The sequence below is a fragment of the Abramis brama genome, assembly GCF_963993115.1.
Source record: "Abramis brama genome assembly, chromosome: 10".
Taxonomy (NCBI): domain Eukaryota; kingdom Metazoa; phylum Chordata; class Actinopteri; order Cypriniformes; family Leuciscidae; genus Abramis; species Abramis brama.
Window position 1 is genome coordinate 7495662 of NC_139972.1, and position 1153433 is coordinate 8649094.

At 39.2% G+C, this 1153433-nt stretch overlaps 40 protein-coding genes, 7 long non-coding RNA genes and 1 pseudogene across 84 annotated transcripts in view; 12 read left to right on the forward strand and 36 right to left on the reverse strand.

The window, feature by feature from the left end:
- Nucleotides 1-1716: 1716 nt before the first annotated feature.
- LOC311090816 (alpha-2-macroglobulin-like) lies at nt 1717-22496 on the reverse strand. 2 transcript variants are annotated; one of them, XR_014607955.1, is made up of 35 exons: nt 22353-22496; nt 21789-21969; nt 21526-21682; nt 20262-20314; nt 20129-20149; nt 17852-18017; nt 13776-13860; nt 13447-13582; nt 13201-13354; nt 12977-13086; nt 12712-12882; nt 12393-12629; nt 12073-12285; nt 11836-11985; nt 11478-11591; nt 11254-11311; nt 10724-10844; nt 10309-10534; nt 10112-10238; nt 9211-9332; nt 9080-9131; nt 8576-8659; nt 8313-8489; nt 7284-7359; nt 6943-7099; nt 6728-6802; nt 6120-6282; nt 4944-5137; nt 4653-4865; nt 4421-4539; nt 4195-4273; nt 2943-3024; nt 2774-2857; nt 2568-2673; nt 1717-2451 (listed from the first exon to the last, which is right to left on the reverse strand). XR_014607955.1 is itself a non-coding variant. In XM_084126363.1 (34 exons), exons 1-34 carry the CDS (start codon nt 22436-22438, stop codon nt 2411-2413), a joined length of 4311 nt encoding a protein of 1436 aa, XP_083982489.1. In that variant the 5' UTR covers nt 22439-22496; the 3' UTR covers nt 1717-2410. The 2 variants fall into 2 exon arrangements, 1 of the variants encoding a protein (XP_083982489.1); XM_084126363.1 differs by lacking the exon at nt 4195-4273.
- LOC311090833 (uncharacterized protein) lies at nt 22400-49471 on the reverse strand. Of its 3 annotated transcripts, XM_084126390.1 has the most exons (4): nt 49336-49471; nt 43404-43602; nt 38295-39508; nt 22400-22514 (listed from the first exon to the last, which is right to left on the reverse strand). In XM_084126390.1, the coding sequence occupies exons 2-3, from the start codon at nt 43486-43488 to the stop codon at nt 38325-38327; spliced, it is 1269 nt and encodes a 422-aa protein (XP_083982516.1). In that variant the 5' UTR covers nt 43489-43602; nt 49336-49471; the 3' UTR covers nt 22400-22514; nt 38295-38324. The 3 variants fall into 3 exon arrangements, with proteins under 3 accessions (XP_083982516.1, XP_083982515.1, XP_083982517.1); XM_084126389.1 differs by lacking the exon at nt 22400-22514 and having other exon boundaries at nt 37950-39508; XM_084126391.1 differs by lacking the exons at nt 22400-22514; nt 43404-43602; nt 49336-49471 and adding an exon at nt 39712-39761 and having other exon boundaries at nt 37950-39508.
- A 1038-nt stretch (nt 49472-50509) lies between these two features.
- On the reverse strand, nt 50510-61380 carry LOC311090845 (uncharacterized protein). Of its 2 annotated transcripts, XM_084126418.1 has the most exons (3): nt 61244-61380; nt 53259-53504; nt 50510-52817 (listed from the first exon to the last, which is right to left on the reverse strand). In XM_084126418.1, the coding sequence occupies exons 2-3, from the start codon at nt 53341-53343 to the stop codon at nt 51799-51801; spliced, it is 1104 nt and encodes a 367-aa protein (XP_083982544.1). In that variant the 5' UTR covers nt 53344-53504; nt 61244-61380; the 3' UTR covers nt 50510-51798. The 2 variants fall into 2 exon arrangements, with proteins under 2 accessions (XP_083982544.1, XP_083982545.1); XM_084126419.1 differs by lacking the exons at nt 53259-53504; nt 61244-61380 and adding an exon at nt 52907-52991.
- A 5896-nt stretch (nt 61381-67276) lies between these two features.
- LOC311090841 (uncharacterized protein) lies at nt 67277-83616 on the reverse strand. Its single transcript, XM_084126411.1, has 3 exons — nt 83468-83616; nt 69713-69936; nt 67277-69225 (listed from the first exon to the last, which is right to left on the reverse strand). Exons 2-3 carry the CDS (start codon nt 69795-69797, stop codon nt 68144-68146), a joined length of 1167 nt encoding a protein of 388 aa, XP_083982537.1. The 5' UTR covers nt 69798-69936; nt 83468-83616; the 3' UTR covers nt 67277-68143.
- Nucleotides 83617-89003: 5387 nt separating this feature from the next.
- LOC311090859 lies at nt 89004-94890 on the reverse strand. Its single transcript, XR_014607960.1, has 3 exons — nt 94749-94890; nt 92137-92335; nt 89004-92052 (listed from the first exon to the last, which is right to left on the reverse strand). It is a non-coding gene; the product is annotated as an uncharacterized lncRNA (long non-coding RNA).
- Nucleotides 94891-97802: 2912 nt separating this feature from the next.
- Nucleotides 97803-120659, reverse strand: LOC311090857. Of its 2 annotated transcripts, XR_014607957.1 has the most exons (8): nt 120516-120659; nt 120154-120309; nt 119857-120051; nt 112949-115002; nt 112628-112780; nt 112327-112525; nt 99747-99995; nt 97803-99249 (listed from the first exon to the last, which is right to left on the reverse strand). It is a non-coding gene; the product is annotated as an uncharacterized lncRNA (long non-coding RNA). The 2 variants fall into 2 exon arrangements; XR_014607958.1 differs by lacking the exons at nt 97803-99249; nt 99747-99995 and adding an exon at nt 103536-105040.
- A 495-nt stretch (nt 120660-121154) lies between these two features.
- On the reverse strand, nt 121155-131087 carry LOC311090861. Its single transcript, XR_014607963.1, has 3 exons — nt 130658-131087; nt 130037-130235; nt 121155-124554 (listed from the first exon to the last, which is right to left on the reverse strand). It is a non-coding gene; the product is annotated as an uncharacterized lncRNA (long non-coding RNA).
- Nucleotides 131088-139079: 7992 nt separating this feature from the next.
- Nucleotides 139080-141836, reverse strand: LOC311090844 (uncharacterized protein). 4 transcript variants are annotated; one of them, XM_084126414.1, is made up of 4 exons: nt 141508-141836; nt 141305-141422; nt 140766-140964; nt 139080-140513 (listed from the first exon to the last, which is right to left on the reverse strand). In XM_084126414.1, exons 3-4 carry the CDS (start codon nt 140848-140850, stop codon nt 139495-139497), a joined length of 1104 nt encoding a protein of 367 aa, XP_083982540.1. In that variant the 5' UTR covers nt 140851-140964; nt 141305-141422; nt 141508-141836; the 3' UTR covers nt 139080-139494. The 4 variants fall into 4 exon arrangements, with proteins under 4 accessions (XP_083982540.1, XP_083982542.1, XP_083982541.1 ...); XM_084126416.1 differs by lacking the exon at nt 141305-141422 and having other exon boundaries at nt 141636-141836; XM_084126415.1 differs by lacking the exon at nt 141305-141422.
- A 2333-nt stretch (nt 141837-144169) lies between these two features.
- On the reverse strand, nt 144170-148369 carry LOC311090835 (uncharacterized protein). Its single transcript, XM_084126394.1, has 3 exons — nt 148070-148369; nt 147447-147619; nt 144170-145698 (listed from the first exon to the last, which is right to left on the reverse strand). The coding sequence occupies exons 2-3, from the start codon at nt 147529-147531 to the stop codon at nt 144587-144589; spliced, it is 1197 nt and encodes a 398-aa protein (XP_083982520.1). The 5' UTR covers nt 147532-147619; nt 148070-148369; the 3' UTR covers nt 144170-144586.
- Nucleotides 148370-158167: 9798 nt separating this feature from the next.
- LOC311090839 (uncharacterized protein) lies at nt 158168-162032 on the reverse strand. Of its 2 annotated transcripts, none has more exons than XM_084126407.1 (4): nt 161787-162032; nt 161170-161331; nt 160754-160846; nt 158168-159737 (listed from the first exon to the last, which is right to left on the reverse strand). In XM_084126407.1, the coding sequence occupies exons 2-4, from the start codon at nt 161252-161254 to the stop codon at nt 158740-158742; spliced, it is 1176 nt and encodes a 391-aa protein (XP_083982533.1). In that variant the 5' UTR covers nt 161255-161331; nt 161787-162032; the 3' UTR covers nt 158168-158739. The 2 variants fall into 2 exon arrangements, with proteins under 2 accessions (XP_083982533.1, XP_083982534.1); XM_084126408.1 differs by having other exon boundaries at nt 161170-161316; nt 161787-162019.
- Nucleotides 162033-165321: 3289 nt separating this feature from the next.
- On the reverse strand, nt 165322-177801 carry LOC311090852 (uncharacterized protein). 2 transcript variants are annotated; one of them, XM_084126432.1, is made up of 3 exons: nt 177665-177801; nt 166813-167061; nt 165322-166357 (listed from the first exon to the last, which is right to left on the reverse strand). In XM_084126432.1, the coding sequence occupies exons 2-3, from the start codon at nt 166895-166897 to the stop codon at nt 165423-165425; spliced, it is 1020 nt and encodes a 339-aa protein (XP_083982558.1). In that variant the 5' UTR covers nt 166898-167061; nt 177665-177801; the 3' UTR covers nt 165322-165422. The 2 variants fall into 2 exon arrangements, with proteins under 2 accessions (XP_083982558.1, XP_083982557.1); XM_084126431.1 differs by having other exon boundaries at nt 177488-177769.
- Nucleotides 177802-180140: 2339 nt separating this feature from the next.
- On the reverse strand, nt 180141-182831 carry LOC311090849 (uncharacterized protein). Of its 2 annotated transcripts, none has more exons than XM_084126428.1 (3): nt 182362-182831; nt 181732-182161; nt 180141-181376 (listed from the first exon to the last, which is right to left on the reverse strand). In XM_084126428.1, exons 2-3 carry the CDS (start codon nt 181814-181816, stop codon nt 180415-180417), a joined length of 1047 nt encoding a protein of 348 aa, XP_083982554.1. In that variant the 5' UTR covers nt 181817-182161; nt 182362-182831; the 3' UTR covers nt 180141-180414. The 2 variants fall into 2 exon arrangements, with proteins under 2 accessions (XP_083982554.1, XP_083982553.1); XM_084126427.1 differs by having other exon boundaries at nt 181732-181930; nt 182362-182825.
- Nucleotides 182832-184305: 1474 nt separating this feature from the next.
- LOC311090842 (uncharacterized protein) lies at nt 184306-192274 on the reverse strand. Its single transcript, XM_084126412.1, has 3 exons — nt 191975-192274; nt 190303-190545; nt 184306-186111 (listed from the first exon to the last, which is right to left on the reverse strand). The coding sequence occupies exons 2-3, from the start codon at nt 190382-190384 to the stop codon at nt 185039-185041; spliced, it is 1155 nt and encodes a 384-aa protein (XP_083982538.1). The 5' UTR covers nt 190385-190545; nt 191975-192274; the 3' UTR covers nt 184306-185038.
- A 1241-nt stretch (nt 192275-193515) lies between these two features.
- Nucleotides 193516-205952, reverse strand: LOC311090834 (uncharacterized protein). Of its 2 annotated transcripts, none has more exons than XM_084126392.1 (3): nt 205683-205952; nt 202739-202967; nt 193516-198617 (listed from the first exon to the last, which is right to left on the reverse strand). In XM_084126392.1, the coding sequence occupies exons 2-3, from the start codon at nt 202821-202823 to the stop codon at nt 197440-197442; spliced, it is 1263 nt and encodes a 420-aa protein (XP_083982518.1). In that variant the 5' UTR covers nt 202824-202967; nt 205683-205952; the 3' UTR covers nt 193516-197439. The 2 variants fall into 2 exon arrangements, with proteins under 2 accessions (XP_083982518.1, XP_083982519.1); XM_084126393.1 differs by lacking the exon at nt 205683-205952 and adding an exon at nt 205181-205250.
- Nucleotides 205953-208761: 2809 nt separating this feature from the next.
- Nucleotides 208762-218987, reverse strand: LOC311090840 (uncharacterized protein). 2 transcript variants are annotated; one of them, XM_084126409.1, is made up of 3 exons: nt 218749-218987; nt 213785-214005; nt 208762-213054 (listed from the first exon to the last, which is right to left on the reverse strand). In XM_084126409.1, the coding sequence occupies exons 2-3, from the start codon at nt 213867-213869 to the stop codon at nt 211967-211969; spliced, it is 1173 nt and encodes a 390-aa protein (XP_083982535.1). In that variant the 5' UTR covers nt 213870-214005; nt 218749-218987; the 3' UTR covers nt 208762-211966. The 2 variants fall into 2 exon arrangements, with proteins under 2 accessions (XP_083982535.1, XP_083982536.1); XM_084126410.1 differs by having other exon boundaries at nt 218726-218987.
- A 7535-nt stretch (nt 218988-226522) lies between these two features.
- LOC311091266 (uncharacterized protein) lies at nt 226523-227867 on the reverse strand (the record flags this gene model as incomplete). Its single annotated transcript, XM_084127084.1, has 1 exon — nt 226523-227867. A coding segment is annotated over one exon (1188 nt), but the record flags the coding sequence as incomplete, so codon positions are not given.
- Nucleotides 227868-229750: 1883 nt separating this feature from the next.
- LOC311090851 (uncharacterized protein) lies at nt 229751-234666 on the reverse strand. Its single transcript, XM_084126430.1, has 3 exons — nt 234528-234666; nt 233937-234185; nt 229751-231397 (listed from the first exon to the last, which is right to left on the reverse strand). The coding sequence occupies exons 2-3, from the start codon at nt 234019-234021 to the stop codon at nt 230463-230465; spliced, it is 1020 nt and encodes a 339-aa protein (XP_083982556.1). The 5' UTR covers nt 234022-234185; nt 234528-234666; the 3' UTR covers nt 229751-230462.
- A 5166-nt stretch (nt 234667-239832) lies between these two features.
- LOC311090836 (uncharacterized protein) lies at nt 239833-245713 on the reverse strand. Of its 2 annotated transcripts, XM_084126396.1 has the most exons (4): nt 245448-245708; nt 244929-244988; nt 241464-241714; nt 239833-240971 (listed from the first exon to the last, which is right to left on the reverse strand). In XM_084126396.1, the coding sequence occupies exons 3-4, from the start codon at nt 241546-241548 to the stop codon at nt 239878-239880; spliced, it is 1179 nt and encodes a 392-aa protein (XP_083982522.1). In that variant the 5' UTR covers nt 241549-241714; nt 244929-244988; nt 245448-245708; the 3' UTR covers nt 239833-239877. The 2 variants fall into 2 exon arrangements, with proteins under 2 accessions (XP_083982522.1, XP_083982521.1); XM_084126395.1 differs by lacking the exon at nt 244929-244988 and having other exon boundaries at nt 245448-245713.
- Nucleotides 245714-251292: 5579 nt separating this feature from the next.
- LOC311090848 (uncharacterized protein) lies at nt 251293-259533 on the reverse strand. The gene is made up of 3 exons (XM_084126426.1): nt 257869-259533; nt 252815-253064; nt 251293-252614 (listed from the first exon to the last, which is right to left on the reverse strand). Exons 2-3 carry the CDS (start codon nt 252897-252899, stop codon nt 251635-251637), a joined length of 1065 nt encoding a protein of 354 aa, XP_083982552.1. The 5' UTR covers nt 252900-253064; nt 257869-259533; the 3' UTR covers nt 251293-251634.
- Nucleotides 259534-259677: 144 nt separating this feature from the next.
- LOC311090837 (uncharacterized protein) lies at nt 259678-341595 on the reverse strand. 9 transcript variants are annotated; one of them, XM_084126401.1, is made up of 5 exons: nt 319352-319617; nt 310430-310642; nt 309444-310223; nt 305012-305260; nt 303319-304757 (listed from the first exon to the last, which is right to left on the reverse strand). In XM_084126401.1, exons 4-5 carry the CDS (start codon nt 305094-305096, stop codon nt 303673-303675), a joined length of 1170 nt encoding a protein of 389 aa, XP_083982527.1. In that variant the 5' UTR covers nt 305097-305260; nt 309444-310223; nt 310430-310642; nt 319352-319617; the 3' UTR covers nt 303319-303672. The 9 variants fall into 9 exon arrangements, with proteins under 9 accessions (XP_083982524.1, XP_083982525.1, XP_083982530.1 ...); XM_084126400.1 differs by having other exon boundaries at nt 309386-310223; XM_084126398.1 differs by lacking the exons at nt 303319-304757; nt 305012-305260; nt 309444-310223; nt 310430-310642; nt 319352-319617 and adding exons at nt 259678-263870; nt 324496-324740; nt 324997-325245; nt 326081-326315.
- LOC311090860 lies at nt 268794-273710 on the reverse strand. 2 transcript variants are annotated; one of them, XR_014607962.1, is made up of 5 exons: nt 273198-273710; nt 272163-272187; nt 271594-271686; nt 269296-269436; nt 268794-269197 (listed from the first exon to the last, which is right to left on the reverse strand). It is a non-coding gene; the product is annotated as an uncharacterized lncRNA (long non-coding RNA). The 2 variants fall into 2 exon arrangements; XR_014607961.1 differs by lacking the exon at nt 272163-272187.
- A 10861-nt stretch (nt 341596-352456) lies between the features above and the next one.
- On the reverse strand, nt 352457-366714 carry LOC311090853 (uncharacterized protein). Of its 3 annotated transcripts, XM_084126434.1 has the most exons (4): nt 366475-366696; nt 362162-362330; nt 355973-356221; nt 352457-353523 (listed from the first exon to the last, which is right to left on the reverse strand). In XM_084126434.1, the coding sequence occupies exons 3-4, from the start codon at nt 356055-356057 to the stop codon at nt 352664-352666; spliced, it is 945 nt and encodes a 314-aa protein (XP_083982560.1). In that variant the 5' UTR covers nt 356058-356221; nt 362162-362330; nt 366475-366696; the 3' UTR covers nt 352457-352663. The 3 variants fall into 3 exon arrangements, with proteins under 3 accessions (XP_083982560.1, XP_083982559.1, XP_083982561.1); XM_084126433.1 differs by lacking the exon at nt 362162-362330 and having other exon boundaries at nt 366475-366714; XM_084126435.1 differs by lacking the exon at nt 362162-362330 and having other exon boundaries at nt 355973-356168.
- On the reverse strand, nt 359058-361004 carry LOC311091267 (E3 SUMO-protein ligase ZBED1-like; the record flags this gene model as incomplete). The annotated part of the gene is made up of 2 exons (XM_084127085.1): nt 359462-361004; nt 359058-359150 (listed from the first exon to the last, which is right to left on the reverse strand). The coding sequence occupies exons 1-2, from the start codon at nt 360530-360532 to the stop codon at nt 359058-359060; spliced, it is 1164 nt and encodes a 387-aa protein (XP_083983211.1). The 5' UTR covers nt 360533-361004.
- Nucleotides 366715-369182: 2468 nt separating the features above from the next.
- On the reverse strand, nt 369183-399788 carry LOC311090823 (NLR family CARD domain-containing protein 3-like). 4 transcript variants are annotated; one of them, XM_084126374.1, is made up of 11 exons: nt 399623-399788; nt 399021-399140; nt 398621-398734; nt 390734-390820; nt 390355-390450; nt 388423-390150; nt 377376-377447; nt 376739-376912; nt 371505-371678; nt 370853-370892; nt 369183-369547 (listed from the first exon to the last, which is right to left on the reverse strand). In XM_084126374.1, the coding sequence occupies exons 2-10, from the start codon at nt 399131-399133 to the stop codon at nt 370886-370888; spliced, it is 2565 nt and encodes an 854-aa protein (XP_083982500.1). In that variant the 5' UTR covers nt 399134-399140; nt 399623-399788; the 3' UTR covers nt 369183-369547; nt 370853-370885. The 4 variants fall into 4 exon arrangements, 3 of the variants coding, with proteins under 3 accessions (XP_083982500.1, XP_083982501.1, XP_083982499.1); XR_014607956.1 differs by lacking the exon at nt 369183-369547 and adding an exon at nt 370344-370694 and having other exon boundaries at nt 370743-370892; XM_084126375.1 differs by lacking the exon at nt 369183-369547 and having other exon boundaries at nt 370035-370892; nt 399021-399117.
- On the reverse strand, nt 381411-385092 carry LOC311090858. Its single transcript, XR_014607959.1, has 3 exons — nt 384631-385092; nt 383385-383542; nt 381411-381993 (listed from the first exon to the last, which is right to left on the reverse strand). It is a non-coding gene; the product is annotated as an uncharacterized lncRNA (long non-coding RNA).
- Nucleotides 399789-404432: 4644 nt separating the features above from the next.
- On the forward strand, nt 404433-834708 carry LOC311090821 (NACHT, LRR and PYD domains-containing protein 3-like). The gene is made up of 15 exons (XM_084126371.1): nt 404433-405376; nt 792292-792686; nt 792788-792901; nt 793201-793314; nt 800496-800609; nt 800902-800997; nt 801073-802878; nt 804446-804616; nt 805819-805989; nt 811417-811587; nt 814018-814188; nt 829573-829743; nt 829973-830151; nt 833171-834538; nt 834650-834708. Coding segments are annotated over exons 2-14 (3330 nt in total). The 5' UTR covers nt 404433-405376; nt 792292-792636; the 3' UTR covers nt 833173-834538; nt 834650-834708.
- Nucleotides 425760-428803, reverse strand: LOC311090862. The gene is made up of 3 exons (XR_014607964.1): nt 428509-428803; nt 427406-427654; nt 425760-427149 (listed from the first exon to the last, which is right to left on the reverse strand). It is a non-coding gene; the product is annotated as an uncharacterized lncRNA (long non-coding RNA).
- LOC311090843 (uncharacterized protein) lies at nt 435986-442150 on the reverse strand. Its single transcript, XM_084126413.1, has 4 exons — nt 441998-442150; nt 439933-441011; nt 439011-439259; nt 435986-437606 (listed from the first exon to the last, which is right to left on the reverse strand). The coding sequence occupies exons 3-4, from the start codon at nt 439093-439095 to the stop codon at nt 436585-436587; spliced, it is 1107 nt and encodes a 368-aa protein (XP_083982539.1). The 5' UTR covers nt 439096-439259; nt 439933-441011; nt 441998-442150; the 3' UTR covers nt 435986-436584.
- lamtor1 (late endosomal/lysosomal adaptor, MAPK and MTOR activator 1) lies at nt 444537-451457 on the forward strand. Of its 2 annotated transcripts, none has more exons than XM_084126438.1 (5): nt 444537-444753; nt 447090-447235; nt 447694-447771; nt 448875-448998; nt 449528-451457. In XM_084126438.1, the coding sequence occupies exons 1-5, from the start codon at nt 444712-444714 to the stop codon at nt 449618-449620; spliced, it is 483 nt and encodes a 160-aa protein (XP_083982564.1). In that variant the 5' UTR covers nt 444537-444711; the 3' UTR covers nt 449621-451457. The 2 variants fall into 2 exon arrangements, with proteins under 2 accessions (XP_083982564.1, XP_083982565.1); XM_084126439.1 differs by having other exon boundaries at nt 444565-444753; nt 447093-447235.
- Nucleotides 451563-458843, reverse strand: lrrc51 (leucine rich repeat containing 51). The gene is made up of 4 exons (XM_084126437.1): nt 458586-458843; nt 455522-455727; nt 455071-455219; nt 451563-451946 (listed from the first exon to the last, which is right to left on the reverse strand). Exons 1-4 carry the CDS (start codon nt 458635-458637, stop codon nt 451808-451810), a joined length of 546 nt encoding a protein of 181 aa, XP_083982563.1. The 5' UTR covers nt 458638-458843; the 3' UTR covers nt 451563-451807.
- Nucleotides 459027-479688, forward strand: numa1 (nuclear mitotic apparatus protein 1). The gene is made up of 23 exons (XM_084126356.1): nt 459027-459117; nt 459593-459642; nt 460092-460177; nt 460272-460351; nt 460789-460874; nt 463834-463905; nt 464092-464182; nt 464826-464973; nt 465706-465842; nt 465924-466035; nt 467358-467475; nt 467559-467699; nt 467809-467922; nt 468422-472861; nt 473006-473215; nt 473320-473483; nt 473560-473842; nt 474363-474558; nt 475534-475670; nt 475747-476088; nt 476199-476285; nt 477472-477702; nt 479535-479688. The coding sequence occupies exons 2-23, from the start codon at nt 459601-459603 to the stop codon at nt 479556-479558; spliced, it is 7341 nt and encodes a 2446-aa protein (XP_083982482.1). The 5' UTR covers nt 459027-459117; nt 459593-459600; the 3' UTR covers nt 479559-479688.
- On the forward strand, nt 486859-498697 carry LOC311090829 (uncharacterized protein). Its single transcript, XM_084126384.1, has 11 exons — nt 486859-486989; nt 487067-487178; nt 490768-490885; nt 490968-491108; nt 491218-491331; nt 492192-492935; nt 493019-493102; nt 493349-493396; nt 495957-496028; nt 496530-496712; nt 498645-498697. The coding sequence occupies exons 1-11, from the start codon at nt 486875-486877 to the stop codon at nt 498654-498656; spliced, it is 1743 nt and encodes a 580-aa protein (XP_083982510.1). The 5' UTR covers nt 486859-486874; the 3' UTR covers nt 498657-498697.
- Nucleotides 500188-511616, forward strand: nlrc3l (NLR family, CARD domain containing 3-like). Of its 3 annotated transcripts, none has more exons than XM_084126378.1 (7): nt 500188-500377; nt 500457-500561; nt 501593-501703; nt 503346-503486; nt 503567-503858; nt 506456-506702; nt 508421-511616. In XM_084126378.1, the coding sequence occupies exons 2-7, from the start codon at nt 500530-500532 to the stop codon at nt 510010-510012; spliced, it is 2415 nt and encodes an 804-aa protein (XP_083982504.1). In that variant the 5' UTR covers nt 500188-500377; nt 500457-500529; the 3' UTR covers nt 510013-511616. The 3 variants fall into 3 exon arrangements, with proteins under 3 accessions (XP_083982504.1, XP_083982505.1, XP_083982506.1); XM_084126379.1 differs by having other exon boundaries at nt 500197-500377; nt 500482-500561; XM_084126380.1 differs by having other exon boundaries at nt 500212-500377; nt 500485-500561.
- LOC311090850 (cysteine and histidine-rich domain-containing protein 1-like) lies at nt 512629-520032 on the forward strand. The gene is made up of 11 exons (XM_084126429.1): nt 512629-512974; nt 514312-514361; nt 515265-515321; nt 515595-515755; nt 515864-515967; nt 516079-516137; nt 516924-516994; nt 517076-517178; nt 517267-517386; nt 517503-517565; nt 518693-520032. Exons 1-11 carry the CDS (start codon nt 512911-512913, stop codon nt 518858-518860), a joined length of 1020 nt encoding a protein of 339 aa, XP_083982555.1. The 5' UTR covers nt 512629-512910; the 3' UTR covers nt 518861-520032.
- LOC311090822 (NACHT, LRR and PYD domains-containing protein 3-like) lies at nt 528813-558423 on the forward strand. Its single transcript, XM_084126372.1, has 11 exons — nt 528813-529017; nt 529269-529404; nt 529593-529706; nt 529994-530107; nt 530409-530522; nt 530599-532401; nt 533492-533662; nt 549986-550156; nt 555693-555863; nt 557389-557552; nt 558253-558423. Exons 2-10 carry the CDS (start codon nt 529355-529357, stop codon nt 557549-557551), a joined length of 2871 nt encoding a protein of 956 aa, XP_083982498.1. The 5' UTR covers nt 528813-529017; nt 529269-529354; the 3' UTR covers nt 557552; nt 558253-558423.
- LOC311090863 lies at nt 543334-544371 on the reverse strand. Its single transcript, XR_014607965.1, has 3 exons — nt 544084-544371; nt 543869-543988; nt 543334-543412 (listed from the first exon to the last, which is right to left on the reverse strand). It is a non-coding gene; the product is annotated as an uncharacterized lncRNA (long non-coding RNA).
- On the forward strand, nt 557797-565426 carry LOC311091268 (ribonuclease inhibitor-like; the record flags this gene model as incomplete). Its single annotated transcript, XM_084127086.1, has 5 exons — nt 557797-557825; nt 558253-558423; nt 562149-562319; nt 563772-563950; nt 564933-565426. Coding segments are annotated over 5 exons (552 nt in total). The 3' UTR covers nt 564935-565426.
- On the reverse strand, nt 624572-703181 carry LOC311090817 (NACHT, LRR and PYD domains-containing protein 3-like; the record flags this gene model as incomplete). Its single annotated transcript, XM_084126364.1, has 16 exons — nt 624572-625065; nt 626031-626209; nt 627662-627832; nt 632451-632621; nt 634145-634315; nt 639856-640026; nt 656341-656511; nt 675223-675393; nt 685240-685410; nt 686095-686265; nt 696493-696663; nt 697347-697517; nt 698621-700423; nt 700500-700607; nt 700914-701027; nt 703114-703181. Coding segments are annotated over 16 exons (3984 nt in total). The 3' UTR covers nt 624572-625063.
- Nucleotides 667385-672050, reverse strand: LOC311091230 (cysteine and histidine-rich domain-containing protein 1-like; the record flags this gene model as incomplete). The annotated part of the gene is made up of 10 exons (XM_084127051.1): nt 667385-667685; nt 668670-668732; nt 668861-668980; nt 669071-669173; nt 669255-669325; nt 670201-670259; nt 670371-670474; nt 670586-670746; nt 671029-671085; nt 671994-672050. Coding segments are annotated over 10 exons (963 nt in total), but the record flags the coding sequence as incomplete, so codon positions are not given.
- Nucleotides 719192-753561, reverse strand: LOC311090819 (NACHT, LRR and PYD domains-containing protein 3-like). The gene is made up of 14 exons (XM_084126366.1): nt 753143-753561; nt 752757-752852; nt 752458-752571; nt 752044-752157; nt 748107-748220; nt 747705-747818; nt 745802-747625; nt 744061-744231; nt 742617-742787; nt 735223-735393; nt 734349-734519; nt 721757-721927; nt 720988-721166; nt 719192-719917 (listed from the first exon to the last, which is right to left on the reverse strand). Coding segments are annotated over exons 2-14 (3366 nt in total). The 5' UTR covers nt 752807-752852; nt 753143-753561; the 3' UTR covers nt 719192-719915.
- Nucleotides 755368-790216, reverse strand: LOC311090818 (NACHT, LRR and PYD domains-containing protein 12-like). The gene is made up of 15 exons (XM_084126365.1): nt 790127-790216; nt 789754-789889; nt 789449-789562; nt 789034-789147; nt 787219-787332; nt 786829-786927; nt 784929-786752; nt 783654-783824; nt 782212-782382; nt 774817-774987; nt 773939-774109; nt 766740-766910; nt 763434-763612; nt 759152-759214; nt 755368-758080 (listed from the first exon to the last, which is right to left on the reverse strand). Exons 2-14 carry the CDS (start codon nt 789801-789803, stop codon nt 759192-759194), a joined length of 3372 nt encoding a protein of 1123 aa, XP_083982491.1. The 5' UTR covers nt 789804-789889; nt 790127-790216; the 3' UTR covers nt 755368-758080; nt 759152-759191.
- Nucleotides 834709-835232: 524 nt separating the features above from the next.
- LOC311090815 (NACHT, LRR and PYD domains-containing protein 3-like) lies at nt 835233-960122 on the forward strand. 5 transcript variants are annotated; one of them, XM_084126358.1, is made up of 20 exons: nt 835233-835326; nt 847364-847459; nt 847639-847743; nt 848010-848117; nt 850634-850747; nt 850823-852628; nt 853960-854130; nt 857597-857767; nt 858442-858612; nt 859299-859469; nt 860141-860311; nt 861637-861807; nt 868321-868491; nt 870548-870718; nt 887289-887459; nt 937844-938014; nt 944202-944372; nt 945794-945964; nt 948858-949036; nt 959611-960122. In XM_084126358.1, coding segments are annotated over exons 2-20 (4416 nt in total). In that variant the 5' UTR covers nt 835233-835326; nt 847364-847409; the 3' UTR covers nt 959613-960122. The 5 variants fall into 5 exon arrangements, with proteins under 5 accessions (XP_083982484.1, XP_083982485.1, XP_083982486.1 ...); XM_084126359.1 differs by lacking the exons at nt 835233-835326; nt 944202-944372 and adding an exon at nt 846860-847075 and having other exon boundaries at nt 959611-960121; XM_084126360.1 differs by lacking the exons at nt 835233-835326; nt 944202-944372; nt 945794-945964 and adding an exon at nt 846860-847075 and having other exon boundaries at nt 959611-959937.
- On the reverse strand, nt 908826-915792 carry LOC311091231 (putative N-acetylated-alpha-linked acidic dipeptidase; the record flags this gene model as incomplete). The annotated part of the gene is made up of 12 exons (XM_084127052.1): nt 908826-909635; nt 909960-910052; nt 910237-910318; nt 911845-912109; nt 912222-912312; nt 912421-912509; nt 912698-912793; nt 912882-912902; nt 913411-913493; nt 913601-913720; nt 913825-913912; nt 915328-915792. 12 exons carry the CDS (start codon nt 915790-915792, stop codon nt 909428-909430), a joined length of 1701 nt encoding a protein of 566 aa, XP_083983178.1. The 3' UTR covers nt 908826-909427.
- On the forward strand, nt 917915-923713 carry chordc1a (cysteine and histidine-rich domain (CHORD) containing 1a; the record flags this gene model as incomplete). The annotated part of the gene is given in 6 exon segments (XM_084127053.1): nt 917915-918114; nt 918220-918336; nt 918338-918407; nt 918411-918578; nt 918667-918786; nt 923530-923713. Coding segments are annotated over 6 exon segments (843 nt in total). The 3' UTR covers nt 923698-923713.
- A 29127-nt stretch (nt 960123-989249) lies between the features above and the next one.
- On the reverse strand, nt 989250-1002473 carry LOC311090827 (glutamate carboxypeptidase 2-like). Its single transcript, XM_084126382.1, has 19 exons — nt 1002353-1002473; nt 1001226-1001331; nt 1000861-1001047; nt 999751-999852; nt 999050-999175; nt 998377-998563; nt 997871-997964; nt 996609-996704; nt 994792-994877; nt 994571-994690; nt 994380-994462; nt 993966-994029; nt 993772-993839; nt 993527-993615; nt 993328-993418; nt 992946-993210; nt 991083-991164; nt 990806-990898; nt 989250-990481 (listed from the first exon to the last, which is right to left on the reverse strand). The coding sequence occupies exons 2-19, from the start codon at nt 1001255-1001257 to the stop codon at nt 990274-990276; spliced, it is 2073 nt and encodes a 690-aa protein (XP_083982508.1). The 5' UTR covers nt 1001258-1001331; nt 1002353-1002473; the 3' UTR covers nt 989250-990273.
- Nucleotides 1002474-1003185: 712 nt separating this feature from the next.
- On the forward strand, nt 1003186-1020556 carry LOC311090824 (NACHT, LRR and PYD domains-containing protein 3-like). 2 transcript variants are annotated; one of them, XM_084126377.1, is made up of 12 exons: nt 1003186-1003330; nt 1003609-1003704; nt 1003915-1004028; nt 1008740-1008853; nt 1009155-1009268; nt 1009345-1011153; nt 1011653-1011823; nt 1012842-1013012; nt 1016235-1016405; nt 1018206-1018376; nt 1019095-1019273; nt 1020313-1020556. In XM_084126377.1, coding segments are annotated over exons 2-12 (3066 nt in total). In that variant the 5' UTR covers nt 1003186-1003330; nt 1003609-1003654; the 3' UTR covers nt 1020315-1020556. The 2 variants fall into 2 exon arrangements, with proteins under 2 accessions (XP_083982503.1, XP_083982502.1); XM_084126376.1 differs by lacking the exons at nt 1003186-1003330; nt 1003609-1003704; nt 1003915-1004028; ... (1 more) ...; nt 1016235-1016405; nt 1018206-1018376 and adding an exon at nt 1004731-1004838 and having other exon boundaries at nt 1020313-1020555.
- A 5517-nt stretch (nt 1020557-1026073) lies between these two features.
- Nucleotides 1026074-1042540, reverse strand: LOC311091270 (glutamate carboxypeptidase 2-like; annotated as a pseudogene). The gene is made up of 19 exons (XR_014609621.1): nt 1042506-1042540; nt 1038120-1038245; nt 1037595-1037781; nt 1036188-1036289; nt 1035489-1035614; nt 1035152-1035338; nt 1034658-1034751; nt 1033406-1033499; nt 1030515-1030602; nt 1030294-1030413; nt 1030104-1030186; nt 1029655-1029718; nt 1029426-1029491; nt 1029181-1029269; nt 1028982-1029072; nt 1028608-1028872; nt 1027377-1027458; nt 1027100-1027192; nt 1026074-1026775 (listed from the first exon to the last, which is right to left on the reverse strand). The product of XR_014609621.1 is annotated as a glutamate carboxypeptidase 2-like (transcript).
- An 11101-nt stretch (nt 1042541-1053641) lies between these two features.
- Nucleotides 1053642-1153433, forward strand: part of LOC311090814 (uncharacterized protein) — a 189835-nt gene continuing 90043 nt past the window's right edge. Inside the window, exons 1-14 of the mRNA XM_084126357.1 lie at nt 1053642-1053848; nt 1055085-1055220; nt 1055393-1055506; nt 1056009-1056122; nt 1056424-1056534; nt 1058126-1058239; nt 1058542-1058655; nt 1058732-1060528; nt 1066520-1066690; nt 1076562-1076732; nt 1078048-1078218; nt 1097556-1097726; nt 1101025-1101195; nt 1107257-1107427. Coding sequence (XP_083982483.1) covers nt 1055171-1055220; nt 1055393-1055506; nt 1056009-1056122; nt 1056424-1056534; nt 1058126-1058239; nt 1058542-1058655; nt 1058732-1060528; nt 1066520-1066690; nt 1076562-1076732; nt 1078048-1078218; nt 1097556-1097726; nt 1101025-1101195; nt 1107257-1107427 — 3440 coding nt within the window. The 5' untranslated portion in view covers nt 1053642-1053848; nt 1055085-1055170. The remainder of the gene's footprint in view (nt 1053849-1055084; nt 1055221-1055392; nt 1055507-1056008; nt 1056123-1056423; nt 1056535-1058125; nt 1058240-1058541; nt 1058656-1058731; nt 1060529-1066519; nt 1066691-1076561; nt 1076733-1078047; nt 1078219-1097555; nt 1097727-1101024; nt 1101196-1107256; nt 1107428-1153433) is intronic.

The window sequence follows — 1153433 nt, forward strand, 5'->3', positions numbered from 1 at the left end:
ATCTAAAGAAAGCTTGAAATGTGTACTTTTAAACAAAATAATTCAAAACGAAAGAAAACAGACTGCTCTCTGCTAATGTAATCCGTATGAAATGTGCATTTCTCTCTGGCGCGTTCACAAATATCGAGCCAGCTTCGCCAACTTCATCTTTGACACAGAAAACACTTGATTATTAATAAACAATTGAAACGTCTCCTTGATATATTTAACATATTCATAATCATTACTTTTGCCGGTTCTTTGTGAAAGCTTTAAGGTGTGCTTTAGGTCCCTTAAGCTAGGTTTATACTTGACGCGTCCGCACAAGCGCGAAGGTGCGCGTGGCAAAAATGACGTCATTGGGGTGTGGGCAAGACCCCATTTCGCTTGGGTGTGCATTGCTTTTTTTGTAAAGCCTTGTTTATACTTTCGCCTGGCATTCAAACACGATTGAATGAGTACAAGTTATTTTATGTGAAATGATGATAAAGCCTAATTTGATATGGTCTGTACAGTGGAAATGCGGTTAATGATTTCTGACTGACATATAAATGAACAAATCAAACGAGTGCAAACAGGTAAAAGTGAAGCCCCTACCGGACAGAGTCAGTCTAGACCAATGGAGAGTCCGGCTGTGTTCAAAACACACATGATTTCTCTCATGGTCTGTATTTTCTGGTGCTGTTTAGAGTCCAGCAGTGAAAAACTCTTCTCATAAACACATATTAGACTTCTCATCTGCATAAATCTTAAGGTGTGTGATGGATGTCTGAGGCTGGGATCGAACTCTGGTCTTCTAGTGTTTCTCAACCTTTTTTCAGTCACAGCACCATTTGAAAATGTAAAAAAAATGTTTAGGTGAACTATCCCTTTAATACTACTGTTTTCATTTGGAGTGGACTGTTTATTGTAAAGTCTGCTTTTTTATTTATTGGTGAGTGTTTCTACTGTTTTTCCTTTTTAAAATTGTGCAATTTGCTTGATTTATGAAATGTCCTGTTTAATGCCTTACTTTTTTACTTTCTTGCTTTTATCTGGCACAATGTATAAAGGCAATAAACACTTAAATCTTATTCTGGGATTCTCTTTGTATGTTTGTTTAAAATGGGGTCATAAAGAACATTTTCATGAATGGCTCTACAAAAAATCTTATAAAGTGACAGTACAAAAAAGTTCTTGCAGTACCAAAAAAAGGCTCTTTATGTCACGAAGAAAAAAAAAAGTTATTCTCACTATGAAAACCCCGCTTTGGTTATTTCTGGCACCTTTATTTAGCTGAGATTAGATATCAAAAAATAAAAATATCATGATAATAATCTTGTCTGATTCTGAAATGTTGCCATAGCATGTAGCTACTACACATTCAACAGTTCAACCAGCTCACCATAACTTGTTTTCAACATTGTATTAATCATATGCATTGTAAATTGATAAATCATGATCTCAAGAGACGTAGCCAAAAACTGATTAGGATTTGGTGGTTTGTCCAAATTTGGGCTGATGGATTGGAAATAATTTTGTCCAGGATAAAGAATAAACATTATAATATTAATAGTGCTGTCAAACGATTAAAATATTTAATCGTGATTAATCGCATTAATGTCATAGTTAGCTCACGATTAATCGCAGTTAATCGCACATTTTTATCTATTCTAAATGTCTCTTAATTTCTTTTTGTCCAATTATTTTTTTCTCATTTTAATGCTCTTATCAACATGGAAAAGTGGATCGGCTTGCTTTGTGCAAATGTTTTTTATTGAAAACAACATTTACATATACTGTAGTGTTCAATTTCACACTAACATTCTCACTTTGAGCAAATAATCTCTCACACAATGTAACACTGTCCATCAATAAAAGGGTGAAAGAAATACTGACGAGGTCCTGATATATTGACGAGGGGCGGAGAATTCTCATCAGCTGTGCGTGTGCTTGGCCATCAAGTGGTATTTCAGACTGGACGTGCTGCGATGATAGCTCAGTTCACAACGACAAAACACACAGATCACTTGGTCTTGTCAATTGAACCATTTGGCCACTTTTTTAAAATTAAACTTTCCATTCTGAATCTTATTGGCATCCATTTAGGCGTCTTGCACTCATCATTCATCCACTCAAAATGTAACGTTAAAGGGGGTCACACACTGGACGAGAAGCGAAGCATGCGGCGTGCCTGTTGTTTTGTTTCCAGTCTAGCTAGATCCGGTGGTGTTGTAGTTTTACTAACGTTACTAGTTGTTGCAAAAGCATGTGAAAAAAAAACGACAAAGTTTGCTAGGCGTTAATCGCGCGATAAAAAAAATTGACGCCGTTAAAATGGGTTTGTGTTAATGCCGTTAATAACGCGTTTAACTGACAGCCCTAAATATTAAACATTAGAGAGTTCCAACATCTTTATCCAAGTTGAACTATAAGGTGACGCTCTTCAGCTTCATCCACAGTGGAAGAAGTACTCGGCCTCTGACTGATCACCTGAAGGAAAAGGAAGATGTTCATGATTCGTACAACAATGGAAACCTGTATTAAATCTGAATAAACAATGTGCATCACTTGATCAAAGCATTCAACACTGGCATATTAAATCTTACTTGTTTGGTAGTAATCGTACACTTTAATCACAGCTGGCTTGAGATTCTTCACTTGAAGAACCTGTTTCGTTTGTATCTGGTAATTTACTGGAATATTTTGTGGGATCTACAGGAGGAAACAAACTCATCAGTCATGGACATTATGGATAAAACGTTTATGAATCAACATAAGACATAAAATCATATGAATGTTGCTGTTTTCTCACCTCCTTCAAATACACAATGACACGATCATCTTTAGAATCAACCCGTTCCACAGGTTTTCTGTACATTCCGGAAGAATTTTTAAGCTGTGGGGAAAAAGTGCTGGTTAATTTCTAAAAAGAGAAACTCTAGAAATGTGTACACATTTTGTGATGAATCACTCAAACGCACCATTGATGTATCAGCTGTGAATCCAGATAAGAGTTTAATATCCACAATGACCATGTTAGTCCTTTCCTGTAGACCATCATATCTGGAAAACAGCAAATGAAAAGGTTCTTATATGCCTCACTTAAAGTCCTCCTGTGGTGAAAATCAAGCTTTTAATGTTGTTAATATGTGTATGTGGTGTTTTTAATATGCTTTAAGACAAACCACGTGAGAATTCACAACTCAACACCATTTCTGAATATTTTCTCCTTAAAACAGCAGTGAATCAAAGACAGTCTCAAAAACACGGTTTGAAATCGCTGGTGTTTCTGACGTCACAAACTACCTTGCAACCAATCAGATCAACGTGTGATCGTCAACAAGTGGATCTCTGAGCTACTATGAGTGAGTGGAGATGTAAGAACTGATTTTCCCGTTAAGACAAAAGCTGAGATAAAAACTCACCCTTGCAATAAAGCAACAAAGCAATAAAACGCACCCTGGACAGAAGATCGCGCAGGACATTGTCCTGTCCAAACTTTTCTCCTTCCTTATCTCTGCATCCCCCTCTCCCTCCTCCCTTCCTCTCCCCCTGGGTCAAGTCACCAAAAGTTCACTAAGAATGTCTATATATCATATATGATGTATCTTGTGAATCTATTGTTTTTCCTATTCATGTTTGGTGTCATTTGAAATGTCTCAGTGCGATTGGTAAAATGGTCTTAATTTCATTGCAGTCATTGGTTTAATGAGAAAGATTGAGAACTTAGGAGACCTGTTCTCCTCTTTGGGTGATGTCTCCTCAAGATATCTCCTCTCTCCCCCGAAACCAGGTGTTACACCCTGGGGTACATGAAGTGACCCAAAATAACCCTAAAAAATATTGATACAACCCTTTTGTTCTGGTCTGGGTATTTAAGGCTAGGTGACAGAGCAGTCTTTGAGAACCTGTAACCAGGGAAAAAACCCATGTATTGCTGTGTCAGTGTTTTCTCAAGTCTTACACTTGGAAAACACTCACACCACTGTGTGTCTCTGTCAGGAATGCATTGCTTACTTTTAGAGTCATCTTTGAGTAACTGATATCATGTCTTCATAATCAATATTTATGATTATTTTCTAATAAGAAACACGATCTAAATTTGATTATCATTTGAAATTGGAGTCAGATTAAGCGTAGAGCTACAGTAATATTGAAACTAAATTCCAATAAATTAAGTGAACTTCACTGGAGCGCTGAAAAGACATACATGCATTATCCCTTCGCCCTTACCGTTGGATTTCCGTCGTTGGGCCAATGGGTGGTCTTTATAGAGGCGGGGCTCATTTACATATTCATAGAACCGCGTATACTAAACGAGGCAAAGGTGTAGAGTTACATTCAAGCTCTTTTCAGGCATGAAGGAAAAAACGTTTAAATGTCATTTTGGTGATCAAAGATGAGTTTTAAGGGATACAATTATTGACTACAGGGGGACTTTAAATACAAATTCTCTTACTTGACAGTGAAGTTCAAAATGAAATTTTGTCCCAATGTTTTGCAATCTCCCTCAATCTTAGCATCAATGCTCAATGTTTTAGCTTCAGTTGGAGTGGGAATGTTGTAGAACTGAGACATCTGAGAGAGTCAACACAAAGAAAAACACATTCATAAATCATCTCACAGCAGAATAACCAAAATGCCAAGAGAGAAAGTGAGTGTGAGTAAATGAAGCTGAACACACTACAGACCTGCACAGACACACAGGCTGAGCCCTTCACTTCAATGCTGTATGTGGCTGGAAGTTTCTGCAGCTGCTTCTCCTGGTACAGTAACATGTTGTCCTGATTGACATTAAAGTGGAGAGTGTCTCCTGCTGACCGTACCGTCACTGTGCTGGAGCCGTCAGAGCTGAACACTTTGGTGGCGTACAAAGACAGAGCCTGAAGAGCCACCACTGTGTCCTGGGAAATAAATGTGGTATGCCACTTTTACTCATTCACACCAGCAATAATGTGTTTGATTGAAGAGGTTTGAATAACCTGTGTGGAGGAGAATCCTCCATAAGCATTCTGCTGTTTCACAAGCCAGCTAACAATCCTGTTAGCATAGCGCAGATCAGCTGTAGTGACTGAATCTGCCGTGAGAACAGCAAGCAGCACATATGAGCTGATCTCCACTGCCAGAGAATCAGAGTCATCAGCAGAGCCAGACTGAGACCAGTGGAGAGAAGAGCCTTAAGGACAAAAGACACACGCGTGACTCAAGGAGCATGATTAAAACAAAAAGGTAACACTTTAGAAAACTGTTCCATCATTAATGAATAACTTCACAGAAACAAATGAGTAACACACTATTAACATTCTAGTTACTATTATTATTATATCTGTGGAATACTTGATTCTGATTGGTCAATAGCACCATCCAGTGGTGTGTTATTGCTCGATAACAACCGTTGAAAACACAGGCTCAACGGGCTTTCTTCATGGAAGTTTTGCTTTTGGTGAACTAATAAAATATTAAAACTCAGTTGAATCAATATTTTGTGTGCGGTTATTTAATTATGCCAAATTATTGATTTGAGATGATTATAATTAATTAAAATTAATTATTTATGTGGTGAAATGCTGTATAATAAGTGGCATGACTGTATACCGTATCTCTTAAATGTCCGTCTAGTTTAAACTTGTTGGTCTAGCAATAGTTCTCAACGCGGAACCTTTGCCTTTAAAAAGCTAAAATTTTGAATCAGATCAATATTTCATGTCTAATTATTTACTTATGTGACAAGTAGTCGTGTAATAAGTGGCATAATGCACATCCAGCCGGTTGTTATCTCAGAATAAACCCCTTCTGGCTCTACTACTACTTTTTTTATAACTCACAGAGGACTACAAAGAACTACTGTATACAGGTTCATAATTAATGTTAATAATCCATAATGTATAATATAAGATAATGGTAATCCACTAGTAATGACTCAAGTGTTACTACATCCTTCTAAAGGAACTACTAATAATTTGGATCAGTATTTTAAAGTGAAGATCATGGGAACACACTAGTAATGACTAGAATGTAGTTACACAAACGTTAATAGTGTGTAACTCATTTGTTCCTGCGTAGTTATTCATTAATGATGGAACAGTTTTCTACAGTGTTACTAAAAACATTAGTAGTCACAAAAAACAACAGAAAGTCATCAGAAACAAACCTCTTACCATCTGAAATAGCAACATCTTCCAGTTTCTTGAAAAGCTGCTGTCGAGTGTCCGTGTCTCTAGCCAGACTGAAAGTGTAGGCGAGCAGGGCAGTGGTGTAAGTGTTATTGACATCCTCAATGATGGACCTCAAGCATGACAAACCTTTACTGACGACAGGATCCTGTGACAAAAAAACACAGAGGAATAGACGCTGTGAGTGTCATTTTTTACAGTTTTACACTGTAAAAGGTGTTCAGTTCACTTAATTTTTTTTAGCAAACCCGTTGCCTTAGAATTATTAAGTAAATAAACTCAATTCTTAACTGTAAAAATTAAGTTATGTGAACTTGATAATTCCACATTACTTAATTTTTCGATTAAGCATAAGCTTAATACTTACTTAATTTTGAGGCAACAGGTTTCCTCAATTTTTTTAAAAGTTAAAGTTAAAATCAAAATGACCCCATGATTTAAAGTGGAGAAAGAAGAAAGAAGAAAGTCATATACACCTAGGATACGTTGAAGGTGTGTAAATCATGGGGTAATTTTCATTTTAAAGTGAACTGCTCCTTTAAGTCAACTGATCACTTTTAACAGTGTACCATGTTTCCTACAGATGAACTTACTGTGACTGGAGTTTCCAGTTCAAGCAATGATGCAGAAATGTAGGCAGTCATGGTCACATCATCATTCACCCCACCCTAGAATTTATTAGAAATAAAGGATAAATAAAGCAACACACTCAAACCACTGAAGGAAAGTTCATCTAGACAAACTGTGATGTTGGCTTGAGAAAGTCTGAATAAAGACGATAGATAGAGATAGATAGAAGATGACAGACCTTCATTCTGTTGTTGAACAGTGTTCCCTGTTGGATAAAACAGCCGTCTGAATCCCGTCTGCTTATTAACCAGTTCTTTGCACTCGGAATAATTTTTGGATCAATAAATATGTATTTCTGTGCTTTGCCAAAGGACCTCAGCACAAAGGCAGTCAACCTGATGGTGTGGAAGATATAGTTAAAAAATGTCCTCAGGTGTTTCAATGAATTCCATCCATCATAAATCTCAAAACAAGTCATTTGAACTGAGACAAATTTTTAAATGTGTTAATTGGGTTTATTTTTGTAGATTACCTTGATAGTATTTCTGTTAACAATAGTAATAGTGAAAATACATTTACCATGTATTCCCATCACCATAACCAAATGTGCTGTATGATCCATCCAAATGCTTGTAGTTCATTTGTCTCTGGTATCCTGTTTAGTGTGATAATGGTTAACACTTCAACAGTTTGTTTGGGTGACTCAATAGCCGCGTTTCCACTGTTGGGCGTGCTAGTGTTAGTGCGTACCAGGGCCAGCCGCGTTTCCACTGTCACTTCCGGGGCTTGATCGGGCCTCGGCTAGGCTTCCTCTGGGCCAACGGCCAGGGTTTTTTGGCCCGCCAAATACCTTGGTCCAAAGTGGGCCAGCTCAGGCTAAAGGAGTTGTTATGAACAGAGGCGGAGTTTACCTGAGTCTAGAGACGGCAGCGCCATGGATGATTTCACATACCAACTATCTATCTATCTATCTATCTATCTATCTATCTATCTATATACACACACATATATAACTACATATAACTGTATTGGGACTGTCAATGGAGAGAGGTCTAAAGCTTCTCAGGTCTAAATTTGGTGTAAAAAAATACAGACAAACAGAAACAGATGTGACTGTCCCCTTTCTTTTGTAAAATAATGGTAAATACCACTTTATTGCAGTGTGACTACGGTAATGTGCAATCTTGACATTTAAATGTATCCCTTATTATTGTAAAACTGCGGTAAAACATTGATGCTTGGGTTATAAATCTTTCAGTAAACAACATAAATTCCAACAAACGGCTGATTTTATCATGCTCGTTCTGCGATATCGCTAGTTCCAGTAATTTCTTTCCGATTAGTTTTCTGATAAAACTTCCATTTGTTGGTGAACTGATGGGTTAGTGAAGCGCTACAGAGCTTCTGGTCCGACAGTGGAAACCAACATTGTTTTGGGCTCGGTGTTACAGGTCCGAAGCTAGTAGCCCAGCCCGGCTCGTTTAAAGCACTGGCTCGCACTGGCCCGACAGTGGAATAACAGCTAATGTGACATTCAGGTGTGTTGAATAATGTATAATTTGGTATCAAACCATCTCAGTATTTTCTTGACATGATTTTGTCTCTCACCGCTCTGCAGGAAGCCTGTGGCTCTCTCTCGGATGGCCGAGGTGAGCTGCTCCGTGTTCTCCAGATACTCCAGAATGTAAATATTGGGAGAAAGAACAGCCATGTTTTGCTCTCCACAGCCGTACGGCATCCGTAATAATCCATGAATGTTCCTCAGTGCACGACCCAATATGTCGCCTGTAAACCATACACAAATGACACTCACTACATTTTATAAGTCTAAAGCCAATCTCCTCATTTCTGCTCATGTTTGTAAATGTTACCAATGACTGAAACAGAGGATCTGGCTGATCCCTCTATCACATCTTTAGGAAGAGTCAGAGCCACTTCCTCTGAGAGACTGTCACCTATGAACCAGACAGACAGAAACACATCAGTGATCAGCAGAGTAACGCTATAAACATTTTAATACCACATGTGAAGTCCCAATAATAATAATATAATCAAAAACATGAATTATTGTGATTCAAGCACTTTGGAAAAGGGGAGAAAATAGCCACAATTTCAAAATTTGGCACAGCTGAACAACTAAACTACAGTTGTCAGGAAAGGCTGACAAATTTCAACTTTCTCAATTAAAATGTCTGATACATATGAGTATATTTTGGCTCCCTCTATTGGTCCTCAAATTTGGTGTGTCCTCAAAATGTCCTCTATGCAATGTGTACTTATTTTCATGAAGTTGGAGTTTGTGTTTAGAAGACAAAGAGGGTTGCAGCATTATCAGCGCTTGTACACCAAAACATATGAAATATCTGCAGACTAACCCTTTGGACACAGTAACCAGCTGCGAGTCTCTGTCTTTTCAGTTCCTTCCGCCTGCAGCAGAAATCAATCACATCAACACATCATACATAAGCAGCATTAAGATCATGAGTAAATGATGACGTGTGCTGACCTGTACGAGCAGACTTCGTGTGACCGTGTCAATGCGTCCTCTCTCCGGGACACTCACAATCTCATTGTCACACACAGTCTGGGACGCCTCTGCCTCTGCACTGACTGTAATATTCAAGACTCCTACAACACAAGACATACGTGAATATACAACTGAGAAACAGTCGCGTTTCCATTACCCTTCAAATTGAGCAAATTAAAAAATACAAATTAAGTTTCCCCTTTGTAAACCATTTCAGAAAAAGAAAAAAAAATGTATGCTTTTCAGTTCGAAAAAGGAATATTTCGCAAACTACAATGGAAACATAATTTTTTCATCTTGCGAGAAGCCAAAATTATGGCGACGGATGTTGGTAGGTTTACGTATATCGCAGTCACCGCACTAGTCATTATTTTTAATCGAAGGAGACGTAGGCATGTTATCCAAGCTTTAATGGCAAGGAAAGTGCCTTTACTTAGGAGCGAAATATTTAGCAAAATATTCCCTTTTCGAACAGCCTGAAAAAACCCCCTCATGCGAGCATAAAAACATTGTATTTTCAATGGAAGTTTTTGCGAAATTGACGTCTTTCCAATGGGTGTATTTTCAATTCGTGCAATTTGAAGGGTAATGGAAACGCGGTGAAATTGCATGTTTAACATTTACATTAACATCTTCCCTTGCCAATAATGCTTGGATAACACGTCTACGTCTCCTTCGATTAAAAACAATGGCTAGTGCGGTGATTTTTGGAATGACTTATCGCGAGAGGGAAAAATAACGTTTTAGTTGCATAACATCGGTTAATGGAAACGCCATCATTTTGCAATAGTTTTTTTATCAACATTTAAAAAAACATTGCAAAAGTTTTGTGCAAATCTGTAATGAAAAGGCAGCTACTGATTCAGACTGGAAAACTCACCAAGAACAGAGGGAGTGAGGATCCATTTAAAGGTTTTTCTTCCATTAGCACATAGACAGGATGAATACTGATCATCAGAGGAGGCTTTGAGAGTGTAGTCTGAGGAAGGAGCTGGAGTCACTTTAACCTGTCAATCAAACACACATGATTAGTGGCATATTTGATATGATTTGATTAGAGTGCGTCTGAAATCTCACCATGATGCACTTGGACAGATAGTTGAAGACAGTGGCCTTCAGCTCAAAGATCTCCCCGCGGATGATGGAGTAAGGCAGAGAGAGCTCTAGGAAGAAGGGCTGGAAAACTGTCAGCTGAGCAGGAGGAGCCAGACCCAGACCTTCAGAGGACAGGCAGAAGGCCTCCGTCTCCCAAGAGGTGATGGTGTCAGGAACCGTGACAGGAACCTGAGCTGATCCAGAGTCCCTGTGGAGGAATTACAACAATAGGCATATTTGATTCTGACTCAGCCATTTTTCCTGTAATAAATGACAACATTCAGCACACAGATGATGCAAAAAACTGGATTAAGAATCTGCAAAGCAGGCAAGGTATTAATAAGAATAAGTAATAGGATAAATATGATGTTAAATGTACTGATTATGCTTTAAATACCCCACTTCAGCAAGTTCCCAGATCCAAGTTTCTGGAAAGACAGTTCGAACTGGAGAATCAGGTGTTTCAAATAGATATTCATTCCTAGAATCTGAGAGAACATCTGACCAATAACAAGAGCCTGGAAAAAAAGAGTACGTCAAAATGATCAATTCTATATCCAGTCATAAGTGAATAGAAAATGGAAAGCAGATCATTATTTTAATACACATATTTTAAACGTTTCAGTTTATTTCGTTTTCATTTTAGTTTTAGTATTTTAAGGCTGCAAATGTGTTAATTTTATTTTACAAAATTTATATAGTTTTATAGATTAGTTTGTCCTACCAATATTAACACTGATTCAAAGTTCACTAATAACCCTAGAAATTTTTTTGTCTTTTCCTACTACATCCTTATAATTGTGGAATTGTGCAAGTTTCACAATTTCACAAATTGAACATATTTAATTTTTTGAAATATATTTCATAACAAGCACCAACATATTAAAACATTACAGCTTGGATTGTAATAACAGTAAATGTACCTACCAAAATTACACACAGGGAGTTCCACAAACAAATTTGTTGCCATCTTCAATCCCACTTTCTGCCAAATGGCAATGATGAACCACAATAAAAGTCAAGAAAATACAAATTACTTTTAAATGTCAGTATAATCATAAAGGCTTTTTATACATTTACTTACACATGTGCAGTATATACTCTTCCAATCATTATCTACTGCACTGCCACACATATAATCCAACTGTTACCTTTAAGGATTCATAAGTGAATGTGTAACTCGAAAAACGCGGACACGGACACTCGTCATCTTCAACAGTCCAAGGGTAATTTGACCACGATTGCACTGGCAGCAGGCTGAAGATCTGTGACGGGACCATGTTCACACACTATCAGTATGATTTCTAAATAATACATGTATTTCCAACGAAAATGTATTTCCAATTTGGTGAGAAAGAATGAAGATTAATGCTAAATTTCCTGAGATCAAAATGTCAGCTGATGGATCAAAGCAGCAATAAGTAAAGTCTGTTATCATTAGATTCACACTGTAGATTCCCACTATGAAGACACACATTTAATCAACACTGAATCTTAAAGCATCTAGACCTTGTCAGCATCCAGACGTTCTCCTGACTTCAGGATCAGGACGCTCTGATCTACAGCACTGAGGCCACACAGTGAACCAGGCTGAGCTGAGAGCTGGAGAGTGTTTTTCTCACCGGGAACTGCTTTAGCAGGAGAAAACTGCAGAGATACCTGTGACATACAGGGAATAGGATTTATTTTAGCAATGAGTCAGTAATACAGTTTAAAAAGGTTAATTTCTAAAGCTACAATGCATACCTTGTTTTTGAAACACTTTTCAATGTTGAAATCTTTGCTACTGGCCACAACAATTTCTCTGGGCGGAAAAACACAGTACGCCAGAATCTGCATTACAGGAGACAGATCTGCACTAATAGACAGTTTGAACGACATTGAGCCCCTTGCTCCATCAGAAATCTTCACTTCAATCTTCTCATATCTATGATGAACAATCACTCCTCTGGACAAGACCTGAAACAGACAGATGACACTCTGATAACAAACTGACTAGTGCAGCCAAATAATACTGTTAAACAAAAACATCTCTGTGATAATGTACATACTGCACATGTTCTCACCATATAGACAATGTCAGTTTTGAAGTTTTTAATTGTCTCTCCAACAAAATAATACTTGATGGTGACGGTAAATTCAGAGTCACACTTTAATGGTTGTTCAGTATTCTCTATAATCAATTCACTTCGTGATGGGGTGTATAGAGAGTCAGGTTGGATGATATGGACTGTTTTTTTATCAGCAACGATGTAAGGCTTGTTGTCATGGTTGTAATAATGGACCTTTTGATGAACACTTGCCTAGATTACAAAAAAACTGAAATAACTCATGTAACTCTTCAGGCAATACAAAAGAAAACTAAGTGAACACAAAATATCTTACTATTAGAAAAATATGACTTTTAGAATGACTGGATGTATTAAGAGAGAAGTTGGCCAGTCCATCGCTGTCTGTAGTGAGATTTAGGAGCAGTTTTGTGGACCAAGTTTGACCCTCCATAAGATAAACCTTTTTGTTTTGAATTGGTGCACCTTTGAAATTTGAGAGTTTTATCTGTTGAAAATTTGAAGATTTGAAGGAATAAATTAATAAATAATTCTGTACATATCAATGATGTTAAACTGAGACAAACAGATTTTAGACGTACTTTTCCTTCAATAACTGATCCGTGTTCATATGTTTTGAGCAGGTCAGTAAATGTGACTTTACCAATTTCATAAGTGAGAGATACAGATTCAAATTTTGTCATGGTGATCTCTGTAAATAGTCAAAACACCTACATAAATACTTGTTCAAATAAAAGTAAAAGGTCAAAAATGTGAAATTCAAGACGTGTATGTAACAGAGATCTGACCAAATTAAACAGCTCACCTGTTCCTTCTTCTGTAACCATTGCCTCAACATGAAGAGAATTCTGCATCACATGCCGTGGATACCTGTGAAACCTACGACCATTTACCAGTGTGAAGACGTCAAAAAAATATGATGGATCTAAGGTATGGATGGCACAGCCTGTCTGTTTTATCTAATTATGAACACAAACATAACTATTAACTGAAGAGTGGTTTAATGAGATAAATGGAGGAAAGATAATGTACTGCGTTTCAACTCACATACCTCAATGGTTTCCTCTAAACACCCTGGATTGATGGGAAGGGAAATATCAGGATCTGTGTATATGGCATTGAAGGGCCAATTATTACGGCACACTTTCACCCGTGATTTACCAGGTACAGGCTGTCCGTAAGTGTATCTGTGAGAAAGGTACAAGCAACTGATCTACAGCCCAGGGTTGAGTTAAGCAACTAATATATTAGGATGGGGGGTTAAAGTAAGAAACTGACCCAAGAGTTAAATAAATAATAATACAATTAACAATTAAATGAAAGTGTGAATGGAAGAGCACTTTGCTTTATTAATGCAGGAAATAAAAAGAAACCACTCACTTTCCGCAAACCTCAATTATCAGTTCTTCTTCTTCAACACTTACTTTATTTGGGCTTTTTACAGTAACTTCAAACTTAGGCAAAACTAGAAGTCAGAAGGCAGAAATCAGAGTTATTAGTACTCAATTTATATATTAAAAATTAAAATACAAACATATTATTGAAACTCTTCCCATGCAAAACTGCAAATTGTCTGTTCCCTTTCAAGAGAACTTGTGCTGTGTCAAAAGTTACGACACTATAGGTACACCTCTGCGTGATTGCGTCTTGAAGCACGTGTGAAATCAGTCCAATGGTGTGGCAGAACGTCATAGGCGGGAGACATCATGACCTGGAAGGTATAAAGCACCCCTGAACCAAACAATGTCAGCTTCTGTTTCTTCAGCAAGCGGTCTGTGTTACTCTATCTGTCATATGTGAGGTTGTGTGTCTATATATCAATATATATTTCCTCTCTCAGGATCAGGAAGCACACTCTGCGTTTTCTTCCGCCCTGAGTGAGTTAGTGTCTCACTCAGTAGTATCGAGTCAGTGGATATCACACAAGCAATGTGCATACTTTGCTCTACAGTTATGGTGGTGAAGAAGTCTGAAACCTCAGTCAATTATTCACTAAAGAAAGTGAAAGCAAAAACATCTGACACTGCATTAACGGTTCATATTCTTTCAGAGATGATGAGAGCTGAATCTACTTCAATGTGCTGATAATGGTATATAGGCCTAGGCTAATTGTCTTATTTTATTTGCTTAATATTTCTCTTGTGGCCCATATGTAGTGGAAAAATTAGAGTTGCTAATCTAAGCAATCTAATCTAACTAATCTTTTATTTTCCTCACAGCTCTTTGGTAATATAAAATTATTGTGTGGAAATCCTCTTCTGATCATCGTCTATCGGCGCATAAACGCACTGCATCTATCAACTGAGCATCGTCTATCGGCACAACCTGGTACGGGGGTTTTCGTGGGGCACTTCAAAAAAGCAGGTGGTGGCATTCCAGCAGGTCTTCCCTTGTCGATCAAAGGTCTCAACCTCGAAAGAGGTTATTAGAGCGGTCAGTTCAGCCGTTTCCTACCTGGAATCTGCTTCAGGATGCCAAACTGACTTCTCAAAATACACCAGATACCAGTCTCAAAAGACTGGTTTCCTTAGTAGACCAGACTTAGTAGAAAGGTTGCTGTCAGCATGGGACTTTCTGCCATTGGGTTATACAATAAAGAAAGAGTACAGAATTCAGTTTTGTTCTCGTCCTCACTTTCACTGGGTTCTGCCCACCAAGGTGGATCCAGAGCAGGCTCTGGTTATGGAACAAGATGTGAAAACTTTCTTGGAGAAGGGGGCCATAGAACGTGTTCCCCACCAGAATTCGGATTTTACAGCCGGTATTTCATTGTTCCAAAAAAGAATGTCCGATTTATTTGCACCATGTAAATCGTGCGGCCAAAAGCTAAAATTAAAAATGTTAACTTTAAAGCAAATCATGACTCCAATCAGGTCAGAGGACTGGTTTGTCATGATAGACCTCAAAGATGCATACTTCCACATATCCATCCTTAAACACCAAAGGAATTACCTCAGGTTTGCTTTAGGCGGCAAAACATACCAGTACAGGGTTCTTCCTTTTTGCCTAGCACTGTCAGCTCGCACTTTTCATGAAATGCCTGGATGCTGCACCGGCTCCTGTGCGACTCCAAGGCATTCGCGTGTTGAATTACATCGGTGATTGGTTGATATTAGCTCATTCAGAGCACATGGTGGTTCAACATCAAAATGTTGTCCTCGCTCATATGAAAGAGCAGGGGTTGAGGCAGAACGCAAACAAGAGTGTTCTTTCTCCAGTACAGAGATCCACCTTTCTGGGCGTTATGTAGCAGTTTGTGATGATGCAGGCACGTTTCTTTTTTGCACGCTTAGATGTCATCCTCTCAGCATTAATAGATCTGAAGCTAGGCCAGTCACTGCACTGTCAAACAGTTTTAAAAGATCCATTCCAATCCATTCCACACGATCAAGGTTACAATAAGATGTCTTCGTTACTTGACAATGTTGAGGAAACCATGGTTCATGTCCCAAGGCCCAGTGTTATGACTTCCTTGTCATCACGTGATGTTAATGACGGATGCTTCTCTCGTGGGTTGTGCTCATGCCCACTTTACAAACTGTCGCAACAGATCCTCACGTGGGCCCATGGAAAGTTATTGTCACTGAGAGCGGCATATTTTACTGGACGTCTGAATCAGGCAGCAGACGTCCTGTCGAGACAAGGGCTGAGGCCTGGGGAATGGAGACTTTACCCCGAGGTGGTGGGTGTGGAGAAGAGGTTCGGCCAAGTGGAAGAGGACATATTAGTGTCTCAAGAAACGACACACTGTCCGCTTTGGTTCTCTCTGACTCATCCAGCCCCACTGGTGTTGAATGCGATGGTACAGACATGGCCGATGCTACGCCTGTATGCAGTTCCCCCTTTCGCTCTGCTCCCGGGAATTCTCTAGAGAGTTTGCTGGGAGGGTGCCCATCTACTGTTGGTGGTTCCTCATTGGCCAACTCGCATCTGGTTTTTGGACTTGAAATCACACCTCTACGGCTCCTCTTGGGAGATTCTGATCAGGAGGGACCTTCTGTGTCAGGTTGGGGCTCAATATTTAACCCCCACAAGTTATGAAAGTTGTGGGACCAATTCATAGAGGCTGGTCTCACAATGGAGGTTTAGACCCAGTTAACTGCCCGGTTGGGACAGTGCTAGAGTCTCCGCAAGATTGTTTCTCTACACGATTAATCACCTTTTACACTCAAGGTTTATTTGGCCTCCATAGCTGTTTACCACACTCCTTTGAGCGGTGTATCCTTGAAAAGAGACCCATTAGTATCTCGTTTCCTCCGTGGAACCTTGAGGATTAGGCCTGCAGCTCACAAAAGGGTGCCAGCATGGGATTTGGCCTTGGCACTGGAGGGCCATTCGGCTGCTCCCTTTGAGCCTGTAAAGGAGGTTTCAGGAATATTTCTGACCTTGAAAGTGTCAGGAAGAACAGAGGACCCAAGAGCGAATGCAGGTAGTTTTAATATAAAAGAAAACAAAGGCAGTCAGCCGCCAGGCGGGCACAGAACTGGTTAACACAAATATTCTTGACTTGGCTTAATGAAACAGAAACAGCAGGGATCCGAGCTGGATAGCAGCGGCCAGCGAGGGTAACTCAGTCTTAGACTAGTAGTTGCTGGACGGTAGGTTGAGGAGTAGTCAAAGGCCACGAGCAGCAGGATGGCTGGGCAGAGCACAGTGTAAGCAGACAAGTAGACGAGACAGGATAAGACAAGACAAGGCAGGTATCCAGTAGAGGAATGGCTGAGTAGATGATAACGGTAGATAACACAGGAATGAGCCTTACAAAGCAACAATAATCTGCCACTGAAACAGGTCACCCAGAAAGGCGTACCCAGCATCCAAGCAGAGAATTAGTAAGTGAGTAGTCGAGGTTATCTCTCTTGCTTATGAATTGGCCGGTCAGCCTTCTCCCTTAGCTGTCTGGGCCCATTCTACTAGGAGTGTGGCGGCTTCTAAAGCCTTGCTCTCTGCGGCCTCTCTTCATGATGTTTGTGTTGCAGCAGGCTGGTCCTCTCCGCACACATTCGTCAGGTTCTATGATCTTGAGTTGTGCTCCAGACATTATTCACACTAGACAGGCACTGGCCAGTATGGCATAGTAGGCATTAACATTCCCATATTATTGTAACTTGATCAAATATTCCCTTGAAAGGGAATGCCTCAGTTACGACTGTAACCTCGGTTCCCTGAAGAGGGAACGAGATGCTGCATTGCGATGCTGCATTGCTCCACCATAACTTACTTCATGACTTCAGCCTATCAGAAGCTGACAATGTTTGGTTTAGGGGTGCTTTATACCTTCCTGGTTGTGACGTCACCCCCCATGATGTTCCGCCACACCATTGGACTGATTTCACACGTGCTTCAAGACGCAATCACGCAGACGTTCCCATAGTGTCGTAACTTATGACATAGCATATCATTCCCTCTTCAGGGAACCAAGGTTACAGTCATAATGAGTCTTTTTTATGACTTACCATATGGTTTCACTTCAAAATCATGTGAGATCTTCTTGTCACCAATAAAAGCCTTCAGTTTGTACATGCCTTGACAGGCCTCTGGGCTTAATTCATAAGAACGCTGCAAAATCCAACTTGTTGACGAAACATTTGTCCATTGGCCAATCTGGTTCGTTTTATTGTCCTGTTTAATAGCAAAGACACAGTGTAGATATTTTGTGACAGTCAGCTACACATATCCTGACTATCAATGAAGAAATATATAATTATTAGGGCTGTCACGTTTTATTCGATATTCGAATATGCATTCGAACATGATGAGAAATATCAGTAATCGAACTATAAATAAACTATTTTAAAATGCCATTTGTAGCACATTTTTTACAGTCTATGATTAGACTGTTTGTTTTTTATTTTATTGTTTGCCATCTCATCCAGTAGCAAGCGCTCTAAACGTATTGTAGCGTAGGCCCATGACCAAATCAAGTGAATAATAGCCAACAGCCACCCTGTTTTGAAAATGGAAGATAACCCACAGCACGGCCAGCCTGAGCGGACAATAGGTTGGTTTCACGTGACGTCACGCTGCTGCATAGCGAGAGCGTGAAATTCAGATGGAGGGCAGGAAGTGAAATAGCTGAGGATCTGCCGTCTGAAAAATGCCAATGTTTTGTGTAGTTTACGGCTGCTCCAATCGTTCTAATCTAGAAAAGGGAAAGGGTTTTTATAGAGTACCGAAGATTGTCACTCATAAAGGTGAGAAATGTAAAAAGCTCACAGAACAACGCCGTAAAAAGTGGATTTTTAACGTAAGTTACGCCTGCGGTCGGGAGGAGCAGAGTCTGTTAATGCCCGTGTCTGCAGCGACCACTTCGTCGGAGGTATGTTAGCTAGCCAACGTGTTTTTTGTGTCTGTGTTTATATAGCATTAGGTTGTCGTTAAATGCTCATTTACTTAGGTCTCATTTACACTGTCAGTGAAATGTGACCCAATCCCGATTTTTTGCTCATATATGAGACAGATCCGATGTGTTCTATGACAGTGTAAACAGGAAAAAAACTCATGCATTCGGATATTTCGAGATCGGTTTCAGGCCTCATTCATATGTGGAAATAAATTGGATATGTGCCAATGCGACTGTCATGTAAACAGGCAGATCGGATTTTCTGAGGCATTAGGCAACGTCTCCGCGGTTAAAGCCAATATTTAAACAATATGCTCCCACCAGTCCTGAGATCTCTCTCACACACAATAACTGAAGCATATGTGCAATGATGGCACTTTTCGTCCTCCTCCGCCTCATAATCATGGTGATGTTTGGCGAACTTCGCATACATCGCAGAGCTAGGATCAAGCATATTTCGCGTTCGCCCATCTGTGCAAGATAATTTAACCCTTTAAGCATGTGCGATGTTTCAGATAGTATGGCAAGTGTAAACACATGAATCGGATATGGGTCAGAGTTGAAAGAACGTGTAAACGGACGGTCAAAAAAATCGGATAAAGGTACAATATGGACACTCCGCAACGGTTTCCTCCATAGACGTATTCTCCGTGTTTACTTCCTGCCCTCCATCTGAAATCACCCCACCTTCGCGCGTCATCATAATCACGTGACTGAAACCCAGCTATTATGACCCCAACTCATCTAAAAAGTACTGTCTGGAAATATTTTGGGTTCTACACCGTAGATGGTAAAGTAACCATTAATGATAAGGTAGTTTGCCGAATTTACTTACTTGGGTATTTACTTAGGTTTACTTATGCATCCTCGACATCCAATCTTCGCGCTCACCTGTCGAGTTACCATCCAAATGCCGGAGTCAGAGACACAGCAGATGGCCAGAACATCGCCAGGCGTCCAACATCGTATGACTGCATACTTTCCTGCACAACCGGTCGGCACATTTTTTTCCATGTAGCCTAATTTTGTGATTGGCTATGCACTGTGGCACTTCATATAGATTAAGTTGATAACCTGCTGTTTCAAACATTAAGTAAAACATTTTTTTTTTTAGACAGGCTGAGTCCTGTTTATGACTGTCAGACTGTTAATGAATTTGTGATTGAATCTCCGTTACGGTGTTTTTTTTTTTTTTTGTACATATTCGAATATATTCTAATACATTGCTTGATATTTGATATCCGTTCGAATTTTATTTTTCTTAAAAGTGACAGCCCTAATAATTACCCTACTGAAAATACAATAATTGCAAATATAACTGAATTTCTAGTTTTAATCAGATTTAAAAGGTGTGTTTGTTATGACTGCACAGAAGGTTTTGTGTTCTTACCTCAAGAACCACTGTACTATACTGTGAAAGAGCAAATAGAAATTTAAGATTAAAAGCCAAAAATGTGTTTATTTATTAAACGTGTATTCAACAATGCAAGAGAAAATAAAGATGCCAGATAAACACATCAGACCTGCTGATCAAGGGGTGCAAAGTTTGTATCCATTGTAACAACTCTGAAGTTCACTGTAAAATAGAAATGTGTATTAAAAAACTTCACTTTTGATGTCTTCAGCTCTTATGTAAGGGACAATTGCTTACAGTCATATTTCTCTCCTGTAAATTACCAAACTGTGTGTGAACTGTATTAAGTGTCAAATACAGGACTGACAACTGTATTCTGCTGCTGGGTGAATGTGCCTTTTGAGCCAAATTTAACTAGCTGCCTGTTTTAGCCATAATGTTTGTTACAGCCCTGCCCCTCTTTTTTTTAACTTTAGTTTTTTTGTGAGAATTCTAGGACCGACTACTCCTTGGTGGGCGGGATTGCCCTAATGAAAACCAGCTGCACCTGTGGCAACCTATTTAAGAAGCTCCTGGATTTTGTCTAGCTCTCTCTCATTTTTTTTTTGTGTCTTTGTTACATATTTGTGTTAGGGCTGTATTTTATTACATTATCAGGTTAGAAAAGTTATAATATATTGTTATTATTAATTATAGTAGCTATATTATAGTCTTGTTATATTAATTAGTTAAGATTATTTGGATTGCTTTGGATTTTTGGATCTGGACTGGACTGCTTTTTGATTTGGATTGCCCTTTTGGATTTGTTTGCTTTTTGTGACCTCTTCCTTTTTCCTGGTAATGGAGCCAGCACTGGTTCAGAATGAATGAATTTGTCTGCTATTCCTTTGCAAGACAATAACGACAATGACAATGATAGTTATCAAACTCTCTGACTCTTGTGAAGTGTCCTCTTTATGTTATGACTTTGAGCCGGGTCGTAACATGTTACAAAAATGTCTGACAATTTGCTCCAGCTGACCAGTTAGAATCAAGTAGGCCTATCCCAGACAGCTATGAGGTTTATTACATGTAACGATTTATAGCAGGGGTGTCAAACTCCTGGAGGGCTTCAGAGTTTAGTCCAAACCCTGCTTCAACACATGTACCTGTAGTTTCAAGGTAGTTTTTGGGTAGCTTTTCTTATCTTTTCCTCTGCTCCTCTTTTCGGTTTACAAGTTTGTAAATCCATTGAACTGTATACTTCATACTCTTTTACCATCTACTGGTTTGTGCAACATTTGTTATCTTTGACCTGTGCTGCTACATCAGCTTGTTGCCTGATCATAGTGTGCTTTACTTATATGTGTTACATCAGCTGTGATCAGGGTTTAGATGTCAGTGACACCAGCATTATTTACTGAGCTTTAGCCTTTGAGACATTCACAGCTCACCTGTCTGTCCTGGAGTATAGATGGGTTTATCAGTCTGGATAAAAGTCAGAGTATGGTAAGGCTTGAACATGACTTTTCTCTCTTCAGTCGTCCTGAAAGTCTCTCCCTGAAGTTCAACCTTCATTTTCTGCACTGATTCTGCCTTGACCAGAGGAGCCTGATAAGAAATAATTTCCTGTATTCACAACCTGCCACAAAAACTAGATGCATTATGATGAAACATATTTGATAATATTCATTATGTGCATGTTTTGATGGCAAACCTTGAAGTTAAAGCAGCGATGAAACTCTTCCTCAGCTTTCTCCTGCAGCAGTAATGTGCTCTGGACACCATGAACCAGATGAATGTTCATGACAAGGCTTTCATTGGGCTTGAGAAGACTTGCACACAGTTTGGCCTCAGATCCCGAGTTTATCACTGCGGGAAACGTCACTATGAAATATCTGTCCAGAGAAAATGATCATACAATATTGCCTGAGTGGTTAGATGTAATAAGAAAAATAAAACATAAACTGAGAGGGAAAAAAATACAGTTAATTTACTATTTCTCAATTATATAAAAAGTGTGAATAAAAGAGCAAACTGCGTAATGAAGTCTGGTGACTTAATTCTTTATTTTTGTATGTTTATTCAGAGCAATATTGCTCTTAAAAATACACTGTCAGTAATTATAAATAATCGTGTGCCTTAAGTTGTCTTTCAAACAGTAAACCTCTACTGTGCAACACAGATCGGTTAAAAAAATACAGGAGAAATCATCAAGACTTACAAAATGACTATTGGTATATTAATAATTTATCCTCAGCAAAAACTGTTATAAACTTACGGTCCTGATGTTTGTCCATTGACACAGATCAGGAGGAAAGAGAGCAGAAGGAGCCCTTTCCAACAGCAGCCAATATTCAGAGTCATGATGACGAGCGATCATCCATGGCATGAGATGAACTGGACCGTCTCTTTTAAAGGGACTCTCATGCTAAAGGAGGTCCTTCAAAACATGTGTATTGATCATCTGATTAATGATTCAACCATGTAGGCACTGCAGTTCAAAAACATGTGCTAAATTAGATCTACTAAAGCCTTAGAAATACATTTGCGACAAATATTAAAAATAGAAGTCTGGCATGCAGTAAAAGTCAAGTCAAGTCAAGTCAAGTCACCTTTATTTATATAGCTCATTTTACAATACAGTTTGTTTCAAAGCAGCTTTACAGTCATAACAGGAAAATAATGCAACAAAGTTTGTTTTGGCTGAACTCCAATAGAGTTAAGAATGTCTCTAAATGCATCTTTTTCATTATCTACATGGATTTTAAAATGACCAACAATTAGGACTTTATCTGCAGCCAGTACTAACTCCGATATAAAATCAGTCATTTTTTTTGATAAAGTCTGTATGTTGGCCTGTATACAGTAGCCAGCACAAATGTAAAATGGGATTTATCACTTACACTAGATAATGTTACATAAAGCACCAACATTTCAAAATAATTATGTTTAAAAACTGAACCACAGGTTTCTGTCAAACACAACTCAACTAGATTATGATCTCTAATCATATCATTTACAATAAGTGCTTTTGAAGAAAGGGATTGAATATTCATCAACCCGAGCTTTATCATTTGTTCATCTGTATTATATCCGTTTTTTATTTGTTGAAAATCAATTACATTTTTATCCTTAAATTGGTTTGGGAGTTTCTTGTATTTAATAATTCAGGGAACAGACCCAGTCTCTATGTGATGATATCTACGTGAAAGAGGCTCTATGTGATGGGATCTGACTTCAGTGACGTGAGACAGCTAGAAGATGGACGGTTTAGCCCCAGATTGTCATGTTTGAGCTCTAAGATTTTGTGCCATATTACTAGAGAGAAGAGCAGCACCATCCCAGGAGGGATGAACACAATCTCTTTTTAACAGGTCAGATCTGCCCAAAAATTGTCTATGAAACCTATATTATTCTGCGGACACCACTAAGACAGCCAGCTATTGAGTGAGGACAGTCTGCTAAGTATCTCATCACTCCGGCGAACAGGAAGGGGGCCAGAGAATATTACCGTGTTTGACATCATACTTCTACTTTGTGGTTCTCGCATCCAAAGCAGTATCTAAAGCCCTTGCATTCTTACTATCCTTGAAATGCAAACGTGTTGTGCTGGCGATAGGGATTTAGATTAAAGGTCCCGTATTATGCCCCTTTTCACAAGATGTAAAATAAGTCTCTGATGTCCCCAGAGTGTGTATGTGAAGTTTCAGCTCAAAATACCCAACAGATCATTTTTTACAGCATGTTTAAATTTTAAATTTAAATTTTTAAATTTTCATTTTTTGGGGCACAGAAAAACATGCTGTTTTAGTGTGTGCCCTTTAAATGCAAATAAGCTGCTGCTGGACGACCCAGGGGGCGGAGCTTCATGAGCTCGCGCTCAGTCTCTCAGGACAATTTCATCTCACGGAATGATGATAATATCAGAAACTCTCAGTAACGGTGTTCATTTCGAGTCGGACAATAATGCCTACAGAGTCAGAGTGCAGCATAGAGATGAAACAGGTATAGTTTAGTAGTTTAATTATGGTTATTATAACGTATTTGTCATCTGCTTGTATGTATCCATTATTTATTAATAGCCTACAAGTCTGCTGTCTGAATGATGATCAAACATATACTGATGAGTTTAATAAAGTTTATTGTACATCACACAAAAGATGAAGCGTCAGTTTTACTTCAGAAAATCACCGTAAGAGCTGAGTAAACACAGTAAGTTATAAGAAGTGCGCAAGTACATAAACGAATTTCGGTAGAGTTGAGGGAGCATTCCTGTGGGCGGAGGTTAGTCAAAAAACGGTTCTAGTGACGTCATTAAAGAAGGAAGTAGAGGGATGTAGTCCAAACGGGCCGTTCGATGTAGGCGACTTCTGTTAAATAAAATATCTCGCTTGGCATTGAACTTTGAGCTTTATAATTTTACAGATATTATTTATGCTCTAACAGCAACATTACACACTAACTAAAGTTTGAAACATGGGATCACGAAGAACGGGACCTTTAAAGCTAGCGATGTCAGATCAATGTGAAAGACAATATTAGATCATTTCAGATATGTGACCCTGGATCACAAAACCAGTCACATGGGTACATTTTCTGAAACTGAGATTTATACAACATTTGAAAGCTGAATAAATAAGCTTTATATTGATGTATGGTTTGTTAGGATATGATAATATTTGGCCGAGATACAACTATTTGAATATCTGGAATCTGAGGGTGCAAAAAAATCGAAACATGGAGAAAATTGCCTTTAAAGTTGTCCATTTATGTTTGCGATTGTGCTGCATTCACTCACAAAAATAAATGTTTTATATATTTACGGTAGGAAATTTACAAAATGTCTTCATGGAACATGATCTTTACTTAATATCCTAAATCGATAATTTTGACCCATACGTATTGTTGACTATTGCCACAAATATACCCGTGCGACTTGTGACTGGTTTTGTGATCCAGGGTCACACACACACACACACATATATATATATATAGCAAAATATACATCATATCATCTGAACAAACTATACACACACACAAAAAAAAACTGAAAACCTGTTTTGTGAAAACAAACAACACAAATCAAGGGTCAACAATCCCCAACACCCACTCAATGAGAGTGAGAGAGTTCCAGTAAATGTTTGTTTATATTTGCAAATCGCTTGACCCCTTCCTATTATGGTGTCTGAAAAGATTTTATCATTAAAATAATTAAGTCAAGTAAATCTGGTAAAAGATTCATGTTCATGCAGTTCAATTAATAATAAATATTATACAGCATGAGGACCTACAATGTAAGAATAAGTCAGGAGCTGACTATTTCAACACGACAACTCAACACTTAACCATGGGAAAACATAGTCCAATATGTGAACTTGCAACAGAATACATTCTATATTATTTTACATTTATTTATTTACTTTTATTTCTAAAGAACTCTTCAGGATATGTTGGTGTGCTTTAAGCAGTCATTCAGTAATCACTTTTTTGACAATTCTACAGTTGTTACCTGGATGGGATGATTTTTTTTTATTAATTTACTTAAATTAGGACTATATTAGTGTGAAATTATTTGTAACATTTTTTATCTAAATATATATTTTTCAAATGTCATAAACTGTATATGTCAGGATTATTTATTATATATGACTCATATACATGATAAATTAATAATAACATTAATTAGGCTATGTAAGGGTGGATTTTCTGCAGTGGTTCAAGCTGCAAGACTGCCGAATGACTAAAGTCAAGACAAGTCAAGTCAAGTCATCTTCATTTATATAGCGCTTTTAACAATGTAGATTGTTCCAAAGCAGCTTTACATTGATAGGAAATTAAAGTAAAGTGTTCTGGCTTTATAGCAGCTCTAGAATAAAGTTATTGTCCAGCTAAAGTTAGTTTGATTGATTCACTTCCGTTGCAACGATCATTAGTTGTTAACTTAGGGGCCGCTAACACGACACCGATTTAACAGAAAACTCTTAAGTTCTTTCTGTGCAAACTTCAAAAACGCGAACCTGTGAGAACGCCGATGGTGTGCACAGAGAAGGACGGGAGAGGGTTATTGGCTGTGGACGGGGTCGGTCTGGGTTCCTGTGTGTGTGGAGCTGAGAATTGACTGCTGATACATTAGTTGTTGTCAGATAGTTGATCTAGAAAAGTAGGCGTTTCATTCAGGCAGCAGACTGTCAGTTGGCGGGGCGAGGTTAAGGACGTTTAGCCGAAGCCCAATCTGTCAAACTGACATCAGAGAAGGGCCGTCATTGCAGAGGGGAGGAGCATTTTCAGATTTTGATCAAAGATTACAAAGCCAAAAAATTGTTTGTATGGATTGACTTGCATGGATGAATTGTTCACCACAAAACTAATAATTTGCGCTAATAAAGTAAATATGATCAATTTTGATTTCACGTGTACTTTAAGTAAGTCACTTTTCGTCATACGTAGCAAATACACTATCGTCATACTTATGACTTTGACAGTCTAGTCGCCTGAACTGGGTTAATCAACCGTTATCAATACCAACAAAAATGTATCTTTTCGTGCACTGACTTCTGCCGTCGAATCAGCCCTTCAGCGGAACTGCTTCAGCGCCTGGCACTTCCTCGCCGTCAGCTGATAGCCGTTTCCCTGTGGCATCCGATGAGTATATCCTTTACAAAGCTTCTTTCTAAAAGAGCAGAGCGCGTTGTTGCAAATGCCGCTCCCCATCTGTGAGACCTGCAGGATTCCCCTGCATGTGTCTGACAGACACACTCGGTGTGCTGTCTGCCTCGGCCCTGAGCAGAAGTGTCAGATCCTGGTGTGGGCGAGGCACGCGGGGACTGGCCCGGCGTACACGTGCTTGAATCACCGCGTGCCTCGCCCACACCAGGATCTGACACTCCCATGCTGTTCGTCAAGAGCGATCAACGGCCCTCTCTCGAAGAGGCTGGACTCGTCTCTTTCGGTGGATTGGTGGAGGAGTTTGATGACGCAGTTTCCGTGGCGGCATCTGAGGGGGAGGATTGGTCTGTCTCCGCGGACCCCGCCCCTCCCTCTCAGTCTGAACGAGACGAGACCAGAGCAAACATTGACGCCGAGCTTCTCCGTGTCATTATTCGCACTGGAGCTGGGTCTTGACTGGCTTCCACTAGAAGCCGCCTCAACGCCCCTCGCCAGCGTGCCGCTCCATTCTTCCCAGAGGTCCACGATGAGCTCACGAAATCCTGGCATGCACCATTTTCAGAGCGAACGTGCTCTACTGCCTCTTCCACGCTCTCATCCGTTGACAGTGCTGAGGAAAAAGATTACGTGAAGCTCCCACCACTGGAGGAAGCGGTCACCGCCCATTTGTGTCCTCCCACTGCAGGCGGTTGGAGAGCAAAGGCCACGCACCCATCCAAGCCGTGCAGAACTTCTTCTGCACTTGCTGACCATGCGTACGCCGCCGCCGGCCAGGCCGCCTCTGTACTACACACCATGGCAATTCTTCAGGTGTTCCAAGCAAAGCTCCTCTGTGCTATGGATGAGTCGGGACCTGATCCAGACGCGATCCAGGCGCCACAGACCTGGCCCTGCGGGTGACTAAGACCACCGCTCAGGCCATTGGCCGTAACATGGCCAGCTTGGTGGTGCTGGAGCGCCATTTGTGGCTTAACCTGACAGAGATCAGGACAGGACTGCCTTCCTCGACTCGCCAGTCTCCACTACAGGTCTCTTCGGCCCTTCCGTTAAGGGATTCGCGGAACGTTTCACCGAAGCCCAGAAGGCATTTAGAGCTATGAAGCACTTCCTTCCAAAGCGCTCCAGCCCTGCTTCACGGCGCCCTAAGAGCACGCCGCAGCCAGCGAAACCAGCGCCTCAGGTCCACCAGCCCCGCCCAACGACTGAGACCAGCCAACACTTCAAGCCACAAAACGTTACCCGCTCCCCAAGCGCCAGGGCTCTTGGCCAAAGCTCACGCTGGATCACGAGCCTAAAAAGCCGTCCTAGCCGGCGGAAAGAGGGGGCCATGTCCCGCTGCGGCCGGACCACCCCCGAAGATCGCTCGAGTGCCTCTCACAGCCCCCTCTTCAGTTCAGGCGGCTGGAGTTGTGTTAACTGCAGATCATGGGCCCGTCATTTGTCATGCACCCCTGCACCCAAATGCTGTTTTAACAGAGACCCACACAGAGCACGAATCGAGCAAATATCTTCACAGAAACATCTGTCAGGTCGGGCCCCCGGGTCTGGGCACTCCACCTTCAGATACAATCCAGCCACTGGCTTATCGGGCTCTGGCTTGGCAAGCCATCCCCGAAGTGTCAGATTGGGTGATGAATATCATAAAGCAGGGTTACTTGCTTCAGTTTGCCCACAGACCTCCGCGCTTTCGCGCTATAATTTACACCATGGTAAGGAGCACTGTTTCTCATGTCCTCCACTCCGAAGTGTCGAGTCTGCTGGCAAAAGGGGCTATTGAGAAAGTTCCCGTGTCACAAAGCGAGTCGGGCTTCTACAGCCGTTATTTTCTCGTTCCGAAGAAAGACGGCGACCTGAGACCCATTTTAGATCTCAGACACCTGAAAAAGGCCCTCATGGTACGGCCATTCAGGATGCTCACGACCAGACACATGCTGGCGCAGATTCGGCTGGGAGACTGGTTCTTCTCAGTAGATCTGAAAGATGCTTACTTTCACATCCAAGTGAACCCCCGTCACAGGTCATTCTTGAGATTCGCCTTCGAGGGGCAAGCATATCAATACACAGCCCTACCATTCGGACTGTCTCTAGCGCCTCATCCATTCACAAAGTGCATGGATGCGACTCTCTCCCCCCTGAGACAGCGGGGAATGCGTATCCTGAACTACCTCGACGACTGGCTCATACTGACTCAGTCGAGGGCGGAGTCCCATACTCACAAAGCCTGGCTCCTCGGCCATCTAGACCGCCTTGGGCTCAGAATAAACTTTTCTAAGAGTATACTGTCCCCCAGCCAACAAACCACGTTCCTGGGAACAGTTCTCGACTCCGTGCATATGAGAACATGGCCCACGCCAGACCAAGCTCTCTCAATTCAGCAGCTCGCCGCGTCGTTCAAAGTGGGCTCCCACACGCCCCTCAGAACGTTTCAAAGGGTTTTGGGCCTTATGGCCTCTGCATCGTCAGTACTCCAACTAGGCCTACTGCGTATGCACCCCCTTCAGCTATGGCTAAAGCTTCAGCCCATGCGTGGCGCTCGGGCCTCTTATGCATCAGGGTAAACCAGCGCTGTACCAAAGCCCTGCCCCCCTGGAAAGACACCAGCTGGTACCAGCAGGGTGTGAGCATGGGTCTGGTTTCGAAAAGGAAGGCTATCTCAACAGACACTTCCAACTGGTCGAGCTCGGAGAAACGCCTACACATCAACTGCCTCGAACTAAGAGCAGTTTTTCTAGCCCTAAAAGCCTTCCTTCCACACCTGGCGGGACACCACGTCTTAGTCCGAATGGACAACATGGCGGTGGTGTCCTACATAAATTGCCAGGGTGGCCTCATGTCTCGCAACCTGTTCACCATGGCCAAACAGCTCCTGTTATGGGCTCACACCAACCTGCGCTCACTCAGGGCAGCTCACGTGCCGGGCACGATGAACCTAGGGGCAGACATGCTATCTCGGGGCAACGTTCCCCCAGAGGAATGGTCTCTCCACCCCCAGACGGTTCTCTTGTTGTGGGAAGTCTTCGGCGAGGCAGAGGTTGACCTCTTCGCCTCAAAAGACAACTCTCACTGCCCAATCTTCTTTTCGAAGAACAGGGATGCGCTAGCCCACGAATGGCCCAGCCTTCCCCTTTATGCGTTCCCCCCGGTCTCGATGCTCCCTCAGATCATCGAACGGATCAGGGACTCCAAGTGCGCAGTCCTCCTTGTAGCCCCCCTCTGGCGAACCCAGATTTGGTTCCCAGAGCTGATGCAGCTGTCTACAACAGCTCCGTGGCCGATCCCGCTGATCTTCATACGCAGGCGAACAGGACAATCTGGCACCCCTGTCACGACTTATGGGCCCTCCATACATGGTCCCTCAATGGGTACCCCAGGACCTCCCAGGGAGTCTGAAATACCATAATGAAGGCTAGAGCTCTGTCCACTAGACGCCTCTACCACCTCAAATGGTCAGTGTTCTCCAGCTGGTGTCTGGCTCGGAACCTAGACCCACATAACTGCGAAGTACCAATGGTACTTACATTTCTTCAAGAGCTTTTGGATGCGGGTCGCTCCCCCTCCATGCTCAAAGTGTACGTGGCAGCCATAGCGGCTTTTCACTCACCGGTGGCTGGCTCCTCTCTGGGTTAAAGCGACCTAATCGTTCGCTTCCTAAAAGGAGCCACCTTCAGTGCCAGCTTGGGACCTATCTACGGTCCTGTGGTGCCTCAAGGGACCTCCCAGGTCAGCCGCTCCAGTCGGCTGACCTAAAGCCCCTCTCTCTCTTAAAACCGCTCTGCTGTTAGCACTAGCGTCAGTCAAAAGAGTTTGGGACCTACAAGTGCTCTCTACGAGCACTTCCTGTCTTGAGTTCGGGCCCAATGACTCGAATATGTACCGAAGGTGCTCTCAACCCCGTTCAGAGCCCAGGTTATTTCCCTATCGGCTCTTCCCCCATCGGAAGATGGTAGTGACGCATATATGCTCTGCCCAGTTAGGGCTTTGATAATTTATCTGGAGCGTTCTGCCTCATTCAGACAGTCAGAACAGCTCTTTGTCTGTTTCGGGGGCCGCACCAAAGGGTCTCCGGTCTCGAAACTCAGACTATCTAGATGGATAGTAGACGCTATCTCTCTGGCCTACACTTCTACGGGCCTTCCGTGCCCCATAGGTGTAAGAGCCCACTCCACAAGAGGTATGGCTTCCTCTTGGGCATGGTCCAGTGGAGTCCCCATAGAGGACATTTGTGCAGCGGCCGGCTGGTCTGCTCCATCCACATTTGCAAGATTTTATAACTTAGAGGTTCCCGCCTTACAGGCACGAGTCCTCTCCATCTAGGAACCTGGCTCTTGTGACCCAGACCTTTATATACCCGAGGTTCCCCTCGTGGTGGTCCTCTGCGCTTCACTTTATGCAGTGCATATCATTCTAAGGCCAGACACTTCTGATCTATTTTATAACTTAGAGGTTCCTGCCTTACAGGCACGAGTCCTCTCCATCTAGGATCCTGGCTCTTGTGACCCAGACCTATATATACCCGAGGCTCCCCCCGTGGTGGCCCTCTGCACTCCGCTATATGCAGTGCATATTACTCTAAGATCAACACTTCTGGTCTATTTTATTACTTAGGGGTTCCCGCCTTACAGGCATGAGTCCTCTCCATCCAGGACCCTGGCTCTTGTGACCCAGACCTATATATGACCAGGGCTCCCCCTGTGGTGGCCCTCTGTACTTGCTATTGCAGTGCATGTCATTATGAGGCCCGACACTTCCGGTCTATTATGATTAGACTACTCATTAATAAGTCCCGGGGCTCCCTGGACACCTCCAGAGCAGTCACTGGCGAATAGCACAGTGCGTTTTAAAACTAGCACGGGTTCCCATAGCGTTTGCAACGCAATACGAGAGAACTGTTCTCGTAAGGGAACGTACTCGGTTACTTACATAACCTCGGTTCCCTTAGAGATAAGGGAACGAGTATTGCGTTGCCAGCCGTGCTATTTTGCTTATATCAGGTGCTTCGCTTCAGTCGATTTTAACCTATCCTATGGCGAATTTTCTCTGAATTTATACCCTTCAGCCACGCCCATTTTTGCGTGATCGAGGCTAGCAAGGCGGGTCTGATTGGATCACACGTCATTGTTGATTCACCATAGGTCTGTGCAGTTGCCGCAGCACAGCCAATCAGCACGCTTTAGCCAGCTATGATGTGCTTGCTGTGCAGCTGCACTGCGTTTTAAAATAAAGGCTTCAATATTCTCGAGAAAAGGAGTTTTCCCATAGCGTTTCCAACGCAATACTCGTTCCCTTATCTCTAAAGGAACCGAGGTTACGTAAGTAACCGAGTACGTTTATGGAGCCGTTACAAACAACACTTTTGCTTGTATATTTTGCTTGATTTTGTGAGGCATGCTTGGATTGATCCTACATCATATAATTATTTAAAAAAAACTCTAATTTTAACTCTAATTTTTACTCTAAATAAATTTTTCACTACAGCAGTGAAAAACTCTTTCCACAAACACATATTAGACTTCTCATCTGCATAAACCTTCAGGTTTTTTTCAGAATCGATGTTGAAGTAAAGTTTTTACCATACTGATCAAAGATATGGTTTTGTTCATTAGATCGGTGTATTCTTCATAATTGCATGTACTATCAAAACACAATGTGGGAACTACAATAAGTAAATTATATGAATATATCTAATTCAAGAAAGATCTACTCAGGACACAACCTTTTGCAAACTTACCACTAAGAAAGAAACAGATCATTATTTACACTGCAAGAATTATTTTCTGAAGCTTCAAACACTCTTTTAGTTCCCTGATCAAACTACAAACAAGTCTTTATAGTTCTATAAGAATTTCACCAAATTCACAAAGTTAAAAAAGATGATATTGTGCTTTTGGGAGCAACTCCATATTTTGTTAAATTCACAACCTTTACTTGACAGTATTATACATGAAAACCACATGTTGCTCACTGTGACGACTTATGCAGGTTTTGAAATGAACTTTTTCACTCACCGGCCAGTTTGGCTACTAATTTTTTCAAGTTAAAAGTAAAAAGTTACCGGCCATTCATAACTTCCACTAGCCAAAAAAAATACAAATAAAAAAGCCAGCCTAACTACATCATAGCTTATATACACTCACCTAAAGGATTATTAGGAACACCATACTAATACTGTGTTTGACTCCCTTTCGCCTTCAGAACTGCCTTAATTCTACGTGGCATTGATTCAACAAGGTGCTGAAAGCATTCTTTAGAAATGTTGGCCCATATTGATAGGATAGCATCTTGCAGTTGATGGAGATTTGTGGGATGCACATCCAGGGCACGAAGCTCCCGTTCCACCACATCCCAAAGATGCTCTATTGGGTTGAGATCTGGTGACTGTGGGGGCCATTTTAGTACAGTGAACTCATTGTCATGTTCAAGAAACCAATTTGAAATGATTCGAGCTTTGTGACATGGTGCATTATCCTGCTGGAAGTAGCCATCAGAGGATGGGTACATGGTGGTCATAAAGGGATGGACATGGTCAGAAACAATGCTCAGGTAGGCCGTGGCATTTAAACGATGCCCAGTTGGCACTAAGGGGCCTAAAGTGTGCCAAGAAAACATCCCCCACACCATTACACCACCACCACCAGCCTGCACAGTGGTAACAAGGCATGATGGATCCATGTTCTCATTCTGTTTACGCCAAATTCTGACTCTACCATCTGAATGTCTCAACAGAAATCGAGACTCATCAGACCAGGCAACATTTTTCCAGTCTTCAAGTGTCCAATTTTGGTGAGCTCGTGCAAATTGTAGCCTCTTTTTCCTATTTGTAGTGGAGATGAGTGGTACCCGGTGGGGTCTTCTGCTGTTGTAGCCCATCCGCTTCAAGGTTGTGCGTGTTGTGGCTTCACAAATGCTTTGCTGCATACCTCGGTTGTAACGAGTGGTTATTTCAGTCAAAGTTGCTCTTCAATCAGCTTGAATCAGTCGGCCCATTCTCCTCTGACCTCTAGCATCAACAAGGCATTTTCGCCCACAGGACTGCCGCATACTGGATGTTTTTCCCTTTTCACACCATTCTTTGTAAATCCTAGAAATGGTTGTGCATGAAAATCCCAGTAACTGAGCAGATTGTGAAATACTCAGACCGGCCCATCTGGCACCAACAACCATGCCACGCTCAAAATTGCTTAAATCACCTTTCTTTCCCATTCTGACATTCAGTTTGGAGTTCAGGAGATTGTCTTGACCAGGACCACACCCCTAAATGCATTGAAGCAACTGCCATGTGATTGGTTGATTAGATAATTGCATTAATGAGAAATTGAACAGGTGTTCCTAATAATCCTTTAGGTGAGTGTATATATATATATATATATATATATATATATATATATATATATATATATATATATATATATATTATGGCAAGCCATTCAGGAAATAATTATATTTATAATATGAAGTCTGAATATATAGAATGAAAGTCTGAATATATATATATATATATAGAATGAATGTCTGAATATATAAAACGAATGTCTGAATATATATGGAATGAAAGTCTGAATATATATAGAATGAAAGTCTGAATATATATAGAATGAAAATCTGAATATATAGAATGAAAGTCTGAATATATATAGAATGAATGTCTGAATATATAAAATGAAAGTCTGAATATATATAGAATGAATGTCTGAATCTATAGAATGAAAGTCTGAATATATATATAGAATTAAAGTCTGAATATATATATATATATATATATATATAGAATGAATGTCTGAATATATAAAATGAAAGTCTGAATATATAAAACGAATGTCTGAATATATGGAATGAAAGTCTGAATATACAGTGCAATGCATAAGTGAATACACCCATGCTAAAGTTGACTAAAAAGAGGAATAAAAAATCATATTTTGGAAATTGAACTTAATGCCTTAATTAAAAAATTTTGGAAAAATCCAACCTTTAAGGACACCAATTTTCTTTGTGAATGAATAATGTATCGTAAATAAATAAATGTTCTTCCTTAAAATACATGGTGCATAAGTGAGTACACCCCTATGTTAAATTCCCATAGAGGCAGGCAGATTTTTATTTTTAAGTATTTAAAAAAAAAAAAAATTAGGATACTATGCATCCTGATAAAGTTCCCTTGGCCTTTGGAATTAAAATAGCCCCACATCATCACATATCCTTCACCATACCTAGAGATTGGCATGGGGTACTTTCCATAAGATCATCTCTCAATGCAAATCAAACTAGCTTTTAGGCTAACTGAAATAAAATCATGCCAATCTCTAGGTATGGTGAAGGCTATGTGATGATGTGGGGCTATTTTAATTCCAAAGGCCAAGGGAACTTTATCAGGATGCATAGTATTCTAAAAAAAATAAAAATAAAAATACTTAAAAATAAAAATCTGCCTGCCTCTATGGGAATTTAACATAGGGGTGTACTCACTTATGCACCATGTATTTTAAGGAAGAACATTTATTTATTTACGATACATTATTCATTCACAAAGAAAATTGGTGTCCTTAAAGGTTGGATTTTTCCTAATTTTTTAAATTAAGGTATTAAGTTCAATTTCCAAAATATGATTTTTTATTCCTCTTTTTAGTCAACTTTAGCATGGGTGTATTCACTTATGCATTGCACTGTATATATATAGAATGAAAGTCTGAATATATATAGAATGAAAGTCTGAATATATATATATATATATAGAATGAAAGTCTGAATATATATAGAATGAAAGTCTGAATATCTAAAACGAATGTCTGAATATATAGAATGGAAATCTGATGTTATCAGCGCCATCTTGTGTTATTCATCTACCATTTTTTATACACATTTTGAACAATGAGTCCGCACGAAATTTAGTAGCAGCAATTTTAAGTAACGATCATCTAATGAACACCCTGGCAAATGCGTGTAAGGGACAAAATACTGGCAACCGTACTCAACATCGTTCTACTGATGAAGAAACTAATTCGCTATTTCATCGCGGAAGAGCGAATGCGGTGAATTCATAAGATTCATAAATTCCTTCGAGAATGATGCATTATGCATAATGTTCTTTCAGCAACATTTTGTTGAACATGACTGCCCATAAGCGCTAAGAATGTTGCAAGAATGGAAATTTGATCCTCGAGATGACGTGATGTAGACTCCAAATTGTTTATGTTGTTTGGAGTATGACCAACTAGGGCTGGACGATTTTGGCTAAAATCATAATCGCAATTAATCAAACAAGTTACCTCGATTACGATTATTGAACGATTATTTAAAAAAAAAATTCCTATGTCACTGGCAAGGCTTATACTGTAAATACGTTCACGGTTATTTTTTCTAATGAAAGATTTAGGGATGTCCCGATACCACTTTTTCACTTCCGATACGATACCGATACCGCAGCTTTGGCTATTTGCCGATACCGATATCAATCCGATATCTTTATTTTATTCTTGAACTAATACTATTAGTAATAAAATATATGGAAGCACTTTGCTCAATTAGCCACATAAAAACATCTCACTCAAATGGAGAACAAATACTTCTCCAGTATATAATCCACAACGACAGTTGGATAATGAAAGACTGCCACCCTTTATTCAAAAGACCTTGAGATATGTTTGGTAACCTGAATGAATTTAAAATTAATTAGCTATATTTCAGATCAATATATTTGTTTCCTTAAAATTTAAATTAACTTTAACTTCTCATCTGAATTATAAATAATTTATTTCTGTATAAAATAATACTATCATTAAAAACACATTTGATTTTATTTTTTAATCAATGTAGAATGTGTTACTTAAAAATAAAAAGATTAGTGCTCTGTTTTAGGACAAGAAATGAAAACCAATGCAATATGATGAATGTCCAAAAGATGAGATCATTTGATATTTTTATAAAAAAAAATGTACACAGGGTGTGTGTGATTTTGGTTGGGTGACAGTTGTTACAGTTTGACAAGAGTTTACAGTTTGACAAAAGCACTATGTTTTACACAAATATAAGTAGGCTAAACACTTTGCAGTTTTAATGATGTCCTGTATGAACAAATTGACGTTGATGTTATAATGACGAATGATGTTTTTATGTTTCCACTGTTAGATCGCGTCCGTGCCTCTCTCTCTCTCTGACACACACACACACACACATTCAAATTCGCGTCTAGTTCTACGCTTAAACATTTTGAATCCATTCGCGCGTCCAAAGCGAGTTTGAAGCGAAATAGACGCGCGTTCAGAGCTAAGGGACGGGGCGGAGTCACGTGACTACACACGCGGTAATATGTTTTAAGGGGAAAGTACATTAACACACAGTGGGCGGAAATATTAATAGGATTAAAAAACCGAAATAACCGACTTGGTAAAATTACGTCGGTTATAGGCTCTGAATTTCGGTTTCGATTACTTTTCGATTAATCATCCAGCCCTATGACCAACTGTTGCAAAAAAGTCTTGTAGCTCACCAAAGTATTGGAAAATTTCAGGGAATGACATTTTTAAATGAATCACAATTCAAAAGGCTAAAACAAGCTACACATTATTCAGTGAGAATTGTCAAATGTACACTTTCTTTTCACATATTCACACTTTCACATACATTTAGACTTTCATTATATATATATTCAGACTTTCATTCTATATATTCAGACTTTCATTCTATATATATTCAGACTTTCATTCTATATATATTCAGACTTTCATTCTATATATATATTCAGACTTTCATTCTATATATTCAGACATTCATTCTATATATATTCAGACTTTCATTTTATATATTCAGACATTCATTCTATATATTCAGACTTTCATTCTATATATAGTCAGACATTCATTCTATATATAGTCAGACTTTCATTTTATATATTCAGACATTCATTCTATATATATTCAGACTTTCATTCTATATATTCAGACATTCATTCTATATATATTCAGACTTTCATTTTATATATTCAGACTTTCATTCTATATCTTTCATTCTATATATATTCAGACTTTCATTCATTTTATATATTCAGACTTTCATTCTATATATTCAGACTTCATATTATAAATATAATTATTTCCTGAACGGCTTGCCATAATATATATATATATATATATATATATATATATATTTATTTATTATTTCAACATAATACTCAACCCATCCTCATCCTTTTCACCAAAAATGTGTTTTAGGTGGACAGATCAATACAGTACAAAGAACATCATAAAAATGTAGGATGTTGGAAAATAGCAATGTGTCTTCTGTTAACCAAACGCTTTTTAATATTTGCTATTGCTTCAATGCAAATTAACAAGCACGCTGTTATTTGTTGCGTAGTGACGTGTGTGTTCAAGTAAGCCAAATATGAGCAGATTCTGCGCAATACGCTGCATTTAATATATCTTGATGACTCACTAGTTGAGTATTTGCGCTAAATCTGTTGAGATTTGGCTTACACAAACTTCCCCAGCAAAGTGAGTAAACATAAAAATCCGCCAAATTGGCTAGTGATCTGACAGCGTTACCCACCACAGGTTATTTTTACCTGCATTTGGGGAGTTGGCGAGTGTTAATTTCAAACCCTGGACTTATGATATTTCTTCATGTGACTGAGAAAACTACATGAATGTCTAAAACTCTCTCCACACTGAGTGCAGTAGTACGGCTTCTCTCCAGTATGAAGTCGCTCATGTACTTTCAGTGTTCCCAACTGAGCAAAACTCTTGTCACAATATGAGCACTTGTAAGGTTTTTCTCCAGTATGAATTCTTTGGTGCCGTTTCAGATGGCCAGCTGTAATAAAGCTCTTCCCACAGTCACAACACACATGATCTCTCACGTCATTATGTGTTTTCTGGTGCAGTTTAAAATGATCCAGCCTTGAAAAACTCTTTCCACAGAAACACACATAAGGCCTCTCATCTGAATGAACTTTTAGGTGTTGTTTTAGATCTGATGATGCATGAAAATCTTTACCACACTGATCACAGTTAAACGTTTTTTCTCCGGAATGAATACGCAGATGATGACTGAGAGTTGATGCTTGAGAATAGCTCTTCTCACACACAGAACAGTAGTACGGCTTCTCTCCAGTATGATGTCGCTCATGTACTTTCAGGTTTCCAGAATGAGTGAAACTCTTGTCACAATATGAGCACTTGTAAGGTCTTTCTCCAGTATGAATTCTTTGGTGCCGTTTCAGATTGTCAGCTCCAGTAAAGCTCTTTCCACACTCACAACACACATGATCTCTCACTCCATTATGTGTTTTCTGGTGCTGTTTAAAACTGTTCAGTCGTGAAAATCTCTTTCCACAGAAACACACATAAGGCTTCTCGTCTGAATGAACATTCAGATGTCGTTTTAGATCTGATGATGAAATAAAACCTTTACCACATTGATCACAGTTAAATGGTTTTTCTCCGGAATGAATACGCAGATGAACACTGAGACCTGATGCTTGAGAAAAACTTTTTCCACACTGAGTGCATGTATACAGTTTCTCTCCAGCGTGAATTCTTATGTGTATGTTAAGGTTTCCTTTTTGACTGAAACTCTTTCCACATTTAAAGCATGTATATGGTTTTTCTCCAGTGTGAATTCTCATGTGTATGTTAAGGTTTACTTTTTGACAGAAACTCTTTCCACACTGAGAGCAGGAGTGCCGCTTTTTGGCTTTTGTTTCTTGAATTTTAAAGTTGTGATGTTCCTCCTTAAATTCCTCCAGTTCTTGTCTTTGCTCTTTCACTTCCATTCGATCTAAAATAAACAAAATTAGAATCAGTTAAAGTGAACCCTGATTTAACCCCTTAAACCCGAAGTGTACCGCCGGCGGTAATTCATAAAATTCATAAAGTAATTCATAATTTCTAAAATAATTCACCGGCAGTGAGAATGTCCAAATGTAATGTAATGTAATGTATATTTTCAAAAAATGTATAAAGTGTTCTATCAAACGATACCTTTTGACTCTCCTTGCTATAGTTTTGGAGTTATGAGTCTTTAGTTTTGTTTATGTCTCTCAGAAAAAACAACTCTAAAACGCCCTCAGGGCTTACGGGTTAATAGCAGAAAGCAACAGAGATTAAGTATCAGACCTTTGATGTGCCAAAGTTTAGTTCTGGGGCCGGTTTCACAAAGCTATTTTAGACCGGTCTATTAGTGTTAGACAAGTCTAAAATTTGTTCATAGACTAGTCTAATGCAAGTTAGACTGTTTCACAAAAATAAAGACTGACATAGACACCTTACCCCCAGGCTAACTTAGGTCTAAACGGGGACGCACACCGGACGAGAAGCGCAGTGCTGTGTCTAAGACAACTCGAGGTATCGCATACCGGACGCGCATTTTCTCAGTTTATGGCCAGCAATATTATGTTTAAAGTCCGCGTGAACCGGAAGTTGCAAATGACTTTTCTCTAGTGCTGTGACGTATTTCCCAGTGAAACGGAATATTGAACAGAGGGCAGGGTTTTACTCTAGCGCTCCTCCTCTCCATCTCTCACTCAAAGCAGACTAACGGTTTGAGGGGAGTTGTTAAGCATTTCCAAACCCAAGCCATCAAACCTACGTCATCAGAGAAGGGACGCCATTCCAGTCCGGAAGTAACTTTTCAGACTTTGATTAAAGATTACGACGGCAAACAATTTTTTTCTGTGTTTTAACTTGCACGGATTAATTGTTCACCACAAGACTAGTTATATGCGCTAACAAAGTAAATAGGGTCAATTTTGATTTCAGTTGGACTTTAAGGACATTATGGAATTAAGATAATATCTGTACTATGTTATGATTGTACTGTACAATTAAATTAGTGGTGGGCATAGATTATTTTTTTTAATCTAGATTAATCTCACTGTAATCTTGGAATTAATCTAGATTAACCTATATTAAAATGGCTCATTTGAATTTTGCCAAAGGCATTCAGAATATGTGTGCTACCCAAATAATGACTAAAGGGCACGTGTTTCTTGTGAAGAAATGCCAAAGATTATTATTATTTTTTTTTTAAATAACATAATAATGTATGATTTTTTATTTTTTATTTTTTTTACTTTGAGCAATGATGGAGCTATAATAGACTCTTCTTATAAGCATATAAAACAAAACAGCTCCTTGGAAAAAATGAAATGTAGCCTAATATTGTAGTAGTTATAAACAAAGGTCTATTTTTAGTTCAGATTAACATTTGAGGGCAGCAATTTTAATCATAAAATTGTCAAAATAAAACCGACGTAATGTTACTTGAAAGCATTATAGCCTACTATTCCTGCCAAACTTCCATTGTTGCAGTTAGTGTTACTACAGTAAATCCATGGTAAATGTTGCAGATCTGTGGACACTGGATTCATTCATGGCACAATGTTTCTTCCTGGCTTCCACGCGCTGTTTGATCCGAAAAGTGAATGTTTCTCACTAGATCTCGCAGCAATGTTATTACTTAAGTAGCGAATTCAAATGATTTCTTTACTGGATCTCTTAGCGCTGTGTAGTAACAGTAGTGACTACATTTACATGCAGCCAATAACCCGTTCAAAACCGGAATATTAGCAATAACCCGGTCGCGCACGGCCATGTAAACACCGGCAAAAACCCGGATATGCTCATATCCCGGTTTTTAAAAACCGGGATATTATACCTGGGGTACCCCTTTTCTAACCCGAATATTTGGTCATGTAAACGCGTATCGGCATATCCCCATCAAAAGGAACATTGATTTGTGTTCTGCGCATGTTCTATTCGCAAGGAATCTTGGTCTTTTGAGGAGAGACAGCGCATACAAAAACCCGCATGCAGTATACCGGAAGTAAACAAGAAGTAGAAGTAAACATGGCGAGACGCAGCACAGCACCACACTTTTGGAGCGAGGAGGAAAGCGCAAACAAAGGCGATCGCTATCTGCCCCGAACTATTCATTATCCGCGTGCTGCTGCTGTTGTTGTTGTCTTTGGATACAGGAAGAAGAATCGGAAATGACGCATATTGCATATTGGGTTAAGGTTGTCCGTACGTCCAGACGCTAACCGTGCGTCGCCGTTTACATCGGGATATTGCCAATTGATTACAAATTCCATGTATACAGGAGTAACTCTCTCTGCTCACGCATGTAAACGGGTTATTCCGAATGTTTCAGAAACCCAAATAGTGACCTTAACCCGACCATAACCCGAATTTTAACAGCTTGTAAACGTAGTCAGTGTCGCTTGATCAAGATCGGCTCGCGCTGCTTTGGTCCAAACTGATAAACAACGGTCCGTCAACCACACAATAACGAGTAGCTCAGTTTCGTTCCGCTTACATTACGTTTGCCATTTGATGTCGAGAATGTTGACCCGCCTACATTTGAAATAACGAAATTTTGGTCGGCAGGAACAATGGTCCAACGAACCGTTCGGTTTGAAAATGCGTACTGAACACCGAACCGAATTCGGCTAGGTAGGCTATACATCCGCGCTAAAATATCAAGGTGAAAGTCATCATAGCTTGCGTAGTATAGACCCAGCTCCCAACCCAACTTTGAGAATAGATTAACGGGTCGGCGATATATTTTTTATCGCCCGATAAGAGTCTCACGTTAACGCAGCACGTTAACGCCGATAACGGCCCACCACTAAATTAAATACAATCGTTGCAAACTAAAGTCCACAGTCTGAACACTTGAACACACCTCAGAGCGTCCGTTAACTGAATGAATTGAGAATATCACCTGAAAATCCGATAACATCAGCAATTTTCATCCATGCAGCTGATTTCTGTAAATGAATGTAAACTAAACTAAATGTATATTGCAGGACAGGGTGAAGTCAGTATACATTAACGACGATTTGAGACAAATATGAGACAAAAATGTAAATGGTGCTCTGTGGCGCGGCAGGATTTTGAACAAGGTCCTGAGCCGTTGCTGGGCGGCGCTGACAGACGCCGAATGGCGCTGCCGGTTTGCACTGCGTTGAGATTTTATGCAACAGGAACTTTTCTGAATGCTGTTGGTGACACAGTGGGTCTCAGCAAAGCTTCTGTGTCACGGGTGGTAGTATACAGGGTATCTTGTACGATGTTTTTGTATCTTTTCTGTACGTCTTTAACGCTCCGCTCAACGATCGGATTAACGCTGTTAATTGCCGTAGCAATCTTTTTCCAAATTAAACATTTCTTCTTGTTACTTCATTCTCCGCTAAATTTCCCAAGTAAAATGGCCTTTTAACTGTTATACTCCTCCAACAAACACTTATTTTCCGCTGGGGTAAACTGCACTGAGCGGCTGAATACGCTTACTCGATCCACCATGTTTTATGTTTTGAAAAGTGTCTTATTTTACCCAGAATGCATTGCAGTGTAGTCCTACTTAAGATAGTCAGAGTCTTAAGTGCTTTGTGCAACGGTCTGATTTAGATGTCTATTTGAAGTCTGACTATCTACTATATCTAAGCCATAGTCAGTCTATCTTTGTGAAACTGGCCCCTGCCATTCTCTTGTTAATATGATCAAAATGAGTTTGATATCTGTTATAGCCTACAAGATTATGATTAAAAGTACATAAAAGATGACGATTAAAATTATATAAGCATTTCTATAGAATTTTTCATTCATATACTGCTTATTATTTCACAGCTACCAAAGCAGTCAACAATGAAGAATCAAGAATGGACACCAACCTATTTGTTCCTCGATATCTTCATGTTTTATTCTGTATGGTTCTGGATAACTCATGTCTTCAATCTCCTCTTTAATAAACTCCATCTTTAACAGTCACACAGATTTCAGCTGCTACTCCTGGAGTTTGTCCTTCTCTTGTAGGATGATGGGAATATTCCCAGTATTTATTGGTGAATTGTTGTGGGATGGACACCAGATCTGCCAAATTCAAAGAGAAGTTACTGAATTACTTTACTTACATTTAAATTAATCGAACATGTCTTTTTCTGATATAAATATAAGTCCAAAGTCTGAGAGAAATAACAAGACCACCATGTTTAACTGAGCTGCTGAAAATCCCCTGTCTCCATCCCCTTTAAATTAACAGTGTTGTGTATTATGTTAAACTTAACATGTAAATAAAATGTTAAAATTATCTATCATAATTTACAAACTATAAATAACAGTGATTGACCAATCAGAACTCAATATTGTAACGCGCTGCACACGGTTACGCCAGAGCTCTGATTCAAACAATCTTTTGCAATTTTTCATGCTTGTTCAAAATGGTCAGGAGAACATTTCAAGCGCATCTATTGACATTCTTTTAAAAGAGAACAGAAAGTGTGATATTTCTTTGATTAGTGTTTAAGCGCACTATAGCAGCTTGAGTGCTTATGTCGATCAGTCTTTGTTAGCTTTGGCTTGAATGGATGGTTTATGCACATTTAAACAGAACTCATAGTTTTTATTTTGTTTGTTTTTTATTAAAATAAATGAACACACATGCGTTTAGCTCACATATTTGCATGTGTTCATTATAACCTCTGTTGCTACATTCACTTAAAATAATTCACTTTGACAACGATCCCTTACAGAATTAACGCACTTTAGCTGTGTTCGTTATTATTTCTAATGTGTCAGGGGAATGCACACTCTAAAAAATGCTATGTTGGCTTTAATTAACTTTTTTATGTCAACAGGTTCCACGTAACTAGGTTACGGTGGATTTATGTAACATTATTTATTTCAATTAACTTAAGTTAATTACATAAGGTTAATCCCAATGCCGTTTAGTTGAATAAGGTTAACAGTCTTAATTTTGTCCAAAAAAAAATGAATACATGTAGGTGCCAGACATGATGAACAATTTTAGATTTTTGATATTTAATAAAATAAACTGTCAAATCATGTGTAGGCCAACGTATTGCTATTTTTTCAGTACCACATGAGCTCATATTTATTTTCATATCAACCAATCTAAAAAGTGTGCATCATGACACCTACATGAACACTTTACAGTTGGTTGTATGACTGTAAGTCATTCTCTTCAAATCCTATTGAAGTTAGAAACGTGTGTACCAATATGTACCTTTAGAGACGTTCCCTAAATGTGCGAATATCCAGTGTCAGGCGAACTTATGCCAGTATATCACTGGGAATCGCTTAGCGTGAAACTTCATATTCGCGTTACGTTCATATTCTGGTCCATCTGCTTGCCTGTAGCCTATTAATATAGCCTACATCCCCAATAAGGTGGGAGTTTGGTCTTTTATATCTCTGTATTTTGTCCATTGAGTTACTTTGAGTGTCCTGAGACCGCAGAAAACTAAACAACCGAGAAAAATATATGTCTACTACCTCAGATTTAAAGTTTGATCTGTACATCAGCATCGGGGAATAACATAATCTCGGTCACGACAGAGAAAGCTGTGCAAAAACTTACATGTACAAAAGTAACAGTGAAGACTTCAATGTAAACACAGTTTTTGTGTCTTTGTCAGCTTTTCCATATGATAATCATCACAATTCATCGCCCTGATAATAATCACAAATAACCCACTGCTTGCTCCATTTCTGTAATTCAACTAATGAATGAGTCTCTCACCCGTTGCTCTATATAGTTTTCTTCTCAACAGCCGCGGGCACCCCCTGCTGGTGAGACCGAGTAACAGCTATGGAGATCATTAAAGGGATACTCCACTTTAAAATGAAAATTCTGTCATCATATAAGCCTACTCACCCTCATGTTGTTTCAAACCTGTATGAATTTCTTTCTTCTGCTGAACAGAAAGGAAGATATTAAGAAGAATGTCAGTAACCAGACAGTTTCTGGGTCTCATTGACTTCCATAGTAGGAAAAAAATATACTATGGAAGTCAATGAGACCAGAAACTGTCTGGTTACTGACATTCTTCTAAATATCTTCCTTTCTGTTCAGCAGAAGAAAGAATATATGATGTAAGAGTATATGATGACAGAATTTTCATTTTAAAGTGGAGTATCCCTTTAATCGGCAATCTACTGATATTCCTGCCGTTCCCGGATGTCAAATGTTGAATTTTCTGTCGAATTTAAACCACTGAATTTGTGGAAGCGAAATAAAATGGACCGAAAATTGCCTGTTGAATATTATAGGTTGTATTTTTAAACAGAATGAACATTTTGGAAGTGAAATCTGAAAGGTGAATATGGATTATTGAATTTTTGTGTGTGAAATGTTTTGAATTGAAATATTCACAGCTTAAATATACAACCATGTTGAATTTCAGCCCATAAAAATGCAAGCCCTGAAAATAAGCTTTAAAATGCAAACAGAGATTTGGTCCCTAATGAATGAACTAGGCTAAGCTAAGTGCTATCAAAGTGTCGCCGCGCGCCAGAGCGATTGAGTGCACGCACTGAGATGAGATATGTATCAACTTGTCATAGTTAAGAGAATAACATAGATACAAAAACGGTGGAGTGTTCCTTTAAGTAAGATTATTTTCATCCTACCAAGAGAAATGATGTGAAATTGATATTTTAGTCACTGGCTTGATTTACTGATGCATAAACAGTATTGAAAGACTTTGAGAGAAAGATCTTGAACAATTACACATCAGACATTCACATAACCCACTGGTTCTTCAGAGGCTCGGATGAAGGAACTAAAAAAAATACTTTTGTGTTCATTTGTACATCCAAACACTGAGCAACTGCCATGCTTTGCTCGTTTGCAAGCCATGATGTCTCTCGAGGAAAAACCAATATCGCGCTCGCACAGAGAAAGAACAGAAGCATGTTTGTCGTCGAGGCTGAGAGGACTCTAACATTAGTACCTCAAGCGGTTAAAGCAATGTGACAAAAACACACGCAAACCTGTTTACCATCTGTTTCCATTAGTTTATATCCAGCTGGTCACTTTCATGCATTCATTAGCAGGCGAAGTTTAATATTTAAAGCTAGTGACGTGATTACTTTCTCAACATTGATATATTCATGCAGCCGACAGAAAAAACAAAACAGTAACACATTTGATTTAGTTTTAGCTTAGTTTTTTATCACTACAATACTGTTATTTTGATTAGATAATCATCAAGTGTTCTAAAATATAAGCGAGAGACTATACATGTAATATAGGTCTACATTTATGTAATTTTAATGGCCATCTTTAAGCATGACTCTTTGAATTTATATGAAATGGTAACACTTCACAGTAAGATTAAATTTTTAGCATTAACTACGGTTAATACATTATTGTTAGTTTGTTAATTTCAAAATTTACTAATACATTTTATTGAGTTTTAATTTGAATTTTATCTGTTATTACCTTAAAGCAGAACTATGCAGCTTTGCCGATTTCTTCGCTTTTTGCTCACGGGTTTCTCTATAGAGCTCCCCCTACAGCTTCAGAATAGATATTTGACAACACTGTCGTCAAAACTCGTTGGCGACTCTCCCCCCTCCCATCTTCTCCCGCTCGTCATGTGCATTTGTTTTCAAAGAACCCGGCGAACGCACGGAGCCATGTATGATACACAGTATGTATGATGTATGATATGTATGATATGATACACAGAAGGCAAGCATATAAATGTTTAGATAGTGTATGTGTGCAGTGCCGTGAAGCAATTCTTTACATCGCGAGACCTGATATCACGCAATACTTCCTGACGCTGAGGCCGGCGGCCCACCGGCCCAAAGTTGTAAGGGTGGTTTTTCGGCTCACAGGCGCTCGGGGGGTGCGAGACGACCACCATTCAACCCGAAAAAAGTCATATAACTATTCCAATGACTCCGAAGCTGTTCGGTTAAGGTAAAAAAGTTACCTAGTTCACCTTTAATGTATTATGAACTAACATGAATGATAAAGATACAGTTGTATTGCTCAAATCTTAAAACATGCAGTAAAAACGTATATTGCATAATGCATATAGTTCATGAAAGCTAGCTAATACATCCTTGTTAACAAATGGCACTTGCAAAGTGTTACCTATGAAATATACATATATGTTTCTAGGTTATAGCTAAAGAAACACACATTTGTAATATTACCTGTAATATTTTAATGTTTAAATTATTTTCTTAATTATTATTCTGTAAAATCCACTATCGGTCGACCTCTAATTTTAAAGTACTCGTACTCGCGTCTCGCCTCCCTCTGCCATTGTATGCTCTGCGAGGCATCGTATCTCACGGAGGAGCTTCAGAAGCATAAAAGGACGAGCGACAACAGTGAAGGACGAGAGAACCGGCCTGGACTTTTATGTTATGTTTAGTTTATGTGTGTGTATTTAAAATTAGAGGTCGACCGACAGTGGAAATTTAACCGATACCGATATTTAGGTTTGACCGTATGCCGATAACGATTATTCAACCGGTATTTTTTAAAATGGATACTGGTTTAAAGATGGAGCCACGACAGTGAGGAACAAGTGAGGACCAGGCCTGGACTTTCATGTTATGCCGGGTCCCGTCTCCTCCTTCCCATAACAACATACTTCGTTGCTGCCGAAACCCGGGCAGTCGTTGAGCCAGTGACTCTGTGACTGTGACACAGTGACTCCAGTCATCCATAAGGGGCTGCCACCTTTACTTTTGTTTATTGTTTGTTTTATTATTAAAGTGTTTGAATGTTCGCCGGTTCCTGAATCCTTCTTCATCCCGGGTTTCGGCAGCAACGAAGTATGTTGCTGTCAGGCTCATTGACAATGCCAAAATCTCCCTCTCCAGATAGCTAACCTATATAAAGAACATAGCTAGCCTATATAAAGCATAAACAACATAAAGCTCATTAAAACATATTATGTTCAACAATGGGGCAGGAACGTCTAAGTGGTCTTGCTGTCATCAGCATCAATGGTGAAGTGGCTCAGAAGCTGTCATGATGACCTAATTAGTGATTTTGCAGCGAGGAAATGCAGACGTGTGCCTCTATAGAGCCTCCCAAAACTGGTGGAAATGCTTGATCCATATAAAGAATAGCATTATGGCTCTCTCAAAATGTATGTCTTTGCTTTATTTTGATAACATTTGGTCCTAGAAGATTTTGCACTTAACTTGAATGTGTGTTTTAGCTGTTCTACATAGCCTACTGCGCTTACAAAGTAAGTAATGTTGTGACTTTTCGTCCTCTAAATCTTTGTTTTATTTAAGAAGATTGACTATTCTTGTTTGTACTTATTGATGATTATTTAATGTAATTTGTTCAAAGTGACATTGAATTTGGGAAAAACATCTCTGGTTTATTTTGATACAATTCTGTTTACTGAAGAAAAGTTTGCACTTTCAAACGTGTAGTGTGTGTAGGCTATTCTATATAATATGTTTACAAAGTCAGCAAAGCTGTGAAGATTTTGCTTTCTCTCTTTATTGTTCTTAAGTAGCCTATTGGGTACTGTGATGCTGCGTTTGTGTTATTGGTATTGAGTTATGTTTGGTAATAAAAAGTTAAACTGGCAAAAACAAACGTTTTTTTTTCTTTTTTTCTTGGGTCTACAACAGCGTTACTAGTAAAAACTGTTAGTCTGGAGCCCTAAACAGAGTCTGTGAAAACACTCTACCAACATATATTACACTCTAATAATAATAAACCAAGTCACACAACGCATTTCATTACATTGGCACATAAACACACAAACTCGAGGAGCTGGTTAATGTTAAACTCTGTAATCTTGTAACATCTCTCACCTGCAGACTGGAAATATACGGCATCCGAAGAAAATATTCCACATTTGACCTTCATTCACGATCGTTAACAGCGTCACTTTCAGCCTCAACTGGTGAAAGTTTCAGCTCGTCTCTCCTCTCGCGCGCTTCTGTCTTCTGCGCATCCTCAGTGCGCAGACTCAAGAGTGTCATATTTCTTAAAGGGGCCGCATATTCTGAAAGTCCCCGTGAACCCAGGGGGGCAGGGTTTCATATTATTTAGAAGTTTCCCCGGGCGCCGCCATTGGCTAGCAGACCATCACCTGCTGTTAGCATCCCATTGACTCCCATTCATTTTGGCGTCACTTTGACAGCGAATAACTTTACATCCGAGGCGTTTAAAGACTCCATTTGTCCATTATTTATTTCTAAAGAAACACAAAAATGTATAAAAGGCGCCATTACCTTATATCTTACGTTATGGCCACATAGATGCAGTTTTTGTAAAAATAGGCTAACGATTGCGTCATAACCACGCGACTCTCTGTCGCACAGTAGAGAGATTACCGTATGGACAGGAGGAGAAGCTCGTGGGCAATCGGGGGGACGTGGAGGCAAAATGACAAAATAATTAATCAGAATACTTAGCAAAAGTTTCTTCTGCTCCTAGCTCATGGACACCTCCTACTCTCACTCTCCGTCTCTGCAAGTTTCGGAAGGGAATGATTCAGATTTCTCTTGGCACAGCTACTAGAAGACAGACGGGTCGCTCACGTCACATCTACGTCGTCAAGCTCAGTTTGAGTCTGCGCAGTACACTCGACCATCAGGAAGTGAGAGCTTCTAATTGACTTCACTTGTCTCCGTTGAATCCAATGGGGTCGCTGTGTCCAGTTTATATACTGTCTATACGTGAACCGGAAGTTGCAACCGACTTTATTTCAGTGTTGTGACGTATTTCCGAGAGAAACGGAATGGGTCATTCCACCGAATGGTTGACATTTGCTTGTTGTAACTCTTCAAAATTAAACTTTATTTTTTTATCTTTTCTCAACATTGAATATAATACCACATATATTTAACCAGGGGCGGTTCTAAGGTCAGTGGATATTCAGGGCTTTAGCCCAAACTAAAATTGGGTATTTTTATTTAAAGGAATTAATTCATTATAAAAGCAATTTAAGGGAATAAAGAAAAAGAAAACCTTATTGTATTAGTGAAATAATATTTTATTTTTTAATTATGCATGCATTCTCTCTAAATGAATCAAGGAAATTATTGCATATTTTCAATTCAAAAAGGAAAATTTGATAAATAAAAAAGTTGAGTAATTTGCGTCACTGGATACTGTTAGTAGTTGAACATTTCTATTGTAAAACAGTCAAATATTAAATGTTTATCTACTTACATTTTACCAGGCATTCATTCACTTCTTTAATCATTTTGACATTAATGAGCTAGACCACTGAACTTGTAGTCATCCTAACAAGGGACTGAGTGGAAACCCGGGGACATGAGTAAAATGTGCATTTTATCTAAAATATTAGATTGTATAAGTCACACAACAATGCAAAAAAAAAAAAAAAAGATTTCTGAAGGATTTTAATCATATTTCACGTTAAAGTTTAGAGATAGCGAGTGGGGAAATGCAGAAAATACTTTTTGTGTGTGTGTTCTATGTAGTTTTCATTAATGTTTTTAATTATAAATTTGTAGTTGGCTTAATGTGCATTTATACGTACATGTACAATTATTTTATATTTACAAATTTATTTTGTATGGATGGATTGACTTGCATGGTTGCATTGTTCACCACAAAACTAACAATTTGCGCTAATAAAGTAAATGGTCAATTTTGATTTCATGTGTACTTTAAATCACTTTTCGTCCCTGATACGAAGCAAATACATTATCTAAATACATAATTTCCTGTCATCCAGCCATCTTCTCCCTTCTGCTGTAATCCTTGATTGAAATCGTTATTTCAAACTATTAAAAAGAAACAAATGAAATATCAAACGAGTAAGAAATAGACAAAAAAATTATACAACAAAATAAACAAAACAATATTTCAACATAATACTCAACCCATCCTCATCCTTTTCACCAAAAATGTGTTTTAGATGGACAGATCAATACAGTACAAAGAACATCAAAAAAATGTAGGATGCTGGAAAATATCAATGTGTCTTCTGTTAACCAAACGCTTTTTAATTTTCGCTATTGCTTCAATGCAAATTAACAAGCACGCTGTTATTTGTTGCGTAGTGACGTGTGTGTTCAAGTAAGCCAAATATGAGCAGATTCTGTGCAATACTTTGTATTTAATATATCATGATGACTCACGAGTTGAGTATTTGCGCTAAATCTGTGCAGATTTGGCTTACACAAACTTCCCCAGCAAAGTGAGTAAACACAAAAATCCGCCAAATTGGCTAGTGATTTGTCAGCGTTACCCGCCACAGGTTATTTTTACCTGCATTGGTGAGTTGGCGGATGTTGATTTCAAACCCTGGACTTATGATATTTCTTCATGTGACTGAGAAAACTACATGAATGTCTAAAACTCTCTCCACACTGAGTGCACTGGTACGGCTTCTCTCCAGTATGAAGTCGCTCATGTACTTTCAGTGTTCCCAACTGAGTGAAACTCTTGTCACAATATGAGCACTTGTAAGGTTTTTCTCCAGAATGAATTCTTTGGTGCCGTTTCAGTTGGCCAACTGTAGTAAAGCTCTTCCCACAGTCACAACACACATGATCTCTCACGTCATTATGTGTTTTCTGGTGCAGTTTAAAACTGTTCAGTCGTGAAAAACTCTTTCCACAGAGAGAACACACATAAGGCCTCTCATCTGAATGAACTTTCAGGTGTTGTTTTAGATCTGATGATGCAATAAAATCTTTACCACACTGATCACAGTTAAATGGTTTTTCTCCGGAATGAATACGCAGATGAATACTGAGAGTTGATGCTTGAGAAAAACTCTTCTCACACTGAGTGCAGTGGTATGGCTTCTCTCCAGTATGAAATCGCTCATGTTCTTTCAGGTTTCCAGAATGAGTGAAACTCTTGTCACAATATGAGCACTTGTAAGGTTTTTCTCCAGTATGAATTCTTTGGTGCAGTTTCAGATTTTGAGATGTAGTAAAGCCTTTCCCACACTCAAAGCACACATGATCTTTCACTTCATTGTGTGTTTTCTGGTGCAGTTTAAAACTGTTCAGTCTTGAAAATCTCTTTCCACAGAAACACACATAAGGCTTCTCATCTGAATGAACTTTCAGGTGTTGTTTTAGACCTGATGCTTGAGAAAAACTCTTTCCACACTGAGTGCATGTATACGGTTTCTCTCCAGTGTGAATTCTCATGTGAGTCTTAAGGTCTCCTTTTTGACCGAAACTCTTTCCACACTGAGAGCAGGAGTGCCGCTTTTTGGCTTTTGTTTCTTGAATTTTAAAGTTGTGATGTTCCTCCTTAAATTCCTCCAGTTCTTGTCTTTGCTCTTTCACTTCCATTCGATCTAAAATAAACATAAAATTAGAATCAGTTAAAGTGAACCCTGATTTAACCCCTAAAAATGTATAAAGTGTTCTATCAAACGATACCTACCTTTTGACTCTCCTTGCTATAGTTTTGGAGATATGAGTCTTTAGTTTTGTGTATGTAACTCAGAAAAACAACAACTCTAAAACGCCCTCAGGGCTTACGGGTTAATAGCAGAAAGCAACAGAGATTAAGTATCAGACCTTTGATGTGTCAAAGTTTAGTTCTCTTTAGTCATTCTCTTGTTAATATGATCAAAATGAATTTGACAACTGTTATAGCCTACAAGATTATGATTAAAAGTACATGATGATTAAAATTATATAAGCATTTCTATAGAATTTTTCATTCATATACTGATTATTATTTCAGAGCTACCAAAGCAAACAACAATGAAGAATCAAGAATGGACACCAACCTATTTGCTCCTCAGTATCTTCATGTTTTATTCCGGATGGTTCTGGATCCCTCATGTCTTCAATCTCCTCTTTAATAAACTCCATCTTTAACGGTCACACAGATTTCAGCTGCTACTCCTGGAGTTTGTCCTCTTGTAGGATGATGGGAATATTCCCAGTATTTACTGGTGAATTGTTGTGTGAGGGGCTTCACTGCAGGTGTGAACTGTGATCACTGTTTGATACTGACACTCACAGGACTTGATCTGGAAAAATCAAAGATAAGTTACTGAATTTATTCTGGATGACTTAAACAGCAAACACATATGGTGCTTCAAATATATTTAGTTCAAATATAGAGCATTTTAAGTTGCATATTGGTAGTGTATAAAACAGCTCTAGGTTGCTTATTTGTATGTAACCCAGAATACTATATAAGGATGAAACAGGGCACAGGTTATATTTTTATCTAAACTAATCAGAAATCTAACATAAGGCGACAGAAATCCACTTAATATGGAATATGCAGACTAAAAAGAGGAGGGTTGAAGTAGAAGTAATATAAATAATAATATTCGGTAGCAAAGTTGTTTTGAAACAATGCCAATGTCTGGTACGTTCTAAACTGTACAATGACAATTAAAATACAATTTAAACAACTTTACCGTTCAAATAATGTAGTTTTGACAAAACAAAAATTATTATAAAATGATAAACCTCAGATTTGAGCCTAATTAATGATTATGTAAGTAAAGTTCCCTTTCAAAAGCTACAATCGATGCTGCGCTGCTTAGCGCATTGAGAATGTCTTTAATCGTGACCTGCTGTGAATATAGTGTGTAAACACGTCGATGGAATCGACCGGAAGTAATATAGCCTCGGTCAATGACGTCGCCCCCGATGACGCACCCGCAACACAAGGCTATAAATAGATGAGCCACAGGTGCATTCACGTATTTTGTCTTCAGAGACCTCTCTGTGTTTGGTGTGCAAGCATCTATTTTCTCTCTCTGCTACAGATCTTGGTTAGGAGTTATTTAGCTTTACCTGGTAGCGTGCAGATTTTCTCTCTTCCTCATGTCTTAACGATCTTAAAAGAGTTTCAAAAAGTCAAAAAGAGAAATGAGTCAGCAAGCTAAGCGTTGTGTCCCTCCATGTTCTCATCCTATGTCAGAACTGGATACACACGCTTACTGCTTTGTGTGTTGGGGGGAGGAGCATGCGGCCGCTGCATTGGAGTCAGGAGAGTGCGAGCACTGTGAACTGTTCACAATGCGCTCGTCTTGGCTACTTTCAGTCCGCACCCGCATTATCATCGTGGGGCTCCCGAATGGATTTGGTTGACGAGCAAGAGACGGGTCCGTCCCTTTCGCTTGCTTGTTCACCAGATCCACACGTTCCCTCGCGTGATCCCGGTGCTTCTTCGGCTCACGCAGGGGACGATAATGAATCTCTTGGGTCTACAGACTTTGAGCAGCCAACCTCTGAGTGTTCCTCGTGCGAAGATAAATCTGTCGAGGAACTACTCGAGTTGGTTACTGGCGCAGTGGCCAAATTGCAGCTTGACTGGCCTCGCGAACAAGAGACCCCCAAACGCAGTAGGATAGGCTTGAGGATAGGTTTTTGTCCGGTGGCAGGGGGAGGGACCTCAACATCAGTCTCTCCCCTTCTTTGAGGACCTCCATGATCTAAGTCATGGAGAAAAACCATATACCTCTTGTGTCTTTGTGCCCTCGACGTCAACTTTTTTGACTATCGTGGGTGCGAAGGCGCGAGGGTATGGGGAGATGCCCCGGGTTGAAGAGACGCTCGCGAGCCATCTCTCGCCTGGGTCTGCATCTTCGCTTAAAAAACCTACCCTCCCCTCAAAGCCATGTAAAATAACATCTTCGCTCGTGGGTAAAGCTTACCAAGCTGCAGATCAGGCTGGTGCTGTGCTGCACACAATAGCTGTGTTACAGGCGTACCAGGCTGACCTCTTGAAGGATCTGAGTGCGGGTACTACGATAGACGAGGAAGCGTTCTTTGAACTGCGCTGAGCCACGGACCTGTCTCTCCTTGCCACTAAGCAAACGGCCCGTGCCATCGGCCGTTCTATGTCTGCTTTGGTTAGCACGGAGAGGCATCTGTGGCTCAACCTCACGGGGATAAAGGATAAGGACCGTGTCTTTCTTTTGGACTCCCCGGTTTCTCCCTCTGGCCTGTTTGGCGACTCAGTCAACACAGTCGTCATCAGGTTCAGGGAGGTTAAAAAACATGATCTTGAAGGACCAGCATTCCAGGAGGCGTTTGTTCAGTTCTTTCCTCGCCGCACTCAAGGGGAGGGGCCATCGGCCACCCAACCACTCCCCGTTCTTCAAGATCTAGGGAGGTGAAAAAGCAGTAATATTCTTGGGTTTGCATGCTGCAACCGCCTTCTTCAAATCCCACCAGAGATTTTCTATGGGGTTCAAGCCAGGTGACTGTGATGACCACTAAAGAATCTTCCAGGACTTCTCCTACAACCAAGCCTTGGGGGAATTCGAGGTATTATTGGGATTATTGTCCAGTTGGAAGGTCCAATGACGCCCAGGCTTCAGCTTCCTCACCGATGGCATGATGTGACCACCGCCTGCTATGCCTTCACTCTCCCAACAGAGTCAGACTGTATTTTATTCAATCCAACTCAGAAGAAAACTGCAACCTTACCATCACTGAATGGGCAACGATCAACTCTTCCGACTTCCTCACTCCTTGGTTGCCTGCGTGGCCTCTCCGGCCCAGGGCCGGAAGGTCACAATCTGCACGTGCTCATGGAGAGAGAGAAAACCTTCAACCAGACCAGAGTCAAACAAACCACTCAAGTTCACCATATCTTCTTCATCCAGCGGAGAAGAAAACGATTGCAACTTCCAAGTTTGACACTCACCAAACCATCAACATCCTTTTCCAAGAACAAAACACAACACATCTAAAACGGGAAAGAGCTTTGCGATTGACTGTACATCTAGATTTGACAAGAAATCTGAGGATTTTGTTTTACAGACTGCCGAAAGATACAGAACAGAGAAGCAAATGGATCGCTACAACTCACAGAAACAATTAGACTTGCACTTATAATTTGCATGTCAATATGCTGAATTTAGGGGTAAAAAGATACCCTATATTATGGCGCTTTTCCACTACACAGTACCAGCTCGCTTGGCTCGGCTCGACTCGACTCGGCTTTGTTTGGTTTTCCACTGTGTAAAAGTTGTACCTGTACCTGCTTCCAGGTACTTTTTTTCTCCGGCGAGGTTCTAAGCGAGCTGAGGCGATACTAAAATGTGACGTGAAAACACGGCAGACTGCTGATTGGTCAGAGAGAATCGTCACTATTCATTGCGTCATCATTGCACGCGCCAGATGGAGTATCCTGAATAAAAAACAGCAAAAACAAAAACATCCAAAAACAGCATACACTTGATTTCCTCCATTGTCCTGTGTGTATGGGTAGCGGGTGTGTCTCGCGTAGAAGATTAAGTCACGGCAGTTTCCTGCGGCGTCGCTATGACGACCAGATACTATTGTGGAGGTACTATCTGCAATGGAAAACGGAGCGAAAAGCGAGCCGAGTCGAGTTGAGCTGGTACTGGTAATGGAAAAGCGCCATTAGTGTTGTCAAAAGTACCAGTACATTTTTAAAATGTGACGATAACAGCATTTCTGTAGAACCGGTAGTACCGAGTACCGGGTATATCCAGTACCCACTAATAGGCAGCTGCTTTCAGTCGCTTCTAGGGGTGTAAATCGGACAGTTAATCACGATACGATACGATATCGATTCTCTCAGGCAGCGATACAATTTTTGCCGATACCTCAAAAAATTCTACGATACGATTACGATTCGATTCGATTCAGGGCTATATCGATCGATTAATCGATATTTAGATATTATGTGCCAAGTGTACACAACCAGTTACGTTTATTAACTCACACTAATACATGCAAAAATATATAACATGAAAGTTTAATTAAACTCTTTGAAAATTGCACACCCTCTCCCAATTGGGACATTTACAAGTTGTTTGTTACAAGTTTAAAAAAAAAAACATGATATATGAAAATGAACAAGAACGGAGTTATCTGTTTTTGCAAATTAACTCTATAACAGAAGAGTTCATTTGCAAAAACGGATAACTCCGTTCTTGTTCATTTTCATATATCATGTTTTTTTTTTTAAACTTGTAACAAACAACTTGTAAATGTCCCAATTGGGAGAGGGTGTGCAATTTTCAAAGAGTTTAATTAAACTTTCATGTTATATATTTTTGCATGTATCTCTCAGGCAGCGAATTGTATCGCTGCCTGAGAGAATCGTTCAAAAGCAGATAACTCCACATTTCATGTTTCATTTCAAGTTAAATAAAGCCAAATAATTGCTATGATACATAAAACTTGGTTAATCTTTGTAACGTTAATCTTCTCAGCTGACATAGACGCCTGTCAAACTTTGTTGTTGTGATTAACGTACATGCAATACAGAGAGCTTTTCCCTCACCACTAACGTGCTGTTTTAGCAAGATTCCATGAAAAAGTTTTAGCTTTTATTTTCCTTTTACGCCCCGAAGAAGATATCACGGGTTCATCAAGTTCGCTGAAATCCATCCTCGATCACTTTTAGTCAGCTTTGATGAAACTCGTCTCAGCTAGCGCGTCTTTTCAAAGTGACAAGCAAGCAGCCTTGTCACCTGACCTGAATACTGCGCACTGATTCGCTAAAACAGACTTTTCGGGGCTTGTCGTTTCTGCTGTAAAACATGAACTCGCGATGCCTTGACAGTGGAAAATACCGGCTTTTGTGACAAAGGGTTCAGTCAATCTTGTCAGGCGTCTATTTCAGCGGAGAAAAGTTACGTGAGGATGTGGAGTGTGTCAAAATAAAGGTACCGTATATCGATATTTTATGTGTTGTATCGATGCATCATATCGTTAGACTTTTGATCGATGCATCGATTCATATCGATGTATTGTTACACCCCTAGTCGCTTCCGTGTTTATCTATAAGCGCGGGGCTCCAGACTAACTTTTTTACTAGGAGCACTGTAGCCGATATACAGTGGGGAGAACAAGTATTTGATACACTGCCGATTTTGCAGGTTTTCCTACTTACAAAGCATGTAGAGGTCTGTAATTTTTATCATAGGTACACTTCAACAGTGAGAGACGGAATGTAAAACAAAAATCCAGAAAATCACATTATATGATTTTTAAATAATTAATTAGCATTTTATTGCATGACATAAGTATTTGATCACCTACCAACCAATAAGAATTCCAGCTCTCACAGACCTGTTAGTTTTTCTTTAAGAAGCCCTCCTGTTCTCCACTCATTACCTGTATTAACTGCACCAGTTTGAACTCGTTACCTGTATAAAAGACACCTGTCCACACACTCACTCAATCAAACAGACTCCAACCTCTCCACAATGGCCAAGACCAGAGTGCTGTGTAAGGACATCAGGGATAAAATGGTAGACCTGCACAAGGCTGGGATGGGCTACAGGACAATAGGCAAGCAGCTTGGTGAGAAGGCATCAACTGTTGGCGCAATTATTTGAAAATGGAAGAAGTTCAAGCTGACGGTCAATCTCCCTCGGTCTGGGGTACCATACAAGATCTCACCTCGTGGGGCAACAATGATCATGAGGAAGGTGAGGGATCAGCCCAGAACTACACGGCAGGACCTGGTCAATGACCTGAAGAGAGCTGGGACCACAGTCTCAAAGAAAACCATTAGTAACACACTACGCCGTCATGGATTAAAATCCTGCAGCACACGCAAGGTCCCCCTGCTCAAGCCAGCGCATGTCCAGGCCCATCTGAAGTATGCCAATGACCATCTGGATGATCCAGAGGAGGAATGGGAGAAAGTCATGTGGTCTGATGAGACAAAAATATAGCTTTTTGGTCTAAACTCCACTCGCCGTGTTTGGAGAAAGAAGAAGGATGAGTACAACCCCAAGAACACCATCCCAACCGTGACACATGGAGGTGGAAACATCATTCTTTGGGGATGCTTTTCTGCAACGGGAGCAGGAAAACTGCACCGTATTGAGGGGAGGATGGATGGGGCCATGTATCGCGAGATCTTGGCCAACAACCTCCTTCCCTCAGTAAGAGCACTGAAGATGGGTCGTGGCTGGGTCTTCCAGCATGATAACAACCCAAAAGACACAGCCAGGGCAACTAAGGAGTGGCTCCGTAAGAAGCATCTCAAGGTCCTGGAGTGGCCTAGCCAGTCTCCAGACCTGAACCCAATAGAAAATCTTTGGAGGGAGCTGAAAGCCCGTATTGCCCAGCGACAGCCCCGAAACCTGAAGGATCTGGAGAAGGTCTTTATGGAGGAGTGGGCCAAAATCCCTGCTGCAGTGTGTGCAAACCTGGTCAAGAACTACAGGAAACGTATGATCTCTGTAATTGCAAACAAAGGTTTCTGAACCAAATATTAAGTTCTGCTTCTCTGCTGTATCAAATACTTATGTCATGCAATAAAATGCAAATTAATTACTTAAAAATCATACAATGTGATTTTCTGGATTTCTGTTTTAGATTCCGTCACTCACAGTTGAAGTGTACCTATGATAAAAATTACAGACCTCTACATGCTTTGTAAGTGGGAAAACCTGCAAAATCGGCAGTGTATCAAATACTTGTTCACCCCACTGTATAACACGATATATATATAGTGAATGTGTACTAAACCGCAAAAAGACAATTTGAATATTAACCCTGAATGTTCTGCTTGTCTCTGTGTGAATTAATGGCGCAGACGCAGGGTTTCATTTACTTCACACACTGAAGCACGAGTGACACTCGCACTGTTTTCAGTCTTTGCTGCCAGAGCCGCTCTGAGAGTCACTTCATGAGCATTTTACCGTTTCATTTGAGAAAAACTATCTTCATATCATACACACACAGAAACTCAAAGGTCTTCACGGCAACCCGTCAAAATAAAAGTTTGGTTTAACTTGAAGAAATTGACAGAAATAATTATATTAGGCTACTGTACAATAGATTTAGCTACGTCTCCATGTATTAAAAATACTACTACTACTACTACTAATAATAATAATGTGTGCATAGGTTGCTTATTTTTCTATAAGCAATATTTACGTTTAAACAGCATGTAGCTTTCAATGCTTATATGTATTATTTACTCATGATTACCGTCATAAATAATAAAGTAATTGAATTTAATTTAATATTTTTTTCAAATATTTAAATAAAATAGAAAAATAGTTCCAACAGATTTTGCTGTGGTACCGAAATTTTATCATCAAAAAAATTATAAAAGTTTTACGGCTGGTCGATTTGATTAGGGTTGGTTACCGAAACCGGAGATTTTGCACTTAACTTGAATGTGTGTTTTAGCTGTTCTACATAGCCTACTGTGCTTACAAAGTAAGTAAAGTTGTGACTTTCGTCCTCTAAATCTTTGTTTTTATTTAAGAAGATTGACTAGGCTATTCTTGTTTGTACTTATTGATGATTATTTAATGTAATTTGTTCAAAGTGACATTGAATTTGGGAAAAACATCTCTGGTTTATTTTGATACAATTCTGTTTACTGAAGAAAAGTTTGCACTTTCAAACGTGTAGTGTGTGTAGGCTATTCTATATAATATGTTTACAAAGTCAGCAAAGCTGTGAAGATTTTACTTTCTCTCTTTATTGTTCTTAAGTAGCCTATTGGGTACTGTGATGCTGCGTTTGTGTTATTGCGTTATGTTTGGTAATAAAAAGTTAAACTGGCAAAATAAACTTCTTTTTTTTTCTTGGGGTCTACAACAGCGTTACTAGTAAAAACTGTTAGTCTGGAGCCCTAAACAGAGTCTGTCAAAACACTCTAACGTTACCAACATAACGTTACACTCTAATAATAATAAACCAGGACACACAACGCATTTCATTACATTGGCACATAAACACACAAACTCGAGGAGCTGGTTAATGTTAAACTCTGTAATCTTGTAACATCTCTCACCTGCAGACTGGAAATATACGGCATCCGAAGAAAATATTCCACATTTGTCCTTCATTCACGATCATTAACAGCGTCACTTTCAGCCTCAACTGTTGAAAGTTTCATCTCGTCTCTTCCGGTCTCTTCTTGTCTCTCGCGCGCTTCTGTCTTCTGCGCATCCTCAGTGCGAAGACTCAGAGTGTCATATTTCTTAAAGGGGCCGCATATTCTTTCTTTTTTTTATTCTTTTTTTTTATTAGACAATAGACATAACATACAACAATTACAACAATAACATGACATCCAAAAAGATAGCAATCAACAATATTGATTTTACAATAAGTGAATATGAAACAAAATAGACTTAAAAAAAAAAAAAACTAAGAATATGGGCTATCTATTGTGTATAATAATAATAATTAAGATAACATTAGAAACCATACTACTTAAAGAAAGAAACAGCATATATAAATTCACTTTTCAATTAGCTTCAATTCTTTAGCAAATACAATTGTATCACTACATTTTTTGTTATCGATACATTGGAGAGCCTAAATATACAACTGAAAATCAGCCAAAAAAACCTTTAGACAAGTTTTGGAATTATTTATTTTACTCTTGTGAATATGAAATTTACCTAATAAAATCATAAGATTCATCATAAAATTAACAGAAGCAATTTTCAAATACAAAATAAGTGATAACAACTTTGGATGTTAATTCACAGTTATAACCAGATTTCTGTTGAAAATGTATAGATAGATCTTCCCAAAATTTTTTTGAATGACAACATTCAAATAAAAGGTGTAGAATTTTTTCTGGCTGATCAGAACAAAAAGAACAATTTATCATCAATATCCATAAATTTTGATAAAGTATAGTTACTAACATAAATATTATGTAGTATTTTCAAATGTATTTCTCGATGTTTGTTAAATATACAAAACTGAAAGGGAAGCAACCAAGCCTTTTTCCAGATAATCTCTGGAAAGCAAACATTCCAGAAAAATTTCCCTCTAGGCTGAAAAGATCTATTTTTATAAAAAAATATTCTTAATAAATTTATTGGTGCACTTTTTACTGTTAATGTCCACTCCATTTAAATAAAGTATGGGTTCAATTCTACAAATGCTAAGGGACAATATATGGCTTTTCATTAACATCATTAGACCTGTGGGAATGGCTTTTATCACAGAATGATACTCTCTATGTTTAATAGGAAATGCCCACTTATTCATGAAATTTTCATAAGAAAGAAACTGAACTGACTGATCTAAAAGGTCAGATAAAAAGTAAATTCCTTTATCTTTCCAACTCTGTAAATAAAGAGATTTCCGGTTTACAGTAATATAAGCATTATTCCACAAGATTGCTTTATGTGAGGAAAAGTTATGTATGTAACATAACTTCCAGGCCTTAAGAGCTTGTTGGTAGAAGTTGGATAATGTCACAGGCAGTTTGCTAATAGAATAATCACATAAAAACAAAAAATTTAAACCTCTAATCTTTTTAAAAATATTATATGGAATAAAAAACCAAATCGAGTCTGATTTAAGAAGACAGTTTCGGAGCCATTTTACTTTAAAAGTATAATTTAAATCGAAAAAATCCAAAAGCTCAAAACCACCTTCATTTCTTGGACCCTGAAGAACCTCCTTTCTTAAATGATGATGTTTATTTCTCCAAACAAATTTTGTAAATAACTCATTGATTTGTTTACAAATCGAATCTTGAACAGAAAGAGATAAAGCTGGATAAACAAATCTATACCCCTTCTGCTTTGGTTAATAGGACTCTGCCTATAATAGTCAAGTCTCTTTGAAGCCAGTTATTAAAGATGTTTTGAGTTTTTTTAAGTTTGGGGGAAAAATGTAATTCTTGTCTCTCCGCTATATCTTTTGTTACACTTATTCCTAAATACTTAATCTTATTTTTTACTGGGATATTACATAAAAGTTTTTCTTTTGATTCATAAAGGCACATTATTTCACATTTATTTATATTTAGCATTAATCCCGAGGCATCAGAAAATGCACATACTAACTGCAGTACTGCGGGCAACTGTTCTTCATCTTTCAAAAAAAGAACAGTATCGTCCACAAGCTGAGTTAATCTAAGCTGTTTGTTGAAGATGGTAAGTCCTTGAATATTTGGAGAATTCAAGACTTTTAAGGAGAGAAACTCAACTACAATGAGGAACAAGAAAAGGGCTAAAGGAAAACCTTGACGCACTCCTCTGGGGAATCGTTTAGAAGTGTTTGGAGGTAAATTAATAGAGCTATTAATACCTTTATGAAACATTTCAATTATAGAAATAAATATTTACCCAAAACCAAAGGATTTAAAAGCCCTATACATAAACTGATGCTCAATCGTATCAAACGCTTTGTGGAAGTCTAAGAAAACAATTAAAGCCTCTGAAACTACTAGATTTGAATAGTCTAACAAGTCCAAAATTAGTCTAATGTTCCAACTTATATGCCGGCCAGCCATAAATCCAGTTTGACACTCATTGATAATTTCATCTAGACCCTTTTTCAAGCGAACTGCATAAACAAGAGATAACAATTTATAATCTACGTTTAATAATGTTATAGGACGCCGGGTTTCGGAAGGAGGGTTATTAATCCCTGTTTCATCGAAGTCGATAATTCGTTCGAATCAATGCATTCCAATACATTTTCACAATATCCCAGAAGCAGAGATAAAATTCAACTGAAAGACCATCTGTGCCTGGCGATTTTTTTTTTTTTTTTTTTTTTTCATTGAACGAATAGCTGTAACCATCTCTTGTTTTCTTCATCACAAAGGTCACGAAATTGAATAGAAATAGGTGAGACAAATTGCTTAACAGACTCAAAAAAGTCGGAACATTTATCAATTTCAAATAGAGATTCATATAACTTAGAGTAGAAAGATTCCACATAATTTGTAATCAATTTCGGGTTTGAAGTGAGAACATCATTAATTTTAAGAGAGGAGATCATTTGTCTTTTCTAATTTCATTTTCTAGTGAAAAAAAATAACTTGTATTCTTTTCCCCCTTTTCTAACCGCTTGGCTCTAGAACGAATGAATGCCCCTTTTGCTGTATTAATATACAGGGTGGGCCATTTATATGGATACACCGTAATAACATGGGAATGGTTGGTGATATTAAAGTCCTGTTTGTGGCACATTAGTATATATTAGTACACACCACCCATCTTGAGGAGTTTGCCCCCTCACATATACTAATGTGCCACAAACAGGACTTTAATATCACCAACCATTCCCATGTTATTATGGTGTATCCATATAAATGGCCCACCCTGTATATCTGATCAATTTGAGTTTTTATTGTCTCCAATCTGACTTTTTCATCTTCTGTAAGATTAACTTTTTTCAAAAGAAATTCTAATTCTGTCATAAGTGCCTTTTCCTTATTCAAATTATTATTTTGTACTTGCTTACTAAAGTAAACAGCCGACTGCCTAACTTTAAACTTAAATAATTCCCATTTTTTAACATGCGACATTTGCTTATTTCCAAAAATAATTTGTGCTACTTCTCGAACCTGGGTTACAAACCCTTCATTACTAAGCAAATTATTTAATTTCCAATAGCCTCGCATACTATTATTTTTAATAACGGATCCAGAAAGTGTTAAAACAATCATTTTATGATCTGAAAGAGGTGCATGGCAGTATGTAACATCAATAACATATATTGGACAGATCCCGGGTTGATTAACCATAGATCAATCCTTGATTGTAAAGACCTAGAGGAGTTACTCCAAGAATAACAGTTTTCATTAAAATTCAAGAATCTCCAAATATCCACTAAAGAAAGATGGGTACATAAAGCAGTAGTAAATTTAAATTTTGAAGTAGAATCAAAAAGGCACCTTGATATTTTCCCATCAGTACTGATATAGAATGAATGGCCTCCGTAGACATATTTTTGGCTTGGACTGCAGAATTATGACCATAAAAATTTCCTAAAACAAATACAGAGTTATCCAATTTAACAACTGTATGTAACCATCTACCTTCTTTTGAGCTAACGGATTCCAGTACGCCACCTTTAAATTTATTTAGAAGAGTAGCGACACCTGCCGAATGAGAACCATGACAAAAGAAAATTTGATCGCCCCACTGAGAACGGCATCATTTAACATCAGATTTGCACGAATGAGTCTCTTGTAAAAAAATTATATTTGCATTTGTACGCCTAACAAAAATGAACATAGACTTCCTTTTAGTGCTGTCTCGTAAATCCCTTACATTAAGAGAAACAATCTTTAAACAACTAAAAACAAAATCAGACATAGAAAAATCTTATTTGGATGCCAGAACAATGTTATAAAGAACCCTGAAACAACGGAATTCACAAACCAGTCGGTATTGATCCACTCCAAACTCAGAGTCGCCGCATCACCTTGACGAATGCAATTTGGTCTGCAGACTGAGCACAAGCTTTCAGCTCAAACTGTCTACCCAGCATAGTCAACGCCTCCCTCTCAGTTAATATTCATCTTGATAGTCATCAACAGACAGTTTTTCTCCATCAATAAAGGCATCTGCTCCACGAAAGTAAGCTCTCTTCCCCTCTTCTCTCGCCACCTTTACCCTTGGCCATAGCAGCTTCCTCTGTTGTCTTTCTGCAAATGTCAGGTCCTCAGCCAGACGAACCCCTCTTTCCTTGAGTGGAGGATGATCCCGTGCAGCTTTCCAGACTTTCTCTCTGTAGGACCTGAGCGTGAACTGGATGATGACTGGCCTAGGACGGTTACTTCCAGAACCAGGACGTCCAATCCTATGGATTGTGTCGACATAAAAACGGATGTCATCTACCTCGTCCGGAGTAAGCATTTTTAGGATTTCGAGCACTTTGATTCTTATATTTTCTCCATCTGTTTCTCTCGTTATTTAGCCTCAAATTCCATCTCCTACTGTAGATCTCGGCTTGATCGCACTTGCAGTGCACAATGCAGAAAATGCTTTTTTTTGTATGTGTGTTCTATGTAGTTTTCATTATTTTTAATTATAAATTTGTAGTTGGCTTAATGTGCATTTTATACGTACATGTACAATTATTTTATATGTACGAATTTATTTTGTATGGATGGATTGACTTGCATGGTTCCATTGTTCACCACAAAACTAACCATTTGCGCTAATAAAGTAAATGGTCAATTTTGATTTCATGTGTACTTTAAGTCACTTTTCGTCCCTGATACGAAGCAAATACACTATCTAAATACATAACTTCTACTAGCCAAAAAAAGAAAAAGAAAAGAAGTCAAACTGACTACGTCACAACTTGTATATAAAATAAAGTTTGGATTTATACATTAATTTCTTATTCAAATAAAATCCTGTCATCCAGCCATCTTCTCCCTTCCGCTGTAATCCTTGATTGAAATCGTTATTATTTCGAACTATAAAAAAGAAACACAAATGAAATATTAAAACGAGTAAGAAATAAACGAAAAAATTATACAACAAAATAAACAAAACAATATTTCAACATAATACTCAACCCATCCTCATCCTTTTCACCAAAAATGTGTTTTAGGTGGACAGATCAATACAGTACAAAGAACATCAAAAAAATGTAGGATGCTGGAAAATATCAATGTGTCTTCTGTTAAACAAACACTTTTTAATCTTCGCTATTGCTTCAATGCAAATTAACAAGCACAGCGTTATTTGTTGCATAGTGACGTGTGTGTTCAAGTAAGCCAAATATGAGCAGATTCTGTGCAATACTTTGTATTTAATATATCTTGATGACTCGAGTTGAGTATTTGCGCTAAATCTGTGCAGATTTGGCTTACACAAACTTCCCCAGCAAAGTGAGTAAACACAAAAATCTGCCAAATTGGCTAGTGAGAAAGTATAATGAGAAAGAACCAAATCGCTTACCACAGCTATGCAGACGACACACAGCTCTACTTAGCCCTATCGCCTAACGATTACAGCCCCATTGACTCCCTGTGCCAATGCATTGATGAAGTCAACAGTTGGATGTGTCAAAACTTTCTTCAGTTAAACAAAGACAAAACGCGTTTGGAAACAAAGATGAAGTTCTCAAGGTGAACGCATACCTTCACTCTAGGGGTCAAACAACTAAAAATCAAGTCAGGAATCTTGGTGTGACACTAGAGTCAGACCTTAGTTTCAGTAGTCATGTCAAAGCAATAACTAAATCAGCATACTATCATCTGAAAAATATTGCAAGAATTAGATGCTTTGTTTCCAGACAAGACTTAGAGAAACTTGTTCATGCTTTCATCACCAGCAGGGTGGATTATTGTAATGGACTCCTCACTGGCCTTCCCAAAAAGACCATAAGACAGTTGCAGCTCATACAGAACGCTGCCGCCAGGATTCTGAGCAGAGCCAGAAAATATGAACATATCACACCAGTCCTCAGGTCTTTACACTGGCTCCCAGTTAAATTTAGGATTGATTTTAAAGTATTATTACTGGTATATAAATCATTCAATGGCCTAGGACCTCAATACATTGCAGATATGCTCACTGAATATAAACCCAACAGATCACTCAGATCACTAGGATCATATCAGCTAGAAATACCAAGGGTTCACTCAAAGCATGGCGAGTCTGCTTTTAGCTATTATGCCAGCCGCAGCTGGAACCAGCTTCCAGAGGAGATCAGATGTGCTCCTACTGTAGTCACATTCAAATCTAGACTCAAAACACATCTTTTTAGCTATGCATTTACTGAATGAGCACTGTGCCAATGTTCGTCCGACTGTTTGTACTGTACTGTATTTTATTTTTTTATTTTTTCTTAACTGTTTTAATTATTCTTATTTCTTTTTATTATTTTAATTTCTTTTATGTAAAGCACTTTGAATTGCCATTGTGTATGAAATGTGCTATATAAATAAACTTGCCTTGCCTTGCCTTGCCTAGTGATTTGACAGCGTTACCCGCCACAGGTTATTTTTACCTGCATTGGTGAGTTGGCGGATGTTAATTAAACCCTTATGATATTTCTTCATGTGACTGAGAAAACTACATGAATGTCTAAAACTCTTCTCACACTGAGTGCAGTGGTACGGCTTCTCTCCAGTATGAAGTCGCTCATGTACTTTCAGTGTTCCCAACTGAGTGAAACTCTTGTCACAATATGAGCACTTGAAAGGTTTTTCTCCAGTATGAATTCTTTGGTGCCGTTTCAGTTGGGCGACTGTAGTAAAGCTCTTCCCACAGTCACAACACACATGATCTCTCACGTCATTATGTGTTTTCCGGTGCAGTTTAAAACTGTCCAGCCTTGAAAAACTCTTTCCACAGAGAGAACACACATAAGGCCTCTCATCTGAATGAACTTTCAGGTGTTGTTTTAGATCTGATGATGCAATAAAATCTTTACCACACTGATCACAGTTAAATGGTTTTTCTCCGGAATGAATACGCAGATGAATACTGAGAGTTGATGCTTGAGAAAAACTCTTCTCACACTGAGTGCAGTGGTACGGCTTCTCTCCAGTATGAAATCGCTCATGTTCTTTCAGGTTTCCAGACTGAGTGAAACTCTTGTCACAATATGAGCACTTGTAAGGTCTTTCTCCAGTATGAATTCTTTGGTGTAGTTTCAGACTGTGAGATGTAGTAAAGCCTTTCCCACACTCAAAGCACACATGATCTCTCACTTCATTATGTGTTTTCTGGTGCACTTTAAAATAGTTCAGTCTTGAAAATCTCTTTCCACAGAAACACACATAAGGCTTCTCATCTGAATGAACTTTCAGGTGTTGTTTTAGATGTGATGCTTGAGAAAAACTCTTTCCACACTGAGTGCATGTATACGGTTTCTCTCCAGTGTGAATTCTCATGTGAGTCTTAAGGTCTCCTTTTCGACCGAAACTATTTCCACACTGAGAGCAGGAGTGCCGCTTTTTGGCTTTTGTTTCTTGAATTTTAATGTTGTGATGTTCCTCCTTAATTTTCTCCAGTTCTTGTCTTTCCTCTTTCACTTCCATTCGATCTAAAATAAACATAAGATTAGAATCAGTTTAAGTGAACCCTGATTTAACCCCTTAAACCCGAAGTGTATTGCCGGCGGTGAGAATGTCCAAATGTAATGTAATGTATATTTTCTAAAAATGTATAAAGTGTTCTATCAAACAATTCCTACCTTTTGACTCTACTTGCTATAGTTTTGGAGTTATGAGTCTTTAGTTTTGTGTATGTGTAACTCTAAAACGCCCTCTGGGCTTACGGGTTAATAGCAGAAAGCAACAGAGATCTAATATCAGACCTTTGATGTGCCAAAGTTTAGTTCTGTCATTCTCTTGTTAATATGATCAAAATGAGTTTGACAACTGTTATATCCTACAAGATTATGGTTAAAAGTACATAGATGGCGATTAAAATTGTATAAGCATTTCTATAGAATTTTTCATCCATATACTGATTATTATTTCACAGCTACCAAAGCAAACAACAATGAAGAATCAAGAATGGACACCAACCTATTTGTTCCTCAGTATCTTCATGTTTTATTCTGGATGGTTCTGGATCACTCGTGTCTTCAATCTCCTCTTTAATAAACTCCATCTTTAACAGTCACACAGATTTCAGCTGCTACTCCTGGAGTTTGTCCTTCTCTTGTAGGATGATGGGAATATTCCCAGTATTTATTGGTGAATTGTTGTGGGAGGGGCTTCACTGCAGGTGTGAAGTGTGATCACCATATCTGGAAAAATCAAAGATAAGTTACTGAATTTATTCTGGATTACTTAAACAGCAAACACATATGATGCTTCAAATATATTTAGTTCAAATATAGAGCATTTTAAGTTGCATATTGGTAGTATATAAAACAGCTCTAGGTTGCTTATTTTTATGTAACCCAGAATATTATAAGGATGAAACAGGGCACAGGTTATATTTTTATCTAAACTAATCAGAAATCTAACATAAGGCGACAGAAATCCACTTAATATGGAATATGCAGACTGAATAGAGGAGGGTTGAAGTATAAGTAATATAAATAATAATATTCAGTAGCAAAGTTGTTTTGAAACAATGCCAATGTCTGGTAACGTTCTAAACTGTACAATGACAATAAAAATACAATTTAAACAACTTTACCGTTCAAATAATATAGGTTTGACGAAACAAAAATTATTATAAAATGATAATCCGCTACAATTGATGCAGCGCTGCTTAACGCATTGGGAACGTCTTTAATTGTGACCTGCTGTGAATATAGTGTCTTAGTGATCTTAAAAGAGTTTCAAAAAGTCAAAAAGAGAAATGAGTCAGCAAGTTAAGCATGGTGTCCCTCCATGTTCTCATCCTATGTCAGAACTGGATACACACTCTTACTGCTTTGTGTGTTTGGGGGAGGAGCATGCAGCCGCTGCATTGGAGTCAGGAGAGTGCGAGCATTGTGAACTGTTCACAGTTAAAATGCTTCACGCTCATCTTGGCTACTTTCAGTCCGCACCCGCATTATCATCGTGGGGCTCCCTAATGGATTTGGCTGACGAGCAAGAGACGGGTCCGTCCCTTTCACTTGCTTGTTCACCAGATCCACGCGTTCCCTCGTGTGATCCAAAGTGCACCCCGGTGCGTCTTCGGCTCACGCAGGGGACGATAATGAATCTCTTGGGTCTACGGACTTCGAGCAGCCAACCTCTGAGCATTCCTCGCGCGAAGAAAAATCTGCAGTGGCCAGATTGCAGCTTGACTGGCCTCGAGAACAAGAGACCCCCAAACGCAGTAAGCTTGAGGATAGGTTTTTGTCCGGTGGCAGGGGGTCGGGACCTCAACATCCGTCTCTCCCCTTCTTCTAGGACCTCCATGATGAGCTATCTAAGTCATAGAGAAAACCATATACCTCTCTTGTCTTTGTACCCTCGATGTCGACTTTGTCTATCATGTGTGCGAAGGCGCGAGGGTATGCGGAGATACCCCAGGTTGAAGAGACGTTCACGAGCTATCTCTCGCCTGGGTCTGCATCTTTGCTTAAAAAACCTACCCTCCCCTCAAAGCCATGTAAAATAACATCTTCGCTCGTGGGTAAAGCTACCAAGCTGCAGGTCAGGCTGGTGCTGTGCTGCACACAATGGCTGTGCTACAGGCATACCAGGCTGACCTCTTGAAAGACCTGAGTGCGGGTACTACGATAGACGAGGAAGCATTCTCTGAACAGCGCTGAGCCATGGACCTGTCTCTCCATGCCACTAAGCAAACGGCCCATGCCATCGGCCGTTCTATGTCCGCTTTGGTTAGCACGGAGAGGCATCTGTGGCTCAACCTCATAGGAATAAAGGATAAGGGCCGTGTCTTTATTTTGGACTCAACAGTTTCTCCCTCTGGCCTGTTTGGCGACTTGGTCAACACAGTCGTCACCAGGTTCAGGGAGGTTAAAAAACACGAGGCAGAGTTTGTTCAGTTTCTTCCTCGCCGCACTCAAGGGGAGTGGCCAGCCTCTCCCTGGTCCTTCAAGATCTAGGGAGGTGAAAAAGCAGAGCGTGGCGAGCCGCGCTCCCCCTGATAAAAATTGGAGACAGGCTCGTCAGACTCAGCAACCTCCCAAGCCAGACCTCAGGACTATCCTCAACAGAAAGAAGAAGTCCTGATGATCTGGCGCCCAGTCTGGTGGGGGTAGCCCCCCGTGGGACAGGGTGCGTATTTTATCTGACCGCCCCTCCTCGTTAACCCCACAAAACCTCTCCATCCCCGCCACCTCTGGTGCTTCGGGGGGCAGTGGTTTCCAGCGAAATGTTAGATGTTCCATTGCTTCCTGATGTCATCCAGGACACAGAACATCTAACATCCCCTCAAAAGGAAATGTTAAAATTGATACCACTCTCAGAGAGTCTGGCAGCGTGGAAACTTCTGCCAGGCATTTCTGCGTGGGTATTAAGCACAGTACAGATAGGATACAGAATCCAATTTATTAATTGTCCTCCGCGTTTCAACAGCGTGGTCTCCACTTCCATGAGACCGGAGCTGATGCATGTACTGTCGCAAGAGCTTCAAACTCTTGTAAGCAAAGAGGCCATAGAACATGTTCCTCTTCCAGAGAGGCAGTCAGGTTATTACAGCAGATACTTCTTGGTTCCCAAGAAGGATGGGGGGTTGCGTCCAATCTTAGATCTTCGAGGCTTAAACCGTACAGTCATAGCGCTCAAGTTCAAGATGTTAACCATCAAGACGTTGTGTCGCAAATTCAACATGACGATTGGTTCGTCAAGATCGATCTGAAGGACGCATATTTTCACATACAAATATTGCCACAACACAGGAAGTTCCTGAGGTTCGCTTTCGGGGACGAAGCATACCAATTTCGGGTTCATCCATTCGGCCTAGCCTTGTCACCCCGCACATACACAAAATGCATGGATGCAGCACTGGCTCCATTAAGACTCCAGGGCATTTGCATTTTGAATTATATAGACGACTGGCTATTACTAGCACAATCGCAAAAGGTGGCGCTTCAACACAGAGACATTGTGTTAGCTCATCTAGTTTCTCTAGGGTTGAGACTCAACACCAAGAAAAGTGTTCTTTCTCCTGCCCAGAGAACGACTTATCTCAGCAAATAAGAGTGACGCGCCGAGGGCTTTGTATACTATCTCTGTGGCTCAGACCCCGGTTCCTCGCCTTGGGTCCCACTGCTGTAACTCTGTCTGACGCACCAACCGCTAGCCTAGCTTAGCACAAAGACTGGAGGTAAACGGCTCAAGCTAGCATACTGCTCCCAATAAGTGACAAAATAATGCCAACATTTTCCTATTTACATGTTGTGATTTGTATAGTCAGCATGTACAAATAACAAGGTCACATGAGACACAGACATCTTCTAACCATATACATACTGGGAACAATATTCTCAGAAGGCGAAGCACTGCTACTTGGGAGGAGTGATTTGCTCGCAGCGCCTGAGAAGCCCTGTGGTGAGGAGCAGAGTTCGCTCAGAGTTGGAGTAAATCACTCTGCAGAAGTAGCAGTGCGTCGCCTTCTGAGAATATACAGTGAGGAAAATAAGTATTTGAACACCCTGCTATTTTGCAAGTTCTCCTACTTAGAAATCATGGAGGGGTCTGAAATTGTCATCGTAGGTGCATGTCCACTGTGAGAGACAATCTAAAAAAAAAAAATCCAGAAATCACAATGTATGATTTTTTAACTATTTATTTGTATGATACAGCTGCAAATAAGTATTTGAACACCTGAGAAAATCAATGTTAATATTTGGTACAGTAGCCTTTGTTTGCAATTACAGAGGTCAAACGTTTCCTGTAGTTTTTCACCAGGTTTGCACACACTGCAGGAGGGATTTTGGCCCACTCCTCCACACAGATCTTTTCTAGATCAGTCAGGTTTCTGGGCTGTCGCTGAGAAACACGGAGTTTGAGCTCCCTCCAAAGATTCTCTATTGGGTTTAGGTCTGGAGACTGGCTAGGCAACGCCAGAACCTTGATATGCTTCTTACAGAGCCACTCCTTGGTTATCCTGGCTGTGTGCTTCGGGTCATTGTCATGTTGGAAGACCCAGCCTCGACTCATCTTCAATGCTCTAACTGAGGGAAGGAGGTTTTCCCCAAAATCTTGCAATACATGGCCCCGGTCATCCTCTCCTTAACCCTCTGAGGTCTGAGCTGTTTTCTGGGCCCTGGAGGTGTTCTGACATGCTCTGACATTTCTGGTTATTTCTGTTACTTGTGACATTTTCATGGCTAAAGTCTAATTACACTGTATTCAGCACAAACTCTGCTACAATAATATATCAACAGCATGTATGTAAAAGTTTGTAGTTTTGAGATAATGACATTTATGCGTGGTTTTTGAAAATACAAAAAAAAATTCTCACTGAAATAAGGCCATGAAACCCATACTGATTATTTCTTCACAAGACTTTTGAAAATTGTATGACGTAGCCTAGAATATTTGCTGCAAAACTATGTGAAAATCACCCTGACTGCTCATTCAGATAAGACAATATATTGATTTAAAATTTTTACGACGTGTTTTGTGTGAAAAAGCCTTATGCGAGAGCTCATTAATATGTAAGCTTTTCTCACCTGAGAAAGACAAAGAACCTCCCCTAACGGCCCTATTAGGAGCTATCAGGCCCCTATCATTCTGAGCAACCTTGCACAATACTGTAAATGAGGAGATTTAAAAAAGAATGGCTTTTAAATTGTTTGGATTTATTTACAACACAACATAATCCAAAGATACACAACAAATGCCAAAAAAGCACTTCAAAGACAGAGACCTTTGTGCCATTCCTAAAAACACTGTACATACCTTTCATTTCCAAGATTTTCACTTTACCATGTTCACGTACTGAGACTCATGTGAATGTTGAAGTCCTCAGTGGCATCTGGGACCTGAAAAAAAAAAGTGAACATACTGATATCAAGAGAAAGGCCTGCACGATTTTGGAAATAAATATTAGATTTTTCTGGTTAAAATTGCTTTTTAAAATTCCTTTTTAAAATTCACAGAATACACACACACACACACACACACACGTTTCCAACGATATATAATATAATGAACACCAGGTTTGTTGTGCCTTGTAGGCATAAGGTATATGCGCAGTGCGGATAAAATAATAATAACAATAAATAACCTATAGCAGCCTATAAATCTTCCAAAAGATTAGAGAAAAATATATTGATTATCATGTTACTTCAAATGTTTCCATCCGTTATGATGATATGAAATGAGATAATAATAAAAACATGAAGCCGTTTGGTGCGTTTTGCTTTCATCCAAAATATGATACATTCAAACGCGATCGCTTGCAAAATATGATACATTCAAACGCGATCACGCTCACATATAAAACATTATGGTTACCATAAACATATCTATGTTTGAGCAGATATCCACAAACACAGTAAACACGGGTCTAAATATTATAATATTCCCCATATATCTAGCAACAGTTCAACTGCAACGTGACATTTATGCAACAATAACAAACTAGGCTATGTAAGAATTTCTTACCTTATCTTTCTTGTCTTCAAATCGCGTTCTTCTTCTTCTGAGGTAGCCTAAATCCAATGTAAGCTCAGGCACGTCTTTCAAACTCGACGAAAAGTGAAGTGAAGTGTTTTGTTGTTGAGGTAACGAGCGCGTTCGCGTTCCATGTGGAGATTTGCATGTGAATATCTTTTGCGCGAGTAGGCGTGGCCAAATTAACTGTAATGAGCAAGCGTTTGAGAAGCTGGACATCTTGTTGGTTTTATACAAATTACGTAAACAGAGAATATTTGTTTTCGTTTTGAATCCGATTATTTAAAAGTACACACTTAAATGTTTATAAAGGTATATGGCTCATAAATGTGTGACAAGTATTCGCTGAGTTTTGTTTCAGTTTATAGACGTGCTCAAGAAAAAAAAGTTCACCGCGACGGAGAGGCAGAACGCACACCCTGTTTATTTTCTTTATTTTACAAAAGCACAATGTTTTGATTTGATTGTAAGTGGACACATACAAAAGGAGAAATATCACAGATTCTTTTTTTATATTTCTTTTTTCTGTATGACCATAAATGATGGAGTAATTTAAGTTTATAGTGCTACAATGTGGAGAAAATCCGGCAAAACGCGCCCGCGCGTTTGCCGACCTCAGAGGGTTAATACAGTGCAGTCGCCCTGTCCCATATGCAGAAAAACACCCCTAAAGCAATGCTTCACAGTAGGGATGGTGTTCTTGGTTTAGTGGAATTATGACCAAAAAGTTCTATTTTGGTCTCATCTGACCACATGACTTTCTCCCATGACTCCTCTGGATCATCCAAATGGTCATTGGCAAACTTAAGACGGGCCTTGACATGTGCTGGTTTAAGCAGGGAAACCTTCCGTGCCATGCATGATTTCAAACCATGACGTCTTAGTGTATTACCAACAGTAACCTTGGAAACGGTGGTCCCAGCTCTTTTCAGGTCATTGACCAGCTCCTCCCGTGTAGTTCTGGGCTGATTTCTCACCTTTCTTAGGATCATTGAGACCCCACGAGGTGAGATCTTGCATAGAGCCCCAGTCTGAGGGAGATTGACAGTCATGTTTAGCTTCTTCCATTTTCTAATGATTGCTCCAACAGTGGACCTTTTTTCACCAAGCTGCTTGGCAATTTCCCCGTAGCCCTTTCCAGCCTTGTGGAGGTGTACAATTTTGTCTGTAGTAGGGCTGTGACAGTATGGGATTTTTTCTTACCGCGGGGAAGAAGCAACAAATCTGGCGGTTTTGCGGTTAACCGACAACCCGACAAAATAAAAACGGACACGCCACGCAGCCAGTGTGTCGCCGACCTAAGGTAGGTGTGCTGCACTTAAGTCCAGCAAACGCCACAGGATGGTTAATTTTTCTAAGATGTGGTCTTAAGTTAGTGGTATTTCCTCGCGAGATACTTTTGTGCGACAAATATGGCATATTGCCTTCACCGGCTTCCCCTTAATTGTCACCTGCCTCAAAGGCGAGACAGTATTTAGCTTAGACACTAGATTCGTGGCTATTTTTTGAATAATGTCATTCGGCTAGCGCCGTCAAATGTTATTGCACTAGAGATCGCTACTTGCAATTAAAATCTAACTCCAACTGTTTACGTTATGCTTGTCTTTTATGCCTGTGTTTGTTTGTATTTAATTGAACATTATCTGTAAACATCACAAGTACTGAAACCTAGCAGTTAATTAATAATAATCAGACACACACAAAAAATAAATCCCACGTTTAACGGACTGTCCCTCCCTTGCGCAGGAAGCGATTTTTTTCTCCAGAAGCCCTTGAACATGGGACTCGCAGAATACAGTAAATTATACGCAAATATTAATGTGTTCATAGTTCATATCACACACCATATGCACTCCTGTATCTTTCAGAAAAAAAAAGAAAAAAAAAAAGTGCGGTGATGACCTCACACCGCGGTAGGCATCTCATTAACGCGATATTGCGGTGATGCGGTTATCGTCACACCCCTAGTCTGTAGTGTCTTTGGACAGCTCTTTGGTCTTGGCCATGTTAGTAGTTGGATTCTTACTGATTGTATGGGGTGGACAGGTGTCTTTATGCAGCTAACGACCTCAAACAGGTGCATCTAATTTAGGATAATAAATGGAGTGGAGGTGGACATTTTAAAGGCAGACTAACAGGTCTTTGAGGGTCAGAATTCTAGCTGATAGACAGGTGTTCAAATACTTATTTGCAGCTGTATCATACAAATAAATAGTTAAAAAATAATATATTGTGATTTCTGGATTTTTTTTTTAGATTATGTCTCTCACAGTGGACATGCACCTACGATGACAATTTCAGACCCGTCCATGATTTCCAAGTGGGAGAACTTGCAAAATAGCAGGGTGTTCAAATACTTATTTTCCTCACTGTAGTTCCCAGTATGTATACGGTTAGAGGATGTCTGTGTCTCATGAGTAAAGTTACTTGACATCAAAAAAAGTTAGGAATACCGAGGCAGATTTTTCTCTGGGCCCAGGAAAAGTTCCTGTCACTCAGGGCAATTTACATTCTGGGGTATCTGAATGTGGGAGCGGATTTACTGTCCAGACAGAAACTACAGACGGGGGAATGGAAACTCCACCCAGAAGTAGTAAAACAGATCTGGACCATATTTTACGAAGCGGAGGTGGACCTCTTCGCCTCCCAACAGACAGCGCAATGTCCCCTCTACTTCTCTCCGAGGCACCCAGCCCCCCTAGGTCTGGACGCGATGGCACACACATGGCCCAAAATGCACCTGTATGCATTTCCTCCAGTATCTCTGCTCCTGGGAGTTCTAGCCAGAGTTCGCCAACAAGGGTCTTGCCTCTTACTCATAGAGCTGCGTTGGCCGAACAAAGTATGGTTCTCGGAGATTATCTCTGTACTCGATGGCTCACCATGGGCGATTCCGGAGAGGAGGGACCTTCTGTCCCAGGCGGAGGGCACAATATTCCATCCTAGGCCCGACCTGTGGAACCTTCATGTTTGGCCCCTGATGGGTAAACTGAGGGACACTGGGCTTTCACCTGCCGTTATTGAGACCATTCTAAGTGCTAGGGCCTCCTCCACTAGAAAAAGTTATGCCAACAAATGGGGTGTCTTTGAAAGGTGGTGCGTCATAAATAATGCAGATCCGGTCAACTGCCAGGTTGCTTCAGTTCTGGAATTCCTGCAGGAAAAATTATCAACAGGCACATGCCCCGCCACTCTAAAGGTTTATGTGGCCACTCTTTCGGCTTGCCACGCCTTGGTTGACAGGGTGCCACTCGGGAGACATCCGCTGCTCGCTCGTTTCATTTGTGGGACCAGACGACTGAGGCCTCCCGTAAAAACCAAGATCCCATCATGGGACTTAGCAATAGTCCAAGAGGGTCTGGTTGAGACTCCTTTTGAACCTCTAGAATCAGCGCCTGACAAACTTCTGACTCTAAAGATGGTTTTTCTTATGGCAATAACTTCTTTGAAAAGAATCGGGGATATGCAGGCTCTGTCAATCTCGCCATCCTGCTTAGACTTTGCCCCAGGAATGGTAAGGACCATCCATACTAATACTAGACTTTGCCCTGCCTAAGGTACCATTTTCGTCTGTACATCCGGTCACTCTAGAGGCCTTCTGCCCTCCACCGTTCACAACGCAGGAGCAGGAGAGATCTCACAGACTGTGTCCAGTCCGTGCTCTTCAGGCCTACGTCCACCGCAGTAGCCAGTGGCGTAAGTCAGAGCAACTATTTGTTTGTTATGGGGGCAGCAATAGAGGTGTTGCCGCCACCAAACAGACCATGTCACAATGGGTCAGGGATGCTATTACTCTTGCCTATGAGGATCGCTGATCAATTGCTCCTGTCTGCCTCGCTGCCTACTGTGTGTGTTTGCTCGTATTTCTTTGTTTTGAACCATCATTTACTACAATTTCTAGTTGTTTATACTACTACTAAATACAGACCCAACATCTCAGATTAACCTGACATCGCTAGCTTCCGTTACTACTAGCACAACACGCTAGTAATTCGCTAGCCTGTTAACGCGCCACCCGTGCGCTCAGCTATTTTTATTTATTTATTTTTCTCTCGCGCACCCGCGTCTTTGAGTTCATAAAAGCTCAGGTGAGTAAGAATTAGGGTTGCAAAATTCCGGGAATTTTCAAAGATGGAAACTTTCCATGGGAATTAATGGGAATTTAAGGGAATTAACGGGAATTTATGGGAATAAACGGGAATAAACTGGGAATTTTAAAATTTGAAGCTTGGCTCTTCATAGGGAACTTAAATATAGTTGAGGAAAGTATATTTTAGCATAATCTTGACTAAAACAAACAGATGCCATTCAAATACACTTGAATATCCATGCCATTCCTCAATCACATGCACATAGCACACTGCTTACTGCATGGCTATTGAGACCACACCCCCTACTGGCACTGTGCATGCCTCCATCACATGTATAGAAGCCCAAAGCACAAGACTATTGAAGGCACACATTTGAGCCTGGGGACCAAACAAAGTGAAGTAAGTTTTGATGATATTATGGGGAAATATATTTATTAAATGTTTAAATTGCAAAAATCACATACAAATGTATTCATCTAGTAGAAAGCAAGCTGATAAGTTAGATGCTAAATAAGCTAGCATAACTATTTACCACATAAATAGGGCTGGGCGGTATGACGGTATATCAGAAAATATATAAGAAAATGTCAACCGTAACAGATTTTTTTTATTCACAGAAGTCAACTAGAGCAGTGCAGCACACTGAAAGTTTAGAGAGCCTTTGATCTTGCTCGCAACGGGGCTTACTTGACAACAAGGTCATATATCAATATTCTAACGAATAGAAATAACCTTAAATAATGTATCTATCCGTCTCTTATGTGTACAGTTACTTTCAGAGTGGACGCAAGCGGTTGCCGTGGTAATGAATATTTCCAAAATTCCCCAGCTTAACTTCCCATGGAAATTTACCGTAAACTTTCTGGAAATTAACTGGAAATTTTCCACCCCTTTGCAACCCTAGTAAGAATCAGTCAACAAACACGGTGAGTAATGTCTTGTCCTGTTATTGTCACCTGCACTTCATGTCACATGTTTAACATAGCCTTCTCTGTTGGTAATATAGGACTTATATGTGATAAATGCAAGGAGTCAGTTAGGCTGACAGAGAAGATTTCAGAACTAGAGACACGCATCCAAACTTTAATTGAGGATAGTAAGAGTGCTAGAGCTTTAGATACTATTTTGGATGCGCCTAGCATAGTGAACTCTTTAGATGATTCGGTTCCAGCTGAATTAGTGCCTGTGCAGCAAGGCAAATGGGTGACAGTGAGGGATCGCTCTAGTCGCGGATCAAAAAAACGCTCTTCCGTTCCGATTACCATAACAAATCGATTTGCCCCACTCAGTGAAACACCCACTTAGAATTCTGTTGATTGTGCCCTAGTAATTGGTGATTCGATCACACGGAACGTGAAAATAGAGACACCAGCCACCATAGTCGCATTTTTGCCGGGAGCCAGAGCGCCTGACATCAAAGCAAATATAAAAGTGCTGGCTAATGCTAATCGTAAATTCTCTAAGATTATTATTCACGTTGGCACTAATGATGTTCGACTCCGCCAGTCGGAGATCACCAAAATTAATATTAAAGAGGTGTGTGAACTCGCAAGTACGATGCTCTGGCCCCCTTCCTGTTCGCAGGAGTGATGAGATAGTTAGTAGATTTCGGCGGGAAAGTGACATCAATGCATACCTTCTATTCGACCTCTGCTTATTCATTATGGTCTTCTGTAATTTAACACCATAAATATACCAGACTGCAAACAAATAATTGCATTTTACGACCATTTTTTCTGCTGGTGCGACCAAAATTTGATATAGTCATGCTGGCGCAACTACAACGTTGCCCAGCATTAGCCTACATCTAAAACGAAATAAAAAAGCGGAACAAAACTGCGCTACTCATTTGAACTTCACGGACCAAGTAGCGCAGCGTCGCAAGCTACTCGATCACGTGACACAGTTACTACACAGCGCTGGGAGATCCAGTGAAGAAATCCATTGAATTCGCCACATAATTAATAACATCGCAGAGAGATCCAGTGAGAAGCATTCAGATTTGGCACAGAGTTCTCTGTTATAAACCATAGATATCAGATCAAACCGCGCTGACGTGGAAACCAGGATGAACGTACAAGTTATAGAAGGCTTTAAGTTCACAAATCAGCAACACTAACTGTAACTATGGTATTGTGACAGACAATAGTCAGATGCTTACGAGTACTACACATCTTTTTGTGCACTTCAAAACTATAATATCTAGGGTTGGGAACCGAGAATCGGTTCTTATCCAGAACCAGTAGTGTTTTTGAAAAAATACCAGAACTGTGCGAAATTCATAAGTTTCGGTTCCGAAAACAGTTTTGGTGCGCTGTGTGGGCGAAGTGCTGTGAGCTTATCCTTTAATAGCGACGTCTCATCTCATATTAAAATAATAATGAATGCACTGAAAAGCCCTCGTGCTACTCAAAAACGTTTTGCATCAGATATCAACGCAGAGCGCGAGAGAGAGAGAGTAGAGTTACACGATTCAAACACCCGCACTATCTTATTCATAAATGACAAAAACCTCACCCCTGAACATTCAAATCTGTTTGCGCTGTTGCTGACCCAGAGAGAGCAGTTGTCAATATGAAACAGCTTTACAATCACACAGTATCGATATTTCTATTACAAATATTCAAATGATCACAGAAGTACTGAGATAAAAGTTTATAATTCGAGTATAAACTGACGTCTACGGTAGCAACCAAAATAGAGTAAATCACCTGGCTTTTGAAAGTCGCTGCCTTCAAATAACGAGTGTATCGATTAGTCTACATCTGAAGCTTCAAAACATTCATAAAGACGCAGTCTGTAACTTTTTTGTGTTCACAATTTACAAAATGTATACAATGAACGAGTGCATCATGAATGCCTTTTTTTCAAACCGTGTTTTTGTCTTATCCAGAATTACTACTAATTAATTATTAATTAGTACTATTAATTAATTAATTATATTAAGCCTGCAATAAGCGTTTTTACTCGGACTATACTTTAGACTGGCGGATTAGCCCAGTACCTGCGTGGCTAAATAGAGAGAAGTAGCTCCGGCAACAATGTTCTTCCGCAAGACATTCAGTTCTGTTTATTAACCGCTAAAGCGCTGATTTATCCAGTAATGAAACAAGTAAAGTCTTTATGAATCAATCATTCAAAACGATTTTAAAACGATTCTCCACTGCTGGAGATACAATAAGCTAGGAGAGGTCCCAAATTATTCTATAGAATGCAGAAATTTTTATTTTCCTTCAGAAAAACTAATTATTATTTTTATTTTTTGCAAAAATTGCTTAACAATATGTTGAATTTGTTGACAGTACCAGTCTGTTAAACTCATTTGACAAGTATAAGAAATAAACACAAAAAGGATTGTGGATTTGTCCCTTACTACTATTTTTTATATTTGTTCTAATATTTTTTTTATTGAATGGGAACCGGAACCGGAAAATTTCTTACGATTCCCAACCCTAATAATATCATATTTAAATGTTTTTTTTTTTGTTGTTGTTGTTGTTTTTGTTCATCCTTAAAGACAGTCCCCATTTACAAAACTAAAAGTTTCAAGATTTAGGAAAACTGACTTTTTAAAAATAAAAAAAAGATTAAATTACCATTGTAACCAGTAGGTGGTTGCTGAGGACCACTTTAATAGCTATTTTCACTCCCTAATATCTATTTTTTTTCCCTCGTTTATGTTTATACAATGTAGAGACCTGTGTGCCCCGTCCAACTGATCCTGCTCTTTGGCCGTCACAGGTTTTAGACGCGAATTGTGTTGAAATAGTACAAAAGAGGCCCATTTAAAGTCCCATCAGATTTTAATTTTCCAAGGGGACTAGATGGCAGGGCGTTTCATAGTAGCCTACAATTCAAAACGCTCTCAAATGGAGAGAAAACCATGAGAAGCCGGCTTGTTTACTCGCAACAGAACATTGCTGTGTTCTGTTTTGGCTAGCAGCGGCACTGGTTATGGGCTACAACAGCGTTCCTAGTAAAAACTGTTAGTCTGGAGCCCTAAACAGAGCCTGTGAAAACACTCTACCAACATATTATTACACTCTAATAATAATAAACCAAGTCACACAACGCATTTCATTACATTGGCACATAAACACAAACTCGAGGAGCTGGTTAATGTTAAACTCTGTAATCTTGTAACATCTCTCACCTGCAGACTGGAAATATACGGCATCCGAAGAAAATATTCCACATTTGTCCTTCATTCACGATCGTTAACAGCATCACTTTCAGCCTCAACTGGTGAAAGTTTCAGCTCGGCTCTTCTCGTCTCTCGCGCGCTTCTGTCCTCTGTGCATCATTTCTTAAAGGGGCCGCATATTCTGAAAGTCCCCGTGAACCGGAAGTTGCAACCGACTTTATTTCAGTGTTGTGACGTATTTCCGAGAGAAACGGAATGGGCCATTCCACCGAATTGGTGACATTTGCTTGTTGTAACTCTTCAAAATTAAACTTTATTTTTTTTTATCTTTTTTCAACATTGAATCAAATACTACATATATTTAACCATCTAAGGTAAGTGGATATTCAGGGCTTTAGCCCAACCTAAAATTGAGTATTTTTATTTAAAGGAATTAATTAATTATAAAAGCGATTTAAGGGAATAAAGAAAAAGAAAACCTTATTGTATTAGTGAAATAATTGTAACTATTTGCAAATAAAATTTTATTTTTAATTATGCGTGCATTCTCTTTAAATGAATCAAGGAAATTATTGCATATTTTCAATTCAAAAAGGAAAATTTTATAAATAAATTAAAAAAGTTGAGTAATTTGCATCACCGGATACTGTCGGTAGTTGAACATTTCTATTGTAAAACAGTCAAATATTAAATGTTTATCTACTTACATTTTACCAGGCATTCGTTCACTTCTTTAATCATTTTGATATTGATGAGCTAGACCGCTGAAATCCTCATCCTAACAAGGGACTGTCAAACTGACATCAGAGAAGGGCCGTCATTGCAGAGGGGAGGAGCATTTTCAGATTTTGATCAAAGATTACGAAGCCAAAAATTTATTTTGTATGGATGGATTGACTTGCATGGTTGAATTGTTCACCACAAAACGAACAATTTGCGCTAATAAAGTAAATGGTCAATTTTGATTTCATGTGTACTTTAAGTCACTTTTCGTCCCTGATACGAAGCAAATACACTATCTAAATACATAACTTCTACTAGCCAAAAAAAGAAAAAGAAAAGAAGAGCCAAACTAACTACGTCACAGCTTATATATAAAATAAAATTTGGATTTTATACATTAATTTCTTATTCAAATAAAATCCTGTTATCCAGCCATCTTCTCCCTTCCGCTGTCATTCTTGATTGAAATCTTTATTTTGAACTATTAAAAAGAAACATGAAATAAAATGAAATATCAAACGAGTAAGAAATAGATGAAAAAATTATACAACAAAATAAACAAAACAATATTTCAACATAATACTAAACCCATCCTCATCCTTTTCACCAAAAATGTGTTTTAGGTGGACAGATCAATACAGTACAAAGAACATCAAAAAAATGTAGGATGTTGGAAAATATCAATGTGTCTTCTGTTAACCAAACGCTTTTTAATCTTCGCTATTGCTTCAATGCAAATTAACAAGCACACTGTTATTTGTTGCGTAGTGACGTGTGTGTTCAAGTAAGCCAAATATGAGCAGATTCTGTGCAATACGCTGTATTTAATATATCATGATGACTCACGAGTTGAGTCTTTGCGCTAAATCTGTGCAGATTTGGCTTACACAAACTTCCCCAGCAAAGTGAGTAAACATAATAACCCGCCAAATTGGCTAGTGATTTGACAGCGTTACCCGCCACAGGTTATTTTTACCTGCATTGGTGAGTTGGCGGATGTTAATTAAACCCTTGACTTATGATATTTCTTCATGTGACTGAGAAAACTACATAAATGTCTAAAACTCTGGTTTAATAAAATGTGTTTGGTTAAAAATATTGAACATTTATTATTACTATACTGTAAAATGTACTAATATTCTATCAAACTATAGCCCATTAGGTAGGGGTGTAACGATTCATCAACTACATCGATCTGTTCTCGGCAAATTGGCCTTCCGGATGACATATATCGACCTAACATTGTTTTAAAAGGTAATCAATCGATTGTAGTGATACTAGGAAACAACGCATTGGATTTAAGCACGTCAGACTTATATGGATGTTTTTTCTTAGCACTTTTAGTTTTAATGATAAAGGTGTTAAACGTTACTCGATTCAGTCTGCCAATCTGTGACGTCATCGCCACGCGCCAGCAACAGCACAAAGGCAAAACATAGCATGGCGGATGGCAGAGGAGAAACCGACGAGCGAAAAATGATCAAGCCACCATTGCGGTCCAGTGTGTGGAAGCACTTTGGCTCTTGCAAAGACGGAGATTTTCTAAATAAGTCACTCGCTGTTTGTAGGATATGTAAAGGTCAAGTAAAGTACAACGGCAACACGACGAATCTCTCCAACCACCTACTAAGGCGCCATGGGATTTCACACAACACCGACCGTCCAGGCACCTCTTGCAGCGTTCACGCAGCAGCAGCACAAGGTAAAGTCAACTCTGCAGAAGTCTCAGGCCTCGCCTGCATGTTTAGTCAGAAACTAGGCCAAAACTCAGCTCGGGCAAAAAACATCACAGCAACAATTGCCAAGTTTATCTGCAAAGATATGCGACCCGACAGTGTGGTTGAAAATCCGGGGTTCCGTGAAATGATTCAAACATTGGAGCCAAGGTACACGATACCAAGCCAACCACACTTCTCAGAAAAGGTTATTCCTGCATTGTACGAAAGTACTAAGAATTATGTGAAGCTGTCGCTTTCTCAAGCTGAACGAGTAGCGATAACGACGGATGGCTGGACGTCATGCTCAAATCAAGGGTATGTGACAATTACCTCTCATCACATTGATCCGGAGTGGAAAATGAAGACCTTTGTTCTGCAAACCAGAGTTTTAAATGAAGCCCATTCTGGTAAAAATATTTATTGAATATATTTATCCTTTAATATATATATTTATATTCTGGTAAAATATTTATTGCGCGTTACTGCATGAAGCCTGCATGGAGTGGAAAATCTCCGACAAGAATCCTGCCATCGTCACAGATAACGCCAGGAACATGATTGTGGCCGGTGCAGAAGTCCAGTTCAGTCCACACATTACCTGCTTCGCACATACACTCAACCTTGCCTCGCAAAAGGGTTTGGGGGTGGACCGTGCTTCCAGGTTGTTGAGGAAAGTGCGAAAAATTGTTGGATATTTTCACCGCAGCCCGATTGCATGTCACGCCCTACAGGAAAAACAAACTCTGATGGATTTACCAAAACATAAACTGATCCAAGACATAATCACCAGATGGAACAGTTCATTCGAAATGCTTGAACGGTTTTCGGAACAACAGCCAGCTATAATGGCAACTCTGATGTCCAAGGATCTACGAAAGGGGATCACAGAGTGAGAGTGATATTGCCAACATGGATGACATTGTTCAGTTGATGAGTCCTGTCAAAATGGCAACCACTGTAATGTGTGAAGAAGACCAGCCAACTCTCTCTGCACTGTAAAAAATTTCTAACCCTCCTAAATCAAAAATTTCAAGTGACCGATAACATCTAAATTTTTCAATTGACCCAAGTGAAATTCTTGTTGCAATAGTCTGTTAACATTGGCTCAATGAGAAATAATACGTCAGACTAATTGAAAAATGTAGATGTTATCGGTCACTTGAAATTTTTTACTTGGGGATGTAATTTTTTTTTTTACAGTGTGCAATTGATCCTCTTCAAGCAAAACTGCTGAAACACCTACAGCCATGCGAAGACGACTCAACCCTGGTTGCAGAGATTAAGAGGGTGATGGCCAATGACCTCTCCACACGCTACAGAGGGACCCAAGATGCTCTCAACATGTAAGGGATAATCCACGGCTAGCCATGCATTAAAGGATTTTAATTAGGGTTGTTCCGATTCCGATACTAGTATCGGAAATGCCGCTGATACCAATAAAAATTCTGGCATCGGTATCGGCGAGTACATCTACCCATGTACCGATCCGATACCATTTTATTAAACAATACCTAGTTATGCACGCTAGCTTTGCTTTACGCTGCAAATCGGAGATCAATTCTTCTTCGCTGCTCTAAACAGTGGTTGCTTGTGGCAACACAGGAAGTTGTGCTGTTGCCACAAGCAACCACTGTTTAGAGCAGCGAAGAAGAAATGAAAACGCAAATTTTCAAATGCAGGCGCGCGGCAAGCGCATAATGTAAGAGACGCTGGCGCAACATCAAATGGCAAACGTAATGAAAACGGAACAAAACTGCGCTACTTGTTATTTTGTGCTTCACGGACCATTAAACAGTTTGGAACAATGCAGCGCGAGCCGATCTTGATCAAGCTAACTGTTACACTGTTGCTACACAGCGCTAAGAGATCCAGTGAAGAAAGCATTTGAATTCGCCACTGAAGTAATAACATCGCTGCGAGATCTACGTTAGTGAGAAGCATTCACATTCTCCGTTATTAACGGATCAAACAGCGCTGACGTGGAAATCAGGAACATTGTGCTTTCAAGTAACGTTACGTTGGTTTTATTTTGACATTATGAATAAAATTGCTGCCCTCAAATGTTAATCTGAAATAAAATAAACCTTTGTTTATAACTTAACTACTACAATATTACATTTCATTTTTTTTATAAGGAGCTGTTTTTGTTTTATATGTCAATTATAGCTCCATCATTTCTCAAAGTAAAAAATGATCATACTTTATGATGTTAATAAAAAAATAAAAAATGTAAATCAAGGAAATTTCTCTGGCATTTCTTTCTTTTTGCTGTATTGAAAACGTACCGAACCGTGACACCAGTGTATGGTATCGAACCGAACCGTGAATTCTGTGGACCGTTACACCCCTATTATTCATATATAATTTTTTTGATTCCTAGATTTATTTGTTGCACTTTTTTATACAGTTATATTGTAAAACTAAAATACCTTTTATAAAATAATTCTATCAATTCATACAGGGCTAGTATGAATTGCAGCTGTATACACACCCAGGTATCGGATTAGTACTCGGTATCGGCCGATACCCTGAGTCCAGGTATCGGAATCGGGGAGGAAAAAAGGGTATCGGAACATCTCTAATTTTAATGCACGACGTAGAGGCGAAGAACCACCCGACGCGAAGCGGAGGAGCCTCTACGAAGTGCATTAAAATTCTTTAATGCATGGCTAGCCGTGGATTATCCCGCTTATACCTTGGTTATTTGCCAAGTTAAAAACAAGTTAAAGCTGTAACTGATGTTTACAGTGTAATTTTTTAACAGACGTGTAAAAATGACGGTTATTTTCTTAAGTTACGGCTAGTTAGTTCTTGCACTCCGTCCGCTTTAAATAAAGTAGAGCCATCGGATTGCTTTTATTTGAATTAATTATCACATTTATTTAAATTCATTATTAAAAGAGAGAGACAGAGAACTGAAAGAGAAGGAACAGAGAGAGAGAGAGAGAGATGCGTGCGCGAGTTACCTGTGTGCGTCTCTTCTTTAAAGTCTAGCAGCTACAGTCCCCTCGTTGCTTAAGCATATCGCTAACTTAATGATTCTTTAATGGATTTATTACAATTATTTATGAATGACAGGCAGCACTGACAGTGACAAGGCAATCTTTATTTGAACTAATCATGTCATTTATTTATTGTTAATTCTTTGTGCCGCTTTTTGTCATTCAACGTCTTCTCCAAGTCTTCTATTTCGTCTTGTGCCTGGGCCCATTTCTCAGAGTTGCCATATTCACCATACAAATTAAACGATATGCAAAAATCATCCATTTAGCCTACCTAAATAAACGTTTTCATATGTGTCTCTCACTCTGCTCGCAAGTGTAACTGTGTTACTATGGTTACTAATGTTTATAGTAGCGGATTAATTTTGAACTGTAATCAAACTGACTGGAACTACCTGTGCATTAAACGGTTTTACTGCACACCTTCCAGCCAATCAGAATCGAGTATTTAAACAGCCCATGGTATAAATACAATTAATTTGGTGTCTTAATTAAAATCAACTTGGTTAATATTTTAGGTTATTAGACTGTATGAATTTGTAAAATGCCACACCTTTGTGTTTTCAAGTTTGAATTTGAGTTGAGTTTTTTTCATATGGAAAAGTAAACGATATCTGCAATAAAATTCTTAGTTCATGGTGGCTTTACATCATCACTGTGCCACATTTCTTTTAAACATACTAAAGTTTAATCCTCTGATTATTTTGTGTACGAGGAGGTGGTCATCACTTGCAATGTCAGGTCAACTTAATTTAATAATGCAATGAATGCATTATTCTTGTTCTTTAAACAGCAACAGCGCTGGACCCGCGATTTAAAGAACTGCCCTATACCTGGAAAAAGAGGAGAGAAAAAAGGTCTACGCAAAACTGGCTTTTGAGGCAGAAGTGTCACACCAGGTAACTCTTCTCTCCTCTTTCCTCTCTCCTCCCCTCCTCTTTCCTCTGCTCTTTTCTCTTCTCCCCTTTCATTTGTCCTCTCTCAAATCTCATCTGTTCTTTATCTTCCTCTACATTTCTGTGTGCAGTCTTACAGAGCAAAAATTTGAACAGTTCACACATTCTTACATCAATAGATGCAAGCAATGGGAAATCAGGAGGAAGACGAGGGAAGCTCAAGCACAAAGCTGTCAGGATTCAATGAAGAGACCATTTTCATGTTTCATGTGATACCAACAGAAGATTGTTGTTGATTTGTATTAATGAGAAACATGACTATATTTTGAAATACATTTCTTATATTTCAGCTCCAAATGAGTCACCTCCTTGTAAGAAGAAAGCCTTAGATGCTCTGTTTGGCGATTCCTTCACCCAAAGAGAAAGAGAATCCACAAGCGAGACAGCCAGAGCAGAGGTGATAAGGTACCGAGCAAAAGATGCGTTGCCTTTGACTGAAAATGACATGAAGTGGTGGAGATCTCAGGAGAAAGAGCTACCTGTACTTTCAACCCTTGCTAAACGGTATCTGTGCATTCCAGACACCAGTGTGCCAGCAGAGCGAGTTTTTACTACTCCTGGCGACATAGTGAACGCACAGAGAAGTGTTCTGCGGCCAGATCATGTTGATCAGTTGATATTTTTGGAAAAAAATCTGTAGTCATTGAAGAGTAGTTGGTTACACTTGATCTTTTGTTAAATATTGTTTGTTTATTAAAATGAGAATAGTAGCAGGTTCAGCTACTGCTCATTCAACCTGAAGAAATGTTGTTTGCACTTTATTTTTTATATTAATACTGTATTTGTATTATTTTTATGTTGAAAAACAACAGCAAAAGTAGCAGGTAAACCTACTGTTAATTCAACCTGAAGAGATGTTGGTTGCACTTTATTTTTTATATTAATATTGTAATTTTTTTTTGTTGAAAAACAAAAGCAGAAGTAGCAGGTAAAACTACTGTTGAAATGTTGGTTGCACTTACTGTACTTTTATTGAAAATGTACTGAATATTGAAAATGAGAGCAGAAAAGGTTAACTTCCTGTTAATTCAACCTAAAATGTTGGTTGCACTTTATTCAAATAAAATTTGAATGCATTTGCCATTAATTGTTGTTTACTTGTTTGTTTATATCCATAATTAATTGATACCTGATTCCCTTACAAGAAACAACAGGAATCTAGGAAACTTCACCTGCACTGTCCAGTATCCAGGTATTTATTTCAGTCACACTGGTTGAATTTTTGGCTAAAAAGTAACTGAATCGATTTCAAGTCACTGAATCGTTTCGGATCGTATCGTTCTAAATGAACCAATATCGTCCTTGAATCGTATCGACAACCACAAGTCGTGATACGAATCGAATCGTTGTTAAAACGAATCGTTACACCCATACCATTAGGTAATGGTAACATGCTCTTTTTGTGAAAATATAAGATTTTTGATGAAATTGCTCACAGTTTAAAGGTTTGCGCTCAGAATTTTTTTTATTTGCTCAGCACAGTAAAAAATTAGAGGGAACATTGGTTGGCGGGTGTTAATTTCAAACCCTGGACTTATGATATTTCTTCATGTGACTGCGAAAACTACATGAATGTTTAAAACTCTTCTCACACTGAGTGCACTGGTACGGCTTCTCTCCAGTATGAAATCGCTCATGTACTTTCAGGTTTCCAGAATGAATGAATCTCTTGTCACAATATGAGCACTTGTAAGGTTTTTCTCCAGTATGAGTTCTTTGGTGCATTTTCAGATATTCAGCTCTAGTAAAGCTCTTCCCACAGTCACAACACACATGATCTCTCACTCCATTATGTGTTTTCTGGTGCAGTTTCAGATATTCAGCTCTAGTAAAACTCTTTCCACAGAGAGAACACACATAAGGCCTCTCATCTGAATGAACTTTCAGGTGTTGTTTTAGATCTGATGATGAAATAAAATCTTTACCACACTGATCACAGTTGAATGTTTTTTCTCCAGAGTGAATACGCAGATGAACACTGAGAGTTGATGCTTGAGTAAAACTCTTTCCACACTGAGTGCATGGATACGGTTTCTCTCCAGTGTGAATTCTCATGTGTCTTTTACAGTTTTCTTTGCGACTGAAACTCTTTCCACACTGAGAGCAGGAGTGCAGCTTTTTTGCTTTTGTTCCTTCGGTTTTGAAGTCACAGTGTTTCTTTACTTCATTTAGTTTGTGTCTCACTTCCATCTGCTCTGAAATAAGCATTAATCAGAATCAGTTCAAGGAGGATAAATATGAAAATTTAATGAAGAATCAATAATGTAGGCTACACCAACCTATTTGTTCCTCAGTATCTTCATGTTTTATTCTGGTTGGTTCTGGATCACTCATGTCTTCAATCTCCTCTTTAATAAACTCCATCTTTAACAGTCACACAGATTTCAGCTGCTACTCCTGGAGTTTGTCCTTCTCTTGTAGGATGATGGGAATATTCCCAGTATTTACTGGTGAATTGTTGTGGGATGGACACCAGATCTGCCAAATTCAAAGAGAAGTTATTGAATTACTTTACTTATATTTAAATTAATTGAACATCTCTTTTTTTTCTGATAGAAATATATGGATGCAGTTGCATTTAAAAGAAGGTTTGTTTAATGCTTGTCCAAAGTCTGAGAGAAATAACAAGACCACCATGTTTAACTGAGCTGCTGAAAAGCCTCTTTGTCTCCAATAGTTCCCTGTTTCACCTCATTCACAGGGCTTGATTTGAGAGGGGAGGCAGAAAACATTGTTGGAAAAAATAAAATAAAAAGCACCCCCTCTGTAAAACCACCATCCTTTAGATTAAAAGTGTTGTGTATTATGTTAAACTTAACATGTAAATAAAATGTTAAAATGATCTAAATGATAATTAACAACTATAAATAACAGTGACTGACCAATCAGAACTCAATATTGTAACGCGCTGCGCACAGTTACACCAGAGCTCTGATTAAAGCAATCTTTCGTCATTTTTCGCACTTGTTCAAAATGGTCAGAATAAAAAACTATGAGTTCTGTTCATACGCCACTGATAAATCTGCATTTCCATTCATGCCAAAGCTAACAAAGACTGTACCGCTAATTGTTCGACATAAGCACTCAAGCTGCTATAGTTCGACTGGCCGCTAGAGACAGGCTGCAAAAGCGAGTCAATCCCATATACCCCCCCCATGTAGGGATGTCACGTGTGTGATATGAAGATAGTTTTTCTCAAATGAAACGGTAAAATGCTCATGAAGTGACTCTCAAAGTGGCTCTGGAGATGAATTTCATCATGTCATGTCCTTCACTGTCGTCGCCAGTAGCGTTTTTTGGCATGGGCGAACCGGGCAGGCATTTTTTCATGTCACATGGGGGGCGGCACAAGCAGTTAAATAAAAAAAAATCCTCTGCGCCGCGAAGCGTTTTTCTATTATCTATCATTTCACTGTGTGGGGAATTGGCAAATTGGCGCCCCTGCTTGCTGAGAAGGTGCTGTGCACCGAAGCTGTGTGAATAGGGGAAAGGGGAGGTGGACAGTTCAGCTCTAGATCTCTCCCAAATGGAACGGACAAGGGGGAACAACAGGGGATCCACTGTATAGAGCAAGGGTCTCCAACACGTCGCTCGCGAGCTGCCAGTAGCTCGTGGCCTGATTGGAGGTAGCTCTCCAAGGTGCATGGGAAGCGCGCTCATAATTGAAGCGACGCGCTAATTTTTTCCAGAGGCAGCGAGATGAAAAATCTCAACTTTTCAGTATGGGGGTGCACCCAAACACTACGGCCACTACATGGCCTCTCTCACGGTTCGGTTCGATTACGATTATCATGTCATCGATTCAGTTCAATTCGATATCACGTTGCATCACGATGCACTGCATCCTCAATTTTCAATTTTACTTCAAAAGTGATGTGCGCACGTGTGTGCGTGTGCTCGCCTGTTCGGGAAGTCGCAGTGAGAGAAACAGTGACATTCCAGTTAAAGTTTCAAGGGAGTAAAGCTTATTTATGCCATTTAGAAAAGGAAAATCTGTCAAATAAATTTTGTTTTAAAGAAATGTTCATTTAAAAGCAGCGCTCATGGGGCGGTACTTCTGCCTACGTCCAGCATGACCTTTCCAACGTGATTACATAATGCCTGGCGCGTCGCAGACCAGCACAAGACGAACAATTGTGGTTAAAAAGTATATAAATTTCTTTCTTTTTTTTCGAAAATGACCGATCGTTTCGCTAGATAAGACCCTATTCCTCAGAAGGGATCATGCAGAGCCCTTTGAAACTGCATTGATTTGGACTTCAACTATTTGGTTACCGTTGAAGTCCATTGTGTGGAGAAAAATCCTGAAATGTTTTCCTCAAAAAACTTAATTTCTTTTCCACTGAAGAAAGAAAGACATGAACATCTTAGATAGCATTGGGGTGAGTAAATTATAAGGAAATTTTCATTTTGAGGTGAACTAATCCTCTAAAGTTAATTTTATCTACACCTCAAATTAAGTTCAGTGCTTTATTGTCAGCTCAACAGTATTACCACTTTCTGTAGAACTCAGTGGCTCTGGTGCTGCTGCCCTAAAATGTTAGTCTGGAGCCCTGTGAACTTAAAATGAAACTGCACATTGTAATTTATGGACGTTATGTCTATTTTTTTACCAAGGCATGTGTAAGTAATACAGTCAAAATAGGGGGAAATGTAAATTTTCAGCCTGTGCTCCTAAAAAATATCAGTTATGGGCTACAACAGCATTACTAGTAAAAAGTGTCAGTCTGGAGCCGTAAACAGAGTCTGTGAAAACACTCTACCAACATATTATTACACTCTAATAATAATAAACCAGGACACACAAAGCATTTCATTACATTGACACATAAACACACAAACTCGAGGAGCTGGTTAATGTTAAACTCTGTAATCTTGCAACATCTCTCACCTGCAGACTGGAAATATACGGCATCCGAAGAAAATATTCCACATTTGACCTTCATTCACGATCGTTAACAGCGTCACTTTCAGCCTCAACTGTTGAAAGTTTCAGCTCGTCTCTTCTCCTCTCGCGCGCTTCTGTCTTCTGCGCATCCTCAGTGCGCAGACTCAGAGTGTCATGTTTCTTAAAGGGGCCGCACATTCTGAAAGTCCCCGTGAACCGGAAGTTGCAACCGACTTTATTTCAGTGTTGTGGCGTATTTCCGAGAGAAACTGAATGGGCCGTTACACCGAATGGGTGACATTTGCTTGTATCTCTTCAAAATTAAACTTTATTTTTTCTTTTTTCAACATTGAATCTAATACTACATATATTTAACTATTCAAAATGTGTATTGGTCAATCTCAGGGAACTTTATTTAATTTTTTACAAGGTTTATAAGCAGAAGATGGACACATGTTTTCTCAGTCCTGTTACCGAAACTCATGTGCCATTAAAAAGCATCTTTAAAAGCATGTCAATTAATTCCTTTGTTTTCCCCACAAGAAAGTGTTTATTTTAAAGAAAATAATTTATATTTGTGACAAAAACGTCACTACATATTAAGGCAAGGTGTATTTTAATAAAAAAAAAAAACACAAAGCCATTTTTTTCATTTTAAAGAAGACCGAAGCCTAATGTTTATAACTTCTTTTATAATTTAATTTATTAAACAGTTGTATAAAAGATGGACCAAACAAAACTGACAAAAACAGTGGTTTAACTTTATTTTTAGAAGTAACAGGAATGAGTGTCCATATGTGTGTGTATGAGAGAGAGTGTATATGACTGTGTGTGCATAAGATTTCTGTGTTGAAGTGATGTACTATGTGCTAGTAGTAGGGGAGTGCGGGGCACAACCTAACGCGGGGTTAAATGTAACACAGACCTTTTACATAGTCAAGGGTCAAGAAGATTTGTGTTTCCGCTCTTTTTCTCTCGCTGCCAGAAGACAGAAAGTTTTGATTTGTGGAAAGTTTTGATAAGATTTCGTGAAAATACTGGACAAAGGACTGTGTGAAACCCAGGGACATGACTAAAATGTGTATTTTATCTAAAATATTAGATAAAATATTTTTTTCTCATGAAAAAAAACAAAATTTCAAAGCATAGATTGGATATAAAGTCACACAACAATGCAAAAATGCTATTTTTTAGTGTGTTACAACCCTGGCTAGGGATGCAACATAAAGGACACAAAAACAGAAATCAAAAGAAAGTTTATTAAATATAAAAAGCAAAAGGGGACTGTAGAGACAAAAAAACTGCTACTGCAGTGCTGGCTGCAAGACGAGAGAGAGCGAGAGATCAGCAAACTGCCAAATGACCCTGTAGCCCAAAACTGGTTCCCCACTGAAGCTAAGCAGGGCTGAGCCTGGTTGGTACCTGGATGGGAGAGCTCCTGAGAAAACCAGGTTGCTGCTGGAAGAGGTGTGAGTGAGGCCAGCAGGGGGCGCTCACCCTGTGGTCTGTGTGGGTCCTAACGCCCCAGTGTAGTGACGGGGACACCATACTGTCAAAAGCGCACCGTCCTTCGGATGAGACGTTAAACTGAGGTCCTGACTCTCCGTGGTCATTAAAAATCCCAAGATGTCCTTGGAAAAAGAGTAGGGGTGTAACCCCAGCATCCTGGCCAAATTTGCCCATTGGCCCCTGTCCATCATGGCCTCCTAATCATCCCCATATACTGATTGGCTTCATCACTGTCTCCTCTCCACCAGTAAGCTGGTGTGTGGTGGGCGTTCTGGCGCAATATGGCTGCCGTCGCATCATCCAAGTGGATGCTGCACATTGGTGGTGGTTGAGGAGATTCCCCCCTTCCGTATGTGAAGCGCTTTGAGGACCCAGAAATAGCACTATATAAATGTAACAAATTATTATTATTATTATTATCATGTGTCCTAGATTTAAAATGGCTCCCTTCAGGTGACACCAATTAACCGGTTGATTGCAGGTGAGCTACCAGGGAAACTGCAATGAAACACACATTAGAACACTCCCACATAACAAGTGTTCTATGTAGTTTTTATTGTTTCTAATTATAAATTAGTAGTGAGCTTAATGTGCAGGACATTTTGCTTAATAATAAAATGTATTTTAGAGGTTAATTCTCATGCATTTTTATACATATAATGTCCTGGGGACAGAAATGTCACCCCATAAACTTTTTTATGGAGCTGTTACAAACAACACTTTTGCTTGTATATGTTGCTTAATTTTGTGACACATGCTTGTATTGATCCTACATCATATAATTATTAAAAAAGCTCCAGCAGTGAAAAACTTATTCCACAAACACACATTAGACTTCTCATCTGCATAAACCTTCAGGTGTTTTTCAGAATCGATGTTAAAGTAAAGTTTTTACCATACTGATCAAAGATATGGTTTTGTTCATTAGATCGGTTTATTCTTCATAACTGCATGTACTATCAAAACACAATGTGGGAACTACAATAAGTAAATTATATGAATATATCTAATTCAAGAAAGATCTACTCGGGACACAACCTTTTGCAAACTTACCACTAAGAAAGAAACAGATCATTATTTACACTGCAAGAATTATTTTCTGAAGCTTCAAACACTCTTTTAGTTCCCTGATCAAACTACAAACAAGTCTTTATAGTTCTATAAGAATTTCACCAAATTCACAAAGTTAAAAAAGATGATATTGTGCTTTTGGGAGCAACTCCATATTTTGTTCAATTCACAACCTTTACTTGACAGTATTATACATGAAAACCACATGTTGCTCACTGTGACGACTTATGCAGGTTTGAAATTAACTTTTGACTCACCGGCCAATTTGGCTACTAATGTTTTTAAGTTAAAAGTAAAAAGTTACCGGCCATTCATAACTTCTACTAGCTATAAAAAGAAAAGGAAAAAGAAAAGAGCCAGCCTAACTACGTCACAGCTATATATATATATATATATATATGGATTTTATATATTAATTTCTTATTCAAACTAAATGCTGTCATCCAGCCATCTTCTCCCTTCCTCTGTCATCCTTTTGATTGTTTGAAAACTTTATTTCGAACTATTAAAAAGAAAGAAACACATAAATGAAATATACAAACGAGTAAGGAAAAAAATTATAAAACAAAATAAACAAAACAATATTTAAACATAATACTCAACCCATCCTCATCCTTTTCACCAAAAATGTGTTTTAGATGGACAGATCAATACAGTACAAAGAACATCAAAAAAATGTAGGATGTTGGAAAATAGCAATGTGTCTTCTGTTAACCAAACGCTTTTTAATCTTCGCTATTGCTTCAATGCAAATTAACAAGCGCACCGTTACTTGTTGTGTAGTGACGTGTGTGTTCAAGTAAGCCAAATATGAGCAGATTCTGTGCAATACGCTGTATTTAATATATCATGATGACTCACGAGTTGAGTATTTATGCTAAATCTGTTGAGATTTGGCTTACACAAACTTCTGCAGCAAAGTGAGTAAACCTAAAAACCCGCCAAATTGGCTAGTGATCTGACAGCGTTACCCGCCACAGGTTATTTATATCTGCATTTGGTGAGTTGGCGGGTGTTAATTTCAAACCCTGGACTTATGATATTTCTTCACTCTTCTCACACTGAGTGCAGTGGTACGGCTTCTCTCTGGTATGAAGTCGCTCGTACTTTCAGTGTTCCCAACTGAGTGAAACTCTTGTCACAATATGAGCACTTTCACAGATTTTTCTCCAGTATGAATTCTTTGGTGCCGTTTCAGATATTCAGCTCTAGTAAAGCTCTTCCCACAGTCACAACACACATGATCTCTCACGTCATTGTGTTTTCTGGTGCCGTTTAAAATTCTTCAGTCTTGAAAAACTCTTTCCACAGAGAGAACACACATAAGGCCTCTCATCTGAATGAACTTTCATGTGTTTTTTTAGTTGTGATGATGAAATAAAATCTTTACCACACTGATCACAGTTAAATGGTTTTTCTCCGGAATGAATACGCAGATGATCACTGAGAGTTGATGCTTGAGTAAAACTCTTCTCACACTGAGTGCAGTGGTACGGCTTCTCTCCAGTATGAACTCGCTCATGTACTTTCAGTGTTCCCAACTGAGTGAAACTCTTGTCACAATATGAGCACTTGAAAGGTTTTTCTCCAGTATGAATTCTTTGGTGCAGTTTCAGATTTTGAGATGTAGTAAAGCTCTTCCCACAGTCACAACACACATGATCTCTCACTTCATCATGTGTTTTCTGGTGCCGTTTAAAATTGTTCAGTCTTGAAAAACTCTTTCCACAGAGAGAACACACATAAGGCCTCTCATCTGAATGAACTTTCAGGTGTTGTTTTAGATGTGATGCTTGAGAAAAACTCTTTCCACACTGAGAGCAGGAGTGACGCTTTTTGGCTTTTGATTCTTGAATTTTAATGTTGTGATGTTCCTCCTTAAATTCCTCCAGTTCTTGTCTTTGCTCTTTCACTTCCATTCGATCTAAAATAAATATAAAATTAGAATCAGTTTAAGTGAACCCTGATTTAACCCGAAGTGTACCGCCGGCGATGAGAATGTGAGAATGTCCAAATGTAATGTAATGTATATTTTCTAAAAATGTATAAAATGTTTTATCAAACGATACCTTTTGACTCTCCTTGCTATAGTTTTGGAGATATGAGTCTTTAGTTTTGTGTATGTCACTCAGAAAAAACAACTCTAAAACGCCCTCAGGGCTTACGGGTTAATAGCAGAAAGCAACAGAGATCAAGTATCAGACCTTTGATGTGCCAAAGTTAAGTTCTGTCATTCTCTTGTTAATATGATCAAAATGAGTTTGACAACTGTTATAGCCTACAAGATTATGATTAAAAGTACATAAAAGATGACGATCAAAATTATATAAGCATTTCTATAGAATTTTTCATTCATATACTGATTATTATTTCACAGCTACCAAAGCAAACAACAATGAAGAATCAAGAATGGACACCAACCTATTTGTTCCTCAGTATCTTCATGTTTTATTCTGGATGGTTCTGGATCACTCATGTCTTCAATCTCCTCTTTAATAAACTCCATCTTTAACAGTCACACAGATTTCAGCTGCTACTCCTGGAGTTTGTCCTTCTCTTGTAGGATGATGGGAATATTCCCAGTATTTATTGGTGAATTGTTGTGGGAGGGGCTTCACTGCAGGTGTGAACTGTGATCACTGTGTGATACTGACGCCCACAGGACCAGATCTGGAAAAATCAAAGAATAGATACTGGATTACCTTAACAGCAAAACACAAGTGGTGCTTCAAATATATTTAGTTCAAATATAGAGCATTTTGACTGTTACATATTAGTAGTGTATAAAACTGCTCTAGGTTGCTAATTTTTATGTAACCCAGAATATTATAAGGATACAGGTTACAGGGCAGAAGTTATATTATTATCTAAACTAATCAGAAATCTAACACAAGACGACAGAAATCCACTTAATATGCAATATTCAGACTGAATAGAGGAGGTTTGTAGTATAAGTAACAATTCTTTTAAAAATGTATTTTTTCATGTTGCTTCGCCAGCAAAGTTGTTTTGAAACAAGTTTACCAGCCGCAGAAATACAGCGGTTACTCCTGAACACAAGCAGCGCTGCGCTTATAAACACTACTTTATTAGGCATAGTGAAGAAAGATAAAAGAAGATGCCATTGAAACTTTTATGAAGACAGTCATTTCTCTTCAGATATACATTCAAATAAAAACTCCTCAGATCTGCACTAATCATGTGAATGACCGATTTCAGAGTCAGAAAGAGAGTTTGCAGGTGTGGTTTCTGTAGCCTTTAATAGTATTTTTAGTCATGCACTTTAACCTGAGGGGTAAAACATTAAAAACACTTTCAATAAGGTCAATCAACATTTATTTATTAAGCACATTTAAAAACTACACAAGTTGGCCAAAGTGCTGTACGTGTCTAAAAAATTACTCAATAAAACACTCAACAAACATTACTCAACACAAAACAATGGCTCAATATACAACACTGATCAGTGTCCCAAAACCTAGGGGCAATTATATGCCACAGCGTAGAGGTGTGTGTTCAGCGTAGAGGTGTGTGTTCAGCGTAAAGGTGTGTTATCAGTGTGTTTTCAGCGAAGAGGTGTGTTTTCAGCGTAGAGGTGTGTTTTCAGCATAGAGGTGTGTTTTCAGCGTAGAGGTGTGTGTTCAGCGTAGAGGTGTGTTTTCAGCGTAGAGGTGTGTGTTCAGCTTAGAGGTGTGTTTTCAGCGTAGAGGTGTGTGTTCAGCTTAGAGGTGTGTTTTCAGCGTAGAGGTGTGTGTTCAGCGTAGAGGTGTGTTTTCAGCGTAGAGGTGTGTTTTCAGCTTAGAGGTGTGTTTTCAGCGTAGAGGTGTGTTTTCAGCGTAGAGGTGTGTTTTCAGCTTAGAGGTGTGTTTTCAGCGTAGAGGTGTGTGTTCAGCGTAGAGGTGTGTTTTCAGCAAACTCTGGGATGATCTTATGTAGGGTTTCTCAAACTCAGTCCTGGAGGGCCACTGTCCTGCACAGTTCAGCTCCAACCCTGATCAAACACACCTGAGCAAGCTTATTAATGTCTTCAGGATCACTAGAAACTCACAGCTAGGTGTGTTTGATCAGGGTTGGAGCTAAACTGTGCAGGACAGTGGCCCTCCAGGACCGAGTTTGAGAAACCCTGATCTTAGGGGTCGAGCGGAACAATGATGCTGTAACAAACGTGCTATACACTCTGGAGCAAGACCATGCAAATCTTTAAAAACCATGGCCAAAACTTTATATTGGTCTCTAAAATCAACAGGAAGCCAGTGCACAGAGGCCAGCACCGGAGAAACTCTAGATCGTTTCCCTGTGCCTGTGAACAGTCTGGCTGCTGCATTTTCTAGACAGATTCTAGACAATCCCAAATATAACGAGTTGCAATAATCCAATCTGGATTAAATAAAAGCATGAATGACAGTTTCCATGTCCTTAAAAGACATAATTCTCTTAAATTTGGCAATGCTCTAGCCTGGCAAGCCAGACCTACATCAAGATGTTAGCCATTGGCACGGCTCAATCCGAGGGGCGGGATAAACGGTTGTCTCTCAAAATCCCTCTGCACGCAATAGGACAGCGCTTCAACCAATCAGAGCAACGAAGAAGGCTAGTTGGTATATTAAACTTTTGCCGTATCCAGTCCTTCTTCCTTTTTTAAAAATAACTTAAGTGCTGTTCTTTGCTCTTTTCTCAAAGAAAAGCTTAACTCCAAGTCCTCCAGAGTCGCGGCCAAAGCCGGTTCGAAAGACTGCTGTTCAGCAGCCATTCTTTGTTTTCAAGTAGCAGGGAACCGTCGCAACTCTGTCGTCATTATGTTAAGCCCGCCCCGCCTACTCTATACACGATGTGATTGGCCTGACCTGAGTTTGGTTTTTCCAGCTCGAAAGTCAACGGAGTTGTTAGACCACACTGGCTGCAAAATAAATTTTGCTGCCGCTAGGGTGCGTCTAGATTTCTAGGCTAGCAATGCTCGGCAATTTATAGAAACTACTTTTAACCCACGGCATTGTCTTGTTTGTCCAATTTCAGCTCAGAATCAAAAATTACACCAAGGTTCCTCACTTGGGTGTTGACATTAGTGACTAAGGGGTCAAGATGTAAAGAAAGCTGTTTGATAGGATACTTTGATAGGTGATTAACACATAAAGTGATGATCCTGTAGTTTGTCTGACACTAATGATGTGCCAATTTACAGTAGATCTCAGACATCACCATAACGAATGAGGTGAAAACAGGGACTATTGAACGAGATGATGCTTTTCAGCAGCTCAGTGTTTGTTAGACTGTTAATTTGCTAATTGACATTCACAGTTTTGTTTTTCTTTAGACTGTTTTACATTAGGGCCTCTTCTCAATTGTTAAAAGATCATTCAAGAGTACATTCATCCAGTAATGAAACAAGTAAAAGATGTGTTCGACTTGAAGCGATGCTGCACAGATTGATCGATGCATGACATGTACAGCCGCTCTCTAATCGCTCTCTCTGTACTTTGATACTGTTGGAGAATTTAATTTGTCTCATGTAAAAGTCTAAATGCGGTAATACCAAGCAGAAAATAGGCCACAAGGATAAGAGAATGGAAAAGTACCCAAAAACCTGTAGGAGGGATGCAGGTGTTGGGAAGCACTGCAAGAAAAGTGTGTTATATGAGATGTTTTGAGACTTCCACCAATAGAAGAAGGTCTAGGGGAAGATGTTTGTAATGGTGGCGAGGACACGAGTGGCAAAAAAGAAGAAATAGATATAAGGGTGCGATAAGAAAAAGGTATAAGACATGAGGACTGGCAATGGTAACTTTAGATGGCCAGCTGGCATCTCACTTTGTTGAATTGCTCAAAGTTAATTCTTCTGAGACCTGGAACTTCGACTCTGAAAGATTTCTTTGAGACCCGAACCAAAAAGACTTTGAATTTGCCACAACAATACATACATTTCTCATACACTGATCGGTATGCGCAGCGCCACTTCAAGTCGAACACACCTCAAGTCTTTATGAGAGAGTCATTGAATCATTCATTCAAACATTGAGCAATAAAGCCGGAGATAAAGAGTACAACGTCATATCCTTTGTGTAGATTCTTAAATGTTACATCCCTCGACCCGTCTAAGGGAAGTAATAAAGAAAAAAAGCATAAACGAAACAAAAACAAAAGTAAAAAGGGATAAAAAAAAAAGCGAGAACACACTTTAATCCTCTGTCCCAGGCAGAAAATGATGACACCAGATTAGATATAAACGAAATGGGTTTTATTTTCAAACTGTGGGCCTGGTTTCACAGACAGTGAAATGTGACCAATGCATTTAATCAAAAAATGTACTTAAACTTAAAGCCTGTTTTTACATGAAACAAATCAGTTACACTTTTTTCCAAAACAAACTTTTTTTCTGTTTATTTCTAATAATTGCATATTCTTTCAGAACACAGTATACTTAGTAAATAAGTAAATTACATGAAGATATCAAATTTCAAATAAGACCCATTTAGCACACAACTCACCCTGACAGTTTTTTGCAAACTAACCACTTGGAAAGAAACAAATAATTATTTACACTTTTTTTTCCCCTGAAGTTTCAAACACTCTTTTAGTTCCCTGATCAAACAAACAAGTCTTTCTAGTTCTCTAATCGTTTCACCAAATTCTCAAAGTTAAACTAGATATTGTTCTTTTGGGAGCAACTCCATATTTTGTTCATCTCACAATATTTACATGACTGTATTTGACATGAAAATGAAACGTTGCTCACTGCAACAACTTTAGAAAAGAAAATAATATTTCTTCATGTGCCTGAGAAAACTACACGAATATCTAAAACTCTTCTCACACTCAGGACAGCAGTACGGCTTCTCTCCAGTATGAGGTTACTTACAATATCAAATGTAGACTTTTTCTTGAGTCTCCTGCTTCTCACCTGCACCTAGACATATATTTTATCCCAGATAATTTACTTTAATGTATTTAACATCAAAAGACGAATACTGCTCATTTGCAACATTTTTTCAAATGAGTGTGAAGGCTTGATAAATGTCTAAAACTCTTCTCACACTGAATACAGTCGTACGGCTTCTCTCCAGTATGAAGTTGCTCGTGTGATTTCAGGTGTGCAGACTGAGTAAAACTCTTGTCACAATATGAGCACTTGTAAGGTTTTTCTCCAGTATGAACTCTTTGGTGCAGTTTTAGATGCTCATCTCTAGTAAAGCTCTTCCCACAGTCACAACACACATGATCTCTCACATTACTATGTATTTTTTGGTGCTGTTTAAAACTGTTCAGCCATGAAAAACTCTTTCCACAGAGAGAACACACATAAGGCCTCTCATCTGAATGAACTTTCAGGTGTTGTTTTAGATTTGATGATGAAATAAAATCTTTACCACACTGATCACAGTTGAATGGTTTTTCTCCAGAGTGATGGAGCAGATGAACATTGAGACTTAATGCTTGATAAAAACTCTTTCCACACTGAGTGCATGTATATGTTTTTTCACCAGTGTGAAGTCTCATGTGTCTGTTAAGGTTTCCTTTTTGTGTAAAACTCTTTCCACACTGATCACAGTTAAATGGTTTTTCTCCAGAGTGAACACACAGATGAATTCTGAGTCCAGATGTATATAGGAAACTCTTTCCACACAGAGAGCAGGAGTGCAGCTTTTTGGGTTTTGTTCCTTGAGTTTTGAAGTCACAGTGTTTCTTTACTTCATTTAGTTTTTGTCTCACTTCCATCTGGTCTGAAATAAACAGATTAAGTAGTCAATAATCAGTTCAAGGAGGATAAGTGTGAAAATTAAAGGGAATATTTAACAGAAAACAAAACCGGTTTCTGTCTGAGTATAAAGCATCAGATCTTTGATGTTCAAAGGTCAGTTCTGTCATTCCCTTGTTAAAGGCACAAACATTTTCACAGTAATTTTCACCACTAGAGGTCACTTATTAAAAACAAGAACAAAGATGTAGCTTGATGACGGGTGAATGAGCGTGTAATCATGGGGGTTGTTGCCTTCCCCTCCACAGCTGATGGAAACCATGTTTGTGGTGAGCAGGACAAGGCAGAGGGCCGTGAGAGAGTGGCACGAGGCCGGTTGTCGCTCTCTCATGGCCCTCGGTCTCGTCCTGCTCGCCACAATGTTCATGGGTGAGCTAATCTAGTTTTATTAAAGGGGTCATATAATGCCATTTTTGTACAAGCTAATATGATTCTTTAGGGTTTAAATTAAAAGTTTGTAATATACTTTAAAAATTCTCATTAGTATTGTAAGAAAACACTCATTTTACCTGGTCAAAAACAGCTCTGTTTTCAGCACGCCGTTTAAGTGCATGCGTCTTTAAATGATAATGAGCTTTGCTCACCCCGTCCCTCTGTTCTGTGCGTACACCGTTTGTAACACAATAACCATAACGCGTTGTTCATTATAAACGTGGGATTATGAATTATATTGAGAACGTCGTACATATGTACATATGATTGACAGCTCGCTCACGAGCGAGGGCGGGGCTGTGTTGAAACGCTACTGTTAATCAACAATCATGTGACGTCACAAAATCGAACAGCTTGATTTGAGTTGGGGGGAAACATAAAAGAAGAAAAAACACTGGATGGTTTTTTATCATTTTATGATGGTTGTGTATAGGCACTGCCAACACACATTTCAGTACAATCAACTTGTAAAAGTGCACGTACCATTATATGACCCCTTTAACATTACGGTGTGTAGGAGCTGAGGCGGAATCAAACAGCAGTGAATCTTTCAGACTGATCAAGAAGAAGAATCCCATAGAAAGCCCAAATCAACAATCTAGGACAATAAACAAAGTGGGCACCAGCCAGTCTGAGCAAACTAACGAACCCCCCAGCTAAGTACTTTATGGCCATGTAAGCTTGAAAGAGATGAGCCTTGCTAAAGGAAGAACTTTGTCATCGTTAGGCAGCTTGTATAAGACGGATTGGTTTGGAGATGGCTAGGGGTGTGACGGTTAGTATATAACCGTGAGACCGACGGTTATAGTTGAACACCGTCATTAGAACTCTATAACCGCCAAAACCGTGTTATTAAAATATTTTTTACAAACATTTTTTATCATAAAGAATGTTTAAAAACGAATTAAAAACAATTGTTAACAGTCTGTGTTATTAATGGTCTACGTCGTTTCCAACTGTATTTGATTCTTTGCCAAGTACCCCTTGACCGACCGCCAATCATTTGAAATATATAAAAGCTATGATATAGTGATGTGCCATCATTATGAGATTTATTAAACAAATGAAAAACATTTGCAATAATAAACATTAGCAATGAACATTTGCAATCGGGAGAAATGGTTTTTACCACTTAATGAAGTTTTGTTTTGTAAATCGTCAGACATGATTTTTACCACTTCATTAAGTTTTGCTTTGTAGAAAGCCTTTCTTTAAAGCGAATTTCGTTTTGTACAAATTGTATCTTAATTTTAATAAATGTTTCATCAACCAATTGCATGTATTAAATAAAAAAGCAAATATAGGAGACAATATAATAACCGTGACATCGAGGCTCCGATGCGCCGCGTTCACTTGCATTGCATTGTGAAGTTGAACTAGAGCGCATCTCATCGTAAATGAATGAAACTCAGCGTAGGCCTATGCCTCATACATTAGCATTAAATATCTTTGCTGCATCCTTTCTAGAACAGACAAGGGCTTTCTTGCGGCTCGCATCAGCAGAGCATCGCATCGTCCATAGACCGCAAAACAATCAGCGGATGGCGGGCGGGTGCGGCTTTGAAATCTGGTCAAAAAACGTTGGTGCGGATGATGAGTTTTGTGATGCGGTTGCGGATGAACTATACCCCATCCACGTATCTCTACTATTGATAACAACATTGATTGAACACTACACAAATATTAATTTTATTCAAACTAAGTTGTCCTATAACAGACGAACGTCGCAACGTCGCATCACCAATTCTCATCACCAATTCTGAAACCGGCACACCCCTAGAGATGGCAACGCCTGAGCCCCACAAGGAAAACACCAAAGAGGTTGTTTGATCCTACGACAGATAAACAAATCATACTACCTTCTCAGTTTGACCTGAGCTCTGAAAAACAGATCGAAATCTCTTAAACCACAGAGACTGAGGGCCCTATTTTCACAATCTAAGCGTGTGGTCTAAAGTGCACTTAGGCCGTGTCCGAATCCACTTTTGCTAGTTTATCAATGGGAAAAATTTTCGGACTTTACGTGCAATAAACCAATCAGAGTCTCATTTTACTATCCCCTTTAAAAGCCAGTTGCGCTCGCGCCATGGCGGATTGCCATTTGCACGGCGGAATTCGGTAGTTGAAAGACTGAATGCGTCTCCAGAGAGGAGACGGATCCGCTCCTGCGCGAGATTAAAGCCGTGTGTGTGTGTGTGCGCGAGGTTAAAGCTCAAGCAGACCATCTACGGGACAAGCCGGATTCCACCATATCTTTATGTACACAATAATAATCTTTTATATTTTAATACTTTTATTTTTAATATTTTGCATGTTTGTGTTGCTGCACGTCCCCATGTGTGTGAGAAGCAGAGTGTACGTGCGTATTGGACCCGCCTATAGGTGCATATTACTAATGCGCTCTTTAAATAACAAAAAAAATATTGTGCTATTGACTTTAGACCAGGTTTCAGTTAATGGCGAAAACTATTTCAGTTGCCTCAAAATGGCAATGTGCAACAATGCGCCTGAACACACCTCGTTTTCAGACCAGCAGCCCGGGGGCGCACAAATGAGCGCAAATGTATTTGCCATTTAAACAACGTGGCACAGGACGTGAAAATGAAAACTACGTCGGGCTGAAACTAGCAAAAAACACTTGCGTTGTGTCTGGCACTGCATTGTGCCGGGAGTATGATAGGGCCTTCAGACTTTACATATTAACCCTTATGTGCTGTTGGGGATGTTTTCATCCACTACGGGGTATTTTTTAGTCTAAATTTGGCCATAACTTTCTCTGTGTTTCAGCAAATGGAATGAATTTTGGTGACAAATCTTATTTTGACACATATTTTGGGAAAATGCTTTGAAATTTTTCAAAAACTCAAAAGTACACTGTGGGCAAATTTACTACCCTTTCGTTATGTTTGTGGCTGAAAACAGCCACTACTTTAAACTGCTGTAAAAATATAGCAGATAAATATTTTTTTCAATTTTTTTTGCATAAATCTATTAATCAACCTCAGTCCTGCTCAAAAATACTAAATGTTTAAAAAAAAATCAGGATTTTAACTCTTTAATTGCCAAATTCGTAAATGATGTCACTGATTTGGGAAAAAAAACACACAAAATGACTCATTTTCAATATAAAATGTGATTGTGGACTGGATTTTTTTTTACCTTTTATCACAGTCTTGGACATGTCAAAGATTAGAAACAACATTGGTTTTGATGCATTGTTAGTTTTTGTGCAGCATCAGATTTTAACTTTTTCTCCCTCATTTACTGTTCGTGGCTGTTTTTGCCCCATTGACTTCCATTATAACCACATTTTTTGATTGCAAAGCCATGACACCATATAATTATGCATTTTTGATTGTTGGTGGTTTTCCCTGTTGGGAAGAGGTAAAATTTGTAATTTTTACTGTTGATAACCAGGTGGCACCATTAACCCTTTAGATAGGCCTGTGCAAAAAAAAGCTTAGTTTCTGGCTTTTACATGGAGTTATATGCAGTTTATATGGATTATAATAGCATAATAAAGTGTGTGTGTGTGTGTGTGTGTGTACTCACCTTGATGCGTCTGAGATAATCAAAATATGCACCTCAGCTCTCAGAACTACATGGAGTAAACAAAAACAATGTAAGTGTATTTGTGCATCTGCTGCCTTTTGATGGTGAGAAATGCAGACTAAACAAACACAAAGCATGTGGATTTAAATGCGTGCATGCAAGCCTGCTGGTCATTTGATGGTGAGAAGAGCAGCAAGCAACATGAGAAAGGGCTTGACTTGTAGTGAAGTTTCAGAGATGATTATGCAGCCTGACCCCTCCAGCGAGCTGCAGGATGTATCGTCTTCTCCCTCTGACACCACAGACTCAGGAGAGTCAGATCCTGATTTGGATGTGGCACCCTCATCATCCTCTCTAGCTTCCACTGAAGGCGAGGAGGATTCGGAGGATCCTGGATCTGGGTGGATTGGGAGAAACGGCGAAGTGTGGTTTTCCACTAACGCGGAGACAACTCTCTTTCTTCAGCCTGCCAGAGGCGGGACTCCAGGGCCGACGCGCTATGCCATCACAAGGGTCCAGAACATGGATTCCGTGTTCAATCTGTTTTTTACGGAGGAGATGATTGACCTCATTGTCAGCATGATTTGCGTCAACACATACATGTTTGTACAGTCATACAAACATGTATGACTATGCCTTGTGATGGCATAGCGCGTCGGCCCTGGAGTCACGCCTCTGGCAGGCTGAAGAAAGGGAGTTGTCTCCGCGTTAGTGGAAAACCACACTTCGCCGTTTCTCCCAATCCACCCAGATCCAGGATCCTCCGAATCCTCCTCGCCTTCAGTGGAAGCTAGAGAGGATGATGAGGGTGCCACATCCAAATCAGGATCTGACTCTCCTGAGTCTGTGGTGTCAGAGGGAGAAGACAATACATCCTGCTGGAGGGGTCAGGCTGCATAATCATCTCTGAAACTTCACTACAAGTCAAGCCCTTTCTCATGTTGCTTGCTGCTCTTCTCACCATCAAATGACCAGCAGGCTTGCATGCACGCGTTTAAATCCACATGCTTTGTGTTTGTTTAGTCTGCATTTCTCACCATCAAAAGGCAGCAGATGCATAAATACACTTACTTTGTTTTTGTTTACTCCATGTAGTTCTGAGAGCTGAGGTGCATATTTTGATTATCTCAGACGCATCAAGGTGAGTTCACACAAACACACACACACACTTTATTATGCTATTATAATCCATATAAACTGCATATAACTCCATGTAAAAGCCAGAAACTAAGCTTTTTTTTGCACAGGCCTATCTAAAGGGTTAATGGTGCCACCTGGTTATCAACAGTAAAAATTACAAATTTTACCTCTTCCCAACAGGGAAAACCACCAACAATCAAAAATGCATGATTATATGGTGTCATGGCTTTGCAATCAAAAAATGTGGTTATAATGGAAGTCAATGGGGCAAAAACAGCCACGAACAGTAAATGAGGGAGAAAAAGTTAAAATCTGATGCTGCACAAAAACTAACAATGCATCAAAACCAGTGTTGTTTCTAATCTTTGACATGTCCAAGACTGTGATAAAAGGTTAAAAAAAATCCAGTCTACAATCACATTTTATATTGAAAATTAGTCATTTTGTGTTTGTTTTTTTCCAAATCAGTGACATCATTTACAAATTTGGCAATTAAAGAGTTAAAATCCTGATTTTTTTTTTAAACATTTAGTATTTTTGAGCAGGACTGAGGTTGATTAATAGATTTATGCAAAAAAAAATTTGGAAAAAAATATTTATCTGATACATTTTTACAGCAGTTTAAAGTAGTGGCTGTTTTCAGCCACAAACATAACGAAAGGTTGTAAATTTAAACAATGCACAAGGGTTAAAATGCATCCGATTATTCCAAAACCATACTAGACGGACTTATAATCAAACATCGCTCAAATGCATAAATCTCTATCGTTTCTACAACCTATATTTGACTATTACCCTTAGATCACATATAATTAATGCAATTGTTATAAATATTGAATGGTTGATTGAAAGTGAGCCTTGCATGGTACCAGTGTGTGTTTCTGTTCATAACTCATAAAATGACTTGAAAGAAATCTGTGTAAAATGTTTTATGTATTTTTTATTTTGTCCAAATTGTACTCTACTAGAGCGGGAAAGTTAAGAGACCACAGATAACGTGTAATTTATTAATTTTAGAGGAGGAGAAACAGCCACCTCTGAACTAAAGACAGGAGAGGCTTTCGCACCGGAGGAACCTTTTCATAGTTCCTAGAACTATTGGCTAAGTACCCGAGTTTTGGCACGTTCGCACCGCAGAAACTAGGAATGATTTTAGTTCTGAGAACTCCTTTTGGTGGAACAAATTTAGCTCCTACTTCAGAGTCGGTCTAAACCAGCACTATGGTTAGTGTACGCTGATTGGCTGAACGCACGCGAAACACCAGCACCTTCCATTTTAAAAAAAGCTTTGTAAACATGCCGAGGAGAAAATCCAATGCAGCTTGGAGGGGACCAAGCGAAACATGATTATAAATGTATTTCTGCTCAGCTGGTGACACTCGACATCAACCACAAGACATACGCTAATAACTTTTCATATACTGTCTACTCTCCATGTAAAACATTTATATCTAATAATGTATTAGACAGGATTGTTAGACAGACACCAGGGGCGCGGGAAGTGCTGCAGCGCAACGCAAATGTTTGTTCATTAACATTTAGTCATTTATTTGTAATAAACACTTTAAGTGGGCTATTTAGAGCATTTAGCGCAGTGTGTTACGTAATATTGTGTGTACGCAGAAAGAATTCATTCACAGCAGCTCAAAAAAAAAACTCCAAGTCCACCGTATAGCACTAGGCAGGTTTTTTGTGTTAATTTCTATTTCCTGTCGCTGTGCAGACTCCTTTATTGTATATGACACTGTAAACAGCCCAATAACCCTTTTCTTTAAAGGCTTAATATATGTCCCGTTGACCAGTCCGTTGCATTACGATTAAAAGCAGTATCAATAAAGTAAACAATGTGATGTGCAGTCAGGTTCGAGTGTGTGCGAAGTTTAACCGAGTGTTCTCACTGATACGCTTGTTGTTATTCACAGAGTTTTGACGAGTTTTATAGTCTTGATATTGTTTCTTATTCAACAGTGGTGAAACCCCCCGGTTTTTGGATGTTTTAATCTAACAATCGTACATATTGTGCCTTTGATACAATTAAAACTGCTATATACAAGGTTATGAACGTTTAGATGCATTTCTCTATCATTTATCATCCAAATTATTGAAGAATCAAGAATGGACACCAACCTATTTGTTCCTCAGTATCTTCATGTTTTATTCTGGATGGTTCTGGATCACTCATGTCTTCAATCTCCTCTTTAATAAACTCCATCTTTAACAGTCACACAGATTTCAGCTGCTACTCCTGGAGTTTGTCCTTCTCTTGTAGGATGATGGGAATATTCCCAGTATTTATTGGTGAATTGTTGTGGGATGGACACCAGATCTGCAAAAATTCAAAGAGAAGTTATTACTTTACTTACATTTAAATTAACTGAACATGTCTGTATTCTGATAGAAATATAGATAATTCAATGCAGTTACATACCAGTTGCATTTAAGGTTTGTTTAATTCTTGTCGAAAGACAACAGGTCAACAGGAAACAACAGGACCTTCATGTTTAGCTGAGCTGCTGAAAAGCCTTAGTCTCCAATAGTTCCCTGTTTTCACCTCATTCATTACGGTGATGTCTGAGATCTTCTGTAAAGTGGAACATTAAGCACATTTTATTGGTGTCAATAGGCTGAAACAGAGTCTGTGAAAAACTCTGCAAACATATTATTACACTAAGAAATCTGGAAACGCAACGCATTTCTTTGTTGAGCAGTTGTTTTATGTTAAACTCTGAAAAATGAGAACATTTCTCACCTGCAGACTGGAAATATACGGCATACGAAGAAAATATTCCACATTTGTCCTTCATTCACGATCGTTAACAGCGTCACTTTCAGCCTCAACTGGTTAGTTTCAGCTCGTCTCTCTCGTGCCTGCCTCTCTGTTCTGCGCATCCTCAGTGCGCAGAGTGTCACGTTTCTTAAAGGGGCCGCATATTCTTAAAATCAACTTTCGTCACTGATACGGAGCAAATACACTATCGTCAGACTTTTGACTTCCGACAGTCTAGTCACCTGAACTGGGTTAATCAAACCTTATCAATACCAACAAAAAAATATATCTTTTCGTAGAAATACTTGTGTCTAAAATTAAAGTTATCCAATAATAACTTATAAATAATAACTTATTTATGGAGCTGTTAAAATCAATTTCATAATGCGGGTAAACAGCACTTTTGCTTGTAAATGTTGCTTGATTTCATGATACTTGCTTGTATTGACCCTACATCATATAATTACAAAAAATAACTTTTTTTTTGGTCCCTAAATCTTAGCGGTAACAGTAACAGGATAGTGAGACAGGAGAGAGATAAATTACACTAAATTGCTTTGGTGGAAACTAAATAGAATTGATTCTCAAGTAAAATAAGTGACAAACATTAATTTATAAAAAACATTTTTCTAAATGTTCTCTTTTGAACTAAAAGCCTGAAAGAGTTGTTTTGTTCAGTCTTGTGACACCAAATAAACAAGAGCAAACAATATTGAATAAGTACATGTTCTTTTATGTGAAACAACGATAAAGCCTAATTTGAAATGGTCTGTTAATAGCCCTTGTGGCCCGACTGATAAACCTTAAGGTGTTTTTCAGAATAAATTCTGAAGTAAAGTTTTTGCCATACTGATCACATATAAATGGTTTTGTTCATTAGATGGACCAAGACATTGTTTTATTCCTCACAATTAGATATATTCATATCATTCACTTGTAGTTCCCATATTTTATTTTGATAGTACATGTAGTATCAAAACAAAATATGGGAACTGCAAGTGAATGATGAATATATCTAACTCTAGATAGACCTATTTAGCACACGACCCATCCTGCGAGATTTTGCAAACTTACCACTAAGAAACAGATCATTAGTTACACTGCAAGAATTATTATCTGAAGCTTCAAACACTATTTTAGTTCCCTGATCAAACTACAAACAAGTCTTTCTAGTTCTATAAGAATATCACCAAATTCAGAAAGTTTAAAAGAGAAATATTTTGTTCAACTCACTACATTTAATTGACAGCATTTGACATGAAAATGAAATTTTGCTCATTGTGATGAATTGTGATATGTCTTCATGTGACTGAGAAAACAATTTCTAAAACTCTTCGCACACGGAGTACAGTACTACTGCTTCTCTCCAATATGAAATCGCTCATGTGATTTCAGAGATGCTGACCATGTGAAACTCTTGTAACAAACTGAGCACTTGTAAGGTTTTTCTCCAGTATGAATTCTTTGGTGCTGTTTCAGATAGTCAGTTCTAGTAAAGCTCTTCCCACAGTCCAAACACACATGATCTCTCACTTTATTGTGTGTTTTCTGGTGCTGTTTAAAATGGTTCAGTCTTGAAAAACTCTTTCCACAAAGAGAACACACATAAGGCCTCTCACCTGAATGAACTTTCAGGTGTTGTTTTAGATTTGATGATGAATTAAAATCTTTACCACACTGATCACAGTTAAATGGTTTTTCTCCAGAATGAATGCGCAGATGAACACTGAGATCTGATGCTTGACAAAAACTCTTCTCACACTGAGTGCAGTGGTACGGCTTCTCTCCAGTATGAACTCGCTCATGTAGTTTCAGGTTTCCAGACTGAGTGAAACTCTTGTCACAATATGAGCACTTGAAAGGTTTCTCTCCAGTGTGAATTATCATGTGTCTGTTAAGGTTTCGATCATTTTTGGAAACTCTTTCCACACTGAGAGCAGGAGTGCAGCTTTTTGGCTTTTTTTCCTTGAGGTTTGAAGCCATGTTTCTCCTCCATTTCACGCAGTTTGTGTTTTTGCTCCATCACTCCATCTGGTCTAAAATAAACATATACAGTTCAAGGGGAGTAAATGTGAAAATTTAAGTTAACATTACTAACTAAAAGACAACAAGAGATCAGAGGTGTATTCCAGAAAGCAGGTTATGTGACATACCTGGGTATGTTTAAGGGCAAGTAAGCGGATAACTTTTCAACTTTCGGTTCCAAAAAAAATGGAGGTAACTTTTACCGTAAATAGCCATAGTACCTTACTCTCTGAACATAACCTGATGAGGCTCCAGTGGGCGTGACAGATTGCGCACACTATCATAGTTATATCGATATATCAGGAAAACTATTAAAACAATGTTATGTTTATTTTATCCAAGTTAATGGTTATTATATATACACAGCTCTGGAAAAAGTCCACTGCAAAATAGTAGTTTCATATGTATTTGTTTGAGTAAAACGAACATTTCTGATTTATTCTAAAAACTAATGACAACATTTCTTCCAAATTACAAATAAAAATATTGTAATTTTGAGCATTTATTTGCAGAAAATGACAACTGGTCAAAAACAAGAAAAAAGATGCCATGTTTTCAGATCTTGAATAATGCAAAGAAAACAAGTTTATATTCATTTTTAAATAACGCGATACTTGTGTTTTTAACTTAGGTAGAGTTCAGAAATCCATATTTGGTGGAATAACCCTGATTTCCAATCACAGCTTCAGATTCATTTGGTCACATTGCTGTTGGGCGACTTTATATTTAAGCCACTCCTGGTGAAAAAAATAAAGCATCTTAGATTTATGTAATGGCTGGTGACCCTCCATCTTCCACTTGATCACATTCCAGAGGTTTTCAGTGGGGTTCAAGTCTGGAGATTGTGATGGCCATGACAGGGTCTTGATCTGGTGGTCTTGTCAATGTTCGGGAACATTCTCAGAGCAGATGGAAGCATGTTTTCTTCCAGGATAACCTTGTACGTGGCCTGAATCACACGTCCTTCACAAAGACAGATCTGCCTGATTCTGATCTTCTCTGATGAGTCCAGTTTTCAGATTTGCCAAACACCTGGGGCCTCATTTATCAATCTTGCATACGCACAAAAACTTTGCGTACGCCAGCTTTCACGCTCACAGTCGTATGTACTAACAGTGAAATTAACGCGAGAATGTGCGTTCCTCCACGCCAATTTCATGTCTGGCGTACGTACATTTCTCATTGTTTTTGTCCGTTGGCGACTCTTACAGGCAATGAAGTGAAGTTGCAAACATTACACAACGAATTGTTCTACAATTGTATCGCACCACCAACCGTGGGAAGCATTGCTATTAATTTGCAATTTATAAAATAAATGACATATATTGTCACACAAGCCTTATGGAAATATTCTATCAATTATGCAATTAAGTAAGAACATATAAAAGCATATGCAAATTGATACAACCCTTAGTCTATGGCAGTGACAGCTTTGGTTTAATGTCCACCTTTATATCAGACCATTTCTTTTTAATGTAATTTAGGGTAGACTGTGTACAGTTGAGACATGTGTACAGTTGAGACACCTTAAATAACTTGCGTTCGCAGCAAGCACAAGTTGTGATTTTTGCTGTGCACGTGCATATTAGTGTCCTCTTTGATCGTGGGAAATTTGAACAACGGACGCATCTCCGATCCGAAGATATCGGGAAAAGTTTTTTTTTCTAAGATATGACGTTCACTTCACCATGCATTCTCCACAATTAATAGCTTATTATCCTTATGTGACTGTTAAACGTAACTGGTATCACCACAAACGTTATTCTGTGCCCTAAAAACTGGCATATTTCATGGTATTGTGTCATGCAAGGTAATTGCAAAATCTAGAGAAATGTGCGATGTGGCCAGCGGGGGATAGTTGAGACACATACTGTACCCCCGATAGAGTTCTATTAGGAAACACACTGTTTAGTTGTTCAGCGTTATGATAACAGGTTAAACGTCGTAATAAGCCAGCATAGGACGCAAATGAAAATAAAATTTGATATTTGTGATATTTAAACTATGTATTATTAATAAATATTGTTACATATCTTGTTCCTGCTTTATACATTTTAACCAGTGCTAATTTAAATAAAATGAATGAATATAAATGGATGAATAAACAAAAATGCTGCCCAATTGTTATTTTCTTTATTTGTCTTTATTTTTTATATTTACAATGAATGGTTAGTTACCTTCACATCATTAGAAATGGGTGTCTCAACTGTACCATGCACTGTCTCAACTGTACCACATATTGGTACAGTTGAGACAAAGTTGAGACAAAAAGCACCTTATTTTTATGAGCTAATTGTGGAAAATATAAACTAGGGTATTATTGATTGATAATATCTTAGTCTACAAGCTAATGAAATGTCATGTGGAGTGTCATGTGGAAATTCACTTCTTTTCAGTGTCTATTTTTGTGTGAAAAATCAAATCTCAACTGTACTCAGTCTACTCTACAGTGCGACTTTCAGATCCCACCGCATTGACAGCATCAGCCAAACTCTCCCACTCATATTTTTTCCTTTTGTTATTAATTCCGGAGGACAAAGTTTCAAATAATTTTTTTTTTTTTCGTTTCTACCTCCGATAGTAGCACCTCCAATTCACTTTCTGTAAAGTTTCGTTTCTTGCCGCCATTTTCTTACTGCTTTCTTTTGCCAAAGTGGACTCATTACCATATTTAAATTAATTTAATTAAGGGAGGAGACTGGGTGGGGCGTTGTGCTCGTGCATGTGCGCTCAATTTTACGTTAACTGGGATGTACAAAGAGAATATGCGTGGGATCCTTCGTACGCAGATATTCATACATCTGGGGTTTTTTGTGCGTACGCACATTTACAGCTTTGTCCGTACGCAATGTTTTAGTATGAATTCAACGCAAGTCTTTGTACATGAGGCCCCTGGTCCTCTGATGGTTAGACAGAGACCTGGAGAGGCGTACATCCCCCCTCGTACCCACTGTGTAATTTGGTGGAGGATTGGTGATGATCTGGTGGTTCTTCAGTAAGGCTAGAATTAGGCAGATACGTCTTTGCGAAGGATGCATAACTCTAGCCATGTACAAGATTATCCTGAAAGAAAAATTGCTTCAATCTGCTTTGACAATGTTCCCCAACTCTAAAGGCCCGTTCACACCAAGAACGATAAAGATATAGTTCTAAAAATCGTTCTAAATATAAAAGAATAGCAGAATCCACACCACAGCTATAACGATAACGATATAGAGGAACGATATCGTTGGGATCAGTTTCAGAACGACTTTTTCCCAGCTGTTGAACCTTAAAACACTGACAGCTAATCAGAATCCATTCAAATATGAGAGCTCGTGCATTCAAAATGGCAGATGGCATTGTGGAAAAATTGATTGCTAAAGTCCAGAAAAATCCATCAGTGTTTGACAATTCAAACTTTAAGGATACTTTAAAGAAAATGGATATATGGAAAACAATCGGCGCTAGTTTCAACAACATTGTCTTGCTTCCTTTGAAGTTGCAATGAAAATGACTGAATGGGTCATAAGGATTGTTTTTTCCCACAGGACAATGCTCCAATCCACACAGCCAGGCCAATGAAAGTGTGGATGGAGGTCCACCAGATCAAGACCCTGTCATGACCATCACAATCTCAGACCTGAACCCCACTGAAAACCTCTGGAATGTAATCAAGAGGAAGATGGAGGGTCACCAGCCATTAAATAAAGACAAGCTGCTTTAATTTTTTCACCAGGAGTGGCTTAAAGTCTGAACACTTCCCAAGTTAAAACATAAGTATTGCGATTTTTAAAAATGAATATAAACTAGGTCTGAAATTATGGTATTGTTTTCGTTATTCTGAACAGTTGTCATTTTCTGCAAATAAAACTTTTACAGCCATGTTATCTTTGCAAGCACAGACTAGCCTATTTAGTTTAACAAGTCTTTCTTATTATTATAGAATTAGCATCAAATAAACAATATATTTCTTATTCACATTGATTAAAGAATATTAAATGAAAAGATTGAAAATGAATTGTGCAACCACTAAATAGGTGGTGATGTGCACAAAGTATGTATATAGCCATTAAACAAAATAAGTATAAAGAAGTAGTATGGCACACTTTTGCTTAGCGTCAGTTTCATTGTGACTCGTCAATTCGTCACTCTGTTGAGAATGTCTTGTGTGTTGTTAACCCTGAACATACTCTAGATTGGCTGAACTTACTCCCGGACGCGTTTTTGTAACCAGCATTCTTCGAATAAGCAAGATTTGGGTTAATCGACAAAGAGTTTATAGTATCTTTGATGGTAAGATAACCTTGCTTTCTGGAAAACCCCCCAGGTAACTTAGTATACAAGATCAGATCTTTAGGGGATAGTTCACCCATTAAATTACCCCATGATTTACTCACGGGTAAAGACATTGTTGGTATGACTTTCTTCTTTCAGAAGAATACAATCGGAGTTATATTAAAAATGTCATCACCTTTATTAACACAGCAGAGCCGTGTGGATTACTTTTATCATGAATGGATGCACTTTGATGGACTTCACAACAAACGGCCATTCACTGCCATTATAAAGCTTGGAAGAGCCAGGACATTTTTTTTTTTATATAACTCTGATTGTATTCGTCTGAAAAAAGAAAGTCATATACACCTAAGATGGCTTGAGAGTGAGTAAATCATGGGGTAATTTTCACTTTTGAGTGAACGATCCCTTTAATGTGAAAAAGGTTAGTTCTGTCATTCACTTGTTAATATGATTAAAATATAGATGAAAAATGCTAGAAACAAGGTAATGATTTAGATGTATTCTTGTATCATGTATCATCCATATACTGCTTTTTATTTCACAGCAACTAAAGCAGTCAACAATGAAGAATCAAGAATGGACACCTATTTGTTCCTCAGTATCTTCATGTTTTATTCTGGATGGTTCTGGATCACTCATGTCTTCAATCTCCTCTTTAATAAACTCCAACTTTTACAGTCACACATATTTCAGCTGTTTGTCCTTCTCTTGTAGGATGATTATTGTAGGATATTCCAAGTATTTCTTGGTGAATTGTTGTAGGGGGAGGGACATTAGATCTGCCAAATTTAAAGAGAAGTTACTGAAGAACTTTACCTAAATTTAAATTGAACATGTCAGTTTTCTGACAGAAATATAGAGAATTGAATGCAGTTGCATACCAGTTGCGTTTAAAAAATGTTTGTTTAATTCTTGTGGAAAGTCAGAGAAACAACAGGACCATCATGTTTAACTGAGCTGCTGAAAAAAAGCCTCTTTGTCTCCAATAGTCCCTGTTTTCACCTCATTCATTACGGTGATGTGATGTCTGAGATCTTCTGTTAAGTGGCACATTAAGCACATTTTATTTGTGTCAATAGACTAAAACAGAGTCTGTGGAAAAACTCTCTGCCAAGTTACATATTACACTCTAATTAATAATAAACCAGGACACAAAACACATTCAATCATCACATCAGTAACGCTACTTCAACACGTACATTCTGGAGCTGTTTAAACTCTGTAATCTTGTAACATCTCTCACCTGCAGACTGAAAATATACGGCATCCGAAGAAAATATTCCTTCATTCAGGATCGTTAACAGCGTCACTTTCAGCCTCGACTGGTTAAAGTTTCAGCTCGTCTCGAGTCTCTCCTGCCTGCTTCTGTCTTCTGCGCATCCTCAGTGCGCAGAGTGTCACGTTTCTTAAAGGGGCCGCATATTCTTAAGTAAATCATTTTTCGTCACTGATACGGAGCAAATACACTATCGTCATACTTATGACTTCAACAGTCTAGTCACCTGAACTGGGTTAATCAAACCACGTTATCAATACCAATTGTCATGTATTACAGTTTTTTTTTCCAATTACACAATTTTGCAAACGAGGCTGGTTTTATCAAAATACTTAACACAATTCACAAAACCACACACCCAAACTGCAAAATACCTAATATATCCAGCAAAATTAAGCAACCAAAACTACATATAGCATTATCAATATCAAACTTTTGCACAAAATGGAAATACCAGATTTTTGTCTAACCAACTACACACTGTTGGGCATAATGAAAAGCACTCTCATCTTTAGTATGCTTTGCCATGATGCTAAAATAGTTCAAATTGTAGAAAATTCTTCAGATTGTTCACATGCACAGAAATATTTCCAGATACACACATGAAACATTTTTATTTTTTTATTTTTCACCAAACAAGTCAGTGCAACATATGCACAGCATATATATTTACATTGGACTGAACAAAAATATGCTCACAAAAAACAGTAAACTGAAAATGATTGAAGTGTTAACAATTAAGGGAATCTCAGAGAAGTCGGAAAAATTAAAGTGTACCACTTTTGAATAAGAAACAATATCAAGACTATAAAACTCGTCAAAAAACGCGCACACACTCAAACCACCTGACTGCACATCACATTATTGACTTTATTGATTCTGCTTTTATTCGTAATGCAATGGACCGGTCAACGGGACATAAATTAATCCTTAAAGGATGGGACTTTATGGGACATTTGCACAAAAAGAATAAACTTACCGTAGCCTATTTTATAAGTCGCTCCGGAGTCGCATATCAGTCAAAAAATGTGCCACGAGTAAGAAAAAAACCTATAGCCTCGCACTGGATTAAGTCGCATTTTAAAAAAAAAATTATTTCACACAAAAAAAAGAAGAAAAGTTACAGACAGTTCTCCGTTACGGACGTGAGCGCTCTAAAAGCGGCAATAAAAGAATGTTTTAAAACTTTCACAGAGACCTCAAACTGAAAGCACAAAGCCTGTCTTTAAATTTAATTTCGTTTTGTATTAATTGTATCTTAATTTTAATCGATGTTTCATCCAACACATTTTCTGGATTTAATAAATAAGAAGTAAATATAGGCTATTAGAAAATAGATAATCAGGACACGGAGGCGCTGGCGAACCTGGAGCTCGTCTCATAAATGAACTGAAACTCAGCGTAGGCCGATAAGGTAGCCTATTGCCTCACAGACCTGAGACATATAGATAGCTTGAAATGTCTACTTTTATCCAGAACAATTCAAAACGAAAGAAAACAGACTGCGCTGCTCATGTAATTCGTATGAAATGTGCATTTCTCTCTGATGGCGCTGCGAAGATCGCGAGTTGTCAACTTCATCTGTCTAGCCGACACTGACATAAAAAAATAACTGTTTTATTAGTAAACAATTAAAATGTCTCCTGCTATATTTAACATATTTGCCTGTTCCTTACAAAACACTGACAGTGGGGTTTTTGACTGGGTTTTTTTTTTTTTTTTTGAGCAGCTGCGGACAAATTCTTTCGACACACACACACACAATATTACATAACACTCTGCGCTTATGTTTAAAAAGATAATTTAACATATAAATAACCATTTTTAAATAGCCCACTTAAAGTGTTTATTACAAATAAATGACTAAATGCTAAAAATTAATACATTTTAATGAACAAACATATGCGTTGCATTTACAATTCTGTGAAAACAGGGGTGCTACACCCCACTTCCCGCGGCCCTGGATCCCACCCACCCTTCGGGTAGAAAGCTGCGGGTTGCCATCTTGTAATTACGGCTACAACATGGCGTGAGGCGTGGCATCAGACCGAATGCAGTGACTGGATGAACATTTTTGCTCCTGGGACTTCCACAGAAGATATATGTACATGTTTTCATATTTAGAGCACTTCTATTATTGATTGCCATCAGGATCTGAACAGAGTTTCAACCAGTAAAACAGAACAATTGCCTACCCTACCTTTAATCTAGATCAGGGATGGGGAACATCGGTCCTGGAGGGATGCTGTCCTGCAGAGTTTAGTTCCAGAAAAATAGAATAGGAAAAGATGTTTGCATGTCATTTTGACATGAATACATATTAATAAATGACATTTTGATGTTTGAAAGCTTAGGTTTTTAAATAAATGCAGATATAAATGTAATAAAAAAAAAATATTATCGATTTTCAAATATTGCACCTGTCAATACAGATTGAAATATTCTGTAGCCTATTTTGCCGTCAATACTGCCGACGTCGTCTTTGCTGCTATATATTTATGTTTAACATGAAGTATAGGTCTTCCACAACTCTCTCCCCATATGTCGAATATATCACCAATGAGGCTTATCATATGTCACCTATCAGCAGCAGCGCCGCGTCAGACACGTTTCTGGTGTGCAAAGACATAGAAAACGCCACGCAACAGAAACGCCACGTTCACGCCACGCAGCCAGTGTGTCGCCGACCTAACGTTATTTTGAGTGGACGCGGAAATGGATGCCAATAAGATTCTCAATGGAAAGTTTACTTTTAAAAGTTGCCAAATGGTTCCATTGACAAGACCAAAGTGATCTGTGTGTTTTGTCGTTGTGAACTGAGCTATCATCGCAGCACGTCAAGTCTGAAATACCACTTGATGGCCAAGCACACACACAGCTGATGCGATTATTCGCTCCAAGTGAGAATGTTAGTGTGAAATTGAACACTACAGTATGCCAATGTTGTTTTCAATAAAAAAAAAACATTTGCACAAAGCAAGCCGATCCACTTTTCCATGTTGATAAGAGCATTAAAATGAGAAAAAAAATAATGGGACAAAATGAAATCAAGAGACATTTAGAATAGATAAAAATGTGCGATTAATTGCGAGTTAACTATGACATTAATGCGATTAATCGCGATTAAATATTTTAATCGTTTGACAGCACTAGTTTTTAGTTAAAAATGGTGTCGTGTAAACAGCCCTAGGCAACAGACAAACGAGGGAGTTTTTTTCAGGGTCTGAGCTAAACTCTGAAGGTCAGCGGCCCTCCTGGACGGGCATTCCCCACCCCTGTGCTTTTAGGACAAAGTGTATTTTATCTCATAGAATTTACTTTAATGTATTTTTTTTATATATATATTTTTTCAAATGAGCGTGAAGGCTTGATAAATGTCTAAAACTCTTCTCACACTGAGTACAGTCGTACGGCTTCTCTCCAGTATGAAGTCGCTCGTGTGATCTCAGGTTTCCAGATAGAGTGAAACTCTTGTCACAATATGAGCACTTATAAGGTTTTTCTCCAGTATGAATTCTTTGGTGCTGTTTCAGATTGTCAGGTGTTGTAAAGCCCTTCCCACAGTCACAACACACATGATCTTTCACTTCACTGTGTGCTTTCTGGTGCAGTTTAAAATGATCCAGCCTTGAATAACCCTTTCCACAGAGAGAACACACATAAGACTTCTCATCTGAATGAAGTTTCAGGTGTGTTTTTAAATTTGATGATGAAATAAAATATTTTCCACACTGATCACAGTTAAATGGTTTTTCTCCAGAGTGAATGCGTAGATGATATTTGAGACCTGATTCACCAGCATAACTCTTTCCACACTGAGTGCATGTATACGGTTTCTCTCCAGTGTGAATTATCATGTGTCTGTTAAGGTTTCGATCATTTTGGAAACTCTTTCCACACTGAGAGCAGGAGTGCAGCTTTTTGGCTTTTTTTCCTTGAGGTTTGAAGCCATGTTTCTCCTCCATTTCCCGCAGTTTGTGTTTTTGTTCCATCACTTCTATCTGGTCTAAAATAAACATATACAGTTCAAGGAGAGAAAATATGAAAATTTAAGTTAACATTACTAACTAAAAGACAACAAGAGATCAGAGGTGTATTCCAGAAAGCAGATTATGTGACATACCTGGGTATGTTTAAGGGCAAGTAAGCGGATAACCTTTCAACTTTCGGTTCCAAAAACAGAGGTAACTTTTACCGTAAATAGCCATAGTACCTTACTCTCTGAACATAACCTGATGAGGCTCCAGTGGGCGTGACAGACTGCGCACACTATCATAGTTATATCGATATATAAAACACTATTAAAACAATGTTATGTTTATTTTATCCAAGTTAATGTTTATTATATATACACAGCTCTGGAAAAAGTTCACTGCAAAATAGTAGTTTCTCTGGATGTATTACTTACATGTATTTGTTTGAGTAAAATGAACATTTCTGATTTATTCTAAAAACTAATGACAACATTTCTTCCAAATTACAAATAAAAATATTGTAATTTTGAGCATTTATTTGCTTTTATTTGCTTTTATTAAAACAGGAAAAAAGATGCCATGTTTTCAGATCTTGAATAATGCAAAGAAAACAAGTTTATATTCATTTTTAAATAACGCGATACTTGTGTTTTTAACTTAGGTAGAGTTCAGAAATCCATATTTGGTGGAATAACCCTGATTTCCAATCACAGCTTCAGATTCATTTGGTCACATTGCTGTTGGGCGACTTTATATTTAAGCCACTCCTGGTGAAAAAAATAAAGCATCTTAGATGTATGTAATGGCTGGTGACCCTCCATCTTCCACTTGATCACATTCCAGAGGTTTTCAGTGGGGTTCAAGTCTGGAGATTGTGATGGCCATGACAGGGTCTTGATCTGGTGGTCTTGTCAATGTTCGGGAACATTCTCAGAGCAGATGGAAGCATGTTTTCTTCCAGGATAACCTTGTACACGTCCTTCACAAAGACAGATCTGCCTGATTCTGATCTTCTCTGATGAGTCCAGTTTTCAGATTTGCCAAACACCTGGTCCTCTAATGGTTAGACAGAGACATGGAGAGGCGTACATCCCCTCTCGTACCCACTGTGTAATTTGGTGGAGGATTGGTGATGATCTTCAGTAAGGCTAGAATCAGGCAGATACGTCTTTGCGAAGGATGCATAACTCTAGCCATGTACAAGATTATCCTGAAAGAAAAATTGCTTCAATCTGCTTTGACAATGTTCCACAACTCTAAATGCCCGTTCACACCAAGAACGATAAAGATATAGTTCTAAAAATTATTCTAAATATAAAAGAATGGCAGAGTCCACACCCCAGTCCTACCATGTCAAGTATGACCATATTAGCCCAGTTCTGTCAACACTGTCATGGCTCCCTATTAAACATCATATACATTTTTAAATATTGCTGATTACTTACAAAAGCACTAAATGGTTTAGCTCCGCAGTACTTGAGCGAGCTCTTAACGCATTATAGTCTTTCACGTCTATTGCGATCTCAAAATTCCGGCCAGTTGATAATACCTAGAATATCAAAATCGACTGCTGGTGGTAGATCCTTTTCCTATTTAGCACCAAAACTTTGGAACAGTCTTCCTAACATTGTCCGGGAAGCAGACACACTCTGTCAGTTCAAATCTAGACTAAAAACACACCTCTTTGACCTAGCATTCACATAACACATTATAGACTTCTATAATTCAATGTTAGGCTGCATAGATTAGGTCAGCCGGAACCGGAAACACTTCCCATAAATCCTGATGTACTCGTTACATCATAAGAAGGATAGTGTCTACGCTAATATTAGTCTCTCTGTTTATCCCGAGGTTTACCACAGTCCGCTGGATCCAGGACGTATCCAGATCTGATGAAGGACCTGCGCCTGGACCCGACGACAGCGCAGTCCTGAAGTGTCAACTAGTCTGTGGGGATGCAGACTAACTTTTTTTTTTTGCTACATGCCATGGGATTAATCAATGCATGCTGATGAATAGTGGTCTTAATCTGCATACCGTAGTTTTGCACTGATGTAAAAAGACTGACAGTGACACAATAAGACCTCATGTTAGCAAAATGTTTTAATCTTTTAACTCTAAAAAAAAAAAAACTATTAAAAAAAACATGTATGTTCTTTAATGTTTGATTATAATTTTACTGTCTTCACATAGGGATGGGAATTGATAAGATTTTATCAATAATAATGCCACTGACGATTCTGATTATCGATCCGATTCTTTAATGATTCTCTTATCGATTCTTGATAACACTGTGTGGAAAAATGTAGTCATATGCTTTTAAAAAAAAAACAAGTGTTTTATTTATTTTAAAGTTTAAGCTTGAGTTAGCAAACTGTACTTTTTATATAATTTATGTAATAAATAGAACCTTATTGTAAAGTGTTACTGATTAGTTATACACCGATTCAGACGTCTCCTGAGTTCACTGCTGGAAAGATCAGTTGTTTTAACCATTCATTAAAATGAATCGGTTCAAATGAGTCATTAGTTCGCAAATTGGACGTGTCGTGCGCGTTGTGATTATCCCAGCAGTTAGGACATGGACATCCAAGATTTGTGTCAACATAGAAAACATTTCATCACTGTATAGTTTTTTTTTTTTTCGTTTAATTAAAGTGTTGTTTTATGTCAGCTGAATGTCCGGAACGCTTTTCAGAGAAGATAAGGCAACTTATTTAGCACAATTCACACCCAGCAGTAATTCAGGGGAAAAAAAATCTCCGAATGCTCCACATGAAACTTTGGTCTTCCGACCTTTTACCACCGTGTCGATTTATTTTGATTAATATGTGCGACTCGCGAGGGAGAGAGAGCAACACAGCGCCTAGTTTGGAGACGGTGAAGTCGTTTACACAGAGATTGCGCGCGCGCGACCGGCTCTCTCTCTCTCTGCTCGTTCTTTCAGTTAAACATGCGCCCTCTCACAAACGCAGCCGTTCATCTACATTACTCACCGATCAAATAAGACTTTGGCGGGACAAAAATTCACTTTGGCGGGCGCTAAAACTAATTCAATGCAGGAAAATTCATGCACGGTAGCCAGGCGTCTCATCCAATTGCGAGCCGAGCTCAGTTGACACTGTGTGCTTCAAGATTCTGACGCAAGTGCTAAGATTCCAATTGGCCAAGAGAAAAAGTGCTAAGATTCCGATTGGCCCAGAGAAATGTCAATTATAAGAATTATCCAATAATGTTTCGCAATTCTAGCCTGCATGGCAGTTACTGTGAGTAACAATACACCCCCCCCCCCCCCAAAAACACTCTCCGGTTCTACGCGATTCGCGTAAATGACCCAATTGACCAAGAAAACGGCGATTGTCGCCGAAAAGCGACAAGTTTGCAGGTCTGCTATAGACTAAACACGTAATACGCATGTGCACGTCGTCAGCAGTTTCACAGGTTTGCGTTTTTGAGAATGTCTTGTGTGTTAACCCTGAACATACTCTAGATCGGCTGAACTTACTCCCGGACACATTTTTATAACCAGCATACTTCGAGTAAGCAAGATTTGGGTTAATCGACCGAGAGTTCAGGGTATCTTTGACGGTAAGATAACCTTGCTTTCTGGAAAACCCCCCAGGTAACTGTTAGTATACAATATCAGATCTTTAGGGGATAGTTCACCCAAAAATTTAAATTACCCCAGGATTTACTCACTCTCAAGTCATCCTAGGTGTATATGACATTCTTCTTTCAGATGAATTCAATCGGAGTTATATTAAAAAATGTCCTGGCTCTTCCAAGCTTTATGATGACAATGAATGGCCGTTTCTGTTGTGAAGTAGGGATGGGAATCTCTAGGCACCTCACAATTCGATTCGACGGTGTCAGGGTTCGTACACTTTTTCCAAGGTCAAATTCAAGCACTTTTCAAGCACTTTCCAGGTCCATTTTAAAACTTTTTCCAGCACCTTACACTACCGTAAATTACATACCAATACATAGTTAAAATTATTATTTAGTGTTTTTAATCACATCAAAAGAGATAAACAGCCAAATGTTTCATAATAGCAGAGGGCTGCACGATATTGAAGAAAAATGAGGTATGCGATAATAACTAAGTCATTAAATAATGCGATATTCAATATGCGATACGATAATGCTTAAAGTGTGTCAAATTAACTTAAATTATCTTTAAAATATCTTTAAAATGATATAACCTACACATACGTGTTTCACATTCTTTTTGTGATAAGAAAATATCCCTACAACTTCAAGACAGTGAACATCAGTGTTCTGTAGCATAAGAAAGTGTTATGGGCCAAGAAGACATAATGTTAGCTAATACATTTACTGGAATAGAGCAGTGTAAATATTGCATAGGGCCATCCTAAACCTTACAGTAACAGTATACTTATTATGACACTGACTGATTTCAGTTCAGCAATCAACGACTGTTGTTAGGCTAACGTTTGCAGGTTAATTTGCACGTTACAGTTCTGTAATTTTGGCAATGTTCACTGCATATTCCACAAATGAACGTGACATAACGGACATGCAATACTTACATTACATTATCACACCAAGTAGGCTACTCTCAGTCACTAATGGCCCTTTCAGATAGGACGCGGACCGCTCTGCGCTATGAAATGAAACCGATATATTTCAATGGCTTGCGCCGCGCAACTCGGACCAAAGCGGAGCTCAGCGAGCTCGCGCGCACGCCGCGGTCAAAGTTTAAAATAGTTCAACTGTTGCCGCTGCGTGACCAATAAAAACGGTGCATCCAAACAACCGCGGAAATCAAAATGAAAACTCCGCCTACTTTTGCTCTGGCCAGCGTTACGCAAATCAATCTGTATCTGATTCTGAAGGGCTAAAATTTTTTTCTCCATTTAATAAAGAACTATTTCGTCAGAAAGATATTTCTTGCGAAAGAATGTCACAAATTCAAGCATTTTCAAGCATTTTATCCAAAATTCAAGCACTTTTCAAACCTTGAAAACACAACATAAAAATTCAAGCACTTTCAAGGATTTCAAGCACCCGTACGAACCCTGCGGTGTGCGACCCCCTTAAGACTTAGCTTTAGCTTCTGCCGGAAGCAAGTTATTTTAGTCAATAAAGTTTTAAAAATGGATATTTTTCTTACACGAATGCATCGCTTCCCTTCAGAAGGCCTTTATTAACACTGCAGAGCCGTGTGGAGCACTTATAATGGATGGATGCACAACAAACGGCCATTCACTGCCATTATCAAGCTTGGAAGAGCCAGGGCATTTTTTAATAACTCCGATTGTATTCGTCTGGAAGAAAAATGTCACACCTAGGATGGCTTGAGGGTGAGTAAATCATGGGGTAATTTTAATTTTTGGATGAACTATACCTTTAATGTGAAAAAGGTTAGTTCTGGCATTCACTTGTTAATGATTAAAATTTAGATAAAAAAAATGCTAGAAACAAGGTTATGATTTAGATCTATTCACAGCTACTAAAGCAGTCAACAATGAAGAATCAAGAATGGACACCAACCTATTTGTTCCTCAGTATCTTCATGTTTTATTCTGGATGGTTCTGGATCACTCATGTCTTCCATCTCCTCTTTAATAAACTCCATCTTTAACAGTCACACAGATTTCAGCTGCTACTCCTGGAGTTTGTCCTTCTCTTGTAGGATGATGGGAATATTCCCAGTATTTACTGGTGAATTGTTGTGGGAGGGTCATCAGATCTGCCCAATTCAAAAAGAAGTTACTGAATTTATACTGAAATACTTGTTTTAACACCCCCTCCCCCAACACTAATGGCAGAGTTCTTGAACTGATTTTTTTTTTTCAGCTCAACAATAAAACATAAGCTATGTGAACTCGAAACAGAACATTTTATTTTATGTTATTTTACATTAGATTTTTGTTTATTTCTAAAGAACCCCTGTTCTGTCTGTGCGCATTTAGTCACTCTGTAAATCAACTCTTTTTTTAAACTCCTTTTAAAAAAGTCACAAATTGCATATGACTAGGATTATAATGAATACAAATAAGCTAATAACATTGTAATTATTAATTAATTATCAGTCTTATCGTCTTTTATTATCTGTATACCAAGCTCTGCTATACGAAATATTATTATACAAATTAAAAACCAATATCATACCGGCTTCTGGTGATGTCTGGGGTATTTGCTTATATATTCATCATTACTACCTGGAAAGAACCACTAATAACTTTTTTCCCATTCAGCCATATATTAGGAGAGCCTCTTGCGTTTAACTACACGACGCGGCGCGTACGTGTTTGCAGCGCTTTATCTCACACTCCGTCGCTAGGGAAACAAAGACGCTAAAACGCAAACGCACGCAAATAAACTTCTCTTCTCTCTCTCTTTTTTTTTTAATGTAGCCAGAATAGCTCCTCGTCAAAAAAAAACGTCATTAAAAGTCGCAGCAGAAATGAAAAAATTGCCAAATGTGGTGACAAAATCCCAAGTTGGCAACACTTTAAGCTTCAACTATTGAAAGTTTCAGCCAGAGAGCAACAACAGACCATGGTTTTTCGGCACTCGACTCATCTCGTCTCTCGCGTTTCTCTCTTCTGCGCATCCTCAGTGCGCACGGTGTCATATGTCTTAAAGGGGCCGCATATTCTTAAATAAATCACATATCCGCACTGTAACGAAACAAATAGGCCTATACTATCATCAAACATGTCTTCGAAAGTCTAGTCATCTGATTGTTGTTTTATCAATATCTCGAAAAAGATATTTTTTCAGACTTTTACTCTGGTTAAAATTAAAGTTACACATAACTTGTTTTTTTAAACCGTTTCACATTTCAAATTCACATTTGCGCCCATATGCAGGAAAACAACACTCTTGTTTGTATGTTGCTTGATCATAATATACTTGCCCATATTGATCCTACATAATAAAAGAAACAGAGGAAAAACTCATTACAGAGATTTTTTTATTTTTGCACCTATATCTTGAATTTCTGGGGGCATTTTGATATTTTATGGCATTTCTGCCCTAGTGTGACAGGAAACAGTAACAGTATAGTGAGATCGAGATAGTGGGAGAGAGATCTATTACACTAAATTAATTATTTTAGTGGAAACTTAATAGAAATGACTGTGAATTCTCACTAAAAATGTATCAATATTTTTTTAAAGGTGCGCTGTTTTCAACTAAAAGACTGAAAGAGAGTTGTTTTGCGCAGTCCTGTGACCAGAAATAAAAAGGGACCAAATGCAAATGAAGAAGTACATGACATGTTTTATATTTTAGTTTATTTTTATGTGAACTAAGATATAACCTAATTTGATGTGGTAATAAGAGCCCTTGTGACTTGAGAGTGGACATGCGGCTAATAATATCTGACTGGCATTTAAAATCAAACAAATGTAAACTGGTTAATGTGGCTTCCGGGCTGTGTTCAAAACACCTATGATTTCTTTCACATTCTGTATTTTCTGGTGCTGTTTAGAGTCCAGCAGAAATAATTCTCATCTGCATATCTGCATAAACTTTCAGGTGTTTTTTCAGAATTTGCAGAATTTTTTTTTTTTTTTTTACCACACTGAATACAGATTGAATTGAGACTGTTTGCTCATTTGAAACTCTTTTAATTCAAGGAAAAGAAAAGGATATACTACCCGGCCAATTTTGATATTCTAGGTATTATCAAGTGGCCATCATTTTGAGATTTCAGTGGACGTTATGGACTATAATTAGATGAGACCTTGCTTAAGTAATGAGGAGCTAAACCATTCAGGGCTTTATAAGTAATCAGCAAGATTTTAAAAAGTATAGGGAGCTAATGCAGTGTTGACAGAACCGGGCTAATATACTTCCTGGTTCTAGTAAGAACTCTAGCCGCTGCGTTGGACCAACTGGAGTTTGTTTATTAAGCGTGCAGGGCAACCACCTAGTAGAGCATTACAATAATTTAGCCTAGCCTGCATTTTGACATTGAGAGCATATGTCATAATTTAGACATATTTTTAGGATGGAAAAATGCAGTTTTACAAATGCTAGAAATGTGCCTTTCAAATGAAAGATTGCTACCAAAGAGCACAGCCAGGATCCTAACCGAAGACAAAAACTTGACAGAGCAGCCATCAAGTGTTAAATAGTATTTTAGGTTATTAAGTGCTGACATTTTTGGTGCAGTAATTAAAACCTCTGTTTTGGTAAACCTCAGAATTAAGTAGTAGGAAATTACACGTCATCCATTTTTTTATATTAACTATGCATTCCATAAGTTTTGTGAATTTGTAAGTTTCGTCAGGCTGTGAAGAAATATAGAGCTGACTATCATCAGTTTAACACTGAAAGCTAACGCCAAAATTCCTAATGATATCTCCAAAGGGTTGCATATACAGGGTGAAAACTATTATTATTGTTTATTCTATTTATTTATGTTCCCATTTAAATGCCTGTTCTAATGTCATATATGTATGTATGTACCAAGAGCTCCTGTAAAAACCACAAAAAATTCCTTGTGTGTTTGTGCACACTTGGCGAATAAAGCTCATTCTGATTCTGATTCTGAAAAACAACGGTCCTAGTACTGAGCCTTGCGGTATTCCATACTGAACTTGTGATCTATATGACACCTCTTTGTTTACTGCTTTAAATTAATGACGGTCAGATAATTACGTGATAGTTTAAGTATAGTGATAAGCATCAGATACGTATTTGAACCATGCCAATGCAACTGCAAACATAATTTTCGAGCCTATTCAAAAGAATGTTGTTGTCGACTATATCAAAAGCAACGCTTGGGTCCAGTAATACTAATAGAGAGATGCAACCACGATTGGATGACAAGAGTCATTTGTAGCTCTAATGAGAGCAGTCTCAGTACATGATGTAGTCTAAATCCTGACTAGAAAATCCTTGCAGAGACCATTTCTTTCTAAGAAGGAACATAGTTGTGAGGATAATGCCTAGTATTCTAGTATTTTTGACAGAAAAGGGATATTTGAAACTGGATTGTAGATAACTAATTCAAGTTGTGCTTTTAAAAGAAGAGGATCTTTGACTTCTGGAAGAAGCACACTGTAAAAAATGATTTTATGTCAAAGTAAATAAAACAGGAAAAATCATGTATCTTTTGCTAAGAATAATTTTGTAAAAATGAAAACTTTAGTATATTAAGTAAATCCTAATTATATACTAATTTTTTACTTGTAAATATTAGACATCCAACAGACAAGTGAAATTGACTTCTGACTCTCTGGCATATTTACATGCATTAATTAAGTACTTGAAGCAAATTTAAAAAAATCAAGTAAAATTTAGTCCTTGAAGAAAGGAATCTGCGCATGCGCAGAAAGAAGAAAACACGCGATGATTGAGGGATTTCGAATCTCCACTCCAACGGCTCTCGACAGGTAAGCAACAGTAAAAAACTGCATTATATTACGGATTTATAATGATTTTTTGATTAATTCAACGATTGTCTTGTCATCACTTCATGCTATACATTTGAAAAGTTTAGTGTTTTTAAGTTTAGAGACGTGCTCCAGAAAAAAGTTAAGGGAGAGGCAGAGGCAGAAAGCACCCTGTTTATTTTCTTTATTTTACAAAAGCACAATGTTTTATTTCGATTGAAAGTGGAAAAAGTAGACATTTAACAGTTTATTTTTTCATATTTCTTAAGTCTGTAATCTTTATGACCAAAAATGACGGAGTATAAGTCTAATTTGCTGCTACGCGCGGGCGCTTTTGCCGACTCAAGAGGGTTAATGACGAGTTAACTTTGTAGACGTTAGCCATATTTTTTTCTCAGTTTTAAACTTTACGTTTTACACGATTTATCAGTAATTACGCCTAAAAACCATGAATATGTCACTTAAATCATGATCTTTTTGTTTAATATTTATTTTGTGTGCAATTTTCTTTATAGATGACAAATATTGGCCACGAATTAACAATAGGCCTAAGTGAGAAGGTTCTCGTTCCCTCATCGTGCACAATATAATTCATTTCCTCATTCATTTGCTAAATCGTGCATACTATCTATTAAATGGTCCCTGCTTTTACTAAATCGTAACCACGTTGTAAATGACAATAATTCGTACTCCCAAATTCCTAATTCGTAGCCTTGATATCTGCTGTGTGTCACATGTTAGCATTAATGTGTGTAAATTGACTATGAGAGTAAGGTCATGCAGGATGTTTTTAATGATTTGGTTTAAATGAAATGAATAATGTGAATGCAAATTAATTAACTTTTAATTTAAAAGTATTAGCTGTTTACTGATTATTGTTTTTTTCTCTCTCTCTTTTCTTAATTTCAGGATATTTCTCAAATGCATTCAGCCCTTTGTGCCTCCGTTGCTGTAAACCGGTTGAGAGGGACAAAGAGAGAGACCGAACACACTGAATTGTTATTATTGTCATTATAGGTTTCTGTATATGCTTATTTCTTAATAAATTACTCTTAACTGCACATTGTCACAGTATTATTTTGTCACATTATAAGAGTAACATTTAATTTAATTTAAAATAATTACCAGCACTGCATAAAACAAGTAAAATGTATTTAAAATATCAAGTGGTTTTACTTAATTATATTAATTATATCAGATTTGTAAGTAAAAATTACTCAATATAATTTAACAGGCCAAGTTATATGTACTTATTCACTTTGTGAATTTTACTCGGCTTAGTTAAGTAGATTTACTTAATTTCCATCAATGTGAAATTTACTTGAAAAAAATTTGTGCAAAAACTTGCCTTATAAAAATTGAGTAAATTCTACTTATTGTTTTTCTCAGTGCATCTCTTTTAGTAGCTTAGTCGGTATAGAGTCTAACATAGTACAAGTTGCTGATTTAGATGATTTAACAAGTTTAGACAGTTCTTCCTCGCCTATAGCAAAGAATTAATGTGTTTTTCTAGGTTTTTAATGAAATTCTAATGTTTGTCCTGTAAATCCTTATATTTGTACAGCTTACTGCAGTGGTAAGACCTGATAATTTGGTTGACAATACAACTGTATGCCAAACATATTTATCACAGTATTAAGATAGAATTTTTAAACTCATTAATGTGATTAAAACTATATTCTCTGTGTTCATTAAACAGATTGCTCAAGACAAGTTGTTTCTTTTTTTTCTCTCATAATTACTATCAGAAAATAATATAGTACACATAAATGGACGTTAATGCAATGAATATAGTAAATGGACATTTCCACTGCATGGTATGGCTCACCTTTGGGGGGGGGGTTTCCACTGTGTACAGTACCAAGTGCCTGGTACTTTTTAGTACCACTTTTTAGTACCTTTTTAGTACCACCCTTGAGGTTCCAGGCGAGCCATACCGATACTAAAATGTGATGTGTAAACACTGCAAATCACTGTTTGGTCAGAGAATCATCACTACCGTCGCTGGTCAATACCGACCGAGTTGGATTTGCGACACGAGACACCAAACCCGCTTTAAATAGTCAGCAACAGCCATCGCAGTATCATTTGTTAGCATGACTTTTTAAGCGACTTCCGTTAAAGGGCTGTCGTACGCAACTTGAAAAAAGAAATGTCTGTATTGTGGTCAGCAGACGAGGTGGCTGCACAACTATACTGATCAGTCTATAATCACATCCACTTTTAAGCGGTAATAATCAGTGAATAAGCAAAACGAGCCAAAGTAAAGCAAGCCGAGCCGTACCATGCAGTGGAAAAGCGCCTCAAGTAAAGGTATTGAACATATCTAATTCAAGTAAGACCTGCTAGGCACACAATCCATCCAGACCGGAAAAAACTACAACAACGACTTTATTTACACTGTAAAAGTTGTTGTCTGGTGAAGCTTCAAATCTTAAATCTTTCTACTTTTCAAAGCTTTTCACCAAATTCACAAAATTAGCTTTTAGTATGAACACATTTTATCTCAGAGAATTTACTTGATTGTATTTGACATGAAAATGAAAGTTGCTCACTTGCAACAATTTTTCACATGAGTGTAAAGGCCTGATGAACGTCTAAAACTCTTCTCACACTGAGTACAGTGGTACGGCTTCTCTCCAGTATGAATTTGCTCGTGTGATTTCAGGTGTGGAGACTGAGTGAAACTCTTGTCACAATATGAGCACTTGTAAGGTTTTTCTCCAGTGTGAATTCTTTGGTGCCGTTTCAGTTCAGTAGCTCCAGTAAAGCTCTTCCCACAGTCACAACACACATGATCTCTCACTTCATCATGTGTTTTCTGGTGCTGTTTAAAACAGTCCAGTCGTGAAAAACTTTTTCCACAGAGAGAACACACATAAGGCCTCTCATCTGAATGAACTTTCAGATGTTTATTTAGTTGTGATGATGAAATAAAATTTTTACCACACTGATCACAGTTAAATGTTTTTTCTCCAGAGTGAGTGTGCAGATGATATTTGAGACCTGATTCACTAGCATAACTCTTTCCACACTGAGGGCATGTATACGGTTTCTCTCCAGTGTGAATTCTCATGTGCTGGTCAAGGTATACTTTGCGACTTGAACTCTTTCCACACTGAGAGCAGGAGTGCAGCTTTTTGGCTTTTGTTCCTTCCGTTTTGAAGTCACAGTGTTTCTTTAGGTCATTTAGTTTGTGTCTCACTTCCATTTGCTCTGAAATAAACATATTAAGTAAGTCAGAATTTGTTCATGGAGGATAAATGTGAAAATTCAAGTGAACATTTAACAGAAATCAAGACGTTCATGATGTTCAAAGATCAGTTCATACCCTTGTTAATATAATTAAAACTGCTATATAAAAAGTTTGTGAACATTTATATGCAATTCTCTATTATTTACCATCCATCATTAATTCACAGAATTATTGAACAATCAAGCATGGACACCAACCTATTTGTTCCTCAGTCTCTTCATGTTTTATTCTGGATGGTTCTGGATCACTCATGTCTTCAATCTCCTCTTTAATAAACTCCATCTTTAACAGTCACACAGATTTCAGCTGCTACTCCTGGAGTTTGTCCTTCTCTTGTAGGATGATGGGAATATTCCCAGTATTTATTGGTGAATTGTTGTGGGAGGGGCTTCACTGCAGGTGTGAACTGTGATCACAGGACCAAATCTGGAAAAATCAAAGATAAGTTACTGAATTTATTCTGGATTATTTAACATCAAAACACAAGTGGAGCTTCAAATATATTTAGTTCAAATATAGAGCATTTTTATTGTTACATATTAGTAGTGTGTATAAAACTGCTCTAGGTTGCTAATTTTTATGTACCCCAGAATATTATAAGGATACAGGTTACAGGGCAGAAGTTTTTTATCTAAACTACCGGTAATCAGAAATCTAACATAATGTGACAGAAATCCATTTAATATGCAATATGCAGACTGAATAGAGGAGGGTTGTAGTATAAGTAACAATTTTTAAAAAATGAAATTCCTCACGTTGCTTCGGTAGCAAAGTTGTTTTGAAACTGTACAATGACAATAAAAATACTATTTAAACAACTTTACCGTTCAGTTTTGACAAAAAAATATTATAAAGAGCATAAATAATGATTACGTAAGTAAAGTTATATGAACAAACTTAAAAGACAGAAGGTGGCGCTTGTGGAAAAGCAGAAATACAGCGGTTACTCCTGAACACAAGCAGCGCTGCTCTTATAAACACTACTTTATTAGACATCATACTGAGGAAAAATAAAAGAAGATGCCATCAAAACTTTTATGAAGACAGTCATTTCTCTTCAGATACACATTCAAATAAAAAAACTCCCCAGATCGGCACAAATCACTTGAATGGTCTTTTTCAGTGTCAGAAAGAGAGTAGATGTGGTTTCTGTAGCCTTTAATAGTATTTTTAGTCATGTACTTTAACCTGAGGGGTAAAACATTCAAACAAATTGATAGGTGATTATCACATAAAGTGACGATCCTGTAGTTTGCCTGACACTAATGACGTGCCAATTTACGGAAGATCTCAGACATCAGCATAATGGATGAGGTGAAAACAGGGACTAGCCTATTATTATGTAAAAAATGTAAATCACTGATTGGTCACAACATTCAATCTCCATTTACATTTTCCACTACATCTAAGGTGCACTTGCGCCACCTACTGGAGTGCGGAGCACTGCGTACAGAAAAATTTAATAAATTCCCAAATCCTGTTATTCTGGCCTGCTGATTTTGGTTTAATTTTGAAGCGCATTGTTTACCCTTTTATGCATTATGTAGGAGAACCCAAAGCAGGGGAGTCACCACACTTTTAATATAAATAACAATTTAAATGATATGAATGTGTGCCACTCAACTGTGGCAAATGTACATTTATGCATTTAGCAGACGCTTTTATCCAAAGTGATATTTACATTCATATCAGTTCTGTGATGTAGGCCTATCTGGAAGTAAGTCATGTTAATACAGCCCTCCTCATTGGGACAATCATGTTATTTCAAGTTTATTTTTTATAATGAAGTGAAAATTTGGAGATAATAAAAATCAAATGAAACTAAAATAATCAATTATTATGTCCTGTACATTTATATCTGTACACAACTTAAATGCAGATGTTATACTGGATTCTTTTAAACCATCTGTAAATAAAACAAAGTTGATTGAATTGGCTTCTTTATTGTTAAATAGTTTTCAGCTCCTTTTACTTTGGTAAACTGAAGCTGTTACCACATTGTTTGTCATCAGTATAATAAAGATATGACACTGGACAACAACCTGTTTGTACAAGATACAAGACCTGATCATTATCCTACAGTATTACTGTTTAAACCCACTTATGTGATAAAACCAAATTCTGTCTCAATCAATCATAGAGCAATCCAGACAAGAGATTATATTTACTCATAATTTCATACAGAGCACATAAAAAATGTTTTATTTACATTATTAGAGTTGTTGACTGATAATGCTTTAACTCTTAAGCATTTAAAAAAATCATGTCATTAAACTAAATGACATTGTGCTTTTTTAAACAACATATTTTGTTTATGTATTTGACATGAAAATAAATTATGTTCACTGGGATGACTTCTGACATTTTTTCAAATGTGTATGAAAGCTTGATAAATGTCTAAAACTCTCTCCACAATCAGTACAGTAGTACGGCTTCTCTCCAGTATGAAGTCGCTCGTGTGATTTCAGGTGCTCCATCCGAGTGAAACTCTTGTCACAATATGAGCACTTGTAAGGTCTTTCTCCAGTATGAATTCTTTGGTGCTGTTTCAAATGTACAGATGCAATATAACTCTTCCCACAATCCAAACACACATGATCTCTCACACCGGTGTGTGTTTTCTGGTGCTGTCTATAATGAGTCATATGTAAAAAACTTTTTCCACAAAAAGAACACACATAAGGCCTTTCATTTGTATGAATTTTTAGATGTTTTTGAAGACTTGATGACAAATGAAAATTTTTCCCACACTGGTCACAGTTAAATGGCTTTTCTCCAGTGTGAACACGCAGATGGTTTCTGAACCCTGGCGAATGTTTAAAGCTCTTCTCACACTGAGTACACTGGTACGGCTTCTCTCCAGTATGAACTCGCTCGTGTGATTTCAGTTGTCCCAACTGAGCGAAACTCTTGTCACAAACTGAGCACTTGTAAGGTTTTTCTCCAGTATGAATTCGTTGATGTTGTTTCAGATGACTAGCTGTAGTAAAGCTCTTCCCACAGTCACAACACACATGCTCTCTCACTTCATCATGTGTTTTCTGGTGCTGTTTAAAACTGTTCAGCCGTGAAAATCTCTTTCCACAGAGAGAACACAAGTGAGGCTTCTCGTCTGAATGAACTTTCCGGTGATGATTTAGATGTGATGATGAAATAAACTTTTTACCACACTGATCACAGTTGAATGGCTTTTCTCCAGAGTGAACGCGGAGATGATAACTGAGACTTGATGAATGAAAAAAACTCTTTCCACACTGAGAGCAGGTGTGCAGCTTTTTGCGTTTTTCTCTTTGAGTTTTTAGGTTACAATGTTCCTCCTCAATGTCATTCAGTTCATGTCCTTGCTTTACTTCCATCCAGCCTAAAATAAAATAGTATGTGGTTAAAATCAGTTCCAGTGAACTAGATGTAATAGCAGTAGAGATGTCTGTAATATCAATTATCAGATCTTTGATGGGCCAACGGTTAGTTTAATCACTCATATTAATAAAATCAAAATGTGGATGACAACATACAAGATCATGATCATGCACATCTGTATCATAAATCTGCTGAACTTACGTTTTAATGTTTCTCAGCAATCAACAATGAAGAATCAAGAATGGACACCAACCTATTTGTTCCTCAGTCTCTTCATGTTTTATTCTGGATGGTTCTGGATCACTCATGTCTTCAATCTCCTCTTTAATAAACTCCATCTTTAACAGTCACACAGATTTCAGCTGCTACTCCTGGAGTTTGTCCTTCTCTTGTAGGATGATGGGAATATTCACAGTATTTATTGGTGAGTTGCTTTGGAAGGAACATCAGATCTGCCAAATGCAAAATTCATACTTTAATTATTTTGGTTGGATTATTATTTCAATTATTATATAATTAATTATTTCAAGTTTCTTTGTCTCCAAAAGTTCCGTTTTCACCTCATTCATTATAGTGATGTCTAAGATCTTCTGTAAAGAGGCACATTAAGCACATTTTATTGCTGTCAACAACAGACTGAAACAGAGTCTGTGAAAAACTCTCTGCCAACATATTATTACTCTAAGTAATTATAAACCAGGACACACATTTCATTTCATTACATTAGTACTTAAACACGTAAACTCTGGAGCTGGTTAATGTTAAACTCTGTAATCTGGTAACATCTCTCACCTGCAGACTGGAGATATTCGGCATCTTAAGAAAATATTCCACATTTGTCCTTCATTAACGATCGTTAACAGCATCAGTTTCAGATTTAACTGGTTAAAGTTTCAGCCATTGTTGCCAACTATTTTCAATGGAAAGTAACAAACATTTGCAAAATGTCGCTGAATAGCATCAAATGCTAATTGGCATATCGATTGCGTCATTACCTTGCATTTGCATGCTGCCGACTGTCAGCTCTTCAAAATAAACTTGTTTTCATCTCTATATTTTTGTTTCAGTTGTCAGACAACGGGAATAATATGAAATAGTGTCTGAAACGAGACCCATAACTTACATCTTAACCAGCAGTCAAGCAGCTGCTCTTCACTAAAATCCTGATTTATAATCGAGACGTTGTCTGACAAAATCGCCATAGACATAAGATAAAGACAGTTGCTTTGATTTCTGCTATATTTGAACAAAATTATCGCTCAGATAAAAAGCAACATAATATCTCATTTCTTTCTTCTGACAGCCTCGACCTCATCTCTTCTGCGCATGCTCACTACGCGCGGTCATTCTTCTTAAAGGGGCCGCATATTATTAGGGCGTCGTGAACATAATTTTTTTTTTTTTTTACATTCTCTGAGACCCACTTAAAATGTTATCAAGAGAACCCTAATTTATATTCTGTTTTTAACCCTCTCTTTCAAACACACGTTTAATAGGGCGTTCACGACTACTGCGATTGGGTAACAGTTTTGCGTATTCAAATATTTTCAAAATCCAGGCCATTACACATGTGGAATTGTTTTGAAAAATATCATAAAATAGTTTAAACATTTGGCAACAATGTGAAACATTTATTACATATTTGAGTACTGAGCTAACACAGTTGGCAGGATAACTTGTGTAAACAGAATATGAATGAATGTTTAATCGTTTGTCGCACTGTCAGTCTTATAGGCTATTCATCATTCATCTTTTCAATACAGTGAAACACATATACATTATCATTTGCAGTGTTGTGTTTAAATAGTGCTGTCAATCGATTATAGAAAATAAGTTTTTAATATATTTTTTAATATAATAATAATCTCCAAATGAATGTAGAAACAACATAAAGACTGTATATTTTAAAAACTTTTAATGAATGAAGGCCAGTATCACTACTGATGTCTCAATGAAAATCCCCCCTCCCCCCTTAATTTTAAACATTAATTATAGCGATTCAATATTACAGTTCAGTTGAAATATATCAATGTTTTTTTTTCTAAATAATTTTATTATAATTTCTAACAGCTATCATTTTTAAAAAAAACATTTATTAGGCTTAAAAAATATAACTTTCAATTCAATTGAACTTTAAGCAATCTTCACATAAACCCAAAACAAATGTCATATTTACCTGTGCCCTGTGAAATATAATGAACTAAAACAAAAAAGTAAAATGAAGCAAACAAACAAACAGTGTCTTACTGACACTGAATCAACATACACCGATGCTAAATTTTCTATAAATCCTAATTGTCTGTTAACAATGTGTATTCATTACTTCAGTGAGCTCATTGTTAAAATTAAACAATAAATTAAATTAATACATTATTAGCTAACTGTATGATTTGTACATTTCTGAAATACATAACTTGGAGACAAGTCACCTCTGATAACAAATCACTCTAAAATGTAATGTAAACACATGCATTTTCTGTAAAAAAATGCTTTGAAACTATATGTATTTATATTATACTATATAAATAAATGTGTTGAGAGGTTGAGTTGTGTGTCATCAGCATAACAGTGATAGGAAAAAACATGTTTCTGAATGACAGATCCTAGTGATGACATGTAGATGGAGAAGAAAAGCGGTCCAAGCACTGAGCCCTGAGGCACTCCAAAGGCTGGATTTTGTGACTTAGACTGAGAAGTAAGACTTGAATCATTGGATTGCAGTTTCTGAGATGCTATTCATCAAGAGGGTTGAAAGGGGGATCAATGACCTCTTATATGTCAAAAGATCAAGAAAGTTGACCATTCTTAGGACCTTTAGCTTTAAAACATAGACAGTTAACAGGCCGCTCTGTTGTTGTAAGTCATCGTCTTAACATTTTCATGCCCTAAACATGGCGCTGTACAAAACAAATGTTATTAGTTGCTTTTGCATGTCAGTCAGGCGGCCTCTGGTTGGTCCTTGGCCAATGAAAGCTGCTAATAGAGTCCAGATACATGTGACTTCGGTAGTTACCTGAAGTTGTTTAATCAAATGTCATCAATATAAAAGAAAATCTCTTTTCGTTGACAGACATTTATTGTCTAAAACTACAGTTATACATAAATAACTTGTTTATGAAACTGTTTCACATGTTCACATTTCAATTACATGCCAAATTCAATTTAGGAAAACAACACTTTTTTGTATTGGTCCTACATCATATAAATATAGAAAAACAAGAAAAAGTCATTACATGGCTTTTTTTTTTTTTTACCTTAAATCTTGAATTATGATGGCATGTTTGGTATTTTTATGATATTTCTGCCCCTGTGTGACAGGAAACGGTAAGAGTAGCGAGACAGGAGATGAATTACACTATTTTAGTGGAAACTTAATAGAAATTATCAATCTTACTGAAGAAATGTGACATAAACACAAAATGTATAAATATTTTTCTAAATGCTTTTGAACTAAAAGCCTGAAAGAGTTGTTTTGTGCAGTCCTGTGACCACAAATAAAAGAGAGGCTTCGAGTTAGTACATGTTATTTTATGTGAAACAATAAAATCTCATTTGATATCTGTTAATAGTCCTCGCTCCCACATGACTGACAGTGGAAATGTGGCTAATAATTTCTGACTGACATGTAAATGAACAAATCAAACTAAAGCAAATGGGTAAATATGAAGCTCTGGTACTTTATTGTTCTTCAGCAGTCAATAATGAAGAATAAAAATGAACTCCAGCCTCTTTGTATGATACAAGATCTGATAATTTGATTGACAATAATACTGTACATCCCAAACATATCAAATCAAAACAACATTTTGTTTCTGTTTTATTTCTTATAATTAAACAAACTATCAGAACACAATATATTAAATAATTAAATTACATAAATATATCTAATTCAAATAAGCCCTATTTATCACACAATCCACCCTGACAGAAATAAACTAAAATGATTTTATTTACACTGTAAGAGTTGTTGACTGGTGAAGCTTCAACTCTTAAGTCTTTCTAGTTTTCCAACCCTTGCACCAAATTCACAAAATTACACAAGTTTAACTTTTAGCAAAAACACCATATTTTATCTCACACCGTTTCAATCTGAGGCATTTGACATGAAAACAAATGGTGCTCGCAACATTTTTTCAAATGTTTGAGAAGGCTTGGTAAATGTCTGAAACTCTTCTCACACTGAGTACAGTAGTATGGCTTCTCTCCAGTATGAACTCGCTCGTGATTTTTCAGGTTTCCAGACTGAGTGAAACTCTTGTCACAATATGAGCACTTGTAAAGTTTTTCTCCAGAATGAATTCTTTGGTGCCGTTTTAGTTCACCAGATGTTGTAAAACTCTTCCCACAGTCACAACACACATGATCTCTCACTTCATTATGTGTTTTCTGGTGCCGTTTACAACTTTCCAGCCTTGAAAAACTCTTTCCACAGAGAGAACACATGTGAGGCTTCTCATCTGAATGAACTTTCAGGTGTTTTTTGAGATACGATGATGAATTAAAATCTTTCCCACAGAGAGGACACATGTAAGGCTTCTCATCTGAATGAACTTTCAGGTGTTTTTTGAGATATGATGATGAATTAAAATATTTACCGCACTGATCACAGTTAAATGGTTTTTCTCCAGAGTGAATGGGCAGATGATTCCTGAGACTTGATGCATCTTTGAAACTCTTCTCACACTGAGTACAGCGGTACGGCTTCTCTCCAGTATGAACTCGCTCGTGCACTTTCAGGTGTGCAGACTGACTGAAACTCTTGTCACAATATGAGCACTTGAAGGGTTTTTCTCCAGAATGAATTCTTTGGTGCAGTTTCAGATATTCAGATGTAGTAAAGCTCTTCCCACAGTCACACACATGATCTCTCACTTTATTATGTGTTTTCTGATGCAGTTTAAAATGATCCAGCCTTGAAAATCTCTTTTCACAGACAGAACACATGTGAGGTCTTTCATCTGAATGAACTTTCAGGTGCTTTTTGAGATTTGATGTCGAATTAAAACCTTTACCACACTGATCACAGTTGAATGGTTTTTCTCCAGAGTGAACGTGCAGATGATTCCCGAGACTTGATGCTTGAGAAAAACTAATTCCACTGCAGATGTTCTGCGTTTTGGCTTTTTCTATTAGAGTTTTGAAATCACAATGTTCTAGTTTATGTTCTTGCTTCACTTCCATCCAGTCTAAAACAAAATATTACGTTGTTAAGATCAGTTCAATTGAACATTTTAATAGTAGAAGGCAATAGAGATCAGGACATCAGGTATCTATATAAAGTGTCATTTTCCATTAGGCAAAGGTTACTTCTGTCATTCTTATGTGTATTAATACAATCAAAATGTGCATGACAAAAGCTATGCAAGATCATTATCATTTAGATACACTTCTATATCTTAAATCTGTTAAACTTAAGTTTTAATGTTTCTCAGCAGTCAACAATGAAGAAATCACAACACAGGCTCATTGGAAAAACCTGGGGCAACATTTCTGCAAAACATGTTCCAATACATATCGCTGCAGTTTCCAACAAAAATGAACACTAGATGCAGTAAAACAGCAAACACTTTTAATACTTTAAAAAAAAATAAGATTGGGGCAAATTATGCATTAAAGGTACAATATGTAATTTTTTTGCCGCTAGGGGTCGCTAATCTCTTACAATAACAAAGGCGTAGGTTGATGACGCAAAATTTCCTGCAGAAAATGATGGATCTAATAATGTTTATGGATGAGTGAATACATTGATGTTTTTATCATGACTGTGGTATGAAGCAGGGCGCGATTGCTAATAAGAGACAGGTATCAGGTACCTCGTGGATATAAAGGAATAAGGACATTTCATTTTTACCAAACTACCCGCAAATGCTTACCCTAATTAATACTCACACAGGTCAGTTTGTTAGACAAATTAAACTTGTGAGGTAACGCAGCGCTGTTTCTACACTATCACACTAAACTGCATTTGAGTGTGTTGAAAGTTATAATGTTATTCTATGTGTTAGTTTGTTGGCTGTATGAGACTAGCAGTACGCTAGATCAACATTAGAATAACATACAGATCATATTCTAACATTTCATCATGTTGAGCTATATAACTTTGATTAGTTTTATGTACATTTGCTCACCTGTCTAATAAAGTACATGTAAAAGCTCTGTCAAGTCGAAGTTAGTTGCGGACGTGGAGCTCTCGGCATCTCGAAAACGCCACGCTGATATTGATCCTTGTTTTAGTTCTCCTTTTTTCCCAAAGTCTGCTTGCCATGATCCATAATGTTTGAACGAAACAACAAAAGCGTGAGCGTGCCGCTAAACATAACGCTGTTACAATGGCAGTAAGAGCGGAAACCAGGGATAACGCGGATATTACGTCAGTGACAGGCGACAAGTGAACAGGGATTCCAGGACAGCCAATTATTTAAAATTGGAATTTCTCTGAAATTAAAAATCGTTGGGAACTTTTGGGATATTGTAAGTACACAACTGCAGGAAATATATCACACTGTGGAAGTGATTTTTGGATATTTTATTAAAAAAAAATCTTACATATTGTACCTATAATGAAGACTTAATTTCACACGGCTCTTTGCAAAATATTATTTTATGACCTCAAAACACTTTTTACCGCAGTGCATAAATTGTCAACGAATACATTTTGGAGTTTGCATCACATAACCAGCTCCTTGTGTTTGACTTTTCCTGAGATACTAAGCTTTAACATTAACCTTTTACTGCCACTCACCGGACATTCAATTCAAAACTGCTGTGATACGTACAAACACTAACGTAATAAAACGTTGCAAGAATAGCGCTAATCTCTTTCGGATAACGATGACGATGTAACGTAATATAATTTTGCAGAAATGTTTTTTTTTTTTACACAGATACGTTTTCCCAATTAGCCTGGGCTGAAGAATCAAGAATGGACACCAACCTGTTTGTTGCTCAGTATCTTCATGTTTTATTCCGGATGGTTCTGGATCACTCATGTCTTCAATCTCCTCTTTAATAAACTCCATCTTTAACAGTCACACAGATTTCAGCTGCTACTCCTGGAGTTTGTCCTTCTCTTGTAGGATGATGGGAATATTCCCAGTAACATCAGATCTACCAAATTAAAAAAGAAGTTACTAAATATACTGAAATACTAATTATATTTAAATTAAGTGATCATGTGTTTTGTGTTGGAATTATGAAGTATTTTGATGCAGTTAGATATTAATTGCATTTAAAACAAGGATTTTTTAATTGTCGTCCAACGTTTGAGCCAACTGAACTGCTGAAAAGCCTCTTATCTCCAATAGTTCCCTGTTCAGTCCCTGTTTTCAGCTCATTCATTACGGTGATGTCTGAGATCTTCTGTAAAGTGCCACATTTTATATGTGTGGCTGTCAACAAGCTAAAACAGAGTTTGTGAAAAACTCTCTGCCAACATACACTCTAATTAATAATAACCCAGGACACACAACACATTTCATCACATTAGTAACACTACTTAAACACGTAAAGTCTGGAACTCTTTAATGTTAAACTCTGTAATCTGATAACTTCTCTCACCTGTAGACTGGAAAAACGGCATCCGAAGAAAATATTCCACTTTTGTCCTTCATTCACGATCGCTTTAACATATCGCTTACATAGTATTTGAATTCTGCCGACTGAAATTCCAATAAACTTGTTTTCATCTATATTTTTCTGTTTCTGTTGTCAGACAACGGGACGAATATGAAACAGTGACTGAAACGAGACCCATACATGTTAACCAGCCAGTAATAATCGCTCATGTAAATAACAACAGATTATCTATTTTCTTTCTTCTTCTGACAGCCTCGACTAGACCAGAGCCCGTCTACTAGACTCAGCCTACACTCTCTTCTGCGCATGCTCAGTAAGCCCGGTCATTCTTCTTAAAGGGGCCGCATAGTATTAGGGTGCCATGAACTGCATTCTCTGAGGTCCACTTGTAATGTTATCAAATATTTTCCATAAAAAAAAAAAAAATTCTTAATAGTAAAATTTTCTATTACATTTTTAAACCTCTCTTTCAAACCACGTTTTGATGGGTGTGTGGCACGCCGCGTTCCACATTCAAGACTTGGAAGTAAATGATTGGGTAACAGTTTTGCATATTAAAATATGTTCAACATCCATGCCATAACACATGTGGACTTTATTTGAAAACTTCAATGTTGAAAAATATCTTGTTACATAGTTGAAACATTTGCAAACAATGTGAAAAATGTATGCGTATTACATATTGTTAAATAAATAAAGTTAAAGTACTGAGTTACCACAGTTATAGTTGACAGGATAACGTAAACAGAATATGAATGAATGTTCAATCGTTTGTCGCACTATCATTCTTATAGGCTATTCATCATTTCGAAAAAATGTATACACTGTCATTTGAAGTGTTGTCTTAAATAGTACTGTCAATTGGTTATAAAAAAATAACTGGATAAATCACACTCTTTTTTGTGTGATTAATCGCAAATAAAAACACAGACTTTTATAAAAATATATTATATTATGTAATAATAATCTCCAAATGATGAAACAACATAAAGACAGTATATTGTAAATACTTAAATGGCATCTTTTATGAATGAAGGCCAGTATCACTGATACTAATACAGCTACTGATGTCTCAATAAAAATCCATTTTAAACATCAATTATAGCCATTCGACATTAGAGTGTAACTGAAATCTAACATTTGTTAGACTTCAAAATATAACAACTTTTAATTTAAGTGAACTTAAATCAATCTTCACATAAACCCTTAATACATGTCATATTTACCTGTGCCCTGTGAAATAAACAGACATTGAATAAAGTAATCAAATAGTCTGCACTGCATAAATTATAAATTAAATATAGATTAATCCTTATTAAAGCTACAAAAGTTCTTTAGTCAAGAGCAGTGAGTAATTTTCTCTTTTAACTTTTGTTTTGATTAACATTAATGACAGACCGCATTAGTGGCTGCTGTCACTTTAAGACACGAATCTGACGGGCGTCTCATTTTCACACAACTCTTTACATTCATTTAAGACTTTATTTAAAAAAATTTAGACTGCTCATATGAGGATACTCGACAAAACGGTCATTTTGGCCTAATTGTGTGTTCTCTTACGAGAGGTTCTCTCGTATTGCGTAAGTAAGCTTACGCTACAGGTAAAGTCATCTTTTCTCGAGATATGAAGCCAAAAAATTATTCTTAATTTTGTATTTATTGTCAACGCAGTGCAGCAGCTAGCAGAGCTAGAGCGGGCTATCTTTGACGCGCCCTCACGCGTCACAGCCCGCCAGAATGAGAGGTGGCTTAGCGTATATAAGGAAGGCTCGGAGGCTAAATCTCTGATTTCCGACTCTTCAGCGAAGCTCTTCGCATCGCTGCACTCTGAGAGAAGCCGCCGCCGTTGAATCCAGTGCCAGCAAGCTTAGGACAGCGCCTGAGGAAGCCGGACGAATCTTCGCCGCCTTCAGCCTGCCGTGCCTGCTTCGCTATCCGGCGACTATATCCTTTCATTGCTTCTTGGTGTGTTTGTGTGTATTCGCTTCGCGACACTTACTAAAAGAGCAGAGGCGTTTGTTGCAAAATGCCTCGTATTTCCTGCGGCTCGTGCCGCTCTCATCTCAGCGACAGAGACCGCCACGTGATCTGCGCTCTCTGCCTGGGATGTGACCATGCAGCCACCGCCTTGTCTTCGGGCGGCTGCGAATTCTGCGAGGAACTGCCGATGTCGACCCTGCGGGCTCGACTCGCCTTGTTCAACGTAGACACCGCTCCTTCTGTCTCTGGGCCGCGGAAGAAGAAACGCTGCTCGCAGAGACCACCGGAGCCCGAGACACAAGCCAGGTTTTCGCCGGAGCCTCTCCCGCGAACCTCGCTCTCTCCCTCTCTGCCCCCGCTTCCCGACACGCAGCCGCCGGCTCCCGTCCGCGATGCCGTCGCCTCAGGGGATGAAGCGGATGAGGATGCCATCCTGGACAGCTGTTCTCTACTGGCGTCAGACAGTGAAGAGTGGTCCGGTTCTCTCCGCTCCGCCTCTTCGTCGACGCGGGAGTCTGGCAGGACCCACGCCAGTGTGGACGCCGAGCTTCTCCGCCTCCTCACCATGGCCGTCGAACACCTGGGCCTCGAATGGTCACCGCCTAAGGTGCCCACACCGAACAGGCTCGACGGGTTTTTTCTGCCCAGTCGCCGTCAAGCGCCAGCGTCCAGGCCAGCACCCTTTCTGCCCGAGCTCCACGCCGAACTTTCCAAGTCGTGGAACGCTCCTGTCTCCGCCAGACTCCGCTCCCCGGTCTCGTCGACTCTTTCTCACGTGGACGGAGCCGCGGAGAAGGGATATAACCATATCCCCCCGGTAGAACAGGCGGTCGCAGCGCACCTTTGCCCCCCATCCGCGAGATGGCGCTCAAAGTCTGCTCTCCCGTCTAAAGCCTGCAGGACTACTTCAGCTTTCGTCAGCCGCGCCTTCTCCGCCGCTGGACAAGCTGCTTCCGCCCTGCACACAATGGCGGTTCTCCAGATTCTCCAGGCCGATCTCCTCCGCTAGCTGGACGAGAAACCGCTTTGACAGACCTGCGCAGCGCGACGGATCTCTCCCTTCGCGCTACCAAGATCGCAGCTCAAGCTATCGGACGATCCATGGCCTCGCTTACGGTTACCGAGCGCCACCTGTGGCTAACGCTTGCCGACATGGGTGAATCTGAGCGGTCCGTCTTCCTCAACGCCCCGCTCTCCCCCACCGGCCTCTTCGGCCCAGCTGTGAGTGGCCTCGTGGATCGTTTCTCGGAGGTACAGAAAGCATCGCAGGCCATGAATCTCTTCCTGCCTCGCCGCTCGAGTTCCGCTCCAGGCCGCTCTCACACACAGCCTCCTGCACGCAGCTCTACTCAGCGCTCTTCTCGTCCTTCGCAGCAGCGTCAGCGTGGCCGCCCCAGGTCGCGCTCATCCAGCCAGCACAGGCCGCTTCCAACGCGGGGCCCCCGGCCTAAAGTCTCGTTGAAACCCGAGCCTGTGAAGTCCTCCTAGCACGCGCAGGGAGGAAAAGACGGCTGAGTCCCGCTGCTGCCGGACCACCGTCAAAGCACACTTGTTTTCCACTGCCAGTCCCCTTAGAAAAGGCTACTGCAGTAGTGTTCACCGCAGCCAACGAGTCAGTTATTCAACTCGCTCGCCTGCACTCAAACGCCGTTTTTACGGCGACCCAGAGAAATCTCAAAAAGAGCATTAAGTCTGGTTATACGGCTCACGCCGACAGTGTTATGAGTGTAGTAAACATGCCCACACCCCAGTGTTCATTTCTACACACAAGCACGATCTCTCCTGTGTATCCCACAGAGCACACTCACATAAAGCGCGCACACGCCGCTCGAGTGTTAGATGTAGGAAATGTGCCCACTTCCCAGTGCCCACGCCTACACATTGCCCGCTCTGTCTCACATATTTCGGGGATTAGATCTCATAAGACCCCCTGCCACCGGCCATGTTGTGAAAAAGAGTCCCGTGCCCGCTAGTAAACACTTTCACGCCCACGCCGCCTTCGCGCCACGGGCTACTCATGACGAAACGCGCTCAGTCCCGAGGGACCGTGTTATCGAGCGCTGTTCAGCCGGTTGTCGCTATCAGCGAGCCCCCGTTCCCCAGCATCGACAGCGCGCGCACCGCGCTTACGCCGCTACAAGTCCCCTGTCCCGCGCAGTTCAGCGAACGGGACCGAGAGGCTATTCGACCCCTAGCCATGAGTGCAAGAGCATGGGAGGCTATCCCGGGCGTGTCGAAATGGGTGCTGGATACTGTAATACGGGGCTATTCGCTGCAGTTCGCTCGCCGTCCTCCGCGCTTTCGGGCTCGTACCGAGACGAAAGTGAATACAGAAGCAGCCCATCTGCTGCATACAGAGATAGCGAAACTGTTACGCAAAGGGGCGATAGAACGAGTTCACCCTTCCTTGACCGAGACAGGCTTTTACAGCCGTTATTTCCTCGTTCCCAAGAAGGACGGAGCTCTCAGACCTATATTAGATCTGAGATATTTGAACAAAGCTCTCATGAGACGGCCGTTCAAAATGCTCACGACCAGACAAATCCTCGCGCAAATTCGCCCGAGGGACTGGTTAATTTCTCTCGATCTGAAAGACGCATACTTTCAGATTCAGATTATACCCCATCACAGGCCATTCTTGAGATTTGCCTTCGACGGCCAAGTATATCAATACACCGTCCTTCCGTTTGGCCTGTCTCTAGCACCCCGTACATTTACGAAGTGCATGGACTCGGCCCTCGCTCCCCTGAGAACACAGGGGATGCGAATTCTGAACTATTTGGACGATTGGCTCATTCTAGCGCAATCAGAGGAGGAACTCATCTCCCACAGACTAGCGCTTCTCAGTCATCTGGAAAGCCTGGGTCTTTCGTGGAACTGGGCCAAGAGCTCATTAATCCCCAGCCAGTCAATCTCCTTCCTGGGAATAGAACTGGACTCGGTGGCTATGACGGCCAGACTGTCAACACAGCGCGCGCGCCGTGTTCGACACCTCGCCGCGTCCTTTCAGAAAGGCAGGTGCTTCCCCCTGAAAGCATTTCAGAGGTTGTTGGGCCACATGGCTTCAGCTGCAGCAGTTCTGCAGCTGGGCTTACTGCGAATGCGCCCACTCCAGAGCTGGCTGAGAGCGAGAATGCCCCGCGGAGCGTGGATTGCCGGCTGCTCGCGAGTCAGTGTGACTCAGGGCTGTGTCTCAGCCCTGCAGCCCTGGCTGGCAGCCGAGTGGTACCAACGGGGAGTTACGATGGGAGTCATCTCACACCGGAAAGCGATCTCGACGGACGCCTCCAACCTGGGTTGGGGGGTGCTTTACAAGGGCAGACCGGTCTATGGCCTTTGGTCAGATCAGGAGAAAAGCCTTCATATAAACTGTCTGGAGATGCTTGCGGTCGAAAATGCATTGAAACATTTTCTCCCATACCTGCAAGGACACCACGTGCTAGTCCGTACGGACAACATGTCAGTGGTGGCTTATGTGAACCATCAGGGCGGAATCAGATCCAGAATCCTCTGCACTCTGGCAGAACGCCTCCTGGTCTGGGCGCAGGGTTCACTGCGCTCGCTGAGAGCCGCGCATGTGCCCGGCCGCCTGAACGACGGCCCGGACAGACTGTCCAGGGACAACGTTCCCCCCGGGGAATGGGTTCTACACCGCCAATCAGTCCAGCTGCTGTGGCGCCGTTTTGGCAGAGCAGAAGTCTACCTCTTCGCCACGAGCGACAACGCTCAGTGCCAGAGGTTCTTCTCGAAAAACGAGGACGCGCTGGCCCGAGTCTGGCCCAGCGCCCCGTTGTACGCTTTTCCCCCGGTCTTGATGCTACCACAGGTGATAGCGAAGATCAGGGAGACGCGCCGCGCAGTGCTCCTCATAGCCCCGCACTGGGAAAATCAGTCTTGGTTCCCGGAGCTGATGCGGCTGGCAGACACAGCCCCATGGCCAATCCCGGTGAGGAGAGACCTTCTCTCCCAAGCCCGAGGTTCAATTCTGCATCCCCATCCGGAGCGCTCGTCTCTGCATGCGTGGGAAATCAACGGATACTCGTTGATTTGCCAGAAGGGGTCGTTAACACGATAGCGCAGTCCAGAGCCCCCTCTACGAGGCGGCTCTACGCATCTAAATGGTCTGTGTTTAACAAATGGTGCGCGGGGAAAAATCTAAACCCTCAGTCATGTGGGGTCCCGCGGGTTTTGGGCTTCCTTCAGGAGCTACTGGACGCGGGCAGGTCCCCCTCCACGCTCAAGGTCTATGTTGCGGCTATTGCAGCGTTCGCCGATTCGGCACGCGGCCGCGCATTAGGAAGGAATGAACTCATTACCCGCTTCCTCCGAGGAGCCAGGAGGTTAAATCCTCCGCGGCCCCCCTCGGTCCCTATCTGGGATTTGTCTTTGGTCCTAGAGGCCCTAAAAGCTTATCCCTTTGAACCTTTGAACTCTGTGGAGCTGAAATACCTCACGTTCAAAACCGTTTTTCTGATAGCTCTGGCTTCAGTGAAACGCGTGGGTGACTTACACGCGCTATCAGTTAGCGCAGCGTGTCTTGAGTTTGGACCTAATGACTCCTTAGTCATTCTCAAACCGAAGCACGGTTACGTCCCCAAGGTATTGGGCACTCCTTTCAGAGCACAGGTCATTTCCCTCTCAGCCCTGCCGACCTCTGGCAGCGAGGCTGATAGTAACCTCCTTTGCCCTGTTAGGGCTTTGAGGTGTTACGTCACGCGCTCCGCCGCTTTCAGGCGCTCGGAGCAGCTTTTTGTTTCATTTGGAGGGCGCACCAAGGGTCTCGCCGCCTCGAAACACAGTCTGTCCAGATGGATAGTGGACGCTATTGCAGCAGCTTATGCGTCCAAAAACCTGCAGTGCCCTTTGGGCATCCGGGCTCATTCCACCAGAGGCATGGCCTCATCGTGGGCGTGGTCCAGTGGAATTTCCATTCACGACATTTGTACAGCGGCGGGACCTCCCCGTCTACATTTGTCAGGTTCTATAACCTGGAAGTTCCCGCCCTGCAGGCTAAACTTCTATCAGTCTAAGTCGTGTTTATGCCCTGCTCAGACTTCTGCGCGCAGGCCAGTTACACGATTTAGCTCTCCTGGTTGAGCTGCACCAGCAAGGGTTGTGTCAGTAGATGTGTAGACCGGCAGTGCCGCTCTACTCCCCTTATGTGTGCTTATGAACATGTGTTGGCCACCTATTTTCCCACCTTTCAGTGCTCCCCGGGCTTCCCCGGTGGTTATGTGTGGATGCTAGGCGCGCACGGCGTGGACAAAGAGTTCCCGTAGCGTAAGCTTACTTACGCAATACGAGAGAACCTCTCGTAAGAGAACGTTACTGGTTACTGAACGTAACCTCGGTTCTCTCTAGAAGAGTGAACGAGTATTGCGTAACCTGCCGTGCTCGCGCCACGAGCTCATGTCGCTTCAGTCGACGGAAACCAGAGATTTAGCCTCCGAGCCTTCCTTATATACGCTAAGCCACCTCCCATTCTGGCGGGCTGTGACGCGTGAGGGCGCGCGCGCCCTCATTGGGCGTGACGTCACGCTGAGGCTCACTGGTAGGCTAAAGCAGTTGCCGCGCAGCAACCAATGAGCGCGCAAGATAGCCCGCTCTAGCTCTGCTAGCTGCTGCACTGCGTTGACAATAAATACAAAATTAAGGATAATTTTTTGGCTTCATATCTCGAGAAAAGATGACTTTACCCGTAGCGTAAGCTTACTTACGCAATACTCGTTCCCTCTTCTAGAGAGAACCGAGGTTACGTTCAGTAACCAGTAACGTTATTGTTTGTTCATACGTGAAAGAGAACTCGATACTGGCGCACGTTTTTCTGTGCGTTGTGTGTGTGTCACACACAGGACATTCACAGGCAGCGCGTTCTCTTTTGTCTTGTCGCACTTGAATGGTTTAAAATCATTTGCATTAATAAGAGTGCTGCGTTTATTGCGTAAAATGTATTTTTTACCGCGTTAAACTGAAGAAATTAATCGAATGCATTAATGTGTTAACATTGACAGCACTAGTTTGAAATAAAATAAAACATATTGTAATGTCTTATTGATGACAAAACAGAAGATGTCGCTCACTGAAGCTTTTATTCAGGTTAACAATGAATGGCTTCCATCAAAATAATAAAAAAGCAGTGTTCTCTACATGCTTTATTTTGTTTCTGGAAATCCCTGTATTAACCCATTAAATGCTCAAGCAAAGGAAAGAACCGCAAATCACAACTATTCACAGTTCGACTGTGGCACGCATAGAAACTCTGTACATGTCAAAAGATATGTAACAGACAAAGCAATAAGAGACACATGGTAAAAACAATGTTTTACGTGTGTGTTGCCACACTGTGGTCGGATCAAATATAGTCGGCACCGCATCATATTTTATTTTCAGTCTCTGAAAAGCGTGCGTCAAACTGTGTTATTTAAAACTTAATCCAAAGTTAAATGAAGCAAACAAACGAACAGTGTCTTACTGACACTGAATCAACATACACTGATGCTACATTTTCTATAAATCCTACTAGTTTGCAAAACGTTTGTACAGCAAAACGTCTTGTAATCCTCAGATAAAGTTGAAGGTGGTCCATCATCCAGCAAGAAATGTCTGTCAGGCAGGCTGATATACGAGCATCTACTGTTGGATCCTCTGGCTGGAATGAGAGGTAGAGTTGTGTGAGGCACCCCAGAGGCTAGATTTTGTGACATAGACTGAGAAGTAAGACTTGAATCATTGAAGTGCAGTTTCTGAAATGCAATTCATCTTGAGCGTTGAAAGGGGGGATCAATGACCTCTTATATGTCAAAAGATTTGGCTTCACAGTAAAGAAACTTTACATGCCATTCTGTTACTGTAAGACAGGGGTGTCAAACTCAGTTCCTGGAGGGCCACAGCCCTGCAGAGTTTAGCTTCAACCCTAATTAAACACACCTGATCAGCTAATCAAGGCCTTCAGGTTTATTTGAAAACTGCAGGTGTGTGTGTGTTGAAGCAGGGTTTGAACAAAACTCTGTAGGGCTGTGGCCCTCCAGGAACTGAGTTTGCCACCTGTGCTGTAAGACATCGTCTTTACATTTTCATGCCCTAAACATAAGATGACAAGAGATAAATTACACTATATTAGTGGAAACTTAATAATAGACATGGGCTGGATTTCCCGATAACATTGTGTCTTAGCGCAACGAAGACTCTAAAGTATAACTTAACTAAAGGTTTACCATTTATAGCCGCGTTCTCTGAACTATACCTTAGGAGGTTGCTTAAGATATACCTTCTTACGTGTTACGTTACCAGGTTCTGTCCGTGGCGGTGCTGCTGAATTGGTCGATATCGATGGCTCAAGAATCAATCATTTACTCATGCATTTTCAAATGTTTTACTGCTTTCTTCTTTCTCCTTTTTGTTCGCTGAGGTTGAGATGCGGATGGCACTAAAATCACAGACTAACCCCTCTAAATGTTGAAAATACCGTACGACCCCTTGAGAAACAATTACCGTCCGAATAGGGCTTAACTGGCAGTATGCTTTCACTGGCCTTCGAAAGAGCCCCGCAGACGGCGCCGTCTTTGATTTAGCACAAATATTTGCTGTATCGCTGCCATATTTTAAGCAAACTCTCCTCCACAATCATTCCTTTTAAATAGACTCCTATAAGCCTTTGCTGCCTAATGGTTTGCATGAAAACACTTGGATTAGTCTAATTGAACACTGTCTGGGTGTATTAACTTCATAATTATATCCGTACAGACTGAGATGTAAAGAAGTTTTTGCAGTGTTGGCCACCTGTTAACAGTGATAAGGTAAAGCTAAGTGTTGTCCAGACCAACCTTACGAATGTATGACTTACATCAGGTATACTTGGGTAGAAGTACGTTTCGGGAAACACGTATTAACGATAAGGTACAGCTTAAGGTATAACTTAAGAACGACGAAGCATTAAGGTTTCTGGAAATCCAGCCCTGATCAATCTCAGAATCTCAGAAATGTGACAAACATCTTAAAATATATCAATATTTTTCTAAATATTCACTCTTTTGAACTAAAAGCCTGAAAGAGTTGTTTTGTGCAGTCCAGTGACCACAAATAAAAGGGAGGCTTAGGGTTAGTACATGTTATTTTATGTGAAACAAAATCTCATTTGATATCTGTTAATAGTCATTGCTCACACATGACTGACAGTGGAAATGTGGAACATTTCTGACTGACATATAAATGAACAAATCAAACTAAAGCAAACGGGTAAATATGGAGCCCTACATCAAAATTGGGAAAAACAGAAGCTTTGGTACTTTATTGTTCTTCAGCAGTCAATAATGAAGAATAAAAATGACTCCAGCCTCTTTGTATGATACAAGATCTGATCATTTGATTGACAATAATCTTGTACATCCCAAACATATTTATCACAGTATTAAGATAGAATGATGAAAAACTCTTTAATGAGATTAAAACTTTAAAACTTATTTCTAATAATTACATGAACTATCAGAAAACAATATATTAAACAGTTAAATTATATTAATATATCTAATTCAAATAAGACCTATTTATCACACAATCCACCCTGACAGAAATAAACTAAAATGATTTTATTTACACTGTAAGAGTTGTCGACTGGTGAAGCTTCAACTCTTAAGTCTTTCTAGTTTTGACCAAACTCACAAAATTACATGAGTTTAACTTAAATGTTGCTCGCAACATTTTTTCATATGTGTGAGAAAGTTTGGTAAATGTCTGAAACTTTTCTCACACTGAGTGCACTGGTACGGCTTCTCTCCAGTATGAACTCGCTCATGTGATTTCAGTGTTCCAGACTGAGTGAAACTCTTGTCACAATATGAGCACTTGTAAGGTTTTTCTCCAGAATGAATTCTTTGGTGTCGTTTCAGTTCACCAGATGTAGTAAATCTCTTCCCACAGTCACAACACAAATGATCTCTCACTTCATTATGTGTTTTCTGGTGCCGTTTACAACTTTCCAGTCTTGAAAAACTCTTTCCACAGAGAGAACACATGTGAGGCTTCTCATCTGAATGAACTTTCAGGTGTTTTTTGAGATATGATGATGAATTAAAATCTTTACCGCACTGATCACAGTTGAATGGTTTTTCTCCAGAGTGAATGGGCAGATGAACACTGAGACCTGATGCATCTTTGAAACTCTTCTCACACTGAGTACAGCGGTACGGCTTCTCTCCAGTATGAACTCGCTCGTGCACTTTCAGGTGTGCAGACTGACTGAAACTCTTGTCGCAATATGAGCACTTGAAGGGTTTTTCTCCAGAATGAATTCTTTGGTGCAGTTTCAGATATTCAGATGTAGTAAAGGTCTTCCCACAGTCACACACATGATCTCTCACTTTATTATGTGTTTTCTGATGCAGTTTAAAATGATCCAGCCTTGAAAATCTCTTTTCACAGACAGAACACATGTGAGGTCTTTCATCTGAATGAACTTTCAGGTGCTTTTTGAGATTTGATGTCGAATTAAAACCTTTACCACACTGATCACAGTTGAATGGTTTTTCTCCAGAGTGAACGTGCAGATGATTCCCGAGACTTGATGCTTGAGAAAAACTCTTTCCACTGCAGATGTTCTTCGTTTTGGCTTTTTCTATTATAGTTTTGAAATCACAATGTTCTAGTTTATGTTCTTGCTTCACTTCCATCCAGTCTAAAACAAAATATTATGCGATTAAGATCAGTTCAATTGAATATGATTTAATAGTAGAAGGCAATAGAGATCAGGACATCAGGTATCTGTATAAAGTGTCATTTTCCATTAGGCAAAGGTTACTTCTGTCATTCTTATGTGTATTAATACAATCAAAATGTGCATGACAAAAGCTATGTAAGATCATTATCATTTAGATACACTTCTATATCTTAAATCTGTTTAACTTCAGTTTTAATGTTTCTCAGCAGTCAACAATGAAGAAATCACAACACAGGCTCATTGGAAAAACCTGGGGCAACATTTCTGCAAAACATGTTCCAATACATATCGCTGCAGTTTCGAACAGAAATGAACACTAGAGGCGGTAAAGCAGCAAACACTTTTATTATAAAATATGATTATGGCCAAATTATGCATTAATAAAGACTTATTTTCACACGGCTCCTTGCAAAATATTATATCATGACCTTAAAAACACTATTTACCGCAGTGCATAATTTGTATACGAATACATTTTGGAGTTTGCATTACATAACCAGCTCTTTGTGTTTTACTTTTCTGAGATACTAAGCTTTTTCAGAGGCTCAACTGATTTGTACTTGTGATCCTGAGATCTTGAGTACGAACAAAAAAGAGCTCAAAGACACCTAGAAAGAAGCTAAAATGGCATGTTTGCTTCAGCAACTGCATTTTTATGTCAACTTTGATTTTGTTAACACTATCAGGTAGGTTTAGGGTTTAGTAGGTGTATGCTATTTTAAAACATGATGGACATTAACCTTTTAGAGCCACTTACCGGACATTTCAATTCTGTACTGTGGCGATACGTACAAAAACCAACGTAATAAAACATTGCCAGAATCACGTTAATCTGTTTCGTATAAAACTGAACACGCTTTTAGCGCCACTCAATGGAACATGCACGATGCAACGGAATATCATTTTGCATAAATGTTACCACAGATACGTTTTCCCAATGAGCCTGGGCTGAAGAATCAAGAATGGACACCAACCTGTTTGTTGCTCAACATCTTCATGTTTTATTCTGGATGGTTCTGGATCACTCATGTCTTCAATCTCCTCTTTAATAAACTGACAAAGACAGTCTAAAACAAAATATTATGTGGTTAAGATCAGTTCAAGTGAACATGATTTAATAGTAGATTAATAAAGCATTAATAAAGACTTATTTTCATACGGCTCCTTGCAAAATATTATATCATGACCTTAAAAACACTATTTGCTTAGTTGGGGACATTTAACATTCAACATTATTATTGATCTGCCTTACTTAGGGTGGACGATGACACAATGTTCTTCAAGAAACATACTTTGTTGTATTATTTCATCAGTATCATTTTGCATAAATGTTACCACAGATACGGTTTCCCAATGATCCTGTGCTGAAGAATCAAGAATGGACACCAACCAGTTTGTTGCTCAGCATCTTCATATTTTATTCTGGATGGTTCTGGATCACTCATGTCTTCAATCTCCTCTTTAATAAACTCCATCTTTAACAGTCACACAGATTTCAGCTGCTACTCCTGGAGTTTGTAGGATGATGGGAATATTCCTAGTTACAACAGATCTGCCATATTAAAAAAAAGTAGTTACTAAATATATACCGAAATACTAATTATATGTAAATTAAGTGAACATGTGTTTTCTGTTGGAAATATGAAGTAGAAAGTTAGAAATTAGTTATATTTAAACCAAGGTTTAATTGTTGTCCAAAGTCTGACAGAAATAACAGAGCCATCAAGCATCTTTGTCTATAAAAGTTCCCTGTTTTCAGCTCATTCATTATAGTGATGTCTGAGATCTTCTGTAAAGTGGCACATGATTAAGCATATTTTATTGCTGTCGTCAACAACAGACTGAAACAGAGTCTGTGAAAAACTCTCTGCCAACATATTATCACACTCTAATTAATAGCCTAACCAGGACAAAAAACACATTTCATTACATTAACGTTAGTACTTAAACACGTAAACTCTGTAGCTGTTTAATGTTAAACTCTGTAATCCGCGAAACATCTCTCACCTTAAAACTGGAAATAGGCTAACTTATTTATCCGAAGAAAATAATCCACGTGTGTCCTTCATTCACGATCGCAAGATAACGTCATACACTAAAAAGCATATCAATGACTTCAGCTAAAAAAAAACACACATAAAAAGATCGCTCAGGTAAGAAGCAACCGAATCTTTATTTTCTTTCTTCTAACAAAACAGAATCGATAGCTCCTCTCAGCCACTCGCCGCCCTACATTCTTCTGCGCATGCTCACTACGCTCCGTGTCATTCTTCTTAAAGGGGCCGCATATTCCTCCGTAAATCACATAGGCTGCATCCGAAATCGGATGATTCCCTTCAATATATAGTAGAAAAACAGTATGTGAAAAAGAAGTATGTCTGAATCCACAGTACTCATAAAAGAGTAGGCAAATAAAGTACCCGGATGACCTATTACTTCTGGTGAGATTCAAAAGTGTGCATATGATGGACACTTTACTATTCCATGAGGCCATGCGATTGCGAGAGGATTTGTGAATGACAGTGAAGTGACATTATAATGACAACATGGGAAATGTAGTATGTCCAGATTACATGCATACTACACACATTCATACTCTATAGAACCTACTTTTTATAGCAGTCAAGGAGTAATTACTAATTACTTACTTATTCAAAATAAGAACTACTCAAGAGAGTATGCAATTTCGTACGCAGCCATACAGTGCCGGTGTGGTGACGAATCTGGTCCTCTTCGAAATCGGGTCTCCATTAGGACCCCAAGCGATCCAATTAGGTTAGGTGTGTTTGACATCGGCTGCAGCTGGATGAAACCGATCAGCGAGGGGGGCTAAAAATAGAGACCCGATTTCGAGGAGGACCCAATTTGTCACCACACCGGCACTGTATGGCTGACGTGAAGTTGGACTAGTGTTGTCAAAAGTGTCAAGTCGGTACCGCTGTTGAGCGGAATCGTAAACACCTCTGAATGGCCGTTGTGCTCATGCACTCATCAGATATGTCTGTGATTGGCTACAAGGATCAGCGCTTCAAAAACATGTTGTATATACATCAATGAAGCTCTTCACCGAGCGCAACTCACGGGGGCATTTGAAAGCAGGCGTCAAGTGGCGTAGGCGCTGTCTCAAGTCGAACAAAATTTCTAACCGGCAGGCACTTTATTAAATTTATTAAACTCACTTACATTAAATTACTTTTAATAGGCACTCTCCTACAGAATCATAATTATGTTATGATAATCATGTGATCATATACCATTGACATCTGTCAGCTTACAGTTAGCTTATGTACTACTAGAATAGCATACAAATACCTGATTAGCCTGATCACTTAGGTTATATGCACATTTGCACTTATCCTGCATTAATTCACAATCATCTTCAATGTAATTACGTGTTAAATTAAGTGTTAAATATCCAAATATTTCAGTTATAAAAAGAATGTAATGATGTTTGTTTATTCACTTAATAGGCTATTATTATTATTATTTAATTAATGAGCAACACTTGATCAATGCTTAAAAAACTTGTTGTCTTCACCAAGTGCTTACACAGATGCACACGGGGGCATTTGAAAGCAGGCCCGGATAAATTAGGGATCCGCTGATAGACAACGCTCCCGTGTGCATCTGTGTAAGCGCTCGGTGAAGACAACATGTTTTTGAAGCTTTGATCATTGTAGCTAGCCTGGGTGCCAGCCCGAACCCCGCCCACATTATTTTTTGGTCGGGAAGTTCGGTCTGGACTCGATCCGTTGAGGAGTAATTATACTCGGCTCCCAGAAGGCCGAGCCAATCAAATTGCCGGCAGGGCGGGCTTTAATCGATGATGGACAGATGAGCAACGGTAACATAATCAACCACGTCATCAAAGAGCGCTTGGGTTGAATTTGTTTACAACAAAGATGCATAGACAGTAAAAGAAAAGATGACTGCCTCTGGAGAATTTAGATATCACACTTATAAATAAGTCAGATAGAATAAATGCATATTTGGCGTGCTCTCCGAGGAGAGGGCGGGCTCGGTATTCGGCCCGAACCCAGGGTACTCCCCCCGTATTCCAGGGAGGCTGTGGAAGAACAAGCCGAGAGTGAGTGGAGGGATGCTGAAAACTGTCAAGGAATGTTAGGTGAGTTGACAGAGTGAATAAATATATGCTTCCTCTCATGCTGGTAACGTTAGGCATGGCAATCGTTTGATGACAAGTTGATTGGATTGATTATTTGAACGTGCTCCTCCCGAACTTTGTTTACGAAACATCATGTGTAGATTCCGCCATCGCGTCTGTTATAGAAGATATCGACAGCGCATTCATTTTAAAAGAGGAACAGAGAACCGCGATCAAGGCATTTGTCGATCGGAAACATGAATGAAAAACATACGTCACTTACTCCGTTGCTCTGATTGGTTGAAGGTCTATCCAATTGAGTGCAGAGGCATTTTCTTTCCTGGTTCGGTTGAAACACGCCCCATAATCAAAACTCAATGGAGCAGTATCAGACTCACATTCTGACTAGAATCTGAGTATGACGACGTCAGGCTACATTGTAGCCAATCAGAGACATGAACGCGTGAACGCAATGGCCAATCAGAGACATATATGTTGAGCGCGTAAACACAATGGCCAATCAGAGATATATATATTGAATGTGTGAACACAATGGCCAATCAGAGACATATATGTTGAGCGTGTGAACGCAATGGCCAATAAGAGACATATATGTTAAGCGAGTGAACACAATGGCCAATCAGAGTCATATATGTTGAGCGCATGAACACAATAGCCAATCAGAGACAGATATGTTGAGCGCAGGAACACAATGGCAAGTCAGAGACATATATGTTGAGCAGGTGAACTCAATAGCCAATCAGAGACATATATGTTGAGCGCGTGAACACAATGGCCAGTCAGAGGTGTTTAAGAATCCATTCAACAGCGCTTAAAATGCTAGAGGGAAATGCTGGTATCGTCACACTTTTAAAAATTTCAGTACCAGTATAGTTCCATACATAGTATTTTTTCCCCTACTATAGAAGTCAATGGGTACCGTCAACTGTCTGGTTACCAACGTTCTTTAAAATATCTTCTTTTGTGTTAAACAGAACTAAGAAACTCACACAGGTTTGGAACAGCATGAAGGAAAGTAAATGTTAACATTTTAATTTTTGGGTGAACTGTCCCTTTAAGTGTTCCTTAAAGTTCTTTTAACATTTAAAATTCTTTCCACACTGATGACATGTGAAAGAGTTTTTGGCTTCTGTTCTAGTTGTATATCAACTGTTTGTTTATTGTTTCATAATTTACAGCTTCTATAATTGTCTATCTACATCCACCAGATCTGGTGAACTGAAGATTTGTTACTTTATTGATCTTAAGCAATCAATAATGAAGGATAAAAATTAACTCCAACCTCTTTGTATGATACAAGACCTAATCATTTGATTGACAATAATACTGTACATCCCAAACATATTTATCACAGTACTGACAAAAAAACTAAAACTCATTTAAAAAAACTCATTAATGTGATTAAAACAATCAAGACAAGATATTTCTGTTTTATTTCTCATAATTGCATGTACTATCAGAAGACAATTTAGTACACTTAGTAAATAATAACAACTCTTCCCACACTGAGTACAGTATTACAGCTTTTCTCCAGTATGAAGTTGCACATGTGATTTCAGAGATTCTGACCTAGTGAAACTCTTGTCACAATATGAGCACTTGTAAGGTTTTTCTCCAGTATGAGTTCTTTGATGCCGTTTCAGACAGTCATCTCTAGTAAAGCTCATCCCACAGTCCAGACACACATGATCTCTCACTTCATTATGTGTTTTCTGGTGCACTTTAAAACTCTTCAGCCGTGACAAACTCTTTCCACAGAGGGAACATACATAAGGCTTCTCATCTGAATGAACTTTCTGGTGGTCTTTTAGATCTGATGACAAGGTAAAATATTTACCACACTGATCACAGTTAAATGGTTTTTCTCCAGAATGACGTAGCAGATGAACACTGAGACCTGATGCTTGAGAAAAACTCTTTCCACACTGAGTGCATGGATACGGTTTCTCTCCAGTGTGAATTCTTTGGTGCCGTTTCAGATGACTAGGTGTAGTAAAGCTCTTCCCACAGTCACAACACACATGATCTCTCACACCGGTATGCATTTTCTGGTGCAGTTTAAAACTGTCCAGCCTCGGAAAACTCTTTCCACAGAGAGAACACACATGAGGCTTCTCATCTGAATGAACTTTCAGGTGTTTTTTTAGATCTGATGACAAATTAAAATCTTTACCACACTGATCACAGTTAAATGGTTTTTCTCCAGAGTGAAGGCGGAGATGTTTACTGAGACCTGATGCTCGAGAAAAACTCTTTCCACACTGAGTGCATGTATACGGTTTCTCTCCAGTGTGAATTCTCATGTGTCTGTTAAGGTTTCCTTTTTTTGGGAAACTCTTTCCACACTGAGAGCAGGAGTGCAGCTTTTTGGCTTTTGTTCCTTGAGTTTTGAAGTCACAGTGTTTCGTTACGTAATTTAGTTTGTGTCGTTGCTCTTCCACTTTCTTCAGCTCTAAAATAAATGTATTAAGCAGTTAGAATCAGTTCAATGAGGTAAAATCTGAAAATGAAGAACACTTATTAGACAAAAACACTTAGTTAACATTAGTTAACTAATTTAGTTAACATGATCTAACAATAAACATGACTTCTACAGCAATAATTATATATTTTATTAACCAACATTAAAAAAGATACATTTATAAATAAATACTGTAATAAATGTATTGCTCATTGTTAGTTCATGTTAGTTAAATACATTAGCTAATGTTAACACATAAGACCTTGTTGTAAAATGTTACCAGAGTATCTTTAATGTGCAAAGGTCAGTTCTGCCATTTACTTGTTAATACGATTAAAACTGGGTTATGATCATTTAGATGCATTTTTCTATCATGTATCATCCACTGCTATTATTTCACAGCCACCAAAGCAGTCAACAATGAAGAATCAAGAATGGAAACCAACCTATTTGTTCCTCAGTATCTTCATGTTTTATTCTGGATGGTTCTGGATCACTCATGTCTTCAATCTCCACTTTAATAAACTCCATCTTTAACAGTCACACAGATTTCAGCTGCTACTCCTGGAGTTTGTCCCTCTCTTGTAGGATGATGGGAATATTCCCAGTATTTATTGGTGAATTGTTGTGGGAGGGGCTTCACTGCAGGTGTGAACTGTGATCACTGTGTGATACTGACGCCCACAGGACCAGATCTGGAAAAATCAAAGATAAGTTACTGAATTTATACTGGATTACTTTAACAGCAAACACATATGTTACCTTTAATGTAGTTCAAATATACAGTATTCTGATGGTCACATATTAGTAGCATATAAAACTTCTCGGTTATGTATGTAACCCTCGTTCCCCGCGGGAGGCAACAGAGACGACACTTTGGACTGACCGATGAATAGGAATCTCGCTAGAGAGGTTAGTCTCCTTCGAGTGTAACTAAACGAGCCAATGCACATTGGTATGCGATATTTGCATCTGCCGCTCCTCCTCGCAGCGCGGGTATAAATGAGCAGCAGGTGCATCGCATATCACGTTTTTCACTGAGGAGCCGAGCTAGTGACCTGGGTAGGGTTGCACCAGCCATTCGTAACTTCTTTCTTAAATTGGAATGTAAAGTCCACACTAGAGGCTTAGTAACTACTAGCTAGTTTGTAACTAACTCTGTACTTTATTCAGTTGCACTATTTGTTCGTAAGGCAGACCGTATCTAATAGGTCGTAAGCTCTCCGGAAAGTAATACGTAGTCGCATAATATGACGTTTACCCTAGATGATCCAATAGCAGCCTTCAGATACGTGAGCAGAAGTTTTGTTCATTCATTCTCACTTCTTTTACCAAACGTAATTAACGATAAAAATACATTTCCAACGCAAAAATATTTAGTAGTGCGTAAGTTGTAACTTAGTGCCCATTTACGTCAAAACTAGGCTAAGTTGTAACTTACGCACAGCTGATGCAACCGTCCCCTGGCTCCCCAGCGGTGGTACAGCAACTGTGGTGACGGGACGTACATACGTACATAATCGTGACGTTCCCTTTCAGTCAGTCACGTTCGACACCACGTCTTCATAGACAGAATTTTCAACTCCACTAACGGCAGAGGTTGAAAGTGGGACCTCTGCAATGCCATAAGCACCAGAGATAAATCCCAAGAGGGTACAGAATGAGGGCAAGGCAGATTTACCCTCTTCGCACCCCTCAGGAACCTGATGACCAGCTCGTGCTTTCCTAAGGACTTACCGTCAACTGCATTGTGATGTGCGGCAATAGCAGCAACATACATTCTGTGGGTGGAGGGAAACAGTCTTTGCTCCAACTCATCTTGGAGGAAGGAAAGCACAACACTGATCAGGCACTTTAGGGGATGTTCCAGTTGGGAAGAACACCACTCAACGACTATCACTGCTTAGGGTAGTCCACTTAAACCTCCACGTCCCGTTCAGAGACCAGAGGTCTGAATGCAGGTGCCGACTCTGAGAAAGCAGATCCTTCCTCAGAGGAATGCACCAGGGAGGGGCTGTCGTGAGGAGCATGAATTTAGGGAGCCAGGTCCGGTTGGGCCAATAGGGCGCAACTAGCAAGACCTGCTCCTCGTCCTCCCTGACTTTGCACAGTGTCTGTGTGAGAAGGCTCACCAGTGTGCCAGTGTATCCGTGCCGAGGGTCCCCTCGGTCCGGGAGTAAAACAACTTGCAATTTGTTGTGTCCGGAGAAGCAAACAGGTCCACCTGTGCTAGGGCTGCTCGATTATGGAAAAAAATCATAATCACGATTATTTTGGTCAGTATTGAAATCACGATTATGTAACACGATTATTTCACATGACTTTGGGAACGTGTTGCATTTATTAAAAAGACACGGTAACACTTTACAATAAGGTTAATTAGTTAACATTATTTAATGTATTAACTAACATGAACTAACAATGAGAAATACATTTGTTACAGTATTTATTAATCTTTTTTAATGTTAGTTAATAAAAATACAGCTGTTCATTGTTCATGTTAGTTCACAGTGCATTAACTAAATTAATGTTAAAAAATACAACCTTTCATTTTAATAACATATTAGTAAATGGTGAAATTAATATTATGAATAAATGCTGTAGAAGTATTGTTCATTATTATTTAATGTTAACTAAGGTAGTTAACTAATGCTAATTAATGAACCTTATTGTAAAGTGTTACCAAAGACACCTTTCAAGAATTCTTAAAAAAATCGAAATTTGAACATGATTGTACTTTTTGAACTATTAAAATAAATAATATATAACAGATAATACTTCAATGAGTATTTTAATAATTCCCGCAGGTCTACCACTTATAATGCGGATAATTCCCCCGCAAACATTGATTCACTTTAGCATGTAGATTGTATGAGTAGCCTAAATGAATCCACACAGATTATAAAATCAAATCATTTTAAAACTTTCTCCAAGATGCAATTTCACAAACCGCGTGAGTGTTCAGCGGTGCTGCATCTTCTCTCTCTCCGTCTCTCAAAATGGGTTGGACAAGGCAACCGTCGAAACTACACTCTCGCGTTTAGGAGTCGGGACTCGGGACATGATGGAATAGTCACTTGTACAATCGGGCCAGCATTGCATCGTAACTAAAGTTTATCATTTTCACTTCTTTTTAAGTTTTATCAGTTTAAACATTCAAGCTGAGAGAGTTTATGGCATCGGGAGGGGCGGATGTGCGCGTGCGCACGTCATTCAGAACACAAGACAAAATAAGAGTGTTCTTTCAAAACAGAACATGGCAAAATAATCGTTTTTACTCGATTATACTATTTTGGTGATCGTTGGGAGCAAAAATCGAAATCGAAATCGAAATTCAATTAATTGCACAGCCCTAACCTGTGCGGCTCCGAAGCGTCTCAAAATCAGCTGGACTGACTGAGGATGTTTTCGCCACTCTCCCAGAAGCACATGCTGTCGTGAGAGCTCATCGGAGAGCTCATTGCACGATTGAGCATGTCTGGGATGTGAATGGCCCGAAGCAACCTCAGATACTTCTGACTCCAAAGGAGGAGATAGCGGGCGAGTTGCCACATGTGGCGGGAGCATAGACCACCCTGAGGGTTGATGTACGCAACGGTCGTAGTGCTGTCCGTACGAACCAGTACGTGCTTGCCATGTAGCCGCACTTTGAAGCAGCCCAGCACAAGACGTACTGCTAGCAACTCGAGGCAGTTGATGTGCCAATGCAGTTGAGGACTCATCCAAATACTCGAAATTGCATGCCCGTAGTACATACGTGACCCCCCAGCCGCTGGCAGAGGCAGTCGGAAACTATTCAAGCAGTTCAACACTGACTGAGCACATTCCCCTGTGAGGCGTGCTGTCTGGTTGACCGAGTCCAGCTCCATACCGAAAAAAGGGATCCTATGCACAGAGTTTGCTCTTTTCCCAGTTGACCCGAAGTCCCAACTGGCTAAGCATGTCGTACAATTGCTCTTGCGACTGAGCCAGTATGAGCCAGTCGTCGAGGTAGTTGAGAATACGAATACTGCGTGCTCTCAGGGTAACAATGGTGGCCTCCGCGACTTTCATGAAGATGCGTTGGACTTTGTACCGATATGCCCGCCCCTTGAACGCAAAGCATAGGAACGATCTGTGTCGAGGGAGAATCAACACATGAAAGTATGTGTCCTTCAGGTCGATCGCTACAAACCAATCTTGGGGACGGATGCACCTGAAGATGCATTTCTGGGTTAGAATTTTAAACAGGAACTTGTGCAGGGCCTGATTCAAAACTGCTTTTCTTGGGTACAATTAAGTTAGGGCTGTAAAACCCTGACTTTATATTGGCTGGAGGAACCAGCTCTATCGCGTCCTTCGCCAGTAGGACTGTGATCTCCGCCAGTAAGACAGGAGCATCGCTGGCCAGCAAGGAGGTCAACTGGATGCCCCTGAAGACCGGGGGATGCCAGGCGAACTGAATCACATAGCCAAGTCTGATGGTATGGATGAGTCAGTGAGACAGTCTGATGAGCGCTTGCCAGGCTCCCAGAGACCGTGCAAGCAGGACCAACGGGACCACTTACGTACCCACAGTGGGGTAGCAAGGTGGAACGCAGGGACCTGACTTGGGAGGCACTGAGGCGGACAGAAGGCAGAGGGTGTGTGAGAAGGCTTGGTAGTGTCCTCAGGCCGCATGCTGCTGCCTGCTTGCTATAGAAGAGGGGGACGAGAGTGGCATGGCATAGCATCATACACTGTCATCCGCAAACTTTTGAGACCCAGAGATAGAGGAAGCTGCTCTTTTACTGAGAATTTGGGTAACACTGGCTGAGACGCATTAGATTCAACAAAAGATTCTCCACTTGACCCTCCTCCGGGGGAAGAGCAGCTGCGTCCAACTCCGGGTCACCCATCTCAAGAGTGGTGTTTCTCTGACCGGTTGGAGGATTTGACGGTGGCTGAAACGGGTGGCGCCGTCTTCCTGCGAAGATTTGATGTCACAGTAGACCTGGCTGTGGTGGAGTTTTGTTTTTGGTGACAAACAAACTGACGGGCAGCTCACGAGTGACTTTGGTAGCACGTCGGGGCAAGCTCTTGATTTGCCTAAGCCTGCTTCTGAACCGCGGAAAACTGCTGGGCACAGTTTTCTACAGATTTTGGCACTTTTGGAGTTCAAATTGGTGCCAACATGCTCCCATACTGCCAGTTTTTCCATGCACATCCAGGGAAAGGGGCATGAGGGCAGGGCAAGGTGTTTTGAGCTGCGCCCCCAGAGCAGCCCGGGAAAGTATGGCTGTCAAGTCTATGAACCTGATTCAGCATGATAACACACACCATTACAGTGAGAAGCTCAGCATCATCTTCATTTCCAGAACGCAACAGCCCTCTCCGATGCAGCGATCGACATTTGATCCTCCGCCGGAGACCCGAATGAAATGCTAGGTCCCCCCATGAGAAGGATCAGCAATCACATCCGGAAGCTGCCAGGTAGGGGAGACAGTGACTCAACGGCACCCGGCATGCTGAGCGCTCAACCCCTTACGAGAAAGATCATGAACCACCCACGAACGCAATAGTACTCTATATAGAGCATATAGTGCTCTATATCTCTCTGTGGTCAAATTTTAATATGAATTTGTATGTATAATGAGTGTGTTGCAGATCTCAATGGGGGTTTCATGAGAATTTAATGAAATGGGGTGCTGGAGTTTATGATTTAAAAAATCATCAGGTGGCACTGTGTATCGGGGAATATGAATTAATTCAAATCTGCTTCTTCAATTCACTTTTCTCTTTTCTTATGGGGAGGGGGGTATCAGGATGTAGTTAACCCGGCTGCTTGCTTAACGTTGGGTAGCATGGACCCACAGCTTTGAGGGGGATCTACCATTTCTTGCAGCAGCCTTTCCTTTGTTTGTTATTTTTGACTAAGCTGTCTATGTATATTTCAGGCCTGGTGCCAATAAATGCTGGTTGAAGTTTAACCACATCGAGGGCCTTTCTCAATACCAACCAGCAAACTTCGGACTTGCGGTTACTTAGTCCGGTAATTCTGCAAATGGAACAGCACTGTTCTTGTTCGCGTCACTCAGCTCGCTCTGGCTACTGCGGTTATCTTCTAAGACTGGAAAAACTGGAAGAACTGGAAGAGAGGGCAACTCTCTGAGATAACAAAGGAAATTAACATTTGAACTCTCGCTTGTGAAGTTAGCATCACCATTTGAGACGCAAGTCTCACCTCAATACATCTTCTCTTCCCACACTCCTTCTCTCTCATCCTGAGATCACCAACATTCACCCAAAAATCTATATGGTTTAATGTTAATAATTATCATACAGAATTATGTTTGGGATCATTTGAAATGTCTCATTTCCAAAGAAGTAAACCAAAAGGTAATAAAGTTCTTAAGAGTTTAGAGATATCTTGCACACAGAGGAGGGTGTGTCTTCCAGGCAAATGGCATCCGTCTCCCAAAAGGTGTAAACTCTGAATGCAAATTCCCATTGTTAGTAAATGTTTCCATGTGAAAGAAGCTTATGTCTATATAAAGAAATGCAACAAGAGGCTTAGGGCGATTCTGTACCTCAGATCAGCCCATAATGTTGAAGGACCTCAAAGACTTCAGCATTATGTATTTTCTAAATGTCGGGTTTAGCCTACATCTTTTACTCTTTATCTCTGAGCATTCATTGTTATTGTATTGATTATCTTTGAACTGATTATGAAATTGGCATGATAAATGTACCTGATATAATAAATTGTTACATTTGATTTTATTCTGAATTACTCTGAAATTATTTTCTCAAGTAGATTAAGTGAAGTCTTATGTTTCCGCAAATCTGTGTACAGGGTTACATCTAGTACATACTAGATCCCAGTTTAAATGGAGCGTGAGGCACATCTGGTGCGATTCTAGATTCCTGGCTAACTGTGTGATTTTAACTAAGTTGTTATGCAGTTGCAAATAGGGGGCTAGATAAAAACTATTAAGGTAATAGCAAGCGTTAAAGCAGCATTAATCTTAATGTACTAGTCATTAGGCTTGGCGCGATAGTCGGTGTTACCGGTGTTACACGGTGTTCAGTCGCAACACCGGTTTCATCACTTGCCCACCGCAGCACCGCAAAAAAAATTTTTTAAAGCAATTACGCAGTATCCGTATTTTCTGTCACCCGTTGACTAGCGTTGTATGACAAAACGTGCGTTTTGTCAAACAAGCGTGACAAAACAAGAGACCGCGCTGTAAGTCCTGCCTATTACACACACACACACACACGAAAAAGACGCGCGTCAGTATCGAGTTCTCTTTTCGGCCTTGAACAAGGATTGGTATACCGGTAGCCTAATAATCATGAATGCACTCTCTTGTGTGCATGAATGAATCTTTTAACACATCTCCGGCGAACTTTTCACACAAAAGAAAAACTCTTCATAAAGCGCAGTGTAATTCATGTGGCGTTTCCTGTTGGAACGAGGTTGTTCGTTAAAGGAGAAGTTCACTTTCAAAAAAACTTTTGCTGATAATTTACTCACCCCCATGTCATCCAAGATGTCCATGTCTTTCTTTCTTCAGTCGCAAAGAAATTAAGGTTTTTGATGAAAACATTCCAGGATTTCCCCCCATGTAATGGATTCTATTGGGACCCAAACGGTAGAAGGTCCAAATGACAGTTTAAGTGCAGCTTCAAAGGGCTTTAAACGATACCAGATGATGAATAAGGGTCTTATCTAGCGAAACGATCGGTCATTTCCAAAATAAATAAAAAAGTTTAAGTTTTATAAGCACAAATGTTCGCCTTGCTCTGTTCTGTGATGCGCGTTCGTGACGTCACGTAATACGCAATTACGTTGAAAAGGTCACGCTTGAAAAATTTCTGTCCTGAAGAAAATGTTCTTTTTGGCTTTTTAATATTAAAACACCCAGGATACGCACACGAAATGGGCATTTTAAACGATAAACTGACACAAATACATTTGAAAATGTGTATATGGTCCTCCTTCTGCACATTTGTAAACACGTCAAGCGTGACCTTTTCAACGTAATTGCGTATTACGTGACGTCACGAACGCGCATCACAGAACAGAGCAAGGCGAGCGTTTGTGCTTATAAAACTTAAACTTTTTTATTTATTTTGGAAATGACCGATCGTTTCGCTAGATAAGACCCTTATTCATCGTCTGGTATCGTTTAAAGCCCTTTGAAGCTGCACTTAAACTGTCATTTGGACCTTCTACCGTTTGGGTCCCAATAGAATCCATTACATGGGGGGAAATCCTGGAATGTTTTCATCAAAAACCTTAATTTCTTTGCGACTGAAGAAAGAAAGACATGGACATCTTGGATGACATGGGGGTGAGTAAATTATCAGCAAAAGTTTTTTTGAAAGTGAACTTCTCCTTTAAATTCACACGAGCTCTAAACGAATGCGAGACTGCAGCGATTAGTCAAAATTTATTAATGAAACAAAATCAGAGGGAATAGTTTCTTTAATGTATTTTTTCTTTTATGTTTTAACGGTTGGCCGGTCACACGGCTTTCATAGTTTACAGTTAGGCTAGTGCGGAGACCAGGGCCGGGTTTCCCGATAACGATGTATCTAAGCTCTTAAGAGCGTTCTCTATGTGCAAGGTTACGCTCGTCACACACCGCAATTCCACGCGCGTTTCCCAAAAATGCACGAGAACGCGTACCTGCTACTTAAAGAGTCGCTGTCCATTCGCGAAGTGCTGAAACGTAACCTTACATGGTGTATTCTTATTCTTTTTAATAAACGTTTTATGTTTAATATAAGCGTTTGCGTTTTTCAAGAATAATAACGAACCCACCATTCAAACACTATGGTTGGATCCAAAATCGCGCCCTATACCCTTAAATAGGGCGTTATTGTTCTCAACATGATCTCAAGCAGTGAAAAATAGAGGACACTGACAACGCGCTGAAAGACAGGACCAAGCAGGTAATATTTAATATGAAACAAAGTCTCAACTTTCAAATTTGGTCAGTCAAACAAATATAAAATAGGCCTACCATTTTTTGGCTCTTTAATGTGTTGTGACAGATTGCCTCAGTTAAAGCCAAGTTCAAATCCACCGAAGTTAATCAATAACTCTTCTGACTGCTTTGTCGCACAAAAATGGTGGAATTTGATTGGTCAGATCGCATGTCAATCAAACTCAATACGAATGATGAATTGACGCCATGTAAAAAAAAAATTACATCACTCTATACCCCCCACCCCCACGATGAAACCGGTAATACCGGTGTTGTCACAAGTCGATTAACCGGTGGGAGAATATTATCACCGTCACATCTCTACTAGTCATAACCTCTGGTTATTGTTTGGGCTTTAACTAAGTTGTTATATGGGCGACTGTAGGGGGCTACTTGGGTACTTTTTGACAATAGCAAGCGTATGCAGCATTATTGAATCACTTTAGCCATAATCTCTGGTTATCTATCAGACTGGTGAGTTTGTGACCGCGAGATCCGCGCAAATGGCCGGCGCGAGACTCTCTGGGCGACATAGCTTCCTAATGAACGAGTAAAATATAAAGTAAAGAGTAAAATAAAACACTCTAACCTAAATTTGAGGTTGTGATAAAATTGAGTCAGATAAAAGCTTAAATGGAATTAAGTAGACCTTCACCTGTTCTATCGGAAACCTCCATTTGGCCGATTTAGATGGGCTTACAATCTCTTTATGTAAATTAATGTATATATATATTTATCAACAATAAAACAAAATATGTTATAACACACCACTCTGTCTCTTTTCATTTTCATTTTAAAAATATTAAACATATTAATATGTGCTTCAGGCAATATGTGCACATGAACTCCTGATGATTTTCACTGTAATAAAATGAAATATGACATAGAAACACAACCCTGTCTCTTTTTGTTAAATATCAGTTTTAATGAATAGCCATTATGAAAGTATACAATAAGATATACAATAAGAAATAAAGACAAGCAAACAAGTCAGCGCTCTAATAGGCCACAACGGCCTATTAAATAGCCTAAATATATAAAGTTATGAAACTTCACTTTACCCTCAGCCAAAATGATTTGCCAGGGAACAAATTATAGATTTATGAGACCAAAGACCACTCATTAAATACACACAAGATGAATTATATCTCATGTTTAACCACTAGACTAGAGACAATAGAGCCAGCAGCAGACGTCAGAAGGACTAGCCGAGGAAAGGCTTTTCTCTGCGGGTACCTGAACGCCCAGTGATCAACTGGATCTCACAACTCCGAAAAACTCAGATCAAATTTTCAAATAGGCACTATAAATAAACCACAGATTTGAGCTTTAAACAACTAGCCTACCTTCTCGACTGAAAAAATCTTAAAACTACATTTCGTGAAAAAATAGCAGTAGTATTTTTTTCTACTGTTCAAAACTACTAGCATTAATTACGCGGGTTTACTCCGACGCTATTGACGCTTGCTGGTTGGAGCGAGATGCATTCTGGGATACCTGGCTGTCTCAAGTCCACTCGACACAGGTCACCTCTCGATGCATCCTCTGTAAAAGGGTCGGATCAGGAACACATCCGGGGATTTGAACAGTACTTGGCTAGATGTGAACTTTGAATTGGAACTGTACTTGGGCAGCGACTGATGACGTTTCACAAGTCCACAAGAACACAAGCACAGACAAGAACGCATATTGAGAAGCAGCCCGAGAGTTGTCATGACTAAACTGAAGCTTTCTTTTTGGTGAATTGTTGTGAGGGATACCAGATCTGCCAAATTCAAGGTTACTGAGTTTATATTGCAATACTTAAATAATTACGCTTCTTAAATTAAATGACCATATAATGCTTTATTTTAGAAATATAGAGCATTTTGATATGGTTATAAGTAGCATTTAAAATGGCTCTATAGGAAGGTTGTTCATTTTTATAACAATACAGATTTTATAAGAGTGAAATAAGACACAGTTTAAATTCTTCAATTAATATATGAATTTAACAGAAATCTAACAAAGATAACAGATATCATGCACGATGTACAGACTGAATAGTGGCTTATCAAAATTAATGACTATATTTTAATTATCTGTATGTTACACTACAAACAATGTAGCTACATTTAGGCAAGGCAAACGTAAATTCTTACATTATAAATGGAACATCTCTGACCTGCAGACTGGAAATATACGGCATCCGGAAAAAATATTTCACATTTTGCTCTTCATTCACGGTCGTTAACAGCGTCACTTTTAGCTTTAACTGGTAAAGTTTCAGCGCTCGTCTCGTCTCAGGCGCTTCTCTCTTTTTTATTGCATTAACAATAACATTAACATAACATGCACTTACAGGGGATCACAGTGTATTCGACTGTTGCGATCTTAATAGCGTCAAAGGAAACAACAAAAAGAAGAAAAAAGAGAGAGATGAAACAAAACAAAACTCTAGCGCTTCTCTCTTCTGCGCATGCTCATTGCGCGCGGTGTAATGTTTCTTAAAGGGGCCGCATTCAGTATCAGTAAATCTCCGCACTGTTATGAAGCAAATACACTATCATAATAATTAATAATACACAATAATAAATATAATATATGGATTCAACATTCTGTTTCCTTCACTCCATAACAGTTACAGTATTATTTTTCTACATCATGTCTCCCTTGCATAAGCCTAAATATAGGGTCTTCTTTTGAATACATGCATAGATATCTACAGCAGTGGCGAGGCCAGAAACTTTAAAGTGAGCAGATCGAATCTTGGTAAAATAGGTTGGACCTCAATGTTAAATGTGATTTATTATCAGCCAACAGTTTCATGAAAACAACAAAATCCATTTATAAATAAAATAGCCAGTGAACCGAATAAGAACAAACACGAAGGTAAATAATCATAGGAGGTGTGTGTGTAAGGCTGGACAAGACTTCTCACTCAAACCACTGCCTGCTGAAGCTTTTGATTGCTTTTAGAGAGAAAAACTGCTCATAACTGCTGGTCTAGGATCAGTTTTCTCCATAATAATAGCATTCTGGCGATTGTCTCAGCCTGTTGACACTAATGACCTCACCATAATTAATGAGGTGTAAACAGGGAACTAGACCGTATTCAGAGCAGCGCCATGACAGGTATGAAAGCGAGGCTATGAGGGATGGACTGTGTTTTAGACAGTTTTTTCAATGGAGTCCGCTGTAAAAAGCTTTATAAAGCTCCTAGATCACTTATAATTTTCCACAGCTTATATTGTCTGGAGTTTTTTGTCTACTGAAATCATTTGGAAAGATATATTCGCAGTGTTTTGTCAACAGAACGATCCAAAAACACATTATATAACAGCGCACTGAAGAGATGCATGTCTATCCCTCACAGCCTCGCTTTCATTCCTGTTAAAAAAAACATGGTGCTGATGTGAATAAGATCTAATATGCTTTTTCAAATATTACCTTTCAGACAATGTGTTATAGTTGTTTGTGAATGTAAAAGGTAAAAGATCGACGTGTCATTGATAATAAAGATATTGTCTTCTTAAATAATTAAGAAGAATCTTAAAGAATTTTGAACTGCCATAACGAGTCGTCAGCAATTCCAGTCTGAAATATATATTAAATTATATATTAAATATATATTGCAAAATAATTACGAAATAACGTTATTTAGTCATACTATTCAACTGGTAATCATGTTAGCACCTATTAAAAAAAAATCTAAATTGTATTTAGTATGAAACGCGTGCGACTTGAGGCTGAGCTCTAATTGGCTTGTTTCAGATTGTCCTTGGGGTGCACATTTGATTTTAGTAAATCAATATTATTTTCATATATTTTGGCTTCATGTGATTCGACTTTTAAGTAGGCGTAAGTTTAAGTTTTTAGTAAGTTAAGTTTATCTTTTGAGATGAAAGTAAACTCGGTTTTATCTTTACAAAAAAAAAAAAAAATAATTCACAAGGCGTTCAAATGAAGAAAACAGTAAGGATCATGGAGCTTGGACGGAGTTTGCTAGCTGGATGCGATGTAAGTCATGCCTTTTATTGTTCTTCCTGTTTGCTATTTCAAAGTCCTGTCACCAAAGCAGTGTGGACACCAACACAGAAGGTAAATGAAACAATCCACCAAGATGATCATCGGGGTTCAAGCACAATGGCTTGTGTAGGCTAGATGATATAGTTATACAATGGACATGTCTCTTTCCAACTATTAAATATGAGTCTTCAAGTGTCTCTTTATGGAAGTATTAATTTATGTAGGCTACTATATTAAAATAGAAAAATAATATGAAAGGAGATACATTTAACTATTTTTGTGTAAACTTTTAGAAATTATAATTTTTACTGAAGAAATGTGACAAACTCATAACATGAGTTTTTTTTCTATATGTGCACTTTTTTTCCAACTAAAAGCCTGAAAGAGTTGTTTTGTGCAGTCCTGTGACCACAAATAAAAGGGATGCTTAGGGTTAGTACGTTATTTTATGTGAAACAACAATAAAATCTCTTTGATATCTGTCAATAGTCCTCGCTCCCACATGACTGACAGTGGAAATGTGGCTAATAATTTCTGACTGACATATAAATGAACAAATCAAACTAAAGCAAATGGGTAAATATGGAGCTTTGGTACTTTTTTGTTCTTCAGCAGTCAATAATGAAGAATAAAAATGAACTCCAGCCTCTTTGTATGATACAAGATCTGATCATTTGATTGACAATAATCTTGTACACCCCAAACATATTTATCACAGTATTAAGATAGAATGATGAAAAATTCTTTAATGTGATTAAAACTATATAACTAATTATCTGTGTTCATTAAATAGATCAATCAACACAAGATGTTGTTTCTGTTTTATTTCTCATATTACATGAACTATCCGAACACAATCTAGTACACTTAGTAAATATGAAAATGACATGAATCTAAATCAAGAAAGACCCATTTAGCACACAATTCACCCTGACAGAAAAAAACTAAAATTATTTTATTTAAACTGTAAGAGTTGTTGACTGGTGAAGCTTCAACTCTTAAGTCTTTCTAGTTTTTCAACCTCACATTTTCTCACATTGTACTTCTGAGGTATTTGACATGCTCGCATTTTTTTTTTTTTTTTCATATGTGTGAGAGAGTTTGGTAAATGTTTAAAACTCTCTTCTCACACTCAGTACAGTAGTACGTCTTCTCTCCAGTATGAACTCCATCATGTAATTTCAGGTTTCCAGACTGAGTGAAACTCTTGTCACAATATGAGCACTTGAGAGGTTCTTCTCCAGTGTGTGTTCTTTGATGCTGTTTCAGTTCACCAGATGTAGTAAAGCTCTTCCCACAGTCACAACACACATGATCTCTCACTTCATTATGTGTTTTCTGGTGCCGTTTGCAATTTTCCCTTCTTGAAAAACTCTTTCCACAAACAGAACACACAAAAGGCCTCTCGTCTAAATGAACTTTCAGGTGTTTTTTAAGATTTGATGATGAATGAAAATCTTTCCCACATTGAACACAGTTAAATGGTTTTTCTCCAGAATGAATGAAGAGATGATTGCTAAGACCTGTTGCATTTTTGAAACTCTCTCCACACAGAGTACACTGGTGTGGCTTTTCTCCAGTGTGAACTCGCTCATGCACTTTCAGGTGTCCAGACTGAGTGAAACTCTTGTCACAATATGAGCACTTGTAAGGTTTTTCTCCAGTATGAGTTCTTTGGTGCCTTATCAGATAGTCATCTCTAGTAAAGCTCTTCCCACACTCACAACACACATGATCTCTCACTTCATCATGTATTTTCTGGTGCTGTTTAAAATGATCCAGCCGTGAAAAACTCTTTCCACAGAGAGAACACAAGTGAGGCTTCTCATCTGAATGAACTCTCAGGTGTTTTTTTAGATGTGATGATGAATTAAACTTTTTACCACACTGATCACAGTTGAATGGTTTTTCTTCATGAACACACAAATGATTACTGAGAGTTGATGTTTGAGAAAAACTCTTTCCACACTGAGAACAGATGTACTCTGTACAATGTTCCTCCTCACCTTCATCCAGTTCATGTCCTAGCTTCACTTCCACCCAGTCTAAAATAAATAAAAACATGTGGTTTAAGAACAGTTCAAGTGAACATTTTTAGATGACAACAGCTATTCAAGATCATTATCATTTAGACCAGGGTTTCTCAAACTCGGTCCACTGTCCTGCACAGTTTAGCTCCAACCCTGATCAAACACACCTAGCTGTGAGTTTCTAGTGATCCTGAAGACATTAATTAGCTTGCTCAGGTGTGTTTGATCAGGGTTGGAGCCAAACTGTGCAGGACAGTGGCCCTCCAGGACCGAGTTTGAGAAACCATGATTTAGATGCACTTCTATATCTTAAATCTGTTCAATTTGTTTCTCAACAGTCAAGAATTTAGAATCAAGAATGGACACCAACCTGTTTGTTCCTCAGTATCTTCATGTATTATTCCGGATGGTTCTGGATCACTCATGTCTTCAATCTCCTCTTTAATAAACTCCATCTTTAACAGTCACACAGATTTCAGCTGCTACTCCTGGAGTTTGTCCTTCTCTTGTAGGATGATGGGAATATTCCCAGTATTTACTGGTGAATTGTTGTGGGATGGACACCAGATCTGCCAAATTCAAAGAGAAGTTACTAAATTACTTTACTATCATTAAAATGAATTGAACATGTCTGATGGAAATATAGAGAATTTGGATTAAGCTAGATATTAATTGAACATAAAACAAGGTCTGTTTAATTGTTCTCCAAAGTCTGACAGAAATAGCAGAGCCATCAAGCTGCTTAGTCTCCAATAGTTCCCTGTTTTCACCTCATTCATTATAGTGATGTCTGAGATCTTCTGGAAAGTGGAACATTAAGCACATTTTATTGGTGTCAACAACAGACTGAAACAGAGTCTGTGAAAAACTCTGCCAACATATTATTACTCTAAGTAATTATAAACCAGGAACCACAATGCATTTAATTACATTAGTACTTAAACACGTAAACTCTGGAGCTGGTTAATGTTAAACTCTGTAATCTGGTAACATCTCTCACCTGCAGACTGGAAATATACGGCATCCGAAAAAAATAATCCACGTTTGTCCTTCATTCACGATCGCTAGATAACATATGCAAAATCAGCATATCGACGACGCCATTATACGTCGTATTTGCATTCTGCTGGCTGTCAGCCCTTTAAAATAAACTGGTTTTTATCTTTATATTTTTATGTTTCTGTTGTCAGACAACGGGAAGAATATGAAATAGTGACTGAAACGAGACCCATTCATGTTTACCAGCAGTCACTTCCAAGCAGCTGCTTTACACAAAAATCCTGAATATAATCGAGATGTCTACTGATAAAATCACCATACACATAAGATAAAGACATGTAGTTGCTTTGGCTTTGTATATATTTACACATAAAAAGATCGCTCAGGTAAGAGGCAATCGAATACCCATTTTCTTTCTTCTAACAAAACAGCGTCGAACTCAATGCGCTACCCCTCTCAGCAACCCACCCTACATTCTTCTGCGCATGCTCACTACGCGCGGTGTCATTTTTCTTAAAGGGGCCGCATTCCTGCATAACTACATTACATACAGAGCCGTCGGTAGAGTGGAGAAAGTTAAAGGGGTGTTTTTTTTTTAACTCTAGTTAGTGTGTAATGTTACTGTTTGAGCATAAAAACATCTGCAAAGTTACAATGCTCAAAGTTCAAAGCAAAGGGAGATATTTTCTTTTACATAAATCGCTTTTTAAGGACTACAACAAACGACTGATTGGGACTACACGAGCATCCTCCCGAGTTAGTGACATCACATACCCTAACCTTTACATAAACCCCGCCCCATGTTGAGAATAGGAAGAGTTGTTGTAGTAGAGTACATTTGTGAGTCTGTTCAAGCTGTCACATCCATCTTTTCACATTTATTACAATACAGTCCGTAACACAAATGCAATAGCATGGCATCTTACAACAGTTCCCACATGAGCGATATATAGATTATCATGACAGAATATGCTAATTAATGACTTGAAGATAGTTAACTCCACATCACCTACATAAATTCATCAACTAACCATTCAGAAACGTCCTGTTGCATTTTACACATTGTCACTTCTTCTTGGATCTCTCCATCATTGTCCAACTCCAGTTTAAACATAAAAGGCAGAACCGTTTCTGACATTTCAGTGCGTGTCTGCAAGCTACTAACACACACACACACACACACACACACACACACACACACACACACAAGCTGTTGTAGCTCCGCCCTCTTCTTGTAAGGGTGCAGCAGCTCATTTGCCAGGGGTCTCTAACCTTTTTTCATTTGAGAGCTACTTTGAAAGTGGCAGAGATGAAAGTGAAAGTGGCTACTCATGTAATACAGTACTTAAATCTCTTATAGGGATACTCCACTTTACTCCACTCCACTCCACTCCACCCATGTGCAAAGATATTTAGAAGAATGTCAGTAACCAGACAGTTTCTGGGTCCCATTGACTTCCATAGTAGGAAAAAATATATACTATGGAAGTCAATGAGACCAGAAATTGTCTGGCTACTGACATTCTTCTAAATATCTTCCTTTGTGTTCAGCAGAAGAAAGAAATTCATACAGGTTTGAAACAACATGAGGGTGAGTATATGATGACAGAATTTTCATTTTAAAGTGGAGTATCCCTTTAAATAATGTCTCATAACTCTCATATTAACAACTATTCAAACTGTTTTAGACCTAAAAGGGTTTTTGTAGGCCTATATGTCACCCTTAAATGTCAGAGAAAAGAACAGAATCAGAGATTAATTTTATAGAAAATTGTACTTTGCATATTATACTGCAAAAACACATAATTATAGTTTTAGTTGATCATAGTTGATCATAACTAGAGATGAAATGGCATGGACATTTCATTTCATGATTATAGTGACAAAAATGATCACGGTTATCACAGAATCCTGTTCAAAATGTACTAATACTACACAAAGAAATCAATTCACCAAGTTTTATGTCGAAAACCAGCAAATAACAAATAAAATTTGCATCAATATGCACTTTTTGTTTACATAAACATTAAAATAATAACATTAAAAATTATGCAATTAATATCTTGCAACGTTATCTACTAACATCGCCCTCCAAACACACAAGATAGACACCAATTTGTCTAGTTTTAAATCTTTTTGCAAATTATTCCATGCCCAGGGTCCATGATAGGAAAATGCAGTTTTCTCCAGTTCTGTAAAAACTCTAGGTACATTTAAAAGCAAACACTTTGAAGATACTGTACTGGGATGTACAATAATACTGTACATCCCAAACATATTTATCACAGTATAAATATTGAATGTTTAAACTCATGAATGTGATTAAAACTATAACTTCTTGTCTGTGTTCATTAAATCAATCAAGAAGAGATGTTGTTTCTGTTTTATTTTTTGCATGTACTATCAGAAGACTATTTAGTAAACTTAGTAAACAATTAAATTACATGAATATATCCAATTCAATAAAGACATACTGTATTTAGCACACAATAATTCCTGACAGAAATAAACTACCAATGATTTTATTTACACTGTAAGAGTTGTTGACTGGTGAAGTTTCAAATCTTCACAAAAAGTTTTTTTAGTTTTCTAAATTACGACATTTTTTTTTTATCTCAAACAGTTTACTTGTGAAGTATTTGACATGAAAACAATTGCTACTCATGCGCAACATTTTTTCATATGAGTGAGAAGGCTTGATAAATGTTTGAAACTTTTTGCACGCTGAAAACTGTGTACGGCTTCTCTCCAGTATGAAGTCGCTCGTGTGAATTTAGGTTTCCAGAATGTGTGAAACTCTTGTCACAATATGAACACTTGTAAGGTCTTTCTCCAGTATGAATTCTTTGGTGCTGTTTCAAATGGCAATTTGTAGTAAAGCTCTTGCCACAATCACAACACACATGATCTCTCACTTCATCATGTGTTTTCTGATGCACTTTCAAATGATCCAACCGTGAAAAACTCTTGCCACAGAGAGAACACACATAAGGCTTCTCATCTGAATGAACTTTCAGGTGTTGTTTTAGATTTGATGATGAAATAAAACCTTTACCACACTGGTCGCAGTTAAATGGTTTTTCTCCAGAGTGAATTTGCAGATGATTACTGAGAGTTGATGCTCGAGAAAAACTCTTTCCACACTGAGTGCATGTAAACGGTTTCTCTCCAGTGTGAATTCTTGTGTGTTTGTTAAGGTATCCTTTATTTGTGAAACTCTTTCCACACTGAGTACAGTGGTACGGTCTTTCTCCAGTATGAATTCTTTGGTGCTGTTTCAATTGGCCAGTTGTAGTAAAACTCTTCCCACAGTCACAACACACATGATCTCTCACTTCATTATGCGTTTTCTGGTGCACTTTAAAACAGTCCAGTCGTGAAAAACTCTTTCCACAAAAAGAACACACATAAGGCCTCTCACCTGAATGAACTTTCAGGTGTTGTTTTAGATTTGATGATGAAATAAAACCTTTACCACACTGATCACAGTTAAATGTTTTTTCTCCAGAGTGACGGAGCAGATGAACACTGAGATCTGATGCTTGAGAAAAACTCTTTCCACACTGAGTGCATGTATATGGTTTCTCTCCCGTATGAATTCTCATGTGTCTGTTAAGCTTTGCTTTAATTTGGAAACTCTTTCCACACTGTGAGCAGGAGTGCAGCTCTTTGGCTTTTGTTCCTTGAGTTTTGAAGTCACCGTGTGTCTTCATGTCATTTAGTTTCAGTCTTTGCTCCACTTTTATCTGGTCTAAAAGAAGGTATTAAGCAGTTAGAATCAGTTCAATGAGGTTAAATGTTCAAATTAAAAACATTTATCAGAAAACAAGACACCTGTCTGTATAAATGTACACTAAACAAAATGATAAACGCAACACTTTTGTTTTTGCCCCCATTTTTCATGAGCTGAACTCAAAGATCTAAGACCTTTTCTATGTACACAAAAGGCCTATTTCTCTCAAATATTGTTCACAAATCTGTCTAAATCTGTGTTAGTGAGCACTTCTCCTTTGCAGAGATAATCCATCCACCTCACAGGTGTGGCATATCAAGATGCTGATTAGACAGCATGATTATTGCACAGGTGTGCCTTAGGCTGGCCACAATAAAAGGCCACTCTAAAATGTGCAGTTTTATCACACAGCACAATGCCACAGATGTCGCAAGTTTTGAGGGAGCATGCAATTGGCATGCTGACTGCAGGAATGTTCACCAGAGCTATTGCCGTGAATTGAATGTTAATTTCTCTACCATAAACCGTCTCCCAAGGCGTTTCAGAGAATTTGGCAGTACATCCAACCGGCCTCACAACCGCAGACCACGTGTAACCACACCAGCCCAGGACCTCTACATCCAGCATCTTCACCTCCAAGATCATCTGAGACCAGCCTCCCGGACTGCTGCTGCAACAATCGGTTTGCATAACCAAAGAATTTCTACACAAACTGTCAGAAACCGTCTCAGGGAAGCTCATCTGCATGCTCGTGGTCCTCATCGGGGTTTCGACCTGACTGCAGTTCGTCGTCGTAACCGACTTGAGTGGGCAAATGCTCTCATTCCATGGCATCTGGCGCTTTGGAGAGGTGTTCTCTTCACGGATGAATCCCGGTTTTCACTGTACAAGGCAGATGGCAGACAGCATGAATGGCGTTCTGTGGGTGAGCGGTTTGCTGATGTCAACGTTGTGGATCGAGTGGCCCATGGTGGCGGTGGAGTTATGGTATGGGCAAGTGTATGTTATGGACAACGAACACAGGTGCATTTTATTGATGGCATTTTGAATGCACAGAGATACCGTGACGAGATCCTGAGGCCCATTGTTGTGCCATTCATCCACGACCATCACCTCATGTTGCAAGGATCTGTACACAATTCCTGGAAGCTGAAAACATCCCAGTTCTTGCATGGCCAGCATACTCACCGGACATGTCACCCATTGAGCATGTTTGCGATGCTCTGGATCGGTGTATACGACAGCGTGTTCCAGGTCCTTCCAATATCCAGCAACTTCGCACAGCCATTGAAGAGGAGTGGACCAACATTCCACAGGCCACAATCAACAACCTGATCAACTCTATGCGAAGGAGATGTGTTGCACTGCATGAGGCAAATGGTGGTCACACCAGATACTGACTGGTTTTCGGACCCCCCGGATCCTGCTAATACAGAAAAACTGCACATTTTAGAGTGGCCTTTAATTGTGGCCAGCCTAAGGCACACCTGTGCAATAATCATGCTGTCTAATCAGCATCTTGCAGGGTTCCCGCGGGGTCTTAAAAAGTCTTAAAATGTCTTAAATTCTGAACTTTAAATTTAAGGCCTTAAAACATCTTAAAAACAGCCAGATTTTCATCCGCGGTCTTAAATTTCATTTAGTCAGGTCTTAAAAAAGATTTTATCCTCGTTCATTTCCAGAAACGCTGGCCGCATTAAGTTATTACAAAGTAGCAAAAAAGTATCGAAGTCGCTCGCCAAGAGGCAGTTCACAGTCTTTTTCGCGCTCAAGTTCATTCAAATGTAGGCGCGCGGTAAGCGCACTTATAATTGAAGCGACGCGCTCGTTTTTTTTCCAGGCGCAGCAACATGAAAAAAGACATGAAGGATGCGGGTGCACCCAAACACTACGGGTGTTTTTCCCTTCTCCGTAAATAAATCTTGTAACAGAGCTACAGCAAGCGTTTTTTTGGCGGTGGAAATCCATTAGCCACTAAAACTTTTTTGTCATTGTGGAGTTGCATAGCAACGACAGACGCCACGGGAAAATCGGACCGAATTTTACTATTAATAATAAAAGATAAGCTAAAGTGTATTGTAAATGTCACTAAATCATTTTTTATAAAAAGAATGAGTCAAAAAAGATAAATTAAAGTCTGAAATATGTGAGGTTTATCTTTTTATAAAAACCTTTTTTTTTCAACTTTATTTGAACTTGTACATGTTAGTATATAACATGTTGCAAGACACTTTTAAAATCTGGCTATCATTTTTAATCGTATTATTTTAATGTTTATGTTAGTGCGTATTGATGCTAATTTTATTTGTTATTTGCTGTTTTTCGACATTAAAACTTGGTGAATTGATTTCATTGTGTAGTATTAGTACTTTTTGAACAGGATTCTGTGATAAGTGATAATTTTTGGCACTATAATAATTAAATGAAATGTTCATGCCATTTCATCTCTAGTTATGATCAACTTTGATCAACTAAAATCAACTAATTATGTGTTTTTTACAGTAGGCCTATAATATGCAAAGTACAATTTTCTATAAAAAAAATTATATCTGATTCTGTTCTTTTCTCTGACACGCGTTGTTGGGTCTGGAAGGTTACTAATGTGATTGCTTTATCTGTAAATTAAGTTAATGCTTTTTCAATTACTGAATTCATTGAAATAAAATGAATTCTTTGATTTGAATATTTTTTGGCAATGCGTCGTGTAGGTCTTAAATTACAATCTTTATGGTCTTAAAATGTCTTAAAAAGGTCTTAAATTTGACTAACTGAAACCTGCAGGAACCCTGTCTTGATATGCCACACCTGTGATGGATTATCTGGCCAAAGGAGAAGTGCTCACTAACACAGATTTAGACAGATTTGTGAACAATATTTGAGAAAAATAGGCCTTTTGTGTACATAGAAAAAGTATTAGATCTTTGAGTTCAGCTCATGAAAAATGGGGGCAAAAACAAAAGTGTTGCGTTTATAATTTTGTTCAGAGTATATTTGATGTACAAAGGTCAGCTTTGTGATTCACTTGTTAATACAATTAAAACTGGGTTATGATCAGTGGTGGACAGCAACAGTACTTAAGTACACTTGTCAAGTATTTGTACTTTTATTTTAAGAAACTTTTACTTTACTACATTCTAAAGCATAATATCATACTTTTTACCCCACTACAATTCCTAAAAAACATCTCGTTCCTCGTTCCTTTGAACTGAAGAAATCTTCACATGCTCCAAGACGCGACAGCGGTGTCCGATTTGTGAACAAGCTGATTATTTTCAATAAGTCTGTTAAATCAGTTCGCAAATCACACCGTACTATTCATTTGCGAATTAGACTGATCTGATCGCAGCTGTTCTCGAGTCAACAACTCACCGAATGATCCGTTTAGAGCGAGTCTCCAGTTAACTTAATTCACAAGTCTGACTGAATATTAGCCAAGAACCGAGAGATACACTTGAGTGATAGACTTGAATACAAGCACGACCGATGGGGTGAAAAGTAAGCTACAAATGCCGAATTTTAGAATTGATTATTATAAATCATATTTAGGTCACGACTGTCAGTTGTTTGTGAACAAAATCTGTTGTAAAAAGGTGAGCTGTTTAAGGCAGCCCACTGTAATGCTTGAATGCAGAAAAGTCCACATCACCATCTCAACGGGGTAGGTTTTAGTTAAAAAAACATCTTTAAACAACATAACATTAAAATAACAGAAATTAATGCCCATGCATCTTCCACAAATTATATAAAACTAGTATCTTTGCATATTGTTCTTCTTAAAATCTTGTGCATTTAGCCCTATGTGACATCTGTTTTTATATTCTTTGTCAACCCGAAGGGGCTGTTGTCCCTATTGTATCCGTTAGTTTTCCGCACTATTATTTTTCTTCTCGAATGGGAGTCTATGGGAGCCCTATGAACTTAACATGAGAAAATTATGAAATTTGGCACAATTGTAGAGATGGTAATTATTAGAGATTAGTGAGTCTCTAGGACCCATTTAGAACACTTTGTTCTAGAAAATTTTAATTTAGTTCACCTGAATCAGTTGAACTAAATTAAGTTCAATGTCAAGTATTGATTTGTTTACTTTGTCCACCACTGGTTATGATCATTCAGATGCATTTCTCTATCATTTATCATCATTTTACTGCTTATTATTTCACAGCCACCAAAACAGTCAACAATGAAGAATCAAGAATGAACACCAACCTATTTGTTCCTCAGTATCTTCATGTTTTATGGTTGGTTCTGGATCACACATGTCTTCAATCTCCTCTTTAATAAACTCCATCTTTAACAGTCACACAGATTTCAACTGCTACTCCTGGAGTTTGTCCTTCTCTTGTAGGATGATGGGAATATTCCCAGTATTTATTTGTGAATTGTTGTGTGAGGGGCTTCACTGCAGGTGTGAACTGTGATCACTTTGTGATGACACCCACAGGACCAGATCTGGAAAAATCAAAGACAAGTTACTGAACTGATACAGGATTACTTTAACAGGAAACACATATGGTGCTTAAAATATGTTTAGGTCAAATATAGAGCATTTTGAAAGTTACATATTATGTAACACCCTTTCATGGAAACAGTATTCCCTGGTGGCTGTGGCCTCTTTCAGCAGGATAATGCACCCTGCCATTAAGCAAAAATGGTTCAGGAATGGTTTGAGGAGCACAACAACGAGTTTGAGATGTTGACTTATCCTCCAAATTCCCCAGATCTCAATCCAATCGAGCATCTGTGGGATGTGCTGAACAATCAAGTCAGATCCATGGAGGCCCCATCTCGCAACTTAAAGACTTAAAGGATCTGCTGCTAACATCTTGGTGCCAGATACCACAGTATACCTTCAGGGGTCTAGTGGAGTACATACATTGATGGGCAGCAAACGGGGGGCCAACACAATATTAAGAAGGTGAAGTGAATGTTTAAGTAGTACTGCAAAATTAAAGAAGTGTAACACTTTAGAAAATCGAGTTTTGAAATTTCGCTACAATTTTGAAGAATCGATGCAAATCGGTAATAGATAGAATCATTTTTCATATATGAATAGTTTTTTTTTTTTGTATAGAATAAGGTCTAGTATTCTATACAGTGATAAAGGCTATGTCGATTAGCATTGCATTAAAATATACTTTATCCTTACGAAAATAACCAAAATGGCTTGAAGTACACGTGATAGTTTAGAATTCTATAATGCTCACATCACCCTATTTTGGGTAAAAATACAACAAAAATATTCCTTTCTAAAGATATTTGAAGTAAATATGCTAATCAATAAGTTTTTATCTGAATGAGGTACGGCTTCTCTTCAGTATGAAGTCGCTCATGTGATTTCAGTGCAGAGAAACCTTTGTCACAATATGAGCATATGGTTTTTCTATGAATTTTGAAAGAGTGACGGTGCAGATGATTATTGAGATCTGTATGTGAAACTCTTTCCACACGGAGAGAATATGTGCAACTTTGAAGTTCAGATGATCCCAGATCTGCCAAATTTAAGGTTACTGAGATTATATTGAAATACTTTAATAATTACGCTTCTAAAATTAAATGACCATATCATACGTATAAATTTGATTTTTTTGAAAATATAGAGCATTTTGATATGGTTATCAATTAGTAGCATTTAAAACAGCTCTAAGGTTGTTCATTTTTATGGGAATCCAGATTTAATAAGGATGAAATGAGTCACAGGTTAAATGTTTCAAATAATAAGTTATATGACTTAAACAGAAATCTAACAAAGATAACAAAATCATACACAGTAAGTACAGAGACTGAATAGAGGCTGATCAAATTTAATGACTATATTTAATTCTCTGTACGTTCCACTACGAACAATCTACATTTAGGCAACACAAACATCAATTCTTACATTACAAATATACGACATCCGAAGAAAATATTCCACATTTGTTCTTCATCCACGATCGTTAACAGCGTCACTTTAAGCTTCAACTGGTTAAAGTTTCAACATGAACATTAACATAACAATAACATACACTTACAGGTGATCATAATGTAATCGACTAGTACATAACGTCAAAGGAAACAACAACAACAAAAAAGAGAGACGAAATAAAACATATAAAGGGCTCTCGCGCATCCTCTTCTGCGCATGCTCAGTGCGCGCGTTGCTATGTTTCTTAAAGGGGCCGCATTCAGTAAATCTCCGCACTGTTATGAAATACACTAATAATCAAATCATAATTAATAATACACAATAATTATAATATAATATAATATAATAAATATAATATAATATAATATAATATAATATAATATAATATAATATAATATAATAGATGGACTAGAGAGAGAGAGAGAGAGATCCTCAAACGGTACAATCATTAATAATAGCTGCAGCTGAAGGCTGATGGGTATATTTACAGACCAGATGATCATATAGTAAGTTGGTTTAACCTTTTCTAGACTCTGATGACCTGTGCAGAAAATATTAACAGTTAAAACCTAGTGTACAATAGGTATTAAACATGTGCCTTCTATGTAAAAAAAAGAAGAAAAAAAGAAGAAGAAGAAAAAAATAAACAATATTTATACTGTTTATTGTGTTAATTTTAAAGGAGGCACATGTCTCATAGATCTATGAGATTTTACTTTTCTTATTTCTACAAAGTTTCAATTTCAATTCCTAGTAAAAATAAAGTAAAAAAAAAAGAAAAAAGTTTTTGATAAAACAAAAGAATAATGTTGACAAATATGTTTGCTACACTGTTTTTAAGAAATAGGGATTACCCTACTCCAAACAGTTCCTCACACATTGACACCATTAAGGAAGGTCAACAGTTCAGGTCAACTCCCCAACAGAGTGTGTGAATGGTACAGGTCAGATGGTCAGATGGTCTGCCGCTGTCCATAGGTGAAAACACTACATATGTTTTTTAATTTTCCAACTTTTTCCCCAAAATCAAATATTGTACGTTTTGTATTACACGTTTTCAAAGCATAATCTTGTTTTAAATTTTGAAAAAAAGTTACCAAATGTATCTTCATATTGTGTTCTGACACAATGTCATTAATTGAGACAATCAAGTTTTTCTGAAACATATTGTTTTACCGCGGTTTCATTTTTAACATCACCACATCTTTTCCGTGTGAAATTGTGATTATGTGGATGTTTGTTTTCCTTTGTTGCTTTCACTTTCCACTTTGTCTGGAAAACTATGTTTCCTACATTTAGCTGTAATGCTAGAGAGCTGTTGAAGTTCTCAGAATCTCTTTGTTCGTATACAGCATTTGGTTGATCTAATAAAATGATGCATCACGTGAGTCATTTACATTATACTAGTATACTATCCTGGTTTATATACTACCATGAATATGTTTTTGGAAGCAGAATTCAGCACAAGGACCTATGAAACGTTTTAACATTTAATAATTTAGCAGACGCTTTTATCCATAGTGACTACAAATGAGGAGAGCAATCAAACCATCAATAGGGCAACAATTGAAAAATGCAATTGCTGACTAGTCCCAGTTAGTCTAGCACAGTACACATAGCAAGGTTTTTTTTATTTACTTATTAAATAGATATAGATTAGTAAGTGTTAGTATTAATGGGTCAAGTACTGATGAAAAAGATGAAAATGTCATTTCACCAGCCTGGAACAGTCCAGGTAAAGGTCTGTGAAAGTGATTTTATGCCTCTTTAAGATGATGGCACCAAAAGACACAGTTAATTTGCAGAACACAAGCTTTATCTTGTAAAACATCTATATAGCATTTTGAATAATTTAAGATCATTTAAATGTTTTATTGCCCAAAGAAACAGGGTTAGAAGCTGTGTCATACGATTTTATAATGAGCTCAGACAAGGCCATACAATAATAACAAGTTTAGTGATTCAGCCTTTTATTTCAACTACTGTATATATTGTTGAATATATATTCATGCATTGAAGAAGTGAAAAAAATTATAAAAATGGCATTACATACATAAAGTAAATATTACAGGTGGTCTAGCCAGAAAAGAAAATATATGCATATTTTGGTCTTGGGTGTAGTTATGTGTATATTAAGGTCTCCTTTTTATCTGAAACTCTGGTGTGAAGCTTTTTGACTTATGTTCATTGAGTTTTTAAGTCACAGTGTTTATTTACATCACTTAGTTCGTGTCTTTGCTCCTTCACTTCCATCTGGTATAAAAAATAAACTTATTAAGTTGTTAGAAACATGTCAAGGAGGATACATTTGAAAATTAAAACAAACAAACAAGACATCAAGTATCTGTCTGAGTATAATGTATCTTTGATGTGCAAAGGTCAGTTCTGTCACTTGAATCACTTGTTGATATGATTAAAACAGTTATATTATGATGATTTATACAATGTTATCTGCATATACTGTTATATACAAGGTTATGATAATTTACATGCATTTCTCTATCACTTATTATTAGGGGTGTGACGAGACACGTATCTCTTGAGACGAGACGAGACACGAGATTGGGCTCACGAGACAAGACAAGATTTTTTTTTAGAAATCCTGAATGAGAAAATTTGTGACTGGAAAAAAAATCTGCAGGTGCAATTTGAAAGGTTTTAACTAATAATCTTGTAATGAATGTCATTTCAGTTCTACTTTATGAGTATGACTTATCAAATGCATTGAAAGACAACAATATACAAGCACTGTAAAATGTTTTGCCACAAACTCTGGCTTTTCTCCTGTATGATTTAACATGAGTCTCTTTGGACCTTACTTTACATGAATTATGAGCTTCCAGAACTTCTGATTGAGGCTATGTGTGACCTCCAAATTGAACTCCTTTCCACAAATTGAACATAGAAATAAAAACAGTATACATACCAAAAATAAATTCTTATTATTAAGTGCAAGTGCAACCATAATCAAAGTACTTTCTCAATATCCAAAGTGCAAACAGAGACCAAAACAGAGACCAGAGCCACAACTAAACAGTCCAGAGATAGGTTTGATATTGGGAGACAGGCTATTGTATGCAGACTAATTTGGGCGCATCAGGGAGCTTGTGTTTTACTTTCACTTTCCAATTCAAGATCGCGAGTTCTCCATGAATAGTGCTGCAGTGCTGAGCGCGCATTCTACAAGATAACACATTTATCAGACGCTGAAGGGGGTCGCAAACCAGACGAGAAGCGATGTGTCGCGTTGTGTCTAGGACAACTCGAGGTATCGCACCGGACGGGTACTTTCTCAGTTTATGGCCAGCAATATTATTATGTTTAAGGACATTATGGAATTAAGATAATGTCTGTACTATGTTATGATTGTACTGTACAAATAAATACAATCATTGCTGAGTCTGCAGTCTGAACACTTTACCTCAGGTCGTACGTTAAAAGTGCATTGTGTAATTTAGGAGGATCTCTTGACAGAAATGCAATATCATATAAATAACTTTCATTTTTTTTCAGTTTTCATTGGTGTATAAAGACCTTACTTAATGAACCGTTATGTTTTTTATTACCTTAGAGCGAGCCATTTCTATTACATACACCGCGGGTCCCTTTACATTGAAATGCGGCGACATGTTTCTACAGTGGCCCTAAACGGACAAACGCGTTTCGTCAATATGTTGTTCTTCGTGCAAAGAAGCTAGCTAAAGTCAGCGAATAAAACAGACACAATAGCCCCTTTCACACAGAGATTCCAGAAAATACACGGATAATGTGTCCCGGGATTTGTCCCGGGATCGTTTGATTTTGGTTCATTCACACTACCAGTGATTTTCCGGAATCTGTGAGTGCGTTCACACACATCCTGTAAAGACATGTGACGTCAGGATGTGACGTGTAACGTAAGCATCGAAAACATGTACACTAACGCATCGCGTACCGTTCCACAGCTGGCGAACGATCTCAGCTTCAGCGTGGAGAGTTTTTTTCGTTCTTTCTTTGTTGATGACAAACTTTCTTCTAAGAGCAACAGAAGCGCGTGCGTCATTACTACGACACACCCCTTACGGCATGGGTCCTGGCTTTTGTTCACACAGGGTGCGTTCCGGGACTGAACCCGGCAATGTTACTAGGTCCCCATCCCGGCATTGATCCCGACATCAATCCCGGGACGTGTTTGCGTTCACACAGAAGGCACTCTAGCAATTTTACGGCAATTTCCCAGGATCAACACGCTGTGTGAAAGGAGCTATAGATGAACAAGTAACAATAATATTTGCAATAACATATCGTTTTACTGAATAATTAAGTAAACCTAATTTCTTAATTTATCTTTGTAAAAAAACCTCATTGCTTAACTGGCTATTATCTGCTGTCTCAGACGACGATATCTTTTCCTGTCGGCCACTGTAACTTCTGTTGGTTGCAATTCACAATCTCACCACAAGATACCGCTAAAAATTACACAGTCCACCTTTAACTGATTGAATTGAGAATCTTGCATGAAAATCCAATAACATCAACTTCAAATTAAATATAAAACTATCTAAATGGTGCTCTGTGGCGCAGCAGTATTTTGAACAAGCTCCTGAGCCGTAGCTGGGTGCCGCGGACAGACTCTGAATGGCGTCGCCAGTCTGTATACACTAATAGAAAATCATTTTTTGAATTTTAAAGACTTGGCACTGTGCGACGCGGCACTGCACTTTGTGTCCAGTGTGCGATCCCCTTTAGGCTCTGTTGCGCAACGAATCCTCCTAGCGGTGGCATATTCTATGCTAATTTAACCCTCATGCTCCGTAATGTCAATATTGCGAGACAGCTTTTCACTTAAGCTTCTCGACACACCCCTATTTATTATCCATATACTGATTATTAATTCATAGAATTATTGAAGAATCAAGAACATACACCAACCTAAAATTATGAGAATTTTTTTTTTTTTTTTTTTTGGTAAGGCATGAAATTATTCGAGACTCGACTCAAACAAGAACAAAGGACAAGAGAAAGAACAAAGGACTGAGTGATAAAGACTTCAGACTTGGCTCAGACTCCAGTGATGAAGACTTCAGACTTGGCTCAGACTCCAGTGATAAAGACTTCAGACTTGACTCGCACTGTAGTGATAAAGACTTCAGGCTTGACTCGGACTCCAGTGATGAAGACTTCAGACTTGGCTCAGACTCCAGTGATAAAGACTTCAGACTTGACTCGCACTGTAGTGATAAAGACTTCAGACTTGACTCGCACTGTAGTGATAAAGACTTCAGGCTTGACTCGGACTCCAGATACAAGACTTGTGAACATCTCTACACTAGTGAAGCTTCAAATCTCAAGTCTTTCTAGATTTCCATGTTTTTCACTAAATTAACAAAATTTATCAAGATACATTTTTATCTCACACAGTTAACTTGTGAAGTATTTGAAATGAAGATGATTGTTGCTCACTTGCAACATTTTTTCTTATGATTGCGAAGGCTTGATAAATGTTTGAAACTCTTCTCACACTGAGTACAGTAGTACGGCTTCTCTCCAGTATGAAGTCGCTCGTGTGATTTCAGGTTTCCAGAATGAGTGAAACTCTTGTCACAATATGAGCACTTGTAAGGTCTTTCTCCAGTATGAGTTCTTTGGTGCTGTGTCAGATGATCATCTCTAGTAAAGCTCTTCCCACAGTCACAGCACACATGATCTCTCACTTCATCATGTGTTTTCTGGTGATGTTTAAAACTGCCCAGCCTTAAAAAACTCTTGCCACAGAGAGAACACACATAAGGCTTCTCATCTGAATGAACTTTCTGGTGTTGTTTTAGACTTGATGACGAATTAAAATCTTTACCACACTGATCACAGATGAATGGTTTTTCTCCAGAGTGAATGTTCAGATGATTATTGAGAGTTGATGCTCGAGAAAAACTCTTTCCACACTGAGTGCATGTATACGGTTTCTCTCCAGTGTGAATTCTTGTGTGTTTGTTAAGGTCTCCTTTATTTGTGAAACTCTTTCCACACTGAGTACAGTGGTACGGTCTTTCTCCTGTATGAATTCTTTGGTGCTCATTCAGATGACCAGTTGTAGTAAAGCTCTTTCCACAGTCACAACACACATGATCTCGCACTTCATCATGCATTTTCTGGTGCTGTTTAAAACAGTCCAGTCGTGAAAAACTCTTTCCACAAAAAGAACACACATAAGGCCTCTCATCTGAATGAACTTTCAGGTGTTGTTTTAGATTTGATGATGAAATAAAATCTTTACCACACTGATCACAGTTAAATGGTTTTTCTCCAGAGTGACGGAGCCGATGAACACTGAGACCTGATGCTTGAGAAAAACTCCTTCCACACTGAGAGCATGTATACGGTTTCTCTCCAGTGTGAACTCTTATGTGTTTGTTAAGGTCTCCTTTTTGTGTGAAACTCTTTCCACACTGAGGGCATGTATACGGTTTCTCTCCCGTATGAATTCTCATGTGTCTGTTAAGCTTTGCTTTATTTTGGAAACTCTTTCCACACTGAGAGCAGGAGTGCAGCTTTTTGGCTTCTCTTCCTTGAATTTTGAAGTTGCAGTATTTCTTCATGTCATTTAGTTTCGGTCTTTGCTCCTTCACTTTCATCTGGTCTAAAATAAACGTATTAAGCAGTTAGAATCAGTTCAATGAGGTTAAATGTTAAAATCAAAATCACTTAGCAGAAAAGAAGACACCTGTCTGTATAAAGTATCTTTGATGTGCAACGATCAGTTTTGTGATTCACTTGTTAATACGATTAAAACTGGGTTATGATCAGTGGTGGACAGCAACAAAGTATTTTTACTTCGTTACAGTACTTAAGTACATTTGTCAAGTATTTGTACTTTACTAGAGCATTTTTATTTCAAGAAACTTTTACTTTACTACATTCTAAAGCATAATATCATACTTTTTACTCCACTACAATTCCTAAAAAACATCTCATTCCTCCTTACTTTGAACTGAAGAAATCGTCACATGCTCCAAGAACCGACAGCAGTGACCGATTTGTGAACAAGCTGATTCTTTAAATTAGTCTGTTAAATTAGTTTGCAAATCACACCAAACTATTCATTTGCGTATTAGACTGAACCTATCGCAGCTGTTCTCGAGTCAACAACTTACCGAATGATCCGTTTAGAGCGAGTCTCCAGTTAACTGAATTCACAAGTTTGACTGAAAATTAGCCAAGAACCGAGAGATCCTCGAAACTTGCGTACAAGCACGACTGATGGGGTGAAAAGTAAGCTACAAATGCCGAATTTTAGGATTGATTATTCTAAATGAAAATCATATTTAGGTCACGACTGTCAGTTTGTGAACAAAATCTGCTGTAAAAGGGGTGAGCTGTTTAAGGCAGCCCACTGTAATGCTTGAATGCAGAAATGTCCACATTACCGTCTCAACGGGGTAGGTTTTAGTTAAACAAGTAATAAAAACTCGTTGAGTGTTTTAGCGCAATTTTCTGACCTCATGGGATCACAACACTAAGAGATAGTAAATCTTTTCCTGGATTTTTTTTGTGCGTTCCCGAGATTAGACCTTCCTTAACATAATGCCGAAAACCCGAAGTCTCTAGGTGGTCTGGTTGAGGAGTAGATAGAAGTGCAAGATTGGTGCGCACAGACAGAACAGAAATCATGAGTTAACAATCGCAATTTTGTCCGGTGGAAAATTGCGCTAAAAACATCCATAAACATAACATTAAAATAACAGAAATGAATGCCCATGCATCTTCCCCAAATTATATAAAACTAGTATGTTTGCATATTGCTCTTCTTAAAATCTTGTGCATTTAGCCCTATGTGACATCTGTTTTTATATTCTTTGTTAACCCGAAGGGGCTGTTGTCCCTATTGTATCCATTAGTTTTTCGCACTATTATTTTTTTTTACTACTTTTTCTTCTTCCTCTATGGCAGCCCTATGAATGGAACATGAGAAAATGATCAAATTTGGCACAATTGTAGAGATGGTAATTATTAGTGATTTGACCAATTTTGGAGTCTCTAGGACCAACTCTATAGTGCCACCACAAGTTCAAAAATTCACTTTTCTAAAAGTTATAATTTCAGAACCTTTGTTCTAGAATTTTTTTATTTAGTTCACCTGAATCCGCTCTTCATGCAGATCACATTCAACATCTTAAGACTCTGCCCATTTTGAAAAGTACAGTATACCGTTTATTCACTACTCCTCCTTCAAAATTTGTTAAATTTTGTACAAAATCTGATTAGATGATCTTTGGACTGAGACACATAGAAATGAAACAAGCTTGACCCAAAATGGGTTCAGAGGCAGGATCTCAGCCAAACTTTTATCAATCGAAACGAAAATTGGTACGCTTTATCGGAACCATGATCTGAGGGTCCATGTCAAATTTGGGAACAGTGCCAACAACAGGTCATGAGATCTTTTTTTTTTTTTTAATTTGTCCTGAAGGGACCTGAGAAGTTTGAACACCTTGCCACCTAGTGTTCCCGAGGGTTAGGCCATCCTTAAAAATATTTTGGGTTGCAGTAACAGCAAAAAAAAAGAAAAAAAGGGTCGGTAGGTAGGTATATATTTTTTTATATATAAAAAAAATAATATAAAAAAGTATACATTTTTGTCTGCTGTTTTGGGGCTGTTTACACCAGGCCACTTCATGCGTTTTCTCAGATCGGATAGCAATCTGATTTATCAAAACGATTCCATTTACACCTGGTTACATAGGCTAAATGTGTGTGTTTTTTGCGGATATAAACCCGATCTTTCAATGTTGATGCTCAGCTTCATCTGCGGCGATACGTGTTGCAGTAGCGTCGTCATATCTGACAATAACATGACATATAGCCTATAACACGCTCTCACATGTTTATTTTTTAATAAACCATATTCAACAACATATAAAAATGAAATAATCTTTAGAGTAAAGCCGCAGCCATCATTACCAAGCGCGAACCATTGACAGTGAATGAAACGAAGCGAACTTAGCCTACAGGCCGTATGTGATGCGTAAACCAATGGTGTAAACATAATCATAGATGACGCGCCACGGGTTTTTATTTAAAAGAAAGAACGTAGCTTATGTTTGTATGTAGGTCTAGGCAATTTATATTCACAATACTTAATAACTATTATTTTATTGCATTTGTATTAGTTGTTTGAAGAGTTAAAAAAAAATCGGTCGGTCTTAACGCAAGTTTACAACCGGCAAGTCGGTCGGACTAAAAGGGAAAATAAATAAATAATTGGGTCGGTGCTAAATTGACAGGGTCGGTCGGGTTACGGCAAACAAGAATATTTTTAAGGATGGCCTTAAGGTTTTTTTTTCAAAAACCAGGGCCTGAATTTCATTTTGGAAAATGGGGGGAAATCCCCCCTTAGGTGATTCTTATGGGGGGGGGGATTTTTAATTTGGGGAGTTTAGACTTTTTTTTTAAAATTACATTTATCTCGCCTAAATGTATGCTCACTCATTGCATTTTTACAATGGGGTAATTTTGTTCTTAAGAATTTACACAACACAAGGAAGCTTGATTTCAATCTTTGAATTAAATTGAAAAAAGTAGCACAAATAAATACAATAGAATAAAGATACCAATAAAGAGAAATAAAGAGAAAAGTTTTTGCTTAGGTCTAACACTAGTATTCAGAAATACTACAGAAACTGAATAAAGTAATCAAATGTAAAATAACACTGGGTAGTATTTTAGTCCTGACTAAAAGTAGTCCTACTTTTTTACAACACAAGTCCATGCCAAATTTGGGAACAGCGCCACCTACAGGCCATGAGAACTGATATCTTGTCTTGTGTTAGGTTAGCTTAGCATGCTAATTGATTATTTGTAAAAGTTACTTCTGTTCCAGACACTGAGTCTTTCTGAGAATTATCTAATCTAATTTGAATTTATTTAAATATAACATGCGGTGCATTTATATACTTAATCTTCATTTTGAGTTGGTTCTCTATTGAACTAAGGAAGTTCTGCATCTGTGTGAACACATGTCTACCGAGTGGCGCAATGAGTTCCTCCAGGATTAGAAATAAGTTTATTTTTGTTAATTCTGTGTTCATTCTCATCTGAACTACAGTTCATTTTGAGTTCATCCTACATGTACATTTGAACCTTTCTGTTCATCATGTACATTCTATTTCTGCTGTTTTTGTTCTTCTGGCTCTGCATTACGCTTCCAGCCCCGCATCGCTGCTTGCAGCTATATTTTTCCTTATTTTTAAATACTATGCTATACCCCTCCCCCTCCCATCTATCAGTAAGCTAAATATATATATATATATATATATATATATATATATATATATATAAAATAAAATGTTAATTTTCTTACTTGCAGATCAATATATGTATATTGATCAATATATATGAAGCGTCAAAGTGGTAGTTGCGTAGCTGTCAATGGAGTGACAGAAATCACTCAGATTTCATCAAAAAGATCTTCATTTGTGTTCCGAAGATGAACGAAAGTCTTACGGGTTTGGAACGACATGAGGGTGAATAATTAATGACAGAATTTTCATCTTTGGGTGAACTAACCCTTTTATACTTTTACTGGAGTAATATTTTAATAGAGTATCTGTACTTTTAGTCAAGTACTTGATTTGTGTACTTTGTCCACCACTGGTTATGATCATTTAGACGCATTTCTCTGTCATTTTACATCCATATACTACTTATTATTTCACAGCCACCAAAGCAGTCAACAATGAAGAATCAAGAATGGACACCAACCTATTTGTTCCTCAGTATCTTCTTGTTTTATTCTGGATGTTTCTGGATCACTCATGTCTTCAATCTCCACTTTAATAAACTCCATCTTTAACAGTCACACAGATTTCAGCTGCTACTCCTGGAGTTTGTCCTTCTCTTGTAGGATGATGGGAATATTCCCAGTATTTATTGGTGAATTTTTAAGGGAGGGGCTTCACTGCAGGTGTGAACTGTGATCACTGGACCAGATCTGGAAAAATCAAAGACAAGTTACTAAATTGATACTGGATTACTTTAACAGCAAACACATATGGTGCCTTTAATTTAGTTCAAATATAGAGCATTTGATGGTAACATATTAGTATCATATAAAACAGTTCTAGGTTACTAATTTTTTGTAGCCTGTGGCAGAACAGATATGTTCTGTTCCACCCCTCTGTTCACTTTCTCTATCTCCTCCTCCCAACTATACAACATCAGGATTGGGAGAGAGGACCATTTAAGGGGGAATAGTACACAAATATAGGGGCGAGGTTTAGAGACTGGGGAGGCATGTTCATCTGACCAGAAACATTCTGCTACGTACGTAATTTTCCACTATACTTCCAAAATTGGTGGCTTGGTGTACCCTAGTCAATCTTAGCCAAACGTGCTGACAACTTGGTCAGTGTCGCTATATTCTCAGACACACATTCCATTCCTACACACACACACACACACCACTCATTGCTGCATATTTTAATGAGTGCTGATTTTTTTTACTCTTTTGAAGTTTGAATTTTTGCTGCTTAGTGATTTAAAACTTGTGACTCTTATAGGGTCATTCCATGTCAAATAAAACAAATTTCAGAAACATCCCTGACTCAAATTTTTGATTTTGTTAATATTGTATATTTCTAAAGAAAGGCAAAGATAAATAGTGATGAAGGACAAAATATTATATGAGATGGGTGTATATTTACTGTGTAATTCACTGTTTTGTAGAGGGGCATCAAAATGACAAAACACAAAAAAGTACTTTTTCCTTTTTTTGAACTGTCACTACTGTCATATAATCCAACAAATATTGCTAAAGTCAACAGATTTTACCATTAGACCTGCCAGTCTCTATGTAAAAATAAAATAATGATGCTGCCATCTTGCTAAAGTCATTTTTGCACCCCTGTAATTTGGCTCCGAATCTCAGAAGAAAAAAAAATAGTGAATTACTCAGTAAATATACATCCATGACATTCAAAATTTTAGCCGCCTTCTTTATTTATGTATTTCCATCACCAGAAGAAAAATAAAATAATTTAGCCAGGGACCTCTGGTTGAGTTGACACAGAATTACCCGTACTTCATTAAAAGACAAAGAAAGTATATCATATAATTTCTTATGTAGTTTTGTTTTCCTTTATTCTATCCTTTTTTGTATGTAATGGGTGGGTTTTATTTAGCTATCTGGGATGATTATATAAATCTCTGTGGCAGGTGTATACCTGTCTGGCACCCAATTTGCAATGATTTTTTTCTTTGGGACGGAGAGTCGACTTAAGACTGAGGAAGAATCAATGATAAAATTCTGAGATTTATGGAACATTTTTAAGTCCATGCTATGCGATTTAATTTAGAAGAGACTAAAAGGCTAAGCGTTTTTAGCTTAGCACATCTTCAAAATACATTTATGAGAATAAATAATATTTAACTCCAATATTTTACTCCAATATCACGTTATAGAGCCAGTCGAGTGATTGAAATAACTTCCTTCTGTGAACTGATGTGGCTTCTTATCACAGAATGAGCTAGAAATCATATTATTTTATAGTATTCTATACAGTGATAAAGGCTATGCCGATTAGCATTGCATTAAAAATATACATTATCCTTACCAAAATAACCAAGATTGCTTGAAGTACACAGATAAATAATAATAATGTCACAATGGTGTGTTCATTCTCTTCATATTTATTCAGTTAGAACATCTCTATCTGCATTTTTTATTTTTTATTTAGCTAAAGCAATAGCTGGATGTCTTTTTCCATATTAGGGATTTCCTGGAATGTCAAAAGTTTAATATGGGTCTCACTTGTGGAGTTTCTGCACAAGGGTGCCCTCCGGTTTCGAGTATAAATGAAACAAATTACATCTGAGAGTTTAGCGTTCCATGATGCTCATATCGCCCAGTTTTGGGTAAAATACAACAAAAAAATTATCTCTAAAGATATAAGTAAACATATGATAATCCATAAGTTTTTGGAGGTCTGGCTTCTCTCCAGTATGAAGTCGCTCATGTGATTTCAGTGCAGAGAAACCTTTATCAAAAAAGAGCACGTGTAAGTTTTTTTTAATGAATGTTTTGGTGCTGTTTCAGTTGTTTGGCTGCAGTAAAACAGCCAACATTCACAACACACATGATTTTTCATGTCAGTATGTTTGCAGGTGACCTTTTAGATTTGATAGTAAAAAAAAAAAACTTTTTACCACACTGATCACAGTTGAATGGCTTTTCTCCAGAGTGACGGTGTAGATGATTATTGAGATCTGTATGTGAAATTCTTTCCACACGGAGAGAACATGTGCAACTTTGAAGTTCAGATGATCCCAGATCTGCCAAATTCAAAGTTACTGAGTGTATACTAAAACACTTTAGTAATTAGGCTACATTTCTTAAATAAATGCATGCATGTGTTTGATTTTGAAAATATGAGCATTGATATATTAGTAGCATTTTAAACGGCTCTATGGGAAGGTTGTTCATTTTTATGGGAATCCAGATTTAATAAGGATGAAACAAGTCACAGGTTAAATTCTTAAAATAATATATGAGTTAAACAGAAATCTAACAACAGAAATCATACACAATACAGACTGAAAAGAGGCTGATCAAATGAATGACTATATTCTCTGTACGTTCCACTACGTACAATGTACATTTAGACAACACAAACATCAATTCTTACATTATAAATATAACATCTCTGACCTGCAGACTGGAAATATACGGCATCTGAAGAAAATATTCCACATTTGTTCTTCTTCATTCACGATCGTTAACAGCGTCACTTTCAGCTTCAACTGGTGAAAGTTTCAACAAGAATATTAACATAACAATAACATACACTTACAGGGGATCATAATGTAATCGACTATTGCATAACGTCAAAGGAAACAACAAAAAGGAAAAAGAGAGACGAAATAAAACAAATAAAGGGCTCTCGCGCATCCTCTTCTGCGCATGCTTAGTGCGCTCGGTGTCATATTTCTTAAAGGGGCCGCATTCAGTAAATCTCCGCACTGTTATGAAGCAAAAACACTATCAAATTAATCAAATCATAATTAATAATACACAATAAATATACATATATAATATTTGTGTATATATATTTACCTTTACTCAATTACAGTTAAAGTATTGTTTTTTCTGCTGTACATGTCAAAAGTCACATGAGAGGAGACAATGCCTCCATTGTGCTATGATTGGATATGATATCATAAATGATAAGTTTGTGCAATTAATCCTGCCTTTTGTTTTCGTGTGCGTTCTCATCGGCCTGAATGAAGACAATGATGTCGTTATTGGACAGACTGCTTAAAAAGTAAACAACTCGACCACTTAGATATCACCGCTTGGTGTCACGTCAAAATAAAACTTGAAATGGGCTGCAAACACGATGACAGTGGGAAGTTTTAAGCAATAAGCTTGGGGAAACTAAAGGTACATTGTGTCTGTGACCAGTGTATACAAGCTTGATGACTGGTTAAAATATGTTGAATATTAAAAGGAAGTGGAGTGTATTAAAGTTTTATTATCATCATGATGGTATGAAGCAGGCTGGACCAAGAGCCGTGGGAGCAAATGCAGTAAGTTAGATCGATATTAGAGTATCATTAATAAAAGCTGGATGACTAAATGGCATTTGCTTAAATGACATGCAATACATTTTAGAATGTATGATGGAGAAAACTCTCTTTGATTATGCTATGTTAGCCACCTGACAAAACAGTGTTGTCACGGTAAATAAAGAAAACCAGCAAATTTAACAATAAGACTAACCACGTTGAGCTATATAACAATGATTAGTTTGGCTCACCTGTCTAATTAAACACATAATACATTAAAGCATCTTTGTTGTTTCCATGGTTTTTATGAAAGTCAAACTAGAAAAAACAGGGTAGAGCGGATATGACGTCAGTGACAGGTGATGCAATGACACACTCCATAACACTGGTTAAAATTATGGATTTCTCGGATGCCCACTGGACCAGATCTGGAAAAATCAAAATGTTACAGAATTTATATTGAATTACTTTAGGTACATTTAAATTAAGTGAAAATATATTCTCTGTCAGGAATATGTATTATTAAAATTTTAACTGCATGTAAAATAAGGTTTTTGTTCAGTTCTTGTCCAAATTCTGAAAGAAATAACACAGGCATCATGTTTAACTGAACTGCAGTTTTCACCTCATTCATTATGGTGATGTCTGTGTCACAGCGATGTGTAGATGATCAACATGAACAAGTTGATAAAGAGAAACGCAAGTCTTTAATCCAAAGGCATATATCAAAACCAGAGAGAGCTATACACACACGTAACATAGACAATACTTGACCAACTAAAGAGTGAAAGACATGAACTTAAATACTGATGATAAAGAGGTGCGCCCAGCTGAACAGAATGACAATCAAATCAACAACCATGACAACAAACGAACTCAGGAAAAAGGAGGAAACTGAAAACTAAGTCCAACCAGTGTGTGTGACAGTACGCCCCCTGGAAAGGTGCGACCTCGCACCGACAGATGGATAGAGGAGGTTTTGGTGGAGGGCGGAAATCCAGGAGAGGGATGAACGAACAGAGAGTCCAGGGTGGAGCAGGTGGTGGAAATAACCAGGGGATGGCATTGAACAGGGGTGTGTGGATGGAGACCCAGGCCACAGCCAGGAATACACTCCATGGCGGCATCGCAGGAGGGAGGAGACATGGTGTAAGGAAGTGCAACGTCACCTTGGGGACGGCTGGAGGCGACGACGTGGATGGAGGTGAAGCCCACCGCACAGATTGACAGCCGATGGAGTGGAGAGAGACCGAAAACCTAAGCGGCCACGACGGATCCGCAGCGACGACCACCTGAGGTGGAAGTGGGGATCTGGAAAGCAGAGCTGGAGCTGGAGCAATCGAGGGTGGAGGCAGAGCCTGAGGGAGGGTGGAGCTTGCCGGAGCTAAAGGGGTGGAGGGCCGGAGAGTTGCGAACGGCCCGCAAGTCTGCAGTGGAGGCGTGGCGATTTCTGACCCAGGTGGAACCTACGTACCAAGGGATCCCAGCGAGGCCAAATGACCGATGATGCCAGGTAGAGCCTATGTACCGAGGGAGCCAGCTAGGCCATATGGCCGATGGTCCCAGGTGGAGCCGACGTAGAGAGGTAGCCCAGCTAGGCCAAATGGCCGATGGTCCCCGCTGGAGTCGAGGGAGAAAGGAGTGTAGGCACAGGAGCCAGGGTGACGGGTCGAGCGGAGCCCTCAGAGGCAGGAGGCGGAGCCACAGGCTTCGGACATCCAGGCGGTGATGGCTCACAGAGGGTCCGAGGGGTAGCTGTACCACTGAGAGGAGGCTGAGGTGGTGAGTAGGTCGCCTCACACACCTGGTCAGACGGGGTCTCCTCAGGCTCAGGTATGATGTCAGGCTCAATCGCTCCTTCTGGCATGGGCTCTGACATCGCGACATGTTCTCCCCGTCTGCGATGGGCACGAACTGTCATTCCTCGCAGCCGGGTGGTACTGCCCAAACGCGGCAAAGCTCCCTCGAGCCACCTCCCCTCCTACGCTCATGTGGTGCGGTTGAGACCGGCGAGCAGGAACGAGCACAGGCAGTCGTCCGGGAAGGTCATTTGATGGGCGAGATCCAAATAATTTGTTAAATGTTCCTTGAGGGAGCTATTTCCCTGTTCAAGGCACAGCAGTTGAACAGCGGGAATGTCCATGGTGCAAAACAGGGAATAAGAAAATAAAAACACGCAGCAATCACTTTGTTGGTCGGGTATTATGACATGTACTGTCATAGCACTGTGTAGATGATCAACACCAACAAGATGATGAAGAGAAACATCAGTCTTTTATTAATCCAAAGGCATATATACAAAACAGAGAGAGCTATACACACACATAACGTAGACAATACCTGACCAACTAAAAAGTGAAATACTGATGATAAAGAGGTGCGCACAGATGAACAGAATGACAATAAAATCAAAAACCAAAACAACAACAAACAAACTCAGGGAAAAGGAGCAAACTGAAAACTAAGTCCAACCAGTGTGTGTGACAGTCTGAGATCTTCTGTAAAGTGGCAAATTAAGCACGTTTATTAGTGTCAACAGGCTGAAAGAGAGTCTGTGAAAGACACTCTACCAACATATTATTACAGTCTAATAATAAACAAGGAAACACACCGCAAACTCGGGACCTGTTTAATGTTTAAGTGTAATCTGGGAACATCTCAATGTATAAAAAGATCAAGAAAGTTGGTGACGATTCTTGGTACCTCCGGCTTCACGGCATAGACACTTTTTACAATATTTACAATATTTACATGCTGTCTGTTATTGTAAGACATCGTCTTTATATTTTCAGGCCCTTAAACATGGCGATGTACAAAACAAACTGTGATTAGTTGCTTTATTTGTCAGTCAGGCGGCTTCGGATTCAGCCATTGTCTTTACATTTTCATGTCAGTCAGGCGGCATCTGGGCGGTCCATGGCCAATGAAAGCTGCTGATGGAGTCCAGATACATCTGACTTCCGTAGTTACTTGAAGTTGTTTAAACAAATGTCATAAATATAAAAGAAAATCTCTTAACGTTGACAGACATTTATTTTGTCTAAAATTAAAGTTACCCATAAATAACTTGTTTATGGAACTGTTTCACATTTTCACATTTCAATTTCACATTTGCGATCATGCTCATATTTGGGACAACCACACACTTTCTTGTATTAATCCTACATCATATAAATATAATTTAAAAAAAAACAGAGAAAAAACTCTACGGCCTGGTTTCAAAGACAGGGCTTAGATTAAGCTAGGATTAGGCCTTAGTTCAATTAGCTTTTTATAAACATGCTTAAAAAATGAATATGAAACTTGTATGAAATTCATTTGATATCTGTTAATAGTCCTCTCTCGCACAGGACTGACAGTGGAAATGTGGCTAATCATTTCTAACTGGCATATAAATGAACAAATTCTTCTTAGAATTCGTTTTTATTATTATTATTCTTTATAGAATTTTTAAACTCATTCATGTAGTTAAAACTATATAACTCATTATCTGTGTTCATTTAAATATATCTTCAATACAATATGTTGTTTCTGTTTATATTTCTTATAAGTATACAGTGAGGAGAACAAGTATTTGATACACTGCTGATTTTGCAGATTTTCCCACTTACAAAGCATGTAGAAGTCTGTAATTTTTATCATAGGTACTCTTCAACTGTGAGTGGCGGAATCTAAAACAAAAATCCAGAAAATCACATTGTATGATTTTTAAGTAATTCATTTGCATTTTATTGTATGACATAAGTATTTGATACATCAAAAAAGCAGAACTTAATATTTGGTACAGAAACCTTTGTTTACAATTACAGAGATCATACGTTTCCTGTAGTTCTTGACCAGGTTTGCACACACTGCAGCAGGGATTTTGGCCCACTCCTCCATAAAGACCTTCTCCAAATCCTTCAGGTTTCGGGGCTATCGCTGGGCAATACGGACTTTCAGCTCCCTCCAAAGATTTTCTATTGGGTTCAGGTCTGGAGACTGGCTAGGCCACTCCAGGACCTTGAGATGCTTCTTATGGAGCCACTCCTTAGTTGCCCTGGCTGTGTGTTTCGGGTCGTTGTCATGCTGGAAGACCCAGCCACGACCCATCTTCAATGTTCTTACTGAGGGAAGGAGGTTGTTGGCCAAGATCTCGCGATACATGGCCCCATCCATCCTCCCCTCAATACGGTGCAGTCGTCCTGTCCCCTTTGCAGAAAAGCATCCCCAAAGAATGATGTTTCCACCTCCATGCTTCACGGTTGGGATGGTGTTCTTGGGGTTATACTCATCCTTCTTCTTCCTCCAAACACGGCGAGTGGAGTTTAGACCAAAAAGCTCTATTTTTGTCTCATCAGACCACATGACCCTCTCCCATTCCTCCTCTGGATCATCCAGATGGTCACTGGCAAACTTCAGATGGGCCTGGACATGCGCTGGCTTGAGCACGGGGACCTTGTATGCGTTGCAGGATTTTAATCCATGACGGCGTAGTGTGTTACTAATGGTTTTCTTTGAGACTGTGGTACCAGCTCTATTCAGGTCATTGACCAGGTCCTGCCGTGTAGTTTTGGGCTGATCCCTCACCTTCCTCATGATCATTGATGCCCCACAAGGTGAGATCTTGTATGGTGCCCCAGACCAAGGGAGATTGATCGTCATCTTGAACTTCTTCCATTTTCTAATAATTGCGCCAACAGTTGTTGCCTTCTCACCAAGCTGCTTGCCTATTGTCCTGTAGCTCATCCCAGCCTTGTGCAGGTCTACAATTTTATCCCTGATGTCCTTACACAGCTCTCTGGTCTTGGCCATTGTGGAGAGGTTGGAGTCTGTTTGATTGAGTGTGTGGACAGGTGTCTTTTATACAGGTAACGAGTTCAAACAGGTGCAGTTAATACAGGTAATGAGTGGAGAACAGGAAGGCTTCTTAAAGAAAAACTAGCAGGTCTGTGAGAGCCGGAATTCTTACTGGTTGGTAGGTGATCAAATACTTATGTCATGCAATAAAATGCAAATTAATTACTTAAAAATCATACAATATGATTTTCTGAATTTTTGTTTTAGATTCCGTCTCTCACAGTACAAAGTGTACCTATGATAAAAATTACAGACCTCTACATGCTTTGTAAGTGGGAAAACCTGCAAAATCGGCAGTGTATCAAATACTTGTTCTCCCCACTGTATGTACTATAAGAAGACAATTTTGTACATTTAGTAAATAAGAAAATAACATGAATATATCCATTTCAATAAAGACATATTTAGCACACAATAAAATAAATAAATACAAAATAAATCCTGACAGAAATAAAATAATTTTATTTACACTGTAAGAGTTGTTGACTAGTGAAGCTTTAAATCTCAAGCCTTTCTAGTTTCCCAAGCTTTTCACTTTTTTATCTCACAGTTTACTTGTAAAGTATTTGGCATTAAAACGATTGTTGCTCATGTGCAACATTTTTTCCTATGATTGTAAAGGCTTGATAAATGTTTAAAACTCTTCTCACACTGAGTACAGTGATACGGCTTCTCTCCAGTATGAAGTCGCTCATGTGATTTCAGGTTTCCAGAATGAGCGAAACTCTTGTCACAATATGAGCACTTGTAAGGTTTTTCTCCAGTATGAATTCTTTGGTGCAGTTTCAGATTGTCATCTCTAGTAAAGCTCTTCCCACAGTCACAACACACATGATCTCTCACTTCATCATGTGTTTTCTGATGATGTTTACAATTGTCCAGCCTTAAAAAACTCTTTCCACAGAGAGAACACACATAAGGCCTCTCATCTGAATGAACTTTCAGGTGTTGTTTTAGATTTGATGACGAATTAAAATCTTTACCACACTGATCACAGTTGAATGGTTTTTCTCCAGAGTGAACATGCAGATGATTTCTGAGAGTTGATGCTCGAGAAAAACTCTTTTCACACTGAGTGCATGTATACGGTTTCTCTCCAGTGTGAATTCTTACATGTTTGTTAAGGTCTCCTTTATTTGTGAAACTCTTTACACAATGAGTGCATGTATACGGTTTCTCTCCAGTGTGAATTCTTATATGTTTGTTAAGGTCTCCTTTATTTGTGAAACTCTTTCCACATTGAGTACAGTGGTTTTCTCCTGTATGAATTCTTTGGTGCCGTTTCACTTGGGTAGATGTCGTAAAGCTCTTCCCACAGTCAACACACACATGATCTCTCACTTCATCATGTGTTTTCTGATGATGTTTACAATTGTCCAGCCTTAAAAAACTCTTTCCACAGAGAGAACACACATAAGGCCTCTCATCTGAATGAACTTTCAGGTGTTGTTTTAGTTTTGATGATGACTTAAAATCTTTCCCACACTGATCACAGTTAAATGTTTTTTCTCCAGAGTGACGGAGCCGATGAACACTGAGAGTTGATGCTTGAGAAAAACTCCTTCCAAACTGAGAGCAGGAGTGCAGCTTTTTGGCTTTTGTTCCTTGAGGTTTGAAGTCACAGTGTTTATTGACGTCATTTAGATTCGGTCTTTGCTCCTTCACTTTCATCTTGTCTAAAATAAACATATTAATCAGTTAGAATCTGTTCAATGAGGTTAAATGTTAAAATCAAAAACACTTAGCAGAAAAGAAGACACCTCTCAGTATAAACTATCGTTGATGTGCAAAGATCAGATTTCTGATTCACTTGTTAATACAATTAAAACTTGATTATGATCAGTGGTGGAGAGCAAAAAAGTATTTTACTTCGTTACAGTACTGTCAAGTATTTGTACTTTACTAGAGTATTTTTATTTTTTCAATTTGATATTATGTTAAATCGCTCATCGAATATCGAATTTTATAAAATTGTGTGATGTTGTGCCATTTCAATTCCTTTTTTACCCAGGTAAGCATTGTACTAATCTTTCTTTCTCCAGAATTAGAAATCCTGGAGAATACAAGTGTATTTTTGTTCATTCTATGTTCGTATTCATCTGAACTACAGTTCATTTTGAGTTCATCCTACATATACATCTGAACCTTTCTGCTCTTCATGTACATTCTATTTCTGCTGTTTTTGTTCTTCTGGCTCTGCATTGCGCTTCCAGCCCTGCATCGCTGCTTGCAGCTATATTTTTCCTTATTTTTAAATACTACGCTATATTTGTGATTTGTGTACTTTGTCCACCACTGGTTATGATCATTCAGATGCATTTCTCTATCATTTTACATCCATATACTACTTATTATTTCACAGCCACCAAAACAGTCAACAATGAAGAATCAAGAATGGACACCAACCTATTTGTTCCTCAGTATCTTCATGCTTAATTCTGGATGGTTCTGGATCACTCATGTCTTCAATCTCCTCTTTAATAAACTCCATCTTTAACAGTCACACAGATTTCAGCTGCTACTCCTGGAGTTTGTCCTTCTCTTGTAGGATGATGGGAATAATATTCCCAGTATTTATTGGTGAATTGTTGTGGGAGGGGCTGATACTGGCACTCACAGAACCAGATCTGGAAAAATCAAAGAGAAGTTAATGAATTTATACTGGATTACTTTAACAGCAAACACATATGGTGCCTTAAAAACAGCTCTAAGTTGCTATTTTTTTATTTAGCCTGTTGCAGTACAAATATTTTCTTTTCCACCTCTTTGTTTACTTTCACTTTCTCTCTCTCCTTCTCAGGGGCGTTTCTAGGTTTTAAAAACATCAGGGGCTAAGCCCGAAACATCAGGGGCTGGGGGTGGTTAACAAGATAACATGATTCGATATAGAGAATAATGTATATTGAAGGCCTACAGTATATGCAGGGGGCAGACTGGTTCATAAATTCAGCCCTGTTTGTAAAATTTGGATTTCTCAGACCTACATATGTGCATTTTAAGGTGTTTGAAAGTGCAATAGCTTTATAACAATAGCTTTAAAACCATGTCAGTAAGCAGTAGCATAAATTATTTGTCAAGCAGATAACAGATTCTTAAACATGAGAATGAGGATAAATGCTGAAACGAATGATACACACTACAAAATGGAAATGCATAATGTTTCTGCTTATTGTTGACAATACACAATCACATATTCCAAACAGGAATGACCTTACATGAGAAATCTTTCAAGGATTATTTTGCATAGATGTTACATTTCAATCAAACTGCAGTGCAATCTTTTTGTGTCCAGAGGCAAATGAGCAATTTATATATTAGCATTAAAGATTGGTTTCAGCAACTTGTTTCTTTCTTGAGTTAATCAATGTTTTTGTACTAATCAGTTAAAATAAAGTGCAATTGTTCATTAATAAAGACAGTCAATTGTCGCCACCTACTGGCTTAATGATGCAAGTTGCCAAACACAGAAAAGCGGAGTGATACAAAAACGGTGAAAAGGCTGATACTGGTGAAATATTCCAACACCTCAAATGTGTTGGAATATTTATATACTTATACATTTTAAATATAGCAGGTGTAATGATATGAGGCAGCGCCTGAAAATCTTAGTACATGATGTAACTACAGAAGAGTCAAGTTTTAAATAGGAAAAACATGAAACTCTTTGGTCATTTTTTTGAGAGAAATGATCTATGCTAAGCTATGCTAAATGTGGTACTGCCAGACCCAGAGTTCGGCTGAATGGATTCGAAAACAGTAAAACTCAACTGTTTAACTCTGGGGGAGTTGTAAAATGAGCCTATTTCGTAAAAAAAAAAGTGGAGTATTCCTTTAAGATCTCCATATCTCTTGGATTGAACAATATTGGGCCATTAAAATGGAGATACCATAAGAAACGATAGTTAATATGAATCTAAAAGGATATTAAACGGCACCTATTATGCCCCTTTTCACAAGATGTAAAATAAGTCTTTGATGTCCCCAGAGTGTGTATGTGAAGTTTTAGCTCAAAATACCCAACTGATTATTTTTTACAGCATGTCACTTTTTGGGGCTGAGAAAAATGGAGTAGTATGAAGCTGCAGACTCGGAGCCTGTATCTACAGTCCCGCACCCAGAGTCCCGCATTCTCAGACCCCTCGTTTTTCGAGACAGCGCCTCCTATCAATCAGATAAACATTTGAAGAACTTAAGCCGAAACGCGAGTATCGTCAATTTTATTTAGCGAATCATACTCATTCGATTTCTTTTTTAATCAAACTACTTTATAGCTCATCGATACACCAACATATGAATAGTCCATTTAATATTTGTAAAGATAGTTTGTAACAAAATTTGAGCCGTTAATGTATGTTTTTTCGCCTTTTTTCCCCGAAAATATTTTGATAGCTGTTAGCCTTTAACCTTGGACTTTTTGTAGACAAGCCATTGTAAAAATTGTATTAAAATGAGTTTACATTAAAGTAGACCAATTAAATACATTAAGTGTGTTAATATCAAAGAATGTCATCATTAATTATTTAATCAGATTTACCTTTTGACCTTTTTTTAATTACCGGACCTTTTCTCCAAAAACTATAAATTGAATTAAGTAATGCCGGAGTAATTATTTTACTTTATATAATTTATGTAGACTAGGCCTACTTAAATTAGTTCTTATAAAACGTAAGTATTAAAATTAATCAATATTAATTTAACTGTGATATGAAGTTGTTGCCAGCCATTTACAACTCATACAATTGCCTAATAATCAAATTTACTATGCCTTCACTATGTATTAACCAGTCTATATTAACATGTGAGCTAGAATGTGTCATTTGGCCTTTTGTTTGGGTTCCTTCTTTTAATTTGTATTGACTGAAATGTTTTATATATTAATTTATTTATTTATATGGACAGGCCATCATTCATGGCCTATGTGAGATGCAGGCATTATTCTGGCAGGAGGCTGAGGAGGTGTTCCTCTGTGGCCCTACTTATCACCCTAGGTATGCTTGTAATTTGCATTTGCAAAAAAAATATATATATATATATTATTACACAATATTTTTGACAATGGCATTCATCTTTTATTTTAGTGAAGTCGAGGAATTTGACAGAGCGATTGCAAAAAGAATGAAAAAAGAAGAAACATTCGCCTACCAGAAAGTAATTATTTTAGCTTATGCATTTACATTACATTTTACATTTATTCATTTAGCAGACGCTTTTATCCAAAGCGACTTATAAATGAGGAGTTTTTTTTAATGCAATTGAAGATGAAAAGTAAAGTCACTAACACAATTCTTTCTTCCTTTTTTCTTTGCTTTGTCCTGTTTACAGCAAGATGATGTTTAGGTGTTCGTTAAATAAAGTACAGAATTGTTTATTATTGGTGTTTTGTCTACTCTTATTTGAGTTTTGCTTTGCATTTAAAATATCAAAAAACAGGTTTTGTAATGTTAGCATGGTATAATGTTAATTAGACCATTTGAACTGAAAGAAAATTGGAATTTGAATAAAAAAAACATTGTAGCAATATAATATCACAATATTTTTCAGAAGATAGTTCAATCTGTAATTGTATCCCTTCCATCAGTAATTTTCTTTCAATTACACCCATGCTCAAAAAATAACTACTGGGTAATTTGTTAGTCAGAGAACACAATGAGTTTTTCTGGCACATGCATTAAGCAGGGAACGCAAATATTTATTTGGATCACTTTAAATAAAACAAGACCATAATATTGCATCCTATTGTTTTCAATGGCATTTAAGGGTGTTATACGATCTTCGAAACAGTAGGAGGCGCTGTCTCGAAAAACGAGGGGTCTGAGAATGCGGGACTCTGGGTGCGGGACTGTAGATGCAGGCTCCGAGTCTGCAGCTTCATAATGTTGGAAAAATGCACCGTTTTAGTGTGTGTCCCTTTAAATGCAAATTAGCTGCTGCTGCCAGCACAGAGGGCGGAGCCTCACAAGCTCACTCTCAGTGTCAGGACAAACTCATTTCATGGAATGATAAATAATATAAAATCAGAAACTCCCAGTAGTTAATTTCGACCCGGAGTCCGGAGTATGATTTATGGGGATTTTAAAGAAAAGCACTGGGTGGATTTTTATCATTATAGGGTAGTTGTGTACACACACAGCAAACACACATTTATGTTCAAACACCGTGTAAAAGTGAATTTTGCATAATAGGTGCCCTTTAAGCTATATTTAATAATTCTTGAGTTAACGGCATGCAAACTGGGCAAAAAGCACAAGATGTGTTTTTTCCCATTTTTGAACTGTCACCTTTGTCATATAACCACCCAACAAAGATTTCTAAAGTCAATAGAGTTTAGTAATAGACCTACCAATCTCTGTATAAAAATCAAATAATGATGCTGCCATCTTTCTAAAGTAATTTTTATACCCCCATAATTTGTCTCCAAATCTCAGGTAAAAAAATTAATTGTCATTTTGACCCCCCCTTTACAAAATAGTGAATTATTCTCTAAATATACATCCATGACATTTAAGTATGAATGAAACAAATTACATGCGAGAGTTTAAGATATCGTTCCATAATTCTTAATTCATAATTTTGGGTAAAAATACAATCAGAACATTTCTCTCTAAAGATATTTGAAGTAAACATGCTAGTTTTTATAAGCACATTTTTGGAGGTACGGCCTCTCTCCAGTATGAAGTCGCTCATGTGATTTTCAGTGCAGAGAAACCTTTGTCACAATATGAGCATATGGTTTTTCTATGAATTTTTTGGTGCTGTTTCAGTTGTTTAGCTGCAGTAAAGATCCTCCCACATTCACAACACACATGATTTTTCACGTCAGTATGTTTTCAGGTGACATTTTAGATTTAATGATTAAACAAAAAATAAAAAATGAACACACTGATCACAGTTGAATGGCTTTTCTCCAGAGTGATGGTGCAGATGATTATTGAGATCTGTATGTGAAACTCTTTCCAAAATGAGATAATCTGCACAGCTCTGAAGTTAAGAATCAGATGATCCCAGATCTGCCAAATTCAGGGTTAGTGAATTTATACTGAAATACTTAAAAATGTTCTTCTTAAATTAAATGAGTTTTATTTTGATATGGTTATAGTTGTTAGTTGCAGTTTAAATGGCTCTATAGGAAGGTTGTTCATTTTTATGGGAATCCAGATTTAATAAGGATGAAACAAGTCACCGGTTAAATTTTTCAAATAATATATGACTTTAACAGAAATCATACACAATATGTAGCCTACTGACTGAATAATAGAGGCTGTAAGATTAATGACAGGCTATATTTAATTCTCTGTACGTTTCACTACGAACAATGTACATTTAGGCAACACAAACATCAATTCTTACATTATAAATATAACATCTCTGACCTGCAGACTGGAAATATACGACATCCGAAGAAAATATTCCACATTTGTGATTTGTCCTTCATTCACGATCGTTATACAGCGTCACTTTCAGCTTCAACTGATTAAAGTTTCAACAAGAATATTAACATAATAACATAAACTTAAAGGGGATCATAATATAATCAACTATTAAATAACGTCAAAGGAAACAACAAAAAGAAAAAAGAGAGACGAAATAAAATAGCCTAGAGGGCTCAGGCGCATCCTCTTCTGCGCATGCTCAGTGCGCGCGGTGTCATATTTCTTAAAGGGGCCGCATTCAGTAAATCTCCGCACTGTTATTAAAGGGATAGTTCACCCAAAAATGAAAATTTTGACAGTAATTACTCACCCTCAGTGCCGGCCCGAGCCTTTTGGGGGCCCAAAGCAGAATTTGATTTGGGGGCCCCCTCCCACCACGCGGAGTCACCTGTTTGACGATTATTGACACAAATGTCACGCTATAATGTTACATTATAAATTAATACAATGAGGTAATGTATTAATACAAAATAAATACTTAATAAAAAAATAGATAGGCCTACTTAAATAACAAGTTGTAACTTTTTCTTTACTCTTTTACTAACTCTTTGAAACTTCTGAAAACAAACTGTCACAAAACACATTAAATAAATGGTCTCTGAGAATATACGCAGCATTAATGCAGCATCAGATTCAGAAAGATTTTTACTTTCACTTTCTAGTGAATAATTGACTGTGGTTTGAGACCACTTCATCAGCATAACTCTCGCGCTAAGTTTGCACGTTGATCGTGTGATGTCCACTGACTCGCCTTCATGGTTTAAAACGGAAAAATGACCAAGGCTGAAGTTCCCGAATCCTTCTTAACGCTACATCGTTCTTAAGTTATACCTTATCGTTAATATGTGTTTCCTGAAACGTTCTTAGTTAAGACAGTTCGATTGCATACAGAAAGGCCTTAAAAGCTGCTAGATCTGCTTATTTTTCAAACCTATTAGAAGCAAATAAACAAAACCCTAGGTATTTATTTGAAATTGTGGCTAAACTATCGAAAATAAATCTTCAACCCCAGAAGTTTCCAAGCAGCACAGCAGTAATGACTTTATGAACTTCTTCACTTATAAGATTGATAATATCAGAGACAAAATTATAACTATGCAACCATCTACTACAGTATCGCATCAGACAGTTCATTGTAGTCTTCTTGAAGAAAAATTTGATTCATTCGTTGCTATAGGAGAGGAAGAATTTACGAAACTCATTAAATCATCTAAATTGACAATATGTATGTTAGACCCTATACCGACTAAGCTACTGAAAATGATGCTTCCAAAGGTCATAGATCCTCTTCTTAATATCATTAATTCATCTTTGTCACTAGGATATGTACCAAAAACTTTTAAGCTGGCTATGATTAAACCGCTTGTTAAAAAAACATATATTGTATATATTCACCACACTTCTTAGGTCTGTTTCTAGTCTGTTCTTGTTTTGTTTCTTGTTTATTTGTGTTTGGATTGATTATATGGACTTTGACCCCTGCCTGGATGACTACGATTTTGGATTACACTTTAAATAAAACCTACTGCTATTGGATCTACTGTTTCACGTGTGTGTCCGTGACAATTTGAAACTATCGACCATAACATTCTTTTAAATAGACTCGAAAATTATATTGCCATTAGTGGAATTGCACTAGCATGGTTTAAATCATACTTATCTGACCGTTACCAGTTTGTAACAATAAATGAAGAGATGTCTTATCGATCACAAGTTCAGTATGGCGTACCACAAGGCTCAGTACTAGGACCGTTGCTGTTCACTCTTTACATGCTACCCTTAGGAGATATCATTAGGAAGCATGACATTAGTTTTCACTGTTATGCTGATGATACTCAGCTCTATATTTCTTCACGCCCCGACGAAACTTACCAATTCACAAAATTAACGGAATGCATAACTGATATAAAAAATTGGATGACTAGTAATTTCCTGCTACTTAACTCTGAAAAAACAGAGATTCTAATTATTGGACAAAAAACGTCCTCACGTAATAACCTAGAATACTGTCTAACACTTGATGGCTGCTCTGTCAAGTCTTCGTCGTCGGTTAGGAACCTGGGTGTGCTTTTTGATACCAATCTTTCATTTGAAAGTCACTTGTCTAGTATCTGTAAAACCGCATTTTTCCATCTTAAAAATATATACAAATTACGCCATATGCTCTCATTGACAAATGCGGAACAATTAGTTAATGCGTTCATGACCTCAAGGCTAGATTATTGTAATGCTCTACTGGGTGGTTGCCCTGCACGCTTAATAAACAAACTACAGCTAGTTCAAAACGCAGCAGCTCGAGTTCATACCAGAACCAGAAAGTCTGACCATATTAACCCTGTTCTGTCAACACTGCATTGGCTGCCTATTAAACATTGCATAAATTTAAAAATATAGCTGATTACTTACAAAGCACTAAATGGTTTAGCTCCGCAGTACTTGAGCGAGCTCTTAACGCATTATAGTCCTTCACGTCTATTGCGATCTCAAAATTCCGGCCAGTTGATAATACCTAGAATATCAAAATCGACCGCTGGCGGTAGATCCTTCTCCTATTTAGCACCAAAACTCTGGAACAGTCTTCCAACCATTGTCTGGGAAGCAGACACACTCTGTCAGTTCAAAGCCAGATTAAAGACACATCTCTTTGACCTAGCATTCACATAATACATTATAGACTTCCATAATCCAATGTTAGGCTGCATAGATTAGGTCAGCTGGAAATGGGAACTTCCCATAAATCCTGATGTACTCGTTACATCATGAGAAGAATGGCATCTACGCTAATTTTAGTGTCTTTGTTTATCCCGAGGTTTTCCTGTAGCCTGCCGGATCCAGGCCGTATCCAGATCTGACGTAGGACCTTTGCCTGGACCCAATGACAACGCAGTGTTGTAGTGCCAACTAGTCTCTCCCTATGGAGGATCCCTTTACCACTCTACAGATAAAGCATTGTGGGGAAAATTCGTTTCGCGTACCTACCCTGAAGTGACAAAATAAAATAAAATTCTGTATCAAAATTTATAAGGAAAGACCAGTACTTTGTTTAGGCTTGGTCTGTAGGGAATTCCAAACCTGCGCACATATATTCAAACGCACATAACTATAGAACCAATTCTTAAAGGGTCACGACACCCCCCTCTTTCAGCTCAAGTCTAGCTCACAATCTTTTTGAAAAATGCAACTTAATTGGGCGTGGTGGCTGTGAGAAGAAGGGAGGGGAGAGGGTGTGGTATGGCACGGCAGGGGAGAGGGGGGAAACTGTCATCGACTGTCACTAAAACTCAGTGGTAAAACGTGAGGAAATGCTAGATTTTTTTATAGCTGGCAAAGTTATAGTCTAATGAAATACACTGACACCTTATAATTGTATTTAAAACATATAAAAGCACATGTATATGTATAATTATGTCATTATAAAATATATATTTGTTTATATACACACTATAAATGCATATATTTGAAAATAAATAAAAAAATCGCTTACAAAAAAAAACCGTTCAGTAGCCTACATATCCTAGATCTACGCGCCCCCTAAACCCACATAATAAAGATGTACAGTGACATAGAAATTTGCACAAATTAAGCATACGTTCCATACAATTGAGGTATTATCGAAATATCTAAATTTTAATAACGAGTGATTTAACAGAAGGCAAGTAAAACGGTAAGGGTTACATTTTAGACACACACACACACACACTCTGAAGCGATAGAAAAGTCCTCGGGACCGCATCACTCGCAAGATGAAACCTGCATTGGTGTACAAGGTCGAAGTCCACCATTCTCCCGTTGAATGGTTGCTACACACACACATAGTTTAGATGTGTCCGTGGTTGATGGCCAACCAGCCGCCCGCAGTCAGAGTCCATCCCGGGCAGCATCGCGGGGAAAGATGCACTGGAACTTTTGCACCACGAAAACAAATGCGCGTCCCATCATTACCTCTCTCATCTACTACGCGATATCATAGTTTGACATGTCTGTCATTGGAAAGTTCCACGTGGTGTCATGAATAATTAAGAGAAAGTGTCTTCTCATTGGATAAAAAACTCAGTCTCATTAATAATTATGAGACACCGATGAGTCATCAAAGTACTATAGTGCTCTGCCACGTCACAGCCTGTGACGTGGACACAATGAAGATTTTAAACCCGGAAGACGAAAATAGCATATAAAAACTAAAATTTAACCATTTTCCCCCTACTATTAAATCTAACAGATGCTAACATTGTCTTCAATGGTGTTCAACACACATACCTCTGTTAAAATCTCAGAAATTTTGGTTTAGGGTTTCATGACCCTTTAATGTGCATGTGAATGCCATCAGCATTTATCACAGGTTCGCGTTTAAATTCTATGTAGAGAGAATGGTGTCATCTTAGCAGCCCCTAATTTAATAACAAATGATCGTTGCGACGGAAGCAAATCAATCAAAACTAACTTTAGCTGGAAAATAACTTTATTAAAGGCCACCGTTTTTTCATATTAAACTATGTTATTCCCTCATCTAAGACGAGTTGATACATACCTCTCTCATCTCAGTGCGTGCACTTAATCGCTCTAGCGCGCGGTGACACTTTGAAAGCACTTAGCTTACCCCAGTATATTCAATGGTATCTAACAGCAATGAATTTAGAAGTGACCAAACACATCAACGTTTTCCCTATTTAAAAACAGTTACACGAGTAGTTATACGACCAAGTATGGTGACACAAAATAAAACGTGGCGCTTTTCTAAGCAGGTTAAAAAGGATAACTATAATGTATGGCGGAATAGCACTTTTGGAAGTACTTAGACTCGGTGCAGTAAAAAGTCACGCCTGATCCTCTTCCCACTATTGACAGAAGTGAGAGGAAGAGGATCAGACGTGACTTTTTTACTGCCGCCTGCACTGTCTTATCCTCCCTGGCCATCTGCTCAGCCTGAACCACCCTGGTCTCTCGAACTGCTGGCAAACAGGACCTAGGTGACAGGTCAGACTAAGAGCAGTTCAGAAACCTCTTATGATGACGATAAATTCAAGGACCGTGATGTCGCCCGGCAGGGCCCCACCCTGGAGCCAGGCCCGGGGTTGGGGCTCGTATGCGAGCTCCTGGTGGCTGGGCCTCCCCCCATGGGGTCCAGCCGGACTCAGCCCGAAGGAGTGACGTGGGGCCGCCCTCCCGCGGGCTCACCACCTACAGGAGGGACCGTAAGGGGCCGGTGCGTAGTGGATCGGGCGGCAGTCGAAGAAGGGGGTCTCGACAACCCAATCCCTGGACACGGAAACTAGCTCTAGGGACGTGGAATGTCACCTCTCTGGCTGGGAAGGAGCCTGAGATTGTGCGGGAGGTTGAGAGCTACCAACTAGAGATAGTCGGGATCATCTCCATGCATGGCTTGGGCTCTGGAACTACACTCCTTGAGAGAGGATGGACTCTTTACCACTCTGGAGTTGCCCATGGTGAGAGGCGGCGGGCTGGTGTGGGTTTGCTTATAGCCCCCCAGCTCAGCCGCCATGTGTTGGAGTTCACCCCAGTGAACGAGAGGGTCGCTTCCCTGCGCCTTCGGGTCGGGGATAGGTCTCTCACTGTCGTGTGCGCCTATGGGCCAAATGGCAGTGTAGAGTACCTGGCCTTCTCTGGGTCTTTGGGAGGGGTGCTGGAAAGTGCTCCGACTGGGGACTCTGTCGTTCTACTGGGGGACTTCAACGCCCACATGGGCAGCGACATTGACACCTGGAGGGGCTTGATTGGCAGGAACATCCATCACCCAAGCTGAAGTCACCTAGGTAGTCAAGAAACTCCTCGGTGGCAAGGCACCGGGGGTGGATGAGATCCGCCCCGAGTACCTCAAGTCTCTGGATGTTGTGGGGCTGTCTTGGCTGACATGCCTCTGCAACATCGCGTGGCGGTCGGGGACAGTCCCTTTGGAAGACCCCAGACCAGGGTGGTGGTCACTCTTTTTAAGAAGGGAGACCGGAGGGTGTGCTCCAACTATAGGGGGATTACACTTCTCAGCCTCCCCGGAAAAGTCTATGCCAGGGTACTGGAGAGGAGAACATGGCCGATAGTAGAACCTCGGATCCAGGAGGAACAGTGCGGTTTTCGTCCCGGTCGTGGAACACTGGATCAGCGCTATACCCTCTCCAGGGTGCTGGAGGGTTCATGGGAGTTTGCCCAACCAATCCACATGTGCTTTGTGGACTTGGAGAAGGCATTCGACTGTGTCCCTCGCGGCATCCTGTGGAGGGTGCTCTGGGAGTATGGGGTCTGGGGTCACTCGGGAGGAGCTCAGAGTAGAGCTGCTGCTCCTCTACATCGAGAGGGGCCAGCTGAGGTGGCTCGGGCATCTTTTCCGGATGCCTCCTGGTCGCCTAGGACACGCTGGATGGACTATGTCTCACGGCTGGCCTGGGAATGCCTCGGTGTCCCCCCGGAAGAGCTGGAAGAAGTGTCTAGGGAGAGGGAGGTCTGGGCATCCCTGCTTAGACTGCTGCCCCCGCGACCCGGCCCCGGATAAGTGGAAGAAGCCACTTGGATGGATGGATGGATGGATGGATGGATGGATGGATGTTTTTCTATATTCTGCTTCAGCTTTTCTTCCTTTGCTAAATTGTATCCATGTATAGCCACTTTCACACAGAAATTATGGAAAATACACTGACAATGTGTCCTGGGATTTGTCGGTTGGTTGGATTTGTCTCGGGGTTTGATTTTGGTAAAATACTTTCACACTGCCGGTGATTTTCTGGAATCTGTGCGTGTTCACACGCATCCCGTAAAAACACATGACAAGTTTGTCACATTTTTCGTCCTTCTTTTGTTCCTTGATGAACACAAACTTTCTTCTTTGTTAATGTGCAACATGAACGTTGATCTGCATCAAAGAACATCATCACTAAGTGTTTTGTAGTTAATAAAGTCTTGTTCGTGTCACATAAAGTTTATGCTTATATTCTGGAGTCCCTAATCATTTTGGCTACATGCCCTGAGTAGTACTGTACAGTTAGAAGGTTATTTCTCTTTCCAAAATTAACATTTATAAAAATAAAAAAAATAATACTGAGCGTTCGCTGGGCAAACAGACTTGTTGATTGTTGTATTAATTCTGTTACATCAAGTTAATTCTATTTACTGATCCAAATATTTATCATTAATTATAAGTTATGATTAAAATTAATAATTCCCTTGAGCTAATTTGCTACAAATTGATCATTTAGGTTGATTTTACAATAATACTGTAAATCGCAAACATATTTATCACTGTATTTAAATAGAATGTTTAAACTCAATGCGATTAAAACTATATAAATTGTCTGTTCATTAAATAGATCGATCGAGACAAGATGTTTATCTTTTATCACAATAAAATACACTTAGTAAATAAGTAAATTATTTGAATTTATTATTCGGGTAAGACATGTTTAGCACACAATCCATCCTGACAGAAAATAAACTGCAACAATGACATTATTTACACTGTAAGAGTTGTTGACTGGTGAAGCTTCAACTCTAAATTCTTTCTAGTTTTCAAAGCTTTTTTACCAAATTCACCACATTAATCTAGATGATATTGTGCTTTTAGGAAAAACTCCATATTGTATCTCACACAGTTTACTTAAATGTATTTGACATGAAAACAAATGTTGCTCACATTCAACATTTTATCATGTTAGTGCGTGTGTGTGTGAAACGGCGGCTGTTTCAGTAAAGACAGGGCATTGGATCCAGATTCAGTTTGAAATTTATTATTAAACAAAACGATCAGAAAGTAAATCCAGGCAGAGCATAACAAGAAACTAGGCAAAGAACACACATGCTTATCACCTGAATGAACTTTCAGGTGTTTCTTTAGATTTGATGACAAATTAAAATCTTTACCACACTGATCACAGTTGAATGGTTTTTTCTCCAGAGTGAATGCGTAGATGATATATCAAACCTTTTGAATTTCTGAAACTCTTCTCACACTGAGTACAGTAGTACGGCTTCTCTCCAGTATGAACTCGCTCGTGTTCTTTCAGGTTTCCAGACCGAGTAAAACTCTTGCCACAATATGAGCACTTGTAAGGTCTTTCTCCAGTATGAATTCTTTGGTGCTTTTTCAGATCACCAGATGTAGTAAAGCTCTTCCCACAGTCACTACACACATGATCTTTCACTTCATTATGTGTTTTCTGGTGCTGTTTAAAATTGTTAAGCCGTGAAAAACTCTTTCCACAGAGAGAACACACATAAGGCTTCTCATCTGAATGAACTATCAGGTGTTCTTTTAGACTTGATGATGAAATAAAATCTTTACCACACTGATCACAGTTGAATGGTTTTTCTCCAGAGTGAATGTGCAGATGATATATCAAACCTTTTGAATTTCTGAAACTCTTCTCACACTGAGTACAGTAGTACGGCTTCTCTCCAGTATGAATTCGCTTGTGTGATTTCAGGTTTCCAGACCGAGTAAAACTCTTGCCACAGTATGAGCACTTGTAAGGTTTTTCTCCAGTATGAATTCTTTGGTGCTGTTTCAGATCACCAGATGTAGTAAAGCTTTTCCCACAGTCAAAACACACATGATCTTTCACTCCATCATGTGTTTTCTGGTGCACTTTAAAACTGGTAAGCCGTGAAAAACTCTTTCCACAGAGAGAACACACATAAGGCTTCTCATCTGAATGAACTATCAGGTGTTGTTTTAGACTTGATAATGAAATAAAACCTTTACTGGAGTGGAGTCGACACTGGATTGTGTTCAGGAGCTGGAGCAGACACTGGACTGTGTTCAGGGACTGGAGTCGACACTGGATTGTGTTTAGGAGCTGGATCAGACACTGGACTGTGTTCAGGGACTGGAGTCGACACTGGACTGTGCTCAGGAGCTGGAGTCGACACTGGACTGTGTTCAGGGGCTGGAGTCGACACTGGACTGTGCTCAGGAGCTGGAGTCGACACTGGACTGTGCTCAGGGACTGGAGTCGACACTGGATTGTGTTCAGGAGCTGGAGCAGACACTGGACTGTGTTCAGGAGCTGGAGCAGACACTGGACTGTGTTCAGGAGCTGGAGCAGACACTGGATTGTGTTCAGGGACCGAAGTCAACACTGGAATTGGTTCAGGGACTGGAGTCGACATTGGATTGTGTTCAGGAGCTGGAGCAGACACTGGACTGTGTTCAGGAGCTGGAGCAGACAATGGACTGTGTTCAGGGACCGGAGTCGACACTGGACTGTGTTCAGGAGCTGGAGCAGACACTGGACTGCCTTGAGTGGCTGGAGTCGATACTGGACTGTGTTCAGGGACTGGAGTCGACACTGGACTGTGTTCAGGAGCTGGAGCAGACACTGGACTTTGTTCAGGGACCGGAGTTGACACTGGACTGTGTTCAGGAGCTGGAGCAGACACTGGACTGTGTTCAGGGAACAGAGTCAACAATGGACTGTGTTCAGGGACCGGAGTTGACACTGGACTGTGTTCAGGAGCTGGAGCAGACACTGGACTTTGTTCAGGGAACAGAGTCAACAATGGACTGTGTTCAGGGACCGGAGTTGACACTGGACTGTGTTCAGGAGCTGGAGTCGACACTGGACTGTTTTCAGGATCTGGAGCAGACACTGGACTTTGTTCAGGGGCCGGAGTCGACATTGGACTGTGTTCAGGGACCGGAGTCGACACTGGACTGTGTTCATGAGCTGGAGTCGACACTGGACTGTGTTCAGGGACCAGAGTCAACAATGGACTGTGTTCAGGGACCGCAGTTGATACTGGACTGTGTTCAGGGACCGGAGTCAACACTGGACTGTGTTCAGGGACCAGAGTCAACAATGGACTGTGTTCAGGGACCGCAGTTGATACTGGACTGTGTTCAGGGACCGGAGTCGACACTGGACTGTGTTCAGGGACAAGAGTCGACACTGGACTTTGTTCAGGGACTGGAGTCGACACTGGACTGTGTTCAGGATCTGGAGCAGATACTGGACTTTGTTCAGGGACCGGAGTCAACACTGGACTGTGTTCAGGGACCAGAGTCAACAATGGACTGTGTTCAGGGACCGCAGTTGATACTGGACTGTGTTCAGGGACCGGAGTCGACACTGGACTGTGTTCAGGGACAAGAGTCGACACTGGACTTTGCTCAGGGACCGGAGTCGACACTGGACTGTGTTCAGGAGCTAGAGTCGACACTGGACTGTGTTCAGGGACCGAAGTCGACACTGGACTGTGTTCAGGAGCTGGAGCAGACACTGGACTGTATTCAGGGACCGGAGTCGACACTGGACTGTGTTCAGGAGCTGCCTTGAGTGGCTGGAGTCTACACTGGACTGTGTTCAGGAGCTGGAGTCGACACTGGACTGTGTTCAGGATCTGGAGCAGACACTGGATTGTATTCAGGGACCGGAGTCAACAATGGACTGTGTTCAGGGACCGAGGTCGACACTGGACTGTGTTCAGGAGCTGGAGTCGACACTGGACTGTGTTCAGGAGCTGGAGTCGACACTGGATTGTGTTCAGGGACCGGAGTCAACACTGGACAGTCTTCAGGGACTGGAGTCAACAATGGACTGTGTTCAGGGACCGGAGTCGACACTGGACTGTGTTCAGGGACAAGAGTCGACACTGGACTGTGTTTGGAGAATGGAGTCAACACTGGACTGTGTTCAGAGACCGGAGTCAACACTGGATATTTAAAAAACTAACTCCAGCCTCTTTGTATGATACAAGAACTGCATGATCATTTGGTTGACAATACTGTATATCTCAAACATATTTATAACAGTATTACAATAAAATGATAAAAAAAAAGATAGAATGATAAAAAAAAAATCAATATTAAAACTATGTAATTCCTACTTTGTCAATTTAATAGATCAATCAAAACAAAAAGATGTTGTTTCTGTTCTATTTCTCGTAATTGCATGTACAATCAGAAGACAATATAGTACACTTAGTCAATTTGAAAATTACATTAATATATCTACTTAAAAAAAATACCTGTTTAGCACACAATAAATCCTAACAGAAAATAAACTACAATAATTACTTTATTTACACGGTTAGAGTTGTTGACTTTTGTAAAAAATAAATTCACAATTCAATTCACATTTATTTGTATAGCGTTTTCACAATATGCTTTACAGAAAATGCATTTGTTTATATTACAATTTATAGTGAGCTGTTATCAGAGGTGACTGGCCAAGTTATGCATTTCAGAAATGTACATATTCAAATAATGCAGTTTGCAAACAATGTATCAATTTAAGGCAGAAACAATGAGCTCACTTAAGTAATTATTACAAGTTGTCAACATAATGATTACAATATAGAAAATATGAGCACTGCAAGTACTTGGAAGGTTTTTCTCCAGTATAATTTCTTTGGTGCCGTTTCAGATGGACAGCTCTAGTAAAGCTCTTCCCACAGTCACAACACACATGATCTCTCACTCCATTATGTGTCTGGTGATGTTTAAAACTGCTCAGTCATGAAAAACTCTTTCCACAGAGAGAACACACATAAGGCTTCTCATCTGAATTAACTTTCAGGTGTTGTTTTAGATGTGATGAAATAATCTCTTTACCACACTGATCACAGTTAAATTACTTTTCTTCAGAGTGAATAAACAGATGTTATCTGAAATCTGTTGCATCTCTGAAACTCTTCCCACGCTGAGTACAGTATTACGGCTTCTCTCTGGTATGAAGTCGCTCATGTGATTTCAGGCGTCCCAACCGAGTGAAACTTTTGTCACAATATGAGCACTTGTAAGGTCTTTCTCCAGTATGAATTATTTGGTGCCGATTCAGTTGGCCAACTCTAGTAAAACTCTTCCCACAGTCACAACACACATGATCTCTCACTTCATTATGTGTTTTCTGGTGCAGTTTAAAACTCTTCAGTCTTGAAAAACTCTTTCCACAGAGAGAACACACATAAGGCTTCTCATCTGAATGAACTTTCAGGTGTTCTTTTAGATCTGATGACAAAATAAAATCTTTACCACACTGATCACAGTTAAATGTTTTTTTTCCAGAGTGACGGAGCAGATGAACACTGAGAGTTGATGCTTGAGAAAAACTCTTTCCACACTGAGTGCATGTATACGGTTTTTCTCCAGTGTGAATTCTTTGGTGCCGTTTCAGTTCACAGGATGCAGTAAAGCTCTTCCCACAGTCACAACACACATGATCTCTGACACCAGTATGTATTTTCTGGTGCAGTTTAAAATTGTCCAGTCGTGAAAAACTCTTTCCACAGAGAGAACACACATAAGGCCTCTCACCTGTATGAACTTTGAGGTGTTGTTTTAGATATGATGATGAATTCAATTTTTTCCCACACTGATCACAGTTAAATGGTTTTTCTCCAGAGTGAATGTGCAGATGTTTACTGAGACCTGATGCTTGAGTAAAACTCTTTCCACACTGAGTGCATGTATACGGTTTCTCTCCAGTGTGAATTCTCATGTGTCTGTTAAGGTTTCCTTTATTCTGGAAACTCTTTCCACACTGAGAGCAGGAGTGCAGCTTTTTGGCTTTTGTTCCTTGAGTTTTGAAGTCACAGTGTTTCTTTACGTCGATTAGTTTCTGTCTTTGCTCCGTCACTTCCAGCTGGTCTAAAATAAAATGTATTAAGCTGTTAGAATCAGTTCAATGAGGTTAAATGTGAAAAAAAAGAAAGAAAAAAAACATGGCAGAAAACAAGACACCTGTCTGTGTCAGTATAAAAAAAATCCGTAACACTTTACAATAAGGTTTCATTCGATAACATTAGTTAACTAATTTAGTTAACATGAACTAATAATGAACTGAATTTCTACAGCATTTATTACTCTTAGTTAATGTTAATTTCAACATTTTCTAATACATTATTAAAATAATACATTATTAAAATAAAAAGTTATTTGTTAACATTTTTGAATAACATGAACAAACAATGAACAGCTGGATTTTTATTAACATTAACAAAGATTAATAAATTACTGTAATAAATGTATTGCTCCTGGTTAGTTCATGTTAGTTAATAATTGTAAAGTGTTACTAAAGTATCTCTTTCAAAGGTCAGTTGTGTCATTCACTTGTTAAAGGCACAATATGTAATTTTCTCCACTAGAGGTCTCTTAATCAAAACAAAGGCGTAGCTTGATGACGCTGGTGTATTAAAGTTTTATTATCATTATGATGATATGAAGAATTCTGGACCGAGAGCTGTAGGAGCAAGTACAGTAAATTTAGGGTACGTTTACACGACAATGATAAGCTTAAAGCTGAGAATAGAAATTTTCCGCGTAGAGAAGACACCACTGTCAAAACGATCTCCGTTAACATGGAACCATGAAAATGACTAAAAACGCTGTATTCTGCTGCCAGGCCATTAGATGGCGATGAAACACTATAGACTAAACACGTTATACACATGTGCATGAGATCATCGTCTTCAGAGGTTAGCATTTTTGTTGTTTAGGCTACACGGATACCGTTTTCAAAAACTTGCACTTTGAAACCCGTTTTAAATTTTTTCGTTTTCAGGCACCCAAAACGCTGTTGTTACGTAAACAGACCCTAAATCGATATTAGAATATCATATTAATAAAAGTTGGATGAATACATTAATTTTGCTTAATGACATGTAATTAATTTTAGAATGTATAATGGAGAAAGCTCTCTCTGATTAAGCTATGTTAGCCACTTGACAAAATAGTGTTGTCTTTAAAGCATGGTAAAACCAAACATGGTACTCGAACTCGGACTCGAGTCCAATTTTGAACAAACTCGGACTTGTCACGCACTCGGATGAATTTGTACTCGGACTTGACACAGACTCGAACATTTTAGACTCAGAAAAATGTCCGAGTACAGTCGAGCCCGGGCACTGGAGGACACAATATTATTCAAAAACGAAACGAAACTACTTGTGTTGTGTCAGCGTTGAGCATTATAGCCAATCACAGACAATAAGCGCATGAAGGCAGTGGCAAATCAGAGGTGTTTTAGAGTCACCATGCGGAGAATTCGCCTAAAATGTATGTTCAGAATCAGCACAAGCTTTATTCTTTCGCAAATCCCCTCATAAACAACAAAGTCTAGACACGATATAAATAAGAGATTCACTGTGCAGTGCGGACAACTTCAGTTCATGACTAGAGTTTTAGGGAGAGTGCTGAACGCGGTAAGTAAGTGATGGCATAAAGGGAGCGCTATTGACAAGCTAATAGTTTTGTTTTGAGGACCAGTGGTTCCATTCACTATAAAGAGTGATAACTGCATTTAAATGTGGGAGTGAATCCGCTAAATTTAACTCCTGTGAGTCATGAAATTGCGATGATTGACATAGTAACCATAGCAACATGAGAATGTGATAACCATAGCAACATTTCCGCGTCTAATAATGTTATTACACTCACACTTTAGTCATAAGTTTACATACACCTTGCAGAATCTCCAAAATGTTTTTATTTATTTTTTTAATAAGAAGGGTCATAAAAACATTGTTTCTATTTAGTACTGCCCTGAAAAAGCTTTTTCACATAACAGATGTTTAATAGCCTAGTCCACAAGACAAATCCTCCAGCTCCTGCACATTTGTTCTGCTTTCCCAGCATCTTCTGCATATTTGACTCCTTACTAGCAATGACTATCATTGTGAGATCCATCTTTTCACACTGGTGACAACTGAGGGACTCATACACAACTATTACAAACCCTGCAAACATTTAGTGATGCTCAAGAAGGAAGCATCCATTAAGAGCCAGGGGGTGTAAACTTTTGAACTGGATCATTGGTGTAAATTGTTCTTATTTTGTTTTAAAAATTTGTCCTGCCCTTCAGAGGCTAAATAAGATATTAGCATGTAAAACAAAATAAGATTTAAAATATTAATTTAAGAGCTCAGTGTTGAGACCTTTCGCCGGGATTTGATTGACAGGTGATCTGACAAATGCAAGTACACAAGTCAAGAAAATATGTAAAATTTGAGTTCTAGTTGTTTTTGGATATATTCATCTAAAAACCGTAGCTACATATTGTGCCTTTAATACAATTAAAACTGGGTTATGATCATTTAGATGGATTTCTGTCATTTATCATCCATATACTGATTATTATTCCACAGCTACTAAAGCAGTCAACAAGTAAGAATCAAGAATGGACACCAACCTATTTGTTCCTCAGTATCTTCATGTTTTATTCTGGATGGTTCTGGATCACTCATGTCTTCAATCTCCTCTTTAATAAACTCCATCTTTAACAGTCACACAGATTTCAGCTGCTACTCCTGGAGTTTGTCCTTCTCTTGTAGGTTGATGGGAATATTCCCAGTATTTATTGGTGAATTGTTGTGTGAGGGGCTTCACTGCAGGTGTGAACTGTGATCACTGTGTGATACTGACGCCCACAGGACCTGATCTGGAAAAATCAAAGATAAGTTGTTTTCCATTATTGTCCAAAGTCTGAGAGAAAATAACAGAGCCATCATTTAACTGAGCTGCTGATAAGCCTCTTTGTCTCCAATAGTCCCTGTTTTCACCTCATTCATTATAGTGATGTCTGAGATCTTCTGTAAAGTGGCACATTAAGCACATTTTATTGGTGTCAACAACAGACTGAAACAGAGTCTGTGAAAAACTCTCTGCCAACATATTATTACACTCTAATAATAAACACAACGCATTTAATTACATTAGCCCTTAAACACGTAAACTCTGGAGCTGTTTATGTTAAACTCTGTAATCCGAGAACATATCTCACCTGCATATTTGAAATCTACAGCCCCAGGAGAAAATATTACACATCTGTCCTTCATTCACGATTTTTATCAGAGTCGCTTTCAGCTTCAACTGGTGAAAGTTTCGGCTCGTCTCGTTTCTCACCATTCTCTCTTCCGCGCATCCACTCCTGCGCATCCTCAGTGCGCGTCATTTTTCTTAAAGGGGACGCATATTCTTAAACAGGACCGGTTCCAGAATAAAAAAGGGGGCTTCTGAAAATACGGTGGGTGCTCTAGTAAAGTGCAGATGTATGCTAAGCCACGGCTCCATCATAGCAGCGTACAGTGATACAGTTAGGATTATTATTTAAAAAATATTTTGCAACGAATATTTTTCTATTAGTCTGCCTTTACATTGCTTTAATGTGTTACCATTTTAATGTCACATTTCTGTTCCTTGCAGAGTAAATCCAACATGTATATGTAGATGTGTCACTCTCAAAACTTTGTTTGCAGCATGCAATTGGCCCTCGGTCATCTTAGCCAGTGGAGCACCGGGAGTTTTGACCCTGAGCACTCATCAGTGTAAAAACAAAAAAAATCTCAGAAACAAAACAGCAATATTTGCCACAACTGTTTACGATAAAAAGTTAAATGACCAAAATTCATTTCCAGGGATGCAAACTACTACTAACCTTTTTTAATTTCTTGGATTTTAATGCAATTTATGTTATTCATAACACAATGCACAAAGAAACAATAACGTAGCAGTTTTCAGCATATTAGACAGAAGATAAAAGTTCATGTTTGTATCTGTTTCCAGGCTTTCTTCAGTAATATCATTTGTCTAATTCATAAAACTCATATCATTCTCAAACTTGTACTGGAACATGGTAAATCTGAACTTTTACTTTCAAGTCCATAAATAGGAAAGTGTTGGACTGGAAGCTTACGCTGCTATTTTGAACCAATAATCAGAACAAAAAGCAGTTGAAGGATGACGTGCATAATTCAGTTATTTATCTGACTCCAATATAATAAATCTGACTCCATTAAAGTTGTTGTTATTCTTTAACCTATTTTTCTTTAAAGGTAAAGGGCTTTCTTAGAACTGATTGGAAAATTTAGGATTTAACCTGAACGTTTAGATAACTAAAGTTATAATCACTTTAGCTTTTAGCATCATCAGTGATAAAAGGAAAGATTCTCGCTTCGAATTTGCATGCTGCAAATCCTGCAAATGATTATAACTTTAGTTATCTAAACATTCAGGTTTGATTGCTTGATTGCTTTAAAGCAGGCAAAGTTATTTATTAAGTTACATGTTTATACCGATAGTAGAATGGAACAACATACTGTATAGAAAAGTTGTAACAAATAATGCACTTCTTTGCAAGAGGCCGTAAAAGCCTTTCTCTAGTATGAGGTTACGCGGGGTTAAAGCTTTTCTCCCAGAACAACAGTTACCTTTCCTTCTTATACCCTGAGCAAAGCATTGATAAACATGAGTGGAATACCAACACCGAAACTGACCGACAGGAAACCAAAAGATGAGGCAAATGGGAGGCAAAACATTAACATATTCTCCTAAATGCATGTTTAAGCAATAGTACCTAGATTGTACATTAGGATACTTTAATATCTCTATTAAGTTCACCACCATTCAGTTCAGTTCATAAGCTTTCGAATGAGACCAAACATGACATAGTTACATGTTAGAACAAACAGTAGTTGAAAGCATACGTCCTGTGAAGCAAATGGTACAGATGTGTAATTGAAGTGCAAACGACTCTGGAGTGTCGCAACAGTCCTCAATCAGCATATTGATGAATCCCTTGCACTATAGGCATTAGCACACTGTGATGATGAAGGCCTTTAAACCTTTAAAAGGATCACTGAAGTACTAGGGCAGTTAAGAGTTTGCTCAGCCCTACAGTGTTCGCTCAGCCCATCAATCAGCAGATTTAATACAATAAATGAAACAAATACAAAATTAATGTAAAGACAGCAAAAAAAGTTGCAGGAAAATCAGGGTAAGACCGTTCACCCGGAGAGGCTCACCCGGAGATAGAGCCAGCAAAGTTGCACAGAAGAAAGACTAAAACAAGGCAAGAAGCCGGAGACTAGAGATAAGACTCGGACAAAAATAAAAAGGCTAGAGGTAAGACTAAGATTACACGTTTAATCTGAAAACAACCTGACAAATGTTTTGAGGTGTGGTAACCGTAGTATAAGCAGAATATTTTGACTCCGGTCCATTGACTTATTAGAAAATAATACACATCCGAGGTGTAACATTACCAACTCAGGTGTGCATTGTTTTCCAATAATTCAAAGGCCTGTCGTCAATTATTCCTTACTTATACAGATACGTATCACCACTGCCCCACATCTTTTATTATCTGTCTTGAATGAAATCTGAGAGCTTTCTGTCCCTCCATTAACAGCTATGCAGTAACCACTTTGCTACTTCAAAAAAGCTCATAAAGAGGTCGTAAAAATAATCCATATGAATCCAGCGGTTCAGTCAAACATTTTCTGAGGAGACACAGTCGCTTTATATGATGAACAGATTGAAATTAGGCTCTCAGATTTCATCAAGAAATAGATCTTAATTTGTGTTCCGAAGATGAACGAAAGTCTTACAGGTTTGGAACATCATCAGGGTGAGTAATTAATGACAGAATTTTCATTTTTGGGTGAACTAACCCTTTAAAACCCTATTCGGATGTGACTAGTTTAACATGGAGAGGTCGGGTAAAGTAATAATTATCAGAGCTTCTCAGTGATTTTAGTCCCGTCCGAATGTGCCATCTCAGTAATCATTGTGTCAGTAAAGATTAGCGACTTTTACCTTCTGTAAAAACTTCCGGAAAAATTACCTCAGGTAATTAGCCTGGATGCCAGCTGAACTTAGCCCCGCCCACAACATTTTTAGGTCAGGAAGTTTGGTCTAGACTTGATCAGTTGTGGAGCAATTATGCTAGAACCAGAGCTGTTCGGACAAATCAAATTGTTAGGGCAGGCTTTATACGATGATGGGCAGATGATCAACAATATCCACGTCACTTCACAAAGAGTGCTTGGGTTGAATTTTTTTATAACAAAGATGACTGCCACTGGAGAATTGAAATTTCACGAGTTCACACTTACAAATAAGTCAGATAGAATAAAGGCATATTTGGTGTGCTGTCCGAGGACAGGCTCCGGGCTCGGTATTCGGCCCGAACCCAAAGTACTCCCCCCGTATTCCTGGCTGTGGAAGAACAAGCCGAGAGTGATTGGAGGGATGCTGAAAACTGTCAAGGAATGTTAGGTGAGTTGACAGAGTGAATAAATATATGCTTCCTCTAATGCTGATACTGGTAGACATGGTAATTGTTTGATGACAAGTTGATTGGATTGATTATTTGAATGTGCTCCTCCTGAACTTTGTTTATGAAACATCATGTGTAGAGTCTGTTATAGAAGATATCGACAGCGCATTAATTTTAAAAGAGGAACAGAGAACCGCGATCAAGGCCTTTGTCGATCGGAAACATGAATGAAAAACATACGTCACTTACTCCGTTGCTCTGATTGGTTGTAGGTCTATCCAATTGAGTGCAGAGGCATTTTCTTTCCTGGTTCGGTTGAAACACGCCCCATAATCACAGCCCAATGGAGCAGTATCAGACTCACATTCTGACTAGAATCTGAGTATGATGACGTCAGGCTATCAGGTAATACTAATCCCGTGCAAATAGACCCGCTGTAAAAATGTACGTAAATATTCCATCATTTCCTGTTTAAAAGTTTTTTTTTTCTGCGGTATTTCAAGTATGGAGGCGCTTGAAAAAACATTCGGTTGCGTTCTAGGTAGTGGGACAAGTCTGTGGCAAAAGTGTATTCCACATACCATTCAGATCAAAAAGACTATTCAAAGCACTTGTAAAGCCCGGAACACACCAAGCCGACGCCGACGAACTAGCACTGATGAAAGCCGACTGTGTTGTCACCTTGTGTCGCCTGGGTATGGGAAAAAAGCTGCACTTGAACACACCAAAAGAACTTCAGCTGACTGTCAGCTAGAATATGTGTTCTGCGCCTGCGTGTAAATCATACCCGTCAACATTTGGTTTTCAAAATCCGAGAGATTTGTGCGGGGCCAGTTCGGCGTGATGGGGAATAGCAAGAGACAGGCTCATGCTGTTAAGTGTACTGCACGTGTTAAGTGTATTATTTTTACAACTGTACTTCGGTTTCTTTGTGGGGACACCACCTTCACCTGCCATGTCTATCGGCTCGCTTTCGGGTTAAACCTTCCGCGACTGCACAACTGGGTTATAGGTTGCCAGGTTGAGGTGACAAACGGGTTGAAATTGCACATGGTGTGTGGATTGTGTGAATATAATGCATTTAATACAGGATCTGGCAACTGGTCAACATTAGACAAACATATTGGTCCGATTATTCATAAAGGAGTTTGGGCCATGCAAATTACAATAACAAACCAGGAGGGGTCCGGGAGATTGGGCTAAAAACGGGAGAAACCCGGGAAAAACTGAGTGTTGACAGGTATGGTGTAAATGAGACAACTGTCTATTTCTGCAGGAATATTCTTCTATATTTGTCCTTCAAAAATGGGAAACGCAGACAGCTGCAGATACACAAACCATAGCACCGTTTTGAATATCAATCCTGCAAAACACTTTCTTTATTCCACTCCGCTCAGGTTAATATTGAAATATTCGCCAAGGAACACTCAGGAAAGATGACGTAACATTAGAACAGCCTTCTATCTGTACCGTTTCTTTGCTCGCTGTTTTGCTATTATTCTCGTGCAATGACTCGTTCACTAAGCCGAACAGCCAATAAGAGTTCCCTCTTTCACCGACAGCCCGACGCCATTTAACCTTTCGAATCGGCCGAAAAAAGCAGACGAGGACCAAATTCAGCCGACGGTGCGGAACGAACTGAGAAAACTTAGTCTAAAACTTTAAACTTGGCTTTAGAGGCATAAAACATATTTTAGCGTTAGGTAAGTGCCTATTACCAACATAATCCAATCTGGAGTTAATTAATACATCGTTCGACCAGGCATAACTGTTTTATATACATAAATATAGGTTACATGTGTTTGCGCACGTGATATTAGTATTTACAAGATTTCTTATCCAGTGCAAAATGGCCATTATTATTACAGACATTTTTTTTATCTGTGGTAAAAATTACATTACTCCATCTACCCTTGTAAACTTAATCCCGTCCGAATAGGGCTCAAGTCTTTCTATTTAACCAAGCATTTCACCACATTAATAAAATTAATCTAGATGATATAGTGCTTTAATGAAAAACTCCATATTTGATCTCAGATTACTTTATTGCATTTGACATGAAAATGAATGTTGATCACTTGAAACATTTTTTCATATGCTTGAGAAGGCTTGATAAATATTTAAAACTCTTCTCACACTTAATACAGTAGTACGGCTTCTCTCCAGTGTGAACTCGCTCATGTTGTTTCAGGTTTCCAGACTGAGTGAAACTCTTGTCACAATATGAGCACTTGTAAGGTTTTTCTCCAGTATGAATTCTTTGGTGCCGATTCAGATTGCCAGATGTAGTAAAGCTCTTCCCACATTTAAAGCACACAGGATTTTTTTCTTGAACATGTTTTTTCTGGTGCCGTTTAAAATTGTTCAGTCGGGAAAAACTCTTTCCACAGAGAGAACACACATAAGGCTTCTCATCTGAATGAACTTTCAGGTGTTGTTTTAGATTTGAATACGAATTAAAACCTTTACCACACTGATCACAGTTGAATGGTTTTTCTACAGAGTGACGGAGCAGATGATCTTTAACACTTTTTGCATCTTTGAAACTCTTCTCACACTGAGTACAGTGGTACAGCTTATCTCCAGTATGAACTCGCTCGTGTGATTTCAGGTTTCCAGACTGAGTGAAACTCTTGTCACAATATGAGCACTTGTAAGGTTTTTCTCCAGTATGAATTCTTTGGTGCAGTTTCAGATCACCAGATGTAGTAAAGCTCTTCCCACAGTCAAAACACACATGATCTTTCACTCCATTATGTGTTTTCTGGTGCAGTTTGAAATTGTCCAGCCTTGAAAAACTCTTTCCACAGAGAGAACACACAAAAGGCCTCTCATCTGAATGAATTACCAGGTGTTGTTTTAGATTTGATGACGAATTAAAACCTTTACCACACTGATCACAGTTATATGGTTTTTCTACAGAATGACCGTGCAGATGATAACTGAGACCTGATGCTTGAGTAAAACTCTTTCCACACTGAGTGCATGTATACGGTTTCTCTCCAGTGTGAATTCTCATGTGTATATTAATGTTTACTTTTTGACAGAAACTCTTTCCACACTGAGAGCAGGAGTGCAGCTTTTTGTCTTTTGTTCCTTGAGTTTTGAAGTCGCAGTGTATCTTTATGTCATTTAGTTTCTGTCTTTGCTCCGTCACTTCCATCTGGTCTAAAATAAACATATTAATCAGTTAGAATCAGTTCAATGAGGTTAAATGTGAGAATTAAAAACACTTAGCAAGCAGAAAACAAGACACCTGTCTGTATAAAGACAGAACCGAACTTTGCACATTAAAGATACTTTATACCAGAGGTCTTCAATCCTGCTCCTGGAGGGCCACTGTCCTGCAAAGTTTAGTTCCAACCCTAATCAAACACACCTGAATCAATCAAGCACTCATCAAGCACTCCAGAATCGCTTGAGTATTCAAAGGCAGGTGTGCTAAAGTAGGTTGGAACTAAACTCTGCAGGACAGTGGCCCTCCAGGAGCAGGATTGAAGACCTCTGGTATAAAGTATCTTTAATGTGCAAAGTTCGGTTCTGTCATTCACTTGTTAATGCGATTAAAACTGGGTTATGATCATTTTAGATGCATTTCTATATCATTAGTTAAGAGCTACTAAAGCAGTCAACAATGAAGAATCAAGAATGGACACCAACCTATTTGTTCCTCAGTCTCTTCATGTTTTATTCTGGATGGTTCTGGATCACTCATGTCTTCAATCTCCTCTTTAATAAACTCCATCTTTAACAGTCTCACAGATTTCAGCTGCTACTCCTGGAGTTTGTCCTTCTCTTGATGGGAATGATGGGAATATTCCCAGTATTTATTGGTGAATTGTTGTGTGAGGGGCTTCACTGCAGGCGTGAACTGTGGTCACTGTGTGATACTGACGCCCACAGGACCAGATCTGGAAAAATCAAAGATAAATTTTTTTTCCATTATTGTCCAAAGTAGTGTTGTCACGATACCAAAATTATTGATGTCGATACTTTTTCGATACTTTTCCTGAAAAGGGAGAAACACTCTCAAATATCATTGCTGTGCTTTATTTTAAAACCGGGACAACAATCTAATCATATAACACACTAATAAATGAACATATGAACAGCAGATATATTAAACATTTGAACAAAATATGAAATATCAAAATATAAAAAATAAATTAGAGCGATGACATTCAAGGAATTTTTTTTTTTAGAAATTTAGTAGCATTATCTCATTTATCATAAGAAACATAAGAGCTTTATCTTGATTCTGAACTTTGAATAAAAATATGAACAGCGATTATATTAAACAATGTTTAATATTGGTAACATATGATAAGCCTCATTGGTGATATATTTGACATGTGGGGAGAGAGTTGTGGAAGGCCTATACTTCATGTTAAACATAAATATATAGCAGCAAAGACAACGTCGGCAGTGTTGACGGCAAAATAGGCTACAGAATAATTCGTTCTGTATTGAGAGGTGCAATATTTGAAAATCGATAATATTTTTTTTAATTACATTTATATTGTATTTATGTCAAAACTTTCAAACATCAAAATGTAATTTATTAATATGTATTCGTGTCAAAATGACATAGAAACATCTTTTCCTATTCTATTTTGCCTGGAAACGCTTCCAACACGCTTGCGTGTCGCGTGAAAAATAGGCGTTGGTTCTATTTCTAGCACGCGTTTTCCGTGTCTCGAGCTGCACCCAGACGCGTGTGTCACGCAGGCAGTTAACATGGGAGCTGAAATAAAAACGGACACGACACGCAGCCAGTGTGTCGCCGGCCTTACAAATCTGGAACGCGGTCATTCTTAGAAGTATCGATACTAATAAATTAAGGAATCGTGACGTTTTTAATTTCTGGTTTACTTTTGAAGTATCGTGCACCGTGCAACAGAGCAAGGTAGGCAACGTACTTCCATATGTCACTGGACCACTTGTGCTCGCACATGCAGCCATCTCGCTGTAGTGTTTTGTCACATGACACTGTCAGCGGCAGGTTCTTTGCTGCGTGCGTCAGGAAAAAAACACAGACGTCCATAGGGAGGCGTTTTTTTTGTTGTTTTTTTTTAAAATATCGATACTGATAAATTTAGGTATCGTGACGTTTTTAATTTCCGAGTATAGCGATACTTTTGAAGTATCGGTACACCGTGCAACACTAGTCCAAAGTCTGAGAGAAATAACAGAGCCATAATTTTTAAAGGATTAGTTCACTTTCAAATAAAAAATTCCTGATAATTTACTCACCCCCATATCATCCAAGATGTCCATGAAAAGAAATTAAGGTTTCTGAGGAAAACATTCCAGGATTTGTCTCCATATAATGGACTTCAGTGGCAACTAATGTCAGTCCAAATGTCAGTCTCAATGCAGCTTCAAAGGCTCAACACGATCCCAGTCGAGAAAAAAAGGGTCTTAACTAGCGAAACTATCGGGCATTTTCTAAAAATAAATAAAATTTATAAACTTTTTAACCACAAAAGCCCGTCTTGTTCCATCTCTGAGATGCGCCACGCATTACATCGGAAAGGTCACGCGTGACATCGTTAAACATCCGGGATATGCACACATAAGGACCATTTTAAACAATAAACTGACACAAATACATATAAATATGTGTCATTCAACATTCAATAACTTTGAATGGTCCTCCTACTCCAAACTTCTACTCCTACTACAAACTTATAAACACTGGGTCGGTACTTCCGACTACATCACGCGTGACCTTTCCAACGTGATGACGTAATGCGTGGCACATGTCAGAGATAGTACAAGATGGGCATTTATTGTTAAAAGTACATAAATTATTTTTTTTTTAGAAAATGACTGATTGTTTAGCTCATTTCGATCATTTCTTTTCGACTGAAGAAAGACAGACATCATCTTGGATGACATGGGGATGAGTAAATTATCAGGAAATTTTTATTTGAAAGTGAACTACTCCTTTAACTGAGCTGCTGATAAACCTCTTAGTCTCCAATAGTCCCTGTTTTCACCTCATTCATTACGGTGATGTCTGAGATCTTCTGTAAAATGGCACATCAAGCACATTTTATTGGTGTCAACAGGCTGAAACAGAGTCTGTGAAAAACTTTCTGCCAACATATTATTACACTCTAATCAGTGGCACAAAAAGTGGGTATGCGCTATATGTGGCGCATAGGGGTGGCAAAGCGATGGTATGGTACAAATTAAAAAAAAATGTTTTTGCCATTTTCTATATTTTGCTGCTGTTGTGCGTTTCTAAGTCATTTCTACATTCTCTTAATGTTATATAACATTTTAGAGGACTATGCGCCCTCAGGGTGTGTGTGTGTGTTCATCTGAGCCTCATTGGTCTGTCACTGCTCATCAATGTCAGAATATTTGAGATGACCAATCAAATCAAAGTAGGTGGGCTTTATGTTCACAGAAGCTGCTGAGCACGAATTTTAGCAGAGCGACTCGAAGCTTCAGTTTATGGTCAAGTGCGAGATAAGATGTAAGTAGCTAAACTAAACACTTCTTATTTGACAGTTTTTTTAGGTCATAAATGTTAAACGAATGACACAAATAATCAGGCAAACTAATACACTTTTGTCTAATTTCACTATTTTGAACTGAAAATAGGCCTATGTAACGTGACACATGTAATGTAATAATTAGTTTACAGTGCGTGCAGAATTATTAGGCACGTTGATTTTCTTTTTTTTCCAGGCACATTTTACCAATCCCAAAACACTTTAATCTTAATAACTAAAATTAATTTTGTATTTAATCATTTACAAGTGATATATAATTGTTCATGAAGGCTGGAAATGAAAAACGCCTTATATTCAGGTGTGCAGAATTATTAGGCACGTTTTCCTTTACAGATAAAATAAGCCAAAAAAGAGATTTAAATTATTAAATCTCTATGAGAAGGATGCAATACTAATGCAATACTAGAGATTGCAGTTAAGGCATGACCATTGGAAAGTAAAATATTCATTGGGTCAGCAGTCAGTCAGACAAAAACAGGTGGAGAAGAAAAGACACGTTAACTGCAAAATAATTAAGAATTAAGGTGAATAATTAAGTCTGAAACCATCAGGAACCCTTAAGTCTCCAGTGCCACCATTTTCCAGAACTGCAACCTACCTGGAGTCTCCAGAAGAGCAAGGTGTCAGGGTCTCAGAGACTTGGGTTAGGTAAAGAATCCTAAAAAATGACCCCTACTTAATAAGAATCACAAGCTGAAGTGTAGTAAAATACATGAAGACTGTTAATTTATAGGCTTTATAGACAGACAGATTGAGATTGACTCTTGAAGGACCAGCACCAAATCTTCTACCACAATTTGAAGAATTGTGCAAAGGACCCCAGGTTGATTTTACTAACCAACCCTTCAATATAAGTAGCATTTAAAGTGACTCTATATGAAGGTTGTTCATTTTTATGTTTCTCCAGATTTTATAAGGATGAAACAAGTCACAGGTTAAATGATTCAATTCATATATGAATTAAACAGGAATCTAACAAAGATAACAGAAATCATACACAATATGCCTATGAATAGAGGTTGATCAAAATGATTTAATTATCTATACGTTACACTAATTACAATGTACATTTAGGCAACACAAACATTAATTATATGATAAATATAACATCTCTGACCTGCAGTCTGGTAAGTTAAATATACGAAATCCGGAGAAAATATTCCACTTTGTCCTTCATTCACGATCGTTAACAGCGTCACTTTCAGCTTCAACTGGTGAAAGTTTCAGCTCGTCTCGTCTCTCGCACTTCTCTCTTTTTACGTGTTCGACTGTTACATTCATTTTAGCGTCAAAAGAGACAACAAAAAGAAAAAGAGAGAAGAAAACAAAACTATAGAGAGGCTCTCGCACTTCTCTCTTCTGCGCATGCTCGGTGCGCGCGGTGTCATGATTTTTCTTAAAGGGGCTGTATTCAGTAAATCACATCTCCGCTCTGTTATGGACCAAACCCACTATTATAATAATTATTAATAATGCACAATTATATTATATATATATATACAGACACACAACAATATATTGTTGAATGAATATATATATATATATATATATATATATATATATATATATATATTCAACAATATATTCACCTTCACTCGATTACAGTATTGCTTTTTTACATGTGTCCCATTATGTAATTGCAGCCTAATTATAGGGATATAATAGATAATAATCATAGATATACAGCAGTGGCGAGGCTGAAACTTTAAAGTGAGCGGATAAATTGGTAAATTAGGTTGGACCTCAATGTTAAATGTGATTTATTGTCAGCCAACAGTTTCATGAAAACAACAAAATCCATTTATAAAAAAAATAGCCAGTGAACAGAATATGAACAAAACACGACGGTAAATAATCATAGGTGATATGTGTGTGTAAGGCTGGACAAGACTTCTCACTCAAACCTCTGCCTGCTGAAGCTTTTGATTGCTTTTAGAGAGAAAAGCTGCTCATAACTGCTGGTCTAGGATCAGTTTTCTCCATAATAATAGCATATTGGTGGTTGCCTCAACCTGTTGACACTAATGACCCCACCATAATGGGTGAATGTATCAACAAATACTTGACATATGCATTCACAACCTTGTAATTATTGTACTTTAATACATAAAGTAAAACATCCTTTCCATTCAACATTTGGTCTGCATCAATAAAATAATAGTTTAGCTTTGAACACCTTTTACATGACACTGTTTCTATTCATGGCCATAGGTTAAAATAAAATAAAAATCTACTACACTATTTCAGTAAAAAATAAATTCAGTCCTCCTGATGTTCTCTTGTACACTTTCCTCATGTGGGCTTCTAGGTCGCTAGCATCTTTATTTGTGCCACTGTTGACAAGCAAGCGCTGCTCTGTCTATTGGCTGCTGTTGCCATGGTGCTGCTGAGGGTAAAGATTCATAGACAGTATAAGAAGTGGACAGAGCCATCTCATTGGATCTCAATTGAAACAAGTGAAGCCCATTTTTAGCGATTTCTTAGCACTTCCTTTCCTGACGCGCAGACTCAAACCGAGCAAAGCGTTACACGGACCACGTGAGCAACCCGTCTGTCTTCTAGTAGCTGTGCCAAGAGAAATCTGAATCATTCCCTTCCGAATCTTGCAGAGACGGAGAGTGTGAGTAGGAGCTGTCCATGAGCTTGAAGCAGGAGCAACTTTTGCTAGGTATTCTGATTAATTATATTGTCATTTTGCCTCCACGTCCCCCCGATTGCCCGCGAGCTTCTCCTCCCGTCCATACGGTAATCTCTCTACTGTGCGACAGAGAGTCGCGTGGTTATGACGCAATCGTTAGCCTACTTTTACAAAAACTGCTTCTACGGGGCCATAACATAAGCTACAAGGTAATGAAGCCTTTTATACATTGTCGTGTTTCTTTAGAAATAAATAATGGACAAATGGAGTCTTCAAACGCCTCAGATGTAAAGTTATTCGCTGTCAAAGTGACGCCAAAATGAATGGGAGTCAATGGGATGCTAACTGCAGGTGAAGTTCTGCTACAAGATGGCGGCACGCGGCCGGCTTCAACTTCCGGTCGACTTCCTTCCCGCCTGTAAAGATTGAGATGTAGTTTGACCATGTTACGCACATGACCGACCGACCAATGGTGGCATGCGAGAAGGCAGGACCTAAAGTAACGCAAAAACAGCGACTGTGGAAAGCAAAAGCCGAATCCTGGACATTTTGGGCGATCTAGAAATCCCAGCCGGATGCATTTCTGTAGGTCCAACAAGAGGACATGCCCGGGAAAAAGAGGACGTATAGTCACCCTACTGTAACCAAGAATACTAACACACACACACACAGCTTCTTCAAGGTTGGATTTGGTCGGGCTCTAACTATAAACAGGAGACTCTTCTCAAAACATCAAGACAACATGTTCTTTCTCTCAGGAAGAGGACACTTTATTTCTAACTGTAAAGTAAATGCTTTAACTAAGAAATGGTCACTCAAACTAAAGATTTCAGTGACCCCCTGTGACCATAGCTGTCAGGGTACCCTAGAAAAGCAGATGTATGTATTGACAAATGAGTCCATAATTCGTTTGTACATCCCATAATAAAAGCCGAGCTAAATGAGCAAACACTGCACCTCTCAGATATTTCATACAGATGGTTAAAGAATACATGAAAGAATACTTTCGATAATCACACTCATATAATAAAGAGGAAAAATATTGATCATTCTTTAATAACTTGATAAGTAAACCATATTATGTAAATCACTCATCAAATCACTCAAAAGGATATACTAAAGACTAAGAGACAAGGGATTCCAGATTTTCCCCTTCAAAGCAATGGTGTTGGCTTATAAGCATATTAAAAACACCATATACTGTACACTATATTTAAACTACATTCAAAGTTTAATTTTCACCACAGGGGGACTATAAGAGTTCCTTAAAGTTCTTTTAACGTTTAAAATTCTTTCCACACTGATGACATGTGAAAGAGCTTTTGGCCTCTGTTTTATGTTTTGAGACATTCTGTTAGCTTTTTTCAATAATTACCTTTTTTCTAAAGTTATTAAATCCTGATGATTGCCCTGTAAATCCATTATATTTGTTCACGCTTACTGCCGTACTGGCATAATTAAAACAATCTGTAAATAATGCAAGTGGTCAAGAGTTTGTCTATTGTTTCATATTTTACAGTTTCTATATTATTTTCTAACTATATTCACAAAATCTGGTGAACTGAAGCTTTGTTACTTTATTGTTCTTAAACAGTCAGTAATGAAGGATAAAAATGAACTCGATTGAATAGATCAATCAAGACAAGATGTTGTTTCTGTTTTATTTCTCATAATAACATGTATGATCAGAACAATTTATTATACTTAGTAAATATGAAAATGACGAATATATTTATTTCTAAAAAGAACTAATTAGCACACAAGGAAAATAAATAAAGAAAACATATTTATTTACACTGTAATGCTGCGTTCACACCGAAAGCGAATTGAGCGTCTGGAGCGAGTGATTTCCATGTTAAGTCAATGTAAAGACGCGTTGACGCGCATCTGGAGGTCCTGCAGTGCGATAGACAAGTTTAGTGCGGCGCGATGGACGCGATTTCGCCTCATTCGCGCGTCCGAAAGAGGCGAATTGAGCGTCTGGCGCGAGTGATTTTATTTGGTGCTTTTTGTGCATTCACGCGTTTAAAGCGAATTCGTGTCTGACGCCTGAGTTGAAAAATCTGAACTTTGGCGTCTGTTCACGCCGCGTCAACCAATCCCGAGCCTGCTTGCTGCTGTCACGTGGTGAAGTGACGCACCTGTAGTTGGTGTCCTGGAGGGTGATCATCGCTCCGATGCAGGACAATAGGTCATCAAACTGGGAGCGGGACAGGCGGAAGTACTGCTGAAAGTGGCCGTCATCCAGGCGCAGCTCCTGAAGCAAGTGGTGAAACTCGCAAAACTGGGTACACCTCCGGAGAGTCTGGTGGACCCAAGTACGGCGGCGATGACCCCTACGTCGGTGTTCTGCTCTCCAGAGCAAATACAGAGCGGTGACTCTCTCAGGAACTTCTCTCACTGGAACGGACTCGGGGATCTGCTCTCACTGGAACAGACTCGGGAACTACTCTCACTGGAAGAGATTCGGGGATCTTCTCTCACTGGAACAGACTCATGTGTCCGCTCATGCATACATGCGTCACTGGTTACTCTAGTGGCGTAAGATGAGAAATTGACCCTGACCGTAAGTTCTATGGCCGCTGTTTCCAGTTTTTTTCTTCAGGAGGCCAATGTAGGCACGGACTGCGACTCCGCGCTGCTTGAGGCAGGGCGAGTGACACAGTATTGAGTGTATGAGGAGGAAACGGCCCTTTGTGTGGAGGGATATGTGCTCTTATTGTGGGGCTCACAAAAACAGCACACAAACATTGCAAATGTCACCTACATGATGCAGAACACAGCGCTTGGGGCGAACACCCAACGAACACTCTCCTCCTTTTGGATGGTCCGTTTATAGGACGAAGGCTTGGCAGCCACGGACGGCTGGCGGAGCCGAACAGCTGCTCAGCCGATCTTAGGCAGGACGAGGTGCCGACGAGGATAGAGACCTCAACGATGGCTGGAGCGAGAAATTCATGACTCATAGCCTTCGCGCTTCTGCGCCTCAGAGAAATGTTCAGTAACTGACTCCACAGCGTCACCAAAGAGGCCGGAGGGAGTGATTGGAGTCTTTCTTTTCCAGCCAGGTGAGCCGTGAGCCAAACGGACGGGCACAGACGCGCGGCGACAGTCTCCTAGACAGAGCCCTGGGCTTCCACCTCGTCCCTTTAGACCATGTGCTCGTGGACGATGTGGGAGAACGGAGTTCTCCTCCTTGAAGAAGCCGGCTCGACTGGAGATACCAGACTTACTTCCTTTTTACCGGAGCCTTTCGTGTTAAGTCCAGCGTGTCCACGAAAAGGACCGTTGCTTGAAGATGGCAGAGGACTATGGCCCCAGGCTTCGTCATCACCGTCGTTTCTGGGTGGGGGAGGGCCCACCAGCGGCTTGCTGGCGGCAGTGGGCCTCGACCCCGTAATAGATCCAAGAACCCTCTCGAGTGCACACCGGCAGGTCGGCGCAGTGTACGCACGTGGAGTCCGAGAAGGCCGCCTCGGCGTGGGCCAGGCAGGCGGTGCAGTACTCGTAGGTGTGGGGCGGGTCGATGGGGCCCGCACAAATCCTGCAAAGGTTAGCCATCGGATGTGAGGAAGAAAAGGTTAACTAGTCCTCAGGTGCAACTTCAACGATGACAGCGTGAAGAAAGAGATTCTGATGTAATTGCATTGCCCATGCATTTTATATTGCCTGCGAACCTGTCAGTATTTGCATGCTTCGCGTTAATTGTCCAGCTGTCCCCAGCTGGCATTAGCCCATAAGACTTCAGCAAAAGTGGAGAAGGGAGGAGTTCCCATATACGTCACGCTGACGTAATGTTGAAGTTACCGCCTCAAAAGGGAACCACACTTAACATTAACGAGAAGTTTCTGAACACAAATCCTCTTATCTCGCTGAAATCTTGACGGATTTACAAACGGTTTGGTTTCTTACAAACGTTATTAAAGTGGCTATAATTCTTTCATATGGAAGTCCATTGTTATAATTATTCATATGTATGCAGTGTCATAACTACATCTCTGACGTTTATAACAAACCAAACCGTTTGAAAATCGGTAGAAAACTGTGCAAGTTATGGTTATTTAAAAGAACATGCACCATGTTACGATTGAGCGAGTACCCTGTGGTAAGATGGCCACCGTGTGTGGACGTCGACCTCCATTGGCCAGCAGCGCGCACAAGACATCTAGCCTTTATTATATGATATCTATGCACAGAACTAAACCAAAAACACTATGAAACATGAGAGACAGATCATACATGTAACACCAGCGGTTTAGTCAAACATTTTCTGAAAAGACACAGTAGCTTTATACGATGAACAGAATGAAATTAGGCTCTCAGATTTAATTAAAAAAATATATATTTTTATTTGTGTTTTGAAGAAGTCTTACAGGTTTGGAACGACATGAGGGTGAGTAATTAATGACATAATTTTTGGCTGAACTATCCCTTTAAGTCTTTCTAGTTAACCAAGCTTTTCACCAAATTAACAAAATTAATCTGATATAGTGCTTTTATGAAAACTCCATATTTGATCTCAGTTTACTTTAATGTATTTGACAAGAAATTGAATGAAAATAAATTGATCACATTAAAAAAAAAATTATATGAGTGTGAAGGCTTGATAAATGTTTAAAACTCTTCTCACACTGAGCACAGTATTACGGCTTTTCTCCATGTAGTTTCAGGTGTTCAGACTGAGTGAAACTCTTGTCACAATATGAGCACTTGTAAGGTTTTTTCCAGTATGAGTTATTTGGTGCCGTTTCAGATTGCCAACTCTAGTAAACCTTTTCCCACAGTCACAACACACATGATCTTTCACACCATTATGTGTTTTCCGGTGCAGTTTAAATCCTTTCATCCGTGAAAAACTCTTTCCACAGAGAAAACACACATAAGGCCTCTCATCTGAATGAACTATCAGGTGACTTTTCAGATGTTTTGACAATAGGAACTTTGCTCCACACTGATCACAGTTAAATGACTTTTCTCCAGAGTGAACGCGCAGATGATCTTTTAAACTTTTTGAATCTCTGAAACTCCTCTCACACTGAGTACAGTGGTAGGGCTTTTCTCCAGTATGAACTCGCTCATGTAGTTTCAGGTTTTCAGACCGAGCAAAACTCTTGTCACAATATGAGCAATTGTAAGGTTTTTCTCCAGTATGAATTCTTTGGTGCATTTTCAGATAACTAGATGCAATAAAGCTCTTCCCACAGTCACAACACACATGATCTTTCACTTCATCATGTGTTTTCTGATGCTGTTTAAAATTGCCCTGACTTGAAAAACTCTTTCCACAGAAAGAACACACATAAGGCTTCTCATCTGAATGACCTTTGAGGTGTGTTTTTAGATTTGATGACGATTTAAAACCTTTACCACACTGATCACACTTGAATGGTTTTTCTACAGAGTGACTGCGCCGATGATGACTGAGACCTGATGCTTGAGTAAAACTCTTTCCACACTGAGTGCATGTATACGGTTTCTCTCCAGTGTGAATTCTCATGTGTTTTTTAAGGTCTCCATTATTTTGGAAACTATTTCCACACTGAGAGCAGGAGTGCAGCTTTTTGGCTTTTGTTCCTTGAGTTTTGAAGTCGCAGTGTTTCTTCGTGTCATTTAGTTTCTGTCTTTGCTCCGTCACTTCCATCTGGACTAAAATAAACATATTAAGCAGTTAGAATCAGTTCAATGAAGTTAAATGTGAAAATTAACACTTAGCAAGCAGGAAAAAAGACACCTGTCTGTATAAAGTACATTTAATGATCATTTAGATGCATTTCTCTATCATTTGTCATCCATATTTCAGAGCTACGAAAGCAGTCAACAATGAAGAATCAAGAATGGACACCAACCTATTTGTTCCTCGATATCTTCATGTTTTATTCTGGATGTTTCTGGATCACTCATGTCTTCAATCTCCTCTTTAATAAACTCCATCTTTAACAAGTCACACAGATTTCAGCTGCTACTCCTGGAGTTTGTCCTTCTCTTGTAGGATGATGGGAATAATCCCAGTATTTATTGGTGAATTGTTGTGGGAGGGGCTTCACTGCAGGTGTGAACTGTGATCACTGTGTGATACTGACGCCCACAGGACCAGATCTGGAAAAATCAAAGATAAGTTACTGAATTTATACAGTAAACACATATGGTGTCTTTAATGTAGTTAAAATATAGAGCATTTTGATGGTTACATATTAGTAGGTAGGATATAAAACAACTCTAGGTTTATAATTTTTAAGTAACCCAGGATATAATAAGAATGAAACGGGGCACAGGTTATATTATTCAATTAATATCTAAACTAATCAGAAATATAACATAAGACGACAGAAATCAACCATCAATTAATTGATGCACAAAAGGAAATAATCTAACACTTGACTATTAAAATGTGGATAAGTACTATACAAGATTATGATCATTTAAATGTATTCCAGAATAATTTATCATAACTTGCCATTAACAGTTGAACTAAAGCTTTCTTATTTGGTGAATTGTTGTGAGGGACACCAGATCTGCCAAATTCGAGGTTACTGAGTTTATACTGAAATACTGTAATAATTACGGTTCTTAAATTAAATGACCATGTGTGCTTGATTTTAGAAATATAGATAATTCTGATATGGTTATATATTAGTAGCATTTAAAACGGCTCTATATAGATGGTTTCAACGGCAACAACATAAACAACCGCTACTGCGCATGTGCGCGTTTATGGCCCAAACTTAACTTCTGGTATGCTTCCACAAACAATCAATAACAATAGAGGCAGGCTTTGTTATCTTTCGTATGCGTTATCATCTTTCATTTTAATTGTGCAACAGTATCTGAATGAGGACATTGTCATCGATGCCGGTGTAAATCAGTAGTGAGATCTTAATGAAGAGCTGCGCGCTGCTCAAGCGACCTAACGTTATACTGCCAGAGGAATAATCAGAATACACTATGAATTTTATTTGTAATGTTCTATGTTTCTATTGATTCAGAATGTTTATTACAATCTCCCATTTCTGTCTACAATAGGGCAGAGTGGGGGAAAACATTAATGCTTGTTCGGGACAAGTGGATTTTTTGAAGGGGCAAGTGAAAGTAAATTTTAATTGCCCGACAAGACAATTAACCAGATTAAAACGTCAATAACAAAAAATAACTAGGGAATCACCAAAACGCAATGATTCTGCATTCATTAGTATAAGTAGTGAATGATAGTGAATATGTACTGCCAGTAACGCTGTGTTGAGGCTCGCACAGCCTCCTGAGGAGAAATCAAACAAATGAGCAAAGCACAAACACAGAAACTCAGTTAAAATACTGCGCTAAAAAAATTCATGTTGAGTTTTTGTATTTATAACATATGATACAGTTTAGCATTACACATCACACGAGCAAGATTTCTGAACACCATCACGATTCAAAATGTGACACTGATTTCAGTTAGGGTAAGATTAACTAACTTACATTTTAGACACAAGACACAGCGAAAATAGTTCCAAACAGAGATCACAGCAGAACCATAACGCATCTCACAGGAACACTCAAACGTGTTTTCATTACTGAATGATTCAGTGTTTTAAAGTCGATTGAATAGATAACTCACTCATTAAAACGTTCACCTGCCGCCACCTACTGGTGGTTTAGTTTCATGTTAAAAAATATCATTCTTTCCAACATTTCTTATTTGTAATTCAAAAAAATATTTAAAACAATCTCATAACATTATTTAATGCAGTTGTATTTTTTCAGTGTAAATTATTTAATTTGACAGGTAACAGTCTTATAGTGTCTTATTATTCTAATTTTATTTATTTATCAAATAAAAAAAAATTAAATGAAAGATGAAGCATATATTTAAAACGATTAGGGAAAAATGCCATTTATAAAGGTTAAAATATCCTCAATATGCCGATTTAAATATATCAAGCTGACTGAACACTGATGAGAATATTGCTTCAGAATAAATTAGTCTAGAGTAGATTTTCTGGTAACAAGCAAACCAAATTACAAGTAGCCTACATTACATTAGAAGACACGATATATATATATATATATATATATATATATATTAGGGCTTGCATAGACTAGTCGAGTAGTCGAGTAGTCAAGAGATCGACTACTTCAACCACTAGTCGACACAGTCGGACACAATTGACTACTCGAGCGTGCGTTAACCATAAATTAATTTAAAATGGCGAACGTCACCAACAGACACCACACATCAGATCTGTGGAGGTATTTCATCAAGAATGACAAAAATATTGTAATTTGCCAACTCTGTAAGACTACTTTAAAATACAACAGCAGTACGACAGCTATGCACAACCACCTACGACTGAAACATCCAACAACGAAGGCAAATGTTAGTGAGATGCACACCACGAAGCAAACAAGCATGGGTGAATTCTGTAAACGCCCGATTACAGAGAGGAGAAGACAGGTAATAACAGATTTACTCGTGGATTTTATAGTGAAGGATAAAAGACCACTCTCTGCAGTTTTAGGAGAGGGATTCAGGGGAATTATCATCTTATTTGAACCCAGTTACACCGTTCCATCGAATGCTTCACTCTGGAAAGTAATTGGCCACAAATGGAACTCTCTAAAAGCGGACATTGCGTCTGAAATGAAAGGCAAGAACGTCTCCCTCACTACTGATCTCTGGACTTCTTGCACCATGGATCCATATATAACAATAACGGCTCACTACATCAAAGAACTATGGGAGTTGAAATCAAGGGTGTTAGGCACCACTATCATGCCAGGGAGACACACTGCTGTCAACATTACGCAGAAGCTCACGGAAACCAATAATGAGTGGGAGTTAACGCATATTCTGCACAGTTCATGACAACGCAAACAACATGAACTTGGCCATGAAAATCTGTGAGGTCTTGCCCCACCACATTGGTTGCAGCGTTGATGCTGCCAGGCGTGTCGTCAGTCACTTCCGTCACTCTTCAGTGGCGACTCGCGCATTGAAAGCACGTCAGGAGCAGCTATCCATCAGAGGGAGAAAACTCCAAAGTGATTGAGCTACTAGATGGAATTTCACATTCGACATGTTGGATTGGTTTTACGAGCAGAGAATCCCAGTGCAAGCTGTACTCGCTGACGAAGCGGTGACTGATGTCCAGTATCGAAAAACTCTGGCAATAAAGTCATCTTTCTGGGATCTGATTGAACAGCTGCTTCCCATACTGAGTCCGCTGGATAAGGCAACAACAATCATGTGTCGGCCTGTCCTTTCTATATCCAGTGCTTATCAATCTGACAGAAAACACTCTTCGGCCCAGCGCGGGGGATCTCACAGCCACTCAGGCATTCAAAGAGACGTTCGGAAACAGCTGGTTATGCGGTTTAAACTGGACTCTGAAACCGTAGCCAAATCTCTACCTATTAGTGGGTGCATGTTGGATCCACGGTTTAAGCGTTTGCCGTTTCTACCAGAGAAAGCCAGAGAGGATGCCAAAGCTCATCTCGCCGAATTATTGCACGACAGCGAGACAAATCATTCAGAAACTTCAGGTGAACTAATAATCCATATTAAATGTTTTTTATTGTATTTTTTTAAACCACTTCTTGATGCATATTTCACTGTCACAACAGGTGAACAGGAGGTTGCCGCCAGTGGCGTAACTTTGTTTTAAAAAGTGGGTGGGACATTGCTAACACAATGCTAAATCATAAATCAGATGCATGTACAATAACATTACGATGTCCAGCAATCGATTTAAATTGTACATTGGGTTTAATTTGTCGTTTAATGAGGTCTAATATATGTTGTTAGTGGCGAGAATTTTCACGTGAATAAATACATGTCCCACCCGTAAATTACACCTATGGTTGCCACGGGCTTCAGCGGGACAACCAATGCATTGCCCAATGAGCATAAAAAAAACAAGACTCGAGGATGATCTCGAGGAGCTCTTTGGATGTAACTACAAAAGCCGCAATCCTACGACAAAGCAGCCAACTACCAGTGAAGATGAGATTCAAGATTTTTTTCAGATGCCTGACATTCCCACCATGGGGAATCCTCTCGAATGGTGGGCATGTAATGAACACGGGTTTCCTCGGCTATCCAAGCTGGCTAAATCTTATTTTGCTGTCCCTGCCAAGTGAAAGAATTTTTTCCTTGGCCGGCGAAACCGTCACAAGGCAAAGATCAAGCCTGCATCCCTCTCACGTCAATGCGCTTGTATTTCTAAATGCAACCAGCAATCCACAAGCTCGACCAAAGACTGCGTGTGGCGAGAGGACAATAGCGATGCTGACTTGTGTTAGTCTATAAACTTTCAAGCCAATTGAAGTAAGATACTTCTTGTTATTATTGTTGAAAACTTGGTAAAATGATTAAATGAAATGTACTCATGTTGTAACTGTTTTACTAATGTTTTAATTCGTTTTATCATTACAGTTTACTATCAATACAGTTTTGCGACTATGTGAATTTTAGGATCACAACATTGCGTGCCGTTACTTTCTATGACTTTATGTTACACGTAAAATTTAAATATGTAATGTCATACTTATAATGTTTTGAGAGTTTACTTATGTAATTGTTGCATTAAGCTATGAATTAATAAACATTTATTGATAAGAACTATGTCATGTCTTTTCATTTACAGTAGAGACTAGCAGAAATCAGTAGTCGTGCAACCGCTAATAAATATATGAAAATGTGTGCGTGTGTGTTATTTGTAAAGAATTTTTTTTTTTTGAGGAAGCAACTGGATTGTGGTCAGTTTTTACCCTTGACGGCTCTGTGTTGTGTAATTTGATCTGGTCACGTGAAACACATGATCAGCGTGAAACTAAACACTGAGTTATCTGTACGTTACACTAACATTGTACATTTAGGCAACACAAACATCATTTCTTACATGATAAATATAACATCTCTGACCTGCAGACTGGAAATATACGACATCCGGAGAAAATATTCCACATTTGTTCTTCATTCAATATCGTTAACAGCGTCACTTTCAGCTTGAACTGGTGAAAGTTTCAGCGCTCGTCTCGTCTCTCGCGCGATTCTCTCTTTTCATGTGTTCGACTGTTATATTCATTTTAGCAGACAACAAAAAGAAAAAGAGAGAAGAGAGAAAACAAAACTATTAGAGAGGCTCTCGCACTTCTCTCTTCTGCGCATGCTCAGTGTGCGCGGTGTCATGATTTTTCTTAAAGGGGACGCATTCAGTAAATCACATCTCCGCTCTGTTAAACCAAATCCACTAATAATGAATAATACACAATAATAATAATAATAATAATTATAATTATATATATATATATATATATATATATTCAACAATATATTCACCTTCACCCGATTACAGTTACTGTATTGTTTTTCTACATGTCTCCCTTATTATGTAATTGCAGTCTAATTATAGGGTTTCTTCTTTTGAATACATGCAGATATACAGCAGTGGCGAGGCCAGAAACTTTAAGTGAGCGGATCTTGGTGAATTAAGTTGGACCTCAATGTTAAATTTGATTTATTGTCAGCCAACAGTTTCATGAAAACAACAAAATCCATTTATAAATAAAATAGCCAGTGAACCGAATAAGAACAAACACAAAGGTAAATAATCATAGGTGATATGTGTGTGTAAGGCTGGACAAGACTTCTCACTTAAACCACTGCCAGCTGAAGCTTTTGATTGCTTTTAGAGAGAAAAGCTGCTCATAACTGCTGGTCTAGGATCAGTTTTCTCCATAATAATAGCATATTGACGGTTGCCTTAACCTGTTGACACTAATGACCTCACCATAATTAATGAGTTGAAAACATGGTACTAGACCGTATTCAGAGCAGCGCCATGACAGATATGAAAGCGAGGCTGTGAAGGATAGACTTACCGTGTTTTAAATGGAATCCGATGTAAAAAGCTTGATAAAACTCCTAGATTACTGTAAGGGGATAATACAGTTAAAGACCCAGAACCAGATATGATGAATGAAGACCATGAGTCAAGAGTGCAGTCAATTAAAGAATGCATCAACAAAATACTTACTTTAATACATAAAGTAAAACATCCTTTCCATTTTTTTATTTGGGCGATCTAGAAATCCCGGCCGGACGCATTTTTGTAGGTCCAAAAAGAGGACATGTCCGGGAAAAAGAGAACGTATGGTCACCCTACTGTAACCAAGAATACTAACACACACACAGACACACAGCTTCTTCAAGGTTGGATTTGGTCAGGCTCTAACTATAAACAGGAGACTCTTCTCAAAACATCAAGATAACACATTCTTTCTCTCAAGGAGAGGACACTTTATACCTATCTGTAAAGTAAAGGTTTTAACTAAGAAATGGTCATTCAAACTAAAGATTTCAGCGACCTCTGTGACCATAGCTGTCAGCGACCCCTGTGACCATAGCTGTCAGGGTACCCTAGAAAAGCAGATATACTGTATGTATTGACAAATTAGTCCATAATTTATTTCTAGAAGCCGAGCTAAATGAGCAAGCACTGCACCTCTCAGATATTTCCTACAGAAGTTTAAAGAATACATGAAAGAATATTTTTGATAATCACACTCATATAATATAGAGGAAAAATATTGAGTATTCATTAATAACTTGATTGTAAACCATATATGTAAATCACTCAAAAGGATATAGCTATACTAAAGAGACAAGAGATTCCAGATTTTCCACTTAAAAGCAATGGTGTTGGCTTATGAATAATAATTATAATAATAATAATAATAATAATATGTTTTATTTATATAGCACCTTTTCAGGGCTCAAGGACGCTTTACAATGAACAATCAACAATAATGGCAAAGGACAATGATAACAAACAAAACAACAGTAGGTAGATGAGAGTAAAAGTACAGTAAAGGAGAATTATGTAGACTGTGCAACATACTGTACAGCAGAATACAATCGGACACAACAAAATGTAATACAACTTAAGAATGATAACATTCAGAAAATAGGTGAGTTTTGAACATAGTTTTAAATTCAGAAATAGTATTAACACAACAGAGTAATCGGGGGGAAGAGAGTTTGGGTGCAACAACAGTGAATGATCTGCCCCACAACGAGGACAACGAGAAGGCTAGAGTCAGAGGATCGTAAAGAGCGAGTCGGGGAGTAGGAGTGGAGCAGGGTATAAAGATACAGGGGAGCCAAGCTGTGCAGAGATTTAAAAGAGAGCAGGATGATTTTGAATTTAATATGATAAGCTACTGGAAGCCAGTGAAGATCGTACAAAATTGGGGTGATATGAGCAGAACGCTTGGTGTGGGTAAGTATTCTAGCAGCGGAGTTTCGAATGTATTGCAATCTGGAAATAATATGAGCCTGGAAAGAGAGAGATGAGTCAAAGATTACACCAAGATTTTTAACAGTACTAGATGGTTTGATGTGAAAGCCAGCAATCTCACAGGTGAAATTGGTAGGAATTTTGCTAGTGAGTGACGGAGGTCCAGTAAAAATAATCTCAGTTTTGTCCATGAGATTTTTAAGTTTTAGAAAATCTGAATGAAGCCAATCTTTTATTTCATGCACACAAGCAGAGATTTTGTCAGTTGTGATAGATAGAGCAGGTGTACAGATGGTATATAATTGGATGTCATCAGCGTAAACATGATAATTAAAACCATGACAGTGAAAGATCTGACAAAGAGGTATTATGTAAATTATGAATAATAATGGCCCGAGAACGGATCCCTGGGGTGCACCTTGCTTCATGGGGACAGTGTGTGAGCAAAAATCTTGTACTGAAATGTAAAAGTGTCTGTTAGAAAGATAGGAAGAGAACCAAGAAAGAGCAGCACCAGAAATACCCACATCCGAAAGGCGAGAAATGAGTAGCAGCAGGAGCAGCAGGAGTATAGACAGAGAACCAGAGGGCTCAAATTAGGCTTTCATCAAAAAGATCTTCATTTGTGTTTTGAAGATGAACGAAAACCTTACAGGTTTGGAACGTCATGAGGTTGAGTAATTAATGACAGAATTCATTTTTTGGTGAACTAACCCTTTAAAGGTGCTATAAGCAATGCCGGGAGTCGTAACTTCTTGTTGACATTCGAATTGTTGTCAAACAAAACGGAGGCTAGCTCAAGCGGGAAGGAAGTCGACCGGAAGTTGAAGTCTGCTACCCATCTTGTAGCAGAACTTCACTTGCGTTAGCATTCCATTGACTCCCATTCATTTTGGCGTCACTTTGACAGCGAATAACTTTACATCTGAGGCGTTTGAAGACTCCGTTTGTCCATTATTTATTTCTAAAGAAACACGACAATGTATAAAATGCTCCATTATCTTGTAGCTTATGTTATGGCCCCGTAGAAGCAGTTTTTGCAAAAGTAGGCCAACGATTGCGTCATAACCATGCGACTCTCTGTCGCACACTAGAGAGATTACCTTATGGACGGGAGGAGAAGCTCGCGGGCAATCGGGGGGACGTGGAGGCAAAATTACAAAATAATTAATCAGAATACCTAGCAAAAGTTTCTCCTGCTCCAGCTTGGACAGCTCCTACTCTCACTCTCCGTCTCTGCAAGATTCGGAAGGGAATGATTTAGATTTCTCATGCCACAGCCTCTAGAAGACAGACGGGTTGCTCACGTCACATCTACGTCGTCAAGCTCTGTTTGAGTCTGCGCGTCAGGAACGGAAGTCCTAAAAAAATCGCTAAAAATGGGCTTCACTTGTCTCAATTGAGTTCCAGTGAGATGACTCTGTCCACTTCTTATACTGTCTATGGGCTAGCTAGACCCTAGTTCCTCCTCCTCATCCCATCTCCTCCCTCCTCCCCTCCCTTCCGGCATAAAGGAAAGTCAAAGTAGTCACTAGTACAAACAAAGTTAAGTTTTACTGATACTTCATTCAATGTGTAATGTCGCCAAGTTAGATAAAGGGTTTTATATATTGCAGAAAAAGAGAAACATTATCTTAAAATCATTTCGCCACCTGAGGTTATAACTATAGCTCCCATACAAGGACGCAATAATAACAAGATAACGTTAGCTTCGCGTTTCCCAGTGAGCATAAACAACGGCGTTGTCGTAAACAAATTTAGTCAAAGTTGTCAATAGCCTATAAATGAACATTCAAATTCATAACAGTGGATGAAAACAATCATTCACACAAATTGTCGCCCTACTGTGAATTTGCTTGATCATTTACAATAGAGATCGATCGCTAACGTTAGCTGCTAGAAACATATGTTGTATGTATTCACCAAAGTTAACGCTGACTGCATAGTTCTAGCTAATTACATCCTTGTGTTGGTTTGGTGAACATGAACGTCAGTTTAGAAAGAAAAATGGATTTACCTGTTCAGCAAAAACAGAGCAACTGAATGTCGGACTGAAAGCCCTTCTGCCGGCGGAGTTCTCGCCACCTTTTGAAGGTTTTTCTGATGTAAATTCGGTATTTTGCGCGTTCCTTATCCTCATCCCTCTTCTTTGCAATTTGTTCATCAGAACATCGTCTCTTTGGTCGTGTGTCGGCCATAATTCAAACTTCCCTCTTCATGCTTCTCTCTCCTCCACACCCACTTCATGTGCACGCGCACTAACCCCCAAACCCCACCCTCAAATACTTCTTGTCGGTGATTGGCTGGAGCACTGTTTGCTGTGTTTCATGGTACGGGTGAGACCAGTTTGTTTTTCTTGCTTTTTGTGGAGCCTGTGGTGTCTAGAGAGACCGCATTTTTTTACAGTGTGTTCAGGGGACAGGCAGCTAGCGGATAGTGAGGAGATGTTTGCTGTATGTGACAAAAAATGTTTTGGCCTAAAAAACGCGTGGCATCACTTAGAGCACCTTTAAGTCTTTCTAGTTAACCAAGATTTTCACCAAATTAACAAAATTAATCTAGATGATATAGTGCTTTTATGAAAAACTCCATATTTTATCTCAGTTTACTTTAATGTATTTTACATGAAAACAAATGTTGATCTCTTTAAATATTTTTTCATATGAGGGTGAAGGTTGACAAACGTTTGAAACTCTTCTCACACTGAGTACAGTATTACGGCTTTTCTCCAGTATGAATTCGCTTGTGTGATTTCAGATTTCCAGACAGAGCGAAACTCTTTTCACAATATTTCTCTTTTCATACTTTCTCCAGTATGAGTTCTTTGGTGCCGTTTCAGATGGTCAGCTCTAGTAAAGCTCTTCCCACATTTAAAGCACACATGATCTTTCACTCCATTATGTGTTTTCTGGTGCAGTTTAAAACCTTTCAGCCGTGAAAAACTCTTTTCACAGAGAGAACACACATAAGGCTTCTCATCTGAATGAACTATCAGGTGACTTTTCAGATGTTTTGACAAAATAAACTTTGCTCCACACTGATCACAGTTAAATGGCTTTTCCCCAGAGTGAACACGCAGATGTTCTTTTAAACTTTTTGCATCTTTGAAACTCTTCTCACACTGAGTACAGTGGTACGGCTTTTCTCCAGTATGAACTCGCTCATGTAGTTTCAGGTATCCAGACCGAGCAAAGCTCTTGTCACAAACTGAGCACTTGTAAGGTTTTTCTCCAGTATGAATTCTTTGGTGCTGTTTTAGATGACTAGATAAAGCAAAGCTCTTTCCACAGTCAAAGCACACATGATCTTTCACTTCATCATGTGTTTTCTGGTGTAGTTTGAAACTGTTCAGTCTTGAAAAACTCTTTCCACAGAGAGAACACACATGAGGCCTCTCATCTGAATGAACTATCAGGTGTTGCGAAAGATTTGATGACGAATTAAAACCTTTACCACACTGATCACAGTTAAATGTTTTTTCTCCAGAGTGAATGTGCAGATGAACACTGAGATTTGATGCTTGAGAAAAACTCTTTCCACAATAAGGGCATGTATACAGTTTCTCTCCAGTGTGAATACTCATGTGTGTCTTAAGGCTTCCTTTTTGTCTGAAACTCTTTCCACACTGAATGCATGTATACGGTTTCTCTCCAGTGTGAATTATTTTGTGTTTTTTAAGGTCTCCATTATTTTGGAAACTCTTTCCACACTGAGAGCAGGAGTGCAGCTTTTTAACTTTTGTTCCTTGAGTTTGTAAGTCACAGTGTTTCTTTACATCATTTAGTTTCTGTCTTTGCTCCGTCACTTCCATCTGGTCTAAAATAAACATATTAATCAGTTAGAATCAGTTCAATGAGGTTAAATGTGAGAATTTAAAACACTTAGCAAGCAGAAAACAAGACACCTGTCTGTATACTGTACCTTTGAAAGTTCGGCTCTGTCATTCACTTGTCATTGCAATTAAAACTGGGTTATGATCATTTAGGTGCATTTCTCTATCATTTGTCATCAGTATTTCAGAGCTACGAAAGCAGTCAACAATGAAGAATCAAGAATGGACACCAACCTATTTGTTCCTCAGTATCTTCATGTTTTATTCTGAATGGTTCTGGATAACTCATGTCTTCAATCTCCTCTTTAATAAACTCCACCTTTAACAGTCACACAGATTTCAGCTGCTACTCCTGGAGTTTGTCCTTCTCTTCATGGGAATGATGGGAATATTTCCAGTATTTATTGGTGAATTGTTGTGTGAGGGGCTTCACTGCAGGTGTGAACTGTGATCACTGTGTGATACTGACGCCCACAGGACCAGATCTGGAAAAATCAAAGATAAGTTACTGAACTTATATTGGATTACTTTAACAGTAAACACATATGGTGTCTTTAATGTAGTTCAAGTATAGAGCATTTTGATGGTTACATATTAGTAGCATATAAAACAACTGTAGGTTGATCATTTTTAAGTAACCCAGCATATAACAAGGATGAAATGTGGCACAGGTTATATTATTATATTAATATCTAAACTAATCAGAAATATAACATAAGACGACAGAAATCAACCATCAATTAAGGGACTGAGAATGATTCACAAAAGGAAATAATATAACACTTGACCATCAAAATGTACTACACAATATTATGATAATTTAAATGTTTTTTCAGAATAATTTATCATAATTATATTGCTTATTATTTCATTTAATTTATCATATATTGCAATTATCGGTTGAACTAAAGCTTTCTTAATTGGACAATAATTGTGAGGGACACCAGATCTGCCAAATTCAAGGTTACTGAGTTTATACTGAAATACATTAATAATTACACTTCTTAAATTAAATGACCATGTGCTTGATTTAAAGGGGTCATAGACTGGATTATTTTAGTATTTTATAATGTTTCCTGTGGTGCCCTTTTAATGTTAGTATGATTTTAACATCAAAAATTGCCATAATTTATAAATAAAAGGCATTTTTCCAAGCCTGATTTTAGCCTCTGATTTGAACGCTCTGTTTTAAGGGGCGTGTCTGCTGAGACTTCAGTGTAAACGCCCACTGCTGTGATTGGCTGACATGTTTGCAAATGAAATAGCTAGTATTACATGTGGAACTCTCTCTAATAAACGGTGCTAATTAGCAAATCCAGGTGATTGGAACAATAGCTACAGAGGAGGACTTTTACTTTCTGAACCTGGACTTTACACCTCTGGCTTTCACCAAATAACAATGCAAACACGATGTAAATACAGTAAGAGCTTCGTTGTACTGTACATTGTAACAGCGTCATGATTTTGTGATGATTGATTTCAACGAGTTTTGGCAAGTGTCCAGATAAACTCGCGCTGTTTGATTGACAGCTTGGGCAATTGTAAAGGGAGGGTTCTTTGATCACTTTCTTTCTTTAATTTAATTAAAGTTTAAGTAAGATTATTTTCATCCTACTAAGAGAAACGATGTGAAGTTGAAAATTTAAAAAGTCTTTTTGCGTGTAACTTACAGACACTATTGCGATTAGAACAAAGCAAATAGAACTGACCTATTTCTCAGCTGGATCCGTTGCTCCTCGAAATAATACTTCCAAGCACTTCTGAGGTAAATTTTCCAGGATTATTATTACTTAGATAATAATTAGATACTCACAGCGTTGTTAAGTACATGAGTCTGAAAGTGAACTCGCGGTGTGTGTTATCCAGCTGATTGTGGGCGTTCACAGGTTTGCGTGGATCGCCTCAGATTATTTGCGTTTGAATAGCGCGCGCTCTCCGTAATTAAGATCAAAGTCAACAGAGTATTTTGAATCTCTTTTGCACTTAAGAAAAAAAGCAAGCCTATCGCGCCAGCGCGATTGTCGATCCCAGGGGGTTAAAAAATAGATTTTCGCCAAAAATCCTCTTTGGCTCCACAGCTGCCATGGTAAACAACATTAGCCTACCGGTGACTGAAGTCTCACGTGCGAGTCAAGAGCGAAGTGATTGACATGACCAGGCTACCGTAGCAATGGCTTGGATTCATTAGCTAACATTGCCCCCCTGTGGTATTTGCATGTTACTATCACAAGCATAATGTTGTGGCCTGCCCAGAAAAACGTTGGTTCTAATAATAGCCCCGGCCACTATTAGAGACCGGCCTTTATTTACCTCAGCCGACAGCGAGACCGGCCAATGTTAGAGACCCGGCCGCTAATGGAATACAGGCCAATATTAGAGGACTTACGGTACACCAAATACAAACAAATAATGCACTGCTGAGACATTCACATTGTTGGGGAAAAACCCCCCCACTATCCTAGCATTAGGATCGTTTGGAAGGTAATGGTATTGATCCTGTATCTCTCTTTTCTCATCTCATGTCACTGTTCAATAATGGCGCTTTTCCACTGCATGGTACGGCTCGGTTCGGCTCGGTACAGTTCGACTCGGTGCGGAACGGTTCGGCTCGCTTTTCCACTGCGTGGTACGACTCGACTTGGTAAGGCATGGTTCGGTTCGCTTTAGCTCGGTTGCTTTTCCACTGCAGTTAGTACCACTTCAAAGTGGGTGGGACTGATCGTTATAGTTGCTGCCTCTACTCCGCTCCTCGGCAAACAACGAGAGGAATGTCTGCACCTCGTCCACTGACCATGATTCAGCCATTTCTTTTTTTGAAGTTTTTTAAAAAAACAGGTGCTACAGCGTTGGCTGTTGTCTACTGGCTATTTATTGGGTTTAGTGTCTCATGTCGCAAATTCTGTCTGACCAATCAGTGATCTGCAGTGTTTTCACGTCACATTTTAGTATCGGTACGGTACGCTTGGAACCTCAACAGAGGTGGTACCATTTAAAGCGAGCCAAAGTGAGCCGTACCATGCAGTGGATATGCGCCATAAGTGAGCCATACCGAACCGAGCCGTACCATACCATGGAGTGGAAAAGCGCCAAAGCATGCTGTACCGAACCAAGCCGTACTGTACCATGCAGTGGAAAAGCGCCATAACGCTCCAGTGGGCGGGGCCAAAGCTGCCCTGTGACATCACACGTCTCCACTTTTTATATCCTGTCATTTGCTGGCTTTGGTTTTAATAAAAGCAGTTTTTGGAATAACAAGAAAGTTTTGAGTTTTGAAACTTGCAGGGTATTTTTATAGTATAACGAACTCTGTCAAAGCATCAAGGAACATTTTAATTCTCAGTCTATGACCCCTTTAAAAAATATAGATCATTTTGATATGGTTATAGTAGCATTTTAAACAGCTCTATATGAAGGTTGTTCATTTTTATGTGACTCCAGATTTTATAAGGATGAAACAAGTCACATGTTAAATTTTTTTAATTCATATATGAATTAAACAGGAATCTAACAAAGATAACTGAAAACATACACATATAGAGTACAGACTGAATAGAGGCTGATCAAACTAATGATTTAATTATCTGTACGTTACACTACGAACAATGTACATTTAGGCAACACAAACATTAATTCTAACATGATAAATATAACATCTGACCTGCAGACTGGAAATATACGACATCCGGAGAAAATATTACACATTTGTCCTTCATTCACGATCGTTAACAGCGTCACTTTCAGCTTCAACTGGTGAAAGTTTTCAGCGCTCGTCTCGTCTCTCGCACTTCTCTCGTTTTACGTGTTCGACTGTTGCATTCATTTTAGCGTCAAAGGAGACAACAAAAATAAAGAGAAGAAAGAAAACAAAACCATAGAGGCTCTCGCACTTCTCTCTTCTGCGCATGCTCAGTGCGCGCGGTGTCATTTTTCTTAAAGGGGACGCATTCAGTAAATCAAATCTCTGCTCTGTTATGAACCAAATCCACTATTATAATAATGAATAATGCATTATATATATATATATATATATATATGGATTCACCTTTACTCGATTACAGTTACAGTATTGCTTTACAGCTACATGTCTCCCTTATGATGTAATTGCAGCCTAATTATAGGGTCTTCTTTTGATATGAATAAGATATACAGTAGTGGCGAGGCCAGAAACTTTAAAGTGAGCGGATCTTGGTGAATTAGGTTGGACCTCAGTTTTAAATGTGATTTTGTCAGCCAACCGTTTCATGAAAACAACTAAATCCATTCATAAATAAAATAGCCAGTTAACAGAATATGAACAAAACACAAAGGTAAATAATCATAGGAGGTGTGTGTAAGGCTGGACAAGACTTCTCACTTAAACCACTGCCAGCTGAAGCTTTTGATTGCTTTTAGAGAGAAAAGCTGCTCATACCTGCTGGTCTAGGGTATTATTTCTCCATAATAATAGCATATTGGCGGTCGCCTCAATCTGTTGACACTAATGACCTCACCATATTTAATTAGGTGAAAACAGGGAACTAGACCATATTCAGAGCAGCGCCATGACAGATATGAAAACGAGGCTGTAAAGGATAGACTTACCGACGTTACCGTGTTTTAAATGGCATCCACTGTAAAAAGCTTTATAAAACTCCTAGATTCTGTAAGGGGATAATACAGTTAAAGACCTAGAACCAGTTATAATGATGAATGAAGACCAGGAGTCAAGAGTACAGTCAAATGAAGAAAAGTTTTAATGAAGATATCTTGTAGTTTCATCAGGCAGAAGGAGTTCATAGGCCGCTCTGTTACAGTTACAAAAATCACAGCAATTATACCCTTCACAAAGGTCTAAGCTACATCCTTGCTTCAGGTTAAATGATTCTGATTGGCTAAGAAATAGATAAACATAGTACATTTCCACATAAGGACTGATAGACTGAAGCATTTCTCCATCCATTATGCAGCTGACAGTCGGACCCTGAATTTAGGCACGTCGTGGCCATCCAAGTCACAGATCTGCGTTGCTGGCGCCAACATGTCATTACCAAATACTCCTTGAAGAAAGAGTCTAGATCATCATTGAGGTAGATGATCAGGCCTTTCAGGATGCACTCTCTCCTGATGTTTATGTTGTCACACTACAGCAGGGGGAAAAATCAAGACTGAAATTAGCCAAATGCAGAAAGCTGTACAATAACTAGACAAAACAGAATACGTTGCATGCATTTCTACTAACAGAGTCTGTGATCGACATGGCGATCTTCACTCCTCCTTTGCTCTTGAAGATCTGCATCAGTTTATCTGAAAAGTGGTCCAGCTGTGATAGGAACGTTGATTGCAGTGGCTTAGTAGTGATCCGCATGAACTCTGCGTTCACCTTAAAAAACAACAACACAGAAATGTGTTTTGTTTACTCTTCTTACTACGAAAATAACATAATGACTAAAATAAAACACTACATAACATGTTTACTTGCTTCACTCTGCATACACTCACCTAAAGGATTATTAGGAACACCTGTTCAATTTCTCATTAATGCAATTATCTAATCAACCAATCACATGGCAGTTGCTTCAATGCATTTAGGGGTGTGGTCCTGGTCAAGACAATCTCCTGAACTCTAAACTGAATGTCAGAATGGGAAAGAAAGGTGATTTAAGCAATTTTGAGCGTGGCATGGTTGTTGGTGCCAGACGGGCCGGTCTGAGTATTTCACAATCTGCTCAGTTACTGGGATTTTCACGCACAACCATTTCTAGGGTTTACAAAGAATGGTGTGAAAAGGGAAAAACATCCAGTATGCGGCAGTCCTGTGGGCGAAAATGCCTTGTTGATGCTAGAGGTCAGAGGAGAATGGGCCGACTGATTCAAGCTGATAGAAGAGCAACTTTGACTGAAATAACCACTCGTTACAACCGAGGTATGCAGCAAAGCATTTGTGAAGCCACAACACACACAACCTTGAGGCGGATGGGCTACAACAGAAGAAGACCCCACCGGGTACCACTCATCTCCACTACAAATAGGAAAAAGAGGCTACAATTTGCACAAGCTCACCAAGATTGGACAGTTGAAGACTGGAAAAATGTTGCCTGGTCTGATGAGTCTCGATTTCTGTTGAGACATTCAGATGGTAGAGTCAGAATTTGGCGTAAACAGAATGAGAACATGGATCCATCATGCCTTGTTACCACTGTGCAGGCTGGTGGTGGTGGTGTAATGGTGTGGGGGATGTTTTCTTGGCACACTTTAGGCCCCTTAGTGCCAATTGGGCATCGTTTAAATGCCACGGCCTACCTGAGCATTGTTTCTGACCATGTCCATACCTTTATGACCACCATGTACCCATCCTCTGATGGCTACTTCCAGCAGGATAATGCACCATGTCACAAAGCTCGAATCATTTCAAATTGGTTTCTTGAACATGACAATGAGTTCACTGTACTAAAATGGCCCCCACAGTCACCAGATCTCAACCCAATAGAGCATCTTTGGGATGTGGTGGAACGGGAGCTTCGTGCCCACAAATCTCCATCAACTGCAAGATGCTATCCTATAAATATGGGCCGACATTTCTAAAGAATGCTTTCAGCACCTTGTTGAATCAATGCCACGTAGAATTAAGGCAGTTCTGAAGGCGAAAGGGGGTCAAACACAGTATTAGTATGGTGTTCCTAATAATCCTTTAGGTGAGTGTATATTGAAACGTCCAGTTCTTCTCTAATTCTAGAATGTACTCAACTGGCTCTAAAACACCAAAATGAGAGGTGTAGTGCAATCACTGGTTTACATTTAAATGCAGTAGCAAGAGGGCCCTCCTTAGAAATAGCTCTGCCCAATGGATTAGATGTGCATCTAATTGAATATTGTGACCTTGGAATGGATCAGATACAACTGCTTTTGTGACGGGTATAGATGCTGTACATAATATATAGTGAAGTTCATAAAGGACCTCATCAGCAGCTGACTTTGGAACGTGAACAATATTTTCCAACTTCAATAAAAATGCGAGCAACCTTTTCTTCAATAGACTTTGGCTGGTCTACTCCAGTATCATCACCACTTAAGAGTTTCAAATTCATAATCTGTATCCACAGACTCTGCTGGCCCATCTACAGAATATTCTGACTGATGCAACTGACCACTTGAACTGACGACAATGGGTTTGAAGTCTTTTAATGAATGTGGATTGTGTTTCCGGTATCGGTGGGTGTTAAATGTGCTGTAAATATTATTTTCAAATGCACATCCTACAAACATACACTGAACTGTTTCATTATGCCTGAGATGTCCATGTATGTGTTGAAAATAATCTCTTTCTGTTGCAAGCTCCTTGCATGAGCACACATGACACTGGAATGTTGTTAATTCTTCTGGCTTTGGAGTTTCCTGTTTAGCATGTCTTTTGTACGTGTGATTAAGAAGCTTACTCCTTGTACTAAACATGCATGGGCAATATGTGTATGGATATGGATAGCGAAAACTGCCCCTAAAGCACACATGAGTCTGCCTAAAATGCTGCAGCAACAAATACCTGCTAGGTAGTTTCGATGGACATTCTTTGCACAGCCACATTCACAATCCTAAAAAGGCTCTCACTTCTCCTCACTCGGTCATGTTCATCAAACTGTGAAAGAGAAGATGTTGATTAGGAGTGGGAACCAGTACTCATATGAAAATATGGTTTTATTTTACCCAACTCGTTCACTTAATATGACACACTTTACAATTATCTCAAGTAATTAAATTGATTTTAAAAAGAATTTAAAATGTTTACTTGGTACAATTGTCTGTACCATAAATATTCAACCTAGTCGCATGAAAATGCATATCTATAGCACACGTTGTGTTTTATCGTGCAATTGATACGCAAAAATGACTTTTTACGTGCATATGTACGCACTGTAAACCCCTTGGGTAGGTTTAGTGGTGTGGGGTACGTGCATATTATACGCCGTCAAAGTGTGTATCATATGCACAAAACAATTTTTTATTTTTTTTGCTTTTTACGTCTCATGTTTTAATATATTTTATGTTGTCATATGATTAAACATTTAGAATTTTGAATACTTTTAATATTTTTTAAGAGATTAACTACTTAACTGTGGTTGTGAATGTTGATGACCAACTATAAAAAAGAAAAATACAATATTTAGATCTGGGTTATCATGAACTTCATCAGTGAAGTTTGACTGAAATTAACTGGGGTACTATACAGTAAAAAGTACTACACTAGGCACAAACAAGCACCAGAATGTTTTTGTGCATTACTTTGCATGCATTTAGGGAACAGCTTAACATAGACTTGAACACAGGGTCCTGGGCAAATTGGTTTAGTGTTTAAATATCTCATGTATCACATTAAGAAAATATAAAGTTGGAAAGCAAGACCGGTCAACAAATTAATGTGGCTATAGAGACACTGTTTTTCCACAATGTTTCCAAAACTCATTTGTTTGACCTTCGTAAGCCTGACGAACTTAGAGTGGTTAAAATTTACAGAATACATAGATTGATAATTTCAACAAATGTGCATTTTATAGCATTTATCAAATAGCGTGTTCACTGCAAAAACAGACGACTATTATCCATTCTGTCACATTTTTCCCCTGTCTGTCACTTGCTTTGATTAAAGGATGGGCAGCTCAGCTGCGATGTTACCGTGTTCCCCTCTGTCCCACGCACATGCATACAGCATGCTGTAAATAGGTAGTTTACAGGATAAAAGTAATCTTAAAATGGGATGTACGTTAGGTTACATGGGATGTACATGGGATGTACATTTTGATCAAGAACAATGAACTGTGGCCAATTCAGCATGAGCGACGCAGCAAAAATAGACTAGGTGCCAAAGCGATCGCAAGCCGCCAATTCATTTTATGACTGGTATATCAATCCAGCTAGCAAGCCAATTAGCAAAGAACCAATTTGCACAGTTACAGTCAAATTCTGAATCGTTAGACTGGTCTAATACAGAATTTGCACGTTGCTGAGTAAGCGATCGAAGGGACACTTAGAACAATTGACCTCGCATAACTTTCATCTCTGTTGCATATTTCACTCAAAATTATGATATACACATTTTCTTACAGTGAGGTGAATTCTTTACTACAAAAACTCAAACAAACTAATACTTACCAATAATAATTACTCGGGGAATGGACTCGGGGATCTTCTCTCACTGGAATGGACTCGGGAACTTCTCTCACTAGAACAGATTCGGGGATCTTCTCTCACTGGAACGGACTCGGGGATTTGCTCTCACTGGAACAGATTCAGGGATCTTCTCTCACTGGAACGGACTCGGGGATCTTGCAGCAATCTGGGCCAGTTTTGGCAAGGATGTGGGACCGTAATCACTGGCGAATCTGAATGTGAACCTAAAGTGGCCCACACATGGCATAGCAAATATGGCCCAAATAAATTATACCCAATTTGGACCCCATTTGGCAAATGCACACTCAGCACTGGCTAACCAAGCTGTCTTGGATGCAGCACCTTTGAAACTGGTTAATTTAGATACATAGCTAAAAAATATCTAAGGAGCTGTTTGCTCCTTGCTCCCTAAAACAATTTTGAAACTAATATTAGCACACGTTTTGCCTCAAACCACCTGACAAATGAAGCCACGCAATAGTGACGAAGGAGTTAAGTTTAAGTTTATAAGAAAGAAAAACTTGGCTTTTAACTGTGCATTTGGCGTCGCTTTTGAATCAGGGTAGCCTTCATCGCGCCGCTGTGACGCAATCGGCCTTTAAATGCGGCCTTCGGAGGATGCAGCCTTCACATTGGGACACAGCTAATGAAACATGAGACAGATCATACATGTAACACCAGCGGTTCAGTCAAACATTTTCTGAAAAGACACGGTCGCTTTATATGATGAACAGATTGAAATTAGGCTCTCAGATTTAATTAAAAAGACATTTTTTTTTATTATGTTTTGAATATGAACGAAAGTCTTACAGGTTTGGAACGACATTAGGGCGATTAATTAATGACAGAATTTTTGGCTGAACTAACCCATTAAGTCTTACTAGTAAACCAAGCTTTTCACCAAACTAAATTAATCTAGATGATATAGTGCTTTTATGAAAACTCCATATTTTATCTCAGTTTACTTTAATGTATTTGACTTTAAAAAAATGTTCATGTGAGTGAGAAGGCTTGATAAACGTTTGAAACTCTTCTCACACGGAGTACAGTATTACGGCTTTTCTCCAGTATGAAGTCGCTCGTGTGATTTCAGGTTTCCAGACTGAGTGAAACTCTTGTCACAATATGAGCACTTGTAAGGTCTTTCTCCAGTATGAGTTCTTTGGTGCTGTGTCAGATGATCATCTCTAGTAAAGCTCTTCCCACAGTCACAACACACATTATCTTTCACTTCATCATGTGTTTCCTGGTGCTGTTTAAAACTGCCCGGTCTTGAAAAACTCTTTCCACAGAGAGAACACACATAAGGCCTCTCATCTGAATGAACTATCATGTGACATTTCAGATGTTTTGACAATAGGAACTTCGTTCCACACTGATCAGTTAAATGGCTTTTCCCCAGAGTGAACATGCAGATGATCTTTTAAACTTTTTGCATCTTTGAAACTCTTCTCACACTGAGTACAGTAGTACGGCTTCTCTCCAGTGTGAACTCGCTCATGTGATTTCAGGTTTCCAGAATGAGTGAAACTCTTGTCACAATATGAGCACTTGTAAGGTTTTTCTCCAGTATGAGTTCTTTGGTGCACTTTCAGATGGTCAGCTCTAGTAAAGCTCTTCCCACAGTCACAACACACATTATCTTTCACTTCATGTGTTTTCTGGTGCTGTTTAAAATTGCCCTGTCGTGAAAAACTCTTTCCACAGAGAGAACACACATAAGGCCTCTCATCTGAATGAACTATCAGGTGTTGTTTTAGATTTGATGACAAATTAAAACCTTTCCCACACTGATCACAGTTGAATGGTTTTTCTGCAGAGTGAATGCGCCGATGATTACGGAGAGTTGATGCTCGAGAAAAACTCTTTCCACACTGAGTGCATGTATACGGTTTCTCTCCAGTGTGAATTCTTGTGTGTTTTTTAAGGTCTCCGTTATTTTGGAAACTCTTTCCACACTGAGTGCATGTATACGGTTTCTCTCCAGTGTGAATTCTTGTGTGCTTATTAAGGTTTCCTTTAATCTGGAAACTCTTTCCACACTGAGAGCAGGAGTGCAGCTTTTTGGCTTTTGTTCCTTGAGTTTGTAAGTCACAGTGTTTCTTCACGTCATTTAGTTTCTGTCTTTGTTCCATCACTTCCAGCTGGTCTAAAATAAACGTATTAATCAGTTAGAATCAGTTCAATGAGGTTAAATGTGAAAATTAACACTTAGCAAGCAGGAAACAAGACACCTGTCTGTATAAAGTATCTTTAACGTGCAAAGGTTGGTTCTGTCATTCACTTGTTAATGCGATTAAAACTGGGTTATGATCATTTAGATGCATTTCTCTATCATTTGTCATCAATATCTCAGAGCTACTAAAGCAGTCAACAATGAAGAATCAAGAATGGACACCAACCTATTTGTTCCTCAATATCTTCATGTTTTATTCTGGATGGTTCTGGATCACTCATGTCTTCAATCTCCTCTTTAATAAACTCCATCTTTAACAGTCACACAGATTTCAGCTGCTACTCCTGGAGTTTGACCTTCTCTTGTAGGATGATGGGAATATTCCCAGTATTTATTGGTGAATTGTTGTGTGAGGGGCTTCACTGCAGGTGTAAACTGTGATCACTGTGTGATCACTGACCACAGGACCAGATCTGGAAAAATCAAAGATAAGTTACTGAATTTATACTGGATTACTTTAACAGTAAACACAAGTGGTGTCTTTGATTTAGTTCAAATATAGAGCATTTTGATGGTTACATATTAGTAGCATATAAAACAACTGTAGGTTGATATTTTTATGTAACCCTGGATATAAGGATGAAACAGGGCACAGGTTCTATTATTCAATTAATATCCCAACTAATCAGAAATATAACATAAGACAACAGAAATCAACCATTTATTAAGGGACTGAGAATGATGCACAAAAGGAAATAATCTAACATTTGACCATCAAAATGTGGATAACAAACTACTATACAATATGATGATAATTTAAAGGTATTTTCAGAATAATTAATTAATCATATATTGCTCATTTTATTTAATTGATCATATATTGCCATAATGGTTTAACTAAAAGCTTTCTTATTTGGTGAATTGTTGTGAGGGACACCAGATCTGCCAAATTCAAAGTTACTGAGTTTATACTGAAATACTGTAATCTTTACACTTCTTAATTTAAATGACCATGTGTGCTTGATTTTATATAGCCAAAATATAGAGCATTTTGATATGGTTATATATTACTAGCATTTAAAATGGCTCTATGGGAAAGTTGTTCATTTTTAAATGACTCCAGATTTTATAAGGATGTGTTGTACTACAAATTTATAAAATAAATGTGAAAGAGGTTTCTGTCTATCTAGCAAATTAGCATGTGATTGCTGAGAGTGACCAAGACTCTCTGCATCATGTGTTTTCTAATGTCAAGTTTAACCTATAACTTTTACTCTTTATCTCTGAGCATTTGATTTTATTGTATTTACTATCTTCGAACTGATTATGAAATTGACATGATACATTTATCTGACATAATAATAAATTGTAAACATCTGATTTTATTCTTACTGGCTTTGACATTATTTTCAGTAAAGAGCTAAAAAGAATAGTAAAACATTCGCTCACATTTAATGATGCACATTTATCATTAAAACCTTTTCATTTATGGAGTCAGATAAAATAACGAGTTAATACATGAGAGAATGTATTTCATTGAATCAAATTACTTTGCCACGAGGAAAGACAGCAGAGACCTTCCCCTGCTGATTGGATGCCTCCATTGGGCCGATCGAGCCGGGCCTTACAAATTAATCTATGAATTAAACAGGAATCTACCAAAGATAACAGAAATCATACACAATATGTAGCCTACAGACTGAATAGTGCTGATTAGAATAATGACTATATTAATTATCTGTAGGCAACACAAATATCAATTCTTACATTATAAATATAACTTAAATAAATAAAATAAAAAATATATAATATAATTATAAATATAACATCTATAACATCTATAACATCTCTGACCTGCAGACTGGAAATATACGACATCCGAAGAAAATATTCCACATTTGTCCTTCATTCACGACCGTTAACAGCGTCACTTTCAGCTTCATCTGGTTAAAGTTTCAGCGCTCGTCTCGTGTCTCTCGCGCTTCTCTCTTTTTTATTGCATTAACAATAACGTTAATATAATGTATAAATATAAACAAACATGGAATTACGACGTGTTAGACTGTTGCATTCATAATAGCGTCAAAGGAAAATACAAGAGAGAGAGAGAGAGAGAGAGAGAGAGAGAGAGAGAGAGAGAGAGAGAGAGAGAGAGAGAGAACAAAACGTCTCTCTTCTGCGCATGCTCAATGCGCGTGGTCACGGTGTCATTTCTTAAAGGGGCCGCATTCAGTAAATCACATGGACTTGTTCTATGATATTCTATGATTAGAATATTAGATTTCTATGTATTAGACTACATAGCCATAAAAGATCATGAATTTCAAACCTGAACCAAACATATTTTTATTCAAAGATCAACAGTCTGTCATTAGTCTTTAGTCTACCACAAAAAAAACAACCTTAAAATCATGAACTCAAATGTTATTGTGAAAAAAACAACAACAATGACTGTTGTAACAGTGCGTAAATCAGACCTTTCAGGCTATAGACTAACGTTAATAAGCCTTATGCGAAAATAATTATTACGATACAATTGTTGGTCATTAAATAAGTAAACTAAATAATTGTGTCGATGATTTGCTTTGTGTAACCCGACATTAGACATTAGGCCGAAGTATTTTTTTGCACACAGTGCCGCGACCAATCAATCACCCCTTTACGACTGGCTGCCTGCACATTCACAGTCCTCGCGGCTGTGGCAACTTGTGCTCGCTTATGGTATCTTTGTGATAATTACTGACAGAATTTTCATTTTTGGGTGAACTAACCCTTTAAATATTTGATAAAATATCAGATTTAACTGTATCATACTTTTCATACCTTTCAAACTCCTTTCATTCCTAAATTCCGTTTTTATACCTGCATTCCACAATTCCATCCACATTTTCCACATCATGGAAATCAATAGGGCCCTACATCTTCTGGTCTTGTCCCTTTCCCCCCTCTTTTCATCCCTGAATTACTTTTTTCATTCTTTGCTCTCTGTAAAAAATTGAGAATGTTTGGTTCAGGAAATGTGCTACCAGGATGGTGAGTCCATTAAAACACAGGGGTCCAGTACTCAGTCCATACTCATGTATAACAGATCAGCCATAGAGTGGAATGGGAATCAGATAAACAAATAAACAACAAACAGAATCTTAAATATAATTAACACCATAACACCAACTTCAACTAATAAGTCACATAATCCAATTCTAAACAATTCAACATCAAAATAGTAAGAACACTGAAACATAATCACATAGAACATTTCAGAATTAGACCCAAACAAATCTCAAGAACTAACATCAAGAAACAAATCAAAAGAGCACAAACTTACATTGTCAGGAACACATCAACTCTACAAAGGCTCTCATTAGGAGAGAAAGAAAGGACAGTCTGCTTCCACTGCATATGGCACACACCAACACACCAAACAATAGTGATTTATCAATCATTAAGTGCACCTGAGGAGACTTAGCTCCTCCCATGACTGGCTACGTCATGTGATCCATAGGAATTCTCAACACTCTCCTTCCTTTCCTTCTGTCAGTGACTTTCTTTCCAAGTATATACTCAAGAGCAGAAGGCAAAATGTTTTTTGTTTTTTTTTAAATGAAACAGCATTGACCTGAAGAGAGAAGTGGTGATTAAAGGCCTGTGTGAATACCTCAAGGAGGACTATGGGAGTGCTTGGTAAGATATGTGAATTTCTGTTTGGACAGTGGGTGGTAGGATGTACATCAGTGGTTTTAAAAACTTTTTTTAAGGGTGACCCTGGAGTAATAATGCTGAAAATTCATAAAAATTGGAGCTCTATTCCATAAAATCAAAGATGTCAAGCTCCTGAAAGGACAAATACTATAATCTCAAGAATGGACCAAGTCGTCTAGACCATAAAAAAGCATTGTGTTATATGGACTGGCTGATGTACTGAACTTTAGTGATATTAAACTGTCCCTCTATGTAAAAGAGCAGTGTAAAAATTCTTTAAAGTTATTTACTATTTGCCATGTACAACAGCTTAGCACCCTTTAACATTCCCATAGAACTGGGCCTGTTCTTAAAGCGCCCCTAAATGGTATACTGTCTGAAGCCACTCCATTCTTGAATGGTGTTTCCCAGGGCTCTGTCCTAGGTCCACTTTTGTTTTTACTGTACATTAGCCCTCTTGGAAAAATTTTGAGCCATTTTAACAATGCGTCATACCACTTTTATGCTGATGACATACAGTTGTATTGCTTGTTCAATGATTCTGAGTTCCACAAACTAACGGATTTATTGGATTGTATTTCTTGTGTAAAATCGTGGCTTGCTAGTAACTGTATCCAATTAAGAAAAAGACTGAAACCCTAATTGTTGCCCCAGACAACAAAATCCCATCAATCCTTCAACACCTTGGTTCTCTGAGCTCCTCTGTCCAGTCGAGCCTCAGAAATCTTGGTGTCTGGTTTGACCAGTCAATGTTTTTGGACTGCCATTCTAGACTTTTGGTCAGAAATTGTATTTATCATCTAAGAAATATTGCAAAATTGAGGGAAATTTTATCGGACTCTGATCTTTAGATGGCTATCCATACTTTTATTTCCTCACGTTTAGATTATTGTAACTCTCTTTTTACTTTTTTCAACAAATCTGCTCTGAATCGTCTTCAAATGGTTCAAAATGCTGTGGCAAGGCTTTTAACAGGATCTGGCAGAAGGACACACATCACAACCATTTTATCCTCCTTACACTGGCTACCCATCAAATTTCGTATTGATCTTAAAATATTAGTTTTAACTTTTAGAGCTGTAAATGGTCAGGCCCCACAATACATTGCTGATTTGTTGTGCCCCCACTCCCCAGACCGTGCCCTCCGATCCTCAGGCCAGAGTCTTTTAATGGTCCCAAAGGCTCGTTATAAAACCTGGGGAGAATAAAAAAGATCATCAAAGCTTTTTCTAGCTTTGAACTTACGGAATTTTGAGATCGCAATAGACGTGAAGGACTATAATGCGTTAAGAGCTCGCTCAAGTACTGCGGAGCTAAACCATTTAGTGCTTTGTAAGTAATCAGCAATATTTTAAAATGTATACAATGTTTAATAGGCAGCCAATGCAGTGTTGACAGAACCGGGCTAATATGGTCATACTTCCTGGTTCTGCTAAGAACTCAAGCTGCTGCGTTTTGGACCAGCTGTAGTTTGTTTATTAAGTGTGCAGGGCAACCACCCAGTAGAGCATTACAATAATCTAGCCTTGAGGTCATGAACGCATGAACTAATTGTTCCGCATTTGTCAATGAGAGCATATGACGTAATTTAGATATATTTTTAAGATGGAAAAATGCGGTTTTACAGATTCTAGACACGTGACTTTCAAATGAAAGATTAGTATCAAAGAGCACACCCAGGTTCCTAACCGACGATGAAGACTTGACAGAGCAGCCATCAAGTGTTAGACAGTATTCTAGGTTATAACACGTGAGGACGTTTTTTGTCCAATAATTAGAATCATTAGGATAACAATATGCAAGATTAGGACAACAATATGTAAGTGCTATGACCCTTCCCAATTTAATCTAATGCGGTACCTGTTTTTTTTTTTTTTTGATGATGATAGATATAGAATAGAAGATAAAGTGTTAATATTAATGGATCAAGTGTTGTCGAAAAAGATGCATCTTGAGCCGTTTCTTGAAAATGGACACGGACTCAGCCACTCAGGTTGAGTTGGGCAGGTCATTCCACCAGCAGGGAACAGACCAGGAAAAGGTCAGAGAAAGAGATTTAGTGCCTCTTTGAGATGAGGCAACACAAGACGGTGTTCACTTGCAGAGCACAAGTTTCTGGATGGCACATAAGTCTGAAGTAATGAGTTTAGGTGAAAGGGAGCAGAGCCAGTGGTTGTTCTGAAGGCAAAAGTCAGTGACTTGAATTTGATGCGAGCAGCAACTGGCAACCAGTGCAATTTTGTGAGGTGACCTGTGCTCTCTTTGGCTCGTTAAAGACCACTCTAGCTGCAGAATTTTGGATCAGTTGCAGAGGTTTGACAGAGCAAGCTGGAAGACCAGCCAGGAGAGCATTACCATAGATCAGTCTGGATAGAACAAGTGCTTGGACAAGGAGTTGTGTAGCATGCTCTGATAGGAAGGATCCTCCTGATGTTGTATAAGACAAATCTACAGGACCGGGCAGTTCTAGCAACGTGGTCTGTAAAGTTCAATTGATCATCAATCAAAAGTATAAGCAGAATATTTGACTCTAGTCCACTGAATTATTAGAAAATAATGCACATCCGAGGTGTAACATTACCAGCTTAGGTGTGCATTATTTTCTAATAATTCAAAGGCCTGTTGTCAATTATTCCTTACTTATACAGATACTTATCACCACTGCCCCACAACTTTTATTATCCTGCTTGAATGAAATCTGAGAGCTTTCTGTCCCTCCATTAACAGCTATGCAATAACCACTTTGCTGATTCAAAAAAGTTAATAAAGAGATTGTAAAACTAATCCATATGAATCCAGCGGTTCAGTCCAACATTTTCTGAAGAGACACGGTCGCTTTATTTGATGAACAGATTGAAATTAGGCTCTTAGATTTCATCAAAAAGATCTTCATTTGTGTTTTGAAGATGAACGAAAGTCGTACAGGTTTGGAACGTCATGAGGGTGAGTAATTAATGACAGAATTTTCATTTTTGGGGGAACTATCCCTTTAAGTCTTTCTAGTCAACCAAGCTTTTCACCACATTAACAAAATTAATCTAGATGATTATAGTGCTTTTATGAAAAACTCTTTTATCTCAGTTTACTTTAATGTATTTGACATGAAAACTAATGTTGATCATGTGGTAGATTTTTCTTACGTACCTGGAACCTAATTACCTGGGGCGTCTCCAATCGACACCCAAGCATCTACAGTCGACACTTAATAATCTTTATACTCTAGCTTTGCGTCTACAGTCGTCAACTGGCTTTGAGTTTCCTAACCATAACTTGCTGCGCAGCAATAATAACCGACAGACTCCAGACAATGCCTTTGAATATGCTTTAATCACGGCCGGAGGATCTGAGACAAATTTTAAGAGAGAATCCCACCCGCAAAAGGAATGCAACAGTTTTTATAGAAAAGGAGCATGGTGAAAATGGCATGATACATTACATAATTTCCCTACAATTTGACTGGTTCTTCATAGGCAAACCCTTCTTTTACTAGGTAGAAGCAAACTCTGTTTTCTTGATTACTTCATAATCACAAGTTTTCAAACCTAGACATCTGTCTAGTTTCATTTTCCCTTTTTGTTATTTATACACTCACACACTCAGAGTCACAAGTTTTTCAACCAAAGGTTTTAAAAACATTTAAGATTCAAAAGCATATAAATGTTGTTCCTGCAAGAAAAATAAATGTTAGTTATTTTTAATTAAAAAATCCATCACAATCACTTGAAACATTTTTTCATACGAGTGTGAAGGCTTGATAAAGGTTTAAAACTCCTCTCACACTGAGTACAGTATTACAGCTTTTCTCCAGTATGTCGCTCATGTAGTTTCAGGTTTCCAGACTGAGTGAAACTCTTGTCACAATATGAGCACTTGTAAGGTTTTTCTCCAGTATGAATTCTTTGTGAAAAACTCTTTCCACAGAGAGAACACAAATAAGGCTTCTCATCTGAATGAACTTTCAGGTGTCGTTTTAGATTTGATGACGAATTAAAATATTTACCACACTGATCACAGTTGAATGGTTTTTCTACAGAGTGATGGAGCAGATGATTATTGAGACCTGATGCATCTTTGAAGCTCTTCACACACTGTGTACAGTAGTACGGCTTCTCTCCAGTATGAACTCGCTCGTGTGATTTCAGGTTTCCAGAATGAGCGAAAATCTTGTCACAAAATGAACACTTGTAAGGTTTTTCTCCAGTATGAATTCTTTGGTGCAGTTTCAGATTAGTAAATGTAGTAAAGCTCTTCCCACAGTCACAACACACATGATCTTTCACTCCATTATGTGTTTTCTGGTGCAGTTTAAAACTGTGCAGTCGTGAAAAACTCTTTCCACAGAGAGAACACACATGAGGCTTCTCATCTAAATGAACTTTCAGGTGTTGTTTTAGATTTGATGACGAATTAAAACCTTTACCGCACTGATCACAGTTGAATGGTTTTTCTACAGAGTGACGGAGCAGATGATCTCTGAGATGTGATGCTTGAGAAAAACTCTTTCCACACTGAGTGCATGTATACGGTTTCTCTCCAGTGTGAATTTTCATGTGTGTATTAAGGTTTCCTTTCTTTTGGAAACTCTTTCCACACTGAGTGCATGTATACGGTTTCTCTCCAGTGTGAATTATCATGTGTGTATTAAGGTTTCCTTTATTCTGGAAACTCTTTCCACACTGAGAGCAGGAGTGCAGCTTTTTGGCTTTTGTTCCTTGAGTTTTGAAGTCACAGTGTTTCTTTACGTCGATTAGTTTCTGTCTTTGCACCGTCACTTCCAGCTGGTCTAAAATAAAATGTATTAAGCTGTTAGAATCAGTTCAATGAAGTTAAATGTGAGAATTAAAAAGTATCTTTAAAGTCTCTTTAATGTGCAAAGTTCAGTTCTGTCATTCACTTGTTAATGCAATTAAAACTGGGTTATGATCATTTTAGATGCATTTATATAGCATTTGTCATCCATATTTCAGAGCTACTAAAGCAGTCAACAATGAAGAATCAAGAATGGACACCAACCTATTTGTTCCTCAGTATCTTCATGTTTTATTCTGGATGGTTCTGGATCCCTCATGTCTTCAATCTCCTCTTTAATAAACTCCATCTTTAACAGTCACACAGATTTCAGCTGCTACTCCTGGAGTTTGTCCTTCTCTTGTAGGATGATGGGAATATTCCCAGAAAGGAAATAATCTAAATGTGGAAGGAAGTGTAAAGGAAGACCATCAAAATGTGGATAACAAGTACTGTACAAGATTATGATCATTTAAATGTATTCCAGAATAATTTATCATAAATTGCCATTAACAGTTGAACTAAAGTTTTCTTATTTGATGAATTGTTGTGAGGGACACCAGATCTGCCAAATTCGAGGTTACTGAGTTTATACTGAAATACTGTAATAATTACAGTTCTTAAAGGGGTGGTATAATGCCCTTTTCACAAGATGTAAAATGTGTCTTTGATGTCCCCAGAGTGTGTATGTGAAGTTTTAGCTCAAAATACCCCACAAATATTTTTATATAGCATGTTAAATTTGTCACTTTTTGAGGGTGAGCAAAAACGCACCGTATTTGTGTCTGTTCCTTTAAATGCAAATGAGCTGCTGCTCCCGGGACAGAGGGCGGAGCTTCAACAGCTTGTGTCCTTTTACCTCACAGACATGCACTGAAAAAAAATAATAATAATTGTGTTCAAACCGGAGTCAGATGATGTCAACGGAGTCAATGATGGAGAGACTCAAGAAGAAGTGACAACATGTAGAAGCAACAAGACGTTTCTGAATGGTTAATTGATGAATTTGTGTAGCTTAGCCTATGTGTAATTATCTTCTGGTCATTGATTAGCATATTCTGTCTTGATAATCTATAAATCGTGTTCCGGGGGCGGGGTTTATGCAAAAATAGTTCCAAACAAAGATCACAGCAGAACCATAACGCATCTCACAGGAACAATCAAACTTGTTTTCATTACTGAATGATTCAGAGTTTTGAACGAATCGGTTGAATAAATAACTCACTCATTAAAACGTTCACCTGCCGCCACCTACTGGTGGTTTAGTTTCATGTTAAAAGGGTCCATGACGTATAAGGATTTTCGACAGGCCAATTTTAAAATACAAAAGAAAAAAAAACCTGTTGCAATTGTTCAAACATTAAGGATGTTGTGTAAACCTAAATTCGTTTAAAAAATGTAAGTGATTTTAGTGCTTCTTCTTCTAGATGAATTATACGTAGCCTTAAAAAAATGTAATGTGGTGCGACCGTGATTTATCCTAAAATTAATTAATTTCTTTAACATGCTTACATTATTTTTTTACAAGTTATCAGTAATTAAAATGTTTAAAAAAAACAAGTATTTGCATTTCTTTTGAGTTTTTGTAAATAATGATCTCATTTTTTGTTCTATAATTTCTGAGTTGCGTTCTTAAATCTAGTTAACAGACTTATTTTTTCTGTAAATCATATAAAACTGATACAAATGTTTTTAAAATATCATTTACTAAAGCATACTGTATCAGTGATTCATATTTCAGCCACAGAAACAAGATATTTTATTTTAAATTTAATACAGTGATTGCTTTTATTGGTCGCACCACATGATGAGTGGTCGCTCCAAATGACACGAAGACCTTATTTAGTTAAAAATCTATTTAAAGAGATCAATGAACAATACATTTTATACAAAAGTAGATTCAAACCAGATTTTATGCAAATTTCACAGAATTTTCCTGAACATAAACATTTTATAAACTTTTTTAAAAAATAAAAATCACATCACAAACACAAGTGCACCATTTCATTTAACTTGACTTAGAATTTCTTTCTAACAGATAATAATGTTATAGATATAAATTATTTCAATATTTTCAATTAATATTTTTTATTAATTGACACATTCACTCTTTTTAGTCAACTTTAGCATGGGTGTCTAAACTTATGCATAGCACTGTATTTGTGGCAATAGCCAACAATACATTGTATGGGTCAAAATTATCGATTTTTATTTTATTCCAAAAATCATTAGGATATTAAATAAAGATCATGTTTCATATTTTGTAAATGTCCTACCATAAATATATAAAACATTTATTTTTGTTTTATATATTTATTTTCTTTCGATTTTGTTTCGATTTTTTGCACCCTCAGATTCCAGATTTTCAGTTGTATCGGCCAAATATTGTTCCATCTTAACAAATCATACATCAATGGACAGCTTTTTTATTCAGCTTTCATATGATGTATAAATCTCAATTTCAAAAAATGTATCCATTTGACTGGTTTTGTGGTCCAGGGTTACATATTAGAATGATTTCTGAAGGATCATGTTACACTGAAGGCTGGATTAATGATGCTGAAAATTCAGCTTTGATCACAGGAATAAATTACTGTTTACTATATATTCACATAGAAAATAGATATTTTATACTGTAATAATATTTCACTCTTCTCCTACCAAGGTACTGCATGCACTCTTGCTGCAGGGTCAGAATTTTTTCGCTTAGCAGTGGCATCTGGTAAAATATATTAAAATAGTTTTAAATAAATAAATAAGCAATAATAAATACACTGCTAATAAATGCATAATTACTAATTTTTTTGTTGCATTTTTCTTATATTGTACAAAGAGTAAACATAAACGGTCTGAAATATATATATAAAAAAATATCCCAAATTGCATAAAAATCTATTCCAAATGATACTAAATTAAAATACTTTTTGTATATAAACCATCAATTGAATATAAAAGCATAAAACTGCCAATCTAGGACATCTATCATGGAAAACAGTCTGCAGTGGTCAGACCACATGATATTTTCAAATTCAGTCAAAATTTACAGGCACAGAATTGGCCACCTAAAAAAAACAAGCTAGCTTCACAAAAAAGGTCACTATGAAATTTATAATAAAAATATATATTTGTAGAAATAACTAAAAAAAAAAATTTTTTTTTTTTTTTTTTTTTGAGGTCATAACACATGACATCCAAATGTGGCAACTACATATGGCGCTTTTCCACTACACAGTACCAGCTCGGCTCGGCTCTCTTTGGTTTTCCACTGTGTAAAAGTTGTACCTGACCTGAGGGTTGTTCCATAAAACAAGATTAGAATACAAGCCAGGCTTCTTTTGGTAAGTCAGACTTATTGTTGGTGGATTCTGTTTCATAAAGCAAACTTAAAATAGTTCAAACTCAGTTACCCTGGCAACTTATGCTGGGGAACAAGCCTGGTCCAGGGCAGGCTAACTGTCAGGCTAAGCCTCAGCTGTTACACAGATCATCTAACACTGACCAATAGGAACACAATGATATTACCACTGACACTCTCTCATACCATTATTGGACTTTATTAACCACTATTAGTCCAAAAATAAATACACAGTATACAGAAAATAAACTTAAATAAGGCTACAATGATAAATTAGACTATAATCTAAAAAAAGTTAAAATTAAAAATAAATAATTACAAAACCACAGTATAAATTTTAACTGGTAAGATGAATCTGAGCTTAGTAATTGACAGTATATTAGCCTACATTTGATTTACCCCATTACAATAGTCCCTTTACAGTTATTGCTACAGTTATTACAGTTAATGTCCAAATATATATATATATATATATATATATATTATGTACTTTATTGTGGCTTTCAATTCAAACACATTTAACACAATTATACAAATGGACAGTTCCTTTAAAGACATCATATTTTCCCCCAATAAATATTCATTTATTATTTATTTTTCCTTCTACTTTTTTTTTCTTTTGTGATAATACCCACCAACACATAGCCTAAAAAACACATGATTAGAACAATAACCAAAAAGTACATAGTTAGACACTTTTACATATGATTTAAGGGGGAAAAGACAAAAAAACTATAAATAAATATTAATAAAAATGTAACATTCACATATTTATATCAAACTCTTATAATGACACATAATTCCTAATAGTTATTCAAGTAATATTATTTGAATATCAAATATTCAATATTAAATAAGTCAATAAATAAAATAACAAATAACTAGAAATAAAAGGGAGGGAGGGTTATATAAAAATGTAGTTAATGTAGGCTAATACATATTCCTTTATTTTATGGAATATTCTTTGATTTTAGAGTTGCACATATCTTTTCAAAATGTATACATTTGCTCTTAATTTCATGTTATCCTCTCCATAGTGTACTTTAGAAATTACATCTACTCATTTAAAACTGGGGATTCTTGCTTTCTCCAAAAAAATATTGCATTAAAAGCTGTAATTCTCAGCATTCTAAATAAGTATACATCATCTTTATTAAGTAGCATAGGTCCTATACCCAAAACTATATTTTGTATCTTTATATGTTTAGTTTCTTAAAATAAACTTCCCTGAATTAGGCTACTTCTGTTCACTGAAGTACTTCTGTTCGCTAGAAGTTCACTGCAACTTATCCAACATCCTAAAGATAAATTATTATAATTAGAAGATATTTCTAGTGTTATAAAATATCGCGTATTAATTTTCCAAGCAAAATGTATATTTCAGTCAGAATTATTGCGCTCCTATTTGGCGCGCATGCGCGCAGCAGCGCTCGTTCAATATGAAGATTAGCAGCAAAATGGATACATTTGCATGACTTTCTAACATTTACAAATGGAGGATATAACTGTAAAATGTAAGTTTTGCACTGAGGGGGAAAAACACATATCACAAACGCATAAAACAGCACAAAATATACGCTGTTTGATGGTGGATCGATTTGATCCACGATCGACCTCTAGGGCTGCTTCAAAAACGCGTGCACACGCAATTATCTAGACTTGATAAACCTGGATCAAATTAGTGAGATTGCGTGAACTTAAATTACCTTTTATGGAACCACTTTAGCCCCAACTTATTTGTTAGGCTCATTCAAGTCTGGTTTTGGAGTTTAATCCCCGCTTTTCTAAGCGTCTTTTATGGAACAACCCTGTACCTGCTTCCAGGTACTTTTTTCGTACCACCTCCGGCGAGGTTCTAAGCGAGCTGAGGCGATACTAAAATGTGACGTGAAAACACGGCAGACTGCTGATTGGTCAGAGAGAATCGACACTATTCACTGCGTCATCATTGCACGCGCCAGACGGCGTATCCTGAAAAACAACAAAAACATCCAAAAACAGCATACACTCGATTTCCTCCGTCCCGTGTGTGTGGGTAGCGGGTGTGTCTCGCGTAAAAGATTAAGTCACGGCAGTTTCCTGCGGCGTCGCTATGACGACCAGGTACTATTGTGGAGGAAAACGGAGCGAAAAGCGAGGCGAGTCGAGTTGAGCTGGTACTGGTAATGGAAAAGCGCCATTACTAACCATTACAAAGTTGTTGTTGTTTTTTTTTTCAATTTGAGAGAATTACAAACCTGCTTGCTGCTTCCATGGGTCCTTGGTAAATTGGTATATGATATAACTTCCTGTGTTTGAATAGTTTTCAACATAAAAGTCCCAAAATGGTATTTCCTTGATGGTCGCACCACATGATATTTCATAAAATGGACATCATCGGGCAAGTTTGCTTGTATATTATGATGGAAATATAAATACAAATGCTTTAATTTTTTTTAAAGGATTACAAAACATTTTGGAAATCATGCCAAATAATAGTGCAGAAAATAAATTTGAATAAATTTAGAGGCATTTCAAAGACGTTTTCAAAACAGAAGTTATGGCTGGATGGTCGCACCACATGATGTTTTGACAATTTAAATAACAAAAACATAACAAACAAGTAAAGGTTTTTGAAAAGTTAAAGTGAGTACATACATGGGAGAGGTACTACAAATATACAGTATATTTTTTTGCATTTAAACCCGTTTTTGCCTGAAAAAAATGCAATCGGACAGAAAATGTAGGCGTCACGTCATTGACCCAAAATATCATTCTTTCCGACATTTCTTATTTGTAATGCAAAAAATATTTAAAACAATCTCATAACATTGGGCTATTTAATGCAGCTGTATTTTTTCAGTGTAAAACTTTAATTTGACAGGTAACAGTCCTACAGTGTCTTAGGCCTACTATTCTAATTTTATTTATTTATCAAATACAAAAATGAAAGATGAAGCATAGCCTATATTTAAAACGATTAGGAAAAAAAGCCATTTATAAAGGTTAAAATATCCTAAATATGCCGATTTAAATATATCAAGATGACTGAACACTGATGAGAATATTGCTTCAGAATAAATTATAGGCTATTTACAACACACACACAAATTTCCGGACAAGCAGTTTTTGTCTGTGACAAGTGAAATGACCGATTTACTTGTCCAAAGCCTTTTCAAAGCACATGAAAAGGCTTAATGTCCAGCCCTGCCCTTAAGGACTGTACCGTTTTCTGCAGCTTATTGCGCGCTCTCCTTTCAATCGTGCAATCATACAGAATAACATTTTTCTTAGGTTTTTTAAGAATTTAACAGTTTTTCTCACATTTCATATCAGGTTAATGTTGGGAAACTTAAACTCATATATACCCTATTTAAGATTGATTGTATCTGTCTGATAAACCACAAACATCCCGTGCAATATGGACACTGCCATTGACAGAAGATGAAGCAAGAGTTGTTTTACACTCCGTGATAAAGGCCTATTACAGACCTAATTTCAATAATTTGTGGGAAACAGAAATCCAAACAGTTATCCAGATACAGAGACCACTTGAACAATGTAAACGTGCCGTGTCCTGATTGACTGACGGTCCCTCCTGGGGCCCGTTCTTCGTACGTTGCTTATTACATCCGAGATCAAATGACACATCCAAGATGATATCATCGTGCTAATCATGATCCGGCTAATTGGGTTCTTCGAACACACCTGTTGTTTATGATTAGTATCGCTGGATTGAGTTATCTGAGATAACTGCGCGTTCATGCGCTGGCTTAAAAGGGGATATGTATCGATAGTAGAAACATTGATCAGCAACGCTGCTATTGGCTGCTCAGCGTGGCCAAAGAGCGGGCACAGTTTTTCTCCTCAGCAGAGCAAGATAGTCGAAGTTTATTCGGAATTTTAATGTTTAATCAAAACGTCAGGGAACACCTCAAAGTCTGCAAAAGCCAGGAGAGAGGGCTGGCAAAAAGTAGCAGACAATTTAAATCCGTTAGAAGTGGCCATGTTAGATGTTTTTATCACTTATTAGCCTATATTTTTGTATTTTAATAATTGCATAATTACTTTGTTCATTGTAATGTCAGAGTCACCACACTAGAACATGGGAACAAATAAAAGTGAAGTACAAAAATATTCTACATAATGGTAATTTTTAGTTATATTATAGTCTCTTCTATAAAAGGCACTGTTAAATAAATGGTTGTCTGTTTATAAAAGCAACCAAGAAAAAGGCTGAAAAAAAAGAAAAGATCTTAGTAGCCTACACTGTAAAATATTTTTTGCTGCATTAAATTAAGGCCGTATAGTCATTTCAACTGTTAAATCTTGAGTAATGATGAATTGCTTTGACTTGTGAAAGTGAAAACTGATAAACTTATGTTAATGTATACACATTTTGATCACATTTTTCCTGAGTGTAGTTCATTGTAATGACATTGTGTTTTCCTCTTTTGTGCACTTTTACATAATACACCAACACTTGTATCTGTTCCCAAGAAAGTGGTGGCTGAAATATGTGCAGTAAGTGGACATTTTCTAACTTTCCAAAGGAAAGAAAGTATAAGACTTTGTAATGTCCATTTGTTTCCATTGCACTGGACAGTGAATAAACCCTCTCAGATAACTGTCATATGGAGGAACTAGCCTACCTGAAAGTGCATAAATAACTTTACTTAAAGGCAGGGTAGGTAGGAATGGTCTAAAAAACTTCTTTTTCAAATTTGTTTAAACTTTATGTACATATCAATACATAATTAAAATGTAAGTACTCTGAAAAAGAAAGTATAAAAATCGAGTGTCTGTAGACCTCTCACGACTGTTTTAAAGACAGTTCATTATTTCCATTCACTCCACCCCCTCCCTTCTGGGCTCCTTCCAAAGCCACGCCCCCAAAACACATGAACGCGCGACTCCAACCGCTGAGCTGAAGACGCATTATTTACCTGAGACAAGCAGAGAGGAAGGAGCACAGTGCATGTAGTGACATCATGTCAGAATCACATGAAATAAAAAAATCTAACGCTAATTGCTTATGAATATAAACAAATAAGATGTATTTTAGTACTCACTATCAAGCTTGCATATTGATATTGGTAAATTTAAAATATATATTTTTTGATTCGCTAACGAGCTAGTTATATAAGCTAAAAACAGGTTGCATTGATACACTTTTTTACATTACCATCAGTTATATTGTGATGAAGATGAATTTCGTGTAAGATTCATAACATATATGGTGTTCTGCATGTAGGGGTGGGAGATATTGACAAAAATGAATATCTCGATATTTTTTTCCAATATCTAGATATCGATATTCAGGCGATATTTTTGCCATCCTTCAAAGAAATGTGAGCAAACTGGCAAAGAAGGTCCAGTTGGTCTTTTGACTTGCTGCATTTGACCTATATTATTCTAGGCTATAGAAAAAAACAATAAAGGAGCTAACTAAACATAATCTGTGGCAGCCCCTACTTTTTCCACTTAAAAAAAAAAAAAAAAAAACTTAACTAGGCACTTCTTGCAACAGTGATTATTAAATCAAACAACAATATTGTTGATGATCAATTCAAAGTAAAAAAAAAATAACATTTTCAAAACGGTATAAATCCATTCATTTTTCCCCCAAAACGCTATAAATCCATCTTTTTTTTTTTTTTTTTTCTAAATTTATGGTTTGTCTTTTTAAAAAAGTTTTTGACAGTTCTCCATTATGGACGCGAGCGCTCTGAAAGCTGCACTAAGACTTTCAAACTTTAACAGAGACCTCAAAACAGAAAGCACAAAGCCTTTCTTTAAAACGAATTTCGTTTTGTATTAATTGTATCTTAATTTTAATATATTTTTTTTTCATTAATTCATTAATATTTTCATTCCTGGATTAAATACATAAAGTAAATATAGGCTATCAATCACAACATAAGGTGCTTGAACTGGAGATTATATCATCGTGAACCGAACCGTAGCCTCGCCTCACAGGCCTAAAAAATGTGGAATATATTTACAGAAATCTGGTTCTAAACAAAACCATCCAAAACAAAATAAAACTATGTAGCCTAAATGTGCATTTCTCCGGTGCATGCGTTCACTAGCCTACTGCGAAGATCGCGAGTCAAATATCGTCAACTTCATCTTTGCAGCCGACACAGAAATTAATAAACAATTAAAATGTCTTATTGCAATATTTTACACATTCATAATCATTACTTTTGCTGGTTCTTTGAGGCAGCTTTTTAGGTTTATGGCGTTTTGGAAAAGAGCTCTTCACGTACGTACAAACACCGTTTCACCAAGGCACAGCAGCCCTTCAGCACATAAGAACAAAAAGAGAAAAAGCACGGACTTACTAATTACGAAACTTTGATGTGGTTGAACAGCTGAAACAGTCACAAATTCCTCTGCAACTCAAACATTCTCAGTACGAGTTATGAAGGAAGAGAACAGCATTACAGTTTTCAGCGCGTCCTCCTTTGATTGCTGTGTTGTGACTGGAAAAGTGCATGCAGGAGCACATGCGCAAAATGTAGGTTTGTAAAATGTCCTTTTGTAAAATAAAAATAATTTTAGGGCGAAGCAGAGGAGGTCGTGCAAGAGGCCGTGGCGTGCAACTAGGGTCCGAGGAAGTAGAGGCTGAGGACGGGGTGGTCGCTGGAAAGCCACGATGATATTGACACGCGTTTTATTTCTTTGTTTATCCAAAGACTTTTTGTTCATTACCTTTTCTTGTACTGTCTTCTTTTTTTGCCTTGTTTGCCTTCACTAACTGCATGCCGGTAATGTGAATTTTGATTGCTCTTTCTCTGCCATTGTTTTGCTATTCCTAGGTTCCGTGCCTCTCGAATTCCTCAAATCAAACGTGCGCGCGCAAGTGGGCAGATCCCGTGGCAAAAGGGTGGTTGCCATGGTTGCGAGAGAGAGTGACAGTCGCCTAAGCCAATCCTTTGATTCGTCCCGAATCGAAATAATGAGCTGTGTTTAATACAGATTAAACGGTCTAGAGTCACTTGATTTTTATACTCTTTTTTTCAGAGTACTTACATTTTAATTATGTATTGATATATATAGAAAGTTTTAACAAATTTGGATCTTTTATTTTTATATAGTCCTACCTACCCTGCCTTTAATTTATACTTGTATGCTTTATGGCTGCAATATAAATTGCAAGATTCCACATCTACAGAAAGGCCTACAGAAGAGTCTGCACACACAGAGGAGACACAGGCCTATACAGGTGGGCAGTGTATAGCCAACTTTTCCTTTGTATTTGTTGCATGAGGCATGTGTCTAATATCTCTTGTTGCAGGCACTTGACCACTGGCTTTTCTTTACAAAGAACAATTGAAATAAAACTCAAGGAACTAAGCATATTTATCTTTTATTAAACATTTAATGAAAAGTGTTTTTTTTTTTTTTTTGGCAATGTTGTGTAATATGGCACATGCAACAATGTCACAGGCCCTGTCAGGTGTGCAACCCTCAGACTTCTCAGACACTGAAATCTTCCCTTTAGTTAGCCAAAGTTCATTTCATTGTGTGCCCTTGTCCTGGCCAGAGCTGCATTGTAACTGGTTTGGGTCAGGGAATGGGGTCATAAAACACCTGTCTGCAGGAACATGTCATAATCACCTATGAAAAAATGCAGTTCTGTTAGGATCAGCATAAGTGTGTGTAATACAGTGAGCTTGATATTTAATTGTGGAACTTTTCTTACCACTTTCAAATAATGTGCATAAATGTGAATCTCTGAAAATTCTTAAGTCATGCACAGATCCTGGCCATTTTGCTTTCACATTTGTGATATGGAAGATTTTAGTCAACTGCCTTTTTTTAATTTGATATAATATTAATAATCTGGAATATTAAGAATCCCAATAGTAACTGGGCTGCACATTTACATTGTGAACCCCCTTTCTGTTCACATAACCCCCTTCATTGAGGCCTTGATGGCAGCCTATAGTCTATGGTACCAATCACGTTAGTGAAGCCTGAGTGACACATAGCCTACTGTAATCGGCATGGTCATGATTGCATGATCTTCATAAAAAATTATGCTAGCCTAAAAAAAAAAAAAAACTGCTTTAAAAAAAACTGTTTTACAACATTAGGTCTTCAGTGGCTTGGAAATGCCACAAACCCCTCATAACTGCTGATCTAGGATCAGTTTTCTCCATTATAATAGCATATTGGCGGTCACCTCAACCTGTTGACACTAATGACCTCACCATAATTAATGAGGCGAAAACATGGTACTATATCAGTGTTAATTTTGACAGCAAATTTTGATTTACTTTTACTTTTGACTAAAATGCCATTTAGCTTTAGTCATATTTTAGTCAGCTGAATTGCTTTAGTTTTAGTCTAGTTTTAGTCAATGAAATAAAATAAGATTTTAGTCGACTAAATTTATAGTAAAATATAATGGGTTTAATTGAATTGTAATGCATTCATTTAGAATTTCTCTAAAATTTCCAAACCCTTATACTCCCGGAGAATACATCTATTAACCTGTTAATGATTTTAAAGTTTGAACATGCCATACAGATACAGATTTAACTACTGTGACTTAAAAAAATATCTTAAAATTAAATAAAACTCCTTTTTCTAAAGTAGAACACAGTCTTCTTTTCAATGAATGATATATGCATTCTTTATAACTACTTGCATACACCATTCTTTATTCTTTTAAGTAAACATATTTATTTGTATGAATAAAATAGAAGTAATCCATTAAACCTATTAACAAGCAGTGAATGCTTTTCTCTTTTTCTTTTGTTGCTTGATCAATATTAAGGACACAGGACACATTAGGTTTATTACCCACTGTCACTTTAAGACATCGGATCATGTCCAATGACATGCGGATCCAATTGCACTGATGCACATCCGATACACCCACAACTGATTAAGACATAACTGACATAGTTTACGTGAATACTCTACAAAACGGACATTTAGACATGTGTGTATTTGTAGCCTGGTCCTACCAGACTCTCATACATTTCATTTGTACAGAGAGTCTGGCCACTCTCCATTGACAAGCATTAAAGGAACACTCCGACTTTTTGGGACTTTAGCTTATTCACAGTATCCCCCAGAGTTAGATAAGTCCATACATACCTTTTTCATTTCTGTGCGTTCTGTAAGTGTTATTTGACGCACCCACCGCTAGCCTAGCTTAGCACAAAGACTGTAAATGGATAATGGTAGCATACTAATCCCAATAAGTGACAAAATAATGCAAACATTTTCCTATTTACATGTTGTGATCTGTATAGTCACAGCGTGTACAAATAACAAGGCTATATGAGACAGAGACCATTTTTAATCTTATTTATACTGGGAACTATATTCTCACTAGGCGTAGGAGCACAGCTAACATTACTTGGGCGGAGTGATTAGCGCAGCACATGAGACGCCCTGTGGTGAGGAGCAGAGAGTTCGCTCAGAGTTGGAGTAATAGAGTCAGCAATTACTAGATAGTGAATTTATAGTTTACAATCATGGGTGTTTGCTGTATTGTAAAGAGCTGCGACAATAAACAGGGGAGACCAGGTAATACTATGATGTTTCATAGAATTCCAACCAAAAACGCTGACCTGATGAATCGATGGCTACTAAACACACCTGTAAACAGCATCACAAAGTATTTCGTTTGCTCTGAACATTTTACTATAGACGACTATTTTGTAAAAATGCAAGTTGCCACACGGACCATGAAACGCGTGCTAAAGGATACAGCCATCCCATCGATAATAAAGACAGGACAAATTGGGTCACCTGTTGCTGCGGTCAGTGTTCCGTTATGTTTTGAGATGACTAACATTAGCCATACTGTAACAGTGCCATGCTAATGTAATGTAACCTTAGTAGTGAGTGACACTATTACGTGAATAGGGGCTCCATGTATCCCCTTTATTGTTATTATTGTGTTGTCATGACCACACTATATGCAATGGCTATACTACAATTTCATTGAACTATGAATGATCATTACAACAAAATCACTTACTTGGTGGACAGCTGACCATTAGGTCATGTTCGTTCTGATTCTCCCTTCGACATCAATCTGTTCGGCATCTTGTCTTACAGCTTCCAAAGTTTGTAACTCCTCGTCTGTGTATTCTGGCTCAAAACTATATGGTTCTGGATCTTGGTTTGATACACAGTAAAATTCCTCTGACAATTCCTCAAAATCAGCCATGATCACGAGTCACGTCTAGCTAGTTAGTCACGTTTGTTTTGTTTACGGAACCATCAACAGGGCGTCTCGTGTGCGGCGCTAATCACTCCGCCCAAGTAACGTTAGCTGTGCTCCTACGCCTAGTGAGAATATAGTTCCCAGTATTTATACGATTAAAAATGGTCTCTGTCTCATATAGCCTTGTTATTTGTACACGCTGTGACTATACAGATCACAACATGTAAATAGGAAAATGTTTGCATTATTTTGTCACTTATTGGGATTAGTATGCTACCATTATCCATTTACATCCAGTCTTTGTGCTAAGCTAGGCTAGCGGTGGGTGCGTCAAATAACACTTACAGAACGCACAGAAATGAAAAAGGTATGTATGGACTTATCTAACTCTTTATTCTTTTAAGTAAACATATTTATTTGTATGAATAAAATAGAAGTAATCCATTAAACCTATTAACAAGCAGTGAATGCTTTTCTCTTTTTCTTTTGTTGCTTGATCAATATTAAGGACACAGGACACATTAGGTTTATTACCCACTGTCACTTTAAGACATCGGATCATGTCCAATGACATGCGGATCCAATTGCACTGATGCACATCCGATACACCCACAACTGATTAAGACATAACTGACATAGTTTACGTGAATACTCTACAAAACGGACATTTAGACATGTGTGTATTTGTAGCCTGGTCCTACCAGACTCTCATACATTTCATTTGTACAGAGAGTCTGGCCACTCTCCATTGACAAGCATTAAAGGAACACTCCGACTTTTTGGGACTTTAGCTTATTCACAGTATCCCCCAGAGTTAGATAAGTCCATACATACCTTTTTCATTTCTGTGCGTTCTGTAAGTGTTATTTGACGCACCCACCGCTAGCCTAGCTTAGCACAAAGACTGTAAATGGATAATGGTAGCATACTAATCCCAATAAGTGACAAAATAATGCAAACATTTTCCTATTTACATGTTGTGATCTGTATAGTCACAGCGTGTACAAATAACAAGGCTATATGAGACAGAGACCATTTTTAATCTTATTTATACTGGGAACTATATTCTCACTAGGCGTAGGAGCACAGCTAACATTACTTGGGCGGAGTGATTAGCGCAGCACATGAGACGCCCTGTGGTGAGGAGCAGAGAGTTCGCTCAGAGTTGGAGTAATAGAGTCAGCAATTACTAGATAGTGAATTTATAGTTTACAATCATGGGTGTTTGCTGTATTGTAAAGAGCTGCGACAATAAACAGGGGAGACCAGGTAATACTATGATGTTTCATAGAATTCCAACCAAAAACGCTGACCTGATGAATCGATGGCTACTAAACACACCTGTAAACAGCATCACAAAGTATTTCGTTTGCTCTGAACATTTTACTATAGACGACTATTTTGTAAAAATGCAAGTTGCCACACGGACCATGAAACGCGTGCTAAAGGATACAGCCATCCCATCGATAATAAAGACAGGACAAATTGGGTCACCTGTTGCTGCGGTCAGTGTTCCGTTATGTTTTGAGATGACTAACATTAGCCATACTGTAACAGTGCCATGCTAATGTAATGTAACCTTAGTAGTGAGTGACACTATTACGTGAATAGGGGCTCCATGTATCCCCTTTATTGTTATTATTGTGTTGTCATGACCACACTATATGCAATGGCTATACTACAATTTCATTGAACTATGAATGATCATTACAACAAAATCACTTACTTGGTGGACAGCTGACCATTAGGTCATGTTCGTTCTGATTCTCCCTTCGACATCAATCTGTTCGGCATCTTGTCTTACAGCTTCCAAAGTTTGTAACTCCTCGTCTGTGTATTCTGGCTCAAAACTATATGGTTCTGGATCTTGGTTTGATACACAGTAAAATTCCTCTGACAATTCCTCAAAATCAGCCATGATCACGAGTCACGTCTAGCTAGTTAGTCACGTTTGTTTTGTTTACGGAACCATCAACAGGGCGTCTCGTGTGCGGCGCTAATCACTCCGCCCAAGTAACGTTAGCTGTGCTCCTACGCCTAGTGAGAATATAGTTCCCAGTATTTATACGATTAAAAATGGTCTCTGTCTCATATAGCCTTGTTATTTGTACACGCTGTGACTATACAGATCACAACATGTAAATAGGAAAATGTTTGCATTATTTTGTCACTTATTGGGATTAGTATGCTACCATTATCCATTTACATCCAGTCTTTGTGCTAAGCTAGGCTAGCGGTGGGTGCGTCAAATAACACTTACAGAACGCACAGAAATGAAAAAGGTATGTATGGACTTATCTAACTCTGGGGGATACTGTGAATAAGCTAAAGTCCCAAAAAGTCGGAGTGTTCCTTTAACTTTCTTGAAGGCGGGTACTCTGTTGATGTTTAATACTATTGGATCTGCCCAGAGCCACTCTGGATCTGCCATAACCAAATGCTAACGTTTGGTCGTGGCGTATGTCTGCAACTCAAACTAGCGCACCAGCCAGGGCGGAGCCAGGCTAGTGTATTTTTCCATTCAGACACGAAAGAGAGCTCAATTCAGTACTCACGCGCTGTATAGGTGTCTATGTGAATGGCTGCACGCTTCAGGTCGGGTGTGTGCGCACAGAAAACCGTACCGAATAGAGCTCTTTTTTGCATCATCACTCTTATTCAGATCTATATGTCTGCTCTACTCATTCTCCCAGACGTTTGCATTTTTTTACGTTTTATGAGACATGCAGCGCATGCCAACTGTGTCCCGCTGGGTAGATCAGCACTTTACAGTACAAATGTGCACATCTACCACAAACGCAGGACATCAGTTCTGACTGGATCGCTTCCCAAATCGTCACTATCTAACATTTTCGTCTAGTTTTTATTAGTTGATGAAAATCTCAATAGATTTTCGTCATAGTTTTTGTCATTAAAAAATAATTTTTATTTAGTTATCACCTCGTTTTCATCTGTGAAAAAATGTCGTTGACGAAAATTATTCATCAATGAAATTAACACTGCATATAACCCTTCCCACCCTTTTCTTGGGAGGAGCTATGGCGTTGTGAACTGGAACGGGCTTATGGGCTGGAGCGCAGACACACATAAATGCAAAAGCCATTATGGTCGGTGCTGCACTCTCTGGGCTAAGGTCAGGAACTTCTCTCACTGGAACGGACTCTGGGAATTTCTCTCACTGGAACGGATTCGGGGATCTGCTCTCACTGGAACAGATTCAGGGATCTTCTCTCAATGGAACGGACTCTGGGAATTTCTCTCACTGGAACAGACTCTGGGAATTTCTTTCACTGGAACGGACTCTGGGATCTGCTGTCACTGGAACAGACTCAGGAATTGGATTGGATTCTGGGACTTGCTTGAAGAGTGATGATGGCGAAGGACTTGGGAAGAGTTTTGTGGTGTGTGGTGGCTCGATGGAAAAAAGCCACCAGTGTTACAAGGGCTGGAGTGGACTGGGGTGACAGCAGCTGAGTGGAGCTGGCATCTTCAAACTCGCTAACAGTAAGGGATGAACCACTTAGCCAAAGCTCATTATCTATATATCATACCAGATGTCATACATGTTGTAACACTCACTGATACCTGACGAAACATATGGTTGTCCAATCCACTCCAGAAGACCATCTTCACTGTGTCATCATTCCATGGCACCAAGTGGGAGAGCTCTAGGAACTCATCCACATAGTCTTCAATCAGGCGGCCATCTTGTGTCATGGAAAGAAGCAGAGTAGCTGGGTCGAATAAAATGTCACTCATGGTTATTGTCTGTTTGGTCTTGTCTTCTGTCAGGGAACAAGCAGACTCAAAGGGGGACGGTGAGTAACAGTAAAGTAATACAGTGTTTGATTGTGAAATGCGCTAAAAATATGAAACAGAACAACCGCTTTCAACATTGATAATAATCAGAAATGTTTCTTGAGCGTCTAATCAGCATATTAGAATGATTTCTGCACACTGTACATTGAAGACTGAAGTAATGATGCTGAAAATTCAGCTTTGATCACAGGAATAAAAATTGAAGCTCTATTCCATAAAATGAAAGATGTCAAGCTCCTGAAAGGACAAATACTATAACCTCAAGAATGGACCATGTCTTCTTTAGGCCATGAAAGAGCATTGTGTTATATGGACTGATGTACTGAACTTTAGTGATAGTGATTTGCCATGAACAACAGGAAAGACAAATTATAATGTAAAGAAGTATGCTAGTCATTCATTCATGTTAATGATAAGCATTTTAATTCAAACATTTATATTTCTGTATTGTGCTAGAGTTTTAAGTTAGTTAATAATTGCTTTGTGCAAAAGTACTGGTGGATTTATGGTGTGGAGTGTTGCAGACCGGGTGTGATGGCTCTTTTTTAGCCCCAGTCTGCCTCTGATTTTAACAGCATGAAAAACAATAGTGTTATTCAAGGGATTATACAAGCTGTAGCCTCGAAAGTGAGGCAAGACCACTCCCTTTAAAATCACTAAAACGCTGACGCTTTGTCAGTTCATCGCAATCTCACAAATTTCCGTTAATCAATGAAGCTGCCAACAAATGCATAATAAATCTCTTACTTACATTGTGTCTATACTTTGTTTGTAAATGTGAGGTTTCGCAAGCCTGCTGCATAACTCAGCACTGAATTAAAAACTCTGGCGTTGTGAGTGGTGAGCTAATTCTGACTAACTTAAACACCTCTGATTGGCCATTTCATTCAAGAGATCAACAACTATGTCTGCGATTGGCTACATTGCTCAACTGAGGATGCACTTGCTTACTTAGCACCCTTTATCATCCCCTTTGAATTGGGCTTGTTCTTAAAGCACCCCTATTGTGCTTTTTTCGAATATTACCTTTCAGGCAGTGTGTTATTTAGCTGTTAAGTTTTAAAGATTTACACTCACAACAAATAAAGATATTGCCTCCTAAAATAAAGAATCGATTTCGAACTGCCGTAACGAGTCATCAGCAATTCCAGTCTCACTTTCTGTTACATAATGTAACAAATTTGCATAATGCAAGCCAATGGTCTTCATTGGCTGCCTTTGACAATGTGAATAAACTGAATAAACCAGATAGCATAAGGTAGGTAATGATGGCAATTATGCAGCACTGCAGGCCTTCTTATGGACAAAATGCAGCATGGTAAATATGGCTCAAACATTTTAAATCACACACAGGCCTTTTTAGGCAAAGATGTGGCGCTCACGGCTATGTGTAATCTGAATGTAAGCTCATATGATAAAAATGTATATGGCCCAAATATAAAAAAAAACAAATGTGGCACAATAGATAAAGGCTAATCTGGGTGTACACCAAATGTGGCCCACATATGTTGCAGCAATCTGGGCAAGTTTTGGCAAGATGTGGGACCGTAATCACTGGCGAATCTGAATGTGAACCTAAAGTGGCCCACACATGGCATAGCAAATATGGCCCAAATAAATTACACCCAATTTGGATCCCATTTGGCAAATGTACATCACAGTCAGCACTGGCTAACCAAGCTGTCTTGGATGCAGCACCTTTGAAACTGGTTAATTTAGATATATAGCTAAAAAATATCTAAGGAGCTGTCTGCTCCTTGCTCCCTGAAACAATTTTTAAACTAATATTAGCACAAGTTTTGCCTCAAACCACCTGACAAATGAAGCCACGCAATAGTGACGAAGGAGTTAAGTTTAAGTTTATAAGATAAAAAAACTTGTGGCTTTTAACTGTGCATTTGGCGTCACTTTTGAATCAGGGTAGCCTTCATCGCGCCGCTGTGACGCAATCGGCCTTTAAATGCGGCCTTCGGAGGATGCAGCCTTCACATTGGGACACAGCTAATGAAACATGAGAGACAGATCATACATGTAACACCAGCGGTTCAGCCAAACATTTTCTGAAAAGACACGGTCGCTTTATATGATGAACAGATTGAAATTAGGCTCTCAGATTTAATTTAAAAAAAAAAAATGCATTTGTGTTTTGAAGATGAACGAAAGTCTTACAGGTTTGGAATAACATTAGGGCGATTAATTAATGACAGAATTTTTGGCTGAACTAACCCATTAAGTCTTACTAGTAAACCAAGCTTTTCACCAAATTAACAAAATGAATCTAGATGATATAGTGTTTTTATGAAAAACTCCATATTTTATCTCAATTTACTTTAATGTATTTGACATGAAAACGAATGAAAATAAATTGATCACTTTGAAACATTTTTCATAAATGTGTGAAGGCTTGATAATGTTTGAAACTCTTCTCACACTGAGTACAGAATTACGGCTTTTCTCCAGTATGAAGTCGCTCGTGTGATTTCAGGTTTCCAGACTGAGCGAAACTCTTGTCACAATATGAGCACTTGTAAGGTCTTTCTCCAGTATGAGTTCTTTGGTGCCGTTTCAGATGGTCAGCTCTAGTAAAGCTCATCCCACAGTCACAACACACACGATCTTTTACTCCATCGTGTGTTTTCTGGTGCTTTTTAAAACTGCCCTGTCTTGAAAAACTTTTTCCACATAGAGAACACAAATAAGGCCTCTCACCTGAATGAACTATCATGTGACATTTCAGATGTTTTGACAAAAGGAACTTTGCTCCACAGTGTTCACAGTTAAATGGCTTTTCCCCAGAGTGAATGCGCAGATGATTTTTTAAACTTCCTGCATCTTTGAAACTCTTCTCACACTGAGTACAGTCGTACGGCTTATCTCCAGTATGAACTCGCTTGTGAACTTTTAGGTATCCAGAATGAGTGAAACTCTTGTCACAAACTGAGCACTTGTAAGGTCTTTCTCCAGTATGAGTTCTTTGATGCAGTTTCAGATAGGCAGCTGTAGTAAAGCTCTTCCCACAGTCACAACACACATGATCTCTTACTTCATTGTGTGTTTGCTGATGCTGTTTGCATTGATTCAGCTGTGTAAAACTCTTTCCACAGAGAGAACACACATAAGGCCTCTCACCTGAATGAACTTTCATGTGTTGCGAAAGATGTGATGATGAATTCAAACCTTTACCACACTGATCACACGTGAATGGTTTTTCTACAGAGTGAATGTTCAGATGATCACTGAGAGTTGATGCTCGAGAAAAACTCTTTCCACACTGAGAGCATGTATACGGTTTCTCTCCAGTGTGAATACTCATGTGTGTCTTAAGGTTTCCTTTCTTTTGGAAACTCTTTCCACACTGAGTGCATGTATACGGTTTCTCTCCAGTGTGAATACTCATGTGTGTCTTAAGGTCTCCTTTCTTTTGGAAACTCTTTCCACACTGAGAGTAGGAGTGCAGCTTTTTGACAAAGTCACAGTGTTTCTTCACGTCATTTAGTTTCTGTCTTTGCTCCATCTCTTCCAGCTGGTCTAAAATAAACATATTAATCAGTTAGAATCAGTTCAATGAGGTTAACTGTGAGAATTAAATACACTTAGCAAGCAGGAAACAAGACACCTGTCTGTATAAAGTATCTTTAATGTAAAGTTCGGCTCTGTCATTCACTTGTTAATGCGATTAAAACTGGGTTATGATCATTTAGATGCATTTCTCTATCATTTGTCATTCATATTTCAGAGCTACTAAAGCAGTCAACAATGAAGAATCAAGAATGGACACCAACCTATTTGTTCCTCAAAATCTTCATGTTTTATTCTGGATGGTTCTGGATCACTCATGTCTTCAATCTCCTCTTTAATAAACTCCATCTTTAACAGTCACACAGATTTCAGCTGCTACTCCTGGAGTTTGTCCTTCTCTTGTAGGATGATGGGAATATTCCCAGTATTTATTGGTGAATTGTTGTGGGAGGGGCTTCACTGCAGGTGTGAACTGTGATCACTGTGTGATACTGACGCCCACAGGACCAGATCTGGAAAAAGCAAAGATAAGTTACTTAATTTATACTGGATTACTTTAACAGCAAAACGCATAATGGTGCCTTTAATGTAGTTCAAATATAGAGCATTTTAGTTGTTACATAGTAGTATATAAAAAAAACAGTAGGTTGATTATTTTTATGTAACCTAGAATGTAATAAGGATGAAACGGGGCACAGGTTATATTATTCAATTAATATCTAAACTAATCAGAAATATAACACAAGACAACAGAAATGTCTATGTTAGACCTATGAATCTAGAATCTATATTTCTGATTAGTTTAGATATTAATTGAATCCCTTAAGGGACTGAGAATGATGCACAAAAGGAAATAATCTAACACTTGACCATTAAAATGTGGATAATAAGTACTATTCAAGATTATGATCATTTAAATGTATTACATCATATATTGCTCATAATTTAATTTAATTTATCATATATTGCCATTAACAGTTGAACTAAAGCTTTCTTATTTGGTGAATTGTTGTTAGGGACACCAGATCTGCCAAATTCAAGGTTACAGAGTTTATACTGAAATACTGTAATAATTACAGTTCTTAAATTAAATGACCATGTGTGCTTGATTTTAGAAATATAGAGCATTTTGATATGGTTATATATTAGTAGCATGTTAAACGGCTCTATATGAAGGTTGTTCATTTTTATGTGACTCCAGATTTTATAAGGATGAAACAAGTCACAGGTTAAATTATTCGAATCATATATGAATTAAACAGGAATTTAACAAAGATAACAGGAAAAAAAATGCACAATATGCCTATATACAGACTGAATAGTGGCTGGTCAAAACTAATGATTTAATTATCTGTACGTTACACTAAGAACAATGTACATTTTGGCAACACAAATATAAATTCTAACATGATAAATATAACATCTCTGACCTGCAGACTGGAAATATACGACATCCAGAGAAAATATTCCACATTTGTTCTTCATTCACGATCGTTAACAGCGTCACTTTCCGTTTCAAATGGCTAAAGTTTCACGCTCGTATTTCGTTTCTCGCGCTTCTCTCTTTTCACGTGTTCGACTGTTACATTCATTTTAGCGTAAAAAAAAGAAGAGTGAAGAGAGAGAACAAAAAGGCTCTCGCGCTTCCCTTCTGCGCATGCTCAGCGTGCGCGGTGTCATATTTCTTAAAGGGGACGCATTCAGTAAATCACATCTCCGCTCTGTTATGGACCAAATCCACTATTATAATAATTACGCTCAGTAATTATAAATATAATATATCGATTCAACAATATATTCCCCTTCACTCAATTACAGTTATAGTATTGTTTTTCTACATGTCTCTCTTATTATGCAATTGCAGCTTAATTATAGGGTCTTCTTTTGAATACATGCAGATATACAGCAGTGGCGACGTCATCATCATCAAAGTTAAGACATACAAATATATATATATATATATATATATATATATATATATATATATATAACATACATTTAGTTTTTTTTTTAGCATTTAAGACCAGCTTCAAGGCCCAAAACCTATTTTGGATTATATCGAAAGCAGATTGCTGCTTAGAGGAAGCTGAACAATATATAATAGTATTTCTAACTACTGCCACAACACAGTGGTCACTGATATCATTTGCGAATACAGAAACTGAAGAGTATTTATATGGGACATTTGTAATGACAAGATCTTAGGGCTGGGCGATATGGCCAAAAAAAAATATCACAATATATTTTTTTATATCAGTCGATATCGATAATTATCACGATAAAAGTCAAATCTTTATTTCTTTCAAGTTTAAAGGCAGATTTTTGCTCCTAAGTGAAAGTTGTAGAAACCAGAGCGTTAATTGTGGTTTTAAACTACTCTTTATTGTCAGAACATATCATGACAAAAACACTTGCCAAACAGGTGAACATTTCACAAACCTGAGGTAGAACATTCAAACATTTGTCATTTTTCCTTAACAAAATAAATATCTTTATTGGAGAATTAATTTCTTAGTTTCTGCATGTGCTAATTTTTATTTGGTAAAATGTAATATTCTGACTGTTTGAGTTTTATTAAACTTAACCATTGGTCATCCAGTATCATGCATTTAGAGATCATGATAACCTCACTATCATGGCAAAATGTAACTTTATGGTTTCTATGGTATTTGTATGAAAAACAGTAGCCTAAATACATTATTAAATACTGTAATTATATTCCATCAGTCCTTTAATACATCGTCTACATTAATAATATAATACAATTCAATATATATCTCACATTTCATGGTGCAGTTAATATTACTAGGCTAACTTCACAGTAAACAGTAAATCCATGGTAAATGATGGTAATTTGTATAAGGAAAAGCCTTCTGACTGTATAGTTACGCACAGTGTTTCTCCTGTTTGTCAGTGCCGTTTCATCTGCCTTTAAACTGGTTTAAATCACTGAGACATTGTGTTCTTCGCTGAATTCAAGCGCTTCTCATTGGATCTCGTGACGAGAGCAATCAGAGTAAACGCATCGGCTGTGCTGCCGTTTGGACTTTGAGCCGAGCGGATAAATGGTCCGTGTGGCGCGCGGTTCAAATGAGTTTCGTTCCGCTTTTGGCGCAAACATTATCAAACATTTATCGAACTCTTGATATCGTTTTATCGAGAAAAATTATATCGCGATAATTATCGTTATCGTTTTATAGCCCAGCCCTACAAGATCTATTAAAGTAGATTTTTCCAGAGATTTCGAGTCAGGCCTAGTGGGTGAGTCTACCAATTGAAAAAGATTTAGGCCCCTATTTTAACGATCTGAAACGCAAGTATCAAGCGCGAAACGCAATTAACTTTGTGGGCGGGTTTTGGGCGCTGTTGCTATTATACCGACGGGATAAATGACTCTTGCGCCCAACCAATCAGAGTGTCATCTCACATTCCCTTTAAGAGCAGGCGTGCTTGTTCCATGGCGGATTGCTATTATAACGGCGGATTAACCAGGCGCGCGCCAGGAGCGGTTCACAGCCGAGGAGACCAATGTTCTCGTCAGGGCCGTAAAAGACAGAGAAGTGACAGTTTTTGCATCTTTCACACTGGGCTCGTTTGCTGTGGTCCGAGCCCGAGTAAACTGCCCGTGTGAAAGCACCCTTAAAGGAATAGTTCACCCAAAAATGAAAATTATCCAATGATTTACTCACCCTCAAGTCATCCTAGGTTTATATGACATTCTTCTTATAGACGAATACAATCAGAATTATAATGGCAATGAATGGATGTTTATGTTTTGAAGTCCATAAAAGTGCATCTATCCATAATAAAAGTGATCCACACTGCTCCGGGGGGGTAAATAAAGGCCTTCTGAAGCGATGAGTTTGTGTTAGAAAAATATTAATAATTAACATGTTAATAAGTAAAATTCTAGCTTCATGCCATACGGCCATACGCAGTATGCGCAACTTATAACGTCAGAAGTAGCGTAGTACGTCATGGCGTAGCAAAAATATCAGCAGTACGTCGCATTACTCGCATAAGTTGTGCTTTACATTTAAGTGGAATCTGTATGTTCGTTTAGCCGGAAGCTAGCTATTTTACTTTCTAAAGTCTTAAATATGGATATTTCTCTTACACAAACGCATCGCTGTGCTTCAGAAGGCCTTTATTAACCCCCGGAGATGCATGGAGCACTTTCATCATGGATAGATGGACTTTTATGGACTTCAAAAGAGAAACAGCCATTCACTGCCATTATAAAGCTATTAACAGCTATGCAATAACCACTTTGCTACTTCAAAAAAGTTCATAAAGAGGTCGTAAATATAATCCATTTGAATCCAGCGGTTTAGTCAAACATTTTCTGAAGAGACACGGACGCTTTATATGATGAACAGATTGAAATTAGGCTCTCAGATTTAATCAAAATGATCTTCATTTTTTGTTTTGAAGATGAACGAAAGTCTTACAGGTTTGGAACTACAATAAGGTTGAGTAATTATGACAGAATTTTTTTTTTTGGGTGAACTAACCTATCCCTTTAAGTCTTTCTAGGTAACCAAGCTTTTCGCCAAATTAACCAAATGAATTTAGATGATATAGTGCTTTTATCAATTTACTTTAAGGTATTTGACATGAAAACGAATGTTGCTCACTTAAAACATTTTTTCATATGTGCGTGAAGGCTTGATAAATGTTTAAAACTCTTTTTACACTGAGTACAGTAGTACGGCTTCTCTCCAGTATGAACTCGCTCGTGAACTTTCAGGTATCCAGACTGAGTGAAACTCTTGTCACAATATGAGCACTTGTAAGGTCTTTCTCCAGTATGAATTCTTTGGTGCCGTTTCAGATAGGCAGCTCTAGTAAAACTCTTCCCACAGTCACAACACACACGATCTTTCACTCCATCATGTGTTTTCTGGTGCAGTTTAAAACTGTTCAGCCGTGAAAAACTTTTTCCACAGAGAGAACACACATAAGGCTTCTCATCTGAATGAACTTTCATGTGACATTTCAGATGTTTTGACAAAATGAACTTTGTTCCACACTGATCACAGTTAAATGACTTTTCTCCAGAGTGAACGCGCAGATGATCTTTTAAACTGCTTGAATCTCTGAAAATCTTCTCACATTGAGTACAGTGGTATGGCTTCTCTCCAGTATGAACTCGCTCGTGTTCTTTCAGGTGTCCAGACCGAGCAAAGCTCTTGTCACAAACTGAGCACTTGTAAGGTCTTTCTCCAGTATGAATTCTTTGGTGCTGTTTCAGATTGCCAGCTGTAGTAAAGCTCTTCCCACAGTCACAACACACATGGTCTTTCACTTCATCATGTGTTTTCTGGTGCTGTTTAAAACTGTTCAGCCGTGAAAAACTCTTTCCACACTGAGAGCAGGAGTGCAGCTTATTGGCTTTTGTTCCTTGAGTTTGTAAGTCAAAGTGTTTCTTTACGTCATTTAGTTTCTGTCTTTGCTCCGTCACTTCCATCTGGTCTAAAATAAACATATTAATCAGTTACAATCAGTTCAATGAGGTTAAATGTGAGAATTAAAAAACACAAAGTTCGGTTCTGTCATTCACTTGTTAATGCGATTAAAACTGGGTTATGATCATTTAGATGCATTTCTCTATCATTTGTCATCCATATTTCAGAGCTACGAAAGCAGTCAACAATGAAGAATCAAGAATGGACACCAACCTATTTGTTCCTCGATATCTTCATGTTTTATTCTGGATGGTTCTGGATAACTCATGTCTTCAATCTCCTCTTTAATAAACTCCATCTTTAACAGTCACACAGATTTCAGTTGCTACTCCTGCTACTGCTTTATTGGTGAATTGTTGTGTGAGGGGCTTCACTGCAGGTGTGAACTGTGATCACTGTGTGATACTGACGCCCACAGGACAAGATCTGGAAAAATCAAAGATAAGTTACTGAACTTATACTGGATTACTTTAACAGCAAACACAGATGGTGTCTTTAATGTAGTTCAAATATAGAGCATTTTGATGGTTATATTAGTAGCATATAAAATATCATTTTTATGTAACCTAGAATATAATAAAGGCCTGTTCACACCGGGACGAATTTCGCGCACGATTTTCGCCGACGTTTAGCGCCTCGTGACTAAACAAAGGGTGCCAATGTGAGTGTGCACACCGACGCGAAAAACGGCACGCGTAAAAGCGTCACTTTTTAAAAAACGCCTCGGGTTCGTTTTTTTGGTTTGACGCGCCGCGTCAAAAACTATCCGACCAATGAGATTGGCGCTTTTGCTCACGTGTCCGGAGCTTCTGAAGTTACAGTAAAACACAACTTGGGGGCGCTCAAACACAAAACGGTCTTGCCGAGCACACATACATAACGGCGAAGAAGATATACGCCAAGTAGTGTCTACACCTCTACACTGCCGCCGGGAAGAAATAAGACGAGGAAGATGCAAGGCAAGATGAATGTAGAGCTGCTGGTCTCGTTGGTGTCGGAACATAAATAACTATATGACAAACGCGACAGTGACTACAAAAATCTTGATAAAAGAGAACTGTTATGGAGTGGTATTGCAGAGCAAATGGGAATTTGATGGTTAGTTTCATTTCACTTAATTGTCTTTCATGTACATAGGCTATAACTTTTTCCCACAAACGTTTGACAATCGCCACCGGGGTATTTCTGTTTTACATTAAGCGCCATCTAATGTCAGGGAATGAATTTGCATGTTCACTCGGCTCATCGTCAGCGAAAATCGCTTGGGTGTGAACACAAAAAAACCAGACAAGGACAAGAGTGGCAGTGGTCACCTGAAGCAGAAAATGCATTTAAAAGACTGAAAAAAGAATTAACTAGTGAGCCAGGCCTAGCATACTTCAACTAGGGGTGTGCGATATGACGATATTTAATCGTGAATGATTAAAATGTCTCCACGATTCACTTTTTCAGAAATATCGTTGAATCGCGCTACAGTGCACGTTCTATCAGATGCAGATCTATGGCTTTTTTTCAGCTACGTAACAACATGCGATGCGCGGCGCACTAGATGTCGGCGTGTTGACAGGATCATAAACTACTTGCTCGTGAGATTTAGCAACGCAGGGACGATGGATGAAAACACAGAGGAGTTGATCCCTAAAAAAAATTCAACATCGGTAATATGGAAATGGTTTGGATTTTCCATAACAGACACAGCGCAAACAACAGTTATTTGCAAATGTTGCAATGATAAGATTCGCACGTCAGACGGCAACACAAATAATCTTTTTAACCACCTCAAAAGAAAACACCCTAAATAATATGCTGACAGTCAAACTGTGAAGGGACCCCCCGAGAGTGCATCAGGTAGGCCTACATCCGCGCAGCAGCCAGAGGCTAACGTTACACGGCTTAAACAAATAACTCTAACGAAGGAGGTATTTGAGAAGGGAACTCCGTATGACAGGACAAGTAAGCGCTGGAAAGATGTAACTGATGCAGTGACATTTTACCTGGCCAAGGATATGATCCCCATAAAAACTGTGGAAAACGAGGGCTTCAAAAGACTGCTCAAAGTCGTAGATCCACGTTACGAGATTCCCAGCCGCAAATATTTTTCTGCCACGGCCATTCCACGGCTGTATTCAGAAAGCCGCAACAAGATGGAACACAAAGTTCAAAATGTTAATTTTTTTTGCCACAACAGCTGATTTATGGTCTAGTCGCACTTCAGAACCATATTTAAGTCTGACAATTCATTTCATTGATGACTGGAAGTTGTGCAGTGCGTGTCTAGAAACAACATACTTCCCACAAGACCACACGGGAGAGTTCATAGCACAAGGCCTTAGGGAAGCGCTTGAATGTTGGGGACTGAAAGAAGTGAACATGACCTGCATGACCACTGACAGTGGGGCTAACATGGTGAGGGCCTTGGAGCTCAACAGTTGGACACATCTGCAGTGCTTTGGGCACAGACTTCACCTAGCTATTGGTGAGTGAAACTAAAAATAAAATATTGTCACTGGAATTTAGAAGTTTGTTTGTAATACTAAATATTTACTAATAAAGGTACATTAGGAACACTGAACAGAGTAAAATGATGCGACTAGTTTACTATATAAATTGGATTATTATTTAAATGTTTTGTATATGAAAAAATATGGTATTGTTGTAGCACAATTTGTTTGGTTTCAATAAAATATTACAATTGAAAAAATATAAACCTTTGTGCATAAAAATGTAAATAAATCTAATCAATGAATTTTATTTTATTTTTTTTCGAAAAAAGTGCCAAAGACCCTCGTGTTGAACGCATAACATCTATCTGCAAGAAAGTCGTCAGTACATTCTCTTTCAATTGGAAGAAAAAGAGGGAATTAAATAAAGCTCAAACTGAGCTGAAACTACCTAAACAGAAACTCATCACTGAATCCCCTACACGATGGGGTTCCAGACTCAGCATGATTGAGAGAGTGCTTGACCAGGAAAAGGCCATTTCGCAGGTCCTGAAGGTAGACCGGAAGGCGAGGCATTTGGTCCCATCATGGCAAGACATTGACGTGATGGAGTCTGTGAAAAAGGCGAGTCCACTGAGAGACTTCACTGATGCACTCTCTGGTGAGGACTATGTGAGTGTGTCCTACGTAAAGCCAGTGCTTTCCCTGTTGAAAGTCAACATCTTGAGCCTGAATGATGATGACACTGAACTAACAAAAACAATGAAGCAAACAATTCTCAATTACCTCACTGACAAATATCAGGATCCCACCACTGATGACCTGTTGGATATGGCTTTGCTTCTTGATCCCAGGTTCAAAACCCAATACATTGACAGCGTCAAGATAGAGGGAATACAAGCCAGAGCTGTATCTGAGCTGGAGTCTTTGCTGACCGTACAGTATCCAGATGCATCGGTTCAACAGCCTACATCTGCCTCCCCATCACAGAGCCCTGACGCATAACAAACCCCACACAAGAAAGTAAAGAAATCACTTGCCAGCTTTTTGAAAACCTCAGGTGGTGCTTGTTGTGCATCTGAAATTTCAGGATCAAACTCCTTTTCTCTAAAAGAGGCAATAGAAGGGGAATTGAAGGGATACGTGTCCATACCAAATGCAGAAAGTGAGGTGAATCCCTTGGAATGGTGGAAAGTCCATGAGGCAAAACTTTCCAAGAGTTAGCCAACTTGCTAGAAAGTACTTGTGCATTCCAGCCACAAGTGCTCCCTCAGAAAGAGCTTTTAGCACTGGTGGCAATATTGTCACATGCCAGAGGGCAACTCTCAAGCCAGATAGAGTCAATCAACTGGTTTTCCTCTCTAAAAATTTGTGATTGGGATCAGTCATACTTTACGTTCTTAGGATATATACTTTACACGAATGTGAAAGGTTTGTTCTAAAGCTGCTAAGTTTAAAAGAGTCAGGATTCATGTTTGCACCTTTGGTTGATTGTTTGGTTCTGAATCACATTGCACTTTATCTTATCTTATCTAAAGTATTTTTTTCACTTCAAAAAAAATACTTAAGAGATAAAAGGTAGTTTACATTTTGTATTTTACTTTTCTTTATTAAGCTATTTATTGTGTTGTGTTTTACCTTTTGAAGCAAATGCTATAGTCTCTGACTGTACTTACATTTATAACTAGTTAAATTTTATTTAAACATTTTTATTTAACCTTTTTAAAATAAGCTTACATTTTTTTAATTGTTTTTGATGCATCTGTTTATCTATATTTTTTATGCTAGATGCTACCTCAAAAAAAATAGAAAGAGAAAAACATGCTGACAAGGGTTTTGCTCAGGGTTTGTCTACTGACTGTTACAGCTGTTGCCAATGTTTGATTTTTTTTAAAACAATGTTCATTTTGTGATGAGAAGTCTTTGATTGTAATGCAAGTCCTGTTGAATGTTCTTACTTTGCACAATTGCACTTCCATTAAATATACACTTGATTAAAATATGCTACTTTGTCATTTTTTTTCCTTTTTATGTTTTGTTACCTTGTATGGCTATATTTTTTAAATGGGGATATTAGTTTGCTTGTATTGCGGCTCAGTAATTTGCAAAATAGTCTTAAAAAGCAACATGAAAAAGAATTGTGATAAAATCGTGAATCGTGATTTTTCCTGAAAAAATCGTGATATGATATTTTTTCCATATCGCCCACCCCTAACTTCAACATAAATGCTCCAACAGTTGTGATCAGTGATGCAAGTCCAGTCGGACTTGGAGCAGTTTTGCTTCAGACACAAGAAAATGGAGCTAAGAAACCTGTAGCATATGCGAGCCGCTCTCTAACACCCACAGAAAGACGTTACTCTCAGATAGAGCGGGAAGCCCTAGGGTGCGTTTGGGCGGTGGAACACTTCAGAGCGTATTTGTGGGGAGGCAGATTTACTCTTCAAACGGATCATCGACCTCTCATTTATATGCTCAATCCAGAGAAGTCAAAGCTTCTGCCTCCTAGAATACAAAGACTTGGACTGAGACTGTATCCATATGACTACAAGATTGAACACATTGCAGGTAAAGACAATGTTTCAGACTCACTTTCTAGACTTCCTTTACCGGAAACTGAAGACAACAGTTACGTGGACACGTATATGGACAGAGTGTTGTCTGTAAATATGATGGATGTACCAGCCTTGACTCTTGAGGAACTTAAAAGAGCTACAATGAACGATACTACCTTGACACAACTGATTTCCATAGTGGAGACAGGACAGTGGCCTACTACAATTCCTGAAAGCCTACGTTCATACAAACGCTGCTCGGACGAGTTGTCAACCCATGATGGTCTTTTGCTGTGGGGACACAGGATAGTTCTTCCTTCTGCACTGGTCCAGCAAGCTTTGAAAATTGCACACGAGACACATCAAGGCGTAATTCGCACAAAGCAATTCTTGAGAAGCAAATTCTATTGGCCTAATATGGACATGGAAGTTGAAAGAATGATCAAAAACTGTAATGCATGTGTTCTCAATCAACCTTTGCATGAAGATCAACCACTGCATCCATTAGAACTACCACCTAGACCGTGGACCAAGATTGGTGTTGATTTGGTGGGTCCTATTCAGAATGTCTATATACTTACTGTCATAGACTATTACACATCATACCCTGAAGCAGTAGTCATTGCTGATATCACTTCCAAGACCGTTACCAAGGAAATTATGAAAATATTTGCCCGATTTGGGTATCCCTTGGAAGTAGTGACTGACAACGGGAAGCAGTTTGTAGGAAACGTCTTCGAGGCATTTCTGAGAACTAGTGGAGTTGAGCACATCAAGGCCTCACCTTACTACCCCAAAAGTAATGGTAAAATAGAAAGATTTCATTGTTACTTGAAGAAAGCCTTTAAAGCAGCTAAAAGTGAGGGAAGGAATTGGAGTGAAGATCTCTCAAAGATTCTTCTTGCCTATCGATCTACACCACATAGAGCATCGGGGGAGACACCAGCTTATCCGATGTTTGGACGAGATGTGCGTACGAAGTTGCCTAGTCTCATCACAGACAAAAGAGAAACAAAAGACATTGAAAGTCATCACAAAAGATACAATGAGAAAATGAAACAGTACGCAGACATGACAAGACGAGCCAAGGAACACAACTTTAAGTTGGGAGACATTGTATATGTGGCGAGTATGGAAGATGGTAAGCTGGACTCTAAGTATAGAGATACTCGTTTTGTGCTGCTGAAGCACACATCGGACAATTCCTTTGAAATGGTCAGTGTAGAGGATGGCTCTAGGATTGTGAGAAATGTGAAGCACATTTATCATGTTCCCATTCAGTTGGAGATGAGCATACCAGAACCAGCAGAAAAACAAAGCAATCAAGGAACTCAAGAGACAGTGGTCCAGTCAGATTTCTCAATAGAGCCACACAGTTCTTCTGTTACAGTACCAGACACCTGTAGCAAGCCTTTGACTACCCGGAGTGGTAGAGTGGTTAAGAAACCTGCTTGTTTCAAGGACATGATTATGTAAGTGTTTGAATATATTTGTTGACAGGTTAGTCAGTTCGAAACAATATAGCAGTATTCAGAATAACGGTAACAATGCTGTTAAAAACTAAGGGTAATGTGTTATTTTGTAGTATTTAAGTTCTCTAATACTAACAAAGGGAGGGATGTAGCAGTGGCGTAGCCACGGGTGTGCCAGGGTGTGCCGGTGCCACCCACAGTGGCAGCTGGCACTCCTAAAAATGGATGCAGAATTAATAGTCTCAATAAAAAATGTTTTACTAAACTTGGCCTATTGTTGTTTATCTAGAATATATATATTTTTTAAATCAACCCTTTCATGCGTAAGTTAAAAATATTTTAACCTGATCCCTTGTTTCCATGGCGTCACGATTGTCACGATTCCATGGCGTCATGATTGTCACGTGACAGACACACCGCAGCCACAATAACTAACAGATGTATCGCTATTCGTTTTATTTCGTTTTTCCTTTAAAAATATTCACAAACTTGCTTACCATGCCAACTATCTGATATTCCGATTCTTCGTTTAAAAAACTTTATAAATGATCTTGATCTACAACGATGAGCGCTGCAGTTCAGAGTCCTGTCAGCCGGATTTACAGCACCTGAATTCCCCAGTTTCTCCCGAAATACATGAAAGTAAGTGGCTGTTGAACGGAGAAGAATAGAGTAAACTTTATAGTTCCGCTATGTTTGTCTGATATATGAATAAAACACGTCGGCAAAGCATAGGTTGGAAGGGGTGTGTGTCACGATTCTGCCTTCTCAGCCCAGATGAAAAAAAAGTAACGCAAATGTAATGTAACGCATTACTTTTCTAAAAAGTAACTTAAGGGGATAACACAATATTGTAATGCATTACTTTTTTAAAGTAACTTTCCCCAACACTGACCGCGACACAGGTTCGTAGCCCTGAGTGTCGCGATTTCAGTTTCATTTCGCATATAGCCTACAGCCCTTATAATCATTGATGACACCACAGGTTTTTATTTAAAATAAAGAGCGTATTACGTTTGTATGTAGGCCTATGGGCAATTTCCATTCACAATACTTACTAAAATATAATTAATATAACTTTATTGCATTTGTATTAGTTGTTTTAAGAGTAAAAAAAAAAAATCGGTCGGTCTTAACGCAAGTTTACAACGGACTAAAAGGGGGGGGGGGTTGTTGGGTCGGTCCTAAATTAACAGGGTCGGTCGGGTTACGGCAAACAAGAATATTTATAAGGCTGGCATAATCTGACAATAAATGTGGCACACCCAGATTATCAGATGCACACCCAGAGTCTCTTTTCTGGCTACGCTACTGGGATGTAGTGTAGTGATATCACGAGAACGGGGTTGGGGAAGACAGAAGAGATCGCGAAAATGAGAGAGAGCGATTATGTAGTTGAGAGAGTTGTTAATAAAGTGAATAGGCTTGTTTGAGATGAGCAAAATCTGTGCAGAACCGATCACCGGTGATCAGCGCGAAATGCATGCCGGTTAGAAATGTGTCCGAGTGCGGTCCGCCTTGCTCTGATGTCATGCTGACGCATGTCAAAAATCTCTCGCGAGCGCAAGGCGCACGTGTCGGATTCTGCAGGCGAGCGCAGTTGCTCTCTACCGACTGCGCTGATCAAAAGCACGATGGGAAACGACTTGCTGACGACACAGCTTAATGCTCATTGGTTTAAACAACTATGATGTATTGTTCTCTTTTAAAATGTTTGATTTTAAAACTCTAATATCATGTTTTATGTGTATATGTTATGTGTGAATATTCCCAAACTATCTGACAGTGATTCATGCAATGTACTTCATCTCTTTGGGTTATGCAATGTAATTTTTATGAAAAAATAAAATAAATAAAAACACATATGTTTTATTATTATCATATAAATAATAATAACATATTTTCATATAAAGGCAACAGAACTTGAATTGCATCCAGATTATTAGCAACACTGTGCACAAGCGTGAATCCCGCGATATCAATCTTTGATCTCGCAGGTGTCAGATCCACTATGAGAAGAGAGATCTGTCCGGCTTGCCTGCGCTTTTTTCACTCCTCCTCTCACTGCAGCGCCTACTCTCGACTACATTTCAGGCGAGGCAAGGCGCATCTCAAACAAGCCTAATATTACAGCAATAAAGGTTATTGAGGCCAACAACACAACACAACACAACACAAGATTATGATCATTTAAATGTATTTCAGAATAATTCACTGTCATTAACAGTTGAACTAAAGCTTTCTTATTTGGTGAATTGTTGTTAGGGACACCAGATCTACCAAATTCGAGTTTACTGAGTTTATACTAAAATAGGCCTACTGTAATAATTACAGTTCTTAAATTAAATGACCATGTGTGCTTGATTTAAGAAATATAGAGCATTTTGATATGGCTATAGCATTTAAAACGGCTCTATATGAAAGGTTGTTCATTTTTATGTGACTCCAGATTTTATACGAATGAAACAAGTCACAGGTTAAATTATTCGAATCAAATGAAACAGGAATTTAACAAAGATAACAGAAATCATACACGTACAGAGTAACGTTACAGACTGAATAGAGGCTGGTCAAAACTAATGATTTATCTGTACGTTACACTAAGAACAATGTACATTTAGGCGACACAAATATAAATTCTAACATGATAAATATAACATCTCTGACCTGCAGTCTGGAAATATACGACATCCAGAGAAAATATTCCACATTTGTTCTTCATTCACGATCGTTAACAGCGTCACTTTCAGCTTCAACTGGTTAGTTTCACGCTCGTCTTTTGTTTCTCGCGCTTCTCTCTTTTCACGTGTTCGACTGTAACATTCATTTTAGCGTCAAAAGAGATAACAAAAAGAATAAGAGAAAAGAGAGAAAACAAAACTATAGAGAGGCTCTCGCGCTTCTCTCTACTGCGCATGCTCAGTGCGCGCGGTGTCAGATTTCTTAAAGGGGACGCATTCAGTAAATCACATCTCCGCTCTCTTATGGACCAAATCCACTATTATAATAATTAATAATGCTCAGTAATAATATATATAATATATCGATTCAACAATATATTCACCTTCACTCAATTACAGTTACAGTATTTTTTTTCTACATGTCTCTCTTATTATGTAATTGTAGTATAATTATAGGGTCTTCTTTTGAATACATGCAGATATACAGCAGTGGCGAGGCCAGAAACTTTAAAGTGAGTGTATCTCGGTGAATTAGATTAGACCTCAATGTTAAACGTGATTTATTGTCAGCCAACAGTTTCATGAAAACAACAAAATCCATTAAAACTTTATTTAACCAGGAAAGAAAACTCACTGAGATTAAAAGTTATTTTACAGCAGTTCCCTGGCCAAGATAGGCAACTGAGTTTAAATAGACATTTATACATCAAAGTTAAGACATAAAAAAAAATATAACATAAAACATCCAACTAGTTAAAACATTTACACACCATTTTATTAAGTGGATTATTACTTAATAAAAATTTAAATTGACTACAAGACACCAAATTTTTTAACTTCATCTCAGTCTGGAGAAGATTTCATTCTGAGGCTGTGGCATATTGCGGCAAGTTTTACCAAGCTCGGTTCTGGTAAAAAGTGTTTTTGCACAAATAAGTGTTATCGATAATAATACCTAGGTATTTGTACTCTGATACTGATGTAATCAGACTCCCCTGAGAAGTAAAAAAAAAGACTGGAATTTTACTGGAAATTTTTGAGTTTGAAAATAACATACATTTAGTTTTTTTTAGCATTTAAGACCAGCTTCAAGGCCCAAAACCTATTTTGGATTATATCGAAAGCAGATTGTAAAAAAGCCACAGATTGCTGCTTAGAGGAAGCTGAACAATATATAATAGTATCATCTGCATAAAAATTAAACCTTGTATTATCAATATTACAATCCAGACAATTTATATAGATGCTGATATATTATATATATATTTATATGTATACCTTAGCCCATGCGGCATCCCGCTCTTGAATGAGAACACATAAGGCGGTCGAAAACCATGGATTATCACATCATTTAACTCTATATTTTCTCATGGGTGCGTGTTTATTTATAATTAACATAAAACTATCATACAAATATTCCCATGCGCAATCAACATCCGGTATTTTGTCCCAATCAATTTGAGCAAGATCGTATAAGACTGCTTGTTCATTCAAATATTTCATGAAACAACTAGTAATAATTTTGGGATTTTGCTGAGGGCTACTTTTCACACCACACAATTTTTGACTAACACTTTCCAGACCTCTGATTTTCCCACTCCTGTAGTAGCGACGGTGAATTCACCTGCGGCAAGTTTACTTTCACCAACTCCATCTTCTTCTCCAGACTAAAGTCTGCCCCCGCCCCTCTCCATGATGCACGTTGCACGCAGCAGCCAGACTTTCTTTATGATGAACAGCAGGGATGATTAATAAATGTTTTTTTTTTTTACTGAGCAGAAAAGATTAAGCCCGAGGTCCGACCCGACCCTAGTCATTTGCTTATATTTTCGACCCGAACCCGCAGGTCCCGTCGGGTTTGTCGGGCCGACCCGACCCGTTGAGAACTGTAAGGCCTAGTGGGTGAGTCTACCAAGTGAAAAAGATTTAGGGCCCTATTTTAACGATCTGTAACGCAAGTATCAAGCGCGAAACGCAAGTAACTTTGTGGGCGGGTCTCGCAAATCTAAAATGGGTTGGTCTGAAGTAGCTTCATTATTCATACAGGGTTCTTGCAGGTTTCAGTAAGTCAAATTTAAGACCTTTTTAATACATTTTAAGACCATAAAGATTGAAATTTAAGACCTACACGACGCATTACCAAATAAATGGATTCAAATCAAAGAATTAGGCTAATTTTATTTCAATGAATTCAGTAATTGAAAAAGCATTAATTTAATTTACAGATAAATCACATTAGTAACCTTCCACACCCAACAACGCGTGTCAGAGAAAAGAACAGAATCAATTTTTTTTTTTTTATAGAAAATTGTACTTTGCATATTATACTGTAAAAAACACATAATTAGTTGATTTTAGTTGATCATAACTAGAGATGAAATGGCATGAACATTTAATTTCATGATTATAGTGACAAAAATGATCATGGTTATCACAGAATCCTGTTCAAAAAGTACAAATACTACACAATGAAATCAATTCACCATGTTTTATGTCGAAAACCAGCAAATAACAAATAAATTTCCATTAAAAATGAATATTTGTGTCTTGCATGTTATATACTAACATGTACAAGTTAAAATAAAGGTTTGACAAAAAAGGTTTTATAAAAAGATAAACCTCACATATTTCAGACTTTAAATATTTTTTTTTATAAAAAGAATGAGTCCAAAAAGATAAATTACTGACATTTACAATGCACTTTAGCTTATCTTTTATTATTAATAGTAAAATTAGGTCCGATTTTCCCGTGGCGTCTGTCGTTGCTATGCAACCATGCCCTGCGTCTCCACAACGACAAAGAAGTTTTAGTGGCTAATGGATTTCCCACCACCGAGAAACGCTTGCTGTAGCTCTGCTACAAGATTTATTTACGGAGAAGAGAACACCACCCGTAGTGTTTGGGTGCACCCCCATCATTCCTGTTGACTGAGCTTTCAGACAGCGCCTGGAAAAAACGAGCGCGTCGCTTCTATTATGAGCACGCTTACCGCGCGCCTACATTTGAATGAACTTGAGCGCGCAAAAGACGCGATATGTGAACGGCCTCTTGGCGAGCGACCTCCAATCAGGCCGCGAGCGACGTGTTGGAGACCCTGCACTAGAGCTCCGCTTTGTAGGCTACGACTCGATACTTTTTTGCTACTTTGTAATAACTTTCTGCGGCCAGCGTTTCTGGAAATAAACGAGGGTAAACCCTTTTTAAGACCTGACTAAATGAAATTTAAGACCGCGGATGAAAATCTGGCCGTTTTTAAGACTTTTTAAGGCCTTAAATTTGAAGTTCAGAATTTTAGACTTTTTAAGACCCCGCGGGAACCCTGTTCATAGGTGTGGTTTGGGCGTAACGTGAAATAAACCAATCAGAGCATCATCTCACATTCCCTTTAAGAGCAGGCGTGCTTGTTCCATGGCGGATTGCTATTATAACGGTGGATTTGCCAGGCGCGCGCCAGGAGCGGTTCACAGCCGAGGAGACCGACGTTCTCGTCAGGGCCGTAAAAGACAGAGAAGTGACACTGGGTTACAGAGAAGTTACCGTTTTTGCATCTTTCACACTGGGCTCGTTTGCTGTGGTCCGAGCCCGAGTAAACTGCCCGTGTGAAAGCACCCTTGAAGGAATAGTTCACCCAAAAATGAAAATTATCCAATGATTTACTCACCCTCAAGTCATCCTAGGTTTATATGACATTCTTCTTATAGACGAATGCAATCAGAATTATAATGGCAATGAATGGTTGTTTATGTTTTGAAGTCCATAAAAGTGCATCTATCATCTATATAATAAAAGTGATCCACACTGCCCCGGGGGGTAAATAAAGGCCTTCTGAAGCAAAGTGATGAGTTTGTGTCAGAAAAATATTAATAATTAACATGTTAATAAGTAAAATTCTAGCTTCAGGCCAAACGGCCATACGCAGTATGCGCAACTTATAACGTCAGAAATAGCGTAGTACGTCATTGCGTAGCAAAAATATCAGCAGTACGTCGCATTACTCGCATTTAAGTGGAATCCGTATGTTCGTTTAGCCGGAAGCTAGTTATTTTACTTTATAAAGTCTTAAATATGGAAATTTTTCTTACACAAACGCATCGCTGTGCTTCAGAAGGCCTTTATTAACCCCCAGAGATGCATGGAGCACTTTCATCATGGATAGATGCACTTTTATGGACTTCAAAAGAGAAACAGCCATTCACTGCCATTATAAAGCTTGGAAGAGCCAGGACATTTTTTAATATAATTCAGATTGTGTTCGTCTGAAAGAAGAATGTCTCTTTCTAGGTAACCAAGCTTTTCACCAAATTAACCAAATGAATCTAGATGATTTAGTGCTTTTTTATCTCAATTTACTTTAATGTATTTTACATGAAAACAAATGTTGCTCACATAAAACATTTTTTCATATGTGCGTGAAAGCTTGATAAATGTTTAAAACTCTTCTCACACTGAGTACAGTAGTACGGATTTTCTCCAGTATGAATTCGCTCGTGAACATTCAGGTGTGCAGACCGAGCAAAACTCTTGTCACAATATGAGCACTTGTAAGGTTTTTCTCCAGTATGAATTCTTTGGTGCAGTTTCAGATGGCCAGCTGTAGTAAAACTCTTCCCACAGTCACAACACAAATGATCTTTCACACCATTATGTGTTTTCTGGTGCAGTTTAAAAGTGTTCAGCCGTGAAAAACTCTTTCCACAGAGAGAACACACATGAGGCCTCTCATCTGAATGAACGATCATGTGACTTTTCAGATATTTTAATAAAATGAACTTTGCTCCACACTGATCACAGTTAAATGGCTTTTCCCCAGAGTGAACATGCAGATGATCTTTTAAACTGTTTGAATCTCTGAAACTCTTCTCACACTGAGTACAGTGGTACGGCTTCTCTCCCGTATGAACTCGCTCATGTAGTTTCAGGTGTGCAGACCGAGCAAAGCTCTTGTCACAAACTGAGCACTTGTAAGGTTTTTCTCCAGTATGAATTCTTTGGTGCTGATTCAGATAGTCAACTCTAGTAAAGCTCTTCCCACAGTCACAACACACATGATCTCTCACTTCATCATGTGTTTTCTGGTGCTGTTTAAAATTGTTCAGCCGTGAAAAACTCTTTCCACAGAGAGAACACACATGAGGGCATGTATACAGTTTCTCTCCAGTGTGAATTCTCATGTGTGTCTTAAGGCTTCCTTTTTGTCTGAAACTCTTTCCACACTGAGGGCATGTATACGGTTTCTCTCCAGTGTGAATTATTTCGTGTTTTTTAACCTGAGAGCAGGAGTGCAGCTTATTGGCTTTTGTTCCTTGAGTTTGTAAGTCAAAGTGTTTCTTCACGTCATTTAGTTTCTTTCTTTGCTCCGTCACTTCCATCTGGTCTAAAATAAACATATTAATCAGTTATAATCAGTTCAATGAGGTTAAATGTGAGAATTAAAAACACTTAGCAAGCAAAAAACAAGACACCTGTCTGTATAAAGTCTCTTTAATGTGCAAAGTTCGGTTCTGTCATTTACTTGTTAATGCGATTAAAACTGGGTTATGATCATTTAGATGCATTTCTCTATCATTTGTCATCAATATATTAGAGCTACGAAAGCAGTCAACAATGAAGAATCAAGAATGGACACCAACCTATTTGTTCCTCAGCATCTTCATGTTTTATTCTGGATGGTTCTGGATCACTCATGTCTTCAATCTCCTCTTTAATAAACTCCATCTTTAACAGTCACACAGATTTCAGCTGCTACTCCTGGAGTTTGTCCTTCTCTTGTAGGATGATGGGAATAATCCCAGTATTTATTGGTGAATTGTTGTGTGAGGGGCTTCACTGCAGGTGTGAACTGTGGTCAGTGTGTGATACTGACGCCCACAGGACCTGATCTGGAAAAATCAAAGATCAGTTACTGAACTTATACTGGATTACTTTAACAGTAAACACATATGGTGTCTTTGATTTGGTTCAAATATAGAGCATTTTGATGGTTATATTAGCAGCATATAAAACAACTGTAGGTTGATTATTTTAATGTAACCTAGAATATAATAAGGATGAAACAGGTTCTATTATTCAATTAATATCTAAACTAATCAGAAATATAACATAAGACGACAGAAATCAACCTTCGATTAAGGGACTGAGAATGATGCACAAAAGGACACTTGACCATCAAAACACTTGACCATCAAAATGTGGATAAAAAGTACTATACAATATTATGATCATTTAAATGTATTACATATTGCTCATAATTTAATTCAATTTATCATATATTGTCATTGACAGTTGAACTAAAAGCTTTCTTATTTGGTGAATTGTTGTGAGGGACACCAGATCTGCCAAATTCAAGGTTACTGAGTTTATACTGAAATACTGTAATAATTACAGTTTTTAAATTAAATGATCATGTGTGCTTGATTTTAGAAATATAGAACATGTTGATATGGTTATATATTACTAGCATTTTAAACGGCTCTATATGAAGGTTGTTCATTTTTATGTGACTCAGATTTTATAAGGATGTAACAAGTCACAGGTTAAATTATTCGAATTTCTATATGAATTAAACAGGAATTTAACAAAGATAACAGAAATCATACACATATGTACAGCGTACGGCTGATCAAAACTAATGATTTAATTACGTTACACTAAGAACAATGTACATTTAGGCAACACAAATATAAATTCTTACATGATAAATATAACATCTCTGACCTGCAGACTGGAAATATACGACATCCAGAGAAAATATTCCACATTTGTCCTTCATTCACGATCGTTAACAGCGTCAGCTTCAAATGGTGAAAGTTTCACGCTCGTCTTTTGGTTCTCGTGCTTCTCTCTTTTCACGTGTTCGACTGTTACATTAATTTTAGCGTCAAAAGAGACAACAAAAAGAAAAGGAGAGGAGAGAAAACAAAAAGGCTCTCGCGCTTCTCTCTTCTGCGCATGCTCAGTGCGCGCGGTGTCATGTTTCTTAAAGGGGACGCATTCAGTAAATCACATCTCCGCTCTGTTATGGACCAAATCCACTATTATAATAATTAATAATGCTCAGTAATTATAATATAATATATCGATTCAACAATATATTCACCTTCATTCAATTACAGTTACAGTATTGTTTTTCTACATGTCTCTCTTATTATCATAGGCGTAATTTGCGGGTGGGACATGTCCCCACCACTTTTTCCCAGGGTCGATATTGTCCCCACCACTTTTTAAAACATCTCACAGCACGAATGTACCAATTCTACAAATAAATAAAACATCTTCAGTTAACTGGCAGAGCATTAATTTCGTTTGTTTTTTAAATAAGAGACAATCTAGCGCTGAAATGTGTTTTTTAAATCAAGTGATCAAAATGCTCGTTGCCGCTGCGATCAGTGGCGCGGATACAGTGTTTTCTCGTGTGGCTCGCACACACGCCGCACTGTCTTCACTCGGACGCACGCTTCAATCCGTGGATCAAGGGCGGTCACAGTGCTAGATCACCAACAGGGGAGCTGTCCAATTATAGACTATATAAAATATTCAATATTCAATTATTTTTGTTGATCACAAAGTTTTAATTTTATTAAATGATATGTATTATTAATAATAATGTTATTTAAACATAATATCTCATTATTTCGACATAACGTGTGTGTGCAACAAGCAAGATGTGCATTTGTAAATCCGGTGACGCATGCATTGTTTTATTAATAAATGAGTGTTTTCTGACAGTGTCAGCTGCAAAGATGAAGTTGACGATTGCCATATTCGTAGTGAACGCGCCTATAGAGAGAAATGCACATGGATTACATAATCAGAGAGTAGCCTTTTTCTTTTCGTTTTGAATTATTTCGTTTCAAGCTTTGTGTATTTGATGTATTTCTCATGTCTGTGTGAGGCATACACTGAGTTTCGTTAAGTTAGGATGAGTTAACGTGCAATGCAAGTGACTGCGCGGGCGCCTCCATGATTAGATTGTCTGTTATATTTTCTTCTTATTTATTAAATCCAGGCAATTGGTTGATGAAAAATTGATTAAAATTAAGATACAATTTATACAAAATGAAATTCACGTAAAAGAAAGGTTTTCTACAAAACAAAACTTAATGAAGTGGTCAAAATCATGTCTGACCCACTCCATGTCTCTCGATATATTGTGCATCCTATCTTACTCGTGCTGTTCACTTTTCATAAATCAACATAAATGGAAAAAATAACATTATAATATTTTAACAAATATGAAACTAAATGCGCTTTTTTTAATGACTACAACTACAGTATAGTAGGCCTACAGACTCTATTTGTACAAATTGCTGCACATTCATTTAATTCTGAATTTTGCACACACAAGTTGAAAGGCATTTGTTCAAATCAAGTTCACGGATAATTGTGCGTGCATTTATTAATCATTATGTTACTAAAATCATAACAAAGTAGGCTATGCTATGTACAAAAAATCAGATGAGCCCAGAATATGAACGCAACTTTTAATTACACGTTAAACATTTTCCTCCCATAGAAAACCATTATAAGAACGCTTAATGTGGCTTAATGCAGATTAGAATGTCCCCTTATTATGTTGAAATAACGAGATATTATGTTGAAATGACGACTTAATATCTCGAAATAACAAGATAAGTTTTCTTTTTTTTTTCTTCAAAATGCAGTTCAGGGCTTCCATAGAATAAAGCCTGAAAATAATTGCTTCCAGAAATTATTTTTGGGGGTGCTATCGTGGTGCTTTGGTATTTCTTGGGGGTGCTGAAGCACCTGCTAGCCCCTCCCTAGCGCCGCCCATTCCGTGGATACTCTCTATTCGTTCTGGTGAAATCACAAAACATAATGCACACAAACGTGTCCCTGCTTGATATACAACCACTGATGAATATAATCGGTATAAAAAATGAAAAAAAAACTATATGAGAAAAAAAAAAAAACGACACGAGTGCGGATTAGAACCAAGCGGCAACATTCTGATCTGAAAAATGAAGCCTACCCGGAAGTGCGAAAAACTGCAATACATCGAAAATCCGCTAGGGCGAGGTCCCAAAAGGGAGCAAATGTCCATAGCCACCATTTTAAAATGTCTGTTTTCACAGCATAAATTCATGTTTTTACAGGTTGGTCCCATGGACTTTTATTGTATTTTTCGATAGGTTCCGAGTGCCTGACAACCATGAGGGCTGTGAATTTTTTTCTAACTCGTTAGTTTAGATCGTATTTAGATATAAAATGTACGACAATAAGGGCGTGGTTAACTTTGATTGACAGCTTGATTGACAGCTGACAAGGCAGCGCCACGGAGAATGACAACATAAGAAGCGCCATTTTTTAATACAGTTGACATATAATACTACTGTTTCTGTATCATGAAATGTAGTTTTAAGAGTTTTTCAGGCGAGAATGTAGTTGTTTAAAGCTCAAATCTGTGGTTTATTTATAAAGATTTATGAAAATTGTATCCAGTTGTGAGATCCAGCGATGACCGGGCGCTCGGCGCTCATGTACCCCGCCTGGAACAGCCTTTCCTCGGCTAGTCGTTCTGAGGTTTGCCGCTGACTCTGGCGTCTCTGTAGTGGTTAAACATGAGATATAATTCGTCTTGTGTATATCTAACGGGCGATTTTTGGTCTTGTAAATCTATAATTTGTTCCCTGGCCAATCGTTTTGGCTGAGGGCTAAGTGAAGTTTCATAACTTTATAAGCTATTTAACTTTACCGTTGTATGGTTAGACTAGAGCGCTGACTTTGTATGTTTGACTGAATTGTTTGCTTTATTTGTATAGCTTCTTGTACCTTTTACTTATACTTTTATAATAGCTAATATTGATAAAACTGAAATTTAACAAAAAGAGACTGGGTTGAGTTTTGTCATTTTAAATTTTAATACAACGAATATGATCTGTAATGTTGTTTACTGCAACATCTGTTGTTTAGTACAATTGCACATATTGCCTGGACCATATTAAAATGTTTAATATTTTTATATTATATTTAAAACGAAAAGAGGCAGGTTTGTGTTTTATATTTTGTTTTTTTATAAATAGGCAAACGTTATGTGCAGTGAATATAATCAATACGCGTTGCCTGAACCACATGTGTGTGGCTATAATGTTTAAGATTTCTTTAAATGAAAACGAAAAGAGTTAGTATGGTGTTTTATAACATATTTCGTTGCCTAAAATATACAGAGATAACCGGAGTAGCAGAGCGAGCTGAGTGACGCGCGCTGCGTCAGAAGGTGGGCGGGGTTAGGATTTCCCAAGATTTTCCAAGATGGCGCCGCCCATACCCCCCATAAACGGCTTCAAACCCGTTCTTCCGAAAGTCTATGGGTGACGTCACAGATGCTTTGTCCATATTTTTTACAGTCTATGATTAGAACCCAGAACCTCTGACACGGTTGGCGAAATTCTACCACCGGACCCTTAAGATACACGTTGGTCAAATAGGCAGATCTATGCATTTATTTACAACATATATTAGGCTACATCTCATAAAACTATGATAACCCCATGTAGCCTACTATTTAAATCGATTGCTGGACATCGTAATGTTATTGTACATATGATTTATCATTGTATTAGCAACCCCCACCCCACCTGTCCCACTCCACCTGTCCCACACACTTTTTAAAACAAAGTTACGCCATGCTAGACAGTCTCACTTCCTGCTTAGCTACTGTTCGGACGCTCTTGCTTACTGCTCCGCGCTTTGCTCTATCGCTTTTACATTTTATCTCCTATATTTTTATATTTTATTTCCTTTTATCACCTAATTTTAACTTCAGCAAATCAGCACAGTGCTCATACGACAAAGTTTGGATTACTACAAAAACGCAGAATTCTTTTACCCGACCAGATTACATTCCGGGAAAGGAAAACACAACTGCCTACACGGATAAGAGAAAATGCCTCTTCTGGTTCAAGAATATACTTGCTGCACTAACTGCCACAGACTTTTACAAAGGATTGCAGTTCTTAAAAAAAAAATTACTTATGGGTCCACCAAACCAGACGGAGCACACAACAGAGCCTTGTCATGGACACCCTCAGCATACAGCCGGTGAGTCCCATGAAACTAGTGCTCCACGACAAGCCATACTTGAGTGTGGAGAAACAAGCTGATCGACTTACAAATCGATGGCACAAACAGGGAGCGAGACTCAAAGGCACTCGAGACATCAGATTGTCACGAGCATCACATATTGCCGCAGTAGCATCCTCTACCCCAGATACAGCTCTGACAAGGATTGCAAACACTGGTCTCCTACCACCGCCTATACATCTTGAGAACAGATTTGAAGTACTAATGAATGTAAATGAGGAATCCCCAAATGTGATGAATGTGATCGAACACAGACTGAATGAGCCAGTAGCTAACACTGATGCTAACTGGCGCTCAAGGTCGAGCAGACAGCGGCACTCAGCTCAGAGTGCAGCCGAGCCCAGGACTCTTATAGTAGGGGACTCGATAATCAGAAACATTAGTAGCAGGGATACAACTATGTGCTGCCTTCCACAAGCAACAACTTCTAATATAAACAGGGAACTTCAGAACATTCTGATGAAACATACGACTGCAAATCGACTCATCATACATGTGGGGAAGAATGATATTCATAAAGAGCAGTCAGAACTCCTTAAGAAGGATTTCAATGAACTTTTTGAAACACTTAAAAGACTGAAAGTTCAGACATTCATCAGTGGAACACTCCCAGCAAGAAGAACAAACAGGTTTTCACGGTTGCTTGAGCTAAATACATGGCTGCAAAAAACCTGCAATATAAAGTGGAGTGAAGTGGACTTCATTGACAATTTCAATCTTTTCTGGAGTCAGAGACAACTGTTTCATCGGGATGGCCATCACCCAAACAAACTTGGTTCAAGAGTGTTAAAGGACAATATCTACTTCTCCCTCAATCATCCTTCTGCAGTGTGTGCCAATCCACTCAATCTGAACAGCACACACACCTGGACATAGTATGAATGACCACGGGACTTCACTTCAGCAGTAAATTGGACATGCGGTTGACAAATCACACAAGGACAATGCTAACACCACTCCGCCACAACAACCTCTGCTCATGGACACAATCTCAGCTGAGCCCTGCCCACAGAGCTCACCACAGACAGACATATTAGAACTGCTCCAAGATTCAGCACCTAAGGACGACTTCCTGGAAAACAGCTAGGACAGCATATCACAGCCTCCGATAACACCAGAGCAACAGCCCCTTTCACCAGACACTTTTTCCCTCTCTCCAGCATCGCCACTTCTGTGCTTCTCATAGAAAATGGAAGAACTGGTGTATGCTGGAACCAAACTATCCCAGTCTGCAAGCCCCTAGATACCAACCAAAAAACGGCAGGCACCGCTACCACCAAAGCCTGTGGGCCCAGCTCGCCCTCCCCCTCCTCCTGTGAGAGCTCTTCGGCCTCTGCCACAATGCCAGGGCCCACACCCTCCTCCATCTGCTCGAGGTGAACCAAAAACAACTGATACCAGCTCTCAGTGATATGTGTTGGGTCCCTGCTATGATAACAGTAACTTTCTCAAATGTTTACAGAACAAGTGGGAACCCAGTGTGCCTGTATCTTTCTCTATTGCTGTTCTATTACAAGATAGAAAGTCTAAGGCTTCCAATAGCCGTACAGCAAACCCAACTAATCTGGTGCCTATTACATGTCAAACTAAGATTGATGTGGGGACAAAAAGTAAGACTGTTAAGTTAGCATTTTTAAACATTCGCTCATTTAAAAATAAATCACTTCTAGTCAACGACTTAATAACCACAAACAACCTGGACTTTATGTTTCTAAATGAAACCTGGCTAGAAGACAGCTGCAGTGCAACAGTCCTCAATGAAACATCCCCTCCTAACTTTTATTTTATGAGTGTCTGCAGAGCTGTTAAGAGAGGTGGGAGTCTAACTGTTTTTAAAAAAAAAATATCTATCAATTTAAGCAAATATCATTTGGGAATTACCCTTCTTTTGAATATCTGGGTATTGTGTTAAAAGGTGCTCCACGCATTTTACTTATCATTATTTACAGGCCTCCAAAATACTCTCCAGCCCAGGCACGTGCACACATAGACATCAAAGGGGGCTTGAGCACCTGCCCTTTTTATTCCTGGAGAGAAAATGCCCTTTTTTCTGGGGTGCTTTTTTATTTATTTTTGAAAAATAATATATATTTCTGTTTGCGCACAGCTTCCCTGTCAAACAAATATATTTTTTGAAGAATAGTATATCTAAATATCAGGTCAGGAGTTCTGAAGCGCTCCCTCTCCCTCTCCCCCGATTGTTAAACCCGATTGTATTGCTTCCGCTAAAGAAAATAGTACGCTCCGTCTCTACGGTTAGAATCCTGTGAGTCCATAGCAACGCTCTGTTTTTCATGGCAACGGTCTGTTATACTCCGCACAGCGGTCTGTTATCAAGAAATAACAGACCGCATTCTACATTGGAATTCAACCAAGCCATGTAATAAAATAAGCTAATAAAATAAGCATATATCACCACCAGGTGATATGCTTTAGTTATTTTGTTTATCCTATTTACCTGCATTGCCCTGTTAATTAGATGCAAATGTGCGCATTTTAACTAGTTGACGCCTAATTTGCATACAGAACGTCCCCAGTTAATGACTTACATCAAGAGTCTTTCCCCCTGAAATTTAGACATCTAAATTGGTGAATTTAGAAGAAATCTACAGATGCAAACAGATGGAGGATACACTCTAAAAAATGTAGTAAATCTGAGTAACTGCATCTGGTACATTAATAAATAAAACTGAGTAGAAATAAGTAAACATTAAACATTCAAAATAACAATATTTATAAATTAACTTTTTATTTATGAGTAATTTAACTTTTTTTATTTCCTCTAAACCTTTATAAAATAGTATTCCATACAACCACAAATACATACTTGACATGGGCTTTTATTGAATTTTTACTCAATTATTTTGGGAAGTTTAATGTTAAAGTGTTATGTATTCCAAAATAATTAAAACGATGTAGTGCCTTGTGCAAAAATAAACAAATTATTAGTAAAACACGCCCCTCTGCTTGATGCAATTATTTAGGTTATTCTAAATATGAAGAGTTCAGATGAAAAAGCCTCTAAGTGCCATCTGAAATTTCCTTATAATGATCATTTTTATCAAGCTTGTATGTTTATGTTCACTTATTTCACATTACTGGCAATGAAAATTACCTATTAATTGTCATTTAAGTTAAATTACTGAACTTGAAAAAAAATGCTCATTTTAGAAGAAAATTTCAGATGGCACTTATGGCGCGTTTCCACCGAGCGGTACGGTACGGGTCGGTACCCTTTTATTTGCGTTTCCACTGCCAAAAGTTGAGAATGGTACCAAAAAGCCGAACCGTACCGTACCACTTTTTGGGTACCCTTCCGTTGGGGTACCTAGCACAGTGGTACGGTACTAAAAGGTGGAGCTAGACTCACTGCAGGACGTTGATTGGTTGACAGAGAATCGTCACTTGCGCGTGCTACGAGGGGAATGACAACATAAGAAGCGCCATTTTTTTATATACAGTTTAATATAATATACTGTTACTGTGTCACGAAATGTAATTTTAAGAGTTTTTCAGGCGAGAATGTAGTTGTTTAAAGCTCTAATCTGTGGTTTATTTATAAAGATGATTTGTTTTTCCCCGGTTGTGAGATCCATGCGATCAGCGGGCGCTCGGCGCTCATGTTTCCCGGCTGGATGAGCCTTTCCTCGGCTAAGTTAGTTCTTCTGACGTTCGCCGATGACTCCGACGGTAGTGGTTAAACATGAGATATAATTCGTCTTGTGCAGACCTAACGGGCGATCTTTGGTCTCGTGAATATATAATTCGTTCCCTGTCAATCGTTTTGACTGAGGGCTAAGTTTAGTTTCATATTATAGGCTATTTGTATTTAACTTTACTGTTGTAATGTTAGACTAGCGCAGCATTTGGACATTTGACTGAATTGTTTGCTTTATTTCTTATTGTATAGCTTCTTGTACCTTTTACTTAAACTTTTATATTGGCTATTATTGATAAAACTGAAATTTTACAAAAAGAAATATGGTTTCTTGTCATTTTCTTTTTACAAGATTATCACTGATGTTTATTGCAACATTTGTACAAATGCATATATTGCCTGTAATGTGTAATTTTTTTTATTATTTAAACGAAAAGAGGTAACGTTAGGGTTGTGTTTTAAATCGTTTTGTTATAAATAGAATAACGTATAACGTGCAGTGAATAATCAATATGCGTTGCGCATGAACCACATTTGTGTCCCTATAATGTTTAATTTATTTAAATGAAAACGAAAAGAGGCAGAGTAGTGTTTTATAACATATTTCGTTTTATTGTTGCTTAAATTTGTACATACAGAGTAACAGAGATAACCGGAGTAGCAGAGCGAGCTGAGTGACGCTTTTAAGAACGCGCTGTACCATGTGCATGTAGGAGTGAGTCGCACATGGCAAGTACAAACTTTGCGTACTTAATATTGAGAAAAGCCTAATGTCGGCGCTTGTCTTCTTGTGACAAACATGTCGAGGAGCAAGAACAAGATCTGCTGTATGTCATCCATTGTAGTTTACTATGTTCTTCTTCGCGCGAAAATTACGTCGATCGAAACACCACGCCTATCAAGTAAGGGTACTGTTGGCAGTGGAAACGCTAGCCAGATCATGGTTAACAGACCCGAACCGTACCGTACTGTACCGTACCGTACTGTACTGCTCAGTGGAAACGAGCCATTAGAGGCTTTTGCATCTGAACTCTTCATATATACTTGAAACTTGTAGCATAGAAAATGTTTTCAAAACATGCACATTGTGGAATGGTTTGCTTTGCTGCTCTATAAACCTAGTGAATACTAAGGAGACCATGGTTTCTGTGTGAACGGATTATTTTGTAGACATCTTTTGAAAATGAAACAATTGCGTGAGTTTGAGGAAGATAAAATTAATTAACTTTTTAAATTATTTTTTTTAAAAGGAAGTCAGAGTTGCGTTAATATATATACTTTTTTGTTTAAAAAAAGAACAAAAAAACGTAATTATGAGAAGTGCCCTTTATTTCACTTGAGCCCCTGCCCCTCAAAATGTCTGTGCACGTCCCTGAGCATAGTCTCTCAAAATAGATGGCTTTAGTCTGGACATCAATGCTTTGGCTAATACTAGGTAAGCATAGTTTACTTCTCCATGGCTATCTTGTTCAACAATTATGATTTGTGAGAGATAATATTTTGTGTACTATTCACACCCTACCATCTTGTTGTCTTATTATGTTTATTTACTTATGTATTCTTTTTTACTTCAGAGCTTGCAGGTAGAGACCACAAGTGCAGAGTCATTACTCAATAAGCCACAGACACAGAGTTGTGGAAGAGGAAAGGGTAGAGGCAGGGGACGAGGCAGAGGTCATGGCAGTGGACAGAGCAGAGGTCGTGGCAGTGGACAGAGCAGAGGTCATGGCAGTGGACAGAGCAGAGGACATGGCAGGGGCTTGATGATCGACCTGACACAAGAGGATATTGACAGAGTTGTACAGCTTCAAATCTAGCGAACCACACTTGAACGGGTATTTAAAACAGTTGCCAATCTTATGTTATTAGTATTAAAATTAAAATGAACAATGTATGGCTTCCAACTAACAGCAACATTTATCTTTTTCTTTTCAGGCCAGAATTCTACAGTTAAATTTGGAACAGTCACACGAGTTGCTGTGTGACTGTTCAGTACCTAAATAGGGAACCGAGCATGATGTTCGACTTAGACCGCATCATCTCAGGAACACCTTCAGCTGACAGACCCACTTCGCCTACCCAAGAGCAACTCACTTGGTGTCTTTGCACCCACTGCCGGGATATGCCAACAGATGCAGAACGAAAATGCTGTGGGTAGACCCCAGACAACTGCACATCCTTGCTGCCACACATGGATCTGTTTGTCCTGCAGGAAGGTGTCCTGCGCTTGGCCAGACGTATATGGAACGATGTTCGGGCTGAGGAAGATGCTGCTGAACATGGGGAAGCCAATAAACAATTTAGATATGCAGCCTACAGACAGTATGTAGTTGGGCAACACGGCGCTTTGGGAGAAGGACGAAGGGTGGTCATTCCCAGCTGTTGTGTCTGGAGGGTTCGGGACAAATACCTCTCAACTCTCTGTCTCTCGTTCACGAGCTTTGAGTATGCGCGCGAAGGGGTGACGCGCTAGGGGGAGGGGGGGTATAGTACGACCGTTTGATTGACGTACTTACTGTCCAATGATTCTAGGTGGTCTTGGAAATGATTAGCTGGAGTTTTTCGTGTCCTGCCCGTTCCACAGATGATTAAATTAATAAATTTTAATTTCAGTGCTTATAACTCAGTGGCTGTAAGTGGGTTAGGAATAGGATTTCAAGTGATTTTGAAAAAATGGTCAAAAAAGAGAATTACATACCTCACCTTTAAATAAAATGTAATCACTTGTTTCTAAAATAAAATCTTAATTTTTTCTTGAGTTTTTGCCTCAGATATTCGATATGTGTTATCGATAATAATACATTGGTATTTGTACTCTGATACTGATGTAATCAGACTCCCCTTAGAAGTAAAAAATAAAAAGATTGAAATTTCACTGGAAATTTTTGAGTTTGAAAATAACATACATTTAGGTTTTTTTAGCATTTAAGACCAGCTTCAAGGCCCAAAACCTATTTTGGATTATATCGAAATTGTAAAAAAGCCACAGATTGCTGCTAAGAGGAAGCTGAACAATATATAATAGTATTTCTAACTACTGCCACAACACAGTGGTCACTGATATAATTTGTGAAAACAAAAATGGAAGAGTATTTATATGGGACATTTGTAATGACAAGATCTATTAAAGTAGATTTTTCCAGAGATTTCGAGTCAGGCCTAGTGGGTGAGTCTACCAATTGAAAAAGATTTAGGCCCCTATTTTAACGATCTGAAACGCAAGTATCAAGCGCGAAACGCAAGTAACTTTGTGGGCGGGTCTGGGGCGCTGTTGCTATTATACCGACGGGATAAATGACTCTTGCGCCCGACCAATCAGAGCGTCATCTCACATTCTCTTTAAGAGCAGGCGTGCTTGTTCCATGGCAGATTGCTATTATAACGGCGGATTTGCCAGGCGCGCGCCAGGAGCGGTTCACAGCCGAGGAGACCAATGTTCTCGTCAGGGCCGTAAAAGACAGAGAAGTGACATTGGGTTACAGAGAAGTTACCATTTTTGCATCTTTCACACTGGGCTCGTTTGCTGTGGTCCGAGCCCGAGTAAACTGCCCGTGTGAAAGCACCCTTGAAGGAATAGTTCACCCAAAAATGAATCAAGTCATCCTAGGTTTATGACATTCTTCTTATAGACGAATACAATCAGAATTATAATGGCAATGAATGGATGTTTATGTTTTGAAGTCCATAAAAGTGCATCTATCATCTATATAATAAAAGTGATCCACACTGCTCCGGGGGATAAATAAAGGCCTTCTGAAGCAAAGTGATGAGTTTGTGTTAGAAAAATATTAATAATTAACATGTTAATAAGTAAAATTCTAGCTTCAGGCCAAGCGGCCATACGCAGTATGCGCAACTTATAACGTCAGAAGTAGCGTAGTACGTCATGGCGTAGCAAAAATATCAGCAGTACGTCGCATTACTCGCATAAGATGCGCTTTACATTTAAGTGGAATCCGTATGTTCGTTTAGCCGGAAGCTAGTTATTTTACTTTATAAAGTCTTAAATATAGATATTTTTCTTACACAAACGCATCGCTGTGCTTCAGAAGGCCTTTATTAACCCCCAGAGATGCATGGAGCACTTTTATCATGGATAGATGCACTTTTATGGACTTCAAAACAGAAACAGCCATTCACTGCCATTATAAAGCTTGGAAGAGCCAGGACATTTTTTAATATAATTCAGATTGTGTTCGTCTGAAAGAAGAATGTCATATACACCTAGGATGACTTGAGGGTGAGTAAATCATGGGCTAATTTTCATTTTTGGGTGAACTATCCCTTTAACTGAAAACAACCTGACAAAATGTCTTGAGGTCTGGTAACCGTAGTATAACCGTGGACATCCAAGGTGAAACATTACCAGCTCAGCTGTGCATTACTTTCTAAAAATTAATAGGCTGGTCATCAATTATTCCTTACTTATACAGATAAGTATCACCAGATGCCCCACATCTTTTATTATCTGTCTTGGATGAAATCTGAGAGCTTTCTGTCCCTCCATTAACAGCTATGCAGTAACCACTTTACTACTTCAAAAAAGCTCATAAAGAGATCGTAAAAATTATCCAAGTGAATCCAGCGGTTCAGTCAAACATTTTCTGAAGAGACACGGTCGCTTTATTTGATGAAAAGATTGAAATTAGGCTCTCAGATTTCATCAAAAAGATCTTCATTTGTGCTTTAAAAATGAACGAAAGTCTTACAGGTTTGGAACTACAATGAGGTTGAGTAATTAATAACCGAATTTTTATTTTTGGCTGAACTATACCTTTAAGTCTTTCTAGGTAACCAAGCTTTTCACCAAATTAACAAAATCTAGATGATATAGTGCTTTTATGAAAAACTCCATATTTTATCTCAATTTACTTTAATGTATATTACATGAAAACAAATGTTGCTCACATAAAACATTTTTTCATATGTGCGTGAAGGCTTGATAAATGTTTAAAAGTCTTCTCACACTGAGTACAGTAGTACGGATTTTCTCCAGTATGAACTCGCTCGTGAACTTTCAGTGTTCCAGACAAAGTGAAACTCTTGTCACAATATGAGCACTTGTAAGGTTTTTCTCCAGTATGAATTCTTTGGTGCCGTTTCAGACATTCAGCTCTAGTAAAGCTCTTCCCACAGTCACAACACACATGATCTCTCACTTCATCATGTGTTTTCTGGTGCTGTTTAAAACCGATTAGTCGTGAAAAACTCTTTCCACAGAGAGAACACACATGAGGCCTCTCATCTGAATGAACTATCAGGTGACTTTTCAGATGTTTTGATAAAATGAACTTTGCTCCACACTGATCACAGTTAAATGGCTTTTCCCCAGAATGAACATGCAGATGATCTTTTAAATTTGTTGCATCTTTAAAAGTCTTCTCACACTGAGTACAGTGGTACGGCTTTTCTCCAGTATGAACTCGCTCATGTACTTTCAGGTGTACAGACCGAGCAAAGCTCTTGTCACAATATGAGCACTTGTAAGGTTTTTCTCCAGTATGAATTCTTTGGTGCAGTTTCAGATAGTCAACTCTAGTAAAGCTCTTCCCACAGTCACAACACACATGATCTCTCACTTCATTATGTGTTTTCTGGTGCTGTTTAAAATTGTTCAGCCGTGAAAAACTCTTTCCACAGAGAGAACACACATAAGGCTTCTCATCTGAATGAACTATCAGGTGTCGTTTTAGACTTGATGATGAAATAAAATCTTTCCCACACTGATCACAGTTGAATGGTTTTTCTCCAGAGTGACGGAGCAGATGAATACTGAGACTTGATGCTTGAGAAAAACTCTTTCCACACTGAGTGCATGTATACGGTTTCTCTCCAGTGTGAATTCTCCTGTGTTTTTCAAGGTCTCCTTTATTCTGGAAACTCTTTCCACACTGAGAGCAGGAGTGCATCTTTTTGGCTTTTGTTCCTTGAGTTTGTAAGTCACAGTGTTTCTTTACGTCATTTAGTTTCTGTCTTTGCTCCGTCACTTCCATCTGGTCTAAAATAAATATATTAATCAGTTAGAATCAGTTCAATGAGGTTAAATGTGAGAATTAAAAACACTTAGCAAGTAGAAAACAAGACACCTGTCTGTATAAAGTCTCTTTAATGTGCAAAGTTCGGTTCTGTCATTCACTTGTTAATGCGATTAAACTGGGTTATGATCATTTAGATGCATTTCTCTATCATTTGTCATTCATATTTCAGAGCTACTAAAGCAGTCAACAATGAAGAATCAAGAATGGACACCAACCTATTTGTTCCTCAGTATCTTCATGTTTTATTCTGGATGGTTCTGGATCACTCATGTCTTCAATCTCCTCTTTAATAAACTCCATCTTTAACAGTCACACAGATTTCAGCTGCTACTCCTGGAGTTTGTCCTTCTCTTGTAGGATGATGGGAATATTCCAGTATTTATTGGTGAATTGTTGTGTGAGGGGCTTCACTGCAGGTGTGAACTGTGATCACTGTGTGATACTGACGCCCACAGGACAAGATCTGGAAAAATCAAAGATAAGTTAATGAACTTATACTGGATTACTTTAACAGTAAACACATATGGTGTCTTTGATTTGGTTAAAATAGAGCATTTTGATGGTTATATTAGTAGCATATAAAACAACAGTAGGTTGATTATTTTAATGTAACCTAGAATATAATAAGGATGAAACAGGTTCTATTATTCAATTAATATCTAAACTAATCAGAAATATAACATAAGACGACGGAAATCAACCATCAATTAAGGGACTGAGAATGATGCACAAAAGGAAATAATCTAACACTTGACCATCAAAATGTGGATAACAAGTACTATACAATATTATGATCATTTAAATGTATTACATATTGCTCATAAATTAATTTAATTTATCATATATTGTAATTAACAGTTGAACTAAAGCTTTCTTATTTGGTGAATTGTCGAGGGACACCATATCTGGTATGATAAGCTTAGTTTATACTGAAATACTGTAATAACGGCTCTATATGAATGTTGTTCCTTTTTATGTGACTCCAGATTTTATGAGGATGAAACAAGTCACAGGTTAAATTATTCGAATCATATATGAATTAAACAGGAATTTAACAAAGATAACAGAAATAATACACATATGTACAGAGTACAGACAGACTGAATAGTGGCTGATCAAAACTAATAATTTAATTATCTGTACGTTACACTAAGAACAATGTACATTTAGGCAACACAAATTTAAATTCTAACATGATAAATATAACATCTCTGACCTGCAGTCTGGAAATATACGACATCCAGAGACAATATTCCACATTTGTTCTTCATTCACGATCGTTAACAGCGTCACTTTCAGCTTCAACTGGTTACAGTTTCACGCTCGTCTTTTGTTTCTCGCGCTTCTCTCTTTTCACGTGTTCGACTGTTACATTAATTTTAGCGTCAAAAGAGACAACAAAAAGAAGAAGAGAGAAAACAAAAAGGCTCTCGCGCTTCTCTCTTCTGCGCATGCTCAGTGCGCACGGTGTCATATTTGTTAAAGGGGACGCATTCAGTAAATCACATCTCCGCTCTGTTATGGACCTAATCCTCTATAATAATTAATTACGCTCAATAATAATAAATATAATCAACAATATATTCACCTTCACTCAATTACAGTTACGGTATTGTTTTTCTACATGTCTCTCTTATTATGCAGTTGCAGCCTAATTATATGATCTTCTTTTGAATACATGCAGATATACAGCAGTGGCAAGGCCAGAAACTTTAAAGTGAGTGGATCTTGGTGAATTAGATTAGACCTCAATGTTAAACGTGATTTATTGTCAGCCAACCGTTTCATGAAAACAACCAAATCAATTTTATTTATTTAACCAGGAAAGAAAACTCACTGAGATTAAAAGCTCTTTTACAGCTGTGCCCTGGCCAAGATAGGCAGTTATACATCAAAGTTAAGACATACAATAAATAAATAAATAAATATAAACATAAAACATCCAACTGGTTAAAACATTTACACACCATTAATTTACTTACTAAAAATTTTAATTGAATACAAGACACCAAATTTTGTAACTTCATCTCAGTCTGGAGAAGATTCCATTCCGAGGCTGCGGCATTTTGCGGCAAGAAGTTTTACCAAGCTCGGTTCTGGCAAAAGGCACACACAATAAAACTTTAATGCAGACACAGGTCCATATAACACATCATACAGTACAAAAAGGAGATACAAAATATTGTATCCCTTTTCCCCTTTAAGAATATGTTCATGAGAGTTTGGGGGTGGGTTAATGCGTGTCTTTCTGATGCATTAGTTCAATAAAAAATACAACTGTTGTTGTTCTGACACTGCAATCCTGCCTCCGTGTATTTTTGATAGCACAAAAGCTACAATATACATAAAAAATTCCATATTAGCCTATAGGATATACAGGCTATTGCACCAATGTCGTCTTAACCTAGAAGTGTATCTATAACAGCTTTTCAGAGGACTGACTAGGGCTTCAATTATATGGTTCACTGACTTGTCCAGACGACACATAAAACTAAACATCAGTTGTCTTAAAGGAACACTTCGACTTTTTGGGACTTTAGCTTATTCACCTTATCCCCCAGAGTTAGATAAGTCCATACATACCTTTTTCATCTCCGTGCGTGCTGTAACTCTGTCTGATGCACCCACCGCTAGCCTAGCTTAGCACAAAGACTGGAGGTAAACGGCTCCAGCTAGCATACTGCTCCCAATAAGTGACAAAATAACGCCAACATTTTCCTATTTACATGTTGTGATTTGTATAGTCACAGCGTGTACAAATAACAAGGTCACATGAGACACAACCATCTTTTAACCGTATACATACTGGGAACTATATTCTCAGAAGACGAAGCACTGCTACTTCTGCAAGAGTGATTTACTCCAATTCTGAGCGAACTCTGCTCCTCACCACGGGGCTTCTCAAGTGCTGCGAGCAAATCACTCCGATTAATTCTAATTCAATACGATTAATTCTATCAAATGCCTTTGACGCATCAATGAAACACAAGAATATAGATGTATTCAGGCTTGTGTACCTGAACACAATCTCTTTTAGAGCATAGATACACAGGTCAGTTCCATGCTTTCTTTTGAACCCAAATTGATTGTCAGTAATAAGGACATACATTTCTAGCTTTGTTAACAGTATTCTCTCCAGTACTTTAGACAAGATACTGGCTAATGCAATAGGTCGATAATTGTCAATACTGTTGATCTTACCAGCTTTGTCTTTTAGCACAGGCAGTAACATTACAGACATAATAGCATTAGGCAGGACACCATGAACCAGACAATTATTAAAGCACATGGAAAGCAAAGGACAGAGCTTATGGCTGGCATATTTTAGATGTTCTGCAGTAATGCAGTCCATACCGCAGGCTTTGTTGTTCTCCAACATATTGATGGCACCATGAGCATCTACTGCCATAACTATTGTTGTGAACTTTTTCCTTCATCGAAGCAAGACCAGGAGACGTTGGAATCACGTTCAAACAGAAGTTATTCTTTATTGAGAACTTCGTGTTGCGTTGCTGCAGTTCTTCCAACAGTCTTAATCTAATACAGTATGCATTGTAGTTATATACATTCCAAGGGGGAGGGATTACATAGAGGCAGAGACTCTGAACAAAGCATGCAAATGAAGTAGGAACACACCCTACTCTGAGAGCGCTACCAGTACAATTGAATCTGCGTAACTATTCAAATGCTGATACTGGCCAGGAACTCCGGTTCCAAGAGCCATCCCAGAGCCATTTAAGACAAAAGGTGAAAGTCTCCCCTACAGCTAATCCAATCAACCTAACAATTCAACGTATGGGCCAGGGGCTCCGAAAGCCATTTGGGCTCCGAAAGGTGAGAATCTGTGATCTGACTCATTTAAAACACAATAGAGAAAACAGGACTGGCCGGAATCTTTAGCTAGAAACTGACCCTACTTAAAATCAAAGTCTTAACTTTTAATGTTGAAACCTAAATTAACCCTTGTATGGTGTTCGGGTCTGTTGGACCTGTTTTAATTTTTTATCAAAAGAAAAATGATACAATTAATTATTTTTTCAAACTGAGACTCATTGGCCTTGGCTCATTTTCTGTGAGGAATATATATCAGAACACATTTTCAATGAAAACACACTGTACACCCCCCCTACACATTTATATTACACACAGGATGTTCGGGTCCACTGGACCCGGGGCTAATAAAAGTGTGGAAATTGTAGGTCCTGTGTACCTTTACTCTGTCCTCCTCCTGTCAGGGCCTGTTGTTAGTGTGTGTATGTTCTTGTATATGGTTTATGAGGACACAAATGTGTATAAAGACATGGGTATTACAACGTAAACATGGTTTATGACGACATCTGTGTCCTCATACTAAAACATACTAAATGGTGTTTTTTGAAATTCAAAAAATGCCAAAAGTTTTCTGTGATTGGTAGGTTTAGGGGTAGGGTTAGTGTAGCTGTAGGGGGATAGATTATACAGTTTGTACATTAGAAAAACCATTATGCCTATGGAGAGTGACCATACACCACATATCCAAGTGTGTGTGTGTGTGTGTGTGTGTGTGCGTGTGCATGTGTATGTGTGTGTGTGTTTTGTGGGTGTGTGTGTATGTGTGTGCATGAGTGTGTGTGTGCGTGCGTGTGAGAGAGAGATTGTGTGTAAGTGTGAAAGAGTGCAAGAGTGAGTTTTTTGTTTCTACTCCTGCCGTTTCCACACGAGGTTGCAATTCTTAAATGTGATCTAACAAAGGTAAAGAGAAAATATTAACCATATATGCTGTTTATATTGCTTGTAATTGGGATGAAGTAAACATCTGTTGAGTATTTTAACATAACATTTTTGATTGTGTTGAATTAAAAACCCAAAAATGCAGTGGGTCCACCAGACCCACGAACACTGGCTGAGTTACAAAAATATGAACACCACACAAGGGTTAAACATTTAATAAATTTGTAATACAACACTATCATATCTGCTGAGAAATTAATATGTTCATGATCAATTCTAACTGGGTTTCTTTTAACACAATTAAACAGGTCACGATAGTGCTCACACCAAAGCTCAGCTATTTTTTCTAGCCGGTAATGATGTTTTATTGGTATTCATTACTTTGACCTCTTGCCAAAAGTCAGTAAGGTTGTTGTTCTGTAGCTTTCTGGCTAGCGAGTCTGCTCTCATTGTGTTTTAATTTTTCTTAATAAAACGGAGTGCATACTTAAATCTAGCATTTGTCAGTTTTTTCATATCTAGCAATACCCCATGTCTAGGCTTACCTGCCTCTGACCAAAGTCTAAATGCCTCTCTGGCTTCAGCATACTTCTCAGTCACTGTCACAGTGTCTGGTTGGTGTTCCCTGGGTGTCCACTAGAGGTCTTTACCCCACACTGTTACATCCACTCATGAACAGCATTTCCCATCATCCTTGTCTGTCTTATCATTGACCATTGCACTCAGCTTTTCCCACTCACCTTGTTAGTGAGACACTTAACTGAGACTGCCCTGCTCTCAGTAATTGAAGCTCTGAGACTGGCAAGAGCAGCTTCCAAATCCTCAGTTCTCATCCTGCTGGATCTGTCTGCTGCCTTTGACACAGTTAACCACCAGATCCTCCTGTCAATCCTAAAGATGAAATGCATCTCGGGAACCGCACTCTAATGGTTCAAGTCTTACCTCTCAGGTAGGTCCTTTAGGGTTTCATGGAGGGGCGTGGTGTCTAAGACCCACCATATAGCTACTGGAGTGCCTCATGGCTCAGTGCTTGGACCACTTCTCTTCTCCATCTACATGACATCACTAAGATCTGTGATTCAGAAACATGGCTTCTCCTATCACTGCTACGCTGATGACACACAAGTCTACCTCTCATTCCAGCCTGACGATCCGACGGTAGCTGACGGTATCTCAGCCTGCCTGACAGACATTTCTGGTTGGATGAAGGACCACCACCTTCAACTAAACCCATGAACTGCCCGGTCATGTAGATTTGCCTACAACATTAGGAGGATCAGGCCCTTCCTATCAGAACATGCTACTCAACTCCTTGTCCAAGAGCTTGTTTTATCCAGACTTGACTATTGTAACGCTCTCCTGGCTGGTCTTCCAGCTTGCACAGTCAAACCTCTGCAACTGATCCAGAACGCTGCAGCTAGAGTGGTCTTTAACGAGGAGGGGGCACGTCACTCCCCTCCTCACAAAATTGCACTGGTTGCCAGTTGCCGCTCGCATCAAATTCAAGTCACTGACGTTTGCCTACAGAACAACCACTGGTTCTGCTCCCTTTTACTTTAACTCTTTACTTCAGACTTACGTGCCATCCAGAAACTTGCGCTCTGCAAGTGAACAACGTCTTGTGGACTTTGATCTTTTGCCTGCCTGGATTAAGATTACAGATTACCTTTAATAAACTGCACTTGGATCTTACCTGTTTGTGTGCATCTCGTGACAGCCACAAACTCATTCCACCCAGGTCTGATGTTAAGTACCTTACATTTGCTTTTACAAAAGGGCTCACTAGAAGCATTAAGACATTTCACAATACAATCATACATGGCACAGATTTTTTCAACATGTTGCACATCCTTACAATTCATATCTGTGCATATTAAAGCCTCATGAGGCAGAGCAATATTATTTACAAGATTTTCTGTTTGCAATGAATATTCAGCCACCACCTCTTTACTCAGTTTTGACCAGTCCAGTTTACTTAGGGAAGCAGCATTATTATTTTTGGACAGCAGGGGGACATATAATACCACGATAGACCGGGGAAGCTCGTGTTGCCCAGGCCGCTTTGGCACGGATATCCTGTGCGCACACTCAATGCAAAGCTCTGCGGTGACACCAAGTTGTTCCTGAATCAGATTTTACACTAAATTAATCATATTATTTCCCTCACTTTTCTCGGGCACTGAGTAAATCCTGATGTTGTTCCTTCTTGAGCGCCTTTCCAGATCTTCACATTTTTCTTTGAGTAAAGTTTGTTGCTGTAACATGTGAATCATTACTCGCATAATGTTCCTCTCATTGGGTCTCATTCATGAAACATTCGTAAATATACGAGTAAATATGTGAGTGATTTGTGTTATGTGTGAATGTGTGTGTGTGTTAATGAATTACAATCAGTCGTAAATGGGACGCGCGTGCACGCTCATTCTCTCAATTACCATAAATCCCGCCCATTAAAACCGACTGACAACTATATATGGGCATCATATTATGACACCAAACAAAGGATTTCAACATGTCTTCTCAAAAGCGAATGAAGAAGAGAAATTTCTCAGATGCAGAAATTGAAGTTTTATTATCAGAAGTTCATTCAAAACGCCACATTTTATTTTCAAGCGTACATAGTGGCGTATCGGGTCCTAAAAAAAAAAAGATTTTTTAGGTAATAATGCTTTTACCTAAATGCTTTAGGTAAAAATGCTTGGCAGCATATTACAGATACAGTTAATGGAGTTTCATCTGTTAATCGAACAGTCCCAGAAGTGAAAAGAAAATGGTTCGACATGAAGCTTGACTGCAACACTTGTGACTTGTGGACTTGTAAAAAATAAATAAAAAATAAATAAATAAATAAACAGTTTGAATATAAAAAAAATATAAAAAAAAGACTTGCGGACTTGTGTTCCGTTTGCAGATGCTATTCTGGCTCTCATAATAAAAGTAAAAAGAAAAACCGTATGTAATTACTATATATAATATTTTTTCAAAATGCTGTGTAAATATGTACCCGATTAAGGTGAATTAAAATGCAGCCTTATTAATGAGCAAAACGTTCGGATGTTAAACGCACTATTTACGTGTGGCTGGGAGCAAGTGTAGATTTATTTTCTTGCCAACTAACATTTGGAAAATACGAACATTTTAATGAATCCGAAAATTTACGCCAGAACCACTTTACACACAAATTTACACAGATTTACACAAAAATTCGTTCTGCTCGTGTTTCATGAATGAGACCCATTGTCCTCGCTATCAGACAGCCTCTGCTCAGCAGCGTCCATTCTTTTTTTAATATCTCCAAGTTTATTTCGTAAATCTCTTATTTCATTAAGTATTTCAGCCATACCAAACGCGGCTGCGTTGCTTTCCTCAGTCCCATTGAGTCAATTTGTTTGGTTTTACTTTTTGGCTTTGTCATTCTCAGTTTTTCAGATCAAAGCCCTTTAGTGGGATGTTGGATGTGGGATTTTTCCCAAAGAGAACAGTTATAGTCGCAGTAGTCACTTCAGTTTAAGCAGAGTCATTTACCAGCCGTATACTCTGGCGGCCATCTTGGGTTCTTGGTGAAGTCTGTTTGGATGTTCTTAGAACAGCGTTCATGGAACGTCCTTGTGATGTATTATATATTAAACTTTATTTCTGATTGTATCTGAACGTTCAAAAAATATTTTAAAGTATTAAGAATTAAGAAGTATTATGTTTAATACTATAGTATTAAGAAGTATTATGTTTTTTTCTTTGTTTATGTTAACGTTAGAGGAACATTCCATTCTATAATTTTGTAAAGTGTCCATTTCATTATAATATTCAGATTTATCATAAATAATTGAACATGCACATGTATTTTAAGTTCCGTTAAAGAGGGGTGGAGGTGGTGTCACATTTGAGCATTTAAAAATTTACTTGAAAGTAACCCAATAGTTATTTTCTGAAGTAACTAGTTACTTTTATAATTTGTAACTGAGTAACTAATTAAGTTACTTTTTGGAAGAAGTAACTAGTTACTGTAACTAATTACTTACTGCCCAACACTGGACAGCACACAAGTCAAATCAAGTGGAAAACAACACAATAGAAAAAGAAAACATCTCAAAATTCTGTTCTGTGTAAATGAATCGTTTCATATGGAGTTTCAAACATTGTCATTTGTGCATACAGTGATGCTTCAGGCTGAAGAGAGACCTTAGAGTGTAACGGTTGTCTGCAGATGCTGGATATATGGTTTAAATTTGCCGTGGAATGGAGCGCATGAGCAGAGTTGTGAGTAATAGGAAGACAATGAGAGAATTTAGTTCAGAATTAAATTAAAAATACTGTTACTGAAGGGGAAGTCAAAGTCCTGATTGATTAGTGTAATTCATTCGGTTCAATCCCATCTAACAAGTAACCCAACAAACAGAACGTTCCCATATGGTTCCCATTTGGTCATTTTTTGGGAACCAAATAAGAACGTTCTCCGTAGGTTTTTTATAACCTAAAGAGAACGTTGCCAGGACGTTCCCAGCAAGTTAGTTTTAGGTTTTATTTTATAAACTAAAGAGAACCTTCCCAGAACGTTCACTAACTTTCTCGTTTTTTACGTTCACTTAAGTTCTGTAAATGTTAGGACAAAACGTTCTTTAAAACATTTAAAAAAACATTCATATATAACGTTTTCATAACATTTAAAAAAATTATAGAATAGAACATTTATTAAAACGTTATAATTAATGAATGGAATGTTCCTTTAACGTTCACGTTAAGCAAGAAAAAAACGTTCTTAATACATTTAAAAAACATTCAGAAATAACGTTTTAAAGGTCCCATTGCATGGATTATTTTATTATTTTAGAATGTTTCCTGGGGTGCCCTTGTAATGTTAATGTTATAATTTAGAAATAAAAGCCATATTTCCTAGCCTGATTTTAGCCTCTGATTTGAACGCTCTGTTTGAAAGGGGAGTGTCTGCTGTGAGACTTCAGTGTAAACACCCACTGCTGTGATTGGCTGACATGCTTGCATTTGAAATATCTAGCATTACATGTGGAACTCTCTCGAAAACTACTTGGTTTCTCAGTTCCCTGAGATCTCTCGTTTAGCATCTAGCTAGGCTAAGGCTAGCTCACGCTATGGGAAAACTCCTTTTCTCGAGAATACTGAAGACAACTTTTTAAAACGCAGTGCAGCTGCACAGCAAAGCACATTTATAAAGACAGTACATTACGCGTTTATAGGCAGGCGTCATCTTGGAAAACAGTCTCGACTAGTCGAGCCACGAACGCCGTGCTCGTTCGAGACTCTAGTCGAGACTGTTTTCCAAGATGACGCCTGCCTCCATGTTCTCCATGCTTCGTTTTGCATGTAGGGACCCTCATTATGCTACCGTGTTAGTATACAACACTGTAGTCAAAACTCGTTGGCGACTCTCCACCCTCCCATCTTCTCCCGCTCGTCATGTGCGCATTTGTTTTCAAAGAACCCGGCGAACGCATGTCCACTGAGGTATGTATGATACACAGAAGGCTAGCATATAAATGTTTAGTGTATGTGTGCTAAAGCAATTGGTTACATCGTGAGACCTGATATCACGCGATACTTCCTGACGCTGAGGCCGGCGGCCCAAAGTTGCAAGTGTGGTTTTTCGGCTCACAGGCGCTCGGGGGGTGCGAGACGACCACCATTCAACCCCAAAAAAAGTCATATAACTATTACGCCGGTTAAGGTAAAAAGTTAATTAGTTCACCTTTAAGGTTAAAAAAACCTCATAAAGTGAAATGTTCATGCAATGGGACCTTTAATAACATTTTCAAAAGGAGTGAATGGAATGTTCCTGTAATGTTCACATTAACCAAGAAAAAAAACGTTCTTAATACATAAAAAACTGGATGTTTTCAACATTTAAAAAACATTCAGAAATAACGTTTTAATAACATTTTCAAAATGAATGAATGGAATGTTCCTTTAACTTTCACCAAGGTTTTAATAACATTTTCAAAATGAATAACATATCTATCACAGTATTAATATAGATAATATATAGATATATAGATAAGGATATATTAATATAAAATAATGTATGTGATTAAAACTATAGAACTCATTCTGTGTTCATTAAATAGATCAAACAAGACAAGATGTTGTTTCTGTTTTATTTCTCATAATATGTATTATCAGAACAATTTAGTACACTTAGTAAATATGAAAATGACATTAATATATCTAATTCTAGAAAGAACTAATTAGCACACAATTCACACCGACAAAAAGAAAAATCTTTATTTACACTGTAACGCCATGTACTAACCAGAAATGATGCAAATAATTTGTCTGTCCAAACCATAGACTGTAAAAAAAGATGGACGACGCCCCTTCGCTCTCTTCCATTGATGAGAACTGAAGCCGCCAGCGTCCCGATATGGCGCTGACATATTGGAACTTGAGTCTGTGCAGTAGCGATCTCGGGACCAGACCTGCGCAGTCGTGAGCAGGAAGAAAAGCCGTGAAATCAACGCTCCGCCCTCACTCTCGCAAAATGCACTCAGGGAGAGCGGATTCTTCATACTTTTTTAAAAAATGATTGCAGTACGACAAGAGGCTTGTTAAAATAAAGTAAATACAATCTCCTCAGTCCTCCGAAGGTCCCGAAAAAAAATGTCCGTTGGTGCTTCAGTGACTACTTCGCTCAGAGAAGCTGTCAATCACAGCTGTCAATCATGACGTTACACCACCGCATCACGTAACTAACTAAAAAACAACTTATTTTTGAAACAGACACTTGAACTTACATCAGCGTGATAAAAACGACAGCAAATGAAAGAAACCACCTTTGGAAAAAAGATATTTGAAGTGTAATTTAATTGTTTAGTTGGTCTCACGTCCCGTTGAATAACACGGGGAGGCGGGGCTTATAACCTATACTAGGACCAGTCACCGGGGGGCGATCGTTTTGGCTTCACTTTTCAGGGCTTGTGCGGCACGCTTGGTCCAAACTAGACGCGATGCCACTGCGAGATGCGTCAAAATCAATCAAAACCCACAGCCAATCAGAACAGCATGTGGGCGGAATTTCACGGCGAGTGCACAGCACCAGAGAGTCATCTTGACGGCACTCGCAAGAAAATGGATAAGCTACATAATCAAATTCACAAATATTACACATTATTCAAATACATAGGCTACTGAGTTACTAAAACAATATTTGTCAAATAATACACTTGTTTGTTCACAGTTTGAACGTTTTTGTTTCCATTTGTTTAATTTCAAGATCTGAGGTGAATTATCCACTGTTGCTACAAAGCTGGAGCACTAAATGATATTCCAAGTCACATTACACGCTTTTAAATAAAGCACATAAACAGTAGCCTACCTGAGATTATTATTGCCATACTTTGTATTTGTTGTTCTAGCGGCGATGTCGCAGAAATATAGAAAACATTTCTAAATTTAGTCGCATGTCGCTGTTTAGGACAAAAACTCTGATTAACATGGAAAAGATACCTTTTAACGCGCGTTGTGTGTAGTTAGGACACGGTGTAAGAGTTATTGACTGTTGAGTGGAAAAACTCCATATTTTATATCACAGTGTTTACTATTTGACATGAAAACAAATGTCGCTCACAACATTTTTTAATAAAACACTTCTCACACTGAGTACAGTCGTACGGCTTTTCTCCAGTATGAAGTCGCTTGTGTGATTTCAGGTGTCCAGACTGAGTGAAACTCTTGTCACAACATGAGCACTTGTAAGGTTTTTCTCCAGTGTGAATTATTTGGTGCCGTTTCAGATTGCCAGATGTAGTAAAGCTCTTCCCACAGTCAAAGCACACGATCTCTCACTTTATTGTGTGTTTTCTGGTGCAGATTAAAACTGTTAAGACATAAAAAACTCTTTCCACAGAGAGAACACGCATAAGGCCTCTCACCTGAATGAATTTTCAGGTGTAATTTTAGCTGTGATGATGAATTAAAATCTTTACCACACTGATCACAGTTAAATTGTTTTTCTCCAGAGTAAAAACAGAGATGCATTTTTAAACCTGTTGCATCTCTGAAACTCTTCTCACACTGAGTACAGTCGTACGGCTTCTCTCCAGTATGAATTCGCTCATGCTTTTTCAGGTTTCCAGACTGAGCGAAACTCTTGTCACAATATGAGCACTTGTAAGGTCTTTCTCCAGTATGAATTCTTCGGTGCAGTTTCAGATGGTCAGGTCTAGTAAAGCTCTTCCCACAGTCACAACACACATGTTCTTTCACTTCATAATGTATTTTCTGGTGCCGTTTAAAACTCTTTATCCGTGGAAAACTCTTTCCACAGAGAGAACACACATAAGGCTTCTCATCTGAATGAACATTGAGGTGTTCTATTAGACCTGATGATGAATTAAAACCTCTACCACACTGATTACACTTGAATGGTTTTTCTCCGGAGTGAATGTGCAGATGAATTTTTAAAACTGTTGCATCTCTGAAACTCTTTCCACACTGAGTGCATGTATACGGTTTCTCTCCAGTGTGAATTTTTATGTGTTTATTAAGGTTTCCTTTATTCTGGAAACTCTTTCCACACTGAGAGCAGGAGTGCAGCTTATTGGCTTTTGTTCCTTGAGTTTGTAGGTCACAGTGTTTCTTCAAGTCATTTAGTTTCTGTCTTTGCTCCGTCACTTCCATCTGGACTAAAATAAATGTATTAATCAGTCAGAATCAGTTCAATGAGGTTAAAAGTGAAAATTAAAAACACATAGCAGAAAACAAGACACCTGTCTGTGTATTAAGCATCAGTGACACTTTACAATAAGGTTTCCTTAGCTAACTCATGTAGTTAACATGAACTAACAATGAATACTTCTGCAGCATTTATTAATCGTAGTTGTTGTAATTTCAACATTTACTAATACATTATTAAAATCAAAAGTTGTATTTGTTAAAGGGGTGGTATAATGGCACTTTTTACAAGATGTAAAATAAGTCTCTGTTGTCCCCAGAGTGTGTATGTGAAGTTTTAGCTCAAAATACCCCACAGATAAGTTTTATAGCATGTTAAAATTGTCCCTTTTTGAGGGTAAGCAAAAAAAACGTTGTTTTGTGTGTGTCCTTTTAAATGCAAATGAGCTGCTGCGCCCGGCGCAGAGGGCGGAGCTTCAACAGCTTGTGTGTGTTGGCAGCTCCAATTACTTCACACAGACGCGCACTGAAATGTCAGAAATTGTTCTGCCTTTTATGTTTAAAAACTGGAGTGGGACAATAATGGAGAGATTTAAGAAGAAGTGACAACGTAAAATGCAACAGGACGTTTCTGAATGGTTAGTTGATGAATTTATGTAGCTGATGTGGAGTTAACTATCTTCAAGTCATTAATTAGCATATTCTGTCATGATAATCTATAAATCGCTCATGTGGGAACTGTTGTAAAATGCCATGCTATTGCATTTGTGTTACAGACTGTATTGTAATAAATGTAAAAAGACGGATGTGACAGCTTGAACAGACTCACAAACAGGCCCGGAGTGGGTAATCGGGAGAATTGGGAGAATTCCCGGTGGGCCGCTTCACTTTTGGGCCGGTCGAGGATTTTTTTTTTTTTTTTACATTTCAATGTCACGTTAGTTACATTATAGGCTACACACGTTCCGCATTCTGACACCGCAGCGCGCAACCTCTGCATGGGTTGTACCATGTGAGGGAGTTCTTCCCCTACCCTACCCTCCCATAGAGTTGGTTGGGTCCATAGCCCGTCTATTCCAAAACGTTTTCTCAGGTAGGCTACCGCGGCACCGCCGGCGCCTACCGATAGCTGGGCCGGCCCTACCGTAACGGTACGCATCAGGGAGGATGGATGGGAGGAAGAGGCCAGGAGGTATGGAAGCTTGTTTCCGCCACAGAATAAAACATTTTAAAAGATTATTGCGACTTTTTATCTCACAATTTCGAGTTTACATATCAGAGTTTACAGTCAGAACTGCGTGAAATAAAGTCGCAATTGCGTGCTATTAAGTCAGAATTGCGAGATATAAAGTCAGAATTGCGTGAAATAAAGTCGCAATTGCGTGTTATAAAGTCAGAATTGCGAGATATAGTCAGAATTTGCGTGATATAAAGTCGCAATTGGGTGTTATAAAGTCAAAATTGCGAGATATAAAGTCATAATTGTGTGAAATAAGTCGCAATTGCTTCTTATAAAGTCAGAATTGCAAGATATAAAGTCAGAACTGCGTTAAATAAAGTCGCAATTGCTTTTAAAGTCAGAACTGCAAGATATAGAGTCAGAATTGTGTGATATAAAGTCGCAATTGCGAGAAATAAAGTCAGAATTGCAAAATATAAAGTCAGAATTGTGTGAAATAAAGTCGCAATTGCTTCTTATAAAGTGAATTATTATTTAACCTTTACATTATTTGTTAACCCATGGTATTAATATAAACTACACAATAGTACGAGCTGAACTGTTGCTTCATTTATCCGATTTAGAAAAAGTGCTAATTTGGAATTCCACCATGGAAAAAGTGGGCCGGTCTTGGGCCTGAAACTCCCGGGCTGAAAAGTGGCCCCACTCCGGCCCTGCTCACAAATGTACTCTACTACAACAACTCTTCCTCTTCTCAACATGGACTGCATGTTCCTGGGGGCGGAGTTTATGTAAATGTTAGGGTTTGTGATGTCACTAACCCGGGAGGAAGCTCGTGTAGTCCCAATCAGTCGTTTGTTGTGGTCCTTAAAAAGCGATTTCTGTAAAGGAAAAAATCTCCCTTTGCTTTGAACTTTGAGCGTTTTAACTTTGCAGATGTTGTTTATGCTCAAACAGCAACATTACACACTAACTAAAGTTAGAAAAGTGAAATAATAATCAACCACCCCTTAACATTTGTTAAGTAACATAAACAAACAATGAACAGCTGGATTTTTACATTTACATTAGTTAATACATTAATTAATGTTAACAAATGAGACCTTATTGTAAAGTGTTGCCAAACTATCTTTGATGTGCAAAGGTCAGTTCTGTCATTCAATTGTTAATACGATTACAAATGGGTTATGATTATTTAGATGCATTTCTCTATCATTTGTCATCCATATTTCAGAGCTACTAAAGCAGTCAACAATGAAGAATCAAGAATGGACACCAACCTATTTGTTCCTCAATATCTTCATGTTTTATTCTGGATGGTTCTGGATCACTCATGTCTTCAATCTCCTCTTTAATAAACTCCATCTTTAACAGTCACACAGATTTCAGCTGCTACTCCTGGAGTCTGTCCTTCTCTTGTAGGATGATGGGAATATTCCCAGTTTTTTTTGGTGAATTGTTGTGGGAGGGGCTTCACTGCAGGTGTGAACTGTGATCACTGTGTGATACTGACGCCCACAGGACCAGATCTGGAAAAATCAAAGATAAGTTACTGAACTTATACTGGATTACTTTAACAGCAAAACACATATTGTGCTTCAAATATATTTAGTTCAAATACAAACCATTTTGATTGTTACATATTAGTAGTGTACTAAACAGCTCTAGGTTGCTCGTTTTTATGTAATACAGGATATTATAAGCATGAAATAAGCATAAGTAACAATTCTTCAAAAAACTGTGCAATAATTTCAAAAATGTTCTGATATTAGAACAAACATGTTTAGGTCACAAAGTTGTTTTGAATCAACGTCAATGTCTGGTAACATCATAAACTGTCAAATAACAATAGACAATTTAAAAAATGTTACAGTTGTTACCAAATAAAAAGTTATTAAAAATAGTAAACCTCACATTTGGGCCTAATAAATTACTATGTATGTAATGTTAATTAACTTAAAGGCAGACAGGCAAATTCTCTCTCTGACAGAAGGTGGCGCTTGTGGAAAAGCAGAAATACAGCGGTTACTCCTGAACACAAGCAGCGCTGCGCTTATAAACACTACTTCATTAGACATACTGAGGAAAGATAAAAGAAGATGCCATCTAAACTAGGGCTGGGAATCACTGGGTACTTCACGATACGATACGATACGCGATACATTGCTCACAATACCGATAATATCACGATATGGCGATACTGCGATAATCGATATATTATCAGTAATAACTCACAATATATCATGTTTTAAGAAATAAAAAGATTTTTCTTTTTAATTAGTAAAATGAGTCTCCATTTATTTATTTTTGGATGAAACAATAACAAAAACAACTTGTGACTTAGTTGCAACAAAACAGTCACAGACACTATTTTAGTGTAACATTGCTGCAATCAGTAGTAATACTATGTCTTCGACAAACGGTGACACCATTTGGGTGCAAAATAGCTGTAAGGCTGAGGACAGATTCAGTGTAAACAATACTATATGATTGTCCTTCATAAACATGAACAGTGACACTATTAAGTGCAATAAACATAAACCTTTGGGCTACTGCTTTCAAATAAAAAATAAAATAAATATATCAGGGATAAAGTACATCTAAAATGTACCTAACTTAAAGTGCATCCAAAATTAAACATTTTTCAGAACAAAATAGAAAACAGCTTCATGTGATGTGTTTTATATGTTCATATTTTTCTTGAGAAAGAGGAGTTGGTCAGCATGTTCAGGAGTGAGTGAACTTCTTTGGACACTGATTATATCTCCTGCAGTTGAAAAGACCCTCTCAGCTGCTACAGTGGTCCCAGGAATACACAAATGTATATGGGCCAGCTTGGAGAGGAGAGGGAACACATGTTGCTGAGATTTCCACCACAACAGTGGATCTTCAGTGAGAGGCAGAGAAGGAGCATCTTGATATTGTTTTATCTCCTTCTCTGCAATTGAGGTTGCTGATGTAGAGACATAAGAGGTCCTCTTGAAGGTCTGACCAAGAAGATCAACAAGTGCAGACATTCTTTTCTTTGCTGTGCAGGTCTCCTCTTCCTCTAAATCCCCCTGAACATCACCACAAGGCACTGGATCATCCTCTTTTAAAGCTGCAGCTTTTGACTGTAGTTTTGCATAAGTGTCTTGCACTTCTTCAGGTGACAGAAATAAAAGGGATTTAAATCTAGGGTCCAGGGCTGAGGACATGCGTAGGAGATCTTTTTCCACCTCTGATTGATATCTCTTTGAAAGGTCTTGATTGATGGCTCCCTTAATCTCTCGAACCAGAGGGGAATCTTCTGCAGTGCTGGTTGTGTCTCGCAGCAGTTGGGCATGAAGAGGAGCAACCACTGAAATGGTGGGATTCTTTTCCTCACACATGATATTTGTTGCCACAAGCATTGGTCTAAGTGCTTCCACCATCTCTTCAGAATCAGAATCAGAATCAGAATCAGAAAGAGCTTTATTGCCAAGTGTGCTTGCACCCACAAGGAATTTTTCTTGGTACTGAAGCTTCCAGTGCACATATACAAATACAAATACAACAAGAACATAGTAATACAAATTCTAAGAATGAAAATATATAAAAAATAAATAAAAATAGTATAAAAGTAAAAAAGTAGGGTCACAGTTGGGTTTAGTCTGAATAAACATTTACAGATTATGAACATATTTACAGTATTTTGAGTAGTATGAATAATATAAATATCACCTGAATTAGAGAATATTACACTAGACAGTGGGAGTCTAGCGCATGTTACAGATTATAAACATATTTACAGTATTTTGAGTAGTATGAATAATATAGATATAAATATCACCTGAGTTTATTGCACTAGACAGTGGGAGTATTGCACTTACAGGCATATGCTTTGGGGGGCATGTTAAGTGTTCAGAAGGGAAATGGCCTGTGGAAAGAAACTGTTCCTGTGCCTGGAAGTTCTTGTGGCCAGTGATCTGTGTCGCCGTCCTGACGGTAACAGTTCAAACAGGGGGTGTCCAGGGTGAGTGGAGTCTGTGATGATTTTACCTGCTCTCTTCCTCACTCTGGAAGAGTACAGGTCCTGGAGGGTTGGCAGGGGGGCACCAATAATCCTCTCTGCAGTCCGGACTGTCCGTTGTAGTCTCCTGATGTCCGATTTGGTAGCTGAACCAAACCAGACAGTGATGGAAGTGCTTAAGACAGACTCAATGACGGCTGAGTAGAACTGGATCAGCAGCTCCTGTGGCAGATTGAACTTCTTCAGCTGGCGAAGGAAGTACAGTCTCTGCTGGGCCTTTTTCACAATGGAGTCAATGTGATTTGCCCACTTCAGGTCCTGGGAGATGGTAGAGCCCAGGAACCTGAATGACTCCACTGCTTCCACAGTGCTGTTCATGATGGTGAGAGGGGGGAGTGCTGGGGTGTTTCTTCAGCACTTGAGATGTCATTCTCTGTCAGAGCACAGTCAGTCACATTCTTTCTCACCTTAAAAAAAAAAAAAAAAAAAAAGGCAAAATACAATTTATTAATAAAATGTATATAATTATTGTTCTTTATTTTAAAGCAAATAAAGCATACACTGTATGATGTAATCTAATGTTTTTATTTGGAGTTTATATACAGTATATACATTTTTAATATGTATAAAGTATTTATTCATTGTTTATTCATTGTATCAAGTAAGTTTATATCATATGAATTAGTATTTATTAACAAACTTATTAATTGTATACGATAAATTATTCACATTTATTACACATATAGATTACAACTTCTACATTGCAAACTTTTCTTACCTCTGGTGATAAGAGGGCAGCACAGACAGCTGGCTGTTGCTCAAGAAACCTGGAGATCATCTCATAGGCACTATTCCAACGAACAGGCATGTCCGTGATGAGCTTGTGAAGGGGGAGGCCAAGGAGTTTCTGGTTTCTTTTCAGTGCTTCTGCTCCAGTTGTGCTTCGATGAAAGAATGTTGAGATCCTCCTAACTTTGACAAGTACCTTGGTAACAGCAGCTATTTTCAGCGCACGTTGGGATGCAAGATTTAAAACATGAGCAAAACATCTAACATGTTGGTATCCTGTTAAGTCCATTGCTACACGCATGTTTGATGCATTGTCGGTGACAACCACTGGCTTCTTAGCGTCAAGATTCCACTCCCCCACTGCGGCTTTCAGTACATCGGCAATGTGTGTCCCAGTGTGCGTTTCGTGCATTACTCGGGTTTGCAGGACATATGACTTAATTTCCCAGTCTTCGTTTATAAAATGTACAGTGAACGTTATGTAGGACTCTGTGGCTCTCGATGTCCACCCGTCACACGTGAGCCCCACTCTTTCTGCCGACTCGAGTGCCGACTCAACTTTAGCCCTGGTCTGGTCATAAAGTGCAGGAATCATTTTTTCAGCAAAATATTTCCGAGAGGGAATATCAAAGCGTGGCTCTAAGATATTCATTAAAAAGCAGAACCCTTCGTTCTCCACCTCGCTGTACGGACCGAGCCCTTTACACATGTAAACAGCGATCCCATTTGTGATTGACTTTGCCCTAGCAGAACAAGGTGGTAGCTTTGCCTGGAAAAGGGTGTTTACGCCGGGGTGTGTCGGCTTTGAGCCAGCACCAACCACGGCTTTCTCACAGAGCTCCGGGTGATGCCGCGTGAGGTGGCTGTGCATGTTGGTCGTGTTTCCCGTGTAGCGGACTTTTGCAAAGCAGTTCTTGCATATTGCGTAGTCCTTTTCTAGCTTTGCCCCATCCGCACTGCTATAAAATCCAAAGTAAGTCCACACTTTGGATTTAAATGTTGCTGGAGCGTCCTTTAACTTCTTGCTCTCACTTCTACTTTCCTCGCTTGACTCCGCCATTTCAAGTGTGTGTACGTTTTCTTTTACGCTCACAACACAACAGCCAAACTCGCAACGCACGCCCCTATCTACTTCTGGAGAAGGGTCAAGGGATAATGAATACTAATAGAGCGTTTTATAACGGCTTTTAAGATCAATACTTGGCAAGAGCGCATCGAGAATCGATCGCGGGAGAAAATATTGCGATATATCGTCATATCGATATTTTGGCGCACCCCTAATCTAAACTATTACGAAGACAGTAATTTCCCTTCAGATACATTTAAATAAAAACTCCTCAGATCTGCACTAATCACAGAATGGCCGATTTCAGTGTCAGAAAGAGAGTTTGCAGGTGTGGTTTCTGTAGTCTTTAATAGTACTTTTAGTCATGTACTTTAACCTGAGGGGTAAAACATTAAAAACACACGGATAGGTGATTATCACATAAAGTGATGATCCTGTAATTTGTCTGACACTAATGACGTGCTTGATGTGCCAATTTACAGAAGATCTCAGACATTACCATAATGAATGAGGTGAAAACAGGGACTATTGAATGAGAAATGATGCTTTTCAACAGCTCAGTTAAACGTTATTACTTTCATAAATTACTTTGACAATACATATTTACAAATATTTGTCTTCAAATATTAAAATATCAAATATTTGAATGGATAGACATTGCTCATTCAAACTCTATCCACATTAGTACAGTAGTAACGTTAGCCTACGGCTAATCTGTTGAACTGAATTAAGCTTTCTTATTTGCTGAATTGTTGTGAGGGACAACAGATCTGCCAAATTCAAGGTTACTGAGTTTATACTGAAATACTTTAATAATTACACTTCTTAAATTATCATATGATTTTAGGCTTGGTTTTTGAAACAGAGCATTTTGATATGGTTTATTAAAGGAATTCGGTCTAACACCGAACTACTGAGGTGCCTGAGCCCGGGGAAGGCATGGCTGACACGCTAGATGTTACGAGTGCTACGCTCACTTGATTGCCCTGTACTAAACAAACGCATGTAGACAATGTTGACGTTGAAATCCAAAGTGGTCCATTTATTCCAATACAGCACATTGCCCACAGCAGTTCCCATCAGCGTTACAATACAAGGCACCGCACGCAAGCAGTCAAAAACCCTTTGCCCTTCCGGGTCAAACACCTGCCAACAACATTGTATTTGCTACCTTTATACCTGAGGCCCATTTACAGACATGCGCCACCCAGTTTTAGACCAAAGAAATTACAACCTGAACACAAAGCAGCATTTGGCTCTTACATGGTTATTTACTTCTTATTTATTAAATCCAGGCAAATGGTTGATGAAACATTTATTAAAATTAAAATACAAATTAATGCAAAACGAAATTCACTTTAAAGAAAGACTTTGTGCTTTCTGTTTGAAGTCTCTGTGTCTCTGCTCTGATCAATTTAAAACTTCAAGTCACTGGAGGCTCACCTGCAGTTCACAAATGGATGGGTGCAAGATCTGCAGATCTACAAAGTAAATGCGGGGGAAACAATCGTTCGCACTAAGGTAACGTTAACCAAGCATCAGTGGTGACACACACTTGTCAGATTCTGTGAGTAATGAAGCTTGTCTATGCGGGTTTGTTACACTTCAGGAGTAATTACTCACCTATCATACGTGCAATAATCCACTGTTTTCGTCTGGTAGTATAATATTGACGACCAGCGGCGACCAAAGCCATCCGACGCCTCTTTGTGATTTCAGACACCAAGTCTCCTTGTGTTTTTTCCAAGTAGGAAAATGGTGAAAACTAATATGATTCATAAAGGCGTTTGTCCTGTCGATCGTGAGACCGATAACAGCAGTTCACAATACAGCAATGCTGAACCATTTTCCTTAAAATAACCTAAATTAAACCTAATATTATCAAATGACCAACGTTACAGTTTTAATTACCTACTACAGTACATCTACTTCCGTACCGTGATTCCCACAATGCATTGTGATGTGACGTAACGATACCAAACTCTATGGCTGACAGGTAACATCTGGTCACATTGTAAAGGTTTACAGGAAGGACAAGTTTCAACTTCCTTTAAAAGAGGAGATCGGTAATGATGAAGCCTCTGTCTGCATTACTTCATTGCCTGGACAAAGTTATTAAGTGCACGATATTGAAGAAAAAATGCGATATGCGATAACTCATTAAACAATGCGATATGAGATACGATAATCCTTAAAGTGTATAAAATTAACTTAAATTAGATTTAAAATTATATAACCTACATATGTGTTTCACATTCTTTTTGTGACAAGAAAACAAAAAATATTCGGATCTCAGAGGACCTGACGCAGAGGACGAAGGAAGCACGGAACAAGCTGTGGCCTTTGGTGGAGAAAGCACGAAAGGAGGGTCGCCGTGCTGGCTTCAGGGGGCCAAATGCTATCGTGGATGGAAGGAGGATTTCTGCGGACGATGTCTGATTTTTTTAGGACGCTGGAGGTCGAAATCAAATGCCAGGGTTGTTCAATGCCAATTTGACTGAAGTACTTTTGATTGGCGAAATAATTATTGACATTCGCAAAAAACTGACAAATATGTAAGAGCATTAATATTTTAAGGTAAGCAAATGAGGGTACATAACAGATAGCCTAAACTGTTACTGTTATTGAGTTTCAAGTTTTGCACTTTAATTGTATTCTGTATTACATTTCATAACTTTGTTACCATTGTAGTTGTATAGTACTTTTTATTTTCTTTTTCTTGTTTTGTTACTGTTCATATGCCGGTTAAACTGTCTTGTTTTTCTCTTAATGTACGGGGGATTCATGATTTATCTAAACGCAAGGCTTTATTTTTATTTTGTACGTCACAGAAAAGGGATGTTTATTTTTTTCAAGAAACGCATTCTTGTTATGAAGATGAAACCTTTTGGCGCAATCAGTGGAGAAGTAAGGTTTTATTTTGTCATGGTACTAATCACCACGCTGGAGTTTTGATTTTATTTGACCGTATTTTAGTGGCTTGATTCTGCAGTCCTTTTCTTCTGCCGAGGGTAGATGGATTATTGCTGTCATTCTTCTAGGGGATTTTTTCTTTATTTTTGTTAATGTTTATGGTTAATAATCATACACAAAATAGCTTATTTTTTCAGGATCTGTCTTCTAAAATTCTTGATTTAAAATGTAAATATCCATCTGCTGCAGTAATAGTTGGAGGAGATTTTAATGAAGCCCCTGACCTATGTCTGGATAGATTTCCCACAAAACGAGAGTCATGCAGATGTAACACTATTATTAATGATTTTTGTAGTAACCTTTCTCTTTTGGATGGCTTGTTTTAGATATTTTAGATTAAAATTAATTGATCAACGATAGTGCAATCATTTTATTTTTAGACTTTTATAAGGCCTTTGACACGGTCGAGCATGAGTTTATGTTTGAATCTTTGTGCAAATTTGGTTTTGGCTCTTCCTTTATTAGAATAGTTCAGACTTTTTACAAAAATATTAACAGCAATGTATCTTTGGTGAATGGTGTTTTTCTCCCCGGTTTACAATTAGCAGGGGCATCAGACAAGGGTGTCCTTTTTCACCATTTTTGTTTTTATTAGTCACAGAGTTTCTTAATATTTGTATTACTCGCTGTGTAGATGTTCAGGGTATTGTTGTAGCTGAACACACTTTTCTAATTAGTCAACTGGCGGATGACACCTGTCTGTTTTTAAAAGATGAGAAACAGGTTCCTGTTATTTTGGAAGCTTTAAAAACATTTTCTAATGCTTCTGGTCTCACTGTTAATCGAAATAAAAGTGAAATTATACCTATTCACAGTCTTGAAAAAGGTCGTATAGAAGGTATTGAGGTCAAAAGTTCTGTTAGATATTTAGGCATTTTAATAAGTAAATCACCCAAAGATAAAATTTTAGATAATTTTTCACAACGGACAAAAAAAATAAAGAATGTCTTCAATTGCTGGCTACAAAGAAATTTCAATAGAAATCTATTGGCGCTTTTCCACTGCATGGTACGGCTCGGTACGGTTCGGCTCGCTTCGCTTTTCCACTGTGTGGTACGACTCGACTCGCTACGGCACGGTTCGGTTCGCTTTAGCTCGGTTGCTTTTCCACTGCAGTTAGTACCGCTTCAAAGTGGGTGGGACTGATCGTTATAGTTGCGCCGCCTCTACTGCCATGACATCATCGTAAACACGCCACATTTCAAACGCACAACACAGGAACAATGGAGCCTATCGAGGGGATGGTGTTCCTGATTTTTTCAAACAAGTACTTTAAAAACAGGTGCTACAGCGTTGGCTGTTGTCTACTGGCTATTTAAATCTAGCGGGTTTAGTGTCTCGTGTCGCAAGTACAATGACGCTGGTAGTGACGATTCTGTCTGACCAATCAGTGATCTGCAGTGTTTTCACGTCACATTTTAGTATCGGTACGGTACGCTTGTAACCTCAACAGACCAGGTACCATTTAAAGCGAGCCGTACCGTACCGTACCATGCAGTGGAAAAACGCCAAAGCGTGCCGAACCGAACCGAGCTGTACCATGCAGTGGAAAAGCGCCATATGGTTGTGTCTTGATATCTAAAGCTGAAGGCATTTCTAGGATTGTTTACCCAGCTTTGTCCATATATGTCAACCCGGAAACTTGCTCATCTATTGACTCTATACTATTTAAATTCTTGTGGAAAAATAAAACTGAGTATGTTAAAAGGAAGACTCTGATAAGAAATACTTTGGAGGGAGGTGTGAATGCTTAGACTTCAGTACTCTCAATCAGATTTTCAAGATCGGCTGGATTTAACGCTGCCTGAATGCTGATCCTAATTTGTTATGGTTTTTCACATACCTAAATTTATCTTTGAAAAATGTGGGGGGTTACATTTTTTATTGTCTTGCGATTTTAAATGCAACAAACTTCTGTTCAAGCTTGCTAATTTTCATAAGCAAGCCTTGGAGGCCTGTAAGCTTGCCTTTTGCCACATTTTTTATTATATGGAACATCAGAATGTGCTGCATGGAAAAAATCTATCTTTATTAAGGATTGGGTTGACAAAGGTGTTATTTTTGTTTTGGATTTGTTGAAGAAGGATGGCAGCTTTTATTCCTACAATGAATTTATCAACCTTTTTGGAGTGGATTCCTCACCTAAAGTTTATAACTGGGTTATTAATTCTATTTCACCTAAACCTTTGCATATGGTTAGGTCATACTCTAGCTACAGAGTATCCGTTTGTGAAATGCCCCAGTTATCTATTGGACGATTGGAGCTTTCTAATGTAAAATGTAACAATTTTTGGATTAGGAGATTTCTTATTAGGAAAATCAGCTGTCATCCCAAAGCTTTTTTCAAATGGAAATTAAATTATCCTTCTCTTTCTACCATTAATATATGGACTGGCATTAATAAGTTTCTGTTACCTAACACGTGGAAAAAGCTTCACTTTAAAATTCTACATAATTACTATCCTACTATACTATTACTATATAACTCTCTTCTTTCTAAGTTTAAGTTAGACATCTCTTCACACTGCGCGTTCTGTAATTCTAATCTTGAAACAATACCACATTTGTTTTTTTGAATGTGATTATGCAAAGGAGTTCTGGAAAGAAGTAGCCTGGCTTATTTTTTCTGCTTATTACAAACTCTTTACTTTTGAGGTTGTGAGAATGTGCTGTTTTTGATTTGGGACTCCGGATCAAAGGAGATGGATGACAGATTAAAACTGCTTACTTTATGTGGCGAGTTTCATCTTCATACATGTAAAGTAACTGATTCTAAGTGTTGATTTAAAATTATTATATGACTCTCTTTGTTTATCAGCTAATAAGAAAGAAAGCTGCTAAAACAGACTGAATAGAGGCTGATCAAAACTAATGATTTAATTATCTGTACGTTACACTAAGAACAATGTACATTTAGGCAACACAAATATAAATTCTAACATGATAAATATAACATCTCTGACCTGCAGACTGGAAATATACGACATCCAGAGAAAATATTCCACATTTGTCCTTCATTCACGATCGTTAACAGCGTCACTTTCAGCTTCAACTGGCGTTACTTTCGCGCTTCTCACTTTTCACGTGTTCGACTGATACATTCATTTTAGCGTCAAAGGAGACAACAAAGAGAAAAAGAGAGAAGAGAGAAAACCATGGAGAAAACAAAACTATAGAGAGGCTCTCGCGCTTCTCTCTTCTGCGCATGCTCAGTGCGCGCGGTGTCATGTTTCTTAAAGAGGCCGCATTCAGTAAATCACATCTCCGCTCTGTTATGGACCAAATCCACTATTATTATAATAATTAATAATGCTCAATAATAATATATTTAATATATCGATTCAACAATATATTCACCTTCACTCAATTACAGAGTGTTTGTGGTGGAAATACTGACGTGATAACCTGCTGTGTACAACCCACGCTGAGCATCGATCACCTGAATCTGTGCCCTTCATACTAAGTAACACTAGTGAGAGCTGAAATAGTAACGTTCAAAGTAATATTGTTGTTAAGTGAGTTATAAACAGTTAAGTGTATTGTAAGTCTACAGTCGTAATAATGCTATACAGCAGAATTATAGATTGGTCAGCTTAAGGTATATTTGAAAGGCTGGATGAAACACTAAGAGATTAATGCATTACTGAAGTGACAGTTAAAATGTGTCTATACATTGTGGAGGTGTATGTGGTCGTGTCCACTTGTCATTGCAGGAGGTTCTGGGGGTCCCACCAGCAAGCCTAAAGACAAGACACCTCTCAACATGATCAAATCTACAAGTGTAGATGATTCTAATTATGTCACAGTTGTATGGAAGTAAAAGATATTGATTGATTTGTTAAGCTGTGAGAAAGCATGTACATTACACTGTTATTGGAACTTACATTTTAAATATTTACCCAGCATGTTTTGTAACTTTATTTTTATTTTTTTAGTGGGGGAGGGTGTAATGACCTTAAATAATCATTTAATTAGTTTCATGTCTTTGTTTATTGTAGATAATTTGCACTAATATAATGTAAAGGGGATAAATATAGAAAGCCTCAGAGAATATGTACACTTGTTGGGGGCGCTGTGAGAAGAAAAGACTGGCGAGTAAAAAGAGTGAGAAGAAGCGCAGTTAACGCATGTTGTTGTTCATGTTAAAACTTTCAGCCACAAAATCTGTGTCAGAAAACAAAAGAGAAAAACAACCAGGGCAAATAAATCTACAGGAAAGAAAAGGTTGTCGTTGTAATTGTCCAAGGGGGAAACATAAGCATAAACTAAAACATCTGCACTTTTGCTATCAAAAATAAATAAATGACGGTGTAAATGCACATACATGTACCCTGTAATTTTCAAAAGCCTATACAGTATGTATTGATACACTATTATTACAAAAAGGCACACAGTGTATGTTTTCGCTAAATTGCTCCCATTGTAAGATTGTTGTATCATAATAGTAGAATAAGTACCCCAGTTATAATATACTTACAGTGTAAATAATTAGTTAATTCACATGGTTGTTTGCCCTTTATTCCAAAAAACAGTAAGAGTCTCGTTCTCGTGAACCCAATATCGTGTCTCGTCTCGTTAGATCAGTGTATCGACACACTCCTAGAAGACACTAAATCTCATCTCAGCATTTCAGCATTTACTCTCAACATCAACATTTGAGAGTTTTATAACATTGGAACAGTTTTGATAAAGTTGGTGGTGAGATGTTCACTCATTAATTAAAAATAATTCAGAATAATAATAATTCCATGAATTAATTAATGCATAGAATTGTTATTTGGTCATTAACTTGTTCTAATATTAGTAACCTATTAATGTTATGTTAAAATGCTTTTTTTGTTAAATAATGAACCAAAAATGTATTTATTAGACATTATTGCCGCTTTATATTATACGGTACACTCTATAAACTTCAGATGACAGTCGGGACAAGATTCTCCTGAGAGTGTCTGAATTTACATGTTTTTGTTAGTGACTTTATTATAACAATATTAAGGCACATTATTCAGGATCTATGATCTAATGTTTGAGAATAAAAACATTGTCTTGTAACATATTGCAATGATAACTATCAGAGAATAAACTTCCATTGTTTGTTATCCAAAAGTGAGCTTGAAGTGTTTTTTTCCCCTCATAATTATGAAAAATGAATTTTTCATTAGTCTTTGTCTCCCTCTGCTGGTTCAACACAAACACAAACACATTCAGGCTCTAGATTTACTCTAAAACTCCAACCTTTTTGAGTTTATAGTGTGTTTATACAAATAAAATGGTTAATCTATGAATGAGAAACTGTAATTTGCTGTGAAATAAAAGGTGTTTCACTGCCGCCTCATCAGGTCTGTCAGAGGATCGTTGAAATCTAAATGAAGTCTTAATTTATAACAGTGAAGTCACTGTATCTTCAGTCTCTGTTGATTCTGTTGACTGTGAGTCTCTGTAGTGGATCCTGTTTTACGGTGTTCAATTTAATTCTCTTTATGGTTCTTAAATATACACACCTTCTACCTTATTTTAATTATTCTCAGGTTAAGGTAAAGTAAGTCGAATTCGTTCTAAATAATAAGTATTTAAATGTCCATACTCACAACTTAGAAGAAAGACTTCTCCGTGGTTTAGTTCAGCTCAACTCTTTTATAAAGCAGAGACTTGTGGCAAGTTGGTTCTTTTTATATCAATTATTAGTATTTTATTATATAACAATTGTTTTACATACAATATCAAAAATCAAAATAAAGTTCAAAAGTTGTCAGGTCACAAGCTTCGTCAGCAGGTGTCAGGCTTGGACCATCAAACAAGGGAGAGGCTGTCTTCCTTCACAGCATCTGCCTCTCATATGTCTCACTGTACTTTTTATAATTCATTTCATCACACCCCTTCATTACATATTCAATCACATATAGACAATTTATCCAATCCCAGATCTGGAACTATTGTCAACTCCTTCAGTCTTTTTACAACTTCCATATAAGACGCCTTCCTTTGCCTTGTTTTCCTCTTACGAGCTCGGACCCTCAGCCGTCTTCTCCTCTTGGTCTAATACAACAACCAGGTAATACTTTTTTCCATTTTACTGAATACATGCTTTCTAATACATAGTATTATTTCTATCTATACTATTTCTTCCTTTAATAAATGCTTAAAACACAGGATACATTTCAGTCATTTCAGTATTGTATTACTTCAATAAATGATTTTTCCACAAATGGTTTACAGTGTCTTTTTTCTTTAACCAATCAAATTTATCAATAAAACAATTTTATAAAAACATGTCTCAGTGTCTTTTCTATAAACCAATAATAAAGGTTTTCCTTATAAAAAAACTATTGCAGTGTTTTCCTTTACATGAAGGTTTTCCTTAAAAAAAAACTATTGCAGTGTTTTCCTTTACATGAAGGTTTTCCTTTAAAAAACTATTGCAGTGTTTTCCTTTACATGAAGGTTTTCCTTTAAAAAACTATTGCAGTGTTTTCCTTTACATGAAGGTTTTCCTTATAAAAAAACTATTGCAGTGTTTTCCTTTACATGAAGGTTTTCCTTATAAAAAACCTATTGCAGTGTTTTCCTTTACATGAAGGTTTTCCTTTAAAAAACTATTGCAGTGTTTTCCTTTACATGAAGGTTTTCCTTATAAAAAACCTATTGCAGTGTTTTCCTTTACATGAAGGTTTTCCTTATAAAAAAACTATTGCAGTGTTTTCCTTTAAATAAAAGGTTTTCCTTATAAAAAAACCTATTACAGTGTTTTCCTTTACATGAAGGTTTTCCTTATAAAAAAACTATTGCAGTGTTTTCCTTTACATGAAGGTTTTCCTTATAAAAAACTATTGCAGTGTTTTCCTTTACATGAAGGTTTTCCTTATAAAAAACTATTGCAGTGTTTTCCTTTACATGAAGGTTTTCCTTAAAAAAACTATTGCAGTGTTTTCCTTTACATGAAGGTTTTCCTTTAAAAAACTATTGCAGTGTTTTCCTTTACATGAAGGTTTTCCTTAAAAAAACTATTGCAGTGTTTTCCTTTACATGAAGGTTTTCCTTATAAAAAACCTATTGCAGTGTTTTCCTTTACATGAAGGTTTTCCTTTAAAAAACTATTGCAGTGTTTTCCTTTACATGAAGGTTTTCCTTATAAAAAACCTATTGCAGTGTTTTCCTTTACATGAAGGTTTTCCTTATAAAAAAACTATTGCAGTGTTTTCCTTTAAATAAAAGGTTTTCCTTATAAAAAAACCTATTACAGTGTTTTCCTTTACATGAAGGTATTATTTTAGGCAATATAAGCCTGTTTATATGAGTCATAACAGAATCAATTGCATGTTTCACCCAACAATCCTTATTCACCATCAGATGATCATCAGAAGATCAGACTGTCCTCTAATACCTAAAATAAAACACACACACAGTCACATGTAGTATGAGATATTACATCTGTCACATCTTTTCATAAGAAAACTAACTAGATAATCTATATTAATTCATTATCAAACATGATAATATAGCTTCTATCTGATGCTCAAAGTCACTTTACAAAATCAAAAGCACATGAAAGGTCACTTTCACACAACGTACAGCTGATACAGAACCAGCAGAAATCATCTTTACACTCACTACAGATTTAATATCAGTTAATAACAAACAACACAAATCTCAGATTATCACACACATAGAGACAGTTAAAGGGGAAAAGCTGAAAATAACATTAATATTATTTTCACAATCAGTCACAACAGTATGAGCAGAATTAAACTCATATTAAACACAGTTTAGATTTCAGAGACCTACAGAAACTGAAACTGAATTTAAGACTCATTATCTGATGATCTCAGACAAAATATTCACACACACACACACACACACACACACACACACACACACACGGTGTCACTGAACCTGAACCTTTATTATTATTATACTATTATTTCTAGCGAGTAAATCAGCCATTTAAACTTTAAATGAAAATATGATGATGAAAATCTTTAAAAACTATTCTTACCATAGGTTCTCCAGTTTATAATGTGGATCATCCTTCAGATCCTCCAGCAGCTTCACTCCTGAGTCTCCTAGTTTATTCCTAGACAAATGCAGATCTCTCAGGTGTGAGGGGTTTGATCTCAGAGCTGAAGTCAGAGCAGCACAACCTTCATCTGTGACACCACACTCATTCAACCTGTAGAGAACAATGACACACATTAAGCCTTTATCCAGAGATAAACATAACACTTAAAACAAATAAAATAATAACATAATGCTGGCATGCTTATTTTACAAGTTTTTTTTTTTTGTGGATGCACGATCTACCGCCAGATTCACACTACTGCGTGAGCACGCATGTTTCATTTCAACGCCCATATTTCACTAGTGTGTCCACTGGCACGGAGCAGAGCAAGCGTTTTCAACTAATTCCAATGGAAGTTGAGCTTTAAGCTAGCGGGTTAGCGTGAAGCTAAACTTCTATATGAACTGAAAAAGCTCGCTCTGCTCCGCGCTAGGCTAGAGGAAACGCACCATACGGATTCTGGGAGTGTGCTGTGCGGTTTCGCGTGTTTTGCGTCCTTTCAATTGAAATGAAACTGACTCGCAACGCTCATGCATGTGTGAATCCACTACAGAGCATCAGCCTTGCACTTTCACATTGTACTTTACAAAAAGGTTGCAGAAAGAGGCAGCTCTAGGTGTCTAGAGACACTCTAGGTGTCAGTGCCGAAAGCTGGGTTGACGACAGAAGGTCAGACTGATGTCAACATCCGATGTCGTACAGACAGATTTTGGTTGGAAATTAAAGTTGTAATAATAATAATACTATTAATAATAATAACTGAATGTATTATTATGGGGGGCATTCTAGGTGTCAGTGCCCAGGGGCACCAAAGAGTCTTAATCCGCCACTGGCAACATTTTAAATCTGTGTTGGCGCTGCCGCTGACCCAGAGAGAGTTGTCATGAAACAGCTTCACAGAAGGTCTTTTCAACCTCATAATAGTATCATTATTTCTGTGATACAATAGTTCATATTATCATAGAAGTACTGGGATAAAAGTTTAAAGTTCAAATATAAACACTGATGTCTATGGAAGCGATCAAAATAGAGTAAATCATCTTTAAGTGGAGCAGGACAACGGCCCACCAGTCCTGGTTTCAGACTCATCCACAGACGACTGGTTTTGGCGCGGGGAGGAGCGCTTTTACTGTGTGATTAATACAAACAGCACGGCACAACCATTTATATGTTCATAGTCTCCAAATTATGACCAAAAATAGATAAATATTAAGTCTGCTGTTTAAAACAAATAAAGAACCAGTGTAGGATAATGGTTATTAAGCGCAAACAGCGGGAAACTCTGTATATTTGTGCAGTGTGCGAATGACAAAAAAATTATTCCGATTTGAAGCTTGTGACATAAAAACACACATCAACCCGATCACTTGTTTAGCGTTAATGTAAACTAGCCTACAATACATTCAGATTCAGGAATGAATTCAGTCCAATTGAAACAAAAGTTGTGCATGTAAACATAGCCAGTTATGGCGGTCTTTCCAGCTCTTAACGCCGAATGTGCTCTTGATGGTTACATACATGATGGGCTAATGTAGAAAAACAATAACTCAAGGTCATTAAATATATTGTGGAAATCGTGAATTTTTGTCATTAAGGGAAATCATCTGGTCTCAGTTACAAATTTGTAAATCATAAAGAATGTTTTTTTCTGTCCTTTTTGAATTTATTGCATTGCATATTGTATGTTCAGGGATGACAGATTGATTTGCAGACATGGTATTTATGACTGGATCTAACTTTTGATACTTTGCAGTAAAATTGGCTCCACTACTGACTTTGTCCTATCAGTGTGGCTCTCATGAAAAAAACTTTGAATACCACTAGTGTTGTTTTTGGCGGCCTGTTTTAATTTTAGTTTTAGTCTAGTCTTTGTGTCAGGCTGTCATTTTAGTTTTTATTAGTTTTAGTCACATTCATACTCTTTTTAGTCTAGTCAAGTTTTAGTCGACGAAAACTGATGACATTTTAGTCTAGTTTTAGTCAACGAAAACTGATGACATTTTAGTCTAGTTTTAGTCGACGAAAACTGATGACATTTTAGTCTAGTTTTAGTCAATGAAAATTGTATTTTAGTCTCTTTTTAGTAATGCGATTCTATTTAACCCAGTCAATATATAATTTCAAACAAGGCTATCTTATTATAGGCTATTTAGTAGGCCTATATTTAGGGCTGTGACGGTGGCAGGTTTTTTTACCACCGCGGTAATGGACCAACTACCGGCGGTGGTTGGGGGGTTATTAAAAAAAAAAACTCGTTTTATATTTCCACACAAAGACGCGTGATACACTCTGCGCTTTGAGAGGGATGTGGGACAAGAGCAGGAAAGCACGAAGATATCGATCTCTTTATGATATCTTCGTGTTTTCTACTTGATGTAAATTGGTTTGAAGAGCGAATTTTATCCTCCACAAGGGCGAGATATTTAGGCTGTGTTTGAGATTGCGCTGCCAGAGAAAGTGAAACTAAAGATCACCCACACGTGTCAAACGCGCTTTACAACTAAACTCGCGCCCAATGTCTAATATAACAAGCACAAACTGTGTTAAAAAGAATTTGACATGCAAGTACAAATGTAGGCTATCTGTCCTACAGCGTTTTTCTACTTTACCACAGTAAAGAATACGAATATAATAGGCCTAATTAAAAGCGAACCAAGAAACGTTTATAATACCTTTAGAAAATGGGTGAGACGTGACGTGAGTGAAGATTTGGGAAAAGAAACAAGAGATTCCATGCAGGGATGAGTCACGATTTTTGGATATTCGATTAGTTTATTTAATTATAAAATATCGAATAGGTTGTGCGATTATATCTACTCTAAAATAAAATCTCCATGTTCTGGCGCTGATGCGGTGACGTGTTCATGTAACAAGAGACGCTGCCAATAACGCACATAACAGCTGTCACAAAGAACCAGCAAAAGTAATGATTATGAATGTGTCAAATATATCAATGAGACATTTTAATAGAATAACTAATGGAGTAATATATGGTTAAATTCGCTGATAATCGGGTGACCAGATCGCAATCCAGAATTTAAAGCCGACAAAGCTATGGGTTCACGCACAACTCTCTCATTCGTCGTGACGTTACATTTCGTCTCGTCTCGTTTTGGTCAACGAAAATGAAGAGACATTTTAGCATAGTTTTTATTTTTTAAACCACATTTAGTCTCGTTTTTATTCGTCAACGATATTGCATTATACATGTATTTTAGTCATCGTCACATGACCATGCATTTACGTCTAGTCTCTTTTCGTCAGGTGATAACGGTTCGTTGACGACAATATTTCGTCATAATTTTCGTTGACGAAAGCAACACTAAATACCACTAGTGTGTGTGTGTGTGTGTGTGTGTGAGTGATATACACTCTTTAATAGACGTATTCACGTTTAAACACAATTTAAACGTAATATTCAATGCATTACTTCTATATAGATTATATATTAAGTTCAATATGGTAACATATTGAACCATGTACTTATTAAAACATTTTAAATTAAAACTTAAAATTGACAAAAACAGCAGACTCATACCTTTTCTTTTGCATAATTTAAATCTTTATACAATAATTCTTGCATCACAAAGAACTTGTTTTTCCACCTCCACGAATGAGACGAGTGTCGTTCATTATGTCGCCTTGTTGAAGTAAATTCTAGTTTTCCTTGCTTTACCTCGGTCTTAAAGTAAAAAGATGACTGTGAAAAATAGTAGTATAAAATTAAATGCATTTATGGTGAGATTACTACATTTTATTTAATTGAATGCATTTATGATGAAATTACTACATTTTCATGTCAATTTTTGTTCATTTTGACCACGAAACATGCGCTGTCACTTTAATTCAGCGTTTGCAGCACAGCAAAAATAGACTCGGTGCGGAAACGATCTCTGCACTGCTGTATACGCACCGCAACTGGAACGGATCGCCGGACCGCAACCGCGTGCAGTGTAAAAGCTCTAACCTGTTAACATGGGTACCGGAAAAAAATACGCACCGCATACGCACTGCAAACGGAGTATATGTGAAACGGGCGTTAGTCTCTGAGTATGTGTTTCTGTGAGTGTGTGTGAACGTGTGTGTTGTGTGAGTGTGCGTGTGTGAGTCAGTGTTTTTGTGTGTGTGTGTGTGTGTGTGAACGTGTGTGTTGTGTGAGTGTGCGTGTGTGAGTCTCTGTGTTTGTGTGAGTGTGTGTGTCTCTGTGTGTGTGTTTGTGTGAGTGTGTGTTCTTGATGTATTTGTAAACATTTTAAGGAACTCTTAATACTAATGTAATTAATGTCCAATAAAGGCTGTATTAAAGCACTTAATGACATTTTCTGATTTTCAGTGACCTAATCTAAAGTGAGAACTATTTATGGTTAATATGTTGATAACAAAGCATTATCTAACTCTTTACATAAGAGCTAATTAAACAATAACACTTTGTTAATTACAGTGACAGTGTGTGACACTGACTATATTTGTATATAGTCTCTTAATATATTAACTACAGCTTATATACTATTATATACATTAAATGATTTATAAGTGCTGTGTTACTGTATACTTGTGATAAAGTGTTACCATTATTTCAAACTGGTCGCATTAAGTGTAATTGTTCCTTTTGTATGTGATGGAGTGATTCTTCTTTTTCAAAAATAGCACAAAATAAACAAAGTAAAGATGAATTTGACTGATAGCATTATTATTATTATTTTTTAAGATTTCTATAGATATGGTGATATATTGTTATCGTGTGTTATTTTGGCCATGATAATCATGTAGTGATAAATCTGATATGGTGTCAGTCCTGGTTCAGGTGAAACACACACCACTTCCCTCTTTTCAGCTGCACACACACATTTTGAGTAAATGCTCACGCTTTTACAAGGGTCTGTTTGCACAAGCATTACAAGGCAAGTTGATTTACACCAAACATTTGTGCTTTAAAAACCCTCTTCACTGTATCCTGCATCTGCTGTCTGGTTTGTAGTGCGTCCGGTTTATTTAACTGTTAGTTTTACTTTCTTTTGGGGGATAATAATATAGTAAGATGTAAATGTTAATGTCAAGCAGGAATATGTCGCTGAACCACCGGATCGGGCTTACGCCAAAGATATATTGTATACACTATCTACATATTAATCCTTATTCACTCCGAGTCTTTATGGTAGAGATGATCTTACCACAGTATCTCCAGTTTACAGTGAGGATTCGCCAGTACAGCAGAAAACAGTTTCACTACTGAGTCTCCTAGTTTATTATTAGACAGATCCAGTTTTCTCAGGTGTGAGGGGTTTGATCTCAGAGCTGAAGCCAGAGCAGCACAACCTTCATCTGTGACATCACAATCATACAACCTGTAGAGAACAATGACACACATTAAGCCTATATCCAATGTTTTTCTTAATTGTGTTTATAATTTGTGCAATATCTCTTTTTTTAAACAAAGAATTCAATAACTGTTATTCTAGAGATTATGTCTCTATGTGAGGGAGAAAGATTATATAAAACTGATGAAATGGAACACATTGAATACATCTGTTTTTCGGTATCTGTTAACATTTAATTTAAATTAAAATAAAAAAGTCTAAATATAAATGTTTATATACATACATTATAAATGCATATATTTGAAAATAAATTTCTCACACAAATATCATAAAAAAACGGTTAAGTAGATCACAAATCAGGTCAGATAGGTGGAGGGTTTAAAAGCTGAAGTGTGACACTCATATTATTTGTTAAACAATTAATTTATAATGTTTAAGTAAGAACTGTTATAATGTTTTAACAGTGATGCTTGTTCTCAGTGTTACTTACACAGCGTATCTAGTTTCTGTAACCACAGGCATCAGCTTCTGAAGAAATTCATCTCCAGTGTTTTGTGTGAAACTAATTGAAAATAAAAAATAAAAAAGTTAATTATTAATGCTAACAATAATAATTCATAACATAAGTAAATAATACATTATACATTCTTAAATACCCTCAACTATTTTAATTAAAGGGGTCATATAATGGTACATGCACTTTTACAAGTTGATTGTACTGAAATGTGTGTTGGCAGTGCCTGTACACAACCATCATAAAATGATAAAAATCCATCCAGTGTTTTTTTTTTTATCTTCTTATATGTTTCCTCCTGTCTCAAATCAAGCTGTTCGATATTGTGACGTCACAATATCGACGCCCCTCCCACGATGCCTGATTGACAGCAGCGTTTCAAACACAGACCCGCCCTCGTGAGCGAGCTGTCAATCATAGCACGCGCCGACGCGCGTTCATTGTTGATAGCTGGAGCACTGAGTAGAATGGCGTCGGTCTAAGAGATTGTGGTGCTCTGTTCTTGGGTGTAATAACGAACACAGCAGTCATATTGATGATGTCCCTAAATCCGAACCGCTGAAGACGCAGTGGCTGAGTTTGTTTTCGAAGGGAATATTCCCCACGATCAACGTCAATGCTGTCATGTTTGCGTGAATCTTTTCACCAGACTCGAGACTGCTTTACAAACGAGGGTCAGTATAAAGCTGGTTATTTGCTAAGAAGCTGCTCCTGAAAAAAAGGATCAGTACCAACTATTTGTGTTCCTGCTGAACCTCCAGAAGAACAAGTGAGTGTAACGTTTTATTGACCTTTATATTAATCTTTATATTAATCTTTGTAAATAGCTTGCACGCTTCACGATGAATGTGGCTATTTTTACACTCAGGGTACATTATGGCATGTTTTCTATGTACGACGTTCTCAATATAATTCATAATCCCACGTTTATAATGAACGACACGTTATGTTTATAGTGTTATTGTGTTACAAACGGTGTGCACAGAACAGAGGGGCGGGGTGAGCAAAGCTCATTATCATTTAAAGACACATGCACTTAAACGGCGTGCTGAAAACAGAGCTGTTTTTGACCAGGTAAAATGAGTGTTTTCTTACAATACTAATGAGAATTTTTAATTAAAGTATATTACAAACTTTTAATTTAGACCCTAAAGAATCATATTAGCTTGTACAAAAATGACATTATATGACCCCTTTAAACACTGCTTTATAAAGGACGTGTGAAAAAGTTGTTTAAGTATCTATAACTGTAGAAGCCTCGTATTCAGCCAACACAGATTTGTTTTTTCTTTATCTTGTCAATGTTGCTTGTCAAGGTCTATTAGTCTACATTTACACTACAACACTATTTTGACATATCAGATTTTTTTTGTCCTGTCAAATGCGTATATTTTCATTAATCAAGAAGTATTTTGTGTTAAAGGGGCTATATGTAGTTTTCAGCGGCCTCTAGCGGTGATGTTTCAGATTGCAACCAATACGCTTCAGCAGATTTCAGCAACTTTTTTTTGTTTTTTATCATTATGTGGAGTTTGTGTTGGAGTCTGTGTTGTGCTGGGAGCAGGTCGTTTCTTAGTGTTAGCAGACTCCATGTCATAAGTTATGAAATATCTCGGAGTTAATATACCTAGAAACCATAAGGATATATATAAGCTTAATTATTTAACAATGCTCGAAAACCTAAAGGACAATATAAAATGCTGGAGGACCTTACCACTATCAATGATGAAGCGTGTGAATTCTATAATGATGGTGACGTTACCCAGATTCTTGTATCTTTTCCAGAATTTGCCCATTTATTTACCCAAAAAAGTTCTTCAAAACTTTAGATTCTATTGTGCTGCCTTTTGTCTGGGGCTTCAAAGCACATAAAATATCTAAAATATACGTGTGTAAGCCTAGGTCGCTTGAGGGTTTGGGTTTGACAAATTTTCAACATTACTACTGGGCTGCCAATTGTAGAGCCTTAACTTATTGACAGGACCCGCGCCCCGACAGTCCCTCAACTGACATCCCTTCATGGCTTATGATTGAGCAAGGTGCCTCAAATTCGTCACTCTCCTCATTACTTTTTGCTGTCCCAGCGACTTTTAAAGCTGCAGTAGGATCCCATTTTATGATTAATAACTCTCTTAGGATATGGCTTCAGATTGGTAAGGCATTTAAATTGCCAAATACCTCTTTTCTTGCTCCTGTCTGTCGTAACCATGCCTTTAAACCTTCACTATTGGACCCAGTGTTCACAGGTTGGGCTAGAAAAGGAATCCTTACCTTGAGAGATTTATATATTGACAATAATTTTGATAATGAATTACATACATTGCTTACTTGCGTTCCCAACACTCCAAAGTTAGTTACAAAATTTGTTGACTTCTTCACAAGTCAGTTAGATTTTTCCACTATTCATCTGAAAAACGTTTGGGAAGAGGAACTAGATGTTCAGCTCTCTGAGGAGGACTGGGAAAAATGTCTTAAAAATATATACACCTGTTCTATTAATGCTTATTCAGTATAAGATAACAGATTACATTACTCAAGGGTTAAACTTAATTCTTTCTATCCTACTATCTCCCCTCTCTGCAATAAGTGTGAATCTGCGGAGGGCTCTCTTGGTCATCTTTTCTGGGCATGCCCAAAACTGGGTGAATTCTGGTCAGAAGTTTTTCAGTTTCTTTCTGAAGCTTATGCTTGTGAGCTTCCCTTAGATCCTGCGACTGCCGTTCTTGGCTGATCGGCCTCCTTGCTGCGCCTTAATAATGTTACCCGATTGCCTATACAGTATGGTTTGATGATTGCTAAAAAATCTATACTCTGCATGTGGAAGAAAAATTCGAAGCCACTATTCAAGATTTGGTTGTCAGAACTTTCCTCCACTCTTCATGTGGAAAGACTCAGATATAGTATTTCTGGGCCCGGTTCCCCGATAACGCTCACTCTTAGCGCGCTAAGAAGACTCGAAATATGTATCTTACCAAAGTTGTTTATATTCCTAAGTGTGTTCCCCGAACCATACCTTAGGAAGCTGCTTAAGATATACCTTCTTACGTGCAACGTTACCCGGTGCTGTCCGTGGCAATGGTGCTGAATTGGTTGATATCGATGGCTCGAGAATCAATTATTCTCTCGTGCAGGGGCTGTTTATGTGAGAAAGCGGTGTTCTTTATAAAAGAAGCACTTCAGAAATAGTTGAAATTGCATTTATTAGGACTCATGGGATATTATAAAAAAAAATCCAAACTATAATAGCCTATAATAGCCTAGCCTACATATTTTTAAATTGTATCATATATTGCTGCCATAATGACCATTTCAAATTTGTACGTGCTTTCTTCTCTTTCCCATTTTTGTTCGCTGAGGTGGAGCTGCAATGAAATATTGTTCTTGGAAATACTTTCCAGCATTTCAGTAATAAAAGTGTAGGCCTACATCTCGGTGCTCGGCAGTGATCAAAAAGGGTTTAAACAGTGGATTTTGAATCTCTTCTTCAGGGTTCGTACACATTTTTACCATTAAATTTCCATGACTTTTCCATGACTTTTCCATGACTTAAAGGTAAATATTCATGACATAATGTTCCATAAAACGTCTGTGTATACCTGTTAATGAACTCCTTGCAGGCGGGTAACGTAGCGGATGAAAAATGTGCTTGAAGAGCTCTTTTCCAAAACACGATAAATGCCATTAAAAAACAAAACAACCCAGTCAGCAAATTACCTTTGGCAAAGATGTGGGCCAGATAAACAGCTGAGCTGTGGCCCAGATTAGTTTGTGTTTGCCGGCCCAGATATGGCCCACATCTCCTTTGCCAGAACTGAACCAAAGGACTGCCATAACTCCACCAAGCATGAGCCAAATACTACAATTTCATGTGGCCCATATGTGGGCCTGGTATGCAACTTTAGTATGGTTGAGTTCTGTTAAAATCTAACGGCCCTTATGTGGCCCACATGCAGCTGACAGTATTTAAAGTCTTATTAACTCACAGGTAAATTAAACACTCAACAACAAATGTACTCAAAACTATTTATTTTGACAAGCATTTAAATAATTACAGCTAAAGTGTTGTACTTAATTACAGCAGTATTCAGTTGAAAACATTTCATAAAAATAAATATAATTACAGCAAGAGTTGAATAATAACAGTAGTATTCAGTTGAAAACATTTATCAAAATAAATATAATTACAGCAACAGAGTTGAATTTAATAATTACAGTAGTATTCAGTTGAAAACATTTAAGAATACATAATTACAGCTACTCAGTTGTACTTATTTTAAGTAGAATTCAGTTGAAAACATTTAAGAATACAAATTAATAATATAAATAGCATTCAAAGCTAATTTTTTACACCAAAGTTCAAAACACTCGATCAAAGCGTGTATTAATGTTATGTTTAATTAGTCTAATGAGAGTAATACAAATAAATCACAGTTGGTAAAGAGAACTTTAAAGAGAAATTGAGAAAGTTAAAGCAAACTTGAAAGGTAAAGAGTTGTTGATGAGAAGTGTGTTGATGTGCAGAGAAGTCTCCAATGAGGGTCGGCATCGGCAATGTGTTGACCTTTTCCAGTAAGGGGATTCTGCCTGACTGCACCTGCAATAAAGAAGAATTTAAATAATGTTAGCAGCAATACAACCTGGAAGATAGAGCTGCAGTAGAATGAAGAAAAAAATCGTTAATGTAAATATCCTTTAATATTTTAATTGCAATTATTAACAAATTAAACACCTCTGAATTACCAGTGTATGAAAGTTTTTTTCCAGTAAATTTTCAAAAGGAATTGCAAATTGTATTTTTCAATATGTGGGCAAGAATTATACCGTAATTCCTTATGACAAATTATTTCAATTTTTAGAATACTTTTGCACCAACAACCGGTTAAAATTTACAGCACTGCATGCATTCTGCTTCTTTTTTTAAAAAAAGACATGCACACTCTAATGTAAAAACACACCAACACAGATAGCATTAATGTCATGTTATAGTCCAAAAACAGAGTCTAAAATAAGTGTTTTTACTAACACAAAATAAACTCAAGATAATCTGCAATGAATGCGAGACAATTTGGAAGCAGAAACACACAAACAATAATGGGCCAAGTACTGAATGCAAGGAGGAACATAAAGGGTTAGTTCACCCAAAAATGAAAATTCTATCTGTAATTACCCTCAAGTTTTTCCAACTTCTGGGTTGTACGTCAGAGCGTAGACTCACTATTGGCCGACGCTGGTCATGTGTGGGATGCTGGCCAATCGTGAGCCTACGTTCTGACGTACAACACAGAAGCGCTGTGCTGTTACACTACGTTGAATAAAGTCTTTATTTTAGCTTATTTTGCGCACAAAAAACCCATAAGAAAATTTTTAAATAAATAATTTATTTTCGACACTTGATAAACTTAAGGTTCAGCCATTGTATTCTTGGACTATTTTAACAATGTCTTTACTAACTTTCTGGGCTGGCAAGTTTCAATAACAGAGAAGCCTATGGAGGAGTGAGGCAGCTCTCAGATTTCATCATATAAATTTTAATTTGTGTTCCGAAGATGAACGAAGGTCTTACGGGGGTTGGAACAACATGGGTGAGTAATTACTGACAGAATTTTCATTTTTGGGTAAACTAACCTTTTAAATACACAGTGATAATGAACTAAATACAGATAGTTGTAGGCATGCGCTGGTATGAGACTTTGACAGAATGATAATCTTATATTGTGATTACAGCTTTAAAATGTATAATTGAAACGATATGATTCGCAATATATAAAAAATAACTTTCTTTAAAAACAAAACATAAAACTTCTAAATAAAAAATGCAGTCACTTAAATGAGCCACGGATGTGATCAGGTAATGACAAAAAAAAGTTGTTTGGTTCGATACTGAGATAACAGAAATAAAAATACAATGTTCTAAAGCGGTTTTGAAAAGTTGTGTATTGTGCAAAGTGCTATACAAATAAAAGTGACTTCTAAAAAAGGTCTCACCAATGACAACTTCCTTTACGACCAGGCGTTGGACACCAATCTTCCCATTGACTTCTCTCCAATTCATAACGTGCTGCAGCAGTTGTAAAAGTGGCTTTCAGCACTCTCCACACGGTGTTATTCAGGTCAAAGCCACCAACCAGACCCAGACAGGTAATCTGATAGGAAAAAAAAACATTGTGTAAGTGGTTGAAATATGCATTTAAATAGACCACCCTAAAATGAAAGTGCTTTTATATTAAAAAATGAACTATAAACTATTACTTACTCCATCTGAAACCATATTTTCTATTTTAATATGGAAATTATTGTCATTGCCCCACCCATACCGCACATTAGGGCTGGGCGGTATGACAGTATACCATAGCATGGTATATAATCTCTATCGTTAGAAATCAGAGTAATTATAAAAATGTCCTGCCTCTTCCAAGCTTTATAATGGCAGTGAATGGCTGCTCAATTAATTGATAGTTAACAGAAATACAGCAATTCATTGTTTGTTCATGTTAGTTCACAGTGCATACTAAAGTTAACAAGTACAATTTTTTTATATTGAATGTGTTAGTAAATGTTGAAATTAACATTAACACATATTAATAAATGCAGTAGAAGTGCAGTTCATTATTAGTTCATGTTAATGTTCAGGTTTTGTATCGAAAGTCATAATTTTGGTATTGTGACTTGACACTAATTATAGCCTAACGTTAACATTAAAACTTTAATTTTAAAGAGGGAAAAGTCATGAGAAAAAGTCTTGGTTGAATATCATTTCAGAGTTAAATAAAGATACATACAATAATGCACACATATTAATGTGTTTATTCTTGGCATTTTTATATTATTATGATTAGTTGAATGATTGTGAACACAAATTAGGATTTAGGTTTTTTGACAAACAGTAACACCGACATTGGACCGCGTCACCTGCACGTTAATTCACAAATAGGCTACTACACAATGACAAACTACGGTATACTATTTTATTGTGTACGACAGTGAGCTGTTGATTTATAAACAAAAACATCTTAATTTAAAACGACAAACCAGCGAACTGCTTTAGCCTAAGTTAACGGTTAAGTTACATTAAACTTTATTGTAAGTTATAGCAGTAAACTGAGGAAAATATTAGCTAGTTCAACCCCTTCCTCGATGGAACGAATAACTAAACGCATAATAACATGCAATATTGACAAATAATGCTGCATATTTCATTTATATGACTTTAAAATGCCAAAACATCACTTACCTAACCTGAATGTACACAGTCGTGAGGAAAGCAGAGTAAATGGCGTCAGCTGCCCAGCGTCTCAGTCAAACTCGCGCCGTAGTAAAAAAAAAAAAAACTCGCGCCGTAGTCTCTCCACCAATAGGAGGGAAGATGCAGAGCAACCTGAGGTGTGGAACGGCGGATGTTTGCCGCACTTGATTTCAGGATTCCTGTGTTTTTCCACGTATAAGCCAAATGTTTACCACAAGTCGGTGTTTCTCACTGTGTGCCATAGCTCAACCACATATGGTCCTCATGTGTTCGTTGTTATCTGGGCCATATACCTCAAAATAAGTTGTGAACCAAGACAGCATTTCCCGCAGATTTTAAAGTTATGGCAAAACAAATATGGCTACGATTTGGCCCATATCTGTTCAGCCATGCCACATCTAGGCCATATGTGCCAGATAATACCCACATGTGGCCCAAATGTAATTGCTATCTGGGAAACAAAAAAAACAAAACAAAAAAAAACAACGAGATTGTTAACAGATCATTAGAAGTCCTCAAAATTAGTCAAACTAATCTTATATTCTCTCTCTCTCAAAGACGAAGTTGACTGACTCGCGATCTTCTTAGTAGTGAACACGCCGGAGAGAAATGCACATTTCATACGGATTAGGCTACATCGTTTTATTTTGTTTTGAATGGTTCTGTTTAAAAGTAGAGATTTCTGTAGATAATAGATATAGGCCTATTTCAGTTTTGTTTAGGTCTGTGAGGCGAGTAGGCTACCTTTTACGCTGAGTTTCGGTTCATGGATGATAGCTGAAGCTCCAGTTCACTCCGGCGCGTCTGTGTCATGATTATCTATTTTCTGCTATTTACTTTTTTATTTATTAAGCAATTGGTTAATGAAACATATTTTAAAATCAAGATACAATTAATACAAAACGAAATTCGTTTAGAAAGGCTTTGTGCTTTCTGTTTGAGGTCTCTGTGTAAGTTTTAAAGTCTTTTAGTGCCGCTTTCAGAGCACTCATTACCGTAATGGAGAACAGTCACGTAACATTGTTTTTTCCTCATAAATGCGAACACGGAAAATAAAAGACCAAAGACATTTTTTTAAAGAAAAAAATCATCCATATTAATTTGTATATATTTTAAATGTTTAACAAAGAGGCAAAAAGTCAAACAAAAATCTGAAAATTCGTTGATATTTTTTCTTTTTCGCGCAGCATTTGGTGTAGCCTACAGTTCAAATTTAAATGTTGGCGTTCAACTTTGCGTTTTAAAAATAGCCTACTTACAACAACCCTTCATTTTTAGTTTTTCATTTGGGGGTTAAAGGAAAAACGAGTGGACACAAAAGAACACGGACCTTTTGGACAGAAAGAATACATGACAGCCAGGGTTCTTTATTAAATTCATAAAAGAAACAATTATTACAGGGATAGCCTACTCTCAAAGAAATGCCACAATCAAGGGAGAAACATGTAGAAACTTAGCCTATATATGTGCCGTTCGCATAAGGGTCTTTCCCTGACATTAATGCTACACGTCTCCTTCCATTAATAATAATAATAATTTGTAGGGTGGTGGCTGAGATATAAACCTACTAACATCCTCCGTTGCCATGATTTTTGGAATAACTGATCGCGAGAGGAAAAAAAAAGTTTTAGTCGGTTAATGGAAACGCCGTCATTTTGCAATAGTTATTTATCGATATTTAGAAGAAAAAAAAGTTTTGCTCAAATCTGTAATGGAAAGGCGCATACAGATGGTAGCTATAGCTAATATGAAAACGCAAAGCAGCTTATTTTCATTTGAAGCACTGAGCTAAGGACAGCGACACAAGAGCCACACAGGTATGGCTACTTAGTCGCTGTCCTCAGTGCCGCAGAAAAGCGCTGAATGGGTTCCCCTTCATGTCCGTTTCAGCGCTTTTCTGCGGCACTGAGGACAGCGACTAAAACTAGATGGGCCAAAAGAAATGGGTCCCCCTTCATGTCCGTTTTAGCGCTTTTAGTTAATGGAACGCCTCATTTTGCCTCTGACGCGCGTAAATTTCTAGACGTGGCAGGCGCGAATTTGACGCGCTATTTGCGTCCGGTGTGAACGCACAGTAAAACGAAAAAAGTATTGCAATTTGTTTCACCAATATTATTAATTAAACAAATTCAAGTACACGGATATTTTGAAAAACAAATTTCCATGACTTTTCCAAAACTTTATGAGTTTATTCATTTTCCAAAACTTTTCCAGGCCTGGAAATTGCCATTTTAAAATTCCATGACTTTTCCAGGTTTTTCATGACCGTACGAACCCTGTAAACTCAGAGATGTGGATTCAGACGGCAATTAAATTACCACACGACCTGTTTGTCAAAAAACAGTAGGTACTAATTTGGCCAGGGATTTTTACGCGGGTTGGTTGAGAAAAAACACTGATATTATGGATTCGGACGGCACTAAAATCACCGACTTACCCCTATAAATGTTTAAAATACCATACAAGCCCATGAGAAACAATATTAGCGTCCGAATAGGACTTAACTGACAGTAGCCTATGCTTTCACTGGCCTTTAAAAGCATTTTTTAATTAATTTAATAATATTGTATAATAATATAATTAAAAATCTAACAACAATCAGTGTAATGACAATTTTATTCTTTGCATGAAAACACTTGAATTAGCCTAATTGAACACTGTCTGGGTGTATTAAAACGTCAGAATTATATTTGTATAGACCTGCATCAGTGATAAGGTAAAGCTAAGAGTGGTCCAGACCAACCTTACGAAAGTGTGACTTACAGAAGATATACTTAGCGTACGAACGTGTCGGGAATCGTGCCATAACGTTAAGAGAGAGGTTAAGGAATAGGTTAAGAACTACTTAGCGATAAGAACGTTTTGGGGAAGCGGGCCCTGGAAATATAGATAAATTTGAAGCCTCTTGGAGGCCTCTTTTCAATCACTTGTTAAAAATCAATAATGATGAAGCTATTTAAAATGTATTTCTATTCATTTATTTTTTTATTGTTTTTTATTAGGATTTTATTGTTATTTACGTTGACCTCTGTCTTCAATGTAAAGATACCTATGTATATCTCATGTGGTCCAGTTGTACAATCTCACCTGGTCTATAATGTCACACTAGGCAAAAATCTGTTTCGACCTTCATTGCCTGTGCCTGGTGATGTGGTTATCTGCAAACTTGAATCTAACTGAAAGAGTTTTTTTTATTTTTTTTTAGTTGTGTTTGGTCCTGTCCTGTGATTGTATTGTCTATTTGTCTGAAAATCTGAAAATGCTATTATATAATAAAAAAATAAAAAAATAAAAACTTCACTGCCACACGTGAATGATGCGTGACGTCTGCGTCACACATTAAATGGAATAAATAGCAGAAAAAAAAAAATTAAGACGTTGAGAGAGACGTTCATTGAGACGAGTGCATGTTGCAAAGTTATATTAAAGAGCCAATTGGAACGCCATAACACACACACACCTCATTCATCCACGTCTCGTTCCTCCCTGCCATTGCCGCTATCATTGGAGCGCGTGCACACGAGATGCTGATAGCACATGGACATTCACCCATTTCTCCACTCTCCCTTCCATATCCCGGTCATTTCAAACACTTACACTGCACTGTCTCGTTGTTTCGTCCCTCTGTGTGTGTGTGTGGGCGGTTTGAGACACACCCGCAAATTATGTACAATATCCCAGAAATCAATCTGTGCCCCGTGATTTAAACACCTCTGATCTCTGAGTTTCTCTTTGTTCATAATGTTTTAGACTGTAATGATTGCACTCAGTGTTACCTACCGATCATTTCTGTCTCCAATTAATCTCCTCAGGTGAAACTCCTGCAGTGTCTCCTCTGAGGACAACAACACAAACACTAAAGCTGACCACTGAGACGAGGAGAGTTTCACAGCACATAATCCTCCATAGCTCGTATGAGGTTCAGCTGCGTTCACTAGAGAAAGATCACCCAGTTCATTCAGACAGTGAAACAGATTGATGTATTTATCTGGAGAGGGATTCTCACTGATCTTTTCTTTAATATAGTCAATTGTTCTCTCATTGTTGTGAGAGCTGTTTGCTGTCTGTGTCTTTAGTTCTTGTAAGAGACTCTGATTAGACTTCACTGACAGACCCAGAAGGAAACGAAGGAAAAGGTCCAGATGCCCATTTTTACTGTCTAAAGCCTCATCCACAGCTCTCTGATGGAGATCAGATAGTGAAACTTTGTCTCCATTAGTTGGTTTGGTAATCCGGTCAAACACATTGATGTTAGAGTTGATAAAGGAGAGATGCACATATAGAGCCGCTAGATGTTCCTGAACACTCAGATGAACAAAGCAGAAGACTTTCCCCTGATACCAGCCAAACTCCTCTCTGAAGATCTGAGTGCACAATCCTGAGTAAACTGATGCTTCTGTCACATCAATGCCACAGTCTCTCAGGTCTTCCTCATAGAAGATCACATTGCCTTTCACAAGCTGCTGAAAAGCCAGTTTCCCCAGTTTGAGGATCATGTCTTCATCTGTCACGTTCTTCTCATAGTCCTTCTCATGTTTGATGTTGGTCTGAAGGATCAGGAAGTGTGTGTACATCTGAGTGAGAGTCTTGGGAATCTCTCCAGTCTCTGCTTCGCTCAACATCTTCTCCAGAACAGCGGCTGAGATCCAGCAGAACACTGGGATGTGGCACATGATGTAGAGGCTCCTTGATGACTTCAGGTGTGTGATGATTGTATTGGCCAGACTCTGATCACTGATTCTCTTCCTGAAGTATTCCTCCTTCTGTGGATCACTGAAGCCTCGTACCTCTGTCACTCGATGGACACACTCAGAGGGGACGAGATCGGCTGCTGCTGGTCTGGAGGTGATCCAGATGAGAGCAGAGGGAAGCAGATTCCCCACAATGAGGTTCGTCAGCAGCACGTCCACTGAGGCTGATTCACTTACATCACACAACCTCACATCGCTCTGAAAATCCAGAGACAGACGACACTCGTCCAGACCATCAAAGATGAACAGCACTTTATACTCATCACTGGATATTTCCATTTCTTTAGTTTCAGGGAAAAAGACATGAAGAAGATCTGAAAGACTGAGTGTTTTGTCCTTCATCAGATTGATCTCTCTGAAAGGAAGAGGAAATATGAGCTGGACGTCCTGATTCTCTTTCTCTTCAGCCCAGTCCAGGATGAACTTCTGCACAGAGACTGTTTTTCCAATGCCAGCGACTCCCTTTGTCAGCACAGTTCTGATGGGTTTGTCTTGTCCAGGTAAAGGTCTAAGGATGTCATTGCATTTGATCGGTGTGTCCTCTGTTGCTGCTCTCCTGGATTGTGTCTCAATCTGTCTCACCTCATGTTCATTACTGATCTCTCCACTCTCACTCTCTGTGATGTAGAGCTCTGTGTAAATCTCATTCAGGAGTGTTGGGTTTCCCTGCTTTGATATTCCCTCATACAAACACTCAAACTTCTGTCTCAGATTTGATCTCAATGTGTTGAGGACTTCAGCAGGTTTAGAGTCATGGCTGTAAGATTAAAATACAACATTATTACAGTCATTGGGTTAGAGAAGTAAATAGCCATAAATTAAAACATTTTCTGTTTGCTGCATTATGGGACACAGAACATCATTAGGTTTCTGAAATGTTTAAATCATTAATCATGTGTTTGAGTGATGTGAATTGTAGCACCTAAAATTAAACAACAACAACAAAAGTCCTACATTTTACCTGAAACCAGGACACATGCTTTCATTAAAGTCTTGTGGTTGAATCACAGGCTTGTACACAGTTTTGTTTTTAACTGGTCTGGATAGAGAATTTGACCTTAAATCAGAATGAAGAGGGTAAAGAATCAGGCACACTGATATTGATGTAATTGTGTCATTAACTGAGTAACAGACCAACAGCTTTTACAGTGTGTGAATGTATTAACAATACAATACATAGAGCTTTACACAAGAGCACAATGATAATCATTAATAGACTGAAACTTGCAGGATTGTAACTCATTAAACTGGTGTATATTTACAATTTCATAAAAATCAAATACTATAAGCATAACTTTTATATAAATTATGTACCTGAGATCAGGCCGTTTGATACATACCGTTTTACTTTCTTATAGTATCCATCCATAGACACACAGCTGGACTCTGGGTTTGAGCTCTTCTGATTAACTGAACTGGTTTTCAAACTAAGTAAAATAAAAAGCAGACAGATTTATAAATGACAATTTTACTTTAACGTCTGTAACTCAGTGGTGTGTTGCACTCAAACTTTGATTATAATTATTCTGAGAAATATCATTACTGGTTTGTAAATGTTAAGCATGATTCAAAAAATTTACCAAAGCGACTGAGAAAAATGGTAATATTGGGAATTAGGAATTCAAAACAAACAAATTGAAAACAACTATAGAATTATAGAATGATTAAACTCAGGTGAACATCAGCCACGATCACATTACTCTTTTCAAAGGCACAATGGAGGACGAAGGCTCAACCGACTAAAGAGACCAATGTGTTGCTGAGCTTTAAAGATAAACCACCTTACTGTACTCTAGTAACAGTACTCTTGCTGTGAAACATCACTGTTCTGACCAGACACTGTGAAGCTTTCAACAAATCTGAACCAGCGGTTAGAAAAATCTGCTCAATTTTACACCTACTCCATTATATAAAGTACGGGTGTGCGATATCAAGATTTTTGATAGTGGACGATCTCCACGATCTGCTTTTGAAGAAATATCGTAGTATCGTGCTGCAGTGCATTCTATCAGTTCAGTTCTGGTGCCTCCGTCTCAACATACTGTACAACGCGACGTACATTCACGTCACATGTTAATTAAGGCGGAGGTAGAGTTGAACTCACGAGACACTGTAATTCACAGTAGTTCATTATTTGCATGTGCTTTAAAGCCTTGCCGGTTAAACATTTGCGTGCTGATGCGCTGTTCTAACATGCGCTTTTCTGAGTGTACACACCCGAAGCGCACTGTCAAACAGCGACTGGATACTAGACTAAGTTATCTTTACAGGGCTCTCAAGTTTTGAAGACAGACAAGAGTGACATATTGTGTAGCTCCTTTTTTTTTTTTTTTTTGATTGGCTGATAAGTGGCAGGCTCAACTAAGAACTCCAGGGGAGAAGCGCTTGATTCCTGCCGGTTCCATAGTGAGAGTGGCGCGGCCAGAGAAATGTTGGCCGTTGCGGCATATTAAATATATTATATATAGTTTTTTCTGTGTGAGAAATACAACGTGTGGCGGGAGTGCGTGACAAAAGACCGAAATGAGTTACTGTCACGCTCAATGCGTGACACTTGAGAGCCCTGTCTTTATCTTATAAAGTCTTATTGGGCTAAAACTGTCAAATACACACAAGGTTTACTAATGTTGTTCCAAACCTGTATTTATTTCTTTCTTGTGCTTTATGTGTCATTACAAGTGCACAGCCAATGTGAGTGATTCCTTCAGAGTGAACACGGGTGAATCTGACTGCAATAAATGTGAAAGATATGAATAAAAATGATGTTATTTCAGCCAGCGCACATACCTGTATTTACATCCTGTTTTCGGTCGAAGTCCACAGTAGTCGATTGTCGAGTTGCTTAGTTACCTATGATCACGCGCGTGAACTCGACAATCGACTAATATGGACTTCGACCGAAAACAGGATGTAAATACAGGTATGTGCGCTGGCTGAATAAACATCATTTTTATTCATATCTTTCACATCTATTGCAGTCAGATTCACCGTGTTCACTCTGAAGGAATCACTCACATTGGCTGTGCACTTGTAATGACACATCAAGGATGTTAAAGAGGCTTTAAGCAGGTTTAAAACTTGCCCCATTGAAGTCAACAGGGTGCAAATTTTAAAAAGAGGATAACATGGTGTAGGCAACACCGATTTTTGTCGTTGTTCTCTGTATTGACAGCACTCCAAATTTACAAAAAAATGAGCTCAATGTTAAAATTGACCGGAGTTCTCCTTTAAGGCTCAAAAATAAAGAAGTTGATAACAGTTGCAGTGTGTGTAAATCTTTAAAAAAATATATTTTTCTTTGTGCATTTCGAACACTTTTTCATCACAAACACACAAATTTTGCTCTCTTTTCTGCTGTCTTTTTTGCGGGTCTAATTCTTTTGCTTGTAAGGTAATAAGTTTTGCTTGTGAATGAAGCTGTGTCTCAGTGGGCGGTCTCTATCAACCAGGATGAAACGCCCTTTTCTATTGGTCACCCTGGATTGAACTGACAGGTTGACCACGCCCACTACGGTTTCACGCTGCTGCCGCGCAGTGTGTCTGTGAGAGAAGAGCGAGCGCGTGCACTTGTAACATGACGAGCAATAGGTCATTTGCTGAGTAAGATAACTGATTTAATATCATAAACTCAGTGACAAGTGAGCTGAATTATTCTCTTTTTATGCTCTCCCATTTAAATACTTAACACAAAGAGAAAATCTTTCACTGCTCTTGACTGAGAACTTAATTAGTAGCTTTAATTAGCCTGGTTAAAACCAGACCATTCTCAGTAGTAACTGAGTTATGGTCTGGCAAAGCTTCATTAATAACTCATTTCCAAAGGGGCGTCACCAACGGACGTCGCTCAAATGCCTCTGGGCGCAATTGGATAGACCTAAAACCAATCAGAGCGATCGTCATCGTGTAAAGCCATATGCTGCGTCCCAATTCGCCTGAGTTACACTACGCCATAAAAGTATGTACTCTTTTTGTGAAGAAAAGGTATTTACTTTTGAATGTGTAGCAAAAAAGTAGGCAAGCTTTGGGACATACCACTTGTCATCTTTATCGGACGGGTCTGTTGCATGCATCCTGTCACGTAAACTGCCCTGTCAATCATCTTGTCACAGTTAAAATCCTCTATTAAATCTAATTTAATTTCCTACCGTTTCAGAGAGAAATGTAGTAGCACGTTCATCTGCCAGTGGGTCTTTCATGGAGACTGTCCTCATGTGTTTGCAATTTGAATATAATAATGCATTAAACGTTGGTGCGCTTAACGGACGTCGCTCAAATGCCTCTGGGCGCAATTGGATAGACCTAAAACCAATCAGAGTGATCGTCATCGTGTAAAGCCCGCCTCAACGTTTCTGATTGGTGCCGCGATTTCGACGGATTAGAAATGGGCTTGAATGAGCTCTTTGCCAGACTACTTGCAGAGCAAATCTAAATTTGCCGGAAGTTGTCTGGGTTTTCCCAGGCTAAGCTTTAATAAGAATCAGTGTATCATTTTTACAGTGAAGTCTGTAAGTGTCCACTGGAGGCCGCTAGAGGTAATGCATTCACAGTCAGGTCATTCATGTGACTGGGTTTGAGGCTGTGAGTCCAGTAGGGCTGCAGCTATCGATTCTTTTTGTAATCCATTAATCTAGCACTTAATCGATCGATTAATCGAGTAATCGGATAAAAAAAAATAGTGTGTTTTTAAACAACCAAAACAAATAATGCATAACGAAAATGATGTGGCTGTAAAATGATCAAGCATTTGGCTTTTATTTCTCAAAAAAACAAAAAAACTAAAAACAGAGGTATTTATTCCAACTCCAACATTTGGCTCCAAAACTAAGCCTATTTATTGCAATTTTTACCCATTTAGTGTTTATAAGTGCCAGTGCCAACAATAATATAACAATACAGTTAAGTCAACTTACTGTAAAACATGTATAACATTTAAAACTATGAACACAAACTTAAATAGTAAAGGCCATTTTGCCTTAGTTTTGTCTTCTTAATACAACATTACAAAAAAAGGATTGCACCTTCTGCAAATTACCCACCGGAGAACAAAAATAAATGAAATGAATATAAAATATCAAGCCAAACAGGTACACAATGTATACAATTTATAAAAAAAATAAGTGTAGCTTTGAAAAGGGGAATGTTTTATTGCAAATATTTTGTTAAATAGAAAAAGAACAGCATTTTGTTTTTCACTTAGGCTAGTTGAAGTATATTAGCACGTTTTGTAGTATTATATTTTTTTGTTAATTGAAAATGTTCTATGCTCAATTACTTTGGTAGCCGATTATGTCTTCCCCAAAAGTACGAGTGGATATGGAGAAGCAGGCTGGGGAGTTTCATTTTTTGTTGTTGTCTGTAACTATTTGGCAGACGTGACATAGCCTACAAACAAGGTCTCGCAAAAACTGCAATACAATATTTGTTCCTCCATCACGTCCCGGTGTATACAGTGAATGCATGCTGAAATTATTGTTGCGTGGCTACATAAAGTTTAAGCATATATGCATTGCCTCAATTGGTCCGACCGACGCGTGAGAGAGACGAGGGTTTCATTTCATTTCATTTCATAACACTTTATTTGTCCCCAAGGGGCAATTATTGAGGCCATGTAGAGTCACGTAAACAATATACATAAAAACATCATACATTAAATAAATAATAACAGTGTGCACAGAGTACATATTAATAAAAATCCACTTCAAGTGGATACCTAAAAACACAACTAGTCCATACCATATATAAGAATAAATAAATACGTAATTCTATATACAGTGGGTACGGAAAGTATTCATACCCCCGGTAAATATGATCAAAAATGGCTGTAAAAAATAAATCTTTCATTCAAAAAATTTGATCTTTCGTTCCAAAAATTGGCAAAATTCTAACCTTTCATTGAAGTAAAAGAATTCAAATTGGGGGGGAAAATCACATTATGAAATAAATGTTTTTCTCCAAAACACACTGGCCACAATTATTCAGGCTTTTATGGAACTCTTTTTAGGTATTGGAATAACTGTTGAATGTTTCCATAGATGAGGGACTACACCACTGGCCATGGAGTTCTGAAACAAGGTCTGAAACAAGGTCTGAAACAAGGTCTGAAATTCTGGTGTAAAAAGAATTGAGGTCATTGGCAAGAGATGTTGAACTGCTACCTGCAACCTGAATGTGCTTACGGGCAGTGGGAGCAATATTAACTGCCGCCATATTCTTAAGACCCTGCCAGGCTGTATGGAGGTTCCCCTGAGTAAATGTTTGCTCAATCTTGTTCTTATATCTCAGTTTAGTAGATTTAATAGCACGTTTAACCTCTCTGTTAACTTCCTTATTTTCATACTCGGAGCCAGTGTAAAAAACTCTCTTTTTCTTATTTAACATTTCCTTGAGTTTTTTGGTTACCCAGGGCTTGTTATTGGGAAAGATGGTAACCGTCTTGGTGGGAATGATGTTATCCACACAAAAGGAGATGTATGATGTCACTATGTCCCCTTGCTCATTAATATCACTTGATGGAACTATGAGCATATTCCAATCAGTTATTTCAAAGCATCCCTTTAATCTATCAATGCTATCATTAGTCCATTGTTTAATAACCTTTACAACCTTCTCTGTCCTCCTAATAACTGGTAAATAGGCTGGTGCAAGTAATACAGAGTAATAATCAAAAGAGCCAAGTGGTGGGAGAGCAATAGATCTATATGCACCTAAAATTGAGCCATAGCATTTATCTAATATTTTCCCCAGACGAGTAGTACATGTAACATACTGTTGGAAACCTTTCAAGGGTTTTTCTACCTCACAGTGATTAAAATCACCCAGAATGAATTTGGGAGAATCTGGAGATATTAATTCCAGTCTGTCTAAGGTGTTCTTAATATGCTCTATGGCTGTGGCAGCATTTGCTCTCGGGTGTATTTAAACCAATATGAAAAAAAGCTGTGGAAATTCCCTGGGCAAATAAAAAGGGCGTAAAGATACAGCCAAAAGTTCAATGTCAGGGGTACACAACTTCTCCCTTACAACAATCGTTGAGCACCAGCATGCATTCACATAAAAACAAACACCGCCGCCAAGCTGTTTACCCGTAGACTCACTGTCCCGGTCAAGTCTCAAGGGAGTTCCAAAGTTACCTTCTTGTTTTGAGAAGAATCCCTCTGGGTAGACCTCTTACATGTTATTTCCTCTGGAATTCTTTCTGTAACAATAGCCTGGTGAGGGTGGAATTGCAGCTGCAGCAGAAGGGTGAGTGCGTGCGTGCGTGCGTGCGTGCGTGTGTGTGTGTGTGTGTGTGTGTGTGTGAAGGGGTTCTTTTTTTAGGCTATACTCTCTTGCAATTGAACGTGAATACGTTTACTACTTAAAAACATCAAAGCTAAACATCATATCTAGTCAAACCGCATCACGACATCACTACAAATACAGTATGGGATTAAAATCAGCGAACATCAATAGGCTTAGGCACGGGCGGAAATATTGGCGCTGGGTCAAAAAAAATGCGGGGGACAGAATCGTTGTTTCAGCGACGCTGAAAGGAAGCGATCCCAAACTTTAGACATTCTCTGCCGTTTATGGACATCTGTACTCTCCGCCATCATGCCAACTAAATTCAAAATGTATCACGCACTATATGGTGTGCTAACTGAACACTGAACAACGGTCCGTGTGAAATCAGATCCCTGCGTGTATAGTGCACGTCATAGGAATTTAACGAGGCTTCGAGGCAGAGTTTTTGCCTTGAGGAATTTTTGTAATCAAGTTAATCGAGTAACTCGATGAATCATTTCAGCCCTAGAGTCCAGGAACCTGTACAGCTGATCAACAGTTTGCTCTTGCCTGATTTCTCTCATCTCAGAAGCTCAGGGACATATGCAAGTTAACTCAGGTTGTGGAATCCTGCTGCTGTTCACTCTGCAACATTATTTAGTTATGTAATTCTGTTTTCATGATGTTTTCATGAAGTTACTTTGTCTTATGTCCACACATTTGTGTGCTGTTTTAGTTCAGAGATCTTCAAGCTAGCGGCTAATTCAGAAAAGCAGCGAGTCTAAAGTTTAGGCGAGAGCGGAGCGAGGTGTGTATTATTTGTATAAGAGATGGAAAGGCTTTAAGGATGTAAAATGTCTATATTGACTGTTACTGGAAATTGTTTTGTTGTGTATCTTGTACCGGGAAAGCTGCATGCGTTAAGTGAGCAAATTATTGTTTTATGTGTTGTTATTTTAAATAACTTTAAAGGTCATTTGATGTGCATTGCACATATACACATGCATGATGATGCACTATAAAAGAGGTGACTCGGATTTATTTGTAAATTTGCCAAAGGTTCATAACCAGCTATTTGTGTGTTTACTTCTAGTTTTCACAGTGCTCATGCTGATTCTAGAAGAATAAAAAACGATTGCACCCGTTAGAGACTCTCTGCCATTATTAAAGAGCCAAGGGCTGCTACAAAGTCTATGTAGTGTTTTACGTTTATATTTGTTCATTTAATTTCTTTCTTGCTACTGTTAAATACATCTACTGTAGCTGAAAAAATAGAGCACTGTCTATTTCATTTGTATATTATGTTGTGTATATAATGTGTACCTTTGTTCTTATTTTTTAACAACAAAAAAATATTTTAAAAAAATAGGCCACTTTGGCCTAAATGTTTGCCATTCTTTTTATTTTATATTTAGTTACATTGTAAGGCTTTGTTAAAAAAAAAGAAGGAACATTAGTTTGGCTGTAATGCTCAGTCACTTCAAAATGGTAAATCCAACAAGAAAAATAATCGTGATAAAATCGAAAAATTTCCCTGAAAAAAATCGTGATATGATATTTTTGGCATATCGCCCACCCCTAATATAAAGGTGAAACAATGATAAGTAGTTATTAATTTAGGGGCCGCTTACACGACACCGTTCTAACAGAAAACCCTTAATGAGCAAACCCTGAAATAGGTTCCAATCTGCAAGCGTTAAAAAAAAAAAAAAAAAACATCATCTCCATGTGAACTTCAAAAACATGAATCTGTGCAAACACTGACGGCGTGCACATGCGTATTACATGTCTAGTCTGTGGGTATGTGTGTTTGAATACACATGTGCGCAGGCGTGTGTCTTTCTATACAAACTGACCTCAACAAATTACTTGTCATTGATAGAATTAGACTGACTGACTGATAAATTATGCTTCTAATTCAAAAGTGTCATACTATAAGCATATCTTTTATAGAAATGATATACCTGAGATTAGGCCGTTTGTCTCCACTCTTAAACATTATTGGCGGATCCATAGACTGGTTACTCTTCATAGACACACAGCTGGACTCTGGGTTTGAGCTCTTCTGATGGACTGAACTGGAACAGAGAACAGATTCAGTTTAATCCTTTAAATTACTGCGTTAATTCTTTATGATAGGAACCATATTAATATAAACACATTCATTTTTCATCAAAAAGCACTTTGAAGAAACTTTATGATCTTTTTATTTAATATTTCATGTTAGTTTCAAAACAAAAACACAGGCAAAATTAGGCAAACAAAATATTTTTTTCTGTAAACTTTCTTTGATATGTGTGTCTGTGGGGTGGGTAACTCTTTTTCTGTGATAACACAATATTTAACAGTGTTTGTTGAAAGTACCTGCATACTGGAGAAAAATCTCCATCTCTGGATCCTTGTGAATCAGCCATGATGAAGCTGCAGGAGAATCTGATGAGTTTGATCTCCTCCACTGACTCTGAATGAAGAAACATTCACACACTATATTAAATAATTAAATTAAACAACCTTCATAATTTAGCTGATCATATCTGGAGTGTGGAGAAGAAGGATCATGTAACTTCGTTAACTCAAGTTCATTGGGCCTTTTCACACACACACACACACACACACACACACACACACACACACACACAAGTCGACCGTTTGATTTAGAATTTTATGAAAAATAACGGACACCGAAAAACGCTGATTGAACATGTTCGAGAGAAAGAAAACAAACCCGACCCGACCCACATCGACAGACACTGATCCGATAAATAAACGTTTTTCTGTGAGGTGTGATTCGGCCTATATTTACACATATGCTGTTAAACTCCTGAAGAATCACAAACATCACGGAACAAAAAATAAACCTTGAAGTGAAAGAAACCCTTTATTAAAGATTGTATATCAAACAAACGATCACGTAAAATGTCCTCCAGATTCATATTAATATAAGAAAGTCACACATGAACACTCACCTTGATCAAACTTTTACAAGATACAGGATCTCAAATCCTCCAGCTTTAACATTATAAAGATACACGGAAATTCCTTCTTAAACGCTGATAAACTTCGATGCTCTGTTTTCCCCTCGTATTCGTATTCTTCCAGCTCAAAATGGCAACAGGAAAACGTCTCAGGTTACGACTGTAACCTATGTTCCCTGAGAACAGGGAACGAGACACTACGTCAGAATGACGCTATGGGGAACGCCTCAGGCGTGACAGGTGTCTGAAATAAATATCAACTCACGTCAATTATGTTGACCGGCGACAGCCCGTGAATCATCAGCTTGATTGATTAACGCGCAACCTGGATGTATAAAGGGAAGCCTTGCATACATGACAACATCCTATCGTCTGAAGGGACTGTTGCAGGCAGGCCCCGAGGCATGGCAGGAAGACGTAGTGTCTCGTTCCCTGTTCTCAGGGAACATAGGTTACAGTCGTAACCTGAGACGTTCCCTTTCGAAAGGGAACTCACACTACGTCAGAATGACGCTATGGGGAACGATATACCAACGCCACCATGCTGAGGGGAGTGCATGCCCAAAGGCAGTGACAACTGTCCAAACCAGTAATTCAGAAAACACTGGAACCACTCACCCTTAGGTCACATCGGGCTGTCAGTGACAGCACTCCCTACCGGTCATCACCCAAGCTAATGAACCAAGAAACCGCCAGAACATAGTTAATGGGGGGTATATCTGGGCCAGCTCAAAGGCTTAGGACCACAGCTTCCAAAAGAAGGGGTCCCTTCTAGGGAGTGTGGCTAGGGGGCCCAAGGGACTCCCAGCCAGTCACTATTCAGGGGAGCGTGCCACCTGAAATACCACCAGGCAGGCCTGACCTGGTGTCACTACATAAGACACTAGAGTCTGGCCACTTCCTGTCTGTCTGAAGACAGAGCCTCTGGACACTTGCCTTAAGAAGGCATCCAACCCGAGGGACTGCAAAACAGGCAGTGAACCACTCAGCCCGGATCTCAGAGACGGGAAACCCTGGAGAGTATGACTCAGCATAGTGCTTTACAACCCTTGCCAGCGAGGGGAGTCTCTCTACTCGATCCATGGATCTACCCAGTGTTTGTGTCTCAAAACACTGAGGAGGCCTGTGAGGGCCTAAAGGGAGCTACCTCCAGGAAGGCCTGGTAGGACCTCTAACCTGGCGACCACAACATGGGGGAGCTTGTATTCAACCACAATATGTGGGAGCTTACCTTCAGGAAGGCCGGTGAGGCCTCTGACCTGGCAACCACAACATGTGGGAGCTCATATTAGGAAGGCCAGTGAGGCTTCTAACCTGGCGACCACAGCATGTGGGAGCTCCTATCAGGAAGGCCGGTGAGGCCTCTAACCTGGCGACCACAACATGTGGGAGCTCATATCAGGAAGGCCGGTGAGGCCTCTAACCTGGTGACCACAGCATGTGGGAGCTCCTATCAGGAAGGCCGGTGAGGCCCGAAACCTGACATGTGAAAACTCCTAACCAAGAAGGCCTGGTGAGGCCTATAACCTGGCGACTACAGTATGTGGGAGCTCATGTACAACCACAGTATGAGGGAGCTCACATTCAGGAAGGCCGGCGAGGCCCGAAACCTGACATGTGAAAAACTCCTAACCAAGAAGGCCTGGTGAGGCCTATAACCTGGCGACTACAGTATGTGGGAGCTCATAACCAGGAAGGCCGGATGAGGCCTGTAACCTGATGACCACAGTATGTGGGAGCTCACATTCAGGAAGGCCGGGTGAGGCCTGCAACCTGACATGTAGAAGCCCATCACCAGGAAGGCCGGTGAGGCCTGTAACCTGGCGCCACAGTATGTGGGAGCTCATAACCAGGAAGGCCTGGCGAGGCCTGTAACGTGGCGACCACCGTGTATGGGAGCTCATATTCAGGAAGGCCTAGAAAGGCCTGTAACCTGATATCCTAGTATGTGGGAGCTCATAACCAGGAAGGCCGGATGAGGCCTGTAACCTGGCGACCACAGTATGTGGGAGCTCATAACTAGAAAGGCCTGATGAGGCCTGTAACCTGATTACCACAGTATGTGGGAGCTCACATTCAGGAAGGCCGGTGAGGCCTGTAACCTGACATGTGGAAGCTCATAACCAGGAAGGCCTGGTGAGGCCTATAACCTGGCAACTACAGTATGTGGGAGCTCATTTTCAAGAAGGCCTGGTGAGGCCTCTGACCTGATAACCACAGTATGTGGGAGCTCATATTCAACCACAGTATGTGGGAGCTCAAACTCAGGAAGGCCTGGTGAGGCCTATGACCTGATAACCACAGTATGTGGGAGCTCATATTCAAGAAGGCTTGGTGAAGCCTATAACTTGATAACCACAGAATGTGGGAGCTCATATCACAGTATGTGGGAGCTCATATTCAAGAAGGCCTGGTGAGGCCTATAACTTGATAACCACAGAATGTGGGAGCTCATATTCAACCACAGTATGTGGGAGCTCATTTTCAGGAAGGCCTAGTGAGGCCTATGACCTGATAACCACATTATATGGGAGCTATATTCAAGAAGGCCTGGAGCGGCCTATAACTTGATAACCACAGTATGTGGGAGCTCATATTCAGGAAGGCCTAGTGAGGCCTACGACCTGATAACCATAATATGTGGGAGCTCATTTAACCATAGTATGTGGAAGCTCATATTCAGGAAGGCCTAGTGAGGCCTATAACCTGATAACCACATTACTCCTTGACAGTCAATTCCTGGGAGCTCACCTCAGGGAGGCCCAAGCACTGTCCGGTTGCAAAATGGGGACTGTCTGGTCAAGGAGGCCTGTTAAGACCTACTACCTGACCATCGAAAAAATCTTTAGATTTACTCCCATAACATTTTGCCCCAGACTCTAAAACAGGAGATGTGGTCTGAAAAGAAACAGAAATATGTTAATTTCACATTTTACAAAAAGACCAGAATTACACCTGCTCTTTTTGTTCACTGCTCATTTTTCAATTAAAATGCAGCCAAAAACACTGGGTAACGCGATCTGGATGATAGGCTGAATTACTAAATATCTAACTTCTTAAAAGTCAGATAATATTCCATCATTTTAATTCATAGAATTAAATGCAGCCATACTCACCAGACAATACTGTTTTAACATTTATACGTTCTCGTAATCTACACACTGCCTCGGCAAGCGCGAGAAAAGAGCCGTTAAAAAATATTTGGCTTTCATCCCTCGAGAAGAAAGTCAACAGTTGCGAGGTTGAAACATCCGACAGCGCACGGATTTTTTCTTTCTCACGCGCGCCGAGATATTTCTTAATGAACACTGCCAGCACCCTCAGGAACTGACTGTGAACGCCTCGTACCCAAACAGTATTGTTTCACAGATCGCACGCACCACAGCTCAGATGCTGAACCCTCCTCCCTCGAGAAAAGGGTCCGCGAAAGCGGAGCATTTTTAAATAAAAAACGCTCACAGTTTGCACAAGAGGCTCTCTCGAGAGCCTCCCGCGCGCTTCAGCGATATTCTCAATACAGACAAACAGTCCCTGAAGACGAAAAGATGTTGTTATGTATGCAAGGCTTCCCTTTATACATCCAGGTTGCGCGTTAATCAATCAAGCTGATGATTCACGGGCTGTCGCCGGTCAACATAATTGACGTGAGTTGATATTTATTTCAGACACCTGTCACGCCTGAGGCGTTCCCCATAGCGTCATTCTGACGTAGTGTAGAGTTCCCTTTCGAAAGGGAACGTACTTTCACTTTCCATGTGTGACAAGAGAGAGAGAAACAGACGCGCGTTCACGAGAGCACCACGGCGCATGCGTGTGAGAGCATATTAACGCTTAAAGGTGCCTTGTGTCAAAAAAAATAAATTCATACTCCACATTCCATACCAGATGGGGGCAGTATACCTCCAGAAAGTGAGTTGGTCTACTCTAGAGTATGAATATGACATCTTCAAGCTACTCCCCTTCACCTTTACCAGTGAATATGTTCATATTCGTTTTGTTCATATTACATTTTTATTGTTAGTTTGAATTACATTCATTTGACAGACAGCATTCGCTGATGTTGACCAAGCTAGCGCCAACGTAACCAGAGCTGCCAACTCTCACGCATTCACCGTGAGACACACGCAATTGACACTTTTCACACGCTCTCGCGCCACACATCAATTTTCTCACGCACAGAAAAATCGCGAAGCAAAGAGGACACGGATACCGACATGTCATGATTCTGCCTTCATGTCCTAGATCTTTCTTGTTTTGAGGCAGGATCATGACAGACCCATGTTTTGTGTACAAGCACATGGCCATTTGTTTGGGCCATGTGCTTGTGTTGTCTCGTTCTCTGCCCCGCCCCCTTGTTATCCTCGTTTTGTCTTGATTGCTTTACCCATCATCACCTGTGTTCCTGATTAGTTTGCTCCCTATTTAATCCCCTCATGTTTTCTGTCCTGTGTCGGTACATTATCTAACTTAGCCTGTTATTCCTTGTGAGATGTTGCTTGTTTAAGACTGTGAGTACTTTGTCAGTGACCTGTTAAATCAGTTTTGTGAGTTCGTTTCCCGTCATCGTCTAGTCAGAGTTTAGTCATTGTTTGTTATCTTGTCTTAGTCAGAGTTACCTGTCCTCAGTTCTGTTTTGCCCCCTCGTGGGTTTTGTTTTCTGTTTTTGTGTTTAAATAAACCTTGAGTGTCTGCACCTCGTCTGCTTTTGGGTTCATCTCCTCCACATCCCATGACACCGACAGACTAGACAGAGCAGGTTAGTTATGATATAAAACAAGTAATAAAAACTCAGTGAGTGTTTTAGCGCAATTTTCTGACGTCATGGGATCACAACACTAAGAGATAGTAAATATTTGTATGTTTTTTTTTTTTTTTTTTTTTTTGTGCGTTCCCGAGATTAGACCTTCCTTAACATAATGCCGAAAACCCGAAGTCTCTAGGTGGTCTGGTTGAGGAGGAGATAGAAGTGCAAGATTGGTGCGCACAGACAGAACAGAAATCATGAGTTAACAATCGCAATTTTGTCCGTTGGAAAATTGCGCTAAAAATCTCAGCTCTCAGATTCTGTCAATTTTATTACGCAATTCAAACAATAAATACCGTTTTGGCGCTTGTAAATGTTACACGACAGATCCCTAGCGCACGTGAACCGATCATCTCTACTAATAGTAAAAAAACACGAACACTGTTGAAAGATACAGTAGGCTACAACTTACCAAAATGTATTCCTCATACATAATATCGACCAATCAGTGTTTTTTATCAGTGAAGAGGTCAATAACACAGTTGGAGAACAATTATGTCAGATTTACCTCAGGAAAGCCATTTAATAAACATAATATAGGTCACGTAGTTGGCAAGAAAAAAAAGAGCTATAGAGATTGTGCTATATATGTGTACTATTACAATACTATATTTATGTACGTTATATATACGTTTATCGAACAGCCTTCGATACATTTCTATGTTATAACTTCCCGAAAAAACTACACAAACATATAAAACAAACTTCTAACGAAATACTAACAGCATCTTACTTACCAATCCAAAAGAAATGTTGCAAGTTCGGAGTCGAACCTCATTTCTTTCATGTCCATTAGTTGTCTCCAGCGATGGAAAGCAGTGCCAATGTTTACTCTGGTTCTGTTCCTTTTTTTATCAGATTTTATTTGAATGTAGTAGTGGGCAGTAGGCTACTTTCCACACGATTGACATCAGGTTCAAGTACGCCCACAAGCCGTGCGAGTTATTCGTGTATTGCATGTTTGACTGGTGGTTATGTTGCCCGCATACCGCCTCCCATGGCCGAAACTGGTATTACGACACCTGTTGGGCCGTGGCTAGTAATGCTAATGCTAATTCAGGTTGATATCTCTGCAGCACTATAACTTGTCATTTTTTTAATGACATCATCGCCCTTATTTCTTCTCATTCTTTTGATGCATATAGCTCATTTTTTTGATATTTTTACCTCAATTCTGACACATGGCACCTTTAAAGGTGCTATAAGCGATCTCGGTCAATAATAACCAACTGCAGAACCGCAGAACCATACGTCATAGCAGTGTGAGGACGACAGCGCCAGCCTAACAGTCTGATGCCGGAAGTGGGCGGGGTAAAAGCATCTAAGGGGTGGAGATGGGTAGGTTTAGGGGTAGGTTTAGGGATCAGGGGGTGGAGATGGGTAGGTTTAGGTATGGTATATGTAAGGTGGATATGTATGGTATCCACTTCCGGCACCAGACTGTTGGGCTGGCGCTGTCGTCCTCACACTGCTATGACGTATGGTTCTGCGGTTCTGCAGTCAGACCTATCTCATCTCGGTTGGCGTAACCTCTTGTTGATGTTTGAAATATTATGAAACAAAATGGAGGCTAGCTTGACCCTCCCTCCTCCTCATCCGCGCACTAACCCCCCAAACCCCAAACCCACATCATTCTTGTCGGTTATTGGCTGGAACAGTTTGTTATGTTTCGTGCTGCGGGTCGCTCTGTTTGCTGCTCAGTTTGTTTTTGCTGCAGTTTGTGGAGCCTGGGCTGTCTGCAGAGACTGTTTTTTTTTACAGTGTGTTCAGGGGACAGGCAGCTAGCGGATAGTGAGGAGATGTTTGCGGTATGTGAAAAAAAAATGTTTTGGCCTAAAAAACGTGTGAGATCGCTTATAGCACCTTTAATATTTGGTAAATAAAGTGGTTATTTTTATTAATATTTTTTTTGCAAAAGCACTCGCGTCGCTTTTTTTGGTCTTTTTATTATTTTTTGTGCTTTTGTTTATTCTTCAATTTGGTCATTCTTTTGGTCTTCTGTATTTATTTATTTTTGTTAGTTTTTTGACCATTCTTGAATTTATTCTGGTCTTTTTCAGTTTGTTTTTATCTGTGTAATTTATCATGTTTTTTTGTTTTATTTGTTAATCCTTGCCTTCATTTGTTCAGTTTTGTCTTTCATTTATCTTTCTGCAGAACGCAGAGTTCCTGATAATAAATCATAAAGAGGACTTTGTTTGATCACATGATATGAAATAAGTTGGAAATCATCCAATCATGTTTATAATTACATTTAGTCATTTAGCAGATGATTTTTTCAAAGTGATCTACAACAATGCAATGTGACATAAACCTGAAAGAATCAGATCAATTAAAACCATACAGTAAAAACATTGTACATTTTTTAACATTTTTAATATAAAAAAATGTATGCACTGATAACTTATTTTAATTTCCCAGATAGCAAGGAATCATTGAAACAATGTTGAGTCGATGTTGATTCATCAACACTAACTGCATTGAATTAAAGTTACAAAGTTATGTTGGTTCAATATCACTTTTGCACCCCCAATTAATGTCGAAACAATGGTGAGATTTCAACACAAAATCAACGGTAAAGCCATTAAATCAACATTACACTGTGTGTGATTCTTCCAGCCGAGTTTATCTCCAGCTCTAATTAAACACACTGAAGCTGCTAATCAAGATCATTAGGATCAATGTTGGAGATAAACTCTGCATGAAGAGGAATAAACACCATTACTATAAACTATATATCAGCTCATTTCCAGGACAATAGCATTCAAGTGACACGTTTATCTTGGAGAATAAAAGATCTTCGGTTTTTTCAGTGGATATTTCTTTAAAGCTGCAGATTCACCTTATGTAGAGCTTAATATCTTTAAATCACAGAATAGCCGTGCCAGTCACTTTCTCATAAACACAAGATGTAGTTTGTTGTGAGTGTGTTTCAGCAGGAACAGCTGAACTGAATGGAGATCAGTCACATTCATCACATGTAATAGTGATTGAGGAATATGAATGATTGGCTGATAAAGCACAGGATAGCATCAAATCCCAGCTCAGATGATCATGCTGTCGACTACAACTCAATGTAGAACCAATGTGAAAGTGAAAAAAGTGAAAGTGACACGTGATGGCCAAGTATGGTAACCCATACTTGGAATTTGACCTCTGCATTTAACCCATCCAAGTAAGTGCACACACATTAGGAGCAGAGTAGTGAGCAGAGGTGGACAGAGTACACAGAAGTACTTGTTTTTAAAAGTACTTGAGTATCAAGAGTACATTTTCTAAATATTGCATTACTACTGCCACAGTGCTTACATTTATGTACAGAAACGTCCTACATGGAGTTATGAAAAATGTTAATACCTTGGAGAATGTAAAAGGAATTGAAAGTAAAATCAAGTCACTTTCATCTTTTTACCATGTTGCTTTATTTAACATTTCTCACTTGCCCACAAGGCAATAGCACAATGGCAACGCTCTGACAAACCTCTGCTAGAGTTTTAATGGATTTTTTGCACCCACATTTGAACCTGACTGTGTTAAACACACCGCATACTCAAGAACAAAGCAAATGCTCAGCTTACATTAATGTGTAATATCAGAAAAGAACATTCAGCTAACAATTGTGTGTACATGTGAGTTTCTCTGTTTTTTCATCAATCAAATCAATAAACCTAAACCAGCAAAGAAGGCAATATAGCAATGTTCTGACACACCCCTGAACCTGACCGTGTTATACATGCAGCATATAGCAAAGAAGAGAAAATAATAATGATTAAAGAAAATCTAAATAAAAATGATTAAAGTGTTTAGGTCAGCGTACAAAGGAAAAATAAAATTCAGCTCATTTGAGTGACAGCCCCTTCCTCTCACATTGACATATAGGCAAAGGCAGGAAAAAATACTTTCAGCTGAATAACACCATTCTCACACACAATCTGTGTGTGTGTGTGTGTGTGTGTGTGTGTGTGTGTGTGTGTGTGTGTGTGTGTGTGTGTGTGTGGTACTTCAATTCAGTCAAATGTCATGAAGTCCTTGTTCAACTTGAGAAGTTGGTTCTCAAAATTCTGTAAATGAATTGATCCCCTTCTTGGGGTGAAAAGCAAACCTGTTATGCTAAAAAGCCTTTCACACGCTGCTGAAGCTGGCAGGGCTGCGTTGAGCTTTAGTGAGAGGTTACGCACAGCTGGATAGGGGGCCAGTGTATTCACTCCTTCAGCTGTAGCAGCTAGGTATCCATCAAGTTGCTTATCTCATGGGAATGCATCTACTTGACATTGGAGAAGAAGTCATCTTCATCAGAAGAGGTTGATGTGGTATCAGGAGACCGAAGACCTTCGTGTTCTGGCAGATGTTCCTTGATGTAACTAAGACCTTGATTAGAAACACAGAATCACACCAACAAACACATATTTTTGTTATTATTACTCTGTAAGTAAACAACTGCATAGAATCATTGTTGGATGTAAAGGTTTTTGGGAAAAAAAACAAAAAACATTTTCCTTACCAAGCTGTAGGACTGTGTCATTGCTGGTCCAGGAGGTTTTGAACCTTGGAACGAGAATGGCTGCTGCAATTAGCTCTGGCTCTGACATCATGCTCTCAAACCACTTCCTCAAACCTTCAAGAAGAGCATCAACAAGTGGCTTGCAAAATCTGAGTGACGGTCTGGACTTTTCAAGCTTGGTTGTGAGGGTGGTGATTGTCGGGAGCAGCCAGCCCATCTGAACGTTGACTTCTTGTAGTATGTTCAAGGACTTCGCAACTGGACTCATGGTGGTGACATATATTCCCCTAAAAAGGCTATTGTCAGCCGGACTGTACCTAATAGAAACAGAAGAAAATAAACAAACACATATTTCAACAAAATGTATACAGAACCACTGTGCAATGCTGGACATTTACTTATTTGTTTATGTACCTACAGCAGATAATGTGGTAAGCATTACTCTAACAAAATAAGAACACAATTATACATTAACATAAGCTACTTACATTGGAACATTGAGTGCAGCACAGACCGTTCTCACAGACCCCTCTCCTTGGTCTCTAATGATTCTGACCACACGTTCCACGGCCATGAAAGAGGAGTTCCATCGAGTTGAATTAGGCTGTACCAAGTGAAGCTTACAGTGTTCCTCTATAAGCTCTGCATTTTGAGGAGACCTTGATGCTTTATTCCAGAGTGCCTGACATTTAGAAAAGGCTGATCTGGACAATTTCTTGTAAGCTTCTGTCTTATTAGCCCGATCAACATCGACTGTGGAAACAAAATTTAGTAAGTGGCATGCACACGATGATGTTTCGGCAGCTGATACTGAAGCCCATCATCTTCCTCCAGAATGGCTTCCACATCCATGAATTCCACCTCCTCTTCACCATCAGATGCATCACAATCTTCTCCTACTTCTTCAATTGTGCCTTCTGCAACTAACTCTTCATTGTTATTTTCGTCCTGCTGACCAAAGACACAGAACGTTTTGACAAAATTCGACCCGTTGTCTGTTGTAGTTCTAACAACCTTTAGACTTATTTCATACTCTGCATGAATGTAGGTCAAAACAGCTGGCAAGGCATTGAATGTGTGGGAGCCCCTTAGTTGACGGCAAGCAAGGGCAGCTGAACGGCGTTCAAAACTGCAAGGATCGAGCCAGTGGGCTGTTACACCTATAAAGCTCCTTCTCCTGGCCATCCAACATTCAGTAGTGGTGGCAATGTATGGTACCTTTTTCATTTCGTTCTTGAGACGTTCTTTCATTTTAGAAATAGCTGAATCAATCTTGCGCCGCACAGTTGTGCAGGACATGACGGCACTACTCGGTTGTAATTCTACAATAAGGTCTTGGAAGGATGGTTTCTCAACCAGGGAGAAGGACTGGAGACCTTGAACGATAAAGCGGAGGATAGCCTGATCAACCGTCTTCTGAGACACCTGCTTTGTCACGGAACCACACACGGGAAACAGGAATAGATCCAAAAGCAGTAATTTATTATTCAGGGTAATCCAAAATCATAATCATCCAGGCAGGGGTCAAAATCCATAATGACCTGACCAGACCAGACCAGACCAGACCAGACCAGACCAGACCAGACCAGGAAACAGACCTCAGAAGTGGTGTGACGAATAACAACGACTCCGTGACAAACACTAACCAGACAGGGTATATATACACAGAAACTAACAATGTGATAGGGAACAGCTGAGTGCAATGAACAGTGATGAGTCCAGACAGGGATTGTGGGAAATGCAGTTCCAGAAGAATGGTGACAGGAAGGGAAAGAGACCTCTAGTGGACACCCGGGGAAACACAAACCAGACACTGTGGCCATGTCCACACTAATACGTTTTCGTTTGAAAACGCATCTTTTCTCTCCGTTTTGGCCTTCCGTCTACACTGAGACAGCGTTTTTGTTAATGAAAACGAAGCTTTTTGTAAAACGCACTCCAAAGCGGATACATTTGAAAACGCCGTTTTCGTGTTGTATTGTGGACTGTGAAACCGGAGGGATTTAAAACCGATGACGTACATTTAGTCATGTGACGCATATTGTACCAATAGATATTCATGTTTATACCAGTATTGTGCCTGTTATGTGCTATTCACTTTCACACTGTTGCTAAAAATATTCTACATTCTACTCTTCATATCACAGTCCTGCAAAGATGACAGAATGTAGGCTACTCACATTTGCTGTCCTGCGGTAATACATGAGAGCAGTCGCGTTTTAGACCAAACATATGGTGTCTGCGTGCGACCTGGACGCATCAGTGAATGGTGAGATATTTTACTGAATAAAATTATCTTGTCAGAGGATATCTTCATTAGGCCTATTTATTTTTCCATCTGAATCATATCAGTGATGTTTGGTGGGGTTTTACACATGCGCAGTAAAGGTGAATTTAGTGTTTTCAGGCGTTTTTCAAAAGTTTCTCATCCACACTGAAACGTCCGAAAACGCCTGAAAATGCTAGTGTGGACGGAGAGCGTTTATAAACGAAAACACCGTTTTCAAATGTATCCGGATTAATGTAGACGTTGACATGCCTGTCATAAGCCTGTGACATGCTTGGTCTCCATCAGCTTCAGTTGCTTCGCCTTGAAGCCTGTTTCACCTTCTGATGGCCTCTTGCAGGCTGTTGAAGTCAGTTGACAGTATTCCTCCAGATGTGTCTCATGCCTTCTCTGTAAAACACAGTATAATATTTCAGTTTACACTATAATAAACTAATAAATATTAGAAAAGATACCCATCATGTAGTCTACATAGCAGTATTATTAATTATGAAGTGCTGGTTGTTCATAATTTTCCAATGGCTCCAGACTAACTTTTTAAATTGGTTTAACTGGTGCAACTAACTTTAATTTACATGGACCAGCAAAGTATTTAGGTCCTTCTGACATTCTAACAAGTGCTGCAATATTAGGTCAGGCAAATACAAGACTTTGGGTAGCATATCTCTCATGTATTTAAATACAATTGTAGGCTACAGCAATTTTTTATGGTATAACAAGACAGGTATAAGTACACTCAAGAGTGTTCCCCCACTTGAATAGGCATTTAAGCCTTACAGTTCAACAAACACTATTGTAATCCTGTCTAGGCCAGCTGAACTGTTATTTAAAAAAAAAAGCCAAATAGCCTCTGTAGGGCTAACTCTAGTTATTCGCTCTGGTGAAATAAGTGAGCTGAAATGCCCTGCTTGCAACTAGCATAGCCTACGACTGAACTAATTAGGCTTTTACATTTTTTGTATGGTAAAAAAGACGTTTCGTACTCGAGCTCAGACTAGAAAAGATACATTGTATGCTCTCTCTATTTGTCAGGGGCATGACAAAACGTGAATCTTAAAGGACTTCAGTTGATTATCTATGTTACACGATTAGCTTGCCTCGGCTTATGCTAACTATTGTCAGGCCAAAGTTAGCCATCTGAATGGCTAGCTACAGCTGGCAAATTGGCGGGTGCATGTGGCTTCGACTACTCAAACGTAACCGAGAATGTAAAAAGCTGCTAATTATCGCAGCTAACCAATCATTTAGTGCACTTTTCTGTAGCTAGCATCTAGCTTAGAAATGTAAGGAAGTTTATTTCAATGTACGTACCTTGACATGCTTCCGCAAGTTGGAGGATGAACTTTTGTTGTATCTTGTTATCATATGTAAATGTTTCTATGGGCTGGATATATTCGGAGTCCATCAACAAAATGTTCATCAGCCAGTAAACATGTTTCCACAGTAAGTTTGGTAACGTAATGACATTCTGGATAAAACTGAAACTGAAAAACATAAAATAAAAAATAAATCACCCTGCGCTCATAATGCACCACCTGAGTTAATTACTTCCCCTATGTGCTCTGTCCAGGCCCGGGGTGGGTAATCGGGAGAATCGGGAGAATTCCCGGTGGGCCGCTTCACTTTTGGGCCGGTCGAGGATTTTTTTTTATTTTTATTTTTTTACATTTGTCACGTTAGTTACATTAGGCTACACACGTTCCGCATTCTGACACCGCAGCGCGCAGCCTCTGCATGGGTTGTACCATGAGAGGGAGTTCTCCCCTCCCCTTCCATGGAGTTGGTTGGGTCCATAGCCCATCTTTTCCAAAACGTTTTCTCAGGTAGGCTACCGTGGCACCGCCGGCGCCTACCGATAGCTGGGCCGGCCCTATGGCGGAAAATCAATGACAAAATTAACGGAGCGCACAACTGATGCTTGGCGCGCGCAGTAAATGACATTCGCGAGAGGATAACAGCCAGGGGCGGATTGGCAATCGGGAATACCGGGAACAATCCCGAACGGCCGGTCCATTTCAGGCCGAACCGGCCGGTGGGCAAAACATTTTTTTTCAAATGATTAGCTACCATACCGGCCTGGCCGGCCGCTCAGCGGCAGCGGAACGCTGTGTGTCTGTGTGTGTGTGTTTCAGACCGGGCCAGACCAATACTTCCAATCTTGACGGGGGATATGAGCGGCCCCTCCCAACTTGGACTGATCCTCGTTTTTCCTGACATCCGATTGGCTCAAAGGCGCGGGCGCCGATCAAAGGAGTTTACTTTTGGTTAGGTTTGGGTTTGTGTGAATACAACAGAGAGACAGACGGTAAGAATGGCGAAAAGAAGGAAAGAAGAGAAAGAAATGGGTGGGGCCGAAAAAATACGAATGGAAAAAGAAAAAATTACTGTCATTGGATTAATATTAGGCTATAACTATTATTATGTAGTAGGTGTAATGTAAATAGACACTGTAACTAAAAGAGGTTTGAATTTTTCTTTGTTTAATTTGCACACTGAATATGGTTTGGAGCTTTTAATTTTGAACTTTCAAAGTGCACCAGATTGATGAATTTAACATTAAAATGCACAAAATTTTCTCACGGGGGGGCATGCCCCCGAACCTCCCTAGGACCAAGGTCCACCCATCACAGTTTTACCAAAAATCTTGTAAGAAACACTTGTATTGCTATGCCGATGCAGATCTTGTTTTAGTATTCAACACTGTGAAGTATAGTTGGACCGTATTAATAAATATCTCATTTTTACTTATTTCATCTGTTAACTCTCACTTGTTCCTATACTCACTCATTACATGGCATTAGTGGTTTTAATGAATAGGAGTTGGTATGCATATAATTAAGGGCGTGCAAAGAAGGGTGGTGTTTATGATCATATAGTGGGCCGGTCTGGGCCAAAATGCCCGGGCCGATTTTTTGTCCCAGTCCAGCCCTGATAACAGCTCTACAAGCGAGGAAACGGGAACTCGCGAGCTCATTCAAACCCTGCGCGCGTGCATGACATCTCCTCTGCACGCAATACAAGCCTTCGCACGCGCATGATCATTCCCCACGCTCTTGATCTCCTGCTTTTGCTCGCTCGAACACTTTTACTTTTGGCAGTCGATGGGCGGGACTTACTGTTTTAATAACCTCAAATGTCATTAGGTATCACGTTTTTTTTTATTAAAAAAGCATTATTTTTGAATACAAATAAATCTGTAAACATTAGTTCAATATGCCTCTTTGTGGAAGAGTGGGATACATTTCAAATGCTTTCTTTCTTTCTTTCTTTCTTTCTTTCTGCTTTTGTTAATTTATCAACCTATCCTTGTGGAATAGTGGGACATTTTTTGTTAACTTCTCAGCTTAAGTGAATTATTATTTAACCTTTACATTATTTGTTGAACCATGTTATTAATAAAAACTACACAATGGTAAGAGCTGAACTGTTGCTTCATTTATCCAATTTGGAAAAAATGCTAATTTGGAATTCCACCATGGAAAAAGAGGGCCAGTCTTGGGCCTGAAACTCCCGGGCTGAAAAGTGGCCCCACTCCGGCCCTGGCTCTGTCTCACATTCACACACTATCTAAAGGTAAACAGATGGCACTGATAAGGCTATAACTGGGCAAGAAGGAAGAGTGTGTACATGTGAGTGAGTGAGACACTTCTATGCAATGTCCATTGCATAGAAGTTGCTGGACAGTATAGCCTCCATTTCAGCTTGGAGGTCAGGATAGCTGTTGTAAGTTGATGGCAGCTCTAAAGTTGGGCCACAGGTATGTGCAATAGGCCGTCTTGATAACCCTTCCAAAGGGTGAATATGACTTGAATGTCTTTAACGCAGATGACATCAGACCCTGTCACGAATCTCAACATCTTCCGGAGGCCTATCTCATCCAATCCCCTGATGTACTGATGTAAAAATCGCAAACTTTGGTTCTCTGCTGGAGTAGCTGCAGGCCGTGATCAACTTTAATACCATTCGGGTTGATGGTTTAAGATCCTCATACATCTTCTGCATATCTAGCACACTGGGGAAGAACTCCCTGAGAGTTGGTCCTGCGATTGCTGCAATGTTATCCAGTGCATATTTTGGTTGCTGGATTATTTGCTTGTGGGCCACTTGGAGAAGCACAGCTTTCAAGTTCTCTTGTGTTGGTACTGTTCTTACTCCCATGCGATCCATAAGATCAAGAAGTTTATCTTCATCATCACCATCAAGGGTGTCTTGCAAAGCAGTGGACAAGAGATCGCGCTCAGACTGACTAAGATACAACATTAGTGAGTCAAACAATAAATCAGGTGAGACAGTGTGTTCACCAAATGTGATTGCTGCTGTAAAGGCTTGAGCCAGCCGAGAAGGAAAATATCCATGGTCCTTTAATTCCTTGACCATTATCCTACCAACAGATTTCCATTCTTCCTCTTGCCATTTTGGGGATAGTGATGGCACCCTCACATCTGCACCCTCTGCTGCACAGTCTAAAAACTCTGTCCAGAAGGCAGCATATACATCCCTGGACACGCCATCAGCATCTGCCCTAGCAGTAGCTACAAATCAGCAATTTATTTCTATTTTTCTTCACTTGCTTGTTTCTTTTTTCGCATGGGAGTAAAAAGGAGCTAAAATATTAAGTAATTTAAAACAAAAACTGCTGTCTAAAAAAATTGTTGTAACCATAACAATGAAGTTTGAGTGACATAATGATGCTGAAAATACAGTGTATTAACAGTGAAAATCCTTGACATCAAAGTTAGGCAGGGGACTGATTACTTTCATGTATTCCTCTTTAATTATATAACCATTTACCTCAATTACAAGAAAAGCACTTCTCCCATATATTACTGCTATTATGTACTCCATAATATTGCTATTCCATATTGATACTATACTTCAGCTCCCAACCAAGGCCTGTGCTGGCATCTAAACATTACTCCATCCTTTTAAAACAATATCAAATCACAACAAAATGGAAAGCAGTAATTGTAAGGGCACAATATTTTATTTTGTTTTATTTCAAACATATAAGTCAGCACTTTGCCTGAATGTATAATGGTGATGCTACTGCACATTACAGTCTAACTACTGTTACTTGTTTATGTAGGGTAGAGACCAAAATATAGAGTGAATTGACTCCTAAAGATACCTATAAACCTTATTTTACAGGGCTAGAATAGGGAAGACATGAATGCATTGTTGGGAGAGTGGCGAGGCCAGAAACTTTAAAGTGAGCGGATCTTGGTGAATTAGACCTCAATGTTAAATGTGATTTATTATCAGCCAACAGTTTCATGAAAACAACAAAATCCATTTATAAATAAAATAGCCAGTAAACCGAATAAGAACAAAACACGATTGTAAATAATCATAGGAGGTGTGTGTCTAAGGCTGGACAAGACTTCTCACTCAAACCACTGCCAGCTGAAGCTTTTGATTGCTTTTAGAGAGAAAAACTGCTCATAACTGCTGGTCTAGGATCAGTTTTCTCCATAATAATAGCATAATGGCGGTTGCCTCAACCTGTTGACACTAATGACCTCACCATAATTAATGAACGTTCTTGTGATGTTCTGATAATGTTGAGCGAAATGTTCTTAGAACAGCAAATGATTAGTTCGTCACTCGAATCTCGAGTTCGGCCGGGTCTTTATATCGGCTATATATATATATATGAAATACATTTATGAAATGAATGCCTTGTGAATATGTATTGTGAAAAGCGCTATACAAATAAATTTGAATTGAATTGAATATATATATATATATATATATATATATATATATATATATATATATATCGTTTCCACTGAGCGGTACGGTACGGTACGCAATTATTTACGTTTCCAGTGTTCAAAAGTGAATGGTACCAAAATGCCGAAGCATACCGTACCACTTTTTCAGTACCCTTCCGTTGGAGCTAGACTCACTGCAGAACGTTGATTGGTTGACAGAGTATCGTCACTTGCGCGTGCTACAAGGGGAATGACAACATAAGAAGCGCCATTTTTTTAATATACAGTTGAAATAAAATATTACTGTTATTGTGTCACGAAATGTAGTTTTAAAAGTTTTTCAGGCGAGAATGTAGTTGTTTAAAGCTCAAATCTGTGGTTTATTTATAAAGATTTATGAAAATTTGATCCAGGTTGTGAGATCTCAGACCAATACTTCCAATCTTGACGGGGGATATGAGCGGCCCCTCCCAACTTGGACTGATCCTCGTTTTTCCTGACATCCGATTGGCTCAAAGGCGCGGGCGCCGATCAAAGGAGTTTACTTTTGGTTAGGTTTGGGTTTGTGTGAATACAACAGAGAGACAGACGGTAAGAATGGCGAAAAGAAGGAAAGAAGAGAAAGAAATGGGTGGGGCCGAAAAAATACGAATGGAAAAAGAAAAAATTACTGTCATTGGATTAATATTAGGCTATAACTATTATTATGTAGTAGGTGTAATGTAAATAGACACTGTAACTAAAAGAGGTTTGAATTTTTCTTTGTTTAATTTGCACACTGAATATGGTTTGGAGCTTTTAATTTTGAACTTTCAAAGTGCACCAGATTGATGAATTTAACATTAAAATGCACAAAATTTTCTCACGGGGGGGCATGCCCCCGAACCTCCCTAGGACCAAGGTCCACCCATCACAGTTTTACCAAAAATCTTGTAAGAAACACTTGTATTGCTATGCCGATGCAGATCTTGTTTTAGTATTCAACACTGTGAAGTATAGTTGGACCGTATTAATAAATATCTCATTTTTACTTATTTCATCTGTTAACTCTCACTTGTTCCTATACTCACTCATTACATGGCATTAGTGGTTTTAATGAATAGGAGTTGGTATGCATATAATTAAGGGCGTGCAAAGAAGGGTGGTGTTTATGATCATATAGTGGGCCGGTCTGGGCCAAAATGCCCGGGCCGATTTTTTGTCCCAGTCCAGCCCTGATAACAGCTCTACAAGCGAGGAAACGGGAACTCGCGAGCTCATTCAAACCCTGCGCGCGTGCATGACATCTCCTCTGCACGCAATACAAGCCTTCGCACGCGCATGATCATTCCCCACGCTCTTGATCTCCTGCTTTTGCTCGCTCGAACACTTTTACTTTTGGCAGTCGATGGGCGGGACTTACTGTTTTAATAACCTCAAATGTCATTAGGTATCACGTTTTTTTTTATTAAAAAAGCATTATTTTTGAATACAAATAAATCTGTAAACATTAGTTCAATATGCCTCTTTGTGGAAGAGTGGGATACATTTCAAATGCTTTCTTTCTTTCTTTCTTTCTTTCTTTCTTTCTGCTTTTGTTAATTTATCAACCTATCCTTGTGGAATAGTGGGACATTTTTTGTTAACTTCTCAGCTTAAGTGAATTATTATTTAACCTTTACATTATTTGTTGAACCATGTTATTAATAAAAACTACACAATGGTAAGAGCTGAACTGTTGCTTCATTTATCCAATTTGGAAAAAATGCTAATTTGGAATTCCACCATGGAAAAAGAGGGCCAGTCTTGGGCCTGAAACTCCCGGGCTGAAAAGTGGCCCCACTCCGGCCCTGGCTCTGTCTCACATTCACACACTATCTAAAGGTAAACAGATGGCACTGATAAGGCTATAACTGGGCAAGAAGGAAGAGTGTGTACATGTGAGTGAGTGAGACACTTCTATGCAATGTCCATTGCATAGAAGTTGCTGGACAGTATAGCCTCCATTTCAGCTTGGAGGTCAGGATAGCTGTTGTAAGTTGATGGCAGCTCTAAAGTTGGGCCACAGGTATGTGCAATAGGCCGTCTTGATAACCCTTCCAAAGGGTGAATATGACTTGAATGTCTTTAACGCAGATGACATCAGACCCTGTCACGAATCTCAACATCTTCCGGAGGCCTATCTCATCCAATCCCCTGATGTACTGATGTAAAAATCGCAAACTTTGGTTCTCTGCTGGAGTAGCTGCAGGCCGTGATCAACTTTAATACCATTCGGGTTGATGGTTTAAGATCCTCATACATCTTCTGCATATCTAGCACACTGGGGAAGAACTCCCTGAGAGTTGGTCCTGCGATTGCTGCAATGTTATCCAGTGCATATTTTGGTTGCTGGATTATTTGCTTGTGGGCCACTTGGAGAAGCACAGCTTTCAAGTTCTCTTGTGTTGGTACTGTTCTTACTCCCATGCGATCCATAAGATCAAGAAGTTTATCTTCATCATCACCATCAAGGGTGTCTTGCAAAGCAGTGGACAAGAGATCGCGCTCAGACTGACTAAGATACAACATTAGTGAGTCAAACAATAAATCAGGTGAGACAGTGTGTTCACCAAATGTGATTGCTGCTGTAAAGGCTTGAGCCAGCCGAGAAGGAAAATATCCATGGTCCTTTAATTCCTTGACCATTATCCTACCAACAGATTTCCATTCTTCCTCTTGCCATTTTGGGGATAGTGATGGCACCCTCACATCTGCACCCTCTGCTGCACAGTCTAAAAACTCTGTCCAGAAGGCAGCATATACATCCCTGGACACGCCATCAGCATCTGCCCTAGCAGTAGCTACAAATCAGCAATTTATTTCTATTTTTCTTCACTTGCTTGTTTCTTTTTTCGCATGGGAGTAAAAAGGAGCTAAAATATTAAGTAATTTAAAACAAAAACTGCTGTCTAAAAAAATTGTTGTAACCATAACAATGAAGTTTGAGTGACATAATGATGCTGAAAATACAGTGTATTAACAGTGAAAATCCTTGACATCAAAGTTAGGCAGGGGACTGATTACTTTCATGTATTCCTCTTTAATTATATAACCATTTACCTCAATTACAAGAAAAGCACTTCTCCCATATATTACTGCTATTATGTACTCCATAATATTGCTATTCCATATTGATACTATACTTCAGCTCCCAACCAAGGCCTGTGCTGGCATCTAAACATTACTCCATCCTTTTAAAACAATATCAAATCACAACAAAATGGAAAGCAGTAATTGTAAGGGCACAATATTTTATTTTGTTTTATTTCAAACATATAAGTCAGCACTTTGCCTGAATGTATAATGGTGATGCTACTGCACATTACAGTCTAACTACTGTTACTTGTTTATGTAGGGTAGAGACCAAAATATAGAGTGAATTGACTCCTAAAGATACCTATAAACCTTATTTTACAGGGCTAGAATAGGGAAGACATGAATGCATTGTTGGGAGAGTGGCGAGGCCAGAAACTTTAAAGTGAGCGGATCTTGGTGAATTAGACCTCAATGTTAAATGTGATTTATTATCAGCCAACAGTTTCATGAAAACAACAAAATCCATTTATAAATAAAATAGCCAGTAAACCGAATAAGAACAAAACACGATTGTAAATAATCATAGGAGGTGTGTGTCTAAGGCTGGACAAGACTTCTCACTCAAACCACTGCCAGCTGAAGCTTTTGATTGCTTTTAGAGAGAAAAACTGCTCATAACTGCTGGTCTAGGATCAGTTTTCTCCATAATAATAGCATAATGGCGGTTGCCTCAACCTGTTGACACTAATGACCTCACCATAATTAATGAACGTTCTTGTGATGTTCTGATAATGTTGAGCGAAATGTTCTTAGAACAGCAAATGATTAGTTCGTCACTCGAATCTCGAGTTCGGCCGGGTCTTTATATCGGCTATATATATATATATGAAATACATTTATGAAATGAATGCCTTGTGAATATGTATTGTGAAAAGCGCTATACAAATAAATTTGAATTGAATTGAATATATATATATATATATATATATATATATATATATATATATATATATCGTTTCCACTGAGCGGTACGGTACGGTACGCAATTATTTACGTTTCCAGTGTTCAAAAGTGAATGGTACCAAAATGCCGAAGCATACCGTACCACTTTTTCAGTACCCTTCCGTTGGAGCTAGACTCACTGCAGAACGTTGATTGGTTGACAGAGTATCGTCACTTGCGCGTGCTACAAGGGGAATGACAACATAAGAAGCGCCATTTTTTTAATATACAGTTGAAATAAAATATTACTGTTATTGTGTCACGAAATGTAGTTTTAAAAGTTTTTCAGGCGAGAATGTAGTTGTTTAAAGCTCAAATCTGTGGTTTATTTATAAAGATTTATGAAAATTTGATCCAGGTTGTGAGATCTCAGCAAACACAGAACGTTGGCACATCGTACCCACACTTCTAACAATGTTTTAACAACATGGTGTCACGGTTCATGAATCCGCTGTCTCATTTTGGGGTGTTTGTGTGTGTATGTGTGTCTGTGTGGGCGTGGTTACCAATCCCGTGTGATTATCCGCGCCAGCTGTAATCAATCCCGTTCCCTTTATATGTTCAGTAAATCTCATCTCATGTTGTCAGATCGTTGTGGCTTCCCCGGTGTCGTGTCCTGTTCCTGTGTGGCTCTCTCTTGTCTCCTCGTGTGGATTACCTGTCTTTGTGGATCCTCATCGTTGTTCTTCACTCTGTCTGGATTGTTTATTGTTCCTGGTTCCTGAGCACGTCGATCACCACACGCCATCTCCGGGTTGCCCATCGAAGTCCCATGCGTCACTTCTCCATCTGAGTGTTTGTTCCCCGACCTGTGTGTTCATCTGACCTACTTCAATAAACGCCTTTTACTTGCATTTGTATCCGTTCCTGTTTCCTAACACATGGCCAAAAGGTTGCTATAACTACGTTGTGTGGTGAAGGTTGTTACAGCGTTGTCACAACGCTGACATTAAACCACCGTTGTAGGGCCATTGCTTAAGGTTGTGCCTATGGTGTCTTGACAACTGTAACAGGTAGCGCTATATAGTGCACCGTAGCTACTCCTTCATATGTGTATAACCTGTATGGCAGGATACACGCTATGGACCAGGGGCCGTATTCACAAAGCATTTTATCTTACCACTAGGAGTACTCCTAAATCGCACTAAAAGATTTTAGCTAGGAGTTTTCTCTTAAAATTTATTCACAACGCCTTTCAGACCTACTCTTAGTAAAGAAAAATGACAACTCCTAAACTAAGAGTGAGTCTTCGTTGCTATGGATGACGTCATTACTCATGCACGAGCTTGACTGAAGTGACCACCTTGATTGGCTGATGATTGTAACGCGGGAATGATTCCAAACACCTCCTCTACGATGATGAGTGACAGGTGACAGGTCTGAGAATGCGTGCGCTACACTAGTAGTGCGAAGGACGGAAGATGATGAATAACTGAATAAATAGCCTAAATGAATAAAGAGTAAGGCAAAACAAATAGCCTAGTAGCCTAATGAAACATATGGATTGATGCAATATCTTTGCAACATTATTGAATTAATCTGTCACTATATGCCTCTGCCTACGTTTGCTAAGAGAAGAACATTTTAATTTGATTTACAATGAAACAATACAATTAGTTTACATGCAATGAGTAGCCAAGTTTTGGTTGTTGGTGGAGTTATTGCATCCCTAGTTATGCCTACAATGCAAAATTGTTCCCTCGCGATTGGAAGCTCCTGTAGCCGCCGCATACGCATTTCAAAACATTGCAACATGAAATGCCACAAAAAGCGGTTTGTGAATAGGTCTTAGTGAGTTAGGAGTCCTCTCGACTTCTTTTAAGCTGTCCCAGGCTTAGGTGCTACTTTTAGGGCTAAAATGCTTCGTGAATTACTCTTAGTCAAAAAAATTAGGAGTCCTAAAGTTACGAGTGACACGCCCATTATTTTTAGGAGTTGCTCCTAAATTCGCCAGTTAGGAGCTACTTTTAGCCTTAAAATTCTTTGTGAATACGGCCCCAGAACTCTAGATTCGCTACAGAGGGCAAAATTAGGTAAAACACATTAACACAAAAACCAGACAGACCAGGAAAATTACTTTTACCAAAATGGTTTCCTTTTACTTTGCAGGAAATTTGAAAATGATTGTAAAGTGAAATGAAATAACAATAACCAATAAAATTGTATAAAACAATGGAATTGTCTCTTTCTCTTTGAGAAATCTAGGGTTTGAGCTCCTTTGTGGTTACTTGATCTAATTATATCTATTCGTATTATATTTATTTACTTTGATATTTAAATTTGGGTTTTGTATATAAATTTGTTTTTTAATAGGCAAATTCAATTTTAGTTTTATGTCATTTCTCGTGTTCTAATTTATTATAGTATTTGGAGCTGTTTCTATTGTTTCTTTGTTTCTAATTTAGTTGAATTAGAACCATTAACCCAGAAAAGAAAATACAATTCAAATAACTATTACTTAAAGGAGAAGTTCACTTTCAAAAAAACTTTTGCTGATAATTTACTCACCCCCATGTCATCCAAGATGTCCATGTCTTTCTTTCTTCAGTCGCAAAGAAATTAAGGTTTTTGATGAAAACATTCCAGGATTTCCCCCCATGTAATGGATTCTATTGGGACCCAAACGGTAGAAGGTCCAAATGACAGTTTAAGTGCAGCTTCAAAGGGCTTTAAACGATACCAGACGATGAATAAGGGTCTTATCTAGCGAAACGATCGGTCATTTCCAAAATAAATAAAAAAGTTTAAGTTTTATAAGCACAAACGCTCGCCTTGCTCTGTTCTGTGATGCGCGTTGAAGACGTCACGTAATACGCAATTACGTTGAAAAGGTCACACTTGACGTGTTTACAAATGTGCGGAAGGAGGACCATATACACATTTTCAAATGTATTTGTGTCAGTTTATCGTTTAAAATGCCCATTTCGTGTGCGTATCCTGGGTGTTTTAATATTAAAAAGCCAAAAAGAACATTTTCTTCAGGACAGAAATTTTTCAAGCGTGACCTTTTCAACGTAATTGCGTATTACGTGACGTCACGAACGCGCATCACAGAACAGAGCAAGGCGAACATTTGTGCTTATAAAACTTAAACTTTTTTATTTATTTTGGAAATGACCGATCGTTTCGCTAGATAAGACCCTTATTCATCGTCTGGTATCGTTTAAAGCCCTTTGAAGCTGCACTTAAACTGTCATTTGGACCTTCTACCGTTTGGGTCCCAATAGAATCCATTACATGGGGGGAAATCCTGGAATGTTTTCATCAAAAACCTTAATTTCTTTGCGACTGAAGAAAGAAAGACATGGACATCTTGGATGACATGGGGGTGAGTAAATTATCAGCAAAAGTTTTTTTGAAAGTGAACTTCTCCTTTAAAGAAAATAAAATTCAAACTGAAAATAATACAAACTTAACAGTATTTCACAGTAGATAAACAGTTCTCAGTCCATGGAACAATCGCGTTTGTGTGCAAAACAAATAGTCCTTTGAATCCAAACAAATGTGAAAGTCTCTTGGTTTGGCGTAGTGCAAAAATGTCTGTAGTGCAACAATCAGTTCTGTACGATACTCAGTGTTGAGGTAATTGCTGAGAAATACCACTAACGATGAATTCTACTTGTAAGGCACTGATCAATCGACAAACCACAGGTTTTCTTGTCTCTTAAGGACTAAGTGAAACTTGTCACAACAAAAAAACGTATAACCCTTCCCACCAAAAAAACTTTTCGTGGGAGGAGCTATGGTGTTGTGAACTGAAATGGGCTCATAGGCTGGAGCGCAGACACACATAAATGCAAAAGCTATCATGGTCAGTGTTGCACTCTCTGGGCTAAGCTGTGGGATCTGCTACGACTGGAACGGACTCGGGAACTACTCTCACTGGAACGGACTCGGGAATCTGCTCTCTCTGTGTTCAGTGTCTCGGTTTTGCTTGTTTGGTGGCACCAGATGGCAGCGTTCTCACTTGTTCAAATGAAACGCACTAACTGAACAATCCCACCAGGGTTTGTTTTAATTAAACCAAACATGCCAAGTGTGAACACACCCATACTAAACAATAGGATAAAAACGACAAATTATTTCCATGATTTTTGGCCACAAAAATAGGTTTTGTTATGTACAGAAGGCGCATGCTCTTTCTCCCACACATACAGTACGGACACACACTCTCGCACAGAAATGTGTTGTCAGCGCTGCTCTGACGATATTATCAGTAAAATAGTTTAGCAACTTAAAAGCTGCATGACATTTCTCACTAGCGGGGTAATATCAGCGCTGTTCTTGAAACAGATAAACTTACACTTTCGCTATTAGTAGAGATGATGCTGCCGAACACTGTCGAGAGAGACACAGAGGTAATTCATACACGCTTAATCTGAAAAAAACCTGACAAATGTCTTGAGGTGTGGTAACCATATTATAAGTGGAATATTTGACTCCAGTCCATTGAATTATTAGAAAATAATGCACATCCAAGGTGTAACATTACCAACTAAGGTGTGCGTTGTTTTCTAATAATTCAAAGGTTGAATTATTCGCTCAGGTAATTCAAATAATTCAATTATTCCTTATTTATACAGATACGTATCACCACTGCCCCACATCTTTTATCTGTCTTGAATGAAATCTGAGAGCTTTCTGTCCCTCCATTAACAGCTATGCAATAACCACTTTGCTGCTTCAAAAAAGTTCATAAAGAGATTGTAAAACTAATCCATATGAATCCAGCTGTTTCGTAACGTGGTGGTGGAAACAGCATGAAGGAGAACGATAATAAAGGTCTTTAATGACAAAACCACACTTAGCCACACTAACCACACACATTAGCGAGAACAGAGAAGACTGAGGGAGAACACAGTGCCTAAATACACAGAGCAAACAAAAGGAACTTAATTAGATGATGACAAAACAGAGGCTAGCTAGACCCTCCCTCCTCCCCTCCCTTCCGGCATAAGGGAAAGTCAAAGTAGTCACTAGTACAAACAAAGTTAAGTTTTACTGATACTTCATTCAATGTGTAATGTCACCAAGTTAGATAAATGCTTTTGTCACTTTATATGACGAACAGATTGAAATTAGGCTCTCAGATTTTTATTTGTGTTTTGAAGATGAACAAAAGTCTTACAGGTTTGGAATGACATTAGGGTGAGTAATTAATGACAGAATTGTTGGCTGAACTTTCCCTTCAAGTCTTTCTAGTTAACCAATTTTTTCACCAAATTAACTAAATTAACCTAGATGATATAGTACTCTAATGAAAAACTCCATATTTGTTCTAGTTATTTTAGTAAATAAAGTTTTAAATATGGCTATTTTTCTTACTAGACCACATTGCTTCACTTCAGAAGGCCTTTATTAACCCCCACAGAACAGTGTGGATGCACTTTGATGGACTTCAAAACATAAACAAAACATTTTCTCTCTAATTGTATTTGTCTGAAAGAAGAATGTATCTGACATGAAAACGAATGTTGATCACTTGAAACATTTTTTTCATATGAGTGTGAAGGCTTGATAAATGTTTAAATGTCTTCTCACACTGAGTACAGTATTACGGCTTTTCTCCAGTATGAATTCGCTCATGTAGTTTCAGGTATCCAGAATAAATGAAACTCTTGTCACAATATGAGCACTTGTATCTTCTTTCTTTAGTATGAGTTCTTTGGTGCCGTCTCAGATGGTCAGATCTAGTAAAGCTCTTCCCACATTTAAAGCACACATGATCTCTCACTCCATTATGTGTTTTCTGGTGCAGTTTAAAACCTTTCAGCCGTGAAAAACTCTTTCCACAGAGAGAACACACATAAGGCTTCTCATCTGAATGAACTATCAGGTGTTGTTTTAGATCTGATGATGAAATAAAATCTTTACCACACTGATCACAGTTGAATGTTTTTTCTACAGCGTGACGGAGCAGATGAACACTGAGACCTGATGCATGAGTAAAACTCTTTCCACACTGAGTGCATGTATACGGTTTCTCTCCAGTGTGAATTCTTATGTGCTTATTAAGGTTTCCTTTATTCTGGAAACTCTTTCCACACTGAGAGCAGGAGTGCAGCTTTTTGGCTTTTGTTCCTTGAGTTTGTAAGTCACAGTGTTTCTTTACGTCATTTAGTTTCTGTCTTTGCTCCGTCACTTCCATCTGGACTAAAATAAACATATTAATCAGTTAGAATCAGTTCAATGAGGTTAAATGTGAGAATTAAAAACACTTAGCAAGCAGAAAACAAGACACCTGTCTGTATAAAGTATCTTTAATGTGTAAAGGTCAGTTCTGTCATTCACTTGTTAATACGATTACAAACGGGTTATGATCATTTAGATGCATTTCTCTATCATTTGTCATCCATATTTCAGAGCTACGAAAGCAGTCAACAATGAAGAATCAAGAATGGACACCAACCTATTTGTTCCTCAGTATCTTCATGTTTTATTCTGGATGGTTCTGGATCACTCATGTCTTCAATCTCCTCTTTAATAAACTCCATCTTTAACAGTCACACAGATTTCAGCTGCTACTCCTGGAGTTTGTCCTTCTCTTGTAGGATGATGGGAATATTCCCAGTTTTTTTTGGTGAATTGTTGTGGGAGGGGCTTCACTGCAGGTGTGAACTGTGATCACTGTGTGATACTGACGCCCACAGGACCAGATCTGGAAAAATCAAAGATAAGTTACTGAATTTATACTGGATTACTTTAACAGCAAAACACATATGGTGCCTTTGATTTAGTTCAAATATTGAGCATTTTGATGGTTACATATTAGTAGCATATAAAACAACTGTAGGTTGATCATTTTTATTTAACCCAGGATATAATTAGGATGAAATGTGGCACAGGTTATATTATTCAATTAATATCTAAACCAATCAGAAATATAACATAAAAAGACAACAGAAAACCAACCATCAATTAAGGGACTGAGAATGATGCACAAAAGTAAATAATCTAACACTTGACCATCAAAATGTGGATAACAAGTACTATACAATATGATGATAATTTAAATGTATTTTCAGAATAATTAATTAATAATATAATGCTGGTTATTTTATTTAATTTTATATATTGCCATTAACAGTTCAACAAAAGCTAAAAAATCTGGTGAATTGTTGTTAGGGACACCAGATCTGCCAAATTCAAGGTTACAGAGTTTATACTGAAATACTGTAATCTTTACACTTCTTAATTTAAATGACCATGTGTGCTTGATTTTAGAAATATATAGCATTTTGATATGGTTATATATTAGTAGTATTTAAAAAGTCTCTGTATGAAGGTTGTTCATTTTTATGTGACTTTATAGGGATGAAACAAGTCACAGGTTAAATTCTTCAATTAATATATGAATTAAACAGGAATCTAGCAAAGATAACAGAAATCTGGCACAATATGCCTATATACCTGAATACGTGGCTGATCAAAATTAATGATTAATTCTCTGAACAATGTACATTTAGACAACACAAACATATATTCTTACATCATAAATATAACATCTCTCACCTGCAGACTGGAAATATATACGACATCCGAAGGAAATTGTCCTTCATTCACGATCATTAACAGCGTCACTTTCAGCTTCAACTGGTTAAAGTTTCAGCGCTCGTCTCGAGTCTCTCGCGCTTCTCTTTTTTATTGCATTAACAAGGACAGTAATATATAACATACACTTACAGGGGATCCCAACGTGTTCGACTGTTACATTCATAATAGCGTCTAAGGAAACAACAAAAAGAAAGATAGAGAGAGAAGAAATGGACACAGCGACCCCATAGAATTCTTCTTCTTCTTTTTCTTTGGATTTATTGGGGGGCGCATACCAACTTATGGTGAATACCGCCGCCACCTGTGCTGGCTTGTGAAGTGATTTCAGTCTAGATGTAGGCTATGTTAAAATATGTCTATATTCTATTCCTAAGGCTAAGACCACTATGCTTAATGAATTTTATAACTGACCTTACAATTTCCCTGGATCCTTGTTTTGTGTTTAATATGTTGTTGATTGTAAATTATTTGCATCCCATTCCCTGTAGCTCTCTTAATAACTCATTTCTTTCCTGTTCATACCAGGGACAAAATAACAACACATGCTCAACTGTTTCCTTTACTTGGCATATTTCGCATAATCCTGTACCATGTTTCCCTATAATATGAAGTGTAGAATTAAGTTCTGTATGCCCCATCCTTAGTCTTGTTAAAATAACCTGATCATCTCTACTTAAATTTTGGGTCAATATGTTGTCTTACAGTATTAAGTATATTATAAAAATGTCTTCCTGTTTTACATTCATTCCAATTTCTTTGCCATTTCTGGTTGCAAGCTTCTTAATGATACTTTTTCCTTCCATCCTACTTAAAGCAAATGTAATAGTAGGGATGTTCAGTTTAAGTGATTCTTTAGTCATTTTATCAGATCTTTCATTTCCTGGTATATCAGCATGTGCTGGTACCCAAACAAATTTAATTATTGTTCCAGCTTGCCATAATCTATACATAATATTCAATATTTCTATATAGATATCATATCTAACTGTTTGATATGTTTGTAGGCTTATACGTGATGCCATTGAATCTGAACAAATCACAACTTTATTTGGCATCACTTCTTCCACCCAATAAGTCCCATCTGTTAATCTCCCATATTTTTCTATTTTAAATTCTGGAACATAAAATGCTGATCCAGTGCGACCCATCTCTGGATTTCTTGATCCATCTGTGAATATTGGAAGAAATGCATAATAAACTGTTCTGATATATTCAATTCTTAATGTCAATTTGCGACCCCATAGATTTCAACGGAGAAAAGTGAAATCAATTAGAAGCTCTCACTTCCTGATGGTCGAGCGTACTGCGCAGACTCAAACTGAGTTTGACGACGTAGATGTGACGTGAGCAACCCGTCTGCCTTCTAGTAGCTGTGCCAAGAGTTATCTGAATCATTCCCTTCCGAAACTTGCAGAGATGGAGAGTGTGAGTAGGAGATCTCCATGAGCTAGGAGCAGGAGCAACTTTTGCTAAGTATTCTGATTAATTACTTTGCCATTTTGCCTCCATGTCCCCCCGATTGCGCGCGAGCTTCTCCTCCTGTCCATACGGTAATCTCTCTAGTGTGCGACAGAGAGTCGTGTGGTTTTGACGCAATCGTTAGCCTATTTTTACAAAAACTGCATCTACGGGGCCATAACGTAAGATACAAGGTAATGGAGCCTTTTATACATTTTCGTGTTTCTTTAGAAATAAATAATGGACAAATGGAGTCTTTAAACGCCTCAGACGTAAAGTTCTTCGCTGTCAAAGTGAATGGGAGTCAGTGGAATGCTAACAGCAGATGATGGCTTGCTAATCAATGGCGGCGCCCGGGGAAGGTACGCTTTCTTGGTGCTGGATTACCCCCTTGAGAAGAAAGAAAACAAAACTATAGAGAGGCTCTTGCTCATTTTCTGTATTTGTAGTTTCTATGAATGTTTTGTGAATTGTTATTATTTTTTTGGTAGACTATCCCTTATCTATTGCCTTGCTTTACTTTGAATTTATTTTACGGCTTTTCTCCAGTATGAATTCGCTCATGTAGTTTCAGGTGTCCAGAATAAATGAAACTCTTGTCACAATATGAGCACTTGTAAGGTCTTTCTCCAGTATGAGTTATTTGGTGCCGTTTAAGTTGGCCAACTGTAGTAAAGCTCTTCCCACAGTCACAGCACACATGGTCTTTCACTTCATCATGTGTTTTCTGGTGCAGTTTAAAACTGTTAAGCCATGAAAAACTCTTTCCACAGAGAGAACACACATAAGGCCTCTCATCTGAATGAACTATTAGGTGTTTTTTTAGATGTGATGATGAAATAAAATCTTTACCACACTGATCACAGTTGAATGGCTTTTCCCCAGAGTGACGGAGCAGATGATCACTGAGAGTTGATGCATCTTTGAAACTCTTCTCACACTGAGTACAGTAGTACGGCTTCTCTCCAGTATGAACTCGCTCGTGTGATTTCAGGTGTCCAGACTGAGCAAAACTCTTGTCACAGTATGAGCACTTGTAAGGTTTTTCTCCAGTATGAATTCTTTGATGCGGTTTCAGATAGGCAGCTGTAGTAAAGCTCTTCCCACAGTCACAACACACATGATCTCTCACTTCATTGTGTGTTTTCTGGTGCAGTTTAAAACTGTCCATCCGTGAAAAACTCTTTCCACAGAGAGAACACACATAAGGCCTCTCATCTGAATGAACTATCAGGTGTTGTTTTAGATTTGATGATGAATTAAAATCTTTACCACACTGATCACAGTTAAATGTTTTTTCTCCAGAGTGACGGAGCAGATGAACACTGAGAGTTGATGCTCGAGAAAAACTCTTTCCACACTGAGTGCATGGATACGGTTTCTCTCCAGTGTGAATTCTCATGTGTGTCTTAAGGCCCTTTCACACCGGACGCGTAACGAAAAAGCGATACGAAAAAACGAATAGTTCGCGTGCGAATAGTTCGCGTCAAAACCATTCACATCAAACGCGATGCGAAATTGCGAAGTTCGGAGCTTCAACATTCCAAAACATTCGCGCCAACAGTTGAGAAAGATGGACACATCATCATCCAGTGAAGACGAGCTTTTAATTTCATTTCACTTGAAAAGACAGAAAAGACGGTTTTGGGTGCACCCAATCTTGAGGAATAGAGAGTCTGAAGGGGAGTATACTAATCTCGTACAGGAGCTAAAACTGTATCATGACCGGTTCCACACTTATTTTCGGATGTCCGTGGGACAATTTGAGGAGCTCCTTCAGACAGTGGCACCGCATCTGACTAGACAAAATACTAACTTCAGGGAACCAATCGATCCGGAGCAGCGTCTGGCAGTCTGGCAGTCTGCTTAAGGTGATTTAGCTTTTGTGACTTTTATCAAACAAAACAGGGTTTGTTGACACACAAGCGATCAGCAAATCCGCCATTGTTGTTGTGACGTTGCCTTTGTTTCCTTGAATGTGATTGGCTGAAGCATTTTCTGTCGCCGCAAAGGTAAAAAAAATCGACATCGAAGCGAATAAAATAAATGTCGTTTTTTCGCCGCAGCAGATTCGCGTTCGGTGTGCAAGCACTCATTACACAAACAGCAGATCAAAAAATAAAACCATCGCGCGAATTATTCGTGCGTCAAAATCGCGTCTGGTGTGAAAGGGCCTTTAAGGTCTCCTTTCCTTTGGAAACTCTTTCCACACTGAGAGCAGGAGTGCAGCTTTTTGCCACAGTGTAAGTCACAGTGTTTCTTTACGTCATTTAGTTTCTGTCTTTGCTCCGTCACTTCCATCTGGTCTAAAATAAACATATTAATCAGTTAGAATCAGTTCAATGAGGTTAAATGTGAGAATTAAAAACACTTAGCAAGCAGAAAACAAGACACCTGTCTGTATAAAGACATCTTCAATCTTTAATGTGCAAAGTTCGGTTCTGTCATTCACTTGTTAATACGATTACAAACGGGTTATGATCATTTAGATGCATTTCTCTATCATTTGTCATCCATATTTCAGAGCAACTAAAGCAGTCAACAATGAAGAATCAAGAATGGACACCAACCTATTTGTTCCTCAGTATCTTCATGTTTTATTCTGGATGGTTCTGGATCACTCATGTCTTCAATCTCCTCTTTAATAAACTCCATCTTTAACAGTCACACAGATTTCAGCTGCTACTCCTGGAGTTTGTCCTTCTCTTGTAGGATGATGGGAATATTCCCAGTATTTATTGGTGAATTGTTGTGGGAGGGGCTTCACTGCAGGTGTGAACTGTGATCACTGTGTGATACTGACACCCACAGGACCAGATCTGGAAAAATCAAAGATAAGTTACTGAATTGATACTGGATTACTTGAATTACATTTAAATTAAATGAACATATGTTTTCTGTCAGGAATGTGGCTATCCTTCATGTTGTTTTTATAAAAAATGGCACATAGCCACACTTTTGATGTTCCCGGTCAAAAATGACCGGCCTACAAAAAATAGCTTATAAATCACTTGTTAGACTGTATTATCAAAAAGTGTGACTTATGTGCCATTTTGTACAAAATAAAAAAAATTTAAACAAATTTCCTGGTGAAAAAAATAAAGTAGACTAGTGTGATCAACAGTGCCAATTTTCTTCATATTTTATTTAATATATCCAAAATTATTCAAAAATAATGCTTTTTTTACTCAAAAAATTTGATGCCTACTCTCAGATAAATGAGGCCTACGATTAATCAGATGCAAATAGAAATATAAAACCAGTCCAAATTGAAAGAAAACAAGTTGACAAAAAGATTGAATCCAATATTGGGTGATGATATAGCATAAAAAGAGACTTATTAGCTATTTTTATAGGTCCGGGAACATCAATAGTGTTATAGGGTTTTGAACCCTATAACAGGGGTGCCCAATCCTGCTCCTGGCGATCGACTGTCCTGCACAGTTCATCTCCAACCCTAATCAAACACACCTGAAGCAACCAATTAAGGTCTTCAGAGCACGTCAGGATCACTTGAAAATTAAAGGCAGGTGTGTTTGATTGGGGTTGGAGATGAACTGTGCAGGACAGTCGATCGCCAGGAGCAGGATTGGGCACCCCTGCTATATAACAAGGGATATTTTGATACAAGTTAGACATTAATTGCATTTAAAACAAGGTTTGTTTAATTCTTGTCCGAAGTCTGACAGAAATAACAGAGCCATAATGTTTAACTGAGCCGCTGAAAACCCTCTTTGTCTCCAAAAGTTCCTCGTTTTCACCTCATTCATTATGGTGATGTCGGACTCGGAGATCTTCTGTAAAGTGGAACATTAAGCACATTTAATTGGTGTCAATAGACTAAAACAGAGTCTGTGGAAAAACTCTCTGCCAACATATTATTACACTCTAATTAAAAATAAACCGGAACACACAACGCATTACTTTACATTAGTAACGTTACTTAAACACATAAACTCTGGAGCTCTTTAATGTCAAACTCTGTAATCTGGTAACACCTCTCACCTGCACACTGGAAATATACGGCATCCGAAGAAAATATTCCACATTTGTCCTTCATTCACGATCGTTAACAGCGTCACTTTCAGCCTCGACTGGTGAAAGTTTCAGCTCATCTCGTGTCTTTCGCGCTTCTCTCTTATGCGCATCCTCAGTGCGCGCGGTGTCATGTTTCTTAAAGGGGCCGCATATTAAAGCGAGCCTATTGACCCTTTTCACATTTCCTGGATTCTCATGGGCAGAAGTTGTCATAGTTGGGTAAACTTCTCAAGCAGTGAATGGTGAGAGAATACAAAAAAAAAAAAAAAAAAATTGTGTTCCCATTTGTTCAAATAGCAAAAGAAAAACTCCTCAATACTGTTTTCACAACTTTCATAAAAAGGGAACAAACTAGAGATTGATAACAGCAGTCAGAAGAGAGAAAGATGTCAATTTTACCATCACTCCCACAGCCGCTGTATTAAAAACTAGGGGTTCAACAGGCTAGTCAACTGTAATGCTCTGCCATGACGCTTTAAGCTTGGTGTTGACTAGTCGTTGATCATGGCCTATAGAGGGCGCAACAGGATAAGAAATCTTTGAAGTCCACGTTTCCAAACAGTTAAAAGGACAAATAAATGCATACTCCCGAGAGCTCTCCACAAGACATGTTTGATTATACCATCTGGATGCCCAAAATTGATCAGGTGAATGTATTTTTAAACAGCTTATTGTACACGTATGTTACTCGCCGTTCCAAACTAATGCGCTGTTGCATTGTAACACACACACATACAGACAGTAACTCGCACATCACGCGCAGATCGCACACACAAAGAAACATTAAGTACGCAGAAATGTATTGTCAACACTGTTCTGTGATTTATCAATAAAATAACTTAAAAACTGAAAAGTTCAGGCATACTTCTAAGTAACTAAAACCCACAGCTTATCTATTAGTAGTATAGACGCGGCCAGGTAGAATTAATTCACACGCAATCGTTCTCTCACTAATGCATTCATATAAATGTAATCTTTACTGTGCAACTTTATCTTAAGCAGAAATCTGTGAGAAATAATGACCCAAAGATAAAAGAACTGATAAAAATAAGCTGTAATGTAGGAGCGCTGTGTCATATGCCATAGCTGTGCAGAAGGCAACCCGTGTTCAAGTCTCAGCTCGAGGTTCAGGCTTATTTGTTCATTAATGACGTCATCAGTAGGCGTGTTTCCATTGCAGATTTGCGCAAAACTTTTTGCGATTTTTTCTAAATGTCGACAAAAAACTATTGCGAAATGACGTCGTTTCCATTAACAGATGTTATGCGACTAAAAATAATTTTTTTCCTCTCGCGATGAGTAAAATCATTCCAAAAACATGGCAACGGTGTTGGTAGGTTTATGTAGTATATCCCAGCCACTGCACTAGCCATTATTATAAATCGAAGGAGATGTATGTGTGTTTTCCAAGCTTTAATGGCAAGGAAGACCCTTATTATACTTGTGAGCAGCACATATGAGGTGTTTCTGGGTGTTTCTCCCTCATTTCTGCTTCGAGGTCTTGGTTGTGGCATTTATTTGAGGTTTAGAATCCATTATTTCTGTAATTCTTTTGTCTTATATGAATTTATTAAAGACCTCTGTCTTGTATTATGTCCAAACATACCGCGTCATCTACGTCAGGTGATTTCCATTGCAGTTTTGCGAAATATTTCTTTTTTGAATTGCCTGAAAAACCACCTCATGTGAGCGTAAAAACTTTTTTGCGATAAATGGGAGTTTTTGCGAAATTGACGTGTTTCCATTAGACGTATTTTCAATGCGCAATTTGAAATTTCGCAATTTGAAGGGTAATGGAAACGGGGCTTCTGACTAGTCGACGTCGATTAAATTTTAATCACACAAACGCAGACTTAAAAAAACTCTTAAGTTGTTAAACCCCTATTAGAAACCCCCTTTACTGCAGTCAGGAATTGTCCAATGAAGACAAGGATGATTATAAAAATTGGTTTATTAAATAACTTAAAAGGAGGAACTTGTACAAAAACTGGAATTTAATGACACCCAGCTATGATTATAATCAGTGTCCATATAAACTAATGATGGGGGAAACTAAGACAAAGGAACACATGTGACTGAAAAGAGAACAAACTATGGTCATGGAATATCAGCTGTTAAGCAAAGTTTCCAGCAAGAGATTCCTGCCAGTCCTGTTCTCTCTATTGTAAGTTAAATGAGTCAGATTACTGAGACTCTCACCCATTGTCTTTAATGGCTCTTGGAGCCCCTGTCCCAGTCTTTGAATAGTTATGCTGATTGGATTAGGATTGGTAACACTCATGGATAAACATGGATACTTCATTTGCATGCTTTGTTTAAGGTCGTCACCCAGGTGCTTTGTCTCCATTTCTAAGCACTGCCCTCTAAAAGTATATAAACTACAATGTACAATGCCTTAGTTAGACTTGATGACTGCAGCTACGACAGCTCGTGTTCTCAATGAAGAATCCTGCTGAAGATACAACCAAGTCAGAGTTTCCTACAAGGTGTTGTTTTAGACTTGATGACCAATTAAAATCTTTACCTCACTGATCACAGTTAAATCGTTTTTTTTCCAGTGTGAATAAACATATGCTTTTTTAAACCTGTTGCATCTTTGAAACTCTTCTCACACTGAGTACAGATATACGGCTTCTCTCCCGTATGAATTCGCTCATGTGATTTTAGGCGTCCCAACCGAGCAAAGCTCTTGTCACAATATGAGCACTTGTAAGGTTTTTCTCCAGTGTGAATTTGTTGGTGACGTTTCAGACAATCAACTCTAGTAAATCTCTTCCCACATTCACAACACACATGATCTTTCACTTCATTATGTGTTTTCTGGTGTTGTTTAAAACTCTTTAGCCGTGGAAAACTCTTTCCACAGAGAGAACACACATAAGGCCTCTCATCTGAATGAACTTTCAGGTGGTCTTTCAGATCTGATGACAAAATAAAATATTTACCGCACTGAACACAGTTAAAAGTTTTTTTTCCAGAGTGACGGAGCAGATGAACACTGAGACCTGATGCTTGAGAAAAACTCTTTCCACACTGAGTGCATGTATACGGTTTCTCTCCAGTATGACTTCTTTGGTGCCGTTTCAGTTCACAGGATGCAGTAAAGCTCTTCCCACAGTCACAACACACATGATCTCTCACACCGGTATGTATTTTCTGGTGAAGTTTAAAACTGTCCATCCGTGAAAAACTCTTTCCACAGAAAGAACACAAGTGAGGCTTCTCATCTGAATGAACTTTCAGGTGTTGTTTTAGATTTGATGATGAATTAAAACCTTTACCACACTGATCACACTTGAATGGTTTTTCTCCAGAGTGAATGTGCAGATGAATTTTTAAACCTGTTGCATCTCTGAAAGTCCTCTCACACTGAGAGCATGTATACGGTTTCTCTCCAGTGTGAATTCTTATGTGCTTATTAAGGTTTCCTTTATTCTGGAAACTCTTTCCACACTGAGAGCAGGAGTGCAGGTTTTTGGCTTTTGTTCCTTGAGTTTGTAAGTCACAGTGTTTCTTCACGTCATTTAGTTTCTGTCTTTGCTCCGTCACTTCCATCTGGACTAAAATAAATGTATTAATCAGTTAGAATCAGTTCAATGAGGTTAAATGTGAAAATTAAAAACACATAGCAGAAACCAAGACACCTGTCTGTGTATTAAGTATCAGTGACACTTTACAATAAGGTTTCCTTAGCTAACTCATGTAGTTAACATGAACTAACAATGAATACTTCTGCAGCATATATTAATCTTAGTTGTTGTAATTTCAACATTTACTAATACATTATTAAAATCAAAAGTTGTATTTGTTAAAGGGGTGGTATAATGGCACTTTTTACAAGATGTAAAATAAGTCTCTGTTGTAAAATGAGTCCGTATGTGAAGTTTTAGCTCAAAATACCCCACCGACAAGTTTTATAGCATGTTAAAATTGTGTGTGTCCCTTTAAATGCAAATGAGCTGCTACTCCCGGCGCAGAGGGCGGAGCTTCAACAGCTCGTGTGTGTTGGCAGCTCCAATTTCTTCACACAGACGCGCACTGAAATGTCCGAAAATGTTCTGCCTTTTATGTTTAAAAACTGGAGTGGGACAATAATGGAGAGATTTAAGAAGAAGTGACAACATGTAAAATGCAACAGGACGTTTCTGAACGGTTAGTTGATGAATTTATGTAGCTGATGTGAAGTTCACTATCTTCTATTCATTGATTAGCATATTATGTCATGATAATCTATAAATCGCTAGTGTGGGAACTGTTGTAAGATGCCATGCTATTGCATTTGTGTTACGGACTGCATTGAAATAAATGTAAAAAGACGGATGTGACAGCTTGAACAGACTCACAAATGTACTCTACTACAACAACTCTTCCTCTTCTCAACATGGACTGCATGTTCCTGGGGGCGGGGTTTATGTAAATGTTAGGGTTTGTGATGTCACTAACCCGGGAGGAAGCTCATGTAGTCCCAATCAGTCGTTTGTTGTGGTCCTTAAAAAGCGATTTCTGTGAAGGAAAAAATCTCCCTTTGCTTTGAACTTTGAGCGTTGTGACTTTGCAGATGTTGTTTATGCTCAAACAGCAACATTACACACTAACTAAAGTTAGAAAAGTGAAATAATAATCAACCACCCCTTAACATTTGTTAAGTAACATAAACAATCAATGAACAGCTGGATTTTTAAGCTGAATTTAACTAATATTAACAAATATTAATAAATACTGTAATAAATGTATTGTCCATTGTTAGTTCATGTTAGTTAATACATTAATTAATGTTAACAAATGAGACCTTATTGTAAAGTGTAACCAAACTATCTTTAATGTAAAGTTCGGTTCTGTCATTCACTTGTTAATACGATTATAAACGGGTTATGATTATTTAGATGCATTTCTCTATCATTTGTCATCCATATTTCAGAGCTACGAAAGCAGTCAACAATGAAGAATCAAGAATGGACACCAACCTATTTGTTCCTCAGTATCTTCATGTTTTATTCTGGATGGTTCTGGATCACTCATGTCTTCAATCTCCTCTTTAATAAACTCCATCTTTAACAGTCACACAGATTTCAGCTGCTACTCCTGGAGTCTGTCCTTCTCTTGTAGGATGATGGGAATATTCCCAGTATTTATTGGTGAATTGTTGTGGGAGGGGCTTCACTGCAGGTGTGAACTGTGATCACTGTGTGATACTGACGCCCACAGGACCAGATCTGGAAAAATCAAAGATAAGTTACTGAATTTATTCTGGATGACTTAAACAGCAAACACATATTGTGCTTCAAATATATTTAGTTCAAATATAGAGCATTTTGATTGTTACATGTTAATAGTGTACTAAACAGCTCTCGGTTGCTCGTTTTCATGTAACCCAGGATATTATAAGCATGAAATAAGCATAAGTAACAATTCTTCTAAAAATTGTGAAATAATTTCAAAAAAGTTCTGATATTAGAACAAACATGTTTAGGTCACAAAATAGTTTTGAATCAACGTCAATGTCTGGTAACATCATAAACTGTTAAATAACAATTAAAAAAACTTTACAGTTGTTACCAAATAAAAAGTTTGAGCCTAATCAATTATTATGTATGTAATGTTAATTAACTTAAAGGCAGACAGGCTGAATGAAAATGCAGATTCTCTCTCTGACAGAAGGTGGCGCTTGTGGAAAAGCAGAAATACAGCAGTTACTCCTGAACACAAGCAGCGCTGCACTTATAAACACTACTTTATTAGGCATCATACTGAGGAAAGATAAAAAGAAGATGCCATCTAAACTAATACGAAGACGAAGACGGTAATTTCCATATACAGTATAAGAAATGGATACAGAGACCCCATAGACTTCAACGGAGACAAGTGAAGTCAATTAGAAGCACTCACTTCCTGATGGCTGAGCGTACTGCGCAGACTCAAACTGAGCTTGACGACGTAGATGTGACGTGAGCGACCCGTCTGTCTTCTAGTAGCTGTGCCAAGAGAAATCTGAATCATTCCCTTCCGAAACCTGCAGAGACGGAGAGCGTGAGTAGGAGGTGTCCATGAGCTAGGAGCAGGAGCAACTTTTGCTAAGTATTCTGATTAATTATTTTGTCATTTTGCCTCCACGTCCCCCCGATTGCCCGCGAGCTTCTCCTCCTGTCCATACGGTAATCTCTCTACTGTGCGACAGAGAGTCGAGTGGTTATGACGCAATCGTTATCCTATTTTTACAAAAACTGCATCTACGGGGCCATAACGTAAGATACAAGGTAATGGAGCCTTTTATACATTTTCATGTTTCTTTGGAAATAAATAATGGACAAATGGAGTCTTTAAACGCCTCAGATGTAAAGTTATTCGCTGTCAAAGTGACGCCAAAATGAATGGGAGTCAATGGAATGCTAACAGCAGGTGATGGTCCGCTAATCAATGGCGGCGCCCAGGGAAGCTTCAGTTTTTTCTGAAAGATTACCCCGCTGGTCTAGCCTGGCTAACGTCAGACCTCTTTCTCATTAAGACGTGGTCTGGGAACCACATGTTCATTTTCTCGTATTTGAGGCATGGTTTACGAATGCCCAGAGCTGTTTATTGGGCGCTATGAATGTCTATCAAATGCGCCTGTACGTAGCTTATAGCCAATCGTTTCAATTATACCAGATGACGTATGTAGAGCGACAGAAATTCAACGAGGAAGAAGACGAAATAAACTTGCGTTCTAAACTACTTAGAACACTATCTAAGGCTGCATCGAAAGGTAACTTCGCGTCTGATGCCATGTTGGATCCATAGATATAAAGAAACTGCTTCGGTGTGTCGCATAGACGTCGTCATCGTCTTGCTGCTCCCTCCCCGTTCTGTGATTGGTTCCCTTTTTGAGGGGAAAATCTGGTCCATGGTGTCCAGACTGCCTAGCAGTGTGAATAAAATCGCACTGCGCACAAGGCAGCATGGAGAAACCCAGGCTACCGCTGGTCATTTCCCTTGAGATAAACATTAAAATAAAAACTCCTTAGATCTGCAATAATCACATGAATGGTCTATTTCAGTGTCAGAAAGAGAGTTTGCAGGTGTGGTTTCTGTAGCCTTTAGGCCTAATAGTACTTTTCGTCATGTACTTTAACCTGAGGGGTGAAACATTAAAAACACACAGATAGGTGATTATCACATAAAGTGATTATCCTGTAGTTTGTCTGACACTAATAACATGCTTGATGTGCCAATTTACAGAAGATCTCAGACATTACCATAATGAATGAGGTGAAAACAGGGACTATTGAATGAGATATGATGCTCAGGGCAGACTTTACAACTATTTAGATTTGGTGAATTCACTGTAAAAAAAGGAAAGTTGACTTAACTTAAAATTATAAGGCAACTTTCTGCACTGATTTTTTTAGTTGACTCAACTAAAACATCTCTATAGTTGAGTTGACTCAACTATAACATCTCTAGTTGATTAAACTCTATTAGTTGAGTCAACTCAAAAAATCTATGCAGCAAGTTGCCTTATAATTTTAAGTTAAGTCAACTTTTCTTTTTTTACAGTGTTGTTGTGAGGGACAACAGATCTGCCAAATTCAAGGTTACTGAGTTTATACTGAAATACTTTAATAATTACACTTCTTAAATTAAATTATCATATGATTTTAGGCTTGGTTTTTGAAACAGAGCATTTTGATATGGTTATACATTAGCAGCATTTAAAGCGGCTCTATATGAAGGTTGTTCATTTTTATGTGACTCCAGATTTTATACTGATGAAACAAGTCACAGGTTCTTCAATTAATATATGAATTAAACAAAAATCTAACAAAGATAACAGCAATCATACACAATCTCTACAGACTGAATAGAGGCTGATAAAAATTAATGACTATGTTTAATTCTCTGTACGTTACACTAAGAACAATGTACATTTAGGCAACACAAACATAAATTATTTCATGATAAATATAACATCTCTGACCTGCAGACTGGAAATATACGACATCCGAATAAAATATTCCACATTTGTCCTTCATTCACGATCGTTAACAGCGTCACTTTCAGCTTCAACTGGTTAAAGTTTCAGCGCTCGTCTCGTCTCTCGTGTGTATCTCGTTTCTTCTCTTCTGCGCATGCTCGGTGCGCGCGGTGTCATATTTCTTAAAGGGGCCGCATTCAGTAAATCACATCTCCGCTCTGTTATGAAGCAAGTCTTTCAGTTCTATTCTAAACTATATTATTCAGCTTTCTCCTCAGATGAGTCTTATTTATGAATTTATTTATTTATTTATTGTGCAAAAATCCAGAACAATATCCCACGTATTGAAGACTATTTTAAAGTTGTAAGTGATTCAGATCTTAGGATTGAAGAATTGGATTCAGTGGAAAAGATGCCTTTAAACAAATCAACAGGGAAAGATGGACTCACTAATAAAAATAAATATATTCTGGGGGGGATTTGAGAAATCTGTTATTCAGTGCCCTAAAATAATGTATTGAAAAGAAAGAGTTGAAAGTGAAGCAAGGCTTGATAAATTTGATTCCCAAAGCTGATAAAGATAAAAGAGTCTTAGAAAATCTGAGGCCTATCACTTTGCTTAACACCGATAATAAAAAATAATAATTCTGGGGCTATCGCTGCTAGGCTGAAAAAGGATATTTCTACTATAATTAGTGAGACACAATCAGTATTTCAGAATGTTATTCAATCCATAATAATATTAGATTGGAGTGGGTCAATGGAGTGGGTTTCTATATTATTATTTTTTTACAAAGCATTTGATGTCATTGAGCATCCCTTTATTTTGAAAACCTTGCAGCATTTTGGTTTTGGAGTAAGATTCATAAGTTTCATTGAAATGTTATATCAATAGCTCCGTAGCTCTGCACAAGATTTCCCATTTAAAAGGGGGATTTGTGCGGGATGGTAGCTCACCATTATTAACTATAATGGTTGCAGAGCTATTATCTATATTGATTAAAAATAGTGGTTTTGAAGGTTTAACAGTGTTGGATAGGCAAATGTGCTGACGACAACAGCATTATTTCCAAAAAAATTAACATTAAATTCCACTAGCCTTACATTCTGTCACATTCATACACAGGCTTATTACCCAAACCCTATATTAGATGGGAATACATTCTTAAAGATTTTGATACAGTTGAATTAAAAAAAAAGGAAAAAAAAATAATCTGTCTAATAATTACCCGCCTAAAGCTAGGTGAACTTCAACATTTTAAATGAGATTTATCCTGCCAATTTATAAAAAAAAATTTTTTTTTGTTGTGTGTGTGAAACAAATATTGAAAATTTAGAGCATGTTTTATTTTTGTTGTGATATGGTGCAATGCTTTTGGAGAGATGTGCAGAACTGTCCAGGGAGGGTGAACTCTCCCACCACTCACTGCGAAGTTAATTAGGTTTGTTTGTCTGGAAAACAAAGAGTTTGATTTTGTTATTAATTTCTTGTTATGTCTTGGAAAGTTTTTCATACATGAGTGCAGATTTAAATTGAAGTCCAACTTTAACCAGTGGATGAATGAGGTTAAACTCTTGTGCAAATCTTTAAAATCAGTTAAAAACAAGAAAACCTTCAAATTTGATTTCCTCTTTTGGATTCATATCATTAAATTAAAAAAGCCATCATGATTTATTTGTTTTAAATTTTATTTTGTATTTTATTTAATTATTTGTTTGTTTTATTGTGATTTTTCTGTTTTGTTACTGGCTATGCTAAACCTATAAGGCTGATCAAGTGTTATATTCAGAAAATTGTTTATGGACCTTGTTTGTTTGTTTGTAAAGTGGAAGCATAATTAAAAAAACTGTTATGAAGCAAATACACTATCATAATAATTAATAATACACAATAATAATATATTCTATTCAACTTCACCCAATTACAGTTACAGTATTGTGTTTTGCAATACGTAGGCTATAAAGTAGCTGAACTTTATTATACAAAAGCTAACACAAAGCTATTTATCCATGAAACAACAATTACCTATTTGCAGTAGCCTAAGCAAAACTCAACAGGGAGAGAGATGTGACTTTATATTGTGTAGCATTTAATTATTTATTTAGAAATATGGTCATTTTGGTAGTTACTTTTTAATCCCATAATCATCCCACAATGGTTTTTAGTTTTCATGTAATTGGTAGAACTGCAAACATTGCTACAAATGTTTTAATATAAGAAAATAGTTAGATAGAGAGCTAAACTTTTACGAAGCCAATATGTTTATTCTTATTATAAGCCAATAAGTTCATTATAATTACATTAATATATTATTCATAATTTGTCAATATTTTCTTCCAACAAAAGTGTTTTACAAAATATCACGCCTGAAATTAAGCCAATGAGAAACAATCGCGAAGGATATGACATGTTTTTGTTTAATTTAGAAACTAATAATAAGAGTAAAACACTGAAATCTCCAACGACGCCTTTGTTTATTTATTTTATCAGTCGATAACGAACATAACGGCTCTGCTCGGTCACGCGACGGGCGGAAATGACGTGTCAGGGTAGTTGTGTGAAAACGGAAGTCACGTGACACGGCTGGGAGTGCTGTCATGTGATGGTCCCTGCGTTTGCAACGAAGCTCTACACAGCCAGCAAACAAAATAATAAAACCCGCTCAAGAGACGAGAAACTCGCACAGAAGAGAGCCTGAACCCGCTGAGCGTGTATCATGGGGTGCTGTTTCAGCAGCGACAGCGAGACGTCGGAGCAGGTAGAGGAGATCTGATCAAGAGACACATATAACAGCCAGAAAAACTGCTGAATGTGGCGTTTGTATTCCTGCAACAACAACATACATCACACATTTATTATTACTGTTGTGTGTTTGTAGGTCTGGCTACACGAACAGGCCAATGCTGTGTGTGTGTGTGTTTCAAAACTACACCAAACTTACTCTAATGCCTCATTTCATTTGATTGTTTTTCTAATCAAAGTGATTGGCTTCACTGATGGATCAATGATGATTAGACATGGGAAATGTCATAAACTGAGAGTATGTGTGGATCTGATCCCTGGATCTGACATGTGGTCATGAATGAGGAAATTATGTACTCAGGGTTCCCAATGTCATGGAAAGTGTGATATTGACATCAGTGGGGTTTCAAATCCAGGCCTGGAAATATATGTAATTACTGAGCAAATGTCAAAGAGTACATTGAAAAAAGTGTTTAATACAAATATATTCTCATTATAATTTTCTCTAAATTCTCATATTGTAACCCTATATATTTTGTAATATTATTATATCAATCGTTTAAAACATATTATTTACAAATGATTTGTACTTTTTGGACCACACTGTATTTTTTTACCATACTTTATTATTATTATTTTTTTAAAGCCAAATCTCTATAGAATGATCTTTATCAGTAGTGTAAAGTATCTGAGTAAATGTAATTAGTCACTGTATCTTTTTGGCTTCTTTGTAGTTTTACTGAGTATCAAAGATATTAGCATTAGATTAGATATTTTTACTCTCTACTTGACTACATTTTTGATAAGTATGTGTGCTCTTTACTCAATTACATTAGCATGGCACCAAACTTTTTCTGCAGCAGTTTATTTCTGCTATAAAGAAGGGATATCACCATCTACAGGGCGTTGAAGGTACGAGATCATGTGTGTTTCACCTCTACTCACCCAAACTTGTCAACAAAGCTACTTTACACGACTGCCAGTGCATTACCAGGTAGTTTCTGAATCACAGGATTTTGATATTTGATATAGCTTGTCCAGTGCAAGTAGGCTTTGACTATTTAATTTTACTCCTCAGCATTATTTTATGTATCTGTCATGTGGAAGAGACCTTTTTGAAGGATATTGTATTTTTATGCCCTTTTTGAGCACTTTTGACTCACTTTTTGAGATTGAGTGTTTGTTGGCATTTAAGAGGCTGTTGTGTTGACCTTGATTTATTGCAATTTTGAGGTGTTTTATTTTGATTTTAGAGAATAAACATGTGATCGCTCTCCTCACAAACCAACAGTTTCTTGTTTTTCAATGGTATGTCTCTCAGGTGTTTGAGCCTACATTCAGTATGAGTAAAATACTTAAGTATTGTTAAAATCAGTGGGAAAAGCAGTGGAAATGCTTTCTTTGTCTAAATCACTTCTGTGCAGGGTCAAGTGATGTAAGTTTGTAAGTTATTGCAGAGTCTGGGAAATATGGAGGAGGAAGTCATTTAGCAGATGTTGTTATCAAGAGCAACTTACAGTATACTTATGACCGGTTCAGTCGACCTGAACTGAAGCCACCCGGGGTTAAAGTCAAGTCAAAATGTAAAAACCTGCTCCGCCTCTGATGAGTGACATATTGCCACTCGATTATAGTGAAGTGGTTCAAGGGAGTGGGTTTCTAATATTTTTTGTTGTTGATTTTTACAAAGCATTTGATGTTGTTAAACATCCCTTTTTTTTCTAAACCTTGCAGCATTCAGGTTTCGGAGTAAGATTCATAAATATCATTGAAATGTTAATTGGAATCAATAGCTGCAGACATATGTGACCCTGGACCACAAAACCAGTCACATGGGCCTTTTTTTTTAAATTGAGAGTTGTACATCATCTGAAAGCTGAATAAATAAACTTTCCATTGATTTATGGTTTGTTATGATAGGATGATATTTGGCCGAGATACAATATTGAAAATCTGGAATCTGAGGGTGCAAAAAAATCGAAACATTGAGAAAATCTCCTTTAAAGTCCATTTATGTTGGCGATTGTGCTGCATTCACTCACAAAAATAAATGTTTTATATATTTACGGTAGGAAATTTACAAAATATCTTCATGGAACATGATCTTTACTTAATATCCTAAATCGATAATTCTGACCCATACAATGTATTGTTGGCTATTGCCACAAATATACCCGTGCGACTCGTGACTGGTTTTGTGATCCAGGGTCACATATCGTCACTGACATTACTATCATCACATAGACAAATAGCTGTTTAGTCACTGTTTTAGGTCAGTGTTTCCTTCTTAAAGATGTGTGCTGGTGTGTCTTTCCGTGATCATGCTTTTGACCTCTCGACTCTTTTGTGCAGAAGAATGATGAGGTGAGGCCATTGATTCCTGACCCAAACCTGGACAGAAAACCCACCAATGGCTCGGAGCGAAACGCAGACAGCCTGACGTCCAACCGCACAGACGAGCAGGCCTTGCTCACGGTCATCCTGCAGCGCACAGCCCTGTACGAGTCCTGTCCTTATTCAGCACACACTACTTAGTATTTTTGTCTTGTTTCCAGTCCAAATATATAAAAAAATAATAATAATAAATCAAGATGCATTTACTAAAGTAGTAAAAGGCCACAAGATATAATGTCTTGTTTTCTAGAGTTGTTGCTTAAAACAAGTCAAATTATCTACCAATGGGGTAAGAAAAATGATCTTGTTTCTGTTTGAATTAAGATTATTTTTCTCACCCCAATGGCAGATAATTTTGCACTTTTTAAGCAACAACTCACTTCATTTTGATTTATTTCTCTAGAAAACAAGACATTATATCTTATGGCCTTTTACTACTTTAGTAAATGCATCTTGATTTAAGAATTTTTAGATATTTGGACTGGAAACAAGGCAAAAATACACAGTTTTCTGCATTTATGGCTGTTGGTGGATGAAAACCTTTTCTTTTTCTCTTGGGTAGGAACATAATTGACGTGTCGGCTGTGGATTCTCAAGGCATGGAGCAACATGAATACATGGACAAAGCTAGACAGTACAGGTGTGTTTGCTGTTCTGAAATGCCATATACAGTAGACTCTAGATCATAGCAAGTCACGTTTCTCTTTCTTTGAGGTTTTTATAGGGATAAAATGCGCAAGATGGTTTCTTTTTGTTTTCTATTACGGTGTACTAACAGTGTTCAAGTTGGTTTGTTACTTAAATAACCATGCAACGCTAGATGTGGAACATCTTTTTTGGTAAAACTTTATTTCAAATGTCCACTTTAGCCATTTTATTAACTATAAGTAACTTTGCAACTACATGCAGTCATTAGTAGTATTAGTAGACCGTCTGCTTAATATCTGCTAACACTTAAACTTTGCAAGTACGTCAACTTATCCTACTAATTCGAACCCTAAGAGTCTACTAATACTCTAATGAGAGTTAGTTGACACGTAGTTGCAAACTAAGGTATTTATAGTTAGTAGAGAATCTAAAGTGGACTATCAAAATAAAGTGTAACCAACTTTCTTAACATCATCAAATTGAAATGAATTACAGGGTTAGTTCTTCCAAAAATGAAACTTCTGTCATTAATTACTCATCATTATGTCGAATCAAAGCTGTAAGACTTTTGTCTTGGACTTTTGTCCATCTTCAGAACACAAATGAAGATATTTTTGATGAAATCTGAGAGCTTTCTGACCCTGAACCGGTGTGCGTCGTGGCTCTCTCGTGAATGCGCGTTGGAGATTCAGATTTTGTAAATAAAGTGGTAAATAATGTTTTTTTTTGCACAAACAAAGCACTCGTGCTGCTTCATAAAATGAATGTTAAACCCCTGGAGTCACTTGGATTACTTTAAATAGATTTACATTTCTGGGGCTTGAAAGTGTCAGTTGTGTGGCTGTCAATGGAGGGACAGAAATCTCTCAGATTTCATCAAAAAGATCTTCATTTGTGTTCATGAAGATGAACGAAAGTCTTACGGGTTTGGAACGACTTGAGGGTGAGAAATTAATGACAGAATTAAAATTTTTTGGTTGAACTATCCCTTTAACGAGGCAAAGTTCTGTAACTGTTCACCATTTGTTAAAGTTTCCTGTGTAGTGCATTTTTAAATGTGTGTATCGAGCTGAATGATGTGTGTTTGTGCTAAAGCACCAAGCTGGAGGTGTTGAGCAGAACGCTGTCTCAGAAGAAGCCGGTTCCTCTCGCGTCACTGACCAGCCAACCTCACCAGGTGCTCGCCGCTGACCTGGTGCCCTACGCAGACGTACAGCAGGTCAGCTTCACCTCATTAAATCACCCTATGACACGACATAAAAAAAAAATGGATGCTTAACTTGTAAGGCTAGTCGTAGCGGTTTATGCGTATACAAATATTGCAAAGACATTCCTTCCTTGGGAGGCATTTCAGTGTCACATGATCCTTCATAAATCAGTCTAATATGCTGATTCGCTGTTTAAGAAACATTTCTGATTATTATCAATGTTGAAAACAGTTGTGTTGCTTCATATTTTTGTGGAAACGGTAATGCGTTTTTGTTCAGGATTCTCTGATGAATCAAAAGAACAGCAGTTATTTGAAATAGAAATCTTTAGTAACATTATAAATGTCACTTTTTATCAATGTAATGCATCCTTGCTGAATAAAACTCTTTGTGAGGGTCACAGTACTGTATTTATATTCACAGTACTGTATATCAAGTAAGAATTTAAGAACATTAATTGCACATTAATGCACTAGAATTCACTGGACATTTCATTTTTTTCAGTGTTTTGTTTGATTTATTGTGCTCTTTCCTCCTCAGGTCTCTAAGATCGCTGCGTACGCCTACAGCGCCATCTCTCAAATCAAAGTAGATGCCAAGGAAGAGCTGGTGGTGCAGTTTGCTATACCATGATTCAAAAAATGGACCCTGTCCCTCCCCACATTCTCTGTTTCTGTCTCTCTTTCTGGCCCTTTTCACTCCTCTGTTCTCCTTCCAAACTTCTTGATATGCAGACGCCCATGTCTTTGTTCTCTGAATGTCCTGCAGATAAACATAATTCACCCCAACCAGAGCTCTTTGTGTAAATCCGTCACCCGAGACCACAGAACAGATCCGAGGGGGGAAAACCATCTGATCCCAGCGGTTTCTGTGACGAGTTGCATTTGATCAGTTACCGGTAGATCTTCAGGTGTGAGTTCATGCATTAATCAAACCTTTTACAACAAAAATGTCAAATTCGACAGTCGTGTCAAGCTGCTACGATTGCATATTTTAGTTTTATTTGTTCTTGTTGTTGTTGTTGGTTTTTTTTCTGTTGGATTTTCAGTTGGTTAGACATTGTTAAACTGAGACTCCAGACTTCACTGTACTAGTTTTACTCAGTTCGGCGGGATCGTCTTAACACACATAATTCTGCACGTAATTCACTCGTTCGCCTGTAGGATTCTGGAATCACTGTGGTTTAGAGTTCATTATTCCTAATTAAATCCCATTAATGTATGCACTGTGTTTCAGGATTGGGATGCTGATGAATATAGGCAACATGCATAAATAATACCTCTGTCTAACCAGAGTAACACACGTAACCTTTTTACCTTTTATTTTAATTCTTCATTGGAAGCAGAACTCTCTTGTTGTGTGTGAATGATCTGCTTGAAAGTCAATCAAATTGATTCCCGGCTGGTTTAGATTTTAGTCTATTACTGTAACCTACTCAAAGTATGGGATGTCCTGCAACTTTAGACCTTGTTAATTCGAGTTTTTAACTAGTCGGCATCATTTTTCTCCATTTGCCATGTTGTGGCGGAGTGTAAATATAGGCTAACAGAACAAGTGACGCGCCGCGCCATGTCATATCAAAAATATTGGTTCATTTGCGGTTCATTTTGAATCCTTTAAAGCGGCTCTGCTGTAACTGGAGGGAAAGGGTTTCTTTTACTGTCAGGCAGTCATATCGGAAAACACTGACGCTGATTAAACCGAGCCAGGGCAGTGAGGCCTGTCTAACAAGTAAACATACTGTCAAATCAGAGAGTTTTGGATGGGGCGGTGGGTTCGAACGGCAGTTTGTAAAGAAAGATTTTGTGTCAATGCCTTTAATGTACAAAGTGTAAAATGATTCAAGAAGAATGATAAGCGAGAAGCGTAAACGGCTCTACGGCGCCCCCTGGCTGTATTATGCCTTAGTTGTAAGGCTTCTCGATCAGTGGCTTGTTTTTAGCTAAGCAAACAGGGACACTTTTACCTTGCCTGTTCCACTTTTAATGTAATAAAAACAATTCAAATATATTATGAAGTTGCTTTAACAGTCAAACTGGTTTTTTTTTTCTTCTGTTGTGCCGAAAGACGAGGAAAGCACTAGTGAACTGCCCCTCTTTCCTGACCGAGTTTGAAATGCCACACGGTATGTTTGTGTAATTATTTATTTTTGATTTTATGTATTTTTGCACGCATGCAGACCGTGTGGCACCATTGGCTCTCTAGATCGTCGCAAGGCACATTTCTCTTTCTTTGAGGTTTTTAAAGGGATAAAATACGCTGCAAGACTCAAGATGGGTTTTTTTTGTTGTTGTTTTTTGTTGCAGTGAACTAATAAGTGTTCAAGTTTGTTTGTTATCCTAAATGTGGAATACTACCTGATTTACAGAGATCTCGTTTCTTAGGCTAGTACCAAAAATTTAATCTCAATATTCTGTTAATACTGTTTTGTTGAATGAAATTATGCATTAAAGACTTTCAAAATTGTAAAGTATTATTTTATTTTATTGAATGTGCAGACATGCATTGGTGGCGAGTACAATGAGAATATTTTCTTCATTCATTGTCTTGCATGCAACACTTCTAGATTGCTTTAGTGGACGTTACTCTGTTGCTTAAGATGTTTCACCACTTATCCATGTGGCTTCATCAACAGCTAATGAAGAAACACTCTAGGTGACTAAAGTAACTCCAGCCCTGCAACTATTAAATGGTTTTGGATGAGGTTATAGTAAAGGCAACTTAACTGTGATAGATCGAACCGTTGCTAATAAACATGAATGTTTATTAGACATAAAGCCAAGCCATCTGTAACATGACAGGGTGTCGGATGAGGAAGGCTCAGTCCACTTTGCTTTGACTCGTGGATTTGCGCGGGTTTCTCCTCTTTTGCCAAACTGAAGTCAACTCTCGCTCTTGTTTGGTCACTGCACTGAAATCAATCATCTTCACATGAGGAAGGGTGGCGATCAAATGTGCCCTGGGAAGAGAGGCAGAAAAGCAACTTAGTGGAATAATCATACCTCGAAGAGAACATTTGTCTGTGATTTTATACACAATTCTGAGCGATTCAACACTTCATAAGAGAAATTGGTAACACTTTACAATAAGATCCTGGGCCCGTATTCATAAAGATTCTAAGAATCCTCTCAGAAAACTCTTAATTTAGCTTAAAAACTTTTACGTAGGAGTCTTAGCTTAAGAGCAATTCGAGACCGATCTGAGAGCAACTCTGAGTAAGGAAAAGACAAAAACTTTTATCCTAGTGAGGAGGCGGGGTTGACCCCGTTGCTATGTCGACACAATCTTTTGAAGACTGTGATTGGTTGGTTGACCAAGAAGGAAAAAAAGATTTATATTTCTATTCTAAGCCTCCACTTTGAAATTACATGCGTAATTTTTCCTATTTGACCGTTCTCTCACACACACACACTATATATGTGTATATACATCCTTTTTTTTATTTACCATGCTGTTGATTTCCTATAAGGTATTTGATTGGCTTAGAATGATAAAAATTGTTCCACTCTTTCCAATTACACCGATTACTGGCATGTCTATTTAAGTGGTGGTTTGAATGTTGGTTTTAATGTATCAAACATGGAATTTTCCCAGTTCCCAAATATCGTAATGTAGTGATTACTTTCATTTCAGGCGCTATGGCATTTCTGCGCTGTGTCGGAGATATTAGCGTGTCTCTAAAAAGATCTGTCACAAACATGATCCCTGCACGATCTAATATATATCTTCTTATTAACTCACTGTCATCCATTGTCTGCAACACATTTCTTCTCCCTCTTCGTCTTTCTGCCATTTTCTCCTCTGCTAAAGAAACTCTTAAGCCTCTTAAAAGTCCTCGTCTGTGCTCCTAACAATTTTGACCTTAAGACGTCTTTTAAGGGTTAAGATGCTTTCTGAATTACTTTTTTCTTTACTAGGATTTTTTCTTTAATTTTAAGAGTAAACGCCCACATTTCTAAGAATTTTCTTAGAATTTTGTCACTAGGAGCTACTCTTTGCATTAAGATTCTTTATGAATACGGGCCCTGTTTGTTAAAGGGTAAGTTCACCCAAAAATGAAAATTCTGTCAGTAATACTCACCCTCATGACTATTTTAACAATGTCTTTACTAACTTTTCTGGGCTGGCAGATATCAGTTACCTTGCAGCCTATGAAGGAGTGAGACAGCTCTCAGATTTAATCAAAAATATCTTAATTTGTGTTCCGAAGATGAACGAAAGTCTTACAGGGTTGGAACAGATGAACACAACTTTTATGAATTTTGAAGCTTAAATTCAGTCACCTGAAGTAAAAAGCTAAAGGTAGGCTATAAACGAACTACACCTCGGCCCCACAAATTTGACCCCAAAAGCAAGATTTTAACAGTTTCATAACACTCCATTAATTAATGGAAGTACAACAAATAAATCCATGATGTATAAATGTTTTGTATTCGCATTAATAGGCTTTGTTGTGCAAAATATATGGTCTTATTTCTTTCTATTTGATTGTGGGGTGAGACCAGACCTGGACATGTCCTTGATTATAGGCCATGGGCTGGGAAAGGTCTTAACACATGCACATGCCGCGTGTGTATCAGAACTATATGTGATTACTGTTGCTGTGCAGAGGTTTGTAACTGGATCCTAACCGCAGTTTCAGCACCTGTTGTACAGAGATCCACAGGGGAAAATCACAGAGTTCAGATACGGCATGATGTGTTTACTGCATGAACACTGTACTGAGGCAAAAATTATAGTTCTGTTATTAACTATTGTATAAACATGCTGCTTGCTTTCTATTGAACTTTTGAGTTGCTCAGAACAAAATAAGTCAAACAGATCTGAAACGACTTAAAGGTGAAAAATGGAATGGAAACTCTTCTGCTCCCTGACCTGTGCACAGGGCCTAAACTGAACACTCGCCAAATGCGAGTAAAAAACAGCATTGGCGAGTATGGTAAATGGATTGCATTTATATAGCGCTTTCAACAGACCACCAAAGCGCTTTACATATTGCCTCACATTCACCCATTCACTCACTCATTCATACACCGACGGCGGTGTCAGCCATGCAAGGCGTCATCCAGCTCGTCGGGAGCAGCTGGGGTTAGGTGTCTTGCTCATGGACACCTCGACACTTGGTCAGGTGGAACCACCGATGGAACCACCAACCTTTTGGTTTGTAGACAACCTACATGAGCCACTGCCGCCCAATATAGTAAAGATGCACATGAAATAAACAGTGCTTTTCAGGTTTTTCAGGTAGGTCTAACAGTAGTTTTCAGCGACAGAAATGTAATAAATCAAGCAAATGTAAAATAACACTGTATAGTCTTCACTGCATAAATTAAGCATCCTTATTAATGAATGCTTATTAAAGTTACAAAGGTTATTCAGTCAAGAGCAGTGAGTGATTTTTTTTCTTTGTCCAACATTAAAAACACACAGCAGGAATATTAGGCTGCTGTCACTTTAAGAGCGAATGCACGGATCTAATATACTAATACACATGCATTTACTTTTTCAACTGTTTGTGTTCACTTAAGACATAACCGACTATGTTTACTAGTATACTCGCTATTATATTATAATAGCGAGTATTATAATATTCGCTATTATAATAACATATATGTCATTTTGTGTGAAATTTTGTGTGAAATTGGCCGCTCAAGTGCAAGAAGACATGAAAGAGAGCAGTTTAGGATTCACACAGTCTGAGACGCGGCTTTCTGAGCGAGCGCTTAGGATGGGTGCACACACAAAACTTTCCACACAGTGCAGCTCTTGAGTAACGAAATGAGCTCCTTTCGTGTCTTGGGCTTGAATATTTAAAGTTTTATGAATTCTAACAATGCATGAAAGTTAACAAATGTGAACAACAAAATGACATAAAATAATAGCGAGAAATAAAAGGAGAATTAGATGCGGTCAAAACAGTTTGTAACCTGTAAAAAAAAAAAAAAAAAGCCCAGATGGTACATTTTCTTTTTGCCACACCTGCCAATGGCCGATACAAAGTCACCGGCCATTGGCAGGTGCTGCAAAAAGTTAGTTTTAGGCCCTGATTGTGTATCTAACTGCCCTTTGACCTTCAACCATACCTGTAGTCAGGCTCGGTCACTATGGGGTTGCCGTGCAGAGTGATGGTATGGAGGGACGGCAGCACAGCAAGTTTATCCACTTCCGACAACTTACAAATACGATTTCCATGGAGATACAACAAACGTAACTCTTTAAGTTGAGTGAGGACCTGACGGAAAGAGAGAGAATGACGTGTCAGTGTAGATCCTCTAGTATAGTACATAATCTACACACAAACTGTTCTGCTAGACCAGGGTTTCTCAAATCAGTCCTGGAGGGCCACTGTCCTGCACAGTTTAGCTCCAACCCTGATCAAACACACCTAGCTGTGAGTTTCTAGTGATCCTGAAGACATTGAATAGCTTGCTCAGGTGTGTTTGATCAGGGTTGGAGCTGAACTGTGCAGGACAGTGGCCCTCCAGGACCGAGTTTGAGAAACCCTGTGCTAGACACAGGTGGTGAAGTGCGTACTGGGTCGATGTGTTCAATCTCATTGAAGGAGAGGTCGAGCCAGGCCAGACGGTTCGGCTCAGCAAACAGAGCAGAGATTGTGTCCGTCAGACCCGACAAGTTTGAGATTAAGTTGTTGTTGAGTCTGAGCGTCTGGCTGAGGAACTTCCGCTCTGAGTCGCGCTTTAGCCGAAGAGCGCCTGGATTCGGCACATCAGAAAGAATGTCTGAAGAAAAGGGGATGGAAAGAAAGTAAGTTAATAGTGCTTTAGAGGAAAAGCAACGCACTGCAATCAATAATTGTGTACATTGATACAGACTGATAATAATGTGTATAAATGTTCTTTCAGAGGAGAAATGTAATAAATCACTTGAACCTCTTCACATTTCCATACAATGTTTTTTGAAAGAAGTCTCTTCTGCTCCCCAAGGCTGCATTTATTTGATCCAAAAACAGTAATATTGTGAAATATTATTACAATTTAAAATAACTGTTTTCTATTTGAATACATTTAAAATGTAAATTATTCCTGTGATCAAAGCTGTATTTTCAGCATCATTACTTAAGTCTTCAGTGTCACGTGATTCTTCAGAAATCATTCTAATACTAGTGCAAAATGCCCGTGCAAAATCAGTTTTTGTGTGTGTTTTTAGTAATTGTTGGTTTGGTGTGTATTAAGCAGTTTTTATTGTATAATTATTTTTGTATGAATTTTTGAACTTGACATTACACAATGCACAAAGAGCCGCCTATTGCATTTTCTGCACAATTCACGGTGCTAATTCATGGCGGCCTCAGTGGGCGCGTTAAATTTGACATTATCCTATTATAGTAGAGCTACTCCTCTTACGAAATCCAATTTTTTAGCAATTATTACTGTGGAATTTTTTTTTATGAAGCTTTGAACTTGCCACTTTACACAATAATGAGCCGCCTAATGCATGTTCTGCCCATTTCGCGGCAGGGTTTCTCAGCCGCTGCGTTAAAGCAGCTCTTTGTGCATTGTGTAATGTCAAGTTCAAAAATTCATAAAAAAAACTATTCTACAGTAAAAACTGCTTAAAATGTGGATGTCGTTAAGAGTAGTAGCTCTACTATAATGGGCTCATGTCCACTTTAACTCAGCCTCTGAGACGGCTGAGATATCGCAAAATGGGCAGAAAATGCAAATGCAACCAAAACAATGCAACTTCTATAACTGTATTGTCACATTTGTCAACTTCATGGGTTCATAACTTCAAAATGCTACAGTAAAAATTTCTAAATATGTGCATGGTGAAGCACAATGGGTATTAAAGGTCCCGTATTATGCCCCTTTTCACAAGATGTAAAATAAGTCTCTGATGTCCCCAGAGTGTGTATGTGAAGTTTCAGCTCAAAATACCCAACAGATCATTTTTTTACAGCATGTTTAAATTGTCATTTTTTGGGGCTCAGAAAAACGCGCTGTTTTAGTGTGTGCCCTTTAAATGCAAATAAGCTGCTGCTGGACGACCCAGGGGGCGGAGCTTCATGAGCTCGCGCTCAGTCTCTCAGGACAATTTCATCTCACGGAATGATGATAATATCTCAGAAACTCTCAGTAACGGTGTTCATTTCGAGTCGGACAATAATGCCTACAGAGTCAGAGTGCTGTATAGAGATGAAACAGGTGTAGTTTAGTAGTTTAATTACGGTTATTATAACGTATTTGTCATCTGCTTGTATGTATCCATTATTTATTAATAGCCTACAAGTCTGCTGTCTGAATGATGATCAAACATATACTGATGAGTTTAATAAAGTTTATTGTACATCACACAAAAGATGAAGCGTCAGTTTTACTTCAGAAAATCACCGTAAGAGCTGAGTAAACACAGTAAGTTATAAGAAGTGCGCAAGTACATAAACGAATTTCGGTAGAGTTGAGGGAGCATTCCTGTGGGCGGAGGTTAGTCAAAAAACTGTTCTAGTGACGTCATTAAAGAAGGAAGTAGAGGGATGTAGTCCAAACGGCCGTTCGATGTAGGCGACTTCTGTTAAATAAAATATCTCGCTTGGCATTGAACTTTGAGCTTTATAATTTTACAGATATTATTTATACTCTAACAACAACATTACACACTAACTAAAGTTTGAAACATGGGATCACGAAGAACGGGACCTTTAAGCCACAGTGCAACTTTTAACGCACCCTCAAGGCAGCTGAGATATAGAGCCCCCAGTTGAGCCAACAATGCAATGGCTCTTCTAACTGTACTATGTTTGTCAACTTCATGGGTCCATAATTTCAAAATTCTAAAATAAAAATATCTGAAATTGTACATGATTATATTCAAGCACAGATGCAGGGTATAAAGCATCAGTGAAACGCCCCCTAATGGGCCAACAACGTGATAACTCTGTATTGTCAGATTGGGTCCATAACTTTAAAATGTACAGTAACCATGCAATGGCTCTTTCAAGTCAATTCAATTTAATTCATTTGTATAACGCTTTTCACAATACATATCATTTCAAAGCAGCTTTCCAGAAAATGCAGGTTTCTATGTTACAAAACCACAATATAGATTTTATGAGATATCAGAAAGTACAGTTATAAGATAGCACAAATTAGTATTTACAAATATCATGCATGCATTTAAGCAAAATTAGTGTGCAGTTTAAAGCAATAATAAAATGATAATTTGTTTAATAATCATCCATGTTTGATGTTCTGGAGTCCTTGCAGGGGTAGGTTTCATCTATTCAAATGTGTCTGAGATCTTCATAAGAGGCTGGATCCAAGCTGGAGTAATCTGTTTTTAATGTGTGTCTTAATGTAAGTTTTCCCACCATCAGTCAAAACCGCTCGGACCGATTCTGTGAACCAGATGAACCGATTCACTGGAAAGATCCGACTCAAAGGAAGGACTCGTTAAAGCGTTCTATTCTGTTTCTGTTCTATTTTGTTTCACTCGAAAACGTGCCCCATTTCGGGAAATAAAATGCGTTTCTAATGTTGAAACAGCAGAAAATGAATTCTGACCTAAAAATTAAGAAGAAGAAGTGTGATGTAAGCAAAACTTTCAAACAAATATAAAAATATGCACTGTAGAAACACACCTGGAATTGTGTTGAGCTCCTTAAAAGAAAAGTCCACTGGAGATCCAAACATGTTCAAACCCACAGGCTTCAGAAAACAAGATAAAAACCTACAAATTCCAATCAGACGGAAGAGTACAAACACTGATCTTGAAACGAAGTTTAACTAAGAGTGACAATTAAAATTTAACCACATAATAAACTAATAATTTTCTAAATTGTCGTCACCATTGTCATGATTTTAGGTGTTCTTTAACCATAGAAAGTTAGAGTCACGCCAACATGGGCGGACCGCAACAAAGTTACCATGGAAACAACGCGTGTAGTATTGCATTCTGGGAGATGTATTTCATTCTAAAATGGAGACTTTTGAAAGACTTCCTACAAGGGCGTTGCGGAAGAAGCTGCGCTTTCATTGGCTACTTTGATTTGCGTCATCACGTGAGGACCAATAGCTGTTCAGATACAGTTCGACGTTGTGAGTTTTGAATTTGAAAATGTTTCAGTGAAGGATTCGGTGTGCGTCTTTGCTTCGAGTTAACCCGAAATCACGGTAAAACACCTAATTCTTTAATATAAATTATATTCAGCTTTTTGGTTGTATTATGAGGACAGAATATTTCTGCCACGGTCGATGAGTTGCTTAAACATTGGTAATGTAAGCGGGCAAAACGCTGCAGAGTAAACAAACAAACAAAGCAAAAACTTACTGGTTGAACATAATTATACTGTAATGTTAATTATATTTGTGTTTATTTGCACTGCATGTCATATTAAGCGTGTTTATGTGCACAAGTTTACGGATATGTATCATAGGTTTGAGTTTTGTTTATTATGATTAAAATAATCAAATGTCATCGTATATCCTTCAAGAAATGTTATCTTTGTGCTGTTATACTATCTGTTATAGTATCTGTTATGCAGAAGTAGTTTTAACAACATAAGTGTAACGTTAAACATCAAGCACACTTAGTAATCTGTATGACATCTTGCTGGTTTAATTACAACGGATTTAAAATGTTTTATAGAGTCCACCATGAAGGTCAACAGGACCAAGGTGGGGCCACTTTTCATATGGGTAAGACAGTTCTCTCATTTTAATGCATTTTGACACAAATGTGTTCCTTTTGGATTTCAAACAGAATCATAAGTAATAGTTTTGTTTAAAAGTGATTTAAGAATATTTGAGGTAAATTAAATAATATAAACTAACAAAGTATTGCTTAAATTCTACTGTGTGACATCCACAGATGTACAGAACTTACATATATGTATATCATTTTGGTTTCTTTACTCAAGAAAAAATGTAGAGAATAATGACAGACAGCAACATAGTGTCTGGCACAACACATCTGGCACATGTGGATTCCACGCATACCAGATGTGGGCCGACACTATGTTGCTGTCTGGGTAGTTATTTGAGTCTATTGTCATGTTTAACATGTCTGTTTTATAATTTTAACAACTCAAATGTGTCCTCTGTAAAGTTTCAAGGGATCTTAATATTGACGGTTGTCCTTTTGACAGATGAATGCCATGTTTCCAGAGAAGCCAATCTGGGAGTTCGTTCATTTGAGAAATGGGAACCGACTCCTGGAGATCTTTGGCAAACTGTGAGTTGTCATTTTGAGATGGTGGTCATATGGAAATGCCTTGATAACTTGCAACTTAATTAGCCTCTGACTAATGCATCATCCATTACTGTAGAAACGGGGAGATGAACATTGAGGTTTTAAAGACTTTATCCTTGGATGAGAAAATGAAAATCATCCTCAGTGGTTCGCATGGTGAGTTTCAAATCTGTGCTCGTGTCTTTCTTTTTACAATTTCATGCTTGTACCACATCTGTAGTTTTAGTTCATTTGTCGTAGATGTCATGAAATAAATGAGAATTTGTTTTGTAGTAGTGACATGACATTATGCTCTATTGCCAGTATTTGTGTCAAAATGTTGGTTAACGCAGAAAATACTTTTGCTTGTCACTCATTTAAATATAAAAATGTGGTTGTGTTAAGGCACTGACAGTAAAAGTAACTTTAAAAGCTATTAAAATTTTGAAATCTCAACATCGGTCATCATAACTATGTACGTAATGTTTGCCAGATTGATGTGCACAAATGCTTTTTAATTTGTTTAAAAAACGAATATTTTTTTCAAGCATTTTTTGCATTTAGAATTTAAGGTAAGAACTCCTTGTTTAAAACTTTCTCTTTTCCATATGCAGATACATTTCACCTCACCAAAAGACAAAGTTTCCTCATCTTACAGAAGATCACTCAAGGGATTGACCTGGAGCTCCAGCTTGCCAAGGTATTTGTGCTCTAAATCAGGAGGTTTCAACTAAATGAATAATACATAATAAAGACCACTAAAATGTATAATTATATTAAATAGATGATAATAAATAAATTAAAATAAATATTAGCTATTGATTAAAATATTATCTAATAAAACGTAAAGTAAACAATTAGATTATGATATACATCTAACAATACTGTACTTTAGTGTGTAGAAGAAAAGACCTAATACAATGTAAATTAAAATGTCCCTGTTATGTTATTTTAAAGGCTCCTAATTTCAATAAATTTACATGCATTCAAGGTAAAAAAAAAACACGTTAATTTCCTCATAATACACATTGTACATCACCTAATTTCTTAAAGGAACACTCCACCGTTTTTTCATATTAAACTATGTTATTCCCTTAACTAAGACGAGTTGATACATACCTCTCTCGTCTCAGTGCGTGTAATCAATCGCTCTGGCGCGCGGCGACACTTTGATAGCACTTAGCTTAGCCCAGTTCATTCATTAGGGACCTCCTATCTGAGGGCCTGCTCTGCTCTGATTGGTCAGTCTGGCTCAGTCTGTTGTGATTGGTCTACCGCTCGCAGCACATGTCGGAAAACGAAACTGCCACATCCAACCATATCAGAATTTTAGCTCCGGATCTTCCTCAGCACTTATATCCACAGTGATACGAACAGTCACGATGGTTTCGGTTTTATAGTATTAATTCCTGCGCGAGTCCTCAATCTTTTGAAGTGCATCAAAATAGAAAACAGCGTTTTCTCGACATGTCGACAACACAAAACAAACTACAGTCTCAGCTACAACTAAAGTATTTGAGGGTGGGGCAAAGTACACATTTTCACAGGCAGCCAATGAAGACCATAGGCTGGAATTATGCAAATTTGTTACATTGGGTTTGTAACAGGAAGTGAGACTGGGATTCGTTTCAGCAGTTCAGAATCGATTTTTTTTCTTTTAGAAAAGTGGTTCCCAACCTTTTTTTGTCTGAGACCCCCTTTTTCCCAAGAAAATATTTTAGGGCCCCCCTTCACATTTAATGATATTATCGCTTGTGTAAGCTTGCAGCAAGGATGACAGAATATGTTGTTTTCAAGCAAACGGTATGTTTACTATAACCAGATATTTTTATGCACAAATAATAGCCTATAATATTGAAAATACAATAACAAAAACATCAGTAGGCCCTTTGTAATTTAAAAACGTAAGCCTAGGAGTAGCCTATAAATTGGCCCTATTTGAAATGCAATAAAAAATATTCACACTGGTGTGTAGGTAAAAAAAAAAAGTATATAGGCTATTACTAAATGACTGCTGTCTGGGACCTCAATTCTTGCATGTCATTTGTGAGGCTTTCTCAATGTGAGGCTTCATTTTTGGCGCTATAGCGAGCGATAATAAACTTGCGTTTATTAACAGAATAATGCGTCTTTCGGAAGAACATTGTAGCCGGAACTACTTCTCTCTGTGTGTGTACGTCTATGACGAGTCACGCAGGTACTGGGCTTAGAGGTCTGCACGGGCTTTAAACTGAAGCCCGAACCCGGCCCGTACCCGCGATCATTTAACCCGACCCGACCCGACAATTACATTTACATGTTAAGCCCGAACCCGAGGTCCACTCTATTTCTCACAGCAAATAAATACCATTTTTGAGAGAGAGAGCCTGTGTGTCTGTGGTCTGTGTAGCCTATGCACACATTGCACATCGAGAAGAAAGCGCAAACATTGCAAAGCGAGAAGAAACCGCTCTGGATGAAATGTGAATTTTAAAACAAATTAAATGAACAACAGCAATAACTTAAATAAAAGTGCTTTAAAAAATCATTTTGTTTGTATATATAGCCTATATATACAAACGAAATGTTTTTTTTAAGCACTTTTATTTAAAATATTATTTTAAAATATTAGCGAGAAGAAACCGCTATGCACACATTGCACATCATGCGCACGCAACTTTCTCTCTCTCGCGTGCCGGTCACCACAACACAGCAAGCAGGCAAAGCACATGGCACGCAAACTATATATAGCCTATATAGTTTTTCTTAGTTACAAACCCGAACCCGACCCGAACCTGAGGCTGTTCAATAAACATTAACCCGAACCCGGGTTGCAGACCTCTAACTGGGCTACTCCGCAGCGGCAGCGATCCGAACCAGTGTGAAATAGTCCCAATGTAAACACTTATTATAGGTGTACCATAGTGGATCAGGATAAGACAAAAACACGGATTGGAAAATGGATTCATGATGAACTCGCTCTGAGTCGCTCATTATATAAATTTTGTAAATTTAGAACAGAAAAAAGTTAAGGACTTTTATTTAATGCTCATTGCTCAAAACTATTCAAAATACGACGCGACCCCCCACAGAGCTCGCTGGGGCCCCCTTGTGGGCCGCGACCCCCCTGTTGGGAACCGATGTTTTAGAAGACAATTACTTTATCTGTTGTGCACTTTGATCTTTAAAACTTTGCAGACATATTATATTATTCACTGCATTAAAGATCATATCAGGGGCACTTTAATAGAAACTATTGTCTAATTTAAATGAGTCTAAATTGGGGCTTTATACATGAAAATATATAGTTTTGGGATGGGGCCCCTTGCATGTGAATGATCATATTTGGTGGACTGTAGCATCTAAAATATTGAAATATTTTAAGAATATATCATAGTGGTTTTCATAACAAAAAATAAATCAAGCTATGATGTACTCATTTTTAAAGGGGTCATATGATGGTATTTTAAAAGTTTGTTTATTGGGTGTAATCGAATACGTTAACATGTTTTAATGTCCATTATAGCAGCTCCTCTGTTCCCAGTCTGTCTGAAACACACTGATTTATACAAAGCCCCTCCTTCTGAAAATTCTAGATGGAAGGCGTGTAAAATAATTTTGGGGTGAATTGTTCCTTTAATGATATGCAGGTTAAATGTTGTGCATTTATTTGTGCACAGGTGATGCTTCTGCTTTGTTACTGCAGTTTTAAAAAGGGCAACCTATTACCCTTGGATTCAAGAACAGAGTTGGTGAGTCTTTAACGACCGCTAGATGCTTCGCTCTCCGTAGCTCTACATTTACTGAAATATCTATATTTACTAAAATAAATATTGAATGTTCTGGCTCATTTTGAAATTGTCACTTTTTAACAAAGGTTCTTTTGTGTCTCTTTCTCTGTCTGTCTGTCTGTCTGTCTGTCTGTCTGTCTGTGTCAGCCGGAGATTACATCCATGTTTCGGTTTGTTAAAGTTGATCTTGATGGTTTGTCGTTAGACGAAGGCTTAGATCAGTTTCTAGACCAAGACCGTAAGTATCCACGTGATTGTGTGTTTTAACACATTTTCATTATTCAGCATTATTGACTGTGCATCAGTGTTTTCAAAAGAGATATGGATAATGCGTAAGTAAATGAAGGCAAGGCATCACATTGGCCTATTTGGGTTTTCATAGCATTTTGTTTCAGACTAGTGGAAAGGAAACATCCAAAATACACAAGTGTTTATTTTAGTGCACGTTTTCTATTTGTATCTGTAGATTTCAATTACAATACATATCTTTAAAGGCTTTTTTCTCATTCACGGAGTCAGAAATCTCCACTTCAGCAGCTTTATATACACAGAGGGGTTTATTCATATATCATTACCCTAATTTTATTTTATTTTTGGCTGTTGACAGTATTTTCTGATTTGAGTAACTAAAAAATATAAAAATCACTTATGTCAACAAAAGGAATCTTTTAAACCTGTCTTTATCCAGTATTTGGATTTCTGTTCTGGAAATTATGAAAATTGGTGCATATCTAATTAGATAATGCCTAATTTGGACACTTAAACATAACATTTCTGATAACCTGTAATACAAAAAAGTGATCATTCAACTGGATAAGTATGGTGAAATCTGTAATATTTACACCTAATGTAATCTTTGCTCATCAATCATCTGTCTCTAGCTGTTACCAACGTTGCGAACTCCAGCGGTGGGAGCAGCGGCAGCTCGTTTTTGTACACTGACGATGACTCTCCGTTCTTCGGCCGGTTCCAACGGCTTCCCAGAGTTCAGTTTCAAGAGCTTTGCACAGTGGCGTCCAGCTCAGACAGGTCAGTGCCTTCTGTGCTGATCCCATGATGAAGGACAAAGCGGCTTCTTGACTAAAACAAACCATAATGTTAAATGAGTCACTGCTTCAGAAAGTTGTATTATCAGTGATCCTAACACGTAAGCAAGTATTTATTGAAAATACTTTTTGTTTACAATAAAAACAAAGTTAAAGTTTTATGAAATGTTCAGTACAAGTTCATCTCACTTAACACATTTGTGGCATCATTTTTATTTCCATTTTTATTTTCCTCCCATGTTAACATGGTTTTATTGTGAGAAATGGCTTTTCAAACTTATTTCGCCATGACAGCACAATGCCATAAATCCAAAAACGACTATAAAAATTAGTTTACAGCTCAACAAATTCACACATTTTAACAGAAGAATTTATGTTAGCGATTTTAGAAATTTAAAAACTTTATTTTCTGATTTTAAATCCTCCAAAAATGGGTCCCATTCGCTTCCATTAAAGGTGCCTTCCTTTTTAAGAAAATGAGGACGAGTCAAAGCTATTTTTTGTGGTAATAAACATTACACTTCAAATGTCGTAGATTAAGCTGAACTCAATGACAGAATAGTTATTTAAGCACCAAATATGTGCTGATTTGTTCCTTCGCAGCATTTCCCTTTCATAAAAAATATTGCTTGATGTTGTAAACTTATAGATTTGGAAATTATAATTTACTGAATGATAAATACCCAAATAATACTCATGCATCCCTGATCTCCAGCTCTCCAGTGCCGGATGTAATGAGCACGCCACATTTCCAGTTGAAGAGACTCCGGAAAGAACTGGCACATGAGGGAGATGTGAGAGACGAGCTGGAGAAAGAACTGACTGATCAGATCAACATCATCTCAGAAAAAGGTATCCTATATAGCGTCTGGAGTGAATGAAGTAAACTCTGGTGTGAGTTTGGTTGAATTTCTCTCTCTCTCTTGCACACAGAGGGTCTGATAGTCCAGCTGCAGCACAGGGTGGACCGAATGCTGAGAGAACAACGAGAACTGGAGAATGACCATAAAGCTGCTCTTCTGGAGCTGCAGGAGAAGAACGAGAGGTGAGGCGCAAGAAGAGGAAGGTGGACTATGGCCCTGTTTACACCTGGTATTAAGATGCATTTTTGTCGATCGGAGCACAAGTAGACGAGGGAGATACATTCCCGTTTACACCTGATGTTTTAATCCGTCTCTTTTGTCCTTATTTCGACCACTTCTGTCCTGATTTATTCGAGGTGAGGGTCTATGGGCAGGTAAATGTATGGGTTTTTTCAGATCTTTCGATCTAATGGATGATATAAGCTCATGCAATTTACATAGGAAAACGCGACCGGAGATGACGGAAAAACATATGGAGAGCATCAGCTTTCGTTTCTGCGCAAGATTTCGCCAAATGCTATGTTTGTTTAACACAAAGTGTTAGAAATCAGGAATGGTGAGAGAACATTATGCTTGATACTTTTTTTTGTTGTTTATAAACCAACTTGTGTCTCCAGCCGACAAAGTTTAAACCCCGTCTGGCTAGCGCTCTTCCCATAATGTTTACGAGACAGTAGGCGGAGAGTAGGGGTCTTTTGTGGCTGTTTGAACACGAGTGTTTACACTACGAAAGCAATCCGGTGCAAATTGAATGCGTTTTCAACTACCTCTGGAAGTAGTGGAAAGGGGACAAACTCAAAACATTTCAGACCCCGTTGACACCTGTATTTAGCATCGTCCATTTGTGTTCCGATCGACAAAAACGCTTCTTAATACCAGATAGGGGGTGGCCGATAGGACCAAAATCGTATATTGCGTAGTTGCGACGGTTCCCTGCTACTTGAAAACAAAGAATAGCAAAACGGCTGCTGCTGGAGAACAGTCTGTCGAATCGGCTTAGGTCGCGACTCTGGAGGACTTGGAGTTAAGCTTTTCTTTGAGAAAAGAGCAAAGAACGGCACTTAAGTCATTCTTAAAAAAAGGAAGATGTGTTTGTAGTTTTGCCGGCCAGATATCGCAAAAGTTTAATCTATCAAGTAACGTTAGCTCCGCTGTTGGGAAAACGCTCTGGTTGGTTGAAGCGCTGTCCTATTGCGTGCAGAGGGAATTTGAAAGACAGCCGTTTATCTTGCCCCTCAGATTGAGCCGTGTCTATGGTGAGTTGCCAGACCTAACATCTTGATGTAGGTCTGGCTTGCCAGGCTAATAAGTATGTGTATTTTCTACCGGTTAATCGTGTCTGTGGCCAACCCTTAATACCAGGTGTAAACAGGCCGTAAGCATGTCTGTGTTGGCTAAAAAAGGTTAATAAATGCTATGAAATATATTGCTAGTTCATGTTAGTTAATGCATTAGCTAATTCTAAGAAATAAGACTTATTGTAAAGCTGTTTTTTCTTGTACAGTCTTCTCCGCAGAGTGCACGAAGTTGTGAAGCAGTGCCATGATTTAAAAACCGAAAACTCTCAGAAGGACAAAAAGATTGATGAACTAACAGAGGAGAACCAAACTTTCGCTGCTCAGGTGAGATACTTTTATTTTCCCCCTTCCTTTCTGTCTTGCTACCCTGTTTAATGCTCATTTCTTTCACACACTGGACTCATCAGGTGCGAAACACATTCGCTCAGCTGGCGAGAGCCGAGGAGGAAGTTACAAAACTCACGTTAGCTCATGAATCATCACTGGCTGAGTGGAGGAGCAGAAAGGAGTTTCTCGAGCACGAGTTGAACGAGGCCGTCACACACAGGGTAGATCATTTCAATTAAATGAATCATGTTGTGTTTCTTTGCTTTGTACTCTCCCTGACTGGTATTTATTAATCTGTATTGTTTTCTTCGTCCTGTTCTCCTCGTTCAGGAGTGTCTGAGTGAGCAAGTGCAGATCCTTCAGGGAAAGATCTCCGTTCTGGAGGATGAGCTCCTGAAAGCTCAGTCTCAGGAGAGAGGAGAGGTTCTGGGACCCATCATGGAGGTGAGATATTGTGTCTTTCTATCATAATAATGTTTACACAGGGTTATATTTTGTTTTCTGATGGAAAGATTCTTATAATTTGGTCAGTATGTCTAAAATGTTATGTTCAACGAACTTGCAAACAGATTGCATGGCTTCCAGTTCAGGTCTTTTGTATGTGCTTTGCTAAATATTTAGCTGTTTTATTCAAGATGCCTTGAAAGGAGCTACTAAAGATTAGCATGACTGATGTCCATCACATATGCAGATTGAGATCTAATTTTTATTTATTTATTATTATTTATCATGATGATACACAACATTATCTTTAATCTAAAATAAGCAGAGTAATCAGGGTTAATCAGAATCTAAAGCTCATTTCATGTTCTTTCAGTACATGCACTGACTGTTAAAAGGAAAATATTGTAAGAAACAACTATTTAGTTCTTACTGAGCTGAAAACATCTTCATAGAATTGACCAATGTTGACTAACATTTTTAATCTTTTTGTTTTTCTCAGTGGGAAAAGCTTAAACAGGAGCTGGCAGATCTGACTCTTAAACTCGCTGAGCTTCAGGACACAATTTCCCGTCTTGAGAAGGAGAAGACGGAAGTTGAGGCTTTGTTGGCTGAGGAGAGAGCCTCTTTTGAAAAGGAAACCAGAAGACTACAGATGGTTGTGTTCGATCTGGAGCAGTGTGTCAACAGCATCCGTTTGGAGAGAGAAACACTGGAGGAGGCGTTACGGAGTCAGAAAGAAATGCTCACTGCGCAGATATCAGCTCTGGAAAGTGATGTTTCTCGTCTGCAGCAAGTGGAAGTGCAGCTGACAGCGGAGATCAAAATCTCTGCGGACCTCCGCCAACAGAGAGAAGAGCTGGAGGGGAAAGTTGTCTCTTTAGACAAGATGGTTCATGCTCTGCATGCTGAGATCCAGGGTTTGGAAGTGGAGAGAGCATCACAGCAAGACTCCCTAAACGCCCTGATTGTTGAGTTGCAAAGCGCCAAGAACACAGTTCAGGAATATGAGAAGAAGCTGGAAGAGCATCAAAAAGTGGTAGTAGAGAACGATTCCTTGAAAAAGGAGGCATGCACATTGCAGCGGGAGCTTGATGAGCATCTGCAGGCCATTGGAGACCTTCAGGGCCAAATAAATGTTCTCAGACAGGAGAAATCTGAAGGAGAGAACCAGGTTAGTCAGGCTTTGACTAAAATCAAAAGCCTCCAAACTCACATTCTGGAACTGTCCGAGCAGATTTCCCTAAAAGATGAAGAAATCAGAAATCTGAGGGACGTGTATGACTCTGTTGACCACGAGCTGAAGCTTGTGAAGGAACAAAATATTGAAATAAACGAATTGATCAAATCAAATCGCAAAGAGCATGAGGAGACTGTTAAAAAACTCCAGCAAGAGCTTCACTCTGCATCTTCAGCCGCATCAGAAACACAAGAGGAAATGCTGGTTCTGTCAGCGGAGGTAACCTCTCTTAAAGAGCAGATCTGCCAGTACAGTGAAAATGAACTGCAGAAACAACAAGAAATGTCTGTTTTAGAGACTCAACACAGCGTGTTGCAGGAAAACCTGACCTCTCTTCTGAACCAGCTGGCTGAGGCGACAGCTACAGCTTCACATAAAGATTCTGAGCTTCTCTTGCTTCAAAATGAGATTCACCAACAAGAAGGCCTTAGAAAAAAGGCTCAGGAGCTTGAGACTGCAAAGCGTGAGGAACTTGAGAGAACAGTGAGTGAACTTCAAGCTAGAATCCTTGAAGTCTCCACTCTTGCCTCTGAGAGAGACGCTCAAGTAATTTCTCTTCAAGATGAGATGAAAAATCAAGAATTGAGTGCCAAACAGGCTGAAGATGATCTCCGCAGAGAGCTAGAGGAGAAGGTAGAAACCCTACATGGAGAATTAGATGCGGTCAATCGTTGTGCTGCAGACAAAGACAATCAGCTGGGGTCTTTAGATCAAAAGCTGAAGGAGATGGAAGGGCTTTTCCTTCAAAAGGAGAAAGATGTCCTTGAGATGCATCAGGCAAAGGAGGATCTGGAGAAGAGGCTTGTTGATGAGAAACAACAACTGGAGGAGTACCAGCAGAAATGGGAGATGGTGATAAAGGAAAGAGACCACCTGTCAGCTGAAGTAACATCTCTCAGTGATAAAATCTGCAGTTACCAGGACACTGAAGTGCAGAAGAAACAAGAGATGTCTGTTTTAGAGGTAGAATGCAACCAGTTAAAAGAAAACATGGCTGCTCTTGAGAAGAAGCTATTAGAGGAGACAACTACAGCTTCACAGAAAAATTCTGAGCTTCTCTTGCTTCAAAATGAGCTTCACCAACAAGAAAGTATTAGAGAAAAGGCTCAGGAGCTTGAGACTGCCAAGCGTGAGGAACTTGAGAGAACGGTGAGTGAACTTCAAGCTAAAATCCAACAAGTCTCCACTCTTGCCTCTGAGAGCGAGGCTTCTCTTCAAAATGAGTTGAAGGATCAATTGAGGGCCAAACAGTCTGAAGATGATCTCCGCACACAGCTAGAGGAGAAGGTAGAAACCCTACAAGGAGAACTAGATGCGGTCAATCGTTGTGGTGCAGACAAAGACAATCTGCTGGGGTCTTTAGATCAAAAGCTGAAGGAGATGGAAGGGCTTTTCCTACAAAAGGAGAAAGATGTCCTGGAATTGCATCAGGCAAAGGAGGATCTGGAGAAGAGGATTCATGAGCTTGTTGTTGAGAAACAACAACAACTGGAGGAGTACCAGCAGAATTTGGAGATGGTAAGGAGTGAAAAAGACCACCTGTCAGCTGAAGTAACCTCTCTCAATGATAAGATACGCAGTTACCAGGACACTGAAGTGCAAAAGCAACAGGAGATGTCTGTTTTAGAGGTAGAATGCAACATTTTAAAAGAAAACATGGCTGCCCTTGAGAAGAAGCTATTAGAGGAGACAACTACAGCTTCACAGAAAAATTCTGAGCTTCTCTTGCTTCAAAATGAGATTCACCAACAAGAAAGCCTTAGAAAAAAGGCTCAGGAGCTTGAGACTGCCAAGCGTGAGGAACTTGAGAGAACAGTGAGTGAACTTCAAGCTAAAATCCTAGAGGTCTCCACTTCTGCCTCTGAGAGGGAGGCTTCTCTTCAAAATGAGTTGAAGGATCAATTGAATGCCAAACAGGCTAAAGATAATCTCCACAGAGAGCTAGAGGTGAAGGTTGGCACCCTGCAAGGAGAATTAGATGCGGTCAATCGTTGTGCTGCAGACAAAGACAATCAGCTGGGCTCTTTAGATCAAAAGCTGAAGGAGATGGAAGGGCTTTTCCTTCAAAAGGAGAAAGATGTCCTTGAGATGCATCAGGCAAAGGAGGACCTGGAGAAGAGGCTTGTTGATGAGAAACAACAACTGAAGGAGTACCAGCAGAAATGGGAGATGGTGATAAAGGAAAGAGACCACCTGTCAATTGAAGTAACATCTCTCAGTGATAAAATCTGCAGTTACCAGGACACTGAAGTGCAGAAGAAACAGGAGATGTCTGTTTTAGAGGTAGAATGCAACCAGTTAAAAGAAAACATGGCTGCCCTTGAAAAGAAGCTATTAGAGGAGACAACTACAGCTTCACAGAAAAATTCTGAGCTTCTCTTGCTTCAAAATGAGATTCACCAACAAGAAAGTATTAGAGAAAAGGCTCAGGAGCTTGAGACTGCCAAGCGTGAGGAACTTGAGAGAACAGTGATTGAACTTCAAGCTAAAATCCAACAAGTCTCCACTCTTGCCTCTGAGAGCGAGACTTCTCTTCAAAATGAGTTGGAAGATCAGTTAAGGGCCAAACAGTCTGAAGATGATCTCCGCAGTCAGCTGGAGGAGAAGGTAGAAACCCTTCAGCGACAATTGGAAACAGCCACTCTTGACGTCACAGACAAAGACCAACTTCTGCAGACTTTTGATCAGAAGCTGAATCAGATGGAACTGCTGTGCCAACAAAAGGAGAAAGATGTCCTTGATATGCATCAGGTAAAGGAGGACTTAGAGAAGAGGATTGATGAGCTTGTTGTTGAGAAACAACAACTGGAGGGGCACTTGGAGATGGTGAGGAAAGAAAGAGACCACCTATCAACTGAAGTAACCTCTCTCAATGATAAAATTATCAGCACTTACCAGGAAAATGAATTGCAGAAGCAACAGGAGATGTCTGTTTTAGAGGGTAAACACAACACATTAATGGAGAACTTGGCTGCTCTTAAGACGCAAGTGGCAGAGCTTACAACTGCAGCTTCTCAGAGGGAATCTGAGCTTCTGTTGCTTCAAAAGGAGTCTTGTGAACATGAGAAACTTCGAGAAAAGGCTCAGGACCTCGAGAAGGACGTAAGTGAACTTCAGGCTAAAATACAAGAGGTCTCCACTCTCGCTTCTGAGAGGGAAGCTCAAATAAGTTCTCTTCAAAATGAAATGAAAGATCAACAATTAAGGGCCAAACAGTCTGAAGATGATCTCCGCACTGCACTTGAAGAGAAGGTTGAAACACTACAGAGACAACTAGACACTGCCAGTTGTGAGGTCACTGACAAAAAACATCTTCTGGAGTCTTTGGATCAAAAGCTGAGGCAGATGGAAGTGCTGTGCCAACAAAAGGAAAAAGATGTCATTGAGATGCATCAGGCAAAGGAGGAACTGGAGAAGAGAATTGTTGAGCTTAATGCCAACAAGCATCAACTGGATGGCTACCAGCAGAATTTGGAGATGCTGAGGCAAGAAAGGAGCCATTTGACTTCTCTCAGCCAGTCTCTCCAGAGGGAGAGTGACGCCTCCCAGAAGATTCGAGCTGAGCTGGAATTGAAGGTTGAGGAGAAAAACGGTTCCATCCTTGCTCTTAAAAAGGCTTCCCGACAGTGGGAGGAACAGAATCAGGAACTCCTGGAGCAGCTGAAGACAAAGTCGGATGCAGTAGAGCACTACAAATCACAGGTCTGTGTTGAGTTAGATCTTGCTGTGTTTCTTTCATGCATTTTGATGTTTTGAAGAATCCTCATTGCACAAAAGAATTGCTCCAGTTTGACATCACCTGCCCTTATTTAAAAACTCATTGGCTGTCTTATGGTTCTTCCTCAGGTGGAGAAAGCCAAGAATCACTACAACGGTAAAAAGCAGCTGCTGGTGGAGGCTCAGGAACTGAACAAAAATTTCGAGCAATCACTTGAGGCTAGTAAGAGGGAAGTCAAAGCTCTGGAGTCAGAACTGAAGCTAGCGCGCATGGAGCTAGACCAGGCAAACGCCAAAGAGAAGAATCTTGTCGCCAAAGTGAAAAACTTGGAGGCACAAGTTAGTATACATTCTTAATGTTTTAATAATGTGAAAATTAAAAAAAGTTTTGAAATGTTTGAGTTTCCTGTTGAATTTCATGCTTGATTGTGTGTTGGTCTCAGGTTGACTTTGCTGATACTCAACTGCGAGAGCATAGGAAGATGACTGATGACGTTGAGCACATGAGACATAGAGAAAGTCAGTACATCAGAGTCCCAGAGAAACGCCAGGACACCAGCACCAACAGCTTGGAGTTTGAGCTGGACGATTCACTCAACCCTGACAGGTAGCTAAACCAGCACAATTGTGCAGGTTTCTCGCATAGTATTCCAGGTAACTCATGCAGTGTCCTCATTTCCCAGTCGTTCAGCTATGCCGGGTGAATCCAGCACTCCGCTAGTACGCAGTTCTGAGCGCTTGGCTGCTAAACGCCGTGCGCGGACCGAATCCCTGGAGACTCTCTACTTCACGCCAATGGGTCAACAAGGCAACAAGCGTAAAGCAGATCACAGCGATGCCTTTGAACGCAAACTAGAGTCCAGCATCACTTCCATTGGCGATCTTGTGGTTGACTCTGCAAAGAAGTTGACCGCTTCGGCTCGCAGGCGACGGACTACACAAGTTATCAACATCACACTGGCTAAGGTAAGAAATGCACAAATGTCTTCTTTCTTTCTACACATCATTGGGTTAAAAAAAAAAGTTTTAATTGGCTATCGTAAACTTAGTTCCACCCTCAAAATTAAAGAGCCAATCAGTAAAATCACTGTCAGGTCTTTACATAAAACTTTGACTGGACCAACATGATACATACAGTTTTTAGCATAATTTTCACACATTACTGCAGATGCTGTTGCTCACAGTTAGGGCTGCACGTGTATTGGTTGGACCAACCTGAAATATCCATTTTTTTATTCTATTTGTGTGCAAGAAACGCCATCTATGAGACGTTTTACGCCAGATGTTATTGCTGACTTTAAATGTTATTTAGTTGTAAGTTTGGCAAGCAGATTTCGCTATTTTCACATACAAGAGAATAGATGGCTGTAATTGCATAACTGAAAATAGCTTCCCAAGATGGCCAGCTGATTTGACTTTATATAGACATTGACTAGTAATATTACTCTTCATGGCTTCTTGGGTTGTTTATTTCTTTCTTGTTTAGAAAACACCAGGAAGTGCTGAAGGTGAAGAGGTGTTCTCTAGTATGCACTCTGCCCGATCTCAGCCCAACTTGGCAGTCCATCACTCACGACCGATCTCCTTGGACCTCTCAGAGGAAAGTTCATCAAAAGCAGACACCCTTCAAAATCTGCCTGGATATCGCAGAAGTACCGTGCATACCATCGCCCCACCAAGAGGTGAAACTTTGTCCTTAGACCTCATTGCTTTTAGTTACTTTGCACAATACTTTAGATTAGGGCTGCATGATTAATCAAAATAAAATTAAATTTGCGATATGGCGTAATGAGATTATCTAATTACATTGAATTGTATGTGCTGCGTGTTTCAGAGTTAAACGTGGCGTTGTGTTTGTTTACACGTGTGCAGCTCATTGTGTTTTCACTGGCTCAGAGAGGTTTGGTTCACAGTAAAAGTATCTCCACACAAACTCGTCTCTGCATATCTGCTTTGAGTTTGGGTCGCTTATAATGTGCGTTTGGGAACACAACATGCACCAACCATCTTCTCATACTTGTAATGAGAAGTGCTTATAAACTGGCTTTAAAGACTTTAAGGAAAAAGTTTGATGGTTTAATGTTTGAAAAAGAAAGACAGCCATAAATATTAATGCTGTAATTTTGCAGGTGTAATGTAAAATAAAATTACTATTATCTTTTATGAAGTACTCGTTTTTTTATTTTCTAATGAAATATTACAATAGTAATATTTCTTATTGCTTATTTTTTTTGTAAATTAATCAATGATAAAATATATTTTATAGTCATTAACATATAATTGTTCTGTTCTTGAATCATTAATTGTATATATTCTTTATTGTATTCTAAAGCACAACTTTTTATAATAAAAATTGCTGTATTATATTATTTTTTATTAAATACTCAAGTTTACACTGAAATGTTACAATAATAATATTTTATTTTTAAATTGTATTATTGAAGATATGTAATACAATTATTTTATTATTTTTATTTTATTGTCATATTGATATATAATCACAATTTTTAGCCAAATTGTGCAGCTCTAAAAAGAACCAGTTTTTTTTTATTGCGTTTTAAATCAGTCACAATTTTTTATCAGGGAAACTACCAATTTGCACAACCAAATTATGCAGTCATGCATAAGTAAACTAACTTATTTTGTGTGTTGTGTAGCCACCAGTACGTTCTGTATCGGAGCGGAGAATGAACCCGAACATGCTTCTGATGATTGGATGCGAATCGCCGAATTGCAGGCACGAAACAAAGTCTGTCTGCCTCACCTGAAGAGCAGCTACCCGTTGGAGTCCAGGGTAAGCTTGTAATAGTTAGCTTTAGCTGCGTTGTTTGTTTAAAACTAGAATCAAACGTATTGTTCTGCCTCCGTAGCCCAGTCTGGGACCCTCGTTCACCATAACCGACGATGACCTGCGCATGGGTGACCCGGATGAGACGATCCGACGTGCTTCCATGGCTCCGGGTCAAATACTAGAGACCCTGAACTCTCGCCGCTTCTCCCTTGCGCCCGGAGCAAGTTCGACCCAGGGTCCTGCGCTCTCCCAGCCTCAGCGCGCCACCATGTTGCCGGGTCAGATCCGCTCCAGCACTGCTGCTCACCGGGCCTCTCAGCTCACGAAAACAAGCTCACACCTGCGTGCTTCAGAAAACAAACGCAGCCCGTTGGCTACCAAACGCCCTGGGTCCCAACTGCAAGGCCCAGACACACCTGAGGTACGAGAGATCAATATGAAGGGGCAAATGTTCATCCCACTTGATAAATGTTTAAGAATTTTCTTTGGATAAGAAACCTTACTAAAATTTAAGACTTTTTGTTTCCACAGGCGAAGAAATTGGCAAGTTGCTTCCCGCGACCAATGACACCTAAAGGCAGATTCGGCAACAGTCAAAACAGACCTCCAAACTCTCCGGTGAAGTACTTTTGTTGAACACATGTGGTTGTTACTAACCTAGACTTTATTTGAGGACAAAACTGCTGTTAAATATCTCCAGAATTTAGCTAAATAGCTATTTGGACGCAATGCTATTAGTGGTTTATAAAGTAGTGTGTTTAAGTGTTTTTAATTTCCAAAATTAAAATATGAAGTTTTCTTTTAGAGTTTGTGGTTTGCGTTATTACAATCTGCTTTATTTAAAAACAATAGGAATATATTAGGCCAACTTTGAAAGATAATTTGCCATGTGTTCCCTTAAAACGGGTTTTTAAAACGGCAATTAAACGTTGCTGCATAAAGGCTACAACGGTTGTCTAATCAATGCATGTACTTTAGTTTTTGTGGTAATTGCTGTGTGTGATTTTGTGTCGTAAAGCAAAATGAGGAAGTAAATTATATTTCAGACCTTTATAAAAAAAAAAATAGTGGCCTAAAGTGATGTCTGGAGGGTATATATTTGTTTTAAATTACCCTACAAGTTTGATTAAACCAAAATATGAGGAAAATATTTTGTTTTAAATATGAGGGAAGAACAAAACGCTGAACTTAACAATTATTTGGCAAAAATCTACAGCTACAGGTTGTTTTTTTTACTATGCAAATAAAAATGCATAGAAAAACACACACTATGACTGTCATAGTCAGTTATTAATATTTCATTGGCTCTCTCGTTTTTGCACCTACGATGACAATTTCAGACCCCTCCATGATTTCCAAGTGGGAGAACTTGCAAAATAGCAGGGTGTTCAAATACTTATTTTCCTCACTGTATATTTTGATAGGCAATTTTCCTAGGCTGAACATTACTTTTGGCCTCTACTGTATATAATAAAGACCCAACACCTCAAATAGTAGCATTTTAGAGCCTAAATAGTAGCATTTTAGAGCCTAAATAAATACAATAATAATGTAAATAATTTAAATTATTTCATAATACGCCTTTTTACGAAAATAGTTGCATTGATTATGCAATATTATTACAGTAGTGCTGTTCTACAAACTCATTAAAAACTGAAACATGTCCCTCACAAATGCTAAATGTTTCTTGTTGGTTCTCAGCTCTTTGGAAGCATATTGTATGTCCTCATTTAGATGTCTAGGTAAAAGGGTTTGTTTCATACAGTATTAATATGTCTGTTTGCTGTCCCTCTTTCACCTGTAGGCCGAGCGAAGGCAGTCTGTGGTGTTCACTGTTGTAAACACCCCGAAGAACAGTGGTCGAGGTGACAGCAGGCTTCAGCGCGGCCTCAACAAGCTGCGTAACAGCGCCCGCAAGTCTCCCGGCGTGGCCAGCCGTGCCCTGCGTTCAGCCGCGAGCGCCAGGTCTCCTCTGGACTCCACGCTCAGGAAGTCTCCCAGAAACAAATCCCCCAAATCATCCAACGCCAAAAAGGTACAATAAACACTTCTGTTTAAGAAAACGCTCTCTCTGTAGACCTGAACCCAAGACCATGTATGTACAGTAGTCAACATTTGAAGGGTATCAAAAAGTTAATCAAAGTTGTCCTAAGACAAGAACGGGTGTCAAAATTCATGTATAACTTTGATGAAAGGTTTTGATCCACTTCAAATGTTGACTACTGTAGTTATTATCTGGTATGAGGATCCAGAGCACATGGTAAATTAGTAATGCATTGAAATTACCGAAAAATAGATTTTCAGTTGCTGCCGAAAGAGTTTTAGAAGATCAAAATAATTGACCGAAACGATTGTTTAATTGATTGCACTTGTCTTTCCTGCACATGGATATTGCTGGGTTGGCAATATTGATTTCTCGTTTTTAATGGACTTTCATTTTGATCAACTGCAAACAGCACAGATTAAAAGATCTTGGTTCATGTATGGGGGGTTGGGGGGGGGGATCTTTACTAAACATGATGTAATGTAGAGCAATAATCACAGTAAGCTTTGTGCTTAGTTACTTTTGATATGAAACACAGTCTGATGTTTCAAATTCTGTCAATTTTCTCACAAAATTGCAAACAATAAACAGATCATCTCTTTACTACTAGTTATTGCACCAAATAAACATGAATGAACATCTGAAGATCTGTTGAAAGATACAGTACAACTTACTAAAATCAGTATCTCTTACTAAACTAGTATCATGTTTCATGCAATCGCTCAGTCAGTGTTTTAACTGCGGAAAGATGTCAATAAAACAGCTTGTAAACCGTGTCATATTATGTTTTATTTACCTCAGAAAAACTATTCAATGTCCATCATTTTTTTAGTTGGCTAGAAAAAAATAACTAGCGAGGAGAGGAGCATTTTGATAATTATATGCACTATTGCATTTATTTTGACTTAACCTCTTGTCTTTTTTAATGTATGTCTGAAAAAATCTGTCAAGATTTTTTTTTTTATTGCAATTGTTTAATGTTTACATTTCAACAATGAATTGGAGTACAAATGAAATTATATAATTAAAAAGTTTAAGCTTTAAGTGCTATTTAAATAATGCAACTGCAACTTTAGTGTTGATTATGAAATAAATGTGATTAATTGGTTATTCAATAAACTTTATTTCAGGTTTCGGTTTTTATCTAAATGAAAATATCAATCACTGTTTCGGTAGAAAATAACTTTCGGTGCATCACTAAATATAATGCATAGGAAAGTGTGTTTTATTTCTTTAAATTCCAATATTAATGTTTAGAAATTGCAGGTGTGTTGAAGTATTTGCTGTGTGTCTGTTTAGGGAATCCTGTGAGTCGCTGCGCTGATCTAAGTATTTAACTGTACGTGTCGACTGTAATCATTGCTGTAAACCTGCAGGTGTCTCTCCTCTATATGGGCTTATTTCACTCTCGCTCAAATACACTGTGGCTTCGGGAGTTTGGTGGCCGGTGTGACCATTTTAATGTCATGAAATTTAGCAGAATGGTTTAAATAGTAATTAAAAAAATGTGTTAATTACGTAATTGCACAACTTTACATATATTTTTTAATATCATTTTGATTATTTTAATTTTTAATTTGTTTTTTTAACTTAATTTTGAACAAATTATGGTGGTGGTGTCTCTGCTTTTCTGGTCACTTCACCTGATGTTGGTGTTATTCAGTTGCACTCTGTCCAGATCTATTCTAGAGTAACAACTTGAGTATCTCACTTTGAGAATATTTGTTCTCATTTTTCAATTGCATTTTCAATTTTTGCATATTGAACACTCATATGTATTTAAATGCATCTTCTGAAACTTCTCTCTCTCTCTCTCCACACAGATGAGGTTCAGGATTAAGGTGTAAATTTGAGGATTCAACGCATGGGATGCAGTGATCTTAATTACTGTCCTGTTTATGTAATTTGTTGTATATGTATAATATTTAAGTGTATTCCTTATTCTTTGACGAATAAAATCTTTTCTATCGTATCATTGACCGGTTTGTCAGCCATTGCTAAATAGAAGCAGTGTGTGTATGAATGCAGCTCTGAAAGTCTCTGTTGAAAATCAATATACATTAGGAGTGTTTGCAGAGTCTGTTTGGAAACGGTTATTTTGTGATTCTGTGTTGTTCAGTGGTTTGGAAATGGTTTAATACTGAACATTTGTTAACATTTTTTTTAAAGCCACAGTGAAACACAATCAAGTTTAATAAAGACTGGGTTTCTTTAAATGTACAATGTTTTAAAATGTGCAATATTTGTAAAAAAAAGAAGAAAAAAACTTTTGATGTTGAACTCAATTTGTATATCAAATTATGACTCACATTTTTTCCATATTAGATATATTAAAATCAAAAACAGAATTTCTGACTGTATTGAATATTCAAACAATTAATTAACCTGAGATTCAACTAAAAGTATTTCTACCTGAGATCGTCCCTAGGACTGGATTCATAATCTAAATTTATGGAAAGATTAGTTGCTATGTGCTTTCATATATGGTAAGATATCCGTCAAACTCTTAATTTTACTTGATTTCGGGAGGATTGTGTTCAAACCTGTATCATCAGGTAACAAATGATTGAATATGAACAAGACAGCTAAACATTTCAGGTGTTTTAAATGTGCAATTTCTTTGATTTAATGATTTTGTTAATTTAAAGGGTGCAACTTAATTTGGAAGATTAGAAACAACTTTTACATTAAGCATGAAAAATGTGCAAAATATATATTTAACAAAAAAAGGTTGCACTTCAACATTGCTAGAAATTCAAAAATGTATCGAACCAAGTTGTCCCAAATCTGAGGTTGATATCACAATTAAATTGAGGTTTTTAACCGTGGCCACAGTTAAGGGATGCTGTCTGTGGTTTATTTTTCTATTGATTTATTATCCTTACTTTGTCTGGTTTATAATTTTATGTTAATTCAAACTGAAATATGAATATATAAACTTTAGCAGCGTTGATTTCTACTACAACTTGCGCCGTTTCGGAAAGGGAGTGTTTCCTTTGGCCACGTAATTTATGATTAGCCAATGAGCATATAGGACTGAGTATTGCGTCATCACATATTTAAATGACCAGAGAACTGCGTCGTATTTAGTTTTGTTAAAAAGTTGTGGTCGTGTGTTTTAATCAAACAAATAACGGTAAAACATCTCTTGTTCACTGATTCATATAATTACACCCACCTGTATTGATTATTTCATGATGAAATTTCTTCTGGCATTGTTGAAACATAAGTGATAAACCAATCCACATGTGTCTGCGCGTTTCCGAAGCGTTTGAAACTCTCATACGTTCGCCTTTTACATTTTAAGGAGGTAAAACGGTTTAAATACCCAACATATTTAAAATTTGGAGTTACAATTGCTGTTTTCAATATTAAGGATTTGTATGTGCCTAACAAATTATTTTGTTACAACAGATAGTGAAAAACCCCCAGCAAATTAAGAAAACATCATCAGTTTGACAACACGTGCAACAAATACTCAACGCAACCAAATACAGAAACGCGATGCAAATACTCACAACGCACATGTGATCAGGATGTTAAAATAAATAAAAAAAACTCACATTTCAGGTCATTGACTTGTATTTGCAGCACGTGTTGTCAAACTGATGAAGATGTTTTCTTATTTTTTCCTATTTGCATGTGAGCTCTATTGGCCACCGTAGATATATCTATTCATTCACATAAATCCACATTCTGTGTGAATGTAGTTGTCTATTTGTAGTGTCCATCATGGAGTTGAATGGCGTTAAGGAGGCAGCACTTTTGTCATGGGTAAGTTGACTCCGTCACATTTAATGTGTCGCACCACATGACATTTGAAGACGTTTACAGTGACTGATGTTCTTCTGACAGATCAACAGTGTCTGTCCTGAGGAGCCTATTAACAAAATCACCCAGATGATGGACGGTCATCGACTCCTTAAGCTTGCCTTCAAAGTGTGAGCTGTGATGTTTACGATTGAAATGCCTTTTTCGTTACTAAGTTGGTTACTAATATATATATATATATATATATATATATATATATATATATATATATATATATATATACCAGCTCCTATATATATATATATATATATATATATATTATATATATATATATATATAATATATATTATTATTATTATTATTATTATTATTATTATTATATATTTATTTATTTATTTATTTATTTTTATTTTTTTGTAGTCTGATGTTCGCAAATCAGAAACTAAATTCATATCCGTTTTAAAAACCTGTTGAGAAAATATAAGTCTCACTAATAGTCACTATTAACACTTTAATTTTATTTCTGTTCTAGCTTGTTTACTAGTCAATTTTTGTTTTACTAATACTGTGAATATTGCTGGAAACGTGACAATTACTTGTGGTGTTCCTCATTTTGTAAGTCACTTTGGATAGAAGCATCTGTTAAATTAATAAATGTAAATTTATTGGTTAATGTGTGTCATCTTGTTCTGTAGACGAGGGAAAGAGTCCTGTGATGATTTATTTGAGTCACCAGCTCCTAATATGATAGAAATGCTCTTCAGCATACTGCAGGGTGAGTAGCAAATCCAAACTTGTCAGTCCAGTCTTTTAAAGAGGACATATTATGCCCTTTAGGTCTACTAGAACAGGTTTTATGCTTAATGCTTAAATGAAGAAAAAACACACATTCATTTCCCCATATTCTCCATTGTTGCAGCTCCTCTCTTCCCAGTCTGTCAGTAACGCTCTGTTTAGTTCCTGTCTCTATGAAGCCCCTCCTTCTGAAAGCATGTTGTGCTCTGATTGGTCGGCTGGATCAGTGTGTTGTGATTGGTCAAGCACTTCGAGCGTGTTTGGGAAATGTCCCGCCCCTTACATAACACCAGTTTCAATACTCCTAACTAACTCAACCAGGCTCCGCCCCTTTATTCTGCATATTATTTATTTAAATGAGGAATATTGTGACGTGTTCGTTCCCGAAAGAAACTCAAGACTACAATGGAGGCGTTTGAGGGAGTTCAGAAACACTGACACTGATATAACAACTCATACCACAACTACACACCAATTTGAAGGTGTAACAGTAGCAGTGGCTTGGTGGATTAGGACTAGGACTGTGGATGGAAAGGTTGCAGGTTCGATCCCAGGTCCCGTCACCATGATGTTCAGACTGTGGTTTGTCCCAGAGTGTCTGCAGAGCCGAGCAGTGCCGCAGTCCCGGACGCCACACAGAGAGATGCTGGTTCCTGCCGACAGGGCCTGTCGAGCGATCGGGCTCCCTGTGCGATGGTTCCACACACACGTGCGTGCGTTTGCATAAACTACTGCTTACCTTTATTTCCTTCTACATGCAGACGACTTCCAGTTCAGCCGGAGACAGGCGTCCCTCATGCTCCAGAAGATCAGTCAGGGAGTCGAGCTGGAGCTTCAGATTGCAAAGGTGTGTTTGTGTTTCTGTTTTGTGCTCGGAGTAAGAAATTCATAGTTGCTATTCTTTGTGTTATGATTTTGTCAATGACGTGACACTTTTTATAATGCATTATTATACGTTTGCATTAAAAATGCAATTCACAAATGAACATGGTGTCAGTTTCTGAATTACATTTTTTTTTTTTTTTCCCTTTTTTTTTTTTTTTCCCTTTTTTTTTTTTGCAAATCAAAAATGTTCTGTTCTTGCACTGCATTCAAAGTATATATTTGATCAGTTCATGCATGTGCTGGGAATCAAACTCATGCCCGTGGTGTTGCTAGCACCATGCTTCAATGTTTGAACTTAGGAACAGTAAAGAAATTTAGTCTATAAGATATCAGAAGTCAGACATTTTCTTAAATATTATAAATCCCAAGAACTCCTCATGATGATAAATTATTTTTCCTTCATTTGGAAACGTTTAAAAAAAATTGTGTTCTTGCTTGTATTCAAGACATAACTATTCTTATTCATACAAGTGTTTTATTCAAAAACATGAAATCCATTAACTCTGAATGTGTTTTTAAAGTTAGGTCTTTTTTTTACCTAAACTCTGGAAATATTTTGTGTGTGTGTGCGCAGGTGGTGCTTGTTCTGTGTTACTGCGGTTTTAAAAAGTACAACATGGTCCCTTTGGACACAAAGACAGGGGTGAGTGTTCAATACTGACCGCCAGTTTGTGACGTGGATTTTCTGAACTCATCCTCTTGCTCTCTGTCTTTCTGTATCAGTTGATGATCGCGTCCATGTTTCATTTTTTTGAAGATGATGCTGATGGTCTGTCTTTAGACGATGACCTAAACAAATTCCTCACCAAAGCCTGTAAGTAGCCACATTATCACACTTGCTCAGGGAAAGTACAGCTTATTGAATTGTAGTGATATTAATCTTTTGAAGAAATGTGTTTTTTTTCTGCTTATACACTACCATTCGAATGTTTTTAATAAAATCTGTCCATTTAAATGTAAACATTAATTATTATTATTTTTTTACCCCTCTTTGTTTTAACCCATTTTTCACCATGAACTTGGTGTTAGATTCTAGAATGGCATTAACAAATGAGTAGACTTGGGTATCGTTTTAATTTGAACGATTCTGATTTCGATTCCAATAAGGTAAAAAAAAATGATATAAGATATTATTCACATTTAGTCTTATTGCAAAACATTTGATTGTAGCTTAATAAAACTAAATTTGATTGTAGCTGAATAAAACAAATCAACTGGCTAAAGAACACTTACGCAAGGAACGTTTGGCTGTGGTTTAACTTAAATAAAAAAGAACAAATAAAAAATAGCAACAAATGGATACAACTGAACTTAATATGATTTAAAATAGTGTTTTAAGATTTTAGGTACAGAAACTGTAATCAAATGTAAAATAACTCTGCACTTTATTTATCTGCAGTTATTTAGTCAAGAACGAGTGAATTTTCTCTTGTTGTTTGATTAGTGTTATAGAGACTGCAGCAGGAATGTTAGGCTGCTGTCCCTTTAAGAGCTGCACGGATCCAATATACCGTTACACATGTCTTCAGCACAGAAAACTGTGCGAGTCGTCTCGCGCTTAAATGGTTTAAAGTCATATTGAAATGCTCACAAAGGAATCGAAAAGAGGAATCAAAATAAATTTTATAACAAGTATTCCACTTCAGAATTTTCGATTCCCAACCCTACAAATGAGTGCGGTAAGAGTTAATGATTGTATTGTATCCTTACAGGTGTGTTAACCTTCTCTCTGTCTCACTCTGTAGCTGTCATGACCTTCTCCACCTCCAGCAGTGGGAGCAGCTGCTGTTCGCCTTTATACACTGATGATGATGAGTCTCCGTTCACCAGCCACTTCCAGAAACCCAGAGTTCAGATTCAACAGCTGGTCACGGTGGCCGGCGGCTCGGGCAGGTACAGTAGTTGCCCTTCTTGCTTCATTGCATCATCTGATATCGTGGTAAACCCCACACCCTACCATTAAAAACACACTTTTTGGAATTGAAGGAAAGATAACTTTTATTAATTAAGGTCCCATTAAATTGATCAAGTGTCAAAGACATTTTAAAATGTTACAAAAGATTTCTGTTTCAATATAAATGCTGTTCTTTTGAACTTTCTATTAATCGAAGACTCCTGAAAAAATGTGTATCATGGTGAATTCAAAATTTGAGCTCCATTATAGCTGTATAATATCCAGCTTGTTGTACATGGGTTCACATACTTTTCCCTACTATTGTATAATGGAGTGATGAGAGTTGACTGAATGTAAAATCCCAGAATAAAGGGCCTTTCACACAGAGAGCGATTAAACGATCGAAGTCATCTGGACTTGAAGATTGAAAATTTAAGTCATCTGGAAGTCGAGATTACTCTTGAATCGAAACAATAGATCCCTATGGAGATACTTGGTTCACAATTGCAGTGTGACAAAGCACGATTTTATTTTTCCGACCAGTGTGTCTTTTTTTGTTTGTTTCTGTCTTCCTGCGATGAAACAAGCCGTCTAATTAGATTTGAGGTTACCCGAGCCGCTGCTGTTGCACAAAAGTGTGAGAGTGGTAGTGAAAAGAATGGATGTTGAGTTCTTATCCTTTGTGTCTAAGAAACAGATTTATTCTTACATGTTCTTCATCTAGATTATAATTTTTATTCATTCTCCACTGAATTATTCGATCTGAACAGCAGAGTGCTGTTTTCTACCTTGCTTGTCTGTTATGGGTCCGAGCTCATTCGCTCTAGAGCTGTCAAACATATGTGATCATCATAACTCCTGCCCTTCTGAATGATGACGTTGTGTTAATTTCCTCGTTCTGAGTTCTGCACAGTTCTGTACATAAACAACTGAGAAAAACGAATCTACAGATGAAGAACGAAACCAAATTAATATATGATTACGACGAGCGATGTTCTGCATGTGTTTTTCATGCGGCTCGGCGTATTTTATAACAGAATGAGAAATGCTTACATAAGAAATACTAGGCGGGTGTAGCGTTCAGTTTATTATAAAACACTACAAATAATGCAAGTCTGCCCTTTATTTAATCAAAATCCACTTTAGATCGCAGTCAGAAGTTATTTCACGCACTCGATGATGGTTTCTGTGTTCGTACAACACAGAAGCGCTGCGCAGTTACACTACGTGAACTCACTCGAGGCCCAGAGAGAAGGAAATGAATAGTGGAATAAAGTCGTTTTTTGGGGGGGGGGGGTTTGCGCACAAAGTATTCTCGTCGCTTGATAGACTTAAGATTGAGCCACTTTTATCGACTATATTAACGATGTCTTTAATAACTTTTCTGGGCCAGCAAGTTTCAGTCCCTTAGAAGCCTATGGAGGAGTGATCAGCTCTCAGATTTAATCAAAAATATCTTAATTTGTGTTCTGAAGATGAATGAAGGTCTTACGGGGTTGGAACAACATGGGGGAGTAATTACTGACAGAATTTTCATTTTTGGGTGAACTATCCCTTTAATTTACGGTTGAATGTTGTGCAGCAGACGATGTTAAAGCCAAATGGGAAGACCTTCGAGATGCTTACACGAGGAGAAATGTGTTCTTGCTCAGCGCCACCAATCGTGCAGGCGTGAATTAGCTGAAGGCAATCAATCATTTCGCGTTCAGTGTGAAAGCTCAGTTCATTGGCATTCGCTTAGCTTCATATCACGTCGTGCTCCTTCTGAAAGGGACTTAACTCACATTCTTGATCTCCAGCTCTCCAGTGCAGGATAAAATGAGCACGCCACAACTGTTGAAGAGACTCCGGAAAGAATTGGCACATGGGGCAGACGTGAGAGACGAGCTGGAGAAAGAACTGACTGATCAGATCAACATCATCTCAGAGAAAGGTATCCTGCCGTCTGGAGTGAATGAGGTAAACTAGTGTGAATTTGGCTGAATTTCTCTCTCTCTCTCTTGCACACAGAGGGTCTGATAGTCCAGCTGCAGCACAGGGTGGACCGAATGCTGAGAGAACAACGAGAACTGGAGAAGGACCATACAGCTGCTCTTCTGGAGCTGCAGGAGAAGAACGAGAGGTGAGATGCAAGATGGTGAAAGGGGACATATTATGTCCCTTTTTAAAAGATGTAATATTACTCTGTGTCCCCAGAATGTGTCTGTTAGGTTTCGGCTCAAAATCCCCCCCAGATCATTTATTATACCAGGGATGAGTAACGTCGGTCCTGGAGTGCCGCTGTCCTGCAGAGTTAAGCTCCAACCCTGATGATAAACTCTCCTGCCTGTAGCCTTAAGACATGAAGACATTGATTAGCTTATTCAGGTGTGTTTAATCAGGGTTGGAGCTAAACTCTGCTGGACAGCGGCTCTCTGGGACCGACCTTGCCTATCCCTGTATTATACCATGCCGCAAACACATGTGCTGCGTCCAAATTCGTCTGCTTTTACTGTGCCCTAAAAATATGTACTGTTTTTGTGAAGAAAGTACATACTTTTGAGTGTGTAGCAGAAGAGTAGGCTAGCTTTGGGGTAGTCTCAGCCTCAGACGTCATGCCCACAGACCGTTGGCTGAACGTCTGATGCATATGGCACACTTTTCTGGAAACACTTCAGGAGTTTCTTAGTCGCGATCTGATTGGTTGAATTTACAGAATGTCCAGGAGGGGTGTGTGTCGCGTTCTTTAACGGTCCGCCTGGAAACAAATGCTGTTATGCCAAAACCCCTCGTGGAAGAGGAAAGCCGTTGTTTACAACTGTGACAATGAGCGCTTACCAGGATCAATTAAACACCGGATTTTCAAAAGTATGGGAAGTTCGCGGCTCCATTGTTGTAGTAAACTTGCACAACGTTCTTGAATGAATAATTTATTATGCACGCCGGTCTGACATTCTATTGTCACGGCCCTTATGACGTGGAACAAAACAAACTGATTGGTTACGTTACTTGTCAGTCAAACGTCCTCTTGGACAAGAAAAGCTGCGATAGAGTCCAGACCTTCTGCCGTCAGTCTGAAGCTCTGGCTACGCGAGACTAACTTTGGGACAAACCTCTTCTTCATAATTCCATCTTTAACGGACAGCTCTGTTGCTTAGTTACCTGTATCCTGTGACTGTTTATACTGCCTTGTCAATCATCTTGTTACAGTTAAAACCCTCCACATTCAATTTAATTTAGTAGCAAGTTGATCTGCCAGTCATGGGTCTTTCATGCCTAGACTGTCCTCATGTTTGCAATTAGCATCAGATGCATTTAAAAGTTAATGTGGATAATATAATGCGGATAACATTGAATAAACATCTTTTCACCAGGTCAGAATCTGATAATTAATCACTCAAACCCCTTTATCTGAACCTCTCTACCTCTCCGTCGGACTCGCACATCCGCCATTTTCGTAGTTTTTTAAAACACTTTTTATTTGTATTTGTAGTTCTAATTGAATCCTCGTCCAACGCACAATGGGTTGTGGGCAATATTAGCCGTTATAAGTGTGTACGTATCTGCACTTCAGATGCTAATCGGGAAAAAGTAGACCAACCGGGTATCTTTGGAAAACTCATTTCAATGCTACGATTTTGGACACACTAATTCTAATTCCGAATATTATTTAGGATGGATAGTATGCGAATTGGGACGCAGCAATGCTGTTTTTGTGCATGTCTTTAAATGCAAATGAGCTAGTGATGGGATTTATGGCTCTTTGAGGGGATCCGGATCTTGGCGATCCGTTCCTTTCAAAGAACCGTTCAAAAGAACGGCTCTTTTGGCTCTTTTTAAATATTTAGTCAGTTTTAAGAAGCCAGCTTCGGGGCATCTCAGTTTATCCTGGAAATAATCACTGGGAGGAATGATGAGGTGAGATTTGTAGTCAAATAATTAAAACTCAGATATCACACACCAATATCTGAGTTTGAATTATTCTGAAATATTGATTATTACCTCATTTGTCATGTGTGGACTATATTCCATAGGGTTGCGCAACATCCCTCTGCTTAGACAGTGACATCACTATTTTGGATTTACCTTTAGTACAAAGTGTGTGTATGTGTAAAGCTACGTTGACTTATGTTATTCATACAATACCTACTCGCAAATAAACATCAAAAACAAAGCCGGCTGCAATGAATTTCTGTGCAAAACAGCTTTTACTACAAACACTTCCACACAAGAACATTATCACACAAGAACAAGACAGAGAGGCACTCGCACGTGTTTTTTTTTGTTTGTTTTTTTAACTGGAGTTGTGCATGTGATGGCAGCGTGCACAAGTCATGGCTCCGCTCCTACCCAATGACAGAGGCACGCAGGTTTTTTTTCCACTGGAGTACTCACGTGAAGGATGCGTGCACAACTATCATCATGCTGTTAGGCAGTAGCACCCCTGCGCTGGGTGCGCCCCTCCCCCTATAACTGTTCTGTCTCGCGGAGGAGCTAATTTGTGTGCATCTGTGTGAAACACGCATAGGAAAAAAAGAACGACAGAAAGAACGGCTCCCCTCCAGCCGCGACTCGGCTCCCATCGTTCAAAAGAATCGGTTCGTTCGCGAACGCCACAACTCTAAAATGAGCTGCTGTTCCCCGCCCCCTTTCCAGAAGTGGGCTGTGCCTTTACAGCTGAGCCGGTCCTTAGATACTCGGGCAACAACAAAACAGGAGAAACAGTCGATTGAATATATTTTGCTCTTCTCTCCTTTTTCTTTTCTTTTTTTTTTTCTTCTTCTCCCATTTGGGGCTATTCACACACAATGCGTCTTTGACTCTAAAATCCGAAAAACACAGGGTGTTGAGACGTGCTTTTTAAAAACATTTTTAGCTTCTTTAACTTGAACGCTGCGTTTTTAGAATGCAATTTCCTGCACTAAACGTTGTAAAAGATGCAATACACGAGCGCATCGGTACAAACACATCTGTCTAGCGCGTTTACATAGAAAAACAATGGAAAAGTAGTGCAGTGAAATGGAAAATGTTCATTGATGAACAACAGAACATTTAGACTTTATCACTTAGTTGATATTCTTGTGTTTCCACGATCTGCTCTTGCAAGGAGATAAACATATATTTCAATGTCAGAATGTATAGAAAACGTGACCAACTCATTTTGAAAATGATTTATGGGGAATATTAAAAAAAGGAGTGGGTGGATTTTTATCATTATACAGTGGTTGTTTACACACAACACGCATGTAAAAGTCAATTTTGCATAACAGGTCCCCTTCAAGGTTGAGTTAGCATGTCTGTGTGGGCTCGAATTTGGGTTTCCTGTAATTGAATAGTTGTTTTTTTTTGTAACACTTTATAATAAGGTTTCATTTTGTTAACATTAGTTAGTTATCTAGATTAGTTAAGTGAACCAACAAGGAACAATGTTTCTAGAGCATCTATTAATCTTAGTTAATTTCAGTGATTACTATGATTTTTAATCAAAAGCTGTATCCGTTAACAAAACATTAATGCACTCTAATATGTATCTAACATGTATTTTTATTAAGGAGGACGACACTGATAATGAGGAATAATAATTTTTCATGCTCAAACAGCAATATCACACACTAAAGAAAGTTCTATGAATTCTAAAATATATTGCTTATTGTTAGTTTGTTAGTCAATGCTTTAAATAATGTTAACAAATGAGACCTTAATGTAAAATGTTACCTTTTTTTCTTGTACAGTCTTCTCCGCAGAGTGCATGAGGTCTTGAAGCAGTGCCTAGATTTAAAAACCGAAAATTATCAGAAAGAGAAGAAAATGCATGAACTAACAGAGGAGAACCAAACTTTCGCTGCTCAGGTGAGATACTTTTATTTTTTCCCTCCTTTCTGTCTTGCTAACCTGTTTAAAACTAATTTCTTTCTCACTCTGGACTCATCAGGTGCGAAACACATTCGCTCAGCTGGCGAGAGCTGAGGAGGAAGTTACAAAACTCACGTTAGCTCATGAATCATCACTGGCTGAGTGGAGGAGCAGAAAGGAGTTTCTCGAGCACGAGTTGAACGAGGCCGTCACACACAGGGTAGATCATTTCAATTAAATGAATCATGTTGTGTTTCTTTGCTTTGTACTCTACCTGACTGGTATTTATTAATCTGTATTGTTTTCTTCATCCTGTTCTCCTCGTTCAGGAGTGTCTGAGTGAGCAAGTGCAGATCCTTCAGGGAAAGATCTCCGTTCTGGAGGATGAGCTCCTGAAAGCTCAGTCTCAGGAGAGAGGAGAGGTTTTGGGACCCATCATGGAGGTGAGTATGGAGGACTAGGAGTGATGCTTAAAAATAAAAGGAGTCAGTTATCAAATTAATAGTTCAGACATAAAAATGGAAATAAATCAGTTATTAAATGGACAAATCGAAAAACATTTGATCAAAAACTTGTTTAATTAATGCTTTAAAATGTTGTTAAACAAATTTTTTTCTGTTATTTAATAACTACATTTTAAAACATGAATCAAATAAGCAGTTTTGAATGTCTATTTATTGTTCTATTTTTCTTATTAAATTGGCTATTTTTAAACTGTTTAATTCATGTTTTGTTTAATTTTTTTTAAACCCATTAAATAGTTTTAAATGTCAATTTAATAAAACAATTTAGTATTATTAAATTGACCTTTCACACTGTTTGACTCGTTTTAAAATCTAGTTAAATAAGAGTTTTATTGATTTGTTTTTGTTTATTATTGTGTTTTCTTATTTTATTTTCTTATTGTAACGTTATAACATGAATTAAATTAAGTTTAAAATGTATTTTCACATTTAAAAATGATTTGAGTTTCTTTAAATTGAAAAATAAATATAAAACTTTAATTCATGTTTTAAAATGTAAAGATGTATTAATTTGCTTTAATGAAATGTAAAAAAATAAGTGATTTTATTCATTTGTTTTATTACATTAATATTAAATTAACATATTTAAAAACATTTAATTTACATTTTTAAAAAGGCATTTTTTTTGTCCATTTGTGAGATGGAGTGCTCTTCAGTTTAAATTATAATTTTGCACTCTTTAATAGTCTTGAGTGAATCTCACTTCATTGTTTATTGTATACATTTCTAGGATGAAAAAAAAAAAAAAATTATTAATTTGAAAACTTGTCTCTTGTCAGGCTTTGAACAAAATCGAGAGCTTTCAAACTCGCATTCTGGAACTGTCCGAGCAGATTTCCTTAAAAGATGAAGAAATCAGAAATCTGAGGAACGAGTATGACTCTGTTGACCACGGGCTGAAGCTTGTGAAGGAACAAAATATTGAAATAAACGAATTGATCAAATCAAATCGCAAAGAGCATGAGGAGACTGTTAAAAAACTCCAGCAAGAGCTTCACTCTGCTTCTTCAGCCGCATCAGAAACACAAGAGGAAATGCTGGTTCTGTCAGCGGAGGTAACCTCTCTTAAAGAGCAGATCTGCCAGTACAGTGAAAATGAACTGCAGAAACAACAAGAAATGTCTGTTTTAGAGACTCAACACAACGTGTTGCAGGAAAGCTTGACTTCTCTCCAGAACCAGTTGCTTCGACGTGAGCTTTGCCATCAAGAAACCCTCCAAGAACAATCTCAGGATCTTGAGAAGATCGTGAGGAAACGTCAGGCTGAGATTTCAACTCTTTCCTCAGAGAGAGACGCTCAAATAAGTGCTCTTAAAACCACGATGAAGGATCGACAGCTGAAATCTGATCTGAAGCTGGAAAAACTAAACTCCTCCATTCTCGCTCTGAAAAACCTTGCTGGACAATGGGAGCTGCAGAATAAGGAGCTCCTGGAGAAGCTGAAGGTAATATTCAAACAGTTACAGCATCACCGCTGTAGAAACCAGGCTCTTCTGAAGGAACGAGACCAGGCGAAGGCGGAGGTGAAAGTGGTTTACACTGAATTCTTACACTGAGTCTACTGTCATTTTGAGTTTAGTTTAACATGCAACGGTGTTTGTTTCAGGTGGTCTTTGCTGAGAAGCGTCTGCAAGAGTGGAAGAAGATGATCGATGACGATGAGGACGTGAGATGCAGAGAAAGTCTAAAAGTATATATAATATACATGCATGTGCCTGACCATACATGAAGCCACAATACTAGCTTAATTAAAAAAAATTCATTTCCTGAATAGTAGCACATTTTTCATTTTGAAGTGAACTAATCCTTTAATTTTCATGTTAGGGTTAACGATCCCTATAACTATAAGTTCTGCTGTAGATCACTTCCAGTATGTATGTAATGGTTACAGTGCCGCTTTGCACTTTCATGAATCTCTGAATTCTCGCACACACAGGTTCGGAAGAGGTCGGGATTTCATCTGCATGCCCCGGACACGCCTGAGGTACGACAGAACGAGAATATGTACATATGATGATTTATGTTATTGGATGGGTTCATTTGTTGAATTTTAATGCGCTTTCTTTAACCCTATAAAGCCTACTGTATCATATTTGATACACACATTTCTAAGGGCTCAACATGATCAAAACTTTGCTGAGAAACCGGTTGCACACAATCCACTACATGCCTTCTGTCGTCTGATTGATAGTTCATACTTTTTAGCAAGTAAAAAGCCTTTTACTATAATTGTAAAACGTCCACCATCAGCTCGTGATTTACGAGTCTTTATGCTGTGAAATGTTTATAAAGTAAATGTAACCGTAAGTTTGATATTGTCAGTAATATTTCAAGATCAACACTTACTGGACTGAAGCAACTTGGGTTTATTTGATTATCCAGATATCATTTTTAAAGATATAAGATCATGAGTCTCAAATACGATCCATCAGGCTTTAGAGGAAGGTTTATTTGTTCATCTCTCAATGATCATTGTATTGCATTATGTTTCAAAACTACAGATCATAATACAAGTCATTTACATGTCTTAAGACATTATTGGCAGATACAGAGTGACGACTGATATTTATATGCATTTTATGTAAGTGTCTGCTATACTGTTCTAAAGATCTGATTGATTTCCCAGACAGCAACATGGCGTAGTACAGGGAACGACAACTGGCGGCCCGCAATATTTTCTGGCCCGCCGGATTATTTTGGAAGTCCTAAATGCTGCACAAAACTCTTCCACTACTTGAGAAAAGCCGTGGTCGCGCGGCGATTACATTTTAAAGTATACGGTGCTGATCCACTTGTCCGACACGACTGTTGCGTGGTGTCGCGACCCCTCCCCACATTGGTACGTTGATGGGCGTTAACCGCTATGGGTGTGGTTTTGACCGAGCGGGAAATGTAGCGTATTAGAACAGAGGACCTGCGAGAGACTTCCCTCCGTCTCCATATGCTCTACTTCTATTGGATAGACGCGTCGCGTTTAACGGACTTCATTTGCATAAAGATGGGCATCGGCCAGCTTTTTGACGCGCAGCATTTTTTCAAATGAAGCGCTGCCTTCCCGGAATGCTTTGCGGGTGCGACAAGGTCGCTTGACGTCACCCATAGGAATATAGTGGAGCGCGGCGCGACAGAAGTGTCGCACGGACAAGTGGATCAGCACCGTAACTGTGCGTTCACACCGGACGCGACATTCTTTTTTTGCAAGGATGTTTGAAATAGTTCGGCAGAAAATAGCCTACTTCATTTGTCAGTAGGGCAATATGATTTTCATTTATGTTGCTTAGAAATTTGAGTGATAGGCTTTGTCCTATTTAATTTATGTTAGGCTATTTATATTTCATAATTTTTTTCTGTGGCATTTTTTTTCTCTGCTGACAGTACAATGTTAAAATAGCCTAATTGACACGAACGCAATTTTTGTATAGCATTTATTATAGGCTACTTAATCTCATTCTTTCCGTTAGAGACATTTGAATGCGAGATTATGGAAACGAGATCTAAATTTTGCGGACCCGTCAGGTCGGGAAATAAAGCGGGTGAACACTGAGTGTATTTTAAGCGGTTGCTGAATAGAACCTTGTGGGAGCGGGACGGAAAAAAAAACAGTCCCGCGCAGACCTCCATAAACCTTAGGTGTGTATGTGTGTGTCCCGAATAAATAATAAAAAAAAGGAATAAAGTTCAAAAGTCGGACTGTAAGCGAATGAGGTATGATTGCTATTCACACCTTTATTAAAATGGCTGTAATCTGTTACCACAATAGTACTTGATCTGTTTAAAATGATTTCCTTGATATGCCTAAGGTGTTAAATTAAAAATCAAAATTAAAATTTGTCTAATCCAGTAATTCTTTTTTTCTATTTTTGATCTGAGCACAATCAGAAAATCAGAAAACCCGTCGTTATTCATTTTTTCATTTTAGTTCAGGAAATAAATAATGCAAAAACAAGTCGTTTTTATCTTTTTATTTTTGGTTTTAATTTGAAAAAACGATTGAATGAATGATCCACGGACGGTGACGGACCGATCATATTCTGCGATTATAGAGTATTTAATTTGTATCTGTGTAGCTGGCCCGCCATCTACTGGCTAAAAAAAATATTGGCCCGCGGCCAAAGTTACTTGACGACCCCTGGCGTAGTACATGTGGTACATGTGGATTCTTCACGTACCAGATGTGGGCCGGATCTGGGCCAACAGGATGTTGCTGTCTGGGTTACGTTACAAGCATCATAATTTCATCGTACTTTTTGTCCATATAAATATCAGCATCTGCTCCAAACTGCAGGTTTTACTCACTTTTGGCCTTTGATTAAAACTGAGGTGTTTTTCCCCTCCATATTATCACTGTCATACTATATGATCCTGATGCATCTAATATGATTCTCACCAAAAAAACACAAACTTATTGTCTAAAGGTTTAATAAACTGTTCCATAAAAAAAAATTGAATTTAGAATTTAGATTTTTTTTTCAAATATTAGGCTTTAAGTAAATCTATTCTGAATGATGTGTAAATGTGCAATCCATGTGCTATTTCTGCTAAAGAGGTCGGCGAACTGCATCTCTCGCAAAGCAACGATGAAGAGCAGGCATGCCAACAGACTTTCAAACTCTCAGGTAAGGTAGTTTAAATATGTGCGTGCATACACACACATTTGTGACCCTGGACCACAAAACCAGTCACAAGGGTAATTTTTTTTTTTAAATTGAGATTTATATATCATATGAAAGCTGAATAAATAAGCTTTCCATTGATTGTTAGGATAGGATGATATTTGGCCGAGATACAACTATTGAAAATCTGGAATCTGATCATGCAAAAAAATCTAAACATCGAGAAAATCTCCTTTAAAGTTGTCCATTTATGTTCGCGATTGTGCTGCATTCACTCACAAAAATAATATTTTTATATATTTACGATAGGAAATTTACTAAATATCTTCATGGAACTCGATCTTTACTTAATATCCTAATTATTTTGGGCATAAATTTTGACCCATACAATGTATTGTTGGCTATTGCCACAAATATACCCGTGCGACTTGTGACTGGTTCTGTGGTCCATGGTCACATATGATGTGCACACACACACATGCACATAACGCTATTCATCTCCAGTCTAAGCAAAGGAAATCTGTGGTGTTCATGATTCCTAATACGCCGAAGAGCAGCGGTGGAGGTAGTCTGCTTCTGCGAGGCCTCAGGCGCTGTGAAGACTCCTGCAAAAACCCCCCGGGGGCCGCTGGAGGCTTGAGAAAACGTCCCCGCAACAAGTCTTCCAAAACCTCCAATGCCAAACAGGTACAAACCACTAGAGTTGGGGAAAATTGTTCATGAGAGTTGAGCTGGGAGCTCTTGTTTGATTAGATTTAGGGTACGTTTACACGACAACGATAAGCTTAAAACAGAAGTTTTTCCTGTGAGTTTTTCCATGTAGAGACAACGATCCCCATTCACATGGATCCACGAAAACGACTAAAAACCATAGACTGTAAAAAATATGGACAAAGCATCTGTGACGTCACCCATAGACTTTCTGAAGAACGTTTTTTAGCCCGTTTATGGGGGGTGTGGGCGGCGCCATCTTGGAAAATCTTGGGAAATCCTAACCCCGCCCACCTTCTGGCCAATCCATATATGGGTAAAGGACGCAGCGAGCGTCACTCAGCTCGCTCTGCTACTCCGGATATCTCTGTGTATATTTTAGGCAACAATAAAACAAAATATGTTCTAAAACACCATACTAACTCTTTTCGTTTTCATTTAAAGAAATCTTAAACATTATAGCCACACAAATGTGGTTCAGGCAACGCGTATTGATTATATTCACTGCATATAACGTTAGCCTATTTATAACAAAACGAAATATAAAACACAAACCTGCCTCTTTTCGTTTAAATATAATATAAAAATATTAAACATTTTAATATGGTCCAGGCAATATGTGCATTTGTACTAAACAACAGATGTTGCAGTAAACAACATTACAGATCATCTTCGTTGTATTAAAATTTAAAATGACACAACTCAACCCAGTCTCTTTTTGTTAAATTTCAGTTTTATCAATATTAGCCATTATAAAAGTATAAGTAAAAGGTACAAGAAGCTATACAAATAAAGCAAACAATACAGTCAAACATACAAAGTCCGCGCTCTAGTCTAACCATACAACGGTAAAGTTAAATAGCTTATAAAGTTATGAAACTTCCCCACAGCCTAAACGATTGGCCAGGGAACAAATTATAGATTCACGAGACCAAAAATCGCCCGTTAGATATAGACAAGACGAATTATATCTCATGTTTAACCACTACAGAGACGCCAGAGTCAGCGGCAAACCTCAGAACGACTAGCCGAGGAAAGGCTGTTCCAGGCGGGGTACATGAGCGCCGAGCGCCCAATTTCATAAAATTTTCATAAATCTTTATAAATAAACCACAGATTTGAGCTTTAAACAACTACATTCTCGCCTGAAAAACTCTTAAAACTACATTTCATGATACAAAAACAGTAGTATTATATTTCAACTGTATATTAAAAAATGGCGCTTCTTATGTTGTCATTCTCCTTGGCGCAGCCTATGCTCGTTATCAGCTGTCAATCAAGCTGTCAGTCAAAGTTAACCACGCCCTTATTTGTCATACATTTTATATCTAAATACGATCTAAACTAACGAGTTCGAAAAAATTCACCCCCCTCACAGCTGTCAGGCACTCGGAACCTATCGAAAAATACAATAAAAGTCCATGGGACCAACCTGTAAAAACATGAATTTATGCTGTGAAAACGGACATTTTAACATGGTGGTCTATGGACATTTGCTCCCTTTTGGGACCTGCCCCTAGCGGCTTTTCGATGTATTGCAGTTTTTCGCACTTCCAGGTGGACTTAATTTTTCAGATTAGAATGTTGCCGCTTGCTAAAAACGCTGTATTCTGCTGCCAGGCCATTAGATGGCGATGAAACCCTATAGACTGAACACGTGCATGATGTCATCGTCTTCAGAGATTCACGTTTTTGTTGTTTACACCGAGACCGTTTTCAAAAACGTGCAATTTGAAACCCGTTTTCAAAACTTTGCTTTTTCAGGCACCCCAAAACGCCGTTGTAGTGTAAAATTTTTCACGTGTTTAGTTGAAAACAGTGTCGTGTAAACGGCCCCTTAGATTCATGCATGGCTAATAAGCACAATATTTAAGTGTAGGCTAAGAAAAGTATTTTGTGTGTGTTTAGGGAGAGCAATAGAAGTAACTGTGCCGACCGTCTTTCCTGAAGCGTTTGACTGTATGTATCTGCTGTTATGAGGCAATGCCACTTTTATTGTATTTAATGAGCTTTCTGAAACCACTTCTCTCTCCACAGGTGAACTCAAGGATCATTTGTGAACAAATCCTCGATTTATTTTTATTGGCCATTTTCTTGTTTGTTTGTCTTCTGTTCACTTTATAGATTTGAATTTATTGTTTTGCAATGTTTTTGAAATAAAATATTATTACATTTTAATTTTGTAGTGGTGTTTTTAAGGGTTAATTTTTACTCTTAACATTCCAAAAACAATCAGCAGGTCATTATTTAGCAAAGACTTAATATAAAGGTAAGGGACTTTGCTATCAGCCTTTTAAAGGGATAAAGTTTTACAGATGCATTTAGTTTGTGTAGTGTCTGTCTGTCTCTTTCTGTCTTTCTTTCCATGTCTGTATTAACATATTTCTGTCTTTTTGTCTGTCTTTCCGTGTCTGTCCATTTCTGTCTGTCTATGTTTGTCTTTATGTCCATCTGTCTTTATCTTTTTTATGATTGTCTTGCTTTCTGTCTTTCTGCATTTAGATGCATAGGTGTAAGTTACGATTAAAATGCAGCTATTTAAAAGCATGGAGTTATATATCTGTACATATATCTGTACAATGTTGTGATAGGTTGATCACTGTATCACACTGCAGTAGTACTTTTTTTATAAAGCTTTATTATAATAAACATTAAACTAAAATGTGTAACTTTTTTTTGTTAAATAAATCCTCTTCAAAGACGATGCAGAAATGTATGGAAGCCTGTTTCCGCCACAGAGTGAAAAATAAAGGTAATTGCGACTTTTTAATCTCACAATTCTGACTTTTTATCTCAGAATTACGTGATATAAAGTCGGAATTGCAGGTTATAAAGTCAGAATTATGAGATAAAACTGGCAATTGCGAGAAATATAGGCTACTCGCTATTCTGACTTTTTTTTCTCAGAATTGCATGTTTATATGTCGCAATTCTGACTTTAAAATACGCAATTGGGAGATATAAAGTCAGAATTGCATGATATAAAGTCGCAATTGCGTGTTTTAAAGTCAGAATTGTGAGATATAAACTATTGAGGTAAAAAAAAAAAAAAAAAATCCGTCTTTTTTTCCCCTTAGAATTGGACTTTATATGGGAGAATTGGAGTTTATATCTCACAATTCTGAGAAAAGATGTCAGAACTGCGAGATATAAACTCGCAATTATGTGTTATAAAGTCAGAATTGCGTGACATAAAGTCGCAATTGCGAGAAAAAGTCAGAATTCTGACTTTATAAGACGCAATTGCTACTGTATTTTACGCAATTCTGAATTTATATCTCGCAATTCTGAGAAATAGTAAATTTTGAGATAAAAAGTCGCAATTATCTTTTAAAATGTTTTATTCTGTGACGGAAACAAGCTTCCATAGAAATGAACTGTTCTCATCATCAAGGTTTTCCTCGGTCGATGCGCACATATACGGTGTATTACAGCGCGACGTCACTAAACCGAAAGTAATGACGTCATCGACAGGAAAGGCGGAAGAGACTGCGAGGCCGTGGAGGATTGACGGAAGACATTTCTGTTGAAGTTTCAAACTCATTTTGACAGCGAAATAATCAACAACATGACTTCAGTTTAACGCTCGATCGCTTCCTGGATGTTTCGGGTGCGTTTTTGTCGCTTCATAAAGGTTTTTGGTAAGTGTCTTTGTCGCTTTATTTGAATTGTATAACTCATAAATATGGCGAAGACTGATTTCCCTTTTCGGCTTTAAAGGAGTTTCCATGTGCTGTGTTTGAAGCAGGAGCTGTGCTGTAACCGTGTGTAAGGACTTTATATAAGGACCATCATGAGTGAATGCAGTGATTCTGAAGTGGAAAGGTAAGTGTTTGAAGAATGTTTGGCTTTTCTCATTCCAGTCTGGTTCAACCGGCCTGTTTTTCTTAGTTCTGCCAAATCAGGTTTAGTTCGGTTACTTGTCACTCTAGTAGTCAGACCGGATCTGCAGAGCAAATTAAAGGACGAATAATAACCTAAAATCGTAAAGTTACTGATCAATTGTTGTCCATAAAACGTGTCATACCTGTAAGTCACCCACATTAAAAGGTATGTGGACCGAAAAGTAAGTGAATCCAGAATAGATATTTAAAAGACTACCTTGTGTAACATAGCAGCTACAGTATGTTTATGCAAACTGAGCCCTGGGTGATAAGTGACACTATACATTAATAAATATATCTGTATATGGGGTGTAATGGTTTAGGATTGCATCTGAAATGCAGATATCTTTAATGTCATATCAGGACAGGTGAGATTAATCTGAGCTAGTAGTTGTTGATCAAATGATTTTGTTTTATCTATCTACACTTGTTCCTGTATTTCATCATTCAAACAGCGTTCTCACATTTATATCTTGACATTTTGGTGCAAATTGTGTAATTCCATTTAAAACTGACAAGCAAACTTGTTTATTGTTGGGAATTGGAAATATGAGGAGATGCTTCTCACCTGATGTTTCTGTTCAAAGATCATCAGGATTATCGCTTCATTCCCACCAGCATGTGTATCAGTGACTGATCAAATAACAAGCCACTTAGTTGGAATGAAAACAGGTTTTTTTTCTTTTTTGGCTTGCAATATAATCTGCGTTTAAAGAAGCAGAGTCTTTGCGGGTTCAGACATTTCGTGGACAGTCAGGTTGGTTCACACATGAGTTGCTTTGATTTTTATGTACATTTAATTACAGAAAAGGTTCAGCCATCAGAGTGTTTTTAATTATGCTGTTAATTACAGGTATCAGATAAGCATGTGCAAAAGTATGTTGTGGAGCTTTTTCCGATGACTTCTCACATGCCGTTTCAGCTGCTGTCACTTTGTTTGCTTTAACGTTGATGTGAACATTTGTTTTTAAGGGTCATGACGGGCCGGCCGCCCAGCAGTTATGGCTCCATGCATAGCGATGATGATGATGATGATGAGGATGAAGATGACTTTGAACCTCCGCTAAAACATGCAGAAACAATGTACAGTAATATACAACTCTTTCTATGAACAATAGTAATAAAACTTCAAAACTGATAGAAACTACAAGTTATTTATATCAAATAAAGTTGGATCTTGTCACATTTTGAACATGCTACAGGAGAACTGATGTCACTTTTTAATTTTATTATTTTAAATTGATTCATTCTTGTTTTGAGGTTAAAAGGTGTGACAGGGAGATAAATTATCCTGGTGTAATTAGAAATGTTCAGCATTATAAATTTCAGCATCATTACTCCAGTCTTCAGTGTCACATGATCCTTCTTGATAAAAAGTGATATTAAAGATTTTTATCCTCCTGGGACCCAGGAATAGAATTTTGTCTGCTGTAGTGGACATTATTTTATAGTGAATTTCTCTGACATCTTACATGTCACGTCACAATCTGGGTGTCCTGTAAAGAGCACACCCATACACAAAAGAAATATATTTGAAATATATTTTCAGAATATATTTTGGAATATATGCAAATATTTGAAATTGGCCCATTGAAATATATTCTGAAATATAACAAAAATATATGAAATATAAGTATGACATATATTTATTGGGCCAATTTCAAATATTTGCATATTTTCCAAAATATATCCTGAAAATATATTTCAAATATATTTATTTTGTGTATGGGTGCAATCAGGGCTTTTCAGAGACACCAAATGTTTGGAGGTTTCACCATGAAAACAACTTCTCCTTGGTCTTTAAAAATGTCTGACATTAATTTAGTGATCAAATGTAGCACATGTATGGAAATATGATAATATATTGTAATTAATTTAAATCAGACTACTTTTCAAATTGTATTTCATAAACCAACATCTCAGGAAAACATTATGGGGTTTCAAATAAAAAAATGACTTTCTGTTACAGAACAGGGCATTGATTTCATACATGTTGTCCACTGTAGAGGACATCAGGACTTACATCATGTTTATCAGGCATTTTGTGAGTGAATATGGAAATAAGGTATACATCAATATTCCTATGAAATATTAGATATTATAGATATTTTATTTTTTAAACAACTGAGTCCTGGTGTCCACTACAGAGGACATAGCATAACATATGAATAAAATTTCATTTTTCAAATATTTTTTTTTTTTAACCATTTCTTATGCGATGACATGAAAAAAAAAAAAACTAAATTCAATAAACTTTTTTTTTTTCTGGGTCTCAGGAGGATGTTGTTAGAAAAGGTTTCCATTTTTAATAAATGCTGTTCTTTTTTCAGGATTCATTGATGATTAAAAGTTAAAAAGTGTCACAGGTTCTAAAAAAAAAAATATAGAGGAGCACAACATAGATAAATCATCATATTATAATGATTTCTGAAGGATCATGTGACACTGAAGACTGGAGTAATGATGCTGAAAATTCAGCTTTGATCACACAAATAAATTACGTTTTAAAGTATATTAAAATAGAAAACTATTTATCAAATAAATGCAGGCCTTGAGCATAAGAGTTATTTCAAAAACATTCAAAATGTTTCCAAACTTTTGCGCATTACTGTATGTTTGGTAAAGTTTAATGTTGGTGTACTACTAATAATGTTGTGGACACAAATGTGAATCATTTCATAGTCCATTTATGTATGTATATCATATTTATTTATATGTTGTACAGGGTCAGGCTTTACCGCTCAGGATCTCCAGAGACTGCGATTACTGAACGAACACACACAAATCAGTCCAGCATATTCCAAGATGGACTGGTTCTGCGACAGCAGTCCTTCGTGTACAAAGAAGCCTCTCCTCCAAGACACGAGTAACTACATCCACAACACGCATGTATCTAAATGAATAGTTTACCAATGCTCAAAAGACTCACTTCATTGTCATTAACAGAGAGCCCATGGCCGTGGAGCAATCTGAGGTGCGGAGCGACGTGAGGACAAACAGAACGCTGAATGAAGAGCCGGATGACCGAGAGATGGGCGAGACAGACCTGCAGGAACAGCCCAATGAAAGTGCAGCAATGGAGGTGCAGGAGGAGCGGAGCGAGGAGCCGGCTTATGATTTCGATGAAATTGTTGTACATTTTGATGAACCGAAGGAGCCTCCGCCGCCGCCTCCAGAGGGCGCCGGTCTGCAGTTTCGACACACTCACAGCTCCCTCACCCTGCGCCACATTCTAATGGTCAGTAGCTGTTTTTGATTCTGCTGTTTTGTTTCCTCCTAATTAGGGCTGTACAATTAACCGAAATTAAACCCCACGCGATCTGGTAAAGGCTGCGATTATGTTATGCGCAGTTTGTCAGTGAAGTACGGCTCTGTGATCAGTAGTAAATGCTGCTCGATCTGAAAGCCAGAGGGCGTCTCACACACACACACCAAATATGTCCCACCCTTAGAATAAGAAGTGGACAGAGCCATCTCATTGGATCTCAATTGAGCACTTCCTTTCCTGACGCGCAGACTCAAACCGAGCAAAGCGTTACAGGGACCACGTGAGCAACCCGTCTGTCTTCTAGTAGCTGTGCCAAGAGAAATCTGAATCATTCCCTTCCGAATCTTGCAGAGACGGAGAGTGTGAGTAGGAGCTGTACATGAGCTAGGAGCAGGAGCAACTTTTGCTAGGTATTCTGATTAATTATATTGTCATTTTGCCTCCACGTCCCCCCGATTGCCCGCGAGCTTCTCCTCCCGTCCATACGGTAATCTCTCTACTGTGCGACAGAGAGTCGCGTGGTTATGACGCAATTGTTAGCCTACTTTTACAAAAACTGCTTCTATGGGGCCATAACATAAGCTATAAGGTAATGGAGCATTTTATACATTGTCGTGTTTCTTTAGAAATAAATAATGGACAAATGGAGTCTTCAAACGCCTCAGATGTAAAGTTATTCGCTGTCAAAGTGACGCCAAAATGAATGGGAGTCAATGGGATGCTAACTGCAGGTGAAGTTCTGCTACAAGATGGTGGCACGCGGCCGGCTTCAACTTCCGGTCGACTTCCTTCCCGCCTGGTCCCACCCAAGCGTGCCGCACAAGCCCTGAAAAGTGAAGCCAAAACGTCTCGATCGCCCCCCCGGTGACTGGTCCTAGTATAGGTCATAAGCCCCGCCTCCCCGTGTTATTCAACGGGACGTGAGACCAACTAAACAATTAAATTACACTTCAAATATCTTTTTTCCAAAGGTGGTTTATTTAATTTGCTGTCGTTTTTATCACGCTGATGTAAGTTCAAGTGTCTGTTTCAAAAATAAGTTGGTTTTTAGTTAGTTACGTGATGCGGTGGTGTAACGTCATGATTGACAGCTGTGATTGACAGCTTCTCCGAGCGAAGTAGTCACTGAAGCACCAACGGACATTTTTTTTCGGGATCTTCGGAGGACTGAGGAGATTGTATTTACTTTATTTTATCAAGCCTCTTGTCGTACTGCTATCAGTTTTTTAAAAAGTGTGCAGAATCCGCTCTCCCTGAGTGCATTCGGCGAGAGTGAGGGCGGAGCGTTGATTTTGCGGCTTTACTTCCTGCTCACGACTGCGCAGGTCTGGTCCCGAGATCGCTACTGCACAGACTCAAGTTCCAATATGTCAGCGCCATATCGGGACGCTGGCGGCTTCATCAATGAACGAGAGCGAAGGGGCGTCGTCCATCTTTTTTTACAGTCTATGGCCCCACCGCAGAAGAACGATAACACGCATCATTCCAGGAAATCCCTATCGCCATCATACTATCTGTAGCTGAATAAACAGAAGATTGAAACGCTTTGACTAATAACATGACTAATAAACACACAATTGCCTATTTGCCTTATTGTGTATAAGAAGCCACATCATCTCACCGAAGGATGAGCTCAACTGTCGTTATGAAGTGAGTTTGGAGTAAAAGCGTGTTATTAAATGTTGTCTTTTGTTGGACAAGAGGTTCATAAATGCTTATGTTCAAATGCACGTCACAAGTGACTCAAACTCAGTGCTTTCAGATGGAGCAGTGTTTACGGAGCCGTACATCAATGACAAGCTGTGCATAAAAAAAATAATCGCAGCCTTTTCGATTTTCAAAATCGCTGTAAGCCAACTCGATTTAAGTGTGATTTACTTGTAAAGTGCGATTAATCGTGCAGCCCTACTCCTAAATGGTGGTCCTACGCCGTACAGTTGGAGAGGTTTAAAAACGGCCGTTGTCACGGTTTTGCTACCAAAGATAGCCTGCGTCATTCATTTATCATGATCATCTCAGCGTGTTTGCTGCTAAGACCTATGTCTACTGACTAACCATCAAAAATGCAACATGAAATGGCGTATTGATCAATCCAACATGGCGCTAAAACTTAAAATGACTTGTCTCAAGCTCCATTTGCAAAGTTGTCATGCCAAGTTGGCCTCTTTTCCCAAGCCTAGCCTAGTTCATATTTTCCTTTCGCTTCCTCCTCTTTCTTTTTTTTCTGGGAAATGATCCAAAGACACTGGAAAGGAATTCAAAGTTCATGATTTTGCAGTCTTTTGTTATTAATTTAATATAAAGGGATAAAACCATTCAACTTCTTTTCAACATTTATAACTTTTTTTTCTTTTCACTTTTTATACTTTTTTTGTTTTACTAAAAAAACTAAAATCAGCCAACGGTCTTTAAAATGAGATCAACCTTAAGTCTGTGCTCCAAAGCTTTACATTTGACAGTTTTCTGAGGACCTCAGAGTATCTTTTTTTTTTTTTTAATTGATGCACTTTATCTTGCACTATATTCAGATGAATATTACAGATGTTTCTGTGTCTTGTCTCATTCAGGCCATGGTGAAAAGTCTTAGTCAGCTCCGTCCATCAGAGATATCTTATTTTAAGCGTAGTCTGAGCAGTCACTGCAACTTCAAGAAGAACTACTCGATGATTGCGGATCTTACTGACGCGCTGGATGTGGCTGATAAAATGATCGAGATCTGCAAGCTGGGAGAGGCTCTCCATCTCACTGTACGAAACCTCCAGAACATCAGAAGGGACGATTTGGCCCAAATCCTGAGGAAGACCTGTAGACGAGGTACAGCAGCTTTCACACGTCACCTGATAGATGCTCAAGGAACAGTTGACCCCAAAAAGAAAACTGTCGTTGATATTCAAACTTTGGAGCTTTAGGTGTATTCAAACATATTATTTATCTTTATAATTTTATTATGTATATTTTTTTACTGTTTTGATCCAAAATAAATAAATAAAATAAAATAAAAATAATTTAGGGCTGTCAATGTCACATGAAATTGCACCATTAACGTAATTTGTCACTCAGTTAGTAGGGATGCACCAATATGAATTTTGGCCAATAACTGATATATTGGCCGATAAACCTAAATCCAAATTTTTATATAATTTAAGAGCCTGATAACAATTTTATGTAACCTTTTTGAATTGATTCCAATTATATTTAAAGCACTTTAAAACCATCATGGCGAAGTGTCTCTGCTGAAGGAAATAATCCATTATTTTACGTTTCCTTGCTGGATAAAGCAATCCAGCATCTCGCTAGTAAAGTTTTGATTGATGAGGATTGCTATAAAGGTAAAGATGATTGCGGTGTCGTACAGTAAGCACACATGAGTCCTTTATATTAACGAGCAAACAGAGTTATTTGCATTCTCGACACTGATATAAATTAATTCACAGTCAAATTTCAGTACACATACATTGCTTTCACACACATTCAGGATAATCATTTGATTTGTTGTGTGTGTTGCTGTGTTTAGTAATTCTGAATGGATTCTTATACTGTAGGTATTTATGCAGTCAGTCAGGTAAAGGAGGTTGGTTTAGTTTTTTTTGGCCCGTGGTCTTGTTCTGTATCACAACATGACTTATCTAACATGTAAATAAGGTCTTTGCTGTTGTACTGTTTTTTTTCATGTGCATACATTTCTGAATTATATGGACTCCTTATATAGTTTGGTTTGGAGTCCCCAGGTGTTCTTTTTTGGAAAACACTGAAATTTATCTTGAAAAAACATTGCAGAGAATACAGTTTTGTGAGAATCTTTCTTTAATCTGGTTTACTTTGCTAGATATAGCAAATGACAAAATGAATGTTAGCTGTGAATTTCTATTTTATTTTTTTTAAATTGTAATCTATTGACAGCCCTAATTGTGAACTATTACAGTTTAAAATACTTGTTTTCTATGTTAATATATTTTATTCCTGTGATCAAAGCTGCATATTCAACATAATTACTCCAGTCTTCAGTGTCACATGATCCTTTTAGAAATCATTCGAATAAGCTGATTTGCTGCTCGAGAAACATTTCCATCATCAATGTTGAAAACAGTTTCCACAGAAATCTGAAGCAGCGAAAACTGATACATTTTTTTTCCCAGGATTGATCAGGAAGTTCAAAAGAGCAGCATTTATTTGAAATGAAAATATTTTGTAAACATAATAAATGTCTTTACTGTCACTTCTGATCAGTTTAATGCATCCTTGCTAAATAACAATATTAGTTTCTTTAGAAAAATAATCATACTGATTCAAAACTTTTGATCAGTAGTGTAAATTTTTGTTTTACTTCTCACGATATTGATTAAACGTATATAGAAAAGAGTAATCAGTACATCGTTAAAAACAAATTCTAGTTAATTCACAATAAATTATAACTTTTGAGTGAACTGTTCCTTTAATTTTTGAATATGGCTCATTAGTTCAGCGTAGAATGTATTATAAAATAAACCTTGCATGTTAAAAAGCGTAATAAATTCTGTTTTGTTTCTTCGCAGCCTTGTTACAGTATGATCTGAGAATAGCCCACGACAGGCGCTATTACTCTCTTTACGAGGGTCGATGCCGTCCAGGTCAGCAGCGCTACATCAGTGACGTCTACGTCGAACCCGTAACCGTCATCAGAGGCAGCCGGGACCCCATCAACTCTGAGAACGAAGTCCGACGGATCCCGTTCTCGATCGAGGAGAAGGCAATCAGGGCCGCCGACATCTTCCGCCCCCATCCTCCCGAACACAAACCAATCCGTACGGTCATGATGACGGGAATCCCTGCCTGCGGTCTAACGGTGGCCGTGAGTAAGTTCATCGTGGATTGGATGGAGGACAAAAACAATCAGGATTTTCAATTAGTGTTCCCAATTCCAGCGAAGGAGTTGCACATTGCGAAAGGTGGAGACCTGAGCTTCCTAGAGACGCTCTCACGCTACTTCGCCGAAGCCGATGACATCGGATTCATCGAGAAGGAAGATTGCTTGTGTCTCTTCATTATTGATGCGTTAGAAGTTTGCCGTCATCGACTAGACTTCGAAAACAACAAAACTATAACGAGCGCCAGGGAGAAAGCGCCACTTGATGCCCTTCTGACGAGCTTAATCAAAGGCACGTTGCTTCCTAACGCTTGTGTTTGGATCACCAGCCACGTCTCCGCCGCCCACAGAATCCCTCCCAATTTAATCGACAGGTTTGTAGAGTTGAGAGGATTCACGGATCAAAACAAAGAAGAGTACTTTACCAAGAGAACCACCGACCCACCTGAGCTCGGTAGGATGGTTTATAACCATATGAAACGCTCCAAAGCTCTTGAAATCATCTGCCATCTTCCTCTCTTCAGCTGGATGGTGGCGTTTATCTTCGAACGGGCGTTTCGGGATCCCGACTACGGCAAACATCCACCCGGCATCACAGCGTTTTATTCGCAGTACGTCGTCGTCCAAATGAACCGCTCATTCGAGAAGTATCGCGGCTGTAACGTGGAGGCGCAAAAGTGGACGGATGAAGATAAGAATTTTATAGAGGTGATGGGGAAGATGGCGTATCGGATGATTCAAGAGGGACGGGACTGGTTTACCATGGCTGATTTGAGAAACGTTAACCTGACCTATGAAGATTTGCGCACTCGTGAGGAGTTAACCACCGAAGTCAGGCGGGCGAGCGAAGACGTAGAGACGTGGGTCTTCAAGTTCGTCCACGTTACCATACAGGAGTACATGGCCGCCATGTACGTGTACGTGGCGTTTAGGAAACACGCAAAAAACGTGTTCGTATCGAGCCAAAAGTCTTGGTTACAGGGTACAACAGGCAAGGATCGCCCCGTGATAGAGATGTACCGTCCCGCCATCGACCGCATGCTGGCTTCTCAGAACGGACATCTGGACATGTTTCTCCGCTTTTTGATCGGATTGGTGACTCCGGGAACTGAGGATAACCTCCGTGGATACGTGCTCGGTCACTATCATCCCAAAGCCAAAGGCACGGAGGAAGTGGTCAAATACATCAACAAAAAGATGAGGGAAAACATCCACTCCGACAGGCGCAGAAACCTGGAGTTGTGCATGGTGGAGCTGGAGGAAGGCAAAGAGGAAAGATGAGTGGAAATAGAAAATGGATTAATCTCTCAAGCGGGACTGTGGAACACTAAACTAAGAGCAGCGTCCCACGCAAATCAATCTGGTCTAAGGGATAGTTCACCCAAACACGTGTACAGATTTTAGTCACTGCTGCTTTCATTGAATGGGATGACAGTGATAAAACACTCCATTTTTTGTGTCTGAGGTAAAAAAAGCATGGGTTTGAGTGAGCTAATACGGGCAATTAAAGGCACACTATGTAAGATTTTTTTATCAAAATGTCCCAAAACCACTAGAACAATGTTATATATTGTTTATTTATTGTACTTGCATTATCCCAAATGTTTCTAAGAATGTTTAAATCCAGTGAAACATCATACCCGCTTTACCCCCGATTTCTGGTTTTATTTTGTTGAAACCATGGAAACACCAAAGACGCTTTAATATATTGTGTTTTACTAGACAGGTGAGCAACTGTTAGGATGCATTCATCGACAGAAAATCATTGTTGTACAGCTCAACACAGTTAGTCTTTTTGTTCACATCTTGTTTTCTTGATTTACCGCAAGTACCATCTTTACCATGTCTAATATTGATCTAGCTCCCTGCAGTGTGTAACAAGTGTCTCATAGTAGCCGCCCAGTGAATGCACAGAGTAGCATAACAACTTTCAACACACTCAAATTTATCTAATATGATAAAACAGTGCTGCGTTACCCCACATACGCATGACCAGAAGCGGAGGCGTCTGTTGGATAATACAAGCTCCACTGCTCTCGAGCCGCTCGTCTCTCATTAGCAGTCGAATACGAGTCAAATAAATCTTCAATACATTACCGGTCATCCATGAGTATGATTTCTGCCCGAGTCCTGTCGTATTCTCCACTGGCTGCAGAGGTGAAGACAACAACTCCCATGATTCCACGAAATCAAGGCGTCATCAAGCCACGCCTTTGTTTTGAATAAACGCCCTCTAGTGGTGAAAACTTACATAGTGTGCCTTTAATCCTATTTGTTGGGTGAGCTGTTCCTTTTTGGTGCTGAGCAGAGGACATTAGTTTGCCTGTTTGTGTCAGTATGAGAACAGATAATAATGGCACTAATGTCATTAAAGTGCACAAGGGGCTGAAGAACTGGACGTGCAGTTTATCAACAACGGCTGGTTTGCAGAGTCACCAGCACCCAACGCAAACTCTAGTAAACGCATTATTCAGTTATCCGGCTGTGTGTAACATGCAGAACTAGAATTTATTATCCTGACTAGACAGTATCCTGATGCTTGTTTTTATTCATGTTGTTATTCTGCTATGAGCATTTGTAATCACAAAATATTAATGGATTTTGTTTATGCTTCAGATTTACACTTTAGTAAGAAATCATGTAGTTACTGATTCAGAATATGTTCAAATAGTCCAGTTTGCTTGGATACACTGACATCTGAATGAATCTGAGCAACAATAGTATTTAATTTGCCACTTTCCTTTCTTTTTTTTCCGTTTTTTTTTTTTTTTTTTTTAAGGGTAGTTTGACAAAAAATATGGGTTGGAAAGCCATGGGTTGTTGATTTATGTGCCTTTATTACCATTGTGTCATTGACTAATGCATAATAAAAATGTCTCTTGGAATGGTTGAGTAGTGGTATTTCTTACCATGTCAAATTTTTCTAAATATTTAACGTCAATATCTAATGTAAAGGTTATACAGCAATAGTCGTCTGTATGTGTGTGTATATAAGATGTAACAACCATTTTTTGAGGGGGGAGAAAATACATATGCATACAAGGTTGTTTTTTTTTTTTTTTTTTTTTTTTTTTTTCAAAAGTTAAAAATTCACATAAGCTACAAATTTATTTTATATTTTTATCACCAATTTTTTTTTTTTTTTTCAGGCTTATTTTTTTTTTTTTTTCTAATTTAAATAAAACTTTACCAGCTTATCACATGTAAGTGAGCATATTGGCATATTTGTAGTGAAAAGGTGCATTAAATTACATACTAGTGATGTATATATATATTTTTTTTATTTTTTATTATAATACAAAAAAAAATCTATATGCACATAAATAACATTGTACAATTATTGTTGGTGCTTGGTAACACTTGCATTAAAAGGGGAACCTGAACCAAATCTAGAGACCGTTTTCCGAGCTTTGCCGATGTTGCACGAGTCCTTGCCATGTGCTGGTTCGGGTGTATCGCGGAAAATTCTAGAGGTATTAATTGTTTCTCTTTGGACATACAATCATTTTCCTCCAGGGGGCGTTTGGCGGCCCAGAAACACGAATCCTCCATCCAAACATGCAAATCTCAAGACATTAATTTCCTTTATTGGAGACACCTGTACACTAGAAATCTTAAAAGTTTAAATGTATTGATTCTAAGAATTAGTATCTTTGATAGAAATGTAAATCCGTTTACATCCGTTTAAATCCAATTCTTTAGAAAATTTTATAAAACTTCTATAGTAATCTTAATCGACTGTGATTGGCTCATCTTGACGAGCGCTGAGAAAAGTAGCAGCTGCCACGTGACAACACCAATATCAGCAGCGCCAATACAGGACAATAATTTACATTAAATTATGACAGCGAGAAACCCTAAAAGCCATTAAATAAAAAATACACAGCGAATCGTCATAATATAAAAAAATATAATTAATAGACCCACCACATTTATCACATGTAAATTCATTCTGACCGCCGTTCTACCCACTTATTTCCGTTTCTGCGGTCGAGTGTCAGAAAAGTTCGCGAATTTTCCCGAACGCGTCGCGAGTTTCCGGCAGAGGAAAGATCCAACGCGAGGCACAATATACACGCGCGCTCCAGACATCAAAACCGTGCATTCAATGCAATAAAAGACAAAAAAAACTGTTATTACGAGTTGTGAATACTTCATCTGTGTCGTGAACCGTCCGCAATGTCTGTGCTGTGTTATAATAAAGGCTGCGGGCAGCGATTTGATCCAGAAATCAATCCTGAGGGTGAGTGTTTGTTACACTAATCTAGTTACAAAGTTTATTCACAGTCCATAAGTGTTAGTTTATTATTTTTTGTGTACCGAGCTATCTATTATTTAGCTTCATACAATTACGTTTCAATGACCCAACAGAGCATGCATGGCTCTGGTTTCTGTAAGAAACACAACGGAGTCAGAAATATGCAGTGTTGTTAATTGAAATATAAGGCTTGCTTTGTAGAATATAATGCATGTAAGTGTGTTATTGTGAACTGGACAGCACTGCATACTACTAGAGCTCAATGAATTATGTACTGTCCTTATCAAGGGCTCTTGCATTATAATAAATCATCACCAAACATTATTTAATGTATAGAAGATCAATAGTTTGTAAAGGGAAATGCCACATAAATTCGTATATTTGCCATATTTTTTCCTGAAACATTATATACTTGATGCATAAACTTAAATCATTTTAGATTTAATATTTTTTATATGAATTATCTATTATTATTCTTATATAATAATTATACATATATAATTAACTGATATTTGCGATCACATGCCACACTGACACTGCTTGACAAACATGCATAAGTTTTACTCAAGTTTATGTCTAAGTCTAATTATAGCTTACTAGCTTTTTTCCTGAACTTTCCTGAAAAAACTGGGGGAAAAAATCCTTGAAACATTGTTTTACATTGATTTTGCTCCCTCATTCAGGTTCAGCTACTCTGATTCAAGAAAATTGTATTTAAGAAAAAAAATATATATATATTAATTTAATAAAAAAGAGTCATGTAAAAAAAAAATTAATTAACAGTAATACACTACTGCCACTGCTAATGATTATATCATTCAAATTTTTAAAATAAGTGATTGGATAATGATGTTACACGTGATTCTAAGTGTTTTAAGTGTAAAATCATTTCAATCATGACAACTCTCAGATAGTTTTAGCATGTTATTGAATATGGTAATGTTAATGTATTTGGTCTTGGCGGATTAGATCTGCTACACTGCTGTTGGTTATTACTGTTACAGAGCAAGTATGGACTCGCTACTGCTAATAGATACACATATCATGTAAGATATTAATAAATAATATACATAAATCCTGTAGCAGATCTATGCAGGTGGAGCTGGGGAAGTGGAGGGGTTCAGAGGAACTTCAGGACCAGCTTACAGCAAACGAACAACCAGACCATTTAAATGTTGAGCAAGCGATCTCATTGGCTGCGGGATCAGCAGAGGCCAATCAGCTTGTGCCTTGCAGTAATGATGATGTGATTGCTTGCAGATTGCATGTAAAAGACCATCAGTCTGCGCCCTCTAGAGTTTCATGACTGACATGTTTTGCAGATGTGTGTACGTACCATCCTGGAGTTCCTGTGTTTCATGATGCTCTGAAGGTGAGTGCCTGAAGATCGTGGATATATTAAGTATTTATTCTTTTCATTCTAGGCCCTGTTTGTGTTTACACCTGGAATTAAGATGTGTTTTGGTCGATCGGATCGCAAGTAGACGAGGGACACACATTCCCATTTACACCTGGTGTTTTAATAAGTCACTTTTGTCCACTTTAAACCACTTCTGTCCTGATTTCTTCAAGGGGAGGGTCTATGGGCGGGTAAATGTATAGGTTAAGTCAGATCTTTCGATCTAATGGACAGAATAAGCTCATGCAATTTACATTATGAAGCAAGACCGGAGACGATGTAAAAACACACAGAATATACTGTCATTTCTGCTCTGACAGACGCGAGATCAGCCGAACGCTGTGAGAGTGTGTTAGAAATCAGGAACTGTGAGAGAACATTGTGCTTGAGTTTTTCATCAAAACAAATTTGGGTCTTCAGACGACAAAGTTTAAATCCCGTCTGCTATAGCTATACCCATAATGTTTAAGCATTAGATCAGTAGATGGTCTTTTGTGGCTGTAACACATTCGACCACATGAGTGTTTACACTACGAAAGCAATCCGGCCGAATGTGTTTTCCACTACCTCTGGAAGTGGTTGAAAGTGGACAAGCTCAAAGCGCTTTAGACATGTTTACACCTGAACGTCGTCCACTTGTGATCCGATCGACCAAAACGCATCTTAATACCAGGTGTAAACAGGGCCATAGTGTCCGTATTGCATAATTGCAACTTAAGTGCACATAGCTTTTATTTTGTACTGTTTACTGGTACTTATTGGTGTCAGTCTTCTGAGAAATGTTTTTGTATCGTTCTGGGTGCAATAATGCATGTGTTTCCTTTAAAAGACACTCCAACGCACCCTCTGTCTTTCTTTATCTCTTGCTTTCTTCAGGGTTGGTCGTGTTGTAAGAGACGGACAACAGACTTCTCGGATTTTCTTAGTATTGCGGTAAGTGTCTCATTCTCAGATCTCAGCAGAACATTTTAAACGCAAATAAATGTGTTTTTGTGTTCGATGGTGTCTAAACACAGCATGCTTCTTCAGAAGAAAAGAGAGAGAACAACTATTTTCTGTTTTGCATTGGTGTGCTTAAGTTCTCAAACTGTCAGTTGCTAACCGATATCACAACCATGTAAATTTCCTTTATCTCTTCGATATCCACGAATTCTGTCACTAAGATAAATGCAAATGTCTCCTGTTTTATGGCTCGTTCTCTGTCAGGGGTGCACTAAAGGTCCTCATAACAGCGAGAAGCCGCTTGAACCCGTGAAACCAGACGTGAAGGTCTCAGGAGAGAAGAAAGAGCTGGAGGATCTGAAACCCAGGTTTAATGAGTATATCATCCAGGCCCCCAAACCACTGGAGTCCATCCAGAGACCCAGGTAACTCTTCCTCCTCTTCATCATCATCATCATCATCGCTATAATGGCTGCTAAAGCTGCTTTGAAAGGATCTGTATTGTATAAAGCGCTTTATAAATGTTGTTTCAGCGCTGAGGAGCCGCTGGTGGAGCTGCAGAGGAAAGTCTCCCCGTCTCTGAACCAGACGCTCGAGAAACTCAGACTCGCAGACGCCGCTCAGCTCCAAGAGAAAGGTGACGTTACATCATTATAAACTTGCAGGAGGTTCTAGATTCATTCTCATTTTATTTAGTTACTTGACTATCTCATGCAAAACCTGACATGTGCATCTTTTTGACCTTCAGAAGAGGAAGGAAGTGAGATCAAAATTGGGACGGCGTGTAAAAATGGAGGCTGCTCGAAGGTTAGAAGAACATTTCTTCTATATGTTATGGTGATATAAGCTCCTGTTAGTTTAAAGAGGACCTATTATGATTTTTCCATGTTCATCTTTCTTTAGTGTGTAATGTTGGTGTTTGAGCATGAAAAAGTCCCTCCAGAAGGAGTTATTCTCTATATCAGTGTCACTGTTTCTGATCTCCCTGAAACTCCTCCATTGTAGTCTTGAGTTTCTTTCAGGAACGAACACGTCACAATATTCCTCTTTTAAATAATTAATACGCAGAATAAAGGGGTGCAGCCTGATTGAGTTAGTTAGTAGTGTGTTGAAACTGGAGGCTATGGTAAGAGGCGGGACATTTCCCAAACACACTCAAAGCGCTTGACCAATCACAACACACTGATCCAGCCAACCAATCAGAGCACAGTGTGCTTTTCAGAAGGAGGGGCTTCACAGAGGAACTAAACAGAGCATTACTGACAGACTGGGAAGAGAGGAGCTGCAACAATGGAGAATATGGGAAAATAATGTTTTTTTGAACATGAAAGCATGAAAACCTATTCTTGTAGAGCCCAAAAAAAAAATCAAGACATCAAATGGCCTTTTAAACATAATTAAATGCATTATAACATTGAGTGATACATTTGTCACAATGTTCAATGTTAGTTCATGTTAACTTGGGTCCGTTAAATAATATTAACAGATACAATTTTTGATTTTAATAATCTAGAAATATATTTCGAAATTAACATTACTTAATATTTTTTTAATGAAATATGTGTGCTAATATTACGCCATTATGATTATCAGACATACAACGGACCAACGACTGATGCAGAAACGTGTTCATATCATCCTGGAGGGCCCATCTTCCACGAGGGGTGAGGAGAATTTATAACTGATGCTGAAAAGTGACTATTTCATCTTTTTAGACGGTATTTAATGAGCATGCATCGTTTCAGGATGAAGTACTGGAGCTGCTGTAAGAGGAAGACGTCTGATTTTAACTCATTCCTGTCTCAGGAGGGCTGTAATAAAGGATCACACCAGTGGAGGAAAGACGCGGTGAGCCGAGCAATGGCTTCACATCCATCAGGTCAATATCACATGATATACTATGATTCTCAAACACGTGTGTTTTCTGTACCTGCAGGGTAACAAAGTGGCTCCATGTCGATTTGATTGGCACCAGACAGGAAGTCATGTGACCATGTCTATCTATGCAAAGAGCTCGAATCCTGAGCTTTGTTCTGTGGAAGCGAACAGCATCTCGGTGAGGGAGTTCGACTGTTTAAAGTGATATACTGTGTTTTTGCCATTGTCCAGTGTGGTGATGTTATTTATTAATGGTCTGTACTTTTGTTGTCTGATGAATGATTTTTTCGGCAGCTGAAAATGCGTCTGATCTTTGAGGGAGAAAAAGAGTTTGAGCTGAAGATGAGCCTGTGGGGGGTGAGTTTCAGTAACCATCCATTATCTGTCCTTAAAACACATTTAGTGTCATTGAGATAACATTATTGATTTATTCATATTTTGAACTAGCTTTTTATTTTTTATATTTAGAATTTAGAATTTAGAAGTTAGTTTTGGATTATTTTTGATTAGTTTACTTTTTTATTTCAGTTTATTTTGATATTTTAGTACTAAAATGTTGCCTTGGCAAACGGCTGAAATACAATAATTTAAAGTTTTTTTTTAAATATTTCATTTTATTTCCTTTGTTTATTTTATTTAAAGTAACAAATCCTTTTTAGTTTTACTTTAGTTTTACTAACTATAATACCACAATTTATTCAGATAATTTGATGATCTTATAAACTTTTCTTAATTTTTTCAATCTTAATTATGATCTTAAAAAACATTTGTTCTAAAATCTGCTAAAGTGCTTGAAATTACTTTGTAGACAACAGTGTTATTCAACAGTGTATTTCAAAAGCTGAAATGAATTAAATATAAATATTAGATGAAAAGAAATACATTTGAAATGTTGAAAGAACTGAAAGAAATCATATAAAGTTGAAGTGCTGAAATTTCTAAAGCTGAAAAAAAAAATTAAAGCTTAAAAGAACACATAACAAAAATACTGAAACAAAACTGAAATTAAAATGAAACCTGAAAATAAAAATAAATAAATCGAATTCAAAATAATACTATAATAGTATATAAATAATAGTTAAAATTACACTGGTAGACAAATATAAATTGTGCCCACATACAAACACATTGGTTTCAAATGTGATATTTTAGTTTTTTTGTTTGTTTTTTGTTTAAATGAATGAGGTAGTTGAAGGACAATTAAATAGTTATTATGTAATTCTCATACTTCCATTTATTTATGCCATATTTGATTGGATTACATTAGTACTAAAAAGTTAGAAAAAGAGACTTAACACTTTCAAGTCAATGATTTATAGTGTGAATTTCATCCATTAGATGGCGTTACAGCACAAATAAGGGGAAAAGCACAATACCTGTTGTGTTTATTAGACATGATTTTATAAAGTTTGTGTTTTATAAAGTTGCATGATTTTGCAGTGTATTTGGGTCGTTTTGTTGATATATGATTGTATGTTTGACAGGTGATTGACATCAGTAAGAGTGTTGTTAACATGATGGCCTCTAAAGTGGAGGTGGTCATGAAGAAGGCGGAGCCTATAACCTGGGCGCGGCTGGACACGCCCCCTCCAAAGCCTCAACCGACCAATGAAAAGAAAGAGGATCAAGACCAAGAGAAAATGAATACTTGACTCCTGCCGACACGCTCAGGCTCTCAGACAGCAGTGATCAACTAAACCTGCATCCTCACCCGCTGTATGATCTGGCAATCTGTGAGATTATTGATTTATTTTAGTGGAGTTCATAATAATCTGATAATATAGATTGTGTAGGATGAGCGCAGCCGCAGACTGTTCTTGCTTTACACTCTAATCAGTTTAGATGTGAATGAAAACGAAGCTGTGAGGGATAGAAGGACATTTACACCGTCTTTATATTAATATTATAATAATTTTAAAACTTGATCAAAATACAGTAAATATCTAATGCATACAGATACCTAACTAACTATCTTTAACTGTGGGAGCTGCTGCAATTTCAGTCATTTGTATATCACATCACAACAGTCAACTAATAACAAATTTTACTAGTTGGTTTTATTAATCAGGAACTCGTAATTACGGTAATTTTAACATGACATCAATGCAGCATCACTTTTTTGTATTTGTCCCCCCTGCACATCATTTTTCCCACTTAATTTGTTGAAATGCTAATTTAATTGGGTGAACAATTCGTTTAATATCTCTCACAGCCTTGTTTTCATTGGTGTCAGATTCAATATGGCACCTAAAGTCTTTACAAAATGATTTCACTGAATTATAACATTTCAATTTGGCAATAAAACAGATGTTGTCCAGTAATTCTAGCTTTCCTGTAGAGGTGAGAGTAAGATGAGTCCAATTAATGTGCATCAAAATATCAAACAAAATTTTTAAAAAGAGTGTCTTGTCCGTATTTTGGTTATTTCTTCTGTTATGTTAGTGCTGTCAACATTTATACAAGCAAATATACGTGTTGCCTTTTTGTTGTTTTATCATTCCATGTTGTTTTGATGATTTACAGCCTTAATTTTTTTATGCACATTCGCTCCTAAACAACAGTCTTAGCGGAGCTGAAGTTTAAAAGTCTCAGTTCAGCTTGGATTAGGTTTGCTTGTGTCGTGGATTGGGAACTTTTGTTCATGTCGTGTCATGAATGAAGCAGCTTCAGACACTTACTCTGGTTTGGCATTCTAGAAATAAACTGCAGTAAATCACTGAAAACTAGAATGAAATATAAGTGTGTTTTTGTGAATCTGATGGATATATTGTTTATTAGACTCTCTCATGTTACTGTAAACATTAAATTATTGTACTGTACTCTCAAATTTGTTTTTCTGTCTGATCATTCAGTCTAACTTCAGGAGATTTGACTTGCCAAATGTTCAAATAGCATGCGTTCTCTAGAGATTTTATTTTTGTAAAACATAGTGGGAACTTTATTAGGGAGAATTTCTCTGGAATTTTTTATAAAACCATTCCATCACATGAATGTTTTATTAACTATTTGTACATTCATTCTACATTGACTGTCAGTTTTTAACCCGTGTTCAAACCAGACGCGACGCCGCAACACGCAAAAAAAAATAAAAAAAATTTGTTACATACTTTTTTCTCTAACCATCTATTTCTTTGAAGTCCCGACTGGAACATCAACTTACAAAATATGACAATGAAAATCTCAGGTATTGTTTATGTGCTTTACTTAATGTAAAAATGAGCGTCTGATTAGTGTGTGAATATCATTTGTGGGTGACCTTTAGACACACTGACAGCAATGGGTAATAATTCAGATCCTGAAAATAAAACAAACAAGAACGTTGAGACTGTCTACTCGGTGTGATCAAATAAGTCTATTCTATGACAAAGATTGTTTCAGTCACTCGATATGTATTTTTATTAATGTTAAAGTAGTGTTAATATGAATTTAAGTATTTGTAACCAGGGGCAGCTGGCCAATATAGGGCGCTAGGCGATAAAATATATTTTGCTTTCCATTCTGACTTTTTAAAACAACGGGGACAGATCCAGCATGAGGGATTTGAAGCACCGGTCTGAGAAAGTAACGAAACAGTCAGTAGCCTAGCAGTTTCATTAAGTGACATGGCATCTGACGCACAGAAGCCAATGGCACATATCACTGTGCTTATTACATCCGGTCTTCATTGGTATGTGCCAGTGGATAGTGGCATGACATTACAGCGAGATTCGCAACACACGACACGACACCTGAGCTAACTGACACCGAGTCGTGGAACAGAACCCGTGCACCAGAGCTCATAAAGATCTCTATATCTATAGACCTATAGATCTGGGCTGACTGTCCATAAAACTGCTTATAGAGAGCACCAAAGATCATATTCAAAACTACTCAGTCAGGCACGGTCACAATACTATTCCAACATCATTAACAATAATTCAGGAAATTCAAAACAGCTCTTTAAAACAATAAATCATCTTCTCAGTCCACCAGCCCTGAGGCAAAATAACAGTACAGACGACCAGTGCAATAAATTCCTTGATTCTTTCACCACAAAAATAACTACCATCCGCTCTAACCTAACACCCAGCAATGTCATTCCATCCATCCCCCCAACCTCAGCACCAACTTTCTCTCATTTCATTCTCCCCACACACAGACAGGTTGAGACTCTCATACACAGCATGAGACCTTCAACGTGCTCACTGGACCCCCTTCCCACTGCCCTGATCAAATCAAATATGACTTTCTTAAGCCCTCTCATCACCACCATCATAAACTCTTCCCTGCAATCAGGCCATCTTCCAATCTCTCTGAAAACTGCACTTATCAACCCTCGGCTTAAGAAACCCTCCCTCGATCCTGATGTTTTATCAAATTACCGGCCCATTTCTAACCTCCCATTTCTCTCCAAAGTCATTGAAAAAGTCATTGTTACCCAAATCCACAACCACCTTCACTCACACAGTCTCTATGAAAAATTCCAGTCTGGTTTCCACTCCGCCCATAGTACAGAGACAGCCCTGGTCAGGGTCACAAACGATCTGCTTGTGGCTGCTGACCAGGGCTCTCCATCCCTCCTCCTGCTCTTGGACCTCTCAGCCGCCTTCAACACTGTTGACCACGCCATCCTCCTCCACCGTCTGCAACACTTCATCGGCATTTCACACACAGCATTTCAGTGGTTTCGGTCCTACCTGACTGATAGAGTTGAGTATGTGGCCCTGGGGGGAGCCAGGTCAAGGCCCCACACAGTCACATGTGGAGTGCCTCAGGGTTCGGTCCTTGGCCCCACCCTTTTCTCCATTTATATGCTCCCCCTGGACCACATCATCAGCAGGCATGGAGTTGCTTTCCACTGCTATGCTGATGATACTCAGCTCTATGTCAGGTTGGACCCCACATCCCCCACATCATCACTCCCCACTCTAACTGCCTGCCTGGAGGAGACGAAGGCATGGATGACTGACAACTTCCTTCAGCTAAACAGCTCCAAAACTGAGGGTCTCCTCATTGGGACCCCACACCAACTCCGATCCTTCTCCCTGACCGTTTACTCATATGCTGGCCATGACATTTCTCTCACATCCTCTATAACAAACTTGGGGGTTCGATTTGACCCCCACCTATCATTTAACACCCACATCCAACTTATCTGCAAGACTGCATTCTTTCATCTCCGGAACATCTCTAAACTCCGCCCCTCCCTCACCCTTTCCTATGCAGAGAAGCTGGTTCATGCCTTTGTCTCCTCCTGGCTCGACTACTGCAATGCACTCCTCATCGGGATCCCTGGCAGGAGCGTGCAGAGACTGCAGTACATTCAGAACTGCGCTGCCAGGGTCCTGATGGGGGTGCGCAAATCTGAGCACATCACACCCATCCTCCATAAACTTCACTGGCTTCCTGTTAGGTTCAGGATTGAGTATAAGATCTGTCTCCTGACCTATCAGTGTGTCTACGGCAGCGCACCAGTGTACCTCCCAAGAACTCATCAATAGGCAAAACCCAACCCGACATCTCTGTTCCTCTGACAGCCACCAACTCCAGGTCCCCAAGTCCAAACTCCGCACTATGGGAGATAGGGCCTTCCAGGTGGCTGCGCCTCGACTGTGGAATGCCCTCCCCAACCACCTAAGGGCGCCACAATCTATAGAGGTTTTTAAAAATAATTTAAAGACTTACTTATTTTGTACTGCATTTTCTTAATTTTGTTTCTTGCTGTTTTTGACTGCTTTTATGTTTAGTGTTTTTATCTGTGCACCTGTAGCACTTTGAGATGTGTTTTTCACGTGTAAAGTGCAATACAAATAAAACGTATTATTATTATTATTATTACCTTATGTAGCCCCGCCCCTTTTCAGCGCTGCGCTCATTGTCTTTTGACTTCCAGTTTTATTTTCACAGCGATCTTGCGTATTTATGAATGAACTGCTCATTTTAAAATCTTCCCGGTCTACTGACATTTGTTAAGACATCTGGTTTAAACATTACAATCCTCATGATAACTTTCGTTAACTTTCGTTAACTTTATATTAAGTAAATCCACTTCAAAAGTTAATTACTCCTGGACAGCAAAGCCTAGAAATATACAGAGCGACTGCAAAAACGGAAGTTCAAAGACAATATTTAGCAATGATTTGCTCTTATCATCCGATCGTGGTTGTATCTCGCTATTAGTGTTACTCAAATAGACTCGAAAATTATGTTGGCTTTAGCATGGTTTAAATCATACTTATCTGACCGTTATCAGTTTGTAGCAGTAAATGAAGAGATGTCTTATCTATCACAAGTTCAGTATGGCGTACCACAAGGCTCAGTACTAGGACCGCTGCTGTTCACTCTGTACATGCTACCCTTAGGGGAGATATCATTAGGAAGCATGGCATTAGTTTTCACTGTTATGCTGACGATAGTTAGCTCTATATTTCTTCACGCCCAGACGAAACTTACCAATTCACTAAATTAACGGAATGCATAGCTGACATAAACAATTGGATGACTAGTAATTTTCTACTACTTAACTCTGAAAAAACAGAGTTTCTAATTATTGGACAAAAAACGTCCACACGTAATAACCTAGAATACTGTCTAACACTTGATGGCTGCTCTGTCAAGTCTTCGTCGTCGGTTAGGAACCTGGGTGTGCTTTTTGATACCAATCTTTCATTTGAAAGTCACGTGTCTAGTATCTGTAAAACATTTTTCCATCTTAAAAATATATCTAAATTACGCCATATGTTCTCATTGACAAATGAGGAACAATTAGTTCATGAGTTCATGACCTCAAGGCTAGATTATTGTAATGCTCTACTGGGTGGTTACCCTGCACGCTTAATAAACAAACTACAGCTAGTTCAAAAGGCAGCAGCTCGAGTTCTAACCAGAACCAGGAAGTATGACCATATTAGCCCGGTTTTGTCAACACTGCACTGGCTCCCTATTAAACATTGTATACATTTTAAAATATTGCTGATTACTTACAAAGCACTAAATGGTTTAGCTCCGCAGTACTTGAGCGAGCTCTTAACGCATTATAGTCCTTCACGTCTATTGCAATCTCAAAATTCCGGCCAGTTAATAATACCTAGAATATCAAAATCGACTGCTGGCGGTAGATCTTTTTCCTATTTAGCACCAAAACTTTGGAACAGTCTTCCTAACATTGTCCGGGAAGCAGACACACTCTGTCAGTTCAAAGCTAGATTAAAGACATCTCTTTGACCTAGCATACACATAACACATTATAGACTTTTTATAATTCAATGTTAGGCTGCATAGATTAGATCAGCTGGAACCGGGAACACTTCCCATAAATCCTGATGTACTCGTTACATCATAAGAAGAATGGCATCTACGCTAATTTTAGTGTCTTTGTTTATCCCGAGGTTTTCCCGCAGCCTGCCGGATCCAGGCCGTATCCAGATCTGATGAAGCCAGATCTGATGAAGCCTGGACCCGACGACAACGCAGTGCTGAAGTGCCAACTAGTCTCTCCCTATGGAGGATCCCTTTACCACTCTACAGATAAAGCGTTTTCGGTAAATTCGTTTCGCGTACCTACCCCGAAGTAACAAAATAAAATAAAATTCTGTATAAAAATTTTATAAGGCACCATTAGTTTGTTTAGGCTTGGTATGTAGGGAATTCCAAACCTGCGCACATAAACGCACATACCTATAACCAATTCTTAATGCGCATGTGAACGCCATCAGCGTTTCTCACAGGTTCGCGTTTAAAGTCTGTGTAGAGAGAATGGTGTTGTCTTAGCGGCCCCTAATTTAATAACAAATGATCGTTGCGACGGAAGCGAATCAATGAACAATAACTTTAGCTGGAAAATAACTTTATTAAAGAACCGCTATAAAGCCAAAACAATGTATGTTACCATAAATTATACGTTTATCTCTGTAAAGCTGCTTTGAAACAATCTATATTGTTAAAAGCGCTATATGAGGATGACTTGACTTGACTTGACAATATTCTAAAGATGGCGGCGCCCTTGTTTCTCTGGCGCATAAGGTCTATTCACCTTATTTTCCATGACAACAAGGGCGAGGCCATTACGCTCATTTTGTCATCTTACTTCCGGCTAAGCGGGACTTCAACTTCCGGTTACCTAACTTATGTGCTTGTTAGCCTAACGTTAGATGAAGTCCGTTCTATGAATACATTTAAGATTAGTAACGAGCCGTTCACAAAATACAACGAATCTTGCATGATTACCATTGGCCACCTATATGTCATATTTCTTATGTTTCGTTTACTTTGTGATATGGACCTAAGGGTCTGAAATAAAGAATGAATGAATATTCACGATAGTACAATATATTATGGTACATTACAGTCTTACAATAGCTCACATTATTCCTGTAAGGAGGCCAGCTAGCTACATCTCTCATTCAGACAGGGCCGTTTCTAGCCTTTTTGGCACCCTAGGCAAGATTCCTATTGATTCAATCAAAAGCTACTATCAAGCACCTCACGCCCTACGACCTATGCCACTGTAGATATTTAGTGGTGGGCGTCTTTTTGAAAAGACAGGCACTTTTAAGAGCAAATATACGCTCCATTATCGGAAATGTAAAAAATAAGGATTTTTCTTCCACTCGCTTGGGCGAGAAAAAAATCTCTTGGTGTGGTGGGGGCTCTCACTGGTGCCCCCCAGCTGTTTGCGCCCTAGGCGACCGCCTAGTTTGCCTATGCCTAGAAACGGCCCTGCATTCAGATATTGATATTGACCTACGTAGAGTTAGGAGATTGTGTGTACTGTATACTGTCTCGTTTTTAATTCATCTTTCTTTTTCACACTGTTCTAAGTATGAGTGCCATCATAAATTAATTAATTCTCATTTTAAGTACTAATTTAAATCTACATTTTAAGTACTAATTAAATCTATTTTAAGTACTAATGTAAAAATGTTTATGGTTATATTACTTCCATAGATCATCGATGAGCGTCAGTGTTGCAGTGGAACTGTGAGGATGATCACAACCACATGCCCCAGACCTGTGATGCAGACACTCAATGGGAGGGTCCATCTGTCTCTGACCACAACTACGCTCCAAAATCTCAACTCTGCTGAGAAACGACCACCTTTGTCAGCTCTACACAGGATCGACATTGATGCATTCCACTCAGTTGCCGAGCACCTTCCCAATTCATACACCAACAGCTTTCAGCTACACACTTGGTATCAGCTCCTGATGACTCTGATGAAGCTGCGTCTTAAAGGGTTAGTTCACCCAAAAATGAAAACTCTGTCAGTAATTACTCACCCTCATGTTGTTCCAACCCCGTAAGACCTTTGTTCATCTTCGGAACACAAATTAAGATATTTTTGATTAAACTGAGAGCTGTCTCACTCCTTCATTTAAAAAAAAAAAAAAATTCTCAATTTGTGTTCCGAAGATGAACGAAGGACTTACGGGGTTGGAACAACATGAGGGTGAGTAATTACTGACAAAATTTTCATTTTTGGGTGAACTAACCATTTAATTTATTGCAGGGTGATCTTGCTGAAAGGTTTGGTGTTTCTCAGTCCATTGTAAGCAAGGTGATTTCGCGTTGGCTTGACATCATGGAGGAGAAGTGTTTCAGAGAGCAGTTTCCAAACACAACATGTAGAGCACAATATATCAAAATATCGCAAATGTATATATCGCAATATGCATACTTTTTTTTTGCTTTAATAAGCTTTAATCAGTTTATATAATTCATTCAGTGAAAAACTAAGCAGTGTTTTACTTTTACATTTGATCATTCAGTTTCTGTTGTTAAATAGACCTAATGTAGGATAACCTGAACCCTGTGGTTTACACTGATGTTAAAATAACACATCTTATATACAGTAAAACACTGCTGTTCACTTTCACAAGTTGAAGGGATGTTTTCTTGTTACAAAAAGAATGTGAAACACATATGTAGGTTATATAATTTTAAATCTAATTTAAGTTAATTTTATATACTTTAAGCATTATCGTATCGAATATTTAATGTTTAATGAGTTATTACATATCGCATTTTTCTTCAATATCGTGCACTTAATAACCTCGTCCAGGTGATGAAGTAATGGCAGACAGGCTTCACCATTACCGATCTCCTCTATGAAAGGAAGGTGAAACTTGTCCTCCTTGTGAATCTTGTAAAACAGATGTTACCTGTTATGAATAGTTATTTGTATAAACCTTTACAATGTGCCCAGATGTTACCTGTTATGAATAGTTATTTGTATAAACCTTTACAATGTGCCCAGATGTTACCTGTCAGTCATTTATTATAAAACAATATAATGTGAGCTCTGTAGATTCCCCTTAAAACTTAAATGAATTAAGTCTTCTAGTTAGAAGGAATAAGTCACGTCAAGTTTGCAAATGAATACCATCTTGGTTTATTACTTATGAAATGTAAATGGTGAAATGTATCTACATGAAGGTAAGTAGAAGGTGTCTCTAGCTTCCTGAAAACATCAAACACTTCTTACAACTGATTTTATACAACTTATTTAATCGTTCATATTTAACCAATTACCTAATCTCCTATCCTTAACCCTAAATATTCTCATTCCTTATTATTTACAAAAATTTTTTTATTGCTGCTCCGTCAACTCCTTCTGACAGGACGTAGATAAATATTCCCATAGGTTAACGTTACCTCTGGCCACGTTAACAATGACGATGGATGAGACAATGTGAGACGAACTGATAGTCGTACGAAGTTTTCTCCGTGCTCCCAATTTAAAACATTTACAGTATTAACGTTATTTGTCATTTTGATAAAGTTTTGGCTAACTATAAACAATCTTCTAACTACTGAAATAGCTACCGGATGTGCCGTGTCAGTTTAGTGGAAGTCGGATGACAAAATGCGGAAGCGCGAAGTATTAAAAGTGGGCGGGGCGGAATAAGGTGAATAGAGCATCACAGTCCCGCCCACAGCCCGAGAGCGCTTAGGTACAATCGCTTTGTACAGCCGTAGCTGGTTTTAAGTCTACCATGTATGGTTACGTTTTTATGGCTTATACCCCAACTGTCAATGGAGAAATTGTATTGAATTTTTATTGAATTGAATTTTTACAACAGGTGTTGCACCAAAAACTGTGACCCATCAGATTCTGTGACCCAAGAGGGCGCTGCTGCACATCAAAATGTGTGACCTCACTATAACTGCCTAATAAATGAGTCAAACTTCAAAATACTGTTTTAGGGTTGATATAGCATTCCTTCAGACTAATATAGACACATGTTTAATTATTTAGAGACATCACAGACCCAGTACCACATAGGTCACAATATATGATAGGTCACAAAATATGATAGACAGCTGTCAAAATGTGTGACCTCACTGTAACTGCCTAATAAATGAGTCAAACTTCAAAATACTGTTTTAGGGTTGATATAGCATCCATTCAGACTAATATAGACACATGTTTTATTAATTAGAGTCATCACAGACTCAGTACCACATAGGTCACAATATATGATCACAATATATGATAGGCAGCTATCAAAATGTGTGACCTCATAAGATGTGCAGCAGCGCCCTCTTGGGTCACAGAATCTGATGGGGCGGGACTGTGATGCTGTGATGCTCTATACGTCTATGCCGTTCACGTGCAGGACTGTGAGCGCGCGCGTAACATACAAAAAGTGAAAGTAAATGAATTGATGTTTCGCCATTTAACAGCCAGAATCGATTCTATACTGAGTATCAAATTCAAAGTGTTTAACGGAAACCTTCATAAAAGCTAAGACACGAATTTACGTGTAACTACTTTATAGAAACGGCGGTGGATTTTGTGAATCTGAATGTGATCAAACGTTGATCAATGTGAGTGTTCAGGTGTCGAGACGTTTTACGGGTGACTTCCGCATTTAGGTCAATATTAGCCTATTTCCCCTAAAGGACTTTTTTACTAGTTATTTTATATGTGTTTGATTAATATTTTTCATTTTAGAGTAAAACATGCTTCCATTGTTTCGTGTTGTCTGTGGTTTATTTAGCATGTGTGTTAATACACGACTAACATTGTGTATTTGAGTGAACGCCGCGTCTCATGATCCTGTTTCTCTGAATCTCAGGTTCCGTTCAGCTGAATTATTGTTTGTCATTTTCATTCGGAGTCAGTGGTGAAGATCAGATTCTGTTTCAACTGTTCAGCTTCATCATGGATGAAACTCAAACATCCAGGGATGAAGATTTTTATCCAGGTTGCAGGTATTTTGAATAAACTCCAGATTAATTCATCTTTAAATTATAGGAAAGATGTTTTTATTAAGTTTACTTTAATTGTATTGAAAACAATTAGACCAGCCAGTTTTTTAATAAAAATACCCTTTAAGAAATTATTTGAAAATATTATCAGATTTATCACCATTATTTTTTTTTTTTTTTTAATGTTATAGTTCAGTTCATCAGAAGAGATCTGAACCAGAGCCCAGCTGTGTGTCTATGAGGAGTGACGCATCTATGAATCCGCCAGTACATTTTAAGAGTGCAGATACACAACATGATATCAGGTATAATGTTTCTGTGAAAATATGACTACTACAGCATGATATTTTTTTATTATCGGAATAATATTGGTGATATTTTCTTCAAGATATGAGAAGTTCTTATTTATGTGTAGCTAATATTTTAATGTATGTAGTGTTACTCACACATGAGAGAAGTATATGAGAGCACTTAGTTCATTTTGCAGGTTTTTCACAATCAACATTGTGAAAATAAATTATTTAGGGATAAATGAATATTTGATTTAAATACAGTAATTCAATATATTAACTTTAATCTATTTTTGTTATAGTTCAGTTCATCAGAAGAGATCAGAACCAGAGCCCAGCTGTGTGTCTATGAGGAGTGACTGGTCTATGATTCGGCCAGTAGATTTTAAGAGTGAAGATACACAGACTGATCTCAGGTACTTCATTTCTATAAAAATATGATTATAGTATGGCATTTTATATTATCAGAACATTATCAGTAATATATTCTACAAGATATAAACAATGTACATGAATAATGTTTTAATGTAATATTTAAACGCATACACTATAGTGTCGCTCACACAGAGAGACATCTGTGAAAGAACTCATTTCAATGTACAGTTTTTGTAATAACAGTGTAAATTAAATTATCATAAAGAGTGATTGTTTTACTGATAAATGGATATGTAATATGTTGAATATGGCAAATATGTTTAACTTTAAACTCTGTTATAGTTCAGTTCATCAGAAGAGATCAGAACCAGAGCCCAGCTGTGTGTCTGTGAGGAGTGACGCGTCTATGGGTCATCCAGTACATTTTAAGAGTGAAGATACACAACATGATCTCAGGTATTACATATCAACAAAATATATGATTAAAAAAAGACATTGTGTTTATTAATACTGTGGTATTTTCATTTTACAGCCATGAAGTCCTCAACAGGTTTAGATCAAATCTGATGAAGAAGTTTGAGTGTCTGTATGAGGGAACAGCACAGCAGGGAAACCCAACACTCCTGAATGAGATTTACACAGAGCTCTACATCACAGAGAGTGAGAGTGGAGAGATCAGTAATGAACATGAGGTGAGACAGATTGAGACACAATCCAGGAGAGCAGCAACAGAGGACACACCGATCAAATGCAATGACATCTTTAGACCTTTACCTGGACAAGACAAACCCATCAGAACTGTGCTGACAAAGGGAGTCGCTGGCATTGGAAAAACTGTCTCTGTGCAGAAGTTCATCCTGGACTGGGCTGAAGAGAAAGAGAATCAGGACGTCCAGCTCATATTTCCACTTCCTTTCAGAGAGATCAATCTGATGAAGGACAAAACACTCAGTCTTTCAGATCTACTTCATGTATTTTTCCCTGAAACTAAAGAAATGGAAATATCCAGTGATGAATATAAAGTGTTGTTCATCTTTGATGGTCTGGACGAGTGTCGTCTGTCTCTGGATTCTCAGAGCGATGTGAGGTTGTGTGATGTAAGTGAATCAGCCTCAGTGGACGAGCTGCTGATGAACCTCATTGTGGGGAATCTGCTTCCCTCTGCTCTCATCTGGATCACCTCCAGACCAACAGCAGCCGATCTCGTCCCCTCTGAGTGTGTCCATCGAGTGACAGAGGTACGAGGCTTCAATGATCCACAGAAGGAGGAATACTTCAGGAAGAGAATCAGTGATCAGAGTCTGGCCGATACAATCATCACACACCTGAAGTCATCAAGGAGCCTCTACATCATGTGCCACATCCCAGTGTTCTGCTGGATCTCAGCCGCTGTTCTGGAGAAGATGTTGAGCGAAGCAGAGACTGGAGAGATTCCCAAGACTCTCACTCAGATGTACACACACTTCCTGATCCTTCAGACCAACATCAAACATGAGAAGGACTATGAGAAGAACGTGACTGATGAAGACATGATCCTCAAACTGGGGAAACTGGCTTTTCAGCAGCTTGTGAAAGGCAATGTGATCTTCTATGAGGAAGACCTGAGAGAGTGTGGCATTGATGTGACAGAAGCATCAGTTTACTCAGGATTGTGCACTCAGATCTTCAGAGAGGAGTTTGGCTGGTATCAGGGGAAAGTCTTCTGCTTTGTTCATCTGAGTGTTCAGGAACATCTAGCAGCTCTATATGTGCATCTCTCCTGTACAATCAACAACAGAAATGTGTTTGACCCAATCACCAAACAGAGTTTGCAGTCTAAAGTCAAAGACTTGTTTCAGCCCATGTTTAAACATGTTTCATTATCTGAGCTGCATCAGAGAGCTGTGGATGAGGCTCTACAGAGTAAAAATGGACATCTGGACCTTTTCCTGCGGTTTCTTCTGGGTCTGTCAGTGGAGTCTCATCAGATTCTTCTACAAAGACTAATGAAACAGAGAAGCAGATCTGACAGCAATAAGAAAACATTTGAGTACATCAAGGAGAAGATCAGGATCATTGACTCTCCAGAGAAATCCATCAATCTGTTCCACTGTCTGAATGAACTGGGTGAACATTCACTAGTGGAGGAAATACAACAGTATCTGAAATCTGGAAGAATAAAGGAAGTCAAACTCTCTTCATCTCAGTGGTCAGCTGTAGTCTTTGTGTTGTTGACATCAGAGGAGAAGCTGGACAAGTTTGATATTAATGATTTTGTTGGAAGAGACAATAAAACTGAAATACTAAAGGTTCTTCAGAAGCTTCTTCCTGTTATTAAAGAATCCAGATCAGTTCAGTAAGTATCAATCAGAACAATCAGTTCACTGTTAAAACATTAGGAAAATAACAGTTCATAAATCTTCAGTGCTGCAGATGTTGTCTAGAGACGGTGACAATGTAAAATTCCTTCAGACATTCAAACAAAGTCAGAAAATGTGTGTATGAATAAAAAAATCAGGTTTACTAGTTGAATGTTCTTGCACATAAAGAAGGAATTTAAATATTTAAAATAAATGATAAAGAAATTAAGACCAATCAAACAACTGGAGAAACAGCTACTTTATCAAGTAGCTCAAATCTCCTAAAAACATTTGATGTATGGTTTACACAGTCATACATTTAAATTTTACTATTAGATGGACAATTAAACATTACTTGATGTTTAGATTAAAGTTTACTAAAACTGAACATTTTAACTTTACTGTGAAATTGACAATTAAGAATCAAATCACTGAGTATCTGAAACTAGTGATGGTTCTCTAGTAAAGTGCAGATTTAATCTGTAGCAACGACTCTTACATAACAAGAATAGCAATGAACAATGAGACATTTAAAATTATTTACTAGCCATTACAAGCAAATATTAGGAATGGAATTTCAAAAATATTTTAAATGTATCTATTAATCTGTTGTGCGTATCTATTTTGACAGTGTGCAGTTTCGTTTTGCAGTGTGTAATTGGCCATCGGTCCTCTCAGCAGCAAGAAAAACTAAACTTTTATTCAGTGGATTATGTATAGCCTTGAAAGAGCGCTCCCTTTACAATCATTATAAAGCTGTCACTCATCTCAGTTCACAATCTCATAAAGTTATATTATAAACAATAAAGTTGTCTACACTGCATAAAGAAAATCTGTCTTTATGTTAATGAGAGTATGTTAAAAATTTTACATTGTTAAATTATATTGGAACTGAAATTAGTTGGAAAGCTATTTAATAGTGTTTAAATTATTCGATTTGGTTTTCTTAGGTTGAGTGAAAATTCTGGTGTGGTTGGCTAAAACACTTACACTAACACTTACCACTGCAAAAACACGTTGTAAATAGAAACATTTGACTATTTGATAGTGTTTAAAATATTCTATTTGATTTTCATCTCTCTACAGGTTGAGTAATTGTGGCGTCACAGATGAAGGTTTTGCTGCTCTGACTTCAGCTCTGAGATCAAACCCTGAACACCTGAGAGAACTGAATCTGTCTTTTAATAAAATAGGAGAATCAGTGAATCTGCTGTCTGATGTACTACAGAATCCTCACTGTAAACTGGAGAAACTGAGGTAAGATCAAATTTGACTCTCACACATGAATCACAATGTAAAGTATATTTGAAGTGTTCAGCCTCTTTCTGCTGCTGTGAGTTCAGATTATTGAGCTGTAAATGATTGAACACATGAGCTGATCCTCAATAACATGAAACTGCAGGACTGAGAGTCACACTGAAATACACACTTTCACACACAATCAACATTCAGTCTCTTGACTTTAAACAGACTCAAGCTCAACACAGTCAGAACTGAGAAATGAAGAACATGCTGGATTCATTCTTACGGTTAATTATGTTCATCTTTCTGCATTGACCCTTTCTAAAGGATTGTTTTTATTTTTTTAAAATGAAAACACACACACTAATTGACACTCCATATAACATAGTACAGATCTAAGTAACAGTAAAACGTACTCGGTTACTAACGTAACCTCGGTTCTCTCTAGAAGAGGGAACGAGTACTGCGTAAGTAGCTTACGCTAGGGGAAAACCTCTTTTCCACGAGATATTGAAGCCAAAAAATTATCCTATAATTTTGTATTATTGCAAAACGCGTTGCAGCAGCATGCAGACATGGGTGAGACAGCTCGCGCGCCCATTGGCTGCTCTGCGGCAACTGCATCAGCCTAGAGGTTACGTTAGTAACCGAGTACATTCTCTTACAAGAGGTCTCTCGTACTGCGTAAGTATCTTACGCTAGGGGACCCAATGCAAAACGCCGTGCGTGCTGGGATCTAACACCAATAACCCTGAAGGCGAAGCCCAGGATTTACAGTGCATAATCACCAGGGGAACTTACAGAGAGTCCTGGAAAGAGGAGGAGGAACCACTCTATCAATATACAGCAGCGTTCATAGACGCAATTTTGCCCATAGCATATACAGTCGGCAGCGCGCAGCAGCACAGCGGGAGGTGCAGGCTTGGAGAAAACTGCCAGACGAGTCCTCAGAGTCGCCATAGGCAGTAGCTCGCAGTGAGGGCAGCCGCCGTCGGCGAGCGCGAGCGCTGCGTGATCTTCACCCAGGCAGGAAAAGCAGATAACATGGCGGTCCCCGTCGCTGAGTGGGGCTCGGCATGAGCCGCAGGAAGGCATCTTGAAAAAGACGCGAGCTCTTTTAGAGTGTGTGTCGCGCCAGCGAACACACACACACACACACACACACACACACACAGAACAGAGAGTAAAAGGTTATAGGCACCGGATAGCGCAGCAGGAGCGGCAGTAGAAGGCGGCGTGGCCAGCAGCTTCAGGTGATGGCTCGTCCCGCTGAAAGGCTTCTTCAGACGGCGCGGCTTCTCTCTCGGGATCCAACGATGCGTGAGCTTCGCTGAAGAGATGAAAAATCAGGGATCAGCTGCCCCGAGCCTTCCTTTTATAGGCCTAAGCCACGCCCGTTTCGGCGGGACATGACGCAGTGGGCGCGAAGCGCCCTCATTGGTCTGACGTCACTATAGGCCTCGCTCGGTAGGCTGATGCAGTTGCCGCAGAGCAGCCAATGGGCGTGCGAGCTGTCTCGCCCATGTCTGCATGCTGCTGCAACGCGTTTTGCTTCAATATCTTCAATTTGCTTCCATAATTTATTGGCTTCAATATCTCGTGGAAAAGAGGTTTTCCCCTAGCGTAAGCTACTTACGCAGTACGAGAGACCTCTCGCAAGAGAACTAACGTATGTAGTGAATAGTCTTATTTATTAAAGCAGATTGAACACAAGACTGACTTTTAACATAGTGCAAATAAGAGATTATTTTTCCTGATTGAATGATACTTTAGATGTTTTAAGATCATGTTTTGTGACATTTTATATTTCAATCTAATGATCCATCAAACGTATTAAAACCCATAGATATCATATAATAAAAGCTAGATGTCTCGTGCGCGCTGCTGGCCAATGGAGGTCGACGTCCGCACACGGCGGCCATCTTGCCACATGGGAGCTCGCTCACTCGTAACATGGTGCATGTACTTTTAAATAACCATAACTTGCTCAATTTTCTACCGATTTTCAAACGGTTTGGTTTGTTATAAACATCAGAGATGTAGTTATGACACTGCATACATATGAATACTTATAACAATGGACTTCCATATGAAAGAATTATAGCAACGTTAATAACGTTTGTAAGAAACCAAACCGTTTGTAAATCCGTCAAGATTTCAGCGAGATAAGAGGATTTGTGTGCGTGCTGATCACTCACCTTAATTCACAGCTTCCCTGTGGTAAGATGGCCGCCGGTGATGCCGGAAGTGACTCTGCCTTAAGACATCTAGCCTTTATATGATATCTATGGATCCACCTGCTCACTGGCTTCGACCCATTCTCCCGGATTCTCCTTCGACGATCCCCTGCTACCACCCTTCTTTCTGTGCTCGCCGTGGAAGAGCTACTCTTCAGAATCTTCGCTCTTTGAATAGTCTATTTTCTTTTCTTTTATGTCTGTCTCTGTCCCTGGAGTCACCCTTACCCGACTTGGATGCTGAAGAACATCTTAGTCTGTTTAATTCTGCATGCTCTGAGGTTTTAAATACCACTGCTCCTCTAAAAGCTAAGAAGTTAAAACCTAAAACTGAACCATGGCTCAATGATACCATCCGCTCTCTGAGGCAAGCATGTAGAAAAGCAGAACATAAATGGAAAAGTGATGTTACAAATTTCCTATGAAATGCTCAAAAACTGCATTAGTGCTTTTCAGAAAGCTATGATATCTGCTAAGTCTAAGTATTTTTCTAATTTAATTTAAGAAAAACCCATCATAGTTCTAAAGCCTTATTTTCTGTGTTAAATTCTGCTCTAAATCCTCCTGTAAATGTGATTTCAAATCCCTCAGTATCATTATGTGAAGTTTTCTCAAGGTTTTTCTGTGAGATCACCTCTCTAAGATCTAAGATACAACCATCTGCTAATGTCCCACCTGAACTTTGTTGTTCTTCAGCCATATGGAGTGTCTTTGACTCAGTTTCTCTTCTGACGATTACATTACTTTAAATGAGTCCACCCCGCAAGATTACTGTTATAAACATGAACCTCGTCTGAAAGGCAAAGGAGGAGGTGTTGCTGTAATTTATAGTAATATTTTTAGAATTACTAAGAAGTCTTGTTTAAAATATAATTATTTTGAGGTGTTGGTGCTTAATATAGCAATATATTGTGTAAATGATAAATCACATTTGAGATTTGTGCTGGCTACTGTATACAGGCCACCAGGGCACCATAAAGATTTTATCAAAGAATTTGCTGACTTTCTATCAGAGTTAGTACTGGCTGCAGATAGAGTCCTAATTGTTGGTGATTTTAATACACATGTAGATAATGAAAAAGACACATTGGGATTGGCATTTAAAGACATTTTAAACTCAATTGGAGTTAGACAACACGTGTCAGGACCTACTCATCGTCGTAATCATACTCTAGATCTAATATTATCACATGGAATAGTTGTTGATGCTGTTGAAATTCTGCAGCAGAGCGATGACATCTCAGATCATTATCTAGTCTCGTGTAAACTTCATTTAGCCAAGGCTGCAAAGCCGACTCCATGTTATAAATATGTTAGACCTATCACTTCTGCCACTAAAGATTGCTTTATCAATAATCTTCCTAATCAGTTTCATCATCTCAGCATCCCAGATAGCTTAGAAGAACTAGATAAAGCGGCAGAAACTTTTAACGCTCTCTTTTCCAGCACTTTAGACACAGTTGCTCCGTTGCGCTTAAAGAAGATTAAAGAAAATAGTCCAATGCCGTGGTACAACGAGCACACTCAGGCCCTTGAGAGAGCAGCCAGAAAAATGGAACGCAACTGGAAGAAAACAAAACTAGGCAAGGCAAGTTTATTTATATAGCACATTTCATACACAATGGCAATTCAAAGTGCTTTACATAGAGTAAATTAAAATAATAAAAAGAAATAAGAATAATTAAAACAGTTTAGAAAAATAAAATAAAATACAGTACAGTACAAACAGTCGGACGAACATCGGCACAATGCTCAATCAGTAAATGCATAGCTAAACAGATGTGTTTTGAGTCTGGATTTGAATGTGACTACAGTAGGAGCACATCTGATCTCCTCTGGAAGCTGGTTCCAGCATAATAGCTAAAAGCGGACTCGCCATGCTTAGAGTGAACCCTTGGTATTTCTAGCTGATATGATCCTAGTGATCTGAGTGATCTGCTGGGTTTATATTCAGTGAGCATATCTGCAATGTATTGAGGTCCTAGGCCATTAAATGATTTATATACTAGTCATAATATTTTAAAATCAATCCTAAATCTAACTGGGAGCCAGTGTAAAGACCTGAGGACTGGTGTGATATGTTCATATTTTCTGGTTCTGCTCAGAATCCTGGCGGCAGCGTTCTGTATGAGCTGCAACTGTCTTATGGTCTTTTTGGGAAGGCCAGTGAGGAGTCCATTACAATAATCCACCCTGCTGGTGATGAAAGCATGAACAAGTTTCTCTAAGTCTTGTCTGGAAAAAAAAAGCATCTAATTCTTGCAATATTTTTCAGATGATAGTATGCTGATTTAGTTATTGCTTTGACATGACTACTGAAACTAAGGTCTGACTCTATTGTCACAACAAGATTCCTGACTTGATGTTTAGTTGTTTGACCCCTAGAGTGAAGGTATGCATTCACCTTGAGAACTTCATCTTTGTTTCCAAACGCAATGACTTCAGTTTTGTCTTTGTTTAACTGAAGAAAGTTTTGACACATCCAACTGTTGACTTCATCGATGCATTGGCACAGGGAGTCAATGGGGCTGTAATCGTTAGGCGATAGGGCTAAGTAGAGCTGTGTGTCGTCTGCATAGCTGTGGTAAGCAATTTGGTTCTTTCTCATTATTTGGCTCATTGGGAGCATATACAGGTTGAACAGGAGTGGCGCAAGAATTGAGCCTTGAGGGACTCCGCATGTCATGGATGTCCACTTAGACTTATGGTCTCCTATACTCACATAATAACCTCTCCCATCTAAGTATGACCTGAACTATTTTAGGACTATCCCAGAAAGCCCCACCCAGTTTTCCAGCCTGTCAAGAAGTATGTTGTGATCAACAGTGTCAAATGCAGCACTGAGGTCGAGTAGCACCAGCACTGATAATTTGCCTGAATCAGTATTTAAGCGAATATCGTTTATTATCTTGATGAGCGCTGTCTCTGTGCTGTGGTGCGGTCAGAAACCAGATTGAAAATTGTCAAAGTATCCATTCGAGCATAAGTTGTTCAGTTTTTTTTTTTTTTGTGTGTGTGTGTGTGTGTAGTAGAGACAGGTTTATCCATTGCCCTCTGTTTTATGTTGTTTGTATATTTGTTTATTTGTCTGATCATTTGTTTTCTTTTTGCATTATGCACTCTTTCCTTGTTTGTCATCAACAAGTTTATTGGTCTGATACTTGTTTTTTCCGCATTTATATTTGTCTATATTTATTTTTTGCTGTGGCTTTCTGTATGTACTTATATGTATTGTATTGCTTGCTTAATAAAAAAAAAGAAGAAGAATTTGTTCAGCTGATTGAAGACAACTGTTTAAATTGCTGTTTATAATATTTGAGAAGAAAGTCTGTCTAGCTTTGCCTAGTTTCATATTGAAAGCATGAAGCCTGTCTTTGTAGATGTTATAATGGACTACAAGTTTAATCTTCCGCCACATGCGCTCAGCTTTTCTGCTTTGTCTTTTCATATTTTGCACTGCTGTTGAGTTTCTCCAAGGTGCTTTTTGTCTGCCACTCTTCTTCCTGACTTTCACAGGAGCAATATCATCAAATACACTTTTAACTTTTGAGTTAAAGGGGGGGTGAAATGCTATTTCATGCATACTGAGTTTTATACACTGTTAAAGAGTTGGATTCCCATGCTAAACATAGACAAAGTTTCAAAAATTTAATTACAAGTACGTTTGAAGGAGTATTTCTGTGCCAAAAATTGTCCTTCCGGTTTGTCACAAGTTTCGGAAAGTTTTTTTCGAGTATGGGTCTGCGTGAAGTGAGTTGGGGTGGAATTTCCTTATATGGGTCCTAAGGGCTCTTCTCCCGGAACAGCGCGAGCGCATCTGTAGACCAGAGCAAGAGAGCGAAAGCAGTACGCCATCAAAACGCTCTGCTTGGCTTTAGGAAAGTCAATGTCACCAAAGAAGTGTGTTTTTGGTTGCCAGGGCAAGACAACCCTGCACAGATTCCCAAAGAACCCAGCGTTAAGGGACCAGTGGATGGAGATTGTTTTTTCGAAGCATCAAGGGAGTTGTGCAAGACTGTTTGTTCCCTGCATTTCAACGATGATTGTTTTATAAACAAAGCCCAGATTGACGGATTTGCAGATCGTCTAATGCTTAAGGATCGAGCAGTCACAACGACAAAGGTTCGCGGCCGTGGTTGGAACCGGGCGGTGAGTAAAACTGCTTCAAATGTCTCTGTGTTGTTAGTGTGGCGTGTTAGCACAGCTTTAGCTTCGCCCGCACGGCACGCCTCCAGCCGCTCGTTTTTTTCCGGAAAAACTTTTTTTTACAGCCTATCTTTCTTTTATAAATATAATAAAACTAAAGACTTTTTGGAGATATGAAGGATGCAATACTACTCTATAGGTACTCAAGATTAACAGGAGATTGAGTGAAAATGAGCATTTCACCCCCCCCCCCCCCCCCCCCCCCTTTAAAAGAATCAAGGAGAAAATCAACAGAGTCTGCAGATATGCTTGGTGTTAAGAATATAGCCTTCATAAATAGCACACTAGTATTCTCATTTAAGCATCTCTTCTTGACAGACACAGATCTAGCTTCAGTGGCAGGAGAGATCAATATATCAAAGAAAATACAGAAATGATCAGACAGTGCTACATCCTTAATAACAATCGATGAAATGTTTATACCCTTACTGATAAGTAAATCTAGAGTGTGTCGACGATTGTGTGTGGGTCCATGTACATGCTGAGTCAGATCAAAAGTTTTTAAAACAGTTTTGATTTCTTTTGCCATGGTTTCTGCACTGTCTATGTGAATGTTAAAGGTCCCGTTCTTCGTGATCCCATGTTTCAAACTTTAGTTAGTGTGTAATGTTGATGTTAGAGCATAAATAATATCTGTAAAATTATAAAGCTCTAAGTTCAATGCCAAGCGAGATATTTTATTTAACAGAAGTCGCCTACATCGAACGGCCCGTTTGGACTACATCCCTCTACTTCCTTCTTTAATGACGTCAGTAGAACCGTTTTTTGACTAACCTCCGCCCACAGGAATGCTCCCTCAACTCTACCGAAATTCGTTTATGTACTTGCGCACTTCTTATAACTTACTGTGTTTACTCAGCTCTTACGGTGATTTTCTGAAGTAAAACTGACGCTTCATCTTTTGTGTGATGTACAATAAACTTTATTAAACTCATCAGTATATGTTTGATCATCATTCAGACAGCAGACTTGTAGGCTATTAATAAATAATGGATACATACAAGCAGATGACAAATACGTAATAATAACCGTAATTAAACTACTAAACTATACCTGTTCCATCTCTATACAGCACTCTGACTCTGTAGGCATTATTGTCCGACTCGAAATGAACGCCGTTACTGAGAGTTTCTGATATTATCATCATTCCATGAGATGAAACTGTCCTGAGAGACTGAGCGCGAGCTCATGAAGCTCCGCCCCCTGTGCCGTGCAGTAGCAGCTTATTTGCATTTAAAGGGCACACACTAAAACAGCACGTTTTTCTGAGCACCAAAAAATGACAATTTAAACATGCTGTAAAAAATGATCTGTTGGGTATTTTGAGCTGAAACTTCACATACACACTCTGGGGACATCAGAGACGTATTTTACATCTTGTGAAAAGGGGCATAATTAGGCCTATTTGTTGATAACAGTTCTGCAAAGTCCTCAGCAAAGGCTGGAGAGTATTTTGGAGGCCTGTAAATAATGATAAGTAAAATGCGTGGAGCACCTTTTAACACAATACCCAGATATTTGAAAGACGGGTAATTCCCAAATGATATTTGTTTACATTGATAGATATCTTTAAAAAGAGCAGCTAGACCCCCACCTCTGTTAACAGCTCTGCAGACACTCATAAAAGTAAAGTTAGGAGGGGATTGTTGCACTGCAGCTGTCTTCTAGAAGCATAAAATCCAGGTTGTTTGTGGTTATTAAGTCGTTGACTAGAAGTGATTTATTTTAAAGTGAGCGGATGTTTAAAAGTGCTAACTTAACAGTCTTACTTTTGGTTTCCACAGCAATCTTAGTTTGACGTGTAATAGGCACCAGATTAGTTGGGTTTGCTGTACGGCTATTGAAGGCCTTAGACTTTCTATCTTGTAATAGAACAGCAATAGAGAAAGATGCAGGCACTGGGTTCCCGCTTGTTCTGTAAAAAATAACTAGACTTATTTCGCATTTCATGGAAAGAGAGCTAGATCTGCTTATTTTTCAACCGTATTAGAAGAAAATAAATAAAACCCTAGGTATTTATTTGAAACAGTGGCTAAACTAACGAAAAACAAAGCTTCAAGCCCAGACGTTTCCAAGCAGCACAGCAGTAATGACTTTATGAACTTCTTCACTTATAAGATTGATAATATCAGGGAGAAAATTATAACTATGCAACCGTCTACTACAGTATCGCATCAAGCAGTGCATTGTAGTGTCCCTAAGGAAAAATTTGATTCATTCATTGCTATAGAAGAGGAAGAATTCGTTAAACTCGTTAAATCATCTAAATCGACAACATGTACAGGGCTCGAAATTAACTTTTTTACTTGTTAGCACTGGTGCTCCCAACTTCAAAAAGTTAGGAGCACCAACAAAAATGTAGGAGCACCCACCAAAATTTAAAGAGCACCACAACTACAAATTATATATTAACAGATTTATTTTATTTAAAAACAACACCAATCAACACCAACAATCACTGGGGCTTTAAACATCCTGTGGCCAGGATTTAAAATTTGGTCTTCTGGCTCTCTGTCCCTCCTCCATCCATCTCTTCACTGAGGCTGAGGCATCGAATGCCTCCAAAGGAGGACCCTCAACACTGATTTGTATCAGATCTTCTACTGTTTTAGGGTGTAATGAAGATCTAATGTCTGACTTGATCCGCTTTTGTACAGAGAACCCTCTCTCACACTGTGCCGAAGACACAGGAAGGATCAGCATGATCTTTACCAGATGAAGGATATTCTGAAACAAAAATCATTTAAATTTCATTGTCAGGGTAGAAGCATTCAGCGACAGCATAAAATAATGCAATAATTATAAAATATTTAAAATATTAAAAATCTAAAATAGATTGATCATCAAACTACTTAGACATTATATTACATAGCCTACCTGTAAATCTGAACAATAGGGTTCCTTGGTCAGAAGGACTTCCCATAACCCGTGGTAGCTCTTGTCTTTGAAGGACATGAACTTTGCCCTTGCTGAGGAGGAGTTTCAGGCCTCGAAAACTCTGGTTCAAGGCCTGAAACTCCTCCTCAGCAAGGGCAAAGTCACAGCCATTCCTTAATTAGATACAATCCAACTGTAACTGGTTGGCTCTCAAATGATTAAAGCTTTTAACAAAAAGCCTATATTTATCAAAAGTCTATATTTTCATTATTACCCATGAATTTCCTTTCCAGTACAACTTTAAAATGGTCCAATAAGAAGTGGACCTCCTCAATTCCATAATCAACCAACTCCTCCACTGTCTCTGGCCAAACATCATGGTTGAACACCTGAAAGCATTGGACCGCCTTGGATGTTGCAGTGTCTGTTCCATGTCCCTCCTGACCTAAAGTAGACGTAAAAAGATATTTCTATAATAATTCTATTTTGTTTTTGTTTTTTATTACTAAAGTGCAAACTGAGTGGAATAAGGTTAGTAAATGGCCTTTAGTTTTTTTAAAGATAGTGATTTATTTTAGTGCAGGTCATCAAAAGTTTGTAATTTACATATAATGTTAACCATCCTGATCTTAATAACACACAAAGTAGGCTGCTGAACCGGAGATGGAGCTGTTTAACTATTGCAGCAACAGTGGTCTTTATCTGCTTCTGCAGTCTGGGAGCAGTCTGACTGATTGGTCCATCCGTAGCCATATTCCCTGCCTCTCCTTTCCTCAAAGGAACTCCCTTGACAATTGAGAATGAACAATGTACATTACAAATTAATGAAATTATTCCAAATTCTGTTAGATTTAATTTTTTTATATAATTTATTATTATTCGACCACTAGTTAAAGCTTACCTGGGGGAGGATCACATCATTTCTTTGCAGTAATAGGCTGTATTTACTGATGGCAGAAAACAAATCTGCCAAGAAATGGCAGAATGCCAGGAATGAGCCATCCTCCATGGTCTCTTTGACCTGCATAGAAGAACACAGCACATTTATACCCTCCCCTCCCATTAACTCACTGTACAGGGGCAATATCCACATTTCCACCTATAGTTTACACTGACATGCTTTGCTCGGCCAGCTATATCCGCATTCGTTGATGATGCAGCCAGGTGGTCCATATGAGCATATACAGCTGTGTACTGCCCAGCATCTTCCAGGGTCCCCTCCTTCCCTTGCTTCAGAAGCACATCCAATGCCCTGGATACATGTGGCAACCATCTTGTCCCCTTGACTCCACTTGGATTGTTCACCGACACATCCAGTTCAACTCCAAGGCATTTTAACTCCCTTCTGGATTTTGAACTGAAGTGGTAAGTCTTCCAAATTAAGTGGAGCAGGTTGTACACATTGCCTACCCAAGGTGAATCCTTCTGGGCAGACAATAGGGCAAGATCCAATCTATAATAGTGATAGTGAACAAATCAAACATTCCAGTTTGCAATCAAGACAGAGAGCCTTAGCTTTTTGTTTATTTATTTTTTATCAGAGTTAATGACCATTATCAGCTCATCTATGAGGCATGCAGTGAAATGGGATGATGCGCTTTCCCGCCTCCTCTTGGAGTTTTGTTCATACTCCTCCCTTCCTCCCAAGATTCACGGCTGCACCATCAGCTCCCATGGCCACTGTCTTCTGGAGCCAGTCCTGGCATGACTCTCCAAGACCAGCAAATGCTGACTTGGCGGCTGCATAGATTCCTAAAAGAATTCCCATTAGTTTAAATACTGTTACAGTTCTTTTCACAGCGTTACTAATTTATCAATTACATTTAATGAATAAATCCAATTACTAGAACTAAGATTGCAATATAATTCCTAAACAACAACTTTTCGCCTATTAAACATGTCTATTAAACCTTTGACAAAAAAATCACAGAGTATATTCAACTACACAGAAATTGTTTCTGTGTTACAAATATAATTATTATCACAGAAGAACTTGAATTGGAAATAGAATTATAGATTATAGTTTGGATATAAACACTGACGTCTACAGAAGCTATCAAAATAGAGAAAAGCACCTTTTGAAAGTAACATGGAGCTTTTAAATAACTATTGTATCGATTGCATTGTTACACCACTACGTGGCGACAAGTGACTTAAATGTATTTGTTATTGAATCATTCATTCAAGAGATTTGTTCAAAAAATGCTGATTCATCCATTAATGAAACAAGCAAAGTATTTATTATGATATTAATCATATATTGCTATATAATACAAAATAAGCTATGTATTAAAATATATATATATATATATATATATATATATATATATATATATATATATATATATATATATATATATATATATATATATAAAAAAAATCCTCACCATCAGCATTGGCGTTTTCCACCTCAACATGTCCGACAAGGATGTTCGTCGGCTGTCCATGAAGCAGGACGCGGACATACACGATCTCACACTCCTTGACAGACAATCTGCTATCAACCCGATGATATTGGCACATGATTTGTCATTAGCATACGTCATGTTAATCGCAACTCCATTCTTTTTCATGAGCTGCAACATAGGCTTAAATTTAGTGAAGGCAAGCTCTTCTTTGGCTATGGTGTATGCGGTGTTAAATTTTACGTTTAGCTCTGCCAGTAGAGCGGAACGACCAGCAAAATCCTGGCGATTAAAAGCCTGAATAATCGAACCTGATGATGAGCCTGATTTGTTTGGCAAACACTCGTCCCTGCATTTTTTTGTGCTTGGCACTCTCTCCATGTTTAACCAAGCTCTCGCGCTTAAAATGTGTTGATTCAGTTGCGAACGCTGTCCCACAGGCTTTACAGTGAACGCAATGCATTGAACCATCAGCATAACAGAGCCACTCGAAATCTTTTAGCCACTCGCTCCGAAAGCTGAAAGATTTCTTTTCAGCTGGTGGATCCACATTAACCACATCACCAACTCCAGGATTTTTTGTGACTTTAGGAGATGTTTTACAAAAGAAATCTGTCAGCGTTCGTTTCATCTTCTCTCTTCATTCATTCATTCATTCAGCCTTTTAAATTTTGCGCGGTAATCAGCTCCCTGTCACGTGACAATGGAGCGCAGTGAAAGATAGTAGGAGTGATTGACAGCTAATATTAACCAATCTAAAGTCTGCTTTAAAGTTAAGAACGTTAGAATGAAGTTTGATTGGTTATGTAACATTGGATAGAATGATGGTCCGGCCACCACGTATCAGCGCACAAAAGGTACACATTGTGCAGTAATTTGCGAACGTTTTGTAGAGAAATGAAAACAGATCGCACCTCAACCATTATGCACTCGCACAAATGATCCCAAATATATTTTTAGGTCGCACGGATTAAATTTTAGGAGCATATGCGACCAAAATGGTCGCAATTTCGAGCCTTGATGTATGTTGGACCCTATACCTACTAAGCTCCTGAAAGAGATGCTTCCAGAGGTCATAGATCCTCTTCTTACTATCATTAATTCGTCTTTGTCTCTAGGATACGTTCCAAAAACTTTTAGTCTGGCTATGATTAAACCACTTGTTAAAAAAACGCAACTTGATCGTACAGAATTAGTCAATTACAGGCCGATCTCGAATCTGCCTTTTCTGTCAAAGATACTAGAAAAGGCGGTATCCTCACACTATGTTCCTTCTCAGAAAGAAATGATATCTGTGAGGATTTTCAGTCAGGATTTAGACCGTACCATAGTACCGAGACTGCTCTCATTAGAGTCACAAATGATTTGCTCTTATCATCTGATCATGGTTGTATCTCTCTATTAGTGTTACTCGATCTTGGTGCTGCATTTGATACTATTGACCACAACATTCTTTTAAATATACTCAAATTATGTTGGCATTAGTGGAATTGTATTAACATGGTTTAAATCATACTTAACTGACCGTTATCAGTTTGTAGCAGTAAATGAAGAGATGTCTCATCGATCACAATTTCAGTATGGCGTACCACAAGGCTCAGTACTAGGACCGTTGCATTTCACTCTGTACATGCTACCCTTGAGAGATATCATTAGGAAGCATGGCATTAGTTTTCACTGTTATGCTGATGATACTCAGCTATATATTTCTTCAAAATGCAGCAGCTCGAGTTCTTACTAGAACCAGGAATGACCATATTAGCCCGGTTCTGTCAACACTGCACTGGCTCCCTATTAAACATTGTATACATTTTAAAATATTGCTGATTACTTACAAAGCACTAAATGGTTTAGCTCCGCAGTACTTTGAGCGAGCTCTTAACGCATTATAGTCCTTCACGTCTTTTGCGATCTCAAAATTCCGGCCAGTTGATAATACCTAGAATATCAAAATCGACTGCTGGCGGTAGATCCTTCTCCTATTTAGCACCAAAACTCTGGAACAGTCTTCCTAACATTGTCCGGGAAGCAGACACACTCTGTCAGTTCAAAGCTAGACTAAAAACACATCTCTTTGACCTAGCATTCACATAACACATTATAGACTTCTATAATTCAATGTTAGGCTGCATAGATTAGGTCAGCCGGAACCGAGAACACTTCCCATAAATCCTGATGTACTCGTTACATCATAAGAAGAATGGCATCTACTCTAATATTAGTCTCTCTGTTTATCCCGAGGTTTACTGCAGTCCGCCGGATCCAGGCTGTTTCCAGATCTGATGAAGGACCTGCGCTTGGACACGACGACAGTGCAGTCCTGAAATGTCAACTAGGCTCTCCCCTGTGAAGGCCTCTCTCCCCTCCCTTTACCTCTACAGATTAAGCGTTGTCGGGATAATTCCGGTTCGCATGGCTACATGGAAGCGATACAAATTCTGTATTATTAATTTTAAAGCCAGACAAGTACTATGTTGAGGGTTGATTTGTAAGGAAGGACTACACGCCTGCGCACATATATTCAAACGCGCATACCTATAGACTGAACTCGTAATACGCATGTGCATGCCATCGGCGTTCTCACTGGTTCGCGTTTTTGAAGTTTGCGCAGAAAGAACTTAAGAGTTTTCTGTTAAAACAGTGTTGTGTTAGCGGCCCTTAAGTTAATAACTAATGATCATTGCGACGGAAGTGAATCAATCAAACTAACTTTACCTGGACAATAACTTTATTCTAGAGCTGCTATAAAGCCAAAACACTTTAATTTCCTATTATCAATGTAAAGCTGCTTTGGAACAATCTACATTGTTAAAAGCGCTATATAAATGAAGATGACTTGACCTGACTTGACTTGACTTCTGTCTCTCAGAGAAATTATTGACCATTTGAAACCTTCCTTCTGCTCTCTTGATGTTCTTTCTCCCTGTATTTTGAATTTTTTTTTTGACTCAGTTGGAACATGTTTGGTGTTTTTTTTCTGAATAAATGCTTGAGCACAGGGATATCCTTGATAGCCTAAAACAAGCTACTGTTACACCTCTTCTCAAGAAACCTTCACTTGATGATAGGGATTTTAATCATTTTCGACATCTCAACACTTCCTTTTATTACAAAAGCACTGGAGAAAACGGTTCTCATTCAACTCCAGTCTTTTCTTAGCTCAAATCAAATTCTTGAAACTTTCCAGTCTGGTTTTAAGCCTCTGCACAGCACCAAGTCTGCCTTATTAAGGGTTTCTAATGATATACTGTTAGCGACTGACTCTGGTGACTCTGTGATCCTAATACTGTTAGACCTAACCTCGGCTTTTGATACAGTTGATCATAAAACTCTCTTATCCCGACTAGAACATTTTGTGGGCATCCAGGGGACTGTCCTCAGTTGGTTTAAATCATATCTAATGAATAGAAGTTTCTCTGTTAAACTGGGTAATTTTTCTTCCTCACCTGCTCAACTCTCCTGTGGAGTGCCGCAGGGTTCAATTCTCGCACCCATTATTTTTTCACTGTATTTACTTCCTCTGGACTCCATTTTCAGAAAGCACAGTGTATCATTTCACTGCTATGCAGATGATATCCAAATTTATTTGCCTCTGAAACGCATCAAACATGCTGCTCTGAAATCTCTTTTTGCATGCCTAGATGTAGTGAAATCGTGGTTTTCTCAAAATGTCTTATTTCTGAATGAATCCAAAACCGAGGTTATAGTCTTTGGCCCCCATGAAAACTTTAAGAACAGTAACATTGACCTGGATTACCTTTCTCCTTCTACTTCATCATGCATTAAGAACTTAGTTGTTTTCTGGGATCAGAACCTTAAATTTGATAAACAAATAAATGCGGTGATTAGTTCTTGTTTTTTCCAGCTACGTCTTCTCTCTAAGATCAAATCCTCTCTTTCTGAGAAAACCTTAGAGATTGCTATCCATGCACTCATTACATCGCGGTTGGATTATTGCAACTCCCTCTACTATGGCATCTCCAAATACTCTATTGCTTGTCTTCAATTAGTACAGAATGCTGCTGTTAAGTTCCTCAAAAGAAAATGTAAATTTGATCATGTTTCTCCTATCTTAAAATCGCTGCATTGGCTACCTGTGCATTTTAGAATTGAGTTTAAAATTCTTCTCCTTGTTTTTAAATCCTTAAATAATCTGACACCAAGCTATTTGTCCGAGCTACTCTGTCCACACAATCCCACACGAAACCTGAGGTCTGGTGATAAGAGTCTTTTGTCCGTCCCCAGATCACGGTTAAAGAATAGAGAAGACAGAGCCTTTGCTATTGCCGGTCCTAGGCTGTGGAACAGCCTTCTGGGTTACATCAGAGCGGCTCAGTCTTTAACTGCTTTTAAATTTATTTATTTTTCTTTAGCTTTTAATTCATTGAGTTTTTGTCTTGAATGTGTGGTTTGTCCTTGTTCTTTATCTTGTGTATTGTTCAGCACTTTGGTCAGCCTTGTTTGCTATTTTTAAATGTGCTATATAAATAAATGCAAACTTGAAACTTGATTAATTTGTGCTTTAAGTTTGAACTTTCTCTTTAATAAGGGATTCACTGCTAAACTGATCTGATCTGAACTGAGAGTGAAGTGTGTGTCATTCTTCTCTACAGGTTGAGTTATTGTGGCGTCACAGATGAAGGTTTTGCTGCTCTGACTTCAGCTCTGAGATCAAACCCTGAACACCTGAGAGAACTGGATCTGTCTGAGAATAAAATAGGAGAATCAGTGAATCTGCTGTCTGATGTACTACAGAATCCTCACTGTAAACTGGAAATACTGAGGTAAGATCATATTTGACTCTCACACATGAATCACAATGTAAGGTATATTTGAAGTGTTCAGCCTCTATACAAAAGGAACTGTATTGCACTAATTACTATTACGATGCCAACCGTTTCAGAGGGTCAATTACCACATTTTGATGTCCATTGACCACGACAGTAATGAAGAGCAGGCAGCTGTACTAAATTGTACTATTTACTCTTAAGAATGTTGAATAACAATAATCAAATACACTGTGTACACATTCACCGTTAAAGGATTACACAAATGCAAAGAAAATGTACAGAAGAGCGTAGGCCTGCGCAAAATAATAAACAAAATAAACAATTAATTATTTCAAAAGATTTGAATTTCAAGGATACATGTTAGGTGGTGTTGGATTACATTTTTATTAAATGTTTAATTTAGTTAGTATATAAACTGAGAAAGTGATTACTGAGTTTACAGCAAGATATTCCTGCCCGACCTGGTTTTCCTTTGTTCTCTAAATGAGTCAATTCCTGAGACTCTCACCCTCACCCTTTGCCCTTATGCATTTCCTGCCCAGTAAGCTCAATGTACAGCTGTGCTTTTGTCTCTGTGATCATGTGAAGATATGGGTGATACCGTCAGGCTGATTGGATCATTTGAGTGGTTATGCTGATTGGATTGAGACTGCCGGTCTGGGGGGGGGGTTCCTTAACCTGTATACTCATTTACATGCTTTGTTCAGAGTCTCCACCTCTATGTAATCCCTCCCCCTTGGAATGTATATAACTACAATGCATACTGTATTAGAGTTAGATCATGTTGGAAGTTTCTACAGCCGCGTACAGCGGAGTTCTCAATAAAGAACAACTTCTGTTGAACGCGATCCCGACTGTCTCACTGGTCTCTGCTTTGAACAAAGAAAAACTTTACAACAGATGGTGCCGTGACCCGGATGGAGAAGGAAACTCAAAGAATTTTAAGCTCAATGAACTGAATCTTGAAACTTAAAGCTCAACAAAAGATTTGACAAAGATTGCCAGACTGAATCTTTCCAGCTTCCTCCAGATTGAAAACTTCAAGCTCAAAGATCTCAACAAAGCTGACTGAGTTCCAGACTGAATCTTGAAACTTCAAGCTCAAAGATCTCAACAAAGCTGACTGAGTTCCAGACAGAATCTTTCTCTACAAATGAAAGACTCGGTGAGTTTCACTCCATTAAAAAGAACCAATGCAGACCAGTAAATGTTTTCCTCTGCGCCGTTCAGAGAAGTAGTTAACAAACAGCTGTAGAGTTTGGATAACTAAAGATAAGCCGCTAAAAAGTTTTCTTTTAGAGATGAAATTGATCCTCTGTTGTTGACAGGGAAGATTAACAATTACATGTTAATATTATGTGTATGCTCTTGTATGAGAAGACCTATCTGTAAGCTAGAGAAAGTTAGCATCAAGTGCTAATAGTTGGTATCCTTTGCTTTAGGCAGAGAAGAATTAGCTTTACGTGCTAGTTATTTCTGTTGATCCTCTGTTCTTGTCAGCAGGGAAGCTAAGTGTGGTAATTTGGAAAGTTAACAATAGTTAAGCTGTGTTAACAAGTGTACCCTCTATTGTAGACAGTAGAGAGAAGTTTTAGTGTTTGTTTGTGGTAACAGAAATTCACAAAATGTTTAGGAAAAGTACTAGACAGATTACACCTTTTTGGACAGATAGTGAATTCAAGTCTTTGTTATCAGAGCACATGGACTCAATCGTGACTGAGGAAGTCAGATTGAATTTAACAAAGAAATTTGGCATTGATCCAGTCAAAGTTTGGTCAATCGAAGATTGTAAGAAGGTACTAGGAGAAAGTATTCGCAAGAACAGTGTCAAAGGCATTATCTTCTGTCACAGAGAATTTAGTTTATCCATTGTACAAGAACAAGCTCGTTGTATAGATAATTTGAAAGAACAGAACAAAAAATTGCTTACTCAAGTGTCCTGTTTCACGAAAACGGTGGGCCTCAAGGCCTCAACCAAATGTGACTCAGAAAACCAACAGTCAGATGAAAGCTATCCTGATTTACAGTCTTTTGATAGTACAGAGGACAATGTCAATGCAGATGTAAATACAGTTGAAGTGTGCGTAGCTAGACAAAAGCCTCAGGGAAAAGGTGTTGATACAGTTTCATTTGCAACCCCCATATTGCAGCCACAAGCAGTCAAAACATCTTTAGGTCCTAAAGATATTGAGAGAATTGCTGAAAGTTTGCCATCAGTGCAAAGAAATTTTTCTGAGTTTAGGAGAGAGTTGTCCAAAAAGATGCGGCTCTACGATATGTCTCTAGCTGAAGTCACTCAGCTAATATCACAGATCTTGACTGAGTCAGAATTCAATGATTTTGAAAGTGCTGTAAACAATTCTGAGTTTCAAAATGCCAGAAAAGATGAATTGAGAGAAGGTGTTTTGAAAATCCTAAAGAATATCTTAGGACCCAAAATCGATTGGTCGAGAGTTACTAGCTGTGTACAAGAGAAAGAAGAAACTGTGAGTGAATATACTGAGAGGTTCTGTCAGGTAGCTGCAGTGTACAGTGGAATAGTGGATGATTCCGAAAGTGTGTTAGCTGACAAAGGAGCTCTAATCCGAATTTGGGCAGATGGTCTTGTAGCTGAGTACAGAACAGCCTTGCCATTCCTAGATATTACGTGGGCTAAAAGAACTCTCAGAAGTAACCTAGAAAGTTTAGCTATTTGGGAAAGAAATTCTGATGTCAAAGAGAGAGTAAGAATTGCAGCAGCATCCATTAAGGTCAACTCAGAGAAGCCAAAGAAACGCAAAAGTCCTAGAGAAGCCAGTTGTTCTTACTGTGGCAAGCACGGACATTTTGGAAAAGAATGTAGAAAAAACAAAAATAACTTAAGACAAGTTAACAATGTTATGCAGCTCTTACTAAATTTGTTTGCTACTTTAAAGCAGCCCCTCCCCTCCTCATTAAACTCGTGGGGCAACTTGATAAGATGTTAACCATTTAGGCTGTGATTGCTTAATCTCCCCAGTAACTCACAACAAAGATGAAAGACTTAGTGACTGTCACAGCCTTTGTTTGGGGGACATTCAGAAAACTCACAGCCTTAAAATATTATACCACAGAAATATTCCAGTCAGACCTCCATGCTCTATATGATGTCTATTAAGACTGATGTTTCACTGGAGAATGAAAATGTGCCAATTTTCTCACACACTGTACAGTGTGTACACAACACAGGGACAGAATAGGACACGGTTCAGTGAGGGCCCTGGAAAGAACTGACGCAACAGGCGTCGGGGGCCAATCCAGGGTGAAGACAACCTCATAGGCCTTTCCCCATTTAGTCCATCCTTACCTCACTGGTCCATAGGTGTCAAATCAATTAAGAAATAGGGAAAGAATGAAACGACAACAGTAGACTCTGAAAACGATAGAACCATAGTGTTTAAACTGCTACAACCGTAGTGTTTTGAAGAAATACTGCTCTCTGTTTTTCTGTTTTCTGTCTTACAGTGTGCAGATAAAACTTGATGTTCTTTTCCGAGATCCATATGCAACGACCGTCTCATCTGCGTATGAAGCCCCAACCTCAAGAAGACAACCAGACCCACTGCTGAACGAACTATCACAAAAGAAAATGAAAAATACACAACGCAGAGAAATTCACGGACCCTAAATTGCATGTTTTGTTTCTGTGTCAGCATGCAATTACAGATGAACAACACAGAGCAAGTTATATGTGCCTGTAACTTACACCAGTTACAAGAATGAACTTTATAGTGTATAAATTTGTATTTTTGTGAGAGTTATTAGAACTCTCAAAGGGGGAAGTGTTGGATTACATTTTTATTAAATGTTTAATTTAGTTAGTATATAAACTGAGAAAGTGATTACTGAGTTTACAGCAAGATATTCCTGCCCGACCTGGTTTTCCTTTGTTCTCTAAATGAGTCAATTCCTGAGACTCTCACCCTCACCCTTTGCCCTTATGCATTTCCTGCCCAGTAAGCTCAATGTACAGCTGTGCTTTTGTCTCTGTGATCATGTGAAGATATGGGTGATACCGTCAGGCTGATTGGATCATTTGAGTGGTTATGCTGATTGGATTGAGACTGCTGGTCTGGGGGGGGGTTCCTTAACCTGTATACTCATTTACATGCTTTGTTCAGAGTCTCCACCTCTATGTAATCCCTCCCCCTTGGAATGTATATAACTACAATGCATACTGTATTAGAGTTAGATCATGTTGGAAGTTTCTACAGCCGCGTACAGCGGAGTTCTCAATAAAGAACAACTTCTGTTGAACGCGATCCCGACTGTCTCACTGGTCTCTGCTTCGAACAAAGAAAAACTTTACAACAGTGGTCTTGTGATTAGGCAGTGAAAACAATGATTGCAACAGTCCGTGTTAGTCTCTACAGTTCATCATGATGTTCAGATGTCCGGATAGCGATATGAAGTTGGTCGTTGAGCTGCAGTCTCAGTCAGGCCCCCTGATGCATGATGAATCCTCCGTGATAATAAATGCAGGTGTAAATCTAAGATGTGTACGAGTGTTTATCTCGTTGATGTATGACTCTCAAATGTGGTTAATCTTCAATGACGCACATTCAAGAATCGTCACTATGGAAACTTCAGCGCAAAGTTTAATACCATCCGCTGCCAATGAAGAGCACAAATATTCTATCCTGCAGTTCACAAAGTGAAGGCGCTCCAGAAAGAGATTTTAATCTACCTTATTTTACTGCTTTTCAGGTAAGATTGCAGGACCTCATCTTTTCCTCAGGATCCGAACAGAAAAAAATTATCCGCTCTCTCGCAATCTCAGATTAAACCACACCTCCTCACATTCAAATCAATGACCAACATAATAGCTGCTCAGCCCTTATAATAAATGAACACAAACTGAACATGGGCTTTTTTACACTCTTTCTGCTGCTGTGAGTTCAGATTATTGAGCTGTAAATGACTGAACACATGAGCTGATCCTCAATAACATGAAACTGCAGGACTGAGAGTCGCACTGAAATACACACTTTCACACACACTTTCACACACAATCAACATTTCAGTCTCTTGACTTTAAACAGACTCGACCTCAACACAGTCAGAACTGAGAAATGAAGAACATGCTGGATTCATTCTTACTGTTAATTATCTTCATCTTTCTGCATTGACACTTTCTAAAGGATTGTTTTTAATTTTGTAAAATGAACACACACACACACACACTAATTGACTCTCCATACATATTACATAGTACAGATCTAGTAAGTAACAGTAAAACTAACCTATGTTGTGAATAGTGTCATTTATTAAAGCAGATTTTGCACAAGACTGAATTTTAATATAGTGCAAATAAGAGATTATTTTTCCTGATTGAATGATACTTTAGATGTTTTATGATCATGTTTTGTGACATTTTAGATCTCAATCTAATGATCCCTTAAACATATTAATTTGTGCTTTAAGTTTGAACTTTCTCTTTAATAATGGATTCACTGCTAAACTGATCTGATCTGAACTGAGAGAGTGAAGTGTGTGTCATTGTTCTCTACAGGTTGAGTAATTGTGGCATCACAGATGAAGGTTTTGCTGCTCTGACTTCAGCTCTGAGATCAAACCCTGAACACCTGAGAGAACTGAGTCTGGCATGGAATAAAATAGGAAAATCAGTGAATCTGCTGTCTGCTGTACTACAGAATCCTCACTGTAAACTGGAGATACTGAGGTAAGATCATATTTGACTCACACATGAATCACAATGTAAAGTATATTTGAAGTGTTCAGCCTCTTTCTGCTGCTGTGAGTTCAGATTATTGAGCTGTAAATGATTGAACACATGAGCTGATCCTCAATAACATGAAACTGCAGGACTGAGAGTCACACTGAAATACACACTTTCACACACAATCAACATTTCAGTCTCTTGACTTTAAACAGACTCGAGCTCAACACAGTCAGAACTGAGAAATGAAGAACATGCTGGATTCATTCTTACTGTTAATTATGTTCATCTTTCTGCAATGACACTTTCTAAAGTATTGTTTTTAATTTTGTAAAAATGAAAACACACACACACACACACACACACACACAAACAAACAAATTGACACTCCATACATATTACATAGTACATGTTAGGAAGGGTTAGTTGTGACTCAATCAGGTGGTAATATGTTGCATTCGCTACAGGATGTCAGTCACGACTCAGGAAGACAGAATCAGGTTGATATAGGTTTACTTCAATAGCTAGGATAAATAAACAGCAATCAGCACGGTATGGCATAAAGGGATTTCTTCCTTTTGGTTGCAATATAAACAATATGCAATTCTGTAGTTCTCTGTGTATGTGTGGTTCTAAATAAACAGAGAGAAGGAATAATTACTAACTGCAATAATAACATCACAAATTACTACAACAGTATGCTCATAAGCTAGGACATTAGAACAATATTATCAGAATATATTCAAATAATATAACCGAAAGAGAACAACAATTCTCATAATAAAGTAATCAACTGTATCGATTCCATTATTACAGTGAGAATCAGACTGAATATTCAATTAATGCTAAACAAATATTATACAATTGACATCTTTCACAAACAGTCATAATTAGCTTAGCATTAGGATGAATCAGCACATATTACAATGTTAAATAGCTGCTAGAAACTCTCAAAGAAACATTAATAATAAACATCGCACTTACATATCGTCATTGACGCACACCAACTAAAACCACTCAAGAATCATTAGAACAGGGTACATTCTCAGTACTCCAACACTAACAGTCCACACCTGACCGGAGATTCTATCAATTTCCTCATGACAGTCTGCGTTATGGCTGATGCAATACTTGCAATGAACTTGCCCTTGGAGGCTGCCACCTACTGGACGTAATAAGTGATGTTCCCACGTTAAATACATGTTTGACTCATAGCGATCCTTTTGTACAGTACAGATCTAAGTAACAGTAAAACTAGCCTATGTTGTGAATAGTCTCATTTGTTAAAGCAGATTTTGCACAATACTGACTTTTAATATAGTGCAAATAAGAGATTATTTTTACTGATTGAATGATACTTTAGATGTTTTATGATCATGTTTTGTGACATTTCAGATTTCAATCTAATGATCCATCAAACATATTCATTTGTGCTTTAAGTTTGAACTTTCTCTTTAATAATGGATTCACTGCTAAACTGATCTGATCTGAACTGAGAGAGTGAAGTGTGTGTCATTGTTCTCTACAGGTTGAGTTATTGTGGCGTCACAAATGAAGGTTTTGCTGCTCTGACTTCAGCTCTGAGATCAAACCCTGAACACCTGAGAGAACTGAGTCTGTCTGCGAATAAAATAGGAAAATCAGTGAATCTGATGTACTACAGAATCCTCACTGTAAACTGGAGAAATTAGAGTAAGATCATATTTGACTCTCACACATGAATCACAATGTAAAGTATATTTGAAGTGTTCAGCCTCTTTCTGCTGCTGTGAGTTCAGATTATTGAGCTTTAAATGATTGAACACATGAGCTGATCCTCAATAACATGAAACTGCAGGACTGAGAGTCACACTGAAATACACACTTTCACACACAATCAACATTTCAGTCTCTTGACTTTAAACAGACTCGAGCTCAACACAGTCAGAACTGAGAAATGAAGAACATGCTGGATTCATTCTTACTGTTAATGATGTTCATCTTTCTGCATTTACACTTTCTAAAGGATTGTTTTTAATTTTGTAAAATGAAAACACACACACACACACACACACACACACACACACTAATTGACACTCCATACATATTACATAGTACAGATCTAGTAAGTAACTGTAAAACTAGCCTATGTTGTGAATAGTGTCATTTATTAAAGCAGATTTTGCACAAGACTGAATTTGAATATAGTGCAAATAAAAGATTATTTTTCCTGATTGAATGATACTTTAGATGTTTTATGATCATGTTTTGTGACATTTTAGATTGCAATCTAATGATCCATAAAACATATTAATTTGTGCTTTAAGTTTGAACTTTCTCTTTAATAATGGATTCACTGCTAAACTGATCTGATCTAAACTGAGAGAGAAGTGTGTGTCATTGTTCTCTACAGGTTGTGGGATTGTGATCTCACAGATGAAGGTTTTGCTGCTCTGACTTCAGCTCTGAGATCAAACCCTGAACACCTGAGAGAACTGAGTCTGTCTGAGAATAAAATAGGAAAATCAGTGAATCTGCTGTCTGATGTACTACAGAATCCTCACTGTAAACTGGAGAAATTAGAGTAAGATCATATTTGACTCTCACACATGAATCACAATGTAAAGTATATTTGAAGTGTTCAGCCTCTTTCTGCTGCTGTGAGTTCAGATTATTGAGCTGTAAATGATTGAACACGTTTAGATCATCAATCAATGACGTTTGGTGATGTGAGCTGCGTTACACGCGGGATTGAAATGGCGGCTACAGAAATCTCTAATGTTTATTTTGGTCATGGCTTGTCTTGAAAAACGAAGACAATTTGATGGTTGTCGTAGGAGAAGTCACACTGCAGGACTGAGAGTGAAATCTTCAGACACTGTCAGAATTTCGTCTGAGGGAAAATTTGATCGCAACGGTCATTAATCGGCTGTCGGTGAACATATCAAATAGAGCTGCACAATTAATTACAATTAACATGAATCAATTTTGCTTATCGCTATTATGAAATCGCAGAAGCTGTGATTTATTTATTATGTGCAGCTTGTCAGTGACGTACGGCTCTGATCAGTAGTAAATGCTGCTCCATCTGAAAGCACTGCGAGTTTGAGTCGCTTTAAATGTGCATTTGAAAAAGAAACACACATCAAACATCTTTCCAAACATAAGAAGCATTTATGAACCTCTTGTCCAACAAAAAGACAACATTTAATAAATCAATCAAAGCGTTTCAATATTTTGTTTATTCTGTGACAGATAGTATAATGCCCATAAGGATTTCCTGGAATGATGTGTGTTATCGTTCTTTTGCGGTGGGGCATATTTAGTGTGTGTGTGTGTGTGTGTGTGTGTGTGTGTGTGTGTGAGACGCCCTCTGGCTTTCAGATCGAGCAGCATTTACTACCGATCACAGAGCTGTACTTCACTGACAAACTGCACATAAAATAATCACAACCTTTACCAGATCGCGTGCGGTTTAATTCCGATCAATCCCCTTACGAAAAAGAAGTTTATTTAAGTGTGCTATTAGTATACTTCTTTACAACTAAAAATAAGAAAGTATACTTTCAGTCTACTTTTTATGTACTTCTCAGAAATATACTTTATGTACTTCTCAGAAATATACTTCAAATTCCACTTAAGTATACTTGACTTATACTGATAGAAAAGTCTAAGTATATTTGGCCTCTACTTGTTGATCGAGATATACTTAAAAGTATAATTAAGTATTCTACGTATTCTTGGCTTGTAGTGTTTACTATTTTGATTGAGTAGCTTATTAAATACTTTTTTTTTAAAACACAATATTACACACTGTCTTATAAACTAACATGTTCAAGTTTATATAGTAACAAGCTTTCGGGTGGAATAGCTTATAGAGCAAATAAAATGAGCATGGAACTGAACCTGATCTTGTACACAGCGATAATAATTCCCTTACGAAAAAATAAGTTTATTCAAGTGTTCTATTACTATACTTCTTTTCAACTAAAAAGAAGAAAGCATACTTTCAGTCTACATTTTATATACTTCTCAAAAAATACTTTATTTACTTCTCAGAAATATACTTAAATTACACTTAAGTAAACTTGACTTATACTGAGAGAAAAGTCAAAGTATATTTGGCATTTACTTGTACTCAATCTTTTGATAGAGATATACTTAAAAGTTTAATTATTCAAAGTATACTGGGCTTGTTGTGTTAACTCTTTTGATAGAGTAGCCTATTAAATATACTTTTTTTACATAGTTTTTCATATACAGTCTTATGAAACTTACATTGTTTGAAAATATTGATATAAAACAGATATGTTTCTAATTCTGCGTATCTGAATTTTTGGGTAGGCTAGTCCACTGGTAATGTATAGGAATTTACTCTAATTCTACTTTTCTCCAACAATGACTGAATTTTCCAGCTATCCATGTCTTCACTGTTATACGGTAGGGGGCGCTATGACACATCTTCTAGTACAGAATCTCTGGATCAAAACACAGGAGAAGAAGAAGCTGAAACAAGTGATAGAAGATTGCTCACTCAAATGTAAAATAATGTGATCATCAAACATTAAACAGCTTGTAGATCAAAACTTTTCAAATGAAATGAAGCGTAACTCATGAAGAGAAAACGACTGTGAAGCTTTGGAGGTGTTGGACTCGATCTACTCCATCTGTGTTTTGATCATCGTTCTGAATCTGATCAAGGATAAATTTGTCTTTGACAAAAATGAGATTTTCTCATCTTTTTTGTTTAAAATGTTGCCTTTATTTATGAAACTTACCAACATTCAAGTGTTGATAAAAAAAGGATGCATGAAGCTAATAAAATGTTTTTAAAATTATACTACAGTTAAAGGTATTTTTCAAGTATAAAAAAATAACATTTGAACATAGTAGTATAGTATAGGCCTACTGCAAGTGCAAAACAAACTGCAACTTGAAACAACGAAAAAAAAAATGTTACAGTATGAATTACTGACTGTGAAAAACATGAACTATGGTAATTAGTAGTAATGCCTTCTTTATTCGTTATATTTTTTGAAGTACGTGCATTGTTAGATATCATCATCATCATCAGCGCCTTCTCTACTTTACTCAATAGCTGCTATTCATCAAAGAACTTTTAACTATAAATGTTCTACTGTCTATATAATAAAGTACACAACCAAGCAATGAAAAAAAGCTTGTAATTAAGACCGTAACATTGACTTACCTGTCGAGAAGAAAGCAGGAAACTTCAGCGTCTCTTTTGAAAGCTTTCTCCTGCATTAGCTATCCCGACATTAACCCTTGTTTTTGTAATCTCCGGTCACGTTTCCTTTTACGGTCTATTTTGGACTTTTTTGACGACGAGGACTCCTTATCCTGTGACTCAACATATGTATGAATGAACGGTGTATAAATAACCGTGCAGTGCAGCCTTTTAAACTTGCCGCGGCAGTGACAAGCGCCTCTCACTGCTCTTCTCCTCCGCTTCTGCTGGTCTCAGTCACGTGACGCTGGCTCTGAACGAAAACGCGTTGTGGAAACGCGTTGGCCTAGTACTTTTTGTCCCTCTCTGCTATTATAATTTTTCAAGATGGCGGAACTACATGGAAGCCTCCGTGGACCTACCCGTCCCATGTATATAAATATAATAAATTCTTTGTTTACGAGGATTAGTCTGATCATTGGCATAGGTATTTGTACACCATTGAGGGCATATTTATGAATAAAAATATTGATTTTAGATAATAAAATACCTAAAAAGCTACACATTGTCCCTTTAAAGAAAACTTGTCGTATAAAACTACTAAACTAGTAGTTTACTGAGAGTACACTAAAAGAGCAAAAATAATATATAAATGGTAAACTATAATATATAAATGGTAAACTATAAGTATGATGTTAAGTTCACTTAAAGAAAACTTGTAGTATAAAACTACTAAACTAGTAGTTTACTGAGAGTATACTTCAAAGTTGCTAGTATTAAAATAGTAAACTACTAGTATACCCATAAGTTCACTTGCAGTATAAATGAGAAACGTAATTATGAACTAGTTTTGCACTTAAAGTTTGACATTAGTATACTTACTACATAATGTATACTTAAAAATATACTTAAAAGTATACCATTACTTAAGTATACTTCATAAAATTAACTTTAGGTATACTTCTTTTTCGTAAGGGTCGTGCAGCCCTAATATCAAACTAACGATAAAACACTTCAGGTTTTGGCCTAAGATTAGAGGAAACTTTTAGGATTTGCTAAATTTGTCTCAGACAACCAAATCATGGCCAAAATCGCACAGTGTGTGTCATTGTTCTCTACAGGTTGAGTAAGTGTGGCGTCACAGATGAAGGTTTTGCTGCTCTGACTTCAGCTCTGAGATCAAACCCTGAACACCTGAGAGAACTGGATCTGTCTGGGAATAAAATAGGAGAATCAGTGAATCTGCTGTCTGATGTACTACAGAATCCTCACTGTAAACTGGAGATACTGTGGTAAGATCATATTTGACTCTCACACATGAATCACAATGTAAAGTATATTTGAAGTGTTCAGCCTCTTTCTGCTGCTGTGAGTTCAGATTATTGAGCTGTAAATGATTGAACACATGAGCTGATCATCAATAACATGAAACTGCAGGACTGAGAGTCACACTGAAATACACACTTTCACACACAATCAACATTTCAGTCTCTTGACTTTAAACAGACTCGACCTCAACACAGTCAGAACTGAGAAATGAGGAACATGCTGGATTCATTCTCACTGTTAATTATGTTCATCTTTCTGCATTGACACTTTCTAAAGTATTGTTTTTAATTCTGTAAAATCACACACACACACACAAACACCAATTTATTACTCCATACATATTACATACAGATCTAAGTAACAGCAAAACTAGCCTATGTAGTGAATAGTGTAATTTAAAGGTGCTGTATGTAACTTTTCTACTAAATTGAATCTTTATTGCCTGTGTGTGAAGGGGTTGTAATCTCACATTAAAATGATCCACTTTGCGGGTTTTTCTATTACCTCGGAAAGCTAGTATTCTTATTTCCAGTGACGTGACCTGCATGTGCGCTCCCGAGCCTCTCGCCTCGTCTAGCCTACTGACTTTGCACTCAACAGCGACGACACTGCAACTTATGACATGGACTTATGACTTATGCAACTTATGACATGTCTGATAACACTAAGAAACGACCTGCTCCCAGCACAACACAGACTCCAACACAAACTCCACATGTTGATAAAAAAACAAAACAAAAGTTTTTTCTGCTGAAGCTCGTAAGGCCAGAGGTGAATCGGAGGAACTTCGGGTGAAAAAACACGGCTCAACATCGGCAGGGCATTTGAATCATGGAGAAACCTTATCTACAACATGTACATTTCCTGAAGAAAATGTGAAGTGGTGCTTGCAGTGGCACTTGCAGTGGCAAAATTCGGCATGGTTGATAGGGTTCCATACTTATCATGGTACGAGCATGGAGCATTAGTTCAACGTCAAGCTGATAAAAGTAGCCTATTATTGTAATGTTGCAGTGGGAGTTTACCTTAGTTTCCAGCATGTTATGTGATGCTTTCTCCTGTGTGTTGCATCTTAGTCTGGAAGGTACCCATAGTGCCGTTTATATACTGTCTATGTAAAGTGCTCGCTCATAAATTCGAGCATGCGCTTGTAAACTAATTGGTTGCAATCTGAAACATCACCGCTAGAGGTTGCTGAAAACTACATACAGCACCTTTAAGAGATTATTTTCCTGATTGAATGATACTTTAGATGTTTTATGATCATGTTTTGTGACATTTTAGATCTCAATCTATTGATCCATCAAACATTAATTTGTGCTTTAAGTTTGAACTTTCTCTTTAATAATGGATTCACTGCTAAACTGATCTGATCTGAACTGAGAGAGTGAAGTGTGTGTCATTGTTCTCTACAGGTTGAGTTATTGTGGTGTCACAGATGAAGGTTGTGTTGCTCTGACTTCAGCTCTGAGATCAAACCCTGAACACCTGAGAGAACTGAGTCTGTCTGTGAATAAAATAGGAAAATCAGGAATGCAGTGTCTCTCTAAACTGAAGGATGATCCACATTATAAACTGGAGACATTACACTACTGTGAGTATATTTTTATTTCAAGCTTAAATTGACCCAATTTCAGTGACAGGTCTCATATGTGTAACTGGAGAATATAAGATGATAACTCAGCTCCACTTTAGTCTCTGTAAACTGTTATTAATAAGAGTTTAATTCTGTAATGTGAATATGATCTATGAATAGGCTAGGTCTATATGAATATTTTCATCCATATTTACATGTACAACTTTTGTTGGAATTAATTAATTCCGATTGATGAATCCAAACGTAGTGTTTACATGAACGATAAATAAAATTATCAGGTTGATGTGTGTGTTTATATGTCACAAGCTTCAAATCTGAATTGAGTTTTTGACATGCACACACTGCACAAATATTTCCCGCTGTTTGCACATACTATTCTCCTTCTTTTTTTTTAAACAGCAGACTTAATATTTATATATTACGGGTCAGGTCCAATGAGACAATGAGCACATGAACCGTTGTGCCGTGCTGCTTATATTTATCCCGCAGTAAAAACACCCCTACCTGCACCCGAAACAGCCTGTGGATGAGAGTCTGAAAGAAGGACTGAAGGCCGTGAGATTGCGTTGGTCATTCATGACACTTCATTCAACAACTACAACAGCTCGTACGCATCATACGCCATTACGGCATTGCACACGCACAGAACTTTCCAGATTTGGTTTTCAATCTGATCAAGTGTTTACATGTCCTCTCGATCAGATTAGAAAAGGAATAAACCACCCAATCCGATCGAAATTTCATTCGGATCGAGCTCATTCGATTAAGGTTTTTACATTTTTTGTGTGTGTGTGTGTGTGTGTGTGTGTGAGAGAGAGAGAGAATGATAAAGATTAAAAAATTGTTTATCATTTGCTGTTATTAATCTATTCCAGTTTTTCACTAATATTCTGGCTGTTTTCCTGAAATGATCTCCAGATGTGATGTGACTCAGTAATGTCTCATACTCATATGTGTCTGTCTGTGTGTTTTATTGTAGGACTCTCAGTGTTTAGACGTCAGTTCAGTTTCCTCAGGATCAGCTGATGGTGAATAAAGAGCCGCTGCAGAGACTGAAGACACAGAGAGACACAGTGATCACACTGATGTGTGTGTGACTTCACACCAGTTTCTTGTTTTATAGTAATGGCTCATGAAAATGAGTGCTGAAAATAGCAGCTTTGAATTGTTTCAAATTTGTTAGATATTGATTATAATGTAAATGGTGAAACACTTAAAATACGTGCCAAACGGTTAAAGCAAAGTGAAAACAAGCCTTAGACAATAGATTTATTGTGCAATACAGACAGCGTTGGGAAAAGTGTTATACGTTTTATCAAGAGTTTGACTACAGAAGAGATGTTTTAAATTATACCATCAGAGGAAGACAAAGTTTATGCAAATCATTTCACTGAACATTTCTGTCATATTTTTTTATTATTAATATATGATGATATTAATGTTTCCAAATAAATCTTTACATTCTTTTACTGGTTTCTTGTTTTGTTTTGTTTTTCTGCCTCTGAACACAGTTAATTACTAATTGCAATGTTAATTTCTATCATATTCCTCTTGATGTATCAAGTATTTCTATAGCCAACAACATAAAAACAGTGATATGAGTGCAGGCAGCGATTTGATCCAGAAATCAATCCTGAGGGTGAGTGATTGTTACACTAATCTAGTTACAAAGTTTATTCATGATCGAAAGTGTTACTTATTATTTAGTATACCGCTATTAGTATATCTTAGTATATCTATTATTTACCTTCATACTCTTACATTTCAATGACCAAACGAGAGCATGCATGGCTCTGGTTTCTTGTGTTGTAAGAAACACAACGGAGTCAGAAATATGCAGTGTTGTTAATAGAAATATTGCTTTGTAGAAAATAATGCATATGTGTGTTATTGTGAACTGGACAGCACTGCATAGACTAGAGCTCAATGAATTATGTGCTATCCTCCTTATCCTCCTTACATTAAAATAAAAGATCATCAAACATTATTTAATGTATAAAAGATCATTCATTTGTAAAGGAAAATGTCACATAACTTAATTTATTTGCCTTATTTCTTTCCTGAAACATTACATACTTGAAGCATTAAATTTAAAATAATTTTAGATTGTACATTTTTATATGAATTATTACTATTATTAAATAATAATAATAATGAATATATTAAATATTCATATTTAGGAAAGTTAGTATTAATATATTAACTTTCCTGAAATAAATTAACAATTTTACAGAAAATCCTTGAAACATTGTTTTACTTGGATCTTGGTCATTCAGGTTCAGCTACACTGATTCAAGAAAAATGTATTTAAGAAAAACAAAAACTTTAAGAGATTCACTCGCGCGCACGTAAGCGACAGAGCAACGGCAAAAACAGTCAGACAGGAGAAGAGGAGAGATCAAAGGGAGATTAATGTTGAATTTAACTTTTTAGAAGCTGATTTTAAGAGTCTAAATTTAAGATATATTGATGCTTAGTCAACAACCTAAAAGTATACATTTGGGTGAATGACAGTTGTTTGGTAAGTTCTGTCTCATTTTGTTGAATTCGTTTGATATGCTCTCAGTTTAACGCCATAGCTGGGTTTCAGTCACGTGATTATTATGACATAGACAGTATATAAACTGGACACAGCGACCCCATAGGTTTCAATGGAGAAAAGTGAAGCAATTTAGAAGCTATTACTTCCTGATGGTCGAGCGTACTGCGCAGACTCAAACTAAGCTTGATGACGTAGGTGTGACGTGAGCAACCTGTCTGTCTTCTAGTAGCTGTGCCAAGAGAAATCATTCCCTTCCGAAACTTGCAGAGACGGAGAGTGTGAGTAGGAGCTGTCCATGAGCTTGGAGCAGGAGAAACTTTTGCTAAGTATTCTGATTAATTACTTTGTCATTTTTTGCCTCCACGTCCCCCCGATTGTCCGCGAGCTTCTCCTGCTGTCCATACGGTAATTAGACAGAGAGTCTGATGGTTATGACGCAATCGTTAGCCTATTTTTACAAAAACGGCTTCTACGGGGCCATGACGTAAGATACAAGGTAATGGAGCCTTTTATACATTTTCATTTTTCTTTAGAAATAAATAATGGACAAATGGAGTCTTTAAACGTCTCAGATGTAAAGTTATTCGCTGTCAAAGTGACACCAAAATGAATGGGAGTCAATGGAATGCTAACAGCAGGTGATGGTCTGCTAATCAATGGCGGCGCCAGGGGAAGCTTCAATGATTGCCCCCCTGGATTATGATGACGTGGGAAGGTGGCGCGATTTTAGACGGAGGGCAGGAAGTAAACATGGAGAATACGTCTATGGAGGAAACCGTTGCAGAGAGTCCGTATTGTACGGATTTAGATCCAGTTTCAAGACATAAATACAAGGATTTAATTAACAGATATGTTGGACGTGACCAGTGAGTTTTTTTCGGTAGAACTTAAAGATTTGCCGACTGTCGAGGCTGGTCAGACTATCTGGTCCTTCAGACATCGTACTACACCAGACAGCAAATGAAAGCCTATAAAAGTCTGGAAGCATACAACTTTTTTGTCGAAGAGATGCCTCTGATTTAGGCTTAGTTTTTTGGTAACCAAGGTTGACCGCCGGAGCCCAATCTACCGACTCAACGTCACCCAAAGTGCTACGGCAGCCTAAAAAGTCCCAATGAAGTCCATATTAGACTACCGGTAACTTAATAATCACTAAGTAAATGAGCATTTAAAGGAACACTCCGACTTTTTGGGACTTTAGCTTATTCACAGTATCCCCCAGAGTTAGATAAGTCCATACATACCTTTTTCATTTCTGTGCGTTCTGTAAGTGTTATTTGACGCACCCACCGCTAGCCTAGCTTAGCACAAAGACTGGATGTAAACGGATAATGGTAGCATACTAATCCCAATAAGTGACAAAATAATGCAAACATTTTCCTATTTACATGTTGTGATCTGTATAGTCACAGCGTGTACAAATAACAAGGCTATATGAGACAGAGACCATTTTTAATCGTATTTATACTGGGAACTATATTCTCACTAGGCGTAGGAGCACAGCTAACGTTACTTGGGCGGAGTGATTAGCGCAGCACACGAGACGCCCTGTGGTGAGGAGCAGAGAGTTCGCTCAGAGTTGGAGTAATAGAGTCAGCAATTACTAGATAGTAAATTTATAGTTTACAATCATGGGTGTTCGCTGTATTGTAAAGAGCTGCGACAATAAACAGGGGAGACCAGGTAATACTATGATGTTTCATAGAATTCCAACCAAAAACGCTGACCTGATGAATCGATGGCTACTAAACACACTGTAAACAGCATCACGAAGTATTTCGTTTGCTCTGAACATTTTACTATAGACGACTATTTTGTAAAAAAGCAAGTTGCCACACGGACCATGAAACGCGTGCTAAAGGATACGGCCATCCCATCGATAATAAAGACAGGACAAATTGGATCACCTGTTGCTGCGGTCAGTGTTCCGTTATGTTTTGAGATGACTAACATTAGCCATACTGTAACAGTGCCATGCTAATGTAATGTAACCTTAGTAGTGACACTATTACGTGAATAGGGGCTCCGTGTATCCCCTTTATTGTTATTATTGTGTTGTCATGACCACACTATATGCAATGGCTATACTACAATTTCATTGAACTATGAATGATCATTATAACAAAATCACTTACTTGGTGGACAGCTGACCATTAGGTCATGTTCGTCCTGATTCTCCCTTCGACATCAATCTGTTCGGCATCTTGTCTTACAGCTTCCAAAGTTTGTAACTCCTCGTCTGTGTATTCTGGCTCAAAACTATATGGTTCTGGATCTTGGTTTGATACACAGTAAAATTCCTCTGACAATTCCTCAAAATCAGCCATGATCACGAGTCACGTCTAGCTAGTTAGTCACGTTTGTTTTGTTTACGGAACCATCAACAGGGCGTCTCGTGTGCGGCGCTAATCACTCCGCCCAAGTAGCCACTCCGCCCAAGTAACGTTAGCTGTGCTCCTACGCCTAGTGAGAATATAGTTCCCAGTATTTATACGATTAAAAATGGTCTCTGTCTCATATAGCCTTGTTATTTGTACACGCTGTGACTATACAGATCACAACATGTAAATAGGAAAATGTTTGCATTATTTTGTCACTTATTGGGATTAGTATGCTACCATTATCCATTTACATCCAGTCTTTGTGCTAAGCTAGGCTAGCGGTGGGTGCGTCAAATAACACTTACAGAACGCACAGAAATGAAAAAGGTATGTATGGACTTATCTAACTCTGGGGGATACTGTGAATAAGCTAAAGTCCCAAAAAGTCGGAGTGTTCCTTTAACCACAACCTAATGCTATATAAACACAGACACAAAAACCAAGTTAGCTAGCTAACATACTTCCGACGAAGTGGTCGCTGCGGACACGGGCATTAACAGACTGCTCCTCCCGACCGCAGACGCAGGTTTAAAATCCACTTTTTACGGCGTTGTTCTGTGAGCTTTTTACATTTCTCACCTTTATGAATGACAATATTTGGTACTCTATGAAACCCCTTTCCCTTTTCTTGGTTAGAACGATTGGAGCAGCCGTAAACTACACAAAAAAGCATTTTTCAGACGGAAGATCCTCAGCTATTTCACTTCCTGCCCTCCATCTGAATTTCGCGCTCTCACGAAGCAGCAATGTGACGTCACGTGAAACCAACCTATTGAAGAGTCGGCAGTTACACGGGATAAGCTATAAAAATGTATAATTTATTTGTTTATGTCAACAAAATTTTAATGTATGCTGTCTATAGTGGAAGTTGTTTGTAATTCATTGTATAAAAAGACGGAGTTGTGAGTACAAAATGCCCACTCCACTGCAATTTTGAGCTGCTGAGCAACATAACAGGTACGGTATGCTATCTATGGATTTGTATATTTTTATTGGAGTTATTTGTATTTATGGAGTAAAATTATGCATTTTATGACCTGGTGTGCAGGTCAGGTTTTTTTGTTCCAGTTAAAAAAAGTTTGATATTTGGACAAAGATTATTCCGTGGTGACTAAGATGGCGAACCAACTCAGAATGTGAATCTCATCTCCTTCATCAGCGAGAAGATCTGTTACATTTCCCGCTAAACTCACTGCAGAGCGGTAGGAGTGATTGGATTCAATTGAATTGTTGGATGACTATTCTTTTTCTACCTTTTCCATTTTTTTTTTACTGAACTGAACTGCAGTTCAGTTCAGTTTTTTTTTTACTGAACTGCCACCTTTCCGTGGTGGAGGGGTTTGAGTACCCGAATGACCCTAGGAGCTATGTTGTCTGTGGCTATATGCCCCTGGTAGGGTCTCCCAAGGCAAACAGGTCCTAGGTGACGGGTCAGACTAAGAGCGGTTCAAAAACCCTTATGATGCAAAAAAAAAACGAGGACCGTGACGTCGCCCGGTATGGCGCAGCCGGGGCCCCACCCTGGAACCAGGCCTGGGGTTGGGGCTCGTATGCGAGCGCCTGGTGGTCGGGCCTCCCCCCATGGGGTCCGGCCGGGCTCAGCCCGAAGGAGCGACGTGGGGCCACCCTCCCGTGGACCCACCACCTGCAGGAGGGACCGTAAGGGGCCGGTGCTAAGTGGATCGGGCGGCAGTCGAAGGCGGGGGCCTAGACAACCCGATCCCTGGACGCGGAATCTAGCTCTAGGGACATGGAACAACACCTCTCTGGCGGGGAAGGAGCCTGAGGTTGTGCGTGAGGTTCAGAGATTCCGACTAGAGATAGTTGGGATCACCTCTACGCACGGCTTGGGCTCTGGAACCACACTCCTCGAGAGAGGATGGACTCTTCACCACTCTGGAGTTGCCCATGGTGAGAGGCGGCGGGCTGGTGTGGGTTTGCTTATAGCCCCCCAGCTCAGCCGCCATGTGTTGGAGTTCACCCCGGTGAACGAGAGGGTCGCTTCCCTGCGCCTTCGGGTCGGGGATAGGTCTCTCACTGTCGTTTGTGCCTACGGGCCGAACGGCAGTGCAGAGTACCCGGCCTTGGAGTCTCTGGGAGGGGTGCTGGAAAGTGCTCCGACTGGGGACTCCGTCGTTCTACTGGGGGACTTCAACGCCCACGTGGGCAGTGACAGTGACACCTGGAGGGGCGTGATTGGGAGGAACGGCCCCCCTGATCTGAACCCGAGTGGTGTTCTGTTATTGGACTTCTGTGCTAGTTACAGCTTGTCCATAACGAACACCATGTTCAAGCATAAGGGTGTCCATCAGTGCACATGGCACCAGGACACCCTAGGCCGGAGGTCGATGATCGACTTTGTGGTCGTTTCATCCGACCTCCGGCCGTATGTCTTGGACACTCGGGTGAAGAGAGAGGGGCAGAGCTGTCAACTGATCACCACCTGGTGGTGAGTTGGATCCGATGGCAGGGGAGGAAGCTGGACAGACTCGGCAGACCCAAACATACTGTGAGGGTCTGTTGGGAATGTTTGGCCGAATCTCCTGTCAGAGAGATCTTCAACTCCCACCTCCGGCAGAGCTTCGACCAGATCCCGAGGGAGTCTGGAGATATTGAGTACGAGTGGACCATGTTCTCCACCTCCAATGTCAACGTGGCCACTCGGAGCTGTGGCCGTAAGGTCTCCGGTGCCTGTCGAGGCGGCAATCCTCGAACCCGGTGGTGGACACCGGAAGTAAGGGATGCCGTCAAGCTGAAGAAGGAGTCCTATCGGGCCTGGCTGGCTTGTGGGACTCCTGAGGCAGCTGATGGGTACCGACGGGCCAAGCGAACTGCAGCCCGGGTGGTTGTGGAGGCAAAAACTCGGGCCTGGGAGGAGTTCGGTGAGGCCATGGAGAAGGACTATCGGTCGGCCTCGAAGAGATTCTGGCAAACCGTCCGGCGCCTCAGGAGGGGGAAGCAGTGCCCTACCAACGCTGTTTACAGTGGAGGTGGGCAGCTGTTGACCTCGACTGGGGATATCACCGGACGGTGGAAGGAATACTTCGAGGATCTCCTCAATCCCGCCGTCACGTCTTCCATTGAGGAAGCAGAGACTGAGGGCTCGGAGGCGGACTCGTCCATCACCCAAGCTGAAGTCACCGAGGTAGTCAAGAAACTCCTCGGTGGCAAGGCACCGGGGGTGGATGAGATCCACCCTGAGTACCTAAAGTCTCTGGATGTTGTGGGGCTGTCTTGGCTGACACGCCTCTGCAGCATCGCGTGGCGGTTGGGGACAGTGCCTTTGGACTGGCAGACCGGGGTGGTGGTCCCTCTTTTCAAGAAGGGGGACCGGAGGGTGTGCTCCAACTATAGGGGGATCACACTTCTCAGCCTCCCTGGGAAAGTCTATGCCAGGATACTGGAGAGGAGACAGACAGACTTTCAGCAAATGTCCTTTAAATGCCTTTATTAATGGCCGGGAGAGTGTTCGAGCAGTTCTCAGAGAAACTCTCCTAAGAAGAATCAAGGCCGGAGGATCTCAGACAAATTCCATTGAGAATCCCACCGTAAAACACAGATACAACAGTTTTTATAGAATCCAGAAAACAAATAAGACTAACATGTTAGCTTCAATATGATTGGTTTAATTGGTTCAAAAGCCCCAACCTTTTTCCTCTGTCACTGGCACAAGCAAACTCTGTTTTAATGATGACTTCATTTGTTAATCACAAGATTCTAACAGACTGTCTAGTTTAATTTCCCAAACTATGTTATTTATACACACACACGCACACACTCAAAGTCACAAGTACAGTGCATCCTGTTCAAATGTTAGATGTTAAATAAGGTTAGATGTTAGAAACATGGTTAGTTTAATATGCAGTTTAAAATTTCTACGACAAGTACAACGAAGTTGTTCTTTTACCTGTGAAGGGAAAAAAGGGTTAACAGAATACAAAAAGAGAAAAGTTTTACTTACTTCAGTCAGGACCACTTCGCCAAGTAAGAATAAATAGATTTATTGCGATAATATAGCATACAGTTAGTGTTGGCGGTATGGATCTGTTCTGGGCAAAACTCCCATGCCTGTCCATGCAGCTATGCGTGGACAGAGCGGGAGAGCAGCAAGGCAAACCCCCCATGGGGTACAGAACAGAACCAGTATATGCATGATTACAATTCTCAATTACATGAGTTGAAATGAGCAATTACATGTGAAATACAATACATAATAGAAAATTTGCTAAGATTACACTGTAAAGAAAACAAGTGATCAGAAAGATGAAGGTTTGGTTAGGAGGAGTTGGGGTTGGAGGAGGGAGTTTAGATGCGAGCAGCAAGCTATGTGGGAATGCTGAAGGAGTGTGAGATTTATGTGTGCCGCTGTGATAGATGTCAACACTGGATTGGACCACGTCATGAACAGCTGCCTGAAGTAACGCGATCCTTGATTTTTACCTTTTCTTATTTATTTAACTATTTATTTATTTATATATCTATTTATTTACCCCACTGATCCAACTACAATTTTAATGTTTGTTGTGTTACAGTAAAGTGTTTCTGTATTCAACATCTGGTCTCCAGCGTAAGTTTTATATCTTTCACCCCACTCCATCATAACCTTGATCTGGTCCAGTATAAGTGTTGTGATGGAGGACCCAAGTGCCACATATTTGTCCATATTATTGCAAGTGCAGTTAGCTTGCAGAGACTCCGCCCACAAGCTCTTCTGATTGGCTGTGACTCGTGATTGATTTTGTCCCATTGATAGGGTATAAAACATACAACATGTATATAAACCACGCGGTATTAAAGAGACAGCTCGCACAATGGGTCCAAGTAAAGTCATTTACAAATGTGTGGTATACGCAACGATCGAAGATATTAGAAGACATGTTTGTCTTTTCATCCTGAAATATGATGCAAATGTTGGATCACAGTTTCCACAAATCCCTTCATCCAATTGGGATGTTCTCTTTTATTCTGTACGGCAAGGGCAGTGACTGTAACATCGAGCATATTTTGCAGTATTAAACACGTATTTATACCGATTCCACTATAGGCTCCGAATTTTTTTTGCAAAAAAACGTTTTGCAACTTTTTGTCGGGGGGTGAACATTTCACAATGAATTCACGTTCCGAAACAAGTTCTTTTTGCAATTTTTGTAATTGTACATGTTTATGTAAAAATGGTTTTACAAATAATTCTCTCAAATGTGACAATTTATGCAAGATTTACAAGCAACAACAACAAAAAACATTGCTTTCACAATTTAAAATTAAATTCAATCCACAATTGTATTCAAGTCAATACAAATGGTCAACTTTATGACATTATACAATACACTTCATCAAAAATAACACTGTAAAACCTGTAAAATATGTCAGTAGTGATTGCCTATTGGTTCTAGATCAGGTGTTGCTGACAGTAACATTAGTCTGGCGGGTGTTCTTTGCTCTTTTTGCTTTTGGGGGAGTACTCTGGGTTCGGGCCAAAATTCCGAGCCTGGAGCCCTCCCCCGGACAGCACGCCAAATATGATCTTTACTCTGTTTAATTTGATGTATTCTTTTATTAACAAAGTTCGGGAGGAGCACATTCAGATAATTAAACCTAATTAAACACATGTGGAGCACATTCAGAAAATCAAATGATGTAAGTGTGAACTTGTGAAACAAATTGACTATAGGCTTATGTACCGCCAGATGAAATCCTGCAAGTGTCAGTACTTTCTCTGTCCATGCAGAATAAATGCACATCATTGGATGAGCCTGGATTTCTAGCACATTTACTTATACTTCTGAGGTAATCAGAATTTAAAATGGAGTGAAAAAAGCTCTCTACGAACTTGATGTGCGATTCCGTGCTGACTGACATGTATGCACATAAATCACTGTCACATTGTTACGACCCTTCAAGGTTTTAAAGTCTAGGAAGGTAGAACCCAGCCAACATTTGTATGTGGGGCCCATATGGGTATGAAATGGGCTGAAAAATGGGCCCCATGTAGGATTGTCCACGGGTTCCATAATGGCCCCATGTTAATTGCCCAGATAGATTTCATGTAGGATTGCACTTGGTACTAGGTGGGGCCCAAGTGGGCAGCATGCACAAGACCCATCTCGGTCCCAGCTTAAGCACTATGTTTTACAAAAATAAAATCTCTAGCGAGCGCATGCTATTTGAGCATTTGATTTAGCAAGTAAAATCTCCTGAAGTTAGCCTGAATGATCAGACAGAAAAACAAATTTGAGAGTACAGTACAATAATTTAATGTTTACAGTAACATGAGAGAGTCTCATAAACAATGGATCCATCAGATTCACATAAACACACTTATATTTCATTCTAGTTTTCAGTGATTTACTGCAGTTTATTTCTAGAATGCCAAACCAGAGTAAGTGTGTGAAGGTGCTTCATTCTTCCATCGACTACATTCATGAAACGACATGAACAAAAGTTCCCAATCCACGACACAAGTAAACCTAATCCAAGCTGATCTGAGACTGCTGAATTTAAGCTCAGCTAAGACTGTTGTTTAGGAGTGAATGAAAATTAAGGCTGTAAATCATCAAAACAACATGGAATGATAAAACAACAAAAAGGCAACACGTATATTTGCTTGTATAAATGTTGACAGCACTGACATAACAGAGGAAATAACCAAAATACAGACAAGACACTCTTTTTAAACATTTTGTTTGATATTTTGATGCGCATTAATTGGACTAATCTTACTCTCACCTCTACAGGAAAGCTAGAATTACTGGACAACATCTGTTTTATTGCCATACTGAAATTTTATAATTCAGTGAAATCATTTTAGAAAGACTTTAAATGCCATATTGAATCTGACACCAATGAAAACGAGGCTGTGAGAGATATTAAACGAATTGTTCACCCAATGAAATTAGCATTTCAACAAATTAAGTGGAAAAAATGTGCAGAGGGGAAAAATACAAAAAAGTGATGCTGCACTGATGTCATGTTGAAATTACCGTAATTACGAGTTCCTGATTAATAAAACCAACTAGTAAAATTTGTTTAGTAATTGAAAAATGACTAGTTGACTGTTGTGATGGGATATAAAAATAACTGCATAACTAATAATTGCAGCAGCTCCCACAGTTAGAGATAGTTAGTTTGGTATCTGTATGCATTAGTTTGATATTTACTATATTTTGATCAAGTTTTAAAATTATTATAATATTAATATAAAGATGGTGTAAATGTACTTCTGTCCCTCACAGCTTCGTTTTCATTCACATCTAAACTGATTAGAGTGTAAAGCAAGAACAGTCTGCGGCTGCGCTCATCCTACACAATCTATATTATCTGTTATTATGAACTTTTTATTATGATTTGCCAGATCATACAGCGGGTGAGGATGCAGGTTTAGTCGATCACTGCTGTCTGAGAGCCTGAGCGTGTCGGCGGGAGTTAATTGATCATTTTCTCTTGGTCTTGATCCTCTTTCTCCTCATTGGTCGGTTGAGGCTTTGGAGGGGGCGTGTCCAGTCGCACCCAGGTTATAGGCTCCGCCTTCATGACCACCTCCACTTTAGAGCCCATCATGTTAACAACACTCTTACTGATGTCAATCACCTGTCAAACACACAATCATATATCAACAAAACGACCCAAATACACTGCAAAATCATGAACATTGAATTCTTCTTAACAAAACATGTAATAACGCCATCTAATGGATGAAATTCACACTGGAAATCATTGACTTGAAAGTGTTAAGTCTCTTAATTCTAACTTTTTAGTACTAATGTAATCCAATCAAACATTGGCATAAATAAATGGAAGTATGAGAATTACATAGTTAAACAAATGTAATATGTATTTTAAGTCAATTATTTAATTGTCCTTCCACTACCTCATTCATTTAAAAAAAATAAAAAATAAACTAAAATATCACATTTGAAAATAATGTGCGCACAATTTATATTTGTCTTATACTATTATTTATATACTATTATAGTATTATTTTGAATTAGATTTATTTATTTTTATTTTCAGCTTTCATTTTAATTTAAGTTTTGTTTCAGTATTTTTGTTATGTGTTCTTTTAAGCTTATAAGCTTATATATATTAAGATCATAATTAAGATAAAAAAAAATAATTAAGAGAAGTTTATAAGATCATCAAATTATCTGAATAAATTGTGGTATTATAGTTAGTAAAACTAAAGTAAAGTAAAACTAAACAAAAGGATTTGTTACTTTAAATAAAATAAACAAAGGAAATAAAATGAAATATTTTAAAAAAAACTTTAACTTATTGTATTTCAGCTGTTTGCCAAGGCAACATTTTAGTACTAAAATATCAAACTTAAACTGAAATAAAAAGTAAACTAATAAAAATTGTTCCTTGTTCTATGAAGTCCATCCTTCAGAATAACGAGTTCTGATTGTGCCAGCGGTTCCTGTGTTGTGATTCGACAGCAGCATAGCACACGTTGCCCGGAAAGGTCACGCCTCTTACCATAACGTGGAGATGCATGCGCTCAGTGTTATTCTAAACATGTCTTTAATATTACCCTATCAATTTGAGCCGGAGTCAGACCCGGAGAACATTGATGAAGAGGATCGAGTAGACTTGGACTCCGGGATGAAAACAGCGTCTCGACGACATGACGACAAACACACTCTACAAACGCAACTCTTCCTCTTCTCCGTGGGAGCGCAACAAGACCACGCCCCCTTTTTTGTGTATTCCTGTGGGCGGAGGTTAGTCAAAAAACGGTTCTAGTGACGTCATTAAAGAAGGAAGTAGAGGGATGTAGTCCAAACCGGCCGTTCGATGTAGGCGACTTCTGTTAAATAAAAGCTGTGTCCTATGGCAAGCCATTTTAACATTTAACAGCTAGACTGGATATGTGTTGCAGATATCTGTAATTCAGTTTTGCCTAGTCAAAAAGAACATTTCAGATATCTGCAACTACATTCTTCCTAGGACAAATGACGTCACTTTTGCCATTCATTTGTATGGGGTTTAACATTACAGATATCTACAATTCAATTGCAGATATCCACTATGTGAATTACGGATATCTGCAATTGAATTGTAGATATCTGTAATTCTAGTTTGAGATATCTTCAATTTGATTCTGACTAGTCATAACTCCAGTTCAAGATATCTTTAATTCACCTCAATTCAAGATATCTACATGTTCCTTTTCAGATATCTTAAATTAAGTTTTGACTAGGCGAAATGACGTTGTAGATATCTGTAACTGGAGTTATGACTAGTCAAAATGGCGTTGTAGATATCTCAAACTGGAGTTAGGGATAGTGATAATTTAATTGTAGATATCTATAATCAAGTTATAGATATCTTGAAATTAATTTTGATTAGGGATATCTGAAATTTGAGATATCTGTAACTTTCATTCTGCCTAGTCAAAATGTAATTACAGATATCTTGAATTAGAGTTTTGACTAGGCCAAATGACGTTGCAGATATCTGTATGCAAATTAGGCCCGCATCACACTTTAGGCAGGAACAGAGCGTGTTGTTCAAATCATCAAATCACATAGAACCTGTTAACTGTTAACTTGTAATTAGCACTGATTAGCACCATGTTGGAGCAACCAGAGTTTTTAATCGTCTTTTTAATGCTGTTAGATACTGTTTCAAACTGAAAAAATTAAATAAAAAATAAGATCTAATCTGAACTAAGAACTTTTTTCTCATCTAAGGAAGTTAATGTTATTGTACTTCCATGGCAAGAATAGCATGCATGTCAGCATCTTTATTAAAGTGAATTAGTGTGAATCTCTTTCACGCATAAATCTTACGGCAACAATAACCTACTTAATTTTAAGCATGATCATAAACATAGCATTGCAACATTTTTTTTTTTTTGTATTTAAAATATTGTATATACATTTTTTTTATTTGTATATAAAAACATTTTCTGGTGTTTTTTTCGATTACAGCCAACTGTCGACTGCTTCTTTCTTCTTCCATTCATAGAAATAAGGAAATGAACCCACTTCTTCTTTGATTATGGCGGGGACGGAAAATTACTTATTTATGGATATCTAAAATAGAGCAACGTCATGCACAATAATTTGCACTAGTCATAATGACGTTTGAGATATCTTTAACTTTCATTCTGCCTAGTCAAAACTGAATTACAGATATCTGCAATTGTCATTTAAGATGTGTGACAAGTTGAATGTCATTTTCAATGACGTCATTGCAGATATCTGTAATTCAGTTTTGCCTAGTCAAAACTGAATTACAGATATCTCTATCTGTCGTTTCGACTAGTCACAATTACGTTACAGATATCTTGAATGACAATTCCAACTATCCAAAATGTAATTACGACTAGTCAGAAAGACATTGTTGATATCCACAATGTTAATTCCGGATAGTCAAAATTAGCTTTTAAATGTTAAAAGGGCTTGCCATAGTGTCCCAATGTGAAGGCTGCATCCTCCGAAGGTCGTATTTGAAGGCCAATTGCGTCACAGCGGCGCGACGAAGGACGTCCCAATTCAAAGGCTGCATCCTTGGAAGAGGCTTGTTCGACTTCATGCAGCTCTGCGCAGACCGATCTGCGGCTGACTTGAAGCAGTGCATGCCGGTTAGAAATTTTGTCCGACTTGATACAGCGCCGACGCCACGTGACTGTGACGTATGCCATCAAAGTACCGCGAGAGCAATTCGAGAGTAGCCGGAGAACTCAGCCAGCGCAGCTTCTCAAGAGCGGCTGCAGTGGGCTGATGACGACACAGCTGTTCCACGATTGGCCGGATTCACCGCATGACAACGATCACGTGTGTTTCGTGTTTATTAGAACACCTTTAGTTCCTCTAAAGCTCTCAAATCAGTTTATTATAACAGTGAAAACTCTTTTCGTGTCGTTGTCATGTTATACTGTGTCATGTTTATCAAATTAAAACTGCTTAAAAAACGTAGACTCCACTTCATTGATAGTAGCTTAAGTTGAACTTGATTCTTGTTCAAACAGATGCTGTATGAAGCAGTACATAAAGTATTGAATGAAAATGTCTCTGAAACATCTGTGTATTATTTGGCAAATATTGCATTTATTTCACTGCAGCTGTGGTAAAGTATGCAAACACCACGTGAGCGGTCACTACGGGAACCAGAAAGTGTCCGACTTCACGTCTCCGTTTGCAGCTCCTCCCCGCCTGCACGCGGCTACTCTCGCCGATCGGTTGCATCCAGCCGCAGCCGATGTCGAACACACTTTTTTCTTTTTTTTTTCTTTTATTGAAATGCTAAGAACATACAGAATCAATGCCAGGGGTAAATACAATTGCGACTACAGCTACAAATTATATAGTCAGGAGAATATTATGCAAATGACACAGTGAGACAGTTTTAAGGGCTTTGGAGTTGCTGGATGTACTGAGAGTGTCCAGGTAGGATTTAAGTTCCTTATAGAAAATAAAAAAGTAGGGCTTAGCATCCTGAAATTTACATTTGTGTAAAAAAAAAATTGCTAGAAAAATAAATAGGTTTATCAAAAAATATTGGTCCTTTACATCTTTATCAAAGTTGTGCTGACCAAATAAAACATCTTTGTATAACAAAGAGAAGCTCTGTGATGAAAATGTGCGAACAAAGATACAAAAATCCTTTCAGAACAGACTTGTATATGTGCATTCCCAGAAAAGATGAGAAGTAGATTCATGTTCAGCACCACAAAAAGAACATAAAGTGTCAATATCAGGAAACATCTTTTTTAAGTAAAGCTTCACAGGATAAAAAAGATAAAGTAATTTGTAAGACACATCCTTAACCTTATTGGTTATTAAATATTTAGATGACAAAGTCCACACTTTCTTCCATGGAATATTGACAAACTGGCCATTCCAGTACGACACAATGTATGGGAGAGAAACAATCTCATTTTGAAATAGCTGTCTTAATTTTTCTGTTCCGACTACAAGAGTTAGATAAAAAACAAAAATTTCTAATCATTGTATCAAAAGGATGAGCAACTGATAAAGAAATCTGGGATCTAGCTGAATTTCTGAGAAGAGTTATTGCTCCATAAGGGATGGCATCCATTACAATAGCAAACTCTCGTGGAGTGACAGGTATATTGTACTTGTTCAAAAACTCTGAATATGAATACAGGTATCCATCAGAATTGATTAATTGAGAAACCAAAATAAAATTATTCTTAACCCAGTTTGGGAAAAACAACGACTTATTTTTATAGATAATATCACAATTATTCCAAATAAAGTACCGGTGAGGACTAAAATTGTGTTTATAAATTAGGTGCCAGGCCAAAAGCGCTTGTTTATGAAAATTTGACAATTTAAGGGGCAATTTGGTGATATTGTAATTACATAACAATAGGAAAGGGAGACCACCCACCTTAGAGAAAACGAGACTAGGAAGAGTATTCCAGAATGAATCAGGGTTAGTTAAATACTGTTTTAACCAATTTATCTTGAAAGTATTATTTAGAGAAGTAAAATCTAGAAAGTTTAGACCACCACATTCATAATTATTAATGACCACAGACTTTTTAATATAATGCCTCTTATGCTTCCACAGAAAATCAAAAAGCACTCTATCAATATCTGCACATGCAGCTTTATCCACATATAAGGAGAGAGCAGGGTAAGTCATTCTTGAGATACCCTCAGCTTTAGCAATAAGAGTTCGTCCTCTCAGAGATAAATCTCTCTGTAACCATGAATTGAATTTCCTTTTAGCTTTCTCAACAACTGGGTCAAAGTTCAGTCTGCATCTGACTTTGTCATCCATACATATGGATATACCCAGATAGGTCACCTGTGACTTAACTGGAATACCGTAAGAGAGAGAGAAGGACAGGTTTTAATAGCTAACAACTCACATTTATTAAGATTTAAGTTTAAACCGGAAGCTTTAGAGAAAAATTGAATGTGTTGGATTGCAATCGGTATCTGTAATTCGTCTTTTAAGAACAGGGTAGTGTCGTCAGCTAGCTGACTAATAAGAATAAGCTTGTTGGCAATAGTAATACCTTGCAGATGAGTACTCAGAAGAAAGGAGGAAAGAAGTTGTGCAGCCACAAGAAATAAATAAGGGGATACAGGGCAGCCCTGACGAACTCCTCTTGACAGTTGAAATCTAGGCGAGGTACCTGATTTAAGGTTGATGGAACAGTTGGCATTATTATAAAGAGTTCTTATAAACTTGCAGAATGGATCACCAAACCCAAGCTTTTGGAGAGCTAGAAAAATAAACTCGTGTTCAAGAGAGTCAAAAGCTTTGTAAAAATCTACAAAAAGAATAAGACTGTCATCATCAACTAATTCGCTATAGTCTAATAAATCTAGAACAAGTCGGATATTGTTTGCTATATGTCTTTTTGGCATAAATCCTGATTGAGTCTCATCAATAACTGAACTCAGAACACACTTAAGTCTTTTGGCCAAAGCCCAAGCTAATATTTTATAATCGTTATTAAGAAGACAGATGGGTCGCCAATTATCTATCAATGTTGTATCTTTTTTAGGTTTAGGTATCAGAGTTAAAAGCCCTTGAGTTAAGCTAGAAGGCAAAGTTTCTGACTGAATACTCTCCAAAAACATTTAGCAGGAACGGTGCCAATTCTTTTATAAAACTCGGCCGTTAGGCCATCGGTTCCAGGAGATTTGTTATTTTTAAGGCCCTCAATCCCCTCAATTACTTCAGTGATAGTTATAGTTTTATCACAGGCAAGCTGCTCATCTTTAGATATAGATTTAACCTCCTTTAATGACTGAAAAAAAGGGAGGCTGAGTCCTTACAGTAATTAGATGTATATAGTTTTGAATAGAAGTTACTACAAAAAGATGCAATATCCTTAGAATTATCTGTCAACATGCCATTGATTTGCAGAGAACTAATAGAAAGATTCCTAGAGTTGTGTTTTTCCATTCTAAAAAAATAAGCAGAGCTCTGTTCACCTTGTAGCCATTTCCTCCTTGAACGAACATAAGAGCCTTCAGCTTTGTATTTGTAAATATTGTCTAATTTAGATTGAAGCTCTGCAAGTTCTGATAGATCAGTTTCGGATAAGCTTACCTGAATTTTGCTCTGAAGTGTTATGATCTTTGATATGATCTTCTCTTCTTCATACCTTCTCTGTTTTGCCAAATTGCTGCTAAAATGTCTAATACACATTCCTACTTCATATTTTAACAAATCCCAATTTAAGCTAAACATTTTTTCAGAAGAAGCTTTCACCCAGTAATATCGAATCAGAAAGGAAATTCTTTTTTTCAAATCATCATGCTTAAGTACAGATGAATTCATTTTCCAATAAGAGGCTCTGGAATTTATATTTGAGTGTCCTGTGGATAGAGGAGTAGAAAGAAGAATAGTGTGGTGATCCGTTAAGGGAGAGGGAAGAATACCAACCGAAACATTATAATCTTTGAAAGAGTATGGTACAAGCCAATAATCTAAACGAGAAAGTCTTGAGCGATTCTTGTTACCCCATGTATAAGATTTAGTATTTGGAAACTTCTCCCTCCAAATATCAACTAAATCCAACTTCTCCATGAACATTTTCAATTTTAAATTAGGAGAAGTAGACTGCCTAGGAGGAAATCTATCCAGATTATTATCAGGAGTGATATTAAAATCTCCACCAATACAAATTACAGCATCAGGAAATTTATTAGACCATAATAAAATTTTGTCTCCTATCTCATCAAGTAACAAGTCATTTTCTCTAGAGGTATTATACCCATAAATGTTTACCAATAAAACAAATATATTATTAATACAAGTTACCAAAATAAGAAAGTGTCCCATAGGATCTATATAACTCTGTAACACTGAACCTGCAAAATGTTTTTTCACTATCATAACACCAGCAGAATGTTCTGAACCATGAGCCATCCAAACCTCATTGCCCCATTGGCTTTTCCAAAAAGAAATGTCATTGGAAACAGAGTGAGACTCCTGGAAAAAACAAAAGTCAGTTTTAAAAGATTTAGCATACAAAAACAACGCTTTGCGCTTTACATTGTCACGCAACCCCCTGGCATTGAGAGAAACAACTGAAATAGACATTCAAAGGAACAGAACAAGAGAAATAACAAAAATACCAGTCGGGTAAATCTTCGGCATGAACTCAGTCAATCAAGTTAGTGAGCTTTCAAAATGCTAAAAAAAGCTTTCAAAATGTTAGTGAGCTTTTTTTAAAATGTTTTAAAAAATTCTGTTACACCCACTAAAAATAAACTGGTTAACCATGCTTAAGGTGGATAAATTTCAGATCCATCAACAAAGGCGCGACCTCCAATGAAGTGAGCTTTCTTTCCCTCCTTTCGAGCCTTATCTACAGCAGGCCAAAGCAGCTGTCTTCTTTCTCGATCAGTCGCGATGAGATCCTCAGTGAAGCGAAGTTGATTGGCACGAAGAAACTCCGACGTCCTCGCTGCCTTTCACACACCGTCTCTCGTAACTCGCAAAGAAAATTGAATGATGATCGATCGCGGTCGTGAACTATTCTGGAGCCTCCTTCCAATGCGGTGAACTGTATCGATTGTGTCTGCTAGGCTGCTTCTTCCCTCAGGGAAAGTGGCTTCACAGATACGGATGGATTCCGCTCTTACATCCTCTCTTTCCTTCTCAGTAACACCGTGTAAACGTAGATTCCAGCGACGGGAGTATCTTTCCAAGTCAGTGAGACGTTGTTCACAGAATCCCATCTTCTTCTCTTCAGTGTTCAATCTTTTCTCAACGTGACTGACTTGGCCTTTGATGTCGTTTAGTTCAGCACATACGAAATCCACTGTTTTTTTTAAACCTTCAATTTTTAGGGCATTTTCACTCACCATTTTCTCTAAGGTGTCAGAGCGAGTGTTAATCAAGTTGGAGAGCGTCGAAACAACAGAGGAGATATCATCATCTGTTTTGCCCTTCTTGGATGGAGGTTTAGCTGGGCTATCTGGAAGTGGTGTTTTGGCCCCAGGCAAAGTTTCTCCCACAGACACATAGTTGTGAAAGTCCATCTTGTCAGATTGCCGCGAAACACGCGACATATCTTTCCTTTTGTCAGCAGATGACTTGATATTTCGAATGTCAGAGAAAGCAGAAATATAGATGTGGGTGATTTTGCATAAAAGTAACTTTAAGGAGTAATATTTATGCCGTTATTAAAGATTGTCAGCAGAGCTCGGCGAAAGTTAAGTTAGCAGGATGCCATCTTGGCCATTCATTGCTCTGGACATTGTTTATTTTTGTAATGATAGTCATAATTTCTACATGAAACAAATTCTTCTATACCTTTTTCCCCCTAACTATTTACAACATACGTTAAACATATCAAAATCAACATAAACATTTAAATTTACAGTACATAAAATAAGAAAAATGACTTTTATTCAGCTGAGTGGGAGACCCTGGTGTGCTGCTGGACCGGGATGGGCTCCACAATAGAGACCCTGGTAAGGCTTCTGCTGGTGGGACATCATCTGGGATGCTTTCCAGAGTGTTTGACTGCATATTTTCACTATCCACTAAGTTGTCTACCAACAGGTTTGCAGGGCTGACTCATGGAATAAATATTGAGATACTTTATTACACTAAAGTACTTTTAATAACCACTAATACCGCATTGGCGAAAAACTACTAGTCATATATTTTAAACCTTAGTTAAGCAATTTTTTTATTATTATTTTTTTCATTATCTTGCATACTCTAATGTACTTAAGGTATCAAGAGTAAAAGTAAAGGAATTCTGCAGGAAAAAAAAACTTGTTAGGGTTTTTATGATGTTTTGCATTTATATTACTGCATATATTGCATTTTACTTCTGAATATTTTCAAGGTTGATACATTTAAACTATATACTTTTGTGTAGTTTAATGTAAAACAATGCATCATAACATAATTTTGTAGTGTTGCTGCCTGTGTGGGAAAATTACTTCGAGTATTAACGAAGTATAGTTCCTTACATACCACCACTGGTTATTTTGAAAATTAAAGTAACAAAATGTAGGCCTATTGTCACAATATTAACAAATTGTTGCTAACTACAGCTCCGTCCCATTTCAAAGGGCGCATCTGAAGCGCTTGGACCGGTCTAGCCTACAGAGGATTGTTCTTGTCGCCTGGCAACAGTGACTGACAGCTGCCGATGAGGAGCGGGAGAAACATTCGCACTGGACTTTTTATATTCAACTGGGTTTTATATTCAAATGGGGTTAGAAACCTGTGTAAATATATTTACCATGGTCCATTTATGTGCATAATAAAAAGAATACACTAGCCTACAAAATCGCATCAAGGTAAGATATAGGCTAAATTAACATTTGAATCTTCGGCTAAGCCGAAAGTATGACCTGAAACATCCTTAATACCATGTCCTCCAGTAAAATATAAAACATAAAAATTACAATAGCCAATTCTGGCTCCATAGCATATCAAATGAATTGTCAGGATGGCAGCATACTCTCACACGGTTGCTTGGCGCCTGGAGCGGTAATCGGGAACACCTGGTTGCGCAATTAGGAAATTGTAATTTGCCTTCACATTGGGACACAGCTAAAATATCTCGCTTGGCATTGAACTTTGAGCTTTATAATTTTACAGATATTATTTATGCTCTAACAGCAACATTACACACTAACTAAAGTTTGAAACATGGGATCACGAAGAACGGGACCTTTAAACAGTCAAACTCCCTCACCGAGATGCTGTTCGCTTCCACAGAACAAAGCTTTTTGAGACTTTCCTCTGCAGCTCCACCAGCGGCTCCTCAGCGCTGAAACAACATTTATAAAGCGCTTCATACAATACAGATCCTTTCAAAGCAGCTTTAGCAGCCATTATAGCGATGATGATGATGATGATGAAGAGGAGGAAGAGTTACCTGGGTCTCTGGATGGACTCCAGTGGTTTAGGGGCCTGGATGATATACTCATTAAACCTGGGTTTCAGATCCTCCAGCTCTTTCTTCTCTCCTGAGACCTTCACGTCTGGTTTCACGGGTTCAAGCGGCTTCTCGCTGTTATGAGGACCTTTAGTGCAGCCCTGACAGAGAACGAGCCATAAAACATGAGACATTTGCTTTATCTTAGTGACAGAATTCAGCGATATCGAAGAGATAAAGGAATTTTACATGGTTATGATATCGGTTAGCAGCTGAGAGTTAGAGAATTAAAACACACCAATGCAAAACAGAAAATAGTTTGATTAATTACACTTAAAATAATATTAACAAACATTATATGCATGTTTGTGAAGCAGTGTCAGCGTGGCATGTGATCACAAATATCAGTTTAATATATTAATTATTATTTAATAATAGTAATTCATATAAAAATATACAATCTAAAATTATTTTAAAGTTAATGCTTCAAGTATGTAATGTTTCAGGAAAAAAATAAGGCAAATAAATTAAGTTATGTGACATATTCCTTTACAAATGAGTGATCTTTTATACATTAAATAATGTTTGATGATCTTTTATTATAATGTAAGAGCCCTTGATAAGGACAGTACATAATTCATTGAGCTCTAGTAGTATGCAGTGCTGTCCAGTTCACAATAACACACATATATGCATTATATTCTACAAAGCAAGCTTATATATTTATATTAACAACACTGCATATTTCTGACTCTGTTGTGTTTCTTACAACACACAAGAAACCAGAGCTGTGCATGCTCTCGTTTGGTCATTGAAATGTAAGAGTATGAAGGTAAATAATAGATAGCGTGGTATACAAAATAATAAGTAACACTTTCGATTATGAATAAACTTTGTAACTAGATTAGTGTAACAAACACTCACCCTCCGGATTGATTTCTGGATCAAATCGCTGCCCGCACTCATATCACTGTTATTTAGTTGTTGGTTTTAGAAATACTTGATACATCAAGAGGAATATGACAGAAATTAACATTGCAATCAGTAATTAACTGTGTTCAGATGCAGAAACAACAACAACAAAAAAACAAGAAACAAGTACCCAGTAAAAGAATGTGAAGATTTATTTGGAAACATTATAGATCATCATATAAAATAGATTAATAATAAAAAAATATTTGACAGAAATGTTCAGTGAAATTATTTGCATAATCTTTGTCTTCCTCTGCTGGTATAATTTACAAAATCTCTTCTGTAGTCAAACTCTTGATAAAACGTATAACACTTTTCCTAGCGCTGTCTGTATTGCACAATAAATCTATTGTCTAAGGCTTGTTTTCACTTTGCTTTCACCGTTTGCCACGTATTTTGAGCGTTTCATCATCTACATTGTGATCAATATCTAACAAATTTGAAACAATTCAAAGCTGCTGTTTTCAGCACTCATTTTCATGAGCCATTACTATAAAACAAGAAACTGGTGTGAAGTCACACACACACATCAGTGTGATCGCTGTGTGTCTCTGTGTCTTCAGTCTCTGTCGTGGCTCTTTATTCACCATCAGCTGATCCTGAGGAAACTGAACTGACGTCTAAACACTGAGAGTCCTACAATAAAACACACAGACAGACACATATGAGAATGAGACATTACTGAGTCACATCACATCTGGAGATCATTTCAGAAAAACACAGCCAGAGATATTAATGAAAAACTGGAATAGATTAATAACAGCAAATGATCAACAACTCTCACTTTATCACACACACACACACCACATTTCCATGCAACCAAATAATCCGTTAGTAATCAGTTTGACGGCTCGGACTGAAAAGCCTTCATGTAAACACTTTAATCAAATGAGTTCGATCTGAATGAAATTTCGATTGGATTGGGTGGTTTATTCCTTTTCTAATCTGATCGAGAGGACATGTAAACACTTGATCAGATTGAAAACCGAATCTGGAAAGTTCTGTGCGTGTGCAATGACGTAATGCCGTATGATGCGTACGAGCTGTTGTAGTTGTTGAATGAAGTGTCATGAATGACCAACACAATCTCACGGCCTTCAGTCCTTCTTTCAGACTCTCATCCACAGGCTGTTTCGGGTGCAGGTAGGGGTGTTTTTACTGCGGGATAAATATAAGCAGCACGGCACAACGGTTCATGTGCTCATTGTCTCCTAATTAGGACCCGACCCGTAATATATAAATATTAAGTCTGCTTTTTAAAGCAATCAAAGTAGGAGAATAGTATGTGCAAACAGAGTGAAATATTCGTGCAGTGTGTGCATGTCAAAAACTCAATTCCCATTTGAAGCCTGTGACATATAAACACACACATCAACCCGATCATTTTATTTATTGTTCATGTAAACACTACGTTTGGATTCATCAATCGGAATGAATTAATTCCAATTGAAACAAAAGTTGTGCATGTTAACATGTGAGGGATGAAAATATTCATATAGACCTAGCCTATTCATAGATCATATTCACATCACAGAATAAAACTCTTATTAAAACAGTTTACAGCGACTAAAGTGGAGCTGAATTATTATCTTATATTCTCCAGTTACACACATATGAGACCGGTCACTGAAATTGGATCAATTTAAAGGCTTTAAAGGAAAATATACTTACAGTAGAGTAATGTCTCCAGTTTATAATGTGGATCATCCTTCAGATCAGAGAGCAACTTCACTCCTGATTTTCCTATTTTATTCTCAGACAGACTCAGTTCTCTCAGGTGTTCAGGGTTTGATCTCAGAGCTGAAGTCAGAGCAGCAAAACCTTCATCTGTGACACCACAATCACTCAACCTGTAGAGAACAATGACACACACTTCACTCTCTCAGTTCAGATCAGATCAGTTTAGCAGTGAATCCATAATTAAAGAGAAAGTTCACACTTAAAGCACAAATTAGCTAATATGTGACCCGATCTGGCGAAATGAGTCGGAAGTCGCAACGTTCCATTTTAAGATATGGGCCGATTATGTGGAAAAACAATGAAATAATAGATTTGAAAAAAAAAATTTTTTTTTGCTAAATTTCAAAGAACAGACATTCAAAAATAATCTCCTAAAGTTTTGTGGTCCAGATAATTGAGTAAAGGTATTTAAATGACTAATAAAGTTTACAAAGTTTTACTAAATTCGCTGAAAATGAATATTGCTTTTCTCAACTCCTCTCGTCACCTCTGAGCATTTCCCGGGAATCCCCTCAAACGTCTCTGCTCTCCAAATATGGTGTTTCACGTTGTATAGAACCAATCAAAAAGCTTAGAAATGTACACAAACGCTGATCATTTGTCAATGGGAAGCCCCGTTTCGACTGACCGGCACGCGATTGGTCCAGCCATCCTCCTGTCAGACTCGTAGCGCTATGTGTAAACAAGCTAGCAGATCTCCTCAGAAAGATTAAATATTATTAATTTGAGAAATGTCGCTGTCAAAAGAGAGCAAAGTCGCCAAAAAGTCGCCAAAAGCGTTGAACTCACTAGAGGCTTCTAACCTAAGCTCTGCTGCTGGTCATCAAGAGTGGCTGGCTAGTCAGTGATTTTTTTGGATCTGGAGACGTGTCATCCTCTGATGACAGCGACAGCAGTGACAGCCCTGTGGTATTTATCGTGTATGGATGTGAGTGAGTGCAATTATTCTGTGAGTGTATTTATCTGCAAGGAGAATCCATTACAATGTGTTTGATTTATTTTAACCCAATATTTAACTGTTGGTATCTCCGTTATGTGTTACACTGTTATTGTCAACTAGCCTACACAAAGATATTGCATAGGCTAACATTATTTTGTTCTCTGTTTCCTTGTCTCTCTGCCTCTCTCACTTTCTCTCTCTCTCTCTCTCTCTCTCTCTCTCTCTCTCTCTCTCTCTCTCTCTCTCTCTCTCTCACACACACACACACAGACACACACACACACACACACACACACAGAGAGAGAGAGAGAGAGAGACACACACACACCCTCTCAAGGAAAACTGTAGCACCTCTGTTCAATCTTTCTGATTTTAGTAAATGTTTGTAAAAGTGCCTTTTAAATTATTTATTAAAATAAAAACTTTAAAATAATTTGAGCTTCAGTCTGGTTTAATAGCATATATTAATGTCTTTGGTCAAATTAAGCTGTACAATAAATAGTTTATCCCTTTAAATGCAATGGATTTTGAAAGATATCAACAAAAAACGGGCAAAAAACTTTAAAAGCGATTTTCTCAGGTTTTCAATTGGATAAAGAGGACAGACGACCATAATTCAAATGTGTATATCTGTACAACCATTCAAGGTATGACTTTGACTTGGATATCAAAGCTTATGGTCTCCTCTTTCCATTAATACCAAAATCTCAATTTTGAAATTTGGGTCACTGTGACTCATTTTGCTGGATCAGGTCACATATGTTTAATGGATCATTAGATTGAGATATAAAATGTCACAAAACATGATCATACAGCATCTAAAGTGTCATTTAATCAGGAAAAATAATCTCTTAAATTACACTATTCACTACATAGGCTATGTTACTTAGATCTGTATGTAATATGTATGGAGAAATACATTGGTTGGTGTGTGTGTGTGTGTGTGTGTGTGTGTGTGTGTGTGTGTGTGTGTGTGTGTGTGTGTGTGTGTGTGTGTGTGTGTGTGTGTGTGATTTTACAAAATTAAAAACAATTCTTTGGAAAGTGTCAATACAGAAAGATGAACATAATTAACAGTAAGAATGAATCCAGCATGTTCTTCATTTCTCAGTTCTGACTGTGTTGAGCTCGAGTCTGTTTAAAGTCAAGAGACTGAAATGTTGATTGTGTGTGAAAGTGTGTATTTCAGTGTGACTCTCAGTCCTGCAGTTTCATGTTATTGAGGATCAGCTCATGTGTTCAAACAAACACAACACAGTGATACAGAACATAATAATATTGAACAGCCTTTAAATCTCTTTTTTTAAATGCTTTACAAGGCATAACTAGTCCTCACTTTAGATGAGCTCACAAAAATAGTTAACTGACCACTAATAAATGCTTTATAACTAACTGAATTAACCCTGAATTACAGTAGAAGTACATGTTAATAAAGCATTTATTAACACACTAAGTAACTATTACTATATGTCTGAATAATAAGATGTATGAATTTACATTTAAATAGTTTATTAATCATTTACTAACACTTTCTAAGTGATCTTATGAACTACTGACAACTCCTAAATAACTGGTTTGTAAATAATGCAATACTTTATTTAGAAGTGATAAATTGATCATTAATAAAGTATGAAAATACAATTATTAAACACATTATAGATATGCTTTTAAATCAAGAATACAGCATTTATAACTGTGTTTATAAACTGCTTATTAATGTCTATTAATGCTTTATAAATGATGAATTAACTGTTTACTAATGCTTAACTAATAATTATTTAAGCTATGAAACACTGTGTTTTCAAATCCCTACTATTACTAACACGCGTAAATCAAATGTCACACGTCGGAGGCAGTCCAATCCTAACAACCTGCGTACTTTTCCAGTGTCTTCTAGTACTATATTCTCTTTTCCTATTGGTCTCTGTAATTGCCAGTCCACTGTAAACAAAGCTGATTTCACTACATCTATTTCTAGTCATTCGGGTCTCAGCCTACTGGCCCTGACTGAGACCTGGATCAGACCAGAGGACACTGCCACACCGGCTGCCCTCTCCACTAACTTCACTTTCTCACACACCCCTCGCCTGACTGGTAGGGGTGGAGGTACTGGTCTGCACATCTCAAACGATTGGAAATTTGATAATTTACCACCTCTGTGTGACGACAGCTCATTTGAATCATATTCAATTATCATCACTAGCCCTATTAAAATCCATTTTGTAGTTGTTTATCGTCCCCCGGGTCATCTTGGCAGTTTCTTGGAGGAGCTTGATGTGCTACTCTCATCCTTCCCTGAGGATGGTACTCCTCTCATAGTTCTTGGAGACTTCAACATTCACCTAGAAAAGCCTCAGGCTGCTGATTTCCACACTCTGCTTGCCTCATTCGACCTCAAACGAGTATCTACTGCGGCTACTCACAAATCAGGTAATAAATTGGACCTTATATTTACACACGCTACTGCTCCACTGACCATACACTGGTCACTCCACTGCACACCTCAGATCGCTTCCTCCTCACTCTCAACCTCAACCTGCCTCAGAACACAACACACACTCCTCCACAGGTCACCTTTCGGCAAAACCTACGCTCACTCTCACCCTCTCGCCTATCCTCTCTGGTCTCATCCATACTTCCTCCACCTGATCAGCTTTCAACACTAGATACTAACAGTGCAACTGATAATCTTTTCTCCACTTGAACATCCTGCTTGGACAACTTCTGCCCCCTTTCCTCCAGGCCAGCCCGCGCCACACCCTCTGCCCCCTGGTTATCTGATGTTCTTCGTGAACATCGTTCTAAACTCAGGGGTGCAGAGAGGAAGTGGCGCAAATCGAAAGATCCTACTGACCTTGGTCTTTATCAATCCCTCCTTTCTTCCTTCTCTGCTAATATCTCTACTGCTAAAATGACTTACTATTACAACAAAATTAACAATTGTTCTGACTCTCGCATGCTTTTCAAAACCTTCTCCTCTCTTCTCAACCCTTCCTTCATCAACACTGTAACAGCTGACGATTTTGCTACATTCTTTATAACCTCCATCAGCGGCCAATTTACCAATCCACAAACTGACACTGTAAGAACTAGTGTTGCACGGTGTACCGATACTTCAAAAGTATCGCGATACTCGGAAATTAAAAACATCACGATACCTACATTTATCAGTATCGATACTTTAAAAAAAATAAAAAGGACGTCTGTGTTTTTTTCCTGACGCACGCAGCAAAGAACCTGCCGCTGTCAGTGTCATGTGACAAAACACTACAGCGAGATGGCTGCATGTGCGAGCACAAGTGGTACACGACAAGAAAAAGATGATGCGAGGAGTGACATATGGAAGTACGTTGCCAACCTTGCTCTGTTGCACGGTGCACCGATACTTCAAAAGTAAATCGGAAATTAAAAACGTCACGATTCCTTAATTTATTAGTATCGATACTTCTAAGAATGACCGCGTTCCAGATTTGAGGCCGGCGACACACTGGCTGCGTGTCATGTCCGTTTTTATTTCGGCTACCATGTTAACTGCCTGCGTGACACACGCGTCTGGGCGCAGCTCGAGACGCACGGAAAACGCGTGCATTCTAGAAATAGAACCGACGCCTATTTTTCACGCGACACGCAAGCGTGTTGGAAGCGTTTCCAGGCAAAATAGAATAGGAAAAGATGTTTCTAATTCTGTCATTTTGACACGAATACATATTAATAAATGACATTTTGATGTTTGAAAGTTTTGATATAAATACAATATAAATGTAATTTAAAAAAATATTATCGATTTTCAAATATTGCACCTCTCAATACAGAACGAATTATTCTGTAGCCTATTTTGCCGCCAACACTGCCGACGTTGTCTTTGCTGCTATATTTTTATGTTTAACATGAAGTATAGGCCTTCCACAACTCTCTCCCCACATGTCAAATATATCACCAATGAGGCTTATCATATGTTACCAATATTAAACATTGTTTAATATAATCGCTGTTCATATTTTTATTCAAAGTTCAGAATCAAGATAATGCTCTTATGTTTCTTATGATAAATGAGATAATGCTGCTAAATTTATACAAAAAATTACCTTGAATGTCATTGCTCTAATTTATTTTTTATATTTTGATATTTCATATTTTGTTCAAATGTTTAATATATCTGCTGTTCATATGTTCATTTATTAGTGTGTTATATGATTAGAATGTTGTCCCGGTTTTAAAATAAAGCACAGCAATGATATTTGAGAGTGTTTCTCCCTTTTCAGGAAAAGTATCGAAAAAGTATCGAAATCGCAATACTTGACTTGGTATCGGTATCGAAACAATAATTTTGGTATCGTGACAACACTAGTAAGAACTGATTTTCCTGTTAAAATAAAACTCACCCTGCAATAAAGCCATAAAATGCACCCTGGACAGCAGATAGCAAAGACAGAGCACAGGGCATCGCCTGTCTAAACTGTCCTTCTTCCTTATCTCTGCATCCCCCTCTCTCTCCTCAAGTCACTGAAAATTCATAAAGAATGTCTATATAACACATATGGTGTATCTTGTGAATATATTGTTTTTTCCTTTCCATGTTTGGTATCATTTTAAGTGTCGCAGTGCGATTGGTAAAATGGTCTTAATTTCAGTGCAGTCATTGGTTTAATGAGAAAGGTTGAGAACTTAGGAGAATCCCTCTCTGGGTGATCTCTTTACGATATCTCAAGAAACCAGGTGCTACCCCCCCTTGGGTACATGGATTGGCCCAAACAACTTTAAACAATATTTGTATAACCCTTTTTGTTCTCGCCTGGGTATTTAAGGCTGGGTGTCAGAGCAGTCTTTGGGACTCTTTATCAGGAACCCCCATACAGTGATGTTTCAGTGTTTTCCTGTTGGAAAGCCCTGACACATCACTGTGTGTCTTTGTCAGGAAAACATGACTTACTTTTAGAGTCATCTTTGAGTAAATGATGTCATGTATTACACTGAATTGGCTTTTAATCATTTACTTCTGTAATTGGCATGATACATTTTTACCTGACAAATAAATGTTACATCTTGATTTATTCTGAAGTTTTCTGAAATCATTATTTTAGTAGACTATGAGGAGGCGGGTGCTACCGCAGCTCTGTGTCCAGGATAGGTCAAACTAAAGGCACATATGAACAGAGCAGTAGGCACGTCATCTGAAGACCTTTTGATTTCTGTCCATCACTGACTTGGCAAGTTGTACGGAAGTGGCTAAATAAACTACACTTTTTTGTATGTGTGAGCAGTAGGCAACTGACTTAAGAGGTATTAGAAAACCCTGCACCCTCTGACCAAGATCAGACTGGTGAGGTTGTGTCCATGAAATCCACGTAAAGCCGGGGCGTGTGACTCTGTGCGGCATCAGGTCCCTTAGTGAATTAATAAGTGAAATGATGAGATGCCCAGAATAATCAAAGATCTAAATGAATTCATAATCAATATTTATGATTATTTTCTAATCAGAATTCAATCTAAATTTGATTATCATTTGAAATTGGAGTCAGATTACGCATAGAGCTAAAGTAATACTAAAACTAAATTCCAATAAATTAAGTGAACTTCACTGGAGCGCTGAAAAGACATACACGCATTATGCCTTCGCCAAGCCGTTGGATTCCGTCGTTGGGCCAATGGATGGTCCTTACAACACACACACTTTACCAGCTAACACACACTTTCTACCCTCCTTCCCACTAACCTACTTCAAGCCATTTCATCCTCGGTTGTACCCACACTCACACACATCATAAACATCTCTCTTCACACTGGTACCTTTCCCACAGCATTTAAGCAGGCTCGTGTAACTCCACTGCTTAAGAAACCCACTCCAAATCCAGCACATCTGGAAAATTACAGACCGGTATCTCTCCTTCCATTCGTCGCGAAAACACTTGAAACGAGTTGTTTTCAACCAGATCTCTTCCTTCCTTACACAGAACAACCTCTTGGACAACAATCAGTCTGGTTTCAAAAGCGGACACTCAACTGAGACTGCCCTGCTCTCAGTAATTGAAGCTCTGAGACTGGCAAGAGCAGCTTCCAAATCCTCAGTTCTCATCCTGCTGGATCTGTCTGCTGCCTTTGACACAGTTAACCACCAGATCCTCCTGTCAATCCTAAAGATGAAGGGCATCTCGGAAACCGCACTCCAATGGTTCAAGTCTTACCTCTCAGGTAGGTCCTTTAGGGTATCGTGGAGGGGCATGGTGTCTAAGACCCAATTTCTATCTACTGGTGTGCCTCAGGGCTCAGTGCTTGGACCACTTCTCTTCTCCATCTACACGACATCACTAGGATCTGTGATTCAGAAACATGGCTTTTCCTATCACTGCTACGCTGATGACACACAACTCTACCTCTCATTCCAGCCTGACGACCTGACGGTAGCTGATCGCATCTCAGCCTGCCTGACAGACATTTCTGCCTGGATGAAGGACCACCACCTTCAACTAAACCTTGCGAAGACAGAGCTACTTATGGTCCTGGCCAACCCAACACTTCATCACAACTTCACCATTCAGCTAGACTCGTCATCCATAACTCCATCAAGGTCAGCCAGGAACCTTGGTGTGGTAATTGATGATCAATTGAACTTCACAGACCACATTGCTAGAACTGCCCGGTCATGTAGATTTGCCTTGTACAACATTAGGAGGATCAGGCCCTTCCTATCAGAACATGCTACTCAACTCCTTGTCCAAGCGTTAGTTTTATCCAGACTGGACTATTGTAACGCTCTTCTGGCTGGTCTTCCAGCTTGCACAGTCAAACCTCTGCAACTGATCCAGAATGCTGCAGTTAGAGTGGTCTTTAACGAGCCAAAAAGGGCATGTCACTCCTCTCCTCACAAAATTGCACTGGTTGCCAGTTGCCGCTCGCATCAAATTTTAGTCACTGACGATAGCCTACAGAACAACCACTGGTTCTGCTCCCTTTTACTTTAACTCTTTACTTCTGACTTGCGTCCCATCCAGGAACTTGCGCTCTGCAAGTGAACGACGTCTTGTGGTGCCATCTCAAAGAGGCACAAAATCTCTTTCTCGGACCTTTACCATGACTGTTCCCTGCTGGTGGAATGATCTGCCGAACTCAACCAGAGCGGCTGAGTCCATAGCCATTTTCAAGAAACGGCTGAAGACGCTTCTTTTTCGACAGCACTTGATCCAGTAATACTAACACTTTCTCTACTACTCTATTCTATTCTGTAAAAAAAAAAAAAAAAAAAACATTACTGCGTTAGATTAAACTGAGAAGGGTCATAGCACTTGCATATGGTTGTCCTAGTGTTAGTTTAACTGCTTCTATTGTTCTCATTTGTAAGTCGCTTTGGATAAAAGGGTCTGCGAAATGAATAAATGTAAATGTAAAATTAATAGCGTGCAGTTATTATAAAGTGTTACCGAGATTTCTTTATAGTCACCATTTCAATCCCCCGTGTAACGCAGCTCACATCACCAAACGTGTCATTGATTGATGATGTAAAACATGTTCAATCATTTACAGTTCAATAATCTGAACTCACAGCAGCAGAAAGAGGCTGAACACTTCAAATACACTTTACATTGTGATTCATGTGTGAGAGTCAAATATGATCTTACTCTAATTTCTCCAGTTTACAGTGAGGATTCTGTAGTACATCAGACAGCAGATTCACTGATTTTCCTATTTTATTCCCAGACAGATTCAGTTCTCTCAGGTGTTCAGGGTTTGATCTCAGAGCTGAAGTCAGAGCAGCAAAACCTTCATCTGTGACGCAACAATTACTCAACCTGTAGAGAACAATGACACACAATTCATTCTCTCAGTTCAGATCAGATCAGTTTAGCAGTGAATCCATTAATATTACACAAATTAATATTTGGGGGGGGGGGGGCTGGGGGGGCTCCTTGAACTGCCACCTTACCGTGGTGGAGGGGTTTGAGTACCCGAATGACCCTAGGAGCTATGTTGTCTGGGGCTATATGCCCCTGGTAGGGTCTCCCAAGGCAAACAGGTCCTAGGCGACGGGTGAGACTAAGAGCGGTTCAAAAACCCTTATGATGCAAAAAAAACAGATGACCGTGACGTCGCCCGGTATGGTGCAGCCGGGGCCCCACCCTGGAGCCAGGCCCGGGGTTGGGGCTCGTATGCGAGCGCCTGGTGGTCGGGCCTCCCCCCATGGGGTCCGGCCGGGCTCAGCCCGAAGGAGCGACCTCAGCCTGAAGGAGCAACCTTCGGCTCAGCCCGAAGGAGCAACCTCTACCAACGCTGTTTACAGTGGAGGTGGGCAGCTGTTGACCTCGACTGGGGATGTCATCGGACGGTGGAAGGAATACTTCGAGGATCTCCTCAATCCCGCCATCACGTCTTCCATTGAGGAAGCAGAGGCTGAGGGCTCGGAGGCGGACTCGTCCATCACCCAAGCTGAAGTCACCGAGGTAGTCAAGAAACTCCTCGGTGGCAAGGCACCGGGGGTGGATGAGATCCGCCCTGAGTACCTCAAGTCTCTGGATGTTGTGGGGCTGTCTTGGCTGACACGCCTCTGCAGCATCGCGTGGCGGTCGGGGACAGTGCCTTTGGACTGGCAGACTGGGGTGGTGGTCCCTCTTTTCAAGAAGGGGGATCGGAGGGTGTGCTCCAACTATAGGGGGATCACACTTCTCAGCCTCCCTGGGAAAGTCTATGCCAGGGTACTGGAGAGGAGAATCTGGCCGATAGTAGAACCTCGGATTCAGGAGGAACAGTGTGGTTTTCGTCCCGGTCGTGGAACACTGGACCAGCTCTATACCCTCTACAGGGTGCTGGAGGGCTCATGGGAGTTTGCCCAACCAATCCACATGTGCTTTGTGGATTTGGAGAAGGCATTCGACTGTGTCCCTCGCGGCATCTTGTGGAGGGTGCTCTGGGAGTATGGGGTCCGGGGCCCTTTGCTAAGGGCTATCCGGTCCCTGTACTACCGGAGCAGGAGCTTGGTTCGTATTGCCAGCAGTAAGTCAGACTTGTTCCCGGTGCATGTTGGACTCCGGCAGGGCTGCCCTTTGTCGCCGGTTCTGTTCATAATTTTTATGGACAGAATTTCTAGGCGCAGCCAGGGGCCGGAGGGGGTCAGGTTTGGGGACCACACGATTTCATCTCTGCTCTTTGCGGATGATGTTGTCGTGTTGGCCTCATCAAACCAGGACCTCCAGCATGCACTGGGACGGTTTGCAGCCGAGTGTGAAGCGGCTGGGATGAGAATCAGCACCTCCAAATCCGAGGCCATGGTTCTCAGTCGGAAAAGGGTGGTTTACCCGCTTCAGGTTGGTGGAGAGCTCCTGCCTCAAGTGGAGGAGTTCAAGTATCTTGGGGTCTTTTTCACGAGTGAGGGAAGGATGGAACGGGAGATTGACAGGCGAATCGGTGCAGCTTCTGCAGTAATGCGGTCCCTGTACCGGTCTGTCGTGGTGACTCGATTTACCGGTCAATCTACGTTCCTACTCTCACCTATGGTCATGAGCTGTGGGTCATGACCGAAAGGACAAGATCCCGGATACAAGCGGCCGAAATGAGCTTTCTCCGCAGGGTGGCTGGGCGCTCCCTTAGAGATAGGGTGAGAAGCTCGGTCACTCGGGAGGAGCTCAGAGTAGAGCCGCTGCTCCTCCACATCGAGAGGGGTCAGTTGAGGTGGCTCGGGCATCTTTTCCGGATGCCTCCTGGACGCCTTCCTGGGAAGGTGTTCCGGGCATGTCCCACCGGGAGGAGACCCCGGGGAAGACCTAGGACACGCTGGAGAGACTATGTCTCCCGGCTGGCCTGGGAACGCCTCGGTGTCCCCCCGGAAGAGCTTGAGGAAGTGTCGAGGGAGAGGGAAGTCTGGGCATCCCTGCTTAGACTGCTGCCCCCGCGACCCGGCCCCGGATAAGCGGTAGAAGATGGATGGATGGATAATATTTTAATATAAGTTCTTAAAAAAACTGACTGGTCTAATTGTTTTCATTAAAATTAAAGTTTTTAACTTATTAAAACATCTTCTTGCCTATAATTTAAAGATGATTTAATCTGGAGTTTTTTCCTGCAACCTGGATAAAAATCTTCATCTCTGGATGTTTGAGTTTCATCCATGATAAAGCTGAACAGTTGAAACAGAATCTGATCTTCACCACTGACTCTGAATGGAAATGACAAACAATATTTCAGCAGAATGGAACCTGAGATTCAGAGAAACAGGATCATGAGACGCGTCGTTCACTCAAATACACAATGTTAGTCGTATATTAACACACATGCTAAATAAACCACAGACAACACGAAACAATGAAAGCATGTTTTGCTCTAAAATGAAAAATATCAAACACATAGGCTATAAAATAACTAATATGTCTAATATGGGGAAATAACTAATATAGGCTACTAATAATAAACAACTAATATACTAATATGGGGAAATAGTCGAATATTGGCCTAAATGCTGTAAAAGTTTATACGATGAAATACCGTTCCAAATTATTTTACATCCTATCAGGACATATAAATAATCCCGCGGTATCTAAAGAGCCTAACCTTTAGTCGTACTTTTAAGAGTTAGGTGATCAGTCTCTACAAATTCGTATTTTATTATAAAGATAATAAGGATTATAAATATAATAAATGTCCCCTTCGTAGTATAAGTCTACCTGTTTAGGTACTCTTCAACCGTGTTTGCTATACAACAATAACCCTGTTATAAGTTGTTTCTTTAGCCAGGCGTGTCAATCAATCAAACAGTGCATACTGATTATTCACATATCAGAATTCATGCTCACCCTCTGTAGTTTTCCCCCGGTTCGGATCGTCCTGATCCAGGAAAGAAAAGGTGAAGCGTACTCAAAAATTCCAAGTTCCAGTCAGATGATTTTGAATAAATGTTTAACAATATTTATTAAAAGAATCAAAAATGAAAAGAATACTTGTTACAGAATATAATAGAGTACTTAGATTAACAGAGTAATATTAGCTATGCTTAAACAGCTTCTTGCATTCAGGAACTGCTGGGGTCCTGAATTGGAGATTGCAAGGATGAGCCCTTATCCGTCTCCAGTTCCTTTCTTTTATAATCCAGATTCGAATACCTTTCGTCATATTTACTGTAAGGCAAATCACATGTGCAGATGCTGATCCCAGCAAATGTCTTAACACTCTTATCCGTAGTTGCTTGACTGTCCAGTCGACGGAAATCCCCCCAGAAGATACAATAGCTTCTCTGTATGTGTGGACAAAGACCCATGTCACTGCTCTCTCATGTGACTTTGAGAGTAGCAGCGATGGACAGAAAAACTTTTCATACAAAACAATTATCATTGAACAGTCATGTGTTCTAAAAGACCAAGAATTGCATCTGCCGCAGTATTGGGTACAGGCTTCTTATTATGGCCCTTTCTGCGTTGTCGGCGAGTTTGAGGTATGGGTGAAGTGAATGAAATGCCGCTCTCAGGTGGATCCTCGTGACTTGACATCACACCCCCTTTCGGCATTAAATGAGCTTCTTTAATTCTTCTAAACTTGTTCAATCTAGCTCTAGGTTTTCTTGGTTTCAGTTTATCTACAAAATCTCTTACACCAAATCTATCCATTTTGCTCACAAAATCAGTACAGTAGATACTTGGGGTAATGCCGTCAAATTCTATCTCGTACAGTCTATGACTAATCCCATCATTTTTACATATCATCACTTTTAATGAGTTGGCTTGATCCTGGCTCATCCCAACTTGATGACACCAGGTTCTCAGACTCTGGATAACCTTCTGCCTGTACCACGGTTTGAGTGCTGGCTTCCACTGAAACTCGTGTTTGTTCCGCCAGACTTTCAGCAGTCTGTCCAAGTTCACTTGGTTGACTGCGAAGATGAGTCCTCTTTCGGCCACATCCAGAGTCAACGGTACCATTGTCCAGACTCCAGGGGCCTTTGATATGAGGACTCTCTGCGGGGACATAAACACAGCTATAATTGAATTTTTGTCTAGCACTTCCGGGTTGGCTAGGATTATCCAGAACCCAATGCCTGTAAACCATTCCTATTATTTCTTTTAAACCTCCATTTTTCTTTTTCTTTAGATACACCCGTGGTTCCAGGTGATATCTGGTAGCTGCATAATTATTTCTGTAGCCAGCCTGTACGGTTAGAATTTCACTGACCTTACAGCATTTAAATTTCATTGCCATGCACCATTCTATATAAATCTTTGACACCCAAGGACCACTACGGTCCATTCTTTTTCCTCGTTGAGTCACAGTCACTTGTACAATTTCATCCATCTTTACATTTTGTATTACAGTACAATTTGAACAGAGGTCTTGCCGCTGATTTATCAGAAAACATCTTACTCTTAAACCTCCTGGAAGCTTTCCACATATAACACAGTTCGTCTGTTTTTTAACTACATTTCTTGGTCCACAAATTTCATTTGAGATGCAGTCTATGTATCGTTTCCTTTGCCATCCAGAAGCTGATGCATCCTATTGGTAGGTTATAAAAGGGTTTGTCAGCTCAATATTGAAACAATATTCTTTACCAGCTTTTATCAGTTTTGTTACATAAAACCAATCATTGCTAACTATCAATATTGCTATACCACACATCACATAATCATCATAGTACTCTGCAATCATCATTATCATAAATGCAGTTGCAACTACAGTTATTTCATAGACAGTCATTTTTGTACCTTCAATTTCTACTCTTCTTGTGGCAAGTATTATAAGATACAAAATCACCAATAGTGTAGAAGAGAGTACTATGTACTTTACAGATTGGATCTCAAGATAATACTTCAATAAATCCCATGCAAAAAGTATTATATTAAGTGTTGCCAATCTGATCATGCCTCTAAGTCCAAAAATGGATTTTATCTTAGGGCTTTTCACAACTTGTCCTATTATCATGCTTGCCAGATTTAGCCTTTTCTCCAAATTAAATGAGGCTATGTTACATATTGCAATTGGAATTTGCCATAACCCTTGTAAACCCATTAACATACATATCCAATAAAGGATCAAAATTACATTGTAGATTATAATTTGAAATTTATTTACCGGCAATTCAGAACAAGTTGCAGTGGAGTTGTTTCCCCAATTTGGTTTGGTTAAAGCCATTCTTCAGGTTTCTCAAAACTTTTTAGCTGGTATACTCCGTTCAGTATGCTGGTTTTCAGGAGAATGAAGTGATTTTACGAGCCACTAACTTTTTACGATCTTTGAATTAGCCGTAGGCACTTTCTCCTTCACTCTCATTCTCGGACTCTGAAAGATCAGCTGACAGTCGAATCTTTCTATATTTGGCTTGGACAGCTAACTGTTTTAGCTTCCTACAATGTAAGCATATTTTCACTAATTTAATTAGAATACCTATTATCACAATGATTGCTATCGTGACTCCCACACAATAAAGAATAGTTTTTACTATCTCCCATGTGTCTGTCATTATACTCCATACATTTGTGGCCACTGCCTTAATTTTCCCGCCTATATCTTCGAATGCTGTTTTCACTATTCTCCCAATTAATTTAATCAAAGTTACGTCTGAAGGGCTTCTGGTTTTTGACCAGTAGTCTAAACGGTGAATCCAGTGAGCTCCAAGGCTCTCCGATTCCGTTAAATCATCGACTGGATGTAATAAGTCTTTCCACTCACTTATATATTTAATATAAGGTATAATAGCACATATCTTCCTGATTTGCGTTTCTCCTACCATTTGCTTTAGAATCAGTGGAGTAATCTTTAAGTTCTCTCCTGCCCAGAGGGCGCCTTCCATGGCTTCGTAGTTGCATGACATATAATTCCTATCAATGTTCCCCTTTGTGTTTTTAGCTGCGTAAGATTGCATTATGGGGGCACTAAAAGTTGCATGTTGCCAATTGTTAAATAGGTCCCCTCTGCATAAATATTTAGTTTCTACGCGGTCACTCCAAAATTCGATCTTTTTATTATCCATTCTTTCACCTACCATCAATACTTCTGTTCCTAAATCGAATTCTTTAACACATTTAAGGTTATATGCTATCCTTTTTCCTTTTGAAGATTTTACAATATCAAAATTGCCTCGTCTTGTGCACGGCTCTCCATACCAATCCGTAACATTCCATCTTTTGTTGAAGTTTCCTCGAGTGGGCCTGATATATATTTTACTCTGAGTTCCCCACGAGTAACTATCTGGATCAGATACTTTTAAATAATAGCCAGTTTCCCATTGTCCTATATTTTGGGATTTATAGGAGTTTAAGATTTTGTGTGAACCTAGATATTTCATGTGTAACGGCCATACAAGGTTGCCTTCTTTTCTTCCAGTATGTACATCTTTTATATCTTGATGTCTTCCGTGGTATCTTATGTAACCATTAGGTCTTTTAGTGATGGTATAATGCTTTAACGCTTCTCCTCCCTGCAGCATGTATAACAACAATGCGCTCCTATATTGTTGCTCCATCACTTTTGTTGTTAGGTATTTTGATATTCCGGAGATAGCTATAAGTTTCTCTGGAATACCTGCATTTGGGAAATATTCTAGCGTATATGGATGTTTATAGTTTCCATTTGCTCTTTTCTTTCCTTCTAATGTGGCTTTCACAGTCCACGTAGTCCTATCTGCTTCACTACCTGTTCCTTGTGTGAAATTATAATTCTTTATTATCCATTTGTGCCATATAGTAATAGTATCTTTCTCATATTTTTCCATAAGAGTTTGATTCCATGGAGCTTCAGCTTTTATGACACAATACCAAACTTTTTTCTCCGGGTTTAATTTACGAGCACACTGCTTTTCGTGATCAACTGTTGATCTGTCTTTGTTACTTGGCCAGACCATCTTTCCCAACCAGGGACATGGTACTTTATGGCACATAGGTGTAGCTCTAGGCCTATGGTAGCAGTCTATCCACTCTGTGGTTTTTGCAGGAATTATAGGTTTGTTTTCATGGATTGAATGAATTATAGTTTTATCTTGGAATTCACTCATACGAAGCCAACGATCTATTGGTTTTGGCCCTGCGCGTTGCGCTGCAGGTGTCAGTGGACTTGATTTTGGTGACTCCCTTCCTTTGGTTTCTTCCATGTCACCTGCCACTTCAAAGTCATCTGCCACTTCTAAATCATCTGCCACTTCTAATTTATTTTGGTTCTCTTTGTCTAATACCTTTAATCTTTTTATGTTTGCTTTGGCTGTTTCACAATTCCATTCTAAAGTCGAGATTGTCTTTCCATAGGAATATGTCCACCATACTAGATCAAAGTTTTTTACACTAATGTTTCTAGCTGCACTACCATTTATTTCTTGGCCTGTTAATAACACATGTGTTTGATTTAGTAGTTGTAGTTTATTCCATTTCATTACAGTTAATCCTTTTTCAGTTGTTGGACCATAATCTGCAGCTGATTCTAAGAAACTTCCTTCACTAGTACAATTCCAGTATTCTGGATCTATGTCTACTATCCAGTTTCTTATCAGCTTAGCATTATTTTCAGGATTGTATACTATCCCTGCTAAAATCAAAGGTGAACCTTTAACCATTATTGTTTGATTATAGCAGTGTAATTTAACTATCTTTTCCATTTTAGTACAAGGATAGACAGTATAGATTTCCTCTGTTTCCTTTGTTCCGAATCCAGCCAAAATGCATACAAAAAGAATGAAAGCCATACTTATCCATGCTACCATTTCCTGAAAATGTTCAGTCTTTTCTTGATGGAGTCTTCTGTAGATGGTTTTCAGTCTTTGTCTACTCCCCCCTCTAGGCATGTTGGCCTGTGGGTGAGAGAACAAAGAATTGCCTGTCTGACCCTAGAATCGTTGTTTTAGCAGCCAGTCTCGGACCCTTTGTTTAAAAGGTTTAACGTCTGTCCTCCAATCAATATTAAAACCCTGTATGGCAAAGCCGATGCCCATGTAATTTCTGGTACAACATAGATTCACCACCAGTGTTTTAATCATAGATGCATCGTTTTCTTCATATTTAATCTTATAACAGGCTTCCCCAGTCATAATTATTTGACTTCTGGACATTCTTGTGATGTCAGTCTCTCTTACACCCAGTTCCCATGTCCTGGTCTCGTAGTTATAGTCTGTAATTAGGAAGCTCATATTTTTAAGTTCATTAACAATTAATTGTTCGGCTGAGCTGCGTTCATACTGTCCCTGTCTTTTCACAAAGATAGTTTGCTTTGGTTTATTTAGATTATGTGAGACAACTCTTTCCCACGCCTCCAAACAAGTGATTTGTCCTAGTACCTGACCTAATACAGATCCAATCTCCAGAGGATCTGTATAGGATGGGCTACCAAGCCCTGACAATTCACAGTATCGATATAGCCATGCTTGTTCATCTTCTTCCATTAATTGGATCGGATTACTAATCCATGCTGTCATAATTTTACCCTGTGACACGCATCCCATGGCTAATTTCGATTTTCTGGTTAACCAGACCTCTTTCTTACTGACAGTCTGGACCCATTGCCGCTCTTCTAGCTTTTCACATCTGTTGCACAGTTCCAGTTTAGCATCTCTAAACTTACAGGAACATTTTGAGCCTAGTAAAATTAGTTTTTCTTTACACGTTTTACAGGTTCGGCAGACACAACTCGTTTGTCCTCGTTGTATTGTTTGAATGACCCATCTTTGTTTGCCTAGTCTGCAATTTCCGCATACTGAGATTTCTCCCAAGGCACAGTGGCCGATTCTACCTTCAGGATTGTACCAGGAGAAAAGGTTATGCTCTCCCTTGGTAGGGAGTGATTTTAAGCTCGCTTTGGTAGGCCGAGACTCATTCGGACCTTCCCAAAGTAATTCTGCCACGTCCGCTGCTTCACAAATACAACAGCTTGTGAATGGTATTAATTTACTATTAGTACCATCAGGGCAGTCCTCATGCCATTTTTTGACTCTTAGTAGCTCATACGCTTCATTTTGGCACCTGACCCATCCTGTTTTTGATTCAATAATGGACTCAAATACTACTTTCTTCATGATTATGCCTTAATTAAGTCTCTCAAGGACCAAATGCCGTTATTTTCTAATTGTACAGTAGTATTCGAAGTGATTTTTGTTACCGTGTCCACGGTACCAGTTTTATGCCTAAATCTTTTACCTCTGATTTTATGCAATATAATTACTTGATCGCCTACCTTAAATGGATTGGCTTTAAAATTTTCCTGCTCAGGTCGATCTTCACTTTTGAGTTCACTCGGTTTGATTCTGTAATTTAGAAAATGCGTACATTGGTCAATCAAAGTATCCCACTGCCCTACTTGTTCGTTCTTCACGAAAAATTGTTTACATCTCTTAACAGCGTTTTCCGCTATTCCATTGCTTTCCGGTCGATATTTTACACTTTTTATCAATTCGACCCCGATTTTATTACAATATTCCTCAACTTCTCGTCCTGTAAGGTTCGGAGCACCATCCCCCCTAATTCTTTTAGGTGGCCCCCGAAATCTGATCCACTCTCTTAGTGCTTGTACGACAATCGCACTAGTAGCTTGTTTGCATGGATATATTTGAAGAAAATTGGAACAATTATCTACAATCACTAAGAAGTAACAGTTTTTTAATTTCGTAGCTGGCCTAATAGGTCCTCCGAAATCCATCGATATTTCATCATTCTCTTTAACTGTTTTAATCTTTCCATACTCATTGAACCTGCTGTTCATGACCTTTCTGCATTCAGGACATTTTTTCCTTATTTCAAGATAGGTAGCTTTTAGATTCTGTATATTGAGTCCTGTGGCCTTACAATACTTTGACATATAAGCTAAGCTTGGATGCATTAAATCCATGTGTAGTTTTTCAACAATATTATTTTCACTTGTCTTAGTGATAACTTTAATAATTTTTATTGTTTGTATTGTCTTATGTCTGATATATTTGTCTACCTCAGCATTACCTTTGGCAGCTGATGTAGTCTGTACTGTGTGACTGCTTTGGTGCAACACTACCGGTTTAACATCTTCCAATAATATTGCAATTTCCTTCCACAAACTGTCCTGTTTTAATGGCTTTCCCTTTGCTGTGCAGAAGCCATTCAGTTTCCAAGTGTCTACGTGCTCAGTTAGCGCTTTGTAAACATAATCACTATCTGAGACAATAATTCCATTATTCGTGGCTGTGGCTTTCATATGCCTTAGGGCTTCTAAAACAGCTTTTACTTCTGCCAGTTGCGCTGAGTCTTCACTAGACAATTGACCCTTTTGTTTAAAAACTATTTTTCCTTTTTCTTTCCTTATGAAGCCCCACCAGACTTCCTCATTTTCTTTTGAACCATCTGTAAAATAACAAATATTAGCCCCTTTAGGGATTTCTGTTATTTTGTCTTTTTTGTTAAGTTTACTTTGTCCAAAAATTATCTGAGTATCTTGCAGCAATTTGCTCCACTTAGCCCAAGTAAATTGATGAATCTTAGGAGCTTCACTGACTAGGTTTTTGGATTCTCTCACTAGCTGTGCGATGCCTTCACCTTTCGATTCTACAATTATTAGTTGATCTAGAGCTAAGGTTTTTATCGGTATCAAACATTTAGCAATACTGGCTAAGATGTCAGTTGCTGATTTAGGTTTCTGTTTTAGCTGATTAGCAGGTTTTGGGTATGACATGAACTGTATCGGATTCTTCCTATCTTTTTCATTATACAAGACCAGTTCTATTTCATCCGCAGTATTTTCAACACTTACTACCAATCTTTGATCCGATTCTCTTCTTGCTATTTTACCTGAGGCTAATGCTAAGTCAATTAATTGTAGCCTGATATATTCTAATTCATCGCTCCAATTAAATCCATTTCCTTTCGTGGCTCCATAAAGAGGTTTCGCCAATTTTGCATAGCCTGGTATCAGATCCCTGAGAAAATTCATGTGTCCCATGAAGCTTTGTAAATTCTTTAGGCTTTTTGGGCTGTTTTGTCTCAAATCTTCCAGTTTCTCCTTGGTGGTTTTTGAGAGTCCACGATCCATTCCTGTCATTGCAAAGCCTAAAAAATCTACTTCTTCTTTACCTATTTCGATTTTCTTGTAACTTGGCTTAAAACCCGCATTTATTAGTCTAGTAAACACTTCATCTACTATTCTCAGGTGTTCATCCTGATCGTCATTTATGATCAAAAGGTTATCCATATTAACTGTCACTGGTAAACCTGTCATTAGCGTGACCACAATATTATCTTTTGTCGACTTGCAGCGGAGAATTAGTGATTGGATTTTTGTATTTCTTTAATTGCTCCTAAGTTTTCTAATTCTTTAATAGTTTCTTTAATTTCAGGTAAAGCTTTTTTATTAATAGGGTATTGACGTTGTGGTTTATGCACACCTCCCTTTATTTCATACTCATATTCTTTACCTAATAGGCCTACATCATTTTTAAATTTAGCGGCTCCACCTTTATGTTTTTCCAGGATTTCTCTCAATTTGTTTTTATCAAGTATGGTTTCCTGTACCATTCTATTAATTTCCTTTTTAAGGTCGACCATTTTCATCCATCTTACTGTTATTTCTTTATCAATTTTACCCACAATTTTAGTTGCATCTTGCAATGTCATCAGGTTTTCTGACTGATTAGGAATAATGGCTATGTCCTTCCACAAATACCAGTCTGTATCAATTGGGCCTTGAGTTTTATTAAAGCTGTATACCCTCATTATACCTTTTTGTTTTATGGCATCTTCAGGTAAGTCAGTAAGGCAGCTAATTTCGGCTCCTGTATCAAGAATGAACGTTCTACCATTGTATTCTATATAAAAGAAACCTTCATGTTCTTTAACTAATTCAGATTGGATGGTCGCTTTTCTTTTAAGGATTTCCTATTTTTGTTTTTGCTCAGACTTGTTAAGTCTCACAGATTTAGGCTTAGACTGACCAGCACTGGATGTTTTTTCTACAGTCATCTTCTGTTTAGCTCTCTGTTCTCTGATTTTGTTTTGTTGCTCAGGAGTCATTTTGTCCCATTCATCCCTAGAAACATATGTAGAGCTAGTTTGCTTACTTGCATTTTTTTTTTTCAATGAAGGTCTTTGTTCCCAATTAGGCTTTCTCTGCACTCCTCTGCTCCGAGATCTGCCTCTCCTCTGAAAGCTTGCTGGTCCAAATTGGTCTCTTTCCTCCCTGTAAGATTTCTGCTGCCCAGAAAATCTGGACCCCTGTTGACCATCACGGCCTCGAGCCTTAAGTCTCTCTGAACGTCTCAGACCTTGCTGTTTGCTATTTCCCTGGAAATTTAAATCTTGACTGCCTTTTTTCCTCTGTCTCTTGTTTGGTCCTTCTATCATACCTCACAGCAAAAGTTTGTAACTCGTCCCATTTAGTCTCATAACCCCAAGATTTTAAGTTATTTAGACCTGGGAGATCTTTGTCAAACAACAACAGTTCTTCCACAGTTTCTGATGTGCTTTTTCCTTCAAGGGCCCTATTCTTGCAGAATAGTATTAACCCTGTGCTTTTTATTTCTTTCAGTCTTTTCTCATACCATTCTTTTTTAGTTTCACCAGAAATGTTCCTCTGATGTAGAGAAACATCATTAATTCCTATACTCAGACCTAATAGTTGATTAATCATCAGCTCTATATCTTCATCATTGATATTAAGCCTCTTCCCTAGCTGCACTATTTTCTGGCAGCTTCTCATGTTATCTTTCGGATCCAATTTCATTCCATTAAACATTCCTATCTCAGTAGCTGTTATAGTATGTTTAGTTCTCAATCTATTTTTTCTCTCCGAGCCCTGGTCAAAGTCATCCTCTAAGCAGACAGACACACTGGATATAGAGTCGTCACAATAGTCATATTGTTCCCTATAGGCCCCCCTATTCTGAGGGCTAATTTTTCCTTTTTTCACTGACGAGGCTGCTATTTCAGCTAAGTTTATGCCTAGCCCCCCTCTGGGCAATTGTCCTTGTCTTTCTGCCTCATAGTACACTTCATCTTTTTGCACCAGTTCAGTCTTAGTTGTAATTTCTGGTAAAGGTCTCCTATAATATATAGAGTTTTTTGATTCCTTTAAAACCTCTTTCCTTAGTTCAAATATGTCACCCATAATCGGATCCCTACCACTTCTTCCTCTATTTTCAGATAGGGTCAAACGCAGTAATAATGACAGAGCTTTCTGACAAGAGTCTTTTTGTTCTGCAAGCATATCTTGTTTAGCTTTAAGGCTTGTGTCCGGCATGTCTAAAATCTCATCAGCTGTTGGTCCAGTAGCCGCTAAGAAAATTCTCTGCATATACTCAGGTTCCTTTCTGACCTTCTCTTTCAGATTATGCCCTGGTGCTGTTAGAGTTTTTCTTCCTGCAAGATCTATATGTTCTCTAGCATAACTACTACTCTTTCTCTCACGAGACAATGGTCTTGAATTTCTTTGATTAACTCTACTTCGCTGTGGGATGGGTTCGTCCCACTGACACACTACACTTTCTTCACCATCCCATTCAGTGTCGTCACCCTCGGTGGTTGTATCCTCACCTCTAGTTTTAGTCTGGTCTTTTTTATCATACTATTTAAAGTATGAATTAATTCATTCACCAGCGGTATATATTGAAGTCCAGGACCAGTATTTTTAAAGTCTACTCTTTTCTGAGCGCCAGGGCCAGGTTTTTCCACATCAGAATAATAAATTTCAGTATCATAAGAATCCCTGCGTGTTCTATGAGGCATAGCCGTAGCATCATACATAACTCTCGTTTTACCATAGTATACTTCTATACTAGAATCTGTTGTTGGCTTGTATGTTACTTCCATTCTTGGCTCAAAAAGGATTTCAATTTTGTCTTCTTTCATTTCTAATGTCATTCATTTATTTTTGTTTTCCAAGTATTATAATTCACTGTAAACTTCCTATTTTTTCCTAGTGTTTGGATTCACTGGAATTTCTTTAAGACTTCATGTTGGGTATACCGACCCTGTCGTCGTTTTGTGATTTATCAGAAGTACCTGCTCGCACTTCCTTATGACATGTGCAGATAAGAGACCAATGCCCACCAACAACACAACCCGAAGGGAGCAGCATTCAAGCCGTGCTGAAAGTCCGCACTGAAAACTTAGACACTCATGTGTCGCATACAAGTGATGCAACTTTCACAAATCTATACGACTCCTAATCCCACATTTTCTGTTAGTGTCTGGGTTCACTAAAATTCCTTTATTTTTTGCAAGTGTTTTGATTCACTTAATATCCCTCATTTTTTCTTCACGTGTTTGGGTTCACTTCATTTTCTTTAGAAGCTTTCTGCTTCTGAAAATTATCACATTTTGTTATAGTGATTCTGTAAACGGATTCCTGCTGAGAAGCTGGACATACATTTAACTCTGGTGCTATTTGAGCCATTTGAATTATTTTGGGTCTTTTATTTTTGGAAATGCAGACTAGGAAACTTTTATCCTCTATTTCGGGATTGTTTTTCAATATTTTTACAGATACTCTTTGGTTCTGCCGCGCGGATTCGCTTTTCTTTTAATAGAGCGTCCTCTATTTATTTTGCGAAGGTTTTTCGGGTCATTCAATTTGATTGATTAAATTCTTTCATCATTTGCTCCGGGTTTTATCCTTTAAAGACCGACGAGCCCCCATGTAAAAGTTTATACGATGAAATACCGTTCCAAATTATTTTACATCCTATCAGGACATATAAATAATCCCGCGGTATCTAAAGAGCCTAACCTTTAGTCGTACTTTTAAGAGTTAGGTGATCAGTCTCTACAAATTCGTATTTTATTATAAAGATAATAAGGATTATAAATATAATAAATGTCCCCTTCGTAGTATAAGTCTACCTGTTTAGGTACTCTTCAACCGTGTTTGCTATACAACAATAACCCTGTTATAAGTTGTTTCTTTAGCCAGGCGTGTCAATCAATCAAACAGTGCATACTGATTATTCACATATCAGAATTCATGCTCACCCTCTGTAGTTTTCCCCCGGTTCGGATCGTCCTGATCCAGGAAAGAAAAGGTGAAGCGTACTCAAAAATTCCAAGTTCCAGTCAGATGATTTTGAATAAATGTTTAACAATATTTATTAAAAGAATCAAAAATGAAAAGAATACTTGTTACAGAATATAATAGAGTACTTAGATTAACAGAGTAATATTAGCTATGCTTAAACAGCTTCTTGCATTCAGGAACTGCTGGGGTCCTGAATTGGAGATTGCAAGGATGAGCCCTTATCCGTCTCCAGTTCCTTTCTTTTATAATCCAGATTCGAATACCTTTCGTCATATTTACTGTAAGGCAAATCACATGTGCAGATGCTGATCCCAGCAAATGTCTTAACACTCTTATCCGTAGTTGCTTGACTGTCCAGTCGACGGAAATCCCCCCAGAAGATACAATAGCTTCTCTGTATGTGTGGACAAAGACCCATGTCACTGCTCTCTCATGTGACTTTGAGAGTAGCAGCGATGGACAGAAAAACTTTTCATACAAAACAATTATCATTGAACAGTCATGTGTTCTAAAAGACCAAGAATTGCATCTGCCGCAGTATTGGGTACAGGCTTCTTATTATGGCCCTTTCTGCGTTGTCGGCGAGTTTGAGGTATGGGTGAAGTGAATGAAATGCCGCTCTCAGGTGGATCCTCGTGACTTGACATCACAATGCGGAAGTCACCTGTAAAACGTCTCGAGACCTGAACACTCACCTTGATCAACGTTTGATCACATTCAGATTCACAAAATCCACCGCCGTTTCTATCAAGTAGTTACACGTAAATTCGTGTCTTAGCTTTTGTGAAGGTTTCCATGAAACACTTTGCATTTGATACTCAGTATAGAATCGATTCTGGCTGTTTAAATGGCGAAACATTAACTTGATCATTTACTTTCACTTTTTACGCGCAAAACGTGGCGTCACGTTACGCGCGTGCTCAGAGTCCTGTCCTTCTGTTTGGTAAACCCGCATTCGCAGTAGCAACTAAACAGAATATAGCACAATAATTTAATTCCGTAGCCTATCCGACCTGTTTGACATAAAGACCGCGACCCGAACCGCACCCGCATTAAATCAACGTAGAAAAAAAATATTTTCTTATGTAACACAATTAAGCAACCAAACCAACATTAGTATTAGTTAGTCTAAAATGGTATAGAAAGATTCTTTTGTTTTATTCTTTTCTTTGAGTTGGCACTGTCCAGTTATTCCCTTTTCCCCTCCCAGGTCTGGGATAATATAATTTGTTGGTTTGTTTGATTTGCTTTTGATTGTAAACAACTTTAAAGAGGCTACATGCGATTTTCTGAAATTTAAACTCGCGACTGACACCTGTGGCCAAAAAACGGAACTGCTCTTCCTTTCTGCTCGCTCTCGTACGTGCACACTTCACAAGTCATCCGCTGCTAAGTAGTCAACATTATGTTTACAGAGGTAAGAAAAGTAAAATACATATATTGTTTGAGAAACTAAGTTTGTTTGCTGACTTGCGGTGGTGGCAGAGTGATCTGAAACGTTTAACATGCTTGACGTCACATCCGCAGACAGCGCACGAAAAATCCGACCCGACAGAAAATAGGAAAAATAGGATACAGGCTTATAGGTGCACCCACTGTGAGCTGACAAGGTGTCAGTATGCTCATCAGGAGATGTTTGAGTCATAAATGGTCAAATAAAAAGGCTATTGTTACGTTTATTTTGGGGAAAAAGTTGCATGTAGCCTCTTTAATTCTTTATTTACTTATCTCTATATATATCTGTGTATATAGAGAGATCATTTGACCAGTTGCACATAATAAATGTGTTCAAACGTTCTGCTGCTTCCTGGTTTCACTCATTTTCCAGTGTTCTAATAGTAAAAATTGTTGACAGGTGACGTAATGTTCCCCTTCTACCTTCCTAGACTTTAAAACCTTGAAGGGTCGTAACAATGTGACAGTGATTTATGTGCATACATGTCAGTCAGCACGGAATCGCACATCAAGTTCGTAGAGAGCTTTTTTCACTCCATTTTAAATTCTGATTACCTCAGAAGTATAAGTAAATGTGCTAGAAATCCAGGCTCATCCAATGATGTGCATTTATTCTGCATGGACAGAGAAAGTACTGACACTTGCAGGATTTCATCTGGCGGTACATAAGCCTATAGTCAATTTGTTTCACAAGTTCACACTTACATCATTTGATTTTCTGAATGTGCTCCACATGTGTTTAATTAGGTTTAATTATCTGAATGTGCTCCTCCCGAACTTTGTTAATAAAAGAATACATCAAATTAAACAGAGTAAAGATCATATTTGGCGTGCTGTCCGGGGGAGGGCTCCAGGCTCGGAATTTTGGCCCGAACCCAGAGTACTCCCCCAAAAGCAAAAAGAGCAAAGAACACCCGCCAGACTAATGTTACTGTCAGCAACACCTGATCTAGAACCAATAGGCAATCACTACTGACATATTTTACAGGTTTTACAGTGTTATTTTTGATGAAGTGTATTGTATAATGTCATAAAGTTGACCATTTGTATTGACTTGAATACAATTGTGGATTGAATTTAATTTTAAATTGTGGAAGCAATGTTTTTTGTTGTTGTTGCTTGTAAATCTTGCATAAATTGTCACATTTGAGAGAATTATTTGTAAAACCATTTTTACATAAACATGTACAATTACAAAAATTGCAAAAAGAACTTGTTTCGGAACGTGAATTCATTGTGAAATAAGATGTTATACGACAAGATTCAACCAGGGCTGCGTTCACCCCCCGACAAAAAGTTGCAAAACGTTTTTTTGCAAAAAAAATTCGGAGCCTATAGTGGAATCGGTATAAATACGTGTTTAATACTGCAAAATATGCTCGATGTTACAGTCACTGCCCTTGCCGTACAGAATAAAAGAGAACATCCCAATTGGATGAAGGGATTTGTGGAAACTGTGATCCAACATTTGCATCATATTTCAGGATGAAAAGACAAACATGTCTTCTAATATCTTCGATCGTTGCGTATACCACACATTTGTAAATGACTTTACTTGGACCCATTGTGCGAGCTGTCTCTTTAATACCGCGTGGTTTATATACATGTTGTATGTTTTATACCCTATCAATGGGACAAAATCAATCACGAGTCACAGCCAATCAGAAGAGCTTGTGGGCGGAGTCTCTGCAAGCTAACTGCACTTGCAATAATATGGACAAATATGTGGCACTTGGGTCCTCCATCACAACACTTATACTGGACCAGATCTAGGTTATGATGGAGTGGGGTGAAAGATATAAAACTTACGCTGGAGACCAGATGTTGAATACAGAAACACTTTACTGTAACACAACAAACATTAAAATTGTAGTTGGATCAGTGGGGTAAATAAATAGATATATAAATAAATAAATAGTTAAATAAATAAGAAAAGGTAAAAATCAAGGATCGCGTTACTTCAGGCAGCTGTTCATGACGTGGTCCAATCCAGTGTTGACATCTATCACAGCGGCACACATAAATCTCACACTCCTTCAGCATTCCCACATAGCTTGCTGCTCGCATCTAAACTCCCTCCTCCAACCCCAACTCCTCCTAACCAAACCTTCATCTTTCTGATCACTTGTTTTCTTTACAGTGTAATCTTAGCAAATTTTCTATTATGTATTGTATTTCACATGTAATTGCTCATTTCAACTCATGTAATTGAGAATTGTAATCATGCATATACTGGTTCTGTTCTGTACCCCATGGGGGGTTTGCCTTGCTGCTCTCCCGCTCTGTCCACGCATAGCTGCATGGACAGGCATGGGAGTTTTGCCCAGAACAGATCCATACCGCCAACACTAACTGTATGCTATATTATCGCAATAAATCTATTTATTCTTACTTGGCGAAGTGGTCCTGACTGAAGTAAGTAAAACTTTTCTCTTTTTGTATTCTGTTAACCCTTTTTTCCCTTCACAGGTAAAAGAACAACTTCGTTGTACTTGTCGTAGAAATTTTAAACTGCATATTAAACTAACCATGTTTCTAACATCTAACCTTATTTAACATCTAACATTTGAACAGGATGCACTGTACTTGTGACTTTGAGTGTGTGCGTGTGTGTGTATAAATAACATAGTTTGGGAAATTAAACTAGACAGTCTGTTAGAATCTTGTGATTAACAAATGAAGTCATCATTAAAACAGAGTTTGCTTGTGCCAGTGACAGAGGAAAAAGGTTGGGGCTTTTGAACCAATTAAACCAATCATATTGAAGCTAACATGTTAGTCTTATTTGTTTTCTGGATTCTATAAAAACTGTTGTATCTGTGTTTTACGGTGGGATTCTCAATGGAATTTGTCTGAGATCCTCCGGCCTTGATTCTTCTTAGGAGAGTTTCTCTGAGAACTGCTCGAACACTCTCCCGGCCATTAATAAAGGCATTTAAAGGACATTTGCTGAAAGTCTGTCTGTCTCCTCTCCAGTATCCTGGCATAGACTTTCCCAGGGAGGCTGAGAAGTGTGATCCCCCTATAGTTGGAGCACACCCTCCGGTCCCCCTTCTTGAAAAGAGGGACCACCACCCCGGTCTGCCAGTCCAAAGGCACTGTCCCCAACCGCCACGCGATGCTGCAGAGGCGTGTCAGCCAAGACAGCCCCACAACATCCAGAGACTTTAGGTACTCAGGGTGGATCTCATCCACCCCCGGTGCCTTGCCACCGAGGAGTTTCTTGACTACCTCGGTGACTTCAGCTTGGGTGATGGACGAGTCCGCCTCCGAGCCCTCAGTCTCTGCTTCCTCAATGGAAGACGTGACGGCGGGATTGAGGAGATCCTCGAAGTATTCCTTCCACCGTCCGGTGATATCCCCAGTCGAGGTCAACAGCTGCCCACCTCCACTGTAAACAGCGTTGGTAGGGCACTGCTTCCCCCTCCTGAGGCGCCGGACGGTTTGCCAGAATCTCTTCGAGGCCGACCGATAGTCCTTCTCCATGGCCTCACCGAACTCCTCCCAGGCCCGAGTTTTTGCCTCCACAACCACCCGGGCTGCAGTTCGCTTGGCCCGTCGGTACCCATCAGCTGCCTCAGGAGTCCCACAAGCCAGCCAGGCCCGATAGGACTCCTTCTTCAGCTTGACGGCATCCCTTACTTCCGGTGTCCACCACCGGGTTCGAGGATTGCCGCCTCGACAGGCACCGGAGACCTTACGGCCACAGCTCCGAGTGGCCACGTTGACATTGGAGGTGGAGAACATGGTCCACTCGTACTCAATATCTCCAGACTCCCTCGGGATCTGGTCGAAGCTCTGCCGGAGGTGGGAGTTGAAGATCTCTCTGACAGGAGATTCGGCCAAACATTCCCAACAGACCCTCACAGTATGTTTGGGTCTGCCGAGTCTGTCCAGCTTCCTCCCCTGCCATCGGATCCAACTCACCACCAGGTGGTGATCAGTTGACAGCTCTGCCCCTCTCTCTTCACCCGAGTGTCCAAGACATACGGCCGGAGGTCGGATGAAACGACCACAAAGTCGATCATCGACCTCCGGCCTAGGGTGTCCTGGTGCCATGTGCACTGATGGACACCCTTATGCTTGAACATGGTGTTCGTTATGGACAAGCTGTAACTAGCACAGAAGTCCAATAACAGAACACCACTCGGGTTCAGATCAGGGGGGCCGTTCCTCCCAATCACGCCCCTCCAGGTGTCACTGTCACTGCCCACGTGGGCGTTGAAGTCCCCCAGTAGAACGACGGAGTCCCCAGTCGGAGCACTTTCCAGCACCCCTCCCAGAGACTCCAAGGCCGGGTACTCTGCACTGCCGTTCGGCCCGTAGGCACAAACGACAGTGAGAGACCTATCCCCGACCCGAAGGCGCAGGGAAGCGACCCTCTCGTTCACCGGGGTGAACTCCAACACATGGCGGCTGAGCTGGGGGGCTATAAGCAAACCCACACCAGCCCGCCGCCTCTCACCATGGGCAACTCCAGAGTGGTGAAGAGTCCATCCTCTCTCGAGGAGTGTGGTTCCAGAGCCCAAGCCGTGCGTAGAGGTGATCCCAACTATCTCTAGTCGGAATCTCTGAACCTCACGCACAACCTCAGGCTCCTTCCCCGCCAGAGAGGTGTTGTTCCATGTCCCTAGAGCTAGATTCCGCGTCCAGGGATCGGGTTGTCTAGGCCCCCGCCTTCGACTGCCGCCCGATCCACTTAGCACCGGCCCCTTACGGCCCCTCCTGCAGGTGGTGGGTCCACGGGAGGGTGGCCCCACGTCGCTCCTTCGGGCTGAGCCCGGACGGACCCCATGGGGGGAGGCCCGACCACCAGGCGCTCGCATACGAGCCCCAACCCCAGGCCTGGTTCCAGGGTGGGGCCCCGGCTGCGCCATACCGGGCGACGTCACGGTCCTCGTTTTTTTTTTGCATCATAAGGGTTTTTGAACCGCTCTTAGTCTGACCCGTCACCTAGGACCTGTTTGCCTTGGGAGACCCTACCAGGGGCATATAGCCACAGACAACATAGCTCCTAGGGTCATTCGGGTACTCAAACCCCTCCACCACGGAAAGGTGGCAGTTCAGTAAAAAAAAAACTGAACTGAACTGCAGTTCAGTTCAGTAAAAAAAAAATGGAAAAGGTAGAAAAAGAATAGTCATCCAACAATTCAATTGAATCCAATCACTCCTACCGCTCTGCAGTGAGTTTAGCGGGAAATGTAACAGATCTTCTCGCTGATGAAGGAGATGAGATTCACATTCTGAGTTGGTTCGCCATCTTAGTCACCACGGAATAATCTTTGTCCAAATATCAAACTTTTTTTAACTGGAACAAAAAAACCTGACCTGCACACCAGGTCATAAAATGCATAATTTTACTCCATAAATACAAATAACTCCAATAAAAATATACAAATCCATAGATAGCATACCGTACCTGTTATGTTGCTCAGCAGCTCAAAATTGCAGTGGAGTGGGCATTTTGTACTCACAACTCCGTCTTTTTATACAATGAATTACAAACAACTTCCACTATAGACAGCATACATTAAAATTTTGTTGACATAAACAAATAAATTATACATTTTTATAGCTTATCCCGTGTAACTGCCGACTCTTCAATAGGTTGGTTTCACGTGACGTCACATTGCTGCTTCGTGAGAGCGCGAAATTCAGATGGAGGGCAGGAAGTGAAATAGCTGAGGATCTTCCGTCTGAAAAATGCTTTTTTGTGTAGTTTACGGCTGCTCCAATCGTTCTAACCAAGAAAAGGGAAAGGGGTTTCATAGAGTACCAAATATTGTCATTCATAAAGGTGAGAAATGTAAAAAGCTCACAGAACAACGCCGTAAAAAGTGGATTTTAAACCTGCGTCTGCGGTCGGGAGGAGCAGTCTGTTAATGCCCGTGTCCGCAGTGACCACTTCGTCGGAAGTATGTTAGCTAGCTAACTTGGTTTTTGTGTCTGTGTTTATATAGCATTAGGTTGTGGTTAAAGGAACACTCCGACTTTTTGGGACTTTAGCTTATTCACAGTATCCCCCAGAGTTAGATAAGTCCATACATACCTTTTTCATTTCTGTGCGTTCTGTAAGTGTTATTTGACGCACCCACCGCTAGCCTAGCTTAGCACAAAGACTGGATGTAAATGGATAATGGTAGCATACTAATCCCAATAAGTGACAAAATAATGCAAACATTTTCCTATTTACATGTTGTGATCTGTATAGTCACAGCGTGTACAAATAACAAGGCTATATGAGACAGAGACCATTTTTAATCGTATAAATACTGGGAACTATATTCTCACTAGGCGTAGGAGCACAGCTAACGTTACTTGGGCGGAGTGGCTACTTGGGCGGAGTGATTAGCGCCGCACACGAGACGCCCTGTTGATGGTTCCGTAAACAAAACAAACGTGACTAACTAGCTAGACGTGACTCGTGATCATGGCTGATTTTGAGGAATTGTCAGAGGAATTTTACTGTGTATCAAACCAAGATCCAGAACCATATAGTTTTGAGCCAGAATACACAGACGAGGAGTTACAAACTTTGGAAGCTGTAAGACAAGATGCCGAACAGATTGATGTCGAAGGGAGAATCAGGACGAACATGACCTAATGGTCAGCTGTCCACCAAGTAAGTGATTTTGTTATAATGATCATTCATAGTTCAATGAAATTGTAGTATAGCCATTGCATATAGTGTGGTCATGACAACACAATAATAACAATAAAGGGGATACACGGAGCCCCTATTCACGTAATAGTGTCACTACTAAGGTTACATTACATTAGCATGGCACTGTTACAGTATGGCTAATGTTAGTCATCTCAAAACATAACGGAACACTGACCGCAGCAACAGGTGATCCAATTTGTCCTGTCTTTATTATCGATGGGATGGCCGTATCCTTTAGCACGCGTTTCATGGTCCGTGTGGCAACTTGCTTTTTTACAAAATAGTCGTCTATAGTAAAATGTTCAGAGCAAACGAAATACTTCGTGATGCTGTTTACAGTGTGTTTAGTAGCCATCGATTCATCAGGTCAGCGTTTTTGGTTGGAATTCTATGAAACATCATAGTATTACCTGGTCTCCCCTGTTTATTGTCGCAGCTCTTTACAATACAGCGAACACCCATGATTGTAAACTATAAATTTACTATCTAGTAATTGCTGACTCTATTACTCCAACTCTGAGCGAACTCTCTGCTCCTCACCACAGGGCGTCTCGTGTGCTGCGCTAATCACTCCGCCCAAGTAACGTTAGCTGTGCTCCTACGCCTAGTGAGAATATAGTTCCCAGTATAAATACGATTAAAAATGGTCTCTGTCTCATATAGCCTTGTTATTTGTACACGCTGTGACTATACAGATCACAACATGTAAATAGGAAAATGTTTGCATTATTTTGTCACTTATTGGGATTAGTATGCTACCATTATCCGTTTACATCCAGTCTTTGTGCTAAGCTAGGCTAGCGGTGGGTGCGTCAAATAACACTTACAGAACGCACAGAAATGAAAAAGGTATGTATGGACTTATCTAACTCTGGGGGATACTGTGAATAAGCTAAAGTCCCAAAAAGTCGGAGTGTTCCTTTAAATGCTCATTTACTTAGTGATTATTAAGTTACCGGTAGTCTAATATGGACTTCATTGGGACTTTTTAGGCTGCCGTAGCACTTTGGGTGACGTTGAGTCGGTAGATTGGGCTCCGGCGGTCAACCTTGGTTACCAAAAAACTAAGCCTAAATCAGAGGCATCTCTTCGACAAAAAAGTTGTATGCTTCCAGACTTTTATAGGCTTTCATTTGCTGTCTGGTGTAGTACGATGTCTGAAGGACCAGATAGTCTGACCAGCCTCGACAGTCGGCAAATCTTTAAGTTCTACCGAAAAAAACTCACTGGTCACGTCCAACATATCTGTTAATTAAATCCTTGTATTTATGTCTTGAAACTGGATCTAAATCCGTACAATACGGACTCTCTGCAACGGTTTCCTCCATAGACGTATTCTCCATGTTTACTTCCTGCCCTCCGTCTAAAATCGCGCCACCTTCCCACGTCATCATAATCCAGGGGGGCAATCATTGAAGCTTCCCCTGGCGCCGCCATTGATTAGCAGACCATCACCTGCTGTTAGCATTCCATTGACTCCCATTCATTTTGGTGTCACTTTGACAGCGAATAACTTTACATCTGAGACGTTTAAAGACTCCATTTGTCCATTATTTATTTCTAAAGAAAAATGAAAATGTATAAAAGGCTCCATTACCTTGTATCTTACGTCATGGCCCCGTAGAAGCCGTTTTTGTAAAAATAGGCTAACGATTGCGTCATAACCATCAGACTCTCTGTCTAATTACCGTATGGACAGCAGGAGAAGCTCGCGGACAATCGGGGGGACGTGGAGGCAAAAAATGACAAAGTAATTAATCAGAATACTTAGCAAAAGTTTCTCCTGCTCCAAGCTCATGGACAGCTCCTACTCACACTCTCCGTCTCTGCAAGTTTCGGAAGGGAATGATTTCTCTTGGCACAGCTACTAGAAGACAGACAGGTTGCTCACGTCACACCTACGTCATCAAGCTTAGTTTGAGTCTGCGCAGTACGCTCGACCATCAGGAAGTAATAGCTTCTAAATTGCTTCACTTTTCTCCATTGAAACCTATGGGGTCGCTGTGTCCAGTTTATATACTGTCTATGTCATAATAATCACGTGACTGAAACCCAGCTATGGCGTTAAACTGAGAGCATATCAAACGAATTCAACAAAATGAGACAGAACTTACCAAACAACTGTCATTCACCCAAATGTATACTTTTAGGTTGTTGACTAAGCATCAATATATCTTAAATTTAGACTCTTAAAATCAGCTTCTAAAAAGTTAAATTCAACATTAATCTCCCTTTGATCTCTCCTCTTCTCCTGTCTGACTGTTTTTGCCGTTGCTCTGTCGCTTACGTGCGCGCGAGTGAATCTCTTAAAGTTTTTGTTTTTCTTAAATACATTTTTCTTGAATCAGTGTAGCTGAACCTGAATGACCAAGATCCAAGTAAAACAATGTTTCAAGGATTTTCTGTAAAATTGTTAATTTATTTCAGGAAAGTTAATATATTAATACTAACTTTCCTAAATATGAATATTTAATATATTCATTATTATTATTATTTAATAATAGTAATAATTCATATAAAAATGTACAATCTAAAATTATTTTAAATTTAATGCTTCAAGTATGTAATGTTTCAGGAAAGAAATAAGGCAAATAAATTAAGTTATGTGACATTTTCCTTTACAAATGAATGATCTTTTATACATTAAATAATGTTTGATGATCTTTTATTTTAATGTAAGGAGGATAAGGAGGATAGCACATAATTCATTGAGCTCTAGTCTATGCAGTGCTGTCCAGTTCACAATAACACACATATGCATTATTTTCTACAAAGCAATATTTCTATTAACAACACTGCATATTTCTGACTCCGTTGTGTTTCTTACAACACAAGAAACCAGAGCCATGCATGCTCTCGTTTGGTCATTGAAATGTAAGAGTATGAAGGTAAATAATAGATATACTAAGATATACTAATAGCGGTATACTAAATAATAAGTAACACTTTCGATCATGAATAAACTTTGTAACTAGATTAGTGTAACAATCACTCACCCTCAGGATTGATTTCTGGATCAAATCGCTGCCTGCACTCATATCACTGTTTTTATGTTGTTGGCTATAGAAATACTTGATACATCAAGAGGAATATGATAGAAATTAACATTGCAATTAGTAATTAACTGTGTTCAGAGGCAGAAAAACAAAACAAAACAAGAAACCAGTAAAAGAATGTAAAGATTTATTTGGAAACATTAATATCATCATATATTAATAATAAAAAAATATGACAGAAATGTTCAGTGAAATGATTTGCATAAACTTTGTCTTCCTCTGATGGTATAATTTAAAACATCTCTTCTGTAGTCAAACTCTTGATAAAACGTATAACACTTTTCCCAACGCTGTCTGTATTGCACAATAAATCTATTGTCTAAGGCTTGTTTTCACTTTGCTTTAACCGTTTGGCACGTATTTTAAGTGTTTCACCATTTACATTATAATCAATATCTAACAAATTTGAAACAATTCAAAGCTGCTATTTTCAGCACTCATTTTCATGAGCCATTACTATAAAACAAGAAACTGGTGTGAAGTCACACACACATCAGTGTGATCACTGTGTCTCTCTGTGTCTTCAGTCTCTGCAGCGGCTCTTTATTCACCATCAGCTGATCCTGAGGAAACTGAACTGACGTCTAAACACTGAGAGTCCTACAATAAAACACACAGACAGACACATATGAGTATGAGACATTACTGAGTCACATCACATCTGGAGATCATTTCAGGAAAACAGCCAGAATATTAGTGAAAAACTGGAATAGATTAATAACAGCAAATGATAAACAATTTTTTAATCTTTATCATTCTCTCTCTCTCTTACACACACACACACACACAAAAAATGTAATCGAATGAGCTCGATCCGAATGAAATTTCGATCGGATTGGGTGGTTTATTCCTTTTCTAATCTGATCGAGAGGACATGTAAACACTTGATCAGATTGAAAACCAAATCTGGAAAGTTCTGTGCGTGTGCAATGCCGTAATGGCGTATGATGCGTACGAGCTGTTGTAGTTGTTGAATGAAGTGTCATGAATGACCAACGCAATCTCACGGCCTTCAGTCCTTCTTTCAGACTCTCATCCACAGGCTGTTTCGGGTGCAGGTAGGGGTGTTTTTACTGCGGGATAAATATAAGCAGCACGGCACAACGGTTCATGTGCTCATTGTCTCATTGGACCTGACCCGTAATATATAAATATTAAGTCTGCTGTTTAAAAAAAAAGAAGGAGAATAGTATGTGCAAACAGCGGGAAATATTTGTGCAGTGTGTGCATGTCAAAAACTCAATTCAGATTTGAAGCTTGTGACATATAAACACACACATCAACCTGATAATTTTATTTATCGTTCATGTAAACACTACGTTTGGATTCATCAATCGGAATTAATTAATTCCAACAAAAGTTGTACATGTAAATATGGATGAAAATATTCATATAGACCTAGCCTATTCATAGATCATATTCACATTACAGAATTAAACTCTTATTAATAACAGTTTACAGAGACTAAAGTGGAGCTGAGTTATCATCTTATATTCTCCAGTTACACATATGAGACCTGTCACTGAAATTGGGTCAATTTAAGCTTGAAATAAAAATATACTCACAGTAGTGTAATGTCTCCAGTTTATAATGTGGATCATCCTTCAGTTTAGAGAGACACTGCATTCCTGATTTTCCTATTTTATTCACAGACAGACTCAGTTCTCTCAGGTGTTCAGGGTTTGATCTCAGAGCTGAAGTCAGAGCAACACAACCTTCATCTGTGACACCACAATAACTCAACCTGTAGAGAACAATGACACACACTTCACTCTCTCAGTTCAGATCAGATCAGTTTAGCAGTGAATCCATTATTAAAGAGAAAGTTCAAACTTAAAGCACAAATTAATGTTTGATGGATCAATAGATTGAGATCTAAAATGTCACAAAACATGATCATAAAACATCTAAAGTATCATTCAATCAGGAAAATAATCTCTTAAAGGTGCTGTATGTAGTTTTCAGCAACCTCTAGCGGTGATGTTTCAGATTGCAACCAATTAGTTTACAAGCGCATGCTCGAATTTATGAGCGAGCACTTTACATAGACAGTATATAAACGGCACTATGGGTACCTTCCAGACTAAGATGCAACACACAGGAGAAAGCATCACATAACATGCTGGAAACTAAGGTAAACTCCCACTGCAACATTACAATAATAGGCTACTTTTATCAGCTTGACGTTGAACTAATGCTCCATGCTCGTACCATGATAAGTATGGAACCCTATCAACCATGCCGAATTTTGCCACTGCAAGTGCCACTGCAAGCACCACTTCACATTTTCTTCAGGAAATGTACATGTTGTAGATAAGGTTTCTCCATGATTCAAATGCCCTGCCGATGTTGAGCCGTGTTTTTTCACCCGAAGTTCCTCCGATTCACCTCTGGCCTTACGAGCTTCAGCAGAAAAAACTTTTGTTTTGTTTTTTTATCAACATGTGGAGTTTGTGTTGGAGTCTGTGTTGTGCTGGGAGCAGGTCGTTTCTTAGTGTTATCAGACATGTCATAAGTTGCATAAGTCATAAGTCCATGTCATAAGTTGCAGTGTCGTCGCTGTTGAGTGCAAAGTCAGTAGGCTAGACGAGGCGAGAGGCTCGGGAGCGCACATGCAGGTCACGTCACTGGAAATAAGAATACTAGCTTTCCGAGGTAATAGCAAAACCCGCAAAGTGGATCATTTTAATGTGAGATTACAACCCCTTCACACACAGGCAATAAAGATTCAATTTAGTAGAAAAGTTACATACAGCACCTTTAAATTACACTATTCACTACATAGGCTAGTTTTGCTGTTACTTAGATCTGTATGTAATATGTATGGAGTAATAAATTGGTGTTTGTGTGTGTGTGTGTGATTTTACAGAATTAAAAACAATACTTTAGAAAGTATCAATGCAGAAAGATGAACATAATTAACAGTGAGAATGAATCCAGCATGTTCCTCATTTCTCAGTTCTGACTGTGTTGAGCTCGAGTCTGTTTAAAGTCAAGAGACTGAAATGTTGATTGTGTGTGAAAGTGTGTATTTCAGTGTGACTCTCAGTCCTGCAGTTTCATGTTATTGAGGATCAGCTCATGTGTTCAATCATTTACAGCTCAATAATCTGAACTCACAGCAGCAGAAAGAGGCTGAACACTTCAAATATACTTTACATTGTGATTCATGTGTGAGAGTCAAATATGATCTTACCACAGTATCTCCAGTTTACAGTGAGGATTCTGTAGTACATCAGACAGCAGATTCACTGATTCTCCTATTTTATTCCCAGACAGATCCAGTTCTCTCAGGTGTTCAGGGTTTGATCTCAGAGCTGAAGTCAGAGCAGCAAAACCTTCATCTGTGACGCCACACTTACTCAACCTGTAGAGAACAATGACACACACTGTGCGATTTTGGCCATGATTTGGTTGTCTGAGACAAATTTAGCAAATCCTAAAAGTTTCCTCTAATCTTAGGCCAAAACCTGAAGTGTTTTATCGTTAGTTTGATATTAGGGCTGCACGACCCTTACGAAAAAGAAGTATACCTAAAGTTAATTTTATGAAGTATACTTAAGTAATGGTATACTTTTAAGTATATTTTTAAGTATACATTATGTAGTAAGTATACTAATGTCAAACTTTAAGTGCAAAACTAGTTCATAATTACGTTTCTCATTTATACTGCAAGTGAACTTATGGGTATACTAGTAGTTTACTATTTTAATACTAGCAACTTTGAAGTATACTCTCAGTAAACTACTAGTTTAGTAGTTTTATACTACAAGTTTTCTTTAAGTGAACTTAACATCATACTTATAGTTTACCATTTATATATTATAGTTTACCATTTATATATTATTTTTGCTCTTTTAGTGTACTCTCAGTAAACTACTAGTTTAGTAGTTTTATACGACAAGTTTTCTTTAAAGGGACAATGTGTAGCTTTTTAGGTATTTTATTATCTAAAATCAATATTTTTATTCATAAATATGCCCTCAATGGTGTACAAATACCTATGCCAATGATCTGACTTATCCTCGTAAACAAAGAATTTATTATATTTATATACATGGGACGGGTAGGTCCACGGAGGCTTCCATGTAGTTCCGCCATCTTGAAAAATTATAATAGCAGAGAGGGACAAAAAGTACTAGGCCAACGCGTTTCCACAACGCGTTTTCGTTCAGAGCCAGCGTCACGTGACTGAAGCCAGCAGAAGCGGAGGAGAAGAGCAGTGAGAGGCGCTTGTCACTGCCGCGGCAAGTTTAAAAGGCTGCACTGCACGGTTATTTATACACCGTTCATTCATACATATGCTGAGTCACAGGATAAGAAGTCCTCGTCGTCAAAAAAGTCCAAAATAGACCGTAAAAGGAAACGTGACCGGAGATTACAAAAACAAGGGTTAATGTCGGGATAGCTAATGCAGGAGAAAGCTTTCAAAAGAGACGCTGAAGTTTCCTGCTTTCTTCTCGACAGGTAAGTCAATGTTACGGTCTTAATTACAAGCTTTTTTTCATTGCTTGGTTGTGTACTTTATTATATAGACAGTAGAACATTTATAGTTAAAAGTTCTTTGATGAATAGCAGCTATTGAGTAAAGTAGAGAAGGCGCTGATGATGATGATGATATCTAACAATGCACGTACTTCAAAAAATATAACGAATAAAGAAGGCATTACTACTAATTACCATAGTTCATGTTTTTCACAGTCAGTAATTCATACTGTAACATTTTTTTTTTCGTTGTTTCAAGTTGCAGTTTGTTTTGCACTTGCAGTAGGCCTATACTATACTACTATGTTCAAATGTTATTTTTTTATACTTGAAAAATACCTTTAACTGTAGTTTAATTTTAAAAACATTTTATTAGCTTCATGCATCCTTTTTTTATCAACACTTGAATGTTGGTAAGTTTCATAAATAAAGGCAACATTTTAAACAAAAAAGATGAGAAAATCTCATTTTTGTCAAAGACAAATTTATCCTTGATCAGATTCAGAACGATGATCAAAACACAGATGGAGTAGATCGAGTCCAACACCTCCAAAGCTTCACAGTCGTTTTCTCTTCATGAGTTACGCTTCATTTCATTTGAAAAGTTTTGATCTACAAGCTGTTTAATGTTTGATGATCACATTATTTTACATTTGAGTGAGCAATCTTCTATCACTTGTTTCAGCTTCTTCTTCTCCTGTGTTTTGATCCAGAGATTCTGTACTAGAAGATGTGTCATAGCGCCCCCTACCGTATAACAGTGAAGACATGGATAGCTGGAAAATTCAGTCATTGTTGGAGAAAAGTAGAATTAGAGTAAATTCCTATACATTACCAGTGGACTAGCCTACCCAAAAATTCAGATACGCAGAATTAGAAACATATCTGTTTTATATCAATATTTTCAAACAATGTAAGTTTCATAAGACTGTATATGAAAAACTATGTAAAAAAAGTATATTTAATAGGCTACTCTATCAAAAGAGTTAACACAACAAGCCCAGTATACTTTGAATAATTAAACTTTTAAGTATATCTCTATCAAAAGATTGAGTACAAGTAAATGCCAAATATACTTTGACTTTTCTCTCAGTATAAGTCAAGTTTACTTAAGTGTAATTTAAGTATATTTCTGAGAAGTAAATAAAGTATTTTTTGAGAAGTATATAAAATGTAGACTGAAAGTATGCTTTCTTCTTTTTAGTTGAAAAGAAGTATAGTAATAGAACACTTGAATAAACTTATTTTTTCGTAAGGGAATTATTATCGCTGTGTACAAGATCAGGTTCAGTTCCATGCTCATTTTATTTGCTCTATAAGCTATTCCACCCGAAAGCTTGTTACTATATAAACTTGAACATGTTAGTTTATAAGACAGTGTGTAATATTGTGTTTTAAAAAAAAAGTATTTAATAAGCTACTCAATCAAAATAGTAAACACTACAAGCCAAGAATACGTAGAATACTTAATTATACTTTTAAGTATATCTCGATCAACAAGTAGAGGCCAAATATACTTAGACTTTTCTATCAGTATAAGTCAAGTATACTTAAGTGGAATTTGAAGTATATTTCTGAGAAGTACATAAAGTATATTTCTGAGAAGTACATAAAAAGTAGACTGAAAGTATACTTTCTTATTTTTAGTTGTAAAGAAGTATACTAATAGCACACTTAAATAAACTTCTTTTTCGTAAGGGGATTGATCGGAATTAAACCGCACGCGATCTGGTAAAGGTTGTGATTATTTTATGTGCAGTTTGTCAGTGAAGTACAGCTCTGTGATCGGTAGTAAATGCTGCTCGATCTGAAAGCCAGAGGGCGTCTCTCACACACACACACACACACACACACACACACACACACACACACACACACACACACACACACTAAATATGCCCCACCGCAAAAGAACGATAACACACATCATTCCAGGAAATCCTTATGGGCATCATACTATCTGTCACTGAATAAACAAAATATTGAAACGCTTTGATTGATTTATTAAATGTTGTCTTTTTGTTGGACAAGAGGTTCATAAATGCTTCTTATGTTTGGAAAGATGTTTGATGTGTGTTTCTTTTTCAAATGCACATTTAAAGCGACTCAAACTCGCAGTGCTTTCAGATGGAGCAGCATTTACTACTGATCAGAGCCGTACGTCACTGACAAGCTGCACATAATAAATAAATCACAGCTTCTGCGATTTCATAATAGCGATAAGCAAAATTGATTCATGTTAATTGTAATTAATTGTGCAGCTCTATTTGATATGTTCACCGACAGCCGATTAATGACCGTTGCGATCAAATTTTCCCTCAGACGAAATTCTGACAGTGTCTGAAGATTTCACTCTCAGTCCTGCAGTGTGACTTCTCCTACGACAACCATCAAATTGTCTTCGTTTTTCAAGACAAGCCATGACCAAAATAAACATTAGAGATTTCTGTAGCCGCCATTTCAATCCCGCGTGTAACGCAGCTCACATCACCAAACGTCATTGATTGATGATCTAAACGTGTTCAATCATTTACAGCTCAATAATCTGAACTCACAGCAGCAGAAAGAGGCTGAACACTTCAAATATACTTTACATTGTGATTCATGTGTGAGAGTCAAATATGATCTTACTCTAATTTCTCCAGTTTACAGTGAGGATTCTGTAGTACATCAGACAGCAGATTCACTGATTTTCCTATTTTATTCTCAGACAGACTCAGTTCTCTCAGGTGTTCAGGGTTTGATCTCAGAGCTGAAGTCAGAGCAGCAAAACCTTCATCTGTGAGATCACAATCCCACAACCTGTAGAGAACAATGACACACACTTCTCTCTCAGTTTAGATCAGATCAGTTTAGCAGTGAATCCATTATTAAAGAGAAAGTTCAAACTTAAAGCACAAATTAATATGTTTTATGGATCATTAGATTGCAATCTAAAATGTCACAAAACATGATCATAAAACATCTAAAGTATCATTCAATCAGGAAAAATAATCTTTTATTTGCACTATATTCAAATTCAGTCTTGTGCAAAATCTGCTTTAATAAATGACACTATTCACAACATAGGCTAGTTTTACAGTTACTTACTAGATCTGTACTATGTAATATGTATGGAGTGTCAATTAGTGTGTGTGTGTGTGTGTGTGTGTGTGTGTGTTTTCATTTTACAAAATTAAAAACAATCCTTTAGAAAGTGTAAATGCAGAAAGATGAACATCATTAACAGTAAGAATGAATCCAGCATGTTCTTCATTTCTCAGTTCTGACTGTGTTGAGCTCGAGTCTGTTTAAAGTCAAGAGACTGAAATGTTGATTGTGTGTGAAAGTGTGTATTTCAGTGTGACTCTCAGTCCTGCAGTTTCATGTTATTGAGGATCAGCTCATGTGTTCAATCATTTAAAGCTCAATAATCTGAACTCACAGCAGCAGAAAGAGGCTGAACACTTCAAATATACTTTACATTGTGATTCATGTGTGAGAGTCAAATATGATCTTACTCTAATTTCTCCAGTTTACAGTGAGGATTCTGTAGTACATCAGACAGCAGATTCACTGATTTTCCTATTTTATTCGCAGACAGACTCAGTTCTCTCAGGTGTTCAGGGTTTGATCTCAGAGCTGAAGTCAGAGCAGCAAAACCTTCATTTGTGACGCCACAATAACTCAACCTGTAGAGAACAATGACACACACTTCACTCTCTCAGTTCAGATCAGATCAGTTTAGCAGTGAATCCATTATTAAAGAGAAAGTTCAAACTTAAAGCACAAATGAATATGTTTGATGGATCATTAGATTGAAATCTGAAATGTCACAAAACATGATCATAAAACATCTAAAGTATCATTCAATCAGTAAAAATAATCTCTTATTTGCACTATATTAAAAGTCAGTATTGTGCAAAATCTGCTTTAACAAATGAGACTATTCACAACATAGGCTAGTTTTACTGTTACTTAGATCTGTACTGTACAAAAGGATCGCTATGAGTCAAACATGTATTTAACGTGGGAACATCACTTATTACGTCCAGTAGGTGGCAGCCTCCAAGGGCAAGTTCATTGCAAGTATTGCATCAGCCATAACGCAGACTGTCATGAGGAAATTGATAGAATCTCCGGTCAGGTGTGGACTGTTAGTGTTGGAGTACTGAGAATGTACCCTGTTCTAATGATTCTTGAGTGGTTTTAGTTGGTGTGCGTCAATGACGATATGTAAGTGCGATGTTTATTATTAATGTTTCTTTGAGAGTTTCTAGCAGCTATTTAACATTGTAATATGTGCTGATTCATCCTAATGCTAAGCTAATTATGACTGTTTGTGAAAGATGTCAATTGTATAATATTTGTTTAGCATTAATTGAATATTCAGTCTGATTCTCACTGTAATAATGGAATCGATACAGTTGATTACTTTATTATGAGAATTGTTGTTCTCTTTCGGTTATATTATTTGAATATATTCTGATAATATTGTTCTAATGTCCTAGCTTATGAGCATACTGTTGTAGTAATTTGTGATGTTATTATTGCAGTTAGTAATTATTCCTTCTCTCTGTTTATTTAGAACCACACATACACAGAGAACTACAGAATTGCATATTGTTTATATTGCAACCAAAAGGAAGAAATCCCTTTATGCCATACCGTGCTGATTGCTGTTTATTTATCCTAGCTATTGAAGTAAACCTATATCAACCTGATTCTGTCTTCCTGAGTCGTGACTGACATCCTGTAGCGAATGCAACATATTACCACCTGATTGAGTCACAACTAACCCTTCCTAACATGTACTATGTAATATGTATGGAGTGTCAATTTGTTTGTTTGTGTGTGTGTGTGTGTGTGTGTGTGTTTTCATTTTTACAAAATTAAAAACAATACTTTAGAAAGTGTCATTGCAGAAAGATGAACATAATTAACAGTAAGAATGAATCCAGCATGTTCTTCATTTCTCAGTTCTGACTGTGTTGAGCTCGAGTCTGTTTAAAGTCAAGAGACTGAAATGTTGATTGTGTGTGAAAGTGTGTATTTCAGTGTGACTCTCAGTCCTGCAGTTTCATGTTATTGAGGATCAGCTCATGTGTTCAATCATTTACAGCTCAATAATCTGAACTCACAGCAGCAGAAAGAGGCTGAACACTTCAAATATACTTTACATTGTGATTCATGTGTGAGTCAAATATGATCTTACCTCAGTATCTCCAGTTTACAGTGAGGATTCTGTAGTACAGCAGACAGCAGATTCACTGATTTTCCTATTTTATTCCATGCCAGACTCAGTTCTCTCAGGTGTTCAGGGTTTGATCTCAGAGCTGAAGTCAGAGCAGCAAAACCTTCATCTGTGATGCCACAATTACTCAACCTGTAGAGAACAATGACACACACTTCACTCTCTCAGTTCAGATCAGATCAGTTTAGCAGTGAATCCATTATTAAAGAGAAAGTTCAAACTTAAAGCACAAATTAATATGTTTAAGGGATCATTAGATTGAGATCTAAAATGTCACAAAACATGATCATAAAACATCTAAAGTATCATTCAATCAGGAAAAATAATCTCTTATTTGCACTATATTAAAATTCAGTCTTGTGCAAAATCTGCTTTAATAAATGACACTATTCACAACATAGGTTAGTTTTACTGTTACTTACTAGATCTGTACTATGTAATATGTATGGAGAGTCAATTAGTGTGTGTGTGTGTGTGTGTGTTCATTTTACAAAATTAAAAACAATCCTTTAGAAAGTGTCAATGCAGAAAGATGAAGATAATTAACAGTAAGAATGAATCCAGCATGTTCTTCATTTCTCAGTTCTGACTGTGTTGAGGTCGAGTCTGTTTAAAGTCAAGAGACTGAAATGTTGATTGTGTGTGAAAGTGTGTGTGAAAGTGTGTATTTCAGTGCGACTCTCAGTCCTGCAGTTTCATGTTATTGAGGATCAGCTCATGTGTTCAGTCATTTACAGCTCAATAATCTGAACTCACAGCAGCAGAAAGAGTGTAAAAAAGCCCATGTTCAGTTTGTGTTCATTTATTATAAGGGCTGAGCAGCTATTATGTTGGTCATTGATTTGAATGTGAGGAGGTGTGGTTTAATCTGAGATTGCGAGAGAGCGGATAATTTTTTTCTGTTCGGATCCTGAGGAAAAGATGAGGTCCTGCAATCTTACCTGAAAAGCAGTAAAATAAGGTAGATTAAAATCTCTTTCTGGAGCGCCTTCACTTTGTGAACTGCAGGATAGAATATTTGTGCTCTTCATTGGCAGTGGATGGTATTAAACTTTGCGCTGAAGTTTCCATAGTGACGATTCTTGAATGTGCGTCATTGAAGATTAACCACATTTGAGAGTCATACATCAACGAGATAAACACTCGTACACATCTTAGATTTACACCTGCATTTATTATCACGGAGGATTCATCATGCATCAGGGGGCCTGACTGAGACTGCAGCTCAACGACCAACTTCATATCGCTATCCGGACATCTGAACATCATGATGAACTGTAGAGTCTAACACGGACTGTTGCAATCATTGTTTTCACTGCCTAATCACAAGACCACTGTTGTAAAGTTTTTCTTTGTTCGAAGCAGAGACCAGTGAGACAGTCGGGATCGCGTTCAACAGAAGTTGTTCTTTATTGAGAACTCCGCTGTACGCGGCTGTAGAAACTTCCAACATGATCTAACTCTAATACAGTATGCATTGTAGTTATATACATTCCAAGGGGGAGGGATTACATAGAGGTGGAGACTCTGAACAAAGCATGTAAATGAGTATACAGGTTAAGGAACCCCCCCCCAGACCGGCAGTCTCAATCCAATCAGCATAACCACTCAAATGATCCAATCAGCCTGACGGTATCACCCATATCTTCACATGATCACAGAGACAAAAGCACAGCTGTACATTGAGCTTACTGGGCAGGAAATGCATAAGGGCAAAGGGTGAGGGTGAGAGTCTCAGGAATTGACTCATTTAGAGAACAAAGGAAAACCAGGTCGGGCAGGAATATCTTGCTGTAAACTCAGTAATCACTTTCTCAGTTTATATACTAACTAAATTAAACATTTAATAAAAATGTAATCCAACACTTCCCCCTTTGAGAGTTCTAATAACTCTCACAAAAATACAAATTTATACACTATAAAGTTCATTCTTGTAACTGGTGTAAGTTACAGGCACATATAACTTGCTCTGTGTTGTTCATCTGTAATTGCATGCTGACACAGAAACAAAACATGCAATTTAGGGTCCGTGAATTTCTCTGCGTTGTGTATTTTTCATTTTCTTTTGTGATAGTTCGTTCAGCAGTGGGTCTGGTTGTCTTCTTGAGGTTGGGGCTTCATACGCAGATGAGACGGTCGTTGCATATGGATCTCGGAAAAGAACATCAAGTTTTATCTGCACACTGTAAGACAGAAAACAGAAAAACAGAGAGCAGTATTTCTTCAAAACACTACGGTTGTAGCAGTTTAAACACTATGGTTCTATCGTTTTCAGAGTCTACTGTTGTCGTTTCATTCTTTCCCTATTTCTTAATTGATTTGACACCTATGGACCAGTGAGGTAAGGATGGACTAAATGGGGAAAGGCCTATGAGGTTGTCTTCACCCTGGATTGGCCCCCGACGCCTGTTGCGTCAGTTCTTTCCAGGGCCCTCACTGAACCGTGTCCTATTCTGTCCCTGTGTTGTGTACACACTGTACAGTGTGTGAGAAAATTGGCACATTTTCATTCTCCAGTGAAACATCAGTCTTAATAGACATCATATAGAGCATGGAGGTCTGACTGGAATATTTCTGTGGTATAATATTTTAAGGCTGTGAGTTTTCTGAATGTCCCCCAAACAAAGGCTGTGACAGTCACTAAGTCTTTCATCTTTGTTGTGAGTTACTGGGGAGATTAAGCAATCACAGCCTAAATGGTTAACATCTTATCAAGTTGCCCCACGAGTTTAATGAGGAGGGGAGGGGCTGCTTTAAAGTAGCAAACAAATTTAGTAAGAGCTGCATAACATTGTTAACTTGTCTTAAGTTATTTTTGTTTTTTCTACATTCTTTTCCAAAATGTCCGTGCTTGCCACAGTAAGAACAACTGGCTTCTCTAGGACTTTTGCGTTTCTTTGGCTTCTCTGAGTTGACCTTAATGGATGCTGCTGCAATTCTTACTCTCTCTTTGACATCAGAATTTCTTTCCCAAATAGCTAAACTTTCTAGGTTACTTCTGAGAGTTCTTTTAGCCCACGTAATATCTAGGAATGGCAAGGCTGTTCTGTACTCAGCTACAAGACCATCTGCCCAAATTCGGATTAGAGCTCCTTTGTCAGCTAACACACTTTCGGAATCATCCACTATTCCACTGTACACTGCAGCTACCTGACAGAACCTCTCAGTATATTCACTCACAGTTTCTTCTTTCTCTTGTACACAGCTAGTAACTCTCGACCAATCGATTTTGGGTCCTAAGATATTCTTTAGGATTTTCAAAACACCTTCTCTCAATTCATCTTTTCTGGCATTTTGAAACTCAGAATTGTTTACAGCACTTTCAAAATCATTGAATTCTGACTCAGTCAAGATCTGTGATATTAGCTGAGTGACTTCAGCTAGAGACATATCGTAGAGCCGCATCTTTTTGGACAACTCTCTCCTAAACTCAGAAAAATTTCTTTGCACTGATGGCAAACTTTCAGCAATTCTCTCAATATCTTTAGGACCTAAAGATGTTTTGACTGCTTGTGGTTGCAATATGGGGGTTGCAAATGAAACTGTATCAACACCTTTTCCCTGAGGCTTTTGTCTAGCTACGCACACTTCAACTGTATTTACATCTGCATTGACATTGTCCTCTGTACTATCAAAAGACTGTAAATCAGGATAGCTTTCATCTGACTGTTGGTTTTCTGAGTCACATTTGGTTGAGGCCTTGAGGCCCACCGTTTTCGTGAAACAGGACACTTGAGTAAGCAATTTTTTGTTCTGTTCTTTCAAATTATCTATACAACGAGCTTGTTCTTGTACAATGGATAAACTAAATTCTCTGTGACAGAAGATAATGCCTTTGACACTGTTCTTGCGAATACTTTCTCCTAGTACCTTCTTACAATCTTCGATTGACCAAACTTTGACTGGATCAATGCCAAATTTCTTTGTTAAATTCAATCTGACTTCCTCAGTCACGATTGAGTCCATGTGCTCTGATAACAAAGACTTGAATTCACTATCTGTCCAAAAAGGTGTAATCTGTCTAGTACTTTTCCTAAACATTTTGTGAATTTCTGTTACCACAAACAAACACTAAAACTTCTCTCTACTGTCTACAATAGAGGGTACACTTGTTAACACAGCTTAACTATTGTTAACTTTCCAAATTACCACACTTAGCTTCCCTGCTGACAAGAACAGAGGATCAACAGAAATAACTAGCACGTAAAGCTAATTCTTCTCTGCCTAAAGCAAAGGATACCAACTATTAGCACTTGATGCTAACTTTCTCTAGCTTACAGATAGGTCTTCTCATACAAGAGCATACACATAATATTAACATGTAATTGTTAATCTTCCCTGTCAACAACAGAGGATCAATTTCATCTCTAAAAGAAAACTTTTTAGCGGCTTATCTTTAGTTATCCAAACTCTACAGCTGTTTGTTAACTACTTCTCTGAACGGCGCAGAGGAAAACATTTACTGGTCTGCATTGGTTCTTTTTAATGGAGTGAAACTCACCGAGTCTTTCATTTGTAGAGAAAGATTCTGTCTGGAACTCAGTCAGCTTTGTTGAGATCTTTGAGCTTGAAGTTTCAAGATTCAGTCTGGAACTCAGTCAGCTTTGTTGAGATCTTTGAGCTTGAAGTTTTCAATCTGGAGGAAGCTGGAAAGATTCAGTCTGGCAATCTTTGTCAAATCTTTTGTTGAGCTTTAAGTTTCAAGATTCAGTTCATTGAGCTTAAAATTCTTTGAGTTTCCTTCTCCATCCGGGTCACGGCACCATCTGTTGTAAAGTTTTTCTTTGTTCAAAGCAGAGACCAGTGAGACAGTCGGGATCGCGTTCAACAGAAGTTGTTCTTTATTGAGAACTCCGCTGTACGCGGCTGTAGAAACTTCCAACATGATCTAACTCTAATACAGTATGCATTGTAGTTATATACATTCCAAGGGGGAGGGATTACATAGAGGTGGAGACTCTGAACAAAGCATGTAAATGAGTATACAGGTTAAGGAACCCCCCCCCCAGACCGGCAGTCTCAATCCAATCAGCATAACCACTCAAATGATCCAATCAGCCTGACGGTATCACCCATATCTTCACATGATCACAGAGACAAAAGCACAGCTGTACATTGAGCTTACTGGGCAGGAAATGCATAAGGGCAAAGGGTGAGGGTGAGAGTCTCAGGAATTGACTCATTTAGAGAACAAAGGAAAACCAGGTCGGGCAGGAATATCTTGCTGTAAACTCAGTAATCACTTTCTCAGTTTATATACTAACTAAATTAAACATTTAATAAAAATGTAATCCAACACCACCTAACATGTATCCTTGAAATTCAAATCTTTTGAAATAATTAATTGTTTATTTTGTTTATTATTTTGCGCAGGCCTACGCTCTTCTGTACATTTTCTTTGCATTTGTGTAATCCTTTAACGGTGAATGTGTACACAGTGTATTTGATTATTGTTATTCAACATTCTTAAGAGTAAATAGTACAATTTAGTACAGCTGCCTGCTCTTCATTACTGTCGTGGTCAATGGACATCAAAATGTGGTAATTGACCCTCTGAAACGGTTGGCATCGTAATAGTAATTAGTGCAATACAGTTCCTTTTGTATAGAGGCTGAACACTTCAAATATACCTTACATTGTGATTCATGTGTGAGAGTCAAATATGATCTTACCTCAGTATTTCCAGTTTACAGTGAGGATTCTGTAGTACATCAGACAGCAGATTCACTGATTCTCCTATTTTATTCTCAGACAGATCCAGTTCTCTCAGGTGTTCAGGGTTTGATCTCAGAGCTGAAGTCAGAGCAGCAAAACCTTCATCTGTGACGCCACAATAACTCAACCTGTAGAGAAGAATGACACACACTTCACTCTCAGTTCAGATCAGATCAGTTTAGCAGTGAATCCCTTATTAAAGAGAAAGTTCAAACTTAAAGCACAAATTAATCAAGTTTCAAGTTTGCATTTATTTATATAGCACATTTAAAAATAGCAAACAAGGCTGACCAAAGTGCTGAACAATACACAAGATAAAGAACAAGGACAAACCACACATTCAAGACAAAAACTCAATGAATTAAAAGCTAAAGAAAAATAAATAAATTTAAAAGCAGTTAAAGACTGAGCCGCTCTGATGTAACCCAGAAGGCTGTTCCACAGCCTAGGACCGGCAATAGCAAAGGCTCTGTCTTCTCTATTCTTTAACCGTGATCTGGGGACGGACAAAAGACTCTTATCACCAGACCTCAGGTTTCGTGTGGGATTGTGTGGACAGAGTAGCTCGGACAAATAGCTTGGTGTCAGATTATTTAAGGATTTAAAAACAAGGAGAAGAATTTTAAACTCAATTCTAAAATGCACAGGTAGCCAATGCAGCGATTTTAAGATAGGAGAAACATGATCAAATTTACATTTTCTTTTGAGGAACTTAACAGCAGCATTCTGTACTAATTGAAGACAAGCAATAGAGTATTTGGAGATGCCATAGTAGAGGGAGTTGCAATAATCCAACCGCGATGTAATGAGTGCATGGATAGCAATCTCTAAGGTTTTCTCAGAAAGAGAGGATTTGATCTTAGAGAGAAGACGTAGCTGGAAAAAACAAGAACTAATCACCGCATTTATTTGTTTATCAAATTTAAGGTTCTGATCCCAGAAAACAACTAAGTTCTTAATGCATGATGAAGTAGAAGGAGAAAGGTAATCCAGGTCAATGTTACTGTTCTTAAAGTTTTCATGGGGGCCAAAGACTATAACCTCGGTTTTGGATTCATTCAGAAATAAGACATTTTGAGAAAACCACGATTTCACTACATCTAGGCATGCAAAAAGAGATTTCAGAGCAGCATGTTTGATGCGTTTCAGAGGCAAATAAATTTGGATATCATCTGCATAGCAGTGAAATGATACACTGTGCTTTCTGAAAATGGAGTCCAGAGGAAGTAAATACAGTGAAAAAATAATGGGTGCGAGAATTGAACCCTGCGGCACTCCACAGGAGAGTTGAGCAGGTGAGGAAGAAAAATTACCCAGTTTAACAGAGAAACTTCTATTCATTAGATATGATTTAAACCAACTGAGGACAGTCCCCTGGATGCCCACAAAATGTTCTAGTCGGGATAAGAGAGTTTTATGATCAACTGTATCAAAAGCCGAGGTTAGGTCTAACAGTATTAGGATCACAGAGTCACCAGAGTCAGTCGCTAACAGTATATCATTAGAAACCCTTAATAAGGCAGACTTGGTGCTGTGCAGAGGCTTAAAACCAGACTGGAAAGTTTCAAGAATTTGATTTGAGCTAAGAAAAGACTGGAGTTGAATGAGAACCGTTTTCTCCAGTGCTTTTGTAATAAAAGGAAGTGTTGAGATGTCGAAAATGATTAAAATCCCTATCATCAAGTGAAGGTTTCTTGAGAAGAGGTGTAACAGTAGCTTGTTTTAGGCTATCAAGGATATCCCTGTGCTCAAGCATTTATTCAGAAAAAAAACACCAAACATGTTCCAACTGAGTCAAAAAAAAAAATCAAAATACAGGGAGAAAGAACATCAAGAGAGCAGAAGGAAGGTTTCAAATGGTCAATAATTTCTCTGAGAGACAGAAGTCAAGTCAAGTCAGGTCAAGTCATCTTCATTTATATAGCGCTTTTAACAATGTAGATTGTTCCAAAGCAGCTTTACATTGATAATAGGAAATTAAAGTGTTTTGGCTTTATAGCAGCTCTAGAATAAAGTTATTGTCCAGGTAAAGTTAGTTTGATTGATTCACTTCCGTCGCAATGATCATTAGTTATTAACTTAAGGGCCGCTAACACAACACTGTTTTAACAGAAAACTCTTAAGTTCTTTCTGCGCAAACTTCAAAAACGCGAACCAGTGAGAACGCCGATGGCATGCACATGCGTATTACGAGTTCAGTCTATAGGTATGCGCGTTTGAATATATGTGCGCAGGCGTGTAGTCCTTCCTTACAAATCAACCCTCAACATAGTACTTGTCTGGCTTTAAAATTAATAATACAGAATTTGTATCGCTTCCATGTAGCCATGCGAACCGGAATTATCCCGACAACGCTTAATCTGTAGAGGTAAAGGGAGGGGAGAGAGGCCTTCACAGGGGAGAGCCTAGTTGACATTTCAGGACTGCACTGTCGTCGTGTCCAAGCGCAGGTCCTTCATCAGATCTGGAAACAGCCTGGATCCGGCGGACTGCAGTAAACCTCGGGATAAACAGAGAGACTAATATTAGAGTAGATGCCATTCTTCTTATGATGTAACGAGTACATCAGGATTTATGGGAAGTGTTCTCGGTTCCGGCTGACCTAATCTATGCAGCCTAACATTGAATTATAGAAGTCTATAATGTGTTATGTGAATGCTAGGTCAAAGAGATGTGTTTTTAGTCTAGCTTTGAACTGACAGAGTGTGTCTGCTTCCCGGACAATGTTAGGAAGACTGTTCCAGAGTTTTGGTGCTAAATAGGAGAAGGATCTACCGCCAGCAGTCGATTTTGATATTCTAGGTATTATCAACTGGCCGGAATTTTGAGATCGCAAAAGACGTGAAGGACTATAATGCGTTAAGAGCTCGCTCAAAGTACTGCGGAGCTAAACCATTTAGTGCTTTGTAAGTAATCAGCAATATTTTAAAATGTATACAATGTTTAATAGGGAGCCAGTGCAGTGTTGACAGAACCGGGCTAATATGGTCATTCCTGGTTCTAGTAAGAACTCGAGCTGCTGCATTTTGAAGAAATATATAGCTGAGTATCATCAGCATAACAGTGAAAACTAATGCCATGCTTCCTAATGATATCTCTCAAGGGTAGCATGTACAGAGTGAAATGCAACGGTCCTAGTACTGAGCCTTGTGGTACGCCATACTGAAATTGTGATCGATGAGACATCTCTTCATTTACTGCTACAAACTGATAACGGTCAGTTAAGTATGATTTAAACCATGTTAATACAATTCCACTAATGCCAACATAATTTGAGTATATTTAAAAGAATGTTGTGGTCAATAGTATCAAATGCAGCACCAAGATCGAGTAACACTAATAGAGAGATACAACCATGATCAGATGATAAGAGCAAATCATTTGTGACTCTAATGAGAGCAGTCTCGGTACTATGGTACGGTCTAAATCCTGACTGAAAATCCTCACAGATATCATTTCTTTCTGAGAAGGAACATAGTGTGAGGATACCGCCTTTTCTAGTATCTTTGACAGAAAAGGCAGATTCGAGATCGGCCTGTAATTGACTAATTCTGTACGATCAAGTTGCGTTTTTTTAACAAGTGGTTTAATCATAGCCAGACTAAAAGTTTTTGGAACGTATCCTAGAGACAAAGACGAATTAATGATAGTAAGAAGAGGATCTATGACCTCTGGAAGCATCTCTTTCAGGAGCTTAGTAGGTATAGGGTCCAACATACATCAAGGCTCGAAATTGCGACCATTTTGGTCGCATATGCTCCTAAAATTTAATCCGTGCGACCTAAAAATATATTTGGGATCATTTGTGCGAGTGCATAATGGTTGAGGTGCGATCTGTTTTCATTTCTCTACAAAACGTTCGCAAATTACTGCACAATGTGTACCTTTTGTGCGCTGATACGTGGTGGCCGGACCATCATTCTATCCAATGTTACATAACCAATCAAACTTCATTCTAACGTTCTTAACTTTAAAGCAGACTTTAGATTGGTTAATATTAGCTGTCAATCACTCCTACTATCTTTCACTGCGCTCCATTGTCACGTGACAGGGAGCTGATTACCGCGCAAAATTTAAAAGGCTGAATGAATGAATGAATGAAGAGAGAAGATGAAACGAACGCTGACAGATTTCTTTTGTAAAACATCTCCTAAAGTCACAAAAAATCCTGGAGTTGGTGATGTGGTTAATGTGGATCCACCAGCTGAAAAGAAATCTTTCAGCTTTCGGAGCGAGTGGCTAAAAGATTTCGAGTGGCTCTGTTATGCTGATGGTTCAATGCATTGCGTTCACTGTAAAGCCTGTGGGACAGAGTTTGCAGGTAACACAGCGTTCGCAACTGAATCAACACATTTTAAGCGCGAGAGCTTGGTTAAACATGGAGAGAGTGCCAAGCACAAAAAAATGCAGGGACGAGTGTTTGCCAAACAAATCAGGCTCATCATCAGGTTCGATTATTCAGGCTTTTAATCGCCAGGATTTTGCTGGTCGTTCCGCTCTACTGGCAGAGCTAAACGTAAAATTTAACACCGCATACACCATAGCCAAAGAAGAGCTTGCCTTCACTAAATTTAAGCCTATGTTGCAGCTCATGAAAAAGAATGGAGTTGCGATTAACATGACGTATGCTAATGACAAATCATGTGCCAATATCATCGGGTTGATAGCAGATTGTCTGTCAAGGAGTGTGAGATCGTGTATGTCCGCGTCCTGCTTGATGGACAGCCGACGAACATCCTTGTCGGACATGTTGAGGTGGAAAACGCCAATGCTGATGGTGAGGATTTTTTTTATATATATATATATATATATATATATATATATATATTTTAATACATAGCTTATTTTGTATTATATAGCAATATATGATTAATATCATAATAAATACTTTGCTTGTTTCATTAATGGATGAATCAGCATTTTTTGAACAAATCTCTTGAATGAATGATTCAATAACAAATACATTTAAGTCACTTGTCGCCACGTAGTGGTGTAACAATGCAATCGATACAATAGTTATTTAAAAGCTCCATGTTACTTTCAAAAGGTGCTTTTCTCTATTTTGATAGCTTCTGTAGACGTCAGTGTTTATATCCAAACTATAATCTATAATTCTATTTCCAATTCAAGTTCTTCTGTGATAATAATTATATTTGTAACACAGAAACAATTTCTGTGTAGTTGAATATACTCTGTGATTTTTTTGTCAAAGGTTTAATAGACATGTTTAATAGGCGAAAAGTTGTTGTTTAGGAATTATATTGCAATCTTAGTTCTAGTAATTGGATTTATTCATTAAATGTAATTGATAAATTAGTAACGCTGTGAAAAGAACTGTAACAGTATTTAAACTAATGGGAATTCTTTTAGGAATCTATGCAGCCGCCAAGTCAGCATTTGCTGGTCTTGGAGAGTCATGCCAGGACTGGCTCCAGAAGACAGTGGCCATGGGAGCTGATGGTGCAGCCGTGAATCTTGGGAGGAAGGGAGGAGTATGAACAAAACTCCAAGAGGAGGCGGGAAAGCGCATCATCCCATTTCACTGCATGCCTCATAGATGAGCTGATAATGGTAATTAACTCTGATAAAAAATAAATAAACAAAAAGCTAAGGCTCTCTGTCTTGATTGCAAACTGGAATGTTTGATTTGTTCACTATCACTATTATAGATTGGATCTTGCCCTATTGTCTGCCCAGAAGGATTCACCTTGGGTAGGCAATGTGTACAACCTGCTCCACTTAATTTGGAAGACTTACCACTTCAGTTCAAAATCCAGAAGGGAGTTAAAATGCCTTGGAGTTGAACTGGATGTGTCGGTGAACAATCCAAGTGGAGTCAAGGGGACAAGATGGTTGCCACATGTATCCAGGGCATTGGATGTGCTTCTGAAGCAAGGGAAGGAGGGGACCCTGGAAGATGCTGGGCAGTACACAGCTGTATATGCTCATATGGACCACCTGGCTGCATCATCAACGAATGCGGATATAGCTGGCCGAGCAAAGCATGTCAGTGTAAACTATAGGTGGAAATGTGGATATTGCCCCTGTACAGTGAGTTAATGGGAGGGGAGGGTATAAATGTGCTGTGTTCTTCTATGCAGGTCAAAGAGACCATGGAGGATGGCTCATTCCTGGCATTCTGCCATTTCTTGGCAGATTTGTTTTCTGCCATCAGTAAATACAGCCTATTACTGCAAAGAAATGATGTGATCCTCCCCCAGGTAAGCTTTAACTAGTGGTCGAATAATAATAAATTATATAAAAAAATTAAATCTAACAGAATTTGGAATAATTTCATTAATTTGTAATGTACATTGTTCATTCTCAATTGTCAAGGGAGTTCCTTTGAGGAAAGGAGAGGCAGGGAATATGGCTACGGATGGACCAATCAGTCAGACTGCTCCCAGACTGCAGAAGCAGATAAAGACCACTGTTGCTGCAATAGTTAAACAGCTCCATCTCCGGTTCAGCAGCCTACTTTGTGTGTTATTAAGATCAGGATGGTTAACATTATATGTAAATTACAAACTTTTGATGACCTGCACTAAAATAAATCACTATCTTTAAAAAAACTAAAGGCCATTTACTAACCTTATTCCACTCAGTTTGCACTTTAGTAATAAAAAACAAAAACAAAATAGAATTATTATAGAAATATCTTTTTACGTCTACTTTAGGTCAGGAGGGACATGGAACAGACACTGCAACATCCAAGGCGGTCCAATGCTTTCAGGTGTTCAACCATGATGTTTGGCCAGAGACAGTGGAGGAGTTGGTTGATTATGGAATTGAGGAGGTCCACTTCTTATTGGACCATTTTAAAGTTGTACTGGAAAGGAAATTCATGGGTAATAATGAAAATATAGACTTTTGATAAATATAGGCTTTTTGTTAAAAGCTTTAATCATTTGAGAGCCAACCAGTTACAGTTGGATTGTATCTAATTAAGGAATGGCTGTGACTTTGCCCTTGCTGAGGAGGAGTTTCAGGCCTTGAACCAGAGTTTTCGAGGCCTGAAACTCCTCCTCAGCAAGGGCAAAGTTCATGTCCTTCAAAGACAAGAGCTACCACGGGTTATGGGAAGTCCTTCTGACCAAGGAACCCTATTGTTCAGATTTACAGGTAGGCTATGTAATATAATGTCTAAGTAGTTTGATGATCAATCTATTTTAGATTTTTAATATTTTAAATATTTTATAATTATTGCATTATTTTATGCTGTCGCTGAATGCTTCTACCCTGACAATGAAATTTAAATGATTTTTGTTTCAGAATATCCTTCATCTGGTAAAGATCATGCTGATCCTTCCTGTGTCTTCGGCACAGTGTGAGAGAGGGTTCTCTGTACAAAAGCGGATCAAGTCAGACATTAGATCTTCATTACACCCTAAAACAGTAGAAGATCTGATACAAATCAGTGTTGAGGGTCCTCCTTTGGAGGCATTCGATGCCTCAGCCTCAGTGAAGAGATGGATGGAGGAGGGACAGAGAGCCAGAAGACCAAATTTTAAATCCTGGCCACAGGATGTTTAAAGCCCCAGTGATTGTTGGTGTTGATTGGTGTTGTTTTTAAATAAAATAAATCTGTTAATATATAATTTGTAGTTGTGGTGCTCTTTAAATTTTGGTGGGTGCTCCTACATTTTTGTTGGTGCTCCTAACTTTTTGAAGTTGGGAGCACCAGTGCTACCAAGTAAAAAAGTTAATTTCGAGCCCTGTACATGTTGTCGATTTAGATGATTTAACGAGTTTAACGAATTCTTCCTCTTCTATAGCAATGAATGAATCAAATTTTTCCTTAGGGACACTACAATGCACTGCTTGATGCGATACTGTAGTAGACGGTTGCATAGTTATAATTTTCTCCCTGATATTATCAATCTTATAAGTGAAGAAGTTCATAAAGTCATTACTGCTGTGCTGCTTGGAAACGTCTGGGCTTGAAGCTTTGTTTTTCGTTAGTTTAGCCACTGTTTCAAATAAATACCTAGGGTTTTATTTATTTTCTTCTAATACGGTTGAAAAATAAGCAGATCTAGCTCTCTTTCCATGAAATGCGAAATAAGTCTAGTTATTTTTTACAGAACAAGCGGGAACCCAGTGCCTGCATCTTTCTCTATTGCTGTTCTATTACAAGATAGAAAGTCTAAGGCCTTCAATAGCCGTACAGCAAACCCAACTAATCTGGTGCCTATTACACGTCAAACTAAGATTGCTGTGGAAACCAAAAGTAAGACTGTTAAGTTAGCACTTTTAAACATCCGCTCACTTTAAAATAAATCACTTCTAGTCAACGACTTAATAACCACAAACAACCTGGATTTTATGCTTCTAGAAGACAGCTGCAGTGCAACAATCCCCTCCTAACTTTACTTTTATGAGTGTCTGCAGAGCTGTTAACAGAGGTGGGGGTCTAGCTGCTCTTTTTAAAGATATCTATCAATGTAAACAAATATCATTTGGGAATTACCCGTCTTTCAAATATCTGGGTATTGTGTTAAAAGGTGCTCCACGCATTTTACTTATTATTTACAGGCCTCCAAAATACTCTCCAGCCTTTGCTGAGGACTTTGCAGAACTGTTATCAACAAATAGGCCTAATTATGCCCCTTTTCACAAGATGTAAAATACGTCTCTGATGTCCCCAGAGTGTGTATGTGAAGTTTCAGCTCAAAATACCCAACAGATCATTTTTTACAGCATGTTTAAATTGTCATTTTTTGGTGCTCAGAAAAACGTGCTGTTTTAGTGTGTGCCCTTTAAATGCAAATAAGCTGCTACTGCACGGCACAGGGGGCGGAGCTTCATGAGCTCGCGCTCAGTCTCTCAGGACAGTTTCATCTCATGGAATGATGATAATATCAGAAACTCTCAGTAACGGCGTTCATTTCGAGTCGGACAATAATGCCTACAGAGTCAGAGTGCTGTATAGAGATGGAACAGGTATAGTTTAGTAGTTTAATTACGGTTATTATTACGTATTTGTCATCTGCTTGTATGTATCCATTATTTATTAATAGCCTACAAGTCTGCTGTCTGAATGATGATCAAACATATACTGATGAGTTTAATAAAGTTTATTGTACATCACACAAAAGATGAAGCGTCAGTTTTACTTCAGAAAATCACCGTAAGAGCTGAGTAAACACAGTAAGTTATAAGAAGTGCGCAAGTACATAAACGAATTTCGGTAGAGTTGAGGGAGCATTCCTGTGGGCAGAGGTTAGTCAAAAAACGGTTCTACTGACGTCATTAAAGAAGGAAGTAGAGGGATGTAGTCCAAACGGGCCGTTCGATGTAGGCGACTTCTGTTAAATAAAATATCTCGCTTGGTATTGAACTTAGAGCTTTATAATTTTACAGATATTATTTATGCTCTAACATCAACATTACACACTAACTAAAGTTTGAAACATGGGATCACGAAGAACGGGACCTTTAACATTCACATAGACAGTGCAGAAACCATGGCAAAAGAAATCAAAACTGTTTTAAAAACGTTTGATCTGACTCAGCATGTACATGGACCCACACACAATCGTCGACACACTCTAGATTTACTTATCAGTAAGGGTATAAACATTTCATCGATTGTTATTAAGGATGTAGCACTGTCTGATCATTTCTGTATTTTCTTTGATATATTGATCTCTCCTGCCACTGAAGCTAGATCTGTGTCTGTCAAGAAGAGATGCTTAAATGAGAATACTAGTGTGCTATTTATGAAGGCTATATTCTTAACACCAAGCATATCTGCAGACTCTGTTGATTTTCTCCTTGATTCTTTTAAAGGGGGGGGGGGGGGGGGGGGGGGGGGGGTGAAATGCTCATTTTCACTCAATCTCCTGTTAATCTTGAGTACCTATAGAGTAGTATTGCATCCTTCATATCTCCAAAAAGTCTTTAGTTTTATTATATTTATAAAAGAAAGATAGGCTGTAAAAAAAAGTTTTTCCGGAAAAAAACGAGCGGCTGGAGGCGTGCCGTGCGGGCGAAGCTAAAGCTGTGCTAACACGCCACACTAACAACACAGAGACATTTGAAGCAGTTTTACTCACCGCCCGGTTCCAACCACGGCCGCGAACCTTTGTCGTTGTGACTGCTCGATCCTTAAGCATTAGACGATCTGCAAATCCGTCAATCTGGCCTTTGTTTATAAAACAATCATCGTTGAAATGCAGGGAACAAACAGTCTTGCACAACTCCCTTGATGCTTCGAAAAAACAATCTCCATCCACTGGTCCCTTAACGCTGGGTTCTTTGGGAATCTGTGCAGGGTTGTCTTGCCCTGGCAACCAAAAACACACTTCTTTGGTGACATTGACTTTCCTAAAGCCAAGCAGAGCGTTTTGATGGCGTACTGCTTTCGCTCTCTTGCTCTGGTCTACAGATGCGCTCGCGCTGTTCCGGGAGAAGAGCCCTTAGGACCCATATAAGGAAATTCCACCCCAACTCACTTCACGCAGACCCATACTCGAAAAAAACTTTCCGAAACTTGTGACAAACCGGAAGGACAATTTTTGGCACAGAAATACTCCTTCAAACGTACTTGTAATTAAATTTTTGAAACTTTGTCTATGTTTAGCATGGGAATCCAACTCTTTAACAGTGTATAAAACTCAGTATGCATGAAATAGCATTTCACCCCCCCTTTAACTCAAAAGTTAAAAGTGTATTTGATGATATTGCTCCTGTGAAAGTCAGGAAGAAGAGTGGCAGACAAAAAGCACCTTGGAGAAACTCAACAGCAGTGCAAAATATGAAAAGACAAAGCAGAAAAGCTGAGCGCATGTGGCGGAAGATTAAACTTGTAGTCCATTATAACATCTACAAAGACAGGCTTCATGCTTTCAATATGAAACTAGGCAAAGCTAGACAGACTTTCTTCTCAAATATTATAAACAGCAATTTAAACAGTTGTCTTCAATCAGCTGAACAAATTCTTCTTCTTTTTTTTTATTAAGCAAGCAATACAATACATATAAGTACATACAGAAAGCCACAGCAAAAAATAAATATAGACAAATATAAATGCGGAAAAAACAAGTATCAGACCAATAAACTTGTTGATGACAAACAAGGAAAGAGTGCATAATGCAAAAAGAAAACAAATGATCAGACAAATAAACAAATATACAAACAACATAAAACAGAGGGCAATGGATAAACCTGTCTCTACTACACACACACACACACACAAAAAAAAAAAAAACTGAACAACTTATGCTCGAATGGATACTTTGACAATTTTCAATCTGGTTTCTGACCGCACCACAGCACAGAGACAGCGCTCATCAAGATAATAAACGATATTCGCTTAAATACTGATTCAGGCAAATTATCAGTGCTGGTGCTACTCGACCTCAGTGCTGCATTTGACACTGTTGATCACAACATACTTCTTGACAGGCTGGAAAACTGGGTGGGGCTTTCTGGGATAGTCCTAAAATAGTTCAGGTCATACTTAGATGGGAGAGGTTATTATGTGAGTATAGGAGACCATAAGTCTAAGTGGACATCCATGACATGCGGAGTCCCTCAAGGCTCAATTCTTGCGCCACTCCTGTTCAACCTGTATATGCTCCCAATGAGCCAAATAATGAGAAAGAACCAAATTGCTTACCACAGCTATGCAGACGACACACAGCTCTACTTAGCCCTATCGCCTAACGATTACAGCCCCATTGACTCCCTGTGCCAATGCATTGATGAAGTCAACAGTTGGATGTGTCAAAACTTTCTTCAGTTAAACAAAGACAAAACTGAAGTCATTGCGTTTGGAAACAAAGATGAAGTTCTCAAGGTGAACGCATACCTTCACTCTAGGGGTCAAACAACTAAACATCAAGTCAGGAATCTTGTTGTGACAATAGAGTCAGACCTTAGTTTCAGTAGTCATGTCAAAGCAATAACTAAATCAGCATACTATCATCTGAAAAATATTGCAAGAATTAGATGCTTTTTTTTTCCAGACAAGACTTAGAGAAACTTGTTCATGCTTTCATCACCAGCAGGGTGGATTATTGTAATGGACTCCTCACTGGCCTTCCCAAAAAGACCATAAGACAGTTGCAGCTCATACAGAACGCTGCCGCCAGGATTCTGAGCAGAACCAGAAAATATGAACATATCACACCAGTCCTCAGGTCTTTACACTGGCTCCCAGTTAGATTTAGGATTGATTTTAAAATATTATGACTAGTATATAAATCATTTAATGGCCTAGGACCTCAATACATTGCAGATATGCTCACTGAATATAAACCCAGCAGATCACTCAGATCACTAGGATCATATCAGCTAGAAATACCAAGGGTTCACTCTAAGCATGGCGAGTCCGCTTTTAGCTATTATGCTGGAACCAGCTTCCAGAGGAGATCAGATGTGCTCCTACTGTAGTCACATTCAAATCCAGACTCAAAACACATCTGTTTAGCTATGCATTTACTGATTGAGCATTGTGCCGATGTTCGTCCGACTGTTTGTACTGTACTGTATTTTATTTTATTTTTCTAAACTGTTTTAATTATTCTTATTTCTTTTTATTATTTTAATTTACTCTATGTAAAGCACTTTGAATTGCCATTGTGTATGAAATGTGCTATATAAATAAACTTGCCTTGCCTAGTTTTGTTTTCTTCCAGTTGCGTTCCATTTTTCTGGCTGCTCTCTCAAGGGCCTGAGTGTGCTCGTTGTACCACGGCATTGGACTATTTTCTTTAATCTTCTTTAAGCGCAACGGAGCAACTGTGTCTAAAGTGCTGGAAAAGAGAGCGTTAAAAGTTTCTGTCGCTTTATCTAGTTCTTCTAAGCTATCTGGGATGCTGAGATGATGAAACTGATTAGGAAGATTATTGATAAAGCAATCTTTAGTGGCAGAAGTGATAGGTCTAACATATTTATAACACGGAGTCGGCTTTGCAGCCTTGGCTAAATGAAGTTTACACGAGACTAGATAATGATCTGAGATGTCATCGCTCTGCTGCAGAATTTCAACAGCATCAACATCTATTCCATGTGATAATATTAGATCTAGAGTATGATTACGACGATGAGTAGGTCCTGACACGTGTTGTCTAACTCCAATTGAGTTTAAAATGTCTTTAAATGCCAATCCCAATGTGTCTTTTTCATTATCTACATGTGTATTAAAATCACCAACAATTAGGACTCTATCTGCAGCCAGAACTAACTCTGATAGAAAGTCAGCAAATTCTTTGATAAAATCTTTATGGTGCCCTGGTGGCCTGTATACAGTAGCCAACACAAATCTCAAATGTGATTTATCATTTACACAATATATTGCTATATTAAGCACCAACACCTCAAAATAATTATATTTTAAACAAGACTTCTTAGTAATTCTAAAAATATTACTATAAATTACAGCAACACCTCCTCCTTTGCCTTTCAGACGAGGTTCATGTTTATAACAGTAATCTTGCGGGGTGGACTCATTTAAAGTAATGTAATCGTCAGAAGAGAAACTGAGTCAAAGACACTCCATATGGCTGAAGAACAACAAAGTTCAGGTGGGACATTAGCAGATGGTTGTATCTTAGATCTTAGAGAGGTGATCTCACAGAAAAACCTTGAGAAAACTTCACATAATGATACTGAGGGATTTGAAATCACATTTACAGGAGGATTTAGAGCAGAATTTAACACAGAAAATAAGGCTTTAGAACTATGATGGGTTTTTCTTAAATTAAATTAGAAAAATACTTAGACTTAGCAGATATCATAGCTTTCTGAAAAGCACTAATGCAGTTTTTGAGCATTTCATAGGAAATTTGTAACATCACTTTTCCATTTATGTTCTGCTTTTCTACATGCTTGCCTCAGAGAGCGGATGGTATCATTGAGCCATGGTTCAGTTTTAGGTTTTAACTTCTTAGCTTTTAGAGGAGCAGTGGTATTTAAAACCTCAGAGCATGCAGAATTAAACAGACTAAGATGTTCTTCAGCATCCAAGTCGGGTAAGGGTGACTCCAGGGACAGAGACAGACATAAAAGAAAAGAAAATAGACTATTCAAAGAGCGAAGATTCTGAAGAGTAGCTCTTCCACGGCGAGCACAGAAAGAAGGGTGGTAGCAGGGGATCGTCGAAGGAGAATCCGGGAGAATGGGTCGAAGCCAGTGAGCAGGTGGATCCATAGATATCATATAAAGGCTAGATGTCTTAAGGCAGAGTCACTTCCGGCATCACCGGCGGCCATCTTACCACAGGGAAGCTGTGAATTAAGGTGAGTGATCAGCACGCACACAAATCCTCTTATCTCGCTGAAATCTTGACGGATTTACAAACGGTTTGGTTTCTTACAAACGTTATTAACGTTGCTATAATTCTTTCATATGGAAGTCCATTGTTATAATTATTCATATGTATGCAGTGTCATAACTACATCTCTGATGTTTATAACAAACCAAACCGTTTGAAAATCGGTAGAAAATTGAGCAAGTTATGGTTATTTAAAAGTACATGCACCATGTTACGAGTGAGCGAGCTCCCATGTGGCAAGATGGCCGCCGTGTGCGGACGTCGACCTCCATTGGCCAGCAGCGCGCACGAGACATCTAGCTTTTATTATATGATATCTATGGGTTTTAATACGTTTGATGGATCATTAGATTGAAATATAAAATGTCACAAAACATGATCTTAAAACATCTAAAGTATCATTCAATCAGGAAAAATAATCTCTTATTTGCACTATGTTAAAAGTCAGTCTTGTGTTCAATCTGCTTTAATAAATAAGACTATTCACTACATACGTTAGTTCTCTTGCGAGAGGTCTCTCGTACTGCGTAAGTAGCTTACGCTAGGGGAAAACCTCTTTTCCACGAGATATTGAAGCCAATAAATTATGGAAGCAAATTGAAGATATTGAAGCAAAACGCGTTGCAGCAGCATGCAGACATGGGCGAGACAGCTCGCACGCCCATTGGCTGCTCTGCGGCAACTGCATCAGCCTACCGAGCGAGGCCTATAGTGACGTCAGACCAATGAGGGCGCTTCGCGCCCACTGCGTCATGTCCCGCCGAAACGGGCGTGGCTTAGGCCTATAAAAGGAAGGCTCGGGGCAGCTGATCCCTGATTTTTCATCTCTTCAGCGAAGCTCACGCATCGTTGGATCCCGAGAGAGAAGCCGCGCCGTCTGAAGAAGCCTTTCAGCGGGACGAGCCATCACCTGAAGCTGCTGGCCACGCCGCCTTCTACTGCCGCTCCTGCTGCGCTATCCGGTGCCTATAACCTTTTACTCTCTGTTCTGTGTGTGTGTGTGTGTGTGTGTGTGTGTGTGTGTGTGTGTGTGTTCGCTGGCGCGACACACACTCTAAAAGAGCTCGCGTCTTTTTCAAGATGCCTTCCTGCGGCTCATGCCGAGCCCCACTCAGCGACGGGGACCGCCATGTTATCTGCTTTTCCTGCCTGGGTGAAGATCACGCAGCGCTCGCGCTCGCCGACGGCGGCTGCCCTCACTGCGAGCTACTGCCTATGGCGACTCTGAGGACTCGTCTGGCAGTTTTCTCCAAGCCTGCACCTCCCGCTGTGCTGCTGCGCGCTGCCGACTGTATATGCTATGGGCAAAATTGCGTCTATGAACGCTGCTGTATATTGATAGAGTGGTTCCTCCTCCTCTTTCCAGGACTCTCTGTAAGTTCCCCTGGTGATTATGCACTGTAAATCCTGGGCTTCGCCTTCAGGGTTATTGGTGTTAGATCCCAGCACGCACGGCGTTTTGCATTGGGTCCCCTAGCGTAAGATACTTACGCAGTACGAGAGACCTCTCGTAAGAGAATGTACTCGGTTACTAACGTAACCTCTAGGCTGATGCAGTTGCCGCAGAGCAGCCAATGGGCGCGCGAGCTGTCTCACCCATGTCTGCATGCTGCTGCAACGCGTTTTGCAATAATACAAAATTATAGGATAATTTTTTGGCTTCAATATCTCGTGGAAAAGAGGTTTTCCCCTAGCGTAAGCTACTTACGCAGTACTCGTTCCCTCTTCTAGAGAGAACCGAGGTTACGTTAGTAACCGAGTACGTTTTACTGTTACGTAGATCTGTACTATGTTATATGGAGTGTCAATTAGTGTGTGTGTTTTCATTTTAAAAAAATAAAAACAATCCTTTAGAAAGTGTCAATGCAGAAAGATGAACATAATTAACCGTAAGAATGAATCCAGCATGTTCTTCATTTCTCAGTTCTGACTGTGTTGAGCTCGAGTCTGTTTAAAGTCAAGAGACTGAAATGTTGATTGTGTGTGAAAGTGTGTATTTCAGTGTGACTCTCAGTCCTGCAGTTTCATGTTATTGAGGATCAGCTCATGTGTTCAATCATTTACAGCTCAATAATCTGAACTCACAGCAGCAGAAAGAGGCTGAACACTTCAAATATACTTTACATTGTGATTCATGTGTGAGAGTCAAATTTGATCTTACCTCAGTTTCTCCAGTTTACAGTGAGGATTCTGTAGTACATCAGACAGCAGATTCACTGATTTTCCTATTTTATTAAAAGACAGATTCAGTTCTCTCAGGTGTTCAGGGTTTGATCTCAGAGCTGAAGTCAGAGCAGCAAAACCTTCATCTGTGACGCCACAATTACTCAACCTGTAGAGAGATGAAAATCAAATAGAATATTTTAAACACTATCAAATAGTCAAATGTTTCTATTTACAACGTGTTTTTGCAGTGGTAAGAGTTAGTGTAAGTGTTTTAGCCAACCACACCAGAATTTTCACTCAACCTAAGAAAACCAAATCGAATAATTTAAACACTATTAAATAGCTTTCCAACTAATTTCAGTTCCAATATAATTTAACAATGTAAAATTTTTAACATACTCTCATTAACATAAAGACAGATTTTCTTTATGCAGTGTAGACAACTTTATTGTTTATAATATAACTTTATGAGATTGTGAACTGAGATGAGTGACAGCTTTATAATGATTGTAAAGGAAGCGCTCTTTCAAGGCTATACATAATCCACTGAATAAAAGTTTAGTTTTTCTTGCTGCTGAGAGGACCGATGGCCAATTACACACTGCAAAACGAAACTGCACACTGTCAAAATAGATACGCACAACAGATTAATAGATACATTTAAAATATTTTTGAAATTCCATTCCTAATATTTGCTTGTAATGGCTAGTAAATAATTTTAAATGTCTCATTGTTCATTGCTATTCTTGTTATGTAAGAGTCGTTGCTACAGATTAAATCTGCACTTTACTAGAGAACCATCACTAGTTTCAGATACTCAGTGATTTGATTCTTAATTGTCAATTTCACAGTAAAGTTAAAATGTTCAGTTTTAGTAAACTTTAATCTAAACATCAAGTAATGTTTAATTGTCCATCTAATAGTAAAATTTAAATGTATGACTGTGTAAACCATACATCAAATGTTTTTAGGAGATTTGAGCTACTTGATAAAGTAGCTGTTTCTCCAGTTGTTTGATTGGTCTTAATTTCTTTATCATTTATTTTAAATATTTAAATTCCTTCTTTATGTGCAAGAACATTCAACTAGTAAACCTGATTTTTTTATTCATACACACATTTTCTGACTTTGTTTGAATGTCTGAAGGAATTTTACATTGTCACCGTCTCTAGACAACATCTGCAGCACTGAAAATTCATGAACTTTTATTTTCCTGATGTTTTAACAGTGAACTGATTGTTCTGATTGATACTTACTGAACTGATCTGGATTCTTTAATCACAGGAAGAAGCTTCTGAAGAACCTTTAGTATTTCAGTTTTATTGTCTCTTCCAACAAAATCATTAATATCAAACTTGTCCAGCTTCTCCTCTGATGTCAACAACACAAAGACTACAGCTGACCACTGAGATGAAGAGAGTTTGACTTCCTTTATTCTTCCAGATTTCAGATACTGTTGTATTTCCTCCACTAGTGAAAGATCACCCAGTTCATTCAGACAGTGGAACAGATTGATGGATTTCTCTGGAGAGTCAATGATCCTGATCTTCTCCTTGATGTACTCAAATGTTTTCTTATTGCTGTCAGATCTGCTTCTCTGTTTCATTAGTCTTTGTAGAAGAATCTGATGAGACTCCACTGACAGACCCAGAAGGAACCGCAGGAAAAGATCCAGATGTCCATTTTTACTCTGTAGAGCCTCATCCACAGCTCTCTGATGCAGCGCAGATAATGAAACATGTTTAAACATGGGCTGAAACAAGTCTTTGACTTTAGACTGCAAACTCTGTTTGGTGATTGGGTCAAACACATTTCTGTTGTTGATTGTACAGGAGAGATGCACATATAGAGCCGCTAGATGTTCCTGAACACTCAGATGAACAAAGCAGAAGACTTTCCCCTGATACCAGCCAAACTCCTCTCTGAAGATCTGAGTGCACAATCCTGAGTAAACTGATGCTTCTGTCACATCAATGCCACACTCTCTCAGGTCTTCCTCATAGAAGATCACATTGCCTTTCACAAGCTGCTGAAAAGCCAGTTTCCCCAGTTTGAGGATCATGTCTTCATCAGTCACGTTCTTCTCATAGTCCTTCTCATGTTTGATGTTGGTCTGAATGATCAGGAAGTGTGTGTACATCTGAGTGAGAGTCTTGGGAATCTCTCCAGTCTCTGCTTCGCTCAACATCTTCTCCAGAACAGCGGCTGAGATCCAGCAGAACACTGGGATGTGGCACATGATGTAGAGGCTCCTTGATGACTTCAGGTGTGTGATGATTGTATTGGCCAGACTCTGATCACTGACTCTCTTCCTGAAGTATTCCTCCTTCTGTGGATCATTGAAGCCTCGTACCTCTGTCACTCGATGGACACACTCAGAGGGGACGAGATTGGCTGCTGCTGGTCTGGAGGTGATCCAGATGAGAGCAGAGGGAAGCAGATTCCCCACAATGAGGTTCGTCAGCAACACATCCACTGAGGCTGATTCACTTACATCACACAACTTCACATCGCTCTGAGAATCCAGAGACAGACGACACTCGTCCAGACCATCAAAGATGAACATCACTTTATATTTGTCACTGGATATTTCCATTTCTTTAGTTTCAGGGAAAAATACATGAAGTAGATCTGAAAGACTGAGTGTTTTGTCCTTCATCAGATTGATCTCTCTGAAAGGAAGAGGAAATATGAGCTGGACGTCCTGATTCTCTTTCTCTTCAGCCCAGTCCAGGATGAACTTCTGCACAGAGACTGTTTTTCCAATGCCAGCGACTCCCTTTGTCAGCACAGTTCTGATGGGTTTGTCTTGTCCAGGTAAAGGTCTAAAGATGTCATTGCATTTGATCGGTGTGTCCTCTGTTGCTGCTCTCCTGGATTGTGTCTCAATCTGTCTCACCTCATGTTCATTACTGATCTCTCCACTCTCACTCTCTGTGATGTAGAGCTCTGTGTAAATCTCATTCAGGAGTGTTGGGTTTCCCTGCTGTGCTGTTCCCTCATACAGACACTCAAACTTCTTCATCAGATTTGACCTAAACCTGTTGAGGACTTCATGGCTGTAAAATGAAATACCACAGTATTAAAAAACACAATGTCTTTTTTTAATCATATATTTTGTTGATATGTAATACCTGAGATCAGTCTGTGTATCTCCACTCTTAAAATCTACTGGCCGAATAATAGACACGTCACTCCTCATAGACACACAGCTGGGCTCTGGTTCTGATGTCTTCTGATGAACTGAACTATAACAGAGTTCAAAGTTATAAATTTTTGCCATATTCAACATATTACATATACATTTATCAATAAAACAATCACTCTTCATGATTATTTAATTCACACTGTTATTACAAAAATTGTACATTGAAACGAGTTATTTCACAGATGTCTCTCTGTGTGAGCAACACTATACTGTATGCATTAAAATATTACATTAAAACATTCTTCTTGTACATTGTTTATATCTTTTCGAATAGATTACTGATAATGTTCTGATAATATAAAATGTCATACTATAATCATATTTTTATAGAAATGTAATACCTGAGATCAGTCTGTGTATCTTCACTCTTAAAATGTATTATATTATGCATAGACGCGTCACTCCTCATAGAGGCACAGCTGGGCTCTGGTTCTGATCTCTTCTGATGAACTGAACTATAACATAAATAGATTATGTTAATACATTGAATTACTGTATTAAAAAAAAAAAAAAATCACAATTTATCCTTAAAGAACTTATTTTAGCAATGTTGATAAAAAAACCTGTAAAATGAACTAAGTCTCTCATATGTGAGTAGCACTACATACATTAAAGGGCCCCTATTATACATTTTTGAAAATGATCTTTCATGTAGTGATAAATAAATAAAACAAATTGTTTTCAAACGTTTCGTTGAGCCGTTTCGTTGTGACGTCAAGACGAAACATTAGTATATTGCCCGCCACTTATTGCGCGCACAGACACCAGGGAAAACTTGAACCTCAAACACTACAGCTGATTCCTGTGGATACTGGACAGCATCAAGTGGTGGATGCTGCACATTGGTGGAGGTTGAGGAGATTTCCCCCTTCCATGTAAAGCGCTTTGAGTACCTAGAAAAGTGCTATATAAATGTAACGAATTATTATTATTATTATTATTATGTCGAGAAAACGCTGTGCTCTACAATGTGAAGGTAAAGCCAGTTTTTTTCACTGCCCAAGGACGAACATGTGAGGAATCAGTGGTAAAAATTCACTTTTATTAAACTCCTAAACTTTTGCTGTGTTCCCTTTATTTCACTGACGACTGTTTCTCAAATCTCAATGCAGGATTCGCAAACCGCTTGCTCTTGAAAGATGGTGTTCAAAATACTTAGTTTTGAGTTTTATATTGTGTAGTTCTCCTGCTAACTGTCTAACTCACATTATTACTGTCTTACTGAAATTCTTCAGCTAATCAGTTGTGGGACACTATTACCTATAACTGTGTCTATTAATGCAGATTGTCTGTCGTTCTCACTACTTTGAGGAAAGATTAAGCATGGAGCAAGATTTGTTTTACCAAAGTTTGTTACATCAGTCATTCACGCTAGAGCTCGGCTAATGTATGCACTGTTATTGATATAGTTTCCACATGTTCACCGCAATAAATTAGAAAAATACTCTGTAAATAAATAAGTATAAGTAAAATAATCGGTTTGTTGATGTACATGCACTTGTTAATGTTGATGGTAAATTACAGTTGCAACATCCCATAATGTACCTCAAACTGAGTAGTGTATCACTGAGAAACGTCCTGCAAGAGTCGTCCTTGCGATGGAAGTTCGGGTTGAATGACTAGTTCATTCAATGCAATCAGTTCATTCAAATCTCAGAGTAAAACTGGGAGTTGTGTAAAATATGATACACCGGTGTTTTGCCAGACGAGAAGTTTATCTATGTATCATCTTTTTACTCTTAATTCATTTTATCTGTATCATATGCAACACATACAAAATAACTGTAAGCAATGTCCAAAAATAATTTCTCATATCTTGAATATATTACTGATAATGTTCTGATAATATAAAATGCCATACTTTAATCATATTTTTATAGAAATGTAATACCTGAGATCAGTCTGTGTATCTCCACTCTTAAAATGTATTATATTATCCATAGACGCGTCACTCCTCATAGACACACAGCTGGGCTCTGGCTCTGATCTCTTCTGATGAACTGAACTATAACAGAGTTTAAAGTTAAACATATTTGCCATATTCAACATATTACATAGCCATTTATCAATTAAAAACTTACACTCTTAATGATTATTTATTTTACACTGTTATTACAAAAATTGTACATTCAAATTAGTTATTTCACAGATGTCTCTCTGTGTGAGCAACACTATACTGTATGCATTAAAATATTACATTAAAACATTCTTCTTGTACATTGTTAATATCTTGTAGAATATATTACTGATAATGTTTTGATAATATAAAATGCCATACTATAATCATATTTTTATAGAAATGTAATACCTGAGATCAGTCTGTGTATATTCACTCTTAAAATGTATTATATTATCCATAGACGCGTCACTCCTCATAGACACACAGCTGGGCTCTGGCTCTGATCTCTTCTGATGAACTGAACTATAACACAAAAAAATAATAATTAATGGTGATAATATTTTCAGATAAGTTCTTAAGAGGTATTTTAATTAAAAAACTGGCTGGTCTTATGGTTTTCACTAAAATTACAGTTTTTAACTTAATAAAAACACCTTCTTGCCTATAATTTAAAGATGATTTAATCTGGAGTTTATTCAAAATACCTGCAACCTGGATACACATCTTCATCTCTGGATGTTTGAGTTTCATCCATGATGAAGCTGAACAGCTGAAACAGAATCTGATCTTCACCACTGACTCTGAATGGAAATGACAAACAATAATTCAGCTGAACGGAACCTGAGATTCAGAGAAACAGGATCATGAGACGCGGCGTTGACTCAAATACACAATGTTAGTCGTATATTAACACACATGCTAAATAAACCACAGACAACACGAAACAATGAAACCATGTTTTGCTCTAAAATGAAAAATATCAAACACATATAAAATAACGAATATGTCCTTTAGGGGAAATAGGCTAATATTGGCCTAAATGCGGAAGTCACCTGTAAAACGTCTCGAGACCTGAACACTCACCTTGATCAACCTTTGATCACATTCAGATTCACAAAATCCACCGCCGTTTCTGTCAAGTAGTTACACGAACATTCGTGTCTTAGCTTTTGTGAAGGTTTCCATGAAACACTTTGCATTTTATACTTAGTATGGAATCGATTCTGGCTGTTTAAATGGCGAAACATCAACTCTGATCATTTATGTTCACTTTTTATTTGTTACGTTCAAATCAATAACGGTGTCACGTACGCGCGCGCTCCCACACAGTCCTGCACGTGCACGGCAGACCCATGTAGAGATCTCTATGAGCGCTGGTGCACGGCTTCTGTTCCGCGACTCGGTGTCAGCAGGGATGGGCAGTATTTCAGATACATGTATTTAAAATACGTATTTGAAATACAAAATACTATTTTGTATTTTAAAGCCTTTGGAAAAAAATCAAATGTAATTTGTATTTAAAAAACATTTAAGATGAGTAATTTTGTATTTTCAAAATACATAAAATACTTTTTGCCAGTCAACCTCTTTATCAGGGTACTGATTTTTTGCATCAACTAGTTCAGACATTCACTAGCTCAGAATGTCATGATCAATTCTGTTGATTAAAGTTAAAATGGTGCATTATTCACTTCAGTTAACATGAAAAAATAAAAGAGCACAGACAAGTGGGAAAATAGCGTTAGCCAATCAGTCTTGACCGGTTGTTGATTTTTATCAACTAGCTTGTCAAATGTGTTTAAAGCATTAAAGCATTATAGCATGTTAGGGCTGGGTGATATGACACTACATATCATAGTGATGATATAAAGTGTGAATTGATGGAACTTTTTCTAAATCGTTTACATAGATGGGCCTATGGGGTATAAGCAAATTTATCCATGCAGCTTTTAGTGGGCAGGAATTGCTGGAACGTTGGAGTGGAAAAAGAAGCACTGATGAATGATACTCCACAAACATCTTCAGCTTTTAGTTTTATTGTACATAAAAAATAATAATCAAAAAGAAGTAAATAGTGTCAAATGAATCTAAATTAATTCTAATTTTAAATTTTAGATACACTTTCTAATTTTAATAAACTTTACATAAAAATAAACATAAAATTACTTTAAAAGTATTGGACAAAAAAAAAAAAAATTGAGATTTTGGTCATATCGCTAGATATTTGCTAGATAGCAGAAAAGGTTCCCACAGTTTTACATACAGTATGAATTTTTTAATAGTGTTCACCACAAGTAATAGACTACATTGTAACCAGAAATAAGTATATGGCTGCTATTTTGCATAAGTTTATTTGTAATTGCCAGAAAGAAAGAAAGAAAGAAAGAAAGAAAGAAAGAAAGAAAGAAAGAAAGACAGACAGAGAGGGCAGAGATGAGGTTAGGAATGAAAAGTCAGTAGGCCTATGTAGTTTCTTCATTCACTGTGACCTATACCTGCACTGGCTGGCCAATTTCACATGTATTTTGTGTATTTTCAAAATACAAAATACTGTATTTGTATTTAAATAAATAAAAAAATCACACAGTATTTTGTATTTGTATTTAAATATTTTTTTTCCACACAGTATTTTGTATTTGTATTTTAAATACATTTCCATGTATGTATGGCCATCTCTGGGTGTCAGTCAGGTCAGGTGTCGTGTCAGTGTGTCGCGAATCTCGCTGTAATGTCAGTGACACACGCCACTATCCACTGGCACATGCCAATGAAGACCGGATGTGGCAATAAGCATAGTGACACGTGCCATTGGCTTCTGTGCATCAGATGCCTTGACACTTCATGTTAAAACTGCTCCTGACTGTTTCGTTACTTTCTCAGACAGGTGCTTCAAATCCCTCATGCTGGATCTGTGCCCGTTGTTTAAAAAAGTAAGAATGGAAAGCAAAATATATTTTAGCGCCTAGCGCCCTATATTGGCCAGCCGCCCCTGGTTACAAATCCTTAAATTCATATAACACTACTTTAACATTAATAAAAATATCGAGTGACTGAAACAATCTTTGTCATAGAATAGACTTATTTGATCACACCGAGTTGACAGTTTCAACGTTCTTGTTTGTTTTATATTCAGTTTTTGAGGTGAATTATTATCCATTGCTGTCAGTGTGTCTAAAGGTCACTCACAAAAGATATTCACACACTCATTAGACGCTTTTTACATTAAGTAAAGCACATAAACAATACCTGAGATTTTCATTGTCATATTTTGTAAGTTGATGTTCCAGTCGGGACTTCAAATAAATAGATGGTTAGAAAAAAAATGTATGTAACATGATTTTTTTTTTTTTTTTTTGCGTGTTGCGGCGTCGCGTCTGGTTTGAACACTGTGTAAAAACTGACAGTCAATGTAGAATGAGTACAAATAGTTAATAAAACCTTCATGTGATGGAATGGTTTTATAAAAAATTCCAGAGAAATTCTCCCTAATAAAGCACTATGTTTTACAAAAATAAAATAACACATGCTATTTGAGCATTTGGCAAGTAAAATCTCCTGAAGTTAGACTGAATGATAAGACAGAAAAACAAATTTGAGAGTACAGTACAATAATTTAATGTTTACAGTAACATGAGAGTCTAATAAACAATAGATCCATCAGATTCACATAAACACACTTATATTTCATTCTAGTTTTCAGTGATTTACTGCAGTTTATTTCTAGAATGCCAAACCAGAGTAAGAGTCTGAAGCTGCTTCATTCATGACACGACATGATCAAAAGTTCCCAATCAATGACACAAGCAAACCTAATCCAAGCTGAACTGAGACTGTTAAACTTAAGCTCAGCTAAGACTGTTGTTTAGGAGCGAATGTACATGAAAATTAAGGCTGTAAATCATCAAAACAACATGGAATGACAAAACAACAAAAAGGGAACAAGTATATTTGCTTGTATAAATGTTGACAGCACTAACATAACAGAGGAAATAACCAAAATACAGACAAGACACTTTTTTTTCTTTTTTTTTTACATTTTGTTTGATATTTTGATGCGCATTAATTGGACTCATCTTACTCTCACCTCTACAGGAAAGCTAGAATTACTGGACAACATCTGTTTTATTGCCATATTGAAATTTTATAATTCAGTGAAATCATTTTAGAAAGACTTCAGATGCCATATTGAATCAGACACCAATGAAAACAAGGCTGTGAGAGATATTAAACAAACTGTTCACCCAATGAAATTAGCATTTCCACAAATTAAGTGGGAAAAATGTGCATGGGGGAAAAATACCAAAAAGTGATACTGCATTGATGTCATGTTAAAATTACCGTAATTACGGTAGTAGTAAGTTCCTGATTAATAAAACCAACTAGTACAATTTGTTATTACTAGCTGACTGTTGTGATGTGATATAAAAATAACTGAAATTGCAGCAGCTCCTACCGTTAATGGTAACACTTTACGGTAAGGGTACATGAATTATGCATTCATTCATGCATTAAAGGGGGGGGTACAATGATGTTTCATGTATTCAGAGTTGTTTAAAGTGTTAAAGAGATTCTCATGCTAAACATGGCCAAAGTTTAAAAAAAAATATTTTGGACGAATAACGGAGAATTTCTGTGCCGAAAATCTTACTTCCGGGTTGGTACAAGTTTCGGCTGTTTTTTTTCGATCGTGGATCTAATGACGTAGACGAGAGTGGAACTCCTTATATGAGCATTTCTCTCGGAAAAGCAGGCCCGCGCACACGTCGACCAGAGGAGAGCGAGACCGCGCACATCAACGCGCTTCAACAGGAAATCATCGGCAGCGCTGCATAGGATTTGTTCAAGAATTCTCTTCAAAGTGTGTTTTTGGATGTGAGGGAAAGCTTACCGTGTTCAGCTTCCCAAAGAACCCAGCGTTACAGGAACAGTGGATGCAGTTTGTTTTTCCGGGGCAGCAACGGAGTGTAGCAAGTGCGGTTGTGTGTTCTGGTCATTTCAGTGACAAATGTTTTATTAACAAGGCCCAGGTCGACGCTGGATTTGCAAATCGTTTGCTATTAAAACGTGGAGCGTTCCCAGTGATAAAAGACCCCATTCATGTAAGTACAACTGGATCAGATTTCTGTCTTTCGCTGGAAATCAGCACATAAGTGAATATATGTTCACTCTATAGCTCCAGGAGCTCGGCTTTTTCCGGAGAGAATCGGAAAGCTGTATTTTTCTTTTATAAATATGATAAAACTAAAGACTTTTTGGAGATATGAAGGATGCACTACTACTCTATAGGTACTCAAGATTAACATGAGATTAGGTGAAACTGTGTATGTTATGTACCCTTTAATATCTCATGAATCATCAGGAACTAACAGGAGTTCAACGTTTTTCAATGCCACCATTAATATCACATTGTTCATCAGTGTTTCAAGGACCTAGTCAACACTTTAGTTGAGGGGCCACACACATGATGAAGTCATTGATAGATAATGCTTAGTTAATGTTGACTACTGTATTGGACAGACCCCAAAACAGACCAATCACAGCTCATAGCACACGAATTCTGTTGACATTCAAATACAGCAGTCATCATTAACTAAGCATTATCTATCAATGACTTCATCATGTGTGTGGCCCCTCAACTGAAGTGTTGACTAGGTCCTTGAAACACTGATGAACAATGTGATATTAATGGTGGCATAACTGTGAACAAAGAAAACATCATGATCATGCGTAATAAATCATAATTCATGATGATGTACTCCTCTTAGTTAATGTTTTAATTAAGGTGTTGTTCATCCATGAAGTCATGAATGAAAAACGTTGAACTCGTGTTAGTTCATGATGATTCATGAGATATTAATGCATGAATGAATGCATAATTCATGCATGAATTTATACATGAATTCATGGTAATTCATGTACCCTTACCGTAAAGTGTTACCTCAGATGGTTATGAACTCCAATTAAATAAATCAATAATCTCACTGATTTGCCAGATCATACAGCGGGTGAGGATGTAGGTTTAGTTGATCACTGCTGTCTGAGAGCCTGAGCGAGTCGGCGGGAGTCAAGCGATCATTTTCTCTTGGTCTTGATCCTCTTTCTTCTCATTGGTCGGTTGAGGCTTTGGAGGGGGCGTGTCCAGCCGCGCCCAGGTTATAGGCTCCGCCTTCTTCATGACCACCTCCACTTTAGAGGCCATCATGTTAACAACACTCTTACTGATGTCAATCACCTGTCAAGCGCACAATCATATATCAACAAAACGACCCAAATACACTACAAAATCATGAACTTTGATTTCTTCTTTTGTCATTAATATACAGGGACAAAACAATTCAATGGATCATGTCTAATAAACACAACAGGTATTGTGCTTTTCCCCTTATTTGTGCTGTAACGCCATCTAATGGATGAAATTCACACTATAAATCATTGAATTGAAAGTGTTAAGTCTCTTTTTCACACTTTTTAGTTCTAATGTAATCCAATCAAATATGGCATAAATAAATGGAAGTATGAGAATTACATAGTTAAACAAATATAATATAATAAATAAATATAATAAATATAATATATACATATGTCAATTATTGAATTATCCTTCCACTACCTCATTCATTAAAAAAAAAAACGAAAACGAAAAAAAAACGATTTGTCTACCAGTGTTGTTATTATTTAACTATTATTTATATATATTATAGTATTTATTATTTTGAATTAGATTTTTTTTTTCAGCTTTCATTTTAATTTCAGTTTTGTTTCAGTATTTTTGTTATGTGTTCTTATAAGCTTTATTTTTATTTCAGCTTTAGAAATTTCAGCACTTCAACTTTATATGATTTCTTTCAACATTTCAAATTCATTACTTTCCATCTAATATTTATATTTTATTTTTATTATTTCACAAAGTAATTTCAAGCACTTCAGCAGATTTTAGAACAAATGTTTTTTAAGATCATAATTAAGATACTTTTTTTAATTAAAAAAAGTTTATAAGATCAAACAAATTGTGTTATTATAGTTAGTAAAACTAAACAAAATAATTTGTTACTTTAAATAAAAAAGGAAATAAAATGAAATATTTTTTAAATTTTTTTTTAACTTATTGTATTTCAGAATAATTACAAGTATTCAAAATATGAATAAAACAATAATGTTATCTCAACGACACTAAATGTGTTTTAAGGACAGATAATGGATGGTCACTGAAACTCACCCCCCACAGGCTCATCTTCAGCTCAAACTCTTTTTCTCCATCAAAGATCAGACGCATTTTCAGCTGCCGAAAAAAATCATTCATCAGACAACAAAAGTACAGACCATTAATAAACAACATCACCACACTGGACAATGGCAAAAACACATATATTGCACAGTATATCACTTTAAACAGTCGAACTCCCTCACCGAGATGCTGTTCGCTTCCACAGAACAAAGCTCAGGATTCGAGCTCTTTGCATAGATAGACATGGTCACATGACTTCCTGTCTGGTGCCAATCAAATCGACATGGAGCCACTTTGTTACCCTGCAGGGACAGAAAACACACACGCATTTGAGAATCATAGTATATCATGTGATATTGACCTGATGGATGTGAAGCCATCGCTCGGCTCACCGTATCTTTCCTCCACTGGTGTGATCCTTTATTACAGCCCTCCTGAGACAGGAATGAGTTAAAATCAGACGTCTTCCTCTTACAGCAGCTCCAGTACTTCATCCTGAAACCATGCATGCTCATAAAATACTGTCTAAAAAGATGAAATAGTCGTTTTTCAGCATCAGTTATAAATTCTCCTCACCCCTCGTGGAAGATGGGCACTCCAGGATGATATGAACAGGTTTCTGCATCAGTCTTCGGTCCGTTGTATGTCTGATAATCATAATGGTATAATATTAGCACACATTTAATTAAAAAAAAGGTTAATACTACTGTATACAGTAAGGTTCCATTTGTTAACATTAAGTATATTAGTAAACGTGAACTAACAATGAAAAATACTTCTAAAACATTTATTAATCTTCATTTATAAATATGCTAATAGATAAAATAGATCAAATCTAAAATTGTATTTGTTAATATTATGTAATGTTCCTGAGCTGACATTAACTGACATTTACCAGTTGTATCTTTTATTAACAAACATTAAAAAATGTTATAATGCATTTAATGATGTTTAATAGGCCATATGATGTCTTGATTTTGTTTTTGGGCTCTACAAGAATAGGTTTTCATGCTTTCATGTTAAAAAAACGAATTATTTTCCCATATTCTCCATTGTTGCAGCTCCTCTCTTCCCAGTCTGTCAGTAACGCTCTGTTTACTTCCTGTCTCTATGAAGCCCCTCCTTCTGAAAAGCACACTGTGCTCTGATTGGTCGAGTGTATCAGTGTGTTGTGATTGGTGAAGCGCTTAAAGTGTGTTTGGGAAATGTCCCGCCCCTTACCATAACCTCCAGTTTCAACACACTACTAACTAACTCAATCATGCCCCGCCCCTTTATTGTGCATATGAATGATTTAAATTTGGAATATTGTGACGTGTTCGTTCCCAGGAGAAACTCAAGACTATAATGGAGGCGTTTCAGGAAGTTCAGAAACAGAGACACTGATCTAGAGAATAACTCTGGGTTCCTCATGCTCAAACAGCAACATTACACACTAAATATGAACATGGAAAAAGCATAATAGGTCCTCTTTAACTAACTGTAAAGTTACCATAACATAAATAACAAATGTTCTTCTAACCTTCGAGCAGCCTCCATTTTTACACGCGGTCCCAATTTTGACCTCACTTCCTTCCTCTTCTGAAGGTCAAAAAGATGCACATGTCAGGTTTTGCATGAGATGGTCAAGTAACTAAATAAAACGAGAATGAATCTAGAACCTCCTGCAAGCTTATAATGATGTAACGTCACCTTTCTCTTTGAGCTGAGCGGCGTCTGCGAGTCTGAGTTTCTCAAGCGTCTGGTTCAGAGACGGGGAGACTTTCCTCTGCAGCTCCACCAGCGGCTCCTCAGCGCTGAAACAACATTTATAAAGCGCTTTATACAATACAGATCCTTTCAAAGCAGCTTTAGCAGCCATTATAGCGATGATGATGATGATGATGATGAAGAGGAGGAAGAGTTACCTGGGTCTCTGGATGGACTCCAGTGGTTTGGGGGCCTGGATGATATACTCATTAAACCTGGGTTTCAGATCCTCCAGCTCTTTCTTCTCTCCTGAGACCTTCACGTCTGGTTTCACGGGTTCAAGCGGCTTCTCGCTGTTATGAGGACCTTTAGTGCAGCCCTGACAGAGATCGAGACATAAAACAGGAGACATTTGCATGCATTTGCTTTATCTCAGTGACAGAATTCGTGGATATCGAAGAGATAAAGGAATTTTACATGGTTATGATATCGGTTAGCAACTGACCATTTGAGAATTTAAGCACACCAATGCAAAACAGAAAATAGTTGTTCTCTCTCTTTTCTTCTGAAGAAGCATGCTGTGTTTAGACACCATCGAACACAAAAACACATTTATTTGCATGTAAAATGTTCTGCTGAGATCTGAGAATGAGACACTTACCGCAATACTAAGAAAATCCGAGAAGTCTGTTGTCCGTCTCTTACAACACGACCAACCCTGAAGAAAGCAAGAGATAAAGAAAGACAGAGGGTTCATTGGAGTGTCTTTTAAAGGGAAAAACATGCATTATTGCACCCAGAACAATATAAAAACATTTCTCAGAAGACTGACACCAATAAGTACAAGTAAACAGTACAAAATAAAAGCTATGTGCACTTAAGTGGCAATTATGCAATACGGACACTATGGCCCTGTTTACACCTGGTATTAAGATGCGTTTTGGTCGATCGGATCACAAGTGGACGACGTTCAGGTGTAAACGGGTGTAAAGCGCTTTGAGCTTGTCCACTTTCAACCACTTCCAGAGGTAGTGGAAAACACATTCGGTCGGATTGCTTTCGTAGTGTGAACGCTCATGTGGTCGAATGTGTTACAGCCACAAAAGACCATCTACTGATCTAATGCTTAAACATTATGGGTATAGCTATAGCAGACGGGATTTAAACTTTGTCGTCTGAAGACCCAAGTAAAGTTTGTTTTGATGAAAAACTCAAGCACAATGTTCTCTCACCATTCCTGATATCTAACACACTCTCACAGCATTCGGCTGATCTCGCGTCTGTCAGAGCAGAAACGACAGTATATTCTGTGTGTTTTTACATCGTCTCCGGTCTTGCTTCATATGTAAATTGCATGAGCTTATTCTGTCCATTAGATCGAAAGATCTGACTTAACCTATACATTTACCCGCCCATAGACCCTCCCCTTGAAGAAATCAGGACAGAAGTGGTTTAAAGTGGACAAAAGTGACTTATTAAAACACCAGGTGTAAATGGGAATGTGTCTCCCTCGTCTACTTGCGATCCGATCGACCAAAACACATCTTAATTCCAGGTGTAAACACAAACAGGGCCTAGAATGAAAAGAATAAATACTTAATATATCCACGATCTTCAGGCACTCACCTTCAGAGCATCATGAAACACAGGAACTCCAGGATGGTACGTACACACATCTGCAAAACATATCAGTCATGAAACTCTAGAGGGCGCAGACTGATGGTCTTTTACATGCAATCTGCAACCAATCACATCATCATTACTGCAAGGCACAAGCTGATTAGCCTCTGCTGATCCTGCAGCCAATGAGATCGCTTGCTCAACATTTAAATAGTCTGGTTGTTTGTTTGCTGTAAGCTGGTCCTGAAGTTCCTCTGAACCCCTCCACCTCCCCAGCTCCACCTGCCTAGATCTGCCACCAGCGGCTCCTCAGCGCTGAAAATTAACACTTACAATAATATTAACAAACATTATATACATGTTTGTGAAGCAGTGTCAGCGTGGCATGTGATCACAAATATCAGTTTAATATATTAATTATTATTATTTAATAATAATAATTCATATAAAAATATACAATCTAAAATTATTTTAAAGTTAATGCTTCAAGTATGTAATGTTTCAGGAAAAAAATAAGGCAAATAAATTAAGTTATGTGACATTTTCCTTTTTTCCTCTCGTTTGGTCATTGAAACGTAAGAGTATGAAGGTAAATAATAGATAGTGCTGTGTACAAATAATAAGTAACACTTTCGATTATGAATAAACTTTGTAACTAGATTAGTGTAACAAACACTCAGCCTCCGGATTGATTTCTGGATCAAATCGCTGCCCGCACTCATATCACTGTTTTTTAGTTATTGGCTTTAGAAATACTTGCCATCAAGAGGAATATGATAGAAATTAATATTACAATTAGTAATTAACTGTGTTCAGAGGCAGGAGGGGAAAAACAAGAAACCAGTAAAAGAATGTGAAGATTTATTTGGAAACATTAACAGATAATCATATAAAAAAATTATTAATAATAAAAAATTATTTGACAGAAATTAATGTTCAGTGAAATTATTTGCATAATCTTGGTCTTCCTTTGCTGGTATAATTTACAACATCTCTTCTGTAGTAAAACTCTTGACAAAACTTATAAAACTTTTCCCAGCGCTGTCTGTATTGCACAATAAATCTATTGTCTAAGGCTTGTTCTTGTTTAACCGTTTGCCATGTATTTTAAGTGTTTCACGATCTACATTGTAATCAATATCTAACAAATTTGAAACAATTCAAAGCTGCTATTTTCAGCACTCATTTTCTTGAGGCATTACTATAAAACAAGAAACTGGTGTGAAGTCACACACACACGTCAGTGTGATCGCTGTGTGTCTCTGTGTCTTCAGTCTCTGTAGCGGCTCTTTATTCACCATCAGCTGATCCTGAGGAAACTGAACTGACGTCTAAACACTGAGAGTCCTACAATAAAACACACAGACAGACACATATGAGTATGAGACATTACTGAGTCACATCACATCTGGAGATCATTTCAGAAAAACACAGCCAGAGATATTAGCATGTTCCTATTACAGCCATTAATGAAATATTAATATTAATGAAAAACTGGACTAGATTAATAACAGCAAATGATAAACAATTCTCTATTCTTTATCAAACACACATACACACACACCACATTTCCATGCAAACAAATAATCTGTTAGTAATCAGATTGACGGCTCAGACTGAAAAGCCTTCATGTAAACACCTTAATCGAATGAACTCGATCCGAATGAAATTTCGATCGGATTGGGTGGTTTATTCCTTTTCTAATCTGATCGAGAGGACATGTAAACACTTGATCAGATTGAAAACCCAATCTGGAAAGTTCTGTGCGTGTGCAATGACATAATGGCGTATGATGCGTACGAGCTGTTGTAGTTGTTGAATGAAGTGTCATGAATGACCAACACAATCTCACGGCCTTCAGTCCTTCTTTCAGACTCTCATCCACAGGCTGTTTCGGGTGCAGGTAGGGGTGTTTTTACTGCGTGATAAATATAAGCAGCACGGCACAACGGGTCATGTGCTCATTGTCTCCTAATTAGGACCTGACCCGTAATATAGAAATATTAAGTCTGCTTTTTAAAGCAATCAAAGTAGGAGAATAGTATGTGCAAACAGCGGGAAATATTCGTGCAGTGTGTGCATGTCAAAAATTCAGATTTGAAGCTTGTGACAAACACACACATCAATCCGATAATTTTATTTATCGCTCATGCAAACACTACATTTGGATTCATCAATCGGAATGAATTAATTCCAATTAAAACAAAAGTTTACATGTAAACATGTAAGGGATGAAAATATTCATATAGACCTAGCCTATTCATAGATCATATTCACATCACAGAGTTAAACTCTTATTAAAAACAATTTACAGAGACTAAAGTGGAGCTGAATTATTATCTTATATTCTCCAGTTACACACATATGAGACCTGTCACTGAAATTGGGTCAATTTAAAGGCTTGAAAGAAAAATATACTTACAGTAGTGTAATGTCTCCAGTTTATAATGTGGATCATCCTTCAGATCAGAGAGCAACTTCACTCCTGATTTTCCTATTTTATTCCCAGACAGATCCAGTTCTCTCAGGTGTTCAGGGTTTGATCTCAGAGCTGAAGTCAGAGCAACACAACCTTCATCTGTGACGCCACAACTCCTCAACCTGTAGAGAACAATGACACACACTTCACTCTCTCAGTTCAGATCAGATCAGTTTAGCAGTGAATCCATTATTAAAGAGAAAGTTCAAACTTAAAAGCACAAATTAATATGTTAGATGGATCATTAGATTGAGATACAAAATGTCAAAAAACATTATCATACAACATCTAAAGTATCATGTAATCAGGAAAATAATCTCTTAAATTAGACTATTCACTACATAGGCTAGTTTTGCTGTTACTTAGATCTGTATGTAATGTGTATGAAGTAATAAAATGGTGTGTGCGTTTGTGTGTGTGATTTTAAAAAAATATAAACAATATTTTAGAAAGTGTCAATGCAGAAAGATGAACATAATTAACAGTAAGAATGAATCCAGCATGTTCTTCATTTCTCAGTTCTGACTGTGTTGAGCTCGAGTCTGTTTAAAGTCAAGAGACTGAAATGTTCATTGTGTGTGAAAGTGTGTATTTCAGTGTGACTCTGAGTCCTGCAGTTTCATGTTATTGAGGATCAGCTCATGTGTTCAATCATTTACAGCTCAATAATCTGAACTCACAGCAGCAGAAAGAGGCTGAACACTTCAAATATACTTTACATTGTGATTCATGTGTGAAAGTCAAATATGATCTTACCTCAGTATCTCCAGTTTACAGTGAGGATTCTGTAGTACATCAGACAGCAGATTCACTGATTTTCCAATTTTATTCCCAGACAGACCCAGTTCTCTCAGGTGTTCAGGGTTTGATCTCAGAGCTGAAGTCAGAACAGCAAAACCTTCATCTGTGAGATCACAACTCCTCAACCTGTAGAAACAATGACACACACTTCACTCTCTCAGTTCAGATCAGATCAGTTTAGCAGTGAATCCATTATTACAAAACATGATCATAAAACATCTAAAGTATCATTCAATCAGAAAACATAATCTCTTATTTGCACTTTTTTAAAATGTCTTGTGCAAAATCTGCTTTAATAAATTAGACTATTTGCTACATAGGCTAGTTTTACTGCTAAGCCGACTGCACACTCTGCGATTTTGGTCACGATTTGGCCGTCTGAGCCAAATTTTTCACATTTTTCAAATCCTAAAAGTTTCCTCTGATCTTAGGCCAAAACCTGGAGTGTTTGATCATTAGTTTGATATTAGGGCTGCACGATCAACCGAAATTAAACCGCACGCGATCTGGTAAAGATTGTGATAATTTTATGCACAGTTTGTAACCCAGCAGGCACCTTGACGTCAATTTGACATCAACAAATAGTCAAGATTTTGACCACCATGTATGACACATTTTGTGGTTGTAAAGATGCCAACAAAGGTATCAATCTGACATGTTTTTTTCTGGTCCCTACATCTCAGGTCAATATCACTGACATTAAATCGATGTTGATTTGATGTCAGGAAACAAGACGTCAAATTGATGTGAAATTTATGTCAAAACAATGTCTGAAATGTCTGAAAAAGTATATTTATTACTCATTGTAAATCAATGTGACTTATTTTCAACATCTAAAAGACCTAGCCTGAATGATCTTGAAAGTTGTAGACCTAGGTCTATGTATTTAGCATGTGTGTATTTATTTATTTAAATCCTAGCATATTTACATTTAGTTCACGTTTAAAATGACAGCAGACACTATAATTGCATATACTATCAAAGGTAAATTTAATCTGATATTGAAGCTTGATATTGAATGATATCAAAATAGCATTAAAATGACATCAACATCATGGCATCCTAATGTTAAATAGATGCCCAGCAGGCACAGGATATAGACTATAACTTTGTAGTTATATTGTTTATTGTTTTATTCATAATAGAAGTCATTTGATTCCACAGCATATATAGCAGTGTTGTTTATCAAAAAATATACTTGATTTTTAAAAACTATTTAGTGCACAAAAACCTTTCATCTATGGCATTACTTAGATGCACACAGACATCAAGAAACATCATATGAATCTCAACAATGGTGACAATCAAACAAAATATCCAGATAATCAGATCAACTCCAGCTGCATAATTTATTAAAGGCGCAATGCATGCTGGGAGATATGGGTGAGTTTTGATTGGTGGTACCCAGCATGCACTGCAGCTGAAGCATTTCATTGATTGTCACCATTGTTGAGAGTCATACACTGATTCTTGATGGTTAAGTAATAATGTACAGGAAAAAGTTTAATGCACTAAATGTTTTGAAAATCCTTTATATTATTTAAGCAACATTGCTCTCATGCTGTAAAATCAATTGTCTTCTATTATAAAACAACATTAAAAACACAAGTCCTTTATAATCAAAACATTAGACACCAAATAAGATCAGAGATTCAGGCAATTACATGATGATATCATCATCATCATCATCATCATCATCATCATCATCATCATCAATAAACAGCCAACATCTCCTGATCTAAATTTTCTCATGGCTTTTTTGACACAACAGTTGTGCTTTATAAACACACAATTATAGCAGCTAGAGAAAATTGTATACTAAAAATTCAAGGGTCAAGAGCACAACTAAAGCAAACGCTAACCACCATCATGGTGACTTTAAAATACAACTATTGATTTCATTAAACCGGAAATTAAATAAAGTAAATCTGGTTAGTTTTAAGTGAAGCTGGTAATAAGTGTACGGCCATGCATTTCAGCTTTTTGTTTGGTTTATTCCAACCAAAATTCAACGACTGCCCAACGTTGGAGCTTGACGTCAAACAAACATTGGATTTAGACATCAACCCGACTTTCATTTTCAACCAAAATCCAATGACTGACCGACGTTGTAGTCTATATCCTGTGCCTGCTGGGATCAACATCATGACATCTTGACATCAAATACCAACAAAGCATGACATCAAAATAACATCAAAATGACATCAGCAGAGGTCAAAATCTTGACATCGACACTTTGACGTCAATATGACTTTAATTTTTGACCTATTTCTTGACGTAATTTTGACATCAATGTTGATGTCATATTGATGTTAAATTGACACCAAATGCCCACTGGGAAGTGAAGTACGTGTGATCGGTAGTAAATGCTGCTCGATTTGAAAGCCAGAGGGCGTCTCTCTCTCACACACACACACACACACACACACTAAATATGATCCACCGCAGAAGAACTATAACACACATCATTCCAGGAAATCCCTATCAGCATCATACTATCTGTAGCTGAATAAACAGAAGATTGAAACGCTTTGATTTATTAATGTTGTCTTTTGTTGGACAAGAGGTTCATAAATGCTTCTTATGTTTGGAAAGATGTTTGATGTGTGTTGCTTTTTCAAATGCATATTAAAAGCGACTCAAACTCGCAGTGCTTTGAGATGGAGCAGTGTTTACTACTGATCAGAGCCGTACGTCACTGACAAGCTGCACATAAAACATAATCACAGCCTTTGCGATTTCATAATAGCGATAAGCAAAATCGGTTTAAGCACTGTAAGCCCGACTCAATCAGCCCAACGGAGGCCTCCAATCAGCGGGTGAAGTTCTCTGCGCGTTACTGTCTTTGCTTGTGGCAAAGTAATTTGATTAAATGAAATACATTTTTTCATATGTATTACCTCATTATTTCATCTGACTTAATGAAAAGGTTTTAATGATATCAGTGTATCATTAAATGTGAGCGAATGTTTGACTATTCTTTTTAACTCTTTATTGAAAATAATGTCAGAGTCAGTTAGAATAAAATCAAATGTTTACAATTTATTATGTCAGGTAAATGTACAATGCCAATTTCATAATCAGTTCAAAGATAATAGATACAAAATATCAAATGCTTTGGAATAAAGACAGAAGATGCGAACTTTGACATTAGAAAACACATGATGCTGATAGTCTCGGCCAATCTCAGCATCATGGGTCAATTTGAGCTACAAATCGCCCTGAGCCTCTTGTTGCAATTAATTATATACCCAGACCAAGACAGAAGAGACTTTGTGTGCAAGTTCTCTCTAAACCAGGGGTGGGCAAACTTTTTGGCTCAAGGGCCACACTGGGTTTTAAAATTTGACAGAGGGCCGGCCCAGTAACAGATTATGAAGCACGATCTCATGAAAGTGCGTATCTATGCCACGAATTTTATTTCTCGTGCCATTTATATGCCAAAAATTTTTGTTTTGTTTTTTTTGCGTGCATATACTACGCACTGTAAACCCCTTGGTTAGGATTAGGGGTGCGGAGTGCGTGCCTATTACACGCCATAAAGTGCGTATCATATGCACGCGAAAACTGCGTATCATAAGCACTACAAATACAATTCGTGGTATTCGCACTTTCATGAGATCGGGCTGAGCAAACAGACATTTACGTTGTGGCAATGTCTGCACGAAATTCAACAACTGAGAGACGATATTCTGACAATACATTTTTTATGCTAGATATCCCCCATTTAGCATGTTATGTCTTGATGTTAATTTTTAATTAGTCACATGTTAGATAATTATAGCCTATACTTTTTAAATATTGTTTATCCTTATTATTATTGAATGGGCCTAACAGTAAATTAGAAACAAAACACCTGCAAGTGTACACTTAGAAGAGTAAAAATGACAGGTTACGTTAATTCAACTTTATAAAAACTGCATGGCAATTTGCACTTCCAAAAGTCATACATTTGTGGAAAAAAACGAAATAAACGAATATACAAATTTATTTTAAGAATAATAAAATAAAACATAAAAAGCAAAGGCAGATCAGAACATTTAATGAAAAAAAAACGGGTTCTGTACATGGCAGACAGGGGAGCGTAGTCGAAAGCCGGGCGATAAAGGTCGGTAAACGGAATCAGTCAGGATACATTCACAAATCCAGAGGAGCAAAGAAACTAAATAGCAGACAAATCAAAGGAAAAACTAAGGTGTGCAAGCGGTTACCAAACATTTTTTTTTCTCTGTGAGTTTCCAAAAAAGGAAAAAACATTAATGTGCAACAAGTCTATAAGTCGCTGTCTGTTTGGTTTCCATGGTGACGCGTCATTGCTTGTTACACGACGCACCGCAGCCACAACAGCGCTGAATGAATGATGATCTGCTTTTATGTCATTTTTCCTTTTTTACATTTGTTAGCTATGGCATGCAATATCTGATATTTCGATTGTCAAATATATGCAACGCAATATACTGTATATATATATATATAACGCAAAGTATTGCAAGAAAAAAGGCAAAATTAATGCGATCTTAAGACAATTTTTTAAATACTCGGCGGGCCGGATTAAACAGCCTAACTGTGTATGTGGCCCGCGGGCCGTAGTTTGCCCACCCCTGCTCTAAACTCATAAAAACTTTATTACCTTTAGTTTTACTTCTTTGGGAATGAGACCTTTGTACCAGTCGCACTGAGACATTTCAAAAGATGCCAAATGTGTGTAATACTGTATGATAATTATTCACATTAAACCATATAGATTATTGGGTGAATTTTGGTGATCTCAGCATGAGAGAGAAGGAAAGAGATGTAGATTAGGATGATTCTGAGGTGAGACTTGCGTCTCGAATGGTGCACAAGAGTAGGTTCAAATGATAATTTACAGAAAGGTCCTTTGTCTTCTCAGGGAGTGGTCGCTCCTCAACCAGACTGCCCAAAGGTGCAAAGGAGTGACGAACGATCAGCCTGGCCTGGAGTCGGATCAGCTGGGATACAGTAGCCGAGGCGCAGTGGGAAAGCGATGTGGAGCTGTGGTGAGCACGTGGCGGAGGAACGCCACAGAATGGATCAATTTGCGACATAAGAGAAGTAACCTACCTCATTCAAAACCACAATCACGGAGGTATGACTTGACACTTTTTCATACACTTAACCACGATAAAGTTATCTGGGACGCTAAATCGAAACCTAAAGGTCTGCTGGGGGGGGCATTTAAACGTTAGGAGTATTTCATCTAAAACCGACCAGGTGGGAAAATTGCTTACTGACTCGAGCTTGGACTTTATTTGTCTTTCGGAGACCTGGTTAACAAAGACATCTCTTCAGGCAGCCTAATGCTTTCCAGGCTATAGCATATTTAGAAGGGATAGGTCTACTGGAAGAGGTGGTGGACTACTTTTCTATGTTAAAGAGTATTTACAATGCCAACAGATAAATGTGCAAGATAAATTGGATGTAGAGATTGAATGTATTGTTTTAACTATAAATGTGTCACCTCAGATGTCATTCATTTTAGTTGGTATTTATAGACCACCTTCTGCTGATGCTACATTTTTTACATCATTTAAGGAGATTTTAAAAGAATTAAATACTCTTGGTAAAGAAGTAATTTAACTAGGGGATTTTAGTGTAAATTGGATAGAGAAAAACAGTAGGAAAAGGTTAAAGGAAATAACAGGTCTTTATAATTTTGAACAGCTAATAAATGGACTGACAAGGTTAACCAAAACCTCTAAAACACAAATCGACCTGGTATTTTCAAATAAATCTGACAGAATAATAAAATCTTTTAATTTTATCACAGGCATGTCAGATCACAATTTAGTTCTTATAGCACGGAAATTAAACAAAAATAGATTTACATTTAGAATAAATAAGAAAGAGGCCTTTTATAAAATACCTAATAAAGATTTGGCACATTTTGACCAAGAGTTGGAGAAGGTAGACTGGAATGTTTTGAACTCTAATGACGAAATAGGCTCATTTTGTGGGAGTTTTTTTAGATCTAATTAATAATATCAAGGTGAAATTTATTAAAAAAGTGTGTTAACTTGTATAAAAAGGCACATTTACCCTGGTTGACAAAAGACATTTGGAAATTGATGAGGAGAGGAGATTAAAACGGCATCTACTTAAAAAGGCGTTAAAATCGAACATTGAAAATGATATGCGTCTATTCAAGGATTATCGGATTAAAGTAGTGAAAGAACTAAGGACTTCGAAAGCAAACTTTTTTATTGATTTGATAACACAAGCTAAAGGAAACAATCACTTAGTTTGGAAGCACATTAATACTATTTCTCGGGAAAAAAAAATGTCTCAAATGTTATGAAATTAAAATAAACAATGTTTTAATGCAAGAAGAATCAAAGGTAGCTAGTGCTTTTAATAGTTTTTTCAAAGATTCTGTTAATGATTTGGTTGTTGGTTTTGGTAACAGAACAATGGAAATGAAATATGTAGATTCAACTAAACCAGTGTTTCACTTAAGTGAGGTCACGGAGCAAGAAGTCCTTAAAATTTTAAGGATGGTGGGTGCCATATTTCTAGACCTGCAAAGAGCTTTCGACACGGTAAACCATAACATCCTGTTATCTAAACTTTCCGCTCACAATATTTCTGAAGAGACATTACGATGGTTTAAATCATATTTAGAGAATAGGAAGCACCGCACAAGAATTAAGAGTACTATGTCTTCTTTTTTGGACTGCTCAGTTGGGGTGCCACAAGGCTCCATATTGGGCCCTCTCTAGTTCAGTGTATATATAAATGATCTTCCAGCTATTTGTCCTGAAGTTCACGTACAAATGTATGCCGATGACGCAGTGATATACTGTATGTCCATGCGAAATCAAGTCAGAAAGCAGCAGCTGTGCTCCAGGGAGCGATGGAAAAAATCTCAGATTGGATGGTACAATCATGCTTGACATTAAATTTTAGCAAAACAGTTAGCATGTTTTTCTCAATAAGGAATACGTCTCACTCTGCGCCGGAAGTTATTGTTAAAGGAACAAGGATTCACAAAGCAGAGTCTGTCAAGTATTTAGGTGTAGTGTTAGACAGGACACTGTCGTTTAAAAAGCATGTTTCTAAATTGATAAATGTAAAATTTAATGTATCGCAGTTCAGATATATTCGCCCTCAAATGAGCACAGATGCAGCCAAGCTTTATATGCATGCGATGATATTTTCACATTTTACATATTGTATCACAAATTGGTCTCTTTCAACCAACTCTGCGTTACAGCCGCTTCTTAGCTTGTACAAACAGGCACTTAAAATTTTAGATAAAAAAAACTATTTCATACCACTAATGTAACATTGAAGAAATATAAATTATTAACGTTTGAAAATTTCGTTTTGTTTTCGAATGTTAGTTTAGTATATAAAATTCTTCATGATTTGGCCCCACAGTCCCTGAGAATGTTTGTGAAATCTTGTGAAGAGGCAGGACTTAGAACAACGCAAGCCTCCTCCAGAGGGGATTGTTATGTCAACTTTAGGTCCTCTACATTTGGACAGAATTGCTTCTCTGTGAAAGCTGCAGGGATGTGGAACTTGTTGCCATTCACTGTTCGAGAGAGTAGTACCTTGCAACAGTTTAAATTTAACCTGAAGAAGTGGTTGAAAGACGGTTTGCGATCATTAACACAAAACTGGTAAATTGGGGTATTGTTAAAAATGTAAGGAGGTAAAATTCTTATTCTTATTTTATATGAAAAAACTGTAATAATTGTAAATACTGTAAATATTGTAATTGCATGTTAGTTGAGGTGATCCTTTTGTAGGTGCTGTATCTGTATTTTACATTGTGAATGAACTCATCAGTAAGAATGCTCATTGCCCACTGTATAAACCTGCTGTTACTTTGCCTCTGCCCAGGGACTACAGATGAAAATTAGCTTGTAGCTATCTCTGGTCTGTGCAACACATTTGTTGTGCAATGTCCCTGTCAAATAAATAAATAAATAAATAATATTGTAATTATGAGTCCCTTTGAGTCATTTGGGTATGTGTGTGTTTTTATTTACTGTGAAAGGGAGATTGTTCACATTATTTTAACCATATGTATCGATTCCCATGAGCTCACGTCAGAGAACGTGATGCCATTTTTCATGAGTGGTAATTTAGTCCCTACATGTCTGAATAGACTACTATGTGTATAATTATGTACATAATGTACGTATAATTGACAGATTGAGTTAATTCTTGTTATTACTGTTCATTACTAATTTAGTATTATTACTTTCTGTTTGTTTAGAACCACTCATACTACGTTACACTCCAAACTACTCTGCCACACCCTCTACTACTTGTACTACAATTGTTCACTCAACCCAATTCTACAACTGTAAATGCCTCTACAAGCCTCAGTCCATTAAAGTGTACTTCATCTCTGACCGGACAACTTATGTCTGCTCAATATCCACCAGCACCACACTAGTCTACTCCACAAATGCTCCTTTGAGCCGGATGCAGGAGCTGTCATAAGATTGATGCATCAGAGTGATCCAGATCCTAGACTTGACCTTCCTGAGCCCATCGTCAGTTACTTAGTTACATGTCAGACTTTGAGCTCACTGATCATCAACAGAGGCTACAGTCAAGACAGAGAGTAGATTCTTCCCCTGAGATGAGTGATGATTCAGAAACGCGAGGAGCAGCAGCACCCAAACTCACCGCCACTTCCCCTGAGTATAGAGCAAGTGGCAGCCTCTGATAGAGTGGAGTCCCAGTAGAGAGAACGAACAACAGTGAGCACATACTTCCCCCCTCCCTGAGCTGTCGTCAGAAGTCTTAGTAGAGTTCCAGCAGTTGCAGAAAGAGATTGAGGAGGTGTGACGTCATTCCTATGAGCAGATAAAGAAACTGGAGGAGACGAATGAGGCCCTTGAAGCACAGTTGAGCCTACTTGCAGTGAGTGATCGTTCCAGTCGCCATCCACAGAGTACATCTTCCCCTGTTCCTCAACCCTGTGTTCATACTGTGCAGATCACTACTATTGCCAGGCCCATCCCTCTGCCTAGATCCAATTCAGACAAGATCGCCTGCATGACTTAGAACAGAGGCTTCAGCAGCTGGAGAGGACGTCACAGCCTATTAAGTGCACATCCTGCCAGCGGACGCAACAGAGAGGTTTAACCCTCTGGGGTGTAAGGTGTTTTTGGTGTCCTTGAGATGTTTTGACATGCCCTGACATTTGTGCTTTTTTCAGTTGCTTATAAACATATTAATGGCAAAGGTGTCATTACACTCTATTTAGTACAAACAGGGCTACCATAATATGTGAGCAACATGTTTGTATTTTTGAAAGAATAATGTTTATGCATGGTTGTTGAAAAAAATAAAAATGAAAGTTTCTGTAATAAGGCCATAAAACACATACTTAATATGTGTCCACAAGACTTTTGACTAATGGATATTGTGGAAAATGTATAATATCCAAGGAAAACATTTCTAGTAATTGTGCAGTTAATTCTCATACTGTATTTTCAGTAAGTTTTGGAATATATCTTCTCCCCATGTGTCACTAATAAAAAACAATTTAATAAATAATTTTATGAAAAGGTTTATGTTGACCTATTAAGATCAATATTTTAATCTTTTATATATATATATATATATATTATATATATATATATATATATATATATATATATTATATATATATATATATATAATATATATATATATATATATATATATATATATATATATAGAGAGAGAGAGAGAGAGAGAGAGAGATAGATAGATAGATAGATAGATAGATAGATAGATAGATAGATAGATAGATAGATAGATAGATAGATGTCCAATGTAAATTGTGATAATCATAATGAATAATCGCAATTACAATTTCAAGGGAATAATCGACAATTATGATTTTTGTCATAATCGAGCAGCCCTAACTCACAGCAGCAGAAAGAGGCTGAACACTTCAAATATACTTTACATTGTGATTCATGTGTGCGAGTCATATGATCTTACCACAGTTTCTCCAGTTTACAGTGAGGATTCTGTAGTACATCAGACAGCAGATTCACTAATTTTCCTATTTTATTCCATGCCAGATTCAGTTCTCTCAGGTGTTCAGGGTTTGATCTCAGAGCTGAAGTCAGAGCAGCAAAACCTTCATCTGTGAGATCACAATTACCCAACCTGTAGAGAACAATGACACACACTTCACTCTCAGTTCAGATCAGATCAGTTTAGCAGTGAATCCATTATTAAAGAGAAAGTTCAAACTTAAAGCACAAATTAATATGTTTGGTGGATCATTAGACTGAGATCTAAAATGTGACAAAACATGATCATAAAACATCTAAAGTATCATTCAATCAGGAAAAATAATCTCTTATTTGCACTATATTAAAATTCAGTCTTGTGTTCACTATTCACAGCAGGTTAGTTTTACTGTTACTTAGATCTGTACTATGTAATATGCATGGAGTGTCAATTAGTGTGTGTGTGTGTGTGTGTGTGTGTGTGTGTGTGTGTGTGTGTGTTTTAATTTCACAAAATTAAAAACAATCCTTTAGAAAGTGTCAATGCAGAAAGATGAACATAATTAACAGTAAGAATGAATCCAGCATGTTCTTCATTTCTCAGTTCTGACTGTGTTGAGCTCGAGTCTGTTTAAAGTCAAGAGACTGAAATGTTGATTGTGTGTGAAAGTGTGTATTTCAGTGTGACTCTCAGTCCTGCAGTTTCATGTTGAGGATCAACTCATGTGTTCAATCATTTACAGCTCAATAATCTGAACTCACAGCAGCAGAAAGAGGCTGAACACTTCAAATATACTTTACATTGTGATTCATGTGTGAGAGTCAAATATGATCTTACCTCAGTATCTCCAGTTTACAGTGAGGATTCTGTAGTACATCAGACAGCAGATTCACTGATTTTCCTATTTTACTCCATGACAGACTCAGTTCTCTCAGGTGTTTAGGGTTTGATCTCAGAGCTGAAGTCAGAGCAGCAAAACCTTCATCTGTGAGATCACAATAATTCAACCTGTAGAAACAATGACACACACTTCACTCTCTCAGTTCAGATCAGATCAGTTTAGCAGTGAATCCATTATTAAAGAGAAAGTTCAAACTTAAAGCACAAATTAATATGTTTGATGGATAATAAGATTGAGATCTAAAATGTCACAAAACATGATCATAAAACATCTAAAGTATCATTCAATCAGGAAAAATAATCTCTTATTTGCACCATATTAAAATTCAGTCTTGTGCAAAATCTGCTTTAATAAATGACACTATTCACAACAGGCTAGTTTTACGGTAACTTACTGTATCTGTATGTATGGAGTGTCAGTTAGTGTGTCTGTGTGTGTGTGTGTGTGTGTGTGTGTTTTAATTTTACAAAAATTAGAAAGTGTCAATGCAGAAAGATGAACATAATTGACAGTACAAATGAATCGTCTCAGGTTACGACTGTAACCTATGTTCCCTGAGAACAGGGAACGGGACAGTGCGTCAAAGCGCTAGGGGAACGCCTCAGCATGACTGATGACTGAAACACTGTATAACCATGAAAATCGTATTGGCCGGCGTCAGCCATGACGTCATGCTCTAGCACGACCAGGAAGTATAAAAGGGCGTCTAGAGAACATGTCATCCATTTCTTCGTCTGAAGGGACTGTACAAGCAGACCGGAGGCATGGCAACGAGACGCAGTGTCTCGTTCACTGTTCTCAGGGAACATAGGTTAAAGTCGTAACCTGAGACATTCCCTTTCGAAAGGTAACTCGCACTGCGTCAAAGTGCTGGGGGAACGATCTACCCACGCTGCCACGCTGAGGGGATGCTTTAGCAACTATGGCTGCTACAAGCACAAACACATTAACTCAAAGTTAATGGGGGTTGACTCTGAGCGGAGTTACCCCCTCGCTTAGGGAACTGTGAACCACACAAAGGGCTTGCCAGCTCAAGGGCATGGGTACCACAGCCCGACTTTCAGAGGGGGGTTCCTTTAAGGGAGTATGGCCCAGAGACTACTTTCGGGGGGACAGAGTCAACCCCCATACCAGGGAGGCTATAGAATAGAACAGAATAGAATGAGGCATTTATATAGCGCTATCATATGTACTACTGTACACCCAAAGCGCTTTACAATCATATCAGGGGATCTCTCCTCAACCACCACCAGTGTGCAGCATCCACTTGGATGATGCGACGGCAGCCACAGAACAACGGCGCCAGTGCGCTCACTGCACACCAGCTATAGGTGGAGAGAGGAGAGAGAGAGTGATAGAGCCAATTCAATGTAAGGGGATTATTAGGAGGCCATGATTGGTAAGGGCCAATGGGTGCTTAATGCTGAAGCCAACAACCTGCTTAGTAGTGCTATGGGAAGCGGAGGCCTCAGCAGGATGACTCAAGAGCAGAGGAGGCCTGCCCACTTACACCAATGTGGCTCTTTCAGAACTTTATCTCAAAATGTGAAAAGTTCATAGTGCAGAGCTCAGACAAAGGGCCTAAAACCAACTTTCTGTTATCGAGAGGGCCCTTTTCTGTATGAAAAGCATGGAGGCCTCAGCAGGATGACTCTCGAAGGAGAGGAGGCCTGACACATGCTAGAATACAGCTAGTCTTGCCTGGAGGCCTCAGCAGGATAACTCTATTAGGAAGAGGGGCCTGCCAGACTTACACCGGCATCAAGTTTCTCAGAACATCAACCCAGAGCTCAGGGAACGATGGGTCTAATAACTACTCAAGACATGAGGATGAACCCTTTCCACGCTCTACCAAGCCACATATATGGAGACCTCAGCAGGATGACTCTCGAAGGAGAAGAGGCCTGACAAATGTAGCTAACAAGCTGTATATATGGAGGCCTCAGCAGGATGACTCTCGTAGGAGAGGAGGCCTGACACATGTAGCTAACAAGCTGTAAACATGGAGGCCTCAGCAGAATGACTCTCCTAAGGGAGAGGAGGCCTACCATACCCTTTAAGAATCAGCCAAGCTCTAGCTATGCATAACACAGAACTGAGGGAGCGAAGGGCCTACAATATAACTCTCTGAATTAAGAGAGAGGCCTCTTCTCGATGCAGAGACCAGATCTATCTGCTCGGAACTCTGGAGGGTGGAGGCCTCAACTTGACAACTCTAAGAATGAGAGGAAGCCTACGACATCCTTATGTGCATTTCCAGAAATATGGCCGCTGGAGACGTACTCCGCATGACGACCCTAAACTTAAGGGGAGTACCGGAGTCTGCATTTGGGGCGGCCTGGCCGTATAAGAGAGGCTAACACTGGGAGCATGTCACCCTAACACACCTGCCTACTGGGAGTATAGAGGTCCAAGCTTTGTGAGGGCCTGCTACAACTCAACCAGAGGTGAAGTCCTCTGCATAATGACCCAGAGGAACCAGGGGAGTACTAGGCTTACTCGGCGGCTATCTGAGAGATGGAGCACTCTAACGAAATACCCTTGCTAACTAGGGGAGTACTACGTCATCCTAAGAGGGGTGATTTTACCACTGTCTCGAATTTAGAGACATATACTGCCTCACAGGGCTATGGGGAGCAGGGGCCTTAAGAAAAAGACTCTAAGAAGAGGAGGCCTGCCATACTCGCACCCAAGTGGTCTTAAAATAGTTTTCCTACTTGTGAGAAACAACTATGTTAGAAAAAAGAAACCCCATTAAGATTTATAGACATTCTGTCGAGCTCTAGAGAGCGGAGGCCTCAGCAGATAACTCTCTGGAGTGAGAAGAAAGCCTAACCACACCTCTGAACCCACAGGGAGGGAATCTTCTACCTGTGCTTATCACTACTGCAATACTAGCTGACTTCAGATCTGGGCTACCAAACTCAGTGAACAAGAAGTGACAGGCCCTGTAACAAACTCACCACACCATAAGGGAAACCCATCCTATCCATGAGGGGGACAGAGGCCGAATAACCCAGTAAATAAACAGCTTATCTATTAATAATACATTTAAAGAATGGTTTGAGAATTTAGTAGGTCAGAATTAGAAGGGGATACAACACAATCCACAGAGCATTTCTTCTCCACCCTCAACCTACCCAGTTTATCAGAAGATCAGGCCTCTTCCCTTAATACTCCTATATCTAAAAGGGAAGTTCTAGAAGCCATAAAGAGTTTGCAATCTGGGAAAGCACCTGGCCCAGATGGGCTTAGTACTGAATTTTATAAAGAATTTAGAGATTTATTAGTTGACCCCTTACTAAATATGCTCAATGACTCGTTCGTGAAAGGCCATTTGCCACGATCCAAGCGAATATATCCTTAATTTTGAAAAAAGGTAAACAAGCGGAGGACTGTTCGTCATACCGACCTATTTCACTGCTTAATGTAGATCTGAAGAAAATATTAGCAACACGGTTAGAATGCCTTCTCCCCACTCTAATAAAGGATGACCAAACAGGTTTTATTGTAGGACGCAACTCTGTCAATAACATGCGTCGCCTGTTGAATGTGATACAGTTTGCTAGGCAGCAGTCAGTAGATGGTCTTGTGATTTCACTAGATGCGGAGAAGGCATTCGATCGCATCGAATGGCCCTACTTATTTCATACGTTACATAAATTTGGTCTTGGTGAGCGCTTCATTAGGTGGATCAAGTTATTGTATAATGAACCTCTTAGTGCCGTGCTGACTAATGGATGCCGCTCCTCTACATTCAAGGTTGGAAGAGGGACGAGACAAGGCTGCCCTCTATCTCCTCTTTTATTTGCTTTGATGATTGAACCATTGGCAGAAGCAATAAGAACAAATAATGAAATTTGTGGGTTAACAATAGCAAACAATCAACATAAGATTGCCCTATATGGCGATGATATTTTGATATTCATGGTGAATCCTGATACCTCTACTCCAGCTCTTTTAGACACAATTGACAAATTCGGCACTCTTTCAGGATATAAAATTAATTATGATAAGTCAATGGCAATGCCTATAGGCAGCTTAAAACTAATACCCCAAACTTTATCATCATTCCCATTTAGATGGGCCCCCGAGGGTTTAATATATTTGGGCATTAATGTTACCCCCTCCTTTGAACAGATGTATAGAGTAAACTTTCCTCCACTTTTTGAACGTATTCGGCTAGACTTAGAAAGGTGGAATGTTCTTCCCGTTTCTTGGTTGGGACGGATCTCCCTCTTGAAGATGAATATTCTTACAAGATTACTTTACCCCATTCAAATGATTCCAATAAACTTTACCCACAAAACTATTAAGAAATTGAATGGTTGGTTTAGTTCCTTTATATGGGCTAAAAAAAAGAGCACGTATAAAACTTTCAACTTTAATGCTTCCATCTTCGGTGGGAGGTCTTGACCTTCCAGATATACGGAGATATCAGCTAAGTGTTCACTTGCGCTATATTTCTGACTGGGTACATAGAGGATCCAGAACAGTGTGGTTTGATATTGAAAGTTCACTCAGTAAACTTCCTTTAATAAATCTGCTTTTTCTTAAAGGGGTCATGACATGTTTTTTTCTTTTCTTTTATTATGTTCCCTTAGGTGCAATTATAGTATTACTATAGTTTTTTGGACAAAAAAACGTTTAAAATTGAGTGATTTATGACCTTTTCCCACCCTGTTTCTCATGCTCTGATTCAAACAGTCTGTTTTGGGGGTGTTTCCCTTTAAGAGTTCAGTGTTAACGCTAGGGATGTCCCGATCCGATCACGTGATCGGAAATCGGGCCCGATCGCGTGTTTTCAGACTCGATCGGAATCGGACGTTACCTCCCGATCAGGACTCGGATATATATGTATTTATATTCTCATTATTTTTTAACACCTCTATTATGCGGTGACACAGAGTTACGGCGGTTTCACACTGCACGCGTTATTAAGCAGCGCAGGAGCAGTGCATATGGTGAGCAGGAGCAGGACACGTGCGTTTTGCTTTCACACTGGCAGCGTTTGTCACGCGCGGCTGAACCGCGGGTTGTGGACAGACAGAGTCTATAATGGATAAGTTGGCATTGCTTTTTTTCGTTTTCAAATACATTTAAGAGAAAAGACTTGTCAAGAAGCTTATTTTATTAATAATTTCATTTATATAACTTTTGGTTCATCTTTGTTTTTATTGTTATGGCAACAAGTTTGTTTTTGGACATTTGTTTTCTTTTTAAATTGCTGTTGGTCATTTGATTGACTGTTTAAAACACAATAGATATCATCAATGCACTTTTTGGATAAAACTGCGGTGTATTTTGGCCATGATCAATGTATTGTCACTTTAATTCAGCAAAAGCGGCGCAGCAAAAATAGACTCGGCGCCGAAACGATCACGGCACTGCTGCGCTGCTCTGCTCTGCTACGCACTGCGCGCCGCCTCTGCGTGCGGTGTGAATGCTCTAATCTGTTAACATGGGCGGCGAAAAAAATACGCGCTGCACGCTCTGCTAACAGTGCAGTGTGAAACCGGCGTAAGAGTTAGGAGTGCAGTTCCTAAAAGCACATTACTGGCTTTGCAAACACTGTGGCACTTTTATTTTTTATTTGTTTACATGCCTACCGGATATTTTAAGTTGAGGTGCTATTTGTTTATATATTAGACTTTTTTTAATATTTACTGTTGCACTAAAGTCCAAAAGTGAAGAATTTATTTATTACTTGATTGTTCAAGCTACCTCACAGAAGTGCTCTGTTTGTTAACAGAGTTGTTGAATGTTAAAATAAGGTGAATTAAATAAAAAATAAGGAACATCCTGGATCTGTTTTTTTCGCTCTTCTTTATTCTTTTTTTTTTGCATTATAGAAGTATCGGATCGGGACTCGGTATCGGCAGATACTTAAAATCAAATGACTCGGACTCTGACTCGAGGGCAAAAAAACCTGATCGGGACATCCCTAGTTAACGCCTACTGTTATGATTGGCTAACGTCAGTGCCTATGCATCAATTGTTAACGCCCCCTTTTCAAAACGTGCGAATTTTGCGGAGCTGTGTTTACCGTTACCATAGTAACGGGTGATGCGTGCGAGGCGATTGCAATGATGTTTGAGTCAGAATCATAGGAAATGAACCATCAACACAACTAAGAATGCATTAACCCCTCCACATAGAAAGTGTGAAACTATTTTGTCAGTTTGACAGCCTACATCTTTTAATAGCCTACGGGGCATGAACATGACGGTCATAAAACAATAAGTAGGCTAAACTAAGTAAAAACACGGTGATTATTCATAATGAATTAAACTGCAATTAACGTTTTAAAAAAGTTGTAAGTTTTAAATGGCCTACATTACTTACAGTTTGCGTCGTCGTTGTTGAGCCCAGAATAGTCCACACGGCTTATCTTGTACAAAAGTTTTCTGGCAAAGCCAGCATCAAACTGCGATTGTTCTCAACTGTCACTCATCCTTGAAATGTGTAGAACACACGCTTAACATTGCCGTGACTGGGACGTCCGCAAAAAATAAACTGCATCCATCTTCCCCTGACGTCTGGATCTTTCAGCAGCGTATATTATTCAAACATGTTGTTTGTCCACAGCCAGGAACAGCACATCTGCGTGACATCGCAATCTTCTTGTAAACAGACCCACTCGCTGCACGTCGACTGAACACATGTGAAGCGCGTGACAGATGCGATGATGAAATGAGGCATAGTTATCTTGCGTTTGAAGCGTAGTTGTCTACGCTGGAGGCAGTCATATGCAAACGACTGCTACGTCACTTTGTACCGTGATGTCACTTCATACCATGGATCCAGAACGAGCTGTATTTAGAGCTTGATTAAATAAATGATTAGTTTATAATGGGGAGGACGTCTTAAGCTATGAAACTTGCAGGACGTTTTAATGGTACAAAGACCTCTTATATACCAAAAGATCAAGGCAAATTTGGTTTCTCATGTCATGACCCCTTTAAAAAGTTTAAGTCCTTGAAAGTTGCTTGTAGTAACCCCATCACAATTAATGCTGTCAAGGCATGGAAAGTTATCAGGCGTTTGGAGGGTCGATCCCAACTTACCTCAACTTTTACTCCTATTTGTGATAACTATGACTTCCTGCCGGGGACTGTAGACCAAAATTTCCAAGTTTGGGCACATAAAGGTCTCAATACTTTACATGATCTATTCGAGGGGGACACTTTAATGTCATTTGACCAATTAACCACCAAGTACAGCATTCCACGACAGGATTTTTTTCGTTATTTACAGTTGAGAGACTTTGTGGAAAAGGACACTACTTTGCTCACAAATCAAGACATTTCAGCTGCGGAGAGACAGCTTTTTTCACAAATGAACAGTTCTACAAGTTCTTTTTATACGGTTCTCAAGGATTGTGGATCTTCAAATACGGACTTATTGAAGAGGACATGGGAAAGGACACTTGATATACAAATCACAGACGATCAATGGGAGGAAGCATGGAAGAATGCAGGGACCTTAAGCATATGTAACAGAGTAAAAGCAATGCAGTTGAAAATTTTGCACAGAGCTCACATTTCTCCTTCGCGGAGGCACAAGTTTAAAGAAGACTGCTCGCCAATGTGCCCGAAATGTAAAACAGAGGAAGGAGATCTTATTCACTGTTTCTGGTCTTGTAAGGAGATTCAGAAGTTTTGGGTTATGGTTGAACAAGAACTTAATGCTATCTTATCTGTCAATATTGGCTACGGTCCAAAACACATGTTACTTGGAATATACGACGACATGGCTATAGACAAAAATAAAAAGACACTTTGCAAGTTCCTAACATTCTGTGCAAGAAAATGTATTCTTTTGAACTGGTTAGTTGATAAGGCCCCTTCTAGGTCACTATGGCACAGGGTTATATTGGAATATGTTTCATTAGATTATCTAACCTGTGCGTCTTATAATAAAGATGTCCTCTTTTATAGAAGGTGGGACCCATTTCTGATATATATGGGCTTAGATATATCCTCCATTCTTATTAGAGGGTTTGTTTAATGAGGTTTAAATGTGTGGCACATTGGTGCAAAAAATATGTAAGATATATTGTTTGTATGATTATACCACTCTCCATTTCATTTATTTCTTAAACTGATTTACTGTGGTAAGCCATATTATTTTTTATTCATTTTATTTGATTGATTTATTTTTATTTATTTTTTACCTTTTTTTTTCTCGTTCTTTTGTTTGATGTAAATTTTGTTTTGTAATGTTTAAAAATTAATAAATATATTTCAAAAAAAAAAAAAAAAAACCCAGTAAATAAAACATAAACATAAAAACATATTCAACTCATCTTTTTTCTTTTTTGGGGGGGAACAGCCTGTCTACGTTCGTTTAACTGGAGGAGGCACCTAGTGCCAACTACTCTGCTAACAGCACTGTGGGGCTACAGGGGATGTTCTCAGTATGATTGGTTGGTCTTTGGTTGGTCACACAACAAAGGGCTGAGGTAGACCGTCAGAATAGATTATCATTATCGGTCCAGCTCATTGGGCCTGATGTTATGGACGAAGGGGGAAAGAGGAAAAGGAGGGTGTGCACAGGGAAGGAGGCGATTACCTCTCTCTGCTTGTGTCAGGACGCTCACGTCTGGCCTGAGCTACTTCCCTGACACCCTGCTTCTTCCTTCTGGACTCGTGTCGCCTCCTTGACCTACTCCTGCCAGGAGGAGGGGAACGAGTGGCGACTGAGTCCTGCTGGCCCTGTCTACAATCCTCGGAATGAGATGGGCCAGGACCCCCAGGCTGTCTGGGTGTGGCCCTGGACCGGCATGTTATACAATATCTATATGCTGCTGAGCGCGCCTTCGCCTCTCTGAAACTTCCGACCACCGCCTCAACGGTGGTCCCGAAAAGTTCAGAGGGCAAAACCGGGGCATCGAGGAGAAAAGTCTTTTCTTTCTCCCCGATGCCTGCCAAGTTCACCCACAGATGCCTCTCCGTGGCCATGGCCGCCAACGATCATCCGATCGTGGCAGCCATCTGTTTGGTGGCCTGGAGAGCCAGGACTGTGGTGCGGCGCAACTCAGCCACCGCATAAAACCCTGACCCTGGTCCAGGTCCCTCAGCAGGTCAGCCTGGTACGCCTGCAACACAGCCATTGTGTGCAGCGCAGCACCAGCCTGACCTGCCGCCGCGTATGCCCTGCCATTTAGACGAGATGTGGTCTGAAGTGGTCTGGATGGCAGGGTTGGAGCTCTTAGTGCCGATGTCTCCCCTTGTGAGAGATAGCTTGCAAATGTCTCCTCAATGGGAGTTATCGACACATACCTGTGCTCTTGCATTCCCTCCACATTCGAATAGTTGGAATGTTGGAAGCAGTGAATGCGAGAAGAGTACAGGTTCTTCCATGCCTTCACGACCCCTGCATGGAGGTCGGGAAGGAATGGAAGGCTCACCGCTGATGGTGGGGTGTGGCCAGAGAGAAAGCACTCATCAAGCCTTCTGCAAGCAGCTTCCCCTCTGACGGGCTGCCATGGCAACTCAAGCCTGGCGGTGGTGTGCTCCATCACCTCCACCAACTCAATTTCAGTATCTTCACCTGCTTCAACCCCATCCTGCTCATCCAGGCTCGAAGCCAATAGAGCATTGGCTGTTGGACCAGAGGATGCTTCAGAGAGTGCATCCCCGCCCAACAGCACGTTCACGTCACCCTCCGATGAGTTTGAGAGCTTCATTCCTCTCTCAAACTCATCGGCGAGCTCCCTCTGAGAACGGACCGTTCTCAATGAGAAATGCTCACAGTACACGCACTCTGACCCCTCGAGAACAGAGCACGTGTGCTCTTCACCCAGACAAAGCACGCAAATGTTGTGTCACGAGCTGTGAGAAACCTCTCACACGGGTCTGTACACTTCCTAAAGTGCTTGTTTGCCATAGTTTCATTTTACTCAGTGAAACAGTCCCTGAAGATGAAAAAGAGGATGACATGTTCTCTAGGTGCTAGAGCATGACGTCATGGCTGATGCCGGCCAATACGATTGTCGTGGTTATACAGTATTTCAGTCATCAGTCACGCTGAGGCGTTTCCCTAACGCTTTGATGCAGTGTGAGTTCCCTTTCGAAAGGGAACCAGCATGTTCTTCATTTCTCGGTTCTGATTGTGTTGAGTCTGTTTAAAGTCAAGAGACTGAAATGTTGATTGTGTGTGAAAGTGTGTATTTCAGTGTGACTCTCAGTCCTGCAGTTTCATGTTATTGAGGATCAGCTCATGTGTCATTTACAGCTGAATAATCTGAACTCACAGCAGCAGAAAGAGGCTTAACACTTCAAATATACTTTACATTGTGATTCATGTGTGAGAGTCAAATATGATCTTACTCTAATTTCTCCAGTTTACAGTGAGGATTCTGTAGTACATCAGACAGCAGATTCACTGATTTTCCAATTTTATTCCCAGACAGATTTAGTTCTCTCAGGTGTTCAGGGTTTGATCTCAGAGCTGAAGTCAGAGCAGCAAAACCTTCATCTGTGAGATCACAACTCCTCAACCTGTAGAGAACAATGACACACACTTCACTCTCAGTTCAGATCAGATCAGTTTAGCAGTGAATCCATTATTAAAGAGAAAGTTCAAATTTAAAGCACAAATTAATATGTTTGATGGATCATTAGATTGAGATTTAAAATGTCACAAAACATGATCATAAAACATCCTAAAGTATCATTCAATCAGGAAAAATAATCTCTTATTTGCACTATATTCAAATTCAGTCTTGTGTTCGGTCTGCTTTAGTAAATGACAGTATTCACTACATAGGTTAGTTTTACTGTTACTTACTAGATCTGTACTATGTAATATGCATGGAGTGTCAATTAACGTGTGTGTGTGTGTGTGTGTGTGAAATGAAAACACACAATCCTTTAGAAAGTGTCAATGCAGAAAGATGAACATAATTAACAGTAAGAATGAGTCCAGCATGTTCTTCATTTCTCAGTTCTGACTGTGTTGAGCTCGAGTCTGTTTAAAGTCAAGAGACTGAAATGTTGATTGTGTGTGAAAGTGTGTATTTCAGTGTGACTCTCAGTCCTGCAGTTTCATGTTATTGAGGATCAGCTCATGTGTTCAATCATTTACAGCTCAATAATCTGAACTCACAGCAGCAGAAAGAGGCTGAACACTTCAAATATTCTTTACATTGTGATTCATGTGTGAGAGTCAAATATGATCTTACCCCAGTATCTCCAGTTTACAGTGAGGATTCTGTAGTACATCAGAGAGCAGATTCACTGATTTTCCTATTTTAATCCCAGACAGATCCAGTTCTCTCAGGTGTTCAGGGTTCGATCTCAGAGCTGAAGTCAGAGCAGCACAACCTTCATCTGTGACGCCACAATTACTCAACCTGTAGAGAGATGAAAATCAAATAGAATATTTTAAACACTATCAATTTGCTTTCCAACAAATGTCAATTCTAATATAATTTAACAACGTAAAATTCTTATCCAAGGTTCATAGTCAAATGTTTCCATTTACAATGTGTTTTTGCAGCGGTAAGAAATGTAGCCAATCACAGACAAGTTTGCTGATCTCTTTTTTGTTCAGTGCCGAGTTCCTCACGCTCGTGAATCCTCTCACTAACAAAATGACAGATTTTCTTTATGCAGTGTAGACAACTTTGTTTATAATGGAACTTTTTGAGATTGTGAACTGAGTGACAGCTTTATAATGATTGTAAAGGGAGAGCTCTTTCGAGGCTATACATAATCCATTGAATAAAAGTTGTTTTTCTTGCTGCTGAGAGGACCGATGGCCAATTACACGCTGCAGAACGGCCTGTCAAAATAGATACGCACAACAGATTAATAGATAAATAGAAAAATATTCATATCAATATATTTTTGAAATTCCATTCCAAATATTTGTAAAAGTAATGGCTTGTTAATAATCTTAAATGTCTCATTGTACATTGCTATTCTTGTTATGCAAGAGTCGTTGCTACACATTAAATCTGAACTTTACTAGAGAACCATCACTAATTTCACATACTCAGTGATCTCACAGTAAAATTTAAATGTGACGTTTTAGTCAACTTTAAGCTAAACATCAAGTAAATGTTTAATTGTCCTTCTAATAGTAAAATTTAGATGTATGACTCTGCTGTGTAAACCATGCATCAAATGTTTTTTAGGAGATTTGAGCTACTTGATAAATGAGCTGTTTCTCCAGTGGTTTGCTTGATCTTAATTTCTTTATCATTTACTTAAAATATTTAAATTTCTACTTTATGTGCAAGAACATTCAACTAGTAATCCTAAATTATTTATTCATACACACATTTTTGGACTTTGTTTGTAATGCCTAAAGGAATTTTACTTTGTCACGGTTTAAGAAACACATCAAATACTGACCACTGAACTCTAGACAACATCTGCAGCACTGAAGATTTATTAACTTTTATTTTCCTGATGTTTTAACAGTGAACTGATTGTTCTGACTGATACTTACTGAACTGATCTGGATTCTTTAATCACAGGAAGAAGCTTCTGAAGAGCCTTTAGTATTTCAGTTTTATTGTCTCTTCCAACAAAATCATTCATATCAAACTTGTCCAGCCTCTTCTCTGATGTTAACAACACAAAGACTACAGCTGACCACTGAGATGAAGAGAGTTTGACTTTCTTTATTCTTCCAGATTTCAGATACTGTTGTATTTCCTCCACTAGTGAACGATCACCCAGTTCATTCAGACAGTGGAACAGATTGATGGATTTCTCTGGAGAGTCAACGATCCTGATCTTCTTCTTAATGTACTCAACTGTTTCCTCATTGCTGTCAGATCTACTTGTCTGTTTCATTAGTATTTGTAGGAGAATTTGATGAGACTCCACTGACAGACCCAGAAGAAACTGCAGGAAAAGATCCAGATGTCCATTTTTACTCCGCAGAGCCTCATTCACAGCTCTCTGATGCAGCTCAGATAATGAAACGTGTTTAGACATGAGCTGAAACCAGTCCTTAACTTTAGACAACAAACTTCGTTTGGTGATTTGGACAAACACATTGGTGTTGTTGATTGTATAGTTGAGATGCACATATAGAGCCGCTAGATGTTCCTGAACACTAAGATGAACAAAGCAGAAGACTTTCCCCTGAAACCAGCCAAACTCCTCTCTGAAGATCTGAGTGCACAATCCTGAGTAAACTGATGCTTCTGTCATATCAATGCCACACTCTCTCAGGTCTTCCTCATAGAAGATCACATTGCCTTTCACAAGCTGCTGAAAAGCCAGTTTCCCCAGTTTGAGGATCATGTCTTCATCAGTCACGTTCTTCCCATAGTCCTTCTCATGTTTGATGTTGGTCTGAAGGATCAGGAAGTGTGTGTACATCTGAGTGAGAGTCTTGGGAATCTCTCCAGTCTCTGCTTCGCTCAACATCTTCTCCAGAACAGCGGCTGAGATCCAGCAGAACACTGGGATGTGACACATGATGTAGAGGCTCCTTGATGACTTCAGGTGTGTGATGATTGTATTGGCCAGACTCTGATCACTGACTCTCTTCCTGAAGTATTCCTCCTTCTGTGGATCATTGAAGCCTCGTACCTCTGTCACTCGATGGACACAATCAGAGGGGACGAGATCGGCTGCTGCTGGTCTGAAGGTGATCCAGATGAGAGCAGAGGGAAGCAGATTCCCCACAATGAGGTTCGTCAGCAGCACGTCCACTGAGGTCTCTTTGGTCTGATCCCGTAGAGTCTCATTCCGGTGAAAATTTAAGGGAAGACGACACTCATCCAGACCATCAAAGATGAACAACACTTTATATTTGTCTTTGGATATTTCCATTTCTTTAGTTTCAGGGAAAAAGACATGAAGAAGATCTGAAAGACTGAGTGTTTTGTCCTTCATCAGATTGATCTCTCTGAAAGGAAGTGGAAATATGAGCTGGACGTCCTGATTCTCTTTCTCTTCAGCCCAGTCCAGGATGAACTTCTGCACAGAGACTGTTTTTCCAATGCCAGCGACTCCCTTTGTCAGCACAGTTCTGATGGGTTTGTCTTGTCCAGGTAAAAGTCTAAAGATGTCATTGCATTTGATTGGTGTGTCCTCTGTTGCTGCTCTCCTGGATTGTGTCTCAATCTGTCTCACCTCATGTTCATTACTGATCTCTCCACTCTCACTCTCTGTGATGTAGAGCTCTGTGTAGATCTCATTCAGGAGTGTTGGGTTTCCCTGCTGTGCTGTTCCCTCATACAGACACTCAAACTTCTTCATCAGATTTGATCTAAACCTGTTGAGGACTTCATGGCTGTAAAATGAAATACCACAGTATTAATAAACACAATGTCTTTTTTTTAATCATATATTTTGTTGATATGTAATACCTGAGATCAGTCTGTGTATCTCCACTCTTAAAATCTACTGTAATAGATGCGTCACTCCTCACAGACACACAGCTGGGCTCTGGTTCTGATCTCTTCTGATGAACTGAACTATAACAGAGTTCAAAGTTAAACATATTTGCCATATTCAACATATTACATATACATTTATCAATAAAACAATCACTCTTCATGATTATTTAATTCACACTGTTATTACAAAAATTGTACATTGAAATGAGTTCTTTCACAGATGTCTCTCTGTGTGAGCAACGCTACAGTATACTGTATGCATTAAAATATTACATTAAAACATTCTTCTTGTACATTGTTTATATCTTTTCGAATAGATTACTGATAATGTTCTGATAATATAAAATGCCATACTATAATCATATTTTTATAGAAATGTAATACCTGAGATCAGTCTGTGTATCTTCACTCTTAAAATGTATTATATTATCCATAGACGCGTCACTGCTCATAGACACACAGCTGGGCTCTGGTTCTGATCTCTTCTGATGAACTGAACTATAACATAAATAGATTATGTTAATACATTGAATTACTGTATAAAAAAATAAAAAAAATCACAATTTATCCTTAAAGAACTTATTTTAGCAATGTTGATAAAAAACCTGTAAAATGAACTAAGTCTCTCATGTGTGAGTAACACTACATACATTAAAGGGCCCCTATTATACATTTTTCAAAATGACCTTTCATGTAGTGTGTAACACAGCTCTAAGTGAATGAAAACATCCTGCAAAAAGTTTAAAATCTGAAAGTGCACCATATATAAAGTTATTGTCTTTCAAAAGTAAGAGTCGACTCAGAGTCAATTAAACAAATCGTTTTTCAAACGTTTCGTTGAGCCGTTTCGTTGTGACGTCAAGACGAAACATTAGTATATTGCCCGCCCACTTATTGTGCGCGCAGACACCGGGGAAAACTCGAACCTCAAACACTGCAGCTGATTCCTGTGGATACTGGACAGCATCAAGTGGTGGATGCTGCACATTGGTGGTGGTTGAGGAGATTTCCCCCTTCCATGTAAAGCGCTTTGAGTACCTAGAAAAGTGCTATATAAATGTAACAAATTATTATTATTATTATAATTATGTCGAGAAAACGCTGTGCTCTACAATGTGAAGGTAAAGCCAGTTTTTTTTCACTGCCCAAGGACGAACATGTGAGGAATCAGTGGTAAAAATTCACCTTTATTAAACTCCTAAACTTTTGCTGTGTTCCCTTTATTTCACTGACGACTGTTTCTCAAATCTCAATGCAGGATTCGCAAACCGCTTGCTCTTGAAAGATGGTGTTCAAAATACTTAGTTTTGAGTTTTATATTGTGTAGGTCTCCTGCTAACTGTCTAACTCACATTATTACTGTCTTACTGAAATTCTTCAGCTAATCAGTTGTGGGCCACTATTACCTATAACTGTGTCTATTAATGCAGATTGTCTGTCGTTCTCACTACTTTGAGGAAAGATTAAGCATGGAGCAAGATTTGTTTTACCAAAGTTTATGTTACATCAGTCATTCACGCTAGAGCTCGGCTAATGTATGCACTGTTATTGATACAGTTTCCACATGTTCACCGCAATAAATTAGAAAAATACTCTGTAAATAAATAAGTATAAGTAAAAATAATCGGTTTGTTGATGTACATGCACTTGTTAATGTTGATGGTAAATTACAGTTGCAACATCCCATAATGTACCTCAAACTGAGTAGTGTATCACTGAGAAACGTCCTGCAAGAGTCGTCCTTGCGATGGAAGTTCAGGTTGAATAACTAGTTCATTCAATGCAATCAGTTCATTCAAATCTCAGAGTAAAACTGGGAGTTGTGTAAAATATGATACACCGGTGTTTTGCCAGATGAGAAAATTATCTATGTATCATCTTTTTACTCTTAATTCATTTTATCTATATCATATTTCTCTTTTAATTTCTTTTATAACTCTTTTAATTTTCCTTGCTTTTATTTTGTGATTATTTTAATTCCTTTCTGTAAAGCACTTGAATTGCCATAGTGTATGAAATGTGCTATATAAATAAACTTGCCTTGCCTAGTTCTTCCCGTGTTTCATCTTCGGACTCGCGCTCGGATTGATATGGTAAAATCGACGTCATTGTTCGTTACTGTCTTTAGTTTACAGTGTAGGAAGCCTCAGGACAAGCAGACCTGACGTTGTTATGGCAATGGGCGTTTTTGTTTTCGACACAAATGCATAAACCACTCACAACGGACTGAGCTGTCTGGCCAATCAGAGCAGAGTAGCTCACGAAAGGCGGGATTTAGAGAGATTGATTCATCTGACGAGTCGTTTGAGAATCATTGAAAATGTGGTGAAGAGCAAATGTATATTATGAGAAAATTAAACAATTTTTTGACCTTTGATGCATGTAAACCTGTTGTAGGAGACTCCAAAACAACATCAGAAAACTTTAAAATAGCATAATAGGCACATTAAAATATTAGCAACACATACAAAATAACTGTAAGCAATGTCCAAAAATAATTTCTCATATCTTGAATATATTACTGATAATGTTCTGATAATATAAAATGCCATACTTTAATCATATTTTTATAGAAATGTAATACCTGAGATCAGTCTGTGTATCTTCACTCTTAAAATGTATTATATTATCCATAGACGCGTCACTCCTCATAGACACACAGCTGGACTCTGGCTCTGATCTCTTCTGATGAACTGAACTATAAAAGAGTTTAAAGTTAAACATATTTGCCATATTCAACATATTACATAGCCATTTATCAATTAAAAACTTACACTCTTAATGATTATTTATTTTACACAGTTATTACAAAAATTGTACATTGAAATTAGTTATTTCACAGATTTCTCTCTGTGAGCAACACTATACTGTATGCATTAAAATATTACATTAAAACATTCTTCTTGTACATTGTTAATATCTTGTAGAATATATTACTGATAATGTTTTGATAATATAAAATGCCATACTATAATCATATTTTTATAGAAATGTAATACCTGAGATCAGTCTGTGTATCTTCACTCTTAAAATGTATTATATTATCCATAGACGCGTCACTCCTCATAGACACACAGCTGGGCTCTGGTTCTGATCTCTTCTGATGAATTGAACTATAACACAAAAAAATAATAATTAATGGTGATAATATTTTCAGATAAGTTCTTAAGAGGTATTTTAATTAAAAAACTGGCTGGTCTAATGGTTTTAACTAAAATTACAGTTTTTAACTTAATAAAAACACCTTCTTGCCTATAATTTAAAGATGATTTTATCTGGAGTTTATTCAAAATACCTGAATCCTGGATACAAATCTTCATCTCTGGATGTTTGAGTTTCATCCATGATAAAGCTGAACAGTTGAAACAGAATCTGATCTTCACCACTGACTCTGAATGGAAATGACAAACAATAATTCAGCTGAACAGAACCTGAGATTCAGAGAAACAGGATCATGAGACGCGGCGTTCACTCAAATACACAATGTTTAACACACATGCTAAATAAACCACAGACAACACGAAACAATGAAAGCATGTTTAGCTCTAAAATGAAAAATATCAAACACATATAAAATAATGAATATGTCCTTTAGGGGAAATAGGCTATTGACCTAAATGCGGAAGTCACCTGTAAAACGTCTCGAGACCTGAACACTCACCTTGATCAACCTTTGATCATATTCAGATTCACAAAATCCACCGCCGTTTCTGTCAAGTAGTTGCACGTAAAATTCGTGTCTTAGCTTTTGTGAAGGTTTCCATTAAACACTTTGCATTTTATACTTAGTATGGAATCGATTCTGGCTGTTTAAATGGCGAAACATCAACTCTGATCATTTATGTTCACTTTTTATTTGTTACGTTCAAATCAATAACGGCGTCACGTACGCGCGCGCTCACACACAGTCCTGCACGTGCACGGCAGACCCATGTAGAGATCTCTATGAGCGCTGGTGCACGTATGGAAGCTTATGTGTAGCAATATTCAATTTGAAATGTAATATGCAAAATGACAATGCAGTATGTAAAATGGCAATGCATTTCTGCATTTAAATTTTAATTTTCCCATCATTTGTGCAACGTTTGGTGCAAAATGAAAATGAAAATTCAATTATAAAATTTACATTTGCCATTTCATACACTAGTTTTAATATGTAAATTAAATACATAATTTAACGCTTTATAAGTTGCAAAATTAAAATTAAAATGTATTACAGAAATGATTAGATATGTTTAACATGTTCAAGCAAAAACTGTGGCAAAATTGTAATTTAAATGTTATTTTTTCTTAATTGCATTTACACTCACAGTTAAAACACTTGCGATTGCATTTCCATTAAGTGTCACGCAATGAATGTAGCAAAATTCAATGTGCATTTTGAAAATGCATTCTGAGCCGATCACGTGCCCGTCCCGCCCTGTCAGTCACTGCGTGAAGTTGCAATCCAATGCAAAACGTCGGCAAAATAGTCCACATTCACCCAAAATAGACTCATGTTTGTTCTAATTTGCGCCGATAAACGTTTATTTTGTGCTGCTTCGGTTTCTTAAATATTAAAATAATATTTATTGGTCATTCTGAGGTCACTCAGCCCATACCTGCTCCACATTGACCCAAAAAAGGCTAGGTTGATAAATTTGACCCGTCAGATTCCGTGACCATGTACATGTATTATCAATAATGCTTTATAAAATGGAAGGGACTCGCATATGTCTGCCTCATATTTTATGATTATACAGCTGAATAAACAGAGATGGTCACATCACATTCGTCACTTTATTGAACATTACAGTCAGTTATAAATAAAAAAAGAGCGGTCACATTTATTTTTCGGTAGCTTATTAATACCGAATACCAATGGAGCTTTGTCATATTATGTGATCACAGGGTAATAGGCCTATGCATTTGTAAGGAAAAACTATAGGATCTCCAACATTATTGGGTATTACAGTTAATAGTAGGCTAATAAGAATAAAGATAAGCATGTATCAGACAATGACAATATTTTATACAAAACGAAACCATCAACACAGTCCAGCATCAGACAACAGCAGCGCAGCATGTTGACATGGGTGTCGACGCTTGATAGGCAGAACACTCTCCCAGACCCAGACGGTCCAACATCGTACTGGTTCTATCACCTGCAGACGCGTAATAATCTTCGGAAACACTACCATTTCTCTCTCCGCGCTCCACTTCATCTGCTAGTGAATTTAACGCTCGTATCAGCTCTGCCGCCGCCCTGTTTCCTTCCAACACATCTAAATACGCACCAAAGCCTATGTTTACCTGTTGCCGAGGTAACGGGCACGTGATCGGCTCAGAATGCATTTTCAAAATGCACACTGAATTTTGCTACATTCATTGTGTAGCGAGTATTTAACTCGTCTTGTAGGGGGAATTTTATTAGTGCTGCCACGGAAGACTGAATAACGTAAAGATCTTAGTCCCCGCTTTCAGTGCTTTTAATCTCATTACACACTAATTGTATGTAAGTTGTGTCCTACTCTATTAAAATGTACAGACCGACGAGGGTAGGCTTCAGTATGAGTAAACGTAACAAGATGGCTTCCTGAAGGAATATTAAATGTATCAGACAGTTTAATATACTCCTCCCTCCCCTGGTCTAATAAAGTAGCTGAGATGCCCCTACTCCTTGACAGCTCTAAACAAAAAGGTACAATGCAGGTAAGTACGAAAATTAAACAATATTTATTCTCTGTGTACTTTTCTTTCTAGTAATCAGGTGTTAATTCAGGGTTGATAATCACAAAATAAAAGAAAATAAATAAAATGTATGGTCTTTGTGTTTTCTTTTAAACTCACTACAACACAACCACTTTCAATGTAAAAGCTCTAAACCATTCAGTTGTACAATGGTAAATCTCACTTCAAAATAAAATAAAATAAAAAAACACTTGTCACTTTTGTAAACACCAGTTAGGATGAGTTCACAGTTTTCAAATGATCAACTTCGAATGATCAAACAATCACATTTTGGAAAAACAACATCAACAATGGTACAATGAAATTTCACATCTGGAAGAACACTTACGTGAAACGTCCCTTTATGTGTTCACTCAGTTCATTTGAGTTCTGTAGTTCAACTGAACTCTCACCGTTCAGTGTTCCTCAGATCAAAAATATCAAAAAGGAATCAATTGAAAAGTTGTCTTGACGTAGCGTGCGTTGAAATTAACTTGAGGTTTTCGTAGAAATATCACTCAAGCTTAATGAAATGTCCAACAAAAAAATAATAAATCAAAATGAGTCGAAAAGTAAGTGAATCAAATGGAGATGATTCAAAAATGAGATATCAACTAGAATGTATCAAACTGGGATACACCAACGGAGATGTGTCAAACTGAGATGTCGTTGGATGGCAGGGTAATACAAAATAGTCTTAAACTTAAATCTTCTCAAAAAAAAATATGTTCAGCGCCAACTGCAAGCATCGATTCCCATCTCACGTGCGATGACACGTGCCGAACACTCAAATACACGTGACCAGTCTGGTTGAAACGTTAATTCGTAAGAGTGCTTTTCGAACAAGATGGAAGAAGTCAAAAGCTCAACAAAAATGTGAAAAAACTCTTCAATCGTCCCCAACCAGGCTAAATTTGTACTTTAAATGCACTCACAGTTCTCGTAGCCTTCACAAAACATTACTGCGTCACTCCAGCAGTCCAATGCAATGCGATTCATGGATCAAAACTACACAAAAACTACGAAATGCGGAACAAAAATCACTTTATATCGTCCTGTATCCGACTAAAGCCCTGATTATCTTCCATTTAAGTCACTTTATCGGACGAGCTTCTCAAAACACGACACAACACTCACTTTCTCTTCTCCGTGCGTCTCTTATATGCCGCGCTCTTCTTCTCTTTCTTTTTCACGCACCCTCCACACAGGAAACCAAACCGCCCGTCAAAATAAAAGTCCGCCAAAAAATTATAATATAATTAATAATAAAATAATAACTTAGATAATATATACACCTGTTACATTTCCCCCCTGCTAAACCCTGCCACTCCATCGACATCTCCAAACAGACCAGTTCCTGGTTAAACAAACAAAACACAAGAGCAGTTAAATTGGATTCAATAACACATTTTCAATTTTTGCTTAGACATCCTCTTTAGACGGAACACATTCTTTGACATTTTCTTTACACATGTATTGGCACTTTAAACCCAAATTACATAATGTAATCATCCTTATATCTTACAGGCAATCTACCCAGGGTTTCTCTCTTCGAACGTCTGAGATTAGGTACCCCACTAGTGTCAGCTTCTGAAATGTCAGAGTCTTCAGATTCCCCATCTTGACCTGTGACTACTCTCTCACTCCCAGCTACATTACCCTCCTCACATACCACTCCACCCTCGACTTCCCCAGGTAAGCAGGTGTTTGGTAAGTGTGTAGTATATGGAATGTAAACAATGTCTTGTGAGTCTAAGTCTGACACTTCTTTTTCCCTTCTTGCATGCGTAACCTGCCTTGTGGGTGAGGGAAAAGTACAGTGTCTCAATTGATCCCTGTGAACGACCTTTGTGGAACCTCCCTGCTCAGGACGTACAGTAAAGACTGGTAAACCTGCGTGATTTTGTTGCACTACCAAATACGGTACAGACTCCCACTTATCTTGGATTTTGTTTCGCCCCCTAAACTTGTGGTTACGCAACAATACTCTGTCACCAGGTCTAATGAGCGCTCCTGAAGCCTTGCGGTCATAGACCCTCTTCCTTCTCCTGGAAGCTTCTTGAGCAGTTACCTTCGCTGTCTCCACTGCAGTTCTCAGGCGTTCATGGTGATTCTTTACCCACTCATCCAGATCATCCGCCTCATCATCAGTTAGGTCTTTTCCTCCTAGGACATCCATGGGCAGCCTTGCGTCTCGTCCAAACATTAAATGAAATGGGGAGTAACCGGTCGATGAATGAACGTGGCTATTGTAGGCCATCACAAGTTCAGGCAGGTAAGTTTTCCAATCCTTCTTCTTTTCCGCAGGTAATGTTCGCAGCATGTCGTGCATAGTGCGATTGAACCTTTCGCACTGCGCGTTCCCTTGCGGATGATAAGGACTGGTGCGGCTCTTGCTGATCCCATACAATTTACAGAGTTCCTTTATAACGCTGGCCTCGAAACATCTGCCTTGATCCGAGTGCAATCGGGCAGGACACCCATAGCAAACAAACCAGTGTCGTACAAGGGCTTTGGCGGTGGTAAGTGCTGTCTGATTTTTCGTCGGGACTGCCACAGTAAATCTTGTAAACATGTCTGTAAGCACTAGAACATTTTCGTAACCTCCTGCTGACCTCTCAAGCATGGTGTAATCCATGGCAAGAACTTCTAGAGGTGCGGTTACGTTGGTGCAGGTCATAGGAGCACGAATCCTGGGGAATACATCCTTAGCTAGGGTACATCTTCGACACTGGGTTACCCATGTTTGTACGTCATTGGCCATTGAGGGCCAATAATAACTCTGTCGCATTTGCTCTAATGTACTCCTGCTGCCAAAATGTCCTCCATGTTCATGGACTCCCTTATACACTTTCTCCCATAAAGACTCAGGCACTACCAACTGCCAAATCTCTTCCCCGTCTCTTGGGTCTGTAATTACTCGGAACAGCACTTCATGTTTTAATTTCAAACGCTCCAATTGTCTAGCTAGCTTCTTTTGCTGGGTTTCCATATCCCGGAAACTACGTGTCATTATCCTCCTGTTCTCAAATACAGCGTTGTACACAGGTGCTATACAAGGATCCTTTCTCTGTTGCTCTTTGATGGATGACCAGCTATAACCATCAACACCCTTTCTTATGGCTGCTTGTTTGGCAACTCGGACAACAGACTTGTCAACCCTTTCTTCTTTACTAGGCCACAGGCATGCTCGTACCTCGTCTGATGTCAACCGAATGAAGTCTTTTCCAGTGTCATCCTCCTCGGGTTCCATACCCCAGGGAATCCTAGAAAGAACGTCAGCATTGATGTTCTGTCTGCCAGGCTTGTAACAAACCTCAAAGTTGAACTCCGCTAACTGTGCAGACCAACGCTGTTCCACTGCTCCGAGATTGGCTGTCTCCAGGTAGCGAAGAGGGTTGTGGTCAGTAATAACCTGAAATTTTGCAAATATTAGGTATTCCTTAAATTTCTCAGTTACTGCCCATTTAAGGGCAAGTAACTCCAACTTGAAGGCACTGTAATACTTGTCATTTCTTTCAGATCCCTTTAGACCTCTGCTCGCGTAGGCAATGACACGTTCAACGCCCCCCTGCTTTTGACTGAGTATTGCTCCAAGTCCGTTGAGGCTCCCATCTGTTGTGAGTATGAACGGACACTGGAAATCAGGGTAAGCCAGAATCGGAGGTGACATGAGACAACTCTTCAGCTTGCTGAATGCAGACTGACACTCATCACTCCAGACAAACGCTTCTGCTGACTTGCCTTTGTTACCTTTTCCCACCAGGGCATGTAGGGGCTTTGCCAGCTGTGCGAATCTTGGAACAAAACGACGATAATAACTCATAAATCCCAGCAGCTGTCTAACCTCCCTAACGTTCGCCGGTGAAGGCCACGCATCCAAGCACTGAACCTTGTCCTTGTCCACCTGAACTCCCTTTGACGAAATTATGTGTCCCAGGAACCGGACCTCTGGCCTCAGGAGGAAACATTTACTCGGTTTCAGCTTCAGTCCATGCTGACGCAACCTTGAGAAAACAAGCTCCAACTTCTCACAATGACTCTTGAAATCCACAGAGAACACAATAATATCGTCAAGATAGATCAAGAGAATGTCAAAAGCCAGATCACCTAATGCTGCGGTCATCAATCGCTGAAAGGTGGCCGGAGCGTTGCATAAACCAAACGGCATCCGTGTCCACTCAAACAACCCGAACGGAGTTGTGACAGCAGTCTTCTCCCGATCTGATTCAGTCACCGCCACTTGAAAATAACCTGCCGTGAGATCCAGTGTGGAAAACAACTGTGCATTCCCCAAAGCATCCAAGGATTCCTCCACGCGTGGAAGGGGGTAGGCATCCTTGAATGTGACTTGGTTGAGTCTCCTGTAGTCGCAGCAGAAACGAACACCTCCGTCTTTCTTTATCACAATGACTGCAGGTGAGGCCCACGGACTGCGACTCTCATTCAGTACACCTTGACTGACAAGATCCTGCACATGTCTCTTAAACTCTTGGAAAACGTGAGGTGGGACTCTTCGATGGCGTTGTTTTATTGGCTGTGCATCTCCGGTAGGTATGCTATGTGTCACTGTTGTTGTGTATCCATAGTCTGTGTCACTCTTGGAGAAAACATCACTGTAACGTGTCAGCAGAGCATTTAACTCCTCTCGTTGCATCTCAGACAATCCGTCCTGATTCATCTGAACAGGAATTGACAGTTGTTCAGGCTGGCTCTCAATCTTAATGCTGCACTGTACATGGTGTTTAACACGTAGCTCATCATCATCCTCTTCGAATTCCACAATTTGCTTTGGGACTACTTTTTGAGGCTTAGACACAACTGCAATCCTGGACCTCGGCATCAACCTGACGGTTTCTTGACATAGATTTAACACTCGCACCGGAACTTTACCCTTTTCTGGGCTTGCAAGCACATTGGCTACTAACAATCCTTTTGGAAGGGTGACAGAACCTGTGGACTCCACCAACACTTGATGCTTCACTTGATGAGGTATACTGCAGTGGCCTTCCACAATCTTCTCACTTAAGGGTGGGATTATCACAACTTGCTTCCCAGACACCTTAACAAATCCTATCCTTCCTTCTGGGCCCAAGAGTCCTTCATCTTTTTTTACTTTTGCTATGACTCGTCTGACGTTAGCATCTGCACGTTGGCTCACTTTGCTCTCCTTATCCAAATCCTTTCCAGACAGTACAAGGTTTTTCAATTCACTAAGCACATTCATCCCCACGATTCCAGCCAATCCCTTCATCTCCTTCACGTCGGGGTTCGAGTCTGTGAGCACAAAAACACACTTCCCTGGAAGCAGAGTTCCCATGCACTCTATATCTGCCTGTAGACATCCAAGAACAGGAATGTCTAGTCCATTTGCAGCAGTGAGGCGCACCCAGTTAGCAGACGACAGCTGTATCTCTTGTCCTCCGAAATTATGTTTAAAGTGAGACTCTGAGATGGTGGTGACCTCTGAACCGGTGTCCAACAGACATTTGGTGGGCACCCCTGCTATTTTTACATCCACTGTCAAACAGTCTCCAAAAGCACTATCCCTAAGTGTTTCTGGTGCTATATCTGCATTCCAGTCAGCTGTATGGCTCCGGATTACTGAAGGACCACTGGTGCTTGCCAAGTCACCCGATGAAGCTCCTCTTAACACCTCAGATACTTCCGCCATTTGTGACGACGCAGTGCCCCGGTTACCCAGCTCTTTAAGCTGCCTACAACGTCGACTCGTGTGACCTGGTTCACCACATGTGTAACAGATATATTGCCCTTCACTGTTTTTCAGTGGCTGTCTTCTCATAACACCCGGCTGGGGATCAACTCTCCCTTGACTATGGACAATTCTGTACAATTCTTCCTGCCGTGCAGCTATCTTCTCTATTGCCTCGTGCAACTTTTCTAATGTCAATGAGGATGGATTGTCACCAGTCGCAACTGTAGTGTGAGCTGCCACTCTCGCACGCACAGGGGTCTTCAAGTTACCTTCAGGCTGTGCTTCCTCTTCCTCAGACCATGTGATGGCATCCTGCATTAGCTGTGCAAAAGTCAAGCTTCGCTCCTCCTTGACCCTTCGTTTCATCTCTCTTCTTAGGAAATCATCCCTCAGTCCAAGGACTAACTGCTCTTTCAAAACACTCTCTTCATCTGAAACTCGTCTGGGCTCTCTGCGTTTCACCTTGTGGAGCTTTTCTCGTAAATCGTAAGCATAGGCGCGTATGGTCTCACCAGGTGCTTGCTTTCGATCATAAAAATCTTTCAACCTCGTGCCAATAGGTACCTTGTCTCCATAGGTTTCCTGGAGCAGCTGGAAGATGGACTCCACACTGTTATCCACTTCTTCCATCATGAACTTCACAGTATCTTTAGCTTCTCCCTTTAAGTGCTGCTTTATCAGCTCCACCTGATCCTCTTCTGGCACCTTCATGACTCGAAAGGCTGATTTCATAGAGACAATCCACTCTTCCACACTTCCTTCTCCGGGTTTTGTGGTGCCAGTGAAATCGGTAAGTTTATGATCTCTTGGGATATAGATCGTTGCTGGGGGTGCACGAGTGGCTGCTTGCTGCTCCATTACTGCTCTGGCCAATGACAGGGCTTCTCGCTGCTCCGTTCTGGCATGATCCAATGCCCCAGCTTGCTCCGCTAACCTCCTCTGCATTTCAGCGAACTCCTTCTTCAATTCTTCCAGTTCTGCCATTTTTCTTCTTGCTCACAGACCTGGGACAGAATAGTGCAACAACAACAAAACTAGGCTAAGTATGATCCTGTTCGTGACGCCACTTATGTAGCGAGTATTTAACTCGTCTTGTAGGGGGAATTTTATTAGTGCTGCCACGGAAGACTGAATAACGTAAAGATCTTAGTCCCCGCTTTCAGTGCTTTTAATCTCATTACACACTAATTGTATGTAAGTTGTGTCCTACTCTATTAAAATGTACAGACCGACGAGGGTAGGCTTCAGTATGAGTAAACGTAACAAGATGGCTTCCTGAAGGAATATTAAATGTATCAGACAGTTTAATATACTCCTCCCTCCCCTGGTCTAATAAAGTAGCTGAGATGCCCCTACTCCTTGACAGCTCTAAACAAAAAGGTACAATGCAGGTAAGTACGAAAATTAAACAATATTTATTCTCTGTGTACTTTTCTTTCTAGTAATCAGGTGTTAATTCAGGGTTGATAATCACAAAATAAAATAAAATAAATAAAATGTATGGTCTTTGTGTTTTCTTTTAAACTCACTACAACACAACCACTTTCAATGTAAAAGCTCTAAACCATTCAGTTGTACAATGGTAAATCTCACTTCAAAATAAAATAAAATAAAAAAACACTTGTCACTTTTGTAAACACCAGTTAGGATGAGTTCACAGTTTTCAAATGATCAACTTCGAATGATCAAACAATCACATTTTGGAAAAACAACATCAACAATGGTACAATGAAATTTCACATCTGGAAGAACACTTACGTGAAACGTCCCTTTATGTGTTCACTCAGTTCATTTGAGTTCTGTAGTTCAACTGAACTCTCACCGTTCAGTGTTCCTCAGATCAAAAATATCAAAAAGGAATCAATTGAAAAGTTGTCTTGACGTAGCGTGCGTTGAAATTAACTTGAGGTTTTCGTAGAAATATCACTCAAGCTTAATGAAATGTCCAACAAAAAAATAATAAATCAAAATGAGTCGAAAAGTAAGTGAATCAAATGGAGATGATTCAAAAATGAGATATCAACTAGAATGTATCAAACTGGGATACACCAACGGAGATGTGTCAAACTGAGATGTCGTTGGATGGCAGGGTAATACAAAATAGTCTTAAACTTAAATCTTCTCAAAAAAAAATATGTTCAGCGCCAACTGCAAGCATCGATTCCCATCTCACGTGCGATGACACGTGCCGAACACTCAAATACACGTGACCAGTCTGGTTGAAACGTTAATTCGTAAGAGTGCTTTTCGAACAAGATGGAAGAAGTCAAAAGCTCAACAAAAATGTGAAAAAACTCTTCAATCGTCCCCAACCAGGCTAAATTTGTACTTTAAATGCACTCACAGTTCTCGTAGCCTTCACAAAACATTACTGCGTCACTCCAGCAGTCCAATGCAATGCGATTCATGGATCAAAACTACACAAAAACTACGAAATGCGGAACAAAAATCACTTTATATCGTCCTGTATCCGACTAAAGCCCTGATTATCTTCCATTTAAGTCACTTTATCGGACGAGCTTCTCAAAACACGACACAACACTCACTTTCTCTTCTCCGTGCGTCTCTTATATGCCGCGCTCTTCTTCTCTTTCTTTTTCACGCACCCTCCACACAGGAAACCAAACCGCCCGTCAAAATAAAAGTCCGCCAAAAAATTATAATATAATTAATAATAAAATAATAACTTAGATAATATATACACCTGTTACAATTGCGTGACACTTAATGGAAATGCAATCGCAAGTGTTTTAACTGTGAGTGTAAATTATGCAATTAAGAAAAAAAATACATTTAAATTACAATTTTGCCACAGTTTTTGCTTGAACATGTTAAACATATCTAATCATTTCTTTAATACATTTTAATTTTAATTTCGCAACTTATAAAGCGTTAAATTATGTATTCAATTTACATATTAAAACTAGTGTATGAAATGGCAAATGTAAATTATATAATTGAATTTTCATTTTCATTTTGCACCAAACGTTGCACAAATGTATGGGAAAATTTAAATTTAAATTCAGAAATGCATTGTCATTTTGCATATTACATTTCAAATTGAAAATTGCAACACGCTTCCATAGTATAGCTCTAAATGGAGATGCTTGTGAATTCTAGTTGTTTTTGGACCAAATTACTTACTTTTAAGATGTGGATTGAATGTATTTTTTTAGAAATTCTCAAATAATACTTTTTGCCAAGGTTTATAACATTTTATTAATTATTATTTTAATAATTTTAATAATTATTATATTATATTATATTATATATATATATATATATATATATATATATATATATATAAATTATAATTATTAATTATGTTATGTTTTTCACTCTTGATGTTTTAGAGTTTCACCCTTTCATTGCTGAGCACTTTTTTTCTGCATCGTGGCCGATTTGTAGCGAATTTTTGTGTTTTTGTCAATTTCCCATTCATTTCCTATGGGGGTCATTTTTGACCGAAGATCAAAATCGTGACTAATTTTTTTACGACCACTTAGCATGCTCGGATCATGAACTCAATTTTTTTTTGTGTTCACATACCTAATGCCAGAAAAGTTACCAAGTTTCGTAACATTCCGATTAAGCTGTGATTTTTAAAAATTCAAAACAGAAAATTATTCGGTCAGAAGTGACAGAGGACCATCAGAGGGTTAAGGAATTAGACTTAGCTTGACTTTAGACTAATAATTACCCTTTGAATGTCTATTCGAAAGTTTGTTTGTTATACCAGGCTTTGAAAAATAAAGTGTGTTTATTATACCATGCTGTTCATTTTTGGAGGCAAAACGTAAAAGATTAAAGTGTTCATGACACAAGCATTGTTTTATTTCAGTAAAGGAGCCTGAAGGCCTGTGATCAACAGCAACAGCAGGAGCAAAAAATAACAGCAGGAGTAACAATAACCATTAAATAGTTTTAGGACAGAACAGTCGCTAAGATTTAAAAATGAAATGTGACAGCGCATGCGTGGGCAAAACTGCTGTGGTGAAACTGTGGTTCTGCAGACAGATATTATTGGGAGATATGTGTAGTAGTTCAGTTTTTGTGTGTAATATAGTTCAATTTGTCCGATGTACAAAAAAGAAGAAGAAAATGTGTTGAATCCAGTTCAGTAAAAAAAATGGAAAAGGTAGAAAAAGAATCATCATCCAACAATTCAATTGATTCCAATCACTCCTACCCAGGCACTTGCACAGGTAGGGCTTAACCTGTCCAGAGCACATGCCCTTTTTGCCCTTACACTCCGAAGTGCCCTTTTTTTAGGTGGTGGTGTTTTTCTTCTTCAATAAATCAGTGCTATTGGTCACCCTATTCTTCTGTCTGTCTGTTTTACAAATATTTAGCCAATGAAAGTTCTTAAAAAGCGCTTGTGTAAATCTTGTTCGATCCTCAAACTGTCAGTAAACCTGATAACTCCGCCCCTCTATATGATAACACCACCCCCTCTTTCTGGTAACTCCGCCCCTCTATCTGATAACTCCGCCCCCTCTATCTTGACTGAATGAACTGAAGTCCCACAGCAGCCGCACAGCAGACAGCAGCTGAACGAAGATTGCAAGGGTTAACAAAGATCTTGTTGTTTGAATAAACTAAACACTATGTCTATAAAGGCTCATATTTTATTTATTTGTTGTCTGACTGAGACATGTGGGACCTGAGAGAGAGGTCTAGCATTTGCCATCAAGTCATTGCCAATACATAGTCTACACTGACATAGCCTGTGCATACAGTAGCATTTCATCTTTTATAAAATGAGATTTTGGCCAAATGTATTCTACAACAGGAAAAACTGAGTGCCCATATAGCTACAACAAACTAGTTTGTACCTGTTGATGAAAATGTAATGTGATGCCGCCGGCGCCATTTTAATGATGGACGAAATACACATTTGCACACATTCGCTGGTCAAAAACCCAGTAACTGTATTTGAGTTTGACTTTTGTAAAATGTTAACAATATATTGATAAGTAATACAAAAACATTTAGCCTAATTTGTTTTTACCATAGGAAAATCATAAGCACAGGTGCGCCCCCATGCTGTTTCACACTGGAACTTACACAAAGTGACTGAGTGATCCTCGTCACCTACATATATTTCTAAGAAGTTTCTTTTTTGATTTATGATTGCTGATATACTTAATTTATTAACATTTAATCATGTTATGGTAATAATATTAAATTATGGTTAATTCAAGGTTGTTAATATGCATGTATTTGCTATCTAGCTCATTTTTTAATCTATAGTATTCTGTACTCTCCGCTCATCTTCACATGTATAAATGTAGTAAAACATGTTTTTTTAGGGCTTTAGGGCTAAAGAAGCCCCGAAACCCTGTATATCTATATTATTATTATTATTATGGTTGTTATTAATAGTGAATAAATCTAAAGCTTTTGAGACTATTATTTTGAAGATGTGACCATTTCTTCCTTTTATGTAGGCTTACTAAATAATCTTAATATCAAAATAAATAAATAAAGGGAGGGGGGTGCCCTTTTTCAGTTTCAACACATGCCCCTCATAAGGTCTGTGCACGGCCCTGCTCCTACTGCTCTGCAGTGAGTTTATTGGGCAATGTAACAGATATTCTCGCTGATGAAAGGAGATGAGATTCACATTCTGGGCTGGCCCGCCATCTTAGTCACCACGGGATAATCTTTGTCCAAATATAAAACTTTTTTTTAACTGGAACAAAAAACCTGCCCTGCACAACAGGTCATAAAATACATAATTTTACTCCATAAATACAAATAACTCCAATAAAAATATACAAAACCATAGATAGAGCATACCGTAAATAAACGGTTCCGTTCATCTCAGTTGCATAAAATGTTGTCACTTTTTCTACATTATCTATCTATACACACACACAAACGGGCTTGATTCGGTTGTTCTAAAGGTATGTACAAAAAAGTAACATATTTATTTGTGTATAAGATGTTCTGCTAAAGATGAGTGAGATCTGAGAATGAGACACTGCACATAGACCCTCCCCTTGAAGAAATCAGGACAGAATTTGTTGAAAGTGGAAAAAAGACACGGATTAAAACACCAGGTGTAAACGGGAATGTGTTTCCTTCGTCTGCTTGTGATCCGATCGACCAAAACACATCTTAATACCAGGTGTAAACAGCCTAGAATGAAAAGGCACTCACCTTCAGAGCATCATGAAACACAGGAACTCCAGGATGGTTTGTACACGCATCTGCAAAACATATCAGTCATGAAACTCTAGAGGACGCAGGCTGATGGTCTTTTACATGCAATCTGCAAGAAATCACATCATTACTGCATGGCACAAGCTGATATCTATTAGCAGTAGCGAGTCCATACTTGCTCTGTAACAGTAATAATCAACAGCAGTGTAGCAGATCTAATCCGCCAAGACCACATACATTAACATTACTATATTCAATAACATGCTAAAACTATCCGAGAGTTGCCATGATTGAAATCATTTTACACTTAAAACACTTATAATCACATGTAATATTATTATCCAATCACTTATTTAACATTTGTGAATGATATAATCATTAGTAATGGCAGTAGTGTATTATTTTTACATTACTGTTTTTCTTAAAAATTTTCTTAATATTTTTTTTTCTTAATACATTTTTCTTGAATCAGTGTAGCTGAACCTGAATGAGGGAGCCAAATCCAAGTAAAACAATGTTTCAAGGATTTTCTGTAAAATAGTTCATTTTTTTCAGGAAAGTTAATATATTAATACTAACTTTCCTAAATATATTTAATAAATGTTTTATTATTATTTAATAATAATAATAATAATTCATATAAAATTAGTTTAAAGTTAATGCTTCAAGTAAGTAATGTTTCAGGAAAAAAATAAGGCAAATAAATAAGTTATGTGACATTTTCCTTTACAAATGAATTATCTTTTATACATTAAATAATGTGTAGGTGATGTTTTTTTATAATGTGGGAGCCCTTGATAAGGACAGCACATAATTCATTGAGCTCTAGTATACAGTGCAGTCCAGTTCACAATAACACACTTACATATGCATTATATTCTACAAAGCAAGCCTTATATTTCAATTAACAACACTGCATATTTCTGACTCCGTTGTGTTTCTTACAACACACAAGAAACCAGAGCCATGCATGCTCTCGTTTGGTCATTGAAACGTTTGAGTATGAAGGTAAATAATAGATAGTTCGGTGTACAAATAATAAGTAACACTTTAGATTATGAATAAACTTTAACTAGATTAGTGTAACAAACACTCACCCTCCGGATTGATTTCTGGATCAAATCGCTGCCCGCACTCATATCACTGTTTTTTAGTTGTTGGTTTTAGAAATACTTGATACATCAAGAGGAATATGATAGAAATTAACATTGCAATTAGTAATTAACTGTGTTCAGAGGCAGGAGGGGGAAAAAACAAGTACCCAGTAAAAGAATGTGAAGATTTATTTGGAAACATTAATAGATCATCATATAAAAAATAGATTAATAATAAAAACATATTTGACAGAAATTAATGTTCAGTGAAATTATTTGCATAATCTTTGTCTTCCTCTGCTGGTATAATTAACATCATCTCTTCTGTAGTCAAACTCTTGATAAAACTTATAAAACTTTTCCCAACACTGTCTATATTGATATAAATTGTCTTATATTGTCTATAAATCTATTGTCTAAGGCTTGTTTTCACTTTGCTTTAACCGTTTGCCATGTATTTTAAGTGTTTCACGATCTACATTGTAATCAATATCTAACAAATTTGAAACAATTCAAAACTGCTGTTTTCAGCACTCATTTTCATGAGCCATTACTATAAAACAAGAAACTGGTGTGAAGTCACACACACACGTCAGTGTGTGATCGCTGTGTGTTTCTGTGTCTTCAGTCTCTGTAGCGGCTCTTTATTCACCATCAGCTGATCCTGAGGAAACTGAACTGACGTCTAAACACTGAGAGTCCTACAATAAAACACACAGACAGACACATATGAGTATGAGACATTACTGAGTCACATCACATCACATCATATCACACACAGCCAGAGATATTAGTATATTCATATTACAGCCAGAGATATTAATGAAAAACTGGAATACTGTAGATTAATAAGAGCAAATGATAAACAATTCTCTATTCTTTATCAAACACACACACACACACACACACACCACATTTCCATGCAAACAAATAATCTGTTAGTAATCAGATTGACGGCTCAGACTGAAAAGCCTTCATGTAAACACCTTAATCGAATGAACTCGATCCGAATGAAATCTGGATCGGATTGAGTGTTTTATTCCTTTTCTAATCCGATCGAGAGGACATGTAAACACTTGATCAGATTGAAAACCGAATCTGGAAAGTTCTGTGCGTGTGCAATGACGTAATGCCGTATGATGCGTACGAGCTGTTGTAGTTGTTGAATGAAGTGTCATGAATGACCAACACAATCTCACGGCCTTCAGTCCTTCTTTCAGACTCTCATCCACAGGCTGTTTCGGGTGCAGGTAGGGGTGTTTTTACTGCGGAATGAATATAAGCAGCACGGCTCAACGGGTCATGTGCTCATGGTCTCCTAATTAGGACCTGGCCCGTAATATATAAATATTAAGTCTGCTGTTTAAAACAATCAAAGTAGGAGAATAGTATGTGCAAACAGCAGGGAATATTCGTGCAGTGTGTGCATGTCAAAAACTCAATTCAGATTTGAAGCTTGTGACATAAACACACACATCAACCCGATCATTTTATTTATCGTTCATGTAAATTCTACATTTGGATTCATCAATCGGAATGAATTAATTCCAATTGAAACAAAAGTTGTGCATGTAAACATGGATGAAAATATTCATATAGACCTAGCCTATCATAGATCATATTCACATCACAGAATTAAACTCTTATCAAAAACAGTTTATGGAGACTAAAGTGGAGCTGAATTATTATCTTATATTCTCCAGTTACACACATATGAGACCTGTCACTGAAATTGGATCAATTTAAAGGCTTGAAAGAAAAATATACTTACAGAAGTGTAATGTCTCCAGTTTATAATGTGGATCATCCTTCAGATCAGAGAGCAACTTCACTCCTGATTTTCCTATTTTATTCCCAGACAGACTCAGTTCTCTCAGGTGTTCAGGGTTTGATCTCAGAGCTGAAGTCAGAGCAGCACAACCTTCATCTGTGACGCCACAATTTCTCAACCTGTAGAGAACAATTACACACACTTCACTCTCTCAGTTCAGATCAGATCAGTTTAGCAGTGAATCCATTATTAGAGAGAAAGTTCACACCAAAAGCACAAATGAATATGTTTGATGGATCATTAGATTGAGATACAAAATGTCAAAAAACATTATCACACATCTAAAGTATAATTTAATCAGGAAAATTGCTGTTACTTAGATCTGTATGTAATATGTATGAAGTAATAAAATGGTGTGTGCGTTTGTGTGTGTGATTAAAAAAATTATAAACAATATTTTAGAAAGCGTCAATGCAGAAAGATGAACATAATTAACAGTAAGAATGAATCCAGCATGTTCTTCATTTCTCAGTTCTGACTGTGTTGAGCTCGAGTCTGTTTAAAGTCAAGAGACTGAAATGTTGATTGTGTGTGAAAGTGTGTATTTCAGTGTGACTCTCAGTCCTGCAGTTTCATGTTATTGAGGATCAGCTCATGTGTTCAATCATTTACAGCTCAATAATCTGAACTCACAGCAGCAGAAAGAGGCTGAACACTTCCAATATACTTTACATTGTGATTCATGTGTGAGAGTCAAATATGATCTTACTCTAATTTCTCCAGTTTACAGTGAGGATTCTGTAGTACATCAGACAGCAGATTCACTGAGTTTCCTATTTTATTCTGAGACAGACGCAGTTCTCTCAGGTGTTCAGGGTTTGATCTCAGAGCTGAAGTCAGAGCAGCAAAACCTTCATCTGTGAGATCACAAAAACTCAACCTGTAGAGAACAATGACACACACTTCACTCTCAGTTCAGATCAGATCAGTTTAGCAGTGAATCCATTATTAAAGAGAAAGTTCAAACTTAAAGCACAATTAATATGTTTGATGGATCATTAGATTGAGATCTAAAATGTCACAAAACATGATCATAAAACATCTAAAGTATCATTCAATCAGGAAAAATAATCTCTTATTTGCACTTTTTAAAAATGTCTTTTGCAAAATCTGCTTTAATAAATTAGACTATTCACAACATAGGCTAGTTTTACTGTTAAGCCGACTGCACACTCTGCAATTTTGGCCACAATTTGGCCGTCTGAGACAAATTTTTCAAATCCTAAAAGTTTCCTCTGATCTTAGGCCAAAACCTGAAGCGTTTGATCATTAGTTTGATATTAGGGCTGCACGATCGACCGAAATTAAACCGCACCCGATCTGGTAAAGGTTGCGATAATTTTATGCGCAAGTGAAGTACGGCTCTGTGATCGGTAGTAAATGCTGCTCGATCTGAAAGCCAGAGGGCGTCTCACACACACACGCTAAATATGCCCCACTGCAGAAAAACGATAACACACATCATTCCAGGAAATCCCTATCGGCATCATACTATCTGTAGCTGAATAAACAGAAGATTGAAACGCTTTGATTTATTAATGTTGTCTTTTGTTGGACAAGAGGTTCATAAATGCTTCTTATGTTTGGAAAGATGTTTGATGTGTGTTGCTTTTTCAAATGCATATTAAAAACGACTCAAACTCACAGTGCTTTCAGATGGAGCAGCGTTTACTACTGATCAGAGCCGTACGTCACTGACAAGCTGCACATAAAACATAATCGCAGCCTTTGTGATTTCATAATAGCGATAAGCAAAATCGGTTTAAGCACTGTAAGCCCGACTCAATCAGCCCAACGGAGGCCTCCAATCAGCGGGTGAAGTTCTCTGCGCGTTACTGTCTTTGCTTGTGGCAAAGTAATTTGATTAAATGAAATACATTTTTTCATATGTATTACCTCATTATTTCATCTGACTTAATGAAAAGGTTTTAATGATATCTGTGCATCATTAAATGTGAGTGAATGTTTGACTATTCTTTTTAACTCTTTACTGAAAATAATGTCAGTATTTGTAATAATGTCAGTTAGAATAAAATCAAATGTTTACAATTTATTATGTCAGGTAAATGTACAATGCCAATTTCATAATCAGTTCAAAGATAATAGATACAAAATATCAAATGCTTTGGAATAAAGACAGAAGATGCGAACTTTGACATTAGAAAACACATGATGCTGATAGTCTCGGCCAATCTCAGCATCACGGGTCAATTTGAGCTACAAATCGCCCTGAGCCTCGTTGCAATTAATTATATACCCAGACCAAGACAGAAACTCTTTTCACATGGAAACATTTGCTAACAATGGGAATTTGCATTCAAAGTTTACACCTTTAGAGAGCAGGAGGCCATTTGCCTGGAAGACCCACCCTCCTTTGTGTGCAAGTTATCTCTAAACTCATAAAAACTTTATTACCTTTAGTTTTACTTCTTTGGGAATGAGACCTTTGCACCAGTCGCACTGAGACATTTCAAAAGATGCCAAATGTGTGTAATACTGTATGATAATTATTCAAATTAAACCATATAGATTATTGGGTGAATTTTGGTGATCTCAGCATGAGAGAGAAGGAAAGAGATGAAGATTAGGATGATTCTGAGGTGAGACTTGCATCTCGAATGGTGCACAAGAGTAGGTTCAAATGTTAATTTACAGAAAGGTCCTTTGTCTTCTCAGGGAGTGGTCGCTCCTCAACCAGACTGCCCGGCATTTTCTAATTTCTTAAGTCTTACAGTGCGAATTCATGTTAAATGGAATTAATTTTGCCGCCCTATTTGATATATTCACCAACAGCCGATAATGACCGTTGCGATCAAATTTGACCTCAGACGAGATTCTGACAGTGTGAGAAGATTTGACTCACAGTCCTGCAGTGTGACTTCTCCTACGACAACTGTTGAAAAGGCCAGCTATGCATATATTGAGACATTAGCGCCCCCTTGTGACTTAAGACTCTGATACTCTGATGACTTTTTCCGGTTCAATATTAACCGGAAGCAGTTTGGAGAGCTCGTATAGAGACTTGGCTAGTGTCCTGCTGTTATTGTTGTTGTTGCAGAGTAAGTTCATATACAAGTGAGTGAATTTGTTTATGCTATTCATTATCTTTAAAGAGCTGTAATTGAATGCAAGTTTGGTTGTATTTGCATTAGCTATAATCGCATATGTACGCAACACGCATTGTCTATTGCATCATCCAACTACGGTGCTAGTGAGAGCATACAGAGACATTTATATATTGATATTTATGTATATTCATCATAAACCAGTGTTCAGTAAGTGCAGACTGAGTGGATGCTCAAGGGTCATGGCGTTGAACGTCATGGCGGCAGGCAGGTGCAGCAGGTTTGGTGTGCTGGGGGCATTTCTGCTTTATGCGTTTGTTTCCCAGCCTCATGACCTCATTCAAAAAAAGACTCAAAAAACAGCCTGAGCGCAGATCACAAGGCGACACACTGATCATTATTCTGTGTCTCCTATTATCGGGAGACGTTCATCAATGCTCAGGCCCATCTCCAACAGCGGCGAATCTGACAAAGTGAATGACTTGACACTTTTTCATACACTTAACCACGCTAAAGTTATCTGGGACGCTAAATCGAAACCTAAAGGTCTGCTGGGGGGACATTTAAACGTTAGGAGTATTTCATCTAAAACCGACCAGGTGGAAAAATTGCTTACTGACTCGAACTTGGACTTTACTTTCGGAGACATCTCCTCAGGCAGCCTACTGCTTTCCAGGCTATAGCATATTTAGAAGGGATAGGTCTACTGGAAGAGGTGGTGGATTACTTTTCTATGTTAAAGAGTATTTACAATGCCAACAGATAAATGTGCAAGATAAATTGGATGTAGAGATTGAATGTATTGTTTTAACTATAAATGTGTCACCTCAGATGTCATTCATTTTAGTTGGTATTTTTTATAGACCACCTTCTGCTGATGCTAAATGTTATACATCATTTAAGGAGATTTTAAAATAATTAAATACTCTTGGTAAAGAAGTAATTGTACTAGGGGATTTTAATGTAAATTGGATAGATAAAAACAGTAGGAAAAGGTTAAAGGAAAGAACAGGTCTTTATCATTTTGAACAGCTAATAAATGGACCGACAAGGATAACCAAAACCTCTAAAACACAAATCGACCTGGTATTTCAAATAAATCTGACAGAATAATAAAATCTTTTAATTGTATCACAGGCATGTCAGATCACAATTTAGTTCTTATAGCACGGAAATTAAACAAAAATAGATTTACATTTAGAATAAATAAGAAAGAGGCCTTTTATAAAATACCTAATAAAGATTTGGCACATTTTGACCAAGAGTTGGAGAAGGTAGACTGGAATGTTTTGAACTCTAAATACGAAAGAGGCTCATTTTGTGGGAGTTTTTTTAGATCTAATTAATAATATCAAGGTGAAATTTATTAAAAAGTGTGTTAACTTGTATAAAAAGGCACATTTACCCTGGTTGACAAAAGACATTTGGAAATTGATGAGGAGAGGAGATTATCTAATTAAAAAGGCGTTAAAATCGAACATTGAAAATGATATGCGTCTATTCAAGGATTATCGGAATAAAGTAGTGAAAGAACTAAGGACTTCGAAAGCAAACTTTTTTATTGATTTGATAACACAAGCTAAAGGAAACAATCACTTAGTTTGGAAGCACATTAATACTATTTCTCGAAAAAAAAAATGTCTCAAATGTTATGAAATTAAAATAAACAACGTTCTCTTACGAGAGGTTCTCTCGTATTGCGTAAGTTGCTTACGCATCGGGAAAGTCTTCTTTCTTCGAGATCTGAAGCCAAAAAATTATCCTTAATTTTGTATTCATTGTCAACGCAGTGCGGCAGCCGGCAGACCTAGGCAGGCTGTATAAGCGTGCTCATTGGCTGCTCGGCGGCAACTGCTTAAGCCTATCAGTGAGCACTCTGAAACGTGGCCACCAATGAGGGCGCTTCGCGCCCTCCACACCCTTCTAACCGTCAGAATGGGTGTGGCCAGCGTGTATATAACCAGTGCTCAGAGGCTAAAAAATCTGATTTTCTTGTCTTCAGCGAAGCTCTTCGCATCGCTGGATCTTGAGAGCCGCCGCCGTTGAAACCAGCGACCAGCAAGCCTAGGACAGCGCCTGGAGAAGCCGGCCGCCTTCGCCGCCTTCAGCCTTCCGTGCCTGCTACGCTATCCGGCGTCATATCCTTTTACTGCTGTGTGTTCGCCTACTGCGACACACTTTTCTCTCTATCTAAAAGAGCACGGGGCGTTTTTCTCAAAATGCCCCGTTTTTCCTGCGGCTCGTGCCGCGCTCCGCTCAGCAACGGAGACCGCCACCTCATTTGCGCTCTCTGCCTGGGCCGCGAGCACGCCGCCACCGCACTCTCCACGGGCGGCTGCCCTGAGTGCGAGGAACTTTCAATGTCGACCCTGCGGGCTCGACTTGAAGTTTTCGACCAGGATGTCGCTCCGCCTGTCCCTGCTGGGCCGCGCAAAAAGAATCCGCGCCGGATCCTCTCCCTCGAGCTTCCCTCATCGTCAAAGCTTCGCGCTCTGTCAGTCCCCGTTGCTACGGTTACTGCAGACCCTCATCTCGCAGCCAACGAGCCGGTGAATTCACCCTCTCGCCTGCACACAACCGCCGTTTTCAAGGCGATCCAGAGACATCTCGAAAAGAGCATTATGCCTGGTCACGCGACTCGCGCTGTATGTGTTTCAAATGCAGTAAATGTGCCCACTTATCTGTGTTCACCTCTGCACACAAGCACCATAAACCCCGTGTTTCTCACAGAGCCCGCTCGCATAAAGCTGGCAGAAGCTGCTCGAGCGTTAAAAGTAGGTCACGTGTCCACCCCGCTGTGCCCACACCTACTCACTGCCCGCTCTGTTACACAACCCCTCACGACCGGTCATGTTACGAGTACAGATGCTGTGCACGCGCTCACACATCCTTTCGAATACTTCGCCCCCAACGACGCTTTCAAGCGTCGCGCCCCACACTGTATGTTCCCCGTCCAAAGCCACCGGGACGCTGTGTGTAAAACGGCCAGTTATCGCTGCCTGCGATCCGCCGTATCTAAGCACCGAGAGCGCGCGCGCCGCGCCCGCCCCTCCGTTTCGAGCTCTCGAGCCCGCGATCAGCGGCGATCAGAGCCTGGAGGCCATTCTGCCCCTGGCTGTACACGCGAAAGCGTGGGAAGCTATTCCGGGCGCGTCAGAATGGGTGCTGAGCACAGTAAAACAGGGCTATACTCTGCAGTTCGCTCGCCGCCCTCCGCGCTTTCAAGCGCGTGTCGAGACCAGAGTGAATGGGGAAGTAGCACATCTACTTCGAGCAGAAATAGCCACACTTCTGTGCAAAAGGGCTATAGAACCGGTTTCCCCTTCCATGAGCGAGTCGGGCTTTTACAGCCGTTATTTCCTCGTTCCCAAGAAGGACGGAGCTCTCAGACCGATTTTGGATCTGAGACGTTTGAACAAGGCTCTTATGAAAAGACCGTTCAAAATGCTCACAACCAGACAAATTCTCGCGCAGATTCGCCCGAGGGACTGGTTTATATCTCTCGATCTAAAAGACGCATACTTTCAGATCCAGATAATACCCCGTCACAGGCCATTCTTGAGATTCGCCTTCGACGGTCAGGCATATCAGTACACCGTCCTGCCGTTCGGCCTGTCTCTGGCACCCCGTACGTTTACGAAGTGCATGGACACGGCTCTCGCTCCCCTGAGGGGTCGGGGAATGCGAATTCTGAACTACTTGGACGATTGGCTGATTCTAGCACAGTCAGAGGCCGAACTCATCGCCCACAGAACAGTGCTTCTAAGCCACTTGGACAGCCTGGGGCTTACGGTCAATTGGACCAAGAGCTCGCTAGTGCCCAGTCAATCAACCTCTTTTCTGGGTTTGGATCTGGACTCTGTGGCAATGACGGCCCGCCTGTCGACACAGCGCGCGCGCTGCATTCGACGCCTGGCCGCGTCCTTCCGGCCGGGCAGCACCGCACCTCTCAAAACATTTCAGAGGTTGCTGGGTTGTATGGCCTCAGCTGCAGCAGTGCTTCAGCTGGGTCTCTTGCGGATGCGCCCGCTACAACGCTGGCTGAATGCCCGAGTGCCTCACAGAGCCTGGGCTTCCGGCGGCATCCGAATCAGAGTGACTCAGAGCTGCGTTTCAGCACTGAAGCCCTGGTTAGCGGCCGACTGGTACCAGCGGGGAGTGACAATGGGAGCCATCTCACACCGCAAAGTTATCTCGACAGACGCTTCCACCTCAGGTTGGGGCGCCCTGTTCGAGGGCAAACCGGTTTTTGGCCTGTGGTCAGACCAGGAAAAATGCCTCCACATAAACTGTTTGGAGATGATAGCGGTCGAGAACGCGCTCAAGCGCTTCCTCCCATTCATACAGGATCACCATGTGCTAGTCCGCTTGGACAACATGTCCGTGGTATCCTATGTGAACCGACAGGGCGGTGTCAGATCCAGGAATCTGTGCAAGCTGACAGAACGCCTTCTTGTGTGGGCTTACCGCTCGTTGTGCTCGCTGAGAGCCGCGCACGTGCCGGGCTACTTGAATATCGGTCCAGACAGACTGTCCAGGGACAACATTCCCCCGGGAGAATGGTCCCTGCACCCCCAGACAGTCCAGTTTCTCTGGCGCCTATTAGGCAGAGCGGAAATCGACCTCTTTGCGTCGGAAGACAATGCTCACTGCCCGAGATTCTTCTCGAAAAGCGAGGACGCGCTGTCCCAGACATGGCCCAGCCTCCCGCTGTATGCTTTTCCTCCGATCTCCCTGTTGCCACAGGTCATTTCGAGGATCAGGGAAACGCACCACTCAGTGCTTCTTATAGCCCCGCGCTGGGAGAACCAGACTTGGTACCCAGAGCTAGTGAGGCTGTCGCGCTCATCCCCATGGCCGATCCCGGTGAGAAAGGATCTCCTCTCCCAAGCCGGTGGATCGATCTGGCATCCCCATCCAGAGCGCTGGTCTCTGCATGCATGGGTGATCAACGGATACCCGTTGACCTGCCAGAAGGGGTCGTGAACACGATCACACAATCTAGAGCTCCCTCTACGAGACGGCTCTACGCATCTAAATGGTCAGTGTTTTCTAAATGGTGCGCTACTAAGAGCTTGGATCCACGCGCATGCGGGGTCCCGCGGGTGCTTTCCTTCCTACAAGAGCTGTTGGAAAAGGGCAGGTCCCCTTCCACGCTCAAAGTATATGTGGCGGCTATTGCAGCGTTCGCTGAGACGACGCGCGGCCGGGCAATAGGAAGGAACGAGCTCATTATCCGCTTCCTCAGAGGAGCTAGACGGATGAATCCCCCGCGGCCCCCCTCGGTTCCTATTTGGGATCTGTCCTTGGTCCTGGAGGCCCTGAAGGCTTTTCCCTTTGAACCGCTCGAATCCGTGGATTTAAAGTACTTGTCGCTTAAAACCGTTTTTCTGATAGCCCTGTCTTCAGTTAAACGTGTGGGGGATTTGCACGCGCTATCTGTTAGCCCTGCATGTCTTGAGTTCGGACCGAACGACTCGAAAGTCATTCTCAAACCGAGACACGGTTACATCCCCAAAGCGATTGGAACCCCTTTTAGGGCACAAGTCATTTCCCTTTCGGCTCTGCCAGCATCCGATAATGGGGACAGTGATAACCTCCTATGCCCTGTCCGGGCGCTGAGAGTTTACATCACGCGCTCCGCCGCTTTCAGACGTTCAGAGCAGCTCTTTGTTTCCTTCGGCGGACGCACCAAGGGTCTCGCCGCCTCGAAACAGAGCCTGTCCAGGTGGATAGTGGACGCGATTGCAGCAGCTTATGCCTCCAAACACCTGCAGTGCCCTCTGGGTATCAGAGCCCACTCTACTAGAGGCATGGCCTCTTCGTGGGCCTGGTCCAGCGGAATTTCTATCCACGATATTTGTATGGCGGCGGGCTGGGCCTCCCCATCGACATTCGTGAGGTTTTATAACCTGGAAGTTCCCGCCTTACAGGCAAAATTACTGTCAGTGTAACTGACATATATGCTCTGCCCAGCCTCTCATGTGCAGACTATGTTTTCATGCTGACGATATGTCTGGTGTGGTACTTGGGGTGAAGTGTTTTATACTCAGACCGGCTGGACCGCTCTGTTTCTCATTCCCCTTTACGCGCTGCTTTCCGGTGTTGGCCCGCGCTGCCGGCCGCCCGTATTCCACTCTGTGGCGCGGGGGTCTATTCTCTTCATGAAAGACCGACTATGTCGCTCTTTTCTTACCCTAATAAGTGCTTGTGTACTGTATGGGCTCGCTCTGCCGGCCCTACCATTTTGCACTGTTATACGCTTATAGACCGGCCGCGCCGCTCTATTTATATGTACTGAGTTATGTGCTTGTACTGTGTTGGCCCGTCTCTCCGACCGGCCACCTATTCTAGCATACGTACTGTGTGGGCTCGCTCTGCCGGCCCAACTAATTTGCACTGTTATACGCTTATAGACCGGCCGCGCCGCTCTATTTCTTATATTGTGTGAAGTGCTTTGTACTGTGTTGGCCCGTCTCTCCGACCGGCCACCTATTCCAGCAGAATGTTTTTCCCCGGTCTCCCTGGGATTCATGGGCTGGATGCTCGGCGCACACGGCGTTGACAAAGGGTTCCCGATGCGTAAGCAACTTACGCAATACGAGAGAACCTCTCGTAAGAGAACGTACTCGGTTACCTAATGTAACCTCGGTTCTCTCTAGAAGAGGGAACGAGTATTGCGTAACCTGCCGTGTCGCGCCACGAGCTTTTGCGCTTCTGACTGCGAAAACCAGATTTTTTAGCCTCTGAGCACTGGTTATATACACGCTGGCCACACCCATTCTGACGGTTAGAAGGGTGTGGAGGGCACGAAGCGCCCTCATTGGTGGCCACGTTTCAGAGTGCTCACTGATAGGCTTAAGCAGTTGCCGCCGAGCAGCCAATGAGCACGCTTATACAGCCTGCCTAGGTCTGCCGGCTGCCGCACTGCGTTGACAATGAATACAAAATTAAGGATAATTTTTTGGCTTCAGATCTCGAAGAAAGAAGACTTTCCCGATGCGTAAGCAACTTACGCAATACTCGTTCCCTCTTCTAGAGAGAACCGAGGTTACATTAGGTAACCGAGTACGTTTTAACGCAAGAAGAATCAAAGGTAGCTAGTGCTTTTAATAGTTTTTTCAAAGATTATGTTAATGATTTGGTTGTTGGTTTTGGTAACAGAACAATGGAAATGAAATATGTAGATTCAACTAAACCAGTGTTTCACTTAAGTGAGGTCACGGAGCAAGAAATCCTTAAAATTTTACAAGGACTTCAAAATTCAAAGTCACAGGATGGTTATGGTTTAGATTCGTGTATGATTAAAAGGAATGCTGCCACCCTATGTCGACCTATTACTCAGCTAATCAATCGATCCATTGGAGAAGCGGTCTTCCCCGGCTGTCTAAAAAAGGCAGTGGTTACACCTTTGCATAAGGGAGGAGATAAAGCTGAGCTGGCCAACTACAGACCAGTGAGTATCCTACCTGTAATATCGAAAGTAGTCGAGAAAGTAGTGGCCATGCAACTGATGGATCATTTGAATTATGGAGAGCACCCCCTGAATCCACTTCAGTTCGGTTTTAGAAAACATCATTCGACTGAAACGGAATGATGAAAGTCGGAAACTTTCTCGACTACTTTCGATATTACAGGTAGGATACACTTTGCTATTTTGTTGAACAACTTAAAGCCAGGTTGGATAAAGGGGGGGTGGTGGGTGCCATATTTCTAGACCTGCAAAGAGCTTTCGACACGGTAAACCATAACATCCTGTTATCTAAATTGTCCGCTCACAATATTTCTGAAGAGACATTACGATGGTTTAAATCATATTTAGAGAATAGGAAGCACTGCACAAGAATTAAGAGTACTATGTCTTCTTTTTTGGACTGCTCAGTTGGGGTGCCACAAGGCTCCATTTTGGGCCCTCTCTAGTTCAGTGTATATATAAATGATCTTCCAGCTATTTGTCCTGAAGTTCACGTACAAATGTACGCCGATGACGCAGTGATATACTGTATGTCCATGCGAAATCAAGTTAGAAAGCAGCAGCTGTGCTCCAGGGAGCGATGGAAAAAATCTCAGATTGGATGGTACAATCATGCTTGACATTAAACTTTAGCAAAACAATTAGCATGTTTTTCTCAATAAGGAATACGTCTCACTCTGCGCCGGAAGTTATTGTTAAAGGAACAAGGATTCATGAAGCAGAGTCTGTCAAGTATTTAGGCGTAGTGTTAGACAGGACACTGTCGTTTAAAAAGCATGTTTCTAAATTGATAAAAAATTTAAAATTTAATTTATCGCAGTTCAGATATATTCGCCCTCAAATGAGCACAGATGCAGCCAAGCTTTATATGCATGCGATGATATTTTCTCATTTTACATATTGTATCACAAATTGGTCTCTTTCAACCAACTCTGCGTTACAGCCGCTTCTTAGCTTGTACAAACAGGCACTTAAAATTTTAGATAAAAAACCTGTTTCATACCACTAGTGTAACATTGTGAAGAAATATAAATTAACATTTGAAAATTTCATTTTGTTTTTGAATGTTAGCTTAGTATATAAAATTCTTCATGATTTGGCCCCACAGTCCCTGAGAAACTTAGAACAATGCGAGCCTCCTCCAGAGGGATCCTCAGATTTGCGATCATTAACAAAAAACTGGTAAATTGGGGTATTGTTAAAAATGTAAGAAGGTAATATTCTTATTCTTATTTTATATGAAAAAAAAACTGTAATAATTGTAAATACTGTAAATATGTAATTGCATGTTAGTTGAGGTGATCCTTTTGTAGGTGCTGTATCTGTATTTTACATTGTGAATGAACTCATCAGTAAGAATGCTCATTGCCCACTGTATAAACCTGCTGTCACTTTGCCTCTGCCCAGGGACTACAGATGAAAATTAGCCTGTAGCTATCTCTGGTCTGTGCAACACATTTGTTGTGCAATGTCCCTGTCAAATAAATAAATAAATAAATAAATAAATAATATTGTAATTATGAGTCCCTTTGAGTCAATTTGGGTATGTGTGTGTTCTTATTTACTGTGAAAGGGAGATTGTTCACATTATTTTAACCATATGTATCGATTCCCATGAGCTCACATGTCAGAGAACGTGATGCCATTTTTCATGAGTGGTAATCTAGTCCCTACATGTCTGAATAGTTTACTATGTGTATAATTATGTACATAATGTACGTATAATTGACAGATTGAGTTAATTCTTGTTATTACTGTTCATTACTAATTTAGTATTATTACTTTCTGTACTACAATTGTTCACTCAACCCAATTCTACAACTGTAAATGCCTCTACAAGCCTCAATCCATTAAAGTGTACTTCATCTCTGACCGGACGACTTATGTCTGCTCAATATCCACCAGCACTACACTAGTCTACTCCACAAATGGTCCTTTGAGCCGGATGCAGGAGCTGTCATAAGATTGATGCATCAGAGTGATCCAGATCCTAGACTTGACCTTCCTGAGCCCATCGTCAGTTACTTAGTTACCTGTCAGACTTTGAGCTCACTGATCATCAACAGAGGCTACAGTCAACAAGACAGAGAGTAGATTCTTCCCCTGAGATGAGTGATGATTCAGAAACACGAGGAGCAGCAGCACCCAAACTCACCGCCACCTCCCCTGAGTATAGAGCAAGTGGCAGCCTCTGATAGAGTGGAGTCCCAGTAGAGAGAACGAACAACAGCGAGCACATGCAGAATTGGTTCAAAGTTAGAGTGGAATTTTTTTTGTCATTTTCCACAAATTTTGTATGCATGCAAATTGTATAATATCCAAGGAAAACATTTCTAGTAATTGTGCAGTTAATTCTCATACTGTATTTTCAGAAAGTTTTGGAATATATCTTCTCCCCAAATGTGTCACTAATAAAAAACAATTTAATAAATAATTTTATGAAAAGGTTTATGTTGACCTATTAAGATTAATATTTTAATCATATATATATATATATATATATATATATATATATATATATAGAGAGAGAGAGAGAGAGAGAGAGAGAGAGAGAGAGAGAGAGAGAGAGAGAGAGAGAGAGAGAGAGTAAGTGAGATGTCCAATGTAAATTGTGATAATCATAATGAATTTCAAGGGAATAATCGACAATTATGATTTTTGTCACAATCATGCAGCCCTAACTCACAGCAGCAGAAAGAGGCTGAACACTTCAAATATACTTTACATTGTGATTCATGTGTGAGAGTCAAATATGATCTTACCACAGTTTCTCCAGTTTACAGTGAGGATTCTGTAGTACATCAGACAGCAGATTCACTGATTTTCCTATTTTATTCCATGACAGACTCAGTTCTCTCAGGTGTTCAGGGTTTGATCTCAGAGCTGAAGTCAGAGCAGCAAAACCTTCATCTGTGACGCCACAATTACCCAACCTGTAGAGAACAATGACACACACTTCACTCTCAGTTCAGATCAGATCAGTTTAGCAGTGAATCCATTATTAAAGAGAAAGTTCAAACTTAAAGCACAAATTAATATGTTTGATGGATCATTAGATTGAGATCTAAAATGTGACAAAACATGATCATAAAACATCTAAAGTATCAATCAATCAGGAAAAATAATCTCTTATTTGCACTATAATAAAATTCAGTCTTGTGTTCAGTCTGCTTTAATACATGACACTATTCACAACAGGTTAGTTTTACTGTTACTTAGATCTGTACTATGTAATATGCATGGAGTGTCAATTAGTGTGTGTGTGTGTGTGTGTGTGTGTGTGTGTGTGTGTGTGTTTTCATTTCACAAAATTAAAAACAATCCTTTAGAAAGTGTCAATGCAGAAATATGAACAATTAACAGTAAGAATGAATCCAGCATGTTCTTCATTTCTCAGTTCTGACTGTGTTGAGCTCGAGTCTGTTTAAAGTCAAGAGACTGAAATGTTGATTGTGTGTGTGAAAGTGTGTATTTCAGTGTGACTCTCAGTCCTGCAGTTTCATGTTATTGAGGATCAGCTCATGTGTTCAATCATTTACAGCTCAATAATCTGAACTCACAGCAGCAGAAAGAGGCTGAACACTTCAAATATACTTTACATTGTGATTCATGTGTGAGAGTCAAATATGATCTTACCCCAGTCTCTCCAGTTTACAGTGAGGATTCTGTAGTACATCAGACAGCAGATTCACTGATTTTCCTATTTTACTCCATGACAGATTCAGTTCTCTCAGGTGTTCAGGGTTTGATCTCAGAGCTGAAGTCAGAGCAGCAAAACCTTCATCTGTGAGATTACAATGATTCAACCTGTAGAAACAATGACACACACTTCACTCTCTCAGTTCAGATCAGATCAGTTTAGCAGTGAATCCATTATAAAAGAGAAAGTTCAAACTTAAGGCACAAATTAATATGTTTGATGGATAATAAGATTGTGATATAAAATGTCACAAAACATGATCATAAAACATCTAAAGCAGGGATGGGCAACTTCGGTCCTGGAGGGCCACTGTCCTACAGAGTTTAGCTTCAACCCTAATCAAACACACCTGAACAAGCTAATCAAGGTCCTCAGGATTACTAGAAAATTACAGGCAGGTGATTTTTTTCAGGGTTGAAGCTAAACTCTGTAGGACAGTGGCCCTCCAGGACCGAAGTTGCCCATCCCTGATCTAAAGTATCAATCAAGAAAAATAATCTCTTATTTGCACTATATTAAAATTCAGTCTTGTGCAAAATCTGCTTTAATAAATTACACGATTCACAACAGGCTAGTTTTACGGTTACTTACTAGATCTGTACTATGTATGGAGTGTCAATTAGTGTGTGTGTGTGTGTGTGTTTTCATTTTACAAAAATTAGAAAGTGTCAATGCAGAAAGATGAACATAATTGACAGTACGAATGAATCGTCTCAGGTTACGACTAAGAACAGGGAACGAGACATTGCGTCAAAGCGCTAGGGGAAAGCCTCAGCATGACTGATGACTGAAACACTGTATAACCACGAAAATCGTATTGGCCGGCGTCAGCCATGACGTCATGCTCTAGCACGACCAGGAAGTATAAAACGGCGTCTAGAGAACATGTCATCCATTTCTTTGTCTGAAGGGACTGTACAAGCAGACCGGAGGCATGGCAACGAGGTGTCTCGTTCCCTGTTCTCAGGGAACATAGGTTAAAGTCGTAACCTGAGACATTCCCTTTCGAAAGGGAACTCGCACTGCGTCAAAGCGCTGGGGGAACGATCTACCCACGCTGCCACGCTGAGGGGATGCTTTAGCAACTATGGCTGCTACAAGCACAAACACATTAACTCAAAGTTAAAGCCCCTTACTGCTTACACGTCAGGCTAACAGTAGCACTACTCCCTACGGCCACTGCCCGAGCTCCAAGCTAAGCGAGGGGGTAACTCCGTGAATCACACAAAGGGCTTGCCAGCTCAAGGGCATGGGTACCACAGCCTGACTTTCAGAGGGGGGTTCCTTTAAGGGAGTATGGCCCAGAGACTATGGGCCCTAGCCTGCTACTTTCGGGGGGACAGAGTCAACCCCCATACCAGGGAGGCTATCATGCTTAATGCTGAAGCCAACAACCTGCATAGTAGTGCTATGGGAAGCGGAGGCCTCAGCAGGATGACTCAAGAGCAGAGGAGGCCTGCCCACTTACACCAATGTGGCTCTTCCAGAACTTTATCTCAAAATGTGAAAAGTTCATAGTGCAGAGCTCAGACAAAGGGCCTAAAACCAACTCTCTGTTATCGAGAGGGCCCTTTTCTGTATGAAAAGCATGGAGGCCTCAGCAGGACGACTCTCAAAGGACAGGAGGCCTGACACATGCTAGAATACAGCTAGTCTTGCCTGGAGGCCTCAGCAGGATAACTCTATTAGGAAGAGGGGCCTGCCAGACTTACACCGGCATCGAGTTTCTCAGAACATCAACCCAGAGCTCAGGGAACGACGGGTCTAATAACTACTCAAGACATGAGGATGAACCCTTTCCACGCTCTACCAAGCCGCATATATGGAGACCTCAGCAGGATGACTCTCGAAGGAGAAGAGGCCTGACAAATGTAGCTAACAAGCTGTATATATGGAGGCCTCAGCAGGATGACTCTCGGAGGAGAAGAGGCCTGACACATGTAGCTAACAAGCTGTAAACATGGAGGCCTCAGCAGAATGACTCTCCTAAGGGAGAGGAGGCCTACCATACCCTTTAAGAATCAGCCAAGCTCTAGCTATGCATAACACAGAACTGAGGAAGCGAAGGGCCTACAATATAACTCTCTGAATTAAGAGAGAGGCCTCTTCTCGATGCAGAGACCAGGGGTCTCATTTATAAAACTGTGCGTAAGAACCTTACTAAAAGTGTACGTGCGCCCGAAAGCCAAAAATGGCATACGCAAAAAAATATTCAGATTTATAAAACCGTTCGTACGCCAGAACCTGCGCAGAATTCACTTTATAAATCCCAGTCAGCGGAAGATTGTGCGCACATGCGTCTCCTCCCCGAAATAACCATATATAGAGCTTACAACGCCTAGTTTTACTATGCATATCCTCATCTGCATATTATTTGCATATAATTATTCATCCACGTGATAACGTTTAACGGTACAAGACACATTACATTAATAAAAATCAAGTAGTTGCCTATCCTTGTCTTGTTTTTGAATACATAAATCAAATAGTGTAAAATACATTTCAGAGAAAGTTTTTTCTCAATCTTTTCCACTGGCCGAATTGTATTTTTAATTGATTTCTATTTTTAATGGAAACGGATAGACCTTGGGCATTATTTGCATGAAACTATTTTCTCAGACAATCTGGTATTATCATGATAAGCAATTATCTATGTGGTTAAAACATTAAAACACAGCACGCCACAGCAAAAGTGTTCAAAAGCATCGCATCCACAACAAATATTTCTATTGATTGAATATAAAAAATCTTGTAACTTCTCAGTAATGATTTCATGTTTAAGTGTTTAACTCCATAATTTGAATGGCATATTTAATCTAAATGTTTATATCAGAAGTAAAACATAATTTAAATCATTATTTTATTTATTTAAACTGCGTCAGTTTCACTAAACGGCCCAACGCGCTCGCTGGCGCGGACATTTAAGAAGGGATGGATATTTGCTTCAAGTGACAGGCTTGGTGAGTGAAATTATATTTGTATTATCTTTCTGTAGATGTTTAATTTTCTTTAGATTTTCTGTCTAAAAGTGACCAAAAAGACACTCAACTCCAGCTCACCATAGGTGTCGCCAAACTGCTCCATCTCCAAAACGTTCGTACGCATGGGTCAGAGTTTGCGTGCAGGTGCGCAAATTTTCCCGTCAAGTTTGTTTTTATAAATCACAACTTATGCGTCGGAAGTGGCGTACGCCTCTTTCAGGGCCTGTTTTGTGCGTACGCAACGGTTATAAATGAGGCCCCAGATCTATCTGCTCGGAACTCTGGAGGGTGGAGGCTTCAGCATGACAACTCTAAGAATGAGAGGAAGCCTACGACATCCTTATGTGCATTTCCAGAAATATGGCCGCTGGAGACGTACTCAGCATGACGACCCTAAACTTAAGGGGAGTACCAGAGTCTGCATTTGGGGCGGCCTGGCCGTATAAGAGAGACTAACACTGGGAGCATGTCACCCTAACACACCTGCCTACTGGGAGTATAGAGGTCCAAGCTTTGTGAGGGCCTGCTACAACTCAACCAGAGGTGAAGTCCTCTGCATAATGACCCAGAGGAACCAGGGGAGTACTAGGCTTACTCGGCGGCTATCTGAGAGATGGAGCACTCTAACGAAATACCCTTGCTAACTAGGGGAGTACTACGTCATCCTAAGAGGGGTGATTTTACCACTGTCTCAAATTTAGAGACATATACTGCCTCACAGGGCTATGGGGAGCAGGAGCCTTAAGAAAAAGACTCTAAGAAGAGGAGGCCTGCCATACTCGCACCCAAGTGGTCTTAAACTAGTTTTCCTACTTGTGAGAAACAACTATGTTAGAAAAAGAAACCCCATTAAAGGGGACCTATTATGCAAAATTCACTTTTGTATGGTGTTTGGACATACTGTAAATGTGTGTTGGCAGTGTGTGTACACAACCACCCTACAGTGATAAAAATCCACTCACTCCTTTTTTTTTAAATCCCCATAAATCATAAGCAGTCTCTCCAAACGACCTGTTTTCATAATGTGGCTTTAGTGACATCACTAAAGCCACAGGCCCCGCCCACGAGTGTTGACTGACACGGCCGTTATAACTTAGACCCGCCCTGATCGAGTTCACTGTGAGTTGTACACATCAGCCATTGCTGCAGCAATGCACTCACGAGAAGCGTCGAAGCATCTCCCAAGCGTTGAAGGTGTTGTAGCTGGATGTATTCATTCACATAGCTCTCTCTATTTACTCTTGAAATCTGCCAGCCACTGAAGACGAGGTGGATTCATTTTGTTTTCAAAGAAAATGCTCCCTCAACTCTACAGAAATTTATGTAAGTTACTTATGCACTTCTTATACTGTTTACTCCGCTCTAACAGTGATTTTCTGAAGAAAAACTGATGCTTCATCTTTTGTGTGACATACAGTAAACTTTATTAAACTCATCAGTATATTTTGTGTCATCATTCAGACAATTCAGATCGTCAGACGGAGTCCTACAGCAAGCTTGCATTAATAGTGTATACAAGCAATGCCAAATAGGTTATAATCGTAATTAAACTAAACTATACCTGTTCCAACTCCATACAGCATATATTCTCTGACTCTGTAGGCATTTTTATGGTCGAAATGAACTCCATTACTGTGACTGTCTGTTTTATTATTATCATCTTCCCTGTTCTGGCTCTGATCGCGGCTGCTAAGGCTCCGCCCCCTGTGCCGTGAACCAGCAGCTCATTAGCATTAAAGGAGAAGCACTAAAACAGTGTGTTTTTCACAGACCCAAAAAATGATGATTTAAACGTGCTGTAAATAAAATTCTGTTGGGTATTTTGAGCTAAAACTTCACATACACACTCTGGGGACATCAGAGACTTATTTTACATCTTGTGAAAAGGGGCATAATAGGTCCCCTTTAAGATTTATAGACACTCTGTCGAGCTCTAGAGAGCGGAGGCCTCAGCAGATAACTCTCTGGAGTGAGAAGAAAGCCTAACCACGCCTCTGAGCCCACAAGGAGGGAACCATCTACCTGTGCTCATCACTACTGCAATACTAGCCGACTTCACATCTGGGCTACCAGAAACTCAGTGAACAAGAAGTGACAGAGGCCCTGTAACAAACTCACCACACTGTAAGGGAAACCCATCCTATCCAGGAGGGGAACAGAGGCCGAATAACCCAGTAAATAAAACATATAAACATAAAAACATATATTATTCAACTCTTTTTTTTTTTTTGGGGGGGGAACAGTCTGTCTACGTTTGTTTTAACTGGAGGAGGCACCTAGTGCCAACTGCTCTGCTAACAGCACTGTGGGGCTACAGGGGATGTTCTCAGTATGATTGGTTGATCTTTGGTTGGTCACACAACAAAGGCCTGAGGCAGACCGTCAGAATAGATTATCATCATCGGTCCAGCTCGTTGGGCCTGATGTTATGGACGAAGGGGGGAAGAGGAAAAGGAGGGTGTGCACAGGGAAGGAGGCGATTACCTCTCTCTGCTTGTGTCAGGACGTTCACGTCTGGCCTGAGCTACTTCCCTGACACCCTGCTTCTTCCTTCTGGACTCGTGTCGCCTCCTTGACCTACTCCTGCCAGGAGTAGGGGAACGAGTGGCGACTGAGTCCTGCTGGCCCTGTCTACAATCCTCGGAATGAGGCTGTCTGGGTGTGGCCCTGGACCGGCACGGTATACAAGATCTATATGCCGCTGAGCGAGCCTTCGCCTCTCTGAACCTTCTGACCACCGCCTCAACGGAGGTCCCGAAAAGTTCAGAGGGCGAAACTGGGGCATCGAGGAGAAAAGTCTTTTCTTTCTCCCCGATGCCTGCCAAGTTCACCCACAGATGCCTCTGCGTGGCCATGGCCGCCAACGATCGTCCGATCGCGGCAGCCATCTGTTTGGTGGCCCGGAGAGCCAGGTCTGTGGTGCGGCGCAACTCAGCCACCGCGTTAAACCCTGACCCTGGTCCAGGTCCCTCAGCAGGTCAGCCTGGTACGCCTGCAACACAGCCATTGTATGCAGCGCAGCATCAGCCTGACCTGCCGCCGCGTATGCCCTGCCATTTAGACGAGATGTAGTCTGAAGTGGTCTGGATGGCAGGGTTGGAGCTCTTAGTGTCGATGTCTCCCCTTGTGAGAGATAGCTCGCAAATGTCTCCTCAATGGGAGGCATCGACACATCCCGTGCTCTTGCATTCCCTCCACATTCGAATAGTTGGAATGTTGGAAGCGGTGAATGCGAGAAGAGTACGGGTTCTTCCATGCCTTCACGACCCCTGCATGGAGGTCGGGAAGGAATGGAAGGCTCACCGGTGATGGTGGGGTGTTGCCAGAGAGAAAGCGCTCATCAAGCCTTCTGCAAGCAGCTTCCCCTCTGACGGGCTGCCATGGCAACTCAAGCCTGGCGGTGGTGCGCTCCATCACCTCCACCAACTCAATTTCAGTATCTTCACCTGCTTCAACCCCATCCTGCTCATCCAGGCTCGAAGCCAATAGAGCATTGGCTGTTGGACCAGAGAATGCTTCAGAGAGTGCATCCCCGCCCAACAGCACGTTCTCGTCAACCTCTGATGAGTTTGAGAGCTTCATTCCTCTCTCAAACTCATTGGCGAGCTCCCTCTGAGATCCCCACGATCTGAGTCTCCTCTCGGCCTCGGCACAAGCGGGACCCGAACCGCGGGGCAGATGACTGTCCCTCTTCCCTCAAGAAAAAGGACAGACGAGAACGGAGCGTTCTCAATGAGAAATGATCACAGTCCGCGCAACTCTGTCACCTCAAGAACAGAGCGTGCGTGCTCTTCACCCAGACAAAGCACGCAAAGGTTGTGAGTGTCACCAGCTGTGAGAAACCTCTCACACGGATCTGCACACTTCCTAAAGCACTTGTTTACCATAGTTTCGTTTTACTCACAGTGTCAGTGAAACAGTCCCTGAAGACGAAAAAGAGGATGACATGTTCTCTAGGAGCTAGAGCATGACGTGATGGCTGACGCCGGCCAATATGATTGTCATGGTTATACAGTGTTTCAGTCATCAGTCACGCTGAGGTGTTCCCCTAGCGCTTTGATGCCGTATGAGTTCCCTTTCGAAAGGGAACCAGCATGTTCTTCATTTCTCAGTTCTGACTGTGTTGAGCTCGAGTCTGTTTAAAGTCAAGAGACTGAAATGTTGATTGTGTGTGAAAGTGTGTATTTCAGTGTAACTCTCAGTCCTGCAGTTTCATGTTATTGAGGATCAGCTCATATGTTCAATAATTTACAGCTCAATAATCTGAACTCACAGCAGCAGAAAGAGGCTGAACACTTCAAATATACTTTACATTGTGATTCATGTGTGAGAGTCAAATATGATCTTACTCTAATTTCTCCAGTTTACAGTGAGGATTCTGTAGTACATCAGACAGCAGATTCACTGATTTTCCTATTTTATTCCCAGACAGATTCAGTTCTCTCAGGTGTTCAGGGTTTGATCTCAGAGCTGAAGTCAGAGCAGCAAAACCTTCATCTGTGAGATCACAACTACTCAACCTGTAGAGAACAATGACACACACTTCACTCTCTCAGTTCAGATCAGATCAGTTTAGCAGTGAATCCATTATTAAAGAGAAAGTTCAAACTTAAAAGCACAAATTAATGTTTGATGGATCATTAGATTGAGATCTAAATTGTCACAAAACATGATCAAACGACATCTAAAATATCATTCAATCAGGAAAAATAATCTCTTATTTGCACTATATTAAAGCTGCAGTCGGCAAGTCTGGCAGATTGAGTAGACTTAGCCAAAATGTTGAATGTTTACAACTCTCATGCCCCTCCCCCACTACCAGCGAGCACCCTCCCATCGAGGTCATGCTCGTCAGTGCGTGTGTACCTGATTTTCTGTGAACGCGTCTGTCTCTTCAGCATCGATCAACACCATGGACTCGGAGATAGGCTGCCCTGCCACCATGCCCTATTGCTATCCATAGATAGCAATAACCGAGGAATTGGAAGCTTGTTAGTAGATTTTCTCTCCGCCATCATGCTTCATGCAATCTTCAGGCGAACTTCAAGCATGTCGTGTGCATGTGATATTGTAACGTGCGCGAGGGAGGGGGGGTATGTGGCGTGTGCACGACCTGTGATTGACAGTCAGATCTCACACCCCCCTGCGCTGATTGGACCCGATGATCCGGGAGCGGTGGATTTTTGCAAAACAAATAACAGGCTCCAGGTGGAGTTAGAAGCTTGGTTTTTTTTCTAAAACCACCTTATTTATGTTGTTCTGTCGGTTTATAGTGTCGATTTCACTGAATATGATCAAAAAAACGTTGCCGACGGCAGCTTTAAAATTCAGTCTTGTGTTTGGTCTGCTTTAATAAATGAGACTATTCACTACATAGGCTAGTTTACTGTTACTTACTAGATCTGTACTATGTAATATGCATGGAGTGTCAGTTAGTGTGTGTGTGTGTGTGTTTTCATTTCACAAAATTAAAAACAATCCTTTAGAAAGTGTCAATGCAGAAAGATGAACATAATTAACAGTAAGAATGAATCCAGCATGTTCTTCATTTCTCAGTTCTGACTGTGTTGAGCTCGAGTCTGTTTAAAGTCAAGAGACTGAAATGTTGATTGTGTGTGAAAGTGTGTATTTCAGTGTGACTCTCAGTCCTGCAGTTCCATGTTATTGAGGATCAGCTCATGTGTTCAATCATTTACAGCTCAATAATCTGAACTCACAGCAGCAGAAAGAGGCTGAACACTTCAAATATACTTTACATTGTGATTCATGTGTGAGAGTCAAATATGATCTTACTCTAATTTCTCCAGTTTACAGTGAGGATTCTGTAGTACATCAGACAGCAGATTCACTGATTTATCTATTTTAATCCCAGACAGATTCAGTTCTCTCAGGTGTTCAGGGTTTGATCTCAGAGCTGAAGTCAGAGCAGCACAACCTTCATCTGTGACGCCACAATTACTCAACCTGTAGAGAGATGAAAATCAAATAGCATAATTTAAACACTATCAAATAGTCAAATGTTTCTATTTACAACGCGTTTTTGCAGCGGTAAGAAATGTAGCCAATCACAGACATGTTTGCTGATCTCTTTTTTGTTCAGTGCCGAGTTCCTCACGCTCGTGAATCCTCTCACTAACAAAATGACTTAGACAAAATTACAAGATTTTCTTTATGCAGTGTAGACAACTTTATTGTTTATAATGGAACTTTGTGAGATTGTGAACTGAGATGAGTGACAGCTTTATAATGATTGTAAAGGGAGCGCTCTTTCGGGGCTATACATAATCCATTGAATAAAAGTTTTGTTTTTCTTGCTGCTGAGTAGCCTGGCTAATGTCAGACCTCTTTCTCATTGAGACGTGGTCTGGGAACCACATGTTCATTTTCTCGTATTTGAGGCATGGTTTACGAATGCCCAGAGCCGTTTATTGGGCTCTACGAATGTCTATCAAATGCGCCTGTACGTAGCTTATAGCCAATCGTTTCAATTATACCAGATGACGTATGTAGAGCGACAGAAATTCGACGAGGAAGAAGACGAAATAAACTTGCGTTCTAAACTACTTAGACACTATCTAAGGCTGCATCGAAAGATAACTTCGTGTCTACTGCCATGTTGGATCCATAGATATAAAGAAACTGCTTCGGTGTGTCGCATGGACGTCGTCATCGTCTTGCTGCTCCCTCCCCGTTCTGTGATTGGTTCCCTTTTTGAGGGGAAAATCTGGTCCATGGTGTCCAGACTGCCTAGCAGCATGAATAAAATCGCTCTGCGCACAAGGCAGCATGGAGAAACCCAGGCTTGCTGCTGAGAGGACCGATGGCCAATTACATGCTGCAGAACAGCATGTCAAAATAGATACGCACAACAGATTAATAGAAAAATATTCATATCAATATATTTTTAAATTCCATTCCAAATATTTGTAAAAGTAATGACTTGTAAATAATCTTAAATGTCTTGTACATTGCTATTCTTGTTATGTAAGAGTCATTGCTACACATTAAATCTGCACTTTACTAGTAGAGAACCATCACTAATTTCACATACTCAGTGATTTGATTCTTAATTGTCAATCTCACAGTAAAATTTAAATGTGAAGTTTTAGTAAACTTTAAGCTAAACATAAAGTAAATGTTTAATTGTCCTTCTAATAGTAAAATTTAAATGTATGAGTCGACTCTGCTATGTAAACCATACATCAAATGTTTTTTAGGAGATTTGAGCTACTTGATAAATGAGCTGTTTCTCCAGTTGTTTCCTTGGTCTTAATTTATTTATCATTTATTTAAAATATTTAAATTCCCTCTTTATGTGCAAGAACATTCAACTAGTAAACCTGAATTATTTATTCATACACACATTTTCGGACTTTGTTTGTAATGCCTGAAGGAATTTTACATTGTCACGGGTTAGGAAACACATCAAATATTGACCACTGAACTCTAGACAACATCTGCAGCACTGAAGATTTATGAACTGTTATTTTCCTAATGTTTTAACAGTGAACTGATTGTTCTGATTGATACTTACTGAACTGATCTGGATTCTTTAATCACAGGAAGAAGCTTCTGAAGAACCTTCAGTATTTCAGTTTTATTGTCTCTTTCAACAAAATCATTAATATTAAACTTGTCCAGCTTCTCCTCTGATGTCAACAACACAAAGACTACAGCTGACCACTGAGATGAAGAGAGTTTGGCTTCCTTTATTCTTCCAGATTTCAGATACTGTTGTATTTCCTCCACTAGTGAACGATCACCCAGTTCATTCAGACAGTGGAACAGATTGATGGATTTCTCTGGAGAGTCAATGGTCCCGATCTTCTTCTTGATGTACTCAACTGTTTCCTCATTGCTGTCGGATCTACTTGTATGTTTCATTAGTCTTTGTAGGAGAATCTGATGAGACTCCACTGACAGACCCAGAAGAAACCGCAGGAAAAGATCCAGATGTCCATTTTTACTCTGTAGAGCCTCATCCACAGCTCTCTGATGCAGCTCAGATAATGAAACATGTTCTTCTGGTGAACTGAGCTGAAACCAGTAAATTATAAACCAGTCCTTAACTTTAGACAACAAACTTTGTTTGGTGATTGAGTCCAACACATTGGTGTTGTTGATTGTATAGTCGAGATGCACATATAGAGCCGCCAGATGTTCCTGAACGCTCAGATGAACAAAGCAGAAGACTTTCCCCTGAAACCAGCCAAACTCCTCTCTGAAGATCTGAGTGCACAATCCTGAGTAAACTGATGCTTCTGTCACATCAATGCCACACTCTCTCAGGTCTTCCTCATAGAAGATCACATTGCCTTTCACAAGCTGCTGAAAAGCCAGTTTCCCCAGTTTGAGGATCAGGTCTTCATTGGTCACGTTCTGCTCAAAGTCCTTCTCATGTTTGATGTTGGTCTGAAGGATCAGGAAGTGTGTGTACATCTGAGTGAGAGTCTTGGGAATCTCTCCTCTCTCTGCTTCGCTCAACATCTTCTCCAGAACAGCGGCTGAGATCCAGCAGAACACTGGGATGTGGCACATGATGTAGAGGCTCCTTGATGACTTCAGGTGTGAGATGATTGTATTGGCCAGACTCTGATCACTGACTCTCTTCCTGAAGTATTCCTCCTTCTGTGGATCACTGAAGCCTCGTACCTCTGTCACTCGATGGACACACTCAGAGGGGACGAGATCGGCTGCTGCTGGTCTGGAGGTGATCCAGATGAGAGCAGAGGGAAGCAGATTCCCCACAATGAGGTTCGTCAGCAGCACGTCCACTGAGGCTGATTCACTTACATCACACAACCTCACATCACTCTGAAAATCCAGACACAGACGACACTCGTCCAGACCATCAAAGATGAACACCACTTTATATTTGTCTTTGGATATTTCCATTTCTTTTGTTTCAGGGAAAAAGACATGAAGAACCTCTGAAAGACTGAGTGTTTTGTCCTTCATCAGATTGATCTCTCTGAAAGGAAGTGGAAATATGAGCTGGACGTCCTGGTTCTCTTTCTCTTCAGCCCAGTCCAAGATGAACTTCTGCACAGAGACTGTTTTTCCAATGCCAGCGACTCCCTTTGTCAGCACAGTTCTGATGGGTTTGTCTTGTCCAGGTAAAGGTCTAAAGATGTCACTGCATTTGATCGGTGTGTCCTCTGTTGCTGCTCTCCTGGATTGTGTCTCAATCTGTCTCACCTCATGTTCATTACTGATCTCTCCACTCTCGCTCTCTGTGATGTAGAGCTCTGTGTAAATCTCATTCAGGAGTGTTGGGTTTCCCTGCTGTGCTGTTCCCTCATACAGACACTCATACTTCTTCATCAGATTTGATCTAAACCTGTTGAGGACTTCATGACTGTAAAATTAAAATACCACAGTATTAAAAAACACAATGTCTTTTTTTAATCATATATATTTTTGTTGATATGTAATACCTGAGATCAGTCTGTGAATCTCCACTCTTAAAATCTACAGGCTGAATCATAGACGCGTCACTCCTCATAGACACACAGCTGGGCTCTGGTTCTGATCTCTTCTGACGAACTGAACTATAACAGAGTTCAAAGTTAAACATATTTGCCATATTCAACATATTACACATCCATTTTCTCAACAAAACAATCACTCTTCATGATTATTTAATTTACACTGTTATTACAAAAATTGTACATTGAAATGAGTCTCTCTGTGTGAGCAACACTATACTGTATGCATTAAAATATTACATTAAAACAATCATCTTGTACATTATTAATTTCTTGTAGAATATATTACTGACAATGTTCTGATAATATAAAATGCCATACTATGATCATATTTTTATAGAAATGTAATACCTGAGATCAGTCTGTGTATCTTCACTCTTAAAATGTATTATATTATCCATAGACTCGTCACTCCTCATAGACACACAGCTGGGCTCTGGCTCTGATCTCTTCTGATGAACTGAACTATAACATAAATAGATTAAAGTAAATACACTGAATTACTATATTTAAAAAAAAAAAAAAAAAAAATTATCCTTAAAGAATTTATTTTAGCAATGTTGATAAAAAAACCTGTAGAATGAACTAAGTCTCTCATATGTGAGTAACACTACATACATTAAAGGGCCCCTATTATACATTTTTCAAAATGACCTTTCATGTAGTGTGTAACACAGCTTTAAGTGAATGAAAACATCCTGCAAAAAGTTTAAAATCTGAAAGTGCACCATATATAAAGTTATTGTCTTTCAAAAGTAAGAGTCGACTCAGAGTCAATTAAACAAATTGTTTTTCAAACGTTTCGTTGAGTCAGTTCGTTGTGACGTCAAGACGAAACATTAGCATATTGCCCACCCACTTATTGTGCGCGCAGACACCAGGGAAAACTTGAATCTCAAACACTGCAGCTGATTCCTGTGGATACTGGACAGCATCAAGTGGTGGATGCTGCACATTGGTGGAGGTTGAGGAGATTTCCCCCTTCCATGTAAAGCGCTTTGAGTACCTAGAAAAGCGCTATATAAATGTAACGAATTATTATTATTATTATGTCGAGAAGACGCTGTGCTCTACAATGTGAAGGTAAAGCCAGTTTTTTTTTTCACCGCCTAAGGACGAGCATGTGAGGAATCAGTGGTAAACATTCACTTTTATTAAACTCCTAAACTTTTGCTGTGTTCCCTTTATTTCACTGACGACTGTTTCTCAAATCTCAATGCAGGATTTGCAAACCGCTTGCTCTTGAAAGATGGTGTTCAAAATACTTAGTACTTATTGTGTAGGTCTCCTGTTGACTGTCTTACTCACATTATTACTGTCTTACTGAAATTCTTCAGCTAATCAGTTGTGGGACACTATTACCTATAACTGTGTCTATTAATGCAGATTGTCTGTCGTTCTCACTACTTTGAGGAAAGATTAAGCATGGAGCAAGATTTGTTTTACCAAAGTTTATTTTACATCAGTCATTCATGCTAGAGCTTGGCTAATGTATGCACTGGAATTGATACAGTTTCCACGTTCACCGCAATAATCAGAAAAATACTCGGTAAATAAATAAGTATAAGTAAAATAATCGGTTTGTTGATGGACGTGCACTTGTTAAAGCTGATGGTGAGAAATTACAGTTGCAACATCCCATAATGTACCTCAAACTGAGTAGTGTATCACTGAGAGACGTCCTGCTATGGCAAGCCGTTTTAACATTTAATCATTTTAACCGACTAGTCTCTATTTTCAAGCTACTAGTACTTATTTTTTAGATACTTGTATCTATTCCATTAAGTACTAGTACTTATTCATTAGCTACTAGAGCTTATTCTTTAGGTATTAGTACCTTTTTAAAGATACTAGTACTTATTCATTAGATACTAGTTCTTATTTATTAGAAACTAGTACTTATTCCAATAGTGACCAGTGCTAATTTATTAGATGCTAGTACTTATTCATTAGATACTAGTACTTATTAAATAGATACTAGTACTTATTAAATAGATACTAGTACTTATTCATTAGATACTAGTAACACATTTTTTTTGCCATTGACTTTTATGGGGATCTGTCATTCAGATATCAACTATTCATTTCTGACTAGTATGTATTCCATTTGTGACTAGTACATATATATTAGATACTAGTAGTTATTAATTAGGTACTAGCACTTATTTTTTAGATACTAGTACCTATTACTAGATACTAGTATGTATTCAATAAATACTAGTACTAAGTCATTAGATACTAGTACCTATTCAATAGATACTAGTACTTATTCATTAGATACTAGTGCCTATTAATTAGATACTAGTACTTATTAATTAGCTACTAGTACTTATTCAATAGATACTAGTACCTATTTATTAGACACTAGTATTTATTCCAAATGTTACTAGTAAGATTTTTTATTTTACTAGTAAGATTTTATATTTAACTCTCCAGTGGCCGTTCTGACTAGTCAAAACATAAGACTAGTAAAATAGCAGTTGTGACTAGTAAAATAAGAAAAGTTACTAGTAACAATTACAAAAGATACTAGTGTCTAATAAAAAAGTACTAGTATCTATTGAATAAGTATTAGTAGCTAATGAATAAGTACTAGTATGTAAAAAAATAAGTACTAGTACCTAATTAATAACTACTAGTACCTAATATACATGTACTAGTCACAAATGGAATACATACTAGTCAGAACCGAATAGTTGATATGTGACCCTGGATCACAAAACCAGTCTTATGTTGCACGGGTATATTTGTGGCAATAGCCAACAAAACATTGTATGGGTCAAAATGATAGATTTTACTTTTATGCCAAAAATCATTAGGATATTAAGTAAAGATCATGTTCCATGAAGATATTTTGTAAATTTCCCACCTTAAATATATAAAACATTTATTTTTGTGAATGGATGCAGCACTATCGCCAATAGAAATGGACAACTTTAAAGGCGATTTTCTCAATATTTCGATTTTTCTGTACCCTCAGATTCCAGATTTCCAAAGAGTTGTATCTCAGCCAAATATTGTCCTATCCTAACAAACCATACATCAATGGAAAGATTATGTATTCAGCTTTCAGATGATGTATAAATCTCAATTTAAAAAAAATTACACATAAGACTGGTTTTGTGGTCCAGGGTCACATATCTGAATGACAGATCCCCATAGAAGTCAATGGCAATTTTTTTTATTTGTTACTAGTAACAAAAGAATAGTTACTAGTCACTACTGAAATAAGTACTAGTATCTAATAAATATGTACTAGTATCTAATTAATAGGTACTATTATCTAATGAATAAGTACTAGTATCTAATGAATAAGAACTAGTATCTAATGAATAAGTACTAGTATCTAAAAAATAAGTACTAGTAGCATGAAAATAGATACTAGTCAGTTGAAATGATTAAATGTTAAAAACGGCTTGCCATAGTCCTGCTAGAGTTGTCCTTGCGATGGAAGTTCGGGTTGAATGACTAGTTCATTCAATGCAATTAGTTCATTCAAATTTCAGAATAAAACTGGGAGTTGTGTAAAATATGATACACCGGTGTTTTGACAGATGAAGTTTATCTATGCATCATCTTTTTACTCTTAATTCATTTTATAACTGTATCATATTTCTCTTTTAATTTCTTTTATAACTCTTTTAATTTTCCTTGCTTTTATTTTGTGATTATTTTAATTCCTTTCTGTAAAGCACTTTGAATTGCCATAGTGTATGAAATGTGCTAGATAAATAAACTTGCCTTGCCTAGTTCTTCCAGTGTTTCATCTTCGGACTCGCGTTCGGACTGATATGGTAAAATCGACGTCATTGTTCGTTACTGTCTTTAGTTTACAGTGTAGGAAGCCTCAGGACAAGCAGACCTGACGTTGTTATGGCAATGGGCGTTTTTGTTTTCAACACAAATGCATAAATCAATCACAACAGACAGAGCTGTCTGGCCAATAAGAGCAGAGTAGCTCACGAAAAGGCGGGATTTAGAGAGACTGATTCATATGACGAGTCGTTTGAGAATCATTGAAAATGTGGTGAAGACCAAATGTATATTATGAGAAAATTAAACCGTTTTTTGACCTTTGATGCATGTAAACCTGTTGTAGGAGACTCCAAAACAACATCAGAAAACTTTAAAATAGCATAAAAGGGGAACATTAAAATATTAGCTACACATAAAAAATAACTATAAGCAATGTCCAAAAATAATTTCTCATATCTTGAATATATTACTGATAATGTTCTGATAATATAAAATGCCATACTATAATCATATTTCCATAGAAATGTAATACCTGAGATCAGTCTGTGTATCTCCACTCTTAAAATCTACTGGCCAAATCATAGAGCCGTCAGTCCTCATAGACACACAGCTGGGCTCTGGTTCTGATCTCTTCTGATGAACTGAACTATAACAGAGTTTAAAGTTAAACATATTTGCCATATTCAACATATTACATATCCATTTATCAATAAAACAATCACTCTTCATGATTATTTAATTTACACAGTTATTACAAAAATTGTACATTGAAATTAGTTCTTTCACAGATGTCTCTCTGTGTGAGCAACACTATACTGTATGCATTAAAATATTACATTAAAACATTATTCTTGTACATTGTTAATATCTTGTAGAATATATTACTGATAATGTTTTGATAATATAAAATGCCATACTATAATCATATTTTATAGAAATGTAATACCTGAGATCAGTCTGTGTATCTTCACTCTTAAAATGTATTGTATTATCCATAGACGCGTCACTCCTCATAGACACACAGCTGGGCTCTGGTTCTGATCTCTTCTGATGAACTGAACTATAACAGAAAAAAATCATAATTAATGGTGATCATATTTTCATGTAAGTTCTTAAGAGGTAGCCTATTTTAATTAAAAAACTGGCTGGCCTAATTGTTTTCAATAAAATTACAGTTTCTAACTTAATAAAAACATCTTCTTGCCTAATTTAAAGATGATTTTATGTGGAGTTTATTCAAAATACCTGCAGCCTGGATAAAAATCTTCATCTCTGGATGTTTGAGTTTCATCCATGATGAAGCTGAACAGTTGAAACAGAATCTGATCTTCACCACTGACTCTGAATGGAAATGACAAACAATAATTCAGCTGAACGGAACCTGAGATTCAGAGAAACAGGATCATGAGACGCGGCGTTCACTCAAATACACAATGTTAGTCGTGTATTAACACACATGCTAAATAAATCACAGACAACACGAAACAATAAAAGCATGTTTAGCTCTAAAATGAAAAATATCAAACACATATAAAATAATGAATAATGAATATGTCCTTTAGGGGAAATAGGCTAATATTGACCTAAATGCGGAAGTCACCTGTAAAACGTCTCGAGACCTGAACACTCACCTTGATCAACCTTTGATCACATTCAGATTCACAAAATCCACCGCCGTTTCTTTCAAGTAGTTACACGTAAATTCGTGTCTTAGCTTTTGTGAAGGTTTCCATTAAACACTTTGCATTTGATACTTAGTATGGAATGTTTAAATGGCGAAACATCAACTCTGGTCATTTACGTTCACTTTTTATTTGTTACGCTGAAATCAATAACGGCGTCACGTTACGCGCGCGCTCGCTCACAGTCCTGCACGTGCGCGGAGATCTCTATGATCGCTGGTGCAGGTTCTGTTCCGCGACTCGGTGTCAGTCAGGTCAGGTGTCGTGAATCTCGCTGTAATGTCTGTGACACATGCCACTATCCACTGGCACATGCCAATGAAGACCGAATGTGGCAATAAGCACAGTGACACGTGCCATTGGCTTCTGTGCGTCAGATGATAAAACTGCTACTGACCGTTTCGTTACTTTCTCAGACAGGTATGGCAAACCGTATTAACATTTAATCATTTAAACCGACTAGTCTCTATTTTCATGCTACTAGTACTTATTTTTTAGATACTAGTATCTATTCCATTAAGTACTAGTACTTATTCATTAGCTACTAGTGCTTATTCTTTAGGTACTAGTACTTATTAGATACTAGTACTTATTCATTAGATACTAGTACTTATTCATTAGTTACTAGTACTTATTAGATACTAGTACTTATTCATTAGATACTAGTACCTATTAAATAGATACTAGTACTTATTCATTAGATACTAGTACTTATTCCAATAGTGACTAGTAATTATTCTTTTGTTACTAGTAACAATTTTTTTTTTTTTTTTGCCATTGACTTCTATGGGGATCTGTCATTCAGATATCAACTATTCAGTTCTGACTAGTATGTATTCCATTTGTGACTAGTACTTATTCATTAGATACTAGTACTTATTCAATAGATGCTAGTACTTATTCATTAGATACTAGTACTTATTCATTAGATACTAGTACTTATTCATTAGATACTAGTACTTATTCATTAGATACTAGTACTTATTCATTAGATACTAGTACTTATTCATTAGATACTAGTACTTATTCATTAGATACTAGTACTTATTCATTAGATACTAGTACTTATTCATTAGATACTAGTACTTATTCATTAGATACTAGTACTTATTCATTAGATACTAGTACTTATTCATTAGATACTAGTACTTATTCATTAGATACTAGTACTTATTCATTAGATACTAGTACTTATTCAATAGATGCTAGTACTTATTCTTTAGATACTAGTATTTATTCCAAATGTTACTAGTACGATTTTTTATTTTACTAGTAAGATTTTTAATTGAACTATCCAGTGGTCGTTCTGACTAGTCATAACATAAGACGAGTAAAAAAGCAGTTGTGACTAGTAAAATAAAAAATCTTATTAGTAACATTCGGAATAAATACTAGTATCTAATAAATAGGTACTAGTATCTATTGAATAAGTACTAGTAGCTAATTTATAAGTACTAGTATCTATTTAATAGGTACTAGTATCTAATGAATAAGTACTAGTATCTATTGAATAAGTACTAGTACCTAAAGAATAAGCACTAGTATCTAAAGAATAGGCACTAATACCTAAAGAATAAGCACTAGTAGCTAATGAATAAGTACTAGTACTTAATGGAATAGATACTAGTATCTAAAAAATAAGTACTAGTAGCATGAAAATAGAGATGAAACATTTAAATGATTAAATGTTAAAACGGCTTGCCATAGACAGGTGCTTCAAATCCCTCATGCTGGATCTGTGCCCGGTTGTTTTAAAAAGTCAGAATGGAAAGCAAAATATATTTTAGCGCTTAGCGCCGTATATTGGCCAGCTGCCCCTGGTTACAAATCCTTAATCAAATTCATAAATATAAGACTACTTTAACATTACTAAAAATACATATCGAGTGACTGAAACAATCTTTGTCATAGAATAGACTTATTTGATCACACCGAGTAGACAGTTTCAACGTTCTTGTTTGTTTTATTTTCAGGATCTGAGGTGAATTATTACCCATTGCTGTCAGTGTGTCTAAAGGTCACCCACAAAAGATATTCACACACTCATTAGACGCTTTTTACATTAAGTAAAGCACATAAACAATACCTGAGATTTTCATTGTCATACTTTGTAAGTTGATGTTCCAGTCGGGACTTCAAAGAAATAGATGGTTAGAAAATAAACTTGTGTTTAACATGATTTTTTTTATTTTTTTGCATGTTGCGGCGTCGCGTCTGGTTTGAACACTGTAAAAACTGACAGTCAATGTAGAATGAATGTACAAATAGTTAATAAAACATTCATGTGATGGGATGGTTTTATAAAAAATTCCAGAGAAATTCTCCCTAATAAAGTTCCCACTGTGTTTTACAAAAATAAAATCTCTAGCGAACGCATGCTATTTGAGCATTTAGCAAGTAAAATCTCCTGAAGTTAGACTGAATGATAAGACAGAAAAACAAATTTGAGAGTACAGTACAATAATTTAATGTTTACAGTAACATGAGAGTCTAATAAACAATAGATCCATCAGATTCACATAAACACACTTATATTTCATTCTAGTTTTCAGTGATTTACTGCAGTTTATTTCTAGAATGCCAAACCAGAGTAAGTGTGTGAAGCTGCTTCATTCATGAAACGACATGAACAAAAGTTCCCAATCCACGGCACAAGTAAACCTAATCCAAGCTGAACTGAGACTGTTAAACTTCAGCTCAGCTAAGACTGTTGTTAAGGAAGCGAATGTGCATGAAAATTAAGGCTGTAAATCATCAAAACATGGAATGATAAAACAACAAAAAAGCAACACGTATATTTGCTTGTATAAATGTTGACAGCACTAACATAACAGAGGAAAAAACAAAATACAGACAAGATACTCTTTTTAAACATTTTGTTTGATATTTTGATGCGCATTAATTTGACTCATCTTACTCTCACCTCTACAGGAAAGCTAGAATTACTGGACAACATCTGTTTTATTGCCATATTGAAATTTAAAAAATTCAGTGAAATCATTTTAGAAAGACTTTAAAGGGGACATATCATGCTAAATCCACTTTTTTAGCCCTTATATGCATTTTGTTGTATATTTGGAGTGTTTAGAAGTACAGAAAAGTTGAAATTATTCTCTTCAGGTGCTTCGTTGATATCTTTATATTCTGTTTTGGTCATATTTTTCAACCTGTTCCGATTTTTCTGTTCTCTATGACGTTTTTTGAACTATTACGTCACAGTATTTGCAGCGGAACTGCCAAATAAGGACATTGACTTCCGGCCCAACACTTCGAGCAATCCGCCATTTTTATTTCTCGCTGCAATTTTGTAGTCCAAGCTAAAGGATGCAGAAGTTATGAGAGGGTAAGTTAAAATGTTCGGTTGTTGGATGTAGTAACCCACACGCTTCATTACACCGTCTAATGTAGATGAACTGCGGCGCTTGTGACAGGGCGCATGTTTAACTGAAAGAACGAGCAGAGAGAGAGACCCGGTCGCGCGCGCGCACTCTCTCTCTTCGGAGACAGGCGAAAGTGTAAACAAGACATCACCGTCTCCAAACTAGACGCTGTCTTGCTCTCTCTCCCTCGCACATATTAATCAAAATAAATCGACACGGTGGTAAAAGGTCGGAAGACCAAAGTTTCATGTGTAAATACAGTAACACACCATTGCGATACATCCATATGAAGACGTTGTTCTGCAGGTTCGTCGTCTTCATTTTCATCTCGCTCCGGCTCCGACTCTGGCTCGAACATGTAAGGCTGGCTGGACAAGTCTTCCGTTGTTGACATTTTGTTAATAACGTGTGAATAAAAAGTTTCTGTGCCGCTAGATAATCATATCTCTGCTATCAAACTACAAAAATGGCCAAATGGGGTGGAGTTGAACCGAGTGTGGGCGGGGTATGAAGTGTCTCAATTGTATTTAAAGAGACCGCACCAAAACGAGTTGCTCTCAGACGCACATCAGAAAAGGGGTAGAAAAGGGGCCTATGGAGCTATAATAATGAGGAATTCAGACCCAAGCATTGCAGTTCCGCTTTATATAGACTACAAATGTATGATTTATATGTAAAAAGGAACGATTTAAAAGCATGATATGTCTCCTTTAAATGCCATATTGAATCTGACACTAATGAAAACGAGGCTGTGAGAGATATTAAACGAATTGTTCACCCAATGAAATCAGCATTTCCACAAATTAAGTCGAAAATGTGTGTGGGGGGGGGGGGATACAAAAAAGTGATGCTGCACTGATGTCATGGTAAAATTACCATAATTACGAGTTCCTGATTAATAAAACCAACTAGAAAAATTTGTTTAGTAATTGAAAAATGACTAGTTGACTCTGTTGTGATGTGATATAAAAATAACTGCATAACTAATAATTGCAGCAGCTCCCACAGTTAAAGATAGTTAGTTTGGTATCTGTATGCATCAGTTTGATATTTACTATATTTTGATCAAGTTTTAAAATTATTATAATATTAATATAAAGATGGTGTAAATGTACTTCTATCCCTCACAGCTTCGTTTTCATTCACATCTAAACTGATTAGAGTGTAAAGCAAGAACAGTCTGCGGCTGCGCTCATCCTACACAATCTATATTATCAGATTATTATGAACTCCAATAAAGTAAATCAATAATCTCACTGATTTCCCAGATCATACAGCGGGTGAGGATGCAGGTTTAGTCGATCACTGCTGTCTGAGAGCCTGAGCGAGTCGGCGGGAGTCAAGCGATCATTTTCTCTTGGTCTTGATCCTCTTTCTTCTTATTGGACGGTTGAGGCTTTGGAGGGGGCGTGTCCAGCCGCGCCCAGGTTATAGGCTCCGCCTTCTTCATGACCACCTCCACTTTAGAGGCCATCATGTTAACAACACTCTTACTGATGTCAATCACCTGTCAAACACACAATCTTATATCAACAAAACGACCCAAATACACTGCAAAATCATGAACTTTGAATTCTTCTTAACAAAACATGTAATAACGCCATCTAATGGATGAAATTCACACTGTAAATCATTGACTTGAAAGTGTTGTCTCTTTTTCTAACTTTTTAGTACTAATGTAATCCAATCAAACATTGGCATAAATAAATGGAAGTATGAGAATTACATAAACACATGTAATATATATTTTAAGTCAATTATTTAATTGTCCTTCCACTACCTCATTCGTTTAAAAAAAAAAAAAAACTAAAACTAAAATATCACATTTGAAAATAATGTGTGCACAATTTATATTTGTCTTATACTATTATGTATATACTATTATAGTTTTATTTTGAATTAGATTTAGTTATTTTTATTTTCAGCTTTCATTTTAATTTCAGTTTTGTTTCAGTATTTTTGTTATGTGTTCTTTTAAGCTTTAATTTATTTCAGCTTTAGAAATTTCAGCACTTCAACTTTATATTATTTATTTCAGTTCTTTCAACATTTCAAATGTATTTCTTTTCATCTAATATTTTTAGATTTTGAAATACACTGTTGAATAACACTGTTGTCTACAAAGTAATTTCAAGCACTTTAGCAGATTTTAGAACAAATGTTTTTTAAGATCATAATTAAGATTAAAAAAAATTAATTAAGAAAAGTTTATAAGATCATCAAATTATCTGAATAAATTAGTAAAACTAAACTAAAGTAAAACTAAACAAAAGGATTTGTTACTTTAAATAAAATAAATAAAGGAAATAAAATGAAATATTTATAAAAAAAACATTAACTTATTGTATTTCAGCCGTTTACCAAGGCAACATTTTAGTACTAAAATATCAAACTTAAACTGAAATAAAAATTTAACTAATAAAAAATAATCAAAAACTAACAAAAACATACAAATGAACTAAAATTAAAATTCAAAATATAAAAAATAAAAGCTAATTCAAAATATGAGATAATAATGTTATCTCAATGACACTAAATGTGTTTTAATGACAGATAATGGATGGTCACTGAAACTCACCCCCCACAGGCTCATCTTCAGCTCAAACTCTTTTTCTCCATCAAAGATCAGACGCATTTTCAGCTGCAGAAAAAATCATTCATCAGACAACAAAAGTACAGACCATTAATAAATAACATCACCACACTGGACAATGGCAAAAACACATATATCACTTTAAACAGTCGAACTCCTTCACCGAGATGCTGTTCGCTTCCACAGAACAAAGCTCAGGATTCGAGCTCTTTGCATAGATAGACATGGTCACATGACTTCCTGTCTGGTGCCAATCAAATCGACATGGAGCCACTTTGTTACCCTGCAGGGACAGAAAACACGTGTGTTTGAGAATCATAGTCTATCATGTGATATTGACCTGATGGACGTGAAGCCATTGCTCGGCTCACCGTGTCTTTCCTCCACTGGTGTGATCCTTTATTACAGCCCTCCTGAGACAGGAATGAGTTAAAATCAGACGTCTTCCTCTTACAGCAGCTCCAGTACTTCATCCTGAAATGATGCATGCTCATTAAATACCATCTAAAAAGATGAAATAGTCGCTTTTCAGCATCAGTTATAAATTCTCCTCACCCCTCGTGGAAGATGGGCACTCCAGGATGATATGAACACATTTCTGCATCAGTCTTTGGGCCGTTGTATGTCTGATAATCATAATGGCATAATATTAGCACACATATTTCATTAAAAAAAATATTAAGTAATGTTAATTTCGAAATATATTTCTAGATTATTAAAATATTTTTTTTTATCCGTTAATATTATTTAATGGACCCAAGTTAACATGAACTAACATTGAACATTGTGACAAATGTATCACTCAATGTTATAATGCATTTAATGATGTTTAAGAGGCCATTTGAGGTCTTGATTTTGTTTTTGGGCTCTACAAGAATAGGTTTTCATGCTTTCATGCTCAAAAAAATATTATTTTCCCATATTCTCCATTGTTGCCATTGTTCTCCATTGTATATCTTTATTCTGCGTATTTATTATTTAAAAGAGGAATATTGTGACGTGTTCGTTCCTGGAAGAAACTCAAGACTGCAAAGTTTCAGGGAGTTCAGAAACAGTTACACTGATACAGAGAATAACTCCTGCTGGAGGGACTTTTTCATGCTCAAACAGCAACATTACACACTAAAGAAAGATGAACATGGAAAAATCATAATAGGTCCTCTTTAAACTAACAGGAGCTTATATCACCATAACATACAGCAGAAATGTTCTTCTAACCTTCGAGCAGCCTCCATTTTTACACACCGTCCCAATTTTGACCTCACTTCCTTCCTCTTCTGAAGGTCAAAAAGATGCACATGTCAGGTTTTGCATGAGATGGTCAAGCAACTAAATAAAACGAGAATGAATCTAGAACCTCCTGCAAGTTTATAATGATGTAACGTCACCTTTCTCTTCGAGCTGAGCGGCGTCTGCAAGTCTGAGTTTCTCGAGCGTCTGGTTCAGAGACGGGGAGACTTTCCTCTGCAGCTCCACCAGCGGCTCCTCAGCGCTGAAACAACATTTATAAAGCGCTTTATACAATACAGATCCTTTCAAAGCAGCTTTAGCAGCCATTATAGCGATGATGATGATGATGATGAAGAGGAGGAAGAGTTACCTGGGTCTCTGGATGGACTCCAGTGGTTTGGGGGCCTGGATGATATACTCATTAAACCTGGGTTTCAGATCCTCCAGCTCTTTCTTCTCTCCTGAGACCTTCACGTCTGGTTTCACGGGTTCAAGCGGCTTCTCGCTGTTATGAGGACCTTTAGTGCAGCCCTGACAGAGATCGAGCCATAAAACAGGAGACGTTTGCATTTATTTGCTTTATCTTAGTGACAGAATTCAGCGATATCGAAGAGATACTGTAAAGGAATTTTACATGGTTGTGATATCGGTTAGCAGCGTTAGAGAGTCAGAGTTAGAGAATTAAAACACACCAATGCAAAACAGAAAAGAGTTTTATTAATTACACAAAATAATATTAACAAACATTATATGCATGTTTGTGAAGCAGTGTCAGCGTGGCATGTGATCACAAATATCAGTTTAATATATTAATTATTATTATTTAATAATAGTAATTCATATAAAAATATAAAATCTAAAATTATTTTAAAGTTAATGCTTTAAGTATGTAATGTTTCAGGAAAAAAATAAGGCAAATAAATAAAGTTATGTGACATTTTCCTTTACAAATGAATGATCTTTTATACATTAAATAATGTTTGATGATGTTTTTTTATAATGCAAGAGCCCTTGATAAGGATAGCACATAATTCATTGAGCTCTAGTAGTATGCAGTGCTGTCCAGTTCACAATAACACACATATATGCATTATATTCTACAAAGCAAGCTTATATATTTCAATTAACAACACTGCATATTTCTGACTCCGTTATGTTTCTTACAACACACAAGAAACCAGAGCTGTGCATGCTCTCGTTTGGTCATTGAAACGTAAATAATAGATGTATGAATAATAACATCTATAGATGTATAAATAATAGATAGTTCGGTGTACAAATAATAAGTAACACTTTCGATTATGAATAAACTTTGTAACTAGATTAGTGTAACAAACACTCACCCTCAGGACTGATTTCTGGATCAAATCGCTGCCCGCACTCAAATCACTGTTATTTAGTTGTTAGAAATACTTGATACATCAAGAGGAATATGATAGAAATTAACATTGCAATTAGTAATTAACTGTGTTCAGAGGCAGAAAAAAAAAGAAAAAAAAAAAGAAACCAGTAAAAGAATGTGAAGATTTATTTAATAGATCATCATATAAAAATAGATTAATAATAAAAAAAATATCTGACAGAAATGTTCAGTGAAATTATTTGCATAATCTTTGTCTTCCTCTGATGGTATAATTTACAACATCTCTTCTGTAGTCAAACTCTTGATAAAACTTATAAAACTTTTCCCAACGCTGTCTGTATTGCACAATAAATCTATTGTCTAAGGCTTGTTTTCACTTTGCTTTAACCGTTTGTCACGTATTTTAAGTGTTTCACGATCTACATTGTAATCAATATCTAACAAATTTGAAACAATTCAAAGCTGCTGTTTTCAGCACTCATTTTTATGACCCATTACTATAAAACAAGAAACTGGTGTGAAGTCACACACACACACGTCAGTGTGATCGCTGTGTGTCTCTGTGTCTTCAGTCTCTGTAGCGGCTCTTTATTCACCATCAGCTGATCCTGAGGAAACTGAACTGACATCTAAACACTGAGAGTCCTACAATAAAACACACAGACAGACACACATGAGTATGAGACATTACTGAGTCACATCACATCTGGAGATCATTTCAGGAAAAACAGCCAGAGATATTAATAAAAAACTGGAATAGATTAATAACAGCAAATGATCAACAATTCTCACTTTATCACACACACACACACACACCACGTTTACATGCAAACAAATAATCTGTTAGTAATCAGATTGACGGCTCGGACTGAAAAACCTTCATGTAAACACTTTAATCGTATGAGCTCAATCTGAATGAAATTTTGATTGGATTGGGTGGTTTATTCCTTTTCTAATCCGATCGAGAGGACATGTAAACACTTGATCAGATTGAAAACCGAATCTGGAAAGTTCTGTGTGTGTGCAATGACGTAATGACGTATGATGCGTACGAGCTGTTGTAGTTGTTGAATGAAGTGTCATGAATGACCAACACAATCTCACGGCCTTCAGTCCTTCTTTCAGACTCTCATCCACAGGCTGTTTCGGGTGCAGGTAGGGGTGTTTTTACTGCGTGATCAATATAAGCAGCACGGCACAACGGTTCATGTGCTCATTGTCTCCTAATTAGGACCTGACCCGTAATATATAATTAAGTCTGCTGTTTAAAACAATCAAAGTAGGAGAATAGTATGTGCAAACAGTGGGAAATATTCGTGCAGTGTGTGTATGTCAAAAACTCAATTCAGATTTGAAGCTTGTGACATATAAACACACACATCAACCCGATCATTTTATTTATCGTTCATGTAAACACTACGTTTGGATTCATCAATTCATGAATTAATTCCAATTGAAACAAAAGTTGTGCATGTAAACATGGATGAAAATATTCATATAGACCTAGCCTAGTCATAGATCATATTCACATCACAGAATTAAACTCTTATTAAAAACAGTTTATGGAGACTAAAGTGGACCTGAATTATCATCTTATATTCTCCAGTTACACACATATGAGACCTGTCACTGAAATTGGGTCAATTTAAAGGCTTGAAATAAAAATATACTTACAGTAGTGTAATGTCTCCAGTTTATAATGTGGATCATCCTTCAGATCAGAGAGCAACTTCACTCCTGATTCTCCTATTAAATTTCCAGACAGATCCAGTTCTCTCAGGTGTTCAGGGTTTGATCTCAGAGCTGAAGTCAGAGCAACACAACCTTCATCTGTGACGCCACAATTTCTCAACCTGTAGAGAACAATAACACACACTTCACTCTCTCAGTTCAGATCAGATCAGTTTAGCAGTGAATCCATTATTAGAGAGAAAGTTCACACTAAAAGCACAAATGAATATGTTTGATGGATCATTAGATTGAGATACAAAATGTCAAAAAACATGATCATACAACATCTAAAGTATCATTTAATCAGGAAAATAGTCTCTTAAATTACACTATTCACTACATAGGCTAGTTTTGCTGTTACTTAGATCTGAATGTAATATGTATGAAGTAGTAAAATGGTGTGTGCGTTTGTGTGTGTGATTTTAAAAAATTATAAACAATATTTTAGAAAGCGTCAATGCAGAAAGATGAACAATTAACAGTAAGAATGAATCCAGCATGTTCATTTCTCAGTTCTGACTGTGTTGAGCTCGAGTCTGTTTAAAGTCAAGAGACTGAAATGTTGATTGTGTGTGAAAGTGTGTATTTCAGTGTGACTCTCAGTCCTGCAGTTTCATGTTATTGAGGATCAGCTCATGTGTTCAATCATTTATTAGAAGTAGAAAAGATGGCGCCGGTGTGTGTGGCAGGCCGTCTGTTTCCGTGTCCTAGTATGTGTGTTTTGTTGCTTTTATCACTGCTTTTAATTTCAAACATCTCAACTTTGCTGACATACAATCGCCAAACCCTTTTAAACATTCAAGAAATCTTCAAAGAACTGTCTAGCCCCGAGTGGAGAAATTCACGCTCGTATCCCCCTCCCGTGTTGTCGTCTGTCCCGGCGTTCCTACTTCGACAGCCTAGTGCTACACAACGACGAAAACGCCGCAGAAGACGAGGAAAACGCGGGGGTATTTTAGTTGCTCTAAAGTTCCGCCTGGCCGATTGGTCTGCGACCCAGGTTCGGCTGGATGTGCAGGCATTCGAACGAAACTTTGAGTGTTCTATATCCCGGCGCTCCTTGGAACTACGGCATGAGTGGATTCGGTCTGTGATCCCAACACACTCGGCAAAGAGCTTCTGTCAACGCCCGCTACTTGCTCGTAGAGGTGGAGTAAATCATCAAAATCTGAAATCTTTGCGCTGGGAAACTCACCATGGAGAAGACTAAATATTTTTCAGAGGTCATTACAAAAAACTGCCATAGACCAAAAATTATATTTCATACAATTAACTCTGTTATAAATCCCTCTTCAGATGTTCTTCCAAAACCATCGCAAACACTTTGCAATAATTTTCTACACTTTTTTGTAGACAAGATTGCAAATATTAGATCTCATATTCAACCAACACTGCTAGATCCGTCGGACCCAGCCACTTGTTCTAGTGTTTTAGCCCAGTTTGAACCCATTTCTTTTGAAATTCTTCAAGAAGTGGTTAATCAGCTAAAGCCTACCACCTCGCAGCAGGACAAGATTCCGACTCACCTTTTTAAACAAGTTTTAGATACTGTCGGACCTAGTTTAAGGTCCATAATTAATAAGTGCCTTACTGCAGGGACTATGCCAGAGGGTTTGAAACATGCCGTTGTTCAACCTCTTATCAAGAAACCAAATCTGGATCCTTCTGACTTGTCAAATTTTAGACCAATATCCAAACTACCTTTTATCTCGAAAATCATAGAGAAAATAGTACTGCAACAAATACAAAGCTATCTGAACATGAATAACATTTCGGAAATATTTCAGTCAGGTTTCAGGAAATATCATAGCACAGAGTCTGCCCTGCTGAAAGTTCTAAATGACATTTTTTTAACTGTGGACACAGGTGATCATGCTATTCTGGTATTATTGGATTTGAGTGCAGCATTCGATACTATAGACCATAATATCCTTATGTCCCGTCTTGAACATTGTGGAGGGATCAAGGGAAATGCTCTAAAATGGTTCAATTCTTTTCTGTCAAACAGAAGCTTTTCAGTTTGTCTTGGAGAATTTTCTTCTGCTGCAGCCCCTCTAAATTATGGTGTTCCGCAGGGATCTATTCTAGCGCCTATTCTTTTTTCTCTTTACATGCTTCCGTTGGGCACCATCTTTAGGAAACATGGTGTTTCTTTCCACTGTTTTGCAGATGACACTCAAATCTATCTGCCAATGAAACTGAAGGATTCAAATACACTGCAACCTTTATTTGACTGCTTAACTGACATAAAACGCTGGATGTCACTAAATTTTTTAAATCTAAATGAATCCAAAACAGAGGTTGTTGTGTTTAGTCCCTCCGATAGGTCTGATGCTCAACATCCTAACTTGGAGCAGCTGTCTTGTTTTCAAAAACCGTGTGTTAAAAACTTAGGAGTTCTATTTGATGGCTCCCTTAAATTTGATAAGCAGATAAATTCGGTGGTAAAATCTAGCTTTACCATCTAAGAGTTGTGGCAAAAGTAAAGCCCTGGCTCTCCCGTAAAGACTGCGAAAAGGTAATCCATGCATTTGTCTCTACCCGACTTGATTACTGTAATTCTCTCTATGTGGGAATAAACCAAAGATCGATTTCCCGACTTCAAATGGTGCAAAACTCTGCGGCTAGACTTTTGTTGGGTGTACGTAAGCGTGATCATATTACTCCCATTTTAATGTCTCTTCATTGGCTTCCTGTTTTTTATAGAATTGATTTTAAAATCCTCTTATTGGTTTTCAAATCCCTAAACGGATTGGCGCCTGCTTACTTGTCAAGCCTTTTGTCTATTCATAAGCCATCGAGATCTCTCAGATCTTCAGAACACAGGCTGTTGACTGTTCCTAGGGCAAGACAAAAAATGAGAGGGGATCGGGCTTTCTCTGTTGTTGCCCCCAAACTGTGGAATAGTCTCCCACTGTGTATCAGAACTGCTCAGACACTGTCTGATTTTAAATCCAAGTTAAAAACTCATCTTTTTTCTTTGGCTTTTAATGTAGTGTAGAAACTGCAAAAGCTCTTTTATTGTTTGTGTGTTTTGTTTCCTGTGTAAATGGTGCTATTTATGGGATTGTAAAGCACTTTGGTCAACTCTGAGTTGTTTTAAATAGTGCTATAGAAATAAACTTGACATTGACATTGACATTGACATTTACAGCTCAATAATCTGAACTCACAGCAGCAGAAAGAGGCTGAACACTTCAAATATACTTTACATTGTGATTCATGTGTGAAAGTCAAATATGATCTTACCTCAGTATCTCCAGTTTACAGTGAGGATTCTGTAGTACATCAGACAGCAGATTCACTGATTTTCCTATTTTATTCTGAGACAGACCCAGTTCTCTCAGGTGTTCAGGGTTTGATCTCAGAGCTGAAGTCAGAGCAGCACAACCTTCATCTGTGAGATAACAAAAACTCAACCTGTAGAGAACAATGACACACACTTCACTCTCTCAGTTCAGATCAGATCAGTTTAGCAGTGAATCCATTATTAAAGAGAAAGTTCAAACTTAAAGCACAATTAATATGTTTGATGGATCATTAGATTGAGATCTAAAGTGCCACAAAATATGATCATAAAACATCTAAAGTATCATTCAATCAGGAAAAATAATCTCTTATTTGGACTTTTTAAAAATGTCTTGTGCAAAATCTGCTTTAATAAATTAGACTATTCACAACATAGGCTAGTTTTACTGTTAAGCCGACTGCACACTCTGCAATTTTGGCCACAATTTGGCCATCTGAGACAAATTTTTCAAATCCTAAAAGTTTCCTCTGATCTTAGGCCAAAACCTGAAGTGTTTGATCATTAGTTTGATATTAGGGCTGCACGATCGACCGAAATTAAACCGCACGCGATCTGGTAAAGATTGCGATAATTTTATGCGCAAGTGAAGTACGGCTCTGTGATCGGTAGTAAATGCTGCTCGATCTGAAAGCCAGAGGGCGTCTCACACACACACGCTAAATATGCCCCACTGCAGAAAAACGATAACACACATCATTCCAGGAAATCCCTATCAGCATCATACTATCTGTAGCTGAATAAACAGAAGATTGAAACGCTTTGATTTATTAATGTTGTCTTTTGTTGGACAAGAGGTTCATAAATGCTTCTTATGTTTGGAAAGATGTTTGATGTGTGTTGCTTTTTCAAATGCATATTAAAAACGACTCAAACTCGCAGTGCTTTCAGATGGAGCAGCGTTTACTACTGATCAGAGCCGTAAGTCACTGACAAGCTGCACATAATAAATAATCGCAGCCTTTGTGATTTCATAATAGCGATAAGCAAAATCGGTTTAAGCACTGTAAGCCCGACTCAATCAGCCCAACGGAGGCCTCCAATCAGCGGGTGAAGTTCTCTGCGCGTTACTGTCTTTGCTTGTGGCAAAGTAATTTGATTAAATGAAATACATTTTTTCATATGTATTACCTCATTATTTCATCTGACTTAATGAAAAGGTTTTAATGATATCTGTGCATCATTAAATGTGAGTGAATGTTTGACTATTCTTTTTAACTCTTTACTGAAAATAATGTCAGAGTCAGTTAGAATAAAATAAAATGTTTACAATTTATTATGTCAGGTAAATGTACAATGCCAATTTCATAGTTCAGTTCAAAGATAATAGATACAAAATATCAAATGCTTTGGAATAAAGACAGAAGATGCGAACTTTGACATTAGGAAATACATGATGCTGAGAGTCTCGGCCACTCTCAGCATCACGGGTCAATTTGAGCTACAAATCGCCCTGAGCCTCGTTGCAATTAATTATATACCCAGACCAAGACAGAAACTCTTTTCACATGGAAACATTTGCTAACAATGGGAATCTGCATTCAAAGTTTACACCTTTAGAGAGCAGGAGGCCATTTGCCTGGAAGACCCACCCTCCTTTGTGTGCAAGTTATCTCTAAACTCATAAAAAACTTTATTACCTTTAGTTTTACTTCTTTGGGAATGAGACCTTTGCACCAGTCGCACTGAGACATTTCAAAAGATGCCAAATGTGTGTAATACTGTATGATAATTATTCAAATTAAACCATATAGATTATAGGGTGAATTTTGGTGATCTCAGCATGAGAGAGAAGGAAAGAGATGTAGATTAGGATGATTCTGAGGTGAGACTTGCATCTCGAATGGTGCACAAGAGTAGGTTCAAATGTTAATTTACAGAAAGGTCCTTTGTCTTCTCAGGGAGTGGTCGCTCCTCAACCAGACTGCCCGGCATTTTCTAATTTCTTAAGTCTTACAGTGCGAATTCATGTTAAATGGAATTAATCTTGCCGCCCTATTTGATATATTCACCAACAGCCGATAATGACCGTTGCGATCAAATTTGACCTCAGACGAGATTCTGACAGTGTGAGAAGATTTGACTCACAGTCCTGCAGTGTGACTTCTCCTACGACAACTGTTGAAAAGGCCAGCTATGCATATATTGAGACATTAGCGCCCCCTTGTGACTTAAGACTCTGATACTCTGATGACTTTTTCCGGTTCAATATTAACCGGAAGCAGTTTGGAGAGCTCGTATAGAGACTTGGCTAGTGTCCTGCTGTTATTGTTGTTGTTGCAGAGTAAGTTCATATACAAGTGAGTGAATTTGTTTATGCTATTCATTATCTTTAAAGAGCTGTAATTGAATGCAAGTTTGGTTGTATTTGCATTAGCTATAATCGCATATGTACGCAACACGCATTGTCTATTGCATCATCCAACTACGGTGCTAGTGAGAGCATACAGAGACATTTATATATTGATATTTATGTATATTCATCATAAACCAGTGTTCAGTAAGTGCAGACTGAGTGGATGCTCAAGGGTCATGGCGTTGAACGTCATGGCGGCAGGCAGGTGCAGCAGGTTTGGTGTGCTGGGGGCATTTCTGCTTTATGCGTTTGTTTCCCAGCCTCATGACCTCATTCAAAAAAAAGACTCAAAAAACAGCCTGAGCGCAGATCACAAGGCGAAACACTGATCATTATCCTGTGTCTCCTATTATCGGGAGACGTTCATCAATGCTCAGGCCCATCTCCAACAGCGGCGAATCTGACAAAGTGAATGACTTGACACTTTTTCATACACTTAACCATACTAAAGTTATCTGGGACGCTAAATCGAAACCTAAAGGTCTGCTGGGGGGACATTTAAACGTTAGGAGTATTTAATCTAAAACCGACCAGGTGGAAAAATTGCTTACTGACTCGAACTTGGACTTTACTTTCGGAGACATCTCCTCAGGCAGCCTACTGCTTTCCAGGCTATAGCATATTTAGAAGGGATAGGTCTACTGGAAGAGGTGGTGGATTACTTTTCTATGTTAAAGAGTATTTACAATGCCAACAGATAAATGTGCAAGATAAATTGGATGTAGAGATTGAATGTATTGTTTTAACTATAAATGTGTCACCTCAGATGTCATTAATTTTAGTTGGTATTTATAGACCACCTTCTGCTGATGCTAAATGTTATACATCATTTAAGGAGATTTTAAAATAATTAAATACTCTTGGTAAAGAAGTAATTGTACTAGGGGATTTTAATGTAAATTGGATAGATAAAAACAGTAGGAAAAGGTTAAAGGAAAGAACAGGTCTTTATCATTTTGAACAGCTAATAAATGGACCGACAAGGATAACCAATACCTCTAAAACACAAATCGACCTGGTATTTCAAATAAATCTGACAGAATAATAAAATCTTTTAATTGTATCACAGGCATGTCAGATCACAATTTAGTTCTTATAGCACGGAAATTAAACAAAAATAGATTTACATTTAGAATAAATAAGAAAGAGGCCTTTTATAAAATACCTAATAAAGATTTGGCACATTTTGACCAAGAGTTGGAGAAGGTAGACTGGAATGTTTTGAACTCTAAATACGAAAGAGGCTCATTTTGTGGGAGTTTTTTAGATCTAATTAAAATTATCAAGGTGAAATTTATTCAAAAGTGTGTTAACTTGTATAAAAAGGCACATTTACCCTGGTTGACAAAAGACATTTGGAAATTGATGAGGAGAGGAGATTATCTAATTAAAAAGGCGTTAAAATCGAACATTGAAAATGATATGCGTCTATTCAAGGATTATCGGAATAAAGTAGTGAAAGAACTAAGGACTTCGAAAGCAAACTTTTTTATTGATTTGATAACACAAGCTAAAGGAAACAATCACTTAGTTTGGAAGCACATTAATACTATTTCTCGAAAAAAAAAATGTCTCAAATGTTATGAAATTAAAATAAACAATGTTTTAACGCAAGAAGAATCAAAGGTAGCTAGTGCTTTTAATAGTTTTTTCAAAGATTATGTTAATGATTTGGTTGTTGGTTTTGGTAACAGAACAATGGAAATGAAATATGTAGATTCAACTAAACCAGTGTTTCACTTAAGTGAGGTCACGGAGCAAGAAATCCTTAAAATTTTACAAGGACTTCAAAATTCAAAGTCACAGGATGGTTATGGTTTAGATTCGTGTATGATTAAAAGGAATGCTGCCACCCTATGTCGACCTATTACTCAGCTAATCAATCGATCCATTGGAGAAGCGGTCTTCCCCGGCTGTCTAAAAAAGGCAGTGGTTACACCTTTGCATAAGGGAGGAGATAAAGCTGAGCTGGCCAACTACAGACCAGTGAGTATCCTACCTGTAATATCGAAAGTAGTCGAGAAAGTAGTGGCCATGCAACTGATGGATCATTTGAATTATGGAGAGCACCCCCTGAATCCACTTCAGTTCGGTTTTAGAAAACATCATTCGACTGAAACGGAATGATGAAAGTCGGAAACTTTCTCGACTACTTTCGATATTACAGGTAGGATACACTTTGCTATTTTGTTGAACAACTTAAAGCCAGGTTGGATAAAGGGGGGGTGGTGGGTGCCATATTTCTAGACCTGCAAAGAGCTTTCGACACGGTAAACCATAACATCCTGTTATCTAAATTGTCCGCTCACAATATTTCTGAAGAGACATTACGATGGTTTAAATCATATTTAGAGAATAGGAAGCACTGCACAAGAATTAAGAGTACTATGTCTTCTTTTTTGGACTGCTCAGTTGGGGTGCCACAAGGCTCCATTTTGGGCCCTCTCTAGTTCAGTGTATATATAAATGATCTTCCAGCTATTTGTCCTGAAGTTCACGTACAAATGTACGCCGATGACGCAGTGATATACTGTATGTCCATGCGAAATCAAGTTAGAAAGCAGCAGCTGTGCTCCAGGGAGCGATGGAAAAAATCTCAGATTGGATGGTACAATCATGCTTGACATTAAACTTTAGCAAAACAATTAGCATGTTTTTCTCAATAAGGAATACGTCTCACTCTGCGCCGGAAGTTATTGTTAAAGGAACAAGGATTCATGAAGCAGAGTCTGTCAAGTATTTAGGCGTAGTGTTAGACAGGACACTGTCGTTTAAAAAGCATGTTTCTAAATTGATAAAAAATTTAAAATTTAATTTATCGCAGTTCAGATATATTCGCCCTCAAATGAGCACAGATGCAGCCAAGCTTTATATGCATGCGATGATATTTTCTCATTTTACATATTGTATCACAAATTGGTCTCTTTCAACCAACTCTGCGTTACAGCCGCTTCTTAGCTTGTACAAACAGGCACTTAAAATTTTAGATAAAAAACCTGTTTCATACCACTAGTGTAACATTGTGAAGAAATATAAATTAACATTTGAAAATTTCATTTTGTTTTTGAATGTTAGCTTAGTATATAAAATTCTTCATGATTTGGCCCCACAGTCCCTGAGAAACTTAGAACAATGCGAGCCTCCTCCAGAGGGATCCTCAGATTTGCGATCATTAACAAAAAACTGGTAAATTGGGGTATTGTTAAAAATGTAAGAAGGTAATATTCTTATTCTTATTTTATATGAAAAAAAAAACTGTAATAATTGTAAATACTGTAAATATGTAATTGCATGTTAGTTGAGGTGATCCTTTTGTAGGTGCTGTATCTGTATTTTACATTGTGAATGAACTCATCAGTAAGAATGCTCATTGCCCACTGTATAAACCTGCTGTCACTTTGCCTCTGCCCAGGGACTACAGATGAAAATTAGCCTGTAGCTATCTCTGGTCTGTGCAACACATTTGTTGTGCAATGTCCCTGTCAAATAAATAAATAAATAAATAAATAAATAAATAAATAATATTGTAATTATGAGTCCCTTTGAGTCAATTTGGGTATGTGTGTGTTCTTATTTACTGTGAAAGGGAGATTGTTCACATTATTTTAACCATATGTATCGATTCCCATGAGCTCACATGTCAGAGAACGTGATGCCATTTTTCATGAGTGGTAATCTAGTCCCTACATGTCTGAATAGTTTACTATGTGTATAATTATGTACATAATGTACGTATAATTGACAGATTGAGTTAATTCTTGTTATTACTGTTCATTACTAATTTAGTATTATTACTTTCTGTACTACAATTGTTCACTCAACCCAATTCTACAACTGTAAATGCCTCTACAAGCCTCAATCCATTAAAGTGTACTTCATCTCTGACCGGACGACTTATGTCTGCTCAATATCCACCAGCACTACACTAGTCTACTCCACAAATGGTCCTTTGAGCCGGATGCAGGAGCTGTCATAAGATTGATGCATCAGAGTGATCCAGATCCTAGACTTGACCTTCCTGAGCCCATCGTCAGTTACTTAGTTACCTGTCAGACTTTGAGCTCACTGATCATCAACAGAGGCTACAGTCAACAAGACAGAGAGTAGATTCTTCCCCTGAGATGAGTGATGATTCAGAAACACGAGGAGCAGCAGCACCCAAACTCACCGCCACCTCCCCTGAGTATAGAGCAAGTGGCAGCCTCTGATAGAGTGGAGTCCCAGTAGAGAGAACGAACAACAGCGAGCACATGCAGAATTGGTTCAAAGTTAGAGTGGAATTTTTTTTGTCATTTTCCACAAATTTTGTATGCATGCAAATTGTATAATATCCAAGGAAAACATTTCTAGTAATTGTGCAGTTAATTCTCATACTGTATTTTCAGAAAGTTTTGGAATATATCTTCTCCCCAAATGTGTCACTAATAAAAAACAATTTAATAAATAATTTTATGAAAAGGTTTATGTTGACCTATTAAGATTAATATTTTAATCATATATATATATATATATATATATATATATATATATATATATATATATATATATATATAGAGAGAGAGAGAGAGAGAGAGAGAGAGAGAGAGAGAGAGAGAGAGAGAGAGAGAGAGTAAGTGAGATGTCCAATGTAAATTGTGATAATCATAATGAATTTCAAGGGAATAATCGACAATTATGATTTTTGTCACAATCATGCAGCCCTAACTCACAGCAGCAGAAAGAGGCTGAACACTTCAAATATACTTTACATTGTGATTCATGTGTGAGAGTCAAATATGATCTTACCACAGTTTCTCCAGTTTACAGTGAGGATTCTGTAGTACATCAGACAGCAGATTCACTGATTTTCCTATTTTATTCCATGACAGACTCAGTTCTCTCAGGTGTTCAGGGTTTGATCTCAGAGCTGAAGTCAGAGCAGCAAAACCTTCATCTGTGACGCCACAATTACCCAACCTGTAGAGAACAATGACACACACTTCACTCTCAGTTCAGATCAGATCAGTTTAGCAGTGAATCCATTATTAAAGAGAAAGTTCAAACTTAAAGCACAAATTAATATGTTTGATGGATCATTAGATTGAGATCTAAAATGTGACAAAACATGATCATAAAACATCTAAAGTATCAATCAATCAGGAAAAATAATCTCTTATTTGCACTATAATAAAATTCAGTCTTGTGTTCAGTCTGCTTTAATACATGACACTATTCACAACAGGTTAGTTTTACTGTTACTTAGATCTGTACTATGTAATATGCATGGAGTGTCAATTAGTGTGTGTGTGTGTGTGTGTGTGTGTGTGTGTGTGTGTGTGTGTGTTTTCATTTCACAAAATTAAAAACAATCCTTTAGAAAGTGTCAATGCAGAAATATGAACAATTAACAGTAAGAATGAATCCAGCATGTTCTTCATTTCTCAGTTCTGACTGTGTTGAGCTCGAGTCTGTTTAAAGTCAAGAGACTGAAATGTTGATTGTGTGTGTGAAAGTGTGTATTTCAGTGTGACTCTCAGTCCTGCAGTTTCATGTTATTGAGGATCAGCTCATGTGTTCAATCATTTACAGCTCAATAATCTGAACTCACAGCAGCAGAAAGAGGCTGAACACTTCAAATATACTTTACATTGTGATTCATGTGTGAGAGTCAAATATGATCTTACCCCAGTCTCTCCAGTTTACAGTGAGGATTCTGTAGTACATCAGACAGCAGATTCACTGATTTTCCTATTTTACTCCATGACAGATTCAGTTCTCTCAGGTGTTCAGGGTTTGATCTCAGAGCTGAAGTCAGAGCAGCAAAACCTTCATCTGTGAGATTACAATGATTCAACCTGTAGAAACAATGACACACACTTCACTCTCTCAGTTCAGATCAGATCAGTTTAGCAGTGAATCCATTATAAAAGAGAAAGTTCAAACTTAAGGCACAAATTAATATGTTTGATGGATAATAAGATTGTGATATAAAATGTCACAAAACATGATCATAAAACATCTAAAGCAGGGATGGGCAACTTCGGTCCTGGAGGGCCACTGTCCTACAGAGTTTAGCTTCAACCCTAATCAAACACACCTGAACAAGCTAATCAAGGTCCTCAGGATTACTAGAAAATTACAGGCAGGTGATTTTTTTCAGGGTTGAAGCTAAACTCTGTAGGACAGTGGCCCTCCAGGACCGAAGTTGCCCATCCCTGATCTAAAGTATCAATCAAGAAAAATAATCTCTTATTTGCACTATATTAAAATTCAGTCTTGTGCAAAATCTGCTTTAATAAATTACACGATTCACAACAGGCTAGTTTTACGGTTACTTACTAGATCTGTACTATGTATGGAGTGTCAATTAGTGTGTGTGTGTGTGTGTGTTTTCATTTTACAAAAATTAGAAAGTGTCAATGCAGAAAGATGAACATAATTGACAGTACGAATGAATCGTCTCAGGTTACGACTAAGAACAGGGAACGAGACATTGCGTCAAAGCGCTAGGGGAAAGCCTCAGCATGACTGATGACTGAAACACTGTATAACCACGAAAATCGTATTGGCCGGCGTCAGCCATGACGTCATGCTCTAGCACGACCAGGAAGTATAAAACGGCGTCTAGAGAACATGTCATCCATTTCTTTGTCTGAAGGGACTGTACAAGCAGACCGGAGGCATGGCAACGAGGTGTCTCGTTCCCTGTTCTCAGGGAACATAGGTTAAAGTCGTAACCTGAGACATTCCCTTTCGAAAGGGAACTCGCACTGCGTCAAAGCGCTGGGGGAACGATCTACCCACGCTGCCACGCTGAGGGGATGCTTTAGCAACTATGGCTGCTACAAGCACAAACACATTAACTCAAAGTTAAAGCCCCTTACTGCTTACACGTCAGGCTAACAGTAGCACTACTCCCTACGGCCACTGCCCGAGCTCCAAGCTAAGCGAGGGGGTAACTCCGTGAATCACACAAAGGGCTTGCCAGCTCAAGGGCATGGGTACCACAGCCTGACTTTCAGAGGGGGGTTCCTTTAAGGGAGTATGGCCCAGAGACTATGGGCCCTAGCCTGCTACTTTCGGGGGGACAGAGTCAACCCCCATACCAGGGAGGCTATCATGCTTAATGCTGAAGCCAACAACCTGCATAGTAGTGCTATGGGAAGCGGAGGCCTCAGCAGGATGACTCAAGAGCAGAGGAGGCCTGCCCACTTACACCAATGTGGCTCTTCCAGAACTTTATCTCAAAATGTGAAAAGTTCATAGTGCAGAGCTCAGACAAAGGGCCTAAAACCAACTCTCTGTTATCGAGAGGGCCCTTTTCTGTATGAAAAGCATGGAGGCCTCAGCAGGACGACTCTCAAAGGACAGGAGGCCTGACACATGCTAGAATACAGCTAGTCTTGCCTGGAGGCCTCAGCAGGATAACTCTATTAGGAAGAGGGGCCTGCCAGACTTACACCGGCATCGAGTTTCTCAGAACATCAACCCAGAGCTCAGGGAACGACGGGTCTAATAACTACTCAAGACATGAGGATGAACCCTTTCCACGCTCTACCAAGCCGCATATATGGAGACCTCAGCAGGATGACTCTCGAAGGAGAAGAGGCCTGACAAATGTAGCTAACAAGCTGTATATATGGAGGCCTCAGCAGGATGACTCTCGGAGGAGAAGAGGCCTGACACATGTAGCTAACAAGCTGTAAACATGGAGGCCTCAGCAGAATGACTCTCCTAAGGGAGAGGAGGCCTACCATACCCTTTAAGAATCAGCCAAGCTCTAGCTATGCATAACACAGAACTGAGGAAGCGAAGGGCCTACAATATAACTCTCTGAATTAAGAGAGAGGCCTCTTCTCGATGCAGAGACCAGGGGTCTCATTTATAAAACTGTGCGTAAGAACCTTACTAAAAGTGTACGTGCGCCCGAAAGCCAAAAATGGCATACGCAAAAAAATATTCAGATTTATAAAACCGTTCGTACGCCAGAACCTGCGCAGAATTCACTTTATAAATCCCAGTCAGCGGAAGATTGTGCGCACATGCGTCTCCTCCCCGAAATAACCATATATAGAGCTTACAACGCCTAGATTTACTATGCATATCCTCATCTGCATATTATTTGCATATAATTATTCATCCACGTGATAACGTTTAACGGTACAAGACACATTACATTAATAAAAATCAAGTAGTTGCCTATCCTTGTCTTGTTTTTGAATACATAAATCAAATAGTGTAAAATACATTTCAGAGAAAGTTTTTTCTCAATCTTTTCCACTGGCCGAATTGTATTTTTAATTGATTTCTATTTTTAATGGAAACGGATAGACCTTGGGCATTATTTGCATGAAACTATTTTCTCAGACAATCTGGTATTATCATGATAAGCAATTATCTATGTGGTTAAAACATTAAAACACAGCACGCCACAGCAAAAGTGTTCAAAAGCATCGCATCCACAACAAATATTTCTATTGATTGAATATAAAAAATCTTGTAACTTCTCAGTAATGATTTCATGTTTAAGTGTTTAACTCCATAATTTGAATGGCATATTTAATCTAAATGTTTATATCAGAAGTAAAACATAATTTAAATCATTATTTTATTTATTTAAACTGCGTCAGTTTCACTAAACGGCCCAACGCGCTCGCTGGCGCGGACATTTAAGAAGGGATGGATATTTGCTTCAAGTGACAGGCTTGGTGAGTGAAATTATATTTGTATTATCTTTCTGTAGATGTTTAATTTTCTTTAGATTTTCTGTCTAAAAGTGACCAAAAAGACACTCAACTCCAGCTCACCATAGGTGTCGCCAAACTGCTCCATCTCCAAAACGTTCGTACGCATGGGTCAGAGTTTGCGTGCAGGTGCGCAAATTTTCCCGTCAAGTTTGTTTTTATAAATCACAACTTATGCGTCGGAAGTGGCGTACGCCTCTTTCAGGGCCTGTTTTGTGCGTACGCAACGGTTATAAATGAGGCCCCAGATCTATCTGCTCGGAACTCTGGAGGGTGGAGGCTTCAGCATGACAACTCTAAGAATGAGAGGAAGCCTACGACATCCTTATGTGCATTTCCAGAAATATGGCCGCTGGAGACGTACTCAGCATGACGACCCTAAACTTAAGGGGAGTACCAGAGTCTGCATTTGGGGCGGCCTGGCCGTATAAGAGAGACTAACACTGGGAGCATGTCACCCTAACACACCTGCCTACTGGGAGTATAGAGGTCCAAGCTTTGTGAGGGCCTGCTACAACTCAACCAGAGGTGAAGTCCTCTGCATAATGACCCAGAGGAACCAGGGGAGTACTAGGCTTACTCGGCGGCTATCTGAGAGATGGAGCACTCTAACGAAATACCCTTGCTAACTAGGGGAGTACTACGTCATCCTAAGAGGGGTGATTTTACCACTGTCTCAAATTTAGAGACATATACTGCCTCACAGGGCTATGGGGAGCAGGAGCCTTAAGAAAAAGACTCTAAGAAGAGGAGGCCTGCCATACTCGCACCCAAGTGGTCTTAAACTAGTTTTCCTACTTGTGAGAAACAACTATGTTAGAAAAAGAAACCCCATTAAAGGGGACCTATTATGCAAAATTCACTTTTGTATGGTGTTTGGACATACTGTAAATGTGTGTTGGCAGTGTGTGTACACAACCACCCTACAGTGATAAAAATCCACTCACTCCTTTTTTTTTAAATCCCCATAAATCATAAGCAGTCTCTCCAAACGACCTGTTTTCATAATGTGGCTTTAGTGACATCACTAAAGCCACAGGCCCCGCCCACGAGTGTTGACTGACACGGCCGTTATAACTTAGACCCGCCCTGATCGAGTTCACTGTGAGTTGTACACATCAGCCATTGCTGCAGCAATGCACTCACGAGAAGCGTCGAAGCATCTCCCAAGCGTTGAAGGTGTTGTAGCTGGATGTATTCATTCACATAGCTCTCTCTATTTACTCTTGAAATCTGCCAGCCACTGAAGACGAGGTGGATTCATTTTGTTTTCAAAGAAAATGCTCCCTCAACTCTACAGAAATTTATGTAAGTTACTTATGCACTTCTTATACTGTTTACTCCGCTCTAACAGTGATTTTCTGAAGAAAAACTGATGCTTCATCTTTTGTGTGACATACAGTAAACTTTATTAAACTCATCAGTATATTTTGTGTCATCATTCAGACAATTCAGATCGTCAGACGGAGTCCTACAGCAAGCTTGCATTAATAGTGTATACAAGCAATGCCAAATAGGTTATAATCGTAATTAAACTAAACTATACCTGTTCCAACTCCATACAGCATATATTCTCTGACTCTGTAGGCATTTTTATGGTCGAAATGAACACCATTACTGTGACTGTCTGTTTTATTATTATCATCTTCCCTGTTCTGGCTCTGATCGCGGCTGCTAAGGCTCCGCCCCCTGTGCCGTGAACCAGCAGCTCATTAGCATTAAAGGAGAAGCACTAAAACAGTGTGTTTTTCACAGACCCAAAAAATGATGATTTAAACGTGCTGTAAATAAAATTCTGTTGGGTATTTTGAGCTAAAACTTCACATACACACTCTGGGGACATCAGAGACTTATTTTACATCTTGTGAAAAGGGGCATAATAGGTCCCCTTTAAGATTTATAGACACTCTGTCGAGCTCTAGAGAGCGGAGGCCTCAGCAGATAACTCTCTGGAGTGAGAAGAAAGCCTAACCACGCCTCTGAGCCCACAAGGAGGGAACCATCTACCTGTGCTCATCACTACTGCAATACTAGCCGACTTCACATCTGGGCTACCAGAAACTCAGTGAACAAGAAGTAACAGAGGCCCTGTAACAAACTCACCACACTGTAAGGGAAACCCATCCTATCCAGGAGGGGAACAGAGGCCGAATAACCCAGTAAATAAAACATATAAATATAAAAACATATATTATTCAACTCTTTTTTTTTTTTTGGGGGGGGGGGACAGTCTGTCTACGTTTGTTTTAACTGGAGGAGGCACCTAGTGCCAACTGCTCTGCTAACAGCACTGTGGGGCTACAGGGGATGTTCTCAGTATGATTGGTTGATCTTTGGTTGGTCACACAACAAAGGCCTGAGGCAGACCGTCAGAATAGATTATCATCATCGGTCCAGCTCGTTGGGCCTGATGTTATGGACGAAGGGGGGAAGAGGAAAAGGAGGGTGTGCACAGGGAAGGAGGCGATTACCTCTCTCTGCTTGTGTCAGGACGTTCACGTCTGGCCTGAGCTACTTCCCTGACACCCTGCTTCTTCCTTCTGGACTCGTGTCGCCTCCTTGACCTACTCCTGCCAGGAGTAGGGGAACGAGTGGCGACTGAGTCCTGCTGGCCCTGTCTACAATCCTCGGAATGAGGCTGTCTGGGTGTGGCCCTGGACCGGCACGGTATACAAGATCTATATGCCGCTGAGCGAGCCTTCGCCTCTCTGAACCTTCCGACCACCGCCTCAACGGAGGTCCCGAAAAGTTCAGAGGGCGAAACTGGGGCATCGAGGAGAAAAGTCTTTTCTTTCTCCCCGATGCCTGCCAAGTTCACCCACAGATGCCTCTGCGTGGCCATGGCCGCCAACGATCGTCCGATCGCGGCAGCCATCTGTTTGGTGGCCCGGAGAGCCAGGTCTGTGGTGCGGCGCAACTCAGCCACCGCGTTAAACCCTGACCCTGGTCCAGGTCCCTCAGCAGGTCAGCCTGGTACGCCTGCAACACAGCCATTGTATGCAGCGCAGCATCAGCCTGACCTGCCGCCGCGTATGCCCTGCCATTTAGACGAGATGTAGTCTGAAGTGGTCTGGATGGCAGGGTTGGAGCTCTTAGTGTTGATGTCTCCCCTTGTGAGAGATAGCTCGCAAATGTCTCCTCAATGGGAGGCATCGACACATACCCGTGCTCTTGCATTCCCTCCACATTCGAATAGTTGGAATGTTGGAAGCGGTGAATGCGAGAAGAATACGGGTTCTTCCATGCCTTCACGACCCCTGCATGGAGGTCGGGAAGGAATGGAAGGCTCACCGGTGATGGTGGGGTGTGGCCAGAGAGAAAGCGCTCATCAAGCCTTCTGCAAGCAGCTTCCCCTCTGACGGGCTGCCATGGCAACTCAAGCCTGGCGGTGGTGCGCTCCATCACCTCCACCAACTCAATTTCAGTATCTTCACCTGCTTCAACCCCATCCTGCTCATCCAGGCTCGAAGCCAATAGAGCATTGGCTGTTGGACCAGAGAATGCTTCAGAGTGCATCCCCGCCCAACAGCACGTTCTCGTCAACCTCCGATGAGTTTGAGAGCTTCATTCCTCTCTCAAACTCATTGGCGAGCTCCCTCTGAGATCCCCACGATCTGAGTCTCCTCTCGGCCTCGGCACGAGCGGGACCCGAACCGCGGGGCAGATGACTGTCCCTCTTCCCTCAAGAAAAAGGACAGACGAGAACGGAGCGTTCTCAATGAGAAATGCTCACAGTCCGCGCAACTCTGTCACCTCAAGAACAGAGCGTGCGTGTTCTTCACCCAGACAAAGCACGCAAAGGTTGTGAGTGTCACCAGCTGTGAGAAACCTCTCACACGGATCTGCACACTTCCTAAAGCACTTGTTTACCATAGTTTCGTTTTACTCACAGTGTCAGTGAAACAGTCCCTGAAGACGAAAAAGAGGATGACATGTTCTCTAGGAGCTAGAGCATGACGTGATGGCTGACGCCGGCCAATATGATTGTCATGGTTATACAGTGTTTCAGTCATCAGTCACGCTGAGGTGTTCCCCTAGCGCTTTGATGCCGTATGAGTTCCCTTTCGAAAGGGAACCAGCATGTTCTTCATTTCTCAGTTCTGACTGTGTTGAGCTCGAGTCTGTTTAAAGTCAAGAGACTGAAATGTTGATTGTGTGTGAAAGTGTGTATTTCAGTGTAACTCTCAGTCCTGCAGTTTCATGTTATTGAGGATCAGCTCATATGTTCAATAATTTACAGCTCAATAATCTGAACTCACAGCAGCAGAAAGAGGCTGAACACTTCAAATATACTTTACATTGTGATTCATGTGTGAGAGTCAAATATGATCTTACTCTAATTTCTCCAGTTTACAGTGAGGATTCTGTAGTACATCAGACAGCAGATTCACTGATTTTCCTATTTTATTCCCAGACAGATTCAGTTCTCTCAGGTGTTCAGGGTTTGATCTCAGAGCTGAAGTCAGAGCAGCAAAACCTTCATCTGTGAGATCACAACTCCTCAACCTGTAGAGAACAATGACACACACTTCACTCTCTCAGTTCAGATCAGATCAGTTTAGCAGTGAATCCATTATTAAAGAGAAAATTCAAACTTAAAAGCACAAATTAATATGTTTGATGGATCATTAGATTGAGATCTAAATTGTCACAAAACATGATCAAACGACATCTAAAGTATCATTCAATCAGGAAAAATAATCTCTTATTTGCACTATATTAAAGCTGCAGTCGGCAAGTCTGGCAGATTGAGTAGACTTAGCCAAAATTTTGAATGTTTACAACTCTCATGCCCCTCCCCCACTACCAGCGAGCACCCTCCCATCGAGGTCATGCTCGTCAGTGCGTGTGTACCTGATTTTCTGTGAACGCGTCTGTCTCTTCAGCATCGATCAACACCATGGACTCGGAGATAGGCTGCCCTGCCACCATGCCCTATTGCTATCCATAGATAGCAATAACCGAGGAATTGGAAGCTTGTTAGTAGATTTTCTCTCCGCCATCATGCTTCATGCAATCTTCAGGCGAACTTCAGGCATGTCGTGTGCATGTGATATTGTAACGTGCGCGAGGGAGGGGGGGTATGTGGCGTGTGCACGACCTGTGATTGACAGTCAGATCTCAAACCCCCCTGCGCTGATTGGACCCGATGATCCGTGAGCGGTGGATTTTTGCAAAACAAATAACAGGCTCCAGGTGGAGTTAGAAGCTCGGGTTTTTTCTAAAACCACCTTATTTATGTTGTTCTGTCGGATTATAGTGTCGATTTCACTGAATATGATAAAAAAAATGTTGCCGACTGCAGCTTTAAAATTCAGTCTTGTGTTTGGTCTGCTTTAATAAATGAGACTATTCACTACATAGGCTAGTTTACTGTTAATTACTAGATCTGTACTATGTAATATGCATGGAGTGTCATTTAGTGTGTGTGTGTGTTTTCATTTCACAAAATTAAAAAACAATCCTTTAGAAAGTGTCAATGCAGAAAGATGAACATAATTAACAGTAAGAATGAATCCAGCATGTTCTTCATTTATCAGTTCTGACTGTGTTGAGCTCGAGTCTGTTTAAAGTCAAGAGACTGAAATGTTGATTGTGTGTGAAAGTGTGTATTTCAGTGTGACTCTCAGTCCTGCAGTTTCATGTTATTGAGGATCAGCTCATGTGTTCAATAATTTACAGCTCAATAATCTGAACTCACAGCAGCAGAAAGAGGCTGAACACTTCAAATATACTTTACATTGTGATTCATGTGTGAGAGTCAAATATGATCTTACTCTAATTTCTCCAGTTTACAGTGAGGATTCTGTAGTACATCAGACAGCAGATTCACTGATTTATCCATTTTAATCCCAGACAGACTCAGTTCTCTCAGGTGTTCAGGGTTTGATCTCAGAGCTGAAGTCAGAGCAGCACAACCTTCATCTGTGACGCCACAATTACTCAACCTGTAGAGAGATGAAAATCAAATAGCATAATTTAAACACTATCAAATAGTCAAATGTTTCTATTTACAACGCGTTTTTGCAGCGGTAAGAAATGTAGCCAATCACAGACATGTTTGCTGATCTCTTTTTTGTTCAGTGCCGAGTTCTTCACGCTCGTGAATCCTCTCACTAACAAAATGACTTAGACAAAATTACGAGATTTTCTTTATGCAGTGTAGACAACTTTATTGTTTATAATGGAACTTTGTGAGATTGTGAACTGAGATGAGTGACAGCTTTATAATGATTGTAAAGGGAGCGCTCTTTCGGGGCTATACATAATCCATTGAATAAAAGTTTTGTTTTTCTTGCTGCTGAGTAGCCTGGCTAACGTCAGACCTCTTTCTCATTGAGACGTGGTCTGGGAACCACATGTTCATTTTCTCGTATTTGAGGCATGGTTTACGAATGCCCAGAGCCGTTTATTGGGCTCTACGAATGTCTATCAAATGCGCCTGTACGTAGCTTATAGCCAATCGTTTCAATTATACCAGATGACGTATGTAGAGCGACAGAAATTCGACGAGGAAGAAGACAAAATAAACTTGCGTTCTAAACTACTTAGACACTATCTAAGGCTGCATCGAAAGGTAACTTCGCGTCTACTGCCATGTTGGATCCATAGATATAAAGAAACTGCTTCGGTGTTTTAATAAACTTTAAGCTAAACATCAAGTAAATGTTTAATTGTCCTTCTAATAGTAAAATTTAAACGTATGACTCCGCTGTGTAAACCATACATCAAATGTTTTTTAGGAGATTTGAGCTACTTGATAAATGAGATGTTTCTCCAGTTGTTTCCTTGGTCTTCTTAATTTATTTTAAATATTTAAATTCCCTCTTTATGTGCAAGAACATTCAACTAGTAAACCTGAATTATTTATTCATACACACATTTTCGGACTTTCTTTGTAATGCATGAAGGAATTTTACATTGTCACGGTTTAGGAAACACATCAAATACTGACCACTGAACTCTAGATAACATCTGCAGCACTGAAGATTTATGAACTTTTATTTTCCTGATGTTTTGACAGTGAACTGATTGTTCTGATTGATACTTACTGAACTGATCTGGATTCTTTAATCACAGGAAGAAGCTTCTGAAGAACCTTTAGTTTTTCAGTTTTATTGTCTCTTTCAACAAAATAATTCATATCAAACTTGTCCAGCTTCTCCTCTGATGTCAACAACACAAAGACTACAGCTGACCACTGAGATGAAGAGAGTTTGGCTTCCTTTATTCTTCCAGATTTCAGATACTGTTGTATTTCCTCCACTAGTGAACGATCACCCAGTTCATTCAGACAGTGGAACAGATTGATGGATTTCTCTGGAGAGTCAATGGTCCTGATCTTCTCCTTGATGTACTGAACTGTTTCCCCATTGCTGTCAGATCTACTTGTATGTTTCATTAGTCTTTGTAGGAGAATCTGATGAGACTCCACTGACAGACCCAGAAGAAACCGCAGGAAAAGATCCAGATGTCCATTTTTACTCTGTAGAGCCTCATCCACAGCTCTCTGATGCAGCGCAGATAATGACACATGTTCTTCTGGTGAACTGAGCTGAAACAAATAAATTATAAACCAGTCCTTAACTTTAGACAACAAACTTCGTTTGGTGATTGAGTCCAACACATTGGTGTTGTTGATTGTACAGGAGAGGTGCACATATAGAGCTGCTAGATGTTCCTGAACGCTCAGATGAACAAAGCAAAAGACTTTCCCCTGATACCAGCCAAACTCCTCTCTGAAGATCTGAGTGCACAATCCTGAGTAAACTGATGCTTCTGTCACATCAATGCCACACTCTCTCAGGTCTTCCTCATAGAAGATCACATTGCCTTTCACAAGCTGCTGAAAAGCCAGTTTCCCCAGTTTGAGGATTATGTCTTCATCGGTCACGTTCTTCTCAAAGTCCTTCTCATGTTTGATGTTGGTCTGAAGGATCAGGAAGTGTGTGTACATTTGAGTGAGAGTCTTGGGAATCTCTCCAGTCTCTGCTTCGCTCAACATCTTCTCCAGAACAGTGGCTGAGATCCAGCAGAACACTGGGATGTGGCACATGATGTAGAGGCTCCTTGATGACTTCAGGTGTGAGATGATTGTATCGGCCAGACTCTGATCACTGATTCTCTTCCTGAAGTATTCCTCCTTCTGTGGATCATTGAAGCCTCGTACCTCTGTCACTCGATGGACACACTCAGAGGGGACGAGATCGGCTGCTGCTGGTCTGGAGGTGATCCAGATGAGAGCAGAGGGAAGCAGATTCCCCACAATGAGGTTCGTCAGCAGCACGTCCACTGAGGTCTCTTTAGTCTGATCCCATAGAGTCTCATTCCGGTGTAAGTTTAAGGGAAGACGACACTCATCCAGACCATCAAAGATGAACAACACTTTATATTTGTCTTTGGATATTTCCATTTCTTTAGTTTCAGGGAAAAAGACATGAAGAAGATCTGAAAGACTGAGTGTTTTGTCCTTCATCAGATTGATCTCTCTGAACGGAAGTGGAAATATGAGCTGGACGTCCTGATTCTCTTTCTCTTCAGCCCAGTCCAGGATGAACTTCTGCACAGAGACTGTTTTTCCAATGCCAGCGACTCCCTTTGTCAGCACAGTTCTGATGGGTTTGTCTTGTCCAGGTAAAGGTCTAAAGATGTCATTGCATTTGATCGGTGTGTCCTCTGTTGCTGCTCTCCTGGAATGTGTCTCAATCTGTCTCACCTCATGTTCATTACTGATCTCTCCACTCTCACTCTCTGTGATGTAGAGCTCTGTGTAAATCTCATTCAGGAGTGTTGGGTTTCCCTGCTGTGCTGTTCCCTCATACAGACACTCAAACTTCTTCATCAGATTTGATCTAAACCTGTTGAGGACTTCATGACTGTAAAATTAAAATACCACAGTATTAAAAAACACAATGTCTTTTTTTAATAATATATTTTGTTGATATGTAATACCTGAGATCAGTCTGTGTATCTCCACTCTTAAAATCTACTGGCCGAATCATAGACGCGTCACTCCTCATAGACACACAGCTGGGCTTCTGATGAACTGAACTATAACAGAGTTCAAAGTTAAACATATTTATATATTACATATCCATTTATCAATAAAACAATCACTCTTCATGATTATTTAATTCACACTGTTATTACAAAAATTGTACATTGAAATGAGTTCTTTCACAGATGTCTCTCTGAGTGAGCAACACTAAACTGTATGCATTAAAATATTACATTAAAACATTCTTCTTGTACATTGTTTATATCTTTTCGAATAGATTACTGATAATGTTCTGATAATATAAAATGTCATACTATAATCATATTTTTATAGAAATGTAATACCTGAGATCAGTCTGTGTATCTTCACTCTTAAAATGTATTATATTATCCATAGACGCGTCACTCCTCATAGACACACAGCTGGACTCTGGTTCTGATCTCTTCTGATGAACTGAACTATAACATAAATAGATTAAAGTTAATACATTGAATTACTGTATAAAAAAAAAAAAAAATCACAATTTATCCTTAAAGAATTTTTTTATTTTTTATTTATTTAAGGGCCCCTATTATAAATTTTTCAAAATGACCTTTCATGTAGTGTGTAACACAGCTCTAAGTGAATGAAAACATCCTGCAAAAAGTTTAAAATCTGAAAGTGCACCGTATATAAAGTTATTGTCTTTCAAAAGTAAGAGTCGACTCAGAGTCAATAAAACAAATTGTTTTTCAAACGTTTCGTTGAGTCGTTTCATTGTGACATCAAGACGAAACATTAGCATATTGCCCGCCCACTTATTGTGCGCGCAGACACCAGGGAAAACTTGAACCTCAAACACTACAGCTGATTCCTGTGGATACTGGACAGCATCAAGTGGTGGATGCTGCACATTGGTGGAGGTTGAGGAGATTTCCCCCTTCCATGTAAAGCACTTTGAGTACCTAGAAAAGTGCTATATAAATGTAACAAATTATTATTATTATTATAATTATGTCGAGAAAACGCTGTGCTCTACAATGTGAAGGTAAAGCCAGGTAAATGCAGATTGTCTGTCGTTCTCACTACTTTGAGGAAAGATTAAGCATGGAGCAAGATTTGTTTTACCAAAGTTTGTGTTACATCAGTCATTCACGCTAGAGCTCGGTTAATGTATGCACTGTAATTGATATAGTTTCCACATGTTCACCACAATAAATTAGAAAAATACTCTGTAAATAAATAAGTAAAAGTAAAATAATCGGTTTGTTGATGGACATGCACTTGTTAATGCTGATGGTGAGAAATTACAGTTGCAACATCCCATAATGTACCTCAAACTGAGTAGTGTATCACTGAGAAACGTCCTGCAAGAGTCGTCCTTGCGATGGAAGTTCGGGTTGAATAACTAGTTCATTCAATGCAATCAGTTCATTCAAGTCTAAGAGTAAAACTGGGAGTTGTGTAAAATATGATACACCGGTGTTTTGCCAGACGAGAAGTTTATCTATGTATCATCTTTTTACTCTTAATTCATTTTATAACTGTATCATATTTCTCTTTTAATTTCTTTTATAACTCTTTTAATTTTCCTTGCTTTTATTTTGTGATTATTTTAATTCCTTTCTGTAAAGCACTTTGAATTGCCATAGTGTATGAACTAGGCAAGGCAAGTTTATTTATAGTGTTTCATCTTCGGACTTGCGCTCAGATTGATATGGTAAAATCGACGTTACTGTCTTTAGTTTACAGTGTAGGAAGTCTCAGGACAAGCAGACCTGACGTTGTTTTCGACACAAATGCATAAACCAATCACAACAGACTGAGCTGTCTGGCCAATCAGAGCAGAGTAGCTCACGAAAAGGCGGGATTTAGAGAGATTGATTCATCTGACGAGTCGTTTGAGAATCATTGAAAATGTGGTGAAGAGCAAATGTATATTATGAGAAAATTAAACTGTTTTTTGACCTTTGATGCATGTAAACCTGTTGTAGGAGACTCCAAAACAACATCAGAAAACTTTAAAATAGCATAATAGGGGCACATTAAAATATTAGCAACACATAAAAAATAACTGTAAGCAATGTCCAAAAATAATTTCTCACTTGAATATATTACTGATAATGTTCTGATAATATAAAATGCCATATTATAATCATATTTTTATAGAAATGTAATACCTGAGATCAGTCTGTGTATCTCCACGCTTAAAATGTATTATATTATTCATAGACGCGTCACTCCTCATAGACACACAGCTGGGCTCTGGCTCTGATCTCTTCTGATGAACTGAACTATAACAGAGTTTAAAGTTAAACATATTTGCCATATTCAACATATTACATAGCCATTTATCAATAAAACAATCACTCTTCATGATTATTTAATTTACACAGTTATTACAAAAATTGTACATTGAAAAGAGTTATTTCACAGATGTCTCTCTGTGTGAGCAACACTATACTGTATGCATTAAAATATTACATTAAAACATTCTTCTTGTACATTGTTAATATCTTGTAGAATATATTACTGATAATGTTTTGATAATATAAAATGCCATACTATAATCATATTTTTATAGAAATGTAATACCTGAGACCAGTCTGTGTATCTCCACTCTTAAAATGTATTATCTTATTCATAGACCCGTCACTCCTCATAGACACACAGCTGGACCCTGGCTCTGATCTCTTCTGATGAACTGAACTATAACAGAAAAAAAAAGAAAAAAAATTATATATATATATTAATATAAGTTCTTCAAAGGTATTTTAATAATAATAATAAAAACTGGCTGATCTTAATTGTTTTCAATAAAATTAAAGTTTTTAACTTAATAAAAACATCTTCTTGCCTATAATTTAAAGATGATTTTATGTGGAGTTTATTCAAAATACCTGCAACCTGGATACAAATCTTCATCTCTGGATGTTTGAGTTTCATCCATGATGAAGCTGAACAGTTGAAACAGAATCTGATCTTCACCACTGACTCTGAATGGAAATGACAAACAATAATTCAGCTGAACGGAACCTGAGATTCAGAGAAACAGGATGAGACGCGGCGTTCACTCAAATACACAATGTTAGTCGTATATTAACACACATGCTAAATAAATCACAGACAACACGAAACAATAAAAGCATGTTTAGCTCTAAAATGAAAAATATCAAACACATATAAAATAATGAATATGTCCTTTAGGGGAAATAGGCTAATATTGACCTAAATGCGGAAGTCACCTGTACGTCTCGAGACCTGAACACTCACCTTGATCAACCTTTGATCACATTCAAATGAACAAAATCCTCCGCCGTTTCTGTCAAGTAGCCTAGTTGCACGAACGTCTTAGCTTTTGTGAAGGTTTCCATTAAACACTTTGCATTTGATACTTTGTATGGAATCGATTATGGCTGTTTAAAAGGCGAAACATCAACTCTGGTCATTTATGTTCACTTTTTATTTGTTACGCTCAAATCAATAACGGTGTCACGTTACGCGCGCGCTCACAGTCCTGCACGTGCGCGGAGATCTCTATGATCGCTGGTGCAGGTTCTGTTCCGCGACTCGGTGTCAGTCAGGTCAGGTGTCGTGAATCTCGCTGTAATGTCTGTGACACATGCCACTATCCACTGGCACATGCCAATGAAGACCGGATGTGGCAATAAGCACAGCTTAATGTTAAAACTGCTACTGACTGTTTCGTTACTTTCTCAGACAGGTGCTTCAAATCCCTCATGCTGGATCTGTGCCCGGTTGTTTTAAAAAGTCAGAATGGAAAGCAAAATATATTTTAGCACCTAGCGCCCTCTATTGGCCAGCTGCCCCTGATTACAAATCCTTAATCAAATTCTTAAATATAACACTACTTTAACATTACTAAAAATACATATCGAGTGACTGAAACAATCTTTGTCATAGAATAGACTTATTTGATCACACCGAGTTGACAGTCTCAAAGTTCTTGTTTGTTTTATTTTCTGAGGTGAATTATTACCCATTGCTGTCAGTGTGTCTAAAGGTCACCCACAAAAGATATTCACACACTCATTAGACGCTTTTTACATTAAGTAAAGCACATAAACAATACCTGCGATTTTCATTGTCATATTTTGTAAGTTGATGTCCCAGTCGGGACATCAAAGAAATAGATGGTTAAAAAAAAAAAACGTATGTAACATGAATTTTTTATTTTTTATGCGTGTTGCGGCGTCGCGTCTGGTTTGAACACTGTGTAAAAACTGACAGTCAATGTAGAATGAATGTACAAATAGTTAATAAAACATTCATGTGATGGAATGGTTTTATAAAATATTCCAGAGAAATTCTCCCTATTAGGCAATGAAATATGACAATGAAAATCTCAGATATTGTTTATGTGCTTTACTTAATGTAAAAAGCGTCTAATGAGTGTGTGAATATCTTTTGTGGGTGACCTTTAGACACACTGACAGCAATGGGTAATAATTCACCTCAGAAAATAAAACAAACAAGAACTTTGAGACTGTCAACTCGGTGTGATCAAGTCTATTCTATGACAAAGATTGTTTCAGTCACTCGATATGTACTTTTAGTAATGTTAAAGTAGTGTTATATTTATGAATTTGATTAAGGATTTGTAACCAGGGGCGGCTGGCCAATATAGGGCGCTAGGCGCTAAAATATATTTTGATTTCCATTCTTACTTTTTAAAACAACCGGGCACAGATCCAGCATGAGGGATTTGAAGCACCTGTCTGAGAAAATAACGAAACAGTCAGTAGCAGTTTTAACATTAAGCTGTGCTTATTGCCACATCCGGTCTTCATTGGCATGTGCCACTGACATTACAGCGAGATTCACGACACCTGACCTGACTGACACCGAGTCGCGGAACAGAACCTGCACCAGCGCTCAAAGAGATCTCCGCGCACGTGCAGGACTGTGAGCGCGCGCGTAACGTGACGCCGTTGATTTGAGCGTATTAACAAATAAAAAGTGAACGTAAATGACCAGAGTTGATGTTTCGCCATTTAAACATTCCATACAAAGTATCAAATGCAAAGTGTTTAATGGAAACCTCCACAAAAGCTAAGACGTTCGTGCAACTAGGCTACTTGATAGAAACGGCGGAGGATTTTGTTCATTTGAATGTGATCAAAGGTTGATCAAGGTGAGTGTTCAGGTCTCGAGACGTTTTACAGGTGACTTCCGCATTTAGGTCAATATTAGCCTATTTCCCCTAAAGGACATATTCATTATTTTATATGTGTTTGATATTTTTCATTTTAGAGCTAAACATGCTTTTATTGTTTCTTGTTGTCTGTGATTTATTTAGCATGTGTGTTAATACACGACTAACATTCTGTATTTGAGTGAACGCCGCGTCTCATGATCCTGTTTCTCTGAATCTCAGGTTCCGTTCAGCTGAAATATTGTTTGTCATTTCCATTCAGAGTCAAGCCCAATTTATACTTCTGCGTCGAACTTACGCCGTAGCTACGTCGTAGGCTGTGTGTAGCGCGCGTACCCTTCGGCGTACCCTGACGTGCACCTCTCCAAAAATGTAACAACGCGTCAACTCTACGCGGACGCAAGCGCTGTGATTGGTCTGCTAGTACCGCTCCCTCGGGTTTCACATGCTCCCTTTGCGCGCGTGAACGCGGACAACGACGCAGAAGTATAAATGAAAACCAACGCGTTGCCTACAGCGTAGAGGCTCCGGCGTAGGTCCGACGCAGAAGTATAAATCAGCCTTCAGTGGTGAAGATCAGATTCTGTTTCAACTGTTCAGCTTCATCATGGATGAAACTCAAACATCCAGAGATGAAGATTTGTATCCAGGTTGCAGGTATTTTGAATAAACTCCAGATTAAATCATCTTTAAATTATAGGCAAGAAGATGTTTTATATTAAAATATTATCACCATTAATTATTTTTTTATGTTATAGTTCAGTTCATCAGAAGAGATCAGAACCAGAGCCCAGCTGTGTGTCTATGAGGAGTGACGCATCTATGAATAAGATAATACATTTTAAGAGTGGAGATACACAGACTGATCTCAGGTATTACATTTCTATAAAAATATGATTATAGTATGGCATTTTATTTTATCAAAACATTATCAGTAATATATTCTACAAGATATTAACAATGTACAAGAAGAATGTTTTAATGTAATATTTTAATGCATACAGTAGTGTTGCTCACACAGAGAGACATCTGTGAAATAACTCATTTCAATGTACAATTTTTGTAATAACAGTGTAAATTAAATAATCATGAAGAGTGATTGTTTTATTGATAAATGGATATGTAATATGTTGAATTTGGCAAATATGTTTAACTTTAAACTCTGTTATAGTTCAGTTCATCAGAAGAGATCAGAACCAGAGCCCAGCTGTGTGTCTATGAGGAGTGACGCGTCTATGATTAAGATAATACATTTTAAGAGTGAAGATACAAAGACTGATCTCAGGTATTACATTTCTATAAAAATATGATTATAATATGGCATTTTATATTATCAGAACATTATCAGTAATATATTCAAGTGAGAAATTATTTTTGGACATTGCTTACAGTTATTTTTTATGTGTTGCTAATATTTTAATGTGCCCCTATTATGCTATTTTAAAGTTTTCTGATGTTGTTTTGGAGTCTCCTACAACAGGTTTACATGCATCAAAGGTCAAAAAACAGTTTAATTTTCTCATAATATACATTTGCTCTTCACCACATTTTCAATGATTCTCAAACGACTCGTCAGATGAATCAATCTCTCTAAATCCCACCTTTTCCTGAGCTACTCTGATTGGCCAGACAGCTCAGTCTATTGTGATTGGTTTATGCATTTTGTGTCGAAAGCAACGTCAGGTCTGCTTGTCCTGAGGCTTCCTACACTGTAAACTAAAGACAGTAACGTCGATTTTACCATGCAGTATCAATCCGAGCCTAAGTCCGAAGATGAAACACTATAAATAAACTTGCCTTGCCTAGTTCATACACTATGGCAATTCAAAGTGCTTTACAGAAAGGAATTAAAATAATCACAAAATAAAAGCAAGGAAAATTAAAAGTTATAAAAGAAATTAAAAGAGAAATATGATACAGTTATAAAATGAATTAAGAGTAAAAAGATGATACATAGATAAACTTCTCGTCTGGCAAAACACCGGTGTATCATATTTTACACAACTCCCAGTTTTACTCTGAGATTTGAATGAACTGATTGCATTGAATGAACTAGTTATTCAACCCGAACTTCCATCGCAAGGACGACTCTTGCAGGACGTTTCTCAGTGATACACTACTCAGTTTGAGGTACATTATGGGATGTTGCAACTGTAATTTCTCACCATCAGCATTAACAAGTGCACGTCCATCAACAAACCGATTATTTTACTTATACTTATTTATTTACAGAGTATTTTTCTAATTTATTGCGGTGAACATGTGGAAACTATATCAATTACAGTGCATACATTAGCCGAGCTCTAGCGTGAATGACTGATGTAACAAACTTTGGTAAAACAAATCTTGCTCCATGCTTAATCTTTCCTCAAAGTAGTGAGAACAACAGACAATCTGCATTAATAGACACAGTTAAAGGTAATAGTGTCCCACAACTGATTAGCTGAAGAATTTCAGTAAGACAGTAATAATGTGAGTTAGACAGTTAGCAGGAGAACTACACAATATAAAACTCAAAACTAAGTTTTTTGTACACCATCTTTCAAGAGCAAGCAGTCTGCGAATCCTGCATTGAGATTTGAGAAACAGTCGTCAGTGAAATAAAGGGAACTGTAAGAAAAAATGATGTGGACGTCGAAGATCTCAAAAATGAAGTTTATTACAGCATAGCCGTGGCAAGGTACACAAAGCACCTTGGGTTCACCGGCGTCAGAATGAACCCCGAACATACCCAATCCTAAACCTTTTATCCTGGTCTTAATGTAAATGAAGTTGCTCTTCTTGCAACAGCTGTGGTCTGTATGTTAATGAAATTGAGACACCCCATGGTCCCTAGTGTCCCACAGAAGGTTCTCTGTTATTCTTTCAAATAAGAACAGTCAAAGGTTAAAGTGATAAGATTGTTTGAAGTCCCTTTAATCAAGATGGTTCTCGATTGCCCTCTGTCACTCCCAAACTGTAAGTGACACCTGTGCCTCTGTGATACTATTTTCATATTACTGAGATTGGATATAATCGTCTCTATATGATAATTAAGCTCTTTTAAGTGAAGGAACATTTGATATATAAATATATATATATTGGAGTGGAAGTTGTTGGGAACAGAACATAATTTCTTATAGACCCCCCTTTGATGCTCTTGGCCCAAAGTAGCATCACAACCACTCCCTCTTCGTAGATAACACCTCCCGAAACCTGGTGGGCAGGTGCCCCAGTGGCGGCGTAGCCCTGGCTTAGGTTGTTCCCTTATGGCCATCAGAGAATCTTACCCGTCTTCGGGATCTACGCCTCCTGCACACTGAGTTATGGCTCTACTTCACTTGAGCAAAATTATCATAGTTTGTGATAATGAAATGTATTATTATTATTATTTATTTTTTTATACGAGGTAACCAAGAACCATCATATCCACTTGGAACATTCAATATAGATCATGGAATTATCTATAATCTAACTATAATCTAATGTTTAAACGTAGAATGTATACATCAATCTATAATCTAATGTTTAAACATAGAACGCATAACATAATGCATTGGCAAATAATAAGAAAGATACATACACATACAGCCATTTTAAAGGTTACATTCCAAATTAAACCAGAATAGGCCATATCTCTATCATGCATTTGTTTAGCAAAAATCTTGTCTTTCTTCAAGGCCTTGTTGGGCTCTCACAATGTCAAATGTTCAGTGGTGTTCACATCAGTGATGTTAGCATATTGATTAGTTTTGACAACTCAAATAATCAACAATCAATAGACAATATAGTGTGTGTGTGTGTGTGTGTGTGTGTTTGTATCATTTTGTGTCCATTTTCTCAGTGTGGACATCCTTTATCCACTTGTTTTCCCTCTATGTGGAAAAACTACTGTCCGTAGTCTCTGAAATCTCCTCTTGTTTCACTTCTCATTGTCCATTTTTTTTTTTTTCACTTGGAGCGCAAGTCCTTCTAGATTCTAGAAGAAGCAGTTACTGGTGTTGTTCGAGTCTGTGCATCTTCATCAGTTCCATCCATTCCATGGTGGGTCTCAGGGTTTCTAGGTCTTTTAGGCCTGGAGTTCTGGATCTTGCAGGTCTGGATATCTCTATTCTTTTCTTTTTCTTGAGCAAATCCCCCTGGCTCCACTTCCTTCTCGTCCTTCAAACGACCAGATCACCTTTCTCCAGGAGGTTACAAATTTCAGGCAAACATCTCGATGCTTATATCTGAAACTATAATCAAAAGAAGAGGTTGCCCCCCTTTCCCCCACAAGCATCTTTTCACATTCAAACATCAAAGTCACAGAAGTTTCATCTCAAAACATCAAACATCGATAATGTTTTTTTTTTAAATATTTCTAAACATAATGTCATTAAAACATTTATTATAAATTACAACTACATATCAATGCTAATAAAACATGTTTCATAAATCATAAAGAATCAAAGAATCATAAAGAATCACCCCCCTTTTGATAGTAAACCTTTCTCTACAATGTGTTACTATCAAAAACTTATTCTAATTTGCATCAGCATTTGCTTGTGAATGAGCTACAGTCATGTTGCTGGTGCAGTGATATATTTGACAAGGTGTGAATGACTTCTTTATTTCCTTTCAACAGTGCCAACTGGGTTTCTAAATTGCCTATTTTCTTAAGCAAACAACGATAGTCCATCTTTCTTTTGTGTGAAAATTGACACTGTCTTGCCTTGTGCCCCATCATTCCACAAGCAAAACATACAACCTCCTTATCTTCCTTTCTTATCTCTAAACAGTGCCTTGCAATGTGACCATCCTTTCCACAAGCAAAACAAACAACTTCCTGATCTTCCTTTCTTTTCTCCAAACAATGCCTTGCAATGTGACCATCCTTTCCACATGCATGACAGACAAAGTTTTGAAGAGGTCTCTCACTGTCTTGACAGTGTCTAGCAATGTGACCAGCTTTTCCACATGCATAGCAAAGAATAACACCCTCTGAATTTATTCTTGCAAATCTCCTTGGTCCCTGATAGAAACCATTAGGCAATGTAATAGAACATTCTCTCTCGCCAAAGGCAGCAACTGGATATCTAGATTTGGCAGCTTTCATTTGACTATTTGCATGAACATTATTGTTGTAAAACTGTGTCATTTTAGCAATAATGTCATTATATTCAGATAGTGGTGTCACATGCATTGTCACAGCAGACCGGGTGAGTTTGTCACATTTGTTAATCAAGGCAGACTTGAAAGTGACATCATTCTTAGTAATGTCCGGATTGCCACTGAAAGTTTTAAACATCTCCAATAATCGTTCTGAAAACGCTGCTGGATGCTCCCCTTTCCTCATGTGCATCTCAGATATTTTATCCCAATTAACTGACATCACACCTAAGACTTCAAGCAGTGCCTTTTTCCTCTCTGACTTATTAGCATTTCTGTCCTTTACTTTCTTAGTTAAGGCTCCAGACAAAGTCTCAGGCAAGCACATTCTTAACAAAACGCACGCATCACCATCAGTAAAATTGTAAACTTCAGTATATTCCTCCAAGTTTTTCAGAAAATCTAATGGATCTTGTTTGGCAGGATCAAATTTCCCAATATTCTTGATCACAGCATCTAGTTCAGTTGGATTAAATCCTCTGACTATGGTGGTGGTCATTGGTTCCTCCCTTCCTTCACTAGCAGGCGTAGTCGTAGTAGAATGAACTGGTGCCATCGGAAATCTAACTCTACAGTCAGAGTATTGGCTACTGAATGACTGATAATCTTTTTCCCAACCCACAGCACTGTCTTCCTGCAAATCTGGCATCTCTGGAACTGGGTTACACAACGTGACACCTAACAATGTCTTACTAGGGTTTTTCTCTGTTGAGCCATTCTTTATCATAAACTGACAAGTCGCCTTCGCTTCCTCCAAATTTTTAGACAAGGTTTCCACAGATGATTTAAGCATACTATTGTTAGTTCTAAGAAGTGAAATCTCATTCTGCATCTTGACCTTTTCTTCTTTCCATATCGTTTCACTAGCCAGGTAATTTTTGGTAGAAATTACCCCAACACTGAGTCGCTCATTTTCAGCCTCTAACTCATCTACTCTCCTCCTAGTTACTTTGTATGAAGCAAAAAGTGCTTGAAGCGCATTAGCAATTTTCCCATTTTTGTTCTTAGGCATTTTGGGATCATTTTCAAACTTAGAGATAGCCCACTTGTACGGTTTATCAACAATATTCTCTATTCCGTCAAACATTCCCTGAGAACCGTGTTTAGCGATGTATTTAACAATAATTTCTTCCATTTTCAAAAGTCTTATCAAGCTTTAAAATATCTCGTGATCTAATAGTTATTCACAAAGTCTGATTTAAATGACTACACGTTAACTAGTTCCTTTGAGATATCCGTTAGTCTAATTATTCACAGCTCCAGTACTTCGGACACAAATGATCAAAATAGCCACACTACCTGAGGCTTCTAAACTTAACCACAGCCACAATCCATTGGACCTTAAATTTCATTACGCAAAACAGTTAAGAAATGTAACACTGTCACAGTACGTCGGACAAAACCACACTACGTCGGGTTTTATGTTATTTTCTTAAAATAATTTACTTAGCCACAGTACTTCGGGCTTAAACAATATTTATCCAATTTAAAACACTGCCACAGTACGTCGGGCAAAACCACACTGCTTCGGGTTCTTGTTTTAAACTTCACAGAGTCACAGCGCGTCAGACTCACTAGCCTACACTTTAACACAATCGTTGTGAAATAATTCTGTGACCACACTGCGTCGGGTCTATTCAATTACTTTAGAATTTCCTCAGAATCGTTACCACTTCCCAGTCGGTTTCAAGTACGTTAGAAACATATACATTTGTTTCAGTTACTTTAGAAACAACCAATCTGAAATAACTCTGCCACCACAGTACTTCGGGTTTATTCAATTACTTTAGAATCTTAACAGAATTATAAGAGACCAACACCAAATTTCAGTTTCTTTAGAAACTTTACACTTAAGCACTTTGTTTCAATTACTTTAGAAACAACAATTCCAATACAACTCTGCCACCACACTGCTTCGGGCTTATTCAGTTACGTTACAATCTTAAACAAAATTGTACGGAATAGGCTTAAAACTCCTCCTGCTAATACTGAATAAACCAAATTCGATCTCTTCTGTCCTTAATTTTTCTTTTCTAGATTTTTTTAAAACGAGGAATTCCTTGACAAAAACAGCATAAATGAAAGAAAACAGCTTTTTCTTACCTTTTCCCTTTTTTGTTGGAAATCCGTCGACTGGGTCTGGCTCGCCAATGTAAGAAAAAATGATGTGGACGTCGAAGATCTCAAAAATGAAGTTTATTACAGCATAGCAGTGGCAAGGTACACAAAGCACCTTGGGTTCACCGGCGTCAGAATGAACCCCGAACATACCCAATCCTAAACCTTTTATCCTGGTCTTAATGTAAATGAAGTTGCTCTTCTTGCTGTGGTCTGTATGTTAATGAAATTGAGACACCCCATGGTCCCTAGTGTCCCACAGAAGGTTCTCTGTTATTCTTTCAAATAAGAACAGTCAAAGGTTAAAGTGATAAGATTGTTTGAAGTCCCTTTAATCAAGATGGTTCTCGATTGCCCTCTGTCACTCCCAAACTGTAGGTGACACCTGTGCCTCTGTGATACTATTTTCATATTACTGAGATTGGATATAATCGTCTCTATATTATAATTAAGCTCTTTTAAGTGAAGGAACATTTGATATATAAATATATATATATTGGAGTGGAAGTTGTTGGGAACAGAACATAATTTCTTATAGAACACAGCAAAAGTTTAGGAGTTTAATAAAGGTGAATTTTTACCACTGATTCCTCACATGCTTGTCCTTGGGCAGTGAAAAAAAAAACTGGCTTTACCTTCACATTGTAGAGCACAGCGTCGACATAATAATAATAATAATAATAATAATAATTTGTTACATTTATATAGCGCTTTTCTAGGTACTCAAAGCGCTTTACATGGAAGGGGGAAATCTCCTCAACCACCACCAATGTGCAGCATCCACCACATGATGCTGTCCAGTATCCACAGGAATCATCTGCAGTGTTTGAGATTCAAGTTTTCCCTGGTGTCTGTGCGCGTAATAAGTGGGTGGGCAATATGCTAATGTTTCGTCTTGATGTCACAATGAATCAACTCAACGAAACGTTTGAAAAACAATTTGTTTAATTGACCCTGAGTCGACTCTTACATTTGAAAGACAATAACTTTATATATGTTTTCATTCACTTAGAGCTGTGTTACACACTACATGAAAGGTCATTTTGAAAAATTTATAATAGGGGTCCTTTAATGTATGTAGTGTTACTCACATATGAGAGACTTAGTTCATTTGACAGGTTTTTTATCAACATTGTGAAAATAAATTCTTTAAGGATAAATTGTGATTTTTTTTTTAATACAGTAATTCAATGTATTAACTTTAATCTATTTATGTTATAGTTCAGTTCATCAGAAGAGATCAGAGCCAGAGCCCAGCTGTGTGTCTATGAGGAGTGACGCGTCTAAGCATAATATAATACATTTTAAGAGTGAAGATACACAGACTGATCTCAGGTATTACATTTCTATAAAAATATAATTATAATATGGCATTTTATATTATCAGAACCTTATCAGTAATCTGTTCGAAAAGATATAAACAATGTACAAGAATAATGTTTTAATGTAATATTTTAATGCATACAGTATACTGTAGTGTTGCTCACAGAGAGAAATCTGTGAAATAACTAATTTCAATGTACAATTTTTGTAATAACAGTGTAAATTAAATAACCATGAAGAGTGTTAAATGGATATGTAATATGTTGAATATGGCAAATATGTTTAACTTTGAACTCTGTTATAGTTCAGTTCGTCAGAAGAGATCAGAACCAGAGCCCAGCTGTGTGTCTATGATTCGGCCAGTAGATTTTAAGAGTGGAGATACACAGACTGATCTCAGGTATTACATATCAACAAAATATATGACTAAAAATAGACATTGTGTTTATTAATACTGTGGTATTTTATTTTACAGCCATGAAGTCCTCAACAGGTTTAGATCAAATCTGATGAAGAGGTTTGAGTGTCTATATGAGGGAACAGCACAGCAGGGAAACCCAACACTCCTGAATGAGATTTACACAGAGCTCTACATCACAGAGAGTGAGAGTGGAGAGATCAGTAATGAACATGAGGTGAGACAGATTGAGACACAATCCAGGAGAGCAGCAACAGAGGACACACCGATCAAATGCAATGACATCTTTAGACCTTTACCTGGACAAGACAAACCCATCAGAACTGTGCTGACAAAGGGAGTCGCTGGCATTGGAAAAACAGTCTCTGTGCAGAAGTTCATCCTGGACTGGGCTGAAGAGAAAGAGAATCAGGACGTCCAGCTCATATTTCCACTTCCTTTCAGAGAGATCAATCTGATGAAGGACAAAACACTCAGTCTTTCAGATCTTCTTCATGTCTTTTTCCCTGAAACTAAAGAAATGGAAATATCCAAAGACAAATATAAAGTGTTGTTCATCTTTGATGGTCTGGACGAGTGTCGTCTGTCTTTGGATTTTCAGAGCGATGTGAGGTTGTGTGATGTAAGTGAATCAGCCTCAGTGGACGAGCTGCTGACGAACCTCATTGTGGGGAATCTGCTTCCCTCTGCTCTCATCTGGATCACCTCCAGACCAGCAGCAGCTGATCTCGTCCCCTCTGAGTGTGTCCATCGAGTGACAGAGGTACGAGGCTTCAATGATCCACAGAAGGAGGAATACTTCAGGAAGAGAATCAGTGATCAGAGTCTGGCCAAGACAATCATCACACACCTGAAGTCATCAAGGAGCCTCTACATCATGTGCCACATCCCAGTGTTCTGCTGGATCTCAGCCGCTGTTCTGGAGAAGATGTTGAGCGAAGCAGAGACTGGAGAGATTCCCAAGACTCTCACTCAGATGTACACACACTTCCTGCTCCTTCAGACCAACATCAAACATGAGAAGGACTTTGAGAAGAATGTGACCGATGAAGACATGATCCTCAAACTGGGGAAACTGGCTTTTCAGCAGCTTGTGAAAGGCAATGTGATCTTCTATGAGGAAGACCTGAGAGAGTGTGGCATTGATGTGACAGAAGCATCAGTTTACTCAGGATTGTGCACTCAGATCTTCAGAGAGGAGTTTGGCTGGTTTCAGGGGAAAGTCTTTTGCTTTGTTCATCTGAGCGTTCAGGAACATCTGGCGGCTCTATATGTGCATCTCTCCTGTACAATCAACAACACCAATGTGTTGGACTCAATCACCAAACAAAGTTTGTTGTCTAAAGTTATGGACTGGTTTATACACTATTCATCAGAACATGTTTCGTTATCTGAGCTGCATCAGAGAGCTGTGGATGAGGCTCTACAGAGTAAAAATGGACATCTGGATCTTTTCCTGCGGTTTCTTCTGGGTCTGTCAGTGGAGTCTCATCAGATTCTCCTACAAAGACTAATGAAACATACAAGTAGATCCGACAGCAATGAGGAAACAGTTGAGTACATTAAGAAGAAGATCAGGATCGTTGACTCTCCAGAGAAATCCATCAATCTGTTCCACTGTCTGAATGAACTGGGTGATCGTTCACTAGTGGAGGAAATACAACAGTATCTGAAATCTGGAAGAATAAAGGAAGCCGAACTCTCTTCATCTCAGTGGTCAGCTGTAGTCTTTGTGTTGTTGACATCAGAGGAGAAGCTGGACAAGTTTGATATGAATTATTTTGTTGAAAGAGACAATAAAACTGAAATACTGAAGGTTCTTCAGAAGCTTCTTCCTGTTATTAAAGAATCCAGATCAGTTCAGTAAGTATCAATCAGAACAATCAGTTCACTGTTAAAACATTAGGAAAATAACAGTTCATAAATCTTCAGTGCTGCAGATGTTGTCTAGAGTTCAGTGGTCAGTATTTGATGTGTTTCCTAAACGATGACAATGTAAAATTCCTTCAGGCATTACAAACAAAGTCAGAAAATGTGTGTATGAATAAATAATTCAGGTTTACTAGTTGAATGTTCTTGCACATAAAGAAGGAATTTAAATATTTTAAATAAATGATAAAGAAATTAAGACCAAGCAAACAACTGGAGAAACAGCTACTTTATCAAGTAGCTCAAATCTCCTAAAAAACATTTGATGTATGGTTTACATAGCAGAGTCGACTCATACATTTAAATTTTACTATTAGAAGGACAATTAAACATTTACTTGATGTTTAGCTTAAAGTTTACTAAAACTTCACATTTAAATTTTACTGTGATATTGACAATTAAGAATCAAATCACTGAGTATGTGAAATTAGTGATGTTTCTCTAGTAAAGTGCAGATTTAATGTGTAGCAATGACTCTTACATAACAAGAATAGCAATGTACAAGACATTTAAGATTATTTACAAGTCATTACTTTTACAAATATTTGGAATGGAATTTAAAAATATATTGATATGAATATTTTTCTATTAATCTGTTGTGCGTATCTATTTTGACATGCTGTTCTGCAGCATGTAATTGGCCATCGGTCCTCTCAGCAGCAAGCCTGGGTTTCCCCCTGCTGCCTTGCGTGCAGAGCGATTTTATTCACACTGCTAGGCAGTCTGGATACCATGGACCAGATTTTCCCCTCAAAAAGGGAACCAATCACAGAACGGGGAGGGAGCAGCAAGACGATGACGACGTCCATGCGACACACCGAAGCAGTTTCTTTATATGGATCCAACATGGCAGCAGACGCGAAGTTACCTTTCGATGCAGCCTTAGATAGTGTCTAAGTAGTTTAGAACGCAAGTTTATTTCGTCTTCTTCCTCGCCGAATTTCTGTCGCTCTACATACGTCATCTGGTATAATTGAAACGATTGGCTATAAGCTACGTACAGGCGCATTTGATAGACATTCGTAGAGCCCAATAAACGGCTCTGGGCATTCGTAAACCATGCCTCAAATACGAGAAAATGAACATGTGGTTCCCAGACCACGTCTCAGTGAGAAAGAGGTCTGACGTTAGCCAGGCTACTCAGCAGCAAGAAAAACAAAACTTTTATTCAATGGATTATGTATAGCCCCGAAAGAGCGCTCCAATGATTTACAATCATTATAAAGCTGTCACTCATCTCAGTTCACATTCTCACAAAGTTCCATTTTAAACAATAAAGTTGTCTACACTGCATAAAGAAAATCTCGTAATTTTGTCTAAGTCATTTTGTTAGTGAGAGGATTTACGAGCGTGAAGAACTCGGCACTGAACAAAAAAGAGATCAGCAAACATGTCTGTGATTGGCTACATTTCTTACCGCTGCAAAAACGCGTTGTAAATAGAAACATTTGACTATTTGATAGTGTTTAAATTATGCTATTTGATTTTCATCTCTCTACAGGTTGAGTAATTGTGGCGTCACAGATGAAGGTTGTGCTGCTCTGACTTCAGCTCTGAGATCAAACCCTGAACACCTGAGAGAACTGAATCTGTCTGGGATTAAAATAGATAAATCAGTGAATCTGCTGTCTGATGTACTACAGAATCCTCACTGTAAACTGGAGAAATTAGAGTAAGATCATATTTGACTCTCACACATGAATCACAATGTAAAGTATATTTGAAGTGTTCAGCCTCTTTCTGCTGCTGTGAGTTCAGATTATTGAGCTGTAAATGATTGAACACATGAGCTGATCCTCAATAACATGGAACTGCAGGACTGAGAGTCACACTGAAATACACACTTTCACACACAATCAACATTTCAGTCTCTTGACTTTAAACAGACTCGAGCTCAACACAGTCAGAACTGATAAAATGAAGAACATGCTGGATTCATTTTTACTGTTAATTATGTTCATTTTTCTGCATTGACAGTTTCTAAAGGATTGTTTTTAATTTTGTGAAATTAAAACACACACACACACACACACTAACTGACACTCCATGCATATTACATAGTACAGATCTAGTAAGTAACAGCTAAACTAGCCTATGTAGTGAATAGTCTCATTTATTAAAGCAGACCAAACACAAGACTGAATTTTAAAGCTGCCGTCGGCAACGTTTTTTTGATCATATTCAGTGAAATCGACACTATAAACCGACAGAACAACATAAATAAGGTGGTTTTAGAAAAAAAACAAGCTTCTAACTCCACCTGGAGCCTGTTATTTGTTTTGCAAAAATCCACCGTTCACGGATCATCGGGTCCAATCAGCGCAGGGGGGTGTGAGATCTGACTGTCAATCACAGGTCGTGCACACGCCACATACAATATCACATGCACACGACATGCCTGAAGTTCGCCTGAAGATTGCATGAAGCATGATGGCGGAGAGAAAATCTACTAACAAGCTTCCAATTCCTCGGTTATTGCTATCTATGGATAGCAATAGGGCATGGTGGCAGGGCAGCCTACCTCCGAGTCCATGGTGTTGATCGATGCTGAAGAGACAGACGCGTTCACAGAAAATCAGGTACACACGAGCATGACCTCGATGGGAGGGTGCTCGCTGGTAGTGGGGGAGGGGCATGAGAGTTGTAAACATTCAAAATTTTGGCTAAGTCTACTCAATCTGCCAGACTTGCCGACTGCAGCTTTAATATAGTGCAAATAAGAGATTATTTTTCCTGATTGAATGATACTTTAGATGTCGTTTGATCATGTTTTGTGACAATTTAGATCTCAATCTAATGATCCATCAAACATATTAATTTGTGCTTTTAAGTTTGAACTTTCTCTTTAATAATGGATGTCATTGTTCTCTACAGGTTGAGGAGTTGTGATCTCACAGATGAAGGTTTTGCTGCTCTGACTTCAGCTCTGGGATCAAACCCTGAACACCTGAGAGAACTGAATCTGTCTGGGAATAAAATAGGAAAATCAGTGAATCTGCTGTCTGATGTACTACAGAATCCTCACTGTAAACTGGAGAAATTAGAGTAAGATCATATTTGACTCTCACACATGAATCACAATGTAAAGTATATTTGAAGTGTTCAGCCTCTTTCTGCTGCTGTGAGTTCAGATTATTGAGCTGTAAATGATTGAACACATGAGCTGATCCTCAATAACATGAAACTGCAGGACTGAGAGTTACACTGAAATACACACTTTCACACACAATCAACATTTCAGTCTCTTGACTTTAAACAGACTCGAGCTCAACACAGTCAGAACTGAGAAATGAAGAACATGCTGGTTCCCTTTCGAAAGGGAACTCACACTGCGTCAAAGCGCTAGGGGAACACCTCAGCGTGACTGATGACTGAAACACTGTATAACCACGACAATCATATTGGCCGGCGTCAGCCATGACGTCATGCTCTAGCGCCTAAAGAACATGTCATCCTCTTTTTCGTCTTCAGGGACTGTTTCACTGACACTGTGAGTAAAACGAAACTATGGTAAACAAGTGCTTTAGGAAGTGTGCAGATCCGTGTGAGAGGTTTCTCACAGCTGGTGACACTAACAACCTTTGCGTGCTTTGTCTGGGTGAAGAGCACACATGCTCTGTTCTCGAGGGGTCAGAGTGCGCGGACTGTGATCATTTCTCATTGAGAACGGTCCGTTCTTGTCTGTCCTTTTTCTCGAGGGAAGAGGGACAGTCATCTTTGCCCCGCGGTTCGGGTCCCGCTCGTGCCGAGGCCGAGAGGAGACTCAGATCGTGGGGATCTCAGAGGGAGCTCGCCAATGAGTTTGAGAGAGGAATGAAGCTCTCAAACTCATCAGAGGTTGACGAGAACGTGCTGTTGGGCGGGGATGCACTCTCTGAAGCATTCTCTGGTCCAACAGCCAATGCTCTATTGGCTTCGAGCCTGGATGAGCAGGATGGGGTTGAAGCAGGTGAAGATACTGAAATTGAGATGGTGGAGGTGATGGAGCGCACCACCGCCAGGCTTGAGTTGCCATGGCAGCCCGTCAGAGGGGAAGCTGCTTGCGGAAGGCTTGATGAGTGCTTTCTCTTGGCCACACCCCACCATCACCAGTGAGCCTTCCATTCCTTCCCGACCACCACGCAGAGGTTGTGAAGGCATGGAAGAACCCGTACTCTTCTCGCATTCACCGCTTCCAACATTCCAACTATTCGAATGTGGAGGGAATGCAAGAGTACGGGTATATGTCGATACCTCCCATTGAGGAGACATTTGCGAGCTATCTCTCACAAGGGGAGACATCGACACTAAGAGCTCCAACCGTGCCATCCAGACCACTTCAGACTAAATCTCGTCTAAATGGCAGGGCATACACGGCGGCAGGTCAGGCTGATAGCTCAGGCCAGACGTGAACGTCCTGACACAAACAGAGAGAGGTAATCGCCTCCTTCCCTGTGCACACCCTCCTTTTCCTCTTTCCCCCTTCGTCCATAACATCAGGCCCAACGAGCTGGACCGATGATGATAATCTATTCTGACGGTCTGCCTCAGGCCTTTGTTGTGTGACCAACCAAAGATCAACCAATCATACTGAGAACATCCCCTGTAGCCCCACAGTGCTGTTAGCAGAGTAGTTGGCACTAGGTGCCTCCTCCAGTTAAAACAAACGTAGACAGACTGTTCCCCCCAACAACAACAAAAAAAGAGTTGAATAATATATGTTTTTATGTTTATATGTTTTATTTACTGGGTTATTCGGCCTCTGTTCCCCTCCTGGATAGGATGGGTTTCCCTTACAGTGTGGTGAGTTTGTTACAGGGCCTCTGTCACTTCTTGTTCACTGAGTTTCTGGTAGCCCAGATCTGAAGTCGGCTAGTATTGCAGTAGTGATGAGCACAGGTAGATAGTTCCCTCCTTGTGGGCTCAGAGGCGTGGTTAGGCTTTCTTCTCACTCCAGAGAGTTATCTGCTGAGGCCTCCGCTCTCTAGAGCTCGACAGAGTGTCTATAAATCTTAAAGGGGACCTATTATGCCCCTTTTCACAAGATGTAAAATAAGTCTCTGATGTCCCCAGAGTGTGTATGTGAAGTTTTAGCTCAAAATACCCAACAGAATTTTATTTACAGCACGTTTAAATCATCATTTTTTGGGTCTGTGAAAAACACACTGTTTTAGTGCTTCTCCTTTAATGCTAATGAGCTGCTGGTTCACAGCACAGGGGGCGGAGCCTAAGCAGCCGCGATCAGAGCCAGAACAGGGAAGATGATAATAATAAAACAGACAGTCACAGTAATGGTGTTCATTTCGACCATAAAAATGCCTACAGAGTCAGAGAATATATGCTGTATGGAGTTGGAACAGGTATAGTTTAGTTTAATTACGATTATAACCTATTTGGCATTGCTTGTATACACTATTAATGCAAGCCTGCTGTAGGACTGAATTGTCTGAATGATGACACAAAATATACTGATGAGTTTAATAAAGTTTACTGTATGTCACACAAAAGATGAAGCATCAGTTTTTCTTCAGAAAATCACTGTTAGAGCGGAGTAAACAGTATAAGAAGTGCATAAGTAACTTACATAAATTTCTGTAGAGTTGAGGGAGCATTTTCTTTGAAAACAAAATGAATCCACCTCGTCTTCAGTGGCTGGCAGATTTCAAGAGTAAATAGAGAGAGCTATGTGAATGAATACATCCAGCTACAACACCTTCAACGCTTGGGAGATGCTTCAACGCTTCTCGTGAGTGCATTGCTGCAGCAATGGCTGATGTGTACAACTCGCAGTGAACTCGATCAGGGCGGGTCTAAGTTATAACGGCAGTGTCAGTCAACACTCGTGGGCGGGGCCTGTGGCTTTAGTGATGTCACTAAAGCCACATTCTGAAAACAGGTCGTTTGGAGAGACTGCTTATGATTTATGGGGATTAAAAAAAAAAGGAGTGAGTGGATTTTTATCACTGTAGGGTGGTTGTGTACACACACTGCCAACACACATTTACAGTATGTCCAAACACCATACAAAAGTGAATTTTGCATAATAGGTCCCCTTTAATGGGGTTTATTTTTCCTAACATAGTTGTTTCTCACAAGTAGGAAAACTAGTTTAAGACCACTTGGGTGCGAGTATGGCAGGCCTCCTCTTCTTAGAGTCTTTTTGTTAAGGCCCCTGCTCCCCATAGCCCTGTGAGGCAGTATATGTCTCTAAATTTGAGACAGTGGTAAAATCACCCCTCTTAGGATGACGTAGTGCTCCCCTAGTTAGCAAGGGTATTTCGTTAGAGTGCTCCATCTCTCAGATAGCCGCAGAGTAAGCCTAGTACTCCCTTGGTTCCTCTGGGTCATTATGCAGAGTACTTCACCTCTGGTTGAGTTGTAGCAGGCCCTCACAAAGCTTGGGCCTCTATACTCCCAGTAGGCAGGTGTGTTAGGGTGACAGGCTCCCAGTGTTAGCCTCTCTTATACAGCCAGGCCGCCCCAAATGCAGACTCCGGTACTCCCCTTAGTTTAGGGTCATCATGCGGTGTACGTCTCTAGCGGCCATATTTCTGGAAATGCACATAAGGATGTCGTAGGCTTCCTCTGATTCTAAGAGTTGTCATGCTGAATCCTCGACCCTCCAGAGTTCCGAGCAGATAAATCTGGTCTCTGCATCGAGAAGAGGCCTCTCTCTTAATTCAGAGAGTTATATTGTAGGCCCTTCGCTTCCTCAGTTCTATGTTGCGCATAGCTAGAGCTTGGCTGATTCTTAAAGGGTATGGTAGGCCTCCTCTCCCTTAGGAGAGTCATTCTGCTGAGGCCTCCATGTTTACAGCTTGTTAGCTACATGTGTCAGGCCTCCTCTCCTTTGAGAGTCATCCTGCTGAGGCCTCCATATATACAGCTTGTTAGCTACATTTGTCAGGTCTCTTCTCTTTCGAGAGTCATCCTGCTAAGGTCTCCATATATGCGGCTTGGTAGAGCGTGGAAAGGGTTCATCCTCATGTCTTGAGTAGTTATTAGACCCGTCGTTCCCTGAGCTCTGGGTTGATGTTCTGAGAAACTCGATGCCGGTGTGAGTCTGGCAGGCCCCTCTTCCTAATAGAGTTATTCTGCTGAGGCCCCCAGGTGAGACTGTAGCTGTATTCTAGCATGTGTTAGGCCTCCTCTCCTTCGAGAGTCGTCCTGCTGAGGCCTCCATGCTTTTCATACAGAAAAGGGCCCTCTCGATAACAGAGAGTTGGTTTTAGGCCCTTTGTCTGAGCGCTGCACTGTGAACTTTTCACATTTTGAGATAAAGTTCTGGAAGAGCCACATTGGTGTAAGTGGGCAGGCCTCCTCTGCTCTTGAGTCATCCTGCTGAGGCCTCCGCTTCCCATAGCACTACTAAGCAGGTTGTTGGCTTCAGCCTTAAGCATGATAGTCTTTCCTGGTATGGGGGTTGACTCTGTCCCCCCGAAAGTAGCAGGCTAGGGCCTATAGTCTCTGGGCCATACTCCCTTAAAGGAACCCCCCTCTGAAAGTCGGGCTGTGGTACCCATGCCCTTGAGCTGGCAAGCCCTTTGTGTGATTCACGGAGTTACCCCCTCGCTTAGCTTGGAGCTCGGGCAGTGGCCGTAGGGAGTAGTGCTACTGTTAGCCTGACGTGTAAGCAGTAAGGGGCTTTAACTTTGAGTTAATGTGTTTGTGCTTGTAGCAGCTATAGTTGCTAAAGCATCCCCTCAGCGTGGCAGCGTGGGTAGATCGTTCCCCCAGCGCTTTGACGCAGTGTGAGTTCCCTTTCGAAAGGGAATGTCTCAGGTTGCGACTTTAACCTATGTTCCCTGAGAACAGGGAACGAGACACTGCGTCTCGCTGCCATGCCTCCGGTCTGCTTGTACAGTCCCTTCAGACGAAGAAATGGATGTTCTCTAGACGCCCTTTTATACTTCCTGGTCGCGCTAAAGCATGACGTCATGGCTGACTCCGGCCAATACGATTTTCGTGGTTATACAGTGTTTCAGTCATCAGTCATGCTGAGGCTTTCCTCTAGTGCTTTGACGCAATGTCTCGTTCCCTGTTCTCAGGGAACATAGATTACGGTCGTAACCTGAGACGATTCATTCGTACTGTCAATTATGTTCATCTTTCTGCATTGACACTTTCTAATTTTTGTAAAATTAACACACACACACACACACACACACACACACTAATTGAAACTCCATACATAGTACAGATCTAGTAAGTAACAGTAAAACTAGCCTGTTGTGAATAGTGTAATTTATTAAAGCAGATTTTGCACAAGACTGAATTTTAATATGGTGCAAATAAGAGATTATTTTTCCTGATTGAATGATACTTTAGATGTTTTATGATCACGTTTTGTGACATTTTAGATCTCAATCTAATGATCCCTCAAACATGTTAATTTGTGCTTTAAGTTTGAACTTTCTCTTTAATAATGGATTCACTGCTACACTGATCTGATCTGAACTGAGAGAGTGAAGTGTGTTTCATTGTTCTCTACAGGTTGAGTCATTGTGGCATCACAGATGAATGTTTTGCTGCTCTGACTTCAGCTCTGGGATCAAACCCTGAACACCTGAGAGAACTGAGTCTGGCATGGAATAAAATAGGAAAATCAGTGAATCTGCTGTCTGATGTACTACAGAATCCTCACTGTAAACTGGAGAAACTGTGGTAAGATCATATTTGACTCTCACACATGAATCACAATGTAACTATTGGATACATCTACTGATGCTATCTAACTCAGTCACCGACTGTAGTGCATGACTGTAGCTTTCAGCCAGGAGAAGATGTCGTCAGGTGGCGCCCAACTTTCACGGGGTGTTTCGACCCTGAACCACAACACTCTCCAGTTGTCGGGTCGGCAGTGGTGGCCAGTCACTGCCCACCTCCTCCTGGCCCCCAGCTCAACTCCTCCCTCCTACTCCAGAGCCAACAAGACGCTCTTTCTGCTGCTTCACCCAACCTACGGACAGCTGCCTTCCTCTCCCGTCCTGCCATACCCAGAGCTGTGAGTGTCTTCCACACAGACTGCGCCGGGAAACCCCTACACCCGACCTCAACCGGGAATAGCCAGGTCTGCCACCCTTTGGCCCTGCACTGCTCAACGAGGTCCTGATACTTGGTGGCTTTCCGCTCATAGGCCTCCTCGCACCCGTCTTCCCACGGGACCGTCAGTTCAATCAAGATTATCTTCCTTGCCTCCTCAGACCACAAGACCATGTCCGGCCTCAGCGGTGTTTGCACAACCTGGGGGAAGACTAGCTTCCTTCCCAGGTCCACCCTCATCTCCCAGGATTGTGCTGCTTGCAAGAGGCTCTTTTTTGTCTTCTTGGGGGCTGGTGGTTTCTCCCCTTCTCTGATGAACTGAATGGATATCGCCGGCCTTCTACTGGTCTGGCGCTTTTTCTGCCTCTCCCGCTCCAAGATGTCAGCCAGTGCACTGAGAACCTTGTCATGGCGCCACCTGTATCTTCCTTGGCTAAGAGCTGTTTTGCATCCTGCCAGTATGTGCGCCATTGTTCCCCTCCCTCCGCATAGCCTACACAAAGGGTCCTCCCTCATTCCCCATCTGTGGAGGTTTGTTGGTGATGGAAGGGTGTCGTACACTGAACGGAGCAGGAAGGAGATGCAAAAGGGCTCCAGTCTCCAGATCTCAGGCCACGTGATCTTCCGCTTTGGCAGGTCCCACTTTATCCAGGCACCTTGTGCTCCAAGTTCGACGGCCCTAGACCTGCGCCTTTCTTCCTCCAGGTGTCGGACCTCGGCTTGAATCATGTCCCTCCTCTGCCTTGGGTCTGCTTTTCCCCACTGCTGGAAGTGGGTGGATCCGAGTCCTTGCCTCCCTACGCATGGGTTCCCGATGATGTCCTTCAGCTTCAATGCGCTTTCAGCTTGCGCCACTGATGTGTCAGCCGCCCATTTGCGTCCTGATCTCGTAGTGACGCCTGCTCTTCTGACTTTTTCATCATTGGAGTCTTGGTACATCATCACAACCCGGCACTTTGCCACCTTGAACTCTTCCACCACTGATGATAGGGGTAGTTGTACCTGGCCAGACCTGGTATATAGCCCTACTGACGTGAAGCTTGGTGGGATTCCGAGCCACTTGCGAAGGTGTTTGTTCACTCGCCTGTCGACTCCTTCCACTGCTGTCATAGATACTTCATAGATTGTCAGTAGCCACATGACTCGTGGTAGCAGACTGTGCTGGAAGAGCCAGGGCTTGAACTTTCCTGGCAGTCCTGACCTTTCGATCTTACTCAGCCATGCATCTGCCTGTTTCTCTGTCCTGGAAACGTTGCATCTGTCGGTCAGGGATGCGTCGTACCATTTCCCTAGGCACTTAATTGGGTTTTCCTCAATTGATGGTATCGTCTCCCCCTGTACTCGCAACTGGAACTTGCTGGTCACTTTCCCACTTCTGATCACCATACTTCTTCAAATATACTTCTTAAAGTATATTTGAAGTGTTCACCCTCTTTCTGCTGCTGTGAGTTCAGATTATTGAGCTGTAAATGATTGAACACATGAGCTGATCATCAATAACATGAAACTGCAGGACTCAGAGTCACACTGAAATACACACTTTCACACACAATCAACATTTCAGTCTCTTGACTTTAAACAGACTCAAGCTCAACACAGTCAGAACTGAGAAATGAAGAACATGCTGGATTCATTCTTACTGTTAATTATGTTCATCTTTCTGCATTGACACTTTCTAAAGTATTGTTTTTAATTTTGTAAAATGAAAACACACACACACACTCAAATTGACACTCCATACATATTACATAGTACATATTTAGTAAGTATCTGTAAAACTAGCCTATGTTGTGAGTAGTCTCATTTATTAAAGCAGACTGAACACAAGACTGAATTTTAATATAGTGTAAATAAGAGATTATTTTTCCTGATTGAATGATACTTTAGATGTTTTATGATCATGTTTTGTCACATTTTGGATCTCAATCTAATGATCCATCAAACATATTAATTTGTGCTTTAAGTTTGAACTTTCTCTTTAATAATGGATTCACTGCTAAACTGATCTGATCTGAACTGAGAGAGTGAAGTTTGTGTCATTGTTCTCTACAGGTTGGGTGATTGTGATGTCACAGATAAAGGTTTTGCTGCTCTGACTTCAGCTCTGATATCAAACCCTGAACACCTGAGAGAACTGAGTCTGGCATGGAATAAAATAGGAAAATCAGTGAATCTGCTGTCTGATGTACTACAGAATCCTCACTGTAAACTGGAGAAACTGTGGTAAGATTATATTTGGCTCGCTCACATGAATCACAATGTAAAGTATATTTGAAGTGTTCAGCCTCTTTCTGCTGCTGTGAGTTAGGGCTGCACGATTGTGACAAAAATCATAATTGTCGATTATTTCCTTGAAATTGTAATTGCGATTATTCATTATGATTATCACAATTTACATTGGACATCTATCTATCTATCTATCTATCTATCTATCTATCTATCTATCTATCTATCTATCTATCTATCTATCTCTATCTGTCTATCTATCTATCTATCTATCTATCTATCTATCTATCTATCTATATATATCTCTCTCTCTCTCTCTCTCTCTCTCTCTATATATATATATAATATATATGTATATATATATATATATATATATATATATATTAGGGCTGGGAATCGATTAAAAAAAATTAACTAATTAATTGCACAATTTCTGTAATTAATTGCAATTAATTGCGCTTCCCCCAAGCTTGTAATCATCAATATTTAAACTTAGAATCACCTAATTAAACAACACAGGAAAAAAAGGGAACAGAAAATAGCCCTATATTAAAATATTAAACATCAATATATCAATATATTATTCTTTTTCAATAATCAATCAACATAATCAATTTAACAGATTATTATTATTATTATTATTTTATTAATTATTAAAACAAAATATAGTCCTACAAAGCTATTATTACCAGAGCACAGGGTTCTCAAGTCTCACGCATTGGCCGTGAGACGCACGCAATTCAACCAGTTCACACGCTCACACGCCACACCATGTATTTCTCACGCTGAAAAGGCAATGCCAACCAAGTTGTCCTGCAAGCTTTATATATAACGTTGTGTACGAGGCGCACGCACACGCACCGTACGCTCGTTACTAGGTAACCAACAACATCGCGCGAACGCGCTGGGTTTGTGCTGGTGTAGGCTAATGCATTGGTCAAAAAAAGTCAGCGTTAGTTTTTTTTCTGACAGACCAGCCCATGAAACACGTAGATCAGCGGCCCATTGGTTCTTTTCTTGATTGACACTGGGCTGGGCCAATCACAACTTTAAACGAGTGAGCGAGCGTGCAACAGCGTCAGTGTGTATCTGTCAAAATAGTCAGCGAGATGGAGAAGAAACGCAAGGAATGTGCAGAGAAATAGCATGAAAAAATAGAACCAGGCCCTTAAAGCAGACACTGTAAACTGTGTCAAAATATACAGTATGTTTTCTGCCCTTCATCAGCTCCTGTGATGATGATGATAGTGAGGAGGATCAAGAGAGAGATGACGAGTGAGTGTAGAATCCGCGGTAAGCAGAACTACTTTCAAAACACTTCGGCTGTCATGACTCATGAGTGTAGGAACCCATAACCCAGTTACAGATTATTTCCACATCTGCATAGATGACGATTACCGCAATTCACTAGAAATCTAATGAGAGGCGTTTGTAAACCATGTTTTCCGCCAAAATAAAAGCTTGATGCAGTTTGCGTCAAAATAAAAGATCATGTGCTTATCTCTTTCAAGTATAGAAATAGGTACAAATCTAATTATGAAAGTTTCCTTTATTTTTTAGTGCATTTGTTTTTACAAAATATGGCTATTACTGTCATTGGATTAATATTATAACTATTATTATGTAGTAGGTGTAATGTAAATAGACACTGTAACTAAAAGAGGTTTCAATTTTTCTTTGTTTAATTTGCACACTGAATATGGGTTTGAGCTTTTAATTTCGAACTCTCAAAGTGCACCAGATTGATGGATTTAACATTAAAATGCACAAAATTGCCCCTAACCCCCCCAACCCCCCCTAGAAAGACAGAGGTCAACCCACCACAGTTTTACCAAAAATCCTGTAAGAAACACGGGTATTGCTATGCCAATGCAGATTATAGCTTGTTTTAGGATTCACCACTGTGAAGTATAGTTCAACTGTATTAATAAATGTAAATTTTTTACTTATTTCATCTATTAACTCACACTCGTTCCTATACTCACTCATTACATGGCATTAGTGGTTTTAAGGAATAGGAGATGGTATGCATATATTTCAGGGCGTGCAAAGATGGGTGGTGTTTATGATCATATAGTGGGCCGGTCTGGGCCAAAATGCCAGGGCCGATTTTTTTGTCCCAGTCCAGCCCTGCTCTTGTGTACACACAAACACAAACACACACCTTAATACTCTAATATGTAATTTGTTCACAATGTCCCACCACACAATAAATCATTATACCATTTCGACTAGACACATTCAAAATGCAAAAAGATTTGTTTTTCCAAACTGTTTGGAGCAATTTCTTATATTTTTGGATATTTGTAATTTGAAATATAACATTAAATAGTATATTTGATGTGATGAATTGCTCTGTCATTTATCAGATTTACCAATTGTTATAATTTCAATTTGTGCTGGTTAATTATGAACAATGGGTAAAATTGGGGGCCGGGGACGGGCGGGGACGGGCGGGGACGGGCGGGGGCGGGGCTCCATTAGGCTCCTCCCCTAACCACATGTGATCTCACTCCAAGCTTTTGATAAAACTTGAGAACCCTGCAGAGCATGTGATCAGAGCAGGTCATTTTACCATTGTTGCCCAGCATGACTATTCCAGCTCAGCAAACAGAAGTCAACAGAGAAATTTCACGTTACTTGAGTGGACTTTACTTTTCCAGTGCTTAGTACATGATTGAAGCCTTTGGGCCATTAACGACAGAGCCGCCGACACACACACACACACACGGAACGGAGAGCGCGCCGCTGCTGGGCCATTAACGACAGAGCGAGCCGACACACACACACACACACACACGCACGCGCGCGCCGACACACATACACACACACACGCGCGTGCGCGCGGAGCACAGAGCGCGACGCACATACTGAGCGGAAAAGACCCGCTCATGAAAGCTGCCCGAGAATGAAACCTGACCGCCGAACATGGAGGGGCGGGACGGCATATTTCGGCCTTTTTAATAGCAGACACAACAGGAAATCATTAAAACGAGGCAAAAAAAAAAAGTGCTGCGTCAATTGCGTTATTTTTTTTTAACGCGTTAAACATTTCAAATTAATCGCAAAGATTAACGCGTTAATTCCCCCAGCCCTAATATATATATAATATATAATATATGTGAATAAGATTAAAATATTAATCTTAATAGGTCAACATAAACCTTTTCATAAAATGATTTATTACATTTTTTTTATTAGTGACACATTTGGGGAGAAGATATATTCCAAAACTTTCTGAAAATACAGTATGAGAATTAACTGCACAATTACTAGAAATGTTTTCCTTGGATATTATGCAATTTGCATGCATACAAAATTTGTGGAAAACGACAAAAAAAAATTCACTCTTACTTTGAACCAATTCTGTAGAATGGCCCATATAGCTTTTTTGAACAGGATTTTCCCCCACACATATTGCCTTTCCAAACAAAAAGTGTATTACAAATTTTAAATCAATGTATTGTTTTATTCGAATCATTAGGCAGGATGATTTTCAGAACATTTTGAAGAATAAACTCTAGGCGACAATATCCATTAGTCAAAAGTCTTGTGGACACATATTAAGTATGTGTTTTATGGCCTTATAGTCAGAAACTTTCATTTTTATTTTTTTCAACAACCATGCATAAACATTATTCTCTCAAAAATACAAACATGTTGCTCACATATTATGGTAGCCCTGTTTGTACTAAATAGAGTGTAATGACACCTTTGCCATTAATATGTTTATAAGCAACTGCAAAAAGCACAAATGTCAGGGCATGTCAAAACACCTCAAGGACACCAAAAACACCTTAGACCCCAGAGGGTTAAATCTCTCTGTTGCGTCCGCTGGCAGGATGTGCACTTAAGGATACTTCAGGATTTAGCATTAAGCTTTGTATCAGTAGAAAACCTGTAGTATTTTCGAATTACCATGCTTTCCCCACTCATATCCCCCTGATATGAGATATTTATGTATTTTTTGTCTGGAAAAAATCCTCCGATGACGCAAAAATCGTCATTTTGCGTCATTGGAGGATTTTTTGGCCAGAGGCTAAAGACTACAGCCAGTAGTAGGGGCTGTTCCGCATGTTTTCAACCCGCCCATAGAGGGTGGGATCTCACTCACAGAATGTACAAGCAGTGTCAGCCATCTTTATTTGGAAGCTAAGCTATCGAGTTCTTATTCTGTGGAGAAAACTGTGTAGTAGGAGAAAGCTGAGTAGTAGGAGAAAGCTGAGTAGTAGGGGTTACCATCCTCTTTTTCCCGGACATGTCCGGCCGTCGAGATTGTCCAAAATGTCCGGGATTCAGTTTTTGCTTTCTACAGTCGCCATTCATTGTTTAACCCTCTGGGGTCTGAGGTGTTTTTGGGGTCCTTGAGATGTTCTGACATGCCCTGACATTTGTGCTTTTTTTCAGTTGCTTATAAACATATCAATGGCAAAGGTGTAATTACACTCTATTTAGCACAAACAGGACTACCATAATATGTGAGCCACATGTATGTACATGTTTTCATTTTTGAGAGAATAATGTTTATGCATGGTTATTGAAAAAACAAAAAATTTAAGTTTCTGAAATAAGGCCACAAAACACATACTAAATATGTGTCAATAAGACTTTTGTGTTTTTATGTCACAAACAGTGGACATGCATCTACAATGACAATTTCAGACCCCTCCATGATTTCCAAGTGGGAGAACTTGCAAAATAGCAGGGTGTTCAAATACATATTTTCCTCACTGTATATATATAGAAATTATTGAACTTAAAAATATACTCAGTATAGCAATAGAGTTTGCTAAAAGCTGTTCATTCAATACAGCAGTATTTGAAAATCGATAATATTTTGTAAAATTACATTTATATTTGCATTTATGTCAAAACCTAGACGCTTTTAAACATCAAAATGACATTTATTAATATGTATTCGTGTCAAAATGACATATAAACAGATTTTCCTATTCAATTTTGCATGGAAACGCTTCCAAGACGCTTGCGTGCCGCGTGAAAAATAGGCGTCGGTTCTATTTCTAGCATGCACGCGTTTTCCGCGCGGCTCATGCCGCGCCTGAGACGCGGGTCTCACGCAGGCAGTGTGCAAACTCTAAACTGTTAACATGGGAGCCGAAATAAAAACGGACACGCCACGCAGCTAAGACGCTTACGGTGCGTGTCCACTGGCACGGTGCGAGCGGAGCGAGCGTTTTCAATTCATTCCTATGGAAGTCGAGCTTCACGCTATCGCAGTGCATTTTGGGATTGATAGCGGACCGGAGAAAGCGATGAGAGCGACCGAGAGCGTCAAAAGGTTGGGCAGTTCGACTTTATGCAAATATCAAGCGAAAAACGCGGTCGGCAGCCAATTGCTGTGAGGTTCGGAATGTGACGTCTGTTTTGAGAGTTTAAAAATATGCAAATTGTGCCGGAGTTTATGCTGGATTTAGTGCTTAAACCATTTTGTTTACAAATTAGACCCCTTGCAGTTGTTATAAATATGTTAAAGATTTTATTTTGGATGTGTTCATTGTGATTATATTGGCTGGGTTTTTAAAAGTTTATAAAATTGAAAGGATATCTTTGCTTGGTGCGTTTGGAAACAAAGCTTGTCTATTTCTAAATGTAATCGCGTGCATCGCTGATGATTATACTGTCCGTGTGTTGAAAAAAACTTAGATTAAACACACTCGCAACAGACACACCCCAAAGCGGAGACGTTACAGCGTTGCCAGCGGCACTGAGCGGAGTTTTGCCGCTGAAGTGGACACGCACCGTTACGCCACGCATCCAGTGTGTCACCGGCCTTATCCAGCTGATGTGGGCGTTTCACAGGTTTGTATGGATCGCCTCACATTTGCGTTTGTATAGCGCGGTCTCCGTGGGCGGAGTCACATTAAAACTTAATTAGCTGAGATGAGAACGACTGACATCTCTCTCTTTACATACATATTACATAAACTGTGAATATTTGTTTTTTATAAAAATTACTTCATTTAAAAGAAGAGAATTCAAGCTTCATGCCTGTGTGTCTGTATGCCTGTTTGACTGAATATTCGCTGAGTTACAGTTCATTTTCGGACGCGTTTCAGAATGGACTTCACTGACGGAGAGTAGGCAGAACTCGCATCATGTTTATTTTTCTTTATTTGGAGAAAAGCACAACACTTTGATTTTATTATGAGTATACACAAAAAAAATACACACTAAACAGGATCGATTGATGTATAACACAAGCATATAAGATAAAAATTAATATTAGTATTTAGATTTTTTTTTTGCACAGATAAGGAAAAAAACGAGCCGACCTCAGGGGGTTAAATGCACACCTTTTGTTTCAATCTAACTGAATTCATTCCGATTGGCGAATCTGAATGTAGTGTTTACATGAACGCTAAACAAGTGATTGGTTGATGTGCGTTTTACCATTGCTAAGAAAATACCCACTCCTCCGTGAAAGATAGCCCACTAGACCGGTGCGTCTCACAGACGCTCATCAGTAATCAGGCCACCGGCTTTTGCGTTCTACAGTCGCCATTCATCATGTTTACTGTGGCGAGCAGGACAAGGCTAGTGCCGCGGGAGAACGGCGCGAGGCCGGTGGCGTGATTGGTTGATGTGCGTTTTACCACTGCTAAGAAAATACCCGGTCCTCCGTGAGAGATATGAGACCAGTGCGTCTCACAGGTGTCGCTCATCAGTAATGACGCCACCGGCCTCGCGTCGTTCTCCCGCGGCACTAGCCTCGTCCTGCTCGCCCCAGTAAACGTAATGAATGGCGACTGTAAAACGCAAAAGCCAAATCCCGGACATTTTGTGCGATCTCAAAAACCCGGGCAGACTCGTCACGGAGACTCACTTGTAGCTTAACTTTATTGTTTACAACTGCTCTCTACCCGGTAGGCGTGGCTTGGGAGTGGCCTCGTAGAGCAGCGAAGCAAGTGCATTCTGGGAGTTGTTGTCTTTCATCCACATGAGCCAAAAATACATTTTCTGGCTTTTCTCAGTCTAGAAGGCTCTAAATTAAAAAATAATTTCACATTTCTACTACATAAATGACCCATTTTAAATACACATTCATCTTTCCAGAGGTGAAGTATCCCTTTAATAGGCTGTGACGTCCTCTCCAGCTGCTGAAGCCTCTGTCCTAAGTCATGCAGGCGATCTTATCTGAATTGGATCTAGGCAGAGGGATGGGCCTGGCAATAGTAGTGATCTGCGGAGTATGAACACAGGGTTGAGGAACAGGGGAAGATGTACTCTGTGGATGGCGACTGGAACGATCACTCACTGCAAGTAGGCTCAACTGTGCTTCAAGGGCCTCATTCCTCTCCTCCAGTTTCTTTATCTGCTCATAGGAATGACATCACACCTCCTCAGTCTCTTTCTGCAACTGCTGGAACTCTACTAAGACTTCTGACGACCGCTCAGGGAGGGGGGAAGTATGTGCTCGCTGTTGTTCGTTCTCTCTACTGGGACTCCACTCTATCAGAGGCTGCCAATTGCTCTATACTCAGGGGAGGTGGCGGTAAGTTGGGTGCTGCTGCTCCTCGCGTTTCTGAATCATCACTCATCTCAGGGGAAGAATCTACTCTCTGACTTGACTGTAGCCTCTGTTAAAGGGACACTTTACCTCTGGAAAGATGAATGTGTATTTAAAGGTGCCCTAGAATGGATTGTTTTATTATTTTAGAATGTCTCCTGGGGTGTCCTTATAATATTAGTATGTTTTTTAGATCTAAAGTTGTTATAATTTAGAAATAAAAGGCATATTTCCTAGCCTGATTTCATCCTCTGATTTGAACGCTCTGTTTGAAGGGGCGTGTCTGCTGAGAGACTTCAGAGTAAATGCCCTCTGCTGTGATTGGCTGACATGCTTGCATATGAAATACCTGGCATTACATGTAGAACTGTCTGGAAAACTTTTACTATTACAGCTTTTATATGTTTTTACTACTACAGATATCGAGATTAATGAATCGTGAGAAGTTTTTTAAGTATTTAGATCTATTCCCATCACATAAAAGGTTGCAGTGATGAGCATTGAGCAGACAGCCTGTTGATCGCGTGAATGAAGATCTTATCACTGCAACGCAGTTTCTGCGAGAAAAAAGTTGAGCGTTGAGCGTTTAGTCACTGGCTTGATTTACTGATGCATAAACAGTATTGAACGACTTTGAGAGAACTTGTCTGAACTTGAACAATTACGCATCAGAAATTCACATAACCCACTGGTTCTTCAGAGGCTCGGATGAAGGAACTAAAAAAAATACCTTTGTGTTCATTTGTACATCCAAACACTGAGCAACTGCCATGCTTCGCTCGCTTGTTTGCAAGCCATGATGTCTCTCGAGGAAAAAACAATATCGCGCTGGATCTAGATAACACAGTGTAAATTATCGTTAATAAAATCACTACTTACCGCTTGCGGGAATATAACGTTAGTTGAAACTGCCCCCTTCGTCAATATGAGACGTTGAGAGAAGCCTGGCTGCTTGATATTGTTCCAGGTTAGAAAAACAGTCCGTGGTGAAATGGGCAGCGCAAACTAACAACTTTGAATTAAACTGTAGCGGTATCCGGTTATAGATAGATCTGCCATTTTCCCTATGATCCTCGCTTGTTTCTTCACCTGCAGAACTTCCGATGATTCGGCTGCGCAGTTCCGCCTGGCATTGAACACATGGGCTGGCATATGCAAATTTTTGGAGGCGTACATATTAATGATCCCGACTGTTGCGTCACAGTCGGTGTTATGTGGAGATTCGCCTGTTTTTCAGGGGTGTTTTTCAAAAACGAGATTTAAATAAGAAGGAGAAAACTATGGTGTTTGAGACTGTCATGTCCATGTACTGAACTCTTGTTATTTAACTATGCCAAGATAAATTCAATTTCAAATTCTAGGGCACCTTTAAAATAGGTCATTTATGTAGAAGAAATGTGAAATTATTTTTGAATTTGGAGCTTTCTAGACTAAGAAAAGCCAGAAAATGTATTTTTGGCTTATGTGGATGGAAGACAACAACTCCCAGAATGCACTTGCTTCGCTGCCCTAGGAGGCCACTCCCAAGCCACGCCTACCGGTAAGAGAGGGCAGTTGACAACAACAAAGCTAAGCTACTAGCGAGTCTTCGTGATGAGTTTGCCCTGGATTTCGAGATCGCCCAAAATGTCCGGGATTCGGCTTTTGCGTTCTACAGTCGCCATTCATCATGTTTACTGTGGCGAGCAAGACGAGGCTGAGGGGCACGGGAGAACTGCGCGAGGCCGGTGGCGTCATTACTGAGACGCACCGGTCTCGCATCTCTCACGGAGGAGCGGGAATTTTCTTAGCAATGTTAAAACGCACATCAACCGATCACTTGTTTAGCGTTCATGTAAACACTACATTCAGATTCACCAATCGGAATGAATTCAGAAACAAAAGGTGTGCATGTAAACAATGAATGGCGACCGCAGAAAGCAAAAGCCGAATCCCGGACATTTTGGACGATCTCGACGGCTGGACATGTCCGGGAAAAAGAGGATGGCATTGGAAATCAAACGCACTGGCACTGATTTGTGATAGGTCTGTTAGCACATTAGGTCCAACCCCCAATGGGCGGGTTTGAAAGGGTGGGAACTAGTGCTTGTAGTCTCAACAGAAATCCCCCCCTCTTACACTTCCTCCGACAATGACGCAAAATGACGATTTTTGCGTCATTGTGGGAGGAAGTGTTAAGAGGTAAATACGGATTTCTCCCGTCTCAGGGGAAAATGAGAGAGTGTTGCACGACCATTCAATAGTATGACTGGGTTTCTAACAATGCAAAGCTTAATGCAAATGGGTGGAGTGTTCCTTTAATGATCAGTGAGCTCAAAGTCTGACAGGTAACTAAGTAACTGACGATGGGCTCAGGATGCATCATTCTTATGACAGCTCCTGTATCCGGCTCAAAGGACCATTTGTGGAGTAGACTAGTGTGGTGCTGGTGGATATTGAGCAGACATAAGTTGTCCGGTCAGAGATGAAGTATACTTTAATGGATTGAGGCTTGTAGAGGCATTTACATTTGTAGAATTGGGTTGAGTGAACAATTGTAGTACAAGTAGTAGAGGGTGTGGCAGAGTAGTTTGGAGTGTAACGTAGTGGTTCTAAACAGACAGAAAGTAATAATACTAAATTAATAATGAACAGTAATAACAAGAATTAACTCAATCTGTCAATTATACACTCACCTAAAGGATTATTAGGAACACCATGCTAATACTGTGTTTGACCCCCTTTCGCCTTCAGAACTGCCTTAATTCTACGTGGCATTGATTCAACAAGGTGCTGAAAGCGTTCTTTAGAAATGTTGGCCCATATTGATAGGATAGCATCTTGCAGTTGACGGAGATGCACAGAAGCTCCCGTTCCACCACATCCCAAAGATGCTCTATTGGGTTGAGATCTGGTGACTGTGGGGGCCATTTTAGTACAGTGAACTCATTGTCATGTTCAAGAAACCAATTTGAAATGATTCGAGCTTTGTGACATGGTGCATTATCCTGCTGGAAGTAGCCATCAGAGGATGGGTACATGGTGGTCATAAAGGGATGGACATGGTCAGAAACAATACTCAGGTAGGCCGTGGCATTTAAACGATGCGCAATTGGCACTAAGGGGCCTAAAGTGTGCCAAGAAAACATCCCCCACACCATTACACCACCACCACCAGCCTGCACAGTGGTAACAAGGCATGATGGATCCATGTTCTCATTCTGTTTACGCCAAATTCTGACTCTACTATCTGAATGTCTCAACAGAAATCGAGACTCATCAGACCAGGCAACATTTTTCCAGTCTTCAACTGTCCAATTTTGGTGAGCTTGTGCAAATTGTAGCCTCTTTTTCCTATTTGTAGTGGAGATGAGTGGTACCCGGTGGGGTCTTCTGCTGTTGTAGCCCATCCGCCTCAAGGTTGTGCGTGTTGTGGCTTCACAAATGCTTTGCTGCATACCTCGGTTGTAACGAGTGGTTATTTCAGTCAAAGTTGCTCTTCTATCAGCTTGAATCAGCTACAAGCTAATTTTCATCTGTAGTCCCTGGGCAGAGGCAAAGTGACAGCAGGTTTATACAGTGGGCAATGAGCATTCTTACTGATGAGTTCATTCACAATATAAAATACAGATACAGCACCTACAAAAGGATCACCTCAACTAACATGCAATTACATATTTACAGTATTTACAATTATTACAGTTTTTTTCATATAAAATAAGAATAAGAATATTACCTTCTTACATTTTTAAAAAATACCCCAATTTACCAGTTTTGTGTTAATGATCGCAAATCTGACCGTCTTTCAACCACTTCTTCAGGTTAACCCTCTGGGGTCTGAGCTGTTTTCTGGGCCCTGGAGGTGTTCTGACATCACCCTGACTGCTCATTCAGATAAGACAATATATTGATTTAAAAATTGTACGACGTGTTTTGTTTGAGAAAGCTTTATGCGGGAGCTCATTAATATGTAAGCCTTTCACACCTGAGAAAGACAAAGACCCTCCCCCTAACGGCCCTATTATAAGCTATCAGGCCCTGTCATTCTGAGCAACCTTGCACAAAGAATGAGGAGATTTAAAAAATAATGGCTGTTTGATTGTTTGGATTTATTTACAACACAACATAATCCAAAGATACACAACAAATGACAAAAAAGCACTTATTGAAAACAATGATCCAAAGACAGAGACCTTTCTGCCATTCCTAAAAACATTGTACATGCCTTTCATTTCCAAGGTGTTTGATTTTCACTTTACCATGTTCATGTACAGAGGCTCGTGTGAATGTTGAAGTCAGCAGGACTCAGTGGCATCTGGGCCCTGAAAGAAAAAAAAAAAGTGAACATACTGATATCAAGAGAAAGGCCTGCACGATTTTGGGAATAAATTTTTGATTTTTCTGGTTAAAATTGCTTTTTAAAATTCACAGAATACACACACACACACACACACACACACACACACACAAATGTTTCCAACAATATATAATATAATGAACACCAGGTTGTTGTGCCTTGTAGGCATAGGTTATGCGCAGTGCTGCATAAAATAATAATAACAATAACCTATAGCAGCCTATAAATCTTCCAAAAGATTTCAGTAACAACTAAGCTAGAGAAAAATATATTGATTATCATGTTACTTCAAATGTTTCCATTCGTTATGATGATATGAAATGAGATAATAGTAAAAACATGAAGCCGTTTGGTGCGTTTTGCTTTTCAAACGCGATCGCGATCCAAAATATGATACATTCAAACGCGATCGCGATCCAATATATGATACATTCAAACGCGATCGCGCTCAAATATGAAACATTATGGTTACCATATACATATCTACGTTTGAGCAGATATCCACAAACACAGTAACAGTAAACATGGGTCTAAATATTATAATATTCACCATATATCTACCAACAGTTCAACTGCAATGTGAAATTTATGCAACAATAACAAACTAATATGTAAGAATTTCTTACCTTACATCTTTCTTGTCTTCAAATCGCGTTCTTCTTCTTCTGAAGTAAATCCAATGTAAGCTCACGGTGCGCCTTTCAAACTCGATGAAAAGCAGAGACTTGTGAAGTTTTTTGGTGCTTTGTTTTTGAGGTAACGAGCGCGTTCGCGTTCCATGTGGAGATTTGCATGTGAATCTCTTTTGCGCTCGTGGGCGTGGTCAAATTAAAAATAATTAGGAAGCGTTTGAGAAGCTGAACATCTTGTTGGTTTTATACAAATTACTTAAACAGAGAATATTTGTTTTCAGTTTGAATCCGATGATTTAAAAGTACACACTTAAATGTTTATAAAGGTATATGGCTCATAAATGTGTGACAAGTATTCGCTGAGTTTTGTTTCAGTTTATAGACGTGCTCAAGAAAAAAAAGTTAAAAAAAAAAGTTTATTTTACAAAAGCACAATGTTTTGATTTGATTGTAAGTGGATACATACAAAAGTAGAAATATCACTGATTCTTTTTTCATATTTCTTTTTTCTGTATGACCATAAATGACGGAGTAATTTAAGTTTATTGTGCTACTATGTGAAGAAAATCCAGCAAAACGCGCCGGCGCGTTTGCCGACCTCAGAGGGTTAAATTTAAACTGTTGCCAGGTACTACTCTCTCAAACAGTAAATGGCAACAAGTTCCACATCCCTGCAGCTTTCACAGAAAAGCAATTCTGTCCAAATGTAGTGGACCTAAAGTTGACATAACAATCCCCTCTGGAGGACGCTCGCGTTGTTCTAAGTCCTGCCTCTTCACAAGATTTCACAAACATTCTCAGGGACTGTGGGGCGAAATCATGAAGAATTTTATATACTAAACTAACATTCGAAAACAAAACGACATTTTCAAACGTTAAAGGACAAGTTTGGTATTTTACACTTAAAGCCCTATTTTCAGATTGTTTCTGATGAAATAGAATGGTTTAGAATGAAATTTGGAGAGATGCTGCTGATCCAATAATTTTAGGTTTTTGTGTTATCACCCCCCCCCCCCACCTTCACAATGGCTCAATAGGTGCATATATGAACTATCCTTCCTAAAACGCATTCAAGTTTCGTTTACAAAGATGTGAAACTCACCAAGTGGTCTGTGGTGTTCACTGATATGCTCACACAAAAATCGCTGCAAAAGATACTTTCCAACCGTTTTTTATTGTAGTTTATGTGCAACTCCATTGACTCGTAATGGATGTGCTGTTAGGTATGTTATTACTCCGCCGCCGGAAACGGAGTCACCAACTGGGCTGGAGTGTCTATTATTCAAGCTCTCAACGGAAGAATGTTGTTTTCTAAAACCGACCTGAAGTGGATTCAGGGGGAGCTCTCCATAATTCAAATGATCCATCAGTTGCATGGCCACTACTTTCTCGACTACTTTCGGTATTACAGGTAGGATACTCACTGGTCTGTAGTTGGCCAGCTCAGCTTTATCTCCTCCCTTATGCAAAGGTGTAACCACTGCCTTTTTTAGACAGCCGGGGAAGACCGCTTCTCCGATGGATCAATTGATTAGCTGAGTAGTAGGTTGACATAGGGTGGCAGCATTCCTTTTAATCATACACGAATCTAAACCATAACCATCCTTTGACTTTGAATTTTTAAGTCCTTGTAACATTTTAAGGACTTCTTGCTCCGTGACCTCACTTGAATCTACATATTTAGTTGAATCTACATATTTCATTTCCATTGACATAAATTATAAACATTTGATTTTATTCTAACTGACTCTGACATTATTTTCAGTAAAGAGTTAAAAAATATAGTCAAACATTCACTCACATTTAATGATGCACAGATATCATTAAAACCTTTTCATTAAGTCAGATGAAATAATGAGGTAATACATATGAAAAAATGTATTTCATTTAATCAAATTACTTTGCCACAAGCAAAGACAGTAACATGCAGAGAACTTCACCTGCTGATTGGAGGCCTCCGTTGGGCTGATTGAGTCGGGCTTACAGTGCTTAAACCGATTTTGCTTATCGCTATTATGAAATCATGAAGGCTGCGATTATGTTTTATGTGCAGCTTGTCAGTGACGTACGGCTCTGATCAGTAGTAAACGCTGCTCCATCTGAAAGCACTGCGAGTTTGAGTCGCTTTTAATGTGCATTTGAAAAAGAAACGCATATCAAACATCTTTCCAAACATAAGAAGCATTTATGAAGCTCTTGTCCAACAAAAGACAACATTTAATAAATCAAAGCATTTCAATCTTCTGCTTATTCAGCTACAGATAGTATGATGCTGATAGGGATTTCCTGGAATGATGTGTGTTATCGTTCTTCTGCGGTGGGGCATATTTAGCGTGTGTGTGTGAGATGCCCTCTGGCTTTCAGATCGAGCAGCATTTACTACCGATCACAGAGCCGTACTTCACTTACAAACTGCGCATAAAATTATCGCAACCTTTACCAGATCGGGTGCGGTTTAATTTCGGTCGATCGTGCAGCCCTAATATTAAACTAATGATCAAACACTTCAGGTTTTGGCCTAAGATCAGAGGAAACTTTTAGGATTTGCTAAATTTGTCTCAGACGGCCAAATCGTGGCCAAAATCGCAGAGTGTGCAGTCGGCTTAACAGTAAAACTAGCCTATGTTGTGAATAGTCTAATTTTTAGACATTTTACACTAATCTAAGACATTTTAAAAAAGTGCAAATAAGAGATTATTTTTCCTGATTGAATGATACTTTAGATGTTTTATGATCATGTTTTGTGACATTTTAGATCTCATTCTAATTATCCATCAAACATATTAATTGTGCTTTAAGTTTGAACTTTCTCTTTAATAATGGATTCACTGCTAAACTGATCTGATCTGAACTGAGAGTGAAGTGTGTGTCATTGTTCTCTACAGGTTGAGTTTTTGTGATCTCACAGATGAAGGTTGTGCTGCTTTGACTTCAGCTCTGAGATCAAACCCTGAACACCTGAGAGAACTGCGTCTGTCTCAGAATAAAATAGGAAAATCAGTGAATCTGCTGTCTGATGTACTACAGAATCCTCACTGTAAACTGGAGAAATTAGAGTAAGATCATATTTGACTTTCACACATGAATCACAATGTAAAGTATATTTGAAGTGTTCAGCCTCTTTCTGCTGCTTGTGAGTTTGATAATTTTGTATCTCAATCTAATGATCCATCAAACATATTAATTTGTGCTTTTAGTGTGAACTTTCTCTCTAATATTGGATTCACTGCTAAACTGATCTGATCTGAACTGAGATAGTGAAGTGTGTGTAATTTTGCTCTACAGGTTGAGAAATTGTGACATCACAGATGAAGGTTGTGCTGCTCTGACTTCAGCTCTGAGATCAAACCCTGAACACCTGAGATATCTGGATCTGTCTGGGAATAAAATAGGAAAATCAGGAGTGAAGTTGCTCTCTGATCTGAAGGATGATCCACATTATAAACTGGAGACATTACACTACTGTAAGTATATTTTTCTTTCAAGCCTTTAAATTGATCCAATTTCAGTGACAGGTCTCATATGTGTGTAACTGGAGAATATAAGATAATAATTCAGCTCCACTTTAGTCTCCATAAACTGTTTTTAATAAGAGTTTAATTCTGTGATGTTAATATGATCTATGACTAGGCTAGGTCTATATGAATATTTTCATCCATGTTTACATGCACAACTTTTGTTTCAATTGGAATTAATTCATTCCGATTGATGAATCCAAATGTAGTGTTTACATTATCGATAAATAAAATGATCAGGTTGATGTGTGTGTTTATATGTCACAAGCTTCAAATCTGAATTGAGTTTTTGACATGCACACACTGAACGAATATTTCCCACTGTTTGCACATAATATTCTCCTACTTTGATTGTTTTAAACAGCAGACTTAATATTTCTATATTACGGGTCAGGTCCTAATTAGGAGACAATGAGCACATGAACCGTTGAGCCGTGCTGCTTATATTTATCACTTAGTAAAAACACCCCTACCTGCACCCGAAACAGCCTGTGGATGAGAGTCTGAAAGAAGGACTGAAGGCCGTGAGATTGTGTTGGTCATTCATGACACTTCATTCAACAACTACAACAGCTCGTACGCATCATACACCATTACGTCATTGCACACGCACAGTATTTTCCAGATTGGGTTTTCAATCTGATCAAGTGTTTACATGTCCTCTCGATCGGATTAGAAAAGGAATAAACCACCCAATCCGATCGAAATTTCATTCGGATCGAGCTCATTCGATTAAGATGTTTACATGAAGGCTTTTCAGTCCGAGCCATCAATCTGATTACTCACTGATTCTTGAGAGTCGGGACAAAACACGTTTTAAAAAACTTTTTTTAAAAATACACACTATATCAATTAGAGTTATATGTTTCTGCAGAGAAAGGTCTTAGCTATTTAACCATGTAAAGGAACAGGTTCTAAATAAAAACACATTTTTAACAAATCAACATGTTTCCCTTCAGAACTGGATTTGTGTCAACTCCGTCAGACACACTAAAAAGTATACAATTTTAATTCTTCAAATCCAACAAGAATCTAAAGTTCTGAAGTATATTGTAATAGTGTTTAGTTACTCTGATATGTAAAAAAATACAATATATAAACTTAAGTTGTGATTTCACACTATTCTGAAAACTCAGATTTCTAAATATTTGCATTTCCAAACTTTGATTTTAATTTCAATATTGTAAAAATAAATTCCTTAAATAAATAAAACATAAGAGGATGTAGATCAGATGGTCCTTTATTACAAAAACAACATAAACTGAAGGAAGAATTTTTTTTTTTCCCAAAAAATGAACAAAAACATACATACATCCAACGTTGTTGACGAAGATCTGACGGTGTTGACGGAAAAACTGACGGTGTTGACGGAAAAACTGACGGTGTTGACGAAAAATGTTTGAATGTTTTACCTCAGATTTGTGAAATGTTCACCTGTTTGTCATGATATGTTCTGACAATAAAGAGTAGTTTAAAACCACAATTAACACTGTTTTCTACAACTTTCACTTAGGAGCAGAAATCTGCCTTTAAACTTGAAAGACATTTATCGTGATAATTATCGATATCGACTGATATAAAAAAAAATATTGTGATAATTTTTTTTGGACATATCGCCCAGCCCTACACTGGCTTCTCATTTCTCTATCTCTGTCTCTACATATATAAATATATATATTAAAGTGCTGGCAAAGTTACACGTTACACAATAATAAGCAGACCACTGCCTGCCCATTATCTACAAGTCAGATGCTTATGGTTAAATAATGTAATGCATGCTATGTATGTGCATTTATGTGTAAATAAAACCCTGAAATAACAGTTTAACCCTTCACTATATTCACAAATAATATTATATTCGCACATTAAGAGGTTATTGGTGGATTTGTCAACTCCGTCAGCTTACAGGTCAACTCCGTCAGACATAGAACCTGACGGAGTTGACGTCTGACGGAGTTGACGTAAGGGCATGTATTTTCCCACCAAAACATGTATTGTACACTGCAGCTAGGTAGTTTTTCCTCAGTTGATAGCTGTCCCAATAACCTCACTAAAATGCTTAAATTCAATCCACTATGGTTTAAAAAAAAGTATCTTAACAGAAAGATGGTATTGACATGTTGCAGCTGTGACCATAGGAATATTGACATTGTTTGTCTAAAATATAAAAAAATGTAAAACGCACCAGAGCATGTGTGGTAGTGCTGCATTCACCACAGGCAGGGAGATGAAAAGGGGTCCTCAGGGATATAGCTGACCATGCTATTTCCTGATTTAAAGAGCTTTATGAAAAAATCTGACGGAGTTGACAGAAACTGAGGACACAACTTTAATAGGCAGATTTTTATGGAAAATATTGTTTGATGTTCACTTCATGCATTGTTTTTTATATTTATACCCCTTATTTTCTATTTTATATATATGTTTTCACAATTGTAGAGCTTTTTTAAAGTTTTTTGGGATGGTTAATATTGTGACCTCTTGCTGAGGACAAGTGCAATAACATGGACCTTCTAACCACAGACCATACATTTAAACAAATTTTCCCCAAAAAGATAAAAAAGTTTATTCTAAAAATCAGATAGGTATATAGAATTCCTTTAGATTTAACTTTGTAAGTATGTCAATCATGATGAATTGCTTAATTTTTGCTATAAATTAGACTTTTCTATGTGGGACATGTTTTGTCCTGACTCTCAAGAATCAGTGTACTAACAGATTATTTGTTTGCATGGAAATGTGGTGTGTGTGTGTGTGTGTGTGTGTGTGTGTGTGTGTGTGTGATAAAGTGAAAATTGTTTATCATTTGCTGTTATTAATCTACAGTATTCCAGTTTTTCATTAATATCTCTGACTGTAATATGAATATATTAATATCTCTGGCTGTGTTTTCCTGAAATGATCTCCAGATGTGATGTGACTCAGTAATGTCTCATACTCATATGTGTCTGTCTGTGTTTTATTGTAGGACTCTCAGTGTTTAGACGTCAGTTCAATTTCCTCAGGATCAGCTGATGGTGAATAAAGAGCCGCTACAAAGACTGAAAACACAGAGACACACAGCGATCACACTGACGTGTGCGTGTGTGTGTGACTTCACACCAGTTTCTTGTTTTATAGTAATGGCTCATGAAAATTAGTGCTGAAAATAGCAGCTTTGAATTGTTTCAAATTTGTTAGATATTGATTACAATGTAGATGGTGAAACACTTAAAATACATGGCAAACGGTGAAAGCAAAGTGAAAACAAGCCTTAGACAATAGATTTATTGTGCAATACAGACAGCGTTGGGAAGAGTTTTACTACAGAAGAGATGTTGTAAATTATACCAGCAGAGGAAGACCAAGATTATGCAAATAATTTCACTGAACATTAATTTCTGTCAAATAATTTTTTATTATTAATATTTTTTTTATATGATGATCTATTAATGTTTCCAAATAAATCTTCACATTCTTTTACTGGTTTCTTGTTTTTCCCCTCCTGCCTCTGAACACAGTTAATTACTAATTGTAATATTAATTTATATCATATTCCTCTTGATGGCAAGTATTTCTAAAGCCAATAACAAAGAAACAGTGATATGAGTGCGGGCAGCGATTTGATCCAGAAATCAATTCGGAGGGTGAGTGTTTGTTACACTAATCTAGTTACAAAGTTTATTCATAATCTAAAGTGTTGCTTATTATTTGTACACCGAACTATCTATTATTTACCTTCATACTCTTACGTTTCAATGACCAAACGAGAGCATGCATGGCTCTGGTTTCTTGTGTGTTGTAAGAAACACAACGGAGTCAGAAATATGCAGTGTTGGTAATAGAAAAATATAAGCTTGCTTTGTAGAATATAATGCATATATGTGTGTTATTGTGAACTGGACAGCACTGCATACTACTAGAGCTCAATGAATTATGTGCTATCCTCCTTATCAAGGGCTCTTACATTATAATAAATCATCACCAAACATTATTTAATGTATAAAAGATCATTCATTTGTAAAGGAAAATGTCACATAACTTAATTTATTTGCCTTATTTTTTTCCTGAAACATTACATACTTGAAGCATTAACTTTAAAATAATTTTAGATTTTTATATGAATTATTATTAATATTAAATAATAATAATTAATATATTAAACTGATATTTGTGATCACATGCCACGCTGACACTGCTTCACAAACATGCATATAATGTTTGTTAATATTATTTTAAGTGTTGATTTTCAGCGCTGAGGAGCCGCTGGTGGAGCTGCAGAGGAAAGTCTCCCCGTCTCTGAACCAGACGCTCGAGAAACTCAGACTCGCAGACGCCGCTCAGCTCGAAGAGAAAGGTGATGTTACATCATTATAAACTTGCAGGAGGTTCTAGATTCATTCTCGTTTTATTTAGTTACTTGACCATCTCATGCAAAACCTGAAATGTGCATCTTTTTGACCTCCAGAAGAGGAAGGAAGTGAGGTCAAAATTGGGACGGCGTGTAAAAATGGAGGCTGCTCGAAGGTTAGAAGAACATTTCTGCTGTACGTTATGGTGATATAAGCTCCTGTTAGTTTAAAGAGGACCTATTATGATTTTTCCATGTTCATCTTTCTTTAGTGTGTAATGTTGCTGTTTGAGCATGAAAAAGTCCCTCCAGCAGGAGTTATTCTCTATATCAGTGTCTCTGTTTCTGAACTCCCTGAAACGCCTCCATTGTAGTCTTGAGTTTCTTTCAGGAACGAACACTTCACAATATTCCTCATTTAAATAATTAATATGCAGAATAAAGGGGCGGAGCCTGGTTGAGTTAGTTAGTAGTGTGTTGAAACTGGCAGTTATGGTAAGGGGCGGGACATTTCCCAAACACACTCAAAGCGCTTGACCAATCACAAGCCGACCAATCAGAGCACAGTGTGCTTTTCAGAAGGAGGGGCTTCATAGAGACAGGAACTAAACAGAGCGTTACTGACAGACTGGGAAGAGAGGAGCTGCAACAATGGAGAATATGGGAAAATAATAGGGTTTTTTTTAATAGGGATGAAGTACTGGAGCTGCTGTAAGAGGAAGACGTCTGATTTTAACTCATTCCTGTCTCAGGAGGGCTGTAATAAAGGATCACACCAGTGGAGGAAAGACACGGTGAGCTGAGCAATGGCTTCACGTCCATCAGGTCAATATCACAAGATATAGTATGATTCTCAAACGCGTGTGTTTTCTGTCCAGAGCATCAAAGAGGCAGAGCAACAGTTACAATCTTCTTTTATCCTTTCCCTGACCATGTGACTAAAACCCAACTGTGAGACATTCAAACTGACCAATCAGATAATTATACGTCCCCCACTGTACTAAAGGTGTGACAATTCATCGACCACCAAAGTACACACATCTTGCTAGATCACTATCAGCCCCTCTGTGCCTTTAGGAACTCCAAATGGTCTTTGTGGTAGGAAGAGGGGGTAGAAAAACAGTCAAGCAAATATCTTTGTTCATTTAAAATATCTTGGATTATTTTCAATTCTACAGATGAAAAGAAACTATCAGATCGAGATTGTAATTCATGTTCCTGATCGCCGTAAAAGTTCCAAAGTTTACCATATTAATATGATAAAGATCTATCATGAGAGGGAATCGAGTATTGAGAAGCCTGTGAAATGTGTTCCTTCCAGCATAAAACCAGGCGAGATGACTGCTGTATGTTTGGCTGCACAGGAACGAACAGTTGTATGAAGAGATGGGAGATTTTCTTCCTATTTCTTCTTATTAATTATTATTTTTCTGTTTAAAGTACACTTTGCTCTACATTTGTATTGCACCTGATGAAGACCTGATGGTCGAAATGTTGTGCTTTTAATAAATCTATCTAGCATGCAGTGTGCGGACTTCACTTTTCTTTTTTTGTGTATGAAGAGATGGGACCTTCTAGATGTATAGTTGAAGGTCGGTTGAAAAATTCTGAAGTGCTATTGACCTTAGTCAACTATCACATTTATCTGCAATGCAGCAAACTGACATCATGGAATTAGTGAACCAGTTTTCGATATTGTTTAGTGACATCCCTAGTCAAATGTCTGTTATAGAGCATGATATAGATGTGGGACTTGACACTCAACCCATAAAACAACATCCATATCATGTTAATCTGATAAAAGATCTCTTTTGAATAAGGAAGTTCAGTATATGCTAGAGAATCAAATTGCAGAGCTTAGTTTCAGCCCCTGTAGTTCACCATGTCTGATGGTAGCTATAGATTCTGCACTGATTATCGGCGAGTAAATGCTGTTACCAAGCCTGATTGTTATCCATTGCCAAGAGTAGATGACTGTTTGTTTAGATGACTCAAAACTGGACCTCTTAAAAGGATACTGGCAGGTACCTTTAACGAAACGTGCTAAAGAGATTTCAGTTTTCGTAACTCCTGATGCGTTCCTTAATTATAGTAATGGCTTTCAGAATGCGAAATGCTCCAAGTACATTCCAGAGACTAGTGAACACTGTTTTGGCAGGCGTATCTGGTTGTGAAGCCTATCTAGATGTAGTCTTATACAGTTCTTCCTGGAATGAGCATTTGAACTTGCTTTGACAGTTTTTTTTTCTCGTTTGGCAGATGCAAAGCTCACTGTCAATTTAGCTAAATGTGAATTTGGTAAAGCCATCCTAATTTATTTAGGTAAAGTGATTGGAAGGGGACAGGTTTGTCTAGTTGCAACAAATGTTACAGCCATTTGTGGTTTTCCACCACCTGTTGATCGAAAATAACTACAACATTTTCTAGGAATGGTGAGTTATTATCGAGCGTTCTGTAGAAATTTTGCGACTGTGGTATCACCCCTTACCGATTTGCTAAGTCCTATGACATTATTTCAGTGGTCAGACTCATGTCAGAGTGCTTTTGAGAATATTAAGTCCTTGTTGATTTCAGCGCCTGTGTTGATGGCGCCGGATCATTTAAGACCATTTAGCCTCGCAGTGGATGTGAGTGATGTGGGGGCGGGAGCTGTTCTTCAGCTGAGGGGTTCTGATGAGGTAGAACACCCTGCGTGTTACTTTTCAAAGTTGTTCATTGCTGCGCAAAGGAATTATTCTACTATTGAGAAGATAGCTTTAGTCCTCGCTATCTGTCATTTTGAGGTCTATTTGACTTGTTCTCATCCTATTCTTGTGTATTGTGATCATAATCCTCTTCTTTTCTTGAACTCAATGCGCAACACTTATCAGCGTCTTATGCGTTGGAGTCTGACTTTTCAACCATATGACCTCGATATCAGACACATTCAAGGTAAGGATAATGTGGTGGCTGATGCCCTATCCCGGATGGGTTAGGGGCGTAAATTAGGAAGGTATTATGGAAAAGGTGTAGGTTCACTTTTGAGGGGTGAAGGTGTTACATCTTCATGTATTTATGAGTTATTTGTTCTGTGTAATGATTTGTCTGTCCTCTAGGGGGGCGACAATGTTCTTGTTTGTGTCCTTGGCAAACGGCTGAAATACAATAATTTTAAGTTTTTTTATATATATTTCATTTGATTTCCTTTGTTTATTTTATTTAAAGTAACAAATAAAAAAAATCTTTATTACAGTCTTGGATATGTCAATGATTAACAACAATATTAATTTAAATGCATTCATATTTTTTGTGCAGTGTCATCTAAAAAATAAAACTACCACTCAGGCCCATAAAGGACAGAAAAGTCCAAATCAAATAATTGTTTTATTACTCCTATTATCCTCCAAAGTTTTTACTTTTTGATAGAATATACATTATATTGCTCTAGAAATTAAGCAAAAATACAAAATCACTTTGAACACGAACAAGATTTACTGTTCAAAACTCAAGAACACTCAGAACAGAAATAGTAGGCATTTGTGCAGAGGGAATTTGTAGAGAACAGAGAACAGAAATAGTAGGCATTTGCCTATATGAGGGAATTCACTCACAGCAGGAGCTGCAGTATGTGGTTGTGTGGACTTTGCAGATATGCTTGCTTTTTGGTATTTCAGATATATGCTTTTTCTGTCATGATAGAAACACGGAAGCAAATGCAAGTTAACTCTTTTCTCTTTATTGTAAACAAGTTGATGATAGATAATGTCCAGGGCGAAACAGGATAGTGGCGCAGGGACTTCGATGGTCAGATGTGCCGTGATGAAGGGTGAAGACGTGACGTGACAAATCCAAGGTGAACATCCACGGGGACACGAACAGGAACGAGGAGACACCGAGACTGGAACAAGACGAGATCACACACCGGGAACCACATACAACGATCTGACAAAGGAGATGAGAATTGAGCATATATAGGTGCTGAGATGAGCTGCAGCTGGTGACGGAGTGATGAACTTGATTGTTGTTAAGTGCTGATCAGCCGACACGCCCACACAATCAGCACGCAACATACAACAACAGAAACACGAGACAAGAAAGAGGCATAGGATTTATGAACCGTGACAGTACCCCCTCCCCTAGGAACGCCTCCTGGCGTTCCCAGGCTCCCTTACCTGCCGATTGTAATCATCGATAAGGGAGTGATCCAGGATGTCTCTAGCCGGTACCCAACTCCTCTCCTCCGGACCGTAACCTTCCCAGTCCACCAAGTACTGAAATCCGCGTCCCCTCCGCCTTGAGTCCAGAACACGACTGACCGAATAAGTAGGTTCCCCATCTACGAGTCGCGGCGGGGGGGGAACCGGGACTGGCGGATTAATACGAGCAAAAAAAACGGGCTTAATTTTGGACACATGAAAGACGGGATGAATCCTCCTGTACACTGGAGGAAGATTGAGGCGGACTGTCACCGGACTAATGATTTTAGTGACAGAGAATGGGCCAATAAATTTAGGAGCAAGCTTATTAGAAACGGAGCGGAGAGGAATGTCCTTGGTAGAAAGCCACACTTTAGAACCGATGACATACACGGGAGGCTTACGCCGGTGGCGATCGGCTTTGGCCTTAGTGCGCGCCCCCACTTGGAGTAGAGTCTCACGGGCTCTAGTCCAAGTGCGGCGACACCTCTGGACGAAGGCGTGGGCAGAGGGGACCGCGACTTCGGATTCCAGACTAGGAAAAATAGGTGGCTGGTACCCTAAACTACATTCAAACGGTGATAGGCCCGTGGATGACACTGGCAACGTGTTGTGGGCGTACTCCACCATAGACAGTTGCTGACTCCAAGAGGAAGGATTCTTGGACACTAAACATCGCAACGTTCTCTCCAAATCCTGGTTGGCTCGCTCAGTTTGGCCATTGCTCTGGGGATGAAACCCAGAGGACAGACTGACAGTCGCACCCAGGCATTTACAAAACTCTCGCCAAAATTTGGACACAAATTGGGGTCCTCTGTCAGAAACCACGTCTATCGGGAGGCCATGTAGCCGAAAGACGTGATTAACGACAATCAACGCTGTCTCCTTGGCTGAGGGTAATTTGGGCAAGGGAATGAAATGGGCCGCCTTCGAGAACCGGTCCACCACGGTCAAAACTACCGTGTGACCCTGGGAGGGTGGGAGGGCGGTGACAAAATCTAGAGCGATATGGGACCAGGGTCTCGAAGGCACCGGCAGCGGTTGAAGTAACCCATCTGGAGGGCGATTGGAAGTCTTACCTGTGGCACAAACTGAGCAAGCCAAGACAAAATTGTGAACGTCACGAGCCATGAGAGGCCACCAGAATCGTTGCTTGACCAAAAATTTAGTGCGATTAACTCCTGGATGGCAAGCCACATTGGAACAATGTCCCCACTGAATCACGCTGGACCGTAAACCCTCAGGCACAAATAAACGATTCGGTGGACAACGAGTCGGAGGCGTTACCCCTTCTAAGGCCTTCTTGACCTTCGATTCGATCTCCCATGTGAGTGTAGAGACGAATAGAGACTCTGGTAAAATGCACTCGGGAGTAGACGGGCGTTCGGAACGGTCAAAAATACGCGATAAAGAATCGGGTTTGATGTTTTTGGAATCCGGGCGGTACGAGAGAGTAAAATCAAAACGACCGAAAAAAAGAGCCCACCGAGCCTGCCTGGAGTTTAGTCTTTTAGCTGTCCGAATATATTCCAAGTTCTTGTGATCGGTCCAGACGATAAAAGGTACCCCCGACCCTTCTAACCAGTGGCGCCATTCCTCCAATGCTAACTTGACTGCCAATAACTCTCTGTTGCCAATGTCATAATTGCGCTCCGCAGGGGATAAACGATGAGACAAAAACGCGCAAGGATGCATCTTATCGTCTGAGGAAGAACGCTGGGATAACACTGCACCTACCCCCACCTCTGACGCATCGACCTCCACCACGAACTGACGTGATGGATCAGGGGTTATCAGAATGGGGGCTGAAACGAAGCAACCCTTCAGTTTGGCAAACGCAGCCTCGGCTGCGTCTGACCACCTGAACGTCGTTCTGGGGGAGGTCAAGGCGGTCAGAGGTGCGGCTAGTTGGCTGAAATTGCGAATGAAACGCCGGTAGAAATTGGCGAACCCCAGAAACCTCTGTAGGGCCTTACGGGAATCTGGACTTGGCCATTCTACCACAGCCTTAATCTTCTCAGGATCCATGCGCATTCCCTCAACCGACACGATGTAACCTAAGAAAGGAACAGACTGTGCATGAAAATCGCATTTCTCCGCCTTGACAAAAAGCCCATTCTCTAGCAATCTCTGGAGCACTTGTCGGACGTGTTGCACATGTTCCTGGAGAGACGAAGAAAAAATCAATATGTCATCCAGGTAGACATATATGAACTGATCGACCATGTCTCGCAACACGTCGTTGACAAGTGCTTGGAAGACCGCTGGGGAGTTGGACAGCCCGAAGGGCATGACCAAGTATTCAAAGTGCCCCCTGGGGGTGTTAAAAGCGGTCTTCCATTCATCCCCCTCCCTGATGCGGACCAAATGATAAGCATTACGTAAATCCAATTTCGTGAAGATGGACGCTCCCTGCAACCTCTCGAAGGCTGAAGACATCAACGGCAAAGGATAAGTATTCTTTACCGTGATGCTGTTCAGCCCCCGGTAGTCAATACAAGGTCGCAGAGACCCGTCCTTCTTCCCCACAAAAAAGAACCCCGCCCCCGCTGGAGAAGAGGAAGGACGGATGAACCCTGTTGCTAGAGAATCAGAAATATATTTCTCCATGGCCTCCCTCTCTGGAACAGAGAGTGAATATAACTTGCCCTTGGGCGGAGACGTACCTGGCAGTAACTCTATGGCACAGTCATAGGGACGATGCGGGGGAAGAGAAGCAGCCCGAGACTTACTGAACACCTCCTTCAGGTCCAGGTACTCCGCGGGCACGTTAGATAAATCCACTGCCTCCTCCTGAAACACAGGGACAGAAACAGACGGACAAGCAGACACAAGACAAGACTTATGACAAAAACTGCTCCACGCAGACACAGAATTGGTTAGCCAGTCCACTCTAGGATTGTGACGGGTGAGCCAGGGGTGACCAAGGACGATGGGTGCGAGGGGAGTGTCCAGAATGTAAAAGGAGATGATTTCTGTGTGATTTCCTGATGTGATGAGAGTGATGTCTTCGGTGATGAGTGAGATGGTGGGAAGTTCCTGGCCGTTAAGAGCGTGTACTGAGATCTTGTGTGTGAGGGGTCTGAGGGGAACTTGGAGTTTGCGTGCAAATGAATGGTCCATGAAATTACCTTCTGCCCCAGAATCCAGCAGTGCTCGACAGTCGTGAAGGTGAGTTGACCATCTCAGTCTTACCGGAAGGAGAGTAGATGTGGATGAGGACTTCTCGGCGGAGATCCCACCCGATAGTAGCCTCATACTTACTATCGGGCTGGGCCTTTTAACGGGCAGTTATAGGCGAAGTGACCCGCTCCTCCACAGTACATGCAGAGGCCCTGGGATCTCCGCCTCTCCTTCTCCTCCCGGGAAAGCCGGGCTCGACCCACCTGCATGGGCTCGTGATCGCAGACAGGGCTGACCGCGTCCCCGCCTCCGAATCGTTGGCCCTCGAACCCTCCTGTGGGGCGACTGGGCAAAGTGCGTCGATTCATTCGTGATAACCGTGCGTCCACTCTTAATGCCAACGCAATCAGGTCGTTGAGAGAAGCTGGCAGGTCCATGGCATAAATCTCCTTCTGGACGCGGTCAGCCAGCCCATGCAGGAACATATCCCACTGCGCCTCCTCGTTCCATTGGCTCTCCGCCGCTAGAGTCCGAAACTCGATGGAGAAGTCTGAAACGGATCTCTCTCCCTGTCGCAAATCGGCCAGCATCCTTGCTGCCTCACGTCCAGCGACGGCCCGGTCGAAAACTCGTTTCATTTCGGCGGAGAGCTCCTGGAACGAGGCACAGCATGGGTCTTGATTCTCCCACACCGCTGTTCCCCAGAGTGCCGCCCTCCCAGTCAGCAGCGTCAGCACAAAGGCGACCTTGGTTTGCTCGTTGTTGAATGTTCTGGGCTGAAGAGAGAAGTGCATGGAGCATCGTGTTAAGAAAGCTCGACAGAAGTTGGGTTCACCTGCATAGGACTCAGGAACTGGTAGGCGGGGCTCCGACTGGGAGGGATTCTCTGGTGGTGGTGGGGGAACCGGCGGTGTGGGGGGCGCAGCGGGACCTCGCAGATGTTGAAGCTGTTGGGTGAGCCCGGACACCTGCGCCACTAGAGCCTGAACAGCGCGAGCTGTATCGCTGAGGTTCTTCTCCTGGGAGTCCATTCGAAGTATGCTGCTGTTCACGAATTCCTCCAGCGATCTGGTGGAGCTACTCGCTGCTTCCATCGATTGGTCAGATCGTTCTGTCATGATAGAAACACGGAAGCAAATGCAAGTTAACTCTTTTCTCTTTATTGTAAACAAGTTGATGATAGATAATGTCCAGGGCGAAACAGGATAGTGGCGCAGGGACTTCGATGGTCAGATGTGCCGTGATGAAGGGTGAAGACGTGACGTGACAAATCCAGGGTGAACATCCACGGGGACACGAACAGGAACGAGGAGACACCGAGACTGGAACAAGAAGAGATCACACACCGGGAACCACATACAACGATCTGACAAAGGAGATGAGAATTGAGTGAGCATATATAGGTGCTGAGATGAGCTGCAGCTGGTGACGGAGTGATGAACTTGATTGTTGATAAGTGCTGATCAGCCGACACGCCCACACAATCAGCACGCAACATACAACAACAGAAACACGAGACAAGAAAGAGGCATAGGATTTATGAACCGTGACATTTTGGTATTTGGGTCTCCCTGCTGTTGATCCTCCATCATAGTGGATGTAGATGGCGTGGGGAGGATGCGCTGTCTTCGTGACATTTGCGGCATCACAAGCGTTTTCCCCAGTTCCTCCAAAAACAGCCTCCGTCTGAATGTTTTGCCCTGGTTCCAGGAGGGATCCACGGCTGACCACAGTACAAAGGAGTTGAAGGAAGAGACATCTACAAGGTTATAGAAGAGAACCACTGGCCACCAACATGTTCAGCTGTAGGTGCAGACAACCTGCAAAAACACAAACAAAAAAAAAAGAACTAAATATTCTTCTTATCATTCACAAAAATATAACATTGTGTACGGAAATGAAAAAAAAAACAAAAAAAAAACAACTAAATTATAAAGGAACTATGCAGTAAGAATAAAAATTACTTCTCCTCATCATTCACAAAACTACAACACTGAGTATAAGAAATACTGAATAATGAAAGCATTATGCAGTAAGAAATAATGTGTGTGTAACTGATGCATAATGACACATACCTTGTCCAGGTTGTCGACACCTCCTTTTGCAGCGGTTGTAGTCTGTGATGATCACTGGCTTCTTTTTCTCAGTGTCCGTCACGGCCGGCTCGCGGTGCTTGGTGCTAAGGAGCAGCACATTCTTCCCACATTTGGGTACATAAGACACCGCTGTGTGCGTCTTAGTAAAAGCAAAGAGGGAGGACAGGAGTGCTCTATGCTTTATCTGCAGCAGCTGTGGGGGAAGCTCTGGCTTGTTCCTCCAAACCAGGGCCATCTTCCTCTTTAGAAGCTCCTCTGCCAGTTTATAGGAGGTGAACATTTTGTCACAGGTCACGGTGTTCCCCTGGAGCCCCTCCGTCATTTCCAGAACGACCCCTTTTCCTTGATTCACCTCCGCAGGACTTCCAGGAGACTTCCCCGTGTATATTTGCAACTTCCATGCTTAGGATGTGGTAATGTCACAAGTGACCCAAATCTTTATGCCATTCTTGGCAGGCTTGCTGGGCATGTACTGGCAAAATTTGCATCGGCCTTTGAAAGGGACAAGCTGCTCATCCACTCTGACATCCTGGCCTGGGTTGAACAGCAGGGGAAGGCAATGTGTCCACTTCTACGGTGGGACACGGTGGCTTGGAAAATGGAACGTCCGTTTTCCACATCCCACAGGCTTCTTGTCGATTAATTTTGGGACCTGTACACGCCGGCCAGTATCAGCAGCACAGATTTATAGGTTTGGCTATGAGAGCACCTGTGTCAACTAAAATCTACCAGACAAAACAATCACCATTTTCTTGTGGTGAAAACAAAAATATGGTGTTGAGGGGCTTCTGAACTTCTACATCAAAATCAAGCTCAGCTTTTATCTTTGTATAAAAACAATAACAAATGAAAAAGTGCAAACAAGTAAGGAGAAATGTGTTTGAATGAAAAAAAAATTCTTAAAAGCTCAGTAACTTTTTGACCTTATTAAGTTTTCACATGGCAGAGTCTGTGACTTAATATAATTTCTCTTTCAAACTGTTCACACACACACACACACACACACACACACACAACATTTTCAGTACACACATACAAACCACTCTCTGACATCTATACCAACACACCCACACAATTATAGCTTCATAATTTATGCTATAATATGCATAAGCTGAAAAACAGCAGAAAACAACAATAAAACAACAAATTGCTTTATATGCCAAACCTGAAAAAATGGCACAATCTTGTAAAAATGTTTTTGAAGCCTTGCCAACAGAATGAAAGCCTTTTAACAAAGATTGCATCATTTTATAGTTAAATGGAACTGGGATTAAAAATTAAAAGTTTCAATGGGGACATTTTTGTCCAAAAGGCGCTGAGAGGAAGTATTTTGTGTATCTAGTGCAAAATAGATTTTTGGAAATGGGGGTGAAATATTACAATTCAAATACGACCTCTTTTTATGCAGTTAGCATTAACACAGGCAAAGTTATCAAAAAACAAACAAACTGAAAAAGCCAAAAATGTCCATAAGGATGCACAAGGGTTAAGAGATTCACTCGTGCGCACGTAAGCGAGAGAGCAACGGCAAAAACCATCAGACAGGAGAAGCGGAGAGATCAAAAGGAGATTCATGTTGAATTTAACTTTTTAGAAGTTGATTTTAAGAGTATTTTCTTACATCCACTTTCTATTTTGTGATGCTCAACAATCTTTTGCTGCAAATCAGAACTGTATTATTTGGTTTTATACATTGTGATGGATGATTATGGGAATTTGGCCTTTGTGTTTCCTTATATTTAAAATCCTGTGAAACAAGAAGTCATGGCTGGACAATTTCATGTTCCTAGTGTGGCCAACGTGTTTTGGAGAAAAAAACATTTGTTTCATAATGTGATTTCCCCCCTAATTTGAATTCTTTTACTTCAATGAAAGGTTAGATTTTTGCCAATTTTTTGAATGAAAGATAAAAAATTTTGAATGAAAGATTTATTTTTTACAGCCATTTTTGATCATATTTACTGGGGGTATGAATACTTTCCGTACCCACTGTATATACACCTTATGAGTGTTCGCAGAATGAAGACTTATATTTAAATAGGCTTGCCTATATAAATTCCTGTATTTATGAGAATCACTACACAAGTGTTTGTGTTGTAAGGGATATGAACGCATACCTTACAGACAGCCAGTCTCTGTTTGCCAAACATTTAGTACAGTTTTGTGAGGATAATAACCTCATATGTGACCCTGGACCTCAAAACCAGTCTTATGTGTCATTTTTTTTAAATTGAGATTTATACATCATCTGAAAGCTGAATACATAATCTTTCCATTGATATATGGTTTGTTAGGATAGGACAATATTTGACCGAGATACAACTATTTGAAAATCTGGATTCTGAGGGTGCAGAAAATGCGAAATATTGAGAAAATCGCCTTTAAAGTTGTCCATTTCTATTGGCGATAGTGCTGCATCCATTCACAAAAATAAATGTTTTATATATTTAAGGTGGGAAATTTACAAAATATCTTCATGGAACATGATCTTTACTTAATATCCTAATGATTTTTGGCAAAAAATAATTGACAATCTATCCGCTCGCTCGTGACAGACAGATCTGCATGTCAGGTCCGTAGTCGCTTGTGTTCAAAATAGCCTGTATGGGCAGATCGTTCACATGATTGTTGAAAAGTTTTGTACGTTTTGCACGTTCTCATCTTTTTTTCTTTTTGGCTAATTACCACCATGTTGGGCTGCGTGTCTATTATTCTTAAATGCATCAACTCAGAATGGCCAACGTTGGTTTGGTTGCTTGTGTTACATAAGAACATAATTTTTGTCTTCCTGATTTAATGCGGTGCGGTTCGGGTCGCGGTCTTTATGCTATATATCACTGCTATATTCTGTTTAGTTGCTACTGTCTGCGAGTGCGGGTTTACTAAACAGAACCCGTGCACGTGCAGGACTCTGAGCGCGCGCATAACGTGACGCCATCATTGTTTGTTCTGCGCGTAAAAAGTGAAAGTAAATGATCGGAGTTGATGTTTCGTCATTTAAACAACCAGAATCGATTCTATACTGAGTATCAAATGCAAAGTGTTTAATGGAAACCTTCACAAAAGCTAAGACACGAATTTACGTGTAACTACTTGATAGAAACGGCGGTGGATTTTGTGAATCTGAATGTGATCAAACGTTGATCAAGGTGAGTGTTCAGGTCTCGAGACGTTTTACAGGTGACTTCCGCATTTAGGTCAATAGCCTATTTCCCCTAAAGGACATATTCGTTATTTTATATGTGTTTGATTAATATTTTTCATTTTAGAGTAAAACATGCTTTCATTGTTTCGTGTTATGTTGTCAGTGGTTTATTAAGCATTGGTGTTATATACGACTAACATTGTGTATTTGAGTGAACGCCGCGTCTCATGATCCTGTTTCTCTGAATCTCAGGTTCCGTTCAGCTGAATTATTGTTTGTCATTTCCATTCAGAGTCAGTGGTGAAGATCAGATTCTGTTTCAGCTGTTCAGCTTCATCATGGATGAAACTCAAACATCCAGAGATGAAGATTTGTATCCAGGTTGCAGGTATTTTGAATAAACTCCAGATTAAATCATCTTTAAATTATTGGCAAGAAGATACTTTTATTAAGTTAAAAACTTTAATTTTATTGAAAACAATTAGACCAGTCAGTTTTTTTTAAATACCTTTTAAGAACTTATATTAAAATATTATCACCATTAATTATAAATTGTGTATGTTATAGTTCAGTTCATCAGAAGAGATCTGAACCAGAGCCCAGCTGTGTGTCTATGAGTGACGCGTCTATGAGTCGGCCAGTACATTTTAAGAGTGCAAAACATTATATCAGGTATAATGTTTCTGTGAAAATATGACTACTACAGCATGATATTTTTTTAATATCAGAATAATATTGGTGATATTTTCTTCAAGATATGAGAAATTCTTATGTGTAGCTAATATTTTAATGTATGTACATGTAGTGTTTCTCACACATGAGAGACGTATATGAGAGCACATAGTTCATTTTACAGGTTTTTTTATCAACATTGTGAAAATATTTGATTTTTGAATACAGTAATTCAATGTATTAACTTTAATCTATTTTTGTTATAGTTCAGTTCATCAGAAGAGATCAGAACCAGAGTCCAGCTGTGTGTCTATGAGGAGTGACAGATCTATGAGTCGGCCAGTACATTTTAAGAGTGCACAACATTATATCAGGTATGTGTCAGGTGTGTGTATGAGGAGTGACGCATCTATGGATAATATAATACATTTTAAGAGTGAAGATACACAGACTGATCTCAGGTATTTAATTTCTATAAAAATATGATTATAATATAGCATTTTATATTATCAGAACATTATCAGTAATCTATTCTTCAAGAAATTCATAATGTACAAGAAGAATGTTTTAATGTAATAAAACAGCTTCAAACTCCTGCTGAGTTCCAGTCTAGTAATGTTTTGGGTCTTTTTCACCTTAATGTACGCAGTCTGGTAAACAAAATAGACTTAATAAGAATATGGGCTGATTCAACAAACTCTGACATTATTGTTCTCTCGGAGACATGGTTAAATAAATCAATTCCGAACACCATGATGCATATCAAGGGTTATAATGTTTTTAGATCGAACCGCACAAAAAAAGTGGCGGAGTTGCAGTTTATATTAAGTCTAAGCTAAACTGCGCTTGTATACTTTCAATCAGCAAACCAAACTGTTTTGAACTTTTGCAATTAAATTACTTTTTTTAAATGGTCCAGATATCATCTTCCATGCTCAGATTTTATTAAATCCATGCTACTTGATGTTATTTTGTATTATGTAACTAATGCTCCTCATAGATTCTCTGCGGTTAGAGTTTTTTGTAATGATGTTAGTGATCACTGTGCAATAGTGTGTGTAAGAAATTGCAGGATTCTAAAGAGTAAACCACATTTTATCCTGAAACGACAATTTAAACATTTTAACGAGCAAGCCTTTCTGCAAGATATTTATAACAGTGATTTATACGTTGTTTCACAGATACCTGATGTTGATATAGTATGGGAGTATTTTAAATGTACTTTTTTGACTATATGTGACAAACATGCACCTTTTAAAAGGTTTAGAGTAAGAAGTAGAGATAATCCCTGGTTTAATGAGTCAATATCTTCTCTTATAAAAAAAGAGGTGATGCATGGGCTAAAGCAAAGAAAACAAATAATCACATGGACTGAGTAAATTATAGAACAATAAGAAATAATTGCACAAAATTGGTAAAACAATCTAAATGTGACAATTACATAAATATGATGAATGAAAATTTGAACAATCCGACTAATTTCTGGAAATTGACCCAATCAGTTTGTGGTCAAAAAACCTCCACCAGTCTGCCGAATTGTTTGAAATTAAATGAGAGTGTAATCCGGGACAAAGAAAATATTGTAAAAGCCTTTAACAGCCATTTTATCTCTGCTGACTTAATTTCAGATTTTAGCAATTTAAAGGAAATATAGAAGGCAATGTGGAAAACGCTTCATGTTGTTCTCAGCTGTTCACTTTTACTCCTATTTTAGCTACACAAGTTTATAAAGCCTCATCAAACTTGGATTTTAAAAAATCAGCGGGGTCTGATAAAATAGAGCCTTACTTTTTAAAATTTTAGTTTAAAATCAAATGTCATTCCTTGTGAATGGAAATCCGCTCTGATTCTACCTTTGTTAATAGGTGGTGATCCATCTGAGATTAATAATTATCGTCCTATTTCAAGGTTGCCGGTTATGGCAAAGTATTTTAATCTTTTGTAAATGATAAAGTGAAACAGTTTTTAACTGAAATTAAAATTTTAAATGAATTCCAGTCAGACTTTAGATCAGGTCACAGTACTATAACAGCAGCCATGCTGATCACAAATTATATTATTAAATGTTTGGATAGCAAACAGCATTGTGCAGCTTTATTCCAAAGCATTTGATTCTGTAGATCATAAACTTCTGTTGCAGAGACTTAGTTGTGTGGGTTTTAGTGAAACAGCTCTAAATTGGTTTAATAATTATTATCAGGAAGAACTCACTGCCTTACGCTTTGTGACGAGTGCCTCTTTACGCACTCATCATTGTACCTTGTATGAATTGGTGGGTTGGACTTCTTTGTTTCAAAGGAGAAAAATACACATTGATGTTTATTGCTGAGGCATTGTTAGGCAAATTGCCAAGTCGTCTTTTATCTTATTGCACCTGTAATTATAGCACTAGATCTGGTGCTAAACTCCCTGGTTATGGAATGAGCTGCAGTGTAAAATAATGTTAGAAACACTCCCCTCTTTAAAAGTTATTAAAAATCTCTTATGGACCAATTTAAAGGAACCCTGTGTGTGTTTTGTTAAGTAGCTTTTGTTCGGTCAAAACAAAACGAGTGCTGGGTCAAATTTTATGTAAGATTTTTAGTTTTATGTTTGTATGTTGTTTATGTGAAACTTTTTGTGCTGCCATTTTGGCCAGGACTCCCTGGAAGAAGATATTTGATATCTCAGTGGCACTATCCTGGTAAAATAAAGGATAAATAAAAAATATATATATATATTAATGCATACAGTATAGTGTTGCACACACAGAGAAGCATCTGTGAAAGAACTCATTTCAAAAGCGTTCATTGTTAAAAGCGCTATATAAAAATGAAGATTGTTTTATTGATAAATGGATATGTAATATGTTGAATATGGCAAATATGTTTAACTTTGAACTCTGTTATAGTTCAGTTCATCAGAAGAGATCAGAACCAGAGCCCAGTTGTGTGCCTGTGAGGAGAGACGGGTCTATGATTTGGCCTGTACATTTTAGGAGTGGAGATACACAGACTGATCTCAGGTATTACATTTCTATAAAAATATGATTAAAATAAGACATTGTGTTTGTTAATGCTGTGGTATTTTCATTTTACAGCCATGAAGTCCTCAACAGGTTTAGATCAAATCTGATGAAGAAGTTTGAGTGTCTGTATGAGGGAACAGCACAGCGGGGAAACCCAACACTCCTGAATGAGATTTACACAGAGCTCTACATCACAGAGAGTGAGAGTGGAGAGATCAGTAATGAACATGAGGTGAGACAGATTGAGACACAATCCAGGAGAGCAGCAACAGAGGACACACCGATCAAATGCAGTGACATCTTTAGACCTTTACCTGGACAAGACAAACCCATCAGAACTGTGCTGACAAAGGGAGTCGCTGGCATTGGAAAAACAGTCTCTGTGCAGAAGTTCATCCTGGACTGGGCTGAAGAGAAAGAGAATCAGGACGTCCAGCTCATATTTCCACTTCCTTTCAGAGAGATCAATCTGATGAAGGACAAAACACTCAGTCTTTCAGATCTTCTTCATGTCTTTTTCCCAGAAACTAAAGAAATGGAAATATTCAGTGACAAATATAAAGTGTTGTTCATCTTTGATGGTCTGGATGAGTGTCGTCTTCCCTTACATTTTAAAAAGGAGACTTTACGAGATGCGAACAAAAAGAAATCTCTGGACGTGTTGCTGACGAACCTCATAGTGGGGAATCTGCTTCCCTCTGCTCTCATCTGGATCACCTCCAGACCAGCAGCAGCCGATCTCGTCCCCTCTGAGTGTGTCCATCGAGTGACAGAGGTACGAGGCTTCAATGATCCACAGAAGGAGGAATACTTCAGGAAGAGAATCAGTGATCAGAGTCTGGCCAATACAATCATCTCACACCTGAAGTCATCAAGGAGCCTCTACATCATGTGCCACATCCCAGTGTTCTGCTGGATCTCAGCCGCTGTTCTGGAGAAGATGTTGAGCGAAGCAGAGACTGGAGAGATTCCCAAGACTCTCACTCAGATGTACACACACTTCCTGATCATTCAGACCAACATCAAACATGAGAAGGACTATGAGAAGAACGTGACAGATGAAGACATGATCCTCAAACTGGGGAAACTGGCTTTTCAGCAGCTTGTGAAAGGCAATGTGATCTTCTATGAGGAAGACCTGAAAGAGTGTGGCATTGATGTGACAGAAGCATCAGTTTACTCAGGATTGTGCACTCAGATCTTCAGAGAGGAGTTTGGCTGGTATCAGGGGAAAGTCTTCTGCTTTGTTCATCTGAGCGTTCAGGAACATCTGGCAGCTCTATATGTGCATCTCTACAATATAAACAACAGCGTAAATGTGTTTGACTCAATCTCTAAACAGAGTTTGCTGTCTAAAATGAAGGGCTGGTTTCAGCTCAATTCACCAGAAGAACATGTGTCATTATCTGCGCTGCATCAGAGAGCTGTGAATGAGGCTCTACGGAGTAAAAATGGACATCTGGATCTTTTTCTGCGGTTTCTTCTGGGTCTGTCAGTGGAGTCTCATCAGATTCTCCTACAAAGACTAATGAAACAGACAAGAACATCTGACAGCAATAAGAAAACAGTTGAGTACATCAAAAAGAAGATCAGGACCATTGACTCTCCAGAGAAATCCATCAATCTGTTCCACTGTCTGAATGAACTGGGTGATCGTTCACTAGTGGAGGAAATACAACAGTATCTGAAATCTGGAAGAATAAAGGAAGCCAAACTCTCTTCATCTCAGTGGTCAGCTGTAGTCTTTGTGTTGTTGACATCAGAGGAGAAGCTGGACAAGTTTAATATTAATGATTTTGTTGCAAGAGACAATAAAACTGAACAACTAAATGTTCTTCAGAAGCTTCTTCCTGTGATTAAAGAATCCAGATCAGTTCAGTAAGTATCAATCAGAACAATCAGTTCACTGTTAAAACATCAGGAAAATAAAAGTTCATAAATCTTTAGTGCTGCAGATGTTGTTGTTGGAAACTTTATTCCTTCATCGAAGCATAAACCAGGAGGCTTGAGTTGGATCTTTTAAGCAGAAGAAATTCTTTATTGAGATCTTCGCGGCTGTAGTTTTTTCTCAAGTCTGATCATAATACAGTATTCAATGTAATTATACTTTTCAAAGAGGGGAGGGATTACATAGAGGTGGAGACTCTGAATAAAGCATGTAAATGAGTATACAGGTTTAGGTAACACACCCTAGACTGAGGGTCTGGCCAATTTTAAATCAGTCAGCATAACAGTCTATTGCATTGCTAATCCAATCAGCCTAATGATTCAACGTCTGGGCCAGGGGCTCTGAAAGCCATTTGGGCTCCGAAAGCCATTTGCAGAACAAAAGGTGAGAGTATTACAAATAGAGAAAACAGGACTGGCAGAAACTGTTGATACCATTATCCTAACCTAACCTTAAAATGCTAAATTCAATGTACTCAACTTTTACTGTTGCAACCTAAATTAAACATTTAATAAATTTGTAATACAACATTGTCTAGAGTGCAGTGGTCAGTATTTGATGTTTCCTAAACCCAGGAAATAGATAGGATGTTTCCTATCTATGTATAGAAAACTGACTTCTAAGCCCGGTGAAATTAGTGATGGTTCTCTAGTAAAGTGCAGATTTAATGTGTAGCAACGACTCTTACATAACAAGAACAGCAATGTACAATGAGACATTTAAGACTATTTACAAGTCATTACTTTTGTCATTACAGAAATGTCAAAAATATATTGATATGAATGTTTATCTATTAATCTGTTGTGCGTATCTATTTTGACATGTCGTTTTGCAGTGTGTAATTGGCCATCGGTCCTCTCAGCTGCAAGAAAAACTAAACTTTTATTCAATGGATTATGTATAGCCTCGAAAGAGCACTTCCTTTACAATCATTATAAAGCTGTCACTCATCTCAGTTCACAATCTCACAAAGTTCCATTATAAACAATAAAGTTGTCTACACTGCATAAAGAAAATCTGTCATTTTGTTAGTGAGAGGATTCACGAGCGTGAAGAACTCGGCACTGAACAAAAAAGAGATCAGCAAACATGCCTGTGATTGGCTACATTTCTTACCGCTGCAAAAACACCTTGTAAATAGAAATTTTTGACTAAACCTTGGATAAGAATTTTACATTGTTAAATTATATTGGAATTAAATTTGTTGGAAAACTATTTGATAGTGTTTAAATTATGCTATTTGATTTTCATCTCTCTACAGGTTGAGTTATTGTGGCGTCACAGATGAAGGTTTTGCTGCTCTGACTTCAGCTCTGAGATCAAACCCTGAACACCTGAGAGAACTGAGTCTGTCTGGGAATAAAATAGGAAAATCAGTAAATCTGCTGTCTGATGTACTACAGAATCCTCACTGTAAACTGGAGAAATTAGAGTAAGATCATATTTGACTCTCACACATGAATCACAATGTAAAGTATATTTGAAGTGTTCAGCCTCTTTCTGCTGCTGTGAGTTCAGATTATTGAGCTGTAAATGATTGAACACATGAGCTGATCCTCAATAACATGAAACTGCAGGACTGAGAGTCACACTGAAATACACACTTTCACACACCATCAACATTTCAGTCTCTTGACTTTAAAAAGACTCGAGCTCAACACAGTCAGAACTGAGAAATCAAGAACATGCTGGATTCATTCTTACTGTTAATTATGTTAATCTTTCTGCATTGACACTTTCTAAAGGATTGTTTTAATTTTGTAAAATGAAAACACAGACTAATTGAAACTCCATACATATTACATAGTACAGATCTACACTCACCTAAAGGATTATTAGGAACACCATACTAATACTGTGTTTGACCCCCTTTCGCCTTCAGAACTGCCTTTATTCTACGTGGCATTGATTCAACAAGGTGCTGAAAGCATTCTTTAGAAATGTTGGCCCATATTGATAGGATAGCATCTTGCAGTTGATGGAGATTTGTAGGATGCACATCCAGGGCACGAAGCTCCCGTTCCACCACATCCCAAAGATGCTCTATTGGGTTGAGATCTGGTGACTGTGGGGGCCATTTTAGTACAGTGAACTCATTGTCATGTTCAAGAAACCAATTTGAAATGATTCAAGCTTTGTGACATGGTGCATTATCCTGCTGGAAGTAACCATCAGAGGATGGGTACATGGTGGTCATAAAGGGATGGACATGGTCAGAAACAATGCTCAGGTAGGCCGTGGCATTTAAACGATGCCCAATTGGCACTAAGGGACCTAAAGTGTGCCAAGAAAACATCCCCCACACCATTACACCACCACCACCAGCCTGCACAGTGGTAACAAGGCATGATGGATCCATGTTCTTGTCACGGGGGTGACGAAGGCGGGAACCTTTTTTTTGAGAATGTTTCCCCCGGGGAGCGCTTCTGCGGAAACATCAGGACGGTTCCGGGTTCTCACGTGAGTGTCATGGCGGCGGGCGAGGCTTGATGAGGGAAACTCGCGGCAGGTGTGAGAGGAGAGGATACAGGATGGTGATTGGGACATGGAGGAGGAAGGGGGGCTCATAAAAGGACACTTTGGTGGTGAGGAGCGGAGAGAGAGGCACGAGCGGAGAGAGAGGCACGAGCAGAGAGAGAAGCACGAGGAGGGCACGAGGAGGGCACGAGGAGATGTGAGGCGCGCAGCACGTGAGCGGCCGCGGCCGCTGATGCGGCGGGAGGCCGCGAGAGAAAGAGAAGGACAGAGACAGAAGATTTCGGCTGGATTGCGTGTGTAAGCCGTTGTTTGCACCTTGAGTCTGTTGAATTGCAGTTCTATTGTGGAGATGAGCACGAGTGAACAGTGTGTGGTGAATATACAAGTGTGGGAATTGTGTTTCTGCTGTTCACACGCAGTCACAGTTGTCTATTAACCTCTTCTCTGCCTGAGTCCTGTGAGTGTACAGCTACGCTGGTGAAATACGATTAACCTCTTCTCTGCCTGAGCCCTGTGAATGTGCAGCTACGCTGCTATGCTGGTGAGATACGTAACCTCTTCTCTGCCTGAGCCCTGTGAGTGTGCAGCTACGCTGGTGAGATACGTGACCTCTTCGCTGCCTGAGCCCTGTGAGTGTGCAGCTACGCTGGTGAGATACGTAACCTTTGCTCTGTCTGAGCCCTGTGAGAGTGCAGCTACGCTGATGAGATACGTAACCTTTGCTCTGTCTGAGCCCTGTGAATGTGCAGCTACGCTGCTATGCTGGTGAGATGCGTAACCTTTGTTCTGCCTGAGCCCTGTGAGTGTGCAGCTACGCTGATGAGATACGTAACCTCTTCTCTGCCTGAGCCCTGTGAATGTGCAGCTACGCTGCTATGCTGGTGAGATACGTAACCTCTTCTCTGCCTGAGCCCTGTGAGTGTGCAGCTACGCTGGTGAGATGCGTAACCTCTTCTCTGCCTGAGCCCTGAAGAGAATGCCGAAGAGACTTTTAAGAGACTTTTTATTTATTTAATAAAGTATATTTATTTTGAAGTCTGTGTCTGCCTTTTCCTTTGTGTCCACGGTCAGCTCCTCAGGGGTGGCACGCAAGTGGAGGGGTGGGCGGCCCGCTGGCGCTCCACCCCGACCTGTGACATTCTCATTCTGTTTACGCCAAATTCTGACTCTACCATCTGAATGTCTCAACAGAAATCGAGACTCATCAGACCAGGCAACATTTTTCCAGTCTTCAACTGTCCAATTTTGGTGAGCTCGTGCAAATTGTAGCCTCTTTTTCCTATTTGTAGTGGAGATGAGTGGTACCCGGTGGGGTCTTCTGCTGTTGTAGCCCATCCGCCTCAAGGTTGTGCGTGTTGTGGCTTCACAAATGCTTTGCTGCATACCTCGGTTGTAACGAGTGGTTATTTCAGTCAAAGTTGCTCTTCTATCAGCTTGAATCAGTCGGCCCATTCTCCTCTGACCTCTAGCATCAACAAGGCATTTTCGCCCACAGGACTGCCGCATACTGGATGTTTTTCCCTTTTCACACCATTCTTTGTAAACCCTAGAAATGGTTGTGCGTGAAAATCCCAGTAACTGAGCAGATTGTGAAATACTCAGACCGGCCCGTCTGGCACCAACAACCATGCCACGCTCAAAATTGCTTAAATCACCTTTCTTTCCCATTCTGACATTCAGTTTGGAGTTCAGGAGATTGTCTTGACCAGGACCACACCCCTAAATGCATTGAAGCAACTGCCATGTGATTGGTTGATTAGATAATTGCATTAATGAGAAATTGAACAGGTGTTCTTAATAATCCTTTAGGTGAGTGTAGTAAGTAACAGTAAAACTAACCTATGTTGTGAATAGTCTCATTTATTAATGCAGATTTTGCACAAGACTGAATTTTAATATATTGCAAATAAGAGATTGTGGCGAGTATACGAGGTGGGGGGCCGTGAGAGAGCGGCACGAGGCCGGTGGCGTGATTACTGATGAGCGAAACCTGTGCAACGCACCGGTCTCTTATCTCTTACGGAGGAGTGACGACAGTGAAGAGTGAAAGAGGACAGGCCTGGTCTTATGTTGTGGTCTTTATGTTTTATTATGTGACAGCCGTCATCTGTGAGGGGCTGCTGTCTTTTACTTTCGTTTTGTTGTTGATTTATTTTATGTCATTAAAGTCTTTAAATGTTTGCCGGTTCCCGCCTCCTTCTTCCCATCTGAACTGCGTTACAGAAATTATTTTTCGTGATTAAATGATACTTTAGATGTTTTATGATCATGTTTTGTGAAATTTTAGATCTCAATCTAATGATCCCTCAAACATATTAATTTGTGCTTTAAGTTTGAACTTTCTCTTTAATAATGGATTCACTGCTAAACTGATCTGATCTGAACTGAGAGAGTGAAGTGTGTGTCATTGTTCTCTACAGGTTGAGTGATTGTGGCGTCACAGATAAAGGTTTTGCTGCTCTGACTTCAGCTCTGAGATCAAACCCTGAACACCTGAGAGAACTGAGTCTTTCTGAGAATAAAATAGGAAAATCAGTGAATCTGCTGTCTGATGTACTACAGAATCCTCACTGTAAACTGGAGAAACTGTGGTAAGATCATATTTGACTCTCACACATGAATCACAATGTAAAGTATATTTGAAGTGTTCAGCCTCTTTCTGCTGCTGTGAGTTCAGATTATTGAGCTGTAAATGATTGAACACATGAGCTGATCCTCAATAACATGAAACTGCAGGACTGAGAGTCACACTGAAATACACACTTTCACACACCATCAACATTTCAGTCTCTTGACTTTAAACAGACTCAAGCTCAACACAGTCAGAACTGAGAAATGAAGAACATGCTGGATTCATTCTTACTGTTAATTATGTTCATCTTTCTGCATTGACACTTTCTAAAGGATTGTTTTTAATTTTGTAAAATGAAAACACTCACATACACACTCAATACATATTACATAGTACCGATCTAGTAAGTAACAGCAAAAGTAGCCTATGTAATGAATAGTCTCATTTGTTAAAGCAGACTGAACACAAGACTGAATTTTAATATAGTGCAAATAAGAGATTATTTTTCCTGATTGAATGATACTTTAGATGTTTTATGATCATGTTTTGTGACATCTTAGATTTCAATCTAATGATTCATCAAACATATTAATTTGTGCTTTAAGTTTGAACTTTCTCTTTAATAATGGATTCACTGCTAAACTGATCTGATCTGAACTGAGAGAGTGAAGTGTGTGTCATTGTTCTCTACAGGTTGAGTAATTGTGATCTCACAGATGAAGGTTTTGCTGCTCTGACTTCAGCTCTGAGATCGAACCCTGAACACCTGAGAGAACTGGATCTGTCTGGGAATAAACTAGGAAAATCAGTGAATCTGCTGTCTGATGTACTACAGAATCCTCACTGTAAACTGGAGAAATTAGAGTAAGATCATATTTGACTCTCACACATGAATCACAATGTAAAGTATATTTGAAGTGTTCAGCCTCTTTCTGCTGCTGTGAGTTCAGATTATTGAGCTGTAAATGCTTGAACACATGAGCTGATCCTCAATAACATGAAACTGCAGGACTGAGAGTCACCCTGAAATACACACTTTCACACACAATCAACATTTCAGTCTCTTGACTTTAAACAGATTCGAGCTCAACACAGTCAGAACTGAGAAATGAAGAACATGCTGGATTCATTCTTACTGCTAATTATGTTCATCTTTCTGCATTGACACTTTCTAATGTATTGTTTTTAATTTTGTAAAATGAAAACACACTCACACACACACACTCAAATTGACACTACATATTACATGGTACAGATCTAGTAAGTAACAGTGAAACTAGCCTACATTTTGAATAGTGTAATTTATTAAAGCAGATTTTGCACAAGACTGAATTTTAATATAGTGCAAATAAGAGATTATTTTTCCTGATTGAATGATACTTTAGATGTTTTATGATCATGTTTTGTGACATTTTAGATCTTAATCTAATGATCCATCAAACATATTAATTTGTGCTTTAAGTTTGAACTTTCTCTTTAATAATGGATTCACTGCTAAACTGATCTGATCTGAACTGAGAGAGTGAAGTGTGTGTCATTGTTCTCTACAGGTTGAGTAATTGTGATCTCACAGATGAAGGTTTTGCTGCTCTGACTTCAGCTCTGAGATCGAACCCTGAACACCTGAGAGAACTGGATCTGTCTGGGAATAAACTAGGAAAATCAGTGAATCTGCTGTCTGATGTACTACAGAATCCTCACTGTAAACTTGAGAAATTAGAGTAAGATCATATTTGACTCTCACACATGAATCACAATGTAAAGTATATTTGAAGTGTTCAGCCTCTTTCTGCTGCTGTGAGTTCAGATTATTGAGCTGTAAATGATTGAACACATGAGCTGATCCTCAATAACATGAAACTGCAGGACTGAGAGTCACACTGAAATACACACTTTCACACACCATCAACATTTCAGTCTCTTGACTTTAAACAGACTCGAGCTCAACACAGTCAGAACTGAGAAATGAAGAACATGCTGGATTCATTCTTACTGTTAATTATGTTCATATTTCTGCATTGACAGTTTCTAAAGTATTGTTTTAATTTTGTAAAATGAAAACACACACACACACTCAAATTGACACTCCATACATATTACATAGTACATATTTAGTAAATAACTGTAAAACTAGCCTATGTTGTGAATAGTCTCATTTATTAAAGCAGACTGAACTTTAATATAGTGCAAATAAGAGATAATTGTTCCTGACTGATTGATACTTTAGATGTTTTATGATCATGTTTTGTGACATTTTAGATCTCAGTCTAATGATCCATCAAACATATTAATTTGTGCTTTAAGTTTGAACTTTCTCTTTAATAATGGATTCACTGCTAAACTGATTTGATCTGAACTGAGAGAGTGAAGTGTGTGTCATTGTTCTCTACAGGTTGAGTAATTGTGATGTCACAGATGAAGGTTTTGCTGCTCTGACTTCAGCTCTGAGATCAAACCCTGAACACCTGAGAGAACTGAGTCTGTCTGGGAATAAACTAGGAAAATCAGTGAATCTGCTGTCTGATGTACTACAGAATCCTCACTGTAAACTGGAGAAATTAGAGTAAGATCATATTTGACTCTCACACATGAATCACAATGTAAAGTATATTTGAAGTGTTCAGCCTCTTTCTGCTGCTGTGAGTTCAGATTATTGAGCTGTAAATGATTGAACATGTTTTACATCATCAATCAATGACACGTTTGGTGATGTGAGCTGCGTTACACGCGGGATTGAAATGGTGGATACAGAAATCTCTAATGTTTATTTTGGTCATGGCTTGTCTTGAAAAACGAAGACAATTTGACGGTTGTCGTAGGAGAAGTCACACTGCAGGACTGAGAGTCAAATCTTCAGACACTGTCAGAATCTCGTCGGATGTAAAATTTGATCGCAACGGTCATTAATCGGCTGTTGGTGAACATGTCAAATAGAGCTGCACAATTAATTGCAATTAACATGAAATTGATTTTGCTTATCGCTATTATGAAGTCGCAAAAGCTGAGATTATTTATTATGTGCAGCTTGTCAGTGACGTACGGCTCTGATCAGTAGTAAACGCTGCTGCATCTGAAAGCACTGCGAGTCTGAGTCGCTTTTAATGTGCATTTGAAAAAGAAACACACATCAAACATCTTTCCAAACATGAGAAGCATTTATGAACCTCTTGTCCAACAAAAGACAACATTTAATAAATCAATCAATCAAAGTGTTTCAATCTTTTGTTTATTCAGCTACTGATAGTATGATGCCCATAGAGATTTCCTGGAATATTGTGTGTGTTATCGTTCTTCTGCGGTGGGGCATATTTAGTGTGTGTGTGTGTGTGTGTGTGAAACACCCTCTGGCTTTCAGATCGAGCAGCATTTACTACCGATCACAGAGCCGTACTTCACTGACAAACTGCACATAAAATAATCACAGCCTTTACCAGATCGCGTGCGGTTTCATTTCGATCAATCGTGCAGCCCTAATATCAAACTAATGATCAAACACTTCAGGTTTTGGCCTAAGATCAGAGGAAACTTTATAACTTTGCAAAATTTGTCTCAGACGGCCAAATTGTGGCCAAAATCACACAGTGTGCAGTCGGCTTAACAGTAAAACTAACCTATGTTGTGAATAGTCTCATTTATTAAAGCAGATTTGACATAAGACAGAATTTTTATATTTTAATATAGTGCAAATAAGAGATTCTTTTTACTGATTGAATGATACTTTAGATGTTTTATGATCATGTTTTTTGACATTTTAGATCTCAATCTAATGATCCATCAAACATATTAATTTGTGCTTTAAGTTTGAACTTTCTCTTTAATAATGGATTCACTGCTAAACTGATCTGATCTGAACTGAGAGAGTGAAGTGTGTGTCGTTGTTCTCTACAGGTTGAGTAATTGTGATGTCACAGATGAAGGTTTTGCTGTTCTGACTTCAGCTCTGAGATCAAACCCTGAACACCTGAGAGAACTGAGTCTTTCTCTGAATAAACTAGGAAAATCAGTGAATCTGCTGTCTGATGTACTACAGAATCCTCACTGTAAACTGGAGAAACTGTGGTAAGATCATATTTGACTCTCACACATGAATCACAATGTAAAGTATATTTGAAGTGTTCAGCCTCTTTCTGCTGCTGTGAGTTCAGATTATTGAGCTGTAAATGATTGAACACATGTTCCCTTACGAGAACGGTTATCTCATACTGCGTTGCAAACGCTATGGGAAAACTCCTTTCTCGAGAATATTGAAGCCTTTATTTTAAAACGCATTGCAGCTGCACAGTATGAGAGCATGACAGCTCGATAGAGCAAGCTGATAGGCTGTGCTGCGGCAACTGCACGCACCTATGGCGAATCAGCAAAGGTAAACAGTCCAATCGGAGCGCTTGGCTCCTTGCCAACCTGAGCGCGCCAAAATAGGCGTGGCTGAAGAGTATAAATTCAGAGAAAATTCGCCATATGACAGATTTATCTCCTTCAGCTCGAGCTGTTTCTCACCTCGTTTTCGCTGACCTTTCCATCTAAAAGAGCAGAGCGCGTTGTTACAAATGCCGCTCCCCGTCTGCCTCGGTCCTGAGCACGGCGAGGCAGCACTCACTACAGACGGCTGCTGTTTCTGTGACAGCATGCCGGTCTCAGCGCTTTGATCCAGGCTCGCTCTCGCTACGTCAGAGAGCGGGCCTGCCCATCTTCCGTCTCCGGCGCCCTTCGAGCCCCAAAGGAAGAAGTGGCGCGAACATAGGATCCACGAGCGCGCCCACACCCTCTGACACTTCTCCAGTGTTTCTCGCGAAGAGCGATCAACTCCCCTCTCTCGAAGCGGCTGCACTCGTCTCTTTCGGCGGATCTGCCGAGGACCTCGATGATGCAGTCTCTGTGGCGGCATCTGAGTGCGAAGATTGGTCGGGCTCCGCGGACCCCGCCCCTTCTTCTCAGACTGAGAGAATCGACACCAGAGTGAGTATTGACGCCGAACTTCTCCGCGTCATCACTCGTGCTGTCGACGAGCTGGGTCTTTCTGCATGACCTAGAACGGACACTGAGTGAGTTTCAAATCTGCGTCACTCGCCAGTGAAAGGAGGAAAGAGTGTTTTAGTCCCGAGGCCGGACCAACCGACATTTCTCACACATTTCCCAGTCCCCTCCTTAGCTTGGGCGGCTGGAAATGCCAATATTGCAGCAAATGAGCCTGTTATAAAGCATGCACACCTGCAAACAAACGCCGACACAAAACATGACGCTCTCTTCTATGCTCACTCTAACTCTAAACTTATGAAATTTCCCCCTGTGGCTCACTGGTGAAATCTAAATTTTTCGTGCCAGAGGCCCGTGTTCGAATCCCGGCTCTGGCAGCAGCTGAAAATTATGCTGTTCTTTTCTCTGAGCTCGCGGCCAGCTTTCTTGCGTACAGAAAGCGAATCCGCCCCTCGCTCCCTCCCGTTCACTTGGCGGAGCGCGAGTATTTATGAGCCCATGCCGGCCCCGACCCGCGTGACTCACATTTTACAGAGACAGACTTATTTTCCTGTGCTTATCTACATCCCTTCTGTGGCTCAGTGGTGGAATCTGAGATTCTCGCGCCAGAGACCAGAGTTCGAATCTCGGCTGCACTGAATCTTTTCACCAAAGTGAACGAGCTCGCGCCGGCCCCGCCCCCACGTTACTCACTCTCTTTGGCAGCATCCGAAGACGGGGTTGGTTGAGCCCGCCCCCCATGTAATCCCAGCAATATACATTACATTCCCCAGTCCCCTCTTCTCAGGTGGCTGGAAATGTTGATGTTGCAGTCAGTGGGCCTGTTACATAACACCCTCGCCTGCAAACAGACGCCGGTTTTACGGTGATGCAGATAAAGCACAAAAGGGAGCTCTTTTCTTTCTGCCTCATATGTAGGTTGCTTGCCCACTAAAAAGTGTGCACCCCTACACACAAGCACTGTTCCCACAGTTTCAATCTTCCCCTGGCTCAGGCTGGAAGTTTAATAAATGTAGCGCGTGTGCCTACTGTGAATGCACACCTACACACAAACACTGTTTCCACAGTCTCAATTTTTCCCCAGCTCACGCTGGAAGTTAATAAACGTAGTGTGTGTGCCTACTGTGATGTAAGCACCCCTACACTCTTTCACCCCTAAACACTGTTTCAACAGTCTCACCTGTCAGGTCAAGCCCCCGAGTCTGGGTGCTTCGCCTTCAGATGTGATCCAGCCACTGGCTTATCAGGCTCTGGCTTGGCACAAATCGAGTCGGGCTTCATATCAATATCATATCGAGGGGCAGACATATCAATACACAGTCCTACCATTTGGACTGGCTCTAGCACCTCGTACATTCACGAAGTGCATGATGCGGTTCTCTCCCCCCTGAGACAGTGGGGAATGCGTATTCTGAACTACCTCGACGACTGGCTCATACTGACTCAGTCAGAGGCGGAGTCCCATACTCACAAAGCCTGGCTCCCTGGCCATTTAGAACGCCTCGGGCTCAGGGTAAAATTTGCCAAGAGTGTTCTGTCCCCCAGCCTACGGATCACGTTCCTGGGAACAGTCTCGACTCCGTTCATATGAGAGCATGGCCCATGCCGGGCCAGGCTCTGTCAATCCAGCGGCTTGCCGCGTTGTTCAAACTGGGCTCCCGTGTACCCCTCAGAACGTTTCAAAGGGTTTTGGGCCTTATGGCTTAAGCATCGTCAGTACTCCAGCTAGGCCTACTGCATATGCGCCCCCTTCAGCCGTGGCTAATGCCTCAAATTCCAGCCCATGCGTGGCGTTCGGGCCTCGTAAATATCAGGGTAAACCAGCGCTGTACCAGAGCTCTGGCCCCCTGGAAGGACACCAGCTGGTATCAGCAGGGTGTGAACATGGGTCTGGTTTCAGAAAGGAGGGTTATCTCAACAGACGCTTCCAACCTCGGTTGGGGAGCCCTGTACGAGGGCAGGCCTGCCTCCGGCCTCTGGTCGAGCTCGGAGAAACGCCTACACATAAACTGCCTCGAAATGACAGCAGTTTTTCTAGCCCTAAAAACCTTCCTCCCATATCTGGCGGGACACCATGTCTTAGTCCGTACGGACAACACGGCCGTGGTATCCTACATAAATCGCCAGGGCGGCCTCAGGTCTCGCAACCTGTTTACTATAGCCTAACAGCTTCTGTTATGGGCTCACGCCAACCTGCGCTCACTCAGAGCAGCTCACGTGCCGGGCACGATGAATACAGGAGCAGACATGCTGTCTCGGGGCTTCTCCCTCAGAAGAATGGTCTCTCCATCCCCGGACGGTGCGTTGGTTGTGAGAAATCTTCGGCAAAGCAGAGTTGGACCTCTTCGCCTCAGAAAGCAACTCTCATTGCCCAATATTCTTTTCAAAGAACAGGGATGCGCTGGCTCACGATTGGCCCAGCCTCCCACTTTATGCATTTCCTCCGGTCTCGATGCTCCCTCAGGTCATCAAACGGATCAGGAACACCAAGTGTGCAGTCCTTCTCGTAGCCCCCCTCTGGCGAACCCAGGTCCCGTGGCTGAGGAGCGATCTCCTCACACAGGCGAATGGGACAATCTGGCACCCCCGTCCCAACTTGTGGGCCCTCCATGTTTGGCCCCTGAACGGGTACCCCAGGGCCTCCCAGAAGGGGTCCTAAACACCATAATGGAGGCTAGAGCTCTGTCCATGAGACGTCTCTACCACCTCAAGTGGTCAGTTTTCTCCAGCTGGTGTTTAGCTCGGAACCTCTACCCACTTAAAGGAATAGTTCACTTAAAAATGAAAATTCTGTCATCATATACTCATCCTCATGTTGTTTCAATCCTTTATGAATTTCTTTCTTCTGCTGAACAAAAAGGAAGATATTTAGACGAATATCAGTAACCAGACAGTTTCTGGTCCCATTGACTTCCATAGTATGTTTTTTTTTCCTACTATGGAAGTCAGTCTGGTTACTGACATTCTTCTAAATATCTTCCTTTCTGTTCAGCAGAAGAAAGAAATTCATACAGGTTTGAAACAACATGAGGGTGAGTATATGATGACAGAATTTTCATTTTAAAGTGAACTATCCCTTTAACTGTGAAGTATCAAGGGTACTGACTTTTCTCCAAGAGCTGTTGGACGCGGGACGCTCCCCCTCCATGCTCAAAGTGTATGTGGCAGCTATTGCAGCTTTTCACCTACTGGTGGCTGGCTCTTCCTTGGGTAAAAGCAACCTCATTGTTCGCTTCCTTACAGGAGCCAGGAGAATTAACCCGCCACGGCCTTCCGTCGGTGCCGGCCTGGGACCTTTCCCTGGTTCTACGGGCTCTTAAGGGACCTCCCTTTGAACCGCTTCAGTCGGCTGATCAGAAATTCCTCTCTCTTAAAACTGCTCTGCTCCTAGCACTAGCGTCAGTTAAAAGAGTTGGGGATTTACAAGCACTCTCCATGAGCGCTTCCTGTCTTGAGTTCAGGCCTAACGACTCCAAAGTCGTCCTTAAACCAAGACATGGATATGTACAGAAGGTGCTCTCAACTCCGTTCAGAGCCCAGGTTATTTCCCTGTCGGCTCTTCCCGTGTCGGAAGAAGATAGCGATGCCCTCACGCTCTGCCCTGTCAGAGCTCTGAGAATATATCTGGAGTGTTCTGCCTCTTTCAGACAGTCTGAACAGCTCTTTGTCTTTTTCAGGGGCCGCACCGAGGCTGCCAGTCACGAAACTCACACTGTCATGATGGATTGTAGATGCCATCTCTCTGGCCTACACCTCTCTGGGCTTTTCATGTCACATAGGTGTAAGAGCTCATTCCACAAGATGCATTGCCTCCTCGTGAGCATGGCCCAGCAGGATCCATTTAAGGCCCGTCATTCTGGTCTATGATATATTAGACTACTTTGTTATTAGTCCGGGTCTCCCCGGACACATTCAGAGTAGTCACCGGCGAATAGCACGGCGTTTTAAATGGGGTTCCCATAGCGTTTGCAACGCAATACGAGAGAACCGTTCTCGTAAGGGAACGTACTCGGTTACTTTCGTAACCTCGGTTCCCTAAGAGATAAGGGAACGAGTACTGCGTTGCCTGCCGTGCTATTTCGCTTATATCAGGTGCTTCGCTTCAGTCGATTAAACCTGTCATATGGCGAATTTTCGCTGAATTTATACTCTTCAGCCTCGCCTATTTTGGCGTGCTCAGGTTGGCAAGGTGCCAAGCGCTCCGATTTGACCATTTACCTTTCGCCATAGGTTTGTGCAGTTGCCGCAGCACAGCCTATCAGCTTGCTCTATCGAGCTGTCATGCTCTCTTGCTGTGCAGCTGCAATGCGTTTTAAAATAAAGGCTTCAATATTCTCGTGAAAGGAGTTTTCCCATAGTGTTTGCAACGCAGTACTCGTTTCCTTATCTCTTAGGGAACCGAGGTTACGAAAGTACGTTTTACATCATCAATCAATGACACGTTTGTTGATGTGAATTGCGCTACACGAGGGATTGAAATGGTGGCTACAGAAATCTCTGATGTTTATTTTGGTCATGGCTTGTCTTGAAAAACGAAGACAATGTGACGGTTGTCGTAGGAGAAGTCACACTGCAGGACTGAGAGTCAAACCTTCTGACACTGTCAGAATCTCGTCGGAGGGAAAATTTGATCGCAACGGTCATTAATCGGCTGTCAATGAACATATCAAATAGAGCTGCATGATTAATTGCAATTAACATGAAATTGATTTTGCTTATCGCTATTATGAAGTCGCAAAAGCTGCGATTATTTATTATGTGCAGCTTGTCAGTGACGTACGGCTCTGATCAGTAGTAAATGCTGCTCCATCTGAAAGCACTGCGAGTTTGAGTCACTCATCAAACATCTTTCCAAACATGAGAAGCATTTATGAACCTCTTGTTCAACAAAAGACAACATTTCATAAATCAAAGCGTTTCAATCTTCTGTTTATTCAGCTACAGATAGTATGATGCCGATCAGGATTTCCTGGAATATTGTGTGTTATTGTTCTTCTGCGGTGGGGCATAATTTGTGTGTGTGTGTGTTTGTGTGTGTGTGTGTGTGTGTTTGTGAGACGCTCTCTGGCTTTCAGATCGAGCAGCATTTACTACCGATCACAGAGCCGTACTTCACTGACAAACTGCACATAAAATAATCACAGCCTTTACCAGATCGCGTGCGGTTTCATTTCGATCAATCGTGCAGCCCTAATATCAAACTAACGATCAAACACTTCAGGTTTTGACCTAAGATCAGAGGAAATTTTTAGGATTTGCTAAATTTGTCTCAGACGGCCAAATCGTGGCCAAAATTGCAGTGTGCAGTCGGCTTAACAGTAAAACTAACCTATGTTGTGAAAAGTCTCATTTATTAAAGTAGATTTTGAACAAGACTGAATTTTAATATAGTGCAAATAAGAGATTATTTTTCCTGATTGAATGATACTTTAGATATTTTATGATCATGTTTTGTGACATTTTGGATCTCAATCTAATGATCCATCAAACATATTAATTTGTGCTTTAAGTTTGAACTTTCTCTTTAATAATGGATTCACTGCTAAACTGATCTGATCTGAACTGAGAGAGTGAATTGTGTGTCATTGTTCTCTACAGGTTGAGTAATTGTGATGTCACAGATGAAGGTTTTGCTGCTCTGACTTCAGCTCTGAGATCAAACCCTGAACACCTGAGAGAACTGGATCTGTCTGAGAATAAACTAGGAAAATCAGTGAATCTGCTGTCTGATGTACTACAGAATCCTCACTGTAAACTGGAGAAATTAGAGTAAGATCATATTTGACTCTCACACATGAATCACAATGTAAAGTATATTTGAAGTGTTCAGCCTCTTTCTGCTGCTGTGAGTTCAGATTATTGAGCTGTAAATGATTGAACATGTTTTACATCATCAATCAATGACACGTTTGGTGATGTGAGCTGCGTTACACGCGGGATTGAAATGGTGGCTAATAAATCTCTAATGTTTATTTTGGTCATGGCTTGTCTTGAAAAACAAAGACAATGTGACGGTTGTCATAGGAGAAGTCACACTGCAGGACTGAGAGTCAAATCTTCAGACACTGTCAGAATCTCGTCGGAGGTAAAATTTGACAGTCATTAATCGGCTGTCGATGAACATATCAAATAAGGATTCACAATTAATCACAATTAACATGAAATCGATTTTGCTTATCGCTATTATGAAATCGCAAAAGCTGAGATTATTTATTATGTGCAGCTTGTCAGTGACGTACGGCTCTGATCAGTAGTAAACGCTGGTCCATCTGAAAGCACTGCGAGTTTGAATCACTTTTAATGTGCATTTGAAAAAGCAACACACATCAAACATCTTTCCAAACAAAAAGACAATCTAACGATCAAAAACTTCAGGTTTTGGCCTAAGATCAGAGGAAACTTTTAGGATTTTCAAAATTTGTCTCAGACGGCCAAATCGTGGCCAAAATCGCACAGTGTGCAGTCGGCTTAACAGTAAAACTAACGTATATGTAGTGAATAGTCTCATTCATTAAAGCAGATTTTGCACGATTAAATTTTATATAGTGCAAATAAGAGATTATTTTTCCTGATTGAATGATACTTTAGATGTTTTATGATCATGTTTTGTGACATTTTAGATCTCAATCTAATAATCCATCAAACATATTTGTAGGTTTCCACAGAATGAAGCCCTAGCTTGACACTTTGTCCACTCCCTTCGTCAGAATCCACATCAATAAATCCACAGAACCGCTCGTGAAAAAATAAAAATCTATCCGTTAACTCAGTTAGCAACAAAAAGCATCAGCACAGGAATATTACAGAAAATTAAATTGACTAATTAACGACAAAAAAGGGGGAGAGAGAGAAAAAAGGTAACAAAATCTGTATGGCTCCACTCTCTGCTTGCCTGACTGTTCACTCAGAAAACTTTTCCGTTCTCGCGAGAGTATTCCAAATAATTAAAGGTACATGCAGTTAAAGGGATACTCCACCGTTTTTTCATATTAAACTATGTTATTCCCTTAACTAAGACGAGTTGATAGCACTTTTGGAAGTACTTCGACTCGGCGCAGTAAAAAGTCATGCCTGATCCTCTTTCCACTATTGACAGAAGTGAGAGGAAGAGGATCAGGCGTGACTTTTTACTGCGCCGAGTCGAAGTACTTCCAAAAGTGCTATTACGCCATACATTACAGTTATCCTTTTAACCCGCTTAGAAAAGCGCCACGTTTTATTTTGTGTAACCATACTTGGTCGTATAACTACTCGTGTAACTGTTTTTAAATAGGGAAAACGTTGATGTGTTTGGTCACTTCTAAATCCATTGCTGAATATACTGGGCTAAGCTAAGTGCTTTCAAAGTGTCACCGCGCGCTAGAGCGATTAAGTGCACGCACTGAGATGAGAGAGGTATGTATCAACTCGTCTTAGTTAAGGCAATAACATAGTTTAATATGAAAAAACGGTGGAGTATCCCTTTAAAGGAAAAAATGCGATAACAGTCCTCTATTCCCAAAATATCACCAATGTAATATAAATGCACTCTAAATTATCCACACACATTTTAAATAATTACACAAATAACTCCTTGCATTACTGTAAATATTAACTGCATCAACCTGTAAATACTGTAAATATTCCCTTCAATTTCCTCCACATAAATTAATTATGTAAATTACTATTTAACGCATAAATTAAAATTATTCATCAGTTAACTGCATTTAGGCTCCTACAATATTAATTTGTGCTTTAAGTTTGAGCTTTCTCTTTAATAATGGATTCACTGCTAAACTGATCTGATCTGAACTGAGAGTGAAGTGTGTGTCATTGTTCTCTGCAGGTTGTGGGATTGTGGCGTCACAGATGAAGGTTTTGCTGCTCTGACTTCAGCTCTGAAATCAAACCCTGAACACCTGAGAGAACTGGATCTGTCTGGGAATAAAATAGGAAAATCAGTGAATCTGCTGTCTGATGTACTACAGAATCCTCACTGTAAACTGGAGAAACTGTGGTAAGATCATATTTGACTCTCACACATGAATCACAATGTAAAGTATATTTGAAGTGTTCAGCCTCTTTCTGCTGCTGTGAGTTCAGATTATTGAGCTGTAAATGATTGAACACATGAGCTGATCCTCAATAACATGAAACTGCAGGACTGAGAGTCACACTGAAATACACACTTTCACACACAATCAACATTTCAGTCTCTTGACTTTAAACAGACTCGAGCTCAACACAGTCAGAACTGAGAAATGAAGAACATGCTGGATTCATTCTTACTGCTAATTATGTTCATATTTCTGCATTGACAGTTTCTAAAGTATTGTTTTAATTTTATAAAATGAAAACACACACACACACACTAATTGAAACTCCATACATATTACCAGGGCCAGCCCTGACCAATTTGCTGCCCTAGGCAAGATTTTACCTGGTGCCCCATGCATCACAGCCCATTTCTCCCCATCATTGTGTTCATGATTATTTAGCATATATATATGCTTGTATATATATATGTGTATATATATATTACAGCCTAAACACAAATAGCAAGAGCATTACATCTAGCATTCAAGTCAAGTCACCTTTATTTATATAGCACTTTTTATAATACAGATTATTTCAAGGCAGCTTTACAGTGATAACAGGAAAATAACGCAAAAAAGTTTGCTTCTCCTGTACAGCAGATCTAGAAGAAAATAGTGTCATAGTCCAGCTTAAGTAAGTTCAGTGATGGTTTAATTTTGTTGTAAATAAGTTATTAATTTAGTTCATTTATATATAGCACTCTGGATAAAACAATGATGTCATCGTCCAAATGTCATTCATGCACAAACTATTCATTGAGCACTAGCAAAAGTGTTTGTTTTCCAGTTGATGGTAGCAATCTTCCACTAAACTATGGCACGTTTCATGTTTTCACCATGAATGAAACTGAGAAATGTCTTCTTAAATGTGAATTTTACATAAAACATTGCTATTTTATTAAACCTGTATATAAATATCATTACTAATTTTGGCAACAAAAATCCCCCCAAATATATCCATGGCCATATATCCCCCCAAAACTGCACAAAGAGTAAAACATTAATTAAAAAAGTGATATTAGGCCTAAAAAACTGACATGATTGTTACAAAATCACACTGTCTGCGGCCTCTGGAGAACTCAGAACAACTGCTAGCATAAAGTTTAAGGTAAAAATAACTGCCATTAAATTATAGTATCTTACTACTATGCAATTAGATAAACTGTTCATTCATTCCATCACTTTACCTCTGTCTTTATCCCCTTTTATCCTCTTTTATCCTCTTCTCTTCTTTTTGACACTGTATCTATTGCAGACTATATAGCTAATTTATAATGTGTCATGTAAATTCAGCCATCCGTCACAATCAGGTAACTTTCACCGTGTATGGCACGAGCTGCCAGGCCTGTTTCTATGGGGTGCTTGCTTGAGTGTGTAAAGCGCCCTGAAACAAAAGCAATGCGGCGAGAGGTGACGCTACACAACAAATTACCAACAACTGATCGCGCGCACTCTATTTCTGACGCACTTCAAGCACTCGCTGGATGGGGTTGGGGGACTTAGTTAAGTTTTTATGGAGTTTTTTTGCTTTATTTGGTGGTATTTGGAATTTATGGTTTTAAAATAGTATTAGTAAAAAAAAATATATAATAATAATAATAATAAATATTAAAAAAAAACTCGTTCACTCATTTTGGCGCCCCTATGGTTGAATGGTGCCCCTAGCATTTGCCTATTCCGCCTTTGCCACGGGCCGGCCCTGCATATTACATAGTACAGATCTAAGTAACACTAAAACTAATCTATGTAGTGAATAGTCTCATTTATTAAAGCAGACTGAACACAAGACTGACTTTTAATATAGTGCAAATAAGAGATTCTTTTTCCAGATTGAATGATACTTTAGATGTTTTATGATCATGTTTTGTCACATTTTAGATCTCAATCTAATTAACCATCAAACATGTTAATTTGTGCGTTAAGTTTGAACTTTCTCTTTAATAATGGATTCACTACTAAACTGATCTGATCTGAACTGAGAGAGTGAAGTGTGTGTCATTGTTCTCTACAGGTTGAGTGAGTGTGGCGTCACAGATGAAGGTTTTGCTGCTCTGACTTCAGCTCTGAGATCAAACCCTGAACACCTGAGAGAACTGGATCTGTCTGAGAATAAAATAGGACTTTCAGGAATGATGTTGCTCTCTAAACTGAAGGAGGATCCACATTATAAACTGGAGACATTACACTACTGTGAGTATATCTTTATATTGACCCAAATTTCAAAAGCCTTTAAATTGACCCAATTTCAGTGACAGGTCTCATATGTGTGTAACTGGAGAATATAAGATAATAATTCAGCTCCACTTTAGTCTCTGTAAACTGTTTTAATAAGAGTTTGATGTGAATATGATCTATGATAGGCTAGGTCAGTGGTCACCAACCTTTTTGAGCCCAAGATCCCTGACCTCAGCCCTGATTAAAGGCAAGATCTACCTAATGAAGCGAGAGAAAGAAAGCCAAAATACTTCCAACTTGAAGCCTTTTATTTAGGCAGACTGTAACTGGTGTATTAAACAGGTCATAGCTATTGCTTTAAGAACTTTAAGAATTTTACATCACAACATCAATTTTAAGTTGCATTAAATTCATATGAATACAAATAGGAAAGGAATGTGGCCTATTTTCTATTTACTTTATAGAATTATGTAGGTAGGGCCTTTGAAAAATTAGGTGATAAGAGGGAACTTTAAAATTAATTAATGCATTAGGTATCGTGAACTAATAATGAACAGCATTTATGAATTATGTATATAAGGCTTAGGACCCTAGGTTATTTTGAACCTAAAAAAAAAAAAAAAAAAATCAACACATTTTGTAATGAGCAGATCATATGTAGTGCCATTAATAACAGTTAATTGTGAAGCTTATGATCTTGCTTCATGTATGTTTGTTATTTACTTTGTATCATTTAAGAAAGCAGATTAATGGCAATAACTTCCCCAGTAAATTAAACTAAATGCAGGTCTAGTCCATTTTATGCAGCATCACTTTCACAATACCAACAGGCAAAACGTTTGCAGTAATGTTCACTCAAGTCAGTGCGATGCCTGTGATTGAATACTGTCTGTGAGTTCTTTGTAGTTTGGCTCATAACTGCAGACAGCCAGTCTGAGGCAGTCTGTGTGGTGTCTGTCAGTAAGGCGGCTCCTATACTTTGATTTTATTATTTTCATTTGTGAAAATGCCATTTCACAGAGGTAAGTGGATCCAAAGTAGGCACTCACTTTTAGTGCACATGCAGTGAGGAGAGGAAACTTCTCTCTACTTACAAGTCCCCAAAAGTCACTGTCACTTGATCTGGCTTTCAGTTCTATGTCATTTTGCAAATCAATTATCTCCATGTCAACACCACTTTGCAAAGCTAATCCTTGATGGAATTTGGCTGCTACCTGTTCTACATCAATGGGCTGAAATGGGTTTGAGACGAATGCAGCAATGTCTTCCATGACGTCTAACTCACCAAAACGCCGATTGAACTCCGTCGCAACTTTGTCCAGGTGAGCACAGTACTGCTCCGGTTGGAACGCATCCTTGTCTTTGATGGTTTGTGACATTTTTTCCAGGTTGAGAAAATGTGTTAGTCTCCTGCCGTTCAGATGTGTGGTCCAAAAACCGAGCTTGGCCTTGAACGCATTCACTGCGCTTATCATGTGGGATAGGGGTCGGTTTTTTCCCTGGATCTCAGTGTTGAGTGCATTCAGTTTTGCCGTTAAGTCCGTCAGAAATCCCAGGTCAAGTAGCCACGCATCGTCTGACAATTCTTTGTGCTCCTCATTCCTCGTTGACAGAAAAGTCTTTATCTCTGGCAGCAAGTCAACAAATCTCTGTAGCACTTTGCCGCGACTCAGCCACCGGACATCAGCGTGGAAAATCAGGTCTCCGTAAGCGCCATCGAGCTCATCCAATAACGCCTTGAATAAATGATGTTGGAGAGCTTTGCTCGAATCGAGTTAATCAGTTTGACCACCAGTGTCATGACGTGAGAGAAGTCCACGACTTTCCCAACCAAGGCCTGCTGATGAATTACGCAGTGATAATTCTCAAAGTCTGGAAAAGCAGGATCACAGCGCTATAAAACCAGAGCGCACACCGCGCATTGCCGGAGCCCCATCAGTAGTGATTGCCACCAGTTTATGAATGGGAATGCAATTTTCATCAACGTATTTTTTAAATTCGTTAAAGATATCCTCACCCCTTGTTCTGTCCTTCAAGTGCAGAAGAGTGAGAAAGTCCTCCTTCATTGTAGAATCCTGGAAAACCATTCTGACAAATACAACAAGCTGAGCTGTGTCCATTACATCCAGGGATCCATCCAATTGCAGTGAGAAATATTCACAAAGTGACAGGTCCCTTAACACCTGTCGATCCACGTCCTCCGACAGTGATTCGACCCTTCTTGTCACTGTTGCGGGGCCAAGCGGGACACTGCTAAATGCTGTTTTGATGTCATCTTTTTTTTTTAAGTCGTTGCAAACTGTGTCAGCGGTAATAGCCATAGCCTGCTTGATTAACTCGCTGTCTGTAAAAGGCTTCTTATGTTTGGCCAAAAGGTGACTAACACGAAATGATGCTTCTGTAGCAGCCCTATGTCGAACCGCAGGTTTAGTGAAGAGCGACTGCTGGGCTTTCAACTCCAACTTTAGCTCCGCCACTTTTTTAGCACGGATGGCGCTCTTCGGTGGATAGCTATCCCTAAAGGTCGGGTGGTTAGCATTGTGCTCCAGATTTCCTCTTTTAGCCAGTGCTTGTATTTGCCGGCATAACATACATATACACTTGTCTTTAACTAACGTAAAAATGAATTGTTCTTCCCATTCTGGATGAAAATAATAGGTTCGCGGCTTCTTTCGCGGAGCCTCAGCCATGTTAGCTGTCTGTATCTTGGCTAAAACTCCCGCGCTCTGCAGCGTCTGCGCACTTAAAGCCCGCCTACTTTGATTTGATTGGTCATCTCAAATATTCTGACATTGACGAGCAGTGGCAGACCAATGAGGCTCAGATGAACACACACACACACACACACACACACACACACACTGTCCTCTGTTGACGTGCGCTCAGCTCTGCGCCGCTGCGGATTGAAGATGAAGAACGCGCTGAATCTGATTATAACAAGACTGAAGCGAACACGAATTTGTGTAGCCTACACTTAATCACACATCACACATAGGGGGGCTAGGCAGAAGTTTAGGGGGGCTGAAGCTGTTTTAATATTATTTTCACGATCTACAGGAAAATCTCAAAGATCGACGGGTTGGTGACCCCTGGGCTAGGTCTACATGAATATTTACATCCCTTACATGTTTACATGTACAACTTTTGTTTCTATTGGAATTAATTCATTCCGACTGATGAATCCAAATGTAGTGTTTACATGAACAATTAATAAAATGATCAGGTTGATGTGTGTGTTTATATGTCACAAGCTTCAAATCGGAATTGAGTTTTTGACATGCACACACTGCACGAATATTTCCTGCTGTTTGCACACACTATTATCCTACTTTGTTTGTTTTAAACAGCAGACTTAATATTTATATATTACGGGTCAGGTCCTAATACACTGTAAAAATAAAAGGTGCCTGGAGGAACCTTTTGGGGTTCTTCACTTTGCCACACCGGCGGAACCGTCTGTAGATCCTCTAGGCAAAAGGGGCGGTTCAGTGAAGAACCACACAAGTTTCCTGAGGAACTCTTATATTAGGCACTGTGTGGAACCACTTTGGGTGCCTCCAGGAACCAAATTTCATTTTTTTAAATATTTAATTTCATGTTGTTACTATGGTTACCTTTGACTTCTATTATAATAAACAAATTGAACCAAATACAAAATAAGAATTGTTTATTACATATTTTATATTTATTTTTATACATACACTCCCATGCACTTGGGAAAAAAAAGCTACTATAGATTAATATCAATGAATACACAAAAAATAGTATAATACATAAGCAACATGAATAATCAACCATGTATATACAATAGGCTATACAAGAAAAGACATCTCAACAAAATGCATGGAAACACATATGTTTCACGAAATAAATCAATGTAAAAAAAAAAAATGTAATCTTCACTTAACTTTAAAACATTTGTGTTTCAGTCCGATGGTAAGTCTGACATCACTGTTTCCAAGTCCAAAAGCTCTATCAGATGCCAAAAACAAACAGTGCTAATATGCTCTCATTGTGCTGTAATATTCCTGAAAATGATGATCCTTACCTTTATCTCTATACCAAAATCTCAGATGGTTAGTTATTCAGCTATTTTGAATCATAAAATGTTGAAGTCTGGGATGCCGTTAGACTGGAGACTGTAATGTACACTATTGGCTTTTGAAAAGCTTAAATGTGTGACTTGAATCAACAGTATTCATAAATGGTTGTTGAGTATTCTCATGAAACAAGATAGAGGAAGTAGAAGTAGAGGCTTCTACTTCTAGAGACAAACAGTATTAATGTGCAGTAAAATTATCTGTTGTTCTGTGAATGTTCACTGGTGAATTCCAGTCATTTCAATAAGAATCCACACGATCAGCAATTTCGTTTGTGGTCAAAAATGTCAATATGGGACCAAGGTGGTCACTGGAATTCGCTAGATTTGACCAACAGAAAGCTGCTTGAAAGTGACTCCTGTGTGAGCTGTGCTTCATACATTACATCGCTACACTGCTGACAATGGTCAATGGACTTTTTTGCCTGTGTAATTTCACGAAATTCAAAAATGTGACCGCACCTTTACTCGCTACAACATAAAATGCAATCAATAATAAAATCTTCACAAGGGACATGTGAGGTACTTAAAGAGTTAGAAAAGTGAAAAGGTACAGCAGATTCGTTTTCCGTTTGTTTTTCCTCTTTTCTGGTGGATGGTCCAGTAAAGTGATAGTTGTGAAATTTAAATAATTTCCTCAGCCTTGTGACGTTCCAAACCTGTTTGACTTTCTGTCTGTGGAACCCAAAAGCAGATCTCAGGCATAATGCAACCCCAGTCACCATTCAATTTCACTGCATGAAAAATTTGTGTAAATCATTCATTAAACCATACTTATGTACACTTGTCTAGTTCAATTCAATGCAACAATGTATGTAAAAATGGTTAAGCTCCAAAAATGTCCCAGAAAAGATCCTAAAAATAATCAATGATTTCACAACTCGTGTGTTTGTGTTGTAAGTCTTCTGAAGCCATATAATAGCTTTTTCCTTTAAAAAAAAAAAAAGACTGAACTTGAAGTTATAATTCAGAGTTAAAATGTCTTATATTCAAATGCAAATGATAATAAGAAAAAAATGCATAGAATTATTGGCGCCAAACCTGTGATATTATTTTTCTGAGTAACATGAATGAGATTTGAGAGCATGAGGGAAGATTTTCAGAGAATAACTGATTAAAAAACACAAGTACACAGTCAAACAATACAATTTCACACAGAGAAAGTTCATAGTAATAAAGTACTTGCATGTGGTGCAGGTAACTTACTGTAATTCAGTGTTGCCACTGAAATGTTCAGATTATTTTAGAAATGTACCGTTCTGGGGAAAGCTGATTATTCACAACATAATATTTATTGACCAGTAAATGGCTTTAAAATGGTATTTGAGAGAATGAGGGCACCTGTAAAGTAAAGTTAGGCTAAACAAAAACAGACCAAACTATATTAACCTGATTTTGTTATTCATAACAAACGCCAATGACGACAGCAGGAATCAGCTAAATTAGTTTGGCTATATCAGCAATTTGAAGACACAGTTGTACAGAATATGTTGAATTGAATGACTAAATCAATCTAAGACAATTATCACGGCTAAAACCTTCATACCAGATACTGTGCAATAAATGAGTACACTGTAAAAACGTAGTAATGTATAATAAATATAGTTTATATATATGTGTGTTGGAATAGTGAGTAGACTCTGTATTTATATTTATTTGGCGAGTTTACAAACCTTCTAACGGAGAGCCGAACAAACGGTGGAAGCTTTGATGAGAGGAGCCGTTACTTTCAAACCCGATGACGATCAGCTGAGCTTTGTTGCGCGCGAGCAGCGCGAGCATCACTGAAGCGACGACAGCAGAGGAATAGCAGCAGTTTTGTGACAGAATAAAACTTTTCTCCTCCTGGTTCTTCATATTATTAATATTATTTACTGTTGTTGTTTAAGGTTTAAATTAATCAATAAAATAGGCCTATAGATGAATATCAGATGATGTCACCAACGTCTCCTCACTGACGTCACTCACTTCTAAAACTTGTCTGCCGCCATCTTGAGTACCTGATTCACGTCAGTCGCAAAGGAACTAGCTAGCTATGCCTTCAATATGTTGTGCAGTGGGATGCAACAACAAAAAAGGAGACCCCAAAATATCCTTTTATGGCGCTTTTCCACTACACAGTACCAGCTCGCCTCGACTCGACTCGGCTCGGCTCTGTTTGGTTTTCCACTGTGTAAAAGTTGTACCTGTACCTGCTTCCAGGTACTTTTTTTCGTACCACCTCCGGCGAGGTTCTAAGCGGGCTGAGGCAAGCTGAGGTGATACTAAAATGTGACGTGAAAACACGGCAGACTGCTGATTGGTCAGAGAGAATCGTCACTATTCACTGCGTCATCATTGCACGCGCCAGACGGAGTATCCTGAATAAAAAACAGCAAAAACAAAAACATCCAAAAACAGCATACACTCGATTTCCTCCATTGTCCTGTGTGTGTGGGTAGCGGGTTTGTCGGGTGTGTCTCGCGTAAAAGATTAAGTCACGGCAGTTTCCTGCGGCGTCGCTATGACGACCAGGTACTATTGTGGAGGTACTATCTGCAATGGAAAACGGAGCGAAAAGCGAGCCGAGCCGAGGCGAGTTGAGCTGGTACTGGTAATGGAAAAGCGCCATTACAGGCTACCTCAGGATGAAAAAATACGCCGTAATTTGTGGGTGGGACGGGTGGGACATGTCCCCACCACTTTTAAAACATCTCGCATGAATGTACCAATACAAATAAACAAAACATCTCCAGTTAACTAGCAGAGCATTAATTTCGTTCGTTTGTTAAATAAGAGGCGATCTAGTGCTGAAATGTGTTGTTTCTGAAATCAAGTGATCAAAGTGCTCGTTGCCGCTGCGATCAGTGGCGCAGTCTGTGCAGATCATGCACAGTCTTCACTCTTACACGCGCTTCAATGTGGAGAGACTCTCTATTCGTTCCGGTGAAATTACAAAACAAACTGCACACAAACGTGTCCCTGCCTGATATACAACCACTGATAAACATAATCGGTTTTGTTAAGAAAAAAAGAAAAAAAACTATATGAGTGCGGATTAGAACCCAGAACCTCTGACACGCTTGGCAAAAGTTCTGCCCCTGGACCATTTAAATACACGCTTAAAATAGTCGGATCAACATATAATATCATTGAATAGAATAAGATTGATAGTTCGGTAGCAGCGGACAGAGGCTGGAAGTACGCATCAGGTATCGCGTAGGGATCACACCCTAACGATATTATTTTTTGAAAGTAGCGTTTCGTTTCATGGCAGACGAGGTGCGAAATGTTGTCTTTTGTAGCCATTTACTGTATCCGTAAGAAGCTATAAATAGTAGCAAGCTAGCTAGCTAATGCTTGTCAGTACCATAGACAGTACTCGGTAGGTACTCAAGATGGCGGCAGTCAACTGGAAAAAGAGCGGATGATGTAAGAGGTCACGTGACTGATATTCATGTACACTAAATAAATGTAAGCTACCCAGGTGAAACGGTGAGACGTAGGCCACTGTTAAATGTATTAAAAATGCATTAAAGTATATTTGTATTGTAGGCCTACTAAAACACACTCGAGTACATTTTTAATACATTTAATAGTACGACTTTTTCACCTGGGTATACTGAATCAAACTTAAGTAGCCTATAATAATAATAATAATAATAATAATAATAATAATAGGATAATAATAGTCTTATTCTGGCCTCATTGAACCATTGGGTTCCTCCAGATGCTGGCTTTAACATAAGTGATCTTCCAGGAATCACTTAAATGTTAAAAGATCTTCCAATAACCCATTTTTCGCACTTCAAGGTCTTATGGTAATGAAAAGGTGACTCCAGAACCTCTGAACTAAATACAAAGTGCTTAAAGGATCCCATAAGTTCCAGGAAGAACCTTAAAGATTGTCAATGCTCCTCCAGTAACCCTACTATAGGAGAAAGAGCTTTGAGGCACTTAAATTACATTTTGAAGTTCCTTGAGTATCCGACAGGATATTTGAGGCTCCTTTAGTTTTTACAGTGTAGGAGACAATGAGCACATGACCCGTTGTGCCGTGCTGCTTATATTTATCACGCAGTAAAAACACCCCTACCTGCACCCGAAACAGCCTGTGGATGAGAGTCTGAAAGAAGGACTGAAGGCGTGAGATTGTGTTGGTCATTCATGATGACACTTCATTCAACAACTACAACAGCTCGTACGCATCATACGGCATTACGTCATTGCACACGCACAGAACTTTCCAGATTCGGTTTTCAATCTGATCAAGTGTTTACATGTCCTCTCGATCGGATTAGAAAAGGAATAAACCACCCAATCCGATTAAAATTTCATTCAGATCGAGCTCATTCGATTAAGGTGTTTACATTGTGTTTGTGTGTGTGTGTGTGTGTGTGTATGTGTGAGTGATAAAGTGAGAATTGTTTATCATTTGCTGTTATTAATCTATTCCAGTTTTTCATTAATATCTCTGGCTGTAATAATATACTAATATCTCTGGCTGTTTTTCTGAAATGATCTCCAGATGTGATGTGACTCAGTAATGTCTCATACTCATATGTGTCTGTCTGTGTGTTTTATTGTAGGACTCTCAGTGTTTAGACGTCAGTTCAGTTTCCTCAGGATCAGCTGATGGTGAATAAAGAGCCGCTACAGAGACTGAAGACACAGAGACATACAGCGATCACACTGACGTGTGTGTGTGACTTCACACCAGTTTCTTCTTTTATAGTAATGGCTCATGAAAATGAGTGCTGAAAACAGCAGCTTTGAATTGTTTCAAATTTTTTAGATATTGATCACAATGTAGATGGTGAAACACTTAAAATACGTGGCAAACGGTTAAAGCAAAGTGAAAACAAGCCTTAGACAATAGATTTATTGTGCAATATAGACAGTGTTGGGAAAAGTGTTATAAGTTTTTTATAACTTGGGAAAAGTGTTATAAGTAAATTATACCAGCAGAGGAAGACAAAGATTATGCAAATAATTTCACTGAACATTTATTTCTGTCAATTTTTTTTAAATATTAATCAATTTTGTATATGATGATCTATTAATGTTTCTAAATAAATCTTCACAATCTTTTACTGGTTTCTTGTTTTTCCCCTCCTGCCTCTGACACAGTTAATTACTAATTGCAATATTAATTTCTATCATTTACATTTACATTTAGTCATTTAGCAGACGCTTTTATCCAAAGCGACTTACAAATTAGGACTAAATTAAGCGAGATACCATGAGGAGGCAAAAACAACGCAACAAGTGCTCAAAATACGAAGTTCAGGCATTATTCAGAGTAGCGTAAGCCCGATAAGTGAGGTTTTAAAGGGAAAGTTTTTTTTTTTTTTTATGAGGTTAAGTGCTCACGGAAGAGATGGGTTTTCAGTTGTCTTTTGAATGTTGTCAGGGATTCTGCATTCCGGATGAGGGTGGGGAGATCATTCCACCAGCATGGAACTGTGAATGAGAATGTTCTGGAAAGTGATTTTGTGGCTCTCTGTGATGGAACCACGAGACGTCGCTCGTTGACCAATCGTAGGCTTCTGGTAGGGATGTAGACTCGTAGGAGTGAGTGAAAGTAGGAGGGAGCTGAGCCTGTGATAGATCTGTAAGCAAGCGTCAATGCCTTGAACTTGATGCGAGCAGCGAGAGGTAGCCAGTGCAGAGAGATGAACAGAGGAGTGACGTGGGCCCTCTTGGGCTCGTTGAAGACAAGACGAGCTGAAGCATTCTGGATCATTTTCAGAGGTTTAGTTGTACATGATGGAAGTCCAGCCAGAAGAGCATTGCAGTAGTCAAGCCTAGAGATGACCAGGGCCTGGACGAGAAGTTGTGTTGCATGCTCAGTTAGGAAAGGCCTGATCTTCCTGATGTTGTGCAGTGCAAACCTGCATGATCGAACTGTCTTTGAAATGTGATCTGTGAAGGTCAGCTGGTCATCAAACGTTACTCCAAGATTTCTGACCGACCTTGATGGGGTGATTGATGATGATTCTAGCTGGATGGTGAAGTCGTGCTGTAGAGACGGATTGGCAGGGAGGATGGGAAGCTCAGTCTTTGCCAGGTTGAGCTGCAGGTGATGTTCCTTCATCCATGTCGAGATGTCCGCCAGACAGCTTGAGATCCGTGCAGCTACTGTGGGATCATCTGGTTGAAATGAGAGGAAGAGCTGTGTGTCATTAGCATAGCAGTGGTAGGAGAAGCCATGTGCCTGTATGATGTGTCCCAGTGATGTGGTGTAGATGGAGAAGAGCAAGGGTCCAAGAACTGAACCCTGGGGAACCCCTGTGGTCAGTTGATGTGCTCTGGATACCTTGCCTCTCCATGCGACCCTGAAGGACCTACCTGTGAGATAGGACTCGAACCAGTGGAGAGGAGTACCTGTGATGCCCAGTGATGAGAGGCTGGACATAAGGATCTGATGATTCACAGTGTCGAAGGCAGCAGACAGATCCAGGAGAATGAGGACTGAAGATTTGGAAGCAGCTTTTGCGATCCGTAGGGCTTCTGTGACCGACAGTAATGCAGTCTCAGTTGAATGCCCTTTCTTGAAGCCGGATTGGTTGACATCCAGCTGGTTGTTTAGAGACAAGAAGGATGTTACTTGGTTGAAAACAGCTCTTTCAAGTGTTTTCGCAATGAATGGTAGGAGAGAGATAGGTCTGTAATTCTCTACAGATGATGTGTTTAGTGTTGGTTTTTTAAGCAGTGGAGTTACCCGAGCCTGCTTGAATGCAGAAGGGAAAGTGCCAGTATGGAGGGATGAGTTGATGATGTGTGTGAGTGCTGGTAGAAGTGTGGGAGAGATGGCTTGTAGAAGGTGTGAGGGGATGGGGTCTAGAGGGCAGGTGGTAGGATGACTGGAGAGGAGAAGTGTAGATACTTCTTCCTCGGTTAGCGGAGAAAAGGAGGACAGAGGGTTATTGGCTGTGGAAGGGGTCAGACTGGGTTCCTGTGTGTGTGGAGCTGAGAACTGACTGCTGATAGATGTTGTTTTGTTGGTGAAGAAGTTCGCAAAATTGTCAGCAGTTAAAGAGGAGGCGGGTGGAGGTGGACAGAGGAGAGAGTTGAATGTCTTGAAGAGTGATCGTGTGTTGGAGGAGCTGTTGATCTTGTTGTGGAAGTATGAAGATTTTGCAGCATGAACATCAACAGAAAAGGAAGAGAGGAGAGATTTATACATGCTCAGGTCAGATGTGTCTTTTGATTTGCGTCATTTGAATGTTGAAGTCACCAAAGACTAGAAGTGGGGTGCCGTCCTCCGGGAAAGAGGACAGTAGCACATCCAGCTCCTCTACGAAGTTACCCAGCTGACCTGGGGGGCGATAAATGACTACAATATGGATTTTATTGGGAGTTGTAAGTGTAATAGCATGATATTCAAATGAGTTGTTGTTGCATAGAGAAGAGAACGCTGAGTATTTCCAATTGTTAGAAATGAGAAGCCCTGTGCCCCCACCCCTCCCAGACTATCGAAGGGAGTGAGAAAATAAGAATAAAAATATATTGAAGAAGAAAAAAATTAATTTAATAAAAACAGTAATGTAAAAATATTAACAATAATAAACTACTTCCACTACTAATGATTATATCATTCACAAATATTAAAATAAGTGATTGGATAATAATGTTACACATGATTCTAAGTGTTTTAAGTATTATTATTATTGAAATAAATTATTTCAATCGTGACAACTCTCGGATAGTTTTAGCATGTTATTGAATATGGTAATGTTAATGTATTTGGTCTTGGTGGATTAGATCTGCTACACTGCTGTTGATTATTACTGTTACAGAGCAAGTATGGACTATATACTATAGCAAGTACTGCTAATAGATACACAGATCATGTAAGGTTTGCGGCTGCTGCATAAATAATGTACATACGTGCGTTTGCCTTTGTCCAGTGTGGTGTCTTTGTCCAACTTTTGTTGTCTGATGAATGATTTTTTCGGCAGCTGAAAATGCGTCTGATCTTTGATGAAGAAAAAGAGTTTGAGCTGAAGATGAGCCTGTGGGGGGTGAGTTTCAGTGACCATCCATTATCTGTCGTTAAAACACATTTAGTGTCGTTGAGATAACATTATTGATTTATTAATATATTGAACTAGCTTTTATTTTTAAATTTTGCATTTTAATTTTAAAGGTTTAGTAATTTTGTTGTGTATTTTTGTCTTTTTTTGTTTATTAGTTAACTTTATTTCAGTTTAAGTTTGATATTTTAGTACTAAAATGTTGCCTTGGCAAACGGCTGAAATACAATAAGTTAAAGTTTTTTAATATTTAATTTTATTTCAGTTGATATTTATTTTATTTAAAGTAACAAATGTTTTTTTTTTAGTTTTAGTCTTTGGTGACTTCAACATTCAAATGACGCAAATCAAAAGACACATCTGACCTGAGCATGTATAAATCTCTCCTCTCTTCCTTTTCTGTTGATGTTCATGCTGCAAAATCTTCATACTTCCACAACAAGATCAACAGCTCCTCCAACACACGATCACTCTTCAAGACATTCAACTCTCTCCTCTGTCCACCTCCACCCGCCTCCTCTTTAACTGCTGACAATTTTGCGAACTTCTTCACCAACAAAACAACATCTATAAGACCATTTGTTCAGATAATTTTATAAACTTATTTAATATTTATTATTATTATTATTATTTATTTATTTATTTATTTATTTTACACTTGCATTGAAGAGTTTTAATTTGTTTATGACCTTAAAAAACTTTTTCTCTAAAATCTACTTAAGTGCATGAAATTACTTTTTAGACAGTGTTGTCGTCAAGGGGGCTGGTGACTGCAAAGTAAAAGAAGTTTGTGGCAAAAGACAAAAAATCTTGGCTCTTGTGAGCGAGGAGGATGAAATCTAAATTTTCCATTTTTAGGTCTGGTAGTCTGTCACGGCTCGTCGCGAAGAAGAAGAAGATTTCAAACGCTTTAATATAAACTCAGGAACAGGAGATCCGGGGCCTGTACCATGAAGGTAGCTGAACAAACTCGGGGTTACAGGATTAGTTTTGAGTTGACAAAACCAAACCGATGCAATCAGACTTTATTGGTACCATGATGCTGCTCATCAACTTTCTCTGTCAACTCAGGCTTTGATCCGCTATGATTACTCCACGCGCGCGTGCACATAAAAGAGTGACGTCGACACTGAACAACCAATCGCGGGTAGAGCGAGAGCGATATATTTTTCCGCGGAGGAGCAAGAGATGATCATTCATAATTACGATTAATTTAAATATGTATTTCAAGCTCGAAACAATACGGTCTCTGCTGCCAAAGCAAGAGAAGACTGTTGGAGAAAGATTGCTGATTGTTAATGTGTAAGTTAAACAAATACGTTCTATATTTATGTAAAATTATGTATGTATATATGTATGTGTAGCCTATATGTGTAATATAGCCAATAGCCTATTTTTATAATATATAAAAAATGTTCATGTATGTACTAAGAAAGATTAATATTCATTGATTTTTAGATTTTTAGATGCAACCCCAACTCCAAATGTTCTTGGCAGCAGATAAAGACAAAATATAAAAATATAATTCAAAGTGGTTATTTCAAGTTAATTCAAAGAGTATTTACCACAACCTTTTATTACTTTTGTGAACATTTTATCACACTTGTTTGCAGCAAACAGAAATAAAGAATTAAATTCAGAAAACCAGAATACACTGGCAGAGGAGTTGGCTCTGAGTAGGCAATAAGGGACGGATGATTATGGATGGGGTTACAGGTGCTGTACAATCTGACCCTGGTGCTGGCTCCTCTAAGCAAGTAACACTGGTTATGTGTGCAATACATTACTACTTTTTTTTTAAGTTTTAAATATGGCTGACTGTATGTTCTGCAGGGAAATACAGTGTCCCTGTTGAAGCTAGCACACACACACACTAATTGACACTCCATACATATTGCATAGTGCAGATCTAGTAATTAACATAGTCAAACTAGCCGATTTTGAATAGTGTCCTTTATTAAAGCAGATTTTGCACAAGACTGTATTTTAATATAGTGCAAATAAGAGATTATTTTTCCTGACTGAATGATACTTTAGATGTTTTATGATCATGTTGTAAAATTTTGGATGTTAATCTAATGATCCCTTAAACATATTAATTTGTGCTTTTAAGTTTGAACTTTCTCTTTAATAATGGATTCACTGCTAAACTGATCTGATCTGAACTGAGAGTGAAGTGTGTGTCATTGTTCTCTACAGGTTGAGGAGTTGTGATCTCACAGATGAAGGTTTTGCTGCTCTGACTTCAGCTCTGAGATCAAACCCTGAACACCTGAGAGAACTGGATCTGTCATGGAATAAAATAGGAAAATCAGTGAATCTGCTGTCTGATGTACTACAGAATCCTCACTGTAAACTGGAGAAACTGTGGTAAGATCATATTTGACTCTCACACATGAATCACAATGTAAAGTATATTTGAAGTGTTCAGCCTCTTTCTGCTGCTGTGAGTTCAGATTATTGAGCTGTAAATGATTGAACACATGAGCTGATCCTCTATAACATGAAACTGCAGGACTGAGAGTCACACTGAAATACACACTTTCACACACAATCAACATTTCAGTCTCTTGACTTTAAACAGACTCGAGCTCAACACAGTCAGAACTGAGAAATGAAGAACATGCTGGATTCATTCTTGCTGTTAATTATGTTCATCTTTCTGTATTGACACTTTCTAAAGGATTGTCTTTAATTTTGTAAAATGAAAACACACACACACACACACACACACTAATTGACACTCCATACACATTACATAGTACAGATCTAAGTAACAGTAAAACTAGCCTATGTTGTGAAGTGTCATTTATTAAAGCAGATTTTGCACAAGACTGAATTTTAATATAGTGCAAATAAGAGATTATTTTTCCTGATTGATTTTACTTTAGATGTTTTATGATCATGTTTTGTGACATTTTAGATCTCAATCTAATGATCCATCAAACATATTAATTTGTGCTTTAAGTTTGAACTTTCTCTTTAATAATGGATTTACTGCTAAACTGATCTGATCTGAACTGAGAGAGTGAAGTGTGTGTCATTGTTCTCTACAGGTTGAGTTATTGTGGCGTCACAGATGAAGGTTTTGCTGCTCTGACTTCAGCTCTGAGATCAAACCCTGAACACCTGAGAGAACTGAGCCTGTCTGGGAATAAAATAGGAAAATCAGTGAATCTGCTGTCTGATGTACTACAGAATCCTCACTGTAAACTGGAGAAATTAGAGTACGATCATATTTGACTCTCACACATGAATCACAATGTAAAGTATATTTGAAGTGTTCAGCCTCTTTCTGCTGCTGTGAGTTCAGATTATTGAGCTGTAAATGATTGAACACATGAGCTGATCCTCAATAACATGAAACTGCAGGACTGAGAGTCACACTGAAATACACACTTTCACACACAATCAACATTTCAGTCTCTTGACTTTAAACAGACTCGAGCTCAACACAGTCAGAACTGAGAAATGAAGAACATGCTGGATTCATTCTTACTGTTAATTATGTTCATCTTTCTGCATTGACACATTCTAAAGTATTGTTTTTAATTTTGTAAAATGAAAACACACACACACACACACACACACACACACACACACACACACACACACTAATTGACACTCCATACATGTTACATAGTACAGATCTAAGTAACAGTAAAACTAGCCTACATTGTGAATAGTCTCATTTATTAAAGCAGATTTTGCACGACTGAATTTTAATATAGTGCAAATAAGAGATTATTTTCCTGATTGAATGATACTTTACATGTTTTATGATCATGTTTTGTGACATTTTAGATCTCAGTCTAATGATCCATCAAACATATTAACCCCCTGAGGTCGGCTATCGCGCCGTCCTTATCAGTGCAAAAAAGAATCAAAATACTAATATTAATTTTTATCTTATATGCTTGTGTTATACATCAATCGATCCTGTTAAGGGTGTATTTTGTTTGTGAATACTCACAATAAAAACAAAGTGTTGTGCTTTTTGCCAAATAAAGAAAAATAAACACGAAGCGAGTTCTGCCTTCTCTCTGTCAGTTAAGTCCATTCTGAAACGCGTCCGAAAATGAACCATAACTCAGCGAATACTCAGTCAAACAGTCACACAGGCACACAGGCATGAAGCTTGAATTCTCTTCCTTTAAATGAAGTAATTTTTATAAAAAACAAATATTCTCAGTTTATGCAATCTGTATGAAAAGAGAGAGATGTCAGTCGTTCTCATCTCAGCTCATTATGTTTTAATGTGATCCCGCCCACGGAGAGCGCGCGCTATTCAAACGCAAATGACCGAGGCAATCCACGCAAACCTGTGAACGCCCCCACATCAGCTCGAGAAAACACATCAAGCTTATTCAGATCATTGTACTTGTTTACACCATCTCGCAGCGCTGTGAGGAATAATACTATCGTAATAATAATAATGGAAAATGTACCTCAGAAGTGCTGGTATTTCGAGGACAACGGATCCTGAGCTATGGAATACTGTAGTACGTTTTTTTTTCATTCTCAAGTGAATCGCGTTTCTGTGTGTGAATGAATGAACGGCAGAGATGCGCGCTGTTTACCACAACTGGCAAAAAGACAGTTTAAATTTGAATCACGTTTCTGTGTGTGAATGAATGTTTCGCTTTTAGCAAACTGTATTGCTATACTGAGTAAAAATCGACTGAAATATGTTGAAATAAAATGTATTTGTATAAGCAACGTATTAAACTGCAAATTAACATTTATATTTCTTATAATAAAAACGAAAGACCTATGTTACAGACATATGAAAGACAACATTTCGTTGATTAGTTTTGGATAGATTATACATTTTTACTGTAAAATATCTGCCACCTCAAATAAGCTTTTGTTTGCCAATTTTTGCTCATATGTTAAATATAGTATGTTTTGTCAAAAATAAAGTAATCAAATAATATGTTATAGTGTTTATTCCAATGTAGCCTAGGCTATATTCAAGTAATGAATCCTTAACTTTGAAATATGTATGATAAAATGTAGATACTTTAGTTTTTACAAAGAAAGATTACACTTGAATTGTTGTTGTAATTGTAACCTTTTTAATAAAAAAATATATATTTACAAGGTAGATGTAAACAAACTATTAAAAGGTAAATATAAGCCTTTTCTTTAAATAATTTTTATTGTGTTTTATTAGTGACAAATTTGGGGAGAGGATACATATTCCAAAACTGAAAATACAGTATGAGAATTAACTGCACAATTACTAGACATGTTTTCCTTGGATATTATAGGCCAATTTGCAAGCACAATTTGTGAAAAAAAATAATAATAATTGAGATGCTTCCAACTGTTGCTCTTGCATTCTTTCTTGTGGCTCAGTGACACACCTGAATGAATGGCTCATTAAGTATGCGGGCTCCATTGTCTCCTCAGGTGTGAACCACTAAATATGCATGATGGTGTTGGATCGTTGACGCCCACTCCGCATATTGCCTTTCCAAACAGAAAGTGTTTTGCAAAATTTAAATCAATGTATTGTGTTATGTGAATGATTAGGCAGGATGATTTGCACATCATTTTGAAGAAAAAACTGTGTTTTGTGGCCTTGTTTCAGAAACTTTAGTTTTTAGTTTTTTCAATAACCATGCATAAACATTATGTTGCTCACATATTATGGTAGCCCTGTTTGTGCTAAATAGGGTGTAATTACACCTTTGCCATTAATATGTTTATAAGAAACTGAAAAAAGCACAAATGTCAGGGCATGTCAGAACATCTCAAGGACCCCAAAAACACCTTAGACCCCAGAGGGTTAATTTGTGCTTTAAGTTTGAACTTTCTCTTTAATAATGGATTCACTGCTAAACTGATCTGATCTGAACTGAGAGAGTGAAGTGTGTGTCATTGTTCTCTACAGGTTGAGTTATTGTGGCGTCACAGATGAAGGTTGTGTTGCTCTGACTTCAGCTCTGAGATCAAACCCTGAACACCTGAGATATCTGAGTCTGTTTTATAATAAACTAAGACATTCAGGAGTGAAGTGTCTCTCTAAACTGAAGGATGATCCACATTATAAACTGGAGACATTACACTACTGTAAGTATATTTTTATTTCAAGCCTTTAAATTGACCCAATTTCAGTGACAGGTCTCATATGTGTGTAACTGGAGAATATAAGATAATAATTCAGCTCCACTTTAGTCTCTGTAAACTGTTTTTAATAAGAGTTTAATTCTGTGATGTGAATATGATCTATGAATTGGCTAGGTCTATATGAATATTTTCATCCCTCACATGTTTACATGCACAACTTTTGTTTCAGTTGGAATTAATTCATTCCGATTGATGAATCCAAACGTAGTGTTTACATGAACAATTAATAAAAATCAGGTTGATGTGTATGTTTATGTCACAGGCTTCAAATGGGAATTGAGTTTTTGACATGCACACACTACACGAATATTTCCCGCTGTTTGCACATACTATTCTCCTACTTTGTTTGTTTGTTTTAAACAGCAGACTTAATATTTATATATTACGGGTCAGGTCCTAATTAGGAGACAATGAGCACATGACCCGTTGTGCTGTGCTGCTTATATTTATCACTTAGTAAAAACACCCCTACCTGCACCCGAAACAGCCTGTGGATGAGAGTCTGAAAGAAGGACTGAAGGCCGTGAGATTGTGTTGGTCATTCATGACACTTCATTCAACAACTACAACAGCCCGTACGCATCATACGCCATTACGGCATTGCACACGCACAACTTTCCAGTTTGGGTTTTCAATCTGATCGAGTGTTTACATGTCCTCTCGATCGAATTAGAAAAGGAATAAACCACTCAATCTGATCGAAATTTAATTCAGATCGAGCTCATTCAATTAAGGTGTTTACATGAAGGCTTTTCAGTCCGAGCCGTCAATCTGATTACTAACAGATTATTTGGTTGCATGTAAACGTGGTGTGTGTGTGTGTGTGAGAGAGATAAAGTGAGAGTTGTTTATCATTTGCTGTTATTAATCTTTTACAGTTTTTCATTAATATCTCTGGCTGTAATATGAATATACTAATATCTCTGGCTGTGTTTTCCTGAAATGATCTCCAGATGTGATGTGACTCAGTAATGTCTCATACTCATATGTGTCTGTCTGTGTGTTTTATTGTAGGACTCTCAGTGTTTAGACGTCAGTTCAGTTTCCTCAGGATCAGCTGATGGTGAATAAAGAGCTGCTACAGAGACTGAAGACACAGAGACACACAGCGATCACACTGACGTGTGTGTGTGTTCACACCAGTTTCTTGTTTTATAGTAATGGCTCATGAAAATGAGTGCTGAAAACAGCAGCTTTGAATTGTTTCAAATTTGTTAGATATTGATTACAATATATATATATATATATATATATATATATATATATATAATTTATATATATATATATATATAATTTATATTTATAATTTATATTTATATTATATTAGTAATTGCAATGTTAATTTCTATCATATTCCTCTTGATGGCAAGTATTTCTAAAACCAACAACATATAAACAGTGATATGAGTGCGGGCTGCAATTTGATCCAGAAATAAATCCGGAGGGTGAGTGTTTGTTACACTAATATTGTCACGGTAGACGTATTCTCTGTTCCTTTTAGTCTCGTGTTTATGTTGTTGTGTGAGCGCGTGTGTAGTGGGTGTGAGTGTATGACATCACCTGATCCGCTCCAGCTGATCATCATCACTTCACCAGCTGCAAGCAATTCACCCTTCTATAAATACTCACCGTTGTTGTATCATCTTTGTCAGATCGTTTGTTGATGTCCTCCGTGTTGGTGTTCCGGTGTCCGTTCCTGCCTTGTGTTCCTGTTCCCGTTCTTCGTGGATTTCGTCGTCTTCTCACCGTCACCGTCACAGCACTTCATCACGGATCCTGACCATCTTGTCCCTGCGTCACCCATCTCACATCTGCTTGTACTGTTGACTGTGTTGCCGTAATAAAATACTTGCACTTGCTTCCTGTCTCATCTAGTCATTATGACAGAACGATCTGACCACGGAATGGAAGCAGCGAGCGCGTCTTCTGGAGCATTGGAAGAGTTCATTCATCACAGTATCCGAAGAATGGATTCGCAACAACAAGAGATCGGCGACACGGGTCGCGCAGTACAAGCCCTGGTGACGCAGGTGTCCGAGCTCACCCAGCAGATCCATCGCCTACAGATTCCCGCTGCGCCGCCCACACCGGCTGTTCCCCCCGCAACACCTGCAAGACCTTTCCAGTCCGAGCCTCGTCTACCCACACCGGAGACCTATTCAGGTGAACCAGCTTTTTGTAGAGCATTCTTGACGCGTTGTTCAATGCACTTTGCTCTTCAACCACAGACTTTCAGTACTGAACAGGCCAAAGTGGCGTTCGTTATCACCTTGCTGACTGGGAAGGCGGCACTCTGGGGAACGGCGGTGTGGGAGAATCAACATCCATGCTGCGCCTCGTTCCAGACCCTCTCCGCCGAGATGAAGAAGGTCTTTGACCGAGCGCTTTCGGGGAGAGAGGCTGCCAGGACATTGGCGGATCTTCGTCAAGGTGAAAGATCAGTTTCAGATTTTTCTATCGAATTCCGGACCCTGGCGGCGGAGTGCGGCTGGAACGAGGAGGCGCAGTGGGATATGTTCCTGCATGGGTTGGCTGACCACGTCCAGAAGGAGATCTACGCCTTGGATCTACCCACCACACTGAACGGGTTGATTGACTTAGCTCTGCGGGTGGACGCTCGGCTATCCAGGATCGAACGCCGAGTCCCGTCCACCCGTACCTTCGGAGGGGTCGACGGTTCAAGATCCAACGGCAGGGACGTGGTCAGCCCAGTCTACGATCCCGAGCCCATGCAGGTGGGTCGAGCTCGGCTTTCCCGGGAGGAGAGGGAGAGGCGGAGGTCCCAGGGCCTTTGCCTATATTGTGGAGGAGCGGGACATTTTTCATACAACTGCCCGGTAAAAGGCCAAGCCCGATAGTAAACTTGAGGCTACTATCGGGTGGGATCTCCGCCAGGAAGACCTCATCAGCTGTTACATCTACCTCCACGCTCCTCCCGGTAAGACTAAGATGGTCAGTCCACCAGCACGACTGTCGAGCACTTCTGGATTCTGGGGCTGAAGGTAATTTTATGGACCACTCATTCGCACAACAGTTACAGATTCCCCTCAAACCACTCACTCACAGAATCGCAGTTCACGCTCTTAATGGACAGACACTTCCCACCATTTCACTATCCACTGAAAAATTAACCCTCATCACTTCTGGCAACCACTCTGAGACTATTTCATTCTACATCATGGATTCACCTCTGGCACCCGTCGTCCTCGGACATCCCTGGCTCATTCAACACAACCCTCGAGTGGACTGGCATCATAGAGTCGTGCTGGAGTGGAGCAAGGAATGTCATAAGTCTTGTCTCGTGTCTGCTTGTTCGTCTGTGCCTGTTTCTGTTTTTCAGGAGGAAACAGGGGATTTGTCTAACGTGCCCACGGAGTATCTGGACCTGAAGGAAGTGTTCAGTAAGTCTCGTGCTGCTTCTCTTCCTCCGCATCGTCCCTATGACTGTGCGATAGATCTACTGCCAGGTAAGTCTCCGCCTAAGGGCAAGTTATATTCACTCTCTATTCCGGAGAGGGAGGCTATGGAGAAATACATTTCTGATTCTCTAGCAACCAAGTTCATTCGCCCTTCCTCTTCTCCAGCGGGGGCGGGGTTCTTTTTTGTGGGGAAGAAGGACGGTTCTCTGCGACCTTGTATTGACTACCGGGGGTTGAATAACATCACGGTAAAGAATACTTATCCTTTGCCGTTGATGTCTTCAGCCTTCGAGAGGTTGCAGGGAGCGTCCATCTTCACTAAATTGGACTTGCGTAACGCTTATCATTTGGTTCGCATTAGGGAGGGGGATGAGTGGAAAACTGCCTTTAACACCCCCAGGGGGCACTTTGAATATTTGGTCATGCCCTTCGGGCTGTCCAACTCCCCGGCAGTTTTCCAAGCACTGGTCAATGATGTGTTGCGAGATATGATCGATCAGTTCATATATGTCTACCTGGACGACATATTGATTTTTTCTTCTTCTCTCCAGGAACATGTGCAACACGTCCGACGAGTGCTTCTGAGGTTGCTAGAGAATGGGCTTTTTGTCAAGGCGGAGAAATGCGAATTCCATGCACAGTCAGTTCCTTTCCTTGGGTACATCGTGTCGTCTGAGGGGATGCGGATGGACCCTGAGAAGATCAAGGCTGTGGTAGATTGGCCAAGCCCGGATTCTCGCAAGGCCCTGCAGAGGTTCCTGGGGTTCGCCAACTTCTATCGGCGTTTTATTCGCAATTTCAGCCAACTAGTCGCACCTCTGACCGCCTTGACCTCCCCCAGAACGACGTTCAGGTGGTCTAACACAGCCGAGGCTGTGTTTACCAAACTGAAGGGCCGCTTTGTTTCAGCCCCCATTCTTGTCGCCCCTGATCCATCACGTCAGTTCGTGGTGGAGGTCGACGCGTCAGAGGTGGGAGTAGGTGCAGTGTTGTCCCAACGCTCCCCTGTAGACGACAAGGTGCATCCATGCGCGTTTTTTTCTCATCGGTTGTCCCCGGCAGAACGTAATTACGACATTGGCAACGGAGAGTTGTTGGCAGTTAAGCTAGCGTTGGAGGAATGGCGCCACTGGTTAGAAGGGTCCGGGGTACCTTTTATCGTCTGGACTGATCACAAGAATTTAGAGTATATTCGCACTGCTAAAAGACTGAACTCCAGGCAGGCTCGGTGGGCACTTTTTTTCGGTCGTTTCGATTTTTCTATTTCGTACCGCCCGGGTTCTAAGAACATCAAACCCGACTCTCTATCTCGCATATTTGATTTTTCCGCACGCCCGACTACTCCCGAGTGCATTTTGCCCGAAACTCTAGTCGTTTCCACACTCTCATGGGAGATCGAATCGAGGGTCCAGAAGGCCTTAGAAGGGGTAACGCCTCCGCCCGGGTGTCCACCGAGCCGCTTATTCGTGCCGGAGGGATTACGGTCCGACGTTATCCAGTGGGGTCATGGTTCCAACGTGGCGTGCCATCCAGGAGTAAATCGAACTAGTTTTTTAGTCAAGCAACGATTCTGGTGGCCACGTATGGCTCGCGACATTCACGATTTTGTCTTGGCTTGCTCGGTTTGTGCCACTGGTAAGACTTCCAATCGACCTCCTGATGGGTTACTTCAACCGCTGTCAGTTCCTTCGAGACCCTGGTCCCATATCGCTCTAGATTTCATTACCGCCCTCCCACCCTCTCAAGGGAACACGGTCGTTTTGACTGTGGTGGACCGGTTCTCGAAGGCAGCCCATTTTGTCCCCTTACCCAAATTACCCTCAGCTAAGGAGACAGCGGTAGCCGTCGTAGACCACGTCTTTCGCTTACATGGCCTCCCGATTGACGTGGTCTCTGACAGGGGACCCCAGTTTGTGTCCAAATTTTGGCGAGAATTTTGTAGATTACTGGGGGCGACGGTTAGTCTGTCCTTAGGGTTTCATCCCCAGAGCAATGGTCAGACCGAGAGAGCCAACCAAGATTTGGAAAGGGTGTTGCGATGTTTGGTGTCCAAGAATCCTTCCTCATGGAGCCAGCAACTCTCTATGGTGGAGTACGCTCACAACACGTTGCCAGTGTCGGCCACGGGCCTTTCTCCATTTGAGTGTAGTGTAGGTTACCAGCCACCTATTTTTCCCAGTCTGGAATCCGAGGTTGCGGTTCCCTCCGCTCACGCCTTTGTCCAGAGGTGTCATCGTACTTGGACTAGAGCCCGTGAGACTCTACTCCAAGTGGGAGCGCGCACCAAGGCCAAGGCCGATCGCCACAGGTCAAAGCCTCCCGTATACGTCGTGGGTCAAAAAGTGTGGCTTTCTACTAAGAACATTCCTTTGCGTACCGTCTCTAATAAGCTTGCACCTAAATTTATTGGCCCGTTTACTGTCACCAAAATCATTAGTCCGGTGGCAGTCCACCTCAAATTGCCTCCCGCGTACAGGAGGATTCATCCCGCCTTCCATGTGTCTAAAATTAAACCAGTGTTTCATTCTCACATTAATCCGTCTGTCCCGGTTCCTCCCCCACCGCGACTCGTAGATGGGGAGACCACTTATTCGGTTAATCGTATTCTGGACTCTAGGCGGAGGGGACGCGGATTTCAATACTTGGTGGACTGGGAAGGTTACGGTCCGGAGGAGAGAAGTTGGGTACCTGCTAGAGACATCCTGGATCACTCCCTTATCGATGATTTCAATCGACAGGTAGGGGGGCCTGGGAACGCCAGGAGGCGTTCTTAGGAGGAGGGGTACTGTCACGGTAGACGTATTCTCTGTTCCTTTTAGTCTCGTGTTTATGTTGTTGTGTGAGCGCGTGTGTAGTGGGTGTGAGTGTATGACATCACCTGATCCGCTCCAGCTGATCATCATCACTTCACCAGCTGCAAGCAATTCACCCTTCTATAAATACTCACCGTTGTTGTATCATCTTTGTCAGATCGTTTGTTGATGTCCTCTGTGTTGGTGTTCCGGTGTCCGTTCCTGCCTTGTGTTCCTGTTCCCGTTCTTCGTGGATTTCGTCGTCTTCTCACCGTCACCGTCACAGCACTTCATCACGGATCCTGACCATCTTGTCCCTGCGTCACCCATCTCACATCTGCTTGTACTGTTGACTGTGTTGCCGTAATAAAATACTTGCACTTGCTTCCTGTCTCATCTAGTCATTATGACAAATATAGTTACAAAGTTTATTCACAATCAAAAGTGTTACTTATTATTTGTATACCGCGCTATCTATTATTTACCTTCATACTTATTATGTTTCAATGACCAAACGAGAGCATGCATAGCTCTGGTTTCTTGTGTGTTGTAAGAAACACAACGGAATCAGAAATATGCAGTGTTGTTAATAGAAATAATAAGCTTGCTTTGTAGAATATAATGCATATATGTGACCCTGATATTCAGTCTGCATATTGCATATTAAATGGATTTCTGTCATCTTATGTTAGATTTCTGATTAGTTTAGATAATAATATAACATGTGCCCTGTAACCTGTATCCTTATAATATTCTGGGGTACATAAACATAAGTAACCTAGAGCTGTTTTATACACTACTAATATGTGACCCTGGATGACATAACCAGTCATAAGTCGCATGGGTATATTTGTGGCAATGGCCAACAATACATTGTATGGGTCAAAATTAACGATTTTTCTTTTATGCCAAAAATCATTAGGATATTAAGGAAAGATCATGTTCCATGAAGATATTTAGTAAATTTCCTACCGTAAATATATAAAACATTTATTTTTGTGAGTGAATGCAGCACAATCGCCAAAATAAATAGACAACTTTAAAGGAGATTTTCTCAATGTTTCGATTTTTTTGCACCCTCAGATTCCAGATTTTCAATTAGTTTTATCTCGGCAAAATATTATCCTATCCTAACAAACCATACATCAATTATTTATTCAGCTTTCAGATGATGTACAAATCTCAATTTCAAAAAATGTGACTGGTTTTGTGGTCCAGGGTCACGTATATGTGCTATTGTGAACTGGACAGCACTGCATCCCCTACTAGAGCTCAATGAATCATGTGCTATCCTCCTTATCAAGGACTCTTGCATTATAATAAAACATCACCAAACATTATTTAATGTAAAAAAAATCATTTATTTGTAAAGGAAAATGTCACATAATTTAATTATTTGCCTTATTTTTTTCCTGTAGCAATACATATTTTTATATTAATTATTATTATTATTATTAAATACTAATAATTAATATATTAAACTGATATTTGTGATCACATGCCACACTGACACTGCTTGACAAACATGCATGTAATGTTTGTTAATATTATTTTAAGTGTTACCCAAGTTTACGTCTAATTATAATAGCTTTTTCTTGAACTTTCCTGAGAAAAATAAACAATTTTACAGAAAATCCTTAAAACATTGTTTTACTTGGATTTTGCTCCCTCATTCAGGTTCAGCTAAACTGATTCAAGAAAAATGTATTGAAGAAAACAAATATATGAATTTAAAAAAAACAGTAATGTAAAAAAATTAAAGCTGCAGTCGGCAATTTATTTTTATCATATTCACTGAAACAGACTCTATGCTCCGACAGAACAACATAAATCAGCCATAGAGTAAAATCGAGCCCATGGTGTTGATCGATGCTGAAGAGACGGAAGCGTTCACAGAGAACTCAATGGGAGGGTGCTGGCATGAGAGTTGTAATTGTAAACATTCAAAATTTGGGCTAAGTCCACTCCATCTGCCAGACTTGCCGACTGCAGATTTAACACAAAAAAAGATCATTCACAAATGTTAAAATAAGTGATTGGATAATAATGTTACACACGATTTTAAGTGTAAAATCATTTCAATCATGATGTAAGGACATTAGCTCAAATAAAGGGAATATTAATAATTAATCAGGGATATGATTAACTATCGCATACAGGTTAAATCACCCGAAAAGGGAATACTTTTGCCAATGTATCTGTATAGAGGGATAATTAAATACAACGGATTATAATCAATTAGGCCTATCAATACAGGTAGGCAAAAATAGATCAATTGTATATATCACTAATCAATCACAACAAATTATAATTAACCATTAATATACCAATAGTCTAGAATATATCAATTTTCAGGATAACCCTTAATGGAATTAATTTGTTATCTAATAATCTGTTCGTCCAGTGAACTGGTCGCCTGATCTTTTATCATCTCTCAAGAAAAGTTATCCTTTTATAGACTCTCACGAAAATGCTATTTTTCTGGCCATGAAAAATAACTTTTCTGTTCTATAAAAATAGGCTACTAAAGTATCAACAAATAAAGTATAAAAAAAAAGGAAAAAAAGCTTGTAGCTTAGATCGAACATTTAAGGGACTTCGCAATGTGAGCAGCAGACAGAGACAATCGGGTTTTAATCAATGAAACTACGAATACATGTGACTACAGTTAAACACGGAATATATACATTAGAATAATGGCAGTAACCAATGAAAGAGAAAGAGTGAGAGGAACAGAGAGAGATCACAGAATGATCACAGTATGGTAAAATCACAGACAAAGTAACCTTTGAGAGACAACAAGAAATCAAATTACCCTAAGCAGGGCAAACAATCTTAACGCATTAAAACCTCGATAAAGCTGATACTTGCATATGGTTCTTTTGTGTTGCTGAGGAAAGAAGGCGCGTGTGTCTGTCTTTCGGAGCTGGGCGTTCTCTCTCGTTTCTTCTGGGGCGAGCAGAGTCGCGGGTGGACTCCATTGAAAGTCCATTGAAAGTGAAGTTACCAAAGAAATAATTCAGGCTAAGTTCATTTCACTCGTAGGTGGAAATGAACAAAGGAGAATATGAAAAACAAAGACAAAAGACTAAAACTAAAGCTAAAAAGAAAACCAAAGTGAAGAAAACCGAAGAGGATAGCTGAGGATGAATAACTGAAGAATAACCGAAGAATAACTGAAGTGAAGAACTGAAGTGAAGTGAAACTAAATGTTCCGTCCTTTTAAGGAAATCCTCATTCACGCCTCCTTTTGCGTGAATGGCAAATCACCTTCAGAGATTTTCGAGCAGGAAGAAGTTTCTTTGTCCTGTCGGGACGGTTCATCTGCATAGTTTATGACGATGCATAGATCTGCATAGTTTATGACGATGTCAGAATTCGTCAATTCTACTCCAGAAGGATGGTACACACAGAATAATACATTTTACTGTAATCTCCTGTATATGTTTAGCTCAGTCAGACCAAGACGGTTAACGAGATACCAAGAACGGCAGGTAAAGGAGGTGGAAAAGTTACATTCGTATGCATGAATATAAACACTTAAGAGTTCACTCCTTCAACTAGAAAATCATAAACTAAGCGAATATGAACTGGGAAACACGCAGGAGTATATCGTATAGCAGGAAAGTCATTAAATGAGAAAATTACATACATATTTCTCAAGTGGTATAGAATATATAGAACTACATGGTTAGAATCCTCAAAAGAAATGGAGTAAGCTTAGCAGCTGTCTAAAAATTCCTTTTGGTCGTAAACCCCTTATCGATCTAGCAGGAGGTCGGGTTACAGGACAATGGTTCTTTTGGGGAAAATTCTTTAGAATACACTTCAAACTTACACACTAGGAAATCACGACTGTCAATATAAATCACAGGAAGGCATGTGACCATGTCTATCTATGCAAAGAACTCGAATCCTGAGCTTTGTTCTGTGGAAGCGAACAGCATCTCGGTGAGGGAGTTCGACTGTTTAAAGTGATATACTGTGTTTTTGCCATTGTCCAGTGTGGTGATGTTATTTATTAATGGTCTGTACTTTTGTTGTCTGATGAATGATTTTTTCGGCAGCTGAAAATGCGTCTGATCTTTGATGGAGAAAAAGAGTTTGAGCTGAAGATGAGCCTGTGGGGGGTGAGTTTCAGTAACCATCCATTATCTGTCCTTAAAAGTCCCGTTCTTCGTGATCCCATGTTTCAAACTTTAGTTAGTGTGTAATGTTGTTGTTAGAGTATAAATAATATCTGTAAAATTATAAAGCTCAAAGTTCAATGCCAAGCGAGATATTTTATTTAACAGAAGTCGCCTACATCGAACGGCCGTTCCCTCTACTTCCTTCTTTAATGACGTCACTAGAACCGTTTTTTGACTAACCTCCGCCCACAGGAATGCTCCCTCAACTCTACCGAAATTCGTTTATGTACTTGCGCACTTCTTATAACTTACTGTGTTTACTCAGCTCTTACTGTGATTTTCTGAAGTAAAACTGACGCTTCATCTTTTGTGTGATGTACAATAAACTTTATTAAACTCATCAGTATATGTTTGATCATCATTCGGACCTGGTCCGAAACAGCAGACTTGTAGGCTATTAATAAATAATGGATACATACAAGCAGATAACAAATACGTTATAATAACCGTAATTAAAAACTACTAAACTATACCTGTTTCATCTCTATACAGCACTCTGACTCTGTAGGCATTATTGTCCGACTCGAAATGAACACCGTTACTGAGAGTTTCTAATATTATCATCATTCTGTGAGATGAAATTGTCCTGAGAGACTGAGCGCGAGCTCGTGAAGCTCCGCCCCCTGGGTCGTCCAGCAGCAGCTTATTTGCATTTAAAGGGCACACACTAAAACAGCGCATTTTTCTGAGCCCCAAAAAATGACAATTTAAACATGCTGTAAAAAATGATCTGTTGGGTATTTTGAGCTGAAACTTCACATACACACTCTGGGGACATCAGAGACTTATTTTACATCTTGTGAAAAGGGGCATAATACGGGACCTTTAAAAACACATTTAGTGTCATTGAGATAACATTATTGATTTATTCATATTTTAAACTAGCTTTTATTATTTATATTTTGAATTTACATTTCAGTTAATTTTGCTGGATGTTTATGTTAGTTGTTGATTTTTTTTATTAGTTTACTTTTTATTTCAGTTTTAGTTTGATATTTTAGTACTTCAAGTTAAAACGGCTGAAATACAATAAGTAAAAAAAAAATGTTTGTAATGTTTATAGTTAATTTTATTAAAGTTTTATTTTATTTAAAGTAACAAAGTTTTTAATTTTTTAAATTAACTATTAAAACTATTTGTTCAGATAATTTGATAAACTTGTTCTTTTTACACTTGTATTGAAAAGTTTGAATTTGTTATGATCCTAAAAAACTTTTGTTCTAAAATCTTGCTTAAGTTTGAATAGTGTATTTTAATGTCCATTCTCAAAAAGGGATCTATCTGTCTGTCTATCTATCTATCTATCTATCTATCTATCTATCTATCTATCTATCTATCTATCTGTCTATCTATCTGTCTATCTATCTGTCTATCTATCTGTCTGTCTATCTGTCTATCTATCTGTCTATCTATCTATCTATCTATCTATCTATCTATCTATCTATCTATCTATCTATCTATCTATCTATCTGTCTGTCTGTCTGTCTACGGTTTCTATTTCTGCAAAGTCGCGGCTTCAACAACAACAACATTTACAAAGTATGACAATAAATATCTGGTATTGTTGATGGTTTTTCTTAATGTTAAAAGTGTCTAATGAGTGTGTGAATATCTGTAACGGAGCAGGCTCCTGTACCGCTTCCTCTCCACCACCGGAGGGATCCGTCTCCGGAATATTAAACACCTTCATGAACTCAATATCCCATCATACCTCTTACCTGGGACTGATTGCATTACACACCTGCACTGCACTGATTCCACACACACCTGCACCTCATTCACACACACATAAAAGCCACTTCCACACTCTACTTCTCTGCGAAGTATTGCATTGCCCCGGCTTTCAATTCCAAGCGTTTATCTCTGTGTTTGCTGATCTGACTACTGACCTAGGACTGTGTACCCCGACCTCTGATCGTTCTCTGCCTGCCTTGACCCGGATTGCTTATTGGACTTTGCCTTTTGCTGCCTGCCCTGACTTCTGCCTGTGACCTCGTTCTGCTCTGTGTTCTCTCCGTTGATCTGTTTGCTGTTGATTTACCCTGCCTGTTGACCACTCTAATAAAAAGCTGCAAATGGATCCCTCAGCGTCTGCGACATCATTACAGAATACTTCGCCACTCTCCGATCCAGCAGCGGTCATGCAGTTATCCACGGAACTTACGACCCAAGCCTCACGTCTTGATGTGCATCATCAACAACTGAGCCATCTGACTTCTCTCACTGAGAAACTTGTACAGGGTCTGCAAGAGCTCCGTACAGCGATAGGGAACGCTCCCACTGTTCCCGCCACACCATTGCAAGATGTTTCTCCACCAGCAGCGAGCCCTTCAATCAATCCTCGGCTTGCTTTCCCTGAGAAATTTGATGGTAACACCGCAAAATGCAAAGGCTTCTTGCTTCAATGCACCCTCTTCGTGGATCAGCAACCCTCACTCTATACCACTAACGCGAGCCGTATAGCGTTTGTCTGCTCACTGCTCACGGGTCGAGCATTGGAATGGGCTACCGCGGTCTGGAGACCAGATGGGTCATCATTCTCCACCTTCGGTGAATTCCTCCAGCAGTTTCGTCACGTTTTCGAACATCCCACTGAGGGAGGAAGTGCTGGAGAACAACTGTTAACTCTCTCTCAGGGAAGAAGAACGACGGCTGAATATGCTCTCACCTTTCGTACACTCGCTGCCCAAACCAACTGGGTAGAAGATACCTTGAAAACCCTCTTCAGGAAGGGATTAACCATCGAACTCCAGTCTGAATTAGCCTGCCGGGATGAGGGGAGAAATCTGAATGAATACATCAATCTAGCAATTCAAGTTGATAACCTAATCCGTTCCAGACGCTCAGCTCGAGTCCCACTGCGCTATCATCAGGAAACGCCCACCTTGCACGAGCCCATGCAAATCGGCTTCACACACCTCACACCCGAAGAACGAGAACGCAGGATGCAGAACCGTTTATGCCTGTATTGCGGTCAGCCCGGACACATGAAGTTCGCCTGCCAAACTCGTCCCTCTTCTAACACCCCATCGGTGAGTTACTGTGCTAAAGCCAACACCTCTACATCCAGTTTCACTCTACCAGTTCGTCTAGTTATTCAGAATGAAGTTATCAGTACCACTGCTCTGATAGACTCAGGAGCTGCTGGGAACTTCATTTCTCACAAGTTCACTGTTCAGTGCAAACTCAAATTAAATCCTTGTCATTCTTCTTTAGCAGTGGAGGCGCTAGATGGTCGACCCCTCGGAGAGGGAAAAATTCACAACATCACTGAAGAAGTCAAATTGCACATCGGATCACTACACTCAGAAAATATCAGATTCTACGTCATCCAGTCCCCTCATCACTCCGTCATCCTTGGTCTTCCTTGGTTACGAAGCCACAATCCGCACATCTCTTGGAGGGAGGGTCAGATCACTCAATGGGGCACCACCTGCCAGAACCACTGTCTATCCAGAGTCACTCGTGTTTCCTTTCAAAGTCCGGATACCCCCACGTCAGATCCAGAAGAACCGACAATACCACCTGATTATGCAGATCTCATCGAAGCCTTCAGTAAGAAAAAAGCCTCTCAACTTCCAGAACATCGCCCAAGTGACTGTGCCATCGACCTCCTTCCCGGCGCTTCTCCTCCTCGGGGAAGAATATTCCCCCTGTCCAGGCCTGAATCCGAGGCCATGAAACGCTACATTGATGAGGAGTTAGCCAAAGGTTTCATCAGACCCTCAACCTCACCGGCAGCCGCCGGATTCTTCTTCGTGAAAAAGAAAGACGGAGGGTTACGACCCTGTATCGACTACCGAGGGTTGAACGACAACACTGTGAAGTTCAGGTATCCCTTGCCTCTTGTTCCTGCCGCCCTAGAACAGCTCCGCCAAGCCAAGTATTTCACCAAACTGGATCTGCGCAACGCTTACAACCTGATTCGCTTCCGTGAGGGGGACGAGTGGAAGACTGCCTTCTCTACCACTAGTGGGCACTACGAGTACTTGGTCATGCCTTTCGGGCTGTCAAACAGTCCTTCAGTTTTCCAGGCTTTCATGAACGACATCTTTCGGGACATGCTGGATAATTGGGTGATTGTATACATCGATGACATCCTAATTTACTCAAGCTCTATGGAGGAGCACATCCAACAGGTCAGGTTGGTCTTGGATCGCCTGATTCAATACCAACTCTACGCCAAAGCCGAGAAATGTGAGTTTCATCAAACAAGCACATCTTTCCTGGGATACATCATCAGCCATGAGGGGGTAGCCATGGACGAGAAAAAGGTCAAGGGGGTTCTGGATTGGCCCTTACCTCAAACCGTCAAGGAACTTCAACGGTTCTTGGGCTTCGCCAACTTCTACAGGAGGTTTATAAGAAATTTCAGCATTTTTGCCGCTCCATTAACCGCCATGACTAAGCGTCACACTGCTCGTCTGAATTGGTCAACTGAGGCACATCAAGCATTCCAGGAACTGAAGACTCGTTTCACGTCCGCACCAATTCTCCGTCATCCAGATCCAGAACGCCCATTCATCGTGGAGGTAGATGCCTCCAACACAGGGGTAGGGGCAATATTATCTCAACGACAAGGCAATCCAGCCAAGATGTACCCCTGTGCTTACTTCTCCCGCAAACTCACCCCGGCTGAACGTAACTACGACGTGGGTAATCGTGAACTACTCGCCATGAAGTTAGCACTGGAGGAGTGGCGCCACTGGCTGGAGGGAGCAAGTCAACCCTTCATAATTCTCACTGACCACAAAAACCTCGAATATCTCCGCTCAGCCAAACGTCTGAATCCCCGGCAAGTTAGGTGGGCCTTATTCTTCACCAGATTTCATTTCACTGTGACATATCGACCTGGCACCAAGAACACCAAAGCAGACGCTCTCTCACGTCAAACAGAAGAGACAGTTCAAACCCCTACTCACGAGAATATCATTCACGCTAACCTGCTAATAGCCCCAGTTCAATGGGACATTATCACGGAGATCCAACAAGCCAACCTTCAAGTAAGACCACCTCCTGAATGCCCAGCTAATCTCCTCTTCGTTCCAGATTCTCTTCGTCTTCGACTCCTCGAGCAAGTTCACTCCTCACCCAGTTCTGGTCATCCCGGGATCACTGCTACCACCCACTTGCTCCAAAATCGCTTCTGGTGGTCCACTTTGCTGACTGATACCACCAAATACGTTCAGGACTGTACCAACTGCAACACATCCAAATCACTCAGACGATTGCCTGCTGGACTCTTAACACCTCTGCCGACACCCCGGCGCCCCTGGTCCCACATTGCCATTGACTTTATCACTGATCTTCCCAACTCCCAAGGACACACTACCATACTCACCATAGTCGATCGATTCTCCAAGGCCTGCCGTCTAATACCCTTACCCAAAATTCCCACTGCACTCGAAACAGCTGAACTCCTCTGCAACCAAGTATTCCGCTTTTATGGTCTGCCCGAAGATATAGTTTCAGATCGGGGACCTCAGTTTACCTCCAGGGTTTGGACCGCATTCTTCAAGCATCTCAATATCAACATCAGTCTCACCTCTGGGTACCATCCTCAATCCAACGGGCAAACCGAACGTCTGAATCAGGACGTCATTCGCTTCCTTCGTTCCTACTGTCAAAAACAACAAGCAGAATGGAGTAGATACTTGTTTTGGGCTGAATATGCCCAGAATTCGCTGGTCAAACCCGCCACAGGCATTACTCCCTTTAAATGTATCCTGGGCTTTCAACCTCCTCTGTTCCCCTGGTCAGGTGAACCCACTGAGCTACCATCAGTCACTGAGTGGCTACACAAGAGCGAGGAGGTTTGGGATCAGGCTCACACTCACCTACTTCACGCTGTCAGACGACAAGAGCAACAGGCTAACCGCCACCGTCGTCCAGCTCCCGAGTATAACGTTGGCCAGTGGGTTTGGCTGTCCACCAGAGACCTAAGACTCCGACTTCCATGCCGCAAACTCCGTCCCAGGTATGTTGGTCCGTTTCAAATTGTAAGACAAATTTCTCCGGTATCATTTCGATTAGACCTGCCCACTAATTATCGTATTTCTCCCACGTTCCATGTATCTCTTCTGAAACCTGCCGGTGGTCCGAGAGGAGAGCCGGAGGAGGGAGCCACATCTCAGACTCCCCCACCTATCCTGGTCGACGGCGAGGAGGTGTATCGTGTGCACAAGTTGCTTGACTCCAGACGCCGGGGCAACATTCTCCAGTATCTGGTCGACTGGGAGGGGTTCGGTCCGGAGGAGCGATCCTGGGTCAACTCTGGAGATATCCTTGACCCCACTCTAACTGAGGAGTTTCACCGGATGCACCCGGGAAAACCGGCCCCTCGACCTCGTGGAAGACCCCGGCGTCAGTTACCTCCTCACGTCAGGAGCCGCTCGCAGGGGGAGGGCTCTGTAACGGAGCAGGCTCCTGTACCGCTTCCTCTCCACCACCGGAGGGATCCGTCTCCGGAATATTAAACACCTTCATGAACTCAATATCCCATCATACCTCTTACCTGGGACTGATTGCATTACACACCTGCACTGCACTGATTCCACACACACCTGCACCTCATTCACACTCACATAAAAGCCACTTCCACACTCCACTTCTCTGCGAAGTATTGCATTGCCCCGGCTTTCAATTCCAAGCGTTTACTGACCTAGGACTGTGTACCCCGACCTCTGATCGTTCTCTGCCTGCCTTGACCCGGATTGCTTATTGGACTTTGCCTTTTGCTGCCTGCCCTGACTTCTGCCTGTGACCTCGTTCTGCTCTGTGTTCTCTCCGTTGATCTGTTTGCTGTTGATTTACCCTGCCTGTTGACCACTCTAATAAAAAGCTGCAAATGGATCCCTCAGCGTCTGCGACATCATTACAATATCAGTTTGGGTGACCTTTATAGACACACTGACAGCAACAATGGATAACAGAATGGATAATCTGAAGAACTGATAAGAATGTAAATGTGTACCTTGAAATGCAACGTGAGTCGCTTTGGATAAAAGCGTCTGACAAATGCATAAATGTAAATGTAATAATTCACCTCAGATCCTGAAAATGAAACAAACAAGAACTTTGAAATGGTCAACTCTGTGTGATCAAACAAGTCTGTTCTATGACAAAGATTCTTTCAGTCTGTATGTATTTTCAATAATGTTAAAGTAATATTTATGAATTATTTGTCCATTTCTCTTTCAGAGACTCCGCCCACAAGCTCTTCTGATTGGCTGTGACTCGAGATTGATTTTGTCGCGTTGAACCTTATCGTATCGGGTCCGATTTCACAATGAATTCAAGTTCAGAAACAAGTTCTATTTGCAATTTTTGTAATTTTACATGTGTGTGTAAGAATAGTTTTACAAATAATTATCTCAAATGTCACAATTTATGCAAGATTTACAAGCAACAAAAAACATTGCTTTTACAATTTACAATGTAAGTCAATAGAAATGTTTAACTTTATGACATTGTACAGTACACTTCATCAAAAATAAAACCTGTAAAACCTGTAAAATATGTCGTAGTGATTGCCTATTGGTTCTAGATCAGGGTTGCTGACAGTAACATTACAGTCAACAATAACTGAATAAGATTGTGTACTAAATTAAAGAAATTAATGCTGTCCCTGCAAATCTCTTTGGATGAAAGAAATCTGCTTATTATTGATGATCTATCCGCTCGCGAGAGACAGATCTGCATGTCAGGTCCTTATAGTTGCTGCGTTTGATCAAACATTGACATGTTAACTATTTTCTGACATGTTGCAGTCGTGCATCAATAGCATGTTTTGAAAAGCAGATTTAAAGGAAGTCTGTCTCTCCGACGGCTGGCTTTAGCGTCCCGGCGGCTGCGTTGACGGTGAAGGCAGAGATGCTGATTTGGCGTTCGACCTCGTCCCAGGCCTTCTGCGGGTTCACCGCGTTCTCAATGTCGAACAAAGCGTCATAAATCCCTGGGAAAGACTCGCCTGCGTATTTTTTGTGACTGCTGGGTGCGAAAATGACATGCCTGGAAGAAACGAAAGAGAAAAAGACAAACATGTTGTTTGTGCATGTACCAAAAAACATCTAATCAGACACGGGTAATACTTAAACTGATCCACAAAACACTGTTGAGAGGTTATTACCTTCTTAATGGAAGTACAGGTTATGCTAAATTTGGCATTTCACAGTGCATTGTGGGTAAGAGCAAACAATACCAAGAAAGAGCTGTTCTTCAGAGCTCTAATACTACAAAACGTGTGATTGTTTCTGTTTTTAGACTTAAACCACTAATCCTAAGTATTAAACTTGAGTTATGAACTTCACAGTGTAATGATAGATTGAGCTTTACCTGTAAAATGGTCTTCCAGGCAAACCCAACGGATCAATGAAAGCTCTCTCTAAATACATCAGCTGATCATTTACCATCCGCACATCCAGGGCACTGAGAGACAGATAAAGATAAGGTAACAGTTGTAATGTGTCATGAGATGTGACACAGGAACACGTCATCATATAACAGGCCATGAGACTCTATAACAGCACTGTGACACAACACCTAACCTGTGCGTAAACTCAAACCTAGCGTTTTAGAGCTGAAGACTGTGCTGTTGTTTTGTCATTCATACTTAGAAGTGTCGAACTGATCAAGACGCTGATGAAAGTCTCGCGCTGCGTCCGTGAAGTTCTCGACCGCTGAGAAGAGAGAGTCTAGAAACACATGATAAAGAAAGAGGTTGACTGTCAGGAGATAAATCAAGAGCTTTGCATTTGACATGGAAATAACTGCATGTGAAGAGATGGGATGCATCCAAATTCTTATACTCATATCTATGGCACACTTTATTTTACGTGCTACACTCTTAAAAAATAAAGGTTATAAAAGGGTGTTTTTGCAGCGATGGCACAGAAGAACCAGTTTTGGTCAGTTCTTAAAGTAAACCTATTATGTCCTTTTTCAAAGTCATGGTTTTGTTTCTGGCTCTACTAGAACAGGTTTTCATACTTGAATGTTGAAAAAATACATTATTTTCTCATATTCTCCATTGTTGCAGCTCCTCTCTTCCCAGTCTGTCAGTAACGCTCTGTTTACTTCCTGTCTCTATGAAGCCCCTCCTTCTGAAAAGCACACTGTGCTCTGATTGGTCGGCTGGATCAGTGTGTTGTGATTGGTGAAATGCTTAAAGTGTGTTTTGGGAAATGTCCCTCAAGAGTACAATGGAGGCGTTTCAGGGAGTTCAGAAACAAGCGCTTCGAGTGTGTTTGGGAAATGTCCCTCCCCTTACCATAACCACCAGTTTCAACACATTACAAACTAACTCAGCCAGGCTCCACCCCTTTATTCTGCGTATGAATTATTTAAAAGAGGAATATTGTGACGTGTTCGTTCCCGGAAGAAACTCAAGACTACAATGGAGGCGTTTCAGGAAGTTCAGAAACAGTGACACTGATATAGAGAATAACTCCTGCTAGAGGGACTTTCTAACGTTTTTTCATGCTCAAACAGAAACATTACACACTAAAGAAAGATGAACATGGGAAAAAAGCAAAAGGTCCTCTTTAAAAGAAACATTTTTTCTGAGTGTGAATAACATTTTAATCATCTGAAGAAACGTTTTCCGCAAAAAGAATCTTTTGTGTAATGGAAAGATTACATGATGTTAAAGGTGCTTCATGGAACTCAATGCCAATAAAGAGCCTTTATTTTTTCAGAAGCCGTGTTTCCACCGCAGGAACTGAGAACTTTGGGTGGTAATCTCTGTGTTTCGACTGCAGGATCCAGGGTCTAAATAAAGTTCTGGGTAAATATTTCCCCCTCAGAAAGTCCCTGCTGGCGAGGTAGTACTTTTTCAAAGTTCAGGAACTTTCGGGTGTGGGACTTGGGCGCTGAACATGCTGATTGGTTGAGATCATACCACATTTTGATTTGGTTTTATTTCAACCACCATTTTTAAAAGTCTGTTGCTGTGCGTGCAGTAACAGCTGTTTGCTATTCACATCAACAATGGAGTTTTAAAAATACGACAGATGGACCGACGACGAGGTTCAGGCTTTATTAGTCTTAAATTCTAATCTTCACGGTACTTTAGACCGCGGTGGAAACGCAGACAGCAACAGGTCCGGGGAAAAAAAGTTCCTGGGACAAATTGTTCTGGGTAATTTCGGTGGAAACGCGGCTAGAGTGCATGATTTGAACATACTAATCTTGCATATTAAATGATGGATAGCTTGCGTACCGAATGAGATGCCGAACTGCTGCATGGCGGCAGGATGCTTCAGTGCTAGCTGGTGAATGCTGTTAGCGTATTTGCTGAGAGATGAGGCGTATTCTGTACAGTCCAGAGGTAAGATCAGAGAATCAGCCAAACTGAAGATCAGTCCACCTCGAACACGGGCCACCGCCTCCAGCCTGCGGAAACTCGGGTCGTAGAAGCGCTCCACGATCTCATAGGTCTCGTACACGCTGTGGTAAACCGGGTAACTGCTGTAGCGCTCAGTTTTCTGGGGGAAATGGTGGTACAAAACAATTTAAATGCTGCAAATTTAAAATCTATTTTGCGTAGATGTAAACACTGACAGGACTAAATACAGTGTTGCACACAAACACACTCACCCGGTTTTTGGTGTATCTCGCCCTTCCAGACGCAATCCCTAATCTGATGAAATATGCTTCAAAATCACTACCAGAGCCCAGTTTACTGATCCTGCAGGGAGAACACACACATTTGAGATGCATGTCATGGATCTATAATCAGTCAGATGGTCTTATAGATGATTATGATCATCATGTTCCCGAAGCTGCACGTCAGTACCATGGTGCATCTCTGTCTGTGGAGTTGTCTCGTTTGTGCCAGCTCTCGTACAGACTCATGCCCTCCTCTCCTTCCTCTGGACTCAAAACCTTCAGAAACATCACTAATTTACACTTTATCACATATTTACATCACTTGCTTTTAAATAGTTGTTTTACTATGTTGATAGTAAAACAGAATGATTGAACAATTGATAGATAGACAGTAAAACAGACAGACAGACAGACAGAAAGAAAGATAGATAGATATTAATGACCTTTTCAAAACTGAATCTCACCTTCTTTGTGATGTCATAAACAAGAGTGTGTAGGGAGGGGGTGCAGTCGACCCTCAGTGTGTACATACCTGCACACACACCACACACACACACACACTCCATTATGAGTGTGTCTCTGATAGACAGACAGTAAAAGCAGTGTTGATATCAGTAAAGGCAGTAAATGCAGTGTTGATCTCATCACCTGCAGGACTCTGGCTTTATCCTGCAAACACACAGAAGAACATGCAGCTTTCAGCAAACTGAGATACAGAGAGAGTAGATTCATGCAGTCGATTCATTCATTCATTCAATGATTCACTGTATTCACTGATTCTTTTGTTTAACACCGAGTTCATTTTTGCATTCAACTCTTCAATCATTTATTAATTTGCACATTCATTCAGTCGTTCATTCATCTTATCTCTCATTTGTTAATTCAATCAAGCATTAATTCATGTGTTCATTGATTCTGTAGTTCATTCAATTATTCTTGCATTTTTTGTTCATTTATTCATTAATTCATACATTTTTAGTTAATGCATTTTTTTGTTCATTCATTTGTGCAATTTGTTCATATATTCAATGATTCATTCAGGCATCATTAAATCAATCGATCAAATCAATCATTTATTCATTCCATCATTAGTTACATTTGCCATGCATTCAATCAAAATACATTAATTATGTATTTAGTCACTCATTTGTTCCTTCTTTCATTTATTTACTCGTACCTCTGCCCATTCTGTGGATCCCAGCAGACCAAACTCTTCTGCATCCCAACTGGCAAAGATCAGCGTTCTCCTCGGCCTCCAGCCTGACACACACAGAGACACAAACACATGGTCATCACCAAAGAAACTGAGAACACAAGAAGTGTCCTGTTTAAATGGGCATTAAACTAGACGGTGAGATGACACACACCTCTTTTCGTGAGTTTTCCAGCCTCTCTGATGTTCTCGTGCACCACAGCAGCTCCTGACACGGGATCAATCCCTCCGAAAACCCAAGCGTCGCGATGGCCGCCCAGAATCACGTACCTGTCTGAACACACACAACCAAACTCAACTAGATAGTATAAAATAAAGCTACGCAAACTCTCAAACAGAGTAACACCCAAAATGAAGCCATATATATTGTAATGTCACCTGGCTCCACGGCTCCTCGGATCCAGCCAATCACGTTGTAGATACGGGTCACCTGATTGTTGGTGTGGATGTTCATACGTACTTTACTAAAATATCACAAAGACAAAAAACAATCCTTTATAATATGAAAATGGTAAATAAGCACAGTTAAGACAGCTTCAGTATTTTACATGAGACTGAATGCGTTCCTGTACTCTTCCCCAGGTAAAGGCCTGTTCACACCAAGGACGACAACTAACGATAACGACTAGAGCTGCATGATATATTGTTTTAGCATCGATATCACAGATAGTCACACTGCAGGTGTCATGAATTGCTCCGAGACTCGAAGGTAGCTCCAAATGCAGCTTTTATTAAGAGGCAATCCAGACACGTAATCCAATAAACAGGCAGTGGGTCAAAACACAGGTAGGCAGTCCAAACAAACAAACAAAAACAAACCAAGACAGGCAGGGGTCAGAGGCAAGAGAGTAATCCAAGGAACAGGCAAGAAATCCGAAAACCAAGAAACAAGAAAACCAGGAAAAACGCTCAGAGTTGCAGTGTGACACTAAACAAAACTTCGCAATGATTGAATGAATGAACAAGGAATAAATAGGCTGAAACTAACAAGGATGATGAGACACAGGTGAATGCAATTAGTGATGATGAGTCCGGGCAGTGAGTTATGGGAAATGTAGTTAGTGAGAGAGTGACAATAGTCGGGTGTGGAGTGCCCTCTGGTGGTTCTCAAGGGCACTCCAGCTGGTGACCGTTACATAGCCCCCCCTCAAAGGAGCGGCTTCCAGACGCTCTGAAATTTTCCAGGAGGGAGGTGGAGCGGAGGCGGACCCGGGGGCGGGATGGAGGGCCAGGCCCGTGGAGCGGAAGACGACCTGGAGACTGCGGAAAGACGGGAGGCCAGGGCGGATCAGGCTGTGCAGGCGACCAGGGCGGATCAGGCTGTGCAGGCGACCAGGGCGGTGACGACCCTTCAGGTGGCCAGGGAGGAGACGACCCTTCAGGCGGCCAGGGAGGAGACGACCCTTCAGGTGGCCAGGGAGGAGACGACCCTTCAGGCGACCATGGCACAGGAACAGACGCCGGCTCAGGAACAGGAACAGGAACAGACGCCGGCTCAGGAACAGGAACAGGAACAGACGCCGGCTCAGGAACAGGAACAGACGCCGGCTCAGGAACAGACACTGGCCCGGCGGAGACCATCTTGTCCTGAGACACTGGCTCGGCGGCGGCCATCTTGTCCGGAGACACTGGCTCGGCGGGCGTGACGTGAATAATCTCTGGATCGGCAGAAGTGACGTGAACAGTCTCTGGATCGGCAGACGTGACTTGAACAGTCTCTGGATCGGCAGACGTGACTTGAACAGTCTCTGGATCGGCAGACGTGACGTGAACAGTCTCTGGATCGGCAGACGTGACGTGAACAGTCTCTGGATCGGCAGGAGTGACGTGAAGCTCTGGCTCGGCAGGACTGACGTGAAGCGCAGGCTCGGCAGGACTGACGTGAAGCGCAGGCTCAGCAGGACTGACGTGAAGAGACGCAGGCTCGGCAGGACAGACGTGAAGAGACGCAGGCTCGGCAGGGCTGACGTGAAGAGACTCAGGCTCTGCAGAGGCCATGGCGGGATGAGGCTCTGGTGTGACTGCGCTGGTGAGCGGTGTTAGCACAGGAGTTGCCAACACTAGAGTGGGCATGACGTGAAGCTCAGGCTCGGCAGACGTGAAACCCACAGAAAAAGTTGAGCCACTCAGTTGCAGGGCCAAGTCAACATACTGCTTTAGAGTCCAGCTAGGGTGATAAAGTGGCATTACGGAGCTAAGCGGCTCGGATAGTCCTCCACGAAAAAAGATCATCAGACATAACTCGTCCATACAGGTCAAGCGAGCCAGCTCCAAAAAGTCCATGACGTATTCCTCTGTGGGCTGGTCTCCCTGACGGAGACGCATGATCTGTGCTGCTGGATTCATGATGGGTCTGGGTCTTACTTGGCTGCTGGATCTGTGTTGGCGAAGTTTTCTGTCATGAATTGCTCCGAGACTCGAAGGTAGCTCCAAATGCAGCTTTTATTAAGAGGCAATCCAGACACGTAATCCAATAAACAGGCAGTGGGTCAAAACACAGGTAGGCAGTCCAAACAAACAAACAAAAACAAACCAAGACAGGCAGGGGTCAGAGGCAAGAGAGTAATCCAAGGAACAGGCAAGAAATCCAAAAACCAAGAAACAAGAAACAAGAAACAAGAAACAAGAAACAAGAAACAAGAAACAAGAAACAAGAAAACCAGGAAAACCAGGAAAACCAGGAAAACCGCTCAGAGTTGCAGTGTGACACTAAACAAAACTTCGCAATGATTGAATGAATGAACAAGGAATAAATAGGCTGAAACTAACAAGGATGATGAGACACAGGTGAATGCAATTAGTGATGATGAGTCCGGGCAGTGAGTTATGGGAAATGTAGTTAGTGAGAGAGTGACAATAGTCGGGTGTGGAGTGCCCTCTGGTGGTTCTCAAGGGCACTCCAGCTGGTGACCGTTACAGCAGGATGTGCAATGTCAAGTATAGGGATTGTAAAGACCAGGAACCACGGTTCGAAACACACACGATTCTCTAATTATTGCAAAGTTTAACCATGAAGTTCATCATTTGTACATGTTTTAGGTCCTGTCAGTTTAAACATTCAAGCGATTTTAAACCAATCTAGCGCTAGAAAATGTGAAAGAAAACTCAATTTGGAATTGTTTTCTGTATTTAAGTCATTTCATGAAAATCTTTTATATGGTTCTTGCAGAAGCTCAAACGTGATGCGTAACACGAGATTGAACCTCATTGGTTCTCGCCCGTCAAGCGAACATGCTTGAGCTTCTGTTTAACACAACTGATGTGTGAGCTGATGAATGTCTATATGAATAAAATACTAAATTCAATCTGTTGATCATAAAAATTTGGACTAAACTGCTCAATTCCTATGGATTAGTTTTACGTTCTCTTTATGAACTTTTTGGAAGCATCAAAATGAAAATCAAAGCATCAAAAAAAATCCACAAAATGCATAAATAGAAATGCATGCTTCATTATGGTATTTATAGTCTACTGACTCTCTCTCTCTCTCTCTCTCTGTGTGTGTTGCACTCTACAAGTGCAAGCTGAGTGCAAACGATAGCAAACCAATGCAGGCCGTTCAATATTCAAGAGTGATGGTGAGAGTAAGAAACTGACAGAGGAGAAGAGAAAGAGACTGTTAAAATGCCAGACGGCAGCATGAGGGAGGTAGAGAGACAGAAAGTAAGAAAGAACATCTGAATCTAAACCCGACAACAAACCTAAGGACAGACAGTCAAATACAGATATGCACATACTCACGCACATATAAAATAGGGGATCTGGTTTTGTTTCACATAAACGCTCATTGAAATGTGTAAAATGGGCTCGCCAAACACAAGGCCATTGTGTAAACTGGCGGACCTCCAGAATTCATGACTGAAAAACAACAGAGCCACAGAAGTGTGTGTGAATCTTTCTGCGTCTGTGTGTGTTGTGAGAGGCAAACGTGTGGCCTCTGCCCCTTCATGAGACCGCGAGCGCACAAACCTCTCTGTACTGCTGACATCATGCATTCAAATCAGTTAATGAATACCAGGAGTGTGTGAATATGTGTGTGTGTAAGCTGATTAAGATTGTGTAAAGTTTAAGTCTCACTTCAGAACAGCAGGATCAGAGGTTGTGGGGTTAAAAGTCAGGGATTTAGTGGTTGAGGTTTTGACTTTAGTTCAGAATAGTAACTAGTTAGTAATAGTTAGTCTGACTGACTGAACATAATCACAGTTTACTTCTTTAATTAAACTTTACTTCTTAAACCAAGTCATTCCCTACATTATTTTCACATTAAATTAAATCTTAAAGCAAGAAATGTGTTTTTGTGTTCGCTGGGGTCTAAATACAGCATACTGCTTCAGAAGAAAAGAAACAAAACAACTATTTTCTGTTTTGCATTGGTGTGCTTAAATTCTCAAACTGTCAGTTTCTAACCAGTACCACAACCATGTAAAATTCCTTTATTTCTTCGATATCCACAAATTCTGTCACTAACATGCAAACGTCTCCTGTTTTATGGCTCGATCTCTGTCAGGGCTGCACTAAAGGTCCTCATAACAGCGAGAAGCCGCTTGAACCCGTGAAACCAGACGTGAAGGTCTCAGGAGAGAAGAAAGAGCTGGAGGATCTGAAACCCAGGTTTAATGAGTATATCATCCAGGCCCCCAAACCACTGGAGTCCATCCAGAGACCCAGGTAACTCTTCCTCCTCTTCATCATCATCATCATCGCTATAATGGCTGCTAAAGCTGCTTTGAAAGGATCTGTATTGTATAAAGCGCTTTATAAATGTTGTTTCAGCGCTGAGGAGCCGCTGGTGGAGCTGCAGAGGAAAGTCTCCCCGTCTCTGAACCAGACGCTCGAGAAACTCAGACTCGCAGACGCCGCTCAGCTCGAAGAGAAAGGTGACGTTACATCTTTATAAACTTGCAGGAGGTTCAAGATTCATTCTTGTTTTATTTAGTTACTTGACTATCTCATGCAAAACCTGAAATGATGCTGAAAAGCGACTATTTCATCTTTTTAGACAGTATTTTATGAGCATGCATGGTTTCAGGATGAAGTACTGGAGCTGCTGTAAGAGGAAGACGTCTGATTTTAACTCATTCCTGTCTCAGGAGGGCTGTAATAAAGGATCACACCAGTGGAGGAAAGACGCGGTGAGCCGAGCAATGGCTTCACATCCATCAGGTCAATATCACATGATATACTATGATTCTCAAACGCGTGTGTTTTCTGTCCCTGCAGGGTAACAAAGTGGCTCCATGTCGATTTGATTGGCACCAGACAGGAAGTCATGTGACCATGTCTATCTATGCAAAGAACTCGAATCCTGAGCTTTGTTCTGTGGAAGCGAACAGCATCTCGGTGAGGGAGTTCGACTGTTTAAAGTGATATATGTGTTTTTGCCATTGTCCAGTGTGGTGATGTTATTTATTAATTGTCTGTACTTTTGTTGTCTGATGCATGATTTTTTTGGCAGCTGAAAATCCATCTAATCTTTGAGGGAGAAAAAGAGTTTGAGCTGAAGATGAGCCTGTGGGGGTGAGTTTCAGTGACCATCCATTATCTGTCCTTAAAACACATTTCACGAGTTCACATCTACATATAATTAGTACAATAAGTTTATGCGGATTTGGCGTGCTGTCCAGGGGGAGGGCTCCGAGCTCGGAGTTAGGCCCGAACCCAGAGTACTCCCCCAGTTGGTAAGTGTAGATGGAACTGGAAGTGAGGAGATGGGGTGGAGGAGGGATGCTGACAAACTTTCAATGAACAGAGATAGGTCTGCTGTGAATTTATAATCTGTCATTGAGTTGATTACTGATTAATCTCCAGCTGTGCATAATTTGGTTAATTATCTGAACCTGCTCCTCCCGAACTTTGTTAATAAAACATCATATAGTGTCATTGGAATTACATTATTGATTTATTAATATTTAATAGCTTTTATTTTTTAGATTTTGCATTTTAATTTTAGTTAAAGCTGCCGTCGGCAACTTTTTTTTGAAAAAAACCCGAGCTTCTAACTCCACCTGGAGCGTGTTATTTGTTTTGCAAAAATCCACCGCTCCCGTCTCATCGGGTCCAATCAGCGCAGGGGGGTGTGAGATCTGACTGTCAATCACAGTTTGTGCACACGCCACAGATCCCCTCTCCCTCACGCAGACGCGCACATTACAATATCACATGCACACGACACGCCTGAAGTTCGCCTGAAGATTGTAGGAAGCGTGATGGCGGAGAGAAAATCTACTAACAAGCTTCCAATTCCTCTGTTATTGCTATCTATGGATAGATTAGCCAGGGCAGCCTACCTCCGAGTCCATGGTGATGATCGATGCTGAAGAGACGCGCGCGTTCACAGAAAATCAGGTACACATGCACTGACGATGGGCGGGTGCTCGTTGGTAGTGGGGGAGGGGCATGAGAGTTGTAAACATTCAAAATTTTGGCTAAGTCCACTCAATCTGCCAGACTTGCCGACTGCAGCTTTAATTTTGTTGTAAGTTTTTTTTTAAGTTTACTTTTTATTTCAGTTTAAGTTTGATATTTTAGTACTTCAAGTTAAACAAAAATTTTGCGTTGGCGAAGGGCTGAAATACAATGTTAAAACAATTTTGTAATGTTTATATTTCATTTTATTTTAATTGATTTTTTTTTATTTAAAGTAACTTTTTTATTTATTTAACTATAATAACACTATTTATTCAGATAATTTGATAAACTTGTTTTTTTTTTACACTTGTATTCATAGATGCCACCTACGCCACTACAAATAGAACGCCGCCATATTTGCGACTGACTCGCCCGGTATGGCCGCCCAAACTGCCCATTTGAATGAGAGAGAGAGACAGAGATACCTGGAGTAAATGTCAATTTTAGGCTCTGATCCTTATTTGTTACACCCAGTTTTCTTTAGTCCATTATTATCTGCCCCAGGCTTGCCCCAATTGGCCTTTCATGATATAGAAATACTTAAGTCATAGAGCTTCATGGCGCGCGTTCATGAGAGTCGAGGCGATGTCATGAATTAATCTATGAATCTGCAGCTGTTCGGCTGGCATGAATGAATCTATCTAATCCGTCCATCAGCACAGCCAGAGACATCAGCCGAATATCATAAAAGACTGCCATATCTGTCCGAAAGAACAGATGTTCAATTACAGAGAAGGATTAATACACACAAATATCGAAATGAAAGAATCTTTCGAGTCGAATCTTTTTGAATGATGAAGTAAGCTCATCAGTGATTATAATATAACGACTTAAATTGCAGTTTGTTCGTCACATAAAGCTATCATATGAATAAATAACGATATTAATATAACGGACGAGTCGTATTATATCACTTTTATGATACTTTTGTGATGTTTTTTGTCTTTTATTATTATTATTTAGCCCCCAGTAGGCTAACGTTACTCATTCACTTTCATTACATCGACAAGAAGAGTCTCCATTAGGCTACATATTCAAAAATGTCCCTTTGTCTTCCACGGAAAGTAAACTTAAGGATTTGCACATGAAGGTGAGTAAATGACGGCAGAATGATCATTTTTGGAAGAACTAACTTAGTCCTTTAATATGCATTTCAAGGCTGAGATTATGCATCGTCTGCAGAGCTAACGTTAACGTTACGTTACTTACACAAAATAACATCGAAAGCGCATGTGACGAAGACAATATCTTTATGAACTTAAGAAAAATATTTATTAGATTTAGGTAGGTATTAACTAACAGACAGACAGTTATGTTCAAAATAACCCCAAATCTACTAACTTACCATGATAAAGTGCATTTAAGCAGATCCAACAAATAAAATGAAGAAAAAACATTATCTGTCCATATCTGTATAATGTTGGCCACTGAGAGTATAATGGAAATATAATTAACCACAAACCAACATGAGACTTCAAGTCTTTTAAATAAATGATTCTCTCTTCTCTCTTGTTTTAGTATAGAATAAAATCGGCTGTTGTTGCAGCCAACTGCACAACATATTGCAGGCATTATTGAGACCGTCGGTCGTCAAGATGGCGGCGCAAAGCTACAGTGACGTCACGTGAACCGAATGAATTGAAAAAGTTTGAATTTGAATGATCCTAAAAAACGTAACCTCAGTTCCCTTTCGAGAACGGTTCACTCGTATTGCGTAGCTATACGCTATGGGAAAACTCCTTTTCTCGAGAATATTGAAGCCTTTATTTTAAAACGCAGTGCAGCTGCACAGCAAGCACAGTGCAGGCTGTCTAAACGCGCTGATTGGCTGGGCTGCGGAAACTGCACGAACCTATGGCAAAGCAGCGAGGATGCGCAAACCTATCAGGGCGCTTCCCGCCTCATGCGTGCCGAAGCGCTAGAATGGGCGTGGCTGCTGACTATATAAGTGGCTGACATTTTCCGGTGCAGACTCATCCAGGTAGCGGAGGTGTTTGGCCTGGAAAACTTGAAGGACCGCCATAGTGTGCAGGCCTGAAGCAGCTTGACCAGCGGAAGCATAGGCTCGGCCGGCAAGAGCTGAAGTCGCTCTGCACGGTTTGGAAGGATGTGCCGCCTTTGACCTCTATCCAACAGCAGTGGGAGGCTTCCTCCAGAGGGGGGCAGTTTCTCATACCCCTTTTCCTCTGCGCCGTCAAGTGTTGAGTGTGTTGCTGAGGTTGAAGTGCGCTGGCGCGTGCCACGACATTGTGAGCTCCTCGTGGACCTCTGGGAAAAATGGAGCTGGATCCTGGCGAGAGGCCTGGACAGATCAGAGTTAAACAGCGTTCTAGTGCATGGTTTGACGAAGTTATACATGATGCTATTAAAACCAGGGGAAAAGCACTTAAAACTTTTCATAGAACTAAAAATCATGATGATTTTATTTTATATAAACAAGCAAGAAATAAGACCTTATATAACTTATTAGAGATGCTAAATCAACCCACTATAAGAATGATATATCAAATAATAAAGATAACCCAAAAACGTTGTGGAAGACCTTAAAGGAATTGGGGGCCACTGAGACAAATACTAAGAAACCAAGAAACACAGGACTAACAATTAAGGGTGTCCTAAATAAGAAAGAGGTTGCAATTAATTTTAATACATACTTCACTTCTATAGCAGAACAGCTGGTCTCTAATCTTCAACCTTCAACTATGGGTTATTTAACAATGATAGGGTGAAATCATTCTATAATAAACCTGGAGCACTGCTTAACTAATTTTCCTAACGGAAGGTTGAGGTAGGGGAGATGAAAAAAAAGAAGCTATTACAGCTAGACTGCTCTAAAGGTCCTGGGTTAGATGGGTTATCCCCTCGGTTTTTATGAGATGCCGCTGCCCAAATAGTCCCATACATTTCCCATATTTTTAACCTGTCTGTTGAAACTGGTGTTTTCCCCAATGACCTCAAGAGGGCTAAGGTAGTTCCCCTTTTTAAAAAGGGAAACAGCCATGATCCTGGTAACTATAGACCGGTCTCTATTTTACGCACAGTCTCAAACTTTTTTGAAAGGTTGGTCAATGAGCGATTTAATGAATACATGAATAAAAACAACTTCATGTTTAAAATCCAATCCGGATTCAGGAAGTCACATTCTACCAAATCATGCCTACTCTATTTTTCCGACATCATACGCAGGGAAATAGATAATGGAAATCTCTGCGGAATGGTGTTATTGGATCTTCAAAAGGCATTTGATACGGTGAATCATGACAGACTGATTGCCAAACTTGAGTGCGCTTTGGCACTCGGGAAGTGCCCTGATAGGTTTTGAGTGTCCTCGCTGCTTCGCAATAGGTTCGTGCAGTTTCCGCAGCCCAGCCAATCAGCGCGCTTAAGACAGCCTGCACTGTGCTCGCTGTGCAGCTGCACTGCGTTTTGAAATAAAGGCTTGAATATTCTCAAGAAAATGAGTTTTCCCATAGCGTATAGCTACGCAATACAAGTGAACCGTTCTCGAAAGGGAACTTTTGTTCTAAAATCTTGCACAATACCTGTTGTGTTTATTAGACATGATCCATTGAATTGTTTTGTCCCTGTATATTAATGACAAAAGAAGAATTCAAAGTTCATGATTTTGCAGTGTATTTGGGTCGTTTTGTTGATATATGATTGTGTGCTTGACAGGTGATTGACATCAGTAAGAGTGTTGTTAACATGATGGCCTCTAAAGTGGAGGTGGTCATGAAGAAGGCGGAGCCTATAACCTGGGCGCAGCTGGACACGCCCCCTCCAAAGCCTCAACCGACCAATGAGAAGAAAGAGGATCAAGACCAAGAGAAAATGATCGCTTGATTCCCGCCTCACTCAGGCCCCGTTTACACGTACATGGTTATTTTGAAAAACGGAGACATTTCCCTTCGTTTGCACCCTTCGTTTACACGCAAACGGAGGATTCGCCAATGAAACCGATTCTTTCTAAAAACTCCGGCCAGAGTGGAGATTTTGAAAATCTTCGTTTGCACGTTTGCATGTAAACAGAGAAAAACGGAGTTTTAGGCAGCGACGTCACGGAATGTGACCATTTTCGGGATTCTGATTGGCTAAGGTGGGCTTGAGCTTCTCGTTACACTGCCACCTACAGGTTTGGCATGCTCTTGACAGCATATACACAGGTTCGTGTGCACGATGTTATTTTTGAAAACGAAGAGGGGAGAAATGTCCGTTTATGAAAATAGCCATCCACGTGTAAACGTAGCCTCAGACAGCAGTGATCAACTAAACCTGCATCCTCACCTGCTGTATGATCTGGGAAATCAGTGAGATTATTGATTTATTTTATTGGAGTTCATAATAATCAGATAATGTAGATTGTGTAGGATGAGTGCAGTGGCAGACTGTTCTTGCTTTACACTCTAATCAGTTTAGATGTGAATGAAAACGAAGCTGTGAGGGATAGAAGTAGCCTACATTTACACCATCTTTATATTAATATAATAATAATAATATTAAATCTTTATCAAAATATAGTAAATATCTAATGCATACAGATACCAAACTAACTATCATTAACTGTTGGAGCTGCTGCAATTTCAGTTATTTTTATATCACATCACAACAGTCAACTAGTAACAAATTTTACTAGTTGGTTTTATTAATCAGGAACTTGTAATAACGGTAATTTTATGACATCAGTGCAGCATCACTTTTTTGATGCTAATTTCATTGGGTGAACAATTCGTTTAATATCTCTCACAGCCTTGTTTTCATTGGTGTCTGATTCAATATGGCACCTAAAGTCTTTACAAAATGATTTCACCGAATTATAAAATTTCTATTTGGCAATAAAACAGATGTTGTCCAGTAATTCTAGCTTTCCTGTAGAGGTGAGAGTAAGATGAGTCCAATTAATGCGCATTAAAATAAAACAAAATGTAAACAAAAGTGTCTTGTCTGTATTTTGGTTATTTCCTCTGTTATGTTAGTGCTGTCAACATTTATACAAGCAAATATACTTGTTGCCTTTTTGTTGTTTTATCATTCCATGTTGTTTTGATAATTTACAGCCTTAATTTTCATGCACATTCGCTTCCTAAACAACTTAAGTTTAACAGTCTCAGATCAGCTTGGATTAAGTTTGCTTGTGTCGTGGATTGGGAACTTTTGTTCATGTCCTTTCATGAATGTTGATGGAAGAATGAAGCACCTTCAGACACTTACTCTGGTTTGGCATTCTAGAAATAAACTGCAATCACTGAAAACTAGAATGAAATATAAGTGTGTTTATGTGAATCTGATGGATATATTGTTTATTAGACTCTCATGTTACTGTAAACATTAAATTATTGTACTGTACTCTCAAATTTGTCTTTCTGTCTGATCATTCAGTCTAACTTCAGGAGATTTTACTTGCTAAATCAAATGCTCAAATAGCATGCGTTCGCTATAGATTTTATTTTTGTAAAACATAGTGGGAACTTTATTAGGGAGAATTTCTCTGGAATTTTTTATAAAACCATTCCATAACATTAATGTTTTATTAACTATTTGTACATTCATTCTACATTGACTGTCAGTTTTTACACCGTGTTCAAACCAGACGCGACGCCGCAAACACGCAAAAAATTCAAAATTCATGTTATAACATAAGTTTATTTTCTAACCATCTATTTCTTTGAAGTCCCGACTGGAACATCAACTTACAAAATATGACAATAAAAATCTCAGATATTGTTTATGTGCTTTACTTAATGTAAAAAGCGTCTAATGAGTGTGTGAATATCTTTTGTGGGTGACCTTTAGACACACTGACAGCAATGGGTAATAATTCACCTCAGATCCTGAAAATAAAACAAACAAGAACGTTAAAACTGTCAACTCGGTGTGATCAAGTAGGCTAAGTCTATTCTATGACCAAGATTGTTTCAGTCACTCGATATGTATTTTTAGTAATGTTAAAGTAGTCTTATATTTATGAATTTGATTAAGGATTTGTAACCAATATAAAATATATTTTGCTTTCCATTCTGACTTTTTTAAACAACGGGCACAGATCCAGCATGAGGGATTTAAGCACCTGTCTGAGAAAGTAACGAAACAGTCAGTAGCAGTTTTAACATTAAGCTGTGCTTATTGCCACATCCGGTCTTCATTGGCATGTGCCAGTGGATAGTGGCATGTGTCACTGACATTACAGCGAGATTCACGAGGTAGCCCGGACCACTATACGCAAGTTACCTGCCACGAGCCAAGTTATAGGCCTATGTTGAGACCAGCTCGGTCCCAACTACGGTTCGGAGCATGGAAGCTGTAAAGGTAACAGCCTACAGTCGACAAAACTAAAAAAGTGCTCCTCTCCAGTATGTTTAATAGGCTACGTTATGTTTTGATTGATTAACACATTGTAAACATTTACTTTGCACCCTAAAACCATGGCAAGAGTTTACGTCAAATGTATATCAACTTACTTAGAAATTAGCTGTTCCTGAAAATAATTCTTTATAGGCTATAATAATTTAGTTTGACAGTTTTACAATCTATTCATTGTCTTACCAATCTTTAAAATAATACAGTGATAAGACGTAACAAGTTTCCAACATGTTTTATTTTGTTACACTTAGTAGCCTACTGATGTTGAACAAAATACTTAAGAAACATGCATTTCGTCCCTGTTAAAAAATTGCACGCATGCTCAGCTCATCAGCTCATCGGTTCTCAGTGTGTCGAACGTGTCCGAGAGAAACAATTCTCGGTTCTGTACTGGTGATTAAGAACCGCACCTGTATGGTCGGTAGTGCGCGCATGCGCAGTATCAGCTGCTCGTGCTCATCAGTTCTCTCAGCACAACATGCCTCAGTTCAGTGAACTGTTGGAGTTACTGGAGTAAAATATACTCCGGGATATTGTTTTATTTCGAGTCGGAGGGACTGAAAGTGAGTAAGTTTAGTAACTGGATCAGCGGTGACTCAAGACGCATACTGTTACGAACGATTCAGTCCGATTTGATGTAGGCTACTGGTTCGACCGGTTCACTAAAAAGAATCGGTTCAAAAGAACGATTCGTTCACGAACCGGACAACATATTGTTTTGCGCGGAACAAATAAAAAGTAAATTATCAGAGTTAATGTTTCGCCATTTAACTGCCATAATCGATTCTATACTGAGTATCAAATGCAAAGTGTTTCATGGAAACCTTCACAAAAGCTAAGACACGAATTTACGTGTAACTACTTTATTGAAACGGCGGTGGATTTTGTGAATCTGAATGTGATCAAACGTTGATCAAGGTGAGTGTTCAGGTCGCGAGATTTTTTACAGGTGACTTCCGCATTTAGGCCAATATTTCCCCTAAAGAATAGGCTATATTAGATATTTTATAGGCTATGTGTTTGATATTTTTCATTTTAGAGCAAAACATGGTTTAATTTTTTTGTGTTGTCTGTGGTTTATTGTATATACGACTAACATTGTGTATTTGAGTGAACGCCGCGTCTCATGATCCTGTTTCTCTGAATCTCAGGTTCCGTTCAGCTGAATTATTGTTTGTCATTTCCATTCAGAGTCAGTGGTGAAGATCTTATGTTTCAACTGTTCAGCTTCATCATGGATGAAACTCCAAAATCCAGAAATGAAGATTTTTATCCAGGATTCAGGTATTTTGAATAAAGATGTTTTTATTAAGTTAAAAACTTTAATTTTATTGAAAACAATGAGACCTGCCAGTTTTTTTAAATACCTTTTAAGAACTTATATTAAAATATTATCACCAATATATATATATATATATATATATATATATATTATATATATATATATATATAATTTTTTTTTTTTTTTTTTTTTTTTATGTTATAGTTCAGTTCATCAGAAGAGATCAGAACCAGAGCCCAGCTGTGTGTCTATGAGGAGTGACCGGTCTATGGGTCATCCAGTACATTTTAAGAGTGAAGATACACAACATGATCTCTGGTATTACATTTCTATAAAAAGATGATTATAGTATGGCATTTTATCAGAGCATTATCAATAATATATTCTACAAGATATGACAAATTCTTTTTGGAAATTGCTTACAGTTATTTTTTATGTGTAGCTAATATTTTAGTGTATGTAGTGTTACTCACACATGAGAGACGTATATGAGAGCACTTAGTTCATTTTACAGTTTTGTTTTTATCAACATTGTGAAAAAAAAATTCTTTAAGGATATATGAATATGTGATTTTTGAATACAGTAATTCAATGCATTAACTTTAATATATTTATGTTATAGTTCAGTTCATCAGAAGAGATCAGAACCAGAGCCCAGCTGTGTGTCTATGAGGAGTGACGCGTCTATGGATCATCCAGTACATTTTAAGAGTGAAGATACACAACATGATCTCAGGTATTACATTTCTATAAAAATATGATTATAGTATGGCATTTTATTTTATCAGAACAATATCAATAATATATTCTACAAGATATAAACAATGTACAAGAAGAATGTTTTAATGTAATATTTTAATGCATACAGTATAGTGTAGCTCACACAGAGAGACATCTGTGAAAGAACTCATTTCAATGTACAATTTTTGTAATAAGTGTAAATTAAATAATCATAAAGGCTGATTGTTTTATTGATAAATGGATGTGTAATATGTTGAATATGGCAAATATGTTTAACTTTAAACTCTTATAAACTCTTTAAACTCTGTTATAGTTCAGTTCAACAGAAGAGATCAAAACCAAAGCCCAGCTGTGTGTCTATGAGGAGTGACCGGTCTATGGGTCATCCAGTATATTTTAAGAGTGAAGATGCACAACATTATCTCAGGTATTACATTTCTATAAAAATATGATTATAGTATGACATTTTATATTATCAGAACATTATCAATAATATATTCTACCAGATATAAACAATGTACAAGAAGAATGTTTTAATGTAATATTTTAATGCATACAGTATAGTGTTGCTCACACAGAGAGACATCTGTGAAAGAACTCATTTCAATGTACAATTTTTGTAATAGCAGTGTAAATTAAATAATCATAAAGGGTGATTGTTAGATTTTAAGAGTGGAGATACACAGACAGGTCTTACATCAGGTATTACATTTCAACAAAATATATGGTTAAAAAAAGACATTGTGTTTTTTAATACTGTGGTATTTTAATTTTACAGCCATGAAGTCCTCAACAGGTTTAGATCAAATCTGATGAAGAAGTTTGAGTGTCTCTATGAGGGAACAGCACAGCAGGGAAACCCAACACTCCTGAATGAGATTTACACAGAGCTCTACATCACAGAGAGTGAGAGTGGAGAGATCAGTAATGAACATGAGGTGAGACAGATTGAGACACTATCCAGGAGAGCAGCAACAGAGGACACACCGATCAAATGCAATGACATCTTTAGACCTTTACCTGGACAAGACAAACCCATCAGAACTGTGCTGACAAAGGGAGTCGCTGGCATTGGAAAAACAGTCTCTGTGCAGAAGTTCATCCTGGACTGGGCTGAAGAGAAAGAGAACCAGGACATCCAGCTCATATTTCCACTTCCTTTCAGAGAGATCAATCTGATGAAGGACAAAACACTCAGTCTTTCAGATCTTCTTCATGTCTTTTTCCCTGAAACTAAAGAAATGGAAATATCCAAAGACAAATATAAAGTGTTGTTCATCTTTGATGGTCTGGACGAGTGTCGTCTTCCCTTACATTTTAAAAAGAAAGAGACTTTACAAGATGCAAACAAAAAGAAATCTCTGGACGTGTTGCTGACGAACCTCATTGTGGGGAATCTGCTTCCCTCTGCTCTCATCTGGATCACCTCCAGACCAGCAGCAGCCGATCTCGTCCCCTCTGAGTGTGTCCATCGAGTGACAGAGGTACGAGGCTTCAATGATCCACAGAAGGAGGAATACTTCAGGAAGAGAATCAGTGATCAGAGTCTGGCCAATACAATCATCACACACCTGAAGTCCTCAAGGAGCCTCTACATCATGTGCCACATCCCAGTGTTCTGCTGGATCTCAGCCACTGTTCTAGAGAAGATGTTAAGCGAAGCAGAGACTGGAGAGATTCCCAAGACTCTCACTCAGATGTACACACACTTTCTGATCCTTCAGACCAACATCAAACATGAGAAGGACTATGAGAAGAACGTGACAGATGAAGACATGATCCTCAAACTGGGGAAACTGGCTTTTCAGCAGCTTGTGAAAGGCAATGTGATCTTCTATGAGGAAGACCTGAGAGAGTGTGGCATTGATGTGACAGAAGCATCAGTTTACTCAGGATTATGCACTCAGATCTTCAGAGAGGAGTTTGGCTGGTTTCAGGGGAAAGTCTTCTGCTTTGTTCATCTGAGTGTTCAGGAACATCTAGCGGCTCTACATGTGCATCTCTACTATATAAACAACAACACAAATGTGTTTGACCCAATCTCTAAACAGAGTTTGCTGTCTAAAATGAAGGACTTGTTTCAGCTCAATTCATCAGAAGAACATGTTTCATTATCTGAGCTGCATCAGAGAGCTGTGGATGAGGCTCTACAGAGTAAAAATGGACATCTGGATCTTTTCCTGCGGTTTCTTCTGGGTCTGTCAGTGGAGTCTCATCAGATTCTCCTACAAAGACTAATGAAACAGACAAGAAGATCTGACAGCAATGAGGAAACAGTTGAGTACATCAAGGAGAAGATCAGGACCATTGACTCTCCAGAGAAATCCATCAATCTGTTCCACTGCCTGAATGAACTGGGTGATCGTTCACTAGTGGAGGAAATACAACAGTATCTGAAATCTGGAAGAATAAAGGAAGTCAAACTCTCTTCATCTCAGTGGTCAGCTGTAGTCTTTGTGTTGTTGACATCAGAGGAGAAGCTGGACAAGTTTAATATTAATGATTTTGTTGGAAGAGACAATAAAACTGAACAACTAAATGTTATTCAGAAGCTTCTTCCTGTGATTAAAGAATCCAGATCAGTTCAGTAAGTATCAATCAGAACAATCAGTTCACTGTTAAAACATCAGGAAAATAAAAGTTCATAGATCTTCAGTGCTGCAGATGTTGTCTAGAGTTCAGTGGTCAGTATTTGATGTGTTTCTTAAACCATGACAATGTAAAATTCCTTCAGGCATTCAAACAAAGTCAGAAAATGTGTGTATGAATAAATAATTCAGGTTTACTAGTTGAATGTTCTTGCACATAAAGAAGGAATTTAAATATTTAAAAGAAATGATAAAAGAAATTAAGACCAAGCAAACAACTGGAGAAACAGCTCATTTATCAAGTAGCTCAAATCTCCTAAAAACATTTGATGTATGGTTTACATAGCAGAGTCATACATTTAAATTTTACAATTAGATGGACAATTAAACATTACTTGATGTTTAGCTGAAAGTTTACTAAAACTTCACATTTTAATTTTACTGTGATATTGACAGTTAAGAATCAAATCACTGAGTTTGTGAAATTAGTGATGGTTCTCTAGTAAAGTTCAGATTTAATGTGTAGCAATGACTCTTACATAACAAGAACAGCAATGTACAATGAGACATTTAAGATTATTTACAAGTCATTACTTTTGTCAATTACAAAATTTTCAAAAATATATTGATATGAATGTTTATCTATTCATCTGGTGTGCGTATCTATTTTGACATGCCGTTTTGCAGTGTGTAATTGGCCATCGGTCCTCTCAGCAGCAAGAAAAACAAAACTTTTATTCAGTGGATTATGTATAGCCTCGAAAGAGCGCTTCCTTTACAATCATTATAAAGCTGTCACTCATCTCAGTCCACAATCTCACAAAGTTCCATTATAAACAATAAAGTTGTCTACACTGCATAAAGAAAATCTGTTAATGAGAGGATTCACGAGCGTGAAGAACTCGGCACTGAACAAAAAAGAGATCAGCAAACATGCCTGTGATCGGCTACATTTCTTATCGCTGAAAAAACACTTTGTAAATAGAAGCATTTGACCATGAACCTTGGATAAGAATTTTACATTGTTAAATTATATTGGAATTGAAATTTGTTGGAAAGCCATTTGATAGTGTTTAAATTATGCTATTTGATTTTCATCTCTCTACAGGTTGAGTAATTGTGGCGTCACAGATGAAGGTTTTGCTGCTCTGACTTCAGCTCTGAGATCAAACCCTGAACACCTGAGAGAACTGAGTCTGACTGGGAATAAAATAGGAAAATCAGTGAATCTGCTGTGTGATGTACTACAGAATCCTCACTGTAAACTGGAGAAATTAGAGTAAGATCATATTTGACTCTCACACATGAATCACAATGTAAAGTATATTTGAAGTGTTCAGCCTCTTTCTGCTGCTGTGAGTTCAGATTATTGAGCTGTAAATGATTGAACACATGAGCTGATCCTCAATAACATGAAACTGCAGGACTGAGAGTCACACTGAAATACACACTTTCACACACAATCAACATTTCAGTCTCTTGATTTTAAACAGACTCGAGCTCAACACAGTCAGAACTGAGAAATGAAGAACATGCTGGATTCATTCTTACTGTTAATTATGTTCATCTTTCTGCATTGACACTTTCTAAAGTATTGTTTTTAATTTTGTAAAATGAAAACACAGACTAATTGAAACTCCATACATATTACATAAGTAACAGTAAAACTAACCTATGCTGTGAATAGTCTCATTTATTAATGCAGATTTTGCACAAGACTGAATTTTAATATAGTGCAAATAAGAGATTGTGGCGAGTAGGATGAGGCAGAGGGCCGTGAGAGAGCGGCACAAGGCCGGTGGCGTGATTACTGATGAGCGAAACCTGCGCGGCGCACCGGTCTCTTATCTTTCACGGAGGAGTGACGACAGTGAAGAGCGAGAGAGGACAGGCCTGGACTTACAGTGGGTACGGAAAGTATTCATACCCCCGGTAAATATGATCAAAAATGGCTATAAAAAATAAATCTTTCATTCAAAAAATGTGATCTTTCGTTCAAAAAATTGGCAAAATTCTAACCTTTCATTGAAGTAAAAGAATTCAAATTGGGGGGGAAATCACATTATGAAATAAATGTTTTTCTCCAAAACACGTTGGCCACAATTATTCATACCCTTTTAGTAAATACCTTTTTGCAATCTCCTTTTGCCAAGATAACAGCTCTGAGTCTTCTCCTATAATGCCTGGTGAGTTTGGAGAACACCTGACAAGAGATCAGCGATCATTCCTTCATACAGAATCTCTCCAGATCCTTCAGATTCCCAGATCCATGTTGGTGCTTCTTCTCTTCAGTTCACTCCACTCATCAGGTCAGGGAACTGGGACGGTCATGGCAGAAGCTTTTTGTGCTCCGAAACACATTTTTGTGTTGATTTTGATGTTTGTTTTGGATCGTTGTCCTGATGGAAGATCCAACCACGGCCCATTATAAGATTTCTAGCAGAAGCCGCCCGGTTTGGATTTTTTTATCCGTTGATATTTGATAGAATCCACGATGCCATGTATCTGAATAAGAAGTCCAGGACCTCCAGCAGAAAAATAGGCCCACAACATTAAAGATCCAGTGGTATATTAAATTGTACACATGGGGTACTTTTTATCCTTGTGTGCACCAAACCCATCTAGCGTGTTTGCTGCCAAAAAGCTCTTTTGTTAGTTTCATCTGACCACAGAACCCTGTGTTGTTTGAAGTTCCAGTCGTGTCTGACCACTGAATATGCTGGAGTTTGTTTTTGGAGGAGCGAGGAGCATTTTTCTTGAAACCCTCCCAAACAACATGTGGTGATGTAAGGGTTGTTTGATTTTTTTTTTTTTTTATAGGCTTTCTGACCCCAAGACTCAACTAATCTCTGCAATTCTCCATCTTTGATCCTTGGAGAGTCTTTGGCTACTCAAACCATCCTCCTCACTGTGCATTAAGATAATATAGACACACGTCCACTTCCTGGCAGATTTGTAACATTTTTACTTGATTATAACTTCTTAATTATTGCCCTGATGGTCAAAATGGGTATTTTCAATTATTTAGCTATTTTCTTACAGCCACTTTCTATTTTGTGACGCTCAACAATCTTTTGCTGCAAATCAGAACTGTATTATTTGGTATTACACATTGTGATGGATGATTAAGGGAATTTGGCCTTTGTGTTTCCTCATATTAAAATCCTGTGAAACAAGAAGTCATGGCTGGACAATTCCATGTTCCTAGTCCCCCTGGTGTGCTAAAAAAAAGGTAAATATTAATGGGAATATACTTCAGAGATGTTTTATTCATAAAACATTCTAGGGGTATGAATAATTGTGGCCAACGTGTTTTGGAGAAAAACATTTATTTCATAATGTGATTTCCCCCCCAATTTGAATTCTTTTACTTCAATGAAAGGTTAGATTTTTGCCAATTTTTTGAATGAAAGGTAAAAAAATTTGAATGAAAGATTTATTTTTTACAGCCATTTTTGATCATATTTACTGGGGGTATGAATACTTTCCGTACCCACTGTATGTTGTGGTCTTTATGTTTTATTATGTGACAGCTGTCATCTGTGAGGGGCTGCTGTCTTTTACTTTCATTTTGTTGTTGATTTATTTTGTCATTAAAGTCTTTAAATGTTTGCCGGTTCCCACCTCCTTCATCCCATTTGAACTGCGTTACAGAGATTATTTTTCCTGATTAAATGATACTTTAGATGTTTTATGATCATGTTTTGTGAAATTTTAGATCTCAATCTAATGATCCCTCAAACATATTAATTTGTGCTTTAAGTTTGAACTTTCTCTTTAATAAGGGATTCACTGCTAAACTGATCTGATCTGAACTGAGAGAGTGAAGTGTGTGTCATTGTTCTCTACAGGTTGATTAAGTGTGGCGTCACAGATAAAGGTTTTGCTGCTCTGACTTCAGCTCTGAGATCAAACCCTGAACACTTGAGAGAACTGAGTCTTTCTCTGAATAAAATAGGAAAATCAGTGAATCTGCTGTCTGATGTACTACAGAATCCTCACTGTAAACTGGAGAAATTAGAGTAAGATCATATTTGACTCTCACACATGAATCACAATGTAAAGTATATTTGAAGTGTTCAGCCTCTTTCTGCTGCTGTGAGCTCAGATTATTGAGCTGTAAATGATTGAACATATGAGCTGATCCTCAATAACATGAAACTGCAGGACTGAGAGTCACACTGAAATACACACTTTCACACACAATCAACATTTCAGTCTCTTGACTTTAAACAGACTCGAGCTCAACACAGTCAAAACTGAGAAATGAAGAACATGCTGGATTCATTCTTACAGTTAATTATGTTCATCTTTCTGCATTGACACTTTCTAAAGGATTATTTTTAATTTTGTAAAATGAAAACACACACACACAATAAAATTGACACTCCATATATATTACATAGTACAGATCTAGTAAGTAACAGTGAAACTAGCCTACATTTTGAATAGTGTAATTTATTAAAGCAGACTGAACACAAGACTGAATTTGAATATAGTGCAAATAAGAGATTATTTTTCCTGATTGAATGATACTTTAGATGTTTTATGATCATGTTTTGTGACATTTTAGATCTCAATCTAATGATCCATCAAATATAGGCTATTAATTTATGCTTTAAGTTTGAACTTTCTCTTTAATAATGGATTTACTGCTAAACTGATCTGATCCGAACTGAGAGAGTGAAATGTGTGTCATTGTTCTCTACAGGTTGAGTAAGTGTGGCGTCACAGATAAAGGTTTTGCTGCTCTGACTTCAGCTCTGAGATCAAACCCTGAACACCTGAGAGAACTGAGTCTGTCATGGAATAAAATAGGAAAATCAGTGAATCTGCTGTCTGATGTACTACAGAATCCTCACTGTAAACTGGAGAAATTAGAGTAAGATCATATTTGACTCTCACACATGAATCACAATGTAAAGTATGTTTGAAGTGTTCAGCCTCTTTCTGCTGCTGTGAGTTCAGATTATTGAGCTGTAAATGATTGAACACATGAGCTGATCCTCAATAACATGAAACTGCAGGACTGAGAGTCACACTGAAATACACACTTTCACACACAATCAACATTTCAGTCTCTTGACTTTAAACAGACTCGAGCTCAACACAGTCAGAACTGAGAAATGAAGAACATGCTGGATTCATTCTTACTGTTAATTATGTTCATCTTTCTGCATTGACACTTTCTAAACTATTGTTTTTAATTTTGTAAAATGAAAACACACACAATGAAATTGACAATCCATATATATTACATAGTACAGATTTAGTAAGTAACTGTAAAACTAGCCTATGTTGTGAATAGTCTCATTTATTAAAGCAGACTGAACACAAGACTGAATTTGAATATAGTGCAAATAAGAGATTATTTTTCCTGATTGAATGATACTTTAGATGTTTTATGATCATGTTTTGTGACATTTTAGATCTCAATCTAATGATCCATCAAACATATTAATTTGTGCTTTAAGTTTGAACTTTCTCTTTAATAATGGATTCACTGCTAAACTGATCTGATCTGAACTGAGAGAGTGAAGTGTGTGTCATTGTTCTCTACAGGTTGAGTAACTGTGATCTCAGAGATGAAGGTTTTGCTGCTCTGACTTCAGCTCTGAGATCAAACCCTGAACACCTGAGAGAACTGGATCTGTCTGAGAATAAAATAGGAAAATCAGTGAATCTGCTGTCTGATGTACTACAGAATCCTCACTGTAAACTGGAGAAATTAGAGTAAGATCATATTTGACTCTCACACATGAATCACAATGTAAAGTATATTTGAAGTGTTCAGCCTCTTTCTGCTGCTGTGAGTTCAGATTATTGAGCTGTAAATGATTGAACACATTTTACATCATCAATCAATGACATGTTTAGTGATGTGAGCTGCATTACACACAGGATTGAAATGGCGGCTACAGAAATCTCTAATGTTTATTTTGGTCATGGCTTGTCTTGAAAAATGAAGACAATGTGACGGTTGTCGTAGGAGAAGTCACACTACAGGACTGAGAGTCAAATCTTCAGACACTGCCAGAATCTCGTCGGAGGTAAAATTTGACGGTCATTAATCGGCTGTCAATGAACATATCAAATAGAGCTGCACGATTAATTGCAATTAACATGAAATCGATAATAATTATTATGTGCAGCTTGTCAGTGATGTACGGCTCTGATCAGAAGTAAACGCTGCTCCATCTGAAAGCACTGCGAGTTTGAGTCGCTTTTAATGTGCATTTGAAAAAAAAACACACATCAAACATCTTTCCAAACATGAGAAGCATTTATGAACCTCTTGTCCAACAAAATACAACATTTAATTCAACCAATCAAAGCGTTTCAATCTTCTGTTTATTCAGCTACTGATAGTATGATGCCCATAGGGATTTCCTAGAATATTGTGTGTGTTATCGTTCTTCTGCGGTGGGGCATATTTAGTGTGTGTGTGTGTGTGTGTGTGTGTGTGTGTGAAACCACCCTCTGGCTTTCAGATCGAGCAGCATTTACTACCGATCACAGAGCCGTACTTCACTGACAAACTGCACATAAAATAATCACAGCCTTTACCAGATCGCGTGCGGTTTCATTTCGATCAATCGTGCAGCCCTAATGTCAAACTAACGATCAAACACTTCAGGTTTTGGCCTAAGATCAGAGGAAACTTTTAGGATTTGCAAAATTTGTCTCAGACGGCCAAATCGTGGCCAAAATAACACAGTGTGCTGTCGGCTTAACAGTAAAACTAACCTATGTTGTGAATAGTCTCATTTATTAAAGCAGATTTGACATAAGACTGAATTTTTATATAGTGCAAATAAGAGATTCTTTTTCCTGATTGAATGATACTTTAGATGTTTTATGATCATGTTTTTTGACATTTTAGATCTCAATCTAATGATCCATCAAACATATTAATTTGTGCTTTAAGTTTGAACTTTCTCTTTAATAATGGATTCGCTGCTAAACTGATCTGATCTGATCTGAACTGAGAGAGTGAAGTGTGTGTCATTGTTCTCTACAGGTTGAGTAATTGTGATCTCACAGATGAAGGTTTTGCTGCTCTGACTTCAGCTCTGAGATCAAACCCTGAACACCTGAGAGATCTGGATCTGTCATGGAATAAAATAGGAAACTCAGTGAATCTGCTGTCTGATGTACTACAGAATCCTCACTGTAAACTGGAGAAACTGTGGTAAGATCATATTTGACTCTCACACATGAATCACAATGTAAAGTATATTTGAAGTGTTCAGCCTCTTTCTGCTGATGTGAGTTCAGATTATTGAGCTGTAAATGATTGAACACATGTTCCCTTACGAGAACGGTTCTCTCGTACTGCGTTGCAAACGCTATGGGAAAACTCCTTTCTCGAGAATATTGAAGCCTTTATTTTAAAATGCATTGCAGCTGCACAGCATGAGAGTATGACAGCTCGATAGAGCGAGCTGATAGGCTGTGCTGCAGCAACTGCACGAACCTATGGCGAATCAGCAAAGGTAAACGGTCCAATCGGAGCGCTTGGCTCCTTGCCAACCTGAGCGCGCCAAAATAGGCGTGGCTGAAAAGTATAAATTCAGAGAAAATTCGCCATATGACAGATTTATCTCCTTCAGCTCAAGCTGTTTCTCACCTAGTTTTCGCTGACCTCTCTGGAAAAGAAGCCTTGTCGTTGTGGAACAGCCCTTCAGCGGAACAGCTTCAGCTCCGGCATCATCTCGCCAGCTGATTGTTTCCCTGTGGCATCCGACGAGTATATCCTTTAAAAAGACTTTTCCATCTAAAAGAGCAGAGCGCGTTGTTACAAATGCCACTCCCGGTCTGCCTCGGTCCACGCCGAGGCAGCACTAACTACAGGCGGCTGCCGTTTCTGTGACAGCATGCCGAGCTCAGCGCTTCGATCCAGGCTCGCTCTCGCTACATCAGAGAGCGGGCCCGCCCATCTTCCGTCTCCGGCGCCCTTCGAGCCCTGAAGGAAGAAGTGGCGCGAACATAGGATCCACGAGCGCGCCCACACCCTCTGACACTTCTCCAGTGTTTTTCGCGAAGAGCGATCAACGCCCCTCTCTCGAAGCGGCTGCACTCGTCTTTTTCGGCGGATTTGCAGAGGACCTCGATGATGCAGTCTCTGTGGCGGCATCTGAGTGCGAAGATTGGTTGGGCTCCGCGGACCCCGCCCCTTCTTCTCAGACTGAGAGAATCGACACCAGAGCGAGTATTGACGCCGAACTTCTCCGCGTCAACACTCGCGCTGTCGACGAGCTGGGTCTTTCTGCATGACCTAGAATGGACACTGAGTGAGTTTCAAATCTGCGTCATTCGCTGGTGAAAGGAGGAAAGAGTGTTTTAGTCCCGAGGCCGGACCAACCGTCATTTCTCACACATTTCCCAGTCCCCACCTTAGCTCGGGTGGCTGGAAATGCCAATATTGCAGCAAATGAGCCTGTTATAAAGCATGCGCACCTGCAAACAAACGCCGACACAAAACATGACGCTCTCTTCTATGCTCACTCTAACTCTAAGCTTATGTCATTTCCCCCTGTGGCTCAGTGGTGAAATCTAAATCTTTCGCGCCAGAGACCTGTGTTCGAATCCTGGCTCTGGCAGCAGCTGAAAATTATGCTGTTCTTTTCTCTGAGCTCGCGGCCAGCTTTCTTACGTACAGAAAGCGAATCCGCCCCTCACGCCCTTCCGTTCACTTCCCTTCGAGTATTTATGAGCCCACGCCGGCCCCGACTTATTTTCCTGTGCTTATCTACATCCCTTCTGTGGCTCAGTGGTGGAATCTGAGATTCTCGCGCCAGAGACCTGAGTTCGAATCTCGGCTGCACTGAATCTTTTCTCTAAAGCGAACAAGCTCGTGCCGGCCCCGCCCCCGCGTGACTCACTCTCTTTGGCAGCGTCCGAAGACGGGGTTGGTCGGGCTCAACTTGAGCCATGTAATCCCAGCAATATACGCTACATTCCCCAGTCCCCTCTTCTCAGGTGGCTGGAAATGTTGATGTTGCAGTCAATGGGCCTGTTACATAACACACTCGCCTGCAAACAGACGCCGGTTTTACGGTGATGCAAATAAAGCACAAAAGGGAGCTCCTTTCTTTCTGCCTCATATGTAGGTTGCTTGCCCACTAAAAAGTGTGCACCCCTACGCACAAGCACTGTTCCCACAGTTTCAATCTTCCCCTGGCTCAGGCTGGAAGTTTAATAAATGTAGCGCGTGTGCCTACTGTGAATGCACCCCTACACACAAACACTGTTTCCACAGTCTCAATTTTTCCCCAGCTCACATTGAAAGTTTAATAATGTAGCACGTGTGCCTACTGTGATGTTTGCACCCCTACACACAACCACTGTTTCCACAGTCTTAAACTTTCCCCTAGCTCACGCTGGAAGTTAATAAACGTAGCGTGTGTGCCTACTGTGATGTAAGCACCCCTACACTCAAACACTGTTTCAACAGTCTCACCTGTCAGGTCGAGCCCCCGAGTCTGGGTGCTTCGCCTTCAGATGTGATCCAGCCAATGGCTTATCAGGCTCTGGCTTGGCACAAATCGAGTCGGGCTTCTACAGCCGTTACTTTCTCGTTCCGAAGAAAGACGGCGGCCTGAGACCCATATTAGATCTCAGACACCTGAACAAGGCCCTCATGGTACGGCCATTCAGGATGCTTACGACCAGACACATCCTGGCGCAGATCCGCCCAGGAGACTGGTTGTTCTCTGTAGATCTAAAAGACACTTACTTTCACATCCAAGTGAACCCCCATCACAGGCCATTCTTGAGATTCGCCTTAGAGGGGCAGACATATCAATACACAGTCCTACCATTTGGACTGGCTCTAGCACCTCGTACATTCACGAAGTGCATGATGCGGCTCTCTCCCCCCTGAGACAGCGGGGAATGCGTATTCTGAACTACCTCGACGACTGGCTCATACTGACTCAGTCAGAGGCGGAGTCCCATACTCACAAAGCCTGGCTCCTTGGCCATTTAGAACACCTCGGGCTCAGGGTAAAATTTGCCAAGAGTGTTCTGTCCCCCAGCCTACGGATCACGTTCCTGGGAACAGTCTCGACTCCGTTCATATGAGAGCATGGCCCATGCCGGGCCAGGATCTGTTAATCCAGCGACTTGCCGTGTCGTTCAGACTGGGCTCCCGTGTACCCCTCAGAATGTTTCAAAGGGTTTTGGGCCTTATGGCTTAAGCATCATCAGTACTCCAGCTAGGCCTACTGCATATGCGCCCCCTTCAGCTGTGGCTAATGCCTCAAATTCCAGCCCATGCGTGGCGTTCGGGCCTCGTAAATATCAGGGTAAACCAGCGCTGTACCAGAGCTCTGGCCCCCTGGAAGGACACCAGCTGGTATCAGCAGGGTGTGAACATGGGTCTGGTTTCAGAAAGGAGGGTTATCTCAACAGACGCTTCCAACCTTGGTTGGGGAGCCCTGTACGAGGGCAGGCCTGCCTCCGGCCTCTGGTCGAGCTCGGAGAAACACCTACACATAAACTGCCTCGAAATGACAGCAGTTTTTCTAGCCCTAAAAACCTTCCTCCCATATCTGGCGGGACACCACGTCTTAGTCTGTACGGACAACATGGCCGTGGTATCCTACATAAATCGCCAGGGTGGCCTCAGATCTCGCAACCTGTTTACTAGCCTGTTTACGCCAACCTGCGCTCACTCAGAGCAGGTCACGTGCCGGGCACGATGAACACAGGAGCAGACATGCTGTCTCGGGGCAATGTTCCCCCAGAAGAATGGTCTCTCCATCCCCGGACAGTGCGTTGGTTGTGGGAAATCTTCGGCAAAGCAGAGTTGGACCTCTTCGCCTCAGAAGACAACTCTCATTGCCCAATATTCTTTTCAAAGAACAGGGACGTGCTTGGCCCAGCCTCCCACTTTATGCATTTCCTCCGGTCTCGATGCTCCCTCAGGTCATCGAACGGATCAGAAACACCAAGTGTGCAGTCCTTCTCGTAGCCCCCCTCTGGCGAACCCAGGTCTGGTTCCCAGAGCTGATGGAGCTGTCCAGCGATCTCCTCACACAGGCGAACGGGACGATCTGGCACCCCCGTCCCGACTTGTGGGCCCTCCATGTATGGCCCCTGAATGGGTACCCCAGGGCCTCCCAGAAGGGGTCCTAAACACCATAATGGAGGCTAGAGCTCCGTCCACGAGACGCCTCTACCACCTCAAGTGGTCAGTTTTCTCCAGCTGGTGTTTAGCTCGGAACTGCTAAAGTACTGACTTTTCTCCAAGAGCTGTTGGACGCGGGACGCTCCCCCTCCACGCTCAAAGTGTATGTGGCAGCTATTGCAGCTTTTCACCTACCGGTGGCTGGCTCTTCCTTGGGTAAAAGCGACCTCATTGTTCGCTTCCTTAAAGGAGCCAGGAGACTTAACCCGCCACGGCCTCCGTCGGTGCCGGCCTGGGACCTTTCCCTGGTTCTACGGGCTCTTAAGGGACCTCCCTTTGAACCGCTTCAGTCGGCTGATCTGAAATCCCTCTCTCTTAAAACCACTCTGCTCCTAGCACTAGCGTCAGTTAAAAGAGTTGGGGACTTACAAGCACTCTCCACGAGTGCTTCCTGTCTTGAGTTCGGGCCTAACGACTCCAAAGTCGTCCATAAACCAAGACATGGATATGTACAGAAGGTGCTCTCAACTCCGTTCAGAGCCCAGGTTATTTCCCTATCGGCTCTTCCTGTGTCGGAAGAAGATAGCGATGCCCTCACGCTCTTCCCTGTCAGAGCTCTGAGAATATATCTGGAGCATTCTGCCTCTTTCAGACAGTCTGAACAGCTCTTTGTCTATTTCGGGGGCCGCACCGAGGGGCTGCCAGTCACGAAACTCACACTGTCAAGATGGATTGTAGATGCCATCTCTCTGGCCTACACCTCTCTGGGCTTTTCGTGTCACATAGGTGTAAGAGCTCATTCCACAAGATGCATTGCCTCCTCGTGGGCGTGGTCCAGCGGGATCCCCATTGAAGACATTTGTGTGGCGGCCGGCTGGTCCGCTCCGTCCACATTTGCAAGGTTCTATAACCTAGAGGTCCCCGCCTTACAGGCACGAATTCTCTCCATTTAGGGCCCTTGCTCTCCCGACCCAGACCTGTGTGTGACTTAAGTGACCCTTGTGCTTCACTATATACAGTGTATATAATTTAAGGCCCGTCATTCTGGTCTATGATATATTAGACTACTCTGTTATTAGTCCCGGGTCTCCCCGGACACATTCAGAGTAGTCACCGGCGAATAACACAGCATTTTAAATGGGGTTCCCATAGCGTTTGCAACGCAATACAAGAGAACCGTTCTCGTAAGGGAACATACTCGGTTACTTTCGTAACCTCGGTTCCCTAAGAGATAAGGGAACGAGTACTGCCTTGCCTGCCGTGCTATTTCGCTTATATCAGGGGCTTTGCTTCAGTCAATTAAACCTGTCATATGGCGAATTTTCTCTGAATTTATACTCTTCAGCCTCGCCTATTTTCTAATGTTTATTTTGGTCATGGCTTGTCTTGAAAAACGAAGACAATGTGACGGCTGTCGTAGGAGAAGTCACACTGCAGGACTGAGAGTCAAATATTCAGACACTGTCAGAATCTCGTCGGAGGGCAAATTTGATCGCAATGGTCATTAATCGGCTGTCAATGAACATATCAAATAGAGCTGCACGATTAATTGCAATCAACATGAAATCGATTTTGCTTATCGCTATTATGAAATCGCAAAAGCTGCGATTATTTATTATGTGCAAACACACATCAAACATCTTATATATTGTGTGTTATTGTTCTTCTGCGGTGTATGTGTGTGTGTGTGTGTGTGTGTGAGAGACACTCTCTGGCTTTCAGATCGAGCAGCATTTACTACCTATCACAGAGCCATACTTCACTGACAAACTGCACATAAAATAATCACAGCCTTTACCAGATCGCGTGCGGTTTCATTTCGATCAATCGTGCAGCCCTAATATCAAACTAACGATCAAACGCTTCAGGTTTTGGCCTAAGATCAGAGAAAACTTTTAGGATTTGCTAAATTTGTCTCAGACGGCCAAATCGTGGCCAAAATTGCAGTGTGCAGTTGGCTTAACAGTAAAACTAACCTATGTTGTGAAAAGTCTCATTTATTAAAGTAGATGTTAAACAAGACTGAATTTTAATATAGTGCAAATAAGAGATTATTTTTCCTGATTGAATGATACTTTAGATGTTTTATGATCATGTTTTGTGACATTTTGGATCTCAATCTAATGATCCATCAAACATATTAATTTGTGCTTTAAGTTTGAACTTTCTCTTTAATAATGGATTCACTGCTAAACTGATCTGATCTGAACTGAGAGAGTGAAGTGTGTGTCATTGTTCTCTACAGGTTGAGTAATTGTGATGTCACAGATGAAGGTTTTGCTGCTCTGACTTCAGCTCTGAAATCAAACCCTGAATACCTGAGAGAACTGGATCTGTCTGAGAATAAACTAGGAAAATCAGTGAATCTGCTGTCTGATGTACTACAGAATCCTCACTGTAAACTTGAGAAATTAGAGTAAGATCATATTTGACTCTCACACATGAATCACAATGTAAAGTATATTTGAAGTGTTCAGCCTCTTTCTGCTGCTGTGAGTTCAGATTATTGAGCTGTAAATGATTGAACATGTTTTACATCATCAATCAATGACACGTTTGGTGATGTGAGCTGCGTTCAGAATCTCGTCGGAGGTAAAATTTGATGGTCATTAATCGGCTGTCGGTGAACATATCAAATAGAGCTGCACAATTAATCACAATTAACATGAAATCGATTTTGCTTATCGCTATTATGAAATCGCAAAAGCTGTGATTTATTTATTATGTGCAGCTTGTCAGTGACGTACGGCTCTGATCAGTAGTAAACGCTGCTCCATCTGAAAGCACTGCGAGTTTGAGTCGCTTTTAATGTGCATTTGAAAAAGCAACACACATCAAACATCTTTCCAAACAAAAAGACAATCTAACGATCAAACACTTCAGGTTTTGGCCTAAGATCAGAGGAAACTTTTAGGATTTTCAAAATTTGTCTCAGACGGCCAAATCGTGGCCAAAATCGCACAGTGTGCAGTCGGCTTAACAGTAAAACTAACGTATGTAGTGAATAGTCTCATTCATTAAAGCAGATTTTGCACAAGATTACATTTAATATAGTGCAAATAAGAGATTCTTTTTCCTGATTTAATGATACTTTAGATGTTTTATGATCATGTTTTGTGACATTTTAGATCTCAATCTAATGATCCATCAAACATATTTGTAGGTTTCCACAGAATGAAGCCCTAGCTTGACACTTTGTCCACTCCCTTCGTCAGAATCCACATCAATAAATCCACTGAACCACTCGTGAAAAAATAAAAATCTATCCGTTTACTCAGTTAGCAACAAAAAACATCAGCTCAGGAATATTACAGAAAATTAAAATGATTAATTAACGACAAAAAAGGGGGATAGAGAAAAAAAAGGTAAAAAAACTGTATGGCTCCACTCTCTGCTTGCCTGACTGTTCACTGTTCAAAACTTTTCCGTTCTCGCGAGAGTATTCCAAATAATTAAAGGTACATGTACTGCAGTTAAAGGAAAAAATGCGATAACAGTCCTCTATTCCCAAAATATCACCAATGTAATATAAATGCACTCTAAATTATCCACACACATTTTAAATAATTACACAATTAACTCCTTGCATTACTGTAAATATTAACTGCATCAACCTGTAAATACTGTAAATATTCCCTTCAATTTCCTCCACATAAATTAATTATGTAAATTTCTATTTAACGCATAAATTAAAATTATTTATCAGTTAACTGCATTTAGGCTCTTACAATATTAATTTGTGCTTTAAGTTTGAACTTTCTCTTTAATAATGGATTCACTGCTAAACTGATCTGATCTGAACTGAGAGAGTGAAGTGTGTGTCATTGTTCTCTACAGGTTGAGTAAGTGTGGCGTCACAGATGAAGGTTTTGCTGCTCTGACTTCAGCTCTGAGATCAAACCCTGAACACCTGAGAGAACTGGATCTGTCATTTAATAAAATAGGAGAATCAGTGAATCTGCTGTCTGATGTACTACAGAATCCTCACTGTAAACTGAAGAAACTGTGGTAAGATCATATTTGACTCTCACACATGAATCACAATGTAAAGTATATTTGAAGTGTTCAGCCTCTTTCTGCTGCTGTGAGTTCAGATTATTGAGCTGTACATGATTGAACACATGAGCTGTTCCTCAATAACATGAAACTGCAGGACTGAGAGTCACACTGAAATACACACTTTCACACACAATCAACATTTCAGTCTCTTGACTTTAAACAGACTCGAGCTCAACACAGTCAGAACCAGAGGTGTAAAAAGTACTCAAAAATGTTACTCAAGTGAAAGTACAAGAACTGAGGGAAAATTTTACTCAATTAAAAGTAAAAATATCTGGCCAGAATCGTACTTGAGTAAAAGTAAAAAAGTACCACATTAAAATTGTACTTGAGTATTAAAGAAGTAAAAGTAACAGCAAGAATGAAAACTAGAGATTCTTGTTTAAGCTTTAATCTCTAAAAACATGAAGTGAATTAACCACATACAAGGTTGTATCCTGCTTTAGAACTGTTTGTATTTAATTGTATTTAATTATCAAACTATAAGACTACTATCTAATGCCAGTATGCAACATTCTTTAAACAGTCCACTAAACATTCTTTTACCACTAAAAGAAAATAATTCGCTAAGGGACGACCACGGCTGATCTTGATCCTGTGGCTGATTTTGGACTGTGTTCGCAGCTGAATCACGTTCTACCTCCATTTTCTTCCACTGATTGACTGCATAGACAGTATAAGAAGTGGACAGAGCCATCTCATTGGATCTCAATTGAGACAAGTGAAGCCCATTTTTAGCGATTTCTTAGCACTTCCTTTCCTGACGCGCAGACTCAAACCGAGCAAAGCGTTACACGGACCACGTGAGCAACCCGTCTGTCTTCTAGTAGCTGTGCCAAGAGAAATCTGAATCATTCCCTTCCGAAACTTGCAGAGACGGAGAGTGTGAGTAGGAGGTGTCCATGAGCTTAGAGCAGGAGCAACTTTTGCTAGGTATTCTGATTAATTATTTTGTCATTTTGCCTCCACGTCCCCTGATTGCACGCGAGCTTCTCCTCCTGTCCATACGGTAATCTCTCTACTGTGCGACAGAGAGTCGCGTGGTTATGACGCAATCGTTAGCCTACTTTTACAAAAACTGCTTCTACGGGGCCATAACATAAGCTACAAGGTAATGGAGCATTTTATAAATTGTCGTGTTTCTTTAGAAATAAATAATGGACAAATGGAGTCTTCAAACGCCTCAGATGTAAAGTTATTCGCTGTCAAAGTGACGCCAAAATGAATGGGAGTCAATGGGATGCTAACAGCAGGTGAAGTTCTGCTACAAGATGGTGGCACGCGGCCGGCTTCAACTTCCGGTCGACTTCCTTCCCGCTTGATTGACTGATATAATTTTTTTAATTTCCAGATCAAGGTGCTGTGCAGTGTGGTAATAGATGCGACATGACGTCACTTCCAAAGGACCAATGAACATGTCTGACCAATTTGGTGGAATGTGAAAACGAATCTCATTGGCAGAATAAATAACATTTAAATTAAACTAGGCATCAGCGCAATTCAATTGGTTTGGTAATAGCAAGGGAAAATAGAATAGCCTGGTTAAAACCAGACCATTCTCAGTAGTAACTTAGTTATGGTCTTGCAAAGCTTCATGAATAACTCATTTCCAAAGTGGCGTCACCAACGGACGTCGCTCAAATGCCTCTGGGCGCAATTGGATGGACCTAAAACCAATCAGAGTGATCGTGTAAAGCCATATGCTGCGTCCCAATTCGCCTGAGTTACACTATGCTATAAAAGTATGTACTCTTTTTGTGAAGAAAAGGTATTTACTTTTGAATGTGTAGCAAAAAAGTAGGCAAGCTTTGGGACATACTACTTCGTCATCTTTATCGGACGGATCTGTCGCGTAAACTGCCCTGTCAATCATCTTGTCACAGTTAAAATCCTCTATTAAATCTAATTTAACTTCCTACCGTTTCGGAGAGAAATGTAGTAGCACGTTCATCTGCCAGTGGGTCTTTCATGGAGACTGTCCTCATGTGTTTGCAATTTGAATATAATAATGCATTTAAAAGTTGATGCGCTTCACCAACGGACGTCGCTCAAATGCCTCTGGGCGCAATTGGATAGACCTAAAACCAATCAGAGCGATCGTCATCATGTAAAGCCCGCCTCAACGTTTCTGATTGGTGCTTCGATTTGGACGGATTAGAAATGGGCTTGAATGAGCTCTTTGCCAGACTACTTGCAGAGCAAATCTAAATTTGCCGGAAGTTTGTCTGGGTTTTTCCAGGCTAAAAATAAGGAGTAAAAAGTACTTTTTTTCTTAAAAAATGTAATTAAGTAAAAGTATTGATTTTTAATTGTACTCAAGTAAAGTAAAAATCCCCAAAAATAATACTTAAGTACAGTAATCAAGTAAAATTACTCAAGTATTTTACACCTCTGGTCAGAACTGAGAATTGAAGAACATGCTGGATTCATTCTTACTGTTAATTACTGTATGTTCATCTTTCTGCATTGACACTTTCTCAAGGATTGTTTTTAATTTTGTAAAATGAAAACACACACACACTAATTGACACTCCATACATACATAGTACAGATCTAAGTAACAGTAAAACTAATCTATGTAGTGAATAGTCTCATTTATTAAAGCAGATTTTGCACAAGACTGAATTTTAATATAGTGCAAATAAGAGATTATTTTTCCTGATTGAATGATACTTTAGATGTTTTATGGTCATGTTTTGTCACATTTTAGATCTCAATCTAATTAACCATCAAACATGTTAATTTGTGCTTTAAGTTTTAACTTTCTCTTTAATAATGGATTCACTGCTAAACTGATCTGATCTGAACTGAGAGAGTGAAGTGTGTGTCATTGTTTCTACAGGTTGAGTGATTGTGGCGTCACAGATAAAGGTTTTGCTGCTCTGACTTCAGCTCTGAGATCAAACCCTGAACACCTGAGAGAACTGGATCTGTCTGGGAATAAAATAGGACTTTCAGGAATGAAGTTGCTCTCTAAACTGAAGGAGGATCCACATTATAAACTGGAGACATTACACTACTGTGAGTATATCTTTATATTGACCCAAATTTCAAAAGCCTTTAAATTGACCCAATTTCAGTAACCGGTCTCATGTGTGTAACTGGAGAATATAAGATAATAATTCAGCTCCACTTTAGTCTCTGTAAACTGTTTTAATAAAAGTTTGATGTGAATATGATCTATGAATAGACTAGGTCTATATGAATATTTTCATCCCTTACATGTTTACATGCACAACTTTTGTTTCAATTGGAATTAATTCATTCCGATTGATGAATCCAAACCTAGTGTTTACATGAACAATTAATAAAATGATCAGGTTGATGTGTGTGTTTATATGTCACAAGCTTCAAATCGGAATTGAGTTTTTGACATGCACACACTGCACGAATATTTCCTGCTGTTTGCACACACTATTATCCTACTTTGTTTATTTTAAACAGCAGACTTAATATTTATATATTACGGGTCAGGTCCTAATACACTGTAAAAATAAAAGGTGCCTGGAGGAACCTTTTGGGGTTCTTCACTTTGCCACACCGGCGGAACCGTCTGTAGATCCTCTAGGCAAAAGGGGCGGTTCAGTGAAGAACCACACAAGTTTCCTGAGGAACTCTTATATTAGGCACTGTGTGGAACCACTTTGGGTGCCTCCAGGAACCAAATTTCATTTTTTTAAATATTTAATTTCATGTTGTTACTATGGTTACCTTTGACTTATAATAAACAAATTGAACCAAATACAAAATAAGAATTGTTTATTACATATTTTATATTTATTTTTATACATACACTTCCATGCACTTGGGAAAAAAAGCTAACTATAGATTAATATCAGTGAATACACAAAAAATAGTATAATACATAAGCAACATGAATAATCAAACATGTATATACAATAGGCTATACAAGAAAAGACATCTCAACAAAATGCATGGAAACACATGTTTCACGAAATAAATCAATGTAAAAAAAAAAAAGTAATCTTCACTTAACTTTAAAACATTTGTGTTTCAGTCCGATGGTAAGTCTGACATCACTGTTTCCAAGTCCAAAAGCTCTATCAGATGCCAAAAACAAACAGTGCTAATATGCACTCATTGTGCTGTAACATTCCTGAAAATTATGATCCTTACCTTTATCTCTATACCAAAATCTCAGATGGTTAGTTATTCAGCTATTTTGAATCATAAAATGTTGAAGTCTGGGATGCCGTTAAACTGGAGACTGTAATGTACACTGTGGCTTTTGAAAAGCTTAAATGTGTGACTTGAATCAACAGTATTCATAAATGGTTGTTGAGTATTCTCATGAAACAAGATAGAGGAAGTAGAAGTAGAGGCTTCTACTTCTAGAGACAAACAGTATTAATGTGCAGTAAAATTATCTGTTGTTCTGTGAATGTTCACTGGTGAATTCCAGTCATTTCAATAAGAATCCACACGATTTCGCAATTTCGTTTGTGGTCAAAAATGTCACTATGGGACCAAGGTGGTCACTGGAATTCGCTAGATTTGACCAACAGAAAGCTACTTGAAAGTGACTCCTGTGTGAGCTGTGCTTCATACATTACGTCGCTACACTGCTGACAATGGTCAATGGACTTTTTTGCCTGTGTAATTTCACGAAATTCAAAAATGTGACGCACCTTTACTCGCTACAACATAAAATGCAATCAATAATAAAATCTTCACAAGGGACGTGAGGTACTTAAAGAGTTAGAAAAGTGAAAAGGTGCAGCAGATTCATTTTCCGTTTGTTTTTCCTCTTTTCTGGTGGATGGTCCAGGCACTTCATTGATTTTCAGGTCTACAGGAGGTTTTTTATTCTTGTTCAAACTTGTATTTCAGCTTACCGAGATCCCTGCAAAGTACAAAATTTACTGTTAGTAAGGTTATTAAAGTGATAGTTGTGAAATTTAAATAATTTCCTCAGCCTTGTGACTGTCATGGCTGAACAGACAGGAAACAGTTGCAGGTACTCAAAAAGTGTTTAATATCTCAATAAGGTCAGAAACAGTACAGGAACAAAGAAGGGCGGCGACTCAGGCTCGTGCAGGGACTTTCCGATGGTCTGTGGTGCTCTGGTGCTGTGATAGTGCAGAATCCCGATCCCGGTGTTTGAGTGCGGTGAATCCAGTGACGAGGAACAAGACGGCGAGAAGACAAGGCAGGCGAACACGGACACGGCAAACTTCACGGGAACACAGACACGGCAACACAGAACCTCAACAAACAATCCGACACTGGAACAGAGAATGGTGTGAGTATATATATGCAATGGGAATGAACAGCAGCTGTGAACAGTGATTGTGATGATGATGATGATCAGCTGGAGCGCTGACAGACACGTGAGCGGGACAACGCCCACTCACACATAAACACAACGACACGAGACAAGAAAGAAACAATGCATTCAACAACCGTGACAGTACCCCCTCCTCTAGGAACGCCTCACGGCGTTCCCAGACTCCCTTACCTGTCGATTGTAATCATCGATAAGAGAGTGATCCAGGATGTCACGAGCCGGAACCCAACTTCTCTCCTCCGGACCGTAACCTTCCCAGTCCACCAGGTACTGGAATCCGCGTCCCCTCCGCCTAGAGTCCATAATGCGACGGACCGAATAGGATGGTTCCCCATCTACGAGTCGTGGCGGTGGGGGAACCGGGGCAGGCGGATTAATGCGGGAAAAAAAAACGGGTTTAATTTTGGACACGTGGAATACCGGATGAATTCTCCTGTACACTGGAGGGAGGTTGAGGCGGACTGCCACCGGACTAACAATCTTGGTGACAGAAAACGGGCCAATGAATTTAGGAGCCAGTTTATTGGATACGGAGCGGAGCGGAATGTTCTTAGTAGAAAGCCACACTTTGGAACCGACGACATATACGGGAGGTCTAGACCGGTGGCGATCGGCTTTGGCCTTGGTGCGCGCCCGCACACGGAGGAGAGTCTCACGGGCTCTTGTCCATGTGCGGTGACACCTCTGGACGAAGGCGTGAGCGGAGGGGACCGCGACTTCGGATTCCAGACTAGGAAAGACCGGTGGCTGGTATCCTATACTACACTCAAAAGGAGATAGGCCCGTAGCTGACACTGGCAACGAATTGTGGGCGTACTCCACCATAGGCAGTTGCTGACTCCAGGAGGAAGGATTCCTGGCAGCCGTACATCGCAAGGTTCTCTCCAGGTCTTGGTTGGCTCTCTCAGTTTGACCATTGCTCTGAGGGTGAAACCCGGAAGACAGACTGACCGTCGCCCCCAGTAACTTACAAAACTCTCGCCAAAATTTGGACACAAATTGGGGACCCCTGTCGGAAACCACGTCTGTCGGGAGGCCATGTAACCGAAAGACGTGATTAACGACTGCAACCGCTGTCTCCTTGGCTGAGGGTAATTTGGGCAAGGGAACAAAGTGGGCTGCCTTCGAGAATCGGTCCACCACGGTTAAAACTACCGTGTTACCCTGGGAGGGTGGGAGGGCGGTAACAAAATCTAGAGCGATATGGGACCAGGGTCTCGAAGGCACCGACAGCGGTTGGAGTAACCCATCTGGGGGTCGATTGGAAGACTTACCAATAGCACAAACTGAGCAAGCCAAAACAAAATCGTGAACGTCGCGAGCCATAAGCGGCCACCAGAATCGTTGTCTGACCAAATAGAGGGTGCGACTAACTCCTGGATGACAGGCTAGACTAGAACAATGACCCCACCGAATAACGTCTGGACGTAGTTCCTCCGACACAAATAAGCGGTTTGGTGGGCACCGGATCGGAGGCGTTACCCCTTCTAGAGCCTTCTTGACTCTCGATTCGACCTCCCAAGTGAGCGTAGAGATAATTAGGGTCTCAGGAAAAATACGCTCGGGAGTAGGTGCGTGTTCGGATCGATCAAAAATACGCGACAAAGAATCGGGTTTGATGTTTTTGGAACCCGGACGATACGAGAGGGTAAAATCAAATCGGCCGAAAAAAAGTGCCCACCGCGCCTGCCTGGAGTTCAACCTTTTAGCGGATCTAATGTACTCCAGATTCTTATGATCCGTCCAGACGATAAAGGGTACCCCGGACCCTTCTAACCAATGACGCCATTCTTCCAAGGCTAACTTGACCGCCAACAACTCCCTGTTGCCAATGTCGTAATTTTGTTCAGCTGGTGATAAGCGATGGGATAAAAACGCGCATGGATGCATCTTGTTGTCTGAAGGTGAGCGTTGTGAAAGAACTGCGCCTACCCCCACCTCTGACGCGTCGACCTCCACCACAAACTGACGTGAGTAATCAGGGACGATTAAGATGGGAGCCGAAACAAAGCGGCTCTTGAGGTTGGAAAAAGCAGTCTCGGCTGCTTCCGACCACCTGAACGCAGTTCTGGGGGAGGTCAAGGCAGTCAGAGGTGCGGCTAGTTGGCTAAAGTTGCGAATAAAACGCCGGTAGAAATTGGCGAACCCCAGAAACCTCTGTAGGGCCTTACGGGAATCTGGGTTTGGCCACTCTACCACAGCCTTAACTTTGTCAGGATCCATACGCATACCCTCAGCCGACACGATGTGTCCTAAGAAAGGGACCGACTGTGCATGAAAAGCGCATTTCTCCGCCTTGACAAAAAGCCCATTCTCTAGCAACCTTTGGAGAACTCGTCGGACGTGCTTCACGTGTTCCTGGAGAGACGAGGAAAAAATCAGAATGTCATCCAGGTAAACATAAATAAACTGATCGATCATGTCTCGCAGCACGTCATTGACGAGTGCTTGGAAGACTGCGGGACTGTTGGACAAACCGAAAGGCATGACCAAGTATTCAAAGTGCCCCCTAGGGGTGTTGAAGGCAGTCTTCCACTCATCCCCCTTCCTGATACGAACCAAATGATAAGCATTACGTAAGTCCAATTTTGTGAAGATGGATGCTCCCTGCAACCTCTCGAAGGCTGAAGACATCAACGGCAAAGGATAAGTATTCTTTACCGTGATGTTGTTCAGCCCCCGGTAATCAATACAAGGTCGCAGCGATCCATCCTTCTTCCCCACAAAAAAGAACCCCGCCCCCGCCGGAGATGAGGAAGGTTGGATGAACCCGGATGCTAGAGAATCACAAATATATTTCTCCATAGCCTCCCTCTCCGGAACCGAGAGTGAATAAATCTTGCCTTTAGGCGGAGACTTACCTGACAGTAAATCTATAGCACAGTCGTAGGGACGGTGCGGAGGAAGAGAAGCAGCCCTTGACTTACTGAACACTTCCCTCAGGTCACGGTACTCCGCGGGCACGTTTGATAAATCCACTGCTTCCTCCTGCAATACAGGAACAGAGACAACAGAACAGGCAGACACAAGACAAGAACTATGACATTCAGTGCTCCAGGCTGATATGGTTCTTTGTTTCCAGTCAATGCGGGGGTTGTGTTGATTGAGCCAGGGGTGACCCAATACAATGGGGGTGTGATGGGAGTCCGTGATGTAGAATGATATTGTCTCTGCGTGATTCCCTGAGATGATGAGTGTAATGTTCTCGGTGGCCTGGGAGATGGTGGGTAGTGACTGTCCATTGAGTGCATGTACGGTGATTCTCTGGGGGAGTGTTCTGAGTGGGACTTGAAGCTGTAGTGCAAAGGTGCGATCCATAAAATTACCTTCGGCCCCGGAGTCCACCAGTGCGGTGCAGTGATGATCGTGGACAGACCATCTAAGTCTTCCCGGGAGGATGGTGGATGTAGATGAGGACTTTTCGGCGGAGATCCCACCCGATAGTAGCCTCATGCTTACTATCGGGCTTGGCCTTTTACCGGGCAGTTGTTGGCAAAGTGTCCCGCTCCCCCGCAGTACAGGCAAAGGCCAAGGGATCTCCGCCTCTCCCTCTCCTCCCGGGAAAGCCGAGCTCGACCCACCAGCATGGGCTCGGGATCGGAGGGACCGACCGCGTCCATGCCGCTGGACCGCTGATGTTCCACCCCCCCACGAGGCAGGCTGGGTGGAGCGCGTGGTCCGACCCGGGCAAGTCGGGCGTCCACCCTCAGAGCCAGATCGATAAGTCCATTCAGTGAGGGGGGTAGGTCCAGGGCGTAGATCTCCCTCTGGACGCGGTCGGCCAGCCCATGCAGGAACCTATCCCACTGCGCTTCCTCGTTCCAGCGACACTCGGCCGCCAGGGTCTTAAACTCAATGGCATAATCGGAAACCGATCGATCTTGCTGACGTAGATCTGATAAGACCCTGGCAGCCTCTCTCCCCGCGACCGCGCGGTCGAAAACTCTCCTCATCTCCGAGGAGAGCTCCTGGAACGAGGAACAGCATGGTTCTTGATTCTCCCACACCGCCGTCCCCCATAGTGCCGCTCTCCCAGTCAGTAGCGTCAGAACGAATGCCACCTTCGTCTCCTCTCTCTCGAATGTCCGTGGCTGGAGAGCAAAATGCATGCCGCATCGAGTCAAAAACGGCCGGCAAAAGTTAGGCTCACCAGAGTAAGGCTCAGGAGTCGGAAGGCGTGGTTCCGACTGGGAGGCGGGCATCGGTGGTGTGGGAGGGACGGGCGGTGCGGCTGGCACAGCGGGAGGTTGAAAACGCTGGGTCAGCTCGGACACCTGCGTGACGAGAGCCTGAATCGCGCGCGCCGCATCCCCTTGATGACGGTCCTGAGCGTCCATCCTTTGAATACTTGCACGAACAAAGTCATCCATTGTTGCTGCGGCGCCACCTGCTGCTTCCATCAACTGGTCGGATTGTTCTGTCATGGCTGAACAGACAGGAAACAGTTGCAGGTACTCAAAAAGTGTTTAATATCTCAATAAGGTCAGAAACAGTACAGGAACAAAGAAGGGCGGCGACTCAGGCTCGTGCAGGGACTTTCCGATGGTCTGTGGTGCTCTGGTGCTGTGATAGTGCAGAATCCCGATCCCGGTGTTTGAGTGCGGTGAATCCAGTGACGAGGAACAAGACGGCGAGAAGACAAGGCAGGCGAACACGGACACGGCAAACTTCACGGGAACACAGACACGGCAACACAGAACCTCAACAAACAATCCGACACTGGAACAGAGAATGGTGTGAGTATATATATGCAATGGGAATGAACAGCAGCTGTGAACAGTGATTGTGATGATGATGATGATCAGCTGGAGCGCTGACAGACACGTGAGCGGGACAACGCCCACTCACACATAAACACAACGACACGAGACAAGAAAGAAACAATGCATTCAACAACCGTGACAGTGACGTTCCAAACCTGTTTGACTTTCTGTCTGTGGAACCCAAAAGCAGATCTCAGGCATAAGGCAACCCCTGTCACCATTCAATTTCACTGCATGAAAAATTTGTGTAAATCATTCATGAAACCATTCTTATGTACACTTGTCTAGTTCAATTCAATGCAACAATGTATGTAAAAATGGTTAAGCTCCAAAAATGTCCCAGAAAAGATCCTAAAAATAATCAATGATTTCACAACTCGTGTGTTTGTGTTGTAAGTCTTCTGAAGCCATATAATAGCTTTTTCCTTTTAAAAAAAAAAAAGACTGAACTTGAAGTTATAATTCAGAGTTAAAATGTCTTATATTCAAATGCAAATGATAATAAGAAAAAAAATGCATAGCATTATTGGCGCCAAACCTGTGATATTATTTTTCTGAGTAACATGAATGAGATTTGAGAGCATGAGGGAAGATTTTCAGAGAATAACTGATTAAAAAACACAAGTACACAGTCAAACAATACAATTTCACACAGAGAAAGTTCATAGTAATAAAGTACTTGCATGTGGTGAAGGTAACTTACTGTAATTCAGTGTTGCCACTGAAATGTTCAGATTATTTTAGAAATGTACCGTTCTGGGGAAAGCTGATTATTCACAACATAATATTTATTGACCAGTAAATGGCTTTAAAATGGTATTTAAGAGAATGAGGGCACCTGTAAAGTAAAGTTAGGCTAAACAAAAACAGACCAAACTATATTAACCTGATTTTGTTATTCATAACAAACGCCAATGACGACAGCAGGAATCAGCTAAATTATAGGCTGTATCAGCAATTTGAAGACACAGTTGTACAGAATATGTTGAATTGAATGACTAAATCAATCTAAGACAATTATCACGGCTAAAACCTTCATACCAGATACTGTGCAATAAACGAGGACACTGTAAAAACGTAGTAATGTATAATAAATATAGTTTATATATATGTGTGTTGGAATATATAGTGAGTAGACTCTGTATTTATATTTATTTGGCGAGTTTACAAACCTTGTAACGGAGAGCCGAACAAACAGCGGAAGCTTTGATGAGAGGAGCCGTTACTTTCAAACCCGATGACGATCAGCTGAGCTTTGTTGCGCGCGAGCAGCGCGAGGATCACTGAAGCGACGACAGCAGAGGAATAGCAGCAGTTTCGTGACAGAATAAAACTTTTCTCCTCCTGGTTCTTCATATTATTAATATTATTTACTGTCGTTGTTTAAGGTTTAAATTAATCAATAAAATAGGCCTATAGATGAATATCAGATGATGTCACCAATGTCTCCTCACTGACGTCACTCACTTCTAAAACTTGTCTGCCGCCATCTTGAGTACCTGATTCACGTCAGTCGCAAAGGAACTAGCTAGCTATGCCTTCAATATGTTGTGCAGTGGGATGCAACAACAAAAAAGGAGACCCCAAAATATCCTTTTACAGGCTACCTCAGAACGAAAAAAGACGCCGTAATTTGCGGGTGGGACGGGTGGGACATGTCCCCACCACTTTTGAAACATCTCGCGGCACGAATGTACCAATACAAATAAGCAAAACATCTCCAGTTAACTAGCAGAGCATTAATTTTGTTCGTTTGTTAAATAAGAGGCGATCTAGCGCGGAAATGTGTTGTTTCTGAAATCAAGTGATCAAAGTGCTCGTTGCCGCTGCTGTCAGTGGCGCGGATACTGTGTTTGTTTGTGGCTCGCGCACAGTCTTCACTTCACGCGCGCTTCAATGTGGAGAGACTCTCTATTCGTTCCGGTGAAATTACAAAACAAACTGCACACAAACGTGTCCCTGCCTGATAACCACTGATAAACATAATCGGTTTTGTTAAGAAAAAAAACTATATGAGTGCGGATTAGAACCCAGAATCTCTGACACGCTTGGCAAAAGTTCTGCCCCTGGACCATTTAAATACACGCTTAAAATAGTCGGATCAACATATAATATCATTGAATGCCAAGATTGGTAGTTCGGTAGCAGCGGACAGAGGCTGGAAGTACGCATCAGGTATCGCGTAGGGATCACACCCTAACGATATTATTTTTTGAAAGTAGCGTTTCGTTTCATGGCAGTCGAGGTGCGAAATGTTGTCTTTCGTAGCCATTTACTGTATCCGTAAGAAGCTGTAAATAGTAGCAAGCTAGCTAGCTAATGCTTGTCAGTACCATAGACAGTACTCGGTAGGTACTCAAGATGGCGGCAGTCAACTGGAAAAAGAGCAGATGACGTAAGAGGTCATGTGACTGATATTCATGTACACTAAATAAATGTAAGCTACCCAGGTGAAACGGTGAGACATAGGCCACTGTTAAATGTATTAAAAATGCATTAAAGTATATTTGTATTGTAGGCCTACTAAAACACACTCAAGTACATTTTTAATACATTTAATAGTACGGCTTTTTCACCTGGGTATACTGAATCAAACTTAAGTAGTCTATAATAATAATAATAGGATAATAATAATCTTGTTCTGGCCTCATTGAACCATTGGGTTCCTCCAGATGCTGGCTTTAACATAAGAGATCTTCCAGGAATCACTTAAATGTTAAAAGATCTTCCAATAACCCATTTATCACATTCAAGTTCCTCTATTTTCCCTCAAAGCACTTCGAGGTCTCGTGGTAATGAAAAGGTGACTCCAGAACCTCTGAACTAAATACAAAGTGCTTAAAGGATCCCATAAGTTCCAGCAAGAACCTCAAAGATTGTCAATGCTCCTCCAGTAACCCTACTATAGGAGAAAGAGATTTGAGGCACTTAAATTACATTTTGAAGTTCCTTGAGTATCCGACAGGATATTTGAGGCTCCTTTAGTTTTTACAGTGTAGGAGACAATGAGCACATGAACCGTTGAGCCGTGCTGCTTATATTTATCCCGCAGTAAAAACACCCCTACCTGCACCCGAAACAGCCTGTGGATGAGAGTCTGAAAGAAGGATTGAAGGCCGTGAGATTGTGTTGGTCATTCATGACACTTCATTCAACAACTACAACAGCTCGTACGCATCATACGGCATTACGTCATTGCACACGCACAGTACTTTCCAGATTTGGTTTTCAATCTGATCAAGTGTTTACATGTCCTCTCGATCGTATTAGAAAAGCAATAAACCACTCAATCTGATTAAAATTTCATTCAGATCGAGCTCATTCGATTAAGGTGTTTACATTGTGTGTGTGTGTGTGTGTGTGTGTGAGTGATAAAGTGAGAATTGTTTATCATTTGCTGTTATTAATCTATTCCAGTTTTTTATTAATATCTCTGGCTGTGTTTTCCTGAAATGATCTCCAGATGTGATGTGACTCAGTAATGTCTCATACTCATATGTGTCTGTCTGTGTGTTTTATTGTAGGACTCTCAGTGTTTAGACGTCAGTTCAGTTTCCTCAGGATCAGCTGATGGTGAATAAAGAGCCGCTACAGAGACTGAAGACACAGAAACACACAGCGATCACACACTGACGTGTGTGTGTGACTTCACACCAGTTTCTTGTTTTATAGTAATGGCTCATGAAAATGAGTGCTGAAAACAGCAGCTTTGAATTGTTTCAAATTTGTTAGATATTGATTACAATGTAGATCGTGAAACACTCAAAATATGTGGCAAACGGTTAAAGCAAAGTGAAAACAAGCCTTAGACAATAGATTTATTGTGCAATATAGACAGTGTTGGGAAAAGTGTTATAAGTTTTTTATAACTTGGGAAAAGTGTTATAAGTTATAAGTAAATTATACCAGCAGAGGAAGACAAAGATTATGCAAATAATTTCACTGAACATTTATTTCTGTCAATTTTTTTTTAATATTAATCAATTTTGTATATGATGATCTATTAATGTTTCTAAATAAATCTTCACAATCTTTTACTGGTTTCTTGTTTTTCCCCTCCTGCCTCTACACACAGTTAATTACTAATTGTAATATTAATTTCTATCATATTCCTCTTGATGTATCAAGTATTTCTAAAACCAACAACATATAAACAGTGATATGAGTGCGGGCAGCGATTTGATCCAGAAATCAATCCGGAGGGTGAGTGTTTGTTACACTAATCTAGTTACAAAGTTTATTCATAATCGAAAGTGTTACTTATTATTTGTATACCGCGCTATATATGTATAAATCTATTATTTACATTCATACTCTTACGTTTCAATGACCAAACAAGAGCATGCATGGCTCTGGTTTCTTGTGTGTTGTAAGAAAGACAACAGAGTCAGAAATATGCAGTGTTGTTAATAGAAATAATAAGCTTGCTTGAATATAATGCATATATGTGACCCTGATATTCAGTCTGCATATTGCATATTAAATGGATTTCTGTCGTCTTATGTTAGATTTCTGATTAGTTTAGATAATAATATAACATGTGCCATGTAACCTGTATCCTTATAATATTCGGGGGTACATAAACATAAGTAACCTTGAGCTGTTTTATACACTACTAATATGTGACCCTGGATGACAAAACCAGTCACGAGTCGCACGGGTATATTTGTGGCAATGGCCAACAATACATTGTATGGGTCCAAATTAACGATTTTTCTTTTATGCCAAAAATCATTGGGATATTAAGTAAAGATCATGTTCCATGAAGATATTTAGTAAATTTCCTACTGTAAATATATAAAACATTTATTTTTGTAAGTGAATGCAGCACAATCGCGAACATAAATGGACAACTTTAAAGGAGATTTTCTCAATGTTTCGATTTTTTTGCACTCAATTAGTTTTATCTCGGCCAAATATTATCCTATCCTAACAAACCATAAATCAATTATTTATTCAGCTTTCAGATGATGTACAAATCTCAATTTCAAAAAATGTGACTGGTTTAGTGGTCCAGGGTCACGGATATGTGCTATTGTGAACTGGACAGCACTGCATCTACTAGAGCTCAATGAATTATGTGCTATCCTCCTTATCAAGGACTCTTGCATTATAATAATACATCACCAAACATTATTTAATGTAAAAAATATATATTTATTTGTAAAGGAAAATGTCACATAACTTAATTGTTTGCCTTATTTTTTTTCCTGAAACAATACATACTTTTTATATTAATTATTATTAAATACTAATAATTAATATATTAAACTGATATTTGTGAACACATGCAATGCTGACACTGCTTGACAAACATGCATGTAATGTTTGTTAATATTATTTTAAGTGTTACCCAAGTTTACGTCTAATTATAATTGAGATTTTTCTTGAACTTTCCTGAGAAAAATAAACAATTTTACAGAAAATCCTTGAAACATTGTTTTACTTGGATTTTGCTCCTTCATTCAGGTTCAGCTAAACTGATTCAATAAAAATAAATTGAAGAAGAAAAAAAATTATTGAATAAAAACAGTAATGTAAAAATATTAACAATAATAAACTACTTCCATTACTAATGATTATATCATTCACACATGTTAAAATAAGTGATTGGATAATAATGTTACACATGATTTTTAGTGTTTTAAGTGTAAAATCATTTCAATCATGACAACTCTCAGATAGTTTTAGCATGTTATTGAATATGGCAATGTTAATGTATTTGGTCTTGGCGGATTAGATCTGCTACACTGCTGTTGATTATTACTGTTACAGAGCAAGTATGGACTCGCTACTGCTAATAGATACACAGATCATGTAAGATATGCTGATGCTGCATAAATAATGTACATATGTGTTTTTGCCATTGTCCAGTGTGGTGATATTATTTATTAATGGTCTGTACTTTTGTTGTCTGATGAATGATTTTTTTCTGCAGCTGAAAATGTGTCTAATCTTTGATGGAGAAAAAGAGTTTGAGCTGAAGATGAGCCTGTGGGGGGTGAGTTTCAGTGACCATCCATTATCTGTCCTTAAAACACATTTAGTGTCATTGAGATAACATTATTGATTTATTCATATTTTAAACTAGCTTTTATTTTTAAATTTTGCATTTTAATTTTAAAGGTTTAGTAATTTTGTTGTGTGTTTTTGTCTTTTTTTTATTAGTTAACTCAGTTTAAGTTTGATATTTCAGTACTAAAATGTTATCTTGGCAAACGGCTGAAATACAATAAGTTAAAGTTTTTTAATATTTCATTTTAGTTCAGTTTATTTCAGAAGAAGAAGAAGAAGAAGATAATTTCAAACGCTTTAATAATATAAACTCAGGAACAGGAGATCAGGTTAGACATAGACAAACAATACCAGACACTGAACTACTACTTCTTTTTATTGGCGACCATATGGAGCATTATCACCACCTACTGTATCTTAATTACTTTTACTTAAATCCTTGTGTTCAGTCCAGTTTGTTGTAAAAAAGATGAGATGTGTTTAAGTACCATCTTTCCAGAGTTATTTGAGAAAATAGTTGTAATGTCCATTTGTTTAATTCCTTCATGTTCCAGTCCATTCCTTAAAGCCAGTCTTTGAGTTGAGTATTTAGTGCATTAAAACAGCACATGTTCCACAGTTTCCAGTTGACTGCATGTCTCACAATTTCCAGGTATATGTTTTCCTATAAGATGTAGAGATGCATTTAACTTTGTGTGACCTAGTCTAATTCTGCTAAATTGACACTGTTCTCTCCTGCTCTTCCCCACTGACTTTTCTTCCCCCACTTTCTGCTGTATCTTATATAAATGTCTTCCTTTATTTTCCTTATCCCATAAACTCGGCCACTGTAACTTAATTTTGCTCCGTACATATGATTTAATCTCTACTTTACTAACTGGTACTGCCACCTCTACCTGATTTACTTACAACCCATTTTTAGCTAAATTATCTGCCATCTCATTCCCTTGTATGCCAATGTGTGCTGGGACCCATAAAAACTGAATATCAATCCCCAGACTACTTACTCTATATAAAGATAACAAAATGTCATACATAATATCCTCCCTACATTTTGACGTTGCACTTTTGAGACTAATCAGAGCAGCACTTGAATCTGAACAAATTAGCATTGTCATGGGATTGACTTTTCCTTTTTAATTTTGCTGCTTTCCCAACTTTCATTTAGAATCTTTTTGTACAATGTGTGTCCTTTTGACTTTGTAAATTAGCCCAATAATTAGCCCTCAATTTCCTTCTTCGAGTCAGTGGCATTTCTCCAACTTCCACCTGAAGCGCTGATATTGGTGTTCAGACACTGAACTGAATACAGGCTGGAACTAAATACACAGTGGTGATGACACAAACGACAGGCAGCTGTGAGGAAGGTGATCAGTGTCCATGGTTACAGATTGGTGGTGAAAAACAGAGAGGGAAACACAGGTGACGAATGAAAACAACTAAAAGTCTATGAACTGAACATAATGGTGACGCACTGATTTATATTTCCATAAGTTTCCCAGATCTTTAAAATAAATGTTTAAATTATCTGATATTTCATGGTTGTGGGACCCTTGAACATTTCTTCAAGACTGTTTATCTGTAAACATATTTATCCAAATAAAAGGTATTTAAACACCTGCATTTAAATAAAGATCTATGGGGTCTCAGTATAGTCACACCTGTCCTAAATCCAGACATTCAAGACCTGAGGAATGCAGCACAGGAGATCTGGACAGGTGAGACCAACAGGTGTCAAACACCTCAATTTGATTTTGACCATAAGCAACGAAAAATTTCTAAACATATGAGTTGCTATTTCTAAAGAAATTTGGCAACTTTGTGTCAACATGTTTTTATGGAAAAAATATGCACAAAGGACAGTCTAAAAAACAACCTGTCTTACGAGATAGTCAAATCAAAAATAGCCTACTTATAAAGGTAGATAAACTCACCAATAATAAAGCCAATCAAGAAGAAAGCTGTAATAACCGTTAACCGGCAGATCCAGCTGATTATTTTATCCTCAGTTCACATTTGACTAAGCGCCGCACATAATTTGTTGAAAGCTGGAGAACTAGAACTGCGAGCAGGAGAAGAGAGGAGAGAAATGTAGGCGGGTCTTGGTTGGCTTACATTGAAAAGTTCCTTTGAGTGAAAATGATTCACCAACTCGCTCGATTCATGAAGTCCTCGCGCGGCATTTTACGCGTTCCTCTTCGCAGTGACAAATGTTTAAACATCGCCGCTGATAATAAATTACTTCAACTAACCTAATTAGAAGCCTAAAACCTTGCTGATTTGTTCTCCCAACCTGACTAGCTATAAAGGACTTGTGTCAGCACAGCATCAGTTGGCCGAAAGAAAGTTCGGTTCAGAGACGGTGCTATCACGCATCTGCAGCTCATCGGTTCTCCATATCGAACGTGTCCGAAAGAAACAGTTCTCGGTTCTGTACTGGTGATTGAGAACCGCTGTACCTGTACGGTCGGTTGTACACGCATGCACAGTATCAGCTTCTCGTGCTCATCAGTTCTCTCAGCACAACATGCCTCAGTTCAGTTAACTGTTGGAGTTACTGGAGTAAAATATACTCCGGGATATTGTTTTATTTCGAGTCGGAGGGACTGTCAGGCATGTCCGAAAGTGAGTAACTTTAGTAACTTGAGGATCAGCGCTGACTCAAGACGCGTAGCCTACTGTTACAAACGATTGAGTCCGACTTGATGGCACTAGTTCGACCGGTTCACTAAAAAGAATCGGTTCAAAGAACGATTCGTTCACGAACCGGACAAGATGTTTTGCGCGGAACAAATAAAAAGTAAATGATTAGAGTTGATCTTTTGCCATTTAAACAGCAATCGATTCTATACTGAGTATCAAATGCAAAGTGTTTAATGGAAATCTTCACAAAAGCTAAGACACGAATTTTACGTGCAACTACTTGACAGAAACGGCGGTGGATTTTGTGAATCTGAATATGATCAAAGGTTGATCAAGGTGAGTGTTCAGGTCTCGAGACGTTTTACAGGTGATTTCCGCATTTAGGCCAATATTAGCCTATTTCCCCTAAAGGACATATTCGTTATTTTATATGTGTTTGATATTTTTCATTGTAGAGCAAAACATGGTTTCATTGTTTCGTGTTGTCTGTGGTTTATTTAGCATTTGTGTTAATATACGACTAACATTGTGTATTTGAGTCAACGCCGCGTCTCATGATCCTGTTTCTCTGAATCTCAGGTTACGTTCAGCTGAATTATTGTGTTTGTCATTTCCATTCAGAGTCAGTGGTGATCAGATTCTGTTTCAACTGTTCAGCTTCATCATGGATGAAACTCAAACATCCAGAAATGAAGATTTTTATCCAGGATGCAGGTATTCTGAATAATAATCTTTAAATTATAGTAAAGAAGATTTTTTTATTAAGTTAAAAACTTTAATTTTATTGAAAACAATGAGACCAGCCAGTTTTTTTTATTTTTTATTAAAATACCTTTTAAGAACTTATATTAAAATATTATCATCAATATATATATTTTTTTATGCTATAGTTCATTTCATCAGAAGAGATCAGAACCAGAGCCCAGCTGTGTGTCTATGAGGAGTGACGGGTCTATGATTCATCCAGTATATTTTAAGAGTGAAGATACACAACATGATCTCAGGTATTACATTTCTATAAAAATCTGATTATAGTATGGCATTTTATATTATCAGAACGTTATCAATAATATATTCTACAAGATATGAACGATGTACAAGAAGAATGTTTGGTAACACTTTATTTTACAGTGTCCTAGTTACATATGTTGCATGTACTTACCATAGTAATAACAGTAAATTATGCATAATTACATGCAACTAACCCTCAACCAAATCCTAATCCTACCCTAACCCTATAGTAAGTACATGTAGTTACTTAATATTACTCAGTACTTAAATATATAATTACACTGTAACAATGACACCTTAAAATAAAGTGTAACCGAATGTTTTAATGTAATATTTTAATGCATACAGTATAGTGTTGCTCACACAGAGAGACATCTGTGAAAGAACTCATTTCAATGTACAATATTTGTAACAGTGTAAATTAAATAATCATGAAGATTGTTTTATTGATAAATGGATATGTAATATGTTGAATATGGCAAATATGTTTAACTTTAAACTTTGTTATAGTTCAGTTCATCAGAAGAGATCAGAACCAGAGCCCAGCTGTGTGTCTGTGAGGAGTGACGCGTCTATGGGTCATCCAGTACATTTTAAGAGTGCAGATACACAGACTGATCTCAGGTATTACATTTCAACAAAATATATGATTAAAAAAAGACATTGTGTTTATTAATACTGTGGTATTTTACTTTTACAGCCATGAAGTCCTCAACAGGTTTAGATCAAATCTGATGAAGAAGTTTGAGTGTCTGTATGAGGGAACAGCACAGCAGGGAAACCCAACACTCCTGAATGAGATTTACACAGAGCTCTACATCACAGAGAGTGAGAGTGGAGAGATCAGTAATGAACATGAGGTGAGACAGATTGAGACACAATCCAGGAGAGCAGCAACAGAGGACACACCGATCAAATGCAGTGACATCTTTAGACCTTTACCTGGACAAGACAAACCTATTAGAACTGTGCTGACAAAGGGAGTCGCTGGCATTGGAAAAACAGTTTCTGTGCAGAAGTTCATGCTGGACTGGGCTGAAGAGAAAGAGAATCAGGACGTCCAGCTCATATTTCCACTTCCTTTCAGAGAGATCAATCTGATGAAGGACAAAACACTCAGTCTTTCAGATCTTCTTCATGTCTTTTTCCCTGAAACAGAAGAAATGGAAATATCCAAAGACAAATATAAAGCATTGTTCATCTTTGATGGTCTGGACGAGTGTCGTCTGTCTCTGGATTTTCAGAGCGATGTGAGGTTGTGTGATGTAAGTGAATCAGCCTCAGTGGACGTGTTGTTGACGAACCTCATTGTGGGGAATCTGCTTCCCTCTGCTCTCATCTGGATCACCTCCAGACCAGCAGCAGCCGATCTCGTCCCCTCTGAGTGTGTCCATCGAGTGACAGAGGTACGAGGCTTCAATGATCCACAGAAGGAGGAATACTTCAGGAAGAGAATCAGTGATCAGAGTCTGGCCAACAGGATCCTCTCACACCTGAAGTCATCAAGGAGCCTCTACATCATGTGCCACATCCCAGTGTTCTGCTGGATCTCAGCCGCTGTTCTGGAGAAGATGTTGAGCGAAGCAGAGACTGGAGAGATTCCCAAGACTCTCACTCAGATGTACACACACTTCCTGATCCTTCAGACCAACATCAAACATGAGAAAGACTATGAGAAGAACGTGACTGATGAAGACATGATCCTCAAACTGGGGAAACTGGCTTTTCAGCAGCTTGTGAAAGGCAATGTGATCTTCTATGAGGAAGACCTGAGAGAGTGTGGCATTGATGTGACAGAAGCATCAGTTTACTCAGGATTGTGCACTCAGATCTTCAGAGAGGAGTTTGGCTGGTATCAGGGGAAAGTCTTCTGCTTTGTTCATCTGAGTGTGCAGGAACATCTAGCGGCTCTATATGTGCATCTCTACTATACAATCAACAACACAAATGTGTTTGACCCAATTACCAAACAGAGTTCGCAGTCTAAAATGAAGGGCTGGTTTCAGCTCATGTCTAAACACGTTTCATTATCTGCGCTGCATCAGAGAGCTGTGAATGAGGCTCTACAGAGTAAAAATGGACATCTGGATCTTTTCCTGCGGTTTCTTCTGGGTCTGTCAGTGGAGTCTCATCGGATTCTCCTACAGAGACTAATGAAACGGACAAGAACATCTGACAGCAATAAGAAAACATTTGAGTACATCAAGGAGAAGATCAGGACCATTGACTCTCCAGAGAAATCCATCAATCTGTTCCACTGTCTGAATGAACTGGGTGATCGTTCACTAGTGGAGGAAATACAGCAGTATCTGAAATCTGGAAGAATAAAGGAAGTCAAACTCTCTTCATCTCAGTGGTCAGCTTTAGTCTTTGTGTTGTTGACATCAGAGGAGAAGCTGGACAAGTTTAATATTAATGATTTTGTTGGAAGAGACAATAAAACTGAACAACTAAAGGTTCTTCAGAAGCTTCTTCCTGTGATTAAAGAATCCAGATCAGTTCAGTAAGTATCAATCAGAACAATCAGTTCACTGTTAAAACAGGAAAGGAAAATAAAAGTTCATAGATCTTCAGTGCTGCAGATGTTGTCTAGAGTTCAGTGGTCAGTATTTGATGTGTTTCCTAAACCGTGACAATGTAAAATTCCTTCAGGCATTCAAACAAAGTCAGAAAATGTGTGTATGAATAAATAATTCAGGTTTACTAGTTGAATGTTCTTGCACATAAAGAAGGAATTTAAATATTTAAAAGAAATGATAAAAGAAATTAAGACCAATCAAACAACTGGAGAAACAGCTAATTTATCAAGTAGCTCAAATCTCCTAAAAAAACATTTGATGTATGGTTTACACAGCAGAGTCATACATTTAAATTTTACTATTAGATGGACAATGAAACATTAGCTTGATGTTTAGCTTAAAGTTTACTAAAACTTCACAATTAAATTTTACTGTGAGATTGACAATTAAGAATTAAATCACTGAGTATGTGAAATTAGTGATGGTTCTCTAATAAAGTGCAGATTTAATGTGTAGCAACGACTCTTACATAACAAGAACAGCAATGTACAATGAGACATTTAAGATTATTTACAAGCCATTGCTTTTACAAATATTTGGAATGGAATTTCAAAAATATATTGATATGAATATTTTTCTATTTATCTATTAATCTGTTGTGCGTATCTATTCTGACATGTCTTTTTGCAAGCGTGTGATTGGCCATCGGTCCTCTCAGCAGCAAGAAAAACAAAACTTTTATTCAATGGATTATGTATAGCCTCGAAAGAGCACTCCGTTTACAATCATTATAAAGCTGTCACCCATCTCAGTTCACAATCTCACAAACTTCCAATATAAACAATAAAGTTGTCTACACTGCATAAAGAAAATCTATCTTGCATCATGTATTTTTGTTAGTGAGAGGATTCACGAGCGTGAAGAACTCGGCACTGAACAAAAAAGAGATCAGCAAACATGTCTGTGATTGGCTACATTTCTTACCGCTGCAAAAACATGTTGTAAACAGAAACAGTTGACCATGAACCTTGTTTTTTTACATTGTTAAATTATATTGGAATTGAAATTTGTTGGAAAGCTATTTAATAGTGTTAAAATTATGCTATTTGATTTTCATCTCTCTACAGGTTGAGTAATTGTGGCGTCACAGATAAAGGTTTTGCTGCTCTGACTTCAGCTCTGAGATCAAACCCTGAACACTTGAGAGAACTGAGTCTGTCTGGGAATAAAATAGGAAAATCAGTGAATCTGCTGTCTGATGTACTACAGAATCCTCACTGTAAACTGGAGAAATTAGAGTAAGATCATATTTGACTCTCACATGAATCACAATGTAAAGTATATTTGAAGTTTTCAGCCTCTTTCTGCTGCTGTGAGTTCAGATTATTGAGCTGTAAATGATTGAACACATGAGCTGATCCTCAATAACATGAAACTGCAGGACTGAGAGTCACACTGAAATACTATGTTGTGAATAGTCTCATTTATTAAAGCAGATTTCGCAGAAGACTGAATTTTATTATAGTGCAAATAAGAGATTATTTGTCCTGATTGAATGATACTTTAGATGTTTTATGATCATGTTTTGTGACATTTTGGATCTCAATCTAATGATCCATCAAATGTTAAATTGTGCTTTAAGTTTGAACTTTCTCTTTAATAATGGATTCACTGCTAAACTGATCTGATCTGATCTGAGAGAGTGAAGTGTGTGTCATTGTTCTCTACAGGTTGAGGGGTTGTTGCGTCACAGATGAAGGTTTTGCTGCTCTGACTTCAGCTCTGAGATCAAACCCTGAACACCTGAGAGAACTGAGTCTGTCATTGAATAAAATAGGAAAATCAGTGAATCTGCTGTCTGATGTACTACAGAATCCTCAATGTAAACTGGAGAAATTAGAGTAAGATCATATTTGACTCTCACACATGAATCACAATGTAAAGTATAATTGAAGTGTTCAGCCTCTTTCTGCTAGCCTGGTTAAAACCAGACCATTCTCAGTAGTAACTGAGTTATGGTCTGGCAAAGCTTCATTAATAACTCATTTCCAAAGGGGCGTCACCAACGGACGTCGCTCAAATGCCTCTGGGCGCTATTGGATGGACCTAAAACCAATCAGAGCGATTGTCATCGTGTAAAGCCATATGCTGCGTCCCAATTCGCCTAAGTTACACTACGCCATAAAAGTATGTACTCTTTTTGTGAAGAAAAGGTATTTACTTTTGAATGTGTAGAAAAAAAGTAGGCAAGCTTTGGGACATACTACTTCGTCATCTTTATCGGACGGGTCTGTTGCATGCATCCTGTCACTTAAACTGCCCTGTCAATCTTGTCACAGTTAAAATCCTCTATTAAATCTAATTTAATTTCCTACCGTTTCGGAGACTGTCCTCATGTGTTTGCAATTTGAATATAATAATGCATTTAAAAGTTGCTGCGCTTCACCAACGGACGTCGCTCAAATGCCTCTGGGCGCAATTGGATAGACCTAAAACCAATCAGAGGTATCGTCATCGTGTAAAGCCTGCCTCAACATTTCTGATTGGTGCCTCGATTTGGACGGATTCGAAATCGGCTTGAATGGGCTCTTTGCCAGACTACTTGCAGAGCAAATCTAAATTTGCCAGAAGTTTGTGTGGGTTTTCCCAGGCTATCTTTCTGCTGCTGTGAGTTCAGATTATTGAGCTGTAAATGATTGAACACATGAGCTGATCCTCAATAACATGAAACTGCAGGACTGAGAGTCACACTGAAATACACACTTTCACACACAATCAACATTTCAGTCTCTTGACTTTAAACAGACCTGAGCTCAACACAGTCAGAACTGAGAAATGAAGAACATGCTGGATTCATTCTTACTGTTAATTATGTTCATCTTTCGCATTGACACTTTCTAAACTATTGTTTATAATTTAGTGAAATCACACACACACACAAACACCAATTTATTACTCCATACATATTACATACAGATCTAAGTAACATAGCAAAACTAGTGTAAGACTTAAGAAATTAGAAAATGGCGGGCAGTCTAGTTGAGGAGAAAAATTACCCAAATTCACCCAAACATCTATATGGTTTAATGTGAATAATTATCATACAGTATTACACATGAAATTTCATTTGTAATTTCTCAGTGCAACTGGTACGAATGTCTCATTCCCAAAGAGGTAAAACAAAAAGGTAATAAGGTATTTAAGAGTTTAGAGATAACTCGCACACAGAAGAGGGTGGGTCTTCCAGGCAAATGGCCTCCTGCTCTCAAAAGGTGTAAACTCTGAATGTAAATTCCCATTGTTAGCAAATGTTTCCATGTGAAAGAAGTTTTGTCTATATAAAGAAATGCAACAAGAGGATCAGCGTGATTCTGTAACCCAGACCAGCCTGTGATGTGGTATATGCAAAACACTTCACATCATGTATTTTATAATGTCAAAGTTCGCATCTTCTCTTTATTCCAGAGCATTTGATGTTTTTTATCTATTATCTTTGAATTGATTATGAAATTGGCATGATACATTTACCTGACATAATAAATTGTAAACATTTGATTTTATTCTAACTGACTCTGACATTATTTTCAGTAAAGAGTTAAAAAGAAGTCAAACATTCGCTCACATTTAATGATGCACAGATATCATTAAAACCTTTTCATTTATGGAATCAGATGAAATAACAAGGTAATACATATGAAAAAAATTATTTCATTTGATCAAATTACTCTGCCACGAGGAAAGACAGTAACACGCAGAGACCTTCACCCGCTGATCAGATGCCTCCATTGCATTGGGCTGATTGAGTGTAGTGAATAGTGTAATTTAAGAGATTATTTTTCCTGATTGAATGATACTTTAGATGTTGTATGATAATGTTTTGTGACATTTTGGATCTCAATCTAATGATCCATCAAACATTCATTTGTGCTTTAAGTTTGAACTTTCTCTTTAATAATGGATTCACTGCTAAACTGATCTGATCTGAACTGAGAGAGTGAAGTGTGTGTCATTGTTCTCTACAGGTTGAGGAGTTGTGATCTCACAGATGAAGGTTTTGCTGCTCTGACTTCAGCTCTGAGATTGAACCCTGAACACCTGAGAGAACTGAGTCTGTCATGGAATAAAATAGGAAAATCAGTGAATCTGCTGTCTGATGTACTGCAGAATCCTCACTGTAAACTGGAGATACTGTGGTAAGATTATATTTGACTCTCACACATGAATCACAATGTAAAGTATATTTGAAGTGTTCAGCCTCTTTCTGCTGCTGTGAGTTCAGATTATTGAGCTGTAAATGATTGAACATATGAGCTGTTCCTCAATAACATGAAACTGCAGGACTGAGAGTCACACTGAAATACACACTTTCACACACAATCAACATTTCAGTCTCTTGACTTTAAACAGACTCGAGCTCAACACAGTCAGAACTGAGAAATGAAGAACATGCTGGATTCATTCTTACTGTTAATTATTTAAATTTTTCTGCTTTGACACTTTCTAAAGTATTGTTTTTAATTTTGTAAAATGAAAACACACACACACACACTAATTGACACTCCATACATACTACATAGTAAATATCTAAGTAACAGTAAAACTAACGTATGTAGTGAATAGTCTCATTTATTAAAGCAGATTTTGTACAAGACTGAATTTTAATATAGTGAAAATAAGAGATTATTTGTCCTGATTGAATGATACTTTAGATGTTTTATTATCATGTTTTGTGACATTTTGTATCTCAATCTAATGATCCATCAAACATATTAATTTGTGCTTTAAGTTTCTCTTTAATAATGGATTCACTGCTAAACTGATCTGATCTGATCTGAACTGAGAGAGTGAAGTGTGTGTCATTGTTCTCTACAGGTTGAGTTATTGTGATCTCACAGATAAAGGTTTTGCTGCTCTGACTTCAGCTCTGAGATCAAACCCTGAACACCTGAGAGAACTGGATCTGTCTGAGAATAAAATAGGAAAATCAGTGCATCTGCTGTCTGATGTACTACAGAATCCTCACTGTAAACTGGAGAAATTAGAGTAAGATCATATTTGACTCTCACACATGAATCACAATGTAAAGTATATTTGAAGTGTTCAGCCTCTTTCTGCTGCTGTGAGTTCAGATTATTGAGCTTTAAATGATTGAACATGTTTTACATCATCAATCAGTGACACGTTTGGTGATGTGAGCTGCGTTACACGCGGGATTGAAATGGTGGCTACAGAAATCTCAGTTTATTTTGGTCATGGCTTGTCTTGAAAAACGAAGACAATGTGACGGTTGTCGTAGGAGAAGTCACACTGCAGGACTGTGAGTCAAATCTTCAGACACTGCCAGAATCTCGTCAGAGGTAAAATTTGATCGCAACGGTCATTAATCGGCTGTCGGTGAACATATCAAATAGAGCTGCACGATTAATCGCAATTAACATGAAATCAATTTTGCTTATCACTATTATGAAATCACAAAAGCTGAGATTATTTATTATGTGCAGCTTGTCAGTGACGTACGGCTCTGATCAGTAGTAAACGCGGCTCCATCTGAAAGCACTGCAAGTTTGAGTCGCTTGAGTCGCCAAAATAAAAAGGTTGCTGCTCATAAGTCATTCTGAATAGACACATAACCAACATATATTTAGAAAGCCAACCCTTGAGAGTTTACAGTTCAAGACTCAAAATTAACCAGACTGTTATTAATATTGAGATATATAAGCTCAAACATAAAAACAAAAACAACAAATATTAAGAATATATTTATTAAATGTATAAAATATTATGTGAATTTAGGATAGCAACTTATAACCACAACTAAAGTGTAGCCACAACTGTGGCCATGCTTCATTTCAGTTCTGAGGATGATATCTCTAAAATTATGCATTTTATGAAGCCTATTGTGAGACCATGTCAGGGGAGAATTTGGAGAATTCTCAGAGAAGGCAAACAAGTTTCTCACCAAATAGTTTATTGCCCTCTAAACACCTATTTACTGTCTCTGACTAATGTCTGGCGAAAAGAAATGGCACATTCATGTTCTTTTCATTTAAATCGACCAAGCTTTCACACCTGTGATGGTCTTCATCATTCTTTTATCCTTATTCTTTTGTTTGAATGCAGCCATTATAGCCTTTCTTCTGGCATAATGCTTAGCCATTGACACATAATGTGTAACCCCCATATACGAATAATCCACCTATTAACTTAAGCCTTGTTGTTAGAAAACAAACAACTAAAAAATATTCTTGGAACTTTTAATTGCGAATTATAAAAAAAAAAAAAAAAATGATTGTATGGAATAGACAGCTCCTGCAGCAGGTGCATTAGCACAACAGTTAGCCTCAAGCTACATGACACAATTCAATTTATTAATATTACACTTTTATTTAAAGCTCACTTTAAAACACCATCGAGTGTTTGTATCATATTCCGGTCGCGGTTTATAATGGTTTCAAGTCAGAAAACGATTTTGAAATATGTTATTTTTAGCATTTTATATGAAGCTATGGGCTATGCTTATCCTTACCTTTATTTTTTATTCATATAAAAATACCCCAAATCGCACGAAAATAACACACAAAACACACATACTTAAATCGTGCATTTATTAGAACTTGTTTCGGTGAAGAAATGTCACGTTCGCTTTGTTTATCATGGATGTGCAGAATCAGGAAGTATACACAGGACGCGTCATGCAGAAGAGGTCACGTTGACTCACGTGAGATGATTGACGGCTGGACAGCCGAATCATATTTCTCCGAGGTCAGCTCTGACTCAAACCAGGAAGGGGAGACACACAACAAGCTCCGTGCGCTGTTTCAGCTGTTCAGATTGCATTATTCAGTGGAAAATGAATAGAAATTGTATTCTGTATTGGCGAAATATTTTACTAACATATGATAATTAATCAATATTTCTCCAAATATGCGCACGTTTGTAATAATTGCCCTGGCGGATTCTGTTTATTATATGTTTTTGAGCACAAATAAACCGGAGAAGACGAGAATGGATGTTGTGTGAGTGATTAATTCTATTCAAAATAACGAACGTTACAGATTAATTATTTTGCACTCCTGTCATAAATTAAGAAATTAATGTCACTGCAAACCAGTTTAATCATAAACAGTGGTCAAATATCGAAGCTGGAGTCTTAAACCTTCCTTATGATGCTGATTTTGTCCAGATCAAGTAAGAGTGTGATGTTTTAAAGAGTAATGCATTTTGAACAACTATGATTTGGGATCACCAGTGATCCCTGCCAGGCAAGGGGTTTTAATGTGCATTTGAAAAAGCAACACTCATCAAACATCTTTCCAAACAAAAAGAAAAGATAATGATCAAACACTTCAGGTTTTGGCCTAAGATCAGAGGAAACTTTTAGGATTTGCAAAATTTGTCTCAGACGGCCAAATCGTGGCCAAAATCGCACAGTGTGCAGTCGGCTTAACAGTAAAACGTACTCGGATACTAACGTAACCTCGGTTCTCTCTAGAAGAGGGAACGAGTACTGCGTAATAGCTTACGCTAGGGGAAAAACTGTTTTCCGCGAGATATTGAAGCCAAAAATTATCCTTAATTTTGTAATAATGTAAAACGCGTTGTGGCAGCATGCAGACATAGGCGAGACGGCTCGCGCGCCCATTGGCTGCCCTGCGGCAACTGCACCAGCCTATCGAGAGAGGCCCCTCGTGACGTCAAATCCAATGAGGGCGCTTCGCCGAAACGGGCGTGGCCTGGGCCTATAAATATAGCTCGACAGGCTGGAGAATCTGGTTTTTCATCGCCGAAGCGAACCAGATCGTGATGCATGCACGGCAAAGATACGCAGTACTCGTTCCCTCTTCTAGAGAGAACCGAGGTTACGTTAGTAACCGAGTACGTTCTCTTACGAGAGGTCTCTCGTACTGTGTAATAGCTTACACTAGGGGAACACAGTGTAAAACGCTGTGCGTGCTAAGATCCAACACTAAAGTCCCAAGGGTAGGTGCCCGGGGCTCATATAGTGCATGATCACCAGGGACTCGCAGAGAGTCTGGGAAAGAGGGGCTAGAATAGCATCGTTCCCGTAATAAGTAGCGTCCTATTAGGAGCAAATCATATCAAGTGTTCCACACAGTCAGGGCGAAACTCGGCCTAAACTGATGAATATTAAGGGTCTTACATTAGACCGAAAACAGTTTAGCCTGCAAGGCTAACTTCTAGGTTATAAAACCTTATAAATGTAGACGGGGAGGCCCAGCCTGCCGCCATACAGATATCTTGCAAGGCAATCCCGCTAGACCAAGCCCACGGCGAGGCCATGCCTCTTGTGGAGTGCGCTCTGACACCTAAAGGGCACTGTAGGCCCTTAGAAGTGTAAGCCAGCGCTATAGCATCAACTATCCATCTGGATAGGCTCTGTTTCGATGCAGCAAGTCCCTTAGAACGTCCGCTGAATGAAATAAAGAGCTGCTCCGTCTGTCTTCAGTAGATGTGCTACTTCCCTTTTCACCGTAGTTTCGATTTGCGCCGCGTAACGGCGGGGACGTCGAGCGAACTGTAGCGAATAGCCTCTTTTTATGATGTTCAGCACCCATTCTGATACCCTGGGGAGCTTTGCCCATGCACTTGCATGAATAGCTAGGGGTTGAATGAGATCTGGGCTCTGGCCGCGACATGGTGGCGACCAGAGAGCTTCGGTATGCTGTAACATAGACACCGTGTTTGCAGCGTTCGAGGCGGGGGGCACGCTGATCACAGCGGACAGCCTGCCCGTGCTCGACTCTCCTATGGCGGCTTGCTGAGAGAGAGCGAGCGGGGGGAACCCCGTGGGGCTTGTCATGTCTGTGAGTGAATGTGGGCGCGGGACAGCGGGCACATTTACTACACTGAAAACACAGTCTGCTTGAGCTGACTGTATGTGCATTGGTTTCGTTTTTACAGAGACCATGAGACATGCAGTGTAGTGTTTGTGGGCACTGGGTCTTGGGCACATTCACTACATTTAATGCACAATCGACATGAGTCGATTTTATGAGTGCGAGCCCTGGAGGGCGCTCACGGGCGGACACAAGAGTTACAACATAGCCGGTGTGTGTCGCCTTTATAGGTTTTGTCCCCTGGGATAAAAGTGTAGCAGAGCAGGCAGTGAGTAGGTGTGGGCACTGTTTTGTGGGCACATTTCCTACATTTAACACTCGAGCGGCATATGCCAGCTCTAGAGTGGGCTCTGCATGAGTGAATGACACAGGGGGAACCGTGCTTGTGTGTAGGGGTGAACACTGGGAAGCGGGCACATTTTCTACACTCAAGACACCATCGGCGTGAGCAGGATGACCAGAATTGTACTCTATGAGATTTCTCTGAGTTGCCATAAAAACGGTGTTTGGGTGCAGGTGAGCGGGTTGTACAACGCGCTCGTTGGCTGCAAAATACACATCTGCAGTTGCCTTTTTAAGGGGACTGACAGAGCGAAATGCTTTGAAGGCTCATATGTTTAGACGCTAATAAATACTTGAGCACCATTATGTGCGAGAGGCGGGTTCGCTTTCTGTATGTAAGAAAGCTGCCATTTTTATCTGCCACCAGAGCCAGGATTCGAACACGGGTCTCTGGCGTGAAAGCCTAAGATTTCACCACTGAGCCACAGGGGGAAAACACATAAGCTTTCAGTTAGCGCAAGCATATAAGAGAGCGTCATGTTTTGTGTCGGTGTTTGTTTGCAGGCGTGCATGTATTATAACAGGCTCGTTTACTGCAATGTTGATATTTCCAATCGCCTGAACTTAAGAAGGGACTGAGAAATATGTGAGAAATGGAGGTTGGTCCGGCCTCGGCGGGACTAAAAACACTCTCTTTCCTCCTTTCGCCGGCGAGTTACGCACGTGAATGGGACGCGAGGGCGGGGTAGCTTTCTTGTAACGTAAAGAAAGCTAGCCCAGTGACCGTGCGCTTCTGACATCTCTTGTGAACGGCACAGTTTGCGCGGCACGAGCAAAGGGAGAGAGAGCGGGAAGAGAGAGAGCGTCATCATGTTTTGCGTCGGCGTTTGTTTGCAGGCGTGCATGTATTATAACAGGCTCATTTGCTGCAATATTGATATTTCCAGTTGCCTGAACTTAAGAGGGGACTGAGAAATGTGTGAGAAATGGAGGTTGGTCCGGCGAAGCGCCCTCATTGGATTTGACGTCACGAGGGGCCTCTCTCGATAGACTGCTGCAGTTGCCGCAGGGCAGCCAATGGGCGCGCAAGCTGTCTCGCCTATGTCTGCATGCTGCCGCAACGCGTTTTACATTATTACAAAATTAAGGATAATTTTTGGCTTCAATATCTCGCGGAAAAGAGTTTTTCCCCTAGCGTAAGCTATTACGCAGTACGAGAGACCTCTCGTAAGAGAACTAGCCTGTGTTGTGAATAGTGTCATTTATTAAAGCAGATTTTGCACAAGACTGACTTTTAATATAGTGCAAATAAGAGATTATTTTTCCTGATTGAATGATACTTTGGATGTTTTATGATCATGTTTTGTGACATTTTGGATCTCAATCTAATGATCCATCAAACATATTCATTTGTGCTTTAAAGGATGATTCCGGTATTTAGCACTTTGAGTCTCTTTTCTGGTTTGTTCTGGATGAACTAGAGTGGTGGACACAGAAATTTTGACGATGGATCCTGTCTCAACTTTTTGACTAGTTTAGAATCGCCTTTGACCGCTTCAGAGTGGCTGGCTACGGGCATGCACGAACATGTCCTTAAAACAACCCTTAACATTCGTTTTCAAAACTGTGCAACTCACCGAGTGGTTAGTGATGTTCGTTGATGATTAAAAACAAATATATCGGCGCAATGTATGATTTCAATCTGTGTTATTTGCTATAGTGGAGCTATTTTTTTCAGATACCTCACAACCGCGTATAAACTTCCGCCTGATATTTGAGTCTGAAGCGCCGTAATATCAACGAGCAATAAGTCCTCCATCAGAAATCAATGGGATTTTACAAAATGCCAAATAAAACGCGACAGAATTTCACTACGCTACTTGTTTTGGAACATCAACGAACATCACTAACCACTCGGTGAGTTGCACAGTTTTGAAAACGAATGTTAAGGGTTGTTTTAAGGACATGTTTGTGCATGCCCATAGACAGCCATTCTGAAGCGGTCAAAGGCGATTCTAAACGAGTCACAAAGTCGAGACAGGACCCATCGTCAAAATTTCTGTGTCCACCACTATAGTTCATCCAAAACAAACCAGAAAAGAGACTCAAAGTACTAAATACTGGAATTATCCTTTAAGTTTGAACTTTCTCTTTAATAATGGATTCACTGCTAAACTGATCTGATCTGAACTGAGAGAGTGAAGTGTGTGTCATTGTTCTCTACAGGTTGAGTGATTGTGATCTCACAGATGAAGGTTTTGCTGCTCTGACTTCAGCTCTGAGATCAAACCCTGAACACCTGAGAGAACTGAGTCTGTCAAGGAATAAAATAGGAAACTCAGTGGATCTGCTGTCTGATGTACTACAGAATCCTCACTGTAAACTGGAGAAATTAGAGTAAGATCATATTTGACTCTCACACATGAATCACAATGTAAAGTATATTTGAAGTGTTCAGCCTCTTTCTGCTGCTGTGAGTTCAGATTATTGAGCTGTAAATGATTGGAAACATGAGCTGATCCTCAATAACATGAAACTGCAGGACTGAGAGTCACACTGAAATACACACTTTCACACACAATCAACATTTCAGTCTCTTGACTTTAAACAGACTCGAACTCACACACACACTAATTGACACTCCATACTGTAACAGTCACCACCTGGAGTGCCCTTGAGAGCCACCAGAGGGCACTCCACACCAGACTATTGTCACTCTCACAAACTACATTTCCCAGAACTCACTGCCCGGACTCATCATCACTGATTGCATTCACCTGTATCTCATTACCTTGTTAGTTTCAGCCTATTTATTCCATGTTCACTCATTCACTCACTGCAAAGTTTTGTTTTAGTGTCACACTGCAATTCCGAGCATTCTCCTGATTTTCTTGTCTCTTGGTTTTGGATTTCTTGCCCTGTTCCCTGGATTACTCTTTTGCCTCTGACCCCTGCCTGTTTTGTGTGTTTGTTTGTTTGTTTGTACGGACTGCCTGCCTGTGTTTGACCTTGCCTGTTCTTTGGATTACCCCTTAAATAAAGCTGTGTTTGGATCTTAACTTTCATGTCTCAGTTTGTGACACATACATACAGTAGTACATACAGATCTAAGTAACAGCAAAACTAGCCTGAAGTGTCATTTAAGAGATTATTTTTCCTGATTGAATGATACTTTAGATGTTTTATGATCATGTTTTGTGACATTTTAGATCTCTATCTAACGATCCATCAAACATATTAATTTGTGCTTTAAGTTTGAACTTTCTCCTTAATAATGGATTCACTGCTAAACTGATCTGATCTGAACTGAGAGAGTGAAGTGTGTGTCATTGTTCTCTACAGGTTGAGATATTGTGATCTCACAGATGAAGGTTTTGCTGCTCTGACTTCAGCTCTGAGATCAAACCCTGAACACCTGAGAGAACTGAGTCTGTCTGGGAATAAAATAGGACATTCAGGAATGAAGTTGCTCTCTAAACTGATGGATGATCCACATTATAAACTGGAGACTTTATACTGTGAGTATATCTTTATTAGCCTTTAAATTGACCCAATTTCAGTAACAGGTCTCATATGTGTGTAACTGGAGAATATAATATAATAATTCAGCTCCACTTTAGTCTCTGTAAACTGTTTTTAATAAGAGTTTAAATCTGTGATGTGAATATGATCTATGAATAGGCTAGGTCTATATGAATATTTTCATCTCTTACATGTTTACATGCACAACTTTTGTTTCAATTGGAATTAATTCATTCCGATTGATGAATCCAAACGTAGTGTTTACATGAACGATAAATAAAATTATCGGGTTGATGTGTGTGTTTATATGTCACAAGCTTCAAATCGGAATTGAGTTTTTGACATACACACACTGCACGAATATTCCCTGCTGTTTGCACATACTATTCTCCTACTTTGATTGTTTTAAACAGCAGACTTAATATTTACAGTATATATGACGGGTCAGGTCCTAATTAGGAGACAATGAGCACATGAACCGTTGAGCCGTGCTGCTTATATTTATCCCGCAGTAAAAACACCCCTACCTGCACCCGAAACAGCCTGTGGATGAGAGTCTGAAAGAAGGACTGAAGGCCGTGAGATTGTGTTGGTCATTCATGACACTTCATTTAACAACTACAACAGCTCGTACGCATCATACGCCATTACGTCATTGCACACACACAGAACTTTCCAGATTGGGTTTTCAATCTGATCAAGTGTTTACATGTCCTCTCGATCGGATTAGAAAAGGAATAAAACACCCAATCCGATCCAAATTTCATTCGGATCGAGCTCATTCAATTAAGGTGTTTACATGAAGGCTTTTCAGTCTGAGCCGTCAATCTGATTACTAATAGATTATTTGTTTGCATGGAAATGTGGTGTGTGTGTGTGTGTGTGTGTGTGTGTCGGCGGCGGTATCATTTGCTGTTATTAATCTATTCCAGTTTTTCATTAATATCTCTGGCTGTGTTTTCCTGAAATGATCTCCAGATGTGATGTGACTCAGTAATGTCTCATACTCATATGTGTCTGTCTGTGTGTTTTATTGTAGGACTCTCAGTGTTTAGACGTCAGTTCAGTTTCCTCAGGATCAGCTGATGGTGAATAAAGAGCCGCTACAGAGACTGAAGACACAGAGACACACAGCGATCACACTGACGTGTGTGTGTGACTTCACACCAGTTTCTTGTTTTATAGTAATGCTCATGAAAATGAGTGCTGAAAATAGCAGCTTTGAATTGTTTCAAATTTGTTAGATATTGATTACAATGTAGATCGTGAAACACTCAAAATATGTAGCAAACTTATGGAGGATCCCTTTACCACTCTACAGATAAAGCGTTGTCGGGAAAATTTGGTTCTCGTATCTACCCCGAAGTGAGAAAATTCTGTATCAAAATGTTAAGTCCAGACAAGTAGTTTTTTAAGGCTTGGTTTGTAGGGAATTACAAACCTGCGCACATATATTCAAACGCGCATACCAATAGACTGAACTCGTAATACGCATGTGCACGCCATCAGCGTTTATCACAGGTTCGCGTTTAAAGTCTGAGAAGACAATGAGATAAAGAGAATGGTGTCGTCTTAGCGGCCCCTAAGTTAATAACTAATGATCGTTGCGACGGAAGTGAATCAATCAAATTAACTTTAGCTGGAAAATAACTTTATTCAAGAACTGCTATAAAGCCAAAACAATCTCTGTTACTTTAAACTATCCTTGTATCTCTGTAAAGTCGCTTTGGAACAATCTATATTGTTAAAAGCGCTATATAAACGAAGATGACTTGACTTGACAAACGGTTAAAGCAAAGTGAAAACAAGCCTTAGACAATAGATTTGTTGTGCAATACAGACAGCGCTGGGAAAGGTGTTATAAGTTTTATCAAGAGTCTGACTACAGAAGAGATGTTGTAAATTATACCAGCAGAGGAAGACAAAGATTATGCAAATCATTTCACTGAACATTTATTTCTGTCAATTTTTTTTTATTATTAATCTATTTTTTATATGATGATCTATTAATGTTTCCAAATAAATCTTCACATTCTTTTACTGGTTTCTTGTTTTTTCCCTCCTGCCTCTGAACAAAGTTAATTACTGATTGCAATGTTAATTTCTATCATATTCCTCTTGATGTATCAAGTATTTCTAAAACCAACAACTAAAAAACAGTGTTATGAGTGCGGGCAGCGATTTGATCCAGAAATCAATCCATAGGGTGAGTGTTTGTTTCACTAATCTAGTTACAAAGTTTATTCATGATTGAAAGTGTTACTTATATAATCTATGTTAATATTATTTTAAGTGTCACCCAAGTTAATGTCTAATTATAAGAGCTTTTTCTTGAACTTTCCTGAGAAAAGAACAATTTTACAGAAAATCCTTGAAACATTGTTTTTGCTCCCTCATTCAGGTTCAGTTGCTCTGATTCAAGAAAAATATATTTAAGAAATAATTGTAATTGTAATGTAAAAAAATTATTAACAATAATTAACTACTGCCACTACTAATGATTATATTATTCACAAATGTTAAAATAAGTGATTGGATAATAATGTTACACGTGTTTTAAGTGTAAAATCATTTCAATCATGACAACTCTCAGATAGTTTTAGCATGTTATTGAATATGGTAATGTTAATGTATTTGGTCTTGGCGGATTAGATCTGCTACACTGCTGTTGATTATTACTGTTACAGAGCAAGTATGGACTCGCTACTGCTAATAGATACACAGATCATGTAAGATATGCTGATGCTGCATAAATAATGTACATATGTGTTTTTGCCATTGTCCAGTGTGGTGATATTATTTATTAATGGTCTGTACTTTTGTTGTCTGATGAATGATTTTTTTCGGCAGCTGAAAATGTGTCTGATCTTTGATGGAGAAAAAGAGTTTGAGCTGAAGATGAGCCTGTGGGGGGTGAGTTTCAGTGACCATCCATTATCTGTCCTTAAAACACATTTAGTGTCATTGAGATAACATTATTCATTTATTAATATTTTGAACTAGCTTTTATTTTTTATATTTTGCATTTTAGTTTTGGTTAAAGGATTAGTAATTTTGCTGTGTGTTTTTGTCTCCTTTTTTTGTTAGTTTTATATATATTTTTATTAGTTAACTTTATTTCAATTTAAGTTTGATATTTTAGTACTAAAATGTTGTCTTGGCAAATGGCTGAAATACAGTAAGTTAACGTTTTTTAATATTTCATTTTATTTCAGTTGATGTTTATTTTATTTAAAGTAACAGTTAGTTAACTATAAGACAATTTGTTCAGATAATTTGATAAACGTATTAATTTAATTAATATTTATTATATTTATTAATTTATTTATTTTACACTTGCACTGAAAAGTTTGAATTTGTTTATGACCTTAAAAAACTTTTTCTCTAAAATCTACTTAAGTGCATGAAATTACTTTGTAGACAAGTGTTGTTGAAATAAAGCTGAAATATAAATATTAGATGAAAAGTAAAAAATGTGAAATGTTGAAAGAACTGACAGAAATAATTTCAAGTTGAAGTGTTGAAATTACTGAAGCTGAAATAAAAGTAAATTAAAGCTTAAAAGAAATAAAAATGACAAAAGCACATACAAATACTAAAACTGAAATTAAAATGAAAGCTGAAAATAAAAAAATGTAATCTAATTCAAAATAATAAATACGTTAATAGTATATAAATAATACTAAAACAACACTGGTAGACAAATATAAACTGAAATACTCTCAAATGTGTCTAACAGGAGATTTTACTTGCTAAATCTAATTTTCAAATAGCATGCATTGTCTATATTTTATTTTTGTAAAACACTGCTTTATTAGGAAGAATTGGGAAGAATTTCTCTGGAAATTGTTTATAAAACCATCCCATTGTCACATGAATGTTTTATATATATATATATATATATATATATATATATATATATATATATATATATATACATATATATATATATATATACATATATATATATATATATATATATATATATATATATATATATATATATATACATATATATATATACATATATATATATATATATATATATGGGGGGCCAAACAGGAAATAATTCTATGTAAATCCGAATATATAGTTAAAACTCTGAATATATAGTTGTAAATCCTGAATATATAAATGTAACCTTGAATATATAAATGTAAATCCCGAATATATAGTTATAACTCTGAATATATAAATGTAACTCTGAATATATAGTTATAACTCTGAATATATAAATGTAAATCCTGAATATATAGTTATAACTCTGAATATATAAATGTAAATCCTGAATATATAGTTATAACTCTGAATATATAAATGTAAATCCTGAATATATAGTTATAACTCTGAATATATAAATGTAAATCTAAATATATAAATGTAAATCCCGAATATATAGTTAAAACTCTGAATATATAAATGTAAATCCCGAATATATAGCTAAAACTCTGAATATATAAATGTAATTCTGAATATATAGTTATAACTCTGAATATATAAATGTAAATCCTGAATATATAGTTATAACTCTGAATATATAAATGTAAATCTGAATATATAAATGTAAATCCGAATATATAGTTAAAACTCTGCATATATAGTTGTAAATCCTGAATATATAAATGTAACCCTGAATATATAGTTATAACTCTGAATATATAATTGTAAATCCTGAATATATAGTTATAACTCTGAATATATAAATGTAAATCTGAATATATAAATGTAAATCCCGAATATATAGTTATAACTCTGAATATATAAATGTAACTCTGAATATATAGTTATAACTCTGAATATATAAATGTAAATCCTGAATATATAGTTATAACTCTGAATATATAAATGTAAATCCTGAATATATAGTTATAACTCTGAATATATAAATGTAAATCCTGAATAGTTAAAACTCTGAATATATAGTTGTAAATCCTGAATATATAGTTATAACTCTGAATATATAAATGTAACTCTGAATATATAAATGTAAATCCTGAATATATAGTTATAACTCTGAATATATAAATGTAAATCTGAATATATAAATGTAAATCCCGAATATATAGTTATAACTCTGAATATATAAATGTAAATCCTGAATATATAGTTAGAACTCAGCATGTGAGCTCCGCTCAATATTCCGCTCTATGCCAATGCGCTCCAATCAATCGCTCACGGCCCAAGCGCTCAAATCCCGCTCCGACATGAAATCTCAGTGTAACGTAGGCTACTGTACTATAGCCTTTGTTGATTATTTTTAAGGCATTGTTGGGGGCATTTACCATTTTGCATAGGTGGTCTCAGCACATTGTTTGTGTGATAATAGGCCATTCTTTAAACTTTATTAGTTTCAGAAAGATTCTCGCGGATACAGAGACAGTTGAAACAAAGGTAGATCTTTATTTTACAAAAGCACAAGGTTTTGGTGTTATTGTGAATGTACACAAATAAAAGTAGACCCTTTGTAGTTGTCTTACACACTAATCTGTATGGCCAAAAATTGACGGAGTTTCTTCCGCTGTCATTAAAGAAAAATCCATCAGAACGCGCTGGCGCGTTCGTTGTACAGGGTTACAGAAAAGCTTATTTAGTTTCATATTTATGTTTAAATAATATGCTGGGCTGCATTTCCCGAAAACCTTCTTTTACGCTATCATTCTTAAGTTATAACTCAGGCTTTACCTAAACGTTAATAAGTGTTTCCCGAAACGTTCTTAGTTAAGAATACCTTCTGTAAGTCATTCGTTCGTATGGTTGGTCTGGAGCACTCTTAGCTATACCTTATCACTATTGACAGTTCATTACGATAGGCCACCACTGTTTCTTTACATCTCAGTCTATACAAATATAATTCTGCTAATTGAAGTGTTTTCATGCAAAGAACATTGTCATTACACTGATGTGATTTTATGTTGTTATTAATTATATTATCCAAAGTTTTATCAACTGGCAAACCGTTAGGCAGTAGATTAGCTGTATGTTTAACCTAAACTCTGAGACCATTTTTGAGGGATTCCAAGCCCCCCCCCCCCCCCCCCCCCCTATTTAATTTATTTAATTATTATAATTATTTATTTTTTGGACATTCGTTTGAATTATTCATTCTAAATTATTCGTACTAAGAACGTTTCGGGAAACACTTATTAACGTTAAGGTAAAGCCTGAGTTATAACTTAAGAATGATAGCGTAAAAGAAGGTTTTCGGGAAATGCAGCCCAGCATATTATTTAAACATAAATATGAAACTAAATAAGCTTTTCTGTAACCCTGTACAACGAACGCGCCAGCGCGTTCTGATGGATTTTTCTTTAATGACAGCGGAAGAAACTCCGTCAATTTTTGGCCATACAGATTAGTGTGTAAGACAACTACAAAGGGTCTACTTTTATTTGTGTACATTCACAATAACACCAAAACCTTGTGCTTTTGTAAAATAAAGATCTACCTTTGTTTCAACTGTCTCTGTATCCGCGAGAATCTTTCTGAAACTAATAAAGTTTAAAGAATGGCCTATTATCACACAAACAATGTGCTGAGACCACCTATGCAAAATGGTAAATGCCCCCAACAATGCCTTAAAAATAATCAACAAAGGCTATAGTACAGTAGCCTACGTTACACTGAGATTTCATGTCGGAGCGGGATTTGAGCGCTTGGGCCGTGAGCGATTGATTGGAGCGCATTGGCATAGAGCGGAATATTGAGCGGAGCTCACATGCTGAGTTCTAACTATATATTCAGGATTTACATTTATATATTCAGAGTTATAACTATATATTCAGGATTTACATTTATATATTCAGAGTTATAACTATATATTCGGGATTTACATTTATATATTCAGATTTACATTTATATATTCAGAGTTATAACTATATATTCAGGATTTACATTTATATATTCAGAGTTATAACTATATATTCAGAGTTACATTTATATATTCAGAGTTATAACTATATATTCAGGATTTACAACTATATATTCAGAGTTTTAACTATTCAGGATTTACAACTATATATTCAGAGTTTTAACTATTCGGGATTTACATTTATATATTCAGAGTTATAACTATATATTCAGGATTTACATTTATATATTCAGAGTTATAACTATATATTCAAGATTTACATTTATATATTCAGAGTTATAACTATATATTCAGGATTTACATTTATATATTCAGAGTTATAACTATATATTCAAGATTTACATTTATATATTCAGAGTTATAACTATATATTCAGGATTACATTTATATATTCAGAGTTTTAACTATATATTCGGGATTTACATTTATATATTCAGAGTTATAACTATATATTCAGGTTTTACAACTATATATTCAGAGTTATAACTATATATTCAGGATTTACATTTATATATTCAGAGTTACATTTATATATTCAGAGTTATAACTATATATTCAGGATTTACAACTATATATTCAGAGTTTTAACTATATATTCTGGATTTACATTTATATATTCAGAATTACATTTATATATTCAGAGTTATAACTATGTATTCAGGATTTACATTTATATATTCAGAGTTACATTTATATATTCAGAGTTATAACTATATATTCAGGATTTACATTTATATATTCAGATTTACATTTATATATTCAGAGTTATAACTATATATTCAGGATTTACATTTATATATTCAGAGTTATAACTATATATTCAGGATTTACATTTATATATTCAGAGTTATAACTATATATTCAGAATTACATTTATATATTCAGAGTTTTAACTATATATTCGGGATTTACATTTATATATTCAGAGTTATAACTATATATTCGGGATTTACATTTATATATTCAGAGTTATAACTATATATTCGGGATTTACATTTATATATTCAGAGTTATAACTATATATTCAGGATTTACATTTATATATTCAGAGTTATAACTATATATTCAGAGTTACATTTATATATTCAGAGTTATAACTATATATTCAGATTTACATTTATATATTCAGAGTTATAACTATATATTCAGGATTTACATTTATATATTCAGAGTTATAACTATATATTCAGGGTTACATTTATATATTCAGGATTTACAATTATATATTCAGAGTTTTAACTATATATTCGGATTTACATAGAATTATTTCCTGTTTGGCCCCCCATAAATATACATATATATACATATATATATATATATACATATATACATATACATATATATATATACATATATACGTGTATATATATACATATATACATATATATATATACATATATATATATATATATATATATGAACAGTTTCTGTTTCTGCAAAGTCGCGGCTTCAACAACAACAACATTTACAAAGTATGACAATGAAAATCTCAGGTATTGTTGATGTGCTTTTCTTAATGTTAAAAGCATCTAATGAGTGTGTGAATATCAGTTTGGGTGACCTTTATAGACACACTGACAGCGACAATGGATAACAGAATGGATAATCACAAGAACTGATAAGAATGTAAATGTGTACATTGAAATGCAACGTGAGTCGCTTTGGATAAAATGCATAAATGTAAATGTAGTAATTCACCTCAGAACCTGAAAATAAAACAAACAAGAACTTCGAAATTGTAAACTCTGTGTGATCAAACAAGTCTATTCTATGACAAAGATTGTTTCAGTCTGTATGTATATTCAATAATGTTAAAGTAGTGTAATATTTATGAATTTGATTAAGTATTTGTCAATTTTGCTTGCAGAGACTCCGCCCACAAGCTCTTCTGATTGGCTGTGACTCGAGATTGATTTTATCGCGTTGAACCTTATCGTATCGGGTCTGATTTCACAATGAATTCAAGTTCAGAAACAAGTTCTATTTGCAATTTTTGTAATTCTACATGCGTATGTAAGAAAAGTTTTACAAATAATTCTCTCAAATGTCACAATTTATGCAAGATTTACAAGCAACAAAAAACATTGCTTTTACAATTTATAATGTAAGTCAATAGAAATGTTCAACTTTATGACATTGTACAGTACACTTCATCAAAAATAACACTGTAAAACCTGTAAAATATGTCGTAGTGATTGCCTATTGGTTCTAGATCAGGGTTGCTGACAGTAACATTACAGTCAACCATAACTGAATAAGATTGTGAACTAAATTAAAGAAATTAATGCCATCCCTGCAAATCTCTTTGGATGAAAGAAATCTGCTTAATATTGACGATCTATCCGCTCGCGAGAGACAGATCTGCATGTCAGGTCCTTATAGTCGCTGCGTTTGATCAAACATTGACATGTTAACTATTTTGCTGACATCATGTAGTCGTGCATCAATAGCATGTTTTGAAAAGCAGATTTAAAGGAAGTCTGTCTCTCCGACGGCCGGCTTTAGCGTCCCGGCGGCTGCGTTGACGGTGAAGGCAGAGATGCTGATTTGGCGTTCGACCTCGTCCCAGGCCTTCTGCGGGTTCACCGCATTCTCGATGTCGAACAAAGCGTCATAAATCCCTGGGAAAGACTTGACTGCGTATTTATTGTGACTGCTGGGTGCGAAAATGACATGCCTGGAAAAAACGAAAGAGAAAAAGACAAACATGTTGTTTGTGCATGTACCAAAAAACATCTAATCAGACACGGGTAATACTTAAACTGATCCACAAAACACTGTTGAGTGGTTATTACCTTCTTAATGGAAGTACAGGTTATGCTAAATTTGGCATTTGACAGTGCATTGTGGGTAGGAGCAAACTATACCAAGAAAAAGCTGTTCTTTAGAGCTCTAATACTACAAAACGTGTGATTGTTTCTGTTTTTAGACTTAACCCACTAATCCTAAGTTTTAAACTTGAGTTATGAACTTCACAGTGTAATGATAGATTGTGCTTTACCTGTAAAATGGTCTTCCAGGCAAACCCAACGGATCAATGAAAGCTCTCTCTAAATACATCAGCTGATCATTTACCATCCGCACATCCAGGGCACTGAGAGACAGATAAAGATAAGGTAACAGTTGTGATGTGTCATGAGATGTGACACAGGAACACGTCATCATATAACAGGCCATGAGACTCTATAACAGCACTGTGACACAACACCTAACCTGTGTGTAAACTCAAACCTAGCGTTTTAGTGCTGAAGACTGTGCTGTTGTTTTGTCATTCATACATAGAGGTGTCGAGCTGATCAAGACGCTGATGAAAGTCTCGCGCTGCGACTGTGAAGTTCTCAACCGCTGAGAAGAGAGAGTCTAGAAACACATGATAAAGAAAGAGGTTGACTGTCAGGAGATAAATCAAGAGCTTTGCATTTGACATGGAAATAATTGCATGTGGAGAGATGGGATGTATCCAAATTCTTATACTCATATCTATGGCACACTTTATTTTACGTGCTACACTCTTAAAAAATAAAGGTTATAAAAGGGTGTTTTTGCAGCGATGGCACAGAAGAACCAGTTTTGGTTCTTCAAAGAAACTTTCAGGATCAGTTTTTAAAGTAAACCTATTATGTCTTGTTTTGTTTCTGGCTCTACTAGAACAGGGTTTCATGCTTTCATGTTCAAAAAACACATTATTTCCCCATATTCTCCATTGTTGCAGCTCCTCTCTTCCCAGTCTGTCAGTAACGCTCTGGGATGCGTTTCCCAAAAGCATCATTGGCCAACTATGTTCGCAAGTTCCATCGTTATCAGCATAGTTCAACGAGTCTGTGTTTCCCTGAAACCATCGTTCCAATGAACAATCGCAAACAGCATCGCAAAGTTGTGTGGTTGGAACGACAGCTCTCGACCTGTGGTTAGAAGAAGAGTTTCTAGTTTGCATGACATGTGGACTTAATAAACCCTCATCTTGAGCAAAATAAGCAAGCTGATATTCAGTACAACCTGTGTTTTTTATTTAGAATACATACAAATGCATTTACGTCTTTTAGTTTGTCAAGAGATTTAAAGCACCGTTTTTGAAGAGTGCGCATGTGCGATCGTGCTCTACTATGTAAGAACGAGCCTATGATTGAATCTGGAAATAAAGCGAAAAAACTGAGAAAAATTTGAAATAGTCCTCAGATGCCATGTCTGTAATTTATATCAAAACATCTGGCGTTAATTCGAACTCAAACAGTTTCATTAAAAGAAGGTTTTACTCCACCACCTGTGTGACATCATTAACCAACATGGTTGAACGACCAATTTGCAACAATATGGTTTCGAATGATTTCTTCAACGATGCATCGCACTACGGTAGTTAAGCAGCGAGTTACGTCGTTGTTCAGGAAACGCACCCGTTTAGTTCCTGTCTTTATGAAGCCCCTCCTTCTGAAAAGCACACTGTGCTCTGTGTTTGGGAAATGTCCCGCCCCTAAACCTAACCTCGAGTTTCAACACACTACTAACTAACTCATGGAACTCAATGCCAATAAAGAGCCTTTATTTTTCAGAAGCCGTGTTTCCACCGCAGGAACTTTCCCCAGGAAACACTTTGGGTGGTAATCGGTGTGTTTCTGCAGGAACCAGGGTCTATTTAAAGTTCAGGTTAAATATTTCCCCCTCAGAAAGTCCCTGCTGGCGAGGCAGTACTTTTTCAAAGTTTGGGAACTTTAGGGGTGGGACTTGGGCACTGAACATGCGTATTGGTTGAGTTCATGCCGCATTTTGATTGGTTAACTCCAAGCACCATTTTATTTCAACCACCATTTTTAAAAGTCTGTTGCGGTGCATGCAGTAACTTACATCAACATGTTTGGTATTCACATCAACAATGGAGTTTTAAAAATACGACAGATGGACCGACGACGAGGTTCAGGCTTTATTAGTCTTAAATTCAGAGGATGAAATCCAGCGGGAACTGGAAAGTCGCGCGCAGTCCTACGTCACCGAACTAATTTGCCTAATCTTCACGGTACTTTAGACCGCGGTGGAAACGCAGACAGCAACAGGTCCAGGGGAAAACTTATTCCTGGACAAAAACGCGGCTAGAGTGCATGATTTGAACATACTAATCTTGCATATTAAATGATGGATAGCTTGCGTACCGAATGAGATGCCGAACTGCTGCATGGCGGCAGGATGCTTCAGTGCTAGCTGGTGAATGCTGTTAGCGTATTTGCTGAGAGACGAGGCGTATTCTGTACAGTCCAGAGGTAAGATCAGAGAATCAGCCAAACTGAAGATCAGTCCACCTCGAACACGGGCCACCGCCTCCAGCCTGCGGAAACTCGGGTCGTAGAAGCGCTCCACGATCTCATAGGTCTCGTACACGCTGTGGTAAACCGGGTAACTGCTGTAGCGCTCAGTTTTCTGGGGGAAATGGTGGTACAAAACAATTTAAATGCTGCAAATTTAAAATCTATTTTGCGTAGATGTAAACACTGACAGGACTGAAATAAATACAGTGTTGCACACAAACACACTCACCCGGTTTTTGGTGTATCTCGCCCTTCCAGACGCAATCCCTAATCTGATGAAATACGCTTCAAAATCACTACCAGAGCCCAGTTTACTGATCCTGCAGGGAGAACACACACATTTGAGATGCATGTCATGAATCTATAATCAATCAGATGGTCTTATAGATGATTATGATCATCATGTTCCCGAAGCTGCACGTCAGTACCATGGTGCATCTCTGTCTGTGGAGTTGTCTCGTTTGTGCCAGCTCTCGTACAGACTCATGCCCTCCTCTCCTTCCTCTGGACTCAAAACCTTCAGAAACATCACTAATTTACACTTTATCACATATTTACATCACTTGCTTTTAAATAGTTGTTTTACTATGTTGATAGTAAAACAGAATGATTGAACAATTGATAGATAGACAGTAAAACAGACAGACAGACATTTTTCTAAACTGAATCTCACCTTCTTTGTGATGTCATAAACAAGAGTGTGTAGGGAGGGGGTGCAGTCGACCCTCAGTGTGTACATACCTGCGCACACACATACACACACACACACACTCCATTATGAGTGTATTTCTGATCGACAGACAGTAAGTTGATCTCATCTTGTTCAGATACTCTGTGTGTGTGTGTGTGTGTGTGTGTGTCACTAACCCTCGATAGCAGAGTCTGCGTTGATGTAGGCCACGGCTCGCTCCTGCAGGACTCTGGCTTTATCCTGCAAACACAGAACATGCAGCTTTTAGCAAACTGAGATACAGGGAGAGTAGATGCAATCAAGCATTCATTCATGTGATTCTGTAGTTCATTCATTCAATTGTTATTAATGCATTTTTTGTTCATTCATTCATGCATTTTTAGTTAATGAATTTTTTTGTTCATTCATTTGTGCAATTTTTTCATATATTCAATGATTCATTCAGGCATTTTCTCATTAAATCAATCAATCAAATCAATCATTCATTTATTTCATCATTAGTTACATTTTCTATGCATTAAATCAATTAAAATACATTAATTATGTATTCAGTCACTCATTTGTTCCTTCTTTCATTAATTTACTCGTACCTCTGCCCATTCTGTGGATCCCAGCAGACCAAACTCTTCTGCATCCCAACTGGCAAAGATCAGCGTTCTCCTCGGCCTCCAACCTGACACACACAGAGACACAAACACATGGTCATCACCAAAAGAAACAGAGAACCAAATAAGTGTCCTGTTTAAACGGGCATTAAACTAGACAGTGAGATGACACACACCTCTTTTCATGAGTTTTCCAGCTGCTCTGACGTTCTCGTGCACCACAGAAGCTCCTGACACGGGATCAATCCCTCCGAAAACCCAAGCGTCACGATGGCCGCCCAGAATCACGTACCTGTCTAAACACACACAACCAAACTCAACTAGACAGTATAAAATAAAGCTATGCAAACTCTCAAACAGAGTAACCCCCAAAATAAACCAGATAATGTAATGTCACCTGGCTCCACGGCTCCTCGGATCCAGCCAATCATGTTGTAGATACGGGTCACCTGATTGTTGGTGTGGATGTTCATACGTACTTTACTAAAATATCACAAAGACAAAACAATGCTTTATTCAATAAAAATGGTAAATAAGCAGTTAAGACAGTTTCAGTAATTTTACATGAGACTGAATGTGTTCCTGTACTCTTCCCCAGGTAAAGGCCTGTTCACACCAAGGACGACAACTAACGATAACGACTAGAGCTTCATTATATATCATTTTAGCATCGATATCACAGATAGTCACACTGGAGGATGTGCGATGTCAAGTATAGGGATTGTAAAGACCAGGAACCACGGTTCGAAACACACACGATTCTCTGATTATTGCAAAGTTTAACCATCATAGAGCTAAAGTTCATCATTTACACGTGTTTTAGGTCCTGTTAGTTTAAACATTCAAGCGATTTTAAACCATTCTAGCGCTAGAAAATGTGAAAGAAAACTCAATTTGGAATCGTTTTCTGTATTCAAGTCATATCATGAAATGTTTTATATGGTTCTTGCAGAAGCTCAAACGTGATGCGTAACACGAGATTGAACCCATTGGTTCTCGCCGTCAAGCGAACATGCTTGAGCTTCTGTTTACCACAACTGATGTGTGAGTTGATGAATGTCTATATGAATAAAATACTAAATTCAATTTGTTCATCATATAAAGTTACCGAGTCGCTTCAGACAATTTGGAGTAAACCGCTCAATTCCTGTGGATTAGTTTTACGATCTCTTTATGAACTTTTTTGGAGCGTCACAGTGTCAGTTGTGTAGTTGTCAATGGAGGGACAGAAAGCTCTCAGATTTCATCAAAAAGATCTTCATTTGTGTTCTGAAGATGAACGAAAGTCTTACGGGTTTGAAATGACATGAGGGTGAGAAATTAATGACAGAATTTTAATTTATTGGTGAACGACCCTTTAAGGCCCTTAAACACAGTGTAAGTCACTTTGGATAAAAGCATCCATGAAATGCATAAATAGAAACGCATGCTTCATTATGCTATTTATAGCTTGTTTACTCTCTCTCTCTCTCGCTCTCTCTCTGTGTGTGTGTGTGTGTGTGTGTGTGTGTGTGTGTGTGAAATGGGCTCACCAAACACAAGACCATTGTGTAAACTGGCGGACCTCCAGAATTCATGACTGAAAAACAACAGAGCCACAGAAGTGTGTGTGAATCTTTCTGTGAGTGTGTGTGTTGTGAGAAGCAAACGTGTGGCCTCTGCCCCTTCATGAGATCGCCGAGCGCACAAACCTCTCTGTACTGCTGACATCATGCATTCAAATCAGTTAACGATTACCAGGAGTGTGTGAATATGTGTGTGTAAGCTGATTAAGATTGTGTAAAGTTTAAGTCTCACTTCAGAACAGCAGGATCAGAGGTTGCAGGGTTAAAAGTCTGGGATTTAATGGTTGAGGTTTTGACTTTGGTTCAGAATAGTAACTGTCTGACTGACTGAACATAATCACAGTTTACTTCTTTAATTAAAAAACTTTTTACGATGCAAACAAGTCATTCCCTACATTATTTTCATATTTAGTTAAATCTTAAAGCAAGACACCACAGGTGAAATGATTTGAACTAATATATATCAGCGCTATACATTAAGACTTGTATTGCAAATTTCTGAAATGTTATGCTTAAATATGGAAATGGGCATTATGTAATTAAATATGCACTACTGTAATACATTCTCAGCACAGAAATCTGAACACTGGATAAAACCTGGTTCATATTAGAGTTTCATTGTGGATTTACAGGAAGGAAAGTCTCGTACTTCTGCTTAAATCCGTCCATGAATCCCGGTCCAAGTCGATACGAGATGTTAAGTGAATCCTTCCAGTTATCCGGAGGAAGAGGCCCGCCCATATGCCTACAGGAAGTGACATCATATAATGACTCGTTTCAGGTGAGGTAAAGAAACAAACTGTAAATGATATAGCAAATTTAGATGAAATGAAATGAAACAAGAATGTGATCAGCTTTAAACAGTTAAAAAAACAGTTTCCCCCATTTATTATGACTATTGTGATGGATTTTTTAATAAATAAAATAGTAAACTGTATATCAAACTAATCATAATTCTAACATTCGACCACTCGAACAAAATGTACTCGTTACACACAAGAGTTTGTGTCAAAACCAGTGGAAAAATCTGAGATGCTGACGAGACAATATCAAAAATATAACAGTCTAGAATAGTCTCATGACATATTGAGTAATCAACTGAACTTCTAACCTTTAATGATTTGAGATCTAAGTTGCTTCTACCAAGTAACAGAAGGGTTTGCATATGAAGAACCAATCACATTTTAGGGAAATTACAGTATGTAAAGTATCATGTCATTTTTGCCATGCTCATATTCTATAAAAACTGTTGTATTCTTTTTGCTGGCGGGATTCTCTCTGAGATCCTCCGGCCGTGATTAAAGCATATTCAAAGGCATTGTCTGGAGTCTGTCTAGTTAATGCTGCGCAGCAAGTGTGTTAGGGAAGCTCACTAGACACTTTGATAGTGTTATAGGAAAAGACTGGAGGCCAGTTGTCGACTGTAGACGCAGAGCTAGAGTATAAAGATTATGGGTGTCGATTGGAGACGCCCCAGATAAATGTATTATTAAGTGTCGACTGTAGACGCTTGGGTGTCGATTGGAGACGCCCCAGGTAATTAGGAGTCGGGTGCATAAGAAGAAAAATCGACCACACTATCAAATAATAATAATTATTATTATTCTTAAATATTATTATTACAATTATTTAAAAATATATATTATTTAAATTAAGTAAAATGAAACAAATTGATAAAGAAATATATTACTATTAGAACGATACTATTGTACTCTTGTATTAAAAATAAATAAAGTAAATAAATAAAGTAAACTTGTGTTATAAATATTAAATAATATTTAAATATCATATTATTCAATCAATAAAACAAGCATGTGATCAGCTTAGTACTATTGTACTGTTAAATGAAAGAATAAAAAAATAAATAAAAATTGTATGCCATCAAGTTGTTTTTAGCAGTGTCCGACTCACTGCAGCAGGAGAACTGCATCATCATATCCAATGGGATGCACTGGAATCCTGGGAAGCCCCACTGCGTCCTCCATGCTGGACCGGTAGGTGTATTCTACAAGACATTTAAAGTCACCGTGAAATCAAAATGGACAATTCTTGTCTCTTTATGGAATTCTGCAGTATTTATTATAAATGCATATAAATCTGTGCACATCATTTTTTTAAATTCATGTGCCTCATAATTATTAATCAAAATATCTTCCCCTCCCTCTTGCAGCAACATCTCTTCTCTGATGATGTATTTACTGGCGCGAGGGCAGGGCAACCTGTCACTCAAATGAGATCGACCAATAGCAAACCAAAACCATCCAATCAATTTCCCACAGACAATTTCTCAAGCCCCGCCTTCATTTGTTCTTGTTCGAGAAGTCATTTCACTCGGATATACGTCACAATGGAGAAGAGAAGACTATATTAACTTGTGTTTCATGAGTCTGTAATGTCCTAGAGAGTCTCTTTCGCACCTTTGGCAGGGTATCCAGGTGTGAGAGGGTCTCCTGCCCCGTTCAGGTTCAGGACGTTCCCTCTCTGAGCGCCTCCTCCTGGCAGGTTCCAGCCTTTGGGATACGGCTTAACGCCCTCCGCACAGTAATCCGCAGGGTCCGAGAACAGCACGATCCCTTTAGCTCCCGCTAACATCGCGTTCTTCACCTGCACACACACACACACACACACACAGCCATGTTTATGTGATTTGTGAGGACATTCCATAGGCGTAATGGTTTTTATACTGTACAAACTGTATATTCTATCCCCTTACACTGCCCCTATCCCTAAACCTACCCATCACAGGAAACATTCTGCATTTTTACATTTAAAAAAAAACACTGCTTAGTATGTTTTTAAAGCCATTTGAAAAATGAGGACCCCCAAAATGTCCTCATAAATCACGTATTTTCCCGAGTGTCCTCATTTGCAGGTGTGTTATCATAAAAATGTCCTCAGTTGTCATGAAAACAAGTACACACACACACACACACACACACACACACACACACACACACACACACACACACACACACACACACACACACACACACAGGATTAGCTGCCCTTCAAAGCCCATAGGATTTTCTTTCTTATGTGGAGATTAAATTACTCGTTAAACATCACATCCAAACTACTTTTAAACGCTACCTTGTTCCCACGGAAGATTTTGCCATATCTAGCAATGACGATTTTTCCCGTACAGTTTATTCCCAACTCTCTCTCCAGCTTAAAGAAATCCTCCGTCCGTCCGTAATTAACATACACCAGTTCATCCTACAATTCACAAACATCAGGTTACAGCTGGAGACGCACGTGTGTGTGTGTGTGTGTGTGTGTGTGTGCAAATTAATTTGACTTCTGTAAACTTACAGTAAACTACCGTTACATTTTTTTAATGTTATGCTCACAAAGCCTGCATTTTTTTGCTCAGAAATGCAGTAAAAACAGTAATATTGTGAAATATTATTAAAAGTTACAATAACTGTTTTCTATTTGAATATATTGTACAATGTAATTTATTCCTGTGATCAAAGCTGTATTTTCAGCATCATTACTCCAGTCTTCAGTGTCACATGATCCTTCAGAAATCAGTCTAATATGATGATTTGCTGATCAAGAAACATTTCTGATTATTATCAATGATGAAAACTGCACAGTTTTGAATAGCAGTATAAGTTTCATAAGTTTCATAAGTTTCGAATGATGAAACATTATGAGAAGAACCCTTTTATTTCATTTTGAATTAGATGCAATGATTAATCAAGGACAGATCATGCATTGAGACAATAAACAGGGTCAGTTTTGATTTCATGTTGATTTTACATTTGTCTTTGGTGTGTGTGCATCACCTCTGGTTGACCTTTTGCAGAGAAAGCACTGTAGGGAGGAATGATATCGGTAACATCTTCATAACCTTCAGGGATCGGCTCAGCCAGAGAGGTGTTAAAGATCTGAGAGAGAGAGAGAGAGAGAGAGAGAGAGAGAGAGAGAGAGAGAGAGAGAGAGAGAGAGAGAGAGAGAGAGAGAGCGAGAGAGAGAGATCTGCTATTGATTGAATTATGCACTGTAATAATCACTATAAAACATCCTCCGATAGAGTCATGGACTTTAATATGTCACCATCACAACCAAGCTGGAGCCGCTACTCGCAGCCTCACTCGTGACGAGATAAAGGCCTTAAAAACACACTTGCTCTTCATCAGGCTTCTGATGTCATGAGAGAGAGAACAGAACATGTTCAGTATTGAGTCCTCTTCATTTTTCCTGGTGAAAAACATTACCCATGATGCAGTACAGAAAATTACACCAATCAGAGTCGAAAAAAGCAACACGTGCCAAAATAGCTCTTTAGCTCCGCCCACTCACATGAAGCAGCGAATGACGTGATCGAGTCGATCTCCTTACACTCAAAATATTGAAATGTTTATATATATATATATATATATATATATATATATATATATATATATATATATATATATATATGCATATTTTGCAATATATTGTTTTTATACATATTCTCAACATTTGTAAATGAGTAGTTTTATTGTAGTTCACTAAAGCCGTTACCTTTGTATTTTTGTCCGATCAATTTTCAAAAGCTTTTTTGCCTCAAATCAAAGTTTGTAGTGTTGTGGTTCACCTCGTGGCTGATTGGTTTGGTTCATGGCTTATCAAACTTTATATTTATGAATACAACTAATGAATAAAAATACTTCCCGGAACCAGCGCAGCTGAAAAAGTGGGCGGACACTAATGCAATTACAAATGTGTCTGTTCTGAAGAAGTGCGTGTGGGTGCAAGGAAACTGTGACAAAAAACATTTAGCAATTTTATAATTGTGCAACATCAGTTGCAATATCTAGAGGGAAGAGTGTCATGATTATCACTAATAACTTCAGGTTCTCTCAAAAGAAGCCTTGTTTGTGTGTGTTTGGGTTCTGGTTGTCAGTAAGTACCTCATTGCCCAGGTGGTCCACTATTGAGATGTAGTTGGGTCTAGTTTTATTTGGGTATGACAGCAACACGTCGTAGGGAACCAGCTCTACCGAGTCCAACCCAAACTCCCTCCACTCGGCTCCAATCTGCTCCGCCAGATCCAGATTCTGCTGCGTTCCTGCCAGGTGTGGAAGCCTGGTGAACTTCCTATGACAAACATGAGACAAACATAATCTAGACTGGCTCCTCTACAAATGAGAAGGACAACGAGGCTAGCAAAATATCCATCATTCACATTACAACATTGATATTCACCACCTTACTGTATGTTTTAGATGCACTTAATATCATTCAATAATATCAGGACTAGTTTATCTGAAGGCACCTGAGATGGTGTTTAATATTCTCTGCTTGCATCTCATCCAGAAAGTCGCGCAGGAAGCTTTTTGATGTGTGTCCATGATTGACAGTAGTAGGTCGAGCAAACCAGCCTAAGATGATGAGAAACACACACCTGTTACACCAAACCAGGTCTGAGAAATATTAGCAATTCCTCTGTTTAATGTGCATAAGAGGAAATCATGATGAAGGTGTCTGTTCAAAATTAAACATCATAAATGCACTCACTCTTAAAAATAAAGGTTCCTAAAGGGGTTTGTTCACAGAAATACTATAGAAGAACCAGTTTGAGTTCCTCAAAGAACCTTTCAGTGAACAGTTCTTCAAAGAAACGAGTGTAAGGAACATTTTAAGAATCTGAAGGATATTTTGTACAATGGAAAGGTTCCATTAATGTTAAAGATTCTGCATGGAACCACCAATTCTAATAAAGAACCTTTATTTTGTGTAACGTATCATTGAAAGCAACAATAAACAAAGTGAGCAAAACATCCGGGGTTCACACGCCATTTGTTGAATGGATTTTCATGACTTTTTTCCATGCAGATTTGGTTTAGCATGTTTTGAATCTAACATAGAGCAATTTCTAGCTAATGCAATATTTATAGCTGAACATAATTACACACACAAAAATGCATTCAGAAAATAAATATAGGCTACATCACTGATTTATATTTCCATGAGTTTCCCAGATCTTTAGATTCTCTGATATTTCATGGTTGTGGGACCCTTGAACATTTCTTCAAGACTGTGTTTATCTGTAAACATATTTATCCAAATAAAAGGTATTTAAACACCTGCATTTAAATAAAGATCTATGGGGTCTCAGTATAGTCACACCTGTCCTAAATCCAGGCATTCAAGACCTGAGAAATGCAGCACAGGAGATCTGGACAGGTGAGACCAACAGGTGTCAAACACCTCAATTTGATTTTGACCATAAGCAACGAAAAATTAATAAACATATGAGTTGCTATTTCTAAAGAACCCTATTTGGCAACTTTGTGTCAACATGTTTTTATGGCAAAATTATGCACAAGGGCAAAAAACAACCTGTCTCGCGAGAGGCATTGCACATAATCAAAAATACTTAAAAAAGGTAGAGAAACTCACCAATAATACATACAATCAAAAAGAAAGCTGTAATGACCGTTAACCGGCAGATCCAGCTGATTATTATTCTCAGATCACATTTGACTAAGCGCCGCACATAACTTGTTGAAAGCTGGAGAACTATAACTGCGAGCAGGAGAGGAGAGGAGAGGAGAGGAGATGTAGGCGGGTCTTGCTTGGCTTACGTTGAAAAGTTCATTGCATTCGGTTCCTTTGAGTGAAAATGATTCACCAACTCGCTCGATTCATGAGCGGCATTTTACGCATTCCACTTCGCAGTGACAAATGTTTAAACATCGCCGCTGATAATAAACTACTTCAACTAACCTAATTAGAAGTCTAAGACCTTGCTGATTTGTTCTCCCAACCTGACTAGGACTTGTGTCAGCATAGCATCAGTTGGCCGAAAGACAGTTCGGTTCAGTGACGGTGCAGAACTGCTGTACCTGTACGTTCGGTAGTAGGCTACGCGCATGCGCAGTATCAGCTGCTCGTGCACATCAGTTCTCTCAGCACAACATGCCTCAGTTCAGTGAACTGTTGGAGTTACTGGAGTAAAATATACTCCGGGATATTGTTTTATTTCGAGGGAGGGACTGTCAGGCATGTCCGAAAGTGAGTAACTTTAGTAACTTGTGGATCAGAGCTGACTCAAGACGCGTAGCCCACTGTTACGAACGTTTCAGTCCGATTTGATGTAGCCTACTGGTTCAACCGGTTCATTAAAAAGAACCGGTTCAAAAGAACGATTCGTTCACGAACCGGACAACATATTGTTTTGCGCGGAACAAATTATAAGTGAAAGTAAATGACCAGAGTTGATGTTTCGCCATTTAACATCCAGAATCGATTATCAGATGCAAAGTGTTTAATGGAAACCTTCACAAAAGCTAAGACACGAATTTACGTGTAACTAGGCTACTTTATAGAAACGGCGGTGGATTTTGTGAATCTGAATGTGATCAAACGTTGATCAAGGTGAGTGTTCAGGTATCGAGACGTACAGGTGACTTCCGCATTTAGGCCAATATTCGCCTATTTCCCCTAAAGGACATATTAGTTATTTTATATGTGTTTGATGTTTCATTTTAGATCAAAACATGGTTTCATTGTTTTGTGTTGTCTGTGGTTTAGTTTGCATTTTTGTTAATATACGGCTAACATTGTGTATTTGAGTGAACGCCGCGTCTCATGATCCTGTTTCTCTGAATCTCAGGTTCTGTTCAGCTGAATTATTGTTTGTCATTTCCATTCAGAGTCAGTGGTGAAGATCAGATTCTGTTTCAGCTGTTCAGCTTCATCATGGATGAAACTCAAACATCCAGAGATGAAGATTTTTATCCAGGTTGCAGGTATTTTGAATAAATTCCAGATTAAATCATCTTTAAATTATAGTAAAGAGGATGTTTTTATTATGTTAAAAAATTTAATTTTATTGAAAACAATTAGACCAGCCTGTTTTTCTTTTATTAAAATACCTTTTAAGAACTTATATTAAAATATAAAATAAATATAAAATATAGGCCTATATATATATATATATTTTTTTTTTAATGTTATAGTTCAGTTCATCAGAAGAGATCAGAACCAGAGCCCAGCTGTGTGTCTATGAGGAGTGACGCATCTATGGGTCATCCAGTACATTTTAAGAGTGAAGATACACAACATGATCTCAGGTATTACATTTCTATAAAAAATATGATTATAGTATGGCATTTTATATTATCAAAACATTATCAGTAATATATTCTATAAGATATAAACATTGTACAAGAAGAATGTTTTAATGTAATATTTTAATGCATACAGTAGTGTTGCTGACAGAGAGAAATCTGTGAAAGAACTCATTTCAATGTACAATTTTTGTAATAACAGTGTAAATTAAATAATCATGAAGAGTGATTGTTTTATTGATAAATGGATATGTAATATGTTGAATATGGCAAATATGTTTAACTTTAAACTCGGTTATAGTTCAGTTCATCAGAAGAGATCAGAACCAGAGCCCAGCTGTGTGTCTATGAGGAGTGACGCGTCTATGGGTCATCCAGTACATTTTAAGATTGAAGATACACAACATGATCTCAGGTATTACATTTCTATAAAAATATGATTACAGTATGGCATTTGATATTATCAGAACATTATCAGTAATATATTCTACAAGATATGAGAAATTCTTTTTGGACATTGCTTAGTTATTTTTATGTGTAGCTAATATTTTAGTGTATGTGTGTTACTCAAACATGAGAGCACTTAGTTCATTTTACATTTTTTATCAACATTGTGAAAATAAATTCTTTATGGATAAATGAATGTGATTTTTGAATACAGTAATTCAATGTATTAACTTTAATATATTTATGTTATAGTTCAGTTCATCAGAAGAGATCAGAACCAGAGCCCAGCTGTGTGTCTATGAGGAGTGACGCATCTATGGGTCATCCAGTACATTTTAAGAGTGGAGATACACAGACTGATCTCAGGTATTACATTTCTATGAAAATATGATTATAGTATGGCATTTTATATTATCAGAACATTATCAGTATCAGGGAGGGAGGGAGGGGAGCCAAGTCAGAGCCAGCATGACAGTCCAGAAAGTCTCTAGAAGGGACCAGGGAGGGACGGGAGGGACGGGACGGGAGGGTTGAGCCAGGGAGGCTCAGGCAGGTCTGGGGTCCTGGCAGAAGACCATGGTGGAACCGGAGGGACAGGAAGAACCCCAGAAGACGGCCAGGACAGGACCGGAGTGAAGGACCAGATGGGATTTGGCTGGACTGGAGTCCCAGCTGAGAGCCAGGGCGGTGCTGGAGGGACGGACCAGGGGGACTCCGGCAGATCTGGAGTCCTGACTGAGGGCCAGGGTGGTGTCGGAGGGACACGACAGGCAAGCTTCGGCATAACTGGAGTCCTGGCGGAAGGCCAGGGCTGTGCAGTGAGCTTGGGTGGCATCGGCAGGGCAGGTAGCAAGAGCAGAGCCATCAGGGCAGGTAGAGCAGATCGGCCAGACTTGGGCAAGACAGGGACTATAGTGAGGAAGAGAAATCCCACAAATATAACTGCTCCAAATGAAGCATGGCTGACGCGGTGGGCACAGGATAGACAGTTATCTGGGAAGGCCTCTGTGGCTGTATCACTGAGAGTTGGCTGCTTGGCGATGGCCTCCGGGCTGGCTACGGGCTCTAGGACAGCCACCGGGCTAGCAACGGGTTCTGGGACGGCAGTGATGCGCTCTGGGACGGCCTGCTGGAGCTTGGGCATAGCCGGCAGGGCAAGATGCCTGGGGATGACCTCTGGCCCGATGGCAGGCTTTGGAACGACCTCCGGGCCTAGTGGGAAACAGGAAGCCTTCCTCCTCCGTTTCCGTGAGCGAAGCAGCTCTGCAGCCTCATGGGCCACCACTGGGGGCGCTGCAGCCTCCTCAGCTGCCACTGGATAGGAGGCAGATAAGGCAGACCTGTAGGCCTGTCACGATTATGAAATTTGGCTGACGATTAATTGTCTAAAAAATAATTGCGGTTATGCCGATTAATTGTCAGTTTTAGGGCTTTGACGATTAATTGTCTGTGTTAGGGCTTTGGCGATTATGCCGATTAATTGTCTGTTTTAGGGCTTTGTGCTTCATTCATTAAATAATTGTGATGAATTTAATCCTTTGTAAGTTATCATTTTGCAGTGTAAGATTACAGTTAACACCTTTAAATATTAAATAAATATATTCAATAGCTATGACAATTTGTTTATTAAACTTAGTGAGTGTATAAATCAGCAGCAAAAAGTAATTTTTGAAAACATCTGCACTAGTGTTGTCACGGTACCAAAATTTCAGTATTCGGTACCGATACCAGTGAAAATCCACGGTTCTCGGTACCAATTTCGGTACCAAAGCTTAATTTAGATTAAATTTACATAATTATATTAAAGTGTATATCACAGTTACAAAGATGGAAACTGTAGTATTAAAAACACTTTACAATAAGATTCCATTTGTTAGATAACATTAGATAAAATGACCTAACAAAAAAACAATAGTTATATACTGTCGCAATTATTCTCCTTTAGGGGTTAATTTAAAAATACATTTTTAAAATCAAAAGTTAACATTATTTCTGTTAACATTATTTAATGCACAATGAATGAAGTGAACAAACATGACCAATCAAGTGTTTGTATTAAATAACATTCACAAACATTAATGTTGTAAAAATATATTGTTCACTCAATGTGTTATGTTAGATAACACATTAAGTGATGTTAATGAATGGTATCTTATTGTAGCATTACCAAACTATAGCCTACAGGAGATAAAATATGTTTTATTTGACTTGACTATACTTTTATTTAATCCAAAACTGTATTCATATTTAACTTTAAAAGGGCTTTTTAAACCTGCTAAGAGTTATCCAGCCAAGAATAAGACTAGAACTGCTTTTCTGACGGACTGATATTAATGACGGCTTTTTATTTCTTATCTCCATAAATATATCTAGTAGTAAAGCTAATGCAATGGCTAGAAATCAATTAATAGGCCTATGTCACACTTCCTCGTCGTCATGGAGAGCGCAGTTCGCACAAGCGTTTGTACTCCCGTGGCGTCTGTCGTTGCTATGCATCCATGAACGCGGATGGAAAAGCGAGCGCGCCGCTTCTATTATGAGCGCGCTTGCCGCGCGCCATTTGAAATAACGTATCTGCACGCGCAAAAACATCAGCACCACATCAGCAGCAGCACCGCCGATCGCCATCAGCGCTTTTATGAAGAGGACGCAACTGCACGCGCTTCGGGCATGCACGCGCATCAAGTAACCGGACGATGCGCGCTGTTTGAATGCTGAACGGAATGATTGACAGCTGCAGACGAGTTTGTGAACTTTAATTTAACAATGTAAATATACTTCTGTCCCTCACATTAAGCTATGGAATGGCTTCAGATGACTTTGAATATATTGCTGGAAAACGTAATTAGTGCTTGTCTATTTATTTTGGTCCATGACTTCCCCTTGTGCCGTAGGCCTATAAAAGAGCGCAATAATCGCGGTTGTCTGAAACAATCGCGGTTAGATCAAATAATCGCGATCAGACGGTTATTTAATTATCGCGACAGGCCTACAGACCTGTTCTTCCTCCTCCCTCTCCCCGAAGGGGTAATCGGAGGACTGGGGACAAACTGGTGAGCAAACTCCTTCACACTTGCTCTCCCTTGACGGAGAGAAAGGAGTTTGCTTCGTTGATCCATCTGCTGAGCGGAGGGGCAGGGAGATGGGAAAAGGAAGATGACCATTTTTCTGCAGAGTCCTCTATTGGCTGGTTCATTCTGTTAGGTTTGTGGGTGAGGGATGAAGTGAGGACTCAAGTGCAGAGTTGATGGGCTTTATTTTAATAATAAAAATAAAACAAAATACAAACAAAAACTACCCCGAGGGACTTGACTTGACTTGACTTGACAGAAAAACACAATGTACATACGACGTAGAAATGACAACGAACCAGCACAGGACAACACAGGGGGAATAAATAGGGAGCAAACAAGGCAGGTACCGAGGGAGGACAGGTGGGGCAAATGAACCAATAATCAGGTAACAAGGTGGGTGGGGTTAGACAATAGACAGGAGAGCACATGGCACAAGGAAACATGACAAGCCATGTGCTCACACCAAACATGACAAAAACACAAGCATAAATGAGACATGAACACGCAGCTAATGAAAACTCATAAGCCACGTGTTCACACAAAATATGACAACAAGAAAGCACACAGCTAGTGTAAAACACAAGCTGTGTGCTACACAGCATGAGACAAAACATGACATGAAAGCACGCAGCCGATAAAAACACGAACCGCATGCTACACAAAAAACGTGGACAAGAGCGTACGGCCCGAGCGAACTCGAAACCGCACGCTCCCACGACAAGACAGAGCTCACAAAAACGAGCATAAGCTCATCCTGTGCGCTCACAACAGAAAACAAACACGCGAAGCATGGATGTCTGAATCCCGAAACAGAACCGAAAGCCAAACTAGACCGACGTGCCGGGATCCAAACACCATGCTCTAACCGTGCACTCAGACAAAGACGAGATGAAACCGGGAGTGTCAGAGCTCTGTCACAAAACCAAGAATTGAACTAGACAGAAGTGACAGAACCCTGACAATATTCTACAAGATATATACAATGTACAAGAAGAATGTTTTAATGTAATATTTTAATGCATACAGTAGTGTTGCTCACACAGAGAGAAATCTGTGAAAGAACTCATTTCAATGTACAGTTTTTGTAATAACAGTGTAAATTAAATAATCATGAAGAGTGATTGTTTTATTGATAAAGGGATATGTAATATGTTGAATATGGAAAATATGTTTAACTTTAAACTCTGTTATAGTTCAGTTCATCAGAAGAGATCAGAACCAGAGCCCAGCTGTGTGTCTATGAGGAGTGACGCGTCTATGGGTCATCCAGTACATTTTAAGAGTGAAGATACACAGACTGATCTCAGGTATTACATTTCTATAAAAATATGATTACAGTATGGCATTTTATATTATCAGAACATTATCAGTAATATATTCTACAAGATATAAGAAATTCTGTTTGGACATTGCTTAATTATTTGTATGTGTAGCTAATATTTTAGTGTATGTGTGTTACTCAAACATGAGAGACATACAGTATATGAGAGCACTTTTTACAGTTTTTTTTTTTTAATCAACATTGTGAAAATAAATTCTTTAAGGATAAATGAATATGTTATTTTTGAATACAGTAATTCAATGTATTAACTTTAAACTCTGTTATAGTTCAGTTCATCAGAAGAGATCAGAACCAGAGCCCAGCTGTGTGTCTATGAGGAGTGACGGGTCTATGATTCCGCCAGTACATTTTAAGAGTGCAGATACACAGACTGATCTCAGGTATTTAATTTCAACAAAATGTATGATTAAAAAAAGTAATTGTGTTTATTAATACTGTGGTATTTTAATTTTACAGCCATGAAGTCCTCAACAGGTTTAGATCAAATCTGATGAAGAAGTTTGAGTGTCTGTATGAGGGAACGGCACAGCAGGGAAACCCAACACTCCTGAATGAGATTTACACAGAGCTCTACATCACAGAGAGTGAGAGTGGAGAGATCAGTAATGAACATGAGGTGAGACAGATTGAGACACAATCCAGGAGAGCAGCAACAGAGGACACACCGATCAAATGCAGTGACATCTTTAGACCTTTACCTGGACAAGACAAACCCATCAGAACTGTGCTGACAAAGGGAGTCGCTGGCATTGGAAAAACAGTCTCTGTGCAGAAGTTCATCTTGGACTGGGCTGAAGAGAAAGAGAATCAGGACGTCCAGCTCATATTTCCACTTCCTTTCAGAGAGATCAATCTGATGAAGGACAAAACACTCAGTCTTTCAGATCTTCTTCATGTCTTTTTCCCTGAAACTAAAGAAATGGAAATATCCAGTCATGAATATAAAGTGTTGTTCATCTTTGATGGTCTGGACGAGTGTCGTCTGTCTCTGGATTTTCAGAGCGATGTGAGGTTGTGTGATGTAAGTGAATCAGCCTCAGTGGACGTGCTGCTGACGAACCTCATTGTGGGGAATCTGCTTCCCTCTGCTCTCATCTGGATCACCTCCAGACCAGCAGCCGCCGATCTCGTCCCCTCTGAGTGTGTCCATCGAGTGACAGAGGTACGAGGCTTCAATGATCCACAGAAGGAGGAATACTTCAGGAAGAGAATCAGTGATCAGAGTCTGGCCAATACAATCATCACACACCTGAAGTCATCAAGGAGCCTCTACATCATGTGCCACATCCCAGTGTTCTGCTGGATCTCAGCCGCTGTTCTGGAGAAGATGTTGAGTGAAGCAGAGAGAGGAGAGATTCCCAAGACTCTCACTCAGATGTACACACACTTCCTGATCCTTCAGACCAACATCAAACATGAGAAGGACTATGAGAAGACCCTGACAGATGAAGACCTGATCCTCAAACTGGGGAAACTGGCTTTTCAGCAGCTTGTGAAAGGCAATGTGATCTTCTATGAGGAAGACCTGAGAGAGTGTGGCATTGATGTGACAGAAGCATCAGTTTACTCAGGATTGTGCACTCAGATCTTCAGAGAGGAGTTTGGCTGGTATCAGGGGAAAGTCTTCTGCTTTGTTCATCTGAGTGTTCAGGAACATCTAGCGGCTCTATATGTGCATCTCTCCTGTACAATCAACAACACAAATGTGTTTGACCCAATTACCAAACAGAGTTCTCGGTCTAAAATGAAGGGATGGTTTCAGATCAATTCACCAGAAGAACATGTTTCATTATCTGCGCTGCATCAGAGAGCTGTGGATGAGGCTCTACAGAGTAAAAATGGACATCTGGATCTTTTCCTGCGGTTTCTTCTGGGTCTGTCAGTAAAGTCTCATCAGATTCTCCTACAAAGACTAATGAAACATACAAGAAGATCTGACAGCAATAAGAAAACAGTTGAGTACATCAAGAAGAAGATCAGGACCATTGACTCTCCAGAGAAATACATCAATCTGTTCCACTGTCTGAATGAACTGGGTGATCGTTCACTAGTGGAGGAAATACAACAGTATCTGAAATCTGGAAGAATAAGGAAAGCCAAACTCTCTTCATCTCAGTGGTCAGCTGTAGTCTTTGTGTTGTTGACATCAGAGGAGAAGCTGGATGAGTTTAATATTGATGATTTTGTTGGAAGAGACAATAAAACTGAAAAACTAAAGGTTCTTCAGAAGCTTCTTCCTGTGATTAAAGAATCCAGATCAGTTCAGTAAGTATCAATCAGAACAATCAGTTCACTGTTAAAACATTAAGAAGAGAAAGAGTTCATTTATCAAGTAGCTAAAATCTCCTAAAAAACATTTGATGTATGGTTTACATACATTTAAATTTTACTATGAACAATTAAACATTTTAATGTTACTGTGAGATTGACAATTAAGAATCAAATCACTGAATATGTGAAATTAGTGATGGTTCTCTAGTAAAGTTCAGATTTAATGTGTAGAAACGACTCTTACAAAAAGCTCCCTTTAGTTTTTAAATTTAGTGTTACTATAACAGCTGTCCATGCTGGATTCATTCTTACTTTTAATTATGTTCATCTTTCTGCATTGACAGTATTGTTTATAATTTTGTAAACTGAAAACACACACACAATTGCCACTCCGTACATATTACATAGTACAGATCTTGTAATTAACATAGTAAAACTAACCTATATTGTGAATAGTCTCATTTATTAAAGCAGATTTTGATTTTCTCTACAGGTTGAGGGATTGTGGCGTCACAGATGAAGGTTTTGCTGCTCTGACTTCAGCTCTGAGATCAAACCCTGAACACCTGAGAGTACTGGATCTGACTGAGAATAAAATAGGAGAATCAGTGAATCTGCTGTCTGATGTACTACAGAATCCTCACTGTAAACTGGAGAGACTGAGGTAAGATCATATTTGACTCTCACACATGAATCACAATGTAAAGTATATTTGAAGTGTTCAGCCTCTTTCTGCTGCTGTGAGTTCAGATTATTGAGCTGTAAATGATTGAACACATGAGCTGATCCTCAGTAACATGAAACTGCAGGACTGAGAGTCACACTGAAATACACACTTTCACACACAATCAACATTTCAGTCTCTTGACTTTAAACAGACTCGAGCTCAACACAGTCAGAACTGAGAAATGAAGAACATGCTGGATTCATTCTTACTGTTAATTATGTTCATCTTTCTGCATTGACACTTTTTAAAGTATTGTTTTTAATTTTGTAAAATGAAAACACACACACACACACACACACACACACATACACACACACACAAAACCTGTGTTTTCATGTTTTATGGGACTTTCTATAGACATAATGATTTTTATACTGTACAAACTGTATATTCTATTCCCTTACACTAACCCTATTCCTAAACCTACCCATCACAGAACACTTTCTGCATTTTTACATTTTCAAAAAAACATCACTTAGTATGATTTATAAGCTGTTTTCCTCATGGGGACCAAAAAAATGTCCCCACACGAACAAGGATTTCTGATATTGCCATCCTTGTGGGGACATTTTGTCCCCATAATGTAGGGTTTACCAGAGCACCCACCCACCCACACACACACACACACACACACTAATTGACACTCCATACATATTGCAGATCTAGTAATTAACACAGTAAAACTAGCCTATTTTGAATAGTGTCATTTATTAAAGCAGATTTTGTACAAGATTGTATTTTAATATAGTGCAAATAAGAGATTCTTTTTCCTGATTGAATGATACTTTATATGTTTTATGATCATGTTTTGTGAAATTTTGGATGTTAATCTAATGATCCCTCAAACATATTAATTTGTGCTTTAAGTTTGAACTTTCTCTTTAATAACGGATTCACTGCTAAACTGATCTGATCTGAGCTGAGAGAGTGAAGTGTGTGTCATTGTTCTCTACAGGTTGAGGAGTTGTGACGTCACAGATGAAGGTTTTGCTGCTCTGACTTCAGCTCTGAGATCAAACCCTGAACACCTGAGAGTACTGGATCTGTCATGGAATAAAATAGGAAAATCAGTGAATCTGCTGTCTGATGTACTACAGAATCCTCACTGTAAACTGGAGAAACTGTGGTAAGATCATATTTGACTCTCACACATGAATCACAATGTAAAGTATATTTGAAGTGTTCAGAGTGCAAATTACCCCACCATAATTGGGGGGTACTGCTCCTTCACTTCTTCTATGACCATCATGGTTCACTAACATATCAATCCCCACCGTGATCGCCAAGTGCAACATGTGTTGTGCAACACACATACAAGGTCTAAACATGCGACAAACTGATAATCAGTAGGCTACAGAATATCTCATTGTTATTATATATCCAAAAGAGAACTGTTTTGATCAACTCCCAAAAGTTAAGTTAAGTGCACTGAAATACCATTCTAAAAGTAATACCTTTACAAGAAGCCTATTTCAGGGTTTTTCCTGGGGCGGAGGTGGTAAAATCATAATAATGTGTTTTAATAATAAGCTAAGTAAATGTGTATTTTTTTGTAGATCATTATATAGCCTAATGTGTTTCCCACATTTTTTTGTTGGTGGAGCTCGGTATCTCTAGGGGGGTCCGGGGGCATGCCCCCCCCCGGAAGAAAATTTTGTACATTTTAAAGGTCCCATTCCATGGATTATTTTTATTATTTTATCATGTTTCCAGGGGTGCCCTTATAATGTTAGTATGTTTTTTAGATCAAAAATTGTTATAATTTAGAAATAAAAGGCATATTTCCTAGCCTGATTTCATTCCCTGGTTTGAACACTCTGTTTGAAGGGGCGTGTCTGCTGTGAGACTTCAGAGTAAACGCCCTCTGCTGTGATTGGTTGACATGCTTGCATATGAAATATCTGGCATTACATGTGGAACTATCTGGAAAACTTTTACTATTACAGCTATCATACGTTTTTACTATTACAACTATCGGGATTAACGAATCGTGAGAAGTTTTTTAAGTATTTAGATCTATTTCAATCACATAAAAGGTTGCAGTGAGCATTGAGCAGATGACAGTCTGTTGATCGCGTGAAAAAAGATCTTATCATTGCAACGCAGTTTCTGCACTCACTAATGATTTCACCAATGCAAACATGAGGCATATAAATACAGTAAGAGCTTCGTTGTGCAGTGTAACAGCGTCATTTATTTCATAACGAGTTTTGGCAAGTGTCCAGATAAACTCGCGCTGTGTGATTGACAGCTTGGGCGATTGGAAAGGGATTGTTCTTTGATCGCTTTCTGTATATTAATCACAGTTTAAGTAAGATTATTTTCATCCTACTAAGAGAAACGATGTGGAGTTGATCGCTACTTCCATATTAAATCACTACTTGTACTTACCGCTTGCTGGAATATAGTTTAAATTGCCCCCTTCGTCAGTATGATACGCTGAGAGAAGCCTGCTTGATATTATCCCAGGTTAGAAAAACAGTCCGTGGTGAAATGGACAGAGCAAACTAACAACTTCGAATTAAACTTTTGCGGTATCCGATTATAGATAAACATCAACCGTCTGTTGACATTTCGCCATCAATACGCCTGTGTTCCTGTGGGCGGAGGTTAGTCTAAACACGGTTCTGGTGATGTCACTAATGCAGGTAGTAGAGGGGTGTAGTCCAATCGAGACGTTTTTTGTAGACAACTTCTGTTAAATAAAATATCTCGCTTGGCATTGAACTTTGAGCATTTTAATTTTACAGATATTATTTATACTCTAACAACAACATTACACACTAACTAAACTTTGAAACATGGAATCGCATGCAACGGGACCTTTAAAGATAAATTCATTAATCTGGTGCACTTTGAGTCACCCGAATCCACTGTTAAAAATAAATAATCCACCCGCAAACCACCCATATTCTTTGATTTAGATATCTGCATCTGATCATCACATTACAATTATTCAAATTCTTAGTGTTAAGCATGATAATATGGTAACATATCACACTGAAGTAGGCTGATTTAAAATGAACATTTATTTAAAATAAAAGTTCTTCTTTTGGCAAAATTACTTTTCCTTAATAGCCTAAACAGAGACTTTACTCCCTTCAAGCTTAAATTGTCAATGTTTCATTACATCACTGTTTGAAAACACTCAGAATAATTTTTTTGTACCTTTATAAAGGGCATTTTCCCCTAATTTTATTAAATGTATGCTCCATCTTTCATTTCAAATTCTTAAATTTGATAAATATATTCAATTAAAATAATTAGACACTAGGCTGTTACCAATAAAATTAAATAATTTACATTGAAAAATTATAACTGTATTAAATTAGATTATTTTAAATATTTTTGAATATACAAATAAGGAATGTTGAAAAGAATGATACTTTATGAAACTAGCGTTTTGTCATTCAACGTTGACACTTGCTTGAGAAGTTGAAGTCGTTCTCTATCTCCGTTGCTTCTAGCCACGGTGGTTAAAAATGGTACGGTCCACAATAGGGGTGTCTGAAATCGCTTTACATTAAAATGTTCCTACAGTGAAAATAGGAGTTGACTTGTATTGTAGCTGTAATTATATTTTTTCACAATATCAGAAAAATTATCTGACCCCCCCCAAAACTGATATTTCTGTCCCTTTGGGGGGTACTGGGTCTTCATTGGGGGGTATAGTACCCCCCAGTACCCTCTGTAATTCGAACTATGGAAGTGTTCAGCCTCTTTCTGCTGCTGTGAGTTCAGATTATTGAGCTGTAAATGATTGAACACATGAGCTGATCCTCAATAACATGAAACTGCAGGACTGAGAGTCACACTGAAATACACACTTTCACACACAATCAACATTTCAGTCTCTTGACTTTAAACAGACTCGAGCTCAACACAGTCAGAACTGAGAAATGAAGAACATGCTGGATTCATTCTTACTGCTAATTATGTTCATCTTTCTGCATTGACACTTTCTAAAGGATTGTTTTTAATTTTGTAAAATGAAAACACACACACACACACACACACACACACACACACACACACACACACTAATTGACACTCCATACACATTACATAGTACAGATCTAAGTAACAGTAAAACTAACCTATTTTGAATAGTGTAATTTATTAAAGCAGATTTTGCACAAGACTGAATTTGAATATAGTGCAAATAAGAGATTATTTTTCCTGATTGAATGATACTTTAGATGTTTTATGAACATGTTTTGTGACATTTTAGATCTCAATCTAATCAATGATCCAGTTAAGTTTGAACTTTCTCTTTAATAATGGATTCACTGCTAAACTGATCTGATCTGAACTGAGAGAGTGAAGTGTGTGTCATTGTTCTCTACAGGTTGAGTCATTGTGATCTCACAGATGAAGGTTTTGCTGCTCTGACTTCAGCTCTGAGATCAAACCCTGAACACCTGAGAGAACTGGATCTGACATGGAATAAAATAGGAGAATCAGTGAATCTGCTGTCTGATGTACTACAGAATCCTCACTGTAAACTGGAGAAATTAGAGTAAGATCATATTTGACTCTCACACATGAATCACAATGTAAAGTATATTTGAAGTGTTCAGCCTCTTTCTGCTACTGTGAGTTCAGATTATTGAGCTGTAAATGATTGAACACATGAGCTGATCCTCAATAACATGAAACTGCAGGACTGAGAGTCACACTGAAATACACACTTTCACACACAATCAACATTTCAGTCTCTTGACTTTAAACAGACTCGAGCTCAACACAGTCAGAACTGAGAAATGAAGAACATGCTGGATTCATTCTTACTGTTAATTATGTTCATCTTTCTGCATTGACACTTTCTAAAGGATTGTTTTTAATTTTGTAAAATGAAAACACACACACACACACACACACACACACACACACACACACACACACACACTAATTGATACTCCATACCTATTACACAGATCTAGTAAGTAACAGTAAAACTAACCTACGTTGTGAATAGTCTCATTTATTAATGCAGATTTTGCACAAGACTGAATTTTAAAGCTACACTGTGTAACCTTTTTAGTTGATTCTTAGCAAAAAACACTTAGTTCTTTCAAAAATATATGTGCTCATTAATGTATATTTACTTCTTTCAAGTAATTAAGTATTCTCTTAAATTTATAATCTGCCATTGAAATTACATACGGGTAAGGGGTTCGAATGCCGGTCACCATGTTGCCCCTCCATCTTGAAACTACATTAGCCAAAGAGGGACATGCCTGTTAATTCAAGCTTCGCCTTTTGCGTTTTTCACTCAGTGACACTGTGACGAATGCGAGGGGGAGATTACTCGCGAGCTCTCGAGCGCCGGCAGATTTGAAAGATAGTGTGGTGTGTGTGTGTGTGTGTGTGTGTGTGTGTGTGTGTGTGTGTGTACTCACATTTGTAAGAGAGAATTAAAACGTCAACGCGACAGACAAATCAGCAAGACCATAGTCAATATTGGAGTAACTTTTCCCAGATGGAAAGAGCTCATGAGGAGAAAAGATTTTAAAACGGACGCTGAGGTTGCCTGCTTTCTTCTCGACAGGTAATTCAGCCTGTTGTAATTCATTTGTGTAAATTCGAAGTTTTATAGTTGCTTGTCTAACCATAGCATGGATGTACATAACGCCAGAACGACCTCTAGTATAACTTCATCCTCGCGTCAATGGTGAAAAAGTATTGTTTACCTTGTAACATAAATCTGTGCTGCGACGGATCACGGGGGATGAATAGTTTTAAAGGCGCAATTTTTTAAGCTATATTAAAAAAGGACACTGTAAATTTTAGTTATTTTTAATTGCTTTTACTTTGTACACATTGTAACGTTAGCCTAATCTGATTATGCTGGGATAGCCGATTCCAAGGGTGACGTTTACCTCCTGACATCTGTCCTGTAGTTTTATTCATTTTAGACGTATTGTTTATTATTGTCATGGACGAAGTCGAAACTGGAAGCCATGTTAATCTTGGAATAATTCGGCCACCGTAGGAGTTAAAACGCCCTCGGAATTGAGAGGAACAGAAACTAATATTCACTGGGTAGTCATATATAATTTCACCGCTAGATGGGGGTAAAAATCACACAGTGTAGCTTTAATATAGTGCAAATACGAGATTATTTTTCCTGATTGAATTATACTGTCTTTAGATGTTTTATTATCATGTTTTGTGACATTTTAGATCTCAATCTAATGATCCATCAAACATATTAATTTGTGCTTTAAGTTTGAACTTTCTCTTTAATAATGGATTCACTGCTAAACTGAACTGATCTGAACTGAGAGAGTGAAGTGTGTGTCATTGTTCTCTACAGGTTGATTAATTGTGGCGTCACAGATGAAGGTTTTGCTGCTCTGACTTCAGCTCTGAGATCAAACCCTGAACACCTGAGAGAACTGAGTCTATCTGGGAATAAAATAGGAAAATCAGTGAATCTGCTGTCTGATGTACTACAGAATCCTCACTGTAAACTGGAGAAATTAGAGTAAGATCATATTTGACTCTCACATGAATCACAATGTAAAGTACATCTGAAGTGTTCAGCCTCTTTCTGCTGCTGTGAGCTCAGATTATTGAGCTGTAAATGATTGAACACATGAGCTGATCCTCAATAACATGAAACTGCAGGTCTGAGAGTCACACTGAAATACACACTTTCACACACAATCAACATTTCAGTCTCTTGACTTTAAACAGACTCGAGCTCAACACAGTCAGAACTGAGAAATGAAGAACATGCTGGATTCATTCTTACTGTTAATTATGTTCATCTTTCTGCATTGACACTTTCTAAAGGATTGTTTTTAATTTTGTAAAATGAAAACACACACACACAAACATACACACACACACACACACACACACACACACACACACACACACTAATTGACACTCCATACATACTACATAGTAAAGATCTAAGTAACAGTAAAACTAACGTATGTTGTGAATAGTCTCATTTATTAAAGCAGACTGAACACAAGACTGAATTTTAATATAGTGTAAATAAGAGATTATTTTTCCTGATTAAATGATACTTTAGTTGTTTGATCATGTTTTGTGACATTTTAGATCTCAATCTAATGATCCCTTAAACATATTAATTTGTGCTTTAAGTTTGAACTTTCTCTTTAATAATGGATTCACTGCTAAACTGATCTGATCTGAACTGAGAGTGAAGTGTGTGTCATTGTTCTCTACAGGTTGAGGGATTGTGGCGTCACAGATGAAGGTTGTGCTGTTCTGGCTTCAGCTCTGAGATCAAACCCTGAACACCTGAGATATCTGAATCTGTTTTATAATAAACTAAGACATTCAGGAGTGAAGTGTCTCTCTAAACTGAAGGATGATCCACATTATAAACTGGAGACATTATACTACTGTAAGTATATTTTTATTTCAAGCTTTTAAATTGACCCAATTTCAGTGACAGGTCTCATATGTGTGTAACTGGAGAATATAAGATAATAATTCAGCTCCACTTTAGTCTCTGTAAACTGTTTTTAAAAAGAGTTTAATTCTGTGATGTGAATATGATCTATGATAGGCTAGGTCTATATGAATATTTTCATCCCTCACATGTTTACATGCACAACTTTTGTTTCAGTTGGAATTAATTCATTCCGATTGATGGATCCAAATGTAGTGTTTGCATGAACAATTAATAAAAATCAGGTTGATGTGTATGTTTATGTTACAGGCTTCAAATGGGAATTGAGTTTTTGACATGCACACACTGCACAAATATTTCCCGCTGTTTGCACATACTATTCTCCTACTTTGTTTGTTTGTTTTAAACAGCAGACTTAATATTTCTATATTACGGGTCAGGTCCTAATTAGGAGACAATGAGCACATGACCCGTTGTGCCGTGCTGCTTATATTTATCCCGCAGTAAAAACACCCCTACCTGCACCCGAAACAGCCTGTGGATGAGAGTCTGAAAGAAGGACTGAAGGCCGTGAGATTGTGTTGGTCATTCATGACACTTCATTCAACAACTATAACAGCTCGTACGCATCATACGGCATTGCGTCATTGCACACACACAGAACTTTCCAGATTCAGTTTTCAGTCTGATAAAGTGTTTACATGTCCTCTCGATCGGATTAGAAAAGGAATAAACCACCCAATCCGATCAAAATTTCATTCGGGTCGAGCTCATTCAATTAAGGTGTTTACATGAAGGCTTTTCAGTCCGAGCCGTCAATCTGATTACTAACTGTGTGTGTGTGTGTGTGTGTGTGTGTGTGTGTGTGTGTGTGTGTGTGTGTGTGTGTGTGTGTGTGATTAGCTGTTATTAATCTATTTCAGTTTTTCTTTAATATCTCTGGCTGTGTTTTCCTGAAATGATCTCCAGATGTGATGTGACTCAGTAATGTCTCATACTCATATGTGTCTGTCTGTGTGTTTTATTGTAGGACTCTCAGTGTTTAGACGTCAGTTCAGTTTCCTCAGGATCAGCTGATGGTGAATAAAGAGCCGCTACAGAGACTGAAGACACAGAGACACACAGCGATCACACTGACGTGTGTGTGTGACTTCACACCAGTTTCTTGTTTTATAGTAATGGCTCATGAAAATGAGTGCTGAAAATAGCAGCTTTGAATTGTTTCAAATTTGTTAGATATTGATTACAATATATATATATATATATATATATATATATATATATATATATATATAATTTATATTTATATTATATTAGTAATTGCAATGTTAATTTCTATCATATTCCTCTTGATGGCAAGTATTTCTAAAACCAACAACATATAAACAGTGATATGAGTGCGGGCTGTGATTTGATCCAGAAATCAATCCGGAGGGTGAGTGTTTGTTACACTAATCTAGTTACAAAGTTTATTCACAATCAAAAGTGTTACTTATTATTTGTACACCGAACTATCTATTATTTACCTTCTTACTTATTATGTTTCAATGACCAAACGAGAGCATGCATAGCTCTGGTTTCTTGTGTGTTGTAAGAAACACAACAGAGTCAGAAATATGCAGTGTTGGTAATAGAAATAATAAGCTTGCTTGAATATAATGCATATATGTGACCCTGATATTCAGTCTGCATATTAAATGTATTTCTGTCGTCTTATGTTAGATTTCTGATTAGTTTAGATAATAATATAACATGTGCCCTGTAACCTGTATCCTTATAATATTCTGGGGTACATAAACATAAGTAACCTTGAGCTGTTTTATACACTACTAATATGTGACCCTGGATGACATAACCAGTCATAAGTCGCACGGGTATATTTGTGGCAATAGCCAACAATACATTGTATGGGTCAAAATTAACGATTTTTCTTTTATGCCAAAAATCATTAGGATATTAAGTAAAGATCATGTTCCATGAAGATATTTAGTAAATTTCCTACCGTAAATATATAAAACATTTATTTTTGTGAGTGAATGCAGCACAATCGCCAACATAAATGGACAACTTTAAAGGAGATTTTCTCAATGTTTCGATTTTTTTGCACCCTCAGATTCCAGATTTTCAATTAGTTTTATCTCGGCAAAATATTATCCTATCCTAACAAACCATACATCAATTATTTATTCAGCTTTCAGATGATGTACAAATCTCAATTTCAAAAAATGTGACTGGTTTTGTGGTCCAGGGTCACGTATATGTGCTATTGTGAACTGGACAGCACTGCATCTACTAGAGCTCAATGAATCATGTGCTATCCTCCTTATCAAGGACTCTTGCATTATAATAAAACATCACCAAACATTATTTAATGTAAAAAAAAACATTTATTTGTAAAGGAAAATGTCACATAACTTAATTATTTGCCTTATTTTTTTCCTGTAGCAATACATATTTTTTATATTAATTATTATTATTATTATTATTAAATACTAATAATTAATATATTAAACTGATATTTGTGATCACATGCCACACTGACACTGCTTGACAAACATGCATGTAATGTTTGTTAATATTATTTTAAGTGTTACCCAAGTTTACGTCTAATTATAATAGCTTTTTCTTGAACTTTCCTGAGAAAAATAAACAATTTTACAGAAAATCCTTAAAACATTGTTTTACTTGGATTTTGCTCCCTCATTCAGGTTCAGCTACACTGATTCAAGAAAAATGTATTGAAGAAAACAAATATATGAATTTAATAAAAACAGTAATGTAAATAAAGCTCAAAAGCTCAAATAAATGGAATATTAATAATTAATCAGGGATATGATTAACATATCGCATACAGGTTAAATCACCCGAAAAGGGAATACTTTTGCCACTGTATCTGTATAGAGGGATAATTATACAACGGATTATAATCAATTATCAATACAGGTAGGCAAAAATAGATCAATTGTATATATCACTAATCAATCACAACAAATTATAATTAACCATTAATATACCAATAGTCTAGAATATATCAATTTTCAGGATAACCCTTAATGGAATTAATTTGTTATCTCATAATCTGTTCGTCCAGCGAACTGATCGCCCGATCTTTTATCAACTCTCAAGAAAAGTTATCCTTTTATAGACTCTCACGAAAATGCTATTTTTCTGGCCATGAAAAATTCTATAAAAATTTTCTGTTCTATAAAAATAGGCTACTAATTAAAGTATCAACAAATAAAGTATCAAAAAAAAAGCTTGTAGCTTAGATCGAACATTTAAGGGACTTCGCAATGTGAGCAACAGACAGAGACAATCAGGTTTTAATCAGTGGCGTCATGCCCATTCAAAGTGAGGGGGCACATGCCTATTGCAGCATGAAGCATGTCACCATTGTTGAGATTCATATGCTGATTCTTGATGTCTGTGTGCGAGTAAATCTCACAGGAGCCCAAAATATGTAAATGGTGTGTTAAAAATCATTTGACGTTCTGATTAAATTCTATTATTCTCTTGCTGTAGAATTCTCTTGCTGTAACTTAGTCCTCAGATGGAGGATGGTTGCTGCTAGCTCCGTTAAGGTATTTCTGTCCCTCCCAAACTGCATTGAAATGGTATGTTTAGCAGCCAGAATTTAAACATTTTCAGGGGGAGAAACCCCCTGACCCCTCCTAACATGATCCATATCACCCGTCAGAAAACAATTGCAACGTCTCAGATTGTGCCCCCCCCCCAGAATTTTGGCTTGCATGACGCCCCTGGTTTTAATAAATGAAACTACGAATACATGTGACTACAGTTAAACACGGAATATATACATTAGAATAATGGCAGTAACCAATGAAAGAGAAAGAGTGAGAGGAACAGAGAGAGATCACAGAATGATCACAGTATGGTAAAATCACAGACAAAGTAACCTTTGAGAGACAACAAGAAATCAAATCACCCTAAGCAGGGCAAACAATCTTAACGCATTAAAACCTCAATAAAGCTGATACTTTCAGAGATTTTCGAGCGGGAAGAAGTTTCTTTGTCCTGTCGGGACGGTTCATCTGCATAGTTTATGAAGATGTCAGAATTCGTCAATTCTACTCCAGAAGGATGGTACACACAGAATAATACATTTTACTGTAATCTCCTGTATATGTTTAGCTCAGTCAGACCGAGACGGTTAACGAGATACCAAGAACGGCAGGCAAAGGAGGTGGAAAAGTTACATTCGTATGCATGAATATGAGCGCTTAAGAGTTCACTCCTTCAACTAGAAAATCATAAACTAAGCGAATATGAACTGGGAAACACGCAGGAGTATATCGTATAGCAGGAAAGTCATTAAATGAAAGTCATTAAATGAGAAAATTACATAGGCTACATATTTCTCAAGTGGTATAGAATATATAGAACTACATGGTTAGAATCATCAAAAGAAATGGAGTAAGCTTAGCAGCTGTCTAAAAATTCCTTTTGGTCGTAAACCCCTTATCGATCTAGCAGGAGGTCGGGTTACAGGACAATGGTTCTTTTGGGGAAAATTCTTTAGAATACACTTCAAACTTACACACTAGGAAATCACGACTGTCAATATAAATCACAGGAAGTCATGTGACCATGTCTATCTATGCAAATAACTCAAATCCTGAGCTTTGTTCTGTGGAAGCGAACAGCATCTCGGTGAGGGAGTTCGACTGTTTAAAGTGATATACTGTGCAATATATGTGTTTTTGCCATTGTCCAGTGTGGTGATGTTATTTATTAATGGTCTGTACTTTTGTTATCTGATGAATGATTTTTTCAATGCGTCTGATCTTTGATGGAGAAAAAGAGTTTGAGCTGAAGATGAGCCTGTGGGGGGTGAGTTTCAGTAACCATCCTATCTGTCCTTAAAAGTCCCGTTCTTCGTGATCCCATGTTTCAAACTTTAGTTAGTGTGTAATGTTGTTGTTAGAGTATAAATAATATCTGTAAAATTATAAAGCTCAAAGTTCAATGCCAAGCGAGATATTTTATTTAACAGAAGTCGCCTACATCGAACGGCCCGTTTGGACTACATCCCTCTACTTCCTTCTTTAATGACGTCACTAGAACCGTTTTTTGACTAACCTCCGCCCACAGGAATGCTCCCTCAACTCTACCGAAATTCGTTTATGTAGGCCTACTTGCGCACTTCTTATAACTTACTGTGTTTACTCGGCTCTTACGGTGATTTTCTGAAGTAAAACTGACGCTTCATCTTTTGTGTGATGTACAATAAACTTTATTAAACTCATCAGTACATGTTTGATCATCATTCGGACCTGGTCCGAAACAGCAGACTTGTAGGCTATTAATAAATAATGGATACATACAAGCAGATGACAAATACGTTATAATAACCGTAATTAAACTACTAAACTATACCTGTTTCATCTCTATACAGCACTCTGACTCTGTAGGCATTATTGTCCGACTCGAAATGAACACCGTTACTGAGAGTTTCTGATATTATCATCATTCCGTGAGATGAAATTGTCCTGAGAGACTGAGCGCGAGCTCGTGAGGCTCCGCCCCCTGGGTCGTCCAGCAGCAGCTTATTTGCATTTAAAGGGCACACACTAAAACAGCGCATTTTTCTGAGCCCCAAAAAATGACAATTTAAACATGCTGTAAAAAATTATCTGTTGGGTATTTTGAGCTGAAACTTCACATACACACTCTGGGGACATCAGAGACTTATTTTACATCTTGTGAAAAGGGGCATAATACGGGACCTTTAGTGTCATTGAGATAACATTATTGATTTATTAATATTTTAAACTAGCTTTTATTATTTATATTTTGAATTTACATTTCAGTTAATTTTGCTGGATGTTTATGTTAGTTGTTGATTTTTTTTATTAGTTTACTTTTTATTTCAGTTTTAGTTTGATATTTTAGTACTTCAAGTTAAAACGGCTGAAATACAATAAGTAAAAAAAATGTTTGTAATGTTTATAGTTAATTTTATTAAAGTTTTATTTTATTTAAAGTAACAAAGTTTTTTAATTTTTTTGTTAACTATTAAAACTATTTGTTCAGATAATTTGATAAACTTGTTCTTTTTACACTTGTATTGAAAAGTTTGAATTTGTTATGATCCTAAAAAACTTTTGTTCTAAAATCTTGCTTAAGTTTGAATAGTGTATTTTAATGTCCATTCTCTAAAAGGGATCTATCTATCTATCTATCTATCTATCTATCTGTCTGTCTGTCTGTCTGTCTGTCTACGGTTTCTATTTCGGCAAAGTTGTGGCTTCAACAACAACAACATTTACAAAAGTATGACAATAAATATCTGGTATTGTTGATGTGTTTTTCTTAATGTTAAAAGCGTCTAATGAGTGTGTGAATATCAGTTTGGGTGACCTTTATAGACACACTGACAGCGACAATGGATAACAGAATGGATAATCAGAAGAACTGATAAGAATGTAAATGTGTCCCTTGAAATGCAACGCGAGTCGCTTTGGATAAAAGCGTCTGACAAATGCATAAATGTAATAATTCACCTCAGATCCTGAAAATGAAACAAACAAGAACTTTGAAACGGTCAACTCTGTGTGATCAAACAAGTCTATTCTATGACAAAGATTCTTTCAGTCTGTATGTATTTTCAATAATGTTAAAGTAGTGTAATATTTATGAATTATTTGTCCATTTCTCTTTCAGAGACTCCGCCCACAAGCTCTTCTGATTGGCTGTGACTCGTGATTGATTTTGGCGCGTTGAACCTTATCGTATCGGGTCTGATTTCACAATGAATTCAAGTTTAGAAACAAGTTCTATTTGCAATTTTTGTAATTTTACATGTGTATGCAAGAATAGTTTTACAAATAAATCTCTCAAATGTCACAATTTATGTAAGATTTACAAGCAACAAAAAACATTGCTTTTACAATTTACAATGTAAGTCAATAGAAATGTTCAACTATGACATTGTACAGTACACTTCATCAAAAATAACACTGTAAAACCTGTAAAATATGTCGGTAGTGATTGCCTATTGGTTCTAGATCAGGGTCGCTGACAGTAATATTACAGTCAACAATAACTGAATAAGATTGTGAACTAAATGAAAGAAATTAATGCCATCCCTGCAAATCTCTTTGGATGAAAGAAATCTGCTTAATATTGACGATCTATCCGCTCACGAGAGACAGATCTGCATGTCAGGTCCTTATAGTTGCTGCGTTTGATCAAACATTGACATGTTAACTGTTTTGCTGACATGTTGTAGTCGTGCATCAATAGCATGTTTTGAAAAGCAGATTTAAAGGAAGTCTGTCTCTCCGACGGCCGGCTTTAGCGTCCCGGCGGCTGCGTTGACGGTGAAGGCAGAGATGCTGATTTGGCGTTCGACCTCGTCCCAGGCCTTCTGCGGGTTCACCGCGTTCTCAATGTCGAACAAAGCGTCATAAATCCCTGGGAAAGACTCGCCTGCGTATTTATTGTGACTGCTGGGTGCGAAAATGACATGCCTGGAAGAAACGAAAGAGAAAAAGACAAACATGTTGTTTGTGCATGTACCAAAAAACATCTAATCAGACACGGGTAATACTTAAACTGATCCACAAAACACTGTTGAGTGGTTATTACCTTCTTAATGGAAGTACAGGTTATGCTAAATTTGGCATTTGACAGTGCATTGTGGGTAGGAGCAAACAATACCAAGAAAAAGCCGTTCTTTAGAGCTCTAATACTACAAAACGTGTGATTGTTTCTGTTTTTAGACTTAACCCACTAATCCTAAGTATTAAACTTGAGTTATGAACTTCACAGTGTAATGATAGATTGTGCTTTACCTGTAAAATGGTCTTCCAGGCAAACCCAACGGATCAATGAAAGCTCTCTCTAAATACATCAGCTGATCATTTACCATCCGCACATCCAGGGCACTGAGAGACAGATAAAGATAAGGTAACAGTTGTGATGTGTCATGAGATGTGACACAGGAACACGTCATCATATAACAGGCCATGAGACTCTATAACAGCACTGTGACACAACACCTAACCTGTGCGTAAACTCAAACCTAGCGTTTTAGTGCTGAAGACTGTGCTGTTGTTTTGTCATTCATACATAGAGGTGTCGAGCTGATCAAGACGCTGATGAAAGTCTCGCGCTGCGTCCGTGAAGTTCTCAACCGCTGAGAAGAGAGAGTCTAGAAACACATGATAAAGAAAGAGGTTGACTGTCAGGAAGAAAGATAAATCAAGAGCTTTGCATTTGACATGGAAATAACTGCATGTGGAGAGATGGGATGCATCCAAATTCTTATACTCGTATCTATGGCACACTTTATTTTATGTGCAACACTCTTAAAAAATAAAGGTTATAAAAGGGTGTTTTTGCAGCAATGGCACAGAAGAACCAGTTTTGGTCAGTTCTTAAAGTGGACCTATTATGTCCTTTTTCAAAGTCTTGGTTTTGTTTCAGGCTCTACTAGAACAGGGTTTCATACTTGAATGTTGAAAAAATACATTATTTTCCCATATTCTCCATTGTTATAGAGAATAACTCAAACATGCTCAAACAGCAACATTACACACTAAAGAAAGATGAACATGGGAAAAAAGCAAAAGGTCCTCTTTAAAAGAACCATTTTTTTCTGAGTGTGAATAACATTTTAATCATCTGAAGAAATGTTTTCCACTATAAAGAATCATTTGTGTAATGGTAATGGATATTAAAGGTGCTTCATGGAACTCAATGCCAATGAAGAGCCTTTATTTTTCAGAAGCCGTGTTTCCACCGCAGGAACTGAGAACTTTGGATTGTACTCACTGTGTTTCTGCAGGATCCAGGGTCTAAAAGTTCAGGGTAAATATTTCCCCCTCAGAAAGTCCCTGCTGGCGAGGTAGTACTTTTTCAAAGTTCGTTCCTTTCAGGGGTGGGACTTGGGCGCTGAACATGTGTATTGGTTGAGTTCTTGCCGCATTTTGATTGGTTGACTCCACGCACCATTTTATTTCAACCACCACTTTTAAAAGTCTGTTGCTGTGCGTGCAGTAAGAGTTGTTTGCTATTCGAATCAACAATGGAGTTTAAAAAATACGGCCGATGGACCGACGACGAGGTTCAGGCTTTATCAGTCTTAAATTCAGAGGATGAAATCCAGCGAGAACTGAAAAGTCGCGCGCAGTCCATTTGCCTAATCTTCACGGTACTTTAGACCGCGGTGGAAATGCAGACAGCAACAGATCCGGGGAAAAAAGTTCCTGGGACAAATTGTTCCTAGACAAAAACATGGCTAGAGTACATGATTTTAACATACTAATCTTGCATATTAAATGATGGATAGCTTGCGTACCGAATGAGATGCCGAACTGCTGCATGGCGGCAGGATGCTTCAGTGCTAGCTGGTGAATGCTGTTAGCGTATTTGCTGAGAGACGAGGCGTATTCTGTACAGTCCAGAGGTAAGATCAGAGAATCAGCCAAACTGAAGATCAGTCCACCTCGAACACGGGCCACCGCCTCCAGCCTGCGGAAACTCGGGTCGTAGAAGCGCTCCACGATCTCATAGGTCTCGTACACGCTGTGGTAAACCGGGTAACTGCTGTAGCGCTCAGTTTTCTGGGGGAAATGGTGGTACAAAATTTAAATGCTGCAAATTTAAAATCTATTTTGCGTAGATGTAAACACTGACAGGAATAAATACAGTGTTGCACACAAACACACTCACTCGGTTTTTGGTGTATCTCGCCCTTCCAGACGCAATCCCTAATCTGATGAAATACGCTTCAAAATCACTACCAGAGCCCAGTTTACTGATCCTGCAGGGAGAACACACACATCTGAGATGCATGTCATGAATCTAAAATCAGTCAGATGGTCTTATAGATGATTATGATCATCATGTTCCCGAAGCTGCACGTCAGTACCATGGTGCATCTCTGTCTGTGGAGTTGTCTCGTTTGTGCCAGCTCTCGTACAGACTCATGCCCTCCTCTCCTTCCTCTGGACTCAAAACCTTCAGAAACATCACTAATTTACACTTTATCACATATTAACATCACTTGCTTTTAAATAGTTGTTTTACTATGTTGATAGTAAAACAGAATGATTGAACAATTGATAGACAGAAAGATAGATAGATATTAATGAACTTTTCAAAACTGATTCTCACCTTCTTTGTGATGTCATAAACGAGTGTGTAGGGAGGGGGTGCAGTCGACCCTCAGTGTGTACATACCTGCACACACACACACACACACACACACACACACTCTATTATGAGTGTGTCTCTGATAGACAGACAGTAAAAGTAGTGTTGATCTCAGTAAAGGCAGTAAATCATCGTGTGTGTGTGTGTGTGTGTGTGTGTGTGTGTGTGTGTGTGTGTGTGTGTCACTAACCCTCAATAGCAGAGTCTGCGTTGATGTAGGCCACGGCTCGCTCCTGCAGGACTCTGGCTTTATCCTGCAAACACACAGAAGAACATGCAGCTTTCAGCAAACTGAGATACAGGGAGAGTAGATTCATGCAGTCGTTTCATTCATTCATTCAATGATTCACTGATTCTTTTGTTCAGAATCAAGAGTTCATTTTTCCATTCAATTCTTCAATCATTTATTCATTAGTACATTCATCCAGTGGTTCATTCACCTTATCTGTCATTTGTTCATTCAATCAAGCATTCATTCATGTGTTCATTGATTATGTAGTTCATTCATTCAATTGTTATTCATGCATTTTTTGTTGATTTATTCATTAATTCATGCATTTTTAGTTAATGCATTTTTTAAATACATTAATTATGTATTCAGTCACTCATTTGTTCCTTCTTTCATTTATTTACTCGTACCTCTGCCCATTCTGTGGATCCCAGCAGACCAAACTCTTCTGCATCCCAACTGGCAAAGATCAGCGTTCTCCTCGGCCTCCAGCCTGACACACACAGAGACACAAACACATGGTCATTACCAAAGAAATTGAGAACACAATAAGTGTCCTGTTTAAATGGGCATTAAACTAGACAGTGAGATGACACACACCTCTTTTCATGAGTTTTCCAGCCGCTCTGACGTTCTCGTGCACCACAGCGGCTCCTGACACGGGATCAATCCCTCCGAAAACCCAAGCGTCACGATGGCCGCCCAGAATCACGTACCTGTCTGAACACACACAACCAAACTCAACAAGATAGTATAAAATAAAGCTACGCAAACTCTCAAACAGAGTAACCCCCAAAATAAACCAGATAATGTAATGTCACCTGGCTCCACGGCTCCTCGGATCCAGCCAATCACGTTGTAGATACGGGTCACCTGATTGTTGGTGTGGATGTTCATACGTATGTAACCCTTTTCTTAACCCTAGGGGTAAATTTTAATGTTTCCCAAATAAGAAAAAAACCTGGATTCCCGGCAGTTGAATGGTGAATTTGGCCGGTATTTTTTCTTTCAATGCAAATTAACGTAAAGTATTTTTCCCTATACCAATTACACAATACTTTAGACAAATTCAGAACCCTGTTAGATATAGGCTACACACTTTTCTACTGAGACATGTAGAGCAATAAGGAAAATAAAACAATATTTCTTTCAAAAACAATTAAACACTTGAAAAAAAACCACGATTCACAACATAAGTGTTTTTCCCTTTCAGTGTGAAAATCAGTTATGAGTCTGTGACGCAGTCAAATATACGGTCGTTCGTTATCGTTGGGGCCCAGTTCGTTGGTGCACATTTACGGCTGACGAATTCAATGTAACGTTACTCCCGCACATTTAACAGTCCCGAAAATGAGTTCACTTACGTCCATCCGACGAAAGAAGCAATGGGAAGTCACTTATGATACGAACAGTTTCACACAAGCAGTCCCGATAGCGATGAATGCAGTTGATCCACGTCCCACGACGACGAACCACACAATCTTTCCAGTCCCGAAAGAATTCCGAAGTCCACCACGAACGTCCAATAATTTCAACACAGTTATTGACCATGAATTTGAATGTCACTAGCTGTTAAGCCCTCATCACGCACATCTTGACTCAGCGCCAGGACTTAAAGATCACGAAGAAGATGACAGAAATACAAAAATAAAACACTTCAAATAGCAAAACAAAATAAACCACACGTCGTTTCTCTACACTTTGGGCCTTATATTACACCGAATATATTAAGTCTCCAAAATGACGCACTTCTCACACAAGCAGTCAAATTACCGTCTTCTCATGCCATGTACGATGCTCCTCCCCCTTCACGTAACTCACGTTATGACGCAAACTAATCATGCTCAATCACTGGCCAGCAATAGTACATTTACATTCAATGCTATCTCATTGGATATGAAACAAAAACATTTAGTTTGAAATGTGAAAACAAAAAAATGAAAAGCACAAATTTCAATATTTTTAAAATACTTCAAAACAAAAGGCATATTTATTTTAGGGGTCCCTACACGTACCTTACTAAAATATCACAAAGACAAAACAATGCTTTATTCAATAGCTTCAGTATTTTACATGAGACTGAATGTGTTCCTGTACTCTTTCCCAGGTAAAGGCCTGTTCACACCAAGGACGACAACTAACGATAACGACTAGGGCTTCATGATATATTGTTTTAGCATCGATATCACAGATAGTCACACTGCAGGATGTGCGATGTCAAGTATAGGGATTGTAAAGACCAGAAACCACGGTTCAAAACGCACACAATTTTCTGATTATAGCAAAGTTTAATCATAATAGAGCTAAAGTTCATCATTTGCACGTGTTGTAGGTGCTGTCAGTTTAAACATTCAAGCGATTTTAAACCATTCTAGCGCTAGAAAATGTGAAAGAAAACTCAATTTGAAATTGTTTTCTGTATTTAAGTCATTTCATGAAAATATTTTATATGGTTCTTGCAGAAGCTCAAACGTGATGCGTAACACGAGATTGAACCTCATTGGTTCTCGCCGTCAAGCGAACATGCTTGAGCTTCTGTTTACCACAACTGATGTGTGAGTTGATGAATGTCTATATGATTAAATACTAAATTCAATCTGTTGATCATATAAAGTTACCGAGTCGCTTCAGACAATTTGGAGTAAACCGCTCAATTCCTGTGGATTAGTATTACGAGTCAGAGTGGTAGTTGTCAATGGAGGGAGAGAAATCTCTCAGATTTCATCAAAAAGATCTTCATTTGTGTTCTGAAGATGAACGAAAGTCTTACGGGTTTGAAATGACATTAGGGTGAGAAATTAATGAAAGAATTTTCATTTTCTGGTGAACGACCCTTTAAGGCCCTTAAACACCCTAAAACACAATGTAAGTCACTTTGGATAAAAGAATCCACGAAATGCATAAATAGAAATGCATGCTTCATTATGCTATTTATAGCTTGTTTACTCTCTCTCTCTCTCGCTCTCTCTCTCTGTGTGTGTGTGTGTGTGTATGTGTGTGTGTGTGTGTGTGTGTGTGTGTGTGTGTGTGTGTGTGTGTGTGTGAAATGGGCTCGCCAAACACAAGGCCATTGTGTAAACTGGCGGACCTCCAGAATTCACTACTGAAAAACAACAGAGCCACAGAAGTGTGTGTGAATCTTTCTGCTTGTGTGTGTGTGTTGTGAGAAGCAAACGTGTGGCCTCTGCCCCTTCATGAGATCGCCGAGTGCACAAACCTCTCTGTACTGCTGACATCATGTATTCAAATCAGTTAACGATTACCAGGAGTGTGTGAATATGTGTGTGTAAGCTGATTAAGATTGTGTAAAGTTTAAGTCTCACTTCAGAACAGCAGGATCAGAGGTTGTGGGGTTAAAAGTCGGGGATTTAATGGTTGAGGTTTTGACTTTGGTTCAGAATAGTAACTGTCTGACTGACTGAACATAATCACAGTTTACTTCTTTAATTAAAAAACTTTTTACGATGCAAACAAGTCATTCCCTACATTATTTTCATATTAAGTTAAATCTTAAAGCAAGCTGTCCATTAATCACAGTACATTAAGACTTAATTGTTACTTGTTAATTATTGTTATTGTTAATCTTAAATATGGAAATGGGCATTATGTAATTAAATATGCACTATTGTAATACATTTTCAGCACACAAATCTGAACACTGGTTCATATTAGAGTTTCATTGTGGATTTACAGGAAGGAAAGTCTCGTACTTCTGCTTAAATTCGTCCATGAATCCCGGCCCAAGTCGATACGAGATGTTAAGTGAACCCTTCCAGTTATCCGGAGGAAGAGGCCCGCCCATATGCCTACAGGAAGTGACATCATATAATGACTCGTTTCAGGTGAGGTAAAGAAACAAAATGTAAATGATATTGCAAATTTAAATCAATGAAACAAGAATGTGATCAACTTAGGATAAAAAAGAAAGAAAAAATTATTCCCCATTCAATTTGAATATTAAATAATACTAATTATTATTATTATTATTATATGATTAAATATTATTATTTTTCAAAATAATATTAATATTTTTTATTATTATTTAGGTTATAAAAATGAAACAAAATCAATAAAATAAACATATTACTAGGCAATAAAACTATTGTAGGGTAAAATAAAAATAAGTATTTTATATTATAATTATTTTATTAAAATATTATATTATTAAATCAATGGAACAAAAAAACAGTTTCCCCCATTCATTATGACTATTGTGATGGATTTTTTAATAAATAAAATAGTAAACTGTTTATCAAACTAATCATAATTCTAACATTCAACCACTCGAACAAAATGTATAAAATGTGGAAAAATCTGAGATGCTGACTAGACAATATCAAAAATATAATAGTCTAGAATAGTCTCATGACATATTGAGTAATCAACTGAACTTCTAACCTTTAATGATTTGAGATCTAAGTTGCTTCTACCAAGTAACAGAAGGGTTTGCATATGAAGAACCAATCACATTGTAGGGAAATTATGTAAAGTATCATGTCATTTTTGCCATGCTCCTATTCTATAAAAACTGTTGTATTCTTTTTGCTGGTGGGATTCTCTCTGAGATCCTCCGGCCGTGATTAAAGCATATTCAAAGGCATTGTCTGGAGTCTGTCTAGTTAATGCTGCGCAGCAAGTGTGTTAGCGAAGCTTACTAGACACTTTGATAGTGTTATAGGAAAAGACTCGTAGACAGTTGTCGACTGTAGACGCAGAGCTAGAGTATAAAGATCATTAAGTGTCGATTGGAGACGCCCCAGATAAATGTTTAATTAAGTGTCGACTGTAGATGCTTGGGTGTCGATTGTATTTAAATATCATATTATTCAATCAATAAAACAAGCATGTGATCTATTGTGATCTATCTTAGTACTATTGTCCTGTTAAATGAAAAAGAGTATTTTAAATAATAATAAAAAAAAATGTGTATGCCATCAAGTTGTTTTTAGCAGTGTCCGACTCACTGCAGCAGGAGAACTGCATCATCATATCCAATGGGATGCACTGGAATCCCGGGAAGCCCCACTGCGTCCTCCATGCTGGACCGGTAGGTGTATTCTACAAGACATTTAAAGTCACCATGAAATTATATTTATACTTTATACTTGTTTCTTTATAGAATTCTGCAGTATTTACTATAAATTATCTATCCGTGAACATCATTCATTTTTTTAATTCATGTGCCTCATCTTTTAATCAAAATATCTTCCTCTCCCTCTGAAACATCTCTTTCTCTTCTCTGATGACGTTTACTGACGCGAGGGCGGGGCAACCTGTCACTCAAATGAGATCGACCAATAGCAAACCACAACCATCCAATCAATTTCCCACAGACAAAATCAAGCCCCACCTTCATTTGTTCTTGTTCGAGAAGCGGTTTCACCCGGATATACGTCACAATAATGAAGAAAACTTGTGTTTCATGAGTCTGTAATGTCATAGAGAGTCTCTTTCGCACCTTTGGCAGGGTATCCAGGTGTGAGAGGGTCACCAGCCCCGTTCAGGTTCAGGACGTTCCCTCTCTGAGCGCCTCCTCCTGGCAGGTTCCAGCCTTTGGGATACGGCTCAACGCCCTCCGCACAGTAATCCGCAGGGTCCGAGAACAGCACGATCCCTTTAGCTCCCGCTAACATCGCGTTCTTCACCTGCACACACACACACACACACACACACACACACACACACACACACACACACACACACACACATATATAGAGAGCATTAGCTGTCCTTCAAAGCCCATAGGGTTTTCTTTCTTATGTGAAGATCATATCCAAACTACTTTTAAATGCTACCTTGTTCCCACGGAAGATTTTGCCATATCTAGCGATGACGATTTTTCCCGTACAGTTTATTCCCAACTCTCTCTCCAGCTTGAAGAAATCCTCTGTCCGTCCGTAGTTAACATACACCAGTTCATCCTACAATTCACAAACATCAGGACAGGTTATAGCTGGAGACGCACGTGTGTGTGTGTGTGTGTGTGTGCAAATTAATTTGACTTCTGTAAACTTACAGTAAACTACCGTTACATTTTTTTAATGTTATGCTCACAAAGCCTGCATTTTTTTGCTCAGAAATGCAGTAAAAACAGTAATATTGTGAATTATTATTAAAAGTTACAATAACTGTTTTCTATTTGAATATATTGTACAATGTAATTTATTCCTGTGATCAAAGCTGAATTTCCAGCATCATTACTCCAGTCTTCAGTGTCACATGATCCTTCAGAAATCAGTCTAATATGATGATTTGATGCTCAAGAAACATTTCTGATTATTATCAAGGATGAAAACTGCAAGTTTTGAATAGCAGTATAAGTTTCATAAGTTTCATAAGTTTCGAATGATGAAACATTATGAGAACAACCCTTTTATTTCATTTTGAATTAGATGCAATGATTAATCAAGGACAGATCATGCATTGAGACAATAAACAGGGTCAGTTTTGATTTCATGTTGATTTTAAATTTGGCTTTGGTATGTGTGCATCACCTCTGGTTGACCTTTTGCAGAGAAAGCACTGTAGGGAGGAACGATATCGGTAACATCTTCATAACCTTCAGGGATCGGCTCAGCCAGAGAGGTGTTAAAGATCTGAGAGAGAGAGAGAGAGAGAGAGAGACTGTATTGCTGATTGCACTGTAATCACTATAAAACATCCTCCGACAGAATCATGGACTTTCATCGGTTACTATCACAACCTACTAGAGATAGATAAAGGCCTTAAAAACACACTTGCTCTTCATCAGGCTCCTGATGTCATGAGAGAGAGAACAGAGCATGTTCAGTATTGAGTCCTCTTCATTTCTGACTGTTCAAGATTCTAGATTTATATGGATTTTGGGGTATTCAATTTTGAAGTCACATTATACGTTCTTCAGATCCTTAAAATAAAGTGCATAAAGTGCATGGATGTCTTTCTAAAGAGCTAGAGAATATAAATGTCTTTCTTTGAAGAACTTTCTCCAATGACATCATCAGGCCTGTTTCGTTCTAAAAATTCTGTTTAAAAGATAATTTTTTAAAAGATAGAATTTTGGACTAAATAGAACGCAACAGTCGGGTTCCAGAGAGTAAAAACTCCATTATTTTCTCCATAAGGGAATTGATTTCGAACGTTAAATTATACATTTTTAAAGACTGCCCTACTGTGAGCAATGAGGTTGTTAGTTGATGGTATTTGCTTCTGCTGAAGCCATTAGCCTGCATTATTTCAGCTTAGTTTTAAAATAATTGTGTTTAACAGTGGAATTCGTAGTGAAAAACATTACCCATGATGCAGTACAGAAAATTACACCAATCAGAGTCGAAAAAAGCAACACGTGCCAAAATAGTTTTTTAGCTCCGCCCACTCACATGAAGCAGCGAATGACGTGATCGAGTCGATCTCCTTACACTCAAAATATTGAAATGTTTGATGTATATATATATGCATATTTTGCAATATATTGTTTTTATACATATTCTCAACATTTGTAAATGAGTAGTTTTATTGTAGTTCACTAAAGCCGTTACATTTGTATTTTGTCCGATCGATTTTCAAAAGCTTTTTTGCCTCAAATCAAAGTTTGTAGTGTTGTGGTTCACCTCGTAGCTGATTGGTTTCGTTCATGGCTTATAAAACTTAACAAAAACTATTTTATAATCCCTATGGGAAAAATTAATGAATACACTAGGATAAAGGGCGGACACTAATGCAATTACAAATGTGTCTGTTCTGAAGAAGTGCGTGTGGGTGCAAGGAAACTGTGACAAAAACATTTTGCAATTTTATAATTGTGCAACATCAGTTGAAATATCTAGAGGGAAGAGTGTCGTGATGACTTTCACTAATAACTTCAGGTTCTCTCAAAAGAAGCCTTGTTTGTGTGTGTTTGGGTTCTGGTTGTCAGTAAGTACCTCATTGCCCAGGTGGTCCACTATTGAGATGTAGTTGGGTCTAGTTTTATTTGGGTATGACAGCAACACGTCGTAGGGAACCAGCTCTACCGAGTCCAACCCAAACTCCCTCCACTCGGCTCCAATCTGCTCCGCCAGATCCAGATTCTGCTGCGTTCCTGCCAGGTGTGGAAGCCTGGTGAACTTCCTATATATGACAAACATGAGACAAACATAATCTAGACTGGCTCCTCTCCAAATGAGAAGGACAACTAGGCTAGCAAAATATCCATCATTCACATTACAACATTAATATTCATTCCACATTAAAACATTCTTCCCTAAACTAAATAAAAACACTATTATTAAATAAAGAAAATAAAAAGGTAAACACTTTTAGTTCATAAATTACCTATAAAAGGATGCAACTCCTATATTTATATTACCTCTAATCCACCAACAATACATGCAGTTGTATCACCAACTTATGTTTTAGATGCACTTAATATCATTCAATAATATCAGGACTAGTTTATCTGAAGGCACCTGAGATGGTGTTTAATATTCTCTGCTTGCATCTCATCCAGAAAGTCGCGCAGGAAGCTTTTCGACGCATGTCCATGATTGACAGTAGGTCGAGCAAACCAGCCTAAGATGATGAGAAACACACACCTGTTACACCAAACCAGGTCTGAGAAATATTAGCAATTCATCTGTAGAATCGTAGGCTCACTATTGGGCGACTCTGGTCATGTGTGATACGTGGTGACGTGAAACACAGACGCGCTACGCTATTACACTACGTAAAAAAAACTCGAGGTCCAGAGAGAAGGAAATGAAAAGTGGAATAAAGTCGTTATTTTTGTTTGTTTTTGCGCACAAAAAGTATTCTCGTCGCTTTATAAACTTAAGATTGAGCCACTGGAGTCACTTGGACTATATTAACAATGTCTTTAATACATTTTCTGGGCCAGCAAGTTATAGTGTCCATAAGCCTGCAGGAGGACTGATCCAGCACTCAGATTTCATCAAAAATATCTTAATTTGTGTTCCGAAGATGAACGAAAGTCTTACGGGGTTGGAACAACATAAGGGTGAGTAATTACTGACAGAATTTTCATTTTTGGGTGAACTAACCCTTTAAATTCTCTGAAATTTCATGGTAATGGGACCCTTGAACATTTCTTCAAGACTGTGTTTATCTGTAAACATATTTATCCAAGTAAAAGGTATTTAAACACCTGCATTTAAATAAAGATCTATGGGGTCTCAGTATAGTCGGTCCTGCACCGGTCCTAAATCCAGACATTCAAGACCTGAGGAATGCAGCACAGGAGATCTGGACAGGTGAGACCAACAGGTGTCAAACACCTCAATTTAATTTTGACCATAAGCAACGAAAAATTAATAAACAGATGAGTTAAACTCTAACAAACCCTATTTGCTAAACTTCTAACGAACTCTATTTGGCAACTTTGTGTCAACATGTTTTTATGGCAAAATTATGCATAAAGGACAGTCTAAAACAACCTGTCTCAAGAGGCAATTCACATAATCAAAAATAAAGGTAGAGAAACTCACCAATAATAAATCCAATCAAGAAGAAAGCTGTAATAACCGTTAACCGGCAGATCCAGCTGATTGTTTTATCCTCAGATCACATTTGACTAATAGTCTGTGAGGCGGGCAGAAAATTGGTATCAAAAAGGGCACCAATTCTAATGTTCATTTTTCAAAACAGGCATGCCCCCTGGCCACAAAAATGCATGATAGCAGTGCCATGTAGGTAGCTTAAGGTATGAAAATTACAAATTTTACATTTAAACGTGCTGAAAAAATATAATTATGCAAAATAAATCTCAACATTGATAAACTGTGTTATATTGACATATCTATTGCTTTAGATCTCTTTTATGATGAAATATCACTGTGAAATTAAATAAAGTAAAATAAAATCATAATATAGGCTCTTTAGGACAGAAAATATACAAAAAACTAAGGAAAATACAACACGATTTTGAAATTTTATTAACACAAAATAATATTTTGTGCAAATATGGTTCAATATACCAACATTTTTAGGAAAATATTTTCATGAACATCCACCTAGTTGGATATTAGCCCCAAGAAGAACTTTTAAAGAAAACTAAAGCACAAGTCAAGTGTATCAAATCCTATTGTATAAAACCATCAAAAGGTAACCATCATCAACTGATCTCATTTCACTTTAGCTTTCTTTGCTGCTGCAAATGTGTTTTACAAACACACTGTCACAGCGGCCAAAAAAGACAAAAGATATAATAAGAGTTAAGAACCCAACTTATGGAACACTGATCACTGTTATGGTGACTTCAAATGAAACACATTAGAGTTAAACCTCTGTTAATTCTCAATAAAAACTTTTGTAGACATCTGACAGAAATAAAGTCAGTCTGGTTAGTAATAAGTGAAGCTGGTAATGCTGTTTGTGGAGTTGTTTAATCCTCCTCTGCTGAGATCTTCACAGATTTAATGTCTTCTTTTCTCTTCAGTTGATTTCATCTAAGACTGTGGCTGAAGTCAGTTGTAGTTCTTGTGTTTCTGCTCGTCTCTTTTTCTGTTCTCGTCTTTTACTTCAGTGATTCTGCTTGTTAACAGGCTTATTAAGGCTGAAATGACTCCATATATTATATATGCACAAGTTCTGCGGCTCAGATAAGGTCCAGTTCTGGCAAACAGGAGTGGTGCGCCTAAGTGCCATCATTCCACGCTGCATGTGGGCCAGATCCGCATTCCACAAGGGCCAGATGTGGGCCGGATCTGGGCCGAAACAATGTTGCTATCTGGGTGTCATCATTATATTAATCACCACCAATGTCAATGTCACTTTCCATTACATCATTCTGCTCTCTGTTGTCACAATCCAGTTTGCATAGGTCTGTACACTTAAGACCATTAGCTAGACAGGTACACTTTGGAAGAGTGCATGAGCGTGTACATTTGCACGATATGAAGGCAAGCACTGCCCCTGGAGCTGCTGGGCCAATCATCCAGTCCACCTCCAGGTCGCCATTCTTAATCCACCCCTCTGGGTCCTCTTCAGTGCAATGTATCAAACACTTGTTTTAAATTTTAGGCCATTTCTTTTGAGGAGATCTCTCTTCCTGAGCCTTATACATATTTCTGCAAGCAGTAAATTAATTTGATGTTTATTGTCTGCCTTCAGGAGTGTTATATAGTAAATGTCTGCTTATGTGTGTTTCTGCATATATGTGTGTGCATCTATTATAAAGATGTCTCAAGCACCAGTACATGGACAGTCAACAAATGTACAATTTGGGCAATTAGCATTCACTTCACTTGTTGTTTAGTTATCCATAATTAGCATACAATGAATTGACTTGATAGATTAATCAATATTTGTATAATATATTGTTACATGGAAATATACTGACTGGTCTTTAGTTTAAAACAATGAGGGAAAGCTGTACACCACTATGTTTTATGCAGAAAAATAATCATAATAACTATATTATTGAAACAAGTTAAAGTTTTGACAATATTCCAACCTAGATATCACCAAGTATAAATGTTTTGGTACCAAAAATAATGAATTAAAGAAATAACTGACTTTACGTGGAATTCAACAAATTTTGGGAGGGTCATACATAAAATTGGTGATTTTTGTACCTTAAGCTACCCACTAAGAATTGCTATCATGCATTTTTGTGGTCCAGGGACATCCCTCTGTTGAATAAAAAAGAGCAACATTGGTGCCCTCTTATGATACTAATTTCTGAAATTTGGGGGTCTGCCTCACGGACTATAAGCGCCGCACATAAGCCATAGACAGTAAAAGAAATGGACACAGCGACCCCATTGGATTCAACGGAGACAAAGTGAAGCCAATTAGAAACTCTTACTTCCTGGGGGTCGAGCGTACTGCGCAGACTCAAACTGAGCTTGATGACGTAGATGTGACGTGAGCAACCCGTCTGTCTTCTAGTAGCTGTGCCAAGCGAAATCTGAATCATTCCCTTCTGAAACTTGCAGAGACGGAGAGTGAGAGTAGGAGGTGTCCATGAGCTAGGAGCAAGAGAAACATTTGCTATGTATTCTGATTAATTATTTTGTCATTTTGCCTCCACGTCCCCCCGATTGCCCGCAAGCTTCTCCTCCTGTCCATACGGTAATTCTCTACTGTGCGACAGAGAGACGCGTGGTTATGACGCAATCGTTAGCCTATTTTTACAAAAATTGCTTCTACGGGACCATAACGTAAGATACAAGGTAATGAAGCCTTTTATACATTTTCATGTTTCTTTAGAAATAAATAATGGACAAATGGAGTCTTTAAACGCCTCAGATGTGAAGTTATTCGCTGTCAAAGTGACGCCAAAATGAATGGGAGTCAATGGGATGCTAACAGCAGGTGGGGGTCCGCTAGCCAATGGCGGCGCCCGGGGTACCTTCAAAATAATAGAAAACCATGCCCCCCTGACATAAGCTAGAGAACTAGAACTTCGAGCAGGAGAGGAGAGGAGAAAATGTAGGCGGGTTTTCTTCTATTCCTTTCCGGCAGACTAGGCACTACTAGTGCATTGCTGCCTCCCACTGGTGATAAAGATAATCTATATTAAAGCTCCCCCTAGCCTATATTTTCCAATATATGCCCGAGGCCAGGAAGTGAAATAGTTCCAATGCTCTTTCTGTTTGATTAGGACCATCACCCATCAGAGTTTTAACAGAGAATAAATCGACTCCCAGAACGTTTAGACCAATGAATAACAATCTCCTTTCCTCAGCATATCTCGGACAGAACATGATGACATGCTTGACACAGACTCCTGTACTCCACAGGCTTGACACTTTTAGGCGGGTTTTCTTGGTTGACTTTCGTTTAAAAGTTCATTGCAGCGAATCGGTTCCTTTGAGTGAAAATGATTCACCAACTCGCTCGATTCATCCATGAAGTCCTCGCGCGGCATTTTACGCGTTCCTCTTCGCAGTGACAAATGTTTAAACATCGCCGCTGATAATAAACTATTTCAACTAACCTAATTATAAGACTAAAACATTGCGGATTTGTTCTCCCAACCTGACTAGCTATAAAGGACTTGTGTCAGCACAGCATCAGTTGGCCGAAAGAAAGTTCGGTTCAGAGATGGTGCTGTCACGCATGCGCAGTATCTCCAGCGATCAGTTCTCCATATCGAACGTGTCCGAAAGAAACAGTTCTCGGTTCTGTCCTGGTGATTCGAGAACTGCTGCAACAACCAGTTCGGTAGTGCAAACAAGCCAGCACTGGCCCTTTACGGGCCCACTTAGGGCTAGCCTAAGGGCCCCCAGCGGGCTGCCAGCACAGGGCCCATGAGAATTTGCTCATTGGCAAAACGTTGGCCCCTTAGCGCTGGCCCTGCACGGGCAGCCCTCACTTAGCCCCCAGGAAGCCCTCACTAAGCCCACACAGGGCCCGCACTATTAATCTACAACAATAAATCTGTTTCATAAATGCTTTTCAGCTACTATAACGTATTCTATACATCTGAAATGGATGCAGTCACCACATAACTAATGAATTGTCTGAATTGTCAAAAAATGTACAGTAGTCAAAGGGATTTCAAATCAATGTATTTATTAATTACAAAATATAAAACATTCAATTCAGGTTAATACAGGTTAATAAAGCTAATTTAACACTCTGAAAGGGACTAAAAATTCTCTATACAAAAATAAAATAATTCAAATCAATGTATTTATTAATTACAAAATATAAAACATTCAATTCAGGTTAATACAGGTTAATAAAGCTAATTTAACACTCTGAAAGGGACTAAAAATTCTCTATACAAAAATAAAATAATTCAAATAAACAAAAATAAAAAATACTGGTAACACTTTATAATATCGTTCAGTTGTAAGTAATTTATAAGTGGTTAGTTAATGATGAACTAATCATTTACAAAACATTCATAAATGATTAGCAAGTGATATACTAACATTTTACGTATGCTTTGTAAATTCCATTACAAGTCATTTACTAGTGATTAGTAAATGATTAATTCATTATTTATGAAACATGACTATGCGTTCATAAACGATTAAAAAGTGATATGTTCATTATTGTATGTATGTTTTGTAGATTCAGGTACAAGTCATTTACATTTGATTAGTTAATGATTAGCTAATCATTTACAACGCATGAATATGCGTTTCATAAATGTTTAATAAATTATGTTATTTTTTTGTATGTATGTAGCAATTAGAGGGTGCAGAAAGTGTTGTAAATGCCTTGAATACACATACAGATCATTTGTAACAGGTAAGTAACAGTGTTCAACACAATGATGTGTAAACGCATGAAGAAATCATTTACAACACTTTCTGCATCCCCTCATCTAAAGTGTAAACTATTCATCACTTGTAAATGTGTTACACATTATTCGTAGATTACCACTTCAAGAATCATTAAGGCATAAGATCATCGAATCGCATCTACGAATGATGTGTAACACATTTACAAGTGATGAACAGTTAACACTTTAGATTAGGGGATGCAGAAAGTGTTGTAAATTATTTATTCATGCGTTTACACATCATCTATAACAGGCGTTGAACACTGTAGGTGTAGTGCAGTGTAGAGTGTGTACTGCAGGGTATAGACAGCTGTCTTCTCTGAAACACATGGAGTCTTTAACCACTGTGCACCTGATGCGAGCAAAACATACACAAAAATGTAACAATTTATTAAACATTTATGAAACGCAGTCATGTTTTGTAAATGATTAGTAATCATTAACTAATCAAATGTATATGACATAACTGAATCGAAAAAACATACATAAAATAATGAACATATCACTTATTAATCATTTATGAACGCATAGTCATGTTTCATAAATAATTAGTTAATCATTTACTAATCACTTGTAAATGACTTGTAACGGAATTTACAAAACATATATAAAATGTTAGTATATCATTTGCTAATCATTTATGAATGTTTTTGACCGTTGCCGAAAATATGTTTGGTGTGCTAATTATTCACTGGCAAAGGTCACTCTTCCCCCGAGGTCTCTTGACTAGTCAGCAGACGGTGGTAGCGCTCTTTTCATCCACCCGCTCTGTCTCTTGAATTCCGCAGCCACACCTTTATCTCACTCTCAATTTCAGAATCAGGAGGACTTGGCTGAAAGGAACATTTTCTTACAGCCTCTGAAAAGCAAATAGGCATGAAGACTCACTGGTTGAAGGTGGCTCGCTGGTGGAAGGTGGCTCGCTGGTGGAAGGTGGCTCGCTGGTGGAAGGCGGCTCTCAGGTGAAAGTTGACTCGCTGGTGGAAGGTGGCTCGCTGGTGGAAGGCGGCTCTCAGGTGGAAGGCGGCTCTCAGGTGAAAGTTGACTCGCTGGTGGAAGGTGGCTCGCTGGCGGAAGGCGGCTCGCTGGTTGAAGGCAGCTCTCAGGTGAAAGTTGGCTCGCTGGCGGAAGGCGGCTCGCTGGTTGAAGGCGGCTCTCAGGTGAAAGTTGACTCGCTGGTGGAAGGCGGCTCTCAGGTGAAAGTTGACTCGCTGGTGGAAGGTGGCTCGCTGGTTGAAGGCGGCTTGCTGGTTGAAGGCGGCTCTCAGGTGAAAGTTGACTCACTGGTGGAAGGTGGCTCGCTGGTGGAAGGCGGCTCGCTGGTGGAAGGCGGCTTGCTGGTTGAAGGCGGCTCTCAGGTGGAAGGCGGCTCTCAGGTGAAAGTTGACTCACTGGTGGAAGGTGGCTCGCTGGTGGAAGGTGGCTCGCTGGTTGAAGGCGGCTTGCTGGTTGAAGGCGGCTCTCAGGTGGAAGGCGGCTCTCAGGTGAAAGTTGACTCACTGGTGGAAGGTGGCTCGCTGGTGGAAGGCGGCTTGCTGGTTGAAGGCGGCTCTCAGGTGGAAGGCGGCTCTCAGGTGAAAGTTGACTCGCTGGTGGAAGGTGGCTCGCTGGCGGAAGGCGGCTCGCTGGTTGAAGGCAGCTCTCAGGTGAAAGTTGGCTCGCTGGCGGAAGGCGGCTCGCTGGTTGAAGGCGGCTCTCAGGTGAAAGTTGACTCGCTGGTGGAAGGCGGCTCTCAGGTGAAAGTTGACTCGCTGGTGGAAGGTGGCTCGCTGGTTGAAGGCGGCTTGCTGGTTGAAGGCGGCTCTCAGGTGGAAGGCGGCTCTCAGGTGAAAGTTGACTCACTGGTGGAAGGTGGCTCGCTGGTGGAAGGCGGCTCGCTGGTTGAAGGCGGCTTGCTGGTTGAAGGCGGCTCTCAGGTGGAAGGCGGCTCTCAGGTGAAAGTTGACTCACTGGTGGAAGGTGGCTCGCTGGTGGAAGGTGGCTCGCTGGTTGAAGGCGGCTTGCTGGTTGAAGGTGGCTCTCAGGTGGAAGGCGGCTCTCAGGTGAAAGTTGACTCACTGGTGGAAGGCGGCTCGCTGGTGGAAGGCGGCTCTCAGGTGAAAGTTGACTCACTGGTGGAAGGTGGCTCGCTGGTTGAAGGCGGCTCGCTGGTGGAAGATGAGTTCTCCTTTAAAACATGAATAGGCTATTCATCAAAAGCTGACAAAATAATAATAATAATATTGCGTGTCAATTATTATTTTCATAGTTTTTTCATCATTAAAGTTTTTATTTCCACATGTTTTAAAGCTATATGTTTAAACTTCTAATAGATCGTTTTCTGAGTGCACTTATCTGAAGCACAAACTCACACACACACACACACACACATACTGGCTGTCATTGTGAGTAACTTCGTTCATATTTTTTGTTGTTTTTTAAACTGTCAAATACACGATTCTTGTAAAGAGTGGTGGAGATAAGAGGGCAGATATTGACAAAACACTGACATGGTTTTGAAGCTATTTCTTATCCATTTTTTGGCCTTCTAATGTCTTAAAAACCCTCCAAAAACCTCAAATTTGGGACCTCTATAATTATAAAACCCTGGCTACACATTATACAAATGTAATCAACAGTGCTTTATTTTTTTCAGCTAACTTAGGTGTATTTAACAGTAGCATTCAAGTACAAAATTAAATATAACACTAATACAAATATAACAATAAAACTTCACTGTATAAATTATACAATGATTCTTAATAAAGCTACTGTGTTAAAGTTCTTAGTCAAGAGCAGTGGGTGATTTTCTCTTTGTGTTTTGTTATATTAGGGATAGTTAACTGTTACCCAAAAAAATCTGTTATCATTTACTCTCTCAAGTTGTTTTAAACCCTAATGATTTTCTTCTGTTGAAAAAAGTTATTTTGAAGAATGTGGGTAACCAGACAGTTGCTGGTCCACAGTGACTAGTATATGTTTTTTCTACATTGGAAGTCAATGGGGACCAGCAACTGTTTGGTTAACGTTACCCACATTCTTCAAAATATCTTATTTTGTGTTCTGCAAAATGTTGTGTCCTGCACAATAAAGAAATTAATACAGGTTTGAAACAACATTACAGTGAGTAAATAATGACAATTTACATTTTTGGATGAACTATCCCTTTAAGGACAAGTGGCAGCATGTTTAATATTAGGATGCTCTCATTTTAAGACCTGTATGCTCTATCTACAGCCACACATCCAGTTTTCTCTCAAATGTTTTCTGCTAAAATGGCGTTTTTCGGGGACTAAGGCCGCGCCCCCTTGGCGGGCTCTGACGTGTAATGGCGTGATGTTTTTCAACGGCTCTGGCGTGATGCTATCTCATTGGCGCACACGTCAGAGGCGCCCGCGCCATTGGATATGCAGTTGCCGCAGCACAGCCAATGAGTGAGCCAGACACTCACTGTTGCTAGCTGTGCAGCTGCAAAATGCGTTTTACATTATAGGCTTCAGTAAACCGAGGAAAACTCGTTCCCTACTCTCAGGGAACTGAGGTTACGATAGTAGTGTTCTCTCAAATTCTCTCTTTCACTATAGACATATCACATAACCAACTGAATGCACTGTAGCACGATAATAGGATATTTCTTTAAAAACAGATCGTGGAGCCATTTTAATTGTCCACGATCAAAATTTGTGTGCTCAGAGCAGAGCCGTTAGACAAACGTAGTTATAACTTTAGAACTTTTTTTCCTTAGACTTTAGCAGTTTACTGTGACAATCTCACGTGGTAACATACATAATATGGTAAACGGGGTGAAAAGGACAATATTTAGCCTATAGAAGCAAACTAACGTTAGTTAATTGACAACCTAACGTTACTCCGTTGTCACTCGACAAAAACATGGTCTGGATTAACAAAAAAAACAATAGGTACTGAAATACAATAATAGCAGAAAACACACACACTATGGCAAATATTTACTGTTAAAGATAATACTCAATTTACAATTAAAACTCACCTCAGAGTCAGGAGAATTCCACTGTGAAGGCAGAAACATCCGTTAGGAAGGCAGTAAGGCGGCAAGTGACGACGACGACGACGACTGCTGCAGGCTGCACCAGCGCGTAGCGCGATGACGCGGTGACGTTGATTAATCAAATACGTAGTTGATGTTCGACGCATGCGCGGAATTGGATACTTTTAACACGCATATATTAATCTTTTATTTAATGTAATTTAAACTGTAATGCCGAGTTAATGATAGAAAAATAGATACTCAAATAGATATTTCATTAGACAAATTATTCTGTGATTTCAAATCAGTAGATAGCGTATTTAAACTTTATTTAAACAACGAGGGCAAAGTGTTTTGAATAGCCTAAATAACCTATGTATTATTATTATTTGTTTAATTTGTTTAATTCTCACACTCGCTGTGCTATAGTTGGCAGATTATAATAGTTGTAATATGTGCACATCCTTTTTATACCCTAAGAGATTTAATAAATTAAGATGACAAGAATAAAAATCCTATGTCTGGTAGAATACTATACATTACAAACATCATATCCAGTAAAAAATAATAGTCTTTTTAAAGTTATATTTGTTCTTAGAGTTTTTAAGGGATCATGCGTCGTCTTGTAGACACAATCCAATGCAAATAATAGATTTTTTCTTTTTATTCCTTCTAAGCAGAGTTATAAATGGAAGGTCTTATTGAATTTCACATTCAATTTTAAAAAGCAGCCAAAACGTAATGAAAGTGGGCTACCTAAACAAAACCTGCATGGGCCCAAAGGTACAAAAGCTGCTCTGGGCCCGAATGGGCTGGCCCACAATGGGCCATCATGGGCTTAATGTGGGCAGCCCGCTAGTGTGGGCTGCTCACAGATAGCCCGCGGTGAGCCCAAAGCTGTGGGCCTCGTCTGGGCAAGCCCGCACTGGGCCTGTTTAGGTTTGGTGTGGGCTGGCCCTAGCCCACTGTGCCCGCAAAAAGCCAGCATGGGCCCCGCAGGGCAGTAAGGGTAAAATCTTTCCGTGGCAGGGGCAGCTGCCACTGGCGCCTGTCACTCGACCTGCCACCGCTATATGCGCCTGTCACTCAACCTGCCGCGCCTGTCACTCGACCTGCCACCGCTATATGCGCCTGTCACTCGACCTGCCACCGCTATACGCGCCTGTCACTCGACCTGCCACCGCTATATGCGCCTGTCACTCGACCTGCCACCGCTATATGCGCCTGTCACTCGACCTGCCGCGCCTGTCACTCGACCTGCCACCGCTATACGCGCCTGTCCCGCGACCTGCCACCGCTATACGCGCCTGTCCCGCGACCCGTCACGGCTATGCGCCTGTCCCGCGATCTGTCGCGGCTACACTCGCCTGTCAGTCGACCCGTCACGGCTATACTCGCCTGTCCCGCTTTCTGTCACGGTTATACTCGCCTGTCCCGCGACCCGTCACGGCTATACTCGCCTGTCCCGCGACCTGTCACGGCTATACTCGCCTGTCACTCGACCTGTCACGGCCAGGGGCGGCTCCAGAGAATTTTTAACATGTGCTGAGGGGGTGCTAGATCGCTGAGGGGGTGCTAGATCATTGACTGGGGGAGCTGCCTAATTATAGGCTATATATATATATATATATAGGCTACATACATAAGTTTGTTTCCGCCACAGAATAAAACATTTTAAAAGATAATTGCGACTTTATTTCTCAGAATTGCGAGATATAAAGTCAGAATTGCGTGAAATAAAGTCGCAATTGCGTGTTATAAAGTCAGAATTGCGAGATATAAAGTCAGAATTGCGTGAAATAAAGTCGCAATTGCGTCTTATGAAGTCAGAATTCTGACTTTTTTTCTCGCAAAATGCGACTATATCACGCAATTCTGACTTTATAACACGCAATTGTGAGTTTATATCTCGCAATTCTAACATCTTTTCTTAGAATTGTGAGATATAAACTCACAATTGTGAGATATAAAGTCCAATTCTAAGGGGAAAAAAGACGGACTTTTTTTTTTTTACCTCAGAATAGTTTATATCTCACAATTCTGACTTTATAACACGCAATTGCGACTTTATATCATGCAATTCTGACTTTATATCTCGCAATTGCGACTTTATTTCTCAGAAATAAACTTTATTTCGCAATTCTGAGAAAAAAAGTCACAATTCTGACTTGATATATCGCAATTGTGAGAAAAAAAGTCAGAATTGTGAGATAAAAAGTCGCAATTATTATTATTTATTTATTATTCAGTGGCGGAAACAAGCTTCCATATAAATGAGCAAAACTTGCCCACTAAATATTTAGCTATAATATTCAATTATTTTAATGACCACAATTAAAGTTTTAATTTTATTAAATTGAACAAGCGCAATATTCAGCATTCAATCAAATAGAAAAGATGTTTTATTAATAATAATGTTATTTCAACATAATATCTCGTTATTCCGACATAATATGTGTGCGTGCAACAAGCAAGATGGGCATTTGTAAATCCGGTGACGCGTGCATTGATTTTTATTAATAAACTAGTGTTTTCTGGCAGTGTTGGCTGCAAAGATGAAGTTGACGATCGCCATATTCGTAGTGAACGCGCCAATAGAGAGAAATGCACATAATGGATTACATAATCACAGAGTAGCCTTTTTCTTTTCGTTTTGAATTATTTCGTTTAAAGACATTTCAAGCTTGGTGTATTTGATGTATTTCTCATGTCTATGTGAGGCATACACTGAGTTTCGTTAAGTTAGGATGAGATGCGCTCCAGTTCACGTGCAATGCAAGTGACTGCACGTGCGCCTCCATGATTATATTGTCCGTTATATTTGCTTCCTATTTATTAAATCCAGGCAATTGGTTGATGAAAAATTGATTAAAATTAAGATACAATTTATACAAAACGAAATTCACTTTAAAGAAAGGTTTTCTACAAAACAAAACTTAATAAAGTGGTCAAAATCATGTCTGACCCGCTCCATGTCTCTCGATATATATTGTGCATCCTCTTACTTGTGCTGTTCACTTTTCATAAATCAACGTAAATGGAAAAAAATAATAATATAATATTTTAACAAATATGAAACTAAATGCGCTTATTTAATGGCTACAACAGTATAGTAGGCCTACATCTGTATTTGTACAAATTGCTGCACATTCATTTAATTCTGAACTGTGCACACATGAAAGGCATTTGTTCAAATCAAGTTCATGGATAATTGTGCGTGCATTTATTAATCATTATGATACTAAAATCATAACAAAGTAGGATATGCTATGTACAAAAAATCAGATGAGCCCAGAATATGAACGCAAAGTTTAACTACACGTTAAGCATTTTCCTCCCATAGAAAAACATTAAGAACACTTAATGTGGCTTAATGCAGATTAGAATGTCCCCTTATTATGTCGAAATAACGAGATATTATGTCGAAATAATATATTATGTCGAAATAACGACTTATCATGTCGAAATAAGACTTCTTAATAAACACTGTAAAAAATGATCGTAATTTTAACGGTAAAAGACTGTAAAACTGCTACAGTGAAAAACTGTTAATTGGTTAACAGAAAGTTTCCGTACTATATACGGTAAATAACTGTGATAGATCTAACGGTACATTTAATGTAATTTTACTGTAACATACCGTTAAATTTACAGTTTTTGAAAGTGAAAAAACAACTCATTGTATAATTTACAGTGAAAAACCGTAAATTGACATTCCCACAATTCCCTGTGACACTTCACATTTGATGTATTTTTGTTGAAATAACTATGTTTGTTTCTTCATAGTTTTCTTCTTTTTTCTAATCAGTTATGTACATTAGGGGTTTATGTTACATTTAATGTTGTTAAATTAATGTTTATTGCATTTTTAAAATTTCATGTGTTACCATGATGGTGTTTAATGTTTGTGTGAAGGACACTGTGCAGCTTCTATATTAGTATTAACTTTCTTGTGGAAGAACTGTTTGTGTTGAGCTTTGATTGATCATGTGACTCTCATCACTGCTGTGATTGGTGGTTATCAGTGTACAAAACAGATATTAATACTTCAATAGGACGGTAAATTAACATTATATCATATTACTGAAATCCAATGTTAAATATACAGTTTTTTTCCGTAAAAACAATGGGAAGAAATTACAGTATTTTTTTTATAGTAAATTTTTTTTACAGTATTTTTCCGTTTTTTAACAGAAATTTTCTGGCGCCTCTGCTTTTTTTTTTTTTTTACAGTGAATAATAAATTAATAATAATAATAATACCAATAATAATATTGATGATAATAATAATAATTAATATAGTAATAATAATCATTGCTATATCAAGCCAACCTCACTGCATGCTATCTTAAGGTAAACTTGCACTAGCTAATGTTGGACTACTGAGACGTTAGTCACGGCCAAGCTATTTCATTGTAGCCTATTTTGTAATTCAAAGGATATTCAAAATATTTCAAGACAGTGCACCTTCTGGTCAAAAGTTATACATATTTTCCAAAAATGTTGATAACTTTTGAATAAATCTGCCTATTGTAATGCCACTGGTAAGGTTTGTCATTGTCACCTCACTCTGACCACATCACATCGATTTCGTAATGCGCCACCTATTGGTCGAAAATGATATAGGCTACCATTTAACCATAAGTTAGGCTACTGTTTGATTTTTCAGCCATTTGCCCAAAATCCTCCAAAAAGTGTTTAATTGCTGGTTGCAGTTGGTCTGACACTCCCAGCAATGTTGGCATGTCTTGTCTGCTTTTCAAATCTAACCTAAACAGTGTTAGATTTTAATAAAAATAAAAAAACATTCAAAATCGGGATGCGTTTTCCAGGTTATCTTTGTTTTTTTAACAGTAGCCTAACTTCGGGTCACGTGACAGGCACAAACAGTGGTTCGACTTCGAGTGAGAGGCGCATTTAACGCTCATGGGACGCAAGGCAGATGCATAATAGCGGTGTGCATAATACCATAATGCACACCATGCGGTGTGCATAATGCATAATACCATAGCGGTGGCAGGTCGCGGGACAGGCGCGTATAGCGGTGGCAGGTCGAGTGACAGGCGCGTATAGCGGTGGCAGGTCGCGGGACAGCCGCGTATAGCGGTGGCAGGTCGAGTGACAGGCGCGTATAGCGGTGGCAGGTCGCGGGACAGGCGCGTATAGCGGTGGCAGGTCGAGTGACAGGCACGTATAGCGGTGGCAGGTCGCGGGACAGCCGCGTATAGCGGTGGCAGGTCGAGTGACAGGCGCGTATAGCGGTGGCAGGTCGCGGGACAGGCGCATATAGCGGTGGCAGGTCGAGTGACAGGCGCGGCAGGTCGAGTGACAGGCGCGTATAGCGGTGGCAGGTCGAGTGACAGGCGCCAGTGGCAGCTGCCCCTGCCACGGAAAGATTTTACTCCCTCTCCCGCAGGGGCATGTTTGCAGGGGTATCAACGAGTATCAGCTGCTCGTGCTCGTCAGTTTTCTCAGCGCAACATGCCTCAGTTCAGTTAACTGTTGGAGTAACTGGAGTAAAATATACTGTTTTATTTACGGGATATTGTTTTATTTCGAGTTGGAGGGACTGTCAGGCATGTCCGAAAGTGAGTAACTGTTAACTTAAGTAACTTGTGGATCAGACTGACTCAAGACGCGTACTGTTACGAACGATTCAGTCCGATTTGATGTAGCCTACTGGTTCGACCGGTTCATTAAAAAAAGAACCGGTTCAAAAGAACGATTCGTTCACGAACCGGACAACATATTGTTTTGCGCGGTGAAAGTGAAAGTAAATGAACAGATCGAGTTGATGTTTCGCCCTTTAACAGCCAATCGATTCTATACTGAGTATCAAATGCAAAGTGTTTCATGGAAACCTTCACAAAAGCTAAGACACGAATTTACGTGTAACTGCTTGATAGAAACGGCGGTGGATTTTGTGAATCTGAATGTGATCAAACGTTGATCAAGGTGAGTGTTCAGGGGCCTCATTCATAAACGTTGCGTACGCACAAAAGAAGGCGTACGCCGCTCTCTACGCAATAATTGGCTTTTATAAAAAGCAAACTTGACGGGAAAATGTGCGGTCCTTCACGCAAACTCTGACACAGGCGTACGCACAAAAAACGGGTGAAAATTGAATGGCGACACCGTCGGCAGATGGAAGAAACACGTGAAAGTGTGTGAAACTGTAGACCGTTGTGCAAAAGAAATGGCTGCCTCTCATAAATAACATGAAGACTTCACAAAGCAAGTCTTACAATTAACAGCCTACACGAACACCCGTTTGATCGATCTGCAGTGTAAAACAAACAAAATCAAACGAAGATTAGGCCTACAATAGAAATGCAAATTAACACATATTTGCAAAAAGAAAAGTGAAATATGTTCTGCAATAATATTGGCATGTTATGCAATTCATCCTCATAAATCTGTAGCTTGTCAGATGCAATCAAATGGATGGTAATAAAATGCCATGATGCCATCACAATGCGTGATGACGCACAATGATCTTGCGCTCTTAGAAGATGTGGCAAATGGAAGGATTCGGAGTGAACGCATCTTCAGACGTTTCTTTTTTATTTCGGTCACGGTCCGAGGTTGTGAGGCTGCAGCATTAACGGCGTCTGCAACCTTTTGCCACTCAAGTGCCTTTTAGTAATGCCCACACTGTGCCCTCCAAACAACATTTTACTCCTCTTTTCCACCTCGCCAACGATAATTTCTACTTCACATTGAGTGAAGTTACGTTTCTTGGTTTTCCTCTCTGTGTTTGCCATGATTTCGCAATCGATGAATATTAACTTGTGGGCGTTTCACGGACTATTTATGGGCAACTATGGGCGTGACATGAAGTCGCAAAAGCTGCGCTACATTTAGAATTGATTGTGATTTATTAAGGGAAAACTGCGTAGGATGTGCGTGCGCACGGTTTTATAAATCCGAATATTTCTGTGCGTACGCACGTCCTATGTTTCACGTTTTACGGGTGACTTCCGCATTTAGGCCAATATTAGCCTATTTCCCCTAAAGGACATAGGCCTATTAGTTATTTTATATGTGTGTGATATGTTTCATTTTAGAGCAAAACATACTTTCATTGTTTCGTGTTGTCTGTGGTTTATTAAGCATTTGTGTTAATATACGACTAACATTGTGTATTTGAGTGAACGCCGCGTCTCATGATCCTGTTTCTCTGAATCTCAGGTTCCGTTCAGCTGAATCATTGTTTGTCATTTCCATTCAGAGTCAGTGGTGAAGATCAGATTCTGTCTCAACTCTTCAGCTTCATCATGGATGAAACTCAAACATCCAGAGATGAAGATTTTTATCCAGGTTGCAGGTATTTTGAATAAACTCCAGATTAAATCATCTTTTAATTATAGGCAAGACGTTTTTATTAAGTTAAAAACTTTAATTTTATTGAAAACAATTAGACCAGCCAGTTTTTTTTTTTAAAAAACCTTTTAAGAACTTATATTAAAATATATTAAAAAAAAATGTTTATGTTATAGTTCAGTTCATCAGAAGAGTTCAGAACCAGAGCCCAGCTGTGTGTCTATGAGGAGTGACACGTCTATGGGTCATCCAGTACATTTTAAGAGTGAAGATACACAGACTGATCTCAGGTATTACATTTCTATAAAAATATGATTATAGTATGACATTTTATATTGTCAGAACATTATCAGTAATATATTCTACAACAGTGGTTCCCAATTCCAGTCCTCGTGACCCACTGCTCTGCACATTTTGTATGTCTCTCTTATCTGACACACTCAGTTCAGTTCATGGAGTCTCTCCTAATGAGCTGATGATCTGGTTCAGGTGTGTTAAATAAGGGAGACATACAAAATGTGCAGAGCAGTGGGTCACGAGGACTGGAATTGGGACCCACTGTTCTACAAGATATAAACAATGTACAAGAAGAATGTTTTAATGTAATATTTTAATGCACACAGTATAGTGTTGCTCACACAGAGAGACATCTGTGAAAGAACTCATTTCATTGTACAATTCTTGTAATAACAGTGTGAATTAAATAATCATGAAGAGTGATTGTTTTATTGGTAAATGGATATGTAATATGTTGAATATGGCAAATATGTTTAACTTTAAACTCTGTTATAGTTCAGTTCATCAGAAGAGATCAGAACCAGAGCCCAGCTGTGTGTCTATGAGGAGTGACGGGTCTATGATTCGGCCAGTAGATTTTAAGAGTGGAGATACACAACATGATCTCAGGTATTACATTTCTATAAAAATATGATTATATAGTATGGCATTTTATATTATCAGAACATTATCAGTAATATATTCTACAAGATATGAGAAATTCTTTTTGGACATTGCTTAGTTATTTTTATGTGTAGCTAATATTTTAGTGTATGTAGTGTTACTCACACATGAGAGACATATATGAGAGCACTTAGTTCATTTCACAGTTTTTTTAATCAACATTGTGAAAATAAATTCAAGGATAAATGAATATGTGATTTTAAATACAGTAATTCAATGTATTAATTTTAATATATTTATGTTATAGTTCAGTTCATCAGAAGAGATCAGAACCAGAGCCCAGCTGTGTGTCTATGAGTGATGCATCTATGGGTCATCCAGTACATTTTAAGAGTGAAGATACACAGACTGATCTCAGGTATTACATTTCTATAAAAATATGATTATAGTACACCATATTATATTATCTGAACATTGTCAGTAATATATTCTGTCAGGTTTGTGGGTGAGGGATGAAGCAAGGACTCAAGTGCAGAGTTGATGGGCTTTATTTTAATAATAAAAATAAAACTGACTTGACTTGACGGAAACACACGGTGTACATACAACATAGAAATGACAACGAACCAGCACAAGACTGCGAACACAGGGAGAATAAATAGGGAGCAAACAAGGCAGGTAACGAGGGAGGACAGGTGGGGCAAATGAACCAATAATCAGGTAACGAGGTGGGTGGGGTTAGACAATAGACAGGAGAGCACATGGCACAAGGAAACATGACAAGCCATGTGCTCACACCAAACATAACAAAAACACAAGCATAAATGAGACATGAACGCGCAGCTAATGAAAACTCATAAGCCACGTGTTCACACAAAACACGACAACAAGAAAGCACACAGCTAGTGTAAAACACAAGCTGTGTGCTACACAGCACGAGACAAAACATGACATGAAAGCACACGGCCGATAAAAACACGAACCGCGTGCTACACAAAAAACGTGGACAAGAGCGTACGGCCCGAGCAAACTCGAAACCGCACGCTCACACGACAAGACAGAGCGCACAAAACCGAGCGTAAGCTCATCCTGTGCGCTCACAACAGAAAACAAACACGCGGAGCATTGATGTCTGAATCCCGACACAGAACCGAAAACCAAACTAGACCGACATGCCGGGATCCAAAAACCATGCCCCGCACACGTAACAAGGCACGTAGACAAGTCTCAGACAAAGACGAGACAAAACCGGGAGTGTCAGAGCTCTGTCACAAAACCAAGAATTGAACTAGACAGAAGTGACAGAACCCTGACAATATTCTACAACAGTGGTTCCCAAACCTGTCCTGGAGGACCCCCAACACTGCACATTTTCTTTGTCTCCCTAATCAAACACACCTGATTCAACTCATCAGCTCATTATCACATGGGTTAATGAGCTGATGAGTTGAATCAGGTGTGTTTGATTAGGGAGACAAAGAAAATGTGCAGTGTTGGGGGTCCTCCAGGACAGGTTTGGGAACCACTGTTCTACAAGATATAAACAATGTACAAGAAGAATGTGCTAATGTAATATTTTAATGCATACAGTATTCGTCCCCTTGGAATTATAAGGTTCTATCTGCGTTCTGAGCAGTTTTGAGATATTGAGCTTTAAAGTTTTTGCATTCCATTCGACTGTGTAGAAAGAACCTTTTTATTTTCTAAATAAAAAGTTCCAAAATGTACACAACTTAAAAAACAAGATCACATAATGTAAAGAAGTGGTCACAGAATAAGAATATGTGAATAACTAAATTTTGACAAAAATGTCAGATAGAACCTTATAATTCCAAGGGGACGTAGTGTTGCTCACACAGAGAGACATCTGTGAAAGAACTCATTTCATTGTACAATTTTTGTAATAACAGTGTAAATTAAATAATCATGAAGAGTGATTGTTTTATTGGTAAATGGATATGTAATATGTTGAATATGGCAAATATGTTTAACTTTAAACTCTGTTATAGTTCAGTTCATCAGAAGAGATCAGAACCAGAGCCCAGCTGTGTGTCTATGAGGAGTGACGGGTCTATGATTCGGCCAGTAGATTTTAAGAGTGGAGATACACAGACTGATCTCAGGTATTACATTTCTATAAAAATATGATTATAGTATGGCATTTTATATTATCAGAATATTATCAGTAATATATTCTACAAGATATAAGAAATTCTGTTTGGACATTGCTTACAGTTATTTTTATGTGTAGCTAATATTTTAGTGTATGTAGTGTTACTCATACATGAGAGAGGTATATGAGAGCACTTAGTTCATTTTACAGTTTTTTTTATCAACATTGTGAAAATAAATTCTTTAAGGATAAATGAATATGTGATTTTTGAATACAGTAATTCAATGTATTAACTTTAATATTTTGTTATAGTTCAGTTCATCAGAAGAGATCAGAACCAGAGCCCAGCTGTGTGTCTATGAGGAGTGACGCGTCTATTATTCCACCAGTAGATTTTAAGAGTGGAGATACACAGACTGATCTCAGGTATTACATTTCAACAAAATATATGATTAAAAAAAGACATTGTGTTTATTAATACTGTGGTATTTTCATTTTACAGCCATGAAGTCCTCAACAGGTTTAGATCAAATCTGATGAAGAAGTTTGAGTGTCTGTATGAGGGAACAGCACAGCGGGGAAACCCAACACTCCTGAATGAGATTTACACAGAGCTCTACATCACAGAGAGTGAGAGTGGAGAGATCAGTAATGAACATGAGGTGAGACAGATTGAGACACAATCCAGGAGAGCAGCAACAGAGGACACACCGATCAAATGCAGTGACATCTTTAGACCTTTACCTGGACAAGACAAACCCATCAGAACTGTGCTGACAAAGGGAGTCGCTGGCATTGGAAAAACAGTCTCTGTGCAGAAGTTCATCCTGGACTGGGCTGAAGAGAAAGAGAATCAGGACGTCCAGCTCATATTTCCACTTCCTTTCAGAGAGATCAATCTGATGAAGGACAAAACACTCAGTCTTTCAGATCTTCTTCATGTCTTTTTCCCTGAAACTAAAGAAATGGAAATATCCAAAGACAAATATAAAGTGTTGTTCATCTTTGATGGTCTGGACGAGTGTCGTCTGTCTCTGGATTTTCAGAGCGATGTGAGGTTGTGTGATGTAAGTGAATCAGCCTCAGTGGATGTGTTGTTGACGAACCTCATTGTGGGGAATCTGCTTCCCTCTGCTCTCATCTGGATCACCTCCAGACCAGCAGCAGCCGATCTCGTCCCCTCTGAGTGTGTCCATCGAGTGACAGAGGTACGAGGCTTCAATGATCCACAGAAGGAGGAATACTTCAGGAAGAGAATCAGTGATCAGAGTCTGGCCAATACAATCATCTCACACCTGAAGTCATCAAGGAGCCTCTTCATCATGTGCCACATCCCAGTGTTCTGCTGGATCTCAGCCGCTGTTCTGGAGAAGATGTTGAGCGAAGCAGAGGCTGGAGAGATTCCCAAGACTCTCACTCAGATGTACACACACTTCCTAATGGCACAGATTAGCATCAAAGACACAAAGTACAATGAGAAGAAGGACACAGACAAAAAGATGATTTTCAAACTGGGGAAACTGGCTTTTCAGCAGCTTGTGAAAGGCAATGTGATCTTCTATGAGGAAGACCTGAGAGAGTGTGGCATTGATGTGAAAGAAGCATCAGTTTACTCAGGATTGTGCACTCAGATCTTCAGAGAGGAGTTTGGCTGGTATCAGGGGAAAGTCTTCTGCTTTGTTCATCTGAGCGTTCAGGAACATCTAGCGGCTCTATATGTGCATCTCTCCTGTACAAACTTCAGCTTAAATGTGTTTGACCCAGTCACCAAACAGAGTTTGCGGTCAAAGGACTGGTTTCAGCTCATGTCTAAACATGTTTCATTATCTGCGCTGCATCAGAGAGCTGTGGATGAGGCTCTACAGTGTAAAAATGGACATCTGGATCTTTTCCTGCGGTTTCTTCTGGGTCTGTCAGTGGAGTCTAATCAGATTCTCCTACAAAGACTAATGAAACAGAAAAGCAGATCTGACAGCAATGGGGAAACAGTTGAGTACATCAAGGAGAAGATCAGGACCATTGACTCTCCAGAGAAATCCATCAATCTGTTCCACTGTCTGAATGAACTGGGTGATCATTCACTAGTGGAGGAAATACAACAGTATCTGAAATCTGGAAGAATAAAGGAAGCCAAACTCTCTTCATCTCAGTGGTCAGCTGTAGTCTTTGTGTTGTTGACATCAGAGGAGAAGCTGTACAAGATTAATATTAATGATTTTGTTGGAAGAGACAATAAAACTGAACAACTAAAGGCTCTTCAGAAGCTTCTTCCTGTGATTAAAGAATCCAGATCAGTTCAGTAAGTATCAATCAGAACAATCAGTTCACTGTTAAAACATTAGGAAAATAAAAGTTCAGAGTTCAGTGGCAGGTATTTTGATGTTTCCTAAACCGTGACAATGTAAAAGTCAGAAAGTTTGTGTATGAATAAATTAATTCAGGTTTACTAGTTGAATGTTCTTGCACATAAAGAAGGAATTTAAATATTTAAAAGAAATGATAAAAGAAATGAAGACCAAGCAAACAACTGGAGAAACAGCTCATTTATCAGTCTCTAAGAACTCTTTCTAAGATCTCTAAGAACACATGCAATGTGTTGCATGTGTTCTTGTTCAATCCAAAATCACTGCCTGTGTGTAGTGTATGTGTTGTCGACCTCTGTTTTTTCCAGTTTAAAAGGATATCAAAGTCTGTTTTTAAGGCTTACGTTGGATTTCTCTATGCATTTTTTTTTTTTTTTTTTTACAAATCTATCACTAATTCATTGCCAAAATGAGGGCATACCCTACACTCATTTATCTGCTCGGCTGCCTGATACTATGGGCGGCGTGCTTAATGCTGATGAGGAGAGAGATACACCTGCGTCGTATCTGTGAATTATTCCGAGCGCTGTGATATGATGCAGCGCCTGATAATAGTCCCCAGCTTGGTAGCCTATTATCAGGCGGCAGGCACTGCGTCATATCATTGCGCCTGCTGCACCCATGGTACGGCAGCAAAGTTCCTTGATTATTACGCAGGAATGAGAGTATAGTTCCTAGCCATATCAGCCTAGAAAATCGCAACTTTACATTTTCCATCGGTCTGTAATCGATGTAACTACAGAAGAGTCAAGTTTTAAATAGGAAAAATATCGAAACTCTTTGGTCATTTTTTTGAGAGAGATGCTAATGGTCTTGTCCGATTCAATGATCTATGCTAAGCTATGCTAAAAGTGGTACCGCCAGACCCGGAGATCGGCTGAATGGATTTGAAAACGGTAAAACTCAACTGTTTAACTCTGGAGGAGTTGTAAAATAAGCCTATTTCCAAAAAAAGTGGAGTATCCCTTTAAATGGTCCAGATATCATCGTTGCCGGATGTTATGGTCCCCCTTCAGCTTAAAGTGAAACTATTACTTCACTTACGGACCTTCTCCATTACTGGACTAAATCTGAGCTGATTTTACTCGGGGATTTAAACTGGGATTGGTTATCACAAATGTCTGATACACTGTAAAAATTAATACGCTATATCTAATCAATAAAATTGTAGCAACAGATTACAAGCAATATTATTAAGTAAATGTAACAAATTAGAATTGAGTAATAATTAATTAAATTAATTCCTTAAAAGTTAATCATTTAAAATGAGTAAAATTGACAATTTTTTTTTTAAACAAATTTTTTTTATTGCCAACATTGAAGACACCTGATGTTAACAAGCATAATCACTGAAGGAGAAAACCGTAATTTTAAGTCACCATTATGGTGATCCGTGTTTGATTTAGTTGGGCTCTTGACCCTTGAATCATTGACTTTAGATTTTGTTTGGCTGCTGTACCTGAGTTATAACAGCCAGATGAACAAAGAGAAAAGGTGATCTGATGGTGTTGGTTATAATAATTCATTACATTTATATAGCGCTTTTCTAGGCACTCAAAGCGCTTTACATAGAAGGGGGAATCTCCTCAACCACCACCAATGTGCAGCATCCACTTGGATGATGCGACGGCAGCCATATTGCGCCAGAACGCCCACCACACACCAGCTTACTGGTGGAGAGGAGACAGAGTGATGAAGCCAATCAGTATGTGGGGATGATTAGGAGGCCATGATGGACAGAGGCCACTGGGCAAATTTGGCCAGGATGCCGGGGTTACACCCCTACTCTTTCGAAAGACATCCTGGGATTTTTAATGACCACAGAGAGTCAGGACCTCGGTTTTACGTCTCATCCGAAGGACGTTGCTCTTTGACAGTATAGTGTCCCCGTCACTACACTGGGGCATTAGGACCCACACAGACCACAGGGTGAGCGCCCCCTACTGGCCTCACTAACACCTCTTCCAGCAGCAACCTGGTTTTCTCAGGAGGTCTCCCATCCAGGTACTAACCAGGCTCAGCCCTGCTTAGCTTCAGTGGGCAACCAGTCTTGGGCTACAGTGTGACATGGCTGCTTGACATGGTTATGTTTTAACATAATCATTATTTCACAATCATTTGAACTGTATCACTGTACTCATATACAGTAGATCCCAATTTACTTGGGAACCTAATTTACCAATTTAGGTTTACTTTATTAATTATAGCAGCACTGTTCTTGCACAGCATAATATTTTGAACTTTTACAATGTAATCCAAAGATTTCTTAAACGTGTCTCATATACGGAAAATATTTTTTTTGTTTTGATTTAGTTTTTAGACACACAGACATCAATAATCAGCCTGTGAATCTCAACAATGGTGACAATTATAAAGCATGTTGCAGTGCATTCTGGGTGCCACCAATCAAAACTCATTCATGGCTCCCATCATACATTGCTGCATGAATAAATAATGAGCTTATGATCAGAGGTGATCTGTTTGTCACCATTGCTGAGATTCATACACAAATTCTTGATGTCTGTGTGTGCCTACATAACTTTTTTTTAAGTTTTTTTTTTTTAATTGATTTGATCATATGGATTTCATTGAAAAGGCTAAAAATATTATGCTGTACAAGGACAGAGCTGCTATAATTAATAAAGTAAACCTAACTCAGAATTTGGGCTCTATATGAGTTCAGTGATTCAGGTTAAATGATTGTGAAATAATGATTATGTTAAAACACAACCAACACCATCAGATCACCTTTTCTTGTTGTTCATCTGGCTGTTATAACTCAGGTACAGCAGCCAAACAAAATCTAAAGTAAATGATTTAAGGGCCAAGAGCCCAACTAAAACAAACACTAATCACCATAACGATGACTTAAAATTACAGTTTTCTCCTTTCTTACAAAAAAAAATTGTTGTAAATTTTACTCATTTTAAATGGTTAACTTTTAAGGAATTAATTTGATTAATTATTACACAATTCTAATTTGTTAAATTTAATTAATAATATTGCTTGTAATCTGTTGCCACAATTTTATTGATTAGATATAGCGTATTCATTTTTACAGTGTATATTCAAGGGTATTTGCAACTCTCTTTGTTTGGATCAATTGATAAATTTACCTACCTGGTTAAATCATAAAGATCTAGATAAATCCATGCTACATGATGTTATTTTAACTAATGCTCCTCAGATTCTCTGTAGTTAGAGTTTTTTGTAATGATGTTAGTGATCACTGTGCAATAGTATGTGTAAGAAATTGCAGGATTCTAAAGAGTAAACCACGTTTTATCCTGAAACGACAATTTAAACATTTTAACAAGCAAGCCTTTCTGCAAGATATTTATAACAGTGATTTATACTTTAACAGATACCTGATGTTGATATGGCATGAGAGTATTTTAAATGTACTTTTTTGACGTACAAACATGCACCTTTTAAAAGGTTTAGAGTAAGAAGTAGAGATAATCTCTGGTTTAATGAGTTAATATCTTCTCCTAAAAAAAAAAAAATTAGATGATGCATGGGCTAAAGCAAAGAAAACAATCACATGGACTGGGTAAATTATAGGACAATAAGAAATAATTGTACAAAATTGGTAAAAAAAGAATCTAAATGTGACTATTACATAAATACGATGAATGAAATTTGAACAATCCGACTAATTTCTGGAAATTGACCCAATCAGTTTGTGGTCAAAAAACCTCCACCAGTCTGCTGAATTGTTTGAAATTAAATGAGAGTGTAATCCGGGACAAAGAAAATATTGTAAAAGCCTTTAACAGCCATTTTATCTCTGCTGAGTTAATTCCAGATTTTTGCAATTTAAAGGAACATAATACAGAAGGCAATGTTGAAAACGCTTTGTGTTGTTCTCAGCTGTTCACTTTTACTACTATTTTAGCAAGTTTAAAATAGTTTACACAAGTTTATAAAGCCTTATCAAACTTGGATTGTAAAAAATCAGAGGGGTTCGATAAAATAGAGCCTTACTTTAAATTCAAATGTTATTCCCTGTGATTGGAAATCAGCTATGATTCTACCTTTGTTAAAAGGTGGTGATCCATCTGAGATGAATAATTATGGTCCGATTTCAAGGTTGTCGGTGATGGCAAAAGTATTTGAATCTTTTGTAAATGATAAAGTGAAACAGTTTTTAACTGAAAATAAATTTTTAAATGAATTCCAGTCAGACTTTAGATCAGGTCACAGTACTATAACAGCAGCCATGCTGATCACAAATGATATTATTAAATGTTTGGATAGTAAACAGCATTGTGCAGCTTTATTTGTAGATCTCTCCAAAGCATTTGATTCTGTAGATCATAAACTTCTGTTGCAGAGACTTAGTTGTGTGGGTTTTAGTGAAACAGCTCTAAATTGGTTTAATAATTACTCAGAAAGAACTCAGTGTGTCTCAGTTGAAAACGTATTTCAGCAGAACAAACAATTAAAAAAGGTGTCCCACAGGGTTCTGTTTTAGCACCAATTTTATTTTCTATTTATATCAATGACATAGGTTGTGGGATAACCCCAGCTAGAATTCATCTATATGCTGATGACACAATCATTTACACAGTAACACATTCTGTGAACCAAGCCTTCTTTTGAAAAAAAAAAAAATTAAATGCTTTTCACCCGTTGTTACATTAAAACAGATCATCCTGTTTTAACTTTAGAAGGGGACTGTATAGAAAGAGTAAATTGTTATAAATACTTAGGCATATGGCTGGATGAAAAAATGGGTTTTAATGTACATATTGAAAATATCTTAAAAAAGCTTAGACCAAAACTGGGTTTCCTCTTTCGTTTAAAGAAATGTTTTCCTTTTGAAGCAAGAAAGAGAATTATTAAAAGTTGTTTCCTCTCAGTGTTGGATTACGGTGATGTGATTTATATGCATGCAAGTTCGCTTTGTGGGTTGGACTTCTTTGTTTCAAGGGAGAAAAATACACATTGATGTTTATTGCTAAGGCATTGTTAGGAAAATTACCAATTTATATCTGTTGTCTTTTATCTTATTACACCTGTAATTATAGCACTAGATCTAGTGCTAAACTTCTTTTAAAGGTTCCTAGAGTATGTCGGGAACTTGGTAAAACTGCCTTCTCTTTTTATGCTCCCTGGTTATGGAACGAGCTGCAGAATAAAATAATGATAGAAACACTCCCCTCTTTAAAAGTTTTTAAAAATCTCTTATTGACCAATTTAAAGGAAACGTGTGCATATTTTAAGTAGCTTTTGTTGTCATTTTATGAGTGCTGGGTAAAATGTATGATTCTGAGTTTTATGTTTGTATGTTGTTTATGTGAAACTTTTTGTGCTGACATTTTGGCAGGGACTACCTGGAAGAAGAGATTTTATATCTCAATAGGACTATCCTGGTAAAATAAAGGATAAATAAATAAAAGTAGCTCAAATCTCCTAAAAAACATTTGACATATGGTTTACATACCAGAGTCATACATTTAAATTTTACTATTAGATGGACAATTAAACATTAACTTGATGTTTAGCTTAAAGTTTACTAAAACTTCACATTTTAATTTTACTGTGAGATTGACAATTAAGAATCAAATCACTGAGTTTGTGAAATTAGTGATGGTTCTCTAGTAAAGTGCAGATTTAATGTGTAGAAACGACTCTTACTTAACAAGAATAGCAATGTACAATGAGACATTTCAGATAAGTCATTACTTTTGCAAATATTTGGAATGGAATTTCAAAAAGATATTGATATGAATATTTTTTTATTATTTAAATGCTGTTTTTGCAGCATGTAATTGGCCATCAGTCCTCTCAGCAGAAAGAAAAACATTTGACCATGAACCTTGGATAAGAATTTTACATTGTTAAATTATATTGGAATTGAAATTTGTTAGAAAGCTATTTGATAGTGTTTAAATTATTCTATTTGATTTTCATCTCTACAGGTTGAGTAATTGTGGCGTCACAGATGAAGGTTTTGCTGCTCTGACTTCAGCTCTGAGATCAAACCCTGAACACCTGAGAAAACTGAATCTGTCTGGGAATAAAATAGGAGAATCAGTGAATCTGCTGTCTGATGTACTACAGAATCCTCACTGTAAACTGGAGAAACTGAGGTAAGATCATATTTGACTCTCACACATGAATCACAATGTAAAGTATATCTGAAGTGTTCAGCCTCTTTCTGCTGCTGTGAGTTCAGATTATTGAGCTGTAAATGATTGAACACATGAGCTGATCCTCAAAAACATGAAACTGCAGGACTGAGAGTCACACTGAAATACACACTTTCACACACAATCAACATTTCAATCTCTTGACTTTAAACAGACTCGAGCTCAACATAGTCAGAACTGAGAAATGAAGAACATGCTGGATTCAATCTTATTGTTAATTATGTTCATCTTTCTGCATTGACACTTTCTAAATGATTGTTTTTAATTTTGTAAAATGAAAAAACACACGTACACATAAACACACTAATTGACACTCCATACATATTACATAGTACAGATCTAGTAAGTAACTAACCTATGTAGTGAATAGTCTCATTTATTAAAGCAGATTTTGCACAACACTGACTTTTAATATAGTACAAATAAGAGATTATTTTTCCTGATTGAATGATACTTTAGATGTTTTGTGACATTAGATCTCAATCTAATGATCCATCAAACATATTAATTTGTGCTTTAAGTTTGAACTTTCTCTTTAAAGGGATATTTCACCACTGGAAAGATGAATGTGTATTTAAATTGGGTCATTTATGTAGTAGAAATGTGAAATTATTTTAGAAGTTGGTGCCTTCTAGACTGAGAAAAGACAAAAAAAATATTTTTGGCTCCTGTGGATGAAAGACAACAACTCCCAGAATGCACTTGCTTCGCTGCCCTACAAGGACACTCCCAAGCCACGCCTACCGGTTACAGGGGGCAGTATCGGAAGAAAAGATACAACTAGGCTACTAGTTGACTCGAAACTGAAAAAGACGCCGTTTTATTGTGAGTCTCCGTGACGAGTTAGTCCACCCCAGCTCGAGTCTGCCCGGGCTCTTCGGACATGTCTGGCCGGGATTTTGAGATCGCCAAAATGTCCGGGATTCGGCTTTTGCGTTCTACAGTCACCATTCATTATGTTTACTGTGGCGAGGAGGACGAGGCTGAGGGCAGTGGGAGAATGGCGCGTGATTACTGATGAGCGACACCTGTGAGACACCGGTCTCGTATCTCTCATGGAGGAGCGACGACAGTGGAGATCGAGGCTACGTTTACACGTGGCCGGCTATTTTTATAAACTGACATTTCACCCCTCTCCATTTTCAATAATAACATCGTGCACACCTGTCAGTTTTCAGAAAAGTGTTCGTTTACACAAACCCGTGTATGCCGTCGAGAGCATGCCAAACCCACGTTAGCCAATCAGAATCCCGAAAAAAGTCACATACTGTGACATCGGCTGCCTAAAACTCTGTTTTTCTCAGTTTACATGCAAACATGCTAATGAAGTTTTCCAAAATCTCCACTCTGGCTGGAGTTTTTAGAAAATAAAATAACCATGTACGTGTAAACGGGGCCCGAGCGAGGCCAGGCCTGAAGTTTATTTTATGTTTATGTTTTATTTGATGTGACAGCAGTCTTCCGTCCGTGAGGGGCTGCTGTCTTTTACTTTCGTTTTGTATTTGTTTTATTTTATGTCATTAAAGTTTTTAAATGTTCACCAGTTCCCGCCTCCTTCTTCCCATAACAATGAACCTTGTTACATTTACATTATTTGACACTGACACGTACGTGCTAGCTTTGTAGGTCATGCATTCTGCTTCACACGGATCCCGACCGAGACGAAAACACAGGAATTTTCTTAGCAATGCTTGTATTGAAGGCTGTAGAATGCACTGATTGCTATTACGGTTCTAAATAACCTTAGAGTATTAATACACAATTAATGTCCAGTAACTAGTAGAGGAGTAAAGAAACCAGAGTCAAAGATCAAATTCACTCACTGTACTGATTGATACATTTTCTCACAATGTCAACAAAAAGGTAAATGTCACAATAAAACAGCGTAGGCCTACGTAAAATAAACAAACAATAAAAACAATGTGGTTATATTCAAAAGATACAATTATATTAAGAGAGAGCAACTAAGTGGTGGAAATAAGTAAGTGTACTCAGTTTCAAGAAGTCCCAAGTATTCCAGAGGAAGTCCACTTAAAGGAAGAAGGGTGCAGAAACGTCGGTCCTCAGACGCGATGCCGTCTGGTCCTGATAGGGTTAATATGATGATGCTCAAAAGGGCCTGTAGCTTCGTGTGCTGTGATGTTCAGTGTGTGTTTGTGTGATGGGTTTGTGTGATTTGGTCAGCTGGACAAATGTAGATAAACGTGTGGTTTGTCTGCAATGACGCACGTGCGAGTATTTACCACAGAAATCCAACAACCTCAGGAGCGATCACACAACATCAGCTGCCCATCACATATGAAATACCAAACTGCTCACCAGTTATATTATCGATCTATAACTTTATGGCTTTCTGATGCACCTTAACTCGTCTCGTTTGCTCACAATAACAACTCGTCGCGCACCACATCTCTTCTTTCTTTCCTCTATTGCCGCGTGTGTGAGATCTCGCGTCATTCTCACAGAACTCGCAAGACTTCCGATTCAAACCCCGCCCACTCGTCAAACTCAACACTTGAATGGAACAATGTAAAACTATAATAACAACATAAATATAAAATGACCATGCCCTTTTGCACAGCCGCCCCCAAATTTGGTACGCAAATTTGCCATTAGTAGGGTCTATGAGGAACTCTCTGAGTCTGGGGGTAATATTGGCAATTCAATCAACTTAGCTACTGGTCTTGTGTACGTTTGATCTTTCACTTTGACCACAGCTGTTCTGACTCTCCCATCTGAACTAGGAATGACAGAAGAGACAGTACCAACTCTCCAGAGCGCTCTTGGAATCTGCTCGTCAACGATGAGTACTACAGTACCAACTGCAATATTCTCTTTCTCTCTGTGCCATTTCTGCCTTGACTGCAATGTGGGTAAAAAGTCATGAATAAAATGCTTCCAAAAATGATCACTCAGAACCTGACTATGTCTCCATCTTTTCCTACTGAGTAATTCTGAGTCTGAATAGACAAATTGAGGCAAGGAGGAGTCAGGCCGCCCCATCAGCAAGGAATTTGGCGTTACTGGGTCTGGATCTGCGATGTCGCTAGAGACATAACCCAAGGGTCTAGAATTAAGGATGCTCTCAACCTCGATCAGAATGGTTCTTAATACCTCCTCGGTAACTGTCTGTGCGCCTAAGGTGGTTCTCAAGGCTGTCTTTACAGACCTCACTTCTCTTTCCCACGAGCCGCCGAAATGAGGTGCACTTGGTGGATTGAACCGGAATCTGATTTGTTGTTTGGCCAACTGGTCTCTGATACTGGGCTGAATCTGAGAGAAGGTGTCCTCCAGCTCTTTACATCCACCTCGGAAATTTGTTCCCTGATCCGAGAGAATCTCATAGGGTTTCCCTCTTCGGGCAATGAAACGCCTGAGTGACAGCAGGAATGAATCTCCATCCATGTGATCCAATAGGTCAAGATGTACGGCTCGAGTAGTGAGGCACTTGTATACGATACCCCACCTTTTCTCAGTGCGCCGGCCCACTTTAACCATCAGTGGTCCAAAACAATCTACTCCGGTGGAGTAAAAAGGAGGTTTACACAATCGCAGACTTGATGGGGGTAAGTCTGACATTCTAAGAATCATTGGTTTGCCTCTCCACTTGTTACACTCAAGACAGTGGTGCTGATGTCTTCGAATAGCCTCTCTCCCCCGCAAAATCCAAAACTTGCGCCGCAGTTCGGCATACACTCTGCCAGCTCCCGGGTGGTGCAATTGTTCATCGTAATGCTTGATTAGGAGCTTCACCACGGGATGATTCTGTGACAGAACGATAGGGTGTAGAACTGCATCACTCAATCCATGACACCTATGAAGTCTTCCTCCTACTCTAATCAAGTCTAGCTCTTTGTCATACTCAGGAGCAAGCTTAAGAAGTCGGCTATGCACAGAAATGTCTTTCCCTCCCTTAAGTAAAGCAAATTCGTCAGGAAAGTCTTGAATCTGACATTGTCTAAGGATAGACAATTCTGCCTTCTGAAATGCATCTGCACTCAGTGAATCTGTGTTGCCAGCCGCCCCATTAAGAACTTGCGCTGTAGCCTCTAGTAACTCAGTATAGCTATTAAATTGACTGGGATCAGGTTCAACTTGCAACTTATGTTCAGTCAACGAACCGCAAAACACAGATTTCTTAAGTTCCTGAACTTCTTCGGGGGCCTTTCTTTCTGGTACCTTAGGCCAATAGCTGCTAGACTGCATCAAGAAAGCTGGTCCTTGTTTCCATCGCGTTTCTTCAGCTAGCTGAGCTAATGACAACCCTCACGTAATATCATCCGCAGGATTGGCTGCAGAATCGACATAACGCCAAGCTCCAGGGTCAGAAAACTCTTGAATTTCTGTAACTCGGACTCCTACGAACACTCGGTATCTGCACGAATCAGACTGTAGCCAAGCAAGAACTGTAGTCGAGTCAGACCAATAGACGAATCTGGAGATATCTAGAGTTAGCTCTTTCTTCAGGACGTCTCCTAGCTGCGCTCCTGTCAATGCAGCGCAAAGCTCTAAACGAGCAATGGAGATCTGTTTCCTCGGAGCGACTCGTGACCTTGCCGCCATGAAGGCAACCTGCGTGTTGCCCTGATCATCTTCAGAACACAAGTAGGCTACAGAGCCGTACGCCTTTTCAGACGCATCACAAAACACGTGAACACTGCGGCGCTTGACAGGATACTGAAGACTGGAACTGTAGCATCTTGGCAGGTGGATCTGAGACAATTGTGGAAGCTCGCTCTCCCACTGATGCCAAATGTCTAGTAAGCCGGATGGTAGATTAGGATCATCCCATTCTCGTTTCTTCTCCCACAACAACTGCACGACAATCTTGGCTCTTGTGGTATACGGAATGAGATATCCAAGGGGGTCGTACAGCTTGGCTAAAGTGCGATAGATGCTCCACATCGTAATTTCACCATCCTCCCTCTGGTAAGGTTTGTATACCAATGTGTCTGATCTACATTGCCATATCAATCCAAGGGCATTCTCCTGCGGATTGGCCATTTCTTGACTGAGCTGAATCTCACCACTCTTTGACTTCAACTCAGCAGGAAGGTGGTGAATAACCTTGGGGATGTTACTGGCCCATTGCCTCAATTCGAATCCACCGTCCATAAGATGACACTGCAATCGGTTTACCAGCTGTAGAGCTTGAGCTTCAGTAGAGACACTCTTGAGACAATTGTCCACATAGAAGCTACGCTCCACCGTTTGACGTACTTCATCAGTAGCTTCGAGATCCACCTTTGCATGGGACTGAAGTGCGTAGGTAGCACAACAAGGGCTACATGCAGTGCCAAATGGCAGAACTTGCCACTGATACACGATGGCCGGTTCAGATGTTTTCCCATGACGCCACAAAAAGCGGAGGAAGGGTTTATCTTCGTCAAGGAGACGGATCTGATGGAACATACCCTTCACGTCATTGCAGATGGCCACAGAATGTTCTCGAAAGCGGAGGAGAACGCCCAACAAGCTGGCACTTAAAGTCGGACCAGGGAAAAGATGGTCATTGAGAGACTGACCCTGATACTCGAAAGAACAATTGAAGACAATACGGTTCTTCGCATTGTGATGAACCATATGATGTGGTATGTACCACGCCTTGGAACTCGGATCACATTCTGCAGATGTCAATGGGGTGACATAACCCGCTTGCAACAGTTTCTGAATCTCTGATTCGTAAGACGCAGCCATACTAGGCTCTCTAGCTAGTTTCCGCTCTGTGCTGCGTAACAGGGCCATGACTGCCTCTTTGGGTGCATTCAGAGGTGGAGGCGACTCTTTCCATAGTAGAGGAGTGGCGTACCTTTTGACACCATTTACATCGATCCTGATGGTTTTCTCTTCTAGGAGGCGAATAGCTTCTGCATCCTGTCGTGATCGACTGGCTACTTTCTCAGATTGATAAGGAAGGGTATCCAGCTGCCAAAGTTTTTCGACTTGACGGAATAGCTCAGCTTCAGCAGAAACACAAGAAATGAATAAACATTCTTGAGGCTGCAAGTGAGGCTTAATAAGACTTGAGGGACCTTGTAATGTCCAGCCAAGCATCGTATGAACTGCCGCTGGACCTCCAGGAGGACCCAATCTCACTGGCTCCACAGGGGTTATCAAGTGAGGATAATCCGAGCCGATCAGTACCAAGGGCTGCGCTTCATGGATGTCATGCAAAGGTAAATCACGGAGATGGTGATATCTTCTTTGCAAGTCAGAGATGGGGTAAGTATGCCGAACTAGGGCTAGCTCTTTTGCGGTAAAAGCACCCTTGACCGGGTAGGATCTGTCAGGGTGTGAAACAGCTGCTATGGAGAAGGATACAGATCTTCCATGAATGGTATGGACATCCTGTCTCACTGTGCGCAGAGCCAAATCCTCTATTTCACCTTGAAGGTCTAGACGTCGAGCAGCTTCATTCAACAAGATAGTACGCTCAGATCCGTCGTCTAGCACAGCATAGGTTTCTAATGACTTATCACCATTCCGAATGATTACTCGACTTAACTTCAGTAGCACTTGCTTGCCACTCGTAGGCCGATCCAAGTACAGGGTCTGAGAAGCAGGGCTTACTAGGCTTTTCTCCGATGTCGGGTTATTACCTTTACTCATCCCATCGGCGTTGGCATTGACTTCATGAAGAACATCAAGATGCCTCCGTTCACACCGCTTGCACTTCCCCTTTAACGTGCATTTAGATGAAGAATGCCCTCATCCACAACGCCAACATCTACGTCCCGTTCTAATCCAACTCTCAATCTGCTCCTTAGTTAAGAGTTTGAAGTTGGAGCACTGATTCATGTAGTGCTGAATTGTGTCACAGAACGGACAATACTTTTTCGGCTTCTCCTGTGGTCTTTCTGAGTCCATGTATTCAGTCTTTGGGAGCTCTACCAATCCTACTTTCTGCTCTCTTCCATGTAGAACAGTAGTCAGCTTACGGGGCACAAAGCCAGTTCGCTTGTCTTTGTGAACACTGTGTTTCACTTGCTCAGGGTAGGAGCCATACTGTGTTCCTTCTACCTGCACACGAACCTCATATTCCAGCCAGTCTGTGAAATCAATCAGCGTTGGAATAGGTGTCTGAATGGGGTTAATGAATCTCTTGAAGTTAGCTCTTAGGTCGTACGGCAACTTGGGTAAGAGACGAGAAACATGAGAGCCACATTTCAGTTCAGTCCAACCTGTGCTACCTAACTGATTTAACATTCCAACCAGTGCTCGGACACGAAGGGCAAATGCCTTGAAAGACTTCACATCCCCGCTCCTGATATTGGGCCCATCCATCAAATTAGTGATCCTTTGCAGTGCCAATTGATGTGGCTGCCCATACATATCAGTGAGCGCTCTCTTAGTGTCACTGAATGGAGTGTGACTGTGACTATACGAGTCGGCAACAAGTAAAGCATCTTCCAGCTTAAGGTGGTCCATAAGTATTTGGAACTTAAAAGACTCAGAAGCGTCTTCTGGAAGAACGTAGTTTAACGCAAGCTTAAGACGAGCAAATTCTCGAGGATCATCCCGAACGAAATGAGGGATTGTAGGAGTTGGCCCTCGATATTGCATTGGTGGTGGATGCACCGGACGATGAATCCCAGAATGTCCAAGAGAATGGTGAGATGCACGTAACTGTCCATTATCTCAACTGTACTCTTGCCTCCAATCGATTGGAGAATGATCAAGACGATCCATAGGGGCATCGTTATACAGACGCTCTCTGTCACTTAAGTGGCAATGATAAGGGTCCGTTGTTGGTTGATAATAAACATCATGAGACCACATACTGGACCGCAACATTGGTGGGTCATCTGCACATTGCTGACGGGTATCAGACAAACGAGGTGGGCGCCGTGGAACATTAGCATCATAATGATGATCATACCGTGGCAAGTCATTCTTACTACTATGTGGATCATTATACGAAGGGGTCGACATACCTGAATTAGACGGACTATCACTAAGCCTGCCTGTTCTCTTTAGACTGTCTGTAAGCTCCTCAATGAGATCTCGCTCACAACTGCGAACTGTAAGGAGGGATTCATCTCTATGTGGCACCAAAGGAGTATGTTCTGTCTGGCCAGAGTTTCCATCACCCTGAAATGACTCCTGCATACTAGTAGACTTTGGTGTAGATGACACCACAGCTCCTTCATTCGTAAGCCGTTGCTCAGATAATGAAACCTGGGAAGCTAACACAGGAGAGTTAACAATCATATCAGATATGCGTTGCATGTCCTGCCTCATTCGCCTGTTTTCCTCCCTCATTTCACGCATAAAACTAAGCATATCAGACTGCTCATCTGCAAATGCTAGCTGTTTCTGAGGATAGCTAACCTCATAGTCACGCAAATGTGTTGGTCGTCTTGTTTCTCTACGAGGACGTACAACCTCTGGCTCTATAGCTTCCTCACTAGTTCTGGACATCATCGCTAAGGTGGTTATAGATCCGGCTCGAAGGACCATAAAATGTATTGAAGGCTGTAGAATGCACTGATTGCTATTACGGTTCTAAATCACCTTAGAGTATTAATACACAATTAATGTCCAGTAACTAGTAGAGGAGTAAAGAAACCAGAGTCAAAGATCAAATTCACTCACTGTATTGATTGATACATTTTCTCACAATGTCAACAAAAAGGTAAATGTCACAATAAAACAGCGTAGGCCTACGTAAAATAAACAAACAATAAAAACAATGTGGTTATATTCAAAAGATACAATTATATTAAGAGAGAGCAACTAAGTGGTGGAAATAAGTAAGTGTACTCAGTTTCAAGAAGTCCCAAGTATTCCAGAGGAAGTCCACTTAAAGGAAGAAGGGTGCAGAAACGTCGGTCCTCAGACGCGATGCCGTCTGGTCCTGATAGGGTTAATATGATGATGCTCAAAAGGGCCTGTAGCTTCGTGTGCTGTGATGTTCATTGTGTGTTTGTGTGATGGGTTTGTGTGATTTGGTCAGCTGGACAAATGTAGATAAACATGTGTGGTTAGTCTGCAATGACGCACGTGCGAGTATTTACCACAGAAATCCAACAATCTCAGGAGCGATCACACAACATCAGCTGCCCATCACATATGAAATACCAAACTGCTCACCAGTTATATTATCGATCTATAACTTTATGGCTTTCTGATGCACCTTAACTCGTCTCGTTTGCTCACAATAACAACTCGTCCCGCACCACATCTCTTCTTTCTTTCCTCTATTGCCGCGTGTGTGAGATCTCGCGTCATTCTCACAGAACTCGCAAGACTTCCGATTCAAACCCCGCCCACTCGTCAAACTCAACACTTGAATGGAACAATGTAAAACTATAATAACAACATAAATATAAAATGACCATGCCCTTTTGCACAATGCTAAAACGCACATCAACCGATCACTTGTTTAGTGTTCATGTAAACACTACATTCAGATTCGCCAATCGGAATGAATTCAGTCCACTTGAAACAAAAGGTGTGCATGTAAACATTGAATGGTGACTGTTGAAAGCAAAAGCCGAATCCCAGACATTTTGGTCGATCCCGGCCAGACATGTCCGGGAAAAAGAGGATGTATGGTTACCCCTACTACTAAGCTTTCTCCACAGAGCAAGAGCATGTTTGCTTAGCTTAAAAAAAAGATGGCTTTTTTCCAGAAAAAAATACATAAATCTCTCGTCTCAGGGGGATATGAGTGAGGGAATCACGGTCATTCGAAAATACTACCGGGTTTCTTCTGATACAAAGCTTCGGTGAAGTATCCCTGTAATAATGGATTCACTGCTAAAGTGATCTGAACTGAGAAAGTAAAGTGTGTCATTGTTCTCTACAGGTTGAGTTATTGTGGCGTCACAGAAGAAGGTTTTGCTGCTCTGACTTCAGCTCTGAGATCAAACCCTGAACACCTGAGAGATCTAAGTCTGACTGGGAATAAAATAGGAAAATCAGTGAATCTGCTGTCTGATGTACTACAGAATCCTCACTGTAAACTGGAGAAATTAGAGTAAGATAATTTTTGACTCTCACACATGAATCACAATGTAAAGTATATTTGAAGTGTTCAGCCTCTTTCTGCTGCTGTGAGTTCAGATTATTGAGCTGTAAATGATTGAACACGTTTTACATCATCAATCAATGACACGTTTGGTGATGTGAGCTGCGTTACACGCGGGATTGAAATGGTGGCTACAGAAATCTCTAATGTTTATTTTGGTCATGGCTTGTCTTGAAAAACGAAGACAATGTGACGTTGTTGTAGGAGAAGTCACACTGCAGGACTGAGAGTCAAATCTTCAGACACTGTCAGAATCTCGTCGGAGGTAAAATTTGATCGCAACGGTCATTAATCGGCTGTCGGTGAACATATCAAATAGAGCTGCACGATTAATCGCAATTAACATGAAATCCCGCTTAAAACGATTTTGCTTATTGCTATTATGAAATTGCAAAAGCTGCGATTATTTATTATGTGCAGCTTGTCAGTGACGTACGGCTCTGATCAGTAGTAAACGCTGCTCCATCTGAAAGCACTGCGAGTTTGAGTCGCTTTTAATGTGCATTTTAAAAAGCAACACACATCAAACATCTTTCCAAACATGAGAAGCATTTATGAACCTCTTGTCCAACAAAACAAAACATTTCATAAATCAAAGTGTTTCAATCTTCTGTTTATTCAGCTACAGATAGTATGATGCCCATAGGGATTTCCTAGAATGATGTGTGTTATCGTTCTTCTGCTGCAGGGCATATTTAGTGTGTGTATGTGTCTGTGAGACGCCCTCTGGTTTTCAGATCGAGCAGCATTTACTACCAATCACAGAGCCGTACTTCATTTACAAACTGGGCATAAAATTATCGCAGCCTTTACCAGATCATGTGCGTTTTAATTTTGATCAGTCGTGCAGCCCTAATATTAAACTAACGATCAAACACTTCAGATTTTGGCCTAAGATCAGAGGAAACTTTTAGGATTTGCAAAATTTGTCTCATATGGCCAAATCCTGGCCAAAATTGCACAGTGTGTAGTCGGTTTAACAGTAAAACTAGCCTTTGTTGTGAAAAGTGTCATTTTTGAAAGCAGATTTTGCATAGGACTGAATTTTAATATAGTGCAAATAAGAGATTCTTTTTCCTGATTAAATGATACATTAGATGTTTTATGATCATGTTTTGTGACATTTTAGATCTTAATCTAATGATCCCTCAAACATATATTAATTTGTGCTTTAAGTTTGAACTTTCTCTTTAATAATGGATTCACTGCTAAACTGATCTGATCTGAACTGAGAGAGTGAAGTGTGTGTCATTGTTCTCTACAGGTTGAGTAATTGTGATCTCACAGATGAAGGTTTTGCTGCTCTGACTTCAGCTCTGAGATCAAACCCTGAACACCTGAGAGAACTGGATCTGTCTGGGAATAAAATAGGAAAATCAGTGAATCTGCTGTCTGATGTACTACAGAATACTCACTGTAAACTGGAGAAAATATGGTAAGATCATATTTGAGACTCACACATGAATCACAATGTAAAGTATATTTGAAGTGTTCAGCCTCTTTCTGCTGCTGTGAGTTCAGATTATTGAGCTGTAAATGATTGAACACATGAGCTGATCCTCAATAACATGAAACTGCAGGACTGAGAGTCACACTGAAATACACACTTTCACACACAATCAACATTTCAGTCTCTTGACTTTTAACAGACTCGAGCTCAACACCGTCAGAACTGAGAAATGAAGAACATGATGGATTTATTCTTGCTGTTAATTATGTTCATCTTTCTTCATTGACACTTTCTATAGTGTTGTAAAATGAAAACAAACACACACAAACACACTAATTGACACTCTATACATATTACATAGTACAGATCATCTCTGTTATGTATGGTAACCCTCGTTCCCTGAAGGAGGGAACGGAGATGTACGTTGTGACTGACAGAATAGGAATCTCGCTAGAGAGGCCAATCTACTTCGAGTGAAAATAAACGAGCCAATGCACATTGGCATGCAATCATTTGCATTAGCTGTTCAGCCACGCAGCGCTGGTATATAATGAGCAGAAGGTGCGATTGCACTTCAATTTTTGCTGAGGAGCTGAGCCGATGAGCTGGCTGCCCCGGCGGGTCATAGCAGATGTGGCGACGGGTCGTACGTCTCCGTTCCCTCCTTCAGGGAACGAGGGTTACCATACGTAACTGAGACGTTTCCTATCAGTCGGTCACTCTCGGTGTACGTCGTGACCAACGGATAGGAATCCCTACCAAAGCGCCACAGTTGCTGACCACATCCAGCGCCCCGTGCAAGCCGCTTGCCCCTTCTTGCCTGGAAGGACGATAGGAGATGGCTTACAGGCTCCTATGGGAAAGGGAGGACAGAGGCGGGCCTCTCAGTGCTTCTACCCGTTTAGGGTTAGAACACGGGAGGAAACCGGCTCTACACATAGGCTATAAAATCTAGTGAACGTGTTAGGTGTCGCCCAGCCCACAGCTCTACAGATATCTGTTAGCGAGGAGCCACGTGCAAGCGCCCAGGAGGATGCAACGCCTCTCGTGGAGTGAGCATGCAACCTGAGCGGGCAGGGCACACCTTGTGTGCGCCAGGGAACAGATGGTGAACCTGCAAGCGCTGCCCCTAGAGGAGGCAGACCCAGCCCTGGCTTTGCTCTGTTCCGTTCCCTTCTGCTGGCCTCTGTAACAGACAAAGAGCTGGTCTGAGATCCTGAGACTTTGAGTTCTGTCCACATACATACGTAGAGCGCGAACGGGACAGAGCAAAGCCAGGGCTGGGTCTGCCTCCTCTAGGGACAGCGCTTGCAGGTTCACCATCTGTTCCCTGAAGGGAGTGGTAGGAACCTTGGGCACATAGCCAGGCTGGGGTCTCAGTACAACATGGTTGTCACCCGGCCTGAACTCTAGGCACGATTCGTCGAACGAAAATGCCTGCAGGTCCCCTACCCTTTTGATAGAGGCCAGTGGCACAAAAAGGCTCAAAGAGAGCATCCTGAAGTGCTCGAAGCACCAGGGAAAGGTCCCAAGAGGGTATGGAGGGGTGACGAGGAGGGTTCTCGCCCCCCTAAGGAACCTGACGACCAGGTTGTGCTTTCCCACTGATTTGCCATCTGTGTGGTCGTGATATTCCGAAATAGCGGCAGCATGTTCTTTGAGGGTGGAGGGAGACAGCCTTCGCTCCAACCCGTGCTGCAAGAAGGAAAGCACGGACCCTATCGAACATCTTCGGGGGTCCTCTCGGCGAGAAGAACACCACTCGATGAACAGGTTCCACTTTAAGGCATATGCACGTCCCGTGGACGGCGCCCGTGCAGAAGTGATAGTGTTAAGTACCTCTGGGGGTAAGTCTCCTAGAACCTCCGCATCCCGTCCAGGGACCAGACATGGAGTTTTCAGAGTGTACGGATGCGGGTGCCATAGGGTGCCCCGTCTCAGAGTCAAAAGGTCCTTCCTCAGAGGAATGGGCCAGGGAGGGACTGTCACGAGGAGTTCTGGGAACCAGGTCCGGGTGGGCCAATAGGAAGCCACCAGAAGGACCTGCTCCTCGTCCTCCCTGACTTTGCACAGGGTCTGCGCAAATAGGCTCACTGGGAGAAACGCATATTTGCGGAGGCCCCGGGGCCAGCTGTGTGCCAGTGTATCCGTGCCGAGTGTTCCCTCGCTCAGGGAGTAAAACAGCTGGCAGTGGAAGGTCTCTGAGGAGGCAAACAGGTTTACCTGAGTCTCCCCAAACTCTCTTCAGATCAGCTGAACCGCCTGGGGGTCGAGTCGAAATTCTCCCGGGAGCACAGCTCATGACAGCTCGTCGGCCACACGGTTGAGCACACCGGGGACATACATGGCGAGAAGCAACCTCAAATGCTTCTGACTCCAGAGGAGGAGATGGTGGGCGAGTTGCGACATGCGACGGGAGTGTAGACCACCATATCGGTTGATGTACGCAATGGTCGCAGTGTTGTCCATACGGACCAGCACATCCCTGCCCTGTAGTGGCCTTTTTAAGCGGCTCAGAGCAAGACGTACTGCTAGCAACTCAAGGCAACTCAAGGGCCGTCCACAGCCCTGACACTGCATGCCCGTTGTACGTGGCACCCCAGCCTGTGGCAGAGGCATCTGTGAACACCAAAGCATGCCTGGACACCTGTTCCAAGGGCACTCCTGCCCGCAGGAACGAGGGGTCTGACCACGGGCTGAAGGTCTGGCGGCACGCCGGTGTGATTGTCACCCAGTGAGTGCCGTGATGCCACGCCCATCTCGGGATTCGGCCGTGAAGCCAGTGCTGAAGCCGTCTTATATGGAGCAGCCTGAACAGAGTTACTGCTGCTGCCATATGCCCCAGGAGCCTCTGAAAATATTTCAGTGGGTCCGCCATCCTGCCTTTGAATGTGTTTATTTTTATTTTTATTTATCCTTTATTTTACCAGGATAGTCCCATTGAGATATAAAATCTCTTCTTCCAGGGAGTCCTGGCCAAAATGGCAGCACAGAAAGTTTCACATAAACAACATACAAACATAAAACTCAGAATCTTTCATAAAATTTTGTCCAGCACTCAAAATAACAACACAAGCTACTTAACCAAACATACACACGTTTCCCTTAAATTGGTCAATAAGAGATTTTTAAAAACTTTTAAAGAGGGGAGTGCTTCTATCATTATTATACTCTGCAGCTCATTCCATAACCAGGGAGCATAGGAAGAGAAGGCAGTTTTACCAAGCTCTGAACGTACTCTAGGAACCTTTAAAAGCAATTTAGCACTAGCTCTAGTGCTATAAGTACAGGTATAATACGATAAAAGACGACAGATATAAATTGGTAGTTTTCCTAACAATGCCTTAGCAATAAACATCAACATGTGTATTTTTCTCCTTTGAAACAAAGAAGTCCAACCCACCAATTCGTACAAGGTACAATGATGAGTGCGTGAAGAGGCACTCGTCACAAAGCGCAAGGCAGCATGGTATACACAATCTAACTTTTTTATAGAAGATGAACTTGCATGCATATAAATCACATCACCGTAATCTAATACGGAGAGGAAACAACTCTGAATAATTCTCTTTCTTGCTTCAAAAGGAAAACATTTCTTTAAACGAAAGAGGAAACCCAGTTTTGGTCTAAGCTTTTTCAAGAGATTTTCAATATGTACATTAAAACCTAATTTTTCATCTAACCATATGCCTAAGTATTTATAACAATTTACTCTTTCTATACAGTCCCCTTCTAAAGTTAAAATCGGGCAATCTGTTTTAATGGAACCACGGGTGAAAAGCATATAATTTGTTTTTTTTTGTGTTTAAAACCAATTTCAAATTTGACAATGACAGTTGCAAAGACCGAAAAGAATCTTGCAGAAACTCTATGGCTTGGTTCAAAGAATGTGCTACTGTGTAAATGATTGTGTCATCAGCATATAGATGAATTCTAGCTGGGGTTATCCCACAACCTATGTCATTGATATAAATAGAAAATAAAATTGGTGCTAAAACAGAACCCTGTGGGACACCTTTTTTAATTGTTTGTTCTGCTGATATAAAATTTTCAACTGAGACACATTGAGTTCTTTCAAATAAGTAATTATTAAACCAGTTTAGAGCTGTTTCACTAAAACCCACACAACTAAGTCTCTGCAACAGTAGTTTATGATCTACAGAATCAAATGCTTTGGAGAGATCTACAAATAAAGCTGCACAATGCTGTTTACTATCCAAACTTTCAATAATATCATTAGTGACCAGCATGGCTGCAGTTATAGTACTGTGACCTGATCTAAAGCCTGATTGAAATTCATTTAAAATTTTATTTTCAGTTAAAAACTGTTTTACTTGATCATTTATAAAAGATTCAAATACTTTTGCCATCACTGACAACCTTGAAATCGGACAGTAATTATTCATCTCAGATGGATCACCACCTTTTAACAAAGGTAGAATCATAGCTGATTTCCATGCACGAGGAATAACATTTGATTTTAAACTTAAATTTAAAATTGAAGTGATGGGCTCTGTTATAAGATCTGCAGCAATTTTTAAAAAGTAAGGCTCTATTTTATCAGATCCCGCTGATTTTTTACAATCCAAATTTGATAAGGCTTTATAAACTTGTGTAGCTAAGATAGGAGTAAAAGTGAACAGCTGAGGACAACACGAAGCGTTTGCCACATTGCCTTCTACATTATGCTCCTTTAAATTACTGTAATCTGTAGTTAAGTCAGCATTGATAAAATGGTTGTTAAAAGCTTTTACAATATTATCTTTGTCCCGTATTACGCTCTCATTTATTTTTAAACAGTCCGGCAGACTGGTGGAGTTTTTTTTACCACCAATTGATTGGGTCAACTTCCAGAAATTAGTCGGATTGTTCAAATTTTCATTCATCATATTTATATAATAGTCACATTTAGATTTTTTTACCAATTTTGTACAATTATTTCTTATTGTCCTATAATTTACCCAATCCATATTATTATTTGTTTTCTTTGCTTTAGCCCATGCATTATCTCTATTTTTTATAAGAGAAGATATTGACTCATTAAACCAGGGATTATCTCTACTTCTTACTCTAAACCTTTTAAAAGGTGCATGTTTGTCACATATAGTCAAAAAAGTACATTTAAAATACTCCCATGCCATATCAACATCGGGTATCTGTGAAACAACATATAAATCACTATTATAAATATCTTGCAGAAAAGCTTGATCATTAAAATGTTTAAATTGTTGTTTTAAAATAAAACGTGGTTTACTCCTTGGAATCCTGCAATTCCTTACACATACTATTGCACAGTGATCACTTACATCATTACAAAAAACTCCAACCGCAGAGAATCTATGAGGAGCATTAGTTAAAATAACATCAAGTAGCGTGGATTTAACTAGATCTTTATGATTTAACCGGGTGGGTAAATTTATCAATTGATCCAAACAAAGAGAGTCGCAAATACCCTTGAGTGGGTCAGACATTTGTGATAACCAATCCCAGTTTAAATCTCCGAGTAAAATAAGCTCTGATTTAGTCCAGTTATGGAGAAGGTCCGTAAGTGAAGTAATAGCTTCACTTGAAGCCGAAGGGGGACGATAACATCCAACAACGATGATATCTGGACCATTAACAAAAACTAATTTAATTGCCAAAAGTTCAAAACAGTTTGGTTTGCTGATGGATAATATACAAGTGCAGTTTAGCTTAGACTTAATATAAACTGCAACTCCACCACCTTTTTTTGTTCGATCCGATCTAAAAACATTATATCCCTCAATATGTATCATAGTATTAGGAATTGACTTATTTAACCATGTCTCTGATAAAACAATAATGTCAGAGTTCGTTGAATCAGCCCATATTCTTATTAAGTCTATTTTGTTTACCAGACTGCGTACATTGAGGTGAAAAAGACGCAAACCATTACTAGACTTGAACTCAGCAGGAGTTTGAAGCTGCGCAAGTTCTGGGCCTGGATTAGGATGGATATTGCCCGATATTAAGAGCAAAAGAAAGACCAACCAGCTCTTCCGTGCTGCGCCGGCTGTCGAACTGTCCGTATAGATGAACGTCGCATAGGGAGACAGCTTTCCATTTCCACGCGCCCACAAACATCGCAGACCTCTCGATTCATCCCTCAGAATAAAAGGCGCCCGACCAAAAAGGCACCTCTCAACCCAAGGCCTCATGACAGGATCTCCACCAACCGGCTCCAGGGAGGTCACAGTGTTCGGAATAATCCACGAATACGGTGCAGATGTATCTCTCCCCTCATTAGCATTTAGCACGCCGTCCATAGGGATCCACAGCATCAGGCAGCCGAGCAGATAAACAAGTGTAAAATATGCCCTCATTTTGGCAATGAATTAGTGATGGTAATAATAATAATGCAGATAGGAATCCAAAGTAAGCCTTAAAACAGTCTTTGATGTCCTTTTAAATTGGAAAGAAGCAGAGATCAACAACACACACACTACATACAGGCAGCCATTTTGGATGTGTTGAAGCAGTTCAGCACAGACTGAACACATTCTTCTGTGAGGCGCGCTGTCTGTGAATCCAACTCCATACCGAGAAAAGAGACCCTCTGCACGGGGGAGAGTTTGCTCTTTTCCCAGTTGACCTGAAGACTCAACTGGCTGAGGTGCCTGAGCACGAGGTCCCTGTGTTCACATGACTGATCTCGAGAATGTGCTAGTCCCCCCGAAGGGCAGGACCTTGTACTGATATGCTCGACCCTCGAACCCAAAGCACAGAAACGGCCTGTGTCGAGGAAGAATCGAGACATGAAAGTACACGCCCTTCAGGTCGATCGCTGCAAACCAATCTCGGGGACGAATGCATTCGAAAATATGTCTCTGCGTGAGCATTTTGAACGGTAGCTTGTGGAGACTCCAATTCAAAACTCGCAGGTCCAAGAAAGGTTGTAACCCACTGTCTTTCTTGGGTACAATGAAGTAGGGACTGTAGTACCCTGACCTCATATCGGCTGGAGGGACTGGCTCTATCGCGTCCTTCGCCAGTAGGACTGCGATCTCCACCTGCAAGACATGGGCATCGGCTGCTCTCACTGTAGTGGAGTGGATGGCCCAAAATTTGGGGGGACGCCGGGCGAACTGAATCGCATAGCCGAGCCTGATGGTCCAAATGAGCCATCGAGACGGATTTGGGAGAGCTAACCAGGCTCATAGAGACCGCACAAGCGGGACCAAAGGGACCGCAGGCGTACCCGCAGTGGGGCAGCGAGGTGGAACACAGGGACGCGGGAGGCTCTCTCTGGGAGGCGGTCTGTAGCGATCTCTGAGTGTGCTGTGCAACACTTACCTGGTTCCATGGGGCATGAGGCGCAGGAGGCAGCTTGGATGCATTCTCGAACTGCATGCTGCTGCCCGCTGGCGATAGAAGGAGGCGGATGAGAGTGGTGAGGATTCTCTCCTCCCACTGCTCTCCGGGCCCTCTTCAGACCCAGGGATAGAGGAACTGCTCTGTTTTTTTTGTTGAGAATTTGGGTACCACTGCGACTCCAGTGGTGGAACAGAATTTTGACTCAAAAGATTAATTTCCCAGCCCTCCACCGGGAGAGAGCAGCTCCGCCCATCTCCGGGTCACCCATCTCAAGAATGATTGTTTCACCGACCACTTAAACAGCGGCTGAGATGGGTGGTGTCATCCTCCTGTGACGGGCACAGTAGAGCAGGCTGTGCCGGAGGGTTTTTTTTTTTGCAGGGGATGACACCCTTGGCGATGAGTAGACTGTAGGACGGCCCACGAGGCACTCTGGTTGTACGTCGGGGGAAGCGCTGCTTCAGTCGATTGCAGTCTGCTACTGACTGCGGAGAACTGCTGGGCCACCTTGTGAGATGGGAGCATCGAGAAAGCATACTTTGACAACCTCTCACACCTCTGCAAGGATGGCCAGGGGCGCTTCTGGACCATCAAGGTGGACATCGTCTGACCGAGGGCCTGCGCTGTGACTTGAACACGGTCAGTCGACAAGCGCAACTCAACCCTGAACTACCCTCGTGCAATAAGAGTGCCTTGGCCTCGCATGCAAGGCAGAGGTGGCCTGCCAGAGGCACAGCCACCACACCATCGAGGGTAGTGAGAGAGGTGAAAACTTTTATGCACAATTTGGCACTTTTGGTGTTCCATATTTTGGCACCAATATAGCTCCATACTGCTAAGTTTTCAATGCACATTCGAGAAAGACCCGGGAAAGCATGGCTGTCAGCTCTGAATCAGCATAAGCACACACACTATTACAGTGGGAACTCAGCATCATCCTCATTTCCAGAACAAAACAGCCCCTCTCTCCGATGCAGCAACGGCATCTGTCCTCAGCTGGAGCCCTGAATGAAACACTAGGTTCCCCTTTTTTTTCTTCTTTTTTTTTTGAAGGGCCAGCAATCCCATCCAGAAGCTGCACAGCTTGTGATGTGCTAAAACGTTAGGGGCCCTAGGGGGTTGGTTCCCCGAAGGAGAAGCCCTCAGCTCTCAGATCACCCAAGCTATTCTACTGAAGTAAACCTCTCCTGGTGGCCACAACGCAGAATAGACAAGGGGACCGCGCACCTAGAGTGCCGAGCGATTGCTGGGTTGCCGTGACAACCTGTGCTGCAGCCCGGCAGCTCGACGGCACACGACATGCTGAGGAGCGAGAGACCCATTGGGCAGGGCAGGGCCGGAGTGGGTAATCGGGAGAATCGGGAGAATTCCCGGTGGGCCGCTTCACTTTTGGGCCGGTCGAGGTGTTTTTTTTTTTGTTTTGTTTTTTTTCTTCACATTTCAATGTCACGTTATTGCATTAGGCTACACACGTTTCGCATTCTGACACCGCAGCGCGCAGCCTCTGCATGGGTTGTACCATGTGAGGGAGTTCTCCCCTCCCCTCCTATAGAGTTGGTTGGGTCCATAGCCCGTCCTTTCCAAAACTTTTTCTCAGGTAGGCTACCGCGGCACCGCTGGCGCCTACCGATAGCTGTGCCGGCCCTACCGTAACGGTACGCATCAGGGAGGATGGATGGGAGGAAGAGGCCAGGAGGTATGGAAGCTTTGTTTCAGCCACAGAATAAAACATTTTAAAAGATAATTGCGACTTTTTATCTCACAATTGTGAGTTTACATCTCGCAATTCTGACTTTATTTCTCAGAATTGCGAGATATAAAGTCAGAATTGCGTGAAATAAAGTTGCAATTGCTTCTTATAAAGTCAGAATTGCAAGATATAAAGTCAGAATTGCGTGAAATAAAGTCGCAATTGCTTCTTATAAAGTCAGAATTGCAAGATATAAAGTCAGAACTGCGTGAAATAAAGTCGCAATTGCTTATAGCCTAGTCAGAACTGCAAGATATAGAGTCAGAATTGTGTGATATAAAGTAGCAATTGCGTGTTATAAAATCAGAATTGTGAAATATAAAGTCAGACCTGTGTGAAAAAAAGTCGCAATTGCTTAAAGTCTAAGTGAATAATTATTTAACCTTTAGGCTACATTATTTTTTAACCCATGGTATTAATATAAACTACACAATAGTACGAGCTGAACTGTTGCTTCATTTATCCAATTTAGAAAAAGTGCTAATTTGGAATTCCACCATGGAAAAAGTGGGCCGGTCTTGGGCCTGAAACTCCCGGGCTGAAAAGTGGCCCCACTCCGGCCCTGGGGCAGGGCAATTAAGATTAGTCACAGACACCATAATGCACTTAAAAATATACTGGCAGAAATGCTGACAACAAAATAGGATTAAAACTATATATGAATCACTCGTTGAATATAGTTAATGATTATAAAACTTGATTAGTACTTGTTATAGGAATAATGTAAAAACTCAAAAGGATATATAGATATAGTGAAGAGACAAGGAATTCTGACCCCAACCTTCAGGCGAATCTAGAATCTTCCCTTTATGTCGTCACCTCCCCTTTCTCTTCTTTGCCCGCAAAGAGAATTTGGTCTGCCCATGAGAAAATGAGCTGCGCGAGCGCGATATTGTTTTTTCCTCAAGAGACATCATGGCTTGCAAACGAGCGAAGCATGGCAGTTGCTCAGTGTTTGGATGTACAAATGAACACAAAAGTATTTTTTTAGTTCCTTCATCCGAGCCTCTGATGAACCAGTGGGTTATGTGAATTTCTGATGTGTAATTGTTCAAGTTCAGACAGATAATCTTTCTCTCAAAATCGTTCAATACTGTTTATGCATCAGTAAATCAAGCCAGTGACTAAAATATCAACTTCACATCGTTTCTCTTGGTAGGATGAAAATAATCTTATTTAACCTGTGATTAAAATATATACAGAAAGTGTAGCATCCAGTCAATATTGAGAAGGCCAGAACTGATGGTTAAAATGACTTTTATTGCCGTCCGTGTCATCAACCAACGTAAGAGCTGAGTATAAACAAATAAACCATACATTACCATCACATTTCGAACGTTACACAGCTCATTACATTAGTTTCAATCCGATAGCATTACCAAATTATACATTTTACGATAAACATTTCAAGTAACTCAAATATATTTCTCATTAACTCTACCAACCTTGTTCCCCAATTGACCGAAGCTAAACTTTGTAGTTTTAACTGTTTCTCCGTGGCCTTTTACTGTTTTTAACCGTGAACCTTTTCAGACCTTCCTTTCGTCCTTTGCGCCGTTCGCCAGTTTCGTTTCCGTCACCATACTTCCGGTTTCTTTGGTTATCAAAATAAAAGCCCGATACCGTAATAATAAAACATTATAGCGTAGCTATAATCAAAATAGTGCTTAACTACTCTGTTGGTCTTTACACTCCCACCAAATTATTTGCTGTTACACACATAAAAACACAAATAATTTCTCCAAGTTACTTAACCAGAATACAGAAATAACCTTGTAAACATGTTACAACTGTAACTTCAACATTTCAATACACTTAAGCATTGTAAATTTACCTTTCACTATCTTCTAGTAGCAGAACTAACTTATGTACTGGACGTTCTACTACAGACATTTTGTTCACACGTTGACCCCTTTTGGTAAGATTTCTGTCTGCAAAGCCTATTTTGACCTTTCTGACAAGTCCATCGGTATCTTTTACAGTGTCCAAGATTCGTCCAAGTTTCCACTGTGATCGTGGTTGCATTTCATCCTTGTCCATTACTATGTCGCCTATTTGCATGTTTCTTTTAGGCTTGTGCCATCTTTGTCTGACCATTATGTTCTGCAAGTACTCCCCTTTCCATCTGCTCCAAAATTGTTCGAGCAAGTACTGTACTTGACGCCATCGTTTTTGTGCATATAAGTCCTCCTTAACGAACTGTCCTGGGGGAGGCAGATGTGACAAGATGATTTGGAGTTAGCGGCTCCAAACTGTTTGGATCGTTGAGACTGTCTGTTGTAAGGGGGCGGCTGTTTACTATAGCAGCTGCTTCATACAAGAAGGTTCTGAGTGAAGAGTCGGTGAGTCGACCTGGTGTGAGAGCCAATGTTGCATTAAGAACGTTCCTTACAGTACGTATCTGTCGTTCCCATACTCCACCTGCGTGACTAGCATGAGGTGTGTTTAGGACAAAATCACATTGTTTTTCTGCAAGGAAGGTCGTCAGTTTGTCAGTGTCAATTTCACCTTGTGCTGCACTCAGTTCGTTTTTGGCACCTACAAAGTTAGTACCCTGATCGCATTTTATTTGTCTGACAGAGCCTCTTAGAGCGATAAAGCATCTGAGTCCATTTATAAAAGTGTCCGTTGATAGGTCTTCTAACATTTCGACATGAATTGCACGTGAATAAAAGCATGTGAAAAGGAGGCCATACCTTTTATATTCTTTCCTTGCTTGTTTGGTCAGGAACGGTCCAAAAACGTCCATACCACAGTATGTGAAAGGTGGAGAGTGTTCAATTCTTTCTGTGGGTAAGTCTCTCATTTTTTGTCCTTCCACAGGTCTCCTTTGTTTCCGACAAAACACACACTGGCGAATGTAGGATGCAACCGTTTGACTCAACTTTGGAATCCAATAGCCATTGGCTCGTATCTCATTCATCGTGAAGCCCTTTCCCTGATGATTGACCCTTTCGTGGCAGTGAGCAATTATCAGTTTTGTGACGTGATGTTCTTTGGGAATGATTGTTGGATGTTTAAATGAGCTGGGAAGAGATGAGTGATGGAGCCTTCCTCCCACCTTAAGCACATTGTCCTTGTCCAAGAGAACATCCAAGTTGTACATTTTGTTGCTCTTTGGAAGTTGTTTGCCTTTGTTTAATGTCTCTATTTCATTTTGATATGCTTTTCTTTGTAAATCTTTGATGATCACAGTTTCTGTGTTTTGTCTTTCAGTTACAGTTGTGAGTGTCTTTGATTTGTCTTTGAGCACGTATCGTCTGAGACGTGCGACTGCGCTGACTGCACGGGACCAGGATGAGAACTTTGTGAGCCGGTCACAAAGGCTTGTATGTTCAACCGTTTCTGTGCTTAGTGTCTGTACCTTTCTCACCTCTGGGTCTCCTACTGTAAGTACAATGGTCTCTTTTGTTGGAAGCTGTATTTTCTTTTCCCACAGGAAGTGAGGGCCTGTGAACCAATTAGATGAGAGCAGTTCATTTACAGATGTGCCCCTGGATGCCATATCTGCTGGGTTTTTGCTGGTGGGCACATAAAACCATTGTTGCAGTGAGGTACTGTTGCGGATTTTCTGCACTCTATTAGCAACAAACGTGTGAAACCGCCTTGCATCGTTGTTTATGTATCCTAGAGTGACCTTTGAGTCTGTCCAGAAGAACTCCTCAACATTGTCATAAAGCAGTTCCTCTCTTAGCGTGTTACTTACAGCGACTGATACTGCGGCTGCGGTAAGCTCTAACCTTGGGATCGTGGTGACCTTTGTTGGAGAGACGCGTGCTTTGCCCATGATGAAGGTACAGTGGACATCTTCCCTTTTGTTTATGAGTCTGAGATAAGAACACTGTCCATATCCTGTGGTGCTTGCATCAGAAAAGTGGTGTATTTCTCTTTTTACCACTTCTCCAAAATCTGCAGGAACATAACATCTGCTGATTTGCACATTTTTTAGATTGTGTAGATCTCCTTTCCAGCACTCCCACCGTGGCTTAAGATGCTCAGGTAGCGGGTCGTCCCAGTCTGTTCCTTGACGACACATTTCTTGGAGAATCCCCTTTCCCTTGAGCACATAGGGAGCAATGAAGCCAAGGGGGTCGTATATTGCTGCGACTGTGGACAAGATGCCACGCCTGGTTGGTGGTTGGTCTTTTAGTGTGATGTTGAATGTAAAGCAATCCTTCTCCACATTCCAATAAATGCCAAGTGCTCTTTCTGTCTGTGTTTCATTAAACGTCAAGTCCTTTGTTCTTGTATCTGTCGCATGCTCTGAAGCTGGAATGCTTTTTAAAACTTCAGAGTTGTTGGACACGAATTTGTGTAACCTTAGTCCACCTTTTGCACATAGTTCGCGTGCTTCCTTTGCCAGTCGTATAGCATCCTTTACTGTCTCTGCGCTGGTGACTCCGTCGTCTACATAGAAGTCTCTTGCTACGAACTGTGAGCCAACTGGATATGCAGAACTGTTCTCTTTGGCTAAATGTTTGAGTCCATAGTTCGCACAACCGGGTGAAGAAACGGCGCCAAAGAGGTGTACTGTCATCCTGTACGCTTGTGGTTGGCTATTCATATCTCCGTCTTTCCACCATACGAAGCGCAAGTAGTTGCGATCATTTTCTTTGACTTGGAACTGGTGAAACATCTTTTCAATGTCGCACATTAGAGCTACTTGGTGCTGTCTGAAGCGCACAAGCACACCAGTTAGGTTGTTGATCATGTCAGGACCGTTCAGTAAATGCTCGTTAAGACAGGTACCTTTGTGCTTCGCAGAGCAGTCGAAGACCACACGCAACTTCTCAGGTTTCTTTGGATGATAGATGCCGTGGTGCGGTATGTACCATGTCTCTCCGGGCAGTCCATTATCGTCAGTCTCTTCGGCATCCCCTCTTTTGATGATGTCGCTCATGTATTTCATGTAGTCCCTTTTGTATTTTTCATCTTTCATGAATTTGCGTTTGAGCTGGTTTAGCCTGGTTTCAGCGAGTTGTCTGTTATCTGGCATTTGTGGTCTTTCTTTAAATGGTAATGGCATTTCAAAATGTCCATTTTCAGTCTGTGTTATGCCATGCTCGAGTTTCTGAAGGAATACTAAGTCCTCTTGCGACACAGTCTTTTCATTCCCGTCAGTCTCTTTGAAATCTCTCTCCAAAGCACGTATTGCATCTGCTGGAGTGGAGGGAGGGATTTCTTTAACAGTGATTCGGTGACAGAGACTGCTCGCCAAATCTGTTTCGTTGCATGGTGTCGAGTTGCCAACTATGCTCCATCCCAAATCAGTATGAATGGCATAGGGCTCATTTTCTTTGCCTAAGATTACTTGTTTGGGTGCGAGAGCTCTAGGACAAGTATAACCTATGAGGAGACTTACTTCACAACTGAGGAGTGGAGGGACCTCGTCTACAATCGGTAGCAAGTGACTCCACTGTTTGGCTGTTTCACATGTAGGTATGTGTTCTCTGTTAGCAGGTATGTAATCCTTTGTGTATGCAGTGGGGAGCTTTATGACTGTGGCTGAGTTATAACCTCTCACTAAGAGATCAGACACCTTTCCACTGCTTACAACTGCATTTCTACCCATCATAGTAGTTAGTTTCAGCTTTACTGGACAAACATCTGCCTGCAGCTCATGTGTGACATCCTGATCAATGAATACAGTGTCGCTCTGTGTGTCTAATAACGCATAGACCAGTTTTTCCTTGAGTGGGTTAGTGGTAGTTGACAGCCACACTGGAACTATCATTGAGGTGCTGACTGACTGTTCAGATCTGGCGACATTAAGTGACATGGCTGTTGCTGTTTCAGGTGAGTTACCTTGAACCGCGTTGTTTGTGCTCACACGTGTTTCTCTTTGCAGACCGTTCCTGTATTTCTCATCATGAAGACATGTTGGGTGTCGCTTTGTACAAGTTTCACAAGTGAGGCGGCGTTTGCAGTCCTTAGCACTGTGTCCTTGTTTTAGACAGCCATAACAGAGTCTGTTGTCTCTCACATGTTTCTTTCTGTTTTCTAGAGACATTTTTAAGAGGTCAGGGCACTTGTGAAGTTGATGGGTGCCTTGGCACATTGTGCATGGATAGCTGGTAGGTGTTTTTGTTATTGTCCTTTTATCACTTTGTTCAGTTGTGTTTGTGTTAAATACACTTGCCTTGTTTCTTTTGATTTCCTTTGTGTTCCTTCTGTCGCTGTTTGTTTCAGTGCCGCGAAGTGCATGAATGGAGGTGACTGGGTTGCAGGCGACTTCAGCTTCTAATGAGAGGAAGGAGGCAAAGGCAATAAAACTTGGAAACTCACCGCCCTCCATTAAAGTCTTTGTTACCTGCCTGTTCCATCTCGCATTTATCCAGTCTGGTAGTTTGTGCAACAGTTTTTGGTTTTCTTCGCTGTCATTGAGTATTTGTAGCCCCTTTACATGAGGCATTGCAAGCATGCATGCATTTATGAAATCTGCAAATGCCCTTAGTCCATCGGCATCTCTAGACTGCACTTTAGGCCAGTTTGATAGCCTTTCTCTAAATGCCTTCTGAATCACGAATGGCTGGCCGTACCTTTGGTTTAGTTTGACCCAAGCGTCATTGTATGCCTCCTCATCGTTTCTAAAGAAGGTCCCTTCAAGGCATTTTCGAGCTGGGCCCGTAACATATCTTTTCAAATAGTACAACTTGTCTGATGCTGAGATGCCCCTTTGTTCAATCAGTGATATGAATGTGGATTTCCATTCAATAAAGCTTATTGGTTCGCCACTAAACACTGTCGGTTCTGGCGCGGGAAGTCTGTTCAGTTTAATGCTGTCCTGCACTGCTTGAGCTAGTTGAGTGACACTAGGGGGAGCTGTTTGCACAGGAATGAAAGAGAGTGCTGGTGTGGGCTGTTTGGGTGTGAAGTATGGGCTCACCTGTTCACCTTTAATTGACTGTACATCATCCACCTGTGATAACTCTCTGTCATATGCTTCAAACCTGGCTCGAGCTGCTTTCACGTCCTTCTGTGCTTTCAAGCGTTCCAACTCGGATGTTTGAGCTGCCATTTGTTTCTTGTGCTCCTCCTCTAGAGCTTTTATCCTTTCCTGTTGTCTTTGTTCCTCTAGTACGATCTCATATTCAGCCTCTTTTGCAGCTAGCTCTGCTGCTGCGTCGGCTCGTTTTGCTGTGAGCTGTGAAGCTGAGGACCGTTGGCTGCGATTTGATGCTGCGGTTGAGCCGTATATGGACTGGGTGTAGTCGTGCTCTAAAAGTCCACGTAAACGAGTTCTTTCACGCTCTGCATCAAAATCCTCATCAACACCACTTAATCTTTCCAGAATTATCCTTACGATGTCATGAGTTATTGCATCGCATGCATCCATCTTTCTCCTTATGTCAGATGATGGTGCCATTTGGTTTCTTATTTCTGAATATAACTTCAATACATCATCTCTCTTTTGCTCTGTTATGTCTGCGAGTTCTGACATCTCCTGGTCTGTGATATCTAACTTTAACCTTTCTCTTGTTTCGCGTACCTGTGTTTTCCATTGTTCATAAAGAGTTATTAGTCTTTTTTCCCTTTTACTCATTTCTTCCTTTTGGAATGTTATCATCCTTTCTGTTTGTACTTTAACTCTTTCAGAACGTCTTGGCAACTTTGACATGCTTTGAGCTTTGTTTTGAAGCTCTGTTAAGATTTGTTCTTTGCATGTGATTGAATCTTTAATGTTTTGTCTATCCTCACTTTCGTCTTTAAGTGAGTCTTTTAAATCTTGAATTTCTTGTTGTAAATTTGTGATCTGTTCATTTATGTCCATTTGACTTACTGAAACAGCCTGTGATTCTTCCATTTTGAGCACTTTTCGTTGAACTGTTTTATTTTCTGACCAACTTCTGCCATCTGCTGGACGTCACGGGTATTGCCGTTGGATCTCGTAGCCCCGTTGTGCAGCGTGCGGCGGTGGTCAAGCTCTTACTGTAGCATCCAGTCAATATTGAGAAGGCCAGAACTGATGGTTAAAATGACTTTTATTGCCGTCCGTGTCATCAACCAACGTAAGAGCTGAGTATAAACAAATAAACCATACATTACCATCACATTTCGAACGTTACACAGCTCATTACATTAGTTTCAATCCGATAGCATTACCAAATTATACATTTTACGATAAACATTTCAAGTAACTCAAATATATTTCTCATTAACTCTACCAACCTTGTTCCCCAATTGACCGAAGCTAAACTTTGTAGTTTTAACTGTTTCTCCGTGGCCTTTTACTGTTTTTAACCGTGAACCTTTTCAGACCTTCCTTTCGTCCTTTGCGCCGTTCGCCAGTTTCGTTTCCGTCACCATACTTCCGGTTTCTTTGGTTATCAAAATAAAAGCCTGATACCGTAATAATAAAACATTATAGCGTAGCTATAATCAAAATAGTGCTTAACTACTCTGTTGGTCTTTACAGAAAGCAATCAAAGAACAATCCCTTTCCAATCGCCCAAGCTGTCAATCACACAGCGCAAGTTTATCTGGACACTTGCCAAAACTCGTTATGAAATCAAGGACGCTGTTACGCTGCACAACGAAGCTCTTACTGTATTTACCTCATGTTTGCATTGGTGAAATCATTAGTGAGACTGCAGAAACTGCATTGCAATGATAAGATCTTCATTCACGCGATCAACAGGCTGTTATCTGCTCAGTGCTCATCACTACAACATTTTATGTGATGGGAATAGATCTAAATACTTAAAAAACTTCTCACGATTCGTTAATCTTGATAGCTGTAATAGTAAAAACGTATAATAGCTGTAATAGTAAAAGTATTCGAGAGAGTTCCACATGTAATGCTAGCTATTTCATATGCAAGCATGTCAGCCAATCACAGCAGTGGGCGTTTACACTGAAGTCTCACAGCAGACACACCCCTTCAAACAGAGTGTTCAAATCAGAGGCTGAAATCATGCCTTTTATTTCTAAATTATAAATTATCTTAAAAACATACTAACATTATAAGGGCACCCCAGGAAACATTATAAAATAATAAAATAATCCATGTCATGGGACCTTTAATACCACAACCTAAAACCAACAAAATATCAACGTCTAATGATGTTAGAATTTGACGTTGTGTGGACGTTAACATTATGATGTCAAGAGGAGGTTGAATTTTGGTCACCATACCTCATGACTAAATGTCAGTGTGACGAGCAGGGCGGACGAGAGCCGTGAGAGGATGGCGCGAGGCCGGTGGCGCAATTGATAATGAGCTTCAGCTGCGAGGCGCACCGGTCTCGTATCTCTCACAGAGGAACTACGGAAGCATAAAAGGAGGAGCGACAGCAGTGAAGGACGAGAGAGGACCAGGTCTGGATTTATGTTTTGTTTGTGTCCGGCAGTCGTCCGTGAGGAACTGCCGGTTAGACTTTCGTTTTGGTGTTGGTTTATTTTATGATTATTAAAGTGTTTAAATGTTCGCCGGTTCCCGCCTCCTTCTTCCTGTATCTACTAACTGCGTTACAGTCAGTGTTTGACGTTGGCTTGACGTTGTATTTTGGTTAGTAAATACCACAACCAAAAAACAACAAAATATCAACGTCTAATGATGTTAGAATTTGACGTTGTGTGGACATTGTCATTACGACGTTAAAGAGAAGTTAGGTTTTGGTCACCATACCTCATGATTTAAATGTCAGTGTTTGACGTAAATATGACGTTGTCAGGAGACGTTGGCTTGACGTTGTATTTTGGTTAGTAAATAGCACAACCTAAAACCAACAAAATTTCAACGTCTAATGATGTTAGGATTTGACGTTGTGCGTACGTCAACATTATAACGTCAAGGTGACATTGAGGTTTGGTCACCATACCTCACGACTAATTGTCAGTGTTTGACGTAAATATGACGTTGTCTTGAGAGGTTGGCTTATCATTGTATTTTGGTTAGTAAATACCACAACCTAAAACCAACAAAATATCAACTTCTAATGATGTTTGAATTTGACGTTGTGTGGACGTTACCATTATGACGTATTTTGGTAACTTTACAACACAACCTAAAAACAACAAAATATCAACGCCAACTGACGTCGGTAATGGACGTCAACTTAACGTTGGCATTAGACGTTGAGGTGATGTTGGATTTTGGTCACCCGACGTCGCAACCAAAATTAAACCAATTATCAACGTCTTATGGCGTTGTGTGCCTGCTGGGAATGGATTCACTGCTAAACTGATCTGATCTGATCTGAACTGAGAGTGAAGTGTGTGTCATTGTTCTCTACAGGTTGAAGGATTGTGGCGTCACAGATGAAGGTTTTGCTGCTCTGACTTCAGCTCTGAGATCAAACCCTGAACACCTGAGAAAACTGAATCTGTCTGAGAATAAAATAGGAAAATCAGTGAATCTGCTGTCTGACGTAATACAGAATCCTCACTGTAAACTGGAGAAACTGTGGTAAGATCATATTTGACTCTCACACATTAATCACAATGTAACAGTGGCGGCTGCTGGTCTTTCAAAGAGGGGAGGCTCATTTTCATTATTTCATTTATAAATAATATACATCATTATTTATTTTTTATATGTACACCCATACATGTTAGTGTATAATTAACACACACACACACACACACACACACACATATATATATATATATATATATATATATATATATATACAGTGAGGAAAATAAGTATTTGAACACCCTGCTATTTTGCAAGTTCTCCCACTTAGAAATCATGGAGGGGTCTGAAATTGTCATCGTAGGTGCATGTCCACTGTGAGAGACATAATCTAAAAAAAAAAATCCAGAAATCACAATATATGATTTTTTAACTATTTATTTGTATGATACAGCTGCAAATAAGTATTTGAACACCTGTCTATCAGCTAGAATTCTGACCCTCAAAGACCTGTTAGTCTGCCTTTAAAATGTCCACCTCCACTCCATTTATTATCCTAAATTAGATGCACCAGTTTGAGGTCGTTAGCTGCATAAAGACACCTGTCCACCCCATACAATCAGTAAGAATCCAACTACTAACATGGCCAAGACCAAAGAGCTGTCCAAAGACACTAGAGACAAAATTGTACACCTCCACAAGGCTGGAAAGGGCTACGGGGAAATTGCCAAGCAGCTTGGTGAAAAAAGGTCCACTGTTGGAGCAATCATTAGAAAATGGAAGAAGCTAAACATGACTGTCAATCTCCCTCGGACTGGGGCTCCATGCAAGATCTCACCTCGTGGGGTCTCAATGATCCTAAGAAAGGTGAGAAATCAGCCCAGAACTACACGGGAGGAGCTGGTCTATGACCTGAAAAGAGCTGGGACCACCGTTTCCAAGGTTACTGTTGGTAATACACTAAGACGTCATGGTTTGAAATCATGCATGGCACGGAAGGTTCCCCTGCTTAAACCAGCACATGTCAAGGCCCGTCTTAAGTTTGCCAATGACCATTTGGATGATCCAGAGGAGTCATGGGAGAAAGTCATGTGGTCAGATGAGACCAAAATAGAACTTTTTGGTCATAATTCCACTAAACGTGTTTGGAGGAAGAAGAATGATGAGTACCATCCCAAGAACACCATCCCTACTGTGAAGCATGGGGGTGGTAGCATCATGCTTTGGGGGTGTTTTTCTGCACATGGGACAGGGCGACTGCACTGTATTAAGGAGAGGATGACCAGGGCCATGTATTGCGAGATTTTGGGGAACAACCTCCTTCCCTCAGTTAGAGCATTGAAGATTGGTCGAGGCTGGGTCTTCCAACATGACAATGACCCGAAGCACACAGCCAGGATAACCAAGGAGTGGCTCTGTAAGAAGCATATCAAGGTTCTGGCGTGGCCTAGCCAGTCTCCAGACCTAAACCCAATAGAGAATCTTTGGAGGGAGCTCAAACTCCGTGTTTCTCAGCGACAGCCCAGAAACCTGACTGATCTAGAGAAGATCTGTGTGGAGGAGTGGGCCAAAATCCCTCCTGCAGTGTGTGCAAACCTGGTGAAAAACTACAGGAAACGTTTGACCTCTGTAATTGCAAACAAAGGCTACTGTACCAAATATTAACATTGATTTTCTCAGGTGTTCAAATACTTATTTGCAGCTGTATCATACAAATAAATAGTTAAAAAATCATACATTGTGATTTCTGGATTTTTTTTTCTCTCACAGTGGACATGCACCTACGATGACAAGTTCAGACCCCTCCATGATTTCTAAGTGGGAGAACTTGCAAAATAGCAGGGTGTTCAAATACTTATTTTCCTCACTGTATATATATATATATATATATATATATATATATATGTGTATATATATATATATATATATATATATATATATATATATATATATATATATATATATGCATACATAAACAGTTTTATTAATTCATTTATAAATAATATATTTTATTATAGTTTTTGTTTATTTTTTTGATTGCTGATAAATAAATAAATAGAAATCAGGTTGACAATATTAGCACTGTCTGCCATCGTGTGCAGTTTGCTAGCTGGCTAGTTCACCCCTAAGACGCTATAGCCTAGTCTACTGTATGAATGAATGAATGAATGAACAAACGATCTAAAAAAAGATATTAAACTCGACAGAGGAAATGTGGGAATTAGGTTAAACTGAAACAAGGAATTTGGTGTATAATTGTGTGAAATGTATGATGAAAATTGGCTAGCAATTTCACCAAGCAAATACCAAGAAATAGGTTGCAGCAGTTTCTCTTTCGACTACACTTGCAAAAATCCGCGATGGGACTGATCTCGAATAGCTTTAGCGTCAGCGACTTTTTATAGTACAAAATCGCTGTCAATCAAAAGGAGATGCAGCCTTTCGACAGACCCTCCAATCATCACGCAGAAGCCCGGAGTCCAGGCCAGCCCACTCCTCATTCACCCCCAGAGATGCTGAGCGACCGTGGGCGGGACATAATCGCAGCATTTATCCAATGACCGTCTAGTTTCGAAGCACTGAAAAAAACTGTTCAAAGCAGCCCCATTGAAGTCAATGGACGCTGGGCTTCATTCAACAGGGAAATGCACTGTGACACTACAGGAATGTATGAGAAGGAATTTGAGTCACCCGACCTGCTATATGTAGCTGATTCTGAACGAACTCGTCTTTGAGATGAACGTTTTCTAACTCATTTTTAGTCAATAAAATGTTAACACATTAGTACATATTTGACCATTATTTTTTTGACATTATAGGGGAAGTCGAGCTTCCCTTGCAGTCTTAAAGAATAACATGAAACTGCAGGACTGAGAGTCATACTGAAATACACACTTTCACACACAATCAACATTTCAGTCTCTTGACTTTAAACAGACTCGAGCTCAACACAGTCAGAACTGAGAAATGAAGGACAGGCTGGATTCATTCTTACTGTTAATTATGTTCATCTTTCTGCATTGACACTTTCTAAAGGATTGTTTATAATTTTGTAAAAACACACACAGACACCAATTTATTACTCCATACATATTACATACAGATCTAAGTAACATAGCAAACTAGCCTATGTAGTGAATAGTGTAATTTAAGAATTTTTTTTCCTCATTGAATGACACTTTAGATGTTGTATGATCATGCTTTGTGACATTTTGGATCTCAATCTAATGATCCATCAAACATATTAATTTGTGCTTTAAGTTTGAACTTTCTCTTTAATAATGGATTCACTGCTAAACTGATCTGATCTGAACTGAGAGAGTGAAGTGTGTGTCATTGTTCTCTACAGGTTGAGTGATTGTGATATCACAGATAAAGGTTTTGCTGCTCTGACTTCAGCTCTGAGATCAAACCATGAACACCTGAGAAAACTGGATCTGTCTGGGAATAAAATAGGAGAATCAGTGAATCTGCTGTCTGATGTACTACAGAATCCTCACTGTAAACTGGAGATACTGAGGTAAGATCATATTTGACTCACACATGAATCACAATGTAAAGTATATTTGAAGTGTTCAGCCTCTTTCTGCTGCTGTGAGTTCAGATTATTGAGCTGTAAATGATTAAACACATGAGCTGATCCTCAATAACATGAAACTGCAGGACTGAGAGTCACACTGAAATACACACTTTCACACACAATCAACATTTCAGTCCTCTTGACTTTAAACAGACTCGAGCTCAACACAGTCAGAACTGAGAAATGAAGAACATGCTGGATTCAATCTTACTGTTAATTGTTCATCTTTCTGCATTGACACTTTCTAAAGGATTTTTTATAATTTTGTAAAATCACACAAACACAAACACCAATTTATTACTCCATACATTTTACATACAGATCTAAGTAACATAGCAAACTAGCCTATGTAGTGAATAGTGTAATTAAATAAATAATTTTTCCTGATTGAATGATACGACACTCGGTTACTAACGTAACCTCGGTTCTCTCTAGAGAGGGAACGAGTGTTGCATAAGTTTAGCTTACGCTATGGGAAAACTCCTTTTCTCGAGAATACTTAAACAAAAAATTATCCTTAATTTTTAATCATTTAAAACACATTTGCTGCAGACATAGGCGAGCAGCTCGCATGCCCATTGGCTGCTCTGCAGCAACTGCTGCAACCTATCAGTGCGTCTGGCATGACTCCAGCGCCAATGGGAAGCCTTCCCTGTGCTATGTCATGACCCGTCAGAATGGGTGTGGCCTAAGCCTATAAATACCCATCGCCCAGGTTGCACTATGATTTCAGTCGACTGGAAGCGGAACCATAATGCAGCACAAGCACGGCAGGTTACGCAACACTCGTTCCCTCTCTAGAGAGAACCGAGGTTACGTTAGTAACCGAGTACTCTTACGAGAGTACTCTCGTGTTGCGTAAGTTTAGCTTACGCTACGGGAACCCCATGTAAAACACTGTGCGTGCGAAATTCCAATACTAATGTCCCAAGGGCAGTATACTCGTGGCTCATGTAAAACGGGTAGGGACGACTATGTATATAAAGATAGGTGCTTTACACTTATATACAGTTAAGGCAATATATAAACCTTGAAACTACATAGGCCCACAGGACGCTGCAACATGTCAACGGTCTGAATGAACTAGGTTGGTCAGGTGCGTTAATGTAGCATAATTAGACTGAGAACAGCCTAGCCTGTAAGGCGGGCACTTCTAGGTTATAGAACCTTACAAATGTAGACGGGGAGGCCCAGCCTGCCACCATACAAATGTCTTGAAGTGAGACCCCACTTGTCCCGAGGCCATGCCTCTAGTTGAGTGGGCCCTAACACCCAAAGGGCAATCCAAGCCCTTGGATGCATAAGCCGACGCAATAGTGTCAACTATCCATCTGGACAGGGTCTGTTACGAAATGGCTAGCACTTTAACGCGGCCACCGAAGGAAACAAAAAGCAGCTCTGTCTGCCTGAAGGCAGCAGAACGTTCCACATAAATCCTCAAAGCCCTTACTGGGCAGAGAAAATTAACCCCAACCTCGCTGTTGGACGCAGGGAGGGCTAACAGGGAAATGACTTGCGTTCTAAACGGAGTCGCAAGCACCTTCGGGACGTATCCATGTCTTGGTTTGAGGATGACTTTAGAGTCATTAGGCCCAAATTCCAGACACGTAGCGCTCACTGAGAGCGCGTGGAGGTCGCCCACCCATTTTACTGAGGCTAATGCCAGCAGAAAAGCTGTTTTGAAGGAAAGGTATTTCAGCTCCACCGCATGTAATGGTTCAAATGGGCCACCTTTCATGGCCTCTAAGACCGTAGAAAGGTCCCAAACTGGAACTGAAGGGGGCCGAGGAGGATTCAAATGCCATTATGGCCGCCACGTACACTTTGAGCGTGGATGGGGTTCTCCCGCTGTCCAACAGCTCTTGCAAGAAAGAAAGCACCTCCGTTACCTCACACTGTAGCGGGTCCAATTCATGAGCTGAACACCACTCAGCGAACACTGACCATTTAGACGCGTAGAGCCGCCTAGTAGACAGAGCTCTAGCCTCTGTGACTGTGTTCATAACTCCCTCCGGGAGGTGAAATGGCAATAATTGATCGCCCACACATGTAGGGCCCACAGTTCGGGGTAAGGGTGCCTGGGACAGTAGGTCCTTCCTCAGCGGAATCGGCCATGGAGCTGTGCTCTCCAGCTCCATCAGCTCTGGGAACCACACCTGATTCTCCCAGAGCGGGCTATCAGTATTATTGAGCATTTGCACTCCCTGATTCGCTTGATTACCTGTGGTAACAAAGCGACCGGGGGAAATGTGTAGAGAGGACGTCTGGGCCAGTCTAGGGCCAGCGCGTCCCTTTCTTTTGAAAAGAATATTGGGCAATGAGCGTTGGCCTGCGATGCGAACAGGTCTACCTCCGCTCTGCCGAAGATGTCCCAGATGTTTCACACCACCAGGGGATGCAAGGACCATTCCCCTGGTGGAAGCTTGGCCCTGGACAGCATGTCTGGGCCCACGTTCAGGATGCCCGGCACATGTGCTGAGCCCATAAAAGGAGGCGTTTTGCTCTCGCAAGAAGGCTCCGGGACCTGAGGCCGCCCTGGTGATTTATATAAGACACCACTGACCTGTTGTCTGTTCTGACTAGAACGTGGTGGTTTTTCAGCACAGGGAGGAAAAACTGAAGGGCATTCTCGACCGCTTTCATCTCTAAACAGTTTATGTGTAGACGCTTCTCTGCGTCTGACCACAGGCCCATTGACGGCCTCCCTTCGTAAAGTGCGCCCCAACCCGTGTTGGAGGCATCTGTCGAGACTACTTTGATTTTCGAGGCTATGCCCAGTTTCACACCGGACTGGTACCAGTCGGCCCTCGTCCATGGTTTCAGCGCTGCTGCACATGTCTGATTCACCGTGAGACGAAGCGAACCTGATGTCCATGCTCGCGCTGGAACACGCCGCTTCAGCCATAGCTGAAAGGGGCGCATGTATAGCAGACCCAGCCGCAGCACCGTCGAGGCTGAGGCCATAAGACCCATCATCCTCTGAAACACTCTGAGGGGAAGATATCTCCTTACTATGAATTTCGCTGCTAGGCGCTGGATTATTGCCGCACGTTCCCGCGTTAGGTGCGCCAGCATGGATCTGGAGTCCAACTCTATCCCCAGAAAGGATGTTTCCTGACTGGTAGATAGATTGCTTTTGGCCCAGTTGACTCTGAGACCCAGCTGTCCCAGATGGTCCAGCAATAGTGCTCTGTGTGACACCAGTTCCTCTTTCGACTGCGCTAAAATCAGCCAGTCGTCCAGATAGTTCAGGATTCTCACGCCCCTTCGTCTGAGGGGTGCGAGCACCGTGTCCATGCATTTCGTAAATGTACGAGGTGCTAAAGACAGACCGAACGGGAGGACGGTGTACTGATAAGCCTGGCCCTCGAAAGCGAATCTCAAGAATGGCCTGTGATGGGCTGCTATTTGAATCTGAAAGTAGGTGTCTTTCAGATCCACTGATATAAACCAGTCCCCTGGTCGAATTCGAGCGAGGATTTGTCTCGTTGTGAGCATTTTGAATGAGCGTTTCATAAGAGCTTTGTTCAAACGCCTGAGATCTAGTATGAGGTGGAGCCCGCCGTCCTTCTTTGGTACTAAGAAGTAATGGCTGTAAAACCCCGACTCGCTCTCTGCCAAGGGGACGGTCTCTACCGCGCCTTTCCTTAGCAAATTCGCTATCTCGGTGCGAAGTAGGTGTGCTACTTCCTGATTCACCGAAGTTTCGACCCGGGCTGTGAAGCGCGGCGGTCTGCGAGCGAATTGTAGCGAATAGCCCCGTTTCACTATCTCTAGCACCCATTTTGAGACCCCTGGAATCGACTCCCACACTTTCGCGTGAATGGCCAGGGGTAGAATGAAATCTGGGCTCCGGTTGGTGATACTCAGGGACTCGGGGACCCGGCCATGATGACGTACTTCGTTCACCAAGTTCATATTCAATGGGGCAGTCAGAATTTCGTGCGGCGGCATAATAGCTAACATCCCGGTTGTAGAAACGGGAGGATGTTGCGTTACAAGCGAGGCTGTGTGAGCTCGCGGCACGAGGTGCTTTTCAGAAAGTGTGTGCGTTGTGTGGCAGACACGTGATTTACACCTGAAACACCGCCGGCGTGAGCTGGGTTCATACCCTGGGGCACTATGTGTGTGTGTAACACAGATACTGTCGTGTTCATAGGTAGGGGTGAACACTGTACAGTGGGCACATTTCCTACACTTAAAACATGAACGGGATGAGCCGGTTTGACTGATATAGACTCCGGGGTGGTGTGAGACACTGCGTGGGTAATGCCTATGTGTAGCGGTGACCACTGGGTAGTGGGCACTTTTCCTACACTTAGCGGTCTAGCGGCATGAGCCAGCTTTATTGTTTTCGACCCTGGATGAGTGTGACACACAGAGAGGGTAGTGTTTACGTGTAGGGGTGGGCACTGATAGTGGGCACATTTCCTACATTCAGAACACCTTCGGCCTGAGCTGGAATATGACCAGACATAATGCTCTTTTTGAGATTTATGTGGGTCGCCGTGAGAACGGCATTTGTGTGCAGGCGAGCGAGTTGAGAAACTGGCTCGTTGGCTGCTGAATACACTCCTCGAATCGCCTCTGCTGAGGGGACTGAGAGAGCGGGTTCTGCCGATTTCGATGGCGGTCCGGCCGCAGCGGGACTTAGCCATCTGCGCCTTCCTAGGGGGGCTAGGAAGACTTAAAAGGCTCAAAGTTCGCCGCGAGCTTGGGCCTGGGACCCCGGGCGGGAGGCGGTCTGCGACAGCTAGAGGAGCGCAAGCGCTGACGTTCATCCCGAGCCTGCCGACGATGAGAGGCAGGCGGCGGAGGCGGTGGGGGTGCTGGTTTCCGAGCGGGTGGCTGCTTCTTAGCACGACTCGCTACAGAACTGGAGCGTCGTGGCAGGAAGTGTCTCATGGCCTGAGACGCCTTCTGCACCTCAGAATAGTGCTCCGCGAAGCCCTTCACCAAGGGACCGAAGAGACCAGTCAGTGACACGGGAGCGTCCAGAAAGGTGGCGCGATCAGAGTCTGACATATCGGACAGCGTGAGCCACAGGTGATGTTCCGTGACGGTGAGGGCGGCCATGTTACGTCCAATGGCCTGGGCAGCGGATTTAGTAGCTCTGAGAGCCAAGTCCGTCGCGCTCCTTAAGTCCGTTACACGCTCTGTAGTCGTCAGCGAGCGCAAGGTCCGCGTGGTCCTGGCCCAGGCAGGAAACGCACAGCACGTGGCGGTCCCCATCACTGAGTGTGGCTCAGCACAAGCCGCAGGACATGGAAGGCATTTATAAATGCCGGCTCTTTTAGAGAAATGACGTGTGTGTCGCAGCGGCGAACACACACAGAAGCAGTGAAAAGGATATGGGCGCCGGATAGCGCAGCAGGTACGGCGAGTGAAGGCGGCGATAATCCAGCCGGCGTCCTCTTAGCTCAAGCTCGTCCCGCTGAGTGCTGTTCGACGGCGCAGCTTCTTCTTCTGAGTAGATCCAGCAAAGAGAATCGTTCACTGAAAGGAGACGAAATCATAGTGTAACCTAGGCGATGGGTATTTATAAGCTTAGGCCACACCCATTCTGGCGGGTCATGACGTAGCGCAGGGAAGGCTTCCCATTGGCGCTGGAGTCATGCCAGACGCACTGATAGGTTGCAGCAGTTGCTGCAGAGCAGCCAATGGGCGTGCGAGCTGCTCGCCTATGTCTGCCTGTTGCAGCAAATGCGTTTTAAATTATTAAAAATTAAGGATAATTTTTTGCTTCAGTATTCTCGAGAAAAGAAGTTTTCCCGTAGCGTAAGCTAAACTTACGCAACACAAGAGTACTCTCGTAAGAGAACTTGAGAACTAAGAGATGTTGTATGATCATGCTTTGTGACATTTTGGATCTCAATCTAATGATCCATCAAACATATTAATTTGTGCTTTAAGTTTGAACTTTCTCTTTAATAATGGATTCACTGCTTAACTGATCTGATCTGAACTGAGAGAGTGAAGTGTGTGTCATTGTTCTCTACAGGTTGAGTTATTGTGATCTCACAGATGAAGGTTTTGCTGCTCTGACTTCAGCTCTGAGATCAAACCCTGAACACCTGAGAGAACTGAATCTGTCTGGGAACAAAATAGGAAAATTAGTGAATCTGCTGTCTGATGTACTACAGAATCCTCACTGTAAACTGGAGATACTGAGGTAAGATCATATTTGACTCTCACACATGAATCACAATGTAAAGTATATTTGAAGTGTTCAGCCTCTTTCTGCTGCTGTGAGTTCAGATTATTGAGCTGTAAATGATTGAACACATGAGCTGATCCTCAATAATATGAAACTGCAGGACTGAGAGTCACACTGAAATACACACTTTCACACACAATCAACATTTCAGTCTCTTGACTTTAAACAGACTCGAGCTCAACACCGTCAGAACTGAGAAATGAAGAACATGCTGGATTCATTCTTACTGTTAATTATGTTCATCTTTCTGCATTGACACTTTCTAAAGTATTGTTTTTAATTTTGTAAAATCACTCACACACACACACACAAACACCAATTTAATACTCCATACTTATTACATGCAGATCTAAGTAACATAGCGAAACTAGCCTATGTAGTGAATAGTCTAATTTAAGAGATTATTTTTCCTGATTAAATGATACTTTAGATTTTGTATGATAATGTTTTGTGACATTTTGGATCTCAATCTAATGATCCATCAAACATATTAATTTGTGCTTTAAGGTTTAACTTTCTCTTTAATAATGGATTCACTGCTAAACTGATCTGATCTGAACTGAGATTGAAGTGTGTGTCATTGTTCTCTACAGGTTGAGATATTGTGATCTCACAGATGAAGGTTTTGCTGCTCTGACTTCAGCTCTGAGATCAAACCCTGAACACCTGAGAAAACTGAATCTGTCTGAGAATAAAATAGGAAAATCAGTGAATCTGCTGTCTGATGTACTACAGAATCCTCACTGTAAATTGGAGATACTGTGGTAAGATCACATTTGACTCTCACACATGAATCACAATGTAAAGTATATTTGAAGTGTTCAGCCTCTTTCTGCTGCTGTGAGTTCAGATTATTGAGCTGTAAATGATTGAACACATGAGCTGATCCTCAATAACATGAAACTGCAGGACTGAGAATCGCACTGAAATGCACACTTTCACACACACTCAACATTTCAGTCTCTTGACTTTAACCCTCTGAGGTCTGAGCTGTTTTCTGGGCCCTGGAGGTGTTCTGACATGCTCTGACATTTCTGGTTATTTCTGTTACTTGTGACATTTTCATGGCTAAAGTCTAATTACACTGTATTCAGCACAAACTCTGCTACAATAATATATCAGCAGCATGTATGTAAAAGTTTGTAGTTTTGAGATAATGACATTTATGCGTGGTTTGTGAAAATACAAAAAAAAATTCTCACTGAAATAAGGCCATGAAACCCATACTGATTATTTCTTCACAAGACTTTTGAAAATTGTATCACGTAGCCTAGAATATTTGCTCTAAAACTATGTGAAAATCACCCCGACTGCTCATTCAGATAAGACGTTTCATTCAGATAAAAAATTTCACGACGTGTTTTGTGTGAAAAAGCTTTATGCGGAGCTCATTAATATGTAAGCTTTTCACACCTGAGAAAGACAAAGATCCTCCCCTAACGGCCCTATTAGGAGCTATCAGGCCCTGTGATTCTGAGCAACCTTGCACAATACTGTAAATGAGGAGATTTAAAAAAGAATGGCTTTTAGATTGTTTGGATTTATTTACAACACAACATAGTCCAAAGATTCACAACAAATGCCAAAAAGCACTTATTGAAAACAATGATCCAAAGACAGAGACCTTTGTGGCATTCCTAAAAACATTGTAGATACCTTTCATTTCCAAGGTGTTTGATTTTCACTTTACCATGTTCATGTACAGAGACTCATGTGAATGTTGAAGTCCTCAGTGGCATCTGGCCCCTGAAAAAAAAAAGGGAACATACTGATATCAAGAGAAAGGCATGCACGATTTTGGGAATAAATTTTAGATTTTTCTGGTTAAAATTGCTTTTTAAAATTCACAGAATACACACACACACAAATGTTTCCAACAATATATAATATAATGAACACCAGGTTTGTTGTGCCTTGTAGGCATAAGCTATGCGCAGTGCTGGATAAAATAATAATAACAATAACCAATAGCAGTATAAATCTTCCAAAAGATTTCAGTAACAACTAAGCTAGAGAAAAATATATTGATTATCATGTTACTTCAAATGTTTCCATTCGTTATGATGATATGAATTGAGATAATAGTAAAAACATGAAGCCGTTTGCTTTTCAAAAGCGATCGCGATCCAAAATATGATACATTCAAACGCGATCGCGCTGCAAAATATGATACATTCAAACGCGATCATGATCCAAAATATGATACATTCAAACGCGATCATGATCCAAAATATGATACATTCAAACGCGATCGCGCTCAAATATAAAACATTATGGTTACCATATACATATCTACGTTTGAGCAGGTATCCACAAACACAGTAACAGTAAACACGGGTCTAAATATTATAATATTCACCATATATCTAGCAACAGTTCAACTGCAATGTGAAATTTATGCAACAACAGCAAACTAATATGTAAGAATTTCTTACCTTACACCTTTCTTGTCTTCAAATCGCGTTCTTCTTCTTCTGATGTAAATCCAGTGTAAGCTCAGGCACGTCTAAAAGCAGAGACTTGTGAAGTGTTTTGGTGTTTTGTTTTTGAGGTAGGCCTAATGAGCGCGATCACGTTCCATGTGGAGATTTGCATGTGAATCTCTTTTGCGCGAGTGGGCGTGGTAAATTAAAAAATAATTAGGAAGCGTTTGAGAAGCTGGACATCTTGTTGGTTTTATACAAATTACTTAAACAGAGAATATTTGTTTTCAGTTTGAATCCGATCATTTAAAAGTACACACTTATATGTTTATAAAGGTATATGGCTCATAAATGTGTGACAAGTATTCGCTGAGTTTTGTTTCAGTTTATAGACGTGCTCAAGAAAAAAAAGTTCGCCGCGACGGAGAGGCAGAACGCGCACCCTGTTTATTTTCTTTATTTTACAAAAGCACAATGTTTTGATTTGATTGTAAGTGGACACATACAAAAGTAGAAATATCACAGATTCTTTTTTCATATTTCTTTTTTCTGTATGACCATAAATGACGAAGTAATTTAAGTTTATAGTGCTACAATGTGGAGAAAATCCAGCAAAACGCGCCGGCGCGTTTGTCGACCTCAGAGGATCCTTGAGATTTTCTGACATGCCCTGACATTTGTGCTTTTTTCAGTTGCTTATAAACATATTAATGGCAAAGGTGTAATTACACTCTATTTAGCACAAATATGGCTACCATAATATGTGAGCAACATGTATGGACATGTTTGTATTTTTGAGAGAATAATGTTTATGCATGGTTATTGTAAAAACTAAAAACTAAAGTTTCTGAAATAAGGCCACAAAACACATACTAAATATGTGTCAATAAGACTTTTGACTAATGGATGTTGTCGCCTAGTTTTTAGGCGAGTTTTTTCTTCAAAATGATGTGAAAATCATCCTCCCTAATCATTCACATAAAACAATACATTGATTTAAATTTTGCAAAACACTTTCTGTTTGGAAAGGCAATATGCAAGTGGGCGTCAACGATCCAACACCATCATGCATATTTAGTGGTTCACACCTGAGGAGACAATGGGGCCCACATACTTAATGAGCCATTCATTCAGGTGTGTCACTGAGCCACAAGAAAGAATGCAAGAGCAATATGTATATATATACATAATATACATATTATGTGCAAGCACAATTTGTGGAAAAATGTAAAAAAAATTAGATGCTTCCAACTGTGAACCAATTTGGTAGAATATATATATATATATATTATTCTACCAAATTGGTTCACAGTTGGAAGCATCTAATTTTTTATTTTTTTTTTCACAAATTGTGCTTGCAAATTGTATAATATCCAGGGAAAACATGTCTAGTAATTGTGCAGTTAATTCTCATATTTTCAGTTTTGGAATATGTATCCTCTCCCCAAATTTGTCACTAATAAAACACAATAAAAATTATTTAAAGAAAAGGCTTATATTTACCTTTTAATAGTTTGTTTACATCTACCTTGTAAATATATTTTTTTTATTAAAAAGGTTACAATTACAACAACAATTCAAGTGTAATCTTTCTTTGTAAAAACTAAAGTATACATTTTATCATACATATTTCAAAGTTAAGGATTTGATTGATTATTTAATTATTTTTGACAAAACATACTATATTTAACATATGAGCAAAAATTGGCAAACAAAAGCTTATTTGAGGTGGCAGATATTTTACAGTAAAAGTGTATAATCTATTCAAAACTAGTCAATGAAATGTTGTCTTTCATATGTCTGTAACATAGGTCTTTCGTTTATATAAGAAATATAAATGTTAATTTGCAGTTTAATACGTTGCTTATACAAATACATTTTATTTCAACATATTTCAGTCGATTTTTACTCATCTCAGTATAGCAATATAGTTTGCTAAAAGCGGATCATTCATTCACACACAGAAACGCGATTCAAATTTAAACCGTCTTTTTGCGAGTTGTGGTAAACAGCGCGCATCTCTGCCTTAATAATTAGCTGAGATGAGAACGACTGACATCTCGCTCTTTTCATACAGATTACATAAACTGACTTTACTGACAGAGGGAAAGCAGAACTCACATCATGTTTATTTTTCTTTATTTGGCAAAAAGCACAACACTTTGTTTTTATTGTGAGTATACACAAAAATAATACACACTTAACAGGATCGATTGATGTATGAAACTGGTTTGTAAGATCAAAGTCAACAGAGTATTTGGACTCTCGTTTGAACTGATAAGAAAAAAACCGAGCAAATCACGCCGGCGTGATTGCCGACCTCAGAGGGTTAAACAGACTCGAGCTCAACACCGTCAGAACTGAGAAATGAAGAACATGCTGGATTCATTCTTACTGTTAATTATGTTCATCTTTCTGCATTGACACTTTATAATGTATTGTTTATAATTTTGTAAAATGAACACACACACACACAAATTGACAGTCCATACATATTACATATAATACAGATCTAGTAAGTAACAGTAAAACTAGCCTATGTTGTGAATAGTCTCATTTATGAAAGCAGATTTTGCACAAGACTGAATTTTAATATTGTGCAAATAAGAGATTATTTTTCCTGATTGAATGATAATTTAGATGTTTTATGATCATGTTTTGTGACATTTTAGATCTCAATCTAATGATCCATCAAACATATTTATTTGTGCTTTAAGTTTGAACTTTCTCTTTAATAATGGATTCACTGCTAAACTCTGAACTGAGAGTGAAGTGTGTCGTTGTTCTCTACAGGTTGAGGGATTGTGATCTCACAGATAAAGGTTGTGCTGCTCTGACTTCAGCTCTGAGATCAAACCCTGAACACCTAAGATATCTGGATCTGACTAGGAATAAAATAGGACATTCAGGAGTGAAGTTGCTCTCTGATCTGAAGGATGATCCACATTATAAACTGAAGACATTACACTACTGTGAGTATATTTTTATTTCAAGCCTTTAAATTGACCCAATTTCAGTAACGGGTCTCATATGTGTGTAACTGGAGAATATAAGATAATAATTCAGCTCCACTTTAGTCTCTGTAAACTGTTTTTAATAAGAGTTTAATTCTGTGATGTGAATATGAACTATGAATAGGCTAGGTCTTTATGAATATTTTCATCCCTACAACTTTTGTTTCAATTGGAATTAATTAATTCCGATTGATGAATCCAAATGTAGTGTGTCCAGATGCAGTTGTGTCCAAAGACCACTTCCACTTGGCGGGGTGCCCCTTCACTCCCCTCCCGCGCCTGTAGGTTTTCCTCTGGGCTGACCAGGGATGCCTACATGGCGTGTGGAGACGCCGCTTCTGCCCTGCATGCCATGGCGCTGCTGCAGGTCCACCAGGCCAAGGCACTCCATGACATGCAGGGGAGTGGTCCCGACCCAGGATTGCTGCAGGAGCTGCGTGCGGCGACGGACTTCGCCCTCCGGGCGACGAAAGTGACCGCACGTTCCCTGGGTCGGGCGATGTCCACTCTGGTGGTCCAGGAGCGCCACCTATGGCTTACCCTTGCGGATATGCGGGAAGCAGAGAAGAACAAACTTCTCAACTTCCCCATATCCCAAGGGGGCCTCTTCGGCGACGCGGTGGAGAGCTTCGCCCAAGAGTTCTCCACCGCCCAAAAGCAGTCGGAGGCGATACGGCACGTCCTGCACAGGAGACGGACTGCTGCTGGTCCGTCTTCTGTGGCCGTAGAGCCTCCAGCTGCTCGTCGCCGAGGGCGCCCTCCTGCGGCCGCTCCTCCTTCAGGGCAGCAGTCTAACCCTGGAGGGCGGAGGTCTGGTCGTAAGAGGGCAGCCCAACCCGCTCAGGCGCCTCCGGCCCCTTCCCGGAAGAAGAAGGGCGGAAAGCGTCCCTGAGACGGGCGACCTGGAGGAGGACCTGGATGCTGCTCTGCGGGAGGGTGCCTCCGCACACCTCCTTCCCCCGGGGGAGGGCCGGGTGGAGAATTTTGTTTTCACGTCTGTTTCTGTTCCGTCTGTATTTTTTGGTACCCAAATTTTCAATAAAAGAGCAGTTTCTACCTCCTCTTCCAGGTCATCCACGGCCGAGACTGGTGGGCACACAGTCTCCCCCGTCCGAGAGGGTCAGAATGGCAGTGCGCGCCGCCTCCGAACGGCACCACTCCCGCTCCCCTCTCCCCAGCTCGCGGATAGCAGTGACGCAGCCTCAGCTGCGTCGCTCCTGTCTGCAGCTGGGCCCGGAGGCGCAGAGACCAGGACACGAGGAGTCAGGACCTCGTTCCTCGTCTCTCCCCCTCCCCTCGCCACCGGGCAACCCGCAGCAGAATGCCCACTGGCCTTCTCTGCCGTCTGCCCACAGGTGGAAGCAGGTTGGTGTCAAGTTCCACGCCCAGACCCCGCTCTCGGTCGCTACAACGCCACCAGAGCCGGGTCCCTGCCTTCCACCTCGCTGCCCCTCCGCGGGTACCCCGGTGGTTCGGGTGGGCCGGTTGGGGCGGTATCTGAAAGCCTGGCTAACGCTTCCGGGTCCGTCCCGATGGCTCATCCGCACCATTCGGTTCGGCTATGCAATTCAGTTTGCACGCCGGCCTCCCAAGTTCAGAGGCATCCACTTCACCCGTGTGCGGTCAGTGGATGCCCCTGTCTTGTGGAAAGAGATCGATGTCCTGCTGGCAAAGGACGCGATCGAGCCGGTCCCTCCTGCCGAGATGAGGTCCGGGTTTTACAGCCCCTACTTCATTGTACCCAAGAAAGGCGGTGGGTTACGGCCAATCCTGGACCTGTGAGTTTTGAATCGGGCCCTGCACAAACTCCCGTTCAAAATGCTCAAGCAGAAGCGCATTTTCGAATGCATCCGTCCCCAGGATTGGTTTGCAGCGATCGACCTGAAGGACGCGTACTTTCACGTCTCGATTCTTCCTCGACACAGACCGTTTCTACGGTTTGCGTTCGAGGGTCGAACGTATCAGTACAAAGTCCTACCCTTCGGGCTGGCCCTGTCGCGGAGGCGGCCATTGTTCCCATGAGAAAACAAGGCGTTCGCATTCTTAACTATCTCGACGACTGGCTCATTCTAGCTCACTCGCGAGATGTGTTGTGCGATCATAGGGACATGGTGCTTCGGCACCTCAGCCGGTTGGGGCTTCAGGTCAACTGGGACAAGAGCAAACTCTGCCCCGTGCAGAGGATCTCTTATCTCGGTATGGAACTGGACTCGGTCGCCCGGACTGCACGCCTCACGGAGGAACGCGTCCAGTCAGTTCTCACCTGCCTCAGGTCTTTTCGAGGCAAGACAGCGGTTCCACTGAAACAATTTCAGAGGCTCCTGGGGCATATGGCAGCCGCAGTAACGCCGCTCGACCTGTTACATATGAGACCGCTTCAGCGCTGGCTTCACGATCGAGTCCCGAGGTGGGCGTGGCAGAGCGGCACGTTCCAGGTCAAAGTGACCCCGCACTGTCGCCAAACCTTCTCCCCATGGTCGGCTCCTGCGTTTCTTCAGGCCGGAGTGCCCTTAGTCCAGGTTTCCAGGCATGCTGTGGTTTTCACAGATGCTTCTGCCATGGGGTGGGGGGCCACGTACAAAGGGTATGCAGTCTCGGGTCTGTGGACGGGGCCCCAGCTGCATTGGCACATCAACTGCCTAGAGTTGCAAGCAGTACGCCTAGCCTTGTGTCGCCTCAAGGGGTTTCTCAGACACAAGGATCAACCATCAAGGTGGTCTATGCTCCCGTCGTATGTTGCGACTCGCCTCCCACCTCCTCCTATGGAGTCAGAAGCATCTGAGGTCGCTTCGTGCCGTTCATGTTCCAGGGGAGCTCAACCGTGTGGCAGACGAGCTCTCACGGCTGCCTCCCCTGCCAGGAGAATGGTGACTCCATCCCCAGGCGGCCCAGCTGATTTGGAGTGTCTTCGGAGTCGCACAGGTAGACCTGTTTGCCTCTCCAGACACGACCCATTGCCAGTTGTTTTACTCCCTGACCGAGGGGACCCTCGGGCACGGACGCCGTGGCTCACAGCTGGCCCCGGGACCTGCGCAAGTATGCGTTTCCCCCAGTGAGCCTTCTTGCACAGACCCTGTGCAAGGTCAGGGAGGACGAGGAGCAGGTCCTTCTAGTGGCGCCGTATTGGCCCACCAGGACTTGGTTCACGGAACTCATGCTCCTCGCGACAGCCCCTCCTTGGCCGATTCCTCCGAGGAAGGACCTCCTTTCTCAGAGACGGGGCACTCTATGGGACCCGCGTCCAGACCTCTGGAAACTCCATGTCTGGTCCCTGGACGGGACGCGGAGGTTCTAGGTGGTCTACCACAGGCAGTGGTAGACACCATCACTTCCGCTAGAGACCCCTCTACAAGATGCCTCTATGCGTTGAAGTGGAACCTGTTCGTCAAATGGTGTTCCTCCTGTCAGGAGGACCCCCGAACTTGCCCGATCAGAGTCGTGCTTTCCTTCCTGCAAGATGGGTTGGAGCGAAGGCTGTCTCCCTCCACCCTCAAAGTGTATGTCGCTGCAATAGCCGCGCATCGCGATGCAGTAGAAGGTAAGTCCTTGGGGAAGCACGACCTGATAATCAGATTAATTAAGGGTGCTAGGAGGTTAAATCCACCTCGTGTTTTGCACTCTGTACCCTCTTGGGACCTAGCTCTGGTACTTAGAGCTCTTCAAAGTCCTCCCTTTGAGCCTTTGTTGACAGTAGAGCTTAATATCCTGTCCATTAAGACAGCGCTCCTGTTAGCATTGGCCTCTTTCAAGAGGGTCTGGGATCTGCAGGCATTTTCGGTCGACGAATCGTGCCTAGAGTTCCTTTCTCACGTTGTATTGAGACCCCGGCTCGGATATGTGCCCAAGGTTCCTACCACTCCCTTCGCGGATCAGATAGTGAACCTGCAAGCGCTGCCCCAGGAGGAGGCAGACCCAGCCCTAGCTTTTCTCTGTCCCGTCCGCGCCCTGCGGGTTTATATTGACAGAACGCAAAGCTTCAGGACCTCAGATCAGCTCTTTGTCTGTTACTGAGGCCAGCAGAAGGGGAAGGCTGTCTCCAAGCAGAGGTTAGCCCACTGGTTAGTGGATGCTATCACCCGAGCGTATGAGTCTCTGGGTGAGCCTTGTCCTCCCAGGTTGCGCGCTCACTCTACTAGAGGTGTTGCTGCTTCCTGGGCTTTGGCTCAAGGTGCCTCGCTGACAGACATCTGTAGAGCTGCGGGCTGGGCGACACTGAACACGTTCGCTAGATTCTATAGCCTACGTGTGGAACCTGTTTCCTCCCGAGTACTCGCTACGGCCAGTGGTGTGAGGGAATAGGTTGTGTCGGCTTGCTACGCCACTCCGCCTGTCGGCCGGATACGTGCGTTCTTTGCTCCGTTGGCGCCCAGTGTCGGTGAGCCTCGTGAGTTCCTCCATCACCCCTCCGGTGCCAGGCGTGGTGGACCGCCCGGCGCCAGGTCTGCTACCTCTAGTAGGAGTTGCTAGTAGACTGGGTGCTTTTTCCAGTGGTCTCTACGGTGACCCATGATGCAACGTGCAGTTTAGCCGTGTCTTCCCCTTGACAGACTCGTTCTGTCGTCCCTGTTGAGTACGCTCCCACTTCCCTCGGATTGGGACCACCTCAGGGACTGCCATATGTTTCACTGCCCCAAGGGGTTAGTACATATGTGTATCCCAGGCCTTCCTCAGGCAGGCTGGGCTTCCGCAGCATTCCCCCAATTCTCTCGAAGGCAATTGGCTCCCTAGCGTGATCCCAATTCGTCAGGAAACTCCCCCGACGACACGTCTCCGTTCCCTGTACTCAGGGAACGAGGGTTACATACGTAACCGAGACGTTACACTTTATTTCGATAGTCAACTTAAGACATTCTACTAACTAACTATAAGTAACTTTTCAACTACATGTCAACTATTTCTCATTAGAGTAGTAGACTGTAGTAGACTGTCAGGTTATGGTGTTAGGGGTTCAGGTTAGTAGAATAAGTTGACTTGTAGTTGCCAAGTTACTTATAGTCAGTAGAATGTCTGTTGGGGGACCAACAAAAGTATTAGTAGATATTAAGCAGACATAATACTAATACTAATACTCTAATGACAGTTAGTTGATATGTAGCTGCAAAGTTACTTATAGTTAGTAGAATGTCTAAAGTGGACTATCGAAATAAAGTGTTACCGAATATACTAATATCTCTGGCTGTTATATAAATATACTAATATCTCTGGGTGTGTTTTTTTCTGAAATGATCTCCAGATGTGATGTGACTCAGTATTGTCTCATAATCATATGTGTCTGTCTGTGTGTTTTATTGTAGGACTCTCAGTGTTTAGACGTCAGTTCAGTTTCCTCAGGATCAGCTGATGGTGAATAAAGAGCCGCTACAGAGACTGAAGACACAGAGATCACACTGATGTGTGTGTGTGACTTCACACCAGTTTCTTGTTTTATAGTAATGGCTCATGAAAATGAGTGCTGAAAATAGCAGCTTTGAATTGTTTCAAATTTGTTAGATATTGATGACAATGTAGATGGTGAAACACTTAAAATTTGTGGCAAACGGTTAAAGCAAAGTGAAAACAAGCCTTAGACAATAGATGTATTGTGCAATACAGACAGCGTTGGGAAAAGTGTTATAAGTTTTATCAAGAGTTTCACTACAGAAGAGATGTTGTAAATTATACCAGCAGAGGAAGACAAAGATTATGCAAATAATTTCACTGAACATTTATTTCTGTCAAATAATTTTATAATTTTATATGATGATCTGTTAATGTTTCCAAATAAATCATCACATTCTTTTACTGGTTTCTTTTTTTCCCCCTCCTGTTAGTTAATTAATAATTGCAATATTAATTTTATCATATTCCTCTTGATGGCAAGTATTTCTAAAGCCAACAACATAAAAACAGTGATATGAGTGCGGGCAGCGATTTGATCCAGAAATCAATCCAGTGTTTGTTACACTAATCTAGTTACAAAGTTTATTCATAATCGAAAGTGTTACTTATTATTTTGTGTACCGCGCTATCTATTATTTACATTCATACTCTTACGTTTCAATGACCAAACGAGAGCATGCATATCTCTGGTTTCTTGTGTGTTGTAAGAAACACAACAAGGTCAGAAATATGCAGTGTTGTTAATAGAAATATATAAACTTGCTTTATAGAATATAATGCATAGATGTGTGTTATTGTGAACTGGACAGCACTGCATACTGCTAGAGCTCAATGAATTATGTGCTATCCTTAACAAGGGGTCTTACATTATAATAAAATATCATCAAACATTATTTAATGTATAAAAGATCATTAATTTGCAAAGGAAAATGTCACATAATTTAATTTATTTGCCTTATTTTTTTTCCTGAAATATTACTTGAAGTATTAACTTTAAAATAATTTTAGATTGTATATTTTTATATGAATTATTATTATCAAATAATAATGATTAATATATTAAACTGATGTTTGTGATCACATGCCACACTGACACTGCTTGACAAACATGCATGTAATGTTTGTTAATATTATTTTAAGTGTTACCCAAGTTTACGTCTAATTATAATAGAGCTTTTTCTTGAACTTTCCTGAGAAAAATGAAAAATTTTACAGAAAATCCTTGAAACATTGTTTAACTTGGATTTTGCTCCCTCATTCAGGTTCAGCTACACTGATTCAAAAAAAATATATTTAAGAATTGTTTTTAAAAAAAAATTGAAAATAAAAATAAAAAACAGTAATGTAAAAAAAATTACAATAATACACTACTGCCACTAAATGATTATATCATTCACAAATGTTAAAATAAGTGATTGGATAATAATGTTACACACGATTTTAAGTGTTTTAAGTGTAAAATCATTTCAATCATGACAACTCTCTGATAGTTTTAGCATGTTATTGAGTATGGTAATGTTAATGTATTTAGTCTTGGCGGATTAGATCTGCTACACTGCTGTTGATTATTACTGTTACAGAGCAAGTATGGACTCGCTACTGCTAATAGAAACACAGATCATGTAAGATATGCTGCTGCTGCATAAATAATATACATAAATCCTGTAGCAGATCTAGGCAGGTGGAGCTGGGGAGGTGGAGGGGTTCAGAGGAACTTCAGGACCAGCTTACAGCAAACAATCAACCAGGCCATTTAAATGTTGAGCAAGCGATCTCATTGGCTGCAGGATCAGCAGAGGACAATCAGCTTGTGCCTTGCAGTAATGATGTGATTGCTTGCAGATTGCATGTAAAAGACCATCAGCCTGCGCCCTCTATAGTTTCATGACTGATACAGTATGTTTTGCAGATGCTTGTACGTACCATCCTGGAGTTCCTGTGTTTCATGATGCTCTGAAGGTGAGTGCCTTTTCATTCTAGGCTGTTTACACCTGGAATTAAGATACGTTTTATTTTGTGTCACCATACTTGGTCGTGTAACTACTCGTGTAACTGCATTTAAATAGGTAAAATGTGGAGGTGTTTGGTCGCTTCTAACTTCATCTCTGTTTGGATCCTAATGAATGAACTGGGCTAAGCTAAGTGCTAGCAAAGTGGCGCCGCGCACCATAGCGATTGAGTGCATGCACTGAGACGAGAGAGGTATGTATCAACTCGTCTTAGTTAAGGGAATAACATAGTTTAATATGAAAAAACGGTGGAGTGTTCCTTTAAAGATCATGTTCCATGAAGATATTTTGTAAATTTCCTACCGTAAATATATAAAACATTTATTTTTGTGAGTGAATGCAGCACAATCGCGAACATAAATAGACAATTTTAAATGCAATTTACTCAATGTTTAGATTTTTTTGCACTCTCAGATTCCAGATTTTCAAATAGTCAATTTCAAATATTGTCCTTGTTGTGTTTGCGAAGGACTCAATGACCGTGTAGCTTCGTTTATGTTGCCTTTTAATCCACCGACGTAAAACTTACATTATACGACCTTTGCCGTAAATCAATGCTATAAGCTTTAAAGGCACAGTAACCTGTCACTCGCAGTGCATAACAAAACAGTCCAACAGGACCCAATGCTGAACGTTTTCAGACATAACATTTTCCCCCCACCCCCCTGGAAACTGAAACATAACATTTAGCCCACTTTCCCCAGTGTCGCTATTACCCTGTCACATAGTCCCCATGCCAGACAGGCGGGACCCTCATTCTCTGAGGGCGTGCTGGCCATGAAACGGCGTCAGGCGGTGCTGGTGGATTACCTCCCAACCGGTTAGCTCTTGGCCTAGGCTTCCAACCCAGAGCCGCTGCTGGGGACAGAGGTGATGCAGGTGCTGAGGGAGCTGTGACTCTGTGCAGGCGGTTTGAGTGCCAATGAGTCCCATTCTCCAGTCTGTAAGTGGCTGGTCCCAACTGCTTAGTCACCCGCAGGGGCTCTGACCAGTATGACTGCAGCTTGTTTTGGCGGTGGAGGTGTTTAATCCTGACCCAAACCCCTGGAGAAAGTGAGCGGGTCTGCACTCTGTGCGTGGCATCAAACCTCTCTTTCATCCAAGCTTGCAAACCTTTTACCTGAGCTCTGGTTTTCTGGAGCCCTGAGCTCCCACGTGCAGGAGCTGGCTCAGCTCTCAAGCAGTCCAGTGGTTGCTTTAGTTCGCGCCCAATCATGAGCAATGCAGGTGACACTCCCGTGGTGGAATGCTTGGATGCCCGGATGGTCAGGAGAGTTTGGTTGAGTGCGTCGCTGAAGATTTTCCCTTCCTCCAGACAGGCTCGGATTCCATTTTTGGGAGTTTTATTCAGTCTTTCCACCCCCCCATTACTCTCTGGGTGATACACTGCCGTCCTGATGTGCTTGATGGACCATACCGTGAGAAACTCTGTGAACTCCCCAGACACAAATTGGGGCCCGTTATCCGTTGTGACAACACTGGGGAGGCCCCAGCGCCCAAACAGGTTGTCCAGGCGGTCGATGATGGAGTGTGCAGTGATAGAGCTCAGCTGAAAAACCTCTGGCCACTTCGAATGAAGGTCGTGCACAACCAGCAGGTAGCGAACGTGAGCCGGTGCCCCATGAAGTTCTCCACAGAGGTCGACCTGAATATGTTCCCAGGGTGAAGATGGCCAAGAGGTCGGGGTGAGAGGGGCTGTGGCAGGCTGACCAGTTTTCCCACTCAGGAGGCAGCAAGCGCAGTTATGTACCAGCTCCTCAACATCAGAATCTATGTGGGGCCACCACACTGTGTCACGGCAGCGCTGCTTCACCTTGACCACCCCCAGGTGCCCCTCATGCGCCATGTGTAGCACTTTGGACCTGAGAATCTGCGGAACGACCGCACGGTGGCCACGGGCCAGGCACACCGCCCCCCAGCAGGACAGCTCGTTACGGAAGTGGTAATAGGGGAGCAGCCTGTCATCCACTTTGGCAGGCCAGCCGTCCTGGACGTAGGTACGGAGAGTTGTGAGGGCCTCGTCAGCAGCTGAGGCCTGCTGCAGCTCCGCCAGAGTGACTACTGAACTGAGAGGCCCATGCAGGATGTGGACCCAGTCTTCATCACTCTCTGTGTCTGATGTCACCCCGCCTGTCTCCTTCTTCACCGACACAGTTCTAGACAGGAGGTCGGCCACCATGTTGGCCCGCCCAGACATAAACTACAGACTGAAGTTATACTGGTTCAGCCTGTCAGCCCATCTCAGCAGTCTCATGGGCCTGTGCCCCGAGCCTTGAGTCGCCAGCAGTGCCGTCAGCGCTTGGTGGTCTGTGCGGATGGTAAAAAGCCTCCCATATAGGTAAACATGCCAGCGTTCGCACGCCCACAGGCAGGCCAGGGCCTCCCTCTCCCCCATTGAATACTTCTGCTCAGCTGTAGTAAGTGCCCGTGAGGCGAAAGCCACTGGGCGTTCCACCCCCTCTTGAGTCTGGGAGAGCACAGCGCCTAGTGCCACCCCGGAGACGTCACAGGTGACCATGGTGGGCGCGGTCAAGCTGAAATGGGTCAGTGTGGGTGGGGACGTGAGCTGCCGTTTGATGATGCGCACAGCTTCGTGGCAGGCCGGGGTCCAGTCCCACGTAACATCCTTCCTGAGCAGCCTTCGTAGGGGGGCCGTTGAGTCAGAGTAGTGTGGCATGAATCTGAGGTAGTAGGCAGCCATCCCCAGGAAAGAAGACAGCTGGGATGTTGACTGCGGGTCTGGTAGGGACAGAATGGCCTCAGTGTGTGACATAATCGGGGCGATGCCCTCCTTCGAGAGCCTGAAGCCCAGGAACTCGACCTCCTCAACCCCGAACATGCATTTCTCAGAGTTCAGTGTGACCCCATGCTGTTCGAAATGCTGAAAGACCTGCTCCAGGCGATCATCAAGCAGTGCGGTGGAGGGCGCATGCACCACCACGTCATCTAGGTAGATGGAGACACCCTGGATATCAGCCAATATGAGTGACATTATCTTTTGAAAACAGCTCGGGGCTGATGACAGTACAAATGCCTTGCGTTTAAATCTGAAAACCCCCACGTGCATGACAAACGCTGTAAGGTCCATGCTGGCCGGTGCTAGAGGGACCTGCAGGTAGCCGTTACTTAAGTCCATCTTACTGAAAACAGTGGAGCCGTGGAAATGGCTAGTGAGCTCCTCAGCCGTAGGTAGGGAGTACTTATCAGGGATGATGGCTTTGTTTACGTCTGTGAGGTCGACACAGAGTTGCAGTCCGCCCCCTCTTCTCTTGGCTATCACTAGTTTAGACACCCATGGCGAGGCATCGACGGGCTCTATGACATCCGCCTCCACCAGGCGATGCAGCTCGGCCTCCACCGCGTCACGAAGAGCCAGGGGAATGCGCCGTAGGGGCTGGATAACAGGGCGGACTGCCAGGTCAACAGTAGGCTGGTGTACAAATCCAGTCATGCGGCCCAGCCCGTTGAACAGTTTTGGGTAGCGGTCAGGCCAGGAGGCGGCGACCTGCAGGACATGCAGGCCCCTAGCATCACTCACAGTAAAACCCAGGGCAGGAACAAGTCTAGGCCCATAATGTTAGCTCCCTTCCGGGTGATACAGAACTTGGTGGCAGGCACACATTGTTGATCATATCTGACGGGGAGGCAGGCCACACCCAGAGTGGAGATGGGAAAATGGCCGTAGCCTAACAGGGGTTTAGCCGCTGCTTCCAGGGGCACGTGACTGAAGAAGCGGTCATATGTGCATTTGTTCAGGATTGACACTTTAGCCCCTGTGTCCACGAGGAGTGGAATGAGAGCTGTGCCCACACGGCATGTGCAGAGCTTGAATGAAGGCTGTGAGGTCTGTACGGTGTTTATGGGAACAGCAGCAGTATCATGGCAAGCAGGAGAGGAGCGACAGCAGCGTGCAAAATGGTTCAACTTGTTGCAGTTACGACAACGTTTTCCCTGGGCAGGGCATGACTGATCTCTGGTTGCATGTTTAGGGGAGCCACAGTTGCTACAGCTCTTGTGCCCACTCTCCCTGGGCCCCCTGTCCACTCTCTGTACGTCCAAACTGTCACTCACCCTGTCAGCCGCCACTGCAGTCTCTGTGTGCTGAACTGACGGTGGTGATGATGTCACAGGCTCGTGCACAGCGCGGCTGAACTTGTGCGCCTCCATTAGGGCCGTTTCCAACTGCTTCCCAATTACTAAAGCGTCCGCTAGAGTTGTGGAGTCTGGCTCTAGTAAAAGTCTCTCCCTCAGTTGGTTACATGACGTTTTCTCTATTAACTGGTCAACTATAAGTCCATCCTCCAAAGCCCCAAACTCACAAGGTCGAGCCAGCTCACGTAATGCAGATACATAGTGGGCAACGGTCTCACCCGGCTTTTGGGTCCTCTGACGAAACTCAAAACGGTGCATCCGCCGGCTTCTTCCGGAGCTGAAGTGAGCCTTCACCGGGAACAGGTAGGAAAGGTGGTGGTGGTGGTAAGACAAGTTCAGACATCCTCGTTCGCCAAATGTTGTGTTTGCGAAGGACTCAATGATCACAGCGTGTAGCTTCGTTTATGTTGCCTTTTAATCCACCGACGTAAAACTTACATTATACGACCTTTGCCGTAAATCAATGCTATAAGCTTTAAAGGCACAGTAACCTGTCACTCGCAGTGCATAACAAAACATAGTCCAACAGGACCCAATGCTGAACGTTTTCAGACATAACAGTCCTATCCTAAAAAAAACATACATCAATGGAAAGCTTATTTATTCAGCTTTCAAATAATGTATAAATCTCAATTTAGAAAAATTGACTACTTTTTTTTTTTACATAGCCTAGTTTAGAACAACGCTCGATGGTGTTTTAAGCCCCCAATGGCTCCTTAGAGGCAGCTAACCCTACCCTCAACCTTAAACCTACCCATCCCCTCGCTGCCTGGAAGGCGCCGTTGGGGGCATAAAACACCAAACACCTAGAACAACCGAATCAAGCCCTGTTTTTTGTGTGTGTAGGCTATAGATAGATAATGTAGAAAAAGTGACAACATTTTATGCAACTGAGATGAAGGGAACCATGTTCATTTACTACGGAAAAGTTGATTGGGGTCATATAGACCGCAATGATAAATTTAGGGTTAAGAGTTCAGGAACATTTGAATAAAAACATACCTATAGTGTTTGTATTGACGCTTCCCCGTCAGAGATTCACTCGCGCGCACGTAAGCAAGAGAGCAACGGCAAAAACAGACACGAGAAACGGAGAGATCAAAATTATATTAATGTTGAATTTAACTTTTTAGAAGTTGATTTTAAGAGTCTAAATATAAGACATATTGATGCTTTGGGTGAATGACAGTTGTTTGGTAAGTTCTGTCTCATTTTGTTGAATTCGTTTGATATGCTCGCTGTTTAACACGGGAAAAGCTATACAAATGTATAATTTAATAGTTTGTCAACAAAATTTTAATGTATGCTGTTAGTGTCTATAGTGGAAGTTGTTTGTAATTCATTGTGTAAAAAGACGGAGTTGTGAGTACAAAATGGCCATTCCACTGCAATTTTGAGCTGCTTGAGTAACATAGCAGTGATGGTATGCTTTATCTATGGTTTTGTATATTTTTATTGGAGTTATTTGTATTTATGGAGTAAAATTATGTATTTTATGACCTGTTGTGCAGGGCAGGTTTTTTGTTCCAGTTAAAAACAGTTTGATATTTGGACAAAGATTCTTCCGTGGTGACTAAGATGGCGGGCCAACCCAGAACGTGAATCTCATCTCCTTTCACCAGCGAGAAGATTTGCCCGTTAAACTCACTGCAGAGCGGTAGGAGTGATTGGATTCAATTGAATTGTTGGATGACGTTTCTTTTTCTACCTTTTCCATTTTTTTACTGAACTGGATTCAAAACATTTTCTTCTTCTTCTTTTTTGTACATTGGACAAATTGAACTATATTACACATGCAAACTGAACTACTACACATATCTCCCAATAATATCTGTCTGCAGAGCCACAGTTTCACTACAGCAGTTCTCTTACGAGAGTTCTCTCGTACTGCGTCTTAGCTAAGACGCTGAGGGAAAAGTCTCTTTTCACGAAATACTGAAGCAAAAAATTATCCTTAATTTTGTAATATTGTAAAGCGCATTTGCAGCAGCATACAGCCATAGGCGAGACGGCTCGCTCGCTCATTGGCTGCTCTGCGGCAACTGCATAAGCCTATCGAGCGAGGGCTGATGCAACATCAGACCAATGAGGGCGCTTCGCGCCCTCCTTGCCACTTCCCGCCGAAACGGGCGTGGCCTAGCCTTATAAAGGTAGCTCGAAAAGGCTGACTCACTTGATTTTTCATCTCTTCAGCGAAGCTCACGCATCGTTGGATCACGAGAGAAGCAACGCGTCGTCTGAGAAGCAATTCAGCGGGACGAGCCACTTGAAGCAGCTGGCCAGCGCCGCCTTCCACTGCCGTACCTGCTGCGCATTCCGGCGCCTATATCCTTCTATATATTTTCTGTGTATAATGTGTATTATGTATGTACATTTTACACTAAAAGAGCCGGGCGTCTTTTTCAAGACGCCCCCCTTTCCTAGAGGATCTCGCAGCTCTCGCGCTCGCTGACGGCGACCGCCCTCACTCCGAGCCGATTGCCTATGGTGACTCTGAGGACTCACCTGGCATTCTTCTCCGAGGCTGCTCCTCCTGGAAGCGGACGGTCGGGGTTAGTTTTTCTTTACGTTACAAGAAAAACTACCCTGCCTCTGCGCGTCATTCACCGGCGAAAGGAGAAAAGTGTGTTCGTAGTTACTGGCCCCTTTTCTCTTACATTTCCCAGTTCCCTGTCGGCGACTGGAAATGTCATTTGCAGCAAGCGCACGCCTGCCAGCAAACGCCGAAGAATACATGTTGACGCTCAACGCATACCAAAAGCCTGTATCCTCCTGTGGCTCAGTGGTGGAATGATAGGTTTTAACGCATGGGAGACCGGAGTTCGTTTCCCGGTCTTGCGGCATATATTTATGCCGCCAATGCTCCGCTCTGTCAGTCCCCCGGGGGCGACTGCAGAGGTGTATTTTTGCAGCCAGCAAGCGCGTAGTACCCGCTTGCCTGCAACCGAACACCGTTTCTACGGTTCCCGTGCGTCACTGGCGAAAAGAGAATGGAGTGTTTTAGCCCCGCTGAAACCGGGCGATATCCACTCTTCTCACATTCTGACACCTTTCAGGCGTCTGAAAATGTCAGTATTGCATATTGCACGCTAGTGTGGTTAATACTCGCGGTAACTGAAAGCCTATGTGTCTTCCTCTGTGGTCCAGTGGTAGATTCATAGCCTTTCGCGCAGTCGACCCGGGTTCGATTCCCAGGTCCGACGGCAGAAAAATTTATGCCGTCACATACAATTCGCTCTATCAGTCCCCTGAAAGGCGACTGCAGATGTGAATTTTTGCAGCCGACGAGCACGTGGTACAACCCGTGCCCGCTTGTCTGCACACGAAAGCCGTTCTACGGCTACCTAGAAAAATTCCATTGGGTGCCCACAAACACTATGTTTTTGCATGCCTCATGGTTTTTCTATAAAAGAAGCCTGTCCGCATTCGCTCTGCTCAGGCAGACAGTGCGCTCAATGCAGTAAATGTGTCCGCTCTTCCGAGCCCACATTCACTCACAGACATTACATGTCCTACGGGACTCGCCCAGCCCTCCCTCACTCGGTTAAACACCGTGGCGAAGTCGAGTGCGTCTGAAAATGTCGATATTGCATGTTATGCTACCCGCATGCTTGCAAACAAATACTCGCGTTTAACTGAAAGTCAATGTGTCTTCCACTGTGGTCCAGTGGTAGATTCTAAATCTTTCGCGCGGGCGACCCGGGTTCGATTCCCAGGTCTGACGGCAAAAAGTTTTTATGCCGCCAAATACAAATCGCTCTGCCAGTGCCCTGAGAGGCGACTGCAGATATGTATTTTGCAGCCGACGACCACGTGGTACAACCCGTGCCTGTTTGCCTGCACACAAAAGCCGTTTTACGGCTACCCAGAAATATCCCATATGGATGTATTTTCTGGTGTCCCGGCCACGGCCGATGGTGCTATAAATGTAGTGCTGATGCCCACTGCCCAGTGCCCATCGCTACACACAAGCACAGCCCCTCACACGGGGCTTGCGCCCATAAATTCGACTCAGGTCGATCGCGCACCCAACATAGTAAATGTGCACATTCCCCAGTGCCACAAACACTATGTCACACGTGTCACGTGGTTTCTGTAAAACGAAACCTGTGCACGCTCGCTCTGCTCAGGCAGACAGCGCGTCAAAAGCAGTAAATGTGCCCGCTTCCCGCCCACACTTACTCACAGACAACGAGTCCCACGAGACTCGCTCAGCCCTCCCTCTCTCGGTTAAGCACCGTAGTGGGGTCGAGGACGAGCGCTCTGCCCGCTGTGATCAGCGCGCTCCCCGCCTCGAATGTCACAGGCATATAACGCCTACGTTACAGCACGCCCGAAGCACCTCTGTCGCCCAGAGGTTTCGGAATGGGTGCTAGACATTATAAGAGAGGCTACTCGCTACAGTTTTGTCGACGCCCTCCCCGCTTCACAGCGCGCGTCGAAACTACGGTGAATTCAGAAGTAGCACACCTACTTCGTGCCGAAATATCAAAACTGATGAGCAAAGGGGCTATAGAGCCTGTATCTCAAGCTCAAAGCGAAGGGGGGCTATACAGCAGATACTGTCTGGCAAGAAAGACGGGGGTTTCAGACCCATACTGGATCTAAGACAGCTGAACGAAGCATTAGCGAAACGCAGTTTCAGAATGCTTACAACCAGGAAAATCCTCGCGCATATTCGCAGAGGAGGCTGGTTCATGTCAATAGATCTGAAGGACGCGTATTTTCAAATACAGATAGCGTCATGTCACAGGCAATACTTGAGATTCGCCTTCGAGGGCCAGACATACCAGTATAACAGTCCTGCCGTTCAGCCTGTCCCTGGCGCCTCGTACATTTACGAGGTGCATGGACGCAGCGCTCGCTCCTCTCAGACTCAGAGGCATGCGAGTGCTGAACTATTTGGACGACTGGCTGATTCTGGCTCAATCACGATCAGAGCTCGTGGAGCACAGGGCCATTTTACTCGATCACCTCGAGAAACTTGGTCTCAGAGTCAACTGGACGAAGAGTTCACTGAACCCCAGTCAAACGATCCCGTTTTTGGGTATAGTTCTGGACTCACAGTCTATGATGGCGCGGCTGTTGCCACAGCGCGCGCTGGACATTCAGCGCGCAGCGAGCTCTCTCCGCTGCGGCGCGACCTTCCCGCTCAGGGAATTTCAGAAGATGCTAGGTCTCATGGCCTCAGCATCACCAGTTCTTCAGTTGGGCCTGCTCCGCATGCGCCCCTTGCAGTTCTGGCTGAAAGCGCGGGTACCGTGCAGAGCGTGGGTATCCGGTCGGCTGCGTCTCAAGGTCAATCAGAGCTGTGTTACAGCTCTAAAACCTTGGACAGCGAACGACTGGTACCAATCAGGTGTAAGCCTGGGGACTTCCTCGAGAGTGAAAGTGGTGTCGACGGACGCCTCCACCTCGGGATGGGGAGCGCTGCTCGAGGGCAGACCGTTCTTTGGCCTGTGGTCAGAACGAGAAAAGCTCCGACATATCAACTGTCTGGAAATGCTGGCAGTGGAAAACGCGCTGACGCGCTTTCGTCCCCGAATCAAGGACCATCACGTCTTAGTCCGTTCGGACAACATGTCTGTGGTGTCCTACATAAATCACCAGGGCGGTCTCAGATCCCGAGACCTGTACAGGTTGGCGGAACGCCTCCTGGTTTGGGCTCAGCATAACTTGCGCTCGCTGAGAGCAGTTCATGTGCCTGGGCTACAGAATCTGGGTCCAGACAGACTGTCCAGAAACAACATTCCCACGAGTGAATGGTCTTTACACCCACAAACAGTCCAGCTGCTGTGGGAGAGATTTGGCAGAGCGGAAGTGGACCTCTTCGCGTCCCACGAAAACGCTCACTGCCCCGTGTTCTTTTCCAAGAACGAAAGCGCGCTGTCCCAAAGGTGGCCTCGCTGTCCGCTCTATGCTTTTCCCCCCGTCTCCCTCCTTCCTCAGGTGATAGAACGGGTGAGGGAAACGAAATGCTCAGTGCTGCTTGTAGCACCACTTTGGAAGAACCAACCATGGTTTCCAGATTTGATGCAGTTAGCAGACACTGCCCCGTGGCCAGTGCCGTTGAGGAGGGACCCCCTCTCGCAGGCCAGGGGCTCGATTTGGCACCCTCGACCAGAGTTGTGGTCCCTCCACGTGTGGGCGCTCAACGGTTACCCGCTGATCTCTCAGTGGGAGTGCTAAATACTATCACTCAGGCTAGAGCTCCGTCGACTCGACGGCTCTATGCTTCAAAGTGGTCGGTATTCTCCAGCTGGTGCACAGCTCGGGGATGTTCACCCCTCGATTGTGAGGTGACGGAGATTCTCTCCTTCCTACAGGAGCTGTTGGATAAGGGCAGAGCCCCCTCCACGCTCAAAGTTTATGTGGCGGCTATCGCAGCGTTCTCTGAAACAACGCATGGTCAGTCAATAGGAAGGAACGATTTGGTCATCCGCTTCTTCAGGGGAGCTAGGAGGCTGAATCCTCCCAGACCTCCCTCAGTCCCTGTATGGGACCTCTCTACAGTTTTGGAGGCCATGAAAGGTTCCCCTTTCGAGCCCATCCAGACGATTAGCCTCAAACATCTGTCATTTAAGACAGTGTTCTTGCTGGCTCTCGCTTCAGTGAAGCGCATAGGTGACCTGCACGCGCTCTCGGTGAGCCCGACGTGCTTGGAGTTTGGGCCTAATGACTCAGGAGTCATACTCAAACCTCAACACACCGTTTCGGGCTCAGGTTATTTCCCTGTCTGCCCTGCCGGTGTCGGAAGAGGAAGGAGACTTAAGTTCTCTTTGCCCTGTTAGGGCTTTAAGAGCTTATGTGTCTCGCTCTGCTGTCTTCAGACAGACTGAGCAGCTGTTTGTCTCGTTCAGTGGACGTTCCAAGGGAATGGCTGTTTCGAAACAAAGCCTATCCAGATGGATAGTTGACGCCATAGCGTTAGCTTACACTTCCAGGGGTCTTCAGTGCCCACTGGGTGTCAGAGCGCACTCCACGAGAGGCGTTGCCTCGTCGTGGGCCTGGTCTAGTGGGATATCCTTACAGGATATATGTATGGCGGCAGGTTGGGCCTCGCCGTCTACATTTATCAGGTTTTATAACCTAGAGGTTCCCGCCTTACAGGCTAAGCTGTTGTCGGTGTAGCTGAATCAGTAGTCTGATTGGAACACTGAGATCGCAAGCGCAGCGCGCTGCCGACTGTCATATGGGCAGTATTGCGTAAGACCCACATTCCCACATTAGTCAGGCTCTTGCCTTGACTATGTGATGTCATATTATCGCGTCTGCGGACGCTGCTATATATGGGGACGGAGGGTTCCCCCTCCTGTTCTAGGACTCTCTGTGAGTCCCTCTAGTGATTGTGCACTGTAAATCCTGGGCTTCGCTTCCAGGTTTATTGGTGTTTCATCCCTGCACGCACGGCGTTTTACATTGGGTTCCCGCAGCGTCTTAGCTAAGACGCAGTACGAGAGAACTCTCGTAAGAGAACGTACTCGGTTACTAACGTAACCTCGGTTCTCTCTAGAAGAGGGAACGAGTACTGCGTTCCCCGCCGTGCGTACGATTCACTCTGGTTCGCTTCGGCGATGAAATAAATCAAGTGAGTCAGCCTTTTCGAGCAACCTTTATAAGGCTAGGCCACGCCAGTTTCGGCGGGAAGTGGCAAGGAGGGCGCGAAGCGCAAAAACAAACTTGTTGCCATAACAATAAAAACAAAGATGAACCAAAAGTTATATAAATGAAATTATTAATAAAATAAGCTTCTTGACAAGTCTTTTCTCTTAAATGTATTTGAAAACGAAAAAAAGCAATGCCAACTTATCCATTATAGACACTGTCTGTACACAACCCGCGGTTCAGCCGCGCGACAAACGCTGCCAGTGTGAAAGCAAAACGCGGGTGTCCTGCTCCTGCTCACCATACGCACTGCTCCTGCGCTGCTTACGCTCTGCTAACGCGTGCAGTGTGAAACCGGCGTAACTCTGTGTCACCGCATAATAGAGGTGTTAAAAAATAATGAGAATATAAATACGTATATATCCGAGTCCTGATCGGGAGGTAACGTCCGATTCCGATCGAGTCTGAAAACACGCGATCGGGCCCGATTTCCGATCACGTGATCGGATCGGGACATCCCTAATTTAAAGAAGTGTATTACTTTATGCATATGCCATGCAGACCCAAACTAAGTGTTGATATACTTCTAATTCACACATGAGAGAATTCAAGTATTTGTATCAGTCCACTTTACAGAAACAAACAAAAATAACAAAGATCAAGGTCCCTCCCCTATTACGGGGTGTCTACACGTGAAAATGTAAGACTTTTAAGCCCCTTTTAATACTGCATCATAAAACTACAACATACATTTAGCAAGAACATACATTTAAAGCAGTACATGCCTGTAATGATCAGACTAGCTCTAGACCATTTGGCTTGGGGCACATGTGGCCCTTTGTGTGTTCACAGTGGTCTTTTAGAGTATTTGAAGGGTCAATCCTGGAGCAATGGGACTTACTTGGTGTGTGTTTTTAGAACCTGTATCTGATCTCTGTGTCCCCTGAAAGTCTAAGTATAGGATATTGTCAACTGAAAATCAGATCAGTGAGGCAGGACCCAACCACCATGGCCTCCTCAGCCCAGTGTGCAAACCGCCTTCCATGTCTGACAAAATACAAAAAGACCATCACCTTTTGGTGGATACGATGGACTGGTCACTCCCTCCTCTGTCCCCCAGAGATTCATGCTTGTCTGTTTTACCAACTGAATCCACCACCTCTTCTGTGCTTCGGACTGTCCTGAACAATTCAGGCTGCTCTTGGAAAAAATGCCACTTGGCCACATAAATATGTGGACAGGAACGTTTCGTTTTGGAACATGGACAAGGCCATGAGTTTAATTTGGTGTTGTACAACACCATAACTCGTCCAAGAACACTGTGATAGGACACTATGGGCTCAAATATAGATACAATTTTCTTGATTTGAGGAAATCCAACATTTAGGCACACAGATAGAGGGACATTGTTCTCTCTAGATAGGCTTTGCCGTGCAAGGCAATTCTTCCTTGTGTCTTCAGTAAACCATTTGGTTTGCACCATCTTTGCCAGTGAATCCTCCCGTAGTGTGTCAGACTTAGCTGTGTTGGCACAGTAAGTGACTGACCTCAGATGCACACATCTATATGCTTTCATGCCACTCCTCCATGCCAAATCCATGTTTCCTTGATATTCCTGTGACTCACGGGACACACAATGATTTTCACCCCATGTTTTATTCTGGACATGAAGAGGGACACTGTGACCATGGAAAGTTTTTTGGACAGAATATATACCATTAACCTCATCAATACACTCACTCCTTAGGTGGTGTTTGGAATTCACGTCCAAAACCTGGTTGGTATGCTTACGGTCAATGTGCTTTCTAATGTTACGTTTATTCATAACCACATTGCACATAGGACACCTTTCCCGGACAACTGGTCTCACACGGACTCTTGTGATCATGGATGCCTTGGTCAGCTGACTCTGCACTGGCAGAACATGGCTCTGAAAGTGGTACCGAGGTTGACTGCTTAGTCTGGCACACAATTAAATGTTTTTTAAAGTCTTCCTTACGCAGCGCCATAGACTGACAATACATGCAGTGGTAATGGAGTTGTACCCTACACCCTAAGCCACTTCGGTGAATAGTGTATCCTGTAACATAAGAAAACAAACTCAATGAAGTGTTGGGCCAGGAAAATAGTTTCTGCTAATCCTCCTATTGTGTTCCGGTTGAATTTGTCTGATTTAAAAGTTTTCTGTGAAATTTTTTCATTTAATCTGATTGTCATAAGGTTCCATGACTTTGTCCACACATGGCATCTGAACACACAACATACATTTGGATAATTTTCATAAAATTTTGGTTGTTTTATTTAACTTTTATACACCTATGGTGATCCCGGTCAAAAATGACCGGTCATTAGAAACGAATGGGTGAGACTACAATAAGCTTATAAAATTGAGTTCAGGCACATGCCAATTTATCAGATGGACACAGTTTGACACAAAATAGTTTTGTGATAAGTAGCACAATATGTTTAATCAGAGTATTTGTTTTAGTCAAAATAATCCATATATTATGCTTTTTTACTAAAAAAAAAAGAGTTGTATGAGCCCAGGTCAATGAGGCCTATAGGCCATAAATAGCGAATAGAAGTTCAAAACTTGTGATATTCACAAGAACTTAAGTTGCTAAAAATATGTATCACAACATTTGGTGATAATATATGAATTATCAATTGTTATAGTCAAAATAATCCATATATTATGCTTTTTTTACTCAAAAACGAGTTGTATGAGCCCAGGTCAATGAGGCCGAACGTACACACCATAAAAAGCAAATAGAAGGTCAAAACTTGTTCACAAAAACATACATTGATAAAAATATCTTACACAAAATTAGGTGATAATTTATGTATTATTGAGAATTTATAATCTGCTATAATGGGGTGGTCATTTTGGACCAGGAACACAAAACTAGTTAACATGAAATTAACACAACAGGAGGGTCAAAATAATATCTGTTAAGGACCTAATAACGATGACAATCCTCTGACAGTTTGATATAACTAAAAACTGTAAAGTTGGTTACTAAAGAATATTAAATTGTAGTATAAGCCTAGATACAGGTTACATTAGTTCGTTATAGGTACTTATCGAGAATACATTAGCTTTCTAAAGTTGGCTAACTTAAAGTTAGCACATCTCGACGACATAAAACTCTCTCAAACTCTCACGATGAAATGCACATGCGCAGACAAAACTGCTGTGGGGTAAAACTGCTGTGGGATAAAACTGTGGCTCTGCGGCTCTGCTGTTTTTCCACATTCCCTTCTCCATAATGTGGGAACTGAACTATTTTACACCTATTGAATGAACTGAATTGGATTCAACAACTTGTTTCCTTTTTTTCACACAAAATGAACTACTACACATATTGAGTGAACTGTACTCTTTCACACAACACAGACTGAGTTGCAGTATTGAATATTTTTATTTATTTATTTATTATTGTTTTATATTGTTGTTGTCATGTTATTGTGTTTATTTCTTTTGCCTTGAGTACAACGAAGTTGTTCTTTTACCTGTGAAGGGGAAAAAGGGTTAACATAGAATACAAAAAGAGAAAAGTTTTACTTACTTCCCTTTTCTTATTTATTTATATATCTATTTATTTACCCCAACTACTATTTTTATGTGTGTTGTGTTACAGTAAAGTCTTTCTGTATTCAACATCTGGTCTCCAGCGTAGGTTTTATATCTTTCCACCCCACTCCATCATAACCTAGATCTGGTCCAGTATAAGTGTTGTGTTGGAGGACCCAAGTGCCACATATTTGTCCATATTATTGCGAGTGCAGTTAGATTGCAGAGACTCCGCCCACAAGCTATGCTGATTGGCTGTGACTCGTGATTGATTTTGTCGCATTGAATCCTGGGGCAAGTTCAAGCTCAAACCGGTGCGCAACGTTTTGCTACGGTATCCGGGTTGAACAACATGTTTCCTGGAAACGGTGTGTAATGGGGTTTGAGATTGAAGATATTAGAAGACATGTTTGTCTTTTCATCCTGAAATATGATGCAAATGTTGGATCACAATAATTAGGAACCACAGTTTCCAAAAATCCCTTCACTCAATTGGGATGTTCTCATTTATTCTGGATGGCAAGGGCAGTGACTAGGGGTGTAACATGGTAACATATGGTAAAAGGTTAACAAAAAATGTACTGTTTATTAAAATGCTAAATTTGGTGTTACATTGTGGGTGTAAATGAATAGGGTTGGACTTAGTGCTGGTAACCCAATGCACAGGACAATGCTGACACCAGAATAACATTATATGTGGTAGTTTAATGTAATAATAATTAATAAATATAGCTGCGAGCAGCGATTACGGGCCCAAGCCGGTGGCACCGCAACCCCGGTGCCTTTAGTTACCTAAAGGCACCGGGGTGGCGGTGCCGCCGGCTTTGGCCCTTCATCGCTGCTCGCAGCTATATTTATATATATATATATATATATATAAAAGACAGAAAATATTACTTGACTTACCTTATTCTAATTTTATGATACACTCAAAATATTCCACAACAAATCTTTTAAATTTAATGTAAAAATAAAAATGAAAGTAAGCAGTGTTGGTCTCACGTAACCGTCTCATTAGAATCAAAATGTTTCAACATTTGCGATGTATTTGGATGCTAAACTATTCTTTATTATAGGCTTTGTTCTTCACTCATGTTCCAATATCGATGGAAAAAAATCATCCTCTTCACACGCGCAAAAATGTGCTTGGAAACATCACAGTGGAGCGGTGCTTACTCTGAATGTACGAATTGTACTACTGACTATTTAGAGCAGTGTAATTTTTATACTGTATGTTAGGTTGACTATTTTATTATTATATTTTATTAAGGCTATAATGAACAGGCTGCGATGTCAAGATTGCAATGCTGGAATGTGTGTGTGTGTATGTGTGTTCATGTTTTTCTATCCCGGTGGGGACTTCAACCTGAATGCACACAGACTCATGGGGACTCGTGTCACAGTGGGAAGCTAAATAGAGGTCCCCATGGGTAAACAAGCTTATAAATCATACAGAATGAGTTTTTTTGGAAATGTAAAAATGCAGAAAGTTTTCTGTGATAGGTAGGTTTAGGGGTAGGGTTAGTGTAAGGAGATAGAATATACAGTTTGTACAGTATAAAACCATTAAGTCTATGGAGAGTCCCTACAAAGATAGTTAACCGTGTGTGTGTGTTTGTGTGTGTGTGTGGCGTGGGCGTGATTGAACAGTGGACACATAAAAACATACTCCGTCATTATACAGGACGACATTCAAACTGCAAAGTGTTAACTTATATTTTTGTACAGTCGCAATAAAACACAACATTCTGCTTTTGTAAAATAATTTCAAGCAATCCACCCCCCGAAAGGCGCTAATTTTAAAATTAAACTAAAATGCTCACGGCTGCACGGGCATTCATAACGGTGTGCGTCCACGGCGAGGAACGAGCAGAACAGAGTGAACGTTTTTCAGTTAATTCCTACTTCCATAGGAATTCATTTGAAACGCTCGCTCAACCACTATCAGTGTCAGTGCGGACGAACATATTTTACTTTCGTTTTTAAGTTGGCGATTCAAAACCCCCAGTGGTGTCACACGTCGATTAACCGGTTGTAAAATATTTTCACCGTCACATACCTAGTATATTTTTATATAGATACAATAGGCCTACCTGATTTTGAACACAAGAGGGCAGTATAGCCCTATGTTTGACTTTATTTATTTATTGTTTAGACTAAACAACCATTCTGGCAGTTTTTAAACTTAAACTTTATTCTTAAATTGAAAAAAAAGAATAAAATGAGTTAAGTTCTGATATTTGTATACTTTTATATAGTAATAAATGGTGTATAATTACATTTTTAGAATATATGAGGCTTTTAGTGTTTCCTTTTTTGACATTACTTTAATCCCTCGCCATAGCAAAACCATTTGAGATATTTGATATCTGTTCACAATTTAGCATATTTAATGTATTTTCATCATTTTGAAAAAGTTTGGTGGGAATATAATAAACCAGTTAGGAAGAGTAGCTAAAAACTCAGAGTCTGAAATATCCAAAAAATCCACATTCAAACCAAAATATCTGACTTCCTTTGGCTCGGAGCTAATGACTGTAAATTAGAAAGTTGTCTGGCTCGATGAGACCAATATATATACTGATTTTTGTAACTGTTGGTAAAACTAACCCCCCCACTTTTGTCAAAAGCATGTTGAAAGTGACACACTTCCTGCTGCCAGTTGGTGGCGCTAAAACTTTGACTCACAATAGTTACATCCATCTGATCGGCCTCTTACCATGAACACACTGGTGAAGTTTCATCAAGATCAGTTAATGTATGCAGAAGTTATACCACTTCGTGTTTCTCTTTTCTCGCCATAAATTTGTTTCCTCGCCATGGCCAAACCGTTCGAGATATCAAAAATCCGTCCGCAATTTAGCATCCTCAATGTCTTGACTTCATGCTGACCGAGTTTGGAGGAGATTGGATGAATTCTCTAGGAGGAGTACATCAAATTCCACAGCATGCGTTTCCAAACAACCCATAATAGCCGACTTCCTGTTGGGCTGGCATAAAACTTAGAGCACGAAAGTTGTTCGGCCCGATGAGATCTATATGTGTACCGAGTTTCATATTATTACATGCAAGTGTGTTTGATTTATGGACAAGTGTTCGGATCCCGTTCCAGGGGGCGCTGTCGAGCCCCCCTGCCACGCCCGGGTACCAGCTTCAGCCCGGCCCTGATGGCCGCGGGTTCTGACCTGTGTGCAAAGTTTCAAGAGTTTTCGAGCATGTTAAGGGCCCCAAAAGTGCCTGAGAAGTAGAAAAAAAATAAAAAAAATAATAATAAATATAGCTGCGGGCAGCGATTGCGGGCCCAAGCCGGTGGCACCGCTACCCTGTTGCCTTTAGTTACACTAAAGGCACCGGGGTGGCGGTGTCACCGGGTTGGGCCCTCCATCGCTGCTCGCAGCTATATTTATATATATATATATATATATATATATATATATATATATATATATATATATATATATATATAAAAATGTAATATATATATATATATATATATATATATATATATCGGACAAGTAATATTCTCTGTCTTGTCACTTTAAAATATATATATATATATATATATATATATATATATATATATATATATATATATATATATGTATATATATATATATAAAATTCAGAGGCCGATTTTGCAAATAAATCCACATTCAAACCAAAATATCTGACTTCCTGTTGGTCAGAGCTAATGACTGTAAATTAGAAACTTGTCCGGCTCGATGAGACCAATATATGTACTGATTTTTGTAACTGTGGGTAAAAGTAACCCCCCCATTTTGTCAAAAGCATTTTGAAAGTGACACTGTTCCTGTTGCCAGTTGGTGGCGCTATAACTTTGACTCACAATAGTTGCATCCATCTGACCGGCCTCTTACCACGAACACACTGCTGAAGTTTCATCAAGATCAGTTAATGTATGCAGAAGTTATTCCACTTCGTGTTTCTCTTTACTCGCCATAAATTCGATTCCTCGCCACGGCCAAACCATTCGAGATATCAAAAATCCGTCCGCAATTTAGCATCCTCAATGTCTTGACTACATGCACACCGAGTTTGGAGGGGACACGGTGAATTTTCTTGGAGGAGTATTTCACATTCCACAGCAAGCGTTTTCCAAACAACCCATAATAGCCGACTTCCTGTTGGGCTGGCGTAAAACTTGACCGGGGGAAAGTTGTTCGGCACGATGAAATCTATATGTGTACCGAGTTTCATATTAATTCATGCAAGCGTGTTTGATATATGGACCAAGTTTTAGAACCCCGTTCAAGAGGGCGCTGTTGAGCCCCCCAGCCACGCCCGGGTACCAGCTTCTGCCCGTCCCTGATGGCAGGGGGTTCTGACTTGTGTGCAAAGTTTCAAGAGTTTTTGAGCACGTTAAGGACCCCAAAAGCCCCTGAAACCTTGATTAACAATATAAAAGCAATAGTCAAATCCCCCCCTCCCCTCACACACACAGAGACACAGAGAGAGGGAGAGAAAATTCTTCAGAAAATCCACATTCAAACCAAAATATCTCTCTTCCTGTTGGTCGGAGATAGTTAATGTCAATTAGAAAGTTGTCCGTCTTGATGAGAACAATACACATACCAAGTTTTGTTGCTGTTGATAAAACTAACCCCCCCACTTATGACTAAAGGTGGCGCTACTGAGCCCCTCACCACGCCCGTTTCTGAAACTTTGCACATGTCTACGGGCTAATAAATGTGATGTGTCTGTCGAGTTTCATCCAATTTCAAGTATGTTAAGAGTCTCAAAAGCATCAAAAGAGAATATTAAAGTTTGAAGCGTTGCCATGGCAACAGTATTAAAGATATCAAAAATCCTTTCACAGGTCTACATCTGCCGTGTGTCTACATTATACACATAAAATTTGAAGCAAATCGGGTAAAAATAAGAGGGTGATTTCAAAGCATTTTGAAAGTGACACACTTCCTGCTGCCAGTTGGTAGCGCTATAATTTTGACTCACAATAGTCACATCCATGTGATCGGCCTTTTACCACGAACACACTGCTGAAGTTTCATCAAGATCAGTTAATGTATGCAGGAGTTATAACACACTTCCTGTTTTCATTATTCGCCATAAATTCGTTTCCTCGCCACGGCCAAACCGTTCGAGATATCAAAAATCCGTCCGCAATTTAGCATCCTCAATGTCTTGACTTCATGCTGACCGAGTTTGGTGGGGATCGGATGAATTCTGTAGGAGGAGTACATTAAATTCCACAGCATGCGTTTTTCAAACAACCCTGAATAGCCGACTTCCTGTTGGGCTGGCATAAAACTTAGAGCATGAAAGTTGTTCAGCCCAATGAGATCTATATGTGTACCGAGTTTCATATTATTACATGCAAGCGTGTTTGATTTATGGACCAAGTTTTTGGATGCTGTTCCAGGGGGCGCTGTTGAGCCCCCCTGCCACGCCCGGGTACCAGCTTTAGCCCGGCCCTGATGGCCGCGGGTTCTGACCTGTGTGCAAAGTTTCAAGAGTTTTCGAGCATGTTAAGGGCCCCAAAAGTGCCCGAAAGGTTGACAAAAAAATAAGAATAATAATAAAATATAGCTGCGAGCAGCGATTACGGGCCCAAGCCGGTGGCACCGCAACCCCGGCGCCTTTAGTTACCTAAAGGCACCTGGGTGGCGGTGCCGCCGGCTTTGGCCCTTCATCGCTGCTCGCAGCTATATTTATATATATATATATATATATATATATATATATATATATATAAAAGACAGAAAATATAACTTGTCTTACCTTATTCTGATTTTATGATACACTCAAAATATTCCACAACATTGATTAACGTTGATTAACCCGTTGATTAAGTAAGGAATAATTGACGACAGGCCGTTGAATTATTAGAAAAATAATGCACACCCGAGGTGGTAATGCGGTCACGACGCGAAGCGGAGTGGCCGTTATACCTCGGGTGTGCATTATTTTTCTAATAATTCAACGGCCTGAAGTCAATTATTCCTCTTATACTACAGTTACCACACCTCGAAACATTGTTCAGATTATGTATTTCAAGACGTTTGTAAAGTTTTTGTCATTAAAACGCTCTTGTATGTAGGACTAATTTCTTACGCATCTAATCCCATGCCTCCGTTGCTAATTCCAAAACGTCATTTTAGAGTTAGTAACGGAGGTTTGAGCCACTGATTGCAGACTAATGCTGGGGACACACGACTAGCTGACACATTCTCTGACTGTTTTCATCGACTGCAGATTTTAAACACCGACTCTGAACACAGACTGAATGCGCTGAACACGCGTTTGGACATGATCAATAAGTATCAAATTACATTCATAACCGGCCTTAAAGTGTGTCCCCGGCTTAATGCAGTTATTAATGCAGTTTAGAGAGAGATGATGCAATAATGAGACAGAAAAGCATGTGCGTCATTATTATTTTTTATTTATTAATTCAATTCGTTTTAATTAATTCGTTCTTTTTTTTTTCCTATTATTGACAGATGACAGTAGACTAGCCAAATAAATGAAACACAAAGCCCTTTTAACAAGTAGGCCTATCAATAATTATTTATTTGTTAAATTATCTGCAATAAAAATCCGTGCTGCAGACTATCCATTTATTTAGCCTATATTCAGTTTAATTTTCTATTGATTATATAGGACTATATACTTTATCTATTCAAATTAAACTGCATGTTTCCATTGATTGTGAAGCTAGACATTGAAAATTGCAGATCAAGCGCATGGGGCTAAATGTTTTTTCTTGTTATGAATTGTATCCTATTTTCCGTTATTACAGTTGACTACGCGAAGTGATATGGAACTGTAATGCGGTCAAGACCTGCCTGGAACTACTTTAGCCGTGCGTTTCCCTGAAAATAATGCACACCTTAGAACGTTTGTCAACCAATCAGATTCAAGCATTCAACGGCCCTGTAGTATAACTGGTGGTAAAATATTCTCACCGTCACATACCTAGTATATTTTTATATAGATACAATAGGCCTACCTGATTTTGAACACAAGAGGGCAGTATAGCACTATAAATGACATAATTTATTTATTTTTTGGACTAAAAAAACATTCTGGATGTTTTTAAACTTAAACAATTATTAAATAAAAAATAAATAAGAAAAGAATGAAATAGGTTTAGTTCTGATATTTGTATAATTTTATATATAAATAAATGGTGTATAATTACATTTTTAGAAGATAGGAGGTTTTAGTGTTTCCTTTTTTTACATTAATTTAATCCCTCGCCATAGCAAAACCGTTTGAGATATTTATTATCTGTTTACAATTTAGCATCTTTAATGTATTTTCATCATGTTGAAAAAGTTTGGTGGGAATAAAATAAACCATTTAAGAGGAGTGGGTAAAAATTCAGAGGCTGATTTTGCAAAGAAATCCACATTCAAACCAAAATATCTGACTTCCTGTTGGTCGGAGCTAATGACAGTAAATTAGAAAATTGTCCGGCTCGATGAGACCAATATGCGTTCTGATTTTTGTGACTGTACATAAAATTAACCCCCCCACTTTTGTCAAAAGCATTTAGAAAGTGACACACTTCCTGCTGCCAGTTGGTGGCGCTATAACTTTGAATCACAATAGTTACATCCATGAGATCGGCCTCTTACCACGAACACACTGCTGAAGTTTCATCAAGATCAGTTAATGTATGCAGAAGTTATAACACTTCGTTTTTCTCTTTCCTCGCCATAAATTCGTTTCCTCGCCACGGCCAAACCGTTCGAGATATCAAAAATCCGTCCGCAATTTAGCATCCTCAATGTCTTTACTTCATGCTGACCGAGTTTGGTGGCAATTGAAAGAATTTCCTAGGAGGAGTACATTAAATTCCACAGCACGCGTTTCCAAACAACCCTAAATAGCCGACTTCCTGTTGGGCTGGCGTAAAACTTAGAGCACGAAAGTTGTTCGGCCCGATGAGATCTATATGTGTACCGAGTTTCATATTATTACATGCAAGCGTGTTTGATTTATGGACCAAGTTTTCGGACCCCATTCAAGGGGGCGTTGTTGAGCCCCCCTGCCACGCCCGGGTACCAGCTTCAGCCCGGCCCTGATGGCCGCAGGTTCTGACCTGTGTGCAAAGTTTCAAGAGTTTTCGAGCACGTTAAGGGCCCCAAAAGCCCCTGAAACCTTGAAAAACAATTATAAAAGTAAATCTCTCCTAACAGACAAATCCCCCCACCCCACACACACACACACAGAGACACAGATGCAGAGAGAGAGAGAGAGAGAATTCTCCAAAAAATCACATTCAAACCAAAATATCTCACTTCCTGTTGGTCACAGCTTATGACTATAAATTAGAAAGTTGTCCGGCTTGATGAGAATAATATACATAATGATTTTTGTGACTCTACTTAAAACTAAGCCCCCATTTTTGACTAAAGGTGGCGCTACTGAGCCCCTCACCACGCCCGTTTCTGAAACTTTGCACATGTCTACTGGCTAATAAATGTGATGTGTCTGTCGAGTTTCACCCAATTTCAAGTATGTTAAGAGTCTCAAAAGCATCTCAAAAGAATATTAAAGTTTGATGCGTTGCCACGGCAACAGTATCTAAGATATCAATAAACCTTTCACAGGTCTACATCTGCCGTGTGTCTACATTATACACATAAAGTTTGAAGCAAATCGGGTAAAAATAAGAGAGTGATTTCAAAGCATTTTGAAAGTGACACACTTCCTGCTGCCAGTTGGTGGCGCTATAACTTTGACTCACAATAGTCACATCCATGTGATCGGCCTCTTACAACGAACACACTGCGGAAGTTTCATCAAGATCAGTTAATGTATGCAGAAGTTATAACACACTTCCTGTTTATCTTTTCTCGCCATAAATTCGTTTCATCGCCACGGCCAAACCGTTCGAGATATCAAAAATCCGTCCGCAATTTAGCATCCTCAATGTCTTGACTTCATGCTGACCGAGTTTGGTGGGGATCGGATCAATTTCCTAGGAGGAGTACATTAAATTCCACAGCATGCGTTTTTCAAACAACCCATAATAGCTGACTTCCTGTTGGGCAGAGCTAATAACTTAGAGTGTGAAAGTTGTTCGGCCCGATGAGATCTATATGTGTACCGAGTTTCATACTAATACGTTCTTGTATGTGTCCAAGATTTAAGATTGTGTTCTAGGGGGCGCTGTCGAGCCCCCCTGCCACGCCCGGGTACCAGCTTCAGCCCGGCCCTAATGGCCGCGGGTTCTGACCTGTGTGCAAAGTTTCATGAGTTTTTGAGTCTGTTAAGGGTCCCAAAAGCCCCCGAACCCTTGAACAACAATAATAATAATAAATATAGCTGCAAGCAGCAATTACCGGGGCCAAGCAGAATAAGACGACAAGACATGCCAAAATGTCTGAAAGTGTCAGACTAACTGCAACAATGAGCAATTAAAGACATTTAAAGAGGATTTTAGGCGAAATGGCTGAAAAATCATGTAAAAAGTGATTCAAAATATGATTTAATGGATTGTCACTTTTGACCAAAAGGTGGCGCTGTTACAAAATTGATGTGGTGTGGTCAGAGTAAGTAGACAGTGACACATACAAAGTTTTGTGTCAATATGTCGAGGCATTGCAGATATAAAGCCTGAATAGTCATTTTGGCATCATGCCTCAACTTTGCTGCTGTGCTATACGAAAACGGTTTCATCAATCGACACGAAATCCATAACTTTTTGTCGGCACAGTCTGGAGATGATACGATTCGATTTTGGTGAAAATCGGACAAACGGTCTAGGAGGAGTTCGAAAAAGTAGGTTTTGAATGAAAATCAAGATGGCGGACAGGAAGTTTGGCCAAATAAGGAAAACTTGGTATCTATGCTCTCGGCTTGACCCAAGGAATCTATTAAGAACCGTGGAATTTCAATAGCCAGATTTATTCAAAAGTTATTAGCCTTTTTGGAAATTTTGTTATAACTTTTGACCACTAGGTGGCGCTGTCTTGAAATATTTTGGTTGCCTTCAGGGGATGGTGCTGATGACACAATCTGAGTTTCGTAATATTACACCAATGCATTTGTTTAGTATAGCATTTTATTTCACAAAACTGTATTGAAGTCAATGGGAATTTCATATTTTGTTCAATTATAGCGCCACCAAGAGGCTCAGTCCCACAATTTTTTTTACGTGTCCTCAGAGTGAGCCCATACATATGTGTGTCAATTTTGGTGAAAATATCTCAATTCGCTTCGGAGTTATAGACATTTATATGAAAAAACACGAAAAAAATGACTGACACATGACTTTGATTGGAAATTAGTACCCCTAAACATCAATATTTTCGCATTTGGGCATTGGCGTATAGCTATCGACCTATGTTTCCAAACTTCTGACGGTGGTTTCGTCTCGATCGGACTAGCGGTTTCAAAGATATAGCCAAATGTTTTTTAAGCGCTAAATCACAACGCTACACAAACCGTAAGGCGAAACCTAGCATGTTTGGTATCGTAGGACTCGGCAACGATTCAGGAGTCTAAAAAGATGAGTTTCGTGAAAATAAGTCGACCACACCCAAAGTTATAAGCATTTGAAAAAAAAAATTCACCACTAGGTGGCGCTGTTTCGAAACTTCTCAGGCTCATTCAGGGCATTGTGCTGATGACCCATACCACATTTCGTAACAATCCGTTCATGCGTTCATAAAATACAGAATTTTAGCACAAAATTCAAAATGGCCGACAGCCAAAATGACCGATATGGTCAAATTGGATATCAGTCGACTCGGCATGTTGCCCTGAATCTAACGAGACCAATTGTATGATTTTTGGACAAACTGTTCAGAAGTTATAAGCAAAAATAGCCATTTTTCATATCTCCGGACCAGTAGGTGGTGCTGCGCCGAAACACAGTATGTAGCCTCAGGTCATGCTTGTGAGTACAAGTACCAAGTTTGGTCTGAATACGATAAACCGTTGCGGAGATACGGCCTTACGACTGTTTTTGCTAGCGCTACGTAAAATGTATTTGTGCGTTTATTGAAAACGGTTTGACGAATCCATTTGAATTCCATAACTTTTTGTCAGCACTACCTGAAGATGATCTGGTTCAATTTTCGTGCAAATCGGACAAACCGTCTAGGACGAGTTCGAAAAAGTAGCTTTTTTTGAAAATTCAAGATGGCGGCCATATTTTTATGACGGCAAATGACGTCATAGGGTGCAATCGAATTGCCATGAGCTCAGGAATCAGAGGAAAAAAGAATTTCGCTGATTGGCCTTACGGTTCAAAAGTTATTAGCAAAATAAAAGTGAAACTTTGGACAGGTGGTGGCGCTAGAGGGAATGACTTAGAAACACCAAAATTGGTGTATTTAATGTTGAGACGGTCCTCTATCAGAATGTCAAACCAAAACAACTTTCCCGCAATCGGTTCTATGGGCTGCCATAGACTCCCATGGCGGAAGAATAATAATAATAATAATAATAATAATAAATATAGCTGCAAGCAGCAATTACCGGGGCCAAGCAGAATAAGACGACAAGACATGCCAACATGTCTGAAAGTGTCAGACCAACTGCAACAATGAGCAATTAAAGACATTTAAAGAGGATTTTAGGCGAAATGGCTGAAAAATCATGTAAAAAGTGATTCAAAATATGATTTAATGGATTGTCACTTTTGACCAAAAGGTGGCGCTGTTACGAAATTGATGTGGTGTGGTCAGAGTAAGGAGACAGTGACACATACAAAGTTTTGTGTCAATATGTCGAGGCATTGCAGATATAAAGCCTGAATAGTCATTTTGGCATCATGCCTCAACTTTACAGCTGTGCTATACGAAAACGGTTTCATCAATCGACACGAAATCCATAACTTTTTGTCGGCACAGTCTGGAGATGATACGATTCGATTTTGGTGAAAATCGGACAAACGGTCTAGGAGGAGTTCGAAAAAGTAGGTTTTGAATGAAAATCAAGATGGCGGACAGGAAGTTTGGCCAAATAAGGAAAACTTGGTATCTATGTTCTCGGCTTGACCCAAGGAATCTATTAAGACCCGTGGCATTTCAATAGCCAGATTTATTCAAAAGTTATTAGCAGTTTTGGAAATGTTGTTATAACTTTTGACCACTAGGTGGCGCTGTCTCTAAATATTTTTGGGTACCTTCAGGGGATGGTGCTGATGGCACATTCTGAGTTTCGTAATATTACACCAATGCATTTGTTTAGTATAGCATTTTATTTCACAAAACTCTATTGAAATCAATGGGAATTTCATGTTTTGTTCTATTATAGCGCCACCAAGAGGCTCAGTCCCACCATTTTTTTTTATGTGTCATCAGAGTGAGCCCATACATATATGTGTCGATTTTGGTGCAAAAATCTCAATTTGCTTCGGAGTTATAGACATTTATATGAAAAAACACGTAAAAAATGACTGACACATGACTTTGATTGAATATTACTACCCCTAAACATCAATATTTTCACATTTGGGCATTAGCATATAGTTAACAAGCTATGATTCCAAACTTCTGACGGTGGTTTCGTCTCAATCGGACAAACGGTTTCGAAGATATAGCCTAATGTTTTTTAAGCGCTAAATCACAATGCTACACAAACCGTTAGGCGAAACCTAACATGTTTGGTATCGTTGGACTCGGCAACGATTCAGGAGTCCAATGAGATGAGTTTCGTGAAAATAAGTCGATCACACCCAAAGTTATAAGCATTTGAAAAAAAAAATTCACCACTAGGTGGCGCTGTTTCGAAACTTCTCACACTCCTTCAGGACATCGTGCTGATGACCCATACCAAGTTTCGTAACAATCCGTTCATGCGTTCTTAAAATACAGCATTTTAGCACAAAATTCAAAATGGCCGACAGTCAAATTGGCCGATATGGCAAAATTGGATATCAGTCGACTCGGCATGACGCCCTGAATCTATCAAGACCAATTTTATGATTTTTGGACAAACTGTTCAGAAGTTATAAGCAAAAATAGCCATTTTTCATATCTCCGGACCTGTAGGTGGCGCTGTGCCGAAACGCAGCATGTAGCCTCAGGTCATGCTTGTGAGTACATGTACCAAGTTTGGTCTGAATACGATAAACCGTTGCGGAGATACAGCCTTACGACTGTTTTTGCAAGCTCTACGTAAAATTTGTTCGAGCGTTTATCGAAAACGGTTTGACGAATCAACAAGATTTTAATAACTTTTTGTCACCCCTGTCTGAAGATGATCCGATTCAATTTTCGTGCAAATCGGACAAACCGTCTAGGACGAGTTCGAAAAAGTACCTTTTTAGGAAAATTCAAAATGGCGGCCATGTTTTTATGACGGAAAATGACGATATAGGGTGCAATCGAATCGTCATGAGCTCAGGAATCAGAGGAAAAAAGGATTTCGCTGATTGGCCTTACGGTTCAAAAGTTATTAGCAAAGAAAAAGTGAAACTTTGGACAGGTGGTGGCGCTAGAGGGAATGACTTAGACACACCAAAATTGGTGTACTTAATGTTGGGACTGTCCTCTATCAGAATGTCAAACCAAAACAACTTTCCCGCAATCGGTTCTATGGGCTGCCATAGACTCCCATGGCGGAAGAAGAAGAATAATAATAAATATAGCTGCAAGCAGCAATTATCGGGGCCAAGCGCAAGCAGACGACAGGATATGCCAACATGGCTGAAGGTGTCAGACCAACTGCAACAATGAGCAATTAAATACATTTAAAGAGGATTTTAGGCGAAATGGCTGAAAAATCATATAAAAAGTCATTCGAAATATGATTTAATGGATTATCACTTTCGACCAATCTGTGGCGCAGTTACAAAACTGATGTGATGTGGTCAGAGTGAAGTGACAATGACACATACAAAGTTTGGTGTCAATATGTCAAGGCATTGCAGAGATAAAGCCTGAATAGTGCTTTTAGCATCATGCCTCAACTTTGCTGCTACGCTATACGAAAACGGTTTCGTCTATAGACACGAAATCCATAACTTTTAGTCAGCACAGTCTGGAGATGATACGATTCGATTTTGGTGAAAATCGGACAAACGGTCTAGGAGGAGTTCGAAAAAGTAGGTTTTGACTGAAAATCAAGATGGCGGACAGGAAGCTAGGCCAAATAAGGAAACCTTGGTATCTATGTTCTCGTCTTGACCCAAGGAATCTATTAAGACCAGTTGCATTACAATAGGCCAACTTATTCAAAAGTTATTAGCAGTTTTGTAAATTTTGTTATAACTTTTGACCACTAGGTGGCACTGTCTCGAAATATTTTGGGTACCTTCAGGGGATGGTGCTGATGGCACATTTTGAGTTTCGTAATATTACACCAATGCATTTGTTTAGTATAGCATTTTATTTCACAAAACTGCATTGAAGTCAATGGGAATTTCATGTTTTGTTCTATTATAGCGCCACCAAGAGGCTGAGTCCCACCATCTTTTTTACATGTCCTCAGAGTGAGCTCATACATATGTGTGTCGATTTTGGTGAAAATATCTCAATTCGCTTCGGAGTTATAGACATTTATATGAAAAAACATGTAAAAAATGACTGACACATGACTTTGTTTGGAATTTACTACCCCTAAACATCAATATTTTCGCATTTGGGCATTGGCGTATAGCTATCGACCTATGTTTTCAAACTTCTGACGGTGGTTTCATCTCGATCGGACTAGCGGTTTCAAAGATATAGCCAAATGTTTTTTAAGCGCTAAATCACAACGCTACACAAACCGTAAGGCGAAACCTAGCATGTTTGGTATCATAGGACTCGGCAACGATTCAGGAGTCTAAAAAGATGAGTTTCGTGAAAATAAGTCGACCACACCCAAAGTTATAAGCATTTGAAAAAAAAAATTCACCACTAGGTGGCGCTGTTTCGAAACTTCTCAGGCTCATTCAGGGCATTGTGCTGATGACCCATACCACGTTTCGTAACAATCTGTTCATGCGTTCTTAAAATACAGCATTTTAGCACAAAATTCAAAATGGCCGACAGTCAAAATGGCCGATATGGTAATATTGGATATCAGTCGACTCGGCATGTTACCCTGAATCTAACGAGACCAATTGTATGATTTTTGGACAAACTGTTCAGAAGTTATAAGCAAAAATAGCCATTTTTCATATCTCCGGACCAGTAGGTGGCGCTGCGCCGAAACACAGCATGTAGCCTCAGGTCATGCTTGTGATGACATGTACCAAGTTTGGTCTGAATCCGATAAAGCGTTGCGGAGATACGGCCTTACATCTGTTTTCGCAAGCGCTACGTAAAATGTATTCGTGGGTTTATCGAAAACTGTTAAGCGAATCAACTTGAATTCCATAACTTTTTGTCAGCATGGTCTGTAGATGATCTGGTTCAATTTTCGTGCAAATCGGACAAACCGTCTAGGACGAGTTTGAAAAAGTAGCTTTTTAGATAAATTCAAAATGGCGGCCATATTGTTATGACAGAAATGATGTCATAGGGTGCAATCGAATTGGCATGAGCTCAGGAATCAGAGAGAAAAATAATTTTGTTGATTGGCCTTACGGTTCAAAAGTTATTAGCAAAATAAAAGTGAAACTTTGGACAGGTGGTGGCGCTAGAGGGAATGACTTAGACACACCAAAATTGGTGTATTTAATGTTGGGACTGTCCTCTATCAGAATGTCAAACCAAAACAACTTTCCCGCATTCGGTTCTATGGGCTGCCATAGACTCCCAGTTGGAAGAAGGAAGAATAATAATAATAAGAACAGGAACAGATACAATAGGTGCCTACGCACCTTCGGTGCTTGGCCCCTAATAAGAAACGGAACAGATACAATAGGTGCCTCCGCACCTTCGGTGCTTGGCCCCTAATAATCCTAACGAAAACAATAGGGCCTTCGCCCTTTCAGGGCTTGGGCCCTAATAATCCTACCAGAAACAATAGGGCCTTCGCCCTTTCAGGGCTTGGGCCCTAATAAAAATAATCCTAACGAAAACAATAGGGCCTTCGCCCTTTCAGGGCTTGGGCCCTAATAATCCTAACGAAAACAATAGGGCCTTCGCCCTTTCAGGGCTTGGGCCCTAATAATTTGTTATATTTATATAGCGCTTTTCTAGGTACTCAAATCGCTTTACATGGAAGGGGGAATCTCCTCAACCACCACCAATGTGCAGCATCACCCGGATGATACGACGGTAGCCATACTGCGCGAGAACGCCCACCACACATCAGCTTATTGGTGGAGAGGATACAGGGTGATGAAGCCAATCAGTATATGGGGATGATTAGGAGGCCATGATGGATAGAGGCCAATGGGCAAATTTGGCCAGGATGCCAGGGTTGAACTCCTACTCTTTTTCGAACGACATCCTGGGATTTTTAATGACCACAGAGGGTCAGGACCTTGGTTTAACGTCTCATCCGAAGGACGGTGCTCTTTGACAGTATAGTGTCCCACACAGACCACAGGGTGAGCGCCCCCTTCGGGCCTCACTAACACCTCTTCCAGCAGAAACCTGGTTTTCTCAGGAGCTCTCCCATCCAGGTACTAACCAGGCTCAACCCTGCTTAGCTTCAGTGGGCCACCAGTCTTGGGCTACAGGGTGATATGGCTGCTGGCCAAATGTAGTACTGTAGTAATGTAGTACTAACACTAAAACTCTGAAAACTTTAACTTTTTCTCATACAGAAATTTTCATTTAGGCTGAACTATCCACGATACATATTGATGCATTTTTGTATAGCGATATATTGTAACATCCCTCGCAGTGACTGAACACAAAGAATGGCATTTCTCAGCTGCCATAGTTGCAACTCTTGCGTCATCAGAACAGGGTGTTCAACGCACCACCATTTCCGTGTAAAAAACGTATTGCAACTTTTTGTCGGGGCTGAACGGAGCCCTGGTTGAATCTTGTCGTATAACGTCTTATTTCACAATGAATTCACGTTCAGAAACAAGTTCTTTTTGCAATTTTTATATTCAATTTGCAAGATTTCTGACAGAGGAGTGAAAAGAATAATCAGAAGAGTTGTCCAAGAGCCAACACCAAGGTGTATGGCGTTTTTAGGGTAATGTGCAGTGCCATTTCTCCTCCAAACATGGTGTGTATTATGGCATCCAAACAATTCAATTTTGCTCTCATGTGACCACACTAAATTCTCCCAGTATTTCCCTGGCTTTTCCAAATGTTGTGCAGTTTTAAACTTTAAACGAGCTTCAACATGCTTTTTTTCTTCAGTAATGGAGTCTTGCGTGGTGAGCATGCATACAGGCCATGGCGGTGGAGTGCATTACTTACTGTTTTCTTTGAGAACACAGTACCTGCTATCTGCAGGTCTTTTTGAAGCTCTCCACAATTGGTCCTAGGCTCTTGGACAACTCTTCTGATTATTCTTTTCACTCCTCTGTCAGAAATCTTGTGAGGAGCACCTGGTCGAGGCAAATTTATGGTGAAATGCTTGTCTTTCCACTTCCGTATTATGGCCCCAACAGTGCTCACTGGAACATTCAGAAGCTTAGAATGGTGCCTATAACCAATGCCATCATTATGTGTTGGAACAATTAGGTTGCGAAGGTCTTGAGACAGCTCTTTGCTTTTACCCATCATGAGATGTGTCTTGTGTGACACCTTGGCAATGAGACCTTTCTGTAGGCCATCCGTTGGGACTGAACCAGCTGTTATTAATTTGCACGGACAGGGGGCTGGATTGCTTTTTAATTACTAATCATTTTAAGCTGTTGTCTTGGCTTTCCATGCCTTTTTGCACCTCCCTGTGTCATTTCACATTATTACACATAACTTAATTTCTGAGCTTATTTATTTTGGTTTCTTTGTATGTAGG

Excerpts from the sequence above, each read along its gene's own strand:
- LOC311090816 (XM_084126363.1), bottom strand. The coding sequence starts at position 22,438 with ATGACTCTGAATATTGGCTGCTGTTGGAAAGGGCTCCTTCTGCTCTCT. Across the intron at positions 4,540-4,652 it reads CAGCCTGTGTGTCTGTGCAG|ATGTCTCAGTTCTACAACAT; the intron begins GTCTGTAGTGTG and ends TGACTCTCTCAG. Across the intron at positions 2,452-2,567 it reads GTACGATTACTACCAAACAA|GTGATCAGTCAGAGGCCGAG; the intron begins GTAAGATTTAAT and ends CTTTTCCTTCAG.
- LOC311090833 (XM_084126390.1), bottom strand. The coding sequence starts at position 43,488 with ATGGAGTTTATTAAAGAGGAGATTGAAGACATGAGTTATCCAGAACCA. Across the intron at positions 39,509-43,403 it reads AGATATCGAGGAACAAATAG|ATCGAATGGAAGTGAAAGAG; the intron begins GTTGGTGTCCAT and ends TGTTTATTTTAG.
- LOC311090845 (XM_084126418.1), bottom strand. The coding sequence starts at position 53,343 with ATGGAGTTTATTAAAGAGGAGATTGAAGACATGAGGGATCCAGAACCA. Across the intron at positions 52,818-53,258 it reads AGATACTGAGGAGCAAATAG|ATCGAATGGAAGTGAAAGAG; the intron begins GTTGGTGTCCAT and ends TGTTTATTTTAG.
- LOC311090841 (XM_084126411.1), bottom strand. The coding sequence starts at position 69,797 with ATGGAGTTTATTAAAGAGGAGATTGAAGACACGAGTGATCCAGAACCA. Across the intron at positions 69,226-69,712 it reads AGATACTGAGGAACAAATAG|ATCGAATGGAAGTGAAAGAG; the intron begins GTTGGTGTCCAT and ends TGTTTATTTTAG.
- LOC311090844 (XM_084126416.1), bottom strand. The coding sequence starts at position 140,850 with ATGGAGTTTATTAAAGAGGAGATTGAAGACATGAGTGATCCAGAACCA. Across the intron at positions 140,514-140,765 it reads AGAGACTGAGGAACAAATAG|GCTGGATGGAAGTAAAGCAA; the intron begins GTTGGTGTCCAT and ends ATTTTATTTTAG.
- LOC311090835 (XM_084126394.1), bottom strand. The coding sequence starts at position 147,531 with ATGGAGTTTATTAAAGAGGAGATTGAAGACATGAGTGATCCAGAACCA. Across the intron at positions 145,699-147,446 it reads AGATACTGAGCAACAAACAG|ACTGGATGGAAGTGAAGCAA; the intron begins GTTGGTGTCCAT and ends ATTTTGTTTTAG.
- LOC311090839 (XM_084126407.1), bottom strand. The coding sequence starts at position 161,254 with ATGGAGTTTATTAAAGAGGAGATTGAAGACATGAGTGATCCAGAACCA. Across the intron at positions 160,847-161,169 it reads AGATGCTGAGCAACAAACTG|ACTGTCTTTGTCAGTTTATT; the intron begins GTTGGTGTCCAT and ends ATTTTGTTTTAG. Across the intron at positions 159,738-160,753 it reads AGATGTTGAGCAACAAACAG|ACTGGATGGAAGTGAAGCAA; the intron begins GTTGGTGTCCAT and ends ATTTTGTTTTAG.
- LOC311090852 (XM_084126432.1), bottom strand. The coding sequence starts at position 166,897 with ATGGAGTTTATTAAAGTGGAGATTGAAGACATGAGTGATCCAGAACCA. Across the intron at positions 166,358-166,812 it reads AGATACTGAGGAACAAATAG|AGCTGAAGAAAGTGGAAGAG; the intron begins GTTGGTTTCCAT and ends CATTTATTTTAG.
- LOC311090849 (XM_084126428.1), bottom strand. The coding sequence starts at position 181,816 with ATGGAGTTTATTAAAGAGGAGATTGAAGACATGAGTGATCCAGAACCA. Across the intron at positions 181,377-181,731 it reads AGATACTGAGGAACAAACAG|ACTGGGTGGAAGTGAAGCTA; the intron begins GTTGGTGTCCAT and ends TATTTATTTTAG.
- LOC311090842 (XM_084126412.1), bottom strand. The coding sequence starts at position 190,384 with ATGGAGTTTATTAAAGAGGAGATTGAAGACATGTGTGATCCAGAACCA. Across the intron at positions 186,112-190,302 it reads AGATACTGAGGAACAAATAG|ACCAGATAAAAGTGGAGCAA; the intron begins GTTGGTGTTCAT and ends ACCTTCTTTTAG.
- LOC311090834 (XM_084126392.1), bottom strand. The coding sequence starts at position 202,823 with ATGGAGTTTATTAAAGTGGAGATTGAAGACATGAGTGATCCAGAAACA. Across the intron at positions 198,618-202,738 it reads AGATACTGAGGAACAAATAG|ACCAGATGAAAGTGAAGGAG; the intron begins GTTGGTGTCCAT and ends CGTTTATTTTAG.
- LOC311090840 (XM_084126409.1), bottom strand. The coding sequence starts at position 213,869 with ATGGAGTTTATTAAAGAGGAGATTGAAGACATGAGTGATCCAGAACCA. Across the intron at positions 213,055-213,784 it reads AGATACTGAGGAACAAATAG|ACAAGATGAAAGTGAAGGAG; the intron begins GTTGGTGTCCAT and ends TGTTTATTTTAG.
- LOC311090851 (XM_084126430.1), bottom strand. The coding sequence starts at position 234,021 with ATGGAGTTTATTAAAGAGGAGATTGAAGACATGAGTGATCCAGAACCA. Across the intron at positions 231,398-233,936 it reads AGATACTGAGGAACAAATAG|ACCAGCTGGAAGTGACGGAG; the intron begins GTTGGTGTCCAT and ends ATTTTATTTTAG.
- LOC311090836 (XM_084126395.1), bottom strand. The coding sequence starts at position 241,548 with ATGGAGTTTATTAAAGAGGAGATTGAAGACATGAGTGATCCAGAACCA. Across the intron at positions 240,972-241,463 it reads AGAGACTGAGGAACAAATAG|ACCAGATGGAAGTGACGGAG; the intron begins GTTGGTGTCCAT and ends TGTTTATTTTAG.
- LOC311090848 (XM_084126426.1), bottom strand. The coding sequence starts at position 252,899 with ATGGAGTTTATTAAAGAGGAGATTGAAGACATGAGTGATCCAGAAACA. Across the intron at positions 252,615-252,814 it reads AGATATCGAGGAACAAATAG|TCCAGATGGAAGTGACGGAG; the intron begins GTTGGTGTCCAT and ends TGTTTATTTTAG.
- LOC311090837 (XM_084126397.1), bottom strand. The coding sequence starts at position 340,462 with ATGGAGTTTATTAAAGAGGAGATTGAAGACATGAGTGATCCAGAACCA. Across the intron at positions 340,123-340,377 it reads AGATACTGAGGAACAAATAG|ACCAGATGGAAGTGACGGAG; the intron begins GTTGGTGTCCAT and ends TATTTATTTTAG.
- LOC311090853 (XM_084126433.1), bottom strand. The coding sequence starts at position 356,057 with ATGGAGTTTATTAAAGAGGAGATTGAAGACATGAGTGATCCAGAACCA. Across the intron at positions 353,524-355,972 it reads AGATATTGAGGAACAAATAG|TCCAGATGGAAGTGACGGAG; the intron begins GTTGGTGTCCAT and ends CATTTATTTTAG.
- LOC311090823 (XM_084126374.1), bottom strand. The coding sequence starts at position 399,133 with ATGTTTCTTCATTCAGAGTCAGTGGAGGAGATCAAACTCATCAGATTC. Across the intron at positions 398,735-399,020 it reads GATTTTTCTCCAGTATGCAG|TTCAGTCCATCAGAAGAGCT; the intron begins GTACTTTCAACA and ends TCTCTGTTCCAG. Across the intron at positions 371,679-376,738 it reads TGTAAACTGGAGATACTGTG|GTTGAATGAGTGTGGTGTCA; the intron begins GTAAGATCATCT and ends TGTTCTCTACAG.
- LOC311090843 (XM_084126413.1), bottom strand. The coding sequence starts at position 439,095 with ATGGAGTTTATTAAAGAGGAGATTGAAGACATGAGTGATCCAGAACCA. Across the intron at positions 437,607-439,010 it reads AGATACTGAGGAACAAATAG|TCCAGATGGAAGTGACGGAG; the intron begins GTTGGTGTCCAT and ends CATTTATTTTAG.
- lamtor1 (XM_084126438.1), top strand. The coding sequence starts at position 444,712 with ATGGGGTGCTGTTTCAGCAGCGACAGCGAGACGTCGGAGCAG. Across the intron at positions 447,236-447,693 it reads ATCCTGCAGCGCACAGCCCT|GAACATAATTGACGTGTCGG; the intron begins GTACGAGTCCTG and ends TCTCTTGGGTAG. Across the intron at positions 447,772-448,874 it reads GACAAAGCTAGACAGTACAG|CACCAAGCTGGAGGTGTTGA; the intron begins GTGTGTTTGCTG and ends TTTGTGCTAAAG.
- lrrc51 (XM_084126437.1), bottom strand. The coding sequence starts at position 458,637 with ATGTTTGGATCTCCAGTGGACTTTTCTTTTAAGGAGCTCAACACAATT. Across the intron at positions 455,728-458,585 it reads GGAGCTCAACACAATTCCAG|ACATTCTTTCTGATGTGCCG; the intron begins GTGTGTTTCTAC and ends CCTTTTCTTCAG. Across the intron at positions 451,947-455,070 it reads GTGACCGAGCCTGACTACAG|GGCACATTTGATCGCCACCC; the intron begins GTATGGTTGAAG and ends CTCTCTTCCCAG.
- numa1 (XM_084126356.1), top strand. The coding sequence starts at position 459,601 with ATGAAGGTCAACAGGACCAAGGTGGGGCCACTTTTCATATGG. Across the intron at positions 459,643-460,091 it reads TGGGGCCACTTTTCATATGG|ATGAATGCCATGTTTCCAGA; the intron begins GTAAGACAGTTC and ends TCCTTTTGACAG. Across the intron at positions 464,974-465,705 it reads GTGGCGTCCAGCTCAGACAG|CTCTCCAGTGCCGGATGTAA; the intron begins GTCAGTGCCTTC and ends CCTGATCTCCAG.
- LOC311090829 (XM_084126384.1), top strand. The coding sequence starts at position 486,875 with ATGAGCACGCCACAACTGTTGAAGAGACTCCGGAAAGAATTGGCACAT. Across the intron at positions 486,990-487,066 it reads CAACATCATCTCAGAGAAAG|AGGGTCTGATAGTCCAGCTG; the intron begins GTATCCTGCCGT and ends TCTTGCACACAG. Across the intron at positions 493,103-493,348 it reads GATGCAGAGAAAGTCTAAAA|GTTCGGAAGAGGTCGGGATT; the intron begins GTATATATAATA and ends TCGCACACACAG.
- nlrc3l (XM_084126378.1), top strand. The coding sequence starts at position 500,530 with ATGAGTGAATGCAGTGATTCTGAAGTGGAAAG. Across the intron at positions 503,487-503,566 it reads GCCTCTCCTCCAAGACACGA|AGAGCCCATGGCCGTGGAGC; the intron begins GTAACTACATCC and ends TGTCATTAACAG. Across the intron at positions 503,859-506,455 it reads CCCTGCGCCACATTCTAATG|GCCATGGTGAAAAGTCTTAG; the intron begins GTCAGTAGCTGT and ends TGTCTCATTCAG.
- LOC311090850 (XM_084126429.1), top strand. The coding sequence starts at position 512,911 with ATGTCTGTGCTGTGTTATAATAAAGGCTGCGGGCAGCGATTTGATCCA. Across the intron at positions 515,756-515,863 it reads GAGTCCATCCAGAGACCCAG|CGCTGAGGAGCCGCTGGTGG; the intron begins GTAACTCTTCCT and ends ATGTTGTTTCAG. Across the intron at positions 516,995-517,075 it reads GGGCCCATCTTCCACGAGGG|GATGAAGTACTGGAGCTGCT; the intron begins GTGAGGAGAATT and ends GCATCGTTTCAG.
- LOC311090822 (XM_084126372.1), top strand. The coding sequence starts at position 529,355 with ATGGATGAAACTCAAACATCCAGGGATGAAGATTTTTATCCAGGTTGC. Across the intron at positions 529,405-529,592 it reads GATTTTTATCCAGGTTGCAG|TTCAGTTCATCAGAAGAGAT; the intron begins GTATTTTGAATA and ends TTAATGTTATAG. Across the intron at positions 533,663-549,985 it reads TGTAAACTGGAGAAACTGAG|GTTGAGTTATTGTGGCGTCA; the intron begins GTAAGATCAAAT and ends TCTTCTCTACAG.
- LOC311090819 (XM_084126366.1), bottom strand. The coding sequence starts at position 752,806 with ATGGATGAAACTCAAACATCCAGAGATGAAGATTTTTATCCAGGCTGC. Across the intron at positions 752,572-752,756 it reads GATTTTTATCCAGGCTGCAG|TTCAGTTCATCAGAAGAGAT; the intron begins GTATTTTGAATA and ends TTTCTGTTATAG. Across the intron at positions 747,819-748,106 it reads GATACACAGACTGATCTCAG|TTCAGTTCGTCAGAAGAGAT; the intron begins GTATTACATTTC and ends ACTCTGTTATAG.
- LOC311090818 (XM_084126365.1), bottom strand. The coding sequence starts at position 789,803 with ATGGATGAAACTCAAACATCCAGAGATGAAGATTTGTATCCAGGTTGC. Across the intron at positions 774,110-774,816 it reads TGTAAACTGGAGAGACTGGG|GTTGGGTAATTGTGGCGTCA; the intron begins GTAAGATCATAT and ends TGTTCTCTACAG. Across the intron at positions 759,215-763,433 it reads ACTGGAGACATTACACTACT|CTGAAAATGCGTCTGATCTT; the intron begins GTAAGTATATTT and ends TTTTTTCTGCAG.
- LOC311090821 (XM_084126371.1), top strand. The coding sequence starts at position 792,637 with ATGGATGAAACTCAAACATCCAGAGATGAAGATTTGTATCCAGGTTGC. Across the intron at positions 804,617-805,818 it reads TGTAAACTGGAGAAATTAGA|GTTGAGGAGTTGTGATCTCA; the intron begins GTAAGATCATAT and ends TGTTCTCTACAG. Across the intron at positions 811,588-814,017 it reads TGTAAACTGGAGAAACTGTG|GTTGGGTGATTGTGATGTCA; the intron begins GTAAGATCATAT and ends TGTTCTCTACAG.
- LOC311090815 (XM_084126358.1), top strand. The coding sequence starts at position 847,410 with ATGGATGAAACTCAAACATCCAGAGATGAAGATTTGTATCCAGGTTGC. Across the intron at positions 944,373-945,793 it reads TGTAAACTTGAGAAATTAGA|GTTGAGTAAGTGTGGCGTCA; the intron begins GTAAGATCATAT and ends TGTTCTCTACAG. Across the intron at positions 945,965-948,857 it reads TGTAAACTGAAGAAACTGTG|GTTGAGTGATTGTGGCGTCA; the intron begins GTAAGATCATAT and ends TTGTTTCTACAG.
- LOC311090827 (XM_084126382.1), bottom strand. The coding sequence starts at position 1,001,257 with ATGCAAGCAGAGAATATTAAACACCATCTCAG. Across the intron at positions 998,564-999,049 it reads AAATCTTCCGTGGGAACAAG|GTGAAGAACGCGATGTTAGC; the intron begins GTAGCGTTTAAA and ends GTGTGTGTGCAG. Across the intron at positions 994,463-994,570 it reads TGGAAAACTCATGAAAAGAG|GTTGGAGGCCGAGGAGAACG; the intron begins GTGTGTGTCATC and ends TGTGTGTGTCAG.
- LOC311090824 (XM_084126377.1), top strand. The coding sequence starts at position 1,003,655 with ATGGATGAAACTCAAACATCCAGAGATGAAGATTTTTATCCAGGTTGC. Across the intron at positions 1,008,854-1,009,154 it reads GATACACAGACTGATCTCAG|TTCAGTTCATCAGAAGAGAT; the intron begins GTATTACATTTC and ends ACTCTGTTATAG. Across the intron at positions 1,018,377-1,019,094 it reads TGTAAACTGGAGAAATTAGA|GTTGAGGGATTGTGGCGTCA; the intron begins GTAAGATCATAT and ends TGTTCTCTACAG.